General features: G+C 39.3%; 5 protein-coding genes and 2 pseudogenes across 13 annotated transcripts; 2 read left to right on the top strand and 5 right to left on the bottom strand.

Moving 5' to 3' along the window:
- Positions 1 to 100,768: 100,768 nt before the first annotated feature.
- On the bottom strand, positions 100,769 to 124,480 carry DIPK2A (divergent protein kinase domain 2A). The gene is made up of 3 exons (XM_047727133.1): positions 123,547 to 124,480; positions 108,229 to 108,532; positions 100,769 to 103,607 (listed from the first exon to the last, which is right to left on the bottom strand). Exons 1-3 carry the CDS (start codon positions 124,201 to 124,203, stop codon positions 103,276 to 103,278), a joined length of 1,293 nt encoding a protein of 430 aa, XP_047583089.1. The 5' UTR covers positions 124,204 to 124,480; the 3' UTR covers positions 100,769 to 103,275.
- Positions 124,481 to 281,018: 156,538 nt separating this feature from the next.
- SLC9A9 (solute carrier family 9 member A9) lies at positions 281,019 to 858,812 on the top strand. Of its 4 annotated transcripts, none has more exons than XM_047727082.1 (17): positions 281,019 to 281,344; positions 296,430 to 296,632; positions 330,969 to 331,046; positions 332,602 to 332,678; positions 431,360 to 431,475; positions 465,539 to 465,644; positions 533,083 to 533,221; positions 537,830 to 537,935; positions 556,321 to 556,409; positions 605,049 to 605,162; positions 606,795 to 606,906; positions 630,441 to 630,594; positions 718,957 to 719,008; positions 732,089 to 732,168; positions 830,864 to 830,969; positions 832,293 to 832,500; positions 858,167 to 858,812. In XM_047727082.1, exons 1-17 carry the CDS (start codon positions 281,170 to 281,172, stop codon positions 858,223 to 858,225), a joined length of 1,974 nt encoding a protein of 657 aa, XP_047583038.1. In that variant the 5' UTR covers positions 281,019 to 281,169; the 3' UTR covers positions 858,226 to 858,812. The 4 variants fall into 4 exon arrangements, with proteins under 4 accessions (XP_047583038.1, XP_047583028.1, XP_047583054.1 ...); XM_047727072.1 differs by lacking the exon at positions 858,167 to 858,812 and adding an exon at positions 838,139 to 838,621; XM_047727098.1 differs by lacking the exon at positions 858,167 to 858,812 and adding an exon at positions 833,301 to 833,955.
- Positions 367,160 to 367,844, bottom strand: LOC125098362 (60S ribosomal protein L17-like; annotated as a pseudogene).
- On the bottom strand, positions 730,792 to 731,536 carry LOC125098370 (peptidyl-prolyl cis-trans isomerase A-like; annotated as a pseudogene).
- Positions 858,813 to 947,321: 88,509 nt separating the features above from the next.
- On the bottom strand, positions 947,322 to 951,295 carry CHST2 (carbohydrate sulfotransferase 2). Its single transcript, XM_047727058.1, is given in 2 exon segments — positions 947,322 to 950,861; positions 950,864 to 951,295. Coding segments are annotated over 2 exon segments (1,599 nt in total). The 3' UTR covers positions 947,322 to 949,694.
- Positions 951,296 to 997,558: 46,263 nt separating this feature from the next.
- Positions 997,559 to 1,052,943, bottom strand: U2SURP (U2 snRNP associated SURP domain containing). 3 transcript variants are annotated; one of them, XM_047727030.1, is made up of 28 exons: positions 1,052,809 to 1,052,943; positions 1,043,736 to 1,043,780; positions 1,042,203 to 1,042,334; positions 1,039,068 to 1,039,166; positions 1,036,293 to 1,036,407; positions 1,035,711 to 1,035,844; positions 1,033,287 to 1,033,354; positions 1,032,618 to 1,032,712; positions 1,032,499 to 1,032,534; positions 1,032,326 to 1,032,408; positions 1,030,924 to 1,031,089; positions 1,030,525 to 1,030,736; positions 1,029,555 to 1,029,598; positions 1,026,357 to 1,026,461; positions 1,024,981 to 1,025,047; positions 1,024,743 to 1,024,906; positions 1,023,384 to 1,023,546; positions 1,022,897 to 1,022,976; positions 1,021,930 to 1,022,017; positions 1,020,824 to 1,020,946; positions 1,016,187 to 1,016,343; positions 1,015,372 to 1,015,467; positions 1,014,556 to 1,014,622; positions 1,010,496 to 1,010,655; positions 1,005,863 to 1,005,973; positions 1,003,241 to 1,003,359; positions 1,001,684 to 1,001,860; positions 997,559 to 1,000,517 (listed from the first exon to the last, which is right to left on the bottom strand). In XM_047727030.1, the coding sequence occupies exons 1-28, from the start codon at positions 1,052,851 to 1,052,853 to the stop codon at positions 1,000,379 to 1,000,381; spliced, it is 3,090 nt and encodes a 1,029-aa protein (XP_047582986.1). In that variant the 5' UTR covers positions 1,052,854 to 1,052,943; the 3' UTR covers positions 997,559 to 1,000,378. The 3 variants fall into 3 exon arrangements, with proteins under 3 accessions (XP_047582986.1, XP_047582993.1, XP_047583003.1); XM_047727037.1 differs by having other exon boundaries at positions 1,032,502 to 1,032,534; XM_047727047.1 differs by lacking the exons at positions 1,029,555 to 1,029,598; positions 1,030,924 to 1,031,089; positions 1,032,326 to 1,032,408; ... (7 more) ...; positions 1,043,736 to 1,043,780; positions 1,052,809 to 1,052,943 and having other exon boundaries at positions 1,030,525 to 1,030,702.
- Positions 1,052,944 to 1,091,011: 38,068 nt separating this feature from the next.
- On the top strand, positions 1,091,012 to 1,100,817 carry PAQR9 (progestin and adipoQ receptor family member 9). Of its 4 annotated transcripts, none has more exons than XM_047726999.1 (2): positions 1,091,012 to 1,091,549; positions 1,092,392 to 1,100,817. In XM_047726999.1, the coding sequence occupies exon 2, from the start codon at positions 1,092,546 to 1,092,548 to the stop codon at positions 1,093,677 to 1,093,679; it is 1,134 nt and encodes a 377-aa protein (XP_047582955.1). In that variant the 5' UTR covers positions 1,091,012 to 1,091,549; positions 1,092,392 to 1,092,545; the 3' UTR covers positions 1,093,680 to 1,100,817. The 4 variants fall into 4 exon arrangements, with proteins under 4 accessions (XP_047582955.1, XP_047582961.1, XP_047582966.1 ...); XM_047727005.1 differs by lacking the exon at positions 1,091,012 to 1,091,549 and adding an exon at positions 1,091,563 to 1,092,031; XM_047727010.1 differs by lacking the exon at positions 1,091,012 to 1,091,549 and adding an exon at positions 1,091,567 to 1,091,679.
- Positions 1,100,818 to 1,153,433: the final 52,616 nt, after the last annotated feature.

Below are 1,153,433 nucleotides of genomic sequence, written 5' to 3'. Positions count from 1 at the left end.
CTTAGGTAATTCACAGTTGAAATGTATGGACCAGGCCAGATCATCTCTAGCACACTAGTTATATTCTTACTAGGTGGGAAATTCTCAAGTGAGAACTATAAAATGCATACTGATTTTGATAACTACTCAAAGACAAAATTATATATAAAACTAAGATTCTTTTTAGCAAGATCTAGTTAAATGGATCCTGCCATGTCTGGAGTATTTAACCCCTCTGGAGGAAGCCTTCCATTTTACTGCTAAGTACCTCGCCTATTCATTGTACAATTGTCCTGACAAGTACCAGTGATTATTTCTGATTTTCCAAAGAACATGAAACAGTAGTGGAAGGAATGATTCAATTTTTCTCAGAGCACAGGGCAAACTTTTTTTAGCTTCATAGCTTGACATCTGAGATTACACACAGACAACACTCAGTTTCTGATAACCTCAGGCTCACAATAATTAATATCTTAAAAAAGACTGTGTGGTTTCCCAGCTTTAAGACAGAGGTCCTAAAGAGGAAAAGAGATGGTGAATTTTTTTGTGTGTCTTGGTGATCCAAAGAAATGGAGACAGATCCAGAGGGGCAGGAATTGTGTTGTTTCACAAGAGAAAGTAGAATGGAGAAAGAATGATGATGTATCAGTCAGCTCCTGCTACAATAATGCAACATAACAAATATCCCAAAATGCAGGGGACTGCAACATAAGCATCATTTTTTCTTTTATTTATTTTTTTATTTATTTGACAGAGAGATCACAAGCAGGCAGAGAGGCAGGCAGAGAGAGAGGAGGAAGCAGGCTCCCCGCTGAGCAGAGAGCCCAACTCGGGGCTTGATCCCAGGACTCTGAGATCATGGCCTGAGCCGAAGGCAGTGGCTTAACCCACTGAGCCACCCAGGTGCCCCCATTTTTTCTTTTACACAGGTATTTAGCTTGGCAAGCTAACAGCTCCAGGCTGTGAGTTGGCTCCAGAATGCACATTGGGATCAGACCTACCCCAGATGTCTTTCATCTTCCTTGGAAAAATGACTACCTAAGGCAGGTTCTTCCTGACACTCAGCAATTAATTACATAAAAACAAGAATCAAATGTGAGAAAATGTTGGCACTTAAGTATCTCTTGAAACATAAGAAGCAGAAAAAACATACCATTCATGACTTGAGAAGCATAGTTCTCTCCAAAGTTCCTAACCTCACACATTTGCTTCCAACTTCCACATCTACTTTCATGATGGGCTTCTCAATTTTCTCTACTCCTTAAAATATACTGACGCGTGGCTCAATTTGTACCTCCAAAAATTTCAACATTAAAGAAAAGAAACAAAGAAAGAGAAAGGACACACTTTGATAATAAATAGGAGACTTCTCTTTGTAAGTTACTCATTTTCTGTGAGCTTCAGTCTCTACCAAATGTGATTTTTTAGTGTAGACAATATTGGCAGCCTAAAAGCAGAAAAGCAACTCAGAAGGGAAAGGAATTCCTAAGTCTTGAGTGCCTTACTGAGAGAAATGTTAGAATTACACAGATTTAGCAACATCTTTTCCATAAATAAAAATCACAACTAAGAGAGTTTCTAAAGGCCTAGGCTGAACCCAAAATAAATATGTTAAGAGATACTTATTGGGGAAAAAAAAGAGAGAGATACTTATTGGGACAACTGCCCTGAGAAAGAGATTTCACTTTGAAGCTGAATTTATGTTCTCTGAGGGTAGGTGTCAAGATAGGGAGAGATAACAGGAACAGGAGTGAGGAAAGCCAAGAATCATTTATAGGACTCGTTTTTTTTCTTGGAGTAATCACAGGTGCTGTTAGAACTCTATCCCCATCTCCATCGAGCTCTGTCTCTTCCCCACACTCCATGGGTTTAGACTCCATGAACATGAGTGAAGAGGAGGGATCAGAGGGAACGAGCCAGCACAGCCCATTCAGGGGTGCCAGGTGCTCTGGTCTACTTGGGTCATGGGAAGGGGCCAAGTGCTGCATTAGCCCTCCACAGAACTAGTTCACCTGTCAAGCAAACAAACAGGCTTCTGTGAGTTTCTTCCGACAACCACTTACATCAGGTGATGCCTGGCAGGGCGTGCTGGTAAAGCCACCTGGTCCTTGTCACCTCTCCTTGTGCTGTTCAGTGTTGGAGGTGTCTGTTGTGGGCCTTCAGGCTCAGGCAAATACCTCAGCCTGAAGACACAGCACATTCTTGTGGTAATCACCTGAGTCATATCAACTGCTGGAGGACAAGGAGGCTCCCAGGCCTGGATAGTCAACCTGGGAGGAGGCACCTGGTAGGCAGCAGACCCCATTCTCTGATATGGGAGCAAACCGAGTGGGGAAGAAGTAGCTTCATGTGACAGAGGGAAACAATGTTCACGCTCTCATATTGCTGCCCTGAAGCTGGAAACTAGTTCCCTGATAAGGTGAGCAAAACTATGTCCTAGTCCTTTAGGACAACTTTGCAGGATATGGATGAGGACAGACTCCTGGATCAGAGAGAAAACAAGCAAGAGTAGGCAGCTGGATGATTTCTATGCTCTGGCTGTTTTCTTGGTTTCCTTTTCTCATGTTCTCCCTCAGGACTGACTAAAGTAATTGCGTCTTTTCGTGCCAGCTTATCTCAATGGTGAAACTTACCAGAGAAAACAGGACTTGCCCCAACCCAGAGCTGCACGTAGGGGCAGTGGTCATGGTATGAGTGTGCCTGGGAGGCAGTGGGGTCAGAGCTGCTCTGTTCAGGTGGATTCCCCCAGTGCAAAAAAAATGTGTTCTCATTTTAATGGAAGGAGTTCTCTCTCACAAGGGATGACATGTTATTTGTTGTATAGGAAGAAGCTCTTTTGGAAGCCAAGAATATGGTCTTTGGAATAAGACCTATTACTCAGTGTGGTCCCATCACTTACAGCTCTGTGATCTTGGATGAGGTTCTTAATCATTTAAACCAGTTCTGTCATCTATAAAATGGAGATAATTATTGTAACTTACAAGGTTGTTGTAAAAATTAAATAAAGTAATGCATGTAAATTCCTTGGCACGAGGCCTAGAAGAATGGAATATATATTTATCATCATTACTATTATCATTATCATTGCTCCTTATGTTTTCTGGAAATTTGGAGAACAGAAGCAATATTCTCACTCAAAAAGATGTGGGATGAAAGGAATTGCTAATTCTTCCATCTCCCTCTCCTACTTCTTTTCCCCAATCATAAGTGAACTGCTGATTCCAAATAATTTAATAAAGGTCACCCTTTCCAGGGTGGGAGAGAGGAGCTACTAAACGTCAGTGAAGATCTTTTGTAAGACCAGTCCGCTCCTGAGATGAGCAGGAAAGAAATCAAGAGTTCCTTATGCCTCGAAGTGCAGAGCTAGGGCCTTACCATTGATTAAATTCTCAGGAAAAACAAAATGAAAAACAAATGGCCCTTTCACCAAGACTAATATTTACTTGTGGAGGACAAGCTTTCTTTATTAAGCATACAGTTTAAAAGCCCATGATTCACAGCACATAGCGAAGGGCTGTCCAGAGGAAAACTTAAATTGGAGAAGTTACAACCCCCACCCATGGAACTGAAACTCCTCTTTTCATATGCAAAACAGTAAGGTTCACAAATAAGAGAAGTGAGAAATGATCCAAGGGGCCAGATGTTTAATTTTGAGGATGGGTATTTTTAGATAAGGAGAAAAGACAGGGGTGTCTGGGGTATGGGAGTGGAGAATCTGAGCCCAGGGGAGTCAGGTCAGAAGAAAAAGGAAATGTCACCAGAGCTATCCCCAACATATTTTGTATGGTACCTCAGACTTCATCAGGCTTTCCATGTGAGAACCAGTAGAAAATCCAAAATAACTCCACTAGTCTTCCGGTAAGGAGAACTACTTACATCTGCAGAGTATGGAATGTCAATTGTGGTGAGACTAAAGATATAGGTTGGAAAGACAAAGGAAGGGGGCCTGCTTGGTCCTATCATCTCCAAGCACAGCAGAGAGGCAGCGGCCAACTATCAGGTGAAATGCATCTTGAAATTCCAGGTGATCAATGGTACAGGTTAATGAAGTCAATAAACTCAGGAAGGGCAGGAAGACTCGATGGGTCGGAGAAACACTGGTGGTGAGGGGTGGGGGAAGATAGATATTAAATAGTGAGGAAAACTGAAATGAAACAATAGCTATTACAGAAATAATAGCGAGCCAAAGTTTGCTCGACCAGAAGAAATCAGGCAAAGAAAATTATGTAGGTAGTTTTACCAAAACTTCTAGTAAGTGATAGCAAACTTACAGAAATTGTTTCAGTGATCAGAAAAAGTAAGATAGTACTTAACTCATTTCCGCATTTCCAGGACCCTGGGATCATGACCTGAGCTGAAGGCAGAGGCTTTAACCCACTGAGCCACCCAGGTGCCCCAGAAACCTATAATTTTTAAACCGCCTCTGTCACAAAAAGGCCAATATCTATTCCCAAAACATAATATTTTGGACAGAGTATTAAAAATGTAAAGCAGTTTCCTGAGTTGGTGAAATGACTTCCATTTAGCTCACTCTGAACATCCTTAATTTCCACTAAGAACACATTCTCTTTAATAGCACACAACTTGTAGAGTCTTAAGAAATGCTTTGGTTGATATGAATTTAGAGACCTTCCAAAAAACAGAAATAGAGTAAATTGTTAAAGGAAGAGATAAATACCCATAGTTTCTGGCCAACGGGAAGAAAAATTATAGTTAGTTCTTTTAACAAAAATTTGTGATATGTATTCATTTTATTTGCATATACATTAACTACTATAACTGGCATGATATGTAACAAAACCTTGCTAATATTCTCCAATTTAATTCTATGTGCTAAGCATTAAAGAAATGGCCACTTTCAACTTTAAAATACTTGAATTAACATAGTGAAATAGTCAAAGAAGACTCTGTAAAACTTAACTTCCTCCTCTCTTCATCTCTTGCGTGGACCTTAAGATTTTAACTGTGTGTGTGTTTGTGTGAAAACCATCAAGCGAGGCATCCTGACCAGGAGAAAAACCGCAGGCTGAGAAGTGAGAGACAGTTGGGACCCATTCCAAGCCCTACCACTTTCTACACGTGTGACCTCACTTGAGAGATTTCCCCACATTGAGCTTCAGCTTCCTTGTCTATCAGATCTAAATAATACTACCTCCCTTACAGGGTGAAGGATCAATGTGTATGCTCATGTGTAAAGTGTAAACAGCAGTCACACCATGTATGACAGCAAGTTGGAGTGGCTTTCACCAGCTTTCACGTGCAGATGTGTGTATTTCCACCCATGTTTAAACTTGGCAATAGCTTTAATCCAAGCAAAGTGAGCACTGTCCAAGTGAAGAACATTGTTTAGTCATTCAGAGTCAATGATTTATAAGTAATCCTTTTTTTTTTTTTAAGATTTTTTATTTATTTATTTGACAGACAGAGATCACAAGCAGGCAGAGAGGCAGGCAGAGAGAGAGAGGAGGAAGCAGGGTTTCGGCTGAACAGAGAGCCCGATGCAGGGCTTGATCCCAGGACCTGGGATCATGACCTGAGCTGAAGGCAGAGACTTTAACCCACTGAGCCACCCAGGTGCCCCTATAAGTAATCCTTAAAGGCACTTGGAAATATTGGGAAAAACGAAAAGTCTTAGCCTATGCTAATTCTCTGATTTGAAGCAATACCTTTACAGAAAGACTTGCTCATCTACAAATAAGCCATAGTATGTACATTGTTAGAAGCACTGAAAAAACTAAGATTTCAATTTCTGCACTCATTTTCCTAAAATTCTACTCTCTACAAGTCTTTATGTCCTATCATGTTCATTGTGGCATTAAACATGGAGGGAGTCACTGAGCTTTTCCTTCAAGAGAGAATTTGCTCCAAAAATCGCAGGTAGCTGATAGCACCCAAGTGTACCACCTTGTTCACTGACCATAGCATTCAATTCCAGCCAATGGCTGAGCATGGGGGATGTGAGAGCCCAACCATTTCCACCCAAGATGGGCCTTCTCTGTGGTCCATCATCACAGCAGAGCTTTCTGTTGGTCTGGCCAAGATTTTCTCGGGGTTGCACCACGGTGCAAGTCTCTTTCTACCCAATTCTTCCTCCTTCCTAATCTCCAGTCAGAGTATACTTGCTGTATACCCCAATCCGAAGGCTTCCCTGCCTACTTCTGCTCTTTCTCACCTTCATCTTCCACTCCAATAAATCTCCTGTACTTCTTACTGTTTTAACTTCTGCTTCCTGGAGGACCTGAACGGAACGGACGTTAAGAGAAATAAATATTGCAGGGGCGCCTGGGTGGCTCAGTGGGTTGAGCCGCTGCCTTCAGCTCAGGTCATGATCTCGGAGTCCTGGGATCGAGCCCCACATCGGGCTCTCTGCTCCATGGGGAGCCTGCTTCCTCCTCTCTCTCTGCCTGCCTCTCTGCCTGCTTGTGATCTATCTGTCAAATAAATAAAAATAAAATCTTAAAAAAAAAAAAAAGAAATAAATATTGTTGCCTCAAAAGAATTTAGAATATAGAATATAAATCTAGTAATATATATACATATGTAACCCATATAAATTATATAACAATGGAAACATGTAAAATTTAAAAGCACATTATCAGTCTACTGAAAAACAATAATAATTTATTCCTTCCCAAAAAAGCTAATAAAATTCAATGACTTAATGGATATATTTCTCAGTCTTTCTTTCTATGATATGCTGAGAGCAATGGGACAAAGTGGGACATTAATTCAGAAAAAAAAAAATCCAACCTTTAATTATTGGATCCTACTATTGCTAGCAAGAATAGCAGCTGTAGTTACTCTGACCAATGTTACCTGACACTATTGAAATCCTTTCCTTTTTGAAGAATTATAGGGTGTAATTGACTCTTACTTTTCAATGCCAAGAGACCATTCTTGAGATTTATTGATGGTGAGTTGAACTGATACAAGTATATACAAGCAAACTATAAAAGTGGTGTTTGAGAAAAATATGGCAAGATATCCAACATATTTATTTATTCTACAAACATTTGCTACAGCTTATGGACAAGGCTCAATGTTAGTGCTGTTATTGGAGAGTTATAAAAATGAAGCAAATATGCATTTCCTCAAGGAGCTTAGAATCCAGTTGGGGAATTCAAAATTATTTGGATATTTCCTTTTTCTTTGGGTAGTCCTTTTTAAAGTCATATTTACAAATTTGGAAATATTTGAAAAGCAAGGAAAAGTAGCCAGAAGAAAAATACATTAAAAATAAACTTGAGTACAAAACATTAGTTTATTAAAAAGGCAAAGATAAAATGGTATGGGAATTCAGAATAAGAGGAAATATTTCCATCTGGGTTGAGAGCAGAGAAAGGGAATATCATAGAAAATTTCACAGGGAAGATGGAATTGAAAATGGGAGGTAGAGGATTTGGGCATCAAGCACAGACAAAATGCTATGACTGCAAAGAGGGAAGTAACAATGTGAGGCAAACACAGCAGCAAGGACATGAGGAGTTTATAGAAGGTGGGGTGGGGAGGACATTAACTCAGGTTTTCTGGCACAAAAGATCAATCAAGACATGTAGTGAGAAGTTGGGTAGGAGAGGTAAATTGAGGCTGGAATTGGAGGGCCTTGAGGGGTACATGGAAGGCTCTTATTTTATACCATATGTCCCAGGGTTGGGAACAGGAGAATGCTGAAACAAATGCACAAGTGTGATTTTTTTAAAAGATTATCTATTTATTTGTTTATTTTATTTTAGAGAGAGAGGAGGGGGGCGGGCAGGGGGAGAGACAGAATCTCAAGCAGACTCCCCACTGAGCATGGAGCCTGATGTGAGGCTTAATTTCACAACCCTGAGATCATGACCTGAGCCAAAATCAAGAGTCAGTTATTTAACCAACTGAGCTGTGCAGATGCTCCTCAAGTGTGATCATTTACAGTAAATGAGCACCAAATTAAAATATCAAAATTGTCTTGGACTTCAGTGTCACAAAGAGGCACTTTTCTATCCATTTGAAAAAATAATTGCAATAAAGAACAAGTGACTTAGCCTGCCTGAAGAGAAATAATGTTAAAGAACTATGCATTTCATTTAGTTAACTTTGTAAATATGTATTTCTATACCAGCTTTTGCCCTGGAAAAAAGTTTTTCCATTATCTTTCTCCATAAAAATGATAAGATTTTCATATCTGATGTTTACGTGCAGAGGACACAACATACTCAAAACTTCACTTAGGTTTGAGTAGCAGATTTAGGTTCTGGATTAAGTCAGTTAGAAAGCTTTAAGCTCCTAGCGATAAAAAATGGAAGGAAGGAAAGAAGGGAGGGAGGGAGCAAGCCCAACTCAATTAGCTTAAACAATAAAGAATTACCACTTTATGTAGCCAGGAATCCAAGGCAGAAATTTTTTGAAACTCATTAATTCAACAGCTCAACAACATCATCCAGAGCCCCCAATATCCATCCTTCTGCTTTGCCACCCTCAGCATGCAGCTCCCTTTGGGCTAACACCCATCACAGTGACAAAATGGCTGCCTCAGTTCTAGGCACTATATCTCGTTCTGCAATGTGCAGCTGAAGAAAGGAGGGTATGTGTCTACTTTCATGAGCCAGAGAACCTATACAAGAAGCTCCCCATCGATAGACTTTTCCTTCCCATTTCATTGGTCCATTGTTAGTTAGAGTTGACAAGCCCCTTCTTAAGGCTGAGACCCATGAGGATTAGCTGTGGGTCAGTAATACAGGAGTGGACATCTAAAAAATCAAAATCAACCACCAAGAGTGAAAAGCCTTAGGCTGACAACCAACACCTGCTAGAATCATGTATCACTATATTGCTATATGACTGTGTATGACATTTAACATCTCTGAGCCACAATATCTTCATTTTACATAAGCTACACATGTTATTTTTTTCCTTTTTGTTTAAACTCAAGTACAGTTGAAACAATGTTACATTAGTGCAGTGATTTGCTGAGTCTACACATTGTGTTGTGCTCACAACTATAACTCCTATCTCTCACCGTACAATGCTTTTATATTCCCTGTCCTGCAGGGAATATAACTTATTCATCCCTGTGACTTATTCATTCTGTAACTGAAATGCTGTACCTCCCATTCTGCCCTTCCTATCACCCATCTCCTCTCTGGCAACCACTAGTTTCTTCTCTGCATTTTATGGGTCTGTTTCTGCTTTTTGTTTGTTTGTTCCACTAAGTGAAATAAGCCACGCGTTACTTTAAATTTTACCATTAATTATCCCGCATGAAAACTTATCTTTCTCTTCAAAACTCTTCCTTTAGTTGTATGTCTTGTTTTTGTTTTGACCGAAATCCAGTAAATTAGTGAGTTAATGTTGCAAAGGATTTCAGATAAAATTATGATGAGCAGAAAACAAAGTGGTAAAAACAAAGCATTTGCCATTCATACACAGAAAGGGGGCTGATTTCACATATATGTAAAAAAGGCAGAAAGAGAACTCCCTCAAGTTGGAAAGGAAAAAATCCAATTAAAAAATGGGCAAAGTTTATGAAGAGACAGATCCTGAAAGAAGAAATACAATTGAGTTTTAAGCTCATGAAAATGACGAAAGTGCATTTTTGATGAGACCATTCATCGTGAAAGCTATACTGCCATGCCATTTTTTTTACCTGTTGGATTGGCAACGGTCCAAAAGTTTGGTAATGCCTTCTACTGGCAAAACTTCAAAACAGCAGGAACCACATGTGTTGCTTGCAGAACTGGAGACTGTGGAGACTACTATGCAGGATAAATTGCCTATAGCATTCCAAACCACAAATGAACATGCCCTGTCCCAGAAAAGCCAATTTTCAGGAAATTATCCTGCCTTTGTACCTTTGATAGCATGATAATTCAATGCAAATTTATTTTTTAAAAGATACTGAAAATTCTAAGTGTCCATCAATAGAGGATTAGTTAAAAAAAATAAACTATACAGTGTCAAAACAAAAATAAAATATACTATATACATACAGAGAAATGTTTTGAACCTGAGAAAAAGAAAGACTGAGGTGACAATATATATACTAATGTGAAAATATCTCAAAGAGGCACAGTAAAAGAATGCATGTAGTATTCCATTAGCTCCAGAAAAGGAGAAATAGCTTAGAAACAAAGTACATTGATTACAAGTACAGAAGGGATCTTGACAACTGGGGGACAGAGTTGGAAGAAAGATCGTTTTTACTGTAAATTATTTTCTGTTTTTTGAGTTTTTAACTATATGGGTGTACTGCCTAGTCAAAGGTAAATAAAACATTTTTAAACTATTATGATAGGTACTTTCTAAATTTAAAAGGTTGGTTCATATGATAATTGTCTTTCTCTGATTGACTTATTTCACTTAACATAATACCCTCTAGTTCCATCCTGATATGAAGAATTTGAGAGGCAGGGTGGGGGGATGGGGTCGTGGGGGGTAGGGAGGGAAAAAATGAAACAAGATGGGACCGGAGAAGGAGACAAACCATAAGAGATTCTTAATCTCAGGAAACAAACTGAGGGTTGGTGAGGGGTGGGGTGGGAGGCATAGGGTGGCTGAGTTATGGACATTGGGGAGGGTATGTGCTATGGTGAGTGCTGTGAACTGTGTAAGCCTGATGATTCACAGACCTGTACTCCTAGGGCAAATAATACATTATATGTTAATTTTTTTAAAGTAAAATAAAAAAAAATAAATAAAAGGTTGTTTTATACCTATCTCACCAAATGTCATAGTATTCATCATAGGTGGAAAAAAATCCCAACCATATGTATATATATATATATATTTAGAAAAGTTACATTTTTACATGTTTAATTTAAAAGAATATATAAATAGCCCTTCTGACTTAAAAACAGTCTTTTGCTTACTGATTATTGACTGTTCCTAGGAACAACACATATGGGATAACTGATGATGGTTCATAAAACTGTACATCTCGAAAGTGATTATTATAGAAATCCAAACTTCAGTATCCTGCCATCAGCTGCTATGTCAGACATGTAGTCCACTCACAGGAGAACCTTCAGGTCAGGAAATGACCAGTCTATTTCCCTGTTTCTCAGTTCATCTGCCACAAGCCAGCAAAACATGACTTGTCCCTTGATAAAGATCAACCCTGAGCTACACTTGTATCATTAAGGAGACTGGACTTTTCTTAAAGATGGGAATCAACACCACAATTTAGGTGAGTACACATAATATTTATTTCAAATACTGGGCAACAAGAAACTCCCCTTATTTTAGGTATAGCAAGCTCTTCAGGGAAACTCTAAAACAGTGGGAGTGTTGTCCAGAACAGTCTAGTCAGCCTCTGCCAGAAATGGAACTCCCATTCATACATTTCCTGTTGCATACTGCCAGTGAAAATTTACTTTGTATCCTTCATAGCCTCCTATTTACAAATGAACTCATTTGCATATTATCTACATGTACTTCCTTAGTGATAAAGTATATACATTATGAAACTTGCGCAAGAAATAGCAATTTTTAAAAGATCAAGAAGGAAACATATATAAAAGTTCTAATCTTTTCTTCCATACTCCAATATCACATACTACCTTTGGTGTGAACACTCTAACATAACAAAAATTAAGTAACTTAGCTATTTTGTCAAAATTGTCATACTATTAGACATTCTTCTTTGTGAGTAAAATTAATATCTGTATCTAAATAGATCTGGAAGCTTATTTATCCAAAAGAATTCATGATCTTAAACTGCACAGAAAGCTGCATTCTACATGCTTTGAATAAAATAAAGATTAAGAATTTCTTTTCCTTGCCCATAACAAGCATAACATTTAGTAGGGATGTTGAAATCTACACTTTAATGTAGAATCTATATTACTATGAAGTGATAACAGTATATTCAAACGCCTTCAAGTTTAGAAGGCACACAAAAGATCACTCCAATAGGAATCCGCAAGAAAGACTTGAGTAAAGAGGCTAGGTTACATCTTGGCTTTGAACCATAAGAAACGTTTCAACTGATAAAAAAGGATATAGGCAGAGCTGTCATTCTCCTTGGGGAGAATGGCAGAAGCAATAGGGTAGTAGGACCAGAGGTCTCCATAGGACAAGGAGAGGTAAGCTGGAAGTGTGAACTGGGAGTCAGGTTGTAGAGGACCTCAAATTATTGGCTAAGGCTTTTTGGTGTTTATGTAACACACACTAAGAAAGTCCTAGAGAAGATGTGAAGGAATTGAAAGAATTCTAAGCTAAGAGTTAGGACACCTGGTTCTAGTGCCACTTACATTCACTTGACATCAAAAACATTTCACAATTTCTCTAAATCTCATTTCCTTTCCTAGATTAAAGCTTCCTTCATTATTAATATGTTATAATTCCTCAAGGACTTTTGAGCCTGCCTTGGCTTAAGCTGGACTCTGGTTAAAAGTATATCATAATAGCCTCTGCCTTCAGCTCAGGTCATGATCTCAGGGTCCTGGGATCGAGCCCCACATCGGGCTCTCTTCTCAGCAGGGAGCCTGCTTCCCCCCTCTCTCTGCCTGCTGCTCTGCTTACTTGTGATCTCTCTCTCTGTCAAATAAATAAATAAAATCTTAAAAAAAAAAAAAGTATATCATAATAGCCAGAGAAAAGTCATGGTGGCCTCCACTAGGGAGGTGTCAATGGAAGAAGGCAGTAGTGTCTTTAGTACAAGAGCACTTCTGTGCTATAGGCTTTACTTACAGAATTGTGCAAATAGAATTGGGAAAGAAGAAAGAATGTGAATGACATTGCCAAGATTGAGTCACTTGGTCACACTGAGTGATTGGAAACAGGACAATGGGGGAGAGAAAAATGCAAGAGTATTAAAAAAATGTTAGCTTACAGAATGTTAGCACCATTCACAGAAATTGGGATATTAAATAATATGTATTCTAGAAGGAGAAGGTGAGAAGAGTTTGGGGCTTATTGAGTTTAAGTGGTCAGAAGATTGTTGAGATCAAAATGTCCAGCAAGGAGTTGGTCACTTGAAATTAAAATGATTGATGTGAGAGTCATCCCCTAAGAAAAAAAATTGAAAATCAAAATATAATAAATAAACATTTTCAAAGAGTTTATAAAGACATAGGAAAATGCTCAGAAAATATTTTCAATTAAAAAAAAACAAGTTATATATATTTTTGGTGACAATGAATGCTAATATATGTTCATAGAAAAAGGTAGAAATATCATTCAGTCCATATTATGAATATATGAGCAATTTTTATTCTTTGTACTTTTTTTGTATCCTTCTACTTTCCCATGATGAACATATATTGCTCTTATAAACAGAAAAGAAACAATTAAAAAGAAAATGCAAAAAATAAAATGATGACCAAAAAGTTGCTATTAAATCTTGAAAGGACATTTTAAATGTAAATTTCTCTGAAAAACAGGTCTGTTTCATAAGTGCTCATACTGACTAAAATCACACTTAACTAAAGTCCAACGGGCATAATGCAAGAATCAATTATCTCAAGTCTATATAGTTCCAGTTACAAAGAATGAGCTGTTTACTCTCACATTCCTGGTAGAATCAAGCACATTCTACCTGTCTTCTACCATAACAGGTTTCTGTATACTTAAAGGAGAAGCAGAAATATATCTGGACACAGAGAAGACCTCCCAGGGAGAAAAGATAACACTAAGTGTCAAGGTAGAAAACATGAGTTTCAACAATACTGCCCCATTAAATTAACTCTATCACCAAGCACTAAAAGTGAAACTTCAGTTTTCATTTTATGGTTTAATACATCTTGGAAGCATCCCATTCCTTACCCCCTGACAAAAAGCTATATCAAGTATAAGGCAGAGTCTTAAGCTATAAAAGAGATTTTCATTTTTATTATCTTACTTAAAGATTTTATTTATTTGACAGAGAGACACAGTTAGAGAAGGAACACAAGTGGGGGAGTGGGAGAGGGAGAAGCAGGCCTCCAAGCTGAGCAGGGAGCCCAATGCGGGGCTCCATCCCAGGACCCTGGGATCATGACCTGAGCCGAAGGCAGATGCCCAATGACTGAGCCACACGGGCACCCTGAGACTTTCGTTTTTAAAAGATGTTATTTATTTATTTATTCATTTGAGAAAGAGAGAAAGAGAGCACAAGTGAAGGAGGGTAGAGGGGGAGAGAAAGAGAGAGAAGCAGACTCCCCTCTGTCCAGGGAGCTGGATTGGGGGCTCTATCCCAAGACCCTGAGATCATGACCTGAGCTGAAGGTAGAGGCTTAACTGACTGAGCCACCCAGGTGCCCCAAAGAGACTCTTTTATTAAATCTAGAATTAAGCAACCTAGTTCGTTAGGTCAAATGTAACGAAAGTATAAAAACAAGTAAGCTGGTTTTGTCTACTCAGGCTCACATTTATGGCGATACTAACTATAATTAGGCTCGAGTAGAATACAGTAGTCAACAAGATACAATTTTCCAGGATTCCTCAGGAAGTGGTTCATATTTTCCTTTCCCAGCTATTTGAAAGGGAGCTATTTGGATTATACCAAGTGGCCTGAGACATTCATTTCTCCTAATGAGAACTCTCCCATGGCCACTTGGATATAGATAAAAACTTAAGTGGCCTGTGTGATATCATGAATAAAAAAAAAAAGTGACAGAACCAATAGGCATTCCTTGTATAATATTCAGGTGGGAGGTAGCTCGGGTGCTAGGTTTTCATCTAGAATTTCTTAGCCCAGTGGATCAGCCTGGACTGCTGACCCTGCATCAGAAGCACCAGAGTGATGTCCAGCTTGATACTGAACTTAGCCTTGAATAATTCCTCAAAACAACCATTGCACCACAAATGACTTTCTGATATCCTCTACGTGTGATCTCTGTTGAGTTTGGCAAAAAAAAAAAACATAGCACATTAGAAAGAACACAAGTTTTGGACTAAGGAGACATGGATTTAAATCCCAGTGCCACCATGTGTTATCCCCTTACCATATGATCCTATAATAGTCATTTAATCAGTTGCAACCTAAGTTTTTGCATCTGTAAAAGAGGTAGGAGGGAATTCTACCACAGGGGATAATCATAAAAATTAAGTGAGATAACAACATACAAATGTTGTAAATGTATCAACCTAATGCTAGTGAAGCCAACTGCCGTGTAGCAAAGAACTATGTTATCAGTCCACTTCTCCAGAGAGGCAGAATATAGAGACACACATATATACATACGTACACACCCACAATATGTTGTTTTTTTTAATATTTTAAATTGAATGCAACTTTTTCTTTTAAATACAAATCTAATAAAACCACTGATTCCTCTTGGAGAGAGAGGTTTATTATAAGGAATTGGCTTACATGATAATGAAAGCTGAGAAGGCCCAAGATCTGAAGTGAATAAGCTGGAGACCCAAGAGAGCCGATAGTGTAAGTTCCCATCCAAAAACTGGCAAACTCTGGCCCCTATAAGAGTGTTGTTGGACTGAGTTAAAGGCAAGAAGAGACCGATGTTCCAGCTTAAGTAGTCAGGCAGGAAGAGATTTCTCTTACTCACAGGAGGGTTAGCCTTTGTGTTTGATTCAGGCCTTCAACTGATTGAACAAAGCCCACCCACTTTAGGGAGGGCAATCTCCTTCATTCAGATTTAAATGTTTGTCTCATCCTAAAACATGCTCACAGACACACAGAGTTATAGGCACCTTGTGGCCCTGTTAGGTTGACACATAAAGTTAACCGTCACTACAAAATCTTAGTAATTTACAAGGAACATTCATCCTCCTTAGACCAGTGGCTACCCCAGGCATCATCTCAGAGCAATGGCAGAAACACAGGAGAATGTTCACTGCATGCACAAAACATGTAAGCATCTGTTCCCATCATGTCTGCTAACACTTGATTAGCTAAAGCAAGCCTCATGGAAAGTTCCACATTAATGGAGCATGGAAATATATACACCGATGGTAGGGGAAAACTGCAAAGCCATAGGGCAAAGGGGCTGGATACAGCAAATGGCAATAACTGAGGAAAATCATGCAATTCACTATGGTAGCCCAGTGTCTGGCACCTATTAGATATACAACAAATTTTGTGCGTGTGCCTTTCCTATCCCTCCACTCTAGTTCTACCTGTTGTTTTCCCAAAATTTTCCCATTCCTTTTTGCAATGTTCTACATTTAATACAAATACTGTCGACCTTGAACAAAACACGGATTAGGGGTGCTGACCACTCCCATCTCCAAATAGTCAAAGATCTACATATAACTTTTGACTCCCCTAAAACTTAACTATTAATAATAGCCTACTGGTTACTAGAAGCCTAACATAAACAGTTGATTAACATATTTTGTGTGAATGGTACCTGGCTGGGTACCAGTGGGTTAAGCATCCAACTCTTGGTTTCGGCTCAGGTCATGATCTCATGGGTGGTGAGATCCAGCCCTGGATCAGGCTCACACTCAGCAGGGAGTCTGCTTAAAGATTCTCTCCCTCTGCCCCTCCCACCACTTGTGTGCACTCTCCCTCTCAAATACATAAATAAATCGTAACAAGAAACATATTTTGTGTGTTGTATATATTATACTCTATATTCTTATTGTAAACTACAGAAAAGACAATGTTATTAAGAAAATCAAAAGGAAGAGAATATAGCACTGTACTGTATTTATTGCAAAAAAATCTGCATGTAAGTGGACCCACAGAGTTCAAACTCACAGTGTTCAAGGGTCAACTGTATAATATTTTTAAGAATTAAGATAAAGCTATTCTAATAAGAAAATGCTCTTTCACCAAATGGAAGGCTTCAGGTGCCAGGCAGGTTGCTTCTTTAACCCACAATCCCTGTTAGTGCATTTCCCTGAGATGTTTTACAATCAATTAGGAATGTACAATGTGTGGAGGTAATTTGCATCCTATTCTTCAGTGTGCCCTACTTCACATTGGCTTATGTGGAATTTCACCTGCTCTTATTTTGCTCAATTAACTATGTTTGTTCCACAATTATCTAATCTATTTAGTATGTTCTGGAAGTCTTTAAAGCTCCTTTCTCATCTCTTCCCTGACTAAATAATTTATCATCTGCTAACTATCTTCACCATTCAGCCCTGCTTGTCAAAGAGGTCTTTGAAAATATGAACATTTCAAATCCCAGTGTAGAAGGCAAAGATGTTGTACAATTAATTTCTTTTCATGCTGTGACTTGCCTTTTTCTCTTCCTTGTTTTACTAATCTCTCAACTCATTTTTAAATCCATAATAGAATTTTAAGTCTCCCCACAATGCCGCCAGTTTCCTTGTGTACTTCTTTATGGAACAAATATGAAGATCTTATCAAGATGTCAACAGTCACAGTTAATAACTTGAGGCAATGTGAAAATCACATTGAACTGAAGGGTTCATATGGAATTTTAATCTTTAGAAGCCAATGTCTAACATGAATGTGTTTTTAACCCTTAAGATCTCTTATTTCAAAGGAAGAACATTAATATTTATTATTTCTTCTAGCATCTATCAGGTACTGTATGGACACGGTCAGATAATTTATTTCAATTTAATTATCACCACAACCTTACCAAATTGTTATTTTTGTATCTGCTTTACAGATGAAGAACTGAGTTAATCTCAGTTTGAAGGATTTGACCAGGACTACCAGCAAAGATGTGAATGTCTTAATGATTGATTCCCAAATCTATCTTTTCTCTTCTAAACCTCACTTAATAGGTTTCTAGTTCTTTCTTGTTCTATGACTCTTAGGGATAAACACAAACTCTCACCATCCCATAGCTATATTGAAAATTATTTCATTTCAAAACTAGATTGAAGCAATAGGACAAAAACACCACCTTTTTCAAACTATAATCTTCCCTTTAAAAATTATGATATGCATTAATATAGGAGTTTCCCCCTTTTAATTTGAGGATCAATCCTTTATAACATTAAAACCAGTTATAGGGATGCCTAATTGGTACAGTCAGTGGGCATCTGCCTCTTGGTTCCACCTCAGGTCTCACCTCAGAGATCTCAGGGTCTCTGCAGGGCTGTGAGATGGAGCCCTGTGCCAGCCAAGCTCTGGGCTCAATGAGGGAGTCTGCTTTTTCCTCTTCCTCTGCCCCTCCCCCTGCTTTCTCTCTCTCTCAAATAAAAAAATAAATCTTAAAAAAATGTTATAAAATGTATATCCCCCACACCATCTGCAAATTCACCAGACTTACCTATTGCTCTCACTGTACAGTGTCTGCAAACATTTTTAGTCACACATCCCTCTTAGTAAAATATTTTGTGTATCCATCTCCAATGTAAGCAATTTGACTTATAAATTATTTGTATGGTCACTTTGATCTGTATGCTAAATTTTTCATAAGATTAATATTTTCCTAATTTTTAGAAAGTTTTTAATATCTCTTCTTCCACCTCTTCAGGGGAAGGATAGTTAGAGACCAGTGCTGAATTACAAGTTCCTCAAGGTCCTCAACAATGTTTTATTTGCCTTTATTTGACTCTTTAAGACAGGATCATGGTAGGCATGGAATTGAGGCTTTTAAGATAAAGTGTGAATGACAGAGCTGACTTTTTTTTAGATTTTTTTTTTTTTTTTAAATCAGAGAGAGAGAGAGACAGAGAGGGCATATATGCAGAGGGAGAGGGAGAAGCTGACTCCCTGCCAAGCAGGGAGCCTGATATGGGGCTCGATCCCAGGACACTGGGATCATGACCTGGGCCGAAGGCAGATGCTTAACAACTGAGCCACCCAGGTACCCCCAGAGCTGACTTTTTAAGATAAGATCAGAGCCAAGCCTTTGTTGTACTTCTCCAACTCCAAAATAGCATCTCTTGCCACGGACATATCCGACCTTACATTCTTTCCCCAAATAATATGAATTTTTCCCATGAAATGAATCCGCTTTGCCACCGCACCACTCAAATCCCCACTCTAAGATGGAATGGCTCATAGGAAACAGCATTGAATGGAAACTTCCAGATTTGAGTTTCAAGTCTGTCACCGGCTAACTTCATACCTTTGTACAGGTCACTCCAACCCTCTGAGCCCCTTTCTTATGATGTATTAGAGAAACTTGAAACAGATAATTATGAGTAACCCTGCAGCCACACCAATCTAAATAGGAGAATTCTTGTGATTTTTGTCTAAAAGAAACGTTATATTGTATATACTTAAATATTTATACAAACACCTTGAAAAAAATAGTTACTTGAACCAGTCTAATATAAAAAGACAAATCCAAAAGTTGTTCTTCCTTCTTCATAATCCTTAGAAAATAAGCAAATGATGCCGAGAGGTGAGTAAGAATGTGACTTGGTTTGATGTTCTGCTAGATCTAAACATACTAAGAGTTGTAAGAGACTATCATCCTTCTGAGACTCCCAAATAAAGCCAATGTCTATAAATTCCATACTCTGTTCCCCTATGAAGCCTACCCTTTTGGTGGAATCTAAGGCAATATAAACATAATCAAATTAAAGTTAATGAGTGATGCAATAAGAGATAAGTCATAAACTTATTTGTGCTGGTCTATTTCTTTCTGCTCAAGGAACAATTCAACTTGATTACATTACAGAAATGCTATTATAGGAAAAGATATAAGAGAGTGGGGAGGGGGCAGTCAGGGAAGGAGAAGCTCTTTCTTACAATAGCTGAAAATTTCCATTTCAGAAGAAATAACATTTATTTATATAATTAAATATATCATATATAAATTGTTCTGCTAGATATACATTGTATATAAAAATTGCCTCTTGGAGTTTTATCAGACTTTGATGTTTCAAAACCACACTAATACGAAACATTGAAATAAATTATACTGTATAAATGGAAAATTCTGCCATTAAATGGCAATTTTCTGTCAGAGATCTGCCCTTTATCTCTTGAATTAGATCTAGTTGCCTTTCTGGAAATAAGCATTCTTATCAGAAACTGAAGAAATCACCACACAAAAGAGAAAGTTTAAATACTCTAGAGTTTCACAAAGCAGGCCTCTGACTTCCCAGTATTTATTCCTTTGACAGAAAGTAAAGTCACACACAGAACAGAGGTAAAATCAAAGAGGGTAGATGTTAATCTCTATTCAGAAGGACTACAAGAGAATCCTTCAGTGCTTCTCCATGTAATGGTTTACTGAAGGAATGCCACAATCAAATATTCTTTGTGAGAAAGGTTGCTCACTGGACAATCTCTTAGAAAATAAAGCAGATTGGGAAAATTTTTTCCTTGTTTAAATGTTGCATTCTTTGCAGGAAGGGTTCTATTGATTTTTTCTATTCTACTAACATGCTTCCTACCAAGAATGTGAGACCCAGACCAAGGAGTGCCCAAAGCCAACATTTGGGTACCTACAAACAGCCAAGAGCTTTCAGTATGTCACTTAAGTGTGGATAAGCCAGTATTACCCCCTTTTTACAGCTGAGAAAGTGAAGGTTCAGAAAAGTTCAATAACTTGACCAAATCCAAACAGCTGGCAAATGGCCAAGGTCTACTTATCCCAAAGCTCACTATCTCATGCGAGTATGTGGACAACCTGCTGACATTCTGGGTGTTCCAGTTTTGTTTTCACCTCAACAATGGTGGAATAAAATATAAATTCTTCCAAGCATTCCTATTATCTCATACAAGATTAATTCTCACTATCGACTTGCCTTGATGTTGTGGGTATTTTTTTTTTAATATTTCATCTTGAACACAACTTTTTTCTTCTAAATCCAAATCTAACAAAGCCACAATTCCTTAGTTAATCATGTATGTACATAAAGTTTAAAACCAAAAAAAGTGTGTTACCCAGTGTATAAAGAAGACTATGGTAATATAGCAACATTTCTTACTATAGTAATAATTTTCTCCTGAAGAACTTGCAGTGTATCCATATCTATCATCCCTTTCCTTACAATATCTCTCTACAAAATCTAATTACCACATCTCATGATTAGTCATGGTTTCCAAAGACTGCTTTATCTAAGCTAGCTCATTCAAAGATGTGGGAAGATAGAAAGACCTATTTCATTCATTGTCTTAGCCTTTGCAAAAGCTTTTCCTAAATAAAAACAGAGCTGAAGGATGGAGAGTATATGTTCTAGTTGAATGTAATTCTAATCCACATTTATAGCCTAGTGTTTCTTTCCATTCGGATTCTGCTAACTCCTCATCCCTTTCCTCAAAGATAATTAGGACAGAATCTAGATTCATGATCTAGTGAATTTCTCCATCATTCTCACAGCATACAACACATATGTTCCTATGTGTGCACGCACACAAGCACAGTGTTCATCTATTTTATTTACTTATTTATGTATTAGAAAAGCTACGATAATACACCTTTCCTTACTCAAGCCTGGTGATTATACAAGCCCAGGCAAGCAGAATTTATCATTTTCTTTGGGATTCCATAAGCTTTGGATTTCTCACAATTTTCTTTCCTTAAAAGCTAGTGAGCAAAACAACACAATTATACAGAAAAAGGGGGAAGGGGTACTGAGATCCATGTCTTTAAATGAAACTAGACTAGTAATTAGACTCTGAGGTTGATAATAAAATCAGTTCCAGGACGTTTCACATGTACTCATTTCATTCAACATGTCCTTAGCCAACTCAAACATAAATTTTCATGGCATTTAATAGATATTCAGTGCAAAAAGGGAAAGGGGTTAGAACAAGATATTTTCAGTCTGAACATAAGTAAAATAACACTGAGCTTTACTCCAAATGCACCATGTGGCCACACTGTTATGGCTCAGAGTTACCTGGAGTAAGAAGACTTATTACTCTCCCAAAGCTGGTTAACAGGTTACCACGTGAGTTAGTAATGGGTTTTCATTACTCATTATCCTATTATCATACAGAGTAACACTGATGCAGATTACCCACACTGAGACCAACTCACCAAGTAATGTTTACTCTTACTGAGACACGTACAGTTCATCCATTTGCTAAAAAGCTGTCCCTGTGCTTGAAAAAGATTCTTACAGAAAGGAATGCAATCCAAACTAGAAATAAGAATCTGGCTTGGTCTCCAGTTTTTCTTTTAGATGAGAAAGATATGAGTTTAGAAGTATCTTTATTACTTCTCTTCCAGATACCTATCAAATAGGATATTACAAAGAAGGGGACATATGGGCCTCATAAGAGGGCTACAGAACTTCCCTAATTTGCATTTATCATTGTGATTATTACCAATGAGTCCTTTGGCAATACACAACTCCTTTCTACATGGTACAAATGACACTGGGGCAGAGCTATGTCCATTTTCCCAAGACATGCGTTACTTTGCTATGGCTACATAACAAAGTACTGCAAATTGGGTAGTTTACACAACAAAAATTTATTGTGTCATACATATGGAAGCTGGAAATCTAAAACTCACAGACTTGGTTCCATCTGAGGGCTGTGTGAGGGAAGGGTCTGTTCTTGCTCACTCCTTGGCTTATAGGTGTCTGTATTCTCCCTGTGTCTCTTCAGTTCATCTTACCTCTATGTGCATCTCTGTATCCAAATTTTCCCTTTTTACTGGAACACCAGCCATACTGGATTAGGGCCCACCCTAATTACCTCATTTTAATTTGATTACTTCTGTAAAGATGGTGTCTTTTTTTTTTTTTTTTTTAAGATTTTGAGAAAGAGTGAGAGTGAGAGAGAGAGCACGTGCTTGTGTACATGTGGTGGGGGGCAGAGGAAGAGGGAGAACCAGGCAACCAGGCTCCTCCCCCCAGCAGAGAGCCCAATGCGGAGTTCGATTCCCAGACCCTGGATCATGACCTGAACCAAAGGCAGACACTTAACTGACTGAGCCACCCAGGTGCCCCAAGATTCTATCTTCAAATAAGGTCACATTCAGAGATACCGGAGTTAGGACATGTGAGCGTGGAGTAGATGCAATTCCACCCATAAGAAGACATTACTACTGGGGTGCCTGGGTGGCTCAGTGGGTTAAAGGCTCTGCCTTCGGCTCAGGTCATGATCCCAGGGTCCTGGAACCGAGCACCGCATCGGGCTCTCTGCTCAGCAGGGAGCCTGTTTCCTCCTCTCTCTTTGCCTGCCTCTCTGCCTACTTGTGATCTGTCAAATAAATAAATAAAATCTTAAAAAAAAGAAGAAGACATTACTACTTAAATATTTTGTATAGGTTAGGAGAACTGGGCCACATTTTATGCAGTAAGTTACCGATCTTGATTATCACCAAATTTTAAGAAGAGGCTGGTGTGGATACAGGAGATTCAAATAGCATAAGTGCCCAAAGTCTGCCCTCACAACCTAACCAATATAATTTAAAAACTGGACATAAGTACAAGATAAAAATACAATTGCTTGTGATGAATAATAAGGCAAAATTTTATAAACTAATGACATTTTTCTATTTCCTTTCAATTTTTAAAAAAGATTTATTTACTTGAGAGAGAGAGATCTTAACGGGGTTAGGGGGAGGCAGCAGAGGGAGAAGCACACTCCCTGCTGAGCAGGGACCTGGGACACCTCAGGGCTTGTATTTCCTTTTGATTTTAATTATGCATTTGCCCCCTCAACCAAATCTGACTTGTTTGAGCAACCACAGCAGCAGCTGCAGCCATGACTTAATTAGAGTGAGTTGAAGCCAAATACAAATAGAAAAAGCACCTGGAAATTGCCTGTAGTCGTAGTAGGCCAGTATCAGAGCTCAGTGTACCATAATACAGCAGCGGAACCTTCGCATCTGGTCTACTCGCTCTGGATGCTGGCTGCTTTACTTGTGCTAGCAGAGAAGGCAACTGCTACCTGTTACACAGGTCATTTTAGTTGGTTTCCCAGCACTGAGGGATGTGTTGTAAATTTACAAATGAGGACACTGAAATACAGGATCCCTTGGTTGATCGAGCCAAAGTTACACCAAAACTTGGCAGTAAAGACAATTCTAAATCTTGAGTGCTTCTGCTTCTCCACACTGATCTGCTTCTCATTAAGTGAAGGGAGAGGATGCAAACTTTATGTGGAAAAGTTTGTTTTGTGCAGTTTTTCAGCTCATCTATACCTGATCCAGGCAGCCATCTCGCAAATGTGTTTTGTGGGCCACCAGGGTCTATTAGTGAAAGATTATGGGTGAGTCCAAAAAAATATCTCAAAGTTAATGCTCTTCCCATTTTGAGTCAGAAGCTACCTACCTGTTTTCTTACATGAAAAATACAATTATATTAAAGATAGCCGATTCACAAACTGGGATACTTTAGGACAGCTTCTGCTCCCACAGCCTTGATACAGAGTTTACGAATCTGTCACTATAATTTCATACATTCCCCCCAAAGATACCTACTTTTCTGAGTCTTAGTTCTCATGACTGTAAGGAATAAATGCAGAATCAGAGCATTTGTGGAGGGGACAAAGCGAGAAATACAGGAGAAGAATCATAGGAATAGCTGGGTTTACACCCTGGTGATTCTCAAACTAAAAGACTCATGTTCCTAGGGAGGCCCCAGAATCACCTGGTATACTAGATTATGCCCCAGAATGATGGCGGTGATCCCCTCACATCCCCTGTGACCTTTCACAAATGTGACCATATCCTCCTATCATTGAAAGGTGGTGTCTCTTTCCTCTCCCCTTGGGCTGGCCTGTGACTCACTTTGACTTCTGTGCTTTTTGAGTTTTGGACATAAGTCTTCAGAGAACTTACAACTTCTGTTTTAACCTTCTTGCAAGTGGTGCACCATGTAAAGGAGCAGGGACTTGATACTGACTGACCAAGGGCCATGAGAATTTTCTCAGCCTTCTAGACATCCTCTTCAAGGTTCCAGAATATCAGTGTGGGTGAGGCCATCTTGGATCTAGCAGAACTACCTAAATACATTAGACTCTGGGAAAAGAGGGATTGTTATCATTTCTACTCCTGAGCCATTCATTTGGCCCTTGTTATTCTTCATGAAGATTTTATCCCTATCACTCTCCAATCTGATCATAGTGACCTTGTTGGTGACCTCTATGCCTGCATACCAGCCCCCCTCAAAGGCATGCACGATCTCTGTGAGGGCATCTGTGGTGAGCTGAATCAGGTCCGAGCCATGTTTCCCAATATTTTCATGTCCCTCATCGCCCCCCCACACCATGTAGGATTGAACAGGCATATCATAAATTACTGAGAATTTGGGGAACTAAATGAAGTAACATTGCAGCACTGAAAACAACCAGAAGGAGGATGGTAGACAATGATGTGGAGACAAATGATATGGAGCAATTAGAACTCTAGTAGGAATGCAAAATGATACAACAATTTTAGAAAACCATTTGGTAGCTTCCTATAAAGTTAAACAAATGTTTACAATGAAATCCCAAAACCCACTCTTACATATTTATGCAAGAGAAATCAAGGTTTATCTTCAGTAAAAACATATTCACAACTATTTATAATTGCCTAAACCTCAAGTGTCCTTCACTAATAAATGGATAAAGTATCCCTAGCAGGGAACACTCCTCAGCAATTAAAAGGAGCAAACTATTGATACAAACAATAACATGGATAAAGCTCAAATACATTGTGCTAGGCAAGAGAAGCCAGGCTAAAAACTCTACGTATTCTAATTCCATTTACATGCTATTTTGAAGAAGGCAAACTTGTGACAGATCAATGGTTTTCAGGGACTGGGGATGGAGGGTAAGTAGACTACAGGGGGATACTAGGAAATGTTGGGGTGGGGTGATAGACTTGATTACATGACTATTGCATTTACAGAATTCTTCTAACTGTACACTAAAATGAGTGAATTTTATCTTATATAAATTTTAGCTGAATCTTTGACTTAAAAAAAAAAACAAAACTCTCCAAACATGGCAGGACTTGGGCATTTGTATCCCCAATGCTTATCACCTTAATGAAAATATAGTTGGTGTTCAAATAATATAAACAGCCTCCTGGCAGTACACCAGGATTTCTCAATGGTCACCCATCTCAGCTGGTTCCAGCTGCTTACCATGTCCCCTCTCTTCTTCTCTCTACTTTCTTCCTCTTGCATTCTTTTCTTCCTCCCTACTTCCTCCAGTTTCTATTTGTTTCTTATGTTGAACTCTTCACCTATTTAAGATTTAATTATTAGCCCCATTACCTTGTAAGGTAACTAACATAGAGCAAGAAGTCAAGAAATAATTTTGAGAAAGGGAAGGAGGAAAGAAAGGAGGGGAAAGGTGAGGAAGATGAAAAGGAAGAAAGGAAGGAAGGAACAGAAGGAAAGGAAGTCTTCCAAACTTTGCCCTCAGGACCTTAGTTTCTACCTCCAATAAGCTTATAGAGCATTTTTTCCCCCTTCCAAACAAATTTCCCTTCCAAAGAAGAACACTTAAGCAACTGTTAAAATAATGTTTCCACACTTAAACACACACACATATTTTCATCTTTATCTTAAATATGTATGTTTGTGCATTTAATTTTGTTATATACTCATCAAAGAGCCTAAAGAGCCTATATCAGGGGCCAAAAGTAATAAATTTTGACTTTCAAAAGTTAGAAAAGATATAGGATCTTGAAAGGCAGTAATAGAATGACCAACAAATCATCTCATCACTATATGTACATCTAAGGGGGACCCTTTTGTTTTCTAGAAGTACTAAATAACATAAACAGAATAAGATCCTAATTTTGTCAGAGGAATAGTAGAATAAGGTAATGTAGTAAAAGAATAAAGAAGTAGTTCTGGTAAACTGCCTAATATCCCCAAAGCAAATGGGGTTGTGGGAGGGGACTAGTTCACAGAAAACTTAGACAAAAACACATAGAAAATCTCAATTTTGTGAGAATGTTTTTCTAACATATCCCATCACACAGCATGACCAGGAAGCTTCCTGGCAGAACTGAAAAGGGCAGGGCTATGCCTTACAGATAATGGGTAATATAAAGGATGTATTCTAATGGCTTGATATGGGTCTATTTGTAATCACAATGGAGAAATGAGATACAGGTAAAAATGAAGAATGAATAAACAACCAATCTCTGTCCTTGGAGCTCAAAGTTTAGGAAGGAATTGCACACCAACAAAGGGTGACTGTTCAATATAATACTTGGGGTAATAATTGTGATGGGTATGGAGAATCATGAGAATACAAAAAAGGGGGATGATCTAGGCAATCAAAGAAGACCTAAGAGAGAAGATATCTGGGGTTTTTTGTTTACTTGTTTTGTTTATCTTGTGTGTGATAATACCCTCTAAAATTTACTCTCTTAGCAACTTTCAAATACGCAATACAGTATTAGTAAGCATTTTATATTTAACAATCATGTTAAGCCATCAAGGAAATGTAACTGAGAGCCACAAGATACCACTTCACACCCACTAGGATGACTAGAATAAAAAAAAGACAGATAATAAAAAAGTGTTGATGAGGATGTGGAGAAATTAAAACCCTGACACATTGCTGGTGGGAATTTAAAATTGTAAATGCTTTTGAAACAATTTGGCAGTTCTTCAAGAAATTAAACATGGAGTTACCATAAGACCCAGCAATTTCACTTATACACCAAAGAAAAATGAAAATATATGCCCACCCAAAAACTTGTACATATCTTAATAAAAACCAAAAACTGAAAACCACCCAAATGCCCATCAATTGATGAATGCACAAATAAAATAGGATATATCCATACAATGGAATATTATTTGGCATTAAGATGAAGTATTGATAGAATATAGATGAATCTTGAAAATATTATGCAAAGTGAGAGAAGCCAGGAGCTGGAAGAAGGGAGGAATGGAGAACTTCGAATGGACATAGGATTTCTTTGTGGTGATAAAAATATTCTAAAATTGATTAAGAATATAACTTATCATATGGTTTCACTTACTTGTGGAGCATAAGGAATAACACAGAAGACATTGAAAGATGGATAGGAGAAGTGAGTTGGGGGAAATTGGAGGGGGGAGACAAACCATGAGAGATTGTGGACTCTGAGAAACAAACTAAGGGTTTTGGAGGGGAAGGGAGTGGGGGGTTGGGTGACCCTGGTTGTAGGTATTATGGAGGACACAGATTGCATGGAGCACTGGGTATGGTGCATAAACAATGAATTTTGGAACACTGAAAAAAATAAAATTAAGTTAAATTTTTAAAAAATAATATAAATTTTAAAAATATATTAAATTGAATAATGGGTGGATTTTGTGTTTTGTGAATTATACCTCACTCAATAAGTCTATAAAAATTTCTTTCTTTTTTTTTAAAGATTTTATTTATTTATTTGACAGACGGAGATCACAAGTAGGCAGAGAGGCAGGCAGAGAGAGAGGAGGAAGCAGGCTCCCTGCTGAGCAGAGAGCCCCATGCGGGGCTCGATCCCAGGACCCCGGGATCATGACCTGAGCTGAAGGCAGAGGCTTTAACCCACTGAGCTACCCAGGCGCCCCGAGTCTATAAAAATTTCTGAAGAAAGTAAGACATAGTCAATGTTTCTTAATCCTTGGGATGGGGGGGGTGGTGGATAGAGGGGAGAACAGGGTATTAGTTTTAGTTCTTCAGAACAAAACCTAGGAAGGGAATTCCAGGATAGGGAAGAGCATTGTCCAAGCACGGAAGCACTAAAGAGCATATTGTACTGAGGGATTCTTGAGAAATCCAGAATCTTTCTAGATGAGAATGCAAAGTGTGGAGTAATAAGAGTTGAGACTGGGATGGGCTTTGTATATTTGGTAAATGAGTTCCGAATTTGTCTTGAAGGTAACTGAGATGAAATGTTTTTCAGCAAGAGAGTGAGTCATATTTTAGGAACAATTTTTGTGGCACATGACGTGAACTGTTGAGGCAGTGACTGGAAGCAGAGAGACCAGTGGAGGGGAGCTATAACCTTCATGGTAACTGTCAATGAGCTGACAAACTGTGAGAGTAGTTGAGAGGAACGAGGGCAAAAGTATGTGAAAGTTAGTTATGACAAAGTCAAATAGACTTGAAAAGTCACTTATGATGCTAAGATTCTAGGTTGAAAGTTTAGACCGATGCTATTATCTGTTTTAATCGTTACAGTAAAAACCAGTGAAGACCAAATTTGGGGTTAGTGTCCATGAAAATGAAGCAGTGAGAGCTCCCACTGCAGGGAGAGCAGTGACTGATGACTCCAGAGGCTCTGAATCCCCCCCACTGTGTTCAGTCAGTTACTGATGTGGTAGGACTATTAAGGCAGATCCCTTCCTGCAAAAGCTGAGACTCCTCTGAGAGGCAAATTTGACTCAAGAACTTCTTGCTGCAGCTTTCTTAGAATTAGGCAGGGATTCAAGGTTCAGCCAGTCCGATCCTTTTCCTTCTGTCTCGCCTTCACAGAGGTCAGACCTGCCCTGGCCTGACAGCTCTTTCAGCCTCTTCTAGCTCCCTCCCTGTTTGCTCTTACAGGTTGCTAATGACTGCATGTGCCCCCCACCAAATTTACACATGAAATCTGAACCTCCAATATAGGAGGTGGAGACTTTAGAGGGTCATTAGATCAGAAGGTGGAGCCCTCATGTATGAAAACCCCCCAGAGCTCTCCCTCACCCCTTCTTCTATGTGACAAGACAATGAAAAGATGGCCATCTGCAGCCCAGAAGTAAAACTCTGTTGTTCATAAGCCACCCCACCTATGGTACTCTGTTACAGCAACCCACACTAAGAAAGAAATGAGTACTGAGAAGTGGGGATGCTGCTGTAACAAATACCCAAAAATGTGGAAGTGGCTTTGGAACGGGGTAGCAGGTAGGGTCTGGAAGAGCTTTGAGGTGCATTAACTGAAAAAGCCTTCATTGCTGTGAAAAGCCTATTAAGGGTGACTGTACTGACAACTCCCAAAGAGAAGAGGAGAGCTGCACAGAAAGTCTCTCCATCTTCCTAGGCAGTGTCTAGCAAATCAAGAGCAGAAGGTTGGCAGAAATGTAGACAGTAAAGGCCATTCTATGAGGTCTCAGACAGAAATGAGGCACATGTATTGGACAATGGATAAAAGGTAATCCTTGTCATAAAGTGGTAAAGACCTTGGCTGAATTGTGTTCATGTTCTAGTGTTTTGGGAAGGTAGAATTTGTGAGCAATGAAATTGGATATTTAGCAGAAGCAATTTCTAAGCAAAGTGTTGAAGGTGCAGCTTGGCTCCCCTGACTGCTTATAGTAAAATGTGAGAAAGGAGAAATGACTTAAAAATGGAATTGATAAGCAAAAAGGAACTATAACCTAAAGACTTTGAAAATTCTGAGCCCATGGTATTGTAAAAAAAGAGAGAGAGAGAGAGAGTATGATAGAAAGAGAACACTAAGGGTATGGCCAAGTGATCCCTTCATAAAGAGATTAGTCTAAGTGTGAACCACAGACCCAGTCAGCTATTTCAACAGAAGCCAAGTGCCCGTGTCCAAATGGAAAAATGATCCCAAAGGCAATTCAGGGAGCATCAGAGTTTCCACAGCCACCACAGGCCCAGAGGCAAGGGTGGGGTAGGTAGGGTAGAGAGGTGGGGGGACAAGCGGGGCTAAGTAATTTCAAAGTTAAAAGACTGGCGCCTTTGGGACCTCGATGCATGTGAGCTGCCCAGTGTTGCCTCACATCACAGTTTCCATTCCCTGCAGTCCAATGGCACTCCTTAGCCATACTAGGCATAGCTCTGGAGGCGCTGGTGCATCACAGGCTACACTGGCTGCCCCTAAAGAGGGTGCAGGCAGCACACTTTGGAAGCCTCCGTATGAGCTTGGGGTGCATGGCTGACTCCACCTGGAACCCAAGGGACAAGGCTTTTCAGAAGAGCCTCTGGCTCAGGACCCCAACCCAGGAGATCTCTGAGGCCCAGGAAGAGAGCTGATGCAGAGCCATCCCATCGAGCCATGGGAATGACCTTGCCTCCTCAATGGGCCTGAGGGTAGAGCAATCCTTCAGTCAAAGAGGATTATTTACAAACCTTCAGATTTCATAGAGTTTGCATGTAATTTGGACTTACTTGGGATATGTTAATTCTTTTCTTCTCTCCAATTTTCCCTCTTGAAATGGAGATGTCTATTCTGTGCCTATTCTACCATTATATCTTGAAAGCAGGTAATTTGTTTGGTGTTTGGTTTCACAGGTTCACAGCTGGAGAAGAGTTCGCCTCAGGATGAATCTTACTTTGAGTCTCACCCATATCTGATTTAGGTGGTATTTAGATGAGACTTTGAACTCTATACTTTTGAGTTGATGCTGCTCTGAGTTAAGACTTTTGGGGCTGCTGAGATGGAATGAATGTATTTTGTATACAAGATGGATATGAACTGGAGGGAGAGCAGTGGTGGAATGCTATCGATCAATTGTTTGTATCCCCCAACATTTATATGTTGAAATCTTGTTCCCCAATATGATGTATTAGGAGGTAGATTCTTTGGAAGATGATTGGGTCATGAGGATAGAAGCTTCATAAATGGGATCAGTGCTCTTACCAGAGAGGCCCCAGAGATCTCCCTTGCCTCTCAGCCCTGTGAGGACAGAGCAAGAAGACAGTTATCTACAAACGAAAAAGCAGCTTCTCACCAAATGTGGAACCTGTGATACCTTGATCTAAGACTTCCCAGCCCCAGAACTTTGAGAATTACCTTTCTGTTGTTTATAAGCCACCTCGTTTATACTGGACTAAAACACAGGTGTTTTCTCCAATTAATTTCTTGCAGTCTAAGCTCTCATCCTGGTATCTGCTTCTCTGAGAACCCAAAATATTAAATGGGGGGAAAGAGGTGAAAATAATGCTCCTTATTCCTTTAGCTTATTTTCATTGAAATTCAACATTCATTCAACAATGTTTGTTTTGAGCACGTATATGTACAAAGATCTATAGAATAACTGAAAGAATATTACAAAGAATTCCTTGGTTATAGTTGTTTTCCAAGGTTCTGTGGTTTTGTATTATATATTAATGACTTGGCCTTGGTTCAGTACACTTTTTATATTGTAGAGGAATATTTGTTATTATATAACAAGAAACACTGTACAATACTAAGAGGAAGATAACAAAGTCAAAGCTTTAAGGTTGCCCCAAATATTTTAAATGCATTTTTGTGCAAAGAGAGAAGCCCAAAAGAAAATAAAAATAACAAAGAAGAATGTTGATTTCTGAGTGGCAGAATTTTGAGTTGTTTTCTATGCTTACTCTCTCCATTATATTCTTCTAAATTATCCAAAATTTATGCAATAAACATTTTGATAATGAGCAAGATTTCTATTTTTTGAAGTTACCTATAGAAAGAACTAAACTCACGGAGGCAGATAAGAAAAGATTATTTTCTAGTTTCAGAGACCTTGGCTAGACTCTTTTAGTGTGTTGCCATGGGAATGAAAATAAAAATAAGAATTGCTATAATTTTTAAAAAATCTAGAAAGATCCATATTTAGTGTTGAATCTCCTCAATTATCTGAATCATCCCTCTGCGTTTGTATGTGAATGTCTTCATAAGTCTTGTTATTAAAACCGGGTTTGAGAACTTACCCCTACAAATTGTGCTGTGAACTATGAGAAACCACCCTTTTAAACACAAGAATAAATACACTCCCAATGTTCATTAACACTAAAGGGATATTTAAATTAAACTCAATTCAAATGAATACTTAAACTCTTTCCAAAAGAGAAAGTTTAGGGGCAGTGATATCTGCACCCCAGGTGTAGTTCAGTTTCCTTCCCGCCACACCCCTACTTTTTTTTTTTTTCTTTTTGATCTTTTCCATAAAAATTCTTTCCTTCACCCTGGCTCCTTTTTTGCCCACAGCAAGAAAGTAAGATGTGGCACAAGCCTGTACCTAAAAGATAAAAAGTAAAGGACATTACACTTTTATCCTTGGGAGATTTCATTTTGCTTGCTTCATTATGTCCCCAGCAAGCTAGTCTTTCAACATTTGTGCCATTCGATTTCTCAACCAGAATCCAGTCAAGAATAAAATATAAATGTTTTATAACTCTTGCCAACACCCTGAACAACCATTCAAATAGAACTCCAGTTTAAAAGATCCACTAGATAGAGAAAAATGAAGGTTACCATTCAAGAACTTAGGAACAAAAGAGCTATTAAAGTGTGAGAAATAATAGCATTATTAGAAATATGAAATCATTTCCCTCTCTTTGAAAAGACTAATTTAATTGTGTTAAAGACTATATTCTTTTTGAAGTACAAATCTCTGGGCCAAAATCTCTGGGCCAAAATCTCCAGCTTTAACCTCTTGCTAGACTTTGAGCCAAGATCAGTGGGTCCAGGTAGCTCTTGGTGAATGTGAGAGCCATTTGATTTTCTGATAGTGCTAAGGAGGGAAATACCTTTGGAAAACACTGAGTCTACTCTGGAGGAACCAGAGTAATCTTTTTCACATTGCTACAAATTTAACTATTGTTCTCACTCTCAAATTAGCATCATTTTAAAAAAGTAAATGTTTCAATTACACAAAACCAACAGGACTTGAAATGTAAGCAATCTCATTTCATAATACATAGCTACAACAACAGCAAAAGTAAAGCAGGTCATTATTATAAGGTTCTACCTTAATCACACACAAGTAATATAATACTGGACTGAGAATTATAGAAAGCCAAATTCTAATGTCAGACACACCCTCTACTAGTTGTGCTAATTAAAGCAAACAAACTAAGCTTTCTTATCTCTTCATGTACAAAACATGTTTAATAATACCTGCTCTATCAACTTAAAGAAATTGAGATTTTAATAAGAAAATGGCATAAAGGTGCTTTGAACGTCATGAAGCGTTACTCAAAATAAAGATGATTATTACTTCCAGCTACAGTAAGTTATTAATATATAACAAATGGGAAAGGTGGCAATATGAATCCATACTCCATTAGCAATGTCAAATAGATGGCAAGGGACTCAGGACACAAAGAATTAGAGCACTTTCTCTCTCTCACACACACACCCCATCCCTAATCAATCAAAGTCAGCTATGAACATTGGGTGATAAAAGAAAGAATAATACTTCAGAGCAAATTAGAGATATCCTTTAATTCATTAAAGAAAAAATTCTTCGTATTTACTATTTCAGTAGATAAAATATTTCTTTCTTCTTATATGCATACATGAGAAAAATAATAAAATTAGAACTCTACTTCATACCATTCACCAACACAAAATCTACAGGACAAAAAGAATGTTTTTTTTTTTTTCATTTAAACCAGCAAGAAAAAAAAAAATAGATGACTAATCTCTTATATGAAAATGAAAACTTTCTGAGCACAAAAGCAAAGTTAAAAATCATCAAAGAAGTCACTGATAGAATTTAATTAATTTAAAACTTTATGTATATCAAAACAACAAAATCAAATCAACAATTACAAGGCAGATGACAAACTGAGGAAATACCTGTGACATATTAGCAAAGGATTAGTATTCCTTTTTTTTTTTAAGATTAGTATTCTTGGGCGCCTGGGTGGCTCAGTGGGTTAAAGCCTTTGCCTTCGACTCAGGTCAAGATCCCAGAGTCCTGGGATTGGGTCCCGCATCGGGCTCTCTGCTCAGCAGGGAGCATGCTTCTCTGTCTCTCTCTGCCTGTCTCTCTGCCTACTTGTGATCTCTCTCTGCCAAATAAATAAATAAATAAAAATCTTTATTTAAAAAAATAAAAAAGATTAGTAATCTTTATTTTTTTAGGATTAATATTCTTAACATACAAATAACTCAGATTCAATTAATATAAAGTAAACATTACAATAAAAAATTTGATGACAGTTCACAAAAGAATATAGTCAATAAAACGTATCTTTAAAATGTCCATGTTCATCATAATGAAAATGTAAATTAAAATAAAGCATAATCGTTTTTCTCCTGTCCACTTGGTAAAGGTTTCAGGGAAGCCCAGCACAACCATAAGTGGCTGATGGGGACTTAAGTAGTTACAGCATCTGCAAAAGGTCATTTGGCCATATGTATTATCTCACTTGTTTAAGATACATTTGCTGAGTGCTAAAACAAGTCAGATACTCTGCTACAGACTGGGGAGGCAACAAGTCATGCAAAATCCCATCAAAAAGCTCATGATCTGGTGGGGGAAATAGGTATTAAGCTGTTTGACGAACAGCTGTAGTAATGTACCACTGGTAATGGACGACCACTGAACGAAGGAAATGGGCTTGAGATCTATTGTGGCTATAGAATTCGTAGACCTTGATGTGAAATATTTGTTGTTAAGAACAAGTCTCTAAAATGAGCAAGCGACCAAACGGGGCCCCTGGGTAGGCAGTGCCTACTATTAATCAGGGGCAAACCTCAGAGACGAAACAGGCTGGGAAGGGAAGGAAGAGATTGGGTCTGAAGATGTTAGGTGCACCATGCCTGTGAGACACTGAAAGTGAAGATGTGAAAAAAACTTGTATGTGTATGGGAAATAGAAATTAGTGAATTGTCAACAAACGGTTTATATTTAAAGCCAAGGGAGTAGATAAGATAGGCTAAAAATAAGTAAATAAAATAAAAATAAAATAGAGGAAGAAAAAGATGTTGCTGGTGAAATTGTTGAATTGTGGAGCAAAAAAAAAAAAAAAAAAAAAAAAGTACTGTGGGTGCAACCTTTCTGAGAAGTCAGAAAAATACAAGAATAAAAAGCGTCCTTGGGATTTTGCAACCTGGAGGTCATTGGTGTTTCAGTCAAACACTTTCAATCACTCTACTTCTATGAATTTATTGAAGGAAATAATTAAAGGAACACAGAAAGTATTAAGTAAAAAGATGTCACAGAATCACTTGTAATAGGAAATTATTATAAACAATATAAATAGGTGAAAATAAGTAATTATAATAATAAGTAATTAAATTATGTTTCTTCTATAAATAGAATATTATTTAGCTATTTAAAATGCTTTTGGAGAATACAAAAATATACAGGGAAATTTTCAAGATAAAATGCTAATTTTTAAAAATCAGAATACAAAAATATGTAGCATGATTTCAAATTTTATAAGATGCAAAAGTAGAATAACATAATATGTATTTGAAGGAGGGACACCTGGGTGGCTCAGTGAGTACACAACTGCCTTCAGCCCAGGTCATGATCTCAGGGTCCTGGGATTGAGCCCCACATTGGACACCCTGTGCAGCGGGGAGCCTGCTTCCTCCTCTCTCTCTGCCTGCTGCTCCTGCTGCTTGTGCTCTCCAACAAATCAATATATATAGGGATTTCCTTCAAATACGTATCTGTGTATATTTGAAGGAAATATTTCAAATTCATCTCTGTGTAAAGTTATAGATGATTTCTAATTTCTTTTGTTTTTAATTTTTTTCTCAATATTTCTACTGTGACTATGCGTTTCTTTAATAGAGAAGAAACTAGAAGTTATATACATATTTTAATAAGATGCTGTTCATGTACCTCTGAGCTCCCTAGAGTTTTTAGTGATATTAAAGCGAATTTTCACAACTCAAACATAAGTTTCAAATGATGTGTCTGACCAATTCAAACAGGTTTTTTATAACAAATGTGGAAAACATTGGTCCAGATTTTTTTCACATGTGTAAAAAGTCCAGAAATAGCAAAAATTAAAGCTACCATGTCAATAAATAGTATTTAGTAAGAGATTATTGCACATATATTTCCTGAGCTGTGAGTTTTCAAACTCAAAGACTGATATGAAACTCAAAGACATGAAGTTACAAGATGACTTATACAGTGAAAATGAGGAAGCTGTTAACCCTTTACAATGATTGATTATTACAATTGGAGTTTTTAGAAGGCAGGGGACTGGTTAAAGGTTGTCATCTCATACTATTTTTAGAAAGATGACTCAAGTTCCTTTTATGATTGTCAGAGGACTTTACAAGTTAAGTTTATCTTATGTTCATGAAATAAGCTTGTTAATTTTGCTTATGTGGCTCAAATGGTTTTGTTTGCATGAGGGAATTCTCAAATCTGGTCTCCATTTTGTATTTAATTTTAACACATAAAATAAACCTATGTTATAGGAAAGAGATGGGAGAGAATGAATGGCCACGGGTCAGTCAAGGAGAAATTCTAATGTTTAATAACCAAAATGCAATTCAGTAAATTTAGAGATCAAATTGACTTTATTCAACAATTCATGAATCAGGCAACATCCTATCTAGCAATATAAAGGAACTATACCAAGCTGTGGAAAAGGAAAGTTTTCTATAAGTTGGAAAGGGTTCCAAAAAAGGAAATTATTGGCAAAGAACAGATTGTTTCAGACAAAGTCCCCTTTCTAAGGGGAATGGAAAGGGTCTGTGGAATAGATTATCTCACTAGTACTGACCATGTAATTCCATGTTGACTGATTTAAGGTTATATTCCTTGGGGTTTGAAACTGCAGTTAGATTAGGTATTAAGTCGGTTTATTGACATGGGGTTTAGCACAAGTGATTCTATTTTGGGCCTGCCGTCTGTCCTTTTAACACTAGGAAAGAAATGATTTCTTAAGTTTCTTACAAGTACAACCCCTCAGCTCAGAGAGCCAGCCCCTTGCACGTCTATCAGTGCCTTGGGAGGAGTTGTAGAGATATGGACTGAATGAGCAAGCCTCACATCTCAAGTCAGGACACCTGCATTTCTATTTCTTTAGCTAATTCAGATACTGAAACTGTTAACTGGTTGAAAAATGAGAAACTCCATACCAAGAGTTAAATTTCTGTCTCTCTCTTTTTAATGTGGTGTGAATTAAACTAGTAAACAACCGCATAAAGAAAAGGACAATAATTGATCTAGGCTCCTGGATTCAAAACTCAATGTTCAAATCTATTGCCTATTAAAATGACACTTTGGGAGGAGGCTTACACATTTAGATAATAACACCTAGCTAAAAAAAAAAAACAAAAGATCAATAGAGTACATTTTGAATGGGTCATTGAGTTTCAGGCCTGGAGCAAGTCACTCTGTTTAAAAAAAAAAAAAAAAAAAAGTCAGTTTTCCACAATGTTAACATGCTTTCTAAATCAGAATTGGAAGTTTGTAATAAAAGACAATACTCGGAGTCAAGAATCTCATAATAGTTTTGAGGGTTGCGGAAAGGGAGGTGGGTGGGGGGAAAGGGTAACAGGGTGATGGGTATTTTTTTTTAAATTAAATTTAATTTGTGTGTGTGTTCCAAAATTCATTGTTTATGTGCCACAACCAGTGCCCCATACAATACATGCCCTCCTAAATGCTCACCACCAGGCTCACCAAACTCCTACCCCCGCCCCTCCAAAACCCTCAGTTTGTTTCTCAGAGTCCACAGTCTCTTATGGTTTGTCTCCCCCTCCGATTTCCCCCAACACACTTCTCTCCATCTCCCAATGTCCTCCGTGTTATTCCTTATGCTCCACAAGTAAGTGAAACCATATGATAACTGACTCTATCTGCTTGACTTATTTCACTCAGCATAATCTCTTCTAGTCCTCTCCATGTTGATACAAAAGTTGGGTATTCATCCTTTCTGATGGAGGCATAAAACTCCATTGTATATATGGACCATATCTTCTTTATCCGTTTGTCTGTTGAAGGGCATCTTGGTTCTTTCCACAGTTTGGTGACTGTGGCCATTACTGCTATGAACACTGGGGTACAGATAGCCCTTCTTTTCACTGCATCTGTATCTTTGGGATAAATATCCAGTAGTGCAATTGCAGGGTCATAGGGAAGCTCTATTTTTAATTTCTTAAGGAATCTCCACACTGTTTTCCAAAGTGGCTGCACCAACTTGCATTCCCACCAACAGTGTAAGAGCCTTCCCCTTTCTCCACATCCTCTTCAACACTTGTTGTTTGTTTACTGTCTTGTTGATTTTGGCCATTCTAACTGGTGTAAGGTGGTATCTCAATGTGGTTTGGATTTGAATCATTACCCTGATGGCTAATGATGATGAACATTTTTTCATGTGTCTGTTAGCCATTTGTATGTCTTCTTTGGAGAAGTGTCTGTTCATGTCTTCTGCCCAGTTTTTAATGTGATTATCTGTTTTGTGTGTGTTGAGTTTGAAGAGTTCTTTATAGATCTTGGATATCAGCCCTTTGTCTATAGTCTCATTTGCAAATATCTTCTCCTACAAACAGGAAAAAAATATACAGTGGAAAAAAGACAGTTTCTTCAATAATGGTGCTAGGAAAATTGGATAGCTATGTATAGAAGAATGAAAATCGACCATTCTCTTACACCATACACAAAGATAAACTCGAAATGGATAAAAGACATCAATGTGAGGTAGGAATCTTTCAAAATCATAGAGGAGAACATAGGCAGTAACCTCTTCAACATCGGCCACAGCAACTTCTTTCAAGATATGTCCCCAAAATCAAAGGAAACAAAAGGGTGATGGGTATTAAAGAGGGCACAAGATATGATGAGCACTGGGTATTATATGCAACTAATGAATCATTGAACATTATATCAAAAAAAGTAAAATAAATAAAAGAATACCTACTTGCAAAAAAAAACACTGTATAGTAAAACAATTATAGAAAATAGAAAAAAAGTTTCATTACACCACCCCCATAATACACATACACACACATATATCTGTCAAAGATCTGTCAAAGATAGATGCCTGCCTCTTCATTCCTGGGTGGAAGAAACATTGAAAACCTGGTGGCAAAAGTTACTGCCAGCATAAAAGACAAATTTTGAGATAAGAATATCCAATATTTTGTTTCTGAGATTAAGAAGTATTTGCAAACACCATACTTTCTGAGCACCTTCATAGGTACTTTTCTCTTCCACCCAGCATATGCCCTCAAAAGTTCTCTAACACTACTTATTAAGATAGAAATCCCTTCCTTTTACTTCAATCTACCTTAAACTAAGGTTATCCTTTATTATCTGCTTTACTTGCTTCTAAAGAAATCCTTCATTGAAACAAAGAACTTAAAAAAAAATTCAGTTATAAGTTCATTTGTTTTGTAATAATTTCTTTTTTTTTTTAAAGATTCTATTTATTTATTTGACAGACAGAGATCACAAGTAGGCAGAGAGGCAGGCAGAGAGAGGAAGGGAAGCAGGCTCCCTGCCGAGCAGAGAGCCCGATGCGGGGCTCGATCTCAGAACTCTGGGATCATGACCCGAGCCGAAGGCAGAGGCTTTAACCCACTGAACCACCCAGGAGCCCCATGTTTTGTAATAATTTCAATCATAAAGGTTAATAAGGACAATCACTTTCTTATGGAAAGCATACATTAGCACAACTAAGTTTGTAATGTGTTAGAATATCCTGCTTGGTAATATTACCGCCTTTCTTATTAAAAACCTATCATTTGTTCCAGGCTTCCTCTTGATCCTTTCTCTCTATCTGTTTGTCCTCCAGATCACTAATTCTATCTTCTGTCTCAGTTACCCTAGCTTTGAGAGAATTTAGATTAGATTGGAACTCATTGAGAGCATTGTGAACCTCAGTCCTGGTAGCTTTTAGCTCTACTCTAACATTGTGAACATCCTGTCTGGTCGCTTTCAGCTCAGCCCTAATCAATTCCGTTTGGTCATCCATGGCTTTCTCCAACCTAGCTATTGCCTGGATAATTGTTAGCCTGAATTCTCTTTCTGACATATTGTCTATGTTGATAGCCGTTAGCTCTGTTGCAGAAGGTCCATCCTCTGTATTTTTCTTCTGTTGGGCATTCCTCCTCCTAGTCATTTTGGTGAGAGATGACTGAACAGATGTAGCTGGTTGTATCGACCGTAGTGCAGTCTGGGTACACCCTGGAACACTTCTGAGCAATCAGGATTCCCCACCCAAATGAGAGAAAAAAGAAAAGCAAAAGAAAAAAAAAGAGAGAGAGAGAGACAGAAAAGAAAGGGAAGATGAAAGAGAAGGTTCAGCCCAAATGGGCCCCAAGGTAAGATTTATGAGGTTTACAAACAAAGACAAACAAAAAGACTGATAAAAGTATATAACAAGAGAAAAAAAAATATATATATATATATATGCAAATAAAGGAAGAACCTTGTCGAAAAGAACCCCAAGTGTAAGATTTATATACTATCAGGACAAACACAAAAACACAGAAACACTGGTGGAAGAAAAAGATGGGAGAGTGGTTATAAATTCTCAGTGTGGGTGAGGTTGGTTGTTCTGATTCTTCCTGGATATATCTTGATATCTTTGTTAAAGGACTCAACTTGGGGCGCCTGGGTGGCTCAGTGGGTTAAGCCGCTGCCTTCGGCTCAGGTCATGATCTCAGGGTCTTGGGATCGAGCCCCGCATCGGGCTCTCTGCTCAGCGGGGAGCCTGCTTCCTCCTCTCTCTCTGCCTGCCTCACTGCCTGCTTGTGATCTCTCTCTGTCAAATAAATAAATAAAAATCTTAAAAAAAAAAATAAATAAAGAACTCAACTTTCCTAGGCTAAAGGAGGATTAAATATTGGTTTACCTATAGGGGTAGTATTGATTGGGGAAAGGGGATTACTTTGAAGTTTAACTCTATATGAATATTAGAAAATAAAAATAAAAAAGGAATAAACTAGACTAAACTAAACTAAAATTTAAAAAAATTCAAAAAATAGAAATGCAAAAGAAAAACACAGGTGTATGTATCATAAAGTTCAGGTTAGAAGGTTATTATGGAATTTGATGTACTGGACAGCTCGCTGTGATGGTAAATAGGTTAAAAAATTATCTATATAAAAAATTGTACTTTCTGCCTCAATTCTTAAGAGAAACTATAATAACCACCTCTCATTTTGATGGAATTCCAACTTTTATATTTTCCAAAGTTTTCATCAAAGTGGACTGTCAGTAGAAGCTTTGTTAAGATAATTTACTCAGCATCTCCTCTTCCTTTTATTACTATGGGCTCAGATTCCAATAGGTCTCTAAAATATCTGCAAAGCATGATAATCCTCTCAACTGATAGAATTGCTTTTTTTTTTTTTTAAGATTTTATTTATTTACTTGACAGAGAGAAAGAGAGATCACAAGCAGGCAGAGAAGCAGACAAAGGGAGGGGGTGGGAAGCAGGCTCCCTGCTGAGCAGAGAGCACCATGAGCACTTGATCCCAGGACCCTGAAATCATGACCTGAGCCAAAGGCAGAAGCTTAACTCACTGAGCCACCCAGGTGCCCAAGAATGGCTTATTTTCTAAGTAACTGTTAATTTTGACCATAGTAATATAAGAATTTAGCTGTGATTTTAAAAGATTTAGCCAACTTATTAATCTAAAAGACTTTTTTTCTGATTATTTAAGAGTTGATCGATACCTAAAACTTTAGTTTGATATCAAAGCAGAATATTTAATTTATTAGTTACTTGTACTTGCTCCCTAAATCTAAGGACTACACAGACTAACTAGACCAGGATTTCCAAATGTAAATGCCAGTCAAGGTCAAAAAGGTCAAGACTAGGGGCGCCTGGGTGGCTCAGTGGGTTAAGCCTCTGCCTTCGGCTCAGGTCATGATCCCAGGGTCCTGGGATCGAGCCCCACGTCAGGCTCTCTGCTCAGCAGGGAGCCTGCTTCCCTTCCTCTCCCTGCCTGCCTCTCTGTCTGTCAAATAAATAAATAAAATCTTAAAAAAAAAAAAAGGTCAAGAATATGAGAAAAGTAGAACTGCCCATCTCAGTAAGAAGACAGGACCCACGCAAAGGAGGCAGCTGCCTATCAGTATCAGCCAACTTTTGCCAGGAGCGAACATGGACCAGGTAAAACCAAACTTTGGATTTACCAAGAAAAGCTAGGAATTCAAATTTATATACATTAGCTACCAATGATTACTTAAAACACCAAAACTCTGAAGGTTAAACCAAACAAACAAAAAATGTTTGTGGCCCATGTCCATCCACCATTTTGCTTCTTCTGGTATAGAAATCCATATAGAAGTAACTTGCTGAAAGTTTTTCTCAGACTATGCCTGAAATACCCACTGTACTTCCTCACTTAGATTATTAATGATATAGGGGCACCTGGGTGGCTCAGTCAGTTAAGTGTCTGCCTTCGGCTCAGGTCAGCTCAGGTCATGATCACAATCCTGGGATCAAGCCCTGCATAGAGCCCTGCATTGGGCTTCCTGCTCAGCATCCTGCTCAGCGGGGAGCCTGCTTCTCCCTGTCCCTCTGCTCCTCCCCTGCTTTTGCTCTCTCACTCTCTCTGTCATATAAATAAAAATTTTTAAATAAGTAAATAAATAAATAAATGGGCTTTAAATGATATAAAAGATATAAATGACAGGAGCCTGAGTGGCTCAGTTGGTTAAGTGTGTGTCAGGTCGTGGTCTCGAGGGCCTGGGATCAAGCCCCACAACGGGCTTCCTACTGAGTACGGCATCTGATTCTCCCTTTCCCTCTTCCCCTCCCCTCTGCTCATGCTCTCTTTCTCTCTCTCCCTTTCTCTCACATAAATAAATAAAATCTTTTTTAAAAAAAGATATAAATGATAGTTAAATATAATTATGCTATCTGAAAAGAAAACATCAATAATAGCAGTTATCATACTATCTTAGCTTATACAACCAGAAAAAAATTAATCTGAAACTAGATGTGAAACCCAGAACAGCTAGGCTTTGATGTTGGAAATGAGGAAAAGAGCCCGGTTAAGAAAGCTGCAGTGGATTGTAGCACAAGAAAATCAAGATATACATGAAGCAAGGGTAAGGGATTTTTTTTTTTTTTTTTAGGAAAATGGGGCACCTGAACTTAGGAGGCTTTGTGGATATAGGGGCACTGCACAAGTCCCAAGTAATAAGGATGAGGCAATAAGGCTTCATTGATTGCAATAAATTTCCATAGGCCAGCTCTGCTCTCAAACAACTATTTCTATTGACAACTTAGAGTAGTAAGCCCCAAATCAATTAATCAACTAAGTACAGTATAGGGGGAGAGTTGCTCATTTTTATTTTTGTAGGTCATGTTAAAGTTAAACATTATGCAAAACATTCAAACATTTAAGAATCATCTTATTAAACCACCACCAAGTCTTGGCAACCAAGACACAATAAGGAATCAAAGCAGACGAGGAATTTTAATAGGACAGCAGCTGGTGTTTTTTGCAAGAAGCAAATTTGTTTATAGGTATTGAGTAGCAAACTAGAAAGTTCTTGTAGGGCTCAAAAAAGGGCGAAAATACTGACATAAGTCTAAATTACATATCCCAAGTACCATGAGGCCAACTCCCCCAACCCTCGTTTCAATTATTTCTATTCTGCTTTCACTCTTTTGTTTCTTCTGATAAAGCACAAAATTCTCATGTGCCTTCATTATGATACTTACCATAAGCTAGCTTGTACTATGGTTAATTGTCTTTTTGAACAAGTGGAGAGCAGGAAAAGGTTACATAAGTATCACTAACACACTTAGCAGGGTCCCTGATAGAAAACACTGGTTCCATAAACTCTGACGTAAATCATATTGATGTTGGTATTTCCCTAATTCTTACTGGTAGGTCCTTCTTCTCCAACTACTCCCCCCTAAACATCTGCTCTAGCTTTTTATCTGGCTCTGCTGCTAGCCTTATCAAGAATGGCCTCACTTTTCCCATCAGAATCTGCCATGAAGAACTGTTTACAAATTCATAATGCTCTTCAGCTGGTTCTCATTATGCGTCTTGGTATTGAAAATGGTCTTTTAGGGGCACCTGGGTGGCTTAGTGGGTTAAAACCTCTTCCTTCAGCTCAGGTCATGATCCCAGAGTCCTGGGATCAAGCCCTGCATCGGGCTCTCTGCTCAGCATGGATCCTGCTTTCCCCTCTCTCTCTCTCTGCCTGCCTCTCTGCCTACTTATGATTTCTGTCAAATAAATAAATAAAATCTTAAAAAAAAAAGAAAAGAAAATGGTCTTTTGAAAACTAGCTTTTCCTTCACATTTTAGAAGTTATTCCTGACACAAAATTTTCCCAATCTCCTATAAAACCTAAAAACTATTAAAACTGTCCAACAGAGTCAATAATCTTCCTAAGGTTTTATGATGATAAAGACTTGAGCTCTGTCACATTTCACCTCTAAATTTTCCAGCTTTGCAAATGCCTACCTCTTCATAACCATTATTTAACTCTCTCTTAGGACATGATTTGGTCCCTAACAGGTATTGACTCTTCTTTCTGGCAGTTCAAAGACACCTTCATCCATAGCAAACGACAAGTTTTAATTTCTTTTCTCTCTGCTAAAACAGCTGCTAAGAGAAATGACATTGCTGAAAAGTGAATCCAATTCTTCATTTGGCCAATGAATCCGTGTGCTTGAGAGGGTGCACTGAAAGCCTATCAGAGACCTCGGGAGAACACAGAAGCCCATTTTGCTTGAAGAGACCCTTGACAAAAGAAGCACACAAGACCAGTGCTTCTTAAATTTTAGTGTACATATGACTTACTTGGGATCTGGGTGAATGCCCATTCTGACTCAGCAGATCTGGACTGTGCATTTCTCCCATGCACCTGGGTGCTTCTGTTACTCTTGGTCCACACACACCACATTTTGAGTACCAAGAGTCCAGACAGGGTGCTTTGAACTCTTCCCCTGAAACCTTTTCCATTTTTCTTTTCTCCAAAGCACCCACCCCACAATGCAATAGCCTACTCAAGCCTCCTGCCATGAACTGCCCCACTTCAGTCCCTTATCACTCCTCATCATCCTCTGCATGGGTCCTGTAGGGGCCCACCCTTAGTAGGTTGCAACATTGCAAGAGAAAGCTAGTCAACTGACTCACAAGAAATATTAAAAGCTGTCTTTTGACTCATGCTTTGTTTTATAATTCTCTAATTGGTCCGGAGTGGCGAGAGAAAGAGTCTAGAGTTAGGATAGGGGCTTTTTCTGGGCTCCTTGAATAGCAACCCATTGAAGCTACCTAAATCTACTTGTGTCAGCTGATTCACTTTTGCTCTTGCATTACACTGGAAATTTCCATTATTTGGCACCTCTCAAGTTCATCTGCCTGGAGCAACTATGATTCTCCTTATTTTCTCCTAACCCCCAGGTTGAGACGCTGTGACAGCTTACTCAGGAACTGAGACTGTTAGAAAGGTTGAAGAGCTTCTGAAATCCTATCAGACTTGGCAATATTACAGGGATAAATCAGACACAGAAGAATGTTCAACTTTTGGCTGAAATGAGAATATCTTTATCTAAATTCCATTAAACCTGGCACCTCTCAGGGAGTTCTCCGACAGGAACAAACCTCAAACACAGTGTCTGCAAGCCTGCCAAGTTCCCCTTATCTGAATAACCTTCGATTTAGGGCTGGTCTATATCATTGACTTTCGAAAATTACCTGTCATTCCATTTTTGCTTCTTGTGTAATTTAGGTTTTGTTATTGTCAAGTTCAAGTATCATTTACAGCATAACATTAAAATTCCTTTATGGTCATTTTTTTAACCTCCATAAACATATATGCCCATGAATAAGAAGGAGAAGAGATTTTAAAATTGAAAAATTTAAAGACTGCATGATTAACTATTCCTGTACCAACACAGAAGAAACCCCAATTTTGGATATATTTTTCCTGAGAAATATTCTGAAGCAGAGTTGGAGGTTGGGTCCTTCCTGAACTGGATGAAAGTGTCCTATTTTGTAGGTTAACCATCAATAGAAACAAAGGACACATCAAGTCAACAGTAAGTGAACCATAACACTAGGCAATGAAAAATAAGAGGATTACCAGAATGGGAATCAGAGAAAAGTAGGATACTTGTCTCAGGTTTCTTCCTTAATCCGTTAGCATGATTCTGATTACAGCTCCCATATCTGCTTCCTTAAACAAAGATTATCTTAATTATCCTAATGATTTTTTTTCAAGAATTACTTAGAAAAGCACTGCCTCACTTTCCCAATGAGGCAAACAAAAATAGAATCTGATTTTACAGCATGGACTGAATGAACTCAGCCACATCCCGTGGTCAGCAGAGCACTGACAGGCACAGACTGAGCCTCCTCTCCTGAACTCCTAAAGGCAATGAAATGCTTCCTGCATTTCCAATTTTGGAACTCCCCAATTCCTTCTCCGTGAGCACAGAAAAGTCAAGACCAAAAATGTCAGTCTAAAATGGCATTCAGTGGGCAAAGGAGAGCAATGGGAGGCTCCCCTGTATGCCTGAATTCGTCTGAAGCTGATTGGCCTTAAAAGCTGCAGTGGTCCATCTCACAAAATCCCAGTCACCTGTGTGACTGAATTATCAAGAAAACTCCCAGCTAACTTCAAGGCTCTGGCTTGGAAGGAATAAGCAAGAAATCTTTAGTTATGGAGCACACACAGCAAGCATGTGCTGGGAAGTTATATAAACTCAACTAACTCTCTAAATCACGGATTTAGAGCTAGTATCCTGGGATGACCTCTTAGCTTCCCACCAGCAGCCTCTGTGGGTATAAAAAAAAGAAAACAGTGAAGCTAACGCAAGTTAGAAATCCATTGTGATGATTCCTCAGTCACCCTGGAGGATAGAGAGAGGGCTCAGCGATGGAGAGCCCTGGAAATCCGCAGCTGTGGGAACTGCCTAACAGCTGGGAAACATAATCCCAGAGTCAGGAGTAGCTCTAACAAGCGTGAGCTCCTTGAAGGTGCCCTATGTCATCCTGAATAAATGCATGTTAGGTGTCTATCATGTTCAGGGTTCCAGTCAGACAGAAAGATAAGTATAGCAATGTCCTTTCCCTGTTATCCTCTTGTTTACTGTATCTGTAAACACCACTCAACCCTGTGGTCCCCCAGGAAACCCTCAGTGAGCATCTGTTGAAAAGGCACATAGCCCAGAACTGAGAATGAGAACATTTCAATAGATTAAAGGACAAGAGCCAACAGATCCACTTATAAATTAAAAAAAAAAAAAAAGATTGGAAGAAAGAATTGTAGACAGAAGTTGGCTTACTGAGTATGAAAATTAATCAAGTTACCATCAGTATTACCTGGATTTCAAAGACATGGCATTTTCAGAAACTGCCTTCCCTTAATTACAGAATGCCTGAAGTTTTCCTTTCTGAAAATCACCAATTCAGGGAATAAAAGATGTTCTACAGGCAATGTATGAAAACTTATTTCTCCTCTATTCTTGAACTAACATAAAATCTAGTCTCTTTTGTTTGAAAACACACTTACCAAAATGTAGCTTTACAAATATCACTAAAACTTTATTATTTTATCCCACTTCATCAGAAAGTAGGCCTAGGGTAAAATGACAGAAATATTCTTTACTCCTCACTCAGCAAAGACCATTATATGCCGAAGGCAAGCAATTGTTTGCCAGACTGAACTATTAAATTATTTTATGACTCAGAACCAATTGTCAACAGTATAATGCAAATATTTTAGAAAGCTTGATTACCTAAGACTAGCTCATGAATGAGAAGTTCAAAGTATATTTATTTAATAAATATAATAAATATGTATGTTGATCAATAAAATATTAGAGGTGGATTAGGTTTTTTAAAGCATATCCATTGCAAAACGGAAAACAGCTATTGCCATTATAGGGTATTTTGCTGTCCAATGTTCTCTATGTTAGTAAAGTAGAACATCACCCAAGTATACAGAGAGCCATACCCTAAAATAGGTAAAGCCAAGGATCAGCAAACTTTTTCTGTTAGAAGCCACATAGTAAATATTTTAGGCTTCACAGGCCACATAGTCTCTGTTGCAACTACCCACCTCTGCAGTTGCAACACAAAAACAGCCACACACCATATATAGAAGAATGAATGTGGCTGTGAGCCAATAAAACTTTATTAACTAAATAAATAACAGGACAGATTTGAACTATAGACCATAGTTTGCTAACTCCTGAGTAAAGCCAAGCCCTAGTATAAAAATCAGATCCAAAATTGTTGTCAAGGGGCGCCTGGGCGGCTCAGTCAGTTGAGTGGCTGCCTTCAGCTCAGGTCCTGATCCCAGAGTCCTGGGATTGAACCCCGCATCAGGCTCCCTACTCAGTGGAGAGCCTGCTCCTCCCTCTCCCTCTGCCTGCCGCTCTGCCTACTTGTGCTATCTGTCAAATAAATAAATAAAATCTTAAAAAAAATGTTGTCAAGATTTGCCTAATAATTTTAGCATTTGAAGTTTATTCCAGCTACATTTTCTATATATACTAAACTCATATTTTCACAAAGAAGTAGGGAATAAAAATTCTGATAAAGCATAGAATCAGGTTAACAGTTTTTTCAATTAAGTATCCATTAAGCAAGCATACATCCCATAATATTATGCTATTAGATTATAGACAATTGAATGAAAAGCAAAAAATTTTCTGTCGAAACATCATAATCATGACACATTTCAGGATCTTAAAGTAGTGCTGAAATGTAAGCATACCAACTTTCATTACAGAGTATTGTAAAAATATAATTTCAAAAAGGCAAATCATGGCTCTCAGGCAAATATAGAATGAACACATTTTAAAAGATTTTATTTAAGTCATTATTTAATGAGAAAAACAGTAAGATGCCAAAACTCATCTAAAGAGAATTTGAAAAGGTGTATGTAGGCTATTTGACAAGGAAATGTTAGCATAAGATTACTGGGTTAGTAATCTGGTTAATTACCAACAACAGAGGTTCTCTGTTCCACTAGACAGAAATTATTTACATATCTGCCTGACAAAAATCTACAAGTTAAACTTTGTCCTCCAGAGTTGTAAATGGCTCAGTCAGTAGAAGACCAGCACTGCATGCAAAAAAAAACACCCAATAATCTCCTTTACCTGTTTTGACGTTTCACATAATTTTCCTGACATTATTGAGGATTAGCCTATATCTTCTCTACATCTATGAAACATCTTAAAATGTATTAAATATACTCTAAATTTTATCTTATGGTCTTATATTTTTTCCCCATTAAGAGAATAGAATTAGGAAATAGGTGACCTTCTGTGCATCAGAGCACTAAGAAGACTCAAAGAATTAATGACAACAAACAGCCTTCTCCCAAGTTGCTCTGCACACCCATGTCCTTGGGCTTTACTGTTCTGAGGGTCTATTTACACAGCCAACAGTGGACAGCTGAATGGATGGTGGTATATTAGCACCATGGAAGAACTGCAGCTGTTGCCATCATGTTGTAGAAACATCTATTGGCACGAAAATATGTTCATGATATATTCACAGGTTAAAAAAAAAAGTAAGCTACTAAATAGTGCATATAGGCATTTCTTTCTGTGGGTTCATTTTTCTCAGTTTTCTGCATTATTTTTAGCTTAGAAGTTTATAGTTTTAGGGGCGCCTGGGTGGCTCAGTGGGTTAAAGCCTCTGCCTTCAGCTCAGGTCATGATCCCAGGGTTCTGGGATCGAGCCCTATATGGGGCTCTCTGCTCCGCGGGGAGCCTGCTTCCTCCTCTCTCTCTGCCTGCCTCTCTGCCTACTTGTGATTTCTGTCAAATAAATAAATAAAATCTTTAAAAAAAAAAAGAAGTTTATAGTTTTAGAAGTTTAAGGTTCTCTCCCCATTCCTTAAGTGTAGGTTGTGCTTAATAACTTCCTTGCAAAAAGTCCAATATGGGGAAGGGAAGAGGAAGATAACTTTGCAGTGGAGAACTTGACAAACACAACCTGAGCCAGATGATCAAGGTCAGGATCAACAGTGATATCCCATGTTGGGGGTTGTACCCTTGTCATGATGTGATGAAATGGCACTTTATCTCTGTGGTCTTCCTCCCCAAAAACCATAGCCCCAGTCTAATCATGAGAGCAATAGCAGAATAACTCAAATTGAGGGACATTCTACAAAATACCTGAATTATAGTACTCAAAACTGTCATGGTATCAAAAACAATAAAAGTGTGAGAAGTTATCACATTCAAGAGGAGCCTAAAGGAGACATGATGGCTGGACGTAATATAGTCTTTTGGAACAGACAAAAGGTCATTAGGTTAAAAGCTAAGGAAATCTGAATAAAGTATGGGCTTTAATTAACAATACTGTATCAAAATTGGTTCATTAATCATAACAAATGTACCATACTAGGTAAGAGTTAATAATAGGGGAAATTAGGTGGGGGTATATCGGAACTCTCTGTACCATTTTCACATTTTTTTTCCATAAACCTAAAACTATCTTGGAGTACCTGGCTGGCTCAGTCGAAGGGGCATGCAACTATTGGTCTCGGGATTGTAAATTCAAGTCCCGCGTGGTGGGGTATAGAGATTAGTTAAATAAATAAAAGTTTTTTTAAAAATTTAAAACTATCTTGAAGTTTAAAAGTTTATTAATTTTTTTAGATTTAAGAATCTCCATTTTTGCATCATTTTTTCGCTTAAATTTCTTTAAAATTTTTCATTTATTTTATATCTCCATAAGGTATTTTAAGCAAGGGAGGGATATTCTCTGAGCTTCTGCTTCTGTATTTTCAAAGGTGCCTTCTCAAGTCTCAAAGTCTCTTTTCTCAGAAAAAGAATACTTCTATATGTATCATACCACAATTTTTTTAACTTCGACTTAATCATTCGGTTTAAGAGAATTTTCCACACAAATACAAAAATTTGTTACTTTGATATAATGAGATTTAGGATTCTTCATAAGGCTCACATGGTTGATTTCCTATCACATAAACTATCATCAGTCATAATATTTTACTTTTTAAATATCATCCTGATACCTAAGTTAAATCAATGTGGCTTTATTGATAAGGTGAAAAGGGATGAAAATATTAAGTGCAGGTTTTGCTTTATAAACATTCCAGTACAGCCTAATGTGACAGAGGAAACAGAAAGTAAGAGGTCAGTGGTGCCTGGGTGGTTCAGTTAGGTTAAGTGTCTGCCTTTGACTCAAGTCATGATCCCAGGGTCCTGGGATGGAGCCAGGCTCCCTGCTCGGTAGGAACTTGCTTCTCCTTCTCCCCCGTTTGTGGTCTTTGTCTCTATCAAATAAATAAATAAAATCTTAAAAAAAAAAAAAAGCAAGAGATCAGAGTTTATTTCTGTCTTAAACCTCACTCCAGACTTACTGAGAAGTCAAATTATCTGTGTGCTAATTTATTTTAAGCATAGACAGTATGATGTATGTGTAGCTTAATTTTAATCTGTATTCCCACAGTGGCTTATTAGTGGGTGGAAGACCCCCATTCAGAAATCTACATGACAGCAGAGTCCATTTCAAATGCCGTTGTCAAAATCTGTATCAGAATATCTGTTAATTAAGATTGAGTATGTGTAGAAAATAATTTTCATGGGTGACATAAAAGATGTTCACTGGTATGTTACCTGATTATACAGATCACACCACCTTTGAATGAAGTAGGTATAAAAAGCTGGGAAGCCCAACACTCTAAGCCATTTGTTCCACTGGGTTCTGGGTCCTCCCCACTTACCAGATGACCTTGTGGTTTGACCACACAGAGCACTGGTTGGTCCACTAGACTGGAAGATCATCGTTTGTGTCCATGTCAGAGTGAACCTATAAAATAGTAAAAGCTAATATTTGTCAGTCACCTACCATGTATCTGGCACTGACTGTTCTAAGCCTCATACATCTAGAAACTCGTTCAGCCTCTCTAAACCCTCTAAGATATGCAAAGCTATATATCACAAAAAAAGAAACTGAGGCACGGAGAGGTTATATAACTTGCTGAAGATCTCACTGCCAGTAAGTGATGTGAAGGAGAGAAGCTTTACTAACCCACAGAACTTTATTATGTCCTGTATTCTAAAAGTTAGAAAACTCCAAAAATAAAAATATCCTTAAAATGTTGATTGCCTTGATTATATTATGTGACATGATCCTTCCAAAGTCATACTTTCCTCTGTTCTTCCCAAGAAACATTTGAATTCCTTTTCTTTCAAATGTTTGTTTACTGTGATGCCCCTTTTTTAAAAAAAATGTTTATCTAAATCTCTTTTTCAAATGTGTATTTGACCTTTTTTACTGGGTTTCCTAAATTTGCAAAAGGAATACTTTAATTGCTTTTAAAGTGCTGTGTTAAAAGCAATTGCATGATAATACATGGACTCCGGTGAAAATGATTGACCCATCATTTTATCCTCTAAAGTGTCAAATACCATTCTTGGTCTTTCCACACCACACTTTGGTGTAGTCTTAGGCTGACCGGGCAGAACAGATCTTGACAAAGAAGAGATAGGCTACAGGAAAAATCTCATGAAAAAAAATACCAATTCCAAAACCCTTCCTTGAGCAGTTTTCACTTCAAAAGGCTTTCATCATTTCAAGTAGGAATCATACTGAGCCTGTCTTCTGTGTTTGCCTGTTCTGTCTATCCTCTGTTATCCCTACCCACCACTTAACATATTTTCTGTAAAGATTTCATAAATTAATTTTTCTATAGCCTACTTTCATATGTAGGCAAGACCCATTTTTTAAAAAAGATATTACTTATTTACTTATTTTTTTTTTATTTGAAAGAGAGAGAGAACGAGCAGGGGGATAGGCAGAGGTATGGGCTGAGGGAGAGGGAGACAGAATCCCAAGCAGACTTCTACCCAATGCGGAGCTCGATCTCACGACCCTGAGATCATCACCTGAGCCAAAATCAAGAGTCAGACATTTAATGGACTGAGCCACACAATCCCAACAAGACCCACTTTGTAAGGGGCATCCTCTATCCAACAGTCAGAAAAGTGAAGCCCCACCCTTGCTCAGTTATTTTCGATCAAATGGATTCCATTCTGCATAATTTGGTGTACCAAAAGTAACTCAGAGTATTCAACTGATGACTTCTAAGACCATCATGGCATGAATCACCTAAGAGAAAATAGAATTTTTTCTCTAATAGAAAAATTTTATTCTGTCCAATAAAGTCTGGTATCTAAGGGAAGAAGATGCATACAAAAGAAAATTAAATTTTAATTGACTACTCAGGTGTCCAGGAGAATCTGGAAACCTTACTGAGTACAGAGAGAAAAATGCAGAGAGACAGACAGAACGAGACATAGAGAGACAGAGACAGAAGTTGTGGACAAGCCTTGTAGAAGTATCCTTTAAAGGCACTAAGAGCAAAAGTTCCAGTCTCCATTCCTTAAATGGGTACAGGCCTAGGTGCCCCCAGGTTCCTCCCAGACTATATTAGGGAGCAACAAACTGTGAAACACCTGGCATTAAGGAAAGAGTATCCAATAACCTCAATAACCTTTCTACCTTGTTCCTAGACTTAATGAGCCACCCATGCAGTGAGCCCCTACCAGCTTCCAGATTGCCTTCTTCAGACATGCCAGAAAAGTTTCTACACTCTTACTTCAACATAATCTTAACTACCTAAAACATTATTATTGAGGTTCCTAAGTCTGAGGAGGTCACACCTCAGAAATTATGGCCGGTGGTGGCCACTCTGCTTCACAGTGAATGGAACAGAGACTGATCCCCAGGAAAAGCCCATTTTTAAGACACTAATTCCTTTGCTGTCCATTCCATAACTTTTAAATAATAGGAAGTAGATCAAAATAACCATTCTCCCCCAAATAAGCCTGAATTACAAAGGACTGTGAAATAGAAAAATTATTAGTCCGGCAGGAAGCACTGAGTAGATGTTGAGATCAAAACTGGTTTAATTGTAAGCAACTCCACTGTAGGTTGTAATGTAATTGCTCTTTCATAGATACAACAATATCTTGTCCCTAAAAGTAAGTAAGTAAGCAAATAAATAAATAAATAAATAATATCTGCTTGGATAGTTACAAATATAAACTTATTGAATTACAAATGATGTTAAAGAATTTTTTTTTTAGAATCCTAAGAACTGTCTTTTGGGAAAGGAGTGCTGAGAAATACGTTTACCATACAAAATTTTATTTTTACATGTATGGTTAAAAAGTATAAAATGTGTTGAATCTATATTAGAATATTTTGATTGAATATAACAGTTGATTTTTTTTTTTAACCAGAAAGACAGGATGTCACATAAAGTGGGTGCATGAAAATTAAAAAAAGTTAATAATCTTAAGCTCAGAAAGAAAATGCTATCTTTGGTCTGGTAAAGACCAGCAACAAGCCAGTAATTGATAATAGGCTTGTGCCTGAGGCTAGCCTCTGAAAGTTAATAAAAAGAGAGGGAGGAAGGGAGGAAAGATGTTAGTTCACAATCTGCAAATAGCAAGGACTTCAGCACTAGAAAACTGAAGAAGAGAGTGGCCTTATTACCTCCCTCCTCTTTAATAAAATATTCATATTTTATCTCACTTCTATTTCTCAAACATCCATTGTAAATTTGAGGGTGTTTCTTATTGCTGTCGCTGCTGCTGCTCTTTTAACACCCCTGTTAGGAAAAACTTATCCACTATATGGAAGTAAGGAAAAAGGATGGCTGTGTCCTTTCGCTGGCATATAGGAACATTGGCTAATAAGTCAGCTGCTTGGGGGATTATACTTTTGTTTGACTTACTATTTACCATTGATTAAAGTTCAGACTCTGCGAAGTTACGTATTAACTGGTAGCAAACTGATAAGTTGCAAATGATTCTGATCTGACAGAGATGTAAATAACTTCTACCCGGTAGAATATACAACCCCCAAAATATTAAACCTTTATTGTCCTGTTTGGCACCTACTTAATATTCTTATTTCAGCATTCTTTTTTGAAACCTCCTCTGATCCAACTTGCCATCCCACTAGTTGCCTCTTTAACGAGTTAAACATATCTTTCTTTTTTTTTTTTAAAGATTTTATTTATTTGCCAGAGAGAGAGATAGAGCAAGTGAGTACACACAACCAGGCAGAGAGGCAGGCAGAGGCAGCGAGAGAAGCAGGTTCCCTGCCGAGCAAGGAGCCCGATGCGGGACTCGATCCCAGGACCCTGGGATCATGACCTGAGCCGAAGGCAGCAGCTTAACCCACTGAGCCACCCAGGCGTCCCAAAACATATCTTTGACTCACTTTATATTTGCATGAGAATTATATTTTTATTAAGTATTATATTTTGACATTTTAAATCTAAAATTCTAATTTTAGAAAACATTGTATAATAAAAATGAAATTATATTGGTTTACTTAAGTTTTAAGAAATACTATTTTATATTGTACTCTATAGTTATAGGTGCAATTACTATAAGAAATGAAATTGGAAATCTTGGGCATGGCATATTTCTTTCCGTTCAAGAATTTGAATTTCTGCACTATAACTGAAGAGTTAACATTTTATGTAAAACATGATATTTCTTTCATTTGAGATGAATTGCAACTTCAATGGATTGTAGTGGCAAACCTACATATTCTTTATGAATACCATTCTGACAGAACCTAGATGATCTGAAAATTATATGAATCCACAGCAAAGTTTCCACTTGAATTTGAGCATGAAATCTTTCACATTTTCCAGTTATTTTTTAAATTGATTGTATTTTATTTGAATATCTCTTGATGTTTTTCTAACATTGTTAGTTGGATTTTAGAAGTTCAAATTCATAAGTCCTAAAAGAATACCGATTTGTATTTATCTAAAGTCTTCTGAAAAATAATTGTTTATTCGACCTGTTATTAAACTAAGGACACCAATAATCTATATGAAATATTTTCGACCCATTATTTTGACTGACTGTGACCCATATATAGAAGCCTGTATACCCATGTTTTGTCTTTGATAATCACCAAGAGCTGTTACTGGAGTTACTGCTATTCCTGAAACAAAATTAAAGACTTTGATGGTTGGGGCTCCTGGGTGGCTCAGTCAGTTGAGGGCTGAACATCCAGCTCCTGGTTTTGGCTCACGTAGTGATCTCAGGTGGTGGGATAGAGCTCTCCGGCTGGCTCCAAGTTCCGCAGGCAGTCTGACTGAGATACCCACCCCCTCATGAGCATTCACGCTCTTTCTCTCTCTCTCAAATAAAAAAATAAAACCTTTAAAAAAAAAAAAAAAAGACTTCGATGACACTAGGTGAATATGACCCTAACTGGGAGATTTGTATTCGTATATTTTAAACTTGGTATAACAATGTAAGTCATGAGATGCTGGGTTTTTAAGGGATGCTATAGATTGTAAAATAAAAAAGAAATTGTAACTCAGAAAAAGCAGCAAAATAAATTTAAAACCTTGAAAGATCAGGAGATGATTTAGCAGAGTTTAAAATATATACAACATGGGCGCCTGGGTGGCTCAGTGGGTTAAGCCGCTGCCTTCGGCTCAGGTCATGATTTCGGAGTCCTGGGATCGAGCCCCGCATCGGGCTCTCTGCTCTCTCGGGGAGCCTGCTTCCTCCTCTCTCTCTGCCTGCCTCTCTGCCTGCTTGTGATCTCTCTGTCAAAAAAATAAATAAATAAAATAAAAAATAAAATAAAATATATACAACAAATTATATAAACTATATAGAATCTGATATTCTAGAAATTCAGTAATATTTATACATATATAGTTTCATTATATGTTTTTTATTAGGGATGATGTTATAGATGATGTATGGAATTTCAAAGATTGAGCTATTTGCATTTTATTTTATTTCAAATAGACTAGACTCTTCTCTCTCCAAGTTGACAATAGCCACCAAGAAAAAACTAGCAGCTAAAAGCTTCCACTCTTTTAAGAATTGGATTATCAGCTGATAATATGCCAAAGCCCTCAAAATGAAAGCTAATGGGAACAATTGAACCAAACTATCAATCACTTAGTAATTATATAGCTGCACAAAGACTATATAATTTCTAGGACAAAGCAATTTTCTGCAAATCCTTAGAATAAATGCACTTTAAAATTAAAAGGAAATACATAGAAATGTTCAGACTTCATTGTAGTCATTTTATTGTTTGTATTAATGTTGTATTTTTATGTTGGAACTCTGATATTGTTAGTAAATAACCAATTATGTAGATTGTGTAGGAATCTAGAATTCTATAAGATATACTTAAAAGTATACTATAGACTGTATAGTATAAAAGAAAGGAGGTAATATTTTAAAATCAAGAATTAAGTTAAGGGGTGCCTGGGTGGCTCAGTTTTTGCTTAGGTCATGGTTTCACGGTCCTGGGATGAAGCCCCACATCGGGCTCTCTGCTCAGCGGGGATCCTGCTTCCCCCCTCCCTCTGCCTGCCTCTCTGCCTACTTTTGATCTCTCTCTGTCAAATAAATTAATAAAATATATTTTTAGAAAAAGAATTAAGTTAAGAACAGCCTATTGATAGAATGGGACTGGAAATTTCCCATAGGAAATATGCCCATGAGGCAAAATTATCTCATGTCTTTAAAAAATTCAAAAAACAATACAAAATGAACCCCCCCCCAATTTATTTTCTAGCTCCATTTTGTCACTTCAAAAATGTCACTTCTAAAACCCAAGACCAGGTTCTATGATTTTCAATACTGTTTTCCCCAGGCTGCTTAGAAAAATGGCTGATGCCATGTCTGGGGCAGGAATGTACAAGGCAAATGATGATCCCTGTACTTGCCAATGAGCAAGACAACTTTCAAAGTTTATGGGGTCATGTCAAAATTACACCAGAGCCAATTAAAATTGGGGTCCCTTTGACCAAAGTTATGATAATCTGGATTCAAAAGGAGAAAGTGGCTCAAGTTGACTGTCATACTTTAAATCTGAAAAGCCATAAATCCACAATGATACATGGAAAAGCTAACAAAAAAAATAATTTGAGAGAGAAAAACAATAACAATAACAAAAAATGTGTTTCTATTCAGTTTTATATTCTATCAAATAGATCTTACTGAATCGTTTATTATATCCATGAAGAATATAGAAACAAATATAAATACATCAGTGAAAATCAGTTTTCTGATTCATGGAAAATATCAGTAGAAAGACTCCATAAGGTATGACCTGGAGTCAGACAAAGCCATGTAAAATATAAGCATTCAACTAAAAGACTATGAAGGATTTGTAAGAATTGTATGATTTGGGGATGCGTGGGTAGCTCAGTCATTTAAGCATCTGCCTTCGGGTCAGATAATGATCCCAGTGTCCTGGGTCCCGCATCAGGCCCCCTGTTCAGTAGGCAGTATGCTTCTCCCTCTGCCTGGTGCTCCCTCTGCTTGTGGTCTCTCTCTCTCTCTCTCTCTGACAAACTAATAAATAAAATCTAAAAAAAAAAAAAAATCGTATGACTTGAAGAATATAAAGGGATGCAAGATTCCATCAGATCCCAAGGCTTTGTATTTCCCAGGACACCAGAGAGAGAAGGAGATGACTTGGAGGGAACCTAAGAATTCTATGGTTAAGCTGAAGAATTAGGCAATAAGAATAACCAGAATCCAAGGGAGTAGGCTATAAGAGCACCACTCTTTTGAAGTTATTAGAAGAATTGAAATAAAAATGGCTTGGTATATCCCTGAAAAGATCAAATGCTTGATGTTCCACACATATACTTGTGACAGTTAGTTTTACGTGTCAACTTGACTGAACCACAGAGTACCTAGATATCTGGTTAAACATTATTTCTGGATGTGTGTGAGAGAGAGTAAAGCAGATGGCCCTTTTCAGTGTGGGTGGGCATCATCCAATTGGCTGAGGACCTGAATAGAAAGGAAAGGTAGAGGAAGGGAGAATTCTCTCTCTTTGCCTGACTGCTGGAGGTGAAACCAGTCTTCGCCTGCCCTCAGACTTAGACTTAATGCTATCGGCACTCCAGTTCTCACACCTTGAGACTAGAACCTACACCATTGCTCTTTCTGGTTGTAGGCCTCTGGATTCAGACCACACCACTGGCTTTCCTGGGTCTCCAGCTTACTGATGGCAGATTGTGGGACTTTTCAGCTTCCATAACTGTGTGAGCCAATTCCATATAATTGCTTAATATAACACTAATACAACAATACAACAAGGCAGTTTGGAATAAGTGCATGGAGACACAGGACAAATAACCTCAGGACTGTGTTGTGAATTTGAGAAACCATTCTCTAGGGGCACCTGGGTGGCTCAGTGGGTTAAGCCTCTGCCTTCAGCTCAGGTCATGATCTTAGGCTCCTGGGATTGAGCCCCTGCATTGCATGGGGCTCTCTGCTCAGTGGGGAGCCTGCTTCCTCCTAAAAAAAAAAAAAAAAAAAAAAAAAAAAAAAGAAAGAAAGAAAAGAAAAACCATTCTCTAATAGTGGCTGTAGGAGTTGTTCTGTCTTTACCTCCTTTCTTGTTGTATGCTGCTGCCTACCAATAGGTTCCTTCTAACCTACTTCTTACCATGCTCACCTTCCTCAGAATTTTCTTACGGCGAACAGTGATAGTGCTTGGAAAGGCAGAATTAAGACTATGTATATATATATATATATATATATATATATATATATATATATGCATATATATATATATACTTTTATATCCAAAAAGGAGAGAATATGATGACAAAATCAGTCCCTGTATAATTAACAGAAATGTTTATTAAATGTTCTAAAATTTAAAATCTCAATTTGTTTTAAAAAATCCTTTATGTTTACATATTTTCATGGGCCCTTCCATGTCATACTGCTTTTTGTTCTTCCAAAATAATATCATGATTCCCTATCTTTTTACAGTGTGTATCTGAATTTTTTTCAAATCTATATTTACTTTATTTACTGTCTCCCTTTTTTAAATATATATTTTAATTTTTTCTAAATTCACATTTGACCTAATTTACTGTTAATAGTCCCATTTTGAAATATATACTTGGATCACTTATAGTGTTGGAAGAACTAAGTGTCTGATTTCTGACTGACCAGATGCTCCCTTATTTCTTCCTGCATGCAAATCATATATAGATAACAAAAGATTAATTTTCAAAAGCCTGAGTCTATAATATTTTCCCATATCAATGGCAGAGCCTGGGCATAAAACCTAGTATCTCCTCGATCAATTGTCTGATGACAGGGGATAGGGTGTTTAATAAGTTATATGGTACCTCCTTGCTACTAAGGAGTGGTTTTCTTGGTAGAATTTTGCTGAGACTTGCCCTCATTCTAATATAACCCTGGCACATGGTGAAGGGAGACAGACATGGCCTATAAAATCTTGAATCACCAGAAGTTCCTAATATTTATTGAAAAAGGCTAACAATTGTTGAACAGCTCTGGTCATAGCACAATGCTATTTTACTATATTAAATATTAATATTCTTACTGACTAGATCAAAGTAAATCAATAATCAGAATTCAGACTATATTTTGTACACTAATATTGGACAAAGTGATTTTTCAACTACCTTTATAAGCATTTAAAAAATAAACAGGCGGGACGCCTGGGTGGCTCAGTTGGTTAAGCGGCTGCCTTCGGCTCAGGTCATGATCCTGGCGTCCTGGGATCGAGTCCCACATCAGGCTCCTTGCTCGGCAGGAAGCCTGCTTCTCCCTCTGCCTCTGCCTACCACTCTACCTGTGCTTGCTTTCTCCCTCTCTCTCTCTCTGACAAAAAGAAATTAAATTAAATTTAAAAAAAAATAAACAGGCTAAAGTTTGTCATTGTATCAATAAAATATTTTTAATCTTGACATTTGATTTCTAATCATGTAGTCCAATTTTTTAAAAATGCATATGCACTTGGAAAGCCAAGAGACCCCAGTTCCACCTCTCTTCCTATATTACCTTGGGCAAGTAATTCAGATATCTAGTACTTTTATCTATCATTCCTGTTTTGCAAAGTATTGTGGTGAAGATCCAACAAGAAAAGACATGGCACAGTCCTTCAAAAAGTTAAAAACAAATAAATAAGGCTACAGCTCTCAACCTTTTTTTCCTACCAAAGTGCATGTAGCAGGCAACATTAACGTACACTACTAACTCCTATGGAAATATTTATATATTTTACAAACACTCACACAGCCCTTGCTATATTCCAGACAGCATTCTCAGAAATTTGTAAATAACAACTCATTTAATCCACAGCCCCCAAAAGTAGATAGCCTTATTAAGTTTTACTTTACAAATGAGGAGACTTAAGCACAGGGAGGTCATATAACTTGCCCAAGGTCACACAGGCAGATGGGTCATAGAATTAAAATAAAAACCTAACACTGTAACTCCTTAACTACCACAGGAAGTTGTCTCTAATGAAAAAAAGTTAATCATGCTGTAGTTTTTGTTTGTTGTTTGCTTTTGAGTTTTCAGCGATTATACAAAGTCACAGGAGGGATAAAGTCAGCTATTTGCAGACCCCAAATGGCAATTTTTCATGGAAAAAAAAAGCCTATTTTTAAAAAATTAAACTTTGTTATTTTTTTATTATTATTTTTTTTAAAGATTTTATTTATTTATTTGACAGAAAGAGAGAGAGAGAGAGATCACAGGCAGTGAGGCAGGCAGAAAGAGCGGGAAGCAGGCTCCCCGCTAAGCAGAGAGCCCGATGCTGGGCTCGATCCCAGGACCCTGAGATCATGACCTAAGCTGAAGGCAGAGGCTTTAACCTACTGAGCCATACAGGTGCCCCTAAAAAATTAAACCTTCTTTAAAACATCAGTTTTTAAAATCAACTTCCCCTTTCCCCACTTCAGGGTCATACTAATAAGACAATCACCTGGGAGGCACATGGCAAAAGGAATAGAGAGGGAAGTTTCTGAAGTTAGAATTCAGAATGACTTAGCACTGGAATCTTTGAAAGATCTTGTAATTGAGAGACATGGGGATTTCAGGTCAAAGAGTAAGTTTTTTGATTTTCCTCATTCGAGACCTGCTGCTGAATCATTTCCCACAGAGTCAGGACCCCCAGGGCCTCTCTTTTATCTGTTCTACACCGGAGGAGAAAAAGTGGACAGAAAGCAGAATAATGCTTTTCTGACAATAACAAAAAATTCCTGTGGTCTTTTTTGTTTTTTTTTCTAATCAGAAAGATAATGTTTTACTCATAAAAAAACAAAAAGAGATCTTTCTTCCCAAGCAGAGATTCTAGTAATAGCTGCTGCTAAGGTATTTAGTGACGTTTAAGAACAATGGATTTCCTCTTCAGCTAGAACTATCAGTAGCAGTCACTCTATTCTGTGCATATTTCAAGAAAAGTTAATGTTTCAGAAGTGATGCCTTAACAATCTTGTATCCTTAAGAGAAACAAAGAGCTATAAACACTAGAGCAAGAAGAATAACTCACAGTTATTATTATACAATAACCACTCATGCTAGTCAATGCCCATTATGTGTCAAGTCCTGCACTCATCGGGGGACAGCGAGATAAATCATGGGACATGTCCTAAAAGAGGCCCCATGGCAGTAGTGGAAACAGTTGTAGGAGTATATAACAATAGGGTGATGTGATTCGTGTTCTGACACAGGCATATAAAATATTGTGGGAACACTGCAGATGAATAACTCCATCATCCTGGGGAATCACTGATGAAATGACCTTTAGTTTTGCCTTGAAGGGCAGAAGATTTTTAATAGATGCAGAAGGGAGGCAGAAGGTGTCAATATTTCAAGGAGGAGGAACAGCACGAGAAAGGGCACAGAGGAATAATATGCAATAATTTGTTTGTGGGACTAATGATAATTCTTTAGTGGCTGGAGAACAGGACCCATGGGAGGAGGCTGGTGGGAAATGAAGATGGAAGAGAGTACGGGGATGACTCATGAAGAAGCTTGTATGGCATTTAAAGGAGTTTATACTTTATGCCATAGACAAATAGGAGATTTTTTTTTAAGTTTAAAAGCAAGTGAAATCATACTTTTAAAAAATTGCAGTTTTCAAAGATCACTCTGGTGATAACGTGGAGGTTAGAGTAAAGAAAGAAATTGGAGATGGGAAAACCCGCCAGATGGCTGTAATAATCCTAACGGAAGATAATAAGGAAGCCAAGGAGGTTAAGATGATGATCTGGGAGCATTTCATGTTGTAGAATCAGTGGTAGGTGGTGAACATTTGGTTAGTTGACATTAGAGAAAGGGTGACTCACAGGTTCCTGGTTTGTATCATTGATACCACTAGCTAAGCTAGGGAGTATACAGAGACAAATGTAACCAGAAAGTAAAAATTGAAAACCTAACTGGAGCCCAGGTTCTGCAGGAAAAGGACAAGGAGTAACCGAATCAGTCTCTGAAAGGAATATTTGAGTGCAAGCACAAAGAAATAGGAGGGGTTAGCGGAATTAGAGGTTGAGACATTCAGAATGAACGCAAGAAGAAGAAGGCATATATCTATCTGCAGAAGTTATGAGGTGGTAGAAGACATAGAGTATCAAACACCATGCCTCTGAGAGGAGAGTGGAGAGAATCAACTACCAGAAGCAAGAGCAATCGAAGCAGAGATGGTCACACACAGCCCCTCCAGAGTAAGGTTTCTGGCTTTGAGGAGAATAGCTTCTACAGCTTCCACTAGGCCTCAGGAGTGCTGCAGGTCAACTGAAGAATGACCATGGTGCCCAGTCATTCCTGACCATATGGCTGTTCCTAGTCTTACACTCTTCCCCATGCATCCTGACAACAAACTCCCATCACCTGAGTCAGCATGAGCACGCTCTTGTTTCTTGAAAACAAACGAACAAAAGACCAAGAATACCATGTGTGGCACCTTTGAGAGTTTCAGGACAATTATCCTTTTATTTTTCTTTATTTCTTTTTGAAATTTATTCTTTTATTAATTTTTTTGAGAGAGAGAGAGAGAGAAAGAGAGAGTGTGCGCATGTGAGCAGGGGAGGAGGGGCAGAGGGAGAGAGAGAATCCTAAGCAGGCTCCACACTCCCCTCAGCACACAGCCTGAAGCACGACTGTGAGATCAGGAGCTGAGAAACCAAGAGGCGGGTGCTTAACCAACTGAGCCACCCGGGCACCCCAACAATTATACTTTTCAAATAGTAACTCACTTATTTTCTTTTTGGTGGTTTTGTTTTGTTTTTATATTGCTTTGTTTTGTCTTAACACAATGTTACCAGACCAAAAGAAAAAGACAATAAACTACACTTATTATTTGTTTTAAACCCATAGCATTGGACTTTCTTAGCAAGCACTTCTAGAGACTTGATATAGCAGTATATGTAACGCTATTCAAGGAATAGACCCTTCCTAGAAATTACCTTTTGAAAAATCTCATGCTTTTGAGTTTGAAATTTCATGATCATATGGATATGATTTTAATGCCATTGAAACTTCAGTACACAAAAGCCATCCTTCAGATACTGTACATGGCTTGCTAATTGTATCTGCCTATAAATTCTAATTCCTTTGTCTCTCTTGTTAGATCAGGGGTAGATGTAAGCCCTGAGGTTTTATTTGAATCAAAATTAACAAAGAATTTGCTGTAGGAAAGTACAGGATAGATGATGTGGTTGCTTCAGCAAATAAATCACAAGGTAAAAAGAAAGAAAGTGTATGAAACTCATAGATTGAGAGGCTTAAAATCATATTTATCATAATGTGTGGGCTTGATTTAAATTATTTAAATGTATTCAAGTACAAATGCAAATAAATACAGAAAAACTGACATTTATAAGACACTTGGAAATCTGAACACTAACTGGATTTTGATGGTGAGGAAGAATATTGTTAGTTATATGTATTTGTGATAATGCTTTGTGGTTATGCTTTAAAAAAAAAGAATCCTTATCTTTTAGAAACACATAATGGTATCTGGGATTTGTTTCAAAATAATACAGGAGGGAGGAAGCAGGTGAGGAAATAGATGAAATAAGATTGGTCATGAGATAATTATTAAGGCTGGGGATGGAGATTTATACTACATAACTCCTTTTGTATATATTTTTAAATTTCTCACCATAAAAACTTTTAAAAAGTCAATAACAACATTTAGCAACTGCCCTTTCCGAGTTTTGATACTATATAACATAAGTGAGAGAATTTTGTCTTCCTCCAAATGTGTGTTTATGTGTGTATGTAAAAATATGATTAGAAATAAAACACTGAAAGGTTAATAGTGACTATATGTCAGTGTTACGTGCTTTAGACTTAATGTATACTTCCCCCACTAAAATTCACGTGTTGAAACCTAATCCCCAACATGATGGTGTTTAGAGGTAGTGCCTTTAGAAGGTGACTAGGTCATGAGGGTGGAGCCCTCATGAATGGGATTAGTGTCCTTATAAAAGAGACCTGAAAGAACTCCCCTGCTTCTTCAGACCTGTGAAGACACAGTGAGAAGATGGCTGTCTATGATGAGGAAGCAGGTCCTCCCCAGACACTGAATCTACTGGCAACTTAACTTTAAACTTTATCTACTTCCTAAATATGTAGATATTCCCAACAATGAGATTCCCATTGGGGGAAAAATAAATTTGTGAGAATTAAGACATAACACAAACAACTATAAATATAAGGCAAATATAATGGGGAAGATAAAGGAGAGACAGATTACTTCTGGTGAGATGCTTTTGGAATCTTCATGGTGTTGGTGACCTTTGAGCCGGGTCTTCAAATGTGGGTGGCATATAAAGCAGAAATGCATAGAAGGATATATCTCCCATTATCTAGAAAAAACACTTCTTAGTTTTTCTTTACTTATACATTTAATACTTCTGATACCAGATGTGTGTGTTTCCACACATCAAGCAATTGTCTACAACACAAAGTGGATGCTCTATAATTTAATTCAATTCTGACACTATCTATTTGAAGTTAGCATCACATCCCCTAAGTTAAACACTCAGTCCCACAAGACTGCCTCCATTTCAGAAACCAATCTCAAGTCCCAGATTGTCACCTGTACTTCTGACCCATTGTCTATTATTGGGGTTCCCACTACCCCCTCCTTGGGCTCAACCCTTCATTAGAATGGCTCACAGAACTCAAGAAAACACATTTACTGGTTTATTATAAAGGATACTATAAAGAGTGTGCATGAACAGTCAGATGAAAAGACATACAGAGTGAGGTCTGGAAGGGTCCCAAGTACAGGAGTTTCTGTCCCTGTGGATGTGGGATGTGCCACTGTCCCAGCATGTAGATCCAAAAGCTCTTCAAACCAGTATTATTGAGATTTTTACGGAGGTTTCCTTATGTAGACATAATCAATCATTAACTCAATCTCCAGCCCCTCTCCCCTTTCCAGAGAATGGAGGTCAAGGGGTCACAGTGCTGAAAGTTCCAAACTTCTTAATCACATCTTGGTCTTTCTGGTGACAAGCCCCTGTTCAGCTCACCAAAGGTTACCCCATTAGAACAAAAGACTCTCCTATCACCCAGGAAATTCCAAGGGATTTAGGAACCCTGTGTCAGGAATGAGGGTCGAAGATCAAATATAAGAACAAAAGATGCTCCTAGTGCTCTTATCACTTAGGAAATTATAAAGGTTTTAGGAGCTCTGTTCCAGGAACCAGTGGCAGTGACAAATATATATTTTCTGTTATTTCATATTCTCTGATCAAGGGAAAGGATGAGAAGAAGCAGTTCAGTGGTACACAGCATTCGAGAATCATGAGAGATAAGCCTGGAGAGATGAATTAGAGTCAATCACAGGCAGCCTTGGAGGCCATTTTGAGACCTCAATGCAGTTTTTAAAAAATGCAACTAAAAAATTAAATTTTACTCAGATGCAATTTTATTGGTGTCATAACGGTCTCTAAATGCAATTGTCTAGTTAATGATCATAATCAATACCATTGAAAATTTTACTCAAGTGGGCCCCTCAAAACAATTGGACCCAATGCCGTGGCTGGGTCAACTTAGTGTTCCACTGACAGGCTCATTCTTGGGAACATCTACATAGTTAGGAAGTAGGTAAAATGGGAGGGAAATGTGGGCTAATTAAAGGAATATCCCTCAAACTTCTTGAGATTTTGGTTAAAACTCACACTATACCTCTCCTCCCCATCAGATGTCCTCCTCCTTGTGTCTTACACATGCTTTTCCCTGACCTCCCAGTTCACACTCCTTCAGCTCCACTGGGTCTCTATAGTCACTGGGCACAGAAGACCTAGCTTGACTCTGAACAGGCTATATTCTGACATGCTTCAGTAACTAAGCCTTTGTATCTAAGCTCATATGTGAAAGAAATGCTCTCCTCCTAAGGATATAATTTTAAGACTACCAGTGCCCCTGAGAAATATTAAATTAGTAAGATCCCACCACCACACATCCCAGGTGGATAGAATGGAAAGCATTGTACATGACCCCTTCTAGAATGGGGCTGAGGAAGGAACAACTCAGGCTGGTCTATGTTCATTGAGTAGATGCAACTTGGGGCAGAACAGAAAAGCCCCAAGTGAGAATGTTATGATCAACAAGTTCCTAAAACCAGCAATTTTGCAATTTTACACACACAACTGTGTGTAAAAATAATGGACAGTATTAAAATAAAATCCAAATGTCAGGCATAAAAAATGCATTTTCTTACCGTATTCTGAAAGAATGCACCAGGGAGAAATTTAGCAAATAAAATCTGTTGAAAATATGAGCATTCCTGCCCTCTTATTTCCAGTGGGACATTAACACAGGCTTGCAGTAATACCTCCATTCATGAAGAGAATGTGTTCCAATGACACACTTATTCATCAGATATTTCACAAGCAAGGCAGAAAAAAGTACAAAAGATCGAGATGTTAGCTTCAGAACTTCATGTAGGAGGGTAAAAATACGACATATAATATGAAAATATGACAAAATATTAAAGAAAATAGCATCAAATCTGCTGGAAAACATGAAATGGGACTCCTATGATTTAGTATAGAAGTAAATGAGGAGAAATCATGCTAACAGGTTTTAGGAAATGAATCCCATAGCAGCCCCATTGTCAAGACAGGTGGAAGGCTTGGGGAAAGGTTAATGAGCAAAGGTGCCCCAGGTGACCTAGCTGAAGGGCAAGGCGGCATAGGTTTTGGCAGGTCACAGTGATGAAGGGCATAATTCCATTTAGTGGCAGCCATCTCTCTACCTGCCACTGGTGATCCAGGGGCATGGAAGGAAGGGGAGAGACTGGGATGGGGAGTCTAGGAGAAAAACCAAAATACCCAATAGGAGCAATTCAGCTTCACTTTCATGACCTACAGACCTCCTGACCGAGTTTCTTACATACCTGCTTCCCAAGGTCTGATTCTTTTAAGAGGAAACCAAATCCTTCCCTTCATATTTGAATGAATAGGTAAAAACCTTAAGTTCATACACCGTAAGTGCTTACTTGTCATTAAGTACAAGAGTCAAAACAAATGCCCACAAGGGCCAGCAGATGAAGTGGTTGAGGAGATGGGGAGGGGAGACCTAACTGCAGAGGACACACCCTGCCAATAGTGGACAGATGTCACCCAGCTTCAACTGAAGGTGGCCAAGGGAAATTCTGGACAGTTACAAGCTGGTTCAAGAGAGACACTGATCCCTATTTTTATGTAAAATGTTTGTTATCTTCAAACATCAGTAACTAACTCATAAAGGCCAACAAAACAAAACACTGCAAGGACAAATAGAACAGTTTCTCCCACCAAACTCAGGACATAGATGGACATTTTGCAATGTGCTCATCAAAAAGTATTTTGTCATCTAGGCAAGCTGGGAAAAGTGAGAGTCACTAAAGCTTCCTCTTTGGACAATGCTGAGAGTAAAGAGAACAAGAAGGCACTGGTTTAAGGAGGTAAAGCAAGAAAGAAGTGAAACAAATTTTGAAACCCTCACGATTTTGCTCATTGTAGACCTGTCAGCCTGTATTTAGATGGAACAATGGGAAGCCATGCCATTTGTCAAGCCTTAGCACATACAAAGCTTCACTTCCCACCGTTTTAATACTGCCATTTCATTATGAAGATTAGTTCCTGGAGTTTTCACTAATCAAGGTATCATGCTGTATGTTTTCTGGCACAAAGTGTACTTATGAATCACATTAAGTTCCATCTACAAGGATGATCTTTCCAAGATGCCACAGGCTGAGTGTGGTTTTAGATTCTGTAGCCCCAAAAAGGATTTGAGGATACTGGCATTTTTTTTTTTTTTTTTAAGGAATTAAATTGTAATCTGCAGTGCAGCAATAATTTACTACCGAGCTTTGGGCAAAAAGCCGGCTGCAAATCGTCAGTCTGAAATGTTATTAACACATTGGCTATCAAGGTCAGCAAAAGACACCCAGAAGTTTCTTTTACTGTTCTTAGATAGCGAAATAAATAAATCACTTAACTGGTGCACAGAAGTTGCTTTAAGCAAATAAATTCAACATTTGCTATCAATCAATTTCAAGGAAAGCAGCAAGCTAACAGATCGTTTTTAGGATAATAAGAATTCTAAACCTTAGATTAGATAGTAAGAGTCCCACACAAGGATACCTCAAGATACACATGTGCCTTTGAGTAAAAGGAAAGTATATATGTTTATGGATATGTGCATGACGTATCTATAGTATATGTGTGAGTAAAGTATTTTCCTGGAGAAAACAGAAACATTCATATGGTTTCACTATTAATTTTTTTTCAAATATTTTATTTATTTATTTGAGAGAGAGGCAGTGAGAGAGAGCATGAACGAGGAGAAGGTCAGAAGGAGAAGCAGACTCCCCATGGAGCTGGGAGCCCGATGCGGGACTCAATCCCGGGACTCCGGGATCATGACCTGAGCTGAAAGCAGTCATCCAACCAACTGAGCCACCCAGGCGTCCCATCACTATTAATTTTTTTAAAGCTGGTCCTTCTTGCTTACATGCTTTTTGCACTCTGCTGTAAATTTATTTTCTATATAAATAAATATTATCTCATTACCAACCATCTCCATTAGAATCTAGCAGACCATGAAATAGGCTTTGCAAGATCAAGCAACATACTTAGGCCCCCAAAAACATTGTTTTGGCTTCTAGCTTAAAAACTCATGGAGAAATAAAATTTTACATAACAGTTTGGAGAATATACACTGTATAATCCTTCCCAGCCAAAGGCATTTCTAAAAAGGAAAGCAGATTACTCATAACTGTGAAAAATAAATGTTTCCATTTCTACCTATTTCTTTTTTGTCTACCTTTCTAGTATTTCTAACTTCTACATTGTTTTCAACAATCCATATTTAAAATAGCATATTTTTGCAAATGCAAAAATAACTTAACGACAAAGTCTCCTGAAATTGAAATCTGCTAAGCTAAACATTAAGTGATCGATGCACTCCTCCACACATTTTAAGCACATAACTTCCAAGGATAATGCCACTAAAAATAATACAAAATTCAAGAGCAAGTCAGTGGCCACATTCTAAACGGCATTCTGAAATGCTGCTAAAATATCAAGTCTAGTCCATATTCCACTAATTAAGAAAATGATGCCTAAGGGCAACCATGACAAATCCACACACTTGGTTATAGTTACAGGCATTCATTTCAATCTTTATTTATTGCATAAATGTTAGCACCTTTCATGAGTACATGTGCCGAGTTCAAGTTCAAAAGGAATCTTTAAGTACTCTCCCAAAGAAACAAAGAGCTACATTTTTGCCCAGAAGTTAAAATGAGTGGGAAAGGTAGAAACAAAAATTGTTGCAGCATAAGCTCTGTTGCCAGGTTTAGGAACTGGCAAAAACCCAGCAACCATGAAAGAGGCTGGCAGAGAGGGGACGGTCAGTTTTGATTGGCAGAAGGAGAGCTTTGTGAGGCACAGGAAAGCACACAAAAGCACACTTGTGTTCTGCGTCCTGAGCCCCAGAAGAGAGGGCAGCGGGAAGACCCCTGGACATTTAGACAGCAAAAGCAAGCCATTCTGCAACATGAATGAAACATATCAGTATTTTTATTTAGCATAACACACAGGAAAGTTTTAAAGGACTCAACTTGTACTTGAAGAAAAATTAATCTGTTAAATCGTTTGGTCTAATACCATGTTTCTATTGTTCATTCTAGGACATTGATTTTGCGGGGGGCATATTTCAAAGTCAAAGACATTTTTCACATACTCCAAGGGATTTCTAAAATTAAGTGTGTTTAATATGAAATTATATAGCGGACTCTATTTTTTAAAACAGTGATCTGTCTAAAAATTCAGCTATGTGCTAGTGCTAAAACATCACTGCAGAGACTACAGGTTGGATGGGAGAAGTGTGGCTTTATGGGGAGGAATCTGGCCGGGGCCTCTTTTTTAAATTTTTTTCCAAAGAACATCATTAGTTTTATTTTTTTAATTAATTTTTTAAAAAAGATTTTACTATTTATTTGAGAGAGAATGAGAGAGAGAGAGAGAGCTAGCAAGCATGAGAAGAGGGAGGGTCAGAGGGAGAAGCAGACTCCCCACCACGCAGGGAGCCCCATGCGGGACTCAATCCAGGGACTCCAGGATATGACCTGAGCTTAAGGCAATTGCTCAACCAACTGACCCGGGGCCTCTGACTCAGGGATCAGTGTCGACATGATGATGGAGGGAGGGGAAGCTCGACACTGAGCACTTCCTCATGGCATGTGTTAGGAGCTAGATGCCTTTGTTCATAAAATATTTTTGCCCCACTGGGTGGCTCAGTCAGTTAAGCATCTGCCTTTAGCTTGCTTAGGTCATGATCCCAGACTCCTGGGATGGAGCCCAGCATCGAGCTCTCTGCTCAGCCGAGTCTGCTCCTTTGACCCTCTTCCCCTGCTTGTGCTCTCTCTCTCTCTCTCTCTGTGTGTCTCTCTCTCTGTCTCTGGCTCAAATAAAATCTTAAAAAAAAATCTTAATAAAGATTAATAAAATCTTTAAAAAAAAAAAATCTGTGCCCCAAATGTTCAACCTAAGTCTAATCTCTCCTAAAGATCGAACTTCTGGTTTATAGAAAAACAGGAGCTGGAAGAAGGAGCTAAAGCAGGACCATGAGAAATCAATTAAACAAATTTAAAAAGCATGTTGTTCTACAGGGCAAGTGGCCCAGTCTCATCATCAAGTTAATATCGTGGAGAGGGAAGGAAGTAAGGGATGGAGTGAGGAAAAAGCGGGTGTTGTAGATAGAAACGGGCAAGAGACATCACAAAAAAATGGCACTATATGTCCCTCTATTAGGATCCTGTGTTTTCAACAACTGGCTCTAAAGGACATGTTGGGAACAGGACTGGTTATTTGAATATGGGCCTGATACTAGACACTGAATGTAATTATTATCATACTTCTATTTGCAATAGTAGAATTGTAAGTATTTGGGAAACTTCCTTCATTTTCTAAAAAATACACCTTGAAGTATTTAGTAATAAAATGGCATGATGTATTCTATATTTTACTTTACTTTTACTTTAGAAAAAATAGATGAAGCAAATATGGCAAAAGATTTATCAATTTAAAAATCCAAGTAGTAGGTATATGTGGATTTCTTTTATATATACATATGTTATATGTATATATGTATATATACATGTGTTATATGTATATATGTATATATACATGTGTTATATGTATATATGTATATATACATGTGTTATATGTATATATACATGTGCTATATGTATATATACATGTGCTATATGTATATATACATGTGCTATATGTATATATACATGTGCTATATGTATATATACATGTGCTATATGTATATATACATGTGTTATATGTATATATGTATATATACATGTGTTATATGTATATATGTATATATACATGTGTTATACATATATATGTATATATACATGTGTTATATGTATATATGTATATATACATGTGTTATATGTATATATAAAATACATATAGTATTCTTTGTCCTTTTGGGTACATTTTACTTACTTACTTAATTAATTTTTTTTTAAGATTATTTATTTATTTATTTATTTGACACAGAGAGAGAAAGATCACAAGTAGGTAGAGACACAGGCAGAAAGAGAGGAAGGGAAGCAGGCTCCCTGCTGAGCAGAGAACCCGATGCGGGGCTCCATCCCAGGACCCTGGGATCATGACCTGAGCCGAAGGCAGAGGCTTTAACCCACTGAGCCACCCAGGCACCCCTTTTTGGGTACATTTTAAAATTGTAATAACAACTATAAATAAAACAAAACAAAGTTATTTATTTTTTAAGTTGCTTCTGTTACATCCTTTCTGGACTTTAGATATTCAAAGCAAGATAGTCTCTATATTTTATTTAGCTATCTTCTATCCCATACGTTCTAGTAAATAATTTTTTATTTCTATTTATTCATATTCTTTAATGCTTTTCAAAATAGCAGACGCTTTCTAGGCCTTAATTCAATAACTTATACAGAACACATAGGAATATATCTTATTCCACTCCTCTAAAATACATGTTAAAAAATATATTTTAAAAGATAGAAAGCCACTTAATATCATCATCCTAAAATGACCACTATTAATTTTAATATTTTAGTCTTTTTGAAGAGTAGCTATATCTCGATATACTCAAGATATGATTATCTACAAGTTTTTATTCTGCGTTTTCCATGCATTATGATAGAACCCAGGTATTCCAGTATTTTTCTAAATATTTTAAATGGTTTTAGAAGATTTTCTAACCCTGGGGTAGATTTTACAATTACAGTGCACTTAAGCCTAAGACAGAATTTTTTTCCCAGCCACAGCAATCAGACTCAAAAAGAAAACACATCTGGGTTGGTAAGGAAGAAGTGAAACTTTTATTTTTTGCAGATGACATGATACTATATAAAGAAAACCCAGAAAATTCCACCAAAAAACCTGCTAGAACTGATAAACAAATTCAGTAAAGTCACAGGCTACAAACTTGCATTTCTATATACCAATAATGAAGTAACAGACAAAGAAATTAAGAAAACAACCCCATATACAATTGCACCAGAAATAATAAGATTCCTAGGAATAAACCTAACCAAAGAGGTAGAAGACGTGTACTCTAAAAACTATAAAACATTGATGAAAGAAATTAAAGATGACACAAAGAAATGGAAAAACTTTCCATGCTCATGGATTGGAAGGATAAATATTGTTAAAATGTATACTACCTAAAGCAATCTACACATTTAACGCACTCCTTATCAAAATACCAACAGCAGTTTCCACAGAACTAGAACAAAGAATCCTAGAATTTGTATGGAACCACAAAAGACCCTGAATAACCAAAGCAATCTTGAGAAAGAAAAGCAAAACTGGAAGCATCACAGTTCTGGACTTTGGGTTATATTACAAAGCTACAGTCATCTAAAACAGTACGGCATTGGCACAAAAATAGACAACATAGACCAATAGGACAGAATAGAAAACACAGAAACAAACCCACAACTTTATGGTGAATTAATCTTTGACAAAGCAGGAAAGAATATCCAAAGTGAAAAAAGTCTCTTCAACAAATGATGTTGGGAGAACTAGACAGCAATACACAGAAGGATGAAACTGGACCACTTTCTTACAAAACACACACAAATAAATTCAAAATGGATTAAAAACCTAAATATGAGATGTAAAACCAAAAAAAATCCTAGAAAAGAGCACAGGCAGTAAATTCTGACATAGGCTGTAGCAATTTTTTTCTAGATAGGTCCCCTGAGGCAAGGGAAACAAAAGCAAAACTCAACTATTGGGACTACATCAAAATAATCACTGCACAGTGAAGGAAACAAGCAACAAAACTAAAAGGCAACTTATGGACTGGGGGGAAAATCTGCAAATTGCAAATGACATATCTAATAAAAGTTTAGTGTCCAGAATATATAAAGAAGTTCTACAACTCAACACCTGCAAAACAAATAATCCAATTAAAATTGGGCAGGAGCCATGAACAGACCTTTCACCAAAGAAACATTCAGGTGGCCAGCAGACACATGAAAAGATGCTCAACATCATTTATGAGGGAAATACAGATCAAAACTACAATGAGATGTCATCTCACACCTGCCAGAATAGCTGAAATCAATAACACAAGAACCAACTGGTGTTGGCGAGGATGTGGGGAAAAAGGAACCCTCTTACACTCTTGGTGGGAATACAAACTGATGCAGCCACTATGGAAAACAGTATCCAGGTTCCTCAAAAAGTTAAAAAACTACCCTACAATCTAGTAATCACCCTACTGGGTATTTACTCAAGATTACAAAAACACTAATTCAAAGGGATATATGCATCCCTGTGTTTATAGCAACCTGATTTACAATAGCTAAAGTTATGGAAGCAACATAAGTGTCCATTGATAGATGAATGGGTAAAGATGTGGTGTGTGTATATATACACACACACACATATATACTGAATATTATTCAGCCATAAAGAAGAATGAAATCTGGGGCGCCTGGGTGGCTCAGTGGGTTAAAGCCTCTGCTTTCGGCTCAGGTCATGATCCCAGGGTCCTGGGATCGAGCCCCGCATCGGGCTCTCTGCTCAGCTGGGAGCCTGCTTTCTCCTCTCTCTCTGCCTGCTTCTCTGCCTACTTGTGATCTCTGTCTGTCAAATAAATAAATAAAATCTTTAAAAAAAAAAAAAGAAGAATGAAATCATACCATTTGAAACAACATGGATGGAGCTAGAGAGTGATTAGTGAAAGAGGGAATAGGGATTAAGGAGTGCACTCCTTAAGGGATGAGCACTGGGTTATTAAAATAAAAACTAAAAAAAGAAAAAAGAAAAAGAAAAAAGAAAAAAAAAATTTAAAAAGGGGGGAAAAAAGAAAGGGAAAAAAATGAAAGAATTTTTTTAAGTCAACATTTAATTATCATTTTCCATTAGCAAAACTCCTACTGCAGAAGCCATGACAAGGAATATGACATGACAAGGAATATAACATGACAGTGGATAACCGCCAGGCTACGTTATAACTCCTCACTGTTTGGGTCCAGTCCAAGATGTGACCAAAAGCTCCTTCCCTTCAAAGCTGCATAATACTGACATCCAGTTGCTTAACTTTACACAACCTAAAGCAATTTTCCCTGAAGGCAATTTTCCTTTAGAAACGAGTAACTGTGAAGTAAGATAGTGAAAAATAAGTACACAGAGAGGACTTAGCTGAACCTGGAAGAAAGCAAGGCGTGGATACTTGGCTTGAAAGTCAGGGTGAAAGTAAGAAAACAAGGGAAGGAATTGTATTGGAGAAGGATTTGAAAATGGGTATCTCTGACAGAGATAATCTAAGCAAAAGCATGGCATTGGGAAATGCACCTAGGACAGCCAGAAACCAATCTATAGCAGGAAGTATAGTCTGAGGAGATCTAAAAGACAATTTTTATAAGCAATATTAGACCAATGGCAAAAGACCTGGAATGACAGTCAAGTTCAATTGGATTTGAAACATCTAGCAATATACAGTTCCTGTGAGTTCTCAAGCCAAAGAAAGACACAATGAAAGCAATGTTCCAGACAGATAAATCTGGCAAGTGTGATGTGGTTTCAATTGGGGGTAAATAAAATCTGGGAAAGAAGTGACATGTCTATAACAACAATGAATCAGTTGAGGTTTGTAGCTTTGGAACCAAGAAGCAAGAGACACTATAAAGAAGAGTAAACAGGGCTCCATGGCTGATTAAATGAGAGAGATAATGGAGAGGAAGAAAGTGATGCTCCATCCCTTAGCAACCAGGAGAAAGGTATGCTCCCAAATGAAAATAGAGTGGATGATGGGAAAAAGTTCCAGATGAGAGGGAGGCTTAATTTGAATATCTGAGTTTGAGCCAATAGTGGGACATGTGTGTGAAAACTCTGTAGCTCTGTAGGTGTCTGGAACTATGATCCTGAACCCAGTGTGTACAGTGAAATCTGACAACAAAGGAAGGTGAAGAGTTTCATGAGTAGTTTATAGAATCTAGCATCTTAATGGTATAGAACTCCTTATGTAGGTCAGGAGCTTAAGTGGTCATTGAAATGAAAGTGAAAATAACTTTCATTCATTCATTCATTCATTCATTCAACAAAAACACATTTACTTTCATTATGAATGACTTATAATGTATATTCTACATCAATGACATTCTAATCCCATTCACATTAAGAAAGCTGACAAGTAAAATTCAAAGTATATGAGAGTCAATTCAGGATATCTAGGAATGTTGGAAATTACTTATATGTTGAAAATTGTTGAAATTTGTTGAAAAATGTTGAAATTACTTATATGTTGAAAAATCAAGGCAAACTCTTCATATCATGGAAAATATCAGTGTGAATCTATCTCTACAGTTTGATAACACATTCCGATTTTTTAAAAAATTTACCTGTTATCAAAACTAGTCTTAAAAATGCTATTGCATCTAGATTCAGCGTTGTATTAAACCCACTTATGAAAAATTCCCTGCCATCATCTTTGTTATAACTGTCAATATTACTCAGCTCCCATTATCCACAATATGATTAAGTCCCATTGAGTCTATTCCAACTCTCTTACACAGTTATTCATGGTGTTTCTGCTAAGTCTCTAACCCAGATAAGTATGAAATCACATTACAATTCACAAAGCTGTAAAAAAAAAAAAGTGAATTGAAAAGACATTAAGGTAACAGCTTAATCATTCAAAAAATGAGTGGTGGTAGCATCAGACAGGCAAGTCAACTGCCTTTTTAGTATTCTTTCCCATGGTATCAAACTGCTGATTTTCTTTATCCTGTGCCATGATTTAAAGGTCTTACCATACATTTGTTATCTTTTTTGTGCATGCGTTAATAAAAGCCAACTATCAGAAATAACCATTTTTAATAGTACATTAGTTGGCTGATATTAGCTAGAATGCTTTCAGCTGCAAATAAAAATCTAATTTAAGTTAGTTCAGATAAAGGTATGTATTATCTCCTATATCTAGAATTCCAGAGAAGGTGTAGTATATTTGAAACAAGCCAACATCTCCAGTCCTTTTCCCCATAATTCTCTCCACTGAGTCTTCCACTGTGAATTAATTTCATGCTAAGATTAGCTCCTGCATAACAGAAAAAGAGCTGTGACAGTCCTGAGCGTTTTATCTGCATCTCCATGATATGACCAGAGAAAGAGAGACTATGTCTTTTGATTGGGACTTTTTAACAGCAAGGAAATTTCTTTCCTGGAAACCCTCATCAAACCTTTCCTCACATTTCACCGGCACAAGCTGTCACCTCACATGCCCATTCCTGAAGCAATCACTGGCAAAGGAGGGGGAGTATCTTACTCAATGACACTAATCTCTCAAACTGGGGAAAAGGTCTTTTTACCTGATGCCCACAGGCTGGAGGGGCAAGAGGGATATAATCACAAAAAAGTGAGGCAAACTTTTAGAAGAGAAAAAAGAAGAAATGGATGCTATGGCATAGCTTGTTGGCCTGCCACTGGCCATTAATTTGTTTTTGAAATGGGGAGTTTTTTGGGGGGGTAAAAGAGAAAATGGAAAAGAAGCCACTTGACAGTTTTTATGGTTATCCACTCCTTCCAGTTACCTTACTTTTTCTCTTTTCCTATTTCTCAATATTCTTTGTCTGTCACTGCTCTTCATTTATATGTCTAACTGCAAGTTTAATTTCTCGGTAAGATGAGTGACTAGGACCCATTATCTTGGGACCACTTCTTCCAAGTAATCCTTTCATATAGGTATTTTTCTTTCCTCCATTTTTGGAAATATTACTCAAGTTCCTAGTATTTGGAGAGCAAACTCATCAAGAAATAAAAACTTTCTGAGTATCATTTCAAAAATTTTTTTCAGGGATGGCAGTATATGTGGTATTTTAAAAAAATAGCATCAGTTGATCTAAGGAGATCTCACATTATCACTACTAGAGTAAAAGGTAAAACTTTAAGACACAATATACTTGAGACTGGTTGGATTTACTCTTTCCTCTGTGTCCTATATACTGCCACTGAAAAGGGTGTAGGTCCATCTGTTGCCTTCTAAGGGCTTCCAGGCTCTGGGACCATGCCACTAACACACATACCTCATTCTGCAATGGAGATGAAAGATAAGTCCCTTGGCTCCAGTAGGAAGGTACCTCACCTGCTCCTCATATCAATCCAGCAACATAAATATTATCCACTTAACTCATTCCTGAGAAAACTGAGGCCCAGAGAAGTTAAATCTCATAAAGTTATCAGGAAAATGATAGGTAAAGCTTCAAATACTGGTTTTCTGATTCAAGGTCCATGTTATTTCCAATGTGTCAAATGGCTTCTCAATTCCAAATGCCCTCCAACATTCCTTTGAAATTAATAAGTTTATTTTTAGAGCAATTTTAGATTTGTAGCAAAACTGAGCAGAAGCTGAACAAAAAGTGCAGAGTTCTCATATAGCCTCTGCACCCCACATGAATAGCCCCTCCTACCATCAGTACCCCCAACCAGAGCAGTATATTTGTTGCAATCGATTCACTCTTGGTGTTGTACATTCTATGAGTTTAGACATATGGGTAATAAAAGTACCCACCATTGTAGTATCATACAGAATAGCTTCACTGCCCTAAAAATCCCCTGTGCTTTGCCTATTCACCCTTGCCGCTGTCCTATAGCTGGCAACCACTGATTGTTTTATTGTCTCCATAGTTTGGCCTTCTCCAGAATGTCAGATAGCTAGAATCATTCAGATTCCAGCGTTCTCTCATGTAGCAGTATGCTTTTTAGGTTCCTCAATGTCTTTTCATTGCTTGATAGCTCATCTCTTTTTAGGACTAAATAATATTGCTTGGATGTATCACAGTGTATTTATCCATTCACCTACTGAAAGACATCTTGCTCACTTCCAAGTTTTGGTAAATATAAATAAAGTTGCTATAAACATCCATGTGCAGGCTTCTATGTAGACATAAGTTTTCAATCCGACCAACAATTTTTGGTCACTTCCAGTCCCAACAAATCCTTTAGAAGTACAACTGTCAAAAAGATACACTGCAGGCTTATCCTCTGAGTAGAGTTTCCCAGGGATGTAAAGAATCTTCTAAACAAAATGAGAATGTTTTAGAAATATAGATTAGCAGTTAATATTTTATGAGAGAGTTTATATATCCTGGTATTATAAAAATTCAATTTGAAGGCTATCAGATTACTTTCAATTAATTTTCACTTTTCTTCAGTTGGTAGAAATGAAAGCCTCAATGCCAAATGAAAATGACAAAGAGGAATTATTTTCCAGGAATTATATATTCATATACCATCCATTCTTGGTGCATACTTTAGAGTAAACATACAAAGGAAGAGAAGAAGGTTATATAAACAAACACAAGAACCTTATCCTCACAGGCCTTAGATCCTGTGCTGTCATGCGGCTGGTGAAGGGTGTGATGTCTGCAGAGAGCAAAATAATTAATTCCATATCATAAAGTCCACTGAGAGCTTGATGCCCAATATGGGCCTAGACAATCATGTTAAAACAAGGACACATAGGATAAATTCCATTTTCGGTACAATTTTAGGATTTTAAATCCATTTGAATCTGAAGAATTGTGTTTAATACAAATTTTTATTTGTAGAGTTCATGTTATTTTAGGATATTCTTTTTATTATAACTGTTAGAGATAAAAATGGTTTATAGGAAAAAAAAGTATTGAATCAAGTCTTTACAACCAATAATTTCAAAGTCACTATGGAGACTGTGTAGCTATGCATGGCAACCAAGAGGGATCCAGTGTGAAAGCTGAGCTGGGGGAAGGGCAAAGATTGGTGGTGGCGGGTGGGGGTGTGGGGGGGAGGAGAACTGATTCTGCTTTAAATAATGTGAAACACAAGCTTGACAATGACAGAAGTAGCCTGGCAAATGGAAATAGCTTTATTTCTCCTTTTGGACTTAGAATAGAGAGTGATCAGGTAACCCACATTCCTGCAAGACCCAGAGGAGACCAACTGAAGAAAACTGGAAAATTCATACCTAATCTAAGGCGGAACTGTTCTTCAGCTCCAAATAATCGTTGCCATGTAGGAATGAGGACCCAGTGTAGTTCGATTTTATTACCTGGTGAATTGTCTTTTTGACTCCTTTACTCATTTTTAAATTTTAAATTGCTCATTTTAAATTTGAATTGTTTTCTTAGGAAGTATTGAGGACTTTCATGTATTCTGGATGTAAATCCTGTATCAGATGTGTGCTGTGCAAGTATTTTCCTCAAGCCTGTGGCTTGTCTTCTTACTTTCTTGACATGACTTTTTTTTTTAAAGATTTTATTTATTATTTGACACAGAGAGAGAGATCACAGGTTGGCAGAGAGGCAGGCAGAAAGAGAGGGGGAAGCAGGCTCCCCGCTGAGCAGGAAGCCCTATCTGGGGCATGATCCCAGGACCCTAAGACTATGACCTGAGCCGAAGGCAGAGGCTTAACTCACTGAGCCACCCAGGCGCCCCAACAGACTTCTGAAGAGTAAAAATGTTTGCATTTGATGAAGTGCAGTTTATCAGTCTGCTCTTTTATGGATTGCGCGTTTAGGGATGTACAGCAGTCCTTCCTTATCTGCAGAAGATATGTTCCAAGACCCTCAGTGGATGCTTGAAACCAGGATAGTATCACACCCTATTTATACCATGTTTTTTTCCTATGTGTGTCTACCTTAAGTTTAATATATAAACTAGGCACAGTGAGAGATTAACAATAACAATATAAACTAGAACAATTATAACAATATACTGTAACAAAAATTATGTGAATGCAGTTTCTCTCTCAAAATCTCTTATTGTGCTGTATTTACCCTTCTTGTCATGATATGAGATAATAAGATGCCCAAATGGAAAAATAAAGTGAGGTGAATGATACAGGTCTTGTGACCTAGGGTTAGGTTACTCTTGATTTTCTGATGATGTATCAGAAGAAGGAACGTCTGCTTCTGGACCACAATTAACTGTGAGTAACTAAAACCTCAGAAAGCAAAACCATAGGTAGGAGGGGACTATTGTATCTTTGAGCTCTTTCCTTAACTTAAGACCACGAAGATTTTTTTCTATGCATCCTTCTAGAAGTTTTACAGTTATAAGGTTTACACTTAAAACTCCATTTCAAGTTAATTTTATTATATTGCATGGTTATGAATCAAGTCCATTTTTTGCATGTGATTTCTAACTGTTCCAGTAACATTTGTTGAAAAGACACTTCTTTCTCCACTGAATCACTTTTGCAATTTGTCAACAATCAGTTGTCCAGACTTTTGCTACTGAGAAAATAGATCTAATGTACTTTTCCCTATTTCTCCCTTGAAGTACAACCAAAGACTCTGAACAACTGTATATAAAACAAGCTTAAGAAGACTCTGAGGGATGGAGAGAAAAAGGCAGACTGTCTAGTGAACTTGGGACCTGAGGAATGACAAAGTGGTGGGTTCTATGGGTTTTCTTTCTGCCTCATATAGCCCAGACTTGGAGCTGAAAAAGCCAGTGATCCAGAAATGCCAATGAAGGCAGACAATAAAAAGACCAGCAAAAGTCTGCTCCCTCTAGCCAAAGGACCGGGAAAAGAACAAGGTAGAAAACAGAACCCCTTAGACAATATCACTATACTCTGGCCAAACACCACAGAGAAAAGCAAGGCCCCATCCCCATTATGGCTTGGGTTTTATGATAATAGAAGAAGCAACACTTAATTGCATTATTTAATTTTACTTTCCCCCAGAATAGAGTATAAATAGTAGATTCATAATACAGGGAGAAGAGACTGTAGTGAAAACCACAAATTACTAAAGTTAGGCTCATTTGTTTAGTCTGAGATGGCTGAAATTGGACATGTAGAATACATTGTTTCCAGGCTGTGCAAAAGCAAGTTTGTTCTTAGAGCAAAACAATTAAGGATATGACCATTCCTGTATCATCTGGGTGGCCCAGTCAGTTAAGCCGCCCAGCTCTTGGTTTCCACTCAGGTCATGATCTGAGGATCCTGAGATCAAGTCCCTTGTCTGGCTTCATGCTCTGTGCAGAGTCTGTTTGAGATTTTTTCCCCTTCCCTCACCCTTCTCCTTTTACTTCCCTGGTTTCATGCATGCTCTCTCTCTCGCAAATACATACATACATACATACATACATACATACATACATAAAATCTTTAAAAAAATGACCATTACAGAAAAAAAAATGATTTTCAGTGTATAAATAAAGGCCAACACACAACACATGTTTAATGCAGTGTTACCAAAATCTGCCATCCGACTTGAAGTTCTAGTGAAAAAGTTGATGCTTATGACTACCAGCTTTACTGCTTTCTTCCAAACATTACCCCAAATTCTTTTTCAGAGAAACTCATCCTAATTAAGTGGACATATATCTTATATCCTAATGAAATTTATTCCTCAGGAAGACAGCCAAAATGGAAGAGAAAAGAAAGAAAACCATATACTTATATTACCTTGTTTGATTCCAATAAAGAACCAAGGACTTTGATAAACTTTATGAGAAAACCATGAGGTCCTAACACTGATCTTCAGGCCTAACTGCATTCCATAAATAAAATATCCTACCTTTTCATAAAATCTAATTCAAGTCTTTCAAATGTATAGAGACAGATTAAAATAAATTCTTGCTTCATTAACCAAAAAAAAAAAAAAAACAAAAAAAAACTCTATTATAAACCAGTCTGGTAAATAGCTATAGTCACTTCTTCTCTTTTCAAAAATTCTATTTGTCTTCAGTTGAATACAGGAGATTGGCCATAGCCATGAAACAATAACTTGTAGGCAATGGCTGAACACTTCCTCACAGAGTGTAGTGTCTGATGTGCCCCAGATCCCTTTACACTTTGAGCACATAATCCCCTGTCCTGTACTAAGGTTGGACCTCAAACCAGTTGGTAAATCTTGATTTTCCAACCTTACTGAAGCATAGGTATAATAAGTACTTTAAGGCTTAATTAAGTACTATAATAAGTACTTTAATGACATGCGAAGGTAGATCCTGCCTCTGATAGGACTGGAAAGATCTTTCCTCTGCTCCAGAACATTAAAGTACTATATAACCTCCTGACTCCTAGTACCACAAACTGCTCTTAGCTCTAATCCTATAGTAGCAATCTATGCTTCTAGTCATTTATCCAACAGATGTTTATTGTGCACCTGTTATGTGCTAGGCATTGTGCTAGATGATAGAGACACAAAGGAGAACAAGTTAGAAAAGGCCTATGATGTCACAAAAAGCAGGTGAGAACAGACAATATATTAGTATAGGAAGAGGATAATCTCAGAAAAATAAGCTCTTTAAAGGAGACAAAACAAGACAATTTTAAGTGTACTTCGAATGTGGTGTGGGGGTTTCTTTAAAGGAATGGTAAGGGTAGACCTCTCTGGGTGGTGACATTTGAGCTAAGATGGAATGCAAGTCACACAAGGATCCTAGATAAAAAACATTATCTCAATTAAAATGGCAGGAAGGGCAAGGTAAGGCCCTATAAGACCTGAGCCTAGCCGCTAGTCCTTTTCTGGAGCCTTTATCTCCTGGACATCAGGTCTCATGAACACAGACTTTCTGGTCTGCACTACTATGACATACCTATTCTACCCCCAAACTCCTCCCATGTTGAGTACAAGCCCTAAGGATTTCCATCTCTATCAGAAGAGTCACATCCCAGGTCCAACCTTCTGCCAATGACCAACATTCCATCTACCACATTAACTTTATCTCTCAAGTCTCTGTAGAAATGCAGGTGTTAGACCTGCTCTCAAAACATACTTAGAGAAAGAAGCAGAGACAAGACATGGGGAAAAACTGATGTTTTCCAGTCCCTAGATTCACTCCCTTCCTAAAGCCTGGCCACATTCATGTTGCTGGAGTATAAGACATTTATATATAACATTATAATATAATATGATGTGATATATGTATTTCACATATACTAGTTTGAGTTAATCTCTGTTACTTACAATCAAAGAATATTGACCACAGCATTCTCTACTTCTTCCTCTACCATGTAAGTATTTTTCTTTAATGTCAGTTCTGAGCTATGTACCAGCAATTTAATATAATGACGAGTGACCACATTTGATCAGCTATCCCATGCACTTTGGTAGAGAAGTTTCAGTAGACAGTTTGCTGTTTTTTAAATGCCAGTGGTTTGTGCTCTTTTCCAAATATAATACTGGAATTATTTAGCCTTCAGATTGCCCAGCTGCTATTTATATCACATTTTTCATCTGATAGTTGTGCCCTTTGATAATATAATGTGTTAATTTTCCCGGTCTTGTCATGTTTGCATGTTTTTCTTAATGTTTACTTTGACATTAGAGTCTTATTTCCCCCTATATTTTATTTTATTTATTATTATTTTTTAAAATTTATTTATTTATTGGACAGACAGAGATCACAAGTAGGCAGACAGGCAGGCAGGGAGAGAGGAGGAAGCAGGCTCCCCACAGAGCAGAGAGCCCGATGTGGGGCTCAATCCCAGGACCCTGGGATCATGACCTGAGCTGAAGGCAGAGGCTTTAACCCACTGAGCCACCCAGGCACCCTCCCCTATAAATATTTTAATAAGCCTTCTTATAATAATGTCTTCATATCATTGAAAGTTTCTGAGTTTTATTGGAGCAAAATACCCATACTCTATTCTTTGATCAGTAATAACGTGTAAAAGAAATGTCACATTTTCCTTCCCACTCGTTAATTTTGTTGAGCGTATTTGGTAGGAATTATAGACTGTATCAATTTTAATCTCATGTACAAATATATACTGAAAGCAAAATCAGGAGTAGATGCTAAAACTTTGTAGGAATAGAGGCCCTAGAAACTATCTCACAAAAAATAGGTTAGAATCTGTTCCTGGTAAGCCCAAGTTTTCCTGAGGAAACTAATTCTCTTTTTATGGTAGTCATTATCATTCCTATTTATAAGGAACAATTTCAATAGAAGAAAAATTTGTTGAAAACAAACAATTGTTGGAAAGATTCAGACTTTTTTTTAAAGATTTTATTTATTTATTTGACAGACAGAAATCACAAGTAGGCAGAGAGGCAGGCAGAGAGAGAGAGGAAAGCAGGCTCCCTGCTGAGCAGAGAACCCGACGCGGGGTTCGATCCCAGGACCCTGGGATCACAACCTGAGCCGAAGGCAGAGGCTTTAACCCACTGAGCCACACAGGTGCCCCAAAGATTCAGACTTTTAAGTCACTTTCCATCTTAGTATGAATGAATGATATTCAGTTACCATTTCTAAGATGATTTCAGCAATCCCTTTATATTTGACTTAATTAGTTATGCCAATAAATGTTCTTTTTTTTTAAGTATTTTATTTATTTATTTGACAGACAGAGATCACAATAGGCAGAGAGGCAGGCAGAGAGAGAGGGGGTAGCAGGCTCCTGGCTGAGCAGAGAGCCTGATGCGGGGCTCAATCCCAGGACCCCAGGATCATGACCTGAGCCGAAGGCAGAGGCTTAACCCACTGAGCCACCCAGGTGCCCTGCCAATAAATGTTCTTAATTCAAAAAATAAATCTCATTTAAACAAGTGATAGCTAATGGAAGCTCCAATTTCAAGTGTATAAAGACACTGAAGATATGATATGTTCATGTTTGGTGTTTGAAGTTCATAATGGTGTGAAAAGGAATAATCTAGTAATCCTACACACACACACACACACACACACACACACACACACACACATCTAAGTGGGATTGCCTATTTTCAAAAATATTAGACCAGCTCATTAAACATTTACCCTATTCTCTTTCAAATGCCCCTCTGACACACTGAGGTGAGATCCTGGCAGCCATTTTTGCAAGTGGCAATAAAAAAATGAATATATTTCAGTTGAAGTATATAGTACATAGAGCATAAAAAGTGCCATGGAGAAAAATAAACCAAGGAAGGGGCATAGTCATAGTCAGTGAATCTTTTCCATAGAAAAACATTCATGCTCTGTTTCAAATGTGAGAATAATTATATTTTACAAATATTTGAGAGAAATTGGATGAGACCAGGGGTGCCTGAGTGTAGCAGAGCTCCCAGGTATCAGAGTGGGGAGACCAGCTGCAAAGACGGAACTGAGGAGGGGCCTCTCATCTCGGGGTTACCTTAAACCATGATCCAAAGCACAGTGGGGCCACTGCTCTTCAAACAGTGATCCCAAAGTGGCAAATCTGGGGAAACTCACCTTCCTCCTCCAGAGGAGTGGCATTGGAGCACGCTGCAGGAATCTGCTGGGTTTGGAGACTCCAAACAGGGCCGTGCGCCAGAGACAGAAATGCTTGGCCACAGGCTGAGTGAATACAGAGCACGGCTGAAGACCAGGGAGACGGGAGGAACTGCTTTTCTCTGAGGGCGCACTGAAGAGCAGGGTCCTGAGCTCTCAGCTCCTCCAGGCAGGACATTGGGAGGCCGCCATTTTCATTCTTATCCTCCAAATCTGTACGGAAAGCTTTCAGGGAACAAAAGCTTTTGAAAGCGAACTCGAGCAGGTTGCTTAGCCTGGCTCCCTGCAAGGACAGTGCCACCTCAGGCAAAGATATTTGAGAATCACGGCAATAGGCCTCTCCCCCAGAAGATCAGCAAGAACATCCAGCCAACACTGAGTTCACAAATCAATGAGAACCATGGAACTCCAGAGACAGGAGAATGCAGCAAATACAATTCAAGGCTTTTCCCCCTTGATTCTTTAGTCTTTCAAAGTTAAAATTTTTTTAATTTTTTTTCTTATTCAATTTTTTAAAATGTTTCCTCTTTTCTGTTTTGACGTATTTTAACTATTTTATCTTACCAATACCTTTTTAAAAATCTTTTTAAATTTTCATTGTTATAGTCATATTCTATCCCTTCATTGTATTTAACCTTATTTTTTTGTATACATATAAATTTTTCTTTCTTTAAAATTTTAGGATACGGTTTCTTCTAAGAGACCAAAATATACACTAAATTTAGCTTATGGCTTTGTTCTAGTCTCCAACCTGATCACATTTTCTCCTTTTTTTTTTCTTTTTTCAACCAACTTCTCTTATCAATTCCTTTTTTAAAATCTTTTTTAATTTTCATCTTTATAGTCATATTCTATTCATTCACTGTGTTTACCCTTATTTGTCTGTCTGTGTGTGTGTGTGTGTTTTCTTTCTTTAAAATTTTGGGGCAGTTTCTTCTAACAGACCAAAATACACCCAAAGTCAAGTGTGTGGCTCTGTTCTATTCACCAGTCTAATTATATATAGAATTTTTTTTTTTTTCCTTTCTTCTCCCTCTACTTTCAGGTCTCTTCTGATTTGGTTAATGTGTATTTTTCTGGAGTCATTGTTACTCTTTCAGTATTTTGTTCTCTCATTCATCTATTTTTCTCTGAATAAAATGACAAGGCAGAAAAACTCACCTCAAAAGAAGAACAAGAGGCAGTACCAACTGCTAGGGACCTAACCAATATAGACAAGTAGATCCAAAGAGAAGATCTAACAATTTTAAATATCTATGCCCCTAACACAGGATCAGCTAATTATATAAACCAATTAATAATAAAATCAGAGAAACACATTGACAATAATACAATAATAGTAGGGGACTTTAACGCCCCCCCCCCCTCACTGAAATGGACAGATCATCTAAGCAAAAAATCAACAAGGAAATGAAGGCTTTAAATAACATGCTGGACCAGATGGACATCACAGACGTATTCAAAACATTCCATCCCAAGCAACAGAATACATATTCTTCTCCACTGCACATGGAACATTCTTCAGAATAGATCATATCCTGGGTCTCAACTGGTACCAAATCAGGTCTCATCTGGTACCAAAAGACTGGGATCATTCCCTACATATTTTCAGATTAAAATGCTTTGAAACTGGAACTCAACCACAAGAGGAAAGTTGGAAAGAACTCAAATACATGGAGACTAAAGAGCATCCTGCTAAAGAATGAAAGGGTCAACCAGGAAATTAAAGAAGAATTTTTAAAAAAATTTATAGAAACAAATGAAAATGAAAACACACTGTTCAAAATCTTTGGGATGCAGCAAAGGTGGTCAGAAAACTATAAAGTACTCATAAAAGAAATTGAGGACAACACAAAGAAATGGAAAAACATTCCATGTTCATGGATTGGAAGAACAAATATTGTGAAAATGTCTATGCTACCTAGAAAAATCTACACTTTTGATGCAATCTCTATCAAAATACCATCAACTTTTTTAAAAGATAATGCAACAAATAATCCTAAAATTTATATGAAACCAGAAAAGATCCTTGATACCAGAGGAATGTTGAAAAAGGAAACAAAAGTTGGCGGCATCACTATTTCAGACTTCAAACTGTTACAAAGCTGTAATCATCAGGATGGTATGGTACTGACACAAAAACAGACACATAGATCAATGGAACAGAATAGAGAGACCAGAAATGGATCCTCAACTCTATGGCCAACTAATCTTTGACAAAGCAGGAAAGAACATCTAATGGAAAAAAGAAAGTCTCTTCAACAAATTGTGTTGGGAAAATTGGACGGCCACATGCAGAAGAATGAAACTGGACCATTTCCTTACACCACACACAAAAATAGACTCACAATGGGTGAAATACCTCACTGTGAGACAGGAATCCATCAAAATCCTTAAAGAGAACACATGCAGCAACCTCTTCGACCTCAGCCACAGCAACTTTTTCCTAGAAACATTGCCAAAGGCAAGGGAAGGAAGGACAAAAATGAACAATTGAGACTTCATCATGAAGTCTTTGCACAGCAAAGGAAAGAGTCAACAAAATGAAAAGACAACAGACAGAATGGGAAAAGATATTTGCAAATGACATATCCGATAAAGGGCTAGTATCCAAAATCTATAAAGAACTTATCAAACTCAATACCCAAAGAACAAATAATCCAATCAAGAAATGGGCAGAAGATATGAACAGACATTTTTTAAAAAGATTTTATTTATTTATTTGAAACAGAGAGGGAATACAAGCAAGGGGAGCGGGAGAGGGAGAAGAAGACTTCCCACTGAGCAGGAAGCCCAATGCAGGGCTTGATCCCAGGGTGTTGGGATCATGACCTGAGCCAGAGGAAGAGACTTAATGACTGAGCCACCCAGGCACCCCTGAACAGACTTTTCTGCAAAGAAACATCCACATGGCCAACAGACACATGAAAAAATGCTCAACATCACTCGGCTTTAGGGAAATACAAATCAATACCACAGTGAGGTACCATCTCGCACCAGTCAGAATTGCTGAAATTAACCAGTCAGGTAACTATAGGTGTTATCGAGGATAAGGAGAAAGGAGAACCCTCCTACACTGTTGGTGGGAAGGCAAGCTGGTGCAGCCACTCTGAAAAACAGTATGGAGCTTCCTCAAAAAGTTGAAAATAGAGCTATTCTATGACCCAGCAATTGCACTACTGGGTATTTACCCTAAAGATACAAATGTAGTGATCCAAAGAGGCACATGCACCTAAATAGCAGCAATGTCCACAATAGCCAAACTATGGAAAGAGCCTAGATGTCCATCAACAGATGAATGGATAAAGAAGATGTGAGATATATAGATATATATATCTGTATGTATCTGTATGTATGTATGTGAGATATCTATATCTATATTTATATAGATATAGATATATATAGGCAAGATTTGGGGGTTTTGATGGCTGCATAGTATTCCATCAAAAAACCCCCAAATCTTGCCATTTGTCATGACATGGATGGAATTAGAGGCTATTGTGCTGAGTGAAATAAGTCAATCAGAGACAGGCAATTATTATATGATCTCTCTGATATGAGGAATTTGAGAGGCAGGCAGGGTGAGGGGTTGTTGGGGAAGGAAGGGAAAAATGAAATAAGATGGGACTGGGGAGGGAGAAAAACCATAAGTACTCTTAATCTCAGGAAACAAACTGAGAGTTGCTGGAGGGTGGGAGGGGAGGGATAGGGTAGCTGGGTTATAGACATTAGGGAGGGTATGTGCTATGGTGAGTGCTGTGAGTTGTGTAAGATTGATGATTCACAGACCTGAATCCCTGAAACAAATAAAACATTATATGTTAATAAAAAGAAAAGAACAAACGAATCATTTGAAGGTTAAAAAAAATAATGTGCAAAGGAAACACAATTTTATAATGCTTTAAAAGTAGTTCCAAAAAATAAAAAGGACTTACCAAATTCTAGAGAATAGCACTTACTTAGCAACGTGGTCAGCCTCCACAATCATCTCCATCAACACCACAATCCCCTCAACAAAGAACACATTACACACATACACAAATGCGTATGAAAGCAAATATATTTCATTTAGGTAATAAGATCCCTCATAGGAAAGTATGGAAAAATAAGTCTAAGAAGAACTTTATCCCTTGGTCTTAGTGTGTGCATCAATATGTTTCTCATGCAGAGTGTGCTATGACCCACCTCAGCTTACAGAACATATCTAATCCTCCTAAGCTTTTAATACATGTCATCTCGCTTCACACTATAGTTATAAATGGTTACCTCGCATCTTGTTGGCATACTCCCAGTTCCTTAAAGGCTTAGATATTTATTGAAAATATATTTAAAAATATTTAACAGTTCTTCGGTAACTTGTTCATTATTACTTATCCAATGGCATAGTATTTATTGTTTTAGAACATAGTTATTGTTTTAGAACATCAATTTTTGAGGATTATTGAAATATGGTGTTTAAGTGTATTCTAAAGACCACAATAAATTTATATCAACTTAAAACTATAGGAAGTTTCAGCTGAAAATGTCCTTAGGAATAATTTCATCCTATTTCCTCTTTAGAAGAAAAAGTTGAAAACCAAATAAACAAAGCTATTTTCCCATGATTATTCAGCCCACTAGTGGTAAAGAGAGGCCTCAGTCATGAGTATCCTGGCATCTAAATCATATCTCCTTTCTCTAAAACTTAGTAAATTCCCTCGATCTTAAAACTTAATACTCTGAATTATTTAGCAAACTGAATCTTTTAAAAGAATTGGATAAAATGTCCTTAAAATGCTTAAATATACTCTGAGAATAATATCTTTAAATCTACCCATAGGCACCACTAGTTTTATCACAGCAAAACAGCAGCATTTAAATCTTCCCTGGCAAATCATGTTTAACACAAATAAACACAGCATTTGCCTTGAGGTTGCAGCCATCCTGACCTTGTCATGCCATTGTCTAAGATGAAGACATTTAGGTAGACATTGTAGTAGCTCTCAGCAAAGAACATCTATTCTGAAATCCATAGAGCAAATTCAACCTTAAGGATGAGGCGTTTTCCCACATTATTATCTAGGCTTGACCCAGCCTCAAAGACAAGAGATTATTCATGGTGACTCAGCTCTAGAGTGGCAGCAAAGGAGCTAGAAAGGTGTGTGCAGATGGAATTTAAATCTGAAACGTTATAAGACAGAAGATCAGAGAGAGTTCTTTTAAGACCTTGGAGTCCATGTGGAACTCACATTGGAGACTCGTCAAGGAGCACCTCCTTGCATCTTGCAGAGTAAAGCACACAACTGGAATTTTATGTTTCTGAGTAGAGATCAAAGAAATGTTCTACATGCTCCCTTTCCTTCAGCCAATCCTTCTACTGACCAGGCATGCACATTTATTTACAAGGCAGCTGCTCAGAGGAATAAAGAGGAAACCTGGAATTTCCCTAAACCTTTAACTTACAGTAAACTAATGGATGAATGATTAACTGTGATAAGACAGGCCAAAGTGATATAATTTTAACTCTCTTTAAAGTGGTAAAAATGAAGTTGTTTTCCTAGAGGCTTCAGATGAAAATAGAAAAAAATTAATGAACGTGTCTCACTTTTTCAGATTAGCCTTTTCCCCCCTTTAAGAATGATTTTTCAATAGTCTCTCATTTGGAAACAGTCTAAAAACTGTTAGAGCATTTCTTTTTGGTCCTGTTGGAGACAGGAGGCAAATAGATGAAGGATAAGTTCCTGTGGCCACAACTCTTCTTCTTCACCTAGTATCTCATTTATGTAACTCCAAGTACATTCATCCACAAATAGAAATGCCCTCCAAAGAAAGGACAACTTCTCAAAGTGTGGCAACACATATGAGCATATATTTTGTTCAGCTCAAGGCCTGGTACGAACTAACTTTTTAGTGTCAAAAAATAAAATGGTGCAAGGCAAGTATTGAAGATCACATCACAGACATATATTTTTTAAAGCATCAAGTTGTCAGAAACTTGCCAAAAGGAAACAGCTATCATACACACTGAAAAATCTTGCCAAAAACTTGAACAAAGTTGAAAGATCTGCAGACCCATACTTTTTTTTTTTTGCCAGTAGCACTAAATATAAACTGAGGTGGCATGTAAACTCAAAAGCTAATCTCATCTGATGGGTTGTTTCCTAACATGTGACTTAAGACTATCTTAAAAGGAAAAACAAAACAGATATGAACAGTGCTTTAAACAGTTGTCAGTATTCAGATTTAGAATTTTTATTAAAACAATACATGAAGGGTAAATAAAAAAACTCATGTCTTGAATTCATGGTTTAAAAGAAATCACTCTTGGGGTGCCTGGATGGCTCAGTCGTTAAGTGTCTGCTTTCAGCTCAGGTCATGATCCCAAGGTCCTGGGATTGAGCGTCGCATCGGGTTCCCTGCTTGACGGGAAGCCTGTTTCTCCCCGTCCCACTCCCCCTGCTTGTGTTCCCTCTCTCCCTGTGTCAAATGAATAAAATAAAATCTTAAAAAAAAAATCACTTTTTATCCCTATAGAATGTACAAAAAAGGCAGTGAGTAAATGTTTCCTAGTTAAAACAGTTTAATGCTAATTTAATAAAAACTATGGAGAAAGACTTATTGGGAATTTCAAGTGGGATCCAAACTACTGAACTGTTTTTTTTTTTTTTTTTTAAGGTTTCTTCATGCAAAGGTATGACATAAGTAAATGTTTCTTCAAGGACCAGCTTACATAGATGTTTTTGACAGCCTGGACAGCATATCAAAATGACAAAAGCACTGCTAGAGATCCAGAGAACTTAACATTTTCCTCCAACGATTGCCAAGATTTCCTCTAGATGTTAGATATGGTAACAGCATTACTTGCAATTTAGAATTTAGTTTTATGAATTCAGTTAAGGGTGAATAAGCCATTTTCTCAAAATCAAAACTGAAAAATTTGTACTTGAGAAAAGTATGCATCACAAGAAGAGAATTAAAATCAGATGAGAAATTCAAAGATGATTCTTATAGATTAGAAATTACTAGGGCCTGGGAAAAAAAGAAATGGAGAGTGATTACTTAATACTTAAGAGTTTTGCTTGGGGTGATGAAATATTTTGGAAATAATGGTGGTGATATTTGCACAACACTGTAAATGTAATTAATATCAGTGAATTGTACACTTGAAAGTAGTGAAATGAGGGTGCCAGGGTGGCTCAGTCGGTAAAGTATCAGCTCAGGTCATGATGGGGGCGATCCTGGGATCCAGCCCAGCATCTGGCTCCCTGGTCAACGGGAGTCTACTCTTCCTTCCTCTGCCCCTCTGACCCTGGCAGTGCTCTCTCACTTGCTCTCTCTCAAATAAAGAAATACAATCCTTAAAAAAAAAAAAAAAAAAAAGTGAAATGATAAATTTTGTTGTATATATTTTACCACAAAATCTGAAAAGGAAAACAAAGACTCATGACACACAGGAAAAAAGCACTCTAAATCGTCAATTATAACAAACATTTCTTCAAATTTTCACATATCTTGAGTCAACATTTGTTGTACAATCAGTGGTGTCTTACATTTGCTGCCTGTCAGGCAGTAGTTGTGAAGTAGAGCCATTGTCTGGACATTTCAAAATTGATTGTTTTTCACATTATTATTGGAAAGATGCAACCCCTTAACACTTCACTCAACACACTATTCAAGAACTTTTTCAGGAGGAAAATATGAGTCCTGTTTTTTTGTATCTGATAAGTTCAAGAAAGCAGCATCAAAACTTACAGAATTGGTGGTATGGCTTAAAAAAAATTCTAAAGGGGCGCCTGGGTGGCTCAGTGGGTTAAAGCCTCTGCCTTCAGCTCAGGTCATGATCCAGGGTCCTGGGATCGAACCCCGCATCGGGCTCTCTGGGATCGAACCCTGCATCGGGCTCTCTGCTCAGCGGGGAGCCTGCTTCCTCCTCTCTCTCTCTGCCTGCCTCTCTGCCTATTGTGATCTCTGTCTGTCAAATAAATAAATAAAAATCTTTAAACAAAAAATTCTAAAGACAGTAATGAAGAAATATGGCTCACCAATGCATTTGATGACACAGAGGATGGTATATAATGTGGAAAACCATGAACAGCAAAGGCTCTGGACAGAAAAACTGACTTAAGAGAGTGCATAAGCTCTGAATATAAGGTGTTTTGTGAGTATCTTAGCCAACCTATTTTGCTTATATTTTCCCTTTTAGTATACATGTCAAAAAAAGTCTAAGCAAGCTCTTTTAATCAATATAAATTCTAAGTTACTTAACATTGTTCTTTTAACCTCCCTCCTCTTAGGAGTGTATAAAATAATGGTGTCTTATAAGTAATGGCATCTTAGATTTTAATAAATACAGTAATTTCAACAAATAACCAAAGACTAATAACTTTAATAAGAGTGGAGCACTCCTACAAAGCTATAGAAAAATGTGAACAAACCAACTTTTAAAAATGGGCAAGGAATAAAAATAAGCAGTTCACAAAAAACTGAATGGACGTTTAACTCATTGGAGAGATGGTCAGCCTCACTAAGGCTGGAGCTGGAATGTTGGGGAAGACACTGAGTTCCTACTTAAGTTTCATGGTAGAAGGACTGCCCAAGAGTGGCGCTCCTGATCTGTCTTCCTCCCTTCCCCAGTGACCCATCTAACTGGGAAGTTTGGGAAAGGGAACTGGTCACGTGTAGTTCAGCCACTCTCTCTTTCCTTTTGGGATATGACTGTCTTATGAATCACAAATTTTGTTTCTTCATGTATGTTTTCCAAGGAGAGCCTGCTAATGTCAGGTCTGTTACTTTTCCAACACTGCCTGAGATACAAGTGGCGAAAATTAGCTCTAGGATACATAGAGTATTCGAAAAACTATTGTTATCATAAGTATAGGCCACGCTATCCAACAGCATCATCAATAGCATAGGTGATATTCTCTATTTTGATTCCTATATCTGACTCTTAATTCATTCTAAATCAGGCAGGAAGGTAAAAGGGTGTTATTAGTTCTCTCAAGCCTTACCAGTGAATTATTAAGCAGCTGTAAATAAAAACAAGGAAATAATATTTTTGCACAAAGTATTGATAAAAATTTTTTTAAAAAAATAATAGTGTTGGCAAGTATTAAGATGTCCATTTTCATATGGTTTTCGGGAGTACATGCTGGTAAAGGACTTTGGAGAATTTAGAAGCTATATTTTACGTTTAAATATACATATCTTTGACCTGTCAATTTTACTTCCTACAGAAGTACTCATACATACAGGATTATTTGTGAAAGGATATTCATAACAGTAGTTTAATAATGAAAAACTAGACATAATTAAGTAGAGAAATAATTAAAACAAAGTATGATGATTTTTATGCAGAAATACTATGTAATAATTTAGAACAGTTTGGCTAACTGCAACCAATGGGCCAAACTTGGCCTGTTTTTGCAAATAAAGCTTTATTGAAACATAACCATGCTTATGAATTTATGTGTTGTCTATGGCTGTTTTTGTGCTATACAATGGCAGAATTTAGTAATTGCAACAAAGACTATATAGCCTGCCAAATCTGAAATATTTATTACCTGATCTTTAAAGAAAAATGTTTGCCATCTCAGTTTAGAAGAATGAAATAGATTCATTTAGACTGATAGGCTGTGAGGCCAATCATGAAAAACAAAACAAAAAGAAAAACCGGGGAAGACTCACATAATCCCTATTTTATAGCAAGCATAATCTCTCTATACATATAATCTGTATGTGTGTGTGCTTACCTAAATGCAATCCAACACAGACAGCATTATTTGAGGTAAAGAAGGGCTTGGAGTAGGGAAAGGGGGCTGATTTTAATGTGCATATAATCATGTACACCTTTTAGACAGTATTGTTTAATTATAGACATCACAAAAGGGCAAAAAAAAGGTGGGGGGCGGGAGCAAAGAAATGTCTGGATCTGTCCAGGAATTTCTCTTTGGCTCCTGGCATTCCCTGTCTCTCCACTAAATCTTTGCCTAAGACTCATGTTCTGCCAAGCCAAGAGGAAAACACTAACTATCATTTTTATTGGTACTGTCACCTTCCAATGAGGAAGGTTGAGATGAAGTGGTTTATTATTATTAATAAGCTTGCATATCTTGCCATGTTTCTCCCCACTGCGTTTCCTTTTTTGAGAATTCTCAGTAACACTTAAGTTATAGAAACTGGCTCCATTTACTTTTGATCAGATAAACTAAAGAAAATTTTAAATGAAACCATGAGCCGAAAACAAGTAGCCAAGTATCATGGTAACTGACATTTTCCCTTACTTTTGATATTTCAAAGATGACAAAACTAAGCTTCAGAAATGAGAATTAACAGTCCCCCTTCCCCAAAAGTTTGAGAACTTTTTTGCCTGCTGATTATAAATTATTATCCTGTGAAGCAGAAGAAACTGGAACCCCTTACAGTAATCATACTCAATCACACCTTTGGCAATTTCATCTATGTTTTCTAAAAATATCTGCGGCTCCTCCTCCTGCTAAAACTATTTAATCTTAGTTATAAAGAGGTAAAAGTCATGGTGGTCATGCACTGACAACTAGCAAGAAGACGGTTACTTAATTCTTGAAGTTCCTTCTCTCTCTGGGATAAACATCAATGTTTATCACAATATATTTGTACTTTGCAGCTATAAAAGTGTTTTCTGGTACATAACCCCATCTGTCCAGTAAACTTGTAATGGAGTCAAAGAAGAAATTCTGAGTTTCTTTAATGTGAACAATCTCATAGATGTTAAATAATTTGTCTAGGGTAAAAACGTGTAACTGATAAGAGAGATTCAGACTCTCCCTCTCAGACACATCGAAGTGTACATTTTTAATGGTTTAAAAATGTCTAGCTTTTCCTCAATTTTTAATTGCCTTTTCTCAAATGACTTAAGAGTATCATCATTTCTCCATGAGACAAGTGTTAATGAGTGTTAGAGATTCCTATTTATGGTTTTAACAACAGCAAGTGGCTTTTTTTTTTTAAGATTATACTTATTCATTTGTCAGAGCACAAGCAGAGGGAGTAGCAGGCTCCCCACTGAGTAGGGAGCCTGACGTGGGACTCTATCCCAGGATGCTGGTATCATGACCTGAGCTGAAGGCAGACACCCAACCGACTGAGCCACCCAAGCGTCCTTTTTTTTTTTTTTTTTAAAATAAGAGAGCATGAGCAGGACGTGGGGTGAGGGTGCGGTCAAAAGGAGCAGCAGAATTCCAGCTGAGAAGGGAGCCTGATACAGAGCTTAACCCCAGGACTCTGGGATCATGACTTGAGCAGAAGGCAGACTCTTACTAACTGACTGAATCACCCAGCCCTGAGAGAGGGAGAAAGAGAGAGGAGACAGGTGGGGAGAGGGAATCTCAAGCAGGCTCCGCATGCATCTAAGAGTGCACCAATTATCATTAACTAGTTCCATTAAAAATAAAATCTGTCTGTAACTCAATTAACTTACCCTCTTTCCTAAACATTTGAAAATAAATTGTCTAAAAATCATTACATAAAAGGACCACAAAGTTTCTTTTATATACATACTGTCCCAGTAAACATGAGAAAACCAAGAAACTCAACCCATGGCATTACTATAAAAATACAGGCATTGATTTAAAATAAACTCTAAAAGGTTGATTTTTAGAGTTGCTGATGGCAGCTAAAAACATACCCTTTAAGGCACATTTCAGAAAATATATAATTTGGGTTGGGTGTGTTTTCCTCACCACTCCCTCCCCACCAACAAAGTATTACTGATTATTCAAAAAATGGAAAGATAACCTCCATAAGCCCTTAGGATAATGCAAGTATAATGAAGTAATTTAGGTAGCTAAAAAAATGGATGAAGACATATTGCTTGAAACTAAAATCAGTAACAATGTCTTTAAATACAAAAAGAAAAGAAATTAGGGAGGCCACTTAATGACACTGGAGGGCCATTGACTGTTTCAGAATTAAAATGAAATACTGAAAGACCATTGCTTTCGCTAGTCCTGTCTTCAGCTAAATAGCCTGTAAGAGACCTCTTTCAATATTCAATTACCTAATCGTGTGAGATATACATAGAAATGGAAAGCTAAAATTAACAAAACATCATGCCTGAGTAACTGTTGAACTTAATTTTTATTGACACCTTACAAGGTCGACTTTCTTAGGAAAGTATTTTTTCCTCCAACTATATACTTCTGGTTCTGAAGAGCTGCAATATGATATAGTAGAAAGAATGTTTAAGTCAATCATGTGTTAACACAACTCTGTGTTAAAACTTAAGATTCTTTTAATGTGAAAGGCCTCCCTCCTTTTCTTTGCAATTTGTTAAAAAAAAAAAAAAAGTCATTTATCCTGTAGAATTGCCCACGTTCCAGATTTTGTTCCTTGCATACCAATGGTATCTTTTAACACATTTCCTTGTGTCAAGTATTTCCATTAACAGATTTAGGGGCTTGATCAGATTTTTTTTTTCCTTTTCTTGTGGTGCTGTATACTTTTGAGTCATAGTATAAGGTTTATCATTACAATTAACCATTGAGTTCAGGTCTCATCACCTTGATCTATCCAAAGTTCCTCATCAGCTTTTCAATTATTGGCTTCAGTAGCAATTGATGACTACTGCCTAGCTTTCGTTTCATTAGTATTTATGAAATGGTGATATTCTAACACTCCTTCTGCATTTCCTAACTGAATAATTCTACATATTTTATAAATTCTTCCACTCAATTATTTGATTACCCTGGGGTAATAAGGCAGGATGAATGCTTCTTTGTCTCCAAGTTACCAGTTTCCAGAATAATTCCTTCATATCTTTCCAAAGGTGATGAAATTGGTTTGTCTGTTTGCTATTAACATTTTAAACACATAATTTACATTTTTTACAATATTTTGATCCATTTTAGTTATTATCCTTATTGATCATCAAATTAACCCCATGTATATAATAGCTAGCAGTTTAGAATGCCTACAGCTGGATATTGAGCTTTTAAAAAAGACAGTGGTATCTGAGAGCTTTTCTGCTTTGGTGATACTGAGGTATTACTGTTAATGTTTAGACGTGATACGGTACTGTGATTTTGCTGGAAGAGAAATATGTATCTCTGAACCAAATAACATCTCTCAAATTTGCTCAATATAACCTGGGGTCAAGCAGATTGGGACATAGATGAAATAAGTTTGGCCACATGTTGCTAACTTTTGAAGTTAGTAAAATCATAGTTAACTATTATTTACCATATTATTCTTTTGTATACATTTGAAAAATTCCATAATTTTTTTTTAAACTTCCATATCAGCAGTAAGTTATCTACTATAGAAAAAAGTTTACTACAGAAAAACAAAAGAAAACACACAAACTTTAAGTCCAGCATACAACCAACCAGATAGTTTCTGAAAACGGTATCAAAATACATGCAAGAGGAAAAAAAAAATAACTTACTGACACAACCTCACTTTCCATTAAAAAAAATTTTAGATATCTGAAGTTAAGAGAGTCTGGAAAGTGTGATTCTTAAAGTATTCTTTATTAAGATCATTAAAAGTTGTAGAAACAACTTTATATTATAAAGGCACAGGGAGACAATTCTGATAAAATATTCAAATTAAACAGTAACTTACAGTACAAAAGACAATTTTAATGCACATACAAACCCCAAATGTCTGATTCAAAAATATTTTACTGTGTCTATTAATGGGCAATGATTAAAAATATAAATTGCTGCTGTATAATAAATATCTGATAGTGAACATCTTGATAGCAAAGTGAACAAAATATTTATTGCTTTTCACATACATATTTTTCCCTGTAATTTAAAATTCCTAATTCTTTTACTATCTTCTCAACTTTTTCCAAAGATAAAAGAAATTCCACATAATCTCATGGGGGAAATGGTAGTTTTAACAACTACCTCCAGTAGCAGTCACTGCTGGCAGTGTTTTCTCACTTCCTGTTCTAAAATCACAATTGCTTTTCCAAAGTAAGATAAATGTTTGCTAACCCAACATAAAGACAACCCTCTGTGACTGGCATTCTAAAGTTTGTAATGAACACTTATCAAATATAAAAGGTGCTCTGTTTTGAAAATGTGGATTTTATTTGAAGTTCTAAGCAGTGAATGTTTGACAAATAATTTTACCTGCTCCCCTCAAAAGTTTTCTGAAGTCGTAAAAAGTCAGCTTAGTGAAACTTCTAGCACTTAAATGTTTCTTTGAGGGCTAGTTGATATCTGTAAGACACGGATGTATAAAAATTAACATAATGCAATCTATTTTATAATGGAGAGTACTTACCCTTCTCCCAGCTTTTTATACTGGGGTTAACATTATGGATTTCATCATGCTTTTTTGTAGCAACCCAGTTATAGATGGTACAAGTAGAATTTCTATTACAAGCGTAAAATAACATGAATGCACCATCCTAACTCAATGCTATCTCAACTTAAGAAATACCTACATTAAAGTATTTGATAATCATTGTAAAGTTACTTAACCATGTCACCTTTAGACAGTGTGTAGCAGCTAGTAATGTGCCTGGCACAGAGCTGATGCTCAATAAATAGTTGCTGAATGAATGAAAAGGAAAAGAAAAACCTGGCTTTGGTGTGCATATTTTAATCAATTTCTGATTTAGAATAAAGTCCATCTAGAATGAAATAACTGCACACTACACCAAACTTTGCTGTAAGCTAAAGCGACAAAAAAAAAGTATCACCTATGTTAGTGATAGTCAATTTATATATTCTAACTTTTAAAAATAGCCCACAAATTCCACACGTTTGCTAATTTTTATCCACATACTTAAATTTGGGGTAATGAATACCAAGTTGGGCAGACTGGCTAACCTATGCTTTTTGATAAAAGTTACTAGTCCATCGATAAATAGAAAGTTATGATGCCCAATTAAACTCATGATGACTATACCATGTTAATTTCTGCAAAACTACCAATGAATATAAGGTAGGATATCTTTAAGTCACATATGCCTGGAAGCAGCTTACCTTTGCAACATAAAAGAATAACCAGTTAGATCTGAATTTAATAATGACAGAGTTATAGTACTGGAAGTGTGATAATAAGAACTTTAAAATCTAACCATGACACCAGATCTAACATTTCTTTGGCATATGCATTACTATCTTGGACTAGTTAGCATTTAAAAATACTGTGTATTTTTTTTTTCTTCAATCAACATTAACAAAAGGTGTAGATTGCTTGTATACTCTTCTTAAAGCCTTTAAAAGGACAAGATGACATTTTGCAACATATGCCAAACTTTGTGTTTAGTGTACACTTATAATTATAGACATAGAGGGACGTAACTGTTAAATAACCTTGAATGATTTCATGCAATGGTGAAACCACAGAAAGTGGGAAGAAAAGTATTTACATAATAAAATATTCAGCTCTCTGAAAATACAGTAAACCTGGGAATCTTGCCCTAATAGTAAATGTGTACCGCATAGCACTGAACAAAAACTAGTTGAACTTTAAATAAACACATAGAATAACCTGAATGTGTAAAACTTAATAAAAAAAAAAAAACAAACCATAAAAATGAGGGGGGAAAAAAAACACCTCTACATCAGAAGGAAAAAGTGGCCTATAAAACAGGCCAATCTAACTTAACATTCAAAGTAAATGCAAGAGATTCACAAAATCATGATAGTAATGCAAATTAAGTCAAATACCAAGTACCCTTTGATACACAAGCCAATGCAACTATCAGACTCATTTCCAATAGCTTCACAATATTCATCAATCCACTCAGGCATTCAGGGGAGCAAAGCAGTCAACGATAGCTCAAGTCTCCAAAGTCTAAGAACAAACTTAATTGCAGAAGCGTCACGAGATTTTTGAAGTAATGTCTTATTTTGATGTTAACAGAAGATCTATCAGTGCAAGTTTATCATCTTCTGAATGTATTACTTCCAAATTTCATTTTTCCAGATAGTTTTTGGTGGTTTAGTTTTAGCCAGTGCTATTTAAACGGAGAAAAGAAAAATTCACCATAGACTACCTCACATTGTTACTTAATTGTGCTAGGTATTCACGCAGTTCTTTCGCAGCCTGGAATCTTCCATAGCGCTTCTTTGGGTTGGCACACTCATCCAGCAAGGCCTCTAGTCGGCCATCTTTGGCAATTTCACTTGGTGGGTCATGAAGAAGTCCTCCAGAAGTGCCACGCCAGGTGGCATGTCTGGATAAGAGGTTCTGACAAACGGCATAGTAATTGTGGTCCACAGTTGCACGAGCACAAAGAATTTCTTTTGAAAATGATAAGCAAGCCTCCTTATCACAGTCATCAAATTTGCTTTCATACCATACATCCCAATTTTCAGGTTTATCTGTAAAAGGGGGAAAAGCAGAAAGAGAAAAATACATTTTATTTATTTATTTATTTTTTTTTTTTTAAGGATTTTATTTATTTATTTGACAGAGAGAAATCACAAGTAGGCAGAGAGAGAGAGGAGGAAGCAGGCTTCCCGCTGAGCAGAAAGCCCGATGCGGGGCTCGAACCCAGGACCCGGGATCATGACCTGAGCCGAAGGCAGCGGCTCAACCCACTGAGCCACCCAGGCGCCCCAGAAAAATACATTTTAAAAGAGCTCTCATTCCTTCCCAAAATATAAAATTTACTAATTAACACAGTAGTATTTGTTCCTAAAATTGTATAATTTTAAACACTGAAATTTATTAATTTATATATAAACATTTAGTGGGAGTTCACCAAGGCCAGGCCTAAAGATCAGACGAGGTCTCTAACTACTCAAGGATTGAGCCTAGATGGAAACTTTCCATCACAGAGAAAGTGCCATACAGAAGACTCAATGGTACAAGAGTACAGAGGAAGCAGTACTTTTGCCTGGGGCTATAGAAAGCTGCATAGAGAACATATGCTTTAGGTCTTAAATAATAAGCAAGTGTGAAAAGAAATGTGGGAAAACAGTATGCTAGGCCCAGTATAAATATGTGCAAAGGCATGGATTTAAGGGCTTGTTCCAGCTGATTCAGGGGACAATAAGATCACGGAGGCTGAAGTGTGAGATAGCTACCTGGGGAGAAGGTACAAATGAGGCTAGAGAAATAGCTTGGAAATTATGTGGTCATGAACACGATTTCTTTTATAGAAAGAGAACTGGCACTGAAGACTGGAATGACTAAGATGATGATAGTAACTAATGGTCCAGAAAAAAAAAAAAAAGCCAAATTGCAGAAACATAGGAGTTTAATTTTGAGGAAAGTTTAAGGTTCTAGTTAGATGACAAGGTAGATATTATTTACATAATATTGTTAACATTTTATATATAGAGTAAATATAATTACCAGGCATTCAGGGGGCCATATCACATGCAACTAGAAACAGACTTGAAACTTAGGGCTTTGAAGTCACAGCTACAGTATACATATTTAGAACACATCAATATACAAGTGCTTGATGGAGCCAAGAGAAGAGCTGAATTACATTGGAAAGCATGTTGAAAGCAAAGGAAAGAAATGAAGACAGGATGGAACCTTGGAACTTAAGAGGCTGGCAGAGAAGAGGCTAGTGAAAAAAGCTCATTCATTCAGCAAATAATTATGTGAATGCCTACTCTATGACAAGAAAGGGTATATACTAGGTAAACAAAATAACTAATAAGATGATTCCTGCCCTCACTGGCTTACTATCAATTATGTGAAATAGATATTAAATAAATAAACATTATCATAAGTAGTGGAAAATGCTACAAAGGAAACACGTTTTTAACAGTAGAAAGGTTTCTGAAATAAACAACTTTCCCTCACATTAGATACAGTGGTCAAGTGTAACTTTTAAGCCAAGGTTCAAAGGACAGGTACCTAGATGAATATGGAAGACAGATGAGGCATTTTAGGTAGAGCATATGGAAAAGCCCAGAAGCAAAAAAGTTCATTTAAGAAACCAAAAGACCATTGTAGCTGAAGTATCAAGGGAAGTAGACAGAGGGATATTAAATTCAAGCATTTTAGGCCCTGATTAAGAACGCTTTCTTTCTTTTTCTTCCTTCATTCCTTTCTTTCTTCCTTCCTTTTTCTTCCTTTATTCCTTTCTTTTTTCCTTTCCTTTCCTTAGGACCTGATTAAGGTCTTCCTTCCTCCTCTCCTCTTTCCTTCCTTCTTTTCTTTCTCTTTAATGTTTCTTTTGTACATAAAGAACCTTACTCTACTTCTGCTTGAAATTCACATTCAAATGTTACAAAATTTTTTAAAAAATTGGTTCACCTTATAAGCTCTTGCTTTTAAACTGAAGTATAATTAACATACATTATATTAGTTTCATATACACAACATACTGATTGACAATTCTATACATTATTCAATGCTCACCACGATATGTGGTCACCAACTGTCACCATACATTCTTGACTATACTCCTCATGCTATACTTTTCATCTTTCCGATTTATTTAATAACTGTAAGTTTGTATCTCTTAATCTTGTATCTATCTTGCATCTATCTTTATCTATTTTGCTCATCTCCCCTCTGGCAACCATCAGTTTGTTCTCTGTATTTAAGAGACTTTTTTTCTTTTCTTCTTCTTCTTCTTTTTTTTTTTTTTTTAGTATGTTCCACATAAGTGAAATCATGGTATTTACCTTTCTCTTCCTGACTTACTTCATTTGGCATAATGCCTTCCAGGTCCATCCATGTTGTTGCAAATGGCAAGATCTCATCCTTTTTTATGACTAAACTTCCACTGTGTATATGAACATAAATATATACACATCACTTCCTCTTTTGTGCTTTCACCTTGAGTTGCTTCCATGTCTTGGCTATTGTAAATAATGCTAGAGCAAACATGGTGCATATATCTTTTCAAATTAATGTTTTTGTTTTCTTTGAATAAATACCCAGTAGTGGAATTAGTGGATCATGTGGTATTTCTATTTTTAATTGTTTGAGGAACCTCCACACTATTTTCCACAGTGGCTACACCAATTTACATTTCCACCAATAGTGCATGATGGTTCCCTTTTCTTCACATCTTTGGCAACGTTTGTTACTTAGCTTTTTGATACCAGCCATTCTGACTAGTGTGAAGTATTCTCTCACTCTGGTTTTGATCTGCATTTCCCTGATGATTAGTGACATTAAGCATCTTTTCATGTGCCTGTTGGCCAGCTGTATGTCTTCTTTGGATAAATGTTTCTTCAGTTCTCTGCTCATTTTTAGTAAGATTGCTTGTTTTTGTGGTATTGATAGTACATAAACACGAGTTTGAGTTTTACTTAAAGAACAATGGGAATTCATCAAAAACTTTAAGCAAGGAAGTGGTAAGATCAGATTTATGTTTTAAGAAAGAAACTATGTGAATAGAAGGAAATCAAAGGACTCAAGAATTTCAGGAAGTTGTTACTAATCAGTCACTTCATAAGTTTTGCAATTGGGTGGTTGCTAATGGTAATGCAGAAATCTGTCAGGTTCTAATGGGTGGAGGAATGAATGGAGGCTGAGGGAGTAGAAAAAGGCGGAGTAAGCAATACTTTTAACAACTGAAAAGCATGGGAAAAAAGAAAAAGTCTTAGACATATTTGTTTATGGGGAGGGAAGAGAAACTGGATTAAACTGGATTTTAAGAAGGGAATGGGAAGTTGAAGATAAATGCAACAAATTCTCAGAGAAGGATCTACTCTGTCTGAAATAGAGGAATAAATGTGTATTGTTTTTACTAGTTTAGGTAATAAAGAGGACACTTAGGGAGTTGTCACAGCAAAACCTCAGTTTCCCTGTGAAGGAGAAAATGAAGATCATTCACTAGAAAGAGTTCAGCAAAGAGTGTCAATAAATATGGCATTTTGAAAAGTAGATATTTAAACAACCCTACCATGAGACATTTGAAAAGAACTGGTCACAGCTAAGCTATTACTGGGGCAACACTCACTGTATGAATATACTTGTGTGGTTGTAGTCATCCAAGATTAGGAATTAGTTGGTATAAAAAACTGTGACATGTATTCCAAGAATGTCTACATAAAAAACTGTAAGAAATTCTTTTTACAAACACTGAAATGAAATTTTTAAAAGTTTAGGCAAATTGCATAACTGTGAGTATACTAAAAACCACTGACCTGTACACTTTAAAAAGAAAAGGACAGGTTCTCTTCCCTGTGGAAGGATCTACGTGGTGAGTCGAGAAATAATAAGAAAGTAGTTTGGGGAGTATGGAATCAGAAGGTACTGGGAAAAATCAAGGATCAATATAAGATCATGCAAAACCTAAGTGTCAACCTAATAAATTGCTGTTACTTTCACTGCATTTCCCAGGTGCCACACATTTTTGGTCTGGGCTCATCAAAAGATGCTCATATGACAGGAACAAAGGGGATTAAAAATATAAGACCCTTATCATAGAACAACCACCTTTCAGTTTCTTTTATTAAGTAGATTCGTTAGAGAGTTACAGGCTTTGTCTCTGACACTTTAAAATTCCTGTAGCATTTAGTTTTCAAAATACTTCAGACAATCTGCCCACTTTGGCCATGACAAGCTCACAAATACATGGAAAGTAAAGTTTTGGGTAAGATGTAATAATGTCAAATCAAAATTAGGGATTTGCAGTGTTAGAAATCATCTAAATGGTTAAAAGAAAAAGAAAATCACCATGGGGACCCCACAGAACAATGGAACACAGAACATCACTGTGTTAAGTGATCCCACAGAAAAATAAGACCTCCATGAGAGCATAACAGTTTCTCTGGTAGTCTGTAACTACATAAAAACTTAATTCTGCATTACACTCTTAAACCACAGAATGTAGCAGACTGTTAAGAAAAAGACATGTACACACACACACACACACACACACACACACACAGACAGTATATCTGTGTCCATTTGATCCAAAGGATATTTTACTAGGAGAAACTGATTAATAAGAGTACAATAGTATAATAAACTGGTTCTGTTTACGGATACTGGTCAAATAAATGTAAGTTATATACTTACTTTGTCTAATTAACCTTTTGTCAGCAACCAAAACATTTTCAGCATCCACAATGATTACCTTCCCATCTCTAGGACCAACTGCAAAATTGTCAAAGCTGACGTCCAGGAGGTAGAGTGCAAATTCAAAGTCATTGTTTGTAAGCTGCTCTGCTATTTCCATTAATTGCCATGCGAGGTCAACTCGTTTCTCCCATGGTGCATTAAAGTAACTCCACAGTTCTTCTCCAACATAATTTACAGCCACCATTCTTCCACAAGCTCCAAGATATTTTGCAAATGGCCATCCTTCATCAGATGGAAAACTCTACAAAAGAATTACCTTATATTACAAGAGATCCTGATGAAGATATCCTAAGTCTACCCCTCAGATCCTCTCAGCAGAGATTATTACTAGGCATGCGCTTGGATTTCCTGTTATATTCAGGAGCTGAAGAGAGATAAATTTGATTTCTTTTCTAATTCATACATAACTTTACATAATAAAGCTAAAAATCTAAATACATAACTTTACAGTATAAAGCTAAAATAGAAAGTCCTGTTTATCACAGATTTCAGAACCAAATTGATCAACAAAACATAAGGCACCTTCCTTATTACCAAACCTGTAAGTATTTACAATTTCTTTTTGACTTGGTTTAAGTACAGTCAACCATCCTTTCTTTTGAGTGAACAGCACTGCAGGCCTATTAGCCAGCAAGTATTTACCAGGCACCACTCACTGCACTGTGCTGGCAATTAGGAGTGAGCTAAACAAAGAGTCTCTAAAATAAAAATTTTAGAAGAGAAGACAGATACTAAGCAAATAACTTTGAATATAAATGTTAGTTACCAGGAAGTGGTATGAGTCCTAAGAGAGCATTTAATAGAGACCTTACCTAGTCCACAAGCAGGTGGGGGTACAATTTAGAGAGGAATTTACAGAAGTGGGTTTTTTTGTTTTTTTTTTTTTTTTTTTAAAGATTTATTTATTTATTTGACAGACACAGCGAGAGAGGGAACACAAGCAGGTGGGGCTCCATCCCAGGACACTGGGATCATGACCTGAGTGGAAGGCAGATGCCCAACGACTGAGCCACCTCGGCGCCCCTACAGAAGTGTTTCTTAACCTATACACAAAGGTTAGTAAAGCGCAATCTGATATCCTATTGATGCAACCTGCAGTCCAAGTACCTTTGCTCCCAAGTCAATCTTGCTTCCCTTTCTACTGCCACTGTATTTCTGTTCAACTTTAGCTCAACTTCAAAATTATTTATTCTCCTAATCAGGCTTTATCTAAGATACTTTCCACCTGCAAAATGAGCATTGTGGTGCAAAAGGATGGGAAGTAATGTTTTAAACAACTTCTGGGAAGATAATATGACTAGAGGAAGTATAGAGGAAGCCTGGCATCTTTCCTTAAAATGGGGAGAAAAATCATAAGATGATACTTATATAAACACTGTAGGGGAAACAGAACAAAACGGTGCATAATATAAATACAGATTACTTCTATTGCTAAAAATTGAACAATCTACATATTTTTTTGGAAGACTTTGAGAGAGAGAGTGAAAGCGAGTGAGAAAGATAGTGAAAGTGAAAGAGAGATCACAGAGGGAGAGGCAGAAGCAGACTTTCCGCTGAGTGGAGAGCCCAATGCAGGACTTGATCCCAGGACCCTTGGATCATGACCTGAGCCGAAGGCAGAGGCTTTAACCCACTGAGCCACCCAGGCGCCCCTCAACCTTGAAAATTTACACAAATAATTACAAAAGATTTAAGTGTTTCCCAGAAGTATTTATGTACAATACAATGTCCATGACATTAAAAGAAAAAAGGGGAAAGAACTAAAAATTGGTAATATAAGAGATTATATAGTTTTGTCCCACAAAAAATAAAACAAAAAATTCCTCTATACATTATTGGTATATTATTCACATGTCATACCACAGAACAGATACAAACATATCTTTGTGAAAATAAAATGGTCTTTGACAACAGGAGAAAAGGGAACCTTGCCAACATCTGCACATGTACAAATGCCTCCTTGTTTTTGGAGCCTTTCCAACTGGCAAATGACAGTCAAATATACACTTCATTACCCAAGTCCCTCATAGAAGAAGATAAAATATATGAACAAAAGTCACACTGAACAATTTTACATTCATACAGTGTTTTCTGACAATGTTAACTGAAATACTGTTATGCCTCATTTTAAGAAGAGCACTACAATTCTTTCATATAGCTTGCTACCTAATCTTTTGGAAGAACTTTAACAAATGAATCCACACCACTAACTCAGATGACAAGAATTTTTCAGAGTATAATCAAAATAGATTTCATTAATGAGAAAAGAATTCTATTGAAAACACTATAGGACAAGGAAAATGCTCAAAGGAAGCCAAAACATAATTTTTATTTAAAACAATTCTGGCTTAGAACCAAATTACAATGGTCAAGCAGAGTGTAACAGACAAAACTTTAAGATGTTACAGCATGGATTTGTTAAGTAATCACACAATGAGAAACGCAATTTCTTACTTTCTGATTATCAAACTCAACAGGGCAAAAAAACACCAAAAAACAAAAACAAAAAAAAAACCCCATGGCAGCTAGAATAAGAAGTTTATTGCTGAGATTCACAGTCCAATTATTTGTTAAGAGCTTTACACCAGGTTGAATGTACATCAAAGTGTAATAGCTAAAGTTTTAAAACTAAATGATTAGCTTAAAAAACTGTACAAAAGGTACAAAACATTTATAAAATTACGTATTCCCTTTCCATGACTGTACTTAAAGAAAAAAATTAAATTGGTGAGCACTCAAAGAAAGCTTCTATGACTATTCCTACCAATGTAAAAATTAAAAATGGGAATTTAGGTATTAAGATAAACATGGGTAACTGATAAGATTTAAAAAATATATTATATGCCTTCAGTTAATTTACAAAATAAAAGTATTTTGGGGGCGCCTGGGTGGCTCAGTGGGTTAAGCCGCTGCCTTCGGCTCAGGTCATGATCCCAGGTCCTGGGTTCGAGCCCCACATCGGGCTTTCTGCTCAAGCGGGGAGCCTGCTTCCTCCTCTCTCTCTGCCTGCCTCTCTGCCTACTTGTGATTTCTCTCTGTCAAATAAATAAATAAAATCTTTAAAAAAAAAAAAAGTATTTTGACTATGAAACCCAAGATAAATCACTATGTCTCTTTCTCTCTTTCCTTTTGTAACAGAAAACTGCAAGCTACCTCTTGGATACCATAAAACTCCAATAATACTAATAATAATATTATAGGCATTCACAGTATCTTAAAGTCAGTTTCAGAAATAAGTAAACAAAATCACCAAGGTCATCTTCCATTTTAAGAGAAAACGAAGTTGACATAAAATGTACACACTCGATATTAAAGATTAGAAAATTTAGGTATTTTATATTCTTTAAGGTAATATAGCATTTTATAAAATTCATATATTTAAAAGACAATAAAATATACAAGTAAATAGTGGACTTGAAATCACTCTGTATCTCATGAACTGTGACTGTGCCAAACTGAAAACTTCTTAGAGCTTTCAGTCTTTTCCTCTGTAAAACTGGAGTATTTGTACCACCATATATATTCATTAAGACAATCCAAGAACCAAAGGAAAGAATATAAAATGTACTTTGCAGATATACTACTTTATAAAGAATTTTTTATGCTACTTTATAAAGAACTGCTTACCAAAACATTTTATACTTCCTATTTAAACCCATTAAAAAAGAAGTCCAGATATTCAAGAGTTATGCTTATTTTCATATCACTTACTGAAAGTTATCCACAAATAATGAATATATTCCAAAAATAGTCAAGAACCACCAAATTAGAAAAGCATCATCACTATCCTCTAATAGTTCCTAATTTACAGTGAAATATATAAATTAGCTACCAAAGTTTAAGAAGGCTTAATACTATGAAAAATGTATAGGGCATCCATAAGCACTAAAAATACAAGAAATTAAAACTTGATAACTTGTACATACATAAACTCAGCATTGTAATTTCTTTTCATTTATAATAGCTTGCACCACAAAATAAATTCTAAAAGCTGCAGTATTCTATCATCTATTTATTGATCAAAACCAATCATCATAATAGTTTATGTGATTTATAATGGGGATGTGAAATCTAAGAATTCTAGAGTTGGAAGTACCTGAGTTGTAAATCTAGCTCAATCTTACTAGCACAGTTAAATGATCTGCCTAAAGTCACACAGATAGAGGTAAAGTTAGGCTAGTACAACCCCTCAATCCAGTATCTTCCTGTTTCAAAAGTTTCCAAATTTTGGAAAGGTAACAGTGCATATATTGCATTCTCCTATTATGGAGAATCTGGGACATATTATGCTGTGAAAATAATGTAAGTGGGATAAAGCACATAACTCTCATGTTTTCATATATTTTTTGATTTGACAAACCCTATTTTCTATAGGTTTTTAAATTTGGAATTGCAGATAAGAGATTGTAGGTTAACCCACATCTCACTGACTACTATTAAAGCACCTGGAGTTAGAAAGTGAGAGAGTCACTATGGAATGGAGAATACTAATTTTATATTAAAAAATTCTAGATCTAGCGTAACAACATCATGAAATGCTAAGTAAACAGCTATAAATAAAACAGTCCCTATTCTCAGGAAGCTTTTTCAACCTGAGTTGGGAGAATGATTATTAAATATACAAAATTATAAATTACATAATTTGTTACAAATTATGAAGTAGAGTATGCTGAGAAAGAGAAGTAGGGACATATTTCAGATTGTGTGGTAAAGGTCAGCTTCTCTATGGAAGTGCTACTGAGGCTGAGATAAAAAAGATGGGTGTAATATTAGACAGACTGGGCAGGGGGTGTAAAAATGTTCCAGGCCACAGAAGAGTCGGAAACAGTTTTCTCAGTACTGAAGAAAAGGCCAAAAGCAGCTTTACAAAAATGAATGAGAAGGAAATGGCTTGAGGTAACAGAGTCTGTAAAGGGAAGCGGGGACCAGATCATGCTGGGACTTACAGAATAAAACAAAAACAAAGTCCTCAACATGGCCTAAATGCTTTGGAAAAACAAAACAAAACAAACAAACAAAAAACCCAAAACAATTTAAAAAAAAAGCCTTAACATTCAGAAACATTGTACGTACTGGAATTAACAAATATCCTGTATTATATAATGTTATTCTTTAAAAAAAACCACAAACTTTTACAATATCTCAATATCTTTTGATCACTAACCACTGTCTTACCAGATTAATAAGGTCATTTTATTATATTATGTCAGAACACGGTTATTTTAAAAAGACATACGATGTATGAGTAAAACTGACAGATTCAAGTAAGGTCAACTCTACAAGTTGTGATCTATTCTTTTGTTTTTCCTCCTTACATGACCAAAAGTAGGGTTTGTACACTACGTTTAAAAGATTGGGGCACCTGAGTGGCACAACAGATTAAGTGTCCAATTCTTGGTTTTGGCTCAGGTGGTGATCCCAGGGTTGTGAGACAGAGCCCTGTGTTGGGCTTCATGCAGAGTCTGCTTAGGGCTCTTTCTCTGCTTCCCCACTCCATGCTCACTTCTGCCCTTTTGCGTGCTTCTCTCTCTCTCTCAAATAAATAAATCTTAAAAAAAATAAAAGATCAGGCGCCTGGGTGGCTCAGTTGGTTAAGGGACTGCTTTTAGCCCAGGTCATGATCCCAGAGTCCTGGGACATTGGACTCCTTGCTCAGCAGGGAGTCAGCCCTCCCTCTGACCCTCTCCCCTCTCATATGCTTTCTAATAAATAAATAAAATCTTTTTAAAAAAAGATCACATACTTCCTTTAATGCAAGAAATATTTTACAGTCATTTACTAACAACATTCCATTAAAAGGAAGGTAACTTTGTAGCTCACCTAAAAAGATGTATCATGAGACTTATTTTTTAAAGGAGGAAATTCCTAATAAAAAGAAGCTGACTTGAAAAAAAAATCTATTAATAATCAAAACATACAATTTAAAATCTGGTTATAGGGGGCGCTGGGTGGCTCAGTGGGTTAAGCCTCTGCCTTTAGCTCGGGTCGTGATCCCAGGGTCCTGGGATCGAGCCCCCTCGTTGGGCTCCCTGCTCAGCGGGGAGCCTGCTTCCTCCTCTCTCTCTCTGCCTGTCTCTCTGCCTACTGTGATCTCTCTCTGTCAAATAAATAAATAAAATCTTTAAAAAAAAAAATCTGGTTATAGGTTTTCTAAAGAACTGGCATTTCTGAACACACAGTAATTTAAACTTGAGAATACTTATCAAAAGTTAATGTTATCAAAAGACTAGAAAATGCTTAAAAGTTCAATTTAACTTTAAAATTATTTTTAAAAGCCCAAATGTGAACAAAATCCCATTGTAGTAACGCATGTTATAACAGCTGTTCACAGAGATTAGTCAACTGTACTGGTGACAGACTAATGTGTTCACAGTTTTGTGAACTGTCTGGAGGGGGAATATAGTAAAATTACTGGGATGATTTAATGGTTACCTAATTTTTGCTAAAATTTCTCTAAGACTTTAGCTTCTTAATTTATACTGCTAATAAATAGTGGCCAAAATCCATTGTAAATACTATAGAATCTTAATAATCTCAAGATTTCTAAGTTGCAGCTTATGTTCCATTTATTTCATTAAATAATTTCCTGAATGCCATTTTCCACCCACCTAGAATTCCAACAATATTAAGCAATTCCTTGAAAATAGCAAGGTTATGTTATTTCACTGAATATGTCCAATAGCTGTTTCTAAAATTGGAAACTAAAGTCAAAATGCAACAACAAAAAAATCTACATAAGTTTGATAGAAAATAATAATCTTTTAGAATAAATAGTTTAAGCAATGCACTCCCCTCCCCCATCACTGGACCACAAGTTTTAAAAATATGCATAAATTTACTTGTCTCAAACGATGCTTTCTTACCTATAGTTACATCAGCAAGTGTGATCCACATTTCTAAGTTGAAATACAAATCTAAAACACCATACTCATACACTCGTACTTATTTTCTTCCAATAATGTTGGAAGAAAAATTGAAATAAAATTTCAAATAAAGAAAAAGGATATAATATAATAAGCTTCTTCAGGACCCAATAACCCAAGAACACTACTTTGCTTTCTTCAGTCAAGACTTCATTTCTTTGAGGTCTGACAAGTAGAATAGTAAGTACGAACTTACTCCCCTGGTTCCTTTAAAACATAAACTGAATTAACATCACCCTTTTGAAAAAGACCAAACTATCCTCTAGTAGCAGAGTGTATGTGTTAAACCCGAGGCCTGGTTTTAGATTTGTATTCCTGTTGTTGCCTTAAATTCACTACAGACAAACCAAAACTCTTGGTTCCCCTACCCCAAAGCCATTCCTTTTCTGGGCTTGCACATTATGATAAGGAATTATTTAGTAGTTGCTCAGACTAAAACCCCAGGAGATATCCTTTATTTTTCCCTTTCCATCATACCTTTACCCATCAGCAAGTCTTGTCAACTATTTTTCCAAAATATACCGGTTCTGTCCACTTTTTATAACGTTCATCGCAACCATCTTAATTCAAACCACCATTCTCTCCCACAGTCTTGTGCAAAAGCTTTTCAGATTTCTCTCTTACCCCTTACAATCCTTCTCCCAAATCAAGCCCTACTGAAAACACCTCCATTGTTTCACACTGCCCTGAAATTAAAAAAAAAAAAAAAAATCCTAAACTCATTATGCATGGTTACAAAGCTGTACAGGATATGACCCTTGTCTACCTCTATGATCTTATATTCTACCAGGCTTCCCTACTCCCGTGCTCCCTGCTCCTCTGGATTTGCCTTATCTCTTGTCCAAAACCACTCTGACCTCAGATCCTTGTACCACTGGCTATATCTCCCATCATTTATACTTTGGCTGAAATGGGACTCTTCCTGACCACCGAATTTAGAGTATTCTATCCCCAAACCAAGTCTCCATCACAGGAGTCTGCTGTATTATTTTTATAGTATGTAAAATCTGAAATTACCTTGTTTTTTGTTTGCTGCCCTCACCTAGTGTCTGACAACACAAAAGCTGCATAAACTGTCCTGGCCTACCATCTTCACGGTATCCTACAGGTACACAGATCAGTTCCTGGAACTACTGAGCAATGTCACACAATTCTTGCCAGATTTTTTCACTTCACAGTTAAAACTCCAAATGTGCACTGGAAAGGCAAAATGTTAAGAAGACCCTGAAGCATCACACCTACCTCAGATGATCTAGCTTTTAAGACTGTATCTCAGCCTAGGAAATTAGACCAGAACTAACCCTTTTTAAAAAAATTATCACTGTTACTGTACTAATTACAATTATTGAACTATAATAACTTAGAGAAAAATTAAAATATTGAATAATATTGCCTACAATATTCTTTCTATTCAAAGTACTTCATACGGGACAAATCCTTAACCCTCCTTGTAAATACCATTCAAAAAAATGGCCTGAAACAGCAACTAGGTAGGTATTTAAGGTGTGTATATACGTAAATAAGGTAACATTTGAAGGTTTGTTATAGAAAGAGTAAAATATGTGTGTGTGTGTGTGTGTGTGTGTGTGTATATATATATATATATATCAGATTTTATTCATTTGTTTGACAAAGAGACACAGTGAGAGAGGGAACACAAGCAGGGGCAGTGGGAGATGGAGAAGCAGGCTTCCTGCTGAACAGGGAGCCTGATGAGGGGCTCAATCCCAGGACCCTGGGATCATGACCCCAGCCGAAGGTGGACACTTAATGACTGAGCCACCTGGGTGCCCCAAAATGTACATATTTTTAAGATAGATGTCAACTTAATGTACTGAAGAACTTTTCAAGTACAACTAAAAATGAAATAAATTAATTTGCAAAGTAGTAACATATTGTTAAAAAAACAAAGACATTTTGTGTATATTATTGGAATAACTGTCTCCTTTACTCTTTAAAACAGTCTTGTTATAGGTAACTATTATAATTCCTATTTTGTTAAGAAACTAAGGCTCTAAAACATTAAGTGACCATTCAACAACTTTTGAGTTAGTACAGAATACTACCTCGATACTGCCCCACTACTCTACCTGTCCCCCCCAGCCTCATCCATGGGCAAAATCCTATTTATCCTTCAGAACTCAATTCGCATGAAATCTTCCTTGGTATCCACACCTATAAAGATACACTCACGTCTCTCCCTAAATGAGTCATTTGACAGAATGCAGGTATATTTTTTTTTAATAGGACTTATTATACTATACTGGTTGTAATTATTCATTTATATACCCACCTTTTTTTTTTTTTTTTTTTTTTAAGATTTTACTTATTTACTTGACAGAGAGAGACCACAAGCAGGCAGAGAGGCAGGCAGAGAGAGAGGAGGAAGCAGACTCCCTGCCGAGCAGAGAGCCCGACGCGGGGCTCGATCCCAGGACCCCGAGACCATGACCCGAGCCGAAGGCAGCGGCCCAACCCACCGAGCCACCCAGGCGCCCCATATATACTCAACTCTTATACAGTACACTATTTATCTATCTGCCTAGACAGATCCTTTGACTCCAATTGCCTTATAACAGACCATTTACCAAATAAACAAATAAAGTCCAGTTCTTCTGATTCTAAATCCAGGGCTATAGGTTCAAAGAGCTTCCAGGTTATTTCAGGTAACTTTCTATCAAGAATCTATTTTAATAAAGACATACAAATTGGATAAAGGTTTGATACATAATTAAAAACCTTTCAAGGTCTATGACCAGGAATAATAACTATCTACATCTTACTAGTAATTTACAATTATTTACTAAAGTTAGTTGTATGTGTAGGGAAAACGCAGGGTCTATATTCTAAGGTCATATTAGTTCAATATATGCATAATGAATTAAAAGGGAAGACAGAAAAAAATGTCAGCCATTCTGAGAAGTTTACTGCAATACAGGAAGTAGGCCAGAAACCATAAACCAGAAAAACAGAAAATAAAAACCAGTTGATGATCCTGGGAAAATGATTATCCAAGTCTAGAAAGCAAATCCCCCAAAAGTAAGCTTTCTATTTCCTACCAACATGTGTGAGGAGTTATGTGCTAATCTACATGGTGGAAATACGAAGGAAAATTGTTTGTAGATTAGACAAAGTACAAAAGGGACCTCGGAATTAATAATGGTGAGAAGATATGAATAAATCCAGAAAATAGGCCAGTGGGGCAAAATTATTTTGCTCCACTGATCTGGAAGTGGTGCTATCCCAAGGGTGATTGCCTGTTTCTAAAGCCTTTCCAAAATAAGAGTCTCTGGATGTGAGGTACACAGAGTTATAGCATTATTTTTGTTTGTTTTTTTTTTTTCATGAAGCATTTTCAAGTGTCAATAAAACCTCTGATTAAAGAAAAAAAAAACAGAAAAACACTAAAACCTCTAGATTTAAGGCTACGAATTAGATTTTTTTTTTAAAGTGCTCTACTTAGAACTACCTACTCAGAACCATCTTTGAAGCTCTGGGAATGCAGTTACCACAGTAGCATCCAGTGGGAGAGAAGTAGGTGGCTCCCTAAGCTGTTGCTTTCAAAGACACTCCTGAGACAAAGTCTGGAACATTCTTTTAAAATGCTACTGCCCCACATGATACTTGGCCACATTGAGCTCCATATTTTTTTCCTTTAAAGGAAATCTCTGGTTTTTCGTTTTGTTTTAATTTGATTCGGTATGTAAAAGTCTGGGAGGAAGGCAAGCTTGAAAACAGGGCTATCTATCCTGGCCTCCTTCCCATATCTTCTAGCAGGGACCAAGTACCAAATCCCCCAATCCCCTTTTAGAAGTTTAAACCCACCACTTAAAGTCAAACTCAGAAGTAGAAAAAAATAATTTCTCAAATCAAGGGTTTGAGACTAAGGATATTGGGGCTAAAAAGGAAAGGACCTAATACAATAGTCTTAGTTTATAAATAAGTAAGTCCCATTAAGAGTTTGTCAACCTGTCCAAAGTAAGACAGCTAAATGGCCATAATCTTTTGTATACTTCAAAAACCATACCTTGAGCAGTGCACCTTAAAAATATTTTCTCCTTTGGGAAGTATCTTTAAGGACAAAACAACATTCACTCAACATTTTCTGTAAAAATTCATCATGTAATATAGGGATGGACTAAATCAATGTAACCAAAGGTATGGCTCATAGTCTGAATCATAACTATTTTTAAGATGATCCATATAAGCTTCAGTACAGCTGATTAACTAGCTGATAGTTAAAGTTACTTTTACCTTATTTAATGTCTAACACGGAGTGCTTATTTAGACAAATAAGGGATTTGGCACTATATAATGTGGTTTGCATAGTACTGTGTCATTTACAAAAATTGAAATAAAAGCTAAAATCTATAGCATAAATGACAGTTACATGCTGAAAAATTAATGAATTCCTATTAAAACCATGATTCAGAAAATTTAAAATAAAGTTCTATAAATGTAATGAAACAAATCCCAATTCCTCCATCTTAAACAAGTAAGAGCTTTGTTTCTATAAATAAGGCCATCGTCATTATCTCTAGGTCATCAAGTCAGAGATAGTTTGGGCTTCAGGAAACTCAGACAGTATTTTTCTCTAACACACACACAACTTCTATAAATTCGAGAAACAGGTAACTACAAATATTGGTAGAAAATTTACCAATAACCTTGACATCTTGTCAAAACACTTCACCTCCTTGATTTTCCAGTATTCCAAGAATGCTATACACAATAAAAAAATCAACAAAGTCCCTCTCTCCAACTTTCTTCATAGGATTATGGTATACTTATAATTAAAACATACTTCTTGGTGAAGTAAAACTGTGAAAAAAAAATGTATCAGTGTAGAAAAAAAGGTTCTAGCATTATCTTGCTTGATGTTTATAAAATTTTTTTTAGAAGATGATAATTCTATGGCCAAACAACTTTCCTTTGAACTAGATAAGCTGCTGTAAGCTAGTAAAACTATGCAACAATGGGAAAAGTGTTGTATTTTCATACCATTTCATACTGGCTAAGTCCATATTACAAATCTACATAGCCTTACATAGATAAGGTATGTGTATAATAGATCTTATAGACACAGTATCTTCCATGTCTTCTTTCAAGGTATAATAGAAAATTCAATTGTTTATTGCTTCTTAAAATCAGAAGAGTCAAGTTTAACAGGCAAAATTTATATACATTTTCAGTTCTTTCTTTAGTATTCATCAAAGGAGATTTTTAAGTATTTATTTTGGAAGCATGTTTACCACACTGGAACTTTTGTTAAGAATACTTTGATGAAGTCAGTTCAAAACACTTTTTTACCCCCCCAAAGTAGTTAATTTTTGGACAATCAATATAAGAAAAATCCAATTTGTCACCAACTGTCTAAAAATTCAATAAGTAGCTCCCTCTCCTGGAAACAAAAAAATGTTGCGTTCCTCTTTGAGCTGTAAAATACAGGCTTGATCTTTAAGCATATTTTTTTAAGATACGTGAACAAAAATGCACAAACAGGCAAATAAGAGTGAGGTTTTCTATCATTATTAATACAGCATAGTACTTTAAATAGCTATTAGTTTTATAGAAACCCATATAAATATTAAACTTGAACTCATTTATCTAGTTAGCAGAAATAACAAACATCGTGACTTGACTTAGTAACAATCTTTGCACCTTATCACAAAATTTTAAGATTCCTTTAACTTTAGTGGTTTTCTGCCACCATCAAACCTCAATTGCATTGATCATACTTAACTCACTAATATTTCCCCACAGATGAAGTGGTTCTATAAACAAAGTACCAGCTCTGTGAAAATTTATTTAAAAATAAGTCTTTTTTTTTTTTTTAAGATTTTATTTATTTACTTGACAGACAGAGATCAGAAGCAGGCACAGAGGCAGGCAGAGGAAGAGGAAGCAAATTCCCCAATGAGCAGAGAGCCGGATGCGGGACACTATCCCAGGACCCTGAGACCATGACCTGAGCCGAAGGCAGAGACTTTAACCCACTGAGCCACACAGGTGCCCCTAAAAATAAATCTTATTCAACTTGCTTGTTCATCATGTAAAAAATTGAACATACCAATATGACTGACTGGTATTAAAGACCCCAAATTTATATTTCACACAGCACTTACTAGTTATAGAAAGGGGTTGCCTAAATTTCAAATGCAATATACAAAAGCCAAAATTAACCAGGTTAACATATATTTCCTCACATATTAAAAACAAACTCTTATCCTATAACCTATCTATCACCCACTCAGAGTAATGTTTTACTCAGAGTAAAAGTTTAAATTACAAGAATATAACTGATTTTTTTAAGTTGTTTATCACTAAAGATGAAAACAGAAAGAGGAAGTTTGAGGGAAGAGTTAATCAGAAAAGGAACTAAGAGCACACTTGCCTATCTCGACTACAAAGTAAATTGAAAATGTCAAGACAATTTCAAACTTCAAAAATTTAACATAAAAGCTTCCCAAATAAGGCAAATTTTCCTTAGTGCAAATCAAATGGCAAGACAGCTTTATAAAGAACTGGATATATAATGTTCTTAAAATATTAGTCCTAGTTATTGTTTCTAATATACCAATATTCAGAATCACCTGATGAAAATCTTTCAATAGGTACCCACTATTACAAGTGCAGAAAATGTGTACTACTACTCAGATAGCTCCTTACTAAATTTTTGGGTCCCAGAGAATTTGACAGATTATCTGCAAATACACTGCTAAAGCCTTCTACAGGGACCAACCTTCCTAATATAAACATCTACTTCTCAAAGATAAAAGACAGTTTAAATGGAAAAAAAAGTTTCAAGTCAAATGTATATCACAAATATGGACTTAAGCTTTATAGACTGGCTAGTTTTATTGAAACCACTTAATAAAATAATTTCTTAGAAGGAAGTTTAACCAATTTTACACACCACTCACTGTTAAAGAGAGCAGTGTTTAATATACAATCTGTACTTTAAATGTAGCCCCTTAGGTACATCCAATAACAGTTTAAGATTTACTAAGACCCACACTAAAGTTTTGAGGCAAAGTATTTATTTTGTGTTAAAATCATCTGGCTGAACTAATGAAACAAAGCTGGTTTCTCTTAGCTAAGTTGGGCAGCGGACAACTTGAGAAAAGAAAGCAATATAAATGAATACCGTACATTCCTATTCATGCACTTCAGATAAAAAAACAAAACAAAACACAAGAATCCTGTACAACCACACCCCCCACTAGTAACATTCTCAGGAGCACAGAAAAAGCATGAAGTATACCAAAGTATTCCCCCCCTCCTTGTATTTGATAAACAGCAAAACTGGTATGGGAAAGGAGCAAGGTAACTTTCCTGCAGTTAGAGGAAGGGTCACAACCCCACAGCTGTAACCACTACCCAAGGACACCACACTAAAGCCGGGTGGGAATGTGCACAAACTCAGTAACTACTCCAAAGGTCAACAGTTTTTTGGGTTTTCCTTTTTTTGCTGTCATCACTAAAAAGACGCCAACCTACTCCCCGAAAAGGTGTTTGTTTTCAAAATAAAGTCAGGAGAGAGCCAATAAGGAGAATAAGAATCTCCTTCCCCTATTTCTCACCCTGGCTGAACATTTCATCTTCTTCCTGCAGCCAAATTACTAGATGAATACAGCAGGTCACAGAATCAGGATGAAAATGTCCGTGTTGGCCTCAAATCCTCCCAGCCCCAAGTCCAAGGATGCCTTACTTTTTCTTCTTCCTAATCCCACTCAAAGCGCGGCTCAATGGATTATGCAGACCACAGCCTCAATTCCCCAGCTTGTCCCCAAATTAACTGCCCCAATGACCCTCCAGATAACTTAGCTGAAGGATAAAACAAAGACTTTGGGGCCGAAGTTAGGCCGGGCACGAAGAGTACCAAAGGGGACAGCGAATGCAGTATAGAAACACTTGAAAAGAATTAAACATCCGAGGGCTCGTGAACAGACCGCACTGTGGAAGTGCAAACCCCGGTGGATAAAAGCAGAAAGGCGGGGAGAAGAGCCCAAGGAAACTCACTGGAGAGACATTTTGGGAACGTACAAGACGCGCTCCCTCTGCTGTTAAAGGCTCCGCAGTCGAATCCGAGATGCGCCCGCGTCTAGCTGCCAAGAACGGACTCTCCCGCCTCCGGGTCGCCCTCCCCGATCCGACACAGCGCCCAAAGGTCCCCCAGTGCCGCCCCCTTCCCACGTCCGCAGGCTGGCCCAGCCGGGCCGGGTCCAAACGGGGCAACGAGCACCGGCTGAGCCACTTCTCCGACTGCGGTTACCCCGCGCGGCCCTTCCCGGTAGGACCCCCCCACCTCCTTCCTGGGCTCCGCGCCTACCTGTAGCACCAGCGGCTCGGGGTTGAAGGCCAGGGTCAGCAGCAGTTGCATGCGCTCCGAGTCCTTGAGATTGCGCAGCAGGAAGCTGCCCGAGTCCTTGGTCTCGGCGTAGCGGCGCACCAGGCGATCGAGCAGGCGCTGCGAGGGGCAGTGCACCAGGTCCGACCAGCCCTCCACCGCCTCGGGCGTGAGCAGCCGCACGTCGCCGTTGAGGCGCGCGAACTCGGTGCGGGGCATGGCCTGGAGCAGGTCGCAGCGAGGTCGGCCGGTGGCCCGTTTGCAGATGCTCTGGTCGAGCTGCGCCAGCTCGCGCTGCGAGCCGAGGCGCTTGAGCACCACTCGGCGGCGGCCGCCCTCGCGGGGCTCGCCGTACTGCGCGAAGTAGACGTTCTTCACGTTGAGGAAGTCCAGCAGGCGCAAGCGGCCCCACGCCTCGAACACCACCTGTCCGTTGAGGAAGCGGCGGCACCAGCTCGTGCCGAAGCACGCCGGGCACTTATTGAGCTGCAGGAAGCGCCGGTCGGCCAGCTCGTTGCGCTGCCAGGAGGCGAGCAGCGACGGCGAGTGCAGCACCATCAGCACCAACAGGCTGCCCAGCGCCGCCAGCTTCAGCGAGCGGGACAGGCGGCCCAGCTTCGGGAGCACCAGGCGCCACATCCCGCCCGCCGCCTGTCCACACGCACCCGGAGGGCGAGGGCACCCCGTGGGCGCCCCCGCCGCGCCGAAACCTGGAGAGCGACCGGCAGGGGTCCCCGGGCGAGAGAAGGAGCGAGGTCGTGGGCTGGGGCGGGAGGCGGAGTAGGTGTGTAAGAGAGAAAGACGGGGAGCGGGAAGAAGCCGACCAAAGCAGGCTGCGACTTCTCCCAGTCACTAGTCTCCACAACTCTCGAGCTCCCTCCTCCGAGCTCCCCGCCCTCCGACTCTGGCGGCGCCTGCTGCACGCCGACCAAGTTATAGAGGAGCGGGAGGGAGGGGGGAAGCGCGGGGACCCGACGGCCGCGCGTCCGCGCGCGCGCACGCGCACTGCTCGCTGGGGGCGCGAGAGCTGCGGCGGCGACCGCCTGTGGGGCGAGCGGGGTCTTTGAGGAGAGAGAAAGAGGGACTCACGGAAGGGGAAGAGAAGCTGGAATATCTCACACCGAAAAGTAGCAACAGTGTAGGAAGGTGGGAAGGATGAGGTGCCCGCGCGTCCCTGACGCCTCACGCCCCGATTCGTACGCGTTGGCTCTCCAGAGAGGGGGGGGGGGGCAGGGGGCGGGACTCGCGGGGCGGAGCGAGCGCGTCGCGCGCCGCCCGGAAAGCGTAAGCGCGAGCCCGCGGGGGTGGCTTTCGGGGCCCGCTTCGCGGGGGCGGAGCTGGAGCTCTTCGGGGAGGGATAAGCTGGCGAGATGTGGTAGCGAAACGACTTTTAGTTAACAGTTAATCTTTTATGATTGTTGAGTTTTACTGGGGCCTCTCTTTTGCTATCGTGGAAACAGCCTGTAAGCGGGAGTGAAAAAGAAATGAATTGCGGAATTGCCAGTCCTCCACCCAGAACTGCTCTCGCCGGGGAAGGAGGGGGCGGGGCAACGTGCTCCACGCCCCTCACCCGGGTGGGGCGCGGGCCTGGGGGCGGGGCGAGGCGGGGCACTCCTGGCGGGAGTTCGCGTCTCCCTGGGCTCGCAAGCCTTTAGGCCAGGGGCGGGTCTGCGGTGAAAACGTGGGAAAGGCGTGAGTAGTTGGCGGACGGGCTGGGGCGCCGCGTCTTTGGCGTCTGTTATTATCTGTGGAGGCATCTTAAATTTCCTGAGCGGGTACGAAAAAGCGAAGCTAAATGAAAAGTGTCATGAAGAGAGAACCGACGCGGCCTGGTGTAGCCGGGAGTTCTGTCCTAGCTGCTGCGAGCGAGGATGAGCAGTTGGCGGGGTTGCCTTGCGCCTCCTGTTTTCACGGCGCGGCCCTGAAGCCGTTTGCTTCACTTTGGAGAAGTGAATTTTCCGGCGCGGTCGGTGAGGCGCGGGCTGGTGTTTCCAGGCCCCCCCCTCCAACTCCGCCGCGCGGCGGTCCAGGGACTGGAGCCTGCTGCCCCGCGGGCCACGACGCGTTGCTGTGGCGGTAACCATGGGGACCCTGGGCTGTCTGGCGCTCCACACAGGCACGTTGGCTCAGATTCACGCCACGACTGCAAAAATAACTCGGAAATGCTGAACTATAGCGCCTTGTTTTGGTATGAGTTTTAGGGGACCCGGACTCTAGCAGTAGCTGAGAACATATAATCCTTTTTAGTCTGAGCGCTGAGTTAAAATGAGGGGTGTTGGTGGTTCTGAGAAGAAGGTGGTTCCTGATATGGTATTAAGAATCAGAGCCCTAACTTAGTTAACTTTAAGGACTGAACAGTGATTTTTAGAAGACACTAGTAACTGGCATGTATAGATCAACTCTGCAGGGGCTTATTGACAGACTCCGCTTCTCTGTATTCTCCAGTTACTTGATTGTAAAGAGCGCAGCCATCCTCTTGAGAAGTACTATTAATATTTTGTCCTTCCAGATAGAAGAATTCAAACTTAAAAAAAAAAAAAAACACTTGACAATAAGTATATTCAACATAGAAGTGGATTTTAAATAATACTATATTATAGACAATTTGGAAGATTTAGTTTTCAGAGTCTTATATAAAGTGATTAAGAAATTTGGCTGCTACAGTTAAAGACTTTCTGCCACCTTTGCAGTAATTTTATTTAACTTGCCTTCAAGCATCCTAAAACTCCATACAATGTGAAGTTATCACAACATCAAATGAGGATTTCCTGAGAAAGCGTTTGGTGTGATTACTCTGGAAATGTCAACACTGCTGCTGCTGCTACTATTGCTGAATTGTAAACTAGGCAAGTCATTACTAAACTACAAGTTTCTTAATTCCCTAATGCCTTCTTACCTGTCCTGTAGATGTATTTGATTAATACCAGATAATGTATGTGGACATTCTTTAAAACAATAAAAGCACTACATACATTTTTATATTTATAGCTAAAATGAATGATTCCATAAGCATTCTTGACGATAAACTGATTAAGCTGAGAGAATAGGAGCTTAGTTAGAGACTATTTAGGTGACTAGTAATAGGATTTAACAGGTACTGCTTCTGTATAGGAAAAAGATCTTTGGAGTTTTTAATCAGTCTCCAAATCCTTGGAGTTCTATAAGACATCATCTGAAGAATGGATGTAGAAAAAGGTTACTAGTCTATACAAGTTGAATTTTGAAAAATAGTTGCTTTGTCCCTACATATGTTGTATTTGTTTAAAAGCCCTGATACTTCCAGTTTTCTAGACTTTTATCAAGTGTTTAAAAATTTAATACATTTTTAAGTATATTTTTAAAAAGACTTATAGCTAAGTACTATATTAGGGTTTGGAGAAAGATCAGTAAGTGAATGTTAAAGTACATTGAATGTTAAAGTACATTACCCACCTGTCCTATAAATTACAGGATGCTTTGGGCTAATGGATTATAAACTGACATCCAAAGCTCTTCACCATAAGTTTAAATAATGGCAAATAATGTAATTTCCAGTGTATTATAAAATGTTATTTTACAATAACAGCCACTCTTTTAAATGTGTACCACGGATACCCATTATCCAATTTTAAAAAGTGAACTAACATTTTAATAGTCTAAGTATAATATTGTATTGCTGTTCTGTCCTTTACAGTAGTGGTTTTCAGGGACTATTGCCTCCCTCTCGGGATATTTGACTGTATCTGGACACATTTTTGGTGTCCTAGCTAGGAGTAGGGGCTACCAGGTATCTAGTGGAGGAGGCCAGGGATATTGCAGAATATCCAGCATTGCTCAGAGGAACCCTCAACAACAAAAATTAATCAGCCCAAAATAGTGCTATGCCTCTGAGAAACCCAGACCTATAGAATTCTACTCTTATGTAGTATGGTTTTAAGCATCAAAGTCTTGCTGGTTATCATTTTTCACTGCAGCAAAAAAAAAAAAAAAAAAAAAAAAAAGTGTGTATTAATATTGACTGCATCTCTTGTGGTCATAATGTTCTAAATGTTAAGTCAGTCCAGGGAAATTTTTTTTATCATTATAACTATTAATATACAGCTAATCAACATATAAATATTATAATTTTGAATAATTATAAAAAGTAATGCTTTGTTGAAATGTATTTCTTGGTGACATTGGGCTTTTTATCATTTAGCTGAAGTTTTCATGGATAAATATTGTTTATTGCTAGCATCTGACAGAGTTCACCATCAGTCATTTTTCTTTTCATTTTCAGAGATGTAAAGGCCAAAACATCTTGTTGAGAGGAATAAAAAGAATATAGCAGTGTTGTTCAATTCCTTTTATTCCTATTGAGTTATATGCCAAAAATTATGGCATATCATGATTCCAGTGGCTCTCAGAATATTCTCAATGACGTATCAGTTAGGTTCTTTAGTTTAGTTTGATTTAGAATGAAAGCATTAGGATCCCAACTTGGAAAATGATACTTTACCTAGTCATTCATTTTCTCAGTATTGACTTTTAGGTATTCTGGGCAGTTATGTCCTGGAACAATGCACGTAGTGAGATTCAGGTTAGATAAGAGGTGTTTGTTTTGTAAAGGCCAAAAGGGTAATTCTCTGTGTACAGAAGTGGTTGTTTATTAGTAGTTATTTGATGGGTGGATGAATAAACAAGTGAAGGAACACTTTAGGACTAAATATTATTGTAATAATCCAAACTAGAAATAATGGTTGATAGCAAGGAAGTTGGTGGGAATATTCTGAAGACAGATCTAACATGATTTAATCAAGGAGATGAGTAAAGGAGATGTAAGGGAAGGAGAAGCATCAGCTATCACTGTGTGGTTTTATCCTAAACTACCCAAAGATTTACTTTTTGCTGAGGTAGGGGACACTAAGAAAAAAATGAGGCAGCTAGAAATAGACTTCCTCCTGTCCATTTTCTTTAATGCCACTTTTGTGTTTCTAAGCTTAAGGTAGTTTTGAAACCAATAACTATCTATCAAAATGTAAATAATAATATATATTACTCTCAGTCCAATTAAGACATCCCACAAAATGATGGAATCTTTTCCTTTGTTTCTAACTCCATTGAATTTTAGGCAAACACTTGACAATGTTAATTGTAACTCTTCACTAAGTAATGTTAATAATCTGATTTGTGTATACTAGATTATCTTGAGGACACCTTTGTAGTTGAAAGCTGGTCAGTGGTTTTTTTTTTATTTATTTATTTTAAACACATTTTATTTTATTTTAACTCAACAACTCTACACAGGTATTTTTTTAGGATTGGTTCAATATCAAACAGTTGGCTTTGTTGGGTGTATAAAACTCATAAACACCCAAATTATGATTTTGTTTGATAATTGAGTTATATAGTTTTCTGGCTTGTGCAGAACAGTGCAACTTAGCTCAAATGCAACTGCAACCTGTAATTCATGATTTATATTTAATTCAAATTAACATGCTGTGTTATTGGCTAAGCTAACCCAGAGGCACATTTTTCTCTTAGTAAATTTTAATACTTAGGAGTTTTTTTTCCAGTTTCAGCAAAGAAAATAATTCATGCAAAAACAGAAAAATAAGCACCATTTCACTGACAGGTTACTTATGTACCCAGTTGTTAAGATCTTTTGAAAAGTTAACCCAAAATGTGTGACCTGTGTAAATTAACATTATTATTACCTATTTTATGGGTTGGCATACATACTGAAAGTGCCCCTTACTCAGTTTTACCCAAGTTCAAGATTTGAGGGTTCTCAGAGTCCAGTGGATAAAACAGATACATACTTACTTCCTTTATTACATGTCTGTGATAAATGTTGAAGTATAAGCAAATACTGAAGGAGCATAAACAAGTTAGAAATGCCTGTAGTTATCAGCATTATATTTGCATTGATTGCTGTCCAGAGAGGAAGTTGTGTGCAATGGAATAATTTTGCTTCTTTCTCCTTTGACAGCCTCTTTTCTTCTTAAGTCTTACAACCTATGTCTCTTGACTCTCCCAAGTCTGCGGGCCTGTGCAGATGATGTTCCTCCTACCTCTGGCGGATGATGACAGCTGCAGCCCACTGCTCTGTATAAGCAAGCATGTCAGAAAGCTTGGATTACCTCAGCTGCCCTTTACAGAACAAAAGCATCCTCTTGAGTAGCTAAAGCTTGGACTTCTAAGTAAGGTATCTTTACCAAGATCCCTTTATGGAAACCACATGTAAAAGACCTGCCATAGTCTTCAGCCTTATGGCTATGCCATTTGTAAAGATGAGCCATAGCTGAAGAAGGCCATTTATGTTTTGTACTTGGGTATCAAACATAACATGTATTTAGTGTTCAAAATTATATTGTTCAGATTTTTTTTTTTTCCCTTACCAAAAGGCTTATAAACCCTGTAGGTAAATAATTAAGAATTCCCAATTTGGGGAACTAAAGATTCTGGCCACCAGTTCTAACATGTAGGATATGTATGTGTGTATGTGTGGGTGGAGGGGTGGTTCCCCACATCAACAAGCAATTCTCTCAACACCGGCCAGGTATTCAACAATTTAACTCAATTCTGACATTATCTTCCTGAAGATAGTATCAGATTCCACAGTTTAAGGGCTTAGTCTCCTAAAACTGCCCTCTGTTTTTGACACCAGTTACAATTCCAGGTGGTTGGTTACCTGTTCTTCAAATGACCAGCTATAAATCAGAAGTTCCCATGAACAAAGAAGTTCTTTGGGTTACAGTTAAAGTTACAGGTTAAGGACTCAGTCCTACTAGACTGTCTCTGTTCCCACTTCAGATGCCAGTAACAAGTCCAGGTTATCACCTATGCTTTCTTAACATACTCCCTCTTCAGTTTTGATTAATTTGTTAGAATGTCTCACAGAACTCAGAGAAGCATTTTATTCACTAGATTACTGATTTACAATAAAAATATATAACTCAGGAACAGTCAGATGGAAGAGATGCATTGGGGAAGTTATGGGAAAAGGTCTAGAGTTTCCATGCCCTCCCCACATGTGCCACTCTCCCTTGACCATGTGTTCACTCACCTGGAAATTTTCTGAACATCTTTTCAGGTTTTATAGAAGCTACATTATATAGGTATGATTGATTAAATCATTGGCCATTGGTGACTGATTCAGCCTCCATTCCCTATCCTTTCCATCTTCTCTCTTTCTTCAAGGGATCAAGGGATGGGACTGAAAGTTCCAACCCTCTATTCCTGGTTGGTTCCCTTGGCAACCAGCCTCCATCCTTCTGTGCTTTTCAAAAGTCATCCATTAACATAAACCCAGTTGTGGTGGAAAGAGGCTTGTTATGAATAACAAGACATTCATTTTTATCTTTATGGCTTTGAAGTGCTTTCAGGAACTGAGGACAAAAGACAAAATATTATAACGAAAGATGCTTTCATTGTTCTTCTGTTCAAAAATTCCAAGGTTTTGGGGATCTGTGAACCAGTAAGCATTGGTTAAGACCAAATATACATGTATTATAAATCATGGTATCACAGGAACTAATTGTAGAGTTATCCTGTCATCCAGTGTAAACTAATTACAGAGTGTGGTCCATTGAAGTATGAGATCACAACAGATTTACCATCTTCAAAATATTACTGATTCACTCGGCTGTTGCTTAGATGGACCATCTACTACTTTCTTTTTTTAAAAAAGTCTTTTATTTTTTTTTAAGATTTTTTAAAAATTTATTTATTTGTGAGAGAGAGCGAAAGAGAGAGCATGAGAGAAAGGAGGGTCAGAGGGAGAAACAGACTCCCACTGAGCTGGAAACCTATGTGGGGCCTGATCCCAGTCTGGATCATGACCTGAGTCAAAGGCAGACACCTAACTGACTGAGCCACCTAAGTGCCCTCATCTGCTACTTTCTATCATTGTGCTACCATGTACTTACTGTAGAAAGTAGACTGCTATATGGGCTTTTTCCTTTTTTTCCCCTGCTGAGGAAATAGTAAAGCTTTATTATTTTTTTTAAGAATCCAGGAATTAAGAATGAAATCACAGAATTAATACCTGTCTTTATTATAAGTAAGTTTCCTTGAAGATTTGCTTGATACTTAGAAAGTAGAACTTGAATATTTATAGATAAATAAAAAATATTGTGTGCTCATCTAATCAGAAGGTAACAAGACCATTATTAGAACTTGTTGACAAACTGAAAATAGCAATTTAGTAGATTAAAATGGAATTTCATGATAATTTGTATTTTTATAGATGTTATATCATTTTAAGGTAAAGTAGCATCTAATTGCAGTTATGAGTTTGCATACTCAGGAGTAAATACAGTAATTGAAGTTCTAGAACTTATATAAAAGCAAGCTTTAAACTCTATATAAGGGTAGGTTTTTAATTTTGTTACTAGGTTTTGATTCCAAAGTCTTTAAGACACAAATACTTAGTTTTGAACTGTATGTAATGAAAAACAATCGAAAAAAACAGTTATGTAATCTCCAATATCAGGAAAGAAAGAAAAGAAAGTTATTGTTAAAGTCTCAAATTGTTAAAATCTCAAATAGTAAATAGTTAAAACTTTACTATAAAAATCATTGAATTATAACATGTCTGTTTATTCATTTTTTTGGAATATATGTTTCTACCAAAATGACTACCAATGAATTACATTTCTTACATTGTTTTTCTCTTGAAGCTGGAAATAACTGCAAAGGAAATTTCAGGGAAAATATTTTAAGAATTTTATTTTAAAAATTACTTTCCAATTCCACAGATCTTTTTAAAAGCCATATTTAAAGAGAAATATTTTTCTAATAAAAGATTAGCCTGTCTTTTTTATGTATGTGGCTTGTATATAGAAATAAAGTATTTTTGTTTATTGTCTTTATAGTGGCAACAATTCTGATAGTTTGTAGATTCTTTGGATTTTTACACATATCAATTATATGAATTACAGTAGCATCATTTAAAAAATAATTTTGAGGAATAAATCTAAAGAAAATAAAATGGACAATAACTCTATACTGAAAATTACAAATCATTATTGAAAGACAAAAAAATCTAAATAAAAGGAGATAGTGATATTCCATGTTCAAGGACTAGTAGATTTAATATTGTAAAGATGTCAGATGTAAAGATGTTAATTTATAATTCAACATAACCCTCATCAAAATTCCAACAGGTTTTTTAAATTAAATTGACAAGCTGAAAACTCACACAGATACAAAGAGCCAGGAATAACCAAGTTATTCTTAGTGAACAAAAAGCTGGAGGACTGGACGCCTCCGTGGCTCAGATGGTTAAGCATCTGCCTTCAGCTCAGGTCATGATCCCAGGGTGCTGGGACCAAATCCCACATCCAGCCTCCCTGCTCAGCAGGGAATCTACTTCTCACTCCCTCCTCTTTCTCCCCCTGCTTGTGCTCTCACGCTCTCTGTCAAATAAATAAATAAAAATAAAATCTTAAAAAAAAAAAAGAGCTGGAAGACTGAGTAAATACAAAGAGTAGAAACACATGCACAGGTGGTCAGCTGATTTATGACAATCTTGACCTGTGTTTTCACATGCCAAATACCAAAATCAGTTCTAAAGGAAAAACTGAATGTGAATGATAAAATACTAAAGTTTTTAAAGGAAACAAGAGAACATCTGCTTAATCTGTGGTAGGCTGTGATTCAGGAAATCCCTGAGACTGCCGCCAGGTTCAACAATTTACTAGAAGAACAGAACTCAGCAAAGCTGATATACTCATGGTTACAATTTACCATAGTGAAAGAATACAGATTAAAATCAGCCACAGGAATAGGTGCATAGGGCAGGGCGCAGGATAGACCAGGCACAGAGAGCTTTCAGTTGTTCTCTCCCAGTGGCATTATGTGAACAATGCTTGCTTCTCCCAAGAGTGATGTGTGGCAATGCACAGAGTATTGTCAACCAAGGGAGCTCAACCAAACCTTGATGTCCAGGGTTTTTATTGGGGGTCAGTCACATAGTCATGGCTCTCTTCCCACATTGCTAATCTTAGTCTCCTGCTCTTTGAAAAGTCAGTGTGATATCATATGGGCCAAGGGCCCCACCATAAATCATATTGTTAATACAGACTATTTGGCATGGTTTGAGGCCCCAAGTGAACAAAGACACTCTTTTGAGGCAGGACATTCCAGGGGCCTACAGGTTAACTTCCAGGAGCCAGGGATAAGGGCTGTATCTTTCTTTAGACAAGATTAATCTTTGGTACACTTGCGTAAAAGTTCTTAAACAGGAAATATCAAAAACTCTAGACATAAAGATAAAATGATAAATCGGTCTGTATTAAGAACTTTTATTCATTCAGAGAATGATTAACTCAGAGTAGGAGAAGTATCTCCAATACATATATTTGACAAAGATGTATCTAGATTGTGTAAAGAACTTTTGGAAATCAGTAAGAAAAAACACCCCAAAGATGATAAGGGTTGGGGGACAATAAGCGAAAGACTTAAGAGGGAACTTTTGAAAATAAAAACCTCACCTTTATTAGTTATCAGCCTAACAAATTAAAGTCATAATATGACACCACTATGTAGCTAGACAAAAATGAATAAAATGAAAAAGATAGACAATACCAGACTTGACAAAAATGTGGAGCAATCATACCTCTTATACAATGCTAGTTGGGAGGTCACTTGTCCTTTGGAAAACTGTTTGGCAGTATCTACTAAGGGTGAACGTATGCATACCCTATGACCTAACAGTTTTATTTCTAAGTGTATACCCAAGGGAAAACTCACACATTCATTCACCAACAGACATACACTAGAGTATTCATTGCAACACTGTAAGAGAAAAAAACTGAAAAATATTCAAAGTCCATTAACAAAGAATAGACAAGTTGTGGTATATTCACATGGTAGAATATAATATAGCATTGAGAATTAACAATCTACAGCTATGCAAAATGATGTGGATGAATTTCACAAAATATTAAAAACCAGACAAGGCAGTGCATTCTGTATTATTGCACTTACATAAAATAGAAAATCAGAAATTAGGAATCAGCTTATTAGTTATTTTTAAGCAATACAAAAGGCATATAGTGACTGGAAAGTGCACAAGAAAGGTTCCAACAACAACTGTCCCAAGAAAAAAACAATAATATACATGGCAATGCAAATCCAAGGAGAAAGACACTTTTTCAAGGAAGCCAAAAAGTGTGCAGAAACCTGATACCTAGATACATTTCAATTTACAAAACAAAATGCTTAGCTTCTCTGAGGTATTTACATTAAAGATACCTGAAGTTTTCCCAGGAATAAGTAGGTATTTGATTTGCATTTGCTTTATAGATGATTCTTAAAGAGACAAAGGTAATTGACTTCTTAAGAGGCGGACATAACTTTTAAAAGATTTTTTATGGTGGGGATTCCTGGGTCGCTCAGTGGGTTAAGCCTCTGCCTTCAGCTCAGGTCATGATCTCAGGATCCTGGGATGGAGTCCCGCATTGGGCTCTCTGCTCAGCAAGGAGCCTACCTCTCTCTCTCTCTCTCTGCCTGCCTCTGCCTACTTGTGCTCTCTCTCTCTCTCTCTCTATCAAATAAATAAATAAAATCTTTAAAAAATATATTTTTTATGGTCTGTACTCATCAAGGTTTCAAAAGCAATGTGCCACCTTTTTGCACAAATAGGGTATGATAAAATATTTTATCATTGCCCCTGGTTCCTGACACAAAACTCCTAAAGTGTGGAATTTCCTTAGAGATAAGTCAGGACTCCAGTAGCTTCAGAATTGGCAATGGTTACCAGAAAGACCTAACCATGATTAAATGCTGGGAACTTTCAGTCTGACTTCTAAATCCCAGAAAGGGGTCAGGGACTGGGGATTGAATTAATCACAAAGAATAATTTAATCAGCTGTGTCTATGTAATAATATCTCCATAAAACCCCCTAATTGATGGGGTTTGGAGTTTCCCAATTGAACTCATCTAAGGTGCTGAGTGGGTAGTGCACTCAGGGAGGGGTGGAAGCTCCGCATCATAAGCCACCCCTCTACCTTCCCCTGTGCATCTCTTCCATTTGACTGTTCCTGAGTTATGTCTTATATTAAACCAGTAATCACAAGTAAAATGCTTTCCGGAGTTCTGCAAGTTGTTCTAGTGAGCTATTAAACCAACAGAGGTAGTCAGAGGAATTAATGAATAATTAGTGTGCTGAGCAGAAATGTAGGTACCCTTGGCACTCTATGTCCCTAGCTTCTGGAGTGGGTATGGTCTTGAGGGACTAAGCTCTGACATTTGAGAAGCCTGATGCTAACTCTTAAGAGTTGCTGCCAGAATTGAACTGAATTGAATTGTTAGACACCTGGTTGGTATAAGAATTCATTGATGTGAAATAAAAAACTCTAAACAAATATCTCTTTTCACAATGACAGTTGTTATCCTCTGAATTGTGACTTCCCCGTCCCCCCAATTCCTATGTTGAAATCCTTACCCCTAGCGTTACAAAATGACCGTATTTGGAGATGAATTCTTTAGAGACATGAATAAGCTAAAATGAGACCGTTAGCTTGGATCCTAATCCAATCTGACTGGTGTCCTCATAAAAAGAGGAAATTTGGGTGTATAAGCAGACACTAGAGATGTGTACAAATGGAGAAAAGACGTGAAGAAGGAGCAAATGTGCAGCCATCCCCAAGCCAAGGAAAAAGGCCTCAGAGGAAATCAACACTGCTGGCACATTAATCTTAGACTTTCAGCCTTCAGAACTTTAAGAAAATAAATTTCTACTGTTTAAGCCACTTAGTCTGTGGTATTTTGTTATGGCAGCCCTAGCAAACTAACACAATTTATTTTTCTCTGATTTCATATGCTTATTTTAGATCGGATTCACTTCCTCTGATTTTATGTGCTTATTTCAGACCAGGGGTTTTAGCCTGGAAATTTAGGAGTGTATTAACTAATATCCCTAGCTCACACTCTCCCAACCTAAGGATTTGAATCATAATTTTCATACTTAAAAACAATACATGAATCCTACATCAGCAGTATCAAGATCAAGTAGAGGAATATCTCAAAGCAAAGAACAAAAACATAAACAGTTGGAAAGTATAAAAGATCAGAGAACAGAAGGACACATACAGAAGACTCAATAGTGAATAACAGGAGTTCCAAAAGGAGGAAGAATAAAAGATGGGATAATATCAATAATTAAACATTTTATAGAAAAAAAGTTGTCTTGAATTGGAGAAGGATATTTGTTTACAGAATAAAAGAGCTCAGGCAGGATTGATGAAGAAAAACACTGCTGTGGAAAATAAGACAATAGGCTCACAATGTAAAATAAGACTTTGTTAATTTACTAAGAATGATATGGCAGAAAAGGAGGGGAGTTCCCATCAGCTATTGCAAAGTAATCATAACTGATTTCTTAATACATCAAAATTATCATGGTTTGCTTCTACACAATAGTGCAATCAAATTCTAGTTCCAAGATTTACATTATAGTCAACAGGGAAGACAGGACTTCAGTGACCATTAATGAGAAAGGAAATAGCAGCAGTCACAAATCAGCAAACAAAACAGTTACCTGAAAGAGGTGCCAGTATCATACAATGAAAACGTGTCATGGAAACTATTATTATCTGAAGGACCCATCATTTTGTTGAGATTTCAACTTCTTCCACATACTGACTTAATGCTACCTGGTTATAGACATGTTAGAAATAATCTATTTTAATTTCTGAATCCAGAGGATAAAGAAAAGTAAAATTAGCTAATGGAGGAAGACTAATTATGAAAGAAAAAAGAATCAGACAGGAACCAACTCTTTACTTACAGTATTAGAAGTTAGAAAGTTTAATATAATTTATATTTAGAGAAAGGACTGTATGATCCATCGACTATAATGCAATCAAAATAACATTTATCAGTGTCAAAGAAAGTTGTTTGTAAATATGTGCTAGAATATATCACTCAGCATAAAAACTGAGGAAATAGAACAGGAAAAGACTGTAATCAAACAACAACAACAAAAAACCCCCCAAACCCCAAAAACCCTACCTCAATACATGGGAAGATAGAGTAAATGAGAGAATGATGAGCTCTGACACATCTGTTACCTAAGGAGATATCTAAACAGATGCAGAGTGACTGAATATGTGTCATATAAATACTAACTGGTACTGCTTGAAGTATAAGTGGCATACTGAATAAGAATCTTGATAATAGACTCTAAAGGCAATTAAAATATATCAACAAATTCTAGGAACTTGTAGGTGGGGAGAGGAGAAGTGAAAGTGTTCTAAAGGGCTCATCCAGAGAAGGAACAGAGCACCCAGCAAACAGAAATAGGTGAAATCTTATTTGCATATAACCCTTATTTTTGTATGGATTTCATTTTGAATGTATGAAAATATAATCACCAGTTGCGTGAAAAAGTGCAATAGAATTTCATAATTACAAAGAGGAAAAGATAAGAGTAATGATCAAACAGGAAAACTATATAAGGGAGATAATTAAAATAAGGACATATTTTTAAAAATGCAAATAAATAAGGTGAAAAGAATAAAACATGAATGATTAATTTTCCCAATGTATAAAACAGCTTCTCAGATTGGCTTGAAAAAAAACAAAACCTATCAATATACCCCTTAAGAAAAAGTGTTTAAACAAAGTAGTGAAGAAATGTTGAAAATTTAAAAATGGCATAAGAGATAAGCAATTGTATACAGAAAAATTGAGGAAAGACAACATTAATAGCAGATAAAGTGAATTAAGGTTGAAAGTTCTAAATAAGATAAAGACTATGCAATGGACAAAGGCACAGTTTACAAAGCATATAACATTTATAAGCCAGTTTTTAAGGTATTACCAGCTTCAAATTTACTATTCAATATTTTGCTTGTTAATTCTGGAACTAGAACTCTGAAAAGCATTTCTGATTTGTCAGTTTGCTCCCTGTTGAGCTCTGGCAACAAGGGGCAGTAAAGGGTTATCAAAAGAAGATGAAAGAAACTGTTCTTTTTCTTACCATTTGTATCTTGTTCCTATTAGCATCACCCTAATACATCTTTACTCTGCAGTGACATTTCCTTACAGTAGCAGCAACTGACTCTGCAGTTTTCTGAACACCATGTTTATTGTGCCACTTCAGGTAAACCAACATAAATGGTCTTCCAGCTTTTTTTAGGGTTAAACCCCAATCCCAGGAGTCCACTCATTTTAGCTCAGAAATGCCAGCATCAACCAACAATACACCGTTCTTTGGCATCTCTGCTCTGGATATTGTCATTGCTTCTGCAGTTTCTAGCTCTGTGTTATTCAAGGGTTCTTGTCATGCTGTTTGGTTCTTTAATACCTAATTAACTTTTAGATTTTTTATATTGAATTATCTCATTTAAATAACTATAAGAGGGCACATGGGTAGCTCAGTCGTTAAGCCTCTGCCTTTGGTTCAGGTCAAGATCACAGAGTCCTGGGATTGAGCCCTCCATTGGGCTCCCTGCTGGCGGGGGCTCCCTGCCAGGTGGGAAGTCTGCTTCTCCCTCTCCCACTCCCCCTGCTTGTGTTCTCTCTCTCTCTCTGTCAAATAAATAAATAAATAAAATCTTTTTTAAAAATTAAAAAAAAATAAACAGGTTTTGAGAAGATGGTCAGAGAGTTGATACCATAGACTTGAGATTTTTTAAATTCCCACATAAAAACAGATGTTACAATTATAATGTCATATTATAAAGCCAGCAACCAATAATATTTACAAACAATTAAGACAACAGTGTATCCTTACAAGCTTCAAAATAGAGCAGGTGGAGAAAAACCATCAGTAGACATGAGACCTGTATCTTCTGGGTGTCTATGCAGGGAAAAGCAGAGAGAAGTAATGGGGTATTTGATGGACCTGAGGACAGAAGAGCCCCACATAAACTAAAGAGTATTCACTGGAAGTCATGGCAATTCAATTTGGGCACAGTAACTAAAACTGGAAGAGGTTTAGCATATTTCAATAGCCAGTAAGTCTTAAGAGCTTGCTAATTCCCATAAGTTCTCATAGGGCTTCCTCCAAGTACAAGGCTTCATACTGAAGAGAAACTGCTGTGATAAAATTTTTCAGATTAGAAAAAACTAAAATGAAGGAAAAAGAAGGTCTAGATAAAACAGAAAAGGAAGCAGCTAGAAACTGCCCCCGAACAAGCCATTACTAATACATGAAAACAACATAAAAAAGGATCTCATAACTTGTTAGAAAAGCTATCTGAACTAAATCTAAGAAATCATGAAAATTAAATTTATATAAAAGTAAACATAGAAAATAAAAATAGAAATCAACTTTTTAAAAAGATTTTATTTATTTATTTGACAGAGAGGTCACAAGTAGGCAGAGACGCAGGCAGAGAGAGAGGGGGAAGCAGGCTCCCTGCTGAGCAGAGAGCCTGATGTGATGCAGGGCTCTATCCCAGGACCCTGAGATCATGACCTGAGCCTAAGGCAGAGGCTTAACCCACTGAGCCACCCAGGTGCCCCATGAAATAGAAAACTGTTGAAGTAAAATACTAGGCAAGTATCTATAAGAAAACACAACAATAATAGAATAGCCCTGCAGGCAAAGAAAACACACTAGAAAGACATACTGAACATACATGCAAATTGAAACATACCATTTCAAAATGAGTTAAAAATATTAGAAAAAGATAGAAGGTATGTAAAAACAAGAATCAGAACTAGAAAAACTCAAATTAGCTGATAAAACTCAAATCTATTTGAGAATGGGTGAATAAACTAGAGAAAGCATATACTCAAATACAACAAATAATATCTTACTACAAACAGTAGATTAAAAGAAAGACTTAAAAACAAAATGAGATAAAAAGGATTTGAGAGAAAATGACAAATATTGGAGAGATAAAAAGATTTGACATATGGAAATGGTAATAGAATAGAATAGAAATTTAGGTAATAGAACAAATACAAAAAACTTGCTGAGGGGTGTTGAGCATCTGCCTTTGGCTCAGGTCATGATCCTGGGGTCCTGGGACCAAGCCCCACCTCAGGCTCCCTGCTCAGCAGGAGACCTGCTTCTCCCTCTCCCACTCCCTCTGCTTGTGTTCTCTCTCTCGCTCTCTCTTTCTCTGTCAAATAAATAAAATCTTGGAGAAAAAAAAAAAACTTGCTGAAAGTATTATTATAAAATAGGTGTTAAAAGAGCATACTGTTGGGGCGTCTGGGTGGCTCAGTAGGTTGAGCCTCTGCCTTCGGCTCAGGTCATGATCTCAGGAGCCTGGGATCGAGCCCCCCATCGGGCTCTCTGCTCAGCGGGGAGCCTGCTTCCCCTTCTCTCTCTGCCTGCCTCTCTGCCTACTTGTGATCTCTCTCTCTGTCAAATAAATGAATAAAATCTTAAAAAAAAAAAAAGAGCATACTGTTAACTGAAAATATCAACCCAGAACAACCAAGACCAAGACATATTCTAATAAAATGGACTTAAAAGAAACAGAAAAAAATCCTTTCGGAATCTAGGGGAAAGAGCATATATTTAGTAGGGGCATCAAAACGATATTACCATGAGATTATTTTTTAGCATCAACACTTTAAGCCAAAAAAATAGAGTAACACATTTAAAATACTTAAATGTAACAAGGCATAAATAGGATAAAGCAAATGAGTAATAATGATATATTCTATATCTATTATTTTGTGTGGCCTTGAGAACCAGGATTCTCAGTGCGGAAGAAACAAAGTACAGATGTAAAATTAAAAAGGTTATGTAAAAACCATGTAGTTCTGAATTTGTAAAATCCTAGAAAAAAAAAAATTACCAACCAGTAGCAAATAGTGGCCCTAGTTTCCAGACTATTGTTTGGACATAACTTTTTTGTTTGTTTGTTTGTTTGTTTAAAGGAAAGCATGGCTGCTTCAAGAAATTACTTATGATGAAATTAGCAGACACATTCTTTAAAATATAAATATTTTGAAAGATTTATAGGAAAACATGAAAATGAGAGGAATGGAAGATATGAAAAAAACCCTAAAATGAAATATTTATATCTAATAAATATATCCAAATGAAGAAAAACAAAAAACAAAAGCAATAAATGAGCTTAATGGTTGACTGTACACTAAAATAAAAGATAAATGAACTGAAGATAAAGCAAACAACAACAAACTTTGAAGCCAAAGGACAAAGAGCAAAAGGGCTGAAAGTAAATCAATACACTGATTCTTGTGACTGTATGACAATATCAAGTATCAAGTAATCTAAAATAAGTATAGATGGTGTCCTAGAAGAGGGGGGCAGAAAATTTTTTAATGAAGTAACAGTCAAATATTTTTCAAATTTGAAGAAAATTGTATATGCAGAACAGCCCAAAGTCTAGTGAGTCCCTAGCAGAGTGAACACCAAGAAAATCATACCAACAGATGTAAATTATTGAAAATTAATGACAAAAAAAATTTAAATGAGCCAAAGACAAAAAAGGCATTTTACATATAGTGCAATTAATAAAATAAGAATTGACATTGACTTTTCATTAGAAACAATATAAGCTGAAGGGCAACAATGGAAAAACACCTTCAAAGTACTGAAAGAAAGATCTATAACCAGATTCTATATCTAGTTAAAATATCCTTCAAAAATGAAGGCAAAGTAAAGACATTTTCAGACAAAGCTAAGAAAACGTATCACAAACCAACACTATAAAAAATGATGAAGGAAGTTATTTTAGACTTAATAAAAATAATGCCAGATGGAAATGTGGATCTACACAGATGTTCTAACAACCCAATTAACCAGAGATTTTCTGGTTAGGTAAAAAAGCAAGGCAAACTTTATGGTGTGCACAATAATCACAATTTGAATATGAAGACAATGGTAGGTCTTTAGTCGTAAAAGGAAGCTAACATGGCTATACTGATATCAGAAAAATAAGCTTCAGGTGAAATGGTATTACCAAAGTAAAGAATGGCATCTTATAATAATTAATGGATCAATTAATCAAAAGGGATACAAGTCTTGAATGTATATTCACCTAACAAACTGAGTTTCAAAATGCATGAAACCAAAACTACGAGAACTGAAAGGAAGATTACATTAATCTATAATATGGTTGAAGATTTCAACACTGTTTAGTAACTGATGAAAGAAGTTGACAGCAAATCACTAAGTTTATAGAAGATATGAACAACAATATCATCCTGCTTAACCTAATCGAAATATAGAAAACTATATCCAGCAAAAAATACATGTTCCTTTTGAGTGCACAGAAAATACTCATCAAGATAGATTATATATTGAACCACAAAAACATTGCAGTAAATGTAAGGAAGTCAATATCATACAGCATTATTCTCTGACTATAATTAAATGAAATATAAAAATAATTTTAAAAAATTATCTGTAAATAAATACCTAAATATTCGAGAATTAATTACACAGGTTTAAATGACCTATGATTCAATGAATAAATAATATGGTAATTTAGAAAATATGTTGAATTGAACTGAAATGATATGAAATTATTTTTTAATTACAATCAGAATACACATCAAAACTTGTAGAGTGCAACTAAAGTGATTCCTAGAAGGAGTATAGCTTTAAGTGCTAATGTTTTAAAAAAATAATAATAGTAAGAGAAAACATTTTAAAAATCAATGATCTATTTTAAAGAGTTGAAAATTAAGGCCAATATAAGTAGAATGAATGAAATAAAGAATAGAATTATGAATTAAAAAATAAATAGAAAAAAGTCCAGTGAACAAAAGCTAGTTCTTTGAAAAGATCAATAAAATTGATAAACCTCTTGCTAGAATGATCAAAAAAATAAAGGAATATAAAAAATGTCAAATATAAGGGAATGAAAAAGGATAAATCTTTATGGAGCTTATATACATTAAAAGAATAATAACTATTTTGTGAAAAAAACTGACTACTTAAAACTGATAAAATTGAAAATAATCTGAAAGATCAAATTAACAAAATTGACACAGAAAAAAGATACATGTGGAAAAACTCTCCCATTAAATATGAAATTTATTTTTAAAAACTCCCCACCTTTAAAACAAAAACAAAGGCATCAGTCCTACATGATAGGACTGGTAAATTTAAGAAAAGATTGAAAGAAAAGTAACACTAATCACATAGATTTGAAAAAACAGTGGGAATGAAATAACTTCCAATACTTCATTTTAGGAGACCAACATTGTCCTAATACTTAAAACTGGACACAGACGTTACAAGGAAATAAAATTACAGACCAATATCCCTTATGAAGGTAGGTGCAAAAATTCTTATCAAAATATTATAAATCTAATCTAGTAATACATAAAAATAATATACCCTTACCAAGTAGTATTTATCCCAGATAAGCAAAATTGATTTAACTTTCAAAAAATACAGATATTTAACTTGAAATGGATCAGAGATCTGAATATAAAAGCTAAAACATTATGAAACATCTAGAAGAAAGCCAAGTAGAAAATCATTACAAAACTGGGGTAGACAAAGATTTTTGAAATAAAACACCATCATAAAAGCAAAAAATAATAAGCTTATCACAATTAAAAACTCTTTAATTTTTTAAAATGTCTTTTGTAAATTTTAATATATTTAATAAAATAAGGAATTAAAGTGACTGGGGAACTGGTCACAAAAGTTATTGAGAGAGTGGACATGTGGGATCTGAGATGTAATTGGTTGAATATGTAAATTTCAGGCATCCATGAGGAGATCATCCTGACTCTGTTGACATTCTGAAGTAATGCTCAATGCCAAGAAATCTCCTTGAACTTTAAAAACCTATTTGGCAAGGTAAGGCCATACTTCATCCCAAGGTAGAATGTGAAAGCAGCTATATACCTTAGGACTAACTTAAAATCTATTATTCTTTTGCAAACATCACTTTTTGTTTGATTCTGACCTTCCTACTCCTTTTCTTCTTTCCAGTTTCTTCTCAGTCATCAGCTATTGATTAACAGTGCTCATCCAACTCATCCTTACTGAATTGTCTTTCTTTGCTTGATGCTGTAGAAGTGCTGAAAGAGCCCATAGTGATAACTGCCTTTCTTCTTTTCTTCTGTGCTTCCCACTCAGGATTGTTTTATTATCCATTTCCTAGGTGTAAACCTGTATTATAGTGTGTTTTGTTATGACACAGTTGCAGTCTCCATTCCTTTCAGAGTGGTCTCAAGAAATGTTATTATTTTAGGTTTTGCAACAGTGTTTTTATTTTATTTTATTGCCAGTTTTGTTGAGATATAATTGATACATAGCACTGTATAAATTTAAGGTGTATAGCATGATTCAACTTACATATTTGTGAAAAGATTACCACAGTAAATTTAGGTAACTTCCATCATCTCATATAGATTAAAAAAAAAAAAGAAGAAAAAGAAAATGTTTTTTTCCTTGTGATGACAACTCTTTACTCTTTTAACAGCTTTCAAACATACCATAGAGCAGTGTTAACTGTAGTCATCATGTATATTACATCTGTAGTACTATTTATCTTATAACTGAAAGTTTGCTCCTTTTGACCACCTTCATCCAATTCCACCCTCCACAACCCACTGTCTCTGGTAACCACAAATCTGATCTCTTTTTTCATGAGTTTGGAGGGGTTTTTTTGTTTGTTTGTTTGTTTGTTTCTTCAGATTCCACATATAAGTGAGATCATATGATATTTGTCCTTTTTTAACTTATTTCACTTAGTATAATATCCTGAAGGTCCATCACTGTTTTCCCAAATGGCAGGATTTTGTTCTTTTTTTAATGGCTGAATATTCCACTGAATGTGTATTATTTATGTATTATGTATGTATTACCACAACATCTTTATCCATTTATTCATGAATGGACACTTGGGTTGTTTCTGTGTCTTAGCTATTATAAATAATGCTACCATGAACATAGGAGTCCAGATATTTTTGACAGTATTTTCATTTCCTTCCAATATATTCCCAGATGTGGAATTGCTGGAGCATATGGTAGTTCTAATTTTAAGTTTTGGAGGAACCTCCTTACTATTTTCCATAGTGGCTCTACCAATTTACATTTCTACCAATGGTGCACGTGTTCCCTTTTTTCCACATCCATATGAGCATTTGTTATCTTTATCTTTTTGATCATGCTGTGAGGTGATCCTGTGGTTTTGATTTGGATTTCCCTTTGGGATATTGAGCACGTTTTCATGTATCTGTTGGCCATTCGTGTATTTGCTTTGGTCACATTTTTTAATTGGATTTTGGGGGTTTGCTATTGAGTTGTATGAATTCTTTATATATTTTGGGTATTTTATTTATCAGATATATAGTTTGCAAATATTTTTCCCATTTTGTAGGCTGTCTTTTTACTTTGATCAAATTATTTTTGTTTCTTTGTTTTTGTTTTCTGTGCAGAACTTTTTGGTGTTAGGCGACCCACTTATTTATTTTTTACTTCGTTGCTTGTACTTAAGGTGTCATACCTAAAAAGATCATTGCCAAGACCATTTCATGGTTTTTTTCCTTGTGTTTTCTTCTAGGAGTATAAGGTTTCTAATATTATCTTTAAGTCTTTAAACTATTTTGAATTCATTTTGTGTGGTATAAGATAAGGGTTTAGTTTAATTTCTTTACATGGGAATATCCAATTTTTCCAGCACCATTTATTGAACAGACTGTCTTTCCTCCATTGTGTATTCCTGGCTCTCTGGTCAAATATTTGTTGACTGTATACACGTGGATTTATTTCTGCATTTTTGATTCTGTTCCATTGGTCCATATGTCTGTTTTAATGCCAGTATGATATGATTTGGTTACTATAGCTTTATAATATAGCTTGAAATCAGGAAGTATGATGCCTCCCTATTTTTTCTTTTCTCAGGATAACTTCCGCTTTTTAAAACACCCCATTAAGAAAATGAGAAGGTGGGACACCTGGGTGGCTCAGTTGGTTGGACGACTGCCTTCGGCTCAGGTCATGATCCCGGAGTTCCGGGATCGAGTCCCACATCGGGCTCCCAGCTCCATGGGGAGTCTGCTTCTCCCTCTGACCTTCTCCTCACTCATGCTCTCTCTCACTGTCTCTCTCTCAAATAAATAAATAAAATCTTAAAAAAAAAAAAAGAAAATGAGAAGGTAAGCCATAGATTGGGAGAAAAAGTTATATATATATATATATATATATATATATATATACACACACATATATATGTGTGTGTATATATATATATATACACACACATTATATATTTATAATTATATTTTATATAAAATTATTTGTAAATAATATATAACTAGTAAATAAATGCTGAAAAGATATTCATTATCAATAGTCAGAAAAATGCAAACTGAAACCTAGATGACCAAATGACTATAAACCCTTTAATTCGACCAAGATGAAAAGAACTAGGAATACCAAGTATTGGCAAGAATGTGAAACAACATAAACTCAAACATTGCTGGTGGTATTGAAAAACTGCATACTTTAGACCACTTTTTAACAGTTTTACAACATCTTAGAAAACATTTACACAAATAAGTCAATGTCAAGAAATAGCCCAATAATTTACCTTATTCCAAAAATGAGGAGAAAATTATATAGAATTTCATCCCAGTAATAATCAGTGCTGGAAGGCTATGAAACATCATTTACATTTCCCCAGAAAAAGAAAGAACATCCAAAGAATTTGATATGAAACCAAATTATTGCACAGGTTTAGGCTAACAGACGTTATAAACCTATAAAAATCATAGGATAAATTATATCACTTTTAAAAAGGAAACCACTGAAATTATTAAAAAGAAAATAAGCCTAAAGCTAAACCAAAGAAAAAACAAAAACTTGTAGCAAACATTTAAAAAGTAAAAGAAGAAGGGGTGCCTGGGTGGCTTAGTCAGTTAGGTGTCAGGCTCTTGATCTTAGCTCAGGTCTTGATCTCAGAGTTTTGAGTTAAATCTTTGTGTTGGGCTCCACACTGGGCATGGAACTTACTTAAAAACAACAACAACAACAACAAACAAACCCATAAAATAATTTGACAGAATTAAGTCCAAACATATCTCTCAGATGAATAAATTTACATGGAATAAACTTACCTAGTAAAAGAGAAAACTCTTAGATTGAATCACAAAGCAAACCCAAGTATAAGCTATAGATTAAAGAGACCTAATCCAGAAAAGTTGAAAATTAATAGTTGGTATAGACATAACTGCAAGTACCCACAAAATAAAAATAAGGGATATTTGTGCATGTTTTTCCCCAGTTTTACTGAGAAAGAATTGGCATACGTCACTGTATAAGCTTACGGTGTACAGCATGATGGCTTGATTTCCATGTATTGTAAAATGATTCCACAATAGGTTTAGTTAATATCCATCTCATGTAGATAAAATAAAAAGCAAAAGGAAAAAACAATGTCTCCTTGTGATGAAAACTCTTAGGTTCTACTCTTAACAACTTTCCTACATACCATATAGCAATGTTAACTATAGTCATTATGCTGTATATTATATCTGTATTATTACTTTATGTGATAAAGATAAATATAAGATATAAGATATAAGATAAACATAAGATAACTAGAAGTTTATACCTTTTGACCACCTTCTTCCAGTTCCCCCTCCTACCATCCCTGCCTCTGGTAATCAATTATGATCTCTTTCTATGAGTTTAATGTTTGTTTGTTTTTTCTGGATTCTGTATATAAGTGAGATAATACTGAATTTGTTTTTTTCTGTCTGGCTTATTTCCCTTAGCATAATGCCTTTAAGTCCCATTCATGTTGTTGCAAATAGCAGGATTTCCTCATATTTATGGCTGAATGATATTCTGTTACATGTATATATATATATTTATATATATATTTCATTATATATATGTAATATTCCATTATATAGATGTAATTATAACTAAGTATAACTAAATATATGTATGTGTGTATATATGTATATATGTGTGTGTATATGTGTATATATATGTGTGTGTGTGTATATATATATATCTCCTGCATCTTTATCCATTCATCCATCAGTGGACACTTAGGTTTGTTTTTATTCTTGGCAATTGTCAATAATGCTGCTACAAATACGGGGCTACAGATATCTTTTCAAGTTAGTGTGCATGTTTATATATATCAATTTTTTCACATTAATTGTTAGATGCTTATCAATCCCATTTCCTCTTCCACATGGGGAAACTACATTTCCCAGCCCAAACTTCAATATGGGTATAGTCTGGTGACTGGATTCTGGCTAAAGTAATGTGGTGGACAGGATACACCCGCTTGCATGTCTGATAATAAAATGTTTCATGCAGTCTTCTCACTTTTTCTCTTGATCAACGATAAGCAGAAGACCCAACATAAAATTCTGAGGGGGCCATAGAACATGACTTGAACTAATTTGCTCTTTTCTAAATATCAGTATGTAGTTGATAGAGTATACTTATTCCTCTAGAGAGTATGGCCCTCCACAAAAGCAGGTGACATCTTCAGGGGTGATTTCCTGCTTCTGGGGGCTCTACTTAAATCCCAACTACCAGATATCCTTACACTTCAGGGGAAAGGTAATGTTGAAATATTGCTGAGAGTAGTGCAACATAAAAATCATTTTCATTCACCTACTTTCCACCATATAGAGTTTATGAATCATCGAAGTCTTATACAACTATTAATAATTTCAGGTCAGTCCAACCATTTGATGAGAATGATCTCATTCCTGTCATATCCCTTTGTCTATATAATTTCTTTTGCTATATTGTGTACTAACTCTTGGGATAGGGTTATGATTTGGGGTTCTTCTGGTAGCTGATCTTTTAACTATAAACTAGTTGCCAACTCCTAGTTACCACTTTTATTGCTAAATATATCTTGTTACTATCTCCTGCAACCACTTTTCAAATCTTTCATTTAACCCATATGCAATCCTATGATTTTCTTTCATTCAAAGTGGAATTTTGTGGTTTTTTTTCCTCTTTAAGATGTAAAGAATTTCTGGCTATGATATTTATAGATTTTTTTGCAGATGATCTGGTGGTTGTAACTAGTGATAAAGAGTCAAATTATATCAGTGTATTAAAATGTATTTGAGCAGTAAAATAGCACCACATTTTAGATTTCAAAGTCCTATGGAACTGCTCTAAAATCTCAGCCTTAACCAATCACTGTTGACAAAATGATGGATGTTATACTCTTTTAAAAGTTTCCTTATGAGATTGATTAAAATTCCCCCTGCTTTCCCTATCCCATATGTCTGGAGTGTCTATGCTTCATTGGCCTAAATCAAATATTGCTTTAGGAGTTTGGGCAATATAATGGCCTCCTTTGTCTCTTAGACCCTTGGCTAAGGTAAAGTTTAAAAGTACATCATTGAATGTTAAATCATCCTCTGTTACACTTATAAAACTGGCTCCTATTCTCCAAGTCTATTTGTCAATGTTATTCCATATCTAAATCACCCTATTGTTCTCTTAAAATGAGAAAATAAAAGGTACTTTATTATAAAGAGGATAAACATTTTTTTCACTTAAAGATTATAGTACCTGATTTAATTTTCCTTCTTGTTCCTCCTTAACTGTTTCTGAAAAATAGGAGACACAGCCTGTTAGCTAATAGTTCCTAAAAAATAGTAAATTCCTAAACAAGCATTGTGCCTTGTTAAATGATGAGAATTTATTAAAATAGTTGTTGTGTTACTTTTTTAAAGCTGTCATAATAAAGTATCACAAACTAGGTGGCTTATAGAAAGAACAACAAGATCTATTGTCTCATAGTTTTGGAGGCTAGAAGTCTAAAATTAGGTGTCTACAGGGTTATGCTCCCACTGAAGCCTGTAAGGGAATCCTCCCTATCATATCATTCTAGCATTTGGTAGTTTGCCAACAATTTCTGGCATTCTTTGGCTTGTAGAAGCATTACTCCAGTCCTCTATCTTCACGTGGTATTATCCCTACATCTCCTGCTGGAAGCTTTCCTCCTTTTGAAGCTCAGACTTCTGGAACAGTAGAGTGTAAGTTTGTGGGTACAGGAAGCAAAAAACTTGCTCTCCCATATCCTCTAGGAGGATATTTCTGTCTAAGTTAGTATCCTGTATACAATGTTGTTTTTCCCTTAGCCAGGATTCACAGGTCCAGGAATCAAGGGATAGAAATGGGAATGAATCCTGTTACTGATTGATAAAACTGTTTTCCATACCCCAAAGGCTGACCAGTAATAGTGTTTTACTGATTAGTTAAAATTAACTCTCTTAACAACAACAACAAAACCTCTCAGAAGAAAACAATTAGTAAAATAAATACATAATTATATATTGCCTATACTGTAAATTTTTAGAAGAATTAAGTAGCTGCTTATTTGTACCTTCTCTGAATTCTTTAGTTTTTTCCCCTCCATCTGTCACTTGTTACTCCTCAATCTTACCATCTCAAATACCTCATTTATCCCTATCAGAGAGGGAAAAGATAAACGCAATCACCTGAACAGCTCAAGAAAAAATAATACCTCCAGTGAAGCAAGTAAAAAAAAAAAGAGGCAGATTTTTGACTTTATATTCTTGAGTTTGCTGTACTAGCTTATCATAGTGAGGTTAGTATCATTGTCATTCACTTTGAGTTTTTGAGTATAGGATATATATTTACCAATAGAAAAGTATGTGGACACTATGCCATGGTTTATTCACCTTTCCTTTGTGTGTAACTTTATTATTTTTGAAATACTTTTATGTATATTGTGTTGTTTAAACAAAAGATCTCTGAAGTAGATTTATTGCCTTTTTAAATAAGAAAACTAAGGTTTAAGGCAGTTAAACAATTTGTGTTCAGACATGTAACTAGTTTAGTGGCAAATATGAAGCTCAAAATCTACTTTTTTTCCCCACTACAACTCAGCTTTGGAACAACTTTACAAATGAAATGCTCTAGCAAATATTGTAATAAAGACTAATGTATTAAAATTCTCCTTTTAAACTTTTAAAACTAATGCTGCTTGTATGAATCTTGTTCTAAAAAATACAATAGCTTAAAATCTAATTTTCATTCATCATTTACTTCTGTTTTTTTTTAAGTTTATTTATTTATTTATTGAGAGAGAGAGAGAGATAGAGGGAGAGAGGGAGTATGTGTGTGTGTGTGTGTGTGTGTGTGTGAGAGAGAGAGAGAGAGAGAGAGCAGGGGGAAGGAACAGAGTGGGGGAAGGAGAGGGAAAGAATCTCAGGCAGACTCACACTGAGCACAGAGCCCAAGGTGGGACTTGATCTCACGACCCTGACATAATGACTTGATCCAAAACCAAGAGTTGGAGGCTTACCTGACTGAACCACCCAAGTGCCCCTTTTCATCATATACTTCTAAAAACTACTTCTGGATTATTTGAATATTAAAGTATATGATAAAACAATTTTAACAAAAAACAGTTACAGCTGAAAATTATCATTTCTTAATCACGAAAATATTTTTTTAGTTATAGTTTAAGAAGACCTCATGCATCATTCAAAATAATTTTCAAAATTACTTCATGTATTTATCCCAACGACATTTAACAAGTTGTAGGGGCAATATTTCCTTTTATTTATGTTTCCTGTAGTAAAGCATTGCAAGTCATCAGGTGCCAGTGTTTAGGTAACAGGTATAACTCCTAAAAGAAGTAATCTACTTAGAAAGGAAATGACTGCCCACTTTGTTTAAAATCAGCCCTGTGTGTTAATTTAAGAGAGGAAAAAGTATACGTTTATGTAGAGATGATGATCTAAATATCTGTCTGCACCCCTGATCGCTTTTCTGAGCTCCAGAAATACTCACCTGCCATAATGACCCTATCCACTGGGATAACCACTAGGCACTTCAAACATAACCTGGTCTTGCCAGAACTCTTGTTCTAGCCCTTTATCCCTGTCTTCGTAGAAGCTAAAATCCAATACATTTTTATTTCCTCTTTCCTTCACGCCCTATATCCAACCTATCTGCAACAACTGTTGGATTTACTTTCAAATTATAACCCAACCACTTCTTGAAAACTCTACTGCTACTGTCCTAGTCCAAGTTGCCATCATCTCTCACCCTAACTACTGCAGTAGTCTGCCTGCTTTTATGAGACCATTATCCTACCATCCAGTCTTTACCTGGAAGCCAGACTGATATTTTTACAATGTAAATTAAACCATATCTGTTACTTCACAGCCCAGAATATGGCCCAATGTCCTTATCTTGGTTTAAGGATTGACATAGCCTTCTGCCTGGCCCCATCTTGTACCACTCTCCCCTTACCATTGCTCTAGCCACACTATCTTTCCAGCTCTTCCTATAAACACCCCAAGCTTGTTTAGATCTCAAGGCCTTACCACCTGATATTTCCTTTACCTTTCACTGGAGATATTTGCATGATTCAGTCCTTCACATCATTCAGGTTCCCTGAGAAACTTTTCCTGCTTGCTCTATCTAAAAAGTACCCTCCCTGTACTTAATTGCTTTTGACTCCTTGATTGATTTTCTTCTTAGGAAGTGTTTATTTTCTGTTTTCACACTAATTGTCCCTCCTGCATGAATAGGAGGTTTGTGTTTCTCATGGCTCCATCCCCAGGGCCTGGTGTAGTGCCCAGTGCTTAGACAGAAATAAGTATTTTTGAATGAATGGATGAATGCATTTATTTAAATATTCATAGCTCTAAAATTGAGGGAAAATAGTTTAATTTAAAAATGTATAATACTAGCTTAATAGAGAGTTACATTTCGTTGGAAAAATCTTAGTTAAAATTGTCTGCAATTTGCTTCCCTGTAGAGTTGATCTGCTGAGTAACTCAACCCTTAATAGGCACGCCTGATGGCAGATGCAGGCAGTACAAAAATGAGGACTAAAAATATATAGTCTGTCTTCATCCGCAGCAGTGGTTCTCAACATTGGTCATACACTAGAATCACCTGGGGAAGTTGTAAGAGTCTGATAAGCAGGCCGGATTCCAGAACAAATAATTCAGAATCTTTGAGGGCTGTATTTAGGACTCCATTAACATGTAAAAAAATCTCCCTCTCTGATTATAATGGATATCCAAGATTGAGAACAACTGATCCATGAGGCAAAGGGTTTTGCAAAACTATTCCTGATGCCTACAATAGTGTATGAGGTATTCCAGTACCTGTTGAATTAATTAATGAGTGGGTTAATGAATGGGTAAGTGTAAAGCGTGTTGATAGCCAGTTGAACTGAACACCACTTGAAAACCATTCAGAGGGCTTGGCCTGTAGGTTTGGTAGATTTAGGTTCCCTAGTTACACTTGAAATTTAGATAAAGGTTTTTTTGTTTGTTTGTTTGTTTGTTTTTTTAAGTAATGTAGGTCCCAAATATTTCAGGGAGTATACAGATACTAAAAATGTATTCATTATTTGCCTGAAATTGAAGTTTAAGTGGGCATTCTGTATTTTATGAGGCAACCCTACCTACCAATGAAGGAACAGTTAAGGTTTTCTTGTAAAATTCAGTATATTATTAAAATATTTAAAATAATTCACTGTTGAAGGGAATTTAATCTTCTATCTTCAGCTGTACAAAGCTACCATAAAAACAGTCTATTATTCTTAGGAATTAATTTTGCCTTTTTAAGCTATTAATAGAATAATCATAAAAAAGTGAATTTTTCCACATTATAGATTTTTCAAATGAACTTAGAATTTAAATTCTTCAGTATCTGTTTTTGAACTATCAAATCTTATGCACTAGAGTAAAAAAGAAAATTCAGAGTGTTTTTGAGATCTATGAAGTATACTCTCAGTATAACCTCTGAATCAGAGACTTTATCAGGTGCTATATTTTTAATTCTCTTCATACCCGTATGAAGTGTGAGAAAGACAGTCCCTCAGGCTCTAGACCTGTATTTTTTCCCCAGCTATTTTCTGCTCATTATACTGACCAGCTAAAGTGAAGATTAAACGATGATCGTGAATAAAACTTAACTTTAATGCTGGAAAAATAAAATAATTGAAACAAATCAATTGAATAATTGGTCATACGAGCAGAAGTCTCAAAGACACTGCCTTTTTCCTAAAAGATCCGTAAAAGTCCCCATCTTTTGCAAATACCAGATAAATGCCTTTCTACCAATAGGTGGCATTACTCATGTGTTCAGAAACTCTCCAATGGGTGGGTGACCCCCCAAAATTATCAATTATGTTTCATTTTGAATGTGGAAAGAATGAAATGTTGGAAAGATAAAATAGGAAAAGCTATTCACATTTCTAACATTTTCTTTCTCCATTTAGAGAAAGCACAGTATGGGCTAGATTCTATGCTTCCTGAAGAATTTGCAAGAAGTGGCTTGCTAAGAGTTAGATGGTTGAAAAACATTTGATTTTATTTGCACAATGTCTTTGATTTTTTGAGTACCTCCTCTTCAAAACTTGCCCAAATGTTGTAATGAAAACCAAGCTTTTATAGCAATTTTCCAGGTTCTATGCCATTTTTTGTGGGCATTTTAGTAACCATCCCTAAATCTAATGATGGGTTTAAAAAACAAAAAATCAGAAAAGGAGAAAGTCTATTCAGATAGAAATTTTAATCCATCCATCCCATAATTCTGAGACTATTTCAACAAAGGTAAAGTCAAGTAAGCTATATATTTTCTGCATATCGCTCTAGCTTACAATCTGCAGTGAGGATACAAGAACATTAGAACTCAAATTGAGTTTTCTGACATGGAGTGTATCTGGCACCATGCTCTTTCATAAACATTATTATTGCACTTTTCTCAGAGTTTAAGATTACATAATTGCAGGATTTGTACATTTTCAGCAACACATACTATTTAAGATACCTGATGTAGGTATTACATAACTTTGAAGTACAAAATTTCAAATTGTATTTTCAGAAAGACTGTCCTGGGGAAGTGGATCCAGGTGGGAGTGCTTAGCTCTATTTTGACTTTTAGTAGTCCTCATATTTACCTTGCAATTCAGTACAAAAGGGAATGCTCTCAATTCAAGATATTATACATGGAACTATTTGATTCCCTAACAATGTTTGTCACATTTCAAACATATGCATATATGTATTTTCTTAGTGTATTGATTTTATGTTTTTTTTAAATAGGATATCTATGTTAATAATAATAAGAAGAAGAAGAAGAAGAAGAAGAAGACGAAATATTCCTTGCTGAGGCAGTATAGTTAAGGTTAAAGGCATGGGCCCTGGTTTTTTTCTTCTTGTGTTCTGACCCTACCTCTAACTCTTACTAGCTGTGTAACTTTGGCAAAACTAACCTCTCCAAACCTTAATCTCCTCATTTGAAAACTTGAGATAATAATAATAGCTACCTGTTGGCACTGTTGGCTAACTAAGAAAATATATGCGAAGTCCCCAGCACACAAAAGGCAGTAGGTGATTGGTAGCTGCTCTTCTAAGGGTAGAATCTGTAACTGGAAATTAACACTTTAATGAACTCATTTCTGAATTAGAGATAATAACAGTAATTACCTTTAGGGTTTTTGTGAGGATTAAATGAAGTAAGGTGTGTATACTACACTAAGCTTAGTGGCCGGTACACAGTAAGCAAGTCAATAAATGGGAACCATTGTTTTGTTGTTATTATTTGCCAATAAAAATATCACCCTCATTTTATTGAGTAGAAACTTGGGCCAAAATAGGCTAGAAGGTAATTGGGCCAGCAGTCATACCCTGGTCTGGCTCCAAAGACCCACCTCCTTTCATGACAATCTATTTGGCTCTAACCGAAGGTAATTCTGTCATTAAGAAACTAAGAGTGAGAGACCAAGAAACATGTTTTATTTCAGCTCAATTGCTCAAAGACAGGATATTCTTCCTACCACTTTGCTGATATTCTACTATATAATAACTGAAAAATACATTGTTTACTCTAAATTTTGAGGCCTTTTAAAAAACACCATAATGATCTTTTATCATTCATACAATGAGAATATAGAGATTGCATAATCAAATAAAAAAACAAACCAATATCATATTCTTTAAACTCTCCAAAATGTCTGCTAAAATTATAGACTTAGTTATAATTTTTGGTGCATTTTAAATGAGTAAGGAAGCTGATATTTAAAATTAGAAGTATTTTGAACAAAGATTTTAAGTGAAATTTTTATTTTTGCTTTTAATATTTAGTTTTTACCTCAGGTAAAATTACAAAATGCACCTGGCTAAATATAAATAAGTCAATCAGTTAGTGTTCCAGATGTTTTGGTAAATATCCAGATGTTTGTGATCTTAAAAAAGGATATTTTCAAAACAACCATTTTATTTTCCCACTTTTCATCTGTGTATACTAGCTTAGCTATTACACTGATTTAACTATAATTTCCTTTTTAGTGTAAAATAATCTGAATCATTTTGTAGGGAAAATCCAATTCCAAAAGTATAAACTTTAAGTAACTTCGAAAATATTTTAGAAAGTTAGAATGGAAAGAAAAAGAAGGACTATTCAAGCCAGGGATTGATAAAATTTTCTGTCAAAACTAGTAGTAAATATTTTAGGCTTTGTAAGTCACATGATCACTTGAAACTACTGCCTTTGTAGAATTGATAGGAATGTCTGAATTTCAATAAAGTTTTACTCACAAAAGTAAGCAGCAGTGGGCCATATTTGGTTGGCCTGGTTCTAACCATACTAAAGATACCAGATATATTCTATTTTGGATAATAAGTAAACATATAAGTTAGGGAGGAGAAAATTTCAAAATAGTGAGACCTATCTCTATCCAGTTGGCCTTGAAGATATAATGATTATACTTCATTTATCCCCATCTCCTTACTCTCCTTATCTGACCTCCTTTGTCCCCCAGGAAGCTAACTTTAACAGAGTGCATCACCCTCCAACTTTGGGGTTACACTAGCCAGACATGAGAAGCTAAAAGAGAGAAATTCTTACAACTTTGGAATGATTCACCAAGGCATAGTTACTTAACTGCCTTCCAAACCTGGACTGCTGTGTCCTAAGGGAAATCCACACTGTGCACCAATCTTTTCCCTCTCCTCCAAACTAAAGTGTATTGCTTCTATATTCTCTCAGGGTAAGCTTCCTGCTGATTCTTACTTAGAAAATAACTGATAAATCTGCTGAGTGTTAACTAAACCTCAGGAGGGACTTCTCTTTATTAGAGGATTTCAAGAAATGTATTAAAAAGTAAATAAGGAATTTATAAAGATGGTACTGAAGGCTACCCTGTGGAACATGGGGGCCAAAGAGCCATTCTGGCAACTCCTACCTTAGAGAAAATTAATTATCCATAAAGTCAAACTTGATACTAGTTACAAATCAAGATTTGGGGACACAGGTGTTTTTGTATCACCTCACCAAATGCCAATTAGGCCTTTTAAAACAAGTGGTGGATGTTTATTCATCTGTGATACCAATAGTCTATATATATTTTTAAATTAGTCTAAATTGTCAGGTGCTATGGTACCCATGATGTAATTGAGAGACGGTGAAATAGAACTAAAGTGATTTTTTTTTTCATGTAATCTTAATGACAATTAGAGATGTTGCTGCTTTGACCAAGTATGTGTCTACAAACAATCTGTTGTTTAAAAAAAAAAAAAATCACTTTACAATTCTGTTAATGAACCACTTGTAGTTTTGTATTTCCTAAAGTGCACTTCCCGGAATACTAATCTTATGAGTCTCTGTAAAGGAGTGTGGACATATTATCTATAGCCTGCTCTTAAAGGAAAGCAATGTGCAGGAACAGATTGAAGGCTCTGAGAAGTATTGTAGTAACTAACCTGTTTAAGTTTCTTCAAAGAATATTTCCCAAGCCTACTTAACCATAAAATCTTATTTTGAATGTGATTTTATAACACTTCATAGAATTTACTTTGGGAAATGCTGGTAATGGTATCAAAATATCTGGTTTTGGGACACCTGGATGGCTCAGTTGGTTAAGCGTCTGACTCTTGGTTTTGGCTCAGCTCCACACTCAGTGGGGATTCAGCCTGAAGATTCTCTTCCTCTACCCATTTACCCACATGTGGTGCACATGTGCACACACACACACTCTCTCTCTCTCAGTAAAATAAATCTTAAAAAAAAAAAAATCTGGTTTTAATCACTAGGAAAATCGCCACTGTTCCATTCAGTTATTTTTGGCATCTATCAGTTGATTTGAGTATTTATTACTTAAAATTCTTATCTTTGAAAAGATTTAGAAAGAAAAAATTAAATAAGACACTTCCCCAAATGCCTGGTAGACATAGCTTTTGCCTGCCTCCAGGTACTATGACTGCTGGAGTTGGTCCCCTATAGTCCTTGAGAATAAGGACTTCCTATCCATGTTCAACATTCAGCATCACCTTTTCTTGGAAGCAGTTTTGACCTGTGGATCCAGTTATTTGCCTCCTCCTTTACACTTCCCTTGTTATAGCATTTAATGATTGTGTTTATAGTCCCTGATTTACTTACCTAAGCCCATACCCACTGGATCAGAAATTCCTTAAGGGTGGAAACTATAATTAATCATTAGGGTGCCTAGGTGGCTCAGTTGGTTAAGCGACTGCCTTCAGCTCAGGTCATGATCCTGTGGCCCTGGGTCAGGTCATGATCCTGGGGCCCTGGGATCGAGTCCCACATCAGGCTTCCTCTGCTCTGTGGGGAGCCTGTTTCTCCCTCTCCCTCTGCCTACTCCTCCCCCTGCTTGTGTTCTTTCTCTCTGCCAAATAAATAAAATCTTTTAAAAAACCATCTTTGTTCCTAATATATAACACAGTATTTGATTTTTAAGTAGATGCTTAACAAAGTGAATTCTTATGACAATTCAACATAGTTTGAGGCTCCTACAGAAATAGTTTGCAGTCTCACTAGATATTTTGGCAGTGGTATGCTGGAACTGGCATGTACCAACTCTATCAGAGCAGATTGTCAAAATTTGAGGAATTTTGCAAGATGATTAAGTTCACATTGGTACCTTGATAACAGCTAATGGCGAGAGTATTTATACCATAGAAAGTGGCAGAAACTATAAACCAAAGTTTTGTTGTTTTTTTTTTCCCAGAGAGCCAGTTGTTAAATATTTTCCAGCATACCACTATATATATTTTATTATTCTTTATCAAATTGGTATTTAATAAACAATAATAAAATAATTTTAACATTTTAAAAATAATAATTTTAAATGAGTTGTTCTGTCTCCTCATTTGGATTGCAAATTCTCTGGGGAAAAGGCTACTGCTTTCTTTTCCTTTAATGCCCCAAGGCCTAGGAACTTAAAAGCCCTCAATAAATAATAATGACAATAACTTATAAGCCCTCAATAAATGCATGTGGAGGCGTTAATGTCCAAAATAGGCTTTGTGTTTTGAGCAGTGGGCAAAGGTAGGGTGGGCGTGGGAGTGTCTGAAAGGAATGAAAAATTCAAGAAAATATTTTGAGTTGATTCTAACACTGAATTTTATTTATATACATATATACACATACGTATATATATCTCTATACATTATACCATATATTATTTTTCCTTCTAATTTTATGTTTATTCTCAAATTTTAAATATGTTGAAAGAGTTATATTAAAACCAGTGACATAATCATAGCCACAAATGATAATCTCAGGGATATAGGATTTTGTGGTGGTTGACCTACAGACAAAGACATACTTTCACTGCCACAGAACTGCAATAAAAATTAGCTGAAGTTGCAGTATTTCATTAGTCCCCCATTTTATTTTTTTTGGAGATTTTATTTATTTGACAGAGAGACAGAGTGAGCACAAGCAGGCGGAATGGCAGGCAGAGGGAAAAGGAGAAGCAGGTTCCTCGTTGAGCAGAGAGCCCAACGAGGGTCTCAATCCTAGGACCCTGAGATCATGACCTAAGCCAAAGGCACATGTTTAACTGACTGAGCCACCCAGGTGCCCCAAGTTCTCTATTAAAGAAAAAAAATTATCTTAAAAGACTATTAATTTCCAAGGACATTATCCAACCTCATGAGCTAATTTATTGTATGGAATGTGATCAGAATTTCGATACAAGTTTGTGACCACATATGAAGAAAATACTGCCTGCATATGTAGTATTTATGCTCATGTTGTTGTAAATGAAATAATCCCTTGAAGCCAAAGGCATCTAAATCTGGAATTTCACCTAAGCAAAATGCATATTTTAAAAATATTTTAAATTAAGATATATTCTGTATATCGTAAAATATACAAATGTTAAAAGTGAAGCTTGAGGGGCGCCTGGGTGGCTCAGTGGGTTAAAGCCTCTGCCTTCAGCTCAGGTCACAATCCCAGTGTCCTGGGATTGAGCCCCACATCGGGCTCTCTGTTCTGTGGGGAGCCTTGTTCCTCTCTCTCTGCCTGCCTCTCTGCCTACTTGTGATCTCTGTCAAATAAACAAATAAAATCTTAAAAAAAAAAAGTGAAGCTTGATAAATTTTTATATACATATAAAACCTCTATAACTATCACCAGATCAAGACGTAGACATTTCCACCTTGCCAGAAAGTTCTCTTCTCCTCCTTCCTTGTTAATTCCCATCCTTCCCATGGCATTATTTTGACTTCTACCACCATAGATTAATTTTGCCTGTAAAATACATATTTTTAACAATGTATTTTTTGTTGTTGTTAAAAATATATTAAAAGGAAAAATTACTGTTTGGTACTAGTTTGGGGCAAATGAATATGAAACAGATTAGGTTGTACTCTCAGGCACCTAGAAATACTTTATCAAAGTGATTTTTAAAAAATATCTGCCAAGATGGGATCAGTAGGGAGACAAACCATAAAAGACTCAATCTCAAAAAACAGACTGAGGGTTGCTGGGGGAAGTGGGGACGGGAGAGGGTGGTGGGAATATGGACATTGGGGAGGGTATGTGCTATGATGAGTGCTTTGAAATGTGTAAAACTGGTGAGTCACAGACCTGTACCCCTGGGGGTAAAAACACATTATATGTTTATTAAAAAACTAAAAAACAAAAACAAAAACCTTAAAAACAACAACAAAAAACAAACAAACAAACAAACAAAAATATCTGCCAAGACTTTAGGAGTTGTCATTTATTACTGATTTTATTTACTCTGTCTACAGTTCAGTTAAACTCATGACTGTTTCCGTATGACGAAAGTTTTTATATTCTTTAAGTCCATTGTTAGAGGACCAGGAGTACAGATTAGACATATATACTTTTGTCAAGAATTTTATAATCTAATATCTGTAGATCTTACATGCCTTTCACCATTCACCAACTGTTTACTTCATTAGACTTTCTCTCCTAACGTATGCTTAAAGTCAGTCTAGGATTGGAATCTGGTTCTCCACAACTTTTACCCTATGGTTACATCAACCTTGTAAAAAGAAAAATAAAAGATCTTTCCTTTGACATGGGCCACAGAGATATAGCCACAAAGCCGAATACTCTTGCTCAAGTGGAACTTTGTAGGCCCTGAACAGATGGTTTCTGGGAAAAACCCAAAGGGCATGATTATCCACAATGTGTCTGCACAGACAAGATGGACTTCAGAGGCTGGAATGATAATAATTATATTTTGTATGGTCTAGAGTTTTCCTGCTTCCCAGGTTGTTTTTGAGAAGGGGGCAGAATGTGAATGAAAAAATCTCCTCAAGATAGCCTTCTTTGGGTGTTGCTTTCTGGCTTGCTGCCCATCTCTGAACACGACAATTCTGTCTATAATTGTCAATGGGGTTCAGGCTAGAGGTTGACTAGACCCCCTGTAATTTTAATGTCTTCATCCAATATTATATACTGGTTATTGCTGTTGGTGATCAACAACCCATCCCCACCTTACCCCTTGATTCCCCTGGTGGAGTGTAACAAAATTGTTATGAAAGAAAGGATAATGATTTCTGTTATCTTCCCTTTAATTTTATTTTAATTATTATTCCCTCTAAAAATTCCTGTGCTTTTTTTTCAAAGATATTTGATTCAGTCTAATTCCCTCAATATCCCAAACTTGAAATTCAAGTTTAAAAATGTCCCCCTGGAATTTTGCCTGGACAATGATTTTTCCTCTTCATTATTCTTTTTAAACTTAATTTAAATGAAATCAATTAAACAAATCTTTTTTGGCTTCTGTTATGTGCCTGACACATATCCCAAAGACCTGGGGAGACAACAAAGAATAAAAAGATCATAGTCTATTAGGTAGAGGTTATGGAGAAAGGGTAGATCTGGGAATGTTTTTCTTCAAAAAGAAAAAAAAAATTCCACTACAAAAAAATGTAGTGAATATTGTGGTGTGGCTATCTCTCCAGCATCAATTTGTCTCTTCTTAGAAACTTTCCTGAACTTTCATTTTGGTAGCCACAACTACTTCATACACCTCTGGCTCTAGGCAGGATGCTCAGGTTTAAGGTAGATAACTTATTTTCATGTGCTGATCTCAGTGATTGGTTAATGTTTGCACCACCCTAAGAAAGCCAGGCTCAGCATGAGGCTTATACATAGAAGACAGAGACCTGGAAAGGAATGAGTCTATGATCAAACCAATCCTGAAGCCCACTGAAGCCCTCGACTTTCCAGTTGTATTAGTCAATAAATGTCTTTTGTTTTTAAATTTGTTTTGTTTTTCAGTAAATATTAAGTTGCTGTAACAAAGAAACCAAACCAAAAATTAGTTGTTAAAATAAGATGTTTATTTCTTGCATAATAGTTTGACTTCACTAAGGGTGAAGAGGTGCTGTTAAATGAAGTCATCCAGAGACTGAGAGTCCTGCTTTCACCAGGATGACCTCCTTTTAGGGATGGAAGCTGGGTCACTGCCATGTCTATAGCCTAGCCTATAGGAAAAAGAGAAAGAGAGATTGGGGAATATATCCCTCTGTTTTAAGGCCAAAGGCTAGAAATGGCAAAGATTACTTCTACCCACATTACCATTGGTCTGTTTCAGTACCTGGCCATACCAAACTACAAAGCAGACTGGGAAATGTAGTCTCTAGCTGCATGCTTATCTAAAACTTATGAGTAAGAAGGAGAAAATAGATTTAGGAAACAGTTAACAATCTGTCACACACGTTTAAGTTTTTTTCTGTTCCTTATAATATCAGAAGTTCTGAGACATAAGAGGAGATATTCATGTTAACATTTGTGTTTAATGAGGGATAGGTACTATAGAAGCACATAAAAAAAGAAACATTTTTCTTCCTAGGTCTTGCCTTAAGGATAAAAATTGCAATTCTAAGGAACTGTTTCTTCTAACAATATTAGTAGGGCATATTTAAGCCATTAGAAGGTTTTTGGGGATGTTCAATAATTTTTCTTTGATCCATTGTCTCACAATTCTCTTTAACCTATCTATTATTTGTTTTTCATTCAGTCTCCCGCTTCACTTCAAAGTATAGTCTCTAGAATAGCCTTTTATTGAATAGGTTGAGTCATTATCTTTCTGAGCACACGCAAAACAAAAAATGTTTTCCAATTAATCATTATTTTTACTTGTTTAAATAAGAGTACAGAAATAGTCAATGGCATTTATAGAAAAGTAGTTCAACCAACCAAAACCTGGTCAATATTTAATATACTTATTGGGCCATCTATGTGTAAATGGTTCATTTTAGTCATATAATTTCACTGTAAAATTATAATAATGGAACGTTTTAATTAAAACCTAAGAAAATGATATTACAATTTTATTTGAGAAAAAAATTGCTTCTTATTAAGAATTAGCACACCAGAGCTTATAGATTTTTTAAAAATATTTTATTTATTTATTTATTTGACAGAGAGAGGGATCACAAGTATGCAGAGAGGCAGGCAGAGAGAAAGGGGGCAGCAGGCTCCCTGCCAAGAAGAGTGTCCAATGCGGGGCTCAATCACAGGACCCTGAGATCATGACCTGAGCCGAAGGCAGAGGCTTAACCCTCTGAGCTACCCAGGGGCCCCGAGTTTATAGATTTTTTTAAATAGACTTTATTTTTTTAGGTAGTATTAGATTCATAGCAAAATTGAGAGGAAAGTATAGAGAGTTCTCATATACTTCATTGCTCCTACACATGCATAACCTCTTTCATTATAACATCTTCCATCAGAGTGGTACATTTGTTACAAATGATGGACCTGCATTGACACATCATAATTACCTCAAATCCATAATTTATATTATGGTTCATTCTTGGTGTTGTACATTCTGTGGGTTTTGACAAATGTATAATGACATATATCCACCATTACACTATCAGACAGAATAGTTTCACTGCCCTAAAAATCATCCTACCCTTGGCAACCACTGATCTTTTTACTGTCTACATGGTCTTGCCTTTTCCAGAATGTCATATGGTTGGGATCATATAATATATAATCTTTTTAGGTAAGCTTTTTTCTCTTAATTACTTGTATTTAAGTTTCCTTGAGATCAAGAGAGCTCAAATATAGCCATAATCTTTTTATAATAGTCCAGCTGATAATTTTCACTTGAAGTAATTTTTTTCCATTTAAGATATTCTGATTTCACATTAGATCTAAAATGAGTCTTTTAAAAGCCTTGGGAATCGTTACTGAGGTTTCCCAAGAAGATGTTTTCTCTCTTTTTACCACCAATATTTTGTTTTCATCCTTAATCTCGAGGATTTGCTCTCCTATGAAGGGAATTTCCACTGTAGCATTACTTCTTTCTTTTTCAAACCTTATGGTTTGTAGATACAAACACACACACAAATTCATTTATTTATCAATATGTATATAAATTCCAAGATTTTAGTATCTTAAAAATGACAAGATATTTCACTTTACCCAACACATCCTTAGCAGTTAGGTCTATCTATAGCTGCTGCCTTTTTCATTCATCTTCCAAAAAAATTTTTAAAGAATTATTAGTATAGCAATAAGATGAATTATAACAATAGCACCTCCATTGTTTGTTGAAGAAAAACTCAGTAAAGAATCATAACCATTAATCAGTCAATATTTTATCAACTACATAATAGAGACTATATAATGACTATCCTGTATATTGTATTGGTATGCCATTAAATTTAATTCATATTGATTGGTACAAAGGTAAAGAAATAATATTATAGGGACTCAGTCGGTGGCTCAGTCGGTTAAGCTGCTGCCTTCAGCTCAGGTCGTGATCCTGGGGTCCTGGGATCGAGTCCAGCATCAGGCTCCTTTCTCAGCAGGGAACCTACTTCTCTCTCGGCCTCTGCCTGCCACTCTGTCCTCTTGTGCATGCTTTCTCTCTCTCTCTCTCTCTCTCTGACAAATAAATAAAATATTTTTTTAAAAAAGTAAATAGTACTATAAAATAAAATATTTATATTCTCTGTCAGAATTCCAAGCTGAGATATTTAGTTCACGCTATGTATTACTTAAGTTACCAATCCAAAATCATAACATAATTTGGTGTCTGGGCAATTGCCTAAGTTTGAAGAAAAATATGTATCTTCTTAAGTTGTTTTCCTGCAATGACATGTAATTCTTAAGTTTACATTACATTTTGAAAGAAGTATATTCATCTGTAAAATAGTTCAATGAATACACTTGTACTTTATAAATTCACTATTTAAATATCAAAGACAGATGCCTTAAACATTGGACAACAGGTTCAGTGCTCTTCAAAGTGAGGCATGCACACTACCTTAGTTCCAGATTAATCCAGGAGGATATAGGAAGGAAATATTAGAACACATATTTCTTGTTAACTTTTAGAATCTTATTTATTTAAAATGGCTATTTTTATGAATTTCCATAATATATAAGCTCTCAGTACTGGAACACATGTATGTAATTTATAAATAAATATATTTAATGGGTATAGTACCTTTTTTTCTAATAGAATTGCTTAATTTAAAGAGTTTATAGACACTGACTCTAGATATAAACCTCATGGTTGTTTGTTGTATGGCTCGTACCTAATATAGTCCTTGATACAAAATAGAAATGCTCAGTAAATATTTGTGAATGAATAATTAATCAGAATGGGTAGGGAAGGGCTCCATGCATTATTTAAATCTTGGAATGCCATGGAAATAGGCCCAGTATATAAGCAGGTCAAATAAACATTTTCTAGACCAGTTTTTTTCAGGACACTTAGACTTTTAGTGATTGTTTTGCTACTCAGTTATCCCAGGAAGCACAGAGCCCTTGAAATGCGTTCCACCATTGTTTTTGTTATTGTTTTAGCTTTACTGCAGAACAAAAAAATAAAAACAAATAATTAAGCCACATAAGTAGTTAATATACTAGAATTGCATTTGGACTTAACAATGAAGAGACAATTATGTAAGAACTTACTATTGAGGGGCGCCTGGGTGGCTCAGTGGGTTAAAGCCTCTGCCTTCAGCTCACGTCATGATCTCAGGGTCCTGGGATCGAGCCCCACATCAGGCTCTCTCTGCTCAGCAAGGAGCCTGCTTACCCAACCCTCTCTTTGCCTGTCTCTCTGCCTACTTGTGATCTCTGTCTGTCAAATAAATAAATAAAATCTTTAAAAAAAAGAAAAAAAAAGAACTTACTATTGAATCTAAAGATGATGAAAAGGAGCAAAGTGAGGTGTTGTCAACGATACTTACAGAGACATGTCTTCTACTAATGTTCAAAGCATAAACTTTTAAGAACAAAGCCAATGTCATTAAGTTAATTTATTAATTTTAATGTCATTAAAATTTTTTTACAGACTTTATATCTTTAAGTTTCTACAAAAATTAAGTGAAAAGGACTAAATAGAAATTTAGAGAATAATTCTTTTTAAAAAGGAATGAGTGACAGCATGGGTTCTTATACAGAAATTATAACACTGTTATTTTGGAGAAAATGGTAGTATTTTCCCAGGAACCTGTAGTGTGGGCCTCAGCAAGGTATTAGAAATGAAATAAAATTGCTTATTGACAGTTAAATTTGAAGGACAAAGCAGAGAGGATAATTGTGTAGGTATACAATGTCACTGGAAAGACAGTCTTAGCTGTCCCCAGACTGAATGAATCATTATATCCAAAGAAAGATTGTTCCTAATAAGGTGGGGCCTACTCAGTCAAGGAGCACAGCCTACCTAGATGCTAGACTTCAGAGTATTTGTCCTTAGGTGAGTTCCAAAGTGTATTTATCGATGCAGGGGTGTTGCCAATGGACTTTCAAGGGTGTTTGGGGTTTTTTGCCTTTTTTTTTTTTTTTTTTTTTAAATAAAACCTTCCCCAGTCTGAGGTTCACAATAGTGTCCACTTGATCTGGTTTTATAGCACTAAGGAGGCTTCTGAACAAGGGGCCTTTTCCTGATTTGCTTGCTCAGCTGCACTCACAAGAAGAAAAATATACTGATTATATGAATTTGGGTCCCTTTTGTTTCCTGTGATAGTGTTTTATTAAAGTGAACTAATTAAGTGGTTTCTGATGATGTTGGGGCTCAAGCCGAGAAGGTGACCATGCCAAAGATGCAGGCACTCCCATCTATGAGACAGAGTTTTTGTTATGCATGATCTGGGGTCTTCCTTCAGTTTGGAATCATTTTAGGAATCATGAAAACTACTCAGGTCTTACCATTCCTGAATGAGGACAAAAGCAAAGTATTTGGCATTTTGAAATGTTAAAAGGTTGACCAGAATCTTGGATTTGGCTGACCACTGAGCTCCACCCAGCTTCTGCTTAAAGAACTTAGTTTGGGGGGCGCCTGGGTGGCTCAGTGGGTTAAAGCCTCTGCCTTCGCCTCAGGTCGTGATCCCGGGGTCCTGGGATTGAGCCCCGCATTGGGCTCTCTGCTCTGCAGGGAGCCTGCTTCCTCCTCTCTCTCTCTCTCTGCCTGCCTCTCAGCCTACTTGTGATCTGTCTGTTAAATAAATAAATAAAATCTTAAAAAAAAAAAAAAAAAACTTAGTTTGGCTATCTCTTCTTGTACTTTCTTGAGTGACCCAAACCCCAAAAGGGGTTTGTATACAATGCACAAAATACTTTCATGTCTACCTGAGAGAACAAAGAAACTTGGACTTTGTTATGTTTTTTAAAGCAGTGACACAGTAATTTCACATTGTGGATTTTTTAGCAAAGCTCCCCTCAAATCTATTAGCTCTCCTTCTCAATGTTTTCACCCTTGGAACAGCTCTTAAAAAATCAGTTTCTCTCCCTACCCCCTTTTCTTTGCAGGAGCTCTTCTTTCTTGCACATACACACCACATACTTCACAGTCCTCAGCCTGGACCCTACCCCTTTCAAATTTCTACCTAATATCAGGCCTCTTCTCCCCAAGAGGAGCAGTCTTGTCTGTGAGTACTCTCCTCCTGCTGAATAGCCCCCTTAAGATTCCAGAGGAAAAAAAACCATTACCTAAGTACAGCAGTGAGAACAAAAACTTCCTTGGAAAGACAGTTTGAAATGACGTAACATTTTTATTTTAAAAATAAGCTAGTATCAAATGGGTGATTTCTTACCTTAGCATATTCACAATTTTTTAAAATGTGAAAATTTAAAGCAAGAAAAAGTAATTATTTAAACCTTTGAATTTGGTGATAAGTGGCTTTGAAAACAATTCCAAGGGAAGTTTGAAAATATTAGGTAATGAAAGAATACATAAAGAATTGTATTTATTTTTTATATTACAGAGCCAACTGCTAGAAAGACATTCCTCTTAATCTCAGGCCCATTATCCAGGTTATTGCATTATTATTTTTTTTAAATAATTATGTTGGTGGTCTTTTGTTTTTCTATTATTACAAAGTACTGTGAGGTTATTATATATATTTTCCCCCCCAGCTTTACTGAGATGTAATTGACATATAACATTGTGTAAATTAAGGTGTACAACATGTTTTGATTTTACATACTTATACAGTACAAAATGATCGCTCCAGAGCATTAGCTAACACCACCATCCCATCACATTATTACAGTTCCTTTTTTGTGGTGATAATATTTAAGATTTACTCTCTTAGCAACTTTGAAAGGTTGCTATATTTTGTTTTTATTTTATTCTAAGGAAAACCACTTGGCTGATCTTCACCCAATGTCAAGCAATCTTATACTAGGTGAATCATTACATTTCTTTGAACTTCAGTTTCTTCATCTGTAACTTAGGACTAATATTTGTACTGTTATAAAAATTAAGTGATTTTATTAATATATGTATAATAAGAAAAATTTTAACAATTAGCTCCACAATCTTTCCAAGGAAGAACTTAAGGGACAGTTGCCTATATGTTAGGTTATAAAGTGAGAGTTTGGGTACCCCCCAAAATCATTTATCCCTTCAAAAAGGATAGCAACTTTAAATTCAAGTCTCATATTATACATCATTCTTTCATTAGTTTCATGTTGGACAGCAAAGTACTATTTGGGGAAGATCTAACTGAAACAGCTTCAATCAATGTTAATTTCAGTTGTTGATAAAGGTCACCTGAGAGACTTGGTTGTTTAATTAAAATAAAAAAAAAAAAGGAGGCAAGGAAATTTAACTCAGCTATAATCATTATTCCGCAGGGTGACCTCTGAATTGTAAGTGTTGAATGTCATTGTAAATAAGTCTTAAAGGTCACTTTAAAAGCAATAAATCAAATGGTTACATTATGGAGAATATAAATAAGTTCATTCTTATGACAGGATAAAATTTGAGTATAAGCAGTCTGGCAGGATTAAACATGCTGTACTAACAACTAGTTAGAAAGAAATGAACTTGATGTGTTTTGGAGAACTGTGTTAAATGACTTAACAATGGCTCTATTGAAGGCAAAGACATCTATGTCAAGTGTGAAGAATTTTCATGAACTGTGAGATTGAAGATAAAAACCCTGTATTATAAAAGGCAGTATAGATCCGGTATCATGTGTGTTTTTAAGTATGATTGTGTGATTCAGTTGATGAACTCAATATTGTAAGAAGACGTTTGACTATTTCTCCTATATCAATCATTTACATACATATTTAAGTTGGTCAGAAACTTTCTAAAGGGCATCTTCTCTTTTGGAAAATGCATTTTCTTGGATCTCTTACATTCAGGCACAGATGGTATCTTGATGAGCATCTTGTTGGAGAATTTGTGACTAGATGAATAGAGGAGTTTGTTTGCCCCTGAGAGTAGGGAGCAAGAAGGGGGGGAGGCTATAATCACCCAAAAGTATGGGAAGATGGACCAGTGCACATTTCCAGTGATGGAGAGACTGAACCACAGGAAAAGAATAGAGATGAATATGTTCATCTAAGATTACCTGTGTACTGAAATGTAAATTCTTTCTAAGTCTCCCATCACTCCCCAAATCTTTAGAAATCTATACACTTTCATATGCTTTGTGAGAATAGAGTTTTTTTGTGGAACATAAGAAGGGGGATGTCTTGCATCTGAGTAATACTGGAACTGGGGCACAAGGAGCCCAGAGGCCAAATGACCTTAAGAATATAGAATATTCCTTGTTTCTCACCTTGTACTTGTGAAAAATTTGAGGAAAGCTCAGAGATTTCACCAAGTAGAAGTCAGGTCAGTCTCTCCCAGACCCCACAAGAAGGGGACACTGATGACAAGTGGGACAGAAGCATGTGTGTGTTAGGAGCACTAAAGAATTTAATAAATGTTAGTTATTATTATTACTTTCTATCTAATAACTAATTTTCTATCTAATAACCACTTTCTATCTAATAACTACTCTCTATCTAATAACAACTTTCTTTTTTTTTAAGATTTTATTTATTTATTTGACAGAGATCACAAGTAGGCAGAGAGGCAGACAGAGAGAGAGAGAGAGGGAAGCAGGCTCCCTGCTGAGCAGAGAGCCCAATGTGGGGCTTGATCCCAGGACCCTGGGATCATGAGCTGAGCTGAAGGCAGAGGCTTTAACCCACTGAGCCACCCAGGTGCCCCATCAAGGTAATCTGGCCTTGTAGTATGTTTGGATGTTTTCCTTTCGTTTCTATTTTTTGGAAGAGTTTAAGAAGAATAGGTAATAACTCTTCTTTAAATATCTGACAGAATTCCCCCTACAAAGTCGTCTGGCCCTGGACTTTTGTTTTTTGGGAAATTTTTGACTACCAATTCAATTTCTTTGCTGGCTATGTGTCTGTTCAAATTTTCTATTTCTGAAAAACAAAAAGATCTGTGCCCGCCAGACCCTCTCTTCCACATGACTGTATTCACCAGAATCCAACTTGATTTTCTTCATTATTCCCGCTGCTTTCTTTGCAGAGCTTTCAACTCCTGCTTTAGACTTCTGTTTTCTTTCTTTTTTTTTTTTTAAAGATTTTATTTATTTATTTGACAGAGAGATCACAAGCAGGCAGAGAGGCAGGCAGAGAGAGAGGAGGAAGCAGGCTCCCTGCTGAGCAGAGAGCCCAATGTGGGGCTTGATCCCAGGACCCTGAGATCATGACCGGAGCTGAAGGCAGAGGATTTAACCCAGTGAGTCACCCAGTCACCCCTAATAACTGCTTTCTATCTAATATCAAAAAGTCAACTACTTCTGATACAAATACAGTGGAGTATTTTAAGTGTCCAATTCTGACTTTAAGAAAAAGTATTATTTTTGAGGCCTTTGTGTATTTTTAGAACTCAAGTTAATTTTCCCTTCTCATCTGAGATCTATTTTCAAAGAAAGAATATTTGAGTAATTGATTATTAATTTGAAAATAAATACCTTATGAAATAGGAATAGAAACATATTTTTTTTGAAATCAGACCTGTCACTAAGTGGGTTTAGATCATCCTTACTTAGTTTTTTACGTGAAAGTGCTTTTGCTAGTACTTTTGCTAGTGCTGCATACTTTCTCAATTTTTCTGTGTACCAATTTTATAATTTACTTTTATTTTACAAAGAGTTATATCCAAAGTTCAACTTTATTATTTATGTTATCAGAGAGTTTTTCTCAGGAACATAAATACTAGGATTAGAGAATGTCTAGCTCATAGAACCCAAGTGAAAGAAGTCTCAGATAAAACATTTAAGAACATTACTTTTCAAAATTAATGGTAGAAACATTAGCTTCAAGAATCATAACTTACTCATAAAAATCAACAAGATGGAATGAAAACATGTTCTAATTTTCTTCTAAAATCATCTTTATCTCTAGTTTCTATAACAATGAAAAGAGCTTTTATCAGTTTTGGTAAACAAAAGTAACATTTTATAAGTTTTGGTAAAAAAAGCAGTTAGATGAAGTTGCTTCTTTTATTAAGCATTACTAATTTAGCCTTATTTGAGCCATTTTACTTTTCTTTTTAAAGATTTTATTCATTCATTTGAGAGAGAGAGAGACAGAGAGAGTACAAGCAGGGGGAGAGGCAAAGAGAGAAGCAGACTCTTTGTTGAGCAGGGAGCATGATGTGGGGCTCGATCCTAGGACCTGGAGATCATGACCTGAGCCAAAGGCAGGTGCTTAACCTACTGAGCCATCCAGGTGCCCCCAAGCCATTTTCCTTTTAAATAATTTTAAGCATGTATCTCTTTTGAAAGCATGCATCTAGCTTATGCAGGACTGAATAATTAAGGGACAAAAATCCAATTAAAAGCTGGAAATGATTTGCAGTTTACTGTCCTGTACAGTAAGGATTTATTTTGGAGCATGTTTAAGATCGGAGGAATGGGGAGGGGCAAGATGCCACTTTTTTAGTCTCAAAGGGCTTTTATTGTGATCCTTATGTTTCTTGTTATCTTGGATCTATTTCTGTAAAGCTTGTAGTAGCTATTTTCTAAAAGAAGAATTTGAGGCACAACTGCTGATATATAATTACAGCCGTATTATTATGTCTCTTGGTGTAATCCACTATAATCAAAGTTGTTTACTCTCTGATTATATATCCAATCGTTCTACCAACCATGAAACAGTTGCTAGGAATGTTCTTGAGAACCATTTTTTCCCTCCTTCTCAGTCTTTCATGAAATCTGCTTCTGCATTTACTGTAAAATCTGACAGAACTTGTCTCTTAGACACTCATTATCTTCTGTATAAAATTTCATGTGAGGAATTTCCTTTAGAATTTAGTTTTGAGGCCTCCAACTTTCTATACTGACAGAGAAGAATGAGAGAAACAACCAGGGAGAGGCAACTCAAAAAATAATTTAAGATATTTAAATAATTTAATTAAATATTTAATTAAATAAATTAAATAATTTTAAAAAATTTCCTTGGCCAACCTTGTTTATAATGTTTTTGTTCTTTACACTGGAAAACTATTTTGTTCATCCATGAGGACTCCATTTTGTCCTGAGGGCTGGAGTAGCATTTGTAATCCCAGATTCACATGCTATATACTCCACTTTCTATGCCTGTAACCAACATTGCTAGTTAATCTAAGTTTTCTTTCCTAACAAGGTCCTAAGAAGGACCTTGCAATCCTTGTCAACACACAGGATTGGCAGCCACTGCCAAGAAATCAATTGGCTCACAAGATGAAACCCACCTGTCATCTTCAGTTTAGAAAGTATGAGTAACATCTCCCCTTAAACACTTTTATTGATAGGGGCGCCTGGGTGGCTCAGTGGGTTAAGCCTCTGCCTTCAGCTCAGGTCATGATCCCAGAGTCCTGGGATTAAGCCCAAATTGGGCTCCCTGCTCAGCAGGGAGCCTGCTCCCCCCATCTCTCTCTGCCTGCCTCTCTGCCTACTTGTGATCTCTTTCTCTCTGTCGAATAAATAAAATCTTTAAAAAAAACATTTTTATTGATATTTGTATGAAGACACTGCAACCTTCTTATCAAATTTGCATATGATATCATGCCGTGAAGATTGATTGTTGTGAGAGCGGGTTAGAGAACAAAGATTGATTGTTATGAGAGTGTTGTACAGAGAACAGTGGCCTGGGTGCAAGTTTTGATTTTGACTCCCTTCCTCTGAGGTGACACTGCACAAATCACCTTCCTTCTTCTCTCCCATTTCCCCTTTTGTAAAATGAGTGTTGTGATGTACCACTTAGGTCTGCAGTTAGAAACTTTTTAAATAATCGATGTGACAACCTTTGTAGATTGTCTAATGATATACACTTGGAAACCGTGTTATTTTTATGTTTTCCTTGGAAAACTGAGACAGGCAAGTGTTTTTATTCTTTTGTCTTAGTGTGATCAGGCTGCTGTAACAAAATACAACAAACTACATGGCTCAAGCGACAGAAAATTATTTTCTCACATATCTGGAAACTGAAAAGTCCAACATTAGTGTCTGATAAGGTTTGGTTTTTAGTAATGGCTTTCTTCCTGATGTAGAGGTAGCCATCTTTTCCCTGTGCCTTTATAGGGGAGAGAGTGAAAGCTCTGAAGTCTTTCTTACAAGGACACTAATCCTACCGGATAAGGGCCCTACCCTAATGACCTCATTTAACCTTAATTATTTCTATTAAGTCCCTATCCCCAAATATAGTCACATTAGGGGGATAGAATTTCAACATATGAATTTTGTGGGGACACGAACATTCAATTGATAACATCTGTATATCTTGAACCTTTGACCCAGGAAGGGCTGATAGTCACATCAGCAAGGCTGAACCTGGCACAGGGAAGCCATATCTATTTTTACTGTGCCAGAGGAACCAGGAGGGTCAGCCTGATAAGTGTAGTTCTTATAATACTAGGAGGAGCCAGACAAATTGGAGCTCTGTTAAGGGTTCAAAAGAAAGAAGTGGGATCTACCTTTGGAGGCTGGCTGAGGCTACCTGAGGATCAGATCCTAGTTCACCTTTTCACAAAGTCCTTTTCAGGAATCATATAGTGGAATGCTACAGACCTACAGAGTCCCATGCCAAGGATAATGAAGCCCCAGGATATAGCAGTCATCATGAGATCCTATACAAGGGGTAGATATGCTGTTATCTGCTCATTATCTAGATGGAACTGAAGTCAAACAGAGCATTCATCCCAATAGGCCACAGAAGCAGCTTAATCCATTAGAGCCAAAGAAATTTTCCCTTCTTTCTCTTCACTCATCCATCCTCTTCCTTGTCTCCTTCTTCCTCATCTCAGCCTCCTTCACATCTTTCTTCCAGGATATTTTAGGAGTATTTGGTTCAAGGTAGGGAGGACTCCCTTCTTTCTGCCAGGCCTCAAATAAATTAATAAACTCTCTTGTACACCAGTGAATAAAAGTTTCAAAATGCCAAGAGATAGACATTAGTCAAGTTTTTGTTTTTTTTTTTAATTTTTTTTTTTTTTCAGCATAACAGTATTCATTATTTTTGCACCACACCCAGTGCTCCATGCAATCCGTGCCCTCTACAATACCCACCACCTGGTGCCCCCAACCTCCCACCCCCCACCCCTTCAAAATTCTCAGATCGTTTTTCAGAGTCCATAGTCTCTCATGGTTCACCTCCCCTTCCAATTTCCCTCAACTCCCTTTTCCTCTCCATCTCCCCTTGTCCTCCATGCTATTTGTTATGCTCCACAAATAAGTGAAACCATATGATAATTGACTCTCTCTGCTTGACTTATTTCACTCAGCATAATCTCTTCCAGTCCCGTCCATGTTGCTACAAAACTTGGGTATTCATCCTTTCTTTCTTTTTTTTCTTTTTTTTTTTTTTTACAGCTTTATAAACATATATTTTTATCCCCAGGGGTACAGGTCTGCGAATCGCCAGGTTTACACACTTCACAACACTCACCATAGCACATACCCTCCCCAATATCCATAACCCCACCCCCTCTCCCAACCCCCTCTCCCCATCAACCCTCAGTTTGTTTTGTGAGATTAAGAGTCACTTATGGTTTGTCTCCCTCCCAATCCCATCTTGTTTCATTTACTCTTCTCCTACCCCCTCAACCCCCCATGTTGCATCTCCACTCCCTCATATCAGGGAGATCATATGATAGTTGTCTTTCTCCGATTGACTTATTTCGCTAAGCATGATACCCTCTAGTTCCATCCACGTCGTCGCAAATGGCAAGATTTCATTTCTTTTGATGGCTGCATAGTATTCCATTGTGTATATATACCACATCTTCTTTATCCATTCGTCTGTAGATGGACATCTAGGTTCTTTCCATAGTTTGGCTATTGTAGACATTGCTGCTATAAACATTCGGGTGCATGTGCCCCTTCGGATCACTACGTTTGTATCTTTAGGGTAAATACCCAGCAGTGCAATTGCTGGGTCATAGGGTAGTTCTATTTTCAACATTTTGAGGAACCTCCATGCTGTTTTCCAGAGTGGTTGCACCAGCTTGCATTCCCACCAACAGTGTAGGAGGGTTCCCCTTTCTCCGCATCCTCGCCAGCATCTGTCATTTCCTGACTTGTTAATTTTAGCCATTCTGACTGGTGTGAGGTGATATCTCATGGTGGTTTTGATTTGTATTTCCCTGATGCCGAGTGATATGGAGCACTTTTTCATGTGTCTGTTGGCCATCTGGATGTCTTCTTTGCAGAAATGTCTGTTCATGTCCTCTGCCCATTTCTTGATTGGATTATTTGTTCTTTGGGTGTTGAGTTTGCTAAGTTCTTTATAGATTTTGGACACTAGCCCTTTATCTGATATGTCATTTGCAAATATCTTCTCCCATTCTGTCAGTTGTCTTTTGGTTTTGTTAACTGTTTCCTTTGCTGTGCAAAAGCTTTTGATCTTGATAAAATCCCAAAAGTTCATTTTTGCAACATTAGTCAAGTTTTTGAATAAAGTTGTTTTATTGTCTATTCAAGAAAAGGTGAAATAATAATTGTCAGATGTTACCCGTACTATTTTTTCATCTTTGATAGATGAGTCTTTGCTTCTTCAATTATTTCAAAGATCTGAACAACAACGCATCTTAGGAAGGACAGACCCACGCCCCAGAGTAGGGACACAAACTGGTTATTCTTCCTCCTCCTTGGAATGAAGTATCTCTCTTTCTTATACCTCAGATGGATAATTAACAGTGAAGACATCATCTACAACATACTTCCTGTTCTTGTTTGGGGTGACAAGAGGTCAGCTTCCTCTATTCCCTTTACTCTGATAGATTTATAAGTTCACAAGCATATAAAATTACAGGACAAAGAGCAAGCTATAAAGAATATTTTTGTTACATGCTTCTGTTCTTTTCCCCTTGCTTTCCTTATGTAAATTAATTTATGGGAATGGACCAGGTTAAGTTTGCCATGAGAGGCTTTCCTGGAAAGTGGGTACCCATTGTGTGTGTTCACAGACTGCATGAGGCTGGATGCTCTCTCTGTGTGCTTTATAGGATTAGGCAGAGGACTGTTTGAGGGGAACACAACAGCCCATTCTGAAAATGAAATCTCACTTAGTATCCCAATGTGAAGAGCAGGTTAAAGTGGGATGGCTTTGCTGAGGGAGCAGGAATGTGGTGAGTTCAGTAAGAGGCCCACTTTGAGAATACTGGCTTTGGGCATGGGCTCACCAGCAGACTCGCTTAATGGATTCTATGTAGGGTGACAGAGTTGAGAGAAGAGCCTGGATATTATAAGACAGAATTTAGCTTAGTTTGAAAGAAAAAAGGAAATAAAGAAAGAAGATAAAGAACCAGAAACATCTTTGTTTAAAGCCTATGTAAGAATGGAATAGGCTCTTCTACAAAGCAGTGAACTTCCCAACACTGTAAGTATTCAAGGGATGGTTGCCACATGGCAGTAGAGTTCTCCTCATCAGGTGGGACTTTGGCTCAGATGACATCTGACTGTTTATTATAACTCCAGTGTCCATGGATTTCCTCATTCTGGCAGGGGACAGAGACCACAGGCAACTGAAATATAGAGAACTAGTTTAGTAAAACAATATTGAATATATACAATATATGATTCTATGAATTATAACTGTGGGTGTCAGTTCTAGCCACAGAAATTTATCAATACCAACCTATAAAGTCTGTCTGCTGTTGCTAAGGGCCCCCTAAGCTTTCCAGTATTTACATATTAGGTAATCTTAATTTGCATATGTCTAATAATAGCAAGAGTATAAAGAGCAGTAGTCCTAGATGAAATAATCATAGGAAGGAGCACTTCTCTACAGCAGAACCCAGTCATCCATGGCTGGATGGCATTTCTCTGTTCTCCCCATACTTGAAAGTTGAGACTCTGGCCAGAGATGCTGAATCCTACTTGATTCCAAAAATACTGTTTGATCCATGAATAAAATCCAAGAAGTCTCCTGGGAAAGAGAAAACATCCAAACCTAGAAGATGACCAATGGACCAATGCAGCTACCAACCTGGAGACCCTACCCCTAAGGAATGTATTATGGGGGGAGGGAAGTACATGTATTAATAAAAATAGTTCTACATTTGTAATATAATTCTGTAATAACTATAAGAGAAGGCTACTCTGGTCAATTTCCACTTATTACAGCAAGGCCATGTATATTACACTATTCATTTTCCATCTCAGACCCACCAGAATATTGGAGAAATTAGTTTCAATATCTCAGTACTTTGGAGCCATTTCCAGAGGGTCCCCAACTCCAGGGCTGGACTCTTCTGGCAATAAGAGGATTCCCAGTGATTTTATTAACCAAGGCAAGTTCTTACTCAACCACAGACCCACTCTACTGAGACACTGAGGCCATTACTGATAGATCTGCCGAGTTCTATTCTGTTTGACTCTGGCAGAACCAAAGAGGGGCCTCAGGAGCTTCCATCTTGCCAGCGGGGGGACAGTGGGAAGTGGAGTGGGATTAGTTTTAGGTTCAATATTTAGCAAGCCTTGGGGTATTAAACCTCAGGTCTTCCATGCTGTTAAGTCCCTGCATTAGGGGACTAGTGAAAGTCAGTACTGTTTCTACCTCAATTTTCTGTTCAGCACTCTAGTTCTCTAGGGAACTATATAGCCTTATATAGCCCTTAAGCCTGGGTAGAAAGGACCCTAGGCCCAAGCCCTGGGTTTTGGGCAGCTTGCATATCACAAATATCAAATTGTGAAAACTATGGGAATTTTTTTTTGAACGTTTGGTAACTGATAGAAAAAAATGGGAATTATAAGAGAGGGATTTTTGAGCTGAATTGGGTATCCATCAAGGCCAGAGGATGCAGGGCTAAAAACCCTTACTTGTGATAGTAGTGGGAGGGTGGGGAAGAATGAGTAGAGAAAATCACAGACTTTGCCCTGGGAAACCAAAGAGAGGGAGAGAGTAGTTGTTTTTATTTGAAGCTGGCCCCTATTCATTTAAAGTGGCATCTAACAAACTGGATTCCATAAATAATTATGTTCTCCCTCCTCTTTTTCTCTCTGGGAGACCTCACAGTGTCTGAGATGAAGAATTCATCGTGGGGAGGAGAACGGATCCCCTTCAGCATTCTGGAGAGCTTATATGGGTCATCAGGCATGGGCCCAATTTCTGCTCTGCCCTGCCCTACTCCAGCAGATCTGTGCTATACCAGAAGAGGTGACTAATACCTTAGTCATCAAGGCTCCAGAACAATATACGGAAAACTGGTGGGAGAGTGGGTGCTTTGGGGCCCCTCACTACACTTTTTCTAATTCCCTGTGCTCAGTTTTCTAATTCCCTGTGCTCAGTTACATAAGGGGAACTGGATCCTCCATCTGAGACTCTGGTCATGGCCTGGGGTCTGATTCAAGAAACTGATTACTTAAAAGAACCATGCTATTGCCAGCTCTTCTGGGTTTGAGTTGTTACTGCCTAGAACCTTCTGCTGCTCTACCCTTTCTCCCTAGAACTCCCAACATCACCACATCACCACCGTAATGCACACATTGGGCCATCTTGGATAACTTGGTCATCCTGAGCTAAATCCCAGTTTGCCTTAGCATATTGAATATTAAGTAAAATTAATTCTTGCCTAACCCTTTTCCTTCCAGACTTGATTTTCTGGTGAAAAATGATGATTTCATGATAGTTGCAGACCAGACGTAAATTCTGGGTTGGTTACTCTAATTAGTTTACTAGGACTGTAATAATAAGGTAACACAAGTTGGGTGGCTTAAACAACAGAAATTAATTTTCTTGCAATTCTGGAGGCCAAGATTGAGGAGTTAGCAGAGATGGTTTCTCCTGAGGCCTCTCTCCTTGGCTTGTAGATGATGGCTTTCTCACAGTGTCCTCACATGGTCTTTCCACTGTGAATGCACATCCCTAATGTCTCTCTCTTCTTTTTTTTTTTTTTTTAAAGATTTTATTTATTTATTTGTCAGAGTGAGCACAGGCAGACAGAGTGGCAGGCAGAGGCAGATGGAGAAGCAGGCTCCCGCTGAGCAAGGAGCCCAATGTGGGACTTGATCCCAGGACGCTGGGATCATGACCTGAGCTGAAGGCAGCGGCTTAACCAACTGAGCTGCCCAGGCGTCCCTGTCTCTCTCTTCTTATAAGAACGCCAATCATATTGAATTAAGGTCCATCCCAATGACTTTTTAAAAACTTAATTACTTCTCTAAAGGTCTTATCTCCAAATATAGTTAAATTCTGAGATACTAAAGTTTAGATCTTCAATTTATGAATTTTGGAAGGGACATAATTCAGCCCATAATCGTCACTTAGACTGGTGAACTTGGGAAAGTTTTATATAACATTTTTGAGCCTCAGCTTTTATAATTGTAGATTAGAGAGAGGAATATCCACCATGTAAGATTATTATGATAATTAAATATATACTACATGTAAATAATCAAAATGATCCTTGGCACGAGTAGAATCAGAGATCCCGGGATGGTAACTTGACCACTATAGGTTGGATGAATGTATAATCAGTAGCTTGGCTTCAGTGTCTGTATGTACATGTGAATGTAGTAAAAACCATATGACTTCTGGGTAACTACTCACGCATGTCTTTTCAGTGTCTGATATGAGCATTTATAATTTAGTGTGAGGAAATATCCCTGTACAATTTTGGAAATGGAAGTTGCAATCAAATTCATGTGTTAGAAAATGAAGGAAAGCCTGTTTTCATTTTGCTATAGTTTTTCCTTTTTTTATTTTAATCTTTTAACTTTTTAACTTTGGAATGAAACAATTCATATTATGTTCTGTAATAATCTTTGGTGTGTGTGCATCATGGCGGGGTTATCGAATAGGGGAAGGTCCATTTCAGAGAACAACAACAACAAAGAGAAAATGAGCTAAAGAGAATTTGTTTTTCATTAGTTCCCCTTGCCATGCATAGGGGATAATTTCCAGAGGCTATGGTCAAGGGCTCATCTGGGGACAGGGCTGAGCTGAGCCCACTCTAATTCAGGTCAGCAGAGCAATTCCAGAGGAGTGCTCAGGCCCAAATCTACTCCTGCAGCCTGATTCAGGGGCATGGTGTTTGTACCTAAGGAAGATTGTTCTACTCCATGGGCATGAGCACATCAGGGAGGTAAGGAAGGGAAGCCCTACATTGCTAGTTTGTCATTTTCTAAACATTCTGGGGGGGCATTTTCAGGATAGCTTGCACTCATTTTTGGTAGGTTTTTCCCATTCTATCTAATAAGATATTCTTTTGCCCTGGCAGCTAGTCTAAGTGTAGACAGCTTTCTCTTATGCCTTCCATCTACTTCTCCCAGCTCCCTGACTGTCCCAGGCCCAGGTCCTGTCTCTGGGCAATGGCTATATCTTCTCACTGGTTTCCCCAGCCTTTCTCAAATCCATGCTCTACATTGGAACCAAAAGTGTCCTACTGATAAATCTTCAAATCCTTTTTAGATCTCATAGAAATGTTAGATAAAATACAGGATACCCAGTGAGTGTAATTTAGATAAACAATATTTTTTTTTATTATACCCATGTGCCATTGATACTTATATTAAAGTTTAACTGAGCATCCTGTATTTCTGTGTGCTAAATATGGCAAATCAAGTCCTTACATACTCTGGCCGAACCTTGCTTTTACCTTTTTGCATATCACAAGTTAACTCTCTGTTGCTTAGCTGCTTGCAGTTACCACAAAAGGCTGCTCAATCTGAATTCCCCAGAGCAGACCCTATGACAAGGACTGGTGTGCAAAGCTGTTTATCTGGGAAGCATAGAAAATACTGGTGGAGAGCAGGGCAATGACACAGGAAGAGGAAGTGAGTGCCCATAGTGGGGACTGGAGCCAAATCCCTAGGGAAATTCTGGGAAACATTGTGAAACAGAATTAGAATTATTCCTTGTGAGGGGAGAATGACTAAGGGAATTTACATATCAATTATACCACTCTGTCTTTGGTTGAGGACACTTCTTAGGGATGTCATCCTCCCAGGTTTTTTACCAGCATTTCCTAGAAGAAGAAGAATGCCCTTCTGCCTGCTGGGGGAAAACTCTCAGATGGAGATGCAGATATAGGCAGGTGAAAGTGCACTGTAGAATAAGGATATTGTTAGGCCCAGTGAACATGGGCAGGGTAGCCATGTACACAGGTAATACTTTTCCTCTTCTAGGTCCTTTTCTTTGCTACTTTCTCAGACTGCTCCCATCTCCCCACTGCCCTTTGTTCTACTAATTCATGGTACTCAATTTAGATGTCCCTTCTGAATGAATGCCTTCCTCCTCCACCCTCACCCAATTTATACACCCAAGATTCAAGTGTTCCCCACATCCTTGTTATAACGTTTATTATAACTCTGAGTAATTTTTATTGCAGTGTTAAATAAGGCTTTTCAGGAAATTTATTTATGAGCATATATCAAAGGTTTATTAGAACTTTGTTGCAAGGAAAAGACCTGTAAGAGGGTATATTGGCCTATTTAAAGATTTTTTTTCTTGGTAAGAAATTTTAGAGTTTAAAGAATGATTAGATGGTTAAAAATCACCAGATTCCTGATTGACAGTCATCAGAGTAACTGGTCACTTGATTACTTGGACAAATTTTTATCTATTAAAATTTGTAGGGAAATTCTTTAAAAATTAATCAGAAGTTAATACTTTATCCCAAAATGACATCATGAATTACATACTCAAAACATGTTCTTTCTCAGATCAGGATTGGGGTAACTTTTTCTTTTTTTAAAATGTGATTACAGGGGGAGGAGTCAAGATGGCGGAGAAGTAGCAGGCTGAGACTACTTCGGGTAGCGGGAGATCAGCTAAATAGCTTATCTAAAGATTGCAAACACCTACAAATCCAACGGGAGATCGAAGAGAAGAAGAACAGCAATTCTAGAAACAGAAAATCAACCACTATCTGAAAGGTAGGACTGGCGGAAAAGTGAATCCAAAGCGACGGGAAGATAGACCGCGGGGGGAGGGGCCGGCTCCCGGCGAGCGGCGGAGCAACGGAGCAAAATCAGGACTTTTAAAAGTCTGTTCCGCTGAGGGACATCACTCCAGAGGCTTAACTGGGGTGAAGCCCAGGCGGGGTCAGCGCGGCCTCAGGTCCCGCAGGGTAGCAGAAGGATCGGGGGTGTCTGAGTGTCACAGAGCTTACCGGTATTAGAACGGGGAAGCGGCTACAGAGACAGAGCCGAGGAGTGACTCTCAGCTCGGGGTTGCCTTGAACCGGTCGCAGGCTCGGTCAGCTCAGAGCGTGGCCGGAGGCCAAGGTGACGGGAGTCATTGGGCGCTGTTCTCTGAGGGCGCACTGAGGAGTGGGGACCCGGGCTCTCGACTCCTCCGGGCTGGAGACCGGGAGGCCGCCATCTTCATTCCCGTCCTCCGGAACTCTACGGAAAGCGCTCAGGGAACAAAAGCTCCTGAAAGCAAACCCGAGCGGATTACTCAGCGCGGCCCCAGGTAAGGGCAGTGCAACTCCGCCTGGGGCAAAGACACTTGAGAATCACTACAACAGGCCCCTCCCCCAGAAGATCAACGTGAAACCCAGCCAGGACCAAGTTCACCTACCGAGGAGTACAGTTTCAATACCAAGGAGAGGGGCGGAATTCCAGTGGAGAAAAAAGCAAAGCACGGAACTCATGGCTTTCTACCCATGATTTTTTAGCCTTGCAGTTAATTTTTTTTTCTTTTTCAATTTTTTTTTTCTTTTTCTCTTCTTCTGCTAAATTTTTTTAACTTTTACCATTTTCTTTTTTAACGTTTCTTAAATAGTTTATCTAATATATATATTTTTTTTCCTCTTTTTATATTTTTTCTTTATCGGCTTTCTTTTTTTAAATAGTTTCTTTTCTTTTTTCTTTTTGAACCCCTTTTTATCCCCTTTCTCCCTCCTCACAATTTGGGATCTCTTCTGATTTGGCTAAAGCATATTTTCCTGGGGTTGTTGCCACCCCTTTAGTATTTTACTTGCTCCTTCATAAACTCTTATCTGGACAAAATGACAAGGCGGAAAAATTCACAACAAAAAAAAAGAACAAGAGGCAGTACCAAAGGCTAGGGACCTAATCAATACAGACATTGGTAATATGTCAGATATAGAGTTCAGAATGACGATTCTCAAGGTTCTAGCCCGGCTTGAAAAAGGCATGGAAGATATTAAAGCAACCCTCTCGGGAGATATAAAAGCCCTTTCTGGAGAAATAAAAGAACTAAAATCTAACCAAGTTGAAATCAAAAAAGCTATTAATGAGGTGCAATCAAAAATGGAGGCTCTCACTGCTAGGATAAATGAGGCAGAAGAAAGAATTAGCGATATAGAAGACCAAATGACAGAGAATAAAGAAGCTGAGCAGAAGAGGGACAAACAGCTACTGGACCACGAGGGGAGAATTCGAGAGATAAGTGACACCATAAGACGAAACAACATTAGAATAATTGGGATTCCAGAAGAAGAGGAAACAGAGAGGGGAGCAGAAGGTATATTGGAGAGAATTATTGGAGAGAATTTCCCCAATATGGCAAAGGGAACAAGCATCAAAATTCAAGAGGTTCAGAGAACCCCCCTCAAAATCAATAAGAATAGGTCCACACCCCGTCACCTAATAGTAAAATTTACAAGTCTTAGTGACAAAGAAAAGATCCTGAAAGCAGCCCGGGAAAAGAAGTCTGTAACGTACAATGGTAAAAATATTAGATTGGCAGCAGACTTATCCACAGAGACCTGGCAGGCCAGAAAGAGCTGGCATGCTATATTCAGAGTACTAAATGAGAAAAACATGCAGCCAAGAATACTATATCCAGCTAGGCTATCATTGAAAATAGAAGGAGAGATTAAAAGCTTCCAGGACAAACAAAAACTGAAAGAATTTGCAAATACCAAACCAGCTCTACAGGAAATATTGAAAGGGGTCCTCTAAGCAAAGAAGACCCTAAAAGTAGTAGATCAGAAAGAAACAGAGACAATATACAATAACAGTCACCTAACAGGCAATACAATGGCACTAAATTCATATCTCTCAATACTTACCCTGAATGTTAATGGGCTAAATGCCCCAATCAAAAGACACAGGGTATCAGAATGGATAAAAAAACAAAACCCATCTATATGTTGCCTACAAGAAACTCATTTTAAACCTGAAGACACCTCCAGGTTTAAAGTGAGGGGGTGGAAAAGAATTTACCATGCTAATGGACATCAGAAGAAAGCAGGAGTGGCAATCCTTATATCAGATCAATTAGATTTTAAGCCAAAGACTATAATAAGAGATGAGGAAGGACACTATATCATACTCAAAGGAACTGTCCAACAAGAAGATCTAACAATTTTAAATATCTATGCCCCTAACGTGGGAGCAGCCAACTATATAAACCAATTAATAACAAAATCAAAGAAACACATTGACAAGAATACAATAATAGTAGGGGATTTTAACACTCCCCTCACTGAAATGGACAGATCATCCAAGCAAAAGATCAACAAGGAAATCAAGGCCTTAAATGACACACTGGACCAGATGGACATCACAGATATATTCAGAACATTTCATCCCAAAGCAACAGAATACACATTCTTCTCTAGGGCACATGGAACATTCTCCAGAATAGATCACATTCTTGGTCCTAAATCAAGTCTCAACCGGTATCAAAAGATTGGGATCATTCCCTGCATATTTTCAGACCACAATGCTCTAAAGCTAGAACTCAATAACAAGAGGAAATTTGGAAAGAACCCAAATACATGGAGACTAAACAGCATCCTTCTAAAGAATGAATGGGTCAACCAGGAAATTAAAGAAGAATTGAAAAAATTCATGGAAACAAATGATAATGAAAACACAACGGTTCAGAATCTGTGGGACACAACAAAGGCGGTCCTGAGAGGAAAATATATAGCGGTACAAGCCTTTCTCAAGAAACAAGAAAGGTCTCAGGTACACAACCTAACCCTACACCTAAAGGAGCTGGAGAAAGAACAAGAAAGAAACCCTACCCAGCAGGAGAAGAGAAATCATAAAGATCAGAGCAGAAATCAATGAAATAGAAACCAAAAAAACAATAGAACAAATCAACGAAACTAGGAGCTGGTTCTTTGAAAGAATTAATAAGATTGATAAACCCCTGGCCAGACTTATCAAAAAGAAAAGAGAAAGGACCCAAATAAATGAAATCATGAATGAAAGAGGAGAGATCACAACGAACACCAAAGAAATACAGACAATTATAAGAACATACTATGAGCAACTCTACGCCAACAAATTTGACAATCTGGAAGAAATGGATGCATTCTTAGAGACATATAAACTACCACAACTGAACCAGGAAGAAATAGAAAGCCTGAACAGACCCATAACCAGTAAGGAGATTGAAACAGTCATCAAAAATCTCCAAACAAACAAAAGCCCAGGGCCAGATGGCTTCCCGGGGGAATTCTACCAAACATTTAAAGAAGAACTAATTCCTATTCTCCTGAAACTGTTCCAAAAAATAGAAATAGAAGGAAAACTTCCAAACTCATTTTATGAGGCCAGTATCACCTTGATCCCAAAACCAGACAAGCATCCCAACAAAAAAGAGAACTACAGACGAATATCCTTGATGAACACAGATGCAAAAATTCTCGCCAAAATACTAGCCAATAGGATTCAACAGTACATTAAAAGGATTATTCACCACGACCAAGTGGGATTTATTCCAGGGCTGCAAGGTTGGTTCAACATCCGCAAATCAATCAATGTGATACAACACATTAATAAAAGAAAGAACAAGAACCATATGATACTCTCCATAGATGCTGAAAAAGCATTTGACAAATACAGCATCCCTTCCTGATCAAAACTCTTCAAAGTGTAGGGATAGAGGGCACATACCTCAATATTATCAAAGCCATCTATGAAAAACCCACCGCAAATATCATTCTCAATGGAGAAAAACTGAAAGCTTTTCCGCTAAGGTCAGGAACACGGCAGGGATGTCCGTTATCACCACTGCTATTCAACATAGTACTAGAAGTCCTAGCCTCAGCAATCAGACAACAAAAGGAAATTAAAGGCATCCAAATCGGCAAAGAAGAAGTCAAACTATCACTCTTCGCAGATGATATGATACTATATGTGGAAAACCCAAAAGACTCCACTCCCAAACTGCTAGAACTTGTACAGGAATTCAGTAAAGTGTCAGGATATAAAATCAATGCACAGAAATCAGTTGCATTCCTCTACACCAACAACAAGACAGAAGAAAGAGAAATTAAGGAGTCCATCCCATTTACAATTGCACCCAAAACTATAAGATACCTAGGAATAAACCTAACCAAAGAGACTAAGAATCTATACTCAGAAAACTATAATGTACTCATGAAAGAAATTGAGGAAGACACAAAGAAATGGAAAAATGTTCCATGCTCCTGGATTGGAAGAATAAATATTGTGAAAATGTCTATGCTACCTAAAGCAATCTACACATTTAATGCAATTCCTATCAAAGTACCATCCATTTTTTTTCAAAGAAATGGAACAAATCATCCTAAAATTTATATGGAACCAGAAAAGACCTCGAATAGCCAAAGGAATATTGAAAAAGAAAGCCAAAGTTGGTGGCATCACAATTCTGGACTTCAAGCTCTATTACAAAGCTGTCATCATCAAGACAGCATGGTACTGGCACAAAAACAGACACATAGATCAATGGAACAGAATAGAGAGCCCAGAAATGGACCCTCAACTCTATGGTCAACTCATCTTTGACAAAGCAGGAAAGAATGTCCAATGGAAAAAAGACAGCCTCTTCAATAAATGGTGTTGGGAAAATTGGACAGCCACATGCAGAAAAATGAAATTGGATCATTTCCTTACACCACACACGAAAATAGACTCAAAATGGATGAAGGATCTCAATGTGAGAAAGGAATCCATCAAAATCCTCGAGGAGAACACAGGCAGCAACCTCTTCGACCTCAGCCGCAGCAACATCTTCCTAGGAACATCACCGAAGGCAAGGGAAGCAAGGGCAAAAATGAACTTTGGGATTTTATCAATATCAAAAGCTTTTGCACAGCAAAGGAAACAGTGAACAAAACCAAAAGACAACTGACAGAATGGGAGAAGATATTTGCAAATGACATATCAGATAAAGGGCTAGTGTCCAAAATCTATAAAGAACTTAGCAAACTCAACACCCAAAGAACAAATAATCCAATCAAGAAATGGGTAGAAGACATGAACAGACATTTCTGCAAAGAAGACATCCAGATGGCCAACAGATACATGAAAAAGTGCTCCATATCACTCGGCATCAGGGAAATACAAATCAAAACCACCATGAGATATCACCTCACACCAGTCAGAATGGCTAAAATTAACAAGTCAGGAAATGACAGATGCTGGCGAGGATGCGGAGAAAGGGGAACCCTCCTACACTGTTGGTGGGAATGCAAGCTGGTGCAACCACTCTGGAAAACAGCATGGAGGTTCCTCAAAATGTTGAAAATAGAACTACCCTATGACCCAGCAATTGCACTGCTGGGTATTTACCCTAAAGGTACAAACGTAGTGATCCGAAGGGGCACGTGCACCCAAATGTTTATAGCAGCAATGTCTACAATAGCCAAACTATGGAAAGAACCTAGATGTCCATCAACAGACGAATGGATAAAGAAGATGTGGTATATATACACAATGGAATACTATGCAGCCATCAAAAGAAATGAAATCTTGCCATTTGCGACGACGTGGATGGAACTAGAGGGTATCATGCTTAGTGAAATAAGTCAATCGGAGAAAGACAACTATCATATGATCTCCCTGATATGAGGGAGTGGAGATGCAACATGGGGGGTTGAGGGGGTAGGAGAAGAGTAAATGAAACAAGATGGGATTGGGAGGGAGACAAACCATAAGTGACTCTTAATCTCACAAAACAAACTGAGGGTTGATGGGGGGAGGGGGTTGGGAGAGGGGGGTGAGGTTATGGATATTGGGGAGGGTATGTGCTATGGTGAGTGCTGTGAAGTGTGTAAACCTGGCGATTCGCAGACCTGTACCCCTGGGGATAAAAATATATGTTTATAAAGCTGTAAAAAAAAAAAAAAAAAGAAAAAAGAAAGGATGAATACCCAAGTTTTGTAGCAACATGGAAGGGACTGGAAGAGATTATGCTGAGTGAAATAAGTCAAGCAGAGAGAGTCAATTATCATATGGTTTCACTTATTTGTGAAGCATAACAAATAGCATGGAGGACAAGGGGAGATGGAGAGGAGAAGGGAGTTGAGGGAAATTGGAAGGGGAGGTGAACCATGAGAGACTATGGACTCTGAAAAACGATCTGAGAATTTTGAAGGGGTGGGGGGTGGGAGGTTGGGGGCACCAGGTGATGGGTATTGTAGAGGGCACGGATTGCATGGAGCACTGGGTGTGGTGCAAAAATAATGAATACTGTTATGCTGAAAAAATTAAAAAATTAAAAAGAAAAAAAAATTGTGTGAATAGAGAAATAAATCAAAATTTTAAAAAAAATGTGATTACATATTTCCTTGTCTTTCTTTTCCCCAGCTCCTTGAGGTAATTATAACTGGCTTCTATTATATATGCCTGGTAACTAGAACAGTTGCAGAGTCCTCAGTACACAACTTAGTGGGAACTAAATAAATGCATGTTGAACAAATATTTAGTATTCTAGTAGTCAGTTACTAACCTGGTAATATAACATGAATCTTGCTTCTCAGCTCTTGTCAAAAATATGTTTCTGAGAAATAATTTCAGGAGGGACTGCTGGTATCCAGACCAGCATGTAAGGAGCCTAGAAGTCGCTAATCTGTTCTAATAACAAAAAGCTGAACAAACAGGAAAATCCACATTTCTTCTTAGATCCATCAGAGTAGTAAGGTTACAGGGTAACTCAGTGTCCTAAAAATCAATCATAGTCATTTTGGACTATCCTAACTAAAATACCATTAACTGGGTAACTTAAACAATAAGCATGTATTTCTCACAATTCTGGAAGATGGAAAGACCAAGATCATGCAGCAGCAAATTTGGTGTCTGGTGAGAGCCCACTATCTGGTTTGTAGACAACTGTCTTCTCATTGTGTCCATACATATTGAGGAAGGGCAAGAGAGCTTTTCTAAAGACAACGGTCCCATTCATAAGGGCTCTATCATTATGATCTAATCACATCCCCAAAGCTCCACATCAAAATACCATCACATTGGAGTTTAGGATTTCAACATACGAATTTTGAAGGGAAACAAATATTAGGCCTATAAACTTTCCAACCCTGGTCTTCCAATATTCATGTCCTTCTTGCATATAAAATACATTCATTCTGGGGCGCCTGGGTGGCTCAGTGGGTTAAAGCCTCTGCCTTCGGCTCAGGTCATGATCTCAGGGTCCTGGGATCGAGCCCCACATCGGGCTCTCTGCTCAGCGGGGAGCCTGCTTCCTCCTCTTTCTCTCTGCCTGCCTCTCTGCCTACTTGTGATCTTTGTCTGTCAAATAAATAAATAAAATCTTAAAAAAAAAATACATTCATTCTATCTCGACAACCCCGAGTCTAAACTTATTCCAGTATCAACTCTAATATCCAAATCTGAAGTCTCATCTATATATCATCTAAATTAGATTTGGATGAGACTCAAGATAAGATATATCCAGAGGCAAATTCCTCTCTAGCTATGAAGGTTATGTGCTTCCAAGATATAATGTTGGGATAGGCATAGAATAGACATTTCCATTCCAAAGGGAAAACTAGGAAAGAAGGGGTTTATGGGTCTCAAATAAGTCCAAAACTGAATAAGGCAAATAATATTAAGCCTTGAGGCCTAAGAATAATCCTATTTGGCTCAAATTTCTGCCCTCTGGACTCACTACGGTAACAATATCACCCTCAAGACTCAGTGAGGGTACTATCTGTATCTTGCTCTCTGTGGTGACACTGCCCTTGATGTAGCTTTTTGCTGGGGCCCCACCACTGAGACACTGGTCATGGTATCCTAGTTCACCTGAACTGGAGAGGCAGCTTCACTCTTTGAAACTATTCGGTTCCTCGAACCCTTTCCATCTGGGACATGGTGGAAATAGCAGCTCCACTGATCTTTAAATCAGCTGTGGGAAGAGGATGTCATTCTTCCCTTGTCTTGAAGAATAACACCTGGCTTTTGTTGAGATGGCTATTTATGTCCATGGTTTATATCCACCTTAATCTCTTCATCAAATGATCTCTTGGCTGTATCCTTGTGTTCTCTTCTGAACATGCCTTCTCATTTTTTGCAATAAGGATAGGGTGAGAATTTTCCAAATCTTTAAGTTTTGGTTACTTCTTGCTTAAAAATTCCATTTCCAAAAGACTTCTCTCTTGTCACATTCTACTATAAAAAGTCAGGAGGAACCAGGCCACTCCTTCAAAATTTTGCTTAGAAGTCTCCTCAGCCAAATACCCAATTTCATTGCTTACAAGTTCTACTTTCTCTAAAACATGAGAACACAAATACAGATCAGCCCACTTTTTTTTTTTGATGTGTTATAACAAGAACTACCTTCTCTCCAGTTTCCAATACCACGTTTCTCATTTCCACCTGAGATTATATCAGAATAGCCTGTACTGTTCATGTTTCTACCAACATTTGTTCAGGATTACTTTAGTATTTTCTAAGAAGATTAAAGCTTTCTTTACAGCTCTATTTTTTTCTTTCTGAGCTCTCACCAGATCATCTTCAATAGTCCATTAATTGCAATGTAGCCTTGAACTAGCATGTACCTCAAATCTTTTTCATCTTCTACCTATTACCCAGTTCCAAAATGCCTCCACATCCTTGGGCAGTTGCAACAGCTGCATTCCCATTTCTTGGTATCAATTCCTGTATTAGGGTTCTCCAGAGAAACAAAATCAATAGGAGACTGTGTATATATAAAACATATATACATATAAAATGAGGAATTGACTAACAGGATTATGGAGGATGGGTAATCCCATAATCTGCTGTCTGCAAACTAGAGACCTAAGAAAGCTGGCAATATAATTCAGTCTGAATATGAAGGTCTAAGAAGCAAGGGACCTAATGGTGCAAATCTTAATGTGAGGGCAGGAGAAGATAGATGAGATGTCCCAGCTGAAATGTTGAGGAGAAAAAAAAAAAAGGAGCAAATTGCTCCTTCCTGTGTCTTTTATTCAAGGCCTTGATTGGATGATGCCCACCCACACTAGGTCAGTCTATTTTTTAAAGATTCCACTGACTCAAATGCTATTCTCTTCCAGAAGCATTTTCAGAAACACTCACGGAAATGATATTTAATCCAGGCACCCCATGGCCAGACAAGTTGACATAAAATTAAGCATCACAGTCAGAGACAATCAGATGGATACACAAAAATCATAATTTACTGGTTTAGAAAACTATGAGCACTCTTGCCAGAGTAGGAAAATTTAAACTGTAATGATGAATTGCTAGAGGCTCAATGTGGACAAGTTTGAGAATTAAAAATTCCAAGAAGACCCAGTAATAGGGAAGCCCCCACAGTATTGTAAAATTTACCTCCAGGAGCTCTACCAGATCATCATGGTGAACATCAGAGACAAATCCCTTCATGCTCCCAGTAGAAGTAGATGAAAAGGAACATTTTCAAATACACCAGGGCATTCTGTTCTTATTAGCAAATCTGCCCTCAGGAGAAAGTATTTTACAAGAGCCTAACCTGCTGGGATTTTTCAGAGCCTAATCTACTTGGAGAAAGGGAAATAACCAAATTTAGCTGACTCTAACCTTCCATGTGAGGGATGTTTTAGCCTTCCATGTCACAGAAGGAAAATGCCCATTTCTTGTCCTTTCTGCTATCCTATCCCACTGATGTTTGGGGGTACTAACTGAGAAGCATTGAGGAAGTTCACAGCCCAGAGTCACAGGCTCATCAAAAGATTGAAACCTAATCTTTACACTGTAGAATGTTTCACACCCTCACTCACCTTACCACTACATTGCTAAAGGCCTATTTACCACAGTTTCTTTTACCCAGTGCATGATATCACCCTTTCAAAATTATAAGGCATGCTGAAAGGCAAAAAAAAAAAAAAAAAAAAAAAAAAAAAAAAAAAAATTGAAGAGACTAAACAAGTATCAGAACCAGTGTCAGTTATAGCAGAAGTGTTAGAATTGTCAGATCAGGAAATTTTTTTAAAGCTATGATTAATATGCTAAGGGTTATTATGGAAAAAGTTAACATGTAAGAACAGATTGATAATGTAAACAGACAGATGAGAATTCTCAGAAAGAATAAAAAAATGATAGAGCTAAGAAACACTGTAACAAAAATGAAGACTGCCTTTGATGGGCTTATCAGTAGACTTGACATGGCTGAGGAAATAATCTGAGTTTGAGGATATACCAATAGAAGTTTCCAAAACAAAGAGAAAAGAGGACTGGAAAGAAATGCCAGAACAGAGTGTTCAAGAACTATGGGACAACTACAAAAAGTGTAATATATGCATAATGATAATACCAGAAAGAAAAGAAATATAGGAACAGAAGAAATATCAAAGCAATAATGACTGAGAATTTCCCCCCAAATTATGTCAGTATCAAACCACAGATTCATGAAGCTCAGAGAACACTAAGCAGGATAGATGTCCAAAAAAACCCTACACTTGTACATATTATATTCAAACTTCCAAAAATTAAAGAACAAGAAAAAATCCTTGAAAGAAGCCATACCTTACCTAGTATAAAAGCAAAAATAAGAATTATATCCAACTTGGGCACGTGGGTGGCTCACTTAAGGGTCTGCCTTTGGCTCAGGTCGTGATCCTGAGGTCCTGGGATTGAGTCCATATCAAGTTCGCTGCTCAGCCGGGAGCTTGCCTCTCTCTCTCCCTTTGCCTTTCCTCCTGCTTGTGCTCTCTCTGTAAAATACATGAGTAAAATCTTAAAAAAAAAAATTACATCCAACTTATCCTCAGAAAACATGCAAACAAGAAGAGAATGAAGTGGAATATTTTAAGTCTTGAGGCAACAAAAAAACAAACAAATAAAACCCCCCACCAATCTAGACTCCGGTACCTTGCAAAATTATCTTTCAAAAATGAAAGAGAATAAATACTTTCTCAGACAAACAAATGTTGAGGGAATTTGTTGTCAGTAGACCAGCCTTGCATGAAATATTAAAAGGAGCTCTATAGAGAGAAGGAAAATGATATAAGACAGAAAATTGGAACTACATAAAGAAAGGAAGAACATTGGAGAATAAATTGGTGAAGTTAAAATAAAATTGTTTTTCTTATTATAAATCGATCTAACATTTTGTTCAAAGTAATAATATCAATAATATATTCAATTATGAATGCTTATGTATGAATGAAATTGATTCCAGCAATGGTACAATGGATAAAAAGGGGGAATTAGGTATATTTTATTATAAGATCTTGCACTACTTATGAAGTACTATAGTTTTATTTGAAAGTGGATTGAATTAGTTACAAATATACATTGTAGGGTAACCATTAAAAAATTAAAAAAATAAAAATTACAACTAATATGCTGAGAAAAGAATCATGTAAAGTCCTTAATTAAAGGGCACCTGGATGGCTCAGTAGGTTAAGTGTCTGCCTTTGGCTTAGGTCATGATCTCTGAGTCCTGGAATTGAGACCTGCATCAGGCTTCCTACTCAGCAAGGAGTCTAGTTCTCTCTCTCCCTCTCCCTCTGCCCCTCCCCACCACTTGTTCTCTCTCTCTCTCAAATAAATAAAATCTTTAAAAAAATCCTTAATTAAAACCACAAAAGGAAGAAAAATAATGAGAAGCAAAAATAGGTAAAAATAGAGCCACCCTATGACCCAGCAATTGGACTCCTAGGTATTTACCCCAAATATACAAATGTAGTGATCCAAAGGGATACCAATACCCCAATGTTTATACCAGCAATATCCACCATAGCCAAATTATGGAAAGAATCCAGATGTCCATCAACAGAAGAATGGATAAAGAAGATGTGATACACACACACACACATGAATATTACTCAGCCATCAAAAAAGGAAAAAAAAGAAATCTTACCATTTACATTGACAGGGATGGAACTGGAGGGTATTATGCTGAGTGAAATAAGTCAGAGAAAGACAGAGAAAGACAATTATATGGTTTCACTCATATGTGCAATATAATAATTAGTGTAGAGGAACATAGGGGAAGGGAAGGAAAACTGAATGGGAGGAAATCAGAGAGTGAGCCAAACCATGAGAGACTCTTAACTATAGGAAAGAAACTGAGGGCTGCTGGAGGAGAGGTGGGTGGGGGTAGGGTACTGGGTGATGGACATTAAGGAAATTACATGATGTGATGAGCACTGGGTGTTACATGCAACTGATGAATTACTGAACCCTATATCTGAAATTAATGATGTACTGTATATTGGCTTACTGAATTTAAATAAATAAGTAATAAAAATTAAAAAACAAAAACAGGAAAAAGAACAAAAGCAGTGAGTCAAAAACACCATGTAATATTATAGTATTAATAAACTATATCAAGAATCATTTTAATAATTTATAGTCTCTATATACAAATAAAAGATTGCCAGAGGAGATAAAAAAAAGACCAAACTATATGTTTTCTACAAGAAACCACTTTAAATATGAAGATACATAAGATCAAAAGTAAAAGGGTGAAAAAGATATATCATACTAATCAATATACATTGATATATGGTATAAGATATACAATACTAATAAAAAAGTAACAGTTGCTATAGTAATTTCAGACTGAGCAGACTAAAGAGTAAGGACTATTATCAGGGCTAAAGAGGGGCATTGCATAAATATAAAGGGTTAATACTCCAAGAAGACATAATAATCATTTTGTTTATGCACCTAATGATAGCATATCAAAATACATGAGTTAAAAACTAATAAAACTGCAAGGAGAAATAAAAGAATCCAAATACTTTAACACTTCTCGATCAGAAATGTACAGGTCCAAGTGGTAGAAAATCAGCAAGGACACTGTTGAACTCAATAGCACATAAGCAACTAAATATGGTTGACATCAATAGTCTACTCCATCCAACAACAGCAAATTACACATTATTCTCAAGCTTACTTAGAAAATTCACTAAGATAAACTGCATTCTGGGCCTTAAAACACACTTAACAAATTAAAAAGAACGGAAATGATACAGTGAAATTATACCGTGCTACTCTTATAACCACAATCAAGCTAAATAGAATAAGAATCAATAACAGAAAGATAATCACAAAATTCCCCAACAGAGATTAAAATAATCACCTTTAAATAACACAGGTCAAAGAAGAAATCTCAAGAGAAATTAAGAAATATTTTGAACTAAATGAAAATGAAAACACAACTTAAAAAAAATTGTGATACAGTAACAGCAGTGCTTAGAGGGAAATGTATAGCCTTGACTTCTATGTTAGCAAAGGAGAAAAATATAAAACAAATCCTCTAAGCTTCCAGTTTGGGAAAGTAGAAAAAGAGGATGAAATTATAGCCAAAGTAAGCAGAAGAGAAGAAACGAAAATTAAAGCAGAGATCAATGAAATTGAAAAAGAAAGAAAACCAACAAAAACTGAAAAAGAACAACCTCTTTGAAAAAATCAAGAAGATTGATAAACATTTAGCCACACTAAGAAAAGAGAGAGGGCACAAATTACCAATATCAAAAATTAAGGAGGGGACATGACTTCAGATCCCAAGGACATTAAAAGGATAATAAATTAATATTATGAAAAAACTCTAGACCCACAAATTTGATTACCTAGGTGAAGTGGACCAATTCTTTGAACAACACAATCTGCCAAAACACCCATAAGAGTAAACTGAGAATCTGAATAGTCCTATATCTTTTAAATAATTTAAACCAATAATTAATAACCTTCAGAAAAAGAAAATAACAGGCCCAGGTGGGTTTACTGGTGAATTCTACCAAAAATTAAACAAAAAATTATACCAATTCTCGACAGTGTCTTTCAGAAGCAGAGGGAGTATTTCTTGCCTTAATCTGTGAGGCTACCATTATCCTATTTCCAAAACCAGACAAAGATATTACAAGAAAACAAAACTACAGACTAATATGTCCTATGAAAATAGATGAAAAAATCCTTAACAAAATATGAATAAATGAAATCCAGCAATGTATAAAAAGGATTATATATCATGACCAAGTAGTATTTATCTCAGGTATGCAAAGCTGTTTCAACATTTGAAAATAAAATAATGTAATCTATCATGTCAGCAAGCTAAAATAGAAGAGAATCACATGGTCATACTAATAAATGCAGAAAAAGAATTTGACAAAATGTGATCCCCATTCATGTTAAAAACTCAGTATATGAGGAATAAAAGGGAAATTCCTCAGCCTAATCAAGAATATCTACTATCTGCCTGCAGCTAACATCATACTTAATGGTTAAAAGCTCAAAGCTTTCCTTGTAAGATCAGTAGGAAGGAAAGGATATCCCTTCTCACCACTCCTTTTTGACATCATACTGGAAGGATTAGCTAATGCAATAAGACAAGAAAAGGAAATAAAAAAAACATATAGATTGGGAAGGAAAAAATAAAACTTTTTCCTTGTAGAAGATATGATCATCCATATAGAAAACTCAAAAGAGCAAAAAAATATCCTGAAACTAGTAAGCGATAAGGCAAGATCATAGAATACAAAGTTACTATATAATAATCAATTAATGTCTTATACACAAGCACTAAATAAGTGACTTTGAAATTCAAAACACATTACCATTTACATTAACACCCCCCAAATTTAAATACATCAGCATAAACCTAACAAAACATGGACAAGACCTACATGAAGAAAACTACACTGATGAAAGATATTAAGTAAATAAATAAATAAATGGAAATACATTCCATGTTCATGGGTAGGAAGGCTCAATATTGTCAAGATATTAGTTCTTCTCAATTGATCTATAGAAGATCAATGCAATCCCAATAAAAATCTCAGCAACTTATTTTGTGGATATCAACAAATTGATTCTAAAGTTTAAATGGAGAGGCAAAAGATCCAGAATAGTCAACAGAATATTGAAGGACAGAACAAATTCAGAGAACTAACTACCAAACTTTAAAACTTACTGGAAAGCTACAATATTCAAGAAAATGTGGTTACCAGTGAAAGAATAGAAAAATAGATTAATGGAAAAGAATAGAGAGTCCAGAAATAGACCCCCTTAAATACAGTCAACTTATCTTTAACAAAGGAGAAAAAAAATCAAGTGAGCAAAGATAGTCTCTTGAACAAATGCTGCTGGAAAAAAGACTATTCCTCACAGAAGTTAATTCAAAATGGATCAGAGATTCATATATAAAACAAAAGGCTACAAACTCATAGGAAATAACAGGAGAAAAATCTAGGTACCTTGGTTATGGTGACCACTTTTAGATATAACACCAAAAGTACTATTCATGAAAGAGGCAACCAATAAGTTGGACTTCGTTAAATTTAGACTTCTGAAGGGGAGTGATGTGACAAGATGGTGACATGATCATTTTCTGACTTTTGCTCACCATCACAAAAAGGACAACTAGCAATCATTCGAGACAAGGACATCACTGAGAGAATTCTGGTGCATTCTGGTGCACTGAGAGAATTCTGAATCAATCCCCTGCACCACAGAGACAAGACAAACTGCATTAGAAGGGTAAAGGAAGTAGCAACATATTGATTTCATTGCACCTCCCCCAAGCCAGTGCAGCACCACATGGAAAGTGTGGTCCTCTAGTAAGAAAAGAGAACCCAGGGCACCTGGGTGGCTCAGTGGGTTAAGCCGCTGCCTTCGGCTCAGGTCATGATCTCAGGGTCCTGGGATCAAGTCCCACATCAGGCTCTCTGCTCAGCAGGGAGCCTGCTTCCCTCTCTCTCTCTGCCTGCCTCTCTGTCTACTTGTGATCTCTGTCTGTCAAATAAATAAATAAAATCTTAAAAAAAAAAAGAAAAAAAGAAAAGAGAACCCAAGGGAGACAACCAGTCCAACCTCCAACCACTGGGTTTGCTTAGTGAGAGCCTGTACTCTAATCTCACTCCATGGAGATTGAAGGGGAACCTGGGGGCTCAACCACTGGGAATGTGACTGTGATGGAGAAGCAGGGAGGATCTTATAACCACCAAGACATGGATCTTGGTAGACTGAGTTTATACCCACAGTGTTCGAGTAGTAATCCCAACCAGTGGTTTTGCTCATCTGAAGAACCACATTTGTGGTGCACTTTGACTAGGGAACTCTCCTGGGTGCAGATCTCCCTGATTTGGATTTTCCAATGAGGAGTTTTGCTAACCATAGAGCCTGGTTTGCCTGTGCCCAGACAAGGAGCTGAATCACGGCCCTGCTGACTGTGTGGAGTGTCTCCTGGCTACATCTAATCAGAGGAACACCTTAATGCTGTGTAGCACAGCAATGCTCAAGCAGAGAGGTGGGTAGGTAGAGATGATCACCTCCAGAGAAGTCAGTCCAGGTATGGAGGATTTCTGTGCTATACATAGGCAGGAGGAGTAATCCATAGCCAAAGCTGAGGGCAATCCCAGTACCTCCCAACTGGACAGTCTTTTTGGGATATTGAGAGTTGCCTGGAGTGACCCCTTGCCTTCCTGGCCAGACAAGGGAGCAGGGACATAGCCCACCACTGTGGCTCCCTGTCCCATCTGACCAGAAGGGCTGGCAAGAATGCTTGGAAGCTGTGTGGCCCAGTAGTGCTTAAGCTGACACACAGGCCAAACCAATAGTTTGCAGAGCAAAACCAGTGGCTCTTTTCAGCCAGGGAATTTGGGGCACAGCTTGGCTTGAGTTAGGACAACAAATAACTTTATCAGTTTTACAGCTGCTTCTCCTACTATGCCTAGATAGGGAAACTAAATTGTAGTCCCACTTATCACTGAATATAGCTTGCAGCCTACCTAACCAGGATACCTAAGAAGAGCACCTGGGAAGCTGCATAGTCCATCCAGCATCCCTGCTTACAATGACTAAAAGAAAGCCGCCATCTGTAGCCTTCCCTCTCTGCAGAGAAGAACTTGTGACCTCACCTGACAAGTGAATTTAGTGCACACTTTTGCCTGATTCAGGTCCCCAAACAATGAGCTGGGCAGGTCCTAGGTCCCATCCTGCTGACCAGCCAGGGCAGGAAAGATAGTTCATAGCCCCATCTATTCATGAATATAGTACCTAGTAAGCCTGACCAGAAAATCCAGGCAACCAGGGAGCCCATCCTACAGCCTCACTTGGGTAGTGAAACAAACCAGCAGTCCTATCCAACTGTTCTTAGCTAGTGATGCCCCCTCACTCCATCCCTGGCCTCAGAATTTGGAAGTTGTCTCACCCCAAAACAAATCATAATAGGAGTTCCCACCTGCCCAAGCAGACATGCCCATAATAGTCAAACTGTTGACTATTTGAATCTGACCATTGAATATCTATCTCTGCCAAAGCAAACCTGTAGAGTCTGGAAGAGGAACCTGATTGCTCAAATGCACAGACATCAACATAAGGAATCAAGGATCACAAAAAGCAGGTAAATACGATACCACTAAAGGAAACTAATAAAGCTCTAATAGATGGTCTTAAAGAACTGATGATCTACAGACTGTCAGACAAAGAATTTGGAATTATCCTCTTAAAGAAGTTTAGTGAACTATAGGAAGACACAGAAAATGAAATAAAATCAGGAAAACAATGCATGAAAAAAAAGAAAAGTTTGACTAGGCAATAGTAATCATTGAAAGAAGGAAGGAAGGGAAGAAGGGAGGGAGGAAGGAAAGAAAAGAAGGAAGAAAAGGAAGGGAAAAAAAGAAAAAAGAAAGGAAGGAAGGAAGGAGAAAGAAAGAAAGAAGACAAAAGAAAGAGGAAGAAAGGGGGGAAGGAAGGGGAAAAGAAGAAAGGAAGAAAGAAAAAAAGAAAAAGGAAAGGAAAAGAAAAAAATCTAAAGTTGAAAAATGTAATACTCATGCACAGGAAGATGGCTGAGCAGGTACCCACGTCTTTGGTGTTTGTGTGTCTGGGTAACATATGTCAGTCACCCATTGCAGAAGCAGTTTTCAGAAAACTTGTAATTGATCAAAAGCTTTCAGATAATTAGAGGATAGACAATGCAGCAACATCCATATGAAATAGGAAACTGTCCTGGTCATTGAGGAGAGAATGACATAAAGATGCATGATAGTTCCATGAATCACGTTGGCTGGCAGATTATCAAAGCAGATTTTTGTCACATTTGATTATATACTAAGTATGGATGAAAGCAATATGAGAGACCAAATAGAAAAAGTAATACCTAAACTGAAGAATTCAATAGAAAGTTTCAAAAGCAGACTTAACCATGCAAAAGAATTAACAAACTGGAGGATTTGACATTAGAAATTACAAAATCAGAGAAACAAAAAGAAGAAAAGAGAATGTGAAAGAATGAAGAGTCTATAAGACTTATAGGACAGAATGAAAAGAAACAATATTTGCATAATAGGAATTCCAGAAGGAGAAGAGAGACAGAAAATATACTTAAAATATTAATGGCTGAAAATTTCAAGGCTGGGGAGAGAAATGAATGTGCAAATCCATGAGGTTCAAAGTATCCCAAATAGATAGAACCCAAATAAGGCTACACTAACACAAATTATAACTAAATTGTCAAAAGTCAAAGACAAAAAAAAAAAAAAAGGCATTTTGAAAGTAGCAAGAGAAAAGAGAAGTACATACAAGGGAATTCCCATAAAACTATCGGTGGATTTCTCAACTGAAATATTTCAGGCCAGGAGAGAATGGGTTGATATATTCAAAATGTTAAAAGAAAAAACCCATCAACAAGAATACTCTACCCAGTGAAGCTATTCTGTGGAAATGAAGGAGGGATAAAGACTTTCCCCAAAACTGAGGGAGTTCATTACCACTAGACCTGCCATACAAGAAATGCTAAAGGGAATTCTTTGAACGGAAATAAAAGGTTGCTAACATCATGAAAACATAAAAAGTTAGTGTAAAACTCACTGGTTACAGTATATATAATCAAAATTAGATTCTGTAATTTGTAATTGTGGTGTATAATTTACTTACCACTATGGTTTAAAGTTAAGAAAATGAATAAAATAATAATGACCATAACTGCAATAACCTGTTATTAGTTATACATTATAAAATATGTAAATTGCAACAGCAATAGCCTAAATTATGAGGGTGGTGGAGAAGTAAAAGTGTAAAAGTTAGGAATTCTGAAGTTAAGTTGTCAGAATAAACTAGGGAATTATAATTTCAAGATATTTATGTAAGCCTCATTGTCACCACAAAGGAATAATCTGTATCAATTATAAAAAAAAAAAGGATAAAGAAATAAAAGCATTCTGATACCAAAAGACATCAAAACATAATGAAGACAGCAGGATAAGAAACATGGAACAATGGATATACAAAACAACCAGAAAACAATTAACGATATTGCAATACTGGGTGTGGTACATAAACAATGAATCTTGGATGAAAAAAATAAAAACAAACAAACAAACAAAATGACAATAATAAGTCTTTACCTATCAATAATTACTATAGGGGCACTTGGGTGGCTCAGTCAGTTTAGTGTCTGACTCTTGATCTCAGCTCAGATCTTGACCTCAGGGTTGTGAGTGTAAGCCCTAAGTTGAGCTCCATGCTGGGTGTTGAGCCTACTTTAAAAGATTATTATAATAATTACTTCAAATGTAAATAGATTAAATTCTCTAATCAAAAGACAGAATGTATGAATAGATTAAAAAAAAAAAACAAGATCCAATGAAACACTGCTTATAAGAGATTCACTTTATTTTCATTATTTTTTAAAGTTAACTTTTTATTTTGAAGTGATTTCAGGTTTATAGAGAAGTTACAGAGATGGTGCAGAGGGCTCCTGTATCCTTTGCTCATTTTCCCCTGATGCCAGCCTCTCAGATTTCCATGGTAATTTTGTCCAAACTATAGAGGAAGGATTGGTTCATTGACTGACACAGGCTCTGTCCTCCAGGCATCCTACTCAAGCCTGACCCAACCAGCCCCACTTCCCATGCAACAGTTCTTCTGAGCCCAATCTGGGCTGTGACTGTTTTTCAGTGAGCCTTATTCAGGGACCATCTGATGTAAGGTGAGGTTCTGGGATTTTAGGCAGAAGACCACAGAGGTGACTATCACATCATAATGGGGGCATGTGACATCTTGTCACCAGGATGCTTGCCTGTGGTGGGCAGCTGCAGTGACTTCCATTCTTTCTCCAAAAAGGTATGGACTTGCTTGGGAGAATGATGGTCTTTCCTCTTCTGTCTTTTTCTCTTTGGAAGGAAACAAGGGTCTGCATGTGGGATGGTTGACATCATCTTCAGTTGGAGGGAAGGCTGGTATATGCAGACTCCTTAGTGGTGCCAGCTGTCACTGTACCTTCTTCTTTCCCTCAGGACCCTGGGTGTTGCTTCACTTTAGCCTTAAAAACAGACATTGGGGCTTCTGGGTGGCTCAGTTGGTTAAGAGACTGCCTTCAGCTCAGGTCATGATCCTGGAGTCCTGGGATTGAGTCCTGCATGGGGCTCCCTGCTCAGCAGGGAGTCTGCTTCTCCCTCTGACCCTCTCTCCTCTCATGCTCTCTCTCTCTCTCAAGTAAATAAAATCTTAAGAAAAAATAGACAGACATAAACTCAGAGTGAAAGAATGGAAAAAGTTGTTTCAAGCAAGTTATAGCCAGAGAGAGAGAGAGAGAGAGTGAGTGAGTGTCAGGGGTAGTTACACTTATGTCAGATAAAATAGATTTTAAATTAAAAATGGTAGAGACAAGGTCATTACATGATAATTAAGTGGTCAATCCATCAAGAGGATATAACAATTATAAATATATATGTGCTGAACATCTGAGCACCTAAATATATGAAGCAAAATCCATCAGGAGAAACAAAAATAATACAATAGTAGTTGAGGACTTTAATACCCCACTCTTAACAATGGATAGATCATTGAGACAGAGAATCAGCAGCTTTGAATAAATTATGGACCAAATGGACTTAACAGACACAGAACATTCTATCTAAAAACAGCAGAATATTAATTCCTCTCAATGTATGTTGGCAATTTTCTAGGATAGCCATATATTAGACTGCAAGTCTTAGAAAATTCAAGAAAATTGAAATTATACCAAGTATCTCCTCTGAGCACAGTAACATGAAACTAGAACAAGAGGAAAACTGGACAATTAATAAAAACATGGGAATTAAACATTCTTAACAACCAATGTGTCAAATTATATGAGTCCATCTAAGTACAGTGTCAAAAATAGGCAAATCTCTAGAGACCAGAAAATAAATTAATGGTCCACAGGAACTGGAAAGTAGGGCCACAGATAGTGACTGCTCAGGAGTAAGTGTTTTTCTTTGGAGTGTCTTAAAGCTGATTGTTATGATGATTGTACTAGTCTGTGAATATACTAGCAACTATAGAAGTATGTTCTTTGAACTTTCTGGTTTGCAAATATATCTCAATAAAGTTGTTTACAAAAAAAAAAAAAAAAGGGTGAGGCAAACTAAGAGCTAAAATTACCAAGGTGGGGAATGCAGGGGAGGGGAAGAGATGGAAAGAGAAGCTTGAAAAGGGAGGAGTTTCTTGGCCATCCTCAAATTCCAACCTCAGAAGAATCTCCTCTTGGGGATAACTTTATAGTTTAAAAATTAAGCTTCAGGTTTCTAAGGAACTATAGACAAGTAAAAGACAAGAAGCCAATCCTAAATCTCAGTCTCTTCATGTACTATATAGTGATTGGAATAATAAACTTGAATCGAAGGAAGAGACAATTTTGCACATGCTTCTGGACTCCCTCTGCATGCTTTTCTACCTAACAAACAGTGGTGCTGTTTGGGACCAGTTCCATTCACTGTAAAGGGAAATTCACAATAAGGAGTTATCTATTTTTGAATTCCTTTTTTGTTTTAAGGTTAACATTGGATCAAACATGAACCTTGGAGAGCCATGTGCCCTGACTATATTCTTTGGTCCTCATAAAATTGCTTTTATTTAATTGTGCTTTGTCATTTTGCCACTGCCTCTCTTGAAGAGTGAGTTGAGAAAAACAGCACTTGAGACTCAACATTCTCCTTATTGCAGGGATGGATCTTTAAAGTCTGTGTATAGACCTGTCTACCTCAAAAGCACCTGAAGCTCTTGTCAAACGCACAGATGCAAAACTACTCAACCATAAAACTGAGGCTGGGGCCTGGGGTTATAATTCTATATGTTAACATATAATCATATATATTAACAAAGGTCCCCTTTTGTTGCATATCCCAGCTGAAAACCACTATAGTACATCACATATTACTCCTTTATAGGAAACCATGAAAAACATCTCTTACTTCAGTTCTAGGAACAACTATTCTGAGCAGATCACCCTATTCTTACCTACATTCCAACCACCAACAACATAGGACTTAAGAAACAGTCAATTTTGTAGTTGGTCATATTTTTCTTTTTAATTCAGATATCAGGATAGTCAAAACCAAATTTTCCACCTTATATTTGATGTGCTTATGTTAGACTAAACTTGTTTTCCTTTTATTCCAATTACCTCATCAGTTTATTTTATTCTGCTTGTTATACATCTTTGTATGTCACCTCAAATACTTTTGGTAACAGGGGGGTATAAATTTTTAAATATGCAAGATCTTAGCCTAAAGCACCAGAGGCCTATTTCATCTAGTCCTGTGCCTTTCCTCCCTTGAGTGTGTTATGGCATCATTGTCTCCAGGGAACAACTATACATCATTCCTGCCTGAGTAGCTGAAATGCATATAGGTTTTTCCTCAGTTTATTAGTCATAATATTAATTATGAAGATATCATAACACCCCTAAATTTTTAGAAGAAACTGAGGCCCAGAAAAAATAACTGATTGATCAAAAGTTACTCAGGGAGTGAGAAGGCTGGAATAAAGACTAAACTCTTAATTCTTTTCTTATTGTACTTATATCCACATCACTTACCAATTTGCTAATTTCTAGGGATCAATCAAGGAGGACTCTTACTTCTCATTACCAGTAGACATATTCTAAACACCTGTAAACCTGAGAGAGGTGCTCTGGATGACCCAAGACTTAAAAACTGATAATACCTCATTCTTTGGGGTTAGCACATGAAAAGAGTTGATAAACAAGGGACTCTAGAAAGATCAGATATTAAACAATCCAGAAGTCCACAGGCTTTTGCCTCATTCCCCACAAGGTTTATCTAGTCCCTCTCTATGCTATCCTTATAATTCCAGTGTCTCATCTTCTTTAGTGGGAACATCTCTTAGAAATAAGAAAATCCTCATATTTCTGTTGAGCAGCTCAGTATAATATGAACATTTTCAAAGAGAAGACACTTCTTTGAAGAACATGTTATTTATGGGATTTTTCCCCTTAAGAAATAAGAAAGGTTTGGTCTGAGAAGTCTGGATATTAGATGGAATCATTCATACTTTGGGGTTTTAAGGACCAAAGTGTGTGCAAAATTACAACACTCAGAAGGGCAATTTATTTATATTGTATGACAATTAGTAATATGTGGATTTCTTAAAGTTGGTTATGATTCTATGTTACAGTAATTTCTAATCTATTACTCTTAAGGTGACCAGTGAAATTACAAAATACAGCAACAGACTTGATTCCTTTTGAGTCAGTCCACTCCCATTCTGGCTCACATGTTCACTTTTTCTCTACACACACATTCACACACACATGCACACACACAAACACACACAGAGCTCAACCGAGTCACTCAAAGATGGAGCAATTTGGAGATCAAAGTTTCTACATTTCCAGGTTGGAAGTTCTCTTAAATAATTAAAACACATTCTGCAGCTACTTCAGTTTTCATAAATCTCATTTGCTTTTTTCAAACTCCATTCTACCTGGTTCATTGTTAATGTCCACATGGTTTAAGACATAAACCAAACTTCTTCTTTGCCAATTTGAATCCTTGCTGAGGCTAGGACTTCTAGTACTATGTTGAATGATGATGGTGAGAGTGGGCAACGCTGTCATGTTCCTAACCTTAAGGGAAAATCTCTCAGTTTTTTTTTTTTTAAGATTTTATTTATTTATTTGACAGAGAGAGATCACAAGCAGGCAGAGAGGCAGGTAGAGAGAGAGGAGGAAGCAGGCTCCCCGCTGAGCAGAGAGCCTGATGCAGGGCTCGATCCCAGGACCCTGAGATCATGACCCGAGCCGAAGGCAGCGGCTTAACCCACTGAGCCACCCAGGCGCCCCAATCTCTCAGTTTTTTTAGAGGTATGTTCCCTCTATCCCTATACTGAAGAGTTTTAATCAGGAAAGAATGCTGTATTTTGTCAGTTTTTCTGCATCAATTGAGAGGATTATATGGTTCTTTTCTTTTCTTTTATTAATGTGCTTTATGGCATTGATTGATTTCTGACTGTTGAACCACACTTGTACCCCAGGAATAAATCCCACCTGGTCGTGGTGAGTAACTCTTTTAATGTACCATTGTATCCTATTGGCTAGGATCTTGTGTATTTTGGCATCCATCTTCATCAGGGATATTGGTTTGTAATTCTCCATGTTGATGGGGTCTTTGTCTAGTTTTGGGATCAGGGTAATGCTGTCCTCATAGAATGAGTTTGGAAGTTTTCTTTCCATTTCTATTTTTTGAAACAGCTTCAGCAGAATAGGTATTATTTCTTTTTAAAATGGTAGAATTCCCCTGGCCCTGGCTTCTTGTTTTTGGGGACATTTTTGATTACTGTTTCAATTTCCTTGCTGGTTACTGGTCTGTTCACATTGTCCATTTCTTCCTGTTTCAGTCTTGTAGAGGTCAAACTCTCACTCTTCACAGATGACATGATATTTTATGTGGAAAACCCAAAAGACGTCACCCCAAAGTTAGTAGACCTCTTACAGCCATCAGCAACATGGCAGGATACAAAATCAATGCACAGATGTTAGTTCCACTTCTATACAATAACAATGTAACTGAAGAAGGGGAAATTAAGGAATTTATTCCATTTACAGTAGCACCAAAACCCATAAGATATCTAGGAATAAACCTAACCAAAGAGGTAAAGGATCTGTACTCTAGGAACTACAGAACACTTATGAAAGAAATGGAGGAGGACAAAAAGAATGGAAAAACATTCCATTCTCATGGATTAGAAGAATAAACATTGTTAAAATGTGTATGCTGCCCAGAGCGATCTATACTTTCAATGCAATCCCTATCAAAATACCATTGACATTTTTCACAGAACTGGAACAAACAATCCTAAAATTTGTATGGAACCAGAATAAGCCCTGAATTGCCAAGGAAATGTTGAAGAACAAAAACCAAAGCTGGGGGTCTCACAATGCCTGACTTCAAGCTCTATTACCAAGCTGTGATCACCAAGACAAAAATAGATACATAGATCAATGGAACAGAATAGAGAGCCCAGAAATGGAGCCTCAACTCTATGGTCAACTAATCTTTGACAAAGCAGGAAAGAACAACAAATGGAAAGGACAGTCTGTTCAATAAACAGTGCTGAAAAGTGGACAGTTACATGCAGAAGAATGAAATTAGACCATTCTCTTACACAAAGACCATACACAAAGATAAGCTCAAAATGGTTGAAAGACCTCAATTTGAGACAGGAATCCATCCAAATCCTAGAGGAGAACATTGGTTGTAACCACTTTGACAATCAGCCACAGCAACTTCTTTGAAGACACGTCTTTAAAGGCAAGGGAAACAAAAGCAAAAATGAAGTTTGGGACTTCATCAAGATACAAAGCTTCTTCACAACAAAGGAAATGGTCAGCAAAACTAAGAGGCAACCCATGGAATGGGAGAAGATATTTGCAAATGACATTTCAGATAAAGGGTTGTATCCAAGATCAATCAAGAACTTACAAACTCAGCCCCCAGAAAACAAATAATCCAGTCAATATATGAGCTGAAGATATGAACAGACACTTCTCTAAAGACATACATATAGCCAACAGCACATGAAAAAATGCTCCATATCACTTGCCATCAGGGAAATACCAAAACCGCAATGAGATACCACCTTACAACAGTTAGAAAGGCAAAAATCAACAAGACAGGACACAAGTGTTGGTGAAGATGTGGAGAAAGGGAAACCACTGTTGGTGGGAATGCGAGCTAGTATAGTCACTCTGGAAAACAGTATGGAGGTTCCTCAAAATGTTAAAAATAGAGCTACTTTATAACCCAGCAATTGCTCTACTAGGTATTTATCCCAAAGATACAGATGTAATGAAAAGAAGGGGCACCTGCTCCCCAGTGTTCATAGCAGCAATGTCCACAATGGCCAAACTATGGAAGGAGCTGTGATGTTTGTCAGCAGATGAATGGATAAAGATGTGGTTCATATATACAATGAAATATTACTCAGCCATCAGAAAGGTTGAATACCTACAATATGTATTGACATGATGGAACTGGAGGGGATTATGCTAAGTGAAATAAGTCAAGCAGAGAAAGACAATTATCATATGGTTTCACTCATATGTAAACATAAGCAATAGCATGGAGGACCACAGAGGAAGGGAGGGAAAACTGAAGGGGAAGAAATCAGAGAGGGAAAACAAACGACTAGAGACTCTGGACTCTGGGAAACAAACTGAGGGTTACAGAAGGGAGGGGTGTGGGATAACCAGGTGATGGGCATTAAGGAGGCCACGTGTTGTGATGAGCACTGGGTGTTATAAGCAACAAATGAATCATTGAACACTACATCAACTAATGACGTACTATATGTTGACTAACTGAACATAAAAAAAAAGAAAGAAACCAAGCCACATTAAAGGTAATATGCATTTGTAGCAATTATCCAACAAATTTGATACAGTCGTTGTGATTCCAAAATTTTGCAACTGAATATTACAGCCAAACTTAGGGCTTCTGGTATGCTTCTTGGACTGATTATATTTTGGACTGTGGTGTTAGTTCAAATTCTTGAGCCTTAATGGAGATATTAGAAATGTCACCTTACTTCCCAGAACGTTTTCCCCCATGTATTAGTTTCTCTTTCAAGTTCGTAGTAGTAGAGATAATAGATATGAATCACTTAGAATAGTGCCTGACACATAATAGGAAGTTATTGTTATTATTATTACTGATAATAGCACCAAGGATCCTGTTCTACCATAATAAGAAAAAGCAGCCAGTTTTATAGCATAATTAAAACAATTATACAGCTCTTCTTCAACTTATGGGATTATAGAGTTGTGTCCCAATAAAACCATCCTAAGTTGAAAATATATTAAGTGTCGGGAGTCAAGATGGTGGAGAAGTAGCAGGCTGAGATGACATCAGGTAGCAGGAGATCAACTAGTTAGCTTACCAAATCATTCCAAACACCTACAAATCCAAAAGGAGATTGAAGAGAAGAGCAGCAATTCTAGAAACAGAAAATCGACCACTTTCTGAAAAGGTTTTTTCTTCTAAAAAAAATCTGGGATACAACTTCTTCTAATAGATCAAAATATACCCTAAATCTAGCACAGAGTTTTGTTCTAGTCTCTAGCCTGAACAAATTCTTTTCACTTTCTTTTTCGTTATTCTCCCAACCAACTTATCTTATCAACTCCTTTTTTAGAAATTAAAAAAAAGATTTTTTTAATCTTTATAGTCACGTTCCATCCCTTCATTGTGTTTACCCTTGTATATGTTTTTCATTCTTTAAAATTTTGGGAGGTTGTTTCTTCTAAAAGACCAAAATACTCCCAAAATTAAGTGGGTGACCCTGTTCTATTCACCAGTCTAATATATATATATGTATATATATATTATACATATATACATATATGTTATACATATATATTATACATATATTATACAAATATACATATATATTTTAATATTTTTTCTTTATTTTCTTTCTTTAAAAATTTTTTTTCTGAACTTCTTTTTGCCCCCTATCTTCCCCCTAAGATTTGGGGTCTCTTCTGATTTGGTGAAAGCACAATTTCATAGGGTATTTGCCAACCTTTTAGTATTTAATTCACTCCTTCATATATTCTTATCTGGATAAAATGACAAGGCAGAAAAACTCACCACAAAAAAAGAACAAGAGGCAGTCCCAAAGACTAGGGACCTAATCAATACAGACATTGATAATATGTCAGATCTAGAGTTCAGAATGATGATTCTCAAGGTGCTAGCCAGGCTCAAAAAAGGCATGGAAGATATTAGAGAAACCCTGTCCAGAGAAATAAAAGCCCTTTCTGGAGAAATAAAAGAACTAAAATCTAACCAAGTTGAAATTAAAAAAGCTATTAATGAGGTGCAATCAAAAGTGGAGGCTCTTACTGCTAGGATAAATGAGGCAGAAAAGAGAATTAGTGCTATAGAAGACCAAATGACAGAGAATAAAGAAGCTGAGCAAAAGAGAGACAAACAACTACTGGACTAAGAGGGGAAAATTCAAGAGATGAGTGATATCATAAGAAGAAACAACATTAGAATAATTGGGATTCCAGAAGAAGAAGAAAGAGAGAGGGGAGCAGAGGGTATATTGGAGAGAATTATTGTAGAGAATTTCCCTATTATGGCAAAGGGAACAAACATCAAAATCCAGGAGGCACAGAGAATCCCCCTCAAAATCAAGAAGAATATGTCCACATCCTGTCATCTAATAGTAAAATTTACAAGTCTTAGTGACAAAGAAAATATCCTGAAAGCAGGCCAGGACAAGAAATCTGTAAAATACAATGGTAAAAATATTAGATTGGCAACAGACTTATCCAAAGAGACCTGGCAGGCCAGAAAGAACTGGCATGATATATTCAGAGCATTAAATGATAAAAACATGCAGCCAAGAATACTCTATCCAGCTAGGCTATCATTGAAAATAGAAGGAGAGATTAAAAGCTTCCAGGACAAACAAAAACTGAAAGAATTTGCAAACACCAAACCAGCTCTACAGGAAATATTGAAAGGGGTCCTCTAAGCAAAGAGAGAGCCTAAAAGTAGTAGATCAGAAAGGAACAGAGGCAATATACAGTAAGAGTCACCTTACAGGCAATACAATGGCACTAAATTCATATCTCTCAATAATTACCCTGAATGCAAATGGGCTAAATGCCCTAATCAAAAGACACAGGGTATCAGAATGGATAAAAAAACAAAACCCATCAATACGGTGCCTACAAGAAACTCATTTTAGACCCAAAGACATCTCTAGATTTAAAGTGAGGGGATGGAAAACAATTTACTGTGCTAATGGACATCAAAAGAAAGCTGGGGTGGCAATCCTTAGATCAGATCAATTAGATTTTAAGCCAAAGACTATAATAAGAGATGAAGAAGGACACTATATCATACTCAAAGGATCTGTCCAACAAGAAGACCTAACAATTTTAAATATCTATGCCCCTAACATGGGAGCAGCCAACTATATAAACCAATTAATAACAAAATCAAAAAAACACATCAACAATAACACAATAATAGTAGGGGACTTTAACATTCCCCTCACTGAAATGGACAGATCATCCAAGCTAAAGATCAACAAGGAAATAAAGGCCTTAAATGACAGACTGGATCAAATAGACATCACAGATATATTCAGAACATTCCATCCCAAAGCAACAGAATACACATTCTTCTCTAGTGCACATGGAACATTCTCCAGAATAGATCACATCCTGGGTCACAAATCAGGTCTGAACTGGTATCAAAAGATTGGGATCATTCCCTGCATATTTTCAGACCACAATGCTCTGAAACTAGAACTCAATCACAAGAGGAAATTTGGAAAGAACCCCAATACATGGAGACTAAAGAGCATCCTACTAAAGAATGAATGGGTCAACCAGGAAATTTAATAAGAATTGAAAAAATTCATGGAAACAAATGATAATGAAAACACAATGGTTCAAAATCTGTGGGACACAGCAAAGGCAATCCTGAAAGGAAAATATATAGCAATACAAGCCTTTCTCAAGAAACAAGAAAGGTCTTAAATACACAACATCTACACCTAACCCTACACCTAAAGGAGCTGGAGAAAGAACAAAGAAAGCGTAAACCCAGCAGGAGAAGAGAAATAATAAAGATCAGAGCAGAAATCAATGAAATAGAAACCAAAAAAATATTAGGACAAATCAACGAAACTAGGAATTAATTAATTAATTAATTCTTCTTTGGAAGAATTAATGATTGATAAACCCCTGGCCAGACTTATCAAAAAGAAAAGAGAAAGGACCCAAATAAATGAAACCATGAATGAAAGAGGAGAGATCACAACCAACACCAAAGAAATACAAACAATTATAAGAACTTATTATACGCCAACAAATTTGACAATCCGGAAGAAATGGATGCATTCCTAGAGACATATAAACCACCACAACTGAACCAGGAAGAAATAGAAAACCTGAACAGATCCATAACCAGTAAGGAGATTGAAGCAATCATCAAAAATCTCCCAACAAACAAGAGCCCAGATGGCTTCGCAGGGGAACTCTACCAAACATTTAAAGAAGAATTAATACTTATTCTCCTGAAACTGTTCCAAAAAACAGAAATGGAAGGAAAACTTCCAAACTCATTTTATGAGGCCAGCATTACCTTGATCCCCAAACCAGACAAGGATCCCATCAAAAAGGAGAATTACAGACCAATATCCTTGATGAACACAGATGCAAAAATTCTCACCAAAATCCTAGCCAATAGGATCCAACAGTATGTTAAAAGGATTATTCACCACGACCAAGTGAGATTTATTTCAGGGCTGCAAGGTTGGTTCAACATCCGCAAATCAATCAATGTGATAAAATACATTAATAAAAGAAAGAACAAGAGCCATATGATATTCTCAATAGATGCTGAAAAAGCATTTGACTTTTTTAATGTACTTTTTTAAAGTACAGCATCCTTTCCTGATCAAAACTCTTCAAAGTATAGGCATAGAGATTATATACCTCAATATCATCAAAACCATCTATGAAAAACCCACCGCGAATATCATTCTCAATGGAAAAAAACTGAAAGATTTTCTGCTAAGGTCAGGAACACAGCAGGGATGTCCATTATCGCCACTGCTATTCAACATAGTACTAGAAGTCCTAGCCTCAGCAATCAGACAACAAAAAAAAATTAAAGGCATCCCAATTGGCAGAGAAGAAGTCAAACTATCACTCTTTGCAGATGATATGATACTTTATATGGAAAAACCAAAAGACTCTACTCCAAGTCTGCTAGAACTTGTACAAGAATTCAGTAAAGTGTCAGGATATAAAATCAATGCACACAAATCAGTTGCATTTCTTTACACCAACAGCAAGACAGAAGAAAGAGAAATTAAAAAGTCTATCCCACTTATAATTGCACCCAAAACCACACGATACCTAGGAATAAACCTAACCAAAGAGGCAAAGAATCTGTACTCAGAAAACTATAAAGTACTCATGAAAGAAATTGAGGAAGACACAAAAAATGGAAAAATATTCCATGCTCCTGGATTGGAAGAATAAATATTGTGAAAATGTCTATGCTACCTAAAGCAATCTACACATTTAATGCAATCTCTATGAAAATACCATCCAGTTTTTTTAAAGAAATAGAACAAATAATCCTAAAGTTTATATGGAACCAGAAAAGAACTTGAATAGCCAGAGGAATATTGAAAAAGAAAGCCAAAGTTGGTGGCATCACAATTCCAGACTTCAAGCACTTTTACAAAGCTGTCATCATCAAGACAGCATGGTACTGGTACAAAAACAGACACATAGATCAATGGAACAGAATAGAGAGCCCAGAATTAGACCCTCAACTCTATGGTCAACTAATCTTCAACAAAGCAGGAAAGAATGTCCAATGGAAAAAAGACAGTCTCTTCAACAAATGGTGTTGGGAAAATTGGACAGCCACATGCAGAAAAATGAACCATTTCTGGACCATTTCCTTACACCACACATGAAAATAGACTCAAAATGGATGAAGGAATTCAATGTGAGAAAGGAATCCATCAAAATCCTTGAGGAGAACACAGGCAGCAACCTCTTTGACCTCAGCCACAGCAACTTCTTCCTAGGAACATTGCCAAAGGCAAGGGAAGCAAGGGCAAAAAGGAACTATTGGGACTTAATCCAGATCAAAAACTTTTGCACAGCAAAGCAAACAGTCAACAAAGCCAAAAGACAACTGAGAGAATGGGAGAAGATATTTGCAAAGGACATATCAGATAAAGGGCTAGTATCCAAAATCTATAAAGAACTTAACAAACTCAACACCCAAAGAACAATTAATCCAATCAAGAAATGGGCAGAGGACATGAACAGACATTTCTGCAAAGAAGACACCCACATGGCCAACAGACACATAAAAAAATGCTCCACATCACTCCGCAGTGGGGAAATACAAGTCAAAACCACAGTGAGGTACCATCTCACATCAGTCAGAATGGGTAAAATTAACAAGTCAGGAAACTACAGATGCTGGCGAGGATGCGGAGAAAGGGGAACCTTCCTACACTTTTGGTGGGAATGCAAGCTGGGAATGCAAGTGGTGCAACCACTCTGGAAAATAGCATGGAGGTTCCTCAAAAAGTTGAAAATAGAGCTGCCCTATGACACAGCAATTGCAGTACTGGGTATTTACCCTAAAGATAGAAATGTAGTGATCCAAAGGGGCATGTGCACCTAAATGTTTATAGCAGCAATGTCCACAATAGCCAAACTATGGAAAGACCTTAGATGTTCATCAACGGATGAATGGATAAAGAAGAGGTGGTATATATATACAATGGAATACTATGCAGCCATTAAAAGAAATGAAATCTTGCCATTTGCAATGATGTGGATGAACTAAAGGGTATTATGCTTAGTGAAATAAGTCACTCAGAGAAAGACAACTGTCATATGATCTCCTTAATATGAGGAAGTGGAGATGCAATGTTGGGGCTTTGGGGGGTAGGAAAAGAATAAATGAAACCAGATGGGATTGGGAGGGAGATAAACCATAAGAGACTTTTTTTTTTTTTAAAGATTTTATTTATTTATTTGACAGAGAGAAATCACAAGTAGGCAGAGAGGCAGGCAGAGAGGCAGGCAGAGAGAGAGGAGGAAGCAGGCTCCCTGCTGAGCAGAAAGCCCGACGTGGGGCTCGAACCCAGGACCTGGGATCATGACCTGAGCCGAAGGCAGCGGCTTAACCCACTGAGCCACCCAGGCGCCCCCATAAGAGACTTTTAACGTCACAAAACAAACTGAGGGTTGCCAGGGGGACAGGGGTAGGGAGAGGGTGGTGGGGTTATGGACATTGGGGAAGGTATGTGGTAAAAAAATAAATAAATAAATAAATAAATAAATAAATGAAAATACATTAAGTAAAAAAATGCATTTAGTACACCTCATCTACTAGACACTATAGTTTAGTGTGAACTACCTTAAACATGCTTAGAACACTTACATTAAGCTATGGTTGGTCAAAATAATCACAAAGCCAATTTTATAATAAAGTGTTAACTTTCTAATTAATTTGTTGAATATTGTACTGAAAGTGAAAACAGAATGGTTGTGTAGGTAGAGAATGGTTGTAAGTGTATTGCTTATTTACCTTTGTGTTTATGTGACCAACAGGAGCTGTGGCTTGCTACTGCTGCCCAGTATCACTGACATTATGGTACTGCATATCACTAGCCCTGAAAAATATCAAAACTCAAAATTTGAAGTACAGTTTCTATGAAGTTGATCCATCGTAAACTGGGGACTGTTTGGCTAGAAACTACTTTCTATAATCATTCCACAAGCATCACTTTCATTTTCCTTCAAATTTCCTAGGAATTCTTAAACAACTTCAGAGTACTTATACTTAAAAATTTTCTGAAAAAATTATGCTGATAATATAGCATATTGACATTTTTTTTCAATCTGATGTGTCTTACATCTACTCAAGTAAATTAATGTTTTTTTTTAAGATTTTATTTATTTATTTGACAGACAGAGATCACAAGTAGGCAGAGAGGCAGGCAGAGAGAGAAGGGGGGAAGCAGGGTCCCCACTGAGCAGAGAGCCTGATGTGGGACTCGATCCCAGGACTCTGGGATCATGACCTGAGCCAAAGGCAGAGGTTTTAACCCACTAAGCCATCTAGGCACCCCAAATTAATGTGGGTTTTTTTTGTTTTGTTTTTTTAAGATTTTATTATTTGACACAGAGAGAGCACACGTGTGCACAAGCTGGGGGAGCAGCAATTAGAGGGAGAAGCAGGTAGAAGAAGTAGACTCCCCACTGAGCAAAGAGCCATTCCTAGGGCTCCATTCTAGGACCTTGGGATCATGACCTGAGCCCAAGGCAGACACTTAACCGACTGAGCCACCCAGGTGCCCCAAATTAATGTTATTTTGATTAACACCTTTGGTAGAAGTAAATGTAGGAGCCAAAGAACAAGCCTATACATGTCTTCATTAGCAAAATTCTGTGTTTTGGTGTCCCTTACCTTAACACACTTTGAGATAAATGTGCCAAGGTATTCTTCCTTTCTGGTTGTGCATGGTCAGTATTGGTCTTATTCTGGCATTTTTCTATACTAGAACTGGGTCACTAAATAGGTTTTTTTTGTTTTGTTTTGTTTTTGTTTGTTTTAATAGACTTTATTTTTTAAAAGTAGTTTTAGGCCTTCAGACATCAGTCCTGAGCGGAATTTGATGCTATAGCTGCTCCCTTCCTCCATGTGATTGGCACAAACAAGACCAGTATAAATGGTTGCAAATTGCCAAGATTCACATCCTAGGGAGATGACACAATTGCAACAAAACAGAAGTTTTGCCTAGGGGCACCTGAGTGGCCAGTGGGTTGAGCTATTGCCTTCTATAATTCCCTTATTTGGATACATTTCCAGAAATTGAATTTTGAAAATCAAAAGCACTTAACAAGATCTAGAAATGTTAGTATTAAGGTATTGCATTAGCTCAAGGTTCCATAACAATTACCATAGACTGCGTGACTTAAGCCATATAAATTTATTTTCCCACAGTTCTGGAGGCTGACAAGGTGCAGACAGATGCAGTTCCTGGTGAGGGCTCTCTTCCTGGATTGTAGATGGCTGTCTTCTTGCTGTATTGTCATATGGTTGAAAGAGAGAAGGCTCTCTGTCCCCTCCCCCCACTACCAATCCTATCAGATTTGGACCCTACCCTTATAATCTCATTTAAAAACATAGTTATCTCTCAAAGGCCCTATCTTCAAATACAGTCACACTGAAGGTTAGAATTCAATATAACAATTTTGGAGGGACAAAATTCAGTTGACATCAGGTGTGTTTTTAATATAAAAAATTGAGTTGGAAAGAAGGGCAAACAGTCAGGGAAGGGAGAATTTTTCAGGGTACAAAGAGGTAAATATTGTTCCAGTTTTTTAGTTATCAAAGTATGGGCTGCCCTTACATTTATGGACTCAAGATTTACTGGTATAAACTACTATTAAGAAACATTTTCTGGCAGGCTGTCCCATAGAAAGGTGTGAACTAGCATCCTTCTCACAAGTTTCCACAGAATTCTCAGCTAACTGGCATTGTTATAGCAACTGGAGTGCCAGTGGAAGCAGTCATGGTCTTTATCATCCTCATGTGTCACTATGGCAACGGGAGCCTCTGGAAAGTAAAAGAAAAAATCTTAAACTGTCAACTGGAATCAAAGAGGTTTGTGAAGAAAAAAAGGTGGAGGCTGAAATGAACATGAAACTGGAGCAAAGGCCAGAGCAAAGAGAAATGATTGTACAGAAGCTGAACAAACAAGAGAGAAAGGAAACAATAAGAAAAACAGAGGGCAGAGACGTGGCTTACATAGGAATGAGGAGGGCAGGGAGAAACACATAAACATAAAATAGTGACAAAACGTTTCTAGTGAGAAGGATTTGTAATATTTATTGATTTGAATAGCTCAGAGATCCAGAGATAAGTAAACATAGGATGTTAAGTTCTGTGTTGTTGGAATAATCCAGTATGATACTGTTAATATTAAAGAAAATTTAGAATGAGGCTACAAGATAGTAGGAATGGGTAAACCAATTGGTGGAATACTCTTGGCACAGCATACTGCTGACTAGGAATTCTTATAATATTTGGTGTTCAGAGACACCTATGGATGTCTCTGTGGATCTTTTATTGGACAGTATGATTGCTTTAGAGAAGGGCATGATGCCATTTGGTCCATTACAAATATATATTTCCTTCATTAAAGGATCTTAATGGATTTTTTTCTAAGAGGAATTAAGATAATTACCCTAATACTATTGAAAAGTAAGTGGCAATGCCATTTAGAATAAAACATTTTCACTTAATATTTTCTGTTTTATTAGTGGTCAGACAGATCAAAGTTTTTATGGCCCAGTATTAATTTTTGTGAAGGGAAATGTATACTTTATTAAAAGTTGGCACTAAAATGTTGATACTTTTTTTTTAGATTTTGAGAATTAGATATTGAAGAGGGAATGGAAACAGAGGCCAAGAAAGAAGTGATAGTTGCAGTCTTAAAGAAATAAAACAAAAGAAAATTAACAAAAATTGAGATAAAACCACAGAAATAAAACCAGCAATCTGTGTGCTTTGCAGAAACTTGGTCCCAAAGATTTTAATAGGATTCGATTTTTTTCCCTATCTTTTTTTATTTTAATGGCAAGCATTTCTCTCAAGCACTGTATTTTAGGTATCATTTGCTAACTTGGCAAGGGCTTGTTTGTGGCCATTTCTCCTCTGCTCAGGATAAGTCAACTCTTTGACAGTAGGGATGAACAAACCTCTTTAAGATGGCCCACATTTTCAGTGGCCAGAGTCCCCTGCTGACCTGCTGCCACCAGAAGTACAGAGCAAGCCCCAGCATACATCAGAGAACAAATATCCATCTGGTCTTTGGATCCATCCCAAAAACTTGGATACCAACAACAATGATGCCTCTTTCTCTAAATTCATGGTTTTCAAGCCATGCAAAGCTTTGTACTGCATAATCCTCACTCTCAAACAAGTTTCATTTTTCTTTTCAATATTACAGCTGTGTTTGAATTTTTCCCTACGTTTCTGCCAAAACACACAAAAAGTGTCATTATTTATAAAATATGTATAAAATTCAATAAAATATGTAAACAAAATAGCCAATTCTAAATGTTCTAGTTACTTGAAACATGAAACAAAAATGAGGAAACATGCAAACAGAAGTCAATTTAGGGACTATACCTTTTAAAAAGTAAACTTTTTGGAGTATAATATATAAACAAAAAGTGCCTAAAAATTATAAATGTGTTGCTTGCTGCATTATCTTGTAGTGAACACACCACTTTAATCATCATCAAAATCATGACGTGAAGCATTATACCTTTTCCATGGTTTTCTAATAGTGTAAGAAAAGAGGTTTGACATATTTTGCAACCACATCCATTTACACTGTAAGATGGATAAGCAAAACAAAAATATTCCAATGCAAGGGCTAAGAATTTTTGTACCATGTGCAAAGAGAGACCCCTGCTGGAACAATTTCTTTTTAAGAGAATGCCTAAACCAACCCACAGAAACTATAGAGAAAAACAAATAGTTATGACTTAACTGGCTTTAAGATAATACTTCTGAATGCATTTTATTCCAAGAAATAGAAAATATTTAACCTCTACCACAGAAAAATTTCTATGATAAGGGACACTGGGGTTTTCCTTGATATTTACCTCTTTGATTTTCTTTTGATCTCCAAGCTTGGGTAAAACTTTCTCTGCATGTCTTGAGATCCCTATTTCTTTGCTCCCTACCGAGCTGATCCCCCATATACCAAGGGCACTCCTGGAGTCCTATACTCTGTAGGGTGCATGGCCAAACCTCAGGTTTTCTTTGGTCTATTACCTAGTTTTAAGATGTACTATCTGTGGAGGTGGCAGTTGATCCTAGGGCATAAACCATAGTTTTATAGTTGGGTGGATGCATATAACTTGTATTTTACCAACTAATTTAATTTATTCCAAGTTAGATGTTATGTACTTGCTCTTTAACGGGGTTCTGCTGGTGTTATATCTGGAGTCTGTGATTGCAAATCATGAAGACTGAAGATGAGGAGTACCAGCTGAGATGGGAAACCAAGAGAATCCAGACTTGACATGATAAATGCATGAGGATGTTCCTCACCTTAAAGTAGGAAGGTGAAGGCTGGAGAAATTCCCTGCCCCAACTTCCATACAGCTGTGAAGGTTTTATCAAGAGTTCCTTGGGCAGAGAACGGGGCATACCCAGAAGGATTCAGGTGCACAACATGTGGGAATGATGATAATTTTAGAACTAAATTCTACATTTAGAAAATTAAGAAATTTTAGAATTTTAGATAATTTTAGAATTGCTTTAATTTTACTTCAAGTCCCCTTCTCCTTGAACTCCATACTTATACTTTTTCTGTGTCTTCTGCCTCAAAAAAAACACTATAAAATAGCTTTTTCCTCAACCCAAAATGCAGGATACCAGCACGCTCATCTCTCTCCTTTACCTGGACCACTCTCAAAAAGTTACCACATTCTACTGATCTCCTGTTCCTAACAGGTTCTGTATCCATTCATTTCAGCTTCTGGAATGCACTGGGGTTCCCAGTGAAGGTCATCATGATCTTTCACCTGGACCACCATGACAGTCTAAGAATTAGTGTCACCAGCTAATCAATTTTCCACATGGCAGGACTAAAATAATAGCTCTTATACACGATGAATGTTTTAATGTATAAAATGTATACATTTTATAATCATGTGTAAAAATATTAAATTACAATAATGTACACCTGAAACTAATAGGATATTATGTGTCAATCATACTTCATTTAAAAAAGAAAAAAAGGGACACCTGGGTGGCTCAGTTGGTTAAGCGGCTGCCTTCAGCTCAGGTCATGATCCCAGCGTCCTGGGATCGAGTCCCGCATCGGGCTCCTTGCTCAGCAGGGAGCCTGCTTCTCCCTCTGCCTCTGCCTGCCATTCTGTCTGCCTGTGCTTGCTCTCCCTCCCTCTCTCTCTCTGACAAATAAATAAAATCTTTAAAAAAAAAAAAAATAAAAATAAAAAAAAAAAAAAAAATAAAAAAGAAAAAAAAAGAGAAAACCCATTTTATCTCAGTCTTAAGTGTTTTTGTGGTCAGAATTTCTTGGTACAGTATAAAGGGCCCTCCATTATCTAGATGATTTTGGATTTTTAGTTCCATCTCTTGGTAGACATTTCCTCACATCCCTAAACTCTGACATTCTCAGCTGCTTGGGGTTTTCTGTTTTTGTTTTGTTTTGTTTTGTTTTTAAGATTTTATTTATTTATTTGACAGAGAGAGATCACAGGTAGGCACAGGCAGACAGAGAGAGAGAGAGAGGGAGAAGCAGGCTCCCTGCTGAGCAGAGAGCCCGATGCGGGGCTCGATCCCAGGACCCTGAGATCATGACCTGAGCCGAAGGCAGAGGCTTAACCCACTGAGCCACCCAGGTGCCCCTGCTTGGGGTTTTCTGAAAACATGTTTGCACAAGCTATTCCAATAGGAACATCCTTTCCTCTCTTATTTACCATGCCAACAGCTTGTGAGGATCTCCTTTTTGAAGCTTGTGTAATTCTTCCCTTCCCATTTCAATTAGAAAGAGACATTTCCCCTTTCGTGCTTCTATTTGAACCTGTATTCTTTTATGGACACTATTTTGCCTATTTATCAAGCGTATTTATTTACCTGTCTTTCTCTAAGCTGACATATAAGAGTGAGTCACACTTAATTGATATTCTTAGTGCTTAGCCCAGGGTCTGGCTCCTAAAAAGAGCTCCTTAAATATTTGTTAAATGTGTAGTAAGATGCTTCAAGGCTGAACCTTAGTGATTCTGAAGGAGTGATTGCAGGAAATGTAGATGACTTGTTATTTTAGCTAAGGGGCAGACGAAATTTATTTTAAGAAAATCTATTAATGGGCCTTTTGTTATGCAAAGATAAAGACAAATTCAATTCCGTTTGTCCAGGTCAGGACCCAGAGAAGCTGAACTGAGCCACATTAGTATATGTAGTAGACTGTCTTCATTTTTATCAGAGTGGTGTTTTGCTTTTTGTTTTCGGTTTTTTAACAGAGATTATCATGGCATTCAATGGACAACAGGCTGGAAATAGTTTGGAGTAAGGAAATAATAGATCTCTACCTTTGTGACATAGTCAAAGGCACTTCTAGGTCTGGGCAGTAAGCTGGCCCTAAAACATGGAATCTATCTGAGGGCTATAGAGATAGTTGGGCAGCAGAAAGGCCCAAGCTAAGATAAGAACATTGAGAGAGTCTTACTTTTCTTTGTTTTTGTTTTAATTTCCTCTCTAAGCTCCCAGCTTCCAGTTGTATTAAATACTCTAGGCTGGATTCAGTTGAGCTATGGTGATTGAGTTGTAGTGAATGGTGGGGTCCACTCAGGACAAAGCAGCTTAGTTAGAGCAGTGAAGGTACCTTGCAATGTGCACAGAGAAGCTCTGAATTCAGAACAAAATAACCTGGATAGAGCTGCTACAAGCTCTTATGGCACCCTTATAAAAATTAGTAGAGGGTGCTTATTCTTCAGTACCCCTTACTTACCTCTGCCGGGAAATTGTTCTAATATACTTGTGTTATGATTTTGTTAAATTATCATTTGTTAAGTGGAGCATAGGGTGCCAGATGGTGATCTGCAGGTTAACAACAGACCACAAGAGAAATTCAAAGAGAGAAGTTTATTTTTCACAACCCTGGAGGAGGTATCTGGTACTTCCAACAGCGACGTTACAACAACTGTCCCCATGGCTAGTGAAGAATGGAAATGGAAAGTCATTTTTGAGCTTTCTGTGGATTCTGTAAGCTACTGGATTTCTTTCTAAGACACCAGCTTTCAGCATAAATAGAGTGGAATTTTCTTGCTTGCATCTGAAACCCCTGATTTCCATCATAGCCAATTATCCTTTGGTTTATAAAATGCAATACTCTTAACTTGCTCTGAATGAAGTGTGTGTATGGGCATATGCATACATGTGGGGGCATGGGATAGGAAAATACTATTTTTATGGCTTTAGAATAAACTACCAATGAAACACTTAGAAAATTTTTCATATATTTAAGACACCGTAATACGAGTTCTGAAGAAAAGAACTAGCATTTGCTGACCATCATTGAATATACCACGTGCGTTATGTATGTTATTTTATTTCAACTCCAGAACAACTTTTGTCATAGGCACCAGAGACACTACAAAAAGTTTCAAGATAGCCAGAGCTGCTTAGGCATACTTTAATTGCCATTTCTTAGAAATTTAAACCTCTACTTTAGGCAATACTTTCTCCTTTCGAAATCTTTATTACTGTTTTTGTTACCTTTGAATTCTTCACTGTGTCTGATACAATACTTCTTACATAGTAGACCCTCAAAAATGCTTAACAAATGGCACTGGAGTCATAGGCCATATGCTACCTCAAATCGCCCTTTGTAGAGTAAGTAAAAAGCTACTTTGTGTTCACTTGAACTATTGTAGCAATGGATTTTCATTTTTTTGTGGATCACGTACAGCATAGCAATCTTGATGTCTCATCAAACTTGTTAAAAGAAGAATTTACCTGTCTGTATATGTCTGTGCATGTATAGGTCTTTTGTTTTGGAAAATGATGGTGACTGCAATTACTATCTGCAAATCATTTAAATGACTGCTATATAATTAGCCATCATTTCTACATTGTATACACAAAAATTCCATTTGATTTTAACCCATTGCTGCTATTCGAGTGCTTTTAACTTCTCTCATTGTAGATTGCAACACACCACTTAGATTAACTTTCAGACAGATTATTTTATGAAACAATTGGGAATCTCTTGTCCCAGTTGCTCCTAATGGTGCCGCATTCATTCATTTAATAACTATTTATGAAGCACCTGCTGTGTGCCAGGCTCTGTAGGGACTTTGGTGCTATTTGGACTTAAATGAGTTGTAAGTGTTGCCTTGATCTTTCACATGGGCCCTTGGTTTTTATATTAGTAACATGAAAAGCTAAGTTGTTGTAACAAAGAACCCAATAAATCAGCAGACTAAGGAATATAATTCCTCTCATGGTCTGGGATAAGTGGCTGGACTTTCTGTACCACCTGACCATTCAGGGATCCAGCTGCCTTCTTGCTTCTGGTGTAGGATCAGCAACTTATTTGAAAGGCCAAAGGTGGGTCACAAACAATTCCCTGTTCCAGTTCACAGAAAGGAAAAGTAGGAGAGAAGCTGCATGTTCATTTTTTTAAAGCCCAGGTCTGGAGTGACACACACACTTCTGGTCATATTCCATTGGCCACACCTACAAAGGGGTCTAAAACATGGTAATCCCTAGCTAAGTGTCCATATGCACCGGTCCAGCTACACTTGCAGGTAGGAAGGGAAGATGGAAATTGTTCTGTCACAGTTTCAGGACACTTATGAATCTTTATGCTTTGTACTTTGTCTTTTGAGCAGTGTAACTTACTGCCTTTTTAAATTACCATCTTAAAGCCATTCTGAAGCCTCACTTTTTTTTCCTATTTTTTTATTGAAGTATAATTGACATACAATATCCTGTTGGTTTCAGGTAAATACTTTGTATAATATGAAATGACCCCTGCAATAAGTCCAGTTTATCACCTGTCACAAAGTTACTACAGTATTATTGTCTATGTTCCCTATGCTGTACATTATATTCTCATGATTTATTTATTTTATAACTGGAGATTTGTACCTATTAATCCCCTTTTACCTATTTGGCCTGTCCCCCAACTCCTCCCCACTCGGTAACCAATAGTTTTCCATACCTATGAGTCTGTTTCTGTTTTTTTGTTTGTTCGGGTTTTTTTGTTTTTTGTTTTTTGTTTTTTAGATTTCACATACAAATAAAATCATACAGTATTTGTCTTTTTCTTTCTGACTTATTTCACTTTGCATAATGCCCTCTAGGTTTACCCATCTTGCCCAAAATGTCAAGATTTATTTCCTTTTTATGGCAGAATTATATATATATATATATATATATATATATATATATATATATATATATATAAAATGTTGAGATATATATATCTCAACATTTTCTTTATCTATTCATCCATAGGTCGTTTCCATGTCTTGGCTGTTGTAAATAATGTTGGAAATGAACACAGGGGTACATATATCTCTTGAATTGAATTGGTATTTTTTTCTTTTTTTATAAAAACCCAGAAGCAGAATTGCTGGTAGTTCTACTTTTAATGTTTTGAGGAACTTCAGACTAATTTTCATATTGCTTCTATCAATTTATATTCCCACCAACAGTGCAGAAGAGTTCCCTTTCTCTACATCCTTACAACACTTGTTATTTATTGTCTTTTTTATTATAACCAGCCTAACAGATGGGAGGTGATATCTCATTGTGGTTTTGATTCGCATTTCCCTGATGGTAAGTGGTGTTGAACATCTTTTCTTGTACTTGTTGGCTATATGTATTTCTTCTTTGGAGAAATGTCTGTTTAAATCTTTTGTTGTGTGAGATGCTTATGTTTTATATTTAATGTTTATTTTCTGATTATATAGCTAGGCCTTTTCCTTTTCCTGCATTGAGTTATGATCGGTGAGCTATACTGAAACCTGGAAACAGAAGTTACCCGATGTTCTTGCTTTCAAAAATATGAGTTAATTGAATGGATTGTATTAAGTCAGTCTTTCTCAAAATTAGCCTTGCATCAGAGTCACATGGAGGGTTTGTTAAAATACTTCCTGCTGGACCCCTACCTCAGAGATTCCAGTTCAGTAGGTCTGGGGAAGGCCTGATAATCTGCATTCCTAGCAAGCTCCCTTGGGGCTGCTGATGCAATTGCTCTCAGGATAGAGAGAAGAGTCTCCTAAGAGTACTTCAGATGCAGCATAAGAAAGGAAAACAATTTCCTTAGGCTGAGAAGGGGTCAAAGGTCTCAGGGACCTGAGCGTTTCTAGGTGTCCTGGGGAGATGTGAGATACCAGATAACAGCTGCCATCAGAGTCTATCATCTTAGCCCAAAGAGGAGCAGTGCCCCTGGCCTTAAGGGAACATATGTGTTTTGCTAACTCACAAAACAAAGGACTGAACTCCTGGTTGCTTCCCACCCTTCCAAACGTTTTCTTCTGTGTAAGGTCCCCCGGACATTCCCATAACTCTCATGAGGAGGCCTAATAATCCCAAAGTTCAATTTCCCAACAGGTCTGGCTGATGGAGACGTAGACAGAAATCGAATTTGACTTAAATATAGAAACATGACATTCTTGCACATCTGGATCTGTGGGTTAAAATTTTCACATGTTTCATTGACTAGGTTACTAACCAAGAATTGCCTTAAGGCACTAACCCATCTCTTTATCCTTATAAATCTTTTAAGGCCACAGCCAGCATAGGTGTTCTGAGATTATGAGGGAGGTAACCTGGTGCCGTAGTTCAGTAGCCCTTCATTTCCTTTAAACCTCAGGGCAACACTCTGCTGCCATACATCTATAAACAGTTTTACATTTAAGCAATGGGAGAAACACTTTGCAAAAATTATTGTTCCCCAATTTTCCCAAACAAAAGGCCATTTTGTATACACAAAGATGTTTAAAACAAGTGTTCTAAATCAGAAATGTTTACCATCAGAACTCTGTAAACAAAGACACTTATCCATTTGCCAGGTACTTACCCAAATAAAGTGTTTTCTGGAACAAAATTTCTTCTGGGAAACATGTCAAGGAAATCTCCAAAATATCTGGAATATGTCATATAACGCTTTCTTCTGTCCTTTCAAAATTACCCCTCATTTTGGCTTTGGCCTGTTCTTTATTGACTGAAGTTCTAAGCATAGCCAAAAATAATGCCGGGTTTCTGTACATATTTTCTGACCATTTCACAGAATTGTGGAAGGAGGGGGTCACTATATTTAAAGGAGCTTACAATGGAAGGAGAGAGTGATGTAAATAAGGTTTAGATAATCAACAGGTACTGACAGAAAAACCACTGTGAAAGAAAATAGAAATGTCCCTGTTATAAAAACATCGTATTCATAATGAATCATTCATTAATGCATATTTTCTTGGGTACAGACCAAACAACTATTTGACATAGAACTTGCCAAGTTTAGTCTGAGGCTAAACTTTACATTATTTGTATAGAGTCCACAATTCCTCACTTTCTGTACCTACATGAACTCTCAGGTCATATACTATATGGTTCTATTGGATGTGGCATAAATGGAATATACATGCAGCACCCCTTCAAAAAGGCAACAGTGAATAAATTATTATTTAATAATAATTAAATATAATTAAATATAAATAAATTATTATTTATCTACTCATATATTAGGTCCAGTACATTTTTTGGTAACTATAAAAAAAATCAAATTGAATACTGGAGATTGGTACTACTTCACAGTTCTAAATTCAAAATACATTAGTAAAAGTAGCATCTCCTGTGATAAAAATATCACAAGATCCAAAAGTTTTAGCAACAAGAAAGAAATATAGTGTATAGAGGGCACTCATAAATCAACTGAATAGTCAGCCTGTGTCCACTGTGCTTTTGTGTTCTTTTTAGGTTAAAATGTAGGGAGTTCTTACATGTGTCATTTGGTTAAGATATAAGGAATTCTTAGACATTGTGTTAGGAAATGCACATATATTTTTTCATTTAATCCCTCCAATAATGCCATGAGGTTAGTATTTGTTTTAGTTCAAGCTGCCATAAGAAAATACCATAGATTAGGTCGCTTAAATAACAAAAACTTATTTCTCATAGTTCTGGAGGCTGGAAGTACAAGGTCAGTGTGTCATAAAGGTTGGTATCTGATGAGAGTTCTCTCCTTGGATACTATATTACTGCTTTCTCACTATGTCCTCACATGACATTTCCTTGGTGTGTCTGGATGGAGAGAGAGAGAGAGTTCTTTTGGATGGGAAGAGAGAAAGTTTTCTGGTGTCTCTATTTATAAGGGCAATAATCCCAACACCCTTATGACCTCATCTAAACTTATCTTCCAAAGGCCTTACCTCCAAATAACATCACATGGGACATTAAAACATCAACATATGAATTTTGGAGGATACAGTTCAGTTTGTAGCAGTACTACTATTATATCCATTTCATGAATGGAGAAGTTGAAGCTCTGAAAAGTTTAGCTAATCAGTGAGGGAACCAGGAATTGTACCCTTTCTGATCCCTTGGGGGTCATACTACCATTATGGAGCCATCATTTGGACAATTTCACTAGCTGGTGTCAGTATCACTTAATTCCCCAGACCTTACCAGCTTTTGTCTACAAATGATTCACAGTTCCAGCTCAACATCTCTTTTCCTGATCATTCAGGACCTCATCCCTTATAAAGTATAGCCCTCTGGTCCTTCTGGGAGATGGCAGGCAGGTATTTCTTATGGGCAGCAATAATTCAGCTTCAGTAGGACTTAGGACTCTCTCTCCTCAGGCATCTGTTTTCTCCATTCCCAGTCCCAATACCTCACCCTGGGCTGATATCCTGGAGCCCTCGATCTTTATGTCTTCCTACTGGAAATGTTTATTGAATATTTTCTGTGTCCAAAATAGAATATAAACAAGTGAAAAATCATATATATATATATATATATGACTCCACATTATTATACATGTTTGCATGTGTATTGCAGAGGGCAAAAGACATCTTTCTTCCTCTTTTTATGAGTGTATTAAGAAAAAAACACCCATACTCAGCCATAAAAAAGAATGAAATATTGCCATTTGCAATGACATGTAGAGCTAGAGAGTATTATGCTGAGTGAAGTAAGTCAGTCAGAGAAAGAAAAATACCATATGATTTTACTCATATATAGAATTTAAGAAACAAATTAGATGAACATAAGGGAAGGGGAAAAAAAGAGAGGAAGGCAAGAAAAAAAAGAGGGAGGCAAACCACAAGAGGCTCTTAAGAGGTTTGCTGGAGGGGAGGTGGGGGGTGGGCTATATGTCAGATAGGTATTAAGGAGGCCCTTGTGATGAGCACTGGGTGTTGTATGTAAGTGATGAATCACTAAATTCTACTCCCCAAACCAACATAACACTATATTTTAACTAACTAGACTAAATAAAAGCTTAAAAAGAAAGGAAGGAAGGAAGGAAGGAAGGAAGGAAGGAAGGAAGGAAGGAAGAAAGGAAGGAAGGAAGGAAGAAAAGAAATCCAAAACTTGGAAAAAAGGAAAAAGAGGATTGCTTGTGTGTTCTTTTAAAATCATACTCACGGGTGCCTGGGTGGCTCAGTGGGTTAAGCCGCTGCCTTGGCTCAGGTCATGATCTCAGGGTCCTGGGATCGAGTCCCACATCGGGGTCCTGGGATCGAGCCCCGCACCAGGATCATGACCTGAGCTGAAGGCAGAGGCTTTAACCCGCTGAGCCACCCAGGCGCCCCAGTACTTAGGTCAAGAAACCCATCCTAGATCATTGTATACCAAACATGATTAAGGGTCATCTGATGTTCTAGGGGACTGCAAGTTTGACCTTATATTTACTATTGATTATGTCTCCACTGTGTGAAGTTGGATGCTAACTTCTAGAAGATTGATAAGCTGCGAATGATTTCTGTCTAGTACAGAAGTTTTATTGTACTACTAATTATAGGCATTAGCCAGTTTTTTAAAATCTAACTTTGCAATTTCATTCCAGCATTCTTTTTTTTCTCTTAATTTATATATAGTTGATGCTCAGTATTTGTGGCAGTTACATTCTGTAAAGTCACTGTAAACACTGAACTAGTGAATAATGAACCATTAGGTCTCTACTCTGTAAAGTTGAATGTTAACGTCTAGAAGATTGATAAGCTGCCAAAAATTTCTGTTTAGTACAAAAAACTTTTATCGAGGAAATACATGGTGAGATCCTTTCAAGCTTCTCATTACATTTTCATTGATTAGTCAACACATAACCCTGATTTATGTGTTTCTTTTTAAAAACATCTTATTTAATGTATATTGTTGATCATTAACATTGAACTCACAGCCAACAGCACTCTAACTCATATTTGAAGGAAGCTTATCTAATACACATATTTTTTCGGTAAGGCATAGCACAGCTTTCATTACCTTAAAAACAATAGATGGCATCCCAACACTATGCGTGGGAGTCATTTTGAACAGTAAAATCACCAAGAAAAAAGAAACATTTTAAAATGTGGCAGTAAGTAGACCTCAAAAAGGACACTCATTTATAGTATGAGAGTGGAAGCAAGAAAGCACAGTGTCTTCCTCTTTGATGGCAGCTGGGAACTTAGGTTTGGGGAAACTTAAATTTTTTGCTTCTTTGCACCACACTTCTGCATGTCCATGAAAGCTACATAAATAACCACAAAAGTGCCTCAAGTATTGATTTTGGGGTTACAGTTAAATTTTAGTGAGTAGACCAGTTTACAAATACCGAAATCTGTGAATAATGTAGATCTACTATTAGTTTCTTATATTCTTTGTTGAACCAGACTTCCATCCTGTTAGTTCCTTCTCTACTGAATTAAATAAATATTTGATGAAGCTCACTACATTTATAGAGAGTTATATTTTTAACTTTTTGAATATTAAAATGGAAAGTTTAACACTTTTGGGTTTCAAAATTTATTATGTAGGTAGACAAATGCTTGATGTTTTAGAGTGTTTTAGTGCAACAGTTCTCCCAGACTTATCATAGGGGCATGAATCCCAGCATAGTGGGGATTAGACCCAGAGACAGAGACATGGCACACAATTCACTATGTTCACAGCCTTCTCTCCCTTCACATGTTTCTGAGTTAAGTCCCCTGTGGCTGGTACCTATTTCCCTCAGGATGAATTTTCCCTTAGGAGGCTCTTAGTCCTTGGGAAAACAAGCTTCTACTGAGCCCACTGCACAATTTCTAGAAATGTCACACATGTCTGAATCCCAGGCTAAACTCAAGCTGGGACTTCCAGAGACAGGTGGGAAGCTGCTCTTTGGGGTCCCAATAAGAGTAAAATCAAGGAGGCTGAGGTCATAAAGGTTTAACAAGATTAAACCAAAAAGAGTTGTGAGGGGAAAGACCCTTCGCAGAGTGAATCTTCTGGGAACTGAGGAAATTCTCTTTCATCATAGAACTTTCTGAAAACTAAAGAAATAAGACCCATGGCCTGTAGCAAAGTAAATGTATAACATCCTCAGCATACAATTGAGAATGTCAATTGTACTTTTTTTATATTTTATTTTTATTTTTATTTTTTTAATTTTTAAATTTTTTTATAAACGTATAATGTATTTTTATCCCCAAGGGTACAGGTCTGTGAATCACCAGGTTTACACATTTCACAGCACTCACCATAGCACATACACTCCCCAATGTCCATATCCCCACTACCCTCTCCCGACCCCCTTCCCCCCAGCAACCCTCAGTCTGTTTTTTGAGATTGGGTCTTTTATGGTTTGTCTCCTTCCCAATCCCATCTTCTTTCATTTTTTCTTTCCCTATCCCCCAAACCCCCCATGTTGCATCTCCACTTCCTCATATCAGGGAGATCATATGATACTTGTCTTTCTCCGAGTGACTTATTTCACTAAGCATGATACCCTCTAGTTCCATCCATGTCATCGCAAATGGCAAGATTTCATTTCTTTTGATGGCTGCATAGTATTCCATTGTATATACATACCACCTCTCTTTCTCCATTCATCTGTTGATGGACATCTAGGTTCTTTCCATAGTTTGGCTATTGTGGACATTGCTGCTATAAACATTCAGGTGCATGTGCCCCTTCAGAGCACCACGTTTGTATCTTTAGGGTATATACCCAGTAGGGCAATCGCTGGGTCATAGGGTAGCTCTATTTTCTATTTTTTGAGGAACCTCCACACTGTTTTCCAGAGTGGTTGCACCAGCTTGCATTCCCACCAACAGTGTAGGAGGGTTCCCCTTTCTCTGCATCCTCGCCAGCATCTGTTGTTTCCTGACTTGTTAATTTTAGCCTTTCTGACTGGTGTGAGGTGGTATTGTGAGGTGGTATCTCACTGTGGTTTTGATTTGTATTTCCCTGATGCCGAGTGATTTGGAGCATTTTTTCATGTGTCTGTAGGCCATCTGGATGTCTTCTTTGAAGAAATGTCTGTTCATGTCCTCTGCCCATTTCTTGATTGGATTATTTGTTCTTTGGGTGTTGAGTTTGTTAAGTTCTTTATAGATTTTGGATACTAGCCCTTTATCTGATATGTCGTTTGCAAATATCTTCTCCCATTCTCTCAGTTGTCCTTTGGTTTTGTTAACTGTTTCCTCTGCTGTGCAAAAGCTTTTGATCTTGATGAAATCCCAATAGTTCATTTTTGCCCTTGCTTCCCTTGCCTTTGGCAATGTTTCTAGGAAGAAGTTGCTGTGGCTGAGGTCAAAGAGGTTGCTGCCTGTGTTCTCCTCAAGGATTTTGATGGATTCCTTTCTCATATTGAATTCCTTCATCCATTTGAGTCTATTTTCGTGTGTGGTGTAAGGAAATGGTCCAGTTTCATTTTTCTGCATGTGGCTGTCCAATTTTCCCAACACCATTTGTTGAAGAGACTGTCTTTTTTCCATTGGACATTCTTTCCTGCTTTGTCGAAGATGAGTTGACCATAGAGTTGAGGGTCTAATTCTGGGCTCTCTATTCTGTTCCATTGATCTATGTGTCTGTTTTTGTGCCAGTACCATGCTGTCTTGATGATGACAGCTTTGTAATAGAGCTTGAAGTCTGGAATTGTGATGCCACCAACTTTGGCTTTCTTTTTCAATATTCCTTTGGCTATTCGAGGTCTTTTCTGATTCCATACAAATTTTAGGATTATTTGTTCTTTGAAAAAACTGGATGGTATTTTCATAGAGATTGCATTAAATGTGTAGATTGCTTTAGGTAGCATAGACATTTTCACAATATTTGTTCTTCCAATTCATGAGCATGGAACATTTTTCCATTTCTTTGTGTCTTCCTCAATTTCTTTCATGAGTACTTTATAGTTTTCTGAGTACAGATTCTTTGCCTCTTTGGTTAGGTTTATTCCTAGGTATCTTATAGTTTTGGGTGCAATTGTAAATGGGATGGACTCCTTAATTTCTCTTTCTTCTGTCTAGTTGTTGGTGTAAAGAAATGCAACTGATTTCTGTGCATTGATTTTATATCCTGACACTTTACTGAATTCCTGTACAAGTTCTAGCAGTTTTGGAGTGGAGTCTTTTGGGTTTTCCACATATAGTATCATATCATCTGCCAAGAGTGATAGTTTGACTTCTTTGCCGATTTGGATGCCTTTAATTTCCTTTTGTTGTCTGATTGCTGAGGCTAGGACTTCTAGGACTAGGTTGAATAGCAGTGGTGATAATGGACATCCCTGCCATGTTCCTGACCTTAGCGGAAAATCTTTCACTTTTTCTCCATTGAGAATATTTGCAGTGGGATTTTCATAGATGGCTTTGATAATATCGAGGTATGTGCCCTCTATCCCTACCTCTGAAGGGTTTTAATCAGGAAGGGATGCTGCACTTTGTCAAATGCTTTTTCAGCATCTATTGAGAGTATCATATGGTTCTTGTTCTTCCTTTTATTAATGTATTGTATCACATTGATTGATTTGCGGATGTTGAACCAACCTTGCAGCCCTGGAATAAATCTCACTTGGTCGTGGTGAATAATCCTTTTAACATACTGTTGGATCCTATTGGCTAGGATTTTGGTGAGAATTTTCGCATCTGTGTTCATCAAGGATATTCGTCTGTAGTTCTCTTTTTTGATGGGATCCTTGTCTGATTTTGGGATCAAGGTGATGCTGGCCTCATAAAATTAGTTTGGAAGTTTTCCTTCCATTTCTATTTTTTGGAACAGTTTCAGGAGAATAGGAATTAATTCTTCTTTAAATGTTTGGTAGAATTCCTCTGGGAAGCCGTCTGGCCCTGGGCTTTTGTTTGTTTGGAGATTTTTGATGACTGCTTCAATCTCCTTACTGGTTATGGGTCTGTTCAGGTTTTCTATTTCTTCCTGGTTCAGTTGTAGTAGTTTATATGTCTCTAGGAATGTATTCATTTCTTCCAGATTGTCGAATTTGTTGGCGTAGAGTTGCTCATAGTATGTTCTTATAATTGTTTGTATTTCTTTGGTGTTGTTTGTGATCTTTCCTCTTTCATTCATGATTTCATTTATTTGGGTCCTTTCTCTTTTCTTTTTGATAAGTCTGGCCAGGAGTTTATCAATCTTATTAATTCTTTCAAAGAACCAGCTCCTACTTTCATTGATTTGTTCTATTGTTTTTTTGGTTTCTATTTCATTGATTTCTGCTCTGATATTTATGAGTTCTCTTTTCCTGCTGGGTTTAGACTTTCTTTGTTGTTCTTTCTCCAGCTCCTTTAGGTGTAGGGTTAGGTTGTGTACCTGAGACCTTTCTTGTTTCTTGAGAAAGGCTTGTACCACTATATATTTTCCTCTAAGGACTGCCTTTGCTGTGTCCCACAGATTTTGAACCGTTGTGTTTTCATTATCATTTGTTTCCATGAATTTTTTCAAATCTTCTTTAATTTCCTGGTTGACCCATTCATTTTTTAGAATGATGTTTTTTAGTCTCCATGTATTTGGGTTCTTTCCAAATTTCCTCTTGTGATTGAGTTCTAGCTTCAGAGCATTGTGGTCTGAAAATATGCAGGGAATGATCCCAATCTTTTGATACCAGTTGAGACCTGAGTTATGACCCAGGATGTGGTCTATTCCGGAGAATGTTTCATGTGCACTAGAGAAGAATGTGTATTCTGTTATTTTGGGATGAAATGTTCTGAATATATCTGTGATGTCCATTCGGTCCAGTGTGTCATTTAAGGCCTTTATTTCCTTGTTGATCTTTTGCTTGGATGATCTGTCCATTTCAGTGAGGGGGCTGTTAAAGTGACCTACTATTATTGTATTATTGTTGATGTGTTTCTTTGATTTTGTTATTAATTTGTTTATATAATTGGCTGCTCCCATGTTAAGGGCATAGATATTTTAAATTGTTAGGTCTTGTTGGACAGACCCTTTGAGTATGATATAGTGTCCTTCTTCATCTCTTATTATAGTCTTTGGCTTAAAATCTAATTGATCTGATATAAGGATTGCCACCCCAGCTTCCTTCTGATGTCCATTAGCATGGTAAATTGTTTTCCACCCCCTCACTTTAAATCTGGAGGTGTCTTCGGGTCTAAGATGAGTTTCTTGTAAGCAGCATATTGATGGGTTTTGTTTTTTTATCCATTCTAATACCCTGTGTCTTTTGATTGGGGCATTTAGCCCATTTGTATTCAAGGTAACTATTGAGAAGTATGAATTTAGTGCCATTGTATTGCCTGTAAGGTGACTCTTACTATATATTGCCTCTGTTCCTTTCTGATCTACTACTTTTAGGCTCTCTCTTTGCTTAGAGGACCCTTTCAATATTTCCTGCAGAGCTGGTTTGGTGTTCGCGAATTCTTTCAGTTTTTGTTTGTCCTGGAAGCTTTTTATCTCTCCTTCTATTTTCAATGAAAGCCTAGCTGAATAGAATATTCTTGGCTGCATGTTTTTCTCATTTAGTGCTCTGAATATATCATGCCAGCTCTTTCTGGCTTGCCAGGACTCTGTGGATAAGTCCGCTGCCAATCTAATGTTTTTACCCTTGTATGTTACAGACTTCTTTTCCCAGGCTGCTTTCAGGATTTTCTCTTTGTTGCTAAGACTTGTAAATTTTACTATCAGGTGACGGGGTGTGGATCTATTTTTATTGATTTTGAGGGGTGTTCTTTGCATCTCCTGGATTTTGATGTTTGTTCCCTTTGCCATATTAGGGAAATTCTCTACAATAATTCTCTCTAATAAACTTTCCGCTCCCCTTTCTCTTTCTTCTTCTTCTGGAATCCCAATTATTCTAATGTTGTGTCTTCTTATGGTGTCAATTATCTCTCGAATTCTCTCCTCGTGGTCCAGTATTTGTCTCTCTTTTGCTCAGCTTCTTTATTCTCTGTCATTTGGTCTTCTATAGCACTAATTCTCTCTTCTGCCTCATTTATCCTAGCAGTAAGAACCTCCACTTTTGATTGCACCTCATTAATAGCTTTTTAAATTTCAACTTGGTTAGATTTTAGTTCTTTTATTTCTCTAGAAAGGGCTTTTATTTCTCCGGACAGGGTTTCTCTAATATCTTCCATGCCTTTTTCGAACCCAGCTAGAACCTTGAGAATCGTCATTCTGAACTCTAGATCTGTCATATTACCAATGTCTGTATTGATTAGGTACCTAGCCTTCGGTACTGCCTTTTGTTCTTTTTTTTTGTGCTGAGTTTTTCAGCCTTGTCGTTTTGTCCAGATAGGAATGTATAAAAGAGCAAATAAAATGTTAAAAGGGTGGCAAAGACCCCAGGAAAATGTGCTTTAACCAAATCAGAAGAGACCCCAAATCGTGGGAGGGAGAAAGGGGATAAAAAAGAAATTCAAAAAAAAAAAGAAAGAAAGAAAAAAGAAAAGAAAACAAATTAAGAAAAAATATTAAAAAGGAAAAATATTTATATATATATCTATATTAGACTGGCAAGTAGAACAAGGTCACTCACTTAATTTCGGGAGTATTTTTGTCTCTTAGTAGGAACTACCTCCCAAAATTTTAAAAGATGAAAAACATATAGTAGGGTAGGCACAGTGAAGAGATGGAATAGGTCTATAAAGATGAGAAATTTTTTTTTTTTTAATTTCAAAAAAATGAGTTGATAAAGCAGCTTGGTTGGGAGAATAAAGAAAAAGTGGAGAAAATTTGCTCAGGCTGGAGACTAGAACAAGCTGGAGCTAGATTTAGGGTATATTTTGATCTATTAGAAGTTGTACCCCAAATTTTTTTAGAAGAAAAAAACCCTATGTGTATACAAAAAATATAGTTGGATACAATAGAGGATAAAATTTGACTAGAGTAATGAAGGTTAAAAAAAGATTATTGGGGGCGCCTGGGTGGCTCAGTGGGTTAAGCCGCTGCCTTCGGCTCGGGTCATGATCTCAGGGTCCTGGGATCGAGCCCCGCATCGGGCTCTCTGCTCGGCGGGGAGCCTGCTTCCTCCTCTCTCTCTGCCTGTCTCTCTGCCTGCTTGTGATCTCTGTCTGTCAAATAAATAAATAAAAATAAATCTTTAAAAAAAAAAAAAAAAGATTATTGGGCGCCTGGGTGGCTCAGTGGGTTAAGCCGCTGCCTTCGGCTGGGGTCATGATCTCAGGGTCCTGGGATCGAGTCCCGCATCGGGTTCTCTGCTCGGCAGAGATCCTGCTTCCCCCTCTCTCTCTCTCTGTCTGCCTCTCCATCTACTTGTGATCTCTCTCTGTCAAATAAATAAATAAATAATCTTTAAAAAAAAAAGATTATTTTTTTTGTAAGGTATTGTTAAGATAAACTAGTTTAAAAAAATGTAAAAAGAGGAAAGGGTAAAAGTTAAAAAAAAATTAGCAGAAGAAAAAAGAAAAAAAAATTAACTGCAAGACTAAAGAATCATGGAGAGAAAACCATGAATTCCTTGCTTTGCTTTCTCCTCCTCTGGAATTCCACTGTTCTCCTTGGTAAGTGAAGTTGGTCTTGGCTGGATTTCTTGTTGATCTTCTGGGGAGGGTCCTGTTGTAGTGATTCTCAACTGTCTTTGCCCGAAGTGGAATTGCCCCACCCTTATCAGGGGCCAGGCTAAGTTATCCGCTTGGGTTTGCTTTCAGGAGCTTTTGTTCCCTGAAGGCTTTCCATAGAGTTCCGGAGGACAGGAATGAAAATGGTGGCCTCCCAGTCTCCCGCCTGGAGGAGCTGCGAGCCCGGGGGCCTGCTCCTCAGTGCGCCTTAAAGAAAAGCGCTCAATCACTCCTGTCTCCCTGGCCTCTGGCCGCGCTTGGAGAAAAGCTCTTGGTCACTCCCGTCTCCCTGGCCTCCAGTCGTGCTCTTGGAGAAAAGCGCTCAATCACAGGCTCCCTGGTCTCTGGCAGCGCTCTGAGCTCACCCAGCCTGTGCCAGGTTCAAGGTAACCCTGAGTTGAGAGCTCACTCCTCGGCTTTGTCACTGTAGCTGGCTTCCCTGCTCTAATACCTGCGAGCTCTGTGACACTCAGACATCCCCGGCCTTCTGTGACCCTGTGGGACCTGGGGCTACGCTAACCCCGCCTGAGCTTCATCTCAGTTTAGCCTCTAGAGCGATGTCCCTCAGTGGAGCAGACTTTTAAAAAGTCCTGATTTTGTGCTCCATTGCTCTGCCACTTGCTGGGAGCCAGCCCCTGCCCCTGCGGTCTATCTTCCTGTCACTTTGGATTCACTTTTCCGCCAGCCCTACCTTTCAGAAAGTGATCGATTTTCTGTTTCTAGAATTGTTGCTCTTCTTCTCTTTGATTTCCCTTTTGATTTGTAGGTGTTCACAATGGTTTGATAAGCTATCTAGCTGATCTCCTGCTACCTAATGTCATCTCAGCCTGCTACTTCTCCACCATCTTGACTCCTCCCCCTGAGTTGTACTTTTTGATACTATTATATACTTTTTGCATGGGGAGTCTTTACATTACAAATGGTATTTGCAATATTTTCCTTTTTCTTTCCCTTCCCTTACCCTTTCTTAACTTTTAACAACCTGGATTGCCCTTAAAGTCTTGTGAAGATTGCAAAGTGCTGTTTTCATCATCTGCAGCAGTGGTTCTCAATCTGGAGATATTTTTGTTAAGGGTGGATAGGAAGTAGTCTAAAATATTAATAGTGCCAAGCTGTTGAAACTGCCTACCTCGGGGTCAGCAGGCTGTTTCTGTGAACAACTCTATTCAGGTTGTAATATGAAACTAGCTCTAGACAATGTGTAATCAAGTCTGTTTTTCAATAAAAGTTTATTTATTTATAAATAAAGAAAGAGGCCGTTAGGTTGAGTTAGCTCTATTGCCATGGTGGCCTACATAAGTAAATTAAAACTTAATCCTTCAAATGATTCAGATTTATGAAACTGACACTTCAAGATAATCAATCACAAATAGCCAACTAGGGTTTAAGTTATAATCAATCAGTTACTTCCTTACTTTGCTTCCCCCTTTTCTCTCTCCCTTTTAAAAAAGATTTTATTTATTTATTTGAGAGAGAGCAAGAGAGGGGGAAGGGGCTGGAGCAGAGACAGACTCCCCTCTGAGCAGAGAGCCTGAGGGAGGGCCTAATCCCATGGCACTGGGATCATGACCTGAGCCAAAGGCAGATGCTTAACCCACTGAGCCACCCAAGCACCCCACTGCCCCTCTTTTCTTCCCCTCTTTTTCTCTCCCTGAGCTCCTTGTCAGTGGAGCTCTGATAAAAACTTCTGATTTGCCAATACCTGATTACAACAGATTTTTGTTCAAATAAATTTAAAAAAATTAATATGCCTGTTTTCAACATTGAAATTTGAACTTCATATTATTTTCATATATCACAAAATATATCCATTTGATTTTTTTCAAAAATTTAAAAATATAAAAGAAAAATGATCACTTAGCCTACAGCCCATAAAATAAGAAGTGGTTGGCACGATTTGACTCATGGTCCTAGTGAACAGAAAGCTTTTTGCTTCCATCTATTTTAGAGGAAGAACAGTATTTTCATTCAGCAAAAGCATTTATTCTTTAAAAAAAAACAAAAAACAAAAAACTTACAACATTTTATAGTATGATTTGTGTTGGGCATTAAATACCAGTGATTCAGCTAAGAAGAGCTGTGGATGAAGAATAGTCCTTTTTATGTAAGCAATCATGTTATGTTCTGGTCCTTAAGAACTGAATATTTAATAGGCTCATGGACTGAGGAAAATTATTCTTTTTCTTAAGTGTTTATGATTTGCTTATTTAATCTTTGTTCCCCCTTTTCAGCCTTCTTGGCTTTTTTTTTTTTAGCTCAGGACTGGATTTTCACAGTGAAGCAGACACAGTTTTCTATGGGGCTGGTATTTCACCAGTGGTGAGTTCATTCCGATTCTGGGTCATTTACATTTCAAGTCTGCCATTTGATCTGATTATCACTGGCTGAAAAGAAACACTAAGAGCTTTATTATGTGGAGTGAACTGGATAACCCATCCCAAAGGCTGGGGTAAAATTGGGAGAAATTGGGAATCTGGAGGGTAGTTGCTTTCTTTTTATTTCTTAGCAGTGACATATCATGGAAGAGTTTCACAAACATCAATTTCCAAAGAACAACTGAAAAAAAGCTTGAAATTTTTGCTAAAGAACCAAGGAGGGAAAACTGCCTCTTGCCAGGGTGAAAGGAAGAAAGAATGGGAGGAGAACAAAAAAGGAAAGGCTGAGACATGCCTAAGAAGAGGAAAGAGGTACAATATTGTGTTTCCAGTAATTTCTCCTTTCCTAAATGGTGTACAGAGTACCTGAAAAAACTTCTAGAACTGATAAGGGAGTTTGCTACAGTGTCCAGATACAGTATAAAATATACGAAAATCAGTAATTTCTCTAAGTTTACCTATTAGAAGACATGATAAATAAAATACAGTATCCCATTCTCCATATCAACAAAAGACATAAAATAGCTAAGAAAAATAACTAAGAATTGAGCATATTAAGAAATGTACAAATCAGGGGCGCCTGGGTGGCTCAGTTGGTTAAGCAACTGCCTTCAGCTTAGGTCATGATCCTGGAGCCCCCCCGATCCTGTCCCACATCAGGCTCCCTGCTCGGCAGGGAGTCTGCTTCTCCCTGGGACTCCTTCCCTCTCATGCCTTCTCTCTCTCTCTCAAATAAATAAATAAACTCTTAAAAGAAAGAAAGTAATGTACAAAACATACATGATGAAAACTACAATGTTTTACTGTCAGGTACCAAAAAAAAATTGAACAAATGGAGAGGAATTGTTTTAGTCAGGGTTCTATCAGTGAAGCAAACCCATTACTAGTGATGGAGAGTAAAGGATTTATTAAAGAGTTACACCATCTGACGATGGGAACCAGTTGAGAAACCAATGTAAGGCAGTTATTTTTGCATCTGGCACTGGCCTTGTGCTTGCAGAGTTGGCAAATGGTAAGGAAAGATGGTCTTAAGTGGGAGGAAGAACAGGAAAAGATTGGGAGTTGTGTTTTTCTCCCATCACCTCCAGCCTCAGTGGTGGGGGTGACCTGCAGGACAAGCTGGCACCCTTCCCCATGGTGAGCCTGACCATGAACTTGACCCAGATTCAGAGAGCTGAAGAAGGAAGTGTGGCATTAACTGGAAGAACCGTAGGCCCAGCTGGTGTTTCATTTCTTCCCCTCAAATCTTGTCTATATTTCTTCCATGGCCAACACTAACCAGAACCACATATGGGAGGAAAGTGTAAGAAGCATAGGTCCAGCTTAGTTAAGTTGACCCTGTATAAAGCAACCATACATACCATGTCTCTGGATAATAATAATAATGTAATAGTCAACACATCGCATGTGCTCCATGTTAGACACTTTTCTAAGTGTTTTTCATTTATTAACTCATTTTAAAACCACACTACAACTATCTGAGGTAAGTATGATTTTTAGCCTCATTTTATAAATGAAGAAACTGAGTTTTAGGAGGTTCTTAGCTTGTCCATGGCCACAGAACTTACAAGTGGCAAAGCCATCATTCAAACCCAAATGGTCTAGAAAGATTGCACTTTTTAAAATGTCAGGGCTTCCCAGGTTAATGTATTTTAATATAATCTCAGTTAAAATCCTAATGTGCTAAGTATTGAGAATTTTTGAGTTTTTCTGAAGAGTATCTTGAAGAGTAAACGTGGCTACAATTATAAAACTTCAGTAACTGAAATACAGTAATTGTATTTCACAATAGGAAATTATGGAAATACCGTATTTTTAAAGAATCAACAAAGAATCAAAGATAGCCCTGAACAGAGTTTAACATATATACCTAGAGAAAAAGAGATAGAACTTGACAAATACACTCTAGGATAACTGGCTTCTGGGTAAAAATCCAGTGAGACCTCATCTCTCCGAATTACGCTGTGACTAACATTCAAAGAGGGGAGGCAACATCAGTCAGTTTCATGCCTTTTCACTGCCATTCTTGTGAACCTTCCACATTAGCACTTTTCCCCCCATGTACCTGGGTACTGTCCTGGGCAGGTAAGTCCCATCATTTATCCAACCATTTTTAGATAATAAGTCTCTCAGGTCACAATCATTTCTAAAAGTAAGAGTGGTGAGGAGCAGAAAATTCTGACAGACATTGAAGTACTCTGACCCTGCTCCCCCTTGCTGTCACAGATGTTTAAAACTGACTCTTTGTCGTACAAGGGTTTTCTGGATGCTACTTTAAGAGTCCCCTGCTGGGCCCCTCCCACTGCAGAGTGTCTCATGGGCTAATTTTTACCTCTTACCTTAGCCTTTTCCCCTCTTTTCTCATGACTTCTTTGTTAAGATGCAAGGTGACCAACCATCCTGGTTTACTTGGTTTGCCTGGTTTCCCAGGAAGTAAGGTTTTCAACACTAAAGTTGGGATAGTCCTGGACAAATCAAGAGAGTTGGTCACTGTAGAAGGTCCCTATTAAATAACACCTCTGTACCACCATGCCTGTCCAATTCTGCGCCCCGAGAAATAAGCAATTTTGACCTACTACTGCTTTTCAAATGCAGCTTTTGCTTCCATGGGTCAGTTTGGCTAATCTGTCCCCAGAGACTACTGACAAGTGGTTTGAGTCATTCTAGTCCTCTGAGTCCCCAAATGCCAGGGACCCACATACCATACTCCCAGGATGGCTCCCTAGAAACCCCCAACTGGGCTTCAGATGAAGAGGAAGAGTTCCCAATTTTTCTCCTCTGGATAGGTGTGGGACCTGCACCAACTACTCTCTCCAAAAACCATACTTCCTTGTCTTTTTCACTGTCAGTTTTTTAGGCCTCTTTCTATGTGTTGGCTAAGGGCCATGCTCTGGTGTTTGTCATACTTTTGCTAGTGCTGCTGAGGTTCTTGGGAATGTGGGAGCATTTGCCACACATTTGTTTTTGTCACAACCTCTTTAGACCTTAGACAAAAATGTGACAGAAAAAAATTAGAGTTTTAATATGTTTCATAAACCCATTAACCATAAAAAGGAAAATATCAGGGCAAGAGAGGATGAAAATAACTGATTTGATATATAGAAATGTTAAATCAGGGCGCCTGGGTGGCTCAGTGGGTTAAGCCGCTGCCTTCGGCTCAGGTCATGATCTCAGGGTCCTGGGATCGAGTCCCGCATCGGGCTCTCTGCTCGGCGGGGAGACTGCCTCCTCCTCCTGTCTCTCTCTGCCAGCCTCTCTGCCTACTTGTGATCTGTCAAATAAATTAAAAAAAAAAAAAGAAAGAAATGTTAAATCAAAAATTACATGTTAAAAATGATATACAAATTTGAAAGTTAAATGACAACTAGCAAAATATCTCAAACAAAATAACAAATAAGAGGCTGATAAACACAATTATATTTTTTAAAAGTTTATAAATAATAATCTAGAGTCCACATCTCACCACTGGCACCCTCCCTCCCCTGTCCTAGTCACTCTTGACCAATTTCCTGGCTTAGAAGCATAGGAATTTAGTATAATGGATGTCTCCCTTACCTCCTTATTTCTTTCCATCACCAGCAGTCAGAATGCTCCTTTAAACTTGTAAACACAAGGGGCACCTGGGTGGCTCAGTGGGTTAAGCCTCTGCCTTTGGCTCAGGTCATGATCTCAGGGTCCTGGGATCCAGCCCCACATCGGGATTTCTGCTCAGCAGGAAGCCTGCTTCCCCTCTCTCTCTCTGCCTATTTGTGATCTCTGTCAAATAAATAAATGAAATCTTAAAACAAACAAACAAACAAACACGTTAACACAATCATATCATTGCTCTATCTGAACTTTCTTTATGGCTTTCCATTACATATGAAATGAAATTCAAAGTCCTTATATAGTGTGGCACAGAAGGCCCCAGGCCATCTGGTGCTGGCTGCATTTCTGACATTATTTACAACCTACTTGTCTGTGAGAGCAGGGACTTTGTTTATGACTATCACTCAGCACTTAAAACTGTGCTTAGCACAGGCAGGCATTCACTGAGTTTTTGTTGAATGAATGAATTAATGGATGGATGACTGAAAGAAAACACCAATGAAACAAGGAGTTTATTTAAAGGAAGGATTTCTCACTGACTAGTTGATAAGAGCACTCTCATATATTGCTTGAAGAAATAGAAATTTAGAAACAATTTTGGGAAATAATTTGGAAATAAGAATGTCAACTATATGAAGTTCATATCATTTTAAGATGTACTAGTTTCAATTCTAGAAATTCAGAATATGACCTGTTTTATTGATTTAGGTAAAAGGAGTTCATTATAGCATTATTAATCATAATGAAAAACTGGAAAAGTTTAAATGTCCAACAATAAGGAAAAAGTTTAACACACATATTTTACTCACATGATGGAATATTATATAGATATTAAAATTAATTCCTATTAAATTGTACTTCTAGGTAATTCTTAAGAAGTTTACATGCTATAATGCTCATTTAGAAAATGTAAAATTTTATATATTGTATGACTAATTTTAAAAATTTATCCATAAATGGAAGATTGAAGGAAATGCTTACAATGTTAACTACAGTTAATTTTGGTTGGTGGGATAAGTTTTCTTCTTTATACTTTGTTTAAATTTCAAATTTTGTTCTGTGTAGAATCAGGAAAGTATATAAAATTAATTTTAAAAATTATTGCCATTGCCAGAGAAACTACTGATCAGTGAATGCTTGTGGTCCTTAACACTTCCATAGACAGGTATATGGCAGTAGATTGATGAACATACATCAAATGTGCATAAAATTAAACTCATTTCCTTAAAAAATAAGGCCAGAGAATGATATGACAGGATTTAATGTACTCCTGTGGTCAAATGTATATAAAAAGGAACTTCCTTTAATTTTTATATCTGGTCCCATACTACTCTACCTTTTTGCAAGCCTCTTGATGGTAGAAAATATTTGATTTGTTAGGTTAATTTTCTCCATCTCACCCAATTTAAAATAATATATTTTAGGTAATTATTCTTTGCTATTCCATCTTTTCCTTATCTGGTTGATGTAAATCTGGGGGCATGTTTCATGAGTTATCTCTAGAAATTTCATTTTATCCTTGTTGGCCCTGGTTACAGGATCTCACCTTATCTGGCCATTTGCCATATCTTGGGCAATGTCTTTTGCCTTTTAGTGACTGGGGTCCTGTTCTGTGAAGGGAGCGAAGCTGGTCTCACCTGGAGTTAGGGCTAGTGTTTGCAGCTGATGTTTATCATAACTCGTTTTTATTGAACACATACCATGTGAAAGAGCATTGTCCTAAGCACTTGAGTGTACTAGCTTGTGTAATTCTCATACTAGCTCTGTGACATAGATACAAATAAGGGAACTGAGGCTCATAGAGACCAAGTGCCTTGCCCAGAGATTGTAAAGTCAAAGTTAGAATGTTCATGAACCATGCCACTGTCACATTATCCGTTCTCCTCACATTGTCTGTTCTCCTCACTCAGTTGACCCCAAATCTCCTTGGGACCCCAGGGTTCCAGAACACTTTGCTGCATTTCCACAGGCTAGTGGAGTGGTCAGGCTCTCTGAAGCTATTCTGAGGTGCCTGTATCTTAATTCTCCAAACATTGCTGCTTTACCTTGTCCAGGCTGGATAGGAGGCAAGAATGACAGGCTGATAGTTTTCCCAGAGTCCTCACAGAGAAAGAAGATAATTTGTCCTCTTGACTTCAGTTTTCCAGAGCCTCATCTTCTGCAGACTTCCATGAGACTTGCTTTCTCATCAGTTCTATTCCTCTAGCCTCATATGAACCTTTTACTTGGGAGCTTTGCCCTTTCTCCTCCTTGTCTGATCTTCAAACTTTAGATCTTGCAGTCAAATGCTCTACCACTGAGCTATACCCCCACCACCAGCAAACTTTAGATCTTGATGTGTGAAAACTCAGCTATGGGGTATTTGAAAAAAAAAAAAAAAAACCATTGAAAAGTTGGGTTTTAGGAGAAAAAAGACTCACTAGAAAAAAATTCAAATAAGTTTTCTTAAGATATTATTTCATTTTGTTGCTTTCCTCCATTGGTCTTTACAGTGAATTGCTAAAGAGGGGGCGGGGAACCTGCATTGTACTGAAAAGACATTGGGTGGTATTTGACAACATTACCCTTATCCTTAACCTCGTTAACCCTAACAGATCCGTGCTAGTTTGGCCATTCCCACCTTCCTGTCTTAGTCAGTGGTTCTGCTTCCCTCCTGCCAACACACTCAAGAGCTATTAGTATCTAAGTTCAGCCAGTCACATCCATATTTGGAAAACTTCGCAGTGGTGAAAGGAAAATCTTAAACGTCAAAACTGACATCTTAGCTATAATTAGGATGTGTGTAACAAGTAAGAGTGGGAGAAAGGACTCAGAGAGGAAGCCTATAGAGGGCCCGTGAGAGCAACATCATTTTTGCCCTAAAATACCCTTTTCTTTCTATTATGAATGTTCTCATTGAAAAAAGGGAATGTTGTGTTATCTGTTCAGAAAATTACTTGCAGTTTAATTTATCTATAGGAATCACAAGGCTGATGATAACAAGTCTTAGTTGATATCTTTCATTTTGTCCACACATCTTGATTCTAGGTTATGTTTTCCTCATGCAGGGGAAATAATCAACATTCCCTTTTTATATCACATTTATACCACATTATAACTCTATTCTACTTCTAAAACTCAAGGCTACTGTTTCTACTTCAAGATTAAGATATATAGAGTATGTTTGGTTCACACCTCCTACCACCTAGGGCAATTGGAGTGGCAAGATTATAAGACCCACTGAATGTGGACTACTGGTTTAGGGCTTATCTGGTCCCTCTACTGCCTTGTAAGATTCCCCAGAGTATGGCAGAGCAAGGAAGGAGGAAGTCCAGTTTCTCACCTGGGTTACTTATAATGTCTCTTGGAAAGGCTTGACGTAATGGGAACGTACTTTTTCATCTATTTTGTATTTACCATGGTGTCTACTTCCTATTCTATCCTACTAATCTCAGTATCATGAAAAATCCCAAGTTGGTCATGTCCAGAGCAGTTGCATCATAGACTAGTAAAGAGACTACTTATTAACACTTCAGTTTTGGTAGACTGTCACCTTTCCCTCTCCTCCCATGTTCACTGCCATAAAGCACCCCCAAACTGCAGCTGAACAGGATCTTCATCCTCAGTTAGGCTTATAGCTGATGATAAGTAGCCCAGATAGTCCTATTCTATAATTAGATATATATTTTCCATTTTGGGAATGTAATAAAGTGAATAAAAGGGAACAAAGAAGAAAAAAACCCACCACAAACCCACAGATTGTGCTTATAACAAAAGAAAAATAAACAGAAGGATCACTTTTCACTCAGGTATTGTTACCATAATAATTTTTTTTAAGATTTAATTAATTAATTAATTTCAGAGAGAGCACAAGCAGAAGGAGGGACAGAGGGAGAAGGTGAGAGAGAATCTCAAACAGACTCTAAGCCCCATGAAAGGCTCTATCCCACACCTTTGAGGTTGTAGCTTGAGCCAAAACCAAGAGTCAGTTCCTTAACCAACTGAGCCACCCAGGTCCCCCTACCATAATAATTTTAATCAAAACAATCTTGCCTAAAAATTGAGTCAAAAGATAGTCCATACCTCTGTGAAATTCATTTCTTTCTTGTTTTAAAAGATTAGGGGCACGTGGATGGCCCAGTTGGTTAAACAACCAACTCTTAGTTTCCTCTCAGGTTATGATCTCAGGGTCCTGAGATTGAGCCCTTCATTAGACTCTGTGCTCAGCATGGGGTCTCCTTGTCCCTCTCTCTTTGCTCCTACCCCCAATCTCTATCTCTCCCTCATTCCCTCTCTCCTGAATGAACAAATAATCTTTAAAAAAGAGAAAAATAAAGGGCTCAACTAAGGGGTCAAAAAATCCTTCAAGAAATCTTGTCCTGCTCTAGACACAAAGTTTTGGAAGTTGGAACTAAGGTGAACTAAGTTAGTCTTTAATGGTCTTATCCCATCTTCCCCTTTTGAATATTATCATGTACTTGATTCCTTAAGTTAAAGAAAATTCCCCTCTTATCACTGGTTTGCTAAGAGATCTTTTAATATGTGAATCATGAAATTAAGAAAAGAAAACCCCTCTTTAAAAGATATGTCTTCTCTGATGTACATCATTTTAAGATCCTGCCCATCTTAGGTCCTATCTCTGACCCTGCTTTAGACTTCTGCATTGGCAAAGGCATTTAGGGCAGGTTGCAGATATCTGCCAGTGGATCAGAGCTGGTTCATTGCAAAGAAGCCAACTACCAGTAGTGTTGGTAGTGGTGGTGATGATGATGATGATTAAATTTGTGCTTCTTAAAATGGTCCTTGAGGACAAAGGATATGAGTAGACAGCTCAAAGAAAAGCAAATATAAACATCTCTTAGGTCCACATACACAGATTCTTAGCCCCATTCATAATGAAAGAAACACATAATTATTCAGGTTTGCTATTTTTCACCTAATAGATTGACAAAAATCAGCTATTCTGATAGTATCCTATTAGGGAACATTTTGGAAACAGGTACTCAGAGTTGGTGCTGGGATTTGGCAAAAACTAACAAAATTGTCATTGCTTATAAGTGTTAACCTGTCTGTTCCACTTCCAGTAAACTTATCCTATAAATATACTCATATACATGCAAAGTGAGAGATACAGAAGATTGTTTATTGCAGAGTTGTTTGTAATAGCTTTATTGGAAACAATATTAAATGTTTATTAATAGGTTACTGGTTACATAAATTATAGTACATCCTTATACTGGGATACTAAGTACTCTTAAGAACACTGAGAAAATATACATAGATACATAATAATCTCTAAATGTAAATGAAAAGGATAAAGTACTGAAAAAGGGCTACTATTTGCATAGAATAGTTGGAGAGGTCTATGTGTATGCATCACATTTTTTTAAAGCAGCAAAAAATAACTCTTGAAAGACTTACAGGAAACTGATAATATGTTTTGCCCCTACAGAGGGGAACCGGAGGGCTGAGGGGGTAGGAAGGGAGTGACACTTTTTACTGTATTTCTATCTGTATGCATACATGCACAAGTTGTTTTTTGTGTGCCCTACAAATAATCCATTTAAAATTTAAACACACTTTTGTTTGTAAGTAGAAATACTTTTATTTTTAAGTAACCATGAACTGTTTTTACTCACAACACTTCTGATCCCAAACGTGTGGTATTTTCCCAGTACCAACACATTCTCCAACTCTCCAGCCATCAACTGGGTATTCTGCAGTTCTATTTAATTCTCTTACTAACTACCTAGAGTTAGCACAGACTGTACAGACTAGGGTCTTATTCCCACAAGACTACCCCCATTTCAGATACCATTTGCAACTCCCAGGCTACACCAGGCTACTTCTGACCAATTGGCTAAAAATTGAGGTTTTCCAGGGGCACCTGGGTGGCTCAGTGGGTTAAGCCTCTGCCTTCGGCTCAGGTCATGATCCCAGGGTCCTGGGATCAAGCCCCACATTGGGATCTCTGTGATCTCTGTCTGTCAAAAAAATAAATAAAATCTTTAAAAAAAAAATTGAGGGTTTCCATGATTCTCTCCTTGCTTGCTAATTTATTAGAAGATCTCACAAAACTCAGGAAACCACTTTACTTATAATTACTGATTTATTATAAAGGTTGCAACTCAGGAACAACCAAAAGGAGGCGATGCATAGGTCAAGGTATGGGGAGGGAGGGTGTGTAGACTTTTCGTGTCTTCTCTCAATGTGCCACCCTCTCTGCACCTGGAAGTGTTCCTCAACCTGGAGGCTGTTGAAATCCATTGTTTAAAGGTTAGAATGGGAGTTCCGCTGTGTAAGCACTATTGATTAAATCATTGGCGTTGGTGGTTAACTTAATCACTGGCTCTTCTTTCCTGTAGGTCAGGGGGTGGGGACGAAAGTTCCAACCCTCTAATCATGCCATGGTTTTTCTGCCAACCAGCCCCCATCCTGAAACTATCTAGGGATCCCCAGCCAGCTACGTGTCTCATTAGAATGTGAGACATTGGGACGCCTGGGTGGCTCAGTTGGTTAAGCAGCTGCCTTTGGCTCAGGTCATGATCCCAGCGTGCTGGGATCAAGTTCCGCATTGGGCTCCTTGTTCATCAGGGAACCTGCTTCTCCCTCTGCCTCTGCCTGCCATTCTGTCTGCCTGTGCTCACTCTCTCTCCCTCTCTCTCTCTGACAAATAAATAAATAAAATCTTTAAAAAAAAAAAAAAAAAGAATGTGAGACATTGTTACTCTAGAGATTCCAAGGATTTTAGGAGCTGTGTGCCAGGAACCAGGGACAAAGATCAAACACTTATGTCTGTGTTATTATAAATATATAAATATATAAATGTATCTTTGTCTATAGCATCACAATGATACTGTATCACCTTACAGAGGATGTGGCAGATCATATTTTCCAAAGATACCTACATCAATACATTACAGGCACAAGCTCTTCTTACAATATGATGCTGACATTCCACCTAAATCTGGCTGGGCCCGTGACCACGTGGAGTTGAATATGTGAATTTCATGGTTAAGTCATAAGAACTGATAGGGGTGCCTGGGTCGCTCAGTCATTAAATGTCTGCCTTCAGCTCAGTTCATGATCCCAGGGTCCCAGGATCGAGCCCTGCATCGGGCTCCCTGCTAGCAGGAAGCATGGTTCGCCCTCTCTCACTCCCCCTGATTGTGTTCCCTTTCTCTCTGTATCTCTCTCTGTCAAATAATAAATAAAATCTTTTAAAAAAGAACTGATACAGCTGCCCCAACTCTCTTCCTCCCCAGGGAGGCTTGCCCTTGCAGTCCAGCTACCTGGTTGTAAGGAAATCAAGTAGCCCCACTGACTGAAGGGTTTTCTGAAGGTGTTTCCACCCCAGCTCCAACTGAGGTCCCTGCTGACAGCCAGCATCAACCTCCAGGCTTGGGAGTGAGTGAGCAGTGAGCCAGACTCCAGACTCCTGCAGTCCTCAACCTTCATGCTTAGATGGTGCTGACTGGAGCAGAGGCAAACTGCTCCCTCCCAGCTCTGTCCGAAGTGCAGATTTATAAGCAAAATAAACAATACATTGTTGTAGGCCACTAAGTTTTGAGATGGTTTGTTGTTACACAGCAATGAATGAATAAAACCGGAAATTGTTGAAAGTTTTTGAAAAGACCTCTGAGGTACTTGCATGAAATAAAAATAGGGCTATAGCTTGATGTCAGGCATAGCTAGCATCAGATTTATTACTTCCCCAATTCTTCCTCTCTGTATTAATTTTCTCCCTATCCATTGGTCTTTGCTGCTTCTCTTTTCCTGGGTATCATTTTTGCAGGTCATGTGGCTTCATTTGCGTGGTATGCTTTCCCAATTCCCAGTTCATAGCTTGGCGCCCTGAGAAGAACTTGGGTTCTTTTCTTAGTTACAGTCTTCATATCCTGTGAAAAACCTTGGATTAATCAAATGTGCCTGGGGTGGGGAGTGTCCTATAACATTTGGCCCCTTAGGGCTCCTCTGGAGAATTAGGACCTTTTTCTGAGAAAATTGTAAAATACGTAGTCCTCACTTTTGACTTTGGGAAAACTCAGGAAAATAAATTTCTTTCAGTGTGAGTTTATATCTCAGAAAGAATCTCAAGAAAAGTACAGATTTGGGGTGCCTGGGTGGCTCAGTGGGTTAAAGCCTCTGCCTTTGGCTCAGGTCATGATCCCAGGGTCCTGGGATTGAGCCCCGAATCGGGCTCTCTGCTCCACAGGGAGCCTGCTTCCTCCTCTTTCTGTCTGCCTCTCTGCCTACTACTTGTGATCTCTGTCTGTCAAATAAATAAATAAAATCTTTAAAAAAAAAAAAAGAAAGAAAAATACAGATTTAATTTTATGATAGATATCAGTGGCAAATAGGATTAGCTGAACAAGAATTCTTATAACTATACCATCTTGGATTATTTCTGAAAAGTCTTCAAGATTGATTGATTAGGGACCTAGCAGGGTCCTAATGGTAAATAGAAAGAGAGATTGTGAAGGGCAAATTCCTCCACTGTGGTTTTATACTTAAACTAACTTTATGGAGCAACAATACCTGGACTGTGGAGTCAGACTGCTCTGCTAAATGTGGCTCTACCACTGGTATCTCTGCAACATCCAGGAAGTTATCTCTCTGTGCCTCAACTTCATCATCTGAACATTGGCTCTAATAACATTTCCTGCCACACGAAGTTATTTTGAATTTATTAATAAATAATATGTAGTATCTGGCACAAAAGAAGTCCTCAGCAAATAATGACTGTTGCTTTTCTATATCAGACAGCAGATCTGATAACCTGTGGAATTTATGCTAAAATAAACCTTTGCCACTGGAACTTATGGTCAAGTTAAATTCATACAGCATGAGCAAGTCCTGGCCAAAAGTTAACATTAATGGGAAATCCTTTGTATTGCTAAACCTTTGGTCCCTGTCTTCCATCTGTATTTGAAAGGGGCAGCAATGTTATGGATATGGTAACAAAGCATCAGTTCCAACTTCCTCCATATGTGTCTGAAGTCAGTCATTGCAGAGACTGGCATACTAAATCCTACCTTTCCTAAACTCCCACACAGCTGGTGCTCTGGATGCAAATTAGACTCTTCAATCGAATGCACTTACACAGAGTCCTTAAGGTGAATGTGAGATGAGTGCCGTCTTTCTGTTGCTTTGGCTGTGTCTACTGGCAAATATTGTTGTGATGACTTTGGGTTTTTCTGGAGCAAAAGTCTAGTGTCTGATCACTAGGTCAGTGTGCGTTGAAAGGCAACTGTGATGGGAAGGGAAGTGGCTGCAGCTTCCTGGTTCCTGGATCACATAATTGGCAGTGAGTTTTGAGGTGATCCAACCCAAAAGTCATCTCTGAAGTCCCATGTCTCTGAATATGTCAGAGGTAGCAGTTCTCTTGGCAAACATGTTGTATGATGTTGACTGGGAGTCATTTCTCTACCCTACTCCTCTAGTCTCTCCAACACTTACATAAGCACCAAGTTTCCTGCACTATATATATATATTTTAAGCTTCTTTTCTTGCAGACAAAGTATGATTGATTCAGACAGGAAGCCACAGAAGTTGTCTTCCCTGTTGCTGTCCTCTTATTTTTTTCAACTTATTCAGTATAGCCTTGCTGAGCTTCAGTTTATAATGGAGAACAAGAAAAGGAGGGCAGACTGAGTGTTGAACTGCTGATAAAAAATGATTCTTCAAAAACTAAAAAGTTTATCATATGCATGGGAGAAAGTCATTCTTCTACTATAGCACCATTGTGGAGGTTCATGGTGTCATATAGTAAGAGTATCTGGAATAGAACTCAGCCTGATCACCCTTAAAAATTTTCAGTTGACTTTGCAAGTTATTATTAGATGTTTCCACTTAAGCAAAAAGATTTAGATCTGTTTTAATCTTCTTTGCTGTGCCATCTTGAAAAAAGCGACTTTTTAATGATTCTCATTCTTCATCAACACTAGCATTGGTTCTCAAAGTTGTTCTCAGTCCCCCTCTTCTTTCTGCCTTTTTCTACAGAGCCTTAAAAAGCCATATACAATCTGCCTTCCCTTTTTTTGCCCTAGCACGAGTCATATGATCTAGTTTTAGAGTAACTCGGCCTGGGGTACCTTCTGGAAAAACTTTTGTTTTCCTTATAAAGGAACACTAACAAAGGTTAGTGTGGTTTCCTTCTACCTTGAAAATAAACAAGTTATCTGGTGCCATAGCAGCCATTTTGTGAACAGGAAGTGACAGGCCAACTCACCAAAGATAGCAGAGGGAAAAGACAAAAGTCTAAATCTTTGACCACACCCTTGAGCCTCTTTATCTGCCCTAAATTTTTTAATCCTGCACTTTTCCTTAAGGGAGGATAATAAACCCCTATTTGTTTAAATGAGTGTTTTTAGGTTATTCAATTTCTTGCAGTCTCATTCCTACAAAATATGTTATTTATACCTCCTGGGTTGTTTTTTTTTTGTTGTTTTGTTTTGTTTTGTTTTTTTGTTTTTTTGAGGATCCAATAAGATAACTGGTATGAAAGTACTTTGAAAAACTATAAAAAGAGAACCAGTTTTAAATTCTTACTTTAAAAAGAATCAGATGTTTTCGGAGTAGCTCAAGGTAGAGGAAGTTTCAGTGAAATGATAAATGATTGAAATAAATATGCCACATATTCCTTTCAACAACTCAGATGAAGGCTTGCTTCTCTCTTAAATTATTAATAACCCCATTTAGTACTTTCAAAGTGCTTTGGCATCTTTTGATATTTAAGCCTCAGAATTTCCCTAGAAGATTGTAAAATCTCATTTTACAAGGAAAGAAGTGAAAACAAGGTTTTTCAAAGACTTTCTCAGAGACATATGCCTGTGGCAGACTCAGAATTAAAAATCAAAGAATCTAATAGTCCAATGTGTAATTGGCTTTCTCATGTAAGATTGATATGCAGGGTGTGACACAGCCCATGGAAGCCCTAAGCATTTAAAGTTACATCTTATATATATGTTCAAAATAAAGTCCAGCTCACCTATGAGACTTCTTATATTTGAGAATAAAATGCCTTTATATACAACATTAGAAGAGGGCAAGGAAAGAATATCTTTTACCAGTAACGAACTTAAGTCTACTTGTATACTATCATAAACTACATAATAGTTCCTCCATGCCACACCCCTCCCCCTGCCTGCCTCTGAAAAGTGTATGTTGAAACCTAATCCCCAATGTGATGGTATTAGAAGGTAGAGACTGTGGGGAGTGATTAATTCATCAGTACTCAACCTAACAGGATGAGTGTTCTTACAAGAGATCTCAGAGAGCTTCCTTACCTCTTCTACCATGTGAGAATACAGCTGGAAACTGTAAAACAGGAAGTGGATTCTCACAGGACACCAAATATGCTGGCACCTTGACTTTCAGTTTCCTAGCCTCAGACTATGAGAAATAAATTCTGTTGTTTATAGGCCACCCGATCTGTGGTAATTTGTTATAGCTGCCCAAATTGACTTAGACATGCACCAAGAGCCTTATCCAATCCTGACATAGAATAAATTAGGTCAGATTACTTTATTATTTTCTTGATGTGCATTGTTATAAGCAGTAAAATGGTTCTTTTGATTACTACATGTTGAAAAAAACATGGGGAAAATAAAGTCAGATATCTAAGCAGGAAGTAGGTTCACGCTCCCCCTTAAAAATGGAAGCAAAGAATAGTTATCAGAATTTCCTTCAGAAGTGTGGTGGTCAGAATCTTCTTCCACTTTCAACCCGAGAAAGTGTTCTGGCAACTTTAATCGTATTTTCTTCTGATGAAACAGAAATTTTACTTTTGATTAATGGTGTTATTTTTGAGATTAAGTTTATGTGTTTCATGGCCTTTTATCCAAATTCTGACTTAGTAAGATTTGTGTGAGAAGAGATTAGAGAGGGGAAAAAGAAGAAAGAACTCAAACAGAAATACAATAAGGTTTTAAATTAAGTCTATATTTTTACTATCATTATTTTCAAATCCAGAGATGACTAATAGAGGGATTTCCTGTCCCTGTTCTACTACTTTCTAGCTGTAGGACTTTGGACAACTGTCCTTCCTCTCACTTAATTTCCTCTTACTGTAAATGAGGATAATCATAGTACCTACTTCAATGAGAGAATGAGCTGATTGTATGAACTGGTATGGTAACAGTAATGTTAGCTATTATTACTATCTGTAAAAACCATAAAGCAATGGGCAAAACCATGAAATGGGCTCATAAGACAAATACTATAAAAGTTGTCTGAACTTCTAGCCCAGGTGGAGAGGTAGTGAAGGTGGAATTGATTTCCAGGACCGCACTGCTGCATCTCCTAACTCTGGGAGTTGAAATTCTTATTTAGATCTATTCTCTTGACTTGTTAACAAGTCTCTTGCAGGACCTATGTCAAATACATTTTGTAAAATACTAAGGTGCAGATTGTTGAGAGGTGACAAAGAACACACATTGGTCCAGTTCTGACATGTTGAAGGGTATTAATAGCTATTGGACATTGAAGCAGGGGGCCATGGTTGAATCTGAGGAATGAAGAGGCTGGTGTTCAGCAAGAAACAGAGGTGTTCCTAAATAGAAATCTACTGTTAGTGGAAGAAAATGATCAAAAATTATTGAGGAATCATTACTTGTCACAGTAAGAAACAAATGGATGCCCAGAAATGGGCTTTCCAGAAAGCCAGAATAAGAATTATAGCATAGAATTATAACATACCCTCTGGATTTCTTACCGATACTTAGGAATTTATAGGAATAGTACATGTCTTGGGAGAACGAGAATTCTGTAAGATGTTTAAATCTTTGTTACTTGGTGATTTAAGGCTGTTGCATATGTACATTTTGTTTGTTAACCACCCCTTCTCTAGTAGTTTCATACTAATAAGAATAGAGTTCAGGGGCGTCTGGGTGGCTCAGTGGGTTAAGCATCTGTTTTCAGCTCAGGTCATAATCTCAGGTCCTGGGATTGAGCTCTACATCAGGGTCCCTGCTTAAGGTGGGGGGGGTGCCTGCTTCTCCCTCTTACTCTGCCACTCCTCCTGCTTGTGCGCATACTCTCTCTCTTTCAAATAATAATAATAATAATAATAATAATAATAATAATAAAAGAATAGGACTGCAATGTTGCAATCTTGCCTATTTTATATAACAGATATTCCCAAGGTGTAGTGAAGTTGGAATTGCAGGAGAGATAGGAAACTGAAGCCAGAGAAAGCAAGTGCTTGAAACTAGGATAATTAAATGGGGTGACCTTCAGAGAAAAAATGTGCATAAATATAAACATCAGGCCAGTCCTGGCTTAAGATATTGTTATGGACAGGAGCACCCAGCACAGGACTTGACCCTTTACCCTCAGGGCACCGAGTGTTCTCAGTGTCCCAAAAGTACTTTGCATGTTTCTTATCTGCCTCCCAACTGGCTCAGCCTCTACTGACTAAGTTGGACTGAAAGAAGAAATAAGATGAAAGAAGGGTGAGGGAGAGACAAAAGGGGGAATACAGGATCTAGTGAAGAATACAGAAAGAGTGAAGGAAAATTAAAGAGAATGGAAAGAGAAAAGAAATGAAGGTAGAAAATCAGATAACATATGGGGAAGAAAGAAAGAAAATCAGAGGATGGGACAAGCTTGGAATCACCAAGATGTCCCTAGACAGCTGGGACTAGAGGGTTGAGCTAGAACCAAATGCATAAAAGGAGGAAGGGGATGTTGTATCTGGAGGAGCTTCCCCAGAGTAAAGGAGTTAGGGAGATAGGAGAAAAGAGAGGATAGAGGTTAAGTAAACACTATTTGTTATCTCAGATATCTAGGTAATAACCATCTATGTTTCTTGTGTCGATGCTCTTAGTGGCAATGTGGACAGAACCACATAGAATATTATTTCAAAACAGCAATATACCTTTTCATGAGGCATAATGTATGGGGGAATCAGGTAAGTAAGTGATGGAGGTGGAAGAAGGAGGCTAGTCCTATGGGACGCTGCAGACAGAAGCTGATGCTGAACCCTTGGGGATGGAAGATCATGATGCAATACCTGGGAGAATGAGGAGGATGTTTACTGTCTTTTTGAATGCTTAAAAAAAGAAAAAGAAAATATTATGGCACTGGCTACATATAACTCTTTCTTAAAGAACAACACATTGGCATCCACTTTAAGCATGAGTGGGTTAATTAGTATCATCCCAAGGTTTTGCATGTGTGGTATTATTTACCTGTGATGTTATGCAGTAGTTATTTTTAGACCTTTTTTTATTAATTATTTTTGTTAACATATAGCGAATTATTTGACCCAGGGGTACACGTCTGTGAATTGTCAGGCTTACACATTTCACAGCACTCACCATAGCACATACCCTCCCCAATGTCCATAACTCAGCCAACCTATCCCTACCCTCCACCCCACCTACCAGCAACCCTCAGTCTGTATTGTGAGATTAAGAGTCTCTTTTGGTTTGTCACTCTTCCAATCCCATCTTGTTTCATTTTTTTCACTTTCCCCACCCCCCACGAACCCCCACCCTGCCTCTCAAATTCCTCATATCAGAGAGATCTTATGATAATTGTCTTTCTCTGATAGACTTATTTTGCTTAGCATAATACCTTCTAGTTCCATCCACATCATTGCAAATGGCAAGATTTCATTTCTTTTGATGGCTGCATAGTATTCCATTGTATATATATACCACATCTTCTTTATCCATTCATCTGTTGATGGACATCTAGGTTCTTCCCATAGTTTGGCTATTGTGGATATTGCTGCTATAAACATTCGGCTGCATGTGACCCTTCACTATGTATTTTTAAACCACACTTTAGCACTTTTTCATTTGTGTATTAGATCCTTTCACTTTTGACATGAATCCTTTATTGTTGTATCAATACATTCATCTATCTAAGGCATCTTTTGGACCAGTAGTCCTCAAACTTTAGTGAGCATCAGAATTATCTGGAGGGCTTTTCAAACACAGATTTCTGGGTTTCACCCCACCGAGTTTCATATGCAGTGGTCTGGGGTAGAAGAATCTGTACTTCTAACAAGTTTCCAGCTGATGCTAATGCTCTTGGTCTAGACCTTGCTTTGAGAACCACAATATTTGACAAATAGTGTTATTACTATGTGAAATTACTATTACTGCAGAGATATTGAAATACAAGATTGTATTTCAAGGTTGGAGGTTTTGGAGTTTAGAAAACTTTGTCAGAAGCACTACTATACAAAATTATCAATTATATTATCATATGAATAGTAAAGTGAAAGAGTTTTGTGATGTTTTGTTGGGATAGCTTCTGAATTTGTGACTTTCTCTGGTTAGATGACTCATTTGAAGGTCTGGCCTTCCCAGTGCAGTCTCTTCAATTTTCAAAGCCTCCAACTTAAGATTTGTGGAGGAAAATTTCTATCTTGGCCTGGAGGGAAAGACACATTCACCAACACTTCTGTCCTTTTGGAATGGTCCTGGCCAGGAAGCTTGTGCCCCTCCCTCCACCCTCTTTGGACAGAGCATGATACCTATTAAGCTATTGGATGCTAGAAGCCTATTCTCATCACAGAGGAGGAGACCCTTCTTTCTTTCTCTGTTCACCTGAGCTCTCAGGTCCAAACAAGCCCACCTTCATTTCTGTGACATTGCAGTAAGCCCTCCTGGGTAGCATCCTCCTACTGACAGCACTCCCTACTGGAGAAAGTGCCCAGTGTAGGCTTGTCCTTACAGCTGGCTGGGCCAGGGGTCACCCAGTCTTATCTGCAGCCCGGACACAGCCCTGTTGTGAATGTACAGATTCTAGATCTAAGAAGATTCCCAATCTAAGCTGCATTCTTCAATATACTTTATCAAAAGCACTGCTAAGCCATTATTATAGCTGGTTATGTGTTTTTTTAAAATTATTTACTTAGTCAGCACCCTGGTGGAGAGCAGGAGAAAATTTTAGGCCCCAAATACCTCTAAAATATGGGCTGGGAAACAAGTATATACACAAGATGGGCACTTGAGCAGTATAAGGAAACCGGGGGAGACTGAGGATCTTAGTGTAGGACTTGGTGGCTGGCTCAGGCCAGGGCAGCTCATAATGGCTTATAACATATCCACAGCAGGTACATCAGACACAAGGATGCTCAGAAGCAGAGTTCCAGTTAGAGAGTTCCACCTCACAACAGGTGGTATGCACTATTTGAGGTCTTTGTATCCATTTATTTGAGAGAGAGAGGGTGTGAGCAAGCAGACACGAGTGGGGGGAGGGGCAGAGGAGGAGGGAAAGAATTTCAAGCAGACTCCTCATTGAGCATGAAACCTGATAGGGGCTCAATCTCACAACCCGTGAGATCATGACCTGAGTTGAAATGAAGAGTCATGGTTTACTGACTGAGCCAGCCAGGTGTCCCCCACCATGTATTTGAGGCCTTTTTAGGCATTTGTGGAAAGAATGATTATCGCTTTCATGGCGTCTTTTTTCTCCATATATTGCTTCTTAGCAAGTTCTGCAAATTAAGTTTCCTATGGGGCACAGGGTACTACTGTGTTCATTCTGTCCTCTAGTTTATCAGGATCAGGCCTCAGTAGCAGCTCTACATCAATTGCTCCAAATTCTGACTTCTTTACCTTATTTTAAATCTATATCAAGAGCCAGATAATTTCTGGGGTTCATAAAGGTACTGCAGAGAGTTCTGGAAACATCCCATCTCTGCCTCCAGTCATAAATTGACTGACCTGGTAATATCTGGAATTCTGCTCATGGGTGGGGATTTCAGAAACTCCATAGTTTTAACCACATAAGTATAGTGGAATAAAGAAAGAGGAGTATCAGCCTTCTCCTATTGTGACTATGTCACATTTTTAAGTGGAAGTAGAGGGCAAAACAAAGCCATCATTATGAACCAAAGGCTAAGGAAGAACAATTTTAAGATTTTCATTTAGAATGCTGTCATTAGGAATTTTGTTTGCTTGTGACATATCAAGGAAAGAAAACTCTTTGGAAAGAAGGTTGATCTTCCAATCAGAGCATCAGTGAAGAAAAGTGAAAGCAAAATGAAGGTATATATACTGAGCCAGAAGTGAAGTAAGGTTGAATTCTCTAAAAAAAAATGGGACTAGGAGAAAGGGAAATATTTCAGTTGTTACTCAATCAAAGACTCTGGAGAGCTCAAGAGAACACGTAAAATAAGTAAGATGGAGATCCTTTAACTGGGTTGACTCCCCCATGAGAGCCCACATAGAAAACACTATTGAGAGAAATACTTGGGGTGCCTGGTGGCTCAGTTGCTTACGCATCTGACTCTTGGTTTAGGCTCAGGTCGTGATCTGTGGGTCATGATCCCAGGGTCTCAGGATTAAACCCTGCATGAGGATGTGTTCTCAGAATGGAGCCTGCTTGAAATTCTCTGCCTCTCCCTCTGCCCCTCCCCCTGCTTGTGCATTCTTTCTCAAATGAATGAATGAATGAATGAATAGAAACTCTTCCCTTCCCTTTCCTTTTTTCACTTCTTCTTTATTATTTTTAAAAAATTTTTATCGTAGAAATTTTCTAACATATACAAAAGAGAATAATATGGTCAACCTTCATAAAGCTTCATCTGTTAGCTCCAACATTATCATCATATGGCTATTCTTGTTTTATTTGTACCTCTCCAATCCTCCCCCCAAATCCTAGCACCTGCTAGATTATTTTAAAGTTAGTTTCAGATATCATGTGATTTCATCTGTATTATCTTAAAGAAATAAGGATTTAAAAAATCAAATTTAACAACATTATTTTACATCTAAAAGTACTAATAAAAACTCTTGGACCTAATAAATGATTATAGCAAGGTAGCAGGATATAGTGTTAATATATAAAAGTCTATCGCTTTTTTATATACAAAGGACAAGTGGAATTTGATATAAAAAGCACAATATCACTCACACCTACATCTGAAGAAATGAAATATTTAAGTATAAATCTAACAAAATATGCATAAGATCTATATAAGAAAACTTATCAAAAATCTGATGAATAAAACAAAGAAGAACTAAATAAATGAAGAGATGCTCCATGTTCATAGGTAAGAATACTCAATATTTTCAATATTTCAGTCTTTACAACTTGGTCTATAGAATGAATATAATCCCAGTCAAAATCCCAGTAAGTTATATAATAGATACTGACAAACTAATTCTAAATTTTATATGGAGTGGCAAAGACTCAGAATGACCAACACTATACTGTAGGAGAGGAACGAATTTGGAGGACTGACACTACCCTACTTCAAGGCTTATTATAAAGCTACTGTATTAAAACAGAGTGGTATTGGTGAAAGAATAGAAAAATAAATCAATGGTCGAGAATAGAAAACCCAGAAATAAATCCCCATAAATATAATTAATTGATCTTTGACAAAGGAGCAAAAGCAATACAATAGAGCAAAGATAGTCTCTTCAAAAATGGTGCTGGAAAAAATGGATATCCATACGCAAGAAAAGAAAAGAAAGAAAGGAAGAAAGATAGAAAGAAAGAAAGAAGGAAAGAAAGAAAGAAAAAGAATTTACACACAGATCTTACACCATTAACAAAAATTAAACCAGAATTGATCAGAGACCTAAGTGTAAAACATAAAAATATTACACTCATAGAAGATAACATAGGAGAAGACCTGGAGTTCTTGTGTATATTGATGCTTTTTAAAGATACAACACTAAGGCATAATCCATGAAAGAAATAATTGATAATCTCAATTCAATTAAAATCTGCCCTGTGAAAGACAATATCAAAATAATGAGAAGACAAGCCACAGACTAGGAGAAAATATTTGCAAAAGGCACATATGATAAAGAACTGTTATCTAAAATATACAAAGAAGTCATGGGGCGCCTGGGTGGCTCAGTGGGTTAAGCTGCTGCCTTCGGCTCAGGTCATGATCCCAGGTCCTGGGTTCAAGCCCCACATCGGGCTTTCTGCTCAGCAGGGAGCCTGCTTCCTCCTCTCTCACTCTCTGCCTGCCTCTCTGCCTACTTGTGATTTCTCTCTGTCAAATAAATAAATAAAATCTTAAAAAAAATAAAATATACAAAGAAGTCTTAAATTCAACAATAAAAAAATGAACAACCCAACTGAAAAAAAAAAATGAGCAAAAGATTTGAATAGACACCACATCAGAGAAGAGATGCCAATGGCAAATAAGCATACAAAAAGATGCTGACATCATATGTCATTAGGGAAATGCAAATTAAAACAATGAGATACCACTATACATCTAATAGAAAGGCCAAATCTGGAACACTGACAACATCAAATGCTGGTAAGCATGTAGAGCAACAGGAATTCTCATTCATTGTTGATTGTAATGCAAAGTGGTATGGCTACTTTGGAAGACAGGTTGGCAATTTTTTACAAAATTAAAACTACTCTTATCACCATATGATCCAGGAATTGGAGTTGAAAACATATCCACACAAAAACCTGTGCACAGATGCTTATAGCAGCTTTATTCATAATTGCCTAAATTTGGAAGAAACTAAAATGTTCTTCAGTAAGTGAATGAACAAATAAACTATAGTACATCCAGGCCATGGAATATTATTCAGTGTTAAAAATAAATGAGCTATCAAACATGAAAAGACATGGGAAACATTAAATACATGTTACTAAGTGAAAGAAAATAATATGAAAATGCTATATACTATATGATTCCAACTATATGACATTCTGGAAAAAGCAAAACTATGAAGATAAAAAGATCAGTTGTTGCCAGGGTTGGGTGGAAGGAGTGGGAAGGTGAATTTGCAGAGCACAGAGTGTTTTTAGAGCAGTGAAAATATTCTATGTGATATTATAATGATGGGCATGTGTCATACATTTTTCCAAACCCACAGAGTCTATAATACCACAAGTGAACCTTATGGATTTTGGGGTATTATGATGTGTCAATGTAGGTTCATTTTTGGTAAAAAATGTACCATTCTCATGAGTGATGCTGGTAATGAGGAGATTATGCATATGTGTGGCAAGAGGTATGAGGGAAATCTCTGTATCTTCCTCTTAATTTTCTTGTAAACCTTAAACTACTCCACAAATTATCTTCAAAATATTAATAATAACTCCATGTTATATATGTGCATATATATATTAATATATAATGCAGGAGATTATATATACACATGTATATTGGAAATGCACTTGTGCTTTCAGAAAAGATTGGACAACATGTGATAAAAGGACTGGAAGATTAGCAGAGAACGCATTAAACATTATTTGGTAAGTTTGAAGGTGACACAGTTATTTTAGTTGGCAAAGCTCCTATGGCTATGGGTTGGGGGAAGATGTCGAGGAAATTCATGGCATCAGGACTCTGAACAAGGGTTTAGGGAAGATAAAGCACCATAAAAGGAGCCCAGTAGTTTAAAGGAGATAATTCTCAGGCCAGGGTTAGCTGCTAGGCTGATGGAAGGTAACTTATGGGTAGAATTTTCCAACATGAATGTAGAAGGTGACTGTATATGTTTGAATAGTGAACACATTTCATTGATTTGGAACTCATTCATGTCATATGGGGGACCCTAGAACAATTGCCTTAGAGGAAGAAGAAGTCAGGAACTCTAATCCAGCTATCAGTGCTACCCAGGAGGAAAAAAATGCAGTTCTGCTGATCTCATAGGATTCATGGAAGAACAGAAAGGAATATAAGATTAGGGGATTATCAAACTGCTGTAAGAAAAGATGTATCTGAAGGAATAGTTCTACCACTGATTATGTGGGGAAAATGTATTCAACAATTTTGGAAAGTCCAAAAGCCAAGGAAAGGCAAGGTTTCAGAGAAAAGAACATAAAAAAAAAAAAAAAAAGAAAAGAAAAGAAAAAGAAAAAGCATAAGGCAGCAATCAGAAATAACCCATTTGAAAAAAAATTTTATTGTGAAAATTTTCAGCTCACACAAAAATGGAGATCAGCTCTCACAAAAATGGAGAGAATGATACAATATTTCCATCATGCAGCCCTGACAAACCATAACATTGTTGTCATTCTTGCTTTAACTATCCCCTCACATGATTTTTTGATGGAGTATGTTAAAGGTCCAGATGCTTATCATTTCATTAATAAATAACTAAGAGCTTTTCAACATACAGGGAGGACCAATAAAGCCTTGGGTAAAACTGGAGGACTGAACTAGAGGTGTCCCCAACTGCATATTTCATAGTTTTAAAAGAAGATAGTATTTTAAATGTTACTCTCTTATGGTGAGACAGTATATCCAAGTGAATTTCCCCATTGGTTTAGGAAACACAGTGTGACAATGATGGGCAATTTCTGTCTTGTGGGTTTAAATTCACTGGCACTGGCCTTTGGACCACATGCCCAGATTGGCGTCTGTGTTGGTCAGGCTGATATCAAAATATTTTACCTGTAACTTCACATGCCTGCCTTTCCCAATAGTTAAACACTCAGCAATGTTCTGTGGATGATAACAAAAATACAGACTTGGGTTTTACTATTTACAAAAATGGGGACAGATAATTTCGATTGGGATGATCCTCTAGTGGTACAGGAATTGCTCACTTGTATTTTCTTAACTTATTAGAGTAAATCTGGTGCTGTGATTTTCAGGTGTCCTGTTCTTTGGCACACCAGAATTAATTTGTGGTTGGATTAATTCAACTTTGTAGTTGCTGAAGAAGCTCAGTGCTTCAAAGATGGACTCAAGTACCACAGCTGCTTAAGGAAATCTGGCCTTGTCAGAATGAGAACAATCCAATAAAATCAGAAAGTAGAAAAAAGTGAATTTAGCTTACAAGGGGAAGGAGAATATGATTTAGAACTTTAATGCTTTCTCTTACAACTTAATAATTAATGTTCAAATTTGGGATGTTTGTGGTTTTATGGCTTTTCATAAAGTCATTTATGGTGTAAAGTGGAGTGAAGGCAAATTTATAAGTTCTCATCCCTTCTCACAGGTTTTGGGGGCAACAGTTAGAGCACTCAACACACCGGTCCCAGGAATATTTAAAAGAAGCATCCTCAAACACAGGAAGACTGCTTAGACACAGTTCTGGTTTCCTCTCTGGAGACAGCCATATAGACTTGGCAATTAAGTCCAACAGGTTTAAAGAACAAATATCTCAGGAGAGTTAATAGGGAATCTTCTTGCTACCGTCCCCTACATTTTCACAGTGGTTTCTGCAGGAGGAAATTTATACCTATATATCTCACCTTTTGGAATTGCTATGAGGGAGCTCCTGTCTCTTGATCCCTTGGAACAGAAATGTTCAGTGGGTGATCCTGCTATCTTTATCAGTTTAGGTCATACTTCACTAGAGTGAGTTTCCCCGGCTCAGGGGCAGAGAAAGTTGAACTTTTTTTCTTTGATCACTGCAAGTCCAAATGAGTCCTGAAAGTTGAGGGGTAGGTAGAGAACATTCTGTTGTTCTTTTTCCTGCTGTGTCTTTGTAGGAGACCTCCCTGCTTAAAACAGCTAAGTGCATGGGTGTGGAGTCTTCCCTGCAGAGCAGGTCTTACCTCAGGATCTGTGTCTCTGAATGTACTCTCCTCACTTTTGTTGTAGATTTTGGGCAAGATGGGAGGTCTCTGGTCTAAACCAGATTCTCAAACATAGTTCACCAAAAGACTTATGCATTGGGTGTGACTATAATTTTGCTCAGCTATTTGTTTTTTGTGTATTCTCCTTTTGTTAAGATGATGGAAGGGAGGAAATGAGATTAAGCAGCTAAATCCTAATGTAACAATTCCATTTTCCACATGGAAATAAATCTAGTTATAAGTAAATTTTGGTGGAATTCAACACTGTTTCAATCTTAAATTACTGACAACCAATTGATTCTGCTTTTTCTAAATTCAACATTTCTCAAGATTATAGTACATTAACAAAATTCCAAGTACAGATACGAAGACATTTTTAAAAAATTAACATATAATGTATTATTTACCCCAGGGGTACAGGTCTGTGAATCATCAGGCTTAAACATTTCACAGCACTCACCATAGCACATACCCTCCCCAATGTCCATAACTCAGCCACCCTATCCCTACCCCACCCCCTACCAGCAATCCTCAGTCTGTATTGTGAGATTAAGAGTCTCTTATGGTTTGTTACCCTCCTAATCCCATCTTGTTTCATTTTTCTCTTTCCAATCCCCACAAGCCCTCACCCCGCCCTGCCTCTCAAATTCCTCATATCAGAGAGATCATATGATAATTGTCTTTCTCTGAATGACTTGTTTCACTCAGCATAATACCCTCTAGTTCCATCCATATCATTGCAAATGGAAACATTTCATTTCTTTTGATAGCTGCATAATATTCCATTGTATATATATACCACATCTTCTTTATCCATTTATCTATTGATGGACATCTAGGTTCTTTCCATAGTTTGGCTGTTGTGGACATTACTGCTATAAACATTTGGGTGCATGTACCCTTTTGGATCACTACATTTGTATCCTTAGGGTAAATACTCAGTAGTGCAATTGCTGGGTCATAGGGCAGCTCCATTTTCAACTATTTGAGGAAGCTCCATGCTGTTTTCCGGAGTAGCTGCACCAGCTTGCATTCCTACCAAGAGTGTAGGAGAGTTCCCCTTTCTCTGTATCCTCACCAACATCTGACTTGTTAATTTTAACCATTCTGACTGGTGTGAGGTGGTATCTCATGGTGGTTTTGATTTGTATTTCCCCAATGCCGAGGGATGTGAAACACCTTTTCATGTGTCTGTTTATCATCTAGATGTCTTCTTTGCAGAAATGTCTGTTCATGTCTTCTGCCCATTTCTTGATTGGATTTTTTGTTCTTTGGGTGTTGAGTTTGATAAGTTCTTTATAGATTTTCGATACTAGCCCTTTATCTGATATGTCATTTGCAAATATTTTCTCCCATTCTCTCAGTTGTCTTTTGGTTTTGTTGACTGTTTGCTTTGCTGTGCAAAAGTTTTTGATCTGGATTAAATCCCAATAGTTCCTTTTTGCCCTTGCTTCCCTTGCCTTTGGCAATGTTTCTAGGAAGAAGTTGTAGTGGCTGTGGAAGAAGAGGTTGTTGCCTGTGTTCTCCTCAAGGATTTTGATGGATTCCTTTCTCACGTTGAGGTCTTTCATCCATTTGAAGTCTATTTTTGTGTGTGGTGTAAGGAAATGGTCCAGTTTCATTTTTCTGCATGTGGCTGTCCAATTTTCCCAACACCATTTGATGAAGAGACCGTCTTTTTTCCATTGGAATTCTTTCCTGCTTTGTCGAAGATTAGTTGACCATAGAGTTGAGGGTCTAATTCTGGGCTCTCTATTCTGTTCCATTGATCTATGTGTCTGTTTTTGTGCCAGTACCATACTGTCTTGATGATGACAGCTTTGCAATAGAGCTTGAAGTCTGGAATTGTGATGCCGCCAAAGTTGGTGGTCTTTCTGGTTCCATATAAATTTTAGGATTATCTGTTCCATTTCTTTGAAAAAACTGGATGGTATTTTTATAGGGATTGCATTAAACGTGTAGATTGCTTTAGGTAGCATAGACATTTTCACAATATTTGTTCTTCCAGTCCATGAGCATGGAATGTTTTTCCATTTCTTTATGTCTTCCTCAATTTCTTTCATGAGTACTCTATATTTTCTGAGTACAGATTCTTTGCCTCTATGGTTAGGTATATTCCTAGGTATCTTATGGTTTTGGGTGCAATTGTAAATGGGATTGACTCCTTAATTTCTCTTTCTTCTGTCTTGCTGTTGGTGTATAAAAATGCAACTGTTTTCTGTGCATTGATTTTTATATCCTGACACTTTGCTGAATTCCTGTATGAGTTCTAGCAGATTTGGAGTGGAGTCTTTTGGGTTTTCCACATAAAGTATCATATCATCTGCAAAGAGTGAGAGTTTAACTTCTTTGCTGATTCAAAGGCTTTTAATTTCTTTTTGTTGTCTGATTGCTGAGGCTAGGACTATGTACTAGTAATAGTACTATGTTGAATAGCAGTGGTGATGTTGGACATCCCTGCCATGTTCCTGACCTTTGGGGGAAAGATCTCAATTTTTCCCCATTGAGAATGATATTAGCTGTGAGTGTTTCGTAGATGGCTTTGGTGATGTTGAGGTATGTACCCTCTATGCCTATACTTTGAAAAGTTTTGATCAGGAAAGGATGCTGTACTTAAAAAAAGTACATTAAAAAAGTCAAATGCTTTTTCAGCATCTATTGAGAATATCGTATGGTTCTTGTTCTTAATGTATTGTATCACATTGATTGATTTGCTGATGTTGAACCAACCTTGCAGCCCAGGAATAAATCCCACTTGGTGGTGTTGAATAATCCTTTTAATATACTGTTGGATCATATTGGCTAATATTTTGGTGAGAATTTTTGCACCTGTGTTCATCAAGGATATTGGTCTGTAATTCTCCTTTTTGATAGGGTTTTTGCTGGTTTGGGGATCAAGGTAATGCTGGCCTCATAAAATGAGTTTGGAAGTTTTCCTTCCATTTCTATTTCTTGGAACAGTTTCAGGAGAATAAGTATTAATTCTTCTTTAAATGCTTGGTAGAATTCCCCTGGGAAGCCATCTGGCCCTGGGCTCTTGTTTGTTGGGAGATTTTTGATGACTGCTTCAATCTCCTTACTGGTTATGGGTCTGTTGAAGTTTTCTGTTTCTTCCTGGTTCCGTTTTGGTAGTTTATATGTCTCTAGGAATGCATCCATTTCTTCCAGATTGTCAAATTTGCTGGCATATATTTGGTCATAATACGTTCTTATAATTGTTTGTATATCTTTGGTGTTGGTTGTGATCTCTCCTTTTCATTCATGATTTTATTAATTTAGGTCCTTTCTCTTTTCTTTATAATAGGTCTGGCCAGTGGTTTATCAATCTTATTAATTCTTTGAAAGAACTAGCTTCTAGTTTCTTTGATGTGTTCTACTGTTCTTTTCATTTCTATTTCATTGATTTCTGCTCTGATCTTTATTATTTCTATTCTCCTGCTGGCTTCAGACTTTCTTTGCTGTTCTTTCTCCAGCTGCTTTAGGTGTATGGTTAGGTTGTGTATTTGAGACCTTTCTTGCTTTTTGAAAAAGTGTTGTATTGCTATATGCTTTCCTCTCAGGACCACCTTTGTTGTGTCCCAAATATTTTGAACAGTTGTGCTTTCATTTTCATTGTTTTCATGAATTTTTTCAATTCTTCTGTAATTTTCTGGTTGACCCACTCATTCTTTAGTAGGATGCTCTTTAGCCTCCATGTATTTGAGTTCTTTCCAACTTTCCTCTTTTGACTGAGTTCTAGTTTCAGAGCATTGTGGTCTGAAAATATGCAGGGAATGATCCCAATCTTTTGGTACCAGTTGAGACCTGATTTGTGACCCAGGGTGTGATCTATTCTGGAGAATGTTCCATATGCACTAGAGAAGAATGTGTATTCTGTTGCTTTGGGATGGAATGTTCTGAATATATCTGTGATGTCCATCTGATCCAGTATGTCATTATTTCCTTGTTAATCTTTTGATTGGATGATCTGTCCATTTCAGTGAGGGGAGTGTTAAAGTCCCCTACTATTATTATATTATTGTTGATGTGTTTCTTTGATTTTGTTATTAATTGGTTTATATAAATGGCTGATCTGATGTTAGGGGCATAGATATTTAAAATTGTTAGATCTTCTTGTTGGACAGGCCCTTTAAGTATGATATAGTGTCCTTCCTCATCTCTTAGTATAGTCTTTGGCTTAAAATCCAATTTTTCTGATCTCAGGATTGCCACCCCAGCTTTCTTTTGATGTCCATTAGCATGGTAAATTGTGTTTCACCCCCCACTTTCAATCTGGAGGTGTCTTTGGGTCTAAAATGAGTTTCTTGCAGATAGCATATCAATGGGTTTTGTTTTTTTATCCATTCTGATACCCTGTGTCTTTTGACTGGGGCATTTAGCCCATTTACATTCAGGGTAACTATTGAAAGATATGAATTTAGTGCCATTATATTGCCTGTAAGGTGACTGTTACTGTATATTGTCTCTGTTCTTTTCTGTTCTATTACTTGTAGGCTCTCTCTTTGCTTAGAGGACCCCTTTCAATATTTCTTATAGGGCTGGTTTGGTGTTTGCAAATTCTTTCAGTTTTTGTTCATCCTGGAAACTTTTTATCTCTCCTTCTATTTTCAGTGACTGCCTAGTTGGATATAGTATTCTTGGCTGCATGTTTTTCTCATTTAGTGCTCTGAATATATCATGCCAGTCCTTTCTGGCCTGCCAGGTCTCTGTGGATAAGTCTGCTGCCAATCTAATATTTCTACTATTATATGTTACAGACCCCATGTCCTGAGATGCTTCCAGGATTTTCTCTTGTTACTAAGACTTGTAACTTTTACTATTAGATGATAGGATATGGACCTATTTTTATTGAATTTGAGGGGGATTCTCTGTGCCTCCTGGATTTTGATGCTTGTTCCCTTGCCACATTAAGGAAATTCTCTACTATAATTTGCTCCAATGTACCTTCTGCCCCCCTCTCTCTTTCTTCTTCTTCGGGGATCCCAATTATTCTAATATTGTTTCATCTTATGGCACCACTTATCTCTCAAATTCTCTCCTTCTGGTCCAGTAGTTGTTTGTCTCTCTTTTGCTCATCTTCTTTATTCTCTGTCATTTGGTCTTCTATATCACTAATTCTCTCTTCTGCCTCATTTATCCTAGCAGTAAGAGCTTCCAATTTTGACTACACCTCATTAATAGCTTTTTTTATTTCAACTTGGTTAGATTTTAGTTCTTTTATTTCTCCAGAAAAGAATTTTATTTCTCCAGAAACTGATTTTCTTAATATCTTTCATGCTTTTTTCTAGCCCAGCTAGCACCTTGATAATCATCATTCTGAACTCTAGTTCTGTTATATTACTAAAGTCTGTATTGATTAGGTCCCTAGCTGTTGATACTGCCTCTTGTTGTTTTTTGTGTGTGTGTTGAGTTTTTCCATCTTGTCATTTTATCCAGATAAGAATAGATGAATGAAAGAACAAAATACTAAAAGAGTGGCAAAGACCCCCGAAAAATATAAAATATATGCTAACCAAATCAGAAGAGACCTGAAACCAGGGGAAGAAGAAAGGGGGAAAAAATTAAAAAATAAAAAATATATATGTTAGACTGGTGAATAGAACAGAGTGACCCACTTGATTTTGGGTGTATTTTGGTCTCTTAGAAGAAACTACCTCCCAAAATTTTAAAGAAAGAAAGAAAGAAAAAAAAAATATAGATATATATACATATATATATATATATATATATATATATTTGTGTAAACACAATGAAGGGATAGAATATGATTGTAAAGATGAAAAATTTTTAAAAATTCTAAAAAATGAATGATAAGATAATTGGTTGGAAAAGAAAGAAAAAGAAAGAGGAGATAATGTGATAAGGCTGGAGACTCAAACAAAGATTTAAGGTATATTTGACCTATTAGATGAATTTGTATCCCAAAATTTTAAAGGAAAAAAAAACCCTATATGTACACAAAAAAAAGGTTAAATACAATGAAGTGATAAAATATGACCATAACAATGAAAATTTTAAAACATTTTTTAAAAAGTTATTGATAAGATAAAATAGTTAAAAAACATTAAAAGAGAAAAGAGGAAAAATTTTAAAAATAGAATAAAAAAAATTAAAAAGATTTAACTTCAAAAGACTAAAGGATCATGGAGAAAATGCCATGAAGTCTATATGTTGCTTTTGCCTAGCTCTGGAATTCCACAGTTCCCATTGATTGGTGATCTTGGTCTTAGCTGGATGTTCTTACTGATCTTCCGGGGGAGGGGTTGTTGCCATGTTTCTCAAATGTCTTTGCTGGAGGCGGAATTGCACTGTCCTTGCCAGGGCCCAGGCAAAGTAATCTGTTTGGATTTGTTCTTGATAGTTTTTGTTCCCTGAACACTTTCCATAGAGCTTTGGAGGATGGGAATGAGGATGGCAGCCTCCTAGTCTCCAGCCCTGTAGGACCCAAGGGCTCAGGGCCCCACTCCTCAGTGTGCCCTCAGTGAAAATCAGTCAAACCCTCTTCTCTCCCTGGTCTCTAGCCACACTCTGTCCTCATCTGGCCTGTGACCCAGTATTTCTATCTCTGGTGCCAGCCCCGCTTGGAATATTCACAGCAGATTCCTGTCGTGTGCTCCTGGCTACTCCTCCCAGAGGAGGAAGGAAGGGGTCTCTTCGGATCTGTCACTTGTAGTGTCCCTTCTCGAAGAACCGTGGCCTGACTGTGCCTTGGATCATGTTTTAAGGTAATCCTGAGCTGAGAGCACACTGCTCAGCTCTGTCTCTATAGCCGGCTTCCCCGCTCCGCTACCTGGCAGCTCTGCCGCCAGTCATTCTGTGATCCCATGGGTCCTGAGACCACACTGTCCCTGTGAAGGCTCCAGCCCCGCCAAGCCTCTGGGGTGACATTACTCAGTGGAGCAGACTTCTAAAAGTTCTGATTTTGTGCTCCACTGCTTCACTGCTTGCCGGGAACCAGCCCCACTCCCCACGGTCTATCTTACCATCGCTTCAGATTCACTTCTCCACACATCCTACCTTCCTAGAATTTCTGTTCGATTTTCTATTCCTAGAATTGCTGCTCTTCTTCTCTTTATCTCCTGTTGAGTTTTTAGATGTTTAGAATTGTTTGATAAACTATCTAGCTGAACTCCTGGGACCTAATGATATTTCAGTCTCCTATTCCTCTGCCATGTTCCTTCCTCTCTAAGACATTTTTGTTTAAAAAAAAAAAAGATTCTTCATTTAACATTTATAGGCTGCATATTATTTATATTTCCTCAATTATGGAGCCAAAATGTGCTGGAGAAAACTGTTTCTGTAGAGAGAATACTAAGACTAAAAAAATATTTATAAGTGTCTCTCTTTTCAGGAATTTTGTTAAGCAGTCTGAGAACCTTGAAGAATTTTTCTGATAGCCACTATAATATGATATTCTCTGTTATGGCTTTAATTGAGATTTATAGGTTCTGGAGGCTGGGGAGCCCAAAATCAAGGTGCTAGCAGATTTGGTGTCTTGTGGGAATCTACTTCTTGGGTCATAGACAGTTATATTCTAGCTGTGTCCTCACATAGTAGAAGGGGCAAGAAACATTCTTGGATCTGGTAGCTAATGTAATAACAACAAACAACAACAACAACAACAACAACAAAATGCCATTGAAAAACTCTCTCTTGCTTTGTGAATTTGTTGTTTTTTTCCCCCACAGTGATGCAGGACAGTTTTTCAGAACTAAAATCACATTGTTCTATGACATACCTTAATACTAGTAAGGCTCGATTAAAATGAATATGTAACCTATTGTTGTTTAAACTTTATTTGGAGTGAGATCTTAGGGTTGTGTGTAATGTATGTTTGTATGTGCATACACCAAGTTACATAGTCTTCAAAGAGTCCCAGAGTAGTTTTCTAAAGTTTAAATTTAAAACTTAAACTTTAGATATTACATAACCATCAAAAAATAACATTTCAAAGCAAATTGAATTTCCTCTCCACATACAATATGGGACTTTAACTCAGCTGACCATAGGGCATGATTCCTTTCTTATCTAAGAAACCCATGTTGTTTGTCATGAAATTTATTATGTAATTTAGTTGCCTTAAGCATAACAAAATTAATTTTAGTTGCTGCTTAAGGGATGTTTTCAGCATACCTACAAATTAATTTATTAGATTTTCAAAGTACATAGAACCTGTAAAGATATGGATGAAGTGGGGAATGGATTAGGCTACAATGAGGCTTAAATTTTTATTTCTGAATAATGGTATTTCCTAGCCTTTATGCAGACTTTCTCACTTGTGATTCCTGGGATCATCTAAATAAACCATCTTTACCTGAGTTCTTCTCTCAGACTCTGATTTTGAGGAAACCCACATTGAGATATTATCCAACAAAGCCTGCCTTAAATGCTGTATTTTGAATAGATTTAAGAGAGAGTAGAGGCATTTCTGTCAAAATCTGCTTGCCATTTACAAAGATTTTTATTAAAATAAGCTGCAGTTTAGTGGGGCAGTTCTCCATTTTGTGTTCCCTGTCCTTGGCTCAGGGTATGTACTTCCCTTTACCTCTGAAGCTTCCTTCCTAGGTTGGGGGAAGTCACTGTGACCAGCTTGCACTTACCTTACCTTGTGAAAAGCTGACAGAAATTGAATAAAATCAAAAGTCAACAAGTGAAAAAGTCAACGAGTTTCTCATGCCTGACTCTTCCAATATATGTACAAGACAGAACAGGGGACCAATGGACTGAAGCTTGTTATTCTTTTTTTTTTAACCTTTTAAAATTAATATATAATCCATGTATAACATTATTATTTCTTAAAGAGATGTTCTCTGTAAACAAAAAGGGGTGATGTGCTGCCAAGAGAAAGCTAGAGACGAAAGGGAAAGAAGAGACTGCATTAGGAATTGAAGACTATCTGTCTGGGACCTTCCTAACTCCTGAGGCTTTAGCTGTGAAGCCATTGCATTTTGATGGCATAGGGCTGACACATCTAGATACCAGGCACAATGACAAATTTGCTTTCCTCCCACTCTGTACAGCTTTGGGAATATTCAGTGAATAAATGCCTAAATAAAAAGTGAAATCTGGTATGTATTTGTGGTGGCAAGACCAGCAAATGACAAGCAATGCAAGTGGAAGGGGATTCTCCTTCTCTCTGCTTATGCCTGGATGGGGGGGGGGGGACCTTCTTATGTACTGCTGGGCATCAAGGATCAACAATCCAGAAGTAACTGCTTACCTGGGAAAACAGTGTCTCAGTTTTCCCACTTCAGAGCACTAAAGGAACACAACCTGTAGGATATTAGAAGGAAGAGATCTTCATTCATGCCACATATATTTCTGTACCTGAGTTGTTTAAATAAAACTATACAAATTCTCTCATTTCAGTAGTTTGCAATGACTTTTCTTTTACTTTGCCACCATAATGAAGAGTAGTGGTAAGAATATGGACTTAAGGGTTATGTCCTTGGTTTATGGCCCTGCATTCCAGAGACCCAAGAGTCTGCAGAGGTGGAAAAGGAAAAAGTAGGTGTGGGTAGTGCATTTCTGGAGGAGTTAGTTTTGTCTAAGTGTTTTTTATGGAATTTAACGTACCTGTGAAATTTTTGAACTCTCATTTCTCTTGGAATCTGGTGATGGGAAAGGTAAATATTGTTCAAATTAGGAGCATTTTTTTATGCTAATGTGACTTTTTTGGGAGTAGGAGAAGCTTAAATGTGTTAAAAGATAAACTGAGGCACATTAAAATTTTCAAGAGTTTCTTTGGGTGTACATCCATTCAAAGTGGGACAACACTAAACTGAAAGTGCTTAGTAGGAGTACTCCGTCAATAGGAAGTAAGAGAGATGTTTTTATAGAGAAGATGTGGAAGTGAACCCAGGAAATTGTTTGATTGACAATAACGTAAGTGATTGCCTTATTTGGGAAAGTCTTGGTGACTGTTTGTAATTGATTGTTCTTATGCATCACTTTCTTGGATTTAGTGCATTGATTCTGGCTTAGATTTGGTTGGCTTACATAGGCTACCAATGCATTAGAGCCACCCTGGCCTAGTTGTCACCTTATTAATTATTTTAACAGATGGATTTATGATGAGTTTGACAATAGAATAGGGGATGAATTTTTGGTTCATGACATTGTATGCCTTTAAGTAAACTTAATTCCAGCCCTGCCCTGGACCATTTCAGAAGTTTTGGGGGCAAAATACACAACTCCATCTCAGTGGTCTCAGATAGGAATGAATACTGGGGGAGAGGCCAAGATAATGAGGCAATGGGTTGCCTTAAGTATTTCCTGTGAAGCCCAATGGTTGAGAGAGAACTTGGCAGGGTGAGACTCAAGCAAGTGAGGAAGAGGAACTCTCAGCATCTCTCCTGAACCTAGGAAAAATCTCCTTTCTTGATCCTCTGAGCCCACAGTTTCCACCATCCTTTCTAACAATAGGAACTCTCAAAAGATTGCTTAGATTCTGAAACACAGTCTGTGGGTTCTAACTGGTCACTTCAACTAGTGAGTGGGATAACTACGCTATACAAGGTTACTTGGACTGGGAGGCTCTTCTCTTCAAGTCTTTCCTTCCATGGTGCCGGATGGGCACGCTAAGGCAGGACATACTCAACAGCAGTGGGCTGGGCCTCTTGTTTTTCTCTTTACTTCCTCTTACCTGCATGTTGCATCTTGCAGCAAGAACTTTTGACTCCCTGGCCAGCAGGTGTTAAGACTGGGATTAAGGAACAATCAAGAATGTTTCTTTGGGCTTATGCTTAAGTTTTGGGTTCCATTCCAGCTTCATCAGAAAACATGGCACTAAGGGTTACTGCCACCAGCTAACAAAACAGTTCCTTAATTTTAAATTGATATTCTCGTTTTGTGTGAATTCTCTCTCCGGAATGTCAAAAGGAACAGTTATTATTGACAATACAGGATTTTCACTTTTGGGAAACCCTGTCTAATAGGATGACTGGTTTGCCTGTGACTAAGGAGTCTCTTGGGATACAGGATTTTGAGTGCTAAAACCAGGAAAGTCACTGACAAGCCAGCATGAGTTAATCAAGGCGATTAAACCCCAGATATAAATTTAACTTCTTCTACTAGTTGTACAACCTTGGAAGTGTTACCAATTCTGTCTGAACCTTAAATTTCTTGGTTGTGGAAAGGTTTTTATGAATATTAAATCATACTACATTAAATGTCCTAAAATATTTCCTGGTCTATAGCAGATGCTACATTAATATGTGTTTCTATTTCTTTCTTTATTTTTTTTTTTTACTTTTATTGGTGCAGCAGAAAATAAAATGATATTCTGAAGGAAAAAACACAAAATAGGAAAAACTGAAATACTTTTCTGATTTAAAGAGTTGGAGGGGCGCCTGGGTGGCTCAGTGGATTAAGCCTCTGCTTTCTGCTCAGGTCATGATCCCAGGGAACTGGGATCAAGCCCCGCATTGGGGGGGGGGGGGGGTCTCTGCTCAGCGGGGAGCCTGCTTCCTCCTCTCTCTCTGCCTGACTCTCTGCCCACTTGTGATCTCTGTCTGTCAAATAAATAAATAAAAATCTTAAAAAAAAAAAGAATTGGAGAAGTTTTCTGAATCCCCTTTTCTTCTCAGCTTTCCATCATAATGGTAAGCAGCATCAGAATTAGAGAATGCAACAGTGAATGTATTCCAATCCTAGAATAAACCCAGGGGCCACATATCAAACGACTTCAGAGGCTATCCAGGAAACATGAATGACTGAAATGGGTTGAGTGGGACTTGTGGCAAATAGGCACTAACAGATTTTGACCACATGGGAAGGAAAGCCCAAAGTGTGCCAGATCTTACCAGATTTTCCTGTATAATTTTTAATGTGAAATATACTTATTTGAATATGTTGACATCGAATTTAGGCCTTTTACAAATAGTGTTTTAGCCAGTCAAAACATTCCAAGGACTTTTAATCTTCTCATTGAATTGTTTTACCGGGGAAGAGAATACAATTGGATGTCATAAGACAACCGAAGAAAGTTTATTCTACCCGGATGGAATAATCACCATTATTAAAAGAAAACAAAACTAATTAAATGATTTTCGAAACAAAAAAATAAGGCATGGAATTGTCGGGCTTTGAATTTGGGTTATCTTGTAAATCTAGCAACTCAAGACTAAACCTGTGGGGTTGCAAAATTATAAAGGAAGGACCTGCTAACAAAGCTTCATGAAATTCTTGCAAGCATTACCTGACAGATTTCAAAACAGTTTGAATATTAGTCATCCCAGATACGACTGCCAAAAAGGGTAGTGTGTTAAAAGAACATCTGCAGCCCACATAAATACCCCCTGCTGAGTTAAACGCAGAGAGGAAATCAGCTTCAAAAGTTGCAGAAGGCAAAGAAGCTGAAACAGCAGTTTTACAGTAAGTGGTTGATAGGCTTTCCTGTGGGTGAAACTGTTATTGAGGAGCTAGTTAGTTCACAATATATTACATGTTTGACCTTTAGCTTTTGGTGACAAGAACTTTTGAGGATATATTTGGACTCTTCCTACTCAAGGAATTATTTACACGGTATAATTTGAATACCAATTCTGTCAAGTATGGGGATACTAAATGATTTATACTCCTCTGAGTTACAATAATGCCATGAAATGAAGAAAATACTCACTTAACCCTTGACTGGATCTAATCACACAGTAGAACCAATAAGGCAAGCAAATCATAGCAAAGCAGCAGAACCCATGGTAGTAGTGTTGTCCTGAATGTTTTCAAACAGCATAAAAATATAAATTCAGACAGAAACAGCCTGCCAAATGGAAGGTGATCTGAAGAAATCATCACTGTTATAGTCTGAGCCTTGCAATTTCGGGAGCCTTCATAGCTGATGGCAGACTACTCCTCAGTGACCTAATCACATTGTTTTGCCACAGGACAGAAGAGGTTTGGGATCTGTGGCAGATTTCTGTAGGTCCCGAATGCCTGGGCCAGAAACCCTATAAAGAGAAATCTGTGTATGTGGTATTACTGAGGATGGCCATATATTTTTTTTCTTCAGAAATATGTGTTTAGTGTCTTTTTCTTTTTTGACTCAGCATATCCAAACAGCACAGCTGTAGAGACAGTACAGGATTTTCTTTTTGTCTTTTGCTTTCATTTATTCTTGTTAAAAGGGAAACAATTGATTCAAAGTTTAAACACTGCGCTTGTGACTGCCGGTTATATAAAGCCAGAGAGAGAGAGAAAGAGAATCATATACTAAATTCTTTCTTGCTTCTCAACTTAAAAGAAAATTCCCGTGAAATCATTTTAGGTCAAATAAGAGCTATTAATCAATCTCTTTCACACTGGTAGACTTTGGTTGAAGAGGAGAAATCTGGCACGTGAGTGAAGTTATGATTCAGGAGTTAGCTTCTCGAACTTAGAAAATGTTACTGATGAAAGGTGATCTGTTTTATTCTTAATCTACAATTCACTAGTTATGCAGCTTCAGGAGCTTGTTTGAGACAATAAGAATCATGATTCAAGATCTCAGAATGATTGCTTGCAGGTCTATCCAGCATGAAAGATAATTTCGTGGAATGAATCATTTAAAGACAGTGAGAGTCCATGATGAAACTACAGTCTGGAGTTTGAAAAGAGACAGGGCTGCTTTAAGAGAGAAACAGGAAGTTGTAACTAGAAGCCATCTGAATACTAAGCCAAGGCAGAACGCTCATGAAGTAGCAACTTAAGTGGCAGTGTTTATTCTGAAATCTTCAGGCAGCCGACTGTCTTAGGCAAATCTTGATAGCCCTTATCCAGGTTTTTAATCTAAGGAATCCCAAGAAGACCGGAGAATGGAAAGACAGCAAAGGTTTATGTCAGAGAAGGATGAGTATCAGTTTCAACATCAGGGAGCAGTGGAGCTGCTTGTCTTTAATTTTTTGCTCATCCTTACCATTTTGACAATCTGGTTATTTAAAAATCATCGATTTCGCTTCTTGCATGAAACCGGAGGAGCTATGGTATATGGTGAGTGCAGAAATTGTAGGATTGATGTGAAACTTGTTGCTTGGGCGTAATTAGAGACTTGTGCTCAGATGGCGAAGTATTGAAACTGGAGAAAATGTGCTGATTGAAATGTCATTAGCTTGATGAAAGGTGCCGCAGCATAATGAATGCTCATCTCTTTCCAGATGAGCTGCTGAAATTTGCCCTGTCACAAGAGTAAAAGTCACAGTCATGTTCTCACACGGCACACATCATGTGAGTCTATTGACAGATGCGGGTCCATGTGGGGAGTCAAACCGAGTCAATCCGAGCAAACTGTTTGTTTTTGTAATGAAAGATATCGGGAAGTCATGGCTCCGCAGTCACAAAGAGCAGCCCATCTTTCACAGGCGGAACTGAGAAGCATTATAAAGTTCTAGAAATAGCATCATTTAAAATGTATGGAGTAAATTCTCTTTTCTCATCTAGTTTCAAGAAGGAAATGTTCAGAAACATATCCCAGTCCTCCTATTGGAATAATTATATCCAAATCCATTTTAATTATATGGGCAATGTTTTATTTTCTTATAAGAGAGTTTCTTTATGCAATAGTTTTCATTTCTTAGGCTGATTTCAGACTTTCTAATTTATAATTGTCATTTTAATGTTATTTGTTAAGTACCATTTTGGAGGGGAGAGAGGGCAAGATGTGGAAAAGCATTTAACAGTTTAAACTTCCAAAATATTACTCTTTCTATGTAATTTACCATGTCATGCCTTTCAGAAAGTTGAATAAAATGTGACAAAGATTATCCACACTGTACTCTCATCTTTGAAAGTAAAGCAAGACACTGGTAGCTTTAAAACTTATTCACTTTCACATTACCTTTCTGATCTCAACCTGGTAATGGATAGAAATTTTGAATGCAATGAAAACAGGTGGAGCATTGGTATAATACATTGCAAAAAATGTACTTTTATATTTTGTTTCCCTCATTTTGGAAGTCTTGAAGCCATTTATATCCCTGAGCTTTGGAGAACAGGATCAATGAACATTTTATACGCTAACTATGTGATATCCTGATGATGAAAATGTACCGTCATGATTTGAGACCATGAGAAATTCTATGCTTTAACTGAATTCCGCTGTGAGATACTTAAGTTAGGAACTAAAAGTTTTAGGCTAAAAAGTATAATTTCTTTCAGGAGACTGATGTGCTGATCCCCTCAGAGCACAGAGTTAAATTCCTTTGTGTTGAGGGTTTTAAAGCACAAAACAAAACTCTCTTCTGAGGGGAAAACACAATCAGGTTGAAGAGAAAGTCAAAGAGAAAGGAAGTGATTCTGTCAGATGTAAAGCCCTAGGCAGCAGTCATTTGCCCTTCTCCATCAACAGTGAACCACGATCTTTCTTTCTCTGGACTTGGCTAATAAATAATCAATGAGGATATGGGATGTAATCTGAGAAGCCAGAAACAATGTAATTCTTGGCATTATATTTAAGGACTGCATATGGTTTTGCAAAACAACACAGATTTTAAAATTATAAATCTTCTAATAAGAAAAGATTTCTTCGTAGCACTGAATTTAATTAAACTATGGCTCATTTTGCCAATATCAGCTTATCAATCATGGAGATACTGTTTTGTAAAACTTTTGATTAAATTTTGATGACTTACTAAAATTGAACCATACTTTTTATTCATAATACATAAACGCAACTTTTACTTTTGAGCCTGAAAGAAAATCTCAGATTATCTTTAATTCTCAAAACTTCATGAAATGCTTTGAAGTTGCAGTTGAAGTCATAAAATATTAGCACATTGCACAATAGTTCAGATAGCATTTCTTTAAATTGCTATTCTTAAGGCTTATGGTTAATAAGAGTGGGATTAAGTTGTCTGATTTTTGTTCCTTCATAAACTTTTTATTTATAAGTTATTAAAAGCAAATTCTGACACGATGCAAAGTAAAATGATTATAAAGATTATGAAAACAGGAACACTTGGGCTGTTGAGTTGGTTAAGTGGCTGACACTTCATTTCGGTTCAGGTCATGATCTCAGGGTCATGAGATCGCCATAAGTTGGGTTCCACATTGAGCCCAGAGTCTGCTTCTCTCTCCATCACTCTCCCTTTGCCTCTCCCCCACTCATGCGCTCTCTCTAGCTATCTAAAATAAATAAATAAAACTTTAAAAAATTAGGAAAATGTGCATGTATATGCATAAATATTTCTTTATGAGAATTCTGAGTATCCTTGAGTTATCTTAAACTATATAAATAACTGAAAATACTTTTATTTTAGTATTGTTTAATTTTTTGTTGGTATAGAATTATAATTGTTGAAATTTAAGGGGATCTGAGAGGTTATCTTCTCCAGCTCCCTCATTTTACAGAGGAAGAAACTAAATTTCAGAACAGTGAAGTAACTTCACCCAAACTGAACAGCCACACATAGCAAGGTCCATGTGCTCTTATACATCTATACATATGTCTAATAAGGTTGGTTCCTATTTATCATAAAAGATCTTTTCCAATAGTCTCTGAAAATAGTCCATATGGATGACATTAATGACATATAATATTTCTTCTTCAGGCATGATCTAAATGTTATACCTGAAATGTTATCACTGACTTTCTGTCAGTGATAAAATAGTCTGAGACTACAACAGAGGAACAATATTGGACATTCTAATAAACACGTTTAAATGAGAAGGGGAAAGGAAATGCCAAGTGAATAAAGTGCCCAGCACCTAAAAATGAATTTGAAATTCATGAATTGGGAAGAAGTCTTGAGATGATAATCCTACATCTTAATTTCACAGAAAAGGAAAGGAAAACTTATTGAGGTGAAGGTCATGTAATTAGCTGCTGAATTGAAATTCAACCTCCATCTCTACTAAAGACAACCTGCCTTTCTGCTGGTATTCTGCTGAAATGTCTAATATCCTTTAGAAGACACAATAGATGTTAATACATTTATTAGTATATCAGGAATCCAACTTAAAAATTCTAAGGAGCAGGGGCTTAGGAAATGAGCAGTTAAAGAAAAGTAGGAGGAAAAGTTATCAAACAGAACATTTAACTGCTCTCACAGTTTTTGTTAGAAACAATTTCAAAGTTGTTAACCTGAAGATGTCATATGAAAGGTTGTATAAAGCCAAGAAAAATCATATGTAGTGTTTGGTCTGATTCTGTGTTCATTAGAGATAAATCTGATACTCCAACTACAAATAATCTATTATTGAAAAATATCTTTTTTTTATATGAAGGGTCCTAAGATGCTTTTGAAAATCAGTGGCAACATGATAACAATATCTTTACTTCATGAGGAACAATTTTGTCTTATGACATTCTATGGCTCTCATTATTTCAAAATTCAGGATCGGAATCTATAACTGGCTTAATAGCTAAGCAATGATGATATTCATTTAAATGGGACTAATAGCATAAATGACTATTAATGGTCAAAATATTGATTGACAGCAGCTGGTGCACTTAGTGCTGCTCACTTAGGCCCCTGTATCCCAGGTTCATTGTTCATAAAAGGAAAATTGCTCCTTGTTCTCCGATCACATTAAGTATTTTGTTACACTTCACTGGGGGTCTCATACTTTAGAGGACATTCATAATGCTATATATTTGAGGGTTGGGATCTAAGCTTAGGGACAGAACAATTTAAACCTCTTAGAATTCTATCTTTGATTCTATGGCCTTACAGTCTAAGAGACACTCTCTGAACTCATGTGAAAATTTGCTCCCTGTTTAGTAGACAGAAGGAAAATTCCAAGCCATAAAATCTAGGTTTTGAGGGGCACCTGGGTGGCTCAGTGGGTTAAAGCCTCTGTCTTCAGCTCAGGTCATGATCCCAGGGTCCTGGGATCGAGCCCCGCATCGGGCTCTCTGCTCAGCGGGGAGCCTGCTTTCTCCTCTCTCTCTCTGCCTCTCTGCCTACTTGTGATCTCTGTCTGTCAAGTGGATGAATAAAATCTTTAAACAAACAAACAAACAAACAAAAATCTAGGTTTTGAATTCATTAAACTATGTCATGTTGAACTAGGTAAACTAGGTCTAACAGCACACTTAACAATATAATAGGGTTAAATCATTCACTCAATAGCATGTTTTTTTTTTAAATTTATAGATAATATACTTACATGATGAATCACTAAGATTTTAAAAGCAATGTTTCTTGAAAAATCAGAGGGCATTAAATTCATCATATCACTGCTAGGAGATTCCTCAGGGTAAAATTGTGCTGCTCAACATGATGTGTCTCCACCCTCCTGATCCGTGTTGCTCCTCTCCAGTCCAGCACTGCCTTCTTGGCTGTCAGGTCTATAAAAGATGTTTATTACCACTTTGCACTCCTCCCCCTGCCTGGAAGGCCCTTCTGAGGCTTTGTACTCACTCAAACGTGGTTTGCTTTACAGAGAAAGCATGGGATGCTCTTTTGGGGAATTTGGGCTTTTAATCCCAAGGATTTTCTTTCTTTCTTTCTTTCTTTCTTTCTTTCTTTCTTTCTTTCTTTCTTTCTTTCTTTCTTTCTTTTTTTTTTTTTCAGTAGCTAGATGCATTACTTTGGGCAAGTGACTTAATCTCTGACCTTATTTGTCTCATCTGTCAAATGAGGAAGAAATGAAAACACCCTTCCAGCTTCAAATGTCCTTCAAAATTTAGGCCAAGACTAACTTCAGCCATAAAGCCATTCCAACCCAAATCAGTAACTTTCTTCGAGAACCCTCCCAGACAGGATTTTAGTTAGTGTTATTTCACCATTCTTAGTGCTTTCAGTTCTGCTCTGATTTTGTAATGAGTGCTCAGTAAATCTTATTGAATTCCTGTCAGAAAGGTAAGGAGAGTAAATTATATCATCAGAACAGAGAGAGCAGGTTGAAAACTCAGGGGTTTATGGATACATGTCATGTGAAAATCAGAATGCTTCTGGTTTAATTTGAAGAAATCTGTAGGACAGGTAATTAGGGTTAAGAGCCCAGTGAACTGAACTTGGCTCTCCCTTTAGTGTAAAAGGTTGATTTTAAGGAGCTTCAGAGGACAAGGTTTTCTGTGCTATAAAGTGTTAGCCAAATAAATGTTGAAAAAGTACAAAAGTTCAAGGCACATTCCTCTCTGTAGGTTTTCAAAAGTTGTTGTAAGAAAATGACCTCCTATACATTCTGTTGTGCTTCTGAATCTCTAAGGAGCTACAGAGGAAGCCGTGAGTGCAAACTCCTGTGGTACCTCAGAACATCCTCCCTCAGTATATTAAAGGCTAAGTAAGAAGTAAACATATCAAGAAAATGAATCTATGATTCAAGCTGTTTATGGAGACATTATATGTAGTCTAAGTTGGATTAAAATTATATGGTTAGGGAAGTAGAGATATAAAGAACTAACATTTGTGAAACATATATCAAAATATAATAGTAAAAATAGTTACCACAATTAGTGTTTACAAGGTAAACTGTTTTGTCATACAGCTTTACTTATGTTCACTCATTTAGTCCTCACAACAACTTTTCTTTAGATGGGGAAACTGAGGCACCAAAAATCAAGTATAACTCCCTAAGTTCACAGATCTACAAAATGCCACAACTGGGACTCAAACCTTGGTAGTTTGGCTCCATGTGACTACAGGGTAGCACAAAACTGGGTGTATTTGTGTGTGCATGTGTGTGTTGTGGAGGAGATATTATCATTTTCACATTATAAAAGAGACATGAAATGACTTGCTGGTAATGGGGCTGAGCTTTAAGCCCAGGAGCATAAAACCCATGTCCTTTCACACACCTAGCCCTGGGAGAGTTGTTATTATTTAATAAATGTCTACTCTGTGCCAGGTGATAGTATCTTAGGAAGTTTATGGAAGAAAGATAGAGACTGAGATATCTAATTATAAATATTATTGCTAATCCTTACCACATCCATGCAAAATACAATGATCTTCAGTTTGCATGTAAGGACCAAGAAGCTCAGAAAATTTACAACTTTGGCCAAGGGTTCACAGAATAATTGACAAGACCATTTGGAAAGCTAGGGCTCTCAAATTTTGTCCTCTCACCAAAGTCTGATGCTGATGTATAGTCAGGGGTGGGGAAAGATTGGGGAAAGGAGGCAAGTAGTAAAGTTTTGTTTTTGTTTTTGTTTTTTGTTGTTGTTGTTGTTGTTTTTACCTTAAGGCCTCAGAAGTATTATTCTATCATAACAAAAAGCCCAGTGTGGGAAATAGAGTGGGAGCAATATTGTGAACGTGAAGCCATGCCAAGAAGCTAGGTTAAAATGTCCCAGGGAGAGGGATGAGGCTGCCCTGGAAACACCTGCCGCAGCATCAGGGAATGCGGTATTGCAAGTCTATAATGTCTGTGGCTGTCAGAATGGGTGGGGAAGTTACTGTAAATGCCTTATTCTCATGAATCATGCAAAATAGGCTTTCATCAGATGTTAGTTTAATTGAATTGAATTTTTGGAAGGGACTGAAGGTAGAATAATTATGCTTCTGGACTCTCCATGGTGTTTGAAACCTGTATGAATGAATCTGGTGGCATGGACTTTCACAGGGTTCTGTGACTGCAATGGCAGTCCTAATGGTAGGAACTATTTGTTGTCTCATACGAAGGTGCTTCTCACAGTGTCAGCATCACCTGAGAACTTTTTAGAAATGAAAGTATGTGGTCCCCAACCCAGGCCTACTGAGTAGGAAACTTGGGGCAGAATGTAGCAATCTGTGTTTAACAAATCTTCCAGAGATTCCTAATGCATTAGAGTTTAATAACTACTTCACTAGGAAAATAAAGTTGAATATAGTGGTTCCTAGTTTTGTCTCCTTTACTTCCTTCTGTCTTTCCTCTTTCTCCGTTGCCCTCCTAAGCTGAAAGGGGGGTTGGGAGAAAATCTTCACTTATTAGAGAGTTCCCTACCCCTCCTGCTCTTTTACTATTTGTATTTTTATAATATTTCTCCCTCCGGCTTGAGGAAAAAAATAGATTGTTTTGTATGAACATTATAAGATAAGAAATCATTTTGTTTTAGTCAGTATGTGGCTAGTTAGATATCTCTATCTCTACATTTCTTCTGTAAACTTCCTAAAACGGTTGTAAAGAAGGGTGTTAGCTATGTACAAGCTGGTAACTGAGATAGTTTCTAGAAAGTTATCTATAATCCCATGTTAGGAACCCCAGAGTGGTATGAAATGTGTGCTGTGTGTATGTGTGAGTGCCTCTGTGTGTTGTTTAGTATACACCAAAGATGGAGATAAACAGCGGACACCCTACCATGGTAGAAGATCTGATCGTCAGGTCTTTCTATCATTTCCCATGTGACTCATTTCCCGTGTGACTCTAACCTGTGAGAAGATAGAACTTGGAGGGAGGCATCCAAAGGTGGAATAGGTTCATGAACCCCTTTCCACCTTGGAACATCATGGATACTTTTACTGGAAGGTGCCCCAGACCTATTCTGAAACCCTTAGAGGATTTTTTTCTTCACCAAAGCAAGTTGTTAATGAGCCAGCATAAAGCAATAAATTGTGTCCCTTTTAGCAACACCCACACTTTCCTTTAGTCCTTTGAATTTAGAAGATTGGTGGGAGGGCAGAGAAGGAATGAAATCCCTAAAGAATCAGAGAGCATTGTATATTTTTACTTTTGGTTCTGTCTGTGATTAATCTCAGGGTAAGACTAAAGTGCCAACAGAAAAACGTTAGGAAATGCATTTAGCATTTGAAATTCAAGCCCATATCATCTTTCTAAATCACTATTCTGATGAAGACTTTGTTATGATGGGGGAGGTAGATAACTATCAAGTAAAAAGGGAAAAATTGTTAAGATGACACTTAAAGTCTAATATTTGTGAATACTAACTTGCAGACAGTTAATTGGTATCCACTGATTTGGCTTCCTTACAATATTTGTCACACCCTTTCCTTCTTTATTTCCACATTTTTGAATCCCCAGTACATATTTTTTGAACCTGGGTGACTGAAATATTATATTAGATTCCCTGCTTTGAAGAGTCCCCCGCTGTAACAAGTCCTGGTAATGTAAACAATGCTCTTCCTTGGCTTAATTTTATAACTGTCATCTTAAAACTCCGGTACTCAAATTCCTTTGCTAAATTCTTCCTCACATAAATATAGACAAATTCTGATGTTAACTTCCTCTCCATGTCCTCACAATATCTTAATTCTCATTTCTCCCTTCAGATAACTGTCTCCTAATGCTATTTCCTTAGCTGAAAAACACAGCAAGTCTTTTTCCTAACAAGAACCTCCCACCATTCTTTCTCGAGACCTTTTTGCCAACTGTCTCTCCCTCTTGAACTCCCTTTCTGTTTCTCAGCTATGCTGGGCCCCTTGATCTCAGCTGCCCTAGTTAACCATCCCAAACTCCTTCATGTACCTGATTAGCAACATGCTCACTGATTTCTGAATACTTTTCCTAGAAAGTTCTTGCCCTCTATTCTACCTGGAGAATTCCTACACATCCTTAAGAACCTCCTGTGTGAGACCTTCTCTAACATTGGGGGGTGGAATTTTAGTTGGTCTTTCCTTTAGGGTTCCTTAGGACTTTATACATTTACTTATTTAAAAAAAATAGTTTGCATTCAGTTGCTAATAACAGAACACTTGACTGAAACAGACTAAAGCGATAGAGACATTTATTATCTTTCACAAATAGAACTCCAGAGAAGAATAGTCTTCAGGGCTGTTGATTTAGGAGCCCATTATTATCATCAAGGACCCGGGTTCTTTCCTTTTCTTCTCTCTGCTATTCCAAATGCTGATTAACATCAGGTGAGGACTAAGGTGAGTATAGAAGTTCCTGGTATCCTAATAATATCCAGGCCCAATAATATCCGAAGGAAGGAAGGAACTCATCACTACTCTCTCTCTCCCTTAGGATATCATAGCTTTTCTAAGAAGCTCCCTAGCCAGCTTCCCTTCACTTTTTATCAACTGGAATAGAGTCACATGATGTTGTAGTACCAATTACCAGCAAGGGGAATGGGAACACCAATGGAGCTGAAGAAGTCAACTTACCCTCAGTACATAGCTGTATGAGGAGGGGTGATAGCCGAACAAATCAGGGCTTTGTTGGGAAAAGCAGGAGGGATGAATACTGGGTTGGCAATCAACTGTGTCTGATACACTAATCAAGTTGATATATAATATATAGTTTAAGGATTTATCTTCTTGTTTTAGTAAGGGGCAATGCTTCGTTTATCTAAATTATTCTTGGTAGCCACTCCATGCATACAGAATGAAAGAACTACAAAACTCATTTCTTCTTCAGTCTTTACATATTAAATACATATGTTTGTTTTAGGTTTCTAAACTCTCTTTAATATCATGTAGCAGTTAAATATATACCCATGGTCTAGTCAGATTAGATACTTGTGTATGGATGGTCTTATTGCAACGTATGACTCAAGGGGAGTACCACTCCTACAGAAAAATAATCTAAAGGGAGCCTGCTGAGACAAGCCATGCAGTGTGGCAGTGCATGTGATAGTGTATGGACACAGTCATAGGTCTGAACATAGCCAGAGAGATTTTAACACTGTTTTTTCAAAACCATCCTGTGATCTGATACATTATATATAAATATAATCATTATATATAAAAGTAAATGCCCATCCATATTTCTCTATGAAAAGCCCCTTTAGGGAGATGCTTCAGCATCATGTAGAATGATTGTCATTAAGATGCAGGCGGATTGGTTATGAAACACAGGATTAATAGAAGAGACTTAGGAAATACTCATACCTTATACTTATTGGAAATCAGGATCACAGATTGGGAAGAGGAAAAAGCCTGGTAGGTTTAAAATATTTTAATCTTTTAGGGTTAGGGCCATATTTTATTCATGTTTATAATTCTCCCATGTCTTAGAACAATGCCTTGTGTGTCTGTGGCATAAAAGCAGAATGAGGGAAGGAGAGAGGGGAGTTTTCTTATATTTTCAATGTGGAGCATGAAGTGAAAGCCAGTTCAGAAAGACAAGGGTCGTATTCCTAAATGTTTCTCATTCTGAGTTCCCATGAGGCTCTTTCTTCCTTCTTCCCTCCTTTTTTCTCCTACAAACATCATCATGTCAGTTGCCTGTCGGGCATCTGCTATGGGCGGTTACACTGCAAGCTATGCAAGGACAGGAACATCACAGCATTCGGTGTGATATTTCTTACATGTGACATTTTAAAATGGTGTTCACTGACCAACTACATGAGCTTGGAGGACCCTTTTCTTTTTGACTCCTAGAGAGTTTGTGGATTTAGAGAAAGTTGGATTACAATTCTGCCTACAGTGTAGCTTTTCTGAAGGAAACAGTGTTGAAGAATAACCAGAGTCTCTGTCCTAAACAGTCTCATTGTCTAGTGGGTGAGACAAAGCCAACATCCACAAAGCAGTGTTGAACAATGTAAGGCTTTATAAAATTGGGCCAGAAAGGGTGTGGTTTAAACTGTGAGTGCTATAAAAACTCAAAGATGAGGGAATTCATTGAGCACAAGCTGCATTGAAGCATGGGCCTCCATAGGTAGAACTTGAGATGGAATTTGTAGGACCATGAGTGGTTTAGGAATGAGGTATATTGTCCAGGCTCCATCCTGGGGCTTGTAGGCTGTTAGGAAGAGGTCAGGGTTCACTCGAGAGCACATCTATACTACTGCCCTCCTAGTTGCCCAAATGCCCAAACATGTAGGCAGGAGCAGGGGATGTATCTGGACTAGAATTTGTGCTTGGAGAAGGTGATGCCACCAGCTGGCTAGGGGTCAGAGCCCAGGGAAGTGTCATGCTTGTGAGAATATAAACTAGAACCAGGCCTCTGCATGGTATTGCTTTGCTGGGAGAAGCTGCCTCTTTTTCTCCTGGGATGATAAGGCTGGGGATCATGGCATACCGATGAGAGTAGTGGTTTGTATCCATAAACTCTGGCAGCCAGTCCTTCTTTCCTTCTGTGCACAGGTGCTTGGTGCTTTCTTTATCCTATACCTTTGTGGAGGTATACAAACAACCCTCTTCGATAGAATTTTTTTTTCCTACTAGCAGTCCTACTTTATCTGTCACCTGTTTTCAAGCAATATTTGCTGGAGTGCATTAATTTGACACTCCATATTCACTTCAACATATGGCTAAAGCACTGAGTGGACGTTTGGCTGTCAGAAGCATTGATAGACTCTATGGATGGGTGTCTGACTTCAGACGTTAAGGATCTTTCAGCTGCAGGTGCTGCAGTGGGAGTGTGCAGATGGGCAAATGTGTCTGTTAACTGCACTGTACAGCTGCAGCTTCCCCAATGGCCTTCACCTTGTATCAAGATGTTGCTTCCTCTTGAGACTTGGGGTGAGGAGAAATCTGACTAGAGCCTTTTGTCAAGTGTGTTAATTTGGGTCCTCTGAGAAACACAGGGAAGAGGTTAGTTGTGTGAAAGATTTCTTGGGGGGACTTTTTTGAGGGAAAATGGGGAGAGAGCTTTTGGATGCTGGGACAGTTAAACCTTGGTGCAGCTGCAGTGCCTGTGGAGGGAGGGAGAAGGTGCAGGAAGGCTAGGTAAGAAAATGTTTAGGTTATGGCACAATTCTAAGAAAGGTTTAGCAAGGCTGATGGGGATCCTTAAGTCAAGGTGACCCTTCAGAACAGCCCCACCTTCCTGCCATGGTACCCTTACTGAACTCAGTCATTGGCTGGCCTCAGTGAATGTGGTCATGGACTCCTGAGCACAGTAGCTGAGACCATCAATCATCAGCAGTCCTTCAGAGTGGGAGATGTGTCTGAAAGATTCATTGCTATGGCTATTACATCTGGTCACCTCTGGTGAGAAGCAGCTTACTCCATTTACTCCAGCATGTGTCTTGTTGAAAGCTGGGACCAGAGCTGGTACAAAGGAGCAGGCAGGCCCATTTAGGTTTTGAAGGCTTATATGAATTTAACCACAGGGGCCCAGGGACAAGGCACTCATTATGACAAATAATTGAGTTCCCTCCTTGGAAAAAACACAGTGGGCATTTCATATTTACTTGTTATTGTACTGAAAGCATATTGCAAAAATAAGTGGCTCACCTTCTGGGAATTTTGAACAGTATTAATATAGGTTCTCTCTATTCAGGCCCCATGCAGATAGTGTCTTGTGCTTCCCTTATTTATATCCCACTTGAATAGAAAGCACAGGTCATAGAATCACTCATGGTACCTGCCAAATAGCTTAGAAAAGGAATCTTTCCTAGACAAAGGGTGTTGGCAAAGTGATGTTCTTCACAGGCCCCTAAACCACTTGCGGTGCAGAACATGTGTTTTACCTTCTCTTTCCTGTCTGGTTTTATTGTAATCGTTTGATACGGCACATGAAAGCCTGCCACTGTTCTATGGTGGATCAGACACTCATGGTGGTTATGTGTCCATCACTTATTTTCTCTTGCTAACAAAGGTTAGGACACAGTATTTCTCACTATGATGGAGGAGTAGGCCAAATACTGAAGCTGGAAGGAGGTAAAAATATTCTTGAAATAAAATACGTTTTTATTCTCACCCATCATTCTCTTTAGTTTTCCACATTGTTGCCAAAGTGACAGCACTTACATAAAAATGTTATTGTTTTACTCTCCTACCTAAAATATTTTAATAGTTCTGCATTACCACTGAGTTAAAAATAAAAACTCTTTAGCATGACCAAGGATCTTCTTTATGACTGGGCCTCTGCCTCTGGTCTGCAGTCTAGAGTTCTCTACCTCTCTCTCTCTCTCTCTCTCTCATCTTTCTCTTCCTCCATTTATTCTCTTCTCACACCACTACAGACTCTGTAAATCTACCATGTTTCTTAAATCCTTTTGTATTTATACATAATCTCCAGTAGGTTATTATCCCGGTGTTGTTTAACACATTAACACTACAATTTCAGTGACAACACAACAGAAGTTAACTTTTCACTCACATAATAGTCCAATGAGGTATTCCTGGTTGGCAGATGGCTTTCCCTCACCTGGTATCTCAGGGACCAAGGCTCCTTCAGTCTGGTGACTCTGTCTACTTATAGGGCCTTTGTTTCCTTCCCATCTATCTGATAGATAGGGCAGGAGAAGAGGAAAACTCACCTACTTATTCAAAGCTATATTCCAAAAGTGACACATATTACGTTTGCTTATATTCCATTGTTGAGAACCCAGCCAGACCCAAGACAGTTAGCAAACACAATTTCTGCCTGAACGTCCACTTTCCTGACAACTCTGTTACACATTGGTGAACAGAACTCAACGGGATCTTTTAGCTATCTCTGCTGTTATGCACTGCCGTCCACATGTGCAGCCTGGTACCCCAACTTATTCCCTGATTCAGCTTATTTCGACAAATCTTATATGACCTTTTAAAATTCATCTAAAGCTTTGCATCATTCAAAGGGTTTTGGAGTGTTTTGTCTTTATACTCATATAACACAGAGGGCTTACCAGCTGTCATAGCACATGTCACATTGTATTATTATTGTTTGCTTAAGGGTTTGCATTTTACAAACTTGACCTCCTATAGAACTGGTGCTGCATTTTTTTTTTAAAGATTTTATTTATTTATCTGACAGAGAGAGATCACAAGCAGGCAGAGAGGCAGGCAGAGAGAGGAGGAAGCAGGCTCCCTGCTGAGCAGAGAGCCCGATGCGGGGCTCGATCCCAGGACTCTGAGATCATGACCTGAGCCGAAGGCAGCGGCTTAACCCACTGAGCCACCCAGGCGCCCCTGGTGCTGCATTTTTAAGTCTAGAAATGTCTTGTGCGACATATGCACCCCCAAATTATTAAGTAATTAATATTCATAATTTTATTTATTATTTTATTATTTTATTTGTTAATTAGAAAATACTAATAATAGTAAAGTAATAAAAATAATTACTCATAAAGTAAAGAAAGGCTGCTAGGTGACTGGATTCACAAGAGTGGTAAAACCTTAAACATTTGGTGTTTTAAAGAGGGGATTGTGGATTTATCCTAAAACACATACATGAGTCCAAATTTTAAATTGAGGAATGGATAAGCCTCTGAAGTTTCTTTGCTATTTAGTAACAAATCCAAAGTATTAGGAGAGTTTACAGTTACCAGATTACCATGAGCATCCTGACATGGACGTATGTACTTAAAAGTCAAGAACCGTTACTTGGGTTCAATTCTTCACTGAAAGGAATGTTGTCTCTTTAGAGTGCATTTGCTACAGGTAGACAGAAACTTGAGTCAAAGTTGTTTGAAAAAGAGGTGCCTGGGAGGCTCAGTTGTTAAGCATCTGCCTTTGGGTCAGGTCATGATCTCAGGGTCCCCCATATTGGGCTCCCTGCTCATTGGGGAACCTGTTTCTCCCTATCCCACTCCCCCTGCTTGTGTTTCCTCTTGCTGTCTCTCTCTCTGTCAAATAAATAAAGTCTTTTTTTTTTAAGCTGTTTGAAAAATTAAAGAATGTATTGTATCACATAACAAGAAGTCTAGAAGTAGGGTACCTCCAGAATAGGTTGCTCCAGTGGTTTAGTGAAGTCATCAGGACTTATGTTCTGTCTGTACCTTGGTCCTAAGATTCTCAGTATATTGACCATGCCCTGGGATGGGTCCCCTCAATGTCATAGGATATCTGCCAGCAAAAAAAAAAAAAAAAAAGCGGGGTCGGAGGGAACAAATCACCTCTGTCATGTCCCAAAGGAGAAAATGAATAAAACTTCTTTCCCAACCATGGTATATAAGTGCCTCATTTAAGTTTGATGACACTGTTTTAGATATGTGCTGATTTGTGGAGCAAAATCTCTCTGGGAAATTTGATCTCCTGGCTGATCAGATTACCCAGTATCTGTTAAAAAGCAAAGGTTTTCTCGAAGCATTTGGTTGGATAGAAGTGGGTAGCTTTTCTTTCCAAACTTTGTGGCTCCATTGGAAAGGAAAAATAGGGGAATATGTGTTGGATATTTAAGCAATAGTGTCCACACCACAAATATCTTAATGTAATCTATTGAACTGGTATCTTTAGAAGAGTGAACAATTTTCTAAGGCAGGTAAGGACAAATACTTATCTCCTACTACTTCTACAAGTTCAAAATCATATACTTAAAAGTGTCTGATAGAACATTTTAGATTCAGCTCCTCCATTGTAATTGTTTATTCTTTATCTAGGCCTCATAATGGGATTAATCTTACGATATGCTACAGCACCAACAGATATTGAAAGTGGAACTGTGTATGACTGTGGAAAACTGGCCTTCAGTCCATCAACTCTGCTGATTAATATCACTGACCAAGTTTATGAATATAAATACAAGAGAGAAATAAGCCAGCATAACATCAATCCTCACCAAGGAAATGCTATACTTGAAAAGGTAAGGATTCCATCTGGTCATATATTTTTATTTAAATAATTGACCCATCATATGCAACATATTAACACACATGTATGTGTCCTTTTTAAACACCACACTATTGGGCCAATTTAGTTGACTAAGGGGGTATACTTAATATAATTGTTTTGCAAATCACAGATACACTCAATAAAAAGATAGTAATTCTTCTCTTTCATGATACTTGTTTCAAGTTTGTATTGTGTTTTTTTTGTTGTTGTTGTTGTTGTTGTTTTTTAAAGAGAGAGAGAAAGGGTGGGGAGGCAGAAGGAGGGAGAGAGAGAATCTTAAATAAACTCCACACCCAGGACAGACTTGGGGCTCAATCTCAGATCCTGAGATCATAACCTGAGCCAAAATCAAGAGTCGATCACTTAAACCAACTGAGCCACCCAAGTGCCCCTACTTGTTTCAAGTTCGTACACATGTGTTCTAAATGTCATTGTATATATTGCCAGCTGGCTACTCAGATCAAATTTCCTTTAAATCAAAAGGAATATAGAGGGGAGTGAAAAAATTTGCACCTATAAACCTTGATTTAGGATGACTGGCTTTTGGCTGCCAACACAAAACACTGGCCACTTGGCTGTTTATAAATACACTGACACACAGTCAATCTCAAGAGATCTTCACCCCACCAGTTTAGTTGGGAAATCTTAGGTAGGAAAAAGAAAAATTGTGAAGTGACCCATCTGTTATTTTATTTTTTAAAAGGTTTTGTTTATTCATTTGAAACAGAGAGAGAGAGCACAAACGGGGTGGGGTGGGAGGAGAAGCAGAGGGAGAGGGAGAAGCAGACCCCCTGCTGAGTTGGGAACCTGACAAGGGGCTCAATCCTGGGACCTAGAGATCATGATCTGACCCAAAGGCAGACTATTAGCCATCTGAGGCACCCAGGTGCCCCCACGACCCCTCTTTTAAAAATGGTTTTACTTCTGTAAACTTGTGAAGTATTTCAGTTATTGGAAGGAAGTTTCCTTCTGCTCTCAGGACTCTGGGTCAGAAAACAGACAAGATTACCTTTTTCTTTTTTTTTTTAAGATTTATTTATTGATTTTAGGGAGGGAGAAGGGAGCAGGGCAAAGGGAGAGAGAATCTTTTTTTTTTTTTTTTAAGATTTTTATTTATTTATCAGAGAGAAAGAGAGCGAGAAGCCCAAACTGAAGCAGGAGGCAGAGGGAGAAGCAGGCTCCCTGCTGAGCAAGAGTCAATCCCAGGTCTCTGGGATCATGACCTAAACCCAAAGCAGATGCTTAACTGATTGAGCCACCCAGGCATCCTGAGGGAGAAAGTCTTAAGCTGACTCCATGCTGAGCACAAGCCTGCTGTTAGGGGTAAGGAAGAGCTGGATCTCAGATCTGGACTTGAGCCAAGACTTAAGTCTATTGCTTAACTGACTGGGCCACCCAGGTGCCCCAAGATTACCTCTTATATTATGTTATGCATTCTGGATCAGTCCTTGGAACAAGGAATAAGTGAATTTGTGTTTAACAATGCAAGTACATGCTAAGAACCAGGATCTTATGTGACTCATTCTGGAATATTTTGAGTCAGACCTGAGAGTTTCCTTGATAATAGGGAAGTTTGTTTTAGCACTTTCACTCATACAGATTTAGTTTTCTTTTAATATATAGTTATTTGTTTCCATTTTGAGAGTTTTGGGGTAAAAGAGAAGATACTTGGTCTGTCATTTTTCCTCATTCAAAGTAGATAATTTTTAATGGTTTTTTTTTTTTCACATTATCATCCACTAGCACATTTCTAGATTAACTTCCTTCTAGCACTTGAGGGATCAGGAAAGTCAAACTATAATATTAGCCTAAATGAGACTTAGAAATGAATTGAAACATGCAAAAAACAAATTAAATAATGTATTTCTGAAATAAATAGCAACTTCTAGATCTTCTGCTGTTTTGGATGATTTCTTCCACATGATTCTTTCTGTTCATATGGATAATGGAAAATTATCTATCTTAAAATAAATAATTTTTAAATGACTTTGTTGGCAGCATAGGATTTTAATTAAAACATACTTTTCAGGGGCACCTGGGTGGCTCAGTTGTTAAGTGGCTGCCTTTGGCTCAGGTCATGATCCCAGGGTACTGGGATTGAGCCCATCATCTGGCTCTCTGCTCGATGGGAAGCCTGCTTCTCCCTTTCCTACTCCCCCTGTTGTGTTCCCTCTCTTGCTGTGTCTCTTTCTGTCAAATAAATAAAATCTCTGGAAAAACAAAACAAAACATACTTTTCAGTTTTACCTCTGGTTAGCACCTGGACATAAATTATTTATTTTAAAAAATGTATTTATTTACTTCCTCACTCTCTTACCCATTTTTATCCGCATTTCTAAGCAACATTATTTCACCAAAACAGGTTGACCCCCTAAGATGCTGATAATTATCCTTGTTACTATAGCAATTTTTTTCAGCGGGATTGCTGGTAACTGATCAGAAATTTTATTATTGTATTATTGACATATTGATTCCTTTGCCAGTAGCCAAACTCCAGTGTTTGCTTCTGAAAAACTAAGGCAAGAGTTAAGAGAAAATGTCCAAGTTGCTGGGGTCTTCTTGGTTTTTTCATTCAGTAGATTATGAGTTCAATACATAAAAAGTTTACTTGACGTTGACTGGCTAAAGTATTTTCTAGATTAATGTCTAAATCATGTGACTCATTTGTCATAATTAACGCTTGTCCACCCAGGCATCCACAGTTGGCAATAGGCGACTCAGTACCCAGAGTAAATCCTTCCCTCATTGCTGGTGGAGAAAGAGGCATCCACTGGTACACTTAACCATATTAGATGAGTTTAAGTGGAAAGGATCTTGTTATAAGGGGCTAGAGTATATTTTAATTCACAATTTGTTTCTTATATGTTGATGTTGGTGGGGGGGTGCCTAGTTAGTCTGCGAAAATTAAAAAAAAACCATGATCTGTCTTTCTTACTGGGAATTCTGCACTGCACTCAGCTGTTCATATCAATCAATTATTCAACCAATCTATGTCAGATGCAAAAGGATTCCAAAAAAGCATTTGTTCATTGGATGGCTTATAAGGAGGCAATACTGTGATATAGAAAAAAAAAAAATTCAGGACCAGATAGATCTTTTTTATATCCTTAGTAAGTTCCTTGAACTCCAGCTTTTTTATTTATAAAGTGGAGGGATTAGAACTATTTTGTGGAGTTGTTTTAATATTTAAATGAGGTGATGTATCTAATGAATCTCCCACAAAACCCTGCTATTACTGTTTCTGCTATTACTACCACTGCCACTACCACCACCACTGGTGCCATCACCACTGCACTACCTCCTAACACCAATGGTATCACTGCTGCTACAAGATAATGTTTAAGTGCTTAATAAATGCCAGGAATTAAGGAAATGTGTGGAGGTTTTTCCCCATTCATTTAATATTTGTTTGGGAGAAAAAATCAATATATAATTTATACCTATATATAATTCAGTTCTAAATTATAGCACATAGATTGTGAGGACTATAAAATACCATATGCCAAGCTTGTTTCAGTCATGCTCAATACATGGGGAAGTATAGAAAAGAAAAAAATATTTTCACTTAAAAATTTATGAAAACAATATTTTCCTATACATTATGAACAACTGATGGTCTCAAAACAACCTTCTGGGAAAATAAAACTAGATTATATTGCTTTGTATTTATCTAGTTAATGCTTCCAATATCATCAGTTGTTCTGTGTACCCAAGACATGTGTAACTAGTTTTAGCTGAATGGAGCCTATATTCTGTTTCATGATGGCTTTACATTAATTTGTTATGTAATATCTAGGAACACCAAAATATCTGCTAAGTATTTCTGAATTTTATATTAATAGGAAGTTTAAAACTTGCTTTTGAAGAGCAGGTGATATAAGAACTTTCTCCATCACTCATTCATTCATTCTTTCAACACAAATAAATTGAGTGAGTCCTATCAGCTTCATTTCTGAAGTAATTGTCTCAAGGATTTTAATAATGAATCAGGGAAAACACAACAAATAAATAAAAGAGTAAATATACCACAAAGCTGTTATTAAGGGAGGGGGCCAACCCTTCGGGCACTCAGGAAGGACAATATTATTTATTATTAGGGTGATAGGAAAGATTTCAAAGAAAGAGAGTTGATTGACTCTGGCAGTGGTGATAGTGTATATAATGTGTGGAGGTGGGAGAGTCATTACAAACAAAGGCAAAAACATGATATGGAAGTGGAAAAAAGGCGTAGAGATTGTTCCAAGAAAGAAAAACAATTCCAGTTAGTTGAAGTATGGAAGACCAGTGAAACAGAGGGCTAGAAATAAGGGGAGAGCTTGATTACAGAAACGATTAAATGCCAGGTTGAATAATGCACTCTCTATTTGACAGTTTTGACCAAAACAAAGGGATAGTTGCTACACAGCCTGCTGTGTGTAGAGGATAGGGAGTGAAAGCAAGCAGACAAATGAGGCCTAAGCTTGGATGGTAACCAAGGGGCACATGGAATAGAAACAAGGAAGGAAGATGTTGTACAATTTGGATCTAGTGAGCATGAGAAGAGAGAATGGCTTACTCTGCTACCAGGTTTTGTTGGTTCATAGAGGTGGTAGGACAGAAATAGAGAAGTTAGAAGTTAGGGGGAGGAGCTGGTTAGGGGAAAATCATAATTAGTTTAAAATTGATGAATGAATAAATCAATCTAGTCTCATCACTAATTTATCTATTAATGATTTAACACATTATGTTTTTACAATATTGAGTTGGAGGATTCAGTAGGCCATTTGGCTGGAAAGGTCTTGCAGATCTAGTCCACTTCCAAAGAGTTGTCAGCACAGTTAAATTTATACTTCCTATGATTCATAAATCAGTTGACTGTAATGTGAAAAGTCAAAGGAAACTGCCTAGTGAAAATTTTGCCAAGTCTTCACTTCCTGTATGACAAGTGACGCTGTCATTTGATCAGGGAAGTTATTTTGGCGTAAGTTACTCTGCTGAATAATCAGTCTTGTTTGTTGTTAAACCTATTTGCTGCAAATAGGTCACATTGAGGCTATTATCAATTGTGTTGGTAATACTTTATATTTTAGAGATATTTTAAGGACACCTTGATAGCAACAGCTAATCATGTGACCTTAATAAATAATTTTGTATTTGCAGCCCTAAAACCTCGGTGTCTTAATTTATTCTCACTGTCCAACTTTTTCTAATGGTATTTAGACTTTTGTGATTTAGAGTCTTAATTCTCATATATTTTTTTGTGAACTATTTTTGTTCTTTCCAGTCTTTCCCTTTGCTTCATTATTCTGGTTTCAGAGGCTAGAGGGCAAAGCTCTTCTGGTAACAGGAACAGCTTGACCGAAGTCACTGGACCATGAGATAAATATGTCCAGTTAATGCTAGGATACTTTTGGGAAGAATAAGAAAAGACAGGAAAGAAACCTCCTCTAAAATTGTTCTGAGCACACTCAGAGAAGCAAGCATCACAATAGATCAGCCCTTGGGGTTTGGAGAAACATTTGCAGAATATTACCAATTATTCTTCCATTCTATAGAGAAAAGAGATTCATGACCTATGTTTCTCTTTTGTGACAAGTCTTTGATCATACAATATGAACCTGGGGGATCTAAAACTTGGCAGTGAATGGGATAGGCTCTTTGAATAGACTTAGCTACCTTCATCCTAAACCTTACTATTGTTACTAAAGAAACATCAATTTTTTTCCATCTCAGGTGTTTTTTTTTTTCCATATTTGTCCATTTTTTTTTTTTTCAAAAAGTTGGCCTGAGAAATGATTTCAAAAATGTCTCAAGACTCTAAGTATTCCATTTGGGTTGTTTTTGCCTTTTTTCCCCCTGTGAAAGTATTCTTATTTATTTGATTTTTATTTTTTCTCATTTTATTGAGATATAATCAACATATGAGATTGTATAAGTTTAAGGTACACAACATAGTGATTTGATATATGTAGGTATTATGAAATGATTACCACAATAAATTTAGTTACCATCGATTATCTCACATACTTATAATTTTTTCTTGTGATAAAAACTTTTAAGATCTACTTTTAGCAACTTTCACATATATAATATGATATTATTAATTATAGTCACCATGCTATATATTACATCCCCAGGACTTACTTATCTTACAGCTGCCAGTTTGTATCTTGTGACCAGCTTCATCCATTTCCCCCAACCTTCACCTCTCACCTCTGGCAACCACCAATCTGTTCTCTGTTTCTGAGTTCACTTCTTTAGATTTGGCATAAGTGATTTCTTATAATAGTTGTCTTCTTTACCTTTTTCACTTAGCATAGTGTCCTCAAAGTCAATCCATGTTGTCACAAATGGCAGGATTTCCTTCTTTTTTATGGCTGAATATTAAGTGTGTGTGTGTGTGTGTGTATACCACATTTCTTTACCCATGCATTCATTGATGGACACTTAGTTTGTTTTCATATCTTAGCTTTTGTAAGTAACATAAATAATTATAAATAGTAATATTGTAAATAATGCTGCAATGAATGTGAAAGGGCAGATATCTTGTGGAGATGTTAATTTCAGTTCCTTTGGCTATATACCCAGAAGTAGGATTATTGGATCATATAGTAATTCTAATTTTAATTTTTTGAGGAACCCCCATACTATTGTTCACAGTGGCTGCACCAGTTTACATTCCCACCAACAGTGCACGAGGATTCCTTTTCCTTCACATCCTTGTCAACACTTAATATGTTGGGTTTTTTGAGAATAGTCATTCTAACAGGTGGGAACTGATATCTTATTGTAGGTTTGATTTACGTATCCCTGCTTAGTTCCATATGGTTGTAATTTAGTCATTGAATTTATTTCCTTCATTAATTTGGTCATTCAACAAATATTTATTTATTGGACATTCATCATAAGCCGGGCTCTTGTTTTAGGTGCTGCAAGGACAGTAGTGAACAAAACAAAGATCTTGTTCTCCTGCAGCTTAGATTCTAGGGTAGAGATAGACAAGGGACAGTTTAGCACAATCATTTATAATGTCGGGTAGAGACATGTGCTGTGAAGAAACATTAGCAAAATGAGAGGATGAGGAGCGAAGTATATTAGGATATGTTCTACAGGAAAGGCCTCACTGAGAAAGTGAAGTTGGAGTTGAGATCTGAATGATGCTGGGAGTAAGCCATGCAGATGTGGAAAGGAATTTCTTTTTTTTTTTTTTTAAAGATTTTATTTAGTTATTTGACAGACAGAGATCACAAGTAGGCAGAGAGGCAGGCAGAGAGAGAGAGGAAGGGAAGCAGGCTCTCCGCTGAGCAGAGAGCCCGATTCGGGGCTCGATCCCAGGACCCTGAGACCATGACCTGAGCCGAAGGCAGAGGCTTAACCCACTGAGCCACCCAGGCGCCCCATGGAAAGGAATTTCAAAGCAGGGGATAAAATAAAATAACACTAAATGTCTTTGCTTACTCTAAGTCATTTTTCCCCCTTGCCAGATCTTTGCTATATTTTTCATTTATATTTAAGGTCATTTTGTCTATACCAAAAATCCTGGAAAATTCTATTTGTTGTGGTAAATAAGGGTGGAGGAGATGAAGAGACATTGACTTGGAATGGGGAGTGAAAATATACAAAATGCAGAATTAACAGGAAGCCTTGCAGGCTCTATATGACATTAGCCTATTTTGTAGGCTTGCCTTCCGAATGCACAGCCCAGCACTAAGGAGTTGTTCTACTATACTTTGACTGTAACTGGGAGCACCCCAAACTGCAGAATTAAGAATTACAGTAGATAGCATTCCCTTTCCAGATATGTTTGGGAGAGTTTGGGTTAAGCTCTTGTCACCTAGAATGTAGCTGAACTTTTTGATATAGGGCTATGGGCATGACAGTAGGAAACTCTTCTGATCTCTAGATTAGAGGACTTTTTCCTTCTTTGCAAATCATCACTCAGGACTTAAGTTCTAAGGAAACTAACCATGGAACATTTATTTGAGGGCAGGGATTGTGTTCCAACTGGCTGTCCAATTTTATCTCTTAACAAAAACCCTAGCTACTCAAAATAATGTAAAGGCTGTTGGTGACAAAGAGCTCTTGGAATGCCATATGATTCGAGCATAAAATCTCACACTCTCTCTTGGTTGGGAAAAGAAAGGAGTCATGTGGAAGTGTCTGCATATGTTTAATACTGGGGTTAGTGCTCTTTCTAAAATGACAACATTTGGTAAGAGGGAACTGGCTGGAAGGGAATAGCTCTCAAATTTCTGGCTTCAAGGCCTAGAAAATATCCCAGACCACAGTGGGAAGAAACAATTGGGATTCCCGCTTATCTCCCAGTCACCCCTGCCTTCTGACTATGCCTGGCCTTAGATCATATTAGGTCACCAAGAACATGATGGTGGTTCTTGGGCCTTTGCAGCCTTAGTCATGTATAGAAACCTGGGGTTTCATCCATCTGATCATCCACTTGCCTAGTCCCAGAAATGACTGACAGTGGTAGTACAGACACGTCACTTAGGAACTATGAGAGCCAGCATTGCAGAACACACCATAGACCAGTGCTTTGTGATGCAGAGTAGCTGCCACCCACTTAGGCATCAAAGGACAGGTTTGCATAGCTGTTCTAGGGGGTAGTGGGTATCTGGAGGCTTTGAAGTTGTTCTCTCTACTTCCCTATCCTATTCAGTTCAAAATCATGATGAAGTATGTTCCACAAGAGGCTGATCTTTAATAAGTATGACTCATACCTTGTTATTTGATACTGTTTTCTGTACTTATTCAAAAGCCATGTATTTATTATGTGTTATCCCCAAAATATTCCTCCTAAGTAACCTTCCCCCCAAAATCCCAAAATATTATTCTTTTGAACATATATGTGGTAGCAATCTGGTGTATATAAGGCAGCATGAAATCATGCGTAGAGCACCACTCCACAGTTGGAATATTTAGGTTCCAACCCCATGTATACCTTTAATCTGCTGGGTGATCTTCAGCTTGTGAACTAACCCTCCATGCTTCAGTTTGTCAAGTGAGGCAATACTCGTAACATCCAAAGATTATCATGGGGGTACCTGGATGGTTCTGTTGGTTAAGCATCTGCCTTTGGCTCAGGTCATGAACTCAGGTCCTGGGATCAAGTCCTGAGTGGGGCTCCCTCCTCAGCGGGCAGCCTACTTCTCCTTCTCCCTCTGCCCCTCCCCCCACTCATGCTCTTTCTCTTTCTTCCTCTCTCTCTCTTTCAAATAAATAAAAGTAAAATAAATGTAAATAAAAAGATTATTATGAGGGCTAAATGAAATTATTCATATAAAGGGCTAATATGTCAAGCATGCAGTAACTTCTCGGTAAATATTTATTATTATTATGTACCAGCAAACTGCTAAGCACTTTAAAACATTGATTTCCAAACTTTTGATTATGTACCCCATCAGTGAAACACTCTTGAGTGTCTGTATCTAATATATGCCTACATACTTACAAATGAAATGCAAATACAATTATATTATGAACATTACTATTATACCAATATGTTATATACATTATAAAGCAATATCAAATTAGAATTTTAATAAGGGTGAGATAAAAATGAAATAGGAAAAATTTTTTGCACATCCAAGTGGATCATCTTGTTCACTCCCTAGCATATGCACACCTCAACTTAGAAACCAATAGAGCAGGTCATATTTTGTTAAAATTTTATTTTTATTTTAACTGTTTTAGATTAGACAACTTTCTTTAAAAATTCTGCTGTTTTCTGAAATCTTAAATACCGTATTCTGATCTCAGCAGTGCCAGTATATACATGGACTCTTGGCCTGGGATAAGAGTGTTCTTAAGGATTGATTAGCTTTGTGGAAATACTAGTCCTAACCCCAAGTGATTCCGTGCTATTATACACCAGTATCCAGTTCTTTTGTTTCATAGTTTCACCTATTGTTCTCTTATTAATATCATAGCTGAGTTATAAGTTAATATTTATATCTGTAAGTTTGCATTGATATCTACCTCCTCACTAGACTATAACCTCCAGGAGGGCAGGGACAACGTCTGTCTATGGTTATATTTTATCTCCAGCTCAACTCAGGATGCCTGGCACATGGTAAATCCTTTGTGGATCTTGGTAAGTAAATGGATAGCATAATGAAGTGTCATTCCCCTCTTGTCAGTTGCTACTTCTCACTGTTACTCTGAACTTGTCTTACTGGCTGGCCATCTTACACCCAGATATCCGTCACAGATTTCCTCTCAGCGTGAAGAACCAGGGCTCTGTGATTGGTTGTTTGCTACTCAAAAGGTTAAATTACTAGTCTCACCACCAAATAATCCAACTGGGATGGAGGGAGAGAGAGAAAAGGAGGCTGGACTCAGGAAAAACAAACAGGAGGGAGGGAGAAAGAGAGATTTCCCATCAGTATTTTAGTCTGAGTAGATAAAATGGATCTCTCAATTCTTTCTCCCTTTCCTTTGTTCTTTTTAAAACATTAAACTGTGGCAAGGTTGCATACTTATCATTGCTGGCTTCCACTGAGTAGTTATATAAGGTTCCCTCCCACTGTATTTCCTGCTTTTTCCCTAAGGTCAGTAAGAAGCTGCTCATTAGTAACTTATACAGTCTGAAGCCACGATCCACATCCATCAACACAGGAGGGGTGGAAACCATCAAGAAGGGTGGGAACCCTAAGGAAGCTGTGCATTTAAATGGATTCTCTCCTGTTGCTATTTGATGAGTTAGGGGTCTCTCAGATGCTCCTTTCACCCATTTCTGATTGTACGACTAGCTGAACACTGTCTGATTTACAGAGTTCTGCCTCAGGTTTGGGTGTGTGGAGCAAAAATGTCCTGCAAATTTAGGTGCTCTTCACTTTTATTTCTGACTGTTGTATACTGGGTGCTCAAAGAAGTAGACTCTTAGGTGGAGTTCAGTGAATGGAATAGTTAAGTGTACTTGAGATCAACACCTTATGAACGGAAGAGGAAAGAAGGCTGAGTGGGCCAAGGGAGAAGTTAAGCCATGATGCAAGCCCAACAATTTTGGCTAACCCATTGGGAAGCTCTGGAGTTTTAAGGGCTCTTCAGCCTTATGCCCAGTTGGATTGAGATGGCCTGCCCTCTAAAATACCAAATCATTCTGTGGGCTACTCTGAAAAAGGGCTGACCTTGGTTGTGGTGGCTTTTTGCAGTGCTGACAATCCCTGAAGGGGCTGATAGCACTCTTAGCAGCAGGAGCAACAAGGCCATCACTGAAGGAAACTCCTAGTAGCCAACACACTGACACCTGTAGGGGAGGAAAAAAAATCTTTTTTTCTACCTGTCTGTATTCTTGACTAGGGTCCCTAGTCAAAGATGGCTTAGAATTCAGACTTATATACCATTTTCAGCTAAAACAAAGAAAGAAGTGTGTGGGAAAGGCCAGTTTTAGGAAGGTGACCAGGAAAATTACTATAAACAAGAATAAGGTTGTTATGCAGATTTAAGTCTATACCTTCCCCATTGATAAGTTTCTTATGAATTAGGGTCATACTTTTATTCTTGGTACTGAGAAGGAGATAGCCTTACAAATGGAGTTTTCCTTAATGCAGATTTTCCTTACAAAATGGTATCTTCTAGTCTGTCTTCAGAGTTTCTCCTGTTTCTCAAAATGATCCTTAAGCCAAACAAGTTTTTTTTAATGTTTTTTTTTTTTAATTGTAGGTAGGGGGTGCATATTCTAGTCTTCTATACTTCCTATAGACTGGGAACCTTATATAGATTTTGTGCAGTACCCAAAGAATGAGTTAACATATAGCTAACATATCTCAATAAAACAAGATAGTGGAGTACTAGAGGAGAATTGCCCTAGCCTTTGAGAGCTTATATTTATTAAATATTCAGATATTTTGTAAGCCAGTTGTTAAAACATTAGTAGGTTAAAGTGGACCATGGTAGGAATATTTATTTACACCACAGAAATTGTCAAGTCAGGGCTTGTGAGCTTTTTCCCCCCTCCACAGAGATGGTTTATCAGCACACCACTGAATATATTCCTATATAACTCCATTTTTAGGAGAATTGGAAATATCCAAACACCTCATTTTTTACTTCGCCAAAAAGTCCTTTCCCATAAGATAGTTGTCTTAAAATTCTACTATTTGGGCTTTATATTGTCAGCTTATCCTCTAACTGCCTTCAATGTGATATAAGGAAGTTCATAAGATTTTTGTCTTATTCTGTTTGGTCAGAAATGCTGTAGCCTGGGTGATTTAAACAACAAACATGTCTTCTCACAGTTCCAAAGGCTGGAAAGTCTAATATTAAGGCACCAGCAGATTCTATGTCTGGTGAGGGCAAGCATCTTGGCTTATAGATGGTTGTCTTCTCACTGTGTTCTTACATGGTGGAAACAGAGAATTCTCTTGCATTTCTTTTGTAAGGACATTATTTCCATTCACAAGGGTTCTATCCTCATGATCTAATCACCTCCTGAAGGTTCCACCTCTTACACTAACACCTTGGGGGTTGAATTTCAACATAAAAATTTTGAGGAGAAACAAATATCTAGTCCATTGTGGTTTTGCAGCTAAACAGGCTGAATCCTAGCTCTGCCACTTCCAGCATTGAGACCTTGGACAAATCAACTTCTTTTATTTTTTTTTATCTATAAAATCTGTAAAACAGGGATTAGTGATACCCACTTTAGAGGATTTCTTTTCAAAATAAATGAGAAAATGTTATGTTTAGTGTTAGGCATGCTGTAAATATTACTCTGCTTCCTGAAAATCTGCCCTTTGATGGGCATGGATTTCCTCTTTGGGGTGAAGTTTGAGATAGGCAATGATGGAGGAAGTTTAGTGCTATTTTTTAATGCCCATTTTAAAGGTGAACACACCATTTGAAAACACATAATTTTAATTTTAAATCAAGCTGTTTGGCATCTACTTTTTGCTGATTTCAGCACCTCCCCACCCCACCCCAATGCCTTCTCAAGCATGTCTATTATGACTATGGTCCTTGCTGATTCAACCCTTCCCTGTCCTCCTTCCCTCGGCCAGTTGCTCCCTGGTGAAGTCTTGTGATGGGGAAGCTGCACATACACTTCAGAGCTAAAGCCTGTAAAGATTATGCAAACTGAGAAAAATTGTAAGGCAAAAAGGAAAACTCTGTGAGACCAATGCTCCTGTATAATTTGAGGATCAAAAGGCATAGTTTCTTCTGCCTATAATATAAATATAAAATATTTATTTTATATTTTTATATTTTATATATTTTATTTTATATATTTTTTTATATTTTATATATTTTATAATATATAATATAAATATAAAAATATAAATAAAGATTGGCCAAGACTAGGATCAATTCCAGAGTGAGGGGAAAATCACATAAATTTTCAACTCTGTTGGATGTTTTCCTTTTGCAATTCTTACTGGGTATTTAGGAATGAGTACTTGAGATGGGATACCAGGCCCTTCTTACACCCACTTGTTATTTTTTCCTTCTCCTGCTGATATCAAGTCAGTATTAGAATGGAGTTTCACTGTCACGTCAGTGCCACAGGTAGTGAGGGAAATAGACAATTAACACAATGAAGAGCAGTACCACAAGCAGCCAATCCAAGTTATGTGTAGTTTTTTAAAGGCCAATAATCTGGGCATCAGGAATAGGAAACCACATTATTTGTCTTTCAAACTGAAACTTTTGACTATGAAGGCAAGCAGGAGATGATGAATAATTAAGCCAGGACAACAGGCATTACCTGGAACTGTTCTGATGAAACCAGGATGAACGGCTATCTTAGTAAAGAGTCACAAAGGTAACAGGGGTAAGTTTATGTGTTAAGAACCTTATGCAGAAACATAGGATACTCTAACCATTGATGACTAGGTGCCATGGCAACAATCTGTAAAACCTAGGTAGGCTTTATGTACTTGCAGCTAATGAGGACATATCCAGCAGTGGAGTGGATAACAGGGTAGTTCCTGAAGCCATATTACTTGGTTCAGATGCCACTTACCAGTGTGCAATTCTGGGTGAAATAATTAATGTCCCTATGCTTCAATTTACCTATTTATAAAATGGGATAATCCCTAACTACTCTGTAGGGTCATTGTGAGTTTCAAATTTGAAAGTACATGTAAAGCACTTAGAATAGTGCCTGGCTGAAGATACTAAAAATAATAATTATAAATAAAAAGAAAGAAAAGAAAAGAAAACTATAGACCAATATCCCTAATGAACAGAGATTAAAAATCCTCAACAAGGGGTGCCTGGGTGGCTCAGTGGGTTAAAGCCTCTGCCTTCGGCTCAGGTCATGATCCCAGGGTCCAGGATCGAGCCTCACATCGGGCTCTCTGCTCAGCAAGGAGCCTGCTTCCTCCTCTCTCTGCCTGCTTCTCTGCCTACTTGTGATCTCTACTTGTGCAGTACCCAAATCAAATGTCAAATGAATAAAATAAAATCTTAAAAAAAAAATCCTCAACAAAATATTAGCAAACTGCATTCAACAAGGGGGGTTTATTTTGGGGATGCACAGATGGTTTAATATTTACAAATCAATCAATGTGATACACCACATTAAAAAGATGAAGAATAAAAATCATATGATCATTTCGATAGATGCAGAAAAAGTATTTGACAAAGTACAGCATTGATTCATGATAAAAACTCTCAACAAAATGGGATTAGAAGGAACATACTTCAACATAATACAGGCCATATATGACAAAACCACAGCTAACATCATACTTAATGATGAAAAATGGGGAAATTTTCCTCTAAGATCAGGAAAAAGACATGGATATCTATTCTTGTTACTTATACTCAATATAGTACTGGAAGTCTTAGCCCCAACAGTCAGACAAGGAAAAAAAAATAATAAAAAGCATCCAAATAGGTAAGGAAGAAGTAAAATCATCACTATGTGCAGATGACATGATACTATACATAGAAAACTCTAAAGACTCTACCAGAAAACTATTAGAAAGAAGTAATAAATGAATTCAGTAAATTTGCAAGTTACAAAATTAATATTCAGAAATCTGTTACATTTCAATACACTAAAAATGAAGTAGCAGAAAGAGAAATGAAGAAAAATCCCATTTATAACTGCACCAAAAAGAATACATTACCTAGGAATAAACTTAACCAAGTACGTAAAAGACCTGTACTCTGAAAACTATAGAGCATTGACAGAAGAAATTGAAGATGATCCAAACAAATGGAAAGACATACTTTGCTCATGGGTTGGCTGAATTAATACTGTTACAATGACCATAGTACCCAAAGCAGTGTACAGATTCAGTGCAATTCCTATCAAAATTCCAATAGCATTTTCACAGAACTAGAACAACTAATTCTAAAATCTGTATAGAACCACTAAAGATCCAGAATAGTCAAAGCAGTCTTGAGAAGGAAGAACTAAGCTGGAGGTATTACAATTCCAGATTTCAAGGTATACTACGAGGTTATAACAATTGAAATAATGTGGTACTGGTACAAAAATAGACACATAGATCAATAGAACAGAAAAGAAATTCCATAAATAAATCTGCATTTACATGGTCAATTAATCTATGACAAAGTATGCAAGAATATGCAATGAGGAAGACAGTCTCTTTAGTAAATTGTGCTGGGAAAACTGGCCAGATACCTGCAAAAGAACAAAATTAGACCACTTTCTTACACTATATACAAAATAAATTCAAAATGGGTTAAAGACTTAAGTGTGAGACCTGAAACCATAAAACCAGAAGAAAATGTAGGAAGTAATCTCTTTGATATTGGCCTTAGCAGTATTTTTCTAGATATGTCTCTTTAGGGACTTACACCAAAATAAGAAGCTTTTGCACATCTTTGTACATCTGCAAAATGAAAAAGCAACTTAGTGAACTGAAGAAGATATTTGCAAATGATATCTGATAAGTGGTTCATATCCAAAATATATAAGGAATTTACACAGCTCAACACCAAAACCAAAACCAAACCAAAACAAAACAAAACAAAAAAAACCACCAAAAACAAACAAACAAACAAACAAAAACCCATCTCGAATAATCCCATTAACAAGTGGGCAGCAGACCTAATAGACATTTTTCCAAAGAAAGCATACAAATGTCCAACAAACACATGAAAAGATGCTCAACATCACTAATCATCAGGGCAATGCAAATCAAAACCACCAGGAGATATCACCTTATACTTGCCAGAATGGCTAGAATCAAAAAGACAAGAAATAGCAAGTATTGGCAAGGATATGGAGAAAAAGGAACCCTCATGCACTGTTGGTGAGAATGTAAATTGGTGCAACCACTGTGGAAAGTGGTTTGAAGTTTCCTCAAAAAATTGAAAACAGAGATACCATATAATCCAGTAATTCCATTACTGGGCATTTACCCAAAGAAAACAAAAACACTAACTGAAAAAGATATGTGCATCCCTGTATTCACTGCAGCATTATTTACAAGAGCCAAGATATGAAAGCAACCTAAGTGTTCATTGATAGAAGAATGATTGAAAAAGATGTGATATCTAGTGAGAGAGAATGGAGTATTACTCAGCCATTAAAAAGAGTGAGATCTTGCCATTCATGAGAACATGAATGCACCTAGAGGGTGTTATGCCAAGTGAAATAAGTCAGAAAGAGACAAATATCCAATTCCACTTTTATGCGGAATCTAAAAAACAAAGCAAATGAACAAACAAATAGAAACAGATCCATAAATACAGTGAACAAAGTGATGGTTGCCAGAGGGAAGGTGGGTAGGAGGATGGGCAAAATGGGTGAAAGGGAGTGGAAGGTACAGTTTTCCAGTTATAGAATGAATAAGTCATGGGGATGAAAGGTACAACATAAGGAATATAGTCAATGAAATTATAGTAGTGGTGTATGGTGACAGAAGTTAGCTACACTTGGAGCATAACATATTATATAGAGTTGTCCAATCGCTTGGTTGTATACCTGAAACTAATGTCACATTGTTTATCAACTATACTTCAATTAAAAAAAAAAGATTAGTGTCTGACTCATAGTTTATATTACCTATTAATTTTGTTAGCATTGTTATCAATAAAGCAATGGACTCATAAGTAGAAAGTAAGGTTTAAGTCTAAATCTTGCTACTTTCAAGGTATGTGATTTTGGGTAAGTCACTTAGCTCTGTGAACCTTGGTTTTACTTCTTAAAAATGGGTGTTCAGAATACTTACTTCAGAGGGTTATTGTGAAGAACAAAAATGAGAACCTATATATGAAGGCACCTTTTCAAACTGTAACAGCTTTATGGAAATGTCAGTTGTTATTTTTATTATTACCTATTATGATTAATTGACAAGTGGTAACTGTACCAGTCTATAAGTGAGGAAGACAGATTCTGAACTCGGCCCTCCCTAAATTATAATGACTGTGCATTCCCACTACCAAGATAGCTTGTTATTTACAAAGACTTTTCTTATTGCACTGTCCATTTCTTTTTTTTTTTTTTAATTATTTTATTTGAGACGAGTGTGTGCACAAAAAGGGGGCAAAAGGAGAGGGAGAAACAGAATCTTAAGCAGACTCCCTGCTAAGGGTAGAGCCCTACACAAGGCTCAATCCCATGACCCAAGATCATGACCTGAGCTGAAACCAAGAGTAGGTGACTTAATAAAATGAGCCACCGAGTGCCCCTGCATTGCTCATTTCAACCTCTCTGTTATTCCGTGAGTGAACAGGTATTATCCCCCATGCTTCAGAGTAGGAAACTGAGGTTCTGAAAGCTTATGTGATTTGATCAAGATTGATCTATAACAGAACTGGTTTTAGGACCAGATCTCCTGACTCATAGTTAAATGTTCTTTTCAAAACTCCCTACTGCCAAGTTAAATATTTAATTATAAACATGTTTTGTTCCCAATTCTCTACCTAATTTTGCCTGGAGTTCTAAACACTACCTACCTCCAATAAATGCCAGTGTTTATATCTGTCATTTTTGCATGTATGATGTTCATAGTGTATTTCTAACTTCTCGAATTTTTCTTACTTCAAAAGTGAACAAGTATAATATTCTCATAATTTCTCAATGATAACTTATGATTATTAAAATTTTCTCTTCTATTAAAAGTTCTCCTTTTGCCATTTCTCTGTAATTCAGTTCTGCTTTTACAAACTGCAATGCAAAAATGCTTATATTTCAGTGGTCCACAATTTTTAATATTAGCATTCATAATACTAGGTATTCTAATGGGGGAGAAGTATTCTCAGCTTTTCAGTAATATTGGAAAAGAATGAAAACAACTCAATAGATTGGACAAGACATGAGTTAACTATTTAAGGAACACTCACTGTTTACTTTCCTGATTCTGTAACAGGACTTTTAGGTATTTTATCCCACTGAAAAATCATAAAAATCTGGGTCCTTAATTCTTTTTTTTTTAAACATTTTATTTATTTATTTGAGAGAGAGAGAGACAGTGAGAGAGAGCATGAGCGAGGAGAAGGTCAGAGGGAGAAGCAGACTACCCGTGGAGCTGGGAGCCTGATGCAGGACTTGATCCCGGGACCCCAGGATCATGACCTGAGCCGAAGGCAGTCGCTTAACCAACTGAGCCACCCAGGCGCCCTGGGTCCTCAATTCTTAACTTTCCCTCACATATTGTTTATCACCTTTTATTATACCTTAATCTTTATAAAAGTTCTATTCTATTTCAAATGTTCATGATTCTAAATGATAACTTTACAAGATGTTCATTTGGGAAGGTCTGGAAAGGTGGTTGTTTTTTTTTTTTTTTTTTCCTTTAAGGAAGAATTCCAATAATCCTATAACATTATGCAACCACTATAAATTAAATAATTTTCTATTTAGTCTCTTTACATATATTTTTTTCTATGTGGCTTAAATCAGATGATCTCTAAAACTTTGTAACTTTACTTAATATCATAAACTAACGTTTTCCTCAGGGTTTTAAAAATTCAGGTAATGGATGTAAATGTGCTTGAGTTTTTTCTAAATTTTCACTATTGTAAATAACACTTCAGTGAATACCTATGTGTATAAAGCTGTTCTTATAGTTGAATTATTAAATAGACTATTGGGTAATAGTTATCAAATATTTATTAGAATGAATGTCTTATGGATCATTGAAAAAGCACTGGAGAGGAGAGCCAACTGAAATCAGTGTGAAAAGGATGAACTACCAAATACCTATGCATATTTTTGGGTAAATTGGCTACCCATTTGGAAGAAAAAAAATTTGATTACTATTTCACGTCATATAATGAGTAAACTTGAGATTGGATTAAAGACTCAATTACACACAGCCAATTATGAAACTTTAGGAGGAGAAAACATATTTATAACATTAAGACAGGAAATGATTTTTTTTTATTAATTTTTTATTTTTTCAGCATAACAGTATTCATTATTTTTGCACCACACCCAGTGCTCCATGCAATCCGTGCCCTCTACAATACCCACCACCTGGTGCCCCCAACCTCCCACCCCCCACCCCTTCAAAATTCTCAGATCGTTTTTCAGAGTCCATAGTCTCTCATGGTTCACCTCCCCTTCCAATTTGCCTCAACTCCCTTCTCCTCTTCATCTCCCCTTGTCCTCCATGCTATTTGTTATGCTCCACAAATAAATGAAACCATATGATAATTGGCTCTCTCTGCTTGACTTATTTCACTCAGCATAATCTCTTCCAGTCCCATCCATGTTGCTACAAAACATGGGTATTCATCCTTTCTTTTTTTTTTTTTTTACAGCTTTATAAACATATATTTTTATCCCCAGGGGTACAGGTCTGCAAATCGCCAGGTTTACACACTTCACAGCACTCACCATAGCACATACCCTCCCCAATATCCATAACCCCACCCCCCTCTCCCAACCCCCTCCCCCCATCAACCCTCAGTTTGTTTTGTGAGATTAAGAGTCACTTATGGTTTGTCTCCCTCCCAATCCCATCTTGTTTCATTTACTCTTCTCCTACACCCTCAACCCCCCATGTTGCATCTCCACTCCCTCATATCAGGGAGATCATATGATAGTTGTCTTTCTCCGATTGACTTATTTCACTAAGCATGATACCCTCTAGTTCCATCAACGTCGTCGCAAAAGGTAAGATTTCATTTCTTTTGATGGCTGCATAGTATTCCATTGTGTATATATACCACTTCTTCTTTATCCATTCGACTGTAGATGGACATCTAGGTTCTTTTCATAGTTTGGCTATTGTAGACATTGCTGCTATAAACATTCGGGTGCACGTGCCCCTTCGGATCACTACGTTTGTATCCTTAGGGTAAATACCCAGAAGTGCAATTGCAGGGTCATAGGGTAGTTCTATTTTCAACATTTTGAGGAACATCCATGCTGTTTTCCAGAGTGGTTGCACCAGCTTGCATTCCCACCAACAGTGTAGGAGGGTTCCCCTTTCTCCGCATCCTCGCCAGCATCTGTCATTTCCTGACTTGTTAATTTTAGCCATTCTGACTGGTGTGAGGTGATATCTCATGGTGGTTTTGATTTGTATTTCCCTGATGCCGAGTGATATGGAGCACTTTTTCATGTGTCTGTTGGCCATCTGGATGTCTTCTTTGCAGAAATGTCTGTTCATGTCCTCTGCCCATTTCTTGATTGGATTATTTGTTCTTTGGGTGTTGAGTTTGCTAAGTTCTTTATAGATTTTGGACACTAGCCCTTTATCTGATATGTCATTTGCAAATATCTTCTCCCATTCTGTCAGTTGTCTTTTGGTTTTGTTCACTGTTTCCTTTGCTGTGCAAAAGCTTTTGATCTTGATAAAATCCCAAAAGTTCATTTTTGCCCTTGCTTCCCTTGCCTTTGGTGATGTTCCTAGGAAGATGTTGCTGCAGCTGAGGTCGAAAAGGTTGCTGCCTGTGTTCTCCTCAAGGATTTTGATGGATTCCTTTCTCACATTGAGATCCTTCATCCTTTTTGAGTCTATTTTCGTGTGTGGTGTAAGGAAATGATCCAATTTCATTTTTCTGCATGTGGCTGTCCAATTTTCCCAACACCATATATTGAAGAGGCTGTCTTTTTTCCATTGGACATTCTTTCCTGCTTTGTCGAAGATTAGTTGACCATAGAGTTGAGGGTCTATTTCTGTGCTCTCTATTCTGTTCCATTGATCTATGTGTCTGTTTTTGTGCCAGTACCATGCTGTCTTGATGATGACAGCTTTGTAATAGAGCTTGAAGTCCGGAATTGTGATGCCACCAACTTTGGCTTTCTTTTTCAATATTCTTTTGGCTATTCGAGGTCTTTTCTGGTTCCATATAAATTTTAGGATTATTTGTTCCATTTTTTTGAAAAAAATGGATGGTACTTTGATAGGAATTGCATTAAATGTGTAGATTGCTTTAGGTAGCATAGACATTTTCACAATATTTATTCTTCCAATCCAGGAGCATGGAACATTTTTCCATTTCTTTGTGTCTTCCTCAATTTCTTTCATGAGTACTTTATAGTTTTCTGAGTATAGATTCTTAGTCTCTTTGGTTAGGTTTATTCCTAGGTATCTTATAGTTTTGGGTGCAATTGTAAATGGGATGGACTCCTTAATTTCTCTTTCTTCTGTCTTGTTGTTGGTGTAGAGAAATGCAACTGATTTCTGTGCATTGATTTTATATCCTGACACTTTACTGAATTCCTGGACAAGTTCTAGCAGTTTTGGAGTGGAGTCTTTTGGGTTTTCCACATATAGTATCATATCATCTGCGAAGAGTGAGAGTTTGACTTCTTCTTTGCCGATTTGGATGCCTTTAATTTCCTTTTGTTGTCTGATTGCTGAGGCTAGGACTTCTAGTACTATGTTGAATAGCAGTGGTGATAACGGACATCCCTGCCGTGTTCCTGACCTTAGCGGAAAAGCTTTCAGTTTCTCTCCATTGAGAATGATGTTTGCGGTGGGTTTTTCATAGATGGCTTTGATAATATTGAGGTATGTGCCCTCTATCCCTACACTTTGAAGAGTTTTGATCAGGAAGGGATGCTGTACTTTGTCAAATGCTTTTTCAGCATCTATGGAGAGTATCATATGGTTGTTGTTCTTTCTTTTATTAATGTGTTGTATCACATTGATTGATTTGCGGATGTTGAACCAACCTTGCAGCCCTGGAATAAATCCCACTTGGTCGTGGTGAATAATCCTTTTAATGTACTGTTGAATCCTATTGGCTAGTATTTTGGCGAGAATTTTTGCATCTGTGTTCATCAAGGATATTGGTCTGTAGTTCTCTTTTTTGTTGGGATCCTTGTCTGGTTTTGGGATCAAGGTGATGCTGGCCTCATAAAATGAGTTTGGAAGTTTTCCTTCTATTGCTATTTTTTGGAACAGTTTCAGGAGAATAGGAATTAGTTCTTCTTTAAATGTTCTAAAAATCATTCATGATTTTATTTATTTGGGTCCTTTCTCTTTTCTTTTTGATAAGTCTGGCCAGGGGTTTATCAATCTTATTAATTCTTCCAAAGAACCAGCTCCTAGTTTCGCTGATTTGTTCTATTGTTTTTTTTGGTTTCTATTTCATTGATTTCTGCTCTGATCTTTATGATTTCTCTTCTCCTGCTGGGTTTAGGGTTTCTTTCTCGTTCTTTCTCCAGCTCCTTTAGGTGTAGGGTTAGGTTGTGTACCTGAGACCTTTCTTGTTTCTTGAGAAAGGCTTGTACCGCTATATATTTTCCTCTCAGGACTGCCTTTGTTGTGTCCCACAGATTTTGAACCGTTGTGTTTTCATTATCATTTGTTTCCATGAATTTTTTCAATTCTTCTTTAATTTCCTGGTTGACCCATTCATTCTTTAGAAGGATGCTGTTTAGTCTCCATGTATTTGGGTTCTTTCCAAATTTCCTCTTGTGATTGAGTTCTAGGTTCAGAGCATTGTGGTCTGAAAATATGCAGGGAATGATCCCAATCTTTTGATACCAGTTGAGACCTGATTTAGGACCGAGGATGTGATCTATTCTGGAGAATGTTCCATGTGCACTAGAGAAGAATGTGTATTCTGTTGCTTTGGGATGAAAAGTTCTGAATATATCTGTGATGTCCATCTGGTCCAGTGTGTCATTTAAGGCCTTTATTTCCTTGTTGATCTTTTGCTTGGATGATCTGTCCATTTCAGTGAGGGGAGTGTTAAAGTCCCCTACTATTATTGTATTATTGTCAATATGTTTCTTTGATTTTGTTATTAATTGGTTTATATAGTTGGCTGCTCCCACGTTAGGGGCATATATTTAAAATTGTTAGATTTTCTTGTTGGACAGATCCTTTGAGTATGATATAGTGTCCTTCCTCATCTCTTATTGTAGTCTTTTGCTTAAAATATAATTGATCTGATATAAGGATTGCCACTCCTGCTTTCTTCTGATGTCCATTAGCATGGTAAATTTTCCACTTTTTTTCCACTTCTTTTCTACTCCCTCACTTTAAATCTGGAGGTGTCTTCAGGTTTAAGATGAGTTTCTTGTAGGCAACATATAGATGGGTTTTGTTTTTTTATCCATTCTGATACCCTGTGTCTTTTGATTGGGGCATTTAGCCCATTAACATTCAGGGTAACTATTGAGAGATATGAATTTAGTGCCATTGTATTGCCTGTAAGGTGACTGTTATTGTATATTGTCTCTGTTTCTTTCTGATCTACTACTTTTAGGGTCTCTCTTTGCTTAGAGGACCCCTTTCAATATTTCCTGTAGAGCTGGTTTGGTATTTGCAAATTCTTTCAGTTTTTGTTTGTCCTGGAAGCTTTTAATCTCTCCTTCTATTTTCAATGATAGCCTAGCTGGATATAGTATTCTTGGCTGCATGTTTTTCTCATTTAGTACTCTGAATATAGCATGCCAGCTCTTTCTGGCCTGCCAGGTCTCTGTGGATAAGTCTGCTGCCAATCTAATATTTTTACCATTGTACGTTACAGACTTCTTTTCCCGGGCTGCTTTCAGGATCTTTTCTTTGTCACTAAGACTTTCAATTTTACTATTAGGTGACGGGGTGTGGACCTATTCTTATTGATTTTGAGGGGGGTTCTCTGAACCTCTTGAATTTTGATGCTTGTTCCCTTTGCCATATTGGGGAAATTCTCTCCAATAATTCTCTCCAATATACCTTCTGCTCCCCTCTCTGTTTCCTCTTCTTCTGGAATCCCAATTATTCTAATGTTGTTTTGTCTTATGGTGTCACTTATCTCTCGAATTCTCCCCTCGTGGTCCAGTAGCTGTTTGTCCCTCTTTTGCTCAGCTTCTTTATTCTCTGTCATTTGGTCTTCTATATCGCTAATTCTTTCTTCTGCCTCATTTATCCTAGCAGTGAGAGCCTCCATTTTTGATTGCACCTCATTAATAGCTTTTTTGATTTCAACTTGGTTAGATTTTAGTTCTTTTATTTCTCCAGAAAGGGCTTTTATATCTCCCGAGAGGGTTGCTTTAATATCTTCCATGCCTTTTTCAAGCCGGGCTAGAACCTTGAGAATCGTCATTCTGAACTCTATATCTGACATATTACCAATGTCTGTATTGATTAGGTCCCTAGCCTTTGGTACTGCCTCTTGTTCTTTTTTTTGTTGTGAATTTTTCTGCCTTGTCATTTTGTCCAGATAAGAGTTTATGAAGGAGCAAGTAAAATACTAAAAGGGTGGCAACAACCCCAGGAAAATATGCTTTAGCCAAATCAGAAGAGATCCCATATTGTGAGGGGGGAGAAAGGGGATAAAAAGGGGTTCAAAAAGAAAAAAAAAAAAAAGAAACTATTTAAAAAAAGAAAGCCGATAAAGAAAAAATATAAATAGAGGAAAAAAAAATATATATATAAGACAAACTATTTAAAAAACTTTAAAAAAGAAAACGGTAAAAGTTAAAAAAATTTAGCACAAGAAGAGAAAAAGAAAAAAAATTGAAAAAGAAAAAAAATTAAATTAACTGCAAGGCTAAAAAATCATGGGGAGAAAGCCATGAGTTCCGTGCTTTGCTTTCTTCTCCTCTGGAATTCCGCCGCTCTCCTTGGTATTGAAACTGCACTCCTCGGTAGGTGAACTTGGTCCTGGCTGGGTTTCCCATTGATCTTCTGGGGGAGGGGCCTGTTGTAGTGATTCTCAAGCGTCTTTGCCCCAGGCGGAGTTGCACCGCCCTTACCTGGGGCCACGCTGAGTAATCCGCTCGGGTTTGCTTTCGGGAGCTTTTGTTCCCTGAGCGCTTTCCGTAGAGTTCCGGAGGACGGGAGTGAAGATGGCGGCCTCCCGGTCTCTGGCCCGGAGGAGCCGAGAGCCTGGGGCCCCACTCCTCAGTGCACCCTCAGAGAACAGCGCCCAATGACTCCCGTCACCCTGGCCTCCGGCCGTGCTCCGAGCTGACCGAGCCTGCGACCGGTTCAAGGCAACCCTGAGCTGAGAGTCACTCCTCGGCTCTGTCTCCGTAGCCGGCTTCCCCGTTCTAATACCGGTAAGCTCTGCGACACTCAGACACCCCCATCCTTCTGCGACCCGGCGGGACCTGAGGCCGCGCTGACCCCACCTGGGCTTCCAGTTAAGCCTCTGGAGCGATGTCCCTCAGCGGAACAGACTTTTAAAAGTCCTGATTTTGCTCTGTTGCTCCGCCGGGAGCCGGGAGCCGGCCCCTCCCCCAGCGGTCTATCTTCCCGTCGCTTTGGATTCACTTCTCCGCCAGTCCTACCTTTCAGATAGTGGTTGATTTTCTGTTTCTAGAATTGCTGTTCTTCTTCTCTTCAATCTCCCGTTGGATTTGTAGGTGTTTGCAATCTTTAGATAAGCTATTTAGCTGATCTCCCACTACCCGAAGTAGTCTCAGCCTGCTACTTCTCCGCCATCTTGACTCCTCCCTTCAGGAAAATGATTTTTTTTAAAAGAAGTTACTGAAAGTGAAAGTCACAGGTAAAAATGGAATAAACTTCACTACATTAAAATAAAAAAAATTTCTACATAAAAAAGACTGAAAACAGTATTAAAACACGAGTGAAAAGTTTAAGGGATAACAGAATAGAATATATTTGAAATATAGATACCCAAACCATGATAGTAACAAGATTTTATGATGAACTAATTAGTATGAAAAAGTCATACTGTATAAAAGATATGACCCCAAAAAATTCACTGAAGAGATATCACAGAAGATCAATTAATAAGGCAAATATGTTCATTTCATCAGGGATATGTTCATTTCATAAAGGGAAATACAAAGTAAACAATAATGTGGTAACAACTTGTACTTATCCAACTAGCAAAAATTAGAAATTTGTCAATACTAAGCGTTCGCTGGAACATGGGGAAATACTTTTATACTCTCATGTAGGAATTTAAATTTGTGTAACCACTTTAAAGTATTTGCTAATACGTATTAAAGTTGTATAGTCCTACACCTTATCATCCAGCCCACTTCTAGGTATTTTCCTCTTGTAAAGAATCTTTCACATGTATGCACTTAAGTACAAAAATATCTATTGCATTATTTTTAATAATAGCAAAAAATAAGAAATAAACTGATTGTCCTAATTCCCTTGGTAGAGAAGGGAAAAAATAATGGTGGTATATTTATACAACAGAACACTATACAGCAGTCTAAATGAATGGACATAATCCACATGTATTAATATAGATAAATCTTTAAAAATAATGTTGAATGTAAGAAGAAGAATGCAAAAATATATTTGTGGTTAAATTTATGTAAACCTTTAAAATATACCAAATGCAATATGGTATTTATATGTTTTTTAAGTTTCTGTAGAATTTAAAAAAATACTGATTTTATATATACTATTGTATACTAAAAATAATATCAGTTATTGTTTATGGGTGCATACATGTGAAGTACAAGAACATAGTCATGGAAAGAAAAAATACTTTCTGACTTAAGGGTATTGCTGACTTTGAGGGAGGAGTGGAGGGAAGGACTTTAACTCTGAGATATCATTTAAGATACCTGAACAAAATTAAGAACATAAATGTCATAAAAGAGAAAAAACTGTGCTTTAGAATTTTTAAGCTCAGTGCTGCCTCTGAGAGGCTCATTGACTTTCCACATGTTCCTTGAACTTTCTGGGGGATAATATTAGGTCAGGGCTTCAAACATTTTTTAGTAGAGGAACCCTTCATTCAAAGAAAATCTGACACTTCTTCACAATGTGTAAAATCAAAACTGCTTAGGCAGAAACAGGAGGACAGATCCAGGGCAGGCACCAGAGCAGTTGCTCCCACTTCCCATCACTCCCCCTCTTCCATGCAGCCCAGACATGGGCAGAGATTTTAGATCCCAAGGTCAGGTGACCTCTAAGGCAGCTTCTCCCTCTGACAGCCTGTAGTGTCTGTGGTATTACTTCTTAAACATCAGCCTACATGAGGTAAAGCGTGTTTCTCTGATGAGTGCTTGCCACAGACAAGGGCTCTGTAGGAAACATCTGGAGGAACGGAAGAATGCTTTTTACTGTGAATAATTATTTCCTAATGTGTCTGTTCCACAGATTTGAATGTTAAGAGTAGGATTTGGGGGCACCTGGGTGGCTCAGTGGGTTAAAGCCTCTGCCTTCGGCTCAGGTCATGATCCCAGAGTCCTGGGATTGAGTCCTGCATCTGGCTCTCTGCTCAGTAGGGAACCTGCTTCCTCTTCTCTCTCTCTCTGCCTGCCTCTCTGCCTACTTGTGATCGCTGTCTGTCAAATAAATAAAATCTTAAAAAAAAAAAGTAGGATTTCTCCCCATTTTTAAGAAAACATGAATTATCTTTTTGCTGCTCATGTCACTTCCTTACCTCCCTAAACTTATGCCCTTATCATTCTATGTTTTGATCTCCTCTCCTGCCTCCTTTTCTTGTGGCCTTTGTCTCTTTGTTTCCTATTTCTCCATCTCAGCTACAGATGTTTATCAGGTTCTCAAAGGACCCCGCCACCCACTGCTTTCACTTTCTCATCACTCACTTTTTCCTCAACTCTCTGTACCCACTTCTGGTTGAAAATCAGTTGAAAAGGATCAGCAACCACTTCCTAATTAAGAAACCCAAAGTATTTCTTCTCAGCTCTCAAACCCCTTTTTGTAGCCATGGACATCAGAGTTGGATAGGGAGAGTCAGCTGCTCCTTTGCTAGTCCCTCAGTCAGCCAGGTGCTAAACACAGGTTCCTTTTGGGGTTTTTCATTCTTGTCTCTCGCTCTACTTTGTGAGTTTCAGATAAATAATTAATGATTGAGAAGTGTATGTCCCAGATGTAGTACTAAAGAATTATTCTGAAAAAGAATTATTCTGAAAAAGAATTATTTATCTGAAGTTCCAATTTAACTGTATTTTTATTGGCTAAATCTGGCAGCCCTGTGTTAGGGAGTAGCACCTCCTTACACCACACTTCTTCCTGGCTCTCTATGGCCCTGAGCATCATTCTTTCTCATTCTCTGATTATTTCTTCCTTGTCTCCCTCCCTGGTAGTGTCCTTTGGTAACTGCAACTTGACAATGGTTTCACTTCATTCAGGACAATCTTGAGGCCCCTCCAAATTAATCTACTCAAGACGGCTTCCTAAATAAATAAATAAATATATTTATAAATAAATAAAAGACTTTATTTTTTGAGTAGATAATACATTGACATAGCTCAGTGTTCAAAAGATACAAAATAGTAAGTTAGAATCTTGAATAGGTCATTTCCCTGTTAATTACATCTGTTTTGTAACTAATTGAGACATAGGTACAAAAGTGAGAAAGATGGAGATCAAAAACTAGTTGAAATAGTGAGGATTGGTTTGTGAATTGGCTTGCTCATCTTTCACTACAACTAGAAAGACTTACACACCTACCTGCAGACTCAGCTGGAGTGTAAGGGCCTTCCTGCTGGTCTTTGCTCTTATAAAATTTAGGTCTTGGTGGAGCCAGGGATACCTACTCTCAGCAAGCAGGCTGATTCCAACGTGGAGAGAGGACAGCACTGAGCTGCATACACTCAATTCCTTTTTTCCAACTCAGTAGGCTAGGAGTGTTAAATCCTACACAGCATGCCTCAGCTGATGTACTGATGAGTTACAGGTGTGCCACAACATATCAATTCCCTCATCCTTGGGCTAAGAGTGGTCAGAGGCCCAAGTTTAATCCTTTCAGCCCTGTGTAGTATCACCAGGACCCTAATTTTCCTGCAGCTTGCCCCCATTGACCCAATATAATCATGTACTGTGTCATGATGGGAAAATGCTGGGATATACTGCTCTAAGCAGTGGTCATCTCTGTATTTATAGATATGAAGCCAGACAAAGATAATCACCTGCTCACTAAATATACAGAAAGTCCTTCTTCTAACTTCTACCTTTATTTTCTACTACCAGTTTTTCTTTCCTAGCCTCACTAGAGGCAACCAATAGTTTATGTGTGTGTATGTGTGTGTGTGTGTAAATATGTACATATTTACATATATATGTAAATATTCTGCATCCCTTTTTTGCACAAATCTTGGAATAGGCAAAATGCCTTAACAAACTACCCCCAAATCTCTTGGGGCACCCGGGTGGCTCAGTTGGTTAAGCGGCTGCCTTCGGCTCGGGTCATGATTCCAGGGTCCTGGGATCGAGCCCCGCATTGGGCTCCCTGCTCAGCGGAGAGCCTGCTTCTCTCTCTCCCCCTCTCCCTGCCGCTCTGCTTACTTGTGCTCTCTCTCTAGCTCTCTGTCAAAAAAAATTAAAAAATTAAAAAAAAATAAAAAAAGAAGCTTTAAAAAAAAAAAAAACTACCCCCAAATCTCAATGATTAACATGGTAATGGCTTAGTTCTTGCTCATGTCCCAGTGCAGTATGGCCTTTGGGCCAGTGAGGGGAGAACTACAGTCTTCTCCAGTTGCCAATAATCATCCCAACTTCCTTTAACCTACTGGCTCTGGCAGTCCCTAGAGATCTGAGACCTCTGCCAGATGCTCTATATGAGCTAATAAAGAAAGGAATAGAGCATGAAAGATTTAGAGGTTTTTAAGGACCAGGCTTGGAAATAATTTATATTCCTTTTGCCCATATTTAATTGGCTAGATCTCTGTCGTATGACTTCATATGACTACAAGGAAATGAAGTCTATGTGTCTGACAAGGACAAAATGAAATGTGGTATGGTGAGTCCATAGCAATCTTTGTTATATGCACTAGACATGCTATTCTTGCTCTTTTAACTTGACAACAAATTATAGAGAGCAACTATTTCATTTTTTTTAAAGATTTTATTTATTGGACAGAGAGAGAGCACAAGTAGGGGGAGCAGCAGGCAGAGGGGGAGGGAGAAGCAGACTCCTCACTGATCCTCACTGAGCAGGGAGTCCAATGTGGGGCTCAATTCCAGGACCCTGGGATCATGACCTGAGCTGAAGGCAGATGCTTAACTACTAAGCCACCCAGGTGCCCTGAGAGAAGCCATTGCAATGCATAGTCAGTTTCTCTGGACTTTCTAAAAGTTACATAGTATTCAGCTGTATGAATCACACGTAATTTATTTAACCAATTCATGGTTTAATCATCTCCAATATTTTTTTTTATTCTTTCATCTGCAGTGAATTCTCTTGTCCTTATGTAATTCCATACATATACAAGCATATCTGTAGGATAAATTCTCAGATGAGATATTGCTGAATCAAATGGTATGGACATTTGACATTTGGATACCTATTGCCAAATTACCCTATTAAGAGGTTATACAAATTTATATTCCCACTGGCCACTTTATTGTTTAATCCTACTTGTATAAAATACTTCTACTTTACCCCATATTTGAATGAGTGTAGTTTAAATCCATCTCCACAGGGTCAGAGAGAGCTCATAGTCTAGGTAATATCCATCTGCATTAAATTCCTCCTCTATACCTTAGGAGCTCTACATTGTCTATTTCTGTTTCCCAAGTGTGTGACCTCCTATCAAAAGTATAACTTAGGGCAGAGGAAAGGAAACACAAACTCTTGAGCTGTTTCTAGGTATGTCCCAACTCTGTGGACCCTGAGCCAGCCAAGTTTTCTTTGAAGTCTATTTATAGTAAAAGCACCTATAGGGTTTTTGAGATTTTTTACTTTGTCTGCATTTATTTGAATATTTAAAATGTTTCAAATCACTTGCTATTGAGTATAACTGAAACTCCAAGAAGCTACCAGTATCCTCTGTGGCTTGGTGAATTGGTCCACTACCCCCAGGGCAGACAAAGGATCATGTTCTTTATGGTGGTCCATGGATAGGCTCCTATCAAAACCCAGTTCATATGCTGCCTGAACATCAAGCCTCCCTGCAAGGTTAGCAAGCCCAGAATGGTGTCTCTGTCCTAAAGAACTCTGAATTATAGTCTAGCCCCGTGCCTGTGCTTGCACATTATCTTTCCTTTCTTTAGCTATAGCCTTCACGAATTCAAATGTATCTATCACATGTCTTTAAGTAGCAAAGAAGTGTCTTTAATCACATGTCTTTGTAGCAAAGAAGAGACTTACTAAATTTTTAATGAAAAAAGCATTGAAAATTATTGAACACATTATTGTGTTAACCACTTCTACTTTTCCAAAGGAAAATAATAAATTACCAAAATAATAAAATCTACTTCGGAGTCCCAACTCCTTTTAAACATTCCTACATCTTGTTCTAAGTAGTTATGTTAGCCTGATGTTTCCTCAGAAACTACACATTTAGTTTACCTACAAATATAGACTCAATTTTCAGTGAAATATCTGTCACATTGATTAACACTGAGCATGCCACTCATTTTTTTCTCCTGTCTCTTGAAAATAGGGATAATTACATTTGCCAGCTACCACACACAGATGTAAAAATAAAAAACCCAGACCCTCAGTTGTACTAGCCTACAATTCAGTTGCTTACTAGCTCATGTGCCTAGTCGCTACCATACTGGATAGTACAATTATAGTATATTTCTATCATCACAGGACATCTATTGGACAAGGCTGGTCTTTAAGTTCTGTACCTTTTTATTATTATTATTATTCATTTGAGAGAGTGAGAGAGAGAGCGCACGAGATGGGGGAGGGTCAGAGGAAGGAGCAGATTCCCTGCTGAGCAGGGAGCCCGATGCAGGACTGGATCCTAGGACTCCAGGATCATGACCTCAGCCGAAGGCAGTTGCCTAGCCAACTGAGCCACTCAGGCATCACTAAATTCTGTATCTTAAAGAATTAACATTTTTAGCTGAAATATTTTTAGCTTTCTGTTTTCTCTTATCTTAGATTTTCCCCCTCAAACTATATTGAAAAATTTTAATTGTTTGGGCTTTAAAAATAGTCCCACCTCCAAGACCATGATTTGAACACAAAATCTGAGGAAAATGACATGTGGAATCGCCATCTGGAGATTGGTACAGCAGCAGATCCAACCATTTCTGAGAAATTGTCTGGGTTTGGAGTTCCTCCCAGAACTCTGATTTAGCAGTTCCTAAGCTTATAGCAAGTCTGAAAGGAACACAAATCTGTTTTGTATATACAAATAAATCCTCGTCTGCTGCATGCCATTCTCAGCCTGCCAGTTTCATCTGGCTGCTCCAGAAAATATAATTCAATAGCACATTAGTTAACCTGCATGCAGGGAAGGGGGCATTCTGATTATTGAAATGTTCTGGTTGAGTGATTAACCTGATTTTTGCGGAAAAACTGCTGAGGCAAGGGATTTTCTGTCCAAAATGTTTGTGCCACTGTACTTTTTTCTTCCAGATGATCACAGCTGCCTTGTTTCATTCCTGCAACACTCAGAAATATATCTCTTTGCTAAAAACTTTCAAATATGCAACTGATATACCTTCAAAGAGACCTCAGAAAAATAGGTCAATAATGGTATATCAGATAAACTTAGAAAAAAGAACAAACTTAGAAGGAAATGTAGTATCTTTGCCCAAATTTTACATAGCCATAACCCTCAAGGGTTCCTAACAATAGGGCAGTTTCTTCAAATAGTATAACTTGAAAAATGTTTTATTTTCTTTACTAATAAATACTTAAAAGTGCTTACTAGATATTAGGCAGTGCTGCAAGTGATTTACAAATATTAATTGATTTAATTTTTATAACAACCTTAGAATTAAGTATCACATTACTATCTTCATTCTAAAGATGAAGAAACTCGGGGACAGAGAGCTATGGATGAGCCCTAATTGATCGACCTGAATGCTTATTGATACAAGCAGTTTTAGCATCAATGGATGAGTTTATGAGACTAGACCTGGCTGAGTTAGGTAACTCCTACTTCCTGCACCCACCCCTTTCTAAGTATTTCATGAGTAATGTAAAGGGGCTGTTACAGAAAGGGAGAAGGAGAGTCCAAAGTGCTAAAAGAGCACAGAAGAAACTGGGGAAATTGTAGTGGTTTTCAGAGAAGAGTAGCTTCTGAGATGAGTTAGAATTAAGGCAAAAAAGGGAGGGAAAATTAAATACTATAGTTGTGAAACCATGTATCTGAAACATTTTGATGAGTACTATAATGGTAAAAAGGCCCTAGTGGTGAATAATAAATGACATTGTGTATGTGTTTGGGGAGTCGGGTAAAGAAGGAGAGGATGAGTCTAAGTGAGATTTTAAGGATTAGAGGAGCTTTATTTCAGACTTCCCAGTAAATAGTGGATATTTGATTTAAGAATTGCCATATTTCGGGGTGCCTGCGTGCGTGGCTCAGTGAGTTAAAGCCTCGGCCTTCTGCTCAGGTCTTGATCCCAGGGTCCTGGGATCGAGCCCCACATCTGGCTCTCTGCTCTGCGGGGAGCCTGCTTCCTCCTCTCTCTCTCTGCCTGCCTCTCTGCCTACTTGTGATCTCTGTCAAGTAAATAAATAAAATCTTTTTAAAAATTTAAAAAAAAGAATCTCCATATTTCATAACAAGTAACTTTTTTGGGCTTTAAGTAAAAGCCAATAAACAAATATTAGAAAAATCCATTTGTACTTTCAAATAAATTTTCCACAAAATCTGGAAAATATTTCAAACTCCTGAATGGGATAAAGTAGAGAAAACTAAAACCAAATTTTTAGAAATGTTTTATATGGGAAAAGTTTAACTATATTCTTGTCAGAAGCTAAAATGTTTGGGTACTGCCAGAAAATTTCTTGGACCAGAAAAAATAGAATGAAAACATCTGAAATGTGATAAATAGACAACTAACCAAAATAAATGTGAAGAGTTCTCTTTGCCCAGAGGGGTTTTATTGAATTGTTATTAGCTATAGAATAAATAGGCTTTACATTTAAAATATTGCCCCACAGTTTTATTGCATTTATGAATTTCTAAGTTTGCATTTTTCTTATTTTCATCTGTGCTAATTTAATAGCATGTTAATTACCTCCTACAAACTTAGCAGAAATGACTGTAACTGTACTTTTAAAGCACATTTTTTTAGTGACTCAAAGGAGCATCTTCCTAACTGCATTTTTATCTCTTCTGGCAGATGACATTTGATCCAGAAATCTTCTTCAATGTTTTACTGCCACCAATTATATTTCATGCAGGATACAGCCTGAAGAAGGTAAATATACAGTGATTATTTTCTTCTTTTATGAGTAAGTAGAGAATTGTACCAGCACGAATGAAAAAACAATTATTTTATGGGTTTATTTAATTCAAAAGGACATAATTATCTTAGATTAAGTGATACAGATTTCTATCTGACACACTTAGAATTCTTCTGAATCTGCTCTACCTAATACACTGATTATTAGCCACATGCAGCCATTAAGCCCTTGAAATGTGGCTAGTTTGAATGAAGATGTGCATTAAGTGTACAATATGCATTGGACTTAATAGACTTAGTATTTTAAAAGAATGTAAAATATCTCCATTATGTTTGATATTGAGTTCATGTAGAAATGATAATGTTTTGTATATATTGGGTTAAATAAGACATACATTATCAAAATCATTTTCCTTTTTAAAAAACTTTACTTTTAATATGGTTACTAGAAAAATCTTAAATGACATATGTGGCTAGTGTTATATTTCCATTGGACAATATTATTCTAGATGATTGTAATCAAAGAATAAGCTGTTAATTGGAGAGATGTGGGGTTTATCAATCAGGGTGAAAACTTGACATGTCTTGCTAATACTCAGCTGTTGATGTTCATAGAAAGGAAGTCCAGTTTTGTAGCTTCTGTGCTCTTGCCTGACATTATTTAGGTACCTCCTGAATGTGCACTTTTCATAGATTAGTCATTCCCGTAAAAGTTTAAATGCTAGCATCTCCTGTACCACAGATTGAGGCTCTGGTGTGTCTGAATTTTGAGATGCAGAGGGAGTATGATTGCATTTCTGCTGCCCACACCCCACCCTATGGACTCCTGGGGCTCTCACCCCTTCAGCCTGTCAGCTCCAGCAGCCAGGCGGCTTGTTCAGTACAGACCTGATTTTCTTCTGTATTCCAGGCTCCCTCTTGCTGTCAGTTCTAACTACTCAGCTCCCACTTACAGAGCTGGAAGGGAGTTTTCCCAAGCCAGCATTTGAGAAGACTTAGAAGGCTGGATTAATTTATGTGATCCTTCCTTATCCCTAGCCCCGACACTAGGCATTATTTTGTGAGATTTGTTAAAATAAATTGTTGTAGGTGGTAAAGTTTTGTTTCATTACATTCAGAAGAAATATAAGTTAGAGATCCAATAAGTCAAAGGGCAACTGAAATATTTTAGAGTACTCTTTTTAAAATACTGAAAGGGTTCCACTGACAGTAAAATTTCTTAAAATCTTTGTCTTCTGTTAATCATTCCAGAGTCCTCCATGGACATTACCCCAATTCTTTACTCACTCTTTCAGGTCCAGCCAGTTCTGGCAGTCATGCTCTTATCTCTACCCTGTCATTTCTCTGGATGTATTTGTTCCCCCATTTCCTTGAGAAAACTCTGTCTTTTGCAGTATAAATTGTTTCAACCTTATTTGTACGATAAAGCCAGGAACTGAGGCTCAAAAACAAAATTTGCCTAAATAGTGAAGGAAGGGAGGTGCTATGAAAGTGCTTACCTTTATTTTTATTTCCTGTTACACTAAGAAAATATATGGATGCATTATATGAAATATTCTTTTCTCCCCAGAGACACTTTTTTCAAAACTTAGGATCTATTTTAACATATGCCTTCTTGGGAACTGCCATCTCCTGTATCGTCATAGGGTAAGTGATGCTCAGAGTTCAAGTTCCAGGTGGCTGTGAGGCCAGTGATATGTGGGAGGAATCTCACTCTTCCTGGACTTACACTGACTGGGTGAATTGTCTACCTTTTTCTGAATATCACATCTTCACACATTTCTCTGACTCAGTTCCAAGGCTTATATGTCTTCAAATCAAAACAAACCGAAATTAGGTTGCTGGATTTTCTCTGTGAGCTTTGGACTTCTGACTTAGGGGAGGTGGATAATTTGGCTTGAGTTATGTGAAGCACATTGCACCCCCCCCCCATTTTTTTTGCTTAATAATGCAGGTGAGCAACTGGATTCTTGTTTTCATATACTTTGCAGGACCCTACCTGTATTTGACAGGAGTACAATTGTAGCTATACGTCAAGGGTTTGCTCTCTAAGGGAAAGTTTACAAGAGCACCGTCTAAGACAGACATTTCCACATATCAGCAGAGCTATTTAATGCTGGGATAGCTTTTCAGTTGATACACTATAGAATGAAGCCTTGTTTTATTCTCATTGTATTTTGTTGGTTATGTTTAAGCCCCCAAGTCTACCTATATAGACTCAAGCCTATGGCTCTTCACAAAGCAAAATATGATACAAAATGGTGAAGCCAATCCAATTCACTTATAATCCTAACTAGTACATTAAATCTCTACTGCAGAAAACATGTCCAACTGCTATGACTATGATGGTGTAGATGTCTTAAATTGTCTGATACAGCTAACTCTACCCTTGAATTTTACTGCATACAGCTGTTACAACCCTAATGCAAGTAACTGAAGCTAAAAACACATGCTAGCCACTTATCCAGCTCTTTCCTTATGAAGTATTCAGTGTGTGTCACTGGAAGACTAAGAAAGTATCATTACTTGGACCTGAAAGCAGGGGGTTAAGTTATGTTGAATTCTCTGTTAAATTTTTATTGCTTTCAGCCTAGAATGATAGGCTACATCATATGAAAACGTCCAGCATAGTTAGGGCAGTGAGGAAGCTAACGATTTTAACACTTGAAGGCGGAGACTTGCAGGGACATAGATTGAGGAACCTCACTAAGTCTGGACACCTAAGAGGTCTTTAAACTGTGACTAAGAGGCAAGCATGGATTTTATCCTTCTCAAAGCATAGTTTAGAGGAGAGCTGTTCTATTCTGTGGGTATACTGTAACTAAATATTCAAATTTCAAAGCTGGCAAGGGCCTTTGAGATTTGTGTGATTAAAGCACCTTATTCTAAAGATGAAGAAAGTAACATTTTGAAAGTCTAATTAGCTGTCTTAAGAAGTGTGTGTGTACATGTGTGTACGTGTGTGTGTCTGTGTGTCTGTGTGTATGAAGTAGGGCCATGGTCAGGACATAATTCAGACTTCGACTCCTGACTCAGCAGGTCTCACCATCATCCCCTCTTTCTTTAGCCATTTCTCTTGGATTTGCTGTACATTCCTCTACACTGTTCGTTCATACACATTGACAGAAGTCTCTGAGATGTGTGAACGGTGTTCATCAGTTTCTAGCAAATATGGCTTGTTAGCAGTTCTATAATAGGATCTGAAATGTATAATGGATCTAAATTCTAAACTTGTGGACAATGCTGTTAAATTTTGGGATAGTCACTTTTCATTATTACCCTGTTTCTTTTGTCTAACTGATTTTAAGTATACTTAAGTGTATGTATTTATACAATATGCTTTCACCATCATGAGAATTCTATAACCTATTTTTGAAAAAGAGCAACAATGTAGTGTGTGTGTGTATGTGTGTGTGTGTGTGTATGTGTGTATAATTGTGTATAATTGACTTTCCAAAAAAAATTCAGTTCAGGAGATTTGGTAAAATTCATTTACTGGAGTTGATGACCTCTTCTGATTTTAAGGCTGCAATCAATAATGTTTGATGGAAAGTGATTTGAATAAAAAGCATAGCCCTGGAAAAACTTTTAGAATGATGTGCTTTATTTGAACTGGTATAATCTCAACAATGAAAATCTGTAGGGTGCCTTCTTAATGTGGTCATTAAAATATAGAAGGGATAGGTAGTTTTAAGATTTAAAGGTCTTATCCAGCAAAGTAAAGGAAACCATTAAAGAGCTTTAGCTTGGTGGTGACAAGGTCAGATTTATACTTCAGGAAGGTCATTCTGGTTGTTGTGTAAAGGAGAAATTTTAAAGTGGGGAAAAGATGGCAGCCAGGGGACAATTTAAGAGGCAATTTCCATAAGTTAGGTTGGAAACAATAAGGGCCTGGCCTGAGACAGTGGCAGTAAAGATGGAGGTGGAGTCATCAACATGTTGAAATCCTGAGAGATAATGGGGTAATTGAAGGCAAGTGTATGGAGTGAGAAGGAAGTTACATGGGCATTAGCACAATCCTGAAGAAAGGGAAGAGATAACCACAAGGGACTAAGAAGTATTGAGCCCAAGATATAGGAAGAAAATAAGCAGGACATGTGCCTGGAAGTCAAAGGAAGAGGGAAAGGGAGGGTAGATGGTGTCTAACACAAGGAAGTCAAATGGGACAGGAATTGGAGTATCCATTGTATTCAACCCCTCGGAGGTGATGGATGACTTCACACTCGGCCTATGGGCAGAAATAAAGAGAGTATTGGCAAGTCAAATAGTTTCAGGTGCTGTGTGATGGGAAACAAGAATTTATTTTTATTTTGTTTTTATTTATTTTATAATATATTATATTTATTATATTTTATTTTTATTTATTTTATTTTGATCTCTGGATATAATTTCAGAACTTCTGAAGGAAAGGCACAAACTTGAATTCAAGCCAAACTGACATTTATGCAAGTTAGTGACCCTCATTGTACGAGTCATTCAAACACACCCTCAAACCTTAAAAAATGACTGGTTATGATTTTCTGATAAATTAATAGTAATAAGAACAACACAACAAACATTCGTTGAGTGCTTGATACGTAATATGCCCTTTTTAAAAGTACTTGGATTATTTAATTTAATCCTCAAGATAATCCTATTAAGTAGATACTATCATTACCCTCATTTAACAGTTGAGACAGCTGAAATTTAGAGAGAACACAGTTTAAGTAATAGAGCTGGCATTAGTAACTAAATAGTTTGGCTCCAGAGTCAAATTCTCGATACCAAAAATGTGCTTTACTTCCATTTATTATCATTACTAAAAAATAAAATGTAAGACATTAAACAAAAAAATAAAATTGAATAAATCAGTTAATATTCACTGCATACCACATGTTTCTTCATTAGCCCATACGATTTCTCACAGATATGAAAAATTTTTATTTGGGAATCCCACTCAAAATGAACTCACATTTTTAAGAGGAAAAAGGGATGTCTGGGTTTATGAAAATATACTTGCATGAAATGGGCGGAAGAAGAGGTTCAGGAAAGTCCTAGATTGTACTGAGAATAATTTTGTAGAGGAGGTAGATTCTGAGTAGTCATTTAGTGGAGAGGGATATATAGTTGGATTTTCCATGCCATCAAGTGCATTAGTCGTAGAGGGTGTGGGGAATATTGCGTCAGATTCAAAGCTGGAGAGCAGGTTTTGTAGAGCAGTGTTAGAGAGTGTGGAAACTGAAATGATGGAGAATCAGCTGACAGATGGCAATGAAGCCCGGCAACAGGGATTTATGAGAAGTGAAGGCTCTGAAGAGTGATAATGGGGCATGAATGGAAACAGCTAGTGGGCTGTGGTCTTCTGTAGGTAAGGACTGGATTGAATCAAGCTACAGGTTGGCTTTAGATTTGAACTCAGTTGCTTTATAGGAATTGAGATCACTGGGTCTATTTGAATGAAAAGAATTCTGCATTAAGTTTTATTAACTTCATGTCATTTTAGAAATCAGATGCAAACCATCTTTTATATTTCATGACAAAGTTTAGCAATATCACTTCTGGCAATAAAATCAGAGAAGCTTTAGAAAAATTTTAATTTTAATTTTTTAATGTTCTTAAAGAATTTATCCACCTTTTATGGTCCCCTCCCCAACTTACCACTTAAGAAAAATCTTAGCTACATCTCTTTTGAAATAAAACCCATATATTTAAAATATTTCTTTATTCATCTCCTCCATCTCTGGAAGATATTCCTTTATCTTTGGCTGTATGTCTCTACCCTTGTATATTATACCGATGTATCATCACAAGGGCAACTTACCTAATGCTTACTGTTAGCACATACATTTGTCCTTAGAACTCATTAGCTTCCAAGAAATGCTTCTCTAAGAGTAATGAGAATTATATTCTTTTAGTTTTTCTGTTAATGAGGGATTAAAACAAATACCATAATTTCAAAAATTCTTGGAAAAGGAGACATGGATCTAAATAATGAAGAATGGGGTGTTAATTTTAAGAATAGCCTGCTTTTTATATCTCATCCTGTATGTCAGACATTGGCCTATGCTTTTAAAAGACATTGTCTCATTTTATTCTCATAGTACCCCTCTAAGGTAGGTATTATTATCCTTACTTTACATGGAAGGATGCTGAGGTTGAGATTTGCCCAAGATTGCACAATAAGTGAGTGGTAGTCAATGGCACACCCAGTCTCACTTCAAAACACACAATCTTAGACTCTCCCTATCCTGCTCCTTTTCCTAATATGACACTTGACGTTTTTATAGTGCTTTGCAATTAGTAACTATATATGTCAGACAAACCATGTCCTCAATTATTTCACATTCTTATTTTATCATGATGGCTGACAATTATTAAAAATCTGAAGATTTAAGAATGAGCTATAAATATAATTGCAAAGTAGAAATGATACCTGTCTTTTCCTAATGGAGGTAGTTGGAGTGATGATATGAATTCATTTTACTTGATTAGAATTGCTGCACTCTGGGTAGCCTGCTCTGGATAACCAGGATTCTTAAATGTGAGGTTGTTTATATTATTCATATCAACATTCCTCAGGAGTATTGATTTTCCCATTAGGCTTCTTATATGGACATGGTGGAAACTGAGCCTGACACTCGGCCTATCTTTCTATCAGACATATGAGTGAAGGGGCCTCATGGAAGCTCTTGCCCTGCCTTCTTGTATCATCATGCCTCCTGACCTGGGTACCTTTGTGCTTAAGTACCCTTGGCACTGGTTCTGGAATTGCTACTGCTCTGTTCTTAACTAGGACAAAGTATGGTGAGTGTCAGTATTCTCAAAATGCTGATTCCTATACCTGGAAAAGGAACACATTTGTTCATCTAAAATCAAAACCTGAACAGGTATAGTTCCTAGATGGAGGCCAAATCACACCTCAGTTCCTTAAATTCTAGCCATGGAAAGAGAATGACTCAGAAGAGAATTCTTAACCCAGAAAACATGGACCCTGAGTTAGTACACAAAGAGATTGGGGAGGCAGTGAACCTCCTTACATTCTCCATGGATTTTTTTCATGGGAGATGGTCTGCATAGATTTCAACATGTAGTCGGTTTTTCTAGGGAATTTCGATTTCCAGACACAAAGAACTAGTATGTGTTTTCAAGAGCCTGAGCAGAGATAGTTGGGACAGGAAGGATTTTACATATTGCCATATTTAATTAGAACCGAAGAAGTCTCTAGGCTGCATTCAGGGTGGTCATAAAGGCTGGAAATATGCATGCTATTATTTTATCATGTATTATAATATATAATAACAATAAACTAGTTATTCTGTTTTGTCTGTGTTCCTAGACTTGGTAGCCATTCCATATACATACCTAAGAGTGGAAATGCCAGGTGGTAGGGTCTACAAATGAACATTCATTTTTACAGAATAAGGCCAGATCATTTTCCAAAGCAATTGTACCAGTTTCCTCTTAATTTATGGCAATGTAGTAGGTTTGAAATGGAATTATATTGTGGTCTTCATTTGTATTTCCCTGATTCTTAAAGAAGTTGTTTATATTTTCATATGAAACCTGCTCAAAATTTTTCTCCATTTTCCTGCAAATTGTTCTGTCACATTTTCATTAATTTGCCATTTTTCTTTACCTGTTTCACATTTCATTGATTTGCCATATTTCTTTATATGTTAATCCATATTCCAAGTACGTTGCAAATATTTTCTCCCACTTTGTGTCTTTTGCATTGAGTTCGTTCTTGATATCTTTTATTGAACAGAATTTCTGAAATTTAATGTAGTCAAATTTATAATTTTTTTCTTTTATAAAGGTTAGCATTTTTGTGTTTTGCTTAATAAATCTTTCTTACCCCAGAGGCAGAAGTATGTTTTCTTCTAAAGTGTTTTGGAGTTTTGCCTTTTACAGTAGGTTCATTTTCTGGAGCTGATTTTTTGTATATGGTACAAAATAGACAACCAATTTTTCTTATTCGGATAGATAACATCATTTATCATCTAGTCCTGCCATTCCCCAGGATCCACTATGCCTCTTTTACTATGTATTGTGGCTTCTGTTTCTAGACCCTTAATTCTACTTGTTTGGTGTATAATCCATCTCAGCACTAATATCTCACTGTCTTAATTGCTATAGTTTCATTATAAATCTTTGTATCTTACAGGATAAGGCAAAAAGGACACTCTTCTTTAGGATTACCTATTATTACTTTTTAACTTTCATAAATTTACTAGTGTATATATCTAGGAGTATATAAATTTATAAATATATTCTTTATACTTTGTTCATGTTGGTATGTCTATAACTCTGTTTCTTAGTATTTTCCTTAGGGACCCACTTGCACATGTGCACTAGGAGACATGTATAAAAATATTTGTAGCAGCATTGTTCACAATAGCAAAAAATTAGAAATAACTGTATTTCACTAAAAAGAGAATGGGCAAATAAACCTGCATAACATGATATTACCCAGCAGTTAAAAAAAAAAAAAAAGATGAAATCAAGTTGCTTATGATAGTGTGGATGAATCTCAGAAACTTAATGTGAGATCAATAAATCAAGTCCCATAGGACTACATGTAGTATGACAACATTTTTATAATGCCCATAAGTGATGAAGATTGAACAGTTTTAAGCATGCATGCATGTGGGTGAGAAGGCATATATGCGTCTGTGTAGTAAGGAAGGGATTTAAAAACAAAAATTCAGGGAAGTGGTGATTACTTGGAAAGAGGGAAAAGAATGGGATGGAAAGAAACACATAGAAGGAAGAAGTTATTGGCAATATTCTGGCTCATGGATTGGAGTATATTTTCAGGTGATTTATATAACTTGCATATATTTTCTATATATTCTCTCACATATATCAATTATGTTAAAAAGAAAATACAAGAAAAAAAATAAAAGGAGCTACTTAGTAGATTTACAAAACTCTGCTTGATTATGTTGCTTACTTCCATTTCTGGGAAATACTGATTCTTTTATTGTTTCTCTTTGTGTGTTTTAGTAACAACTCAGTTTGGCAGGCAGTAGCAGGGAGGCAAAGGCGCCAAGAGTGTACTTGCCAGTATCCCCTGGTTAATTCTTATCAGCCACAAAGCCCTATATTTTTCTTCTCTTCTCTTATTTATCCCCACCTTCTGTCTTCCTTTTCCTCTCCCTCCTCCCCTCCCTCCCAACCATGTTTTTCTTCCCATCCCATGAGACACCAACTAGGCTGCTGCTCTCTGAGACTCCATTTTCAGTAGGCTACAAAACAGCAGAGCTCAGGGAGGCTGTGTTGAGTCAGCCTGGAAAGCCCCATGCCTCCTCTGTGCATTCATTTATTCTCTGGATTCACAGCTGGCACAGTAATAGCTGTCACTCGTGTCAAAGAGAAAAATATACCACTGCCCTGACACAGCCAAATAAGAAAAAATAATCTCCAATCTGTCAAATATAGCCCAAGCTGCTTAGCAGTGTTGTTTCTCATATCCATATCACAGCATGCGTGGACTGTATTATGGCAGCAGAGAGGAGAGTGAAGTTTTTGATAAAAAGAAACAAAAGGTAGAACGGAGGAGACTGTGGAGAACATCAGCAAGGTAGCTTGGAGGTAAAGGAGTTGTCAGAGCCATATGGATATTTGCATTAGTCACCAATCTAGTTCTACTATCATATCCTCAGCAGATGTCAGGGATGAGAATGACAGAACAGGACAAAGAAAAATAAATTCTGAAAGAATCAGAAAGGAAAGCAAATAAAACCTAACTCCAAATTAAGTAATGTTGAATGCCATGTAGAGGGAAAAAAATATGTTAGCCTGTTAAGGTGAAAAAAGAAATGTCTACTAATGAAAGAAAGAAATGTATAAAAATAATGAAACATATTCTTTCTGAAAAAAGAATTTACCTGAGAAGTCTCATTATTAAAGAATCTATACTAAAAGATTCTAGCTATGGGATTATTTTTAAATGAAATATTCAGGTCTTGGAATTATCCAGTTTACCTTTATTCTTCAGTACCCTCAAGCACAGAATCAAACATTTTTCTGTGTGTTCAAAATCTGATGAAAGAGCTATATAGTAAAAACATGGCTAAGCTTTTACACACCCACACACTCTCTCTCTCTCTCCACCATCACCACACCCCATTTGGATAAAAGATTAAAAAAAATAAGGGAAGTATACCAGTTATCTATTGCTTTGTAACAAAACACTCCCAAAAGTTAGTGGCTAAAGACAACAACCACTTTATTCATAATTTTGTGGCTCAATAGTTTGGGTTGGACTCAGCTGGGCAGTTCTGTGGTTCTTGTCTGGGCTCGCCTTTGTGAGCACAGTCATCTGGGATCAGGTGGTTTAAAATGGGCTCACTCAAATATCTGGTGGCTGATTCTGACTCCTGGCTAGCTGATCTGGGGACTCAGCTCTATTTCATGGAGCCTCTCATCTCCTAGTAGGCTAGCCTTGTCTTTTTCCCTGGTGGTTTCAGGACAGCAAGCCAAGATGACAGGAACAAAAATGAAAGACTTCTTAAGGCCCAGGTCCAGAAGTCACACAATATCACTTTTAACATGTTGTATTGGTCAGATTATCACAAGATTCAAGCCAAGATTCAAGGCATGGGGAAATAGGCTTCAACTCTTGATGGGGAGGTATGGTGAAGTCACATTACAAAGGTGTATGCATACAGGGATGGGAAAAATTATTGTCGTCATATTTGTATATAATCTACCACAGGAAGGACTTATAAAATATCTTCAGAGATTTCAAGTTAAGAGCTTGCATAGCAAATGGGATTCAGAACCTGGAATAAAACCTATGGCTACAAAAGGAAAACAGGACGGAAAAATCAAGTCAACCATAGAGCGCCTTAACTCTTTGGCCTCCTCTGTGAGGCTTCCTGATATTCTGGAAGCAGTAACAATGGATTCCTAGCCTGTTGACTTAAGTGACTTACTAAGAAGTATGTTTTAATGCTCTGTGTTTGGATATAAAATTTTTATGGAAAAATACACGTAAAGCTCAAAGAAGATAGAAAGCTTGGCTCACTAATATTTTATGTTACTAAAGGACATTCATGGAAAATTGGCCCTTGCCCAGCTAGAGCAGATAATTATGGAGAAGTTTTATTTGATTTGAGAACATCAGTTGCTCTTTTTACCACCAGTGATGCAGAGAATATAGAGGTGGAAGTATGGCCAGATTAACTATAAACGCAACAACATCTCTACTGAGGGGGTTTCTTTCATAGTTATACTTCCTTTGTCAGGGTCTGTCATGTCAAGCCTGGTTTGCATGAACATTCATTTGGCTATTGGTGCTTTGGAAAAGGGGTAGCTTTGGAGATGGCAAAAGCTTTATCTTGGCAACTTATTCACTTTGCTTGAATAGTTTAAGAAGAAATAAGGTTAAGGAACAATGCCACATGGATTTTATTACACAGTTCCAGAGTCTTGAAGAATTTCTTAAAAATAGAAGCCCATGAATTCTTCACCAAAACATAAACTACATTATCTAAACTCTCAAACTTACCTGTATGTTCTTCCCTATTCTTCATTCCCTCCCATCCCCAGGGGAAAATCTTACCCTGAATTTTTTTTTATAGTTTTCTCGTGTTCTTTTTGAGCTTTATAAAAATATTTTCACAGTCTTTGTTGTCAAGCGATTTGCTTTTTTTTTTCCCCATTCACAATTATTCTAAAATTCATCCATGTTATGGTTTTCAGCTATAGTTTTTCACTCTTATTGGTAATATACAAATACATGAATATTCTACACAGTACCTATTATTCTATGGACAGAGTTGCTTCTGTCTATGAATATTCTTTTACAATACCCCTGGGGCCCAAGTAAAAGATCCTTTAAGTAATGAACTTGGAGTGGAATTTGCAATACCAAATTGTTTTCCAAAGTGATGTCCCCACTAAGAGGTGTAAGAATTTCCATTGCACCAAACCCTTATTAATGCTTACTGTTGTCTGACTTTTTCATGACCAATTTCTCTAGCCTTAGGACAATACCACACTATTTTAATTATTATTGCCTTTTAGAAATTAACTCTTGATTTATCTAATAGGATAAATCTTACCTCCTCCCCTACATTATTCTTCATATATATCATAACTATTTGGATCTTATTCTCTTATTATAAAATCTTAATTAATTTTTGATTCGCTGTGTTGGTATTTTGATTAGAATTACATCAAATCCATAGATGAGTTTAGAGAGATCTGCCATATATATAATACTGTCTTTTTCTTCTTAAAATTTGATATCTCCGGGCACCTGGATGGCTCAGTGGGTTAAGCTGCTGCCTTCGGCTCAGGTCATGATCTCAGGGTCCTGGGATCGAGTCCCACATCGGGCTCTCTGCTCAACAGGGAGCCTGCTTCCCTTTCTCTCTCTCTCTCTCTCTCTCTCTCTCTCTGCCTGCCTCTCTGTCTACTTGTGATCTCTCTCTGTCAAATAAATAATAAATAAAATCTTTAAAAAAAATTTGATATCTCCATTTTATGTTTTCTTAATGCCATTCAATAAAGACTGAAAGTTTTCACTCTGAGAGTCTTGCACAACTTTTATTCATTTAGTCCTAAGAATATTGTATTATATTATAAATAGCTTCATTTTCAACATTTTATTTTCTTAGTGTTGCAGTTGAGCAGTCTTGATGAGTAAGAAAATGGCCCAGTTCCAAGTAGCCTAGATCTTAACAGTCTACGAGTGGGGCAAAAGCACAACTACAGTGAGTGTGAGCAAGAAGCAAATGGTGCAAAGTAATCATAGACTTGGAGGATCTGCTTGAGGAAAGGGTCTGTTGTGGTAAGAGCTATGACAAGGGAAGTGGAAGGGATCATGGGAGCACACTTGGGGGACCAGGAGAGGCTTCTGGGGAAATGACGCTAACCTGAGATCTTAAACATTTATTTCAAAGGAGGAAGACAGGCAAAAATCTGGGAGAAGCCATTACAGGCAGAGAGAGTACCATGAAGAAAGCTAGTAGCAAGATGGAACTTCGGCCCTGCGTTTTGTCCAGGGAGGCCAGACCATAGACAGGAAACAGAAGGAGAAAAAGGTATGGGAGGGAAAAGTTAGCCCATGAACCTGAAACTTTAGTTGAAAGTTTGGGCATGATTCTGTAGGCTGCAGGGTGTTAAATGGGGGAGTTTTTTTGTTTGTTTGTTTGTTTGTTTTTTTAATGTTTGCTCTGACTAGAATATAAAAATGGATGAGAAGAGGTTGAGGTAGTATGCAAGAAAGCAGTTAGGAGGTGTTGTTAGTTTAAACCCAGAGACTACTTGGTTGGATCTGAGAGCAGATTGGGAGATGGAACTGACAGGGCATGGTTATTGAACAGATTTAGAGAAATAAAGGCTATTATGAATGCCTATCATTTTTTTGGCTCATTCTGCATTTGACTTTTAAATCTAGTACAGTTTGGACCTCATATGCTGTTCCCTTCCATCCTTGTTTTATGTTCCCTAGTAGACTTAACTTCTTAGTTATGCCCTCATTTTTAGTAAGAGTCAATAAGAGTTAATGTATTGCCAAGTCAATCAATGAGTTAACAAGAAGTTTGAGAAATGCATATCCTTTCACTGACAGGGGTAGTAGAAATAATAAAAGTTACAGGAGGTAGCTTTTTTGGTCCATTTTCTATGTTCCTGGCTTTGAACTTACCATTCTGCATTTATCATCTCATTTAGTCTTCACAACAAAGAAATAGATACATCTATTGTTCGATTTTTTTAAGTAAGAAGTCTGAAACTCAGATTGCCTAAGTAACGTCCAAGTTGTGACTGACTCCAGAGCTTGTGTGCTACACTCACCATTGCAACTTAAAATGCATTCTGGGCGCCTGGGTGGCTCAGTGGGTTAGGCCTCTGCCTTCAGCTTAGGTGATGATCTCATGGTCTTGGAATTGAGCCCTGCATCAGGCTCTCTGCTTGGCAGGGAGTCTGCTTCCTCCTCTCTCTCTCTCTGCCTGCCTCTCTGCCTACTTGTGATTTCTGTCTGTCAAATAAATAAATAAAATCTTCTTTAAAAAACGCATCCTTCAACCCGCAGGAGCATCAGGAATACCTGGAGCTTATTAATGTAGTCTTAGGTCTCAACCCAGACTTCCTGAATCCTAATCTGTATATTACCAAAGCTCTAGGTGAATTTTCTATGTTGTACTCCCAGACTGGTAGGGAGATTTAATACCTTACTTAGGATTTAGTAAGGACAGACTTATAAGAATCAAGATAATTTTAACTTACATTTCATCCATATTATTCAGGCATCTTTGAAACTAAACCAAATCAATCAATTTTCTAATTTATATCTACAAGGTTTATGTGACAATCTGTGTCTGTGCACATGTCTGGGTCAAATATTGTATGTGTATTATGTAGAAGATAATTAGTTGAATACTGTTAGGCACACAGAACCATCATAGTGAGAAATGCCCAATGTTCTGGTCTAAGAGTTTTAGCACTACCAGTGTGGGAGGTGCTCAACCTGATTTAGCAATTACATTCTGATGTCATTAAAATGAAATGGCCCCAATAAAAGGAATAGAAGTCAATCTTAACTACAGTTCTGAGATACTTTATTGCTCTATTTCACCCTTACTTACTAAATCCCACTGCATGTTAGGTAGCTATAAAGGTTTCCAATTGGCAAGCTACATTATCAACAGGATCATGAATATGAATGATGACATCATTGTTTTAGCTTCGACGAGCAAATATAATCTTGAAGGTCATTGCTACTAGATTACAGGTACCTAAAATCTTTATTTTCATGTGATTCTTGACTCTTTTTCCTCTCGTTGCATTTTCTTCCACCAGTATGTGAGAGTGGTTTTTAACATCTGTATGAATTTGACCTAATTTTGACTGGATTTTCTTTTTTTTTTTGGAACGTCTGTTCCTGTACTTTGTAAAGTACTTTTCCTCAGCTTCTCAAAGGTACCATATATCACTTGGTCTCCCTCTTTAAATAAGTTCTATAGCTATGAGAAGTATACTATAATGATGACAATTGCTTGCATATATTGAGATTTTACTTTGTGCCAAGCACTGCTCTGTGCTTTATATTGCATTAAGCTCATTCATTAGCCCAAGTTCCCACTAAAGTTTTTTTGCTTCATAAGAATATATGTTTATAACTATAATAAAAATTTCCTCACTTTCTTTATTAAAACAATTTTTAATTTTTTTTCAGAATGCTGAAGAATTTAGCAAAATATTTTCGTAAATATTCTTATTTATAGCATAGATTCCTATTGAATATTTTGTTAACTTATAGTAGAAGCTTAGCATTCTTAAGAAAGAATGTCCACAAAGGCAAAGAATGAATCCTAATGTAAATTATGGACTTAAATTAAAAATGATGTGTCAATATGAGCTTATATTAACGGATAGTGAGGGTGGGATTAGAGATTATATGGGTACATATTTTGACAATTTGAGTACTTGCCACACAATCTTTATGTGAATCTGAACCTACTCAAAAATAAATAAACAAATAAATAAATAAATAAATAAAGTCTGTTAATTAAAAATGAATGTTCACATTATAAATCTTTAATACAACCTCTTTCTTTGATAGCAAATGGAACATGTTGGATATTTTCTATGTCTCCAGTAGTCCAAAACTGTATAAATTGGAGATTTTTAGTGTTTTAAATCTAGGACTCTAACTCTTATAAGCTCATGAATGCCCAAAGTGCACCTGGCCTGTTTTAGTGGTAGTACCTCGGTTGACTGCAGTTTTGCAGTGCCCTTACTACACTTCATCTCTATTGTATCAAGGGTCTGAGGAATAGCAATGAAGATGGACTCTCATGGCTAGTGGGAAACTTTTCCTCTGATTAGTCTTACCTATCCAGTGGTCTCCTTCCCAATCCCTTAGAATAGGTATTGTGAGACCAAAGGTCTTAATTGCCCAAGTTAAACTTTAATTCTTCTATTTATAGAATGGATATTAGCCCTCTTAAAGGTCCTACCTCTTCTCTTCAAATGTCCAAACTACCCTATTGATAATTCATGATGGATAAGAGATTTCATGAACTGATCATAATATATTGTTAGAGTTTTGTCAAATTAATCGACTGTGATTCAATAATCACATTTCTGAAGATTATTTTCTCCACTGCTATGGTACTAATGGCTTCTAACATACGTAGATAAGTTGCTGACATGATTGTCAGGGTGTTGCTTTTAATTTTTTTTTTCTTTTAGTATTTTTATTTTTTTATTTTTTTAAATTTTTTTATTTTTTCAGCATAACAGTATTCATTATTTTTGCACCACACCCAGTGCTCCATGCAATCCGTGCCCTCTACAATACCCACCACCTGGTGCCCCCAACCTCCCACCCCCCACCCCTTCAAAATTCTCAGATCGTTTTTTAGAGTCCATAGTCTCTCATGGTTCACCTCCCCTTCCAATTTGCCTCAACTCCCTTCTCCTCTCCATCTCCCCTTGTCCTCCATGCTATTTGTTATGCTCCACAAATAAGTGAAACCATATGATAATTGACTTTCTCTGCTTGACTTATTTCACTCAGCATAATCTCTTCCAGTGCCGTCCATGTTGCTACAAAACTTGGGTATTCATCCTTTCTTTTTTTTTTTTTTTTACAGCTTTATAAACATATATTTTTATCCCCAGGGGTACAGGTCTGCAAATCGCCAGGTTTACACACTTCACAGCACTCACCATAGCACATTCCCTCCCCAATATCCATAACCCCACCCCCCTCTCCCAACTTTAATTTGTAGCAAAAAAAGGTATCCTAGGTTACAAATTTAAGGCCTCTACAGACATCAATAACCTGATTATTTGATAAGTTACCCACTGTGCTTCATAGGGCTAAATGCAATTACAACTTTATCCCAGCATAGAGAAATTAAGAATGTAGGAAAATTAAACATTATCCTCTAAGAGTGGAAAGTAAGTGGAGACTCATTTGGAAAGTTGTTATTGTGGATGTCATAAGCTTTAGGAAATAATATCAAAGTGGCCTGTTTGTAAAGGAAGGATACTCTGTTAAAAATATAGGCAAAATGTACCATTGTCATAGTTTTTCTCCTCTTCACATAGTGATTTCATTTGCATTTCACACCATACAACATAGGTAAGGACAGAAATTATCCTACTTTATGGATGAGAAAACTGAGTGTTAGAGAAGTTAAATTATGCTCTCCAATACTGTTCATTTTTATTTCTCAGAACTGGACATGGTATCTATTTTTTTCAAATTCTTAGATCTCTGCAAATGCTTTTCATAATGTGTTAATGACCTACTTCATCCTTGAAACCACTCTCCAGTTAATCACTCAATACAAGTTTAAGTTTGAGACTTATGATAGGTGAGATAAATAATTACAGTACATTACATATACTGTATCTATATACATAAACATACCTATACACACACATATATACACCACTTTCCATTTTTAATGAAGCGTTTTTTATATCTATTATTTCAATTGTACATTGAGTCAGCTGAGATACGAGATTTCCCCAGAAACCTCCCCAAGTCAGATCTAGAAATGAATATAAATTCAGTGAAATTGTTTAGAACACCGGAAGTATAACTTCATGTCACTGTAAGAGTCCCATCCTGGTAATAGTGCTATGTTCACAGAAGTTCGGAAAACTGTATTTAGGTAATCTCTAGAGGAAATTACATACATAGAACCTGCAAGTCAACCAGCATTAACTCATTCACTTGCAGCCCAAAATAATACTTTTTGGGAGTTGTGTCTCTAATCTTTTCTTAGACTCAGCTGATCCATTACTTCAACTGATGTGCAGTTTAGCTTGGCTACTTCTTTTTTTTTTTTTTTTTTTAAGCTACTTCTAATGAATAATTTTTTCTAAGGAAATTGGTTTTCCTGTTGGAAAAAAAAGTCTCCCCAACAATTTTTCTCTTTTTCCTTCTAAATTTAACTAATTTTCCATATATCCGATTAGCAAAATACAGCTATTTTTAAAGGTATTTTCTGACATAGATTTCCAACCTTCCTTTTTCTCTTCCTCCCTGCCTCCCAGATGGATAAGGTTACAAGGGACATACTTAGGCATTGATATATAGTTCCAAAAGCCTTCTCTTGCTCCATTTCTCCCATGTTGAAGAATTTCAGCATTTAATAATTGTTGTAAGATTTTTGTTTTAAAGTTTCACAAAGTGAAAGGGACTTCACTTAAACCTTGAGTTGTTCATAGCTATTTGGATACTTTGAAATATATTTTGCATAGTGTTAGTACTCTTTGGACAGTGTAGTTAGGAGAACACATCAAGTTTTTTACACCTTGGCTGTAAGAGGAAAGACCATTACATATGCTGTTGGAAGTGCTGTCTGCAGATCTCAGCTGGTCTATGAACTAGGCGCTACTAGAGTGAGAGGAATAAGTATAAACACTAAGAATATGCATTTAGGGATGTTCTCAGTATTTTTAAATAATCATTTTATATCTGCTTAGTTTAATAATGAAGTATCTGGGCTTATATTTTGTATAATGTGAAAATACCAGCATTTCATTTTTATTGTATTTTACAAAAGTATCAGTGGCAATAGTTTTGAATAATAGTAATACTAATTAACTAGTTAATTATTGCTCCTTCACCACAGAGAGTTTGAGAAGCAGTACTCAAGGAAGTCAATTTGAAATCTTTTTCATGGTAGGGACATTTCAGACAGAAAAAGAAAATAGTTAGAAAATCATTTTTAGGGGCGCCTGGGTGGCTCAGTGGGTTAAGCCGCTGCCTTCGGCTCAGGTCATGATCCCAGGTCCTGGGTTCGAGCCCCGCATCGGGCTTTCTGCTCAGCAGGGAGCCTGCTTCCTCCTCTCTCTCTGTCTGCCTCTCTGCTTACTTGTGATTTCTCTCTGTCAAATAAATAAATAAAAATCTTTAAAAAAAAAAAAAAAGAAAAAAAAAAAAGAAAATCATTTTTAGGTTATGGTTTAAAAAATAATTTGGTTAAAGTTCACCAGGTAGATAACTAATTTCTTAGAACAAATCTTAATTTTATTAAAGTTCATCAGAAAATTACTCAAGCATTTATAAGGGATGGCATTTCTTTTCCAGAAGAATATTCTTGATAAAAAAAATGATTCTTACTTAATTAACTTTGCTTCAGATTTTCTTTTATTAGAGTCAGGGAGAAGAGAGAAGCTGTTCATTCAGTTGGATATTTGCAGCCTGAGTTAACTGCATTCTTTCCTTGCCTTAAGTTTTCCATATTGAGTAAATTTGTTAGAGGCAAATGAGCTTCAAGTAACCCTGGTTGTCTAGTTTTCAATGAAAATAGCTGTTTTCCAGGAAGGGCCCAGTAGAACTGAGCTTCAGGCATGATCTCCGTGATGGGTACACCAACACCAGCTTGGTAGGTCTGAGAGAGAGAGAGAGGAAAATAATGAAGCCAGAAGGAGGTGAGAAAAGTGCACTTTAGTGGCATCTTTTGTACATCCAAAGAACTAAATTAATTTATCTTTTACCAGGTAGATATTTAGTTCCTGAATGTTGTAAATTGCTTCCCCAAAAGATAATTTTTATATCAAGGACAGATTTTAATGCTCCTTAACTGAGTTTGCAAAAATCTTATGATGGGAGGTGTTTGAAGTTTGCAGTCTTTCTAAAATAACAAACATATGTAGGGATAGATATTCCTCAGTTGAAGAATTCCTACCATGTGAAATTCATTCATGTTGAAAGGGAAATAAAATATTGCTTTTGATGATTACTTGTGATTGTGAAGAATTCTAATCTAGAAAAATACCCTCCACTTTGTAGATTCTCTCAGACTTTTTATTTTAACATCTAAAATATTTGAGACTTTTTGTTTTATTAATTTTAATTTTAGTCTTTTTTGCTCTGTGTACATAGTTTATAAAAATCTACGAGACTATAGAAGTTACAGCTATGAGAAATAGCTTTTATATTATAAATAAATAATATGGAGATATTATATATATTTTAAATGACATCTTACCTGTTCTCTCCTTTTAAAAAGGGAGAGTGGAGAAAATACAACAAATTATATTCCTGAGAATACAAGAGTTCACTTTATAATGCTTTGGAGTTTTTTTTCATTACCTGCCTTGCTGTTCAGATTTCATATCTCACTAGTCTAAAACTGCACTAAGTCCATTAAATCACAATGAAAATCATCTCATACTAGGGAGAAATGCCCCTAACAAAATTTGGTATAAATAGATACAAGGAAAATTCCTGGAATAAGGATTGAAAGGACTTTTAAAAACGATCGTTGTACCTATTTCCTTCAAAGGATAGGGATAATATATAGTTTCCTATTATATATATTAAAATCATTTCAAACTGGCAGTATTTTCAATAAACACATTTTGAGAAAGCAGAAAAGAATAGTAAATTAGTTTTAAAATGTGGTCTTTAAAGAACATACATTAAATTTTTTTTCTTTTTTTTTTTTTCAAAGATTTTATTTATTTATTTGACAGACAGAGATCACAAGTAGGCAGAGAGGCAGGCAGAGATAGAGGGGGAAGCAGGCTCCCTGCTGAGCAGAGAGCCCAATGTGGGGCTTGATCCCAGGACCCTGAGATCATGACCTGAGCTGAAGGCAGAGGCTTCAACCCTCTGAGCCACCCAGGTGCCCCACATTAAAATTTTTGAAGGTGATAGATTTTCTTTAGAGCATGTAAGGACATGCACATTTCTTCAACGTCCCAAGGATTTGCATATAAACTAGATTTAGAACACAAAACAAAACACTAACACCCATGCAAAGTTGAAGTCAGATTTTAGTGGTATTTAAAAGCACCATCATGTGTTATTGTTAAGTTTACATTTCAAGATCATTTCAAAGTTACAATCTCTTGCCTATTGGAAAGAAAAGTTGGAAGTTTTAAAAAATCTGTTTCAATAAGCAAATGTGAATAGCCATTTTGGTAAAATTACTTGCAGATTTCAGACTCATGCAAATCCTAAACATGTGAAGAATGGTTTGTGGATTATATTAAAATGGATGTTAAACAGAAGGGGGCAACTCTCACCACCTAGGAAGCTGAAACTCTATTCCAAAATCAACAGAACGAAGTAATTATACACAGTAAAATGCTGCACCAGCTGTAACTCAGCAGCCATTGGCTTTTATATTGTGCCCTCTGGTGGGAAAATTTATAAATCACAATTTTACCAGTTTTGAACTGACTCAACTAGGCTTGTTTCTTATTCCTGGGCTTTGTGTATAATCTAACTTTAGCTTGAGGGAAAATACATGATGACTTTTTGATGCAGAGTTGCTTTAGGTATCAACTAATCTAACCTCCCAATTTTATCTGGAGGTGATAAATGATTTAGTCAGGTTTGAACGCAGGGAACTATTCATTATTCAGTTCTCCTGTGTCCCAGAGAAGTGTTAATTATTGAATACCACTTAAGTGCCAGACACTGTATAAGCATCATTTCACTTGACCTCATGAACTCTGAATTTAGTCCAATGCTTTTCCTCTTCATTTCCCTGTTACCTTTAGGTCTTCCCAGAGCTAAAATTACAACTCCTGTCTATATATACTTGCATATACGGGCTTTAAATGTTATTTGATTCCTATGCCCTCCAGGCAGGAGCCTATGAGGATCAAGACTGGTAGGGGTGGGTCCCAGGAGGTGCTGCTATCTTTCAGGCCAATGAGACCAGAGGCCTGAGACCTGGGGTCCTTCTCATAAGTTAGTAGTGGGAAATTTAACTCCAGGTCACCTATTCTAGGCCAGGTGGGGATAAAGTTCCATGGTGAAGAGCTGCAATGGGGTTTGTGAAGCCAGGAAAGCTGAGAAGAAAATGGACCAAGAAAGTGACTGAGTGGGTCTGAGAAGGGAATGGGAACACACTGGAGCACACTTTCCTTTAGCCTTGGGGTGAGCTTATCCACATGTACTAGACCAATTTGAAAGGCTCCGAATGGGCAAATGTGGGTAGAATTTTTTTGCATTAGAAAATGTTGCAACAATATGTAGTTCAACTTTTGGTTTTTTAAAAATTATTTTTTTCTTCTTATAATATGATACGTGATTCACATAATAACATAATAGCTAACACTTGTAGGCTATCTTTTATGTACTTTGTTCCAAGCACGTCATGTATCTTAACATACTCAGTCCTCACACATGTCCCATGAAGAAGGTGTTTTGTTGTCTTCAACTTGCTGATAAGGAGACTGAAGACCAGTATCATGGCAGATGTCACATGGACAGTAAGTATAAAGAACTGAGATTCGAACCCAAGCCATCTGGCTTCAGTCTGTGCTCCTAACCAATACTCTGTGCCTACCTGAAGTTATGAAAACATAATAAAACACCGAACACCTATAACCCTTAGTTCAACTGAAGAAATAAAAGACATCCCTGGTACCAGTGAAGACCCCCAAGCAACACGATTTTCCCACAAAAGCCAAATAACTAGGCCACAGTTGGTTAGTATATCTCATTGAGTTTAAAATCCCATTCTTAGGGGCGCCTGGATGACTCGTTGGTTAAGCATCTAACGCCTGGTTTCAGCTCCTCAGGGTCATGAGATTGAGCCCCATGTCAGGTTCCACACTCAGCATGGCGTCTGCTTGAGATTCTCTCCCTCTGACCCTCCCACCACTTGCATGGGCACACGCACACTCTCTCTCTCAGATAAATAAATAAAATCTTTAAAAAAATCCAACTGTTAAGTTATATGGATGTTACATAGTAGCAAAGGAAAAGTTTACAAGTTGATTTGTTATTTATTGAGACCAACAAGACAAAATTTTTGCTTTATATGACTTTTTGCCTTACTTGGAAGGATTACCCCTTATATATCCTTTATGTGATTTTAAACAAACCTGAGTCTTTTCTGCATTTGCATTTGGAAAACTTCTGGGCTCTGATAGTTGCTCATTAACTAATGAACCGATTCACTCACCAAACGTAAAATACCGATTGAGTGGCAATCACCATGCTAGGGACAGGGTGAGAATTAGTGACAAATTGGTGCAGCTTACACTGCCTCACAAGAACCGAGAGTTAATGATTTAGGATTTTTGTGTCAGTTGTCAAATACATTATTAAAAATTAAATTTTAGAAATATACAAATTTTAATTAAAACAAAGTTGGTAAAGACCACTTGGAGACCACCGCAATGCCACTAATGGCTCCAGTCACAACTTCGTGATCTGGCAGTTTTTCACAAACCAGCCTCTGAAGCAACCAATCAGCATGCTGATTAGCACTTCACAATAAGGGTCACTACTCTTATTTTGTTGTGAAAAGGCATTTTGAAGTATTTAGCTAGTAGGGTTTATTTTTTTTTTATTTTTTTTTTCAAGATTTATTTATTTATTTATTTGACAGACAGAGACCACAAGTAGGCAGAGAGAGAGAGAGAGAGGAGGAAGCAGGCTCCCCGCTGAGCAGAGAGCCCGATGTGGGGCTCGATCCCAGGACCCTGGAATCATGACCCGAGCCGAAGGCAGAGGGTTTAACCCACTGAGCCACCCAGGCGCCCGCTAGTAGGGTTTAAAGTGCTGCGTTTCCTTGCAGGACCTGCTTTTCACTTCATATATCAGCTAGGCAGAGAAAATGCTCAGAAACAATGAAAGAGACTCTGGGATTATAGAATATACCACATACGACTTAACCTGGAATTTGAGGCCCTAGGACCTTTCTTCTCAAATATCTGTACTGAATTGTACTAACTATTTTTTAATCTACAAGCTTTAATGTGCCAGAAATAAAATTTTCTTTACTTTTTTCCTATAACTAAAATTATTTTCTATTTTGAGGCTCTAGTATTCTGGGTGGCTGAAACTAAATTTGTCTCCCCAGGATTGTGTCCAATGCTAGAAGACTTGGATGTCAGGGGCAGGGCCCTCCTGGATTTTATCTGGGTATACTGACATTCACAGAGATAACTGTAGTTTGGACTTCAGGCATTGGTCCACATGCTTCACTTCTTAGACTCTTCCTTGTCCTGGCAGCAAAATCGCACCAGGACTGCCGGCAGTGTAAGTCATGTGTGTGCCATTCTGGGGCCCATGGGAAACATTATGTGGTCCCCCACCGCCCTACGCCTGAGTGCACGCACAAGCACACACACACACACACACACTTATTCCCATGGGTCCTTTGGACCCATCTGCCTAGGCCTGAGGCCCAGCTGTGGCTCAGCAGACCATCTGGCCATCCTTGAGCATTTCTTCCATTTCTGCTGCCCAGCCTGTAGGGTAGTCTGGAAGGAAAGCTCTCTATCAATTCAGGAATGGGATGTAGTCACTTCTCCGCTCCTGGTAAATGAAAAGAGGAAGTGAAGTCCTTTACTGCCGGCCTTCAAGTGATGCAAGAGGAGAAAAAAGTCTGAGTCATTTCTTTCATAGCAAAAAATATGACAAGGAATGGCAACAATAGTAGAAAGGAAATCATAATGTTTTAACTGCATCCACCCCAATGTCAATAAGATTCCTGGCTATAATTAAGGAGTTTCCTGGAGTTTCAGTTACAAGTGAGGCTTAAATGGGACAGTTCAATGTAAACAATAACTTGTGATTCAGTATCTTTAGCTATCCTTGAACTGGAGATCTCAGCCTTCCCCCACAGCATCTATTCTCTGAAAGTTCAAGGTGTCTCTGTGTATGTATGTTTGACTAATAAGGATATTACTAATCTGGACAGGCAAACTTCACTCCATCTAGTCTCTCCATCACTGCCCTTCTTTGTACACACCATGCACTACATGCAATTGAATCAGAATCCTACTCAAAATGTCACAAAACCAAAATATCACAAAGAACACTATCTTCACATGGTTGGCATTCAGCGAATATTGGTTCTATTTAGAGAACACTTCTTTCCCTATTCCCTATAGTTGCTCTTACCAGCCACAATTCAGACCTGTTATGAGATTCCCTTGTTACTTTGCATCGTTGTATTGTTATGGACTGAATATTTGTATACCCCCATCCCCCACCCCCTGTTAATAACTTTGAAGCCTAACCCCGATATGATGGCATTTGGAGATGGGACCTTTGGGAAATAATTAAATTTAGATGAGGTCATGAAGGTGAGGTCCCTATGATATGATTAGAGTCTTTATAAGAAGAAGAAGCGAGATCAGAGTTCTCTCTCTACTTTATGAGGACACAGTGAGAAAGCAGCTATCAGCAAGCCAGGAAGCAGGCTCTCAACCAGGAACCGAATCTGCTGGCACCTTGATCTTAGACTTTCCAGCCTCCAGAACTCTGAGAAACAAATATCTGTTGTCGAAGTCCCCAGGCTGTGCTATTTTGTCATAGCAGCCTGGAATATAATACAATGTGTACTTGCAATCAAGAATCCAAGTAGAGCATTACAGGGCAGGCATTTTTCCTTCTACATACCCTTTGATCTGATCTTTGTCATTTTGATAGGTGCAAAATAATAGCTTGTCATTTTCATGTTCATTTCTCTTATTGTAAGGCTGAGTATCTTTAAGTTTGTGTAAGACCCATTTATATTTTCTTTGGGTGAATGACCTCCGGATCTTTGGTGTATTTCATTTTGTCTTTTTATTATTGAGTTGTAGAATTCTTTACACTTCAATGAGATTAGTTCATTGTGATGTGAGTTGCAAATATTTTTTCCCAGTTTGTCATTTGTTTATGATGAAGGCTTTTTTTGCCCCCAGGAAAATCTTTTTTTATAAAACTGATGTTAGGTGCCAATACCACATTTTGTAGGGTTTAGGTCATTCTTACAAAGGTATTTTCCAGTCTAAATTTTATTAGAACTTTTTTCCTTGTTTCGTTTAAGTGTTTTCATGTCTGTTTGTGTTTGGATTAATTATTTCATCTAACTCCAATTTCTGGTGCGAAAAGTTATGATGTAAGTCTACTAATTTTATCCACCTCCCTTCCAACCTCACACACAGACAGCTATCCATTTATTCCTATAACATTTGTTGAACAGTGCAGCTATTCCCCATCTATTTGAGATATGATTTTTGTCATATGCCATGCTCAGATATGTATTGGGTCTATTCCTAAACATATATTTATTGATTGTCTTTCCTTTTTAAGCCCCAGCACCTCACTATCTTAATTGTTATGGCTATAGAATATGTTTTAACATATGATAAACCTAGTGTCTCTTCCCTTTTTTTCCCAGAATTTTTCTGACTATTTTTGCTTGCTTATTTTCAATATTAACTTATGAGTCACTTGTGTAATCTCATATCAAAGTCATCTGGAACTAGATGCAGTTACTGGGATAACATTAAATTTGTAGAATAACGTGAAGAACTCATGTACCTATGAGATCGATCCTTCTCTTTAAGACATATGACATGTTGCTAGTAGTGTATTATGGATGATAAAGTATCAATGAAAGATAAAAATTTATATTCTTTATCTAGTTAAAATGAATTCCACACTACCACAAGCACTCATACTTACTTGCATTCACATATACCTTTCCTTGAATCAGAGAAAAAGGGACCACAATTGCAGTTAGCTCTGTAGGAATTTCACGTACCTCTTGGCATATCTTATCTCTGCACTCAGATGAATATATTCTGCATGTAAACACCATCCATTTCTATGTCATATTTGGGGGCAGGGGAGGTTTTGAATTGCAGCCAGAGCGTATGCTCTTATTTATCTAACACAGATTGCTGTGCTTTATTGACCTTTTCCTGGAGTACTACCACCTCATATCACTATTGGCCTAAATTGCTACTATATTTTTTATATTTTTATATGCTTGTATATACTTTTTATTCATTAGCTAACATGGAATTACAAGTTAGCCTAGCTTCCTGGAGATTTGGGGGCCACAGGGCTATTCTAGGAAAATAACAAAAGAGAGATCATTTGTTGTATAGTGTAGAAAAGAAACAGTTACCACATTCTCTGATGTTTTCTCCCGCTTTTTCCTTTGTTTCAGAAGAATACCTTAGGGACTGAAGAATAAAACATTAAATAGATTGGGCTAGTATCGGCAACTGAATTCAACATAGGCTTGTTTTCAATAATGTTAACATGGATAAGGATTGTATAAATCCATGGGAGGGAATAAAGAGATGTTTGGGTCTCTCAGTATAGAAAAAGTATGATGATGTACAGAGTCCAAAGTAAGTTCAGGCTGTAAGAGTTGAAGATACAGCTCCTATGTTTTGAAGATTATAAAACACAATTTTGCTTTCATTTACTTTGCCAACTCCTTGTTTCATCTTAATTGCCAGTAATAACAATATTTAATATCCACTATGTGTGAGTTGCTGAGAATTTTACATATATTTTCTCCTTTAATCTGATAACTCTGTGTTTTTGTATGAAAGCAACATATAAAAGTTGTATGAAGAGGAGTTGGTGTGCAGAATAGGAGGGGAATGGAAATGAAGATGGAAATGTCCAGTGGGAGAGATAACTGGGATGGTTATGGAGCATATCTCTGTAGCTATTATCTATTTACCTTTAATTGCCTGGCACAAACTTTGCAACAAATAGAGCAAACATTAGAATCCATACCAGCTCTTTTCAAGAGAATATATTTTGATCATTAAAAAATTTCTGAGGAGGGGCACCTGGGTGGCTCAGTGGGTTAAAGCCTCTGCCTTCAGCTCAGGTCATGATCCCAGGGTCCTGGGATCAAGCACCGCGTCGGGCTCTCTGCTCCACAGGGAGCCTGTTTCCTCCTCTCTCTCTCTCTCTCTCTCTCTCTCTGCCTGCCTCTCTGCCTACTTGTGATCTCTGTCAGTCAAATAAATAAATAAAATCTTAAAAAAAAAATTTCTGAGGAAATGAAAGACTGGAAATACATACTTACTGTTGGTCTCTATAGTTAATTCTAAATCATTAGGTTTCCCCTTTAATACCTTATCATCTTTAGGTTATAAGATGAAGAGGTGTCATAGAAACACATGAAATAATAAAGGTAATTGGGAAACTATATCTATCTAAATGGCCATCTCATTAAGGAAATAGGTTGTTATTTCTAAACCTTCAGTGAATTTTTTAAACATCATACTGTAAAGGTGGAGGATGATTCATACTTACTCTTGAAGAAATTCTAAACCTTTTCACCCCTATGAAAGCAAGGCTTCACTAAAAGTTCCTTATCATGAAAGAAGAGAAGAATAGAACATATTTGTTGAAGGTCTATGTGTTCATTCCAATGGGCTTTGATGATACAGGTATATAAAAATGAGATGGGTCCCTGGCCACAGAGAGCTTTCTAGTTGAGATTAATGAGACATTTGCCTATGAAACTATCCTTCTTCTCCCAAAACTCAATAGTGTTTGTGCATAATAAGTGCAGCCCTTAAAATTAGTTTGTTTTTCCACTTTACACATACCTACACATGTACACACACATACACACACTTTTTATTTCAGTAACAAAATCACCTAAAGGGCCGCACCATTTCATATGTGTATATGATAGGAAAGGAGTAAATAAATTTATTCAGTATGGAAAATTGCATGTAGGTGAGAGATCTATCTGCATTTTAAAAGTTCCTGTTATACAGTCCTGTCTGGATACATGGGAGTAAATCTTGCCCCTGTTATTCTAGTCAAACCCTCAGTTCTTTGATTCTGTCCCCTGCAGAAATATCTTGAGATCCATTCAAGGGACATGCCTTCTAAATGAGACAGGTGTCTTAAACTCCCTAAACATGCTATTAGCATAATTATCATGAGGTATTCTTTAGCTCAGCACACCCAGATCATGGTCTTCATGCTATCAATACTGCTTTCTGATTGCATACAGCAATTGTGGGATGATTCCAATGCCTTTAAAGGATTGTTTCAGAAAGCAATAAATTGGTATACTAAAATAATAGAATTATGGAACATGTAGAAGGAATTTTGGAACACTTCTAGTATAACCCTTCATTTATAGCTTAAAAAAAAACAAAAAACAAAAAACAAAAACAAAACCCAAACCTAGTTGTAGAAATGATCAATTTGCAAGTTTTAAACTTATTATTTTTAAATCTGTGATGGGGGCAAATCTTGGGTGGTAGCTACCTTCCTCCTTCAGAATCCCTTTCTTCCATACATTTTAGGTAAATAGGGTTATATTGATTCTGGCCTGGTTCTCTGATATATCCTTTTCAACTTTCTTAAGATGTCTTAAAATGTCAAATTATCCTCCAGATGAAGAACTTTCATACCTTTTTCCCCCTCTGGCTCTTATCTTTCAATATCCCAAACTACAGCTCTTTTTTGCTCACAGATTATTATTTTCCAATAAGAATTTCCTTTGGAATAACCCCTAAGCTATTCCAAAACTGAGTGTGCATCCTCTATCAGTTATCTATTTTCTCAATAATGCTGCATGCATAACAAGCCATGTATCCTGCCTACAATATGACAAAACCATCACAAAGCTCACTGGCTTAAGGTATTAATAGCTTAAGGGTGCCTGGGTGGCTCAGTGGGTCTTCAGGTGGAGTCATGAGCCCAGGGTCCTAGGATCGAGTCCCGAATTGGGCTTCCTGCTCAGCAGGGAGTCTGCTTTTCCCTCTACCCCTCCCCCTACTCGTGATCTCTCTCCTACTCCCTCTCTCTCTCAAACAAATAAGTAAAATCTTTTTTTAAAAAAGGCATTGAAAGCTCAAGAGTCTGCAGGTCTGCAATTTCGGCTTTGCTCTGCTGGCTGGTTCTTCTTGTGCCAGCTGGTCTTACTCACATGTCTGATACTTGGCTGAGGTGACAAAAGTAATTGGGCCACCTGCCTCTCATCTTCTAGCAGGCCTACCTGGATGTGTTTCCATGGTGATGGCAGAAGCATGTGAGAGGAAGCAGAAATGTTCAAGTGACTTGTCAGGCCTCTGTTTGACCCAAGTCTGCAAATATTCTATTGGCCAACAAACCACATGGCTGAGGCCACAGGCAGAATGAGAAGTAATGCAAAAAGAAAGCAAAGGGATGGAAAGGTAAAGAAGTGTAGCCATTAGTGCAATTATCCCACCATCAATCCAAAATAAAAACTCAAATCTAACATGAAAGTAATACTGAATTTGGCTAAATTAGAGCCCAGGGTGACTATGAAGCACACATTTATATCAGCAATCACAGATTTATACCTTTACAGATAGCAGTCTTTAGTACCAACTGACAATTGATACCTTTAATTTTGTAGTAAAGAAAATTATCATGTAAACTAAATGTTATTTAATTCAATTTAATAAGCATTTATTTACCAAATATGATGTGCTAGTCATGAATAAACAGCTAGTCTATTGAGCAGTATAACTATAACTAGATGCTTATTGAACCTCAAATATTCCTCATCTTTCTAGACAGCATATAGGTAGTGTGATGACAGACTCATAGAGTCTGAAACCTGAGGAATTAGAAAATAGGGATTTCTCTTGGTTCAATGATCTCTCAGGGATCATTGGTGATAAACTCATGTGCCTAAAACAAAATACCAACATAATGAAAAGAAGACGGAACAATCAGCAAGGAAATTCTTAGCTTTTCAAGATCTCTGGGCTGGTAATATGAGGTGGTAGCTATATACCTAAAGGTTTTCCAGAAATTGCTCTGAGGGCAACAGTTAGTACTACTTGTAGAAGTGTGACTTGCATTGCATGTGTTTTACCTTTCAAGGGGAAAAAGAACTAGAATTGGTCTGTCTGGACAATGACATGCTGCCATTGAAATTTCTCCAGTTGGCTGCACAGAAACAGTTTGTATTCGCTCTAGAAGTAGATGGAAGCTCCATGATTTATTATGTCTTTTTAACCTACCTGAGAGCACGTACATCACTTGTTAGATACTATCAGCAACTTTGTCCATTAAAATTTGATGACAATAACCAGGAGAAAAAAAATGGCATTTCCTGAGCAACAGTTACTTTCTTTACCCAGTCAGAGTGGAATTTTTTAAAAAGCAGTGAAACCCTTTGATATGGACTTGGCAAAGCAAAGGGGGAAGAACCCAGGTATCATGTCTACAATATGACAAAAAATAGCTTTTAAGAGTCAGAGATGTTAATGGAGAAAGGTGTCTTAATAATAGCCTAGGAACTGTGAATCCTCTCACTTAAAAAGAAGCAACATTGACTTAATATGTCAGACTCTCAGGAAATATATTTTGTGTAGGGAAAAAAGAGAGAGAGAGAAAATCGCTCATCTGAATTAATGGTTCCATTCCCAAGTTTCTTGTGCTTTGGAGGTTTTACAAGTTACCACCTGTAAGATTCCACTAGGTGGAGATCCTGAGCCATATTCCATATGCTTTATTTAAAAAAAAAAAAAATGAAGAAATGTGAAAAACATTTTATTTTTATTTTTACTTCATTTTTCAAGGTATTTTTTGGCATTTTTTTCTTTGAAATATTGCAGAGTGGAATTATTTATCAGTTGGCATATTAAAGAAAATCTGGCATGTACAAACAAGCACTTCAAAGGTTTTTAGTAACACCTATCATAGAAGGCAATTTGAATTGATACCAGAAACCAGGAGTGTAAAATCTATGATGGTATTTTATTATAAAAGAGACATACAGGGGCTTGTACATTTCTTTAGAACTACAGTGACCAAATCATATATCAATTATTTGAACTGATGTTTATAAAGACATTTACCTTAAATCATATGACTGGATTCTTTGAACTCAAAATTGTGTTGTGCAGAGTTTAGTAAGATAATGTCAAGAAGAAAAAAAAAAAAAAGTAGAAGTTATACATTTCCAAGGCTTGTGAATTACCTGGCTCTTACTTTAGTGACTAACCCAGATAACTGAATATCACTGTGAGTTGGTTGTATCCTATGTACCTTTTCTGCGTTCTGAAGGAAGAGAGGGGGGAACTTCCTTGGCTCACAAGAAGAGCATATGAATTTCTAGTTCTGCCCATTCTTTAGGAAAAGCAGTAGAAGCTGTTATCAAGAGTCCCAGTGGAGGCTAACCAGGCTTCTAGAGGCTTTTAAGGACTCTCCAGGATGTCAAGAAGTCCTTGGAAATAATAGTTCTTCTTTTTTATGAATAGAACCTCGAAATACAACTCTATAAATGGCTGAGCCTGGACCAGAACTCCCCTTCCAATGCCCAGCTATTCTGCTGGTTGTTTCTCACCTGAATCGATCTGAGTTCCTCAATTCTGAAGGTTATGAAACTTGTAAAAGTCATCCATAAAGCCTTCCCAAAGAGGTGAAATGTAAAGAGCTTTAAATCAGGAATATCAGCAGACTCAGGATCTAGTGCTTCCTGGCTACTAAATTGTATGACCCTGGTCTTTACACTTTAGCATCCTTATCTGTAAAATGAGGAGGATGGTGAAGACAAACTTCTGATTCTGTGTTCATCCACAGACCTATTCGTGGCTCATACAGGCTCAGGTCAACATGAGAAAATAATCACAGGTATTATTCTTGTCTCCATTTCCCTCATAAAAACATAGTTCATGTGGGATAGTTGCTTTGAAGATCTGCTAATTTTTATTGGGGAATATAGCAGTTGAGCTTTCATTAGGGACTATTTTAATTATTTACTAAGGATTGCAATAGAATTCCATTTTAATGAAATTGGTAGACCATCAAAATAGCTCATTAAAATTAAAATACCAAAATACCAAGATAACATTAAAATCCACTTTACAAATAAAAAGGGCATTGATGACAATAATTATGATGGTGATGGTAGTTATTATTATTATTATTATATTTATTATTTTTAAACCATTTCCATAAAGTAAATATATACTGTCATCTCTATTTTCTACAGTACCAAACTCATCAGGAGATGAGGTCTGAAGAGGGCTACTTGGGGAATTTCAAAGAAAGGCATATGAGAGTATGGCTCTGGGTATATCCATTTGCCCAGTTGCAGTATAGGCATATTTGAGTGTTCACCATAAAATGTGGGACATTTGGGTATGGAGATCCAAATTGCACTGGGTTTTGATCGGGTTATTTTGTTCCCAGTCTTTCCAGTAGGAGATGGAGGTCTGCTGATTGCTGTAATATTATTATGGTTCTAAGACTAAATCTCAGTGGGATTTAGTAAGGAAGGGACCCTTTTCTGAAAGAATACACTATTGATAAAAGGGAGAAATGCTAGACAGTAAAATACATAAGAGGAAATAGAAACTACAGATCTGTGTTGCTTTGGTTCTAACTCTTTGGTTTAAGCGACAGAAATCAACTCAGACAACTTAAGCAGAAAAACGGTATTTATTATGAGAACAGAGGGCATCTTGTTGAATCTGATGTCAGGAAAGGAGTTGGCCCCAGAAAGGAGCTGGACAACCACTAAGGACTAAGGAAGAAAGAAATAAGGAAGTGCTCATTTTCTACCTCTTTTCTATGGTCTTCCACTTTCCTCTCCTTTTGCCTTTCAGTAGAGCTGGAGGGAAAAAGGTAGACATCCCGTAGTCACTACATTGATTGTTCCTCAGCAAATAAGACCAATCCAAACTGACTGGCTATTCCTCTTCCAAATTCAAATTATTTAAGAGGGGTGGGTAGAATCTGAATAGACTAACTTGAGTCCACCTGCCTACCTCGATTCGAACAATTCTGCCCTGGAGAGGGAATAATGTTTACAGGGCTTCTGGGGACCACTGTAGGATGTTACAATAGCTCTAAAGAGGTCCATCATCCAGGAAATAACAGAGTAAGGCATAAAAGGAGGCAGTGTCACCTAATGGTTAAGAGCAGGGATTTGAAACCTTTGTAACAGTGTGACCAAGTTGGGCAAGTTGTTTAACCCTCTCCACATTAGTTTCTTCAGCTTTAGATTGAGACTACGCATAGTGTTGAGATGAAAAGAGCCAATCCATGTAAAGTTGGTAGCACACTGCCTACAACAAAACTAATCAATATTAGTTGCTGTTATTCTTGTAATTATTAAAATGTGCAGATGCCTAAAAAAATATTCAAGACTATTTCGAATCAGTTTCTAAGGCTGTAGAAACTTGTTTATAACCTCTTATTTTATAACTTTCCTTTCCTTGTCATCAACAGACACTACATTTAAGAGCTCAGTTTTATGCTGTCTTCGATGGCCTCTTAGATGGAGATAGAGGGACCCATCTTAGAGGCCTGATAGATGGCCCCTCCTGGCACCTCTATCTCCTGGCCCCTCTATCTATCCCCAACTCTGCCTGGGTCTGTTGGTTCTGCTAGAACCAGCTATCTTAGTGTTATTTATACCTCCTGAACTTTCCTTGCCCTGGGCATTATATTCTGCTTTACTTTTCTCTGACTCTCCTCTGTTTTGAACTTCTGAAATTGTCTGACACCTACTTCTATCCTTGGTTCATTTTCTTTTTTCTATTAACAACTTTATTCCGAACATATTCAAGTATGCATATCCCTGAGACCTTCTTACTTTCATTAAAATGAGGATCATTAGTCTATCAGGGGGGAATCCCTAAAGCCCTTAAGTTCCCATAGGTTACAACATTCTGCCCTCAGAGGAAACAAAAGAGCCCTACTTTGAGAAATGATGCCAGATTTACAAAGGATATTATAACATGCAATCGTCCAAAAGTAATTTCTACTTTTGAATGCAACATTGTATCTCAATAGTTATATTAACTAGGTTGACTGAACAATGACTTGAAAATACATCTGTCCTACATGGGTTTTCCATTTAAGGAAGCTAATTATATCCATAACAGCAACCTTCGGTTAGTGTGGCTGTTGACCATGAGTTGGCAATGGCCTCATTATGTAGAACTGGATGTTATAAATGGTAGTCATTAGACAGGATTCTACTTTTATTTAGGGGCCAAAGATACAAATGCAAAGTTTCTCAAATTGGACATTCTGGGAAAGTTCCAGGATGATGGAAGAGGATGAAAGAAAGCAGCTTTGAAAAACTGTGTAGTGGTAGCAATAACAAAATCACTAGTCCAGCCTCTACTCCCACATACTTTCCCTGCTGTTTCCTTTGCCTAGTGACTGCATTGACTTGTCCTTTGATCATTTCCTCCTCCTCATCTCATTATCTTCATATTTCCTGCCAACCCCTTCATCGTACCCTTTCTAATTTGATGTAAGACAAAGGAAAGGGTTTGCTATTATACTGTCCCTCTTCAATCCTGAAAATCATGTTATATCTTTATCGTGAAGAAGAAAAAATACAAGGTGAGACATGAAAATGTCAAGATAGAATACGTTAGCTCTAAAACTGGACACCATGGTTCTTACCTTGAGGGACAGGAGACACATATTTGAAATTTGTAGGTTTGGGAAGAACACTTTTAGTTGTCTGAATGGTTTTATAGCTTTTGGTTCTTGGGAGACTCGGATGTTCATTGACTTGCAATGTGCAGCAAAGTTCTGCTCAGTGAAAAATTGTTCCATTCCAAGTGCCGGTGATTCTGTTATTGAGATATGTTACTGGAGTGAAATATAGCGATTATTTAGATTGGGGGTGGGTGGGTCACAAAATGGCCATTGAACCAACAACTATGGTCAACAGATGTGTTTTGTTTTCCTTGAAGCAGGTTTCATAAAAGTTTAAACTTGAATGGTGGGGAGGTATACTCTCCATTTACCCATGAGGCCTACCCCTGTGATTTTTCATCACTTTGTTCATTTATACTACCTACTTGGAACTTGAAAGCATTTGAATCTGTCCATTGATTTTTATTTAGGTGCCACAAATCTATATTATTGAAAAGAAGAGCAAATATTGAATTCTCCTTGTTATCGACTTGGTTTTTCTTCCTCTGGCGTCTAGAAACTGCTTGGCCCTGTAGACCATGTCTGACATTGTTTCAAAGGGAATGTTTCTGGGATATCACAAGTAAGAGCATTTACTCTCTTACTTCTTTTCTACCCTGATATGGATCTATTGGTTCACCTTACAATTTACCTCAGCCCCTGTGGAAAACATTTTTATTTTCTTATATTTATTTATACATAATTTATAGCTTTTGAAAAAAGCTTTGAGGCAGCTTATAGTAACAGGGCAATTAAAAATACAAACAGAACCATTTAAGATATCAATTAAAGGGAGTAGAACTACCAGTATTAGTTACTGAGTAAGTAATGAATAGTACTAAAACATTTCATTTAACTCTGTACTCCCTTAGATAAGCCAAAAAAATAGATTATATAATACTTATTGCCCAATTAAGGGAAGCATACAGAGATACAAATTTTTTGAGCTGATACTGAAGTCTGAAAATATTTTAATGCATAAATTCTTATAATGTGACTATTCTTTTTTTTTTCTCTCTCTTTTATTTTTATTTGCATATATTCTGTGCAAATTTACTCCCGGGCCATAAGTTTTTGTTTCTTCAGTTTCTTCTGGGATATCTTTTTCTTCCGTGCAACCTCCTCTTCTGGTTTAGGAACAATCTTCTCTTTTTCAGTAAGGATTATCTCAATGTGGCAGGGAGAGTTCATGCATGTGTTAATCCGACCATGAGCCCTGTAAGTTCTATACCACATTTTGGGGCTTTGTTCACCTGAATGTGCTCAATGACCAGAGAATCGACATCTAAACCCTTAAGTTCAGCATTACTCTGCATTTTTAAGCATGTGCAGTAAAAATTCAGCACTCTTCTTGGGCCACCGACCCTGTGTCCAGCCCCACCGTTTGGCCTGGGCACACCTACCAACTCCACCATTGTAGCGACAGAATGGCAGACACTGATTCTGCAAAGTGACGTCTTTCAGATACATGATGGCTTTTAGGATATGCATACCCTTGAAGGCCTGGGCAGTTTCACGTGTGTTCTTAAAGTGAACACGGAGATTTGAGCCTCTTGATTTGCATGATTTCATAGGGTTTTCTGGGTCAAGCAAATAGCAAACCATTTTCAGAGGTCACCCCAGGCCACTGAGAGCATAATGTGACTATTCTTACTAGTATTTTCAGCCTATCTGTATTTATTGTTACAAAAATGGGTTATCCATCCAACAAAAACCAATACTTTCTCAAGTGCCTTGGTTTCTGATGTGCAAAGGTATGGAAGTCCAATAAATACTTTTGAAAATAATTCCTTTAAAAATCTTCAGGTGTTTAATATTCATAGGGCAAAGATTGTAAGGCAAATGGATGTTTGTGTTAGAGTTTGTCAGGCAGTTTGGGGCACAGATATTTTTAAGAAAGCACACTAAAATATGTTACTAGAATTTGATACTGTGTGGAGTTAGTAATAGGTAACTCCCTTTTCATGGTATGGCCCTTGCCTGCTGAGTCAATGGCTTTAACTGGTTTATTCCAGGACTTTATAAGGCCTGGGTACTGCCAATGTTCTTGGAACAGAGCTTTTCTTTCCTGAATCCCAAGGTCTAATTATGGGATTGTGGCCTACTTGCTTTGTGACCATAGACACAGAAAGGGCTCTAGATATTTTTTTTTCCTTATGATATAGTGTGATGGATGAAAAGTGATTTGTTTAATTTTGTGAGGGTGCAGAGGAGGAAGAAGACCTGATTGTTAAGAAATGGTGACTTAGGGGCACCTGGGTGGCTCAGTGGGTTAAGCCTCTGCCTTCGGCTCAGGTCATGATCCCAGAGTCCTGGGATCGAGCCCCGCATCTGGTTCTCTGCTCAGCGGGGAGCCTGCTTCCCCCACTCCCTTCGGCCTGCCTCTCTGTCTACTTGTGATTTCTGTCAAATAAATAAATAAAAATCTTAAAAAAAAAAAAAAGAAAGAAAGAAATGGTGACTTATCTGCCATGGTATTCACAGAGACTTGGTCCCTGGAGCCTTTTTTGCATTACCTAAGACATGCCACTGAGCAAGTTTCTTACCAGAACCTCAATTTCCCCAACAGTTATATAGTGTCCATCATCTTTTCTTTTCTTTTTTCTTTCCTTCTCTTTTCATTTCCTTTCTTCTTCTAGGAACCTCAGAAAGAAATTTAGAACCAAGCAACTTTCGCTTAATTCTTGCTATCCAACACAATTCTCTTGCACTCTTCCCCGGATATATTTTAAAAATTACATACACACAAAGATGGAGATATATATATATATATATATATATATATATATGATATATATATGATATATGATATGATATATTTGGCATTATATTATATATATTATGAAAGTTTATTCTAAGTGACTTCAAACTCTCTTTGAAAGTCAGAGGAGGGGACGCCTGGGTGGCTCAGTTGGTTAAGCAGCTGCCTTCGGCTCAGGTCATGATCCCAGCGTCCTGGGATCGAGTCCCGCATTGGGCTCCTTGCTTGGCGGGGAGCCTGCTTCTGCCTCTGCCTGCCATTCTGTCTGCCTGTGCTCGCTCGCTCTCCTCTCTCTCTGACAAATAAATAAAATCTTTAAAAAAAAAAAAAAAGAAAGTCAGAGGAGGTATATATTACAAATAAATTAGACAAAGAATCGTGGTATTTGTTTTAGTGTTGTTGTTTTTTTTTAAGCAATCCTGCCATTTTTCTCTTTATCTTCCATCGGACTATTTTACAGGACATTTCTATGTGGTCACATAGGAGCCTCACAATAAATAGTTTTTTAAGTGCCTGAGCCTCATTGCTCTAACACGTTTTCAAAAGAGAATTTGTATATTTTAATATTAGATTACTGTGACCCAGGTTACATACTGATTTAGGCACTCCCTCTTTCTTTGTGCCCTTGGATGTAATGTGGAAAACTCTTCCTTGTTCTGAGATACCTGTGAATATGACGAATACTTGAACACACATGTGTTGTGATTTTGGAGGTCACTATTTTGGAAGATCACTAAGTCTTAAGGATATGTATACCATTGTAGATCCAAATGTGTTCACCTTGGAGAAACTAAGGCAGTGAGCCTTGGCAACTTACTGAGAGGGGAAGTGTCTTCAGTTCCATTCTGAGGTGGCTGTGGGGGAGCTGGGGAGAGTGTATCAGCCCCATGTGCTCTCTGACAAGGTCTGAAGGCTCCTAATATCACCCATTATGCAAATGTACCTATTTGCTGGCAAGTTATGGTTATGAGATTACATGCCCATACCAAGGTTTGATGGTGCTGTAAACCACTTAAGCCCGGGTCTTCTAATTTATTGAAACATCAGCTCCCCTCAAGGGAATTAAAGGCCAATAATTATCCTTTGTCCAAATACCATGAACCAAATTGAGCAACTTTGGGTTTCTCCATGGCAGAAGGAAATGTGATATTGTAACTGGAAGGGGGAGAGTGTTTATTAAAACTAAACAACTTGGCAGACAGAAACTATTCCACCCAGATGGGGTACTTTTAATACACATACTCCCTCACCTCTCCTCAACACCTATCCTTGTCTTAACCCCTGAAAATTCCTTTTTTGGAGGAACTTCTGTGATAACCAGCTTTCCTTTTGAACATCTCAAAAAGAGATGTTTTTCATCACAGGCTTTGTCTCAGGACTTCTGGCTCAGCTTCTACCCCTCTGTTTTTCCCCTGTCACTTTCCTCTCCTGGTGTCTGCCTCTTTCTGACTTAGCCTTTTCAGCGGCTCAGCCTTTTCAGTCACTAGCTCACATGGGGGAAAGTCTATTCTGCTCAGGGACCCACTGAGGCTTCCATGTCAATAAAGCAAATTGATGGCAGGTGTAACACATTTCCCAATTATTGTCTGCAGATGCTTTTCAGAACAAACAATCCCTGAAACCCTTCACACACAAGAAAACACTCCCTTGGCAAAATGATCTTGTTGGGAGCTTGAAAAAGAAAACCCTGACAAAAGAAGAATAGAAAATATTCACTGGCGGGAGCTTCTTGGCTAGGGGCTGCTCACTCCTGTTCAGAGGGATAAGAACAGGAAAAAGTCCTAGAGCATTATAACCTGACCCTAGGGTTACCATTTTGGAACTAATTCTTATAGACAGAGAGGCTACAAGAACACTTTACCTCATTTTGTCATCTCAGTGGTTATGTGTTTTGTTTTGTTTTTTTGATTCTTCTGTCTCACTGTTCCACCGTTGTGAATTCAGGTGATTAATTCTGCCAACTGCTTGTCCCTTCTCCATATTTTTGTTTAGAGACTCTCCCAACATAATCTCGGAAAGGTCTTTCCCAAACTGTGGAGGATGATTGGACTTCAAGCCCGTCTTGACTTCTAGGAGGAAGAGAAAGCCAGAGACATCTAGATATGCCCAGTTATAGGGGAAGATTCAGCACATGTGTAGCTCCATCCCCTGTCAGCAGGCAATCTCTGGAGAGTTGTTCATTTAGTTTATTAACTTAACTTTTTTCTCTTTGTTAAAAAGTTTTATTCTTCTATATCCCCTGTTCCTTCCTCTTTCCACATAAGGAATTAGGAAATTAGTTTCAAGACCTTTTCTTGTATCTGTTATTATTACATACCCTCTGGGCACTGTTGGCATGCAAGTGACTCCAGCAAGGCTGGGAATGACTGAGCAGAAGGCCTGAGAGGACTAAGTCCCCTCTGCATCCAGCCACATCTGTATCCAGTGAGGGGTCATCAGGGTCTCAAAAATCTCCAGGAATTGCTGTGGCAGAGGACAGCATCCATCCCCTTGAAAATCTCTGAGGTTGCCATGGATAGTCCCCATTCTGAAACTCAATTTGTGATAACCAGTAAGGGTCCTGCAGGGGACTAGGAAAGAACAAAAGTCTGGTGCTGCAACGGGCCCAGGGAGACAGACTTTGTGGGCTTCCTTTCTTTTCTTCTCTTGGAGGAAAAAACGCCACCTTGTTCTCTTACCCATCTTAGGAAGGGGATGCAATCAACCGTGGACAGGGAAAGCACAGTAGAGCTTTCAATCAAAGTTTGGTGTCTTTGCAATATCCAGCTAGTCTACTGCTCCCCAACTTGCATGCATTTGGCGTGAGCAAAGTGATACATCTATACCTTTTTTTCACATGGGCCAAGTCCTAATTATAAGGTAGCAGAAAAACTGTCCAAATGTGGCAAAACACTAGGCAAAGCTACAGCCTAGGGGAAGATGTGAGCTTTCTAAAAGCAAAGAGAACTTCTTAAGAGTCATTCCGTTAAGGGGAGTGGGGTAAGAAAAGGAACAAAGGTCTGAACTTCAAAGAAATGTAACTAAAACATTCCTCCTGCTCTGATTTTAATCTTTTCATTGGATGCTTTCTGTGAGAGGGCGCCTAAGTGAGTGGATTTGCCTACCCCTTCAATAAATCAAGGCTTTTTAGAACAGAATCATCGGTGGGGACTCTTTACCCCAGGAAACCGTAATTGGAGGTAAATATTAATTCCAGAGGAAGGCCTCTGAGCCCAAGAAGTGCAGCAACAATGTGCCTCCAAGGAGCCACTTCATTTTTTTTTTTTCCTGTATCCTTTGGAAGCAGATTGTGGGAGCAAAGCTTATCTCCCATTTTTATCCGTTTTAACAATGCTCTGCCTACTGCTAGTTAAACTGAGCTGCCTTAAGCTCAATACAAAAAGCCCTTTTCAGAGCATCTAGCAGATAACTTTTTAAAAAAGAAAAGGAGCCTTTTCACACAGCTCTCCTGGTGCCTTTTTATGAGCTGAGGCTGTGTGCAGACAGCCAGGCCTGAAATGGCTTTTGGGGACAAAGACATCACCCAGTATTTGGTCTAGACTTATTCTTTAAAGTTGCCGCTACACTTTTGCCTCTACCTTGTACCTTTCCTATAACACCTACCCACCACTCCCCCAATGGGCAAGTCTACATTGTCAGTTATGATGAGTTTTTCCTTGCATATTGGTCAGTAAAGCCCAGTGAGGATCTCTTGTATTAAATCATGTGTCACCTTCATCAAGCAGTGCTTTCTAAAATTCATGTTCTCATCTGGAGACTCACTGGGCCGCCTGTGGTGAATGTGATAAAAAGAATTCAAAATGGACAGGATGGTGGCCAGATTCTACTGGAACTCTGTGAATAGTTTGTTTCGTATGAGTAGTGCTAAAGATGGGCCGCTATTCTCTTTGCTAATGAATTAGATCCCTGGAATGCCATTTCCCTTCCACAATAAGGGTAGGGGTGGTACCCACTCAGCTGTTGCTGAGGGCATTTCTGACAACTCTGGAGTTTATTTTAAAATTCCTGAACATCACTTTGAAGTAAGGCTTCTTTGAAGTAACTCGGAAGCTGTTACTAAAGAGTTCGATGAGTATTTGGGAGGTGATTAAAAAGACTGGATGGAGGAATAGTCCCCTCCACCCTACCCCAGTTGTCCTTTCCTCCCAATAGCAAGCCATGTTGGAGAGAATAGATTTTACAACAGTCAGACTCATTGAGGATGCCCTAGGCTCTGATCCAGAAACTATTTGACTCAACCTGGTCTGAGGAGAAGGGAAACATTGCCTATTTCATTTTAGTTTTCAGTGGGGCCTATTCTCCTTCTGTATCTCCAAATATTTTCTTCACTTCTTTCAAGCATGTGCCTATCGATGCAATGCCCACCTTGTTCTCTGACCATGGTCAATGTTATACTACTTACTTATGGAATGAAACTTCCTGCCACCTCTGTCATGGGTCAGTTCCCTAGGAAGACAATTTTGAAGAAGAGATTAATGTACAGAGATTAATAAGTGCTGTTGTGATGCAGGCCTGGTGGAAGGAGGTAGGATGGGTCAAAGGAAGAAGGAGAGCTATAGTGCAGTCCCAGCAAAGGCCCAGCTGACTCCAGGACAATGGTAGACCCTGGAGCTGGAATGGCTCTTTGGAGTTGTCCTAAATTGACACAAGGAAGCCAGGCCTTTATACTTTTTATATCATTGGATGCAGGCTGCCCCTGAAAGGAAGTATGCCCTTGGACAAGGTGAGTCTCTTCAACCGAGGCAATTCCTATAGGGGGCTGATAGCTGAGAGTTGTCTTTGCAGTATGAGAGGAATAAGTTTTGCACTCCTGAAGGGAGACTAAGGCCATGCATTATATCATCTCTATGGTCTCCACGTTAGACCATTAGGGAGGCCTCCTGGGAACAACCTACTATGAATTTAAGGTGATAGATGCTTAGAAAGGAGGAGTCCTCCAAGAGTGTGCATTCTCTTTTCCACACAGCAGGAACCTGATAGAACAGTGGTAAGAACAGCAACCTTGCCTCACCCTGCAATGCCACACTGGAGTCCCAGTTAGCCTGGCTTCAAAAACAGAACTGCCCACTAATGATAACTTCATGTCTCATTGAGGAACATCTGATGTGAATCCTCTCCAGGAGGCCTGCAAACTGGTTCTGCCAGCTGGAGAGAAGAAAGCCAGCATTTGGACTCAACAGGAAGCCTGGATTTCAACAAAGAAAAAATACATAAATATTTATCTAATCACATAATTAAAGGAAATCCACTGTCCCTGTACAGTTGCAACCTAAATGGCCCACTTCATTAAAATGCAAAAGGTTTTGTGAAATACTTTAAACTGTTCCCTCAAAAGGTTCTTTTCTCCATGGATTATTTTTTCAAAGAAGAAACAAATATTTAGATTTATGAATAATATATACTTATATATTTAATATTTATATATTATTTATATATAAAGGAACTATATATGTAATATACGTATTTAATTGCATTTCATTTTTCTCCTGTACCTTCCTTCTTCTCATTTTACCATAGAATGGTTATCAGTTACTCATATTTAACAAAGATATTATCAAATAGCAACATTAAACATTTCTTCTACATTACTCTCACAAGACAGTAGGTAGATTTGTCTACACAGGTGAGGGAAATGAAAAACTGAATTATTCAATGACTTTGATTAATGTTTATGTCAGAGCAGGAACTAATGTATCAGTAATAGGGAAGTTCAATTAGTGCTTTAATTAATTAGACTTCTGTTTTTAGCCCTATTGTGAACGATAATTGTTTGTTAGCTTTGCTTAGGACCTGGGTGAAGGCCTTGATTACAGGTATTACAAAAAATACAATGACATGAAAGTTGAAATTCTTTGAAGAAATGTGAAGTTTGTGAGAATAGAAAATGTCTGTAAAAATTCAAACACATTGTAATTTATTAATGCTCATAAAGTCTCCACTGAAAAGTTAGAATAAGGGCACCTGGGTGGCTCAGTCAGTTAAGTATCTGCCTTCAGCTTGGGTTATGATCCCAGGGTCCTGGGATTGAGTCCCATGTTGGGCTTTCTGCTCAGCAGGGAGTCTGTTTCTCCCTCTCGCTTTCCCTCCACCCCTTCCCCCCAGCTTGTGCACAGGAGTTCATGCACAAGCACTCTCTCTCTTTCTCTCTCTCAAATAAACAAACAAATGAATAAATAAAATCTTTTTTAGAAAGTTAAAACAAATTTCAAGATAAATGATTGTAACTAAAGATAGGATTGTAAGTAACACCTCTTTGATGCATTAGTTGTCTTTCAATTTAGGGTCACTTTTACCTGCAATAATAAGACAATACAGTATGACGCATTTAACCGAGTCTCTCTTCCTCTCTCTCTGCAAGGAACTTTGATCCTTACCATGATAAATCTACTAACAAATATTAAGATCATGGAGGCTTACTATTACAACAAAATAGAGTAGCACCTGCAGGGGAGCCTGCATAATTTAGATCTCTCCTCCTACTCATTGCTAGGGTTTAATCACATCTGAAAGGCAGAGTAATTTAGATGCCTAAGCATCTGCATATAGATGTTCCTTATTTTAGTCTATCCAATGGCTCTTAAACTTTAACGGTACGCTCCAAAATTATTGTACAGGAGTATGCTCTTGAAGCCGATATAGTTTTACCTTACGGACCAAGTAAGGAACATTCAAGGGCAATTTAGGCTGTCTGAGAATGTAAGAAGCAAATTAACTGTTGAGCCACTTAGGCCTAGAAATTAACTAAAGATCAAAAGTGTTACCCAACTAGTCATTTCCTTCAACTCTGCTTTTAAGACGTGACACATATATCAGGCTATCGATAAAGTGTTAAACTTTATGAATGATTTGCTTTTTACTTTTGAATGAAATAAAGAGCATTTAACATTGGTTTCATAAAGTAGCATGCTTTATCTTTGGCATTTGGGGATGTTTTCCGGAGTGGGAGAGAAGGCATTCCAGCTAAGTCTCCAGACATGGAATTCTTAGCCTAACTCTTTTATGCTATAGCATTTTGCTGTGGGTTGTGACTCTTTCAAATTACTGTAGTGTTTCTGAAATATGACTTTACAGCTAACTTTCCTCTTAACTTTAGGCATAGATACATTTTGCAAAAAGGAAGGACACAAAGAACAAAGGAAGAAAATCTCATGATTGCGTCTCTTAAAAAATGACATCATAGCTACTATCTGTTTTTAATGTCACTGGAGTGGCAATTTTCCTATAGGGGACAAACTTCTCCCTTCTTCCCTCTAGGTTATTTGGCTGTTTTGATTATTATATTAACATAAGACAGATTAACAGAATGATAAAAACAAATTTAATTTCATACATACAGAAACCTCAAAGACATGTGGCTCTCTGACAGCAGGTAATTGAGGTCTCTATGCCCTTCTGAGCTAAGAAGGGAATAACGGTCTGGGACTTCAAAGGGGAAGAAGACAATTCACAGGAAGATGGAAAGATCAAATGTTTGGTAAAATTTTTTCTATGCCATGCAGATGTCTTTCTGATATAAAAAGTTTTTTCTGGTGATAGCTCCATTCCTGCACCCTCCCCAATCTAAGTTCTTTTAGGTGATTAAGGAAGAGGTAAAAAGCAATTCTCAAGTCTCTTGGACCTTGTTTGTCTTCAGCTTAAACTAATTCACATGTCAAATCCTTAATCTGGGGCAGCCTGCCCTGAACCGCATCACCACCAAATAAGACAAACAGGTATGTGCAGCATTTATGAATATTAATTTAAAATAATAGGCAAATAAATAAAACTATGTCTTTACAATATTTAGAATAACAGAATGCTTTAAAATTTATTTAGTAGTCTATATTTGTGTTTATGAAGTGAATATAGGCCTACAAAATCAAAACTTAGAAAATTAAGTTCAATTAGGAAACAGAAATGCCATATTTAGCTATTTTCTGTTAAAAAATAACACTTTTAGGGGCGCCTGGGTGGCTCAGTGGGTTAAGCCTCTGCCTTCGGCTCAGGTCATGATCTCAGGGTCCTGGGATTGAGCCCCACATTGGACTCTCTGCTCAACAGGGAACCTGCTTCCTCCTCTCTCTCTGCCTGCTTCTCTGTCTACTTGTGATCTCTGTCAAATAAATAAATAAAATCTTAAAAACAAACCACTTTTATTTCTCAAATATAAAGTTATTATGCTCACCTTCAATATGTTCGAGTTTTCTTGGTTTGCAGTTTTAGCTTTGTTCCTGTCTTCACTTAGTACCATCCTTATTTTTTTAAGATTTTTATTTATTTATTTGACAGAGGGAGAGCACAACCAGAGGGAGCAGCTGTTAGAGGAAGAGGAAGAAACAAGTTTCCATCAGAGCAAGGAGCCCAAAGTGGGGCTTGATCCCAGGACCCTGGGAACATATCCTGAGCTGAAGGCAGACACTTAACCCACTGTGCCACCCAGGTGCCCCAGCCATCCTTATTCTTTTAGAGATTTTATTTATTTATTTGAGAGAGAGAGAGTACAAGGAGGAGGAGCAGCAGGCAGGGGGAGAGGGAGAAGCAGACTCCTCACTGAGCAAGGAACCCGATACAGGGCTCAATGCCAGGACCCTGGGATCGTGACCTGAGCTGGCGGCAGATGCTTACAAACTGAGCCACCCAGGTGCCCCTAGCATCCTTATTTTTATATCTTCTTATATTTCAACTATTTTATATAAAGAAGTCTTTCATGTTTTACATTTCCCCTGTAAGTCTTCTGAAATCTTTTTTGTGAAGAAAGTGTATGTACATATGTGTGCATGTATGTGTGTTTGGGAAAGAGGATAATGTTAGTAAACACACAAGTAAATAGACATTTTAAAACCATATAGATATGCGTGGCCTTGTACCTCTTATATGGCTGTACTTGAATGAATGAATAAATAAATATAATCAGGAAGAAAGCTCTTGTTAGATTTTATATGCATTCAACATATGTATTGAACAAAAGTATTTGTTGGACTTATTGGATGTATTTCTCACTTGCAGGAAAGAAATGATTGATAAGATATGACCCCTGCTTTTTATGGGGGGTGGGGAAGTGCTGCTGTACCAGATAAAGTATGAACATTTCTAAAGCAAGAGGTAGTGAGGCCAGAAGGTCATGACTCACACATCCTATCAGAGGGTGGGGATAAGGAGGGCCAGTATTTACTTAGGGCCTTATGTGAGATGGGTGACCAACTTGTTTAACTTTCAGAGCAACCCTATGACAGGTATTCATTCAGGAGGTAGTTACAGAGCAAGCATTATGCTAGGCCCTGAGAATATAGCATGGAACCAGACAGCAAATCCCCATCCATTGGGGCTTCCACTCTACTAGGAAAATGAGATAGTCAGTAAGTAAGCAAACAATTAACCACAGAGATTCTAGTAGAAGTGATGTGATGAAGTAGGCCAAGGAGTGGGATGTCAGGAAGTGATAGTTGAGCTGGGAGGTTTAGAAAAAGGTATCCAATCCTGAGAAGATGTAAGAGTTGAATAATCTAGTTAGATAAAAAGGACTCCCCCCACCCAGTGGAAATGAACATTGTGTCTTCAAGAAAGGAAAGGAGGGGGGCGCCTGGGTGGCTCAGTGGGTTAAGCCGCTGCCTTCGGCTCAGGTCATGATCCCAGGTCCTGGGTTCGAGCCCCACATCGGGCTTTCTGCTCAGCAGGGAGCCTGCTTCCTCCTCTCTCTCTGCCTGCCTCTCTGCCTACTTGTGATTTCTCTCTGTCAAATAAATAAATAAAATCTTTAAAAAAAAAAAAGAAAGAAAGGAAAGGAGGTAGGTCTAGATAAAGGTAAGCAGGGAAGAAGAAGAGAGGAGAGGAAGTCAGCAAGGAGCCAGACTTAGACTGTGGGCTATAGTGAAGAGTTTGGCTTTTCTTCTAAGTGTGATGGGAAGTACTTCGATAGTATTCTGCAGAGATATGATGTCAAAGAAAAACCAGAGCTGCGCAGTAGTTAAAGTGGTTAAAACCAATTTGAATCAGGAACTACCACAGTAGGTGTAAAGAGACCTCAATAGAGGACTGTACTCAATTCCAAATACTAAGACAAGACGTTATTTATAGCCAAGAAACAGGGTGAGGTCAGTGGATGAAAAATTACTAGAGGAGACATCAGGGATGAGGGGGAATTCTGGCTGAATTAACTCAACAGATTTCTTGCTGAAGGCAGGTCAAGGAGATTAAATATTGAGGGTGGAGATTCTTAATAAGCTGACTTAGGAGGATTCCTGCTCTTGAGGACAATACCTAAGGACAGACCTATTCAACAAAGCGCAGAAGTCTGACTCAAGTTTGGTCAAGGAGAGAGTTTTTGCGAGTGATAGATCTGATTGTCTTGTTAAAAAGATGACTTTAGCTGCTGGGTGGGAAATGTACTGGGTGTGGAGGTAGGCAAGACTCTGAAGTTACCACTTGGGGCAGGTAATAGGCAGCTGAGTTTCCATGAACTTAAAGAATGTGCCACCAGTAGTGGCAGATTTAATGCCAGCCCTGGATAGGAGGGTTGTACGTTTATAGGTAGCCACATCTCCTTGAATCCACATACTCTCTGCCCTGTGGGGAGGGCACCTCTGGACAAAGTCAATAGTTGGGTCTCTAAAGTACAGGCCCTTAGACAGGTGGTCATTTCACCAAGTCTTAGAGCAACACTGCCTGTCCCATAAGCTGAGATGTGAAATGGGAAGCTACAGAAGACAAAAAGCAGATCAAGTCCCTAAGGAGAATTCTTTTAAAAAATAAATCAACTCATAACATGCTGTATCAGTTTCCTATGGTTGCTGTAAAAATTATCACAAAACTGGAAGTATAAAACAATAGAAATATATTGTCTCACAGTTCTCAAGACCAAAATCTGAAATCAGTATCACTGGGTAGAAGTCAAGGTTCAACAGGGCTACTTTTCCCCTACAGGTTCTAGAGGGAATTGGTTCTTTGCTTCTGCCAGCAAGGCCAGCATCTTCAGATTTCTCTGTGCTCTACCTTCAAAACTCTTTTTTTTCTGTGTGTTTAGATCTCTCTTCCTCTGTGTTATAAGGTTATATGTAATTGCATTTACAGCCCATTTGAATAAGCTAGGATAAATTATGCACCTCGAGATTTTTAATTTAATCACACCTGCAAAGTCCCGGTTTTCATATAAGGCAACATTTACAGGTTCTAGGGATTATGACTTAATATTTTATATGCCCATTGTTCAGTCTGCTATAGTATTGTCATTATCTGATGATTCAAGTTATAATACTTAGCCCAAAAGTGTTTTTAAAAGTATTGGTTTTGTCACATGGTTTACTATGGAGAGAGATATTTTCATCTTGGATATTGTAAAGACATCAAGTGAGGACAAAAATTTTTTATTTGGTCATCTTTTTCTATGGTGAGGGAGGAAAACTGAGAGCAGTTGACTGAGAAAGCAAGGATTTCTAGCCAACTGTTTTCTAATTTTGTTTATATAATTGGTGCTATTTTGGGGATGGGCAGGTGGCAAACTGCACCATGTTGGAAAGGAATTATTTGAACACTTTAAAAAAGGTGAATGTACACAAATAGGCAGGGCCTGATGACAAGCTTTTTTCCTGAGAATTTGAGATAGGAGTTTTTAATTCAATTCAACATTTCAATTAAACTCAAAAACATTTATTGAGAGACTGCTAGATGCCAGGCACCAGGCTTTGGAAATAGAAAGATAAATTATATCCCATACATAGCCTCCAAGAGCTCACAATTTATTATGTGAGAGAGTCACAAAAACAAACAATTTAGAAAATAAAAATACAATGTGTTAGTTTTGTGAGAGGGGTATGATTGAAGTGCTAGGGATAAAGGTTTAAAAGGAGAAAAAAGAGAACCTAGGAAATTATCTGACACTCAAGGGCACTCAGTAAATATTTGAAGGAATGGACCACATTCCTCTCCACCGCAAGACTTCCCCCACCCCCTCTCTGAGTTTGAGCTACCATCTTCTCTTGCCTGAACTATTACAAGCCTACAAATTTCTCCCTAGTTACCACTCTAATTCCCCGAAATCCATTATCTATGTAGGAAATCCATGTCATCTCTGCCTAAAATCCTTTAATTGTTTCCTACCATATTGAGTATAAGATTCCTTCTACTTGCCATGGCCTACTAGGTAACATGATTCATCCCTGCTCACCTTTTGATTATTGCTTATGTTCACTTGTACCTACCCACACTGGCCTTCTTTCTCTTCCTGGAATCTCTGAGCTCATTTCTGCCTAGGGCCTTTCCTCTTGCCTTTTCCCTTGTTCTACTTTAGCTCCTTCTTTTTATTCAGTCTCTGCCCAGGTCTCCGCCTTGTTGAGGAACTCTTCCGACTACTGATCTAATATTTTTTTTCACAGCAACTATCAATTTCCAAAGTGATCCCTGTGTTTATTTATTTTCTTCCTTTTCAATTGAAATATAGTTTCCTTGAGGCAGAAACCTTGTTAATCTACAACATTTTATCTCCATTGCGTGTCACACAGTAGATATGCATTTTGGCACCTGGCATTGATACAAAAGTTCAAAATCTATACTGCTCCAAATCAGGGACCTAATGAAAAGAATTTCCAGAAATATATACAGTAGCCCTACTGTTTTAGGCATTGGTGATGTTATTACCCCAAACCTTTAAATAGGCTTCAGAGTCAATCCCATAAAGGCCTCAGTGGACAGCTATAAAGTTTTCATGAAGGATGATTTTAGTGTTCTTTCCAGACTCCTAGGCTATTCATTGAGTTAGAATTATGATACAGCAGTAAAAAATGAACTTTAAAAAATATAGTATCACTTTAAAATGAGAACAATTCAAAAGATAAAATTGTGATAATTTGAATTAGTTATTTGAAAATCTTTCTTCTTTCTTTCTCTGGAGACTTTCTTCTGTACTTCAACAATAAAAATATTTGTAAGTGGTTTGCAACCAGAGAAGCTTATTATAAAAACATATCTTGGTTGCTTAAAAATGCTCACTGCTCAGTATTTTCATTTATCAGTCTCTGTGAAGTGTTTTGTCTGGAAGCTTCATGTCTTTCTCCTTTGAGTTATTGTCTGAACATCTAACTAGTATATTTTGCTTGCCAGTCCTATTGCCTTAGAGGTTAAACTGAAAAAGCTCCTTTATGTAAAGGTCAAGCTCTCTTTAAAAAACTTCTGGCATTCAAAATCGAAGCAGTAAACAGCAAAAGAGGATTGTGAAGTTGAACAAATGGGCCTTAATTGGCCATTAGACTTGGACTGATTTAAAAATGAATATTTAACTTGTGTTCTGGGTATCCACCATATATATGGTAGTTCCCCTTTAGTGGGCTCACTTTATTTTTTTTTTAAGATTTTATTTATTTATTTGTCAGAGAGAGAGGGAGAGAGAGCAAGCACAGGCAGACAGAATGGCAGGCAGAGGCAGAGGGAGAAGCAGGCTCCCTGATGAGCAAGGAGCCCGATGTGGGACTCGATCCCAGGACGCTGGGATCATGACCTGAGCCGAAGGCAGCTGCTTAACCAACTGAGCCACCCAGGCGTCCCAAGTGGGCTCACTTTAGATAAGTATCACCTAATTCCTTTCTCATTAAAAACTTCCTTTGGACGTTGGCATGGTAAATACCTCATATAAAAAAGCTACTCCTGGCTCATACCCCTTTCCTCTGATTCTCCAGTTAATCAGGCTTAATCATTATTCATTTGCCTAATTCAGGAAACATTTAAAGCTGTTTTTCACTTAATCATGTTGACTAAAAAAGCAACTAGACCAGGAGAGATTTTTGAAGCCTGTTAAAACCATTAGAGCATAAAATGGTGAATTCTAATTATTATCTAAGTAAGACAGGGGGAAAAAAGAATCAGGTAGTCCTTTTAATGGTGAGAGGAACACATGCAGGCCCTGGGCAGACTGATGAGTGAGTGGAGATGGGGCCCTGGGGAGAAGAGGCCAAGTTATCTATTACTGTGGCTCAACTCTAAAGGGGTCTTGAGTTAGGGAGACCTGTGAGGGAAAAGATTATGCGGGTAACTGTCATCTCCAATTAACACAACCTAGAGTACTGTGATGAGGGAGCCATATTGTGGACCTGGTAGAGACTTGGTCTCTCCAATCAAGAGGTGCCATAAGGGATGTCTTTGATGGGTGTGAAGCAGCCTTTGCCAAAATTCTGAAAGAGAACATGGGCATCAGTAGATGTCTGAGGACACTGAAATGAAGGGCACAACTGGGACATTGTTATGCTGTCAAGAATTGGCATTAACCTGGGGGTATTAAAGATTCTGGACTTTCCAGAAATTACTTTGAATTCTATGTTGCTGGTGCCTGGGACATGATTAAGTATTTAATTGATGTTAGCTACTATTATTACTATTAATCATATTAGCTACTCAACACCTACATCCACAGAATAATAAAACCCTGGATGGTCATCTGATCCAAACTTCTGCCTTTAGGGGCTTAAAAGTGTCAGAAGATATTTGAGCTGAATTTCTCACTTGCATTTATACCTAAAGAATTGTGCAGCAGAAAAAAAATAATCTTCTCACACTCATAATGTCATTGTTGAAATAATTAGGAATGCCATGAGAAATTAACACACACCAACAAGCGTCTACCAATACCTTTATGCAAATTTTGCAAAGATGCCCCCCTTTGCAGTGGTGCAGCCCTATTACCTGAACCACAGGCTGTATATGCAGAGTAGGGTTGTGTTTTAGCTCCTACTAAACTGGCATAAATTGGCACAACCTTATACAGCAGTGTATTAGAATAAGCCGAAGAGAACCACCTGGAAACAAGCAGCAGGTTCTCTTGGAGAGGTGTGATATATTTATTTTAATTTTTTAAAAATAATAAGCTATATTTTAGAGTAGTTATAGATTTACAGAAAAATTGAGCAAATAGTACAGAGTTCCTATGGCATCTCTTCCCACCCCCACATATGCAGTTACTCTTATAATTAGCACCTTCTGTTAGTTTGGTACATTTGTTACAACTTATAAACCAATATTGATATATTATTATTAACCGAAGTTCATACTTTTTTTAGACTTCCTTAGTTTTCACTTAGTGTCCTTTTTCTGTTTCAGGATCCCATCCAGACTATCACATTACATTTAGGTACCATGTCTCCTTAGGCAACTCTTGATTGTCAGAGTTTCTCAGACTTTCCTTGTTTTTGATGACTAACAATTTTAAGTACTGGTCAGATATATTACAGAATATCCTTCTACTGGAATTTGTTTGATATTTTTCTCATGATTAAGAATGGAATTACGGGTTTGAGGAAAGAAAATCTCAGAGGTAAAGTGCCATTTTCATCACATCATACCAAGGATACAAACTATCAACATGATTTATCACTACCGAGCTAGACTTTGATCACCTGGCTGAGTTAGTGTTTATTTTTCAGGTCTCTACACTATGAAGTCCCCATCTCCCTTCCTTACTGTGCTCTTTGGAAGGAAGTCACTATGTGCAGCCCACACTTAAGGGACACAGAGTTATGTTCCATTCAGTAGAATATATCTATAATTTTTTTTAAATTCATCTACATGGAGAGATTTGTCTCTTCTCCCCATTTATTAATTTATTCAATTATTTATCTACTTTAGTATGTACTCATAGATATTTATTTTATACTTCGGTTTATAATCTAATACTACTATATTTTGTTGCTCAAATTATGAAATAATTTGACCATTGGCTTTGGCCATTGGGAGCACTTTCAATTGGCTCCTGTGCCTTACTACATATTCCCATCAGTTGAGGATTTTTAGGGATGTGGGTTACTTCCTTATTTTCTGCTACTATAAGATGCTCATGTTTTAAACAACACGAGTCTTGGAGAATTAGCCATTTCTCCAAGGAGTACTGGTTCCTTTTATTGGAGAATGATTAGATTAGAAACCAAGATCTGAATGCTAGGTGTATTCACTGATACTGGTGTCACTTCTTTTAGACACTCTCAGCTGATGAAACAAGAAATATATGCATATTTGCTGTGTAAATACTTATATTTATAAGTATCTCTCTGTGTAACCATCTGTAACTATATTAACTTAGACATGAGTTCTTAACAGTAATGGATCCAACTCTGATCCATTACCACACTGATGTGAAGCATGCTACTTTCCTCCCCTTCTGATCTATAAATTTTGTCTCCAATAAGAAGAAATCATTTATTTAATTATTTAATTGTAGCATACATGTAGCAATATCAGAATTTTTAAACCATATCCCTGCAGAAAACAATTTTATCAACTAGTGTATAGTATTTATGTGCAGTCCTTTTGCCTTTGGTCTTATTTCAGCCCTTTCCCGTACTCCCTTTAGTGGGGTTGTTTTATACATTTGTATGAGAGCTAGATTCTCTTAGCACAGTCTTCATTTATTCCTGGGATTCCTTAATGAGGAGATATTATATTTTAATAAATAAATTAATTTAGTATTTACCAAACATATCACTAATGGTAAGCAAGATGGTTTTTAAATAGATTTCTTTACTTTAATGGATATGCATTTATTTTAATTTGTACTAGAAAAAATATATAACTAGATTATAAATCTATAATTTTATAACTATTATTGATTAGGATGGAAGTATATTTAACTTTAAAGCTGTGTCATAGTAATAAAAATTGATAATGACAGGGAAATGGCTGAAGTTTGGGAAAAATTAATCTATGCACAAGACCCATCATGGTACATCATACCCATATATACTTTTAATACATAGTCAGTGGAGAATCCTATTTCAGCATCAGATCCCAAAACTATGACATTCTTGATAGTTCAAGACAGTAATCTTGTATACAGATAATAATCTGATATATATTATCTCTAAATTTTTGTCTAAAGTAGCAATGCCATTCTTTCTGATCTAGTCTCATATAATTTTATATTACCTGAGGTAGCAGTCATCCTGCAAATTTTGCCAGCTACTCACTGAGTTGGCAGCTCCTTTAAATGGCATAATCTAGGGAACTCCGGGATCTCTAAGTGGAAGAAGAGGGACCTTGTCAGAATTCTAAATAAGACAGTCCTGTTGCCAGCACTAATACTCTAACTCACCAAATACAAACCCAGCTGAGAGAAATGACATCTCAGATGACATATGATAGGACCAAGATACCTTGACATGGATGAGGATAAAGATTACTTAAAAAAAAAAAAAAAATCTTGGGAGGATTTATTAAAACAGTGATTGCTGGGCCCCATCTCCAGAATTTCTAATTCAGTAGGTCTAGGTAGGGTTAAAGAATTTGCACTTCTAAGAAATTTCTAAGAGATACTGAAGTTTTGGGAATAGGGAGGAACCATACTGTGAAAACCATTGGTCTAGTTGTTCAGGCAATGGCTTAAGGAGAGCAAAAAGGCAGATGAAATTTTAGTTATCTAAGTGAAAGCAAACACAAACCCTGGAGTTTCCTTAATTTTATTGTGGTTATTGATCATAAGACCAAATAAGATTAGTAAGGAAATATCAACCGGTTAATTTTAAAGAAGTGACAATTATCAACATCATTATCTTTGTTGTAATTCTTTCTCTTTCATGGCAAAAAACCTCAGGTTTTTAGTAAATATTAAATAAGAACTATTTGGTTTTGACCAAATTTGGTATTTAAAATCAGGGACTTTTTGTTACTTTTGGGGATGGTAGTTGATAGAAGTAATAGTAGTTGGGGCAAGAAGAAATTTTTTAAAATTATTTTTTACTTTGTTTCATTTGAAAACATACCTCAAAATTGTTTCATTTTTCATTTGCTCATTTAAGGATATCTTAAAATATAAGTATAAAAATATTAAAGAAATTCATAGCCTGAGATCCAATAATCCAAGTTTTAAAAATCTCTCTTTATTGTACAATATGAAATGTAGACAAAGTTTGGGAATAGAGATGATCATTTTGGCATTATTTAAGAGTAGAAACTAGAATATTCCCCAAGGCCCAATATTAAGGGACTATTTAAATATATTATGTTAAGTAAAATGGAATGTTCTGTAGTTCTTACAAGTCAAATGTGTAAATGACAAAATCTTGACATCATGTACAAAACTGCAAATTGAAACATTTTATAAATGGCATGGGTCACAAATGGGTTAAATGCATAAAAATTACACTGGCATAAAACATGCCAAAGTGATATACAGTTTATTATAAGGGTTAAAAGTACTGTCTCTGAATATAGACCTAATGGGCATAAACCTAAACCCTAATACTTTCTACCATTTGACCTTAGATGAACTTATTAATTTCTTTTTATTCTCCACTGTGAAATGTCTGTTGTGGTACAATGGGAAATATATATTTGGCCTTTGTCCAGTGTTCCTGACACAGAGCTCCCAAGACTATTGGACATTTTGGAGTTATAGGAGCATCTTTTGTTATTCATAACAAGCCCCTTTAATTATATACCTGAGTTTTTTTCTTATGAGACTCTTTTGGGCCTCTAGACAGCTTCAGGATGGGGTCTGGTTACCAGAAAGCCCAAGACATGATTGGAGGTTTGGAACCTTCAGCCCTACTTCCCAACTTCCAGGGAGGAGAGAGGAGTTAGAGATTAAGTTTGGTCACCAATGGTCAATGATTTAATCAATCATACCTATGTAATAGAACTTCCATAAAAAACCTTAAATGAGGGTTTTTAAAGGGCTTCCAAGTTGGTGAACACATCAAGGCACTGAAAGGATAATGTGCCTGGAGAGGACATGGAAACTCTGTGCTTCCCTCTTCACCCCATACTTTGTTGTATACATCTCTTTCTTTTAGCTGTTCTCAAGTTGTATCTTTTGTAATAAATTGGTAGTAGTAAGTAGAGAGTTTTCCTGTGTTCTGTGTGCCATTCTAGCAAATTATTGAACTAAGAGGGGGTTTGGGGAACTCCCAATTTATAGCTGGTTGGTCAGAACTACAGGGGCCCCAGAACTTACAATTGCCATCCGAACTGGGGCAGTCTTGTGGGACTGAACCGTTTACCTTAAGAGATCTGATGTTAACTTCAGGTGCATAGTATCAGAATTGAATTAAATTGGACATCTAGTTGGTGTCTGGAGAATCAGAGAATTAGTTGTTGGTGCTATAAAATATCCTAGGAGTTGTATTATTTAACTTTACACTAATGGTTCAGTTGGGAAAACAGATCCACTCTAAGTATTTCAAAGAAAGGATATAATATTTGGGAACTTACAAAACTCCTGGAAGGACGGGAGTGGAAAGTCAAGAAGGTGGTCATTAGATTTTACAGCTATGTTCCAGAGAGTGGGGAATTATAGAGCCCATCCAATAGTGAGGGACTGTAAAAAAAAAAAAAACCTTGCTGTTACTCCAGTTATATCTAAGCCCAATGGCACGTGGCTGGAAGAGGATTCAGAGATCATTGAAAGACTAATTTCTGCTAAAGTCTACATATCTGCTACTGTGGGGGGAAGAAAAATGGATTCTGGTTTCTTCTTGTACCCCAAATATAATGCTAGAGCATTTTACTAGCTGGCAAAATGTAAATTGCCTGCAGAACCTAATGAAGTCTAGGGCATGTAGTTCTTGGTCTTATAACCACTGTGATAAAGGGAAAAGCACAAAAAAGAATGGAAATAAAAGCTAATCCTTTAAAAATAGTTTTAAAAATCCAGCATACTATTTCATAGGGTTTTTGTGAGGATTAAATAAGAAATACATGTAAAGTATTAACAGATCATGAGGCCACATTTTAAGTATTTAGTTACTGTAAGAATTTTTTAATGATGCTGCTGCTGATGATGATGATAAGGTCTTTGCAGGTGAAGAAGACCATGGGTAGTCTGTCTTGCTGTACATTCTCCCCACATTTTCAAATATTCTATAGTAAAATTTTCATTATGCACTTAGAAGAAAACTGAGTAAATACCAACATAAATGCTAGGAAATCATGTTTCCTATAACTGCATATAAAACATTAGCATAAAACAACATATTAGAAGAAATTGTAGTATTAACTTATAGGAAAATGTTTTCTACACAAGCCAAGCATGTAGACATTCATTCTGCTCATGTTTGAAACTTGAGTTGAGATGTGTCACCAGCACAGTCCTTGCTAGCTATTCTATTCCATGGGCCTTTAAAAAAATTTTTTTAGTATGGTTCTTATTTTAGATATTGAGTGAATTCTGATTCAAGCCTTACTTCTGTGATTCAGACTTAATTATTCTACCTGCTGTCTTCCAAAAATAAAAATGCTTCCAATTTTATGAGAACATCTTGGTAAAAATTGGAAGAGGCAAATGACTAACAGGAAGAACATTAAATGTACCTAGAACATAAAGTGTAATAAGAAAATGAAAAGAACTAATTTTTCAGTGAACACAGGGAGATAATTCCAGTTAAAGGACTAATTAAAATACTGGGGCATATAATGTTGTTTTCATGATGAAGTGATGTAAAAGACTTAGAAGTCATGATCCTTCCAGGACAAATGTTAAAATGCAACATACTGCCTTGACATTTTTAACGTGGCATGAAATCCACTGAGTTATTTTCATAAGTCTTTAATAATATAAAATATTATAACTATTTTAATCAAAGAATGTTAGTGGAATGACTCAATATCTGAGCTTTGCTCTACTTAGTGTATTAAAATAATTCTTTCAAATGCACCAATTATGATTGTCAGAGTAAGTGGAAAATAATTTATTTAGGAAGTAACCGCATTCTTAATGTTCCCTACCCACTGACTCAGAGCTGATTAATACTTTACAAACCAGATGTGATTAGCCAGCAGCCTAGCTCAGAAGAGTTATCTCATTACTGGCCCATTATTGTGTTAGCCGTTTGCTCAAGAACTGATTAGTGAGCCAATTAACTACCCTCTCCGTAGTGTTAAGGAGCACAGAATTTTGTTTATCTTTTACAGATGTCACCTACTATAGTTATTTTTATTTTGAATATCATGCGAACAAGAACAAATAGGAAAAAATATGTCACAGTCTTTAAGCTTCTCACTATTGGCCTTAAACATACCCCAGAAATTTAGGTAAAAATTGGAAGAGGTAGTAAGAAGTTACTTCTACAGATTCCCCTGTTTAGGGGGAGCTTTGTTTCTGTTCAACATTTATTGATCATATGCTTTCATCAGAACATAAGTTCTAATAAGGCAGGATTTTGTTTTGTTTACCTTGGAATCCAAATGCTGAGAATTCTGCCTGGCATGTAGTACATGCTAAATAAACGTATCTACTTAATGAGCAAATGAACACTTGACAGGATGCTAGTTCCTACAGAGAACTCTCAGGCTAGAAGAGAAACAGACACACAAACAAACAGATATATAAGATAGGTAAATTATTATAATACATATATGATAATAATGAACTTTATAATACAGATACAAGGAAGAATGTGAGGGGTGCCTGGGTGGCTCAGTGAGTTAAAGCCTCTGCCTTTGGCTCAGGTCGTGATCCCAGGGTCCTGGGATCAAGCCCCACATCAGGCTCTCTGATCAGCAGGGAGCCTACTTCCCTTCCTCTCTCTCTACCTGCCTCTCTGCCTCCCTGTGATCTCTGTCTGTCAAATAAATAAAATAAATTTAATTTAATTTAATTTAAATTTAAAAAAAAAAAACAAGGAAGAATGTGAGACAGAAAGAAAATAATTTGATGTCAAGACAAGGTGGAGGGTTGGGGTAGGGGTAAAATTATCAGGGATGAATAAAGAATGTTAGGAACTCAGCGAGGCAAAGGGAAGTTTCCAGAAAAGGAATGCAACATATATAAAGGTATGGATTCTTGGAAGCTCATTGCCTATTAAAAATATAAGAAGAGAAGTTGTTTGCACAAATGTTTGAGGTTTTATGGTTACAATTTTCAAAAAATGAATGACACACAACATATGGGATAAAATAGGTAAGTTGAAAGGAGAATCTGAAAGTGGCACATTAAAATCTTTATTGAAGAAACTAAAGCTGATGGGGGAGGCTAAGTAACTTGCTCAATGTCACACAAGTAGCAAAGGGGAAAGTAGAGATTTGAACTCATGTCTCTCTTACTCTACATCCCATAATCTTATACACTTGCTAATACTATATTGTTGTCAGTACCTGTGAGGCATCCATTCAGTTTATTCTTTCCTTGAATCATATACCTGAGAAAACAAATAAGTTATTCAAAAACTTATGTGGTAACAGAGGATCATAGGGGAAGGGAGGGAAAAACAAAATGAGATGAAATCAGAGAGGGAGACAAACCACCAAAGACTCTTAACTATAGGAAGCAAACTGAGGGTTGCTGGAGGGAAGGAGGAGGGGATGGTAACAGGGTGATGGGCTTTAAGGAGGGCACGGGATGTAATGAGCACTGAGTATTATATGAACTGATGAATCACTGAACTCTACCTCTGAAACACAAAGACACACTCTATATTAATTAATTGAATTTAAATAAAATTCAATTTTTAAAAAAAGTAAATTTGGAATAAAAAAAAAAAAAAACTTATGTGGTGACTATGAAATCTGACCAAAAGGAGGTTTATAGTTTGAATGTTTTTACAGAATCCTTCTTTCCCTTTAGCTTTCCTTAGATTCGTTGCTTCTTTCTTTCAGTCAGCAGTTCCTAGCTCATGTAGCCAGGCACTTTGCTGAGCATTGATTCATAAAACTCCTTGCCCTGAGCTTTGTTGGACAGACAATAAGAAAAGTCTTAATCTCCAACTTTCCTTTCCTAGACTCACTGGAGCGTTAATGCAAATCTAATTTTACAAATAGCGTATCTTTTTAAATCTAGGATTCCAGGGTTGAACAAAATATTACTTGAGTAATTCCTAGAGTTTCCCAAAAGGCAGGAGTCCTTTTATTTGAGAACTTTAGGGGTCTATTGTCTATTTTTCTGCTTTACATTATTGAAGAAGCTTTAATCATTATTAAGATTTTCATTTAGGTAGTTGGTTTTCAAAAGCCATTCCACTGATTGCTTTCTATTTAGGGAATGTGAAGAAATACAAGAATTTACTTTCATTTTTATTTTACCAACAGAACAAGAAGTCTGGCTCTCACATGTATGGACATAGATTTTGTCAGGGATTGCATTCTGTATCTTAGTGAATAGACTCTTCCTTCCACCCAAAGCAAATGTTTGATTCTGAATATCTGAATATGCTAATTATTGTCATTTATTAAATGGATTTGATTGGGCTGTAATAAGATTAAATGGTGCACATTGACCAAAGTCCAGGTAACAATACAATTCACACTCTGATCATCTTTATTATAATTTAGCTAACTGTAAGTTACATCATCTGGGACTTTCTTTAGCCATCTAAAGAATGAGAGTACAGGAAAGTACATGGCCATATTATTTAATATCATCTCCCAGCTCTTTCAGCTCTGTGACTTTGAACACATTACTGATCTCTCCATAACAAAGTTTACTTATCCACAGCAAAAGGGTGTTTATGGGGATTAGAGATAGTACCTACATGTAAAGTAACCAGACATCATAAATCCTCAATAAATGCTAAGTACTGATATTATTATCTAGGAACCATAGGTACTTTATTCATTACTGTAGTAGCAAATATGCATAGGAAGACATGAGAACAATAAAAAAGAAAGAAGAAACACAAGATTATTTAGAAGGCTGAAGAATGAGGTTTGGATGAAAAATTATAGAGATTGAAGTACATTATATTAGAGATGAGAAGAATCATTTATTAGTGGTGTTGAATAATATGAAGGGTTATTATCATAAAGATGGCTATCAACTGTTTGCTATTTGACTGAATACAAAGTAGGAAAGTTGGAGCCTACAGTATAGAATGAGTAGAGGTTAGGTAATGTGCTCTCATGATGCTTGCACACACCAAACTCTTGATGGAGTAGTTGAATGCAAGCATGCGCAAATTAATGAGCAAATGTACAATAATTTCCTAGTATTTATGTTTCAAAACATCATTACAAAAAGGAGTTGAAGAACTCTTCTATCTGGTAAAATAAAGAGATTAGAGATGTGGTTGAAGAGAGCTCTTCGATGGTGTTGATAAGATTTTATTTCTGAGTTGGGTAGGGATAGGTATGTGTTTGTCATAATTCTGTGTTGATTTATTCTTTTTGTCTCTTTGGTGTTTGTCTTATTTTGCTTAACATAGTGTTTTCAAGTTTCATCTTTGTTGTATGTAGCATGTGTCAGAATTTCACTCCTTTTTATGGCTGACTTAACTTTTATTCAGTGTAAGTCCATTGAATATCTACATTTTCACACCTCTGGATTAGCTATACAAACATAAATAAGTAATACATATTCTGTGCTCTTAAGAAGTTCATGATGCAGAGCAGGATGAGGGAAATACTCATAGAAAGTGGGAAACAAGTAGAAGCTAAGTATGTACATCATGTAACAAGGCTGCAAGTAAAGAACAAAAGAAGAAAAACAATTCAAAAATGCCTCCACAATAAGTGGATTTACTACCTCAGATAACCAGACATCTGGAGGTCTCACAGTTGGTTAACTGAGCAACTTACATCCAGGCCAGTTCCCTCTCAACTTTTTGCTTTGCCATCTCCAGTCTCTTCCCATCAAGTCAACTCCCCTCCTCATGGTTGGACAATAATGGACACATTTCCAGGCAGCTTTTTCACACACAGAGACATCCATAAGCTGAAAGGAGATTATCTCGAGTCTCCTTTTAAGAGCTAATAAACATTTTACACACTACCTACCCATCCCCTAGCATATTTCTCCCGAAGTTTCATTGGCTTAAATTGTCATGCTTCACTCCTAGAGCTAGGCATGAGACCTCCCTTACCCAGAATACACTGAGGGAGTCTACCTGAATAAACTTAGGGTTCTGCTGGGGGAAAAAGGGAAGGAAAGGGCCCAGGGTAAGCGACCAAAAATTCTTGCTATACTCTGCCACAAAAGTGCTCACATCAGTGTGCAGAGTAGGAAGGGCTTGGATATAATTTTCTCTTATTGATGTTTCATTTCTCTGATGCTCATGAATTGATTACTTACACTGAATTCTTCTTCTTCTTTTTAATTTAATTTTTTTTCAGTGTTCCAAAATTCATTGTTAATGCACCACACCTAGTGCTCCATGCAATACGTTCCCTCTTTAATACCCACCGCCAAGCTCACCCGACCCTCCTCCCACCTCCCCTCCAAAACCCTCAGTTTGTTTCTCAGAGTCCACAGTCTCTCATGGTTCGTCTCCCTCTCTGATTTCCCCCAACTTACTTTTCCTCTCCTTCTCTCAATGTCCTCTACGTTATTCCTTAGATTTTTAAAGCAGTTATATCATGTATGACAACCTGAGAAAATATTGCTCTAAGTTACACTCAAAATTACCAGTGAAATTTATTGGAAAATAATTTTCCATGAGAAAAACATCCATTAAAATAACTTAAGTGCCAATGATAATTAGAAAATCAGTTATATTATCAAGTAGTGATGTACTTATGTAAAATCCACTAACTTTCTCATTCATCTTTAATTGTGATCTTTAGATTTTTCAGTTCATCATGTATTCAATACCTTAAACTCACCTCCATCTCCTAGTTGTTTAACTTCCTTTTGTAACTGATAGTTTTATTTCTAATATTAAAATCCACATCCTTCTTGGAAAATGTTTAAAATTTTAAAAGTATGTGAAGAAGAAATAAAAACAAGACATAATTTTTATGTATTTATTTCCTTTTTCTGTAAATAGTTTCACAATTCCAAGTTAGTTTTTGCTCACCATATTTAGTCTGAGACAGCCATGTATTCTGGCTAAACTTGTTATGGTGATAATCATGTTATATTTTACCACTTTTTGTTTCTCTGATCTAAATTTCCTTTCTCCAGAGTTCACAAATTGGTCACTGTTATTTTCTGTAAGTAATAAAAACTCCTTTAGAGAAGATAGCTCAGTGGTGCCTTGGATTCCCAGGAGGTATCACTGAGGAAGAGGTTAATAAGTATTTAGATGGACTCTACTGAAGTGTGGATTTGTCTATTGTACAATTGGACATTAAACATTTAAGCAATGGGGCGCCTGGGTGGCTCAGTGGGTTAAAGCCTCTGCCTTCGGCTCAGGTCATGATCCCAGGGTCCTGGGATCGAGCCCCGCATCGGGCTCTCTGCTCTGCAGGGAGCCTGCTTCCTCCTCCTCTCTCTCTCTCTCTGCCTGCCTCTCTGCCTACTTGTGATCTCTCTCTGTCAAATAAATAAATACAATCTTTAAAAAAAAATTTAAGCAATGGCTTTGTTTATGAGAAGTTAAAGTCAAAGTAGTCAGAGGCTGTCCTCAAATCCTCATTCACAATTCCCATAGGTCTCTCTGAGACATTCATACATGCAGCAAAAGGCAATGTTGTATAAAGCTCTTTCTTTGAGATTAACACTATAAACACACACTTTCATTTATGAGAAAAGGGTTATTAATCTTGCTTGAGGTATCTCTGCCACATGGGGAGAGAGCAATAAAGAGTTTGCCCAGTTTGCATCATAGACTCCCTACTTTGTCCATGACCAGATCACAGATTAAACACAAACTAAGACGTTTATAGACAGAATTATAAAATAGGAATTAGCAGGCTAAATTAAGGGACTATAGATATTTAACAGAGGCATAAACTGCTACCAAGTTTTAGACAAAGTGCAATATTTTAAATAGATGACACAATGTGTTTATCTTTCGAGGTGTGAGATCTGGGCCTTCTGTTGTCATCAAGTTCATCTTCTGAATCAATGACACATGCTCCAATAAACATCAAGTGACAGCTCCTAGTCACTAACCAACACGGGGTTCTTGGAGCAGATCCAATCCTCAGGAAAAGAAGCCATGTAAATAAACACTGTTGGGCAGGTCATGCACTGAGAGCAAACCAGACAAAGACATCAAAGCAATTCCTGGACATATTGCTGTAGCTGAACAGATGGCAGGCAAGAGAAGTGCTTAAAGGAGCCACTGGAGCACAATTTCAAGTGATGTCTCACATCCTTTGACAGTTGGAGAGTGATAGAAACAAACAGATCATGGAGATATATTACCACTTAGAAAGGAATGATTTGGTTCAAAGATGATCTGGGCAAAAGACATAGTGGAATCTTCTCAGAAAATGGTAGTGAATATGGAAAGGGGACTATAACTTGGGCATCAAAGACATAACCTGGGTCAGAAATATAGCAGGGGTGACTTTGTTACATCTTAAGAGTCTCATGTTTATTGTGGAGCAATGTATCCCACATCATCTTAACAGTAAGAATACTTGATATTAGAGAGGACAGGTACATTTCTGGTGAGAGCTCCAGCCATTTTACAACCACAAAGGAACCAGTCTATGTTAATCAGGTGAAAATGGCAGAGCTGAAAATTACCATATGAGTCAAGGATGTTTTGTCACTTGTAGCCTATAGCATCTTAACTGGTTAGATTTTTTTTTTTTTTAAGTCATGCTGACTTCAGAAAGCCTTATTGACATGGGGAAGGGAGGTGGCTTAGTCTATCAGGCCTTATCTTCTGCTCTATCCATTCATCTATCCATCTATCATTTATTATGTGCTTACAATATACAAGGCATTTAAATGAACATTAAAAATACGAAGATGAATTGGAAACAGCCCCTGTTCTTGCAGTGCTCACAACCACGTTAACAGATGATAATATGATGTAATAGGAACATAAGAATGAGCAAAATGTCTTCGTAGTTAAGAGTAGGGAGTGATGAATTCTTATTTCCAGGTCGGATGAAGAAAAGGACATACAGAGAATTTCCCCAGCAGAAAGCATGCTCTGGGGAGTAGGAACTGTAGAAGCAAAGCAAAGCAGTAAATCCCGAATGTTTCATCTCTAAAGGTAAATCCTTGAAGAAAGACAGGCTGTATGGAAATGTCTACATCATAAGGGAAGCCCAAAGAATGGTAAACAATAACAGAAAAGAGGTCAGTTTATTTAGATACTGCGAGAAGGAAAAGGTAGGTTTGAGGAAGGAGGGGAGATGGGTTAGAAGATGAATCCTTGCCCTTAAGTTATACAGTCATGTCAAGGTCTCCAAAATACTTCCCTTTCAAAGGGGGTCCAAGAAGTGAGCATGCTCCACGAAGTCTTCTTGACCCCTTTTCTGGTTCTGATTGCCAGATTCATGTATGTACTTCTTTCCACCCCACTTGGCCTTGACATGTGTACTTCAGTTCCACAAACATTTATATGACAAACTACCTACTGTATGCGATACAGAGATAAATACCAGATATACCTCCTCCATGCCTGAGGAGCCAACAGGATAAAAGAGAAAATACACACATAATAATTACCTATAATACAGTAGGAAACATTATAATAAAAGTAAGTATGCAGGTAAAATCTTTGATGTAAGAGGGAGATTGTCCAGGTACAGAGAATAGATTACATTTCTATTGATTCTGAATGATAAGTAATGGTAGGAAGTTTCAGGCTGGGGAAGACCTTCCAGATAGAAGGACCGACATAAACTGGGAACCCTACAACAAGAGGGCATCCAAAGTGAAAACCTTCTAGGGAACAAGAAGTCACAAGGAGGTGAGGAGAGGGGTTTGGCGCAGAGGAGTGATTAGAGTGGAGTCTGGTGTGACAGGATGGGAGGGCGTTTACAGGTTAATAAAAATATAATATGCCATCATGAGGAATCTGGATTTCACTTATTATGCATGTGTTGAATATGCATAATTCTGTGCCCAGAACTGTTTGGATTCACAGATAAAGACCTAAGCCTATATTATGTATTCCTTGCAACGGCCTGTGAGATACTATTAAGTGTCAAGTCAAAAGAGTACCCAGGAATTTTTCATCCTCATAGACTAATGACATGTAGTTAGGAATACATTTTAATTCTAAATATTTATAATTCAAATGTTTTTCACTTAAACAGCACAACACATCAGGTCATTTGAGTTGTTTTTTAAAAGATAACAATGGTTTCACTAATGACCCAAGTAAAGTATGTTTATAGAAAGTATTTAAGAATGCAGGTTTTCTTTATTGTTCACTGTTTATATTTGGATATGTAATCTTATACTTGAGCTTCCTTGGTGAGAAATAATGATAAGATTTTAGACAGTTGTATCCTTTTCTCAAAGTACTCAGAAACTTCTTTTTATTTCTACTTATCAGTCAACAAATATTTACTGAATATCTGCTCTGTGCCAGACACTGTTCATTAAAACTTTTCTCCTTTGTTATGTTAAAACTCTAGGCCTGTATCATTTGTTTATGCTATAGTTAGGAAGGCAGCTTCTTTTCTTACTATTCATTTTGTTTTTTTTCCAATTACTCATGATTTTTTGTGGGGGTGGGGATCTCTAATGTTCAGAATCTTTTATGATTCATCTCAACCCTCAAGTGATTATTAAGAAATCCCACTGAAGCACTAAATCCAATCTTAGAGGCACTGGGATGAGTCCTTTAAACTTTATGCTGTGTGCTTTTGCAATGATGGATTCCTTGAGAATTAAAGAAAGATAACTACGATCCTCGTTACTATATTTCCAATCAACCATATCCTCCCAGAGTATTTCCCTCAGGCATTTTAGAAAGGAGATGGATTTTTTTCCAGTCTATGAAGACATTATTTAATTAACTGGGTCAATACTTTTTAAAACTTTGCCCTCAAAAGTACATGCACCTCTCCATGCCCCTTATCTGGACATATTTATATTATAGCTTATTCATAGGCAAATTTTATCCACTGAAGAGATGTGTCATAGACGATATGCAGAATGTTCAAGGGCAAGCATAAATCTAATGATGTGTTAGAAGACAAAAAATTAATAATATGTATGATAATTATTTTATTTACCTATTAAAATGAATTATATCAAGGTATAATTCTCATAGAATAAAAGGCACCCATCTTAAGTGTGCAGTTAGGTGAGTTTTAACAGATATATGCACCATTTAAACACCATCCCAATTGATGCAGAGAGCATTCCCATCATTCCCAAAGTTTCCTTGGTGCCCCTGTGCAGTCAGTCAGTCACCCTCAATCTCACCACAAGCAACCTAACTTGAGGGAGAATAAAGGACAAATCACATCCTCTGCCTTCAAAGCCTTAATACAATAGTAGAGGGGAAAAAAATGAACACCAAAGAGATTTAATAACAAAACAATGATATGCTCAAGTATGAAGGTCAAATATGGGAGTCCAGGCACTATTTCCCTGGGGTGGGAGGAGACCTGGATTCAGCAATACAAGGCCTGGGCTCTTTTTTATATAATCTATTTCTAACTGTCTTGGTTTTCTCACCTCTAGCACAAGGAGCTTGAACCATCTGACCTCAAAAGGCCCTTTTTTCATTGTACCTCTATATTTTACTTGTGAGCAGTGAATGCTCTAGTCCTTAGAAATGCCATTGTTGTGGTAATCTTTAATCACCCTAGTAAGTAAAATGTCTGACTTCAGTCACCAAATACATTTTTGTAAAAGTTAATTTTTTAAATGCTTTGTATATTAGGCTCTTCTCATCAAAAGCAATCAATGCAGTTTTATTTTAGCCTATTTACATAATTTGAAATAATTTGAAGGAGCTATTTTTTTTTTCTGGTTTGGTTTTGAAAAATATGTTAATTGCTGTTTTCTAGCCAGGGATTAGCCACAAGAGACTGTCCTCAACTGTCCATCACCTCCCCTGTTGGCCAGTATCCTTCACCCAAAGGTGGTTTTCTCAAAGTTAAATTTTCAGAAAGTTACAAGTCATCCGGCAAGGAGTGAAATAGGGAGTGAACACATGGAAAATGGGCTTCAATTCCAGCAATGGCAAAAATTCCATCTCTAGAAGTCAAATGAATAATTGGGCAATTATCTAAATATTGTTCTGGCATCTCTGACCATTGGGGTCCTTTATTTTTATTCAATAGGCTTCTTAAAGTTAGCTTCTGAAACTCTATTCACCTGGAAATCTTGTTAAAATTCAGAATCTGAATCATTAAATCTGAGGTGGGACCCGAGATTCTGCATTTCTAACACACTCCTGGGTGATACAGACAACCTTAGAACAGGTACACACTTGGACTGGTGATTGGAGTGGTGAAGTGTTTGACGGCTTGCCTTCTCTGGATAACTAACCTACTGACCATTCTTCTTCAAATTCTTTATGTTATAAAAGGCGCATAGTTAAGAAATGTCAACTTGTCAGGAAATACATTTCCTGTGTGTTGAATTCAGTAGAGTCAACACTCTGACAGTGCTGAAAATGTCATTGAAATATACATTTCCATAATGCAACCAACCCGTTAGCCAAGCCTCCTCACTAGAGAATGTCTCATCCTTTGGATTAACATGAAAGATATGAAAATCATTTCAAATGCCCAGACACCTGTATACCAGATGTAGAGGTCCCATCCCTCACCATCTTGGACTCCTGATGGACTTAAACCTGAGGCAATGGCTGTTTTGGGTAACCTCTACGCAGAACACCTGGTTTGGGAGTTTTAGTATCTAACTCTATGTGTGTAGAAGTTGATCAGATATTTGTTCTGACCTTGCTTTTCAGGAACACAATTTTGTTTTGTTTTGTTTTGTTTTCCTGCTTATTGGTCTGTTGATTTCTAAAAACACTTTGTCCCATTAATCATATACCCAGGAAGACATACTATTTTTATCACCTAAAGAAGGCAGATGCTGAAACTCAGAGCAGATTTATATATTATTGGGTTTGTTTAGGAATACCAGAGCTCAATCAACCTGTTGGGGTGACTTAGAGAGGACTGAGTGGAAAATAATAATCAAACTATTGTCAGAAGATTATAGTTTAAAAGTTATACAGAAAGAATAGGCAGCATTAGCACTAGCTAGAACTGATAATATAGGATAAGTGTTATATAGGAACTCATTTTTATTTTATTCTTAATCTTATTTTTATTTTGGCAGAGGGAGGGGCAGAGGGAGAAGAGAACTTCCACTCAGCATGGAGCCCAACTCTGGCTTGATCTCAGGACCCTGAGATAATGACCTGAGCCAAAATCAAGAATTGGATGCTTAACCAACTGAGCCACTCAGGCAACGCTCAAGTTTTTATTTAAATTCTGGAAGGAACTTAGGGGAATATTCTTATGGAGAAGTTACCCACCACCCCAGTCCATGTAATAGTTTTCCTCACTGGTAGTCAGGATGGATTGTTGTGGCATACCTCTAGCTCTTCCCCTCCACTCTCCTTTTATCAATTACCTCTTTTCCAGAGGTTCCCTCCCTGAATCTTCAAGGCATCTCCAGGTTTAGAGTGGAAACTTATCACATCTAAGTGTTTCTTTATACCATGCCACAAAAAGGACTAAAAAATGGAAGTCTCCAGCCTTTCTCCTCCTTTTGTCTGCCCACAGGGTAGGTTTCTGACTTGGTCTTTGCATAGAACTCTCTCCCAAATGCTCTGAGGATGTCACATGTGATTCCAGTAGGTAGGAGATATAAAGGGGCATTTTATTTTATTTTTATTTTAAGATTTTATTTATTTGAGAGGGAGAGTGATAGAGAGAGAAAGAGAGAGAGAGAGAGAAAGAGTGAGTGAGAAAGAGAACAAGCAGAGTAAGGGTGAGAGGCAGAGGGAGAAGCAGCCTCCTTGCAGAGCAGGGAACCTGAGGTGCCACTTGATTCCTTCCCTGGACCCTGGGATCATGACCTGAGTGGAAGGCAGATGCTCAACCAACAAAAGGTGCTTAAGGGGGCATTTTAAAAGGTATTGTTGGGAATTTAGGGTACAAAAATTGTATCTGATGACCTGGACTTTGTTCTTTTAACTAAGGTAGGGCTTAAGGAAAATACTGAAGGACCGAGCTATACATGGGTTATAGCTTCAAAATATTAAATTGGTCTTTCTTGTACCTAGACAGCCAACATTTTCATTAACCCATTTATTCTTTTGCCTTCCTGAACTGAACCTAGAAAAGAGATTTCAACATAAGAATCTAAGAAGGTACTTTTCAACACTTTGCCTATTTTTCTGTTCAAGGCTACGTACATTCCTGAATATGTGGATGGAGAGTAGAAAGCGGGAAGCTGAGTGACTGTTGGAAGCCACGGAAGGTGGGAGTGGAAAGAAATGCTGGCTCTTCGTAGTTTTAAAGGGTATGTCAGGACACCTGTAGGCCTAGGAGGCATTTTGATGACGCTTCTACTTGCCTGCTTTCCTGACATCTCTTTACTTCTGGGTTGGATTAAAAAAATAGAACTCTGTACCTGCTCACTTGTTCTTTCCTCAGCAACTGAGGTCCAAATGTGTCCTCCTCAGGTAGCCTCCAGCCTCACAGTGCGTCCTGACTTTGATTGCCAGGAAAAGAGCAGTAAAGAAAAATTCTGGGCCTAGGTAGAAATCTGTCTTTTTTTATTTGTTTGTTTTTTGTTTTTTGTTTCTTGTTTTTCGAATTATTTGTCATGCATATAGCTATATGGCTAGAACTCTTGGAATATTTGCCTCAAAATTCCAGTAAAGAACCCAAGTGTGCGGGTGTCTGGGTGGCTCAGTGGATTAAAGCCTCTGCCTTTGGCTCAGGTCATGATCTCAGGGTCCTGGGAACGAGCCCCACATCAGACTCTGCTTGGCGGGGAGCCTGCTTCCCCCACTATCTCTCTCTGCCTGCCTCTCTGCCTACTTGTGAATCTCTGTCAAATAAATAAATAAAATCTTAAAAAAAAAAAAAAAAACCAAGCATGGCATATTTGTATGTGTGTGTATCAAAATCTTTATAAGTATCACTTGGGCTTAATTTAGAACATTCATTTGGAAGCGTTTTGAAAAATGCTGCCAGCTATTAGGGTTAGGAATTACAGCCAAGTATGAGAGAAAAAGTAGATTATTTATTTAATTGAATAATTATTGGGCATGTACTCAATAGTAGGATCAATAGTAGAAGCAGTTTTTCAAGAGGAATCTTCAAGGAGTGTTAATGTGGGAGGGCCTCTGATTCTCTGATTGAGAAGTTGGCCTTCAAAAATATAACCATGTTCAACCTACAAACATATGTGTTAATGAGTGGAAAACAGAGGGTGATATTCCAGAACGAGAAGAGGGCCTACAGAGGAATGGGATTGGGGATAATTCAACACTACTACCGTAGTATTGGTGTGTGTGGGTTGTTTTTTTTTTTCCCCATTTATCATAAAAGTTTTCAACAAGTAATTTTTCAGCACTTCTTAAATTCCAGGCACTAAACTAGGTATAAAGATAAGAAGAATAACCTACAGTACCTGCCCTAGGGCACCCACAACTTAGTTATAGCAAGTAAACAAGTGTTACAAGACAACATGCTATATCTACCATGGAATCATGGACAGAAGAAGGAAGGAGCGAATACCTATTACTATCTTAGAAGATCCAGGGTAAACAATGAGGAGGTTGAGATGGCTTCCCAAAGACAGCAGACCCTGAATTGAGACTTGAAGGTTGAGTAGGACCATTTCAAATAGATACCAAAAGGTGAGAGTGGTAGAGGCAAAACGTATTCCACTTGAAGACAACAGCAGGTAACAGGGTGTGATTTTATTGGCCCTACATGTTTTTGAACAAGGAACATCACACACGTTTGCATGTATTTTATTTTCAGATAAAAATATGGATTCTGGGGGCACCTGGGTGGCTCAGTCGTTAAGCATCTGCCTTCGGCTCAGGTCATGATCGGATCGAGCCCCGCATCGGGCTCTCTGCTCAGCAGGAAGCCTGCTTCTCCCTCTTCCACTCCCCCTGCTTGCGTTCCCTCTCTCACTGTGTCTCTCTCTCTCTGACAAATAAATAAAATCTTAAAAAAAAAAAATACAGATTCTGGTATTTTTCCAGACCACCATTTTCCACACTGTTAAGACTCTTATCATCTCCCTATTTGAAAAAAAACAAAGAAATACTAAAATAAAAAAGCAACTAGATTAATTGAAGCCATGGTAATTAAAAGCTGAAGATCCAAAGCTCTATTAAAAAAAAAAAACAAAACTAATTCCTATTCCTGAAAGGGCTTACTTGAAAGCTAAAGAATATGTTGTGATTGCATGTCTTCATCTGTATTTTTATTAAAGACACAAGAAAAGGAGACAATTTTCCCAAGTGAAAATGGTTTAAATTTACAGTTCACTTTGTTATTAAGCATCATGCCTGTGCATTTGGCACCCATGGGCTGCTGCAGCCCAGATGTCTCCCCATAGGAATGGAGGGTCCTTGAGGGAGCTACAAGTCTTGCCCCAAAGATCCTGTAGAATAGAAAATGGGAAAATGGTAAGACACCTGCCTGTGTGAGGGAAGTCTGAGCTCTTCATCTGCCATGGAATGCAAATTCCCACAGTTAGAACCTCTCAGTAATTGTGAGTTGTGTTCTATAAGGAAGCAAATGTGAACTGAAAGAACACATTAAGAAGTTAATGTCCATGAACACTTTAGTATGAATTTTAAAAATCTGGTTAAGATTCAACAGACACTTTTTGAGCTGTCTACTATGTATTAGCCTAACAGTCTTCCAGGTCAGTATTGGTATCTTCTTTGCACAGAGGAAGAGACTGACATTCTGAGACACTAAGTTGTCCTGTTGAAAAGCTACTAAATAGCAGTGCTTGCAGATGAGCCCAGAATTTCTGGCTGTAAATGCTCTTTGCTCTATATTCAGCTGTCACTTTGAAACTCAGAAAGCAGAGTCCTAAAGGAATGGAGTTCATAATTCATAATTTTTGATAAAAGGATTGAGGGAAAGGGATTTTCAATCCATGAGATACCATGTGGGTAGGTTGATCCAGGTAAGAGGCTGCAGACCTGGGCCTGTACCTGCTGGGGTGCTATGAAGGAATCAAGGGCAACAGCAGAACATGCTGTCCAGGTGGTTTGTGAGAATGGGTAGGGAAGGTGTTAGGATTGGGGCATTTCATTCCATAAGGGATTCAGCTCCAGGTAAGAGGTGCTGGTAGAACAGGGACTTGACTGAGATGTACCAGTTGTACTGGTACATTGCTGCCTGCACTTTTTATTCAAACCTTGGTTCCATAGCAAAGGCAAGAATGTTCACTCTGCAAGGACTTTGTTGGTGTTCTGGATACTCTTTCAACAAAAATATGAAAAAAACAATATGCAAGGGAAACATTTTCCCCTGAGTTTCTTCTCGAAATTTTATGAGTGGGGGAGAGAAATATGTAAGAGTAGAAAAATGTAAGTAAACAGTGCAAATCAAACCAGTAGGCGAGCCTTGCATATCCAAAGACTGCATGAAGAGAAAGGAGTTACTTCAGCTTTATGTTATTTTTTTCTGAATGTCTGTTTTTGTTCTTAATGTTTTCAAGTCAGAGGCTTGTAAACTTACCAATTCCTAAGAAATGGCTTAGGTGGGTTGCACTATCTCTTTTTTTTTTTTCCCCTTAGCTTCGGTCATTTGTTTCTCTCTGTTTAACACAGCATAATCTATTTGATCTTCAATTTCTGTGGTTTAAAATTTCCATCACTATCCTGGATCCTTTAGTCATCATTGAACATGATTAGTTACTTGTTTCTTATGACTTAACAATGTTGCATTCACATTGTGAAGTACAGACCTACTAACCCTGCCATTGTATATTCAACCATTCATTTTTTCTTTCATTATCTCAAAATATGTAGGGCCAACTTGCAACAGAATATGTGTTCTTTGTGGACTGTTTCCATCCACAGTGCCAGTGACATAGCTCTTCAAAAGTTGTGTTGAGGGGCGCCTGGGTGGCTCAGTGGGTTAAGCCGCTGCCTTCGGCTCAGGTCATGATCTCAGGGTCCTGGGATCGAGTCCCCCATTGGGCTCTCTGCTCAGCAGGGAGCCTGCTTCCCTCTCTCTCTCTCTCTGCCTGCCTCTCTGTCTACTTGTGATCTCTCTCTGTCAAATAAATAAATAAAATCTTTAAAAAAAAAAAGTTGTGTTGATAACTGAAAAGACTTTACAGGAAGCAAAATGCTCTTCTAATAAATGCAGTGCCTCTTGGCTCAAACTAGTATATCAGAATGCACAAACACAATTGCAAAGAGTGATAATTCAGGGGGTGTTAAAGATTGAAGCCACCTAGATGTAAGAGTAGTTTAGATTGTGGCAAGATAAAGAGAGCTCACCTCATCTGAAACTGGCAGCCACCACTCAGCTCCAATGGATCGTTTCTATGAGGAAACAATGGTCTTATATTGTTAGATCTTATTTTACAAGACAAGCTCACAGTTTGAATTTTTATGTGCAATCTTTACTGTTGGCCAGCTATCCTAACAATTTTAAAAGCACTCAATTGCTGCTCAACAGCAAGATTACGACCTTTGTGGTAGATGTAGAATAAAAGAGAGAAACCATGCTCAGATAGTGCCATTCATTGAAAAATGACCACCATGTATGTAGGGCCTTGTTACTTAAAGTGTGGTCTGTTGACCAGCAGTATCCATATCACATGGGGATGTATTAGAATTCAGAATATAAGGCTTACCCCAGTCCTACTGATTCTCCATTTTAACAAGATCCCTCAGTGATTGGTCTGTACATCACAATTGGAGAAGCACTGGTATCTGTATAAGGTCATGCTTAGTGTAAGGACATCCCTGATACTCTAGAGAGGAGCTTCACCGTGCTATGCCTACCCTGGGAGGCACCAAAGGAGGCTTTATCTCTAGGAGCTGCAGGTTATAAAGCAGCTGAAGGCTATGATTCATTTACAGCCTTCTCTCTCTCCACTCTTTCTTGTTCCTCTTTGCACATTCTTGGTCTTACCAGGTGTGGTCAATGAACACATTTCTGTTGCCCAACATAGACCTCTCAGATATCCAAGCCAACAGCAAAAGAACCACATGAAGGGCTTTAGGAATTTCCTAAATTTTCACTCTAGAATTATCTCTCCTTCCTTTTCTACTGCCTACTACACATTCCCCTCTCCACCATCTCCCCCTCGATCCTTATTTTGCTTACTTTTTTGTTGGTTTGATCTTTTTGTTTTGTTTTGCCTCAGTCTTCATTACCATTTGAACTGGCAACCCCATTATGAACTCATTTCCTAACTTTGATCTTGTACTCCCTTAGGATGCTTTTTCTGAGTGTTCTTCCTCCTCTTGATTCTTACAGCTTCATAATAGGGGAGACTTGCCTGAGTTCTACACAGGCTCCCAAGCCAATGGTGGTCACACTTTTCTACTTGTCAGGAGTCTGGAATGATACTTAAATCTCCTCTTTGATGTGAACAGATAATACTTAATGTGAAATTAAGTATGTATCTTTCTTAGGTGGGGAGAGAAGCAGAGGGGGAGAGACAGAGAATTTTTTTTTTTTTTAGAGAGAGAGAGAGAATCTTAAGTAGGCTTCATGCCCAATGTAGAGCCCAATATGGGGCTTGATCTCAAAACCCTGAGATCATGACCTGAGCCAAAATCAAGAATCGGATGCTTAAACTGACTAAGCCACTCAGGCACCCCAAGTGTGTCTTTTCTAAAAAAAATATTGACAATTGCATCTTGAAGAAAAAATACCATTCCTCTTTGAAAATAGCTCAATTAAGCATGAATGTGAAATCCAGCCAAGTTACTATGGACTGTGGTGACCTGATATATAGGAAGAAAGAAAATAACTTACTCTTTTGGGCATAAACCTATCACATTTTGAAAGTGCATTTAAGATACCCTTTTTGACAAACAATATCCTTATAAGGTGTATCCTGCCAAACAACTTTTTGATGTCATGCCTACCAAAGTTTTTCTATGACAGTGACAGGACCAGTCTATGCTCCCACACTGCAAGACCAAGTTGCAGTGTGAGTGTCCTTGATTTGTGATGATTCTGGTCACTGTGACCAGGGCTTTCTCATTCCTGCCCTGGTCTTCTTAACTCTTCTCATCTCCACTCTCACCATACCTTTTATTTGATAAATAACTACTCAGACCTATATGTAAATGCTCCAGATTGCTAAGACCAAAATGTACCCTGCTGTCATCCAAGCAGGAAAGATAAATATTAAACAGACAATTACACAGTTAATTAATTAATTCTATGGTGATAAGGAAATATAGCCATTATAAAAACTTCTATTCAGCAGATCTGACTTTTGCAGGAGGGTCCAGAATAGTTTCCTTGAATGAGTTATGTTTGAGGACTGTTTAAAAGTTGTCAGAGAAAAGAAAAACCATAAGGGGGTACTCCATTTTTCTAAGGTTAGTAACAGTGGGACACCATTATCTGAAGGGTAAAGGGATGAAGTGGTAGTAGAACCTAAAAAGAGATCTGTATGGATAGGACCAAATGAATGGAACTGTGACCTTTGACTGAAAGACAATAGGAGCCCATATAGGTCCTGAAGAGAGGGAACTGACATAATAAAAAATAAATACACCAGCCTTACTCTTATCACCCACTCTGTTCTCCTGGCAGTGTTCTTTCAGCTACATTGGTTAAATCTAGCCAAAAGCCAGAGACTAAGGAAGCCCACTGAAGGAGCCCATTCAAGTCAGCCTCATGGGACACAGAGCAGGCTGAAAAGGATGCAGAATGGATCTGAAAAAGAATAACCACCAACAAATATTTTGGTTTTTAATCTAAGAGCAATTGGGAAGTCATGATAAGATTTTGAGCATGGAGATAAATGATCAGATTTGTGTTTTTAAATGATTCTGGCTATACATTGGCAGGAAGGGAGGGGATATAGGGATAACATTGCAGCAGACATAGGCATATTCAGAGGAGATGTAGTGTTAGCCTGGACTAGATAGTGGTTGTATTTGAAACCAATTCAAGAGGTAAAATGGCAGTTTAGTGATAGATTGCATAGGGAGACGAGTACATTCGGTTAGAGATGGGTACAGAATGACCTTGAGTTTTCTGGGTGGGAGTTGGTGCCTTAGCTAAGAAAAGATACACTAGAGTAACATCTGAGTTCTGGATTAGATTCTATGTTTAGGTTCAGAGCTAGGGAGTCTGAGGTACTTATGAGTCTCCTAGAAGTGAGAATAGGAACCTTAGTATTGGATACGGTAGAGAAGCTGCTAGACATCATGTTTAGTGTTATCTGAGAAAGCAAAATGATTTGCTCTCCAGTCTTAAGGAGTTAAATAAGTTTTGTGAATACCTCCTCCTATCTTCTGAGGAGGTTGAGGTGTTTGACACAGACAGGGATAACTTCATCTCACTCTAACCCCAAACCAAGGATTTGTGAAGAAACTACTGTCAAGTTAGGAAAGGAGTCCGGGTTAGTAAAATCAGTTACTGGCATCATATTTTAGACCCTGTCAAACTTGTCTTTACTTTTACTTTGATAACTGACTAAATTCTAGAAAATGTTGTCAGTTACAGAGTTTCTCATCTTCTCTATTGATCTTTGCTTTTATTTTTTTTCTTGGATTTTTATAAAATCATAAAATTTTAGAGTTTGAAATCACCTTAAAATCATTTAGCTTCATTCTCCCCAGTTCATTCCCTCAGTATACCTGTATCTTTTTTTTTGTTATATTTTTAAATACATGTGTATATATTTGATTTGGTTTAAATATATTTTTTTAATTTTATTTTTATAAACATATAATATATTTTTATTCCCAGGGGTACAGGTCTGTGAATCGCCAGGTTTACACATTTCACAGCACTCACCACAGCACATACCCTCCCCAATGTCCATAACCCCCCCACCCCCCCATCAACCCTCAGTTTGTTTTGTGAGATTAAGAGTCACTTATGGTTTGTCTCCCTCCCAATCCCATCTTGTTTCATTTACTCTTCTCCTACCCCCTTAACCCACCATGTTGCATCTCCTCTCCCTCATATCAGGGAGATCATATGATAGTTGTCTTTCTCCGACTGACTTATATCGCTAAGCATGATACCCTCTAGTTCCATCCACGTTGTCACAAATGGCAAGATTTCATTTCTTTTCATGGCTGCATAGTATTCCATTGTGTATATATACCACATCTTCTTTATCCATTCATCTGTTGATGGACATCTAGGTTCTTTCCATAGTTTGGCTATTGTAGACATTGCTGCTATAAACATTTGGGTGCACGTGCCCTTCAGATCACTACGTTTGTATCTTTAGGGTAAATACCCAGTAGTGCAATTGCTGGGTCATAGGGTAGCTCTATTTTCAACATTTTGAGGAACCTCCACGCTGTTTTCCAGAGTGGTTGCACCAGCTTGCATTCCCACCAACAGTGTAGGAGGGTCCCCCTTTCTCCGCATCCTCGCCAGCATCTGTCATTTCCTGACTTGTTAATTTTAGCCATTCTGACTGGTGTAAGGTGATATCTCATGGTGGTTTTGATTTGTATTTCCCTGATGCCAAGTGATGTGGAGCACTTTTTCATGTGTCTGTTGGCCATCTGGATGTCTTCTTTGCATAAATGTCTGTTCATGTCTTCTGCCCATTTCTTGATTGGATTATTTGTTCTTTGGGTGTTGAGTTTGTTAAGTTCTTTATAGATTTTGGACACAGCCCTTTATCTGATATGTCGTTTGCAAATATCTTCTCCCATTCTGTCAGTTGTCTTTTGGTTTTGTTAACTGTTTCCTTTGCTGTGCAAAAGCTTTTGATCTTGATAAAATCCCAATAGTTCATTTTTTGCCCTTGCTTCCCTTGCCTTTGGTGATGTTCCTAGGAAGATGTTGCTGTGGCTGAGGTCAAAGAGGTTGCTGCCTCAAGGATTTTGATGGATTCCTTTCTCACACTGAGTCCTTCATCCATTTTGAGTCTATTTTCGTGTGTGGTGTAAGGAAATGATCCAATTTCATTTTTCTGCATGTGGCTGTCCAATTTTCCCAACACCATTTATTGAAGAGGCTGTCTTTGTTCCATTGGACATTCTTTCATGCTTTGTCAAAGATTAGTTGAACATAGAGTTGAGGGTCTATTTCTGGGCTCTCTATTCTGTTCCATTGATCTATGTGTCTGTTTTTGTGCCAGTATCATGCTGTCTTGATGATGACAGCTTTGTAATAGAGCTTCAAGTCCGGAATTGTGATGCCATCAACTTTGGCTTTCTTTTTCAATATTCCTTTGGCTATTCGAGGTCTTTTCTGGTTCCATATAAATTTTAGGATTATTTGTTCCATTACTTTGAAAAAAATGGATGGTACTTTGACAGGTATTGCATTAAATGTGTAGACTGCTTTAGGTAGCATAGACATTTTCACAATATTTGTTCTTCCAATCCAGGAGCATGGAACATTTTTCCATTTCTTTGTGTCTTCCTCAATTTCTTTCATGAGTACTTTATAGTTTTCTGTGTATAGATTCTTAGCCTCTTTGGTTAGGTTTATTCCTAGATATCTTATAGTTTTGGGTGCAATTGTGAATGGGATTGACTCCTTAATTTCTCTTTCTTCTGTCTTGTTGTTGGTGTAAAGAAACACAATTGATTTCTGTGTATTGATTTTATATCCTGACACTTTACTGAATTCCTGGACAAGTTCTAGCAGTTTTGGAGTGGAGTCTTTTGGGTTTTCCACATATAGTATCATATCATCTGCAAAGAGTGATAGTTTGACTTCTTCTTTGCCGATTTGGATGCCTTTAATTTCCTTTTGTTGTCTGATTGCTGAGGCTAGGACTTCTAGTACTATGTTGAATAGCAGTGGTGATAACGGACATCCCTGCCGTGTTCCTGACCTTAGCGGAAAAGCTTTCAGTTTCTCTCCATTGAGAATGATGTTTGCGGTGGGTTTTTCATAGATGGCTTTGATAATATTGAGGTATGTGCCCTCTATCCCTACACTTTGAAGAGTTTTGATCAGGAAGGGATGCTGTACTTTGTCAAATGCTTTTTCAGCATCTATGGAGAGTATCATATGGTTGTTGTTCTTTCTTTTATTAATGTGTTGTATCACATTGATTGATTTGCGGATGTTGAACCAACCTTGCAGCCCTGGAATAAATCCCACTTGGTCGTGGTGAATAATCCTTTTAATGTACTGTTGAATCCTATTGGCTAGTATTTTGGCGAGAATTTTTGCATCTGTGTTCATCAAGGATATTGGTCTGTAGTTCTCTTTTTTGTTGGGATCCTTGTCTGGTTTTGGGATCAAGGTGATGCTGGCCTCATAAAATGAGTTTGGAAGTTTTCCTTCCATTTATATTTTTTGGAACAGTTTCAGGAGAATAGGAATTAGTTCTTCTTTAAATGTTTGGTAGAGTTCCCCCGGGAAGCTGTCTGGCCCTGGGCTTTTGTTTGTTTGGAGATTTTTGATGACTGTTTCAATCTCCTTACTGGTTATGGGTCTGTTCAGGCTTTCTCTTTCTTCCTGGTTCAGTTGTGGTAGTTTATATGTCTCTAAGAATGCATCCATTTCTTCCAGATTGTCAAATTTGTTGGCGTAGAGTTGCTCATAGTATGTTCTTATAATTGTCTGTATTTCTTTGGTGTTAGTTGTCATCTCTCCTCTTTCATTCATGATTTTATTTATTTGGGTCCTTTCTCTTTTCTTTTTGATAAGTCTGGCCAGGGGTTTCTCAATCTTATTAATTCTTACAAAGAACCAGCTCCTGGTTTTGTTGATTTGTTCTATTGTTGTTTTGGTTTCTATTTCATTGATTTCTGCTCTGATCTTTATGATTTCTCTTCTCCTGCTGGGTTTAGGGTTTCTTTCTCGTTCTTTCTCCAGCTCCTTTAGGTGTAGGGTTAGGTTGTGTACCTGAGACCTTTCTTGTTTCTTGAGAAAGGCTTGTACCGCTATATATTTTCCTCTCAGGACTGCCTTTGTTGTGTCCCACAGATTTTGAACCGTTGTGTTTTCATTATCATTTGTTTCCATGAATTTTTTCAATTCTTCTTTAATTTCCTGGTTGACCCATTCATTCTTTAGAAGGATGCTGTTTAGTCTCCATGTATTTGGGTTCTTTCCAAATTTCCTCTTGTGATTGAGTTCTAGCTTCAGAGCATTGTGGTCTGAAAATATGCAGGGAATGATCCCAATCTTTTGATACCGGTTGAGACCTGATTTAGGACCGAGGATGTGATCTATTCTGGAGAATGTTCCATGTGCACTAGAGAAGAATGTGTATTTTGTTGCTTTGGGATGAAATGTTCTGAATATATCTGTGATGTCCATCTGGTCCAGTGTGTCATTTAAGGCCTTTATTTCCTTGTTGATCTTTTGCTTGGATGATCTGTCCATTTCAGTGAGGGGAGTGTTAAAGTCCCCTACTATTATTGTATTATTGTTGATGTGTTTCTTTGATTCTGTTATTAATTGGTTTATATAGTTGGCTGCTCCCATGTTAGGGGCATAGATATTTAAAATTGTTAGATATTCTTGTTGGACAGATCCTTTGAGTATGATATAGCATCCTTCCTCATCTCTTATTATAGTCTTTGGCTTAAAATCTAATTGATTTGATATAAGGATTGCCACTCCTGCTTTCTTCTGATGTCCATTAGCATGGTAAATTGTTTTTCACCCCCGCACTTTAAATCTGGAGATGTCTTCGGGTTTAAAATGAGTTTCTTGTAGGCAACATATAGATGGGTTTTGTTTTTTTATCCATTCTGATACCCTGTGTCTTTTGATTGGGGCATTTAGCCCATTAACATTCAGGGTAACTATTGAGAGATATGAATTTAGTGCCATTGTATTGCCTGTAAGGTGACTGTTATTGTATATTGTCTCTGTTCCTTTCTGATCTACTACTTTTAGGGTCTCTCTTTGCTTAGAGGACCCCTTTCAATATTTCCTGTAGAGCTGGTTTGGTATTTGCAAATTCTTTCAGTTTTTGTTTGTCCTGGAAGCTTTTTATCTCTCCTTCTATTTTCAATGATAGCCTGGATGGATATAGTATTCTTGGCTGCATGTTTTTCTCGTTTAGTGCTATGAATATATCATGCCAGCTCTTTCTGGCCTTCCAGGTCTCTGTGGATAAGTCTGCTGCCAATCTAATGTTTTTACTATTGTATGTTACAGACTTCTTTTCCCGGGCTGCTTTCAGGATTTTCTCTGTCACTAAGACTTGTAAATTTTACTATTAGGTGACGGGGTGTGGACCTATTCTTATTGATTTTGAGGGCGGTTCTCTGATCCTCCTGGATTTTGATGCTTGTTCCCTTTGCCATATTGGGGAAATTCTCTCCAATAATTCTCTCCAATATACCTTCTGCCCCCTTCTCTCTTTCTTCTTGTTCTGGAATCCCAATTATTCTAATGTTGTTTCGTCTTATGGCATCACTTATCTCTCGAATTCTCCCCTCATGGTCCAGTAGCTGTTTGTCCCTCTTTTGCTCAGCTTCTTTATTCTCTGTCATTTGGTCTTCTATATCGCTAATTCTTTTTTCTCCCTCATTTATCCTAGCAGTGAGAGCCTCCATTTTCGCTTGCACCTCATTAATAGCTTTTTTGATTTCAACTTGGTTAGATTTTAGTTCTTTTATTTCTCCAGAAAGGGCTTTTATATCTCCCAAGAGGGTTTCTCTAATATCTTCCATGCCTTTTTCGAGCCCGACTAGAACCTTGAGAATCATCATTCCGAACTCTAGATCTGACATATTACCAATGTCTGTATTGATTAGGTCCCTAGCCTTTGGTACTGCCTCTTGTTCTTTTTTTTGTGGTGAATTTTTCCGCCTTGTCATTTTGTCCAGATAAGAGTATATGAAGGAGCAAGTAAAATACTAAAAGGGTGGCAACAACCCAGGAAAATATGCTTTAACCAAATCAGAAGAGATCCCAAATCGTGAGGGGGGAGAAAGGGGATAAAAAGAGGTTCAGAAAGAAAAAAAAAAATGAAACAATTAAAAGAGAAAACCAATAAAGAAAAAATATAAAAATAAAATATATATATATATATATTAGATAAACTAGTTAAAAAACGTTAAAAAAGAAAAGGGTAAAAGTTAAAAAAATTTAGCAGAAGAAATGAAAAAAAATTGAAAAAGAAAAAAAAATTAAATTAACTTCAAGGCTAAAGAGTCATGGGGAGAAAGCGATGAGTTCCGTGCTTTGCCTTCTCCTCCTCTGGAATTCCGCTGCTCTCCTTGGTATTGAAACTGCACTCCTTGGTAGGTGAATTTGGTCCTGGTTGGATTTCTTGTTGATCTTCTGGGGGAGGGGCCTGTTGTAGTGATTCTCAAGCGTCTTTGCCCGAGGCAGAGTTGCACCACCCTTACCAGGGGCCTGGCTAAGTAATCTGCTTGGGTTCGCTTTCAGGAGCTTTTGTTCCCTGAGCGCTTTCCGTAGAGTTCCGGAGGACAGGAATGAAGATGGCGGCCTCCCAGTCTCCTGCCTGGAGGAGCCGAGAGCCCGGGCCCCCACTCCTCAGTGCGCCCTCAGAGAACAGCGCCCAATTACTCCCGTCACCCTCCCTCTGGCCGTGCTCCGAGCTCACTGAGCCTGTGACCGGTTCAAGGTAACCCTGAGCTTAGAGCTCACTCCTCGGCTCTGTCTCTGTAGCCGGCTTCCCCGTTCTAATACCTGTAAGCTCTGTGACACTCAAACAGCCCCGATCCATCTGTGACCCTGCAGGACCTGAGGCCACGCTCACCTCGCATGGGCTTCACCCCGGTTAAGCCTCTGGAGCGATGTCCCTCAGCGGAACAGACTTTTAAAAGTCCTGATTTTGTGCTCCGTTGCTCCGCCGCTTGCCGGGAGCCTGCCCCTTCCCCCCCGCGGTCTATCTTCCCGTAGCTTTGGATTCACTTCTCTGCCAGTCCTACCTTTCAGAAAGTGGTTGATTTTCTGTTTCTAGAATTGCTGTTCTTCTTCTCTTTGATCTCCCATTGGATTTGTAGGTGTTTGCAATCTTTAGATAAGCTATCTAGCTGATCTCCTGCTACCTGAAGTAGTCTCAGCCTGCTACTTCTCCGCCATCTTGACTCCTCCCCCTACCTGTATCTTTTTAATAGAATAAACCAGCCTCCTTTTTATAAAACACTTAAGCGTTGCTTAAATTCCTCCAGGGAAGGAAACTAACAACCTCCCATAGTACATTTCCAACTCATTCTTTGGACATTTTTCAATAGGCTGATCTGACTCTGTAATGTTCATTACTTCCTTTTTTTCCCCTGGCTTTCTGGAGGAACACAGTTTAAATCCTCTTTCTCTCTTCCTTATGAGCCCTTTCCAGTTTTATACTCTGGGTGTCATGTCGCATGTTGGTTTTCTGTCAGATACCAAACCCAGCTCAATATCTCTTGCCCATTTAACATGTTTTTAATCCCTTAGTTTCTTAGGAGGCATTTTCCAGATAGTTGTTTTGAATAAGAAACTTTTTGCTGAGATCTGTCTGATGTTGAATATAGTGGAATTAGTATGTGACTCTTGGACTGTTGATTTCAGCTAAGGTCATATCAGGATCATGGGATCTATGGGCCCCATACTCAGCAGGGAGTCTTCTCGAGGATTCTCTCTCTCTCCCTTTCCTCTGTCCCTCCTCCTGCTTATGTACATACTTACTCTCTCTGACTCTCTCTCTCTCTCCTTCTCTCTCAAATAAATAAATAAATATTTTTAAAAATAGATACTTCCATTGATCTAGGTCTCTTTCACCTCCATTACTCATTTTGCCATAGATCTGTCTTCTATTGTGTTATCTTATCATTCCATTGGGTCTTGGGAATTTTGTAATACCTGTTTGAATATTTTTGTTTATGGGTGACTAAACCAATTAAGCTATTTGTTACTTCCTGGCAAACTTGTCTTCACCATCTTGGTTCCTTGACTACTTTCTTCAGGGAGACCTGAGATTGGGATGTGGTGGTATCAGAAAAAGTAATATCTTTGGTTTGTTTGGGTTTTTTTTTTTTTGATGCCACCTTCTATCTTTTTTTATTGAGGTATATTAACATACAATATCATATTAGCTTCATTACAACATAATGATTCAATATTTGCATATATTATAAAATTATTACAAGAAATCTACTTAACACTCATTGCCATACATGGCTACCAACTTTTTTTTGTGATGAAACTTTTAAAATCTTCTCAACAACTTTCAGATATGCAATACAGTATCATTAACTATATTTACCATGAAGGTGATCTCTCTGATGTGTGCCATGCCAACCACACTAGATCAAGTATGAAGAATCATTTAAAAGGTAATCTCTTTCCAATCAGGTCACATCAACTTTCTGTAATGAAATTAGATGAAAACATATGTTACTATGTTGAAAACAACTTATTAAAGTCTTCTTTTGAAAGCTCTGAATCTAAGCCTTTCTCAATTCACTGGTTCTCTGAGAGAGATGTTAATGCTAAATGGCCTTTTGTGTTTCCCAACAGAAGTGATAGCTGGAAGAACTAAGAAACCCCTTGGATCATTCAACAGTGATCCTCTGGTAATAGCATAAAAAGATGACTATTATTATGCTCACTTTATGGACAAGGAAACTGAGGAAATGATGAGGTAGTAACTTGCTTATGGTCAAAGAGCTAGAAATTGGCAGAGGCACTTGCCATGCTAGATTTTAACAGTCTGTTTCTCTACATACCTAAGCAGACTGCTCATTACCCACCCACCCCCCATTTTATGCCGAGAACCCTACCAGGATCTGGGCATATAATAGACACTCAATTAAAAATATATTGTGTGGCTGACTAAATAACTTTGATTTCTTCTTCTGCCTCTGAACCTCCTTTTTATAAAGAAGAAGGCACTTATTCCTTCTGTGTTGTATCCTTAAAAATAAAACCACACTTGATAATAGCATGTGCTTTATTCTCCAGAGTAATAGAGTTGTTAAGAAATGAAATCATTAACTATTGGCCAATTCGCCTGGCCTTCATCTACTGATGGTTTACTCTACCGGTTTCAGTCTTACAGCTAAATTCAATGTCTGTTCAACTCAAATCACATGGGGACATGAAGAACTGTCTACATTTCAGTTTAATGCCCTGTAGTGTAAAACCTATGTCAAGAGAATGGGGTTAGTAGATAAGAAGTAAGGACATGGATGAAGAGTAAGTTATATTAATTGTCTGGTGTTGGGTAGGCCAGATAAGTGGGTGATTGTCAGAACCATAGAGTAGTAAGCTGGGCCCCATGTACATCTAGTCCTAGAACCTGGTCAGTTCATATGCCAGGGATACTTGGGATTAATAATATTTAACAAACCAAATACCCTTCTTTAGCAGATGCTTGTGTTGCTGGGGTAGTCTTGTAGGAGTAGTGATCTCAAAGCTCAGGATCTATAAAGGAATAACTGCTTTATGGTATTAAATATTTTATTATGTTATTGTAGTTCTCTAAAGCATTTTGTTGATTTCTACTATATTTGACTAGTGAGTAAATTCTGTTATTAGAAGAAAAGTTCATAAGAGCAGTCTATTTGCTCTGAAAAGTGATTTGAAATGTTATAAAAGAAGTTCACTTTACAACTACAAGGGAATTTCAAGTAATAAGTTGTATTACATGCATCCTAAGCAAAACGGGGCATTTGAAACTCTCCATTAGAGATCAGAAATTTTTTTTTAAAGAATTTATTTATTTATTTGACAGACAGAGATCACAAGTAGGCAGAGAGGCAGGCAGAGAGAGAGAGGTGGAGGCAGGCTCCCTGCTGAGCAGAGAGCCCGATGCGGGGCTCGATCCCAGGACCCTGGGATCATGACCTGAGCTGAAGGCAGAGGCTTAACCCACTGAGCCATCCAGGCGCCCCTATAGATCACAAATTTTTTGAAAATATATTGACGTGGTTGAAAAAGAAGAATTGGGCCAATGAATTTGTATTTGATTTTCGTCACTCATAAGATAAGTTGTTCATTCTATCTTGTCATCTGTAATTATATCTTTAGACCATCGAACAGTAAATAGTATAACATCTTAATTTGAACTAAATATGTTTTAAGCATTTACATTATTTATGAGCTTCCTACTTGCTGAAAAATTGATCTGATTAGGGAAAACCCAAAGAGTTGCATTTTCTTGTTATTTACCTTTTATTGCAACCAGCAGTTGGCTTTAGGATTCCAAATGGTAGAACTGAAGAATATAAACATGCTTTAGGGAATATGAAAAGGGATGGGAAATTTTCTGGGACTAAATTATCAAGTTATATTCAAATTGCTGGTTTTTTTCGCTTTGCTAAAATTCTAGGCAGCAGAGAATCTGTGAAAACTGCCAGTGATGCCAGATCTCTTTAGGAGAAAACTGTCATGGCTTCCTACAAGTCAGGTTCAGTATAATTTTGACCAAGTCATTAACCTAGATGTGTCATGGTTTCTATATTTAGGATAGGTATTCTGGGTTAAATTTTTTTTTCCCCTGACCTAAACAACTTATTCCAACCTGTGTTTCAGTTTTACACTTGAGGAAAAATGGCAAAAGAAAGGCTTTAAGGTAGTAGATAGGCTCTAAGCATTTTGTGGTAGTTCTTCATGTGTGAAAGAATAATGGACCTTGATTTTATTCACCTTCTAGGAAGAGTAAGAGCAAATGAGGTAACAATCATACATATGTGTTTAAAGTGAAAAGTAGTAGCTGCTCAGGAGTCCCTGGGGCTAAGCAAACTTGGAACTCAAGCTGAGAAGTATAGAAGACTGAAGAAAAAATGTTTACTAATAATGAGGAAATACAGACTTGCAAGTTGTAGAAGAGCTCACTAGCCAAATTATTTCATTAATTTTCTACTTATTTAAATTATATCTGTATGTATGTATCCAAATTTAATAGAAACACTGTGCAGAAATAAAGAAGTGACATTTAGAGGGGAAAAAAAAGAAAAAGAAAAGTAGTAATCAAGGGGCCACTTGTATAGGGAAGCAAGCACCATTCTTGCTGCTTTAGCACAGATGAATTTCATACTTTGAGATATTTTGTTCAAGCTTCTTTTTATTAATAAAAGCATTATATGTATATATGTGCGTGCACACACACACACACACACACACACACACACACACACACACACATATACAATTTGTACTGCCATCAAAGCCTCTTAGTTATTATACTTCATTCCAAAGCAAAGAAACCTGTTGTTTGGTTTAACCAGCACAAAACTGCTTTTAATAAACATGCAGTTTCTGCTAGGATTTTTAAAAATATTTAAAAATAAAAGCTTGAGGATTCTCTTACCATTTTTGAAAACTCGGTAGTAAGGACTTTGCAGTTACCAGCCTCAGATAAGACCCAAACAATCATCCAGCTCTCTCTCTCTGATAGGGAAAGAGGAGGGGGGGGGGTCTCTGTACCTAGGAAAAAAGTCTCTGCAGAACTGCAGATCACAGGCATAACAAAGGTTTGTTAAATTTTATATTGTAGTGGGTTAAGACATCCTTTCACTCCCTAGCCCCACCCTATTTTTCATTTTCTTCTACAAGGAGTTCCAAACTGCAGCCAAAAAGTAATAACACCTTGAATCCTCACATGCTGTCCATTAGTCTTCATCTTTAATCCATGAATAGCAGGGAAACCAAGTCACTAAGCAAAAGGTATTAGGTGCTTTCTATATGTGGTCCTGTAACCTAACTGCATCTTGGGCAAGCTCCACTGATGAATTTAAAGTGTTACCATATTAAGGAGTGCACCATCCGAACCAGAACACACACCAATGGCTGAGGCCAGATGGTTCTCATTTAGAGAGTCCTACTCAAAAGTATGGCCTGGGACCAGCAACAATGGTACCACCTGGGAGCTCATTAAAAATGCAGAATCTCAGGGCTTACTCCAGATCTGCTGATTCCCCAGTCTGGACATTAGGGACAAGATGTGATTGAGAACACTTGTTCTAGATCCTGGCTACATACCAGAACAGTGGAAGGACTTTTAAAAAAATTCTGGTGCATGGGTTCCATCTGCAGAGACTCTGATATATTTGGTCTGGGATGTAGCCTGGGCATGATAATTTTCAGAACTCTCTGTGTGATTCTAATATGCAGCAAAATTTGAGGACCATTGAATTAGACTTCCTAATGATACATAGTGGAAGAATTCATCACATTGAGTTACCCAGCTTTCACTGTCCATACCTGATGTGTTACCACCCACTTGTTTTGCTGGCCTATGGTGACTATCCCTATTCCTCCTCCTACTACCACAACTCAGATCTGACCCCATCTGCCTTTCAAGGAAGATTCATCTCCAATACCTCCATCCCCCAGACCATATTCTACCTTCCCTCCTTTGAAACCCATATCATTTTGCCTTTAGCTTTTTTACCGAAACTACAGCTTTTCACATAGTAGTACAGTCATTTATACACATGACTTATCCTTTCTCCTAAGCTGTGAGCTCCTAGAGGACAGAAGCTACATCTGATTCATCTTTGTAACTCTTAGGACCTATCAAGGCTGGCTGAAGTGTGCATAGGAATGGAGGTGGGAACCGAGAGGACAAAAGAGAGAACAGCCCAGATATGCTATCTTCAAATTAGTTGGGTAAGATGGGGAAACAAAGAATATATGGCTGCAATTTAAGACCTTGAGGAAATAAAGGAGAGAGTTTTATAAACCATATCAAGGGATGAACGATGGGGATACAAACTGATAGTGGGATGGAGGCAAAAGAGCAGTGATTACAACTAGTGACCACTAAGCGTGGTTTTCTGAAAGAAGACAGAGAAGTAGAGAATAGGGTAAAATTGAGGGAGCAGGAGATAAGTGAGGAACTCAAGTTACTCAGAGAATTTTAGGGGTCACACATCCCAGGATGCTGGTGCAGGCTATCATTCAGTGGGTGTGGCTAAGTTGCACTTCCTTCATTGTTCCTTTCGGTCTTCTCAGAAGTGATCCCCTTTCATGCCTGAATGAGCCAGCATGCTCCCAGATAGTGGATATAAGTAGACACACAACAAGGATGCCTGGTTAAGTTCTTACCTGTGTTTAGTTAATCTTTTAGTAGATCTCTACCTCTTAGTGCATGTCAACATTGCATTTTATGCCCATTCCATATTCATGCTTGGGATTTATATCATATTTTCTCCAAGAACCTTGAAGTACTTTACAGGAGAGGAGATTATATCTCTGCAGGCAATTGCATAAGTTGCTATAGAAGCAGGAATTGTCACGAAAGTGCGCAGGTGAGTGAGGGCTCCAGGGAAGGTCCAGTAAAGTGGCAAGTTAACACACAGATGGGCACTGGAGTATTTAGGAAATGTACTCACTTAATTTTCTTCCAAGGGACCCACAGTCTTAGAGTCTTAGACCCCAGTGATGGGTAAAGAACAGTGTATTGCATCACAGCCTCCTCTCTGCCGCCTTTCCATTATTTTTTTTTAATTATTTATTTATTTGACAGACTGAGATCACAGGTAGGCAGAGAGAGAGGAAGGGAAGCAGGCTCCCCGCTGAGCAGAGAGCCCAATGCAGGGCTAGATCCCAGGACCCTGGGATCACGACCCGAGCCGAAGGCAGAGGCTTTAACCCACTGAGCCACCCAGGCATCCCCCGCCTTTCCATTATTGAAAAAATGTGGTATCCAGTTCAGGCTCGCAGGAACCAGATATAGAACTGACTTAAAGGAGAAATCATGGAAGGCATGGTGCTTTCCATGCCCTTTTACAGCCTAATTAAATGCTTGAAAGGAAGGTCTCCTGGGCCACTCATAACCCTTAAAGAGCTAGTCCCAATATAATATGTCAAAGGCATTCTACCAGGAACAAAGAATATAGTAATTTGCTTCTTAAATTTGTGAAGCCAAGGCAAAGACATCTTAAATTTTCCATTTAGTGTCCAATAGTAAAAAGTAGAAAGGAACATGTATTTAAATTTCATTTCTATGATTTAGGTTTCTTTGCTTATAAAATAAGAATCCTCATGGCTGCCCAACTGGTGTGTGTGTGTGTGTGTGTGTGTGTGTGTGTGTGTGTGTGTAGATTTAAAAATATATAAAATGTAGTAACATGGGACCTGGCACAGGGCAGGTACAAATGTTCAGTTTTTTTCCCTCTGTCTTTCTCTTACTTTTATTCCTATCACATCTTCTTAGAGCCTTAGGGCCAGAGAGCCTACTACTTAATGCCAGATAGGTGACTTGAGAAAAATCAAGTTTCCATGGGGTGGCAACTGTGGGAAATTCGTTGTTCTGGTGATGACTGTTGCAAACAAAGTTTTTGAGTTGTCAGATGTCCTAATATAGAATTTCCCAACCCCAACACACATGCATTTATGCCCCTGTCAATGAACCCTCCCCCCATTGTTCTCCTTCCTCCTACCCTCATCCCATTACCTAATCAGCCTCTGCTTTCCACTTAGGGACAGAAAAACTGAATGTAACCTTCCCCTTTCTCTAAAGCCTGTCTCCCTCCAACCCTTTCATAGAAGAGAGGATTGGGGCAGGTTCTTTTAACATGCCCGCAAGCCACCCAGGTGACTCCTTCATCCTCTTCTTTCCCCCAACCTTCAATGAAACAGAAGGGACAAAGTCTTAAAATTGGTGAGAAAAGTAGAATGGGCCAAGGGGGCCATATACCATTGTGAGATCTGAGTACCTGCTTCAGTTAAAACAGAGCCTCAGGGGGCACCTGGGTGGCTCAGTGGGTTAAGCCGCTGCCTTAGGCTCAGATCATGATCTCAGGGTCCTGGGATCGAGCCCCGCATCGGGCTCTCTGCTCAGCAGGGAGCCTGCTTCCTCCTCTCTCTCTGCCTGCCTCTCTGCCTGCTTATGATCTCTGTCTGTCAAATAAATAAATAAATAAAATCTTTAAAAAAAAAAAACTCTTAAAAACAGAGCCTCAGGTTTCATAGACTCTTGAGGCAGAGCAGCCTGTACTGAGCGCTGAAGTGAAAACCATGGGTGGAGTCACAGCCTAGTCAGGAAGGCCTTTTCCCCTCATCTCTACAGTGAGTGGCAGATGGCAGATGATTCCCTGGATTGCCAAAGGAAGGGTTTCATTTTGTCCATTGAATTTTGTACTGACTGAAGAACAAACCACATTCAGTGGGAAAGGTTTCGCATTCTAGGAAAAAAAAAAAAAACACTATTTGGGACATCCCATGTATTGATGAAACACTACTGGCAGTTTCCTTACTTGAATGTATATTTCAGGTGTAGCAGATAAGCCACCTTCCTCTCAAACCCTGTCCTGAGTCCCCAGGTAAAGAGAGTTTCATCTTTGTGAACTCCATGCACTTGATCTTCACTTCTTCCAGGACACCTCCAGGACACTTAGTGCTTGCTTTTCCTTCCTTCCTTCCTTCCTTCCTTCCTTCCTTCCTTCCTTCCTTTCTTCCTTCCTTCCTTCCTCCCTCCCTCCCTCCCTTCCTTCCTCTCTCTCTTTCTTTCTTTCTTTAAAAAAGATTTATTTATTTGAGAGAGAGAGAGAGACAGTTACTGACAGAGATAGTGAGAGAGAGCACAAGTGGGGAGGAGAGGGAGAAGCATGCCAACATTTCGAACTTGTGTCTCTTCCATAAAATAAAGTTCCCCTTTAATATTCCCCAACTGGAGAAGTGTGCACATGTGCAGTCTATATTTCTCTCCATAGGATTAGTAACAATACTAATAATTAATTATAAATTAGCTATTAAATGTCTGGTTCCCCCAACAAAATGTAAGCTCCCTCAGAGGAGGAATTATATCTTTGGGTAATCTTTGGTTTCATAAATGAGTCAATGAGCAAATTAATGAACGCATGAGTGAATGAATAAATGAATTTGGCTAGAAGACCTTCCCAACCCCATCTAGCCCAGCATTAAGAAATTATTAATTCTCTCATAGAAACAGAGAAGAGACTGGTGGTTGCTAGGGGCAGGGAGTGGGACAGGAGATGTGAATGAAGATGATGAAAAGGTACAAACTTCCAGTTATAAGATGCATAAGTTCTAGGAATGTAATGCATAGCATGATGACTATAGTTGATAATACTGTCTTGAATATTTGAAAGTTGCTTTCTGAGAGAGTAGATCTTAAAATTGCTCACCATACACAAAAATGTAACTGTGGGGTGACAGATATGTTATTGAACTTTTTTTGGTAATCATTTTGCAATATATACATGTATTAAATCATGGCATTATGTACCTTGAACTTATCCACTGTTATATGTCAACTATATGTCAATAAAGCCCAAAATTTAAAAAAAGAATTTATGAATTCTCCAGTGGGGTATTACTCTTTAATGCATGCTCCAGGGGAAAAAAAAAAAAAAGAAAGAAAGAAAATGTGAGATATAAACTATCCATAAAATGTGAACAAATACATAGGGAAAGATATTTATCTAAAGGAAAATGCTTAGGTATAGAAATTGGAAATCTAGATGTACATTATAACCGTCATATTGCTTTCAGAGCCTGTTGGTTCTCGATTTTCCCACTGCAGAATGAGCTTCATATAGTGGCCTGTTTCACATGATTTCACAGGCAGGGATGTGACTCTTGCAACAGTTAAAGGGACTGGCCCACACGGCTGAATCTCCAAACTGACAACTCCCCTAACTTATCCCTAGCAATATGAAAAAACTACCTTTCTAGTAGGTCTATTCATTGCTTGATCAAGACTACTTTAAAAAAAAAGAAGTAAGTATATTCTTTCTTAAAAATACTGATAGAGATTAAGATGGCATACTTAGAAATCATCCAAGCAATTGAACATTTTAGAACCCTTTTTTCCTTTTTTAAAAAAAATTCTAGTTAGTTAACATGCAATTTAATATTAGTTTCAGGTGTAAATATGGCGATTCAACACTTCAATACAACATCCTACGCTTATCCCATGTATCCTCTTTCATATCCATCACCTATTTAACCCGTGACCCCACCCACCTCTCCTCTGCCCAACCATAAGCTTGTTCTCTATAGTTGAGAGTTGGCTTCTAGGTCTGTCTTTATCTTCTTTTTTCTTTGTTTCAAGTTTTTATTTAAATTCTAGTTAGTTAACATATGGTGTAATATAGGTTTGGGGAGTAGAATTTAGTGATTCATCACTTATATGGAACACCCAGTGCTCATCACAACAAGTGCCTTCCTTAATACCCAACACCCATTTAGCCCATCAGTTGCCCACCTCCCCTCCAGCAACCTTCAACTACATGGTCAACTAATCTTTCACAAAGCAAGAAGTAATACCCAAAGGAAAAAAGATAGTCTCTTTAACAAATGGTGTTGGGAAAACTGGACAGCAACATGCAAAAAAATGATACTGGACCACCTTCTCATACCATACAGGAAATAGATTTAAAATGGATGAAAGACCTAAATGTGAGATTGGAAATCATCAAAATCCTTGAAGATAACCCAGGCAGTAACATCTTACACATCAGCTGTAATAACACCTTACTAGACATGTCTCTGGAGGCAAGGGAAACAAAAAGCAAAAATGAACTATTGGGGCTTCATCAAGATGAAAAGCCTCTGCTTTCTATGAAGGAAATAATCAACAAAACTAAAATGCAACCCATGGAATGGGAAGAAGATATTTGCAAATGACATATCTGATACAGGATTCGTATCCAAAATCTATAAAGAACTTACCAAACTCAACACCCAAAAAACAAATAATCCAGTTAAGAAATGGACAGATGACATGAGTAGACATCTTTCCAAAGAAGACATCCAGATGGCTAACAGACACATGAAAAGATCTTCAACATCACTCATCATCAGGGAAATACGAGTAAAAACTATGATGAGATATCCCCTCACACAAGTCTGAGTAGCTAAAATTAACAACACGGGAAACAACAGATGTTGGCGAGGATGCAGAGAATGGGGAACACTCTTATACTCTTGGTGGACATGCAAACTGGTAAAGCCACTCTGGAAAACAGTATGGAGGTTCCTAAAAAAATTAAAAATAAAACTACTATGACCTAGCAGTTACACTACTAGGTATTTACCCAAAGTATACAAAAATACTGATTCAAGGGCACCTGGGTGGCTCAGTGGGTTAAGCCTCTTCCTTCAGCTCAGGTCATGATCTCAGGATCCTGGGATGGAGCCCCGCATTGGGCTCTCTGCTCAGCAGGGAGCCTGCTTCCCCCTCTCTCTCTGCCTGCCTCTCTGTCTACTTGTGATCTGTCAAATAAATAAATAAAATCTTTAAAAAATATATTGATTCAAAGGGACACATGCACCCCAATGTTTATAGTAACATTTCAACAATAGCCAAATTATGAAAAAGCCCAAATGTCTATTGACTAATGAATGAATAAAGAAGAGGTGGTATGTGTACACCTGTGTATACACAATGGAATATTATTCAGCTATTAAAAAGAATGATATCTTGCCATTTGCAATGATGTGGATGGAGCTAAAATATATTATTATGCTAAGTGAAATAAGTTAGAGAAAAACAAATACTATATTATTTCACTCATATGTGGAAATTAAGAAGAACATAAGGGAAGGAAGAAAAAGAGAGGGAGGCACATGGAACTTTTTTCACAAGTCTTTAGGCTTGGAGATTTAATGGTGTAAAATAAGCTCTTGAAATTTAAAGTAAGTTCACATATCTAGACACTTAATAAAGTAAGTGTGTAGAGTATTGTGTTGGGCATTTCCCCAAATTCTGTTTTACCCAGTGCTTCCTATTAGCATCAGTGACATGACTGCCGTCATGTAATACTCTACTCTTTGAGAGTAGGTTATGGATTTCTACTTTTGTATCCTCCATAGCACAAGGACTTTGCTTTTCAAAGAATAGGACCAGTGGATATTTGTCAAAATCAATGTTATCAACAGTTCTGCATTTTATGAGGCAGTTCTGCTTCTACCCATCCCTGTGACCCAGGCTGTCACTAACCCCTGGAGGACATCTTATTCAGGTTCATCATATTCACAGCATTGCATGTATTGGACTTCACCAGATTCCCTATCCCCATCAAACCACATCTCCCCTGTATCCTGAGCATCTGAAATACTTTCTATGAAGTGCTGATAGACTGTACCACTCTGAGAATATGATAATTGCTAATGGTTTCACTTTTTTTAGCTTCCCAATTAACATAGTTATAACTAGTTTTTATTAATAATGTAGTAACAATGACAAGAGCTACCATTTATAAAGAAGGGTGTGGCACATGGTAAAGACACTAATTATTGGATTATTATAATTACCAGTGATGATGACCATTGTTATTAGTATTGAGCTTGCAATGAACTAGACATTTTTTCTCCTTTTTTGGTAATATCTCAAGTAAGCCATTGGAATTATAGTTATTTTATGTCCAGGAGTTGATTTGAAGTAAATAAACTAATTGTGGTTAGGCATGTGTGTATGTGTGTGTGTGTGTGTGTACATTCATGTGTGTTTCTCCTGATTTCAAAGCAACTCAAAAGCTTTATAGAGTTGGTGGTTAAGGATGTAGGCTTTAGCATCCAGCTCTCTGGGTTGAAATCCAGCTCTCTCATAAGCTAATTTCTGTTACCTTAGTCAAGTTATCTAATGTCTCTGAGTCCTAATTTTCTCATATGTAAAAAGGAATAATTATAGAACCTAATTTATAGAATTTTGAAGATTAAGTGACACAATAAATATCTATTGTGTTACATAATAGCATTTGGTAATGTATGTTGTTATTTATTTTTTGTTATTACTATTTTTTAAAAGAACTAGAAGAATGTAGAAAAGCAGAAAGAAAAGTAGTCACATTTAATTTCATTATTTAACCACTATTAACATTTTAGATTATATACCTCTGGTCTTTTCCTGTTTGTATGCATGCCTAAGTCTGTTCAATTTTTATAAAATTAGAAATTATTATTTGTTACCACTTTATAATTTGCTTCATCAGTTTACTTTTCTGTGTCTAATATAAAATCTTATATATAGTAGTATTAATTGCATATTAGTCCATATATGTGTGTTTTGTAATTTATTCACTGGATATTTAGATTTCTTTGAATTTTTCACTCTTATAAACAAGAGAAATATAATATAATTTGAATACACACCTTTTGGTACATATTGAATTAATTTTTGGCATAAGTTTGTAGGCAAGCATTTAATAAGCCATAGAATATTTGAAAATTGATACTTTAATTAAGGCTTTAATTTAATTTCCATCAATAGTATATGAGACTTCTAGTTTCTATATAATCTTCTCAAGCCTAGCTAGTGTATATGCATATTTTTTTCACCTAATCTAATGGCTTCTGTGCAATATGGGAAAAGTCATTTTAATTCTAAGCCTAGATTCCCAGCCTATAAAATTAATTAATAAGTATAAAATTCAGAAATATAGTACAGGTCATAAAGTTTATATTGATTCCGGAGCCTGTTGATGCTCAATCTTTGAAGCCTAATTCAAATGAGAAAGGCCTGTGGTGAAGTTGGGTTAGTACCCAAAGAGGCTGAAGGGATGACTATCGGAGAGCATTCCCGTCAATGTTTTAACTGCCCAGATTGTCCCAGTGTTGATCCCATTTGCAGATTCCAGTTCAGAGCATGATACAATTAACAGATATAAATCAAATTTATGGTAATTTTTATTGTTATCTATCAGGTAAAATGTATGGCTCATAAGGGCAGGAATCTTTGTTTTCTTCACTGATGTATTTTAAGAATTTAGCACAGAGCTTGAAACAGAGTAGGGATTAAATAATAAATGTCTATTAAATGAACAAATATACTGAATGAAGCTACCCTGCACCTGTCAACAGGCTGCATGACCTAGTAACTGGCAGAATACCCTTCCCAGCATGAGTGTGAGTAAACTGCCATGATTAAGACCTCTTGGACTTGCCTCTTCCAACAACCATTGTTGTGTCCCATGACAAAGCCTTTCTCAGATATGTTAATACCTTCAGCCTAGTTAAGATTCAGCCTTCTCACTATAGTCCACATTCTTCATAGGAATGTTGGCCCTCTCTGCTCGAACCCATTATGGCTTAATAATTACAACTCAGAGGGTAGTATTATTTCCAAGTTCTTAGAGATACTCCATTGTTGTGCCTTTGTACAAACTAGAGCCACCACCTAATAGGATAGCTGTGAATATATTATATATGGGACAATATATAATATAAAATATAGAACTATTCATCTAGGCAATATCATGAGCTGGTTAAAAGCCTGGGCTAAGGAGTCAGTTCCCCACAGTTCAGATCTGGTTTTGCAAATTAATAGCTATATCATCTTGTGCCTGTTACCTGATGACACTGTGTTCAGTTTTCTCATCTATAAAATGCAAATACTGCCTTCCTTATAGGATTAATGTGTGGATTGAGTTAGTTAAAGCATGTAAATAAATATAAATAGTAAGCACATATTACCTATTTTGATAAATATTATTAGCAGTAATAATAACCGCATTGAGAATGTACTACATGTCAGAAACCAAATGTACATTATCTCTGATAATCCTTAAAACAATTCTATGGGCTAGCTATTATTGTTATCTCTATTTCATTAATAAGGCTATTGAGGTTCAGAAAGTTTTAGTAATGTTCTAAATCCACATAGCTGGTGAGTGGTAGAACCTAGATTTATTTATTTTTATTTTTTTTTAAGATTTTATTTATTTATTTGACAGACAGAGATTACAAGTAGGCAGAGAGGCAGGCAGAGAGAGAGGGGAAAAGCAGGCTCCCTGCTGAGCAGAGAGCCCGATGCGGGGCTCGATCCCAGGACCCTGGGATCATGACCTGAGCTGAAGGCAGAGGCTTTAACCCACTGAGCCACCCAGGTGCCCCTAGTACCTAGATTTAAATGCAGATGTGTCCAAAATATTTTCTCATGGAGAAACTTTTTTAACAGAATCTGAAACACCTGCATTTTCTTTGACATTATAATTTCTAATATCTGTTTTCTAGTCTTTTTAGCCATGCTCACAACTTAGAACATTTTTAAAGAAATTAAGTTTCAAAGCATGTGAATATTTAAACATCCATCTATTGGTCTGAGGATCTACAATTTCTAAAGACTCTCAGAGTCGCTAATAGTGATTTTACTATGGTCCAGCATCAATCTCTGTATTTCCTCTACTAGGATTTTGGCAACAATCAGTCAGTTAAATAAATAAATACAATTTAAAAGCTATAGGGTGGCAAATGATGACCAAGATAGATAAGCTATGTTCCATGGTGTGTTTGGTAAGCTTATAAACCTTTTATACTCTCATGAAAAGAATAGCTATCCTTGCAAGATCAAAACATAAACCTTTCAGGATTCATTTTCAACAACATATTGAAGTTATAGGAGTTCTTTCCTAACAGTGATTCTGTACCCAGTGTGAAAGTGTCTTGACATTAGCAGTGGTAGAGACCCATCTATTGTAAAGCAACTTGTTGACTAGGTGTGCTATGTGTGACAAATATCCTCTTCATTGCAGTGACAGACTTGAAATTTGAACACATTTCAGACATCCCTACCACACAAAACAATGAAAACCGAAAAGCAATGCATTTACAAATGTTAATCCAGCTGCTATATTTGTGGCCATAATTTGCTATAACATATTTGACAGATTATTTTTTATATCCTTGAGATGTATTTATTTTCATTGAAATATGCTATAAAATATTCTTTTGCCTTTTACCAGATGAATGAATTAGGATATTTGGTTAAAATGTATTTCATAGTCAAGAGATTTACACAGTGTACTGAGAGCTAGCATGACCATGACTTGGCAGAGTGGCGGTAATTTGTGCATGATGCTTACTCAGGAAACACATTAGAATGTTAGCTATGATAGCATGGATTTGCACAGGATTCAGCATAATGTTTGAAGATCTTATTTTTCTCTTCAACAGGTTAATTATGTATGGCTTTGTGAAAGCTATGGTATATGCTGGCCAGTTGAAAAATGGAGACTTCCATTTCACTGACTGTTTGTTTTTTGGTTCACTGATGTCTGCTACAGATCCAGGTAATTGTTCAAATAGTATGGTTTTTTTTTCTTTTTAAGAATCAAACATTTAAACTAAATGTTTCTCTAAAGACCATCACCTGAGTCTACATCATAATAATTCCATATTCTTCTTGACTTGCAGTTGACACATGTGTTAGTGATTTAAAAAAGAAAGGAAAGGAATAGGTGAATATCCTAACAGCTTTCAAAAAGTGGATCTGAAAACAATTTCAGTAGTGGGAAGTTCAGACTTTAAAATTCATTACGGCTTATTTCTCTAGAATGTATAGTCATTTTGAGCTATAGGCCTTATTTTTTTCTCCAACTTGTCTTCTTTCAAAAGTGATCTGTTGAATTAAATGGTAAAAAATATTTTCAAAAAGATTGTTTATGGGTGCCTGGGTGGTTCAGTCAGTTAAGCATCTGCCTTTGGTTCAGGTCATGATCTAAGGGTCCTGTGTTCGAGTACTGCACTGCGGTCCCTGCTCAGAGGGGAGTCTGCTTCTCTCACTCCCACTACCCCTTATCCCTGCTTGTGTTCTTTCTCTCTTGCTTTCTCTCTCTCAAATAAATTAATTAAATCTTAAAAAAAAATTGTTTACTATGGAGCTTTTCAAACACATTAAGAGTAGGGAGAATAATAAAAAGAATTGTCATATACCTTTTAGCAATTACCAATATGGCCAGTATTTTTGTCTATACCCCCCTACACTTCCTTTTATCATGACTGGATTATGTTAGAGTAAATCTCAGACATCATATCATTTTATTTGTAAATATTTGGAAAAGTGAACATTGCCATTATGAAACCTAAAAATATTTATAATTATTCTTTAGTATTATCAAAGAGGTACTCTCTGTTGAAATATACTCAAATGTCATTTTATCATTATCATTGTTAGTTTGTGTAATAGTTTGAATTAGGACCAAATAAGGGTTGCATGTTACAATTGATTAATATGACTATTGAGTCTCTTTTAATTTATATGTTCCTCCTCCATCTTCTATTTTTGTCAGTTATTTGTTTAGAGAAAAAATAGGCAATTTGTCTTGTAATTGAAATGAATATGGCTCCTTAAAATATTCTCCTATACTGCATTATTTCTTGTAAAACTGATGGTTAAATCTAGAGGCTTAATGAGATTCATGTTCATCTTTTTGGGCAAGATTACTTTATAAGTGGTGCTGCGAGTTTCTAAAGTTTCTAAAGCGAGTTTCTAAAACACCACATAGTGATTAGTGACTTAGCTGTCAACCTTACTCACCACACTATTGCAGTTTCTCCAACAAAAACCACCAGAATACACAAGTAACTAAACAAGTTGTGTTTATCACATGTTATAATGAGAGAAAATGCATACCAAAAGAAACATAGAACCTTTCAGAGTGTGTTAGAAAGGATTCATTATAGGCTTGGACTTACAGTGGGTGATTTTAGGGAGGGTTTAAGGAATTGGAGCTTTGCTCTGGATAAGATGCTGTCAGGAAACAGAAGTGCTTGGGGGAGAGGAGCAAAGGCAGAGGGAGAGAAAGAATCTTAAGCAGTCTCCAAACCTAGTGTGTGAGCCCAACTCTGGGCTCAATCCCCTGACCCTGAGATCATTACCTGAGCCGAAATCCAGAGCTAGATGGTTAACTGACTGAGCCGCCCAGACACCCCAATTTTTGTTTTGATCCCTTATGGTCATAGAGTGACCTTATCTGATGTTGTTCTATGAAATGATCTGTGTGCAACAGGAGAACACAAAGGGTCAGTGGATAATACTGGGTCATTCCAAGAATTTTAAGAGCTGTTTTGTTTCTCTTAGAATAGCCCTCTGACCAGTGGTATTGGCACCATGTGTTCGCTTGTTGTAAATGCAGACTCTCAGGCTCAACCCCAGAGCTACCAAATTGGATTCTAGAATTTAACAATATTCTAAAGTAATTCACATGCACATCAAAGTTTGGGAAGCGTTACCTTTTAGAATTCCCCATTTTAGCTAATGATTTTAGTATGTATTGATGGTTACTGCTTAGTTAGTCCAGTATTAATTAGGGGTTACAAGCTAGTGATATGCTAATCCTATCCTAATTTGTGTATTTATTAGCTGGTTTTCTCCTATAAATAAGCAGCTTTCCAGATGAACTTTTAAAGATTATTTATTTATTTATTTATTTGACAAAGAGAGAGATCACAAGTAGGCAGAGAGGCAGGCAGAGAGAGAGGGGGAAGCAGCCCCCCCACTGAACAGAGAGCCCGATGCGGGGCTTGATTCCAGGACCCTGAGATCACGACCTGAGCCAAAGGCAGAGGCCCAACCCACTGAGCCACCCAGGCGTCCCTCCAGATGAACTTTTAAGTACCCCATGATATCATTTGAACAAAAAAGCAGGATAAATGAGTGATCCTTTCCCTTTATTTACTAATTTTCAAAATAATGAATTGTTTCCTTAGCATTCTCTACATATGATCAAAGAGATTTCTTTTTTAAAGTATTATTTCAACACGTGGATTTTAACATGGTTGATATGATTTGAACTACTGCTGTCATTATCCTTTTTGATGTTCAAAATACTCCAACTTGACAATGAGAGCTTCTTCAAGTTTCTCTTATATTCTTTTGTCATGACCCCAGTGGTCTTTCATAGATTGTTTTCTTTGGGTAGGACTATATGTTCCAACCTTATTTTGTGTGTTTTCCATACCCTGACTTGGGACCAGCCACTTATAAGAGGGAAATTTATTTAGAGACCAAAATTTGGGCACTAGGGGGTTTAATTGCTATTGGATTGGTCATTGTTTCTAGATATTTTTATTTTTTTTTTGAAGGAGAAATAATATGTGTCGTATTTGGAACTCCAGAGGAATATTTTAATTTTCGAATGTAGTTACAAATTAGAATGTATTCATTTTTTGTACTTTCTGTTAAAATGCATGATCGCGGGGTTGTTACTTCGATTTTTGTGTTTATTCCTAATGAAAAGCTTGGTTTGTTCTTGTTTTTTTAAGTTTGCACTCGAATCTTAAGAAATAAATCCACACATGTTATCCAAAAAAAAAAATGAAATCATTTTTTTGAAATTTTTTGAAATCATTTTTTGAAATCATTCCTCTGTGGGTTTCAAAAATCATTTGAAATCATTTTTTGAAATCATTCCTCTGTGGGTTGTATCTTGTGAATATACGATAATGTTCATTTATTTCATTTTGTTTTTAACTTTTGTTTTAAAAGTAAAGAGCTACATAATTCCAAAATGAAAACCATAGAACCAGAACAAGAGGCATCTAACTTCTATTCCTATCCCCTCTACCCTAACGTTCCAGCCATTTTGATTGGTCTTTCATTTACCCTTCTATTTTTAATCTAATACACAAACACACATACTCTACTATATGCTACTATACAAATGGTTCTTCACCTTACTCTTCTTAAACAGTATTTTAGAGAGTACTCAATAGCAATATATAAAGATCTCTCTTATTTTTTTATAACTTCAGAGTACACCATGGATTATTCTACCAGTTATCTGTTGATGGACATTTAGTTTTTTTCTTGTCCTTTGCAATTATGAATGGTGTTGCAACTAATAACACTAAAATAAACACCTTTCCACATTTTTCCAGTGCTGCTTTGGAATAGATTTATAGAAACAAATTAAAAGGTAAATATATTTTTCCTAGATGCCAAATTTCTCTCCATAAAGTTTGCACCGTTTTGCATTCACACTAGCAACATAAGACAGTACCTATTCTTCACAGTTTTTTCAATGCAGAATTCTGTCACAGTTTGGGATTTTTACTTATACAGTAGGTGAGGATTTGTGTCTCCCTCTGGTTTGACTAAGTCTTTCTCTTATTATGAATAAGGCTAAATATTTTTTCATATGTTAAGGGAAATATGCATTTTTCCCTGAAAATGAACCATTTATGAGATGGCTTTGCTTGAATAGGGTTGTTAATTTTTATTTTTCAAGGTTTAGAAGCCTTTAACATATTAGCGATATTAACATTTTGTCTGTAATATAAGTTACAAATATTTTTCCAAATGTCTGTTTTATTTTGTTATGGTATGTGGGAGGAAAACAATTTTTTTTAAAGATTTTATTTATTTATTTGACAGACAGAGCTCACAAGCAGACAGAGAAAGAGAGAGGAGGAAGCAGGTTCCCTGCTGAGCAGAGAGCCCTATGTGGGGCTCGATCCCAGGACCCTGGGATCATGACCTGAGCTGAAGGCAGAGGCTTTAACCCACTGAGCCACCCAGGCGCCCCAAAACAATTTTTTAATGCATGATGTTGACTTGTTTCCTAGAAGAAGATGGAATAAAAGTAATGTCAGATTAGGAATTTGTGGTCTAAATTAGAGGACCAGAGTCCTAGTGTAGAGGGACTGCTCCATCTTCAGGGTTAGAGACGACTCAGCCACCAGGTCATTGCTGGAAGAGCTCATGTTTCACTCTCACAGCCCCCAGGGAAATGTAGAAGTTCCTTGGTAGCAACGGGAAGCATGAACTCAAGATGAAATATCTTCAACCCATCAGTGATTTCTAGTTACTTGAGGTTGTTCTTTTCTGCCCATATATGGACATTTTGCCTTTAATGGTCAAGTCCCATTTTGTGTCACCTTTGCACAATCAGCATGTCAAAAATCATTGCATCCATTGTTCCTGGTCTCAATGCTGAAGGCCAAGTTTGTTGCATTCTATTGAGTGATTTCAGCCAGCTCCAAGCACAATTGTATCATGTTAAAGCTTTTCTCCTTCTGTGGCTGGTGATATCCCTGAGGTTATGTTTACATGACACAGGAAAACTGATTGAAATAGAAAAATAAATCCAACTTGGTAAGATGGATATTTATCTGCATTGTGTCAAACAATTGAGTTGACTAAACTTTTTAAAATACAGAATTGACTCACAGCCATAAAGAGAATTCTGGAAACCAAATCTATTTTCCAAGTCTGGCACCAGCTGTGCAACTTTGGATACCATTTAGCCTTTCTAGATTTTATGTGTTCTTGGAAGTGGAAGATATTTGATTTCATTTCTCCCAACCCCTTCATTTTACAGATGAAGAAACTGACTTTTCATCTGTAAAATGAAAAGTTTCAACTAGAGCCCTTTCCAGTTTTAACACTCCCTGTTTTTTACTTCTGTAAGATTGGTTTTCATTTTAAAACAAGCTTTTGTTTTAAAGAAAGTTAAAAATCAACCTAAAGCCCACCCCACCCCCAGCCCAGCCCAGCCCCAAGCATTCTTGGGTTCTAACCCTGATTCAGCAAATGTTAGAGAGGATCTTACATAGCAGAGACCCACACATGAACAGGAATACTTAAGCTTTCTTCTTTTACTGTGAGCTAATTGTTATATTAAAACACGCTGAACCTACTCTGCTAAATTGCTGCAATTTAAGATCTTCAACAACCTTAAAACACCTAGTTAATCTTACCCTACAATTATTCATTTATTGCCTAAATTATTGTGACTCACTAATTTATGAAAGAGAGCCTATGCTCTCCAAGCCTGACTTTTCTTGGCCTTCTTTAAATTAATTATTTCCCACTTAGCCTTAGCTAAATCTTAGCCAGGTGTTTTTAACTATTCACATTTTTCTTTCATAGACACATATTTAAACTTAAATCTAATTCTTCCTGCATGTTTCTGACTCTCCATGGCCAATTTTCAGTTTTTCTCCAGTTAGGATGATTTGACTATTATTTGATTGATTTAATTCCTCTTTTCCTCACTGACCAAAATCCTGCTGATGATGTAAAGGGAATCAGCAGTACTTAACAGAAAGTGGATGATTAAAGGCACAGCCCCCAAAGAGATCATGTAGAGTAAACGGCAGGGTTGGGGGAGAAGTACTTAGAGGGCTTGATCAATGCGGGAGCTCATCTCTTTAGGTGTGTTTAGATAAGGGAAAGTAGGAGGATGGGGTGGGGAGAGAAAAGATAATATGGCAACAACTGGAAGTGATGCTTTAGTTACTACCTCTCAATTTACAAATGACCAAAGCCCATAAGGGAACCCTCTAACCTCTTACTATCTTCTTGTGTCTTTCATCGTTGACTTGGGTCTTAGTTTGGTAAATTTGACCATTCAAGATAGTGATTTTTATTAATAAGTCTGAAATGTCCCTTTATATATGGGGTGGGTGAGATAAAGAGAGAGGTTGTTAAGGTGTATAAAGACACTCTGGAGTCCCATGTACCCGTGTGCTGTTCCTCAACATATCAGAATTGTTGCTGTCTCAGCACATTTACGTTTGTTGTCTCTCCCTCCTTGCTTTTTTCAGGTCTCTGCCCAAATGTTGCCTCGATGAGAACTTCCTTAACCATCCTATCAAAAATTGTACCCCATCTCCTTTTCTGCACAGTCACCCACAAATCATGATGCTTCCCATTCTGCTTCTTTGCCTTACATTCTTGTGCAGCATTAATCACTACTGATCTACTATTTATTTCCTTAATTTTTTGTCCCTTGTGAAGAAGTAGCTTTTTCTTCTGTTTTCACCCCATTTTCCACTCTTCTATTTTTAGTACCTAGAGCAATAGGTTTTTAATAAATACTTATTAAATTAATGAATTAATATATTTGTAGGAGAAACTGCTAGAGTAACGTATGAAGCTTGAAAGGCGGTCTCTTCTCAAATAGAATGTGAAGTATTTGAGTATTCCAGATCATGCTCAGAGATAAGGAGTCTCATGATCCCAGGGGGGACAGTGACTCAAAATGAGGGTGGGACTCTCAGCACATGGCTGAACTTCCAAATGAGTGGCAATACTGGTTTCTATCCTCCAAAAAGGATATAGTCAACTAAAACAAAAATATATGTCTTTCTTCTTGTCTGGCTATGCAGCCAATATTTCTTTTTCCTGGTTTACCAGTTGGTCAGTGGCTTAAAATTTTCCAGTCTCCCAAGCCGTAGATTGTAGACTTGCAAGAAGCAGTTATAACAGTGTGAGGTTTTTTTGTTGTTGTTTTTTGGGGTTTTGTTGTTCTTGTTTTAGGTTAGAAGATGTTCAAAATAGGATCTTCCCTTAGGAAGAGGAAAAACTCAGCACATTACATTAAGTATTAATCACTCAGAAGATGCCAGAAACTCATCCTGGTATTTACAAGGCTGAGACTTCTTTCAAGGTCTGCAGGAAGCTACTCATTCAAGCACATTTGGGCTGTGCATTTTCTCACTTCATCAATTTCTCTGTTTCTTATTTGGATTAAAATGTCTTCATTTTATATGATGCAGCTGCATTGAGACTGAAATACAGCTGTGCTATTTTGAACTCCAGAAGTATTAGTCCAGTATTTTAAACTAGAAAATAATTCTTACTTCATAGACCTGTCCTATTTTTTCCAAGAAAATTAATTTCAGGTTGTCCTGTTTTAGGTAAATTCAGATAAGGCTTACTTAAAAATTGTTGTGTCCAATATGATGGCTGCAAGCCACATATGGCCACTTGAAATGTGGCTAGTCCAAATTCAAGGGCTATAAGTATAAAATACACCCTAGATTCAAAGACTTGTTATGAAGAATAGTATAGTATCTCATTGATAATTTTTATATTGATCACATTTTGAAATTATGAGATTCATTTAACATTGAGTTAAAGAAAATATACTATTAAAATTAATTTCACCCATTTCTTTTTACCTTTATAATGTGGTTCCTAGAAAATTTTAAATTACCTATGTGGTTTACATTATATTTTTGTCAGACAGAATTACTATAGAGCAATATAGATATGGAATGGTTGTAAATCAAAAAATATCCTGTTTTTCCACTTTTATTATTATTGACATATAACATATGTACACTTAAGGTATACAGTGTGATGGTTTGATACCCGTATATATTGTAAAATGAATACTGCAATATAGTTAACCTCTCTATCCCCTCACGTAATTACCCATGGGTGTATGTTTGTGTGTGCATGTGTATGTTTGGTGGTGGTGGTAGCAACATTCATGATCTACTCTTTTAACAACTTTCAAGTATATATTACAGTTTTGTTAACTCTATTAACATGCTGTATCTTAGATATCTAAAACTTACTAATCTTATAGTTGGAAATGGTTATTCTTTGACCAAAATCTACCAATTCTCCCCACTTCCAGCCCCTGGCCACCAACATTTTCAACTCTATTTTAATGAGCTCAGCTTTTTAAGATTACACATAAAAATATGATACTTAATAAAAATACCACAATAACTTTAAATTGAGTAGAAAAATTAAGCACAAATACAATGCATTGCACAGATTATGGCATTTTGGTGAAAAGAGGAACTTTATTTCTAGGATTTTGAACTAGTATGTCTGAAGTTTTATTTCTAATGTCTCTTTTTTTAGTCTTATTTTTCTGCTCCAACACATAATAACCTATAAACTAGCTTCACCCGTGCTTTAGAAACAAGGCAAAGAGTAACAAGATTAATGCTCTGTATGATTTAAATATCATGTATGTGCCATTCAAAACTATAAATACTGCAACCTCTGACTTGAGAGAAACAGATTAAATAAGTTCCTGTCCAAATGTCTCAACTGTGTTTTTTTCCTTAGTAGAAACATAAATCACTAGTTCCTAAAGTCTGACAATCTGAGTTGTTTTTTTAATGCCCATTACTGTTCTGTTTTATAGAGCTTGTCAGAAATCCAAGAAACTTGACATTTATATTATGTTACCCCTGTTTCAAGGCATGTTGACACATTTAATGGTCCTAAATTGGATAGACTCAATATCAGAAATAAATATTTACCTCAAAGAAGTAAATAGAGACTACTTGTGTAGCCAATTGGGAAAGTACAGTTTATAATTCTTCTCATTAAGTTTAGAATTTAAAAATCCAGTTAATGTAAACTATTATTCAACTCTCCAGTTAAATAAGTCAAAATATATATAGTACTTAATAGGATCCATTTCTTTTTTTTTCTAGAGTTTGTTTTTCAGTAATCTCTACACCCAACATTGGGCTCAAACTTACAACCCTGAGATCAAGAGTTGCACACTCAACCAACTGAGCCAGGCAGGCAATCTACATTTCTTTATCTTTATCATCACCAACATTAAATAATATTTAATGACTAGATCTAAGAAAGCATCTACAGATCTCAAAATACAAAAATCCTGTCAATTTTTACATGGAGCATAGTATATATTTACTAAGTAAATAAAATAGTCATTGAGTACTGATCAAGAACACTGACCATGGAGTGGGATAGGCCTGTGTTTAAATCTACATTCTGTCTGACCTGTTGGAACCTCAGTCCCTCCATCTATAAAATAAGGATAAATAAGAATCCTATAAAATAAGGATATAAAATAAGAACTTATTTTAAAGGTTCTTTATAAGTATCAAATGAGATAATTTTATTTTTATTATTATTAATATATTGTTATTTTTATCCTATACTAAGATGAGGCTGCTATTTTATACTCAGCAAGTGAGACATGTACATTTTTGTCTGTTTTCCTGGTAGCAATAGTGGATTTCCATGAATCTGTATACTTGGTGAGTAAAATATTCCCTTGGCAAGCCAAATTCATTTGTGATTGCTTGGTTAGAGTTGGGAGCATAATATATGTAATGTGGTAATTTTCCTTATATAAAACACAAATATACTTTACATTTATTTTCAGAGGTAGTAGGTAGTAATATGTGAAAGCAAATCTCAGACATTGTCATTTTATCCACATGTATTTTGGTATACATCTCTATAATTATGGGCATTGTTCTTATGTAATCATGAAGTCATTATCAAACCTGTAAATTTTCCATAATCAATTGGTATCATTTATTTCCTATCCACATTCAAATTTATTATTTTCTTTTTGTTGAAGTATAGTTGACATACAATGTTACATTAGTTTCAGATGTACAACGTAGTGATTCAACAATTCTATATGTTATGCTCTGCTCACCGTGGGTGTAGATACCATCTGTCACCATTCAACGCTATTACAATCCCATTGACTATATTCCCTATGGTGTACCTTTTGTCCCTGTGACTTTGATTCCACATGGAAGGTTGTACCTCCTTCTTTCCTTCTCCCATTTTGCCTATCCCCTCACTGCCTTCCCTTGGGCAACCACCAGTTTTTTCTCTGCATTTGTGGGTCTGTTTCTGCCTTTTCTTATTTTTGTCTTGTTTTCCAAATTCCATATATGAGTGAAATCATATGCTACTTGTGTTTCTCTGCTGACTTAATTCACTTATTGTAATACTTCTAGGTCCATCCATGCTGTTGCAAATGGCAAAACCTCATTCTTTCTTATGGCTGAGTAATATCCCATTTTGTGTGTGTGTGTGTGTGTGTGTGTGTGTCTCGTATATTTTTTATCCATTCATTATCAGTGGGTACTTGGGTTGCTTCCCCATCTCAGCTATTGTAAATTATCCTACAATAAACATGGGGGTGCATGTATCCTTTTGAATTAGTGTTTTCATTCTCTTTAGGTAAATAGCCAGTAGTGGATTACTGAGTCATATGGTATTTTCATTTTTAATGTTTTTAGAGCCATACTGTTTTCCTCAATGACTGTACCAATTTGCCTTCCTGCCAACAGTGCTCAAGGCTTCCTTTTTCCTCATATCCTCTTCAACACTTGTTATTTCTTGTGCTTTGGATTCTAGCCAGTCTGGCAGGAATAAGGTGATATCTCATTGTGGGTTTGATTTGCATGTCCCCAATGATGAGTGATGTTGAACATCTTTTCATGTGTCTGTTGGTCATCTGGATGTCTTCTTTGGAAAAATCTTTATTCAGGTCCTCTGCCCATCTGTTAATAGGATTATTTGTAGGTTTTTTGGTGTCGAGTTGTATAAGTTCTTTATATATTTGGGATGCAAACCCCTTATTGGATATATATCATTTGCACATATCTTCAGTAGTTTGCCTCTTTGTTTTGTTGATGGCTTTCTTCACTGTTCAAAAGCTTTTTGTTCTGATGTAGTCCCAATAGTTTAATTTTGCCTTTGTTTCCTTTGCCAGAAGAAATATATTTAGAAAACTGTTTCTATGGATGATGTCAAAGAACTTACTCCCTGTGTTTTCTTTTGAGAGTTTAATGGTTTCAGGTCTCACATTTAGGTCCTTAATCCATTTTGAGTTTATTTTTGTGTATATTTTAAGAAAGTGATCAGTTTCATTCTTTTGCCTGTAGTTGTCCAGGTTTCCCAACACCATTTGCTGAAAAGACCGTCTTTTTCTCATTGTATATTCTTGCCTCTTTTATCATAGATTAATTGATCATAAAAGTATGGGTTTATTTTCAGACTCTATTTTGTTCCATTGATTTAGTGTTTATTTTTGCACCAGTACCCTACTGTTTTGATGACTATAGCTTTGTAGTATACCTTGAAACCTGGGGTTGTGATACCTCTAGCTGAGTTCTTTCTCAGGATGGCTTTGACTATTCAGAGTCTTTTGCGGTTCCATACAAATTGTATGAGCATTTGTTCTAGTTCTGTGAAAAATGTTGGTATTTTGAAAGAGATTACATTAAATCTATAGGTTGCTTTGGGTAGTATGGACATTTTAACAGTATTGGTTCTTCCAATCTGTAGTGTTTTTTAATCCACTCCTTATATAATCTAAAAAGAATATGCTGATCTTATCTGGATCTTCAGTCAAATAAAGCAGCTATAATAATAAATTCCATTTTAAACATGTAGTTTAAATATAACCCCAATGTCATCCTCACATCTTAAATATTAACAATAATTTTTGTAGTAGGCAAAATAATGGTCTTCCAAAGATTTCCACGTACTAATCTCCAGAACCTGTGAATACATTATTTTGATGCAAAAAGGCCTTTGCGGGTGTGATTAAATTAAGAACTTGCAGTGTGGATATTATCTAAATTATCTGGGTGGACCCAATCTTGTCACATAGGTCCCTAAAAACTTGAAAACCTTTCATGCTGTGATCAGAGGAAGATGTGATGATGGAAGAAAGGCACAGAGAGAATTTTTCTGGTTTTAAAGTTGGAGTACAGGGGCTATGAACCAAGGAATGTGGGTGGTTCCTAGAAGCTGGAAAGAACAGGAAAACTGATTCCCTTCTAGAGCCCCCAGAAAGGAAGGTAGCATTGTGAAACCATGTTTTATCCCAGTGAGACTCATGTCAGACTTCTGACCTACAGAACTGAAAGATAATATATTTATGTTGTTTTAAGCTGTAAGTTTGTGATAATTTGTTATGGCAATAATAGAGACCTATGACAATTTTTAAATGTTATCAAATATATAGTTAGATTTAAATTTCATAAAAATTTTATAGCCATCCTATCCAACCAAAGATCCAGACAATTGTCTACACATTGCTTTTAGATAATATAAGGAGAGATTTAAAATAATAAAATTATACGATACTTTTATAAAAAGAGACTTTAGGAACCAATATAACACCTTTATTTTACAAAAGAGTAAACTAAGGTTTAGAGATGAATGACCTGGCCCTAAGACAGTCCTGTCAAAACAGCATTATAATCACTCCAAAAAATTCATGAAATTTAACAGTAGATTCCAGGAAATACGTGACCTTAACTTGGCCTCTTTGCCCTTTATTACCCTTTCCGACCTACGTGATTTTGCTAAAATCATACAGAATCCAAGAGAGGTACCTGTATTGCAGCTGAATGCTGCTGAAACCTTGAGCTCTGTGCAGCCCCTACAGAAATAGCAGGTACTGAATTTTCTCTACCATGAATAGGATGAGCACCTACATAACAGCTTCAAAGATGCTTTTTCATGGGTACTGGAAAGATATGAGTCCTCAACAAAGGTTGAGTCATAAGAATACGTGGATTTTGGTGGTGGGTAAAGGAGAAGTATGGTGACCCACTTGACCCTGCATGAGTGAAGTTGGTGTCTTTGATTACTGGGTGAGGGTATGGCCTCCACCAGGTGCCTGAGGGGTTTCTACACCACTGGTCTACCTTATGGTACTTACAGGTCTGCTATCCTGAATTGTAGACCAACAAAGTCTAAAGATTCAATAAGCCAAAACAAAACAAGACAAAACAAAACAAACAAATAAAAAAACCTCAATAAGCCAATTAAGAAAAATAAAAACAAAGAATGACTTTTCAGCAGCTTGAGAGAAGATCAGTCAGAACAAACAGAACATATACACATGAAATAAGTTCCTGAAGTTGTTAGAAGACAATTTGAACAGAAACCTTATAATAAGTCTTAGGAGAGTCCAGGGTTAAAAAAAAAAAAAAATTAATGATAAATAAATAAATAAATGATTTTTAAAAATCATGATTTTCCCAATAAACAACTGAATAGATAAAGAGAATGGAGCAGTCAAGACATGCCCTCCACAGACATGCCCTCGACAGCAGATAATCACCTAGCCCAAAATGTCAATAGTGCCAAGATTAAGAAACCTGCATTAGCCAATTGTTGAAGTTGGGGATAAAGACCCTTAAGGAGAAATTATAATGGTAATCCACTAACCCCAGGATTTTCAGAGAAAGAAAATGCTGAAGAGTTTCATCAACTTCTCATCTCAGGAGAACTTTTGTACTGCCCTGATATTACCCCCATGAACACCAGTCTTAGGGTCCAGCCAATTGTGTGTGCTTTGTGTGGCAAGGAGCTAGGCAATAATTACTTCATGGAAATGTGAGTGAGTCAAAAGGGTGGGGCTTCAACTTTTTTTTTTTTTTAATTTGTCTTTACACTGCTGTGTAGCTGCCTTTGAAGGTTGCCCCATTCAACCTCCTTCACCTTCCTTCCACAAGCAGCAATCCAAAATAGACTTCCTTCTTCCTAGGGATTTCTTGGCTTTTTTGGTATTATTTTTATTAGTGTCAATTCCATTTTTCTCTGTATACTTTCTCTATCATTGATTTTGGGGAGGAAGCCAGTAGCCTATGCTAGCTCACTGTCTTGAGAGGTATGCTGGTAATAAGAAGAATGGTGTAATTGGTAATGAGAAGAATGCTGTAATTAAAATGCTACTTTTCCCTAAATTAATATAAAATTTTAATACAGTTCCCATGAAAATCTAGCACTTTAAAAATTGGATCTGGACAAAATTATCTTAATGTTTATGAAGTAGGATAAAAGCAATAGAGGAACTGGCTAACCAGATATATGAATATACTACAAAACTATTATAATCAAATTATAATTATAATCAAATACTATGATTATGTATATAATCACATTATGTTATATTATAATATATTGTAATTATATATTATATTATATATTCTATATATTATATAAGATTTTATAATATGATATTGGCCTAGGTTTAAACAGATTAGTGGAAAAGAACAGAAGATCCAGAAAAGATGCAAGTATAAATGAGAATTTGACAAAGTGATAGATGGATAGACACATAGATAGATAGAAACAACTAATAGTATTTTAATCCAGTGGGAAAGGATGATTTATTTAATAAATGGTACTTGCACAACTGACTGGCTATCCATTTAGAGGATGATAAAATTGAACTAATCTAAACAAAATCTAAACAAAATATATTTAGAAGAATTAAAATACAAATAAAAAATGGGGGAAATGAAGGAAAAGAACACCTGCAAGGAAATCTGTAAATCTTTCTTTACCAGTTATAGATAGGAAAAGTCTTCTTAATGAAAAATGGAAACTCAGAATTGATAAAGAATAGACGTATTTGACTATATAAAAATATATTTTAATAATAAGATACGATAAAGAAAATCAATAAACAGGCAACACATTGGGGTAAAAGACTTTAAATATAGAGGACCAAGTATTACTACTTCTTTTAAAAAAAATTTTTTTTTTTTATGTTAGAGAGAATGAGAGAGAGCACAAGCATGGGGATGCAGAGGGAGAGGGAAAGAGAGAATCCTCAAGCCGACTCCCCACTGTGGACAGAATCTTATGCCGGGCTTGATCCCAGGACCACGAGATCATGACCTGAGCCAAAATTAAGTACATGCCACTTAGCCAACTGAACAACCCGGGGGCCTCCAAATATTACTATTTCCAATATAAAAAGGATACCTTAGGATGTCAATCTGGCAATAAATAACCAAAAAATGGACAAAGATTATGAAGAGGCAATTCATAGAAGAGCAAATCCACTTGGGGTATAAATGTGCAAAAGTTCAAACTCCCCAGAAGTCATAGAAATCTAAAATAAAGTAACAGCATATTATTTTTTACCTAGCAGTTTGGCAACAGTTGTAATGCCAAATTAGTAACTGCTGGCAGGGAGGCAGGGAAAAATGACTTTTACAAATTTCTGGTGAAAATTTAATCATTAACATACTTTCGAAATCAGTGTGGCAACATCTATTAGAATTTAAAATACATAGTTACTTCTGACCCAGTGTTCTGACTCCTGGATTCTGTTCGACACAAGTAAAAATACTGGATTCTTAGTGATATATGGACAAGGCTGCCTATTGCAACATTTTTTTTTAAATGGAGAAGAATAAGTAGGAGCAAAGTGAATCCTAGCAATAAGGAAATTGTTGAAAAGGTTGTAGGACATCTACACAATATCATATAGCCATTAAAGAGGATAAATTAGTGCTCTTCCTGCTGACTTGAGAGTTTTCCAGGAGGCATTGTTGACTTTGTAAAGCAAAATGTAGAAAAGTTTATATAAAATATGATTCTAATTTTTAATATATAGATAAATATGTATATGTATATACAAAACAGGACTCATTAGGCATAGCTATAGAAATTGCTTTTCTTCCTCCCACTTCTTTTTTATTTTTAACTTTTTTAGAAAACTTTAAAATTTTAATTCCAGTATAATTAACATACAGTATTGTATTAGTGTCAGATGTACAATATCATGATTCAACAATTCTGTATATTACTCAGTGCTCATCACAGTAAGTATATGCTTAATTCCCTTTACCTATTTCACCTATCTCCCTACACACCTCCCCTCTGGTAACTATCAGTTTATTCTCTATAGTTAAGAGTCTGATTTTGGGGGGCGCCTGGGTGGCTCAGTGGGTTAAAGCCTCTGCCTTCAGCTCAGGTCATGATCCCAGGGTCCTGGGATCGAGCCCCGCATCGGGCTCTCTACTCACCAGGGAGCCTGCTTCCCTTCCTCTATCTCTGCCTGCCTCTCTGCCTATTTGTGATCTCTGTCTGTCAAATAAATAAATAAAATCTTTAAAAAAAAAAAAGAGTCTGATTTTTGGTTTGTCTCTTTTTTCTTTGTTTCTTTGGTTTCTTAAATTCCACATATGAGTGAAATCATATGGTATTTGTCTTTGATTGGTTTATTTCACTTAACATTATAACCTCTAGATCCATCCATGTTGTTGCAGATGGCAAGATCTCATTCTTTTTTATGGATGAGTAATATTCCACTGTATATTTACCCAGTCATCTATTGACAGACACTTGGGTTCTTCATCCATTCATCTATCGAGCCATGATTGTGTTGTTTCCATAATTCGGCTACTGTAAATGATCCTGCAACAAACATGGGGTGTATATACCTTTGAACTGGTGTTTTTTTCTTCTTTGGGTAAATAGCCAGTTGTGAAATTACTGGATCATGTGGCAATTCTATTTTTAACTTTTCAAGGACCTTCCATATCATTTCACACAGTGACTGCACCAATTTGCCTTCCCACCAATAATGCACAAGGGTTCCTTTTCCTCCACATCCTTGCCAAAACTTATTGTTTCTTGTGTTTTTGATTCTAGCCATTCAGGCAGGTAAAAGATGATATAGCATTGTGGTTTTGATTCGCATTTCCCTGATGATGAGTGATGTAGAACAGTTTTCATGTGTTTATTGGTCACCTGTTTATCTCCTTTGGGGAAATGTTTGTTCATTTCTTCTGCCCATTTTTAATTGGATTATTTGTAGATTTTTGGTGTTGAGTTGTATAAGTTCTTCATATATTTGGGATGCCAACCCCTTATTAGATATGTCATTTGCAATATCTTCTCTCATTCAGTAGATTGTCTTTTTGTTTTATTGATTATTTCCCTTGCTGTGCAGAAGCTCTTTCTTTTGATGTAGTCCCAATAGTTTAATTTTGCTTTTGTTTCCTTTGCCAGAAGAGACATATCTAGAAAAATGTTTCTATAGATGATGTCAGAGAAATTATTTTCTCTGTTTTCCTCTAGAAGTCTTATGGTTTCAGGTCTCCCATTTGGGTCCTTAATCCATTTAGAGTTTATTTTTGTGTATTTTGTAGGAAGGTTGTCCCATTTCCTTCTTTTGTGTATAGCTGTCCAGTTTTCCAAGCACCATTTGTTGAAGAGACTTTTCCTATTGCATATTCTTGCCTTCTTTGTCATAGATGAGTTGATCATATAATTGTGGGTTTATTTCTGGGCTTTTCTGTTCCTGTCTCTCCCATGATCCTTTAAAAGTATTCAGTGAGGTTATGTTCTTTTCCATCTGCTGGATAAAAACCTTTGGTCTTTAAGTTGCAATTGAAGTTTCAATTGAGCAGTGAACATTCCTAATCCCATGTAATGTGGGAAGTTTTTGATTTAAGACTGTCCTATCTCCCCTGGCCTGTTGAAGACAGGCTGCCTAACCTCTGGGAGAAGAGGTATGGTAGGGTTCTTCATTCATTCTCATGCTTCTTATCTACCCTTTCTGGATACAGTTTCCAACACCTACAACTGTAGATGCAGAGATAAGGTAAAGGAATTTTTTTATTTGATTGATAATTAGCTACTATCAGAGCAACTGGACAGCCACAGCCCATTAGATTTCTTAGGTGAGAGTCAAAAGTATTTCATGTATCCCCAAACTCTAGTAGCATCATAAGCTGTCTGATGGCCTAGCCAAAGTCTCTTCCCATAGGCTTGAGATGAGGGTCAAACATCCCTGTGTGAGATTCACAGTTCACAAATAGCAAAACAACTCCCTTCACAAATCTTAACCTTAACCATTAGGCTAGTCTAGAGAAAAACCCTTTCTCATTCTCAATGTAGGCGAGAGGTTTAAGGAAGTCATGTAATGGTTTTGGGATAAATATTTTTAAACTGTGCATCTCACTGTTGGATATGTACTTTTTTCTTTGTTCCTTAAACTTCTGATTTAACATCTGTTACAACTGTGTGTGTATGCTTATTACAAAGAAAATTTAAATATAAAGAGATTCTGGTGGGACATATACTAGATTATAAATTGAGTTACTTAGGAGGAAAGAAGGTATGAGTTTAGGAAAGGAAGAGATGTGGAAAAGGGAGTCATATTAAAGAGAAAAAGAAAAAAGATAATTAAAACAAAGCATGCTAATAAACAGAGTATGTACAATGTGATCCACATTTATATGGAAGCATATCTATGTATGTAAAAAACAAAATTTCATAGAAGTGAGAAAATTAACCAATCATTTTTATATCATGTTAGTAAATCACTGAAATGTGATAAGAAGATCTTAAAGGAAAATCTTCCAACTTGATATACTATTGCACATGCCATGAAGTAAAAAAAAAAAAAAAAAAAAAAAATTCTATGGCTTTGTGTATTACATGTAAGTCACACATCTTGACTTGCTCTGGCAGCTAAAGTGTGCTAAGAATCCCAAGTGCTTGATGAAGCCCTGGGCACTGGATGTTGGCTTTCATAAGGAGAGACTACTGGCTCTTGTTAATTGAATTTAGAAAATTCACTCTGGCATTATCCTGTCTGGAGCCTAAATTAAATGCATGGATGATAATTCATTTATTGAAATTAGAAGCCAAGAGGAATATAAATACAACTCAAAGTCTCTGCTTTGTTAATGTTGAGGCCAACCAGCCTCTACTTGACAAGTGTCATGGCACCGTGCTGTTTTTATTACTGCGAGTTGGAAAATCTGAGGTCTAGTTCAGTTCCTGCTACTAACTCACAGGGCAAATCAGGTGGCTACATTACCTTTCTACATTTAGTTTCCTCATATATTCTAGAGGAATTAGATAATTGCTGAAGTAATTCCTGCTCTACTTAGTGGTTCTCCAAATTCATTATACTTAAAACTCACCTAGAGATTTTGTTAATGTGCAGGTTCCTGGGCTCCGTCCCCAGATATTCTGATTCAATAGGTCTGGGATGGGGTCCAAAACTGCAATTCTAAGTGTCCAGTTGATGCTAGTCCAGAGACTCGATGGATATAAGAACTGATGAGTAAAATATCTGTATTTCTGAGTAAACTGGTGAATTATAGAGTGAAGCAGGCTCAGTACTGATCACTGAGCCTTCCACCTCTTGGAGTAGAGACCTCCCTTCTGAGATGCCACCAGCCCAGTTGTCTCCTGGCAGTCTCCATTACCCAGCATTCCCGGTATGTGCTACCTAAAATCACAAATAGCTGGGACACTGGGGAATATGTCACCAGCTCCTGTGTTTGTGGGTTAAAGATCTAAGAGAGTTCCTAGGAAGTTATTTGCGTAAATGATCACAGTCAGGGATGGATAATAAACTTTCAATCCCAAGAGGAACTGCCCCTTAAAATAGGCATGTGATAGAGTAGGAGAGTTACCTAAAAATGAAGTCAAGATAGGGTCTTCTAGTGGCTGAATTATCCTGGATATTGAAAGTATCTTGTCATTAAGGCAAGATTAGTGTCATGGGTGATTGGAGCACTATGTTTTAAGTGCTTTAACTTCTCTGAACCTCACTTCACATGTCCTTAAAATAGATACCGTAAAAACAAAGCAAAACAAAGTACCTCCGGTTTCTTCACAGAATTGCTGTAAGATTAAATGAAATGCTGTATAAAAATTATTTGTAAATTGCTAACTTATTAGATAAATTTTTACTAACAATGATTTCTTCTAAGGCACTTTATTGGCTTTTTAGATAACACTATCATAGCATTCTTATTTGTTTACAATTGAAAGTAAAATTGTCAGCTATCCATTCATTTCTTAAGTAGCCATGATGAAATAACTGTTTTCTCATATTTCATTACTTGTTCACCCACTTTCATAGTCAAGTTCCAATATGAAGAGATTTAAAAGAAAAAGTAACTGAATTATATTTATCTTCATGTGTATTCTCTACTTTTTGTAATGTCTGCTATACATTTAGATATTTAAAATTCCAAGTAGTTTCCTTATGCTTCCAGATGCTGCTCTTGTAGTCACATGAGGCATTACAAAATGTTGTATAAAGTCTTGTATAATCCATTTGAATTATAAAAATCATACTTCCTCTGATAGAATAATTGAGTCTGGATATTCTGGCTTTTATTCCCTGCTTCCCATCCCTCCCCACTACACCCTACCCTCAACCACAAATTATAAAGCCAAATTCAGGTCTGTGTTTGAGTTGGTATTTTACCGCTTTTTAAAACCAGTTCCACTGTTTCTCTAATGAAAAGCTCCTTTTATTCATAATTGGACTGCCAGTTCAGACCCTGAATCACCCTATATAGTTAATCCCATATAATGTGTGTCTACAGTCACCACTGACTATATCCTTCCTCCAAACACATGGAGACAAAATATGGCTTCTCATCTTACAGGGCACCCAAGGGTGGGGTTTTCCCTGTAACAGATTCTCCAACTTGGCAAAACGATTATTATTGTCTCCTTGGCATAATCAGTTAGAAGCACTGGACAAATGTGTAGCATTGAGTTTTCATCTTTTCTATTAACACTCTGAGGAAATAAGAGTCTTCTAAAATGAGAGACGTTTTTATACACTGTGCTTGCAAGTCACTATTTTCATTGAACGTTTAAGTTGTAGGGAGAAAAAAGCCACGTTTATCCTTTAAAGTTTGCCGCAGTGTAACTATTCCAGAGGCACATGAACTATCTTACCTTTGATCGTGTTGATAATCTGAAAACCCTTTCTATTTGGGGTTACTATGGTTACGGCTGCACGGGTGATGTGTGAGCCGCACTGCTGTTTTGATAAAAATAGGTATTAACTACCAGTCATGGTGCTTCTCATTTCACAGCAGTCCTTGCAGAAGAACAGCATATTAAAAAAAAAAAGAAAGAAAGAAAGAAAGAAAGAAAGAAAGAAAGAAAGAAAGAAAGAAAGAAAAGAGAAAAAAAGCCTTTCCAAAGAACCATGAAGGAACATCTGCATAAATAATGGTGATTGGTCATGTGTATAAAAATATTTTTAATTAAATTCTTTTTAATTAAACAGGGCATTTTGCTGAATCCTTGTCTGTTATTTGCACCAAGCTTAGCCTTGAGGAAGATGGCTGATTAACAGACCCAAGAACCTATAATTAAAAGTAGAACTGTTATTTTTGGAGGAATGCCTCTCCAGTAAGGGTGACTTAATAGGGCTGTCTCATATTTTTTCATTTGTCATTGAATTCTCTGTTTAGAACTTTGTTTTGTTTTTAATGTAGGAGAAATGATTGCCAACATTGTCATAATCAGAAGAGTTTTTATTTTTTAGCTTAGTTTTCCTTCAGTCTTTTTCAGCATACTCTCCTTTCACTGTCGTTTTTCAATATTTAATTGTGATCTTCATCTATTTCTTTTGTTTGGGTCATGTCTTCTTTTTAAAGTCATATATGCTGCATTTTTTTTTCACCCTGGCCCTCTCTGCCTATGCACTTCAGAGTTTTAGATTACAGTAAGTTTGTGGTTTCTCATTACTGGTGTTATCAACATTCTACACAGGAATTCAAGAGAATACTGAATAACTTTCTCTTTGCAATCAAAAATACGATGTAATGTACAAAGTAGTTCCTTCAGTACCAGGCTGGCTTAGAGAACAGAGAGAACATTCATTTAATATCTGCTAAGCAGCATAGGAGGAGACTGAGATGGTTTTATGCCCACATTCTGAAGGGGAAAAAAATGCTCACACATAGTTTAAGGTTCATGTCCTTGAACCATTTGTGCAGTTATTTGTGGACAAATTTGGGTGACTCTACATTTAGTATCATATTTGGTAGAGAAGTATTATATTAGTGTTGCTGTAGAAGAAGGGCAACAGTGAGGGAATATTCAGGGTCTTTTTTTTTTTTTTTATGCTTTCATTGAATTCCAGGAAGAAAAAATTACACCTCTGAGAAGTCCAAGGATATTAGACAGTGTACTTCCCATTGAAGGCAACAGACTTCTGGAGACTGCTGAGTGACCAGACTCAACTTCATTTTCTCTTTCTATCCAATTCCATATTAAGTGCACTGGGATAGTATCAGTTTAAAAGCCTCTACATAAACCTAGGTCTATAAAACACCATCATAGAAACCCAGATTCTATTCTTGAACAAATTTACTCAGAAATAAAAATAACAGCTTAGATTTATATTGTGTATCACTTCCATAGGACTCAGACAGCTTCCACACACAGCACTTCAGTTTTCCATGTAGTTTTCTTAAGTGAAATAATTGGGTGCAGAGAATTTTTTGAATTTTATCAAGATTTCCTAGTAAGTTCAAGAAAGATTGATTAAAAAAAAAAACAACAACAACAAAGCTTCTATTTCCTTAGATAACTAGACTGTGTTTTTGCAAGATACCAACAGCCATGTGATCAAACTATGTTATTGACTTCAGCTAATTTGCAGCTAGTTCTAAAATCAGTAACATCTTTATTACCCATCAAAGCAATGGTGCACTTGAGTCAATATTTAGAAGCAACCCAAAGCCACCAATTGGCAGCAAATGAAAAGCTCCATTTGAATTTTCCTGCTTGGGAGTATGTCATCTAGTGATAACAACCATTAACTAAGTGTGTACACATATATCATCTAATTTGATCACCACCACAGGCAATTATCTCTATTCTAACAAACTGAGGTTCTAAATACATAAGTGGTTTATTTAAATGTACAAGGCTCGTAAGTACCAGAGATGGGAGACAAAGCATGTCCAATATTCTTTTTTTCTAGACCACTGCTACTTCTCAAAATAGAACAGTGATGAGCCAGTTAGGCTCAACACAAAATGAAATTCAATAGTCAAATTCTTTTTATGATTAATTTCACTTAGCGAACATTTATTCATTACCTGCTATGTAGTAAGCCTTGTAGGATTAGTTGAGTAAGTGGCAATAAACCAGATACAGACCTGCCCTCAAGAAGCTCCAGTCTAAAGGGGACCTTAGGGCACCCGGGTGGCACTGTCAGTTAATCATCTGACTCTTTGTTTTGGCTCAGGTCATGATCTCAGGGTCTGTGAGATTGACCCCACCTTTAGACTCCATGCTCGGTGTGAGTCTGCTTGAAATTCTCTCTCCTTCTCCCTTTGCCCTTTGCACCCCCCCCCAAATAAATAAATAAATCTTTTTAAAAAAATCTTTAATGGGGGCTGTAGATACAAGTTAAAAGATAAGGCAGTGGTAGTCCAAGCAGCACAGAGAAAGGGCCCCATGGAGCCCTGTACCACTCTTATGGGAGGGGACTGAGAAGGCTCAGAGCTTCCCTCACCTTAAGCCGATATTTTGCCTGAAGCCGATATTTTGCTGTTGTGCAACCCCTGATTTCAGTCCCCCACCTATCTTACATCAGCATAATTAGGAAAACATGTACACTCTACATCTGGAGTCTTTAGTTTGGAGTTTGAGTCTAAGAGCCATAGAATTTTAGTTTTGGAAGGACCTTAAGAACAAACTCATTCAAACTCATTTTTAGATGGGAACCCTGAGTCTCCAAAAGAGAAAGTAAATGCCCAGTATTTACTTAATATATAGGTATTCTTTCCAAGTGCTGAAATTCAAGGGGCAATTTGTGTGAGAGAGAGGTAGAGAAAAATTTCCATCGCTTCTCTGCTTAATAATATCCATTTGTCTCTCTTGAGTAATTTTTGAGGGTAAAAGAAACACACAGGTAGAAGGTATCATTCCATCTTACAGTGGACAAACCCTCTGATGGTTTTTGATGACATGAATAACAGTAATCATACCCACCATTAATTGAGCTACAATTTACCAGAATCATTACATGAATTATCCCATTTCATTGTTATCCAAAATCATATGAAGGAGGGAATATTTTTATCTCCACTGTACTGGCAAAGGTTACTGAAAGCTTAGTGAGGTTAACCAGCTCAAGATCACCAAGTTTATTTGCATCATAGCTAGGATCTGAACACGGGTTGGTTTTACATCAGAGTCAAGTTCCAACCCTTATCTCTATGGGGACAAAGTTGTAAATAGCAAGGTCTTAGTTCAAAGGTCTCTCCTCAGATGTTGGAAGCCCAGGTATGGAAAATCAGCTCCACAGAACATAATTGGAGAAGGTAATAGATGGCAACCTACTATATAAATGCTTCAGGATATTGAAAGTAGATAAAGCAAGACTCCAGGTGTTCTGAGAATGGGATTTCAAGAACACACTGAAAAACCATTTGAAGCAATTCAACAGCTCTGTGGACAGCTGGGGAACAGCTGTGGCTGACAGACCTCTCTGGCTCGCTGCTTTGGGGAACAGAATGGCTGTTTAAATGAAAGCAGTTCATTCCCAGCAATACTCAAAGACAGACCTGCAGGGCAGAAGTTTTGAAAGTCAGCGTCCAGGCCACACGTTCCATTTATGTGCTAACAAAGATGTTGCACATTGTGGCAAATTGGATTTGGAAATTTCTTAGTGAGTATTTCCTTAAACAAGAAGCTGTCTGGCTCCCTCTAGGGCTCAGCTTGGCTGACTGAGGTCAAAACCACGGAAGAGTAAGGCAACTAGAGTCAGTTTGAAGATGGCACTTACTCTTAGGGTTGTGTTAAGTGCAGAGTTAGCACCTGCAGTGCTCTGAAAGTGAGTGCCTCCTTAAGAATGAGATGCCCAGAGGACCCAGGAGAGCACCCACTAGTAGCCAATTGGGATTAGGTGTTCTTGCCCTACACAGCCTCTCAGTGGCCACTTGCTATAGAATTCCTTGCAAAGTGGCTTCCCTCCTAGAACATGTCCAAGAAAGGACAGAGACTGACCTTTTACCTGGGTACTATGGACAAAAAACACTGTGTTGTTCAATTTATTATTTTGAACTGAAATGGAGACAGCTTTTTATAACAAGTGCTGCCAGGTCAGTGAGTGGGCAAAGAAGTGACTGATCACAGTGGGAGAATACAAGAGAGGCAGGAGCTGGTCTATTCCTCAAGGAGTTAGCTACATGGTGCATGACCTTCAGGAGTCATTCATTCATTCACTCATTTAGTCAACAGAATTACTTGTCTACTGTTTGCCAGAAACTATAAAAGTCATCAGTGAATATATAGATGAACAACTGATAACCAGTGATGATCAACTTTTTACCAAGAGAAAAAATTCAGAGAAAAATTAAAATGTTTGCAAGCTATTTATCTGTTTTTTTAAAAAACCTGCTTTCATATAAGAAAATGCATTTATCTACAGTAAAACTTCTGCATTCTTATATTATTTTCCAGTCCAGAAAGGATGACCATAGAGGGCTAAAATTTCAGATATGACAAAGCTAGCTGCAATATCTGATATAATATAGCATCTCTGGAATTGTTTTCTTTTTCTTTCCTTGACTGACCTTGTAAACTACTGAACTGCAAAGTGTGGCTTGCCTCTAGATATCATATCCTCTAAAGTCCAGAGATCTTCCCACTGCAAATGAGATAAATCACAACATTTTTTTTTAACACAAACAAAGAGCTTCTTGGTTGGTAATAATGCCATTTCTGAGTAATTCAAGAGTAAGAGCAGCAGATTGACTGGAGCTGGCTGGGGGTTGGGGAATACCCACAGTCAGCATCAGACACACAGTTGGTGCTTAATAAGTGTTTGTCCCAGCAGAAGAACTCCAGGTGGAGTTGTCTTGGCAATGGCTGGATATGAGAGTCTGTAGTTGACAGAGAGAAAGGAATGGGCTAGAAATTAAGATGACTGGGTATGGATGAGATTGCCCAGGACAAGTTGGTAAAGTGAGAAGGGAATTGAGGAGGTATTCCTGGGCAGTGAATTGGTTTGCTAGGGATGCCATAACAAAGGACCACAAACAGCATAGGACAATACAAATTTATTATCTTATACTTTTATTGATCAGTAGTCCAGGTTGATTCAACTAGGTTCTCTACTCTGGATCTTACAAGGCCAAAATGAAGGTGTTAATTGGCTGGCTCTTAAGAGAAAGCTGTAGGAAGAATCCACTTTCAGGCTCATTCAGGTGACCAGAAGCATCTGTTCCTTGCAGTTGTGGGACTAAGGTCCCTGTTTCCTTGCTGACAGAAAGCTAGGGACACTCTTGCCTCCTAGAAGTCTCTCTTTGGCCCTTGTAGGTAATCTCCTGCATCTCAGAGTCAGCAACAGTGTATGGTATCTTTCTCACACATAAAATCTTCCTTTTTTGAAGTCTCTTTTCTGTCTTCTCTTCAGCTGTATCTCTCTGACTCCAGGTAAAGAAGTTTCTGTGCATTTAAGGTCTCATGTGACTCGGATCCACCCATATAATCCAACATAATGTACTTGTTTTAAGGTAAACTTAATTACGTCTGCATAGTCTCCTTTGCCATATAAGGTAATACATGCACAGCTTCCAGACATTAATGTATAGCCTCCTTTGGGAGACATTATTCAGCCTACCACACAGAGTGATGACAGGAACGAGTGGATTAATGTTATGGTATCTCTCCTCATGTCTCTTTTCCCCTTTCTCTTTCACATGCTCAGTGCTGACTCTTTTCAATATTACTTCTGTTCACTCTTAGCAGTTTTGCTAATCTGCTTAGAAACAGGACTATTCACCCTTCATTTTGAAATCTTCCCATATTTTCTTTCAGGGTTTTGATCCACAAGTTGAGAAATGATAGTATATGACACTATTTGTTTCATATATTTTTGTAGCAAGCAAAAAATTTGTTTGGGAGGCCCACTTATTTGATGTGACTGTGATCATGACTAATACAAGTATCTCTTTCCTTACAATTGTTAGATTTAATGGGTCACAGTGATATCTTTACCCCAAAATGTTGATTTCTTGGGACACATCCAAATTTTAGCTGCTTTATGAATCCACTGAGCTTTTCTCTGAATTTATTTAGTGATTTGTAGGCAAACCCTGTCTACCATGTTCATTTTTTAAATGGCAAAATGCATAAGTAATAATCCTGATTGGAGAATCCTTGTATGACAGGGTGAGGCATCCTCTCTCAGATATTGGGCACACTGCAGATTCCCCATTAAACTGCACCATGGCTCATTAAACACCATTGGTGAGAGAATTGGGTCTTCATTAAATGTTTATGTTCTGTGCTAATGTTAAATTTAGAACATTCCTGTTGTAGGTACCTTTGGGAAAAATTTTAAAGTACTAGCTAAAGTGTCAGCAGATTTCAGCCCATAAATTCCCAAATACAAGATCTGGAAAACATCCCTCAACCCCAGGTTTATTCCCAGGTTTCTCTCTTTTCAATCTTTATGTATTTTATTTATTTTTTTCTTCTCAATGCCAAATGTCATGATCTTCAGATGATGTTTATATACTCTCAGTGACTTCTAAGGACCTTACTTTTGGTTTTTAGGCACAAGAGAAAGTAAATTATTCTGGAACACCATTCAGCCCTATTTGAAGTCAAGGAAGAGATGTGTGATTGTTAGTGTTTTGATTATGCACCTACACACTGAAGAAACAATCTCTGTCCACTAAGCACTTACATTTTGAAAAAGGGACTTAAATAAGTACAAGTACTAATGACAGAAATGTGATTCCAGAAGTGTACTAGTGGAGTTAATGTGAAAAGAATAATTTTTCTCATTTAAGAGTTCATAGAAATCCTCTACGTGTATGCCAAAAGAGTCAGCTTGTTACTGTGACAAGAGATAATAAGATCCAGGGAGGCTTACTCAACAGGAATCCAACATGAGAATTAAGTTCTGCAGAAAATTATTTGAGGGACTATTTTTTCATTTCTTTACAAGATATTGCTTACTTAGCTTAATGCATAGAATATAAGTTAATTCATTACATACAACAAATGCCTTAGGACAGTGCTTCTCAAACTTTTGTTGTCACAAGCCCTTTACAACTCTTCAAAATTAGGGAAAGACCCCAAGGAGTTTTTGTTTATGTGTGTTATATCTATCAATATTTACCATATTAAAGCTTAAAAAATTTAAAAACATATTTTGTTAATTGAAAATAACAATCAGGGGCGCCTGGGTGGCTCAGTGGGTTAAAGCCTCTGCCTTCGGCTCAGGTCATGATCTTAGGGTCCTGGGATTGAGCCCCACATAGGGTTCTCTGCTCGGCGGGGAGCCTGCTTCTCCCTCTCTCTCTCTGCTGCCTCTCTGCCTACTTATGATTTCTGTCTGTCAAATAAACAAATAATAAAAAAATAATCATAGGGGTGCCTGGGTGGCTCAGCCGGTTAAGCATCCAACTCTTGATCTTGGCTCAGGTCATGATCTCAGGGTCGTGAGATTGAGCTCCGCTTTGGGCTCCATGCTGGGCAAGGGGCCTGGGTAGGATTCTCTCTCTCCCTCTGACCCTCCCCCCGCCCTCTCTCTAAAAATAATTTTAAAAAGAAATAATCATAAACCATTTACATCCTAAATAATATATTTTATGAAAAATAAATTAATTTCCAAAGCAAAAAAAAAAAATGTACTAAGAAAAGTTACATTGTTTTACATTTTTTTAATGTGTGTTATAATAGAAGATAGTTGGATTCTCACATCTGCTTCTGCATTCAATTGCACTATCCCGCCTCAAATAGCCCCTGGAAAATTCCACTGTACACAGATGAAAGATTAAGAATGGAAAATGCAAGTAACATTTTCACATTACTCTGAAAATGGATTTGACCTTGGGGATCTTCCTGAATAGGTCTCAGAAACCCCCTGGGGTCCCTAGATGATACTTTGAAAACATTGCCTTGGGGCGTGAGGGCTTATTTCTCCCAAGGATCATTGGTGAAGAAGACTATATTAGTGTGATTGCAAATAGTATTTTCTCCACTACTAACTCTGTACCAAAATGATATATCATACTGATGGCCAAAATAAAATTACAGTGTTTTAAAGGCTAAATCATTCATGATGTTTTATGTAACTTCTCATTTGGAATTACCTCAATGAAGTAACTTCTAGTGATTAGCTTTTAGATCTAGTATTGTTTCTCTGATCTATTTGAGAAGGCTGAGGTTTTCTAGTTGTATTTCTGGAATATGATTAGCAGAGCTTCACTGGCAAAACCAATTTATGTACTGATTCTGCTGCCAAGTCTCCACTGAGAAGGTTTAATCTAAAAAAAAAAAAAAAAAAAAAAAAATCCAGTATTTCAGGCTGTATTCAGTATACCTCATTTTTTTGGAAGCCTCTTCTTGAAATCTCACTATTTGCAATATTTCAGAAAAGTGGGGAAACTTGCAGGAGTATTTCCTCCTCCATCAACCCTCTGAGGAAAAAAAAAAAAATACATTTTCACAATACTCACTTTGGAATTGGAAAAATGCTACCTTGTTTATGAGAATTCCAGGGTTCTCCACCTGCCAGGTCTGACACAATTCTGCTGTGCAAGCCTGAGATATTTGATTCTCCATGTGTTGGGGACAAGTGTCATACATACTGATTTGCACAGAAAACCACAGAGAGTACTCTCCAGGGAAAGTCAGCAGTTTGACAAGACTGAGTGATAACTTAGAACAACAGGGATAAGAACTATTGTGTGGAGCTGTTCATGGACCCAGGCAGATCTTGCGCTAGTTTGCTGAGAGCTGCTGCATTAAAATATCATTTGAAATTTAAATTCCTTGTAAAACACCAAAAAAATATGGGTCAGAAAACTGCTAATCGAGATCCCAGGGAAGGGACTGTTATTAAATCACCCCGAAGACTTAGAACTGACTGAAAGATAAAGAGCATTGGAAAAGTGGTCAGTTAAAACACCAGCAGTTGAAAGAAAGAAAGAAAGAAAGAAAGAAAGAAAGAAAGAAAGAAAGAAAGAAAGAAAAAAGGAAAACAACTTTTAAGAATCAGCATATGGATGTATTGATGGGACCCAGTAGTCATTATCTGTATTACAGGTCCAGTTATGCTTATTATATTTGAGATGAGAAAATGTTTGTTTTCATGCTATAATAAGGTTGTAGTAGGGGACAAGACTCTTGGTATGATGAAGGAATTAATCAAAATATATTACTTCATTGTTGGGGCTTTTCTCTTGAAGAATGAGAGTTATCCTATATATGACCTTGGAAATTTTTCATAAAATTTTTCATAAAACTTGAATCATTCTGGACATTTTCAATCCTCCTTTAGCCTCTAATTCATGCGTTGGTCTTCTTGCTCTCAGCAAATGATCTTGCTTCACAAGAAAACAACCTTTTTTCAACCTCTCAGTTGTTCTCTGCCTTCTCTTGACCTTGACCCAGCAGTTCCCCTTCTTTTTCCTGTCTTCAACCTCTCTTTCTTCTGGCTTATTCTGTTCAACCTATAAATTAGAAATCTAAGAGAAAGTCTCCCTTGGCTTTTTACCCCATAGGCTACTATTTTTTCTCTCTCCATCCCTCATCACCAGCTTCTTAGAAGTGCAGTCCACACCACTGCCTCATCATTCATGACCCCCCACTACTCCTTGCTGTTTGCTTGATGCAGTTATTTATTTTCTCAGAAATCTCCAATGATTCATTGGCATTTCTCAGGCATCCACTACTCTCACCTGGACTGTATGTTTGTGTGTACGTTTGTGTGTATGTCTGTGTGTACTTGTCTATTTAAGCATAAGCTTCTATGTGCTTGTATCCCTTCCTACCAGTTTGAGAGACAAAGTAGGTTTTTCTCTAGCTAAAAAGTCAGGGAGAGAGAGGGTGTATGGAGGAGCAGGAGCCCCAAATGAAGTGTTGGAACTTGCCACAAAGAGATAAGTGGAACTAAAATGTGACAAAAGCAAATAAGATCAAATCCCTGCTAAAATCAGAGGTTTAAGAAATTGGATTTTATCTCCACTTCTTCCTATCTACATGGTGTCCAGGGTGTTCTCCTCATACTCTCAGAAGTCGCATTGCTTTTTGGTCAATCTTGGACAACCAGGTTGTCCTTACAAACCCAACCAGGTATAGGCAGAGCTGGTGTGAGCTTGTCCACCACTGTTCCAAGAGATTGTCTCCTGGGAAGGTGCCACAGAGTCTTGGACATTCTGTGTAAGAACAAGTCCTGCCAGTGAGCTAATTAAATGAGTTTCTTTAAGAGTTCCAAGCTTAGCAGCAAGAGTGGGTTGCTAATTTCCTGACTCACCTATTCAATTCATTTGTGGTCCCAGCAAATATTCCATCTTGTAGGATACACTGCCTGGCTTTATTTCGAAGCTGTTCCTTTTCTTTACAGGGTAGATAGGAATGTGCAAAATAATAGCTTTTCTCTTTTGTGTGGGGTATCACTTATGAAGTAGAGTTCAGTTCTTTGTGCAAAAGGAATTGTGGGAATGCCAAAACATTTTTGAACAAAACTAGATATTCAATTAAAAGTCTTTCTCTCCAAAAGCCTGAAGTTCTTACTGGAAAGATGAAGAGTCCCTCTCGGCACAGAGAGGACCCCATAACTGAGGAGGTGGGGGGAGGAACACAGGTTTTTCTTCCCAATTTGTGGGCCTCGGAAACCTCTCTGGGAGTGCAGATGAGCTGCAAGTCAACTTCAGAGCTTAGAAATACAAGTAACTACAGAGACAAAAGTCAACAATAACGCTGCCATGATAGAATTTTGTAGTTTATGAATAACTTTACTTTTATTCCATAGGATCCTGGGGAAAGGAAAATGTTATTAATTAACAGCAACCCCCCCCCCAAGATGAAGCCTCTTTGTTTTGACTCTATCCAAGAAGGAGAGAGATTACTTAGCAGAGATAATTGCTACCATCCCCTCCTACCACTACCTGCAAAGACTAAGGGTTGTAGCAAATGTGAACACCTACCCACTACTAGAGAGTACATCTCTGCCATTTTGCCTATCATAATTAAGGACCTATTCAGCTAGAATAATAAAATTTATTCTATCCCTGGCAAAAGGGGATCTAACTAATTGTCATGCTAATTCATAACATTTTATTGCTGGTGTCTCTTCTATCCCAAAGCTGGTTGTTGAGTTCAATATTCCTTCCTCCAGGATAATTTTCAGTAAGTAAAAATCTATCTACAGAAATTCATGATGAATGTGGTTTCCAGCTAACTTGTTCTTGCTTAGGGTCAGGTTTGGCAAATACATCACATGTGTTTTTCTTGCTTCTTTTTCTCCATTCACCCCTTAACTATAAATGTCCCTAAGAATTTCTCATGAACTCTCTTCTTTGTCTATATACTTTGCCCAGGTTCTTAGCTATTCTTTTAGCTTTATGTTTCATCTATATGCTTATAACCCCCAAATTCTGTCTTCTGCCTTAACTCTGTATAGTTTCAGCCTTTTGTTTCCAGGTTTCTTATTGAAATTTCCATTTGAAATTCAACCTTTTTAAGTCAACATGTCCCAAACCAAAGTTACTGGATTCCTCTGTCCACAAACTAATTTCTCTTATGCAGCCCTAACCACTAATTGTCTAGCATTGAAACCCGGAGTCACTCCTTGCTACCTTTCAAACACCAAGACTCATCAATTCTCCGTCCGAAGTATCTTAGACATACAGTCTCTCTTGCTATGTCCTCTCTTGACATTATCTTTTATATATTCACTCATTAAAGGCTTGCTATATTGTAGCATTGTCCTAAGGGCTAGTGACACACAAGGGAGATAAAAATCAATGAATAAGTGAAGTACAACCACTGTGGCCATTGACCTATCAGAACCCAGGATGGTGGATGTGCTGGGTAGAGCAGGATGTACAGGAGTTTGTGAGTCTGATTCTAGGATTCTTTCTATCTCAGTACAGCTCATTTATTGGTAGAACATTTGGGAAAGCCTCTAGCCACATGTCCATTCTGCCCTCTGCCCTGCTGCCTGTGCTTTATTTCCAAAACTAGAATCAGATTGTCTCTCTTCTGATTAAAATCCTTTCCTGGCTCCCCACTGCAGCAGAACAAGTACCAAACTTCTTGATTCTACTTACAAAACCTTCCAACTCAGCTTTTGTTCCCCATAGCACTATTCTTTTATACAACATAGTTACTAACCTCACAGTCCATGAAAAAGGAAAGAACAGAAATGAAAATGCCCACGCTGCCTTAAAAATTTACCATCAGTATCATTCCCAATCATCCTTTTGGCAATCAACTCAATGGATCATTTTCCTAATGATTGCTTTTCACACTTTGCATAACTGTTTCAAGTATCAAGACACTGAATGGTTTTGATGAACATAGATAATCAGTGTGTGATTATTTACTGTCCTAACGTATGCTCCAAGGCTCCATAGAATATGTGTGCATAGAGTAGCCATGCAGCAGGCTGCCAGAAACAAGTTCTCCGGTCCTGTTCTTAGGAACACAAGGTTTATCTTTATAGATGAGTATAATCTTTAAGACAGCCAGGTACTGGCCACCTCTCCCTTCACAGGAGTAGGCCATGTAACAACATTCATTCATTAATGCATTTATTCACTCAGTCATCCATGCATCAAACACTGAGCATTTGCCAAGTACCCTGTGTTGCAAAGATGTGCCCTGTCCCCAGGGAGCTCAGTGTCTTCTGTGATAAGTTTTGCGATTTGATTCAAATATGGGGACTAAAAAGGAGTGAGCCAGATTTCTGCTGAGGAAATGGGGTCCTGGGAGACACTTAGAGAGGTTTTTAAAAATTGAAGAATGGGGTTTGGGGAGAACAAGAAGTCATATGTGTGAGTATGTGTGTGCGCATTTAAGGAATGGGGAGAATGGTGGTTCATGGATGGGAAAGAAATTGCTGCTCTGAGAAAGTGAATCAAAATGCAAAGTTAATTTTAAAACTACATGATTTCAGTGATTTGGGGGAAATTATGGCAAGTTCAGTGTGACTTGAGGCAGGCAGCAATGGGTGAGCAGGGGATACCGGGGGAGATGCTGGAAGGTAAGCAGGGTGCAGATTATAGAAGACTTGGAGTGTGTGGCTCAAACTTTCTCTGTAAGCAGTGGAAGCCCAGAGAAATCTCTAAGCAATGGAGTGGCTCATCAGATTTTTTTTTTTTTTTTTAATGACGGTCCAATGTGGATACCAAGGATGGATTTGAGAACAAGAGCATTTAATGAATCCTTTCTAGAGGTGACCATAACCACGGACAAATCCATGGCTGTGTTTTAGCTAACTTTGCATGTGTGGGTGTGTTTCCTCCTAGTGACAGTGCTGGCCATTTTCCATGAACTGCACGTCGACCTTGACCTGTACACACTCCTGTTCGGGGAGAGCGTATTGAATGATGCAGTGGCCATTGTCCTCACATAGTAAGTACCAGAACTTGGCCTCTGTTTTTTTGACCATGTGAAATATGCTTCCAGTTGGTGATAATTCCTGGTGGCTTTAAAGTATCTTTTCTCTTATGTCACAGAAATGTGGCAATTTCTCATTTTTAAGCAAGTGTTACCACAGAAAATCTCTAATAATGGGTATAATTCATTAGGTACCTAATTTTTAACACTATTAATGAGTTTCATGTTTCCAACCTATTACAAGATACTACTCAGGGAGGGGTAACTTCTTTTCCTCAGGTGCATATATTTAGCTAATTCAATTAGAGTTCCTAAAATGAACATATGAGCTTCCCTCATTTTAAATCATTATCATTTAATTTTTTCCCTTATACAAACCATTTTCCAATAATGGACTACTGCTAACCATTGTATTTATAGTAAGTTTGACAAATTGGAGATAGAAACTGAGAGTCAGACTACTCTTTATTTCTCAGTGCAGATGTAATGTGTTATCAGAACACACACATCTTTAAATCCTCATGTGATATGTGAAACTAATGGAACTTCAACTAAATGCTAATGTAATTTTCCCTTGATCCTAGAAGAATTTTCCTTTTGAGATGGGAACTAGTGCTCTTTCCTCACCTCCCCTTTAGACACTTGCCATTTATATTTAATAAATGCCACTTTGGTGGCTTTCAGTATGTCAGAGGTCTCTTCTTGGTTTTAGATTAAGACCAACATTTTGGGCAACTGTCAAATACCCCAAAGGAAAATAGCTATCTGACAATTAAATGTGACTATAGGACTCAATTCAGGGTGTTAATCACTTCCAATGCATTTGAAAATGTATTATGAAGTAACAAAAGATGTTTAAAAGCCTGATCTCAGAGTAAGAAACAACAGAACAGCACTACTCTTCTTCTGCTAACTCACATTTCTTAAGGCTGCCAACCAAAGTTGCCAGTGAATTCAGCAACTTTTAAGCAAGGTCTTCAGATAAACTTGTATTTCACCTGGCCCTGAGAGGAGCCTTTCCTGTATTAAAGGAAAATATTGGTGAGTGGAAACTGAGAGCAAAAGCCATGGCAGATTCACAAATGCTAACGGATGCTTTTAAAGAAAACACCAAGAACGATTAATTAGGACATCAGGAATCTCTGTCCAAGAAATAGGAGTATTAAAGGAACATTTGGAGTAAAAATTGTTTAAATCTGCTGAGTCCCTCATTTTTGCCTCCTGGGCTGCCAAGTTGTAAAAGGCCAAGTAAAACGAAACCACTAAAGCACAAATGAGCTTGGGAAAGAGTCACACAGCTACAACCAGGGGAGAGTTTGGCCTTTCCACTTTCAGCACCATCATTCATAGTAGTTTCCCACTAAAAAAAGACTCCAGTGATGAATGTTGATGCTGTCGTGTATAGATCTCAGGGGCATTTGAAACAGTCTATTTATTATCTATTCAGATCAATACATGATTATTATGGCAGTGCCTCTTCTCTCACCTACTCATGTATTGCATGACTTAAGAAGTGTTTCCCACCGTGGTAGGATCTCTTCCTTACTAGGGACAAGACACTTGCCATTCTAGCCAAAATCTTATGTTTTCTAAATTTGGCAATTAAGGTGTCATAGAGTGACCCCAAAGAGTTCCACCTTTAAAGTAAAAGGAAAACTAAATTAGAAATAGTTGGCATGGAAACTTCCACACATTCAAATTCTAGGCTCTTTCTTCTACCTGGTGCACCTGGACCCCACTGGCCTCTTCCTGAGCTCTACTGAGAGTGTGTACCTGCACCATCCCGGATCTGCACTGTCTGCTCTCCAGCGCCATCTGTGGCTGGCCACGTCCTCCAGACTGTGCAGTTTTCCACTATGTTGTACTCTTCATTTTGCTCACTTGCTTATGTGCTTTTTAAACTTAGTTTCCAGCACACGTGACAATCTTTTTATATACCTATTTATATCCACACATATTCCCTCTCCTTTTTATGCACCATCACCAGACTCTTTCATCCAACTACCTTCTTGCTTCCTTAGAAAAGCCCTATTTAAAAGTTTCGCATGACTTTCAGACCAGAAGTTCAAATGTTTGTCTCTTCGCTTTCCTCTTCCTTCATGTGAAACTGTGCATAGCACTCAGACACAGCTCTCTGCCTGGTAACTCATGCTTTACCGGCACAGAGTTCACTCCTCCTCAGCTTGTTTCTGCCTAATCAGGTCTTTCACCACTTGAGTCTCCGTCAGGAACCATTAGCCCACATGTTAAGTCCCTAATCTAGCCCTGCATGAACCTCTATCAATTCCCTTCCAGCATAGCAGGGCAATCTTGGGATTACACTTGTATTTGCCTTTCCTTTTTTTTAAGATAGTAACTTTTTGAACACAGAGTCTGTATGATTGCAATGCATATTAAAAGAAAAAATGAGAGGTGCCTGGGGCGCTCAGTTAGTTAAGCATCTGACTCTTGGTTTTGGCTCAGGTCATATGATGTCATGGTTCAAGGGATGGAGCCCGACATTAGACTGTGTTCCCAGTGGGGAGTCTGCCTGTGGATTGTCTCCCTCTGCCCCTCCCCCCACTCATGCACATGCTCCGGCAGGCACATGCATGCTCTCCTTCTCTCTCCCTAAAATAAATAAATACATCTTCTAAAAAAAAAAAGAACAAATGAAATCCCTTTTGTGTTTTCCTCTTCTTAGTTCTGTCTTTGTATAGTTTTGAAGTTTAAGAATAGTGATAAAGCTCTTCTTGTATCATGGAAAAGAAAAGTTATGCACTTTGATATGAGATCAAGTTTAATGAAGAACTCAGATCATCAACTGCTATGGCCCTTGGTACTACCTCCAGAGCTCCTTCGGGATGGCCACACAGTGTCATTTACATTCCCATCTCCCATCATTAAATATTCCTGTTTAAGGATCATCCTTTCAGTTTTAGTATTTTTAAAATTTTAATTGTTAGTATTGTGACAATACTGTGCTCTAGCATTTCATTCAAATACATAGTAATTTAGCCACATTTTAGATTAAGTCAACTTTTCTGTGCTAGTCTAAGAAGCCAATGGGAAATTATGATACTTTTTTTAGGTTAAATGTGCTCTGAGTTTCAGACAACTAACATATAATCGAATTTGATGACCACAACTCTTATATTTGACAGCAGGTGGTAGATGGTATCCCTATGGCTTAAAATGATCCAGAATTGTTCACTTTAAAATGAAAGTAACTTTATTTAACAAAAAATTTGAAATTAGCTTGTCTTTCTCTGACCCATACTGTCATTTTAAGTATGTAGGGAATGCCGTGCCCAAACATGTAGAATGTATACTGGTTCATAAACGAATGAATTCCACATGATGGCTTTGCATTTCTAAAGATTGTTTAATAGGCTATGAAGGAAGGAAAAAGACATATTGAAGAGGTTCTTGAAGGACGTGTGTTTTTGAATACTGAACAAAGACATTACTTTCAGAGGCAGTATGGTGGAGTACGAAGAGTCCTAGATTTAAGTCAAAAGAGCTGGTGTCAGGATTGCTGTGGATTAACTGTGCAGTTATTACAGTTGACAGGAAACTAACACAAACTGTTGTAAGCAAAAAGGGAATTTGTGTTGGCTGATGTGACTGAATAACAGGAGTAGAAATGGCAGCAAAGGACTCACTGAAATGAGCAGGAACTCTTTTTTTCCTCAGCTTCTTCAGGGTTAGCTCCCTCACCTGGTCCCAAGCTGGCTGCCAACATCTCTGAGGTCTGTACCTTCCTTCAGGACAATGGAGCAAGCATCTTTGTTCCATTATTCCCAGTCCAAATCTTAGTCCACCTTACAGATTATAATGCCATTTCACACCCACTGTGGCCAGGGGAACGTTCTGCATTCATTGGCTCAGGTCTAAGTCACATGCTTCATGGGTTTAAGAATGTACTTATTTTCAAAATAATAATAATAATAATAATGTACTCATTTTCACTTGGAGGCATATAAACTAATCCTGGGGAGAGGTGGGATATTGCTCAGAGTGATATTGCCACAAAAAAGAAGTGGATGTGGGACAGAAACAAAACACAACCAAACCTAGAAGACCACAACAGTGACTGTACATGCTTATAAACTCTCTGTACTTATTTCTTTACCTGTGAAATGTAAAAACAGTTGTTCTATATACATTAGAAAATTATTCCGAGCAATAAATAAAGCAATATAGTTGGACTCTATAATCTTTAAAATCAATGTGATCTATGCTATATAAGGATACATATAATTTATATAACCATTTATATCAATATCTTTCATTGTACTTACAAAGATCTCTTTGCCTTCATTATAATGACTAAGGATAGACCTGCTTCTAGTGAAGCATTCTTTTATAAATATGGCATTTTATGATCCAAGGAATATAGAGAATAACCATTTTCACATGTGATTTCCCCCATTAAGAATGAAGCACTTAGTTAAGGCATACTGTCTAAAGTTGATAAATCAAGAAATGGAGGTTGAAGTATATTACTTAAAGTTATAAAGTCACTCACAACCAAAATTGATAACACTCCTGGGAGTTAGTTAGAAGAGGGGAGAGGGAAAGGAAGGGATAAGTTAACTAAAATGTCACATTGCTCATAATAATAAATCAATATATACTATGTGGATTTGATAAATTAAGAAAGGGAGGTATATCCATATTATTTGGTCATATGACAGTCATCAGAAGAACAAAAAACATAAATAGTTAAAGGAGATTCTTTTGCTTTGTAGAACTCTGATTTATACAAAGGGGGGAAATGTAATATACTCTTTATTTTGTATCTTTTTATACTGTTTGAATGTTTGCATTTGTTGTATCTATTTGTATCTATTTAAAGTGTTCTTTAGGTGATTAAGATATCAAGCAGAAACCAGAAAAGAAAAGCCAATTTATTTAATGGCAACAGAGTCCCGCAATCCTACCAAGCAAGAGTCACCACAAATAAATGGTGAAGGATAAACCGATGAAAGCAGTTTCAACACACATGTTGATAAGTTGATGGTCTTTATAATGTACATGATGAATTGTTAATCACCTTAATATACCAAATGAACTAGTTATGTTACTTTACGTAAATTACTTAATGTCCCTGTGCTTAGATGTCTTGTTTATCAAACAGGGCTGGTAAAAGCACTCACCTCATTAGGCGAGATTGAACATAGAACACCTAGGATAGCGCCTGACACATAATACTCAATAAGAATTAGATATTAGCTGCTGATATTACTGCCGTTATCAAAGACCAATAAGGAAAATGTAAACATGATAGGAAAATCGGCAAAGGAAATAAGTAGGTAATGAACAGAGGAAACATAAATGACCAGTAATACTGCTAGATAAGATCAGCTTCGCTATTGATGAAATAAAACAAATTAAACCACCAACAAAGTATTATTTTTTGATAAGCAAATCTTCAAATCTCCAGAAGTCATGAAAGAACAGGCATACTTCAGGTAAATTGGAATTTGAGTAAGTGGGAAGGAACCCTTCTACATACTGGTGAAAGAGAAAACCAAGGGAACTTTTACAAAGGCAATTGGCATTACTTGTTAAGAATTATTAGAGTATGTTAGTCCTCTATCCACCTATTTCATTTTTAGAAATTTATCCTAAGAAGTAACTAAGGGCTTATGTAACTTTCTCCATGGAGATGAGTGCATTGATTTGCACAAGAAATTGTACATAAGTTACTAGTTGGTTGAATAAATTATAACACATTAATATCATGTAATCCTTATGCAGTCATTTGAAAAATGACATACAAAAATGTATTCATGTGAAAAGATATTCACAATACATTTTTAAAGAAAGTAAGATATTTTAAAATGTTATATACAGTAAGACCTATTTTGGTTAAAAAATCACAGCCAAATTTGTGTCTGTGAGCATATATATAATTATAATGTATTATAAATAAAATTTATATATAAATTCAAAGAGGTAGGATCATAGGTGATTTTCATTTTCTTCTTTTGGCTTATATATATATTTATTGGAAATAATTAAGCTGCTAATGATCCACTCTGGTCCAAAGAATCCCCCATAAACATACTTAAAAATAGGCAATCTTCACTTAAGTACTTAAATACAGATTCTAGGGCACCTGGGTCGCTCAGTCAGTTAAGCATCCAACTCTTGATTTCAGCTCAGGTCATGATCTCACGCACTCAATGGGAAGTCTGCTTCAAGATTCTTTCTCTGTCCCCCCTGTCTCCGCTAACCTAAAATAAATAAGTAAACCTTTAAAAGAAATAAAATAAATACAGATTCTATAAAGGTTTAAGTCTAAAATTTTTTCTACCCATGAAAGAGCAGAAAGAGGATGTTGAGTGTTCTCAGCCATTTATCTGCAAAACAGAAATATTGCCAATATTGTACTGAAAGATCTACTTGTGAAATAATTCCACAATGTACAAATGCCTCCAGATTTTCTTAGAGATAAAAGAAAAACCCCATTAAACAGCTGGCTCTTGGATGACAATAAATACACACTAGGTGCCTTTGTTCCCTTATAAGCAAATGCTTCTAAGGAAATTCAATGTAGATCATCAAAAAGGAGGGAGAAATAGAGCCCTAATTTTCTTTTTTTAAATAAGAATGTTATGCTGCTTAGCGGATCTTACTAGAAAATGTCATTTAAAGTGTGATACCGGTGAATGCTTGGCACTTAGAGTGACTGACATTTTGAAAGAAACACACTTTTTTATCCCATGCATCTTAAGCAAAATTTAACATGGAAGTTAATGGGATGGCTGTGAAACTCAAAGAACTATGTGACTAAGGAGAATCGAGACATCTATCACGCACCCATTCAATAAAAATGTTCTGAGCATCTGTATGTACCAGACATTACACTGAGCATTGATGATATAGATGGATAGGTACAGTCACTCATCCTTGCCTTCAACAGCCCCTCACTAAAATAGGCAAACAGTAGCTTGTAGCTATTTAATGTAATATGTGCACAAACCTTGCTCTAAAAATCATCCCAGAAAGCAGTTGTGTAGGGTTGGTTATAAACATATATCACTAAAGAAATTCATTATTTCTCTTGGTACCATCTTCTCTAGATTGCACGCTCCTTGAAGGCAAGTTCTACCTTTCTCCATCCCCCACAACACACAGTTAATTATTTGGAAGTTTCTTAAATAATTACTGAAGAAGCAAGTAAGTATACCTTTTCAGATGAAGGTAGAGCCGTTTTACTAATCCTCTCATTAAAATCTACTCCAGAGGATGGATGTTTAACATTCTTTATACTGCTTCTTCTGAATATTTGAAAAGCTTGTTAGCTACCTTCATTAACTCAACTTCCTCTCCCATTTGACCCGTAGTTGTAAACACAGAGGTGATAAAAAAGGTGTCTCCTTTTGATGAGAATAAACCAAAACTGTTATCACAACCAGAAAGTATATTTCTCACGAATCTGCTTAACTTAAAAACAAGTTTCTTGTATCTTGACACATCTTTCTGAAGGTAATTCACTTTGATATTTGCCTTGGAAACTGATCATCAGCATGAAACACATTTATTTTGATGCCTGTCTAGATACTGCTGTGATATATAATTAAAAAAAAAAAAAAAGTTAAGGCCTTTTTTGCCTAAGAACTCCTTGTCCTGGCAGTCAATTCCATGCTGACTTCATTTTTTGGACACCAGGTGGCATCACCTAGCAGGAATGGGCAGGCGTCCTGGCATCCTGAAGAAGTGGCTAGGAGGCAGAGCTCAGCTGACCTCCAGCTTTAAGTCTAAAAGCCAGTGCTTGCATATCCACACACCTGCTTGCTCCTGTGGCTGTTTCTTTTTTCTTATTCCTGATCCCTGGTTCCTGGTTCCTGTTTCCTGGCTATGACTCTGGCCTCTTTCTACACTAGCTCCTAATGTCCCTGTTCAGATTACTGGGAAGTGACCTTGGTTTATCCTGTGACTCTGATCCTTGTCTCTCGGATTAGATACAATGTTCACTCACTGCTTCTCCAGAAATCAGCCTCATGACTTAGAACTTCTTCGCTTAGTGTCAAGCCATGCATGACAAATTGATCTACCAAAAATAAAGAAACAGAAGAAATCCATATTGCTTCTTTCTTATCTTAATTCCATTGTACTTTAATTCATTGGTGCATTAGTCCAATGTAAGCGACAGAAACCCAATTCAAATTAGCTTAGGCAAAAAGAATTCATTGGCCTCTTCAGCAGGGGCTGGGTTACGTCTGGGCAAGCCAGGACTCAGGGATTCAAACATGTTTATTTTTTCTTTTCTATTGTCTATTCTTTCCTTTTTCTTTCTTGGTTCTGAATTCCTCTTAGTGCTAGCCTCACTCTTTCCTAGTATAAATACATGACTTATTAACAAACAGAAGAGGGTAACTAACGGCATCTCCAGGCTCATATTGTTCTATTTCAAAGTAACATTTCATACTCCCAATATTTATATGTCAAACACAGAGAAGGATTCGGATTGGCTCTGCTTATATCAGAAGATCACCCCAAGGCCAATCACATTGTATTTCAAGGGAATTCATGATGATTGGCCAGATCTGAATGATTTCCCCATCCTTGTGGTCATTGGCATGGAATCTATAATTAGAAGAAAGTGACTGGAGGGCAGGTATAATGGGCATCTCAGAACAGTAACTATGGTATTTCATGATAATAAAATATTCAGAACATGGTGGATTAAAATAAAGCAGATAGGCCATATGCCATTATAAACTGAAAGAAATGCTTTGTTTGAAAAGGCAAAAAAATTCTTTTCTAAATGTAGAGTTGATTTTTAAGAAAAGAAAAGGAAATTCTCAAGTGTGGGAAACGAGAAATCACCTCCTGTGGGAAGCTACCACTGTCAGTGGCCACAGGATTTCGTGTAGGATATAGACCCAGAGGTTTTGGAGTTGGAGTCTTAATTCCATGTGGAAGTGATGGAAGTCAAATCTTTTTGAATAAAGCCTGGAGTCCAAAGTGCTCTCTCAGTCACATGAACTCTGTTCACCAGCCTTAAGGAATCATGAGGAAACTTGCCATCAATGTGGAATTTGAATCAAAATCCCTGATCTTGCATTTGTGACAGAGGAAATAGAAGCCAATCAATTAATACAAAAGTTTTCAGTACGATTGATATGACTTCCCCAGCCTCATTCCTCTTTTCTTACTTCCAAATATGCTAAACTGCTTTGAGCTGAGACTTTCTTAACCCAGGCACATGGAAGTCCCACAGGGGAAAATAAAACAAAACAAAACAAAACAAAACACAATTTTTCCTGAAAATAAGCTCATGGTAAGAGTTTGCAGGCCGCAAAGGGGAAAAAATCCACCATGAAGAAAAGCCAGGAGATAAACAAAAAAGTAAATCAGAAGAACAAGAACCTTACAGGACTAAACAAAAGTTTCAAAAATCTGAGAACAATTATAAAATGAGCATATTAAAAATTATGGAAGAAATCAGAGAAAGATAATTATCATATGATCTCTCTGATATAAGGAATTTGAGAGGTAGGGTCGGGGGTTTGGAGGGTAGGGAAGAAAAAAATGAAACAAGATGGAATCAGGCGGGAGGCAAGCCATAAAAGACTCTTAATCTCACAAAACAAACTGAGGGTTGCTGGGGAGTAGGTGGGTAGGGATAGTGTGGTTGGGTTATGGACGTTGGGCCTCAGGGGTGTGTGCTATGGTGAGTGCTGTGAAATGTGTAAGACTTATGATTCACAGACCTGTATCCCTGGGGCTAGTAATACACTATATGTTAATAAAAATAATTTTAAAAATTAAAAAATGACTGAAGAGATACATGGAGAAGCAAGGAAAATATGAAAGAATAACATAATAAGAAACAAAAATTTTTCAGAAAGAAAAATGTGGATATTGGCTTTAAAAACTGAATGACAAAATGTCGTATTAAATCCAGCTGGTGGGGGCACCAGGGTGGCTCAGTGGGTTAAGCCTCTGCCTTTGGCTCAGGTCATGATCCCGGGGTCCTGGGATCGAGCCCCGCTTCGGGCTCTCTGCTCAGCAGGGAGCCTCCTTCCTCCCCTCACTCTCTGCCTGCCTCTCTGCCTACTTGTGATCTCTGCCTGTCAAATAAATAAATAAAATCTTTTTAAAAAAATAAAAATAAAAATAAATCCAGCTGGTGACCCAGAAGATAAAGTTGCCCAATGACCCAGAAGGCAGTACAGATTTAAAAATATAAAAAGTTGGCTAAGGGACATGGAGGACAGCATGAAACATTTCAGAATACCACAATAAGAATTTCAAAAGGAGACATTAAAGAGAATTAATTTGTGACAATATTTAATGAGATAATGGATTAAATTTTTCAGAATTGAAGAAAGGAAAACATCACATTATATCCAGAGTTGGATAAACTAAACCTAATTCACACGCAAATATGTTGCAGTGAAACATGAGATCATCAAAGACAAAATGGAAATTTTAAAAGTAAACAGAGAGGAAAGATGGATTACTTACAGTAGAAAACCACTTAGATGGCGTTAGTTTTCTCACTAGCGGTAACAGTAACCAGAGGACAGTGGAATAGTTAAGTATAAATTATAAAGAGAAAATAAACAAAAACCTAAATTCAAAATTCAACTGAAATATCATTCAAGGGAAAGAAAGAAATAAAGATATGTTCAGGTAGACAGAATTTACCACTCAAGGATAATCAGTGATAGAAATAGGAAATGAACTCAGAAAGAAGTGGGAGACAAGGTGTAGTAATCTAAAAAAAAAATGAAACAATCAAATTTAATAAGGAATGACTGTGATGATAACAATCATGATTATTAATGGAGAGGGGTAAAATAAGGTGAACCAAGCAATCTATTATCCTCTACAATATTCAAAGACAGTGGACACTAAGTGATGGGGGAGGGAAAGATGATGTTATGTAGAGAAAATGGAGATGACAAGACCTGTTTATTATTGTAATTCTATTTTCACTCAAGTACCCATGTTCTTCAGAATGTTTCTGAAAATGGTGCAAAAGAGTCTGACAACAGATTTCAATTTGTATTAGAAATGTTAAAATCAATTCATAGGTAGTATGAAATTCTGGATCGTCTTATATAATTTCAAACTGTGCAAAGGATTCCTATATTTTAGGAAGCTGGTAAATTATCTGCCTTGGAGTCCTTCCATTTTTCTTTAAGATTCTAAGCTCTCACCTTAGTAGTGTAGTGTTTCTGGTTATGGAACTCATCATATTCTCTCTAGAGGCTGTCTTTCATCTTTCCCATTGTCTTCCCAGTTTCTCTTACTCTCTATTCTGCTTACCTCATGTTCTCTTATTGTCAGATTTATGGTCTACACTAGGGTGCCATCTGTTCCGTTCTCTCCAGTTCCTTGAAAGCAGTTACCTCCACGGGTGGACAACAGGGGACATTTTCTACCATACAAGTTGTTGATATGCTGTAAGATGTAGATGTCTTAAAAATTGTCCTTTATGTACACAAGTAACTTTGAACTGATATTCTAGGCAACAAACCAGTTTTGAGAGAAAGTTGAAAAGTGTTTTTTCTGTCTTCTGCTATGTTCTGTCATTAAATCATAAGTAGCTCTTTAATTGTTTTAGCCTCTGCTTGAAATTTAACTTTCTACATTGAAAGGTTTGGTGATGTTCTCTAGCCTGAGCCCAGGATGACCAGCCATGTAGTAAGAAAATTACTTGTACTAAGCAAAGCGCATCTGAGGCAGAAGTGGACACCAGATTGCTGACATAATAAACACCAAGAAATGACTGACCCAATGACCAGAATATAGATGCTGGATCAGCTCATTTTCTTTCCATGGTCAAGCTACTTAGGAAACAGAATCATGATTGGCTCCTACTTTATTAATTCACCATGGAGAAATACTCTCACTAGAATCTCAAGTACCCCAAAGATCATATGATAAAAGCAGTCTTTCCTATAGGCAAACCTGCATATAAAGGCAAAGAATATCTAGAGGGTTGTATGGGGAGGATGGGGACAGGTGACTAATAGATTGATGACTCAGATGTTTATCTGCATCCTTCACATAAAAGGTATCTTTTTTCTGATGGACCTTTAAACAACTACCCCCAAATCCATACCAATATTTAGGATAACTTAAAACTACTCATAGTTTGTTAGGATAACTAAAATTTGCTCTCTCCCCTTTACATAAAGCTGGAATGGTCACTTGCAGTGTTTGATTCTGTGATTCTTCTAGATTCTCCCATGACTAATCCATCCCTCTTCTGATTGATACATTGTACTTTTGTCACCATACATGAATACCATTCGTCTCTATCCTAATGCCCTTTAATATACGGTGGGGGGATTGATAGTGACTCCCTCTTCTTCTCTATGTTGTGACCAGTGGCATACATTCCCAGGACAGTGGCCTAGTGACAGGGAACAGATCATAACTAGATATCAGGCCCATCTGTAAGAAGCCATCTATAAGAAGAACCAATAATGACTTTAGCCTCCTGCGGGGGTAGATTTCAAGGTTGTTAAACTGGTTTCTATTAATAACATGATCTAAAACACTACACATTAAGCTTTTGGGGAGGGGGTCATAAACTTCCTTTAGTGTCTGAAGAAACCTATGGCTCCCACCTAAGGGGCTAGAGCGAAGTGCATCGAAACACAAAGATGAAACTTTATAGTTTCAGGAGCTCTGAGTTAAGATTTTTTTGTCCTAAGGCATTATTTTCTCTTCAATGTGTTTAAGCCTCACTTTATTCTGAACAATTGAGAAAATGTCTTTTATTTCAGGTGATCAACTATGAATTTTTTTCCTAAAAATTTTTTTTCCAGGGAACAAGGGGCCAAATCAATATGCAAACATAATTTTGGTCTAAATTAAAAGTACTCTCTTGGCCTGAAGAATATAATCTGTTTATATTACTTGGGCTCCATAATGAATTTACATGGCAGGCTTATTGCAAGTTTTATGTGGGCTCTGCCTTACTGGGGCATGTAATGCTTAGGGAATCTGATTAAAACTTTGGGAAGGAGCAGCTGTTCAACTATAGACGGTGAACTCGGGGCCCATTTTTCAGAGCCTGACTGCAAGGCCTGATACCCTCACCAGCTATTGGATGATATATGAACTGTCTTTGAATGCCCAGCTCCTGTGTTAATAGCTTTAAAATATCGGTTGTTTATGAGAAAGAAGTTGAAAACTCTTATCAATTTTCCTGACCCAGAGGTCCTCAAATCATCATTTTTTTTTTCATTGCCAGAATGACAGGCAGTGCTGAAGGGAAAAGGAAGAAAAAATTTTCACCATTTAGTTTATTCTTCATTGGTTAACAGTAAGAGTTTCTCATTTCAAAAGATAGTGGAATGAGTACCAGTGAAATTAAACACATAAAAGCCAGACTACATACTTTCTGGCATCATTCTGTAGTGTCAGAATCATAAGGGAGTTAAATCTGATTTTTCTAAAGATGCTTATTATTTCAAATTGGACATATGGAAGTCAAATTCTGAAGCCTGTGCCAAATGGCTTACTACCAGAATGGCAATTAAGTGGTCAAATTCGATTTAAAGTTTAACCCTAATATGTTCAGAAATTTATCTTTTTTTAATTTTTAACTCCAACTTCTTCTGCCCATCTTCAGCTGCCTACTTTGTCTTTAGGGCCATCAGAGTATCTTCTGAGTGAATGAGTTCTTAATTATGTGACTGTTGACCATTTAGATTTTTAGGCATGATCTATTGTTCTTATAGCAGTCTACTTCTACCTTTTCATTAACATGTTTATAAGAAGAAGTTATGAAGAGTAGAAAAATATATACATGTATGCATTCAATTTTGTTTTTATTAGTAACTCTGGTAAGTGTTTTGGTGGAAAAAAATTTTAATCTAGAACATACCTCATGTGTGAATAGTGTTACTTTTCCATGAAGAAGTGAAGACTGGTCTGGGAGGCTAGATGATGACTCTGTCATTTACTAACTTTATACCATTGAACAAGTCAGTCACCCTCTTCAAGTCTGCTTTCTGATTTCATGAAGAGAGTAGCTTTAGTGTATGTATCTGTCCTAATTTTAAAAAAATATAAATCTGATGGGGTGCCTGGCTGGCTCTTTAACTCAGGTCATGATCCCAGGCTTCTGGAATCAAGCCCCGCATCAGGCTCCCTGGTCAGTGGGGAGCCTGCTTCTCCCTCTCCACCACTTGTGCTCTCTCTTGCGTGTGCACTCCCTTTCTCTCTCTCAAATAAAATATTTTTAAAAATTTAAAAGTGAAAAAAAGATATAAATCTGTTGGGATTTTAGAAGTGAGATTGTACTGAAAACGTAAATAATGAAAGCGAATAAGACCAATGTTGTGTGGCACCTGGGTGGCTCAGTCCTTAAGCAACTGCCTTGGGTGCAGGTTATGATCCCAGAGTCCTGGGATCAAGTTTCTCACCAGGGCCCCTGCTCAGCGGGGAGGCTGCTTCTGCCTCTCCGCCAGCTCATGCTTTCACCCACGCTCTCTATCTCAAATAAATAAATAAAATCTTAAAAAAAGAAAAAAGACCAATGTTGTGAGGAACAAAACTGTAGAAAACCCAAACCTAAAACATGTTAATTATTTACTAAGATGGATATAAAAGACTATTTATATCCATAAAACATGGATGAGTCGAAACTTAAAAAGTAAAACCATAGAAATTGAAAATATGAAAATCAAAACAAAATTTTCAATAGGAAAAATAATAGGATATGATGAGATGATATGATTGTTTACTTAAAAATATAAGAGACTTGGGGCACCTGGGCTGCTCGATGCATTTAGCATCTGACTTGTGGTTTTGACTGAGGTCCTGTTCTCATGACTCACAGGATCAAGCCCCACGCTGCAGACTCCATGCTCAGTAGGAGTCTGCTTGAATATTCTCTCCCTCTGCCCCTTCTCTCCCTTTCTCTCTTTCTCTCTCTCTCTCCTTCAAATGAACAAATATATCTTTAAGAAAAATTAAAGAGACCCAAATGGAAAAATACTAGAGAGCTCAGAAATTTGGCTGGACAGAAAATCCACACACAAAAATCAAGAACTTTCCTGGACTTCAGCAACAAGTGATTATAAAATGTAATGGGGAAATTATTTTGTTCACTTCAGCATTTTAAAATCTAAAATCATTAGCTCTAAATAACAGACTTGTGAGATATCTGAGAAGACTAATCATAACTTTAGTGAAGGACAAAAAAGACCACCTCAATAAATGAGGGAACCTGCTATGAAATAGGATGGGAAGATTCAATATTGTTAAGTGGTCAGCTTCCCCCCAGTAATCTATACCTTCAGTATAGTATAATCTCCCTCCTCAAATCCCAACAGATATTTTTAGGATGTTTCTAAAGTTCACATGGAGCTTCTGCTTAAGACAGCGGGATAAATTATTTTACTAGCCTCCCTCAAAACGAGTTAAAATTATGAAAAACATAGAAAAATAGAAACTTTTTTAGCCCATGAAATGGAAATAACCTCAGTTCCAAACCATAAACTATGAAAGATTTAAGCATGAAGTATTACTGTCAATAATGTGAAATCTTGAACAAGAAATGGAAATATGCCAAGCCAACTTGGTTTCTCTCAGACCAGACAGCAGATCACTTACTGAAAGGACCAGCCAATATTCCGTTGTTTGGAGAACAGATAAAATCAGGTAAGCGGGCCAAGGGAGAAATGGGGGAAATAGTCTGACCTTTCAAAATGAAAGATGAATAGAAATCATGCTGACCCACATTCTAGTTTTCTAGCTAGGACACTGCAGAGCTGATCTGTGCTGGCGGTGAGGGTGGGGGCAGCAATTTCCAAATCAAAACATAATTCATCTGCAATTTATGGGTCTTTTCTCTATACCACCTCAATTCGAGTGCCATGGACTGCAAAAAAGATACATTCCCAGCAGAAAGAAAACACATTTGGTGACAGATGTTTAAGACAAATAACTTGTGGCAGTTTTAAAACATGGCCTCCAAATTCTTTGACATTCCTCTCATAGAGAGATGAAGTCTCTATAGGAGGCAGAGGAAGCCATGCTGTGCCAGTTTCCAAGCCTAGGCCTTAAGAAATCAGCAACTTCCTCTTCCTGTCCCTTCGGACACTCCCTCTTGGAACCCAGCCACCTTGCTGTGGGATGGTTAAGCTGGTCTGTGGAGACTACTACCTGGGGAGGGAATGATAGCCTGCAAGGCTCCCCAGACAGGTGGGAGATCCATCCTTGAAGCTGACCCTCAATCCCATCCCAGCTGTCCCAGCTGATGCCAGGTGCCACAGAAACAAGCTGAACCTACAGAGCTCTTCCCAATTTGCTGATATTTGAGCAAAATAACTGATTATTCATTTAAACCACTAAGTTTTGGGGTGATGTTGTACAACAATAGATAATCAGAACAGATTACTTCAGTCAGCCTCAGCTTATTCAACTTTATTTCATCCCTTAAGTTGCTTAACTGTACTATTCTTTGATAAATAACCAGTCTTTTTTAAAGATGAGTAATCATCAAAAAGGAGGGAAGGGGATATGTTCATCAGAACTGCAAAATATATATATTTTTTAAATTTAAGTCAAAGAAGAGCCCATAATTCCCAAACAAATTTACCAAAGAACTACAGAAAAGTTTAGACAAAGGAATTCTCCAATATCAGAAGGCCAATATAGATTCTATCTATCTAAATCTATCTATAATTCAGGATTTCAAAGGAGAGATAAAATAATCAAGGGAGATTAAAAGTGTGCTGGCAGAGCTCAGGAGAAAAACTGAAGAGATAAATAAAATCACTAAAGATATAAGACACTTTACAAGCAACAAAAATAGAATGAACTCTGAAAACACTGTCAGACATGAAAAACAGACTTGAAATAACATAAAACAAAGTAGAAAAGAACAAAGATGTACTAGTGATTATAAAGAATATGATAGAAATGGATAACAGACATTTGGGTGTTTTTGAAGAAAACACGTGGAAAATACTTTAAAACCTAAAACAATAGTTCCCTGAAATGATCTAATGTGTGGATTGAAAGACTTAAAGAAGTCACTGGATGTCTGAAAAACTTCATTTGGAATCACTAACACCAAGAGATAATCTGGCAGACTTAATGAATTTCAAGTTTAAAGAAAGAATTATGGGGACATCTAGGCAGAAAATCCAAGTCACTTACAAGAGTAGAAATAATCAGGTTGGCCTTGGACTTGACCACGGTGACATTCAATTTCAGAAGATGGAAAAGCAGCACATTTTCATTTATGAGGGAAATAATGTGAAACCAAGCCAAATTATCCTTCCAATATAAAAGCAACAGACTGGATGTTTTAATAAATAGTGTGGGGCAATGGGAGAAAAAGTTAAATGCCTAATTCACATCATTCCTCAAAAGAAACGACATGGGTTTCAGAGCTAAATGTTGAGAAAAAATTATATTATATCAGGAGTTATTTCTATAATTTTGGAATGTTAATGGTCTTCCTAAATAAAATTCAAAATTTAAAAATAATAAAGTAAAAAATTAACCAATTTACACAGAATTTTAAAAGGTAACTAATGGCAGAAATAGAATACAAATGACAGACTAGAAGAAAAAATTGCAACATTTTTTACAATTAGCATTTCAAATACATAAAGAACTATGAGTCAATGTAAAAAAATACAATAGAAAATTGGGTGAAAGTATGAATAAATAATTTATAGATCTCTCTATGTGTGTGTATATATGTATACATATAGAGAATATTTATAGTGAAGTAAAATTATGTTTATTTACAAACAAGAAAATGAAAATTAAAATAAGACATTTTTCATCCATCCAATTAGCAAGATTTAAAGTTTATTCATGTTTAGGTCAATGCTGGCAAGAATGAAGAAAATGGAGCATTCTCAATGAAGAAAATCGAGCATTCTCACACACTTTTTGTCACTATCACCCAAAATTTTAAATGTACCCAGTAAAACTACTTCTAGTGATATACCTCAGTAAATATTTGCTTATGCAGATAAAGATACCTATACAGATATATACAGAGTATCAGTGGAATGGCAACAAAAATGTTAACAGCCAAAATGTCTATTGATAGGAAGAGATTAAATTTGTTGTACTAGATATAAACTAGGGGAAACTTCGGAGCCTTTAAAAAGTTGATGACACAGAAAAATCTCTAGGACATTTTAAGTTACAAAATAATGTTTCTGAAAAATAGATATTGTAAACTGGCATTTATGTAAAAAGTAACATTTAGATATAAATGCATATAAATGTGAGGGAATGTCCTTTACCTTTTATTCTATATACTTTTGCATTGCCTTAATCTTTAATGCAGTTAGTATATTTTTGTTTTATTTCTGTAATAAAAATGATTTAAGTAATAAATTCCTTCTTAATGGAAATACAAGTATCTCTTCTGCTTATCTATAGAGGTTTTAAGTTGTGTCTGCTGTTATAATCTGGCCTTCTATTGTTGGTAGATCTCCACTTAATGAATGAATGGCTAGATACGCAGTGAGGATCCAATGGGAAGATGCTTGTAAATGGCATATATAAGCACAGGTATCTGTGTCACAGGAAAACCTGATTTTAAATTATGAGAGTGGGCTTTAGGAATGTGTGTGTCTCTGATGCCAGAGTAATTGATTGAAAATTGAAATCTTTGTCCAGCCAACCAGCTGCTTGACTGATCATTTAGAGACTTGGTTGGCTGTTTCAGAACAGAATAGGCCCAACCAGACCTGATAAAGCCCTAATACCCCTGGTCAGAGTTGTGTCCAGGTTCGTGGAAAAGTTGTACCAGGTTCCCAAACCATGGGCACAAGTTATCAAACCAGCTAAATACAAGATATATATTACCTAATATGTAGATTTCCAAAATACAAATGAAATTTTCCTCTACTTTGAAACTAAAATTCCCAATTTGCCATTTTGATTATTTTTTTTATTTGAAGTTCCAAATTCCTAATCATGTAATAATTTTCAAGAGGTATTAAATTTCAGTACCATATACTTGACTTAGGAAAATACATTTACAAGAGTTATAAGTTATTACAATTGGTGGGGTGGGAGCAGGAGAGTTCTAACTATTTTGGGGGCAGGCAGGTAATGTACATTTGTGATAGACCAGTATGCAACACAGGAAGAAATGGTGGGACCAGGGGCTAAGTGGAGGGTACATGCCTAAAGTACTTCAGGTTCAAATTTAAACAGTGTGATGGCCAAATATAACTGAAGGCAGCTGGTTTGAGACCCCAGGTTTAATTACCATAAACCAACTATTCCATTAGAATCTTCTTATTGTCATTCTCATCTGAGGCTACACTCATTTCTACCTTTACTCTTTTGTGCTTATTGTTTTATCAGTCAGGAATTCTTTCCCAAGCCTTCTATCTTCAAAAGGTAATTATTTAGCAAAATGGAGATCACATCTTACCTCTCCAATAAAGAGTCTCAAGAACCTTCTAACCGCCGATCCCCTTCTCTGAGCCCCAGGGAAAACTTTATTTGGAACCATAGACTCCCAGAGTGAGTCAAAGCATAAAGATAAATCAGTTCAGGGGCACCTGGGTGGCTCAGTGGGTTAAAGCCTCTGCCTTCGACTCAGGTCATGATCCCAGGGTCCTGGGATCAAGCCCCTCATCGGGCTCTCTGCTCAGCAGGGAGCCTGCTTCCCCCTCTTTCTCTCTGCCTGCCTCTCTGCCTACTTGTGATCTCTGTCAAACAAACAAACAAATCAATCAATCAATCAATCAATCAATCTTTAGAAGATAAATCAGTTCAGTTGCAGATAGAACTGTCTTCCAATATGACCAGCAGGAAGTCAGTCCACCTAGATCTAGTGATCTTTTGGGAAGGCGGAACAATGAGGAACAGTGAGCCCTTCCTTCTAATCATTATCTCTTAACTGATTCCCTATATCTTCAAGTGAATGGTCCTGGTCTAAGCTTTGGGAATCAGATAGTAACTAGCAGCCTCGTTTTGTTGGGCCTCCCTAGTGCTGAATGGCAAAGTCTTTTGTTTTGTTTTTTATTTTAAGAAACATCTGAATTTATTCCCTAGATTTAAAAATTAAGAGAATTAACATAAAAAACCAGGACTCTTCCTTTTGAAAAAACTGTAAGATGTACTAATACTGTGTTGAAGAGCACCCTTGATTTATATGATAGAAAAAATAAAGACATTTATATATTAGAAAAATAAAACTATCAGAAGGAATTAGTTTCCTCCTCTGCAAATCCCTACCTCTGTTCAATATAAGACATAGTTCCAATTCCATTCGTCCTCCTAGTTTCTCTCTTGTGAATGAGTTTGCTTCTATGTTTTCATAAGCGAATTAGAATTTGGCTCAAATGCAGGGATTATCTTTAATCTCTACTAAATTTTCTTTGGATTTATGCAAGGCACTTGGCCTCTCATCAGAAACTTGGGATTAATATGGAGAACTTAGATGTAAGCAAAATTAAATAATTGGTATTGATTTAAGTAGCAATAAAAGTTAATATTTCTAGTAGCTTGGCAGAGAGGCCTATTTACAGGCTTATTCTATTTAATATTTTTACCAGTGACTGAGATCTAGGGACAGATCACAGGTCTGTCAAATTTTCAATTGATATGAATCAGAGGTACAGCAAATGCATTGGATAACAACATATTCAGATTCCAAGAGACAGCAACAGCTGGAGAAATAAACTATTATATTTGGTTAAGGTTAGTTTGACATCACTAGTCTCTGAATTATTAATTATCATATCATAATCATCCTATAAGATTTTATTTTAGGCTATTAACTGATAAATAATCCTAGGAAAGAGCATTTCCAAAGAAATATACTTAAAGCAAAGTCTGTATTCAAAAAAGACATGGAATACGAATTTATTTTTAAAATACTTTCAAATGAGCAAATTAAAAATTGAGCTGTAAATAAGAATTTCATTGTTTCCTCTAAGAGTTTCATATAATGAACTCAACTCATGACCTGAAAACTAATCTCAGGCCATTTTTCCCCATGAGCTGCATTATAATTAACACGATAGATATTATTTGAAAAATTTCATGGTAATTGTCAAGATAGAATTTTTCTTAACTTCCGTGATTAAAGGAATAGCTCTGTGCTCTTATCCATAAGAATCCCTACTTTTCCCCCAAATAAATGGATGTTCAAAGCAAAAAGAGAATTCACTAGAGTATGAGTATGATCAACAATGAACACTTTTTAAAAGAATATTTATGTTTAATCCTGGGAATTCTAAATACTGTACCCTGATCATTAGCACTTATATGATTTGCAATTATATATTTACTTGTTGACTCATTCATTGTTTATCCTCTTCCACTATTTTGTAAACTTCACAGGGAGAGTGACCATGTCTTTTTCAACATTTTGTCATCACTCAGAACAGTTCTTGGCACTAGTAGATGCTCAATATGTACTTATTGAGTGAATAGTTTATAGATCAAATGAGCTACCAAACTTGATTAATGATTGTCCATTAATTGATGAGTTGAGTAGACAGACCATTTATTTCTCAGTGTTTTCCCCAATGTAGTGACTGATTGCAGTCAGTTACATGTGAAGAATACTACCTTTTCCTTTGATGATATCACCAAAAAGGTGACCTCTTTACATGCAGATGACACAGAGGAAAGCAAAAATCATTATGAATTTACTCAAAAGAGATTTAGTTAGTAAAACATGTAGTGAATCTCCTCTGCTGCTGGTATTTTGTCTGTTTAAACCTTTTTAGCAAAAGAAAAATACTTAGCTGAACTTAATTTATTGATTGATTGTACAAGAAGAAATTTTGAATATAATAATCTTGGAGAAAAATAAAATAGTTTGACTATGACATTGCAAAGACTTATTTGAACATACTCTTTGGGCCTGCTTAATGTGATCTGTAAAATGAGGGTTGACTAAATGCCTCCTATTTTGTATAAAGTAACTGATATCACCAAGGTATGGTTCAGAAAATAATTTCACAGTTCAGAAAATGATTGGCTTAACAGAAATAATCAATTTAAGTGACTCAAAAAGCTCTCTGTATTCCACTATATTCCATCTCACTAACAATGAGTATTAAAGAGCAAATTATTATGGTATTCCCCCTATCCTTTTATCCTTCCAACCTTCCACCCTTATCCATCTGTTTAGGGAAATATCTTCTGCTCCCTGGATTCTCACATTCTAAACAAGAGCATGCCACTTCTAAGAGAACACAAACAGAGAATAGTGTTTTCCTAAGAAAGTGGTGTGTAGAAGTGATTAACATATTAAGGAGTAGCCGTCAGATAGAATATAGACTACATTGAATTAAATAAATAAAATATATTAAATGCTGATACATTAAATAAATAACGGCCAGTTCTCCTGGCAGTTCAGTTTAGTTGGAGAAGTAAATATTCTTCACCTGAGCTTGTGCATGAACCTTTCTACTAATTTCTTTTTAAATTTGAGTATCTATTGAGTGCTCACTATGTTATATACTAAGTGATTTACATACATCATCACATTCAGTCCTCCCAACAACACTATGTAATAGACACTTCTAATCCCCATTTAATTTAAGATGAGAAAACAAAGGTTCAGGAAGGTTAAGATATTTGCCCAAGACTCCTCAGCGAGAAAATGGCAGAACTCAGTAAAAGAGCCACTGCTCAAGTATTTGGTAAATTTGAAGTAATATAATTAGAATAAATGTCAAAAGAAAGAGGTCCTACAAGAGAAGGATCTTCATGCAAATGAACCAAGGGATCATGTCATGACTTCCAGACATAGGAGCCACTGAAAAGAAGGGTTTCTTCAGCCTCATTGCTGTTCCATGGCCAAAGCACAGCTGTGACAAGGGGTTCAGGGGGAAGGGCATGAGGTGACCCAAAGACTGCTTAGTTTGAAGCCCCACCACTGCCACTACCTAATGATCCTGGACAGTTACTTGACTTATTTGGCCTGCATTGCTGTCATCAACAAAATATAGGTGCAACTTTTGTGAAAACTTAATGAGATGGGCTTCTTGTTAACAGAAAAACACCATGAAAATGCTATTATTTGGCTTCTTCTGTTAATGGAACCAGAAGCTACTGAGATACTGGGAGAGAAAAGGTCATTCTTAGAAGTGTTTCACCTTGGTTCTTCCCTAAACCTCTGGCTATGTGAGTAGCCCTCTGGAGTCAGCTGGAAGTTAGTAGAGATTAGAGAGGACTAGTTTAACCTCTTACCAAAGCTATTGTCCTGCTAAAATAAGGATTTGTATGCCTTTCCTCAGGATTGACACAGCATGACACCACAAGATGAATTTTTATTGGGGACAATGCAAAATATTGTATACTAAATAAAAGGTTCTGTAAAGATTTTAATATTTGAATACTGTGTGTGGAAAATGTGTGTGCATTATGTATAAAATGCAAATTTTTGCTAATTTGAAAATCCTGTTTTCATCAGACAAGCATAATGGTTCTGGTTTGCTTCGAGTAAGCTTCCTTTCTAAATATTAGTTCCTGTTTAGAAATGTGTTTTCTTTATTTTTTCCTTCATAGACAAACAAAATTACTTACTTAGAACATTTATCACAAGCTCTCTCAAATACTGAGTATTGTCTGGGACTTTGCTTCAGAAACTGTAATCTTTGTGGAGTGACAACATTTTCTAGATTTCCTTTTTAACCTCCTTCCTTTTCCTCTTGTCTTCCAGTTACTCCTTGTGGACATTCTTCAACATCTCTCTGTAACATAAATAAATTATAGGGCTTAGAAAATTACCTCAGCAACTCTGATGAATGAATTAGATAGAGGCTTGTGGGTTGTTGAGAAAAAAATCCTTTCTTTCCTGTAGAGATTCTTTTCACTGTTATTATGGACAGGACTGGAGAAGATACCACAATTTTCAAAATCCAGGGTGGCATGGTATGAGTCCTTTTGATGTGTTCCTCCATGGAAACTGCCATTTCTCTTCTCCTCAGAGAAATGGCCTAAAACTTCTGTCTTTCGTTTTCCATTCAGAGAACACCAGGGCAAAATCTATGGGAAATTCTATGTACCTGGGTTTTTTTTTTTGTTTTTTGTTTTTTGTTTTTTCATGTCACATAATTGTTTTGAGAGAACATCTCCATTTATAAGAGAAAATAGCATTTTAATTCTTTATAGTGATACTCCTTACTATTAGATGGGAATAGATCCTTATTGCAAGGCTCCTAAGAGGCTTTCCAGCAGATAAGAAGTAAATCAGGGAGGCTGAGAAGATTGTTTTTTTTTCATCCTCTTACAGTGCCAGCTTGGTCCTGAGGCAGCCTCTCTCACCCATCAAAAACATTATTGGTTTTGGAGACAGAATTACAAAAGAGTGGGAAGAAGCACGTGAATTTGATACTGTCTTTGAGCCTCTGTGAGCTCTCTATACTTAGCTACTAACTTTCCAAATTTGGTATGCACATTGGACTCCAAGGCTCTTGACAAAGCTATTTCTCCCTTCAAATATCCTGGTGTTCTGCCTCTATTATGCAAAGCCATGGCCACTGACCCCATGCTTTTTATAGTGTCTTCCAGAGCTTCTCTGCCCCACTTCAATATTTGTCATTCCTAAAGTTCCTGACGCATAAGCTGTCTTATTACAGGTTTATGAGTAGGCCACACAAAGTAGGGTCTACACTTTCTTGACTTTAGGACTCTGTTGAAAATATCCAAGTGGGTTCAGGAAATGATAGGTGTTGATGCTCTTCCCCACACCTTCCAGAAACAACAGTAGTAGCTAGCTTTTTTCAATCTAATATTTCCTACTTGTGTCTCAGTCCTAGCTGTGCTCTTGGCTGCCATGCAAATATTCCTAATATTCATTTTTTCTTTACCTTCCCTCTGACACAAAGTTAAGTCCTTCCTTAGTCTTTTCCTGGCTTTTAGCAACCTCTAAACTGGCCTCACTACTTCAGATCTCTCTGTCCATTAGTCCGTTTTTCTTGCTGCTACCAGACTTGTTCTTTAAAAGGCCAGTCTTGAGAGATCACTGGGCTGTTTCAAACCCTTCGGTGGTTCCTGGCACCTCAGGATCAAGTCCAAACTCCACAACAAGGCATTCCTAGATATTCATTAAATCACCCCTACCTTTATCTCCCAGCTTCTTCTGGAATTTGTTAACTTAGATTCCGAAGGGCTGAAGTAGACAGATGAGTGGGGTATTCTGGGAGTGGAAGGACAATGGGAAAATGGAGAGCTCATGTCATCTGAAAGGGGCTGCTCCTACTCTACTCTAATTCTTGCCATGTAGAAAACAAGGTCCAGAATTAATAAAATTTCTGATTTTTCAAGAGAAGCAGGAATCTGGATCTTTATGTGAAATCTCTTCATTTTAAAATATTGACAGTATTTCATATTTCTTTTAAATAAACAAAAGGGCAATGTACAGGCCAAATAAAACAGGCCAAATAAAATAAATGGCATTTAGATGAAGTCCATGGATCATCAGTATATAATCTGCCTCTCTGCCTCTATCTACTCTAATCCAAAGTTCTGCAGTTTCTTCCCTATAAATCATCAGATGATACATATTTTAGGTTTTACAAGCCCATATGGTCTCTGTGGCAACTATTTAACTCTGTCATTATGGTATTAAAGCAGCCAAACACTCAATGTAAACAAATGGACATGGCTATGTTCTGATAAAACTTTATTTATAAAAATAGGTACTAGGCTGGATTAGGTCCATGGGCTGGCTCTAGTTTGGTGACTACTACCTAATTAAACTAAGGTATCTGTTATTTCTCTATAGACTCCATGTGATGATAAATTCTGTTTCTTTGCCTAAAATGCCATTTCCTCCTTCATCTGCCTGGCATCCATCAAGACTGACTCATGAACAACTGGCTTGGAAACTATGCTGGATTCCTTCTAAATCCCAGCTGCATTAGAGTCCTCTGGGCTCCCATTTTTCCTTGAACACTCTTTCTACCTCACTGACCTTTCTGTGTTGTCTTATTTCTCTGTCTCTCTAACTAGACCATGGTCAGGCAAGCATTTATCTAATATCTAATTTATTGAACAAAAAGAAGTAATTGATATAATAGAAAAGTAAATGTTTGATATCTAATTCAACAATAACAAACAATGAGATTTCTTTTCTTTATCCATATTTAGGGGAGGCTTCATGGAAGGTGTTACTAAATGTTGTTAGGAGCAGAAGCCAGGAGGAACTGTCAGCCTCCTGAGCCAAGAGTGGGAAAACAAAGGTCTGTGCTTAGCTCTGCCAGTGACCAGCACTTGTCTGGATCAATTCTGAAACCTTCTCGACCTCTATTATTTATGTCTGTAAAGTCAGCTCGACATGCTGATCCATAAGTACCCTTTCTATCTCTACAATTCTCTGGGAAACTTTCTCAACATTTTAGAGCAGTATAGAATGAATATAATTTAATTTTATTTAATGCCACAATCCAGTAATAACTTCAGAAATTATTGGGGGACATATTGAACTATTTTTCTCTTCATTCAGTGTTTCCAGATTATTCATTTTGATTGGGGGGGGGTTGGTGTTTTTTTTAAATAGTTTTCTATTCTCCTTAATTTTCAATTCTAAGTTTTTGCACTTCTAGAGGTCTCTCAGCTCTTTCAATTTTGCCATTTCTAATATGTTTTACGTTATAAAACCAGGTAACCAATTTCTCTAAATGTCTTAGAGTTCTATAAAGGGTGAGGGTAAATGGAAGTGGAATACTGTACTGAAAAGAAAACAAACTTTGATCAATAAAGATTCAATTTCTACTTCTGTCATTCAGAATGTGCAGCCTTGGGGAAGGTACCTTCCCAAACAGGTTTTCCTCATCTATAAAATGGGGATAATTAGACATACTTCACACAGTTGTTGTAAAGGTCAACAGTTAAAAATTGTTTATAGTACCTTAATACATAGTAAAAAGTCAGCAGATATACCTGCTACATATGTTTTACTTATTTTTATTGGTTCTGAGTTATTTCCTGTGGTCATTTTGATACATGGACTTAAGATTTCATAGCCTTTCAAAAAATTTCAAATGTGGGGCTGTTCTTTGAAAAACTCAGATTGATATACAGTCAGATAGTATCTGTAAGAACACCAAGTACCCCAACTGACACATAAAAGGATCCCATAAATGTGGAATGTGAATTGATAGTTCTACCACTCATCACAGGAGTGGAAAGTTTCCAATGTCCTAACTATAGTTTATATCTTTTTCATTCTAATAAAGAGACAAAAAAAAAAAAAAAAAAAAAACCCCTTAAATTGCCCTGGATCCCTATTGAATGCCATGTGAGCAAAGACATGATCCAATTATAGCACATTCAGAGAGCAATTTCTCCTCATTTTATTAGGCAATCAGTAAGATGTACTCTATTGTCTGTTGAAGGACTATGAATTAAAGTGCCTGAAATCGGAAGAGAGCTCTGCACAGTCTATTTTCTCCCAAGCTGCAAGTATCTCTGAATACACTTTGTGGCTCATTAGAAAAGAGAGGCAGAAATGATTGAGAGCCAAAAAGACTGATCAATGAACTAAATATACAACTTACCAAATGATGTGTATCAAGGGTGAGAGGGGAAAATGGGATCAGAAATTAATATAGGCATACCACAAATGAGTAAAGGAACTTGTTTAGAGAGCTAACCAGAAGCAGGACCATGAAATTGAGCCCAGGCAATACTAATCTTAACCCTCAGAGATGGTGTACTCATCACATGGCTTGTTGAAGACTCCCGTAGAAAACAAAAGAAGAACCCAGACTCAGTCAAGCAGCTGATTGCTGCTCTGGAACATGTGCGCAATTGAAAACATAAACGCAGGTAATGCTCAGAACCTATAGGAAAGGAATTATAAAATTTTAATAGAGGAGAGATATACTATATTCTTGCTTAGGAAAGCTCAATATTAAAAATGCTACTTCTCTACAAATCAATTTTAAAATGTAATGCAATTCTGCCAAACAATATGACCACTCTTTTCTGAAATTGGATAAAATTATTAACATTTCGAATGGGAGAATAAATGAGTTACAATAATGTCTAAAGCAGTCCTGAAAAAAAAAAGATTAATGGAATGATACAGGGACTATAATTATTGCAATGTGGTAGCAGTACAGGAATAGACAGGTCAAATTAACAAATTAGAGCACCCAGAAATAAACAGATGTGTATCTGTGGACATGCATGCACATGTATTATTATGCTTGAAGCAGCATTACAATTCAGTGAAAAATGGGAAAGGAGATAAAGTTGGGCCATGTAACAGGCTAATTATTAAAAGACAAAAGAGAAAGTATAACTCTACCATCATGACTTATGTGAAAACAAATTCCACATATTTTTAAATGTAAAAAATACATAAAATCACCAAAAATACCAGGATTACTACTTAATACTACTTAGTAGCACTTAATAAATATTTGTGAAAGATTTAGTGGTCATAAAATGTGATTGCAATAAAAAAAAAGATTTGATTGCAAAAGTTGAGAAGTTTTGATTTATATTCTGAGGACTCTGGTTGCCAGGGCTTCAAACATTGAAATTACAGAATATTTCACAAATTCTGCAGGATTCTATAGTTAATTTTCTTTTGCAGTACTGTCTCTAGCTGCCAGAAAATTAATCACTTGCTATTGATATTCGGAATTCCTTCTCTACACCTTTCAATTCTAAGATGGCTTTTGAAAAGACAGGGAAAAAAAAGAAAAACATACCTCAGACCCCCCCTAAGTTAAACATTAATCACGTGACTCCAACCACAGCACAGCGTACAGGAGGAAGGTAGTTGATCACAGTAAAAGCAGCTTGCCATAAGAAAATGTTTTGTATCTTTTCAGTAGTTCCTGGAGTCAAGGAATCAAACTGAGAAGAGAATACAAGCTGTATATTATTGGGAGACTATTGGGATCAGCACAGCTGTTTCCAAATTGTTTGTCACATATTTCAGCCCCTGCTGTCGTCTTTTTTTTTTTCTTTTTTTCTACATTAGGGGAAAAAAATCCATATTGTTCTGATTTAGCTTTCTTAAAGTGCTTTGGGTTTCTAAGGCAGTTCTTTAAGTAAGTTACTATTGAGGTAATTCCTTTTGTTTATGTGTAATATGCAAATTGAAATAACAGTACTCCCCTCTATGTGGCAGGCTAGAACATTTCAGTGAGAGGTGTCATAGAGTTCGCCCTCAGGGAGGTATGAAAATGTAACTTGGTGCAAATCAGCTGGGAATTCCCATGCATGTCATTTGAAATCAGCTCCGACTTGTTGCAGGTATTTTGGCCTGTTTTGCTATAAACAAAAGATACTATGAGATGGAGTTTTGATAAACACACAATTCTGTTGGGAAACCTTGAAATCACCTCAAAGAAGCAATTATTTACTGTTTTCTTCGTCTTCTTTCTTTTAATATTTTATTTACATATTTTGAGGGGATAACACAAGCAAGGGGAGGGACGGAGAAAAAAGGTGAGAGAGAATCCCAACCAGACTCCTTGAGAGCCACACCCCAGGACCCTGAGATCATGACCTGAGCTGAACTGAGTCAGCTGTGTAACCGACTGAGCCACCCAGACACCCCTACCTCTGTTTTCAGTTGGGCATCCATATTGGTGGTCTGGCGTCCTAACTGCAAGATTCCTCTTGTAAACCTGTCAGAGCATCAGGATACCCCCTGAAGGTCAGTGTGACTGAAAGCCAAGTTAGCTCCTTGTTTAGTCGTGAAAGATTGTCCCATTAGTAGGAGAGATTGTCTGAAGACAATAGGATCAAGGCAAATGATTTGGTTCTACTTTGAAGGCAATATTCCATTTAAATGGGCTGCATTCATACAAATTCACGTGGGTTCAGAATTTGAGGCTCTGAAACAGGCTAAATGCAAAGTTTAACTGTTGTTCTGTCATATGTAGTGATATCTAGTGCTCTGCAAGCTTGATATTGCCTGTGGGAATCACTGTCTACTTGGGAACTAGGCCAGTACAACTCTGAAGTGACGTACCCTCGTGCGGGACAGGCTGGGATGCTGTTGGATAAAGGCCAGCACTCACTGTCTTTTAGATACTTCTAATGTGGATAGACTTTTGGCTTAAAAGTACCTCAATCTTGGGATGCTTTGGTGGCTCAGTTGGTTGAGCAGCTGCCTTCGGCTCAGGTCATGATCCCGGCGTCCTGGGATCGAGTCCCACATCGGGCTCCTTGCTCATCGGGGAGCCTGCTTCTCCCTCTGCCTCTGCCTGCCGTTCTGTCTGCCTGTGCTCGCTCTCTCTCCCTCCCTCTCTCTGACAAATAGATAAATCTTTAAAAAAAAAAAAAAAAGTACCTCAATCTTTAACCTCTAATTGCTTCACATTGACCTCTATATCATTGTCCTTAACCTCTTGATTTGCCATCTAAGATCCATTCTAAGTTAACCTGCTATATATTTTTTCACTCATGCTCCCAGTCCCTAGAACACTTCTTAGTCACCTTGTAGAAAATGATCTAATTTAAAGCAACTTTGGAGATTATTGCCAGCAAAGTGATCCATCAGAAATTTTTTCCATAAATGAACATTCCATTCTGGGTTTTCTTTCATGGATCAGTTTGATTTTTTTTTTTTTTTAAGATTTTTTTTTATTTATTTGTCAGAGAGAGAGGGAGAGAGAGCGAGCACAGGTGGACAGAATGGCAGGCAGAGGCAGAGGGAGAAGCAGGCTCCCCGCCAAGCAAGGAGCCCGATGTGGGACTCGATCCCAGGACGCTGGGATCATGACCTGAGCCGAAGGCAGCTGCTTAACCAACTGAGCCACCCAGGCGTCCCTCAGTTTGATTTTTGAAGGGCCACAGATCAGGTTTATACTGCTTTGTTTTCTTCTTTGAGTAGTTTTTTGGCTGTTTGCTGTTTCCTCCACCTACTAACATCTCCATTCCCAGAACACAAAGGAAACGAAATGTTCAAAAAGTATATTCATTTGAAAAAAATCTAAATAATCAACATTTAGGGTTGTATCTGATATAATTGTTTGGAAAGGTTTTTAATGTACTGAGGGTAAAAATTGGTTAAAAATGGGTGTTTCCCTTCACTATGTCATGATATGATAGCTTTTTATATAAAGGATATGAGGGAGTATAAGAGGAGAAAGCAAAAAAACTTAATAGCCCAAGAGACTAGTTAGCTGAAGTTAACTAAGGATTAACTTATATTTTACAAAGTAAAGAAAAAATATCTACACACCCAAATCTGAAAAATTTTAGTATTTGTCCTTTTTTGTGTTTTTATTGCTGTCCCACCTTTAAATGAAAGTAATTATGCACTTTAGAAAAAAATAACAAATTGTAGACAAGCAAAAATAAATACATTAGAACCCCTGACCATGATCCAACCTACTTAAAGACAGCCACTGTTGTATATATACCATTTCTTTTCTCATACATATACATAATATAAACATATAAATAGGCATACCCCAGAGATATTGTGCATTTGGTTCCAGACTGCTGCAATAAAGCAAATATTGCAATAGAGAGAATATTACAATAAAGTAAGTAAAATGAATTTTTTGGTTTCCCAGTGCATGTAAGAGTTATGTTTATACTATAGGGTAGCCTAGTAAGTGTACAATAGCATTATATCTAAAAAATGTACATACCTTAATTTAAAAAATACTTTATTGTTAAAAAATTCTAACCATCATCTGAGTTTTCAACAAGTCATAATGGAGGGGGGGGTCATGTCTTAATGTTGATGGCTGCTGACTGATCAGGTTATTTGATGGCTGGGTGGCTGTGGCAATTTCTTAAGATGACAATGAAATTTGCTGCATCGATTGACCATTCTTTTCATGAATGATTTCTCTATAGCATGTGATGCTGCTTGGTAGCATTTTACCCACTGTAGAACTTCTTTCAAAATTGGAGTTAGTCCTCTCAAACTCTGCTGCTACTTTACCAAGCAAGTTTACGTGATATTTTACATCCTTTGTTGTCATTTCAACAGTCTTCACAGCATCTTCCCCAGGAGTAGATTCCATCTCCAGAAGCTGCTTTCTTTGCTCATCCATAAGAAGCAACTCCTCATCTGTTAGTTTTATCATGACATTGCAACAATTCGGTCCCATCTTCAGGCTCCACTTCTAATTCTAGTTCTGTTGCTATTTCTACCACATCTGTGTTTATCTCCTCCACTGAAGAAGTCTTGAATCCCTCAAAGTTATCAGTTGGGATTGTAATCAACTTCTTGCAAACTTCTTTAATGTTCTACTTTGACCTCTTCTCATGAATCATGAATATTCTTAATGGCATCTAGGATGATGAATCCTTTCCAGAAATTGTTCAACCTCCTTTTCCCAGATCCATCAGAGGAATCACACTATCTGCGACAACTATAACCTTATGAAATGTATTTCTTAAATAGTAAGAAAGTTGAAATTACTCCTTGATCCATGTGCTGCAAAATAGATGTTATGTTGGCAAGCATGAAAACAATACTAATCGGGGCGCCTGGGTGGCTCAGTGGGTTAAGCCTCTGCCTTCGGCTCAGGTCATGGTCCCAGGGTCCTGGGATCGAGCCCCGCATCGGGCTCTCTGCTCGGCGGGGAGCCTGCTTCCTCCTCTCTCTCTGCCTGCCTCTCTGCCTCCTTGTGATCTCTCTCTCTGTCAAGTAAATAAATAAAATCTTTAAAAAAAAAAAAGAAAACAATACTAATCTTGTTTTATTTCTCCATTTGAGGTCTTGGGTGAATAAGGTACATTGTCAATGAGCAGTAATATTTGGAAAGGAATCTTTTCTGAGCAATAGGTCTCAACAGTGGGCTTAAAATATTCGGTAAACCATGTTGTAAACAGATGTGCTGTCATCTAGGCTTTGTTGTTCTATCTATAGTGCATAGGCAGAGAAGATTTGACATAATTCTCAAGAGCCCTAGAACTTTTTGAATGGTAAGTGAGCATTAAACTCAACTTAGAGGCTCCAGCTGCATTACCCTCTGACAAGAACGTCAGCCTTTCTTTTGAAGCTTTGAGACCAGGCTGACTTTGCCTCTCTAGCTATGAATTCTAGATGGCATCTTTAAGGCTGTTTTGTCTAGGTTGCGAATCCACTGTTTGGCAGAGCCACCTTCATTAATGATCTTAGTTAGATCCTCTGCATAGTTTGCTGAAGCTTCTACATCAGCACTTGTTTCGCCTTTTACTTTCATGTGATGGGGACAGCTTCTTTCCTCAAACCTCATGAATGAGCCTCTGCTGGCTTCCAACTTTTCTTTTGTATAGGTGCTGCCGAAGCGAGAACCAAACTTTTCTTTTGAAAATAGCTTCCTCACCTCTTTTGGCCATCATAGAATTGAAGAGAGTTAGGGCCTTGCTCTGGAGGAGGCTTTGGAGACTGGTTTGGTCTTCTATCCAGACCACTGGATAGAAGCAGCAATAAGGCAATAAGGCTGTTTTATTTTCTTAATCTTCAGGTGTTCACTGGAGTAGCACTTTTAATTTCCCTCAAGAACTTCTCCTTCACATTCAGAGCTCAGCTAACTGTCTGGCACCAGAGGCCTAGCTTTCAGAGTATCTCAGCTTTTAACACGCCTTCCTCACTAAGATTAGTCATTTCTAGCTTTTGACTTAAAGTGAGAGACGTGCAACTCTTCCCTTCACGTGAACACTTAGAGGCCATTGTAGGATTATTAATTGCCCTAATTCTAATATTGTTGTGTCTCAGGGAATAGGGAGGCCCAAGGAGAAGATGAGAGGTAGGGGGAAGGCCAGTTGGTGGAGCAGTTAGAACGCACACAACATTTATGGATTAATTTCTCTATCTTATATGGGTATGGTTCACAGGACCCCGAAACAATTACAATAGTAACATCAAAGACCACTGATCACAGATCACTATGACAAATACAATATTAATGAAAAAGTTTGAATTATTGGAAGAATTACCAAACTGTGACATGGAGACACAGAGTAAACAAATGCTGTTGGAAAAATGGTGCCAATAGACTCGTTAGACATAGGGTTGCCACAAACCTTCACTTTATTGTAAAAAAAATACAATATCTACAAAGTATAATAAAGTGAAACACAATAAAACAAGCATGCCTCTACCTTATTTAGAAATTATATCATACCATACGAAGTGTTTGAGAATACTTAATCACCTATTGTTGGATATTTTATTTTACCATGTGTTGGCAAATTTTTACTATTGCATAGAGGTACAATAATAATTATAAAAATTACTATTGCATATAGTAAATAATATATTAAACTATAATATATATTTTGTATATAAACATTATGTATTATATATTATACATAATATAATAATATTATATTATAATAATAGTAAAAATAGAAATTAAAAACTTAAGAGAAAGGAAAGGACAGAAAATTATTCTGGAAATTGACAAAAATATCTAAAATCTAAACATTATAAATCAGACTCAATGAACACCCAAGTTACCTATTCATGAAAAAAAATGTGTTGTTGATAATTATTTTCAGCAATTTATTCTTCTGACTAAACAGTCCTCTTAAACAAATTTCTTGTAAATTAATTGTTTTCTACCACCAAGTCCCTTTACTGGGTTCCGGTAAAGATTTTGCTGCAAGCGTGTGGCTCTTGTGAGAAAGGACCTCTTTCTGAGCCCCAGGTGTTCTACGCACTTACCTATTTCTTATTCCTCCAACCTGCTGTTCTTCTACCAACCTTCTAAGTTTCTCCTACAGACATCAATTTATAGGAATACCCAAATCATTGCTTATAAATTAACTTTTACACAATCAAACAGAACTTAACATAACATCTAATTTTCCCTATCTTTATCTTCTTAGTCTTTTCACTAATTTCAGATAAATTATCCTTCTTTCTTGTCCGAGCGAGTCCCTTCACTTAGCATCTCATCCTTTTGTGCCCATTTTAAGATTTTATTTCTAATTCATCTCTTCCTCTATTATGTTCTATCTTTTCTTCTCCTTTATTTCTTTTATTTCTTTTCAGATGTGCTCCTCTTTCCGCCTTCTTAAGCAGGACATCAGCTTGCCTCTACTATCTATTCCACTATTAATAAATTTTTCTCCCATCACCAAAACTAACAAATGAGTTGTATTACTCTGCTTTCTTATACCCCTCCTTAACCCCTGTAAACTGGCTTCCTTCCCATGGACTCAACCAAACCAGCTTCTCCATTTCTTTTTTTGCCATTTCTTTTATTCTATTCAAACTGCCCTTTCCGAGAACTCAGCCTTTCTTCTTCTCTGAAACAACAAAAACTCTTCAACAGCCTACCTTTGAGGATTCTCCTCACTTCATTCATTCCCTACCCTGTACTACCTAGTTTTCTGTCTTTCCCTAGACTCCCTGCTATTTTGTCCTATTACCTCTCTTAACTCCTGATCGCAATAGTTAGTGAGCCATAAGAATCTAGCCTCACCTTTGTTTCTCTCTTGGCTCTTATGTCCTTCAGCAACTCTGTTCTCATAGTTTCACGTCCACTCCCTATTTCATGGATATATGTTTTTGCCTAAATATGTTTCATGAATATTTTCATGAATATAGGTTTCTACAAAGGGAACATAAAGATCAATTATTTTGAGTTTCTGCATGGTGAACACAGCTTTATTCTCCTCTCATGCTTGGAATGATACTTTGGCTGGCTATAGAATTTTAGGTTAGAAATTGAGTTACTTCAAAGATTTCAAGACATGTTTCCTTGTCTTCCAGCTTTCAATGAGCCAGTGTTGTATGATTTTCATACCTCTGTGTGTGATTTATTTTTTGTATCTCAAGGAATTATTAAATTTTCCTCTTTATTCCTTTTGTTTCAAAATGCCACAATAATGTGCCCGGTATAATGTTCTTTTTCGTCCACTGTCCTTCATATTTGGTGAGACCCACAACTGAGAAATTTATATCCTGCAGTCTGGAAAATTTTCTCATGCCATTTGTCTGATAATTTGTCTGATCATCTCATTTTCTCATCTTTTCTACTTTTCAGTATTTCTACTTTTCACCTATTTCGGTCTAAATATCTATGCATCTACTATTAATGTAAACATTTTTTAAAATATTTTATTTATTTTTAATATAAACATTTTATGGGGAATTTACTTAACTTTATGTTCTAGTTTTGAAATTTTCATTTCAACTCTTGTTAATTTTTATTTCTAAAAGTGCTTCTTATTTTTATGTTGATTCTTTTTCTAGATTCCTATTCTTATTTCATGAATATAATATCTCCTCTTGCCTCAGAATATTGATAATAGATCTCAGGATTCTTTTGTGTGTGCCTTAAATTGTGTCTGTTTTCTGCAAATTCTTTTTTTTTTCTGTCCTTTTGTTCTGTTCTCTGTTTTTCCTCACCACTTTAGAAAGGCCTTTGCCTGAATACACATATTTAAGAGAAATGGAAGCAGGGAGGCCTAAGAAGGCAACTGGAAATGGGTTAGGGACAAGTTCTGAGCTTGTCAACCTGTGAGCCTCATTGAAGGGTAATTGGGGAAACTGCTGTTTTTTTGGTGGCACCTCCAAATTTAAGTATCTGTGAACCAGTTTTTCCAAATAATTCCTGTAAGGGAAGTATAAGCCAATTACCAACATTCTGAGAGATCTGTATAGAAAAGGGTCTGGGGGTTCTCACAGTTCATTACATAGACTTTTGCCTAACCCACCTCTGTTCAGTTCTGTATGACTCTTCTTCCTCTGTGCCTGTTGTCCCCAGTCCAGAACATTCCTGGTTCAGTCTCTGAAGAAAGAAAATCCTTATGCAGTGGGGTATGTGATAATGGCAGGCTGCTCAGAGATTGGCTATTCTAAACTTAACAAAATAGTGTTAAAGTTTACCTAGAGACATAAACATTCAAAAGTAACAGGTAAAATTGTGGAAGTCCTGATTAATGCTGAGGAACGAGCTCTACCAGATACTAAACTGGATTTTGAAGCTCTAACTATCAAAGTTTAATGCTTGTGAAGGAAAAGGCTGGCAGCTTCATAGGAAATTGAGTCAGAAAAAAACCAAACAAACACGTGCATATTTTGAATATGATAGAAGTGGATTTTTGTATTTTGTAGGGAAAAGATGAATTATAACAAGATATTCATTGCATAGTTTTTTATAAAAGCAAAAAAATTAAAAACAACCTAAATGTTCACTAATATGAAACTTGTTTAATACACATAATAACTTCATACAACATTTGCAACCATTCACAAGAACGATATAATTCTGTGTGAGCTGATTTGAAAGACATCCAATGCATGACTTAAGAAGCAATTTGCTGAATAATATGTATGGTATTATCTCATATTTGTTCTGAAAAAGAGAGCACATCTATTTGCTAATCTATTCATGAAAAGTCTGGAAGCATAAGAAATATTAATAGTGCCCTGGGGACTGGGGATTGGGGACTGGGAACAGAGGGAAAGAGTCTTTCACTTTTTACTTTATAACCTCTGTGCTCTTCGATTTTTCTTTCATTTTTCCCTCATGAGAATACATATATTGTACAGCTAAACTTTTGTTAAAAATTAATAACTATAACATTGCTAACTTGCCATCCAAATACTAGATTGTGAAATAGTTTTTAAATGTAATTGAAAAACTATTGATCCTAGGCTGGCCTACCCTATAGCAAATTGGCCCACGAGCTGGAATTTATTTCTTCAGGCTTGTCATCACACCATATCTTTGTCCTCAGGACAACTCCAACTGCCAATCATGTTGTCTTGCTTGCTTTCTTTAGAACCAGATGTATAAAGTTCTTAGATCACTCTCTCTAGAATTTTTATTTACTTACTTTGTTGCAGCATAAGAGTCTCCCAGATATCTGTTCTCCTAGATCATTTGCTACAGTTGCAACAGATCTGACCAAGAATGGACTGATCTTCACCCCTGCTTCAACTCACTGGATTGGGGAAATAGATCAAACCATCCACAAGAGACACAACAAACCATGATCCAGCTAGATAAATAGAGAATTTACATAATTTCACATTCCTTTTCTTCTAGAGGAAAATTTTTAAATGATTCAACTATATATAAGTAGATGGCAAATAAAATATACTCATTACCCAAATCTTTTTAAAAGATTGGTATTATTTCAGTACTCTTTTTACAGGAATAAAAATACAGCTACTGTTGTATTCCTCTTCCTATTCACTTCCCTTCCCCAACTCCTTTCTCCCTGAGGGTAACCACTACCCTTAAGTCAGTGTGTGCTCTTCCTGATAATTTTTTTTTATAAGCTCTATGTCTGTATGTACCTATAAACAATGTATAACACATATCTGTGTTTTAAATGATTTACATAAATGGGATTATGTTGTACCTTCTTCTTCTAATTAGAGTGCTTTCAGCTATAAGTAACCAAAAAAATCTTCTACCAAGCGTTAAATAATTGAGTGTTATTCGTATCACATAACAAGAAATCGAGGGAAAGGTGGTTCAGTGGTGATCGAGTGGCTTAGTCATGTTATCAGAGCTGATAGTGACATTATCTATTATCTTGTTGCACTATCCTAGTGTGTGACTTTCTACCTACTGGCTACAAGTTGGCTACCAAACCTCAGAAGTTCATATTCCAGGAAGGAAAAAGAGGGAAGTCAATGGCCAAAAGCCTTTTCCTTGTTTTGCCTTTTTATTTGGGAAGGGAAAGATACCCATAGATTTTAGTACATCTCATTTGCTAGAACTGATGCACCATTTGCTGCAAGAGAGGACAAGATATTGAATATTTTAGCTTTTCTGCTTCCTTAGAATAGAAAAGCACTGTGAAAGGGGGGACTATCAATGACTTTTAAGTTATCATAAATAATGATGTCTTCTATCCTATTCTTTTACAACTTCCTTTTATCATTTGCCATTATATTTTTTGCAACTTAGCCATATTGGTAATTCTAGATATAATCCATTCATGTTAATTGCTGTGTAATAGTTTATTATATAAATATATCCATTTATTTGTGCACTTTCCTGTTGATGAATCTTTAAGTTGTTGCCATATTTTCACTGTTACAAAAATGCCATGTGAATATCTTTGCTATTGTGCTTATGTGAGAATTTTATATGTATAATACATACTACCTAATAGTATAATACAGAGGTGCCTGGGTAGCTCAGTCATTAAGCATCTGCCTTCAGCTCAGGTCATGATCCCAGGGTCCTGGGTTCGAGCCCCACATTGGGCTCGCTGCTTGGTGGGAAGCCTGCTTCACCCTCTCCCACTCCCCCTGCTTGTGTTCCCTCTCCCTGTGTCAAATAAATAAATAAATAAATAAATGAAATCTTTTAAAAAATAGTATAATACATAATACATGTATTATACACTATATTGTATATAGTGTATTGTACATTATATAGAAATATATATATATGTATGTATATATATATATATATATAAAGGGGTGCCTGGGTGGCTCAACTGGTTGAGTGTCTGACTGTTGGTTTCAACTCGGGTCAGGATCTCAGGGTTGTGAGATGAAGCCCTGCATCTGGCTTCTCGCTCTGTAGTGAGTCCGCTTGAGCTTATCCCTCTCCCTCTGCGCTTCCCCCTACTTGTTCTCTTTCTCTCTCTCTCTATCTCAAAAAAGTAAATAAATCTTTAAAAATATATTTATGTATGTATACACAGTAGAATAGGATGATAGGTAACATCATTTTCATCTCTGATCACACAAGATATACATTACTTTGTATTTTCAGTGCAAATGCTTTTTCACTGCTTTCTGTTTTCACCTTTGCTTTTATTTAGACTATTGAGTTCTAGATATCCTTTTGTTGATGTTGTTATTCTACCATTATTAAGTGATTCACTTTAGTTCCTTTTATTATTTTAGTCAATACCTTTAAATTTAAATGCATAATTCATATAACATACAGAATCAACAAAAACTAAAATGTCTCTGGCATCATCCTGGCCTAATTCTGAGAAATTAAAGTGATTTAACTCTTTTCACTCCTTCCATCATTCACGTCATTAATCATCTAGTATTTTAATTCCACCTCACTTTTAACCATTCAATAATCTGATTATTTTTACAATCAGTGTCTACTTTGGTTTACATGTTTAATACTTTCTTTACTTAACATTGTATGTACCTATTTTTTCTTCTCTGTCCAGTTTTCTTCTTTCTGAAGCTTTTGCTTTAGTGATTCTTTTACTAAAGATAGTAAATTTACTAAAGATCAGTAAATTATCTCAGTAGTAGTAATTTAGTAATAAATTACGATGTTGCATCTTTTCAATTTATTATGCATGACTCTTGGCATACTGTTATACTTTTTCCTCTTTATTTGCCTGTGTTCAGGATGATTTCCTCAGATCCTGTTCTCTGAATCGCTTTTGGCCTATGGCAATTGAATTTTTAATTTTATTGCCTATGGTTTACTTTCTAAATTTTGGTCTGTTTCATTTTCAAGTTAGCTATCTTCTTTCATTATGTTTTGTATTTATTTTTAAGGTATTATTAATCACTGTAAATGTAGCTGTTTTTTTGGTGTCTTTTAGATTGTGCAGTTTTTTAATTTCTTATGGTACTAGTTCTTCCTTTTAATTTTTTTTAATTTTCTGCCTTTTCTTCATTGTGTTTACTATTTTATATTATGTGTATGTGTGTATATACATATTTATTTATTTATTTATTTATTTATTTATTTATTTTTGTGAAACAAGGTTATAATGAAAAGAGAGGAATGTTGGTTTATATTTTTCTTCAGTTCAGTTAAAGAAAGCATACAAATTCATCTTTTGTGAGGCTTTTTTTTTTTCATAACATCAAATGGAGTTTGTCCTTCTTGCTTTGAGTTTTCACTTTGTTTCTTACTCCTGGGTATTCCCGTTCTTTTATTTTGAGTTCAGCTCTGTGTTTAAAAGTTGTTATAATTTACATATAAATTTGTATACACTAATACAGGAGGGAATTCTGCATCAGTTTAGTTCTACTCGTTGCTCGAACAACGTATTAATGACTTTCTGAAGACACTTAACTTCCTTAACACTGCTCTGTACCCCTGTCAGCAGTTAATGATGTCATGAGGTCATTGAAAAAAACCAGAGGTCTTAAAAAGTGGTTTCTGTAAAATTCCTTTAATATGTGCCAAAGATAATATCTGCTAATATGATTGTCAAAAGCTGAAGTTACAAACATGTAGTCCATCAGCCAGATTCCATCTGTAGACATATTTTGTTTTGTCCACGCATTGTTTAAATATTTTGTTAGTTTCCAACATTTAACAATTGGCTAATTTCACATAATGATTAAGATGTTTAGTATCTTTTAAAAACACACAAACAAACAGAAATAACCAGAAAAACAGAGTTTCTCCTGCATTCCTGTGCTAGTACTAAAAGCCGCTGGCTCCATTGTTAGAGTTCTCACTACTTTCCCATGTTCTAGACAGCTTGTTCCTTTACATTGTAGGCAGCCTGGTAAGCACCTGAGCTTGAAATTTCTAGTCTAAAGAGGTAAAAAAGTTTGCGAATTGCTACCAAATAAACCACCATTCAGATCCTAATAATGTGTAAGGGTTCATTAATGTGGTTAGCTGTTGAATGCTTTAGCATTTAGATACTTCTTTAACTCATTTAAGGTTGGAACACTGATCCTGCTCTTTTGATATGCTCCAATGGAAGTGTTTATTTTGGGGAGTAAGCCAAGGTCCTGTAAAGAAAATATATACATTGATTGTAGTAATATGAACATAATGGGTTCTGCTGTGCTTTAGACAGGCTGAAAAGAGGCTTTCATTTGTGCTTTGTATTGGTGCATTTGTATCTTCGTGAGGTTTGGTGGTTCCTTTGGAATCTGAGGCTCCAGAATGCCCTCCAATTCTTGTTTCAACCACTGGCACCTTTGTCAGAAACTTGACAGACTCTGTGGGTAATTAATAAGAATTGGATATGCTTCCAATTCTAAATTATTTCTTCTTTCTAGTTTGCAAGATTTCAGCAGTATCACAGCTAAGTGGGAGTGCTATAAACTTATTAAATAGTTTTATTATTCCTTGGTAGGTTAGCTACTTATTAATGTGGTCAGTACTAATGGGGAAAAAATAGCCCTTATTGTCTCGCAGTCTCTCCCATATAAATTATGTTCCCAGATACTCAGAAGCATGTTAATTGTTTTTGATCTGTACCCCGTGCACTGCTATTTCCATTCCACCCCTTGCCTTAGCCACACAAAACTTCTCACCATGTCCTAGATGACTCTTATTGTCCCTGAGACGTAATGCCAACCTCTTCTTCATCAAGACCAGTTCTGGTTGCTGTATCAAATCAGAAGTCATTTTCTCTCAAGTTTTTATCGTTGGTTTTCCACATAACTGTTCATCACTAGGTTTGGACTTTTTTTTTTTTTTTTTTTTTTTTGGTTTTGACCTTCTTAAGAGGAAACCCCACTTCTTGTCTTACTCATCTTTGCATTTCTAGAGCCTAGCATACTGCTCAGCATCTAATATACACTCAACAAACTCATAATATTTTGAATTCAGCCTAATTACTTCAACAAAGGACTTAAGTTAGTTTATAGGGCTAAGGAATATTTATTTTCAAAAAAGATAAGTAAATGTAGAAGATGATAAGACATTTCTTAAAAGAAACAAGAACATAGGTATCTGGCACAAATTAGGTTCTTAATTAGCACCAAATTTTGTTCAGAGCCTCCTGGCAAAAAAGTGAAAAGGGGAGTATATAAGACATAAGTTTTATATAGTTCTCTAAGTCAGTTCAATAAAGCACACAAATCATTTACTAGTGTTGTTTTGTTATTAAAATCTATGAAAAATGGGGCATAGGGTGGCAGAGTAGGCAATGGCCTTGACAAGTCATTCTACACAGAAGTATTTTTCAAATTGACCTTCTAAAATCCCCCCTCAATAAAAGCTTAAAGTAAAGCAGCAATCCCTAATGGAATAAAACCACCACTATAATAGTTCTTTAAAGTTGTTTCCTGATGATATGCTGCAAAACAAAATTGGAGCCTAAGTAGCTCTTAGTTATATATTGCTGTGTAACAAATTACTTCAAAATTTTGCTGCTTAATATGACAAACATTTATCTCACAGTTTCTGAGGGACTGTTCAGGCTGGGTTGTCTCGAAGGGTTTCTCATGAGGTTTTAGTCAATCTATTGGCCATCCCTGCAGTCTCTGAAGACTCAACTGGGAATGAAGGATACACTTCCAAGCTTACTCACATAGCTGTTGGTAGAATGCTTTACTTCCCAGCCACACAGACTGTTTTAAGGGTTGGGTTGGGCATAACTTGGAATACCCCAGGGAGAGCAATCCAAGAGAAAAATTATTATATAGCCCATGTGAGAGAGTGAGAGAGCAACCAAAATGGAAGCCATGGTGACTTTTTAAATCTGCTCCTGGAAGTGACGTACTATCTCTTCAGCTATATTCTTTTGGTCACATAGACCAACCCTGTTGCAGTGTGAGAGGGACTACATATGGGTACAGATGCCAAGTGTCAGGGATCCCTGGGGGCCATCTTAAAGGATGGTTACTGCAGTAAATTTTTGGGTACTCATATACTTTAGATGGTCTTTCGTAAATCTTGGGCAGGAGCACTTTTATTTTTTTATTTATTTTTTTTTTTTAAGATTTTATTTATTTATTTGACAGAGAGAGATCACAAGTAGATGGAGAGGAAGGCAGAGAGAGAGAGAGAAAGGGAAGCAGGCTTCTTGCTGAGCAGAGAGCCCGAGGACCCTGAGATCATGACCTGAGCCGAAGGCAGCGGCTTAACCCACTGAGCCACCCAGGCGCCCGGGCAGGAGCACTTTTAAATATTGCATGAAAACCATTCCAAGTTGATGCCTATGCCTGGAAGTCAACATGTATGTTGTTGATTAATGAGAGATGTGTATATACTTCCAGTCCCAGAAGGCAAATGTAGAGCCCCAGGACCCTGAGATCATGACCTGAGCCGAAGGCAGCGGCTTAACCCACTGAGCCACCCAGGCGCCCGGGCAGGAGCACTTTTAAATATTGCATGAAAACCATTCCAAGTTGATGCCTATGCCTGGAAGTCAACATGTATGTTGTTGATTAATGAGAGATGTGTATATACTTCCAGTCCCAGAAGGCAAATGTACCTGATACAGTGTGAAAATGTGCAGGCCTAAGTGTGTATTTTTTCCCCATCTCTGCAGTGATGAAGTAAACGGTTCCCTCAAAAGAAATATGAATATGCTCAGGGGCTTAAAAGAGCTGCACACAGATTTCTGCACATAGAATATGGACGAGAAACTCCCGTCTTTAAATCCTTTAAGCTCATGGGTCGTCACGGGCATTCTCAGTCATAAGTCTGGGAAATGCCATTTCAGATGCCCGGCTTCTGGTAGGACGGCATCTTAAATGGTCCTCAGGGATGGAACTGAAACTGGAAGAAAGAAATAGTCTTATAATGTTAGAGGGACTCCTTTGGAGAAAGTCAGGTACTATTATCATTTGTATTATACAGTTGGATTAGGTAATTTACCCAGTCTTACAGAGCTAAGCATCAGATATCATATTTAACCTGCCTCTTTCATTTTAGACTACGTGTAGAATTACCCCACCTATGCCTATATTTCCTGTAGCTTTTTAAAAGGAAATATTAAAACATTAAAAATGAATGAAATATTAATTAAAAGAAACAAAAAAAACTACTATTAAGTTAATGTATTTAGCTATAAGAATTTCTAGAGGGTAAAATAGCAGCTAAAATTAAGTAAGTCCCTTTATAGGCAGTTCCAGTGTTTGGAGCAACTAACCCAATACAGCTGACTTTCCTCACTTGGGCAGAACGTTTGAGACAGCGGACTTTAGCTAAGATCTCACCATTGAGATCATGAGTGGTGTTGACCTAGAGTCCTTGGATCTAAGCCAGCACATCCAGCATGGGTCAGGAGCATGTACAGGAAGGAGGCCAGTGGCTGTGGGGCTGGCTACGTGCTGCTGGCCCCGTAGTGAGCAAGCCAGAGATTTGTCAAAGCAAAATGGTCCAGCAGACCTCCGTTCTCTCCTGACTCCTGGCTGTTTCGAAACATTAAGTAATACAACAGCAAAGTTAATTTTTTATATGATAGTGTTAATGACAAATAAAGCCTGTAAGAGCAGTAAGTTTTTAAAGAAGAAAGGCATTGCCTAAGAATTTAAAACAAGTAGGGAAGAGGACAAGGGAAGATTGTGGCACACAGACTAAAATTATAAAACAGCAGGGCCTCCAGTCTTAGTCGGGGTGGGGGGCTTCCATAGGCACAGGGTACTGGAGGAGAGGTGGAGCTTGAAATAGTGAGGGGGAGCTGCCACAGGGAGGGGGAGACATGGGAACAGGGAAGAGTGAGACAGTCTTGGACCCAGCAAAGGTGTTTCTTCCAGAAGAATCTAAAATGGAACAGTATTCTTGGGCAAACACATGGACACGTTTCATCTGATATAGGCATTTATCAAAATATGTAGAACTGGGCCTTCCTTGTGGGTGATTCTATGTAATAGCTAGATTATGGGCTTCATAAATAATCCCCGAGCGGCGTGGTTCCTAGGCCTCTGGTCATGAGAACCTAGGAATTAGACCACCTGATCTGTTAGCTAGAAGTCCACTGACACCATGACATTGATCCAAAATTTCAGCAGAACCCTTGGGTTCTCTTCATGAATGAAATAATGAGAAGCCTAGTCTAGCTACGTGTCTTCCATCAAGCATCTGTTGTAGAGGATTCCTTTAGTAATAATTTTACTTTATCATTCACAATGTCTTCCCACATCTGTTCTTATGACAACTGTAAGAGATAAAAAAGAGTATGCTAACATTATTTTTGTTCCTTCTTTACAGATGAGGCAACAGAGGCAGGGTAGTAACTCCTCGGGGTTGCATACACAGCCATCCTGCTATGCATGCTATGCGTTGCCACTTGTCTCAGTGAATCCTTAGAGCAGCCTTGGCAGTTACCACACTCAGAGAGGTTGAGGGATCTGCTGCTTCCAAGGGTGGCAGAACTCACTCTCAAAGCCAGAGCATCTAACACCAACCCTCCTCTCTCTCCACAGTGAAATTCGAAGGTCGTGGTTAAATCTGAACGCTGCAGTATGTAAATTAGCAGTGGGGGTGGGGGGGGTTAAATACACGAATTTGGAGAACTGTTCGATCTTGGGATTTGGAAACTCTACATAGGTATACCCATTTTCAAAACAATCTGTGAAGGTGGTATGATACATTGAAGAGCAGGGATTTTGAAGAAAGTTGTCCTGAATTTAAATCCTGGCTCCCCCATTTACTGTTGAAATGGATTTGGCCAAGTCACTTAACTTTGCTGCATTTCAATCCCCAAATCTACAAAATAGAGCTCACCACAAAATTTATTTCATTGGAGCATGATAAAATTCAGGTATGGTCTATGAGGTCACCTTATAATTTTTAAATTTAAATTATTTTGAATCTTTGTGTGGGGAAGATCGCAGTTCATTCCCCATCTCAAAGGACTGATTGGATCCTTGGTTTACCTATTTGTTTTCTGTCTTTTTGCCTCCCCACCATCCACCCGCCCCCATATCCCCAGCTTCCACAGTACCACAGTGGTGCCAGGTACTTAGTAGGTACCCGCAAATATTCATTGAATGAACAAATGTGAATCCCAACAGAAATAATCATATTGTAACTTCATCAAAGAGAAGATATTTTTGAAAAATAGCTCCCCTCCTGTCATTATTGAGCCTGTTTCCCCCTCAGCTTCCTGCATCTCAGGGAAATGAAATGTGTGCTTAAACACACTTGCAGCATTTCCGCTTACATTCCCATTCACCACTTTCTTATGATCAGTTAACATAAATCACGCAGAGCTTCCTCCCCACATTGTTTTCTGATCTTTAGCAAGCCCTGCCAAGAAGGAGGGAGGCAGCCCAGTGGGTCTCTTCTCTCAGCCTCCGGCACAGTGAAAAAGAGGATTTGAAATAGTAGAAAGCATTTGTGGAGAAAATATTTCAGCCTTATGGTCTATTTAACAGACTGTATCTCCTATATTTCATTATCTTAGCCTCTCTCTGTGACTGTGAAGCAATTTCCCAATTTGTGCTTTAGCTGTGGTTGCTGACCAACATGGGTGTTTTCATACTGATCAGTTCTTCTGATTTACTGTGCATTGAGTTTTAAGAGAGTGATTGCAAATCCATTGGAGGAACAAGAGTGTCACCAGTCTCTGTGCATCATTAATATTTAAAAATAGTAGAGTTATTGAATTATAGGGGCACCTGGGTGGGTTAGTGGGTTAAGCCTCTGCCTTCAGCTCAGGTCATGATCTCTGGGTCCTGGGATCAAGCCCAGAATCAGGCACTCTGCTCAGCAGGGAGCCTGCTTCCCCCTCTCTCTCTGCCTACCTACTTGTGATCTCTGTCAAATAAATAAGTAAAATCTTTTAAAAAAAAAAATAGAGTTATTAGCTTTAAGGATTGATCTAGCAATGTTAATATTTAAATTTGATTAATTAATGAGTTCTACTGTTTATTTTTCACACGTTTATAGTTTATAGGGAACTTCTTTCAGTTTTTGCTGCCTTTCAGGGTAATGGAATATCTAGAAGCAGCATTGAGCTGAGACAGAAAATAATAGTTGGGACAGTTATTGATTAACTGTGTGACCTCAGACAAGTGACTTCATTCTCCTTATTTCCTTTGGTTTCTGAGTTTAAAAAAAAAAAAAATTGGAGGGACTCCCGGGTGGTTCAGTTGGTTAAGCAGCTGCCTTTGACTCAGGTCGTGATCCCAGTGTCCTGGGATCGAGTCCCACATCGGGCTCCTAGCTTGGCAGGAAGCCTGCTTCTCCCTCTGCCTCTGCCTGCCGCGCTGTCTGCCTGTGCTCGCCCGCGCTGTCTCTCTCTCTCTCTCTCTCTCTCTCTGACAAATAAATAAAATCTTAAAAAAAAAATTAAAAAAAAAAAATTGGAAAAGCCGTTGATTGATTTCTTACTTTAAGAGATGATGAGAAGACAGATGAAATATTTTGGTACACTTTGATTTCTTATGGGTCTTGAGGGATCCATAAGGTGTTTCTTTTACTTATTTCCATTTCATTATGTATTTTATTCTGTATGACATTTTAACACTGAAGGCACTGTGAAGGAATTTAGATTCTTTGTTTCTTCTAGAGTGCCATTTGCTTTGCAATACCACAAAGGGGAGAAGTGATATTTTGCTGGGTCACAGAGAGTGTCAGTGGCAAGTTAGGATCAAACACAGGCAATTGTTTAGCTCATAAAGCCCCACGGCTTCCTGAAGAGTATTTGTAGGTCACATCTCAACCTTACGTTTAATCACAACAACCGCCACAAAGATTGCTGATTACTCAGATGTTAAGAACAGCCGTATTTCTTTGCAAACAAAGGCCCTCCTCCCAGAATAAAAGAACCACTTATGCCTTCCAAGTAAAGGCCTTTTATTATTAGATTCTTGGGCACTTGGCGATTTTTACTGTTCATATTTCAGTGCTTTTAATAACAACAAAATAGCCGTAACTGACTGTTTGATAAACTACAGAGAAATCCAGAAACATAATTATGTTTTTTAAGAATTAAATAGTAATATGAGCTGAGGGAGGAGGAATGACAGGGAATATAATTTCTTTTCAAACCCTTTTCCCATGAGGCACATGCTAGGCTTTCTTTTCCTACTTAATCTGCTGCCACCATCCCACTGCACCTGTGTGACAGCAAGAACTATCGCTCCAGGTCAATGAGGGGGCAGCTGGTTTGAATCTTGTTCAGAATGAGGGATTGAGGCCATCACCATTTCGAAGCTGTGAGTTCTCCTCACATAATTTTCAGCCTCAGGTTTGCCAAGCAAATCTAGAGCCTGAAAACAACCAAACAAAACAACAAACAAAGGACTCCTGCTCCCTAAGTGAATGCCATTGTTCAAGAAATGGCAACTCCACAGGTATCTTTCTGTCTTTGTGTTGTTGGTGCCTACCAGACCCCACACCTAGAAAACCAAACTCCTCCCCTATTGAAGGACAAGAACAACATCAGGCAGCAAGCACACTCTTCCTAACTGGAAAATGGAGAATCATTTTTAAAATGCCATGTTGACTTTCTGACAGCATTTTAATAACGTGTAAGTAGGAGGACACGGATCTTCAGATAAACAAGTACTGGGCTAGTACTGTCGGCAGAGCTTGCTTCTGGAATGTCCTGGGGGTAGCCTGTGGAGATTTAGGGGATAAGAGTGTCTTTTTCAAAGGCAGCTATTGGAGTAAGTTACATAAACAGCCTAACCAGTGATGACCTGGTGCTGAGTATCTGCCTTAGCAAAATGGATAGAAGTTGAACTCTCATCAGCTCTAAGTGACCCTCCGAGAAGACCCTATCAGAGCATAGCCACAGCCCCATCTTTGGTTCTGCTTGGATTTACAGACATGTCCCCTTCATTCTGGCAAAAGGCAAGAGCATCATTACATCTGGGCTTGTTTTATGATGCCTCATGGAAACAGCTGTGTTGCCTGTCTTTGTGTGGATACGGTTTTTTAAAAAATGAAAATCGCCATGGCAACAGCTGCAGCCACTTATTACAGAGCAGTGGAAGTAATGCTGATATTTGTGAGGAAAGCTCTGCTCTCAGAATAATGCGTCCCTTACAATGAAGTGGATTTTTCCCACTAACATTTCCATTTTTGAAAAATAAAAAGGTATGAGAATGTGTTCAAAAGAAATTTACTAGGGAGCTGGACAGTTCAGAGCATTGGTAGGCAGAAGTGGAGCCTTTGATCTGTAGCCCCTGAGATAAAATCCAACTGTTTGTTACTAGCTCTCAATTCTGGGATTCTAGGAGGGCAGTGCTCATTGTTTTCAAGCCCCCTAGTATGCCACTCCAAAAAGAATTGCTTCATAGCAGCAACAGTTGTGATTAGAATTAACCAAAGCCAGTTTTTCTGCTGCTTTCAGCATTACACCTTGCTTTGAGCTTTGAGGAACCTCTAAATGTGAGACTATAGAAACCCATTTGGTTCCATCTCAGTCAGTAAGTGTGTAATAGTTTAAGAGTAAGCTTCAGTTTACTTTTAACTCAGTTCTGAGATAAGTAATGCCTTTCAGGGGCTCATGCTAAATAAAGGTTCTGGCACTTTCTTTTTCCTGAGCTTTAAGAAAGAGAATAAGAGGAAGGCTAGCAAAGAAAGATTTTTTGCCATGACATGTGTTCAAGACTTTATGCATTGTCGGGGGAATGTCTGTCCATCGGGTGTTGAATGAGTTTTTCATACAGCCAGATAATTCAACAGGAAGTGTCTAACTACGAGGAAACAAAAAACTGATGTCAATAGTGGGTAAATCTCCCCCACAAGTTTCAAACCCCTTAAATAAAAGTGATGCCATATGTTTTTGGTTGTGGGCCCTAAAAGTTTAGGCTGCACATTTTACCACCAAAATGATATTTCATCCAAACTTCACTGAACTATGTCGTGCCCTCAATTGTTTTCCTCCCATCACTCAGAAGAAGCAGAGAGGCCCATGGAGAAAGTGTTTGCCCTCGGCTATAGTAAACATATTGCAAAAGGCTCCATTTCATCCTATTCTGGAAAATGATTGAGAAGCAAAAAACCGGGGCGCCTGGGTGGCTCAGTGGGTTAAAGCCTCTGTCTTCGGCTCAGGTCATGATCCCAGGGTCCTGGGATCGAGCCCCACAACGGGCTCTCTGCTCAGCAGGGAGCCTGCTTCCTCCTCTCTCTCTGCTTGCCGCTCTGCCTACCTGTGATCTCAGTCTGTCAGATAAATAAATAAAATCTTTAAAAAAAAAAAAAAAGGAGAAGCAAAAAACCTTTCCCCTTTAAGTACAGCCACAAGAGATTGTTTTATTTTTACTAAAGGACAAGGTAGCATATTAGAATCTATTGTGCAGTAAGCGGTGTATCCCATCTCTCTCCTTTCTGCTGCTAAGTTTGTTTCCCATTTAAGCCAACCAAGAAACTGTTCACACAAATAAGCCAGAATTTGAGATTAGGATACCATATGATGGAAGCTTAAAGTCTTCATTGTTTTCGATTACCTACATTTATCCCACATATCACTTGCCCTGGCAATCAGGGTTAGTTTATCAGTCAATGTGAATTTCAGTTCAATACTTGTAAGGCCTCTTTTCTTTCTCTCTCTCATTCTCTCTCTTTCTCTCTCTTTCTCATTTCTACACTTTACCCACATTGCCCTAATCAATTTATTCCTGGTATCGCATCACATCTTAGTTCTTAGTTGAGAGACTCAAGAGGAATGTAATTCTAACAACTTTATTTTCCCTAAACTAGGCAAGAATGAAGGATGTGCTGATTTAAATTCTGATGCAGGAAGGGAAATGTTGAAAGGAATGCAGCAATGAAGAAGGGAGATAATCAGTCTCTTCATAAAGAAGTCAGTACATCTGCCTGGATATGGTGGCCTTAGGCAGATGTTCGATAAGAGTTGTTGGTAGAGAAGAGATCACCATCTGGCATAAGATGCATCTTAGTATAATTAATTTCTCATTTAATAAATGTATCCAATTTTGCTGAACCACCTCTGAAGCTGAGGGAATATGGTTCTGTTGGGGGAATCTTGGATTTGTAAGAAGCATCAGGTCTATCAATTCTACCCAAAGCCTTTGTTGGTGTACTTAGGTCACAAGGAACCAGTGCCCCAAAACTTTGTGTATTTTGAAGCACAAGTCAGCTCAAAGAGAACTTATCAAGGCTCCCATTTCTTGGTGAGTCAAGTCTAGATGTCTCCACTTTCACTTTGGTGGTGTAGGTTTCTATCATTTTGCCCCCAGAGGAGTCTCCTTTTGGTAATACATTCCATTTTGATAGAAAAATGATGTTTTAATTATTTGTAGAATTTAGTAGCAGCTGAGAACAGATATTCAACTTCCTTCCAGATAACAAGCAAAACATTCTACTTTTCAAATATAAACATTTTGTTAAGCCTAGGGGAAAGTCTGGAGGAAAGCAACCCTATTCCACTTCAGTTTCAATAGCTCTTGGGGCCACTATTCGTTTGTTTGTTTATTTTTGCTGATTTACTACTAAATAAATACACAGAGAAAGAACTAAAGAAATATGTAGATACAAGTTAAACTAGTCAGTTTAAAGACCTCACCAGTAGAGACTACCTAAGGAAAGCACTTAACCATTGGGACCACCACATATAACTAACCTTTTGTTGATGTACGAACTTGCCAATATACAGTTTACTAGGTAGCAACAAGGGAGAGGGCAACATAGGAGGCTTGGAACCAGATTGTAATGCCAGTCCAACAACTTATTCACCACATGACATTGGCCATGTAGTTTAACCTTCCTTAATTTCATCAATCTCTCCTTGAAATACATAGATAATATTATCTTCCCTTTGGGATTATTGTGAAGATTAAAAATAATGTATACAAAATGCATATCACAGTTCTGGCTTACAAGAGACCTTCAATAAATAGCAGCTATTAACATCACAATGTAGAAAACACAAAGTCCGAGAGAATTTTAACACTGAACATATTGCAGAAAGAAACCATACAGGCTTTCCAAATTCAGTATTTAAGACTCTAAAATTAAGCAGGCATTGCACAGACTGATCACTCAATTTACCAACAAACTATCTTTTTATATCTTACTAGTTTATTTTATTATTCTAAAAGCCAGAAATTGTTCTTTCTCTTTCTCATTATTTTGGAAATTCACTGCTTAAGTCCTTTTTTTAAAATCCAGAATTTTAAAGGCTAAACATTTTCAATGTAAATAATGTAACAGAACCAATACACTTCTTCCCTCACTGGCACCTACACAGACTGCTTGGTCTCAGAGCCAAGGTTTGTTAGGAAATTCCAAGGCAATAGACACCAGAGGCACTTGTCCAGTCATCCTAGACCTTCCATTTCATTATAGTCTCTGAGTTCTGGCATCGGGTCTGCAGGGATTATCATACTTTGCCTGTGATGATGTTACCTAGGCCTTTACCATCACATTTCATAAGCATTTATGGCTCTGTAATCTCTAATTATGCACTGACCTCCTCCTGATGAAGTTTGATTAGCATTAAGTGCTAAAGCAGGCTTTTCACACACAAACAGGAATTGGGCTATTTCTCAGCATAAGATTTTTTGGAGCTTCTCTCTCTCTTTCGCACACACACACACACACACACACACACTCACTGTTAATGAATATGAATGCAACCTTGTCCTTCATTCTTTCATCTAAATGGCATTCTCCTCTCCTATCACTGGCTCACCTCTGTTTCCATTTGGATACTTTCTAGCAATGGTCCTGATGGCACTTTTTAAAAACTGAAATTTACCAAGAAGGTGGTAATACATTTGAGTAAAAATCTAATGAATATACTTAATCTAGAGGACACAGTGAAGTATAATTACTGAATTCTGCCCCTTTTCTCAAAGGCTTTGCAGTTTCGATGTAACCTTAGTCCTAAGAAGTACAATTCAATACTGGCTGTAGCACACCCATTAAATGGGTAGAAGAGTAATTCTATTCTTCTCCTTCTGACCCACCCTGGCTACATGCTTCTTCCCTTACAAACCATAGGAAAAATTCACTTGTTTTAACCCAATTTGGAAACAGACATCTGCATCCTTCATGCTTTTCATTACCATTGTGCTTCCCTATTTCATAATTTAGCCCTCAAGGGACATTTCTCCCCCAAATTTCTGGGGGAGCATCAGCCCATTTCTCCCATTTGTTCTCGTAACATAGAAACAAAGACAAGATCTTCTGGAAGATATTGCCACGGGCACACTGAACCAAGCCCGCTGTGTCTCACATGTTCTGGTTGACCTACAGAAAGCCAAGCCCTGGGAGGAGTAGTGAGAGTGAGTCCTGGCATGTGACTTTGGCTGTGTTGAATCAATAAAGCTGACATAAGTTAAACCATGATTGTAAGATTGTAGGATTGATCCAGGCCACATGTTACCTTATGTTTCATGGTGATACCTGCTATAGTTCCTAACTCTGTCATTTACAGCTGTGCAAATATAACTCTCAAAACCTCAACTTTCTCTCCAGATATACTTAGATATCAGGAATTGTCACTCTTTCTGACCTGTCATTATCCCCTTATGTTCTTCTGTACATTGCCTGCTAGCTCAGAGCAGCCATATACAGTCCCTGCCCCAGCAGGATATGTGTACAAAAAGGTCGTGACTTAGTACAAGTTTTCCTCCATTACCAAGGTGCTCCTATTTCCTATGCCTTGCAGTGGTTATCTGATTATCCCTCTCATCTTACCTTCTGCAGATCACTGTTTGACTCAGCTTTTAACCACCCGCTCCTTGTTCTTCCATCAATATAAGTGTACCCATGCTTCAGTGGTCTTTAACCTTCTTTGAGGTCATGAACTAAATGGAGAAGGTGATGAAAGTTAAGGAATCCCTTTCCAGAAGAGTGCATGTGTGGATTTACGTTGGGTTCACATCTATCCCTGGACCCCTTGAATCATTGATTTCCCAGCCCCCTTGCTGGTTGTTTTCATACTCACTGTGGCTTGCTTACCTGGTTCTAGTGTGAAGCCTTCCCCTGACCTCCCTTCACATCAGTCCCTAACCAAATCATCCAGCTACGTGTTCCCCAAGCCTCTGAGCTGTTGTCTGCCTAGATGTGCAAAAAATCATTCTCCTGATCCTTCAAGACTACTTCAGGGCCCAGGGTGCTAGCTCCTGATACAGAGCAATAGCTTGTATTCCTCCACAGTTCAGCGATGGCCTTGGTAAATGAAGTGTTCATCCTGTGCTTGGCTTCTGACTCCACATCTTAGTAACCATCTTTACTGCATGGGAATAGGAAAGGCCTATCAATTGCTTAAGTTAGGAATCTCTTAATTCTTACAGGCTGTATTGGTTTGAGATTCAAATATAGCTCAGAGTCCATATTCTTATCCCAGATAAAGTTGTGTCCTAAAGATCTACTATCAAAAATGACTCTTCTGTGAAACTTAAGCATTCTGCAATATCTACTTGATAACAACTGCTAGACATATAAAATATAATATAAAAAATTTTATGTAGAAGCAAAACTCTGTTTGGTACAATGTGTTGGTTTGTAAGTCCCATGCTTTAAATACAAAGTTGAAATCTGTGGGAGTAAGACAACTGTCTTGGTAAAATATATTAGTTTAAGAAGAAACTGTTTTTGCCCCCAAAGATACCTTTGAATTCGAGCAAAATTATCTTTAACTCCAAAAATATGGGTACATATTCTTAAATTAATTTGTGATTTGGGACCCAGAAACTCACTTAATTGTTAATAGATGGTAGAACAGGGAAGGGGTCTGGGGGGATGAGCAGATCTATGCAAATATTTTCCAGGAGTTGCCTTGTCATCAGGTAAATCTCTGTCAGGCTGTCTCAGGAAACCGTTTATAATGGGAGTGGGATTTATCTAATGTGGGAATGAAAGGCATTCAGATTAAGACGGCAGCCCATTGTCTATGAAAAGTCCTTTGACCCAGCCAGAGGAAGCTAGCATTTCATTCAGTGGTTCCTCTCTGTCCACAGTACACAACATGTCTGAAACACTGCAGGCCCCAAGGCAAGCAAGTGCCTGTTTTCAGATTCTTCTTTATCTCTATGTAGCATGCAGTGAGCTGTGAATTGGTGACGGCCATAAAAACAAACTCCACTGGTTTCATGATTTTTCCTTGATTGTTGCTAATCAGCCATCCCACACAACTTCATTAGACACCCTCTGTTGATGAACTTTTTTTGCCTTAGGTATAGCAACAGGATTTCTGTGGTATGTCTACCTTTGTGTCCCCTTCTCTGGCAAGGCTGCTAGAAGTTCAGCTCCATTGGACTTGTAAGACAACCATGGCTCTTTTGTGCTTAGCTTTTGTTAACAATTTACATGCATCTCCTTGTTTGATACCATCCCAGTAGCCTTCTGCTCTACAGGCCTCATTAGGAAAAAAATGAATTCAATATTTGATCTAACTCTAAACATATTGCTCATTTCACCCCCAGAAGATTCTTACACTTTTCTGACATACTAATTGGAATTCCTAAATGCCTCCATCTTTCTAGAAATAGTTTATTTTTTATTGATTCCTTTGGAGCGAAACACTCCAAAAACAATACTAATACAAATAACAGTAACAACAATAATAGCAGCTAGCATTTATGGAGTGCTCTCTGTGTTCCAGGTAGAAGCACTGTGCACATGTTGACACAGTTAATCCCACTCTATGAAGGAGATGTAATTGTTATCATCACCCTTTTTAAGGGAAGACCCTGAAACATGGATAAGTAACTACTAGAAAGAAACAGACTTCACCATGTGGGAGCACAGGGCAAACAACAGCATAGGACGGTGGACCTGAGGTGTTGGCATGATGCCAAGAGGTTGAAGCCATTTAATATGGAAGAAGGGTCTCCATGAAAATCCCTGGCCTGGAAGCAGCACCAGGTTATCAGCAGAACTCCTCATATTGACATGGATATATTAACTGATGCAATTTTTTTTCTTACAAATTACAAGGAGAAGTCCTGAAATCTTAAACTCTTAAGAGTGGTATTTTCTTCATTCCTCTGAAGGTGAAACATTTACTGAGTTACTTATCTGTGGGAGCACTCAGGTGATATAGATCCTAATGTTCCCACTTTCCTGCCTGCGTTGTATACCGACTTGCAACTGATGCGATCTGAATTGAATGCCTGCTGCTCCAGTTATTAGTGAGTTACCTTGGGCAAATGATTTACCCTCCCTGAGTCTGTGTATCTCCAAAATGTAAATACTTTCCTCATTAGCTTGGTGGAAGGATTGAATGAAGTGAAACATATACAGTTACTCAATGTGGTAAGTCATAGTTCCCTCATCTGTAAAATGGAAATCGCAATAGCACTTACTTTCCGGGGTCCTTTGATGGTTGAATAAGATAATGTTTATAAAAGTGCTTACCATAGAGCTGACACATGGTGAAGGTTCCCTAGGAAGAATACAGGAAATAGTAAGTATTTGGAGTGCTGAGTAAGTGTGGAGCACCCTGGCCCCCTTCTCCATTTCAACCTTGAGGATTAATATTTGGTCCTGATTGCACCTGTTAATGATTATATTTTAATTTTAACTAGATTTCCATCTTTAGTGACTATTAACCTACTTTTCTATATCTTTTTATATCTATTATGACTAAAAGTTTCACATATCACAGTACTCTTTGGAAGTAAGATTTCATTAGTGAGGATTAAAGGAACTGAAAAGTAGGAGAAAGGGTTGAAATTCCCATTAGATCTTAAGAATTAGTCTCTCTCTCTCTCTCTCTCTCTTTTAAATAGGCTCACAGTAGTGAGGTTCAAATTCTTGTTTCTGCCTCAGAAAAGAAAGAACGAAAACAAAATAAAAGAAGGGTATTTGCAAGTTACTTTTATCTTTAAGACTATCTCAAATTCACTTTCCTCTCAATATTAGGTATAAGAGAAAATTTCTCAAAGCCACAGACTAATTCAATTCTGACAAGGCTTTTCAGACTAAATTGCGAAGTAATTTAAAATCTCCTTTCAAAGGAAATGCACACATAATTCATAACAAACCTCCTTTAACTCTTCTTCCCTTTTAACCAATTTTAAACTTAGGGCTCTCTTTGTCACCTTAAAGTTGGAACTTAATGGAGCAGAGCCACTTAGGAATCTGTCAAAGGCTTTATTCCGTGCTGAAATTTGTAACTGTTCTTGATGTCATTATCAGCCCAGCTCCAACCTAAATCATCAGTGCCTTCATTGTGTCCCCGTTGCAGGACAGTACTGCTTCTTACTAAGTGCTCAGCCATTTCCAATGGTCGGATTTGGGTTAGCACAGAAAGCCTAGCACCCTATATCCCTCTCCTGGTATTCCTAGAGGAAGTTGGAAAACAGGTAGTGAATCAATAACTCTTGGAATGAGAGGTCCCTAGTGGCCACATTATCCTACATGCAGTGCTTGGATTTTCTCCATAGCACTCTGGAAAGTAACTTTTTCATGCTATGCTTAAGTATCTACAATGACAGAGAACTCATTTCCCTTTCTTAGAGTCCATTTCCTTTTGCGTTAGATCTAAAAATTAAGAAATTTTGAAATCAAATATAAAGCTGAAATCTTTCTTCCTATGATGTTTTTACTTTTGGATTTTATCTTGCCTCTGGAAACCCCCCAAACGAGGCCAGTCCTTCCTCTGCATGACTACATTGCAAATGCTCACTGACACTATTTCTACTAAATTCATCTATCCTTTAAACTCTTCCCCTTCCTTCCATCTTCCTCTTCAGCACCCTACTCCTTCTCCTGTGGTCTGCTGTAGTTTGTCAGTTCTTGTTCAGATAATGGCATCTAGACGGGTGGAGAGAGGCCTGGTCTGCCCCAGCCATTGAGGAATACATACAGTGGGACCATGCTATCTCCTATCTGACTTCTTCTACTGTTATTGACATAGACTTCATAGGAAATATTCCATGCTACAGCTTTCCCCAACCACAAGCCCTCCAATGTCTGCCCTTTTGTCCCTAGAAGACTATCCTTAGAGCTAAAAATGACCTAAGAGCTTCCATTAGACCTGGCCCCAGCCCCACCTCCAACCCTGTCTCCCACCATTCTCCCCTTGCTCATTTCCCTCCAGTCACATTGCCTCCTTGCAGCAACTCAGACCCACTGAGCAAGCTCCGCTTCAGGATCTAGAAAGCTCTCTGCAGTTCTTTTGATTCAGGACTGAATCAAAATTCTTTCTCAGAAAAGCCTTTTCTGACCACCCTAATTATAGCAGTTTCCTTCTAACTGTCTATCCCAACCCCTCATGATGCTTTAATGTTTCTTTTCAACCTCTGTCATTAAATTATATACTTATCTGCTTAGCTGTTTTTCATGTTGTGTTTTTTTTTTTTTTTTTTCCTCCACTGGAATATAAGAAACATGAGGCTAGAAGCTTTGTTGTTTTCCCTGCTAGATCTTTAGTTCCTAGTTCTAGGCACTAGTTCTAGTTCTAGTTCTAATTCTAGTTCTAGGCAACTACCTCCACACAGTAGGTGATTAATACATCTTTGTTGATGGAGTGAAACAGTAAATTTAGCATGAGACTGTATAATTCTTGGGGCAGCTATGACAGACCAACCCATACTTCCCACAGAATTCCCCTTGTCTTTTTCTTTTGTGCCTGATGTCAAAATGGCAAAATGATATATTTGTCAAGGATTTGGAAAATCACACGTTGGTATGAATTTGGATTCTCAGGGAGCAAAGTCATTAACTAAATGGTCCTCCAGAAGCTGAAAGAGTTATTAATGTGCCCTCTGCACACACGACTCTCCACCCTGCAGGGTTTCTGGCCCTTGGGAAGGTGAAACCTGACAGTTCTAACTCAAGCTCAGCAAACCTCTGGCCAGAACCTCTTATTATTAAGAGGCAGCTCTTCTAACCTCCCGGGGTGCCTGGAATGCCCCCAATTCCTGAAGTCATTATGTTTTACAGCGGGTCCTCTTGACAGAGCTTCATTGGCCTTTGGCAGGACATAAACCAGAATAATGGGCATGCAGATGCCAGAATGAATTCCAGTGTGTACACACATTTCTTGGCCCCATAAAAATCAATTCCTTATTCATAATTAAGCAACTTCTTGAGAAAGGGCAGGTTGGTACAGTTATTAAAAAATAAATAATAGATAAGGATCCACTCGTTTTTGTTTTTGTTTTTGTTTTTGTTTTTTTGGACCAAAAAATTTTAAACACAAAATAGCACTGTAATTAGTTTTCTTCTACTTTGTTTCTTACCTGTGACACTCAGGGCCAGAGATTTTACAAATTTTCATTGCCCTTCTATATTGAGTTTCTCCTTAAAAATGCATCTTTAAGAGCAGAATGACAAAGCAGATCTAGATAGGGAGAAAAAAACCTAGAAGCACCCTGACATAAACGTCACAAGCTGTGTTGTCCTGTGGGCCTTTTCCTGTTTGCCAAGTTGGGTTTGGGGAGCAAAGCGGAAAACAAAAGCTGATAAATCGCTTCACACTAAAAAGAGCAGCAGCTTGGGTACCTTGGGTGGCTCAGGGGGTTAAGCCTCTGTCTTCGGGTCCTGGGATCAAGGCCCACATCGGGCTCTCTGCTCAGCGGGGAGCCTGCTTCCCCCTCTCTTTCTGCCTCTCTGCCTACTTGTGATCACCCTCTGTGTCAAATAAATAAAATCTTTTAAAAAGATAAATAAATAAATAAATAAATAAATATAAAAAGAGCAGCAGCTTTCCCCAGCAGTTAAGGCCCCACCTCCAACTAGCTTAATTGGCAGCAGAACTAGCCTAATTTCCTTCAACCTCCCCACCGTCTTTTTTGCCTCAAATTGGTATATAAAAGGAGTGAGGAAGGATGGGGTCTCCCTTGGAGAGACTACAGTGTTTGAGGTGTGAAGCTGTTGTGCCTTCTGTTTATCGGGGTGCTTCCTCTATCCTAAGTCAAGTGGAAGAGACTGCACTGGAAGAAATCACCCTATAGGCCGAGGCTACCTGCAAGAGGAGGCCTTGCCAGCTTGTTCCCAAGTGGAGAAAACTTTAGAGGGGCTAAGGCCCTCTCAAAACAGTAAAGGAAGGAAGTTCTTGGATGTAGTTTCTTGGAGCAGGAGTACACAAGAATGTGGGGAATGGCCGAGAGTTCTCTGAAAGGAATCAGCTGGAATGGTCTGTGTCAGCAGGACTGATGGCTCCCTGATTTGGTGTTTAGGAGGTAGCCAAGGTGGATCCACCTGGCACAGTGGTCCACGGCCCAATAAAGGAGACTGAAGGTCAAAAGAAGGGTGAGAGCCATGACGCTGCCCGAATGACCCCAGATCCAAGGCATAGAAAAGGGCTGGGTATGTACATACCTGGCAGGGCAGTTGGAAGATCGGTCCCTGTAAGGGGATTCTCAGCAAAATAGAGGTGCTTCCTGTCAGCAGAGGTCTCTAACAGAGAGATTGAGCAGGAACAAGCTTGGTCCTCCATCCCTCCACTGTGCCTCCAATACCAGAAGACACTGGTGCCCGGAAGGGGGTTGGAGGAACACCTCTTCCGCCACTCTTCCCAAGTCATCCTGCCTGCGGCTCTAGAACCTGCAGGGGAAAGAAGAATCCTGCTTTGAAGATTTAGGTTTTAAGCCAGACCGTACGAAGTCTTAATAACTGAAAGGACTTGAATAATGGAATTTTGCTAAGACATCATTAATGGAACTACATACCCACACAACGAAGGATTTGATATAGTACAGCTAGAAGCAGTAATTGGAAAAAAAATAAACTACTTAATACATATATCCCAACTAATCAGGAATTCTATAATAAACTGGTGTCAGCAGCTAGAAATTTTTTGTTAGGGATTAAAGTTTTGGCAGAGAAAGTGATAGGTTCTTTTGTACTCTTTGGCTGTAGTAGTCATGTTCTCATTTTTTTCTTTAATGATTATATTAATAAATATTCTGAAAGGGATATGATGTGTTGCTTAATATTTTCCTTTTGAAAGTTTTCCAGTGACATTGATTTTTTGTTAACAAAATAACTGAAAGTATACTGGGGGCTAGGAGAAGCAGGTTGTCCCAGTCGGGCACCCAGGATGGAGACTGGACCATGGGAGCTGGGAGGGCCAGTGAGGGAATAGCTGCCCAGGAGCCGGACGTTGTTGGGTAGTTTAAGTGAATAAGTGTGAGGCAACATATTTTAGCCATAGCCGTGAAAAATAACAAAGTGGAAGGTGTTAGAATCCAGGTGATCTTGAGAAAGATTTTAAGAACCAGGAGAGAGGAGACTGGGTAGGATCCAAAATGAGAAAAGGCCAGAGTCATGAGTCATGGAGGGGATGACATTGGTGGCAGTAATGGTGGTACCATTTATAGAACACTTTCCCTGCATTGTATCATTTTTACTTTCAGCATAATTGCAATACCTTCTTCTCTTTTTCCTCCTTTCCTTCTTCTTGCTCTCTCCTTCTTCTTCTTCATCGCCAACATCTATCGAGCATAGGTGTCTTATACCATTCCACAAAAACCAATTCGTGAGATCAAATGGTCCCAGCCACTCCATGATCCTAGACCAGGGGCCAGTCCAGTCAGGGTATAAGGGAGACAGGTGATGACATCTCAGTTCTATTTCAGCTGAGGTGCTGACTGGACATCTAGTTTGAGATACTTAAACCAAACTCTCCGTTCAAAAGAGAGAAAAGAAGGAGGAGGAGTAGGAGGAAGAACAGGTTCTTTGAAAAAGGATGATTTACTTAAGAAATACACCTGTTGGGACACCTGGGTGGCTCAGTTGGTTAAGCAGCTGCCTTCGGCTCAGGTCATGATCCCAGCGTCCTGGGATCGAGTCCCACATCAGGCTCCTTGCTTGGCGGGGAGCCTGCTTCTCCCTCTGCCTCTGCCTGCCATTCTGTCTGCCTGTGCTTGCTTTCTCTCCCTCTCTCTCTGACAAATAAATAAAAAATCTTTGAAAAAAAAAAAAAAGAAATACACCTGTTACAGGTGCCATTTAAAGTGCTTTATAAACATTAATCCATTGAATCCTTGTAGCAACTTATGTGATAGTTACTAGTATTATCATCCTCAATTTATAGGAAACTGAGGTGCATATAAATTAAGTAACTGGTTCAAGGTCACACAGGCAGTAAGTGGCAGAACTGAGATTGGAACCCAGATTCAGATTCTATGCTCTTAATACTACCTAAGCTGCCAGGTAAGTTCCCTGAAGGAACATCATAAAGATTAAATAATGGGTTGTCGAGAAACACCAGAGTTGTGATCCTGTCTGTGAATCTTAAATGGTACAGCGAGCAACGTGATCCTTATTCATGTTACTTTCATCAAAGGAATTTAGGATATTTCATCCATTTCAAAATTTTTGAATAGAAGATGCTGCACACATTTATTTCTGAGAAGGGATACAATATACTATCATCAAACTCGTTTTTGCTGAATAATCTATTCCTGAATAGAATGAATCAATAACCTGGACTTATTTCCAATTTATGAGATGAATATTTAAACACCACTATGTATTTCTGCTCATATCATTTTCAAGGATATTGGTTTCATCTATCTCAAATATTCTTTCCAGAAATATGGGGACTGTAGATCCATCTTTACCAGCTTGTGTTATAAACAATGCCTTTTCAGAGTAGTGCCCCAGAGAACAAGCACCACACAGATTAGCAGAAAGTCTAATTCTTCTTCTCCTCTCTCCCTTCCAATGTTTGCATCCACGAATAGGTCCAATCATGTCCCTCAGTGCAGGGGAGGAAATCTTTTCTTTTTAAGTCCAAAGGGCTGCAACTGCTGGGACATGCTATTTCTTCCTCTCTTGGGTTGAAGTTGGAAAGCTCTACATACCCAAACCCTTGTTTGTTTCCAGAAAGCACCCTCTGCAGCTGCTGCCCCATAGTCCAGAGGCTTAGTGTTGCAGCTGAAAACCAGAGCCCAAAGAGATGCCTCCTTCACCAGGATTTAGAGCCCAGAGGAACACCTTCTTAAAATCCTGGCAGGTCGGGAGAGATGCAATCTGCCTGACTATTCTTTACCTGCTTTCTTTACCTCACTCCTCACCAGAAGCCAGGGGGCTTTGTCTACAAGAACATCCAGTATGGGTGCCACTTAACTAGGGTGATGCAACTCAAGCTCAGTCTCCTCGCCTATTCCTGTCCTGAGACAGATCCCTAGCCAGACTGCAGAGGACACTCCTTTCTTTGTGGATCTGTGGAGTGAAGAGCTCTGCAATAAACACAACAGTTGTTTAGCCTCACTTCAATGGCCATGTCCTCCCCAGAGACCCTTCTATTCCTATGCAAAAGTGACTAGCTCCTTGCAGCAACACAGAAGCCTGGTGTACCAGATGGGAAGCCACACCCCATTTCTGTGTAGTTGGAGCTGGGGCCTGGCTCAGCCACAGCACTCTGTTCTCTGTCATTTGGGGCTTATGGAAGTTCTCAGCAGAATGGCGATGGTGGTGGTGATGATCGTCAGCATTCAGTGAGTGTATATTTTTCATGCACGTAATTAGCACTCAGTAAATGGCCCTACAGTCCACAAGATAAATATACAGGTTTTAAATGTACCTCACATTCTCATGCATTTCTGGGAGATAAATACTATTAACATTTCCATTTTACAGACTTTGAAACTGAGTCTGAGCATGATGAAATAACTTGCCCAAGGCCATAGAGCCCATAAGGATTAGATCTCTGAAGCTCCAGTTAAAAGTCTCAAGTGTCATCTTCAGTTTGGAGTGATGAACTTAAAAGCACCCACAGTGTAAAATATATAAAGTCATTGCTTAATAAAGGAAATCTTGTAGATGATGATTCATTCCAAGGCTAACTTTTGTAGACCTCCTTCCTTCCTGTATTTCTTCTTTTTTTCTTTTCTACTTTCCAGTCATCCTGCATTTATTTCATTAGCCTTTATTTGGCCTGCCACATGTCAGGCACCAGTCTGCGTCCAGGCATATGAAGAAGAACAAGACCCTGGCCAGGCCCAGCAAAGCTCAGGTCCAGGACCCAGTTCTGAAAGCAGATTCCCATGAGAAGCCCAGAGCCTTGCCATCTAGTGAGGTGGGGGAAAGGGTGCTGTCGTCCTATACAGTGGGACACAGGAAGGTGCTGCCCAAGTTCCAACCAGGAGTGAAATTAAAGGTTCTGGTACCTGAACTTCTGCATTTACAATCAGCACAGCACTCAATCAGCTAACCTGATTTGGGTTCCTGTTTTTCCTGTTTTTCTCCCAACAAGATCACTTTCTGAAGGAAGAGACCAAAAATCTGCATTTTGAACTCCATAGCTCTGTGTTCTCTGACTCTGTTTCTTTGTTTTATTTAAAAAAAAAAAAAAGAGTAAAGAAAGAAAAGGAGGGATAAAAATACGTGCCCAGTTCACTTGGCAGAAATGTTATAGGATCCAATGAAGTTATAATGCAGGCCTAAAGGGGACAAAATGTTGTGTAAATGTGAGGACTTTTGTATGTATTTAACATGAAATTTAAAGCTGAGTGATGCCACCTACCTATGTCTACCTCCGTTGATGCCCATATACATGGTCCCTGTGTTCCAGCTATAACGATATAGTTCTGCTTTGAAGGGCCCTCAACTCATCTGCCTTCTTGCTTTTGCTTACACTCTTTCTGCTGCCTGAAATACCTTCTTCCCATCACTGTCTGTTGACTTGCTTCCCTGCTCAAATGCCATCTCCTCTCATCTAAAATAGTGACTCTTGCCTCATTTGCACCATGAAGTGTTACGTATCTCTCAAAAAAATCACACTTAGCGCCATGACTAGAGCTAGTTGTCATCTACATCTTAGGCCCCTGTGCCTACAACAAAATGTTTGTTGACTCAAATTCTGCTTCACTTCTCTATGCCTTTCCCTGCCTGACCCCCAACACCGTACTCCTAATGTACCACCAGGCCCTTAGTGGGTACCCAGTGCCTATATCCTGGAGAGCTTTAGGGGCAGCAAATTCAACAGACAAGTCTTCATAAGTCAAGGGAAGTTAAGCTTTTCCCTTAAATTAAATCAAACATCACAGGGAAGAAGTATATGAAGTTTGTGTGTACCCTATTGGGTGGGGATCAGAGCCCAGGAAGAGAATGTCTCCCAGAATGCAGACTGAGAATCAGTGCAGTTACTCAGATGATTGTAGGTGACACGCAGGTGAACTTTTCAACAAATGTAATAGTTACATAATCTCATAGGTATTAAGAAGAAAGAAAATTAGCACATCAAACCTATGACTTCATAAATATTCTTTAATAAAATCTCTTGCATTTGAATAAAAATGAGTTGATTTAAAGAAAAACATTACATTAATAATGGAAGTAACATTACATAATGATATGGCTAAATGATGTGATGATGATACTCCAAGGTCAAGAAGTGTAAGGACAGAGAAAATACTTTCTGGAGTGCAGAGGTGGAGATGGGGATGAAGAGGTACCTGTCCTATGGATCAGATCTATCGGTAGCCTGCAGTAATTAACAGAATTATTCTCAGAATTATTCTGTGTGACTATGCAAAACTCTTTGTTTGAAAAGCAGAATGCAAATAGAATGTTTTCTCATCACTATGTTCCTTCACTGGAATGAAGAAATCTGCTGGTGAATATCAACTCACACATCCAGCTTTGCAGCATTGGACACCAAGTTTCATAATGCCTTGGGGTTACATACCCATTCTCAGGACTGTCAGATACAAAGGAGCTAAATGAGTTTGCTTTTCCATTTTTTTCCTGCAAAATACAACACTTTACAAAAAAGAAAACACTTCAAAGGCAATCCTTTCCTTACATACATTTTAAGGGCTCCATTTGAGATCCACATTCATCTTCCTTATCCAATTACATGATCAGAGTAGAAGGGTTTGGCCTACTTTAAAGGTTTAAAGACATCCAGGGGAAAAACTAAGAACATTTAAAACTACCTTTTTAAAGCCACACATCTTCCTGTAGAGGAACTGGAATCTCCCCTACCCCCATAACTCGTCTCTAGATACGGAAAGTCAAATCAGAGAATTAACATGGTCTAATCATCGAAACCATAAAAGATTCAGTTACATCTCTATCAAATCCAATCTAATCCCAAGTCAGTGTGCCTCGTGTACTTTTTGCTCTCTCAACCGCTACAAAGACTCTTCCAGAGCCCATTACAAAACTCTTGATTTTCCTGATTAGTTTTAAAGACCTCATAATTAAAATAAAAACTATTTAAAAAATGAAATATTACTTCATTTGTCTCCCCAAAGCTACTAGTTCTAGCACATCTGTGCATTTTAATGTTACAATACAGAGTTCATGTTTCCTAAAATAGGATGCACCTTGTCCTTCATAATAACACTCTAGGATCTGAGGTCCTGGTTAAAAAAAAAAAAAAAAAGCAAATGCGGCGTCCTCAAAAATACTTAAGTGAACAGACTGCCTATCGGTGGATTGATTTTTCTCTATGGAAGTAAATCTGGTGGCAGCCACCAGAATTGGGGCATAAACCATGACCTCGGGCAGCTGCTGCCATTTGTTTCGGTGGGAAAATGAGGGTTTTGTCTCTCCCCAGGGGTTAATACTGTGATGCTCTAAGCATCGTCTGGGTTCTGTTTCTGAAGGGTTACACTGGAGAGGAGAAATGCTTTGTGGTTTATGACAAGATCACAGCAGAATATTTTGTGCATGCTGTGATTTGTATTGCCCATTTGTGCACAGGCCATAAAAGTGCACTTTTTATCAGGAGCATTTGTGAATATATAACAGCACTGAAGACATATGGCCACTAAATAATTCACAGTTATCTATCTCCTCAGCAGATTCCTTGTACACCTACCATGTTTTAATGCCTAGTTTGCTCAGAAACAATATTCTTTATGACCCTTCCAATATAAAAATGTTTACTGACTGGCAGCAATACATGGATACCATGGGATTGGTCTTTAAGGAAAGGGAAAGCTCTCTGCTTTCTCTACCTCTCCCTGTCCTCATCCGTGGCTCCTGAACTCTTCCAACCAGCACCTAACCTCATGGGAGAAGGTACCCTCCTCAAATGTGGGTGCTAACTTCTTACTTCTGTATTTGGACCATAAGGGAGAAGTCACTGACTAACCTTCACCCTCTTTTCTTTCCAGTTCTATATCCATTTACAGCCCCAAGGAAAATCCAAATGCATTTGATGCTGCAGCATTCTTCCAGTCCGTGGGGAATTTCCTGGGGATCTTCGCTGGCTCATTTGCAATGGGATCTGCGTATGCTGTTGTCACTGCACTGATATCCTTTGAATGTGTGTGTGGAAAGATGGGCAGCTGTTAAGAGCTGTCAGTGTGCCTTGAATGTTTCTGAGGATGGTCAACCTCCAGGCCAAATGGCTAGACGGTCTAGTTCAAGCGTGATACATGCCACTGGACTCATCTGAGTTTTCAAGCCACTGAAGCCATCTTTGTTCTCAATCTATGAGGCATAGATTGGGACCAGCGGCCAAGGGGATCATGATCTTTTCTTATCCAAGTCCTGTTCTAGCATTACTGATACTTTCTGACCTCAAGATAGCAACAGATTTAAAAAACCGCCATGTAGGAAAATAGATGGGCATGCGACATCAGGATTGGCTATATTAGGGCCAAGAGGAAGAACGGAAGATCCAAGGTCAAAAACAAGACAGGATGGACTGGGAGTGATTAACTCAGTATTCTTTTCTTCCTTTTCAAACTTCTTTCAGTCACCATCTCACAGGACTGGCCGAGCTTAAGTTCACTACGGGTTTAAACAAATGTCCTTAGCGATTTTACAGAAGGGGATGTGCAAGCAGAGCAGAAATGACATATTTGCCATACCTGGGCAGTTGTGTCATCTCGTTCCCTCTTTTGCAGTAGTGTCGTGGAGGAATGGACAGAGTTCCTAGAGAATTTGAGCCAGGGAATGAAGCTGGTCTGGTGATGTGTTCAGTCAGAGCAGTTGGGTGGGGCAGAAGTAAGAGTTGAGGGAAAAAAGCCGGAAAACCAATGTCAAGTGTGAGGGCTTAACAGGCCATAAAAAGAGGCAGAACAAAGAATCAAGGACAAAAGACCTTGGGGAAAAGAGAAAGAAGAAGGGTGCAAGATGCATCAGGGATCGAGCAAAGAAAGTAAAATGTTGGGTACTTTTTCTTGGGGACTGACCCAGTGAATCTCTATTCACTGAGCAGTTACTGAAATGCTAGGTTCTACTAAGGGTTTCTAACATGAGTCAAAAGATGAATAAAATATGGACTCTGCCTTCAATTAGTAACAAACTTGGAAAGACAAGCTCTACAAGAAGAGTTGCATAGAAGGTGTATGCCAAAGCCACAGCCAACTTACTAGGACTCTAAAAATTCAAATGTGGGTGAGTCCATTATTTCTGAAATAGTTGTAGACTCTTGACCAGCCTTATGATTCTGAAAAATAATTTGAAAAGCAATATTTACATGCAGAAAAGGATGTAGGCTTGGCCTGAAATATAGGTAAGATATAGATAAAGGCTATGTGATTAGTGATTCAGGAGAAAACCGGCATCCATTGAAATGTGGGGATGGGACTGAGAGGACCAGAGGCCTCGGGCTAGTAAGCAGTGGAAGATAAGGAGACACAGGGCGGTTGGAATCACCCTGTGGAGTCACTTGGAGTGTTATTCAAAGGAGTCTGAGCTTCTGTCTGTAGTCTGCAATTAGCTACTAAAGGTTTCTGCTCAGGAGAGTGACATACTGAAGGTCCTATTTTTTTTTTTTAAAGATTTTATTTATTTATTTGACAGAGAGAAATCAAAAGTAGGAAGAGAGGCATGCAGAGAAGGGGTGGGGGAAGCAGACTCCCCGCTGAGCAGAGAGTCTGATACGGGGCTCGATCCCATGACCCTGAGATCATGACCTGAGCTGAAAACAGAGGCCTAAACCACTGAGCCACCCAGGTGCCCCTGAAGGTCCTATTTTTAAACAATAAATGAGGAACTGGTTCATAGGATGAGTCAAAACAGTATAGAATCGAGAAACTGTGATGATGAACCATGGAAGAAACATCAAGAAGACTAATGTTTAGAAGCATCTCTAGGACTTGATGACTGAAAGAGAAGAGTGAAAGGTCATTCTAAAATTTTGTCCTGGAAACCATAGAGAGTATCAACTCCTTTGATAAAGAAATAAAGTAACTCAGAAAAGGTAGAGCTAATCTCTAATAAAAATAACAATTAATAATCTAATGACTAATATCAGTACTTATGATATGCAAGGCCTCTATGTGTTTTACATGTTATACTTCATTGACCCTCACAATGACCATATCACGCAAATATTATTTTTGTTGGATACTGAAACTTAGAAAGAGTAAGGTATTAGCCAGAATCATACAGCTTATATTTATTAAAGCCAAAATTCAAACCCGGAGATTGAAACCAAGAGACGGACCATACTTTTGATCACTGATCTCTATTGCCTCTTGATTATTAAGTGGAATTATGATGGAGACCACATGTTGTTTTGCATAAGTAATGGTGATGATAATAGCAACATTTTGTGAATGTCTAACACGTGCCAAACCTTTATATGTATCTCCTCATTTGAATCAACCCTGTAAGATAGGCTATTATTATCCTCACTCTACACATGAGGAAACTGAGGCTCAAGGAGGTTAAGAAGAGACTCTGGATCACATATCGGTAATAGCCAACACAATTACTATTACTGTAACATTTGTTGAGAACTTTACCATTTGCCAGGCTTTGTCATTAGCATTTTGCTGATGTATTTTCTCATATAGCTTTTATTAAAACACTGGGAAGAAGATACTGTTATTATCTCAATTTTACAGCTAAAGAAACTGACACATAAAGGTTAAACAACTTGTCTAAAGCCATACAGCTGAGACATTTCAGGGCTGGGATTTAAACCCACACTTTTTGGCTCCAGAGCCTGCACTATATGGAAAAACAGAAATTGGAACACTTCTCTGCTTTATGTGAAGGGAGTGTACGGACACATAAGTAAACGAGTTGGTAAGGAAAGGGGAAGAATTCCTGGAGATTAGAAGTCTACCATGAGACTGGATCAGATCTGAAAAAGTGGTGGAGAGATAGAAGAAACAGGGCCTCAGTCTCAGCAGGAGGATCTGTCATGCAGCCCCTGAGGGCCTTGCCTGCACAAGCTCAGGCTGCAAAGGAGACAGGTGCACAGTCATTCCCTCCTCCACAATGAGCCTTGATACCTTGTCCATAATGAGGCGATGCTTCTCATAAAACCCCTGGGCTTTATGCAAGCTTGGATCTTGACCCAGAACTAAACTACTTTCTGGAGAAGTTTAAAAGAGACAAATGTCCTATGTCCACTTGATATTCTGGTACTGGAAGTGGCCTAAGCCTCCTCCACAGCAAAGTAGAAGATGGAATTCAGAGGAACAAACCCCTCTAAAGACAAAGGCTGCCCTCCAAGTAATAAGGGGGAATGCTGAAAGGGTCAAAGGGCAACCTTTGTTTTCTTCCAGATAAAGAATTGCTTCCAGATGCTTCCTGAATCTATAGCCTGGAAAGACATTTCACAAAACAAATTTAAATCACACTAATAGAAAAACTTACATATTCCTTGTTGCATATCTGGCACTCTTTTGAGTGCTTAACACATAATAACTGGTTTATATACCTAGGCGGTAGGTTGCATGATTATCTCCATTTGTAGATAGGGAAACCAAGGCACAAATTGGTCAAGGGACACGCTGAAGCTGATACAGTGAAGTAGAGTTGGTTTCCAGAGACTACATTCCTGACCTTGTTGTCATTCTGCCTCTTGGCATTTTGTGCTTTCTAAAATTTTGCAAAACATTTTAAATATTCTTCGTCTCATTTTATTCTCCACACTTGTGTGAGTAGGTATTATTCTCATTGACAGTTCACATAGGATAGAAATGAGGCTCAGAGAGGTTAACATATTGCTCAGAAATCATACAGCCAGTGACTAGCAGAGCCAAGACTCAGACCTTGATCTTGCACCTCAGGGATCATGCTTTTTGCTTCCCTGTCCTACTGCTAAGCATCTCTTAATGTAGAATCTCTTTAGATTTTTGTCCTGAAGCATAAAAAAGCAACATAACATCTCCTTATTTGTCAGGACTTTTTTTTTTCCATAACTGTGGGCACAGTTGCAGTGTAACCCTTTTCCATCAATCACATATTCCTAATCATCTTCCCATAACCCATTCTCTACATGATTTGGATCAGTCTGCTCTTGCTCTATGCGCAATTTATAGGCACTGACCAAGTGTCATCCCAGCCAAAATGAACCGTTCCCTGCCAAAGGGCTGCCCGACCCAGAAATAATATACCTTTTCCTCTATCCTACTTATCCTAAGATGGCACAGGTAGCTTCCCTATCAGTGAACACAAATGTTCCTCCTGGTCCTATTTCCATCCCCAAGAGAGGAGTCTTTAAGGTGATCTGTCCACAGACTTTCACTCCCCAGGGAGCAGCGGCCTCCTTTGGTGCTGACCCACTGGCAGCACATCTCCCAGCCTCGCTGTCCGGGAATTTGTTTTTCCTGATCTGCTGCTGTCCCCTGAGAGCCATGGCCCAAGGGCCAAGGCCAAATGCAAGAGGTTTTGTACCCACAGTTAGCTGATTTTAGCTTCTTACTTAGTAGGACGCCTTTTCTAAATTTGAACACAAGTTTGCATTTAACTGGAGGGTTCAGGTCCCCACGAAGCATGGAAGGCATGCTGGCCTTCCATCTAAGCAGTCCCAATGAGAGGGACGGCCTCCCGGTCAGCGCTGAAAATCAGTTCTCTTACTCTGAACTATCTCAATCAGATTCGTTTTCCTCAGCCAAGGAGGAGATTTAGCTGTAACAGCATTTGTTGTTTCCCTTAACATGTCTTTGTCACTTGACCAAATTTACCAAACTCTGTGAGTTCCCGCTGCTGGAAACCGGCCTGTTTTTCCTCCTGTCTTGGAGTGCCTTCCTGTCTGCGGAGGCCGCCGGCCTGACAGGTCAGTGCTTCATTGGGCCCAGCGCATGTGGGTGTGTGAGATGCATGTGTGCTCCCAGGAGGAACCCCCACCCCAACCCCACACACACACCCAATGCAGCAGGAGGTGAAATGGACTCTCTCTTAGACGGGGGTCTGTGTCTGAATCAGAGAAGAAAAAAAAAAAAAAAAAAGATCCCTCATCTATTTTGTATGCAACAGCTTAATGGAAAGTCACCAAAATGACATTTCCTCTTCTCTCCTTGCTGGTCAGGAAGGGAATGTTAAAATCAACAAATGGCTGATTTATAGGGGGGACAGATGACTCCACAAATGGAAGTCTACTCCGAGTGCGAAGAGGCGCACAGGTGCTCTGCAGAAAAGGGTGGTGGTTTTCCGTTGGCCGCTAAGGGCAAGTACCCACGGCAGCAGCCCCCCTGGGGTGTGCACATTTCCACACACATCAGTGTTGAGACCCTTGCATACAAGAAACAAGAGCTAATGCGGTGACGCCACAGTTTACTATCTTCCCATGGAAAGTCTATACCTAGAATCTCTGAGGTGGACTGTCCACAGAGAAAGAAGCAGTCCCTAACGGCCTGAGGGCCACGGGTCCTGTGATCTGGCTTCAGCACTTAGATTGCCTTCCTGCAGCAGCGAGGATTTGCGCTTGGATAGCTGCAACGATTGGGTGCTTCTCCGTGTAGAAGAATCACTGTGGCTCTGAGCAAAATGTCAAAGCTGTTTCTCTCCTTTGGCCTAGTTCCCTGCCTCTCCCAGGTTTCAGTCCTGGATCCCTTGGCTGGCTACTGCCATCCTAATTGACATTCGAGTGGTGAGACTCGCCTCCCCCGCCCTCCAGGTTTTAATTGGTAACAAGGTATGCCTCTCTGGGTATTTGCATTTTGTTAGATGGTACTTTAAGTCTAAATAATAATAATAGAAGCTGACATACATTGAAGGTGTACAGTGAGCCAAGTGCTGCCTGACCGCCTTTCTTAATTCACAGAAAGACTCAAAGTTAGGGCCTACACCCAGGTTATTCAGCCAACAGTAAGAGGTGGAGCTGGAATTGAAAACTAGACTTGATTCCAGAGCTGGGCTCTTGAGGACAAAGCACTGCTGCCTTGAATGAAACTACATCTGTGGACTATCAGGCAAGCCCTCATGAGGAGAAAGATATTTGGGGTCTCAGGAGCCTGCCTGGTCCACTTGCTCATAGCCGGTTTGGGCTCTCCTGTGAAAAACATGGCAAGTCTTTCTTGTAATGATAACCTGTCCTACTGCAGAGTCACAGGGGTCAAGCTATTCCCACAGGCTTCGAAGGTATCTGTTGCTGACGCAGAAAGCTCCTGCCAGTTCTTAGGATGCTGTATCAAGGCTACTATACCAGAGTGCACCCTAAGGGGCGCTTGTATCCAATGCCTGTTATGTTAGTGTCTTCCCTTGTTATTAGGGAGGCTGCTGAAGAGCTTCATCATTTCAGAAAAAGAGAACAATAGTGTCCCTTAAATGAAATAATGAAAGTAAAAAGATTATATCAGCCATTCAAAATAATTTTGGTTCCCTTTCCTCCAGACTCTATGCCCTTTTCAGCACTCAACATTTATAAAATAATGGAAGTAATGTTCACAGTAAGAATATATATTTGACCTTCTAGAAAGGTAAAGAAGTATCTTAACTCACCTGGTATTTTTTAGTCTACCATTGAACATTATAATAAACACACTTAAGCACACACACACACACACACACCCCCCAATACCTAAAAATTATTTATTTTTATGTGTGAAAATTGTCCATTTCAGCAAGATCTTGTTTTATTAACTAGGTAAAGGTTACAGTCCATGTATAAATTGCTAGTTTATCTGTACCTTGCTCTCTTGCCACACTTTTCAACCTGACATCCTTATTGGATGCCACGCAGACGACCTCTAGGTAGCCAGCATCATGGGATGGGTGAATGTAGGAGTAGACCTCAGTAGCAGAAAGAACGAAAAGTCCACGGCTGTACCAAGGGCCACGCTCACTTGAGAACGGTACTTCAGATAAAGCAATGTGCCCGGTAGGCATTTGATACAAACCAAACTCTAGGTGTAAGCATTTTCTGCCGCCAAATACCAAGGCTGCTTGGTCTAAATTACTTATGCGTTTATTTGTGTGTTTATTATTAATCCTCGCCTATTTCCAAATTGGATTTGAGACAACTCATAACATGAGCCATGCATACCATGGGACCGTTTAGTTGAGAGTAAATACTCAAGTGCTTTGGGATAGAGCTTTTCTGCAAAATTAGACAGCTGTTCATTGCTGTGGTTTGGCAATAAATATAGCTCTGAGCTTTCTGGCAGCCAAAGCCAAAAGGGAAACATGATTAGTTATATAGGAATAATACAGCATTATAAAAGGAAATCATACTTATTTATAAAAATGGGCAAATTTCTTTTCTGGTATAAAAATTTTAGGGAAATTTATCATATGTATCCTTGTATAAGGGAACTTCGAACACTGTAGTGGGCAACATATTTAATAACAGTTTCAGGGAAGATGGAGATACACTCTTCATGAAATCATCTCTCCTAACAACCTTCGATGAAATCTGAGGAAGTAGCACCAAATCATAATTATCTACAGGTATTTCTGGTAATGATGAAATCCTTTTAGTTCTAATCCACAACTAAACTAGATATTGCAAAGCTAAAATCTAGAAAACTTTTCAAAAAGTGCTTAACAAATGGACGTATGACAATGAATATAAAGAACTAAGTGGACTAAGCTATTAAACAATGTATGAGTAACTATGGAGGTGACCAGCAATCATGGGGCCTGTCTGTGTTCATGAACAACACATCATATGTAGGCCCTAGGGATGGTGTGTACCTGCATTGGTTCTCAGCAGAATTCCCCCAGCCCTGACATTTCAAAATAGTGCTCAAGGATGCCCACCAAGTGAGCAAGTCTTACCACTCCTACACTTCCCTTTTTATTGGTTCCATGAATTGGGTTTTCAGGTAATATTTCATTTGAAAAAGGGATTTCTATTGCTTTAAAAAAAATACATCTATTTTTAGATACATACTTTTTATTTTTTCTTACTGCCAAAGTAATGTATAAACATTATAGAAAATTTAGGAAGTGTAAATTCACAGAAGGAAATACCTTCTCACTGCCTATTAATAACTACCTATTAATATTTGATGAGTACATCTGATTAAATGCATATATGTACACTTAATTAAATATATACATGCATACATGAATATAATTATACTTCTTAAATTTTAAGTAACTTGCTTTTTTCACTCAAGAATTTATGGTGACTGTTTTTCGTGACATTATTCTTGTATATTATTTAATGGCTGCCTAGCATAATATCATATCAACTTGCCATAATTTATTCTACCCTCCCTCTGATTATTATTTATAGTTTTCAGTATTATTAATATAATTACAATGGTAATCCTTATAGATTGATGTATGCATCTCTATTGCTGGGTTAATAAGAAAGCTAACATTTTAATGTCTTGGAGAAATTTGCCCGAATTATCCTCCAGAAAATTTGTAACCCTTTATACTTCCACACACAATGAAAGAGAGTTCATTTGCTCACATCTTTGCCACCCTAAGTCTTACTCACCCCTGTTAATATGATAATCAATTTCCATTTCGTTGTGATTTACATTTATTACATTTGTACTGATGAAAGCATTTTAGTCACATGTCATTGGTTATTTATATTTATCCTTTGGTAAACTACCTGTTTCTGCCCTTAGTCCTTTTTCCTACTGAGATGCTTATGTTTGTCACATTGAATTTTAAAAGCTTTTTATTTATTAAAAAAATTAATCTCTTGACTGTCATGTAAGCTATAAATATTCTCCAATTTGTGGTTTTATCTCTTAAATATGTTTTATTTTATTGGCTTAGTAAGGGAAAAGGATAGTATGGACATTTTCAGCTTTATGAAGTTAATTTTATCTCCTCTTTAGAAAACCCAAGATTTTATTGATTTTTGCATAGAAAGCCAAAGTGTTTATCAATGATAATGCATACTTTTAATAGTTTTGTTTTTGCACTGGAATCCAGCTGGAATTTGTTTTAATATGTAGCACAGGATATAGCAGGAACTTGATTATCTTCCTAGAAGATACCTTCTATTTGTCCTAACACCTTTCAACCATAACCGATGTATTTATAGCTTAATGTCCATGTCTGTAGGTAATATGTGCATACGTATGTTCTGGGTTTTCTATTGTACCAGTGAAATTTTGGTCTGCACTGTTTTAATCATTTCAGCTTCATTGTTCATTTTAATGTCTAGATCAATCCCTCACCCTCCCTTCCCCACTTTCAAGAGCTTCTTTGCTGTACTCACATATTTATTATTCCAGATGGACTTAAAAATAACTTTGTTAGGCTTCAAGCAGAAAATAATTGAGATTATGATTGAGGTTGCATTAAATTTTTAGATTAATTTGAGAAGCGTTATTTTTACAATGTTGAGTCTTCCCACCCAGAAATATGTTATGTCTCTCCATTTATTCCAGTCATCTTTTATGGCCCTTAGTAAATTTTTCTAGTTGTATTCACGTTCAACCTACAAATTTTATCTTAAGTACTTTTTAAACTATTTTATATTTGAGGGAATTATGATGAATCAGAACTTCTTCCATTATAGTTTCCAGCTGGCTGCTATTTGTTTACATGCACCTAGACTTCACTAGGCTATCGGATTCACTCTCTATGGTTCTGAAATCTAGAGCTAGAAGTGATGTGTAGAATTAGGATTGACCGGCCAAAGTTGCATCAGACTATCAGGTCTGCCAGTGCTGAATCAGCACCAGAAGTATGGCTGAAGCCTTCTGGGCCCTCACTATTTTTTGAGCAATGGAATGAATGATTTTAGCTCTACAAGAGGAAAATTTTCCAAAATCTGAATAACAGACTGCTTTATCAGTTAATAAGTGCCCTGTGCCTGAGAATATACTGAAAGACTGCATATGTCCATTGGTCAGGATTTCCAAGGCAGATTCATACATCAGTGAAAGACTATACCATAAATTACATCAACCTGCAATTTCATTTCCCTAATGATTAAGTTAAAATAGAGACATATAGTCCTGAGGAAACAAGAACCTACCTGAGAGGAATATAGTAGACATATGCTGATTTGGGCTGCCCAGCACCCATTCTCATTTTCACTGGTAATAGTATCCTGATGTTGCTTAGGGAGCTACCACTCCTCCATCAGATACCCTCTTGTTGATCAAGATGTCTCATCCTCCTCTGCCAAAGAGAATGGGGACATGGGAAGCGAGGTCAGCCAGACACTCTTTCCCTAGGATATGATCTTTTAGGAGGGAGATAGAAGGGTGTATGTCTGTTGGCACTGTTCTTTCCAACAGCAAAGCCCTGTTGAAATCCCCTATTTATTCCTGACACTGATTCCTGGGGTTGCCTTTTTGCTTCTTTTCTGAGAGCTATTACTCTTCCCTGCAGTAAATTCTTTTCTGATTACAGTAGCCAGAATCAGTGTTTATTGCTTGCAAACAAAGAATCCTGAATGGTACAAGAGAAGGAATAATCCATGATAGATTCCCACAAAAGAAACTGCATAATTTGGTGACAGATCAGAAGGAAAAGAGGCTCAAAGACAATGCAGCCTCTAGGCTAGGACACTTGGGACCCTCTTATGCCAGATGCACAGTGATAGCCAAACAAAAAGGATCAAGCTTTTAAAGACAGTTTGCACAGTGTTCATTATCATTTTCGATTCAGCTTCTTATAAGATTCATGATGAACACTTCACTGTGAGAGGGGCTTGCTCATTACCGCATCTTCTGCTTTCACTTTCAGTTTTACTAATTTGATGATGATCATTTGATTTATTTTGATTATCTTTTACTTCAAGGGCCACATTTGCAGCCGCCTCATCTCAGTCACTTGGAAATTGCACCTGCTAATGTTCAATAGTCACATAGAAGAACTTAGTTTTATGGGAACGAGTGGCTTTTAGACATGCAAATGAAGGTTGGCATTTCTATTACCCAGAAATTTGATTCTCTGCTCTTGGAAATATACAAGTACAGTTTGAGAAAACTTTGATTTGGGAAGACTGGACAGAATGTCAAATGCAAGTGAGAAGTCTTTCTAGAGGATGAAAGTGTATAGATAGAAATGGACTTCAGGGAGTTCTTACAAGCGAGGAGAGCATAGAAAGAGAATGTATATGGATGTGTCTGCCCTACTTACAAAATCAGCCACTTTAGGGGTATGGCTCTGGTTTCTGGATCTTTGGCTCACTGGCTGAGGGACTGGGATAAGTCATCTAGCAATTGGTATCTCAATTTTCTTTACTGTTATGGTAAAAGGATTTTATTATTTTGTAATGGAGGGACATTATACATGTACAAAATTTTAGCTTTTGAGTAAATACATGATCCCAAGGTATTCTCTCTGTTAGGTACCTGGTACACATGCATACCTAATTTCTGATCAGGTGGAATTTTTCTTGTGGAGAGTTCTATTTTCTAAAAGTCACTGGGTTACTGAGCCGTTACTTTAAATTGAATATTGAAAATAATTCAGCAGTATTATTTATAGCATAATCTCTAATGGAATTGAATCCTGTCATAGAAGCTGCTTTTCAGTTTATAAAGATAACCAAAAAGCACAGCTGGACAGGTTGTTTGAAAATTCATTTTTATAATCTGTTTCCCAGCTGAGACTTTGGGGGTCAGGTTTTTGCCAGAAGCAAACTTTCAGGGACTGTCATTAAACACCAGAAGAGTAAGATTTCTAATGGCAACATTGACACCATGTCTAATGATTTCTCTGCTTCCAGGCATGGCTGTAATAAAGGCAGCTTCCATTTTTAGATTCCTGGGGCATATTTCACATTCACTGAAGGCAAAGGAGGAAGAGAGAGGCCACTGGCATACCTCGCTTTCTCATACAAGATGTTAAATAGTATAGCTTGCTATTTATTCACCTTAGAATGAGCTCCACCTAAGAAAATAAACATATAAAAACCTGAAAGAAGAAAAAAGTCCTGATTACTAAGTAATGCTATTGGGCTTTCTGGTGTGATTCCAGACAGTAAAAAACTCTGAGAGATTTATTAAATATAGCAGGATGAAATTATATGATGTTCTGACCCATTTCCTAGGGAATTGACCAAGATGTCTAAAAGCGGCACTCAGCACACACAGACAGCAGACACAATATTAACAGTTAATTGGTCTCAATCCCAGGAATTGAGGAATTTCTCCTGTTGCTCTCAAGTGACAAGGGCCTAATTACATTGTCATGATAAGCAAAAGTTGACACCTGGAAGCTCAGGTTCTGCTTCTCTGTCAGGTCAATTCTTGAAAGGTTCTTCTAGCTTACGTAGTCAGGAAAAGGAGAACTTGGGAAAGTCTTTCTTATTTACAATAGACAAAAAAGAAAGACCTCCAAATGAAATGACTATTTCATTTGGACATGTTGAGACTTCGCTGGATCTGAGTAAGTTGGCTTATTACATCTTATCTCCATCATCTCTCGACTTGGGAAAAAAAGTTAACTGAAACTCTTAAGAAGGCTTTAGCTTAGAGGTGAATGTGTTCCATTGGGCTTGCCAGCAATGCACTGCATGACTCGATGGAAAATATATTTCTAGATCTCAGTAAATAAAACAAAACACTGGGAGGGGACTTGGTTTCAATTGCTTCTTAAAAGAAATCTGGTCATTTTCAGCTTCTAAGAACATGTCATTAAGTGACATCTCTTTTCTTAAAACTGCTCATGCTTCATATTGTCAGAACCACGTGAATCCAACTTAATTAGCCAACAATTCACCAACAAATGAGGTGCATTGAGTGTTTTCCAAGCCAAAAATAAAACCTGGAAACTCAGAATATTAGGCATTCAAACTGTAATAGGCATCCAAAATTCTCAAGGGGATTAGTAAACCAACACAGTGAACCAAGGGAAAACATACAACGTTGCCACCTCAATAAACACAGGTGTAAAGTACATCTCCTTGCATAATAACTCATTAAATCACACCTGCATTTTCTTGAACTGAATAGCTCATCATTTCAGTGTTCAAACAACCTTGCACAAGCAACTTGAGTAGTGGACAAATTTAGCCCCGCCTTTTTCACTGTAAATGTTTTTAGTCATTATTTAATGTCTCCTTATGGGGCCAAGAGGCATAGGAGGGAAAAAAAAAATCTTTCTTTCTCAAAAACCCATTTTCTTCATAGGCATGTATAAAATTGTCAGAGGATAGATGGCACAAATATAACACATGGATGAAGGAGAAAGTATAGTCAAAGATAATTTCCAGGTCCCTATATCAGCTTGATCAATGGTTCATTCCTCCAAAATGGGAATATAAGTGAGTGAATACATGCAATAGAAAGGGAGACACAAAAATTATTTCATTAGAAAGTCTTCTGGATTCTATGCAAATGTGAAAACTACATGGAAGGGTATGATGGGCAATTGGACATGGACATCTTAGGTGAGGTTTTTCATTAGCCATTTAGGTGACTCTGGTGCAAATGTGTTAGCTGACACCAAGGAAATGAAAACTGAATAGAAGTGTAAGCTTGATGAACACCAAGTCCTGAGACAGAATAGCAGGGATATAAATGAAAAAGTGTTTTTTTTTTTTCTTCTTTTCCGGACCCCAATTTAATTTGCACAAATACCCACTGCTATATTTTGAATGAGATTTTTGTTTTAAATGGAAATTTATAAACCTTGCAACATAGAGGGGAAGTAACTCTTAAATGCATGCCTACACTGCATTGGAGAAACCAGGAATAAGAACATAGATTTGTGCTATTTTCTATATTGATTTTCTTATATTCCACAGACTCATGATTAATCTGCCAACTGTGGCATTGCCAAATATGGTGAGCTAGACAGTAATTGTGCTCTTTGGAAACTTGGAATCTTTCATATTCCCTGAAGGAGTTTTCCATTTCTTTAAATCTTTGACTTCTCAGTTCCAGGTTCACGTTCAGCGGTGGTAGTAGGAAACCTGTCAGAAATGTCTCTTTTTACTAGATCAAAAATAAATAAAAGCATGGCATATAAAAATAACCCATCAACTTTAAAACCCCACAGAGTACCATCTGAAAGCAAGACACATTTTTTCTTTCTCTCTCAATCTCTGTGTTCTGATAATATAATCAATATATGCTGTCCAAAAATGCAATATTCTTTAGTCTTAGAAACCCCTCAAGTCTGCATTTAATGTCAAAGAAAATCATGCTCCTTGTGACAGACGTTTATTTTTCAGCTTCTGTATCTGAAGTCTTCATCAACTTTTAATGAAAAAAGAATTACTGAATAATGTTATCAGTAACAAAGAGTGTAGGTGACAATCAATACTCTTGAATAAGAAAATTTAAATATTAGGAGAAAATGGACCCTGCCACTAATAAATCCAGATAAACATCTATTTGTATGTTTCTAATTTCTCTTGCATTCTCTTTTCAAAGCAGAGGAATATTTTTTGAAATAGAGATTCATTCTTTTGACCAATCTGCATTTCCACGCCTGATGCCTGTGGGCACTGTTATGGGAGTTGGGGGCAATACAAAGAGGGAGGGTGTAGACCCAGTGCTTAAGGAGATCTAGATCAAGAGGGAGACTCCTGGTAATCTAACTGACAGGAAGTCAACGTGAAGCTGAGGGGCCCCATGTAATTCTTCAATTCCATATATGCAGACCTTGAAGCAAATGTAAACACTGATCCACTCAGATCACAGACATTTAAGATTGAAAAGTACTTAGAGATCTTCTAGAGCAGTGTTTGCCAGAGTCTCTTGACCCTTATTGGCCAAAAATAAATTAAAATAGCTTTATCATTCCCTTATTTGCAGACAAGCATAATTTTTGCCCACAAAAGTACTTACATACTTGAAAATACACAAAAAGTTTAATTAAAAACTGATGTTTTTATATTTTCTTTCATCTTTCAATGGGTTTTCTTGTATATTCCAACTTAATGAATACTAATGCAGACCATCTTCTTTAATTCATTGAGAAGAAGACAATGGACCAGGCAATGAATTTAAATTGCACAAGTCATCCAAGTGGATGAACTGCAACCAGATAGTTCCCAGGCCTCTTGATGTCCACTGTAGTACATTTTTCCTTATATAATTTACAATCACACACTGAACCTTGATCATGTAAGCTTATGTTTATATAGATGCCTAGACATAGACATAGACAATATTTAGTAGTACTAATGCTCTCTGAAAGGGTCCAGAAATGGGAATCAAGGACAACAGCGTACATGGCACTCTATTAACCATATGTTAATTGTCCTATGAAAATTGATCTCTGTGGAAAGAATGTCCTTGCCAGCAGAATCATTATTTTTCTCAAAGAATTATGGACCTCCTCATGCTGTTTCCTAAATTTCCTTACTTGCCAATTAATTTGAATTTAACTGTGTACTTCTTTGTGGTTTCTCAAACAGCTCTTTTAGCTAGTGTCATAAAATATTGGTTCTAGTTTTTGTTTAAAATTGCACAAATGAGTCCCTACAACCAGCCTTTTCAGGATCTTGTACACTACTGAAGTCTCACTGTGCAAACAGTGAAGGGCAATCTTGTGCATACACATGAGTCAGAGAGTATTATTATATTTTCGAGGCCACTTCTTGGTTTCTTTCAGATCTCGGGTATTTGTGAGTACATTCCCCTCTCTGTGGACTCAGATGTATGGACTTGATTCCATCCGTCATTGTCACAGGACCCCATAAATAGAACTTGAATCCAAAATCTTAGACATGCAATGTAGCTATTGCACTTAGTGATTGCTTGTTTTTGCAACAGAGATGGAAAAAGAATGATCAGTTTTTATTTTTGTTGGGAAGAAAAATGTAGTCATGTTTGTCCACATAGGACAGACAGACATACTGGATGTTTCATATTTCTGATTTTTATAAAGAACTAATAAAACATGTAAGACAAATGCTTTTGTGCTTATAGCAGTTAGTTTGACAATTAATACAGTTTAATAATTGTTTCTTTTAATAAGTATTTTTTTTAGAAAATGTAATTGATTAATTAATTAATTCTATTTGTATTTATGTCCTAACCTATAACTGATTAAAACCCAAAGCGTGCAGGTAAACTGCATGTTTTCACACATGCCCCACAGTCTCCTGCCTCTCTCCCTTCACTCACATTGAATTCCCTACTTCTGACTCAGCATCCTCAAACTCTTGTCATCTTTCAACACCCAAATATCTCTGCATCTTTTAGGAAAAATTTTCCCACTCCTCTTGCACCTTCTCCAGCCCAAAAGAAATTGTAATCTCTCAGGATTTCTGTTTTCTTATCGCCAACTACATTATACCTGCTATTAGATGTCTTTGTGTACATGTTGTCTCTGTGAGAAGACATAAAGCTGCTTGAGGTCTAAGACCAGTTTTATTCGGCCTTGTGTCCCCCTTAGCCATAAGCTGTGTTTGCTCACTGAATGACGTCCATAGATAAATAGGATTTGAGTAGATGATAGCAGATACCCAAGATAACTTGCAAAAATCTAGTACCTTAACTCTAGTATTACTGAAAATTGTCTAAGTTTGGATTATTAGGAATAAGGAGCACATTTTCATTTGGTTTTTCTTGACACAGGAATTACTGTGGAAGAAATGGCAAAAAATAATGATTAAGGGTATAGAATACACAAGACATGTACTAGATCCTTTATACTTCTTCCCCCAGCAATGTATTAAACAGGAAGTATTGTGTCTATCTGTGGAATCAGCTAAGTTATTCCTTCTTTTCATGTCTTCTTTCATCTACTTCTAGTAATTATAGTAAAATCTAGGATGTACTTATTAATGTTTATTTTATGAAACATGTTAATATCCGTGATATAGCTTTATACTGAGAACAGACCTCTAAGACAGATTCGATACTATCCAAATGAGAAAATTGACTCTTAGATGGGTGAAGCCAGTGGCCAGTGTCACCCATTTTCTACCTATAACCATAACCAGAGAATGGCAGCCTGAGAAGGGTGGAGATCTGACAGACCCCAGGCCCTGAGAGGCATAAACCACACAATTACTTTATAACTCTTAATTTTACTGACCAAATCTAGGTCTTATATGTTCTCTTTGACCATTTTGTTTTCATTTTTCTTTTATTGGGTTTTTAATTCTACTTTCTTTGGGTCCATTATTATGTCTGTTGTCTAGCTTCTTGAGGTAAATCATCCAATTCTTTTTTTTTTTTTTCCCCTAACGGAATGCATACAAGTCTGTAAACTTCCCTCTGAATAATCTGGTTTCATCTCATTGATTTTGATAAGAAGTGTACTCTACACTCACTGTTATTTATTTCTACATAAGCTCAAATTGCAAATTTGATTTCCTCTTCAACTCTAATTTCATCTAGAAGAATACAGTTAAAAATCCCTAATGGATACATTTTTGTAGATATGCTTTTTTGTTAATTTCCAATTTTATAATATTGTGATTGAAGAATGTGATTTATTTGCTTTTTTCTGAAGGAGAAAATTATTAAACAGTTTGATAGAAAAATATATTATCAATTTTATTCCAAATTTTCCATAAATAATACTAATATAAAAAAACTTAAACTCCTCAAATGTCCTTGATAGATAATTGTTCCATCAAACTGAAATTATTTTATGGAATCCTGTCAATTCTGGGAAGTTATGGAAAGAAAAATAGAAACTAAAAACACAGGAATATAATTTTAAAACTTTTTGTATAGTTAGTAAAAAACATTTTGGACCACACAAGGTCAAAGCAAGCCATAGGAGAGGTGGTGAACCGAGACTTAATACCAAAGCGTTGGTCAGAGATTTGCTTCTCAAAGTGAGATGCTAGGATCAGTGGCACAGACATCCCTGGTAGTATAAAATGCAGAATCATGGGCTCCACTCCAAACCTACTGAAGAAGAATCTGCATTTTACAAGATTCCCAGGTGATTCCAATGTACATTAACATTCCAGAGGCATTAGGTGGAGTTTTGAAATCTCTCTTGCCTAATCCAGATTCTTGGGCCATAGCTGAGCTTTCAGGTGGGGTCAAGAAGATTCTGCTGCAGGGGGAGGACAGTAGGATATGCTGTAAATTAAGCATAACCAGGAAATGACAAGGACAAGCAAAACAGAGGGGTAAGAAACAGCAAGGAAGAAAAGAAAGGAAGTGGGTTTCTCTGAGGTGAGCTGCATCTGTCACTTGGACACCAACATCAGAATTCACCGTATTCAATGTCCTTTGACCTGAAAGTTCGTGGTCTAAAGACTCAGAAACATCTTTTTTCTACACAGAGGAGACTTCCTGAGTTTATCTTTAAATCTCATAGCTCACTTGAAAAAAATTAAGTTTTTATGATTAGAAGGTATGGTAATGATGTGTTTTAAAATTTTATTTTACAAGAGTTTTCTCCCTAAAAGGATAGTTGAATGTCCAGGAGTTTATTTTGTCTTTACCTTTTGAGAAAGTTAAGCTGGCCACCTCTACTCAAATGTCTAAAGGTTTCATCTGGAACCAGCATTAGTTCCTCATCCTAAAAAAAAAAAAAATAAATAAAGGTAAAATTGAGATGTTAATCCTAGTGAATTAATAAAATAGTATATAGGAAATTGATAGACCCAGGGAACTGGAGGATATCCAGACCCTTTATGAAAAGAGTTTTTTTCCCACAGCAGCTCTGGCAGATAATCATTCAAACATTTGGTTTGGCCCCAAAATTTCAAATGATAGGGAATTTCTCACACTTTAAGGCAGCCACACTATAGGATAGTGCTCATATTTTGGAAAGATCATATGATTCGGAGTCAGAAGACACATGTCCAAGTATAACCCAAGCGTCTTTAATAGTTCTAGGCTTAACTTATTTCCTTCCTCCAAGTCTCTTGTTCTAATCTAGTGGATCAAACTCACACTTTTTTAAAATGACAATTTTAACCATAAGTAGAATTGAAAGGAGACTGAGTCCAGTCCTCTGGGACTTGGCACAGCATCTCAGCTGCCACTGGCATCCTCTATTGTCCAGTTATGACAGGACGATATGGGGAAAATCTTACTTCTAGGTGATAAAACTTCAGTGGTTTCCGGGAACCATCAATGGTTCGAATGAGAAGGGACACACAAGTGAGTACTGGTCGGGATTCTGTCAGGAAAAGAGAAACCAGCTGGCTATGCCCAGAGTTTAATGCGGGAGATTAGGTGTACAGATGGTAGAGAGTTGAAAAAGTACAAAGGGGGCACTGAGGCCATACAGGTAGTAATTGCCAGAAGCAAGCGTGAACCCTGGGTCAGGAAGGCCAAATGGAAGAGAATCTATAAGTTCTTAAGGGGGAACTGCTGGAGCTTTGACCCAGACCTCTGAGGTCACTGGCTGGCTATTGCTTTATCTGAGGAAGGCCCATGAGGCTGGAACCAACTGGAAGCTATGGTGAAGAACCACTGCTGAGATGCTGCTGATGGGAGCAATAGGCAAACAAGAAGGCAGCAAGGCCTTTTCTCCTCCCCTTACATCCCAGCCTCCCTCTGGGGCTCATCTCAGCAGAGCTTAGCAGGCTCTGGAGAAGGAAGATGCGGTCTGCAGAGCCCCAGCCCCTGGATCATAGGGAGAGCACAGGCAAGTGTGTTTGGAGCTGAGACACTGGTTTGCTGACTCACACAGAGAGCACTTTGTGCCCTCCATCCCCCTGTAGACCCGAGAATCTGAGATCCAGGCATGTAAGAGAGTTGCCTAGGGCCCCACCTAACAGTTGGACAACTAGTGCTGGCAGGCATAGGGATGCAAAAATACAAAGACAGCTAAAATGCACTTTCCAAAAAAGATTGTGTTTATTCATTTGAGAGAGAGAGAGAGAGTAAGCATGAGAAGGGAGAGGGTCAGAGGGAGAAGCAGACTCTCTGCCAAGCAGGGAGCCTGATGTGGGACTCAATCCTGGGACTCCAGGACCATGAGCCAAGCTGAAGGCAGTTGCTCAACCAACTGGGCCACCCAGGCGCCCTAACATGCACTTTTGTAAGAGAGAAAACCCTCAACTCCGAATCCACTTAAATGGCAGAGAATTTAGAGGTGTATTTAGATGAAACATTTTCAAAATATGTTTTGGCTTGTAAAAGTCATACTAATTACAGTAATTTGTGTGAGTTAATTAATACTAAGGTATAGAATTATGATTATGTAGGCTAATGCTGAAGGTTAGATCAACTCAGTTGTTATACTTTAATTACAACACTAAGCCTCTGGTCATATAGCCACACTTCTCATTTGTTTGTTTGTGTGACGCATCTGTATACACAACTCAAAAAAAAAAACAAAAACAAACAAAAAAAACTATTAGCAGAGGCATTGCCTGCTAGTGTCCTAATGGAAGCAAGGAAACGAAACCAGTAGAGCTACTAGAGAATGTATCCTCAAACAAGATACCAGCCTCTTTGGATATATAATCTTCATCATCATATCTCAATTTCTCTGGGACATCAGAAATGATATTTTTTAGATGGCTTAAGATTACCTTAAAACATTCACAGATGGACTGGTACAGGCAGTAAAGCACAGGGAGTTTGTTAAATTTTTGAAATCTCAGTTCTGCCACTTTCAAGGTGACCTTAAGTAAATTACTTTTGTTTCTTACTTGTTACATGGGAATAGGAATATGCATTAATTTATTCAGCAAATATTCACTGAATGCCTACCATGTGCCTGGCTTTGCTCAGAGGGTTAGGGACCAGTGAATCCCCCTGCACTCAATGAGCTTTCCTTTGCCATTCTGGAAGGCAGAAAATAAACACAGGAATTTACAAAATGTTAGGTGGCAGTAAATAATCTCAAAAAGAACAAAGAAAGATAGGCAAATAGAGAATGATGGAAGGGATCATTTTTATAGAATGCACGCAGAAGATGTGTCTGAGAGTGTAACATCTTAAGGGAAGGAGAGAGCCATGTGGATATCTGAAGAGCTTTCCAAATAGTAGGAATCAGAAACTGAAGGGCCCTGCAGTGGAATGTGCTTAGCAAGGATAGAGTGTACTGCAAGGGATGAGTATAGTAGGAGATGAGCTTAGAGACCTGTGGGAAGGGAAGAAGGGGGCCAAACTAGATCCTACAGGGCCTTTTAGTCATGGGGATCTATTCCAAAGTTTAGGGAAGAGAACTGACATGATCTCACATGATCTCAATTGTCTTAAAAGAACCACTGTGGCTGGATGGAAGCTAGATTGCAGGAGCCTTAACAGGGGAGACAAGGGGACTAATCAGGAATCTATAATCTAGGCAAAAAATAACAACGGTGCCTTGGAAAAGGATGTTAGGGGAGGCAGTGTTGAGAAGTGGCTGGATTCAGGTAAGTTTCAAAGGACAAGACAACAAAATCACTGAAATGCAGAGAGAGGAAAAGTAAAGGGTGATCCTGAATTTTTGCCTGAGCAGCAAGAAGAATGGAGATGCTATTACTGAGAAGGGGAAGACAGTAGGAAGAGCTGGTTAATAGTACTAAGCCTATTATGAAATAATAAATCAATGCAATAAATAAGATGATGTAAAACAACAACAACAACAACGGTGCGTTCTTGGCCCGCCATAGGCGTTCAGCCAGACTTAAATCCTCTCCCTCTCCTTTATAACACTTCTTTGTTACCACTTCTTGTTCTCAGAATACATTTATGCACTACACCCTTTTTATTCACCACCACTCTGCAAATCAATATACAATCAAAACGTTTCCACATCAGTGGGAGGGTCAGCTAAACCTCACCCAGAAAAATCTCCATAGGACTACAGAATCAGCAGAGATAGGTAAATTACATTTTTAAATAAGGAAAGAAAAATATTTGATAACAAAACAACATGCATGGCAATCTTCCTAGTGCTTCAAAGTACTTAAAGTGCTTCAGTACCCTAAAAGTTTCCCAGGTATTGGTTGTTTTTTAATAGAATTTTTGTGAAGAGTAATACACAATGTTTATAAGCATCCTTTTCTTAGAATTTTTGAAGAAAGGCTAAGAAACTGAAAAGTTACCCAAAAATCTATAGAATGCTTACTGCATATATATTTCTTGGCAAAATTTCCTAGTCATTCTGTTGCCTAAAATTTTGAAGCAAATTAAAAGGATATAAGACATGTAAATGTCTATGCACTTGTATAAGTAAATATATCTTAGCAATACTTTATCCAAAGTGAATCCAAGTAATAACCACCATATAAATAGAAACATACAGTCTAAGTACCAAAAAAAAAAAAAAAATTAAAAGCTTGGTTCTTTAAAATTCTTTATTGTGGATTCATTTGCGATGTCAGTATTCAGTTCACATATCTCTATACTCTTAAGAATCATCAGCATTTAATTTATGAGTGTTTTTAGTTGGAAAGACTCTGCTGCTTAAAATTCAATTCGATCCCCTTGGTCTGACTTGAGGAATACTTACATCTTATGTTTTTCCCAAAGCCCTCCTCTATGCTCAATTTCCCATAATTAATAGAATCTTTAATCCAAAGTATAATGCCATCCCCACCAATTGCCTACCCCAACTCAGGGCTGATAACAGAGAATAGCAGCCCAGAGACAAATAACAACGTTTGTCTCATGGTTGCTACTCCTCTATCCCCAGGGAACATCTAGTGTATGTATGGCTTCATGTCGCATAAAGCTAGGTATACTGATAGCTTAAGAAATCAATCCTGCAGTCAGCCTAGAAGCAGCTGAAGGCTCACTGTAGGAAGGAAGCACACAAGAACAAACCAGCTTACCTTCAAGGAGTGTGTGCCTTGGATGTACTCACTAAGTTCTTCAGCAGCAGAAAATAGAACTCCCAACTTTGACAGGGAGGCACAGGGCCAAAAAGGACCTTTCTCTCATGCTTGGCAAGTAGAGGCATTGGCAGGGGCAACAAAACCCTTATAGATTTCTTAAGTTTGTGACTCATGGTTTTCAATACTAAATTATGTATGATGGGAACCTCTTCAGGTTCCTCAGGATACCCAGTGAAATGCAAATGTTTGAGTGAGTGTGCCAGCATTTAGGATAAAATGCAAAAAAAGCAGTTGGCACTAGCTATGAGAAGACTGGAGTTGCCCACATAGTCTTTTGTTCATGTTTCCCCAAGTATAACTTTCTTAACTCATGACCAGAGAATCATTTATCCTCAAGAAGAATGTACTTCTTAATACTTTTCTTTAGGTTAATCCTGTAGGACCCATGTTTAAAACAAGTAGAAAGGTGTACGCCAATACAAGATCCTTTTAATTATGAAGAACTGACAATTATGGTAATAATTAGCAGTTTTAACTCTACTGACATCAAGTCCCCCTCTTCTTCTAGCTGATGTGGCCCTACCCATTGTATTAGATGGGAAAGAAAATTGGTTTTGACTGGTATGTTTTTGAATTTCAGGAATAGTTGCTGTTCTCTTCTGTGGAGTCACACAGGCACATTATACCTACAACAATCTGTCGTCCGATTCCAAAATGAGGACTAAACAGGTAAAAGAAAAAATTCACTACAGCCTTTTCTCTTTTCACAGTGTAATGGTTATGTTGCAATTCTGCCAATGTACTTGGAAAGAATTTCATTAGTGAAGGAAGAAAGTAAGCTTAAGGCTTCATTATAGGTTGGATATTTATAGATTTTTTTTTTCCTCCAGGATAACCATTAACAATTCTCTTGGTAAGCAAAAATATAGTTATAATAGTCTCTCCCTCCTGAGAAATGTGGAACATAGACTGTCAGTCTTGAAGATGAAAGGCCCACAGTGGGTAATAATTCACAGTCACTTACATCTAAAAGCATTATAAAGCATGTGAGATAGGGTAGTTATATAGAGAGAAGGAAATGAAGAAGAATAAGGAAGTGATGTTTGGTCTTTAATTGGGTGCTTTCACTTTTAAGTAAACTCAGCTGCTAGTTGTCACACTAGCAGAATATATCTCCCATATGCCAAAAACACATGTGTTTGGATATTTGTACATGAACCTTCATAGATTCCTTACAAAAACATGCTGCACAGCCCCTCTGCAGCAAGAACTATACTAGATACTAAGGATAAAAGGACATGGGATATGACCTTGTCTTTAGGGTTCATTACCAAGTCTGTTGATGAGGATAAGGATGTGAAAGGAACAATTAATTATCCACAGTGTAATACGGATTGTGATAGAAATATCTGTATACGATGCTTGGGGAGCACTCATTAGAGCATCCTTTTTAGTTAGGATTGGGAAGATGAAGAGAAAGTTTCCAGAGATGATATCCAATCTGAAGCTTGAGATACAATAGAAGTTAATTAGGCAATCATGTGGGGTCTAATGAAGGGTGGGAAGGTAGCATGAAGAGCATTTGAAACCAAAGTTGAGGATGAACAAAAATCTCTGAAGCAATTGATTGAAGCACTGTAACTAGTTCTGTGTGGCTAGGGAATGGGGTATGGCTACAGTGAGGGATGAATCCATAGAGCGAGAGACCAGTTTACATAAGGACGTCCATAGCTTGTGAAGGAGTGTTTCACCTTTGTCCTAAAGGTAATGGGGAGTGTCTTAACCAACACAAATGTATTGTATGAGAAATGTAGAAGTCTAAGTTCAAGGTGTCAGCAGGATTAGTTCCTTCTGAAGGACTGTGAAGGAGAGTCTGTTCTATTCCTTTCTCTTAGCTTCTGGCAGTTTTCCAAAAATCTTTGGTATTCTTTAACTTGGAGACATGTCATCTTACTCTCTACCCTTCATATTCACATGGCATTCTCCCTATGAGTGTCTCTGTCTCCAAATGTCCCTTTTTTATAAGGACATCAGCCAGATTAGAGGCCCACTCTTCTCTAGTATAACCTCTTTTTAACTCAACTAATTATATTTTACATGACCCTATTTCCAAACAAGGTCACTTACTAGGGGTTACGACTTCAACATATGAATTTTGGGGGTGCCTGCATTCAGCCCATAACAGGAAATCACTGAAGTGTCTGAAGCAAAGTGATTTTAGGATAATTGGAGTTCCATTTTTAGAAATATGACTCTGGTAGACAAGAGGAGCATGGATCAAGTGATATTTGTATCAGTTATCTTTTGCCGTGAAAGAAACAACCATACAACCTAACCTCAGTGGCATCCAAAAATAACATTTATTTCTTACACATCTGCAGGATTTAAGTCTAGAGTGGGCTTGGCTGGGGCATGTAGCAGTACCATCCGTCTGTCACTCTTCGCCTAGCAAACAAGCAAGCCCTAAGGTGCAAGTCCATTTCAAGCCTCTGCTTGCATCACATTTTCACATCTTATTGACCAAAGAACATCACATGCCTAAGCCTAAGGTCAAGAGACTGACCAGGTCACCAGCCCACAGTGGGAGAGTGCTGCAAGGTTATATGGTTAAGGAGTGTGGATAGAGAGAATAATGAAGAATTGGACCAAATGATTGCAATCTACCCCAAAATACAAATGGAGGCAGAGAATCTTCTATTATAAGCCCAACAATGCAGAGGATATTTAATGTGATGTTCGGACAATGGGGGTAGAAAAAGCCAAAGTGACATCTGAGCAAAATGTAATTGGCCAGGAATTCCTAAACAGTTTTTAAAGACCTACCTTAAAGCTATAAAATGGTAATTAGTTTCCTCTGTCTTTGTCATGTCCCAAGCTTAGCAGGCTGTGACCCTACCTCCCACCTACCTAGGCCTAGGTCACCCTTCCCCCTCTGACCATCAGGGGAATCATAAAGACATAATTACAGATTTTTTAAGGACCCACAGTTTAAAAAAAAATGATACCAATACCTAGCAACCTCCAATATAATATCCTTTTAATTATAGAGACTACAGCATTCTCTAGGGCTTAAAGGGAAACATCTTGGGCTGTTTTTTTCTGACCTTGACTGGTTCTCTGAGCATTTGTATTCTGGGGAACTGAACTCTGGTTAGCGACTTGCACTTTTAAGTCACGCTATCTAGACTGCTCAGCAGAACTTCAAAGATAACTCATCTCATGGCAAGACAGCAACCTAGCACCTAGGGGAGACAAAGCCAAAATCAGTGCACCACAGCCTTCTGTTCTCTCAATGATTTGACAAGCATTCCCTAATGGACTTCTAGCATCCGGTTTTATAATGCTCTCCTTTAAGGAAGGAAATTTTTATAAGTTCATTCTTTAACATCTGATAATTGCATCCCTCCATCTTTGTTTCCCCCTTTACCTCCCTTCTTGGGTGTCTAATTCATAGCAGGAGCTTAAAGAATGCCTTCCCTTCTTCATTTCTTTTCTCTCAGGATTTGTCATTTTCTATCTCTTTTTCCTCATTATATATATATATATATATATATATATATATATATGGCATATATACATATTTATACACACATGCATACCTCCATGTTCATATTTTCCACACTCGTGTACAGAGTCTGAGGTCATCCTTTGAAAGAAATGAGATCCCAGACCTTTAATTAACTTCACAGAAAAGAAGCTCATGGCCACATCTGTACCAGTGTAGCAAACAAAGCTCAAACTCCATGTGGGAAGCCAATTACAAATTGTAAAGAGAGGTTGAGGCAGTATTATAGAGGTTACCACTATGTCCTCTCTGAAACTGGGGAAGATTTGCAAGATATTATTTGATAATACATGGTTATAGAGAGCAGTATCTTCCTCTGTACCTCCCCACACTGTGTTCACTGTTGGTGAGAAAAGTAAAAGTAACACAGGCTCTGTGCCTCTGTCCCCGGAACTGTTTAATGGGGACAAAGGAAGTCAGTTAGTCAAGTCTAGGGACACTCTATGAAAATCTACTTTGTATTATAAAATTCAAAGGTGATATGGTTTCTAAAGAAATTTTATTCATGGACTGGGCCTGTATCAGCTAATCCAATAGCTACATCTGGATACAAAGACTTTTGAGAATTATATATCCTTTATAACTTCAAGAACTAGAGTGTCTTTTTTAAATTGCATTTTCACTTTAAAATATGTTTTGTGAATTGATTTTCACTCCAACTTATGAAAAAACATGTAACATCACTATGTGTTAGGCACAAAGCAGCATAATAGAGACACTTGGATGCTGTTACTCACTGCAAGGATTTATATTTTGATAGCAAATCATTCTATTAAAGACTATATGAACATGTACAACAATCCCTTTCCTTAGACTTGCAGTGATTTGCTTTCTTTAGGGTATGCACACCTAGCCCTAGAAATAGACAAATACTGTAAGCCCTGACTCTTGCCCCCAAACTGAATACTGCTAGAGGTACTCAAGATGGACATTAGCACATAGCAGTACGTGAGCCTAGAAGTCTCACCTTGAACCATCCAGAAGACTCCATACAGACTCCATAATACTACTCACACAGATCCCAACCTGCCTTCCAACCCTTTCCTCCTCCATGCCTTCACTTGCTAAACTGGCCTAGATGCTGATAATCTGGGCCAAACTCCAGGGTGTTTCCAGAGCTATCTTTACCTTGCCTGAGGCTGACTTGCAAAACCATGCACTTCCCTACCAACCCTTTTAACTAGAATTTTTCCTTCCCTTCCTGCAGTTCCCACCTAAAAATTATTTTCAACAGATACACATGAGCCTATAATATTTTTAAATAATGAACATGTATTATACATTAACATGTATGAAGTCATTATTTCATTTACTTACTACTTATTTTTTTTTTAACCTGAGAAGTAGCTCTCCTTATTTTCACTGCTTACCTTCATTCATTTAACTAACATTTTTTGAGAGCCTATTTTGTGCCAGTCACTGTTCAAGGTGCTGGAGTAGAAGAGGGAACAAAAAAGAATTTCTTCTAGTAGAGGATGTATTTTTTTGTAATCAGAATAAATATGCTAGATATGTAGTATATTTATGGCAAGTCATAAGGCCAATAATAAAGTAGAGAAGGGACTTAGGAGTGTAGGTATGGGGAGTCAGGTTGCAATTTTAGATGGGGTGGTCAGGGAAGTTCTCAGTAAGAAAGTGATACTTGAAAGAAGTAAAAGGGAGACTTATGTGGACATTTGGAGCAGAGCTGCCCAGAAATTGAGAACAACAGATATAGAGGCCACCTGAGGCAAAATGACCAATGTGGACCAGGAGGGAATATGACAGACAGTATCAAGGCAGTGACACGGACGGGGCATGGAGAACCTAAACAAAGTGAAGAATCACTGGAGGCTTTTAAGTAAAGGCATTGCATAATATGATTTAAATTTTAAAGAATGGAGGCGTCATTTATTAGTCAAAGAGCACTGCAAGACAGCAGGTTTGAGGGACAATTCAAGTAGAGCGTTGACTTGTTACATTTGAGATGTGTATTGGTCAATAAATGGAGCCATTGAGTAGCTTGTTGAGTAGCTCCATAGAATTCTGGAGTTCATGAGAGTGGTTGAGGTGAGAAGTATAATTTTGGAAGTCATCAGCATAGAGATGATATTGAAAACATGAAACTAGATGAGATGTCTAAGAGAGAAATGGGGAGAGATCCAGAAATCAAGCCTTGAGGCACTGCAATGGTAAGACACCGGGAATAAGCAAAGGAGCTTGAGAGATAGTAGCCAGTAGGGAGAAGGAAAATAAAGAAAATATGGTGTCCTGGAACTCAAATGAATAGAGTGTCTCAAAAAGGAGCATGATAAGTTATGACAGATTCTGCCGAATGGTCAAGTAAGATGAACATGAACATCACTGATGACATTGATAAGAGCCATATTGGTGGAGTGTCAAGGTAAACGCCTAATTATAATAGGTTCAAGAGAGGATGGAAGGAAAGAAATTGGAAACTGCATTTATGGACATGTCTTCCAAAGGAGTTTTGCTGGAAGCAGGGAAATGAGATGCTAGCTAGAGGGAGAAGGGAGGCTAAAAGAAAAATCTTTTTATTTTTAAGGTGGAAAAATAGCAGTACTTTTGTATGATGATAGGAATAACCAGAAAAGAGAAGACTGTGTGGTAGCAGGTTTGCAAAACTTGTAAGTGGCAGAGGCAAATTTTAAATTTAGATCTTTTGACTTTGTAGTTCAAACTATTTTGCCTGTTAATAAATATGTTTTTCTTCTTCAAAGATTTTTATTTATTTATTTTCAAGATTTTATTTATTTATTTGAAAGAGAGAGACAGAGTACATGAGCAGGGGGAGGGGCAGAGGGAGAGAGAGAAGCAGGCTCCCCACTGAACAGGAAGCCTGATGTGGGGCTTGAGCTTAGGACCTGGGGGTTCATGATTCTAGGACCTTGGGGTTCATGGCCTGAACCAAAGGCAGATGCTTAACTGACTGTTCCTGGCACCCCAGTAAATATTCTTTGATTAATAGATGCAATAGCAGGGATTGTGGGGCATAGCATCATTTATTCAATAAACCTTGAATGGATGGATAGATGAATTAAAGAATAAATGAATGGCGATCTTTATTATACTTTCAGTTAATTAAGTTAATGAGTCATTTATCTTGTATTTAATTCTATAATCTTTGAAAACCTGGCAATCTTAGTGCATTTTAATTTTTTTACTAAAGTATAAATTGGGGTTGACATGGATATTTTCATGCAGTTGTTTTTGAAAAGCCAGATTCTTTGTCTAGCATTTATGAGCAAACAATGGCATCTTCATTATAGCACATTCTTTCCAGATGCTTATTTTATTTCTATTCCACCCAGATGATATTTTGAGTGTTTATCATTATTGAATGGAAAGGCAGCAATGCAGATCCAAATTTATATTTCCAATAAGAAAATGGTGCCAAGCTGGATGTGCTGTGCATGACTTTGTAAGAAAACTCAAACAAAAGATCTGGAATGTGGGAGAGGTCATATGATATGGTAGAAAGAAGACTGAGACTCCAGAATGCTGTAATTTCCCCCTCGTCTCTACAACTAATGGTGAAGGCCTTGGATAATTAATTTAATACCTGTGAACTTCTGTTTTCTCATTTGTAAAATGAACGAATGACCTACATGACTGAGTTTTAGGGATCATGCTTTAAATCTAAACTCCTGTGACTTGATATAGAGCATAAGATATGCATCTGGTTCCTTCTCCCAGACTAGGACTGGGCAGAGATCACTTGCTTACAGACTGTAATGCATGAGGATGGGGGTGGGGGGAGATCCAAGTTTGCCATTGATCTTGAGGACAAATTGTTGGGTAGACCATGTTTAATGAATTGTCAAATCAAATCTAAGGATGAAGCAATCAAAAACCAAAGTCCCCGATTCATCCTGGGGTGAAAAGTTTCACTGAGGGCTGGGTATTTCCTATGGAAATCTCTCTGTTCCTGAGTGGTTGTAATGGCTTTTACTAAAGACTGTCTATATCCTTGAGGTGGAGAGTACAGAGCTAATTGCTCCCACTGAGTCTCAAAATCTGACCAAAGGGGGCGCCTGTGTGGCTCAGTGGGTTAAGCCGATGCCTTTGGCTCAGGTCATGATCTCAGGGTCCTGGAATCAAGTCCCGCATCGGGCTCTCTGCTCGGCAGGGAGCCTGCTTCCCTTCCTCTCTCTCTGCCTGCCTCTCTGCCTACTTGTGATCTCTCTCTGTCAAATCAATAAATAAAATCTTAAAAAAAAAAAAAATCTGACCAAAGACCTTTCCAGCTTTTCAATTCAAGCATGGACTGATGGTGGACTAAGCGCCACTGAAGATACCATGCGAGAAGCCAATGAGACAAAGACAAGTAAGACCCAATTCTCATCCTTAGGAGTTCCTGATACAGCAGGGGACACACATTTGCATAGACACACATGTGTACATACATGTATATGCACATGCTAGCACACACATGCACAGACAACAACCCCACATGACAAATGTTAACACAGAGGGATGTGCAACAGGTCATGGGAACCAGATGACTGAATTGCTTCCTGGAGGCAAGGTGTTCATGGGAAGCTGATTGTGGATTGGATGTTTGGATAATTAGAAGATTATCAGACAGACCTCATGGGGGATGAAAGCAAAGTAGTGAACTCTGACTGGGGTACCCTTGGGGAAGTAGGTAGGAGTGTTTTGAAGCCACTGATATAGGTTGGGGAGCAGAAAGGGAAGGACGTGGGAGAGAGCTGAGAACTAAAATGAAGAGGTGATTTCAGACAGAACTTTTAGTGTCTCACTGTGCTACATTTAAGAGAACTGTATCCTATAAGGCTAATAACTGCCTAAGGCTTTTAGGCATAGAAGTGATGATGATAATCAGATTTGTGCCTTATAAAGATAATGAAGATAGCATCATAAAGGAAATGACAGCAATCTACGACATCCATCTCACTGCTCACCACACTTTCTTTTGATAAACTACTTATATATATATAAAACATCTAAATTTATCTTAAGTTACTTCTGTACCTCTAGACCTATTTTTGTCCTAACTTCTTTGGATGTTGTGTTCTATATGAAAAGTTATGGAAATTTGCCATTTGATTTTTGCCTTAAACTTAGGAGTTCATTAAATACTTGCTGAATTAATAAATAAATGAATGAATGAATGAATGATGACCATTAACATTCCAAGACAAAAAATAGAGGGGAAACAATATATGCTAATTAATGGTTTTATTTAATTCTGATATGATGCATTAATTTAAATGTAATGAGTTGGATGCATAAAGCAAATGTCTAGGGTAATCCTGAGATACTGAAAGAAAGATCAAGCACAATTCCATCACTTGTGTGAGTTTCCTGCAGTGTACCTCCACCTTATTGATTTGCATTACAGTGGTTTTTGATTATGGTTTTGTGCAATTTTTCTCTGTCAGTTTTAACAAAAGCAGGCACGTTCCATCCCAGTTACCTGTTCCAAGGCACAGTGGAGAGAAAGAGAGAGAATGTCATGGGCAACAATGCCCCTGCTTCCCTGGCTTCTGAGAAGTAAGATCAAAGATATCTTCATAAAGCATAGAATTGCCTTTTTTATTTTGTTACTCTAATTACATTTCTTTTGTCAAGATTTCTACCACTTTTCTTCTTCCTTTCATTCAAAGTACCTTTAAAAATGCCATCCTAGAAGAGTTGAATTTATAAATGATGGCAAAGTGTTTAAATTTCTCCTTAGCTAAGCTGATGATTCTTTTCAATGAAATCCATTATATTGTATAAAGGACATTTAGTAGTTCAGCTAATAAGTGTTCTTTTTGAAATGCTAATGAGAGTGGAGCTCACACATCGTGGCAAGAGCACACTGTACTTTCAGTGCCCAGAAAGAATTCTTGTCTATGAACCCTTACTCCACAACCAGTATACATTATAGTAGGGGTCCCAAATGACCATTTGCCCCCTCAGTTGTGGATATGTCCTATACGCCAGATACTGAGGCCCAGGGAGAAATAAAGCTAAGTAAGACATGAACTATGCTTTCCCTTGAAAATCTTTCATGTAAATTTTTTCTTTGGTAAAGCTATAATTGTACTGTAACTTCTCAATTAAATCTTAGCTACTCTTTTAACCACACATCTGTGTTTGTTTACCATAGTATATAATTGCAGTTGAATTTTTTAAGTCATAAAATCCAGCAAGTTCAGGGGCACATGGGTGACTCAGGTGGGTAAGCATTCAGCTCTTGAATTCAGCTCAAGTCATGATCTCAGGGTGGTGAGATCAAGCCCCGAGTTGGGCTCCAGGCTAGGCGTGGAGCCTACATAAGGTTCTCTCTTTGCCCCCTCCAACTCCCACCCCCGCTTATGCGCATTCTAATAAAAAAATTGAAGAAGTTTAGAGTGAGGTGGTACTATAAAGATAAACTTTTAAACCCAGAATTGTGTTGAAGGAAACTGATTCCCAAGGAAGTTCAATGACTTGGAGGGGTAGAGTCAGTTCTCCCACGCAGGGGCCAAACTAGACCTAAATCAGTGCTGAAGGGATAGCAGCCTTTGGTGTATTAATTATCTCTTGCAGTGTAACAAATTACCCCATAACTTAGATGCTGAAAACAATAAGTTTTCATTATTTCATACAGTTTTTGAGGGCTCTGAGCCCATGAACATCAGTTTGGCTGGGTAGTTCTAGCTCGTAGTCTCTCATGATATGACTAGACAAGCTGTTGTCCAAGGCTGAAGAATCTGAAGATTTGAATGGGTCTGGATGACACACTACAAGATGGCTTACTCACACAGCTGTTGGTAGAAGCTTTCCATTTTCACCATTTGTCATCCATAGAGCTAGCTGCTTGAGTGTCCTCCATGATATGAAAGCTTACTTTCCCTCAGAGCAACTGAAACCAGGAAGAGGAGAGGGAAAGAGAGGAAATGAAGAGAGTAGAAATGACTTTTCTTAACTGTCCTCTGAAATCACACACTGTCACTTCTACCATAATCTGTTTGTTAGAAACAAGTCGCTAAGACCAGTCCACACTCAATGGGAGGGGAATTAAGCTCCATCTCTTAAAGGGAGGTGTATCAAAGAATTGTGGACATATTTTAAAACTACCACGGTGCCTGATGATATTTTTGGAAATGATTTTTTGATAATGGTTTCAATTTCTTATATGGTTGAATGTTCAGGTTTTCTACTTCTTTCTATGTTAATAACAATTGTTGAACTCTCTATTGTGCATGGCATGATAAATATGTGTCTCTTAAGTTATCCCAATTAATATTCACTGAAAGATCCATGAGGCAAATACCACTATGCGTCACATTTTGCAAAGGATAGAGTTGTGCATCATAACCCATTATTAATTTTCAATATTGTTTTAATACATTTGACTATATACCTTTCCTATAGAGAATGATGTGTATGTATTTCCTCCCTTTTTTAACTTACAAAACTGCATATTATACCAATCATTTTAAGAAACAGCTCTTGGATTTTCTTATCCATTCCACTACTATTTCCTCTAATTCATTCTTCTCCACTTTATCACTATTATTGTCCTTCTTCTCCTTGGGCTTCTCTTCTTCTTCCCTCTTTCCTTTAATAGAAGGTAATGAGCCCAAGTAACTTTTTCCCTGCTGACCACCACTCCTCCCTTTGCTCTTCTTCTTCCTTAGCTTTAACACTGGCTTCAAAGGACCTTAATAAGGTAGAACAAAAAAAGTCTTTTCGTTTTCCACCGAAGTACTGTTGCTATCACTTCTGTTCTGTTCACCTCTTTATCTTGTGATAGATATTTTATTCCATTTTGCTAGTTGGTTTTCTTTTTTTTTTTTTTTAATTCATCAGTATTCCACACACTGAGTATTATTAGTTGTTTTCTTATGCTTCTTCATCACCATGGTAAAAAGCCATATTAGAGTCACCTAATGGGACTATCTTTATCTCTACACAATAAGCAATATCTTTATGGCCCGTATTAATTCACCTTTAAATTTCTTGCCAACAAGATTTCAAAGTCTTCTCTTACTTTTTGTCTTTCTTATCTTCCAGAACTCCAAGAATGTATACTTATTTCATTTAGCTTTTTCTAAAATTTAATTTTCTTAATACATTTTCCCCAAAATAATGGCTTTGTATTCTTTATCACTATAAAGAGCCTCAGCCCCTCAGAGATGATCCTCTGTCTCCCTCTTACTTTCATTCTTGCTCTTTGTCTCACTCTTTTTTTTCTCTCATTCTTTTGCCTTTAGAAAACAAAACTAAACAAAATACTATCATAAACACTTGAATATCAACATATAAATATATATTATCCATGTCCTTCTATGTATGGGTCTAATTCAATGTGTAATGGAAAAACTTATCTGAATAGGGTTTAAAAGATTGACTGGCTTGGTCCTTGCTTTAATGACATTCAAGACAGATGGTTGCTCATTACCTTAAAATTTCTAAGGATGGCAATGGTATAACCCCCTTAAATAGCCCATTATAGTTTTATTACCCTGTTTGATAGGTGCAGGTATGAAGGGCTTCAGTCTCATAATGGCATTTTGGGATGATAAATGGAAATTACTGTAATTTTTCTACTCATTTTAATTAAATTTTATTGATGCAACACAGAAAACATCAAGGCTGAATACATGTGCTATAGTGTGTGTTTGTTAAAGAATGTTGCCAAATTTAAGGATGCCATTTCCTTGATGGTCTTGAAAGTTGCAGCAAATGGATTTAATAAAATGTTAAGTCTTTGTGCAATTCCTTCAGAAGAGAAATTGAATTGCTTGTGGAGACAACAGCTCAAAAATCCAAAGAATCCCACCAGTGGAGATATGATAGAGAACCCTGATTAAAGTACCTAAAAGGGAAATCTAATAAATAAGAATAAAAATTTGATTTTAGGAAAGTCACTTAACGTAATTGTTCTGGGTTACACTGAGAAAGAACTTGATTGGAATCAGGAGTGACTGATCTGTTAAGGGAGAAGAGAATGTCCTTTATATTGGAATTGCTTTAGCAGTGAACATCTAGGTAACAAGCTATTCCTGACATGTTTTTCCATTGGTTCCAAGCTGTTAAAAAAATTATGCCTGAAGACTTACTTCTTTCCCCCTTTTTTTCTGTGCCTTACTCTATTCAAATTAAAGTTTCAAGGACAAATTAGAAGGACAAAATATCTGATCAAAAATAAAGGAATTATCCTATTGGGAAAGAATGTCTAATCTCTTCTCAGTCACTGCAGGTAACTGGATTTGCACAACTCTTCTCTTCCCCAGATATCTGTGAAAATGTGGTCATTGGAACACAGGTCTGGAGAAAGGATTATTTTTGGTTTCTAGGACTATGACTTCATACCCGAGGACTTGTCATCCTCCATCTTGTTTTTCCTTTCTAAACATGCTATTCTTATGGTAGCATAAGGGTCCACAATATAGGGCCAAAGCAGAAGATCTTTTGGCCAACTAGAAACAGAAACAGAAGGGACTGCAGTTAGCACATGGGATGAGAACCAGCGAGTTTCAGAATTCTGAGTTCTGACATAGCAGGTTTCTGGACAGTAAATGTAAAGTTCTGTGATCAGCCCCCGAGGTCTCTCCCTAGGGCCACAAAGCAAACTTACAGCTTAACTTTTTATGTCCTTATGCAGGTGTTCTCAAATGGTGGTCTGCAGGCTGGTGTTGTAATGATTCAGTTTAATGACACTGCCTATACTCCTTTCTGGCATAAATTAATAATTTACACTGCCCTCTTAAGGAAAACACCACCGTTCTTCCCTTTGTGCTGGTTTATTGTTTGGTTTGGGGTTTGCTTTTATATACCAAGTTGAGACAGGTAGTCTACAGGAGTCTTTTTGTTTCATCCAAGTGTATTAGAAACTAAAAGGGTGTGAGACCATCTAACCTTCCAGAGAAAAGTAGTCTGATTTTTAAGGGAACATTTCTTCCTCACTTGGTCCTACTGAATGTTTCATGTAATGGTTGGACTATTGCCAGGTGTCAGATATACAGGCCTGCGGAATAAGGCAACAACACTTTACTAAAGGCTCCAGAATGTTTTAGACACTAACACAGGTGTATAGCCCTAGTTTCTGATTTTCCCAAGGTCCAGGAAACTCAAGGGAAGGAATCTGAATTTCATTTGTAATTGTCATTTAGGTATGTGGAGATGTGAGAAAAGGATTAATGAAAGAAGTTAGACAGAGAGAGAAATAAGTAAACAATTAAGAGAGAAATTCCTGTAAATGGGAAGGCATCTGGTACATCCTGAGAATCAGCATCCTCCTGTGGAACCCTGGGAGAATAAACATTGCCCTTCCCAACCCACTCACCTGCTGGCAAGCCTGCACTCTGAGGGGAAGAGCACTAATTGTAAAATGGAGGTAACAACATTGTTCACTTACAGGACCCTCCTCTTTGTCCGGAATGTTGAGTGGTAAACTTGAAATAATTTAAGCTAGTATCCAAGGAACTCTACTAGATCATCTCTGAAAGAAATAGGCACCAAAAAATATCCTCCCCTACCGACTGGAGAGAGAGATAAGTGGCAGAGACCAGGAGTCAGGCAGGAATAGAGCTTCAGGTGTCAGTGGCAGGTGCCCCAAAGAGTGAATTGCAGAAGGCAGGTGGCTGCAGTGTGGGCAGCAATGGAGAGCACGGTCAGCAGCTTGAAATAAAGCAAGAATAGGCTAGTGGAAAGCAGGGTTGCCATGGCTTAGCAGAGCAACCATATGGGCAGCCAGAACTGGGGTAAGGAGCTCTCGACTCTGAATCATGTGTACCACTCCTGCTCCCTCCTGTTGGAAGCTCCCAGAGCAGTTGTTCTCAACTCTGGGTGCCTGTCAGAACAACTGAGATTTCAAAAATCCCAGATGCGTGGGCTCCATACCCAGGACTTCTGACTTATTGATTCTGTGTTGGGGTCTGGCCCACAGTATTTTAAAAATTTTACCTAAGTGATGTAATGAATGGTCAAAGTTGAGAGCTTGGAAAGACACTGGACACAGTAGGACTGAAGACCTGTCATTTGACAGCTGGGGGTTTTGATCCAGCAGATTGGAGACACACTGTCCAAGTGACTTCATGTGGGAACCACACACTGGTGGGCTTCGGGCACTGATTCTCTAACCGGGCTGCTCATTAGAAGCACCCAGGAAATTGTCAAAATCATGATGCCTGTTGCCTCCCCCCTGGGATTATGATTTAACCTGCATGGGGTACAGCCTGGGCAGCAAAAATGTTCAAAGTTCTTTAGCTGTTTCTAATGTGCAGCCACACTTGAGAACCAGTGACCTAGGGGACATTAAAGTCACTCATATGGCTCCCCTTTGGAATTCTCATAAATATTTAAGAGAAAAGGAAACTCTGGAAGGATTTTATATTCTGTGTGAGTAGGTGGAGGCTTCGAGACATTAAAATTTGGATGTTTGTATAAATAACTTTATATTTGCAGGCAGGATTTTTGGAGACATTACCCAAATTAGTATTTTCACAGTTCATAGATCTAGGTAAGCAGTCACACTGCCCAAACTGAAAACCAATTGACAGACCCTCTCTTATAGGGTGACTTGCTCACCTATCTGAAGCAAACAAACGGAGGTTTCATTTTAAAATTCAGATTCATTACAGTAATCACAGCATGTAAAACTGTTACACTACATAAAAAATGGGACTTCAGCTGGGATGAGTTAGGGGCATCTACTTTCACTTCTTTAATCTTTAATGTAGTAGAAAGCAGATTTGATTAATATTTATTGAATATCAAATAGCTGCTAGTCTAAAGCAGTTTGGTGAAAATTAGTATATTTAATCTTCATGACAATAACTGGTGAGTTAGGTCTCATTAGAAGCTATTTTACTGAGGGAGAAACTAGGGCACAGAGGGGATAAGTAATTTACCTGAGATCACACAGCAAATAAGTATAGATGGGGAAAATGGGATTGGAACAAATCCAGTTCTTTTCCCACCTCTCCAAAGGCATTTCTTCTATCTCTAGTTAGTGACTTAAAAGTATCCCACAATTTACTTCTCATTTGCCAGTTTTAGTTTCATGTGGCAATTTTTATATGATGAATTTCATGAAATACATTTGGAAAGTTGCTAAGTATGTACTCTATATGAATCTAGACTTGCATACACTATCCTCTATTATAGATTCTAGGAAAGGGAAATTTTCCCCACTTCTTCTCCACCTAAAACTATTTGGAGCCCCAATAAATCATATCTTCTTAGAGTCAATACTCTTGAGGTTTACGAAACTACAATCAAATCTCCAACTTCATCAGCTGAGGAGGTGGTGCTTCTTAAATGTCAGTGATTCTAATTAGTATACTCTTATCGAGTGTGAATTGGGAGAAAACTTGCCATGTCTGTTTCTCAGAAGCTATGGCTAAGGTACAGTTTGATAATTTTTCAGACCTGTACAAAAGAAAAGTGAAATATTTTCTATATAATAAATGTGTAAAGAAGAATCAAATGTGTGTTTAAAGGTATAATCTATTTGCAAATATTACATGTTTGTATTAGAAATTTTAGATTCTTCAACATTCGTAAGAGCTTTCAACTTAGAACACCTTATTCTACTCGCTGAGTCACTTTCCAAGAAATACATTTGTATCAAAAATCATAAGTACTTCAAAAGCTCATATCACCACAAGGAACTATTCAAATGCTTAGAAATACAGAAAACCCTGTATCAAAAAGCGTATGTTAATATTTAATTTTAAGCAAGAAATGCAATGTTTTTCAGAGTTAAACAAAAAAATGTATGTAAATTCATTAACAGTGTTCAACTGAACATGCAGATATACCATCAAAATATCATTGGCAGAAAGTGTTAGAACTGAACCTGAATCCAGATTTCTGCTTTTAACATGAATTTTTTTGTGCAGAAACAACATGTACTCATGGATTTTGTGATGTAGAAAACACTCAAGTGTTTTAAACTGTCTTTAAGAACTGCTCCAGTCGGGGTGCCTGGGTGGCTGAGTGGGTTAAAGCCTTTGCCTTCGGCTCAAGTCATCATCCCAGAGCCCTGGATCGAGCCCCCACATCTGGTTCTCTGCTTGACAGGGAGCCTGCTTCCCCTTCTGTCTCTCTGCCTGCCTCTCTACCTACTTGTGATCTCTGTCTGTCAAATAAATAAATAAAATCTTAAAAAAAAAATTTTTTTAACCCTTAAAAATTTAAAAAAAAAAAAAAAGTGCCCCTGTGTGGCTCAGTGGGTTAAGCCTCTGCCTTCGGCTCAGGTCATGATCTCAGGGTCCTGGGATCGAGACCCACATCGGGCTCTCCGCTCCATGGGGAGCCTGCTTCCCCCTCTCTCTCTGCCTGCCTCTCTGCCTGCCTGTGACCTCTCTCTCTCTCTCTCTCAAATAAATAAATAAAATCTTAAAAAAAAAAAAGGGGGGGCGCCTGAGTGGCTCAGTGGGTTAAGCCTCTGCTTTCGGCTCAGGTCATGATCTCAGGGTCCTGGGATCGAGCCCCGCATCGGGCTTTCTGCTCAACAGGGAGCCTACTTCCGCCTCTCTCTCTGTCTCTGCCTGCCTCTCTGCCTACTTCTGATCTCTCTCTCTGTCAAATAAATAAAAAATAAATCTTAAAAAAAAAAAAAAGAATTGCTCCAGTCTGTGTGTTCATCATCAATAAATTAATTTTACTTTGGCTTGAACACACACACACACACACACACACACACATGCCTTCTATGTAAAAATATATATATGTGCCTTCTCAGCACTGCAACTGCTTTTAAGTGATTCTTTTCTACATGTTTTCCTTGGGTATGATTTATCACTACAATATAAGTGGTAACCTATAGGAGTTGGGCTTCAGATCTGCTTTTATAAGAGAGATGGCTTCAAGTCTATTGTTCACCTGAATATTCTAATGACTTATGCAAAGTTAATTTTTTTTTTTTTTTAGAACTTTTTCAAAAGACCTCAACCAGGGGCTCCTGGGTGGCCCGGTTGGTTAAGCAACCAATTCCTGATTTTGGCTCAGATCTTGATCTCAGGGTCATGAGATTGAGCCCCACATAAGGCTTTACTGGGCATGGAGCATGCTCAAGATTGACTTTCTCCCTCTCCCTGTGCCCCTCCTCACCCTGAGCTAGCATGCATGCTCTTCCTTAGAAGAAGAAGGAGGAGAAGGAGAAGGAGAAGACCTCAACCTAGGAATTCTATTTCAAAAGAAAACGCTTGATTTTCAATTACATCAGAAGCTTCGGATTATGCCACAGAATACAAAGAGTGACTGATTTTTTTTTTAAATATTTTATTTTTTTTTATTTATTTAACAGAGAGAGAGAGATCACAAGTAAGCGGAGAGGCAGACAGAGAGAGAGAGGAGGAAGCAGGCTCTCCGCTGAGCAGAGAGCCCGATGCGGGGCTCGATCCCAGGACCCTGGGATCATGACCTGAGCCGAAGGCAGAGGCTTTAACCCACTGAGCCACCCAGGTGCCCCAAAGAGTGACTGATTTTTAAGTTTCTTTTTTTTTTTAAGGTAAGGTGTTAGGTTTAGTAGTTAGGTTAGAAACTAATTACCATTAGTTTCTCAATGACTTATGGGTTGTAGTTCAAAGAGAACCATAAGCCAAACTGAACATACTTATCCCAAATATGTTTTTCTGATGCCCTGTCCAGCTTTCCAGCTCTTCCACTAGTTTCCATATGTCAAGCCAAGCAGCTGCTAGGGTTGATAAAGAAACACTTCTAGGTACTCAGTGGGTCAGCACATAGGACTTAGGAAGATGCCAGCCCCCCCTCCCCCACCAACCCTCTGCATTGCGAACACTTAGTGCAAATAAACCCAAGCCCTGTGGATCAAAAGAGTCTGGGGCCTCTGAACAGTCTGAAATGTAACAAGAGCCAATGGTCTGCCTACAAGTTGCCCACCACTTGCATCCAAAAAGCATCATTACCTGACCCTGGGGAGGAACAGCTCCAGGGTTCTGTAAGAGGTGCCTAGTTCAGTGGGCTCTGGGAGAGAGCCATTGCCAGAGGAGTATGACACTTCATGGTGGTCATGCTGAGAAAAACAATTTAAAAAACTCACATTTTAGTCAGTCAGAGTTCATAAAATCCCACACTACCTTTCAAATTTTGACCTTGATGAACATAGAGATGACTTGATTTGTGGCTTTGCTGGATTCAAGTTACACACCATTTAAAAATCATTTTTGAATTTTCAAATTTTGAAAAGCACAAATAAGGAATTTTGTGTTCCTTTGACTTCCATATTTACCTGATGCTGGAAACATTACCATCTTTTAATTGCTATGAGCCACTGAACTTTAAAGTATTATCTGATAACTGAATTAATTTCAATGTGTAAAATATGGGCTTTCTTCCCATAAACAGAACTGAATTTTTAAGTGAAATCTGGGCAAGGTAATTATTACACTCACCTTTTACCATACAAAATCTTTAATAAGGAAAACCTTTGCTATAGCCTTGTGAATTGTTCCAACTTGCAATATATGACTCACTTTATTCACAGATGCTTATGTTAGAAATTGCATTATATTTTAGACAATAGGTTAGGTGGGCCAAACCCAGTCATTTATTGCATTACAGGAGAGATCTACATTATTATTTTTTGAAAAATATGCATAATAGTCCTTCATAAATGTTCACCTCATTAACAAAGAAATGCCATTTCACTTTAGCTACAAAGACCTTTCCCTGACAGAGGCTTGTTCGCTACAAATGGTCTGTTTGAATTCTTTTTCTTGCCCTCTTAGATTTTTAAAATACCTCTACCTCAAATTGATTCAAAGATATATGATATTTAAAGATGTGAGGTTTTTTCTTCTTCGTTATGCATCAGTAACACAACAAAGGTCAGCTTTGCTATGTTTTGCATATGTTATGTTCATATATCTGACTACTTCTTTCTGATTAACCTCATTCATGGCCTTTTTCCAGATTTCAGTGTGTTTGTCCTTTTCAAAGCATCTTCTTCTGGATCCCTGACTTTTTGAATTATTAACACCTGGCACAATGCCTCGCAGAAGTGAGAGAATAAAAGTACTGAATTATCCTGTGTGTCTTGAGGTCAGTCTATACACAACCTTGGCATCTGGGAAGTGAGGGAGGGAGGGGGACGAGAACTGAACATAGGCTCTCAGCCTGGGTCTGCTCGTGCACTTGTGGTATCTCCCAGCACACAAAGATTCTTCTCTTTTACTTTTTACTATTTTTTAAGATTTTTTTTAAAAAAAGCTTACTACGTTGTAGGTGATTTTCCAGGCCATGATATAGATATACTTCATTAAAATGTAACTCTTGGTTGTAAGCTAACAACTACCTACATCATTTGGTCTTATTTTTCCTGCCGTTTCTCATCATTTACACCCACATACTGTATTTTATAGAGTTAGGCTATAAAGAGGAGATGAGAAGGAATTCAGTAAAGAAAGGTTTGTGTAGACTGCTTCTTTCTAAAGATTTTTAAGACAAGCCTCCCCCATACTGTCTTCCCCGGTTTAGTCCCGCTTCCAGCAGGAGGGATGGACTGTGGACTGCCCGTGGTTTCAGCTCCTTCATTTACTCATCAGAATCCCTGTCCCCAGAGACATGAAAAGGCACCCTCAGTACTCTTATGAGGAGAACTCAAGTAAGTGAAACTCAGCTGAATTCACTGTAGGCTCTAGAAAGTTTGGAGCAGAGACCGAAAAAGAAGTTTTGGGGTTACGATTTGCTTTCTTGCCAAGAGAGCATTCAGAATCTCAAGGGCTGAGTGAGACCAGGATCCCCAAGAGATAGGCATGAGGGGGTGAATCAAGTTCATTAATGAACAGAGATCATCACAGCTTCCACTTCACAGCCAAGGAATGATAGTACTCACCCCATAACAGTACTCACCAAAGAGCTATTGTTGAGTGAATAGGACTGTTGTGAGGATCCAATGAGTTTGTACCCATGCGTTTTTCAGACAATTTGTGGTACTATATGCATGTTAGATTTGTTTGGGTTATCTTGTTGCTTTATTTTGGCTTTGAGTGCTAGAATTAGAACTCATAAGTATACCTGGCAATTCAAACTTCTGATCTATATAATGGGATTATCTTATTCTATAAAATCAAACTTAAAATGCTAAAAGAAGACAGGTTGGCATAGGCAACACCTGAATCATGTTATGGCAAGTGTTTAATGAATTTAGAGAGAAGTTACTAATCTGAAGGTACTTAGATTGGAAAACATGCAGCGAGTTATCGCTTCTCTTAACAGAGCAATGAGAGGCCAGAGCTGCCCTTCAGACACTGTCTGATCTAATTCTTGTCTCCCCTTTTTATGTGTTTCAACAACTATTTAGGTAGTGTTTTTGAGATTTCTGATGGGCTTGAGAATATACATGAGCACTCTTTCATCTGGTCAATAAGGAGACACCTTGACTAGACAATAAAACTTAAATATTTTACTCCTTAGGATCATGCGCTATCTTATTTGCCACTTCTTGTTTATTAGCCTCAAGTTTCTCACTTCCTTGAAGGCAGGTGTTCATCCCCTTCCCCTCGTGCAGGGCGTGTTACCAACTCAAAACATGCAGGCTTCAATAAACCCCAACTCAGTGCGCCTGCCTGCTGAGTCCTAAGCACAGCTGGTGCTCTGATAAGACTCCAGGCAAGCCCAACTCCAGGTTCCTCATTTTTGCTCCTCCATCCTGGAGCTGGGGGATTGGGGGGGGGGGGGGGGTGAGGGCGTGTCCTGCTATCTTCTTACTGGCAATTCAAAACAGTCTTTGACCTTTGACAAAATTTTCTTTTGCCAAATTTACTAGAAACACAGCATCAGTTATAGTTTACAGTCTTTCTGGTCTTCTCTGAATTCTTCACTTTTTAATGTACATATCAGCACCTTTCTATAATACTTTATAAATACTATACTAAATTATACAAATATAAAATCCTTTATAAAATACTGTGGCTTTTCAATCTCTCCCTAGAGACCTGTAACCATTCATAAGTCTCAGAGTCCTTTGAATTAAAAACCATGAGTTCTATTTTCTTCTTCTCTTTGTTAAAGTTTAATTTTTTCTTAAGAATTAAAAATCCTTGCTCTAATGTGGTCAGCTCACCCAAATATAAAACTATCCAACAAACAGTATTGGATCCTTCCAAAATTCATTCACAGAGCCTGTGATAGAATGACACTCCCTAACAAAATGTCATAATGCCCTTGTATTATCTAAACCCCTAAAGAGGAATATATATATCAAAAACAATTAAAATTTCTTTAGTAGAAGTGGGGCCAAAATGCTTCAGATGAATTAAGAAATTCTCTCTGTGTTTTCCTTAAACCACGATGAATTTGAACTGTTTCTCCATCCTGTATTTTTATACAATAAAAAAGGGGTGTGTGTGTGTGTGTGTGTGTGTGTGTGTGTGTGTGTGTGTGTGTGTGTGAACTATCTCAGTGTGGTGATGCTGACTTCCTTCCAGGAAGGCATTTGCCACCCTGAAATGAGATGCTGCAATTCCTGTTCGATAAGCTAAGATTATGCGGGAGTCAGTGCACCTCATTTGCAAGCTCTGTCTCTTCCCTTCATGACCTTGGCTCTCTCTTCTTCATCTTTAAGATGCATATGTTCTCCTTCGGGCTTTTTTCTTTCTTTCTTTAGAGTTAATTCTCTTGCTGGCTTCATATTTCTTTTTGTGTTGTTGATTCTCCTGACTTGAGTTATAAAGATCAGCCAAAGTAAAGTTAATAAACTCCTTATTTGTGAAATAGTCCAGTGCCTAGTACACAGTCTGTGCTTAAGAAATATTTGTTGGCCTTTTCTTTCTTTTGATCTAGAGGGACAAAAAAAATCTAGAGAGAGTTAAAGTATAGAAACCCCCTTCTTTTCCTTAGCCCCTCCTCACCAGGATAGGACTTTCTACAAAGTTGGATCATATGAAGTTGCTACCATTGGATGGTTTGGGCTTACAAAAATGGCAATTTTATGTAATTCAATCAATATCATGCTGCTGAGTGGCTGGATGTGCTGTTTATAAAGAATGTTCACTCTCATTCGTAGTGTGACCAGCCAGCAGTCTACCTAGCAGTGAGGGGGTCCTGTGATATGGGACTTCAATGCCAAAAGAGAAGAAGAGCCTACAAAATTGATATTAGTTGGGTCACCCTACTCATTACATGGTAATAAAATTCTGCTATCTATGCTTTATTATTTCTCAAATGTATAAAGAAAAAAAGTATCTAAAACATGATAATAATATAATAATTAGATTTATAGAAGGCTCGCCATGGGCAATGCCCATGGGTTTCTGCAATGCCTCCCCATGAAAGTGGTTCCTGGAGGAATAGAAATAGAAATGGTTTTCTCTGTTTCTCTCTGGCTTTAGTCTTCTTCCTCTTCCCCCTGTTTCCATGTCCTGAGTGTCTACGTTTGTTATAGTCGCTTAGCCTTAGCCATCCACAGCCCAGCCCCAGCCTGGTGACATTCCTCTCACCTTGTCCCAGGTACACATTGCCCAGCTCTTGACAGGAGGTGGAATTCTCTTTCCCACTATGCCTGTCCCACTAACCTCTGCCTAGACCACCCCTCCCCACAGAAGTGTTTCATCTATGGCCCCTACTACCCTGACCCTACTGCTGAGGTCCCAAAGGGGAAGGAGCTCACCAGTAGGAGGTTGACCTGTTGTTATATCTTGGAGGGTCTTGAGTCTTGAATGTCATCCAAAGCACTTTGACTTTTATTTGATAAACAGTAAGGAGCCAGCTAAGGTCTGTAAGCTGAGACACAACTATATCTGTGTTTTAGAAAGATAAGATGGAAGGTGGACTAAAGCAGGGAGTCTCTAGGATTGTCTTCATTATACGAGAGCTGACATAATTCTGAGGCAGTACTGCAAAACACATACTGCGTGGCACCAAGACAAGTACTCAAATAAATGAAAAAAAAAAACTACTAATTTAGTTACTTCAGCTTTGTGATAACGTTTTCTGACTTTTACTTTCCTGAACCAATAGAAAGTTCTAACCATAAAAAGACCCACATTGTCAGGCTTTATCACCTGTCAATTAAACATTTGAGCCATGTGTTGGAACCTACTATACACCAATTCAGCTAATGCATTTAGACAAAATGATAGTTTATTAATCTCATGGTAAAGCCTAGAAAAAAGCAGCTGGAACATATTTCACACTATCTGTGAAAAACAGTTTTTTAAAAAGGCAATATTAAGTCTATGAAAGAATTACAGGTGCTGAAATTTGTTATCAAACTATTATATAAAATCACATGGAAGTAGTTTCCGAACTAGAGATACAAAAACCGACTTTAAAATAAGAAAATATCTCCTCAAATAATCCTGATCCTTATTACTGGGAGGATCTGCTTTTAAATGAATATGACAGTTATCTATGCACATGTCCATAGTTCCCCAGGGGTGCCCGAGCTCCGCCCCAACCAGAGGCTTGATACATATTTCAACACATAAAATAATATATATTTTGCCCTGAGACTTCCTTTTATGCCTTGCTAAGTTCAAGATCCTTACAATGGCTGCCAACTCCTAATATTTCAAAGACTGTCTACATTAATATCTTTCAAAGCCCCAAACCCTGGCAAGGAAGAAAAATTGTTTTTGAATCTGCTTCAAGAATTAATATTAGAGAATAGGAGGTTTTCCTCTCAGCAAATTGAAGCTGAATAAATTGTTCTCTGTCTCCTTAGAAATTGAATTGATTGCTGGAGGTGAGTGCTGCTGTGAGAAGGCAGGGTGCAATGCTAGGGAGGGGGACATGGGGCTGAGAGGGGCCTTTGTTCTCTTGAAATTATTGGCAGGTCTGTTTCTTTAAACCTGGTGTGGATGCTAAAATACAGGAAGTAAGTATATTAGCTTGGAGTTACATTAAAGACAACTGGAATAGCTGGGCAATTACTGCCTCTTTTCTTTTATTACTGCATCCCCACAGAACAGCCTGCTCCTAAGACTTCCTGGGCAGCCACTGGTCCTCCTTGCTTTAACACAAATGAATTGAAACAGTCCTGGGCAGAGCTGCATTTGGCTTTTTCCCTTGAAACAAGAGAACAAACGCAAGAGACTTGGCCTTGTGGTGCTTCTGGCATCTGCTTTGCCCACCCCCTGCCCAAAAGAAGCAGGGATTTGTGGTTTGAGGGTTTGGTATCGACCCCCACGCCCCCCACCCAGCCCCTGGATTTAAAACACCTATCAAAGCTACCTGCCAGAATGTTTTGGTGATGGCTATGACTTCCTTATTTTTTTCTATTTATAAAAACATCATTCTTCTACTAAATTAGTAAATATAAAACAGAATAATGAGACTAAGAGAAAATGCTGCTGTCTAAAAGCGACCACCGTAATCACTTATATTTTGGCATTTTTTTCCTTCCATCTTTCTTGGTTATTTTAATTTAGTCAAGAAGAAAACTGTATGTGTATGATTTTGTATCCTGCACTGCCGACTTCACAGTTATAACCCCAGTGTTTCCCATTTCTAATTCTTCTGTTTTTTGTCGTGACTGGCCAAACAGATGTATCTAGAGACCATCAGCTTTTCTTCTCTTACAACCTGTGGATTTTTATCGTTTCATTCTTTCTTATTTATGCATCAATTTAACTCAGATTCCACAACAACTCATCTGTACTATCCTGAATGATAGGGTACGTTTTAAAGGAGCAAACTATTCCTTGGTACTCACAGGCACAGAAAGATGCTCTAAGGTTGTGTTGATATTTGAATTCTAATTCCTGGTGTAAATGAAGAAATGATTCACCAGGAGACTTGCAGAGCAAAGAGAATATTGTGGGAAGATTTAGAAGGTAAAATCTATATACTACTTGAGCATTCCACAGAAAGCGTCTATCAGTAAGTTGCTAGCGCCATAGTCCTTGCTTGTCACTTACTTGCTGTGAGATCTTGAATATATTAACCCCCTGAGTCACAGAGTCCTCATCTGCAAAATGGGAGAAATAATACTTACCTCACACAGGGATACTGTTTAGCATATAATTGATCTTGCTGGAGCTCTGTCCTTAGGATTCAAGAAGAGGTCTTTTCATAGTGAATCTGTGCTAATTTAAGTGATAGTTTATAAAAATTTTTTAAAATGACATTTCCGAAAGCCTTAAAAATATGAGAGTGAGTTCCTAAATTAACTGCATCCTCTTTCGGCCAGTGTTTTTTTAAGGCAGATAGCCCTATTTTGCCTCAGCTTTTGACATCTGTATGGCATTCAGGGGACTTGTTCATCTTCATCAATATGGAGGTAGATTCTCAAGAGATCTAATTCCATGAATTGGTCATAATGATGAGCACTCTGGAAAAACCATACATTTAGTGTAGATACGCTTCTGGGGGCTTATTTCAAAATATACGTGCATAAACTGAATTTAGTTCTGTCAAGCTTTTTCAGAACAACTATTTACATGTAAAGAAACAACATGGTCACCACACATTCTTCCCAGTTTATTAAAGCTGATCTAGCTTCTCCTCTCTCTGTGCGTTCTGCAAACTTACCCTCCCTTGATGGAGACAAAAGGCCAACAGTTGGATGGGAACTCTGTTAACTTTGATCCCCCATCTCATCTTGGCCTCTATCCTTTTCCTCTCCTGTGTCAGCAGAGACTTGGGTCATCCTTACCTCTTTGATCCTCAACCTCTCAATCCCTTCTAACTTTTTCCTCAGCACAGTTGTTCACTGTAGGCAATGGATGCATTCTTCAAACCTCCTCTTCACTTGGTTTCTCTCAGACAGTCAGTCTTTTCCTGATCCTTCTCCTACTTTCTGGTCTTCCCTTCTCAGTCTTCCATCTGCTCTGCTACAGCATCAAAGTCTACATTCAGAAAGGACACCAAAATCATGTATTTTCAGCATACCAAAGAAATACAACATTACCATTAGAATTCATTGCTTGACTTGGGTAAAAGAGACATCTATATTCAACTCTTTCTTCTTTTTATATAGCTTATGTGGCAGAACTAAAAATAAATATATGTGCCATGAATATTTCGTTCCTATCTCATTGCCTTCTTACCTTAAGTATACACAATGTTGTCATATAGCATATTATATACAAATATGCTAGACATTGAGGGGATTACAGAAAAATAAAATGATAATAGTAACCCTTCATTGAGCCCCTCATGTTTGCCAAAAGGTTTACATAACTACAACCTTGCACTGTAGATTTTAAATTCCGCTATTTTACATTGCGTCATATTGAGGCTTCTAGCTCTCAAGTTCACACATCTTGCAACCAGAGAGCTGGGATTCAAGCAGTGTCTTTCTGACTCAACACTTACTTTTCATGACTCAGCACTAAGTATATGTAACAGCCTAAAATGGACAAATTATGAATGGTAATTACCGGGGTTAGCTTTGAGTTTTGATAAAATGAATTATATGGTTCTTTAAATTTGTTCATTTGTTATTCCAAAAACTAAGAAAAATATGAAGTTCTGCAAAGTTTTAGAGTTTTGTAAAAGGTAAAAACAAGATACTCTTATCTATATTTTTCATTTCAATTTACAAATCATTTTTCCCACCTTACAAAATCATGTTACTTGAGAGCAAAGATAAGCATTGTTTTGTGAAAAATGTGAAAACATATTCATAAAAGTAGAATATTGGCCCTTTGCTAATCATTCCTAAAACCTGGGACTAGGGATTTCTACATAGTTCAGGAGGTGCTATGTTGTCTCCCTGAGAGCTTGTTAGTTATTGCCATTTTCTCTTTTATTCTCCATGGAATTCTGGGACTGGGAGAAACCTAGTTATATAGCTCCCATATAAAAATAAACAATGATCTAAAAACAAATGAAATCTGAGCACACCTAGTGGACACATGAAAATGTACTCAACATTGCACAGCATCAGCGAAAAACTAATCAAAACTACAATGAGATACAAACTCACACCAGTCAGAATGGCTAAAATTAACAAGTCAGGAAACAACAGATGTTGGTGAGGATAAGGAGAAAGGAGAACCTCTTACACTGTTGGTGGGAATGCGAACTGGTACAGACACTCTGGAAAACAGTATAGAGGTTCCTGAGAAAGCTAAAAATAGCACTACCAGGTATTTACTACAAAGATACTAATGTAATGATACAAAGAGGCACATGCACCCCAATGTTTATAGCAGTGATGTCCATAATAGCCAAACTATGGAAAGAGCCAAGATGTCCATCAACAGATGAATGATGATATATCAACAGATATATCGAAGTGGATGGAACTGGAGGGTATTAGGCTGAGTGAAATAAGTCAATCAGGGAAAGATAATTATTATATGATCTCATTCATATGTGGAATATAAGAAAGAGCACAGAGTATGATAGGGGAAGGGAGGGAAAACTGAATGGAAAGAAATCACAGAGGGAAATAAACCATGAGAGACTCTTAACTATAGGAAACAAACTGAGATTTGTTGGAGGGGACGGGGTGTGAGGTTTTGATAATTGGGTGATGAGCATTAAGGGGGAGGGCACGTGATGTGATGAATGAACACTAGGTGTTATATGTGACTGATCAATTATTGAACAATACATCTGACACTAATGGTGTCCTATATGCTGACTAATTGAATTTAAATAAAAAAAGGAAAACGCTTCTATCTTCATAAAAGAAGATGTTAGAAGAAAGAAGAAAAACAAAGAAAGGAAGGAAGGAAGGAAGGAAGGAAGGAAGGAAGGAAGGAAGGAATCTGAATAGGCTTAATCAGAATCAGAAGATGTGTGTGTTAATGAGGGTCAGGCAGTAGTCCTAATGAGAAACTAGACAGACTCTGTCTCTGCTTTCTATTACCCTTTCTGTATTTTTCAGGGCAATGTTTTAGGGTGTTTTACAAAAATTTTAAGCATATTTCCTCTTACACTTTCTTATATCTTTATAGACTTCCAATACAGTGAATATAATGGCATGAAGTAGCAAATTTGTATCATAGTGTAGGTAGATACGTGGGGCAGTGTTAAAGTAGCATGAGGAAATCCTTGGTAGATTTGTTTTTTTCTATGCCACCCCAGAGTTGCCCAGTCTCTCCTGATCTTAGAAGCTGGTCATATTTGGTAAGAATACTAGAAGTTTCAGTTCTTTCTTTCTGCTGGTCAGAGAAAATAAGAAGGGATGATATGTGATGACTCAAATGAATTGACAACACAATATGGAGGTAAAGTTTGTGGCTGTTTCCAAAATCAATGGAAAAGAAAGCTGGGGTCAATTAAATGCCTGCCATGGCTATAGAGGGAAGAAGTTGTGGTGCCCACATTAGGTTTTGGCCATTTCTGTATAACAAGACTATGAATTCCTCTATTTGACTATTAATTCTCTGACGATAACAATTGTGTTTTACTCTTTATTGTATCCCCAAGTGGATAGGATAGTCTTAACACAAGGTAAACAGTCAGCCAACATTTGGAAATAAATGGGAAATGAATTAAAAGGATACAAATAAGAATTTTAAACTGCTTCCAGTAGATTTATGGACTAGAATTGGCAAGTAAATAGCTCCTAAATGAGTCACTATATCTACAATACCTCAGAAAACACTGATATGCTCTTGGTGGAGAAAGACATATCCCTAGAGAAATTTAACAATCCAGCTTAACCTCATGAGAGTTTGTGCTTTACATTTATATTGCCTGTGATATCTGAAAGACCCAAATTTAAAAATAAACTTAAAACCCAGTCTTAAATTGGAAATATCTTTGGAACAACTGGCAAAAACAAAAATAAAGCATCTTTGGGAGGCTACCCTCCAAGACAAGGCCACAAAAGTACCATCTTTGCTAAAGCTCCACCAATATTAGTTCACAGTTCAAAATTAAAAGTACACAAGGAAACAAACCATCATAAAAGAGGAGAGATAGCAAACAACAGAATTAGAACCAAGATTTTCATATAATGACTAATAAAAGATTATAAAAATATATATTTAAAATAATTAAAGACAAGAAAAATAGAAGTAAAAATATAAGAAAGGAATATATATTATTAAAATAAGGAAGAGGCAAAGAGATCAAAGGATTTTAAATTCTCGTAAGGAAGTATTAACAGTAATTCACTTAATACAAAATATGTGTGTTGTAATAGAATGCGTAACTTCCAACCCAGAGGAGAAATAAAGAAAAAAAAAAAATAAGTCAACCAATAATAAAGAAAATGGGAAATGGGAGAAACAATAACAACAACAAAACCCAAATCATAGAAAAAGCAGGGTAATTTGAAAGTAGATAGAAAAATTAATTCAATTACATTAGTAGTAAACAAAACTGTAAATGGGCTAAACTTATGAGTTAAAAAGAACAGACTGTCAGGTTTAACTTTTTTAATTTATTGAAGTATAGTATACACAAAGGAAAATGCATATAAGTGGACAGCTTGCTGAATTTTCATGAACTGAAAACTGTGTAAACAGTACCCAGGTCAGAAACATTACCAGCGCCTTAGAAGCCTCTTTTATGCTCCTTTCAGCTACCTCCCTGCTCTCCCCCAGCAGAATAACCGCCATCTCGACTGTAACCAGCATAGACTATTTTTTTAAGACCAGATTAGATTAAAGATGTAAATATGAAAGACAAAACTCGTTAAGTTTTCAGAAGCCAATCTTTATGATCTTAGAGTTTGAAAAGACTTCTAAAGCACAAAAAATATATAAAGGAAAAGAATAATCAATTTGACTACACTAAAGAACTTCATTCATCAAAAGACATCACAAAAACGAAAAAAGTCTAGTCACAAACAAGAAAAAGTATTTGCAATTTGTCATATAACTGCCAAAGGATTGGTATCCAGAATATATAAAGAATTCCTACAAGCCAATAAGAAAAAGATAAGCTACTCATTAATTGAAAAAACAGACAAAGATACTACCAGATATTCAATGTAAGAAGAAATCTTAATAGCCATTAATATATCACAAAATGTTCAACATTCCTATTCACATAGAGAATTCAAATTAAAGCCACAATTTCCAGATTGGGAAAAAAAAATGAAATATGTGGTATAGTAGTTCAGAGCACAGACTTTGGAGTCATACTAGCTGGGTTCAAATCCCAGACCTACATGCCAGTTATACGTTCTTGGGCAAATTATGGCATTTCTTTGGGCTTTGGTTTCCTCATTTATAAGATGAGGCTAACAATTCTTTCTACCTCATGGAGGCATTAACCTTATTAGGAGCAATCTAATTCTTCCATTTGTTCTGGCCAAAATCTTATGTCACTTTTGACTCTACTTTTGATCCTTCAGCAAATCCTCTGACTTCTACTTTCAAAATATATACAGAATTGCATTTCTTCTCACTAGCCCCATTGTTACCACTTTAGTCTAGGTTCACCATCATCTCCCACCTGGACTATTACAATAACCTTCTTTTTTTTTTTTTTTTATTAACATATAATGTATTATTTGTTTCAGGGGTAAGATCTGTGAATCACCAGTCTTACACAATTCACATGACTCACCATACCACAATAACCTTCTAATTAGCCTTTCTACTTCAGCACTGGCCTCTGTAGGCTATTTACAACACAGTAGCTATAATCATGATGTTAAAACATAATCAGACCATGTCACTCTATTCCTTAAACCCCTCCAGTATCTTCCCATCTTCCCCAGTAAAGGCCAGAATCCTCTCTGAGTCCTGCAAGTCCCTAGATTGCCTAGCTCCTGGTTTTCACTCTGATTTCTTCTTCCTCTCTGCTTTTCTGCTCCAACCACACTGGTTTCCTTGCTATTCTTCAGAGCCTTTGTGCTGCTGCTTGCTGTAATTGGAATGCTCTTCTTCCAGATGTCTACCTGGCTTGCTTCTTCACTTTTTGCTAATGCTTTTACTTAAAAGCCTTTTCTCAGTCATAGCTTCATTGAACACTACCCAAAATTTCAACACTCACCTTGATATTTTATACCTCCCTTCCTGCTATTTTTTTCACCTTTGCTCTTATCACCAATATACTACACATTTTAATTATTTATCTTGTTCAGTGTTTATTCTCTCCTCTATAGAATTTACGTTCCAAAAGGTAAGGATTTTTGTCAGCTTTGTTCATTATTGCATCTCTAATACCTAGTACCTAGAGCAGTGGCTGGCACATAACAGGTCCTCAATAGCTTTTTTTTGAATGAGTAAACAAATGAATAAATGTTTATACTTATAACTTCATAGTTGTAAGTATTCCATAATGTCTTAATATATAACAAAAATAATGTTAAACAAAAATCCAAGGAAAATAGAAGAAAATATTTAAAGAAATGGATAGAGTATTCATTGAACAGCAATTTCAATGGTCAATAAACATGAGAAATTGTTCAAACTGATTATTAACCAAGAGCTACAAATTAAAATAATAATAAAATAATATTCATGACATTGACAAAAATTTTAAAAGTTTATCAGATTATGTGTTCAGGAGGTATAGATAGAGATATTCCAATAAATTGCTCATGAAAAGATAAAATGATATGCTCATTTGGAGGGCAATCTTATAATATTTGTTAAATTGATGATGTTTAAGCCTACCACCAATAAATTTTCAAAACAGTGTCTTTTTCTTCTTCAGTATATTTTTAAAATAATACCATTTTTTAAAAACATATATGAAAATAATTTTTTGTGAGTGTATCTTTATAGATAAAAATATACTACATGGGATGGGAGAGAGTGGGACCAGGATAATGTTTTAATTATTTTTTAAGTATATTTATGTATTGCTTTTTTAAAAAAGATTTTATTTATTTATTTTGAGAGAGAGTGTGTGTGCACAGGAGTGAGGGAGAGGGGCAGAGGGATAAGCAGACTCCCTGCTGAGCAGGAAGCACAAATAGGGGCTTGAACCCAGGACCCTGGGATCATGACCTGAGCAGAAGGCAGACACTCGAGCCACCCAGCACCTGTGTTGCTTGTTTAATCATAATTAACTTTATAAAAATTTTTGGTATACAGTTAATTAAATGTAGCATTTAAATGAAAGTAAAGCATTTGTGTCCTTTAAAGTTTATATTAAAAATTTAAAAGGACTTAAATGTAATGTTACGGTACTAAATTAGGAGGTTAGAAAAGGAGCAAGCAGAATAAACCCAAAGAATAAAATTAAGTAAAAAAATAAAGATAAAAGCAGAAAAATACAATAGAGGAGATCAATAAAGCCAAAAGTTGTTCCTTTGAAAAGAGGAATAAAATAGACAATTTTGATAAGACAAAAAGAAAGCAAATACAAACAAAGTTAGAAGAGAAAAATGGGACATAACCACAGGTGCTGTGGAGGTTAAAAAGATAGGAACAATGCCATGCACAAATTGATGCAAATAAATCTAAAATCTTAGATAAAATGGACGATTTCCTAGGAATAAGTAAAATATCAAAATTATCTGAAAAAAATTGAATAGACCTATATTCATTAAAGAAATTGAATTAGTAGCTAAAAATCCATTCACCAAAGAACACAAGGCCCAGACTGTTTTATAGGTGAGTTCTATCTAATTTTCAAGGAATAGATCACCTGATTTTATACAAATCTTTCTAGATAAAAGATAGAGGAATGCTCCCCCACATCTTTTCATGAAGCTACTATAATACTTCTGAAATCAAAACTTGTGAGTAGCAGTAATAAAAAATGAAATGTATGTGCCAGTTTCACTTATCAACATAGATATAAAGGTTATGAACAAAACATTATCAAGCCAAATTCATCAGTGTAAAAAAAAGTACATTATGACTGAGCTATGTTTATCCTAGGGATCCAAGCATACTCTAGTATTAGAATATTGTAAGTATAATTTACCACATTAACAAATGAAAATATATCTCAGTAGATACAGAAAAAGCATTGAATATGAAAGATTCAACACATAGGTTATAAAAATTCTTGGCAAAGTATAGAAGGCAAGGACTTCCTTTATCTGATAGAAAATATCTATTAAAAAGCCATAGACAGCATCATACATGGTGGTGAACCTTTAGAAGTATAATTCCTTTTAAATCATTTAAGATTCTCCTTTTGATGTGTTTTGATTATTTTCCATATTTTTTTAAGAAGTGAATTTCCCTATATAAATCTATGTATACTTGTCATATTATTCCTTTAGGATAAATTCCAAGAGGTAGAACTGCTCAGATAAAGGTTTTATGTACTATGAATTTTATTATATTTCCTAAATTTCCATGTAGAAAAATTGTACAAACTTACAGTGACACAAAGCACTGGGAATTCCCCTTTTATCCATTTTACTCATTCAACAAATACTTACTGAGCATTATGATATGCTAAAGCCTCCACTGGGAGTTGGTGTTCAATGAAAAGTACCACAAATGTGGTCAGCACCCTTCTTGAGCATACAGATTAGTTTTGGAGTCATCTGTAAATCTTTTTAAAGCAATTGCCTGACTGGGCACCTCAGTCATTAGGCATCTGCCTTCAACTTGGGTTATGATTCCAGAGTCCTGGGATGGAGCCCTGCTTCAGGCTCCCTGCTTGGCAGGAAGCCTGCTTCTCCCTCGCCCACTCCCCCTGCTTGTGTTCCCTCTCTTGCTGTCTGGCTCTCTATCACATAAATAAATAAAATCTTAAAAAAAAAAAAAAAAAAGAAGAAGAAGAAAAGAAAAGAAATTGTCTGTTCATGACTTTACTCACTTTTCTGAGTAATCAGTTTGATTCACCAGAAGACAAGATTCCAGAATATTCAGAATCTGAAAGATAAAGGTTTCAGGAATAAAATCTTTTTCATAGAGTAACTTTGTTTTCCAAATCAGAAATAGAACAAATGGTGGAAAAGCACAATGGTACTTAGATGGGACAAAAGAACAAAGTATCTGAAAATAGGTTAGTCCCCCAATCTCTGAAGTATGACCATAGAAAGGGGAGGGAGTGCCATATACAAAGAAGCTGAGGGCATAGGCTACAGACTACATCATTTCCCTAGTTTTGTCTTGAGCAGGCCCTACAGTACTCCTGATCTGGGCTGTAACTGAACTCAAATTAAATTCAGAAACCCCTATAGAGGAGAACTCTCAATACCATCTATCATTCTCAATCAGCAACTTTTAACTTTAACTTTAAAAAATAATGTAAAAATCAGGGGCATCTGTGTGGTTCAGTCAGTTAAGTGCCTGACTCTTGGTTTCAGCTCAGGTCCTGACCTCAGGGTGGTGAGATTGAGCCCCATGTCAGGCTCCCTGCTCAGTGCAGAGTCTGCTTGAGATTCTTTCTCCATCCTACCCCCTGCCCCTCTGCTTTACCCCCACTCGTGTGTTCTCTCTCTCTCTCCTTCTCTCTAAAATAAAAAAGTAAATAAATTCTTAAGATAATAATATTAGTAATACAAAAATAAGTGCTAATAAGATGGCAAACTAGCTTCAGCTACTGACTCCGTCCTAAATCAAACCTAGAGAAACCACATGATTGAGAGGAAATATAGACCTGAACAAGTTGTAAAAGCTGTAAGAACACCTGGAGAGACAAGATGTGATCTTAAAGTGGTATGGAGAATGGTCACACTTGAACAGCAGCCAGAAGCAGGAGTGGGAAGAAAGATTCAGTTAGAGATTTTAACTTCTAAATTCACCTCTTTTCTTGATTTTTTGGGGTGGTCTTCGCCCACCTCCTCATTTCAATGGTCTAGGTCATCCACGGTGGTGTCAGGGTTAGCATCTGGGCAGTAAAAATGTTGATGAAGCTGCAGGATGACCAGTTGCCCTGCCCTTCGGCATCCTCTTCTCCATCTTCCATGCCTCCACATCCAGGCTGACGGAAGACTACATGAGAGATTACCTCTTCCCAGTGTTGATTTGTTCTAAATATTTAAGGGTAATCCCCTGACAAAGAAATCGCCAGAGGAGTGAACCCAAATCAATCTGGGGGTGGGGTGATCAAAAATTCGATGATGCTGAAAGATTTCTCGACCCTGGAGTTTATCCCCTCCCATCTCCTAAAAATCACTAAAGGGACACTCCAGTGTGTGCATAGGCCTTTCCTTTTGCATTGGCAAACAGCATTGACCCCGGGGAAAATATGAGCTCATGGGCCAAAATAACAAGATACCCCATGAGTACAACTACTGTAAAACAGAGACCAAAATCTGAACATAGGCCACATTAAGCAAAATTATTGAGACAGACCAAGAATTTTAAATAGTCGTAATTAGAATCTTAAAGAGATAAAGGAGAATATTAGTAGCATGAAGCAAGAACAGGAAGTTGTAGGAAGAACCAAATGGAAACATCAATTACAAAAAAAAAATGTCAAAATAGAGAAAGAACAAACACTACTTTTATCCAGCACAAAATCAGAATGGGTCAATTAATGGAAAATCAGTAAAGCAAGGAATCATAAAAAAAAAAAATTACACAAAATAGCTCCAACATTTAATTATCACTTACATAAATGCATATTTGCCAATCTTTTTATAAAGAGTCAATGCTTTTTCTTTGACTCTTAGAGTTCTAGGTTGTCTTCTTTATACAAAGCACACCCAAAATATATCTACCAGAACTTCCAGTTTCTATTTATGTGTCTTTAGTTCAGAGCAAGAATTTAAAAACACAGGCAAAGCAATATAAGCTAAGAACCCTTCTATATTTAGACATATATATTTGCAACATTCTAAGGTTGTCCTGCTCACTATTAATTTAGTAGCATTTCCTAAGGAACTAAATTTTACCAAGTCTTTTCTACAAATTTAACTTACTTTTTTTGAAAAATATCAATTATGGTGTTCATATTCATACTTCATTAATCTATACAATTAAATTATGCAACTACTAATACCAAGTTAAAGCAGAGATAAACTGAACTTGGAACAAGTGGGGCTGATCCTTGTTAAGCCTAAAATTCATATGGTAGGAACAGAAGGGACCTGCGCACCCGGGAGAGTAGGTAACTCAGTAGCCATCAGCATTCAGTGTGCAAAAGGCCAAGGTCATTGTGATGTACAGAAGGAATGGAGGGCTAGAGAGTGGCAACTGATGAAGAGTTTTAGTGCACATCTATAGTAGAGTCTTTCCTCTATATATGCATATTATGTTTTGCATATTACCAGATGTTTTATATATTATGTAAAAATACATATAACCCAAGAGAACTTTCTGAGGGATCTTTGTGGATTATTTTGAAGTAACTAAACAATTTAGAACAAGAATAAACTTAGCTCCAAACCACCAGAATAAGTCAAAGCTAAAGCTCTCATCCAGATTGATTTATGCATGCATGGTTTTTATGTGGAAATATAACTGCTTTCCCTGAAACAAAAATACATTCTTGTTCTGTAATAATTTATAATTTTTGACATGTTACCTATATTGTCAAGGATGTGCCATAGCTTCAATACAAAGAGGCTTTAAGGAGGGAGGCTTTATAAATCTTACTGAAAAAGAAACCTCAACAAAGTTAATCAGTGTACAATAGAGTTTTCTAGAGTTCGATGCAAGTACTGACAATCTAGATCCACTACATTTTAACTATTACAAAGAAACAAGTCAAGCAAACTTAATTTCATCAACTATTGATTTATTGATATTCACGCCTTCATAAAAATCATTTGATAGCTGTTCTCCAATTGAATGGCATTATTCAAATGTCATATACTTTTTGTCTTTCACTTTCATTGATTTCTCTGATTTATAAAGACCCTTTCACACTCTCCAACTCTCCAATTTCTCATCATGTTCAGCAGAATCAATGTGCTACTCTAAACTTCATTGAATGCCTTTCATTCAGTGAAAGCCTTCTATTGAAAGCCTTTCCATATTCCACTCCACCGTAGTTCAAAAGTTGAATTCAAAATCTTCTGCATAATGAAAATTATTTTTAACCCTTAGGTGTGGTTTTTTTCTTTCCTTTACCAGTCAAATCAATTAAACCTAAAGCCACATGGAGAACAAAAAATTAAGAGTTTGAATGTTACTGTTTTCATATAGTATAAAGTTCAGTGCTATGTACATGTAGTAGACTTAAAATCATACTGAAATGCACAAGAAAAAAAATCCGTACCTCTTTACCTTCTAAATTGTAAAGTATCTACCCCTACACATTGTACAAAAAAAAATGACCCAAAGCAAAAGAAAAAGTTGAGGAGAAAATTTGGTCAGCTTAAATAACAAATCAGTTTAACTAGTCTTCAAATTATTTTCCCTCAAAAATATGAAATTGGGGAGGATGGTAAAAGAAATTTTTCTGAAAGCTTCTGATTACCGCTGTACCATTACATATGGTAGCATATTCAAAATCAGCTAACTAGAAAGTCTGTCAAAGGAATTTGAATGTGGTAAATGCACTAGCACAAATGAGTGTTTATTAGGAATAACATAACATGAAGCAAAGAAGTTCTTGAAATTTTCGAGCTAGTGATACAACTAAATGTTATTCCAAAAAAATGCTTCAACCCCTACCTCTAAAATAGTGAAGGGAAAGCCTTTTTCAATAAATACTTGTTTGATTCTAGCATTTTACATTTGTCCTGATGTTCTAATGCATTTCACTCTGAAATAGCTGATAAAAAACAGCATTGAATAATGACTTCAATCCTAAGTATTTTAGTTTGTAACGCTTTGATCAAGAAAATGGGATGCCATGGAGAGGTCAGACACAGCTCATGGTGTTCAGGGCTCAATATCCTTTCTGTCTCTTGCCAGTGGTAAATCTTCCTGTAGTAGAGCACATTGTTCTCACAGTGAATGGAGAGGTATATCCATAGCCATGTCATGGATGATTGTCACTCATAAAACTAGCAAGAGCTGGGATATTGGTATGCAACTCAGAGACCTAAAAAAAAAAAAAAAAATGACATCATTAGAAATCTTCCCTTTTTTGTGTATATTCTTCATACTTTCACTCAAGAAAGAATTTAGCATTGGCTAATTAAAATGATAAAAAGACACACATGGTGAGTAAGAAAGGAAATTTATCATTGCTAAATGAAAAAAGTTAAAGAAATGGAATATTAACCTTTAAAATTTTTTGATAACATGTGAACTTTTCATACCAGTGCCTAATATTAATAGCAATGTTTCTCTTGGTTTGTTCATTAAGAGAAAATCTTTTCAGCATGGTTTTCATTTCTGCACGGAAAATATGTTGTTTCAACTAGTTTTCTTTAGCTAGTATTTATTAGCAAAACCACAGAGAAACTAATTACATTATGCCATGACTCTTATTTTTTTCCCCCTAAGGGCCAGTACTATTAGATTTCCTGAGACAATCCTTCTAGAGAACACATCTTTGAACATAACTCTCATTCTAGAGCCTCCCCAGCCTTTGAAGTTATTCTACACTTAAGGTCCTATATGCCAACCACAAACTCCCAGAGACACGTTTACTTTCAAGGCTAACATGTTTAGGGGTACCTGGGTGGCTCAGTGGGTAAGCCTCTGCCTTCAGCTCAGGTCATGATCTCAGGGTCCTGGGATTGAGCCCTGCATTGGACTCTCTGCTCAGCAGAGAACCTGCTTCCCTTCCTCTCTCTCTCTGCCTGCCTCTCTGCCTACTTGTGATCTGTGTCTGTTAAATTAAAAAAAAAAAAAAAAGACTAACATGTTTAACGTTTCAAGATGGTCGAATGAAAACTGACAGTTGCTGCCTACACTACAGAATTACCTACTACTGCAAGGATTCTGATGGAAATCCCTTTTCCACAGTTAGAACAAAGCAGTATGCAATAAATGATACTGTGTTTGACTTTTTTCTATGAGCCAAAGAAGTAGTTGAAAGTGATAGAGAACTACATTTCAGCTCAACATAAGGGAGGACTTCTTAACAGTTACAAATGTCTAAAAATGCCATTTGCTTCCTTGGAAAGTAGTGGGGTTTCTGCTTTGGCAGTGTTCGATTCCATGCTAAGCAGCCCCTTGAAAAGAGTGTTGAAGCAATAAAGCATTGGCCAGATGTCTGGACATACATTACAAGGTGACTCTATCCTTGAAATCTTGTAATCCTATAGTATGTGTGTGTGTGTGTGTGTGTATTTCATCAAAATAGACCTAACTCCAATTTTAGCTGGGGGCCAATATTTCTGATCAATGTCATGATAATCACTTTGTGAAGTTGCAGACTTGAGAAGTTTATTCTTAACTCAGTGATATATTAACTTAAATGAAACCTTAAAAAATTCTGTACTTTTACATTAATATGCCCCCCTAAAAAAAAAAAAAAGGAAGAAAAAGTATCAAAACTGGAAAACCTCCACAAATAAGAACACTATTATCAGTATTTACTGGATAAAGTAATTTAGCAAATTCATAGAAAATAACCCTCCCCTTAACTTATTAGCTCCAGGATTTTAAGAATATCTGGCTACAGTATTTATTCAGTTTAATGAAGGCTGAATTCCTTGTAGCTGTAACTACATTTATTTCCTATATTAACTTTACTTGCTTAATGATGCCTATTCATCTTCCCAAAGTGTGTTTTGTTGTGTTTTTATGGGCTGTGCGTCTGAAATTCTCATGTTTTTAAAAAGTCAAATTAAGTTTAAAAGAAGATAATGAAATGCAGGGGATGGGAGAGGGTTGGATAGCAGCCAGGAGTGCATAGGGAGCCCAAGAATTCTCAAAGAAATATAGGACAAAATAGAAGCTCTCGGTCACTTAAGTGGTACACCCCCTCTACTTCAGACACTGTATAGTCCTAAACTGTAAAGTCCTAAACTTGGATGTGGAGCCTACCTCCTGTAGGTGAGGCAGAGGAAGAATACCTACACTGTGTGAAGTTTCTTTTATTTTAGGCGTATATATATTATAATCTATATTCATAGTAATATATATAAAACTGTATATAATCATTATGATGGTTCTTTTTTTTTTCAAGATTTTATTTATTTATTTGACAGAGAGAGACACAGTGAGAGAGGGAACACAAGCAGGGGGAGTGGGAGAGGGAGAAGCAGGCTTCCCAAAGAGCTGGGATCCCAATGTGGGGCTCGTTCCCAGGACCCTGGAATCATGACCTGAGCCGAAGGCAGATGCTTAATGACTGAGCCACCCAGGTGCCCCCATTATGATGGTTCTATAGAGCAAAGCATTTCTCTAGGATTGGAAAGTTTTGTCTTAACATTACAAATGCAAGGTAAAAGTTTTATTTTCCTGTTTTGCTTTTTTGGGGGGATTGTTCTGGATGACTGGATGGTAGTAGACATTGGGAGAAGGTAAGTACCCACTACCTCAAGTATCCACCACCTTAAGAACCAGCTGTTGCTTCCTCTAATTGGATGCAAAAAAATTTACCTTTCAGGTTTCTTTACTTGAAAAAAAATGTGGTCAGGGTCCCGTGAATACTGCCAACCCCGGAGCTGTTCTGATGATCAAACAAAATGTACTAAAAATATCCTTTGTAAACTCTAAAGCCTTATAAATACTCACCAATTCTATTGTTAACAAGCATCTTGCTGCCCCCAAACCTGAATTTCATATAATGGAGAGACAGCCTAGTCTGGCAAAAACGATTTGGGCCTTAGACAAAACTCAAGACAGCTCAGTTCTTTCCTTTATTGTGTTTATTAGGCAAGTGTATTAATACCATTGAGTGCAGCTTCCCCAACTGTAAAATGGAAATAAAATTATCAATTTATGAGTTTTGTTGTCCTTATGATATAAATTGTTCAAAATTTTTAAAGTAAAAGCCTTTAACATATTCCTTAGCATAATTTAAATCCTAAAAACAATTAATTCCATTAGTAGTATTACTATTTTAGAACTAGTGATACTGCTATTTTTATTAGAATGTCCTAAATTTAGAAGTATCTCACAAGATTGCAGTTGTACCTATATGTAATTATAAATCTTCAGCTCCATAAGAGAGGCTGCTCTCTAGGAACCAGGACCATGACTGGCAATAAAGCTTTTAGATCATTTACATCCTTACTATAAAGTTCACAGATCTTCAGTACAATTCATCTCTTATGCTACCTCTGAAGCCCATAGGAATTACTGGATTTGCCATGAACAAATTTCCTCAGGACTGGGACTAAGCAAATATTAGAGTTACAGAAGCAAAAGTTATAATTCCAGTAAAATATATTCTCCTGTTGGTTCGCAAATTCTCCAATACATTTATACCCCAGCTTGTTCAAAATATAGATATGCTCAATAGTAGATAAAAAATAAAATCTGAGATATTCTTTAAAGATAGTGTCCAGGGCGCCTGGGTGGCTCAGTGGGTTAAGCCGCTGCCTTCAGCTCAGGTCATGATCTCAGGGTCCTGGGATCGAGTCCCGCGTCGGGCTCTCTGCTCAGCGGGGAGCCTGCTTCCCTTCCTCTCTCTCTGCCTGCCTCTCTGCCTGCTTGTGATCTCTCTCTGTCAAATAAATAAATAAAATCTTTAAAAAAAATAATAAAGATAGTGTCCAGTTAGGAAGAAAGTGTCCAGTTAGGAAGAAAGACAAATTTTAAAACAAACAAACAAAAATTAATCCTGGGCATTTTTAGTTATTTTTAGTTCTTCCTTTCTTTTCATTTTTATTAGTTTTGTAGATTCTTTCACCTCCCAATTAAAATGGATTTCAGTGTATTACTTGGACAAGTAGATGAAAGCCAGCAGGTTGTGTCCAACTGTACTGTGCCAAATAGAAGCTTTGTTGAGGAATCCATGGGAATTTAATTGGTATTAGTTAAGCAGGGTACGGTATAATGAACTACTTTAATATTTCTCTGAACGAACCATAGTAATATGGCAAAGTTTCCTTCTTTTACTAATAGGAGAAAGAAGCAAATCAGCATTACTGATATGCTTCTATAAAACGGGTGTGACCTTTTTATAAAAATTTCTAGTAAGTACAGTAAATAACAGACTAAAAAAAATAACATCTGGTAAGTCTTCAGAGAACATGGTTAAGTTGTTTAAACTTTATTTAAGTTGTTTAATTAACATTTGAATGGTTACCATGAACTTTCAGAGTTTTTAAATACTGATTGTCCTCTTCTTTGCACTATTAACTTGTTTTTTTTTTATTTTCCCAAAGGAAAGCTTTGCTACGCAAAGATTACTTAAGTTGGGTTCTCTCCAAAGGCTCAAACTGAGAATTAATGGAAATAAAACAAATGTTGATTACTGTACTGGATAAATAAAATATTGGGTCAAGTTTTTTTTTTTTTTTTCATTGATCCTGCGTGAGGTTGAAGTAGATGGGAGGTTATTTATAGTGAATACTGATCCTGAATCTGCTAGTTTGACATTTGTTGTTGTCGTTATTATTATTATCATCATTATTATAACTTTGGTTTGGAAGTGGAGTTTTGAGAGCTTTTTTTTTTTTCCTTCTAAATTTGACTAATAAATCTATTCCCTCAGTAATTAACTACTCCAAGCCAGACTCAGGCAGTGAATGCACCCCTGGTGGTCAAATTGGTTGCTTCTGTCAGTATGGCCTTAATGTAGATTCTCCTTTTGAAACATACCTTCAGGAAATTTTTGCACATGAAACAAAATTGAATTCACCCATACACTTTCATTATGTGCCCCAAGAAGAAAATTATTATGAAGCCTGTTCATTCAGAGGAATGTTGTCACATGATATAAATAGACAAAGGAGTGCTAATCAGTGCTGCTGCCTTGCCGTGAAGAGAACCTTTTTAAAAATGCTAATAACCATCTACAATTTAGAATAAGTGAGTCTATCAGATTGTCAAAGGTTTTTAAAAATTGATAAAAACTACTTTTGGCAAGCATGTGGGGAAAGGGCACCTTCTGCACCATTATTAGAGATGCAAATTGGCATATCTTTCTGAAGGGCAGACTGGTAGTATGTTGAAAAAGAAAAATTAATGTATACCCTTTGACAGAAGCAGCTCATGTCTAGGAATTACCTAAGGAGTAGTCACTCAATTGGAGAGAGATGTTTGTATAAAGGTGCTTAAGGGTCGCCTGGGTGGCTTAGTTGGTTAAATGACTGCCTTTGGCTCACCTGGAGTCCCAGGATTGAGTCCCGTTGGGGCTCCCTGCTCACCAGGGAGTCTGCTTCTCCCTCTGACCCTCCCCCTTCTCATGCTCTCTCTCATTCTCTCTCTCTCTCAAATAAATAAATAAAATCTTTTTTTTAAAAGGGTACTTAATGCAGCATTGTTTAAATGGGAACAAAGCTAGAAACAACCAAATATCCAATTACGGGTACATGAAATAAAATTAGTAGGAAAATTCAAAGGGATATTTTGCTGCCATTAAGAATTGTTTAGTGGATCCAAGTTTATTGCCATGAAAAGAGAGTCACAAAACATTATTAAGTTGATGAAGCTACATAAAAAATATGGTCAGATTTATATGCATGTTGCATATAAATTACGCATGTTGTCTATACATCTACAGATCTATGGAAAAGAGATTACTAAAAGATGTTCCCCAAAAAGATAAGTGTTTTTATCATTGTTGTTTATATTTTTCTTCACTCAAAAATAATTTAAACAAAAATAAGAAAAATACTAAAAATGGGCAAGAATGCTCAATAACCTCCCCAAAATAAAAAGATGAAAGTTTGAGAAAGGCTTAAAGAAGAAAAGATTTGGAAAATTTTTATTCTACTTTAAAATTCTTGTTCTAACTTAATCTAGTTTTATAAACTATGAAAATAATATAAGTTCACAGTAAATAACACAATGTCAGTATCTATAAAGTGAAGTAGAAGTTAGGTGTATGTGGATTTATTCATATACAACATTATCCTTTATTTCTTTAACTCACTTTATATGATTTAACAATGGATCTTGGCTATCTTTCTACATCAGCATATATAGAACATCATAAATTTATTCTATTATATGAATGTACATATAAGTAATTCAACTGTTTCTTATATTATGGATATTATTTCCAAGCTTTTGCTAATATAAATACATTACAAAATTTCTTGATTAAAAAATCATACAAAATTACTGGTAGTTTCTTGAATACATTCATAAGTAGGTTTTGTTTTTTATTTAAATTGTCAATTCTTCTGGAATTTATTTGGCTATAAGAAGGGAGTTAAGAATCTCTCTTTAGTTTTGATTATTTTTTCCAAATCAGTCAAATTTTTCTTCAGTCTTTCTCAACACTCTATATTTTCTCCCAATAATATTATAAAATTGTCATTCTCTCTAAATTGATATTCATATATTCTGTGTGTTACAAAATAAAGTATCATAAGACTCTGGGCAGGAAATTGACAAAAATGATATTATTCACCTAAAAAAAAATAACATGCAAGAACAACTTTGCTTTAGAAAGCAAACAGAAAAGTTGGATAAAGAAAGCAGAAAAGCAGATGTTCAAAAGAATTGACAAGTAATCACATCATTTAGGACTTGAAGGGCCAAGATATCAAATAAAAACAAATTAAACTAAAGTATGTTGAATATGAGAAATAATAAAAATAATAGAGAAATTAATGAAATGGTGAGGAGAAAGCAGAATACAGAAAAATCAACAAAACTGAATTTGCTTCTTGGAAGCATTCATAAAACTGATAACTCTCTAACAAGATTTATAAGGAAGAAAAGACACAAATTATCAGTATTGGGGGAAAGACATAACTACAGACTAAGATATTGAAGATATTACAAACAACTCTATGCCAGTAAATGTGAAAATTTAGATATAACAGTGAACACAACTTACTATAACTAATACAAAAATAAATAGAAAATCTAAATAATCCTGTATCTATTAGAATACTTGTATCTGTAGTTAAATGTCTTCCAACAAAGAACACTCCAAGCCCAGAATTCTTCTAAGTGTTTAAAGGAAGACAACAGGAACCTGTTTTATCAAACATCAGCAACTTTGATAATACAATCTGGTAAAGACTATGCAAGAAAGGAGCATTATAAGATAGTCTTTTGTGACTTAATATTAGCAAATTAATTCTAGTGATGTATAAAAAAAGGATAATGCATCATGACCAAGTAGGGTTTATTGCAGAAATGCAAGATTGTTTCAGCATTTGGAAATCAGTTAATGTAATTAACTACCTTAAAACAATGAAAGAACAAGCTACCATATGTTCATCTTAATAGGTAAAGAAAAAGCATTTGAAGTGCTAATAGCAGTGTAAGTGGGGTGTGGAAGTATAAGTGGGAAGGGGAACAAGAGTAATTCTGGGTGCTGGTAATATTCTCTTATTTAATCTGAAATTGTAAACATATGATTTAAACATTTTTCTAAGTGACTAAGGATAAAAACCATTTTTTTTTTAACATGCAAACATAATCAGGAAGACTCAGAAGGTAGAGTATGTGAACAAACTAAAGCCATGGATTATTATAATGTATTATGGATCTACGTTATTTACAAAGACATGGTATTGGTAGAGGAATAAGTAACAATGGAAACCAAGAACCGGTCTAGAAATGGACCTATCTGGAAAATGGAACTTCTGTGCAATGTGTATATACACAGTTACTTATAATTCTAGCCAGTGCTAGATTTCAATAAACCAAGTGACTACAAGTTAAAATCCTGGGTTTTCCAAAGGAAGCAAATCTCTAAACAAATATTTCATGCCATAGGTCTCCATGTAAAATGTATAGAACAAATTCCATCACATCTCAACAACCAACAGAAAAGGAAAAAAAAATTCCCCTTAATGTGAGGAATAGATTGAAATTGAGGGGGCGGGGTGGCAGTAGAGGTGGGGGTGGGCAGGGGTAACTGACTTTGCTGCTATTTGAAAAAAGTCCAAAAGTTGATCACCTATCCTTTTTGATAACCCATATTAAGTCAGAGAGGTGTTTTGGGTTTTTTTGTTGTTAAACTGGTACAGGACTATGAAGGAATATGTATCATTTTAAGTAATAGAAACCTCACTTAGAACAAAAAAAGTGTTTGGTTTTTTGTTTTTTTCAATGGTAGATTTTGCTTCGGGAGAGGCTGAATACAGATTTAAGTGGTGTGGTCAGGACATGGTTTCTCTTTCAGACAGCTGTTTCCCCTGGGAGCACGAGATGGCTAGCCACAGCTCCCTAGCCTGCATCCTACTTTCTCACACCATGAAAAGCTGGGGGGGTTTGTCCTGGCATTTCCTGCCAGGTCTCATTGTATTTCTTTGGCTCTGAATGCACCACACCCACTTCTGAACCAAAGATGCTAGCTAAAGAAATACATTGATTTGAGTGGTTTAGTCCTAAATCATATACCCCATATCTGAACTATGGAGGTTTAAACATGTGAGCTGAGAGTAGGGAATAAGGTGGACCCCAGAGGGAAATTGGAGTGTGACCACCAAGAAGGAGCTAAATAGATCCTAGATATCAAGATGTCCCCTCTCCAGTACTTGGGAAGGGACCGGAGAAGAAGCTCTATGAATTTAATCTTGCATGTGTTCATTAATGTTTAAAACTGGGTAGCTGCACCATAGCTTAATGTTTGTGCCCTTCCCCCAACCAAATTCATATGCTGAAGTCCTAATCTCCAAAGTGGTGGTATGTTAAAGGTGGGGCTTTGGGGAGCTGATTAGGTAATGAGGGTGGAGCCTTCATGAATGGGATTAGTGCCCTTATAAGAAGAGATATGAGAGGCCAACAGACACATGAAAAAGTGCTCCATATCATCAGGGAAATACAAATCAAAACCACCATGAGATATCACCTCACACCAGTCAGAATGGCTAAAATTAACAAGTCAGGAAATGACAGATGCTGGCGAGGATGCGGAGAAAGGGGAACCCTCCTACACTGTTGGTGGGAATGCAAGCTGGTGCAACCACTCTGGAAAACAGCATGGAGGTTCCTCAAAATGTTGAAAATAGAACTACCCTATGACCCAGCAATTGCACTGCTGGGTATTTACCCTAAAGATACAAACGTAGTGATCCGAAGGGGACGTGCACCCGAATGTTTATAGCAGCAATGTCTACAATAGCCAAACTATGGAAAGAACCTAGATGTCCATCAACAGTTGAATGGATAAAGAAGATATTCCATACACAATGGAATACTATGCAGCCATCAAAAGAAATGAAATCTTGCCATTTGCGACGATGTGGATGGAACTAGAGGGTATCATGCTTAGCGAAATAAGTCAATCAGAGAAAGACAACTATCATATGATCTCCCTGATATGAGGAAGTAGAGATGCAACATGGGGGGTGAAGGGGGTAGGAGAAGAATAAATGAAACAAGGTGGGATTAGGAGGGAGACAAACCATAAGTGACTCTTAATCTCACAAAACAAACTGAGGGTTGCTGGGGGGAGGGGGATTAGGAGAAGGGGGGTGGGTTATGGATATTGGGGAGGGTTTGTGCTATGGTGAGTGCTGTGAAGTGTGTAAACCTGGCGATTCACAGACCTGAACCCCTGGGGATAAAAATATATGTTTATAAAAAATAAATAAATAAATGTAAAAAAAAAGAGAGAGAGAGATATGAGAGAGATCTCTCTGCCATGTGAGGATTCAGCAAGCAGGCTGCTATTTGCAAACCAGGAAGAGGATTCTCATCAAAACCTAATTGGCTGACTTGACCTTTTGATCTTGGACTTCTCAGCTTCCAGAACTATAAGAAATAAATCTCTGTTGTTTTAACCAGCCAGTCTATAGTATTTTGCTATGGCAGGCAGAGCAGATTAAGACAGTAGCCAAATCTCACTTTCTGAAAAAGTACAGATATGAGGAGGTAGCAAAGTGTTCCCCATTCCCTGTATTTTCTCCCACGTTTTCAAGTTTTTGTGGTTATTTGGGTGACAGTGTTTGTTAAGATGAGCTTGTCTAGAATGTGAAACAGGTCCTCAGGATAATTAATGATCACTGCCACTGCAGAAAGACCATCTTGTACCACAGGAGTGTGTCTTTTTTAATCCTTTGTTTCTATTACTGGCTTTAAATAATGTTTCTGACAAGATTCTGCTTTTCTTTCTGTCAACTATCGGTAAGCAGGTATTGGGCATTATTTGTGAGGCTGTAAATACATTTGGTGAAAAAATAATGAGTCCTTAAAAAGTCAAGAGAAATGCTTCCAGAGACATTTACCTAACATGGTGATATATGTAAGGCTGAGAATGAAGTTTCAGAAGTTTCAGAAGCTTCCAAATGAAAATTCTGGAACATAAACTAAAGTCTCTTCCAAATGTGTGATTGTTGTAGCCCCTGGACACATTTCCCTTTTACTTCTAATCTGGAAGTTAGAGAACGTTTTCATGCTCAACTTAAATTGTTTAGTTAATGATCTAAGAATAACTCTTGGGAGCTTCTCTCTGCATAGTGTGTTATTACTCTATTCCTCTGACTGCATTTGATGTATCTATTGTGTTCTCATTGCATAAACTGATCCCTGGGATTAATCATTTACTTTTTACCAGCTAGAAATTGTAGACATTTAATGGATATACCTACATCAGTCAATTTAATGAGTCTCATTGTCTGGGGTTTGAAATATACTGATCATTCTAATGTTGAAATATAATTGACATTCATTCTTAGTCCAAGTTTCCAAGTTTTCCAAGTTTGTCTCTCCTGCCTGCCTGAGAGAGGTAATTTAGCTAAAACTTTTTTTGAAGTTTTCAGGGCCTAGGAACTCAAGGACATCTACTGAATGATATCAGAAGAAACTAAACGATCTTTGCATCCTTTCCTATGGTACACCTTAAGCAATCATGTAGATTTCTATAACAAGGATATTCTATCATCCTAGTAGGAATTGTTCCATGGAGGATGATGCTGACTAATACACCCAGGTGTATTTCTAGCAGCCTTGCATTTGGAAAGGAAGATGGGATGTTAATGTGACTGCCACATCTGTCACTGGGTAGAGAGCCAGGGTAGAGCCAGAGGGCCTGACAGGGTAGTCAGAGGTCCTATACCCCTCCAGAAGTGGAGCACAAGGCCTTCCCAGGCACAAGAGAAACATCCATTTACCAAAACAGTTACAAGATATTAAGTGAATTCACACCTGAGTCATAATTAATGGTTTTGGTTTCTGTTTTGTTTTCAGTTGTTTGAATTTATGAACTTCTTGGGCGAGAATGTCATCTTCTGTTACATGGGCCTGGCGCTGTTCACGTTCCAGAATCATATCTTTAATGCTCTTTTTATACTTGGAGCCTTTGTATCCTTTGAAATACAGAACATGGAGTGATGAGGGAAAAGAGCAAACTACTTACGCTTACTGATTACTCTGTTAAATTGTTTAAGTAATTTCTTCAAGTTTATTGCAAGGCTCAAATTCATGGCAGATATGTAATTTCTAGTAGGAGGGAAAAGATCCTAAGAATTGGGACCTTTATTAAATGCTTCCATTTCAAGATAAGAAATTTGGGAAATACTGAGAGAAATAAAGAGAGAAAACTGAAGAATAGAATACTCAAAAAACAAATATTCAAAATATATTTATTTCTTGAATATTCAAAGTATGTTTTTAAATTATGAATCATTTAGATAAAAATATATCCATCCATTAATTTCAGAGAAATATACTTAATCTGCATTAGAGTATATCCGAATATAGCCAGGATTATTAAGCTTTAGAAATATTTTCATCACAAGTTGGTAAAATCTCTTTTCCAGTGAGGACTTTGAAAATAGGATACAAAGTAAAGATTAGATGAAATTAACATTATAGATGTGATTCAATGTCTTGCGTTAGTGTACATGTGAGTTTATTTTAATAAGATCACCCTTTCCTATAAGTAAAATAAGATAAACTCTAGACCTCCTTTTTTTTTTTTTTTTTAAACCCAGACCTCCTTTTTAATGCAAAGGACTTTTGTAGCTCTAGGCCTGGTGTGTAAGCATTCCCCAATAAGAACAGATGTCTACTTGACGGGATACTGAGCTGCTAGGGATGTCCCCAAGGAGAGTCAGCAACTGTTGTCCTTTGGAAAATGGGCAGATGCCCCATCAGATCACAGGCATGTGATCCTGACAGCCAGGAGAGCTGACCCCTCTTCTGTAAGCCCTGTTCTAGTAAGCACCTACTTTTGCCTTCTGTCCTCTTTTCACTGAACGTTCAACTTAACACTCTAATCTCATCTAAAACCTACATCTTAAATGGAAGCTCCCTTTTCCCACGTAATTCCATCCCATCTGAGGACAAACTAGAATCTACAGACTCTCAGGGAAGGAGTCCTGGGTGATGAAAGGGAAAAGATGACTACTACCAGTATTTTCATAGAATTTAACCTGTAAATACTGGACATTAGCAAAATATTTCCTAGAGGAGTTATATTATACATTTAGACAGGTAATTCTTGTCAAATTAAATCCACTAAGAGAAAAAAAGTAAGTGAAGTTTCCCAGATACAGAGAGTACAACCTGATAGAAAGTAAGATGGCTATTATAAGCAGAAATACATTTACCCTTTCTAAAGTGCTGCTTGAGAAAATAATGCCCCAGCCTCTGAATGGTCTCTGCCTCACATTTTGCAGCAGAGTTGAGTGAAGAGTCAGGCATCAGCAACATAAATGTGATGAGAAGATTTACAGTGATTGAAATGGTACAGGATTAACAATTCTAAACCAAGTAGATATTCAAAGAAAAGCAGAGTTCTCTGCTATTTCTGGAAAAGAATTGACATTTAAAGATGAATCTTGGAAGCAAGTTGGACATACAGGTATTGACATATTTATCCCTGTTTTCTGGGCCATAAAACAGAGAAGCTTAAGAACATAATAAAGCTCGAGGACTCACAGCCTCATTGCAATGAGATTTTCCTCAATGTTTCCCTGTGCTTATCTATAGCTCGCAATTTTTGTTGCCAGAGCCTGCAACATATATCCCCTCTCCTTCCTCCTGAATCTGGGCCGGAAACAGAAGATCCCCTGGAATTTTCAGCACATGATGATGTTTTCAGGTATGTGAACTATGTTATGCGCTAGTGCTCCTGTTGTCTCACACTTTTACAGCACATGGAAAGCAGCCTCAGGAAACAGGGGGATCTCCTGGTCTTCTTACCCCATTGCATCTACTACTCTTTACCCCATGGTGCCTAGTACCATGTGGATATTCTAAGTTCTGAGCAATAGTGGGATTTCTTTCCAAAAGGAAAATGAAACTAAAGGGAATTTTTTTTTGGAAAATACAGTATCTGCCCAAAACTGGCCTAGAATAGGTATTCAACTTTCCCCCAACCTATTCCAGATGAATTTCCATATCAAGCAATTTGCACAGTCATTTCACAAATTGTGTACTTTAAGATAAATCGTGTATAAATGGGGCCATCTTTGTCCAATTGTAAGACTTCTCCTTAGAATCCCTTTCTTTTCCTATGCAGAACTCTAGGAACTTCCCATAGTTAATACAAAAGTGAATCATACCTAAGTATGCTCAGTTACTAGTTGAGAGAACGGGTAGTAATTGCATACTCACCTCATGCCAAGAGCAGTTCTAAACACATGTAACTGGCACGTTCTCTGCTCTCAAGAAGCTTATGTTCTACTTGTTTAAACCACACCTGAAGGCTCCTTTTTCAAAAGAAAATAAACCAAATGAATTTTCTGACCTTGAACTACTCTGGGAATTGTGATTTCTTTCTGTCCAATTTTCCTACCATTGGTCTTGCCTTACTCATGGAACTTATTCCTTACGTGCCTTCTCTGTATGAATACACTTACATTACACTCAGGGGAATATATGAGAGAGTACAATAAACAAAGAAACACTCTCAGAATAGAGCAAGTAAATATAATTTGGAGCATACGGGGGGATATGGAAAAACTGAGGAAACTATCACTTATTAAATATCTACTATTTGCCACTCACTATAGATCAATTCTATGAAGCAGATATTAAAACATTTTTAGATGGAGAAACTGAGGCTTTGAGTTGCCCTCAAAAGGGCAACTTTTGAGGCCCTCAAAGATTTATATAACTTGGCCAAGGACAAAAGCATTTCTAAACCTTGAAGTGGTGCAGGAATTTCTGAAGGCAAGAGGAGACTCCACTTCGAACCCACCCAAGTGTCTCAAAATCCCTATTTTCAGAAGTAGTACTCGGAGTTAACAGCTGGTTTCACCTTCCATTGCATTCTAGCCTGTTCTACACAGTAAAGGGTTGGTAGTTCTGGGGTTGAGAATGAGCTATTTAATCAAGTATGAAAAAAATGGAAATCCAGAGTTTCAAATCGCCCTTCTGTAGGCTTCTGACAGTGCTTCCCTCCATTTCCAGAAATGCTAGAATGACAGAAAGAGGCCTAAGGAGGATAAATTGAACTGGTAGGTGATCTTTGACTTGAACAGCAATGAACTTAGGAAATGAGTTGACTTCTATTAAGGGAAAACATAAAGCAAGTTTGATCACTTATAAATAGGATGTCAGCACTGGGTTGCACTTTAGCAACTCATTTCTAGGAGCTGGGAAGCACTTTTCCTTCCTTCCCTTCAAAACATCAGTTTTACTCTGGAGAATAAATACTCTGGCTTGTTTTTTAAAAACTTAAGTATTATATTTTAAACAATGCTCTATTTTACAAAGATCACTTTGAGAAAGGTGTGAAGCTTTGATGTTGGGATAGGAAGTGTCTGCCCAAATGGCCACCTGACTTGATGGTTTCTCCAGGGTCTGGCACCTTCTATGTTTGCTTAAATGTAGGATTAGAACTGTGCTAAATTGAGACCAACAATACAGTATGTATGGCCAAGAGATGTGAGGAGGCCCAGAATTTGATAATATCTTCATGATATTCTAAAGCAGGGAGTCAGAAAACTATGGCCTTTGAACCAAATCTAGCCCATACCAACTTGTAAATAAAGTTGAAACACACCTTTGTTTCATATTGTCTTGTCTGTTTTTGCATTGCAAAGGCAAAGTTAAGTTGTTTCTACAGAAATCACGTGGCCCACAAAACCTAAAATATTTGCTATCTGGCCTTGTTCTAAAACCTCTAGAGGGAAAACAATAACCTCATCACATTAAGGAAGTTGATATCATTAATTTAATTCAGGAGAATGCCAATGAGTTCGTTCCCATCATCAAAAAGACCATAATGCCAAATTTTCAGGACATCTACTACTATGTATGATTATAATCCAGAGAATGACACCCATTATCTTCCACACTGAGCATCCAGACATCAGTCACTGCCAGACATCGGTCACTCACTGTTAACAGTTCAGCAGCTTGACCTCAAGGGTTGCATTCATCTTGGGCCAAAGTAGGCTTCCTTCTATAGATTTGCCTAGAGTTTTGTTTTGTATGTTTTTTACATTGAAGTGAATGTGTACAAAAAAGAGATTGGTTTACTTCTATTTTTAATGCCATCTTAATTACAAATTAATAATATTGGTGATATTCCCTGGCATGGTGGATAGAACATTGGATTTTTCCACTAAGAAGCTATCTTCTTAGCTTGAAAATGAGGAAATTGCAATGTTATGTGGTTATATAATGGACTCTTAGATCGCTCAACTCAAAAGTCCTTCTAACCTTTCTAAGATTTTTTATGAGCAATGTTTTGAAACTCAGATCCAGGGCAAGGTAGAATAGGTATTATTAGTCTCTTTCTGCAAATTGAAAAGAGAGAGAGCCAGAATAGGGGAGACATGGAGAGATTGGGTATCTTGCTCACAATCTTATGACCAATTAGAGATGAAAATGAGACTTGAACCCTAACCACTTGATTTTGAATCAGAGCCTTCTCACCTACATAACATTACTTCAGATTTACTCTCAAGGTCATAAGAATAAAAGTTAAATCAAAACTATGCCCTTCCTAACATAGGCCAACCCCAATATATATAATATGTCTCTCACACAAACCTGATCCTCGTCCATTTCACAACAAATCAAACATGTGAGTAACACCCCTCCCATATCAGTTCAAGTTCTACACTGCACCTACTGACCCCCATCAGAGTATAGGAAGCATCAGGGGAGTTCACCACGTGCAGTGCAGTATTTTTCTTCAAAAGAAGTTCTAGACTCAGCTTTGATTTTCTGCATGAATTCTTCCATGTTCTACTTTACTCAGGATCTAAAGTTTTAAATCTATTTGTCAAGAAATAAAGAATTTAAAAGGTCAACTAAGGCAACATAAGCCAGAAAGAAGGTAAAGAAGCAGATCACATTACATACTGTCCGGCATTTTCTGAGTGTATGATAACCACACTTCTGAAAACCAGAAGAGAAGGACAGTCCCTTTAAAGAATATTTTGCTTTGGGGAGCCTGGGTGGCTCATTCAGTTAAGCATCTGACTCTTGATCTTAGCTCATGTCTTGATCTCGGGGTTGTGAGTTCAAGCTCCACAGTTCAAGCTGGGCATGGAGCCCATTTAATTTTTTCTTTTTTAATGTTTGTTTTAGAATACAGCCTAGTGTTCTTAACTATGCCTAGAGTACTTTTGGTTATCCAATAAGAAATATGACTTTTAGTAGCCATCTGGAAGAATCTAGTTGTCCATGCTTCAACAATACATTTATATGGAGCCTTTCTTTACATAGCTGAAAACAGTTTTCAGAGTCCTTTGGAGATTGTGAACAATGACCCTTTATCTAAAATGGGAGCATGTAGCTAATAGGATCCAACAGTACATTAAAAGGATTATTCACTACAACCAAGTAGGATTTATTCCTGAGCTGCAGGGGTGGTTCAACATCCACAAATCAATCAACATGATATACCGCATTAATAAAAGAAAGGATAACAACCATATGATCCTCTCAATAGATGCAGAAAAGACATTTGACAAAATACAGCATCTTTTCTTGAAAAAAACTCTCCACAATGTAGGGATAGAGGGAACATACCTCAACATCATAAAAGCCATATATGAAAAGGCCCACAGGGAATATCATCCTCCATGGAGAAAAACTAAGCTTTTCCCCTAAGGTCAGGAACACAATAGGAATGTCCACTCTCACCATTGTTTTTCAGCATAGTAAGTCCTAGCCTCGGTAATCAGACAATAAAAAGAATTTGAAGGCATCCAAATCAGAAAAGAACAAGTCAAACTTTCACTCTTCACAGATGACTTGATGCTGTATGTAGAAAACCCAAAAGAGTCCACAAAACAATTGCTAGAACTGATCACTAACCCAGCAAAGTTACAAGATATAAAACCAATGCACAGAAGTCTGTTGCATTTCTATAAACTAACAATGAAGCAGCAGATAGAGAAATCAAGGAATCAGTCCTGTTTACAGTTGCACCCAAAACCATTAAGATACCTAGGAATAAACCTAACCAAAGCAGTAAAAGATCTGTACTCTAAAAACTATAGAACACTTACGAAATAAATTGAGGAAGACGCAAAGGAATCAAAAAATATTGCATGCTCATAGATTAGAAGAACAAATACTGTTAAAATGTCTATGCTACTCAAAGCAATCTACACGCTCAATGCAATCCCTATCAAATTACCATCAGCATTTTTCACAGAGCTGGAACAAACAATTCCAAAATGTGTATGGAACCACAAAAGACCCCAAATAGCCAAAGCAATGTTGAAAAGAATACCAAAGCTGGAGGCATCACATTTCTGGTCTTCAAGGTGAATTACAAGGCTGTAATCATCAAGACAGTATGGTACTGGCCCCAAAACAGACACATAGATCAGTGGAACAGAATAAAAGCCCCAGAAATGGACACACAACTATATGGTCAACTAATCTTTGACAAAGGAGGAAAGAATATCCAATGGAAAAAAAAAATCACCTCAACAAATGGTGTTGGGAAAATTGGACATCTCATGCAGAAGAATGAAACTGGACCACTTTCTTACACCATTCCCAAAAATAAACTCAAAATGGGTGAAAGACCTGAATGTGAGACAGGACAGCATCAAAATCCTAGAGGAGAATACAGAACAAGAGAACCTCTTTGACTTTGGCCATGGCAACTTTTAGAGGCAAGGGAAACAAAAGCAAAAATGAACTATTGGGACTTTATCAAGATAAAAAGCTTCTGCACAGCAAGGAAACAGTCAACAAACTAAGAGGCAACCTACTGAATGGGAGAAGATATTCACAAATGACATATCAGATAAAGAGCCAGTATTCAAGATCTATAAAGACTTTATCAAACTCCATACCCAAAAACCAAATAATCCATTTAAGAAGTGGGCAGAAGACAATAAACAGACATTTCTCCAAAGAAGACATGCAAATGGCTAACAGATACATGAAAAAAAATGCTCAACATCACTCAGCATTAGGGAAATACAAACGAAAACCGCAATAAGATACCCCTCACATCTGTCAGGATAGCTAAAATTAACAAGTCAGGAAAAAAACAGATGTTGGTGGGGGTGTGGAGAAAGGGGAACACTCCAACACTCTTGGTGGGAATGCAAGCTGGTGTAGCCACTCTGGAAAAGAGTATGGAAGCTCCTCAAAAAGTTAAAAATAGAACTACCCTATGACCTAGTAATTACACTACTAGGTAATTATCCAAAGGATATAAAAATAGTGATTCAACCCCAGTGTTTACAGCAGCAATGTCCACAATAGCAAAACTATGGAAAGAGCCCTGATGTCCATCAACAGAGGAATGGATAAAGAAGATATGGTATATATGCACAGAGGAATGTTACTCAGCCATCAAAAAGAATGAAATCTTGTCATTTGCAATGGCGAGGATGCAACTAAAGGGTATTATGCTAAGTGAAATAAGTCAGAGAAAGACATATGACATATGATTTCACTCATACGTGGAATTTAAGAAAGCAAATGGATGAACATAGGGGAAAGGAAGGAAAACTAAGATAAAAAGAGGGCTGCAAAACATAAGAAACTCTTAACTATAATAAACGGAGGGTTGCTGGAGGGGCAGTGGGAGGAATGCGGTAACTGGATGATAGGCATTTAGGAGAGCATTTGAGGCAATGAGCACTGGGTGTTATATGCAACTGACAAATCGCTAAATTCTACCCCTAAGACTATTAATATACTATATGTTAACTAAATCGAATTTAAATTAAAAATTTAAAAATAAAATGGGAATATGAACTTACTTACACATTTACTCACTCACAGTCCTCCAGCTATTCTTTCAGTGGTCATTCATTGACACACTCCTTGGATAGGTATTTAGATGAACAAAGACAAAGATACTGGCCTTGACCTTAAGAGCCTTACTGCCTAGAGAGAGAGCTTGGCTTTGTGTGGCCTAAATTTGGTTCACTAAGATAGGGCACCTCAGGTGGTTCAAAGCCCAGACAAATAAGAACTAGACTTTTCTGTCTTAGTCAATTACATCTACCATTTAATAAATCCTTTCCCATCATCTTTACCCTCACCTTATGCACAGCCTTTGGCACTGGGCAGAACAGTTAGCAATGCCTGCCAAACAGAAGTGGATTCACTTACAAAGCTATCGAAGCTTGAGCATCGGTGTTCCTCAATCACATGGGCCCCTTCCAAGCTCCCTGGATGGGTCCTACAGGTGTGTTCTGATGGTGTGTAAAGCTGGTAAAAGATATCCTTTTTATTATTTTTCCTAAAGAGGGTGCACAAGATATGTAAATTCCACCTTGGGGTGAAAGTTCGCGACATGATCCGACTGTTTATCCCTCATCTCCTGGCAGTGAGTGGGGCCTGCAGCGAGCCTTGGAGTAAGGGCTTGGCGCTGAGTAGATGATGTTTCTGAGTGAAAGCCACATTATTCATGGATGACCCCACTACCGCTGCTGCCACCCGCTTCCCCGGCCTCCACCTTCTGCCACCAGAGCCAATTAAACTGAGTGAAGCAACCGTCAGAAGCCAGATTGAGTTTCTCACCTAGCACAGACCTTAACCGATTTATTTTGTATAGACTAGTAATCTACACACACAAAAGCCTTGGAACTTTAAAATAAGAAAAGGTCTCAAGGTCAGTAATGGTCTTCCTGCCTTGCAAAGCCTTCAATAATGCAAATACTCTTCTGGGTAGCTAGGTTGCTTTTTAGAGTCAATTGGACGAAGTTGACGAAGTTTACCCCGAGACATTTCTAAGGCCTTCTTTAAATTCAAGGCCAGGAGTTCCGAACTGCCATGGTGTATCCTGTGACACCCTGCACAAAGGGCTTAAGAGGAATGCCAAACTCCCTTGAAACTGTTCCTGCTGCCCTAGAGCACAGCCCTAGTTAATGCCTGGCATGAGCTGCCCCGCCCCAGCTCTCAGTTCCCTTGAAACCAAAGAGGCAGAGCTCTGTGGTTTAAATTAAAGGAGGAGATGTGCTTCGCACAAATTAGCTTTCCTATTGATGTGGTGCATATTACAATGATCAGGCCTCTTGTTTTAATTCAAATGCATGTGCTGCAATTTTTATTTAATTTAAAACCAAATAAGAGCAGGGAGTTGCTGGAAGGAGGGGAAATGCCAAGCCCTGTTGAGCTGTGGCAGCCTTCCTGAAACTGCTGTGACTCGTAAACCGCATCCCACTGGGCTACACAGCCTCTGTGCAGCGCTGCTGGGATAATCTGAATAGGAGGGGAGCCTGGAAGTGCTTGGGCAGCTTGAAGGAGGCTGACAGTATGTCAGAGAATGTGCTCCTCCAATTTGTCCATTTCTGCTGTGTTTGGAAGAGACATCGCAACCCTGATGTGTACTATTGCATGAACTTGGAAGAGTCTGAACCAGGCAAATGTGGCCACAGTGTGCAGATATAATATAAATCTTCACCCATGAGCTCATGCCACCATGAAGACAACAGCACTGGTGTCTCCGGGCTTTGCTGTTAATGTTGTTGCTCATTCGATTGTCCACCAGTGCTCATTCTTAGCCTTCAAATAACGGCCAGCATCGAAGGATTAAAAGAAAGTCATGGAAGAAAAACTTCAATTAAGAAAAATTTTCCGTTAGCATTCATTTTTTCCCCCTCAGTGGTGAAAACACTGCCACTCTTATTCAAGTGTTGAGGAACACTATGATCTGCAGCTCACAGAACAGCGGTGTTCTGCGGAAGGACAACTTAAGAACCACAGTTGAGGTGTAGGAGACCACCTTTCTCTGTGTCTTTTTGGTGAGCCACCAGTCATGCCATGGTCAGAGCCGATTTGAGACTGACTCAAAAGCGGCCTTACCCGACTGACTTAACAATTACAGCCAGGAAGAAAGTGAGAGGAATTCATGAAAGTGAAGAGCGAAAGTCACTGTGTCACCAATGCTTAGGGATCTGTGTCTGTTACTGCCCAAGCTAATGGAACTCCAGTAGGCTACCAGGACTGCCCCACAATTACCAGTCATCATGTAAAGGGACACTTCCAAGTTTTCTTGATCTTTGATAATCAAAAGTGTGCTTCTCAAACCAGCAGCTTTAGCATCACGTGACAGCTTCTTAGAAATACTGAATCGAAACCTGCCTTTTAACAAGATCTCCGGGTAATTCATGTGTACATGAAAGTTTGAGAAGCATCTCCCAGAACATCATCACAATTCACGGTTTTCTCTTCTGAACCTCTTTCTTCAATCTATTCCTCCTACCTCTTCTCTTTTGCCTGAGGCCCTCCCAGATGCCAGTCTTGCTTCTTGTTCTTCTATTTGCCATCTGATGAGCATAACAATGTTTACCCAGTTATTGAATTTCTTCCAGTTCCTTAAGCTTACTGAAGTCCTTCCTCCTCCTATTCACACAAGCTCTCCCTCTCCTCAAAACCCTGGCCACACCCACCCACCTTCAGCTCTTTTATTCAACTAATTCCTTTTTCTCTCTATATCTTGGCTTAGATATCACTTCCTATAGGAAGCCTTGGTAACACAAGTCTAGGTTGGTCCCTCTCATCTGTCTCCATAGCACACAGTGCTTCTCCTCTCCCAGTAGCCATCACATTCGACTATGAATTTTGGCTTGCCTGCCTGCATTCCCTTCTAGACTAGGAGCTTTGTAAGCCCAAATGCTGATTTTTTTTGGTTCACTCCGTGCCTCAGCACTCAGCACATTAGGTGAAACTGAGTATCTTTCCACAAATAACTGGTGGATGAACAAGCAAATGAATGAACAACCTACAACATTTTCTACCCAATTAAAATTGTACATTTCGCTAAAATGACCACTTAAGGACTATTCATTCCTGTTCTATGAGGTCTGGGAACTTCTAACCCCAGAACTGGTCCAAGGGGCACCTCTCAGACCAAGCTTCCCTGGCTCTACAGATGGGAGCTAAGCAAAAATAACTTTAAGGAAAAATAGATCAACAAATAAAATCTTTCATGTTTTAAATGGAAGAAAATATTTTTCACCTACTCACTTCTGGCTAAAAAAAAAAAAAACCTTCTCTGGGTGTTGATAACAGTAAACATTGTTAATACTTCATGAAAATCATTTGGATCTGAGAATATTTTTCAAATCTCTGCTTGCTTTGCGTTGGAGGGATGTGTTTGTTTTTCAGTTAAAAACTAAGATCTCATTAAAAACCCTGGGACTTTTACATCAGTCAGGTGATTTGAATCAAGATCAGGCTACCTCTAACTTCAGCTTTGGAAAAGATTTCTTTAAATGTATATACAAGGGTTATTTGAGAATCTGAGCCCTCTAGGCAATAGGCTCTTTCTTACCTTTCCTCTTCCCTTGTTCATAATTCCAGAGACAGATAGCCTTTATGATGCCATCATATTGTCAAGCATTCCTTGCCAGGCCTACCCCTTTGCAACCCCCTTACCCAGACTCCAGTGTTCCCTCACCTTCCCATACTATATATCGTTCCTGCCCTGGGCACATCTTGTGCAATTAATTAGGCCACTATATCTTCCTTACCACTACAAGGCCACTAACTAGCTAATGCAGCACAAGCTCAGAACGTTTTCTTCATTAGAGGAGATGAATTTCCACTGAGCCCTCATCTCTCACTATGGCCTGGGATAGGCATTAATGAGCAAAGTGGACAACTGGAATAGATCTTCTGAGGTTTTCAAGTGGGACAGTGTTAACCAGCTTATGGAGGAAATGTATCAAGCAGTCACAGAAAAAGTCACCTTAAATAATGAATAACCATGAGCACCATTGTTGTGACAAAGTAGACAGGCATAGTAGGTCCATATGAACTGCAGATCCCATTAAGTCCTCATAGTGTCAAATACTGAGAAAAGTGTATGTGGTTATGATAAATTCAGAACATTTGAGATCTAGCTTAGACCTGCGGTCAGTCCCTTAGGATTGTTTTCTCCTATTATTAGGTCCAAACATTATCATCCTTTATTTTGCTCCAAAATAAATTTACAATAAAAATTATCAGCTCTTGCATTTTTAAGCAACAAATTAGATTCTGCTATTTGGCATGCCACAATATTTTCTAAATATAAACTACTGTTTGGTAAAATGCAGTGAGCTCAGGCTTTCATGCTGGCTCAGCCACAGGGAGCTATATGATTAACCCTCCTCAAATCTCAACTCCCTTGACTGTAAAATGGGGATAATCATACTTACCTTAGATGGTCAGTGTTGAAAACCACTGTAAAATATATACAAATGCCTGGCACCAGACTGCCACCTAGGAAACGCTCAACTTAACCACTGCAGATGAGATAGCCATTAGGGCTTCACAGAGACACAATTCATATCAACTTACAACTGCTGTTTGAAGAACCTCCTATCAGAGACTGAGGTTTTTATTCCGAAAAAGGTTTGACTATCAAATTACTGCCAAGGACACTCTGAGTCCAGTGTGGAAGTGTTAGTAACATGCTCATGGAAAACAAGACCTAAGGCCCCTCTTTTCCTTCATTTAAGGACAGTCGTTGAGATTCTACTCTTCATTCTAGCAGTGACTAACTCCTGGCACTAAATACATAAATCAAAATGTTATAACTCAAAGTACTAGTTTTTGTGAGGAAAATATATTGGCGCCCCCTTTGGGACAAACTGACCCATGCAAAATGTCAAAAATCAACTTGGGAGTGCCTGGGTGGCTCAGTGGGTTAAGCCTCTGCCTTCAGCTCTAGTCATGATCCCAGGGTCCTGGGATTGCGCCCAGCATCAGGGTCTCTGCTCAGCAGGGAGCCTGTTTCCCCCTCTCTCTGCCTACTTGTGATCTCTCCCTCTTTGTCAAATAAATAAATTAAATATTTTTAAAAATCAACTTAGACAAATATTTATTGAGTGTGAGAAAGTGGCCAAATTTTGTAAGAACCATCCTATCTAGTAAGACAGCGAAGCCAACAAGAGCATGCCAGCTTCTGAAAGACAATGAGTAATGAAAGGAGACAATCCAGAGTGCTTGTCACCGTCTTCCTGTTTCTTACTTTTTTTTTTCCTAAGATTTTATTTATTTATATAACAGGGAAAGAGAAGGATAGAGCAAGCAGAGGAAGCAGCAGGCAGAGGGAGAGAATGAGCAGGCTCACTCACCACTGAGCAGGGAGTCCCATGTGGGACTTGATCCCAGGACCCTGAGAACATGACCTGAGCCAAAGGCAGACATTTCACTGACTAAGCCACTCAGATGCTCCACCTCCCCCTGTTTCAAGGATAAGTTCCTAGGATACAGAAACAGAAGTAATTTTATCACTTAATTCAGGCACATTCTGTGTACATTTCAGTTTTTCAGAATGTTCAGAATGTCAGAGCTATCACAAATACCTGATTGATAATTTTAACCAAATTAACCTGTCCACTGAGATGAACAAATGGACTACATTATTTTTCCCCATTTTCTGCCTGAATTTGCTTACTAACTGCTTGCTTGTTTTGGCATTATGTAGACATAACCTTAGAAAATTATCAGCACACATGAGCAGGTTCAAAAAAAAATAAGTCTATGTCAGGCACAAATCCCTCTAATTCTGCCCTCAGGTTCTATGGATAGAGTTCAAAAGAAGTCAATAAGATTGACTCAAGTAAGTTATATGTGCAAATGAGCAAGAAGCAGTTACTTTTAAAAATGCCTGTGCTAAATTTCCATATAGCCGTTAGATAATTTAGGAATTTTCAGCATTAGTTCTGATGTACTAGGGAGGTGCAAATGCTGTTCAGGCTACCAGGTCTTTCACAGACAGACGAAGACTCTATGAATAGGGCTGGGTCTCAGCCCCACTGCCCAGCCTCCCCCTGATTTTGCCTGGAAGGCTCTTTCTTCCAAAAACACCAGGAACCATTTTAGAGACCTATGGTTCTACATGAGGAAAGAATTAGACACCAGGACAGGTTCCCTGCCGGTGAATGACAGCCTTGCCCTCCATTTACAGGATCCTCCATCCCACTCAGCACCCACTTCCCTTAGTGCCTGGAGAGTCACTGGACTTTCCTGGAGTTGTTTTTTTAAATTTGAAAAACATGAGATCATGCTTGTTAACAAGTATTTTTAAATGCATGCCCTTTAGGAGGAGTGTGTGCTATCCTTTCTCAACAGATTTCTTCCTTCTGATTGTTTTCAATTGTTTTTCCTGGTAGGAAGCTAATTTTGGCTGCATGAGGAAATTGGAGTTTTGACTAGAGAATCTAAAACAGGTCATTTTAGATTAGAATAGACTGATGCTGAGAAAGGGAGAAAGAGCAAAAGAAGGAAGGAGAGAGAGCTAGAGATGATGCAGAAAGAGTAGGGGAGGAGGAGTAAAAGGCAAAATATCTATTTCAAAATATTGCCTCTGATCCATCTTCTGCCTAGGAAAGGGGAAGAAAATCTTCTTCTTTGCATTTTTCCTTAAAACTCAAACTCAAGATAACCACGATTTTTTTTTTAAATCTTTGTTATGACTTAAATATTCAGTAGGGGGAATGAAACAGATTGAACAACCAGCCACAGCATTTGCTGTGTAACCTAGGCCACTCCATCCCTCCCAGCCCCTATTTCCTCACCTGTTAAAAGAAGAGTGTTTTGTGATTTACAGGGACACCTAGTGGGGAGAGAGGTGGGATAGGTAGATGTTGAGAGCTTTAGGACATAGAGAGCTCTAGGATAAGCACAGAAACACAAAATTCAGTGGGTGAACCACAATGGTAAAATCCTCTCTTGACTCATATTAACATGGAAACAGGGGAAAAGATGCTTCTCTTCTAAATGGATAATTCAGATATCACCAGGCTCTTTCCGTATAATGACATCATGTCCCTAAGTCAAGGGTTCTAAAAGTGTGATACCTGAACAAGCAGTATCAGCTCCACCTGGGAACTTATTTAAAAAGCAAATTCTTGGGGCGCCTGGGTGGCTCAGTGGGTTAGGCCACTGCCTTCGGCTCAGGTCATGATCTCAGGGTCCTGGGATCGAGTCCCGCATCGGGCTCTCTGCTCAGCAGGGAGCCTGCTCCCTCCTCTCTCTCCACCTGCCTCTCTCTCTACTTGTGATCTCTCTCTGTCAAATAAATAAATAAAATCTTTAAAAAAATAAAAAGCAAATTCTTGGCCCCCACCGCAGACCCACTCAATTAGACACTCTGGAGGTGAAGCTCAACAGTCTGAGGTTGAACAAGTCTTCCAACTGATTCTGGTGTAGCCCAAGTGTGGGAAACACTGCTACAGGGATTCATTGATGTTTATAACCAGCCAGCGGAAGGGGAAAGAGAGTCTGCAGTAGGAACAGCTGTTTCTTGAAAGCTTTGGCCCAGGAATGACATTTAGCACTTCTGCTTTCATTTCCCTAGTAAGAAGTAGCCATTTGGCTATACCTAGGTGCAAGAGATGCTAAGAAATGTAGTTTGTGCAGTTACAGCAGCATACCATGGATGGCAGATAGCCATCGTTGCCAAAATAGCTCTATCCGATAGAAACATTATCACCATTTATAACATTTCTCCTAAGGGAAAAAGCAATCCAGTGTCACACTAGGGTTTCTCAACCCCAGCAACTATTGACATTTGGGGCCAGATAATTCTTTTTTGGGAGGATTGTCTTGTACATTGTAGAATGTTTAGCAGCACCCCAGTCTCTACTCATGAGATTAAGAATAGAGTCCCCTGCCCCCTAGCTGAAGACAAACACAAATGTCTTCAGACATTACCAAATATTCCCTGGGGGGACAAAATCACCCAACTTGAAAACCACTGGTTTAAACAGAAAACTCATAAGTTGACTTTTGAAACTCTCTACTGAAGATTTTAGCTAGTGGGAAGGATTATTCCACAATTTACTACCAGAGGAACCTTACCTACACAAAAATAAACTTCCAAAGCCAGAGGCATCTATGCATGTTGACTCAGAGCTGTGATAGAGCTAATACTATTTACAGTACCCTTCCTGATGTAGCTAGCCCAAGTGTGGGAAACACTGCTACAGGGACTCATTTTTGGATGCCCAAGGCATCCAAAGACAAACTTCATTTCATGCAAAAATATACCAAAGTTATGTTGCATTACTTCTCAGTGGCCTTAAGTTTAACTGATTCAAGTTCAGGAAGAGAGATGAAGGAAAGAAAGTCCTGCTTCTCTAATACAGACTTGGTTTCCAAAAAAACTCAATTCATTTTTGAATGCAGAAGACTTTTCCACTAAAACAGTCTGTTGGCATCACTTCCATGTGATAAAATGATATTGAACTGAAAATGGAACCATGTAGCAAGGTTGTACTATCCTGGAAAATGTATTTTGAAACCAGACTGACATTTTTGCTGAAAGTAGCCACCCTTTGCAAGGTCATGGGACTTCAGCAAGGGTAAAAGCAATACATAATTCAATTGTAGATCCAAACTAGGGTTTGATTTATCAGATTGATGATGAGAATGTGTTAAATCTTTGAAATCAACTCCTTCACAGTACTTGAAATGACAGGAAAAAAGAACTGCAATTGATTATATCCCAAATGGAAAGAAAGTTAGCAAAATAACTCACTAAAGAGACATGTCTTTTAAGGGATGGGTCAGTTTCTCAGGGAGATTTTTGCATCCCTGTTCATCTACTGCTCATTTTCTTTTGGGTTCCAGTTGTGTTTCAAATGCAAAATATGACCTTTCCCTCATCCATTCATTCATGTATTCATTCAATACTGGAATGCTTACTTTTCAGGAGTAGCATTGGATGTGCTCTCACTGACCTTGCTTTCCTGTGAAGGGACACAGATCTTAAAGATGAAAAAATAAACATGATAATTCCAGATGTTGATAAATGCAGTAAGAGACATACAAAGAAGAGATGGCTGAAAGTGGAGAGCACTTAGACAGCATGGACAAAGCAGTCTTTCTGAGGACTGAGACGAGGCAGCCAAGGGGCAGTCTAAGAAGAGAGTAGAGTGGGGAGGAGCAGCCAATACAAAGGCCTTGAGGCAAGAACAGACTTGGTTTAAAAGACAAACCATAAGAGACTCTTAATCTCAAGAAACAAACTGAGGGTTGCTGGGGGATGGAGGATGGGGAGAGATAGGATGGCTGGGTTATGGACATTGGGGAGGGTATATGCTATGGTGAATCCTGTGACTTGTGTAAGACTGATGATTCACAGACCTGTACCCCTAAAGCAAATAACACATTGTATGTTAATAAAAAAAAAAGAATAAAAAATATATTTGAATTTCAAATAAAAAAAGAATAATAAACTTTATCTTCCTATATTCTCAAGCTCCAAACTTCCCTCCCATCTTCCCACTCTCTCCAGTAAAAAGACTAACCTCGCCACCGAACTCCAGACTCTTAGATCTAACTACCCACTCAATCTCTTCATTTGGATGACCATAGGCATCTTGGATTTCCCATGGCCAGATCACAATCCTTGATCCCCTCCCCATATACCAAACATGCTCTTCCCACAGTTTTTCCCAATTCTTCCAGTGGCTTAGGCCTTAAGCTCTTGGAGTTCTCTCTTCTCCTCATACCCTTCATCCAGTTCATCGGCAAATACTGTCAACTTTTAATATTATTCCAGTACCTACACTACCACTCTAGTGTAGTCTAGAGCTACCACTCTAGTCTGATTCTCTTTTACTTCTTACCCAGACTAATGCAGCAACCTCCTTCACTGACCTCCTACCCCCGCCTGGAAATCAGTTTTTTATTGCAGAGCTAGAGTGATGCTTTTAAGCATAGACTAGATCATATCCTTACCCTGCCAAAAACCTTTCTAAAGTTTTCCATCTCAAAATAAAATTTAAAATCCTTGCTGTTCAAGAGCCCAACATGATCTGGCTCTGTTGGCATTATCTCTTTCCACTCCCTGCCCCCTGCCACATTAATTCCATTCTAGCCATGTCAGCTCTTTGCTGATACTTGAACATATCAGACATATGCTCACCTCAGGGACTTTGCAGCTACTCTTCCAGCTTTTCTTCCAGATACCCACATAGTCTTTTTTCATTCTATTAGAGTCTCTGCTCAAATGCCACCTAGCCATAGTGGCTTTCCTAACTACCCTAAATACTCCCACTACATATATATATTTCCAACTAATCTAGAAGCTCCTTTAAGGCAGAGACTATCACTTATTTACTACTATCCCCTGGAGCCTGAATGAACGAAAGGATGAATGAATGAATTCATGAGTAATACCACCTCATATCTAGAGGGTCAGAAACCTCTGCAGTTGCTCAATTTAAAAACACTTACTGAGTTTCATGTTTCAGGTACTACAAGTGTAAGGAAGATGTAATTTCAACCTTTGAGAGATTAAGAATTGAGGGTAAATAACAGATTAAATTAAACTACTGATTCATTTCAGAATATCATTTACAGATGCAAGTGGCATGACAATATGTTCTATGGGATTTCTAAGAAAGAGAAAACAGTGTAGACTGTAGTATTCTGGGAAAACTTCATTGGGGTAGAACATAGGTAGAAAGAAGTGAAAGCAGTTAACATTAGGGTCCATGGCACAGAGGTAAGGACAGCAACTGTTTACGGAAGAGAGAAGACCATCTTATTGGTATGAAAAGATCTCAATGGAAAAGAGGAGGTAATAGGAAAAGTGGGGTAAGGTTCTGATTGAAATGTTTCTATGGGGTGCGGGAAGCCATTTACAGCTTCTGGGTCAGATAAAAAGCTAGGTTTTGAGGAAACTGTTCAGAGGAATATGGATAGCCTGGAAAGAGGAGAGGTTGAAGGCTGTGAGGCCAAAGTACCAGAGGGTTGGTTGACAGCATACTCAAGGTGTAAGGAAATGGGCCTTGAACCAAGGTGGTACAGTGGGAAGTGAGAAAAGCCTGAGCCATCATGTAACTCAATCTCTGCTGAATCCAAATCTCTGGAGTCAGGACACCAGCATCTATAATTGCAAATATTTTTAAGTTCTAAACTGATTCTAATATGTAGTTCTAGTTAAAGACCGTAGTCTAATCTTAAGACCTCCATCTAGATATAAGACAACACAAATCCAGATGGGGCATCCTGCTTATGATCACGCAACCTATTAGGAGCAGGCCTGAGAACAGATCCCCAGTACCTTGATTCTCAATATAAGGCTTTAAGAGTCTCAATAAATGATAAAAGGGCAGAAGCTGAAATTACAGAAACAATTACTCAACCATTTCATTGAACTAGAAGTTATCAATTGTTTTCCTATATGTAATCAGGAATGGAAGAATCAGAACATTCATGCATTCATTGATCAACAAATATTTATTGAGCACCTATTATGTGGTTGGCATTGCTATAGTGTTGTGGATAAGCAGCAACTAGCCAATTGCAATGTAATGAATGTAATGTTCTAAGTCCCCTGAGGAGGCAAGCACGGGTTGTACTAGGCATATAAATTAGCCCAACCCAGGCCCAGACCTCAGAAGAGCCTTTGTAGAGAAATCAGTGGCTCAGTTGAACTCTGAAGACCAGTTGGAATTAGGTGAAGTTTGGGTGAGAGTTATAAAAAGAACTTCAGAGAGTTAGGATGGGAGAAAATGACTCAGGCGTAGAAAACCATGTATGCAGACTTCTTTTACCCCACCATTGATTTCAGCTCCTTAAACATTATCTGTTGACAACAGTCATGATTTGGACCCTCATGAAATTTAGCAATCAAATCTTTTTCATCAGACTGTACATGCACAGTATACACTTTACACCTCTAATACACCTTATCCCCATCTACCTGTTAAGAGAGTCACTTTTGCAGTATCATGAGCCCTGGAATGGAGAAACCCAAACTTCCTCATTCTTGCATTTATCCACTGTGTCTTGGATAAAGTATAGCATATAGTGAGTGCTCAATAAATGTTTAGTTTTTGACTGTTGCTTTGCACCTTCAGTAAAAATGCCCTAGGGAGTAGTTATATTCCTGTGATTTAAACATAGCAGTATCTGACCTTCAGCCATTCAGAACACATTTGCCAATTTATAACAGATTAAGTTTCACTTTTGCTCTTTAAAGATAAACAGGAAACTGCATGGTTTCTGCAGCAGGGGTCCTTGCTAGAAAGTTTTCCCTGGTTTGACAGTCTTCTATTGTTATGAATAGAACATCAACATGATTAAAATAAGAATCCCTTAGAGGCCAATTTTAAACAAAACCACATTTAATTGCAGGTAATTCTTTTGTTCCCCAAGATGATGCTAACTTTCCAACTGAGTATGTGAAATATGTCATATCTCTGCAAAGTAAACCCATCTAAAATGAAATGACATAGTCTAGCAACCCCCGAAAGCATACGATCATTTCCATTCAGTTGGTTAAAACAAAGAAAAAAAGAAAGGTAAATCCAAAGGGTCAACATACCCATAAGACAAAACAAAACACAAGCTTTGACAATGAGTTCTGGATTTCCTGAGTTTCCAAGCAAAGTGGATGTTCCTTGGAAATAGTGTTTTGCTAAAAGAAACTCCTGAGTCCATATTAATTTTTCATTTCTAGTATTTTGCTGGTAGCTGAAGTAATTTATTTCAATCCTAAAGCCTTCTGTTTCCCAAATCCATGTTAAATAGATAGGAGAGGTGAGCATAGAACCTCCACAAAGCAGATGGACTGAATTGTGTCCCTTCAAATTCATTTGTTGAAGTCCTAACCCCAAAATGATGGTATTTGGAGATGGGGTTTGGAGGGATGTAGTTAGGTTTTGATGATGTTATTAATGTAGGAAAGATGTTGGAGTTCAGGGCCGATGGCCAAGAAAGAATTCTTGAACCATCTTTTGTGCAAAAAGTTGATTTAAGTAAAGCACAGGGATAGGACCCATGGGCAGATAAAGCTGTACTGGGGCATGAGGAGTGGCCCATCATATACTTTCAAATTGGGAGGGTATTAGGGATAGTGTTAAGTCTCTAAGGAATTTTGGAAGCAAGGTTTCCAGGTCCTTTAGGGGACTAGTTATTGTTAGGAAAAGGTCATTTATTACTGTGTAATAAAACCTGAGTCATGAGACCCTTCAGATATATACCGGTGGGTCATATGCTTCAGGGATGATTGCCAACATATATATTGACAGGGGGAGATAAAGGAGGTTTCCACAGGAATTTTTATATGTTAAAGCAGATTTACAGGATCCTGGGGGTCAGGCTTAGACTGCCTTATGCCCTCGACAGAGTGTTAACATCGAGGCAGCTGAGTTTCTAGAGGAATGCCACTCTGCCCGTTTCAAGGACTTATCTGTGGGCTATAAGTAGTAAAGAAATTTAATTTTTCTTTTGTCTTTGTTTCCCACATCATTATGAGGCTGGGGCCCCTACGATGGCATTGCTGTCTTTATAAGAAGAGACACCACATGGAGCTTGCTTTTGCACAGGAAAGTAACCTTCCAAAAGCCAGGAAAAGAGCTCTCATCAGAACCCAACCATGCTAGCTAGCCCTCTAATCTTGGGCATGCCTGCCTCCAGAACTGTGAGAAATAAACTTCTGTTGTTGCAGCTACCCAGTCTATGGTATTCCACTACGGCAGCCCATATGATATTTTGTTATGGTTGACTAAGACACATATAAAGATATTGAATGAAGCAATGAAAGACCATTGATTGACAATTATCTAGGCTCCAAATGTGGGATAAATAACTTTGATATCATAAAGGATGGAATATAGGCATTACTTCTTATCTGGAGCTCCAAAATAGCTTCACTTTGTCCACTTAACAACCTCAGCTGTCTCAGTTCATGCTTCCCATGTCTATCGTATGAAGGCATCCTCTTATCAACATTTTGGAGTTGGCCCTTTTAGCATATTTCTCAACCTGCCACAAGTAAAAGGCAGTGGCTGAACTTTTCCTTTTTTTTTCTTCAAAGATCTTTACATTGACTCACCTATAAACATAAAATTTTATATATGGGATATATATTTCATGAAAGTCAGACTAATAGTAATCTTTTGAGTACAGTTTTGAACCAAGAACTGCTCATGTATAGATAATTGAGATTTAAAAGCCTAGTTATGCTAGTTTAATATAGTAACAATACGTTATTAAACATATTTAGGAAAATAAATGATTGTATACTTTCTTGTCCTTGATATCTAACATGAAAGAGTTTACAATAAGCATGATGTAACAACTTTTTCTTTTATTCCAATCTCTATTCTCTTCTTTCTCACAAAAACTCAAAGTAAACACACACACACACACATATTCAATAAAATAAGAAATACTTAAAGTCTCATCACTTAATACTTCTAATACTCACCACCTAATTTGGAGTATTGCTGCTTTATGAACATTTCTAACAATGCGTGCTTGAGGAAAAGAGAAAATGAAAAGATTGCCTTCTATTTCCAATCTTGTACTGTGATTAAACACTGCTAGGAGCTTTACCTTGACCTATAAATTCTCTCCTCTGATACAGAAGTCTGTTGCAAGACTGTTTCTTTTAATTTCTGTTCCCTAATGACACCATTTGTATTTCCAGGAGAGAACATTATTAAAATATTCCCCAGTATTAAGTGTTATTAATAATCCCACTCTTTTTTCCCAACTGGGTCTGAATGCATGAACATCTCTGATGGAGAACTTTTCTTCTTGAGTACAGTCATCTCAAGTGTTCAGAATTTCTGATGTATAAGAATTTTTTATATTAATATCTACTTCAAATGTTATCTTCCTTATCTTCAGGCCATTTCCTTGTCTACATGGAAATTTAGAATAATTTCCTTCCTCCATTACATTTTGTTCCTTCAAGGTATTTTATAATCAGAGTACATGTTCTTCTCTCTTTCTGAGGCTTCCTTGTTTCAGGCAAAATATATTAAGTCTCTCTCACCTAATTCTCTGGATCTTGTGTTACACCACTTGCCTCTTATATATTGGTGGTATGGAGATAAGAAAGGAATATTATATCTAAGTTGGGAACCCATGGATAAAACCACGCTATAGTTTTCTTCATCCTAAACTGTGTCCAATTTCTAAAATTCTTTTAATATATGAATAAAATTTGGAAAGTTAGATACAGTAAATATTACAAAAGTGGATCATTGAAATCTTATGTACGTGATTCAAACCATCTTATTAAAAAAAAAACCAAATCCCTACCTCTTTGACTTATTCTTGCTGTAATTGAAAATGTTTATTTGCCATTATCTGATATAATAGGACCCATAAATGTCTTGTAAGTCTTGTGCTACCCAACAGAGATCTTCCATTTTAACTTTTTACTATTTGTGCTTTTATTTATTCTTCTTTGAAGTCTTCATCTCTGTTTCTATTTTTGTCGGCACACTCTGATTTGAAATTTTAACAAACCTCTTCTTGCAAATACATTTAATGTGGATTCATAAAAATTCACTTAGCATATTGTTATTAAAGAAGAAAAAATCAGGTTTAACAGGTAGTTTAGATTATAGACTTTATTGTAGTATGTACTCAGGCTAGAGTAATTCTTAAATGTTATTTAACTATTTATTAATTTGTAGTCCATAAGCTTGGTTTTCCTTATTGTCTGACACATTTCATTTTTTAGAAGTAATTGTGCCCAGAAAAAAATTTTTGTAGGTATACACAATATTATTCTAAAATTTTATGGAAAGACAAAAGACCTAGAATAGTTAAAATAATTCTGAAAACAAAATATAAGAATCATTCTATCCAATATTAAAGCCTAATATAAATCTATAGTAATCAAGACAGAGTGCTATTAGATGAGGGACAGACACACAGATAAATGGAATAGAATAGAGAACCCACAAATAGACCCATACAAATATACCCAACTGATTTTTGACAAAGTTGCAAAAGTAATTCAATAAAAACATCGAGTATACATAGGCCAAAAAAGGGGGGGGAGATCTCAACCTAAACTTCATACATTATACAAAAATTAATTCAAATAATCAGACACTTACATGTAAAATATAAAGCTGTACAACTTTTAGAAACAAAGTTTAAAAACACAGGGGATCTTTGGGACCTAGATCTAAGTGAAGAATTCTTAGATTTGACTCCAAACATGATTCATAAAAGGAAAAATAAACAAATTAGACTTCATCAATAAAAAGCTACAAAATGGGAGGATATATTTGCAAACTATATATCCCAAAAAGGATATTATCTAGAATATATAAAGAATTCTCAAAACTCAACAACCAGAAATCCAATAACTCAGTTAGAAAATGAGATTTAAAAAAGGATAAAGAAGAAAAATAAAATGAGAAAAAGACGTGAAGAGGCATTTCCCCCAACAAGTATAAAGATAACAAGCCCATTAAAAAACACTCAACACCATTAGTTATTAGAGAAATGCAAATTAAGTGCTCCACACTGGGTGCGGAGCCTACTTAAGTAAATAAAAGAAAAGACAGAAACATGCAAAGTAAAACCACAATAAGCTATTACCACATACCTATCAGAATGGTGAAAATAAAAATAGTGACATTAAATGCCGGTGAGGATGCAGAGCAACTAAATGACTTCTCTATTTCCAGTGGGAATATAAGTGGTGTCTAGCCATTCTGGCAACAATTTGGTAATTTTTTTTTAAATATGGAATCAGATCAGTGATTACAGTCCTGCGCGTTTACCACGGAGAAATGAAAACTTATGTTTACGTATGTAAGTTACATTCATACGTAAGTTACACACATACATATTGTTGTCTTTATACACAGCAGCCTTTTTTGTAATAGCCATAAAACTAGAAGCCCAGATGTCCCTTCAACAGATAGATGGCTAAACAAACTGTGGAACAGATAGTGGAATACTACTCAGCAATAAAAAGGGATAAACTATTGATACATTCAGCAACCTGGATGAATATTCAGGGAATTATTCTGAGTGAAAAAGGCCAATTCCAAAAAAGTATATACTACATGATTCCATTTGATTCTCAAACTGGCAAAGTTATAGAAATGGTGAATTGATTACTGGTTGCCAGAAATTAAGGAGGGAGCGTGTGGGAAGGAAATAGATGTGGTCATGAAAGGGCAACATGACAGATATTGGTGGTGATGGGAATGTACTGTATCTTGACTGCATCAACATCAAAATCCTGGCTGTGCTATTGTACTAGTTTTGCAAGATATTACCACTGGGGGGAAAGTGGGGAAGAGCAGACAAGGAGTATGTTATTTCTCACAATAGCAAGTGAATCTACAATTATTGCAAAAAGTTTAATTTAAAGAGGTAATTGTGTTTGTTAGAAAATTATAAAGATGAATATAGGAAAATGAGAACAAGACTCATGCAGATGTTCATTTTCTCTTATTCTCTGTTGGTTATCCCTGTAAGGTTTGCGAGGAGCAATAGCATTTGCCCTAGCTATTCGGGACACACAATCTCAGCCCAAACAAATGATGTTTACCACCACACTGCTGCTCGTGTTCTTCACAGTCTGGGTGTTTGGAGGAGGAACAACCCCCATGCTGACTTGGCTTCAGATCAGGTGAGTGGCATGTTTAACAAAGGATAGCATTACAAGGCATGACTGCACTATTTCATTTCTGGTGTTGCTGATTTGGTCAAGAGTACAATGGCAGGTCTATAACATTAAATTTCCCTGGGGTGAAGTTGACCTTCATTCACAAGATGAAACAGTCTGGCCTCTCCTAGGCCTATCACCAACTCAACTGACTTTTCTAAGAGTATAAGAAATCTCAGGGTGTTGTCTGTTTATAGTCTGTATCTAGAAGTGAATTTATTTATTTATCTATGAATTCTTCCATTCAATAATACTTATTGAATACAATGTAATATGTTCTGGAATATACGAAAACGAGAAACACACAGGTCTTATCCTCAAGATACTCACAATTCAACAACAACCACAAAAAGGTGTAATACCAAGGAGAAAGTAAATTTGTTTTGTTTTTAATTCCTTATAGCACTTAGGATAGAATTAGAGACACAGGATATACTTAAATATATTTGATTAGTGAACCATATGTTTAACCAGAGGGCTCCTATAGACACAAGTTAGACAATTTCTCAAAGGAAAAGCAATGGAGCGTCAGTCAGGGGCCCCCCAAGAAGTCCCTGGAAGATGATCACTATAAACCTAAATTATATAGATAATGGATAATGGCATCCACTGATTTTAAATAGATGTTATAGCCTATACAGTCTCTTAATGTCCAGAACAGCAGAGAGAAGGGAGTATAATAATGGGGTTTTAGGCAGGTAAGAATGATTATCTAGGTCATACAACAGGGCCTAATAAGGAAGGATAGTGATGTCAACCACAGTATCCACTAAATGAAGGGTCTGGAGGTCAGCTTAGGCCAGAATTATTATGGCCTGCTGGGGGTTATACATGAGCTTGTCAAGTCATGCAAATGCCCCAGTGAGAATTAGCTCCAAATGGACCAACTGATTCAAGGCCAGACTTGGTGACCAGCCAGGAAGAGAGAGCATTAAAGGCAGGGCTGTGATGTATTTAGGGAAAGGAGCTGATAGGGCTCCAGTATAATAGTCAAGGTGGAAAGCTGACAAAAATGGAGAGCTTGTGCCAACTGTAAAAATGGGTAAATCTATTTTAAAATGTTATTGTCTTTATTTAAGTATATTTTTGATCTGGGTTCTCATTTTCATATCCCCTAATATAACAGTGTTTTGGGTAAGTCACATTTTATTTTTCAATGCCATATACCTTGATGATTTTGCAATCCCTCCCTGGTCTTCACCCACTCTCTATAAAGCAATTCCATACCTATCACATCTAACAGGAAAAGATCCGTTTGACTGGAAAATGACTTCCAAAAGGATTCAGACAGGTATTCTTATTCCAATATCAACACAGTGCCTAAGATACAGTAATATTAAATAAATAATTGCTACATGAAACATTAAATGAATATAACCACAGTGCAAATTACTTTTTATTAAGCACTTACTGATAATTTTCTATCCATTTGGCAAAGAGGAAACAGAAACAGGACTCAAAGCTTTAGTACAAGAAAACTTATGCTTAAACTGGGCCAAGTGGCCAGGCATTAACCCAAAATCAAGGAAATAAAGAACTTCTTGAAGTACTGTGATGATTGCTAAACACATTGAAGGGCTTTGACCAAAGTTGAATAGAGAGTGTTTTGAAATGTTTGTTGAATTATTTTCTAGACATATAAATGTGACCCACAATTTCCTTCACAGTAGTAGCTACCTGTAGGTTCCTGTGGGTGAGCACACATATTGCATTAAACTCTACAGTACTGGGTCCCCTGTGAAGTGTTAGCAAAATAGTGATATGTTCAGGTTTCTGGAAAATAAATTTCAGTAGGTGGATCCATGCATGGAAATATTAGGGCTTAGAAAACAAAAATTAGAGGATACTAATCCCTGCAACATAAAAGTATTAACTACCCCATCAGGTAAATTAGAATATTCAGAACATGAAGTAGTGATATCAACATTTTCCTGAAGTAATTCAAATATAACTTATTTTCTACTGTTGTCTTTCTTTACCTTGAAGAGGTCATCCCCAAATCAAAAATATGTTTTATCCTGAAGTATTTACCTAACTCTCTTATAGTATTTTCCAAAGGTATCCATTGATTTCAAATAGATGGCATAGCCTATGCAGTTTCTTGATATCCAGAACAGCAGAGAGAGGGGAGTATAACAATGGGACTTTAGGCAGGTTAGAATGATCATCTATACAACAGGGCCTAAAAAGGAAGGATATTGATGTCAACCACAGTATCCACAAGTGAAGGGTCTGTAGGTCAGCTTAGACCAGCATTATAATGTCCTGCTGGGGATTGTCAGGTCATGGAGATGCCCCAGTGGGAATTAGCTCCAAATGGCCCAGCTGATTCAAGGCCAGACTTGGTGACCAGCCCGGAGAGGGGGGCATTAAAGGCAGAGCTATGATGTATTTAGGGAAAGGGGCTGATAGGGCTCCAGTATAATAGGCAGGGTGGAAATCTCAGTGGGAAACTAAAGTGTTAAATCTGGAATCAGTGGAAATCCAGTCGAGAGATCAGAGACCCAGTCAGGAGACAATCAGAGAAGGAAAATTGAAATTCATAGATATGTAAGTACCCAGGAAATCAACTCAGGCAGAGAGGATACAGGGCAGCAAGACCAAGGTGAGACCAGTGGCTCTCAAACTTGAATAAGCATCAGAATCACCTGGAGGGCTCATTAATACCCAGAGGGCTGGGCCCCTGCCCACACGTTTCTGATCTAATAGATCTGGGTCAGAGCCTAAGAATTTGCATTTTTAGGCAATGCTCATGCTTCTGGTTCTAGGGCCATATCTTGGTAACCACTGGTTGAGACTTCCATAACCAGGTGAAGATGGGGCTAATAATAAATACTGTCAGATTTGACTCGAGTTGCCCAGGGCCAGGTGCATCTACGCCTCCAGTTTAAACTCTTTACACTTATACTGGAGGGAGGCAGAGGATAACATGAGAAGGAAGAGTCATAATGCATTGATTAATGGGAGGGAAATAGAACATAACAAAATAAACATAAAAGAATAGGAACAGGGGCTCCTGGGTAGCTCAGTTGGTTGGGCGTCCAACTCTTGATTTTGGCTCAGGTCATGATCTCAGGGTTGTAGATCGAGCCCCCATCAGGCTCCACTTTGGGTGCAGAGCCTGTTAGGGATTCTCTCTCTCCCTCTCCCTCTGCCTCCCCCACCACTAAAAAAAAAAAAGAAAAAGAAATTAAAAAAAAAAAAGAATAAGAACGTAAGTTAATGTGTGTACAAGTACACACGCAAACATGACGTAAATTTGGTTTAACCATGTATTAGTGATACCATCATCATATGTTCTACTTCGCTGTCATGGTTTATAGTGTTGTCAAAGAAATCTTCAATTCCATCATAGCTTTTAAATGATAATTGTCCATTATTTTAGACTGTATTTATCAAGGCTTTGCTTGTTTATAGAGCAATGCCTCATTAACCAACTTTCATGTCAGACTCTTTCTATAAAATACCAGAATATAAGTAAATTGGAGCTTTAATAAAATGATCTGGATGGAGAAGCCATCTTCTCCAGTTCTAAAGTAGGAATGAAAATGTGATAGTGATTGCTTCTCGGCCTTTTGGCTAAGATCAAGTGAAAATGTGATAGTGAATAAACCCAAACTTCCTCACTTGGTATATAATTTATTTATACACTTTACATTGCCTTCCATTCTTGATTTCTTTTAATTCTACATCTTCTGTTTTAAATTATTAGTATGTAGTTGAGTTAGTTTTTACCCAATAAAATTTGCCACTTAGCCTCAAACTATCACAATAGGATGCAGATAAAATGTTTTAGATAAGGTAAAAATTGATAATATTAATATGAATTGCACTTTAATAGAAATGACTTTAAACCAGCAATGATCCTGTGCTTAGAGAAATTCTGAATGATCTTTATGTAATCCAAAACAGGCTACTCATTTAATGCAGTCCCTATCAAAATACACCAGCATTTTTCACAGAACTAAAACAAACAATTCTAAAATGTGTATGGAACCACAAAAGACCCCAAATAGCCAAAGTTATCATGAAAAAGAAAAAGCAAAGTGGAGACATCACAATTCTGCACTACAAGCTATATTACAAAGCTGTAGTCATAAAGACAGTATGATACTGGCACAAAAACAGACACACAAATCAATGGAACAGAATAGAAAACCCAGGAATGGACCCACAACTATATGGTCAACTAATTTCAACAATGTGGGAAAGAATATCCAATGGAAAAAAGACAGTCTGTTCAATAAATAGTTTGGGGAAAACTGGACAGCAACATGCAAAGGAATGAAACTGGACCACTTTCTTACAACATTCCCCAAAATAAACTCAAAATTGATGAAAGACCTGAATGTAAGAAAGGACACCATCAAAATCCTAGAGGAGAACACAGGCAACAACCTCCTTGACATCAGCTGTAACAACATCTTACTGTACGTGTCTCCAAAGGCATGGGAAACAAAAGCAAAAATGAACTATTGGAACTTTATCAAGAGGAAAAGCTTCTGCACAGCAAAGGAAACAGTCAACAAAGGTAAAAGGGAATCTATGGAATGGGAGATGATATATCACATAAAGGGCTAGTATTCAAAATCTATAAAGAACTTACCAAACTCAGCACCCAAAAAACAAATAATCCAGTCAAGAAATGGGCAGAAGACACAAATAGACATTTTTCCAAAGAAGACATCCAGATGGCCAACAGACAAATGAAAAGAGGCTCAACATCACTCATTGTCAGGGAAATATAAACCAAAACTGTGATAAGATATCACCTCACACCAGTCAGAATGGCTAAAATTAAGAACACAGGGAACAACAGATGTTGCCAAGGATGCAGAGAAAAGGGAACCCTCTTACACTCTTGGTGGGAATTCAAACTGGTGAAGCCACTGTAGAAAACAGTAAGGATGTTCCCCAAAAAGTTAAAAATAGAAATACCTTATAACCTAAAAATTGCATTACTAAGTATTTACCCAAAAGATACAAAAATATTGATTCAAAAGGACACATGCATCCCAATGTTTATAGCAGCGATGTCCACAATAGCCAAATTATGGAAAGAGCCCAAATGCCCATCTGACATATATATATCATACATATGTAATGGAATATTACTCAGCCATCAAATAGAATGAAATCTTACCATTTACCATGACATGGATGAGCTTGAGTATATTATGCTAAGCAAAACAAGTGAGTCAGAGAAAGACAAATACCATATGATTTCACTCAGATGTGAAATTTAAGAAACACAACAGATGAACATAGGGGAAGGGGAAAAAACGAGGGATGCAACCCTCTTAACTGTAGAGGACAAACTGAGGGTTGATGGAGGGAAGATAGGGAAGGAATGGGCTAAATGGGTGATGAGTATTAGGGAGGACACATGATGAGCACTGAGTGTTATATATTAAGTGGAGAAACACTAAATTCTACTCCTGAAACCAATATTACACTATATGTTAACTAATTGGAATTTAAATAAAAACTTGAGGGCACCTCAGTTGCTCAGTCAGTTAACCATCTGACCCTTGATTTCGGCTTAGCCCATGATCTCAGGGTCAGGAGATTGAGCCCTGCATCAGGCTCCATGCTAGGTATGGAGCCTGTTTAGGATTCTTTCTCTCCCTCTCTTTCTGCCCCTCCCCCTGTTCTTGCTATACATACATACATACATACATACATACATACATACATACGTAAAACAAATTCTCCATTAAGTCTTGTCTTCAGCACATTCAGATTTCTTGTCCTAAAGCTACTTTGTTTTAAAAAATAATAATTCTTAATGCAGCATTTCAAATAAACCACGGAACTTTGTTTCTCAAAATTCTAAAGAAAAAGAAAAGATTCTTGCAGTATTATTTGGGAGGTTTTCATGCAAAAGAAAGAAGAATGGTTCCTTGATTAGAATCTGGACCTCCTCCCTTCTGTGGAATACATTAATACTGGTGGTAAGGAAAACACAACCTTCAGTCTTCAAGGATTAGCTTTATTGTTAGCCAGGAAACAAAAGTTCAAGGGTGTCAGTCTTTTTCCCTACAGAAACCAATAAACAGGTTTATCCACCAAATGATCACACATGCTTACAAATAAACCTCAAAGACCAACAGGGCAGAACTCTCTGGCAGTGGTAACTGATTTGGGTTGGTAGCTCCATCCTTGGTTTAGGAAAGGGCACCACATAGAGCTAACCAAGCACATGAGAATGGAGCTTATACCATAGTGCAAAACTTTCCCGGGCTCCCCTACACAGGAATGCTGGACCCATCTCTTCAAAATACCTCAATCACAGTACAGAAAACTTTACACACCGGAGCAATACAGAACTTATGTTCCAGACGACATTAGAAAGTGCCTTCAGCAAGATGATTTCTGTAGCTTCCAGACTTTGGTCTCTAACCTTTCAAACAGTAATGGTCATTATGAAGTACTTAATCTGTGCCAGATAGTAAATAACAGTACAAGACACAAAACCTCCCTGTGACTCAGCCTCTAATATAAAATAGGATAATGATAGCTACCTTCTAGGGTGTGTAAGACCTGGCAAACTGACCCAGGATTGGGCTGTTGGGCTATAGAGCCAGACCCCAGCCCAGGTAGGTTGAGCCCATGGCCTGCATGCCCAACTAGGGTGTTCTTCCATGGCCCTAAATGAGTTTATTCCTGTTGCCTGCAATCTACCTTGATTAACAAATCCTCTGGGAAAAAGAAATGTGCTTTTATAACCAAGACAGGCCTGTTAAAAACAAACACAGGAAATCTTCATCCATCATGAGTGATTGGGTTGACTTGTTTATAGGGCAGAGAAATGTTTTGGTGCACATTTTCTCTTTGACCTGGAACAGTTAAAGGTAAACGAGGATAACCGTGGTCCAAAGTAGCCAAGTAGGGAAGCTTGTCTTCCTCAGTTGTAGGAATTTGGAATTGTAGGAATTTGTCACCTGCACACCTATCTCCCAACCCCATTCGGGATCCCAAGTCAGCCTTTTGTCAGCCTCTTCCACATATCACACAAAAAATTAATACACTGACCTGTGTCCTTTGCAAGAGAGAATGACTTAGAAAGCACAAAGTCTCCACCACCATTATTTTAGTTAAAAATTTTATGCCATGCAAGAATGATTTCTTTATTGTTTATACCCACTGACTACGAAGTTTTTAATAACAGCCATCATAGGAATAAACACAGATGTAATGGGAGAACTGTCCTTTGTAGTATTTTTTAATTTTAAACAATAACAGAGTTAAATACACCTGCTTACAGACTTTATAACTGAGGTGAAAAAATGTCAATTTAATATAGTGGAGGAATTCAGATAATTAAGTTCCCTCAATATCTAGTTGTGTTCTGTTGAGTTTCCTTTTTAGTATCCAAAGTCTCATGCATGTTTCACAATTTGCTTCACTGGTTTATTTATATAGTAAATCAGCACTCATAATCTGGGGCTGAATGGTGTGGGTACCAACCTTGCCTCCTTCCTTTACTAGTTGTGGAATCTTGAGCAATAAATTCAGACTCTCTATCCCTCAATTTTCTTATCTATTAAAGTAGAATAATAATACCTACCTCTTTGGATTGTTATAAGGATTGAATATTGCATGTATGAAGAATTTAGGGCACATAGTCAGTGCTCAACAAATGTTTCTATAACAATACACAAATGGCCAACTATGAACTTTTCCTTATCCAAACACTCTTTTACTGATTGTAGCATATGTATACACACACATACATACATACATACATACATATATACAAATATTATTAATTGTATTTGTGAAAGCATGGTTTACATGGGAAGCAGAAAAAAAATCGTCCCTGGAGACCTTAGTTCATGTTAACTAGTAACTAGATTCATCAATTTTATAGGCAGCTCCTATTTCTGCATTCAAAATGATAAACCTGTTAAAAATACTCGCAAAAAGCATTACCATTATCTAACAGCTCAGAAGATTCTAGAGCATGCTTCTGTTTTCTTCTTAACATAAGCTTTGCTTAGAATCTTATCTGATAATTTGTACTGTTTCATCAATTTGTATTAATTTTATTGTTTTACATTGATTTTTCTACCAATTTGAATATTTTGTATTAATTTCTATCAATACACAGACCTCAGAAATACCTCCTGTCATGAAACATGGAAAACCAATTTACTCATTTGAATGTAGATTTTATATTCCTTTATATTCCTTATCCTTAACCCCCATGTAAAATTATGATCTATTTTCTGTAGGTTCATCTAAAAAATGTTTCACAACTCCAGATATTTATTGCTTATATCAATCTAGTTTGACATATTCTATTAGAGATATTGGAAAACAGTCATAACTTATTGTTGATCTAAAAATATCCTTAATTTATACCAAGTATATGAACTAGAAGCTCCTAAATTTGCTTCTGATGCCATCTGGTTTCTTTAATATGCTTTCTTTCTGTGTACAGAATCTTCCTAGTTCCAGAGATAACAGCCTTTATCTTCACACTGCCAGCTACCCTCCACTAAGCATGTTCTTATTTATCTTCTCCAACATGTTCTTGAGGACATCGATATAATAAGCTTCACTCATCTATTAAGTTTACCAAACAATGAACATTCTGCTCTATTGAAGGGAATTTATTAGCCTGTTATCATAAGTATGATCCAATATAGGTGCTTTACTTTAAGGAATAGATGTATCTTTACTTTAGGTAATAGATGAAGACTGAAAAAAAAAGTGGTTTTAAATTCAATAGATAAAAATTATTATTCAAAAGTCCATGGAGGGGGTTCCAGTTCTGGTCAACACTAAGTAATTATAGCTACTCCCCCAGGTCTCTTACACTAAATGTAATTAGAAGCCCTGAACAGAATGCATGTAGCAGTTATCTAAGGGCTCTTAAAGGTAAATAAATAGTAGCAGACAGATTGGGGAAGGAAACCAGAATTCAGAGTAGCTACTATCAAACCAGCAGTAAAGTTCCTATTTTTTTCCTCTCTGGAATCTCTTGACCTGGACACAAAAGGAATTCAAAGACCAGAAATATGTAACAAGGAAGACAGAACTTTAAGAGAAATTTTCTGTCTGGGGCACAAGGAACAGGAAAGGAGCTCCCATGGGTCAGAAGAATGGGGGAAATCACTTGGGTACATTTTTGTTATTTATTTCATTCCCTCATCCCAATGCTAGGCAATCCAGAGGCAGCAGCAGTGGTGATGGCAGCAGTAGTAGGGCAGACCCTTAAAATCCAACCGGGGGACTCAGGTTCTAAGACCTTGGGAAGAATTCCCATTGAATCTTTTTTCTCTCTTAATCCTCTCACTGCTTGAGCTCTGATGCAGGAATAATATTATGGAAAAATTATGGGAAACATGTAACAGTGTAGGGAAATGAAAGCCCTGTGGAGGAGATCATAGGGTGGAGAGAGAACAAAAAAGTGATCTAATAAAGTTGTGTATAAATTTTGGAGCTCACTTCCAAGTTGTGTATGCATGTATCTGACCCTAAACAGCACACCAAAGGCTTTGAGAAATGAGCAACAAGGTAGAGAATCACTCAAATTCCAGGCAGGACACTGGATGGCACACATTCAGGATGGATATGAACACACTCCAAAGACTTTGAAACAACTGACATTAAAACCACAGGCAAGAAGACTACCACAAGACAAGAAAGATTGTGTCTTGGACCTAATGCGGTTGATTGCCTGGTAAAAGACAATATCAACATTCATGATAGGAGAATCCTATGTCACTTAACGTATCTAGATCCAGAGTCACTTAAAAAAATATTTAAAATTTTCAGGATAAATCCAAAATTAGTTAGCATTTAAAAAACAGAAAAATCTTACTATCTCACAAGGGAGAAAACAATCAACAAATACAAAACCCAAGATGACACAGATTTTGGAATGAGCAGATCGAGACTTTAAAGCAGCTATTATAACCATGCTCCAGGAAGAGCAAGCACAATGGAAACAAATAGAAAAATGGGGAAAAGCCAGCAAAGAAATAGAAGCTACCAGAAAGAAAGAAATGGAAATTTTAGAACTGAAAATGCAATAACAAAATGAAACATTCACTGGATTGGATTAACAGCAAAATAAAGGATGACAGATGAGTAAGTGAACTTAAAGACAGATTATCAGAAATTATCCAATTTGTACAAAAGCAAGAATACAGTTTTTCACCAGCAGACTTACTATTTAAAAAAGCCAAGAAATTTTTTCAGATAGAAGGGAAATATTAGAGGGAAACTTTGAACAACGGAAATGAAGGAAGAGCAAAAAAAGCAGTAACTATCTGTTTAATATAATAGGCTATATTTTCCTCTTAGTATCTTTCAAATATATATGATTGTTGTAAGAAAAATTTTAACATTGTCTTATGGAGTTTTCAAAAAAAAGGAGTCATTAAAGGAACCTGTAAGGTGGTAAGTTTTCTACATTCCACCTCCAGTAATTAAATATTAGTTCAAAGTAGACTGTGAAAATTAAGTATTTATATTGTAATTTCTAGATCAACTACTAAAAGTGTCTAAACAAAGAGATATAGTAAAAAATCCAATAACTGATATGGAGTACACAACAAATTCAGATAATGCCAAAGAAGGTAGGAGAAAAAGAAGAAAAAAAAAAGCAACAAACAGAAAACAAATAATAAGATGGCAATTCTAAACCTTAAGACATCAATAACTACATTCAATTTAAGTGGTATAAAGATATAAATTTTTTAAAAAGAGATCATCAAAGTGACAAAAATAAGACTCAACTATATGCTAACATGCTGTCTATAAGAAATCCACTTTGAGCATAAAAATATAAGTAGGTTAAGTATTAAAAAATTTAAAAAGATGTAAAATATATATACCATGCAAACACCAAACACCAAAAGCTGGAATGGTCATATTAATATCAGACAAAATTGTCTTTAGGACAAGAAAATTTCTCAAGGACAAAAAGGCCATTACATAATGATGTTAAAGGGTCAACTTACCAGGAAAGATATGAGTATAAAAATGTGTATGTACCTAATAACATAACCGTAAAATACATGAAGCATACATGTAAATATGTAACACAGGTACATCTGAAAGGAAAAAATAGACAAATTCACACTTGGTTGGAAACTGCAATACTCCTCCCTAAGTAATTGGTATTAGAATATCAGCAAGAGAATAGAAGAATTGAGTAATACCATTAACCACTAGATTTAATTGACATTTATAGAACACTCCACCCAACAGCAGCACGATGCATATTCTTTTCAAGTGCAGGCAGATACAGCAAAATAAACAATATCTATTAGAAATTAGAAAATATCTTGAAGTAAAGGAAAATGGAAATCTCGCATATCAAAATTTATGGGATGCAGTTAAAGTACTTGTTCAAAAATAAATTTGTAGCTCCAAATGCTTATATTAGAAAATAAGGAAATTTTCAAATCAGCAATCTAATCATTCAGAATTGGAAGGTGAAGAGTACAAACTAAACCCAAAGCAACCAAAAGGAAGGATCATAAAAGATTTGTGCAGAAACCAATAAAATCAATCACAGAAGAATAGAGAGAAATCAGTTACCAAAACTAGTTCTTCAACAGGATAAATAATGATTATAAATTTCTAGTCAGACTAACAAAAAGAAAAATAAAAGATGTAAATTATGAATATAGAAAATGAAAGTGGAAGATCATGACAGACCTTAAAGACATGAAAATGATAGAGAATACTATGAGGAACTCTATGGACATAAATCCAACAAAATGGATGAAATGTAACAATCCTTGATAACCTACCAAAAATGATTTAGGAAGAAATAAACTGAACTATCTTGTATCTATTAAAGAAATAGAATTCATAGTTTGAAACCCTTCAAAAAACTCCAGGCCCAGATGGTTTTACTGGCAAAACCTTCTTTGGAAGAGGATATAACACTAAATCTAAATAATCTCTTCCAAGATAGATAAGGTAGAAATTTTTTCCAATTTATTTTAAGAGGCCAGGATTACTCAAATATCAAAGCCAAACAATAACATCACAAGAAAGTAAAATTATAGACAAAATCTTACATGACCATAGATGCAAAATAAAATATTAGCAAATAAATCCAGCAATGCATAAAAAGACTAAACACAACTATATGAGATTGGTCCTAGGAATGCAAGACTGGTCCAATATTCAAATATCAATCAATAAAACCTGTCATATTAATAGTTAAAAGATCATATCAATTGATGCAGACAAAGCATTTAGTAAAAAACAATTTTCATTCATGTTAAAAAAAACCGAAAAACCTCTTAGCAAACTAGGAATAGAAGGAAACATCCTTAAACTGATAAAAGACATCTACAAAAACCCATAGCTAACATTATATTTAATAGCGAAAGATTGAATACTTTCTTCATAATATGAGGAATGACTCAAGAATATCCACTCCTCACTTCTATTCAACGTTGTACTGGTAATCCTAGTCAGTGCCATAAGGCAAGAAAAATCTGTAAGATTCATAAAGATTGGAAAGGAAGAAATATAACCACCTACTTTGCAGACAATATAATTATCTATATAGATACAAAGAATTTGGAAAAAACAAAAAACCTCTAGAAATAATAAACGAGTGTAACTAAGTTCTAGGATACAAGGTCAATACTCAAAAATCCTTTATCTATATATGTAAGTATGTACATATATATATCTTTAAAATGAGCAATTGGAAAATAATTAATTTTTTTTTAAATACTAACAATAGCTCCAAAAAGTTCCAGTATTTAGGAAAATAATCTAATAACCCACATGCAAGATCTGTATACTGAAAACTACAAAATGCCAATGAAAGAAATCAAGAAAGACCTAAATAAATGGAGAATCATAATATGTTTATGGATTAAAGACCCAACTTAGTTATCAATTCCCCATAAATTGATCCATAAACTTAATAAATCTAATCAAAATTCCAGCTGAATATTTCGTAGATACAGATAAATTAATTTTTGAGTTTAGAAAGAAAAGCAGAGACTAGAATTAACTAGACCAAATTTGAAAAAGAAAAATTAAGATGTAAACTCCCATTACTTGATTTTAAGACTTACCATAAAACTGCTATAACCAGGAAATGTGATATCGATGAAAGGGACAAGCAAGTGAACTGAACAGAAAAGAGTCCAAAAATAGACCCAATGACAAGTCTCATTGATTTAACAAAGGTACAAAGGCAATTCAAAGAAATGGGGATAGTATTTTCCACACATGGTATTGGAATAATTGGGTATTTGCGGTAGGGAGAATTCGAAAATGCCTCCCAACATTTCCTGTCCCTTCTCAGTCTGATGTTCACGCCTCGCATAATCCAGGGAACTGCAAATATGACTCCCAGGCTTAGGTTACATTACATGGCACAGTTGACTTTAAAATAGGGATATTATCTGAGGAGTGTTTACATTAGCCTTTCTACAAATAGAGAGTTTTCTCTGCCTGGTTATAGAAGAGGAATTCAGAGATTCAGAACACAAGAAGGATTTGATGCCCTGTTGCTGCTTGAAGATGGAAGTAAGGAATTCAAGGAATGTGGGCAAGCTCTAGTTCCTGAGAGCATTCCTGATATTTAAAAAGGGAGTCAAAGGTATACAACTATAAGGAACTGAATTCCACCAACAGCGAGAATGAACTTGGAAGCAGACTTTCCCCTACGGCCTCCATACGAGAATTCAGACCAGTTCACACCTTGATTTTAGCATTATGATACCGTGAGCAAAAGATCTAGTCACCATTATGCCAGACATCTGATCTACAAAACTGTGAATTAGTACATAGGTGTTATTTTAAGCCCCTAACATTGTGGTAATTTGTTACACAACAATAGAAACTTAATATAATACCCAAAGATTAAAAAAAAAAAAGAATCTTGACTTAAACCTCAGACTTCCTACAAAAATTAACTCAAAATGAACCATAGATCAAAATGTAAAATATAAAATGTCTAGAAGAAAGTATAATAGAAAATCTTCATGTAATAGAAAATCTTCATAATACTAACACCAACCCTAAAAGAAAAAAAGATTAATTAGACTTCATTGAAATGAAATATATTTTGCTGTTAAGAAAACGAAAACATAAGTTACAGACTTGAAAAGAGTTGCTAGTGAGACATTGCTGGAACATTCTGAACATTGCTTTCGGAAATGCAAAAGGGTATGGCCAATCCGTAAATCATTTTAAAAGATTCTTATGAAGTTAAATATATAATTACTATGTGACTCAGGATCCCCCTCCTAGACATTTGACCTAGAGAATAAATTGGGGATAACAGCATATATCTCTGAAGATTAAATATGGGAAGTTTAAATGACAAGATATATGTTAAAGTCCTTTGAGCAGTATCTAGCACTCATTAAGTAACTGTGCTTTACTCACAGCTTTTATTGAACACATCAATTGAATTTCAACAGCATTTTTAGCAAGTGTTGAGATAATCACATAGTTTTTTCTTCTACTTTATTGATGTGATAAAACATATTGGTGGTTGTTCTGATAATGAATTATCCTAATATTCTCAGAATAGCAATTTTTCCTACAGTTTCATATCTATAACAATTACTGAAATTAATCTATAGTTTTCTTTTCTCTTTTGGGGAGCAGAAGCTGTATTTATTGGGTTTAGATATTATTAAGGTTGTGCTATATTCATAACATGAACTAAAGACGTTTCTATTTTTTTATGGTCTGAAATAGCATAGAAATGGTCAAGTCTTTAAAGGCTAGTTAGAAGCCTGTAAAACCATCTGGTTACCTGAAGTTATTTTTTAATGGTAGGTCTTTAACCACCTTTCCAGGGTCTCCTATGGTAATTGGTCTATTCAACTATAAAATTGTCATTTTGTACCTCAAAAATGGTCAAGTATTGGTAGTTTCATATGGTTCAACCAATTAGTAAAATACCCATATACCCTTCACCTCATTTTATCCATCATTAAGAATTTTTCCATTTTGCTTTTTAATCCTTCTCTGCATATACATATATATCACCAATATTAAATATATAAGTGCTTTTTATTTATTCTTTTATTTTTCACTGAATCATTTGAATGTACTTATATATATACTTATCATATCGTATCTCAATGCTGAAGCACACATCCCTGAAAAATAAGGACATTCTCTTAGATAACCATTAGTATGCTTAAAAATACGTTTTAAAAAACCGGAATACTTTTTATCATAACAGTACATATTTAGATTTCCCCAGTTATTGCAAGAAAATATATATTGTATAGGTTTTTTTAAATATTTATTTATTTATTTTAGAGAGGGTGTGTGCATGGGTAGGGGGAGGGGTGGAGGGAAAGGAGAAGAAAGAGAAGTAGACTCCCTGCTGAGCACAGAACCTGATGCAATTGGGGGTGGGGGGCTCAATCTCAGGACCCTGAGATGATGACCTGAGACTAAATCAAGAGTCAGACACAACCTACTGAGCCACCCAGGACCCCCATATAGATGTTTTTTAAAATTCAGAATCCAGTCAAGGTTATATACTGCATTTGGTAATTTTTTTTTTTTAGGCTCTTTAAATCAGTTTCTTCTTCTTTTTTTTTTTTTTAAAGATTTTATTTATTTATTTGACAGAGAGAGAGAGAGATCACAAGTAGGCAGAAAGTCAGGCAGAGAGGGGAAGCAGACTCCCCGCTGAGCAGGGAGCCCCATGTGAGACTTGATCCCAGAACCCTGGGATTATGACCTGAGCTGAAGGCAGAGGCTTAACCTACTGAACCACCCAGGTGCCCCTTCTTTTTTTTTTTTTTTTTTAAATGACGCTGATTTTTAGAGAAACCAGGTCACTTGTTTTGCACACTATTCCACATTTGGCTCTTGTTTCCTCATAACATCAATTAATATATTTTTCTCTCTCTGCTACATTTCCTGTAAACTGGAAGTTAGATCCAGGCTTGAAATTCAAGTTGAATGTTTTTGGCAAGAATATTCATGGATGATGTTACATGCTCAATAGTGCACATTTCATGTCAGCGGGTATTTACGGTCTGTTGATGCTGAGTTTGTTCATATGGTTATAGTGGTAACCTCCACTGTGAAGGTACAGTTTTACCTTCATAATTAATTTTTAACCTATGGGGCAATACTTAGTACCATGTGAATATCCTGTTTCCAACAATCTTTTACCTCCTGTTTTTAGCATCCATTGATGATCTTTGCCTGATTCCATGAGTACATTTGAGATTATTCACTTTTTGTTTCTCTTTGAGAGATAATTTTTTGAGAGTTTCTTAGTTTACTAAATGATTACAATTTCTGAAAACCTTTTTATAATTTGTTTTTAATTTATCAAATTATGAGGATGTAACATAATGATTCTACTTTTAAAATATAAGATTTTCTTTGTGATCAAGAGCATGACTGATTGGGATGCATGTTCCATGGACCAAAAAAAAGTATATTTGCCCTTTCTTTTCTAAAGTTTATTTATTTATTTAGTTGAGAGAGTGAACAAAAGGGAGAGAGAACATGAGAGGGGACAGGTCAGCAGGAGAAACAGACTCCCCGCAGAGCAGGAAACCTGATGTGAGACTTGATTCCAGGACTCCAGGATTATGACATGAGCCAAAGGCAGCTGCTTAAAGAACTGAGCCACTCAGGCACCCCTGTATTTGCTCCTATATATTGGTCCTATGTCTATACAGATAAATTAAGTTCCTTGATTATGTTACTCAAATTTTCTATATCCTTGTCTATATTTTTACTAGATATCAGATTCCAAATAAGGTACATTAAATTTCCCACTAAAATTTTTTTGTTATCAAGGCCTTGCATTCTGATTTTATGCAGCCTTTTATATATATCTAGTGTGTCATGTGTGATATCTCATTTTATGATAGTTAAAAAATCTTCAAATTGTCAGCTCTATCTTTCTCACCCCAGAAATAAAACTTAAAGTGCTCATATCCTTCTAACATGTTCATGCTCCTTTTCTATCCTCTAGTCCTGGTGATGTGAAATACTAAAATAAAGAGTGAACGCAATCTAGAGAAGTCATTTTTATAAGCACTAAACAGTGGGACTTCCTCTCCTTCCCCCCATCTTCTTTTGGTTATAAGTGAGCAGTGAGCTAGTGTTGCTTGAAATAGATTTCAGTGTTTTGATCAACATCATTTAATTCCCCAGGGTCCTTAACTTCTTTTCAGAAAATAAAGTCTTATTTTTTAATCTATTATAATCTTTTACCTGCTAGTATGCATTTTAAACCTTAATGAAATGGTTTAAGAAAAATTACTGTGTAAAATCCAAAGAGTTGCAATAAAACTCCCATTTAGCTACCACCCGAAAGATCAATTGCATAGCCAAAATATGAGATTTTAAGTGGAGTTTTTAAAAATAAGTGCTGGATTCTATCATACAGAGTCACTTTGAAGAAATTGCTTAAGACAGGGAATTGCCCATGAGAGGCAAAGTATGCTTGAATGCAGGTTTCATTGTACTCAGTACAAGGAATGTTTGGAAGAACATTAGCTTTTTTTTTTTTTTTTTTTTTAATGGGAAGAGTGTTCCACCCATTTCAGTGTTAGGTTCATAAAGTAGAATGTAATTGGTCTATACTGAGGCGGCACCATATTTAGAGATGATGGTACAAAAGCATCTCAACAGTTGGCTTCTCAGTGGCACTGCTGCTTTTTTCTTACTTTTTGCAAGCTTCAGTTTGGACATTAAGGGTCACCTGATGTCCCCTTGAGACTTTTTTGACTCTCTCCTCAGGCACAGCACCCACACATGAGTACCCCCCCCTCCCAAGCAAACTACTGCCTTTGTTTGGAAAACTCAAGCAGAGATGCCAAATGGATTTGTTCAGCCCAGTCTGGGGCCACCACCACCTGGCTTTCTTCCCTACCCCTCTGGTATGGCCCTCCCCAAGTTCTTCACAGAGTAGTGCTCCCTATAGCCTTTGTCTGGGTAGGTTGTAGTTTATTCTGGTCTAGTCATCAAAATAATCCCCCCCTTTTCTTTCTGCAGTATACTGTCATCATGGATCTATTCATGTTTGTATAGCACTCTTGTCATTTCGGTGGAATTCTCAAAGAAAGGGGAGAAAATATGTGTGTTTCAAACAGTAATCTGTCACTGTTTCATTAGCCAGTACCAGGCATTTAAGCAAGTGCTTAATTTTTATGGGTATAAACTAATATGTCCTTATTACATAAAATTAGAAAACTAAAAAATTACTTAAAAAGATAATATTCACCTGAGGTCCTTTTAGACAGAGATAATTACAGTTAACATTTTAGTACATTTTTCTATAGACATTTTTTGGCAAATAATCTTTTTTAAAAAAAATTCAGATCTGTTATTTTTTTTACTTAAAAATACAGCATGATAGGGGTGCCTGCGTGGCCCAGTAAATTAAGCATCCATCTCTTGATTTCAGTTCAGGTCATGATTTCAGGTTCATGGGATAGAGCCTTGCACTGTGAAGCCAACTTGAGATTCTCCCTCTCCCTCTGCCCTTCCCCTGACTCACGTTCTCTCTCTAAAAATAAATAAATAAATCTTTAAAAAAAATACAGCATGATAAACTTTCTAATTTTATTTTTAAGGACTGAATAACAAAATTATATGAATGTACCAAGATTATTTGTTTAAATTGGTATTAGAATACATTAAACTAGAATTATCTCAAACTATCATAAATGATACTGTGATTATTACTTGCATATATACCTGTATAAAAATTTTTATATTTCTGATTATTTTCTTAGAGTAGATCTTTAAACATGGGATTAAAGAGTCAAGGGGTAGAATATTTTTTAAAGTTCAAAATGCATTTTGCCATATTACTTTCTGGTAAGGTTGAATTAAATACTAGCAATGTAATTTAATCTTTTCTTGGTGACTTTCCAGCCTGCTTCTTATAGTCTAGAATAATTGCATGTTTTTGAGGATCCCGAACAGTTTTCTAAAACTTTACCATAATTCCAGAAGCTCATTTCTTCTAGGTCTTCAGGAAGATGTTTCTTTTTCTTTATTCTATAGAGTATCTTGTTAAGTTCTATGCTACTTTTCTTGTCTTTGTTAGTATCTTAATATGAAGAAATTTCCCCAGACTTGATATTTGCCAGTAGACAGGTGTGTGGATTGCCCTTGGTGCTCCTCAATGACCATCTGGTTGTTCATCACATTCTTTTCTTGGAGCCATAGCTAGCAAGTCAATTTGCAACATTTATAACCCAGGCCCTAGGATCAAGCAAATATTCATTTTTGAAGCTATGCCACATGTGTGTAGATTTTTCTTTGTCCTCACTGTTAGTTTTTAGGCCCTTTGAGCCAATATAGCATACTATACTCCTGGCATGTCCTCACCTTCATCCTTGGCTACAATTCTACATAAAGGACATACACTCCAAAGAATGCAAATGCCAACTTATGTCCCCCATCTTTTCCTTCATTCATTCACATTCATTCAACAAATATTTCTTGTGCTTCTATTCTGTGCCAGCAACCAGTAAAGCATTAAAGAGGCAAAAGTCCCTGCCTTTGTATAGCTGACCCAGCACCCCCAAATCCCACCTTCCACCACTAACCAATGAGTCTTTGCCATAGGTTTTTTTGGTTGGTACAAATTCCCTAAACAGCGTGTTTCTGCTGTCTTGCAGATAAGCAAGGAGGTGATATTCCATGAGGTAGGGATAGGCCCCTCATTGCTTTTCTCAAAATAGTTCTATAAACATTATGATTATTGAAAATTCTTAGGAGATTCTAACACTCACTTGCCATTATTTTGGGTTTTCAATGGTACTGGAATTGTTTGCCTTTTCTGGGTGTTCAAAAATGTTGGAGTAGGAATTTAGCAAGGGCACCATTATGGACGATTAACTGAAAACCATTTTAAACAGAAGTCACGCAGAGTATTTGTAAACTATGACTTTCACTCTCCTTTTTCAAGGTAAACTCTGAGTGACAGTTTTTGGAGAAATTTTTTGTTGGCAACAAAAGAAACACAAAGCTATAGGAATAAATGTATTTTGTAAATCTATTGATGTATATTGATAGTATAGTTTTGATTTTTTTTGTTCTACTTAATGTTTCTGTCTCCAGTCCTCAGTTAAACATTTGGCTAGGACTTTTTTTCAGTCACTGAGCCAAATCCTTAATCTGTGTAAGTCAATAGGACACCAAGGTGATATGGAAATCTGGCCTGTATTTATATCTTACATCAAACTTCTTACTGGGTTGTTCAATGTGTCCTATAACACAAGCTACAAAAATGGATAACAACATTAAAATTTTGGCTTCTTCCAAGTGTATTTGCAATAATATATGGGGTTTGGGCAGAGATACGGAGATAGTTTCAAGTATGTGACACACATCATGTGGAAATACTAAGGCAGAGTGTTGCTGATCATGGCATTCAACACATGTATCTCTAGGAGTCACTCGGTCCCACATACACTCCTCCTCCTAAAATGCATGCATGGGAGTCCATACATAAGCATGCATGTGCACATGTATACATACACACACACGGACACATGCACACACACATAGCTCAGCTATATTGAAATACTTCTGTTTCCCCCACCCAGGCCACACTACCTCCTCTGTACAGCGCTTCTCTCTACCAGAACAGCCTGCCCCTCTCATTACCTAGATGACTCCTATTTGTCCTTCATGCCTTAGACTAGGAACCAGTCTTCTCCTCAGAGAACTTTTGTCTCTTTAGCAACATCTTATTCCCCAGCTAAAATTGGTTCTTCCCTGCTTTGGGCTCCCACCACAGTCCCCATGCTTCCTTTCCTGATTGATAGACCATATCTCACAGAAGTAATTCATGGCTCACTGATAAAACTAAATGATAGCTGTCTACCTCAGACTGTGAGACTTCTGAGGGCAAGGTCTGGATCTCTTCTCTTTGTCTCTCAGCTTGACATGCTTAGCGTGCTCAATGCTTGGCATGCAGTAGGCTTTCAGGGACTTTGGGGGCTGCCCAGCAATTATCCTAAAGTTCCCTAGCCCATCAACATTCCAACTCTGCCAGACCGCATCATTCACACCTTGTCTCCTCTCCACCCTGCCCCTCATGTCCCCGTTATCTCTTCCCAAGCTTTCTCTTTCAGATGATGATCTCCTCCATTCACTAAGAGAATACAAGCAAAAGATAACTTCCACAGTTCTCCCTATATCTACCTACCTCCCTGTATCAGTGCCCTTAAGTTCCACCTCCATTATTTCATCAGGAACAAATGGACCTTGCTCCAGTTAAAGGCCATCCTTCTATTTGTGTGTTAGTCACATCCTCCCTCATTTATTGGAAGACATCACTCCAATACTGTCTCTCTTCTCGCTCATATCATCATTTTGTCCTATTCACTGAATAATTTAAAAACTTAATTACTTTAATTACTTTCATCTTTATTAAGTAAAAATAAAAAACTTTTCTTGCTCACCCATCCTCCTCCAGCCACAGCTTCATTCTTTGCTGTCCTTTATCTCTCAAAAGAGTTTCAACTCACAATGCCTACAAATCCTGTCCTCTCAATATCTCTTGAACCTACTCTGAACACACAATGGTCCCCATCATTCTAGCAAAACTGTTCTCATTAGTCTTAATGTCCCCCTCCATGTTGCTAAATCCAATGGTGAAGCCCCACTTTTCATTTTTATTGGACTTTCAACAACATGTAATTTAAGTGATCCTCCTTCTTACTTGAACCTTTGTCTTCACTTAGACTCTAGGACATGCTCATGCTAATTTTCCTAACACCTTCTTGGGTATTACTTGGCTAGTGTACAAGTCAGTTTTTGCTGCAGAAATACAAGCCCAAATATCTAGATGATTTGCATTCACAAAGATATGTTTCTTCTTCAAATTATATAAAGGCTAGGGCTCAGCTCCAGGATTGCCTGACTCCACTGACCTCTCACCTGCTGCTCATCTTGGCTTGACTCCATGTGGCTGCAGGTTGGTGGGGGCTCTTGTCTGTTGTATCATTCTAACACACAGACTACGGAAGCAGCCCCACTTGAAACATTCTATTCTTTCATGGCAAAGAAAATAACAAGGGGCTGAAACTCCTAAAGTTTCTAAAAGTTTCTACCTGCTCGTGATGTGTATCACATCTACTCACATGCCATTGGCCAAGGTAGATCTATGAGTCCCATCTCCCATAAGAAAGAACAACACAGAGAAGATTTGCCCCTCATCTTAACACCATGAAATGAGATTCAGTGAGACCATTGGCAAGCCCGATACATGTCCCCAGAAGATTGAGAAACCCAGTGGCGGACCTGCTGCTTGATTCATCTGAGAAATCTAAAGGGCCGGAAGCTGGCTGAAGCAGCCTAGAACAGAGTGAGATCCATAGTTTCGGAAGTTGATACATTCCCATCAAGTACGTTTCTATGTTCTTGTATGTTGTATGTTTCCTGTTGACTGATTGTGTGATGTAATAGTGAAAGCCTGTAAGGAGTTGTCTTAGACTCTACCCTAGAATCTCACCTGGAGAGGTGAGGAGATCACAGTGGGAAAAAGCTGGGTCTATACAGTCATATGTTCAAGGCCAAGAGAGGGGTGGATGGAACATATGATCCATGTCAGAAATCCACAGATTAAAGAGCTCAGCAGTGGATGGACCTCTGAAGAGCCCTGAAAATGCTTGCACCAGTCAGCTTCCAATATCTGCTCTAGCCAAAGGGAAACAAGGCCATAGTCATACCAAGCAGACATCATCTTTCTTCCACACTGATCACTCCTCCTCCTCCTGTTCCCTGACCTTGGAGAGGCCCAGCTTGCAAGTAGGAGGATAGAAGGAGTAGTAGGATAGAGGTAGGATAGTAGGGTAGAAAGAGGGACTTGACCCTTGCAGCAGGCCTAAACTGGGGACTCACTTTGAATGAAATTCACCTGATGGTATTATTACATGTAATTGAACATAGTTATTACTAAACTGAGATTATTTCTGTTATTACAAGTGACCAGATGACTTTTTTTAAAACTGAGATTAATAAAAAATCATGGGAGACTGTAGAAGCGTGTGTGTGTGTGCATGAGCGTATGCGTGCACGTTGGGGTGAGGAGGGAGGTGTGATTAAGTTGTTTTCTTTTGTACTTCATGATCCACTTTTGCTTCAAGGGCTCTAAGCCTCTGTGCCAGTCCCTTGGCTGATTGCATCCATCTGCCTGGTTTCTCCATACTAAAAATTTGCATCACAGGTTTGGAGAAACTGGACAACTTCTTTGGCATCATTAACCATGAGGGTCTGGGAGGCCAGAATCTTTAGTTTACAGCTGGTTGGCCTCACATTTGATCCTGTTTACGTAAAGGAAATCTGGGCATCTAGCCAATTCGGGACCAAAGAATTTTGTGGCTGGGGTGTTGAGCTTCATTTCCTTTTTCATTTATAAACGCAGTTGGAGCTGATTCCAAAGTGTTTTTAGGAAGTCAGTAAAAACATCTAGGCGTAACTACTACTGTTTTATGAAATTTCATCTATTGTTTTGACCTGGCCTGTGATTAAATATGGAAATAAAAAGCTCAGTGTAGCTGTGGGGGTTTGGAGGGGAGTTATGTCATTACAGCACCTACTCAAGTCAGGAAACTCCAAGCCAACAGTCTATTTCCTACTTTATTAGGCCAAGGAATGCTATCAAGTGTGTGACTAAGGGTAACATGACTCAGGTTCAGAACTGGGTCTGTGGAATTTGTTCCCTGGCCAAGAGAACTACAATTCAATTGCTACTAGAGTTAAGTGGAAAATATATACTTTTACCTTCATTAGAGCTATTGTTACTTTTAAAGCCTTGTTGAGGACATAAGATCAAACTTAAACATAAGAGCATGAATTCTAGTTATTGGAAACTAAGAGAACCCTTGGGAATATTTCCTTCCATTCCCAGTTTTACCCATGCCCCGTGTCTGACCTTGGATGTCACAGCTCGGTCCTTATGCTTGAAAGAGAGACGACTGCTTGTTAACACTCAACACCGGGCAAATAACAAATGCTCGTTTAGACACAGGTTTGACTAATGTGATTCCTCATCTGTTAAGTTATTTGTTTATTTAATTCTTCATTTCTTAAAATGGCACCATTCACCGAAGCACCTCAGGGTACAAGCAGTACATTAAAACAGTAATTAAAATAGATAAAACATTACAAAGCAGCAATTAAAAGAGTAGCAAATGAGGTTACATCTTAAAATACTATTATGCTTAAAACCTTAAAACAACACTTGCCTCATCAGTATAGCAGGTGCCTGTATGAGGAGTACAGGAGGCTGTGGTAGCTTTGAGAAATCCTAAGCGGAAAGCATGATGTGACACAGATGATTCTAAACCTTGCCTCAAAATAAAATCTTCTGACCTTTCCCCACTTCTGCCCTGTTCTGTTCACCTCTAGGGATGGCTTGTTGTATACCATGCTTTCCTGTGTCTGTTCAGCGAGAAGGGGTTCCAAGGGATTCAAAAACCTCTTTCTTTTCCAGAGGCTGTAACTAGAGTCCTTAGTCATACTTTACATGGCTTAAATGGCAGTCGCTCATGCTCAAGTACTGGAAACAGTCAAGGGATCATAACCCCGGAGAACATTCTTCCAACTGAAGTAGGAAAATCCTTGTCCCTTCATCCCCAGCTCCTACCAGATCAGATCCCACAGACCCACACAGTTTCCTTATACTGCACTGTGTCCTCTCCCGTCCTATAGCACTCCTAAACAAGCTTCTGTTAGTCCCTACTAGCTGGTATCACCAGTCCTATTTCATTTCACCATACTAATAAAAATTACTTGAAACATGTGGGTTTTAAAAGTTAGGATTTATATGGGTAGCAAGCAATTTACAAAAGCTGATAGCTCTGCGTCTGGTTTTTAAGCCTAGAGAGCTTGCTGAGGCTTCTGAGCTGGGGAGCTAAAAATGATTCTCTGTTTTATTAAAATAGAGGGCATATTGGGGTGCCTGGGTGGCTCAGCAGGTTAAAGCCTCTGCCTTCAGCTCAGGTCATGATCCCGGGATCCTGGGATCGGGCCCCGCACCGGGCTCCCTGCTTCCCTTCCTCTCTCAGGGAGCCTGCTTCCCTTCCTCTCTCTCTGCCTGCCTCTCTGCCCACCTGTGATCTCCGTCAAATAAAAAAAATCTTTAAAAAAAAAAAATAGAGGGCATATCTTTACCGAGAAACTGCCTTGTAGCAATACATTGAGTCCTTTCAGAAAGTGTGAGAAGCCCACCTTATTGTTTGTATTAAGTTGTCATTGTATGTTCATTTTAGTCAATACGTGTATCTACATGTATGTGTCACCATTAGAGTTACAGGGTAGAATTCTATCAAACCGGTGCCTGCGTCTGCAGCCCTCATCCCCACTCGCCTGCCCACCCTCTCCCACTCCAGCACGACCAGACCACACAGGTGCTCAACCCCCGAACACTTCACATACCAGTGCTTTTGCAACATGTTGTTTTTTCCTACCTAAAATGACCACTCCCCCCTTTTCTTTTAGTATTTTATTTATTTACATGAGATAGAGAGAGAGAGACAGAGTGAGCAAGAGAGAGGGAGAAGGAGCAGGGGGAGCTGCAGAGGGAAAGGAATACCTCTCCCTTTTGACTAGCAAATATTTTCCATCCCAACTATATTCCTAGCGAGTTAAACATTTCCTTCTCTTGCCTTGTCCAGGTACTCACTCTTCCTCAGTGTAGTCTGTTTATGTCTGGCCCCCCTCTATCACTCTGTGAACTTGCAGGGGCACTAATTAATTGTGTCCCATTTGTCTCTATGGACCCAACAAATAGTCTAGCAGTAGAATACAATTGACTTTAGAGGCGAAAGAGAACCGGACCTGGACTTAAAACTAGATTTGGATCCTAGATTCACCATTTCCTGTGTCTCAGCTACCTTCATCTGTAAAAGGTGAGTTTCAATTACCTTCATCTGTAGAAGGGGGGATAACACAGTTCCCATTTTGTATGATAGAAACTGAGGTACACAAAAAACAAGGACTCAGCCAGGACTGCACGTTCAAGGAGGAGGACAGCTTGGGTTTATACCCAATACTTCATGCTCCAGAGCCCAGGAAACTGTCAAAGATTTGTTGTTCATTACTTACCTCAGACAGTCATACATTTATTCAGTGAATATGTATTGACTGCCTACTATTGTTAGGTGTTTCTCTAATCTCTACTAGTCTTTGCTCTGGGGGTAGAGCAAAGAGGAGAAAAGACTAAGATCCTACTTTCCTGGGGCTTATATTGTAGGAAGAGTGACCAGTAGAAACCAAATAAGTATCTGTGATCTTATATGGTGATGATCTTAAGTAAGTGTTGGGATAAAAAGTTAAGTGGGGTAAGGGGACACTATGGGGTCAGGGGACAGGGGGCTCTATTTTAGAAAAGAGAAAACCTTTTGGGAAGGTAACTTTGGATCAGAGACCTGGATGTTGTTAAGTGTCTCAGTGGAGGAGGTTCGGAACAGAAGGAATAGTGAGCAAAAAGGCCTTCAAGGAACATGAGAAAGCCTATGCTTCTTGTGGAGGGAGAAATGTGCACTTATAGGAGGGATAGGCAGGATTTTGGGTATGTAGGAGCTTGTTAATCATGAGAAGGAGTCAAATTTATCATAACGGTGATGGCAAACTATTAGAAAATTTGGGAAAAGGCAATGACAGTGACCTGATTCCATAAAATGATAGATGGATGGATGGATGGATGGATTGATGGAAAGAAGGAAGGACAGAAGGATGGATAAGTATATGACCTGCTATCCAGAGGATATTTTTAAAAACACTTTACATATATATAGCTAAACTTAGTGTACAGGGCCAATGTGAGGAATTCTGGGAGAAGGACCCACAAGATGCTGGCATAGAAAAGACTTTCTTTCTTCACAGGCCATCTTGAACACACAAAACCCACCTCAATATAACTCTGTGCATCGAAAGATGACAAAATTTTCTCCTAAAAATAAAAAAGTACATGTATTAGTCCACATGAAATTAGCAATTACAGTCTTGGGTGATCTAAACGCTTGAGAGATATACCTGCTTACCTGCCAGGATGCATCTGGCTAACCTGTAGATTCTTTAGAAAAGTTAGAGACAGTGATGGCTACAAGAAAGTGGCTGTGAGTATATGCTAAGATATCTGACACAGTAGGAATGACACATAGTTTGATGCTTAAACTTTTCATCCAAGATTTTTCATAAGGGTCCCACCTTATTTACAAATACAACTTTCAGTTCCCCTAGCAGAGCTCCATACTATTCTTCATGTGGACTGAAATACCATTTAAAGCTCCAAAGAACACCTATAAAACAGGTATTCTACCACAAACTGGAGAGAGGGGTTGGGAGAAGTATTGAGAAGGATTCTAGTTCATCACATTTACTCATGAATACAGATGAAATTGTCAGTTACTGTTTACTACTTGGGCAAACAGAAAATGGAGCCCTGAGAAAATGAGACTTAGCATATGTGAGTTTTGATGGAAGGGAAGGAATAGAAAGATAAGATAAAAAGAAAAAAAAAACTGTGTAAACAAGAATATCTATATCAGCACAGTAAGATCGTGGAGAAGGGTGAGCATGTATGAAAGGACAAGAATGGACAGACTTCTGACAGCACAGAATGGACGTGACCGCAATTCAGTAAATAGAATTCCCACGAACAACACCCTTAAAACTATAGCAACTCATAAAGTTATGCCAGGCTTGTTTTAAAGCCTCTTCTATATGAACATATTTAAACAGCTTCAATTTTGCCAGCAAAAATCCTTTGTGGGATGCACTGTTGAAGTGGTTTTCTACCATAAAACCCTCTGTGATCGTTCTAGAATTTCACATCAAAGAGACGGAATCACGATGTTCAGTAAAGGCCCTGCCTTGGGAAGCAAAGTCTTGGAGAACTCCTCCAGCTTCCTATGGCTCATTTCATTAATATCTTCATGTACCCAATAGGGTGTGTTCCCACGCTGCCAACAATAAACAATGGGGAAATCTCCCAGAATTCAAACAGCATTAGCATAGCAGCAATTAAAGAAATCATTAGAATGCCTTAAAGACCTTTTGATTTCCTACAGGAAACATTATGAAATTCTGTGTTTTCAGAGCTTGTAAAATCCTGAGGTGGGTCTCCCCTGCAGAGGAAAGTGGCAAACAAAAGTCAAATAACATTCTCACTAGCATCAGCATAGCTTCTTTACTGCACCATTCACTCCATCTTAACTGTCCCTTTCCTGCTATAAACACAGTTTGAATGTGGCTTAAGTGAACATAAAGACAATGCAACTTGCGTTGACTAATTCCACTGCCCTGGAAAGCCCACAATGTCAGCCTCAGACTGGGTTTGGCATCCAGGTAGTGTCTGAACTCCTGAACCCAGAGAGCCACTGTGGGCTTCACTTTAAAAGCCCAGAGTTAGGTGCCAGAGCTTTAGAAAAGTCACCTCTGCCCCTAGCCTGACCGGCTTCTGCTTTGTGATGTGCTCGTTGCCGCTCACCCCGCTGAACTGCTTCCACTCCCCTTGCCAGGGCCAGAACAGACTGCTCAGCCTCCTCCCAGAGACCATGTCTTTGTGTTCTCTGCCTTATCCTTTTTTTTTTTCTTTCACCGTGCATTTATTGGCTGCTCTGGGGAATGAGGGCATGGGGGACACAGAAATGGATGACATGATCCCAAAATTTGGCCCTTGACTGGGGGACAGATTACATGTGTGTGAAAGCTACATGACTCCACCAAGCCAGGGTGTGACAGGTAGCCCACTACGAGGCTCCTCTAGCCTTTGCCTCTGAAACCCCCATGGCTCAGGCTGCCCTTTTGCCCAATTTTCTTTCCCACTCCATTTTCCACCTGGTGCTGAGTTGTGGCTACTTTTCCTCTGTGACCCTTTCCTGATCCCACAGACAACTGACCCTTTGCTCCCTGCGCTCCCCTTCCTGGACTCTGAAGGTATAGTGAGCTTAGCAAGAAGCAGTGGGAGGTTGTGTCTAGGAACAGGGGTTCAGAGGGCCACCTACTGGGGTACGAATCTGTGTATCCTTAGCTGGGCGACTTGAGGCAAGTTATTTCACCTTCCTATACCTCTGTTTCATCACCTGCAAGATGGGGACAATAGCACCTACTACATGGGGTTAGCATGAGAGATGAACGAATAGAAAAGGCTCTGAATGGTGCCTGTGATCAGTTCCTATAATGATTGTGTGTCATTACTGCTGTTGGGCTGTGTGATTGTTCCAGGTACAGACACTGCTCATTGATCTTTACATCCCTATCACTTGCAGCCGTGGGTAGCACAGAGTGGGCAATCACACAAGTTTAATGCTGTAAAAATGGAGCAGTTTCATAAATGACTTAATCAACAAATGAATGCACTTTAGTAAAGACACAGGAAGCAGCATCTTCTTGCAGCAATAGCCCTGGGTAGACCAAGAGGCCCGAGTTCCGCAGCTTGGGCCGCTGGACTGTACTTCCTTTGAGAACTCCCTGCAGTCATCTCCCAGCCCTTAGCACGCATGTGCGTGCACGCGCACCAGGGAGTTCCTCGGCAGAACCCGTTTCTACCCTGATCCTTCAGCACAGAACCCTGGGCACTGCCGAGGCCAGCACAAACCTCTGCTCCATGAGGGAGCAAAGAGTTGTTGTTTCGAAGCCACCACTCTGAGGAGACGCGGCATCTCCACCCCTCCCGCTTCCCCAGCACACGTGACAAGCAGTAGAATGAATTACCACCTGCGATTGATCCATGCTAGTTATAAACTGTTATGGACCTGGTTAATTGTTTTGCCTGTATAAGCACATTTTGCTTCATCCATTTGTCAAGCTGAAGGAAGGTTATTTTACAAAAGGGGATTTAATTAAATGTTTTGTCCCAGCCTGGCCTTTGCTTTCCGCATCTGCATTATGCTTGTGTCATATTTTCCCTGGAGGCCAGGAAAACAATTTAGTGAAAATGAAGGATCCATTGATTTACTATTGAAAAAGGAAATGCCAAGCTAACAACTCCCCTCTATAATTTTCTAGTGACCATAAGAGAGAACCTAGCCATTTAACTTAAAGACAGTGTGTTTTCTGGTGCACCTGGCTCTCTATATTTTTCTGTACCATTCATGCTGTTATGTTTATAGCCTTGCTCTTGGTTACAATTATTTCATGAATACTCTTAAGAGCTATTTTTCTTCCCTGAGCAGAATAGATGTTTCTGGTAAGTAAAGTCCTTTCATTGTTTCCCCCTCCAGTTGGGAGAGTGGGGGTGGGGAATCTTTCTTTTCCCAAGACCCTATCAGTAGGATCATAACATGTCTCCCATCATTTAACCAAGGATTTCTCCTGCTTATAGAATTTAATTTGACCTACTTTATGCCTGCTGACTGCCTCAGGCTTCAAATTTTCTTCTAGTAGAGATCAGCTGTTTTCTGGGTAAAAGTCTTAGGTCTTGAACTCAATACAGTGTCCCAGTGCCTCAAAGGAAGCAGGATGCATTAACAGTCTGAGGGAGCTGGATATGATACAGCTCTCACTGGGTGTCCCTTTCCTCTAGCCACCCTGTGTCCACCGAGTACCATTCTGGAATCTGAGCTGAGGTCATGGACCGGGATGGTTCTGGGAGCAGCTGTTTCATTCTGAGGGGTGGGGGTTCACAAGTGACTGTAGAAAAGAATGTGGGAGTAAGATCAGGAAAATACGATTTGTCACAAGGAGCAGTGAGTCTTTGGGCAAATTATGTCCTGTCTCAGGGCTTCAGTGTCCCTTCTGGTGCTAATGGTCTACGATTCTTTTATTCAAAATATATCGAGCAGCTGCTAAGTGACAACCACTGCAGCTGGAGCAAAAGTGGGGAACCAAGGCAGACCCAGTCCTGCCCTCATGGAGTTCAGAGTCTAGTGGGTGGGACAGTGAGACGATGATATTCTGTTAAGAGGTATACATGAATAGCACATACTACCATGAGACTTAACAGGAAGATCTAGCTCTGGCCGGGCCATGTATAATCCTGGGAGTGGGGCAAAGCCTTTAGAAGGAAGTGATTTTTGAGTGTTCTCATTAAAGATGTGCTAACCTGGAGGAAGATGACCCCAGGCAGAGCCCCTTCAGGCAGAGGAGCGGTGCTCACACGGATACCGTCAGCATATCTCAGCTGAGGATGCTCATTCCCCCGTGATGAGCATTTGCTTTCTCTCTTGTTGGTCCATTAGGAAACACACCAGCTGACCTCTGGATTAGAGTTGATCAGCCGGAATGCATTTATACCTAATTAGCCACAAATTACAGTCCATGAAGAGGAAACGTTTTATTTTGCTGTATTAGACCAAGAACCAGGGCAGCTGTACTTCTACTATTTCCTCTTCCATCAGCACCATGCAAAAAGCAAGACAGAGGACCTTGCTTCTGCTGTGATTTTTCACAAATCATCTGACCAAAGTGGAAGGGACTCCTTGGAACAGGACGGTAACTCACCTATCATTTGCTGATGGACTGAACAAGACCTAGCGAGGCTGTTTTGCATTTATAGCACTTTCCGCCTGAAGGCCTCGAAATGTTTTGTGAGCAGTGGCGGGCAACAGGGCCTCATGCTAATACTAAGTGCTCTCATAATAAATTTTCACAGGCCAGGATCTGGCTCATTAGCCAGCGGGAGTGAGGGAGGGGCATGTCCGGGAAGGCAGCCAGACACTGAGCTCGCCAGCAGTAGGACGAGACCCTTTACCTGCCACCCATTGCTCTCACCCCAGATACCAAGTGTAAGTCTCAGGCAGGCTGGAACCCAAGTCTCCCCATGTCATTGAGAACCCCCACAGCCCTGGTATTTGGAGAGGTACTGTGAGGGCTGATTGACAGGAATTTAGAACAAGAGAAGGGCAAGAGAGAGACTGGAGATAAACAGGAAAGTTGTGTCCTGAGGACAAGAGAAGGTTAAGTGACACTTGGATTGGACCTTGGGGGCTGGTTAGTTAGAGAGATACACACTGGTGCCATCATCTTAAAGGATTGTTGTCAATGTCTGTGACTTCCCTCTCTATACAATTTCTCCCGGCCCTACCTCCAGCCCTAGTATGTTCCTAGGCATAGAGGCAAGGGTGTAAAAAGTGCCAAGGAGTCCTATTTTGTGTATAATTGTGTTTGCCCTCTGGGTGTATTAGTGGTCTGAGAAGACTAAGAGGACTATTCTCATGTGCCATTTTGAACTGAGTGGCATTCAAGCAGGGAACCTTCAGGAAAGATCTAAATGGGGCTTCTTTTCACCCCTCAAATCCTGCCATCCCACAGCTGCTCTGGATATCTGTCCCAGACCTACATGCCCCTGGTCTTCTTATTCCAAAGCCCCATATCTTCTGAAAAGCTTGATTTCATTAATTCATTCCTTCAGGATAATTTAGTGAAAGTCTAATGTACCAGCAAAGTGTTAGACTGAAGATGAAGACATCCTCTCTTGTTCCAACTTCTGAATTTCACAAGTATTCTGCAATGACTCTACAAATGCTTTTGGGCAATAGAGTTTTCTATAAAATTATATTGGGAAGTAGAAATATATAAGCTCAGCACCTTAATAGTATTAGAGAAACATTATTATGACTTTTTGAAAAAGGTTACTTGAAACTTACTTTAAAACTTTGACTTTGACATCTTCTTCACCATGAAAACACAGGACTATTGGACTTAGGCTCCTTCACTGTCTGTTTACAACTGCCTTTCCTCCAACTCAGAGAAATACAGTACTTTGTATTTGTAATGGGAAAACAAAAAAAACTCCTTTAAAAAGCAAAGACATATCAGTCATGCATTCTCTCCTCAAAATGTTTATAAGAAAATCAAATAGGAGAATAAAAGCATCCAGAAATAGAATTTTTTATAATACAAAATATTTAATAAATACAAGACAAGGTTGAGAGGAACAAATGTCTTAAAGGGGTCTTCCTAAGGCCTAAGGATGCCAGTAGAAGTTTACTCCAGCTGAAGGATGGGAAAACTTGATGACAGAGAGGCACAGAAGACTTCTAAAAGAAAACAAGGTCCAGAGCTCCAGACAATTTGAGCATTGGGTGGTCAGGGAAGAACTAACAAGTGGTAGAAGAGAGGCCAGAAGGGGCTCATGGGAGGGACCACATGAGCTGGGTTAGGATGAAGCCCAGGGGGCATGAAGAAATGGGAGAGCTGAATGTGGAGAGGTCACAGAGTGTGCTGGGACAGGGCTGAGGGATTTGATTCTATAGGCAGGCCACTGAGGTGATACAGGAGCTCTACCCAAGTCAAATCAGCCCCACAGAAGAGGTTATGGATCCAGATGTGGGGAGATGGAAATTGATGGGACTGAATCCAGGTGAGATAAGAGGAGCACCTATCCTAGGGTAAGGGTCCTGGGCAAGGCGAGACAGAGCAGGCACGGAAAGCATTTCAGAGGGAGAATCAACAGATTCTGGAGAAATGAGGACTACAGAGGATTTTTCTTTTGACCTGTGCCCTCAAACTGGGTGGGGCCAGCAAGAAGAGGTGAAGGTGGTTAGTGGTTGCAATAGAACCCTGGAAAGGAAAACTACAGCACAGTACAGAGGCTGGAAAGGAAAATTACAGGATTTTCTTTCAAGAAGACTTCTTCAGCTCAGAGGAGCTACAGGAGATGTCATCATAAGGACAACTAAGCATGAGATTTCCAAATAAGCAGAAAAGATAACCCATGAGGACACTGTGTAGGAAACTAAAGAAACACAGTTGAACACCTAGTCCTCCAATGACTCTCAATGTATTTGCAGAGATAGAACTGCATCCACATGTCAATAGAGTATCCTATGCCATAGTTCATGATGAAGACTACCTTGAAAAACATATTGGGACTTGAAGGGAGCTTGAAACATTGCTTAAAGTAGGGGAAATGATGTGGGGGGTGGTGGGAGGGGGAAGAAGGTGGGCATCATAGTATCATACTACTATGTGCCATGTACTTGACTTCTTGTCTTGTTTTGGGGCTCACTTTAATGATAAGAAAATGAAGAGAGGTTGATTTGTTCGAAGTCACACAGTCAGTTAGTAGTAGAACCAGGAGCGCCTGATCCAAAGGCCATCTGCAACGCATCACTCTCTAGTGAGATAGAGAACAGGTAGAAAGGGATCTTAGATGAAAACTTAATATGCAAAGATATGGAAGATGTAGACTGTCAAAACTCTAAAGGTTTGATATGTACCTCCCTCTTACTTTACTTTCCAGTTGATTTTAACAAAGGTTTCTAAGAGATTCTTTCTGCTGCCAAGAATCTGCACATTTCCTCAAGATTTGGGGTGGAATTGGTCAAGATAGAAACACATGGTTAAATAGAATATAAATTATTTTGCTTTCTAGAGTGCATTTGAGAATCAAACAGGTTTATCCTTGTGTTGTTCTTTATGCCTGCCTCCTGAGGCTTATAGGGTTAAGACACATCCAACCTATTATAATATCAGCAGATCTTGATTAATCTGGCAAATGCCATAAATCAAGGGACAGTGTGAAATTAGACACTAAATGCATTGGATGTTATTATAAAGAGAGAAATTGGATAATTTCTACTCATTTCTATCTGAAAATGAAAAACTGCCAGGGTAATGAATCTCCTTGATCTTCTAAAATGCCCATCGGTTATAAAGTACTGTACTTTTCCATCAAAGGGATAAGCAGAATCAAAACACACGATAAAAATTATTCACCACAATATTTTTTAATGAAAGTAAATAAATCTCCATGCTGCTTGTGGAGGACTTCTCAAAAGGACCAAGTGATCATCTCATTAAACAAAGAGCCAAAAAGTTAAAATCTGGAAGAGTTCTTAATGTCCTGACACATTTGAGTAAAGGGAAGAAATCTTTGCAGCCATCACCTGCACTGTCCATTTTTTTACATAAAATCAAGAGCAAACTTATCAAGTTTAACTCTTATGATCCAATCTAGTGAGATTTGCATGAAAAGGAATGCTGGCCCAGGGGCTGTGTTTAAATTCATCCTTTCATTGTTAATTTCAAAGAAAATTCCTAGAGCTGTAACTTCATAGCCAATGGAGCTGGTTGATGTTTTTGATCCAGTCAAGTCATGTCTTGGATTCTGATTCCTCAGCCATAGTCAAAAAAGGGAGAAGTGACTTCAGTTGGGATCAAATGTTGGCAAGATCAGCCTGCTGGCCTCAATTCTCAAGGAAGAGAACCCTGTAAATACAGACTCCTAGGCAGCCAGCTCATTATAACATCTTTCTCTGCAAAGTTCTCCCAGACCTGGAACCATCTGTTTTCTTTTTCTGTGTGAATTTTAGATGTGGTTGTAACCAAGTAGCCCTCTGGAAATCAATGCATAAATTCTTATTTTCCCTTTATATGATAAACACCCTCTGCCTATTACTAGGATTAGTCTAGTGAGGTAACTGCAGATTCTCAGGGACCAGGATAGCCTCTCACTCCCACCACAGCCCCAATTGCTGAGAGGGTTTGGTGCATAGTACATCCTCAGTGCTATGGCAATCTTATATGAATCAGTTTTTTTCATGTACTCAATAAATGTTTATCTGCCAAGCACTGTTCTGGGCACTTAAAATAAATTAGCTAACCAGAAAAAGACAGAAATTCTTGCTCTCAAGGAGCTTGTGTTCTGGCAAGAGGAAACAAATTATAAGCAATTCACAAAATAAATAGTATTTATTTATCACATAGTATATGAGAAGATGATGGGTCCTATAGAAAACAGTAGAGCAGAATAAGGAAGGAGTGGAGGGCTGGGTATAGAAAATGGGGTTGGGTTGCAGCTTGAATTGGGATTGTCCAGATAGGCCTAATAAGAAGGGGTCTTTTAAGCAAGACTTGAAGGAGGGGAAGGAGGAAAAGCATCTTAGTACAAGGAACAGCTTATACAAAACTAGAAGGTGAGTGTGCCTAGCATATTGAAGGCACATAAGTGGGCCTGTGTGGCTGAAGAGCTAGAATAGGAAGGAGACTAGCAGGAGCAGAGGTTGGAGAAGTAATGGGGGCAGAGGATCATACAGAGACTTAGAGGCCATTGTAAGGATTTTGCCTTTTACTCTGAAAAAAAAAAAAAAAAATGAGGAGGCAGTGGGGGTTTTGCAAAGAGGAGGGATGTGGCCTGACGGTTGTTTTAAAGGAGATGCTCCATCTACTGCTTAAGAATACAGTGTAGGAGACAAAGGTGGAAGCCAGGAATCGAGTTAGGAGACAGTTAAAAGAATCTGAGCAAATCAACAAATAATACATGGTTTCACGTGCTGTCATCAGTGGTACAAACAAGGTGAGAGCATAGGACAGAGTGTGCAAGCAGTTCTCCCAGGGGAGACTTCTCAGAGCTGTGCCTTTCCAATTGGAGAAAAGTAGTTTGGAGAAGGGAGGAAAGTGACAGGAGGTGAGACAGGAGAGGTTTGGGGGCCTCTGATTGGGAAAGGCCTTGAACCTTGGGACCGTTGCTTGTTATGGAACCAGGAAAGGACCGAACCCTACAGCTTCAACAAACGGGGCTTTTTTTGTCTCACATATTAAGACATATGGAGGAAGTTGTCCGGAATGAGTACAGAAAATCAATGATGGCAGTGCTAATAGGTTCTTCCTACAATCCTTGCTGTGTGTGTTTGTCATGGTCATAAGAGTGCCCCAGACCTGAGTTCCAGGAAGAAGAAGGAAGAGAGCATGCATAACGCAGGAATCCATCACCTTTTTTCCCCCCTTAATCAGAAGAGCAAATCTCCTAAAAGCCCCATAAAAAGATGCACTTATGTACCTTTGGCCCCCAAAGGGTCACATGATCACCCCTACCTGAAGGGTGACTGGACAGAAGGACTGGGGGACCAGGTGCGTCAGTGACTAACAGCACTGCCCCAAGTTCTTAAAGCAGCTGCTGCAAGTGAAGAGGGTGCTTCCCCAGGTTCCACCTTGACTGTGGTTGCCTGGCTCCCTCCACAGGGGCCCCAGATGGACCCCTGGGGCTGCCATGTCCTGCCTTTCTGCATGAGCATCACTGACTTGGTAGTGAGATGGGCCCCTGTGCCGCCTTGGGAATCCACCTCTGTGGAAAAGAGGGATGTATGAGTGGACATAACACTCAGAATTGCCCTAAGACTGCAGGGCTCACTTCTATTTTGTCAGAAGTTTCTACCCTGTCAGCCTAAACGATAAGGCCTGAAGGCGCTGGTGTGGGGAGACCCATGACTGTGTGCGACTGAGCCCCATTGTGAGTTAGCAAAGCTTGATTCTGGTGGCCTCCAACTGCTCTTCTTCACTCTAGGTGCCTGCTCCCATTTCTCTTTGCTCTCTTTCCAGATCCGTTCTCTAAAAGGCTTCAGTGAAGTCATGAACCATAAAGTGTAAATGACTCTCAGGCTGAAAATACCCTGCCCCCCAGGTGTATCCTCATTTTAATTGCTACCAAGCACCTGTGGCTCAGGCCCAAGCACGGCATGGACAGGGCGTCAGAGCATCTGGTTTCCATGTCTAGTCCCGCTGCTCACTGCCTCGTGAATCAGAATCTTTGGACTTTAATTTCCTCATTTGTAAAATAACAGATTTCGAAGAGATGACCTCTACAATCTACATAGCCCAGTGTGAACACAGGATAGCCCGTGACCCTGGCCTTGGCTGGGGCTTGTCTAGCATCATGGGTGCAGTTGATACAGTGCCTTTGGCTTACATACTCTCTGAGGACCAGGACCCTGCACACTCTGCCTCTCTACAGAGACAATCTCCATCCAGGGGTCACAGCCTTCCTTCCAGACCTCTGCCTGACTCTCAAAAACTGGGTATCTGGGTTTGGACAGCCATGGAGAAGCTCACCAGTGACATTCACTAGGCCATGAGCTCACTGAGGGCAAGGATATGTCTGGATCACCATGGAACTTTCCGCATCAGTGCTGGCACACAGCAGGCACTCAATCAGTGTTTGTGAAGTTGAGGTGCTATAACTGTGGTTAGAACGTAGCAGAGATAGACTTCTCCCTCCACTCCTTTCCTTGCTAATAGACTCAGTGGGGCTTTGCCTTCTACCTTCACCTGCTTTCTTCCCTCCTCTCTCCCTAAAATAAGGCAAAGCCTGCTTTACACACAGTCACATGAGTCCCAAGTTGGGCCCCTCACCTCGAACGTCATCCACACATCATAATAGCCTACATAACTGCCTGAGTTACCATTTGCTTCAATTTCCTCATTTAAAGGTATTACTGCTTTAAATGTCCCATTAATAATAACAATAAACACTTGTAACACCTTTTCAAGTTTTCCAAGCACTCTCATTTATTCTACCCCAGCTCTCCTGGGAAAGGTAGTTTCTCAAGCCCGGTATCAAGCTGTGGCTTCTAAGAGATGAGCTGACAGCCAGCTAAGAGACCCTGGGGGGAAGGAGCCGCAGGAGACATGCCTGAGAGAAATATCAGCATTAAGTGCCAGCAGCTGGGTGGGGAACAAGGATAAAAGATGAAATCTCAGAAGCCAAGACACATTTCACTGTTGCACTGTTACCTCGTGCTGGGCTCACTTGTAGTAACTATGTCTAGCCCTGAGTTTTCTGAAACCAGAATTTTCTACCCACCCCCACCCCACCCCATTCCGTTTTCATCACATAACGCTTGTCCTTATTTAACTACTTAACCTATTGTACGTTGCCTTTTCCTCTATCTTGTAAAAGGATAGAGTACAGGTAAGAAGTACCCTACTTAATAATTATTAACCACCATTTACTCCTCCACACAAGATGCCCTGATGCAAGAGGAGGAAGACCCAAGAGTAGGCTTGAATACCTTAAAAGTAGCCTAAATACCTGAATAATAGCAATAGTTTTAATTATGTGGCAAAATATGGCAGTTCCTTTTCTTAAATAGAGACAACTTCAGTAATCTCTCATGTTCATGAAGGTGTTTCTTATACAAGCTAAGTTTTGCCATTATTTTCCATGGGTATTTTCTGGACGTTTAACCCTCTTCACACTTTTGTGCGGGACAGAGTAAGCAAATGGAACATTCCCTGGGAATCTCATCAGCATGGATTGTCAATCAGAACATGAAGAAATTGCTTTTCAAACCTCTTTTATTTCATTTTTATAGATTTAAAAAACAAACAAAAATTGGTTGACTTTGCTTTAATAGTCATGGTTTACAGATGTTAATAGACTAGAGTGACTGAAAACATGGGCTCTGGGGCCAGCTGCCTGGATTTGAATTCCAGCACCACCACTTGCAAGTTCTGTAGTTGTGATTGAATTACTCAGTCTCTTGGCTGAGTTAAATGAGTTAATATGTGGACAGCATACATACGCAGTACTTAAAATAGTGCCTACCACATAATAAGCTCACCTTATAAGTGTTAGCTCTTAATAATCATGAATAGTCATCTACTGTTACACTTAATAATTTCTATTTCTCGTGCCTTTTTCCAACATGGCATTGCTCATTATTAGCTTCCTTCAAATAGGTTGTACACATAAGGGTGATCAAAGAAAGTCTAATTGACCTTGAGTAAAAGTAGTTTGTCATGCATACTGCATGTCTGTGTTTGAAAAATATTAAGAATATGAGCCTACATTGGGGTGGCTGGGCGGCTCCGTCAGTTGAGTGTCCGACTCTTGGTTTTGGCTCAAGTCGTTATCTCAGGGTCAGGAGATCAAGCCCTGCATTGGACTGAGCATTCAGCAGCAAGCTGGCTTGGGATTCTCTCCCTCTGCCCCTCTCCACTGCTCTCTCTCTCTCTCTCTCTCACTCTCTAAGTAAATCTTTAAAAAAAAAAAATACGAACCTACATTGAGATAAAATCATTTATTTAGGGATGAACAAGAGCAAAAAAAGATGGTTGGGCTGGGGGTTATGCAAGAAAAGTGTTGCCACATTTCCCAGAAATGGAGACTCAATGAACTCTGAGAGGGGTATTTTGAGAAAGGAAACTGATAGGTTTCTACAAGATGCTTCTTATAAACCCAGATCAGCTTGGAAATTTCCAGTGGCTTAATTGTGAGGGGCCAAAATGGTTCCACACTAGTGACTGAATATAAAAGGGTTGATTAAAATACTTTTTTAGTAGTTCACATCCTTGGAAATAAAGTCTCTGCTACGACCTAAGCCACTAATAGTCAGTAAACAGCTAATTACATTATAACGTGTTTTTTAATTGTTAATTATAATAAAAGAAGCAACAACCCAACAATAATTTGCCAGTCCGTACATCTGTGAAGTTTAAATGGGAAAATTGCCTCTTGTCTCAGCAAGGATGTAATTGATTCTTGGGCACTTAACGATGTAATACCAGTTGCTGCCTGTTCTTCTTTCTTCCTTCAAAGAGCTGACACCATTATGTCACTGATATAAATGGAATCCGGAAGGTGCATCAAAAATTCTCTGTCTTTTGAGAAAAAGAAAAAAAAAAGTCAATGTGGCTCTTTAGTTAGGAACAGGGGCATATTCAAGTGGGCATCCCAGGGTCTAGGTTAGAGTTCAGCCCCACTAGAGTTTTTCAATCTTATCTGTGGGGTGGGGTAGAGCCGATTTTGTCAGATTAGCCATGGTCATTGTGAACCGCTAAAGTATTTTAAAATAACATTTTGAAAGACTGCTAAATGAGAGAGTAAAGAGGCTTTGTCAGAGGCCATCTGCTCTCATGTCAACCAAAGCTAACTGAAGAACTCAGGGTTCTTAAAACTGAATTTTATTAGTAGAGAGGAACCAAAAATACACCTTGAAAGAAAACTTGCAAAATACCAGCCTTATTCCCCATTCCCAAAATCACCTAGTAATATGCATTTGATGTAATGCATTTGATGTTAAATATCCTAAGTTAGAAAAGAGATAAATTCAAAGAATCAACATCAAAGTGCTATCTATATTTCCTTTCCAACCAGAACATTGTTTTTATTTCAATTTTTTAATTTGCATTTTTAATTGAATTAGCCATTTTTAGTAGTGAATATGCTTTAATCCTTTATAATAGTCATGCTTATATATGTTTAAATTGCTTAAGAGACAGCTTGTCAATGTGATAATCACTTTTCTTCTTACTAATGCCTAGATTATTCCTAACACAATATTTTGGCCTGATACAATGATTATGTATAGTCAAAAAAAAAAAAAATCTAATCCCCATTGGCTCCACATCAAAACTAAGTGTATATCCAAAGTTTATAAATATATTGGTTTGTTTCTTTTGCATATAACATAAAGTTGTTTTAGACTTTTTCAGTCTATAAAATCTCTAGCCATCTGCCTGAATAATACAATTGACTATATAGCAAATGTTCTCTAGCTGAAGTATATTTGTAGTTGCACAGGTCGGGAGGGATACACCAGATCTTTCTCTCTGGCATGTGTTCTGAGGGAAAAATGGATCACAGAGAATGATGTTGCCAGCATGTAATAAAAACAACAAATAGTATCAAGCACTGGTATGAAATACTTTACGGTTCCTAATGCATTTAAATCCACAAGGATCCAATGTTGGTGCTTTTATTATCCCCGTTTTACAGACCAAGAAAGTAAGTCACAAATAACTTAGTCCTAAATTCACATAACTAGTAAAAGGCAAAGCTGGAATTCAAACCTGGAGCGTATTTTTGTTGTTGTTGTTGTTGTTAATTTTATTTATTTGACAGACAGAGATCACAAGTAGGCAGAGAGGCAGGCTGAGACAGAGAGGGGAAGCAGGCTCCCTGCTGAGCAGAGAGCCCGATGCAGGGCTCGATCTCAGGACCCTGAGATCGTGACCTGAGCCGAAGGCAGAGGCTTTAACCCACTGAGCCACCCAGGTGCCCCTGGAGTGTATGTTTTTAACCACTTTACTATCACCCGTGCGTGCGTTCAGCACCTGTGTTCCTTTCTTTGTTGCTTTTGTTTTGAGGTTTTTAGTGTTGGAGGAGGTAACTTTTTACTTTGAAAAATATCAAACTTAAAAATAGTTACAGGTACAGGGGCTCCTGGGTGGCCAGTTGGTTAATAAGCATTCGACTCTTGGTCTCAGCTCAGGTCCTGATCTCAGGATCGTGGGATCGAGCCTCACTTTAGGCCTACACTCAATTCAGTCAGCTTAAGACTCTCTCTCCCTCTCCCTCTGCTCCAATCCCCTCACCTCCCCCACCACACCCCACCCCCTGCTCTCAGGCTCTCAGTCTCTCTCAAATAAATAAATATATCTTTAAAAAAATAGTTGCATGTACAGTACAAATGTCTTTTTTTCTGAACCGTTTGAGAGTACATTGTTCACCTGATACATCATCACCTTGAAATACATTAACATAGAATCCCGACAAAGCAAATCTTCTACGTAACCACCATACAAACACCAAGATCAAGGATTTAACATTCAAAACATTTCTTCCATCTAATTCTCACACTCCTTTCAAGTTTTACCAATTCTCCCAGTAATGTTCTTTAGAGCGAATGGCTGCAGTTCAGAATCACGTGTGTGTTCACTTGCCACATCCCATTGGTCCCTTTTAATTGGGAATGGTTCCTTTTAACTTTAATGACCTTGATCCCTTTGAAGATTACACACCAAATATTTTGTAGAGATCTTTCATTTGTGGGGTATGCGATATTCCCTCTTTGTTAGAGTCAAGATTTGCATGTTTAGCGTGAATATCACAGAAACAATGCTGAGTTAGACTTGTCACATTGTTGGTGATCTTTGCTTTGATCACTTAATTAAGATGTTGTCAACCAGGTTTCTCCACTGTGAAGTTACTCTTTTTACCCTCCATAATTAATAAGTATTTCACGGGGAGGTTCTTTGAAGCTATGTGAATATTCTAGTCCTTATCGACTTTGAAGTCATTATTTATATCAGTACAGACTCATGCTTTTCTATCTTATTCAATGGATTATAATGTGTCTCTACTATTATTTATTTTTGTGTTCAGATTGTCTTCAATTTACCTATTGGAAGTGCCTTCAACCTGTCTGCTCTGTCTTTTTGATGTTTTCCCATCATTTTTGGAATACTTCCTTGCTAATTGGCACAATAAGATATGTAAGTCTTATCTTGTACCCCTCCTGCTCCAATCTCCATTTCTGCAAGCATCCTTGGGTCCTTTTAAGAAAGAATGGTATTTAGAAGCAAAGATCTTACAGTAGGTATGCTCGTTGCTGCTTCAAGCCTGGCCCTATAAATAGAAAAAATTAGGAACTTGTGTGTGTGTGAAAAAAGAGATTTACATATGTGTTCATTTCTATGTATGTTCTTTTCCATATACAGAGATCACACCAATACCTTCAGTTCTAGTCCAACACCATTCTAGTTTTTCTCTTTCCATATTTCTGACAGTAAGAAACCTAACAGCTTGTGTTCTCAACCATTCTACTGTATTGTCTGCCTCCAGGGGTTCAAGAAAAAAGGAAAACTGGACTAAACATCAGAAAAACTGGGACTTAGTCTTGGGTCTTCTCTTCAATAGCTACATGACCTTGAACAAGTCATTTAACTGCCCTGGTTTGCCATCCTTCATCTGTAAAACAGCTCTGACCATCAGCATCCGTGTCACGGGATAGAGGTCAGAGCAAGAGCTCTGGGGCCAGACGGGCTCTGATACTCACTGGCTGTGTCACCTTGAAAACAGTGACTCAACTTCTCTAAGCTTTGTTTTTTTTAATCTTTAAAATGTGAATAATGCTATCACCAAGCTCCCAAGTTGTGATATTTAAATGTATGCAAAACCACTTGGCACAGTGCCTAGTGGATAGAAACAATCAATAAAGAATTCTTCCCTTCACCTTTCTCCTCACCACAGTGTTAAGTAATAATAATAATAATAAAAGCATAATTACATATGTATGTGTATATATATATATATATATATATATATATATATATATATGCGTATAGTAATAGAAAGTCCAACATAAATTAAAATGATTGTGTAATTTCTGGAGTGCCGTCTTGTGACAGCCTCCTAAAATAACAACTGAGTATAATAAGTTGCATTATGGCCTTTTCACCCTCTGAATATCCAAGGTGAGATAGAACTAAGAGGAATAGGTGATTGCTCCACCAATAAAGGATATATTTTAGAAAATTTTGCCACAGGGGTGCCTGGGTGGCTCAGTGGGTTAAGCCTCTGCCTTTGGCTCAGGTCATGATCTCAGGGTCCTGGGATCGAGCCCGCATCAGGTTTTCTGCTCAGTAGGGAGCTTGCTTCCCCCTCTCTCTCTGCCTGCCTCCCTGCCTACTTGTGATCTCTCTCTCTGTCCAATAAATAAATAAAATCTTTAAAAAAAAATTTGCCACAGAGTTTTAGCTGTCATGTTTAATTCTGTAATAATAAATAATGATAGCTTTAGTTAATTGAATGTCTAATATACTAGGAAGTTTAAAAACTCATTGCTAATCCCTACAACATCCCTGCAAGGAAGGTATTACTTTTTCCTTTTATAAATTAGAAACTGCAGTTTGGAAAGCTTAAATGTCTTCCCCAAGGCCACGCAGCCAGTAAACGACTGGGTCCAGACTGGATCCTTTGGGTGAGAGGCTCCCAACTTGTCTTCTCTCTGTTCAGCCCACTGTCACATTACCCATCACGAGAAACACTCCTGGGACATGACCTTGTCTAGTCGATGTGTAGAACTCCAGTCATGTACCATTTGGTCAAAGAGACAAATTACCATTGCTAAAACTGAGCTCAGAACTTCACCTCCAGTTCTGAGCATTCCATACTCCCCACGTTGAGGAAATTCAAGAGCTCAGTGACTGGAGTCCTTGGCATCTTGTTGTCAGTAATTCTCCAACACAACTGGACCAGTTGGCATCTGCTCAGAAGCTTAAAAGTTTCCCACTGAGGTTGAAATAAATTCAACATCATTGACCTGTTCTTTTTCTTTACATAGCTTGTTTTTCTAGGATCTTGAGGCTATGGGGGTTTACATGTATCCTTTGTAGTACTTGCCCTGTTCACTTATCTTATCCCTCATTTCTCATGTTTAAGCCACCCAGTGTTTTGTTATAGAAACCCAGGCAGACTAAGACACCCCTCAAGAACTCTGCCAGCGCAGCCACTAACCTGTGGAAAAGTAGCCTCGGAGGCCCAGAGAGACCCTGACTTTGGGACAAGGACATCCTCACTTTATGTGACAGTCACAGAGACTGGGACAGTGGGGGACCTTCAGAAGAAGGCGTGCTGGGATTCTGCAGTCTTGCTCTCAGTCCAAGAAGCTTTATTACATGCATTTCTTGTGCTCCTCTACCACGGCATTCTAGTCGGCTAATTCTTACTCAATCCCCCAAGAAGAAAGCAGCAGGGGGTTCTGTTCTGAGCACGAAAAGGTTGTCATAAAATTCATGATTTATTATCTCTTCTTCCTACATCTGCCACACAGTCTTTGTGGTGAGCATGTACTTGGCTGAGAATTCCGTTTCTGGAGTCAGATGCCTCAGTTCGTCACTTACTGGTGTCGTGACCTAGGTCAGCTTGCCTAACCTCTCTGTGCCTTTGTTTTCTTATCCATCTACTTTGTAGGCTTACTATAGAGAATCAAGAAAGTTAATATGTACATTAAAAAAATCTTAGCATGTGGTAAACACTGAGTCTTGGCTGTTGTTATCTTTTGCTGACCCCCTTCCTCGAGGTTATCAGCAGGCGACTGTGGCAGTTCCTGGACAAATGCATGGGCCGCTCAGGCCTAGGCACATGCCTCTAAAGGAAAGTGCTGTTGATTGTATCAGGAGAAGAAGATGGGATAGCACGTTTGGTGGTTAAAGGTGAAGGGGTTCATACCTATTGACTTCTGTTTTCTCAATGAAGTTGGAAACAAGGTCATTAGTTGATGAGAGTAGGGAGGAGGGGCCAGGCTGGGTTTGTGAGGGATGGAGAAGGAGTGAATTAAATGTCCAAGAGAGGGGAAAGACGAACCTTCTAGAGAAACCCAGTAAAGCTTGCTAAGCAATACTGAGTGCCAATTTGAGTCTTGAGATCATGAATTTAAAGTGAAAACAGGCTTGATTGTGTGAATTTCTTCCAACATCCAGCAGCCCCGGTGTTGGCAGGGAGAAAGCATGGAGTTGCTTTCCGATCGATTGTCCTCATTTGTGGTGGAGAGTGTCCACTGTGCACTAAAGTCTGCTTGTATAGACAATGATTGTGCCAGTTTTTTTCATAAGACATTATGCTAATGATAAGGGGCAATGTATTAGAGTCTCCTCACCTCGTTGCAACTTCGTTTTTATTTCCTTGTCCCTTTCCCCAGAGACTCCATATGTAAATTACCAGTTCATGGTAATTTAATTTGTGGAATGCTTTGGACAAAGAACCCATTTTCTTAGTTTATGTGGCTTTGGGTACTATATTTTCTTTTCGTTACCCTTTCGGTGTCTTAATCTCTGCCAGAACAAGAAGGGCACAGGACGATAACAGAGGCTCATATTCTAAAGCACTTATTATGCACCAGACACTGTTCTAAGCACTCACACGCACTCACATGCATGAACTCATCCATTTCTCACAACAGCCCCATTTTACAGATTGGGCAGAGGGAGCTTAAATAACCTGCCTGAAGTTGCAGAGTGAGTAAGTATCAGAGCGAGGATTCAATCCAGGCAGCCTTGCTCTAGAACCCATGCTCTACTTCTATGCTTCTCTTCCTATCCCCAAGTGCTCTGGAAATGCAAGGAGAGTGTTTTAGTGATAAAATGGGGTAGGTCTTTCATAAATATATATTGGCCAGCTGGATAGATGATATTCCATCTATGATAATCTTTATCCTTAATGATGTGGGGAGTGGGGAGATAAATGCAACATGATAGGAAGGTAAGGAAATGGCACAATTAGAGGTAGATATATCTACCACAAATTTTCTCAGAAAGTCAATATTTTAGAGAGATACAAATGTTTAACTTACTAACTTATGTTCAGGGATGTATTAGGTATTATGCAGGTAGAGGAAGTTCACTCTTCTTCTTCTTCTTTTTTTTTTTTTTAATTAATTTTTTATTTTTTCAGCATAACAGTATTCATTGTTTTTGCACCACACCCAGTGCTCCATGCAATCCGTGCCCTCTACAATACCCACCACCTGGTGCCCCCAACCTCCCACCCCCCACCCCTTCAAAATTCTCAGATCGTTTTTCAGAGTCCATAGTCTCTCATGGTTCACCTCCCCTTCCAATTTCCCTCAACTCCCTTCTCCTCTCCATCTCCCCTTGTCCTCCATGCTATTTGTTATGCTCCACAAATAAGTGAAACCATATGATAATTGACTCTCTCTGCTTGACTTATTTCACTCAGCATCATCTCTTCCAGTCCCGTCCATGTTGCTACAAAACTTGGGTATTCATCCTTTCTTTTTTCTTTTTCTTTTTTTTTTTTTTACAGCTTTATAAACATATATTTTTATCCCCAGGGGTACAGGTCTGCGAATCGCCAGGTTTACACACTTCACAGCACTCACCATAGCACATACCCTCCCCAATATCCATAACCCCACCCCCCTCTCCCAACCCCCTCCCCCCATCAACCCTCAGTTTGTTTTGTGAGATTAAGAGTCACTTATGGTTTGTCTCCCTCCCAATCCCATCTTGTTTCATTTACTCTTCTCCTACACCCTCAACCCCCCATGTTGCATCTCCTCTCCCTCATATCAGGGAGATCATATGATAGTTGTCTTTCTCCGATTGACTTATTTCGCTAAGCATGATACCCTCTAGTTCCATCCACGTCGTCACAAATGGCAAGATTTCATTTCTTTTGATGGCTGCATAGTATTCCATTGTGTATATATACCACATCTTCTTTATCCATTCGTCTGTAGATGGACATCTAGGTTCTTTCCATAGTTTGGCTATTGTAGACATTGCTGCTATAAACATTCGGGTGCACGTGCCCCTTCGGATCACTACGTTTGTATCTTTAGGGTAAATACCTAGCAGTGCAATTGCAGGGTCATAGGGGAGTTCTATTTTCAACATTTTGAGGAACCTCCATGCTGTTTTCCAGGGTGGTTGCACCAGCTTGCATTCCCACCAACAGTGTAGGAGGGTTCCCCTTTCTCCGCATCCTCGCCAGCATCTGTCATTTCCTGACTTGTTAATTTTAGCCATTCTGACTGGTGTGAGGTGATATCTCATGGTGGTTTTGATTTGTATTTCCCTGATGCCGAGTGATATGGAGCACTTTTTCATGTGTCTGTTGGCCATCTGGATGTCTTCTTTGCAGAAATGTCTGTTCATGTCCTCTGCCCATTTCTTGATTGGATTCTTTGTTCTTTGGGTGTTGATTTTGCGAAGTTCTTTATAGATTTTGGACACTAGCCCTTTATCTGATATGTCATTTGCAAATATCTTCTCCCATTCTGTCAGTTGTCTTTTGGTTTTGTTCACTGTTTCCTTTGCTGTGCAAAAGCTTTTGATCTTGATAAAATCCCAATAGTTCATTTTTGCCCTTGCTTCCCTTGCCTTTGGTGATGTTCCTAGGAAGATGTTGCTGCGGCTGACGTCGAAGAGGTTGCTGCCTGTGTTCTCCTCGAGGATTTTGATGGATTCCTTTCTCACATTGAGATCCTTCATCCATTTTGAGTCTATTCTCGTGTGTGGTGTAAGGAAATGATCCAATTTCATTTTTCTGCATGTGGCTGTCCAATTTTCCCAACACCATTTATTGAAGAGGCTGTCTTTTTTCCATTGGACATTCTTTCCTGCTTTGTCGAAGATGAGTTGACCATAGAGTTGAGGGTCCATTTCTGGGCTCTCTATTCTGTTCCATTGATCTATGTGTCTGTTTTTGTGCCAGTACCATGCTGTCTTGATGATGACAGCTTTGTAATAGAGCTTGAAGTCCGGAATTGTGATGCCACCAACTTTGGCTTTCTTTTTCAATATTCCTTTGGCTATTCGAGGTCTTTTCTGGTTCCATATAAATTTTAGGATTATTTGTTCCATTTCTTTGAAAAAAATGGATGGTACTTTGATAGGAATTGCATTAAATGTGTAGATTGCTTTAGGTAGCATAGACATTTTCACAATATTTATTCTTCCAATCCAGGAGCATGGAAAATTTTTCCATTTCTTTGTGTCTTCCTCAATTTCTTTCATGAGTACTTTATAGTTTTCTGAGTATAGATTCTTAGTCTCTTTGGTTAGGTTTATTCCTAGATATCTTATAGTTTTGGGTGCAATTGTAAATGGGATGGACTCCTTAATTTCTCTTTCTTCTGTCTTGTTGTTGGTGTAGAGAAATGCAACTGATTTCTGTGCATTGATTTTATATCCTGACACTTAACTGAATTCCTGTACAAGTTCTAGCAGTTTTGGAGTGGAGTCTTTTGGGTTTTCCACATATAGTATCATATCATCTGCAAAGAGTGATAGTTTGACTTCTTCTTTGCCGATTTGGATGCCTTTAATTTCCTTTTGTTGTCTGATTGCTGAGGCTAGGACTTCTAGTACTATGTTGAATAGCAGTGGTGATAACGGACATCCCTGCCGTGTTCCTGACCTTAGCGGAAAAGCTTTCAGTTTTTCTCCATTGAGAATGATATTTGCGGTGGGTTTTTCATAGATGGCTTTGATAATATTGAGGTATGTACCGTCTATCCCTACACTTTGAAGAGTTTTGATCAGGAAGGGATGCTGTACTTTGTCAAATGCTTTTTCAGCATCTATTGAGAGTATCATATGGTTCTTGTTCTTTCTTTTATTAATGTGTTGTATCACATTGATTGCTTTGCGGATGTTGAACCAACCTTGCAGCCCTGGAATAAATCCCACTTGGTCGTGGTGAATAATCCTTTTAATGTACTGTTGAATCCTATTGGCTAGTATTTTGGCGAGAATTTTTGCATCTGTGTTCATCAAGGATATTGGTATGTAGTTCTCTTTTTTGTTGGGATCCTTGTCTGGTTTTGGGATCAAGGTGATGCTGGCCTCATAAAATGAGTTTGGAAGTTTTCCTTCCATTTCTATTTTTTGGAACAGTTTCAGGAGAATAGGAATTAGTTCTTCTTTAAATGTTTGGTAGAATTCCCCCGGGAAGCCGTCTGGCCCTGGGCTTTTGTTTGGAGATTTTTGATGACTGTTTCAATCTCCTTACTGGTTATGGGTCTGTTCAGGCTTTCTATTTCTTCCTGGTTCAGTTGTGGTAGTTTATATGTCTCTAGGAATGCATCCATTTCTTCCAGATTGTCAAATTTGTTGGCGTAGAGTTGCTCATAGTATGTTCTTATAATTGTCTGTATTTCTTTGGTGTTCGTTGTGATCTCTCCTCTTTCATTCATGATTTTATTTATTTGGGTCCTTTCTCTTTTCTTTTTGATAAGTCTGGCCAGGGGTTTATCAATCTTATTAATTCTTTCAAAGAACCAGCTCCTAGTTTCGTTGATTTGTTCTATTGTTTTTTTGGTTTCTATTTCATTGATTTCTGCTCTAATCTTTATGATTTCTCTTCTCCTGCTGGGTTTAGGGTTTCTTTCTTGTTCTTTCTCCAGCTCCTTTAGGTGTAGGGTTAGGTTGTGTACCTGAGACCTTTCTTGTTTCTTGAGAAAGGCTTGTACCGCTATATATTTTCCTCTCAGGACTGCCTTTGTTGTGTCCCACAGATTCTGAACCGTTGTGTTTTCATTATCATTTGTTTCCATAAATTTTTTCAATTCTTCTTTAATTTCCTGGTTGACCCATTCATTCTTTAGAAGGATGCTGTTTAGTATCCATGTATTTGGGTTCTTTCCAAATTTCCTCTTGTGATTGAGTTCTAGCTTTAGAGCATTGTGGTCTGAAAATATGCAGGGAATGATCCCAATCTTTTGATACCGGTTGAGACTTGATTTAGGACCAAGAATGTGATCTATTCTGGAGAATGTTCCATGTGCACTAGAGAAGAATGTGTATTCTGTTGCTTTGGGATGAAATGTTCTGAATATATCTGTGATGTCCATCTTGTCCAGTGTGTCATTTAAGGCCTTGATTTCCTTGTTGATCTTTTGCTTGGATGATCTGTCCATTTCAGTGAGAGGAGTGTTAAAATCCCCTGCTATTATTGTATTATTGTCGATGTGTTTCTTTGATTTTGTTATTAATTGGTTTATATAGTTGGCTGCTCCCACGTTAGGGGCATAGATATTTAAAATTGTTAGATCTTCTTGTTGGACAGTTCCTTTGAGTATGATATAGTGTCCTTCCTCATCTCTTATTATAGTCTTTGGCTTAAAATCTAATTGATCTGATATAAGGATTGCCACTCCTGCTTTCTTCTGATGTCCATTAGCATGGTAAATTCTTTTCCACCCCCTCACTTTAAACCTGGAGGTGTCTTCGGGTTTAAGATGAGTTTCTTGTAGGCAACATATAGATGGGTTTTGTTTTTTTATCCATTCTGATACCCTGTGTCTTTTGATTGGGGCATTTAGCCCATTAACATTCAGGGTAAGTATTGAGAGATATTAATTTAGTGCCATTGTATTGCCTGTAAGGTGACTGTTATTGTATATTGTCTCTGTTTCTTTCTGATCTACTACTTTGAGGGTCTCTCTTTGCTTAGAGGACCCCTTTCAATATTTCCTGTAGAGCTGGTTTGGTATTTGCAAATTCTTTCAGTTTTTGTTTGTCCTGGAAGCTTTTAATCTCTCCTTCTATTTTCAATGATAGCCTAGCTGGATATAGTATTCTTGGCTGCATGTTTTTCTCATTTAGTACTCTGAATATAGCATGCCAGCTCTTTCTGGCCTGCCAGGTCTCTGTGGATAAGTCTGCTGCCAATCTAATATTTTTACCATTGTACGTTACAGACTTCTTTTCCCGGGCTGCTTTCAGGATCTTTTCTTTGTCACTAAGACTTGTCAATTTTACTATTAGGTGATGGGGTGTGGACCTATTCTTATTGATTTTGAGGGGGGTTCTCTGAACCTCTTGAATTTTGATGCTTGTTCCCTTTGCCATATTGGGGAAATTCTCTCCAATAATTCTCTCCAATATACCTTCTGCTCCCCTCTCTGTTTCCTCTTCTTCTGGAATCCCAATTATTCTAATGTTGTTTCGTCTTATGGTGTCACTTATCTCTCGAATTCTCCCCTCGTGGTCCAGTAGCTGTTTGTCCCTCTTTTGCTCAGCTTCTTTATTCTCTGTCATTTGGTCTTCTATATCGCTAATTCTTTCTTCTGCCTCATTTATCCTAGAAGTGAGAGCCTCCATTTTTGATTGCACCTCATTAATAGCTTTTTTGATTTCAACTTGGTTAGATTTTAGTTCTTTTATTTCTCCAGAAAGGGCTTTTATATCTCCCGAGAGGGTTGCTTTAATATCTTCCATGCCTTTTTCAAGCCCGGCTAGAACCTTGAGAATCGTCATTCTGAACTCTATATCTGATATATTACCAATGTCTGTATTGATTAGGTCCCTAGCCTTTGGTACTGCCTCTTGTTCTTTTTTTTGTTGTGAATTTTTCCGCCTTGTCATTTTGTCCAGATAAGAGTTTACGAAGGAGCAAGTAAAATACTAAAAGGGTGGCAACAACCCCAGGAAAATATGCTTTAGCCAAATCAGAAGAGATCCCAAATCGTGAGGGGGGAGAAAGGGGATAAAAAGGGGTTCAAAAAGAAAAAAAAAAAAGAAACTATTTAAAAAAAGAAAGCCGATAAAGAAAAAATATAAAAAGAGGAAAAAATATATATATATTAGATAAACTATTTAAAAAAACGTTAAAAAAGAAAACGGTAAAAGTTAAAAAAAATTTAGCAGAAGAAGAGAAAAAGAAAAAAAATTGAAAAAGAAAAAAAATTAAATTAACTGCAAGGCTAAAAAATCATGGGGAGAAAGCCATGAGTTCCGTGCTTTGCTTTCTTCTCCTCTGGAATTCTGCTGCTCTCCTTGGTATTGAAACAGCACTCCTGGGTAGGTGAACTTGGTCCTGGCTGGGTTTCCCGTTGATCTCCTGGGGGAGGGGCCTGTTGTAGTGATTCTCAAGCGTCTTTGCCCCAGGCGGAGTTGCACCGCCCTTAACCCGGGGCCGCGCTGAGTAATCCGCTCGGGTTTGCTTTCGGGAGCTTTTGTTCCCTGAGCGCTTTCCGTAGAGTTCCGGAGGACGGGAATGAAGATGGCGGCCTCCCGGTCTCCGGCCCGGAGGAGCCGATAGCCCGGGGCCCCACTCCTCAGTGTGCCCTCAGAGAACAGCGCCCAACGACTCCCATCACCCTGGCCTCCGGCCGCGCTCCGAGCTGACCGAGCCTGCGACCGGTTCAAGGCAACCCCGAGCTGAGAGTCACTCCTTGGCTCTGTCTCTGCAGCCGGCTTCCCCGTTCTAATACCGGTAAGCTCTGCGACACTCAGACACCCCCGGTCCTTCTGCGACCCTGCAGGACCTGAGGTCGCCCTGACCCCGCCTGGGCTTCACCCCAGTTAAGCCTCTGGAGCGATGTCCCTCAGCGGAACAGACTTTTAAAAGTCCTGATTTTGCTCCGTTGCTCCGCCGCTCGCCGGGAGCCGGCCCCTCCCCCCGCGGTCTATCTTCCCGTCGCTTTGGATTCACTTCTCCGCCAGTCCTACCTTTCAGATAGTGGTTGATTTTCTGTTTCTAGAATTGTTGTTCTTCTTCTCTTCAATCTCCCGTTGGATTTGTAGGTGTTTGCAATCTTTAGATAAGCTATTTAGCTGATCTCCCGCTTCCCGAAGTAGTCTCAGCCTGCTACTTCTCCGCCATCTTGACTCCTCCCTCCTCTTCTTCTTCTTCTTATAAGGCCACCAGTGCTATGGGATTAAGATCTCACTGTTTTGTCCTAGTCTTAATTACCTCCTAAAAGCCTTATCTCCAAATATAGTCATATTGGTAGTTAGGGCTTCAACATATGAGTTTTAAGGGGGGCACAATCCAGTCCACAGCAAGGAGTATTTCAAGTCTGCTGTCACCATTGCTTCTGTCCTGAGAGCAGTGAAACAAGGTCACCCTACTTGGAAAGACCCTCTTAACCCAGTAAAAGGCATGCCCCTTCTTTCTATGGCAACCCTCCCCCAAGCCCTAGATTCTATCTTCTGGCATTTCTCATATCTTCCCTCCTTAAGCTCTCCCCTCCTCCTCTCCTACACCATCAATATATCTCTCTTTAGACTGGATGGCTAATGTCAGCATCCCAAAGTCCACTAAAGTAACTATTTCTTTCTTTACCTTCCTCCATCCTCGTCCAGTAATGCCACAAGACTCAGGGAGTGAACCCAAGTGAGACGTCATTTATACTCTCTTCAACTAGTTTCTGTGAAGAAATGGCTTGATCACTGGGCTGTATTGGGTATCTAATCACATATACACACATACCCACATATATAATTCATATATATGGCTTCATACACATATATACAAATATATACACATATATATGCATATAGATGTATACACATACACAGACTTAGCCACACATATGCACACACAGTTAAGGGATACAAACATAGAGACTGACAGATATACACACAAATATACTCACAAATACAGACACGTATACAGATATACACACAACGCCTGCACACAAATATAAAGATATATACACCTTTACCCCAAAGCACATGTATACATACACAAACACACATACACATAAGAACACATGCAAAAATACACATATAGTTTTGAGAGGGTTGTGAAGAGGAGAAAAGGAGCTGGAATGCAATTGTAAAAACAAATTGTATGAAGGCAGAAAATGAAGAAAAGATCAGACTGAATCTCTACCTTTTCACTGAATACTGACTATTCCATTTCAGCACATTTTTCAAGAGCCTGCTATGTGTCTGGCACTGGGTGAGGCACTGGCCCTTGCCTTTAAATGATCCATTTAAAGCAACAGCATGCTTTAATGGGATTCTTAAAGGAGGCAATAGGCTCCTCTCCGGGAAGAGCTACAGTGTATTCTCACCCACAGAAAGTGCTTAGAGCATGCTAACACATCTTTACAATAAATAAACACACACACAGAGAGAGAGTTAATAATACTGGTCTCTGTGTTTTAATGCTTTCAACATGATTTCCAGAGCAATATTAAGAAAATGGCACCAGAGACCAGCTATTCCAAGGGGCTCCCAAGCTGAGAAATGGTTAGACTATGTCAAGATTAGATTATTGTTCACTCAATAGCCCTTTCTTTGCTCACTGTCAAGTTACACAGAGGTCTGGTGACAGGTGAAGAGTTCTTTAGTAAGTTCCTATTCTTCTTTCCCTCCACAGCATACCCTTCTCCCACCCAATGACTCTGCATAGTAACTCTCACTCCCCTGCCCTGTGTCCAGCTTCTGTCTATGAGGTGGGAGTTTGTAATCAGAGATGAGTAAGGTGAATCTTGCTTCATTATAGTCACATTTGCAAATACCTTTGAAAAGAAGCATCTTTTCTTGTGCACTTCTTAGGACTACCCCTTACTTTTTTGTCTAATCTTTCTACTTCCTAACACAAGGCATGTTTTCAAACTTCCTGAAATATCAGAGGCATTTCCTCTCCAAAGTTCCTTTTTAATGTTTCACGTACAAAAGGTCTTCTGAAAAGCACAAACTCTTGGGATGTGTTGTGTCAGCCAGCCATCTTTTACTTTACTAACCTTTATGCTCCCAGGCAACGGAGGAGAATGCTCTGTGTGAAATTCAGTGACTATGACTGACCAGGGTCCCTGTTACTCCACATCTCATTGCTCTTTGTACAATAACACCTCTGTGGGGTAGAAGAAAATAATTGGAAGTCCTTTCTGTGGGATTCAGAGGACTTTTCTGAAGTTAGAATTCTGTAAACTGACGCTTAGGCATCAGTTCCTCTGTTAAACTTCAGCAGATCTTCATGGCTCGATCTCCTTCCTATAATAAGAAAAGCTCAGGAATGGTCCATCAATTTCCAGTTTAATTGTTTTCCATTGTCCATTCAACACTACAAAGAACAAATCATGCAAGACACTGCAGGAAAAGATAAAATGGAACAGACCCAGAACCTGCCTTCACATTATTTAAGGTTTGGGGTGGGAGAGGGGGAAAGTACACAGATAATCTATGAAAAGACAGATTGTGTTAAGTGCTGCTGTTGAGGAACAAATAGGAGCAGCAGGGGCACTGAGGAGGGAAGAATAAATTCCAACTGAGGCTTCCTGTAAAAGGTGGTATCTGAATTAGAAAATGAGAAGAATACCAAAAGTCAAAGACAGAGAAAGTCGTGGCACTACCAGATGAAGGGAATGTGTACATCAACATGGAAGGGGAATACATGGCATGGGATTAGGGAAAGTGAAGAGTCTAACATGACAGAAAGCACAGGGCATAGGATATGTGGCCCGATTCAATGCATCCAGCTTGAGGAGGGCTCAGCTCAAAGGATTTAGGGTCTGGACACTGGGCTATAGGCAAGGGGGAGCCACTGCATTAGGATACATTAACCAATGTCTTAAGATTATCATGCATGCACTTTAGGAAGATAACTTGGAATCTTAGAAGGTGGCTGCCAGAGAAAAAGCATCGTCATTGTTCCCTGCCCTTTTCACTCCCTTCTCTGGAGTCAAAAATGAGATTAGAGGCAGACCCCAGGAGACACATCAAGGGGAAAGCATATTGGGGAAGGTCTGGTTCCATAGCTTCCAGCAACACCTAATGACCAACAGCACAGAAGGAGCCTGAAAATGAAGGCCTTGGATTTTGTGGCTCCCAGAATCAGCCCATCTGGCAGATATCTGTCTTTCTCTTAGAATGGGACTATATCTCTCCTGACTACAGATATGGAATTCATATTCTGGGACCTACATGGGGTAAGTCCAAATTGATCTCAGTCTATTACATTGAGCCAAACTGATCTCAGTCTATTATATTGAGAAAGGATTCAATCAGCACGTCAGCCAAAGTTAGTTTGCCTACTTGCTGGCCAGCAGCTCACAAGAATGGACAGTGGCATGTCTCCTGTCCCCTCTTCTGCCATCACTGATAGAATGCCCCAATAGCCTGACCCGTACAGATATTGAGAGAACACACAAAATAAGTAGGTAATGAAAAATTACAACCCACTTAAGGAGACTCTGTAACCAGAAGGAAAAAGACTAGGCTGAGCAGGTAGAGCTGGCAGCTTCATTTGTAGTAGAACTAATAGAAGAGAGAGAGGACATTAATAAAAATAATTAGGACAAAGGTAAAATTAGAGCACAGAAAAGCCTTTCTGGAACTGAGAATGATATTTCTGAATTTTAAAAGTTCAGTAGACAAATTGAAAAAATGAATTCTCACTGCTGAGAAGAGAATTCAAAAATAACTTAATCTGGAAGATCAAGTTAAAAAACATCTCAAGGCACAGAGAACCAGCCCCCAAAGTAGAAATCATGTGGAATAAGAAAAAGGACTCAGAAGTCAAATCCAAAGGATTTACCACATTAACAATGGAAATGCCAGAGGATATGAAGTAACACATGCATGGAAAGTCCTAAGCAAATAATAGAAGAAATGTTCCCTAAACTGAAGAAATACTAGTGCTTCAGATTACAAGCCCTGCTGAGTCCTATAGAGGATGAATTGAGAGGGGAAAGCAACAACAAAAACCTGAGACAGACTCTGGTAAAATTCTTGTATTTCAAATACAGGGAGCAAATCTTACAGACTCTGACAGAAAGAACTGATTTTATGTCCTCTGGAGTACTAGTGTCTAAAGAATACCAACATAATCCTATAGAAAGAAAGAAGGATTACCAAAAGAAACGGATTATCATCCTAAAATCCTATCCAGTCAAAGTATCACTCATCCAAAAAGAGAAAAGAACGAGTAATAATCTCTAACTATAATCCTTTGGCATTATAAATCAATAATAAATGATTACCAAACATTTTAATTAGTTGCAAATTAAGAGGTATTCTTTTAAATTATCTTTTGTATAATAGGTAAGTTCTAGCTAAAATTTATCATTGTCTAGGAACTAATAAAAAAGAAAATATTTCATACCAAAGAGGATAGGACACAGCTAAAGCTGTGTTCAAAGGAAAATATACAGTGAGGCACCTGGCTCAGTGGGTTAAGCCTCTGTCTTTGGCTCAGGTCCTGATCTCAGGGTCCTGGGATCAAGCCCCACATTGAGCTCTCTGCTCAGCAAGGAGCCTGCTTCCCACTCTGTCTCTCTGCCTGCTTCTCTGCCTACTTGTGATCTCTCTCTTAAAAAAAAAATAAAATCTTTTTTTTTAAAGGAAAATGTATAGCTTTAAATCTTTTAGTATATTAGAAAAATTAAAACAAAAATAAAGAGTGAAAACAAATAAAATGTGCCTACTCAACTTTAAAAAATTAGAAAAGCAATAGCAAAATGCAAAAGAAGACATTTCTGACAGCAATGCCCTTGGATGAAGGGTGAAAATAATTCCACAGCAAAATGATGAGAGCCTAAAATACAGAAAGAGTAGGATCAAAAGAAGAGCTAGATTGAGAAGCTGTTCTGGAAGTGGAAGGATCCTGGCATCTGGAAGTGGAGAATAGGAAGTGAAAAGAGGTAAAGGTGAGTAAGAGTTTGAGATTGGGTAACTAGGTAAAGGCACCACTACTCTAAGCCAGAAAATGGAAAAGGAAGAATACATTTGAAAGGAAAGGCAAACTTCTATTTCAGATATGTGGTGTTTGAGGTGTCTGAAATGGACAAGGCACTGTATGAGGCATCATACTCATTATAAATCTGAATATATCTCCTGCTCACCCCAGATTCCTTTGTCACCCATCCAGGGCTGCAGTTGACATATGCAAGGTGACAAATAAGCCAAAAAGTATATGTTTAAGAAAGGCTGATCTCAGAAATGTTCACCAAGTAGAGTGAAGGAAAAGAAAGCTTCACCCTATCCAACACTCTCTTCTGCTGCAGTTCAGAGGGACTTCCTTGGAGATTAGAAATGGAGGCTCGGGGATAGAAACAAGCAAGGTCAGCATTTCCTCAGTTGGACTCCCTTATTCAGTTTAAACACCCTAATAAGGAAACAAGTAATCTTCTCAAAAGACTTGTCCATAAGTAATTAAGCACAGCTTCACACTTACAGTTCAATGACTATTAAATATGATTTTAGCACTTTAGTCCAATTTATATCTTTTTGTCCTTTTTCTCCCCACCCGTTGAAGCTCAGGACCCCAGCAACACATCACTGAGAATTTTAGATCTTGGGAATCAAATAAAAGAATTGCTGGTAAAGATCTCTTAATATTCTAATAACTCTTTCAAACAAATCTGTTAGTATTCTGGATTCCATAAATCAGTTCCTGCATAGATTCTAGGAAAAGCAGCAGGTCAATGACGATATTCACTTGGAAAAGAAAAAGAAGAAGAAGAAGAAGCAAGGAGAGAGCATCCTAAAAAAAGAAAAAAAATCTAGTCTTCTATCCTACTCCTCTACTTAGGCCAGCTTGATTTTTTTTCTTTGATGCAGAAGGATAGCTTCAGGCAAAGTATATTTGCTTAATCCTTTGCCACTGATTTGTGCCATGTTAACTTAGTCCTTGGTGAGAAGGTTTAAACTGTGAATGAAATGGGAACTTTGAATACTGGCAGTTGATTTAATCAAATCTTCCTGTCGCTCTGTTCAAGGCTGTGCAAAAAAAATGACTGAGAGTTTAAGTCACTATTCTAGGCTTCCAGGGATGTTTGCAATGAGGAGACATTCAGCTGGCCCTCCTACCATGAACCAATGTCTGAAATTGTCTGTGCAGTATCCCAAAAAGTGTTCTCCCAAATTCAAGCCTTGGAATGTCAGTTAATTATTTTTATGCCTGCCACTTTTCAGTGGAAAGAAACAGAAAGGCATCAGATTATTTATAAATGAAGCTTCCAAAGTTTTACTTTGAGTTCACACCAATAATTCAATATGGCTACCGTAGCCTGACCTCACATCCAAATGAGCCCAATTCATGGTCAAGGAAAATAAAGGCTGAATATCCAAAATAGTTCTAAGAACCATTGACATATCACTAGAGAAAACTGGTATTCCTGAGTCCAGAATTAAGTAGCCTCTTCTGCAGGAAATTGTCAAAATACATCTGGGAATGCCTTCCTTTGTCTTTTTCTTTTCTTTTTATGCAGTTTGTTTGTAAAGTTAGTCCTCAGTTCTCCTGGCTAGTGATGTACAAATTAGAACTCCAAATAAAAGATGACAAAATGGCCTCATTTTTCATCTTTTTTTTAAGCTGGACTTATCTCTATAGAGTGAATAGAACTATGAGTTTGAAAACTCGGATGGGATTTTCTTTCCTCCCTATATGCTCAGATTATTTTTCTCCTATGATCCTGATGTTCTTATCTCTTAGCTGAAAATGAATTTTAATAATGTTTCAGAGAAGCAGTGTGTGGTAACAGACTTTCAGATTTGGAAGCATGAAGCATTTGATCTGGAGAATTTCACATGTCTGAGAAGAGGTCCAGAAATCTGAAAGATACTGCTCAAGGCAGTTTCACTGGGGGTCATTTGTTGAAGAATTGGCTGCCATTAGGGGAATCTTTTCATGTCTTTATGCTTTCTTTGGTGACATCTTACATATAAACAGGATGCTGCGCTATTATTATTGTCAGCATCATTCCTGAACAAGCCTTATTGACGTGATTAGCTGTATGTCATGCCATTCCCCGTTGATCACCATCACTCTTTCCTAAAGCAGGACCTGGGACCTTAGACTTTAGTTCCCTAATACCCACAATCTGGTCCAAAGGCCAACAGCATCCATATCACCTGAGGGCTTTTTAAAAATGCAGGCTCGGGGCACCTGGGTGGCTCAGGAGGTTAAGCCTCTGACTTCGGCTCAGGTCATGATCTCAGGGTCCTGGGATCGAGCCCCGCATCGGGTTCTCTGCTCAGCGGGGAGCCTGCTTCCCCCCTCTCTCTGCCTGTCTCTCTGCCTACTTGTGATCTCTCTGTGTCAAATAAATAAATAAAATCTTTAAAAAAAAATGCAGGCTCTCGGGCCCCACAGATACCTACTGCTAAGGACTGCTTTTTTATCCTCTCCCTCAAATTCATATGTTGAGGTTCTAACTCCCCAATGTAACTGTATTTGGAGATAGGGCCTCTTAGGAGGTAATTAAGGTTAAATGAGGTCATAAGGGTGGGATCCAATAGGATCAGTGTCCTTATAAGAAGATGCACCAAAGGGGCACCTGGGTGGCTTGGTTGATTAAGTGTCCAACTCTTGGTCTAGGCTCAGGTCTTGATCTCAGGGTTGTGAGTTCAAGCCTCATTTTGGGCTCCACACCCAACGTAGAACCAACTTAAAAAAAAAAAAAAAAAAAAAAAGTGCACCAGAGAGTTAATGCTCTTTCTTTCAACAAACACACACAAAGAAGAGATTATGGGAGCAGGCAGGGAGAATGCAGCCATCTGCAAGCTAGGAAGAGAGTTCTTTCTAGTATCCAAATTAGCCAGCACTTTGATCTTGGACTTCCCAGCCTTTAGAGGGGAAGCAATAAATGTCTGTTGTTTGAGCCACCCAGGCTATGATATTTTGTCATGGCAAACCAAGCTGACTAAAACATCTGCTGAATCAGATTCTTCATTCTAACAATATCCTTGGGTGATAAATATGCATATAATGAAAAGCACACTGCTTTAGTTAACCTTGATCGTGACATTATTTAAAGTCCTTCCCTGTTGTCATTTTTCTATGGAAAGAACTTGAACCATGGATTTAGATGAACTTTTAAATGAGCCTTAGGCTTGGTTAGGCCCTGACTCTGATACTAAAGATCCTGGTCACCTTCAATTTACCAACCAATCTCTGAGAAGGAGAGAACCTATTGGTTGTGGTTAAGAGGGAAGAAGTGTTCTTTGAAAAGCCCTATGAATCTGTAATCCTGGAAATTGACACTCCTTTTGCAGGAGAAGTCTATGAGAGGATTCCTAGGGATTGTATGGTTCAAAACTGAGCCAACTGCACAATTCTTTGGATTATACCAGAGGCTTCCTACCCTACAAACACATTTATTTTTATCTGTGCCATTGGACTGCTCTTTAATCTATCCTGGGGGGCGGGTGATTATCCCTCAAGTTTATAAGACTCTGTTGTTTGGAACCACCTTAGTCACTTTCAGAATACCTGTATATTTTTTCACTATAGAAGGTGATCAATAAATACTTGCTTCTTCCTTCCTTTCCCATTGCTATCAATAATATTTGGTGAGATAGGATGCATAACAGAACACAATTAATGAACAAGTGTGTCTTTCTCAAAAAGAACTTTACAAATAGGAATTGGCATCTAAGGTAACAAATAGACAAGAAATACATGTTTGCTATGGGCTGATACCAGAAAAATCCAGACCCACCTGTGGAGTGGGGAAGAAAGTCTTTGCCCTCTCCAAGTCTCTACCACATTCAGTAGAAATGTCCTAGGTGAAGCTTGCCACCTGTTTTTGTATGGTACATGAACTAATAGTGATTTTTACATTTTTAATAGTTGAAGCAATATTTTCAGAGGATTGTTTTAGAGAATAATATTTCTAGAAATGTGAAAATTGTAAGAAATTAAAATTTCAAAGTTCACAATAAAATATCATTGGAACATAACCTGCTTATTTGCTTACATATTGTCTATGAACGGTTTCATGCTACAACCACAAAGCTGAGTAGTTACAACGGAGTATGGCTCAAAATAGTTACTACTGGCCATTTACATACAAAATTTGCTGACTGCTGTTCTAAGGTAATTGGAATAGAGGCGAGGAGACAAAAAAATCCTATATTGTTTCTAGAAGGGTTTTTGGACTCCTGGTGAAAATGAAGATGCTTTTAGTTTGGGTTTTACTTTAAACACCAGTTGGATGGTTTAATTTCAGAATCAATTCCCAGAAAGACTTTTGGTGCCTAATAGTATGTGACATTTACATATTGCCTAATTGTTCTCCAGAAGAGTTATAGTGATTCCTAATACCACTGACAGTTTTACCATATTTTTCTTAAATATTATGAAGTATGCCTTCCTAAAGCCAGAGAATGTATCTGATTGAATCTACCATTTCTGTTTCTCACATTAATAAATCCCAAGATGACGTGGCAACTTCCGCATTCCTTCTATGTCATCACTGTTCTGCTTTCTTGGTCAGTAGTGAAAGGAAAATAGCAATCCCTTTTGTTACCTCCATTTTCTTCTGAGTAAAAGTAATGAAATTGTCAATAGGAAAAAACATGAAATCATCAGATGCCCTGTGTTAAAAAAGAGAAATAGAGAGACTTAGATTTCAACAGTTATCTGAAACACTGAAGACCCAAGAATAGGAGTTGTTTTCTCTCTATTGGTCTGTACACAACATTAAGAGAGCAAAACATCAAGGTCTCTATCAGGCCTAGAAATGTGTGTAATACTCCCATAATATGATCCTTTCACTTCTCTTTCATTCATGCATAAACATTCATCTCACTTTTCCACTAGGATTTGTTTATTTTCACTTAATTGTATGCCTTTAACAACATTTGTGCACGTGCAGACACACACACACACACACACACACACACACACACACAGAGTGTGATATTCCTCTATTTGTAATGTTTATTTTGAGCCAGACCTGTTTTTCTATTAGTCATAATCTAGTCATGCATCCTCCTCAACAATGATTATCAATACCAAAGAGAAAAAAAAAGGAGGAAGCAAACATTTATTGAGCACTTGCTGTTTCCTAGTAAATATGCTGATGCTTTGTCTTCATCACTGAATATGATGCTAACTCTGCAGAGCAGGCTCTATTCCCCTCTTTTTATAAATGAATAAATGAGGATTCATAGATGGAAGGATTCTTGTCCATGATTACACATCTAAAAGGAGTGGGGCCAAAATTAAATTGAGTCATTTTGGTTCCAAAACCATCAGGCATTCTAGCACATCACTGTGCCTCCAGTGTAGTTTACATGAACACAGGAGTTATTTTAGGTGGTACAGTGATGAACTTAAATTTTTTTTAAAGCATACATTTATGTTTAACCATTAGTATCATAGGAGAAATAGTCATCATTATTTACCTTCTAGAGTTAATATACCTTTATTTTTTATATTTTAAGACACTCTACAAATAATTTTCAGAAGAATAAAAGATAATGAAAAGCAACTTTATTCAAAATTTTGATAAAGAATATAAACATCAAACACAATATTTTCTGAAAGAAAGTGAAAAATCTGAAATGGGGGCGCCTGGGTGGCTCGGTGGGTTAGAGCCGCTGCCTTCGGCTCAGGTCGTGGTCCCGGGGTCCTGGGATCGAGCCCCGCACCGGGCTCTCTGCTCAGCAGGGAGCCTGCTTCCCTTCCTCTCTCTCTGCCTGCCTCTCTGCCTACTGTGATCTCTGTCTGTCAAATAAATAAAATCTTAAAAAAAAAAAAAGAAAAATCTGAAATGAACAGTATCCTCTGAGTTCAATTAATTGCTCATCAATTGTCATAGGTGCACCTAGAAAACATTTAATTTGTAAATACTAATTCCAGATTTCAAATACATAACAAGAGAGTCTAGCTTATCATTACTTATGGATTTCTTTCTTGTATTTGCATTATCAAAATGAAAAACTTAAAGATTTGGGGGGGAACTTCTGATTAATCATAATTCTGTTGAAGAGAAGGCCGTATTTTTAATTCCAAACTAAAAAACATTTCCATTTTAGATTTACAAACAGCAATTAGAATAATGAGCCTATTGAATTATTTTAATTTCCTTCCATTCATCTTTGTATATGTGCCTGATTCAGCATTTGTCCACTTACAAATCATATCAAGTAATTTTGGCACAAAAACATCATAAAAGATGAAAGAATAATGGATACTCCTTCTGAAACAGGGGATAGTCTAAGTTCTTGTTGAAAAATATTACATGATAAAGTTCTTTCTGTTCAATGACTAAATGGGAATGCATATTTCCTTTGTGCTCTTAGAATTATATTCAGCACTTATGTATTCTTGAGTTTAAGCAATTCATCTGATACCGTTATCTGAAGAATTATGATATAAGATTTTGCTAGTACAGTCAATTTGACCACCATCCTTAGAGTATAGAGTTTTGGTGTCTCTTCACAATTGGCTTCTCATTTGTCTAATAACTGAAATACTTTTCACTGCAATTTTTGTTCTTTTTTTATTATGGGTAAAAAATGAAAAAATTCTGAATTCTCAATTGCATCCAATGAAAGCTAAAAGAAGACAGCAAAGAAAATGTCTCTGGTCTTCTTTTTTTTTAATTTTTATCTATTTTTAAAATGTTTTTAATGTTTAAATTTAATTCCAGTATAGTTAACATAAAATGTCTTATTATTTTCAGGTGTACAATACAGTGATTCAACAATTCTAGACATTACTCAGGGCTCTTCAACAAGTGTACTCTTAATCTCCTTCACCTATTTCACTGATCTCCTCACCTACCTTCCCTCTGATAAACATCAGTTTGTTCTCTATATTGAGTCTGTTTCTTAGTTTATTTCTTTTTTTTTTCTTTGTTCATTTGTTTTGTTTCTTCAATTCCACATATGAGTGAAATCATCTGGTATATGTCTTTCTCTGACTGATTTCACTTAGCATTATACTCTCTAGATCCATCCATGTTGTTGGAAATGGCAAGATTTCATTTCATTCTTTTCTATATACCACTTCTTCATCCATTCATCTATCAATATATACTTGGGCTGCTTCCATAATTTGGCTATTATAAGTAATATTGCAACAAATATAGCAGTGTATATATCTTTGAATTAGCATTTTTGTATTCTTTGGGTAAATACCCAGTAATGGAATTACTGGATCATATGATAATTCTATTTTTAATTTTTTGAGGAATCTCCATACTGTTTTCCACAGTGGCCCACCCAGTTTGCATTCCCACCAGCAAGACACTGGGGTTCCTTTTTCTTCACATCCTCACCAATACGTGTTTTTTCATGTGTTTTTGATCTTAGCCATTCTGACAGGCATGAGGTATAACTTATTGTGGTTTTAATATGCATTTCCTTGATGATTAGTGACGTTGAACATCTTTTCATATGTCTGTAGATCATCTGTCTCTTTTGGAGAAATGTCTGTTCATGTCTTCTGTTCATTTTTAATAGGATTATTTGTTTATTTGGTATTGTGTTGTATATGTTCTTTATATATTTTGGGTACTAACCTTTCATCAGATGTATCATTTGCAAATACCTTCTCCTATTCAATAGGTTGTACTTTAGTTTTGTTGATCATTTCCTTTACTGTACAAAAGATGTTTATTCTGCTATAGTCCCAGTAGTTTATTTTTATTTTCATTTCCCTTGCCCTGGGGGACATATCTAAAAAAATGTTGCTACATCCAGTGTCAGAGAAATTACTGCCCTGTGCTCTCTTGTAGGATTTTTATGGTTTCCAGTCTCATATTTAGGTCATTAATCCATTTTATTTATGTATATGGTGTAAGAAAGTGGTCGAGTTTCATTCTTTTACATGTAGCTGTACAGTTTTCCTGACAACATTTTTTGAAGGACTGTCTTTTCTGCATTGCATATTTTCCTGCTTTGTTAAAGATTAATTGGCCGAATAGGCATGCATTTATTTCTGGGATTTCTATACTATTCCATTGATCTATGTGTCTATTTTTGTGCTAGTACCATACTGTTTTCATTACTACAGCTTTGCAGTATACCTTGAAATCCTCCAGTTTTGTTGTTCTTTTTCAAGATTGCTTTGACCATTCAAGGTCTTTTGTGATTCCATACAGATTTTAGTGCCATTTTTTTCTAGCTCTGTGAAAATTGCTGTCAGTATTTTGATAAGGATTGCAATCTGTAGATTATTTTTGTAGTATGGATATTTCAACAATATTTGTTCTTCCAATCCATGAGCATAGAATCGTCCCACTGTTTTGTGTCATTTTACATTTCTTTCAACGATGCTTTACAGTTTTTAGATTGCAAGTCTTTCACCTCCTTGGTTAAATTTATTCCTAGGTATATTATTATTTTTGGTGCAATTTTAAGTGGGATTGGGAATGTTTTATTAATTTCTCTTTCTGCTCCCTCATTACTAGTGTACAAAATACAATGGATTTTGATCCTGTGACTTTACTGAACTCACTTATCAGTTCTAGTAGTTTTTGGTGGAGCCCTAGGGCTTTCTATATACAATATCATATCATCTGTAAATAGTGACAGTTCTTCTTCTTCCTTACCAGTTTTGATATCTTTTATTTCTTTTTCTTGTCTGACTGCTATGGCTAGGACTTCCAGTACTATGTTGAATAAAAGTGGAGTAAACATCCTTATCTTCTTCCTGATCTAAAGGAAAAGCTCTATTTTTCACCATTGAGTATGATGTTAGCTGTGGATTTTTTGTATAAGGCTTTATTATGATGAGCTATGTTCCCTCTAAACCTACTTTGTTGACAGTTTTTATCATGAATGGATGTTGTACTTTGTCAAATACTTTTTCTGCATCTATCAAGAGGATCATATAATTTTTTATCTTTCCTCTTATTGATGGGATGTATCACATTGATTGATTTGCAAATACTGAACGATGCTTGCATCTCAGGAGTCAATCCCACTTGACCATAGTGAAGGACTTTTTTAATGTATTATTCGATTTGATTTGCTAATATTTGGTGAAGATTTTCACATCTGTGTTCGTAAGAGATGTTGCCCTATGACTTCCTATTTTTGTAGTGCCTTTTCAGGTTTTGGTATCAGGGTAATGCTGTCCTCATAGAATGAATCTGGAAGCTTTCCTTCCTCTTCTATTTTTTGGAATATTTTGAGAAGAATGGGTATAATTATTTAAGTGTTTGGTGGAATTCACCAGTGAAATCATCTGGTCCTTGACTTTTGTTTGTTGGGAATTCTTTAATTACCAGTTCAATTTCATTGCTGACCATCAATCTGTTCAAATTTTCTGTTTCTTTCTCACTCAGTTTCAGGAGGTTATATATTTCTAGGAATTTATCCATTTTTCTAGTTTATCCTATTTGTTGGCATATAATTTTTCATAATATTCTCTATAATCCTTTATATTTCTGTGGTATTGGTTGATTTCTCCTCTTTCATTTCTGATTTTGTTCATTCAAGTCCTCTCTTTCTCGCTCCTCTTTTTTTTTTTTTTTTTTGATGAATCTGGCTAAAAGTTTATCAATTTTGTTGTTGATTTTTTCAAAGAACTGGCACCTGGTTTCATTGATCTGTTCTATTTTTTAGTTTCTATTTTGTTTATTTCTACTCCAATCTTTACTATCCCCTTCCTTCTAGTGGTTTTGGGTTTTGCATGTTCTTCTTTTTCTAGGTCCTTTAGGGGAAAGATTAGGTTATTTATTTTGGTTTTTCTTGCTTCTTGAGGTAGGCCTGTATTGCTATAAAAATTCCCTCTTAGAAGAGCAAAATTTTGCCACATCTTAAAGATTTGGACCATTGCATTTTCATTTTCATTTGTTTCCATGTGATTTTTTAATTTCTTCTTTGATTTATTTTGACCCATTTACTGTTTAGTATCATGTACTTGTGTTCTTTCCAGATTTTTTATTGTGGTTGATTTCTACTCTCATAGTGTTGTGGTTGGAAAAGATACATGGTATGACTTCAGTCTTTTTGAATTTGTTGAAACCTGTGTTTGGCCTAATATGATCTATTCTGAAGAATGTCCCATGTGCACTTGAAAAGAATGTGTATTCTGCTGTTTTAAGATGCAATGTTTTGAATATATCTGTTAGATTCATCTGGTCCAGTGTGCCATTCAAAACCACTGTTTCCTTGTTGACTTTTTCTTTATTGATTTTCTGTTTAGATGATCACTGAGGTAATTGTGGTATCAAAGTAGGTAGCCCCTACTATTATTGTATTACTACCATTTACTGCTTTTATGTTTTTTTTAGTTGCTTTATATGTCTTGGTTCTGCCATATTGGATGCATAAATATTTACAATTGTTATATCTTCTTGTGGGTTGTTTCCTTTATAATTATGTAGTGTCCTTCTTTGTCTTTTGTTACAGTCTTTGTTTTAAGGTTTATTTTTCTCTGATACAAGTATTGCTACCCTGGGTTTCTTTTCACTTCCATTTGCAGATATTTGCAGATATACTTAATTTTTCTGCTTTTGTTTTCTTATTCCTGCCTATGTTCTTTCCTTTCCACTCACAGAGTCCTCTTTAACATTTCTTGTAAGGCTGATTTAGTGATAATGAATTCCTTTACTTTTGTTCATCTTGGAAAACTTTATCTCTCCTCCTTTTCTGAATAATAAACTTCCTGGAGAGAGTATTCTTTGTTGCAGGTTTTTTGGGGGGTTTTTTGTTTTTTTTTTCTTTCAGCACTTTGAATATATAATGTCACTCCCTCTGGCCTGCAAACTTTCTCCTGAAAAATCAGCTGCTAGCTTTATGCAGTTTCCCTTGTATGTAACTGTTTTCTTTTCTCTTGCTGCTTTTAAAATTCTCTCTTGGTGAATTTTATCTCTCTACTTTTTTTTAATCTCTCTACTTTTATCATTTTAATTACAATGTGTCTCTGTGTGGACTCTCTTTGATTGATTTTGTTGGGGACTCTATGCCTCCTAGATCTGAATTTCTGTATCCTTCCCTAGATTCAGGAAGTTTTAAGCTATCATTTCTTAGAATAAATATTCTGCCCCCTTTCCTCTCTCTTCTTCTTAGATCCCTATAATGTGAATGTTATTATACTGGATGGTGTTGCTGAGTTCTCAAAGTCTCTTTTCATTTTTTTAGTATTTTTTCTCTCTCCTGTTCAGCTAGATTGCTTTCCATTACTCTGTCATCCAGGTCACTACTTCCTTCTTCTGCTTCATCTAGTCTATTTATTCTCTGTAGCATATTTTTAATCTCAATTATTGAGTTCCTCTCTGATTGGTTCCTATTGTTTTCTATCTCTTTGTTAAACATCATACTGAGATCCTCCACTCTTTTCTTAAGTCCAGTGAGTATCTTTATGGCCATTACTTTAAATTCTCTCAAGCATATCTCCATTTTGTTTAGGTCTCTTGCTGTGATTTTGTCCTGTCATTTCATTTGGGACATATTTCTCTATATCATTTTATCTAACTCTCTGTCTATTTCTATGTTAGAAAATTCACATATATCTCCTGCTCTTAAAAGTAGTGGCCTTATGAAGAAGAGGTCCCACAGTGCCCTGTAGTGCAATGTCTCCTGTTCACCAGAACCTGGTGTTTCAGAGGTGTCTCCTGTATGTGTTGGATGTGCCCTAATGTTGTGGCTGAACCACTTTTGCTGTCAGTCCAGACATCTTTAATGGCACTTCATCTGTTGCAGGTGAGGTTTGTCCCCGTGTTGTTAATGGGCCAGTTTGGGGTCACCTTGAGCTTGAGTTGAATCAGAGCAGACATGGAGATGCAGTAGTTATGAACTTCAGGGTACTTTTTTTGTTTTGTCCCCTGGGAAGCTTTCATTGGTCAGTGTGTCCTATAGTCAGATGTCTGCACCCTACCCACTGCGGGGGCTGCAGTCAAACTGTGTATGTGCTTATCTTCTCCTCTTTCCAGGGCAGGGGTCAGTTTGGACTGATGCTGACCGTCTCAGGGCTGCATACACACTGCTAGGCTTGTGGTACTGCATTGCATGGGCTCTAACCAAGAGCATTTTTGAGGGGGCAAGTCAGCAGGAGAGCATGGGGCCAGGGCAAGTGGTATTAGCAAGGTCTGCACCAGTATTCTGTGGGTGGGAACTGGAGCAGAGGCCAGGCTGGAAGGGGCATATTAACAGAGAATGTGGGGGTGGGCAGACTGTTAACAAGTTGGGTAGCAAGTGCAAACATTTTGCTGGTTTCCACAGGTATAAGTGTGTTCTAGGTTGGGGGCTGGGAGAAGGAAATGTTTCCCACTAACTCCTTTGCTTCCTGGAGAGGTTTCCCAACTATCACTGCTCCTCCAGCAAACGTTCCGAGATTAGTAAACAAATCTCCTTCCCATATACCCCAAGCATTTATCAAACTGCTGCTTCTGTGCTTCATCTCTGCAGGGCTATTTGTTGTGTTGTCTCCTTAAGGGTGGAGACTCAGTTTCTTCTTACTCTCCAGCTCTCCCAAAGCTGAACCTGCTGATTGATTTTTTAAATTCCAGGTGTTAAGTCCCACTGATTGTAAGAACTTGTGAAATTTGGTCTCTCTGGTTTTCAAAGCCAAATGTTATGAGGATTCTTCTTTCTCATATCAGTTTCCTGTGCCTGGCATGTCTGTTTAGCTCCTGCTGACATCTCCACATTTCCTATCTTCTTACCTGTAGCCTTTTCTCTGCATACAGCTGTGGAGATTGTTCTGTCGGTCTTCTGGTCATTTTCTGGGTTATTCACACTAATGTGAGCATTATCTAGTTGTATCTATGGGATGAGGTGAGTTTAGAATCTTCCTACTCCACCATCCTCCCCAGAAGTTGTCTCCTGTTTACTTTTACACCTTTTTGACAGTTCTAAGATAACTGAAGGATAATAAAATAATGATGTCTCCTTTCACTGTTATATCTGTGTATCCCATCAGTCTTCTTATCTTTTTATTAATTTAGTACTTTTTAACATCACCAAGAGTAAGTAGTAATGATGACATAATTTTTAGATGATAAACTAGCAAAATTTTAAGAGATGGAAAAATATCATTATCAGTTTGTAATGTCTTAGATTTTTTAAAAAGATCCAGTAGACCTATGTAGCAATTATAAGAAAAAATAGTATCTTATGTATTTGCTTAACTTAGTAAGACTTCTCTTTGTATTTTGGAAGGCTTATAAGGAATAATTTTTAAAAGACATGAAATATCAATACTTATAAATAGAACTACTCAAAAAATAAACTTGAAAACTAAAAGTAGGTCCAGTGAATCCTGATGGTACACTGAGGGTTAAGGGATATTAAAATATAGCTAGCATAGCAAACCATGGTTTCATAAATATTATTTAAGATAAACTAAACTTATAAAATATCAGTTGACCAGAACTCCCAAAATGGAAATAGGCTTCACATAATTTGTCCAGACAAGCCACTAAACAAATAAACTAACCAGAAAATGGTAACATCAGCTTGCCCTGGGAGTGGGAGAGGGGGCTAATTATAATTCAGAATTGTTACAATAAATACAATATATATCTATAATGTCCAGTTTTGACAAAATATTATGAAACATGGAAAGAAACAGGATAGTGTGACCCTTTTACAGAAAAACAACAAACACAAACAAGGAATAAAACTGCATTGGTAGCCTAGATGAAGGCAACAAAGACTTCAAAGAAGCTGTTAGAAATATTTTCAAACAACTAACTGCAGCCACATTTAATAATTAAAGTAAAGTATGATGACAATGACTTATCAAATAGGGAATGTCAATAAGGAGATAAAAATTAGATTAAAAAACAGAAATTCTGAAGTTGAAAACTATAATAGCTGAAATGGAAAATTCAAATCTGGCTCAACTATAGATTTGAGCTAGAAGAAGATGGAATTAGTGAACTTGATGATAGGTCATTAGAAATTATTCAATCTGACAAACTAACAGAAAAAAAAGAAAAATCTGCTAAGCACATGTATGTAACATGCAACATGCATGTATGTAATGAGAACACCAGAAGGAGAGGAAAGAAAGGAGGGGAAAAAATTCAAGAAGTAGTGATTGAAATTTTCCCAGATATGATGAAAAACATTAATCTATACATCCAAGTGCAATGAATGCCAAGTTCAATGAACATCCAAGTTCAATGAACTCCAAAATGTAGTCATATCTAAAATATCACAGTAAAAATGTTGAAAGTCAAAGAGAAAGTCTTGAAAGTAATAAAGAAAAATGATTTATCATATAGAAGAGAATTCTAATAATATGAGTAACAGCTAACTTCTTATCAGAAACAATGGAGTCCAAATGATAGTAGATAACATATTTGAAGTGCTTAAAAAAACAAAAACAAAAACTGTTAGCCAAGAATACTACAACCAGCAAAAGAATCTTTTTTTTTTAAAGATTTTATTTATTTACTTGACAGAGAGAGATCACAAGTAGGCAGAGAGGCAAGCAGAGAGAGAGAGGAGGAAGCACGCTCCCTGCCGAGCAGAGAGCACGATGCGGGACTCGATCCCAGGACCCTGAGATCATGACCCGAGACGAAGGCAGAGGCTCAATCCACTCAGCCCTCCAGGTGCCCCCAGCAAAAGAATCTTTTAAAACTGAAGAACACATAAAGGTACTCTAAAATAAACAAAGAGAATGTGTAGCTAGCAGACCTGCCTAGAAAAATTCTAAAGGAATTCTTTGTTGAAAGGAAATGACATTAGATTATAATTTAATGCATATGAAAAACAATAAATGCTAGTAAAGAAAAATATGCATTAACTATTTAAAAAAAAGGCATAATCACATACTTCCTTTCTCTTCTTTTTGTAATTAATTTAAAAACAAGATAAAGCAATATTTATAAAATTCAGTTGTGAGGCCTATAGCATATAGAGATAAATATTTGACAATAACAATACAAAGAGGAAGGAGGAAATGAAGCTACATATAGCAAGCAAGGGAGTGACATGAGATGGTAACTTGAGTCCAAGGAAGAAATGAAAAGTACCAAAAATGGTAAATAAGAAGATTAATATGGGGCACCTGGGTGGCTCAGTTGGTTAAGCATTTGCCTCTGGCTCAGATCATGATCCCAGGGTCCTGGAATCAAGTCCCAAATCAGGGTCCCTGCTCAGTGGGGAGTCTGTTTCCACCCTGTGACCCTGCCCCCCTGCTCTCTCTCTCTCCCTCTCTCTTAAGTAAATAAATAAAATACTTTTTTAAAAAAGATTAATATTAAAACTTTATAAATATCTTTTTCTGGTTTCTTCTTAGTTTCTTAAAAATATGATTATGTAAACCAACAATTATAACACTGTATCATTGTGTTTGTAACATATTTAGATGTGATATGTATTACATTAATAGGAAGGGGAAGAAAATAGAATGGTGCAAATTTTCTACATCTCACTGGAATTAATGTAGTATAATTCTGAAAAAGAGTCTGATAAATTAAGATGTATACTATAATCCCTAGAGCAACCACTAAGAAAGTAAATAAAAAATGTATTTTAAAAGCCATTAGAGGAATTAAAAAAGAACATTGGAATTATCCATTTCACACAAAAGAAAGCAGTAATGGAAGAACAGAGGAATAAAAAACACACAAGATGTATAGAAAACAAATAGTAAAATGGTAGAAGTAAATCTGACTATATTAATAACAACATTACATGTGAATGAACTAAACCATGTAATCAAAAGACAGAGATCATCAGACTGGATTTAACAAACAAAAATAAGATCCAACTAGTACAGAGATACAAATAGGCTAAAAGGTGAAAGATGGAAAAAGATATACCAGGAAAACAGTAACTGTAAGAGAATAGGAATAGCATACTAATAGCAGACAAAATGATCTGTGACACACACACATTACTAAAGACCCTTTTATAATGATAAATAGGGTCAGAGCATCAGAAATATATTAATAGTTATAGACATATGTTCATAATAAGAAACCCCCAAATACATGAAGCAAAACTGACAAAATGGAAGAAAGAAAAGTTTAAGGGAACTATTGAAGAAATATGGTAAAAATGGCTTTCGGTTATGTAAAAAAATCACAATGGTGTTACGTGAATTATCAGAATTTGAGAAATACCATATCACACTGCACTATAGCCATATTGCTTTCAAATTTCAAATTCACTGTGTATTGTTACATGCCAGCATTTGGGGAATAAGTATCTTCTACCACTTTCCATATTTTAATCTTTCCTTCTAAAAGTTCATTCTCACTGAAGTGATTAAAAAAGGTTTCATAGTGTCCCTCATGCTTACTCACTTGTTTATTTCAGGTGAGCAGCATACAAAGTTGAACGGAAACAACTTAAATTTAAAAACTGGTTAAAGTCTGGCTTCTATTACTTACTACCTAATAACTTCTGCCAAGTAATCCTTACCAAGTAATATTTATGGATTTTAGCATTTTCATTTTTAAACTGATGTGGTAGGATGGCATGGTCTAAGGTCCCTTACACTTGTAGTTCTGAGCTTGGTGTGAACTGTTTTCACCACCCTCGCTATTAGGAAGGTCAGCAGGATCCAGATTGCTCCGTCTGAGCTAGTGAGCTCCAAATTACCACTTCACTAGGGTACAATGTCAGTTTCTAGAAAGACTTCTGAGAATGCTTAATATTTCTACAGAATTCAGTAGTGTAGTTTGGAGCGCTTTAATAAAGCACAGTTGCTGTTGGGTATAGTTAAGTAGATTCTGTTCCAGACACTTTCATTCCTCCTGTTTAGGTCCTACAATGTCTTGCGGTGTGATTTGCACTCCTCACATCTGCAACTGGCAGATGCCACAACTTATATATAAATTCCCTGTGAGAATGTGATCCTGCCTCGGGCTTGAAGCAATGTATATCAAATGAGCATGAATATTCAGGCACCCGAGAGAAACAGTAAGGAAAACAAAATAAAACAAAACAAAACACCACTGTAACTTTAAGTCTGGAAACAAAGCTCTGCTTAAGATTTATTATATCCAGGAGTTCCATAAGAAATTTCAAATGCCTATGAACTTGAAGTTCCCAGTTCAAGTGAGCCCTTTCTGTAGCTGCATGCTTACAGATGTGAAACTCTCTGTATCCAGGAGGGAAACAAGTAGTACATCCAAACTGAGTTATTTAAAGGAAATTAATAAAGGGAATATTTACAAAGATAAAGACTGGTTTTAGAAAACCAGTGAGGGGGGCGCCTGGGTGGTTCAGTGGGTTAAGCCTCTGCCTTCGGCTCAGGTAATGATCTCAAGGTCCTGGGATGGAGCCCCACATCAGGCTCTCAGCTCAGAGGGGAACCTGCTTCCTACCCACTCCCCGACCTGCCTCTCTGCCAACTTGTGATCTCTGCCTGTCAAATACATAAATAAAATATTTTAAAAAGAAAGAAAACCAGTGAGGGATAGTGTCGTACACCAGGGCCAGAATAGTTACCCCTCTGTACTCAAACAGCAGGGAGAAGTATTAACCAGAACCCAGAGAGAGAAGCTGTAGAAACAAGGGTGCCAATTCCAGGCTGAAGCTTTGGGAGAGGGACACAGACAACCATGGTGACCTGTCAGGGAGGAGACTGAGGAATAAATATCCTGTCTTTGCTCTCTTGCCTCCTTCTAATATCCTGCCATCACTTCCCTTCAACCAAAAGCGATCCAAAGCTAGAGGGCAGGAGAATGCAGTCAGTGATATCCCACTGGTGAGCATCCTGGAGCCCAGAACAACGTGGGGAAGGAGTGAGAGTGGATCTAGAGTTGCGAATGGAAAAAGTCATGCAATTCCCAAAGATCCCAGGGTGAGGCAACAAAAACAATTGTGAGGTTATCTCACCCAAGGTCAGGGTGAGGGTGAGGGAAACATAGCACCTTAGATGCAAAATCGACAGTCTCAGGATCAGGCAAATGCTTAGCACTTGCATAGCCCATGGGGACAGGGTGCCTCGCTTACCTCACCCAGCCCCGGCTCTGGTCTCACCTAGAGATCTGGGGTTGTTTGCCATAGAATTAAGAACCAGAATGTATTATCTCTTAATCTGTAAGCAGTAAAAGAACATTTTGGTAAAAGATTTGAAAATATCTCTTTGGGCTTATCCCCCAAGAAAGAGGCAGATAATACACTACTCCTATGTCCAGACGCTGGTGTGCTTAATGGTCTGGCATTGTGACTGGGCACTGGATTTTGATTACTTTGTGTGGATGTGTCATTGATTCCACCTGCACGTTTTTTCACATCTTAACATTTCTAAAGTGAGGTTGTGTCTTATACTGAATGGTGTCAGAAATACAATTAGCACATGCTTCTTCTTAGAAATATGTAAAGTAATAGTGTGCTTTATAATTGATGGCACCTTTGATTCGATAAAATTCAGTGTAAGTACTTTGAGGATGTATCTGGTTTAACACATTTTTATAACTATCAAAATATCTAGCATGTAATAATGGTCATGGTATATCTTGGATTTTATGAATGAATGAAAGAAATCAATAAAGCAGGGAACCAATGAAACAGTCCACCCGTCCCAGCTGATATATCCTTTTAGGGCTTAGATAGTGTGGTGTCAGGAAAAACATCAGTTCATATCAATAGTTGTTTAAGCTGTCATGATATTCTGGAATGATAGACTGAAAAAGCCTGAATGTTGCATTTGCCATGAGCATTCACTTAACTCTCATTATTTCATTTTCTGCCAAATTGATGCTAATTCTGTTCCCATGCTGTGCACTTCTGCAATGATAATTTGAAAACCTGTTTTATGGCAGATTTTTACCCAGGACTTTCATCTTCCTCTTTTTCATCAGCTCTAAGACAATTTCTTCCCCATGGCATTTTCATTAATTCTTGCCTCACATTCCTGATTTTAACCCTTTAATTGTGAAATCAAAGTGCAGTTTTTCAATGTAATTCTAGCAGTAACCATGAACTCTTTTACTTTTTGAAGCTTAAACATTTAATTTCATTGTAACACAGTCCTAAATGCAAGCCTGTGCCTCAACCTCATCATAATAGCAGCTGGTTTGGTCAGAGAAAAACATTATTTTTCTAGTGACTTACTTTAATCCCTCTCAGCAAGAAACTAAATTTATTTTCTTCTCTTTTGATGAGTCATGCAATAGCAGCTTCCTAGCTTACCCATTATCTCTACCTGTCAATTTCCCTTTTTAAATTAAGATATTTATTCATTTTTAGCAAAAACCAAGATAATGTCATATTAAGACCAATATTTCTGATTTAACTTCTCTGGGAATAAGCAAAGAGTGTTTTTATTGAAAAAGTTAACAGTTGTATATCACACAGTTGGATACTAATTATTAATAGCATCACATGGCCTTCTAAAGTTGTAAGCACCCCAAAGGAGAATAAGGTTGCAGTTGTTTATGAAAGTTAATAGAGAACAGTCTACTTGCAAATGTGGACTGAAATAATGGTTTGGGCAACCATTATTTATCCTAAAGCTGTTTTAATTTGTATTTTAGTGATTTATTAGTGTTGATGAAACAATCTTCTTTTTCATGTTTTAAGTATACAGTGCCAATAATTATCTGCCATCTATAGGATTTGGCTTATAGAGAGCCAGAAGCAAAAAATTTACAGGTGAGAAATTATTGCGTAACCTTGTTGCAAGTGCTTTTTTTTTTTTTTAATTTTTTAAATTTATTTGACAGACAGAGATCACAAGTAGGCAGAGAGGAAGGCAGAGAGAGAGGAAGGGAAGCAGGCTCCCCGCTGAGCGGAGAGCCCGATGCGGGGCTCGATCCCAGGACCCTGAGATCATGACCTGAGCTGAAGGCAGAGGCTTTAACCCACTGAGCCACCCAGGCGCCCATTTGCAAGTGCTTTTTGATGGCTGATTTACAGAAATGGATTCTAAATCTCTCTTTTTTTATTTTTTATTACTAAAATGTATGGTGTTACAAGGGTAACTTCAGATCTTCTTCCCAAACTCCATATGCTTTAGGTAATAAATGAATATTACCTAGTGCACGCTCTAACACTCTATAAGCCCTCAGTATATGTTAGCTGCTACTGTTATAATTTTACATCTCCGACTGGCTTTTTACCCTCTGCCTGCCCTACTTCAGTGCCCTCTCTTAAAACCTTGGTGTCCTTCTGCCCTTGGGATTTTGTTCTCACCTCTTCCCATTCTCAGGAATAAATTTGATCCACTTCTACCATGTGTGTATATAAGACTGAATATTACCTCTCCCAAGTTTTTGCCTTTAGGTCTAGTCTTCAATGAGGAATGAAGAGCTTTAGCTCATGCTAAGGAAATTTAGGCACTAGATATTATAGAAGGTCAGGATTTGGGGAGGTAGCCTTCTCAAAACATCTTGTAAATCACCTGCCCTCCTAACAAATCAAGTTGCTTTGGGATGAAGAGCTCAGAACCAACCATTGAAACTGCACCCTTCTCATCACTTGTGCTGTAGGTAAACACCCATCAGTTTTGCAAAGTTTTGTTGTTCTTCTCTTAGGATTACTTCCAGGACATCACCCACATAAATGTCTGCTGGTCATCATTTACTTTTGCTGAGTCACCTTTTCTCTTGCATGGTTGCGTAGAGAATTTCATGCTTCCCTAAATGTGTGTTCTATTGTCAGAAGTACGTATCCTTTCATTGTCAGAGTTCATTCTTGATTTCTGTAGATGATTTCTCATGGAGAGAATATGTTCCTCATATCCAAAGAACACATTCCCATCCAAGCTCCTTCCCACTAAAGCCCGAGCACATCAAAGAATAGCAATGTAAAGACTTGCCCTGAAATGGCACTTCAGATCGGCATTGTACACCAAGCATGGCCTTTAATGGAGAACTGGGAATAGGCCACAGTTACACCTGGAGTTCTTAATAACTTGGGGTGGTTTGGAGTGAGAGAAGAAGAGGCACTTCTGGTGGTGTCATTTGAGCCTGTTTGACTGTGAATTAACCACAATAGTTTCCAGGTTTTAAGTTTTCCACTTCTCATTCAGACCTCTGACAGTCTGGGATTTATTTTCAACCACTTTTAGTTTCACATCAGCATAGAAAGGAGACTCCTACAACAACCTTATATTCAGTCATAAAATGTCTCGTTACTCTCTCCTAGAACATCTTCACTTTGACCTGGAGAAGATGCCCCACATGGAAACACACTAGAATTTAAACAAGCTCATCCACTTAAAAGGACAGCTTTTCTGGGGAATGTGCACTTGGCTCTGATAAATCCCTAATTGCCCAGGGAGGGCACCCTGAGTGCAGCCTCAGGGAAGAAAGCCCACATAACTTGATAAGCTATTGCATCTATCTTCCCACTAAAGGGTGTTTGTGTGCTCACGGCTTAGGTCAAAACAAATTAGTCTGAGTATTCAGTCTCAATCCAGTTTCTGATCGACTGTTATCTGCAGCCTGAAATTAGCTTACATCTTGGCAGAACTAAGTACTCCAAATTCAGAGGAAGTCTTGCCAAACTTAAAAAACAAGATGTAGGTCTGTATCTGTGTCTGTGACATGTACTTGTTTATTGGTGTTTATTTTTCAAAGAACATAATGTTTTCAGCCTACTTATATGTTCCCAAATGTATTTCTAAATTGTCAGACGTTATAAACACTGGCCCCACAGCTCATCCACACATCCAGAGCACACCTACTCAAATCAGTCTTTGCACTGTGAATAAGCCAGGATCACAAGGAACGCCTCCTTTAAGATCAGGTGTGGAAGGGTAAAACATAACTCTTTTTCTTTTCAAGATTTTATTCATTTATTGACTCATTTATTTATTTATTTATTTACAAGAGAGAGAGAGAGAGCATGTGTGCAAGCCAGGGCAGAGGCAAAAGGGGGGAGGAAAAGAATCTCAAGTGGACTCCACACTGAGTGTGGAGCCTGATGGAGGGCTCGATCCCACAACCTGATATCATGACCTGTACTGAAACCAAGGGTCAGACGCTTAACTGACGAAGCCACCCAGGCGTCCCTAAAACAGAACTCGTATGCTGGAGATAGTCACAGCTAAGTCTTCATTCAGGAGGCCTACAGAGCAAAGACAACAACATCAACAACCGCCTGAGCAAGAAGAGCAGCTACCACCTCTAAGCACTTTCGAGATAAAGTCCTGTGCTGAGCCCTTTGAGTGTGTTACCCACAGTCACCCCTGGAATAGTTACTATTCATATTCCATTTTATGGAAAAGGAAACTGAGGCACAGCTTCTTGCCTGCAGTTACACAAGTACATGATGGGACCAGCTGTTTAGGGTATCTAATCCCTGATGATTATACTATATGCCTCTTTGAGCTGTTAGCTGGTATTTTCAGTAAACTGTGTCAGCAAAAATTTAGAAAGGAGACCCTTCTTTACTCTAGTCAGCCTAATAGTGTCCCACCCATAATCTCTGGGAGAGAAAAAAAAGTCATGTGGGCAGCCTCTGGACACAAGGACAGGAATGCCACATGGACCCATGATCCAGTTAATTTCAGTCTGGTAATCAGACATGTCCAGGAGAGCATTCAGGAAACCGGCAGATAATAGTGTGTCCATGCACTTGTAGAGACCCAGGGTGGCAGCCCTGCTCTCAGCAGTATCCCCAGACGTGTATCTTACTCTTCTGAGGGGTTCTCAGTCATATCACATGCTTCCTGCCCCCCAATTGTGGAACTTCCTGTTCTTTCTTCACTTCACGGCACATATGTCATCTCACTTCCCAAATTTAAAATCAAGGACCTCGTTGCGCAACGGTAGCGCGTCTGACTCCAAATTTAAAATCAGAGTTGCCTCTCAGGACCCATTAACCTTTATGCTCTAAAGCCAGTCTTCTGACAGAAGTGTAAAATCATCTATCCAGTTGCACCAAGAGACTCACTGTCACACGTCTGATACAATCCCTCATCCTTTGCCTGAAAGCAAGCAAGAAATGGGGGGAAGACTGGTATTTTTCCTGATACTGAGCCCACATTGATGACAGCTGACTATCTTCCATGTGGTTCTGTCCCGCATAGTGCATATTAATCCAAACGAAAATTTTCTACATCTATTGCCACCACCTTCTTTCAGAAAATGTTCATCTCTTTCCAAGGTTATAATAAATAACTCTCCTGAACCCCTTTCCTACCAACCTTTCTATAAATAAGAGTCCCAAACTGTCTTCTAATGCCAAACATGACACTCCCTTCTCTAGCTTCCATTAACATTCCCAGTCCACTGACCTTGACCTTGAAACATCCATTATACCTCCCTTATTCCTTGGACTTTACCATTTGGTCTCAAGCTCCACTTCAGACAGCAAATAGCCAAAACCCCAGAGGAGAAGAGGCTATTTTTCTTGAGCTGATAAGAATGTATAAACAATGAATGCTGGAACACTGAAAAGAAGTAAAATAAAATAAAATGGATAAAAGAAGAATGTATAGAGCTAACCTTGCTTCACTCAAAATAAATATGCTCAGACCTACTAACCCTGAGCTAGTTTCATCTTTCTAACAGGATGCATACCTCAGGGAAAATTCCCACACATACTTCTCCTATAATATGGTTAATGGCAGGGGTGAATGGTTCTGGTCCTGAGTGGAAATTCAGAAACATTTCAGAACTTTCCTCTCCTTCACTTCACAGTCTGTCGTGCATCACCACCACCCTTCCAAGTATACGTCTGTCAGATCCATTTCTTCTCTACCACCTCTGTCTTCCTTTAGATTCCAATGGGCCCTTGGGTAGACTATCATAGTAATCTATTAAATGACCTTCATGCTTCCAATTTCTTAATATCACAATTTTGCCACCAGTGATTTTTCTAGAACATGAATCTTATTATTTCAACCCCTATTGCCTGTAAGAAACAAACAAACAAAAAGCAAAACAAAACAGAAAACAAAACACTTCTCCTAAGCATAGCATTTAAGGGCCTTTATAATTTATCCTCAAATTACTTTCTGACCTCACCCAAAATAAGTCTGCCCACCTCATCATGCATAACCTTCACAGTCTAGCCACACAACATTATTTACCATGTCTTAAACCTCCTTGGTACTTTTCAACTTCTATGCCTTTGCCCATGCTGTGCCTTCAACCTGGAGTGCCCTCTCCCAAATTCCTTTTCACTTACCATTAAACTTAACCTTGCTGTTGCATTGGTCCAAGCCTGTCAATAGTGATGCTGTGGGCTAGGAATGCCTGAGACACAAATCTGATTGTATTACTCATAGAGAGATCCCACAGATATTTTCCCCAGCAGGGCCGATGTTGTGGCTGGACCAGCCTTTGTGGGTTTCATCATGATTACAAGATGCCCACACTTCAGCAGAAACCATCAGGGAACTTCGAAGGAATAAGATTTATTACTCACACGTCCTGGCATGCTTCAGGCAACATAGCAAGGTTGTGCATAGAAAAAGAGAAAGAGCATGGACCTAGGGTTCTGCATTTATTAGTGTCCAAGGTGGAGTACATAGGTTTTCACTTGTTCACTGTTGAGTGACTAATGTAAAGCATAGGAGCAGGAATTAGGGCATGGGAAATCAGAAGTGGGATCACCAGAGTGGTCAGTTATCTAGGAAAGAGGAAACTATGAATGGGACAGCTTAATTCCTTGTCTGGTGAAAGAGGAAACTATGAATGGGACAGCTTAATTCCTTGTCTGGTGGTTTAACTGGTAACTGTATCATACAACTGGTAGTATGTTTATTCAAGATGAACGTATTTTTGAAATGGATGCTTCAGCAAACAAATGCTTAATGTCGGGCATTACACAACAGTCACTTTACAATACACTACTCCTCTGTGAAATGTACCCAACCTCTCTACAGTCCACCTTGGTTGGCCTATGTGTTCAAATAACTATGTGCAATATTTATCTCGCCATACGCTAGCTCTTTGTTTCCAGTGTTTGTCTCCCTATTAGGTCTTGGGCCATTGAGGACAGGAATCATGTCATTGACCTTTACATCCTAGCATATGTAACTTATAAAAGAATCTACTCTTGGCTTTAACCTATATTATATTCACCATTCAATGGAGGATACACTGATTTTTTTCCTTTTTTCCCCTCTTTTTAAAGATCTTATTTATTTATTTGAGAGAGAGAGCACGAGCCAGGGGAAGGGGGAGAGGGAGAGGGAGAAGCAGACTCCCTGCTGTGCAGGGAGCCCAAAGGTGGGCTGGTAGTGGTTAGGAGGGATTTGGTCCCAGGAACCTGGGATCGTGACCTGAGCCATAGGCAGACACTTAACCAACTGAACCACCCAGGCACACCCAATTTTTCCTAATAATAATAACAACAACAAGAACAATAAGAACGTCAGCAAATATTTCGTGAGAGTTTTATAGGTGGCAGCCAATATTTTACACAATGTATATGTATAAACTTATTTTATTCTTATATTAGCCCATAATGTAGATATATATTTATCCCCACTCATTACTGAGAAAACGGAGGTTTAGAAAGGTTCAGTAATTTGTCCCAAAGTTACAAATCCAATAAATGATAGAAATGAGATTTGAACTCACACAGCCTGGCTCCATGGTCCCAGCTCTTAACTATTCTGCTGCATTGAAATAGTGAAATGAACTGAGGAGAATTTTTTCATTTACTTTAGTTCATTTTCTTATTCTTCCAAAAAAAGATTAAAAATGTTTGAATGATTAATTAGATTAACTTTGGTCATGCACAAGCTCCACGAATATTTCTCGAGTGATATGGAATGGGGGTAGTGAGGTAACAGGTTTGGGCTCCCGGGTGATGTTCTCATAGCGACACGATAGACCCCAAACCTCTGAGGGTGTCTTGCACGCTCCTCCGTTGTCCTGCTGTATGTATATGCTCCATACCCAGTCACTTTTCCCTTACTGAAAGTGTCATTTTTCACACTTAACACAAGTCTTAGAGAAAATGGTTTCTCCTCCCCCACCACCCAGCCCTTGTCAGCAAGGGGCTCAAAAGAAGCAAAATTGCACCTAGGACTATTGGGATTCACACAATAAGACTGAGCCCTAGTAACATTTCACTGCCTTTCTTGAGGTGCTAAGTGATAAGGATCAGAATGGATTTTGTTGACTCTAATGGGAAAAGTGAGCCTTTTGTTAGTTACTCACCTTGCTTCCCCTGGAAGAAAAACCCACCTTTGGAGCATTCTTTTCGGCCATGATTGGATATGGAAGCATCCTGAGATTTCAATACATCTAATAAAACTCACGAAAGAATGGAGGCGCAATAGGAGGGGAGATGCATTATGGTAGCACGGAGATGAGTTTTGCTCTGCAAATGGAGCTGGATGCTCATTGTAAATGAGGAACCCGGAGTGAGATGTTTGAGAGCACAGCTGGGAATATGTGAGAAGCTCACTTTCATTTTCATTTGAATACCGTAGAGGCAGCACTCGACTTGCTTAAAATTAAAAGGTACATCAGGAATGCAAAACATGGTATAAAAGTTTAACTAGTCTTTTTAGTTGCTTTTTAATCTCATACTCGTTCTTTATTTCTCTATATCTTTATAAATGTTTTGGGGGCTGTGCTGGTGTTCATCCATCCACCCCCAGCCTCCCTTTCCTGAAGTCACTCACGCCTTTCCCATCATTTAACTGCCACCAGCACCTTCTTTATAATCACGCAGTGTTTCCTTTCCGCCTGCTTCTCCCTGCTCTCCTTCTGCTACGCTCTACCCCTACCCTCTCTTCCCCTCGCTCTTCAGACACCCTCCTTTCCTTCTCCATTGCCCTCTTACTCCACCAGTCTACCAGGAAATTTGAAATAAACTGCAATCTGGGAGGTTTGGCCCTCTTTAGATAGAAATGATGTTTCACTCTGAAATCCCTGACGTGCCCCTGCCACTGACAAGGCTCAGCCGTAGGTAATCCAATACAGTCAAGGATCCTCCGTTGCAGAATTGGGGACTAGGAGGGCTGATCTTGAACTGAGTGAGCAGTGAGCATAGCAGTGAGCACTGCCCCAGTGATTTTTTTTAAGTCTTGATAATAATAAAAACCATAACATGGGCAATAGCTGCTAACATTTTCTGAGAGCTAACTAGGTACCAGGTCCTAAGCTATCACTTTTATAAGTATTTTCTCATGTAAAACTCACCACCACCCTGGAGAGCATGTTCTGTTATTATCATCATTGTCCTAATGAGAACAGAGCACAGCGAGTGAGCAGCTCACACAGCAGTGAGAGGCTCTTAAGAGCTGGGTTTCCCAGAAGCTTCGACAACCACAGGGCAGTTGTGAGTGCTGGGATTCCAGCTAGGGCTGGTAAATCATGAAGAGCACTGGCTTGGCCTGCACGGCTGCATATAACCAGACGGGCGAACATAGGCTGGGCCAGAGTTGTCGTAGCTAGAGCCCGGGGATCACAGGTGCCATGGAGTTGGGTCTGGGAACAGAGAACAGAGTTGGTGGTACAGAGCTATGCCTAGTCCAAGTCAGTGAAAACATTACGTGTTGGGGGATATGAACCAAAGTAGGGCAATAAGATGGACGGTCCATGGTGGTGATCAGAAGGGGAGGGACAGTAGCAGAAAGTTCAGGAAAGGAGGTGGTTCCTCAGACATACTCAGTGGTGACCACGCTGGAATTTGGAGGGAGGGGATTCAGTCAAAGAGAGAGGCATTGGCAGATCTGGGTAAGGCCACAGCTCCGGGATTGTATTGGGTGGTAGGTCTCAGAAATAAGGACAGGTCCAGTTAGCAACCCTGGAGCATTTTGTCCAGATCAGACGTGCAGAAAGCATGGCTTAAAGCCACAGGAAGGGTGCTAAGGAGCCTTGGATGTCACCTAAGGAGGCTGGACTCCGTCCCATATACACCGGTGACCTCTCACCAGTGCGCTGCTGTAAACACACTAGGCACCACAAGCTGTGGGATGTCGTGTCTTCTTTCCATTCATCTCTCGAAACCCATAGTGTGTAATTGATCTCTTATACCTAAAGGTGAGTGGATTCAAGGTCAACCCTCACAGAATGTCACTTTCACACTGTGACTGACCTGCTTAACCCTGGGGATGCCGTGTGAATGTGCCGTGCATGCTTGTATCAGTTCGTGTATCACAATAGAGACAAGGTAGATCTTTCTCCCAGAGCCCACGGTAGCTGGCGTGGGGAAGTAGGGCAGAGAGTGGGGCCTAGAATACCAGTGTTTTACTTGTAAGCCCTTCTATAACATTTCAGTTTCATTGTTTTGTTGTGTATGTATATATGTGTGTATTATAAACTTGAAAAAAGACATTAAATATGACTATCAGGTAATCAGTCCTGTACTAAATAAAAAAGTAGGAGGGAGCACAGAGACAGTCTGCCAACATATTGTTGTAGGCAGGAAATCCGGGCAATCCAACTGGCAGATATAAGAACTTTAAAAAGATAAAGAACAGTAGCCAGGGACCATTTAATGTGGGCCTAAAGAGGCTCATCTAGAGCTTAGACATCATTGAAACACTGCGAGTGTTGGATTAATCTGGTAAGTGGCGACACCGAGACCTCCAGTTAAGATCCGAGTATCCCCACCACTCTCTGTTTAAGGAAGCAGGGAGCCAGGGAATATAATTCAGCAAGATTTTCATCCAAAGAAGCTAAAATCACAAGAGAGAGAAAGCATTGTTCTTATGCGCTTTTCCTTAGTAGCATGGAAATGACCATAAATTTTTTAGGTTTTTCTAATTCGACCTGCCAAACTACGTGCTCTGGGAGGGCAGGAACCATGTCTGTTTTGCTCACCCAGCTGCCCCAGGACGGAAATGACTTCTATGGAGTTTCTCTTTCCTCAAGCCCCTTGAGATGCTTGTCTGCTCAAGGCCAAGAAAGGCTACGGGCCTGGTCCCAGGAGCAGACCCTAAGCTTCCATGAAGTGGGAGGAGGGAGGAGGTATTCTTGCTCCTGGTGGAGCGTCAATTTTAGGCCTCTGAGGTACCCTTTGCTGAGTCCCACATAAAACTGAAGAACTTAATCCGCTGCCATAATTCCTCCGCTCCATCTGGCTGCTGGAATAATTGAAACTAGAAAGGTCTGCTTTGATTGCTGCTGGAAAGGAAAGCTCAAATTTTCGTGGAAAACCTCAGTACTGCCTCAAACTTAAATGCTGGGTTGCCTGGAAAATTCAGTTTCTGTTCTCCCCAGTATTCTAGACATGAACCTGAAAAAGGCCCTAAACAGAAGTGGCAGTGGGAACTTCAGGACCCTTAGTTCCACTCACAGCCTACACAGGTGCCAAGGACCCCTCTGGGGAGGGGGGCAGGAAGAAGGGGGATCTGGGCTTACCCAGAAATAAGGGCTCCTAGGCTCCCAGCATCAGCCACATCAGCCACAGCAGAGCCTTGAACATGGCCCAGCGTCAGGAGAGAGGGGGCTGGGGTGTCTCCACACTGGTGGAGCCTGGGCTCCAGGCCCTCTGCACCGAAGTGCCACTGCCCGGACCCACCAAGGGACTTCAGGCTTTAACTCTTCCCTACTCTTTCTCCCCCACCCCTCCTCTCCTCCCTCTCTCTCTCCTCCTCTAGCCCTCCAATCTCAGCAACCCCTCACCTGCTCCTCTCTTCCTGGACTTCTCTCTCTCCTCTCCCCACCCTTCTCCCTGCACTGCCTCCTTCCTCCCTTCTGGCTTTGGGAGGCCAATGCCTAATCCATTAGGCCACAGGGGGACTCTCTGCTCTCTCTTTTGTCTCTTTCCTCACCCCTCCTTTGCTCTCCTCCCTGACCCCTCTCCCTCCCTCCATCCTTTCCCCTTCCTTCTCTCCCTCTGACTTCAAATAGATCAAATAGCTCTTTCTACTCTAAGGAAATCAAAGGTTAGTCCCCACCAGAGGTTCTTCTCAGTTCCACACACAGTGTCATGAGCTGTGCTGCGGCCCAGCTGCACAAGCTCTTATTCCGACATAAATCCATTTGAGGTTCTTTTGATTCAGGGAGAGGTAAGATGGTTTTCTGCCAAATCTTTCCTCTGATTTGTATCATATTTGGCTCAGGCATTCAGTCACGCAAAACTGTCTCGCCTCCTCTGCAGCAAGGCCCTTAACCAGTTTTCTGATTTCCTTAACAGAGTTGGTGTGGACCTGGATGAAGATCTGAAGGAGGAGCCTACCTCAACCCAGGCAAGTCAAAGAGGCCAATTCATAGAGTATAGAGATAGGAGATGTTCTGTTCCATGGAATGTTTCATGCTTGTCCAGCACGTGGCCAAGGGGCTCAACCTGAAGGGGGCTGTCTGCACTGAGAAAACACAACTGATGACTATAAAATACCTGGGAATTTAGGGTATCAATAACCTTTGTATCACCTTTAGAATGCTTAAAATCAGCATGCCCCTGCACCTTCTCTGTGGCAACAGGAAGCTGGAAACCCTCCAGTGTAGAAGCAAGAGCATGGGTCCTGGAATGAGGTAGCCTGGAGTTCAAATCCCTGCCCAGGGACTTGTTAGCTAGACAATCTCAGTAAAATTTATTCAGTGATACCCAATGCATGTTGGGCACACAACAAATGGACCTGTTTCTCCCACATGGCTTCTCATACATCTCTAGGTGAATAGAAATATTGAAACATTGAAAATTTGCAAAAGCACAGAGAAAATGTCTAGGTGATCCATTCCTAACTGAGCTGAGCAACCATTATCTGCAGAGATCTGAAAGTCCTTGGGGAAATTTGTTCAGAAAGATGTGCTGTTCCCTCAAGTACGGCAAGTGTATTCTCCAAACTCTGAAGCTGACATTCCAGTAGAATCTGCATTGACAATTTTGCATTGGCCATTTTTAACTCAGTACTTAAAACAAACTGTGTGGGAATGTTGCACCTTTTGTTGAAACTGTAAGTGGATGGACACGATAGAAAAATATCATAAATAAGTCATGTTGCTTAATGACTCGTGTTATGATCATACCTGGATTGAAAGAAGATCGATGTCTCTTTTATTCCGTCATTTTTTTTTCCGTAAATGCCATCAGTGAGGCACAGCTGGTGAGTTCTGCTGGGCAAAATGCAAGTACTTTTCTGGTTTACATAGACATAAAGAAGGAAGGACCCTGTGTGCTATAAAAAGGACTGAAAAATTAAGTTGGTGATGATCCTGGCTTATTGCACTTTGATTTTTTTTTTTTTTTTTTTTTGTAACGTGTTTGTGTTGCAAGGCCAGGCTGGTGCTGTATTCACAGACTCCTAGCCCAGGAAACACACCTACCTGCAGGAGTGTGCACAGCAGGGGTGCCAGCACACTGGGATTGGGGCCAGCTTGGTGACCTCAGAAAGGAGATCAAAGCCCATCTCCTTATCCTAGTGGGCTGTAATGAGTAGTTAGGAAGGTCTGGTGGTGGCAGATTTTTGAAAAGCATTTTCAGCTCATATAGGTCAACTAATCCATTCTCCTACCTTCAAGCAAAACTTTTTTATCTAAATTTTATCTTTCTGTTCCCTCTTTTTCTTTAAAAGAAAGGAGATAGAACAAGAAAATTCATCAAAGAAAATTCTTCATCTTTCTCTAGCTGCCTAATATCTTTAAATCACATATAATTATTGGAAAGATTGCCTACTGGACTAACTCCTTCCTTTTCCAACTTAAGCATTTCATTTCAGCTCCTTCACATCATTGTTAATTCAGTAATAACTCCTACCTAAAGATACTTAAACCAGTAGAAAGTTTTTTTCTGTTAGAGAAATGAGATAGTGCCACGAGGTACGGAGAAAACTACATTGTATGTGGGCAGATATTTTATGCCTTTGAGTCTCAGTTTCCCTGTCTGTAAAATGTGAATGATAATAATGTCTACTTCTCCTGGTTGGTTGACAATCAAGTGAAAATATATTTATGAAAACTGTGTAACTTAATTAATTTAGTTAAACCAGTCTCATCTTATGAAGGACTTGTGGCAGCTTACACATATAATAAAATAATAGTAAATATTTTAAGAGATTTTAAAATTCAATAAATGATATTACTCAGAGCAAAGATCAAAATCAGAGGAGTAAAAAGAATCATGAATGAGCAGATCATAAGGTCTTATATACTTGCTTAGTCAAACCACAAGTAAGCTTTGGTAGCCAAGGGGGTAAGGAAGAAAAAATAATTAACCATATGCTAACTTATTATCATTAGAGGGAAAAATCATACTCTGTCCTCAAGTGGTACAAAACTTCACAGCCCGCTGTTTTAAAGGAAATTTCTCACTTGGGGCTTCTTGTACAGGACACATAAAAAGCTTATACAAATGTTAGCTAACTAACCTTATAAATTACACCATTCCTACTGAACTGTTGCTGCTTAAAAATAATTTTATCTTTAAGAGGTGCCCTGGCAGGGTTCTTATTCACAATAATGTTTGACTACCAAGGTAGCTAACATTTCAGAAAGCAATTTTCTACAAACCTTGGAATAATTCTTATCTTTAGTGTCAAGTATAGGAAACAGGAGGATGGAGCTAGAAATAAAAGAAACCACAGTGTCTGTGCAGCTGCCACCTGACCTGAAGAGTTTTTTTGTTTTGCTTTGGTTTGGTTTGGTTTTGGTACTTTCCGAACTATGTGTCAAGAACCTCTTTTGCCCTCATTTTGCCTGACAGCTCTTCACTTATTATCAGCTTCTGTTGCTCTGTTGGGCTGAAGAACATAAACTCTAATTCTTAGGAGGATTGCATTTTTCCACTCAGTTTGCATTTATTAAATTGGGCTTGCGTTAACAAGATGATTTTCACACTGGTCAACTTCTAAAAAAAGAAGAAGGCTATTTTTACCAAAAGCTAAAAATTTTACAGTTATGGCAGTTACTGATCATATACTCTCAAAATCAATAATAAACATGTTATTATACTTTTTAAGGAACCTCCTCTTTGTGGAGAGTAAAACAACCTTTGGGAAATATAAACATCTAGCCGCAACTAACAGGCAAAGTTACAACTTTCCTCTTCATCATGTAACAACTTTGGAGTGTGAGTGGTACTACACTCTTGCTGTACCAGACCCTGAAGATTCAGAAAGCAGAGTGCACATACAGTGATTAGAGTTTAAATATATACTCTGTGCAAACGTGCTTCTTCGAGAAATGGGAGATAGTACAGTTGTGGATTTTATGTCTCTTAAATTTAAAACAAAAACAAGCAAACAAAGCAAAAAACCTCTGAGACTCTCCATCACCACCACCAACCATAGAAGTTTTCCTTGTAATTGATTCTGTGTCCTTGAAAACACAGCAATGCCGAGAAGCTAAGAATCACTGGAGCCCCACACTCACCTTAATCTTTTAATAGAAATTCCTTCTGCCTGGGAAAGCTTGCCACTATGGCTTCTCTTTTTCCCTTTTTGCCATTTTTCTCAGGATCATCCTAATATTTGCTGAGTACAGACTATTGTTAACACATCTAAGCACCTTATCTATATTAACTCAATTTCCGAGATAACCCTGTGAGTGGGTTCTGATATTATCCCCATATTACATAAAAGAAAACTGTATACAAATGAGCTAAATAGCTTGTCCAAGGATACATAGTGGGAAGAGGTGGAATGTTAACCCAGACAATCTGGTTCTAGAACTTCCACTCTTTTTTTTTTTTTTAAGATTTTATTTATTTATTTGACACAGAGAGAGGTCACAAGTAGGCAGAGATGCAGGTGGGTGGGGCGGTGGGGGGGCGCGGGGAGCAGGCTCCCTGCTGAATAGAGAACCGGATGCGGGGCTCGATCCCAGAACCCTGGGATCAGGACCTGAGCCAAAGGCAGAGGCATAACCCACTGAGCCACCCAGGCGCCCTCAGAACTTCCACTCTTAAGTGGTATGATTCATGCATGTGTTCATTCATCCGTACAACCCACCAGGTCAGGCACTAGTCTAGGTGTGAAGAGGACACATCGGTTAGCAGTTCCAAGTTCCCACCCTCACAGAGCTTTTACTCTAGTGGGGACGCTGATAAGAGAAAAGGTAAGCAACTACACCCGTTCAGGTAACGACAGGAGTAGAGCCAGTAAGAGGGTGGGGAACAACAGAGAAGCTATTGCCTCATCAGGGCCTGCCTCTCTGAGGAAATGGTGTTTGAGATTAGAGGTCTGATTGATGGGCAGAAGTGAGCCCTGTGAGATCTGGAGGAAAGAAGTAGTCCAGAAAGAGGCTACTGCAAGGGATGAAGGCCATGGAGTCACAGTGGGATTATGGTGTGTTCCGTGAGTAGCAGGAAGGCCAGTGTGGCTGTGGCTTGGTGAATAAGGTGGGAGCAGATGGACATGAACTGGGAGAGACAGAAAGGGGCCAGATCGTTGACCATGGTGATGAATTTGATTTGATTCTGCATGCAGTGGAGGTAAAAGCTCTTCGAGGTTTGGAGCTTGGTAGAAATAGAATTAACCCTTTTTAAGAACTCATTTTTCTCTCATCTCTACTCTGCCCACTGTTACAATGAGGTTAACTTTCATCTTTTCTAACATAATTTTTATTTGTTAACACTATGCATGCTTCTCTATGTGCTCTCTGAATGCTAACTCCCCCCCCCTTTTTTTTTTTTGCACTTCCCATAGTTTCTTCATTGAAATTCTGTTTTTGGTTGTCACTTATGCTTGTGTGTAACCTCTGTGGATCAGTTCTGGTCACTGCAGCCCAAGAAAGTCAGAGCAGAGCTGAGAAAGGTACAGAGAAGGGCAACTTCAATAACTTAGCAGGGGGAGATTAAAAGGATTACTATTTCTCCTGCAGAAAGATTAGCACTAAGAAGAAATACAATGAAGTGTCTATAAAAATATGAAGAGTGTGAGTAAGGTGAACAAAGACTTATTGGCCAATTCCCAGGAAACCATAACCTGGAATACCCTTGAAGCCTGAAAGAGCTTGTTTGGGAAAGAATAAAGGGATTTGTTCTTCTGCACAACTGATACTTATTACTCATGGTCATCTAGAGTTGCAAGGGCTGGAAATATAAGGAGATTCAGGTGGTAGGGTCCTCTCATCATTAAATAAAAATTAATTTTTCCCTGTGAATATTTTCAAGTATCCTGATAAAAACCTATAGAAACAGAATAAATACTCATATATGTTTGAATGAATATATATATATATGTATATATATATATATATTCCTGTTTTAACGATTATCAACATTTTCTCAAACTGGCCCCTATGCTGTTGGAATTGATCTCATAGAATATAAGTTCCATATTACCTCCACAGATATTTCAGAAATAGAATACTAAGCTCTATAAAATTGACCTAACCCAGATGAGGGGTTTTTATGTTGCATTGTAACTAGTAGTGCTTTGAGAAAAGTAAAAGGCATTTTTTCAGAGCAAATATCTTTGTAACATCAACTTTATTTTGGTTATCATTGCTTATGTTTTATACATCCTCCCACTAATTCTTTACTGCTTAGAACAAAATTCCATATATTTATCTTACCTATACATTCTACCATTGTTCTAGAAAGCAGGAATGATCATGAGAAAGAGGAAGCAGAAGATAGCAGCCACAATTTCATGAGCAGTTTTTATATATCAGGTGCCATGTGCATAACCATGTTTCTTTACCTTGACCGATCAAGATGCCTCTTATAACCCCATTTTAAAAACTGTGAAACTGGGGGCGCCAGGGTGGCTCAGTGGGTTAAAGCCTCTGCCTTCAGCTCAGGTCATGATCCCAGGGTCCTCAGACCGAGTCCTGCATCAGGCTCTCTGCTCAGTGGGGAGACTGCTTCCTCCCCTCTCTCTGCCTGCCTCTCTGACTACTTGTGATCTCTGTCTGTCAAATAAATAAATAAAATCTTTTAAAAAAACCCAAAAAACTATGAAACTGAAATTCAGAGAATTAAAGGAACTTTCCCAAGACAACAACAACAACAAATTCTAGACACTTAAGCAGTACCCAAACTCCAGTCTCTAGTTCCTCAACTCAGCGAGGCAGCTGCTTTCTGCTTGGACCCTACCTCCTGGCATTGCAAGTGGAATAGGGCCTCTGGGCAGAAAGTCAAGGGAAATAGAAGCTCATGTCACTCGTTTTCCTTCTCTGGAGAATCATAGTCCTTTGCCGCCAAGTTATCTAATAACTGAATTCTATATTTATGAAACCAGTTATTCTATGATAGTCAACCATTACATATTTTGGAAGTAGTTTTATAGGGGAAACATTATTTTGCTTTGCTTTGTTTTGTTTTGTTTTTGGACAAATTCATAATACTACATATTCGAATCACAAGCCTCAAAGTAAGACTATTATTTTTGTTACACTGTTTATGGTTTGGGCACTGTCATTAGGGTCGTCATGAGTTAGGATCTTCTTATTCCAAGGTGCATTTTCCACTGGGATGTGTGATTGTGAGTGTGTGCTGTGTGTGTGTACATGGATATAAAGGAGTTAACACACTAAATTATGGTATAAATAAGGTATTAATTAAGAATACTGTGAATTAAGTATAGTGAGATGATGTAAACTTTCTTCTGCCTGTAAGCTGGTCCATTGTTGTATGTCTTGCAATCAATCTGAAATCCATAACATGGTATACTGGGTCTAGGATAAGTTTTGATAAACTTTTAAGGCAGGAATATACCTTCTACATTCCAAATATGCCACCTTTGTGGATACACTTTGTATACTACAAAGAGTTGTGCCTTATCATCTTATTATCTCTGCCGAACTCCCACTCCCATACCTTTTACATCTGCAACTTAGGATTCCAGCATATAGTCATATTAGCTTTCTATTCATAACAAATTATCCCAAAAATTAGTGTCTTAAAACAACAAACATTTATTATCTCACAGTTCCTATAGGTAGGGAATCTGAAAGCAACTGAGCTGTTTCTGACTCAAGATCTCTCATGAAATTGCAATCAGAATGTCAGCTACAACTATAGTCATCTGAAGGCTCAACTGGGGCTGAGGGATCCACTTCCATGTCAGCAAAAAGCCACCAGTGCACTTCTGACTTCTGACTGGCAGAAAGACTCAGCTCCTCACCACATGTATATCTCCATACAGACACTTGAATATCCTTACAATATGTCACTGACTTTTCTCATTTGGTCCAAGACAGACAGCAAGGAGGAAGCCACATGCCTTTTAATGACCTTGTCTTGGATATAGCACATCTCTTCTGCCCCATTCTATTGATAAAAAATGAGTCACTAAGTACAATCCACACTGAATAGGAAGGAAAATCAGGCTCCATTTATAAAACAAAAAGTGCCAAAGAATTTATGGATGCACATTTTTAAACCACTGCAATATAATATTATATTTACCTGAACTAAATAATTTATTTTCACCTGGACTAACTTGAATCTCCTATATAGAAAAGTTAATTGAGTAGGCCTTTTCTTTGTAGCTAAACCATGAGTTTAGCCCATCTGGTAGTTTGTCTGTGTCTACATGTCATCTTAACAGTTTTATCCATCCTTGATAGTTCTCTCCTTCATTTTTATCTCCCTAAGCATGTATTTTCTGACTGTACCTTCTTGAGAACATTTATGAATTTATCATAGCCCAGGGAAGGTGAGAATATTTGTATTGAAAAATTGATGATTTACCTTTTAAAATGTAAATTTGAAAAAATTTCCTATTGACCTTCGGTTTCACTATGTTCCTTCTTCAAATCCAGAAATTTTTCTCTTTAGGGACACAGAATCTGGTCCTTTCCTTGGAAATGAGAAAATCAAAGCAATAAACTTGAAATTATTACATAAATAAATTTCCAACTGCGGGGAAATGGTTGGGCAAAAGTATGGCTCTCAAATTCTATTCACACATACCACTTGAAAAAATGCTCTGGAACCCATAAGGAGCTCTACAGGTTTGTTATGATAATTATTTGTCTTTATTATCATTCTGTGCAACTTCCACTGACATTAATATTGAATATGAAATCTCAAGAAATAGAAAGGAAAATCTCTCTCTCTTAATCCATTGAATCCCCTGAAATGAGGAGCAATCCCACATGATTATCCTAGAGCAGAGTTCATCCAGTTCACTTACCAGAGGACCCACATTTGAATATTGATAGAGGAGTTTATTTGCATTTGCTTAGTTCTTTTTCATTAAGGTTAATACAACAAACAGTCCCTTCTTGCTTCAGTGTCTGGTTTGCACAGATTTCTGGCCTGAGCCTTTTGTTTTCTCCCAGGGGTCCAAATAAGCATAAAACAAAGAGTCCCTTCCTAATTTTCCTATTGCTCCCTCTCTGGGGTTATGCTAAGGGCCAGGGGGTCACTTAAAAATAAGGACTCACTCCCTACTGTGCTCAGTCACTTCCCAACCTCTGGTCTATTCCTTTGTTTAGGGAGGAAAAAGAAAGATATCAAATGTCCCAGTCACTTTTACCTTTTCCCAGAAATAGAAACTAATAAAGGAACCAGAAATTGCACATATATCAAACGCTCTGCTTCTTAGGAGTATCAAGGGCAAATAAAAGTTAAGATTCAATGTTCTTGAATCTCCAGTTCCCATTTACAGTGTGAAACATGAGGCTCAGAGCTGATAAGTGTATTGTTATTAAATGGTAAACGGTAGAGTCAGAACTCAAATCTTGGTTTTCAGTTTCTGAATCATCTGTGTGTTCCAACATGCGCACCACTTCCCCTCTGGGATGAAGGAACTCAAAAGAAAAGAAATACTGCTAGTGACAAAGAAAATACCATCAAGTTCCATATTCTGCTTCTAACAATCACTCCCATCCATTGTCCTTGGGTGTGAGTTGATCTCTGTTTCAGAATAATCTAGGTAAATTAAAGCTACCTGCTGTCCTCTGCCCATCTGGACCCTCCCAGAGGCTTGCCCTCTGTGCTGCCTCATCAGATACCTTCCCTGTTCCAGGGTGAACGCAAAGGCTGGCCTTCCCTTGGCACATTTATCTTCAACCCCCAGTGAACAAGCAGAGCACACAGTAGACTAACTCATTTATTTCTACTCATTTATTGATGGCCTTTCATAACCGAGTTATTAAGTCATCAATAACTTCAGAGAAATAAATGAACAGATCCAGAATGGGGCCAACAGATATTTAAGATACCCACTGAAAATTTTTTCTAGGATCAGCAGAAAAGTCAATGCTGGGTCATCAGCGGCATTTCCCTCACCTGGGAAAACATGGTCTGTGTTTTATTCTAATTAAAACACAGTCTGTTTCTTTACAAACTAGTAAAATGAATAACATCTCCAATGTCCCAAATAAAATAAAGTTTGAAAAAAGATTAACTTTGTTAAAATTTTTCCAAAGTACTACCTAATATGTGTTGCTCTTATCAGCTGTCAAAAAAATATTTCTGAAAGTTTTGCCATTTCAGAAAGTTCTGAAAGTATAAGATCTTTCACGAGTGCTTGTGGGTTCTGGTATATTCCCCTCAGGAAATAAAATACAAATGATCTGGAAAGGGGAAAGAAGGGCAGAGAAGGCTTCTAAGACCTTGGAAAACCCTTGAAACCCAGATCCAGGAGTCTAGAGAAATTCCTTACACAGACATTGAGTTTCTGTAGGGACACTTTTTACAGCCATCACACTTTACCCAGACGGTGGCAGTCATGCATTTTCATTATGTTTTGGGGTGTAGGTAGCTGCTCTATCTCAACCTATAAGATCACCCCAAAATCCTGACCTCATCTCCCTGTTCAGAGGTTTCTTTGCCTTAGATTGCTCTCTATTTATATGCTGGGACCCCATCTAAATGAGAGGAATCTTGGCTGCTGAGGGGTCACAAACATGCTTGGAAGCCTCCCTGTGCCTCAGTTTCCTCATCTGTCACATAGGAATAATAATAGAACATACCTCATCAAATTTTTATAGTTATTAGAAGAATTAATACATGAAAATCACTTGAAATAGTGTCTGGCACATGGTGAGTGTTCAAGAAATGTCAGCTGTTTTTGTTGTTGTTTTCATTAATTAAAAAAATACAATGTTTTCCATAAAATTAGGACCTTGGAGTCCAGCTAGTTCTAATTTCCTCAATTCATTTTGCAGACAAAGAAACTTCAGCCCAGTAACTTATACAATGCCTGTGTTCTCCAGAGTTTAAAGACGAAGTGAGATAACTCACAGAAAAAACCCTCATCTCTGGAGTCCCGTAGTCTCCCATTCAAATTCCCACTCTGTCGCTTGCTAGCCCGAGACTTTGGGCTCCTCTCATCCCTTCTCTGAACCTCTCTAGGTCCTCATCTGTAAACTAAATGTAACATGACCACCTTGCTAGAATGTTTTGAAAACTGAAAAACAATGACTGAAAAAGTTAATGACTGTGACTACCGTGCTGCCAAGGAATTCAGGAGCATTCAGTAGCTGGGGACTGCCGTTCTCACAGCCATTCAGCGGGACAGAGAGCGTGCTAGACCTGGACCCCCAGACCCCTGACTGCCAGCCAAGCTCACCACCACACACCGTTATTTAAAAACAAACAACCAAACCAAACCATGAATTTGCTTACACTACTTTCTCTCCGTTTTCTTCAATGACTATCTTGTCATCGGTGGATGTTATCGGCTATCAAAAACTCCCTGTGCCTGCTGATGGATAAGGTTTTGTAAGCTTTTCATTCTTCTTCAAAAAAAAAAAAAAAAAAAAAAGGAAAAGGAGAGAGGCAACTCCCACTGCTGGTCCAAAGTTTTCCCAACTTGTTTGGTTTGGGGTGAGCGGTTTTATTCTGCCAGCTTGAGCCCCAACAATCTGTGCCTGCAGAAACAACCTTGCAGATGTTACAAAATAATAAAGAGAACACTATGTGTGCCAGTGATCTTGCAAACCTGATGCCTTTGTTGGAATAGAAATGGCTAGAGAAAAGTTCAGGGAAGGACAGAAATTGAACTGACACTCTGGTTTCCTTTTTGGGCGAACGCAATGAATAAATTCTAACTCTAGATAACAAGGCATGGTACTCAGGCCTATCAGAAAACAGATTTTTAAAACTTAACATCCATGAAAAGATCACATATGTCCCACAGTGGTTCCTCTTAAAGATTTTACAATGCTCATTTATAAATGAAAGGCTCTGAGAAGTCCTGTTATTAAGAAACCTTTCTAACACTATCAAAACCATTGTTTCCTGAATGATGAGCACAAAATTTCCATCAACACCAAGTAGGACAGTGGCATTCTAGGAACACCATTCAGGAAACTATACAAGGTTTGAAGTCAGGGATCTTAAAACAACCAATGAGAAGAGATTCCAGAATGGGTTTTAATTTTATTGTGAGTCTCTCTACTTCAGCCATTTTAGACAAAGGATACAGACTTTTGCTTTCTTACATTTTGCTTTCTTGTATTTCCATTTTATTTGTGCGGGCTGGAACTATAGCATCTGCTGATATCATGTGTTTTAGAGAGCAGAACAGAGCTCTTTATCATTAGCCATCAATGCAATTGTCTGGGAATGGGGAAAAAAGTAAATAAAATAAAATGAAAGCAAATCCACCTGGGTTCGTGTAAGGGCTATCTCCAGAGCAGCCAGAGGATTGCCTTGTCTTCCACATGGTAATTTCTTGAGAGCGTTCACATTGTTACTGGGCTGTGAACAAATGTTACAATTTGGGGATGGAGACTGTGAGCCCAAACAAAGCAATGAAGTCTGTGTAAAGATATATAAATGCTTTTAATGATGAAGAAAGTTACAACCGAATGAAGCCTAGAATTCTCCTTTCTTGATTTGCAAAATGGGATACACAAAAGAAGTAAAAATGCCACTGGATCTCCTCCCAACCACACTGCAGTGCTCATTATCATCTGTCTGTAAGGGTCACAAATTTTTCACCTTCTTTCCTTTTTTCTCACAGTTCATCCTCTACTCTCACATAAATACACATCAAATGCTTTCTCTTCTTCTTTCTTGTTGTTATTGTTTAGTTTTTATTTCATAATTATGAACTTAACTCTACAATCTAGCTCTTGGAGGGGAATAAGGAAAATATGGAACTATAGACCTACAGTGAGATCACAAAGATTATAGGCTATTTTGAGCAGATCGGGGTGAAGTGAGCTCTCTCGAGCTACAGAAAGAATGGTCTGGTAGTTAAGATAACACACAAGTCAAATGTATTAGATTTGTCCACAGTCAGCAATGGTGATCTTCTTGCTGGTCTTGCCATTCCTAAACCCAAACCCATCCATGCTTCCACAATATTCATGCCCTCTTTCACTTTGCCAAAGACCACATGCCAACCAGCCAACTACTCCATCCTGGCCGTGCAGATGAGAAACTGGGAACTGTTTGGGTTGCGTCCAGCATTTGCCACGGACAAGATGCCCAGACCCATGTGCTTCAGGATGAAATCCTCATCATAAACTTTGTCCCTACAGATGGACCTGCCCCCAGTTCCATGATGGTGTGTGAGGTCACCACACTAACACAGAAATCCTGGAGTAATCCTGCAAAAGCAGGAATCTTTATAACCACATCCTTTCTCTCCAGTGCTCAGAGCATGAAAGTTCTCCACTGTCTTGACACTTTGTCTGCTAACAGCTTGGAGGAGACAGGGCTCAAAGTCTTGCCGTCCATGATGGTGTCAAAGAACACAGTGAGCTTGACCATGGTTGATGACTCAGGCGGCTCTGGGGCAGTGATGTTAGCAAGGCCGAATGCTTTCTCTTTTAATTCCTTATCTTCCTCCCTCCCACTTTAGCTCTTTTGGAAAAAAAAAAAAAATAGAAAACACGTTTAATTATTACAGGCTTTCTATAAAGAATATTTATTTCAAGACTCTTATAAAGAGAAAGGTATCAAAAGATATCAAAAATTAAGCATAGCCTGTGGCAGAGAGGAAAAATAAAATGAATGAAAACTAGCTTAACAATTATTGGACAATTATTATCCCTTTAGATTTGACCTTTTGGTAAGTCATAAATAAATACCATCCAAATTTGACAGAAGTAAACAGCAAAACTCATGCAACAGCAATCTGACAGAAATATCACTTTTATTGATGTCAAAAAAGTGGCATTTCTTAGCTGTTTAATAAAATAGGAATTATGAAGAAAAGTAAATGTTGAATTATGCCACACGAGTCTCATCCACTTGGCAAGAACTATGAGCTAATTTGCTTGACAGCTGCTTCACCATTTAGATAAAAATGCCTAGAACCTAGAAAGTTGTTTTTTTTTAATGTGGTTAAATTTAATTTGATTTGACATGTATTTTATAGTGAAAATACATAAATATATTGTATACTAATGTTGACTGCATAAATCAATATTTTATATTGATTATTGACCTGATACCTTTTTCTATTGTCTTTCTCCAGGAAGCAAATAACTTGGATAAAAACACAACCAAAACAGAGAGTGCTTGGCTCTTCAGAATGTGGTACAGCTTTGATCACAAGTATCCTTTGATAATGTTGATCTCCCAGATCCTGCTGCCCAGCAGAGATGAACTTTAGGCACTTAGTCACTGAGCGGTATGCTCCTGCTCGTCAAGCAACACAGAAAGGTAAAGTGAATTCATGATCAAATTTATCAAAAAAAAAAAAAAAAAAAAGCTGCATAGTCCATACTTAAGTGTTACGAAGAGCTAACGCGAAATCTCTCAAGGTCCAATGAACTTGGTGTATTCATGGCAATCTAACATTTCCTAAATGCCAGATGATAAAAATCTTACAGTCCTAAGGACTGGTCTATTTTTCTAATTTTACTATTCTTCCCTTTGCAAAGATCTTACTTCTGGTCAAGTTGGCCAAGGTAACTGGATAAAAATCCTTCATCTTTCTCCAAGAAACCCATGTGTGTGCTCTTGTTTCATGCTGTAAAAAAATGGAGTGGGGCTGAGGGCAAAGGGAGTGAATGGTCTGAGAAGAAGAATGAATCTGATCACCTCATTATAAAATAACATTACTTTATTTTCTAGGCAGATTAGAGTAAGCTCTTCCTAGTGAAGGCCAGTTTTAAAATTCTACCAATCAGGGTAAACATAATAGCTCAGATACACCTTGCCATGTGAATGACATGGCTGAGGAATCAGGCCTAAATGGCTTTGCCATTGTGAGGGGCAGTAAGTGGTCCATCTCTAATCCCAAGCAAAAGCACCACGGAAGAAAGGAAAGAACCATGCTGAAAATTGAATGTGTTGGGTCTTTGTAACTAGTTTTCCATATTCACAAATCTTCCTCCTTTCAGGGAGAAAATATCAGTCACTGGGTGATTTTAAAGCACCAAAGCAATGATTAAAACCACAACAGATCAGTGGGAGAGGAAGAATTAAGAACAGTGAAAAGAAATTCAATGAATAAGGTGAAGAAGAGGTAAAATGGAAAGGAGAGAGGAGGCAAGAGAAATACAGGAAATTCACAGTAGGAAGGAAAGGAAGGCAAATTGGAGGAATGGCTATGTAAGAAAAAAATTAAATGAGACTGAAGAGAATCCAGTTGAAGATTGCCGAGATAAGCCAAAGGAAAACAGGTGAGAATTTAAGGAGAAATTCTGCAGAGGTAGAGCATTCCAAGAATTACAAAATGGACATGTGGAAGGTAGAGGGTTTTGGAGCCTACGGTTTTGTTTTCCCACAGCCCTGCCGTCTATGGACGGATATCTTGCCTTGCTCAGTCTTGAGCCTTTATGGACATGTAGGTTTCCCCTGCCCTTAAAGCCCTGCCTCTTGGTCATTAACTACCTCTTGGAGGTTCTGGTATCTCATTAACTGCACATGACCTTCCTGGTCTCTCTAAGGGAAGCTGGTTCTTAGCAGGTCATGCTGCTTTATGTTCCAGGTTGATTTCTCATCTAGAAACACAATTTTCTCCTGCCATTGCTTAAAGTATCTGCTAACCAAATTTTGGTAAGTTATAAAAATTTGACTGGAGAGTACACAAAAGGCTGCTTGATTATGAAAGACATACAGTAAGAAAATGTCTTTTTTGGGTTCCTGGATCTAATTTGCAAGCTCCCAAAACTGTTACTCATGTGTCTGACCCACTGGCTATAGACTGGAGGTCCTCATGACCTCCTCTCTGGAGGAGTGGCTCACAGAACTCAGGGAAATGCTTTATTACTAGATCAATGGCTTATTATAGAAGAATAAGAGATGCACAGGGCAAGGTATGTGGGAAAGGTCATCTAGCTTTCATGTCTTCTCAAAGTGCACCACTCTGCCCAAATCTCCACACGTTCACAAACCAGAAAGCTCTCTGAACCCAGCCCTTTAGGGGTTTTGTGGAGGCTTCATTATATGGGCATGATTGATTAAGTCATTGACTATTGGTGATTGAACTCCATCTCTAGCCCCTCTCCCTTCCCAGAGGAGGATGAGGGTGGGGGGAAGAAATTTCCAGCCCTCAAGTCACAGGTTGGTGCTCCTGGCAAGTAGCCCCCATCTTAGGTAGGTTCCCAAGGCCACTCATTAACATAACAAAGGATACTTTTGTTGCTCTCTTTACTTGGGAAATTCTGAGATTTTAGGAGCTCTGTGAAAGACCAAATCTGTATGTCTTATTATAAATCATAATAACACAAAATGGTAAATCAGAAATGAGATGAATAATGTTTTTGCTCAAACTCTGACAATGCTGTAAGGAATGCTTTATAAGGAAGAAAGGGAGTAAAAGTGAAAAAATAACTTGGAGACCAAAAAGGAAAGTGGAAACTCACCCAAATTTTTAGCTTAGAGCAGTGACACTAAATTCAGATGATATCATAGTTTTTGTCTCACTTTTCACCAGGGGTTTATTTCCATATGATTATGGACAGACTTGCAAAAAAATGAAAGCAGATTTACCCTGTCAGTAATATCTCTTCTCATGGTAATCTGTCCTCCTGTGCATTCATTCTAGAAATTGTGTGCTACCATCACTGCACAAATATATTTTCACTTAGACCACAAAGTTTTTATATCCCAGATATGCTCTGAATTCATACCCAGAGAGTAGCAAACCAACCCATTTCTACTTTGTGATGTCTTGATATATCTGTATTTCCAGAGACAAATTATCCACTTGGCATTTGTGTTCTTTCTGCTGTTCTCCTATTGCCCACCTATGTGCCCCTCGATCCGCCTAGGTAGGCTGCTCCAGTCACTGGCAGCGTAGGGATGATCCCCACCTCAGGGTCAGGTTTCCTGGCCTGGGCCAAAAAGAAGTTGTTACAAAGCTGAAAAAACTGACTATGCAGTTCGGGGCTGTTCGAGTTTCACTTCCATAAAATTGCATCATGCAAATAAGGCATCATAAAGAATTACTGACAGAAGGAAAAGAAGAATAAATAAGCCTTCATGTGCACCTCTATCAGTCAGGATTCTCCAGGGCAACGGAAACAGAACCAGGAGGAGTACACACACATGTGCACACACACACACACATGCATAGCTAGTCGTACCCATACACATACGCTTATATAGATTTATTCCAAGGAATTGGCTTTATGCAAGTGCAGCATCTGTAGGACAGGCTCTAAGTCTGGTAACTCACAGGCAGGACTTGATGCTGCAGTCTTGAGGCAGAATTCTTTCTCCCTTAAGGAAACCTCAGTTTTGTTCTTAAGGTCACCCAACTGACTGGATGAGGCCCACCCACATTACTGGGATTATCTCCTTAAAGTCAACTGATTGGTGACAAGATGATGTCATACCTACTGAATAATTAGGTAGACCAGCCAACTACTGGGTAGACACATAAAACCAAGCATCACAGTACTCAATTTGCATTCAATTTAGGCCCCAAACTGAGACCCTAGAAAGACCCTCTTAGTTCACCATTGGTATCAATAAAACAAGCCACTGTTGCTTGGATAGTTTTGTTTTCTTTTTTATTTTTCCATAACATAATTAAGACACATATACATTTCCATAACATTTTCCCCAAAACTACAGGGAAATAAAAATAATAAAAATTAACATTCAATGAATAATGGCCCAAGTACTGTGTTGAATGCTTTACATTTATAATTTCATTTACCTCCACAGCTCTGTGGGAGGTTGGGAAGGGCTAGAGACTATGTATGATGCAACCCAGATGCAATTGCTGATTGTGTGCGCCTTTCCTGAAACAACCTGGTCTCTGTTGTTCAAGAGCCTTGTTGGAAGCCTATGGTGCCAAATTTGAGGGTTCATTAAGATGTCATTGTGATTCGACGTGGGCAGCAGTTCTGAGTCATGCAGTGCAAAGGAGCAATTGAGAAGGGGAGAGAAGGGAAACTATGTTCCTGACCACTGATGCTTTGCCTTCGGGGACATCATTTCACTCAATCCTCCTCACCACCCTTTTTGTTTTATTTCATTTTACAACCACCCACTTTGAGATGGAAGAAACAAAGTCTCAGAGAACCTGAAGAACTTTGTTAAGGTTCTATAGGTAGTGTCAGTTCCCTGATTCAAGCCCAGATCTCTCAATGTAAAGTCCATAAATAAACTCAAACAAATCGTATCATTGATAACTCTGTATCGAGTATATCCCTTACTTTACACATAAAACCCCATCTTGATATGTTCATAAAGTCACTATTAAAACAATGACTATTATGACCGCTTACATTATGTAGTACAGAGCTCACATCTCAAACACCTGTTGAAGATACATGGAATGATAAAGTTAGGAGTCCTGGTTGGTCACACCAAGAACACCACCATAAATGAGTCCCCAGGTTTCTGAGTCAGGTCCTCACATTTTTAAACATGCCAAAGACTCCAAGAATGGTATAGGTTCATAGGGATGGGTATGCCTCAGCCAAGCTCATAGGAGGTACAAGTATCAACCAGACACCAAATTCCTAAATCATGGAATATCCTTTCTCCATGAGAAGGTTTGAGTCACAGTCTGGCCTCTCATGGCACTCTGTATCCATCTTCTAATCTCACCCCCTGGTTGATCTGCTCCAGCCACCCTGGCCTTCCTGAAATACAACAAGCTTATCCCTACTTCCAGGCCTTTGCACTGACTCTTCCCACTGCTTGGGATGTTGTCCCCTCAGACATTCACCTGCCTCCTTCCTTCACCTCTTTCATTCAATTGACCGGTGAGATCTTCTTGGCTCTGTATTTAAATTAGCAGTCCCAACAAGAATGCTCCCTCAGCCCTCATTTGCTTCATTTTTCCCCATAACACTTATCACCATCTGACACAATATGTAGTTTATTTATTTGTTTAAATGGTCTCCTCCAACCAGGATATGTGCTTTCTTAGAACAAGGATGTGAGTCTGTTCTCATTCACTGGTGTGCCTGGCACATAGTGGATATTCAGTAAATATTTATCGAACAAATGAATGGGTAGACAGATGGATGAATGGATGAATGAATGAATGAATGAAGCAAGTCAATAAGCAATATTTTCTATTCAGGGCACTTTCATTCTAGACAATGATGTAGCAGGAAAATCCAAATAATTATTTGAAGTGAGTTTGAAAGCAGAGCAAGACAGAATGTATAGTTTTAGTGTTTTCACACAGACTGCCATTTGGCACCAAAAGAACATCCACCCCCAAGGCTCAGTGTCCCTCTCCCTAGGCAGGGACAGCCACCCCAGCAGACTTGCATCTCTCTTTCTTCACTGACCACCTTCCTATGGTTGATTCATCCTTCCTGAGGTTTAATTAACCTGATCTGTTTTGGGCAAGCCTGAATCAGGCTCAGAAACCATTCTCTGTCTGGTTGACTTTGAATATAACTTATCTCATCAATTGTGTGTTGATTTTATTAGTATACAGAGCTCAAAATTTTAGAGCCATCTATCATCCTCACTGATGATCTCTGCTAATGAGGAGGTGAGAAGCAGAAATGACACCCCCTTATTCATATTTCTAAGACGTCAGATAAAATGATTTGCTCAGATCCACAGTGTTACAGCTGGCATGGCAGCTTAGGTGGCCCGATTCCTACGTGACGAATGATCCTGCTCAGCTATCTGCCTCCTACAGTCTCTTTCCATTCTCTCATTTATCATCTCTCTCCTTAAGAGATGTGTATGTATTAGTCCTTAAGCATGTGTAGATATTAGTATTACAAATGTGAGTGATACGGGATAAGAATGACCTTTTCCAAAATAAAAAGGGCAGCCAAAATCATTTTTAGCACTTCCTGTATACCAACATCAACTGAAAATAAGAAGTTATTATGTGGCTGCCAACATTTTACATAAGTGTAAGAAAGCACAAGGATAACAATGGATTGGCGAGTTGACACAGTCACGGAATTATATAAAGCCTCATGGATGGAGATTTCCTTCCCATCACTGGTTTAGAATGAAGAGTGCACTGAAGTATTACCAGCAAAATGAAAGGCCCATGGAAGAAGTGCGGATGCTGCAGCTCTGGAGTTTTCCATTAAAGAGTCTGGCAGGGAAAGTGGCAGATACCAGACCCCCTCCTCTACTGAAGTGTGAAGGCTGGGGCTGCATTCCAGGAAAGTAAACACGAACATGGGAATCATTCAAAATGACACTTGGAACCAAGTATTTAATGGATTTAAATGGAATGGCATTATAGTCGGGGGCAGGGGATAGTAGGGGGAAAAAACCCTTCCCCTCCTAAAACTTGACAGAATTCATTATATCCCACACAGTCAAACTTATTTTAAATCGTAGGTATGAATATTGTGAACAGCAATTTCCATTTTAAATGATAATCACTGCATTGCAGTTTTACTTATTCTGACTAGCAGACGCATCCATGAATTATTTATTTGGGTAGGACTGTGGCCTTGTGAATGACTTGAGTTTACTTCTCAAAAAACTCTCAGAGGAAAAAGGACCGTTAGCTCTATGATCCCCGTTTTATAAATGAGACAACAGAGCCCAAAGGAGGGAAAAGGCACATCCAGGGTTACTGATGGACTTGGAGCTAGCATTCCTAATCAACAAAGAACAGTCTGTGTCTACCTAAAGAATCCAAGGGTGCCAGTCCTGGTGGTCCATCCACTGAGTTTTGGTAGGCATCAGTATTTGTGTGATGTTATTGTTTTAAGTGTGCGCCTGGCATACGGTTGATAGTTTTATATGACAGCTTCTTTGGTGGTTCATCAAAAGCCTCACTAGTTTGGAGTCAGGGTGTGTTTCACGTCCAGTAGCAAGAAGGAGGGCTATCAGAGGGTGCAAGTAAGATATCCTTTAGTCAGTTTTATTTCGTGCCTACTATGTGCCAGTGCCAGGCAATATACTAGGTTCTGAGGGCCCAGCAGCAAACAGGGTTGATATTGCTGACCCTCATGAAGTCTTGCTTATTTGCCTCATTAAAATGAGTCATGACCCCCAAACCCCCTTCAAATGGCATGTGGACCTTAATGTAGGAAGAAGAGACCCTGGCATCACCAGAGCTTAACTGGTTGAATGGAAGGGAGGAGCTGGGGGGTTGGGAGGAAGACACTCTGTAGGGAAGCTGTAAATTAAAATCATTTATAACCCTTGTTTTGCAAAATGTAGCCAGATAACTCCCCCAGAGTTTTCAGAAAGCAGATTTCAAAATATTGGAAATGTAAGTAATCAGCTTTCTAAAGACTCTGCATGATAACTTCTTCCCCCTGAGAAGCTGGCTGTGGGGAGGAGCAAAGCTCGCACCGGGCAGCAGTGCAGTTACCATTCCCATCCATTGGCTGTTCAGCTTGGCTTTTGGTCATCCTTATTCTTGTATGTGCTGGTGTAGAAAGACCCTGTAGATAGCCCTTGACATAGCACCTAAGTGGAAAGAAATTAAAATTCACTAAAACACTAGCTTGCTAGATCCTTGTGTTTTCATGACCTGTTTGTGAAAGCCAATGTAGGGGAATATTAGGGGTACCTGGAAACATGGGCTGTCTTTTGTTCAGGTCATAACTTGGGTCTGCCATGATTTCTTATTCCATGTAATGGGAATACTAAAGACTATCTTCTCTTTTGGCTAAATCTATGAAAAAAGTTGATGAGTTAGTAAAACAGTTTTTTACCAATGGTAACTTTTCCATTTACCTCTAAGAGCCAAAACACGATTAAGACAGTTAAATAGTACAGTTTTCTCAAGACTGTATAACCTAATTATACTGCAGTGTTCCATAACTGGACTAAAACTCTTCTGGAGGCCTGAGAAGTGACAACAAGTATGACTTGGTGAATTGTTGCCCAAAAATGTTGGACCCCCACTGAGAATAAGTTGTGGGTCCTGAGATGATAACTGAGTTTTCTGCAATAATCTTAGGATTCTACAAGAGTTGTGACATCCTTAATTTGTTTCGCCTTTTCTTCTGTAAGAGTTTTAATAATATTCCTATTAAGTGAGAATGTTCTTTCATTTCATATTTACTTTAAGCAAATGATATGAAAATCTGGATTTATTCAAACAAGAAATCAGAAGGTGACTCCTCTTCTAGAATGGATTCATAAAATACATTCCTTTAAATCCAATTAAAAAAAAATCTGTTGAGCACTTTCTCATTGCAAAGTACTATGTTAGATTCTCCTCACTTAGTCATTACATGTATGTTTATCAAGAGCGTACATGAGCCAGGTAATGTTCTGGCATGAAGGATACAGCCACTGACAAATTCTCACAAAACTTACATTCTACCCTGGGTCTGTTTTTAAATTTCCCATTTACAGACGTCTTTTCAGGAACATGACTATGGTATAAAGAAAGATACACTTAGACATTCCACTATTGGTTTTTAGAAAATTGAGGAAAGTCTGTCTCACAAATCAGGATGTACTGATTTGCTATTGTAGCCTATCCACTTCCTAGTTGTATAAGTGGAGAAAGTTATTCACCATCTCTGTGCCTCAGCCTCTAAACTGCAAAATGGAAATAACAGAAGTCCCCACCTCATGGGTCTGTTTTGGGAATTAAATGAATTAACACAAAGTACTTAGAAAAGAGCTCAAAGATGTTATTAGCTTCATTATATTATCATCATTGCCCATTGATGCCTATATCTGTTAAATGGAGACATCATGTAATCTGTTTAGTATTCATTGCCATTTATTATCTCTGAGTGACCAAAATGTCTATTACTTTGTATGCTTGTAATAATTTTCAGTTGCAACATCCATATTTTAATATGATAAGAACATCTTCAGTCTCCACATAAATGAAAATTTCCACATAGGTTATAAATCACACATAATTCTTCTTATTTGATCTTGAGTCAATGGATATAGCTAGATGCTAGGCAGTTCCTTTGTGTCCTCTGTTCTGCACATGTGATTGTTTCATTTATGATTTTTCTAAGTTATAGTCCATCATCCCATAGTTATTTTTCCGGAAATTACACCACAGATAGCAATTTTGACTGATAGAGAAGTGCAGGCAATTTTTCTGTTCCACAATGAAAGCAATACAAGTCTTTGATGATAATTATTCCTCTTGTACCTTCTCATGATAAAGGAAATCTTTCAATTGCACCTTTCAGGTGAAGCTGTGGTGTTTTGTCATTAGCAGTAAGATGCTATATTTGAAGATTTTTAGGTCAGCTTTGAATCATTTTATTTGAAAAAAAAAAGAAGAAAGAAAAAATGTGAAGACTGACAAAAATATATGTATTACCTTAACATTGCTACTTTTGAATTTAGTTTTAATATTTCTCCCTATGAGAAAAAGAGTATTTTGCTTAAATTTTCTTCCACGGTTACTTGGTCACTCCTTCTCAAATGTAGGAGCCAAGGCATTTACAGGCTGCCAACAAATTCATGAGCTACCAGAGACATATTATTAGCATGAGCCATTGCCACAGCCCCACATATTATCACCTGACAAGAAGACGGAGAACAGTCTATCCTGGGACCGTACCATTCAGCCCTTGTCTGCATGAGAAGCTGTGGCAGACACAAAGCGTGTGGGCAGACACGGTCCTGCCTAATTAAAAATTCACATCACCAGGTAGATGGTGATGACAGATCCTCAAAGTATGTCAAACCCACTAATAAATAAAAGTATGCTAGTGGTTCATCGAGGAAGAGATTGTTGGTGAAATAAGTACTGTTCTTCTAGTCATGTGGCAAAGAGTCCATGGAGGGATTGGGAGTTCCTAACATGAAAGTAAACAACGGGATGGGAGGAAGAGCTTTCTGAGCAGAGGGAATCCCATGGAGATCTCATGACAAGTGTGGCACAAATAGCTGAAAGGAGCCTGAATGAGCCTGCCTGCAAGACACAGAACTGGAAGAAAGACGAGAAAGGAGGCAGTCTCCAGAGAACAGTGCCGTCAGCCTTTGAAGCCAAGGATGACATTCTTATTTCCCACCTCTAGTATTATCAGAATTCTCTCTCATTGGTATGAATGTCCTATTTTTGTTCGGTAACTCAGGTAGTGAAAGGTAGAGCAATGTATCATAGGTTGAAGGGCTTTTAAAGATTCCTTTCTGTCACAAATCTGGTTCATCTGTGTGACCGTCATTTATCTGGTCCCTGCACATTTAATGCTTCCAGAATTGCATTTGGTTTTAATACTTATTCCCCTGGGGAAAAAAAAAAATAAGTAATTTGTGTAAATATTCTCACTTGTTTTAACCGAATTTAGTTTTAATCCTTCTTCCCTAAGAAAAAATGTAACTATGACTTCAAGCTTCATTTGAAATCCCAAAATAAGAAACAGTAAGATAAGTAAGAAATGCTGGTTGCCCTCAAGATGCCAGCAAGGTGGAGACAGCAGCCAGAAAGGCACTAAGAACTATGTGCACGTCATGAGCGAAGTGTCACAGAAGCCAGAGGCCGGTGTAGCCCGCTAGCCAGCTGTGGAGAATCAGGGAAGCCCCACAGAAGTAACTCTGGAACTGGGTGAGGAAAGAAGTAAGATTCTGTGAGGAGTGGGACTGAATGTGAGGAGTGGGACTGAATGTGAGGAGTGGGACTGAAAATGCGAGGGACTTCCTGGCAATGGAAACAGCTCAGGCAAAGATACAAACAGGGTGGGAGGCCTTTGGAAAATGGGGAGAGTGTCAGCGGGACATGAAACGGAAGTGTCATCGTGTGGACAGATTGGGCAGAACCACATGTGTCACGGCCAAGAAAATGGATAGTATCTTATCGACTGCAGGAAACCGATGCAGCGCCTTCAGCATGGAGTCCCACAGTCCAATCTGTTACAATGAAGAGAACTCCTGGCCCTGTGGAAAGTGGTGTGATGGGGAGAGTGAAAACCTTAAAATGATTTCTGGTTAGCTGCTTCCGAAGACACCCACCAGTTTCCCATGTAGATAAAAATGAGGACAGCAATGTTTTCATTCTTCTTTGAAAGATACTTTGGAACACTCATTATGTGTTTCAAAATATAAATGGAGTAAAATGCGAATATATCATTTCAGTATGAGATTGGTTCTTAAATCTCACTAACGAAAATGATCCAGTGGTGTAATAGTTAGGGCCTACCAAAATGTGTTCTAGTTTATTTTTTTTAAATTATTAACATGTTACTTAGTTGTACTTAAGGGGAAATAATAAACTGATTTCCTCTAACAAAGGCAAACAAACAAACAGGACTTAAATATGAGAAAGAAGTAGGATAGCCCCCCCCCCAAAAAAAAAAGTCATTTTGGAACACGAACTTTGATTTTCATACTTGGGGTACAATGCTGAGTAGCTGGCAGCCGGCAAAAAAGCCGGTCAGGGGATTCTGCCCTTGAGCAGCCAAGTGGCTCATCAAAAGCACCATTTCAGTTGTTTGTTTATGCTCCAGAAGACCCAAGGGGGTTAACTTGGACACTTCCAAAACAGGCAGTCTCTGCGTTCTGCATTATGTCCCTCAGCGTATCCTTTGTCAGCACCTCAGCCCAGTTTAGGCCAGGTCTGCACAATTTCCTTATTCAAATTGTTCACTGGTCATCAAAAAGGTAAATTAAAGAAGCCAAGGCAATCCAGATTTTAAATGAAACTGCAAGAAAAAAAAAATACACTTCCCCTGCAATAGGCACAGGAATTTATGCTCGAGCATGCTTTCCCACATGAAGGCTGCCTCACCCCCTCACCACCTCACCTTCTCTCCATGGTCAGCAATCAGGCCACCTTGTCTTTCTTCAAGATGTGCCTGTGCCGGGTACTGTTATGGTGACCGGCTTTTTCCCGTTTTCCTGTTTTGGCACCGAAATCCCACCTCCTGTGAATCCCCTGAAAAACTCCTCAGTCCCAGGCATAGTGGGACAGTTGGTCACCCCAGTACTTTGCCCCTGGATTGTAAGAATTAACTCCACACTGCAGGGGTAATAAGACCCAGGAACGCTGCACCTTGAAGAGGTTGCAGGAAGTATTTTGCATTTCCTATCAAATTCTTGCAGTAATTTTTCAAAAAAGATTGTATTTATTTTCTTGAGAGAGAGAGACTGAGCGAGAGAGAGAGTGAATGAGAGAAAGAGCACAAGCAGGGTGGGAGAGGCAGAGGGAGAAGCAGACTCCCCACTGAGCAGGGAGCCCCCGAGGCTCAGTCTCAGGACCTTGAGATCATGACCTGAGCCAAAGGTAGACGCTTAACTCACTGAGCCACCAGGGCCCCTCGGCAATTTCTTTTGATTGTGGTAAAATATACAATACATAAAATGTACCATTTACCATTTTTCATTTACTTATAAGTAAATAAATATTTTTTAATTTTTTATTATTTATTAGTTTTAATTTTTTATTGAAGTATAATTAACATACTACGTTAAATTAGTTTCAGATGTATAATATAATGAATCAATAGTTCTGTACACTACTCAGTGCTTGATCCCCTTTATCTATGTCATCCATCCCCCACCACCTCCCCTCTCACAACCACCAGTTTGTTCTCTGTATTTAAGAGTCTGTTTTTTTGTTTGTCTCTAAATGTTTCCTACTTTCCTTTTTTAAAGATTTTATTTATTTGTTAGAGAGAGAGAGAGCACAAGCAGGGAAAGCAGCAGGCAGAGGGAGAAGTAGGCTCCCCGCTGGGCAAGGAGCATGATGCAGGACTGGATCCCAGGATCCTGAGATCATCATGACCTGAGCCGAAGGCAGATGCTTAATCTACTTAGCCACCCAGGCATCCCCAAATGTTTCCTAATTTAAATAGCCCACTCAATCTTTCTGCTCAGCTTCTTATATTTCAGTTACCAATCCATGGTCAGAAATGGGAGAATTTCTGACAGAGGTTTTAACTAATCTGACAGAAATGTTGAATTCAAATTGACCTTCAAAGAAAAGGCCGCTTTTAATTCCTAAACTGTTGCCCTAGAATGCCACTAGCCCTCAGGACACACTCAGCTTTTTGGGATAGCCACTTGCCAACGGTAGCTGATGCTATCGGCTTTTAAATGTAGGGGAAGAAGCACAGGAGAGCTAACCTTGTGCCAAAGGAAACAGACACATCCTCAAATTACTGCTTTTCACATGCCTTGAAACCATTTCCGTGAAATTTCTTGAAATCCACCAGTGTGTTAGATTTCACTGACCTAATCCCTATAAACATGGCCAGAGCTGATTTCCAGCTTGTATATACAGGCTCCTAAACAACTCTAACTCTAATCTTTTATTACGTGGTGAATAGCTGTAACAGGAAAGACCATTACTGCTTCTCCCTCTCCTCGCTACTCCTTCCCAGCAACCGAAAACACCTCTTCCCACATCCCACACTAGTGCCTAGTGCTTGGATTGCAAGTGCCAAAACCTTTGCCTTTCTGTCCCCTGCTTCATGTAGACACAGGTTGTGCTTGGAGCTGCCAAAATCAGTGTGCCAGTGTCAGTCAGGAGAAGTGACTGCCCCAGGCTGGCTGCATGCACTGAAGGCTCGTGGCACTGAAGGAAGAGAGGACCACGCTCAGAGGCAGGTACCCCACATCCGAAGAGCTCCAGCAGCACAAGCTCAGAAGCCTGGACTTTAGCTTGACCAATTTTTTCCTGTTTTTTGGTTTTGCTTTGTTTTGTTTTATTCTTAGTTTGAAGTCCTCAGGCCTTCTCTGAACTAAAATGTTCAGAAAATGAACATTATGATAATTGGTAATTGTACAAGCACTTTGCAAACATCAAGTGCTTCATAAAGTTGAAATGATACTAAATTCAGTGACAGGTTTATAAGCCTGAAGGCCCTCAGACTTTATATGCAGATATAAACAAAGAATTTTATTACATTTTTATTATTTTTAAATTCTAGCTCATTTCATGTGGCATTTAAGATTATGACGAGCATGTAAGTCGTCTCTCAGTCTACAGATATACCTTATTGAGAAATCTTCCTCCCTAGATATGTGGCACCTACAAATCTCATTCCTTTGAAGAAGACCCGCTGTGAAATGGATATACCCCATGCCTCCATCAATTAGCCCATGAAGAATCCATATCCCTTAAATTCCTAGAAACTTAAAATCTTCAAACTCCAGCAGGAAGAAATAGAAAAATTTGAACAGAATGATTACTAGTAACAAAAGTGAATCAGTAATCAAAAAACTCCCAACAAACAGAAGTCTAAGACCAATAGCTTCATAGGTGAATTCTGCCAAACATTTAAAGAAGAATCAATACCCATTCTTCTCAAACCACTTCAAGAAATAGAAGAGGAAGGAAAGCTTCCAAGTCCATTCTATGAGATCAGCATTACTTTGATATCAAAACCAGATAAAATCACCATAAAAAAAAAAAGAGCTACAGGCCAATATCCCTGATAAGCATAGGTGCAAAAATCCTCACCAAATAGTAGCAAATCAAACCCCACAATACATTAAAAGAATTATTTGCCACGATTAAGTGGGATTTATTCTAGGGATGTAAGGGTGGTTCAGTATTTGCAAATCAACCAATGTGATACATCACATTAACAACAGGAAGGATAAAAACCATATGACCTTCTCAACAGGTGCAGAAAAAACATCTGAATACAACATCTATTCAAAGTAAAAACTCTCAATAGAGGGGGTTTAGAAGAAACATGCCTCATAAAAACTCCATGAGTTTCCATGAGAAACATACCTCAATAAACTCCACGTATGAACCCCACAGCTAACATCATACTCAATGGTGAAAAACTGAAGTCATTTCCTCAAACATCAGGAATGAAGCACGGATGGCCACTCTTACTCCCTTTATTCAACATAGTACCAGAAGTCCTAGCTGCAGCAACCAGACAAGAACAGAAATAAAAGGCATCCAAATTGGTCAGAAGAAAAACTGTCACTATTTGCAGATGACATAATACTTTATATAGAAAATTCTAAAGACTCTTCTGAAAAATTATTAGAACTAATGAAGAATTCAGTCAAGTTGTAGGTTACAAAATTAAGGTACAGAAATCTGTTGTGTTTGTACACACTAATAATGAAGTAACAGAGAAATTAAGAAAACAGCTCTATTTAAAATTGCACCGAAAAGAATAAAATATCTAGAAATAAATTTAATCAAGGAGGTGAAATACCTATACTCTGAAAACTTTAAGACAATGATGATAGATATTGAAGAAGACACAAACAAATGGAAAGATGCACCATGCTCATGGATCAGAAGAATTAATATTGTTAAAATGTCCGTATTACCCAAAGCAATCTACAGATTCAATGCAATCCCTATCAAAATGCCAGTAGCGCTTTTCATAGAACTAGAACAAATAATCCTAAAATGTGTATGGAACCACAAAAGACCTTAAATAGCCAAAACAATTTTGAGAAAAATGAACAAAGCCAGAGGTATCATAATCCAAGATTTCAAGATATTCTACAAAGCTATAGTAATCAAAATGCATGGTCCTGGCACAAAAATAGACACACAGGTCCCAGAAATAAACCCATGCCTATATGGTCAATGAATCTATAACAAAGGAGGTAAGAATATGCGGTGGGGAAAAGACCAATTCTTCAGTAATTGGTGTTGGGAAAACAGGACAGCTACATGTAAAAGAATAAAACTAGACCACTTGTTTACACCATACACAAAAATGAACTTAAAATGAGTTAAAGCCCTAAATGTGAAACCTGAAACCATAAAACTCCTAAAAGAAAACATAGGCAGTAATCTCTTGGATATGTGCCTTAGCAACATATTTATGGGTATGTCACCTCAGGCAAAGGAAAAACAGTAAAATAAACTATTGGGACTACCTCAAAATGAAAAGCTTTTGCACAGCAAAGAAAATTATCAACAAAACTAAAAGACAACCTACTGAATGGAAGAAAATATTTGCAAATGACATATCCAATAAGGGGTTAATATTCAAAATATATAAAGAACTTACACAACTCAACACCAAAAAAAATCTAATTAAAAAATAAGCAGAAGACGTGAATAGACATTTTTCCTAAAGAAGACACACAGATGGCCAACAGACACATGAAAAAATGTGCAACATCGTAATCATCAGGGAAATGCAAATCAAAACCACAATGAGAAACCACCTCATACCTGTCAGAATGTCTAGAATCAAAAAGATGATAAATTACAAGTATTGGCCAGGTTGTGAAGGAGAGGGGTCCTCGGGCACTGTTGGTAGGAATATGTGTTAGAGCAACCACAGTGGAAAACAATACAGAGGCTCCTCAAAAAATTAAAAATAGAAATACCATATGACCCAGGAATTTCACTACTGGCTATTTACCCAAAGAGAACAAAAACACTAATTCAAAAGGATACATGCACCCCAATGTTTATTGCAGCATAATTTATAGCAGCCAAGGTATGGAAGCAACCCAAGTGTCCATCCATAAGTGAATAGATAAAGAAGGTGTGGGGGGCACCTGGGTGGCTCAGTGAGTTAAACCCTCTGCCTTCGGCTCAGGTCATGATCTCAGGGTCCTGGGATCGAGCCCCACGTCGGGCTCTCTGCTCAGCGGGGAGCCTGCTTCCCTCTCTCTCTCTGCCAGCCTGTCTGTCTACCTGTGATCTCTGTCTGTCAAATAAATAAATAAAATCTTTAAAAAGAAAAAAGAAAGAAAGAAGGTGTGGTATATGTACATAATAGAATATTACTCAAGCATAAAAAAGAATGAGGTTTTTTTGGTTGGTTTGTTTGGGTTTGGGTTTGTTTTGTTTTGCTTTGTTTTGCCATTTGTGACAACACAGATGGACCTAGAGGATATTATGCTAAGTGAGAAAAGTCAGACAGAGAAAGACAAATACTGCATGATTTCACTTACATGTGGAATCTAAAAAACAAAAAAAACCCAAACTTTTAAATACAGAGAACAAACTGGTGGTTGTCAGAGGGGAGGTGGGTGATGAGATGAATAAAATAGGTAAAAAGTATTAAAAAGTAAAAACTTCCAGTTATAAAAGAAATAAACCACAGAGATGAAAAGTACCACACAAGGAATATACTCAGTAATTGGTAATAATATTGTATGGTGACTACATTTATTGTGATGAGCATTGAGTAATATATAGGATTATTGAATCACTATGCCATATACCTGAAATTTATACAAAATTGTATGTCAACTATACTTCAATTAAAAAAAAATCTCTAATCTTGCATAACCCCCCTTATATGTGGGATCTAAAAAATTCAAGCTCGTAAAGGTAGGAAGTATGGGGGGTTACAGGGCTGGGGTTTGGGGAAAATGGGAAGATGTTGGTCAAAGGGTATAAGGTTTCAGTTATGCAGGATGAGTAAGTTCTAGAAATCTACAGCATGGAGACTGCAGTTAAGAATACTGCATTATAGGGGCACCTGGGTGGCTCAGTCATTAAGCATCTGCCTTCAGCTCAGGTCATGATTCAGGAGTCCTGGGATCGAGCCCTGCATTGGGCTCCCTGTTGAGGGGAAGCCTGGTTCTCCCTCTTCCACTCCCCCTGCTTGTGTTCCCTCTCTCGCTGTGTGTCTTTCTGTCAAATAAATAAATAAAATCTTAAAAAAAAAAAAAGAATACTGCATTATATACTTAAAATGTGCAAAGATAGTAGACCTTATGTATTCTCACCACACACACACACACAAATGGTAACTGTGAGGTGATGGATTTTTAATTAGCTTAATTGTGGTAATCATTTCACAGTGTATTTGTACATCATAACATCACATTGTACACCTTAAATTTATACAATTCTTATTTGTCAATTATTCCTCAGTAAAGCTGGGAAAAAAAAATAATAATCCCTATCGTTGACCTTCCAGCAAGTAGAAGCTGGTGCTCTTCAGCGGAGGCCCTTCCTTCCTGCCGTAGCCATTGTGAGAGCTGTTTTTGTTCCTGTTAGGAATTACAGATTAAATCCCTGATGAACATAGCTCTCTCAATCTTCTGCAAATCTTTGAAAGTGTTGTCTAGGCCATTTAGAAGAGACAGATTAGATTTAAAACTGAGTTTTCCAAACTGCTGATCAGAACTCACTAATTGTTCTCAAAATCAATTTAGTGGGTCCTAGCCAGCACTTTTTAACAGATAAAAGTAGAATAGAGAAAATATGAGCTTACATTGCAAAATTAGAAAAGGTAAATAGTATTTCAGGAAACTTTTTTTTGGCACAGAGAGGGTGGCTTGTGGGCGTGCGCATGCGCACTAATTTGTGCTATATAATGTGTTTCTTAACTGGAGTCATGATGAAAAAGATCGGATACTTGACCTGTGCTGTCCTGGAACCCTTATCCAGGAACTCCCAGGCCTTTTCGCCTAATTGGCTTTAAGTGCCAGGCAAGATTGAAGGAGCTGTGAAGAGCTCAGAGGAGAGCCATCAACTCCCCTGTGTTATTTCCGAAGAGTTCTTGGAGTTAACAGATCTGAGCTGGACTTTGAGGAAAACGTAGAATTTGACAAGTAGCAGTTAGAGGGAGGCAAAGGAAAGGCCGGATGTAGGAGACAGAAATGCAACTCAAGAGCTATAGAATGGGACGAATTTGAAGATCTGGCTTCTTAGACCTGCCTCAGCCCCTCATCTGTGGAACCTCAGTTTTGAGACCTGCTCAGAGCCAATAGTTTCTAATCTGTGAGATGAGTATAATTCTATCTTCCCTACTCCATAACCATAATTTTTAAATGGAAAAAAGGTTAAATGAACCCACTTTGAAAACTATGAAGTACCTAATAATGCTTATTTGGGTAATGCTTCTTAAGTTTTATAGGCAAAGCAAAGGTAAGAATGGGGGCAAGTATTATGTATGCTTGGGATAAAATGAGAATGGCAACTTGGCACATTTCGGTTTGGGTATTAGAGAAGAAGGACTTAAAAAGCTGTGTTTATGGAACTCTGTAAAGATTTTGAGTATCAGGTGAAGGTGTCTGGATTTGATTCTGTAGATAATGAGGAGTCTGATGATTTGTAGACATGGGAGTGACACACAGTCTTGTTTAAGAAAGATTGATCTAACGGCATTGATTAGACAAGGGCCTAAATGACGGTTCTTGAAATAGGAATAGGAAGGAAAGGGGTTGATGCTAGAAAACTCTGGCCTCAAATTCACAGAATCCACTGCTGTGTTACTAGGGATATCAGGGCTGCTGAGAGGAAGGGCCAGAGAGGTGCAGTTACAGGGAAGTGGGGTTTCTGAGTGGCTGGGTGGTTCCAGCCCTCCATCTATTTCCAGCATCTATTTCTGTCAGTCACAGAAACAATGGAGGCAGGAAGACTGCTTTGGGGGAGAAGACAAGTGGTTGGTTTGCCCCAGGTGGAAACTTGTTTGTATGAGCTTGCTCTGTCTTCTTGCTGAGCCCATTCTTTGGAACAAACAAGCCACTCACCCATTCTCCTCATAAATGGAGTTGTCTAGACCTCTGAGTGAACTTCTTTTTTCTTCTGAGCTGCTCTCTCATAGAGAAATGCTGTGCAATTAATATCCTACTGAAAAAGGGACAGAACACTTACATAGTATTTTATAAAAATTCAGTCACATCAACCTGTTTTGTTTATAGACTTCACTTAAATGACCCTCTGGTTAACTTATTTTCTGAATACATCACTGATACTATATCCAACCAAGTCAAGTTCAAACTCATTGGTCTGGAGCAGCATGGAGTCAAATAACTAGAATTAAATCTTTTCCAGTTACTAGCTGTGTGATACTGAGGAAGTTGCTTGAACTCTGTGAACCTTGATTTCCTAATCTTTAAAATGGGGATGATGATCATGATAATACCTATCTTTCAGGATTGTTGTATGAGTTATTATATTAAACTTAGTAGGGGCACCTGGGTGGCTCTGTTGGTTCAACGACTGCCTTCAGCTCAGGTCATGATCCTGGAGTCCCACATGGTGCTCCCTGCTCTGCAAAGAGTCTGCTTCTCCCTCTGATCCTCCCCCACCTCATGCTCTCTCTCTCATTCTCCCTCTCCCCAAGGAGAGGAGCTTCCAGGGCTGACCTTGAATCACCTGCTCTGCAAGAGCAAAAAGGCTATTACTGCCTCGCCCCTCTCAAGTATAACGCCTTTCAGCTCACCTGTAGTCTTTTCAGGCAAAATAACTTTGTTCTAGGCCAACGGTGGTCTGAAAATGCCATGTGTCCCTCACTGGGAGTAAACACACAGAGGTAGGTGTACTCCATGTGTACCAAGTGTACCACTCTAGCCTCCCAGTAGCCAGGAGCAAGTATCTGGAGTGGGGGAATACAGAGTCCCCATGGCTGCAGTCAGCGGAGACCTGGGACATCTGGCTTCCTCCTGCCCCGTGATCAAGAGAATTGCTGGAGATCCTATCTGGCCATGAAACTCCCTATTTTCTATCATAAAATATGAGTGCAAGCATCATACTCAAGCATTACTTTCTGTGAATAGAGAGTTCCTTGTGAGAAAAGTCAGGTATTCTCCAGAAAAACCAGAAATCATATTCAGTGAGCATATAGTCAGGGCCTGGGGGTCACAAAACAGCTAGATTACGAACGGAAGTTGTGGTTTTGGACCCCAGCTTTGCTGGCATTTTTGAGTGAACCACTCTAAACTCAGCTTCCCCATCTGTACAGTACATGGAATGTACTTCCTATGCTTTAAGGATGAGAGAAAGTCTCCTAACACACAGCAGTCTGCACACAAGTTCAGGAACCCCTGAGGCCTTGACAACTCGTGATTCCCACACAGTATCCTCCATGTTTTTTAACAGGCTTTGGAAACTAGAGCTCACATTTCAGTATTTTCTGTCTATTTATGCTTCCAACCAAAGCCATATTGCACAATGGAAGTGCTTAAAACAAATACTTCATTGAGAATTTGACCAAACAAAAGCCACTTTTATGAAAAGGAGTATATACTCTTTTGCAGTTTTGTGTGAAGAAGGGAAAGAGGTGCTAGCTGACTGTTGCACACTTGGGATCTATTTTCCAGGAATAGGGCACACTTGTCATGTTTTTATTCTTACAAACTTAAAAGAATGTAATAGCCCACTCTGATGGCATATAGTTAATAAAGGTACTTTCCTAGACTCCCAGGAAGTAAATAACTGACCTTTTAACTTCCTATGATTCAATCACAGGAAGCATACATGAAAATGAAAGAAAGAAATGGAATAAAATCCAATATGCCACCACCAATAGCTGCTTATCTCCTCATCCAGCTTCCAGAATAGCCTGATTTTACCTCATTTCTGATAGAACCAAAGAAAGCCATCTTGCATTGTTCCTGACAAGCCATATACGAATCTTTTTTTAGGAGGCTCCCTAAATTGTCCCCTTACAAATATTTTTTCTAACTGGATCTTCTTCTTCATCTTGGTTTTAGATTAATTCTTTCAAGACAGAGTAGAAATATCTGCTCTCTCACAGGTTATCTATAAAATACATCTCGAGTGTTTGCAGGAAGTGTTTAACTTAGCTCTCCTAAGTTAAATAGGTTGGCTGTCGATAAGGGTGGGCAGTTGACAACTTTGGTGGCCTTTTTGCTTTAGCACAGACCAGGAGAAATTTTTCTCTATTTTCAGATAGGGGAACTGAGGTTCAGCAAAGCTGAGGGCATGGGACATCCCCATCCAGGGGCCCTTTCCCTATCTTGTGCTTTATAGCTCTGGGCCACAACTGGGAGTAGTTTCCATTTGATTTTGGTGTAGCTAAAAAAGCCTACAATTTCTTATAGCAAATTCTCTTTGGAGGAATTTCATTTTTAGTCCTTTACTTATCTGAGCCATCTTCTTGATTTCCCCTATTCTATTTCGCAGCACTCCATTTGTTAACACGGACAAATAAAATGATTCCTGTTCCTTTCACACACTACCATCTGATTAAACCATACTAAAAGTCCCTCTTCCATTAAAACCCTAAATCCTTGGTTGCCGTGCTTGTGGAATTTCCTAAGCTAGGACATGACAAAAGTCAATGACAGAACATACTTTGGACCTTCCTTGATGACAAGAATCTTATCCCTCATCTCATAGGCTCACAAATTGTCAGATTTTGGAGTTCTAGCAATTGCTTTAGCATACATCTTCTACCAGATCCAAGTTCAGGTCCTTGAATTGTTAGATGCTTTTTGTTTATTTGAGGTTTAGTTGGTGAGGAAAAAATTCCATTTCCTTTCATTTGCTTTTCCGGAGTAACTAGTCATTTTCCTTTTTGGAAAAAAAGAAAAGTTAGACTTGTCCTTGGCTGTGATATCACCTATTATGTAGTGAAGGATATTGACAACAGTAATCTGAACACTTTTGTGGAGTTCGAAAGTAAAATTCTTTCTCACTGTTTTTCTCTTGTGTTCGAATAGTGAGTGTTTTCTTTCTTTCCCTTTCATTTTATCCAAAGGTTTTAATAAAAACACTATAGTTTAAAAATTCACTTAGTGCAGAAAAAGAAATGAAGATTTTGGATGATTATTTTTTTTAAGTATATTTTTTCAGTAGCAAGTACCAGTTTTCTCCAGCAATTAGCTCAGCACTTATTTACTGAAAACAATAAGAAAATTAAATGAAGTTCCCCTTTGAGTCAAGTTATGTTTTTTTATCTTCTCTCTCCATTTTTTTTTTCCTGATCTGGACTGCAGTTTTTTGTGTACGATTATGTTCCTTTACACTTAGCAAATGAAAAAGAAATAGAATATTCTGCCCACAAATTTATTATGCTGTAAGAGTTTTAACTGGAATATAGGGAGAGATCTATATTCAGATAAGAAGATATACAAGCCTGAGCTTGTCTTTGAAATTTGTTTTGTCTGTGCTTGGGCCTTCCTACAAATTTGAGGGGAGAGGGAATAGTTAAAATTAGACCTAGTTCTCTTTTGCTCTTTAGGATAATCAAAAAGGAATTCTTTAAAATCAGTGACTTTAAAGATTTATAACTTCATTTTTTTATAGATTTTATTTATTTATTTGAGAGAGAAAGAGTGTACGCATGAGGAGGGAGGAGGGGAAGAGAGGGAGGGAGAAGAAGACTGCCCCCTGAGCAAGGAGCCCGATGTAGAACTCAATCCCAGGACACTGGGATCATGACCTGAGCCGAAGGCAGACGTTTAATCTACTGAGCAACCCAGGTACCCCAATTTATAACTTTAAATAAGACATTACTTTTTCTTCTTCTATAGACAAGCTGTATTAAGGGGGCAGGCATATGAATAGATGATCTCCTTAGACATGATAGGGACTCCAGTTTACTAAGGTCTATCTCTTTTCCATATTTCCTACATTGAGATCCATGCTTCATCACTCCAATAACACCCTTGCAAACAATCTAGATTTCTTTGCCCATTCTTTTTGGTATACCCATCTGGCAAAACCCCAAGCAGTGATAAACACAACTCTCTGCTTCTGGGGGGACCACATCTGAGTAGCTGAGCCCTGTTACAGATACATAACTGGAAGGACTGTTTCCCTTATATATTTGATCACCCACCTCAGATGGACCCGTACTGCCCAACTATCCTACCTCACATCCATCATAGTTTGAATCTTTAATTACTCTTCAGAACTAATCTGCTCTCCTCAAACTTCAACTCTCCAACTGCCCACCTCACTCAGTAAATGAGCTCATCTACAGAAAATGTAGAAGTCATTCAGTAGGAACTCCTCCCATCAATCTATCAAACATTAAAACTAACCTACTTCTCTATTTTCTCTTTTCTTATAACATCAACCAATTCCTTCTCAGCTAAATCCTTTGAAATGGCTCTGAAGCATGCTTAAGTCTTAACCATTTAACAACAACATAATGAAAGCTTCTAGTAACCTCAAACCCCTACATCAATCATCTTCTATCACCTTCCCTTTCACAGTCAAACTTCTCAGAAAAGTTGACTATACTCACTGTCTACATTTACTTTCCTTCTGCTCATGCCTCAGACTGCTTGGATCTGGCTTCCACCTCAACCACTTTACTAAAGCTGCTTGTTAGATCAACCACAACCGTCATATCCCTAAATTAAATGGATCTTTTTTAGGTTTGTTTGGGTTTGTGTTGTTTTTTTTGTTTTGTTTTGTTTTTGTTTTTTTTATATGTCTTCTTAGCAGCATGTGATACTGTTGATTTTTCCCTTCTTGTTTTAATAGTCTTTCTTTGCCTCATCTTCCCTGACTCAACGCTTACTGAGTTTTTTCTACTTCTCTGGCCAGTCATTTTTAGACTCATCTTCCTTTGTCCATTAAACACTGGAGCCGGGGCACCTGGGTGGTTCAGTTGTTAAGTGTCTGCCTTCAGCTCAGGTCATGATCCCAGGGTCATGGGATCCAGGCCTGCATCGGGCTTCCTGCTCAGCGGAGGGAGGCCTGTCTCCCTCTCCCTCTCCCTCTCCCGCTGCTTGTGTTCCCTTCTTGCTATATCTCTCTCTGTCAAATAAATAAAATATTAAAAAAAAAAAAAACTTAAACACTAGAGTTAATCAAGATTCTATCCAAGGCCCTCTTCTCCTCTCTATCCCTAAGTGATCCCATCTATACTCTTAAATTAAAATAACATGGAAACAGAGACAAGTCACAGATTTATAACCGCCAAGCTATTTGTATGCCTTGAAGACTCATCACTGTCAATATATCCAAAACCAAACTCCAGAATCCCCCTCCAAACCTAATCTCTGTCCAAGTGTCCCCTCTACTCTGTTATGCAAACAAAAACTCAAGTGTTTTACTGAATACTCTCTCTTTCATCCTGTTGTAATGTAAATCTTCCTTCACTGGTTTTACTACCTTCAGAATTTACATTCAAGATAAATCCTTTAGAATGTTCTGATTGTTATTGTTTGGTTGAATTTTTTTTTTTTTAACAACTACATAACACCTATTTTTCCTCCAACACACTGAAACAAGAAAGAATTATAAATGGGAAATGATCTAAGTGTAAAATACTGCACAGAGTCAAGTATTTTTTTGAAAAAAAAAAAAAAAAAAAAAAAAAAACGATTACATGCCAGGAAATATTTTTGTTTTTTAAAAGAGGAACATTAATAGTGGGCATCATTCTTGTTACTTTCTCAAGGTGAGAGTGACTAAATTCAAAGAACTGAGGCACATAAAGGAATGCAAGCCTCACCGAGAGTTTCAAAAGGTCTAAATGGATTAGTTACTTACCTTCTTAGACACAGATATTTCTTACATTTGGTAGAGCTGTAAAACAGTTTTAAAGTTAATTTTCTATCATAAAGTCTTATAAATGGGCATCATCATCATATTGGATTTCTCAAGAGATCTGTAACTTGGCCTATAAAAGAGATGTCTCTTAATATATTTTAAAATTATTCTAACAGAAAGCACTACAGAGTTAGGACGAACATTTTATCCTAGATTATATACTAGTAAAGAAAGAGATTCTTCTGCAAAGCCTCCTAAGGATACAGAATAGTTCAGGATATTGAGTTATTGAGAAAATAAGAGTTACGTTTTTGCAAATAAACCCTGTATCTATATTGAAAGCTCAGTATTCACAGGAGCTTTCCCAGATAATATGCCTCCTTCTGCCAAAATACAAAGCAACCTCCATCAGTTAATAATGAGTATGACTAATTATTAACCTGAACAACAGATGACATCAGAGAAAACTGGCATAAATTATCCCAAAATGAACTGTGAGTGGATCTGTCCATTTAATGAATCTAATTTACATGATTCTTCTCCCTGCTGTTCCCTTTGTAAATAGTCTTTCATTTAAATAATTTTCAGCCCAAAAGCTAGAATCATAATTATTCTGGGAGTTATATGGGTTTGATGGGTAAGCCATTTTTCAGCCATAACTTGCAAACTGTTCTGATCATTGATCACTACACCTGGCTGAAGGTTTAACTATAATATTGCTCAGGTATTTGGCTCAGGACACTGTTCAGAGTTCGCATCATTGATAAACTCCTTAAATGGGAACTCATGGGACATAGAAGCATGCTTCCAAGGCAGCAGTGTTGGGCAAATAGCCTAGGTGATACAGACAAAAGTGCTTCCTTTTATACATAACCAATGAACCATCTTTGACACCACTTGAGGAATCAGTGGTAGACATAACCACCTTCACAGCCCTCCAAATTCCAGCAGATCCTTTAAATTCATTCTGGGGGGTGGGGAAGGGACACAATAGGGTCTCCTGCATTTTCTTACTGAGTCTGAGACCACATAGTGAAGGCATGTCGTTGATTTGATCAACTACCGCTTGTGGCAGTTCTGTCCTAGCTTTTGAAAATACTTTTTCCTCTTTACATCTTGGTAGAACATCTCATTCTGAGAATTGACTTACTCTTGCCCTCTATTCCCACACTTTGCCTAGGGAAAAAAAAAGGAATTTTAAAAGAATACCCTTCTGTTCTTATCACCACAAAAGGAAAAAGCAAAAGGAATTTGGTATTTCCTGTCACACATGTGCTCATGTGCACAGGATCACACGATTAGTCGCCCTCATAATAAAGAGGAAAAGAACCAAAGGGAAAGAAAATCCATAACCTCGTTTGGTATTAAGTCTATGGTATACTCTGCACAGTATCTACCTATTAAGGTCAAAGCCATAATCTCCTCTTCCAGGTATCTAAACTGCCCATATCAGTCATTTCAGTGAATAAAGGAATAAAGACTAGAAAAAAGGATAGTGGCACATTAGAGAAATAGTAGAAGGGCCAGTGCCACGGATGGTAATTGTACCACTTGTATTATTACAGTCATTTTTATATCACTAGCATTTGAGGATTATATTATCTAGCATCTGAGCATTGTTTTGACAATTTGTCCAAAGAGAGATAAAATAGAAAGAAGGAATAATCTTTTCAAGAAGAAACATGTGTGTGGTGGGGTGTGCATGCAGGCGTGTGTGTGTGTGTGCATATGTACTTGAACATGCACTAGATACACCATACTCAACCTGAGTGATTCATTACATCACCTGGTATATAGAAAATGAAGCTAATCTTCAGTATGATTGTATGTTATGGTGTCTACAAGCATTGCCAGATTTTAACTTGTTCAAGTAAATTTTGACAAATCTTGGTCCTAGCACTATTTTGGCCTTGAAAGTTATTTTATTTGTAGATACTGCTCTGGTTGCTACATAGATAGTGGTATTGGGTGGCAGTATTTTAAAGCGAAGATAGTTCAACGGATAAACAGGAATACATCAGCAATAAGCTTTCTAAATGTCCTCATGAGAAAAAAAATCCAGTAAGTACTGGATCAGGGCGTGCTGGTCATAAGGAGGCAGAAATCCTGGTGTTTGTTTCATTGAGAGGTCCCTTCCTTTTAAGGTCCCAGCTTTTAAAATGGTCAGCAGAGCACTCAAATGTGCTAAGTGTGAACCTTAGAAATACAGTTTTCACATTTACCTTTGCCTTCCCACTTTGAGATGACAGGAGAGCTGGGCCCTGCCCATGACACAGGTTCCCATAACACAGCTCTAAACATCCAGAGGCAGATTCACTAAGAATCAATATCACTCAACTCTCAGGGCTCTTTGCTTGAAGGAACCCCTTTGTAAAGGACCTGTCCTTATTTTATATTCGGAAGTTTATATTCTTTTTTTTTTTTTAAAGATTTTATTTATTTATTTGACAGAGAGATCACAAGCAGGCAGAGAGGCAGGCAGAGAGAGAGGAGGAAGCAGGCTCCCTGCTGAGCAGAGAGCCCGAGGAAGTTCATATTCTTTATGTGAAGATGGGTCCCCCAAATTAGGTATCCTTCAGGGTCTATGAAATCTGGATCCATTCCTGTCTATGGGAGTAAGCACGATAAAGAAAACATGATGAATGTATGCTCTTACTATAATTTGAAGTATTACGATATATTTTATCATTGTGAAAGATTTCAGTCTCTAGCATTCATATAGCCCCATTTTCTGCATTTGCTTATTGGAATAGTTTTAGTAAAAAAATATATTTTCAATTTACTTGACCAGGGTTCCAAAATTCCTTAGGAAGTATAATTTTCAATTTGGTGTCTGAAGCTTTTATTCCTCTCCACATCTCTTCCCAATCATTTTGCACCATTTCTCCTGCTCATCATACCACAGCAAGCAACTTGTCACCTCCTGGAAAGTGTGTTTAATTCACAGATACCCAGTAATGGTTATTACAGGATCACATAATATCACATTCTAACTTTGACTTTGTAGAGTTTAGCTATTGACCAACCTCAAATGACTCTCTTGCCCTCCTTTGCAACTCAACCCAGCTATGAATTGATGACTGTTTTTAAATCCTACTCTGGATCCACTAGTCCACCCTTTAAAGTCTTTAACTTTAAGCATGGATGGCTCCCAAACTGGTCCCATCTCAGGCGTGCGTTCTCGTAACCAGAAGTTCATGGGAACTAGGCACCTGTGAGCCCTCTGCTCCAAAAGGCCTGCACAACAGAAGCACAAAAGATCAGTGGGGAAAAAATCCTAATTAAAGAAAATCATCTCCTAATCATACCAAATTAATGTTACCCTGAGAGAAACTCAGAGAAAAGAACAGATTATATTCAATGTTAAGTACCAAAAGCCATTTGGACAAACTTTTCAACCTAAAGGAGGAAGATGGGAGGGTTAGTCTTAAGAATTTTTGTTAAAGATTTTCTTAAAGAATTTTCCAGAATTAAGTACCCTTTTCAGCTTTAATTATGATTCTGCTACCAGCAAGAATGATAACGTTCAGATGAACTTAACTGCACAAAATACATAGAAATTAATAAAAACTTTTGTGCTGATGACTGACAAATTACAATACATTTCCCATCTCTTTTTTACATTCCTCATACTGACCATTCATACTGTCATCTTAGAAAGAACAAAAGAGAGGGTGCCTGCTAACATGTTTTTGGACCTTATAAGAATCTTTACTGGTGGGGTGCCTGGGTGGCTCAGTGGGTTAAAGCCTCTGCCTTCCACTCAAGTCGTGATCCCAGGGTCCTGGTATTGAGCCCTGCATTGAGCTCTCTGCTTAGCGGGAAGCCTGCTTCCTCCTCTCTCTCTCTCTGCCTGCCTCTCTGCCTACTTGTGATCTCTGTCTGTCAAATAAATAAATAAAATCTTTTTAAAAAGTTAAAAAAAATTTAAAAATTTTTTAAAAAGAATCTTTACTGAGTAAAGGCCTGAGCAGAAGACCTTTTCTGGATATATTTTGAAATACAGACAGATGAATAGAGTAAAGGTAAATAATTATTATAAATTGCATCTGAGAGAGGACTGATGCCCCCTTTCCAGCAGAAATCTTAAGGAAGGTGCAAACAAAGAGCACTGGGAAAGCTGCCAAAGACAGGAACCAAAACCCTTTTGAGAGAGTCTCTATAAAGACTCTACCAGCTATAGAGTGGTTGAGATGTGGACTAATCTGGTTTCCCACTTAAAAATTCCTGCCACTCCTCAGTACCTGTTTCCTGACCGTGATGGCCTCAAGGCTTACCACTGTGCCTGGCACAAAGCAGGTGTTCTCGTATATGTCTAATAAATGTTGATTTATCAGGTAATCAGAAAGGTCCTTCATTTAAAGGATAGTAAAAACACTGATGTATTCCACTCAGAGGCTTGCTCTATTTCGGGCTGGGGTTGGTCATTGTCTTATGACCTCTGCCCACTCTTACTTACCTATTTGCTTTTCACTTAATTTTTGTGGCTTGGCGTGGTTGTGCACAGAATCTGGAACCTAAGACTGTATTAGGCCAGTCAAGCATGAAATTATAGTTTGTTGGCTGACAATGTGCAGGAGTGCCCAGGAGACTAAGCATGATATAATAGGACCAAGGCCTTCGGACATGAATTTAATCAACCATGACTTATTATTTTGTTTACAAAATCATGGTGCAAAATTTTCATGTTGTGTCCTTAATGCTTTTGAGATTTCTCTTGTGCACTAGTCTTTGACACAGTTGCTTTCTTTTCCATGTCAGTTAACACCTTTTTAGGAACTATAATTGTAGGTAACACAGCCTCTAATCCAGGTGGCACCATCCTTTTCTAGAAGCTGTTGTCACTCCCAGAGTCATGTTAATAATTGTAAGAAAACAGTGAATTGAGCAACAGTTGTTAACATGAACCTAACGATCAGAACTGAATACAACCAAGATCAGCTTTGGAATGGGAAAGAAAATCATCAGAGTAGATGTGGTTGTTGAGAACTCCAGAGTAGGCCTCAACAGTCAGCACTTTGAGTAAACTATTGTTCACGAGGCACCACAGTGGTTTTCAACAATGGGGCAATATCACGTGATGGGAAAGCCTTAGAGCATCAGTAAAAAGGATCTGAAGAGTAATCTATTCATGTTAGAAACAGAATAGTGTGCCAGTGTAGGAGGGAGTGGACATGAAGAGAGAGGTACGAGGGAAAAAGAATGCTGGGCATTGAGCAAGAGCTGCCACCTGGGACTCAAACAGAAGATCCTTATCCAGGGCTCGAGCCAAGTAGGTGAGCAAGAGAGCAGGAAACGGCATTTCTTCCCTCCAGCCACTCTGCTCATATACAGCTGTGCAGATTGTAATTAATTATTACAGAAAAAAGAGATGGCAGCTGATACAGACTAACAGTGAAAGAGGCTGAGGGCACCTGTCCAAGGAGCTGTGTGACGAGCCTCCACACCAGGAGGGAGCACTGATGAGAAGATGGAGAGATGGAGCGAGATGGACTTCCAAGCGACTCTCAAATAATTATTGATGATGATTAAGAGTGAAACCACTGGTGGCAGAGAGTGGCATGAGGAAACCAAAATTCTGTCCCTCGAGCTATCAGATGACACAGAGGCTTGTGTAGGAGGAATCAGGAAGATTTAAATTATGGCATCTGAAGGTTTCTAGCCTTCTCAGTCACTCCCTGGCTATAATTCCAGTCAAGAATTAAGAAGAGAAGTGAGAAAATTTTCCAATCCCATAGCATTATGTTTTGTTGTAAGTTAAAAGTGGTGTAACACTGTGGAACTTATAAGGTCTTTGGATTCAGAACAATGGGTTCAGAGCCCTGTCTCTTTCACTTAATAACTGAGTGATTGGGTGAGTTGCTTAACTTTTTCAAATCTCTATTTCTTAATCTTCAAAACTGGAAGAAGCAGTTGTTATTATGGTATAATGTCAAGCACCATACCCACATTCACAATAACTTTAATAACTTGGAAGCCTATACATAGAATCCTCAGACTGTTTTAAGTTTTGTTTTGCTTTGTTTTTTGTGTGGGGGTTTTTTGGTTTGGTTTGGTTTGGATTTTTTACATAAAGGTGATTGCTGTGCCCTGGGCCATTCTAATTCTTGTCTTCTACCCAGTGGTTGCTGTGAGAGGAAGCAAGTCCCTGGAAGGCCATCCTCTGGTTTGGGGTATAGTCCGGTGTGTCATTATTTTTAAAGTCCTATTTTAAAATATACATATGCATGTCCCAAGGTTTATACATGCAACTAGGGCAGGGAATGAGTTAAACCAAAAAGAAATGATTAAACAGAGTCGACTGGCTCCTGCTTGCTTCCTTTCTCCCTCTCTCTATGGATTTCACAAAAGTATTTGTTAAATATAACACTGCCCTGTCTGCCTGTCAGGATTTTCAGTCTGACACAGAAAAACACAAAGACCAAATGGGGCCAAAAATGTTTACAATGGCCTTCTCTTTGCCACACTCCTTGTACAAACTGAAATACTACAGAAAACAGGATTCAGTTTTATTTATAATAAAACCTCTTAAAATGTATTTAGGCAGGACTGCGTTGACAACCATAACACTTTGACATTGCAATCAAAATGAGAGCTCTTGTCTTTCTTGAAGCTCTCCAAGACCACGAAGATAACAGAGCCAGTTCTCAGCCTGGTACAAGAAGTACACACTCATGCCTCTTCACAACCAAATAAAATATACATGAGTACACATTTTAATAGGACTATTTATTTAAAGGGACATCCATATCATTCTTTTATATATAAAAGTCAAAGTCACTTACTTGGCATTCAAGGATCCTTCCTCTCTTCTTTTACCCATTTCCTTAAGGACAGAAAAGCAAAAAGCAGGTGACTCACCTTCATGGGGACTTGACCAGTTCTACTGTAGTCTTGACAAGAAGCAGTAATGAGTTTTGACTTTCAAAGAACCAAGGAAGATCCTCCTGTCCCAACAGAGAGGACATAGGCTTAGGAAGAAAGGGACATGGGGCAAGGGTCATCACAGGCTTGGGATTCTCCTTTCCATTCTTTAGTTCCCAAAAACCTTCATCGGGGTTTGTCAAGCTCCCTCTCAAGTGGAGGCAGCTCAGAAGCCACTGGAGCATTTTGATTCTACGTTCAGATCACTGGCCTTTCCCCTGAAGATTCTGATTCAGACAGCTTGGGGGTAGGAGATCTTTATGTTTAATGATTATCCCCAGGGATTCTGTTATAGTGGGTTGACAGGAAAGCTCTAGGAAAGTCCAGAAGCTCTGTGAAAAAGCTGCCCTGTCAGCTTCAAGCAGGACATGACTACTATGCCCATTTTACAGAAGATAACACTGAGGCTCAAAGTCACAAAATATATAAGGGGCCAAATGGGTCATGAACCCAAATCTGTTAGAGTTCAGAGTCCATATTTCACCCCACTGTGTGACAGTCTCTCCAGTGCAGCAGATGACTAAGTCTTAACACAGTCCCTCGGCTTTGGCATTTATTACTTTTCAGCGTGTCAATGTCCAACAGCTCTCTGCTGATATATGCTGTTGAAATCTAGTAACCAGGATTGTGAAATCACAAACTTTCTCTTTAAACCCATTTGAAGTCCATTGGCCATAGCGTAAGGACCTGCAGGTAGAGCCAGACCTCTCCTGAGAGACAAGTTCATGGGCTTTGTGACAATTCTTTTCTGCTATGTTCAGGCCCCTTTTTCCAGACATGTACAAGTTCAAAATTGGATTTCCAAATGATTAAAACTGAAAGGAGTCCAATTGACAGACATATGCAAATGTTTTACCCAGAGATTCCTTATGTCTACTGCTCTTCACACCAATTATAGCTTTTATTCTTCAGATAAAATTAATAAAAGCAAAACTTCTCTGGTTGAAGATGGGATGAATATTCTAAAGCCTAAAAGCCAACTTTCTCTTCCATCTTCGCCTCCCCATGACATCCACTGAGTCTCTCACCCACCAAGGAATCTTGGTGACCCACAAACACAGCTGGAAAGTCTAAGCCCTAGAGTCTCCTTCCAGTAATAAAAAAAAGCAAATGCTAATGAAATGTATAAGATTTTGTCAACAGAGTAACTTATAACAAATAAATAAAACACCCCTTACTTGGCTCCATGGCTAGAATTAATATGATCAGATAATTTGAAAGCATTGGCTTGGAGTTAGGAATTCTGCACTCTACATTCCACTGCGGGTATCTTTATTATCAGGACAAGCCACGGGGCTCGCCTGGCCGCAGAAACATGCCCCTCTTTAAGCCCAACTTTCATGGCTTATCCCCTAAGCCAGGAGCAACCTGCTGGCTTATAGAGGAGATACAGGTTGTTTCATTAAACACTCATCATGGGTGTTGGCTTGATTTAGTAGAGATTCTAGAATTGAAGATTCAGACCAAGTAAGAACTTAGGGTTCACCATGAATACTGCTGCTTACTAGTTCTGGAATGATCTACATAATGAGCCAGCCATAGAGCATTATTTGGTTGCCAAATAACAATTAGTGAAACAAATCCAAGTTTTATAGGTATTTGCAAAAGGACACGTGAATGTGTGAATGAGTGAACATGTCACTTCATTTTAGAGGTTTCTTTGTACTGTTTGTTCATAGGAATCACAACCAAACAAAATGTACCTAATGAGGGCAATGACAATGTGGATACAAGGAGAGTCTGAGCCGAACAGAACACAAAGTGAAGGCACAGTTCCTGATGGGCGGGAACGGCCATATCCTGACCCAGAGAGAAATGCTCATGTTCCCATCAGATTTCCCCAGTAAGATGACAATAGGTATAAAATCACCCATTTCCTGGGCCCAAGGGCCAGCCCTGCCTACTTCACAGTAGAGGTACTCTGCTTTTTATTTTCTGAAAGTGAATTTGATCATACCCAAAAGTAACAACACACTCTCCAACTGCTGTCAACTTCTTCTAACATACTTCCTGTGTTTTATATGTGATTTAAACAAAATTCCCCAAAGTAACGTGGAGGCGTGAAAATAACATAACTTTTGCATCAGATGGCCTTATGATCTTAAGCAACTACTTAATGTCTCTGAGACTTGGTTACCTCAGTTGTAAATTGAAGATAATGAACACCTACTAAGAGGATTAATGTGGGGATTAAATGAAATAGTACATCCGTATAGGAGTCAGCTGACAGAAGACACCAAAAAACCATAGTCATCATTAGTAATATTATTTGAGTAAAGACCAAACAATGGTAAATCCTTTCCCCTCTTCTCCAAATTATCTTCTCTCCTGCCCAAGCTCATACTAAAAGAGAATAAAACCCCTTTTGTTGAATCAGTGTTCTCACTAACTAATACACAGACAAGGCATCTCAACCCTTGGGCACATGTGAATCACTTGCGTTCATTGGTTTGGAATGGGACCTAAGTATAAGAAATTTTTAACAAGTATGTGAGTATTTAAATATGCACCTGGGTTGAGAGCCAATGTCTTAAGCTATTAAACAGCTTACTCTTGGTTTTCCTGATTCAAGATTCCCTCCACTCTAATCCATTCTCTAGTGTACTCAAATAGTCACCCCAACAATCAAATCTGACTTTGTCATTCCTATATTTTTTTAAAAAAAAACCTTAGTTAACTTCCTTTGGCTGTAGCAAAGATGATGAAAATACTTCTTTTAGGTACCAATAGGTACCAGTAGGTTGGTGGTATTTTCCTAAAGCCTTGTGTAGAGAAGGATTCCATGAGTTGGCCTGGGCTCAGAAGAAATGAATGCCATTCATGGCAGACTGAGGACATCTGTCATGAGTATAGAAGGTGCAGAACTCTGGGATTTGCCATTCCCAATATAGAAATACAGCTCAAACCCTAACACGGCATAGAAGATGTTGCACAGTTGTTTCTCTAGCTGCATTTCCTGCCTGTGAAGCCACAGGCTATATTCACAATCAATTTCTTATTTTTCCTCCCAAGCATGAATCCTCACCTCCACGACTTTGCTCACACTATTGCTCACACTATTCCTTTGCTAAGGAATGGCCTTGTCCTTCTCCCCTCTTCACTGAATCCCCTAATCCTTCTTCAAGATTCAGGCTGAATGTCACCTTTTCTGGGAGAATTCCTATGGATATGCCAGATATAATTAGTCTCTCTCTCCATATCAATGCTTATGAAGCAGTTTTCCCCCATCTTTATAACTGACACTGTCATAATACCATATGGTAATTTACTCTATGTTTACATATTCAAGTCCCTGAATATATGATGCACATCATTAATGCTCAGTAAATGTGAATGAATGAATGAATGAACTGCTTGGACGCAGATACTATCGCTTACTCATCTTTGTTTCCCAACGCCCAGCTAGTAGCAAACACATAGTAGGAATTCAGGAGTTAGCTCAGTGACTGGGTCCATGTCTACAGGCTCTGCTGCCACCCATATGGCACAGTGATCTGGGCTCATTCTGAGTCACAAATCACAATCTGCCAGAAAACTTCCATCTGGAGAGATCACTCCCCACAGCAGCTTTTCCTTTCAGTCTTTAGGCCTGTTTTGTTCCTTATTCAACAGGAAATAATTGAATGCTAGCACTGACTCAAAAATAACTCGGGAAGCTATAAAAATTGTAAAAGGTCTATTAGTAATATTGTGCAGGATACTTCATGGCAGGCCTGCAGAGCGCCAGGCAGCCAGTTCCCCAGGGTTTCTTTATGCGTTTATGTCGCCCGTGCTCTTCTGATCCAGGTGGTCAAGCAGCCCACCAGCCCCTCACAGCTCAGTCTTGCTGACTGCCCAGTCCAGCGAAACTAATCAGCTGGCTATATGTGGAACAAAGGGAAAATGCTCAGGGTATGCGCAGAATTATCCCCGATCAGGTAATGTTGTGCAAAAGAAATGTAACACCCTTTCTTTCTCACCCTCTCCCACCTGAAGTGTACATGCTGTACTCTCTCTACTAAAGGTGAAATTCTGCCCTCAAAGATTTCTTCTCTAAGCAAAATAATGCTGAGATGCACAAAGAGTTAAGCTCTCTCGATTCCGTGTGGTTTACTCATTTAAATCGGCATCACTACAGAGCAGAAACTATTTTAGCTCTATGCATAAGTGGAATATCTAATATAGAATTACATTATAATGAAATATGCATTAATTCAAGCCTCATAAAATACTTTTCATGTTCTGCAGGCATCCAAAAGTCGAAAATGCCTATAATCTTATTTTACTTGCAGCTCAAATGATGATACATCAGGTTAATATGCTTAATTAAAAGTCACATTTGAAACATTCAAAGGGATAGTTAATTCACTATTGACATTTGCTATAACACAGTTAAGTATTGTGGAAAGAAGACAATGGGACATGTCACTCCCGCTAGGAACAGAAGGACGATATTTTGTGATTTTTCAGGAAACAGCGCATGCTTGACACCCAAGAAAATGCAGCTAACCATGCCCTAAAATATTTGCCATTAATAATAAAGTTTTGCTTAAAGAGACATTCCCAAAATAATATCCAAACCAGGGGCGCCTGGGTGGCTCAGTGGGTTAAAGCCTCTGCCTTCGGCTCAGGTCATGATCCCAGAGTCCTGGGATCGAGCTCCGCATCGGGCTCTCTGCTCAGCGGGGAGCCTGCTTTCTCCTCTCTCTCCCTCTGCCTGCCTCTCTGCCTACTTGTGATCTCTGTCTGTCAAATAAATAAATAAATCTTTAAAAAAAAATAATAATAATATCCAAACCACTTAGCTGTCTACTCTTAAACGAAGATTAATGAGAAAGAGAGATTTCCAGGTGCCATTTATTCCACATGTTGGGTCTGATTAGTTGACTGCTGGGCACATTCCTCAGAAATAGCCAAAGGCTGCTGAAGACTGTCCCTTTCAGCTTCTAATGAGCTAGCTGTCCCCATGTTGCACGTGAGATATGAAGCTAATAGAGTCCTTCCCCACTCCCCCCACCGCTTGACACTGAACTTAAAATAAAACGACTGAGTTTATTCCATTTATTACATAGGGGTTGACTTCCCATTTATAAAGCTTTATCTTCTTATTCTCCTGCCCTGAAGTTCATGTTGCTTTAAAATGCAGCTGGGCGGTCCTCTGCTCATCAGCACTCTTGCTGATTCTGGTCTGTCCAACCGATGGCACACACCCTTTCTCATTTTACCATCTATCTCCTCCACCCTGGAGTCAAAGCCTGGCCACATTCTGCTTCCCATGAATTGTGCCTACAGCGTTTTACAAGTATTTCAAAGGCTCTTTCTCGGGATTTCCTCTTAATTATTCTCCCTCCTGTATCCTGGAGAAAAAAAACACAGAGCTGGGCCTGCGGGGAGTGCAGATGCAGAAGAAAAGCTGGAGGAAAAGTGAGGGCCTGAGACTGGGCAGGCGCCACGCCCAGGCACATGGACTCGGACTCCCTGCCTAGGAGGACCCTGCTGTCTCTGCAGAGGATAGAAGGGCACTTCAGAAAGGGGAAGAGGCTGGGCCCCCAGGAAGATGAATGCAAGGGGAATGGAGCTCCTCCAGAGGGGCAAGGGGAGAACACACTGGTCAGCCCCAAGAACCTGGAGGCCAGAGGATCTGCCCACTGGGTCAGAGAGGCAACTGAGAGAGAGAGCTGGAGTTCAGGTGTCAGGCATGCCTGCCATGTGAGCCTGGTAGGTCAGGGTGGGCCTCGCTTTACCTGTATCTGCCACACATGCACCCCAGAGAACCTGATGGGAAGTCAAAATTGTTTTTGTTAATGATTCCAAATTTCCTATCAGTAGAGATTGGCTGCCATTAACACAGAGAGGAGTTTCCTTCACAGGTTCTATGAGTTTTTTATTTTTCCTTTTGGCTATTTTGTTCTTCATGGCTTTACTGAGTTCCCTGTTCTGCCCCTGAAATCAGGTTCTCACCTTTTTTATACTCACTTATCAACTCCCCTGCTACCACTTCCCCCCCCCCCGCAAACACACACACACACACCCCTCACACCTTCAAGGGACAATAAATTACCAGATCTCTAAGGTTGCTCTAAATAGGAAACATTCGTGATACCACAGAATTTACTATATTATGGAGCAATGTGGTGTTTAGGTTATGGCTGCACTGAGGCCTCAGAAACAGCTCCCTGTTCTTAAGTGGTTGGATCCTCGAAAGGCAGCTGTTTGTCTTCCTGACCCTTTTAGAACAAATGCCACATGCAAAGGTCAACTTCAGTGGAAAGTTCAGAGCCTACATCAGGCTGTAAGGTTATATTTTCAAGGTTCTTTGACAAGATCCTTAAAGGATCAAGTGTGGTTCTTTAAGGGTCAAAGTTGATGCAGAATATGAAACAGGATGTTACGTGCTTACTTGCAGGCAGACAAGAGCAGCCTTACCAGAGAGGGAAAACCTCATGTACTGTTGTAGCGATCCTTGGGATCCATAACAAAAAAGGTGTTGGGAAAATGGATCAAGCTAATCAGGGAGAATAACCCAAATATCCTCCAGATGCTAAGACTAACATGTGGTAGAAGAAAGAAAAGAAAAAAGGAAAGGAAAGAAAAGAAAGGAGGAGAGGAAGGAGGGGAGAGGAGGGAAGGGGAGGAGGAGGAAGGGAAGGAGAGGGATCAGGAGAAGCCCTATGTGTACAACAAGAGGAAACAAATGACCTCCAGGTTCAAAAATGATAAAATTACTTTCAGGTGGAGAGTTGGGAAGTTCTGACAAGGAGATCACAGGGAACTGGGGCGGGGGGATTAAGGGGTTTTTTATACATTTGAGAGAAAGACAAAGACAGAGAGAGCACAAGCAGGGGTAGAGACAGAGGAAGAGGGAGAAGCAGACTCCCTGCTGAGCTGGGGGCCAGATGTGGGATTTCATCCCAGAACCCTGGGATCATGACCTGAGCTGAAGGCAGACGCTTAATCATCTGAACCACCCAGGCACCCCAGAGAACTGTGTAGTGTTCTGAATCAAGGAGATGGAGGAAGGGGAATGGGTCAAACATAATCAGGGGCATCTAGACTCCAGTGTTACATCAGCATCCTGTTAAGATGGGAGGGGAATTCCTCCTGTTACAGTGTTTTTAGACTGTTCAAAATAGTTCAGCAGAACAATCTTCAATATCATCAAAGATCTTAAGACCCAAAGGATTATAAAGCACTTTGTATGCTTTAAATTACTAAAATTTACTTTTTGAGAAGTTATAGTTTTACAGAATTTTGAGCAGAGAGTACAGAGTTCCCATCTACTCCATCTCTCTCTGCACAAAGTTTCCCCTTACTAACATTTTGCATTAGTGTAGTACATTTACTACGATTGATGAGCCAATATTGGCACATGATTATTAACTAAAGTCCATAGTTTACATAAGGTTCACTGAAGTCCATAGTCAACATCAAGTACATGTTGTACATTCTACATTCTACATTCTACATTCTATGTTGGCTCTTTCCCCCCACATTTTAAGAGACAAGTTCCTTTACCATTTGTTTGCCCCATTTTGCTACCATCCCCCAAGTCTACTTTTATGGATTTTTTTTCTTTAATTGTGGGAGGTAGTGATTTTTTAAGAGAAGAAGTTTAGCACTCATTTGGATTTATCATCTGCCATTTTTGGAGAATTTAAACTTCCTTCTTTTTTCTGTTCTGTCTGACAGAGACTCTAAAAGTGAGTTTGAGTTGAAATTCTGGAGGAATCTGTTTCCAGTTCCCCACTATACTCTCAAAATACTTGCAAAGACTGTTTCTGAGGTTTTTCAACTGGAATTATCCTAAGACTTATTTTGGAATGTTGACCAATTCAAGAAGATCATTACTGCTGAGGGAAAAAAAAAAATATTTTACCACAGGATAGATGAGTGTCTCTATCACCATTTGTAAGAACTATGAACACAAAGCAAGAGAAAATGAGGCCCTGAAGGAGAGACATGTGACCATTGATTTTAAGTGTACAAAGATATAACACCGCGTTGACTTTACAATATTTATTTAGTACCTACTAAGTGCCAGGCACTGTATTAGGTGCTGAGGATAGAAGGCAGGGCTGCTGTTATTACACAGCATACAGCCTACAATCCAGTGGGGTAAAAAACAAAAATAAAATTAAGCAAGTGGAATAATTATACAATTAACCATTGTTTACCATGTTGGAAAGTAACCACAGAGGGAAGATGCTACATTAGAGAAGGTAGTCGGGGAAGGACATTCCAAAACTGAAAATGAGAAGGAGCCAGCCTCTTGAAGAACAGAGAGAAAAGCATTCCAGGCAGAAGGAACAGCATGTGTGAAGGCAGGGGAAGTGTTTAGTGTGTTTATGAAGCAGAAAGGCAGCCCGTGTATCCAAAGCGTGGTGAAAAAGAGAATGACTGAGAAGGAAGGTCCAAGGGACAGCCAGTGAGAAGGACAGATCATGCAGGGCCTGTAGGCCAGGCTAAGGAGTGTATATTTTATTCTAAGTGAAGTTGGCATCCACCAAAGAGTTTTAAGCAGGGGAATAATGTGATCTAATTTACTTTTGTACAGATCATTCCTGTTGTGCTATGGAGAATTATAGGAAAGTGAGCATGGCATCTCCAGAAGGTCTGTTAAAAGGCTGTTACATTAATGCAGGCAAGAGGCAATGGTGGCCTAGATGCAAGGAATCACGATGCTTTGAGATGTGGTCTGGAAGTAGCATCACAGGTCTTTCACGCGTTTGGTGTGGGGAGTAGGGCGAGCGGAAAGGAAAAATCAAGACGGACTCCAAGGTTTCTGACATGAACACCCATATGGATGGTGGTCCCAATTACAGAGTTAGAAAGGACTGGATGCGGGCAGGGAGGACTCAAGAATTCAGTTTTAGGCATGTTTTAGATTAGCCAGTGGAGATAGCAGGTTAGCCAGTTGGATATATAAGTCTAGAGCTCGGAATATACGTGAAGATATACGTGTGTGTGTGTGTGTTTCCTGGAGGACAAACCCTCCAGGAACAGTATGACCTAAACCTAGAGAGACAGATGGGACTCTGCAAAGAAAACTGCAAAGGAGAGGCCCATGAGCAGAGTGGGGGGAGCAGGGTCTTGAGAAATCAGATAAGAGAGTGTGTGGAGAAGAGTGGCCAGGGTGCCAGTGGGACTGAGGGACACAGAGAGGAGTCCATTGGGGTTGGAAGTACTGAAATCATTGGTTAACCTTGACAAAATCAGTGGAGTGAGAGGAGCAAAACTAGTGAGGGTAGATTAAGGAGTGAATAAAAACAAAGAAGTAGAGACGATAAACATAAATTATCTTTTCAGTGAGCTCTCAAAGGGAGCAGAGATGGGACAAAATGTGGAGGGAAGTTAAATATGGGAGACACTAGATCATGTTTGTATGTAGCTGATGGAAATGATTCGGTAGGAAGGGAGACAGCAGTGACAAAGAGTAAAAAAAAAAATAAAAATACAAATAAAAAGGAATCCCTTGAAAATGTGTCCGAGGATAGAATCCAGATCCCATGAGGAGATGCTGGCTTGGGGGGTGATGGGGGCATTTCAAACCCATGAGAAGAGGAGTGGAGCCAACAGCCCAGGCAGGTAGGAGCTTGACGGTGGGAAGATGATGTGATTTCCATCCGTTGTATCTGAAGGTTCCCCTTTATTTGCAACAGAGTATGCGGTGAGGTCATCAGCTGACTAAAGGGTAGAGCAGGACTAGAGGAGAGAAAAGCAAGTCATCTCAGGGGGAAAACAAACCTTCTTAAAAAACCACAATAGGGTATCTGACAGGGTTGAGGACCCAGCTGAGGTTTGTTACCATGATTCAGTTGAACAGTTTTCTCTAATGGTGTCCAGAAAGGAGATCATTCTTGTTTCTTCCAGAAAAACATCCTTTTACTTGCCGGAAAACTTGTCCCCATTCAGGTACTAACATTAGGTCGCTTCAGAAATGCCTACCAGGGCTAGATGCTCTCCATGAAATGAAGCCCAAACACTACACAGGTACCTGGGAATCAGGGAGAGCCAGCAAGGGCTAACAGATTAAATGGATGTGGGGAAGAATTTCTTCTCCACCCCTCCTCACCTTCAAAGTATTCATTTCTCCAATAATTGGGTCCAAAGATAGTCAAAATCTCCTTTCACTGCACATCCAAGAATAATATATTATTTCTTTCCATTATTGCTAACGACTTTTTATTGAGTTTTGTGTGAATATTCACAAAACCACATATATAAAGAGCTCACAGAGCAGTTACATGCATGAATAGAAAAACCAATACCAAGTGGTATCAGGGCTTCAATGGTAAGAAAACAGATTCATCCTTCTTAAAGCAATGCATTAAACCAGAATGCATTATGATGCCTAAGGAATGATTGAGGGCATGTCTGTACATTCAGAACATGCATGAGTGATGGCTGATATGTCCCTCCGTGTTTGTTTACCATGAGCTTATCCTATAGGCAATGATCAGGTCTGCAGGGTTCACTTTAAACAGCTACTGACAGGGTACCAATAGATCTTCCATAACTGCCCCTTTTGGTGCTGACAGTACTAACTTGGTGTTCAGCTGTGGGCTTCCAAAGATTTGAAAATCCCACAGAGCCCAAGGGCATGCGTGTCTTCTGGAACTGGCCAAGAGCTTCCAGAAGTGTCTGTGCTGCTCAGTTGCTCCTGCCTATAGCATTGTCCCCCTTAACAAAGGTAAGGAAGACTTTTATGCTGATTTGCATGTGTGACATGTAAGGCAGGTTCCAGCCTTGGGAACCTGCAGTCCCATACAAAAGACCAAAGCACAGGCGGGTTAACTCTGCCAGAGGAAAATCCAACCTAACAATAAGCTCTGCCTGGACTGAGGCCAAAGAGTTTGGGGCTAAGAGGCCAAGGTTTTGGGTTAAGGAGGGTGAGGAAATGAGAGACATGGCAGATTGTGTTCCACAGATCTATTAACAAATACCTACAAAGGCTGGGATTTCCAGTACTTCTTGGGGCTCAAACCTCTCATTACTTAAGTACTGTGCTACGTATCTTACATGTATTTTCCCATTTAATCCTTGCACAAACTGTATCTTATAGGTGAGGAGAATCTGGGATTGACATGGTGATATGGCCAATGAGGACAAATTCAACCAGGGCCCATGGAGAATGGGCTCAGAACTGTTCTCACCATTGTGGAAAAAGGAGTATTGGAGGCTTGCTTTTTATTTGATTTGATTTTTTTTACTGGTCAGTGAGAAGAAATGGAGATACACAAAAAAAAAGAAAATAACAAGTTGCCTATAATCTGGCTCACCCAAGTGAAAGATCTGGGGAATTTTTGCTTATTTTCCAAAGAAGGTTTCTGATGAAGGCAGTGACATTATTTTAAGATGAAGTTGACAGTCGTATACGAGGTGAGAAAAGCAGCCTTTCAGAGATTGCCATGAGAGTCTTTGTGTGGACTAATGGGGATACAGCTCCATTTACTAAGCCCCCGTACTGTATCAACACAGCCCTGGTCCTTTACATCGATGCTGTCCTCACTCAACCCTAGCAGGCAGATATTGCTTTCTGAGGTGGAGGAACCTACCCAATGAGGGTCACACACTAGAAGAGGAAGGTCCCTGAACCCAATTAAAGCCCAGGTTTGTCTGCCTGCACAGTGCTTTCCTTTGTTGGAGTTTCAAGTGCAAGGAGGCTGTGAGGATGGAGAGGAAGAATTAGACCAGGCTCACAGGTTGCCTAGGGAGCCCTGAAGTGACCCTACGGTGCTCCCACACTTGTTCACTAGGTCTTGTTCAAGGAAGGCTGATGCTGTTCTGCCCCCTCCCAGGAGAACAGGATTTTAAGTTGAGCCGAGGAGAGAGGTGGGGATAACAGCAAAGAGCAGCAAAGGGAAGTAACTTCCACCTGGGTTGTCACCTCCTCCAGCAAGATCAAACTGATAAATATAATGCAAAGAAAAATGGATCCATTGGGACCATGTATATAGGACCAATTAAATAATTGGAAAATTAGGTAACCATTTTCTTAGGCTGACCAACTGAAGACTGACATAAGCCAACTTCAAGAATCCATTTTTAAAATGTCAGTATCCTCAAGGTGGTGTGTATTACAAATGGAGCCATATGCTGGAAACAAAGCAATAGGACCATCTTTTATGATAACTATTATGTGAACAGCATGCCAGACACTCTGGTCTGGTAGACTTCTTTTTTTCCTTTTAATCTGTAGGTATCCTATTTTGTCCTAATAAATAGCTTAAAAGTAACCCTTGGAATGTCTGGCTTAAAGACACAAAAAAAGAAAGGCCCAGATCCACCGAGGAAGAATGAGTTCACAGGCAAAAAGAGGTACAGGTCCTGCCTCCTCTTTACCTGGTTTTATTAGTCAGGGATCTTCAGAGAAACAGAATAAATAGGACCTATATATAAAAAGATTTATTTTAAGGAATTGGCTCACATGGTTATGGAGCTGAGAAGTCTCAAAATCTGTAGTCAGTGACCTGGAGACCCAAGAGAGCTGATGGTATAAATTCTAGTCTGAAAGCCAGTTGGTATAAATTCTAGTCTGACGGCCAGTAGGATCAAGACCCATGAAGTGTTTCAGTTCAAGTCCAAAGTTGCAGAAAGATCAACTCAAAGGCAGTCAGGCATGAGGAATTCCCTCCTATTTCTGGGAGGTTCAGCATTTTTGTCCTATTCAGGCTTTCAAACTGATTGGTTGGCGCCTGTCCACACTGGGCAGGGCATTCTGCTTTATTCATTTTTCCATATTCAAATGTTAACGTCATCCAGCAATACTCTCACAAACATACCTAAAATAATGTTTGACCAGATATCCGAGCACCGTATAGCCCACTCAAGTTGACACAAAAAATTAACCATCACACTGGCAAACTTTGTAAATTAAGGAAAAAGAGACAGATGAGATCAACCAAAAGGTCAGGTCTACTGTCTTCCCAAAACCTGGAGGCCAGGACTCCGTTGCACCCCCTTTACTCTTCTGAGAAGTCACTGGAAGGGTCAGGTGGCTTCTTCTGTTGACAAGTTGAGATGAGGGAGAAGGTGATTCACCTAGGGCAGAGCTCAGGTTCCTGATGTGGAATTCAGAGCTGAAAGGCATCACCAAGGTGTTGCATGTATGTTCACCTGTATGGGGAGAGACTCCATAACACCATCAGACTCTCAGAGGATCTGTCACCTAAAGAAATCACTGCTCCAGGGTAAGCTGAGTCTTCTTAAGGAGCTAAAATTCAGAATCAAGGAGCTGAAATTCAGAATCAAGAACCATCGACATTCCAAAAATGTCAATTCAAAAAAATATTTGAATTGAATTTATAAATATTCCTTAGCTTCAAGAAAGAATATACTTCAGAACAACATATGTACTATTTCAGCTGACTCCTTGGGCCTTACCGATTGAAATTAAGGAAACGTCCTGAAACACACATGATGCACAGACCCCAGTGCCAATGGCAGACCCCTTGGTCTCTCTGGAAAAAGGAAACACAGAGCACACAAAGTAAGAACCAGAAGTTCCAGAATGAGGGCAGCCAAAGAATAAATAGCTGGACATGCCAAGTGAAGCCAACTGTGGGAGAAACACCTTCCGGAATGTGAAGGACTGAAGGTGGCCATATTCAAGGACCAGACAGGCTAGCAAATATCAGAGGGCTCTTTGGCACAAAGAGAAGGGCTCCGTAGATGGCACACACTCCCCTCGCTTCCTATCCTTATCTGCTACACCTCTGACAAATCTGATCTGATTAAAAACATACTGCTTTGCTCTTCAGTGGAAACAATAAGTACACTAAACTTTGAAGTGAAGGTGAGGAGGCTTCTCGTCTCATTTCCCAAAGGGTCTCTGGTTGATCTCTAATAACATTTACATACTAGTTTCCCAGGGTTGATGTAACAAAGTACCCCAATTTGGGTGGCTTAAAACAACAGAACTTTATTCTTCCACAGTTCTGAAGGCCAGATGTTTGGAATCAAAGCATCAGCAGGGTCATGCTTCCTCTGGGGAAGAATCCTTCCCTGCCTCTTCTAGCTTCTGGTGGTTGCTCTCAGTTCATCTTTGGCATTCCTTGGCTTGGAGATGCTTCATTCGAATGAAGCATCAATCTTCATTGAATGATGCTTCAATCTCTGACTTTGCCTTCACATCATCTTTCTCCCGTTTTCTGTGTCTCTATGTAGAGATTTCCCTCTTATATACACATCAGTCATTGGAATTACAGCCCACCCTAATTCGGTATGACTTCATATTAACTTGATTATATCTGCAAGGAACCTATTTCCAGATAAGGTCACATTCACAAGTACCAGGGGTTAGAACTTGAGTCTATCTTTTTGGGGAACACGATTCAACTATTCAGGAACAGAAACTTCCTCTTCTAAACCGATGTTTTTTGTCATTGCAGTTATAGTGTAGAGAAGATGGGCAGTAATTCATTCAAGCAGTATTAATTGAGCAACTACTATGCACCAGGCCAGTCTCAGGACACCATACTGAGGATATGAAAGATACCATGGTGAATAAGGTGGACTGGCCTTGTGGAGACCCCAGTGGAATGAAGAGAAACAAAGTATGAACAAGTAAAAAGGAAAATAACTTTGGAGAGTGGTAAAAACCATCCCCCCCAGCAGCTCCAATGTGGCCATCCAGGTGGCAGCGAACTAAGTGGACCTCCAATGGGCAAACAGCTCATGTGTATAGGGTACGCTACAGCAGAGATCTTGAAGCAGTGGACACAGGCGACAGCACCGGCCCATGCAATATGCGAGGAAAGCAAGGGGATAGCCAAGGACTACCAACCCACTTCAGAGTCAGAAAACTAGAAACACAAAAGGGAAAGGCATTTACCCATTGTCCCTCTAGGCCTGCGCCCTGCCTGCTACCGTTTTGCCCTGAAAATCTTGCAGATGTTTCTTGCAAGGTTTAAATTTCAATTTCAGCCAAAATCCTTAGTGGCTTATCACCGTTGCCACTTAGCTTTCTCCCCAGTACATCTATCCTTTAGGAATCTGTGACTTGCAACAGACTGCAAATGTCAGCTGGGGGAAAAGACAAATGATAATAATACGCTGGGAGTTGTAGCCTCTTTGCTAATTCACAGAAGCTGTTTCCAAAAAAAAAAAAAAAAAAAAAAAAAAAAAAAAAAACACTGCCTGCTAATTAAACAAACCATTTTCTTCTGACAGATAAATACACGGGGGAAGATTTTATCCCATCAGATGGAGAGCAGCCCCTGCCCTGTGAGGTGGCCTCTCTTTCTAAGGGAATGACTCCTCAGGAACAGCAATACAAAGCTTTTGCAGTAGGTAGAGCTCTGATCTTCAAAGTACTTGGCAAACATGAACTAATTAATCTACCCACAACCTGTGGGTAAGTAGCATTCATTAGCTACTGTTTGCAGATGGGAAACATGAGGCAACGGCCAAAGTGGTTTTGACAAGGTCAAAAAGGGAACTCTCAGGACACCCAAAGAGAGAGCCAAGGAAGCCCCTACCCTCCACTGCCCAGGGCCCGCCTCAGGGACCACTCTTTTGCATTTATTCTCAACTGCTTTTAAGACTGCATCTCATCTTCTCCAGCAATTCACATAGCAGGGACGTGGGCTCCAGCATGCCTAGCCACTGATCAGGTCTACGATGAGTGAGCTCCTGTTTTATTAGATGCCATTTCAAGAGCTCCAATTTATGTCCATTTCCATTACCTTTACATAGTGGATATTTTATTTTCGTTTGACAGTTATTATAAGAAATCAAAGTTATTTATTGTAAGAAATTGAGGTCAAGATAAGAGGCCTTGCCAGAGCCCAGAGCAAGTGACATAAGAAACCAGAAGATAATGGAAAACCAGCCTTACTCTGCAAACTCCTTAATTTAGTGGCATCACCATCTGTGCCTTCTCTGTCAACTTCCGGCTTCCCTCTCTACCTCGTCGGTCTCTGTGTAGCAAGGCCAAGCTCAAGTGGCTCTCTCCCAGGAAGGCTTCGATTCATCCTAGCATCTCCCATCGTCTCTCGTTCCCTTTGTCCTGCCTCTGTCCCACACAACTAGTCCCAAGAACCCTGGCAACAACTACGCTTGGGTAGATGGCATGTCTGATATCTTACCCTCAGGCAGGCAACGTAACTGGGTATTGCAGGCTGAGTAAAGACAGGAGTGACAACTGAGACACCACCCCATGTCAGTGAGAACTGCTGGGGACTCTGGCAAGTCCAGAGTTCCTACCCCATAAAGGGCAGCCACTTGTGACTAATGGTCATTTTGTTTGAGTTGATCCAATGCATGCTTCTAGACAGCTGGCTATTACATTTACTGGCTAATTGCAAGGTCTGTGTGTAGTTACCAGTCCTGCTTGACTGCATTGTGTATTCTGAACAAGCAAACCACTTTTCCTCTCCATGTTGTTTTCTCACGAGAAAAATGCTCCTAATAACATTTCTCTCATATTTACTTCACAGGGTTAATTGAATGTTACTTTGAGTTCCTCAAAGAAATAACACAAAATTGCTTGCTTATCTTATTCTAAAAATTGCAGTAATGACAGCTTCTTCTTAATATGGTTTTAATTTATTTCTCATCTTCCCTTTGGAAAAATCCAGTCTTGATCTGTTGAAAGAAGGGTGAAATGCATTTAGGAGCATTTATTAGTCAATGGTGCAACATTGAAAAAACTAGTTTTTCAAAATAGATTGAGAAAAAGTGAAAAAGAAAACAAAACAAACAACACCAAAAACATAGGCGACTATATATCAACATCCAGCCCCATTGCTACAAATCCCTTTGGGTGGCAAAGGTCTACAAAGAGATTGGGATGGAGAGAGAAGGAAGAAAAATGGAACACAGGACATTTTAAATCTCTAGAAATAAATAATAAATTTTATACATACAGCTTTCTTTAAGAGAAAGAAAATAGATGTCTATTTTCTCCAGTGCCCAGGGTGTTATATCTTAGAAGAAACTGGTGGGAAGTGTGGTTCACTGAATCTCATCTATCAACCCCCACCAAAGACCTCACACCCTCCTGCTGGTGTGGGAATCAGGAGGATTCTGACTAAGGAAAGTCTTTTAATCTGGTAACACTGAGATATCCAATCCGAGAGAAAAGCAAAAGGCAAACGGGGTAGGAGGTTCCCCAGCCACGGGCTCAGGAAGAGCCTCGCTGAGTTCTCCATGAGTAGCAAGCTCCTGAGGCAGGAGCCTGGCTCTAAGAAGGGCCGCCTAGCAAAGCACATCATGTTCTCATTTCCCTGCGAGCCTGATGCCTGGCTGGACAGAGGCGGCACGCAAGTTCCTGCCTCATTTCTTTTCTCCTTTAGAAGCAGATAATTAGTGGCTTTAATCACCGAGGGGTCTGCATTAGGTTGGTTATTTGAGGGGAGATCATTTGTTTTTCTCTTCGAAGGGATCTGAAGGCGAGATTTATCTGCGTTAGTAATGATGGCCAACACTTAACTGAGTGTTGGCTCTGTCTCGGGCCCTGTTCTGAGCACTTTGCGAGTATTAATGTATTTCATCCTCACGACAACCCTAGGGTCAGACTAAGATTGAATCCTGCACCCACCACTTGGTATTTGTGTGATACTGGGACCGTGCAAGCCACTTGAACTCTCTGAGCCTCAGTTTGCTCATCTTTTAAATGGAAATAAAGATAACTCCTTCCTGGGAGAGTTGTTGGGAGAATTACATGGTGTAACACTTGTAAACAGCTTTCAGTATTCAACATGAATTTTCTCTTAATATTGTCCATATCATCCTTCTCTACTCCTTCCCTGGTGCGACCATTTTATCCTGCTGATTCCGGCAGAGCTGACTTTCCCCACTGTTCTGTGTTTGATCCTTGTCAGATAGTCAGGGTTTTATTAAATGTCCAGAATGCATTACTTCCTATTTATAAGCCTGAGATAGGGTCAAGCAGGTATTTTCTTTCTTCTTTTCCTTCCCTCTTTCTTTCCTTCTTTTTTTTTAATTTTTAATTTTAATTTTTTTTAATTTTATTTATTTATTTGACAGATAGAAATCACAAGTAGGCAGAGAGGCAGGCAGAGAGAGGAGGAAGCAGACTCCCCTCGGAGCAGAGAGCCTGATGCGGGGCTCGATCCCAGGACCCTGAGATCATGACCTGAGCTGAAGGCAGAGGCTTTAACCCGCTGAGCCACCCAGGTGCCCCTAATTTTAATTTTTTTTTTTTTTTAAGAAGAACTCCTCTTCACACAGAGCAGTCTACGAAGGTGGTTATCTCCTGATCCCATATACCTCTGACACAGAAACACTCCCTCAAATACACTAGGTTCTTCACCCTATTTCAGTCTTTGAGAACTGGAAGTTAGTGGGTGGGGCAGAAGGCTAAGTCTCAGGAAGGTTTTTTTGAGACATGTTTATGGGAAGTTTTGGGTCAAGGGGAAAGATTAAACCCAAGAGTGGGTGTTCATTCCTCTGTCTTCCTGGGGAAATCCAAATCCCACAGGTTTTCTGAAGCAAGGCACCTCTGTCAGCGACCTAGGAAGGGAAAGAACCCAGACCTTCTGCCTGGTTGTAAGGGAGAGGCAGAGTGAGGACAGGGTTATGTAGCAGGGAGTACAGACCCAAGGCAGAGGGCTGAAACCAAGTATTTTCCTAATAGCATGTGGCACCAATGTCCATGCCGTCTTAAAGGCACATCTCCAAGGCAGTCACTGTGTGGAACATTGTCTGCTTGGCACTTTGCTATAGACCAGCTCTTAGGAGAAGCTCTGCAATGCAAGAGAGGTCCTTTTGCCTGTCCCACTTGGCAATAACTGCTTTCTCCTTTACTCCCAGGGATTTCTATCTAGCTCCTCTCACTGAACACAGGGAACAAAAGTTGCCTGTTTACTTTCTATCTCCCACACTAGAATAGGAGCAACTTTGAGGGCAGAGACTATGTCATAATTAAGTTTCTATCCCTGTTGGCTAATAAGCTCCTTGACATGTAGTAATTGCATATCATGAAAGTTGAGTGGAATAATCAATAAAGTAAAGCTGGCCACCCCCTTTGCCCACAGGTCCTTGTGGTCTTGTGAGTGGCAAGTGGTTTTCGATGTCTAAAGATGGGGGGCGTGTTTTCACCTGTGTAATTTCAGCGATGCTTCATTTCCTCCTCATAGCTTAGCTTCAAACCCTCCAACTCCCCCAAACCCAACATCTCTCAATTTTGACTTGATCCTCAGCCAAAAATAATCCAACCTTACCTACTCAGAAACTCAGAGACATATCCTAGAACCCTCTAGATATAGCTTTGGGCAAGGGAACATTTCGGTGTCATCCTCCCTCTCTGCCTCCTGATTTCTTTTCACCAGCCAAAGACCCTTCCTGGCTGCCATTTGGAGGTCTTTTCTCTCTATCTAGATCCAAGACTCTGTCTTCTCCTGTACCTTCCACAGCACAGGGCCAAGGGATCATGTTTGTTCTACCAGGACACAATGAATGCACACTTTCGCATTCCCCCAGAGAAGCATAAACATTCAGTTTATTTTAACTCTGCCCAAAGGGGTCTTCTTCCAGTTAAAGAAGATAATGTAAAAGACTAAAATTGGTATAGACAATAAGTAGGTGTCATCAAGTCTCCTTGACCAAAGGACAGGCAACCCCCTAGGTCTTTTTTCTCTTATGGTTCTTGCACCGTGATGCTTACACATGGTTTTAAACAAAACTAGGTAGGAAAGTGACTAAGTGGCATCTTTCAATTCTTGTCAGAGATGACATGGATGTTTGGCTAGGGCCAGCCATGTACTTACTCTGTGTGCTAAGCAGCACTGGAAAGAGAATGGACCGCTAAGTTTTGTTGTATGCCATGTAGCAATCCATCAACTCTTGAAACGCAAAGAGGCTTTATAGAACTGAACAGAACAGAATCTTCCCAGATGGGAGTGTGTTGCTGCTGGAGGCTCTCACCACCCATCAGCCCTGTCAGGATGAGCCAACTATATCTTCACAAAGATCTAATTTTAGAGAGATCAGAGCTTGGTAATATGTGCCCAGTATAATGAGAAGAAAATGTGACTTCCATTAGTTAGATGACCAGAAGATGTACTATAACTTGTCTTTGCTGAGGCCTATAGCTGACGCATTTTAAATTTAATTTATTCTCAAAAATTGATTTTCTTTATTTGATTTGCCTCCTCTATCAGGCTTTCTACTAAGACTGCTCATTGTATGGTCATTAATAACCACAGGATTCTCTGAAATTTCCTTGAGTATCATACCTTGGGGTTATTTGTTTCTGTGAATTAAACTCTTAATTCTCTAATGAGAACATTTTGGAAAACCAAACAGTATTTTATATTTAACTTTTCTGGTGCTAAAAGGCTATTGGGAATAGTACTGCCCACCAGCCTATCAGCTACTCACTTTTGAGCGCCATGGTAGACCAATTCGGAGAGTCCCAAGGACTGCGTGGAGGTTAATCTCCAAGAATGCGGCTCTTGCCCCAAAGCAGAAGAAAGCTATCCTGGCTGTCTCTGTCTCAGGCGACATTCTACTTCCAGCCTTGCAGACAGTGCTGGGGCATTTGCTTGGGGCCGGTTAAAATTAGTGACGAGCAGCCAGCAGGACAGAACTGGGATGCATTTCGTCTCTGTGATGTGGGGTTCCAGGAGGGCTGGCCAGTGGGGAAAAGCAGGACTAAAGGAGAGTTTTTGGTCTTCAGCTGGAGAAATTCTTTCCTTCGACCAGTTTAGAATGATTTAGAATGATTCGTTTCCATGGAGTTTTGTTTTAAATTCTGAGTTCATTTGTAGTGATACTTGCTAATCAATTTTAAGTGGAAACAGCTGCTGTGTGTCACTCACACAGTCCCCCCTTCAAACCCCGGAAAACTCTAATTCAAACCAGTCTCTCCCCACCCCCAACCCTACTCATAATGCTCATTCATATGGTTCTGTCTGCCAGGTTCCTTATTTCTATTCCCTGGGGTCAGCCCTGATGTGGGGACAGGTCAGAGGGGGAAGTCCAGCACAATGTGAGGAGAGGCTGGTGAGTAGCGGGAGCGTGGGATCCTGACATCTAACGGAATAGGGCAGTTCATGATCTCAGCAGTAAGAACAAGAAGCGTGAGCAAAAGGAGGTAGCCATGTTTCTGCCTCTGTTTATCCAAGATATAGTTACTGAAAAATTACTACATGCTAACAAACTCTGCTGCCTGCTAAGCATGGACATTAGGAGAAGCAGACCCTATTCTCAAGAAACTCACAGTCTAGTAGGGAAACAAAGGTTTTAAAAGTAGTAATTGAGGGAGTTCAGTTCTATGATGGAGGTGGCCACAAGGACAGGGTCACTGAATTCCCTCTCCACCCCACCCATGCATACCCACATTCTCTGTCCTGCAGAGAGGCAGGTCTTGGCAGCCTGGTCAGCTGCACACCTGGGCTTGGCATGGTCACTCCCTGGGGATGGGTTCCACCCACTGGAATCAAGGGAGAATGTGCCCTTCCCAGCCTCCCTGTTCTCTGCTGTAGTGCTTCCCACTTTGAAGGCCTGCATCCCAGCCAGGGCCTGTCTGGAGGACAGTCTAGAAGAACAGAGATATGCCAGAAAGTGACAGGAAGGGAGACCCATGTGTTTCCTAAAAGCCAAAAAAATGGTGAGCTTTCACTGCTTCATTGTTCTCGGGACATGGGTTTCTCTATCTGTAGAATGGGAATAATACTTGGAACATTTGGGGAGAATCCAGGGAGAAAATAGAACTGTTGATATTCTGGTGAGAGAGCCTGATGAACTCTTACGACAACTAACAGTGTTTCTGGCCACCATGACTGCCAGGATTGAGCAGGGCTATAGCTCAGATTACTCTTTCTATCTCAAACCAGCTGCTCCCTGGGTGTGTTCTGGGAATTGCATGTGGAGCTACATTCCTATGGCAGCAAGCGGAGCAGCAACCACCAAAAAAAGAGGCAGGAATAGGATTTACCATTGGGATGGAACGCTTCCCCATCGCTGGGCACCCCCTCCCCTCCATGAATAGTCATGTGGCCTTAGAATCAGCAAGACACTGAACTGCAGGTCCTCCATTCACAGTGGACCAGAGGCTCCATTTACCCACCTGCAAAAACACAACAGCCAAACCTACCTTGAAGAGCCATGCTGAGGCTTAACTGTGAGGGTCCTTGTGGAAGACCTTGGTTTGGAGCCCGGTCCACAGTAGAAGATTAATTCTAGCTTTTTAGTTCTCCTTTTTTTTTTTGTAACCTCCTCAACCTTTGTTCTGTTTCTTGTGTAATATTACTGGCTTCATCATCAAAGAATAAGATGAAATTTCTTAGCTCCTGGCCCAGAATGAACTGAAGGAGGGTATTTGAAAGGAGCATGCTCTCTAGGGTGGAAGATTGGAGAAATCTCAGAGTCAGCAAAATAAAGCAGGGTTTGTCAGAGAGCACGAGCTGCCATCTTGGTCTGAGCAGTGGTCAGAGGTGTGAGGGGGATGATGTCAGTGTCCAAATGCCTCAGATTATTAGTAAATAGCAAGCAGCTACACTGAAGGAAGATGTACCATGAGGGACTCCATTTCAAGAGTGAGAAGACTTGCCAGAAACCTGGAGTTGCTACTCCAAGGAGTGAGTAGCCTGAAGGAAGGTGTAGAATGCTACTTCTCTGTCAGCTGTGTAAGGCAGGATAGGTTTTCATCTACCAGACAGAAAAGCAGGTTGAGGGAACAGATGTCTTCCCTTGGTCTCATCTCACCCTCTGGCCTGCTGTCCCATTTGGAAAGACCACCCTCACTGCTGTGGTGTGGCATCAAGCAGCTTACCTAATTCTTGCCTTCGGGACGGATTCAGAGCTGGTCAGATGGAGGCTGGAGTGAAGGTTGAAGAACAGCCTCTTTCCAGACAAATGCTCATGCTTCTGAAAACAGCTAGGCCAGACCATTCGTAGAAGTGCTTTTGTGACATTACAATCGAGGGTCAACTTTTTGGCAACTATTTCTGTTTTTCCTCCAAAGTTTATTCCTGCTCCTTTGACGTGCTACTAGAAGGAGCCTTGCCCCAATGCGTTTTCAATCATCCACCATCCCTCTACCCACACATCCACACATCAGTCCTTGTTCAGCAAATGACAGAAGCAGGTTACATCATATCCTCTGACATTGTGAGAGGGCAACTGAGTATTTTCCTGAGGTGTTTTGATTCTCTGTAACTTAAAAAGATTAAACAGACCAAATTGTCAGCATTCAGACTCTGTTCCTCCCTGAAGACTGGGGCTTACTACTTTGTTTTACTTTCTGATAGACAAATAGAATAATATCTCTCATCCCTCAAAAGGACTAGCTCATTTCATGTTTTCCCATTGAGTAGGGAAATGTGATGCATTTTCAAATTATTTTCAAAAGCTGGACTTAGAAGGATCTCAAAGAAACTAAAATATGGAATGGCAATCCTCCCACTTTGATCTCACAATGTTTAGGGTTGGTATTCAGAACACAGGTGAGTGAAGTCAGCCAGAGCAATAGGTAGAGACAGAAGAACATTCAGAACATAGATCTTCTCCCCACCAGTGTGGACATGATCAGAAAAGACATTTTTCCCAATACATTTATTTTATGTAATAAGATCTGACATATCACCTGCTTCTAATACAACTTGATTCAGGCCTAATTCTCCTCGTTACTGTTGTTTAGTTCTGTGAGGCAAACTGTGTTTTTATTGATAGTAGAAGCTCTAACCTGCCCAAGAGTAAAGTCAGCTTTCACCTGGTTCCTAGAGAAGAATTGCTCACAACCTGAAAAAATCGAATTATGATATGGTAGCAAAAGAATTTTGAATTGGAATGAGAAGTCCCGTGGTCAAGCCTCTCATCTGCTACTTCATGACCAGCCCTTGAGCAAGTCATTCTTGTCTGTGCTTTTAATTTCTTTATCTGTCAAAATGGGAACAATGCCTCACACAGCAGACATTTGAAATACATGGAATGTTGTGTCCTCATTAACTAAGTGCTAGACAAATGTCTGATAAAGCATGATATTTACATGATTTTTTTTAAAGATTTTATTTATTTATTTGACAGAGGGAGAGAGATCACAAGTAGGCAGAGAGGTAGGCAGAGAAGAGGGGGAAGCAGGCTCCCTGCTGAGCAGAGAGCCCGATGTGGGGCTCGATCCCGGGACCCTGAGATCATGACCTGAGCTAAAGGCAGAGGCTTTTACCCACTGAGCCACCCAGGTGCCCCCATCACATGGTTTTATTCCATCAAATTTCCCAACGAACCAAAAGAGAGGGTCATAACCGCTAGGGAAAGCAGGCACATCCGTTTATTAATGCAGAATATTTATGCTCCCATACCAGGATCATATGCCAAGTCACTTCACCAGTCATGTCACGTCTTCCCTAGGTAAGCTCAAGTTATCAAAATCTGGACCATCAATGCATATGCATTTTGGTTTCTGGTTATCAGGGGTATTTCACTGTCCTTTCTGCTCACTGAGACATCTGTCCCTTTCTCTAAAGTGTAAACCCTCCTGCACAAGAGCAAGATCCTGGGCAGCTAAGACGAGGTCTGACCACAATGGACAAGGCTGATTAGCACACAATGGACTTGCTTTTAAAGAAAAGACCGCCATCTCCCACTGACTGTGTGGGGCAGGCAAGAGGCCCCTTTTCATCTTGACGGAACTGGATGGGAAAGGTTCTCTGGAAATCAAGTTGTTTATACAGAGAGTCTTCCCTTTTACAACCTCAGTAACTCACTTAACCTTTCTGGGCACCCATTTCCTGATCTCTAAAATAAGAGGCTTAAGGACATCCGACATCCTCCCAAATAAACAATCCAGTTTGACTTAAGGATGTTCTTAGCCCTGAAGGAGGTTAGGCCCAGAATAATTTTCTAGAACTTAAAATTTTGTTCTGAATTTCTGTTCATGAAAATTATGACCACCCGTGTTATTAGTGTTTATACGATCTCATGATCATGTGAGGGGCCCCACAGCACAAATTCTTCTGGATGCACCAGTTCTCATCACTGTCCTCTCTGTACACACAGGATTTTGCCCACTAGCTTTTTTGTCTTTTTAGGGAATGCTCCATCCACCTACACAACTATGGCTACATCTCTGCAACTCTCCAACCTCTGCAATCTCTAGGAAGCCTCCCCATGTCCAAACAGTGGGCAGGAAGCAGAAAGTATCCAATTCTGAAGTAGGTGCAAACCTAGATTCTAAATTAAGGGTTTTTTTGAAAGCGTAAGGCTTTCCGGTTTCGTTCTGTAAAGGCCTCTCCACCCCACGTTCCACTCCGAGCTTCTCCAAGCTCTAATGTGACCTGATGCCAGTTGAAAATTCATCGCAGCCCCAGATTTACGTGAATTTTTTCTAGAAAAGAGATTATGAAAATTCATAGCAGCCCCAGATTTATGTGAACTTTTTCTAGAAAAGAGATTATTATACACCCCTATAGAAAAGGAAGAAAGTACCCGCTGGAAAGTGTCCTTAGTTTACAGACCTCATTCGCAGGCTGACTCAAACTGGTTGGCAAATCGTAGTTCCTTAGAATTTGAGGCTTTGGACTTCCTTTCTAAGCTGTTTGAAATGGAGAAAATGTCCTGTTGCCCTAAATCTCACTGAATGCTGAGGGTGACACCAAAACTCTTTCCAGTTGACTCTGAAGCATCTGTCAGTTCAGTAAGGTTGCAGCAGAAAAAGGTTGGATTAAACTAAGGGAAGAGCATAAAATTACAGTCTTCACTCCCACAAAAACAATACATGTTTTGTCTGGCCCTGAGCCAAGTCATGTGAAAAGTACAACCTCAGATTAAAAAATAAATCACTCGGGGCGCCTGGGTGGCTCAGTGGGTTAAAGCCTCTGCCTTCAGCTCAGGTCATGATCTCAGGGTCCTGAGATCGAGCCCCGCATCGGGCTCTCTGCTCAGCGGAGAGCCTGCTTCCCTCTCTCTCTCTCTCTCTGCCTGCCTCTTTGCCTACTTGTGATCTCTGTCAAATAAATAAATAAAATCTTTTTTAAAATAAATAAATAAATAAATCACTCAAAAATTCAGCTGAATCCATAGTCCAGCTAGTGATGCCTTGGTGAAAGGACCAGCACAGACGAGAGTGGGCATGATTTTAGGAACCAACAGGATTTCCAGAGACAGAGAATTTTTTTTTTCTTTAACTCTCATCCTTGAGAAAAATCTCAAAAATTTCCAGCCACCTGGCACATGATCAGATGCCCATGGAGAGGTCTACTGGGAGTTCACATGGACCAGACCCAAGAAATGGCTGAGAACATTCCTTCCCTCCTTCCAACCTTTTCTTTTAAGGGAATGATTACATATTCCCTAAAGACCAGTTGTGATAGGAGGTAACAAAATGTTAAGAAGATGCGCCATTAAAGGAACATCTGCTTATTCTTTCTAGAGCACAGAAACATGGTGCAATGGTGTGAGATCTTACACTCAAATGGGAAGGGAGGAAACACTTGTCCTTACTAAATAGAAACCACTGGAGATACCATGAACCTGAGCCTAGGTCAGATGTCCAGGGTTTGAGAAAAATGAGGACATACCTGAAAAAAAAAAAAAAATCATCTAGTGAGCCCAAATGGAAAGTTGCTTTTTTTCCTACGCCCTCTTTATTTTTATAAGAAATTTTTTACAAAAGAATAATTGTAAAGTACAATCATAAAGGTACCCTCTGGTGTTTCCTTAGGCAGGAAGGAAACATAATACTGTGGAGGACTTGGGTTTGATGCTTATACTTCTCCGTCTCATTATATGGCTCCAGGCAAGGTGTTTAGCTGCCCCAAGCCTTAGACTGCTCAGGTGTAAAATGGGTTGACTTTTGAATTAGAAGAACTTTAGAAATAATTTAAGAACACTTGATTTATTCAGATTTGGAGGGAGAGATTCTTTGATATGAATGGAACTTGAAGGCCAAATAGAATCTCAGTGAACCCAGGGAGGGAGAAACTGCTTTCAAAAGAACATTAAGACCTTGCTCATATGTATAAATGTCACGGAGTTGGCCAAAACAGATTTAGAGCTGGTAAGCTCTTTAGAGATTTCCTGCAATCCCCATGTTTTATAGAGGGAAAAATCTGAGCCTAGAGAAACTGAAGTGACTTACAAAAGATTACTGAATTCACATTACTGTCAAGGTAAGAATTCAGGTGTCTGTTCTGGGAGAGGCTGAGCAAGCCAGGAGGAAGCAGGATCAGACCAGGGAAACAATCACCACCATCTTCTAAATATCATCTCTGGACCAGGTGTCGTGCTCAATGCTGTTGATGCTTTGGACCATTGAATCCTTACAACTTTGAATGATCAGTGTTATCATTTATCTCCAGGGCCAACTTCATGGGCTTGAAAACATTGGAGTCACAGGGAGACCCCCATTCAGAAGGGTCCCATGTTCTGTGGACACCATCTTGAAATTCTTAATAACTTATCATTTGTGCCTGGTTTACCTGGCTTCAGCTAAACCAGAATGAGTTGGTTGCCCTACTGCTGAGTCCTAGGCATGGGGCTCCAGAAGCTTCCCAGCCTTCATCTTTTGTGCCATGTCCTCTGCCTGCTGAGTCACACGCCAGTCCCCAAAGGCAGGGCCCCTCCAGAGGGCAGGCTGGACACTTGATCCAGGCAGAGAGTGGACAGCTAACTGACTATGATTGTGAGACAAGGGACCAGGCAAATGAATACAGAAAAGACAAATCTGCTTGGGAAAAGACTGGCTGCAGTCCATATTTAGAGACCCAAGCCAGGCTGAAGACAGCGTGGGTGCTGAGAGCCGAGTGCAGGAGGCAACAGGCTGGAGCAGTGTACCAGGGCACAGGCTCGAGGGATCTTCAGCTGAGTCCATGACACTGGGCAAATTACTTACTTTGCTCAGTCTAAATGTCCCCATTCAAAAAATAAGGGATGCAATACTAGCTTCATGAGATCACTGTCAAGATGAGAGATTATATATATAGTGCACAGTACAGTATGGCCACACTGAAAGTCTCAATTTATGTTTATTTAATTCCATAAATATTTATAGAATTCTGTTATGAGCCAGGCTCTGTGGGAGGAACTGGGATACCTTCAGTTCTTGTGGGAATAACCAGTGGTGTGCTCATAAATGTTTAACAACCAGCTATCTGGGGGGAAAGTTAAAAACTGCTTTGTAGCATATGCTAATTTCTGTGGTACAAATCCTCCCACCATGGGTTGATGACAGTCTACTAATGTGAGGTCCCTGAACACAGAGTTGGGAAAAGTTGTGCTTAATCTGCTCTCTGGAACCTATACCAGCCATTCTCAGCCTAGACCCTGAGTTCCCTGCTATTAGAAAGAAAAAACTAAATACCTGTAATTGTTCTAGAAGAGGAAAGGGAAAACAGGTCAATGTGACTTTGGATAGAGAGCAGGGAAGACCCCCTTGAGGAAGTAAGATTGCTCTGAGATCTGAAGGAAACAGAGAGATAACCAGGAGAAGGAATCAGCATGTTCGCAGGTCAGGAGAAAAGAGAAGAAAGGAAAGAAAGAGGAAAGCATATTTGAGAAGGGCCTGGAACAAGGAAAGACAAGGTGGGGAGAAGCAGAGACCAGACAGTGTGGGAGCCAGGTTCACCAGGTTCCAGAGCTGAGTCTTACACTAAGGAAGCCTCAGGCATAATACATGTATTTTGGAATCATCTCTCGGCCTGAAGTGTAGGGAATGTGTGCAGGGATAGAGGGCAAGCAGGGGGAATCAGGCCATGGCAATACCCCAGACAGAAGATGCTGGTGTCTTGGGGTCTTATCTGGAAGCATGTGGATGCTGAAGTAATGGCAAAAGGTGGTCGGGTCCCCTGGGGAGCCCCTGGCGTTCTGCCTTCCTGTTCAGTGCTCCTGCTAGCCCTCCTCACAGCACCCCTGATGGTGCTTCTGAGGCGCATTTGAATCCTTCAGGAAGAAAGTAAGGCTAGAATGAGACAGTAAAGAAAACAATGCCCATATTTGTCACTGTCACATTTTAGAATGTTATTTTAAGGAATTCCATTTTTACGATTTTTTAGATCATACAAAGAGAAAAAAAAAGTTCATAATCTAACTAAATTGCTGATCAGAATATACCACAAAAGGAGGATTTCTGAGACTTTTTGGTCCCTTCTCCGATAAATATGAACTTGACAAATAATGCACGTTCTTCTCCACCACTTGACAGCTAAGAAATTGAGGCAGGCCAGGAAAGAGGCTGAGTAGACGGTTGTGAGGCTTGAACTGTTTCCTGCCAGCCTATTTCTGGGTAAAGACATACATTTTATCTTCAGTTATTTATTTTTTTATGAGGTGACGGACAGTTAGTTTTGATCAGGGGCTTTTAAATAGAATTGACCTTCATTAACCGGTTGTGTCAAATTTGCCGAAACAGTTCCTTGAGCGCGTTCCACACTATAGTATTTATATTTTCGTTGGCAGCCTCTTCCCTCACCTTTCTCTTCCCATCAGTTCGCTCTCCCCCAACATCGCTGTCATAAAGAAAGTGAAACCCAAGTGGTTGTGAACTTGTATCAAAGCAACAAAATCTTTAAGATCAGACAGACCCGGTTCAAGTCATGGTTTCCACCACTTAAGAGATGTATGACTCTGGGAAATAGGCTTAACTTCTCTGAACTTCAGTTTCTCAGCTGTAAAGCGGCATTGCCTACCTTACGTGGTTGTCAAGAAGAAATGAGATAAAGAATATAAAGTGCTTAGCGCTCAGTACGCCAACTGCTATCATCATCACTGCCAGTTGCTGCTACAGCCCAACAAAGTAATTGTGATTCAGTAAGAGGCTTAGAAGAGGGAACAAGGGTCACCCGCTAGAACATGGTGAGAAGCAACAGGAGAAATGCCTCATGGAGCTGCTCAAACAACTTCCCTCAGGTCTCCCTTTTCCAGTCTACCCAGGGGGAACACATCAGTTGGCCGTTAGGAATCGTGAACACACAGATATTGATATAAAAGCTGTGACTTTGCCTGGTCACTGCCTGAGCAAAAGAAGGGGGAATCTTTTTTCTAATCCCCAAGTTTTATCCTCATTTAGACATTTGGTCCAGGATTGGATATCCAAATCTAAAATATTCTCTAAAGTTATTATTCAGAGAACTAAATTGATTGGTTGACCCAAAATTATAAAGTTAAAAGTAGAGCTGAGTAGTCACCAGCAGGAGGAGCTAGAAGGCCAAAGTGTGTGTGTGTGTGTGTGTGTGCGCGCGCGCACGTGCACATGTAAGGGGGAGTTTGTTGTGGAATTGTGGCCTAAGGGTAGGATGCTTTTCACCTAAGCTTGCAGACACTCAATCTTTGGAAAGATCTGTGTGTTAAAACTAAGATGTTTAATGCCACCAGACTTAATTTTTAATAGGAATACTCTAGAAAGAAGGAGAGGATGTTAAACCATCCTTTAAAAAAAAAATTACTAATAGCCAATTGATTTTGAATGTCTGAGAGGACATTTTGGGAAGGGTCATGATTCACATTTTCTTCATTGAGAGAAACCACAGAGTCTCAGCCTTATCAGCAGTGATAATAGTAATTCATTGGCTTCTCTGATAGACCTTGCATGTCTCATTTATGAGACAGACTTAGCTGGACTTTTATCAAGTCTGTCAACTTGAAACCAAGTTCTTGAATGGGCCTGAATGTCACCAAGTTGAAGCCAAGTGCAAACAAGGCATAAACAACCCTTATCCCAAAGTGCCTCTCTTATAAAACTCCAGGTAACTAAGAGACTTTGGGTTCCTCTATTTCGTGGCTTAGACATATGGTGCATCCCCTCTTGACTCAAGTGTTTCTCCCTGCTGGAGTGAAAACAAAGGCACTTCTCAGGTCTGACCATTAAGGCGGGTGGGTGGGGGCCCTGAATGGCTCAAACAACCAAAGATTCACAAGCTCAACCCCATCAGTTGGGTGTTCAAGGCTCTTTCTCATCCCTCTTTCTCCCTGAGGCCATCTTTCTGTTTTGTAGAAATCTCACTTGTGTATAGGGGACAGGAAACAGAAAAACACAGAAGAAATTCCATTTTGTTATCAAAAACAGACATGGTATGAGGTGATGTTGAAGGGACAGACCAAAACAAGAGCATGTAACTTGGCTTCCAAATCCACCATTGCCATGGGTCACTAAGAATGGACTGTGGTTACAGTCTTCCCACAGGGATCTTAGAGATGGTTGAGCCCTCTTCCCCCAGTTCCTGCTTTCCCTGTCTCAGCTGACAAGAGCCATGTTTTCTGGAACTCAATGTCAATAAATGTCCAATGGATCTTTTGGTTTAGCTTTGTAAAGATGAACCTGGTATGAATAAAGTCCTCTGTTAAGAAATGAAGGAACTAGTGGGGTTTTTTTTTAAACCCCTTTCTGGAGGCCCAAGGAACAATATCTGCTGGCCTGAATCTAATCCTTTTGGGCTCTCGAGTGAGGTGAGATGGGCCTAGCAAGTTCTTCAGGGAAAATCTCACAGAGGTGACTCAAACCTGAGGCATGGGTGAAGAGACTCAGGTTCAGCTTAACAAAATGGAGTCAAATTCTGGTTCTGCCATTAACTGTGGGACAAAGAACAGGTCATTTATAAATACCACTTTAAGGATGAGTTTGCAATGAATAATACCTTTCCAAAACAATCATTCTCAAATGCAAAACTCGTGTCTTATCCCTACTTAAAACCAGACACTCCCTATTTCCTATTAGGTGACATCTGGCTCTGAGCCTGGCATTCAAGTTCCTTCACGATGTAGCCCTTCCTCTCCGTTTTAACTTTATACCATCTTGTCCCCTCTTAACTGCCTTTTGCATGAAACCTCCAGCAATGTTGAGTATCTTAACTCTTCCCACCCCTACTGCTTTGCACCTGCTCTTCCTACCTTGCAGAAAACCCCCACCCTCATTCCACTCCCCCCCTCAAAAAAAGAAAACCCCCGGGAACAGGGAGAATATTTTCTCATCTTTGAAAAGTCAGTTCAAAAAAAAAAAAAAAAAAGAAAAGAAAAAGAAAAAAATGAAAAGTCAGTTCAAATACCACCTTCTAGGAGAAACTTTCCCCAAACACACTCTACCCATGCTCCTATCCCCATCACATACAGAGAGTTTCTTCTTAGAATCTCTGACTTTGTGTACTCATCTTATTCTATCTTGCCTGTACCTTTCTCTCATTCATCTGCCCAAGACCCTCATGGGCCCTTTTTTCTAATCTGCACAAAGCCTCTGGATGGGCCAGCGGCCCCAGAGGAACAGGAAAGTAGCCTAGATTGTAGTGCATGAAAGTCAGGAAGGGAAATGTCTGGAGATGCAGTTGTGGCCTGTGGGGAAGGGCAGGATGTGGTGGAAAAGAGGGCAGGAAAGGCTGCCAAGGAGTTGTCTGTGGTATGAGTTGTGAATGTCTGGATCCCAGCTGAGGTGGAATTGTACCATGGCAAGGACTCTGCACTCTTGTGGAGGATAATTGAGAACAAGGAGGATTATGCAATCTGAAAACATCCAATTCCAGAAAACGTGATAATCCCTGACAGTGACCCACTTCACTTGTACCAGTTTGGTTTTTCCCTCCAGCTCTGTCTATCTTAGGCCAGAGCCACAGTGGGCTGTCCTCCTAGGGAGAAAGACCAACTCTCCTGGCCCTCAGAGGTTCTGTCCCTGTGACAGCTCTCCCTCCCTACCCCTGCTACCCCCCAGCTTCTCCTGCTTTCCCTCTCCTTTCCATTCCCCTCACTCGCTACCCTCGCTGCTTCCTCCCTGACAATTTTCAGGGTCTCTCTCTGGCTGTCCCAGGGGCCTTCTCATTCTCCTCACTCTACACAAACCTCACTCAGACCTCCTGGCCTTTCCTGCATCTCCTTCTTTGGGCTTTTTCGGCCATTCATTCCCTTTACTGCTTTTAGTATCAATACCTTATTTTCTCCTTTTGGGCTTGAATAGTGTTTCCTTTCTGTTTTCTGGAAGCCTTTGGCTCCTCTGTGCTGTCTTATTTTACTTCTTTCTGCCACTTCATTCACTTGTCTACCAGGCATCTCTTCAGCCCCTCCTGGGCAGTGTGCTAAGTACTAGGGATACAAAGCCGTATGAGCCTATGTCAGAAAGTCTTGGCAATCATCCAGAAGAAGTGTGCGCTGGGGCACCACGGGGACCAAGTGGACAAGTGGGGGCCATTTCCACTGGGGGGATTGAGAAGAAGACTAACCCTACATAGCCAGTCTTCTCCTCACAGCTTTTAAAAACGCATTTCTGCTTTTATGCTGATTTCCATGAATTTCTAGGGTGCATTAAGCCTAAATCTTGTGTGAATAGAACAGGAGGTGATTGGTACCATGAAAAGAGGGAAAGAGATAGAAGACTGTAGTTTAAATGTGCCAGATTTTCCCAGGACTCACAAAGTAAGCATTTGCATAAACGTCCAAAGTTAGTCAGCAGATCTGAACAATTTAGGAGACGTGCAGCAGGACTGTTTCTAAAGTCACACCTGACTATACACCAGTCCTGTGGTCATTTTGTGGGATTAGCTAGGTTTTGCAAATGAGGAAATATGGAAAATGAACATGAAAAGATTTCCCAAGGTCACACTGAAGACAGTGGTGAAGGGGATTAGGAGCTCAATGCTCTCTCGGGCCTATTTCTAAGCTACTAGACAACACAGCTTCCTGAATGCAGATGTTAAACAGGTTTTTGCCTTTTTAAAAAGGGTAAGAAACATTCTTATTTTGGCCATATTTCAATGCAAATCTCTTAGGGGAAAGGGGGCCCATCTGAAGGAAAATTAATTATTTTAAGCTTCTGGAATATGACCAACCCAATTTCTTCCTGTGCCCTACTAAAGAGTGCTTTGGACTTCAGAAAGAGGTTCTCAAATTTTGCTGCTTACAGAATCATCTGAGAATTTTTTAAAAACCCTAATGCTCAGACCTCGGCCAGACCAAGTCAGAATCTCTGGAAATGGGACCAAACAACATTATTATTTTTTTAATTCTCCAGTATGCAGCCAACATTGAGAACCATCACTGTCCAAACTGTGCATATTGCAATTGCCTGGGAACCTTCAACCATGGTATCCTACCCGCCAGACATTGTGATTTAATTGGTTTGGAGTTTGGCTGGTTATAAAAAGATCCCCAAGTGATTCCAGTAGGCAGCTGGGTTCATGAGGGGCTGCTGAAGAGTCTTGCTACTCAAAGTGCCTCTCTGAGGATGGAGCATCATCACCTGGGAGCCATTCAGAAATGCAGACTCTCAGGCCCCACCCCAAACCAAAGGAAAATAAAAGCTGCATTTTAACAAGTTCCTCAGATGATTTGCATGCATATTAAAGGTCCAGAAGTACTCTTAGAGAGCACTCCCCCTTTCAAAGAAATTTTTTTTTAGCTTTTTACATTCCTAAACAGTCAAGGCTTATCCCCTTCCTCCAATAAGGCACAGGATAGTAACAAGGAGTGAACCATGGAATTGTAGAAATGGACATAGTAACTGCTAACAATAATATCTAGTCTATATTAGCATTAACTTAGTGCAGGGTACTTTGCAGGCCAAGCATTCTACATGCATTGCATCATTTGATATCCACCAAAACCCATGATATAGGTACAAGCACTGTGCCCATTTCACAGCTGACCAAACTGAGGCAGACTCCTAAGTGAACCGCTGCAAGGCATGCTCTGCAGGAGGGCCTACCCTACGATTTTCAGGACATGAAAGCACGTGCTCTTAACCCCTTGGTCAAACTTTCCCAGCCTGCACACTAAACACTTGGGATGGGTTACAGATATGCCAAGATATTGATCTGCTCAGCCCCCAAATCAATCTGGCAGGGCCTGGGGTGGCCACCCACCACAGGAAAAAGGATTAGGAAACTCTGCTCTAACTTACACTTTTTCCCAGTTATACTTTCCGCCTGTCATTGGACAAAGAAGCTGTGTTCCTAGGACTGAAGTAACTTGCCTAAAGTCAGGCAGCTAAAGACACAAATGGGCCCAGAGCCCAGGAGTCTCAACAGCCTGCATGCCTCCTCCCACGAAGTAGTGTTTCTTTAAGTGTGGTCCCTGGACCAGGAGCGTCGCCATCAGCTGTGAATTGTAAGAAATGCAAACGTTGAGGTCCCACCTAACCAGCAGTCTTCACAGGCCCTCCAAGCAATTCTGCCCTTGGCTTGTGCGAGAACCGGTGCGCTCAGACAGCCAGCCCGGCCTTGCCGGTGCACTTGCTCACACACTTGAGCCCCTGCCATGGGCGGCAGCTTCTCTGCCAAATAAAGATTTCTTAAGGGGCTTAGCTTTGAACTAAGCTGAAATTTACATGCTGATTTAATCTTCTTAGGGCCTTCTTTACCTCTCAGAACAGAGCTGTAATGCTTTAGAAAAGAGAAAGTAAATGATGGATAACAGATAAAATATTAAAACACTCTTTCCATGCCTTCAACCTACTTTCTGCTAGGACAGCAAATATGTGGGCATCAGAACACGGGCTGCATGCTAGGTAGGCCTCAGGCATATAGAGATACAAGCACACATGCTTTGCTGGCCCATCCTCTCGTCGAATACAGTGATCCCTGGCTGAGAAAGAGGGAAACTGAGGCTCAGAGAGACCATAAAGGTCATCCAGTGGCAATGGCAGCCCCAAGATTTTTCCCACAGCCCGTGCTCCTGTGTTCCTTGCTCTCCAGGGGAAAAGCTGCAGAGCTTCAGACACTCAGTATGTGCAGGGTCTGGTTTCCACATTTCTCAGAGCAGCCTGCCAAAACAGATCCAAACCCTTGAAGCCCCCAGGATGCCTACTTCAACAACCCTTTCCTGTATCCTGTGTTTTCACTGCACTGTGGAAGCTGCTCCCAAAACATAAGAAGAAACCAGCCAAGAAACATTTCAGCTGTGCTTGAACCCCCAAAGCCCTTAGACACGTAGCCCTAACTGGTGGCTTCTCTTTCAAGGTGGTGTTTCATCTTATTAATGATCGCAGGCCCTTGAAACAGGAGTGACCATTGAAAGATCTGCAGTAGTAGCCACAAAGTGCAGGGGCCTCACTTCTCAGTAGGCAAAGAAAGGAGCCAAGAGCCGTTGTATGAAGGGGTGTTGGAGTGGAGGACAGGACCCTCTGCCCATTTTGCTCAATTGTTCTACTTCATATTAGGAGAAGATGCTGCTGTGTAATTATGATAGAGTTCAAAATGGTCTGAAGCACAGTCACAAATTACTTGGCTCAAAAGGCATGAAAGGAAGGGAAAATGATCTAGAAAAGGGTATTAGTGGTTAGGAAGGTTAGCTGCCAAGACAGTTAGGTTGATAGGTAGAGAGAGGTTGTAGGTACACTGTCAGTTCTAGTATCCTCTGTGAGTTGGTGGTGGAGCAAAATTTCTTTAAAGAACGTTTGCAAGAATGCCTTAGGGTCAGGTCAGGTAATATATACTGAACATAACATCATGGGCTATTTTATTTAATCTTTCTGAAACCATTCATGCCTATGTAACAGAAGAGGAATGGGAGATTCAGAATGGTTAATGGGCTAGCCTGAGATCACAGAACTGATTAGTGACGTGGTGGTTTCTTGAATACAAGTTTCTCTTCTTTTAGCTGCTACTTTTCTCTGTATCGTGAAACCCACCTAGGGGTGCCTACAGGGACAAGGTAGGCAATGCAAATAAGAAGAGCTACCAGGGGCGCCTGGGTGGCTCAGTGGGTTAAGCCGCTGCCTTCGGCTCAGGTCATGATCCCAGGTCCTGGGTTCGAGCCCCACATCGGGCTTTCTGCTCAGCAGGGAGCCTGCTTCCTCCTCTCTCTTTGCCTGCCTCTCTGCTTACTTGTGATTTCTCTCTGTCAAATAAATAAATAAAATCTTTAAAAAAAAAAAAAAAGAAGAAGAGCTACCAGATTTGGTGGGGGGAGTAAGGGAGTAAAAGCAATCGACATACACCTTCAGTCAGTGAACGTTAGGGATTGGTGGGGACTATGGCAAAGTGGAGAATTATGGACAACACCTAAAGCAAACAGCTGGTACTCAGAAGCAACTGAATGTTACCTTTCAGAAGTGCAGACTCAATTGCCAGATCTGATGGTTGTTCAAGAAAAACCAGAAGTCAGATTTTCACATGAGCTTTTCTGTTTGTTTTAATGTTAGCTCAAAAAACCTTAAACAGCAAATGTTTGCATGTTCTATCAACAGGCAAAACAAAACCTATCTACAAACCAAATTCAGTTCATGGACTGCCAGAGGAACCTCAGCTTTTTCTAAGCCAATAAACTCAAATCGTTAAATTTTATCATCACATAGGACCTCAGTGATCTTCTGATCAGCATCTTTATCTTGAAGATGAAAATTTTTAAAGTCATAAGCAGAAATTGAAGTTGTAAATATTATTCCTCATCATAATGTTATTTTAGACATCATTCTGTTTCCTACATGGGCCATGTGTAGAAAAAACTTGTTGTCCCTCAAAGGCTGGAATCCCAGTCCTGCGAAGTAGGAGCGATGTAACCTTAAGCAAGTAACTTAACCTCTCTGAGCGCTCAGTTTCTTCATGTGCGGAATGGAAACACTGACATATAAATTTACAAAGCCAAGATAAGAATTCAATAAGGAAATTATTAGAAGTTATGGTATACAAGTCCTGTCAGAGAAGCTTGGGGAAGAAGCTTACAGATTGCTACTGCCTACCTTCCTCCCCTCCACCCAGCCTTGTCTGAGAATTCTCTTCTATTAGGATTTGGACAGCCCATTTAGAATACAGGCAATTTCCTTAAAAAGTTAATGTATGGTAGAAACTGGAATTTCTAATTTTATCTGATGCAGGCTCCTCCACTAGATTTCCCTGCTTCCTTGCCATGCCCTTACTGAGTACCTTGTTTGACATCATCTCGCCTTGTCAAGATTTGAAAATGCACAGTAAGGATTTGGGTCCTAACCTACTATAAAGGAAAAACCCAGATTTTTTTTTCCTTTCCTGAGTGGGAAAACCCAGTTCTTCCCCACCGTGTTTCACTCTTGTGAGCCCCCTGTGCTACTTGCACAGCATACCTCACTTCCGACACTTCTGGTCACAAAATGTGGGGGCTTTCCCCACTACTGCAAGCAAGTCTCAGACATAGCTGGGTATCCGACAATTAAACTCAGTTCTGACACTGTGTACCAGGACCTAGCGTCAGAGCTCACCGGGAAGGGCTCAGTCCCACAAGACTGCCCCTCCTGCACCTTCTATGCTGGTCACAAGTCCAGGCCTTCACCAACCTGTGCTTCTGAGCAACCAGCTACAGATAGGAGGTTCCAATGCCCCGTCCTCAGGTTTAGTTTATTTGCTAGAATGGCTAACGGACCTCAGGAAAACACATATGTTGACCAGTTTGGTAAAGGATGTGATGAAGGATACAGACAAACAGCCAGATGAAAGGTACAAAGGAGGAGTTCTGAGAGGTTCCCAAGCACAGAATCTTTAGTTCCCATGGAGTTAGGGTGCATCATCCTCTTGATACGGTTGTGTTCACCAACCTGGAAGCTCTCCCAACCCCTGCTATTGGGATTTTATGGAGGCTTCCTCACACAGGCATGACAAGTTTTTAACTCCATTTTGAGCCCATCACCTCTCTCCAGAGGACGTGGTGGAGCTGAAAATTCCAAGCTTCTAATCATGCCTTGATCTTCCTGGTGACTAGCCCCCACACAGGAGCCCACCCAGAGTTACCTCATCAGAACAAGCAGTGTTCCTAGTGCTCTTATCACTTAGGAGGTTCTGAGAGTTTCAGGAGCCCTGTGTCAGGAGCCTGGGGGGATGGGGAGGAGACAGAGACCAATATATATATATTTTTTTTTCTATTACGTCACACGTACTCTAAGTGTTTGTCAGGTGAAAGCAGGCAGAAAACCAAAGCCTAACTCTCTTCCCCTTCCTCCCTCAGTTGCCCAAATCCAGTGTGTTCTTTCCCCCTGTAAATAACAATTACAAGAGAGGGTGGGCGATTTGGTTTTAGTTTTCCTTATTTTTACCTGAGGTTAAGTGAATCCCACAGCAATGAAAAATCAATACTGTATTTGGCCAAATAGACATTATTAAAGCACCTAGATTAAAGGAAATATAAATAATAGTTCATTGATTTTTTTTAATTCAACTTTGTAATTTAGCTTACAAGAAACAGAATTATTCTCAATGCACCAAGTGTTTGACTTGGCTGAGTGTATTCTACAACATTTTATACAAATGTATGTTTCATTATCCCATCTTATTTGTTCTATTCGTTTCCACAGATGTGTAAAAGAAAGGAAGTTTATAACATTTTTCATTTTTTAACTCTCTGGTCCCAACTGAATATTTGATTTTAACAATGAATACCTCCTGCAAAGGTTACAGAAGAATTCAAAACATCGACTTTTGCTAAAAGATGCAATTCTTCAGTATCAGTAAATACTGTAGGAATCATATTTTAAAATCTGATCATGGAGATTAAGCCAACTTCCAATTCTGAGACTACCCAATGCTCAATTGTCACATTATTTAGGAATTTCCAATTCCAGGCCAAGTAAGACTCAGATAAGCTCCCATGATTGACACTAACCTACTAAAATTCACAACCACCAACCTAGTCTCAGATCATGTTCAACGACAGAAACTGAACTTACACAAGGCCCAGTCCTCAGGTGGATTCCATACTGAAGTTCGTCTCTCCCATAAGCACTGAGGATACTGAAGGCAATTATTGGGAATATGTCAATTATGCCCATAACAGGAGAGCCACAGAATGATAAACAGCATGAATCAGTCTCTCCTTCCCAGGAATTTCTGAAAGTTTCTGTTCATGACAGTTTCCCTATCTAAAGGTGTGATGCCAAAGCTAACTTTATGCACATGCTATTGATTTTTGGCAGAATGAAGTCAAATAATGCTTAAAAAATCTAAAAATGAGGAATACGTGCAGATGCATAGATCTGCCCGGCCACTTGTTAAACCCAGCCTGAACCAGTGCGTACAAGTAGGTCATTGAAAGTCAATGCAAACCGGGGCAGCTCCCCTGGCAGGGACATTAACCTGCAGGAGGAATCTTGCAGACAAGTGATACATTTTAGCCAAGCGGCTATATATTTTATTTATGAATTGATGTAAGCATAGAGATATATGGGGAGAGGAATGCATAGAACATGTATCCTTAAACACACTCCAAAGTAAAGATAGTTGGGAAGAGAAATTTACACCCACACGTCCTCCAATTTAATGGGTGCTTTCCCCACTCCTAACCCCTCAAAAACAAAAAAACAAAAAAAAACCCACAGAAAAGAAAGAAAGAAATCAAGCTCCAAATTACAGCTCTGGGGACTTAGTGTAGTTAGTACCTTCTATTTCGTCCCTCCAGCAGGTGCGCTGTTAACCAGCCCCAGTCTCCTCCACTAAGCACAGAGGGATCGGGGGACTCACAGATGTCACTTGATCCAAAAGGTGCCAGGGGCTTGCATTTTGGAGAAGAGATCCTACAGGGGACAGCTTTCTCTTCCTAGGTGTCCACTTAGGTGTGAACCCCATTTCAGACAGTAGATCATACGTTTGCTCAATCATAGAATGCAAGGTCAGGAAGAACCTTCAAAACCATCTAATCCACACCCCTCATTTGACAGCTCTAGTACGTCCTCCAGCCACAAGGGCTGCTTCCCAAACACAGGGAAGCACAAACAGAGGATTCCCATGTGGCCAGGAGGAGGCAGGATATAGCCGAAAGCGCGTGGGCTCTGGAACTAGGTCAGGTTGGGTTCCAGTTACAGATGCATGAATTGAGCCAAATTCCCTAACCTTTCTGATCTGGTTTACTCACCTATATGTGGAAATAATAGTATAAGTCTACAAGTTGTCATCAGTAGTTCAGAGAACCAACTGCCCTGAAACCCCAGTGTTTCTTAACTCATTTGGTAGCAAAGTCAGCCCAGAGCAAACTTACCTAGAGGTAAAATCTGACCTCATATCATCACTATTTATCCCGTGGCAGCCAAGCACCAGGCCAGGGTCCAGTGTAGGGGAGTTTAAGCCTCTGGCTCTGTGTCCTCCTCCCATGCGCTCAATGGAGAGGCCTCTGCTGCTTCTAACCCCCCAGCCCATGCCTGCTGTTCCAGTTGCAGGAACGGGTTAGGCCAGCAAGGAGCCAAGAGGATGGCTCTTCTTTGTAGGAGCAAAGGAACGCATGTGAGAGTCCCCTCCAGCCTCACCATCTCTGGCTTAGAGCAGCGCCCCAGGTGACCATCTCTTCGGCCACACTCACTTGCAGCTCGGATGAGCTCAACTGCAAAAATCTCACTGTGGCATTTCTTGACTCCTCCTCCCCCTTTTAGGAGGGAAAAAGGACAGTGGAAAAAGAAGCGTGTGGCTTCATGGAATTTTTTTCATTTTATAATAAATAATAAATTTGAAAGAAGGAACGGTATCTCAGAAGAAAAAAAAAATCAAAGTTACACTGCAAAAAAAACCTCTTGAAGAGAGACTTTTTAAACCCGCTCCATGGGAGCTGGATTGAACTTGTGATTGCTATCTTTTTTCCCTCCATTACTGGGTAGTTTTAAGTTGAGTTTGTGCTTTTCTTTCCTGATGTCTCAAAGCCAAGATCCTCATCCTTTTCCTCTCTGAATGCTGACCCATAAAGCTTCCTTTCAGTGCTGGAGAGAACATTTGGCTTTGGTACTCCATCAGGGCCAGCCTCAAAGTGAGTCGGGCAAGAAGTAAAATGTATAACAGAGGGGGCAAGGTCCTGCTCGACGTAAGCCCCGCCAACTGGCCTTCTGCCACTCAAGCTGCATTCCTTTGAGGCCAGGAGAGTCTTAGTCGGCGGGAGCCATCATAGCAAGCCTCAGAGAGCAAGACTAAGCCTCATCAGCTTAGCATTTTGGTGAACAGACGCTGACAGTCAAATCCCACAGGCATGCACACAGGGAAGGTGGCATGGAAACAGGGTGTGAGGCCAAGGCGGCTTGGCTCGCAGGGAGGGCAACGGGCTGTGAAAGAGAATCTTCACCAGCCTCACTGTTTGCTGTGTCATCCTCAGGAGAGTCAGCCCACTCCCTATTGCTAAGACACCTGCGATGTGGGCAGGGCAGGGTGACCCGGCTTCCCCAGCCCCAGGCTCTTTTGTCCTCAGTTGAATGCATGACGTCCCAGTCCACAGGCAACAAACATTTTGTGAGCATTGACAATGTGCCAGGCAGTGACCAGTGTAGGCAATGGGAGACAAAAGTAAAGTATAGCCCTGCCCTTGAGGGACTCAAAGCTTTCACCTACCTGGAGATGTCTGGCCTACGTGATTTTACTAACTCTCAAAGTGAGTTCCATAGAACATGAGGTCTGGGAGACAGGAGAGGTAAGGGGGATAGGCCCTACCTAAATTTGAGAAATACTGCTTACTTTAGAGTGCACAGAAGGCTCTTAGCAATGAAGAGATTCGCTTAATTTCATGACTTATTTGGGCCCAGAACCCATTTATCATGTGATGTGTCTTAACATCATAAGGTGCTTAATCTGCCATGAAACACACTTTGGGACCCAACCCATCTGCTTCCTTTCAGCCAGATGTGCCTTGGCATTCAGAATTTGGGGGGGTGTGTTAGCAAGGTAATCCAGTACACCTGTTCTCTGTGCTATTTGTGATGGCTGAGGGCGTCTTCAGAGAGGAAACAGAGAAGATCTAGCTCCATTAGACATCCAAGCCTGCCAGAGGGTTTGGGGACAGATGGCTTCCCATCACACTCTGGAGTCTTCAACCCCATGACCAGACTCCTATTTGTTTCAGCCACATTCATCCCTTCACTCATCTATTTAACAAAATAATATGTATTGAGCACCTAATACGGAAGCAACTACATTGAAACTCTGTCATCCGAGAACTCGCAGACTGCCTGGTAGGGAGCAGGGAGGATTGACCCGCTGACAAGCAATTTGAAGGTGTGATAAATGCCATGATTAAGGTGACCATGCATCCTGGTTTGCCTGAGTCAGTCCCAATTTACACCTGTTGTCCTTGCATAATATGTACAGATGCCCCCTGTTGCTCCCATGGGGGTCCTCATTTTGACAATACATAACATGGTCCCCCCAGTTGTAAGGGGTTCAGGCTTTGGAGTCCAGAGGAGGGAAAGTCATGGAGAGCTTCTCCAAGGACATGACCCCTGAGCTGAGTCCTGCATAGCGGAGGAGGAAGACATAGCCAGGGCCGGGGAAGGAGTCAGTGCTCAGGTGGAGGAAACTGCAGGTGCAAAAGATGAGAGAAGACTGGACTTAGTGCATGCAGTTACACGAAGGAGTAACACTGAAGGAGACGCTGATAATTACACTGAAAGAGGTCTCACAGAATCCAGTTCACACTCCTCAGGGCCATGGGAAGCGTTTGACAGGGTTGTAGGCAGAGAAGAACCATAATCCAGTCAAGACTCAGAAGAACCACTCTCGTGTGTAGGGGAATGGAGGGGGGGGCAGTGAGCTGGGGCTGCTCAGCAGAACCCCTAGACCAGTGAGGACACTGTTGCAGCCACCCAGAGGCGAGTGATGGCAGCCTGAGCAACAGCAGTGCCTGTGGGCTAGAGAGAAGTGGGTGGATGGATGGATGGATGGATAGGGAAGTCTTTAGCAAGTGGAATCAACAGAACTTGGTAATCGACCGATTGATTGGTTATGATGGGGAGATGAGGAAAGAGAGTTAAGGGACAGGCTCATGCTTGAGCATACAGTGCCTGATGGTGCATTTACTGAAATGGCAGGGCGGGTTGGGGGAGTGGGAGGGCAGGAATAGTTTCCTGGGAAGAGGGAGACAAGGAAGTCAGTTTTGGTCAGGGCAAACATGAGGTGTCCTTCCTATGTCTTGGCCTTTTCCAGAGCTTCGGGGCTGGTAGGGTAAAGACAAAGGAATGTTTTTTAAAACTATTCAGAAACATTCTTGAAGCTGAATAAAACAAAAAGCCAAGTCAAAGTGTACCAGAGCAGCCTTGTTACTGGTACGACATGTCACTGGCTACTGTTGTTTTAGAGGCAGTAAATCGAGCCTCCAACACCAAGCTCCTCTGTTGGGCCCTTCAACAGAGCAGGTATAGACAAGGGCCCTGTAAGCTAGCCTCTCTCCCCACCCCAACACCCCCGAGCACAGAAGCCTCTGCCTCCAGCCTTGCTGCCCTGACAGCTCAGCTGAGCAGACCAGCAGCTATCAAGGGCCCCAGTCTCCCCTCAGGCTGAGGCAGGTTCATATTCTGACCATGCAACACCTCAAGCCACCCACCAGCAGTGTCACATCTCTTGTGACTAGTCCCTCGTCATTCCTGGAGCCATCATGCAAGCTGGATGAGTGCAAAGCAGGGTATTTGGTTTGCTCTTGTCTAGGAAGGATCGAAGCTCTCTATTGCTACAGCAGCCCTTGGAACTGCCAAGTCATTTGAAGTTCTCTCCTTGACTGTCTGACCACTTTGGCTTCGGGCTCTTGGTTCACAGTTTATAATATTATTCGTATGGGTTAGGGTCTGAGAAGCTAAAGTGACCACATATGTGTAATGATTCTACTCTTTCCACACAAAGAACAAGAAAGACAGCTTCATGGAACCTCGGTGGCACCAGGGCTCTGCTCAGGGGCGACGCAGTAACAGGAGGCATCCCCTGCATAGCAGGGATGAAATCATCTCACTTAAAACTGCCTGGCAGGGGATGCCTGGGTGGCTCAGTTGGTTAAGCCGCTGCCTTCGGCTCAGGTCATGATCCCAAGGTCTTGGGATCGAGTCCCGCATCGGGCTCTTTGCTCGGCAGGGAGCCTGCTTCTCTCGCTGCTTCTGCCTGCCTCTCTGCCTGCTTGTGTGTACTCTCTCTCTCTCTATCTCTGGTAAATAAATAAAATCTTTAGAAAATTTAAAAAAAAAACTGCTTGGTGGACACAGGAACTGGAATGAGCCCATTGTCTGGAACCCTGGGCCATCTGCGAGTGTATTATTCACCCCCAAAGGCTTCCTGTTGTAATCCAGAGGGACAACCTCTGCATGCAAAGCAAAAAAATTCTAAATTCAGGTTTCATTTCATTAGCTGTTACAGTGACCCAGGGCCAAGGTACATCTTTTAAAGGAAGCCTAGATGGAATTCTTGGCCCTGAAAATGCAAATAAGTAGAACCGGAACTGTGTATTTATATTTTATCTGGCAGTCCCAGGAAACCTATGGGCATTTGGATTTTATAAAGTGTGATGTGTTCTTTGGGTTTTGTTATAAAGGAGTCTAGGCTTAGCATTTTATTCCATGCTCTCTCTGTGTATAGTCGGAATTACAATCATCATAATCAAGCATTTAAGCAAACAAAAATAATCATTTGAAAGCTATTTTCCATAAGCTCTTTAGTTCTCGATTCACTACAATTCTGTTCAGAAGGAAATGTTCCTTTTTCCCCTATTGTCATACTGTCCACAGGAGAAGCAATGACCAGTTCTGCACATATAAAATTAATTCCATTTCAGCTTTTCTGAATATAAACAAATTGGTCAAAAGCCCAAATTTGTTTTTCTTCCAGGAAGACTTTTTTTTTTTTGGTACAAGCCAAAAACCCACTGGAGAACACAACCCTAGTTTTACTTAAAAGTAAGCACTTGTTGTAATTTTGAGCCCCCTTAGGAAACCCACATAGTTGTCTCTGGGAAACATTTAATGTGTAAAATCCCCTTTGGGGTCCACATTATGCAATTCCCTTAACCTAGGCCATTTCTAATTAAAGTGCAAAGATGCTTGCAGTGGCTAACTGAACATAATAATAAAAAATAAAAATTTAAAAAATTTAGAAAGTGCAAAGGTCCACAAATGCAACAATTCTATAAACTAACTCACTCTTATTCCATTACCACTGAAGGGCAAGGTGCTAAGCTGAAAATGGCCTGCCTGAATAGCAGCCACGTGAATTATTCCAAACCCTGACGGACTAGCTATAGAGTCAGCTCCTTCATTGTGAAGGCAAAGAGAGAGAGAATTTGCAAGGATAACTCAAAACAATGGGTAGTCTGCTCCAGGTTCTTCTTTCAACTTCAGAAACCTGTGAATCATAGAAATGAAACCCCAAATCACAAGAGAACCTGGCAATGGTAAGCACAGGAAAAGAAACTCCCAGAGTGTAAAGAAGGGGTAAAAGAATTTTTGCTCTTAATCTATAGCACCCTTGATGTCTGCCCCTTAAGGGGCTATTTTTTGAGTCATCAAATAAATTGGTTTACTTTATTAGCAATCTTCTAAATTGACAAAGGAAAGTCTTTTGCCCAAAGTGTGAACTGGCCAAGCGAAAGGCAAGCACAGAATAAGAAATGTCAGCTTTGCCACCCCTTCCAGGTGAATACCAACTCTCCATCTAGAGCTACCATGGTGGGCATTCTGGGGCCTTCCCTGCTTCCCAGCAATCATTCCCCATTTCACACCAACCCAGTTACCAGGACAGAGAAGGACCCGAGAGATGGAGATGTTGACACACACCTCGTGAGGTCCAGAAATAGGGAAACTACATCCTGCTTTAAGACTTCTAATGACACAGGCTCTAATAACCCAAAGGTTGCCTGCATTGGCACCAGTTTTCTCGAGCTTGGAGTTCATGTGAGTTATTTGTTTCCTGGGGGAACACCAGAAGATACCATCCCCATGGTTATCTGCTGTCATTGAAATCTGGTGTGGTTGTTCTCCAGCTCCACTCAGATCTAGAACTGTATCCCTAAACTGGGAAGCATCAAAAGGAGAAAAACAGTATCAGTCTACAGTGCACAACAATTCAGGCTTAGCTTAGAAAGAACACTCTGAGTCTCCATTAGAAAGGAAGTTAGGGAGCCGGAGGGGACGTCACCAAGGAGTGGATGACGGTGGGGACCCTGGGCACTGCCTGTACTGAGAATGCCTTAGTCTCCTTTCGAAATTTCAGATTTACTCCATGGGCTCTGAATGGTGTCAGGAGTCCTGTGGCCCCACAGAGGCCAATAGAAAGGGCCCTGTGATGTTTGCTTGTCTTGGCCACTCCCAAGTCCTCAAGAAGGTCACAGAGCCTCTGCGTCCAGCGGCACTGTGCACACTGGCCCAGGGCCTTGTCTTAGCTCTCAGGCAGGTCCTTGGAAGGTTTAATGAGACCCTCACTCCTTCTCTACAACTACCAACTCCAGAAAACACACACCTTTCTTTGCAAACACTCTTAAAAACAGCAACTAAAAAAGAAGGCCAATGAGGAGAAAATTACACCTATCATTCGGTCAGCAGATGACTGTGTGATATGAAAATTCTCCCACTTCCAAAGTCACCAATTTCTGAAAGCCCTTGACCTCTGTCTTGTTGGATGAAAGAGAAAAGAATCTTTCAGTTCTACATGCATCGCTCACCTCTATATTCCAACCTCTCCAGGGTTCTGGGTTATAAGCCACATCTCATACTGTCTCAACTGTGTATCCAATTCCTAAAATGCTTGAAACACTACTGCTCATGAATAGAACCTCTAAACTATCATAGAAAGTAGGGATGTTCTTCTTCTCTTCTTCTCTTCTGTTCTTCTTCCATCCCTTCCTTATTTTTCTTTCCTTCTGTTCTTTTTCCTCAAACAACCAGTGATACATGGGACAAAAAATGTTAAAACTCCAACCGTTGCCAGTGGAAGTCTCCAGTAAACTCTCCCATTGGCAAATACCAAATTGTGGGTAGTTCTCCCAACCCAAGCCCATGAACCACTGATGTGATCATGCTGCACTGAGTTCCAGAGACAAAGAGATGGAGGAGTCGGGCCGACATTACTGCAGCCTGAGTTCTCATCCTGGCTTCACCACTTCCTAGCTGTAGGGCATGGGCTGGCTTCTTTGCCTCCCTGTGCCTGAGTTTTCTTACCCATAAAATGGGGGCAATGATAAAGCTACCTCCCAGGATTAAAAGAGATTATTCATAAAAGTGCTTAACATAGAAATTCCAACATTCTTACCCTTTAGTAAATGCTGGACACCATTAACATGGCAATCCTGAACCAGAGGGTCAGAGAGGCATGAACTTACTGCTTTTTATTCCAGCCCAGGTCAGAAACTCAAAAATTTTGCATACAATTTGAAATTGGAGAGGCAAGAAGAGCAGAAACTCATCCATACTATAGAATGGCCTATTGATATCAGCGTATATTTACCTTTCCTACGCTACTGGAAGTTGATCAGCAGGGATCGCAAGGATGTTTGAAACCTCATGTACAGCCAAAGGGATGCTGCTATCTGTATCACTCATGGTGTCAGCAAAAAGTTTTACTAGGTTTGACAGCTTATCCATAAATGATCACTTGAGTGTGGAGTGGGGGAGCATGGCCAAAAAACAAGGACCCTCCCACCAGCAGAGTGGTTCCCATGGGCTTCGGGTTTTTGTCTAGACACCACGGTGGAAATCTCCTAAGACCTAGTTTCCTGGCCAGATCCGAATTCCTAAGATTCTGGCTGAGCTGGAAATGTCCTCAGAGTAATCATATTTCTGAGAAACTGCCGATACTTCTCAGCCATGACCGCTACTGAGTAGTAGGGGGATGTAAATGAGGGAAAGTTCTCCATACTGCTAAAATAGTTAGAGAGGAATTCTGAATTGAAGGTCACAATCAATTCAGCCTTCCCAGTTCCTCAGGGTGATTTCAAATTGGGTTTCAAAAAAGAGGCCAAGAGCCAAATCCCACAGAAATTTCTGGAGCTGGCATTAAATGAATCTTTCACAGAACTCCTAGCAGTGGTTAGATATTAACAAGGAGAAAAGAACAATTATCATTTGGGACTCCAAGTGCCACTTTATGTCACTTTAAAGAATGAATAGACTTCCAGCTCCGCTCAGCTGTCTGCTCACAATTACAAAGCAATGGTAAATAATCATGGCAAATGGAAGGTTTGATTTAGGAGAGTGAAGTTGTATAACGACTCAGTGCTTTCTCCTCCTTTCCAGTGGCAAGCGGGACAGCTCCTGCCACTGGTTTGGCATAGATCCAGATCAGTGACTTCCAGAAAAAGGCCCTGGAACTGTTGTTTAAAGCAGGCACACAAACACACAGCACAAACCTACCAAAACACTTCTTATTATTTTTACAAGGAGAGAATAAGCATATTATGAGGCATGGTTTCATTTGCTCTCCAGCGGAGGTTTTTTTTTAGCCAAAAGATCATGTCCATGCCAATAAAATTTTTGAATGGTTTTAATAGAAAGTACGTCTCTCCATTTTCTCAGTACATTGGTTTCTGAGCACGCCATCTGAGCTCTCCTCCGGAGAAGATGTATTGATATGGTGGAGAGGGGCAGCACTTCTCTCTCTTTGCACCCATAACTCACTAGAAGAGGAAGGCAGGTTTTATACCTGCTCTGAAAGGGGTCCAGACCCTGAGCAGTGAAGACTTTGATCTAGGGCCCAAAAGCATCTTATCCAAACATGCATTCATTTAATCTTGCAACTCAAGAGTGACGGACCCTCCCAAAGTGGTTCAGGAGGACCAAAGGGACAGGGCTGGGGCACATAGGAGGGACTTGCAGGTATGCTCAAGGAGTCAGTTATCTGTGATACCCAGTCTCGGGAGAGAAGCTTTGCCTTTCAGAGAGGCAGGAGGGGCAATGTAAAGCATTCCTCATGCTGGCAGTTTCCTCTCAGGGCTCTCCAGGGGAGTGAGGTTTTGTATCCAGGAAAACATAACAGCAAAGGAGAGCCACCCTTGGGAGATCCAGACAGACCCAAACCCTCAGCTGCAGTTTTTCCCACCTTTCCTTCCAGGGGCCAGTCCAGCCTTACTCATCTCTCGCACCTGGTCCCTAAGACTCCCACCCAGTGCCATTTCCCATGACTTTATTTCTCGCCAACGAAATCCCAAATAGGGTTCAGGTTTCAAATAATACCTTCCCCCAAAATAATTTGCATGTTAACAGAAAACCCTCAATGCTTTTCGAGTCTCAATTAAATTCAACAAACATTAGTCGAGAATACTCATTTCTGGTTACTGGACATTAATCACTACAGACACAAGAAGGAAGGAGAAAAGGTTTCTCCTTCAAGGAACTCACAGTCTAACAGTAAAGGAGATATATAGGCAAATAATTCTGATGTACTGTGATTAATGTAATCAGAGAGGTCTGAATGAAGGCCTGTGGGAGCCCCAGTGAAAAAATTCTCTAGTTAGAGTACAGGGATAGACACAAAGAGGTACTATTTGCACTGAGCTATGTGTCCATTAGGACCATATTTGGCCACATTTAACGGAAAAATCTAAATAACCATGGCTTAATTATATAGATTTTTTTCATCTCATGTAAAAGAAGTCCAGCATTAGACAATCAAGAGCTGGTAATAGACTTCCATGATGTCATCAATATTTCTCTGGTCCTTCTACCTTTGTCCTTTATAATCTTTAGTATACAGCTTCTATTGTCAAGTATAACTTATGGCCCTAATATGGCTGCTGGAGCTCCAGACAGCTCATTTAAGTTCCAGGCAAGAAGGGAGAAAGAGCAAAACTAACGTTATCTTTAAGGAACTTCTCTAGAAATTCTACTCAACAAACTTCTTCCATTTCATTGCCATTCAATCTGCTGAGGAAATAGACTGGAGATTGTAAGAGACTGGAGATTGGGTAGGCAAATACTAGCAGATTGAGTCCATAGACTTTATTTTTTTTTAAGATTTTATTTATTTATTTGACAGAGAGAGAGAGAGATCACAAGTAGGCAGAGAGGCAGGCAGAGAGAGAGGGAAGCAGGCTCCCCGCTGAGCAGAGAGCCCAGTGCAGGGCTCAATCCCAGGACCCTGAGATCATGATCCAAGCTGAAGACAGAGGCTTAACCCACTGAACCAACCAGGAGCCCCAAGTCCATAGGCTTTAAAGAATAAACAGGTCTCCCTGAAAGACAAAGTGAGGAAAGACATGGTAATGGAAACAGAGCATACAAAGATAAAAGTCCATAAAGTATTTGGTGGATATGGGAACTGTGAGTTGTCGAGAAAGGCCCATGTCAACTTTAGTTAAATCAACCTTATTTTTTTAAGTCAGTGGGTTTTCTAACTTTGGGGTATGTGTTTTGGTTATTGCTCAAAGGAACCCTTTTATCTGGATAGAATTTTATGAAAAAAATTAAAAGAGAAGCAGATCTGGCCCAAGATGAGATTGGAGAAAGAGAAATATACTTTAATAACTATGTTAGTGGAGACTGATAAATCCTAAGACAGCAGTAAATAAAAGTTCAGTGAGATTTCAGAGGCAGTGACAGTTGAGCTATGTCTGAATGAATTGAAGATTTCCAAGTGCCAGCTGAAAAGAAAAGTTGTTCAAATGGAGGGAACAGCATATGCAAAGGCCCAGAAACACAGTGATACCTAAATGGGAATCCACGCTTAATTTTATTTATCAGGAACTAAGATTTTTGAAAGAGTGTGGGGTATAAGGTTAGAAAGGTAAGTGGGATGGGATCAACAGAGGGCAATGAAGTTCAAGGGTCAAGAATACATGAGGCCTGAATCTGGAGCCACATATATCCAAAAGGCAAAAATCCTACAGAAAGCCCACTACCCAGTCACCTTTGGAACTAGTCCCTGATACCTACCCCACCATCGCAGCCTACTCTCTAGGATTCTAGTCACACAATGACTTAGTCCTTATTCCTGACATCAACCAACTCCAGGAAGTTAGGACCCTGAGGAGAGACAGTGCTGGCATTTGTCTCCCCTCCACTATGGAGAGTCCTCTCTCTTTTATACTTCAGGGCTGTCAATGTGGCAGATGCTTTGGGAAAATGATTTGCAAACTATAGGAGACTACCCATATGGATCATGACCAGCATTTCTAAACAGCAAATGAAACGGAAGACAATACTGTATTAGTAAGAAGAGGAGAGACTATGCTGCAGTAACAAACATTTCCCAACACTCAGTGGCCCATCACGCAGTTTACTTCTCTCGCACTTAAAGGCTGCAAAGGATGTGGCAGTTCAGTGATCCAGCACTCTCGGCCTGTGGCTCTGCTATGTCAACCCAAGGCCTCCTTGGGTCACTGTAGCAGAGAAGAAGTCAGCTGCAAGGTTGTATGCCAGCCCTAAATAATCACAGCGGCTTAATCAAAATAGAGGTTTCCAGTTTATGTTTCAGTGTAGAAATGACATGAGTCACTTATAACCATACACATTGGCCAAAATAAGTCATCTAACTACCCCCTCCTTCAAAAAAGCTGATGCACCTACTTCAGGTACCTGAGAAAGGAGGAGGCTTGTCTATTATGCACACTAGTGATATCTCGTATAAGCTTAATAGAAGACAGACAGAATGGAATGGGGTAAGACAGGATAGGACAGGGGAATACCAGAGGATAGGCCATAGAAACAGGAACAGATCTAAGCGCATCGCCGAAGTATTCTTAGTATTATATATGTATGACGGAGCAGATGCTAGGGCATGTACTAAGTAGCAATTGTAAAATGTATTTCCAGGCAGGGGTTGGAAGTAAAAAAAGAAAAAAAAAATTGAAAGTGACTGCGTCGAGAGAAAAATGTGCCTGGAGAGGAGAATGAGATTATTTATGACATGTGACCCTGTAACAACAAAGAACTCTCCTCTTGTGTCTTGTCAGTCAAAGGAAATAGAGCTTCTGATGTCTCCTGAATGGGCTTCATTTCATAGCTCAAAAATAACCTAATGTCGCATACCCTGATTCCCATAGCTATAACAAACGCAGTGGGTTACAGCAGTCAGCATTTCTGGGGCGGGTGGCCCGGCCAGAGGGAGGGTGCGAGAAAGTTTTGTCTTCCTAAAAGAGCCACAGGGCATGCAGGCTCCTGAATTTGCTGAGTGGTCAGAGAACGTGCACTGAAAATACAGGAAAGTTAGAGTGGCCTCAAGGACAACGAAGGCCCAGAGAAACAAATGTGATGATGAGGAAGGTCTGCTCTCGGGTGATCTTAGAAACCTGATGCCCGCTATGAAAACACCCACTTTTTAGCAAGCGTCTCATTCCTACAGAGATGGGTCGTTCCCGTGTTAGGACCCTCGCAGTGTAAATGCTCCATTGCAGTCCTGCTGTCTGGAGACAATGAGTACTGCCCCCTGGACACCCTGCCTTGGGCGCTGCTCCAAGAAGGGAAGGGAATCTTCTGAAACTTCGCAATATCTGTCTCAGGGCTCCAACGGCCAGCAGAAGAAATATTATGAATTCTGCAGGGTATGTGGTGGGTGTTCCGTGAGTAAATTGACTTGGGAATGTTTGAAATATATTTCTAATACTTATAAAACTCCTTAAGGGACGCAGTGAAAAAAAAAATAATAATGTTAACTAATATTTACTGAGTGCTTATTATGTGCCTGAAACTGTGCTAAAAATTGTATCTATTTTCATTGCTCTTAATCCTCTTCCCTATGAGGTCACTATTATAAGCTATTTCCATTTTAGGGATGACAAAAATGAGGCTCAAAGAGCTTAGGAAATTTGCCCACTCATAGATAATAAGTAGCAAAGCTATATGATTCACACCTAGCCTGTCTTTTTAACTACTACAAAAAAAAATTTTTTTAATAAATAGAAGACTTGGGATTTTTCAGAAGAAGAAAGAAACTATAGGCTGAATTATTTAAAAAATAATTCAATTTAAAAAATTATTGAAATTTCAACCCCCAGTACCTCAAAATGTAACCTAATTTGGAAATAGGTTCACTGTAGATGCAATTAATTAAGGTGAAGTCATACTGGAATGTAGTGGCTCCCTGATCCAGTACCACTGGTTTGCTTATGAGAAGACTTTGGTCCTGTGAAGACACAGGAAAAACAGTATGGGATGGTGGAAGTAGAGGTTGGAGTAATGCACTACGAGCCAAGGAAAACCCAGAATTGCTGACTCTCACCAGAAGCTAGGAGAGACACATGGGCTGAGCCCTCAGAAGAACCAATCCTGCCAACAACTTGATCTCAGACTTCTAGACTCCAGGACTGTGAAACAAAAAATTCCTGTTGTTTTAAGCCACCCAGTTCATGGTACTTTGTTATGGCAGTCCTGGGACACAAATACACAAGGTAATTGCAATATCTAAGTAGTTACCTAACCAGAGCTAACATAGCGCCATGTGCCTCCTTAGGAACGAGAAAGTCGAGAACATAAAGAGTTGGAGATTTCTGCTCAAACTCTAAAGCAGTCACAGCAGCCAGAACCTCAGCCATCTGTGTTTGTTGTCTGCTATATCCCACTCCATGAAAGTACCGAAGGTAGTTTCCACTTTAAATTCATGCTCTGGGAGTCCTGACCCCCAGGCTCCACACTGCAGTTACCGATACAGAAAGGACTGTTTCTTCTTCCCCCAGAGGTAGAAGATGAGTACAATTACGCATCCCTCAAGGAATCCCTGCCCGTGTGCACATGGAGCTCAGTCCCCCTCAGGCACGCACTCTTCTGGGAGTGGAGGGGAAGGGTCTGGTCTCCTGGGGTATTGAGTGAGCCAGAGAGGGCTTGGGCAGGGCTGACCACCTGTGTGTTAAATGTGAATTCTGGGGTAGCCAGCTGAGGCTCCAGCATTCATAAGACTACATCCCATCAGTGTTAGAGGAAGAAATCAAATAGAAATTTCCCTCCAAACCAGAGTGGAGACTTGGAATGTTGGAGCAGAGTTACTTCTCAAAGCCCAGTTCTCCAACACACTCCCAGGGAGGTAACTTATAATGGTCTGTTGTCAAATCACTGTGCGCTCTCAGAGTGTGTCTGGCAGTTCCTATAATCAGAGGCCACCAAAAGCCAAGACGCCCTCCATGTGAGTAGCAGCAGCAATTTTCTCCAGAACTGTTTTCTCTCAAAACAACTTGAGCCAAATGTAGCATTCCATATGGCACAAGTGGATCTCAACTGCATGTGATAGGCAGCAAAAATTCCTGGAAATCTGTTGATTGCCTGTGTTCAAAAGGACAAGTCTTGAGGACACAATAGTAGGAGGAGAAGCTGTAGTAGTAAGAGCAAAGGTGATATTATCATTATCATTGTTATTATTGTTGTACTGTGCAGCTCAAAGATGGGGCACCTCCACACCCAGAATCCTTCAAGGAACCAGATGCCATACTTCTCTGCATCATTTAGACCAGTGGTTTTTCAGGCAACTGGTAAAATGCAGATTACTAGAACTCCCACCCAAGAGGGTCAGGTTTTGGAGCCTGGGAATCTGCATTTTAACAAGAAAACCAGGAAATTCTGGTGCAGACGCTCAGGTGACCATACTTGGAGAAACTCTAGGTTTAGACTCTCTACTCTGTTAAGATCTGAGGCTGTGGATCAGATGAACTCTCAGGTTTCCTCCAGCCTCATGATTCCAACATTCCCCCCTTGTTTATCTGATGTCCACTTGTCCTACTTCCGTTGGTTGCTTTGGTATCCTGCCACTGTAATCTTTCCTTTAACCTTTCCAACAAATTCCATGCCCTTTCTCTGTCTCTGGATTGTCTGTCTGGAAACAAGGAGCCCAATAAAATTATCTTAACATTTGATAGGTAGGTCTCAGAGATATCATTGACAAAACCAACTCCCAGTTCAAATAGGGTAGCAAGTACACCACTTTTTATCAGCCTTTAGTCTGCCCTCATCCTTAATACTTAATTGCTCCTGACCAGAGTTTCCTAGCTTGGGACCTCTAGGGGAGCATGGATGTACTTGAAGGCATCAAGAAGTCTCTGAAAGGTCATGTGAAATTGCATGCAAATGATGAGTATATGGGCAATTTTTCAGATCACCCATTCCAAGGCCAGGGAAGTTGAAGAAGCAGTTCTCCATTCTGGGAAGATGACAGTGGCATCAACAGCAGTCTTTCAGTCTCTCCAAATCCCTACATAAAAATGGGCAAATAATAATAGATAATAATAAAATAATAATAGATAATAATAAAACCAAAATCCATGGACACATTTAAAAAAAACTAGGGGCTAGTTTTCTCACAAACTCCAAATTATAAGTTAGTAGAGACAAACTACCATCAACATAAGTGTCCATGAAGGGAGAAAAAGGAAGCAATAGGGCAGTATCTGATGGACCTGAAAACAGGAGTATTCCTAAGTAGTCAGTAGTATTTCCTGAAAAGGGTAGGTGGGCTAATCTGATAAACATCTCTGAAACTCAAGTCGGAGCAGGGAGTGAGGGGTATTGCCCTCTCTACCAAGAGTCAATGAAAGGTCCCAGTAAGAAGGACTGAAGGGCTGGAGCTGTTGAGAGTTCTCAGAATGGATCCACCAGGGCTCCCTATCAGGTCAAGGTCCTGCACCCAGGAGTAGTTACCTGGAGGAATCCAAATTGAGCTGGACAAAGATAGTAATAAAGGAAAGACAAGGTCCAGATCTGCTGAGGTGGAGAACAGGTCAGGAAAGCCCAGTGTGCAAGCCACCATGCTTATCACTGTACAAAAACAAGGGAAGAGGGAATTGTATGAGATTGAAAAAAAAAAAGCTTTCCTGAACACTGCCTCCTTCAATCAGTATAAGAAAACTAATTTTACACTGAAAACAAAACAAAACAAAACAAAACCAGAAAAAGACAAAAGTCAAATCTCATAGAGAGTTATTGAAAGAAAAAAAGAGGATAAAAAGCAGAATAACATCACTACAGTGAACGTATGCCAGAAGTAGGTCAAAAGTATAATATATTATAATAAAACAAGTTAAAACATTACAAAAAGGATGGCATAAATCAGAAGTAGAAAAAAACTCTGAAAATAATTTGAAATGAAGAAAAAGACTCAAATCAGAAATAAATAGTAAATTAGAAGAAATAAAAAAGCAAATAAACACAGTGAATAATACCTTAAAAGAAGCAGCAGATAAAAAGAAAGAAAAAAGTTTTAAATCAGAAAGAAATGAATAAAAAGATAAAAAGGATTCAAGGGAAAGTGACAAATATTGAAAACAGGCTAAGATCAGACATCCAGAAAATAGGAGTCCCTGAAGAAAAAAAGCAAAGCAAGGAAATAGACACATATAGGACATTTGCAACTATACATTGGGAGAGCACACCATGTACCTGAGACTATCAACCTAGAACAACCAACATCAGAAAAACTTTAGTGAAATTAATGAACTTTAAAGAAAAGTCCTTTTGGCATCTAAGGGAAAAAGCCCATGTGATTTATAAAGAAAAGAGAGTTACATTTTCGTTATACTTTTTAAGAGCAACTAATTATGTCAAAATAAACTAGAAATGGTTGTAAAACAATCAAATAAAGAAAGGTATAAGCCAATAATTTTATTTCCAGAAAAATAGACTTTCAAAGTATAAAGGGCACAAATTATTATCAATCTGCAAGGACTCAAGAATTTTTCCATGAATCCTTCCTGAGCAGTCTACTAAAGAACAAGCTTCAGACAATCAAAATGACTGAAAAAGCCTTGACATAAGGCTGGAGGGTTAGTATTAAGTACACAGTTACCCAGGGAGTCTGGACTAAACAAGAGCTAAGAGAGAGGGTGCAGAATGTAATGTCTATATGATCTGACAATGTAAATACAGTATAACTACATATAGTTGTGCAATAGGGGTTTTTTTAATGAAGTTAGAATATAAGGAGGATATGTAAAAGTTTTTTAATGTATTATGTAACTTTTTATGGTGGTGCTATCAGTATTATCATTACTATTATTATTATTCTGAGACTACTATATATTTAATAAAGGATAAAACAAATGAGTACTTATAGACTATTCCAATTCTATCATTCCTTATGTCCTTGAGAATCCAAAATTCTTGAACTTGAATTGGAAGTATCCATAGTAACTCAGGAGATACGTAACTAGTGGCATGATGAAGCTGGTCTGCACTAGCTGGTGAGAACAGATTGTACACATCTCGTCCCAACTCCACGTTCAGTGACTTCATGTTGATCTATCGAAATCAGCCATAATGAGAGTGTTTATACCATGAAAAGTGGGAAGTGCTACAAATCCAACTTAAAAAAAAAAGACTCAGTTGTTGAACATTTACCAGTGGGTATCGCCACTCTTGGCATCCAGAGTTCACTGTTAAAACACTATTTCTCACTAAAAGAAATCAGAGAATCTTGGAGAAATGGTTGGTTTGAGGTCTGAAACAGGCAATGTTTAAGATGAGCCTAGAACAAGTTGTCATACAGATGACAGAAAAGCTATCAAAGATACTGACATCATGTCAATAACACTCAGGAGCCAAACTTGAAAGACTCCCACTGACCACAGAAGGGTCAGTTTGAACTTCAACAATGATAATAATTGCAATCAAATTCATTTAAATTCATTGCCCTTTAATGATATTTAAACAAAGAATCAATCATTTTCAGAGGATGATAATGAATCAGCTGGAAAACTGGTAAATGGATGGAATAAATCAAGTATTTATCTTGTCTTTCCTATATCGACTATGCCACTAAATATCCCAATAGAATAAATGAAAAATGTCTCTTTATAAAAGCATTCTACCTAATAAATTCATATGTACAAATAATATAGTAATACTATAATAATATAATATATAATAATATGATTAGTATATTATATAAATAATTAGAGCTTCACTATATGCAGTCCCCAGTGAGCAAAAAGTTATAGGTTATTACACGCTCGTGGCTGCTCAGATCACACAAAGAGGCACAACGAGAGATGACGTACCTTCCTTAGTCTTGCCAGAGTCTTGAAGAGAAGGTGAATCTGATCCAATCTCTGGATGCAGCTGGCAGTTTACAGGAAATACCAAGGGCAGGGGACCATGCTGGGCTGCACAGGAGAGCTTGGGATCAGCAAGGTTCAGACCATAGGAAACTCCCCAGTCAAATGGCCCACATTCTTCAGCAGGTAAATTGTAAAGAAATTAAAAGGGTGGAGGAGGAATCTACAGATTAAAAGGCATAACACATTTTTAAAAAGCAGGCAAGACTGAACTATGGTTCGGTGTAAGAATGCACACTTGAGCAATAAAACTATAATAGAAACTCAAGGAAGTGATTAGTATACAAATCAGGATAGTAGCTTCTTGTGGAGAGGGTGGAGTCTGCATTAGGACAAGACACTTAGAAGGGGCTTTGGGGCTGGGAAACAAAGTTCTGTTTCCTGGTCTGGGTTATTTTCTGGCTTTGTAATGATCCACTAGTCTGTACATTGGATCGGTGAGGTTTGATGTATCCCTTTTTCATTCTACAGTATGAATATTTTGTTAAATAAAAATAAAGTTCTTGCCCTCAAGGAGCTTAGAGGAAGGTGGGGATGTAAACAAGTAGCTTCTAGACAGGTGACAAATGCTACCAGACATATACATACGCATCGCTACAGAACAGCCAGGGAGCTGAAGCAGCTCAGCCTGGTGGGTCTGAGAAGCCTCGGGGGCTGGGAGGAGGGACACACCAGCTTGGCCTTGACAGGAGGGCCCTTCACCAAATCGGTGTTTAAGAGTAGCAGAGCTCAGAGACAAGGCTAAAGGGATAGCTGTCACTCTGTGCTGGCTTCCTCCAGGCAGTTCAGCTTACCCATCAGGTGTTAATTCTGGCATTTGCTGCTCCCTTTCTGCCCCAGCAGTTGTCGAGAGCAGTTTCCTTTAAGATGGTGAAGGTTAGGATTGTCAAATGAAGAAGCGTATGTCCATCTGTGTATGTGAATAGAGGGCTTCTGCCTTCTCCTTATTTTTAAACCATAACTTCATGGATCGCCTAGGAGGAGGTGCCATCTTGATAGGCTTGTTCTTGAAATAGAGTGGCTGCTGCAAAGGCAGGATCTTATTCCTACGTTCTCTGCAAGTGCCTGGTGCAAATTTGGAAGTCCACCCTCGAAGCAGAGGGAACAGAGGGATAAAACAGCTCAAAGAAGCAGCCTTCTTGTTTGGACTCTTAAAGCCTTCCTCCAACCTGAACCCTAAGCCCCAGCTCCGCAGCATGGCTCTGCACAGATCTACCCAAAATGGCAAGAGTGAGCGTTCAATTACGAAATCTGATCTATGCACAGGAAAGAGGGAAAACACACTCAATTTACTAGGCCACATTTCCTGAGAAACAAAGCAGAGGAGTGTGATTTGTGTATTGGAATTGAAGAGTGAGAGGGTGCGTGAAATGTGGTGTGTCCTCTGCTAGTTTTGTCCAAGGATGCTGTGTAAACAATAGTGTGGGGACTCAGCAAGTCAACAGCAAGTGGGACCTGGTTTTCTGCAGGAATGTATGGGCTTGGAGGGCAAGGCTGGCTTCCACTACAGGATGTACTTATTCTTCTCCACCCACCTGCCATTGATCCCTGACCATCCGGTGCCAAGCCAGCACTGAAAGCTAAATGCACCCTGGAAAAGCAGGTAAGAGGAGATGAGAAGAGGGGCACCTATGTGTTTCAGTCAGTTAAGCATCCCAACTCCTAGTTTCAGCTCAGGTCAGGATCTCAGGCTCCTAAAATCAAGCCCTATATCAGGCTCCATGCTCAGCAGGGAGCCTACTTAAGATTCTCATTCTCCCTCTTTGCCCCTCCCACACACTTTCTCTCTCAAATAAATAATCTTTAAAAAAAGAAGAGAGTTGAAAAGCCATCTGTTTACACATTCCTTGATCTGCAAAATGGGACTATAATTCTCACCTACAGTTGTAAGGAGAAAATAAGACATAGAAATGCTTTATAAATGGAAGAGTCCGGGGTATATTCTTTTTTTTTTTTTTTTTTTAGATTTTATTTATTTATTTGACAGAGAGATCATAAGCAGGTAGAGAGGCAGGCAGAGATAGAGGAGGATGCAGGCTCCCTGCTGAGCAGAGAGCCTGATGCGGGGCTCGATCCCAGGACCCTGAGATCATGACCTGAGCCAAAGGCAGCGGCTTAACCCACTGAGCCACCCAGGTGCCCCTATTCTTTTTTTTTTAATTTATTTTTTATTTTTATTTTTTATAAACATATATTTTTATCCCCAGGGGTACAGGTCTGCGATTCGCCAGGTTTACACACTTCATAGCACTCACCCCAGCACATACCCTCCCCAATGTCCATAACCCCACCCCCCCTCTCCCAAACCCCCCTCCCCCCAACAACCCTCAGTTTGTTTTGTGAGACTACGAGTCATTTATGGTTTGTCTCCCTCCCAATCCCATCTTGTTTCATTTATTCTTCTCCTACCCCCTTAGCCCCCCATGTTGCATCTCCATTTCCTCATATCAGGGAGATCATATGATAGTTGTCTTTCTCCGATTGACTTACTTTGCTAAGCATGATACCCTCTAGTTCCATCCACATCGTCACAAATGGCAAGATTTCATTTCTTTTGATGGCTGCATAGTATTCCATTGTGTATATATACCACCTCTTCTTTATCCATTCATCTGTTGATGGACATCTAGGTTCTTTCCATAGTTTGGCTATTGTAAACATTGCTGCTATAAACATTCAGGTGCACGTGCCCCTTTGGATCACTACGTTTGTATCTTTAGGGTAAATACCCAGTAGTGCAATTGCTATGGTCAACTAATCTTCGACAAGCAGGAAAGAACATCCAATGGAAAAAAGACAGCCTCCGGGGTATATTCTTGAAAAGCCTATACAGAGATAAATACACTTCTGTTCTTTGCACAGCCATTCAGTGATGAGTACTTTATCCAAATAACAAGACCGTGTATCAAGCTTATACATACAAACACATGCAAACACTCCTAGTAGGCACAGTCTTCCTACACAAGCCCAGACACGATGCTTCATTAATTCACTCAGGTGTAACATCATCAAGGCTTCATCATTTTGAGCCAACTGTCTGACCCATCCCCCAGACAAGATGGAACATTTGGCAGCATCCTTTACATTAGACAGTCCTGGGTTCAGGGCCAAATGGGCTTACCTTATACCTCCCCTCACCCTAAACATGATGGCTTTGGGAACATAAGAGACCATGTTCTTTTTCTTCCTATTTAAAATTTTTGAATCTCCTTTGTTGGGCACCACTCCAGAGAGAGAGCATCGTGTTCCATCCTTGCCTAATCACCAGTCACCTGGGGGGCTGAAAATACAGACTCTGTAAAAGACAGAGTCACAGGCCACTCCTAGACCTGCCAAATCAGAATCTCCAGCAGAGAACTTGGAAATCTGAATTTTTTTTTAAATTTTATTTATTTATTTGACAGACAGAAATCACAAGTAGGCAGAGAGGCAGGCAGAGAGAGAGGAGGAAGCAGGCTCCATGCTGAGCAGAGAGCCCGATGCAGGGCTCGATCCCAGGACCCTGAGATCATGACCTGAGCCGAAGGCAGAGGCTTAACCCACTGAGCCACCCAGGCGCCCCGGAAATCTGAATTTTTAATAAATGTCCAAGATGATCTTCATGACGAAGTGAGTTTAGAAAAGCCAAAATAGAACATAGCTCTTCAGGGGCACCTGGGTGGCTCAGTGGGTTAAGCAGCTGCCTTCAGCTGAGGTCATGATCCCAGGGTCCCAGGATCGAGTCCCTCATCAAAATCCCTGCTCAGTGGAGAGCCTGCTTCTCCCTCTCCCTGCCACTTTGCCTACTTGCGCTCTCTCTCTCTGTGTCAAATAAGTAAATAAAGTCTTTTTAAAAAAAAAAAAAAAGGAAAGAAAGAAGTAGAAGAAAAAGAACATAGCTCTTTAGGGCTCACAGAGATTTTTAAAGAGGGCCAGAGTGAGGGCATGTGTTCATCTGCCCAAGCTGCCATAACAACATAGCATAGACCAGGTGGTTTACACAACAGATGTTGATTTCCTCCCAGTTCCAGAGGCTGGAAGTCTGAGATCAGGGTGCTGATATGACTGGGTTCTGGTGAGAACTCTCCTCTGGGCTTGAAGAGGGTTCATCTCCCTGTATGCTCACTTGACTTCTTTGTAGACATGTGGAGAGAGAGCAAACAAACTCTGGTATCTCTTCCTATAAGGGCAGTAATCCCATCATGGGACCCCCTCCATGACCTCATCTAACCCTAATTACCTCCCAAAGTCTCCCCCCGACCAAAATACAATCACATTGGAGGTTAGGGCTTCAACATAGGAATTGGGGAAGAATCCAAACAGTTCAGCCCATGGTAGGGGCAATGGGGCTTAGTCCCCTTGAAGGGGCAGACATGCGTTTCTCGAGCTAGATCTTTGCTTGGGGTTTTGCATCTCTCCAGTCTGTGTCATAGGAAGCATAGATGTGAGCAAGCTGTGTACTCATCAGTTTTGGCAACTTACAATGGGTAAAACATGATTTAAAACAATTAAAACAAAAACTAACAAACAAAAGAGAGGAAGAAATCAACATAACCTGGAGTTTTGGACGTTAATTCAGTTAAGCACTAAATTTAACTCTGGACTTTCTGATAACTCAGGCCAAAGGAGAAAATGGCATCTGTTAATTGTCTTCCTTATTGCATGCATGTTAAACCCTGGGTAGAGTTCTAGCTTTTATTTACATCTCCTGAGCCAAACTGCTATTCCCAAATCTATGCCCTTTGGATGAGAAAAAGTCATTGGTTTTTTTTTTTCCCCCAGAGCTTCACATTTCATCTTGATACATTTCTAGCTTATTAGAGAAGCAAAACTAGCTGCACCAAAAATACCCAATGGGGACTCTCCCTCCCCAAACATATACTAGAACCTGATGAAAAAAATAACACATTTTGCAAAATCAGCAGTTGGGGGTTTTTTGTTTGTTTGTTTTGTTTTTTGGGTTTTTTGGGGGTTTTTTGTACATCAGAAGAGTTTTCTTACTCTTTAATAATTTAGGTAACCCTGGAGATCTGGCCACTTTCCAGACATTGCTCAGCAATAAAGGACTCGGAAAATCACTGATTCCTCAATTCCAAATCAGATGTCCAATCACACAAGACCTGTTTGTTACTCAGTATCCCTGTAGCAGAAGAAAGATGCCCCATGTGATAAAAAACGTCCTTGATCCCAGACCCAGCTCTGCCGTTAACTATCTGGCTGGGTTCCAGTGAGCAATTCTTTTCCTCGCTCTGAGTCTATTGTCTTCCTTAATTCAGCAACTATTTCTTGAACATCTAAAATGTGCCAAACATTATACCCAGGTGAATGGATCTTCTCAAGGAGACCACAGTCTGGAAAGCTCTCCATTCTAAATGCAATTGTCCATTTCCTCATGCAGATGCCTCATTAGTTTGGAATATAAAACAAAAACCAAAACATGATTTTGAAGGAACAAATGAATGAGTAAAACACAAGATTATTTTTTTAACCACTTTATTTCATGCCATTCCCACTCTTTTCATGGTCCCCTCAGTCTAATAACTCAGGCCCAAGAGATCAATATTCAACTCAACCTTTCTTAGCCATTTATCCTCAGAAAAATCTTATTAGTTGGCTATAATCTGTCCCCTTTGTCTTTTCTTGTCAAGTTACTCAGAATCTACTTCCCTCATTCATATTTTCTATACCAGAAATTCAAAAACATCCACTGAGTACATAATATATGGCAAGCACTGGGCAAACCAAGAAATTTGGCATAGATTCTGTGCTACATCTGCCATGGCTCTTCATGACACTTGGCAAATCCCACTTACGCCACACGGAGTATGCCTCAGACCTTTGCGTCACAGCAATTGAGACACCAGTGCAGCCAAAATGGCACCGTGAGTTTTCTAGAAGAGTCCTACATCAACAAAGTCTGCCCACCTCTCACCTACTACCTCATGCTAGCTGCCCATACAACAAGTTTTAACCCAAATACTACTTTTGGTGTAGGTGCCTTCAATTTCCCACCTGCGACCTAGCCCGTGAGTCCCAAGGCCACACCAAATGCCCAGGGTGCCATTTCCTCATCCCTACCCTCGGTCTCGTTTCCCTGTTATTATCCAAACAACGATTAAGACACCAATTTCTCAGAAGTATGGCTTAGAGAATAAATCTTTAAAATAAATAAATAGCATTGGAATAGCACATAGAGTTTAAAACCATTTTTAAATAATGTTGTTTCCCATCAACATTCACAGCAATACTTGAAGCTCAGAGGTGCAAGGCCACAGGTCATGCTGTCAGTAAAGGGGCAGAGTTGCCAGTTACACTGAGACGTTCCAAGTCAAAAACCTGTCCAGAAGAGGCCCATGGTACCCCATTTGGTCCAGGCCCCACATTCATAAAAAGCTACACATTTCAACGTTAAGTGTTAGCTCTGATAACATTACACACAGAGTCAAAGAGATAACCTCGTCGGGATTAAAAGAAAAATATGTTCCTTACACAATTCTAAATTTGCACTTTACCTTTGTAGCATTACTGTGGTATTTTGGCATTTTAATATGGCGATATTCTGAGAACCTCAAACAGTGGAAGTTGCCCAGGCCTCTCTCTGAAACAATTAGAGCCTTGAAGAACTTCTTCATTTTTTTTTTTAATATGATGTCTCTAGAAATGTAGCTTACCTACTGTCACATCTCCATCTTGAAACAAAATTGGCTCCTTGGTTCACACACCAGTTGTACGTGTATGTCACCCACCTCTCCTCCCAGGAAAAGTTTTTTTCCTCTGACCCACACACACCATAAACCCTAATTAGACCATATGTCCTCATGAGCCCTGCGTGAGAGGGTCTGCTTCTCGTCAGCACGGACGAGGTCTGCAAGCTTTTCTCTCCAGAGAACCAGCTGGTCGCATGCATGATTCTGCCCTGATAATTTATCTTTTGCTAGCGATGCTGGTGGTGGGTTCAAATAGCAACAGGAGCCTTTGGATTATTTAAAATCATTCTATCTCTAGGCCTCAATTCCTCCAGGGCTTCCAGAGTCATAGATACATACGCTCTCCAAAGATGTTACAGGGAAGGCCAAGCTCTCAACTTTAGTATCTTCCCTGGTCCTTTGCTGGGCACAACAGCCGCCCATCTAAAGGAATTGTCAAGTTTTCCATTTGTGGCTGGAGTTATAGACTGTCTTGGGCATCTTTTCAGTCTCTCGGTTGCATCATAACTGGGCTATGTTCAGGAGCATTCCCTGCTTTATTACCACTTCGGTGGTGAAGGATTTGAGGCCAGAGGCAACAAGATTCCTGCCTCTCGGGGCCTGCACCTTCCCTCTGTCCTCCCATGCTCGGGGCATCCCAAGAACAACAGAGCCGTGTCCAGCTCTCCATGTGCTCCAGTAGAGCCATCTCCAAGATCTCCTCGCGTCCTCAGTGCCCGGGGATGACCTCGGATCTTCACGAGCCGACCAATGTTAACTGCTTTCCATTTTTTCCCTTTCCCTATTTATTATAGCTTTTCAGAAAGCTGATGAGGTGAGATAGTCTCCAGCCCAGGAAATAATATAAGGCTTAAAAGTTGTGTCTGATGGAATGGTGAAATAATTCCACTACTTTCTTTTGAGAAAAAAGAAAGAAAGAAAGAAAGAAAGAAAGAAAGAAAGAAAGAAAGAAAGAAAGAAAGAAAGAAAGAAAGAAAGAAAGAAAGAAAGGAATAATAAGACAACCCAAGACAGCCTCTAGGGGGTTCACTATTGCTAGATGGGAGGGAAGCATAACAGCTTTAGATTAACAGGGTTTTCTCTTAAGTTGTTAGAGCACTTGGGGATGGAGAGATAAGAAAAAGAGGTGCTAGACAATAGAATGAACCTGGCACCAGCTGATTTACGTACTTTTTGTATACAGACACGTTGATGTATGAAGTATAAAGCAACCGTGTTGAATAGTGAAAATAAACCATTTTGGAAAACAATCTATGTTCACTACCCAGTTCTAAAATGACTGAACATTTTATGAAATACCTCTTGCTTCTTTGTGAAAATTACTGGTGGTTTAAGCTATGTGTGCAGTTTTAAGAAAACACAATCCTTTCTGCTATTGTTCAAGATAATTCTTAAGAAATGCATTCTCAAACAGATGAGACATTCAGGGAGGCAGGGGAGGAGAAGAGGAACATTTACCCCTCTCTCTGGTGTCGGCTGGCCCAGTCCACATTTCTTTGTGATTAAAGGCTACCGGGAGGGCTGGAAAAGTGTGTGGAGCAAAGATTATAAACAGCAATTCTGGCAGGCCGAATTGCCTCCTGAATGAGGGAGTAGGGGATTTAAAGGTGAACAGAACTGTCTCTTTCGCTGCATGTGAAGCTTTGTGCTGTGTGGGAAGTGAAATTCTAACTTCCTTTTGGCAAGTATTCCTTAACAGGCCTTGCAGATATCTGAAACCAATTTTAACCCACGCGGGTCCTCCGCTGACCACAACGTTACCTGAATGGTGTGGTCCGATTTCCAGGCTGCTCACCAGTCCTCAGGCCTACGGGGTGAGTATCTCCGCTGAGCGGGACAGGCTTGGTGCCTACTGATGAGCCCAAGAACCTCAGGGCTATTAGTCCCCAGCCTGAGGAGGAAGCATTTTAAAATTCACCACACCAAAAGGTATTTCTCTTTTCTTTTCAGATGCTGCTGATGTGGGCTCATTCTTTTAAAAATGTAGTTTTTTATTGTTACCAATATTTTTAACCATAAAATGAATAGAGAAAATGTAAAAGAAATAATATGTCCCCAGAAACTGCTGCAGTTTGAGGTTTTAAGTATTAGGCCTGTGCTTTATAGCTCAAGGGAGTGGATTAGAATCATTAGCAACAAACCAGGGTCAGGAATTGGAGAGGAGCAAAATCTTGGAGTTTGGGACACCCTTGGAGGTTGTCCAGCTGCCCACCCCCTTTGCATAAACAGAGAAAAATGCATCTCAGATGTGCTCTGGACACAACAGCCTAAGGCAGTGGTTCTCCAAAGTGTGTTTCTGGACCAGCAGCCACGGCATCACTTGGGAACTTGCTAGAAATATGAAGTATCAGCTCCCCATCCCCCACCCTCACCTCAGAACTCTGAGCTTGGGGCCTAGCATCTGTGTTTCATTGAACCTTCCAAGTGATTCTGGTACAGCCTAATGGTGGAAACCACTGACCTCGGTCACCTACCCAGGGATCCTTCTGTGAGTAATTTTTTATGGTCTTCCCAAAGCCAATGAAAGAAGATTGGAGATCTTAATTCTTTCCTTCAAGGAAAGCTCTGTCTGAGGAGAGGTATGTTGCCCAGATCTAGTTCATTTCTGCCATTATCTGCTATCATGACTTCCAACCATGTTCAGCTTTGTGACACTCATCCCAGGAAACATGCTGTGAGGACACACTTCTCAAATAAAATACAACAGTAACTGTGTTTTGAGAATTTAGTGATGGGCACGAGTGTTACAAAACCAATGCTGAGAATCATTCTGTGCACTAAGGTGCCTCCTCTAAATCCTAACTCCTCTCAACCTGGCTAGGTACCAGTTCAAGAAATCCACCAAATTTTATTTTATCTCCCTTAACCCAAGGAGGCACTCAGTGAGCACGTGCTCTCTACCAGCTTTCACATCAGGCCTGGAGGCCTCACGTGGCTATGTCCCTGGGCCAGGTCTTCCATGGGAAATGCTCCACCACACCCCCAGCCACAGAAAGGCTGTGCCCACTGCCGCGGAACCTCAGCATGGCAAGACAGGGCCATTAAGAAGGGAAAACAAGCACCCTCCATTCTTACAGTAGAGGACAGCTCTTGTTTTCCTCATAGTGAAGTGACTTCTCTCTCTTCCCAAATTCCAGGAACAGCTCAAAGAGGAAGATGTGGAATGCATTGTGAATCAGGACGAACTGGCCATGAGTTACCAGGAGCAAGCCACCTCGCCCTGCAGCCCTCCAGCGGGCCTGGGGGTAAACCAGAAAGCTTCCCCGCAGACTCCGAGCAAGGACAACATTTATGAGGGGGACCTCGGTCTAGGAGGCTACGAACTCAAGCTTGAGCAGACCCCAGGTCAGTCCCAGCTGAACTAACGGTGGCCAGTGCAGATGTAATCCCAAGTCATATGGGCCTCACAGAGGACTATGAGCCAAGCTGGGGAGACCACGTGGCCAAGAGGCTGGGCCAATGCAGTAAGAAAATCCAAACTTTGTCACAAACATCCTCCGGTGCCTGAAGAAGTCAGAATTTATTATTATCTGTCTATATTATGCAACTGAATTTAAGTTTTTGACAGCAGCCATTTTTATTAGTGAATTGGGTGGGGGCTGGGGTGGGAAGGGTGAGAAAGGGAGCGAGTCGGGAGTCTAGCTGCTGCAAGGATAGAACAGAGGTGCTGGGGCCGCAGGTGTTTCTTTTCTGTCTGTAGCTCTCCAGGCCCTTCACTCTGAATTCGGATTTTATTCCCTTCGTTAGGGAGAGTTTAGAAATCAGGAAAAAGATTCTGAGCATAAACATGTGGGCTCCTAAGCTGAAGGAAATGCCCAGCTATTTAGTAAATGAAATTTTTGTATTACAAAGACCTAGACTCCCACTTGCTCTTAATGACTTCAAGGCTATTTGCAAAGCCCACGCAAGGGATTGATACCACTGTTGTTGGCCTCACAGAACCCATGCTGGGTGGTGACCCACTGTTCTCCTTGACATTCTTTTCAAGCCGCTTCTCCTATTGAAGGAAGGGGTTGGTTACAACTGCTCTCCACCTTGATAGGATTCCAGAGAAAGTTGTTTCTTTTTCCCATATTATAATTTGTCTGAAGAATGAGCCTTCCTGTCCCTGCTTGCATCTGAATCACTTCTTGGCCCTGTGGCAGCTCCCTGTGCATGCTGAGTAATGAGATTCTGCAGTAGAGGTTGGTCACCACATGACAGGAGCCAGTGCAGGAGTCCGGCCCTGTCCTCCAATTCCAGCTCTCACAGCTGATGAGCAGAAGCAGAAGCTAGACGAGCAGAGTTCATGATGTGTAGACCACTGAGGAGTCAAGGACACAGCATCAGGACTCCTCTTCCCAAAGGTGGCTCATGGCCCATGACAGACGGACCAACATGATAGCTTTTAATTCAGCTGCATGACCTGTGCCTTGTAAGCCATAAAGATACCTCAAGCCTAGCTTCTCTTGAAATACAGATGTTAATATTAGAGACCAAAAAAGCAGGCTCCAGTGTTCGGTGCCCAGTCTATGATTGGTCTACTTCTGAAGGAGGTAGGGAATGATGTCTTCCTCAGGCCCAGACCTCAGAGGTAACATACGCTTTGCTAACCTGTTGTTAGGCTATTAACCATGGTGGTGTCAGGCACACTGCTATGTACATCGATTTTCTTACTTTCCAAATAGTACAGGGCACAACTTGTTTTATACTCAGTTAAGTATAATATGGTCATTCCAGGTGAATATGGCAAATGGCAAAGCATGAAGTTTTCTAACATGACTTAATCCTAATAAACTTTTGCTATAAAGTATGATTGTGTTGGCCAATGCTTTATTTAAAGACATTTTCTCTGCCCACGGCAATTGGCAGTTTGAAGCCTTTATACTTGAAATGCCAGATAAAGTGGACACTGAGAGATAAGATAAGGGAGATGCAAGTGTCCTGTGGCCCAGGAAGAGCCGGGGGCTAGCACGCCAAGCCACTGAAGGAACAAAAGAGAGCACCATTGGGCTTGGGGAACATGGCAGCCAGAGATAGGAGAGCTAAGTCAAGCAGAGTGGGACAGCCTCCTCCTTTCACACTTGCAGGTGACCAGAAATCATGAAGAGCTTCAAAAACAGAGGGAGGGAGTTCTGGAGGAGAAGAAAAAGGAAAGTCAAAGGATAGGGATTCATCTTGTTTCTGCCCTTATCATGTTAAAGGAAGAGATGAGAACTTGAGGGTGTGTGTGTGTGTGTGTGTGTGTGTGTGTGTGTGTGTTGTGTAGAAAGACACACCAGGGAGGGACGCCTGGGTGGCTCAGTTGGTTAAGCCGCTGCCTTCGGCTCAGGTCATGATCCCAGCGTCCTGGGATCGAGTCCCACATCGGGCTCCTTGCTTGGCAGGGAGCCTGCTTCTCCCTCTGCCTCTGCCTGCCATTCTGTCTGCCTGTGCTCGCTCGCTCTCCTCTCTCTCTGACAAATAAATAAAATCTTTAAAAAAAAAAAAAAAAAAAGAAAGACACACCAGGGAAAGAGAAGATCCTCTCAGAACAGCCAAACATTAGTGAGGGCAAGAGTGGAGAGAAGGGAGAGAAATACAACCTATGAGATGGAAATGAGAAGGATGGGGAGCGGAAGGTACCCAATCTGAAGCCAGCAGCAACTCACTAAGAAGACAAGGCACAACTTCCTGCCCACTGGAAAGCCCCCTAGAAAAAACTCTTTTTAGCTGAATATCAGGAACCATTACCAAGAAGAGTAATGAGGGGCTGTTTAATCTGGGTCAGGCCACTTATCCCCCTGACTCCAGGTAGGTAAAACATTGTGAGTCAGAGGATATTGTGCCCTCTTCAATCTGAGTGCTCTAGTTTCAAGATGCAATCACCAGCCTCCTTTCCTCTGAATCAGCCCAAGACCCAGAGAGAGGCTAGCTAGTGTCCCAGTTAGCAATTCATAAAACCAAATTCCCTTTATGCTCCTGTTGTGAGGGGTAATAATTTATTATCTTAAGATTTTGTGCTTTGATTAGCAGCATGAGGACTGTGAAATTCAAACCTATTATTTACTGCCAGCTTCTAATGAATAATAAAGGCAAAGCTTTATTCAAGTCACTAATGCTTGCCCTCATTATTAGAGCTTTAAAGAGGAGCCTAATTAATTAATTGACTGATGGTTTTTCTTTGAGCTTCTTACCATGTGTACATCACATACACACACACACACACACACACACAAACCACATTCCACTAACTGTCAGACACCCAGCTAGCCCCTCTCTAGTGTCCCCCTGGTACTCAGTACATGTCTGAGCAAGTCAGAAGCCTCAGTGGCCAAGTGCCATTAAGGTCTTCATTCATGAAGTTTCTAAAACATTCTTGGAGAGCAATTTGATAATATAAATCAAAAAGCTGAAAATTCAAATGCCCTCTGACCCACTAATTTCATGTGCAGAACTTTTATTCTAGATATTTGAGACTATTATACATATAAAGAGTAGTTACTAAAACACCTTTAATTGCCTTCCTGTTTAAATAAAACACAGCACAGCCATTTCATGACACAGCATCACATGTCCTAATGGAGAATGATCTGCAGGATATATTGCTAAATAAAAATAGCAAGGTACAGAACAGAGTGCACGGTATGCTGCCATTCTGGAAGATTAAAGAAGAAATTGGTAATATAATTGCCTCTTAAGAACTGAGGGGAGACTTAATTTATCACTTCTGTACCTTTGGGGTTTTGTATGCTATAGATGAATTATTTATTCAAAAACAAATTAAATAATAATAAGAGTCCTATGAAATAACTCACTGAAGTACTGAACTATTATAAGAAGTGGAATAAAAACCAGAAAATGTGTTATTTTCACCATGATCTCTGAGACCTTGAGAATATAAAGTGTAGCACCAATAGTGCCCGTACCTTCTGGGTTTATTCCTCTGCATCACCCAACACACATGGACGTAAACCATGTAAAAGGTCTTTAAAATTCAAAGACAAATATGACTCTGTCCCATCCATCAAATAACTAGTAGAAGAAGACAGAACTTCTAAAAAACAGTGGACTCCTTATAAGATACCAAAACATACAGGAAAGCTATAGTGACCAAAATTGTATGGTATTCACCCAGAAATAAGAAAAGAAATCATGGGACACCTGGGTGGCTTAGTCGGTTAAGCAGCTGCCTTTAGCTCAGGTCATGATCCTTGGGTCCTGGGATCCAGTCCTGCATTGTGCTCCTTGCTCAGCGGGGAGCCTACTTCTCCCTTTGCCTCTGCCTGCCACTCTGACTGCCTATGCTCTCTCTCTGACAAATAAATAAATAAAATCTTAAAAAAATAAAAAAATAAAGAAAGAAAGAAAGAAAGAAAAGAAATCACAAAAATCTACTACAAACTACAGACACAGACTCATGAATATAGTTAGAAATTTCATTTATTAAAAAATGGCATTGTAATATGGGCTGAGAATAAATGGGCTGTCATTCACTAAGTATTGAGGACCAATGGAAACTTCTCATGACAAAGACAATAAACAAAATTTTAAGACAAACTTGGAGAAATACAGGCACACACATATGTACATAATTTGTGTGTATGCCTGTGTGTATCAGATTAAGGATTATTCTTCAAAATATACAAAGAACTCTTATCAATGTATGAGAAACAAAAAATATTCTTTCAAATATAAAAAGAATATGTAGACTCTAACATATATATCTTCTATCCAGACATTCTAGTCTATAGAAAAGAAGTACTTGGTAACTATGCATAAGGAAGCATACGAAGTGATATTCATTGTGGCACTGTTACTGTAAATATTGGGGAGGAAGATACCCTCGATAGCAGAAGAGTTAACCACAATATTCTCACACTAGGGAATTCCATGCAACAACTACATTCTGTGTGGAATGGGTCCATATACATGCACTCACATGGAAATATTTCCAAGATAAATCGCTAGTGAAAAAACAGTCTGGAATGGTCTACAACAGACTGATAACCAAGAGGGGAATGAAATTACTAGGGCTGAATCAAGAGAGCCTTTGGTTTATCCACATTATCTTTAATTTTTATAATGATACCATATTCATGTATGGTCAGTTCTGAGAGTGGTCCTGGCATCAAGATGGGGGAGGGGAAGGAAGGCATGGTCAAGAAAGGCTTCAAAGAAAGAGTTACACAGGAGATCTTGGAAAGATGAGAGAACGTGACCAAGCATATATGATTGGTGCTGGTCTGTGGGGCAGGAGGTGAGACTGATCACTAGAATTCGGGAAGAGCATTCCAGTTAGAGGGAACAGAATGAGCAGAGACAAAGAGGTGTGAAGCAACCGTGCACTTTAGAGGAAATATAAGCTATCCCACCTGGCTCCCATACAGGTTGTTTGTGTTTGAGTGCAGGAAAATGGAAGAATAAGATATTTCTGGAGGTGTGGGTCAAACTAAGGACTCTGAGCCTGATCTCGTGACAATGGGGAGCTAATGAAATATTTTAAACAGGAAAGATAATTACATGGATTGTGGGGAGATGGAGTACAAGTAAGCCTGGAGGAGGTATAATAGCCCAGCTGGGATGCTATTTCAATAGCCCAGGAGAGAGTTGATGAGAAACTTAAATAAGATAGAACCAGGGGGCATGGGATAAACTTCAGAGCTAGAATCTATAGAGTTAACAACTGCTGGGCTATGGAAAGTGAGGAAGATAGAGGAACCCAGGATGACTCCAAGCTTAAGGCTTAAATGATAGCAAATTGATGGTTCCAGTTCATTGAGGGTATTCGGAAGAGGAACAGATCTGGGAAAAGGCCAACAAATTCAGCTCTGGACATGCTGAGCCTGGGGTTCTTATGGAGAGCTGCATGGATATACCCAGATGTTATTTACATGGATCTGAAGTTTAAGGGTAAGGTCTAGCCTGGAAATGTCTATTTGAAGGGATAAGATATGCATCGCATCTTCACCAAGAGTTTTTCAAATACTACATGAACTTCCTCACCTTTCTCTAACTCCTGCAGAGAAATTCCAGTATGCCCTCCCCACAAAAGGACCATGCCAGAATCTTTGCAAGCATACACATATTTATCTTCAAAGGCACCATAGTGATTTTCATTCAAACCCTGGCGAGAAACCACTGACAAGAAAAAGAAAGCGGGAACAGGACAGAGAACTGGGGAGTGGGAAATCCAGCAGTTGGACAGAGTATGCACCTGGGAAACAACCCTTAGCGAATCCCCTACTTGGAGATCTGATTCCCTTGCGACAAGGGTTAGATACAGAAAAATACTGATTTCTGCTGTTACTGTGCGTGTGACCTTATACAACTGCCCTACCTTTCCTCCGCTGTGACGGCCAAGTTCACTTGTCAGCTAGGCTAGGATAGAACCCCCAATGATTCTGCCAAGCACTAATCTAGGTGCTGCTACGAATGCATATTTTGAAGGCGTAATTAACGTCCGTAATTGGTTGACTTTAAGTAAGGGAGATTATGCTCCATAATCTGGGCGCACCTGATTGAATCAGTTGAAAGGCCATAAGAGCCGAACTGAGGCTTCTGGGAAGAAGCAGAAATTCCGCCATGGAATTGTAGCTTCAGCTCCTACCAGAGAGTTCCAGGCTGCCCATTCTTTTTTTTTTTTTTAAGATTTTTTTATTTATTTATTTGACAGAGAGAGATCACAAGTAGACGGAGAGGCAGGCAGAGAGAGAGAGAGAGGGAAGCAGGCCTCCTGCCGAGCAGAAAGCCAGATGCGGGACTCGATCCCAGGACCCCGAGATCATGACCCGAGCCGAAGGCAGCGGCTTAACCCACTGAGCCACCCAGGCGCCCCCAGGCTGCCCATTCTGAAGGCCTGCCCTGGGCTGAGGTTTTTCTTCCCTCATCTGCTCTCTCACCTCTTCCTCCTCCCCATCTCTCTCTAGACTGGAACAGAAGGACAAAGGTTATAAGAGGATGCTCACACAAAATTAAGGAAACAGGTAGATTATTTGCTGAATTAGAATGTTTTGTAAAGCAGCACTTTGGGGATTTGTTTCTAAAACACACACCGCATGCTATATTCTGATTTACTCTTACCTTCTCCAGCTGTGGCACAGTTCAAGGGTAACTGCCGTTCACAGGATGGCCCGAAGTAAAATCTTGAAGTACTTGTGAGATTAGCAAAGAAACTTCTCAGGTGTTTGTTATTCCTGGCCAGGCAGCTGTTTGGCTAGCGTAGCTGAGGTGGCAAGGAGTGAGAAGCTTACCTATGGAAGGTTCCATATATCTCCCAGATATTGTCCATCAGCCTGTCATTCATTCAGTCGGACAAACTGCTGATAATAATATAATAATACTGCTGAAAATCGAGGTTAGGAATTGCCAATGTCAGCATCATTATTAGGATAAATAAAGATGGACCAGATGAGCAATGATAGAGTCCAGAGTCCAGGAAGCACACCAATTCAGAGACGTCTTGGCTCACCTCGTCACACAGACTGATTCGTTTTAGCCAGGAGTGGAGTAAGCCAGCCTGTAGGTAAAGGAGGGGAATGGACCATCTGAACTGCACTACAGGGGTCAGCTTCTGTGCAAGACAGCATCCTCCCCAAGGCTCCCCACTCCTACAACTGGTCACAGTAGGAGAGATCAGCTTCAAATACCCTCTACTTCATAAAATGGCCTAAGGCAACGCAGTCCTACGGTGAAACTCACCAGCCCTTAGTTGAGCAAAATTACCTCCCTGAAACTCCATTGTCCACTCAGCATCTTGCAGATGGAAGCATTCAGGATATGCTAATTTCACAGAACTGACCTGAATTAAATCCTGGCTAGGTAGAGCTCTAATGTACCCAGCACTATGTCTAGAAAGAAAAAGGAATAAATGACCCTTTGATAGGCACCTCTCTTTTCCAGCTGTGGTATCACATTTCAGCCTCACAGCAGCCCCAGGAACTTCAAATTTCAAGTCCTGCTTTCTGTGCATGGAGCTGGGAGACAGAGATGTTGAGTCCTTGGCCTAAGATCACACAGTTGATTAACAGCAGAGGAGAGTTTTGAACTCAGAGCTGCATAGCTGCAAAGATCAGGATTATTTCCCCTATACCAGACTGCAGGCAGAATTAGCACAAGTCTGTCAATATGCACCAGGAACCCTTGATGCCCCAGCGCTGGGGACAGGAAACTTCACAGATACACTCAGCTTCCTAGGGGTTTACAATGAAGAGACCAGAGACCAGAGAATGACCACACACAGAGCAATGTGAGCCAAAGGGAGCTGGGAGGCCCCAGGCTTCCGGGCCCTGGATCATCAGGACTGGTTTGGTACCGAGTGGTAAAAATCTAGGTCAACACAGCTGAAGAAAGAAGTCTTCACTTGTATAACTTAGAATTCCGGGAGTTAAAGTTAGCTTTGATGCAGCTGATTATAAGGGCACAAACCAGGCCATGAAGATACCGAGTAAGGGACAGGCGGGACTAGGTAGGGAGGTAAGTAGGAGGCCATGGGATCAGGCTCACAAAATTCAAAACATGGGAGATGAAAGGAAACTAGAGATAAGGGAACAAACCAGACAATCCTGTCCTAGGTGTCAGAGGTGGGGTCTTGTTACAACAGCTACTTGTGACCAACCAAGAATTACCAGACCCTAAAAAGGAAGTAAGCCATTGGAGGTGTAATTATCACTAGTCCTTATTCTATGGCACTATCTATAGAGATGTTAAAAAGATTTGAGTTCCCTGGTTAGCTTTCTATAAAAGACCATGCCTAACAGCCCTCAGTGGCAACCCTGTTGGGTCCCCTCTCGTAAGAGCTTTTTCTGTATCCTTGCTTAATAAACTTCTATGGCTTTACTCACTCTCCTTCATCTGTAAGATTCATTCTTTGACTCTGTGAGACAAGAGCCTCACTCTCCCGAACCAATACTTCCTCTCTCTCTTTCTTCCTCTCTTTCTCTCTCTCCGTCCCTCAATGACTCTCCCCCAACACACACTGCTCTTCTCTGTTTTTGCCTTGTTATCTCCAGATACACCCAACAGTTGCAAAGATATCCACCAGCAGCTCTGGACTCCCATTATTCCTACAGCCAATAATCCCCAAACCAGGAAGACATTTTTCCCTCGATTGCTCTAGCAAAATCTTAGTAATGACAATGGTTGGCCTACTTTGTGTCCATCATGTGTCCACATTTACATGGATAGTATTCACCCAAGGGACAAAGTTATCGAGTTGGCCAGCCTACATCACGTACCCAGCCTATAGAGGATCAAGAACAATCATTTCAAGGACAGTTCCTTCCATAAAGAAAAGTCAAGTCCTTTTTGTTGCCCCGTCCCATGTTGACCTGTGTAGCCAATATGATACTGTGGAGATAACAGTACATAATTATAAAAGATGTTTCCCCTTGTGCCTTCCGGTCTTGGAACAGTCTGAGGGGAAATGAGTCACCATGTTGTAGAGACACTCAAGCAGTCCCATGGCAAATAACTGAGGCCTCTTGCCAACAATCAGCACCAGCTTGTCATTCACGTGAATGAGCGACCTTGGAGGTGAATCCTTCACCTCCTTGGAGCCTTGCTATGACCACCATCCCGGTTGACAATTTGACAGCAACTTCATGAGAAAGCCTAAGCCAGAACCCCCCAATGAAGCCCCTCGCAGATTCCTGATCCACAGGAACTATGTGAGTTAATGTTTGCTGTGGTTTAAAGCCACTAGATTGTGCACTAATTTGTCGTGCAGCAAAGATAATTCAAACAAACAGTTCCTAAACAGACAAAAAGAAGTCTATAGTCTTCTACACATTTAAGCACACTTTTTTCTAGCAGAACACAAATCTTTGCTTAATGGATAACAGTCCTGGAATACCAGAGCTTTTGGTATATGTCAGCTCATATATATCGGACTTCCCCTACCTCTAATCCCTGAATCCAGAACCAGAAGGGATGGTAACAACAAAAGACACAGTCATCCCACCCCCTCTGAGTAGGGTCGGCGGTCACCCAAGGCGGCCATACAGCGGGGTGAGTGACTGGTAGGGGAACCCCTGTGCAAGTCCCCTGAGCTACATGCTAGATGCTATTGAGGGATAGAGAGGTAAGCAAACTCTGCCCCTGATTTCCAGGAGCTTACAATCTGGGCACAGGGATAAAGGGATAACAGTGATCTCTTGTACCACCCATAGCAGACTTAGGCTGAAGAGAAATCTGGAAAGGAAAAGGATTATGGTACCGCTTCTCCACCTGGCTTAGCCCTGGACTCACCTGGAGAGCTCATGGTCTACTGAAGCCTGGGTCTCAGCCCCGGTGATTCTGACTTCGTTGCTTTGGGTTCTGGCTTGAACAAAGAGATCTCTTAGAGCTTCCCAGATGATTCTCAGATGCAGCTAATGTTGGGAACCCCTAGATTACAAGGACTTTCTAGGAAGGAGAGACATGATCTGGGTGCAGAAAGTCATAGAAGTCTTCCTAGAGGAAGTGGTGGTCAGGATGGGCTGCAAAAGCTGGAAATGTGGGGAGGACCATCTAAGGAAGAAGAAGAATGAACAGGAGCAAGCTGTGACGGCCAGGGGCTGACGCCTGTCTGATGGTATCACATTTGCTGGAGCAGTGAGGAGCACGTTGGCCAAAACCAGCCGAGCGGTGCTGAGGAAGCAAATTCTCAACCCTCCAGCCATAACTACGGGCCTTGCTGAGACCACTGTCCGACTCACAAAACCTGCGAATCATCAAGTTCTAAATCCCTGGCATACAACACATTTGGGATATCATTTCTAGGGAGCCACAGCTGCTGCCCGAACAAAAGAGGAAAAAATAACTGCTCCCTTCGAGCCCCCGTGACCATGCACCATCATCTGCTAAATCACTTTAAATTGCTCCCTTTCATCACACTGGATCCAAAGATGAGGACTGCATCAGAATCTGGCCCAACCTTGGCTATGTCAACCTTGGCTATGGGTGTCCAAGTGCATCCTTTTCCTGGTGAAACCCTGACCAAGAGCCAGCCCTGCCCCCCACCCTCTCCCTGCAGGCTGTGCCCACCAGAAATGAAGAGAGGATTTGGGGCTCAGTCAGGGATTGCCTAGAGGAGGAAAACATTTCCATTTTTCCCTTCTAGGTTCTTGGGGTTGATCTAATAATTAAATTGACGTGAGACAGATTAATGAGAAAAACAAATTCTGTACATACAGGAGCCCCATTAAAATATGAGACTCCCCGGCAGTCAGGTAATTGAGGCTGACTGGCCATTGGAAGCTCGGGAGAAAGGGATATCCATCTGGGGCTTCAAAGGGAAGGAAGATGATTCACAGAAAGATGGGAAGAGCAAATGTTGGTAAACTTTTCTTTGTTATGCAGGTAAGTCATTGTGATGTAAAAAGTGATCTCTGGAGATAGCTCTGGGGGAGGAGGCTGTGTAAATTCTTCTACGCAGTTAAGGAGGAGGTAAAAAGCTCTTCTGAGTCTACTGAGCCCAGTGCCTTCAGCTCCACTGATCCCCATGGCCAAAGGGCACATTGGGGAGAGGACTTTTCTACTCCCCTTCAGTTGCTAATTGAGTTGGTATGGATTGACATCGTGAAAGCCAATTACTCATGCTTTATTAAGAGAGTAAGTACCCCCTCCTGGTACCCATCTTAGAAAAAGAGGTCTAGAATAGCTTCTCGGACTTTAATGTGCATTGGAATGCCGTGAGGGCCTTATTAAAACACAGATTCTGATTCCGAAGGTCAGGGGCAGGACCCAAAGTTCTGTGTTTCCAGACAGCTGTCAGGTGACGCTGACCTGCTGCCCTTTGAGCAGCTGAGGTCAGAACGGTGTTTCTCAGGCTTGGCATCTGGTTAACAGGTGTCTTTAACTATCTGTCAAGGGTCTTGCAGGCAAGTTGGTGGTTTTCGAAATAAAGTGACAGAACCATTTGGTTCTCAGCCAGGCCACTCATTTTAAATGTGATATGAACTGTGATTTTCACAAAAATCCCTCTACTTTTATTTTTTTATTTTTTTTTAAAGATTTTATTTATTTATTCGACAGACAGAGATCACATGTAAGCAGAGAGGCAGGCAGAGAGAGAGAGAGAGAGGAGGTAGCAGGCTCTCCACTGAGCAGAGAGCCCGATGCGGGGCTCGATCCCAGGACCCTGAGATCATGACCTGAGCCGAAGGCAGAGGCTTTAACCCACTGAGCCACTCAGGTGCCCCATCCCTCTACTTTTAAAGTCTGTCCATGACTTAAAAGGATAGCATTGGTCACTTCGGTCCAGCAACCTTTGTAGTTCGCCACTCTGCAGTTAACAGGACACAGCTCATTTTGATTAACATATTTTCCCCTTCTTTGGGCATCAATCTTTACATTACTGAAATACGCATTTTTGGTTGTTAGTATCATGTCATCACAATTCGTAAAAATGGATCAGCGATTCAAAAGTAGTTCACTGGCGTGTTAAAGTAGAGACAGACATAGTAATGAAAATACTATGATTCAAAATGGTATATGTACACATAGGTAGCAAACAAGACTCAAGTGAAAACGTGGACTGTGGCTCCCGTGGCTGGTCAGGCAGGTAAATCCATGAGGATGACAAAAGCAAGAGGATCTGAAACTCAGCAACGATCACCTCACCCCCCAATCCCCACCCCCAAGCCACAGGACATCGTCTGGTAAAAACTTGTCAGAGGTGGGTATAAAGCCTTACCTTCATCTTCAGAGCTCAAAGAGGTCTTTTCTCTAGTGAAACCCTTGAATTTTTCTAGAACAAGTACAAAATAATACATTCCGGTACAAAATGGACCGATTTGGCCCAAAGTTGAAGAAGAGTCCTAAGCCACAGACACATCATTCAAAGTTGTGTGCCTAACAGCCAAATGGGTCAGGTCATACTTTTGTCAAAAGGTTTGTTAAACCAGTTTCATTATATATATGTTTACAGGGAAAATAAGAGTAAACTTTGGCACAAAATTTTCGAGGTAAAAAGTCTTTGTGACCAAGTATGTTTGCTAGTTGGTATTTTCCCCTTTCAGTTGGACAATATCACCAATGAACAGAGTATAAATCAGTTCTTGGCTTATGTTAGATAAATAAGTGAAATAAAAGATGTCCTATAACTTTTCATTTTCTTTGGTCCTGAAACAACTTGCTACAGAAAAGACTTTCCATTTTGACAATGATTGTTTTATGTCCCATCAGGTAGACTAGAAAGGAGGGTGTGTTAGGATCACACTGATAAAATACTGTTAGGTAGCCAAGGCTTTGCTGGGCAAAAAAAAAAAGAAAAAGGAAATGTCCATCCACACATTGCTTTATTTGGAGAGAACCTCAGTGGTCACGAATGTACTCTTGACCTTTATTCAACAAATATTTAATGAGTACCTACAATATATCAGGCACATTTCCAGGTACTTAAGATACATGAGTGAAAAATAACAAATATTTTCTGCTCTCATAAAGCTCACATTCTAGCAGAAGAAAGCAGACTTTAACAATGAATGTATATATATTACAAAGTGATACACTACGGGAGAGGAAAAGAGAGCCGGGTAAGGGGGGTTGGGAATATATGGTGAGGAGTAGTGTGGAGGTTGGAACTTCAAATAGGATGATCAGAGTAGGCCTCTGTGAGAAGGTGGCATTTGAGCAAAGACTTGACAAAGGTGAGGGAGCACACCATGGAGATATCTGTGGGAAGAAAGTTCTAGTCTTATCTGGAAAAGAACTGACAAAATCTAGCTTCTAAAAGGATCATTCCACCTTCTGTATCGAAAATAGATTCTAGGGAGGTAATGCTAGAAAGAAGGTATTTTTGGCAACTGCTGCTGCATAACGAACAACTACAAAAATCTCAGCACCACAGGGGGTAAGCACTTATTCCACTCGTGCGTCTGTGAGGTGCTTGGGGTCTACGAATCCAGGTGGCGTACTACAGGGGCAGTTTCAGTCCCACTGAGGGGCTAGCCCTCTGCACCTCCCATTCTTCTCAGAGACCAACAGGTTAAACCTGCAATTTTCTTTTTGTAAGAACCATCGGCATATAGATGGCATTTTAAGCCATGACCTTGATTTAACATTAAAAATTGCATACCATGGGGCACCTGGGTGGCTCAGTGGGTTAAGCCTCTGCCTTCGGCTCAGGGCATGATCTCAGGGTCCTGCGATTGAGTCCCGCATCAGGCTCCCAGCTCTGTGGGGAGTAAGCTTCTCCCTCTGACCTTCTCCCCTCTCATCTCTCTCTCACTCTCTCAAATAAATACACGAAATCTTTAAAAAATAAATTTAAAAAAAAAAAAGAAAGAAAGAAAGAGGGGCTGATGAGCACCAAGACAATAACAAGAAAACACTCCATAATTTTGGGTTTACCCAGAACTATTTGAGAGACCCACCCCTCACGTCCCTCCATTACTGAAGACATATTTCGAATTCAGATTTCCAAATTTAGGAGAAATACAAACTAAAAAGCAATAGACTAGATAGGGAAATCCATCCGTGGCTCAGACCCTCCACCGCTGGACAGAAAAAGTATAGGGTCTGTTTACAAACACGGATTCATTAGTGAAGGATAGCAAACTCTATCAGGTCTCTCACTGGGAGAAAAATGGTTGTTTTTCATTCCGAACACAGTTTTCATTTGACTTTTTAATAATTTATCTTGCATCTTTTTTTCTATGGAAATGGTGGTCCATGGATATATCAGATGGCTGCCAGTGTCCTCATATGCTAATGTTTTGAGAAACACATGTTAAGAAGCTGCAAGCAAATCCGAGTCGGTACCCACCTACCGCAAGTCAGGTTTTACTAAGTACTTTTGACAGGTAACCTAGGAAGACGTAGAGGAGGCTTGCCATTTGAAGGAAAATATATTGCTCCTAATAATTTTCGGTCCACAACACCCAGCTGTGCCGATGAGTAAGCCAGTTATAAGAAAGACGAAACAAGTACAGCCATTAAAAACGGTGTTCTATCCACACTGGAAAGGAAAAAAAATACCCACAACTCCATTTAGCAGCTCAATTAAGATGACCTCCAGGCATCACCCTTGTTCCAGGGACAGCTCCTCCCTCCAACACCCATTAGACTTGCCTTTCTTGGGTGGCCTGGAACCATCCAGGGAATTATAAGCTCTTTCTCTCCAGGCATCAGCATCTCATAAGCACTTACTATGGCTTTAACTTCAAAAGGGTTCCTGCTCTGAGAAGTAAACTTTTCTCCATTGTGTGTAATTAGCCCAGTGATGTGTCTCCCACACTGTGTGGGATCCCCTGGAGAGCAGCACTCATGGGTCAAGTTCAAGTGATGAAGACACAGCTGCCGGAACATGAGAAAGCCCCCTGTGGAGACAATGGAGCCTGAGGGTCTCTGAACAAATATCAATGCCCCGGGGAGACAAGACAACCGTTTGAAACTTATGGCTGGCACGTGATGGAAGTGTTGGGGTATTGGGGGCAGGGAGCATGTGATTGGGATGTGCTGGGTCGTCATTCTTCCTCTTCAAATTTGCACAGAAATTCTGAGCCAGGTGGGGGCAGACCTGGTGGTGATGAGAGAGAAGCAGGAGCAGAGAGGGAGACCAGAAACTAGAATATCCACACAGCCTCTGTAGGATACCAGGGGTGGGCAGAAAACTCTTGTTCCCACATCGATGTTACTTAAGCACAATTGCAACAAAGAAGTCAAAACCAACCACAACCGAAATAGCAACTGATTGGAAGAGAGTAAAAAATGTGGGTCCTGAACCAAGTACAGCTGAGTGAGCACAGCCTCACTGAAGACAGAGATGCGGGACTGACAAGTCATTATCAGGAAAGTCGCACCTGAGTGTTCAAGTGGTTTTTCTGTTCTAGATGGTGAAAAACATGGGGGTTTTGCATTGTGGTAGGACAAAGAGAACCATGACTTGAGGTTCTCAAGTTTTGAAGCTGAGTTTATACACTTTTGACCATTCTAATCCAATGGCAATACTTATGATCCCCTTCCCATTCAGAAATTTTGGGGGAAAGAAGACGTTGTTCTCTGTCCCCCTCACAGGCACCCTTGCCAAGCTACTGGGTGGGCTTCCAATAAGAAGAGGAGGCAGCTCCACTCATAGTGGGATCATCACCACACACGTGGATAAGTCATGGGAGTGACCATAGTACTCAGCAAATATTCAAGAATAAATTTGCCCTCTGAGGCACAACCGGTAAAACCATACATAATGCATGAATTTAGCCATCTGTAGAAATAAGCCAAAAGATTGTAAATGTGTGACTGAAGAGATTGGGAACATTCAAAACTCCAATCAAGAGAACCAGGGTGTTATTTCAAAGAAACAAAACTGAACTATAATTGTAATTTAGAAAAATAAATCCTAATCAATTGTATTGTCCCCAGTCAAAGGACAGACTATGAAATGCAAAGGGGTCTGGCTGGCCTGGAGCAAACAGAGGGGAAGCTCAGAGACCCCATCATGGAGGGTGTGTTGGGCCCCATCAGTCTGGATGAGAGAGACGCCAAGGCTGACATCTACAAGGTGAATTCTGCCACGGCACAGGGCTGCCCACCCAGCCTGCCCCGGCCGGAGCCACAGTGGCTCTCCCAGGACCTTCAGGGGCCACAGGAGGCAAAGAGGAGGAACCCTACCCCGAGGTACCCAATTCTCCCTTGATACTCTCCCTTAGTAGACTTCACCAAACACTTTTTAAATGCCTTCTTTTGAAAACAGCTGTCCTGAATTAAATATCCTCTAAACTTTTATATATTAACACTTCCCTTTGTGCTGACCTAATAGTTGCTAAGCAAACTTCTGATCACAATTGTTCCCTACTAAATGGCTCCCAAACAGCAAGTATAAATACCAGTCACCGGCATTAATTATGCCCGTTATGGATGGACAAAAGCAAGCTTAATCACCAGTTTTTTCAGAGTTTAACTGGTGCCAATAACACCCAAGTCCTGTCCCAAGTCGAATCATTCTCCCGTCCCGCTGAGGCCAAGTACTATGATGAAGTCACGGTCCTGAAGGCCCTCAGTAACCGAGCACAAGCGGGCCTTCTGCGGCAATCTCCAAATTGCAACTTTTAAGTGTGAGTTAAATGGTTAACTTTGTATTTGTCAACTGACTAGAGCTCTACTATAAAGTAAAGCCCAGCTTTACTGGCAGCTGCTGTGGCGGGGGGACCAATTGCTAGTGTGACACAGGAAGCGGGTGGAGCATAAAGGCCTTGCCAGTGAGGGGGGACGTTTTTGAAGATGCACACAAATCGGAAGTTATCCTTTTCCCTCCTAAAGCCAGAGGAAGCCGTGAAACCCATCTAGACGGAGCAGGGGAAGTCACGGGTACACCGTCGCAAGCACGACTCTAAAATGCTGTGTGGCAGGTATTTGCAGAAAACATTTGCTGCAGGAAAAACATCCCTCCAATGTCTAAGCTTTGGTCTGGAGCAGATGCTGCTGTAACAAATTACCACAAACTTATTATCTTACAGTGCTAGAGGTCAGAAATTCAAATCAGGCCCACTGGCCTGCGGTCAGGGGGTCAGCAGAATAGGTTCCTGCTGGAGGCTGGGGGAGAGAGGCTGTTTGCTTCTTCAGCCTCTGGAGGTGAGGCCGTGTGCGGGGCTCACACCGCTTCCTTGTCTTGTTCCAACCTCTCGCTCCCGCTGCTGCATTTCCTTCCCCAGACCCTGCACCTCCTTCTTATGAGGAACTTGTAATTACATTGGGTCTGCCTGGATAATCCGGATAATCTCCCGATTTGAAAATCCTGAGCTTAATCACATCTGCAAAGCACCTTTCACCATGTGGGGCGACAGATTCCCAGGCTTCAGGGACTAGGACACGGACATCCGTGGGAATCGTTTCCAGCCTATCACAAGCCCACAGCCATGGGTGCTACTAACAGATAAACTGAGGCATACTAAAAACTTTAATATTATTTGAGCAAAGATGGATTGTAATGGGGCCCCACAAACCCAGAAGTGCTTAAGAGAGTTCTGCTGACAGGTGCTAAGGGAAGGGCTCGTCAGGAGAAGGTACGGAAACAAGAAGGTGTTTGGCTGCAGCGGAAAGTCACCTGGCTCTTTGTGATTGGTTGTGTTTAGTTTTTCCATTTTATAACCTCGAGGCCTTCACAGGCTTAGATTTTGATTTGCTACATAAGCAGTGGTGACATTAGAGCCACCTCAGTCTAATGGCCTCTTTAATTAATTTAACAATTGGAACAGGACTACATGGCATGACTGAAATGCAATTGATAAACCTTTAAGACTGAACTCCAAGTGGTTGCATTGTAAGAGAACACTTTGTAACTTGGGTATCGACTCTGATTCAGAAAAAAGACCTTGGCTCAAGCGGGCTGGCGTAGATCGATGTGGGACACAAATCACCACAGGACATTAGCACAGATCAACAGAACTCCCAGGACTCACACACCATAAGGAGAGAATACTAATAGGCCCTAGCAAGCACCCCATAATCCCAGCCAGCTCTAAGCTTTACCAACTAGTCATTAACACCAGATGCTCAAATATAAGGAGCATCCAGTATGTTTATGATATGTGTGGGTTTATTTTATAATATATAGGCTGGATGAGAGCTATGCTCTACAAAGTGTCCATAGTTACTCCTTCTTGTCTTTCTAAAGTTCTGGGTAGAGAACTCCTTTAGATCTTGTTAAACAAGTAATCTGACCTGACGTCCCTACTAAAGCTGATGGTCCCTAGGCCAGGGCCTGAGGCGGGCAGCACATTACATGATTTATTCCCACTGAACTGTTCATCCCCTTTCAATATCAGGCATGCTGAAAGGCCCTCCTTAGCCCAATGTATCTACCTGACCAGACCCATTGCCAGCCTATTAATGTAGATCTGTTTCATATCAATCTGCTTTCATTTTTTTAAAGATTTTATTTATTTATTTGACACACAGAGAGAGAGCACAAGCAGGCACAAGCAGGGGGAGCAGCAGGCAGACAGGGAGAAGCAGGTTCCCTGCTGAGCAGAAAACCCAACGCTGGGATCATGACCTGAGCTACAGGCAGACACTTAACCCACTAACCCCCCAGGCACCCCTCAAGCTGCTTTCAAATTGGGTCTGTCTAAATGCAGAGTTATCTTCTATTTTAGCTGTGTAATGGTGAACTTAACCATTCTGAAATTTGTTTCATCGTCCATAAAATATAGATTGTAATCTCTACCTTGCAGGTTATTATGATTATAATGGATAAAGTAAAATTAGAGTCCATATTAGAACATACCATTCAATAAACAGCAGTTGTTATTACTGTTGTTAGTATTTTCTGATCTGTAAACCAGCAATATTAATATACCTAAGATCTATGTAGGATTGAGGTGGCCTGTGAAGCCTCGGACAGAGTACCCAGCACAAAGAAGTTACTCAGTAATGATTCATTCCTAATCCCTCCTTCTCTGTACTCCTCACAATCATCATGTTGGGTTAATCGAAAAAGAAGAAGTGTTGGGGACGCCTGGGTGGCTCAGCCCCTTAAGCATCTGCCTTCGACTCAGGTCATGACCCCAGGGTCCTGGGATCAAGCCCCACATCTGGCTCCCCCCTCAGCAGAGAGTCTACTTCTCCCTCTCCCTCTGTCCTTCCACCTGGTTATGCATGCTGTCTCTCTCTCTCTCTGTCAAATAAATAAATAAAATCTTTAAAAACAAAGAGAAGAAGAGTAGGAGGATGAAGAAGAAGCGTTGGCTCCAGAAAACTGCTATCAGAATATAAAACCTTTGCCTGAGACAACCCCCACCCCCAGCCAAGACCCCTCTCCCAATGGCTCATGACCACAGAACCATTTCTTGGGTGAGCTCACCATGCACCACTGCCCTAAGAGCCTGTCCCCAGGGAGACAGGACAGACTAGTTTTCATTGGATTGTACACTAGTGTACATTGGATTTATTGGATTGTACACTAGGAAAGTATTCATTAGGAACCTCTTATGAAAGGATCCCATGAGTGACAGAGACGCAGCTTTAACCAGCTAGAGGAAAGCCACGTGGGAGGGAGTATCTGTTGACCAAAATAACAGAAAAGTCCAGTGGGCATATCTGGTAACTATGATTGGATCCAGATATTCAAAAGACGTTGTCAGGAAGTATGTCATGCTTCATCTCTTGACATTACTTCCTTCTGTTTTGTTTCCATTTCTCAAGAAGCTACCCTCCTCATGGTGACCCCTGGTCACCAGCTTGGCACAGCAACAGACAGAAAGAACTTCTTTATCAATAGTTCCCACAAAATCCCTGGGGCAAAATTCATAAAATCAACTTGAGCAAGGTGACCAACCCCATAATATGTGAATTGGCCAGGCCCAGGGGATATGTCCACCTTGGGCTAAGATGTATAGATGTTGGGGGAGAAGGTCACTAACAGCTCCCACCTGAATTCCATGGACTGAGTGGGTGATGAATAGTTTGACAAAGAAAAAAAAAAAAAAAAACAGTGCTAAGATTAAAAGAAGCAGGAGCGGATGGTAGAGAAGCAAAATCTTCCAGGGGATCCAAGAGAGGGGGGCCTGGGTTACGTGGACAACAAGGAGGTCTCCAGGGCAATGCAGCAGGCCCTAAAAATGGGAGGAAAGGTGTGTAATGTCTAAGCAACTCATCCTCTTAAAGTTCTAGCTCTGTGGGCTTCTCATCAGGTGATCACCACATCCCAGCCTTTCAAAACAGTCTCTAGAATGGCTTCGATTCATTTTCTTCATAACACTTTTGAAGATTTTACATTTTCAGAATGTGAACCAAGAATTGAGGTTAAAGCCAGACAAACAGCCGCCCAGCCTCACTGCTGCTCTGTTCTGGACAAGCCGTCATGGACAAGGAGGAGGACAGAGAGCTGGTTTATGAACCCCATTTGCTTAAGGAGCCTTGTGTCTCAAAAGGTGCTTCAAGGTTGGGTAATTAAAACGAAAAAGAATCTGAACGTGCACAAGTTTTTGTTGATCAGATCTCTGTGCGGGTCCCCACCAAAGCTGGCTACCCAGAAAAATAGCCATCTATTCCCAGCCAGGACCATCTCATCTGTCGACCAGTCCTCAATCCCTGGCAGGTTTTTTAGTTCCCTCCCCAGTTACAAATTCCCTTCTGATGAAGAACATCTCAAAGCCTTCTGGAAAAAAACCTAAATGATAGCCACCGGTCCCTTTTATCCACTGCTTTATTTCAAGAACTTCTGACAGGTTCAAGAGACATTATTTTACTCACCCCAAAGGCCATGCCAGCCTGCTCCATTCAAGCTCTACCTCTCCAGCCGCTTCAGAAGATGAGAGATTCAGTTTGCTTCATTCGTCTGGGCCTCCTTACAGAGAAGTTAGATCATTAGTCTGTGACTCCCGAGGATAAGCCAGCATTCTTCAGCATCTGCAGAGTACAATAAATGTGGCTTACATTAAAAATAGAGCAAAGTTCTGACCTGTTTGGCCACAGCTCTACAAAGCCTGCTTTTAAGGATCAAGTGGTTCGGCACCAAATCGGCGGGAGAGCCAAGAATACTGGTCCTTAACCCTGGTCATGCATTGAAATCATTCAAAGAGGTTTTTAAAAATAACCATGCCTGAGCCTCACCTCAAACCAACTGAATACAAATCTCTGAGGTCGGGGCCTATGTTCTGGAATTTTCTTTGAAACGTGCAGCCACGAACTCCAGCATGGAAGATGCCAGGATTCTCAGGACATCAGTCTAGGACATCATTTCTGGTTTGTCCCCTAGGAAAACACACCTGCAGGCATCCTAGGAACTGTGTGTCCCATTCATTGTGTCTTGAGTACCTGAGGATGACAAGCTTATGAATTAAAGGATCCTGAGGTCAACTTTAAAAGAGGTCAAATCTCCCGTGCTTATGGGAAAAAAAACTCCATCTAGACACAATGGAAGACAGTAACTGATAAAGGAAGTGTGTCACCTACGGTATAAAATATCAGACCATTAGGGTACAGCTGGCAAAATTTTGCAGTGACAGCATGCCAAGCCTGGGTGTTTGTTCTTCTCAGAGTCTGACACTTAACTTACTATGTGACCTTGGATCAATATGTTAACCTCCCTTGTCAGGTTTACCCACTGGAGGAATGGGCATGGCCTTCTTGGCACCTAAAAAATCCTCTCTATACAAATAAAAAGCATCAGCCCTTGTCTAAAAGCAGCTTTGGACCTATAATAGCTGAAGGAAAAAAAAACAGGAAGTTTTTCATTTAATGACTTCTTTTTCATAGAAGCTATTAATGGTCAAGAGAGGAGCAAGTCCTCCTAATACTAACTTTACCCTCTCCCCGTTGCTTTAATTCACAATAGAAATAAGGGACAAAAGTACTAAAAATGCACCAGACTGGGCAAAGGATCTGTTCAAACTCCCTCAGTGCGCTGAAGATCAATGCTTTGAAAATTAAGTTGATCAGAGCTACTCAGAACTGAAACATCTTCAGGGCAAATTAGAGATACAGAAGTCTCAACCATCTGATGAAAAGCCTAAAAACCCACAAGCTTTAAAAGAGCACCCCCAGATCTACAGATATATTCATGTGCTGTCAAAATGTCTCTTTTGTTACAGAGAAACAGGAAATAATGCTAAAAAGGAAGGTGGAAGAGATGTTATTAACCATTATAAGGCCACTTGAAAATAAAAACTGATGCATAAAACCTGAACATCAAGTAAGAAAGGCTGGAACCGAGGCTGACTGACCAACACATCTGGGCATTCATTCTCTCAACATCTTCAGTACTTCAAGGTCAAGTGGATGAGAAGGTGGACTTAGACTCTGTATATGACCTCCACTGTCAGAAGGACAGAACCTGGGAAGCAGAGTGATTCATTCCTCCCATGCTCAAGACCTGGCCCTAGAGGGCCATGGTGTTTGATTCTGGAGGGCACAGGGGATTCTGTCCATGGGCAGACAACCGAGAGGAAACACAGGTGATTTATCTCCCGATGTAAAGGCCTCTGGGGCAAGTACTGAGATGCTGACATCAAGTGTTAGAGGACCATCTACCTTCTAGATTTAGTCCCATCCAAATGATCCATTCCTTCCTTCTTTCTTCTGTTCCCTCTTCCAGAAAACACACTGTATTTCATTGTGTGCCCTACTTAATGCTAGGTATGGTGGATGCAGAGCTTAAAAATAAATTCCCTTCACTGAGGGAATGTGTGAGAGTTATGATGAAGGAATGCATAGGGAACAATGTGCAATGGAGGGAACCTAACCCAGATTTGAGGGTACAGTCAGGAAGGACTTTATGGGAGAGTCAACTAAGCTGAAATGAGTTACCTGGTGAAAATGAGGGAGATTGCCTTCCAGACAGAGGGAAGAATTTATGCAAAATTCAGGAGCTTCCCATTGATTGGGAAGTATTCCAAGCATTCCCATATGGCTGGAGAGTGAGGAATTTGAAGACAAAGGGAAAAGTCCCTTTGTAAGAGAGCAAGAGGGGCAGACTGGATCAGGACGGGTTTTGCACACCCTGGTAAGGAGTTTGGATTTTACGCTGAGGATAACGTGGAGCCACAGAAGATTTTTAAAGAATGTTGTCAATAGATGAGAACAACAGAGGGAAGGATGGGTTAGTAGATGGAAAGAAGGGAAATGAGGCCTGTTAGAAATGCTGGTTACAGTAAAACTACAGAAATCCCGGGGCACCCGGACAAGAGTGAGGGGACGGGCAGAGGGGACAGAAGAGCAGGAGCCTCAGTGACTCCCTGGGGGTGAAGGGTCAGAGAGCAAGCAGGGCTGGAACATGCCCGGGTTCTGCGTGGGGCGACTGAGGACCCATGTGAAAGAGAAACCACGGAGGAAAAGCGGGTGTGGGGAGAGGACAGTGAGATCAGTTTCAATATTACTTGCAAGCTGGGTCCTATCAGCAGGTGACTGGGTAAATCCGGGGCTGGGAAGAGAGATCACACCAGCAGTAAGAACACAGAACTCGAGGTACAGGAGGGAGGAAGAGGCAATCGCCGGCAGAAAGCCTGTCCATGAGACAAGAACAAGGTCAAGGACGGATCCTCCCTTTGGGGACATGAGGGTTGACAGTGATAAAATCAGTAAAGAGTAATTAGGAACTTAAAACCCCTCAAATGTATATAGAGAATGTAGCAGTGTGGGTTACCGTTTATTGAACCCTTAACAGGTGCCACGCAGGGCATGACTGCACGTGAGCGATCTCATTTCATCCTCCAGCAATCAGGGACGGGTTTCCCATTAGTACCCTCATTTTTCAGATAAGCAAACCTAGATCTATAGGGGTTAACACCCCCCCCCCCGGGGTAATACATTAGTAAGCGAAGGAGCCAGGTTTGGAACACAGTCCTATCAGATTCCAGAGAGCGCACCTTTCACTATTGTGCACCGCTCTAATGCCATGCACTATTTTCCAAAAAAAAAAGGAAGAAAGAACTTTTCTTTTCCCTCACTCTTTGCCAAGGTGAGAGGTGAAACTGAAAAACACATGTATTAGAAGAAGAAACAATGATTCCAGGGTTCAGAGAAGCATGAAGAAAGACGGGGTTTACTAAAATCATGTCACATGCTGTCTCAGCCTCAACCCGGCTGTGCTAGGGGCAAAAAGGATCCTGGGGGACAGAGAGTCCAGGGCTCTCTTCCTGCCTCCGACAGGCACATGCTTTTGCCGGGTGGGTGGGCCAGGCACCGAGATGCTGAGGAACAGTGGACTTTCACAGCAGAGTGGAACTTGGCCAAAAAAGTGTTATTTTCTTCAGCAAGCCATCAAAAAAAAGAAAGTGTCATTCACTTGTTTGACCTCAGATAAGATGGTTCTCACACTTGTTTTTTTTCCTTGTCCCCCTCTGGAAATCCGTATCTGCACAGGGGAGTCTGGCCTGGGCCTGGTTTCGTTTACCAGGATTTGCAGCGTTCAGACATGGGCTCCCCGGGATCTCAGGCGCATCTCAGAGACGGGGTCCTCGAAAGAGACTGTGTCCATGAGCCCCTCCTGCAGAATCCCAACAAGGGCTGTGCTGCCTTTCTGATTTCACACAGCTTACTAGATCACAGCATTTTAGAAACCAACTCTTTTTTTTTTTTTAAAGATTTTATTTATTTGACCGAGAGAGATCACAAGCAGGCAGAGAGGCAAGCAGAAAGAGAGAGAGAGGAGGAAGCAGGCTCCCCGCAGATGGGAAAGCCCGATGCGGGACTCGATCCCAGGACCCCGAGATCATGACCTGAGCCGAAGGCAGAGGCTCAACCACTGAGCCACCCAGGTGCCCCAGAAACCAACTCTTTTAAGGCGAGTGATTTTCCTCACTAAACTCAAGACTGCCAAGCCTCTCTCTCTCTCTCTCTCTGTCTCTAACTCTCTCTCTCTCTCTCTCTTCCCCCACCTTCTCTCCTGTGTGTGTGCATGTGTGTGTGTGTGTGTGTGTGTACACCCACATGTACACACACACACACACACACACACCCCTCTTCCTCTCCAGCAGTATCTTACTGCCTCGGTGAAGAGTGCAGCGAAGCAGAAAACAAATTCAGGAAGTGACCGACGACACCAGCGTTTGTCCAATTAGCAATAAGAAAATCACAAGTATTGGGGGTGACCACTCATGTGGAACAACCAGCTCAGCAAAGAGCCTGGCTCGGGTGTCTCTCTGATCTAATTAGGACCGTTCAAGCCACGACTGACCAGCTTTTCCCTGCATTTTTAGTGCACTGCTGAGCCCAGGCTCTCCTGGGCGTTAATGAGGAACACGAAGCCATCAATAGTTCTGATTAAGCCAAAGACTATTCCGCTATTTAGATGTACCCAATTTCATCCATTCTAAGACCTGCCCTTTTCCTCCCACATTTTACCATCTTTAAAATCAAAATGTACCTTAGAATCAAGGCAATCATGGTAGAGTTAGTTTTCACTGCCGCCGCACGGCAAACTTGGCCACAGCTGTTGATATTGTCATCCGAATTTCAGAGGAGTTCAATAAGCGGTTGCAAGGATGGGTGTTGAGGTTCAATGCCATTTAAAAGGCTCTTGAAAGATTAGCCTGCATTTTGGCGTCCAAATAATGAGCTATTGTGTATGCATAAAGAAGCAGAGGAGTGGGGTGTAAATTGACATTTGTGAAGCAAATATTTGTTGTTACAGGAACAACTGCAATTCCATACTTTCTCACAAAGCAAAAAGCAACTGCTTTCAAGACCTAAAAAAAGAAGAAATCCACAAGAAATGAAGCAGTTCTCTTTGCCCCCACATGAAGCAAGGCGACTGGAAGCAGGAGTAATTGCAGAATTCCTCAGGAGAGGTGAAGGAAATTTCAAAGCAGAAAGGGGCTAGTATTGCAGACTCAAGAGCCACATAAAACCACTATTAGTACATTATGACAGAGTTTAAAGTAACTTTTTTAACTTAAAGGTTCATAAAATAATGGTGAATCTTAGACTCTATGGTTTCTTAGGTTTGATGAAATCCAATATGTCCAGAATAGCTTTCACCCAAGAAAACCCACAGCTACCCTTTAAAGTGCTTGAGAATTTTCCAAGAGCAAGTCCACATTTCATGAGACAGTAGCCACTTGCAGACTTCAACTTGAAATAAAGCTGGGTCCGAATCCCCTAAGGCATCACCTATCCTGTAGCAGATATCATTGTTTGACATCTCATCCCCTCTCTTCCCAGCTGACAGAACTCTGAGTTGATTCCAGCCTTACAGGGCCCTGTACTTCAGAGGAGCCTTGGTTCTTCTCTGCCCCAAAGAACCTTCATTAATCAATCCCAACATGATGATCTCTTTCTCATTGGTTATTTTAGGGGTAGCAGCTAACCCAGTTTTGACCAGTGAGATATGAAGGAAGGAAGAGGGGGATGGGAAATTATAAACAAATATACATGAGAAGGGGGGAAAAAAAGGTGTTTTTTTCCACCTCTGGGCTTAGTGATGCCTGGAGCTACTGCAGCCATCTTGCAACCACGAGGAGGGAAATGAAAGACTAAGACACACACTGGAGACAGCAGAGACAGAAGATGGAGAGGACCTAAATCCTTGATGATATCAGTGACCCAGTTTCTTAAGCAAGCCTAAAAACTAGTTTCTGGGGGTGCCTGGGTGGCTCAGTGGGTTAAGCCTCTGCCTTTGGCTCAGGTCATGATCTCAGGGTCCTGGGATTGAGCCCCACATCGGGCTCTCTGCTTGGCGGGGAGCCTGCTTCTCCCTCTCTCTCTGCCTGCCTCTCTATCTACTTCTGATCTCTCTCTCTGTGTCAAATAAATAAAATCTTTAAAAAAAACTGGTTTCTGTCTAGCTTTACTGGTTGTGTGAGATATAGCACAACTTCATCATTCAATCACTGTCAGTGATTGGATTTTCTATGACTTGCATTCAAAGTCACATAACTGATCCACCCCACCCCCACCCCCACTACTGCCATGATACCACCTTCCCATCTATACTTCTTGAAACACAAATAGCAGCTTAAAGCAACCTACATTTACTATTGCACATCTTCTGAAAGTCGGGAGGCCAAGAATGGTTTTATCTCTGCAAAGCTGAAATCAGCATGTCAGTCGGAGGTGGGTTCTCATCTGCAGGCTCAACTGGAGAAGGTTTCCCTTCCAAGTTCCCTCAGGTTGATGGCAATATTGATTTCCTTGTGGCGGCAAAATTCACAACAGCTTGCTTCTTCAAGCCAGCCCTGGAGAGAGCAAGACAGTCTTCTAGGGACATGGAGTCTTCTATAATTTAATTGGGGGAGTGACATCACCTTCGCCACATAAAGTAATGCAATCAGAGGGGTGACAACGCATTAGCTTTAGCATATTCTATTGGTTAGAAGTAAGTCACTGGACTCACCTCCATCAAGGGAAGGGAATGCCACAGGGGCATGAACACCAGAAGGCACGGGTCACGTGGTTGTCTTAGAGTCTGTCCAATTCCCATAGTTAGTGGCTCTCGCAGATCTGGAGACCAGTCCTATCTTATTCCAATATCCATTCTCTTTCAGTTTAACTGTGAAGCTTCAAAAATATAAGAACAAGTTTCTAAAAATGCAGAGCCTTCTGAAAACAGAATATACTGACTGCAGAGGTCTTAAACTTTCTGTCATGAGAATGGCTGTGCTTAAGTTGGATGGTCATTTGAGGTGGACGTGGCTAAGGGGCTCGCCTGGGGCAGGAGCAGGGGAGGAAGTTGTTGAGTTACATGACTTTCAAGGTGCTTCAACCTTGCACTTCTGATTCCCTCAGGCACGTCATGGAATCCCAGAATGTTAAGGTTGGAAGGACTCTTTGAGATGAAATCCCCGCACTTTATGGATGAGGAAACAGGTCTAGAGAAGTCAACACTGGCTTCAGGCTCATTGAAAGCTGCTGGTGATAGAGAATGAATGGACTTAGTACCTGTCTTCAAGAAGCTTACAATCTAACAGGAAGAATGCAGTAAAGATAAGCCCTATGATGACAGTGTATTTGAGGCCCCCCAGAAAGCCAGAGGAAAAGAGAGAAAACTCAGGAGCAGGATGAGTCGTGAGGGCAGATGAGCAGATTAGATGGAGTCCAGCGGATGCCAAGTGTTCCGAGGACATCCAGGAGATGAGGGCTGATACAGGGCTTCTCAAACCTCAGTGTTCACACAAACGGACCTACAGTCTGCGTTAAACTGCAGCTTCTGATTCGGCAGGTCTGTGGTGGAGCCTGGGGCTCTGCATTTCAAACCCATCCCCAGGAGATGAGGATGCTATTTACCCCCAGACCATTGTCTCAGTAGACATCTATTAAGTCAGCTGCATAATTAGGTCTCAGATATGGGATCTTCATCCCCTTCCCCTTCATTCCATTGTCCACTCTCTGAATAGGGACAAGACTGGTGGAGAGACACCAAGGAGATCCCCGGATAAGACCACCTTCACCGGAAGGCCACTGTTGCTAGCCACATCTCCCGGGAAGGGAAGGTGCCTTTTAGTTGGTGCAAAGAATTCATCCATCATTTCTTACCTTCAACTCACATTTGCCAACCCTCCTTTCTGAGACAAAAACAAATGACTCAGCCTAGAACTGCCAGTATTTAATGCAGATTGAGGGCTCAGTCAGTTAAGCACCTGACTCTTGGTTTTGGCTCAGGTCATGATCTCAGAGTCATGAGACTGAGCACCACATCAGGCTCCATGCTAGGTGTGGAGCCTGCTTAAAAGTCTCTCTCTCCCTCTGAACTTCTCCCTCTGACCCTCTTTCTCTCTCTCTTTTTCTCTTTCTCATAATAAGTAAATCTTTTTAAAAATAATGCAGCTCAGTGTGCCTGATTAGCCAGGAATTGTGGCCTTGAGGGCAGATGATGTGATAAGTTTCAATGTGGCGGGTGGAAACCAAAAGAAGATGGGGTGGCAGGGGTGGGGATGGGTCAGGACACTAAAAAGAGAATCAGGGCTGAGTGGAGAGGAGACCAGAGCTAGAAGACAGTCTCCTAAGATGGCCTTTCTCTTTTCCAGACAGCACCTAGACCCATTCCTGCTAAGTTACAAATGTGCTGCATCCACAATCCTATGAGACTTTTTTCTCCATCAGGCACTCTAGGCCCAGTGCCCATGTCATATAAGTTCCTCAGAGACCTACAAAAATGTTGGAGGCCAGAATATAAAATCGTTGGCTCCGAAAAGTGAGAAGAAACCAGCAAAATATAAATTAATAAATGTTTATTGCCAAAATATAATATTATTTTAACCTCATTAATTGTTGGATTTAGTATTCATAAAAATTTCATTACATCCAAAAACCACGTGTACGTTAGTTTTGCTCACCTTGCAAAAACTCCTGAGTAGGCATAATGATTGCCAAGAAATCTTGGTAAACTGTCAATTAAGTAAGTTTCCAGTAGCCAGTAATTTCCAAAGCATCATGCAGAAGTCTTTTTATCAGCTTATAGCAAAATATGTATTTTTTCATGCAGGCTTTGGTCCAGGTGTATATGAATACATGTAATATGTAATATGAGGTCTGAGACCTGGTACTGACCGAAGGAAGTCTCAGCTCTCTGTGAAAAACCATAAACTGAAAAAGGAAGTTAGATCTCCAGGGGACAATAATCGTCCAGGTGAAAACTAAGGAATTTCTAGGGTTTCATGCGAAGTAGACTCACGATAAAAAAGACAAGTTAATTCACCCCCTGAACACTGTCATTGAGCATCTACTATGTCCCAGGCACTATTCTCGACAAAGGGATACAACAGCAAAGACGGTTGGTAAAGCAGCAGATGACAATGGGCCTTGAGTCTGAGCTCACTAAGACACACTCCAGCCCACCCCGCTGAGGCAGGCCCAGGTGACCTGACTCATGGAAGAGTGGCCTCCAGGATACATGGGGAAACCACCCCTCCTTCCCCAGGAAGAAGGAAGAAAATATGTATTAAGTGGTTACTTTGTGCTGGACTATGCAAAGTGCTGTCTAATTCCTTTCCGTTGAACCCCCTGACAGCTCCCTGGGGTCTCTTAGTTCTCATGTCACCAGCAAGGAAACAGAGGCTCGGAGGGCCCAACCAACTGCCTGTGACCAGAGAGCCAGCTGGTGAGCAAGTCACTCAGGGTTCAAGCCCAGGCGTGTCTGACCCCAAAACCATACTCCTGCCCCATGACACCATTCCTGAGGGGTGGCTAGCCCTGGCCACTTCAGCTTCAGGAAGTTCTCCAAGGTGGCATGGTGGGTGAAAGCCAGAGACTTGGGGCCTCTGTCACCAGCTGGGGACTCACCCCCCCCGGGTGCTGGCTCTGTCAGAGAGCCCCCACCCTGCTACAGGTGCTTTGTCTCTGGTCACTTACCAGCCCCTAAATGAACTCCTCTCTGGCCTAGGACAGGGTTGTGTGGCATCTGGGGAGCCCTCCCGCCCCGCTCTCCCCAACCCCTCCAAGTCCTGCTGCTGGTCCTCTGTGGTTGCAACAACGCTTGGTCTTGGGCTCCCAGCTCAACTGTCCTTTGCATCCCTGAGCTGGGCCGAGAACTCCTTTCCTCCTTCTGGGTCCTCGGCGCCAAGTCCAGCCCCTCCTTGGAGGTGCAGCTCAGCTACCCTCTCATCCTCTCTCCTCCCCAAGCCCACTGATTTTTCTTTTCTTTTCTTTTTTAATTTTATTATGTTATGTTAGTCACCATACAGTACCTCATTAGTTTTTGATGTAGTATTCCATGATGCATTGTTTGCATGTAACACCCAGTGCCCATCACAGCACGTGCCCTCCTTAATACCCATCACCAGACTTTTCCATCAGGACTCCTGTGCCCGGCTGTGAGTGCAAAAAAGCCCTAAGCCTTCTGCTTCATTTTCTGGCTTCTGTCCCTATTTTTTCCAAAGTACTTAAGTATGAGGAAAGAGGGGGCAGTAAGTACATCTCTTCTTTCCTGTGAAAGAGCTATTCTAGAAAGTTGAGGGGGTTACACACACCAACATAAACTAATTCTGTTTCTCTCATTCCCTCTCTCCTCCTCCCTCTCATTTCCTCTCCCTCTCTCTCACTCACTCCCTCCCTCTCCCTCTCTCTCTCTTAATTCCCTCTCTTTCTCATTCCCTCCCTCTCCCTCTCTCATTCCCTCTCTCTCTTTCCCTCTCTCTCTCATTCCTTCTCTCTCTCATTCCTTCTCTCTCTCATTCCCTCCCTCTCCCTCTCTCTCTCATTCTCCCCACCCATCCCCCACCCAAGCTGGCTTTCTCAAGCAGAGGCACTATCACAGGTTCAATGTTCCTTCTCCTTGTCTTTCCACATTGTGTTTAAAGCCTCACTTCCAAGCTCCCCTGCAGGGTGGGAGATCAGGCCTCAGTCTCTCTCCTGCCAGCTTCCCTTTGGCCTGTGAGGGCTTTGGACCTGGTGACAGCGATGTGGTGGCCAAAGCACAATTTCAAACGACAAGATTCATCAGTTTGACGAGACCCTGCAAGCCTCTTTCTTTTAAACCATTTGGAAACTACTTTTATAAATGATACTAGATGAGAGTCCTCTTTAATTTTCTCCCAAGTAGATAGCCTGTTGTGCTCACGTTATTTATTAAATAAATCACTCTTCTTCCACTGGGTCGAAATACCACATTTTCATATACAAAATTCTCATAAAAATGGGATCTATTTCTGAATTGTCCATCTGTGCTCTGATCTATATAGCTGTCCCTATGCCGGTATCATATTGATTTATTATGGTGGCTTTTTAGTGTTTTAATGCCTAGTAAAGTAGACGCCTCCTTGCTATGCTTCTGCTATGCCACTTACTGGCTGGCTACTCGTGGGCATTTTTCCCCTCCATCTGAGATTTAAGATCATCATAATCAATTATCCCCCCAAAAGCCTTCATTGGAATTCTAATTGGAATTGCCCTGATATATTAATAGTGACATAATTGATTTTTTATGATACTAACTCTCCCATCCAAGAACATGATACATTCTTCCATTGATTCAGTTAATTTATATCCTTCCACCTCACATTATCAGTTATTCCGTGTATGTACATCCTGTACTCTTCTTATTCATATTTCTAATTTTTTGTTAGGGTTATAAATGGAATGTTTTCCCCTTTCCATTTCTAGATTCTTATTCCTGGGATATAAAAAGCTTGTGTCCAGCATTACCAAATGCTCTTATTTGTTCAGAAATTTTTTAAACTAGAATTTCTTGGGTTTTTCCAGGTTTAGAATCATTTGATCACTTTAGCTCTGTTTTCTCCAATACTTATACATGTTATTTTATTATTATTTTGTCTTAGTAGATTCAATAGAACTTACAAAGTACTATTGAATAATAAAAGTAATAGTTGGCATCTTGTTTCTGAATTTCATTGCCTTGCCTTTATCATTTCAAGACTCAGAGTGATGTTTCCTGTTTTGTTTTTAAAAATAGTCTTAATCATATCTAAATAGCCCCCCTTTTATTGTCATTTATTTAGAGGGTTTTTTGTAGGAAGAATTTCTGAGCTGTTTGGTTTCGTTGTTGTTGTTTTGCCCAAGGCCCTTTTAGCATTTATTGCTCTGATCATATGGTTTTTCTCTTAATTTGTTGATTTGGTAAATTATATTGACAGATATCCTGATATCCAAATACCCTTGCCTTTCCTACTTGGTTAAAACGTACCATTCAGTTGATAATTTGCTGTATTCTTTTACTAATATTTCATTTTTTATTTTTACAGCTACATCCATAAATACTGACAGTCTATATGTTTTGCATACTACTCGTGTAACAACTGAGTTTGATATTAACATTAGGCTGGGAGAATTGAATCGGGGAGATTTCCATCTCTTTTCTCTGTAAGAGTTTTCAATGATCAGAAATAACTCTGGCATTGTTTGTTCTTTAAAGGTCAGATATTATTCAACTGTTGAAATCATCTGACCTTGGTGTCTTATATATTAGTATTCTTTAAGTGTTGTTCTAATTTCTTCCCCAGTAATTGTTCTCTTCAAATTACCCACCTCTTCTTGGGTCATATTGGATTTGTGGGAAATCATCATTTGCTTCTACATCAGGTCAGGAAACAATGTTCCAGGCTCAAGTCTGGTCCACTCTCTATCTTTCTACTGCTATTGAGCTGAGAATGCTGTATACATTTTTAAACGGTTATTTAAATACTTACATAATGTCCTCGATTTATCTCCAGAATTGAAAAGCCTAAAATACTTACTACCTGGCCTCCTCCAGGGAAAGTTCGACAACCTCCGTTCTCCATTTTCAAGTAGTTTGCTGATGAGTTGTTTGTAACATTCTCTTATTGTTTTAATCTGCCTTCTCTGTTGCTCTGTCCTTTTCTTACTCCTAATCTTACATCTTTTTGCTCTCACACTTTTTTTCTTAATCAGGCTTATGAGGAGTTTATGTAAACATTATTAATCTTTTTGAAAAATCTAGTTTTTATATTTATACATTCTACTCTTTTGGTTTTCTATTTCATTAACATTTAACTTTTGGCTGTGCTACCCCGTTTTCATCATTATTTTGGATACCACTAAGAAAAATAACACACTTTCACATAATTTGGGACATAAAGCCTTCTTATCGCTTAGAATGTTATTTTGTACTGATTGGAAGAATTTTTTTTAATTCACGAGGCATAAATTTTAATCATATTTCTTTTGTGTATCCCTAAAAGGGAAATACAAATTGCTTAAGAGATTTCAAAGTTGTCTTCAGAGAACCCAGTTCTTTTAAATCATTTTTAAATCACTCATCAGTGTTACCATTTTTCCATATAACACTGTCCTCCGTGCCGATGACTCAGCATCTTTTAAAAGGGTGATCTCCAAACCGCTAATCCTCATTTCGCAAGTTTTGTTGCTAGTTCTCTCACATGCCTTATTGGAAGTGTCATTCATAATATTTCAGACGTCAAACAGTATTCACATCTCTTCCTCAAATAGTGCTTCAATGGGTTCGTGGCTGACATTCCAAGGGATTTCAGTAGTGCTACCAGGAAGTTCTCACGTGCACAGGAAATAACAAGAGGACCACACTGCCTCACGGTCAACACAAATTGAGGACACGCTCTGATTTCAGAGCTGTCAAAATAAAAAATAAAATGGGTCTGAGAATCAGTGAAATCTGATTAGCCTCACTTCCTGGTTTATTTTGGTTTATTGGTTTGTTTCCCCTCTTTTTTAAGATAGGTAACATATTTATTTTTAGTCCTTTTCTGTATTAAGGAATATATTTGAGGCTGTGAATCTTTCTGTGATAACAGCTTTTGAGATAAGGTTTAAGTAGAAAGCTTTATTTTTACTGTTTTTACTAGATTGTAATTCATAGTGTTTTTACTTTTGATTGATTGCACTAAGCGTTTTCTCTTTATTCTTATTATCCATGTAACCATATTTTGGTTACTCTTCAATATTTGTTTTTTTCTTTTGTTTTGTTTTCTCCAGTATTTGTTTTTACTTGTACTGGATCATGACCATGCGACTTGCCTTGTAAAATCTATTTAAAAATGGAATAAGATGTCCTTTTTAACATACATAACTAATTTTTCAAGTTTTTATGAACATACAAGCATGCATAATATTTTTAAAGAAAATTAAATTAAATTAATTAAAATAAAATCCACTAAGAATTAAAATCAGTTTGATTTTTCATTCAATTCCTCACTGTCTTATTTTTTTCCCTACTACTTGTGAAAACTAGAAAATTAAGAAATTTCAAGAAACCTGGAGTTTCTGGGTAATATGGAAACTTAAATGGACCAGGGAAGGGACATGGTCAAGTTGAGGTCAAGGTGGAGCCACAAGGTGGAGGAGAGCTTCTGGGATCCTGGTAAAGCTCTAGGTGTTGGGAAGGGTTGTATTCACATGCCAGGCATGTTCAATTTGTGAAAACTTTATGGGTTTTGTGCACTTCTGTCTATATTTTTTTCAAGTTTTTTTTTTTAATACAACCACAAGATAGAGTTATTTCATGTCATTTCTTCTTTCCCTAGTCCACATTCTCTTCAACAAATATTGATCTAAAAGAAATATTGATTCCACCTTTAGACCTTTGCCTGTGGAAAACTGCTGCATGTGCCTGCTCCTTCCTTTCTTCATAGTCCTCTTATAGTAGTCAGGATAATTTAACCTATGGTTTAACCCAACATTTCCATGGCTGAACTTACTCCCACAAAGCCTTGTGCAGGTCAGGAGAACTTCCTCCATCTTGTCTCCATCTAGAAAGTACAACCTTTAAACATCACCGTAGCAGAAAAAGAGACATGTGGAGCGTCCAGCTGGCTTTTAAGAGCCAGGTCTGCAAGTGCTTTACACCATTTCTATCCTCATCAGATGGCAAGAACCCAGTCATAGAACCCAGTCAAACTAACCACAATGGGAGGCCAGGGGTTGTCATTTTGCTTCCAGTCACATGCCTTAATGACCTAGAACAGAAGTTTCACACATCAACCTTACAATCTTCCGGCTGTTCCAGATATCTCTTCATCCTGCAAACAAGCTCTTAAATTCAAAACTGGTGTCTTAATCTCTTTGTCTTCATCATAAAACCAAATGATGTATGTAAGCATTTTGAATCATCAGGAAAGCAAAAAGTTTCCAGTGTTTATATCTAGTTGGGTTTGGGTTGGGAAAGGGAGAGTTTTACTTATCTATCTGATTATTTATTTAAACTCTCTAATTTTTCTTGGACATTCCTTGGCACTTGTCCAATTTTACCTTTGATATTCCCATATGACCCATATGTTAAAAGAATCAGACTCATGTGATATAATAACAAAAGGTTTGATCATTTTCTCCTACCTATTCAAACCCATTCTGTGGGGCTAATTTTCCTCTGCCCACTAGAGGAAATTTAAGGCAAGTCTCATGGGTTTACAGTCAATCGTCACCAATTAAAAAAAAAAAAAAGTCTGTTAGCTATTTGTAGTCATGAAAATGGCCTTAGTTCAATAATTAAAGTATCTAATCCTATGTAACAGTCACAAGATTCCACTCCCTTCCTAATTAAGTCTTGTACCTGTCCCCCAGAGAGACACACTTTGAGAAGGAAATAGGTGTGGCGAACTAAATTCTTCTAGGCTTAGAGCACAGGGAGAGGTGAAAGGTGGAAACATTCTTACTAGACGAGTTGGTACACTGTGAAGGTTAATTCCAGCAAGCCTGGAGTACACCTGAGCTGTTTTACTCAGAAAAGAAATATACGCCAGCATGGCACTGAATCCTGGTCAAGGCAGGGTTAATAGTCACTTTGTAGCCATTTGTCTAAGTTTGGGGCTGGCTTGTACTAGCTTGTCAGCATTGTTTCATGGTAAGAGGGAAGTTGATTATTTGTGTGTGGCCTTAGGGAGACTCCCAAAGGTCTCATCCATTGGAGCTGCTTTCAAAGCAAAAATATATCTCCATGACCAGCGGAATATAAGAAGCCCTGGTGAAGACTACTTTGGTCTCCCTGTTCCTAGAATTCTGTGCGCACAGCAGTGGTTCCTGCTCTGAGAGAGCTAGTGCATCTTGCTGTGGCCCTTACAGAAGGAAGACAATTAGAGATTGAGCTCTGGGTCTCTCTTGGCCCCTTGCTGTGACACAGCCTATGGCTGAGATATATGTCTTAGCTTTAATGCTGGTGCCATATTTTATCCTTTTCCTGTAACAAAACTATAGATTTATCAGCACTGACATTTGGTGACCTGGGGTCTTCTTTAGCAATTGTACCCCACCTGCCACCATCAAAATGGTTGACACCAGTGTGTACTAGAACTGGCAGCTGGAGACGACCAACTCTTTGTTTTGAAGAGCACTTTTGTGGGTTCTTCAGAAACCAGCCCCTAACCCTGGTTTCTCCCATCAAACTGGGTCCAACATTTCCCAACAGCCTTCTGCTGGGTTCACCTTGCCCTCTAGGCATTCTTGACTGGTATCTAAGACAACCCTCCCCAGTCTTCTAATGCCCCTGACCAACATCTGGTCAAAAGGAAACATATATTCTTTACCCCAGCCAGCTTGGAAGCGAAAGTCCCCTTCTTTGCAGCAATATCTTTACACTCCAATCTCAGGAAAGCAAAGAAAGAGCAGTTTTTCGGGCACGACTTTCTGCTTTTTCGGGCACGACTCAGACTTCCATCCATTGGGACACACATCAGACTCACTGGTCAGACTCGTTGAAGACCTTCTCCTTAGGCTTGAGGTAAAAGAAAAAACTCCAACTTTCCACGCAAAAATCTTCTTTAAGTCTCTATTCAACCCTTTTAAATCCTTGATAACTGAGGTGATAAGAGACCCAAAACTGGTTTTGAACACTTTCTTCAAAGTCCTCCTGATAATCTCATGCCTCACTTTGTAATATAAGTTAATATCATGGTCTTGAAACCCTCACCAAAAGTGATACCATGAACATATTATCTTACATTCTATTACAGCGATAGAAGTGGAAAAATCAAGGATTTGAACGCATGCCTACCTGATTCCAAAATCTATGTTTTTTCTACTATGTCAGTATCCTTTACCTATGTCAAATTAAGGACTTAATGCCATATAAGTTTATGCAATTTAGAATTTATTTAGTACTTTTTTCAAAGTCTTTGTTTTGGTCCTAAAAAAAGATGCCTTTCTAAATGTGTATGTGCACCATGCCCTTCTGTTCTCATTGATTTTTTTCTTTTACTTTACCAAGGGATGAAAAACCAAAGGAAGTTCTTGGTTTTCCTTTTCTTGGTCAAGTGGAAAAGATCAATTAGCTCCTATGCTCAGTAAATAGAACAGCTTTAACCTTGCCAAACTGTAGTCTTATGGCATTCATTTTTAGAGAAATGGAGAGGTTTGGTGGAGTACAAAATATATCTATCTATCTATCTATAAGTAGATAGATAGATTTTTTTTCCTGAACAAATACTTGAAAAAAGTGTTTGAAAGCCTTTGCTGCAGGTTACTGACCCTGAACCCTGTGATTTCCAAATTTTCATTTCCAACTGAGCTCATATCAACAAATGTGCAATTCTCTCTGCATGCTGTGGTGCATTGTGGGCAGTAAACTCAGAGCTCCCTGACTCCCCTTCTCACCCTGAGCTTTAGCCATGTGGTCAGCTCGTTAGAAGTCACTGGGGACCTATCGTCCCACAGCTTAATTATTTCCCTCACTCATTCTGTCCATCCCTTCCCATAACTGCTCCACAGTGGAAGCAAATCAAGAGATAATTTTGTACAAAACACTACAGCTTCCCTTTTTTAAATACAAAATAATCAGTCTTCCCTAACTGTACTTATCCAACTACATAGAAAGAGAGAGCAGCACCTCTACCAAGAAAAAACTTTGTAAGAACAACCCACGAATATAAACCTCTCAAGCAGGTATAGTACCCTCTGGCAGAACAACATGGGTTTTCACCCTGAACGTTGACCCCCAAAGCCTTCAACTGTGTGGCTTAAATGAGCACTTTCACATTAGCTACATCAATTTCAGGAAGACTTTAGAAGTTTTTTCTGTAGAATAAAAAAAGTATTTCCTTTGTTATAGTAAGTCCTTACTTAATCAGTTAATTAAAGAAAAGTGTGAACACTTCTGCCTACCTCTCCTCAGGAAATCAGAATCCGATGCTTGGCCATTTACTTTCCCACCTTTTTCATTATCATTTAAACATTTACAAGCATCTGTGCATCTGTACAAGGTAGATTCTTTCTTTCACAGGTATTTTTAAATGATATTGTGCTGTGCACATTATAACTGAATTTCTTTTCCTCCTTAGATAAGGTATTAACTGTGCAATAAGTCTGGCTGCAAGATAACAGAGATCCAAATTAAGAAGACCAAAGTTTCTTTCTGATTTCAGAGTCCCTCAGTAGACAGTCCAGGGGCCTTATGGAAATCTGTTGCACACCGTGAGCCAGAAATTCAAGCCTTTTCTATCTTGTTGCCCATCCCCCCCAAGTAGTACCCTTCATCCACACAGCCTGGAAGTTTGCCACATTCCAGGAAACAGCCCCATTCCAGGAACTAGGGTGGAGGAAAGAGGGGAAGAAAGGACATCCCGCCCCACTTCCTCCTTTACAGAACACAGATCGGAAGTTGGCCACCTCATCCCCTGACTTCTCATTAACCAGGACCTGGTCTCATGGCTCTACCTTGCCACAAGGGAAGCTGGGAAATGTAGTCCTTCCCCTGGCAACTAAGTGCCGGGCTAAAAATCACAGAAAGGGGTAGACTTATTTGGAGGATGAATGTAATAGCTAGCAGCCTTGGCCCCAGATAGAGCTCTTACTATAACACATGCTGCTCTGAATAATTTTTTAAAATAACTACTGAATTTTCTAAAGTGTGGGTGTGTCATAGTTTAATCCAACCACTCACATATTTCTGAAAATTTGTGTTATTTCTAGGTTTTTCTTGTTTTCCCTTTGCCACACAAGCAAGAGTACTGGATTTTGAGAGGAGATTTACCAAATTTATTTAAAGAAATGAGTAATATTTTGATTCTCCTTGACTGACAGGTGGAGGGACTGTCAAGTCTCTCTTCTTTTACATTAAATAACCATGAAGGAAGACGAAAAAAATCATGAAAAAGGCCACAACACCCTCCTGTCTTCCCTTGTCTGCTAGGTGCTCATTATTCCTTCTCACTGAAGGGAGCTGTTGGCGATCATGCAAACAGAACCAGACATATGTACTTAACTAGGAGGAGGCTGCCTTTAGGGAAGACAATGACCTTGCTTATTTTCTTCGGATAAGAAGAGATGGTGAACTATAGTCTGAGAGGCTACCCCTCAGCTTAATTTACCCTTCAGAGCTGAGGGTTTGTCGCTATGGGATTCTTGGCAAGAAAATGACTTTGGGTTAGAAGAGGGATTCTCTGTAGCCTGAATTCACAAACATAATGCAGTCTTGGGAGGGAAAATTAAAAAGGAAAAGAAAAGGAAATGGAAGGAGGGATGGAGAGATGGGGGGGAGGAAGGGAACGACAAGAGCTGTGCCACAAAGTGCAGGCACCAGGAGTGTCTTCGGGCCCAAGGGCTTCTGTCCGTTAAGTCTCTTCGGTCATAAGGGACAGAAAATACCTCAAGTCAGCCTAAAGGGAGGAGCAAGGCTTTATAAAAATAAAGGAGAATCTCAGAAGGCAAAAGAGGGGTAGCATCAGGAAAGTGTGGAAGCCCAAAAGAAGAATCTGTTCCTCTTTTCCATCTGAACACCTGCCTTTGACGCTTTTCTGCGCACGAGTGAACAGAAGGTGAGCTTGTCCCGGCACCCTAGAGTCAGTCCTCTGCCAGCAGAAGACCAGCCCAAACCAGCCGGACCATAGTTCAATTCCAAGTCCCCTGGAGAAAAAATATGATTGGTTCAACTTGGGTCAAGTGCCCACCCCTGGTCCAGTCGACTGTGTCCAGAGAGGCGGAGTCAAGTAACACAAACCAGGCTGTCAGAAGTGGTTCCTGGGAGTGAAGGTGTAGTTCTCCAAAAAAGCTTGTGATTGTGAACTGGGAAGACGGCCAAGTGCCTAATCACGTTAAAGACAAAACCAAGTAACTACTCGAGTCTCTTAATAAAGGAAGGATAAGATATTCTACCTCGAATAAAATAAACTATGATGGCCATCTCTGGATAGATGTTTCCTGGATTAAAGATTCGGATTACACAGTTAAGGCTTAATTATAATGGATGCAGCAGTTCTCATCGACAATATGTACAAATCTTAGCTTTCAAGCCAGTAAATCAGAAAGGGATCATTAGTTACTGTGCAATCATCTGAACACGACCCCAACCCACAGAAGGGAGGTCTGGGGTTTTCACACCACACTCAGACCCACTATCAGGAAAGTCATTTCAGTCTTAGACATAAATAGCCTATCTGCTACTGAAAAGGGATTAGACAGGACAAAAACAAGCTCCAGAAATGAGAGAGAAGTTAAGTTTAAGAACGGTACTCCTGGGGCCCCTAGGTGGGTCAGTTGGTTAAGTGTCTGCATTTGGCTCTGGCCATGATCACAGGGTCCTGTGATCGAGTCCCACATCGGCATCCTGCTCATGGAGGAGCCCGCTTTTCCCTCTGCCTGCCACTTCCCTTGCTTGTGTCCTCTCTCTTTCTGACAAATAAATAAATAAAAACTTAAAAAAAAAAAAAAAAGTACGTACTCCCCAAGTACAGCATGGAGGTGAACTGGTTGGAACGGAGAAATAGAATGTTCTCCAGTATTCACATGATACCCTCCCATAGATCCATCCCCATGCCTCTTTCCCAGCCCTTCCTATCCCCAGCATTCTGATTTTTCTCCCTACCAGGCCTCTGACCAACCAGTCAAGCCATTCACCACTGCCTGGAGTCCATTCAAATCCTTTCCTTGAACCACTTTTCTCCTCCCATGAAAGTATACACCACTCAAAATTCTGTCCTTTGAGAGTGTTTGGGTCTTTATGTTATACTATCCCTGTCCAGGATGCCATATTGTTTCCTTATTCACCATTGTTTATTTGTTGCTGAATAACAAATTACCACAAAAATGTGGTGGCTTAATACAGCAACTATTTTAATTATTTAGCATGATTCTGTTGTTCTTGCTTGGAGTTTCTCATGCAGATGCAGTCCAGTGGCAGCTGGGACTAGAATGTCCAAGATAACTACACTCACATGGCTGGCACTTTGGCAGAGATGACGGTCAGGCTGAGCCCTCTCTTTCCACCTAGTCCCATCCTGTAGTGACCTACAGCTTCTCCATATGGCAGCTGGATCCCAAGAACAAGCTTTGCAAGACAAGCCCCTCTGTGCAAACTTTTTTTTTTTGTTTCCAAGGCAAAGCTAGAATCAAGGTTATTTAAAAGGAGTAGATCCTGGGGCACCTGGGTGTTAAGTGTCCAACTCTTGATTTCAGCTCAGGTCATGACCTGAGGATCATGAGATCAAGCCCTGAGTCAGGCTCCATGTCCAGCACGGACTCTGCTTGAGATTCTCTGTCTCCCTCTGCCTCTGTCCCTCTCCCAGCTCACACTCTAAATAAATAAGCAAATAAGTAAAATGTTTTTTAAAAAATAAAAAGGAGTAGATCCTGCAAGGAACCAGTGAGGGACAAAGCACCAAGAAATGGAGAAACAGAGTCCCCTAATACGCCCTGAGGAGAACCACTTTTTATAGGCAAGACAAGCAAAGTAAAGCTGCGGGGCTGACCTATTTTCCCCGACGCCCATCATCCACTTGTGCAAACTCTTACCAAGCCTCTGTTTGTACCATGCCAACTCATATCTATTTTCCCAAGTTCAGAGTCAATATTGGAGGGGACCACACAAAGGTGTAAATATTGGGAGGCATTGTTGATTGAGGGTCACCAAAGTAACTGCCTATTTGGTCATTAGGAGGAGAGCAGCTCCAAAGACTCCCACTTGGCTTTCTCCATTGCAATATTCCTCAGCTTACAGGCCAAAGAACAAATATGGCATTTCTACAAACTACCAAGTACATTTGTTCCAGGAAACTGATCCCTGGATCTCAAGAACTCAGTGTACACTATAAGTTGGACCTAGACTGTCTCAGAGGGAGAGGCCCCAGGCACTAATGTCCATTCAGATTCTGCGGCCAACAGTCTTTGGAATGTTTGTGTATTCTCCCTTATCCAGGGGACAGCCAGCTGAGTAAGCCACTGGAGGCCCTTTGAGGGATTATTATCCAGAGGAATTATCACTGTATTCACTTGCCATGGTGTTGCAGAGCTCTTCTTCCTGATGACTCTGTCTCCCCTTCAGTAAATAGGTTTCAAGTCCAAAACTGGCTCTGGTCTGGAAACTGGACAGGAGACATCATGAATTTTTACAAGACTAGTTCCCTCAAACTCTTCAATATGTTTTGATTGTATGGCCGGAGCAATCCTTTTTGACTGCCCCTGTATCACACCTGTAGGAACACCACATCTTATTAACCATCTCCCTAGCTCTCTTTGGGTTGAGGCTTCTGGCTGCCACATTGACCCTGCCATTAATTATGATGACTGTGTCCCCTTTGCTTCTGACCCGCACCTGGATCTTATAAGCTCCGTTGTTATTACCAAACTCAGTGCTAAAACAGCACCTGCCATCAGCCGTGGCCTTCAGAACACCTCCACCACCAACCTTGTCAATGATGCTGACGCCCTTCTTACTTACTTATACTTAGTATATTCTCTCTAGCACACTCACTTCTCTGACCCTTTGATCCCTTCTACTGTCTGCTACACACTTGTGACTTGTCTCCTTCACTTTGCCTAGATCATCACTTTTTTCAAGCTTCTAAGAACAATGTGCTAGCAGCATAGTAGCATCATTCCCCAAGGGTCTTTCCAAGATATCTCAAGGGTCCTGTGAGAGTGTTTCCAAATCAATAAACTCTCCTTTAGCCAGCTTTGTATTTGCCCTTCCCCTTCACCATCTCTTGATCCAGCATACCACTCTGCTCTTCCAGCTCGGGAAATCACAGATCGGTGAGGTTTGGCTGCTCCCTTCCCTCCTGGAACAGGCCCAGTGCTTCCCTGGCCAGGCTATATTGTGACTCAGCTCTGGCTGTTGGTCTAGAGACAGAGACAGGTCCTGGAGGTATCCAGGATGAGCATCTCTGCCTTGTGCCAAAAAATGAGTGAACTAGCCTTTAATGGTGAGGACAGTGACCATTTTTACAGGTCTGGAGAGTTCAGAGGACTCCAGGAAATAAAATTTCCATTCACATTCACCCAGATGACAAGTCTCAGAGTCCCACACCTTTCTCATCGGGACCCTCACCTTGGGTGAGCAGACTTGGCCAGGTTTGAGAATTCAACCTCTTCTGGAGCTCCATCTCCCCTGTAATTAAGTCTGAGACCTGATGTTGAGCATTTTCTGCCCTTTGGCTGCAGGAAATGAGAATCTCTTTACATGCCGCCAAGGAAGCCCTCTGCTTTTTACACTTCACCTTAAACTGGTGATTAATCACCCTCAGCCTTTCATTTTCTCAATACCTTGATGTCCCCAACCTACAACCATCTAATTTCATCATCCTAAAAATGTTTACTCTCCCTGACTTCTCAAATACTGAAATACTGCATCCACTGATGAATTTCCTTCTGCCAACATCCATCTCAGTTCACCACATTTTAGCAATGGCACCATACTACATAGCAGGGGGCCACGGCCAGTGATGGGGTTCTCATTGCCACTTGGCTGGAGGCATCATCCCCCAGATCCAATTTCCTAGCTCTACACCTGGCACCAACCTTCTTGGGTGGGCTCTGTGGAAACAGACTCCAAGATGGAAGTTTATCGGGGTGCTCTGTTGGGCACAACTGCTGAAAGCAAATGAGGGAAGCAGGATGGGGCAGAGGGGAGTGTTGAACTACAATGCAGTGACAGCCAAAGTCTAAGCCATGAGGAGCTCTAAAGCTGGAATGGCTCTTCAGAGATATCCCAGATTGAAGCAAGGAGATCAGGAACCACATCAACTGTTCTTGGAGCAAGGACAGTTTCTGAGGGAGGACCTTGCTATGAGCCACCCAGCAGGCAACCTGCCCGCCCTCTGGGGGAATGAATGCGTAAGTCCCCTGGGTGGGAGCTAGAAGGCACATCTCTGCATCCACCCTACAGCCCAGAGAAGAAGAAGTACAACACAAACCCCCTCCTCTCCATGCACTGATTAATCATAATGAGATATTAGGAAATTATAACTATGTTTCCGACATGACTTAAGATCTGGCCAGTATACAATAATGGCAGAACAGTGAAAAAGAGCAGGCATCAAGAGCCTGAAAGCTTCTAAATCCTACAGACGATGATTAGTGAGAGAAACAAATTAAAATTAAAAAGTGGATCCAGCCCAGAGCCACTGACCAGGCTCTGGTTTAAATCATCTTGAACTTGAAAAACAGGTTCCATGCCCAGACCCAAACTCTGCTGCCTGCCATTTAAATTGCCCTGGTAAAATTACTGTTACCCTGGGAAGGTATAAGAAACAAGAGTGAGAATGAGGATATGATAGAAACAATAAAATAACGATATCAGTAGTGTAATTGCAAGGTAAGGTCTGCACTCTTTGCAATATTCCACACGTTTTATCTCCCTCTTATGGCGTTTAGAACATTTAAAAGAATCTGATACATTAGACTCATGAAAATCAACTGCTTAAAATAGTTTCATCAAGTGTCCAAGTTTGGGAGGGAAAAATATGGTGTCAAATTCCTAATTTGGACTGCTTAGTCATGTTAAGTAGCATGAAAATATTTTGAGGGGTATTAGTTATTGAATGATTAAAGAAATGTCTGTTGTTTCAGAAAGTTAAGAAATTGAAGATCAGTAAAAAGATAGGTAGTCGAGAAATTTCCTCTCTAAGAAAAAAGGCCTCCAGACAGTAAATCCTAGAATGCATACAGAGGCTCTCCCAGTATGAAATTGCTTTACCCCAGGCTTGGCACAGAATACATACTTGGTATAGGTGGGTATTGTTTTAACCATAAAATCCCCCCTCTTCAAAAGACAGTACCAAACAGGACACATTTCAAAATACCAGTACTTGGGTATCGACTGCATCTGTTTAGATCCATCATGTCCCATTCACCAGGCAATTGTGGGCTGACTCTACATCCAAACATTTATGAAATGCTCTTGATTGGCCATGATCTAAGAGGCTCTCTTGATCTGGTTCTCAATCAACTCCTTCCATCCTCCATTCTTCCGGGAAGGCAGCAGATGGAGCTTGTTCCTGGGTCCCAGCAAGTGTCAGCTAGACTTGGTAATTATTTGAGACTTTATCCAAAGTCCTTTGTGCTGAAAACACTGCTCAACTTCCAGGGTGGAGGGAGATCAGAAAAATCCAAACAAATTCAGATTTACATGTGTGCGATGCAAGAAACAGAAAACACTACATGTCGGACCCTTCAGAGAAGGCAAGGACCAGGCCAAGATTCAGAATTTTAAAATCCACCCCTTCCCAAGTGTGTTTTTAAGTACCCTGGCTTCCAAAATTCATGCTGTACATTCAAAACAACTCTCCTGGAAGTACTAAAACAAACCCCAGTGAGTTTATTTCCTTTCCTTTGTAGTGTTCAGGCTCTGCACCTGTGGTGGGAGACCTCTGTCCCTGGACTACTAACCTCTCTTGGAAGTTTTTAAGCCTCAAGTAAAATCTAGATGTGAGGGCTTCCTGGTCTGATTCAAAGCCACTTTAATGTTGAAAAGAAGTGCAAGCACAATGTCCACTCTGTTCTCATGGATTTGTTTGTGTTTGGGGTTTTTTTGTTTGTTTTTTCAGAATCTTGATTTCCTTTTCATTTTATGTTGGGTTAGTATTTACTTTTCAAATCACTTTCCTGAGCCAGCTTGTCAGCAGACATCAGCCAAATTGGCCTAGAGCCACCCTGAAGAGAGAGTCACCAGCGCCCGGTTGCCATTGCCACACCTGACCACCATCCCTCAGCATGTCCCCCTTTCCTACAGAGTCGTGAAACATGGAGACCATCCCCTGAGCAAAGGATATTCTTGTCCTCCAGGGTCACGTTCCATGAGCTGCTGTGAAAGAGAAGGAAAAACATCTCTGGTCTCTCCAGGGCCCACGTTGCCACTAGCTGGTCGTGTGACCTTAGGCAAGTCACCTCCCCTTTCTATGTCTCAGTTCTCCTTGCAAAAATGAGGGCGCAGAACTGGATGATGTAATAAGAAGTCTGAAGTTTATTATCAGCTCTCAGAATTGACACCTTCCACCTCATCTTCTACCTTCCCCTTTTGTCCCACATCTGGGAAAGCTGAAAAAAAATCCCAGATGTTCCTTCAGGCAGTTTTAGGTTCCACAAGCCTCAGCCAGCAGGAACCCTCACCACAGTCCCACCCCCTGATCACCTGAAAAACCTCAAGGTATTCTCCCTTCCCTCCTCTCTCAAGCCATTTTTGGACCTGTCCAGGATCTACTCCACCCTCCCAGAAAGCATGATAATTACATGATAATGAACATTTCCTTAGCCTCTGAACGTGTGCAGCATAGTCAGTCATGACATCTGAGCCAAATTTGGGGCTGAAGGCCATCTAGTTTCTATAGGGCAGTTACAGCAGACAATCTCTGAGAGCTTCTTCCAAAGCAGCACTGTCCAGGAGAGATGCCGTGAGAGCTGCACATGGGAATGTAGAGTTTCTAGTAGCCACTTTTATAAAAAAGTGAAAAGATGAAAACAATTTTATTTATTTTTTTTAAAAGATTTTATTTGTTTATTTGACAGACAGAGATCACAAGTAGGCAGCAAGGCAGGCAGAGAACAGGCGGGGGAAGGGGGGGGAGCAGGCTCCTTGCCGAGCAGAGGGCCCGACAAGGGGCTCGATCCTAGGACCCTGAGGTCACAACCTGAGCTGAAGGCAGAGGCCCAACCAACTGAGCCACCCAGGTGCCCCAAGATGAAAACAATTTTAATAATGCACTTTATTTAACCCAATAGATCCAAAATATGATCATTTCAACATGTAATCAATAAAAAATAGTGTTAAGTAGGGATGCCTGGCTGGTTCAGTCAGTTAAGCATCCACCTTTGGCTCAGGTCATGATCCCAGGGTCCCTGGATTGAGGCCCGCATCTGGCTCCCTACTCAGTGGGGGGCCTGCTTCTCCTTCTCCCTCTGCCATCTCTCCCTCACTCATGCTCTCACATTCTCTACTCTCTAGCTCAAATAACTAAATAAATAAAATCTTTGAAAAAAAATGTTAAGGAGACCTTTTAGCATTATTATTTTCCATGCGAAATTTTCAGAATCTGGTGAGTAGTTTGCACCACAACACGTTACAGTGGGGACTCGCGATGTTTCAGGTTCTCAAAACCCACATGGGGCTAGTGGATACCATGCTGGAAAGCATGGTCCTAAGAGATCCCAATGAAGACCCTAGATTCCTGACAGTATTGTCGTTTATAAAAAGTATTACCAAAGTCATCAAAACTCAGATGCCATCAATTATGAGGTACATTATTTCATACATCATTTTAAACAGTTGTCATTATAAATGCCATAAATTGTCAGATGAATTCAAAATTCAGAGATGTCCAACTGTGAAAGAAGTGTATACCTTAGAGATAAGCTTTAAAAAAATCTATATACACATGAGAATCACTTCCCCTAAAAGCTCCAACTCTAGGGAAAGCAGCAAGGTGAGAAAACCAATGTCTTTGGTGCTACCACCCATTTTCTACAAGCAACCTTTTGACCCTCTCTACTTAATTTCCCTGTCAATCCTTGTTTTATCATTATCATAATCCTTTCATATCATTACCATAATCCCCAATATCATATTTATCATAATCTTTGCTTTATCATTAGTGATATCATTAAGTGATGAAGCACTTACTGTATTATAGGAATAATACTGATAATACAGGAATAATATTGATAAGCACTTATTGTGTTATAGGAATCCTTGAAATGCACTTGTGTTTCCGAAGAGGGCATCTAAAATGAGACATTTATTGAGCACTACGCTAGGCAGTGAGCTCATCTGATCCTTCCAACAACCCTATGAGTTAAGCATTCTCTTCATTTCAAAAAAAAAAGAAGAAGAACAAGAACAAGAAGAGAAAAGTAGACTCAGAGAGGTTAAGTAAGTTACCCAAGGTCAAACAGCATCTGAACAGCAAGTTCAGCTTTCAAATCTACATCTGCCTGACTTAAGAGGCCAGGAGTTTTCTCTACAACCAAAAGGAGGTGGAAAAAGCAGGATGACGGGTAGAGACCCAGAAGGCAAATACTTACCTACCCTGTTCCTAATGAGGCCACCTCCCCCCTTCACAAATCCCTAAGGATTGAACTGCCAGTGGCCGCCTCCTCAGAAACACTACCAAATGCCAGCTCTGGCCACTGTTTTTGGCCACCCATGGTGATTCAGTGGGTTTTCTTTGCAAGACCGCAAGAAGCATTGGAACTGGCAAACCCCTGAAAACAGGCAGCAACCTGAGCTCCAGGGAAATGCCTCATTGAGCAGATACAAGTGCACAGAAAAAGAAAGGGCCGCATGTGCATTTTTGGAGGTGAGGCTCTGCACAGCTGAGTGGTCATGGCCCATCACTCATGACATGATGGCGACACAGCCGCCGTTCCCAGGAGCCCAGCAGCCCAGAGCCAGGCTGGGCAGACACGACTTATTTTTCTTCTCCATGGGCTTGAGAGAGGCAGCCGGAAGACCTCGCTTGGTCGCAGAGCCGCCTAGCAAGCCAGCCAGCCAGAATCCCAACCATGCTTAGAGAGCTGGACTATTGGAAGGGGGGTTCTCCGGGATAACCAGCATCAAGGCAGCACACGGCACAAGTGACGCTTCCAAGCACACAGGAACGAAGACCTCATCTCAGTCTCTCGGCTAGAGGTGTGGCTGGGAATCAAGACTGCTCTTGAGCGCTAGCCTCACTGACAAGCTGTGATTCTTAGGGAGGAAGCAAACAAAAGAGCAGTCAGCCATGTTCGTGGAGAAATAAGACAGTGCAAAAAAAGTAGACGGGGCTCTATCCAAGACGGGGGTGAGACACAGGCCATCTGCTGAAAACATTTCTCCACCACTTTGAGCTGGGAGTCAGGCACTCAGTAAGTACTTATTGAGTGAACCACTATATCCTCACAAAAATTCAGTGATGGAAACCTTTTTATCCTCCTTTTCCAGATGAAAACACAGAGTCAGAACAACTGAAAGCTGCACAGTGCATTAGTGACAGAGCCAAGACTGGAACCTAGATCTTGAGGACCAAAACCTGTGCTCTGAACTATCAAAGAACAGTCAGGACGCTTTGACTGAAGATCTCAGAAGGCCCAGCACAAACAGGCTTAGATAGTGAGGAAATCCGATGACATAACTGGAAGCATAAATGTGGGGGAAGCTCCCACGTGGAGCATCACCAACATTATACATCACCGAGGACACAGCTTCTCCCGCCTCATCTCTCTGACCTAGAACCGTCAGTGCGTGGCTTCTCCTCTTGGGCTGTTGGCTCTCCCGACAGTGCTAGGATGGCTACCACTGGTGTCGGCATCACACATAGACAAGAGCATCCAAACATAGAGCAGAGAACTATCCCATGCTGTGAAACTTACTGAAGATAAAAGGAAATGTCCCAAAAGCAGCCCCAGCAAACTTCTCCACACCTCTCATCAGCCAGGATTCAATCTCTGGGCCATACCTAATCTAAACATGGAGGAAGAGAAATGAGATGACCATAACTATCTTAGGCAAGTCAATATTCATCCTCAGGGGTTAAAGAAGGGCCACAGCCTCTCCTCCAGGACATAAATATGCAGAGGAGGATGAACAATTGGGGTTTCCTTAGCGTTCTAGTTATTTTTTTTTTAAGATTTTATCTATTTATTTGTTGGAGAGAGAGAGAGAGAGAAAGCACAAGTAGGCAGAGTGGGAGGCAGAGAGAGAGGAGGAAGCAGGCTCCCCGCTAAGCAGAGAGCCCGATGTGGGGCTCGATCCCAGGACCCTGGGATCATGACCTGAGCCGAAGGCAGTGGCTTAACCCACTGAGCCACCCAGGCGCCCCATGTTCTAGTTATTATTGCCAGTTAAGAAATGTTCTTAAACTGAAACCAACATGTTAACAAATGCTTTACCATTCCACCCTGAGGAAACTCTGGCTAACCTGATTTATGAGCTTGTTTTGTAGAAGTTGAACGATCACCAATAGGGCTAGTTAAGACTGGATCAAACGGGGAAGAATTCTTGCCATTGCACAGAAGGGACGAAGAGTGAACGAAAGCAACCTCTGTGACCACACACCCTGGGATTCCCCCCCACTCCCACCGCCCCCATCATGCTTATGCAGCCATTTAGTGAGCAGGTGTTCCACAAGGAGATAAGATTCCGGACTGCGCATGCTCAGAAAGGAGGACAGCACCCCACACACACACACCTTACTTATCCCTATATCCAATCAGCTTGTTGCATTCCACCTACATCCGCCCCCCCATGACATCCTGACGCGTTCCCCTTAAATAGACACAACCCCCACTTGTGCAACACTCATGGAGGTGGATTTGAAGCCTGCCTTCCCCTATACTCGTTTGGCTGTCTCTCGAATAAACCCTTTCCTTGGTGCATTCTCAGTGCCTCAGTGATTGGCTTTGCTGCGCGTTGGGCATACAAACTTGGGTTTGGCTATAAAATTTAGAGGCCTAAAGCAACAATGATTTAATTATTCTTACAGATAATTGGGAAAGGTCCAGTACGGAGAGTTTGTATCTGTTTCAGGATGTCAGAGGCTTCACATGGGATAATTAGAATGGCTAAGGGGCCAGAATAATTGTCCAGAGGCTTCTTCACTCGCAGGTCTGGTACCTGGAGGGGAATGACTCAAAGGCTAAGCTCAGCTAGGTTGGTTAACCAGAGCTCCTCCAAACAGCCTCACAGTGTGGCTTGGGTTCCCACACAGCATGGCAGCCTCAGAGTAGTCAGACTCCTTACATGGCCTCCCTGGGCTCCCAGGGTCAGCGAACAAGGAGGAAGTTGCATTACCTTACATGACTCAGCCTAGAAAGTCATATAACATAACTTCAACGCTACTGTGTTGGTTGAATCAGGCATACACCCACCCAGACTCAATGGAGATTACAAGGACCCTATCTTTCAATGGAAGGGATGTCAAAAAATTTGTAACAATTTTTTCAAACCACTTTTATTCACCAGGAACGGCAGACACAAACAATAGGATCTGCCTTCAGATCAGAAATGAACTACATGTTCAGAAAACAATCACAGGAGAATCACCCTCTTAGAAAACAATCCATGTCTTGCCAATTTTTCCTACAGCTGCTCTCTATTCAGCAGCGTGTCTGTGCGATAGACCACTGACCCATTGATTTCATCTATAATTTAGCCATCCGTAAGGCTGGTACTTTTCGAAGTACATGGCCAACACATTGTCTGCACCTTAGGAGTTACAAAGTGTAATGAGAAAAAATGGGCTGGTTTATGGCTACTTTTCTTTAGTTTTTGCTATGGGTTGGTCCTTCTTTCTGTATGATGCCCAGTTAGTTCAGCCACTCATGTGAAACGGACCCCCGTGCCCTGTTTGCTCTGGCTTAGCCATCTGTAAAATGGAGCTAGCCATCCCAGGAGGAGTAAGTTCTAGTGACTCCTTTTCTCTATTCACAACAGACCTGAAGGGCCTCGGAGACTGTGCTGTTTAAAGGGAAAATGTTGTGACTATCGTTTCGTTATCGGAAAAGCTAAGCAGCATGAGGATGCTTGTGTTGCCACGTTGCTAGGTTACCGACAGACCTCCCTGCCTCTGTGAGATGTTGAGCCTTGCTACAGCTTTGCACCAGGGCAGCCTTTCCCGGGGCTGTGAGGAAGGCGGGGAGAGAGAGGTGGTTGACCTGGAGTCAAGTTGCTCTGGACACCACTGAGAAGGGAGGGGCCTTAGCTTTCAGGGAGCATGGCTGGATTTCCTTGCTCTTTGAATCCAGCAACTCAGCGTGTAGTATCAGAGCCAGAGATGGCTCAACACCCAGCTGATGGGCTTAACCCTTACCACGTTCAGATTGCGTCTCTAAAGGAGCCAAGTCCAGACCTACTTTATCTTCCAGAGAGTGAGGGGTAAGATAATCACATGTGACAAGAAGGCAATAGTATCCAGAACACCTGTCATATTCTCAAGGCATGATAGCGCCCTTCTGACACATTTGCCCACAATTTCTTAAAGGGGGGGATGGGAAATTTCATATGATTAATAGTGTACCATTAAAAATATTCTTTCTAGGGCTGAGTAATCTCCTCTTGGCAGTCCCAAGGTGGATACTGTTGTAAATGCCTAAAGGAAGATAAGCTTCCCCAGATATGACATTTAGATACAGTGACAAGTAATTACACTCACACACACACAAAAGAAGGAGCTCTCGCCCAACGTTCCTCCAGGTAAGTACTATTTATTGAATATACTTTACTGCTAAAGAAAACTTCCCAGCAGCTTTATCCTGGGGAGCCTTTGTCTCTTTAATAATGATTTAAACCCAGCAACAGCAGCGTCCCGTCTCTCAAAAACCTAGGGATATTTTCTCCCTGGCCATGTAACCGTGAAGAATAATTTTAGAAAATTCTGAAATGATCTCATCAATGGGAATGTGATATTCAGTATTCAAGTGAAGTCCTCTACCCATCTGTTTCCTTCTGAAGAAACATGGGCGAAAAAAACAAGGAAACCAATAAAGTTGTTACAAATGAACAGGGGGAAGGGAGGAAGGACAGAGAAAAAGAGAAAGTAAAAAGAAGACAGATGGAAACCAAGCTGTGGGAGAATTTTGCCTGGACAAAGCAGGAGAAAGGATACCAGTCACCCTGAGAAAACCACAAAGTTCCCTCGATGGTCACCAAGGCTTACTGGGTTCCTCTTCTATGTCCCCCCTGTTACAGATGCTAGGGAGCAGCAGGGAGCCCTGACCACAGCCTGGTGGGGAAAACCAGGAAGCCCACAAGTAAATGTAAATTTAGAGATGGTGGTTGGAGCTGTGAAGGAAACCCACAGAACACCATGAGCCTATGGAACTGTGAGATGTAACTTAGCTGGGCAGGTCTTGGAAGCCAAATTGAGTTGATGACATTTGCTCTTAAGGAAACCTGAGAGACAGTGGTGGGTGGCTGAGAGAGAGGCAGGCCAGCAGAGCTCACTTGGCGTGCACTGGGACACGACCCCTGATGGTGATCAGAAAAGAAAGTGGAGCCTATCCCTTTCTCCACTGCCTCTGGACTGGGAAATCCGTGATGAGCTGTATCCTGTGGCACTTGGTCTGCCCCTCCTTCCCTTCGCCAGGGCCCTCAAGGGAAGTGGTTCCGTTGACAGGATGATTGGTTTATAAGACCTCCTTCTTACATCTGGAATGAAGTCAAAGAAAATTGTCTGTTGGGTTTTATAATTTGGTGGATGATGCTCCCTTTCATCGGTGTCACTTTTCATAGCATTTCCATCATTTTTGTATCCACACAAAGTGCCCCTCCCTTGGTGTGTAATTAAATGCTTCCCAGAATCTGGCTATACAAGAAGCACTGCAGTAGACTAGCTTTCTTCCACAATGAAATGCAAAAGGGTGTCAGTGCATGCAAACAAGGCGAATTTATGTCATGCCATCCTTAAAAAAAGAAAGAACGGTTTCGGAGATGGGGAGTGGGGGCGGGGAACCACTGATTTCTCTTGATGTTGAAAGAGTTACTTAAGTTGCTCACCTCACAGAAACCTCTACTCGTACTCCATCAATTAGCACATTAAGCTAAAATCATAGAAACTTTGTGGGGAAGACCTAATGTTGTCTCTCAGTCTCTGGAATCATTTTTCTCAATGCATCATGGTCACAGTTTCCAAATGCCGGTAGCCCAGACAGAGATGGGAGGCAACATCCGCAGGAACTGGCTCCGTGTGTTCCGAGTCACATCTGCCATCCTGCAATAAACATTCTATATGCAAATTGCTTCAAGTGACTCTCCAGAAATTGACTAGTTTCTTATGCTGTATCTTAACACCAAAAGAAATTGAAAACATTTTTATGGCTTATGTCCATAATACATTCCTTCAGTGTGTGCTGCGTTTTTATCTGCCAATATATTAAGCTCTTTTTTAGTGCTTGTTTATGCATCACCAGTTCATTTTTTGTGACAATGAAAAAAGAAAAGAACTTTCAAAGCTATCTGTCCAAATGAGAGCTATTAATGGCCACCCCCCAAAGTGGGTTCTAGCTTCCATTGTTCTTGAAATTGAATTGTTTCAAAAACAGTAGGAAAGTTGTGCCGGCTAAAGCCACTTACGGTGTAGAAATTAAGCCCCATTTGTCCATGGAGGAAAGGTCTTAAGTACCTGAAGTTCTGCTCTGTGTTATTCTGTCCTGACCATCAAGCTTTGGCCATTTGTTCTCAAAAAAATTTCCATCTGAGGTTTATCATCTAATTAAGGAGACCAGCAACGCCACTGTCCTGTTTTCTTTTTAATCGTGAGATGAAGATGATTGTGTTTTTGTTTTGTGGGTTCCGATGGGGTATTGAATGTTTGGTCATGCTCTTAGAAGCCTCATTTTCTTCGTAATTCTTTTGCTCTTCAGAGTTTGGCAGGGACCTTCAAAGCTGCCCCGTTTCCTTTGTTTTCCTTCCCTAGAGCTTTGCAAAATGGTAACAGTGTTCAAGGCTCCATGCCTCCAACAGGCGGCCCACCTCTTCCCACTGGGGGCTCACATCTCACCCCTGCTTTGGAAATGCAACAATTTGTACCAGCTGGTGGGGAATATTGATAGTGAGGGAGGCTACACATGTGTGGAAGAAGGGGTTATATGGGGAATCTCTGTACCTTCTCCTCAATTTCACTGGGAACCCTAAACTTCTCTAACGAAAATAATAGTCTTCACTAAAAACAAAAACAAAAATCCTCTAGGTTTCCAGTGTACACAATCAGCCACTTTATATATGAATCCATGGCAGAACCTGTAAGACAGACTCTCCTTCTTCACAGCTATCCCTCAAGCCACACTTGGACTTTTTATAATGTCTTTGTCCCTAAAGCCTTTCCATGACACTCACTTTATTCTGGTTTCAGCTGGATAAAAATGCACGAGGTTACATATGGGGAACAAGCAGTGTGAACGGCCCCCAGAGTAGGAATAGCTCGGAGACATCTTTTTGGAAGAGAAAGATGGTGAGATCTGCTGTGGAAACGGATCTACTCAGCCGCAAAGGAAATTTACCTTAGGGGCCCATATGAAAAAAAGTCTAATCTTTTTATTACAAATAAAAGAAACCACTAAGTCTCAGCAAACATTTAAGGAAACCAACGGCATGAGAGACTCTCCAAGGTAAACAGAGCAACTGATCACTAAAATACACGTACAGGTTTGAAAAGAGATGATGTTCATCAAGACTGAACAGGGTCCTTGAACGTGGGGCAGAGAGCACTGGCGGTACTTTCGGAATAAATACGTAATTGTCAAAAGGAATATCAGGAGGAGGGCCAGAAGACAATGTTATAGAAAGGCTGTGATTTAGAAGAAGGAATAAAAAGGAAAGGAAAAGAGAATATTTTTTTTAAAGAAAAGGAGAAAACTTAAGCAGAATGGTAGGTCTAACTTCCATCTAGGAATTCTAACACCAACCCCACAGGAATTCCAGGAGAGTAAAAAATAAGAACTGGAAGGAAGACAAATAAATCATAGAAAATTTCCTAGAGCAGCAGCAAACACAAGTCTTGGATTCACCTGTTACTGAACAAAAAGGCCCACACCTAAACATAATCTTATGAAATTTTGAAACTTCAAAGATAAGGAGAAGAGCATAAAACTTCTGGGGGTGGGGGGCAGTTCAAAATATCTGCAGAGGAACTGACATCAGACCTCTCATCAACTCTTCTGTATACTGGAAGACAGTGGAGTAATCCCAGCAAAGTTCTGATAGATTATTTTTAACCTAAATTCTATAGCTAAGCAAACCATTAACCAAGTGTGAGAGCAATATAATGCAAGAACTTTTTAAGCATGCCAGGATTCAGAAATTTTACTTTCCCAGTTACCCTTTCTGAAAAACTTCCTTTCATTGTATCCCAGCAAAAACCTAAATGAAACAAAGGAAACAGAAGACATGTGGACCAAACCAAAAGTCCAATAAAATAAAATGTCAAGATGACAGCTAACTAGCAGCACTAAACCTGAAATTCACACTGAAACAGGAAGTCGGGAATCCCCCTCCAGCAGCCCTCCCCCCAACCCCCCGCCCCGTCTTTAAGACCATCAATTTAAAAAATAGATTTATTTCAATAGCAGTGTAATTAAGTAGCTTGATATACTTTACTAATTGGATAAATACATCACATGATTAAAATCTCCATCTCCCAAATCAGACTGTTTGGTTCAAATTACAAAAATTACAAACCAAGTACATGACCTTGAGCAGTTATTTACCTGCTTTTAGGCTCAATTTTCTTGCTTAAAAATGGGTATAAACATAATTTCTACTTCATAGGGTCATTATGGGTGTTGAATGAAACAATGCATACAAAATATTTAGTGCCTGGCCTTCAGTAACTTCTACAAAAAGATATATTTTAGTATTATAATATTCATATCAACAAGAAAAAAGAGAGGCCATTAGAGATTTTGGAAAAGATAAAGAAAGCTGTCAAGAAATGTCAAATGTCAAATCAAAGCAAATTAAACTGCAGCATGATTTTAGCAAGCGAAGTACTATGAAGTGGCAAACAGAGAACTCATTTGACCTTGAAGATTGGATCCGTTCTCCTGTGAGTGCCATGAGTTTGGTAAATTGGAATTATTTTTCATTCTCTACAAGTCTAATCAAACTACTTGGTTCTCCACTGAATAATATTTACATAATTATAATTTCCAATTGCCATTTAATGGTTCTCGATTTTAAGAAACTAACCTATCGTCAAAGCACAGAAAACTTAATTATAGTTACAGATCAGAATATAAATGTAATAAACCTTGATCATGGAAAAGTAATGAACCAAATTGAGGGGGGAGGGGCCAGAGAATAGGGGAAGTAAGTGTTTGTGGTGCCTTTTCTCTTCTTAGGTAAAGGGGACTCAAGAAATAGTTATAAAGGTAACTGAAAGAAGACATTCTCAACAAAAATATAATTTTTAACAATAGAAGAGGAGAGGAATGATGTTCATGCGCTAATTCTACAACTTCCCAAACCAACTTATTTCTTGGGAGTCGGGCCTGGGGAAGGCAGGAAGATAACTTTACTGTGTATTTTATGCCTTGATGTTATTTGAAAATTTTCTTGTGTGTTTGAATTACTTACATTATTCAGTAAATGAAAAGGCACTGATTCAGCGAGTCCATAAATAGTTACCAAGTACATTCTCTGTGCAAGGCCTTGTCTAGACTCTGGGAATCACAAGATAAAAGTCTTGCCCTCAACAAGCTAACATTCTGGCGAGGAAATTAACAGTAAACACAGAAGCAATTTGATGAATAAGCAAATTTTAGAGGGTGATTGCCGTGAAGAAAATGGAGTAATGTGATCCAGGGTGCCTACAAAGAGGCAGGTGAAATTTCCTTAACTTAAGGTATTCCGAGAAGGCCTCTGGGAGGAATGATTTGAACTGAGATGTGTATCATGAGAGCAGCCATGCGAATGTTTGGGGGACTGTCACACTCAAAGGCTTGAGACTGGAAGGGGCATGGCATGTGGACTGGAAGGAAGGCCACCTGGTTGGAAGGAAAGTTGGAAAGTTTCTATTAGAAAGTTGCATGATTTTTCTCCAGAAACATCCAGCTGTTCAAATGCCGGCATTTAGTGCATTGATAGTTGGGTTTGACCAGGTCAGGAATACTGTCAGCCAAGGAAGAAGGGGACGTATAAGGGGGTACAAGGACCTGTAAAGGAGAAATTGTTGTGTCACGTCATGATTAAATTGTGTTTCCAAAGATGGCGGCAACAATACCCCCCATGCCCATGCTTTTTTGTGGTGTGCTCTTGCCACTCCCCTGCCAGGGTGTGGAGTCTATTTACGCTCCCTGTGGATCTGGGCTCACCATATATTTTGCTTGGACTAATAGAATGTCCCAGAAGCGGTGCCATGTACTTTATGCAGCTTCTAGCTTTGCCACGTACAATACTCACTTTGACACCCAGCTGCCATGTAAAGAAGCTGAAGATAGATCCTGGAGGCAATCCTGCATGAACTGAGAGAGAGGGAGAGAGAGGAAGAGAGAAATCCCAGTCGTCACCACCAAGGTTCCAGATCTGTGATGAAGCCATCTTGGACACTCCAATCCCAGCCACCATCTGACTACAACCTCAGGAGGGATGCCGGCTGATGCGACATTGGACAGAAGACCCATCCAGCCAAGCCTTGCTCAAACTTCTGGCCCACAGAATTGTGAGCAAATAAAATGTTGGCTGTTTTGAACCACTGAGCTCTGTGGTGATTTGTTACACAGCACTGAATAAATCAGGATGCTCCCTCAACTTGTTGCCATCATCCACTGAAAGGAAATGAATTTGAGGGGTGGGTGTTAATACTAGTTAAATAACACAGGGACAACAGCATTTGTTGAGGTGAGGCTTTCCTGAGGAGGAGGAATTTCTGAAGAGGGGGTACTACTGTGGAGGATTAGTTAGAAAGACAGGAGGTGATACCAATGAGTGGAAAACTCAAAATCAGTCAGGTACTGCTGTTATAACTTATGACAAGGTCATGGGTGTGACCACAGGAGCAGGTAGATGTGGTCGAGCAGAGAAGCTGGAGTGATCAAGGAACACAGCGGTCAAGGTGTCAAACGGCCATCTGCATAGATGGAAAGGTTAACAAGGACATCAATGAGGAAAGAGCTTCGTATAGTGTTTAAGCGCATGTATTTCCAGCCCCAACCCCATCACTAATTGTTCATGATGCTAGACAAAGTATATTACTCTGTGCACCTCCGTTTGCTCATCTATAAAATGAGGGTGGGAATTGTACCTTTCTCATAGCATTATAGAAATTAAATAAAATAAAACTTTTGGAGGATGTAGAAGAGTTCCGGGAGAAGAGAGAAAACTCAGAGTGCTGTCATTGTCATTATCATTGGCAGTAGAGATGAAGACAGGAAAGCAGGTGCTGGAGGTACCAAGGACTGGGCTCAGTGAATGACAACAAGGCGGGGTAGCAGGTGGTAACATCTGATGGTATGCTTCAAAGGGGCTGAGGACTTTGAAGTTGGAAGCAAGAGCAATGATTAATTAGAAGTAGCAAAGGCAAAGAAGGAAGAGATTGGCCATTTTTCCAGGCTTTCAGGTCCACAGGGGATGAAATCAAAAGTCTCTCCCTGCAGAGGAAGCAGTATCCTCAGGGAGATCCAGTTTCCAGCCAGAGTGAGAAGGTAAAGGGAGCATCCAGGGCAGGGGATAAGAACGTGTGTGTGCCAATGACAGAATGACAGCCCGGGGGGAGGGTTAGCACAGATGAAGAGAAATGGAAGAAGGGTCCGGTTTCAGGATGTACAGACTAGTGCAGGGGTAAGGGAACACGCCGTGAGGACTTATCTGATGGGGATTAAGGATGAAGGCAAAAAATATTCATGATCCACATGAGCCTGGTCCAGGAAGTCTCTCGGGAAGGAATGTGGGAAGACCCAAAGCCAGCTGACTATTCTGTGGCTCAAGGTGGTATAACGGTCTGGAGGTTGGCAGGGGCCTTCTCAGGGTTGTTCTGCTGGACAGCTCACTTCCTTTTGCAAGTTTTTTAAAAGTACGAGGGATGGTGAAGGTGAAAGAGGTATTGTTCCCCTCTAACCCTAGCTGGAAAAGTGAAGAATTAGAGCCTCCATCTGTGGTCCATTCACAGAAACCTAAGGGGTGATTATTTCTATTTCCAGGGCATAGAGGCTGGGCCACCTGACTTGGCAATTGTAGGGTACCAGGGCCTTGACATCACACATGGCAAAAGGAAAGACCATTACTAGCCTTTATAGTGTGCCTTAGCCCATTTGAGCTTCTCTAACAAAAATACTATAGACTGAGGGCTTACAAACATTTGTCTCTAATGGTTCCAGGAATCTCAGATGTGAGCTCCAACAGATTCAATGTCTACTGAAAGATCATTCCCGGTTTGTAGATAGCCGCTGTTCTCACTCCATCCTCATGTGGCAAAAGATGCAAGGAAGCTCTCGGAGGTCTCATTGATAAGGACATTTATCCTCATTTCTTACCCTTGCCCTTGCCCTTCCTGCTCCAGTCACACTGGTCTCCTTCTGTCCTTGCCTGCTCGAAGGATACTCCCACCTTTCTGTTTCCTTGCCTCTGTAGTGTGTACATGGTTCGTTTCTGCATTCCCTTCAACTCTACTTAAATACCCCTTGTTGGAGACTTCCCTGACTCCTTCCCACATAAAATAGAACTGCTCTCCACACAAAGGCCTTCCATCTCCTTATCCTGCTTTATTTTTCTGCATTACACTCTTCATCATCTAATATACTATATTCATTTTTTAGGGTTTTGTTCCCTGTTATATTGCTGGCACCTATAACTATTTCTGTAACAAAAATATTTGTTGAATAACTGAATGAATTTGTACTCTCATGACAACACATTCTCTGCACCTGACCTTAAGTATGAGGCTTAAATTCTCCAAAGTCTCATTTCCATAAAACGCTGATATCAAAACATCTATCTCATACTGTTTTTGCTAAATTAAATGACATCATACGTGTGACGTCTCTACCACGGTGCCAGAATTCTATAGGGGCTAAATAAACACTTGTTGCCATTGTTGTGGTTATATCATTAGTTAATGTTACTGTAGCAAACTGTGGCTAATAATTTAGTTTCCATGTCCCCAGAACACCCTCCTGACCCACTTCTAGAAGTTTTAGGGATGAAACACGATCCCCACGCTTGCCCTGTCCTGGCAGGCCACCCCCACCCCCAACATCCCCCCCAACCAGACTCAGCCTCACGCACCTGCCAAAGCCCCTTGCGGAAGTACCACTCTTTCTCAGGGAGAAAATAGCTCACCCATGTGACACCAATTCCATCTTCCAGGACACCAGGGTGGTATTCTGCGCAATGAAAGTAATTTACTAAATGGTCCTCTGGTGCCATCGAAAAGTGAATTCATTTTGCACAGGTCACAAGTTTACTTCCAGAGAGCAGTTTCCTCCCCACCAGAGAGTCCCAAGTCTAATGGAAAATTGAAACACAGCATGGAGGGTCCACGCAACAGTGGCTCGGGAGCCGGTCGAGGAAGAGAAACAGGGGAAGCAGTGATGCCTGTGAGAAAGCGAAGTTGTTCTCTGTCTTGCTCTTGGGACTGTTAACTTGTGGTCCAGAGGGAGCCAAAGATGGGGGGAGGGGTTGCCACCATGGGGAAAGCGTGGGAGGAGAGGACAGAGCCAGAGTCAGACACCATGGTCAGAACCAGCTGTCCAAACACACAATATACCCAAACCTGATGGGTGTTGAGAGAGAAAGAGTTATGGTAGAGAGAATACAACATTCTTCACCACATTCCTAGAATGCGGTGGGGAGTCCCAGCCCAGATATAGAAAATTATAGCCTGGAGTGATTACCAGGACTGCAGAGCCATCAACAATAACAAATTCTCACATCGAGTCCCCCCCGCCCCACCCCCGCCCCCTCTCTCTTCTCATTTCTGTTTTAAAAAGATCTCCTTTTCACATCTGTGTGCGCACTCCTTGGCTGTTCTTCTCAGATAAGTAACAGCGTTTCTCACCAGATCTGGATTTAGAATCTGCCCTTTTTGAACATTCAGAAATCACTCTAAAATGTCAAACAAAGCAAGGCTATTTGAGGAGAGCTCTACAGCGCACACAGGGAAGGCAAGTGAGACTCACCACTTCTTTTCTCAGATTCGCATCAAGAGCTGCCTCAGATCAGGAAGAAATCGGGCAGATGACAGTGCTCAGTGACGGGAAATTCCCGTTTAGCAGATTATTATAGACCTTAAAAGTGAATCTGGATAGTGTAAGCAAAAAGACGAAGCCTGTATCCTCATTTTACTTGATGGCATGTTTTTCAACCCCTCTTCACTTTTCGATTGCCTCCTAGAAATCTCAGAGCCAATGCTTTCATTTTAAGAAACCAGCTCAAAATTGTACGACACTGGCTCTCTGGGCTGTTAATAAGTGTTTTGTGAAAAAATAATTTTTTGGTCAATTTAATATGGTAAATTCTAGGTTGAAAAAAGTTAACCATGTGTCTTCTCTGAAGACTTTTTGGTACCTTTACTATGTGAGCTGTGGATTTCAAATATATGAATGGATATAGCATGGGAAGTTCTCCAAACTTATTTGTTAATAGAAACTTTTTACAGGGAGTGTCCTAGAGGGTCATTACCAGAAGAGAGCACGTTTTAAGAAATGATGATTAATTAAATCTTCTTTTTTATTGACCCAAAGAAACAGTAATGGATTCTGCAAAGGTAATATTCTAATCAGCAGCATTTTTAAGGTCAGGACTTATGTACTGGGCACTTTTGAAAATGTTGGTTTAGATGTTTGGTACACACTTTGATTCATAACATGGAAATCTCAACCCCACACTAGTGGAATTATCATGAACTCAAGCCTTCATTGAACATAGAATGCAGACCGCCTGGCATAGTGGCGCAGTCCGCCGACTCTGGAGCCAGATTTCCCAAGTTTGAATCTTAGTTTTAATCCCATTTGTTAACTGTGCAGCCTTGTGATAAATACTCAACACATCTGTGTCACAGTTATGCTTTCCCATGTGTATAATGAGGTCAATAATGATAATCGTACCTGCTTCACAGAGTTCCTTGAAATTTATTAGTTAACAATTGGTAAATAGAATGGAATGGAATGGAATAGAATGGAATAGAATAGAGTAGAGTAGAGTAGAGTAGAATACTGAGCTTTTGAAAAGGAATGTGTGATATAAATCAGTTCAAGCTCTCCAGAACAAAATGGCACCCACACACTTTGAGCCAATAAGAGGCAGCCCGTGCCCTTCCCCATCTGAGAACTTTCTTGTTTTCAGTGTGAGAGAGAAATAATGGAAACGTAAGTTCAACCTTAACAAAAATGTATTGACTGAAAAATTATACAATATTCAGGTGTAGAATGAGAGGTTATTCGGTTTGGGAAATTTTAGACGAAATATCAGACATGGACTAAATACAACACAGTCCAAATCCACCAGCTGACTCTCCAGACCTGGGAACATTGACCTTCTACCTAAGAGGGTATGCAGACACGTATGTCTGGATGTCTTGGTATATGCTGAGCAAGAACAATTGAAGATTTTGCTATTTTTAATTGCTATATTGAAAATATAACTCTTTGAGTGTCATAAAACTACACTCATGTTACTGCCGTGAACCTTTCACTAGAAACACATTTTCAGCATGTGACTAGATTTAAAGAAGCTTTGTGGGTGTCATTGGTCATAGACTGAGCCATCTGTGTCCCACCTCAGGGCCCTTCTTCCCAGCTCCCCACCCTGACCTGTACCTTTGTCCCACTGTCTCCTGGTCTCTCCCACCCTCTCACCAGCACAAACATAAGACTCTACCTGAAAACAAGCCTTCCAAACTCCACTGAGAGCTCCTCTCTCAGAGTTTCCCAAGCTAATTTCAACTTTCCTTAAAATAATTTTCTACACTTAAAGACATGACTGAAATTCCTTCAGGTTCTCTATTCTGGGTTGAGGGAAGGCCCTTTATATCACACAGGTCCTAGCGAGGCTGGAGCTCTCCGAAAAGAAGCTTATTTATTCACTTCAGACCTATGATCCTTGTTATTTCAGAAGGCAGCATATGTGCCTTGTGGCTCGTTGGTTTCCTGCCTCTGTGTCTATCCTTGGCCTTGTCCATGCGGCTCTGAGTCCTGCGGACCAACTCTGTGAATCCGCCAGCTGGCTCTTGGCTAGGTTTGGCCAAGGAGGCACCTAAAGATGAGGCAAGAGGAAAGAGAAGACAGGGCATTTCTTTCCTGCTCCCTACCCGCTCCAGGCTGTATTATCTGCGACAGCTGCAGCCCTCCCTAACTTCAGCTTGCAACAGACTAAGGGAATGGACCTGTAACTCCCCCTGTCCCTTTAGGCCGGGTTCAGGAATGGGTCCACTATTAATTCCTGGGTACCTCACCACCCCTCATTGTTCCCATAGCCCCATCCACACCCCTGTAAGCGGCCTCTTATTTGCCATCTCTTGAACCCTGTAAATTGGAATTTGTTTTTTGCTAAGCTCCTGACGACACAGAGCCCTAGTAAAAATATGATAATTTTACACAAATAATGATGAATGTGATTGTTAAGCAAAAAAGTAGCATCCTTGCAAATTCAGATAACCTCAGAGGAAAGGAAAAATCCGCTATTGCTTCCACTCACCTCTGTCATCCTCTGGGTGAGAGACGCTCCAGCAGCAAGTTAGGCCTATGGCACGCAGATGTCTTAGTTCTTCTGTGAGCCCTACGTAGTAATACTCATGATTCCTAAATGACTTAAGTACTTCAAACATGGCACGCACTTGCCACTTAGAATTAGAAGCCATTTCAAAACATATAATGTTCTCTTTAAAAAAAAAAAAGTTTATGTTGACATTTTAAATTTAGAATTTCACAAAGTTATTCCACTTTAGGAAACACCTTGGGTCCCTGGCCCCGGTCCTCTCTCTCCCTAGATCTACTCCAGATCTCTTTATGCCTGACTCTTTTTTTTTTTTTTTTTTTTTTTTGGTCACTTAGAGCTCAACTTAATGAAGACCCACCTAGAGAGGGCTTGAGTAGCCACCTGCCCTCCATCCCAGTCTCCTAATTTAAATACTATTCATAACAACTTGTACTATTTGGTGTTTTTGCTGTTTCCCTGTGCACCTTCTCCCCTGTTAGAACATAAGCTCCATGAAGGCTAAGACCTCATCTAAGTTATTCGCCGATATATCTTACAGCACTTAGCCCATAGTGGGTGCTCAAAAAATACTACAAATTAATGAATGAATTGGCATTTTACAAGAGATAAATGGGATAAAATGCTGTTCCTGCTCTCAAGTAACTTATAAATGAGAGGAAGAAACACACTTAAAAATTTATAGTGGAAGAAAGTTCTATATAGAACAGAGCCCCACTTATAGCTACAGCAGACTATCCTGTAATAGAGCAATCATCCCACGGAACAAATTGCAAAAGTGTGATAAAATGAAAATGTCTCCATTTAAAGATATTGGGAACTTGGGATTTACATGACAAGGAGCCCAGAGGAAGGAGAAAGTCACGGAGGTGAGACCAGCATTCCGTACTTCATATCTCCTCAGGGCATTTCCTGACCATACATGGCATGACTGGAAAGGCTGAGAAGCCAAGCAGAAAGCAACTACTAAGAGGCAGAAAAGCTAAGCAGAGCTTTCATCATCTCACAGATATATGGAGTCAAAACTTGGAGTTCAAGGCCAGCAAGACAGCCAGGATATAAAGGGCCAAGATCCAGGAAAGGAGAGCTGTGAGGTGGAGCCCAACAGTCTGAGCAGCATTTCCCCCCTGTGGCAACTTCAGAAGAAGCTGTGAAGAGCCAGTGGCCTCTATGTCTGGAAACTGAGCAGAACCACCAACAGTGTCCCAGTGCTGGAGGATGTTTTATATTCTCTCTGGAGAAAGAAAGTTCCATACACAGCCTTTCCAGGTTTTTATATACATGGCTGGGATTTAATAAAATGTTACCTGATATCCAAAAGAGATGACCAAGAGGGGGGAAAAAGACAATAGAAACAGACTCTCAAGAGAGTCAAGGAGTTATTTAAATAATTTAAAATGCCAGTGATTTATAGGTTAATGAAAATAAATGGTAAGATAATGGTAATCTATAAAAAAAGAATCAAATCTAAGTTCTAAAACTCATACCCAAAATTGAGAACTCAGTAAATAGATACGATAGAAGATTAGACACAGCTGGAAAAGGGACTCATAATCTGGAAGATAGACTAGTGGGAATTATCCAGATGAAACACAGAGAAGGAGGATATAACATATAGAGAGACATAGGGTCCCGATAGAATTATATGGAATTAGAATCCCAAGGAAGAGCAGGAGAGAAAAGGAAGACAGAATAATAGTTGAAGAAATAACAACCAACCATTACCCAAAGCAGAATACAGCAAGCCACAGACTCAAGAAGTCCCTCAAGCCCCAAGCAGGATAAATACAAAGAAAAACATACCAACCCACATAATTGAAAACCAAATGCAAAGAGAAAAACGTTAGCAATAAATACAAATTGGTATAGTTACACAAAGGAAAGAATAATTTTGCCTCCAGGGATCAGATAAAGATTCACAAGGAAGGCAACAATTCAAGGGGCACCTGCTGGCTCAGTTGGTGGAACGTGTGACTCTTGATCTCAGGGTTGTGAATCTATACTGCACATTGGGTGTAGAGTTTACTTAAAAATAAAATCTTTAAGAAAAAATAAGCAACAGGCTCTCTGCTCAGCAGGGAGCCTGCTTCCACCTCTCTCTCTCTGCCTGCCTATCTGCCTACTTGTGATCTATCTCTCGGTCAAATAAATAAATAAAATCTTTAAGAAGAAAGAAAGAAAGAAGGAAGGAAAGAAAGAAAGAAAGAAAGGAGAAGAGAAGAGAAGAGAAAAGAAAAAAAAGAAAAGAAAAGAGAGGAAAAGAAATGGGACGCCTGGGTTGTTCAGTCGGGTAAGCCACTGCCTTCCGCTCAGGTCATGATCCCAGGGTCCTGGGATTGAGCCCCGAATCGGGTTCCTTGCTCAGCAGGAAGCCTGCTTCTCCCTCTCCCTCTGCCTGCGTTTGCTCGCTCTCTCGCTCTCTCTCTCTCTGACAAATAAATAAGTAAATAAAATCTTTTAAAAAAAAAAAGAAGAAGAAGAAGGGGTGCCTGGGTGGCTCAGTGGGTTAAAGCCTCTGCCTTCGGCTCAGGTCATGATCTCAGGGTCCTGGGATCAAGCCCCGCATTGGGCTCTCTGCTCCATGGGGAGCCTGCTTCCCCCTCCTCTCTCTGCCTGCCTCTCTGCCTACTTGTGATCTCTCTCTGTCAAAAAAACAAATAAAATCTTAAAAAAAGAAAAAAAGCAACCATTCCTTTATTCATTCACTCAACTAGAAGAATTAATAAATATCTATCACTACGTTGAATCTTAAAAAATAAAAATAAAAATAAAAATGACATACTCCCTGCTTTCTCAGAGCTCAAGTTGCTGTGCAAGAGAGACAGAAATGTAAACAAGGTCTCCATAAAACCTGGGGATTTTTTTTTAAACCTGAAATTAAAAATGGTTCCGGTTGAGGGGCCGGTGAGGAATTAGGGGAAGTTGCAGGACAGTGTATGTTGTCTTGGAAGAGGCTCTAGGGGTGAAAACATCCCAAGCAAAGGAAAGGGGGTTAAAGTGAGTATCTCATTGAACAGTAGTGAGCTGTTCTCTTGGGGTTCAGTGAGAGGAGATGGGAGGGAGTTGCAGAAAATGTGGCTGGAAAGTTAGATTAGAAGCAAATTCAGTAGGCAGTGGGGACCTACCAGGAGTCTTTCAGCAGGAGAAAGGCATCTTCTAAGTCATTCTTTAGAAAGAGCACCACGGTGGGTAACATGAGGGGTGTTTCTGAGAAAGAATCACGGTAACTCATGTGACCAATTAGGCAGGTCATTAGTTGCCATGACCCAGACAGGCACAAGAGCGTGTGACCTGAACTAGGATATCATAAATAGAAATGTGAACCTGAGAGAATATTCTCTAAACATTTCAAAGTCTGAATCAATAGGACTTGGCCACCGTTGACTGTAGCAAACAAAAAAATAAGTCAAAGTTGATTCAGGTGTGCAGAGAGAAGTCAATGGTACGAAAATATTGTCACACAAATATTGCTAGGGGATCTATCCTAAGGTCACTTGAGCTTGTTGAGTTAGAAATATCAATCAGACTTTTCTGAAATATTTATCAAGGAGCTAGAAAGTCCAGTCTGGAGGCCAGAAGCAAGATCGGGAGCTGACACCAAGCTGTGTGGACCCAGAAGGGAAAGCCTGGCCAAGCAAGAGCTGAGAAGAGGCCAGTGACTCCAAAGTGTACACATCTTGGTAAATACAGATGATTCTAACAGAATATTCTTGGCTTTCTCATCCTGAGATAAATGAAAATATATTAATTGAAGAAAATCATTAGGATGCTCATTACACAGGGAAACCATTTGAGAAACAGATCTATTATCCTTCATATTTTATATTTTCCTCAGCCTTTGCTAAGTTGCATCCCAATTTTTTCTGCTTAGACAGCAGAAACACTAATGATGTGAGCTGTAGATAAAAGTGCTTTCCAAGTAGGCTGTTTGAGAGCTTCAGTGTGAATAATGTCAGAGGCATGGGGCGGGGGGGCAGTCTAAGACTATGTCTGTGTCATATTTTTTAAGTACTACACATCACCTTGAGAAAAACACCACTTAAAACTGAAATAATGTTTCCATAATATTAACCAATTACTTGGATTTACATACACACACACACTCACACAGTCTACTGTCACTGGGGAAATTTTTCTCTGCTATCAGTCAGTTTCTCTAATTCCAGATATGATTTATGGATAAGAATGTAACATTGTCAGTGAGATTAGAAGCATTTTGGCAGCCCACATATTGTCACAGAATACTAAAGTTCAGGTCAAGAATAGCAAACTTCCTTCTGCTGCAGAAATTCTCTCACAGGCTGACACCGGATGTAGTTTGAACTTTGGTGTTTTTCAACTACTTGTGGTTTATTTCTTGAAAAGTCTTGATCTGCTTCAAATCCCCTGAGATCTAAAGAGAGGCAACCTCGGTTAATATTTACACATTTGGTCTTTGGAGATGACTGCCCCAAATTACTTTCCTACACCCCTAAAAGCTAGTGCCCCTTAGTAGCTAGTCCATAGTGGGTCTAATTAGAGGGCAAAACAACGAATAATCACTGACTTCCTCCTCCGTGATCAGCTGCTTCGTGTGACAAGGAGCAAAGAAGCAATGGTAGAGATGAGCTCTGAAGCAAACAAAGACAGAAGTTGTTAAAGAAACTAACTAAAAATAGCAAGATGCTCTAGTCAAGGACTTGAACAGCACCAAGTAATAAATGCCGTAGGATATTTTGTAAAGGAGTCATGTGTGTGGACTATACCATCTGGAAGATCCCATGGAGGAAGGAGACTAACCCTGGAAACATTAGTACATCTCTTGCACTCTCTTTGGTCTGGGTGTACCATCTGTGTTTATTTCTTTTTAAGATTTTATTTGTTTATTTGAAAAAGAGAGAGAGAAAGAGAGCAAGTGGGGGAAGGGAGGGGAACCAGCTGACTCTGCGCTCAGCCCAGAGCCCGACGCAGGACTCCATCTCACGACCCTGAGATCATAACCTGAGCCAAAATCAAGAGTTAGATGCTTGACCAACTGAGCCACCCAGGCACCCCTCATCTGTTTTTAATTTGCCAACCAGCCAAGGAAGGTTGTAGTTGTCATGGACCTGGTATTTAGACATTGCTGGATCTGTTGAAAAGTCAAACACTCTTCTACCCATCCTGGAGTAAGTAGTCAAAGCCACAACGTCCCTCACTCCTGAGCCCACATTTGAGCCGCCTGCCCCGGTCTCACACGTGCCGGAGCATGCGTGCAGAAGCAAAGCAAGGAGATGGGGGTGAAGTTCCCTCAAGGCTGCATGTCTACAGCTTGATGTGAAGAGGGAGACCGAAGTCTGATTACATGCCAACCTCGGGCCAAATAGCAGCATAATGGAAGTGGGTCCCAAGAGCCCCTAGTTCCTCACCCTTTCCAACAGCTCTCCTTTTCTTTCATTTAGCTTCTCTCCAGAGTTTTTTCCCTGTAGATTTAGATCTCATAGGTTATCACTCACCAAACCTTTATTAAACACCTACAAACTACAAAGTACACCACATAGAGTAGGTAGAATGAAGGGACTGTCTAGAAGTCTACAATCGGTCAGGGAAGCAGACAAAAAATTCTAAGTCTGGTGGGCAGTAAAGTGTGCTAGAGTTGTGTACAGACAACGCCATAAGATGATGTAAACATTAAATCTACAGACACAGAAATCTTTTTTTAAAGATTTTATTTATTTATTTGACATACAGAGATCACAAGTAGGCAGAGAGGCAGGCAAAGAGAGAGGAAGGGAAGCAGGCTCCCTGGAGCAGAAAGTCCGATGCAGGGCTCGATCCCAGGACCATGAGATCATGACCTGAGCTGAAGGCAGAGGCTTTAACCCACTGAGCCACCCAGGCACTCCACAACAGACACAGAAATTTTTTAAGAGACTTGTCCTCCACTAAGAGCTGCGAGGTAGGTAGAGGAAGCATTCATCAGCCATTTTCTTAACATATAAAATTTACAAGAGAACCCCTCTAAGAATCACCTTGGGTCAGCAGAGGAAGGAAACCTGCATGCCTGAGATTCAATATGAAAGGGAAGGGTAAACCTTAGAGCTGTAAAAAGTTAAAAATAAATCTAAAAGGGAAGAGGGGTACTGATGACTTATGCTTGAAGGAAGTCCCAGTGTTTGCCCAACAAAACTACCATGCATTGTCATTTTGCTGAATCTATACCTCTCTTTCTCTAACTCCTGACATGTAATGTCCTCTTATCAAAGCAGGGATGGTTTCTGCATTAAGGATCACTAAAGGAGAGAGAAATCAATTGGGAGGTAAGAGGAGGACTTTAGGTAGAGAGTGGCATCTTAACCCAGCCCAGTGGGTAGAATTTTTAAAGACAGCAATGGAAAGAAGAGTGTGATGGGGAAAGGGGAGGAAAATGAGTAACGTGTCCAAGAAGAGGCATGGACACCAGGAGAGATTTTGACTTATGGGGTAAGATGGGAGGAGTCAGGGGTTCCATCCAGAAGTGAAGCCTGAGATAGGTTCCTGGAGAGCCTATGTGCCAAGCTACATTGTTCAGGCTTAATTACAAAGACCCTGGGGAGCCATGGAAACTTTCTGAGCAGGCATGGGGACTTGATCCCACCAGACAGTCTACCGAAGTCACTGATTAATACTAATTCGGCTGACTTCGTACAAATATTTCTATTTCCATTAAAACCTTTTTAAAGGCAAAGAAAAAAAAAAAGTGTCTGCTAATCCAAAGAAATGGAAGCCAAATGAGATAGGGCTACAGGGAAGATAGCTTGGGGCAGGGACCCCCTTCCACTGCCCAGTTCACTCCTTGAGCACTGCTATGCATTTCTTGAGGTGAGATATAAAAAAGGCCTTGCCCGAAAGTTCCTTACCCTCTCTTCCCTGAAACACTCAGGACAGATGATGATCACTGACAGGATATACTCCCATGGGTATACCCAGGCTGACGTGGGAAACCAGCTCCAAATAGCCTGAATCAAGTGGGATTCAAACGGGAAACAGCTCTGTTTTCCTCAGCCACTGCTTTCTCCTTGTCCTATCAGATCTCCCTTGTCTACCCTTGACCACACTTAACAGATCTCATAACTTTCCAGTCACTGCCAGTTCTAAGAACAAGCCTCATTTTGATAATCAAGGCCCTCTCTGGCCTGGTTTAGTCTCAGTCATAGTATCAACCCCATGGGGCACCTGGGGGGCTCAGTCATTAAGCATCTGCCTTCAACTCAGGTAATGGTCTCATGGTCCTGGGATCAAGCCCTGCATCTGGCTCTGTGCTCAGCTCAGAGCCTGCTTGAGGATTCTCTCCCTCTCCCTTCCCCTCTCCCCACTCGTGTGCTCTCTCTCTCTCTTGCTCTCAAATAAATAAAATATTTTTTAAAAAATCAATCTCACGCAATTCAGTGCTCAGCCACCTCTCCCTAAACAACCTGATCACCCTCTCTTCCAACCTTAGCCCTGACCTGCTTGGGGATGGACAGGGACCTGTACATCCCCTGCCCTTCCACACCTTCTCCATCTCCACCCATCTCTCTTCCGCTGTAAGAGCAGGCGAAAAAGGCATGGAGCAAAGTGGACTTACATTCTGCCTCATGGGTGCTTTTGTGATACAGTGTTGGTTTCCTGGAGGAACCCCCACCCAGGCTTGGAAGGAAAAGCCCAGGGCAAGTGATTCATTTCCTTGATGATCCCCCTTGAATTTCGAGTCCTCCTCACACAGCCCAGAGGTCGTTGTTGGGCTGAAGATCCCTGGGCTGGTTTGGGCACATCATTAACAGTGCCACAGGGACTTCTCTAGCAGCAACTCCCTAGGAACTTTATATCCAGTTATTGACTTTGGGGCTTTAGCTAAATTTTTCAAGACAGCAGAAGAAGGTGCTGTTCAACATCGGATGCATCTGCAATTTACCACCGACTAATTGTAGCCAAACCTTCCTCTCCCCTTACTCATGAAATCATATCAAATGCAAATCAGTGAGAATGAAAGTATTAAACAGTAACTCCTGAATATACTTTGGTTTATTTTTTTGTATATTTTATGAGCAAACTTGGGTGGTTTAAACATGACGGATAACCCACTTGTTTTGACACACCTTACCACTGACGTTCTGTAGCAGAAGCGGAACCCTTCCTTTACTGGGGCAACTATCCCCTCACTCCAGGGTGAAGAACTCAGCAGAGAGAGGTCCATTTCTGCAGATACGTAAGTCCCGACCTGTCACTTTGCAGCCTTGATTCACCTCTCTGACTGGGGCGAAGAGGAGAGTAATGGGGAATCGAGACTGGAAAGTGCTGGAGAATCAGAGAGCACGTGGCAGGGAGGCAGTCAACTGCTCACACGCACAACCCCCAGGGCACACCTTGTCGTGTTTTCTAACCACTGGGTTGTGAATACCTTTGATCTCTGTGGCCTAATGTGAAGCATACCGGCATTATAGGAGCTGCCTGAAAACCTGATCAAATGCACCAGTGCCTCAACCCTAATACCCATCCTCACCCCTTGGCCTCATGCAGGTTAGGGCCCTCCTCTTCGCAGTAATTCCCGAAACCACTGCAATGTGCCTTAGCCTCTACTTCTGCTGAGCGGGGAGGAGCTGATAAAGGTTAGTGGATTTTTGTCAATTTTTTCATTTCTAATCAGCTATCAAAAATATTTAGAATCACAGGCCAATCAATCAATCTACAAATGTCTAAAAGGGACCCACTGGGCACAGGGTCCCGAGGGACCCCCGGCTCTGTAGTAAGGTACAAGCCATTCTACCCCTAAGACCAGAGAGATCAGACCCTTATCCAAGGACACTACAGCTCACAATGTATTTTCTTTAGATATGGACTTCAGAGTGTGATGTGGGTCAAGAGGTGAGGGAAGAAAGGAGAAACTCAGCAAGAGGTGGAAGAAATAATAAATTTCCAACAGAAGATGCTCAACTAATAACTAGAAACTAGGAACTATGAAGATTGAGGATTCTTTTTTTTTTTTTTTTTTTTTTTTAGATTTTATTTAGTCATTTGAGAGAGAAGGAGAGCACATACAAGCAGGGGGAGAGGCAGAGGAAGAGGGAGAAGAGACTCCCCACCGAGCAGGAAGCCCAATAAGGGACTCAATCCCAGGGCCCTGGGATCGTGATCTGAACTGAAGGTGGATGCTTAACCATCTGAGCCACCCAGAGGCTCCAAGATTGAAGATTCTTGAAAGAAGACAGGTCTATCAATATTATAAATATAAATATATATATATATAATATATATAAATGAATATATGGTATATATGATATATTGATAAATAATAAAATTTCTAAATAATAACAATAATGTATATATGTATAAATATAATAAATAATTCTGACATTAAGAAGTATGATTCAGGGGCGCCTGGGTGGCTCAGTGGGTTGAAGTCTCTGCCTTCGGCTCAGGTCATGATCTCAGGGTCCTGGGATCCAGACCCGCATCGGGCTCTCTGCTCAGCAGGGAGCCTGCTTCCCCCTCTCTCTCTGCCTGCCTCTCTGCCTACTTGTGATCTCTGTCTGTCAAATAAATAAATAAAATCTTTAAAAAAAAAACACTTTAAAGAAAAAAGTATGATTCATATACAAGTCAGATTTGTCCATTGCACATCTCAGGTTTAAATGACTTCTAAGTCCTCGCCACTCAAAGCACGTTCCAGAGACTAACAGCATCAGTACCACCTGAGAACTCCTTAAAAATGCAGACTCTCCTGCCCGGTCCAACAAATAGTGACTCAGAATCTGCATTTTAACAAGATCCCCAGGGGATTCACAAGAGTGTTCAAGTATGAGAAATACCGGTGTGAGGGCCAAGCCCTGACTGGAGGCACACATACGAATGGAAACCAGGAGATCTGCTTGAGCAGACCCTTCTGAGCTGCTGAGAAAGATTGGGCCCGAAGCTCGTTCTGCTCCTCTCCCAATCTAGCAAATTCTCAAGTGGCCAGTGCCTCCCACCGGGCACCTATTTGCCTCAATGGTGGCCACTGGCTGCCACAGCTGCTTTAGAATTCAAGACAGCCTGCTTTTCAACTACTAAGACAGGAGGAAAGGTGCAGAATTAGAACTCAGAGCATTTTTCTCATAGAGCAGTGTTCATTGTGTGTTGTTACGCGTTGGCATTATTTATACTTCCAAACTAATTTGTACAAGTCATTTGTAATTCCAAAAACATTATGCAACAATGTGAACCTACAGAGATACATTCAATAAGACTATTCAAACGCAAAAGAAAAACCAGACATCAGGTAAGGCAAAGCAGCAGCAAAAGGAAAGCACGTTGGATATCGTAGTTATTTAGACTAAGCAATAGTTGTAGCTTTGAGGTTCCAGGTAGCCAAAGCAATAAAAGAAACATGATGAGTTACAAAATTCTCATTATTGGAAACATACCACTTGAGGGAGGTTAAGAGATACCTAAATATCAATGTCAGGAGGAATTTATTTATTTATTGAATTTATTTAGTGGAAGAAAGATTAAAGAAACAAGTCTGGCCCCAAATCTTGAGCCAAAACAAAAGACTTCAGATGGGGTTTCAAGGTTAATTGTTTTGCAGGATGCCTGGATGGCTCAGTCCCTTAAGTGTCTGCCTTCGACTCAGCTCATGATCCCAGGAGGATGGAGTCCCGCATCCCATCAGAATCCTTGCTCAGCCGGGAGTCTGCTTCTTCCTCTGTCCTTTCCCCCACCCCAACCCCTGCTTGTGTGCACTTTCTCTGACAAATAAATAAATAAATAAATAAGAAATTTTAAAAAGAGAGAGGAAAAAAAAATGTTTTGCATTTTACATTTTACATACATCCTTCAAACTCATCCAAAACTCTCCAGGACCGGAAATATGTTTCTTATTCTTTTGTCCCCCTGCCAAGGCAGTGAATACAACCTGCAAATTCAAGCCTGGTGAAACATGTGTCCTTCTTTTCCTCTCCCTTACAGACTAAGAATTTAAAGCACTCAGATTCTCAAAGCACTTTCAAGTGTTCTATCTTATTTGACCTTTACAATGTTCTGAGGCTATTTCCTCCGCTGCACTATGAGGAAAGCAGGTCCAGGAAGCTTGTGTCACTTGCCCAATATCAGCCCCAGAAGTTAACCTGGAATCTAGATCCCAACACCCAGTCTGGTGGGCTTGACAGCTACAAGTTCCCAACTCTTGGAAGTCAAGATTTCGTTCCAGGAACCAGTCTGAAAATCTCATTTCCCACTACCAAAAGGCAGATTCCGAGTGGAAGTAACTCTTTAAGACAAGAGGAAGACTGATCTGTAATACGTTACAAGACCAGGGACTGCTTGCACTTGGGGAGCTCCTTCTTAAAAGGGTCAATGGCAGAGTATTCTCCATCAAAAAAAAAAAAAAAAAAAGCACTTGATAACTCCCCCTGAAATGCTAAGAGGCTTTAAAGTCTAAAATGACTCTGAGAAGGGGAAGGAAAAATGTAAGTCTACCACAATCAAAGAGAAACAGCCAAGATGAATGAAAGAGACCTCCGCGGGGATGGGCCATTCACCAACAAGCTTGTCTGGCCAGAATTTAACTCGAGAAACGGTGTCAGCCTCAAAACTGAAATCACAGAATAACAGCATGAAGATAAACCGTATGGTGGCGACAGGCTGAGCACACAGAGGAGGACCACAGAGACTCGGAATACAAATAACGCCGTTTCCACGGCAGGGAGTAGCCCAGCGCCTCTCACTTCCAAAAGGAAACTCTCAGTGTCTCCCTGCCAGGAAAACCAGCCAAGAGTGAAAAAATCTCTGGTTCCTTCTCTCCTCACCACTAACCCACTACTCAGGCAAATACAATGGGAACCTGGGGCTCTGAACAACAGGTACCACCAGCCCAAGACGCTGCTTTGCGATAAAGTTAATCTGTTCTGCGGGCTGTTCAGTAACTAATCAGCTTTCCCTTTTTGTTGCTATGACCAGAAGCTCTGAGCCAAATGTGTAGCCTGCCCCTAGCGAGGGTTCAGGACCAAATGGTGTCTATTTCTTTGTGGCTTTGTTTTTACGTGTACTTCCTATGCCATTTTATCCACTGGCCGACATTCAATCAGCTTTGGAATGAGGTGGAATAAAGATGATAAATGATGGAAGGAAGGAAGGAAGGTAGGAAGGAAGGAAGAAAGGAAGGGAGGAAGGGAGGAAGGAAGCCGGCTCATGATTATGTGTGAGAGGGAGAGAGCTAGAACGAGCATGAGGAGAGAGCAAGAGTGTATGTGGTACCTGCAGAATTCAGGTGCATCTTTGTGGGTAACAATAAGAACATCCCAGCACCTGCCAAGAGTCTTACGTTGAGTCCCGCAAGACCCTACTGACAAAGGCAATGACTGACCAAGCCACTGGCTTATTGGGCAGGAGATCAAAACTAAAACTCCCGATACCATTGTCCATGCCTGTAATACCCATGGCCACCATTGCTGAGTAGTCAACACGCACTGAGTACTTTACCATGACATCCTTTTGTATTTAAAAATAATTTACAAACAGTAAAATGCACAGATCTTAAATAGTTCAATGAGGATGTTTCATGTTCATTTTCTTATTGAAGTATAATTAACGTACAATGAGATATTAGTTTCAGGTGTACAATATAGTGATTCAACAATGCTATACATCAGAGTTTAGACAATTATACACACTCACACAACCGCCACTCCAGTGGAGACAGAGATCAGGTCCGTCATCCTACAGAGTTCCTTTGTCCCACTTTCCACTCAGTTTCCTCCCACAAAGACAACTGTTTGATTTCTATCACTCTGGATTCTTCTTGTCTGTCCTAGAATTTAGCATAAAAGGAATCATGCTGCAAATTCTCTTTTATGTCTGATTTCTTTCACTCGGCATAATGAGGTTCACCCATGTTGTTACGTGTCAGTCATTTGTCCTTCTTAGTGCTAAGCAGTATTCAATTATAATGGATACCCCATCATTTGCTTCTCTTTTCATGTTGATGAACATAGAGGTTTCTGGTTTCTGGCTATTATGAATGAGACTGCTCTGAACATTCTTCCATAAGTCTTTTTGTGGACATAAGTTTCCACATCTCTTGGATAAATATCTATAAATTTAAGTACTGAGTCATAGCATAGATGTATGCATAACTTTGTAAGAAACTGGCAAACAGTTCTCCATGGTGGTGTGCCACTTAAACTCCTCCCAGCAGAATGGGAATGTTCCAGTTCTTCTACAACTTGGTATTATCAGTGGTTTTAATTTTAGTCATTTTAATGGACATCTAGCGGTATCTTATTCTGATTTTAAATTGCTTCTTCCAGATGAATAAATGTACGGGTTATCTTTTCATGTATTTATTGTCCATCTATGTATCTTCTTTTTTTTTGAGCTTTCTGTTCAAATCTTTTGCCCATGTTTTTATTAGGTTGTCTTCTTATTGTTGAGTTGTAACAGTTCTTGGTATTTTCCAGATATAAGTCTTTTGTTAGATTGTATGTATTATGAATATTTTCTCCCAGTCTCTGTTTTGCCTTTTTCTTTTCTTTTTTTTTTTAAGATTTTATTCATTTATCTGTCAGAGAGAGAGAGAGAGTGAGTGAGCACAGGCAGACAGAGTGGCAGGCAGAGACAAAGGGAGAAGCAGGCTCCCCACTGAGCAAGGAGCCCGATGCGGGACTCGATTCCAGGACGCCAGGACCACCACCCGAGCCAAAGGAGCCGCTTAACCAACTGAGCCACCCAGGTGTCTCACTTTTTATTTTCTTAACAGCATTTTTCAATGAGCAGACATTCTTTATTTTGATATAGTCTAACTCATCAATTTTATCTTTTATGGTTAGTGCTCTCCACATCCTGACATAGAAGTCTTTGCCTGGCTCAGGTTGACTAAGACATTCTCCTATGCTTTCTTCTAGATTGATGGCTCTGGTTTTATATGTTGCATTTATAAACCATCTCAGATGAACTTCTGTGTGTGGAGTGATGTAGGGGCAGAAGCTCCTCTTCTCCCCATATGGATATCCAGTTGTCTCAGCAGCATCTGTGGAAAAGTCTTCCTTATCTCCCATTGAAGCAACATGGCACCTCGGGCCTTTACCGTGTCATCATATATAATCTTCATAACCCTGTGGTGTGTTTTCTATGTTTTACAGATAAAGAAACTTAAGCTCAGAAAGATGAGCGAACTTCCCCAAGGTCACACGACCTCTGAAATGAAGCATGTGATTTACGCCCAGGTCTTCTGTAAAGGCAACACTTTTAGATACCAACGATGCAGTCTCCTTCCTTCAAAGACCCCCTCAAAGCCACTTCCCCAGGAAGACCTCCCAACAATTTTGATCTTCTCTCTCACTTTTCTGTCCTCCAATTGTAATTAACACATGGACTTAGTTCTAGTCACATGGCTTACGCTGATGTGCACCATTTTCTACCTGATACCTACATCAATTCCCAAAACCCCTTCCTCTCTTTCCAACAAGGTTGTTTTGAAGTGAGCAAAAGCCAGGTCTTAAATTTGATTATGCCTTCTGTAACACCAACCACAATGCTGAGTATACAGTAAGTGCTCAACAAATACCTTCTCAGGGTGGAAAAATGCGTTCATTTGAACAGTGGAGCCCTGTGCCCCTCCTACCTTGTTCAAGGCACGTCGACTTCCGTATGATGTCACCAGGTCCCACCTCAGGTCACCCAGACACAAACAGCGTCATTGCCCTCACATGCAGAGGTCCAGAAGAGGGAGCAGGGCAGACTACTCATTGGCCTGCTCCCCAGATTGTCCCATTGAAGGATGCCTCTGGTTGTTAGGATAAGCAACTGATGATGCTACAGATTAGTAAAAGAATGGGCGCCTGGGTGGCTCAGTTGGTTAAGCGACTGCCTCCGGCTCAGGTCATGATCCTGGAGTCCCGGAATCAAGTCCTGCATCGGGCTCCCTGCTCTGCAGGGAGTCTGCTTCTCCCGCTGACCTCTCTCCTCTCATGCTCTCTCTCTCTCTCATTCTCTCTCTCAAATAAATAAATGAATAAATCTTAAAAAAAAATGGTGGGTGGGCTTTGGAACTAAAAGGAATTAATTTCAAGAAGTCTTCTAAATGCCTCAAACAATTCATAAGCAAAACTAAAGTTATGAACATTTTGATGAATACAATGACTTTTCCCCACAACACTTTTCCTTCCGAAAGCCCATCCACTGCTTACAATTTGGAGAGATTCAGAGTAGAAGATTCACGTTGAGTTTTATTTTGCTTTGTTTTGTTTTTTTGCAAAATTGGCTCTTTTAGTGGGAGAGTCCACCTATGTAAAACTTGGAAGTTAAGGAAATGGGTAATTGGCAATTAAATAAAAGGAGAGTTTGAAAGTAATAGTGTGATGCCCCCCCTTCAAAAATAGTGAAACACCCAGGGGCCACCTGGGTGGCTCAGTGGGTTAAACCTCTGCCCAGGCTCAGGTCATGATCCTGGGGTCCTGGGATCAAGCCCCAAGTCGGGCTCTCTGCTCACCGGGGAGCCTGCTTCCCCCTCTCCCTCCGCCTGCCTCTCTGCCTACTTGTGATCTCTGTCTGTCAAATAAATAAATAAAATCTTAAAAAAAAAAAATAGTGAAACACCCAGAAAAAACATAGCTTTGTCATCAATTTGAAGCATGTATGCTCTACCAGACACACAAGAACCTCAAAAGGGATTGAAGACTGAATCACAGGCACTGTCAGACAGGGAGTCAGTCGTTCTGAAGAACTAAAAAGGCCCACCTCACCAAAAAATGCCAGGTTCTTAAGCTGAGCTGCAGGACCCAGAGCTCCATGCTGGAAACTCAAAGGGCACCATGAAACGCAACTAAAAATCAGTACCTTCCCAGGGCAGGGGTGCCTGGGGGTCAGAGAAGCCACGTGCCCAGGGCCCACAGAGGGGTGATGTGGTCAGCGAGAAGTTAAATTAATTTTTCAAAACAGCCTGTCCCTTAGAGGAGCAGATGGAGCGGTTTCTATTCTCTCAAGAACATTGTGAGCATGAAATCACAGGCTGGCGGGGACAGACACTGAGGTCACCAGGGAAGAGATCAGGCAGCCTCGAGAGAAGCAGGAGGTGATAAGTCAGGAGATCAGAATGGCAGTGTCCAAGAATCCAAAAGGAATGAGAAAGCAGGATGTTAGAACTCGTGATGAAGGTAGGAAATCTAGGTCATAGAAAGGAAAACACTCCTGATGCCGAAGCCAGGAAGGAATCCAGCTCTGAAGTGACTTTCGTGGGATCTGTAATCTGGGGACACAGCTGAACATTCGGGTCTCCACAAAGTTAAGTGGAGAATTCAGCAACTCTCTGGGAAACTGGGGACAAAGAAGTCAGCCTTAAAAAAAAAAAAAAAAAAAAAAAAGACTGCCTGTTGTTTTCTTCATCTAAATGAGACTACATTTAGAATATATTTTCAGCTCTACCTTTAAACCTCTCCAAATAGAAACTCGCAGTTAAGGGTGAATCTCACCACTTCAGTAACTCAAGAGGAAGTTAGACTGTTGAGTCAAATCCGTCTATTAAACAGTTTTCCAAAAGCCTCCTTGGGTCTTCGCAATCTTTTAGAATTCTCTGAAGATAAAACAAAAAAAAGCAGCAGCAAGTCTCTCACCGGTTATAAGGCAATTTGCTGAAAATACATGGATGCACAAAGAAACTCAATTACCAGCACAAATAAAAGGAAGTACACATAATTCACAAACAGCCATTAAGCCACGTGGTATCAACGGTCACCCGTATGAAAGGTTGGCCATAGGAGGAAAGACCCTATGTCACACACCTCACACACAGGATTTTTATCCTCAAAGAAAATTCGGGGCTAATAATAACATTGGTGACCTATATAAATTACCTTATTTAGTTCTCAGATCAGCCTTGGAGGGAAGCACTACCATTATTCCATTTAACAGATAAGGAAAGATTTGAAAGACACTCAAGAATGTTCCCGTGGTCATATGACTATTGAGTGTGGGTTGGGGAATCAATCCAAGTGTCTCATCCCATGGCTTGTGCCTTTCCCAACTAGACCCTTCCTCTGTTTTACAGATACGGAAACTGACACCAAAGAACACGCAGAGGGTAAGTGGCCACATCAGAATTTGAATTCTAGTCTTTCAAATTCCAAACTTCTAAGCCTGTAAACTTGGCGTTATAGTAAATTGACTTCCACACCCAACCCTAACTTCTACATAGATATTATTTGAAGGTTGCATAAAATGTGAAATCAGGGAAACTCCAAGGCCTTCAACCTGTTGGGGTCCGTTATCAAAGGAACGAGACGGAGACAAAGTGAAAGTTATGCAAAGCCTTATTCTACGCCAAGCATTAGAAGTCAGACTGACCGGCCCGGGCCACCTCTGAAGAGAGCGACCCCCTCCTGATCTCACAGGCTGGTTTTATAGGGCATAACCACAGATGCAAGGTACGTGGCTTCTATTGTTAAGGCGTTTACTCCCGGAATCAATACCCGGAACCATACCAGGAACTACTGGGGCGTTTATTCCCGGAATGAAGTCCGTGGATGTAAACAACAATAAGGCTACCTAGGCAATATGGAGTCGCTCTGGCTAAGCAGGCCCTAATAGCTAAACAGGTTTTAACATTAAATTGGCCCTAACATTCCTGCCTTTTCTTTGGAGATTAGTCAATTCTTTGACTTTTTAGCCACTTCTTGAGGGTGAAAACAGACTGACCTCAGGTGTCATTAACCTCCACAATAAAGGGCTGTCTCAAGAAAAACTGGATAGATGTCCCAGGGACCCACCCTGACCATGCACTTCATGATGCCCTGAAGTATGGCCTACAGCACCTCTCGGACAACAGCAGAGCCAACCACATACCACAGTCCATTCACACCTGTCCTGGCAATGAAGATATAACTATCTAGGATACAAAGTGAATACACGTAGGGAATGTGGGGAAAGGTTGTCTATTGCTTTGGGTTTTTTTAACATATCAATTAACTCAGAGCTCACAACAGATGGATGGAAGATGTGTATATCACAGAAAGTAGTGGACATCTGCTGCTTGCCATCTACCCCCCTTTCCCCATTGCTGGCTCTCTATTCAAGGTTCTCTGCCTTCCCTCAACCCAGAAGTAGGCATGTGACCCAGACTAGACCAATGGAATCCTCCCAGAAATGGAGTCTTGACTGGAAAGATGCAGAGAGTTTTCTGCAACTGACTCATTCAGGCATGGCCTGGACACTGTGGCAATTGGTTCCTGCCACCAAGCTTCCTGGATCTTCTAAGTCCCTATAGTTCAGAAACAGGGTCTGGCAGCTTTCTCTTCAATTCTGTCATCCACCACAAATCCTCCCACACATTCCTATTCTGCCCAAATTAGGTAGGGCTGGTGTCTGTTGCTACCCCTGTAAAATCCTACCTGAATTTGACCAAGGTGAGGCATCTCAACATGGGACTTTCAGCACCAGAATCCACTGCTGAGATCAAGAGGTGAGGGACTGATATGGAAAAGTGATGGAGAGGTGAAAGAGACATTTTGTTGGGTTTCTGTAGAGTTTTACGCTCCCGAAATCTTCTCTGTCCCTTGCATGATTCACACCTTTGACTGTTACTCATCATTTAAAACTACAGATTTATTGTCCTGGGAGAAGTATCTCAGCTGTCAAAAGTGCAATGTTAATGAGGGCGGTTCTTCTGACTTGATTTCTGTGGGCTGGTTACTCTAGTTCTGAGTCACAGACAAGAATGGTCCTCGAAACCTGATCAAAGCTCTTTTGACATTTTATAGGGCTGGAGTAATGAAGCTGATGGACAACACTGATCACTGCCACAAATTCGGGTTCAGCTCATATTTCTTAAGACCCTGTTTCATGCCAGGTAGTGCATTAGGCCTCCACACGCATTTTCTCATTGGCCGTCAAGCAGGCACTTGTGACAAATGAATCCAAGCCTATTACAAATGAATGACCACACTGAAGAAGGTGAGGAGGGAAGGAACTGAGCTAAGTAAATTTGGAAAACAGTATCCTGACTCAGTACTCTGAGGCTAAAGACAAAAAGAAAGTACATAAACACTGTACTGGGTTGGTACACTTGTTTCTCACAGGGGTTTTGGGTTAACAATTCTGAACTTACTTTCTACATATGCCAGTGTGGAACATATAAGAAAATGCATTGCCGATAACGAGAACCAAGTTTCTTTCTTCTAGAGAAAGAAGTGACAAGGCAAGAGGAAGCTGGAATAAACACTGTAGTGCTTAATGGGAGTGGGAGAGAGCAGTGTGAACTTATGGCTATGTTTTTTGTTATGGTCAAATACGCATAACGGAAAATTTTACCATTTTAATGCTTTTTAGACGTATAAGTCAGTGCCATTAAGTACACTCACATTGTGGGGTAACCATCACCTCTATCCACCTTCACAACTTTGTCATGGTCCCAATGGGACACTCTGTACCTGTTAAACAATAACGCCTCACTGTCCCACCGCTCTGGTCTTGTGGTGTCTTTGGCTTTGGTATCAAGTCTTATAGTTACTTTAGGTGATAGGAAGATGATGACTAATGATAAATGATAGGTAAATAGATGATAGATAGATACATACATAGGTAGATAGGTAGATAGGTCGTTAGAATCCGTGTTTGCATAGGTTAGGATACACACAAGTGTGTTCTAACTCAGTCTGTCTCCTGAGAGAGCCCAGAAGTAGTAAGAGCCCAGTAGCAATGAGTACACCTAGCACCCTGGTGTTGGTTTCTAAAACCACACTCCAGTGAAAGAAACCAGGACTGGAGCAGGAAAAATCCAAGATGAATTGGGAGTGTCTCATGGTGGTAAAACACAACCAGGTGATTACAAAAAAGATGACGGGAAGGCATGTTAAAAGGCACAGGATTCAACGTCACAGAGCTTCCAATGACTGAAGCTGGAGCAATCTGGGCAATAAAATAAATAACAGTAATGTTGGGTTATAACCCAAAAAAATAAAATAAATATCCGCAAGTCCATAATGGGTCAGTAGATGATTGAGTGAATGCATACACACATACATACACACGTACATTCCTACATGGGAGAGAACGTACAACACTTCCTTACAGAAGAATTCCAATTAATAAATGTAAACAGAATGAGAAAAATAGAAAATCACTATTAGAACGCCACGGGTAGTACCTACTGAAGACATAATCCACTGAGAGACACTGAAATTAGTGAGTGAAAATTTAAGAAGAAACAAGATATCTCCATAATCTCAAACCATTTCCCCCCTGAAATAAATATTTATTAACTTCAAAGGTAAAACACGATTGTTTTACAGCAGAGAAAACACTTTAGCCAACTGGTCAAGGCTAACATTGCTGGTGATGTCATTATGATGGCCTGTACCCCCTGATGGGACCCACTGAGAAGGGCGGGCACATCTCCTCTGTGGTATTCTTCCCCCAGATCCATAATTCATATGATCCTGAGAAAATGTCAGACAAACCCAAACGATAGGGCTTTCTACAAAATGCCTGATCAGTATTCTTCAAAACTATCAAAGTCATGAAAAACAAGAAAAGACTGAGGAACTGTCCTAGATGGGGAGGAGGGGAGGCCAAAGAGACACACCCGATCCTTCAGAGCAATGTGATTTCCCCAGTTGGATTCTGGAACAGAAGACATCAATGGGAAGACCGGGAAAATGCTACCGCCATCCGTAGTTTAGTTACTAGCGTTGTGCCAGGGTTAATGTGTTAGTTTTCATAATTATACTATATTTATATAAGATTTTAAACATTAGGGAGAACTTGGTAAAGGGTATGCTAGGGAACTCCCTGTAGTGTTCTGGCAACTTCCCTATAAGCCTAAAATTATCTCAAAATAAGAAGTTTTACAAAAAAATAAAAGTTTTTTTAAAATAATCTTTAAGAAAATCAAAGCACACAGACCAAATATTTTGAGAGTCCTGAAAACACCATCCTTCCAGACAAAGAAGGCACGTCTTCATTTTTCATGAGTTAGTTACTCATGGTAGGAGTTCACCACTGCTCCTGCCCAGGAGTATTAAAGTCTAAATGGCAATTGGTCAGGCAACATCTTTAGGAATCACTGTGGCATGTGGTAAGGCAGAATTAAATTTGAGTTGGGGAAATTTGCCAGGGGAAAGTTGTTTCTTCTCTCCAAAACGTAAAAATATCTTTCCAGGGTTATTGTGGAAATTCAATGAGGTCATGCTAAGAAAGCATTTTATCCATGATTGGCATTCAATAAAAATCCTTCCTTTTCTTCTCTCTTGCTGTAAACTCTTTGGAATACAAAAGGAAAGCAACATGGGGTAGCTTTTACATAAAACCCTTATAATCTAGATTGAGCAAAAGATACACATGTGTGAAAGAAGAGCTTTCCATTCTGATAAAAATCAAATGCTGAATTCAAAGGTGGGGAGGTGGAGGGGAATACGTTCCGGAACACAACCCACGCAAAAGCAGAGATGGGAGCCACGGGAGCTAGTGTCCCCCTGGCAGTCTCCAAGAGGACCGTCCTGAGTTGTGGGCGCAGATAAAGGAAGGATGGGACTGGGAGGGACAATGGAGCCCAGAGGGGAAAAAAAACAAAAGCTTGAAGACTGGAGTACTTCTGGGGAGCGGGGGCACCAGGTATGTCCCCCACACAGATTAGAGCAGCCCACGGGAAGATACACCCATTCGGAGCCCAGGATGAATGTAGGAAAACACCAAAACCAGACTGACTGACGGGGGAATGGAGCCAGATTCTGAGGAAGCTGAAAGGCAGGCTGAGTCATTCTTGATGCCAGAGACAAGAGAGGCTGTGACTGGTCGGCGAGTAAAAGGGGCTCAAGAGAAGCATATAGTGCCGTAGTTTAAACTGGATTTGGTGGCCACGGAAGTGTTTTACGCAGAGGAGACATATGATCTTAGCATGGTGTCTCAGGCAGGGCTCTGTTGCAGAAAATCAAAACCACTGTGGCAATGTTAAATGAAAAGAGAATTCAGCACCTAGAAAACCACTGACAGACCTCGAGGATTGAGCTCTGGGCTGTCCTGTTAGAGGCACTGCCAACTGGTGAAGCCTTTTTGGAAAGCTGCTGGATGGCACCTAACAAAAACTAAATATACATATAATGTTTGACCCAGAAATTCCATGTGAGAACAAACTCAATTCCAGAAACATCTATTCTCAAAAAGGTATTTACCTAAGAACACAAAGATAAATACACAAGGCTGTTCATGGGAGCATTTTTTTTTTCCTGCTAGTGAAAAATTAGAAACTCCTAACTGGGAAAGGTTAAAGTATGATACAGAATATTGCGTGCTCGTTAAGAGAATATATGGAGACTTTATGGAAAGATATCCGGGACACATTGTTACTCGAAAAAACAAGACACCAAGCAAAAGTCATAGTATGTCCCAATTATTTGTTTTAAAGTATATGAACTGAACAAATGCAAAGCAGCATTCCTCGTGCCTGCCACATGGGGCAGGAGGCAAGAGTGATGGGGCCACCAGCCCAGAAGGCTGTGGTGTTTTCCTCTGAGCCTTCCTGCTTTGTTTAAACCTTTTATGCGAAGCAGCAACCATGTGTGACCCGTGTGCTAAAAATATCAGTCACCAGTCACTTCCTCCAAACTTCTCCCTAAGATGCGATAAAGTAAACAAGTTTGGCCTCGATTCAGATCACGAAAGGGGCAGGTGAGCAGTGACATTCCCCTTGGATAAAAAACGAACTCTTGTCCATCTCAGGTAAAAGTGATGAGCCAGAATGCAGTGCCAAGCCAGGGTCTTCTGATTTTTCTCTAGTGGTTTGTGTGGTGGATAGAGGGGTGGGAGAGCTCATGTTTCCTTTGTGTGCTGGTTGGCTTGTACCAAAAGGGACATATTGCAAAGACAGGAGAAGACTGAGGGTCTAGGCTTAGAAAATAGAAAAGGGAAGCCAGGCATCCCAGGAACACAGACAAGCCCTGATCCAGGCAGTGTCATCAGGCCATCCACCCCCTCCCAGGGCCAACAGTGTCCAGCTCATCCTGTCACAGCACGTCTCCAATGGACTGTGCAGCCTGCATCTCTCCCTGAAAATTCTAAAACTGGATGCAAGGGTCTTATTTGCCAAGCAAACAAGGAATAAAGAATGAAGAGTGTTTGTTGTCATCCTTGGTTTTGTGGTGGGCATCTGGGTCCTGCCCCTCTCCAAGAACCTGCAAAGGAGAAATGTGTCTCCAACAAGAAGAATGGTCTCGTGCCAAGAAGGCCGACAGTGGCAAATGTCAGCCACTCTTGGGTTGACTGAAAATTTTGTCTCGTTGTGCATCCGAAGCCCTACCTGCCCGTTTGTTCGCCTTGGTCTAGCCAATTCTTTGGCTTCAGATTTCTGAGCGCTTCAAGTTAGCGTAGCACTTCACAGACCACATGAAGGAAGAAGGCTCCATGGAGAAAAGGGAGCCTCACTTCTGAAGAGGGCATCCATAGTGGCATCCACGAGACACGGATTTTTTGAGCTACAGAGCAGAGGAGGTGACTGATGTCCTGTCCCACAGGCCTCAGCTGAAGCTATGTGCCCCGTTTCAAGTGCCCCATCATATCGGGAAATGAAGCAAATGATTGGAAAGGGTCTAGGCTGGCCGGCTGGGAGAGCTGGGAGGGCCGTCTTCATTGCCTTCAGCAGGCTGCCAGGTTATATTCCAGAAAGAAGTCATTCAGCCAAGACAGGGAGACAAAAAAGCAAATTCAATTGAGGTTCATAAAACTCATGAAGCATATGCTGAAAAGTGCCTCAGCAACTCACTCCTCAGCCTTGTCCCATAAATAACACAAGGATGAAGGGGTGAGGGAAATGGAATTGGAGATGGGGAGCGAACTCTCCTTTGCTCAACAAGGAGTTTAGATGAGGAGCGTGCCTGCGGCAGGCAGGAGCTCCCAGAGCACACAGGATAGAAAGCGTCTTTGGAGAGGCCCATTTCATTTTAATCTTTTTTAACCACTTTTGGCATTTGCAGGTGTGTGGTAGCCGCACTTCTTGATTTAGGACGCAATTCCGTGTTTATTGGAGAAGGAAGGACTCGGGGGGTGATTACTTCCCACACGTAAGAACAGTTCATAAATGCCATCTTGGCCTCTACTTTTCACCCCAGGCTCTCCGCACGGCGCGTTGACAAGGTGAACTTTCTCTCAGGGAAGTCCCTGGGCAGAAGCGGCCCCAAGCGAAGAGGGGTCAGGAGGTTTGGCCGCCCCTCAGCACACACCTGAGTGCCCGTGTGCTGGTGGCTGAAGGAGCACACACAGGCTGTTTCCAGCACTCTCTTGCTTTTACCAGGCCACACGGAGGAGTGAGCAGGGGAATACCAGCCTCCAAACTGTAACCGCACCCCAGAAGCCCCTTGCCTAAAACCACATTCTTCTTGCTCAACCAGTAGACCAGCGGCCAAAATAAAGGGGCAAGAAGATGCCATTAACTAGGAATCTGGTTGAGTATTTTTCTAACAGGCCAAGAAAAGCAAATAGGACTATGGCCAGTCTCTGTCTCTCTCTGGACATTGTCTTGGCTTTTGGTCAAGTCACTCCTGGTCAAAATGAAGGGGCAAGAGCTGCCTCTGAAACCGTAACTCGGGGAGAGCAGTATTTATGTAGTAAACACAGCCGAGAAGTTGGGGCATGTGACCAAGAAGAGACGGGACAAGAAATCGGGCTAAACGGGAGCAGAACGAAGCTTAGCCAGATCTGGAAACCTGGTGGCAAGTCAGTCAGCGTCCTCACAAGGGCTTGCTTCCATTTAAGTTTTTGTTGTTTTTTTTTTTTTTTTTTTCAGGAACAAAAGACATAGGAGGCCGGGGGCCATAATTAAGACAAAGCAAGGGCTAGAAAGGCCAATTCTCCTGCAGAGAACTAGACTATCTTTTGTTTACATGATCCACTCAAATTGACCTCTGTTTTCACATAAACTTGAGGGCCTATTTCAAAAAGAGGAAATGTATTTATGTTAGCTAGCCCTTGTTATGGAAGTTACTTGTATCAGTTAGAAATGTGTGCAGCTTCAAATAACAGAAAACCTGAGTACTGAAGACTTAAATAGATAAGGATCTACTGGTCTTCTGCCAAAAGGAGTCCAGGGATCAGCAGTTGGGCAAGAGCTCAGAAGCTCAACATTGGCATCATCGGGATCCCAGGCTCCGCTCTACTTTGTGACCCACAAGCCTTCTATTTTAGGCTTCCATCCTCATGTTTGCTGCCTCATGGTTCCAAAATAGCCGCAGCACCTCGGTCATCCCATCTACCTCCAGGCAGGAAGAAGAGAAAGAAAAAAAGGGGCAGAGTTTGTATTGAGAAAGCAAATGCTTTCCCCAAAATTGCTGAGCAGCATTTGCTTACAGCTTAGTGACCAGAATGTGTCACATAGCCACTTTTAGCTGCAAGGGAGTCAGAGAAGTGTGAATTTTTTGCCGGACATATTGCCAACCCCTAACAAACTTACCATCCTGTTAAAAGTGCAAATATACATTGGACAGACCACCAGCAAGGCCACCAGAACAACTGGGCTCTGTATCTGTCATTTAGTGCAAGTGCTGTAATCCGCTGAGTTCCAATGGTTGTGTGAAGTCATGATACCGGTGTCCTGGGACCGAGCCCCACACTGGAGGGCCTGCTTCTCCCTCTCCAGCTCCCCCTGCTTGTGCTCCCTGATTCGCTATCTCTCTCTGTCATAAATAAATAAAATCTTTAAAAAAAAAAAAAAAGAAGAACACTGGCATTTTATGGTAATGTAGAAATGTATAATGCTGATAAGTTTGCATATGGACTCACCTTAATAGCTCAGTTTTTGACACCTCTAAAGTGGGTCTAAGCAGAGCTGGAATTACCTGGTGTGACGCATGCATTTCATTTCGCTTTCTCCCCAGTCGAACAGAATCTTCCATTTGTGATTATCTGTGTTCATGATTACCCAGTTTCCAATTCCATGAAAAGCACCTAAGCCGCCTCATGAATGTCTGCCTTTACAACTGCTGCTGTTAAGTGAGGGGGCGCGGATCACACGGAACTCAGAGTCATGTTGTCAGATTTCCTGCATCCCCACCTGCTCCTGCTGCCGGCCCCTGGGCGCTTCCAGGCGGAGGTGAAGGGAAGGGAAGAAGAGAGCGAAGACGGTGAGTGGTGGGAGCTGAGACAGAAGTTGCTGTAGCACCCAGTCCGAGTGCCTAATAGTCCCTAGACCCAGCTCCCATGGCCAGGGCTCTCCACAGAAAGGCCCTCAGTCCCTCAGGGGTGACTTTGGGGTGGACGGCTACTCCCCAGCTGGAACTGAATCAAAGCCTCTCAGCCGCAGTCCCTCCCTGGGCATCACCTCCTTGATCCACACCTTCAGAAAACAAGGAGCCATCTGACAGGGAGGGCATGGGCTGCCACTTTGCACTGTCATTTCTTCCAGGGAATTCCTTTCTGAAGGTGCTCCACTCTGTGTAGATGCCCTTGCTGACATGTGGAACAACATAATTATCTCAGGAAGGTCCTGACCACAGGACCATGGCACAGGTCTGAAACCCTCCTGAAAGTTAGTCTTCCTCTACCTCCAACTCTTGCGGTCGGCTCTAAACTCACCGGGCATCCATCATCCATCTTATCAAATGTCATGGTCCCTGGCCACCCTCTCTAACACCTCAGGTGTTTCCTGGCTCTCCTTTATTTTCCTTCACAGTGTTTCTAGTGTACCTAAATTGCTCACATGTCTGAGAGCTCATGAGGGCAAGCCCTCTGCCAGTTCCCTCCCCTGTGCCTAGAGCATTGCCCGGCATAGAGGACATACTCAGTAAACGCCAGCCCAATCATGTGGAAGTAAGCATGCATTGAGTCTGCCTAGTCGTGATTTTAAATGCTTTACATATATTAATTCATTTATACTTTGTAGCAACCCTATGTGGTAAATGCTGTTATCCCCTCATTCAGATGAGGAAAGTAAAGCTCCCAGAGGTTAACATTGCCCAGTAAATGGCAGAGCTGAGATTCAAAGTCTGACAGCGGCTGCCCAGCCATGATGCTGGCCACCACCATGTTCTGCCCCCACATCGTAGAAGCTTCCAGAACACAGTGGGCTGGGCTGTAGCAGGCCCTGTCCACCGTCACCAGCACATTAGCCCGGGATCTCACTCAGCTCTGCAGTTATCTTTTTCTCTCTTCTCAGACACCGTTTACCCACAGCTTGAAGTGACCCCAGATCTCCATTAATACTTCACTAATTGGCCACAAAAATAGACACTGGTAAATGTATTTAAAACAGTCTTAAGGTCCTTAAATGCTTGGGAGAGTTCTAGCTTTGTTGGAAATAATATATACTTTAAAGCCAGCTGTGAAAATGGTTTTCATTTTCTGCTCAAGGAATTTCAGTGATGGCAGATAGAATTTATTGAGTACCTACTGCATGCCAGCAGGAGAAATGCAAATGATTTTCGAATCCTTTCAACAATCCCGTAATGAAGGCAACGTCATCCCATTTTGGAGTTGGGAAAAAGCAGCTTCATGAGTTTCAATTAATTGTCTCAGTTTGTGTCTTAAGGAATAAGTGGAGGACCAGTATTCCCTCTCACCAGGTTTCACCATCTTGTGAAAGAAGTAGGCACCTACCCAAGCCTGAGGTCTTCACAAAGAAAATTTATGAAGCGGTAAACATTCAACCATGGTCTCAAAGGAAATGAAGAGCTGTAAGGCATCATCCAATCCGTAAGAGAGTCTAACAACTCAAACTTTTCCATGCCAATAAAAGAAGGTCCTACATTTGTGTAGGACCTTCTCTCATTGTGTCATTTCTGAAATTATCACAGAGCCAGTTGCCAAATCGCACAGGGAAAGGATCAGCAAGACTGGGCCATCACATCTCTACCCAGCTTCTCCCAGAGGGACAGCCCACCTTAATCACAGCTCCTTTCTGCCCAGGTTGTTTAGCTTTATTCCAGAGACCAAACCCACCCTCGAAAGATAAAGTCTGGCGCATCGCTGGAGATGATAATGAGGTTGTAATTATCTCCTACACTTTACAGAGGAGGAAGACTCAAGAGTTTGGGTAAACCATCTGAGGCCAATTCCTTGTGGTCACGGCAGCCCAGGATCCAGCCTCCACTGGCTGACACGGAATCCTGTGCTTTTCCTCCATTTCTAAGAGAAGCTTCATTGTGCATCCTAAGAGGTGGAAGCCATGGAGAAGAAGGAAGAGAGAACATGTTGTGGGTGTTGGCAGCAGCATTGGAAGAAGCCGATCTGGCTCAGAGTTTGACTTTGGAGGACGCCATGTTGATGCGGATTAAAAAGCCATTGATTTACCTCATAGTCACAACTCATGAGGTTTCGTTATATGAAGCCTTGGTGGTTCTTGTCCCCACAGAGAAAACGTCATCAGGCTCCCTCTGTAAACTGTATCCCCCTAGATATTGGGGTTTAGAGATTTCTAGGGTTCCTATTCATTTCCTCGGTCAAGCAAGTGGAATGATTGGTGGACCTCTAAGGCATTTAGCTGACAGGCCACATGTCATGATGGCTTGGAGCCTTCCATGGGCTCTGGAGTCTGACTTCTGCATCCAGCTCCTGTCTCTGTCACCTACCAGGGGAATAACTTCAGTTTCTCCTGCCAATAAGATGGAGTTAGCTGGCACATTCTTCAGGGGTGGGCACGAGGGCTGGACAAGTTCATGGACACCAAGCCCTGAGCACAGTGCTGGCACTGGACGAGTTTCATTATTATTTATTTCTGTCCCATCCAGCTGGAGGTAGAGGGTCCCAGAGAAGCCACTTCGGCCCAGCTGTGGGAAGTTAACAGAGCAGAGGAGGCAGAAACCGCTCCTCTTTCAAAGGTCAGCAGGACATTGCCTGGGGGCCCTCTAACTTCAGCCTGCACCACACGGGCTCCCCAAATGAATAACTTGGGGGTAAGGGCTGAGCCGGGAAGCCTCCCTGCCTCCTGCCACTGCAGCCCGTGGGCAATGTTTGCCGAGGACGCCATCACTCACGGAGAAAAGTGAGGCGAAGGAAAATACCCAGGAGCAGCTTGTTTGCAAAGCAACCGTCCAGAATCTCAGCACACTTTTTCAATAAAAATGCCTGAAAATACTGTTTTTCTTTGTTGATACCATTTCTAGCGACGAAACGTTGTCTAAGAGACACATTACCATAACTGCGGTCACCCTCTGTGCACATAACCTGCTTTTTCACAAAATATAATTATTCCCGCTCTCCATGCTTTTAGCCAAAGATTAACTTGTAGCAATTTAAAAGGTCAAAGCTGGGATCAAACTGCGTGTGTTTTAATCTCCAAAAAAAATGTAAATTGGGCAAAAATTTCAAAAATAACAAGCCCCGCGGGTAGGCTATATATTCACGGAAAGGTTCCCATGACATAGGAACTGGTCTTTGGAAAACCAGCTTTGCGTCTGAGCAGCAGATGTAACCTCTGATGGGGTTATCAGCCACAGTACGGGAAATGCTGATGCTTTATCAAAGAGGAACAAGCAAACAGAATAGAAATACTACGGCCTCCAACACATTCCATGGCTGAAATGAAGGGTGACTCCAGTGCAGGCGGCCACCATGATTCATTCGGCCAAATGTTTAAAATACACGCTGTGGTATGTTTGTATTGATTGTACTTATTTTCGCTGACCGAAATCGTATCTGCCAACGCCACATCTGGGCGGAGGGGTTGGATCTGGGGATCTAAATTCCACCAATGGACCCCGTAACCCGTCCTGAAAAAATGAGCTCCACTTTGCGCAGAAACCAAATGCATTCCTTTCCACATGGCTGTTCTTCAACAAGAAATAATGAAGGAAAAACAGTGCTGAAATGTGCTGTGCGATTCTTAATGGCATTTTAATAGTTTAAATTAGGAGCAAAAGGCCTCTCGGCATGCGGTTTTGCATAAACATTGCCCTTTCATGATATTAATTGGGATGGGGACAGACGAGCTAGGGGAGAGGCGTCAGACGGCAAGCCTGGGTCCCCTCACGGTCAGGTGGCCGGGCGGCCCAGGCTCCCCTCGGCCCCTCAGCAGCAGCAGCCAGACCTGGAATGTCAGTGCAGAGCAAATCCTATCTGCACCCCTCCTTATGAAATGACTTACAGTTTGAAGTGCCTTCCACACACAGCTGACAGCTTGCTGGCTTGGACATTGTAACCGCTCAATTTATGTAATGTTCAGCTAGGGAAGAAGGCTTGAAAGTAAGAAAGAGGCAAATGACTCTTCACTTGCCACCGAAATTCATCTTTTCTAATCGCTACAAAGAGGGCAATCATAATAATGAAATTCCAAGAGACAGACAGCCGTGGGAGCATGTGGGTTTATAATTTGGTGATGTACCTAAGACCACAGCACAGCAATGAAGGAGGATCATGGCCTGGGTTCTTCTGGCTGAAGCTGACAGTTCTGCATGCGGACCGACGCAGGCATCACAGACCTGTTCTGAGACAGATTTTGCCATTCCTGTTCTAAACCTTAGGTATACGCTCGCGACCAAAACAGATAAGGTCACTGCTTTCAAGGGATTCCCATACTAGCCCCCAGGTGTCCAATAAACAACTCAACCACCAGAATAATATCAGATAAGTGCTAGGAAGAAGAAAAAAAAAAAAAAAAACTGGAAGACGGGAAAGCGAGTGTCTATGCCATGAGGGAGGCCTCTCTGAGAAAAGTATATTTAAGCTGAGACCTGAACAACAAGAGAGGAACACCCATGAAAAGATCTCGGGAAACAAAGGTTCCATGCAGAAGGCACTGCAAGTGCAAAGGCCCTGGGGTGAGTCTGTGCTATGTTCTCTTCTTTTTACCATTCAAGCAGATCATGTTAGGTCAAATCTTCTCACTGCAACATTTCTTGAACAGACGACCTATCTCTCCAGGGTAGAACATGGAAATGACCACCTTATTGAAGAAGTAAATGTAGTGATGGGGATCATAAGGGCACAGAATCCCAAGAGAGTAGGAAAATATAATTGCTGTTGTCCGGATACAAGAACTAGTCTATAGAACTTCCTCTGAGACCTCTAGGCAATTACCAACAGCAACAACACATGGAATCAAAAGGTCTGGGGGAGGAGGGAGATCTTGAAAAGGCATTTGACAAACACCAGGCTGTTTGTTAGGTTTTTAATAAATACTGAGGGGTAACATACTCTGTTGCTGAGGTGGCTAATCTGGGTCAGTCACGCATTTTCCTCTGTCTCACAGGTCTCATGATGGCAACGATACCTGCTGTTGGGGGTCATCTGTGAAGGGGTTAGAATGAGGATTCTCCACTGGAGCAGCAGGGACCACCAGGAAGAGGAGTCTCTGCAGTAAAGAAAGAGAAGTTGACTGTCTCTACCTCAGGAGCCCTGGATGAAGAAATGATGCTCCCAAGTGGCTTCAAAATGATCTTATATTGTGTCTTGAGAGGCTAGGAGGGAAGCTGAATGGACGTTCATTTTTCAGAATACAGTTTCAGAGGAAGAACTACTCACATGAAGCACCCTTCTGTTGAAATAGTCCCTTGAGGCACAGGAAGTAGTAGAGATATCTGGATGGCCTTTCCAACCCTGTCGGGGGTGTTCTTCTCTATGGAACGGCAATGCCATTGTCAAGTCTGGCAAACACGGTATTCGGCTGTATCTCTTGAACAGCGACTACTTTTATAACGACAACCCAGGTTTGATCATATCAGGAACTGCTCATCTTTGGGGGGAACTGGCTGAGGCAACAGTAGCAACAAAAATGTATTTTTTAAAAAAGAACACATAGAATTTCTCCTACCTTCTCTCTTGAAATCTCACATTTTCTTTCTTAATCTCTCGCTTGGCACCAGATACATCAAATACAATGTAGAGAAGCCTTTGACTTTCTGGAGAAAAATTAAGTGTTTTGATTTATATGATTGCTCTAACTGCATTACCCATGTGGGAAACTGTTGGCTAAATCAACATGATTAAATCGCGTTCCAAGGGTTTCCTCACTGCACTCTTGTTTGAGCTATAGAGAGAATTCGATGAGGAAGTCCCAGCAAATGAAATAGAGACAGCCCTCACCAAAACAGAATGGATGAGCTTTTGCATGGGGACATTTGGCCTCGGAGTTCATAAATTACCTGTTGACTATGCATGTAATTCTGTGATATCCTTCCGGGGAGTAGGTGCTGCAGCGCATCAGCTGTACTGAGATTCGATAGGATTCAACCATCTTGACAAATGCATTACAAACTGGGAAATTGAATTCCTAACTGAAGTCAGATCTACACAACAGCACAACCGTCTAAAAAATGAAAACTGCAGTTAGTTAATTGGGATCTAACGATGCCAAGCAGCTAGCCACGCCAATTTTTGCTCCGCTCAATCGAACAGGAGCTTGAGCAAATGGTTTGAGTTAACCAGTGATAAGGAAGTAAAGAGAGAGCATCTATTCACACCAAAGGATAACTATATAATCAGACTTTGACCACCCATAATCTCATCTCTTTTTGGCTATAGAAGCAATACATTTTGGTGTTCACAGGTAAAAAGATGAATTGTTAGAATGGTGAGTCCCATAAATATTTGTTGGAACATAGTAAATAAAAATAAATATATACACTGGTATCTCTGTAACTGTTATAACACTAGCTTATGTTCTGATACCACACATGAAAAAATAAGTGGATGATAAAGAAGTGACTGAGCGGGAAAGAATGAAAAATAGCAACGCACAACCAAACCCCTCTGTATTGATGTTTCACTTATTCTGTTTATGACCAGATCTAGCACCCGGATCTTAATTTCTAAATACCGTTCCTCAGTAAAAGGAATCTTGGAGAAATGGCTGATTCCAGGACAGGGAAGGGAAAGTAAAAGATGGGCCTAGAGCATCTTATGCCAAAAAGTAAGACATGCTCAGGAGGGCCTGGTTGACTCAGTCATCAGAACAGATGATTCTTGACCTTGGGGTTGTGAGTTCAAGCCCCACATTGGGTATAGAGATTACTTAGAACTGGAATATAAAGCAATACATGCTCCTAAAATGATGGATATGTCAAAATGACATGGAAACCAACTAACCAAATGTGGGGCAATTATAGCAACAAGGTTAATAGTAATACTAATAGATAATTGCCCACAGAATAAAATAAAATTTGTTAATCCATACCAACATACCAAGTTGAATAAATAGATGAGAAAGAAAGGAAAGCTCTTTTTTGTTATTGCAAAAATTAACATAGAACAAGTGATGGAAATAGAGAATTACCATCTGACAAATACTTAAGAAACAATATATTTACATAGGTCTCAGAGTATCTCTCCGTACTTACTAACTGCAAAGGGGAAACTGCATCGGAAAAAATCTGTCAGGCCTCACCTTAACCAAGTTATCAAAGTTAATATCACCAGTTACAGAACAGGTCGATCTCATGCCTTCTGATATGTTGCACAAGAAGGACATGATGTTGCCTCTGTGGTGTCCTTGTCAAAAAAGCATAATGTGAATTTAATCATCATGAAAACTGGACAAATGCTAATTAAGGGACATTCCACAAAGTAACTGGCCAGTACTCTTCAAAATGTCAAGGTCATGAATGACAAAAACAGGAGCAAGCTGTCACAAATTAAAGGAAACTAAGGAGACATAACAACTAAATGTAATGTAATTAATGTATTATTAATACATGTAATGTATTAACCTTGATTGGATCCTGGACCAGAAAAGGGACATTAGATGGACAACTGGAGAAATGGGAATAATATCTCTAGGTTATACAACAATATTGCATCACTGTTACATTTCTAATTTTTATGCTTTTACTACAACTATGTGAAATGGGTTAACATTTGGGGGATCTAGGTGAAGGGGCTCCAAACATTTTTTGTATTATTCCTGTGACATTTTGTAAGTCTCAAAGTTTCAAAGTCAGGTATTAAAAAAGTAAAATGTCTAATAAGTCTGGTTGGGGTTTGGCTGGAGGTGGCAAGCAGGGGGCAAATATTATTAGAACCAGCTTTGTAGGGATGCCCGGGTGGCTCAGTAGGTTAAGCATCTGCCTTTGGCTCAGGTCATGATCCTGGGTCCTGGGATTGAGTCCCACATCAGCCTGCTTCTCCCTCTGCCTGCTGCTCCCCCTGCTTGTGCTTTCTCTCTGTATCTCTGACAAATAAATAAAATCTTAAAAAGAAAAAAAGAAAGAAAGAAAGAAAAGAATAGAACAGAACTAGCTTGGTAGAGACCAGACGGATGGTATGGTCTGTCAGAGAGCTAAGAGTCAGCCACCAACAGGAGGCAGAATTTAAAAGAAAGTGCAAGAATTTAAACAAACAAACAAAAAAAAACCCTGCATTAACCTCATCCCGTTACTTTGGCCATACTTACCTATTCACACCCACAGGTGTTTCAGACCCCATCCCGCTCCTAGCAGCTCTCAAAACAGAGAACAAACTTCTTAATGGGACTTGAGATGAGTTAATGTCTTCATTCCTCATCTGTAAAATGGGGAAACAAACGCAGTTAAGCCGTCAGGCTATGATACTCAGCATGAGGGCCAGCAGACGGAAAGCTCGTGATAAATGTTGGCTGCTCCGATCATCTTCTTTATCATTATCATCATCATCATCATCATTATTAGGCTTTGGCTTACCAAGCTCCCTACACCTTGCCCCACAAGACTCTAGTTCCACAGGAGTGGGTACTCTGCCCAGCCTGGTCACCACCGCAACCCAGCACGTCACACAGCGCCTCCACAGAGCAGGCACTCGGGAAGGGTGCTATTCAGATGGAGGAAAGAAACATCTGGCCCCAGCTTAGCTCTTGAATGACTGTGAACATAAATAGAGCTGCAGTACCAGAAACCCCAATGACCAGTAACCTAAATAAGACAGAAGTTTGTTTTTCTTTCGCATAACCATCCGAGCATGAGCAGTCGGTGACGGGAAAGGTTTCTCCAGTTTCCCCGAACCTTTCTTCGGGCAGGGCCATCCCAAGAATGCTTATGACCTCATCCGCATTCCAGCTGGCAGGAAGCAGGAAAGGTAAGGCACAGCTGAGAGGATATACGCATCACTCTATTTCCTTCTTGAGGCCGGGATGTAGATGGGGACCACACCCTGGTGCTGGGGAGACAGGGACATGTAGTCTTTCTACTGGGTAGCCACAAGCCTCAATAAAATGTGGTGGTTCTGTGACTGTCAGTGAAGATAATGCTGTTGGGAAGGAAGCGCCCGGCAGCCTGCCAGTCTCTCCAGCTTCCTTATGAACCCTCCACAACGCCAACCCTACTGGTCTCCAGGTGTTTGTACACCCTGCTCCCTCTGCCAGACACCCTAACCTGGTCCCAGCTCCACCCCTCTCCAGAACTCCTATTTCACCTTGCAGACCCCTGGAGAGGCATCACTTCCTCTTTGAAGTCTTTTTGAACAATTCCCCCACCAACCACCACCACCACCACCCAGTAGGAATCAGCTCCTCCTCCTTCCATGTAAGTTTCCTTCTTCCCTGAACTTGCCCCACAGGTGGCACTTGTCACACTGTATCTGAACTGTACTCTCCAAGAGGACAGAGAATATGACTGCCTGTGTCTGAATTATTAAGTATATACTTCTGAGAATCTGTATTTCAATTTCCAAGCTACTGTTACTTTCCCCAATGGAAAACTACTCTTGGCATAAATATGACCACCGCACCCCAGACCCAAGCAAGTTGTAGGGAAGGTGCCAATAAAATGAGACCCACTGCTTAAGAAAGAAAGGAATTCAGATGCTGTGGGCTCCACGGGACCCTGAGAAGGCTTGTCCTACTCCTCACTTACGTTTATGTCCAACTGAGCTGGAGGGCAACAGAGACCCATTGCCAACACCTCCCTACATGAAATCAAGAGGGCTGGGGTTGTCTTTAGACTCAAGACATCCCATGCTTACTTCCTGGGCAAGGAGACCTAGTGTGGCATCATACTCTGCTGGTAGAAGTCATAGCACAGATGGCTTATGAACATGAAAAGGCTGTTTAATGTTAAAAGCCTTTGATTTTTTTTTTTTTTTCCAGATGAATTCCTTCAGAGCCCTGCAAGCTGTAGGCAAAATTCTATGAGCCAAGGAGAAAGGGCATTTCGACCCAAACACTAAATTCCCTTGCTTAATACCATTTCCGTGAGTTCCAAGTCAGAGTCTCAAATACATGTTTGTGGATTCAGGGTTAGTTTTGTTTGTTTGAGGAAGGGGAGCAAAGGAATGGTTTTAGGCTGTTTTGTTGCCCAAGTTTTCAACAAAGAGGAAGAGGGGGAAATACCGAGCTTCGATGGAAGAACAAAGAGAAGTAATCATTTGCTAAAGATGTTCTAGCAACAAAACCTAATTTTAAAACCAATCCTAACTCGTTATTACTGAGCTTAGAATTCCTGCCTCACCCTTCTTTCCTTGTTTAACGCCATTTCCCTCACTTCCAGATCAGATTTATATTTAAATATAAGTTCTGGGATTGAGGCTGTGCTTTTATTTTTATAAAGAAGAGTTCTTTCAATATTAGACCATCAAGCCCTCTAAGTGTTGGCTCTACTGGGAGTTTTGTCTCATCTAATTTTCCTGCCAACTCTATAAAGTCAAAAACAAACCAGGGTTCAGAATGGTCCTCAGATAGTTAAAAGACAGTGGCTTCTCATCAAAGACTACTGCCTGGAAAAAGAAACTAAAGACACAATGTTTTCTCTGGATATTCAGGGGAAGTTAAGGGGAATCCAAGAACTCTTTCTTGAGGAAGTAAATAAGCCATAGATCCTTCTGGGTCCTTTGCCCAAACTAGTCTGTGATGTCAACAGCTCCCTGACTTCTTGCCTTACTGGCTGCTCAATAGGCTAGAGTGATTTGAGTGTATTTTCTGGAAAACCAAATCTGTTCTCTGAGGCCACCTCCTATGTCCGTGAACACAGAGCTATGACATGAAACAGTAGTAGTTGTCACATACAAAGTCTGTATCTTTATGTTTAAGTACATAACACTGTGGATTTTGTTTTCAACCTACTCTAAACATCATACAATATCTTCACAATGCCTTGAGGACCCAATCTCTAAGAAACCAATATCATGTGTGACTATGTTTTAAATGTGGGTCTTTATTAAGTGAGGTCACTGAGGTCCCTGCTTATACTTCGGATTAAGAAAACACTTAAATAAGTCCCCCTAATTCATTCCATGTCAGCTGAGTCTATATGGCACTAAAAAAGAAACAATTGCTTTCCTCATGCACCCAGATAACATTCGCATTAAAACCACTCATTTGTTTCAAAATACGGATGATACATGATGATGATTCAAATCAAAAATTAGGTGGGCGCCTCAGTGGCTCAGTCAGTTGAGCGTCTAAGTCTTGATTTCAGCTCAGGTCCTGATGGGATCATGAGATCAAGCCCGGCGATGGGCTCCTCACTCTGCACCAGGTCTGCGTGAGATCTCTCCCTCTCCCTGTCCCTCTGCCCCTTCCCCCTCACCACTGATGTGCTCCATCTCTCTCAAAAATGAAAAAAATCTAAAAAAAAAAAAAAAAATCAGAAATTAGAACCTAATGGAGACTCTGGATTAGATAACTTGACGTCTTCTTTTAAAGATTTATTTATTTATTTTACAGAGAGAAAAAGAGCACAAGTGGGAGGGGCCAAGGGAGAGAGAGACTTAAGCAGACTCCCTGCTGAGCATGGAGCCGGATCAGGGCTCAATCCCACGGCCCTGAGATCAGGACGTGAGCCAAAACCAACTGCACCACCTAGGTGCCCCTTGAACTTTTCTTTAAAAAAAAAACAAAGTTGTATGGTAAGTGCTCAGGCTCTGGGCTGAGATAGCTGGCCCTACCATCGCTAGTGTGCAAGGCCAGGCGGGTTACTCCACCTCCTTGAGGCGCATCTGCAAATGGGTATGAGTAGTAGCTGGGTGGGAGCTAACCGTGAGGATTAAACCGTACACAACCCAGGGGCTACAATAGGACATTCAGTCAAGATCGGCAAACTATTACCATCCTCTGGAAGCCAAAGGAAGAACTTTTTGTATCCATTCTTTGCAAATATAAAGTTGCTTTTGTTTGTTTTAAAGATTTTATTTATTTATTTGACAGAGACACAGTGAGAGCAGGAACACAGACGGGGGAGTGAGAGAGGGAGAAGCGGACTTCCCGCAGAGCAGGGAGCAGGATGTGGGGTTCGGATCCTGGATCGCAACTGGAGCTGAAGGGAGACTCTTAAGGACTGAGCCACCCAGGCGCCCCATAGTGAACCGACCACCAGGCTGGCAAATCTCCAAGAGCTGGTATCTCTCCTGGAGGAAGAAGGCCTTATCTGCCCCAGCTGGCTGTTAGTTAGGTACCTATTAGGTGCGCTTAAGCCCAAAGGGGGGTGTTTAGTCCCACCTTGTTCAGCTCTGATATGTTAAAATGCTATTTGTCCATGAGATAGTTTCCTTAAAGATCCATATATATATCTATACAGACAGAGAGATATAATGCGTGAAAAACCTATCTATTGCCATGCTCTTGATTTTTCCCCACACTTGGGGCTGCCCTTAGCCTTCACTGGTGGGAGCCCACAGAGCCAACTGTACTGCGTTTTGCCCAAGGAGTGCTCTCTGGGCTGCCCTGGTTGAGTGTCCCACTGTGTCCCACCCACTTAGTCAGAGGTGGCTTTGCCCTCTTTTGACAACATTGGTTGTCAAAAATTGTGTAAATGAAGGTACTCAGAAGCAAAGGATGCCACAAAGAAACAAAGGATGCACCACATGCTAGATATCAACATGCAAGTGATCACACTGTGATATTTTATCGGAGTGGGAAGGTCACAATCTATAAACAATTAAGAGCTCATGGAAGTCCTCTGATAGTATCATCAGAAAATTACAGCAGTCTGGAGAACCGATGCACAACCCACCCACAATTGTGGACTGGAGGCTGGAAGAAATGGTGGCCAAAGTTCTGAATTATTTCAGGTGTTTCAAGAAGCCTAGAAGGGCGGGCGCCTGGGTGGCTCAGTTGGTTGAGTGACTGCCTTCAGCTCAGGTCATGATCCCGGACTTCCAAGATCGAGTCCTGCATTGGGCTCCCAGCTCCTTGGGGAGTCTGCTTCTCCCTCTGACCTTCTCTCTCATGCTCTCTCTTAGTCATTCTCTCTCAAATAAATAAATAAAATCTTTAAAAAAAAAAAAAAAAAAAGCCTAGAAGGGCAACTGCTCACTGCAATGCCAGAACCACATCCCTGTACGACGATGCTGAGTCAGTCACTGCTCCCACTTCCAGGACGGCAAACCGCAGGTAGAGGGAAATGAGTGTGTTCTTCTTCCCCTGGCTGGAAGTCTCTGAACAGCCAGTTTTAAACAAATTCTTAAGTTACAGAAGAGAAATGACTCATTCTTTCTGCTTGTGTTATTCAAACGTTGTGAAGATCTTTATGTCACATGTACACATGTATAAAAACATGTAAATATGATCCTTATATGAGACTCTGTTTTTCTAAACTCACTCAGACTTTGTGTGTCATGGTTGGGTGTAAAACTAATGGTAAAATATATTTGCACTAAATGGAGTGAGCAGAAATTGGGGGCGGGGGGGTTCTGCATTGTCCTTTAATAGTTAACATGCAATGTTTTGGGCGTCTGGCAAGCCAGACTTTCTCATCACCTGAAAATAAGCTAAGAAATGAGAGCATTCCTCGTCTTTCCTATTTACACACTGCTTGTTTGCCTTTGCCTCTCCTAATAATGCATCCTCAAAAAGACACCTAAAAACCAAATTCTTGAGTCAGCTAAAACACTGCCGGATGGAAGCCCAGAATTCATTTTAATGTGTAGTATTCCCTAGACTGTGACAGAATTCAGGTTTCAATTAGCCTTCTCCAGGCTCCCAAAACCAAAAAGAATCTAGTGGGTTGTTAACCTATTCATAAATAAACAAATGCTCGGTGTCTTGGCAGGATGCCAGGACGTGGTACCAGGGAGGGACCTGGGCATTGATGGTGAAGCCATAGAGGTACTTCACGTCCCTCCCTCCCTGGGACTGGACCAGCTGCAGGTGCCACTCCTGGCTTTCTGAGCATCTTTATCTACACATTTATGGAACTCTGCGGGCAAGATGTCCACAAAAGGGGCTGGACATCCAGCCAGAATCACCAAACTAGGTGCTGCTTCAAGTGCAGGAGACCGCTAGGCTGGGCATTGACAAAAAGAAGGTGTCTATAGGTCTGCAAACCCTTCCTTCCCAAACTTCAGGGTGCATATACACCACACTGGGATCCTATTAAAATGCAGATTCCATCTGGCAGGATAATGGTGCACTGACCTGCTGGTCTGAGGGCCCCATACTTTGAGTAGCAGTGTTGTAAAGTAAGCTCAAGACCATTCGTTTCACTATGAAATAAACATGGTTGGGAGACATCCTGGGTGCCAGGCAGTGTTGCCTTCTACTGAAAACACAAAGATGGTTAAGACTAGGGCCCTGCTTAGAGGAGCCTGTGATGTAATAGGAGAGGCAGCTTCTAACACAGTATTCATTGAGATTCTTTGCATTACAAGAAAGAAAAAGCTCATCCAAAATGGCTCAAGTGAAAAAGGGAATGTCACTGGCTCCTGTATTTGCAAAGGCCAAGTAAGGCTGACTTCAAGTCCAGCTTGAAAGCAGGGCTAAAATGATGTCGCCCATGCCTAGTTTGCATTTCTCCACCAAAACCTAGTTTCTCTCTCTCCAGCATTTTGCTCTTCTTCCTGTGGTTTGATTCCTTTCCTCTTGAGGCAACACGGATGGCAGTCCATCCACCCTCTCTTAATAAGAGTGCCTGTCAATTCCAGATGTCTCAGAAAAAACTCAAGGTATCTATCTCATTGGATCTAATGGGTCACATGGTCAGCCCTTAACTGTGTACTGAGAAGTCAGATGTTCAGCCTAGCCAACCCTGGAGTTTGGGGTTGAGTTAGATCCTGCAGAACCACATGTACCAAGAAAGCAGGAGGCATAGATTCCCAAAAGAAATTCAAGGTTGGGGGGCTCCTGGGTGGCTCAGTTGGTTAAGCAACTGCCTTCTGCTCAGGTCATGATCCTGGAGTCTGGGATCGAGTCCCACATGGGGCTCTCTGATTGCCAGAGAGTCTGTTTCTCCCACTGTCCTCTCTCCTCTCATGCTCTCTCTCTCTCTCTCTCTCAAATAAATAAATAAAATCTTAAAAAAAAAAAAAAAGAAAGAAAGAAAAGAAAATCAAGGTTGGATGGTGAGCAGCAAAAACCCACAGTCACCGCTACAAACGCATGACAGAAGCCTGTACAGGGGGGCAATGAGAGCATGGAGACAAGCACTGATACTTGATAAATGCTGTCAGCAACAATGTGGTGGGGGGGGGGGGAACCAGCCACAGGGCAAAGCATGCAAAGTCTGGAAAGGAGGGGCACTGATCATTTTGTTGGGGGCATTCAACTCAATACTTCCCCACCTCCCTATTAACCATGGTGTAATTCAGTCTCTCCAGAAATATTTCATTGCACTACTTTCTGTGCAGAAGATGAGAAATGAAAACTGTGGTTAAATTGCTCCCGAGATTAGAGATAAACTGGAATGTAGACTAGACTGACACACATCAAAGATTTAAAAGCCAGTATAGATACTTTGCAGCTGGGGGCTAGTTGGTGCTCAAAGGAAAAAGGCATTGGTGTGAACTGTAATAGAAGCTTCCACAAGGTGTGAAAACACAGATGCATTGGGAGTGATGAGACTAAACAAGTAGTAGGCGAGGACAGTGTCATCTTCAGAAACCAGGGACACCTGCAAGATTTGAGCACCCAGGTCCATGACCTCCTCTCCACCATGGCCTCTGCCACCATCATCTGTGACTTCAGTATTCATGTTGGAAGCCCACCTGACATCTTAGCCCTTCAGCTTCTTAAAATCTCCACCTTTAATCCAACACAACTACCAACTACCTTAGCCTTTGACAAGTAACAACTACAGAAACGTAGGTTTCAAGGATTCCTGACCAACATTCTACATTTTCTCCTGCCCGAATTATTTGTATTTTTTATTTTATCTTTATTTATATAAAAGCTCAAATCTTTGATCTCATTGATGGTCTCAATCCAGTATCCCTCCTATTTTCTCCCGATCCATTCCCCATCATCCACCTAACGTAAAAGAGCAGAATGTCGCCAGAGAAACGTGCAACTTGCAAATTCATTATCACCACAAATGTCCCAAAATAGCAGTGATAATGATGCTGATGACGATGGTGATATCATCACCATTTCACATGCATTAAGTATCATTATGAGCCAGCCAGATTCTCAATTTTGAGTCAGTAAGTACATAATTCTTTTTGGTTTAATTTAGCACAGTGTTTCTCAATGGAACCACTATTGGTATTTCTAGAGGGGCAATTCTTCATACATGGGACTGTCCTGTGCATGACAGACCATTAAGCATTACTCCCCAGTCATGGCAAAACACACATATGCGCGCGGCCCCCAGTCCACCCTCCCAACCAGGTTGTAGGAACAGTCCCACACCCAGCTGAGAATCACTGGCTGAGTGAAAAGAGCACTAACTTGAGCATCAAGACCAACACTGACTATACTTTGAGACCTTGAGCAAACAGCTCAGCCTCTGCGACTACCAAGTTCTTCTCCTGTAAAAGGTGGATCATAACCTTACTTCTGCCTAAAGGGGGCAAGTTTCAAGTGATCTGATGAAATACTAGTGAGAAAATTTAGTGTATTCATTAAGATTAAGTTTGGCTATGACAAAAAGTTGGCAGCAACAGCATAAACAATCAGATGTGGATTTTTCCCACATCACAGCCATCCTGATGGCTGGTGGTCCAAGGCTGGTGTGGTAGCTCCCCGGTGTCACCAATGTCCCCAGCTTCTCTCTTTCTGCAAGCTACCTTTACCTTCGTGGCTGCCTCTCAGTCATGAAATAGGGGCCCCACTTCCAGACTCAATCTGCAGGAAAGGTAGACAGAAAGGGAGGGAGGGAGGAAGGAAGAAGACAAAACAGACAAGGAAAAGCTCTGTCTATATCAGAAACATAACGCTTGCCCAAAACTCCCCAGCCAACTTCCATTTATACCTCACTGGCTGTCACGTGATCCTTCCCACCCACAAAGGAGACTGGGAAATATTTTCAGCTGAATATACTGCCTTCTTGAACAAAATTAAGGTTCTGTGAGTGGGGAAGAAGGGGAGAAAGGATAGTGGGTGGGAAACCAGCAATATGTGCCATCTTGGGCAAGTTACAAAGCATTTTGGAGTATAGGGTGGTATTATGATTAAAACCTGAGGGAAAGCACATAACAAAATACAGTATCTACATGAATTTCACTACATAAATTCCATCTGGAGTCTCATTTATCCACATTACTGAAGACTAAACAAGTGAATGTTCTTATTTATGTCCAACAGGCATGGTGGCCCAATTAGCTGATGAGGCAAATCTCTGCCTCGTTTTAACATAACAATGCAGAGTGAACCACCTTGTGTGTAGGGGACTCTAAAGAAAATAGCCCCCAATTATTCAAGATAATAGGAGAATAATAAGGGTGTAAATGAATGGGTTTAAGGCCACCTGACCTCCATCCCCCTACTTTTGATAATTGCATTCTGATTTTCTTGTGGGAAACGACTTCAGCACATTGTGCGCTGGTTGGCGGGACTGTCAGTCAAGGCGCGCCCTGCTCAGGTACCAAGGAAAAGACACCTGACCGAACCTCAGCCAATGCAACTCTCTCGTCCAGCGCTTTGAATATTGAATGTGTGAAGCAAGGCAAAGAAGGGAGGGAGGGAGGGAAGGAGGGAGGGAGAGAGGGAAAAAGGAAAGAAGAAAGAAAGGGTTGCAGGAGGGAAGGAAGGGAGGGAGGGAGGGAAGGAGGGAGGGAGAAGAGAAAGAAAGGGTGAGAGAGGAGAGAGGTGGGAAGGGGAGGGGAGAGGAGAGGAGAGGACACCAAAGTGTCCAGCCTTGCTCCTTCACTGTTCTTCAATTCTGTGGACTCCGCACACCTTTCCCAGTAGATGAGTCAGTTTTGCAACCAAAGAACCTTGACCGATGCCCAACAGAATAACTTTTTCAGACCACCCAGAAACTCAACCATCTGCTTTGGTTTCAACCGCATCTCCTACTAAAACTTGACCAGAACCCCAAAGGACACTTCTCTGATCCCCAGACATTCAACAGAGATATTGAGAACTACTGGAGTGGTCAAAAGACTAGTAGGACCCAAGAAAATAAAAAGTCCTAGGGTGCGAATATGTCAGAGAGCCCCCGGTTGGGAATCAGGAGCTGTGATTTCTAGTTTGTGCTCTTCCCCCAACTAGGGACACAGAGCACAGCTCACGGTCTCTCTGCACCTCAGTGTCCACACTTGGAAATGACTGAGCTGACTCACATCAGTTTTTATAAGATACCAACACTTCCTCACTTTGCTAGGTCTCCACATATCCACAGAGTTCTTACTCTTGAACAGTTAACAAGCCCTGTGTATCAGCCTCCCGACATTCTCCCTCCTTGAGTCCTGCTCTGCCTACCTTGTCTTTTATAATTTACATTAGATTGCCTAGAAGCCCCATCTCACCCTTGGAAAGAAATCCCCCTCCCTTCTAAACTCCCCCAGGGGCTCCCTGAGTAAGTCAACACTTCTAGGGTGGACTACAGAATTTGCGATTGCTTCTCTGCATTTCACCTGCTGTGGTTTCTTGCCCCATGCCATGCTAGCTGGCACTACTCTGATCCCTTCCACCTGCAATCCCCAGCTGCCCAGGATGAGGCATGAAGCAGCCTTTACTGGAGGTCTGGGCAACAGAGGCAGCTCCAGCACAGCTCAGTGGGCCAAACAATGCCACGCTGAACATCAATCTTCCTGCCCCCTAGCCATTCTCTTCTTGGGAGTGTCAAGGCCGTGTCCCTTCCTTGGGCTCCAGCTTCCTGAGTGCCCTGTCACGTTGCTTATCCCCAGTCATCCCACCCTTTACCTCTCCCTTCTCCATTTACTCTTTCTCCCTCAACCTCCAAATGTCCTTTCAGGTGTCTCCTTCCCACCCTCTAAAGGGCCTGTTTCTTGTTTGGCCAACAAAGGCCATTCTAAGAGGAATTTTGTTCAACAGCACTTAAACCAACAGTTAACCTTTCTCTTTCTGCTACATAAAAATGCATCTCTAAAGATAGGGATAACACCTGTTCTTTGGCTGAAGGCATAATGCCTCAAGCATTCAGGAGGTATTTCTCCAAAAGCATTTGGCTGGGACAAAAAGACTTGCTATTTTGTTGGTATCCCTTAATGGAACAGAGGGTTCTCTGATCTACTACGCAAAAAGAAAGGGGCCTTTTCACTTACTAGCTGTGTGACCTAAGGAAAAGGACCCATCTAAACCTATATTGTTCTTCTATAAAATAGGGACAATAGTAATACTTATTCCATAGGATTGTGGTGAGAATAAAATAGAAACATACATAAACAGTGCTGTGCACAGTGACCGGCAAATAACAAATGATCTACAGAGGGTAAATGATGGTATTATGATTATTACCATCGTTACTGCTACTTACGGCACTTAACAGTGAAATTAAAATGGTGATAGCAAGTTATAAAGAGCACAGCACATCAAGAAGGCACTTGAGGAGTGTGGAAATATAAATGAAAAATCATGTGCAACAAAGACTTAACCTAAATAAAGTGTACTTGGAACTCATGTCCTAGGAAGGATACCGGTCTCACTAGCAAGTAGGGCTGGTTAAATAACAGGGCTAAAAGCTATAAATGTGATGCTGTTGTTTCAGAAAGAAAATGTGTTTCATTTCTATTTTTCTTTGAAAAAGGAATAACATAATACCCTCCTTCATCTAAAGATACTGAACACCAATATGAGGACATCAAATGTCTTAATTCCTCCCAGGAGCTCATTCGGCCCTAGAGAGAATAAGAGTTTGCCAGAGTAACTGGGACATCTGAAAATGGAAATGGAATATTTAGACCTCCATGTTGTTTCTCGAAAACTTCCAGTCCCTGGAAAGGTTAAAAGAGAATCACAGCAAAGGTGAGCTCCATACGTCAAAAACAGATACACATGGGGCGCCTGCGTGGCTCAGTGGGTTAAGCCTCTGCCTTCGGCTCAGGTCATGGTCTCAGGGTCCTGGGATGGAGCCCCACATCAGGCTGTCTGCTCAGCGGGGAGCCTGTTTCCCCGCCCCACTGCCTGCCTCTCTGCCTACTTGTGGATCTCTGTCAAATAAATTTTTTTTAAATCTTAAAAAAAAAAAATACACAGCCTCAGCCTCCTTTACAATAACACATTTTCCTAGTGGGCTCTTTAAACATTGTATCATTTCTGTTGCACTGCAGTTCAGTTTTACTTTTCTTTGGTGGGGTGGGGCTCCATTATTGTTTCTCTGTTTCAAACACTAACAAGGAAGGATCACATTGGAGGCCTTCCATCTGCATGATTTGGTATGTTCCTTTTGTCAGTATTATTTTGCCTTCTTTTTCAGCTTCTAGATGCCACACATTTGAAGAGTTCAAGACATCGTGGAATGTCGCATACTATTCTAAAGTCTCTTGGACAAAGTGTCTGCCCCTCAATCCCTTCTGCTCTGTCTTCTTGGGCCACGTCTTCTATTTCACACTCACTTACTACAGACCTGTGAGCAAGACACTGCTTCCGTGCTGGGGAGATACACACACACACACAAGAGATCCTGAAGAACCTAGACTAGGAGAGGAAGTAGGCTATGAACGAGTCTCGGTCTGCACAGGCTCCCACCAATAGATCCATGATCATGGCAGTAGGGGAAGGAGGGGACAGAAAGACACTTCTGCATCTTAGAGCAGGGCCAATAAATAAAACCTTCGGAAAGATCCAGGATCTTCAATAATGAGTAGGAATTCACAAAGCAGAGAAGAAATGGGAGGCAGGAGGTGAAGAGAGTGGAGAACTGCTACCCAGAGGAAAATGGGATGTATCACAACTATTATAAAAATAAACGTAGCCAACTATACTTAGCACAATGAGGAGGTATACCAGTTGGCTTAGTGACATCTTGCACTTTTACTCCTTGAGTTTATTGTGACTTGACCTTCTGCTCTTCCATACGTAAACTTTCCCTCTCTACTATACACAAAGCAAATACAGAGTCCCACGGTAGTTCCAGAAGGAAGAGAACATGGTCATTAGCGGGACTCACCAGTATCCACCTGCCAAGGACAAGGAGGGCGTGCCCACAATCCTCATGGAAGACGAATAACCTGTTCTTCTAAGGATTCCCACAACAACACAGCTGTCTTGCGCCTGACCAGTCCTGAGAACACTCAGTCTCAAGCATTCTCAAGCCCAGCTGATGACTCAGAGGGGCTTGTCCATCACTTGCTGCAGTTCCTAAGGATCATGTGTCCTGTGTCTGTGCACCTCCTTAGAATTCCATCGCTCAAAGCGCATTTGTCTGGCTAGGATATCTCTGCGTTAATTACGGTTCACACAATAACCCCTACCTTTGCACCCACTTCCCAGGAACTTGCGGGCCATCATTAGCTGCTCTCTCCCCTGGTTTGGCATTTCAGTCTCCGCACACGGATCCGGGAGCACCTCCACGGCATACAACCTGTACAGCGGGCTGGCCCCACACACAGAAGGATGCTGTGCTTGGCTTAATTCTTTGCTACTGCAGAATTGAAAAGTTAAAAGGTTTTTTAACAAGGGGCTCCACCCTTTCATTTTGCACTGAGCTCCACAAATTACATAGCTAGTCTGGTCTAAGAGGTGCGTTTCTGTCAAGCCCTGCCTAGACACCCAAGATGGGAGTCACTTTGATCACTTTCAATCACCATTCACATGGCAGGGTTACTATCACAAACCTGCAAAGCTCGAGCAGCCCCCAGACAATTTTGGACATCTGATTACAGATAACCGGTTCGACCAAAAGTTAAGCTTGGCCTTGGCCATACTCAATCATTCTTTATCATCCTGCCAAGTCTGTGGATAGGCTCCTACTCCTTCAAGGCTCCTTCAAGTTTACAAACAATACCACCTCCAAACCCTGGTTCATAAAGTTTCCCATTCTATAAACTTAACGTGTTATTCAGGATTTAACAGTTTCCTTAGCATAATTTGATTAAGCGTGTGCAGAATTGCATCAGCCATAATAAAAGTCAAGCCCTGTAATTTCAATTATTAAACACTTGTATGAGATCCAGTACCCAAGCAGCCGAGCGGCTGTGAACCTGAACTGCAAAGGTAGCAGCTGGGATGTCCAGAAAGGAGGGAAAGGATATGAGCAAATTATGTTCTTCCTGTGACAGTTTTGAACAGCCTCAAGGTGAGTGACAAAGGGGTCTATAAACGGTGCGTTTACCTCAAGCCATCCCTTCACACAGCTCAGGCCATTCTTCACATCGCGATCGTCATTTATTGCCTGTCCACACTGGATCCTGACACAGAACTGTCATAGGCTGTGATAGACTCATCGGCACTTACTCTCCCGAGGTCTGAAATCAAAAGTATCCCTCCCCACATACCTTTCAGCGGGCATTAAAACATTTTCTTTTCCAGACTTGAAGACAGTGCAGCATCTGGGTGGGGGGGGGTGTTGTCGTGCAGAAGGAGAGAAGACAGGTGGGGGCGGGTGGTAGTGACAACTCAGCCTTCCTCACAGCTACAGATAAGACATGCCTTTTTATTTCCCTCTTGGTCTTTCTGAAGTCATCTCTAGAGACAAGGTTTCAAACATGATCTTTATTTCATTGCTGAGACCCAGGGAATATTCATTAACAGCCTCTCTCAGATTCATATTAATTTCAAACCACAGCATAATCCAGCCGCAACTACACCGTACACAACAGAAATCCTGGACAGGACTGGCCAGAGCCAGGCAGGGATGCATGGGGACAGGCCACCATTGTCTCATTCAGCATCTACAAGAGGCCGAACTTCCTGAAAATAACTATTCCTCCGCCTGGGTGAAATCCACCTCGTAGTCCATTAAACTGCTCATTCAAAGCCCTCAAAATAATAAATATATATTACAACCATACAGTCCTCCCTTAGGTACCAAGGCAGCATTTGTTCCACAGGTAGCTTTGACCTTCCATTCTCTTGTTCATACAATTGGGAAAACAAGTAATGAATGTCAAATCCCTCATCTAGAAATTTTTACTTCTCCACATTCTGAAACTCTGAATTTTTGTTTCTAATTCCTCTGTGGGAAATATTAGCCTATACCCGGGCACTCAGGAAATCTTGAAGACGTTCCTGTTGCCCGCTCCTCACATCGAAACAGAGCCCAAGGCCCCCTTCCTCCAGCAAACTTCAGTGAACAGCCTAGCAATTTCTCCAAACAGGGAACACATTCTTTCACTCTTTCTCTTCTGAGCGCTTTAAAATTTCGACAGTTCACTATTTCATTCACTTACTTACCAAGCATTTATCAAGGACTCACTACACCATGGACACTGAAGGGTACAGGATTTGCCCCAGTCCCTGCCTGCAAAGGTGCCCACGGGTCAGTCTGAATGAGGCCTTTGAGTGCCTCTGAGCTCCCTGAAATTCAAGCACCCAGCCAGTGCCACTGCCTTGTTCCAAACTCTTATTTGTTGACTAGATGCACCAGGTAGACTACATTTTATAAATAGAGCTTTCTAATTAACAAAGGCATTCCAAAGTCAAAGGGGGCAGTCAGGCATGCTATCAGCTGAGCAGAATTTGAAAATAAAAATCACTCCGATAACCTGCTCTGAAGAATATTTCCTCCTGCTGATGGACATTCTGCCAAGCTGGGACATGGAAAAGCATTGCCTTTACGGCCGCTGCCTCAGAAACGGTCACAGTCTCGGGTGCGGTTTGCCGGGGCCCAGGTCTGCTTGCACTTGGAGCTGACAAGAGCTTATGAACGCCAAAAAACCTTCTCCCCTTATCCGACCCGTGGAAGCTGAATGTCACTGATAGGACTGTCTCAGCTGTTGGTGGGAACTACACCTGTCTTGCTTTCCTAGAATGCAGCTAGGTACACATCTCCAGGAGCCACAATTCACCTTTTCCAATGACAGAGCGGCAGAGTGGAGAGCAAGCATCTGCTACAAACAAGGGTATTGGGCAGAAACCCCGTTCAAACACCACCAGGGGACAAATGGTGTTGATGCTTAAAATTTCATCTGAGCGGAGGCCGCGAGTGCTCTGCCGGCTGCCAGGGCCCCACATGGCGTCCAGGGTTTTTGGGGGGTTTTTTTGGGTTTTGGTTTTTTTTTTTTTGGTTTTTTTTTTTTTAGATACAAGATCCAAACACATCAAAATTCTACTTTAACACCAAGTCCTTAGATATACTGAGAGAAGAATGAATTCCACTGTTTAAAAAATCCTTTACTCAAAAACGAAGCATGAATTTTACTGTGATCAAGTGATAAGAGCTGATTCTAACGCCACATGAAGTTTGTTTTTCCGTGGTTTTTTTATTCAGAATGGTTGCCTTTTAATGATGCGGTCTTGATTTCCTGTTAAACCTGTTTCACCTATAGTTGTCCAACATCAATATTTATTTTGTTCACTTAATTTTAGTATTCTTCAATGAAAGCTATTACAAATCTTCTGTTGCTGCCGATGGTAATTGGGCAGAGGCGCTACCATGAAAATAGCATAGAAAACATGGTCCATGTATCATAGCTGTCGTCTGATTTAAACAACACAATACTACAAAGTGTTTTAGGAAATTAAGAACTAGTCATTCTAGAGTATGTTAGAAAACCCACTGCTAAACACAACTCTGTTTTTCTAACTTCTGTGCTTCTTTATCTTGAACTCTCAACAGTGTAGTTAGATTTCACATTGTAAAGAAAATTATACTTAAGAATCACCTTGTCTTAAAATCTTTCCCATGTACATATTATTTTTCATCATATTTTCCTTCAGATGCCCCGCGTTTAGCCAACGCAGCTTGGCCTGCAGAGATTTCACAATAAATTATAGTAAAATAAAGTCATGATAATCTCAAACTCGTACCATCTCTAATGAAATATATAACTACACTGTCTCTCATTCCTTACTTAGGGTTTAAAACTTCGTACTGTAATACAGAATGCTTCAGTCGAAATCTCAGGACAGCAGCACACCATCACCACTGCAGGAAAACTGGCATGGTTTTCTCCCTGGAAAATACCAAATCTCAAAATCCAACACACTTACTCATAATTCATTTTCATTTCCTCTTTCCCAGAATTCATTTTCGTATCTAAAAGGAGCTCTTGACTGAAGCCTTATGCTGTCTGTAACATGTTATAGCTTCTTTGCAATTTTACTTTTAGGAAACACAGTCAGGAAAAGTAATGCACCCTCGTGGGCATCCCACGTAAGCCATGACAAATTCACATTCTGTTTTGCACTGATTTGAATGGGAACCAAGAAAGAAAAGGAAAAGCCTGTGAGTGCCCTTATAGCTCTCAGGTGAAACTTCCCTTTTTGAATGCCTCCATTTACTGGGTCACAGGCAGAAGAACACTCCAGACACATATACTTGTTATTTTTCTAACCAAAGAAGTTGTTGCTATCATCAACAATACATTCATGCTGATTTTTGTGGTCTGTGTTTTAATCCTCAGAAATTTTTTACTTATAGTCCTTTTGTTTTTTTTAAGTCCTTTTTCTGAACTAACCTCAGAACCAAAACATGTCTCTGCTTCAGGGTTCCCCAGTCTTAACTGAACAGTAATCAAAACCGAATGCCTTCAAAGCCCCAAGGGCTGCTTCTTCCTTGCTGTGCTCAAAGTGGAACAGGAAAGTAGTGTGAATTTTCCCTCCACCGCCCTGCTTGGTGTTTGCCTTTAGAATTCGAAGGTTTGTCCCCACTCCTGCTCACCTGACAGGCTGTGATTTACATGTGAGAAAACTACTCCAAGGTTCTTATCAAGGAGTCAGAAGCTGTTCCCACCCATCCTAGCAGTTTTCTAGGAAAGAGAATGGGGAGAGGAGGTGGGGGGAGGGGAAGCAAAGTCTGTCTGAAGCTACACAAGAGAAGTAGCACAGGTCAATCCAAAGTAATGGAGGCAAATATTAAAAAGAATATTATTTATTATCTTTTTTATTAATACTCACATAGAACCTTTGCTTTTTACACAAGTCTACTTTTAGAAGAATGCCTCCTCGGTTTATCATCCAATGGAGCTCTGCGCTCCTGGACAACTTCCCCTTTCTCCACCCCCAACCCTCACAACCAAATTACTTTTACACGTTCACAGATACCACGAAAATTTTGTAAACAAGATTTAAGTTACTGGATCTTGATTTAATCAACATCCCACTGCAAAAGGGAAGGCAGGTAAGAGAGAGGGTAGGAAAGGGGAGAAAAAGGAAAGGAGAAGAGGCAGGGGAGAGGGGGTGGGGGAGCTGGTCAGAACTTTCAAGTCTTGCCTTTGCTGAGATGTGTGTATATTGTGGCTGTTCCTTGAAATTCAATGACTCAAAACATTGACAGCAAGTGCTTGTGTGGTTATTTATATTATATATCTATAATAGAATATGTGGGCTTCCTCAGTTTGGGTCTGGGCTGTTTTTGTTTAAATACACCACAGTCCTCCTGTGGGCGTCTCCACCGGGAGTCTGCTCTCCCAGGAAACGCTCTCAGAGCCGGGGCTTCCGGAGCAGGGTCTTACTGAGGTCTTTGACCTCCTCCGGGCTATTGACCCGCTCATAGCCCAGCACCGCCATGGGCTGGTAGCAAAACTCCTCCACCTGTTTGATCTGCTGGAAGGTGAGGGCCGTCCGCCAGGCGTTGGCGGCCTGCGTGGCATTCCGCGCGGACACTACGAAAGGCTTAGAGGAGGAGCCTGAGCCGCTGGTCATGTTGAGGGCAAACTGTTCCATTTCGGGGCTCACCAGCAGCCCCACAAAGTCGTACACCCTCCGTAGGGTCTTGACGGGGTCTCCCACCAGGTCCTCGTACCGCACGACCAGGTAGTGGCCTTGCAGCCAGTCAGGGGGCTGCAGGGCCGTCTGGAGTGTCTTGGCCATGCTGTTGCAGATGACCTCCATAGCGCCAAGCGCGTGGTAGTCCGCCGGGCCGCCCACGCCCTCCTTCTTGACGCCCAGCTTGTGGCCAGCGGCCTCCAGGAAGGGCATGCGGTGGGCTCGCGGGTCCCGGCTGCGCACCACCTGAAGACTCTCGCGGATAAGCCCGTGGCGCGAGCGGATGCGTGAGCTGGCCACAGCACGCGGATCGCGCACTAGGTGGATGACCTTGAGGTCCAGGGCCGGGTCGCGCAGCAGGGGCGCCAACACGGCCACGTCGAAGACACGCACGCCCTTGATGACCAGCGTGCGGTACTTTCGGCACTCCTCCTCAAAGCGTGCCAGGCGCTGCGGCGGGCACTTCTTGCACACGCGGTCATCCACCAGCCCCACGACCTCCTTGCGGTAGGCGGGGCACAGCGGCGAGGAGCACACCACCTTGTTGGTGGCTGCCCCGAAAATGCCCAGCGTGGTGAGGTTGCGCCCCCCGCTACCCGCAGGGCTGTACAGCTGGAAGACCGAGAGGTCGCAGCGATAGAGAGCGCTCAGCATGTCCCGCGCAGCCCCTTGCAGAGAAACAGCGTCCCCTGGGTACAGTTTTTGCCACACATGCCACACTGGCTCGTAGAGAAAGAACACCTCGGGGTTCTGGTTGAAGAGCTCACCAAAGAAAGACGAGCCCGAGCGCCACGTGGTGAACACATACACCAACTGCCTCTTTTCTCCGCTACCCCCGGTGCCCCGAGTGCCATTGCGAGGAGGGGCCACGGCCCCGCTGCCCCTGCTGCTGCGGCGGCGGCTGGGGCCACACCGACGCCTGCGGCGGCAGGAGGGCGATACGGAGTACGAGGGTCCAAGCGGGTGTGTGCGCGGGGCCGCACAGCCGGAGGCGGCCCCGGGCGCGCCCAGCCGCCCCCAGCCGCCCCCGCCGCGGCACCGAGCGGCCCGTCGGGGCTGCATTGCTGCAGCGGCTCCTTGTGCCACTTGTAGTCCAGGAGGTTGAGCATGGTGAGCACCAGCAGCAGCGCATAGCCCGCGCACAGCACCAGCGCCTTCCTGCGGAACACCTTCATTCCGAGCGGGGACGCGGGCCAGCGACGGCCCGGGCGCCTGGGCCACGGCGGGAGCAGGGCGCGCGGCGCGGCGGCAGGCGCAGCCGGGAGCAACCGGGGGGGCGCGCCCGGGGGCAGGGCTCGCGGCGGGCTGCGGCTCATCACAGGCACAGCCGGGGCCGGCGGCGCGGCAGAGGCGGCCCTGCAGCCCAGGAGGGGGACGCAGCGGGCCGACTTCGGGCGCGGAGACTGGGGCCGCGGCTCCGAGGCGGACGCGGCAGCAGCGGCGGCTGGTCCCCGACGCCCAAGGCTGGCTCTCCCATGGCAGCGGCTCCGAGAAAGACCTGCGAGGGAGAAGCGGAGTAAGCCGATGCGCCCCAATCCTCCTCCCCATCCGCCTCCTCCACCGAAGTAACGCCCACCCGCGGGTCTGCCGGGCTCCCCCAGCTCACCTGGTGCCGCGGGCCCTACCCCGGAGCCGCCCGGGATCACGCCCGAATGGTCTGTCCCGCTGTCACTCGTTCCTCGATTTCTCGCGCACGGTCTTGCCCGGTAGTCCCCTCGCCTTAGAGGGGGCCGCGGGACTCGGCAGCCCAAGCCCTGGACAGTTTCCGGGCAGCGGGCGCCCTGCGGCTTGGGAAGGGAAACTTTCACCGGGCCTGGAACCCTGCTCCGCGCTCTGCTGAGCCCAGCATGCCCAGCTCCAGCGGTGTCTCCGCCGCCCTCTCGAGACCACAGCTTCCTTCCTCGCTCCAGGGGGCGAAGCCGGCTGGGGGAGGGGGCTTATACAGGACCCAGCTCCCCGCAAAGCGGCTCCGCCTTTCTCGCTCTCGGCCTCGGCGCCCGGAATCTTCCCATCTCTCTGGCGGCGGTGGATGGGGTGCAGCGCGACCCTGCAGCGGCAGCAGCTGCTTCTTCCATCACTCGGAGGATGCCCGGGCCGGCATAGCCGGCAGCGTCCGCCGCTCCGCAGCCTCCTACTGGCCCGGGAGGACCCTACACACACAACAATCGGCCAAGGAGACGGAGTCTGCAACGCTCCCTTGCCGGCCCACCCCCGCCTCCCCCGCGGCACCAGCCGCTTCTGGCCAACGAGGTATCGGGGCAGAGGGAGCCCCCGCCGCTGCCGCCGCCGTGCAAAAGCAGCGCCCGGGAGGATGCTGCTACCCGACTCCCCCTACGAGGAGCGGCTGCAACGCGCTCGGGCCAGCCTCTGCGCGGCTGCTGCCAGCCTGCGCCGGGTTGGTGCGCGCGGCCGTCCGTCCCTGCGGCTCCTCCCCTTCGCCGCGCTGCCCTCCTCCTCCGCCCGTCCCGTGCCCGCCCCCCTCGAAGAGTCGGGCTCCAGCCGCCTCCGCCGCCTTGGGGGCAGGAGATGCGGGGCTCGATTCACCGCGACGACGCTCGGGCCGCCATCTACACGACCGAGGCCGTAGCAGTCCGTCCCCAAGCACCTGGGCGCGGAAGCGGGGTGCGGAGAGATCGGGCGCCCGGGGCTCTAAAAAACTTGGAGTCTCCTTGCGGCTGCCGGGCTTAGGCGCCCGTTTTTGCTTTCAGAGGGAGTTGGTGATAAAGTTAGGGCAGAAATCCCCAAGCGGCCGCCCACTCCGCTCTTCGCCCTGGGCGTCGGCACCGCCCGCCCCTCTGGGAACCGAGGACTCACCCGGCTCCGAGGATGCCGAGCGCCGCTTGCAGGCTTTCTACTCCCGGCTCACGCGATCCAGCTGCTCTGGGGCTTCTCCCTCAGCGAGGAAGTAATAAATCTTTCTGACCCCGGGGTCAAAGAAGACGCATCAGTTTTCGGGAGGAGTGTGCAGGCGGGGCGCCTTCCCCCACTTTACTCCACCTACGGATAGGGCAGCTTGGGGTTCACTACGCCCCCAGCAGATGCTCTCCTGGCCTCCGCTCGTAGTGATGCGTCCGCTGTGACCGAGTGCTCGGGAACTGGGCTGATGGGGGTCGGGGAGTGACTCTGTTGTTCCAGTTTACAGTAAAATACTTGTCTTGCTTCTTGCTTTTACAGATGAGTTCACATGATTTGACCAAAGGAAACACGGCCGTTGGAAGTAAAAACTCATTTTGAGTTGGTTTAAGTTAAAGTTCTTTTTAAAAAGATGAAAAATCGCTCGCTCGCTCGCGCTTTCTCTCTCGCTATCAAGAGAACCAAAGGCAACTAAGCCATAGCCTCAATTGCATCCGTAAAATGGGGACACTTATAATAGCGTTCGGTAATTCAACAGTGAAGATGAGTTAACCCCATTGGAGGCTGTGCCTAAGTTGCGGCGAATCCGTAGAGGTCCTGAAGTTCACCGGCTGCGGGAAACAGAGCGCTTATCTCCTGGAGGCGTTCTGTTGCCTCCTACACATGAAGTTTTTGGAAGTTTGACAAAGTTACTACAAAATTCTATTTGTACTATTTTGGGTACCTTCTCTCAGCCAGAGGATCCTAAATTTAAAATGTTGCCGTTTGCGCTCTTATTCCTCACTGAGTTTTAAAGAATCTTAAGAGTGCAAGGACTTCTGGGAAGTGACTTAACTCCCGCGGGTTTTCAGGAGAGAAAAATGTTCAAAGAACTTGACTTCACCCCGTTTTCCAGAAAAAAATCTACAACGCCGGGAGTAAGTTCAGATAATTATTCCTTCTGTGGTTCTGATAAAGCATAAGGATGGGGTGTTTCTATGACCCGTTTTATGCAAATGGGAGGAGGCAGAGAGGCAGAGTGGAGTTTAGGTGGCGCTTTCTCAAGTCGCAAGCGCATCACCCCTCAGAGCAGGTCCGAACATCCGTCTTCAATCCCTGTTTACAGACGAAGGTGGTAGAAGTTAATTGAGTGACTTCCCACCTCTCCATTTCTGCCACCTACCTCCCTCCCCCTGCTGTCTCAAAAGTCCCTTTCCCTTCTTCCCCCTATCTTTCCCCTCAATACACACACACAAAATAAGTGATATTGGCTTGTTAAAAGGCTGATGGAAGAAAGGGAGCTGTGGAAGCGAGAAAAATCTCAATATTCAGCATGATTCCAAGGAAAATAATTTCTAGTATTTTTAATTTAGTCTCTGGCTTCATGGTTACTCAGAAAGCACCATGAATTGCAATTATTTGATGTAAGACCCTTTCTTAAACAATTGTTTGCATAGAAACAATTTTGTTGCAATTTCCTAACACTTTACTAGAGTTGGCAAACTAGTAAATCCATTTGCCATACACCACCGCAGTGAGCGCTCAGCTGGCATAAATTACCAGCTTCCAGCATCTCCACCCTCTCCTGCCTTGCAAATATTTTGCCAATTTGCATGGTGTCATGATTAATTCCAAACTTTGTTACAACTAATGACATCCTAGGACTTGATACTATCTTCCTGCCCACAGTTGTTCAGAAATTCTTTTCATTTTAACCCATTTATCCTTTTTTGCATAGGAACGTCCCAGACATACAATAAGTCACATAATAATTTCATTGGCAGGGGAGTCGGTCATGCCACTGGGCTGTCCTTCATTTAGTTTGTTGCTTAGTTCACTGCAATGCGGTCTGGGCCAGAATGCTCCTTCAGTCTTCTTTGGTGCCTGTGATGTGGAAAGGAACCACTATTAGAAAATTACTGTGACTTTTGCCTAATCCTAGACAAATAGGGGCCTAATATCCAGGGGTGCTGTGGGCCCAGTACCCCGCCTGTGTAGTAGGGCAGAGAAATCTTCCAAGACCTTCCTCCATAATCAGGATTGGGAAAAAATATAAGGCTGGGTTATCTGGATAGTTTCCAGCCCAGCCTGTCAGTGTCATGGGGGGGCCCTGCGAGATTCACCTTTGGGAAATATATCTGCCCCTGGCAAGAAAGATTGACTCACTCAGGTTCTCAACAAATATGCATTTTCAGTGGAGCTTAAGCACACAGAATTGGATTAATCATACCCTTGACTGAAAACATACCATCATTAGTCCAAGGGTAGCCCTTTTCTATTTTATACGACTTTAAATAACATAATGAATACTCAAGAGCCCTTTACAGAGCCCAAAATCTCCAGAGATAACCATTCTACTTAATTTAGTTTAAAAATTTTAATAAGATGGTTAAGTTCAAAAAAAAAAAAAAACCCACACTTGCCTTAATTGTCAAAAAAAGAAATAGCCTGAATAGTCTTATGATTATTAAGGAAATGAAGCAGCCATTTAAACACTTTCCATAAGAAAACCAACAGGCCCAGAGGGCTTTATCAGATTTTCTAACACATTTTCTTTTTCTTTTCTTTTTTTTAAGATTTTATTTATTTATTTGACAGAGAGAGATCACAAGCAGACAGAGAGGCAGGAAGAGAGAGAGAGAGAGAGAGAGAGGGAAGCAGGCTCCCTGCTGAGCAGAGAGCCCGATGTGGGACTCCATCCCAGGACCCTGAGATCATGACCTGAGCCGAAGGCAGCGGCTTAACCCACTGAGCCACCCAGGCACCCTTCTAACACATTTTCAAGAGCTAAATAATTTCTATCCTACACAAACTCTTCCAGAGAACAGAAAAAGAGTGAAGACTTCCCTCCAATTCATTCTAAGGGGAAAATAACTAGAAGGGAATTTCAGAGGAGGAAATGGGTCCTTTTCATTTCTTGATATACACATCAAATTCCTAAATAGAATACTAGCAGAGCACATCTAAGTGAGTGTGGGAATAAAGACAAGATTGGCAAACAAAGCCTTGGAGTTTCTTCTAGCAGTGTTTCCTTCCAGACATCAGGGACAAGCTAACTGGACAAAGAGATGTCCCCTGCCACAGCTACTGACACCACCTCTTCGAGCCCACCAGCCATTTCCCTACTACCTATATAGGGCATCCTTCTGGGTTCTACCTGACCCCATCCATTCTCCCTTCCTTTGGGAACAGCGTCTGAACACCCCACCCCATTGAGTGTGTCTTTCGTGGGAACTTCGACCAAAGTATTCCTCTTCTCTTCCCAAGGGGCATGTATGAGACCCAAACTCAGCAAGTTAAATGTTCTGTCCATGAAAGTTCCGGTCATTCATTAATTCATTCATTCATTCATTTTTTTAATATTTTGTTTATTTTAGAGAAAGAGTGTGAGAGAATGAAGGAAAATACGCAAGGGCAGGGAGAGGGTGAAGGGAGAAGCAGGCTTCCTGCTGAGCAGGGAGCCCAAAGAGGGGCTCCATCCCAGGACCCGGGGACCATGACCTGAGCCCAAAGCAGGCACTTAACCGACTGAGCCACCCAGACATCCCGATTCATTCGTTCTTTACGTATTGAGCTGGTTTCATGTGGCAGGCAATCGGATCTTCATCAGAGAGACAGAAAAATAGAAAACAGTTGCAGCGCCCTCATCCCAACAGTAAAGCCCTAGGGAGATGCTCCATTACCCTTTCAGGGGGGCCCTGTCTTTAAACTTTTGAACTTGGAGGGTTTTTTGTTTGTTTTTAAAGATCCTGTGAGCTACTCCAAATGCATCCACCAATGTCCCCTCCTTCCCATTAAGTTTGTCAGAGTTCATTTGTGTTACTTGCAACCAAAAATTCCAAATTGACACGGTGGCTTACTGCCTAATTATAGATTTGGTTTCATTCATGCTTTGTCTTTGTGCCTTATTCTCCACCTGCCCTTAAAGCAATGCTTTTGCTTTTGAGTTTCCACCTTTAAATTCTAGGATCTAGCCAGGCAGTGATCAGAAGGAGCTCCAGGGCAGCCCCCCACATTGGTATCCGGGATCTCACCACCCACACCTTTCCCTGACCTTGTTTATTAACACACTGGCTGGGCTGCTCTCTCGTAACCTCTGACCCCCTCAGCCACACAGCCAGGACTGCTGTCACTCTAATTAGTATACCTTTTCCATAAGATTTACTCCCAGAAACCACATCTAATCATCAGAATTTCCTGAACTCTGATCCCAAGGATCTACTGGGCTCTTCTATTATTATTTAATTATAGCCCCCTATTTAAAAAAAAAAGAAAGGAAGGAAGAAAAAGATAGTAGGGATCTGAGATGGCCCACAAGGATAAATACAAGAAAACTGATCAAAGGGAACATAACATGAAGCCGAGGATGTGGTTCTATTTAGCAACTCATTCCATGAGGTCCTATTGAATTGCTAGAGGTGAGCCAAAAAAAAAAAAAAAAAAAGGCTTTCTGCTTCCTAGTAGCCAGAGTAAAGAAGGAAGATTGCTCAGGAGCTCGACAGCTTTACCTGACACAGAAAACTAAGAAAAAAATTTATCTGTCTTCTCTTGTAAGCTTTATTCATGTGATTCCTTTGTTCATTACTCTTTTCCCAATACTAGCATAGTATCTGGCATGTAAATGCTCAATAAATATTTATTGGCTGACTTACTGGGGGTTCTTATAAAAGAATTATGCCATATAGAATGCAGACTAAGTCCTTTAATGTGTCTCTGTAATCTACAATTAAAAAAACAACAGGAGCACCTGGGTGGCTCAGTGGGTTAAAGCCTCTGCCTTCAGCTCAGGTCATGATCCCAGAGTCCTGGGATCGAGCCCCACATTGGGTTCTCTGCTCAGCAGGGAGCCTGCTTTCCCCCTCTCTCTCTGCCTGCCTCTCTGCCTACTTGTGATCTCTGTCTGTCAAATAAATAAATAAAATATTTTTAAAAAATAAATAAATAATAAAAAATTAAAAAACAACAACTATAGAGTTGGGGCAGAAAGTGTTCTTTTTTTCTTTTTTTTAAGATTTTATTTATTTATTTGACAGAGAGAGATCACGAGTAGGCATGGGGAGGTGGGGGGGTGGGAAGCAGGCTCCCTGCTGAGCTGAGAGCTGGATGCGGGGCTCAATCCTAGGACCCTGAGATCATGACCTGAGCTGAAGGCAGAGGCGTAACCCACTGAGCCACCCAGGCGCTCCTGAAAGTATTCTTTCTTATAAGACCAATCAATGCAATCCGATGGCATAATGTCAATGCTCAGTTCACTAAAGGCATTTTAGTGCAGGCTATATTCACCCCTCTGCTGGGCTTGCCTGCTGGCTCATCTCAGCACGCTCAGCTGTTTGTCATGCTGAAGTGTACAAGGATGAATAACTTCTAGGACAAGGCTTCTTGGAGAAACTATTACCTGGAAGCAAGAGACCCAGCTTCTGTCATCTCTTTCCACATCTCCATGCCAGACATCACCCAGTAGTCGTTAAACCTGTGTCTTGTATCATCCTCGGCTAGAAAATGGGCTTGAAGCATTTGAAAATCATTTCGTTTCCCCAGCTTTCCTCCTCAGTGTGTCAGGACTCATGAGTTATGAACACACTAAATAGCGTTGAAACTAGGAGTGGGCAGAGTGCTTTGGTCTCAGTCCAGCCTCCACCCCCAGGGTGGAGCTCCAGTCCACAGGAATTCCTCCTTGGAGTAAGCCTGTTCTCTCCACAGAGGGTCTGTCCGCTGACAGCCAATGCTCAGAGGCCAGAGCCCCTGTTATCTGCTGAGAGCGAGCCCTCCCCCCGCTGGGGACCGACCAGACCCATCTCCAGCCTGCCGCCCATCCTTACCAGTCAGCACCGGTGACTCGCAGAGTATTTTGAAATCCAACATTTGAAAAAAAGAGAAGCTTTGACATTGAAGTTTCAGCCCATGATCAGAAATGCTTTAAAAATCATCAGCCAGTCACTGAAACCAACGGTCATGAGGGTGCAGAGATAACATCGGATTAGCAGAAACTCCATGAGACATCCATGCAGCTCTGCACTAATAGATTTCTGTTTAAAACAAATAAAGGGATGTCAACTGTAACACCCTCGTGCCTTCAATGTGACTTGCACCTCAGGTGTCACGGTATCTGATAAAAGGCTGTCAACTGGAAACTCCTCTCTTTATTTAACAGAAAGAATTAAGTTTTTGAGATTTAAACAGATAGCGGCTCATGTACAGAATTTGGAAACAGCCCTGGATTTAATTCCCCACAAGTTCACTTACAAGTCTGATGTATTCTCTTTGAGCCTCAGTTTCCCATCGGCAATATAGGAAAACAACATATGGATAGTAATATCTGACTCATGGAACAGACAGAAGAAGTGAGGGAGGGTGCAGAGGTAAAGCCCACAGCTTGGCTTGGAGTGGTTAGTAGATAATAATTCCTGCCCTCACCCTAGGTGAAGGGCCTTTTCCCTTTGGAGAGGAACAAAGCAAGTGGGAAGAACTTCGGATCTACCGGATCTACCGGAAAGAAGGATGTCCTACCACTGGATGTCCTACCACTACTTCTTTTGTTAGGGATATTTGGGGATTTGGTTTGGTGAGGGCTTTTTTTTCAGGATGGGGAGAGTTCCAGTTGAGGTTTGTAGAGACAGAAAGATGGGGAGAAGTGTTCAAGTGGTTGGCGGAGAGAATGGAGGCCATCACAGCTGGAGTTGACCTGTGTTTCATTGGCCTTGATGTCCACTGAGCCTTGCTACCCAAAGTGTGGTCAGTGGACCAGCTGAACCAAGGTCACCTGGGAGCGTGTTAGAATGCAAACTCTCAGGCCCCAGACGTACACCAGTGTATGGATTTTAGCAAGATTCCTGAGTGACTGATCAGCACATTGGAGTTTAGGAAACAAAGTGTCAGCCACTTTGATGTTTAATGGTGGGTAAACACCTACAATAAATTACTCTGGGTCAGGCAGGTGGGTGGACTCTTTCCTCCCCGTTCCCACCTCTAGGGCTACATAAGAGTATCGGATGGCTAGCAGAGGATTCTTCCGGAGCAGTGCAAATTGAAAAGAGTTCCCTCCCTAACCCCCTTTCCCTGCCCCAGGTACAGCCCCATGTCAGGGTACACAGCAAATGAGCAGACGCTGAAGACTTTGTGCAGTCTACAATCATATGTGCAGTCTACACAATCATATGAGAGCCTGTGCCTAACCGTAAAATAAGTAAAATAATGCTTACAAATTCCCAGAACTAGTCTGTCACTCTCAACTTCTGTATTTACCGAAAGCAATAGAAATTGCTGCTTTGCTTGCATTCAAGAGAAAGAAAAAGAAATTACGGGAGCACTTAATTACAAGAACAACATATTGTGACATCGATTCTTCCTGCAGAAAAATGAGTGTTCGGGGCATGTCATGAGTCTCACGGTACACATTGCCACACGCAAAAGCAAATCCCATCCTAGGCAATGTTAGCTCTGTTCCTATAACTTACAGACAAACCAGGATGCAGAAACATTGCAATTTTCTTTAGTGACCTTGGTACTTATGCATGTAATTTTTAAGATGTACTGGTGAACAAAGTGGAATGTACGATTTCATACATGCATTGTTTTGACAGTCACGAGACAGCAAAACCAACAAGGGAAGAAATTGGAGATAGAAAGTAGCCCTCGGCGGTGCCTGGGTGGCTCAGTCAGTTAAGCCTCTGTGTTGGCTCAGGTCATGACCCCAGTGTGGGATTGAGCCCTGTGTCTTAGGGGCTTCCTGCTCAGGGAGGAGCCTGCTTCTCCTTCTCCCTCCGCCTGCCTCTCCTCCTACCCTTGCTCACTCTATCTCTCTCTCTCTCTCTTTCTGTCAGATAAGTAAATAAAATTTGGAAGGAAGGAAGGAAGGAAGAAAAGAAGGTAGGTAGGAAGGTTGGAAGGAAGGAAGGAAGGGAGAAAAAGTAATCTTCACGCTGGATAGTTTCATTGCGCGTTTTCTCGGCTCTATAGTTCATCCTTTACCCCCTTTCATTTTCTGTCCAACTACCAAATTCCCAAAGTTTTATGTCAACTCTTATCCTTTTGCCTAGTTACATGCTAAAAAGTTGGATGTAACTTTGGCTCAAAGTGTAACATCTCATAGTTTTCAAATGATATAACCTTGTCCTTCTACGGATTCCTCTCTTCTCAGTCACGACACGACATGACATGTGGTTTTACTCACTTCAAAGGAGCAGCCTTTCTGCTCAAGCACAGTTTCTGTCACATTCATTTCAAGAGCACAAAAAGTTTTGTTGATTTGTTGAACTGTTTCTTTTCCTTTGCCTTGTTAGCTGTCTATTTTTATGCACAATTTCATTGTGAGGGCACAACTTATTATGCAGAAAAGTCTCTTCTGCAGGTCTATGTCCCACTTATAGTTTTTGGGAGACAATCTGTATTTTAATGCCACAGGTCAAATTCCAATCCAATAAATATCTAGATTCCCAGCCTTCCTATGAAAATATATTGCTTTCTTCATCTCCGGCCAATGCCCCGTTTGTCATTTATTTCGGTATCTAATCGGCTTAATGAAATTTTGGTACAACGTAAAAATTTAGGGATTTATTGCATTCAGATATCTGTTTTGATATTTATAGCAAACACCTGGGTTCATTCAGACTTATTTTTCCACTATTCTTTTAATGATGGATATGTCGTCTCTTTTCCCTCCCAAACCTCCTCGACACAGAATATAAGAGACGGGGAGGGGGGGGTTTAGACCTACTAGTTCAGTTTTCTGGAAACCCGATGTTCTGTGCATGCCATGGCCTGGACTCTGAGCCCAGAGAGAAAAAATTTGATGTGCAGCATCATAAAACATTGTGTTCTGCTTGACACAATAGCAATGCCGACAAAGTAGGAATAACAGTCAGTGATGACAGAAGGAAGCCCTCTCCCTCTGGTGAAAATTAATTGTTCTCAATTAATATGCATGGCCTGCTCTGGAAGCTTTTGGATCCCTGGCTTGTTTCATTCTGTCCATAATGATGAGGAGGCCACAACATGTTCACGTATTTACAACATTTTGGCTGTGTCACCAGGTTGGGACCCCCAGGTCTCCCTCTCTCAAATTTTACCCTTCTGCTTGACACGCCATGTTGGAAAGGAACCCAAGAAAGATGGTACCATTTGGTATGTGTTGGCTGAATGGCTTCGTTTCTGTAAACAGCTGGATTTGTCCAACCATGTTGGCCATCAGCTTGGGAGTTTATAGCCCTTAGGAAACTCCCATATCACTCAGGCAGACAACTGTTTACTTATGTTTTGCTGGAAACCTTTAGAAATATGTCCTCAGTAGCTGCAGATGTGCCCACAGCTTGCATTCAGTCCCGGCCTGGGTCAGCAATCTTTTCTATCCCTTTAAATAACCGACACAGAATATCCCCTGACAGATTATTACCCATCTGGTAGTTCGAGGCAAAGTGCTGAATATGCACTGTGTGCATTCGGGGCTCACATTAGCTTAATCCCATGATTCCTCCCAATCCGCAAAGTCTTTATTTACCTACAAGACGGCCCACATTGCTGATTCTTGCTGTCAGGAAAAGGTAGATAATATCATCTGCACAATCATCGTTCACTTTCAAAGCAATTTGCAGATGCTCATCCTTATAATCGTTCACCAGAGAAGGACAGATATTTCAAGAAGACTGGAAATGAGGCACTAATTTTGTCCATGAATAACTGCGTCCAGTAGAATTTTAGCAACCTGACTTCATGGTGTTCCCCAAGGACCCCTGAGAACTGAACCCTGTACTAGGCTTAGACAGAAAGCAAGAGAATTCAGATAAGATCTTTCCCCATCCTCCTGCAATCAAGCATTCTTCTCCCAATCTCTCCCACAAAAATGGCACCCAACTGGTCCCTGATACGCACGGAAGCCTCATGGACAATGGGAAAGATTCACAAATATGCAGAAACTGAGCTTCCTTGTTGATGGCAATGAAGAGCTGAGGAAGTGGAAGCACTTAGTTGAACTGCAAGTCCATGACCGCAAGAGGACACATACTCCAAGCTCAGGGGTTCTGACCTCCAGCCCTGTATTTGTTCTCTAGATTTACAGGCCTTCTCAAATTGCCGTCCAATGACATTCTCAAAATGAGGTATAAGCACTCCCTTCCTCCCACTCACTGAACATTACCTCCAAGGGTGAGTCCCGGAAAAGTCCTCCTGTTGATTCTGATGCACACTTATCACGGGGCACCATGGGAACCTACAGTCCACACCTTGACCCTCAGGCTTCCCCCATCATTTCCACCATGTGGAAGGCCTCTTGCTCTAATGCCAGTCTCCGTCCACAGAAAGACAGGCTGAAAAGCCTCTGTCAGGGAGTTTCCACAATTACCACGGGAAAGGGAGGCAGCCAATGCCCAATGGTTTCTGTGGTTCATGCTTGAACCAATGAGTTAGCTGAGCAAAAGAGTGTGGGCATGCCTTCTTTCTCCTTCAGGGTTTCTCAAACCTCATTCATTGCACTGCCACACCCCCTCTTTCTTGCCAGGTGCACACACTACTTATTCTACTATGAATTTACTATTTTCTTCATCTGACTCTTTGTTCAAGACCTGACCTGTGTTCAAATAAAAACTGTATATCACATGGAAAACCATTATGTTCCAGAAATGAAAGGTAACAAAAAACAAAAGAGAGTTATTAAATTCTGGTTAGGTTACTGCTTATAAAAAGTTTAGACATGATCTCTGGGATTTTTTTAAGGAGGGGAAGATTAACAAATATTAAAAAATGTTAAAGACACACAAACTCCAGACTAAAATTAAAAATCATCCCTCATTCTTCAAAAAACTCCCTGACATACTATGAGTAGTAGGGTTCTAGTCATTCAGAAACACTGCCCCAAAAATGAAGTTTCTTAAGACAAAGACGACATTTCGTGGGAAATGAAACGATTCAAAGGTAGACATGTTGCCACTTAAAGAATCCGCGTGAACATTTATAGTACTGTCCGTGCTCGTCTTTAAAACTGCTTTAGGACTTAGCATGAGTGCTTTGCATATGGAGTACACGGAGCAAATATTTGTTAAGTGAATGAATGAAGGAATGTACAAACATCCTGACTGTAAGATTGATTTTGCAACTTTCCTAAGCTGAGCTGCTCCATTAACCTTTAGTGGTTCAGTTCACTGTCTCCCTAGTACACTCCAAATTCTACCGTATGAATTTCCTCCCCATGCTCTGCCCGCCACACCATGTGATGAGGTCCAATTACACAATTCAAGTAGACAGCACCTGATTTGCATATGATTCGATTGCGGTCAGAACGCTCATTAACAGAGGCTCTTTTGTTTGTGTGTTTGTTTGTTTATTACACTTTCCATCTTGCATGCCAAATCACCCCTTTCATTTATGGTAGGTCATGAACCACACAGTTTATTGGAGCCACTGGTTGGTTTTTATGTTTGGATTTTGGTTCAGGATTGTGTGTCTGATATTAATCCTTTAGTAGCCAGCTTCCCTGTTGCTAAGAGTTTATGTTTATACCTGTGCACCTAAAGTGGCTTCACTCAGCCTGCAGCTCTGGCTCCAGCTCACTGAATAACTTCTTCATGCTATTTTCTTATTAACTTAACTGTAAATATTTTCATTTCTGGCTTATGAGCACCGCAAAGGTGCTTGCAAACTCCATGCACCCAAAATCCGATAAATCCTTTGAATGCTTCTGTAAACGATGTACACACACGTCAGTTTGCTCTTGCTTTTGAGGTTTAGAGTTAATGACGTGTTTTTTAAAACACTCACTTTGCCTTTAAGTGTGTCCAGGCCTTCTTTTCAGAATAGTATATAATCGATTATTTTCAAATATCAGATCCACACGGGTACCACACATGCAGCTACAATAATACGGGAAAATACATTCCGCTTGTCACTACACTTGGCATTTTTATCATCCAAAAGATTCACATATTCAGCACGTACTTTATGAGCAGCTACAAGAGGCATGAGGTGAACATTTTATCCCTCCCCAAATTAATTCACAAAACACACAGAGAGCATTTTTCCATTCCAAATCTTGTGATGACCCACTTGTGGGAGTGTATCTTGGTAGCTCACATTTTGCAGAGTGCCATTTGCTATGATATATCTAAATCCAAATTTAAAATGTTCTACCCAGAAAGTAAGGCTTCCGCTAGTAACAGTTGTGGTTATTCAGATCAGCACCCCCACAAACTACAAAAGCTGGTGGATATACAACGTACGGGGCCAAAAAAAAAAAAAAAAAAGCCAACAGAAGCTCAAAGGAGAACAAGTAGCAAGACTTGCTTTTGCAGATATAAGAGCTTGATAGAAAGCTCTCGTTATTAAGACAGTATGATATTGTTACAGGAACAGAAAAATAGACCATGGACCAGACTAGACCATCACGGACTCCATCACAGACTCGTGCGTATATGGACCCTGAGTTGTGACAGTTGCCACTGCAAAAGGAGAGGACAGAGACAGTCTTTCAATAGATGATGTTTGGACAACTGGGTGTTCATATGCCAAAATGACAATGGACGCCTACCTCATGTTCTACACAAAACTCAGTTCCAGCTAGATTACAAATCTGAATGCTAAAGGGAAACACAATAATGCTTTTAGAAGATAACGTAGAAAAGTTGATTGATCTTGATAGGGGGCAAAAATGTAACACAAAAGCCCTAACCATGAAAGAAAAAAATATATGCATTTAACTACATTGGAAATAAGGGCTGGGGCGCCTGGATGGCTCAGTCGGTTAAGCATCAGACTCTTGATTTCGGTTCAGGTCATGATAGATCTCAGAGACATGGGCTTGAGCCTCGTATGGAGCTCCTCGCTGAGCATGGAACCTTCTTGGGATTCTCTCCATCCCTCTCCCTCTGCCCCTCACCCTCTCGCAAGCAAATGCTCTCTCTCTCCCTCTCTCTCAAATAAATAAACAAGGGTTTCTATAATCAAAAAAGAACATAAAGTAAAAAACAAAAGGAATGGGAGAAGATATCTCACACATGTAAGTGACCAAGACTTCCCACAGATCAGTAGGAAAAAGGTAGGTAGCCTAATAGAAAAAACTGCAGATTTAAACAGGCTCTTCACAAAGGAATAAATCAAAATTGCCAATATACATGAAAAGGTGCTCAATCTCATTAGCAATCAGGGAGATACAATTAAAAACCACAATGAAATATTACTACACACCACCAACTTGCCAAAGAAGTAAAAAAAAAGGGACGCCTGGGTGGCTCAGTTGGTTAAGCAGCTGCCTTCGGCTCAGGTCATGATCCCAGCGTCCTGGGATCAAGTCCCACATCGGGCTCCTTGCTCAGCAGGGAGCCTGCTTCTCCCTCTGCCTCTGCCTGCCACTCTGTCTGCCTGAGCTCGCTCTCTCTCCCTCTCTCCCTCTGACAAATAAATAAATAAAATCTTTAAAAAAAAAAAAATCTGGCAATGTCAACTGAGATGGGAACTCTCATTCACTGCTGGTGAAAATCATCAATATGGATAATATGGATATTATGGGGAAAAGGTTTTGGTACTATCTAGTAAACTTGAAAATGCTCATACCCTATGACCCAGCAATTCTACTTAAAGGACATATTTGCTGAGGAATCTGTGGACGTGTGCACCAGGAAACAGACCAGAAACTTCAAAACGACACTGGACATAAAATCGAAAACATCAAAAGAGATAAATAAATGGTATAGTCAAACAATGGAATATGAAATGAAAAAAGGTGAACTAGATTACAAACAAAACATGATGAATTTTACATCCACTGCTGAGTAAAAGGAGTGAGACCTAGAGTATTATGTATATGAATTCAGAAAACAGGTCAAATGACACAATATTCTTTTGGGATATAGACATAGGTGACAAAATTATATTTTTTAAAAATCAAGGAACTGCATTCCACAAAAGTCAGGTGGGGTCACCTCTGTGGAGGAGAAGTCATTTGGAAGTGCTTCAGGGAGACTCACGACATTACATTTCTTGACTTAGATGATGGTATGACGCTCACCTTATTAAATATTAATTATAATGTACATTTTAGGTACTTATCTTACGTGTGTGTATTTTATAAGATAAAAGGAAATAAATAAAAGGAATAAATAAAAGGAAATAAAAGGATAATGAAGGAAGACAAAGCCAGGAAAGAACAAAGGAAGAAAGAAAGGAAAGAAGGAGCAAGGGATAAAGAAAATGAGAGAGATCAGATGCAGAAAGACCATCTCTGACTAACATCTTTTCTCAGAAATGCATGCAACAAAGATAATGAAGATGTGTCTAAAGTTTTAGTTAAGAATGTTCATTATGGGAGCAACTGGGTGGCTCAGTGGGTTAAGCCTCTGCCTTCAGCTCCAGTCATGATCTCAGGGTTCTGGGATTGAGCCCCGCACTGGGCTCTCTGCTTAGCAGGGAGCATGCTTCCCACCTCTATCTCTGCCTGCCTCTCTGCCTACTTGTGATCTCTGTCTGTCAAGTAAATAAATAAAATCTTAAAAAAAAAAAAAAAAAAGAATGTTCATTATGACACTGTTTCAAACAGCAAATGTGGGAAACAATCTAAAAGCCCAAAAATAAGGAGGCAGATGTGTACATTCATATGATACGGTCTATTTGTGCTGTCAAAGCCTAGGTAACTATTAACAAATGGTGTTACAGAAATACACTTGCTGACAAGTGTATTGGGGGATCGCATCACATGGTAAACACAGAGCTGCACTGGCCAGATACCCCTTTGGGAAGGACTTGCCGCCAGGCCACAGGGCGTGTGGTTAGCAGACTTCCCCCAACTGCCAGGTACTTCAGGGTTGTCCTCAGCTGTGGGCAGCCGCTAGAACAGAGACAGGCCATGATGCACCATTGGTCACACAGCTGAGGACAGTACCCTAAAGGGTGGCAGAGCAGGATGGAGGGAATGCTGGTCCCTGAACAATCAGATGCAACACATCCGGCCCCTCACCGTCCCCCGCCCTCCATCTTTTTCGAGATGTTTTCGACTCTGTTTTGAAGCATGCTTGTTACAGCGGTCTTCCCTTGGAGTTGTCGACATTGTAATTCAGGAGATTTCACATGAAAAATGCAGATTTCTGTTGGAAATGTGAATTTTAGCAACACCGGACCTGGATTCTTGTGAGATGATCTTCCAGAGCTCAGAGGTAGCGGCCCCCTCCAAGGGGCCACGTGATGGATGGCTCACCCACAGTCTCCACTTGGTCCACTTCGTTCTCTCGTGGTACCTCACTGGCTTCTGAGGAGTTTGCAACTCCAGAATTAAATGAACTTTTATCAGTGCATTCTCCTGATCCAAAGATTTCATTCATTTCCCACTGCCAACGAGATCTTGCCCAGCCTCCCAGGTCCAGGGTGGCAAGCGCTGCATTCCTGGCCCACCTGTGCGTCTGCTCTCCACTCCAGTATCCTGGAATCCACTTCCATGTCTTTTCTCATGCTGGCTCCCCTGCCAAGAAAGACCCTCCTCCTCTCACCCCTGTAAAGCTCCTGGGTGCCCAGCAGCCTTGTCCTTCTCTCAACTGCTAGGACACAAATTGTGCTTCTCAAACAATCACAGAATTTCGGGGCTGGAAAGAACCATGAAGAAGAAGATAGGGATGTAAAGAGTGTTTGAAATGACAAAATCAGGTAATGGTCGATTTCTAGAGGGGAAAAACCTCCCCAACACCTAGCCATGGCTAACTATTTCAAGCCAGAGTTTTATAACTGTTTTTTATCACAACACCCAGTAGGAAACCAATTTTACATTATAATGATATACAGACACATACACAATTCACAAAACATGAAATGTAGTCTGATCTTCCCTAATCTATTCTATTTTCTCGATGTTGCTCTTAAACCCTGGTTTCACAGTGACATTCCTAACCCATTAATGGTTTACAATCTGGTTTGAGAAGCCATCTGCTCCTTGATTTCACCTTGGCTGGCCAGGTGGCAAGGAGCTCTACTTCCCTCCAATCCTGGATCAGCCCTTGAAGGAGCTCTGAGACCTTGGGCAAATCACTTAATCACTTTGGGTCTCAGTGTTCTCATCTGTAATATGGGATGATCATGTTTACTCTACTAGATTGCTGTAAGGATTCAAAACCCTCGTAGAGGAATTTAGCACACAACACCTTGTACATGACGAGTAGTCAATCAACAGTGATTTTGTTGTCAGTTTTTCTTGGCATCTCAGTGTCATGTTCTTCAACTGCATGGCACTTTCTTTAGAATGCCCACCGCACCCAGAACACCTCTGTGCACCTGTTATGATCGTAGTATGTGCATCTGGGACTGTGTCCTGTCACCTCTGGATTCCTGCCTTGAGGACCCAACCCCAGGGGCCAGAAGATAGATCCCAAATGAGAGCCAGGGATATGAAGCATGGGAAGAAGGAAGGAAAGAAAAGGCAGAGTTTTCCATCCTCTGAAGCTTGTGACCGCTGACCAGTCCCTCCTCCTGGGCACAGATTCAGAGGCGATCTGAACTACAAAGATGCTTCAAGATGATCAGAACACAGTTCTTACTGTGGGGTCCCAAGGGGACATTACCTGGCAGCTGCAGGAAGCTGGGATTAGAATAGTGGTACTCAATTTGGGGACGGGCAATTTTTTGGAGCACAGCTTTTAAAAATGACAACACACAGGCTCGCACAGACTCACACATGCACACACACGCACATGCTGAGTTGGCTGGTAAGAGCAGTAGTATAATGTGGCATGACGGCTTCATTTCATGGAGAAGGACGGAGAGTGGCTGGCTGAAGGTCACAATTCACCTAGACCTGCGCCAGGGCCAGAGTTCCTTTCTCAGCCAATGCCCTTCTCTCAGGGCACCTGCCAGCTTCATTCTTCCAAACCTGGCTCCCAGACGCCCACTCTGCCTCCCTCCCCTGGATCCAGGATCCAGCCAGGTTACATATTGGTTTTGGAAAGCCATGGCCACTTAACCTTCTGTTCCCATTTTTATAAGAACCAAGGTTGGTTTTTTCTTTTTCTTTTTTTTTTTTAATCTTTAAGGAAAGTAACACTGATAACATGTGATGCTGGAAGTATGTAACCAATCTCCTGGCCTTGGCCTCTGCCTTAGCAGCCTCGAACCATCAACAATGAAAATGTCTCCACGGATGGTCCTTTCTGCAGACACTGCAGTGACCATGTAAAGAGTATCTCCCCTCCCATCCTCACATTTGCCTCATTTGAATCTGGAAATCAGAAAATAACGGCGGAACCATTAAAACACTGTTAAATCACTAAATGATGAGAAACCAAGTAATTTCACTGGCAACTTTGCGCTGCTGGCTCCTCACCCAGTCCGGGGAAATGGAAAATGTTTGGGCTCTCAAGCACGGGGCCAGATCCAATCCACTGTCCGCACAACGTAGGAGCTTCCCAGAGACAGGCTGAACAACAGCTCAGGCTCTAAGTTTCTGAGCCTTTGTCAGTTTAAGTTAGGATTTTAATGCAATTTTAATAGGTAGTGATTTTATTTTGTATCTAATGAAATCAACGGAGCATGAAAATAGACATCAGAATTTGGAAGATAATGAGTCTGTTAGCTCTGCGGCCGGCGTCGCTGAGCGAGGTACAGTACTTAAGGTAGGAACAATAGACTGCTTCAGAAGAGGCTTTATTAGCTTCATTAGGGTGGTCATCAAATGAATGATTTCATAGCAGATCTAATTAACCAAAGGGGCTGCATCTTCTTCCTGTTAATTGGGCATATAGACGCAAGGCATATTAGCTACCTCAGAAATTTAGCATACAGATAAACCTGATAGATTCTTTGTGGGGAAGCACTTCCTGTGGGAGGATTTCAGAGCAGAATTTTGAACAACTCAAGATAAAAAAATTAAAAAAAAAAAAAAACTGTCTAGTTTCTGGCTCCTGACGTTGGGCTGAGGACCCAGAGCGAACTCATGTCCTTCCCCAGCCACCAGGAAAGGTGGCAGCAGCAGACAGAAATCTTGATGGGTCCCTAAACAATAGCTGATCTGAGGGAGACCGGGGCAGGTAGCCCTGTGAGTGGAGGGTGCAGGTCTGCCTAAAGGAGCTCTGGGGAAGGAACAAGTTGTGCCAGACCTGGAGGATTATCCTGGAGCAAATCATGGGATTGCAGAGAAGGACGGCACGGAGGACAGGAGGGTTCTGGGCTGTGCCTGCTCTCACGGAGCCGCATTGAGCTGACTATACCGCCGAAGTGCTCCCCCGCAAGAATGAAAGCTCCTCATGTGGGCAAGTGTGGGTGTCCCAGGGCTGCCTGCCAACCCGACCCATCAGCATACCTATAGGGTTGGCCTTTCAATACACCCCTCCCACGTATATAAAAGCACCAGGCCCCTGCCTCAGAAACAGTCACACCCACCCATCTCCAAAGGAAATTCACATCAGCGACTGGGTGCTATGGAAAACGGTTTAAAAAAAAAATAGAATCATCGATATAAAAAATAGAAGGGATAGTGGAAAAGATTGAAGAATGAGTTACTGATTTTATTTTTTTTTTATTTTTATTTTTTTTTTTAGATTTTTTTATTTATTTGTCAGAGAGAGGAGAGCGAGCGAGCACAGGCAGACAGAATGGCAGGCAGAGGCAGAGGGAGAAGCAGGCTCCCCGCCAAGCAAGGAGCCCGATGTGGGACTCGACCCAGGACGCTGGGATCATGACCTGAGCCGAAGGCAGCTGGCTTAACCAACTGAGCCACCCAGGCGTCCCGAGTTACTGATTTTAAAGGCAGAGTCAAAATCCCTCAGAATATATAGAGTAAAAATTTTAGACAAAGAAATAGAAACTAGAGAAGGAGAATTTATTCAGGCAGTTTGACTCAGAACTAACAGTCATTCCAGGAGGAGTGTACGGTCACACCTGAAGAGAAGAAATAATCAAAATTATAATAAAAGAAGATACCCCTGAACTGAAAAAGATGTGACTTTTCAGAATGAAAGAGCTCACCAAGTTCCAAACAAGATTAAAGAAAAAGATCCTCATCAAGACACATTCTGCTAACATTTCCTGACTCCAAGAATAAAGGGAAAAATTCAAAAAGCTTCCAGGAAAAAAAAAAGAGAGAAATTACCAAAAAAGAACAAAAATTGGGCTCTTCTTAACACTGGATTCTGGAAGGCAATCTAACAATGTATTTAATTGTCTAATGAAAAATTATTTTCTACCAAGAATTTTATGCCCTGGCAAATTAAGTCAAATACTTGAGTAAAATAAAAATATTTCTAGTCAAATAAGTACCAAATACCAAAAGATTTGTCACGCGCATACTCTATATGAAAGAACCAAGCAAGCAAGATTAGATGGAACAAAATAAATCTACATAAGGCAATAGAAGAGTGGACCGAATGTGATCTCAAAGAAGTGAAGGGAACCAGGAGAATTTAAGGGAAAATCCACTGGGATGAGATGCTTGGGAAATTCTCCAATGAGCAAAGTTTTTTGAAAAGGATTACGCATTCAACTATGTGGCTCCAGTCATAACTGGCTCTATGACTAACACCTACCTATAACATTATTGTAAATGCCATTAATAGGTTCTCAGTTTTTAGAATTAACCAAAACCAGGATGGGAGCCTTAGTTACACAGGTGGTTCCCAACTCCCAATGGCACCACTCAGTGTGTCTTGACTGTACGATGTTGTGGAAATGATACACTTTTCAGTAGAAACCGTACTTCCAGTTTTGAATCTGGATCTTCTCCGGTGCTAGTGATATGCAGGAGGATCCTCCCTCATGTTGCTTAGCAACAACCACGCCATCACAAGGATGGCCAACTGCTAGGCTAAGGACCATTGTGTTCCCTTACAACCATTCTGTTTCTCACTTTCACTACAGTGTTTAATAAATTAAGAAGACATTCAAAACTTTGCTCTAAAATCAGCTCTGTGTTGGATGATTTTGACCAACTGTGGGTGAATACAAATGTTCTAAGCACGTTTTAAGGTCAGTGAGGCTAAGCTATGATGTTTGGTAGATCAGAAGTATTAAATACATGTTCTACTTAATGATATTTTCAATTTGCCATGGGTTTATCAGGACAAAGCCCCCATCTTAAGTGGAGGAAGATCTGGACTGACGTGAACAGAATGCAGTGTGTCAGGCAGTGACACTGTAAGGAAAACAGGCATATAGCGGGTGGTAGAGAAGAGTTCAAAGAGATGGAAGAAAAGATGGAAGGAAGAGCAAGTGGGTCATCCGTAGGGATTCTCTCGGCTGAGGTAGGCAGTCACTAGAAGAATTAGGTAAAAGAACAGATAGCCCGTGCAGAGAGTGGGAAGTAGACAGAAGCATGAGTGAGCTAGTCTTCTCTCCAGATGGCAGGAGGTTAAACAATTCCATTTAAAGATGGTAACTCAAGAAATAGAGGTACAAAGATAGTACATAAATTGAGGTTGGTAAGTGCCAAAAGAATTTGTGATAGAAACTATTGACAGTTTCTGTCATTGACAGTGGTTACCTCTGGGGATGGGCTCTGGTAGTTGACAGAGATTGTTAATTTTTCTCTCTCTCTTCATGAGGTTAAAAGGAGCATACTGAACTGAATAGCTTCATGGCTTTCACCAGACTTCAAAATCTACTTATCTTTAAAGAATTTTCTTTAGCAGGATGTTAAAGATCAAAATGAACTCACAAATTTTTCTTTTTTCTCTTAGAAGAAGAACAAAGGGTAGCTGTCTATATGAGAACTCCAAACACACACACGCATGCACACACACAAATACACGCTTTTAGGCTCAATTATAAGCCTAAGCCTCCAAAACTATTACTGTTGCCCCCAATATTTCGTGCCAATATTAAGGAAAAGCATGTGCAATGTTTTATGCTCTTTCTCTCATTCTAAACGGTAAGCCCTCGGGAAGCTTGACGGTGGGGAGGCTGATGGGATGACGCGTATGTATCTCCTAAATGGGGTTGGATGAGACAGTTGGAGACTAAGGAGAGGCCCTAAGGAGATTCCAAACCCCTGTGACTTCTAGGATCTTTGCAAACAGTATCAGAGGTCCCCTTTCCCCAAGTCCTCTGATGAAATCATTGCAAACTGTTCCTTTCTTCGTATCTCCATCAAAACCCTGGCATCGTTGTAGAACAACAATAAAAACGTATTGTCTTGCTATATTGTAAGCAAGGCTCCTTTCTCTCTGGTGTCAAGACAGTTTCAAGGCCTTAAAATCTCAGCTCTGGAATGTAAGTCCTGGCCCCGAAGCGGAAGGCATACCCGTTGCTCCCCACCCCCAGACATGTGGCATCAGAAGGCAGCTATACGTCGGGGCTGGGGAGAGAGTCCCTGAGCCATCTGAGTGGCTCAGATCATCCACCTGAGAGTGTTTTTTAAATCTCAGTCACTACCTTGATGGCTGTGTATACATGTGGCAAGAGAACAAATTCAATGTTGGAATTGCCATTAGAAAAATATGGTTTTGTGCTTTAGTTGGGAGTAAGGGAAAACATCTGTCCTCTGTAGTTTTTGCAAGACAAAGTGTGTTTCCAGTGGAGGTTTGCATTCCATGTACCACTGTCTAAATGGACCCTAGAAATCTTCATGGGCATACCTAACATTTATAGCACACTAACTTTGCAACTGTTCTAAATCTTCTCAATTAATATGCTAGTCAATAACCACATGACCCTGTGAAGTAGGTGTTGTTGTTATTTGTGTCCCCATCTTTTAGATGAGATAACTGAGAAGTAGAGGGGTAGAGTAGCTTCCTTGAGGTTACACAGAAAGAAATGGAGTTGAGATCTGGGCCAGGCAATTGCCTTCTCCCTTAAGCTATGCTTCCTCCAAAAGCAATGCTGTCCTATCCACATTTTTAAGTTCAATTGACTTTTTAAGAATCATACTTTGTGCCAGAAGGGATTTTAGAGATTAGGCAGGTTGTTACAATGATGCCCTACTCTCTCTCCATGATTGACACCCCCTGGGTCTACACCCCTTTGCAATGTCTGTTGAATGCTCCCTTCTAGAGAAGGAGTCCACCTCCCTCTGCTTTGTATCTGAGCGCCCCTTCTCTGTTGCTTTGACCAAGAGAACGCAGTGGAAGTGAAGCTGTGTGACTTCAGAGCTAGGCCTTAAGGGGTCTTGCAGCTCCCAGCCTTTTCCTCACCAGAGACCCTGTGACCAACATGGCAAGAAGCAGCCCGGGATGAAAGATCTCACATGGAAAGGGTATCCCAGATGTCCCAGCTGATTCCAATCCCCAGCCAATGCACCTGCTGAGGGCTGATCCCAAGTGCACATAGGGAGACCAGCAAACCAAAACCCAATTAACAAATTTTGCAAAACTGCTGTTGTAGGCCACTAAGGTGTGAGGTGATTTGTTAGCAGCCATTAATAACTGATATAGAGATCAGATAGCACAGCCCACCAATTTCACAGCTAAGGAACTAGAGGTAAAGCAATTTACCAGGTCCTTAATGGTGGAATTAGCTAGAGCCCCTATGACTTTCCAGCAGACACAGTGTCTCGCTATAGACAGACTAATGCCTGTGTTGAGGAAGCCGCTAGGTATTGTGGGGTTTGCATCCACTGTGCTCTGGAAGGATGAACAACCAGCCGGGGGAGCAGAGAGCCACAGGTGAAGGAAAGTTCCAGCCTCAGCCTGCAGCAGTCAGACCCTCTCCTTCTGCAAAGTACCAGGAAACTTCAGGATTCTAGTCGGGGGTGGGGGTGAGGGGTGGCAGGGAAAGGGGCCTTCCTCTGGCTGCTGGCGGGTCCCCTACCTTAATCGCGGAGCCTGAGCTTAGAGGTTGGCAAATGGGAGAAACAGCAGAAAGCATATAGGGGTCTCCTGATGACCTGAGCCTCAGCTGAGAGGTGCAGAATGGGAGTTACAATCTTCATGCATCCCATTGTTGAAGGCGAGGTGCCTTGGAAGCCAGACAGGGGTGGGGGGAAGGAGTCAGGACACCCTGAAGTGATAAGAGGAGAAAAAGAGGAGAAAATGAGGGGGGACAGGTGAGAAATGAAAGAAGCCCAGGGAGAGGCTCCCGGAACTTCTCTGTCTCCCACCCCATCTCAACTGACCTCTCTACACCTGGGGGGAAGGGAGAAGATGAAGGATCACCTGGTGTTCTCAGAAGCAGTTCAGTCCCTCCGCTCCAGCCCGACTTGGCCTCCGGAGCTGCTGCCCCTCAGGCCCTCTCCCTGGCTGGAGGCTTCTCTTGGGCTCTGGCTTCTCCACTCTCCAAACTGCCCCCATAGTGGCACAGACGGAACTTTCCCAAACTCAGATCTGGTCTCCCCTTTCCAGCAAAAATGTGGCAGGCCCCCATGGCCTCCACCAGCTATCCACATACCACCTTCGAGAGTCGTGTTCCCCACAGCCACGGACACCTGTCCCGTCACTTAGTGCTTTTCTTTAAAATGGCTCACTTTCTGACTTAAATCATTGTGTCCTCATTCTAGGCAATAATACCCATACCATTGTGGGGTTGACGTGCTGTTTACCATTTTCCCTGATACGCATTAAAGTAATTCCATAACTGAGAAATGTCAGCGTTCCTTGTGTACGACGTCACAACCTTCCTTGTGTATGATCCCACTGACCGTATTTCAATCTGGAGCCATATTGAAAGTATGTCAGAATACTTGGGTTGCAAGAAATAGGAACTGAACCTGACCCATAAATAGAAAAGATTTTATGGGAAAGCTATGCGGGCATCAAGGACTGTGGAGGTGAGCAGTCTGGTCAGGGGGCCGTGCGCCCAGGAAACTGGGCTCAAGCGCCATCCACGCAGTGACACTGGAATGAAGGACAGTCAAGCATTTTTTGTCTCTAAGTCACACTGTGATTCAAATACCATGAAGGGAATTTCCATGGGCCAGCTTGGGGCCCTTGCTCACCTGGTAGCTATTGGCCCAGGAGCAGCTATGCAGTGGCTGCTGCACCATCCCAAAACCCCTGTCTGCTTTGTTTCCTTCTCAGCTGAGAACTGACCCTGCAACAATACTCACGGGACAGTATTCCACCAACTTCTCACTGAAGGTGGGAGTAGTGCTGTGTCTTTCCAGCAGATTTGGTTTCTTCTGGGGATTTTCATCTTGTTAACTTGTTCAACATTAGAGATTTTTAGGAGGAAGGACAACAGAGAATATTAATAGCACTAAAATTGTCTAGTTTTTAAAAGTAAATCTGATTTGGGGCACCTGGGTGGCTCAGTCAGTTAAGCGTCTGCCTTCCACTCAGGTCATGACCCCAGGGTCCTGGGATCGAGCCCCATGTTGGGATCCCTCCTCTTCGGGGAGTCTGCTTCTGACCCTCCCTGCTACTTGTGCTCTCTCTCTCTCCTTCTCTCTCTCTCATTCTCCAATAAATAAATAAAATCTTTTTTTTAAATTAAATCTGATTTAAATCTGATTTAAACAGATTAAAAGCACTTTTATCATTGTAATCTACTGATAACCTTGGCCCAAAAGAAATTCCTTTTGGCTCATGATCAAAGACCAGCTGGGTTCCTCCTGGGTTCACTAGAAAGCTCCAAGCCAAACGTTGACCCACTGATAGTAACTGTGTGGTTTTTAGGCACACTCCATGTTTATAGAGCCATACTTATTTTTCTCTTTTCCTATTTTTCTCTTCCCCTCTTTTGCAAAAGAGGGGCTCCAAAATTGCAGTCCTTGGCCCGATACCATTTTGAGGGTATGAAAGGATTGAGACAAAGAGGTTATGGGGAAAGCCATTAGCAGAATGAGAACATTTTCCTCTCCCACCTTCTGTGGGGAGAAGTAAAGGGAGAGAGAGTTTGTTGGGAACCAAAGACAGGAGAGGAACATAGTGTTTCTTGTGAGTCCTCAAGACTCCTGGTCTTCCAACACATCAGTTCCACAGACTCAGTCTTCACACTCAGAGTTGAGATCATAGGGATCAATTCTTCACACAGTGTTGGTCCCAGGATCTCTGTGTGCTAGTCCCCATGATTTCCATGAGAAGCCCTATCGCTGGAAGTCAGTGAAAGCTCTTTCTTGTTATCGGACCATAGAATTGTTCTAAATCTAGCAGAATGCTGCTCTACCCAGATGCCTAGACTCTCCCTGGGAGCCTTTGCATTTTTTTTTTTTTTCCTTAATCTGGGAGCTCTCCAAGATTCCCCTTGTTGCCTTTGGTCTTTGGAGGTAAGGTCTGGAGAGCTCCTTCCCCTTTCTCCTAAAATCTACTAACAGAGGTCACTGCCCTGTGGCTGGCAGGCATGAGTCACAGGTATGTGTCAAGTACGTGTCCCTCTGGAGAGGGAATGGGTGAAGGAGAAAATGGAGCCCCAGAAAGGTATGGGTGAAGGCAATAGGGAGATCCCAAGATGTAAATCTTAGCAAAGCCTGTGAAATATCTTGACCAGATCATCAAGCCAGGAATCAGGTAGTGAGGCACACTGGCCTGATTTCTCCAAAGGCTGGGAAGTTAAACAGCTCTGCTCCTTCATGAAATGCAGTAACTAAATGTAGTGCTCTCATAGGGAACCGAACCACTTCACCTAATTGGTAAACGCTTCAAGATTAGGTCTTTCTACATCTCCTTAATGATAGGTTGTACTGAATGTTCAATACATGTTAATAGATGTTGTAGGAAGAATGGATTGTGCAGTTTAAAGCAAGAGGTATGAAATTCTAGCAGATCAATGCACTCTGGCTTAAATGTTTTATTACAATTAGAGAAAAACTAAGATATTCAAATAATGGGCTCAAAACAAACTGTTCCTAGGTTCTCTGAGTTATGGCTTTGGAACATTACCTTTTTTGATAATCAGAAATACAACAAATCAGATTCGTTTTCTTCAATTGTTTAATTATTTTCCATTCACCTCTGGGATTATGCCTGATAGCTAGAAAAAATGAGAGATCAAAACATCTCAGGGCTCCTTATTAATTCTGCACACCAAACATTCCCCAATAACCCTATGTAATACACTGCTGACAATAAATACGTTAGTCTGAGAAATAAATCTGTTTAGTTTTAAATTTATAGTTTGGGGATAAGCTGGCTCTCAGCTTCTTAAGCTTTTTATTGTTTCCCAGAAATCTCCCAAATACAGATGTTAAAGAAGGGCTCTTCAGGAAGATTTTCTTTTTTTAATAGTGTACTTGTCTTTACTTTGAAACCTTTTAAAATATAGGATTTCTTTTCAGGAAGACTTTTTAATGAGTTACCAACTCAATAAAGAAATGAGATATGAACAGACACTTCGCCAGCAATCAAATCCCTTTCCCCTCTTTGGAAACTTCCCCAGGGTGAGTCCATCCCTGTAGAAAAGCCAAAAGGGATGACACACGCATTCTCAGACTCCACATGGAGTACCCAGTCCTGAGACCTCTTGCAGCTGAGAACCGTGTTACTCTTTCAGTATCAAATCAGGAATGTGGGGACATGGTGCTCACTCGGACAAGGTGCCAGACCTCATATATGCCCCAATTTCCCACCGAAAATATGGACCTGCTAACACCAGCTTCTATTTTACCAAATTCTTGAAAAGAAAAGCTTGCAAGAATGCAGAATTTTCTTAGGGATTCTTAAGTGAGATGGACAAAACAAGTGTGGGTATGTGTTTTTGAAGGAGCATGTTTTACTAAAAGGAATGCAAATTTCAAACCCAGAACAGGAAAAAAAAGACTCTATGCAGAAATGTCATTCCATATCCGAATTCCAGCTCCTTCAAGCAGGGAGTGGAAATCCAACCGGCAGGGCAGCCAGACTGGATTTCAGAATGTGTGGAGTCACCGCGGAGAAGAGTTTCTTCACAGACCCAACAATGCTATCAAATGCTTTGCAAAGCAGCCCGCGTAGCCATAATTCCACCTGTGTGTCCCAGCTTCTGTATGCTTTCTCGCCCGTTCTCCTTTTCAAGCAACAGGGATAAATACAGGGTCTTGGTCTCCTAAGAATTCATCTGTTTGAGACTTTTTCTCAAACAGCTGTACACTCCCATTGTAGACGTCCAAGGTAGAGGCTAGGGACATGGTCATCATGTCACGAAGAATGAGGCCAGAAGGACAAAAAGCAGTAAACACAAGGAAACCCTGCACAACCGGGGCCCATTCCTGGAAGAAAAAAATCATTTCCAGGGGCAAAGAAAACAGAATATTGAGCTCAAAGTGTCTAGAGAACATTCCGTCATTAAGACTTTCTTTTTAATCCTGCAAGGTCAGCGTGCAAACAACCTTTGGAGAGTATCACGCCCTCCTGTTCCCCAACCCCCCTAACAGTATTATGTCGCATCTCGACAGGAACATGCTGGAGAAGACAAGCAAGAGTCAGGCCCTGGGCTGTCACCACGGAGAAAGAGTGGAGCCCCCAGGGGACTTAGGGCCATCAGACCAGAACAAGCGCCTGGGACAAGTTAACATTTTCCTGCCGGTGTCAATGACTTGGAAAGTCAATTCTATTCCGCTGAGCCTTTTCATCAGCTATGATACCCTGAACCCATCTTCTTTTCACACCTGCAGCTTAGAGAAAATTCTGCGAATCAGTCTGTCACCAGCCCGCCCTCGGCATGTCTCCAGCAGGCACGGATGCCGCTGCAGCCAGCTGGCCCAAGGCAAACACGGCGATTCCTTTCGGGTGGAAGGTGCTACCATGAGAATGTCAACGTCTGGCACACAGAAGGGACACCTGCAGGCCTTCTGCTGTCTTCGTGGAATCAGATGCCTCTTAAGGGGCCCAGAGGGCAGGGAGAGGATGACTGTTGTCCCGCTGTGGGGGCTGAGTGGTTCATCCTTTCACGCTCCTGAAGGATGTGCCCAACATACAGAGCAGCTCACAAAACACCAGCTCTGAGCCCTCCCTGCAGCACGGAAGGGACCAGTTAGATGGGGTTCCCGAAGGTTCTGTTCAGGCCTGGGCAGCTCCCCGGGGAGGGGATATGGGGCACCCCAGGTTCGCCTTCAGCCTGCCACACCACTGGCTCAGCACGCCCTGAAAGGCCTCCACTCAGTCAGAGACGGGCATTTCCCTCACACGGTTCCAAAGTGTGTGCAACCCCCTGCAAGTTCAAGTGGCTTCGGCCCTTTGTAGCCCTAGCCCTCGGGGAAGTGGAGGATGGTGGTGTGGACCTGGGCTCACCCACAGTGCCCAACATGCCCTTGGAATCTCCACCCCACACAGCGGACCCGCCAGCCGGTCTTCCAGCCCCAGCACAGAGAACCCCCTCTTCAGGGTATTTAAACAATTTGTGTTAGCATTTTTCAATATTATTCCTAGATGAGACCCAGCTTTATTACCATCTCTAGCTGCCCTTTCCAATTCTAATAGTCTCATATTCTGTGCATCCCAAGAGGCCCCTTTCCTGACAAAGATATTTACCTTAGATATGTATAACTTCCAGGAGCCTGAAATACGATCATAAAGCATGTGCTAACACGGTGGCTTTTAGCTTCTTCAAGGCAGAACTCACATCATTAATAAGTCTTTCAGGATATTTATCTTTGCCGAGCTTTCCTCGGCATGGGGAGGACTTATTATAGACTAAAGGTTGTCCCCACCAGGGGACCACAGACGTGAGGACTGCATTGCATTTTATTAGCCCAGTAGGTTATGTTCACGATGGAGAGGGAGAAATCGTAAGTTAATACCCCAAAGAGACTTGTAAAGGTCCCAAGCTTTTCCTTCAGGCTGAAACACCGGGGAGAAGCCCCAGCCTGGGCAAGAAAAATGTCAGGCTCCTGGATCTCCTCACTAGGGCTCCCCTCAGCCCTCGAAAGGCCAGAAGGTGTACACTTTTCTGGAAACCACTCTGAGAAGTCTCCTGTGGGTTCAGAGTTGGTTTAGACAGTGGTTCTCAGACTTGAGCATGTATCAGAATCCCCTGGAGGGCTGGTTCAAACCCAGATGGCTGGGCCCTACCAGAATTTTGGGCGCTGCTCATGTGTGGTAGGGCCCAAGAATCTGCATTTCTAACCAGTTCCCGGAGTCTCTGCTGCTGCTGCTGGCCTGGGAACCACATTCTAGGATCATTGGAGTTCCAAGATTGGTCCTGCTTTAGGACATGCTAAGGGAGCCAGGGAACATGGGCTCTGATGGATGTCCCAATCCAGCTGCTCTACAGGCCACCTGGTTTTCACTGTGACAGCTCTCCTCAGAAGTCCAGACTCCCTGGATCGGCCCCAGGGCCGCTCCCTTTGATCTCAGGGCCAAGGGCTCACCACACAGCAACTCCCTCACCACAAGGCTGCTGGCTCTGCCGCTTTGCCCCCCACATGCTCCCAGCTGGAACCAGCTGCATAATTTGCGTGGCCAAATGGAAAATGAAAATTTGGGGCCCCTTGTTGAAAATTATTAAGAATTTTAATACACTGGGGCACCTGGGTGCCCCAACTCTTGATTTCAGCTCAGGTCATGATCTCAGGGTTGCGAGATCAAGCCCCACATGAGGCTCTGCACTGAGCGTGGAGGCTGCTTGGGATGCTCTCTCTCTCTCCCTCTCTGCCCCTGTCCCCCATTCACATGCTCTATAAATAAATAAATAGACTTTTTTTTAAAAGAATTTCAATACACGGACAGGAGAGCATTAAATTCAACATGTGCCTTTTTCCCCAGGGCTTGATCTCTGGGCCCCCACAATTCGGAGCAGAGAATTAGGACTCTTTCTCAATCCATCCTCAAAGAATCTGTCCTCTCCCTGCACCACGCCTCACCTCCTTGACTTCCCACCTTCTGTCCCTCAAAAAGATGATATTGGTATATATTTGGAGGGAAACTGTTTTTAAAGATTTTATTTATTTGAGCCAGAGAGGGAACACAAGCAGGGGGAGTGAGAAACAGGCTCCCCGCTGAGCAGAGAGCCCAGCACAGAACTCGATCCCAGAACTCCAGGATCATGACCTGAGCCAAAGGCAGATGCTTATTGACTGAGCCACCCAGGCACCCCTAGAGGGAAATTTAAACACTATCAAAATTATAAAATATTCCTATTCTGTAATAGAGGAAGCCCACCCCAAGGGATTTATTTGTCCTTTAGTGGATAGATTCGTTGAAGGGCTCTTATAGTGCTCAAAGGATGTTCACTGGTACAGAGTTTGGAACAAGAAAAAAATGGAAACAACTTAAATGTCTACCAATAATAGTTAATGAATAAAGGATATTTACAGGTAATGACAAGGAAGTATATTCAAGATAGAGCAAGTACAAAAAGCAAGTTGAAAGTGTGTGTGTGTGTGTGTGTGTGTGTGTATTAGTGCATGAACAGGAAAACATTCAGGTGATCTAAACAACAAATTGTTAGCCATTACTATCAGGAATTTTCACTTTATAACACACACACTTTAAATTTTAAACTGTTTTATTATTTCTTTTCTTATTTCTAAGTATATGAGGAACTAAAAAGTGCATAAGAGTTCCACCAAAACTGTTCTCAGCCAGAAACTTGACCAGCAGGCAGGGCTGCTCCCTCGGCCCTGGCCCTATGTCCTCCCAGCCCTGTCCCTCCAGCACTGTGACATGCCCCATCCCTGTAACTCTCCACACTTGTTGCCAGGAAGCCTCTCAGTTACCTGATCAAAGTGAGACCACTGCTGGACCTGTTCATCTAAATATATCCAATTCTCCCCGGAAATAGGCTCCTGTGAAAACCTAATAAAACTGTGGAAAGGAGAAGCATTTATGAAACATCTTTTAGACTATTTTCTGACTTAGTTTTCACTCTGAGGTAATGGATTTTTATTTATTCTTATTTTTGTGTTTGGATACAGAACAGGATGCCACCCACCCAAAACCGCCATCAAACTGGTCTCAAGGTATACCCCAGGTTGAATTTGTATCTTGACTAACAGCCTCCAGCCTCTCCACCTCCTGATGCTCAACCATCCTCTTCCTCATTCTCTGTCCTGAACTATAATCAGTCAGTTGAGATACCAGGGGGAGTCAAGGTAGCTAAAAACAAACTCCCAGGTTTGGGGGCTGAACACAAGAGGTTTATTTTTCACTCACTTGGGTCCAATGAGGAATGTTCCAGTGGCAAAGTGTTCTGCTTGGTCATCCACACTCCCAGGCACCTCCACCTTCTGACTCTGCCCTTCTTTGTATCATTGGTGCAGGGAACTGGGAGAGCATGAGGACCACAAGGGAAATCCATTGGGCCAGGCCTAGAAGGGAAGAGTAAAAAATCATATTCCTCTGGTCACATTCTACAGGCCAGGATTTGGCTTCATAAGCCGGGACTCTATATGAGACGAGCGTGAGTGGTGCGGCAGGTGGAAGAATGGTTCTCAAAGATGCCCCTAGAGCCTTTGTTACATGATTCCTGCCAAAGAGGACTTAGCAGATGTGACTAAAAATCTTGAGATAAGAAGATTGTCTTGGTTTATATGGGTGGGACCAATGTAATCACCGTGCTCTAATAAGAGAGAGGCAGAGGGTCAAAGTCTGAAAAAGGAGATGTGAGGATTCGAGCAGCGCTTGGCGTGATGTCCTCAAAAATGGCAGGAGGAGCCCAAGCCAAGGAACACAGCTAGCCTCTAGACACCAGAAAAGGCAAGGAAATGCATTCTCCCCAGAAGCCCCGGATGGAACTAAGCCCAGCCAACACCTTGATTTTAGACTTCTGACCTCCCCGAATTATAAGAGAACAAGTTTGTATTGTTCTAAGATGCTAAGTTTGTGGAAATTCGTTACAGCAGCAGTGGGACCAATACAAGTGGTTAGGCTGGGTGCTAAGGAGGAAAAGACAGGCTCTGGTGAATAAGAATGGCCTTTTCATCAGTGGGTAAGTCACCCTGCCCTTCCTGCTGCCGCCACCTCTCTTCAAGTTCCTGTGGCCTTTCTTCACCTGACCTGCAGTTTTGGCTGCTCTCCCACTTACCTCACCTCATGCCAACCTCTTTCCTACACAGCTGCCAGAGTGGTTCTCCTAAATTTCAGGTCAGATTGTATCATCTTCTTGCTCAAAACCCTGGTAGTTCCTACAGGAGAAAATCCAAATGTCTCAGCCCAGCATTCCACGTCCTCTGTAACGTGGCTCCTACCTGCCTTTCCATTTTACCGTTCACAAGGTCCTCTCTCCCATGAGGGGGAAACACTGACAAGTGCCTGTGAGTAGCTGTCAAGAGATGTGGGTGAAAGAGGCCTGGGTGGGGCTTATCTCCTTCCTCAGCCTCAGCTTCCCCTCAGGTTCAACCTCCTGTCAAGAGAGAGAAAGCCAGGGCAAGGTCTTCCAGGCATTGGGGGCGATGGGGGCTGAGAAAATGTGCCTCACATACCAATAAATACAACCCAAAGGAGCTTGTTCTGAGGTCATATCACAAAAAGGGCAAGCTCCAAACAAATTCTCATGCCCTTGGTTACTTGAATACATTGAAACCAAATTTCTCAGCATGCCAGCCTGGACAATTGTCCTTGCCATCGAGCCACATTCTTTGAACTCCTTGGTGTGGAAACTATCCACATACTCCCATTGAGCAAACACCAGAGATGTCCAACAAGGAGACTAAAGAGCTTTTAAAGATCCCTCGTGCTTATAGGTGAACTCTTTGTGAGCCTCACAAAGACAAAGCTCAGGTAAGACTGAAGGGGAGGCAGGGTCTCATCCACTGTCACCACCCCTTCCACCCTTGTCCTTCTCAGCCTGCTGCTCATACCACCTCCGTGACTTCCTGGATCATGCCCCAAACTCTGGGCTCGCCCTTATGCTTTGTTGTCCCTCCTCCCTAAGCCCTATTGTTTCTAAATGACAAGGGACTGCAAGTCAGTTAATCAGGTAACATCGCATTTTCAAATACATGTTTAACTCATTTGGAGACAAAAAATTGGAAGAAGACGCAGGAAGAGAGAAATCACCCGTTAGGCTACTAACCAACTGCTATCATTTTGGTATATTCCATTTTAAACATTTTCATGTGCGTATTTTAACATACTGTCATAAATACAATTTTGCATCTGGCTGCATGGTCCTCCCAGGCATCATTTAATGGCCTCATGACATCCTTTCCAGTAAATTCTCTGCAATCTACCTAACTACTGTCCTATTTTTGGATGCTTGAGCCATGTCTAACTTAAACAGTTCGCAAATAAAGCTTTAATGCATGCATTTTTCCATTTTTATAAATTATTTCCTCAGACCAGATTTCTAAAAGTAGGATTTCTAGGTCAAAGTGTATGAAAATATTTAGGGAGTGATAGATTTGATCAACTGCATTTTTAAAAGTTGTACCAACTTAAAGTGCAGAGAGCAAAGGAAAACAATATCTGTTACTGAGGTGTATTTTTACTTCATGTAAACATTTCAAAGTCACTTCAGATATATTTCTGCTACTTTAATTGGCAAAAGGACAACAAAACGGAATTTTGCTGTTGGAAGGAACCTCAGATTTAACCCAGTGGCTCCCAAACTCGGCTGCACGTCAGAATTAAGTGAGGATTCTTTTAACAATACGTCTTCCGCTAAAGCTTGAGAAATATTTTAAGTCTGGAGTAAATCATGGTCTAGATGAGCCTGAAGAACTTGTCATTTCCGAAAACAAGGAAGCTCTAAAACCTTTGTCATGTGTCAAAAGAACTCAAGAGACAACTTGAAGAAGCTCCCACTGGCCAAAGACAGGAATTCTAGGAATAAGAATTGCAATGGACCAAAGCCCGTCAAATACATTAAAATACATGAGGTTAGAGTGATGCAAAAAATAATAAAATTTCAATGCTGTTTTTGGAGGATAGTAGTGATATCTCAGCATCAGAATGACTTTGAAAATTAAAAGCAAAGGGGAAAAAATGTAGGCTATATTTCTCATTGAACAGAGAAATAAGTAAATAGTAGGTAAAGGGAAGTTCCTCTGTATTATTCCATGTAAAAAGTAAAAAAGGAATGATAAATTTAGGAGAGCATCATTTGCAACCATAATAAATTAATGGACAAAGACGATGACCACCAATGGCTGCTGATGTAAAAAAAAAGAAACACTACCAGACATCATGTGATGTAGTGAAAATGCACAGCACCTCTTATGAAGTACTCTTGCCAAAATGTTTGAACCTAAGATCGAACCTGTAGGTCAAATTACTGCTTTATAGAAAATAAACATGGGAGACTGGGGATGCAATCAGTAAAATCCAGACTATGGGGAAGTCCTCAGGACAAACAAAGCAGTTTCTTGAACAAAAGATTTAAAGGCGAAAAAAATTAAATTAGGGAACACCAATGGATTAAAAATTACTTAAGAGCTATATTAACCAATCATAATGCATGATCCTTATTGGAATCTCAATTCAAACAAACTGAAAAAAAGAACCACTTCCTGTCAGACAATTGTGGATTTGTGAACATCGACATTAAGGGGTTACTGTTCATTTTTCTGGTCCATTTTCTAGTACATAATGGTATTGTGAGTATGTTAATGTCTGGAGAGAATATCTTGGAGAGAAACATACTAAAATACATACAAGTAATTAAAGGTTGAAGCTGGGTGATAGATGCAAGAAGGTTCATTATGCTACTTTCTCTATTTTCACGTACGTTTGAATTTTCCATAATTAAAAGTAAAGACATCTATTTTAGGGGCAAGGCCCTACCCCGACCTGCTGGACCAGGATCTCAGATACAGGAACCAGGACTCTGAGTTCTGAGAGCCCCCGTGCGATTCTGATGTGGCTGGTCTATGGACTAGTGTCCAGGAAACAATGATTGAACCCACAAGGAAACCAAGGCCCAAAGACAGTGCATTTCTTGCCCAAGCTCACAGAGCCAGCTCATGGAAAAACCCTAGCCCACAGTCCTTTTCAAGATATAAGACATCCTCTTGAATACCAACACCCTGGGTCCAGAACGTGCTCCCCTTTTAGGTGACATGATACTCTGGCCCAGTTTGAAGGCATGTGTCCAAAAGGCACCCTGGGAGCTGTCTAGGATCTTTTATCTCTTCAAAGTCATAGTCCCATGGGGCTACCCATGAGATCTCACAGTCTATTACAAAAAAAAGGGAGACTTTTGAGCTGCACCTGCACAGAGGAACACAAACTTAAGATCTCCAATGTTATTTCCAAATGAGATCATACACAGAGGTCACAAACCTTCCCCAGCTGTCCTCCAAGATTCACAGTCCAATAGTGGCATAGTCCCCTGGAGCTTCAACTTCTTTTCTAAGTGGAAACCTGAAGGCAAAAGGAACATTCAGAAAGGAGGTTGTGGACATAGGGAATTTTGCTTCTGTTGGACTGGAAATCCCGGACAGAAAGTGGGGGCATTCAGCCTGACATGTATTCAGTGTTAGAGGTGGTGTGGGAGTCTGGGGCTTCTTGTAAGAGCTGATAGCACCTGGGATAAAGAATTGGATAAATTCAGTCTTGGTGTATTAAAGAAAAACAATGGTAGGAGTGATTGTGAGAAGCTTCAGGGAAGAGAAAGGAGAGGTGTCTGTGATTTTCTGCTGATCACTGTTTAATATGAGGACTTCCTCTTGACCTTTGAGCATGGGGATGGACGCTTAAGGGAGGTTCACTCCTAATCTGACCTCTGTTGTTAAAGGGTCAAACCCATGCCAAAAGTGCTGGGTCATTCCTGGCCCAGAAGCTGGGGGTATCTCATCATCCATGATGATGGGGTTAGGAAGTTTAGGAGAGATATGTCCCACTCACCTACCTTGCTACCACATCTCATGTTCAATATTGATACTGTTTTAATCAAACACAAGATAAGATTTGGAAGATAAGAACCTTCAGGTCCAATTTTTAAGCTCTTAGTGCAGGAAGACTTGACAGCATTCCATCTCAATAGTCATTTGGGGGGCACCTGGGTGGCTCAGTGGGTTAAGCCGCTGCCTTCGGCTCAGGTCATGATCTCAGAGTCCTGGGATCGAGCCCCGCATCGGGCTCTCTGCTCAGCAGGGAGCCTGCTTCCTCCTCTCTCTGCCTGCCTCTCTGCCTGCTTGTGATCTCTCTGTCAAATAAATAAATAAAATCTTTAAAAAAAAAATAGTCATTTGGGAGCAGAAGATGGCCTCCTAAGTATATACCAGGATATAGTAGAAAAACAGATACCTGTCGAGGTGGTCCCTGGTGTAGAAAAAAAGGATGCAGGGGTGCCAGGGTGGCTCAGTCTGTTAACATCCAACTCTTGATTTCAGCTCAGGTCATGATCTCAGGGTGGTGAGATCGAGTCCCATATCAGGCTCCATGCTGGGCGTGGAGCCTGCTTAAGATTCTCTCTCTCTTTCTGCCCCTCCCCACCTACTCGAGCTCTCTCTCTCTCTTAAAAAAAGGGGGGGAGGGAACACAGTATTGCTTGATTTTTTATTTTTTAATGCACCAGAAATATATTCCTCTCTATCACCCCCAATCCTCACCCTGCAACACCACAACCACAGGCCTATACTTACACACATGAAAAACTAACTCGAAAAAAAAAAAAAATCACACATAAAAATTCAAAGAACAGCAGGGCACCTGGGTGGCTCAGTTGGTTAAGCGACTGCCTTCAGCTCAGGTCATGATCCTGGAATCTTGGGATCAGTCCCACATCAAGCTCTCTGCTCAGCAGGGAGTCTGCTTATCCCTCTGACCCTCCCCCTTCTCATGCTTTCACTCTATCTCGCTCTCTGTCTCTCTCTCAAATAAATTTTTTTAAAAATCTAAAAAAAAAAAAAATTCAAAAACAGCTAAGGTCACCCCAAAACTTGCACTTATTATATGATCTCTCATCCAGAAATAGTATAAAATGTGATTTTTAAAAAACTAAGTTATAATCGATTCATATTGGGAGTCTTTGGCCCTTTGCCTCAGCTGACAGAGGACATTAGTGTGGATCTGAGGACGTGCTGTCACTCGGTGTGGTTGATGCAAGTGGGATTGCTTTAGACCCACACATTCCTATAGATGACTAGACTAGTTACCTCACTCATCCATACAGCCTGCCAAAATCACCCTCTGTTTTATAGATTCCAGAAATCTCCCCAGCTGGGAGCAAGTAATTTCATCCAATTTTGAACTTCTTTTAAAGTAGTATGTCACCAACTCCCAGTCTTGGCAAAGGTGCGTGAAATACCCACCCCCCAACATCACAGAAGGGCTAAAATGGTACACTTTTGGAAAAAAAGTTGGCAACATGAAACACATGAGCTTCAAAATGTTTATGTTCTTTGACCCAATAATTCCATATCTGAGAATAATTTAAAACTGGCTTAAAAGAATGAAAACAAAAATATCATGCATTTTGTGATATTCGTCACGGCATAACTGAGACTAGAAAAAGGTAGAAACCAACCCATGTTTCTAACGATAGGGTCTTGGCAAGCTACAGTAAATGATTGTCGCCATTAGAGTTTTATTTTCTACAAAGTGATAACTTGGGAAGCTAGGTCCATCTGGTACTGCCTTCCGGGAATTGGAACCTCTAACAGAAGGACCAAGGGGGTGCAGAAGGCTGGAGCTGTGGTCTTTGGGGTGGGGAGCCTGGCCAGATAGCCCCCCCACTGGATTCTGGCTTCCTCAGCCCGCTGCATTCTCCTGTCCTGCTGATTCCCGCATCGGGCTTGCCAGCTACCCTGTCAATTCTCTGAGATTCCATAGGCTTCCACTGAATTCCTTTTGGCTTAACTTAGCTAGAGATGTTCTCTGTTGTTTGTGCCAAAGGACACTGACACATCTAACTAACCCATTAATCAGATCATCAGACTCTGAAAAATAGTTGCCCAATCACAGCTTGGAAGTGTTTTCGAGTCTGTTCAGTGGAGCTTTTAGCCTTCTGAGATCAGAACAGTTGAGGCAACATGACATAATGTCTCCTGCCTGGGGGTCCAGAGTGCAGAGTCCCAGTACTTTCTGAGAAGTACTGCTGAAAAGCCTATTAGCCCGGGGCTTCCCAATGGACTTGACCATGCAACTCTTTTTCCTGGGTAATACCTAGTAACACCCTGCAGCAAGCCCAGGACCAGCAGCAGCTGGGGTTGGGGGTGGGGGTGGTAAGTGCACGGAATGTGTGAAAGAAAGCTTATGCAGTCCTCATGACTTAAAATTTCCTGGTCTACCAGCTCCAGAGCGTCAGGGGTGCTACATCCTGATCCAGCTTCCTGCTCTAGCTGGGTTGGTTTAAGGGAGGCCAAGCGGTGTTAATCTCAGGGTGAATACTTAGCCTCTGCTGGGGGAAAAGAAATCACAAGATCCAAGAAAATGATGAGAAGAGCAGCTGAATTATTTATCAGGAAGCTGCTGTTTGCTGGGGGGCAATGCTGAACACTTATTACTGATGACAACCTTTAATCTTCACAGCCAAGAACCTCCTACTGGCTTCCCTGCTTCTCCCCTTGCTCTTCTTCCATTCTTTTTGTGTAGTGACCAGAGTGATCTTCGGAAACTACAGGAAACTACATCGGGGCACTCCTTGCATAAACCATCAAGTTCTACCAAACCTCCTTTCAAGCCACACCTTCCTTTCCCCACTGCCCTCAAGCCACACTGACTGCTTTCCTCAACTGCTATTATTCTCCAGCATTGTGTCCCCACCCCAACCCCGCCCCCCCCCCGCCCCCTCAAATTTCCATACTTGCAGCTCCCTGGGCACGGAGCACTCAGTGCCGTCTTCCCGTAGCTGGCTCCACCTTATCACTCAGGCCTCAGCTCGAACGTCAGCACCACTGGGAGGCCCTCTGACCACCCTATCTGTAAGAGTACCTCTCACCCACTTTCTATCTCACCGCGGTGTTGTTTTTCAGGACATTTTACTATCTGAAATGATCTTTTTTTTTTTTTTAATGCCTCCCACTAGTATGTAAATTCCAAAAGACCTTGTCTGTCCTATTCCTCACCATTTATCATTGGTGCCTAGAAGAGTGCCCGGTGCACAGTAAATGCTCAGCTCGCTGATCTCTGTAACAAGTGACCGGCACACTCATGCTGCAGATGAGGAAATGGGCCTGAAATGCTGTGGGTACGCATCTTGACCAAGGCCACAAAGCTGGAAAATGATCAGAACCCATGCTTTGTGATGGTGGAAGGCTGAAGGGAGTCTTTGGATCTTTGGAGTCCACTTACGGTGTATGGTTGGCCAAGTCCTGCTGAGTCACAGAATACCAAGAGCTAGATTTTCCAGGAAGCCCTCCACTTCTGTAAACTTTCTGCCTGTCAAGCCCTGTAGGAACTAATCTAGATTTGTTAAAGATGATCAAGGTCAGAAATTCATCTTTAGAAATCATGTTCCACCCAAAATATCCAAAGAGCTCTCTGGTCTTGGGGTTTGACAGCTGGACTCATTAACATTTCATGCCCTTGCCTCGATCTTTCTTCTGGCATTGGACAATGTTTTGGTCAAAGATAAGGATCTGCATAAATTAATCAGCAGGACGTATCACTTTTGCCAAAATCAGGTATTTTACCATACTTTGTTGTCAGCAACACATCCTGCAAGGAAAGAACTAAAAGCTTGAAAGAAAATGGGGAGGAAACAAAAAGCACAAGTCAACCAGAGCAGGTAAGGAGGGCAAGACAAGTCCTCTACTTCTGCCAAAAGCACATTAGAGCCTCCTTCATTTTCATCAAAAGGGTCTGTTTCAACAGAGGTAAACCATCTTCCGCACACAGAAAGCTTTGCAAGGTCCTCAAGAGCCTTTGGACCCCCAATAGGTGCATGTAAGGACACATCAAGATTAACTGACAAAAGGTCAAAGTCAAGGATAAAGCCATATAGGCATTAGCGTACTCAGGCACTAAAAATAAATGGAAGGATTTTTTTCCTATAACCCCAGTTATATAAGGACAGATGAGGTACAAAGAAAGCTATGAGGAGGTGGTGATCTGTAGCTATGAATTCCACTGTGACAGGCTATGGCACTCGAAGAGTGCCAAACTCCTCACTGGGTAGGACAACTATCAGTGCATGTACCATGATTAATCATGAAGAATATTGTAAGATAAGCTGTTCCAGAAACACTAAACAGACTAGATAGTGGAATTCCGCACCTTATCACCAATGGTATTATAAGCTCTGAAATACACAGCAGGGAGAGATTCTTTCTCAGCACCAAACCTTTCTCTCATTCTTCATACATTGTTAGCCATGGTTTTATTATATAATAGGCAAAGTAAAGAATACACTAGTATTCTTTGGTAAAGAATTTAGTAAAGAATACACTAATATACATTACAAAATACATGCAAATAAAGAATATTCCAAGAGGTTTTGACAATTTCCATGTGAGTCAGGAGAACAAACAGGTAAACAGATCATTCCCTGCTTGAAGACTTAACATACACCTGCTATTTAAGTAAAATAAATCATGCTTTTAAGGCAATCAATTCAGAATTAAACCAGTATTTTTAGAGGTTGATGCCTCTTAAGTACTTGATGAGTGGTATTTCTGCTTGGTGGCACTTACACATATATAGTATTTGGCACAGAGTTGGACACGCTGCAGATTTTTCTGGGGAGGACAGATTCTTAAAATAAGATGGGATATATCAGAAGTTGTGAAGAAAGCACCCTATGAAGTAGCACCCAAGGGCACACATAATATGTGATCTTGAGAATTGAAATTCACATTAGCCAATGTTATGATTGGAGAACATAAAGATAAAATTTCACTTCAAACACCTCTTGAGTTTTGATACCTCACTACACCCTGTGCGGGAGGCCTTTACTAGACTCAAATAGTTTGCTTTTCCAGAAGTAAGTGAACAGTTTGACAGATCCTTTAATAAAATGTTAGCAAACTGCTCACACCTAACAGCTATTGCAATGCAATAAATCAAAATATGCTGACACAAGAAAAATCACCTAACAGCACTTCCTGTGATAGGACTCTTCAGCTGCCAAGGTAACCAATGTATAGTGAGGCGCTTATCCTTTTCAATTTCAATGTTTCATCTTTATGGAGGACCAAACAATGCTTTGGAATCAGTTTTGCTTTTCCAGATTCGTGTTTGTGCAGTTGCAAGAACTTCAAAGGGTTTTACAAATGTCCTGAGGACATTACTACAAAGCCATTATTTTTGAGCAGAATTTAAAGTGTAATTTCCTTTTCAAATTCTATAGTCTCAGCTCTCCAGTCTTGTTTAGGGTGTATTACGTATTTCTGCATAATCTGAAAACACCAGCTGTAACACACAAATACACACCAAATACAAGAGTCCAAGTCCACTCACATTCACTAGCCCTCTTCTTCATCTCCTCTCAGGATACCGTCCTCCGCCTAATCATTTTGTGAAAATTCCCAATTTTCACAGCTGGCTGCTCAGTTCTGATAATTTGTGATTTGTTATTTCTATGTTTTTACTTTGAATTTAAGCAAAAAATCCAGTGCTCATCATATTCCATACTGTTCTCCAGGCTCCTTCCCCATATACTCTATTCAAGTTGTTCACTTAGATTTTCCTTTATGGGCTTCCTTTTAGAAAATCTGATCATGGGGTTCTACAATAATAAATGGCAACTGATAAGTGTTCTTAAAAATCTAGTTAATAAAAAAATTTTTTCTTAAAGGAGATTAACAATTGAAAGCCGTATGTATGACTGGGACAGCAGAATATGTACTGATATTCAGTGTGCAATAAACCAACATAACCCCAATGTGAGTTTATAAATTCTATTACAGTGCTATGTAATTGTTGTTACTGTTTTATTTTAGTTAGTTAGCTTTCAGGAATACTGTCATTAATTTTAAATACTGCTGACAACCATGTGTCCATGATTTACAAGTGATCTCACCCTTATGATAAACACCCAAGGTTATTACTCATTTTATATACTCACATATAATTTTCAGAAAATTAGATTCTGAAACATGACACAGCTAGTAGTAGAGAAGCGCTGGTATTCCAGTCCAAGTAGGACTCCAGAGCCCAGGCTCTTCTTCTCCCTCCACACTAGGCTATACCACATCTCATTTAAAACTCAAAATGCAGGGACGCCCAGGTGGCTCAGTCTCATTTCAAAATCAAAATGCAGGGATGTCTGAGTGGCTCAGTTGGTTAAACGTCTCCCTTTGGTTCAGGTCATGATTTCAGAGTCCTGGGATCAAGTCCCACATTGGGTTCCCTGCTACACGGAGAGCCTTGGCTTATGTGCTGGCTCGCTCGCTCTCTCATTGGTAAATCAATAAAATCTTTAAGATAAAAAAATCAAAATCAAAAAGCATACATGCAACTAACAAATCACTGAACATTAAAAAAAATCAGGGCGCCTGGGTGGCTCAGTGGGTTAAGCCCTCTGCCTTTGGCTCGGGTCATGATTTCAGGGTCCTGGGATCAAGCCCCACATTGGGCTCTCTGCTCAGGAGGCAGCCTGCTTCCCCCTTTCTCTCTGCCTGCCTCTCTGCCTACTTGTGATCTCTGTCAAATAAATAAAATTTTTTAAAAATTAAAAAATAAGAAAATAAATTTAAAAAATCAAAAAGCAAGTTTCTTACGCTAAACTGAAATCCTATGTTTTCTTAAGGTAAAATAAGAGAGAATGGGGCTTTTCTTCTTTTCTTTGTGGCAAATGAATACCTAATCCAAATACTACATTTACTAAGTACCAAAGTTTTAGTTTCCTTTTCATCAGGCGGTAAAAAAAAAAGCTTGAATATAGTCATTAATATTAATACAATTCCAAAATTACATAGCTTGCTTTGAAAGTATACTTTGTGCCCCATGCTATGAAGTGCTGATGTAAAATTATCCATAACCATTAAAAGAGGACACAGCATAAAAAGTGGTAAAAATGGTAAAGAAAGTGGTGTGGATAGCTGGCCCATATACTTGGTATTACTTTGTTTTCCTTTGAAGTTTTTGCTCAAAATAGAAAATGCTAATGTGCCATTTGGGGAAAATCCTTTTCAAATTCTCTAAGGAGATAGAGAAACTTTAAAGAAAGTTTTAAAAAAGGACCAAGGCACATGCTACCACATGGATGAACCTTGAGGACATTACGCTAAGTGAATTATGCCAGTCACAAAAAGATGAATACTGCCTGAGTCCACTTGTTTATCTGGAGTAGTCAAACTCCCAGAAATAAAAAGTAAAATAGTTACGGGGTGGGGATGAGGAGTTGCTTAATTGTTATAGTTTCAATTTTGTAAAATGAAAAGGTCTGGAGACTGCACAATGTACACACACTTAATCTTCCTGGATTATTCACCTAAAAATGGCTAAGATGGTATATTTTGTTATGACTATTCTACCATAATTAAAAATTTAATTTTAAAAGAAACCAATGGATTATTTTAATGTAATAATGATATTGTGGTTATGGCAGATTTTAAAAAGAAAACATTTAGAGGTACATATATGCAAGTTGATTGGTATTTGGGATGTTTGTCCTAATCTTGCCCAGTGAAATAAAAAGGAACAAAATGACCCTTCATAGAAGGGGGAACCAATAATAAAATTTCCTAATCAAGAGAATCATCTATCATGAAAATATTTTATTAGAGTTTAAACATATAAAATGTAACATTTTAGCTAGAACTGATAAATGTGACACATAATTTATTTGACTTGATAGAAAGCTGCTGAAAACCAGACATGGTTTACTGGGCTCACATTAGAAAAACTACATGGAGAAAATTACATGAACAGGCTAGTTTGCTATGAAAACAATGTATTTTTATTAAAGTAATTAAAAGTCAAAAAACAACAACAAAAGGGAAATTCCACAACCTTTGCAACTATATAATCTTTATGTAGAAAAACTATAAAGTGACAGTCTGGAAAGCAGCTCCACAATAAACTTAATCCTTACATCAAGAGTAACTAAATTATGGAATCCGTTCACCCAAAAGAAATTGTCTTGCTGTAAAGTATTTCAGCTGAGCTGATTTCAACTATATTATTCTCATTCCTGAAAAATTGTCTTTCCTGATATTTCGAATCACCAGAGATGTAACGTACAAGAGCCTGTTGAAGTAAAAGGAGAAAACAAATACTCCAAGCACAATTACATGTGAAAATGAATGAGGGCATTTTCTCTATAGAGCTACAAAACTATATAAATAACCAATGATACACATAATCCATTTACACCAAAGCTCCATGAGGTGGTACTGAGTAAACACTGAGGCATTGAATTTTCAACAATGGAACATGGCTCACTCTGAACAGCAGCACATTCCCACCTTTTAGTCGTCTATCGTCACAACACTTCCCCTGGGATCTGCATTTGGGGATTATCTAAGTCCTGGGAAGTTGATAACAAAAATGAAGAAAAAAAGCCAAAAGGCAACAAATTAAATACCCCCTACAATCTGTCTAAAACCTGCATGTGAAATAGGAAGAAACCAAGCACTTTGTGAGCTTTTACAGTCATGTGTTCAACTTAGACTAGTGTCTTCATTACTATCTGGACTGTATTTTCTGTAATTTGCTTTTCCATGAAAGTATAAAAGGAAAAGGACAAAGAACAAAGCTCAAATTTCGTAAATGTACTATCTTAGAAAAGTGGTACTATTTATTTAAAAAAAAAAACAACCTTCTCTGTTGAAGAGATCACACTGTTGTGGTCATCAGAATAGCTTAAGCCACTTTGGCAATACAGGGATTTATTTGCTCTTATTTTTTAATAATCATAATGATAGGCTATTATCACGGCCACATAAATTCAGAATTTATGTGATCGCAAAGGCAAATGTGTAGAACACAGCTAATAAATTAAATCATGGTTGGAATCTCTTAAAAATATTTTCAAGACTATTAAAATCTGGGGGGAAAATACAGAAGTCATAAGCAAGCATTTCTTCTAAGATTCTTTAATTGGGATAAAAGTCTCAGGGTTAGCTCACAGGAATGGTCTGCAATAAAGAAAAATTAGGTCAGTGTCTAGTAATTTCTGCAAACTTTAGCAGAAAAGCCAAGAACATTCTGAGCATCACAAAAGCATTCTTTTGGGTCAGGGCTTTTTGCTGTTTTAGTTCTTTAATCTTTTAACTTCTCAACATGTTACAGTTTAGAAATGTCCATATGCTTAACTAATGGGAATAAGGAAATACAATGTCACAGAAAAGATACACAAACATGATCCCTTTCAATCATAGGTCTCTCTTTGGTAAGAAATAGACCACCATTTATTTACTTTCTCTCAGTGTAGGAGGAGATTAAATGGTATTAACCTGGTAAGAAATCCCTGTGTATGAATGTTAGGACAGAGGGTAAAGAGTTTAAGCCACACTCTTTGTGAAAAGAGTAGGTAACCGAGGATTTCCTCTTACTCGTAGCTATGATAGAGCAAAACCGTCTACTACAGAGCTGGACCAGGTTATTTCCTGTAACTAGAAAGTTATCCTATGAACGTTTTAGTCAACCTGAAGAAATTCTGCTATCTAATGAAGAGTGCTCTTTAGATGTGAAACATGAATAATATGCTATTTTTTTTAAAAATGGTAAAGTATCTCCCTCCTTAGAATTCACCAATTTCTGATCTTGTTAAACTTTCATAGAATCCATGAAGAATTAAACAGGCTTATTCTAGATATTTTCTAAGTAAAATTGGAAATAACCATTTGCAATTCCAGAAAAAAAAAAAAATCCAATACAATCTAATACACACATTAGTAAACTCTACAGAACACATACTCTATCAAGCCTAAGCAATCCCCACCCACCCACCCAAAGAAAGCCAATCTAATCCTCCTTAAGATATTCGTTGTACCTGGATCCACATTAAAAGAACTGCTAATTCCACTGCAGTAGGAAAAATACTACAAATAAGCACCCAAAACTGACCTAACAATTTCTACTCACTCCTCCTTCTTCAGAATATTTTTTTTTGAGAGAGAAAAGTAAGCATTCCTTGTAATTTGACTGCAAAAATCATGACCTGCCATATTGTGTCTAAGCCTATACTAGATACCAACTAATTATGGAATGCCCAAATCACCAGGAACTCAACATTGTTATTATTATTATTTTTTTTTTTTGCAAAGAAAGGTATATATAAAATTTCCTCCCCCCAGGCTAGCAACAGGGGAGAAAAAACACTTGAAAAATGGCTATATCTGTAGGTTTTTAAAAACCTTTAAAAATGGCTGTATCTGTAGGTTTTTAAAAACCAGCACCAAATGTTCACATTTAATTATTCTAAGCAACATTTAGGAATTAACATTCCCTAACATTATGAACAAACAAAAGAGTGAACAATAAGGGAATAACCTTGAAGCAATATTGCATGTTGGTAAGAACCATTCAGTCCAATAACCGGATTGGCTCATTTATAAAGCTGCTGTAGGTTTGCCCAGTTTGGAAATAGCACACCTCACCACCAGCTAATATACCTACTTCCCACATCATCGGTGCAGCCTATTTTATTTTATAACTAGGCAACATTAAATAAAGCAACTTGAAAATATAGTTTTAAAAAGGTAACTCAAAACAATCCATTATTAGAATGGTTATCTATGCTATTAAGGGGGGAAAAACCAAAACATCAAAACCACTGCATAATGTGTCCAAAAAAACTGAAAGATTCACAAATAGTAGTAGTGTCAGTTCAAGACTACATAACCCTTTATTACATTATATTGTAGCAATATTATGATCAACATTATACAAGTTTTCTTATTTCTTCCTCATACTGCAGCAATTTTATTCCCATTGTGTAACAGATTTTAACTCTGCAAATTGTTTAAATCAATTTTGCACCTTGAATTTACAAACCACTGGATGTTAAGTTTCCTGAAAACTATTTTACTTTTAAGCTTTACTTAAAGGTAAAGCTAAAACTCAATTCTTAAAAAACAAACAAAAAAAAAAACTAAGGTGCTTTAAATAGAACTTTGTAGAAATATACTGATACCAGTGTTTGAAAGATAACCTACACAGGGCTATAAAAGGGCAATTATCATACAAAAAACTTCTATGGCCAACTCTTGTTAGAAAATTTATTTTATAAATAAACTTCTTTCATGATAGAAGATGAAACCAAAAGATGGAGAGTTAATTTTTCCCTAAAAATAAATAGTTGCTCAGGACATAGGCTGAGTACACTGAAATCATATTGCTTCTTTGATAAAAGAAAAAATATTTTAGCCAGGCATTCCATTAACAAAAAGACCATGCCACCTTTCCTTAGTTTTTTGATCTCTGGGTACTAGTATTACCCAAGATAGCCTTATCGAAGAAGTTGGTTGGCAAACCTACCAAATAGGAATCTCAGGTCCCTTAATTTTGATAGTCATCTTAGTAAATATAAAACTTTAGCTACTCGAACAATGGAGCTTATAAAGTGCATTAAGTATAAGAAACACAACAGAAGTGCTAAACTCACTTAGTAGGACTTTAAGGGACTTGATGTCACCAATAGGGCAAAAAAACAACATTATAGTTTTCTGTTCAGATTTTATTTGAAATCTAATTCAAATTGTCAAAGCTACAAAAGGGGGGAAGACATCTGTATTATTTCTGCTAAGTCACAACATCCTAAAACAAAATACTACTACTGCCAGCAGATCCATTATACACATTTCTGATGAAATTCATTAGCACAATAAAAATTTCATCTTGAGAAACAGCCACAACAAAAGTAATTTATACAATATAAAACAAGGACAGGTCTACAGATGCAGTTACTCATGAGTTTACACATGCATTCACAAACAAATAAACAAAAAATCCAGGAATGCTCTTTCATTTGATTTTTTGTTATTTTTTTTTTTTAAAAAAAACAGACCATTCAGGCACAAAACAAAATTGCATTTCCAATAAGTGACAGCATCTTAAAAATTTATGTCAGTGTTTGTTTTTCTTTGACTTTTTATGAGACCTGTGTGGAGATCGGGACTGGGATCTGGATTTCTTCCCTGACTTTTTAGGGGATCTAGACCGTGATCGCCTAGACCTTTTAGGTGTCCTCGAACCAGATGGTGATCTGAGGAAACAAACAGAAACAATTTATCAAAGTACTCATATGATCAAAATGGACGATCCTTCAATTATCTAAAATAATCCTGAACAGAGCAAAATGAAAGTCAGAAATAAAAAAGGCTGTAAATTTCCCAAATTTATACTTTGCCTACTTTATACATATACACACACACAATTTTATACCTTCTGTGCACTGCATCAATCAGTGGTGTGCTTGCTTTAAAAAGACTCATTCCTGAGCCCTACCACTGCTCTATTTAATCAAAATCCCAAGAAGTAAGGACTGGGAATTTGCATTTTTAACAAGCTCCACAGGTTATTGATAAACCCCTAAGTCCAAACCTCTTCTACAAGGTAAAGTTCAAAATGGCATCTAAGATCATTCACAAAATTTTTTTCAACACAACAGTGTTGCAGACTATCTTCTTGAAGGAAAAAGCACCAACTACTACATATCTTTCAAGGGAATCTTTTAAGATACCATAATTCTGTTAAGTGCAGTTCATGAAGATTACCAAAACAAATAAATACGCTTTTTATATATGTGCAAGTGCCATTTAGAAAAGGAAAAACTTATCTTTCGTAAAAATTTTACTAAAAATGGTCACAAAAATAAATTTTTAGGCTATAAAGCAGTTTTAGTTCTCAGGAAAATTCCAATATATAGCACCAAATGAATAAAACATTTCTTAACCACTTTTCTGGAACTACAAGGAAAAAAAAAAAGTACATAACACACATTTAAATTACCCACTGAAGAAGGGTATTTATTTCCACAAATCTCTACCCAAGAACTTGCTAATAAGATGCAGGGGCAGGAGGGAGGGGGTAATGTATTTTCCTTTCAACCTTGACAAAACCAAAGAATATTCTATAGAAACTGAAGAACAGAATGAAAAGTAAAGCAGCTCCCCCTAGTCCACAGAAAACACTGGATATAATGTTTAAAATTCTTGGCTGGTCTTTACTTGATGGAAGCCTTCTTGTGCTTTAGTCATGAGGAGACTGGGGTGGGGAGGTGGGAAGGAATAATCTAAAATGGAAGTGTACTTCTCTGGTTTTCTAAAGCCCTTTTAAAAAATGGCTGCCAGCCAAATTATTTTCAAAAGCTGATAAAAATGACAAGGAAACTGGCATTTGAAATATTACAAAAAAATAACTTGCATTTACCTTTTGGCCTTTTTGCTAACATCTCTAGGAGAATCTTTGTGAGATGACCTGGATCGTGAGCTCTCTTTATGAGATCTTTCTGAACGCTCTGATCGCTCCGATTTGGGTGAAGGGGATTTCACTCGTCTACCACTGCTACTGCGAGATGGGCTAGGGGATGTGCTGTGTCGCCTCTTCCTAAGGAACAAAGCCCCCAAAATATTCCATAAGTGAGTAAAGGATCAGGAATTCATTTTCCTTCTACTGAATTAGCTATTAATTCCTATCAGTTTACACTAACTATTTTCACTAACCTTGTTAATGTTATTTTCCAACAACATTCAAAGCCCTTTATAAAGAACAAGAAAGTCTCAAAGACAGTTTGATCAAAACAAAAACTGAATTCAACTAAATTGGAGTTTCTTTTGCTATACAAGACTGGGACAATGGATAAAATTTCATTAAAGTCTCTGGTTAGATAACAGTATTTTTTTTTTAATGTTAATCCTCCAAACTTGAAACTTTTATTGTGGTTATGTAAGAAAATGGGGCATCATGTTGGCAAGTTGCTCTTAAATAACTGGGAAGAGGGAAAGGAAGGGAGAAAAATTTAAGCAAAAGTAGAACTATTTCAACATTTGTTGGAGAATGTGGGTGAAGGATATCTGGGAATTCTTTACATTATCTTTGTAACTTTTCTATAAATCTTAAAGTATATCAAAATAATAAAAAACCAGACAAACAAGTGGTAAATTTAGCATTTAGCCAATCAGTATACTATTTTATTTGTGCTTTATTTTACAACAGTATTATAGTATAATAGTATTATAGTATTTTACAAATACTATGTTATTTGTAATTATCTATAGAGTAACTAAGCCAGAATTAATTTATTTGCATTCACTTGGATATTAGAAAAATCTCAGTTGACTAAAGCAATTTTCTCTATTAGAGAGATTTAGGAACTGTGAAAGTAAAATAAAAACAAAAGAGAAAATGATTTTGATTAGAATGAAGACAAAGTGAGGAGTGGGTCCCTATGGCCTATGTACACAAACTCCATTTAGACAGGACTGGGAGACTCAAGGTTAAAAAGGTAGCAGCCTCAGCACAGCACAGAAGAAAAGCTTATACTAGAGGCAACAAGGAAGGTGTAGCAAGCCTGTTTAGTTATTTAAACCTTAGGGTTGATACATAATATGGTAACTGAATTCTTGCACTTAACTAAGGCTAAGGTACCATTTGAACCATGCAATGGGATTATGTCCTAATTAACCAAGCCATGTGCCAACTAACTGCCCCATTTCTCAGTTAATTCTGCCTCCTACAGGCAGGAGCCAAACATGTTTATCATGAAAAAAATACTTTTCAAGTTTGTTGGCATCAGTGATGAAAACATTACAAAATGAAACATCATCCCAGAACTTAATTTATTTGGGGGGCGGGGGGGGAGAGAAGGCACGTAGTAATGTCATTTACTTTTTTTCTTATGTTCAATTAGCCAACATATAGTATATATCTTTAGTTTTTGATGTAGTGTTCAAAAAGCAATACAGACATTAAATGAGAAATGCATACCTTTCTTTCCTTGTTGGAGTACATTCATCTTTTTCCTTCTTGTCTTTGGATCGAGATTCCAATTTTTCTTTATCCTTTTTATCTCTTTCTCGTTCTCTTTCTAATTCTTTCTCTTTCTCCTGTTTTATTTTTTTAAAGAAAGAATATTTAGTCATTAAAAAATACCAATCTGGGTTAATCTCATTTATGCAATAATGTTTTACTTTTTAAATCACTACTGAAGGTATAATGCCATTTTTTAAAAAAATACCTACTCTTCCAGGAAAACTAGTTCTTTCTTCTACTTATGCTGACCAGTTACTGAGTCCCTACCATAGACCAAATAATTACTAAACAACTTTCCATATACCATTGCATGTAATACTTCAAAACATCCTTAGGAATATTACTAATATCCTCATTTAAGAGATGTAAAAGGAGACTCAGAAAGGTTAAGTACCATTTCATAGTCACACTGGATGGTGAAGTCAGGATTTGAGTCCAAGCTCTAGAGCAGGATTCTTAACTACTTCCTGTCCCTCCACTTAAAAAAAAAAGGAAAATGCCAACAATACACTGCCCCTTCTATCTTAAACTACAATAAAATAGTCAGTTGTGAGTCTGTAACAAGTTGATTTAATCTAAGAAAGCTCTCTCCAAAGCAACAGGATGAAAAGAAAAATAGTTATTCCCAATAATCGCCCTTCAGAAAATCTTATTAATAACAAGTACCACTTCTAATGGAAATTTTACATCCTAATTTATAAAAGTGCAAACTGACTACATGACTATACAATTATGTAGACCAGAAAGATGACCTATCTGCTTTTTTCCACTGCTACACTCGCCACTTCTCAGTTGAAATTATTTCTGTTGATAATATAATTAAGGGAGTGGCTACAGAAAATAAACCCATAAAGCCAACTTAGCTCTTCATTAATATGAATTTAATTTCTCTATGATTTATATGTATCAAGAAAGCTACCTGGTTGCTGATAAACAGCCTATAGCAGACGCTGCAAACAGAAATACTCTTAACAACAACCAGATAGTAAATACTTTCTGCTCTGTGGGCCACATACATTTTCTGTCCCAGGATTCAACTCTCTCATAACAGTCCAAAAGCCACTATCGATAATACGTAAGTGAAGGCACATGGTTATGTTCTAATAAGCTTATTTAAAATTAGGTGATGGCCTGTGAGGTGATGAGTCTCCTGACCCCTGGTATATACCTTCAAGAAACACATCCTCCTCTCCAGTTACAACCATGGAATGCAAAAAGATTAAAATGATATTACATGCATTACAATCATCAGGACCAGTGAGTATCTCAAGGTTTAGTCTTCCATGCAGATCAAGCACCTGCCACCAACTCCAAAAAGACTCAGAGAGTACAGATACACCTTTTTAAAAATGTGATTTTTCTTTTTTTGAAATACAAGATTTAGAGTACAGATTTAAAAGTAATGCAGGGGATGCCATCTTCCTCTGGTGATCTGTAGGAACTATTTTCCTAATTGATAATTTTATAGGAATCAAACTAGGTAAAATACTTAAAATATTTTAAACAATTTAATCCTATAAAAGAGTAACATTAGCTATTATCTCACAATCCTACAAAATTGGGGCTATTGATCTAGTTTCACAGAGAACAGCAGGCCTCAGCAACTTGCCTAGGAGCACAAAGTGAAGGCACACAGGGAAGGGGGGCACCAAGACCACACAGGTGTGTGCGGCACCAAAGCTATCTGACTACACTGCTGCTCCCATCACCATTACTCTGCCATCAATAGCTTTAGTGAGTCTAACTCTGTTCTAGCTTGTTCTTATTTCTCTCTCTCTCTAGTCTTTTTGCAATGATAGTCAAGATATAGGTAAAATTAATAGCAGTCCCAATAAAATTCCAGGGTTCTTTCAACAATTAACATGCGTTCTAAAATTCTCTGTATATAGCCACATACTTTTTACGCATAAAGAATTCAAGGATTGGGGCGCCTGGGTGGCTCAGTGGGTTAAAGCCTCTGCCTTCGGCTTGGGTCAGTATCCCAGGGTCCTGGGATCGAGCCCCACATCGAGCTCTCTGCTTAGCGGGGAGCCTGCTTCTTCCTCTCTCTCTCTCCGCCTGCCTCTCTGCCTATTGGTGATCTCTGTCAAATAAATAAATAAAATCTTAAAAAAAAAGAATTCAAGGCTTAGAATTCACTGATGAGGTAGTCTACTACTTGGTGTCCCTCTTTGGAAACAATGGAAAAGGAGTCCTAAATCAACTTCCCAAACTAATTCCATCTTTGTCTTTGTGCCACTACTGAGGGTTGCTGGCATTTCACTGTCACAAACGTTGAAGTTTCATAATATACAGTCTTCCAGTTTTAAAAGCATGCTCTTCGCAGATTTTCTAGTTCACAGGTAGCATATCCAGAATAATAAAGTAGGGTGCTGTTGCCCTGAGACTCTTTTCCAAGTTGAAATAATTGCAAAACATCAAATTTCAAATGTTCCTGTCTACCAGTATTCAGCATTTACACATGAAAGGATGTAATCTGAGATATACATTTCCTTAAGTATACCAATATACCAATATCCTAGTAGTCAAACAAATAACTTTGGAAAATGCATGTTATTGAATATACTTATTCCTTACTCGTTGAAGAAGTTTATCTCTGTAATGTTCTACTTGCTCCTGAAAGCTTTGGCCTGGTTTTTTAGGTCTTTTTCCAGATTCCAATTCATCCTGAAACTTCATAACTTTGAGCTGTGAAAGAAGATATTTTAAAAATAAATCTTTTCATCACTATAGTCTTTTAAGTAGTGCTTTACTTCTTAAAAAAATGTTTTTCCTTTGAAATAAGTGTGTAAAAAGAAAAAAACAGAAACACAGCACAAAGTAGTAACTGATTAGAACTCAGTCAAAAATATAACATCAACATAAAGCTCCCTTATCTGAAAGCCACTTATTAGAGAGCTCAACCATGCAGAATTCAAGTGATCACATGTGGGCTCACATGCTCTCTATACAGCCACATGAGATGACTCAAAAACCCATGGACTACTATAGTTCATGCCCTTAAGAATCTACTTATTATCTCAGCACAATGATAATGAATTTGCTATCTGGCTCCCCAAATGTGAAAGGCAAGGCTGCTAAGCACAACCTACTTTCAACAAGATAGGACAGCAGGCACAACACAAGATACATAACCATTTTTTTTTTAAAACAGCATTCTTTACAGTTCATGTAGGACCAAACACAGAGCTGTAGAGTTTGAAGGTTTCACTCCATTTACAGTATAGTGCAATCACTGAACATCAAGACATTAAGAAAAGGTTAAACCACAGTAGAAATATAGAGTACATACTAATAAAAAAAAGATTAGAAAACCTTCCAATTCTGTTTCTTGTCATTTATCCATGAGCTCAAAACTATTCAATTCACCGTTTGCACATATATTATATATTTTGATTATTTTAATACATATTGTATGTTAATACATATTCTCTATAGGTTCACTTATGTTACATATATAAATATATACTTTGTTATCTGTTATATTAATATAAACATAATTATATAATACATATTATAAAAATATATATTTAAATTAGAATCTAAAGATATATATGCATCTTTACTGAACTAAGGGAGAACAAGTAAGATGAAATGCATGAGAACTCAGAGAATGTTGGAGGTGGACACAGAAAGCACATACAGATCCACTGAGTTATAGTGCCAAACCTGTCCACCTTGTTTCACTCAAAGAGGGGAAGAAAACACTCTTGTCTAACAGAATTATTGTATATGCAAACATCTTAACCTATTTTATTAAGCACTGATAGGTCCTTTAAATGGACTAAATGTTACTATAAATGTTTCATTTTTATTTGGAAACAAGACCTCATTTGTTTTAGGTCCCTGCCCCGCCCTCACTACAAATGAGGTTTCCAACAGAATGGCTACAAGTTACAAAAACTTTCTTCCATTCAAAGTGTTACTTTCACTATTTTTGACTTCATGAACATTTCTCATACATTTCCCAATTTTTGCCCTTTTTCTCCTTGCACTTCTATAATCAGGGTCATTTATAATCAGAGATTTGAAGTTCCTGCCTCTTTCAAAATGCTTAAAAAATCTTTCCATTTTGTTGTTTTAATGAGGACTACATTTTAAAACACAGAAGACATAAGGGTAAGAGAGAGGGGAAAGGGGGGGAAGAAATGTAAATGTCTCACCTCACCACTGTGTGTAGCCTCCTATGACTAAAGTGACTCCGTTCTACAGAATGCATTTGCGGCAAATCGGTTTAAGAGTTAAGCACCCAAAGGTCAAACAGACCCCAGTGCTACTTTGGAGAATGAAAGGTATTCCTAAAAAATCTTTTTAAAAATCATTATAAAATCCTTATAGTACCCGCTCATGTGGCCTAACTCAGGAAAAACACAAGTCCAAGGCACCCAGAAAACAGGTGACAAAAGGTCCCAACTCAAACGAGAACAGCCCAGGTAATGGCTTGATTGCCAGCTAGCTATCTCCCTGTTGCCCTGGGACAGCAACAAGGATCACCTTCCAACTCAACTACCCACTTTTTCTTCTGGGACCAAGGCAAAAAAAGGTCTTTCTGCTCCAACAACAAAGAAGACACTCCCCCACACCACCAACCAACCCATTCGTTCCACACCTCCAACCTTGTTGGTAGAAGTGGGGATGCAAACAGAATAAGAAAAGGCAACTCCAACATAGGTCAGGCTCTAAGCAGTTATCTGAAAGATTAAGAACTTCCTTCCAGCCAACACCAGTAATACTCTATGCCTGCATGTTTTCTAAGTGCCCTGTGAAGAATGTCAGTATTTTATAACACAAATTCTTTGGTTTTATTAATCCCATGCTAAAAAATGTTCAGCTATATAAGTGAAACCAGTCAAAGACAAATACCATATGTTTTCACTCATATGTGGAATCTAAGAAACAAAACAAATGAACAAAGCCAGGAAGGGAGAGAGACGCAAACTAAGAAACAGACTCTTAACCATAGAGAACAAATTGACAAACCGACAGTTATCAGAGGGGAGGTGGAAGGGAGGGATGGGTGAAATAGGTGATGGGGATTAAGGAGTACACCTGTGATGAGCACCAGCTGGTATGGCACTGCTGAATTACTGCACTGTATGCCTGAAACAAATATTACACTGTGTGTTATCTAACTGGAATTTAAATAAAAACTTAAAAAATGTTCAGCTATAGACATCTTTATTACAATATATTTGAAAAGAGTTTTCAAAAAAAACTACAATATGTAATTTTGTTATAATAATATATAGTAATATAACATATAACACTATAATAATGACCATATATATATATATATATATATATATATATACCCTTATTGAACTAAGGAAGGACATATAAGTTGAAAAGCATAAGAACTTAGAGGATGCTGGAGGTGGAGGTGGAAAGCACACAGAACCTGGATCAAATTTAGGGGCAGAAAAGAGGACAGGAATAAATCTCATGAGCCCTGAGTTCTAGTTCAAATTTGCCACCAGTTGTGAATCTTTATTCCATACAACTAAATCTTAATGGAGAAGAATTAGGTAACTCTAAAATGAAGCCAAGACCTAGATTTTAAAATTAGGGATGTGGCTCACAACTTAAATCTCAAAAGGGTAGTAAGTTGTGAGAAGTAGGCACTACATGAATAGGAGAAACAATGAGAGTATATAACAACGGAAAGGCCAGATAATCAAAGAGCACAGGAAGTACAGAAATGGATGTATGTAACCACACACACACACACACACGTAAGTGTGTATATATATATCACAAACACACACACATACAGAGACAGATACAGTGTGGAAATAATAATGTTCATAAAAACCATCCAAGTTACCAAAAAGTAAATTATGTGGTTTTCTTCTCCAATTTAAGCCAATAAGGAAATAGAGTGTTTAAAAACTATCCAACAGTTTTGGCATTTAAAAGGGGTAACTTCACTATCAAGAAAATATATTTTTATTCAACCCCAGCAAGGCAGAGTTCAGTAAGGTTGAGAAGAGTTCTGAGAGTTAAGAAGGGGCATGTGCAACTTGGAAAAAACCCACAGGTGGAATACATTCACTGATACATTTCTGCCCCTAAAAAATTTATAAGGAATGTATATAAATACATCCGAGGAAAAATGAATCAACATGTTAACTCTGAAAATCTCTCCTCTTCACTTATAATACAGTATTCTGATTCCGTGTAAGGTTAAAACAAAATACTTTCCCTGTTAACATTCTGGCTTGGTGATATCCAAGAAAGAGTTTGGCAAAAACTTGTACCAGTGCAACAGTGATTAGAGAACTGGAAACAAGGAAACCACTATGGCAGATATTATAAAGTAGTAAGAGGAATAGTGCTGACACACAGTAGGCACGCGAGATACTGTTAGTTAAATTAACAGATAAAGAATTAAAAATACACTCTCATATACACTTCTGAGACCCGGCTGAGTGCTACACCAGCGTTTACAGGGAATGTTTCATCTCCCTGGGGCAAGGAATGAGGAAAGGTTCCCATTACAACACCCTTCCTTCTCTGATATGTCTGACTAGTTTTGGTAATAAAAAAGGCATTAAAAAAGGAGAGGGTATTGAGGGAGGGAAAAATCGGCTTGAGATTGTTCGGACTCATTGTCCTAAGTTTTCCCCCTTCTTACTGTTAAGTCCCACTTAATATCTACTCTCCCCACCACAGAAGGATGCAGATACTTAAAATGATCACGTAACTTGAATGTGCCAGAAAATCTCTCTTTTCCTTGTTACATACTATGTGCACTCAAACGTTATGGACTTCATAATGCCAAATGTAATGTACTCATTGGAAGAATCAGTATCTTAAAAGGATCTCCTCTGTGCCAGGCACTAGATTTATGATGATGAACAGACAAGCGCCACAGCCCTTTCCCCTCACGTAAATCACAGCCTCGTCGGGAATAGAGACATTAAACAAGCAAGCTAAGGAAATAAAATTAAATAAAACACATACCACAATACATGTAAAATCACAAGAGAAATAAATAGGAAGAAGTAAGCAAATGCTGAAGTGTAAAAAAAGGATAGCAGGAGAGAAGGGATGCTTGAACCAAGAGGCCTACAGTAAGCCAGGTGGTATGAAGGTTTCCAGGCACAGAGAACATAGTATACAAAGGAATGATGCCAAGAGGGAACCTAGGTCGGTGGAAAAGAGAAAGAAAGCCAGTGAAGCATAGTTTCAACCTCATTGCCATACTAACTTCAATTTCACGAAGTTTAGCTCGTTTTTCCTCACTCATTTCAGAGTACTTCGAGAACTTGGACTCAGTCATTTCTTCTTTGATTGGATTAGAGTACAAATGATGTTCTTCTGATTTGGAACTTTGAGTATCTTCTTCATCTTCACTTTCTTCTTCTTGACTGGAAATAAGCAGAACATATCATATGTCAAGGCAAGAAAAAAAAATGTTACATTTTACAGTCTGGCTTTTTTATTTTTCACTGTCTCAACCTGTAAATAATGTTAACAAAACGTAAGAGGCCAATTCATCACTAAAACATTTCTAGAAAATATTTTACCAAATACTACAATTTTATAAAACTCTTACGTTTCTTCCACATAAAAATTTTTAGCTTCAGCATAATCACTTTAAGAAATTCTGTGTGTGTTAAATGTTATCTGTGTGCCTTTCATTCTGCAACAAACTTTTCTTGCAGTGTTAAGTGAAATGAATAATCAGGCAATGATTCCCCGAATTTTCCAGTTAAGCATGAGTTTGGGAAGCCTAACGTTAAAAAAGCCAAATGTATTTTACCTTTTCTTCAGCAGAGGCTATACATTGGAAAATACATGAGTTTGTGTCACACAGTTAACTATGAAATAATGTACCATGTAAAGACCTTATCTGATTAGCACATAACCCTAGAAATAAAGCAAAGTATAAATTTTAAATATTATCACACATTAGTACTCATGTCAGAGTTGATTTTGAAAACTGTACTGGTTCTACGTCAGCCAAGAAGAAAATGAAAAACTAAGTGATTGCCAAGGGTAAAGATACAAAGAAGAAAATAATCTACCCTTCACAAACAATATAGTGGAAACAGATAGGCAAGCAACTATGTGCAAAGCTGGCCCTCACTGCTGGACGGAGACTGACAAAAATGTTCTTGAAACACAATTGAAGGGGCCCCCCAAAAAAGCTGTATGCTCTGGGACAGGGCTTTGTTGTGTACATATATGTCAAATCTGGGCAAAACATGTCATCCACACACAAACTCAGAATGTTTATGTATATACAAACAAAATTCCTTTTATAAACAATATTGATTACGACATATAAGCAGGAGTCCTTTCAGTATATATTTAAAGCCATTCATAATAATATGAAAGTAGTTACAACCAAATTTGTTCTAAATAAAAATAATTTGAGAGACTGATAACAGAACTCACAGAATGACAAGGAAAATGTAAGGAAGGCAGATAAAAAGAAAGTGTTCGCAATTCAGAATCAGAAATTTGGTATAAGACTATGCTACTAGCTTTGTAATACCTTACCCAAATGTCCTTTCCTGAACATTACTAAAATGTTTTACAAACTTTATACTCTAAGAGCCCCACAAATCATTAGTACCACATAAAGATACAACTCACTACAATACTTAAAGAAAACAGTAAAAGGAAACTATTTCTAAAGAAACAATATTCTTTTTGGAAATAAATCTTTAACTTAACACTTCTCATTCATTTGTCAGAAACTTCCTAAATGCAGATTTTAGTTAACTTTTTTAAACATAAGAATTTCTTGTTTTATGGTGCATAAATGCTTTACAAGTGTTTCAGATGCCTTTAAATGGTTAAACTATAGGCCCGAGTATGTGTAAACTATAGGCCCGAGTTTGCTGTGATTATTCCAGAAAGGGTCACTCAGAAAGGACGAGACACAATTAAATTGTGGTATCTAAGCAATGGAAACTACTTAGCCAATTCCAGCCTGTTATTTACAAAATTTCAGTAATTTTTTTGCAAATTCAAATATTCCTTAAACATCCTTCAACATTTACCTGAATGCTTTCAATTATAGACAAATACAGAGCAGAGCAGATAACTATATGGATTGACAAAGAAAAATGCCCATGACACTTAAGTGAAAAATGGGGTCAGAGAATAGTCTGTGCAGTATGTTATTATATAATTCATGCTTAAAATAGATATACATGGGGGCGCCTGGGTGGCTCTGTCGTTAAGCATATGCCTTTGGCTAAGGTCATGATGATCCCAGGGTCCTGGGATCGAGCCCCATATTGGGCTCCCTGTTCAGCGAGGAGCCTGCTTCTCCCTCTCCCACTCCCCCTGCTTGTGTTCCCTCTCTCTCCCTGTATCTCTGTCAAAAAAATAAATAAAATCCTTAAAAATATAAATAAATAAATAAAATAGTTATACATGTTTTATGTATACAGAGAAAGGATCTAGATGGCAAGACACCACACATTAACCACATTATTTACTTTCAAAGTAAGCTACACTTGACAACCTGAAATATGTATTCATTTTACAATTGCTATTTTAATTTTTCAGGGCCCAAGCAGTCTGTTCTCATTGGCTTTGACTTTAGCTCTTAGTTACCAGTGCTTGGTTCAGATCTCATCATAGTTTCATCCTACTCTTTTAAAGATATGAAAATTCAAGTCTATAAAACCATACAGAATTCACTATAAATGAAATTAAGTTACTACTTGGAAGTTTTCTACAAAACAACAGTAGGGCTATATTTTCTTTTAATCACCTTTCTGCCATAAAAATTAATTAACTAGTTTCAAAATGGCATTTTGGATTCAGCCACTAGAGAGCAGTAGTGATGCATAAGAAAATTTCAAGGACCAAAAAATTGTATGCAAAAAAAAAATCTTTTTCTTGCTTTGTACTTTCATAAAGTTATTTTTATGTTACTGTGATTTATTTGGAGCTCTTAAGAAAAATCAAAAATAAAAATTTTATTTCCTGTGATCCAGGCCTCGCTGTATAAACATGATTATTCTACTGTCAACACTAAAATGCAGTCACATTCCAAACTTTAAATATCAAATTTATGCAAAAAAAGTTAATACTTTTAGAAACACAACAAACTGAAGAAATATCCAATGGCCTTTTCTACCCTTCCTTCCCCCTAAATTAAATAATTATCTCATGAATACACATAATTATTTTACACCAGTGATGTTACAATGGTGAGGTATTAATAATGATGTATTACAGACATTAAAAAAAAGGTTAAAGCATTATTTTAAAGCAAACTGGACTGTCTCAATTCCTATACTCCTACTAAACAGCCCTAGAAAGGTATTTCCACCAAGAAACCACATCTACATTTTGTAAATATTTTGTCACAATCACTGCTGACTAGTTCTGATCATCCCAATATCTCTGGAAAGACATCATTGTTGCCAAGTTTTCCCCAGCATATCAACTGTGCTCCCACATATGCTGATCAATCATATTTCCTTAACAATCTAAATGCTACTAATACCCACTTTCTGAATCCATACAAATACCTAAACTGTGCTGGGACACAAAACAGATTTTCTCCTTTGTTCACTCTTCAATTTGAGAATCATTAAAAAATGTTTTGTTTTGTTTTTTAAAATAGAAACCTCTGCTTTGTGTTCTTGAGGTCATCTGTTCTATTTAATAAAATCAACTTCCTTGCAATGATTTAAAAAGGTGTCAAGTTCTACCTAAGAACTACCAAGACAAACATGCCAGGAGAAACTGGGAGCAGTATTCCTAGAGTCACATTCAATGTTAATGCAAAAACAATCCTGGGGTGATTACCCAAGAGCAAAATTTCTCTACATGTTAAAGGAAAGCTTTTTTTCTGTTATTTATTCTTAGTTCTTCTGACATGCTTACATATAAATAACAGAATGGCCACAATGCAATGCTTAGCAATGTACAATTCAAATAAAAAGCAGCATAACTTTCCCATTCACATTTTTAAAATCACTTTTTGTGGAGTCAAAACAATACCTGATGACAAAGATTTGAAATAAATGCAGTTGACCATTTAGTAACTACCAACTGAGAATATATATACCTACCATAGAAAAATCAACTCAGAAACAAAGTGAAACCAGATCCATCAAGACCAGAAGCCAAAAGCTCTTCACTCACTGGAAAAACAATGACAACTAAAAATGATCCTCTCAACAAGTTTAAGAGTGAAGTTGTCCTCTTCACGATTATTTCAAGCATATCTCTTAATTAAAAAGGGAGCATATATGCAATAAGAAACTAAGTATGTTTGAAACTTAGATTCTTACTTTTGATTTTCTTCTTCTTCTGATTCTTCATGCTGGTCAAATAACTCCCACTTAGAAGTTGTTACAGCTGAGTGGAAGGGAAAAAAAAAGGGTGTAATTCCAAAAGGTAAATTAGCATTTTTGCAGTATCACAGAAGGCCAAAATTGAAAAGTTTTAGAATTGAAACTTTAGAATTGAAAGTTTATATTACAGAAGCATTAGAATTGGAAATTTATATAAGTTTGTAAAAAGTTATTTACAATTATCTATTCTTTGAATAGCCTTTTCTATGTGCTAAATTTATTTCTTTCCCCACACCTAGGCTATAATTTTATTCAAATTCATGAAGTGACAAATAAGGTTATCATTCTTATTTCTGTGCTAGGTGGTAACATTTATTTCATTAGAACCTACAAATATTAACAATTACAGATATAAATACTAAGGACACATGTCCAAAGTAAGTATGAAAAGCAGGTCTACTGCAACTAATAAGTCAAGCATTACAGGAAGATCAAAGCCTGGTTTCTCTAAAGTGACCTCTAAATAGATTTCTAAGTAGGTATTACCTCCCATCTACATTTTCTATTGAAATGCCTTAACTGAAAGGTTTTAGTGATTTCTCTTGATTACTCCCAAAGCATCCAAACTAAAAGATTTAAGAAAATTGTAACAGCAACCATAATGAAAACTAGACCACTAGACATAAAATAAATAACTGTGGGTCTTAAGGTTGAAACATTATAAAATACAAAAAACAAAACCAAAAACCCACACACTAATAATTTTAAGTACTCCCATTTTTTACACCTAATATTTATTGTACTTTTACTCACCCTGTGCTTCCAATTCAGATTCATCTACAGCTTCCCATTTTGATGGAGCAACTTTAAATATGGGCTCATTCTTCTTTGAGTCTTCAGTTGCATCCACTATTGAAGAAAGATAAGCCATTAACCCTGACGACTAAGGGATGACTAAGTAGTTCATGAGCATTCACTATATTACTGAAAAGTAAAATAAGGCCACACATGGACTAATAATGCTAGTGTCAAGAAATATGACTAATGACCTCTGCACCTGAGGTCCAAATTTTGAACATGTTATGTGTCAATTCAGAATATACAAGTTATTATGATTTCAAGCAAATGGGGAAGTTGTGGCATAAACAAAAAATCTTTATTATCTCTACCTAATTAGTGTTTAAACTATACAATTCCTACACTGTTCAATCTTTCATGTAATTCAAATGTACTAAAGACTGTGTACACTTCCTATTTCCAAAAATGATTTTAGGCAACTAGGAAAACTGAACCCATAAACTATGAACAAAAAGAGAACTGAAGAAACAAGGAATCTGGGATGAAATAAAACTGAGCACAAGATTTTGCCTACAGTTTTCCTGACAGTTAAGATAAAAAGAGAAACTTACTAATACTATACGATGTTGACTATCCCAACAAAAAGAAATGTGACAAGAAAACTTCTTTTCTTGACAGGGTCAAATGTATTATTGGGTATTTGAATTTTGAAAAGTCAGAAATAAGAAACAGAAAAAAATAATGGCAACTTAAACTTCATCGACATGTGTGGAAATTAAAGAGTTTTGGAATCCAACTTATTAGATCATCAGTTTGAAATCTGAACTTACAAGGCACTCCATCAAGATCATCATCAAGGCTCTTTATAGGGACCCCATCAAGATCATCAATGGGAGTAGCATCAATAGGAATTCCATCCACATCTTCTAGAGGTGCACCATCAAGCTCTTCCTCAATGGGGGCACCATCAAGGTCATCTGGTACATCCTACAGAAACATACACACTATTGTAACATTTTCCTTTGCTTACTAGTCATATTGCTATAAGATTAATTTGCAATATAAGGAAGCTGAGAGGCAACATGGGGTTTTGGGGGGTAGGAAAAGAATAAATGAAACAAGATGGGATCGGGAGGGAGACAAACCATAACAGACTCTTAATCTCACAAAACAAACTGAGGGTTGTGGTGGGGGGGGGTAGGGAGAGGGTGGTTGGGTTATGGACACTGGGAAAGGTATGTGCTATGGTGAGTGCTGTGAAGTGTGTAAACCTGGCAATTCACAAACCTGTACCCCTGGGGCTAATAATACATTATATGTTAATAAAAAATTTTTTTTAAAAAGATTAATTTGCAATCCAATACAAACCAACCAGCTGGATACCAACATTCCCAGGTACAAAGTGAGAACATATCTAGGATATGATTTATCCTCCTGACAAAGAAGCAGTCATTCTTTCATTATTTATGAAATATCTATCAAGTGTTTACTGAAACCAGGTACACCATGTAAGGGACTGACATACAATGATGAACAAAAATGAGTTTGTTCCCTTGGTTGTTCCTATAATAGGGCTTACTAGAATATTTTTTGCGGGGGCGGGTGGGGAGAGGCAGGCATATATATAATCACAATATGCAAAGAACCACTATGGTGACTGCTACAACAAAGAAGTATATCATACTATTCAAGTGTGTGATAAGTATGTTTCACCTAAAGAGGTCTGAGAAGGCTCAATGGGGTTATGCTCAACTGACATCTGAAGGATCTCAGATAAACAGGAGATGTTTCAGAGAAAGGGAGGAAAATTTACAAAGGTCTATGGTAGAAGGAAACATATATAAGAAACTGAAATGAGGACCATGTGCTTGGAATAGGGGGGCCAATTAGGAGGATCTTACAGGAGTGAAAGTGAAAATACAATTGGATTAGGATGATAGAAATGAATATAAAGGATTCACGAAATACTGAGGACGTGAAAAGCCAACAAAATCACGATGAACAGAATCTGCTACCATTGTGGTACATCTCTTCATGTACATATTTATTTATATAGCTACTTTAATAAAATTAAATTGTGCTGTATAAAATGCTCTACCACTTTTTTCTACTAATACATTATCTATCTTTTCATGTCATTAAATAAAACACCAGTCGTTAGACATCAATACATGGAGACCAAATGAAAATTAAAAAAAAAAAAAAGTCCAAAATCTTTAGGACATAGCAAAGACAGTTTGAAGAGGGAAGTTTGTATCAATATAGACCTACCTCAAAAAAACAAGAAAAGTCTCAAATATACTATCTAACCTTACATGTGAAAGAATTGGAAAAAGAAAAACAAAGCCCAAAGCTAGTAGAAGAAATAATAAAGATGAGTAGAAATAAAACAGAAACAAAAAGAAAAATTTTAAAAATCAATTAAACCAAGTGCCAGTTCTTAGAAAAGATAAACAAAACTGATAAACCTTTAGCTACTCATCTAGAAAAAAGAAAGGATTCAAATAAATAAAATCAGAAATGAAGCAGGAGAAGTAACAACCAACACCAAAGAAATCAAAGCATTGTAAGATGAAAAATCATCTGCCAACAAACTGGACAACAGAGAAGAAATGGATAACTTCCTAGAAACATACAACCTTCCAAAACTGGAATTAGCAATCAAAAGCCTCCAAATAAACAAAAGTCTAGGGCCAGGTGGCTTTTCAGGTGATTTTAAACTACAGATGCAATGTAATCTCTATCAAAAAACCAACAGCATCGGGACACCTGGGTGGCTCAATTGGTTGGGCTGCTGCCTTCGACTCGGGTCATGATCCCGGAGTCCTGGGATTGAGTCCCACATCCAGCTCCTTGCTCAGCTGGGAGCCTGCTTCTCCCTCTCCCTCTGCCTGCTGCTCCCCCTGCTTGTGCTCTCTCTCTGTGTCAAATAAATAAATAAAATCTTTAAAAAAAAAAAAAAACCAATAGCATTTTTCACAGAACTAGAATAATCCTAAAATTCGTATGGAACCACAAAAGACCTCAAATAGCCGCAGCAATATAAGAACAAGGTGGAGGTATCACAATCCCAGATTTCAAGATATACAAAGCTACAGTAATCAAATCAAGATGGTACTGGGGTGCCTGGGTTGCTCAGGCAGTTAAGCGTCTGACTGTAGGTTTTAGTTCAGGTTGTGATTGTGGGACTTAGCCTGGCCTCAGGCTCCATGCTCAACAGGGAGTCTGTTTGTCCCTCTCCCTTTGCTCCTCCCCCTGTTCATGCTCTTTGCTCTCTGAAATAAATTTTTAAAAATTTATTTAAAAAAAAGGAAGATGGTACTGGCACAAAAACAGATGCACAGATCAACAGAACAGGATAAATACCCAGAAGTAAACCCACACCTATACGGTCAATTAATCAATCAAAAAGGAGGCAAGAACATATAATGAGGAAAAGACAGTCTCTTCAACAAATGAACCTGAGAAAACTGAATAGCTACAATGCAAAAACACAACAAAACAAAACCGCTTTCGTACACCATACACAAAAGTCAACTCAAAATGGATTAAATACCTAAATTTAAGACCTGAAACCATGGAACACAGGCAGTAATCTCTGGGGCACCAGCCTTAGCAATGTATTTATGGATATGTCTCCCCAGGCAAGGGAAACAAAAGTGAAAATCAACTACTGGGACTATACCAAAACGAAGCTTTTGCACAGAAAAGGAAACTATCAACAAAACAAAGAGGCAAGCTACCAAAGGAAGATGATGTTTGCGAATGATATGCCCAATAAGGGGTTAATATCCAAAATATATAAAGAACTTATACAACTCAACACCAAAATAAAACAAATAATCTGATAAACAAATGGGTGAAGAAGCTGAGCACACATTTTTTCAAAAGACAACAGAGATTGCCAACAGACACATGAAAGGAGACTCAAAATCACTAATTATCAGGGAAATGCATATCAAAACCACAAGAAGATGTATCACCTCAAACCAGAATGGCTAGTATCAGAAAGAGAAGAAATAACAAGTGTTGGCAAGGATGTGGAGAAAAGGGAACCAGCATGTACTGTTTGTTGGTGAGAATGTAAAGTGGTGCAACCACTATGGAAGACAGTATGCAGATTCCTCAAAAAACTAAAAACAGAAATACTATATGGCCCAATAATTCCACTGGTGGGTATCTACCCAAATAAAACAAAAACACTACTTCAAAAAAATACATGCACCCTGATTTTTATTTCAGCCTTATTTATAATAATAGCCAAGATATGAAGATAACCCGAGTGTCTACTGATAGATGAATGGATCAGATGTGATGTACACACACATACACAAATCGTTGTCATCAAAAAGAATGGATTCTTGCCATTTATGACAACAGAGATGGACCTAGAGGGTATTATGCTAAATGAAATATATCAGAGAAAGACAGTATGATTTCACTTATACATGGAATCTAAAAACCAAAACAAACAGACCAAAAAAAAAAAAAAAAAAAAAAAATCAAAAACCCGACTCTTAAACACAGAGAACTGGTAGTTGTCAGAAGGGAGCAAAATAGGTGAAGAGGATTAAGATGTACAAACTCCTGTTACAAAGCAAATAAATCACAGAGATTTAAAAAAACAGCATGAGGGGCGCCTGGGTGGCTCAGTGGGTTAAAGCCTCTGCCTTCGGCTCAGGTCATGATCCCAGGGTCCTGGGATCGAGCCCCACATCGGGCTCTCTGCTCAGCAGGGAGCCTGCTTCCTCCTCTCTCTCTCTGCCTCTCTACCTACTTGTGATCTCTATCTGTCAAATGAATAAATTAAAAAATCTTTAAAAAATAAAAAAACAGCATAAGGAACATAGTCAACAATACTGTAATAACACTGTATGGTAACTATACTTATCATGGTGAGCATCAAATAATGCACAGAACTGCTGAATCACTATGCTATACACCTGAAACTAATAGAACACTGAATGTCAACTGCAATTTAAAAAAAAAAAAAAAAAAAATGGGGACGCCTGGGTGGCTCAGTTGGTTAAGCAGCTGCCTTCGGCTCAGGTCATGATCCCAGAGTCCTGGGATCGATTCCCACATCGGGCTCCTTGCTCGGCAGGGAGCCTGCTTCTCCTTCTGCCTCTGCCTGCCACTCTGTATGCCTGTGCTCGCTCTCTCTTCCTCTCTCTCTCTGATAAATAAATAAAATCTTAAAAAAATAATAAAAAATAAAAAAAAATGCAGGTATTAGGGGAAAGAAACCCAGTCACCCAGTTTTCACATAAGGTCACAAAACAGAATTCCTATTATACATCATTCCATCTCCCGGGCTCTAGCAATTCCAAATTCCAAAAATCCACAAGTTAGTGATAAACAGTAGGTATTTTTCATAAAGAAATGTTACATCCATAACATACCACACCCCCATAGCATCTCCAGAAATAAATTCTAAAATAATCACACAAAGACACTGAGTACATACCTCTGTTTCCTTTTCTTCAATAATATTTACAAGTCCTAAGAAAATATTTTGTAGTTTGATCAAAAATGGTTCTGGATAAATTGCCCAATCCTCCCATGCTCTGAAGCAGGTCATTACCCGTTGCTAAATAAGTAGGAAAGAGACAACAAATTATTAATTAGGAAAACACGTCTCAAACTTCATCTCATGAGAAGAGCCATGACAATTTGCTGAATTTCCTTTAAACCAACATCCTTGATAGAAAATAACTATATTTTTAAAAAATCACGAAGTCACCTTCTAACTAAATGGGAATAAAATCAGAAATAAATATAACGAGAAAGCAACAATAACTGTTTTGCTCCTGACCACCTAAGATCAATGTGCCCTACCACTAGTGGTAAAAGAGGCCCCATCTGGGAATAATAACTTAGAAATTTATTAAAATTGGTACTAAGGTAGTTCTGACCCAAATTCTTTTATGGTCCAATGATGTACTTTCCTGATTCTGGCTAAGACTTTTTCTCTGTTCCATCCCTAAGCTTTTCTATAAGCTCTGATTTATGGTCAAAATTTAAGGTCAAAAAATTTTTAAAAGGATTTGTTGAAATTCTCTAAATGGTGGGGTCATTAGGCATCTTCCCAGTCTAAAAATTTCATTAATAGAATTCTTCCTCTCATGAAAGTAGTATCTATTTATTCCATTATATGCAAGGTACTTTGTTTAGCTTTTCTTAACGTTGGTCCACAGCTAAGAGATTATAAAAAGTAACTGAAGGTATCTTCTAAACATGAATAACTAAAATTATGTTTCTACTCCAGCCTAATTATACATACCATTACAACACAAGTGATGTTCTGAATGGTTTTTTGTGAAAAAACTAGTATGTAAAACATTTAAATATAAGACTTCAAACTAAAACACCCAACAAAAGAACACTACATAACATATTTCAAGTTTTCAGGCTTTTTGGTACTGAAGATGAAATGGCAGTAAATTTTAAAGCAGTAATTTCTGAAAGATTCATGTTATGTCTTATACTTGTCCTATGTACTTTTCTAGCCCTCCAATGTGCTTGCCAGCCCCTACCACATTTCACACTAGGGAAAAAAAACAATAAACATACCTTAAAGTTTTCAGACTGTAAATGGCCTTGAATTGTACGATAGGTAGCATTGAGGTCTGAAAATATCTGACATAACTTTGTTTCAAAACTGAAATTCAAATAATACATATTTAACAGAGTTTATTTAAAAACCTCTATCTACTTCAGCATGCTATCCAATGAAAACCTCTCCTGAACTTAAAAAAAAAGTATAAATAAATTAATCAAGTAATTCTTTAAAAATAAAGAACTAGGTACCTAAACTCTTAAAACTGTAACTGAACTCTTTATTCTGAGTTATTCTCCTGCAAAGAATTAGTTTCCTCGATTAACAAGAAACTACATTTTGGATACTTTATGCTACCTAAACTGATCTCTTTATGCTAGGAAAAGTAACTTGTCCAAGACAAAAGAAAAAGAAAAAAAAAAAACCCTAATAACAGCTAAGGTTAGGATCCACATCTCCCAATTTTATTTCAGAATCAGCTCTTAGAGGAAAGTTTCCCTGATTCATAAAATAAACACCAAAAACAAACTCTGAAGAAGAATTATATATTAATTACAATACAGCAACATAATTTCCTATTGACTAGGAAAACAATCACTGTGAACTACAAAATGATCAAAAGAGAACACAGATTCTATAAACGGTTTATATTCTATCTTTGGTCTCTTCCCTTATGCTTGCCATTATTTCTATTGTTTCAGTTTATTTACTACACAAGTGGCTAAGTATGCAATAAAAATAAAGTTTTTTAACCCTTATTTGTTGTAATTTATCAAGAAACTGGTATGAAAACTTTCTAAACATTTAGCTTAAAGTGGTTTAATGAATGCAACCCAATTTTTTAGAAAATTCTATTAAACTAAGAAGAAATACAAATTATTTATCACTGAAACTATCAATTAACCAAAAAAATCCTCTTCTCTGAATTCCTTACCCTTAATGTTTTATTTCAGGAATATCATTTTACACTGTTATACTTACAATTTTCTATAATATGAAGCATTGGCAACTTTGGCTGAAGAATTATACAAAACATCAGAAACCAAATATAATCTGGCAATCTAGAATACCAAAAGATAACATAAGAGATTAAAAATGAAAACCAGTAGCAAATAATGTATCTAGAAAAAATTCCATATTGAAATTTTTTGCAATCAGTGGCATACAGCTAATGTTTAGCTATAATAATAACAACAGCTAATTACAAGAGTTAAGAAATTCAACATTACCAAAGCCACTACTTTGACAAGGATAAAATATGTTTCAACCTGTTGATAACCTGTGTACTGATTAACATAACAAGTTTCCCCAGACAGGAGGAAAATTAGACCGCATGGGAAAGATCTCTTCAGTCAAGTTCTTCATGCAAAAACAAAATTAAAAAACACCAATTTCAATAAAAAAGAAGTCAACTGTTATCTCTCTTTTACTTAAATAAATGTTCCAGAAAGAGAAATCATTCCCATACCTTTTTGGGGAGGGGTGTCTTTAAGATGGACAATGACTCAGTAATGCAATCCACTATTTCTTCGGCAGCTTCAGCATTATTAAGACAGAAAACCATTGCATCTCCAATATCATTTTTCCTTGGAGTTAACCCCCGCAGGATTTCTTCTAATTTGTCCCTCTGTCTGAATACAAATGTTTTTAACTTACAAACATTTACAGATAGAAACTTCAAATGTCATTATAGCTTCTGTTCACAAACTAATTTCTTTAAAACCCACTTGGATAAAATTCTCAAGACTAAATTGTATGAAGTCTGATTTCAAGAGTATTTGAGTGTCCTAGTCCTATTATCCCATTACAGTGGGGGCGGAGGGGAAGCCTTCATGTTTTTTACTCTCTTTTGAAGGAAGTCAGTTACTTTAGCACTTCTGCATCAGATCAGAAAAAGGCTAAAGCTGGTGGTGGCAAACTTTGCAAAGAATCAGATAGTAAATATTTTAGGCTTTGCAGGTCATACTGACTCGTAGTTACTTGACTCCACTGCTATTAACACCAAAACAGCCATAAACCACATATAAAAGGCAGTTGGGGGGGGCTGGAGGGGGGCGCAGAAGTGTAGAGCATGATTGTGATCCAATAAAACTACAAAAACAGGAGGCAGCCAGATTTAGCCTACAGACTGAGCTTGAAGACCTGGGCAAAAGTAATGATGAAAATACATCTTCAGAAGCAAATATGCTTCAAATATATACAGCTCTCCATTAGCAAAGGCTCTCACAAACAATGCACCAGTGCAACTAATACTAAAATTTAGACTACGAAGTGGAGTACATAATCCTACATGCCATGATCTTTTAGCCAATTTCTCCCCATGAGGTATACAGAACTTCCTTTTAATATTTAATAGTTATATCTGTTTCTGCTTCTTAAACCAGACTAACTTCACTGTACCCACACTGACTGAACACTAGTAAGTATGTTCACATGGTGGCCAACTCTTGGGGAAACACTGCATAATCAACCATCTGACGTCACAAAGCTCCACGGTAATTTTTTCCTCTTTAATGTTGCATTCTAATGCCAGAATTCTAAAGATCCCAAGATAATTTCTGTAAGAGTCACAAGTATTCCACTGCTAGAGAATCATTACTTAAGAGATTATCACTGTCTTTTATCTGCAGGAAGAGACAGAGGTCAACAGGACACATACTTACACTTGCCAAGATGTTTAAAATAACTAAACACATGTATTTTAAAAACAGTCACAAGAAAAAACATTTTATTTTAGGGTTAACACCTTAGTAATAAGATCACTAATTAACACAATTATTAAAGCAACTTTTCTTAATATGTAACAGGAAAAGAAAAAAATTCTTACTCTTCCTTAAGTGCTCCCTTTTTACTTGGCTCCTCTACAAAAGCTTCCGTTTCTTGCTCTTCTGACATCCCATGCAGGTATGGATTTAATGGTGGTGGCCTCCAAAAAGATCCATTTTTGAACATACGAAAATCTTCTGTCCGCCACTTAGTTGGGGAATCTCCCTAATAAATGTCCAGAATGTTATTAGGCAAAATACCTCAGAGTCAAAATTAACAAAATAATTGATTCCACTTGCCTGCAGAATAGAATAAAGCTTCCACCTATAGTAAACATGGGCTGGTGTCTGGTTTTCAAATAAGAACCTAAAACAAAACACACAAAAAAATAAATATATTCTTTAACAAAGAAGTGTCTTCAATTAAACATAAACAAATAAGAAATACTATTTGCCTACCTCATTTGAAATAAAACCAAAAGCAAAGATCACTGAAGAAAAATCCTCATCCACTGCCTTCTGCCATCAATCCTCTACCTCACCCTAGCCCCTACACTGCCTTTGTGACTGACATTAACACTCAGAAGGTATGTATGCATCTTATTGAGTCTTGCAATCAATTTTATTGAAAGCTTATAAGTCAGATATTATACCTGGCAATAGATTTTCCCAAGATAGACATTTCAAAAGCAGTGGTTTTTAAATGACTTAGTAGTGCTAAATGAATGTCTTAGACACCGTATCTGTTCAGAAGATAACCAATTTTCTACAAAGCTCTATTGTTCTACTATGAATGAGTCAGTGAAAAACATGAAGAGTAGTGTCTTCCTCCTAGAGACTGCTAAAAACAATATTATTTAAGTAGCCTAAATCAAAATCGGACAGAAAACTGACCCAAGTACATCTAGTCTAATTACTAAAACTTCCTTCTCATTCCATTGCAAAAACAACTCCATACTTTTAGAACTTTATTCTCCGAAATATTTTCAGCTCCAAAAAATAAATAAAAGTATTTCTTAAATGCAAACCTGAGGATAAAAAAATTGTGGTAAATACATGTAATGGAATATTATTCAGCTTTATTTTTTTTTTTTTTAAAGATTTTATTTATTTGTCAGAGAGAGAGAGGGGGAGAGAGCGAGCACAGGCAGACAGAGTGGCAGGCAGAGGCAGAGGGAGAAGCAGGCTCCCTGCTGAGCAAGGAGCCCGATGTGGGACTCGATCCCAGGACGCAGGGATCATGACCCGAGCTGAAGGCAGCTGCTTAACCAACTGAGCCACCCAGGCGTCCCTATTATTCAGCTTTAAAAGGTAAGGAAATTCTGACACACTCTTCAACATGGACGAACACTGAAGATACTATGTTAATTGAAATAAGCAAGTCTCAAAGTACTAAATGATTTCACTTATATGAGTAACTAGAGTAAACAAATTATAAGAGACAGAAAGTAGAATGGGGGCTACCAGAGGCTGGAGGACCCAGGGAATGGTGAGTTATTGTTCAAGGGGTACAATTTCAGTTAAGGGAGATGAGAAAATTTCTGGAGATAGACAATGGTGGTGATTTTCACAAAAATGTGAATGCACTTGATGCCACTCAACTATACCTGTTAAAATGGCAAAAACAGTACATTTTCTATTATATGTATATTTTACCACAATAAAAAAATGCACACCTGAACATAGGATTGTTGATTTCTCTGTTCATAATCATAGCTTCAAACATTGGCCCTTCACGTACAACAAACTCTATCATTCGGTGTATCAGGGCGAGCAAATTCCTACAACAACAACACAGTTAAAGAAAATGGATTCAGACCTACCACTATATAAAACTATACTTGACCTAAGTTACTATAATTGTGCAGAAAAAGATTATTCTGCTGACTAATACAAAATTTTATACCTGGAGCATATGTTAATGCCTTGTGCATTAAGAGGGAGTGGGTCAATGGGGATAAGGTAGTGGGAGGGGAAGGGAAGATGAAGGGAGGGAGGGAAACCACAACACAGCTTCATAGCAATAAAGATTTTTTTCTAAATGCCACTTAATATTATTTTCCAAATGCAAAACATTAAATTATGAATCACAACTAATTGGAAAGCTGCAAATATATAAAATGAGTAAACTTAGAGCTTACATGTTATCAAAGCCATCTAAAAACATACACACTATCTCAGTTTTAAAAGAAAATATTCCTAAACCAAGCACTTTTGTGGTGGTATTGAAATGTTATATACATTACTATAATTTAGAAAAATGCAAAACTATTTAACAAGTTTAAGGCCTGATTTAATAAAAAATCCATCCAACTCTTGTGCTTTTCTGGTACACATACAGCAGATGGAGTTTTTATTGAATCTGACCTTTAATGAGGCAACATCCCTTTGGATCACACTTCAAACTGGTTCACACAACTCATCACATGTATAATTCTGCCTGCGTACTATGACTCAATGAAGCAATTATATTGCCAAAGCCTTAAATGGAGTCCTCTTTCCAAAATATTCCAAAATAAGGGACATGGTGAGATGCCTCTCCCATTTTTCATAACAATTACTTTCCAATATTTAAGCCAAGAAGAAACCTGTAACTTTTTAGTACAGTCATTTTATTGGTTGGGCTCATAGAAAATCTTTATTTTTAAAATCTAGGTCCTAAAATCATGTGATTTAAACACTATTTTAGATACTGATTACAACATCAAGCAAAAAATGACTCAGCTTATTATAAGCTGCTTTTGATTTCTCACTTCACCAGTCCCCCAGCATATAGACTAGGCAAATAGCAATTGGGAAAAGCAAAAGGATATTGGCTCTTGGTACAAGGCACACACTAAATTACACCTTTAGCATTCCCAGCTCAAATTAAGTTCATGTAATTGCTAGAATATAAATAAATATATAGTTATAGAATAAGACATTGTTTTGGCTCTATAATGCCCTGCTTCAGAGTACATAAACAATAAAATAATTTATTTCATGGTCATTGTAGTTATTTTCTCCCATTTCAAACAAACCTACTTAAATGGACACTAAAATCTCTATATAGTGAAAAAAATTAATTTTTTTGACCTTCTTTAGGTCAAAAAAATTATATGAAAGTTTAAATCTTTAATATAGGGGAAACTATATATTTAAAACTATTAATTCAACCTCAAATTGTTAAAACAAAAAACCAAAAGCAACACTTAATTTTATACCTAAAAATTGCTTTTCTTTCACAGAAGTACTAATTATTCTGCAAATATGCAGTTCTTGTTACCAAATGACAATGTATTCTGAGCATCCATATAGTTAATGATACTATTCTGAGGGAAGGGAGATAAAGGTAAGTTATGATTCAGTTCCAAAACTCCCACTGGTATGTGTCAAATTAAAGTGAAGGGAAATTTTATATAAATATCGTAATACATAAAATGAATTACTGGAGAACAAATACTATCATCCAGAAACTTGTATGAATTAAGTCAAATGCAACTTGACTTGAATATTATAAATTAAAAATGGTTTAGCAAGTTTAAAACAAAGGATTCACTGTAATGGTGAGTTAAGACTTTTCAACAAAATGTATACTCAAAATTTAGTTTAGAAATAAGCTGAGCCACATGTAAAGCTACTATGGAATATGCTGTTTGAATACTACAAAAATACTTTCCTGTGAAGGCTTTATCAGTGGAAAAATAACCCACTATAGTTTTAAACAGGCTTGTAAACTGATAAAATGTATTTTTAGAAAATTTAAAGTTTTTCATGTGATTATTTAAAATCAAAATCTGACAATTAGTTGTTGCTAACCTGAATTCAAGATTATTAAAAGAACTGTAATCACAATTTTTTCCTAAAGATTGTGTATTTAACATCATTCCTAAAAGGGTGACTTTTCTACCAGAATGAAACAGTGTAGTACAAAAAGATGATATATTTTAAAGTGCATTATTTTATTTTAAAATGGCAATTATCTTACTCTGGGCAACAATAACAAAAAAAAAAAAAAAAAAAAAAAAAACCAAAAAATTGTCTCTCAGTTATAATAAACCACATTTATTGGAGTCGATCGTACCAATGTCTGGTCAAAAACTGTATACTTTCCCAATCCATCCCATGATGTTTTCCTGGTCCCCCGCTGCCGCAGACAGTTCAGCTGGTGTTGTTCACCAAGGCCAATGTCAAAGAGAATTTGGTATTCTTTTGTGTTCATTTATTATTCAACCAGTGTTGTGTTCCTGTGTTTGGGAAAAGGCTTAGCTTGACTGAGCAAGAGCATACCTAGAGCATGAATTCTTCTGCTTTATCATTACGTTGAAAAAGAAAAAAAAAAGGAAAATAAAAGAATTCCAAATACCTTTTGTTACCATGAAAAAAAATTTCTAGCCATGTTCAATGTTCATAAGGATAATAGGAATTCCTAATCAATTAGAAAAAAAACAAAGCTATGCCCTTCAGTAAGGAGAACTCAAACTAAGGTTGCACATTAAACACAGATCATTCAGGAACCAAGACACACACACCAAAAAAAAAAAAAAAGATTGGGTCAAATTGCAACATTACATACAATTTAAGATACATTTAAAACACCTATTTTCCCAGCACAATAGTCTAATATTATTAGACTAACAACTCCAGATTAAATCTATCAAACACATTCTAACTACTAACGCTATAAAATTCCCTACTTTGGTAACAATAAAAACAAAAAGATAATGACATAAAATTGCAATATACTAGAGTTAGTCAAATATCCCCCCCAAAAAGTACTGGGAAGGAACCATTGCTCAGTCAAGATATTACCTTTTCCTCAACACCATTTTTTTTTAATTCAGAAGGGGATATTGTCTATATTTAGATCAGTAATAATAAAGAAAAACATGTACCTTTCTGTTGGGATAACCACTTTGACTATGGCTTGCGACAGAGTCTGTATATGAAGTCACATCAGATAATAAACATAGAATATGTGAGTATTGTTAACAAGTAACAAGCAAAAATATACATAATGCATTGAAAACACTACACATCTAATCACAAGTTTTGCAGGCAATCACTGCATTTGAAGTAATTATACACTAAGCAATTACATAAATGCAAATGGATGTGTTCAGTGAACAATAAATGTTCACCAAATGCAAAGAATCAGAACATTCCTGCCAGAATGCACATCAATGAAATAGGTACTACACTGAGAATTATCAGATAAAGATTTTAATTTGTGAAATAATTAACTGTTTGCCTCTGACCATACAGTTTGCTACTTTGTTCCCAAGCCTTTAAAACCAGCCCTGTCATTTTAAGTGTAATTATTTCATAACAGAACCAACAAATTCTTACAAACTTGAAATTAAGTTGGTTTTGTGTTTAATAAAAAGAAAATACTCACCCTTTGCTTTTACTAGAGTAGTTAACTGCTTTTTTAAAAAACCACATATGCTCTCAAATACTCTAATACCTCAGATCTTGAGAACTAAGTTAGCTAGCAGCCATCCAAACAGTTTAACTATTTAGGTCTTTCTAAATGAAAAGTCACTTAACCAAATACAAAGTAACACTTTCTCAGAACAAAGTAAATTTAGATACTGCACTTAAGCAAACCTGGATACAATAGTGGACAAAGAGAAAAAAAACTTAAGTGGTCAAAAAAGGAATGGTAGCCACAAATAAAAATATGACCTAGTATTTCAATACAGGGTTTCCATGGGCTAAGGCAGGGAACACATCTACTTATTTCTTTAAGAGTTGTCAAACAGAATTACACACACATTTTCTATAAAATTATTGAAAAGAAATACTACCACAGATTTAGTATTTACAAATTAGATGCGGCCCTATGTACATTTTTTAAATTACCTTCTCAAAATCCTCCTTGTTTTTAGGTGGCGGTAACATTGGAGCATTGGGGTTTTTTAACCTCTCTCTAGGCTGCGCATTAAAAGGCAGTCCTGATGGAGGTGGGGGAAGCGTATGTTCCATCATAGAAGGCGGAATGTATATTGGATGTGGAGGAATAGGCACAGCTTTACCCCAACCTAACTTCATTTCAAATGACATAATCATCTTTCCTGCAAAAAAGAAAAGAAAGGTCACCCTGGTAATTCTCAAAAGAAAATAAAAGACTTCTGTTAACTTGAATTAATTCCCATGTTTAACCTTTCCATTTTTGGTCCATTTTTTCCCTAGAGTTTTTATACTTTTCAGAACCAGAAAAAAAAGCCTGAATTCTATAGCAGACAACAGAAACTTTCTTACCATTTAAATTTTTTAAAGCTCTTTCAGCATCTCTTCTATTCATAAAAGCCACAAAGCCACAATTTCTCTCTCTTGCTCTCTCTTCATCAGTTCTAGGCCACATAATTTTCACACTGGCTAATGGTCCAAATCTTCCAAATTCTTGACAAAGCATTTCTTCATTCATCTATTTAAAGGCATTTAAAAAAAAAAAAGAATACATAAATAAAAATAAAAGGCATAAGAGTTTTTTGGATATGCAGAAAAAAAGGGGAAAATCTATGCAACAGAAAGCAAATTTTTACAAAATGAAGAGTGAGATATATTAATGCTACAATTTTCCATTCAAGTACTAGGACCCTATATAGGTTAAAAACCTTGCCTTCAGGGGACATTCACAAATATTTTCATACTAGAAACACAAATAAGTGTTCAAGGTGAAGAGGCTGGGTGGCAAAAGAAAAAGTACACCCCTACATCCCCTCCTGCTCCTTCTGAGATCCTGCATCTAAAATAAGCTGTTCTTCACCAGTGGTTTGTTTCAGTCAGCTCTGATTATCCCAATTAAAGCAAAGAGAAAGTATATGTTGCTGATGAAAGTAAAAAAAAAAAAAAAAAGCACCTAATCACTTTTTTCCCCCCAGCACCCAACATAATTAAGAAGAGAGAAAAGAGAAAACAGTAAATACCAAATGAGGTCCAAAACATATACAATTATGGGTGCCTGGGTAGCTCAGTAGTTGGGCATCTGCCTTCAGCCTCAGGTCACGATCCCAGGGTCCTGGGATGGAGCCCCATGTCGGACTTCTTGCTCACCAGGGAGCCTGCTTCTCCCTCTGCCTCTGACCCTCCCCACTGCATGTGTGCACGTGTGCACACACACATACTCTCTCTCAAATCTTTGGGGGGCGGGGGAGAAACCCATAATTTTTTAAAAAGAGCATACTATGTATAACAACCACCATTTTCCCCATAACACAAGTAACACTGAAGTAAGGAAAAGAATTGAAATATAAAAGACAGAAGTACAAATTACTAGTCTGCTACTATGAAGAGAAACTAGAAAAAGGACGTCCATTAAGGAAGCAAGCTATGCATAAGAGGGTAGTCTCAAAAGAACACTGTCCACCACTGGTCACATCCTGATTTGATAAATAAAATCAGTATACAGTGAGACATTTCAAATTCAGATAGTCTAGTTACAGAAAGGGGAGATAAGCCCTTAAGAATTGCAGCAAAACAATACCAGTCCATACCACTAAGGCTCAATTTTGCAAGATAATTTTTGAGACTTCAGTAGCCTTTAGGTTTCACCAAACTTGCTTACTTCAGATTCTTGACTTTATTTTTTACTGACAAAGTAGTTTTCCTCCATAATTATAAAGAATATGAGCCAACATCCATCTAACTTTTCTAATATTACCTGTGGATTAATGTTTCCAAGATATAAATTAGTAGTGCTTGGATCTCCTACATCATGTGAGCCAGGTGCATAATCATCAAGAACTAGGACAAAGAGGGATAAAAAAATTATAACCTGTAAAATACAAGGTTTGGACAATTTCTATTAATTAAAAAAGCAAAAAACTGTATTACCACCAGATGATCTATTTCTTCTTGAAGGCGCATCCACTTTAAAAGAGGAAAAAGCAAACAAGTCTTAGTTTTTAGAATAGTTAATCACAAATATAAACATTAAAATAAATGCCACTTACTAGAACGACGCTGACCATCAGAATCTGATTGAGGTGGCTCAAATCGGCTTAACCTGCCTTTTGTTTTATGTCTCTCATCACGCTCTTCCTGAATTCTGTTGAAAACATTTATAATCACTAATAATGAGGCAAAAGTTATTCATTCACATTTATTAAGAATACAACTTATCCAGGTACTATGTTCATATAACTTAAAATACTTTTGAGTAATTAAATGCCAGTACCAATAACCAAGATGAAAGAGTCCCTCAGCTATAACAATCATAAGCAAATTTCTGGTATGTCATGCAAGCATTAGAATACAAAGCTCACTTCTAAGGTGAGAAGAAAATTCAACAATAAAACATTAAAACAAACTGAATTTGTTCTTTCTTGGTTAAGTCTGCTCACTCCTCAGTAACCGCATTGTTTGCACTGCAAACAGGACTCCGGACATTAGATAAATCAATTGAATTGCATCCATATTATGCTACCAACCTAGATGCTGGATGGAATGCTAATTCATTTTCAAACATACCCTAAAAAAAGAAATCACTACAATTTCTAAAACAACCTCATCATAGGTTAAGGCCTTTAGTGATAACTGGTACTCTACATTCTTCACACCTGCATCTCTAAGTATCAGCTCAATATATCTATGACAGCCATTCTCCACACTATAAAACTTACTGTTTCAATTCTTCTTTGAAGAGTTCCAAATTGCTTTTTTTCTTTTCCTTCTCCCCTTTCTTCAGTGGCTATGAAGGATATGACAAGTTATACTCCAAACAAAACATGGTCAAACAAAACTAATGGTTCAATAATCAGATCATTTCAAATAATTTTTGAGTACCAATTATGTTCTAATTATTTAAATTAAAAAGAATGTCTCTGTTCTCACTGTACTTTTCAATTAAGAATTTAACAATTTGATTATTAAGGCAATTAAAGAAAATGACAACCAGTAGTCTTAAAGTAAAGGAGCCACAAACTTTATCTCCCAAACGCCTGTGATACTTAGGCCTCAATATTGTTAGAGGGAGCAAAACTAAAGAACATAAAGTAACTGAACTGCCAAGTGACTGCCATGAGCAACCATCAAAAATATGCACTTCTTCAAAACAGTCACCTTAGGAGGACTATGAATTATTAAAATAATCAGTAACATCTTGGAACGCCTCTTTTAAAACTGCTTTTGAGATCCCTTTCTTAGAAGTGCCAAAATAATTCAATGGGAAAAACAGCCTTTTTTTTTCCCCCAGAAAGTGTGAGAACAATCGAATATCCACATGCAAGAAAAACTGAAGCTGGTACTCTTCTCCACACCACACACAAAAATTAACTCAAATGATTCACACACCTAAATTTAAGCACAAAAACTATAAAACTCTAAGAGAAAAACATAGGAATAATTCTTCATGACTTTGAAAGAGGCAATGGTTCTTAGATATGACATCAAAAGCACACTTGACATAAGAAAAAAACTGATAAACTCAACTGCATCACAATTAAAAACTTTTGTGTTTCAAAGGACACTATCAGTAAAGGACAAAGACAACTCACAGAATGGGAGAAAACATGCGCAAATCATATATAGCTGATAAGAGACTTGACTCTAGGAAGTGTAAAATGCAACAGAAAAGACAACAAATAGCCCAACTAAAAAATGGGCCAAGGATCTGAAAGACATTTCTCCACAGAAGACTACAAATGGATGATAAACACATAAAAAGATGTCTGACATCATTAGGGAACTGCAAATCAAGACCACAACTAGGTACAAATTCATACCCACTAAGATGACTAAAATTTTTAAAAAAGACAATTTTAACAAGTGTTGGTAAAGACATGTAAAAATTAGAACCCTCATAACGATGCTGATGGGACTGTAAAATGGTACAGCTAATCTGGAAATGAGTTTTGGCAGTTTCTCAAAAGGTTCAACAAATAGTCGACCATTTGACCCAGCAATTCCACTTCTAGGTATATGTAAGAGAACATTTGACCCAGCAATTCCACTTCTAGGTATATGTAAGAGAACTGAAAACATACGTCCACAAAAAAGGCCTACGCACAAATGTTTATAGCAACATTACTCATAATGGCTAAAAAGTGGAGACAACCCAAATGTCAAGTGATAAATGGATAAATAGTATATGCTATACCCATAAAACAGAGTATTATTTGTCTATAAAAAAGAATGAAATACTACTATATGCTAGAATACAGATGAACCTTGAAATATTATGCTAAGAAGTCAGAAACAGAAGGCCACATGTTATATGATTCCATCTGCACGAAATGTCCCAAATATGCAAATCCAAAAAGACAAAAAGTAGATTAGTGGTTGTCAGAAGTAGGGGATGACTAAAAATAGTTGTAACGTTTCTTTCTGGGATAATAAAAACATTCTGAAATTAGAGATTAGTGATTGTTGCACAACTGTGAATACACCTTAAAAAAAAGCTGTATTTTAAAAGAGTAAATTTTATGGTATGTGAATTACATCCCAATAAAACTGCTTTTTTCCACTGCTTTCAGAGCTATTGTAAAAGTCACAAAAGAAAAGTCAGTCTCACCATTCAATGTAATCATATTTCTTCACCGAGTGTGGATCCAAATGACATGACTCACATCTACCTTCTAACCCCCATGAAAAATCCCCACCATTTTCTAACACTGAGAATATTTAAAAGAAAGCACCACTAGTTGACACAATTCCAAAAATGTTCTAGGGAAAAGATACATTATTGGAATACATATAGTCTTCCAAGATAACTGCCACTACACATGCTGATATTATTTAAATACCTCAGTTCAGAATTGCTTAAAGACAATCCCATTATATATATACCTAAAATATAATCAACCTTTTACTTATTATGACTAAAACACCAGAGGTTCACTGCTCAAAGAACATGAAAAGAATACTGTCTACATGCTGTACTCTAACTTATTATCAATTCTCTAGGAAGATTAAACACCAAAACTCAACATCTACTCCCAAAATAATTAAAACAAGAAACCAAAGTCCTGCTTACAGTGGAAGTACTAAAAAATCATTGGCAGTATCATCTCTGAACATAAAAAGTTACTTATCTGGGTAGGACTTACAGGTTTTTTGGTTTCTATCACAAGAAGAGATGGTGGTCTTTCATTGGATGACTGATTTGGAGGATTTTTTTGATCTGCAAATCTTGAAGAGGGCTTATAAATTTTACCTCTTTTTTCATCTGTTTCATGTTCTTCTGAAATTTAAAATAGTTAAGTTTCAAGACTAATTTTCAAAAATAATTTCCTATTATTTATCATTTTTATTTAAAAATAAACAGAAATTAGTAAAATGCTTTAAGCACTAAGATATATCACTACTGACAAAATATAAAGTTAAATTCATATTACCACCTTAACTCTCAAAAATAGTAATAAAACTATGAAATATATTAAAATTTTTGCAAAGTGTTTTGCTATATTCAACAATGAAAGGTACTATCTTTAAAATTTATCTGGCTCGAATTTCTCATTAATATATATGTGGCTACTTATCCTACTAATTAATAATTAGTATCAACACTAGAGGTGCTGACAGAAAGAAAATGTGAAATTCAAAAGACAACAAACATCTTTCATAATTACCTACAATCATTCTACTAAGACATTTTGGGTTTGCTCAAGGACTATGATAGTCACACTAACCTTTAGCTGCATTAACAACACCTCCACGCACAAATGTCTTCACTTTATTACCATCACTTCCTTCAAAAGCGGCAAGAAATTCCTCATAAATCTCAGCAGCTGCCTTTTCATCTTCCTAAAAACACATGAAAATATTAATACCACTTCGTATGAAAAATATTATTGTAAACAGGGCAAAACTCATTAAGGAATAAGTAAACAAAATCTTTCTCTTCACTAGGAAAAGCAGGTTAGGCAGTCCTAATAGGTAATATCTAATCTTTAGCAGATGTTAGATACTAATTAACCTTGAAACTAAGAGAGACTTTGATCCTCTATTGGCAATTTGTGGAACTAGAAAAGGAACCACTAAGTAAATCTGTTTAGAGACATCAAGAGTCAAACTACAGGACAACTATGTAAAATACATTACTCTTTTAAGGTTTTTGACGTTTCCAAAGCATGATGATTTAATTCAGTGATAATAAAGATTTCCTTCACAAACCAAAGACATGAATATCAGAAGTTGAGCAGCAATTAACTCCACAGTTGGCATTAGGAAAAAAGCTCAAAAGAACCTTAACAATTTCAATTATAACTCTTCACAATGTCCCCAAAACATGTATGCATAAAAGGCCAATGGAACAGACAGAAAATAGAGACATAAATCCAGTAACACTTGGAAATTCAGTATTCAATAACAGAAGCATCTCAAATCAATGGAGAATAAAACAACTTTTCAATGAATGATGTTAGGATGACTATTTGAAAAAACCAATTCTTCACATCACACACCAAGAGAAACTGCAAATGAATCAAATTTAATTTTTTAACCTGAAACTCTTTAAGGGACGCCTGGGTGGCTCAATTGGTTAAGCATCTATCTACCTTTGGCTGGGGTGATGACCAGAGTCCTGGGATCGAGTCCCACATCAGGCTCCTTGCTCAGCTAGGAGCCTGCTTCTCCCTCTGCCTGCCATTCTCCCTGCCTGTGCTCTCTCTCTTTCTCGCACACTCTCTCTCTGACGAATAAATAAATAAAAATCTTTAAAAAAAGAAACTACAGGGGTGCCTGGGAGGCTCAGTGGGTTAAGCTTCTACCTTCGGCTCAGGTCATGATCCCAGGGTCCTGGGATCGAGCCCCACATCGGGCTCTCTGCTTGGCAGGGAGCCTGCTTCCCTGCCTACTTGTGATCTCTCTCTGTCAAATAAATAAATAAAAATCTTAAAAAAAAAAAAAAGAAACTACTGAAATATTAGAAAAAACATGAGGAAATTCCTTTATAAGCTAGGAGTAAGAAAAACACTGAAAACTAGAAATCATAAGGGAAGACTGATAAATATGATTACATAACAATAAACAGTTTCTGCATGGAAAAAACACCATAAGCAAATAAAAAGACAACTGACAGACTGGGAAAAAACACTGCACCTTGTGTCATACATCGACAAAGTATTAATATACTTAATATACAAAGTTTCTTTAAAAAACAGTACTACTAGGGGCGCCTGGGTGGCTCAGTGGGTTAAGCCGCTGCCTTCAGCTCAGGTCATGATCTCAGGGTCCTGGGATCGAGCCCCGCATCGGGCTCTCTGCTCAGCGGGGAGCCTGCTTCCTCCTCTCTCTCTGCCTGCCTCTCTGCCTGCTTGTGATCTCTCTCTGTCAAATGAATAAATAAAATCTTTAAAAAAAAAAAAACAGTACTACTAAATTCTAGAAAGAATGGTTTACATAAAGCAGACAGCTCACAGAAACAAACACAAAAGCTGTTCAACCTTACTTACAAAAGAAAGGCAAATTTAAAACTGCACTGAGATACCATTTTTCACTGAGCAGACTGCCAAAACTTCAAAAACATCCTCTGTGGCAAGGCTATAGGTAAACAACCTCTCATACATTACTGAGAGAGATGCAAAATGTCCCTGCCCTTATAGAGAGCAATTTGACAATATCTAAGAGAGCTACATTTATACATTTACCATTCAACCCCATAATCTCACTTACAGGAATATATCCCAAAGACAAATTAGAAAAAAAACAAAAACAAAAACAAAAACAAAAACAAAAAAAAAAAAAAAAAACAAAAACCATGTGCATAACACTATCCATTAATAACACTATCTGTAATGGCAAAAGACCAAAACAAAAATGCCCTTAATAGAATTTTAGTGAAAAATTACTATGTCTACACAGCTATTTAAAAACACAAGGAATATTTCATTATACCTGCAGTAATCTCTGAGATACAATGTTAAGTGTTTTTAAAAAGCAAGATGGAGAAAAGTACAGTGGATATAGCATATTATTGATCACCTAAGAAAGAGGAGTACAATATCTATTTACACACATTTGCTTATACAAAAAGAACAGACCAGAAAAGAGCCAAATCTTACACAGAAAAGACAGTGGAGGAGACAGGGATACAAACTGAACTCCTCGAAATGTACCTTGTGTTACAGATTTGACTTAGTGTTGGGAGCTGAGAATACCCTGGTCAAGAACCTTTGAAAATGGGCACCTGGGTGGCTCAGTGGGTTAAGCCGCTGCCTTCGGCTCAGGTCATGATCTCAGGATCCTGGGATTGAGCCCCACATCGGGCTCACTGCTCAGCGGCAAGCCTGCTTACCCCCTCTCTCTGCCTGCCTCTCTGCCTACTTGTGATCTCTCTCTCTTTCAAATAAATAAATAAAATCTTTAAAAAAAAAAAAAAAAAAGAACAAAAAGCCATTTCTCTACTGTCCGTGCAGCAGAGAACACATTTCCAAGGATAACTGAAAATACAATTTAAACATTACCTTTTTCTTTAATTCTTCTTGCTCCTTCTTACTTAAAGTTCGCTTAGCCGTACTCATTTTTCCAATACTGAAGGCTTTAAGTTTGTTTTCTAGAAGAGGCTATGAAAAGAAATAAAAAGCATACCTTTACAAACACATTCTTAATACTATCTATTAATACTTAATATCTATTATACTTAATACTATCTGTTAACTGGTACAGCTCAAATGATAAACAAGTCTTCAGATTAGATGACTTTATAAAAGAAATTTCACTGTAAAGCAGAAAAACTGAGACTACTCTTAAGCATCAAGTGCCTACCTTGGGCTTGATTCTAAATATTCCTTAAAGAATGTCTTCATTTGCTAGCTCAAGGCCGATAACATACAAAAACCATTATCTTTATTAAAAAAGGTTAAAAAGCAGAGAGAGAGATGCCAAGGTTTAGAACTCATTCAACCAACTTGCCGGCAGCAAGAATAAAAGCACTTGAGAAAAAGTACAGATGGTTCTGGGCAAAAGAAGCAGTGGTGGAAAACAGACATTCAAATAGGGAGAAGGCAGCATTTATTTCCAAGTTCAGTAGCAGTAATCTAAATGCCATCTATAACCTCCATTTCAAGTACCACAAATCACATCACTTCCTTCTATAATTCAGTAAATTAACTCATTCTTCATCAACAATAGTGATGTTTATGAACATAATAGTAATATTTCAGGTTTCAGCAGAAGTAAAATCATCCATAGATCTTTAGTTGTTCAGTTATTCATTTAAATGTTAGATTTTGAGGGGCACCTGGGTGGCTCAGTGGGTTAAAGCCTCTGCCTTCGGCTCAGGTCATGATCTCGGGGTCCTGGGATCAAGTCCCGCATCAGGCTCTCTGCTCAGTAGGGAGCCTGCTTCCTCCTCTCTCTCTCTCTCTCTCTCTGCCTGCCTCTCTACCTACTTGTGATCTCTGTCTGTCAAATAAATAAATAAAATCTTTAAAAAAAAAAAGTTAGATTTTGATTCATAAACTTAAAAGAGAGTAATGTCTATTAAATACACCCTAAAATATTAATCTGTAGTTGAAATCCGAAGGTTTTGTTCTTGCCTACCAAAAAAAGAAGTTAACCAATTAAAAATCAGGCTTTATCAATCCCGTTTTGTTTTGTTTTTTAAGATTTTATTTGTTTATTTGACAGAGATATCACAAGTAGGCAGAGAGGCAGGCAGAGAGAGAGAGGAGGAAGCAGGCTCCCTGCCGAGCAGAGAGCCCAATGTGGGGCTCAATCCCAGGACCCTGGGATCATGACCTGAGCCGAAGGCAGAGGCTTTAACCCACTGAGCCACCCAGGTGCCCCAATCTCCTGGTTTTTAAATAGGCCTGCCCCAGAGAGAAGCAGAACAGAAAGACTAACACTGCTACAAATTATTTTAAAGAAAATTACTTTGAAAAAATAAAAGTTTATAACCCAAAATGAGGTTTCACAAGTAGATTCAAAGTAAATTTTTCCCCCAAAGTAGAAAGAAAAATGTTTGGTCATCATTCAGCATCTTTAAGCAAATGGTAATATTAGATATAAATTCAATGAAAAACATAGTTTTACAAAACAAAATCAGAAGGGCTCAATTTTATTTATCTATATTCTAAGAGGTAAACTTACACACCAAAGAGAAAAATGGTTAAGGAAATTATGGAATGTTTACATAAAGAAATACAATCATCCATTAAAAAGTTTCAAAGAATTTTTGCTAAAATTAAAAAAAATACTGAAAAGAGTTTGTTTGTTTGTTTATTTGAAAAGAGTATTTTAAAATGTATTCCTGTGTGCCTGTGTGGCTCAGTGGGTTGGGCCTCTGCCTCCGGCTCGGGTCATGGTCTCAGGATCCTGGGATCGAGCCCCGCATTGGCCTCTCTGCTCAACAGGGAGCCTGATTCTCCCTCTGCCTCTCTGCCTACTTGTGATCTCTGTCAAATAAATAAATAAAATCCTTTAAAAATAAATAAAATGTATTCTTGTAAAATGGATCTTAGCAAAGTAAAAATATATTTATGCTTAGAATATTATACCATAAAAATAAAGTGCTATCAATGTTAATACTGGCTGGTGATGAATGCCTTCTTTATATTTCCAAATTTAATTTTTATTAATTTATTAATTTCCCAAATTTAATCACAAGAAAAAGTATATGAAAAAGAAAAAAGACTAAAAGAGCATGAGAACCCTTTGCAGATACACATAGTAAAGAAGCTCCTTCTCTGGGTTCTCATACTGCCCTGAGCACCATACTAACCATACTGAATAGCACCTATCCCTCTTTAAATCCCACAGTGAGACTATAAGCTCTCTAAGAGCAAGAACTGTGTTTTACCCATCTATTTATTTCTAGTGACTGGCATGTGGTACTTGGTTCAGTAAGTATTTGGTATAAGGGAGGAACAATAAATCTGACCATTAACCATTTCATATCCAAAACACTTCTGGTTTTTGGTTTTTTTTTTTAATATTTTTTACTTTTTTTTTTCAAGATTTTATTTATTTATTTATCTGTCAGACACAGAGAGAGAGAGAGCATGCATAAACGCAGCAGGCACAGGGGCAGGCAGAGGCCAAGAGAAGAAGCAGGCTCCCCAAGGAGCAAGGAGACCGACGCGGGACTCAATCCCAGAACCCTGGGATCATGGCCTGAGCCGAAGGCAGCGGCCTAACCAACTGAGCCACCCAGGCGTCCCACTCCTTGGTTTTTAAATAAAATTTTAAATTTTGCAAGAATCCTATCTCATATATAAACAAAAAAAGGCGGGGGGTGGGCGCGCCTGGGTGGCTCAGTGGGTTAAGCCTCTGTCTTCGTCTCAGGTCATGATCTCAGGGTCCTGGGATCAAGCCCCATATCGGGCTCTCTGCTCAGCAGGGAGCCAGTTTCCCTCTCTTTCTGCCTGCCTCTCTGACTGCTTGTGATCTCTCTCTCTCAAATAAATAGATAAAATCTTAAAAAAAAAAAAATTTCCTTACATGAACTTGAGTCCATCATTAACCCAAATACAAAAAAGAATGCTATTTTCAAATAGTACATGATGGAACAAACAGTACAAAACCAAAATACCAATCACCAAGTTCTATCAAGGACAGATTAAAATCATTAATCCTTTCTTATCTTTATCAACACTCACTCTTGAGAGATTCTGATGAGGAGAATCACAAAGGCTTTCACGGGTACTCTCATTTCTATAATTATGTTTTCTTGGGCTCTTAGGTCGTGTCCGACTTGGCATGTCACTATCTGAGGGTCCAGATGCATCCATCTTCAGGAAAAGTGGAACAAGTTTTTAAAATCACTTATGTAGTACTAAAATCACAAATAACCCAAATGTCCAAATAGTGACAAATTTCACCATACATTATCAAAACTCTCATCCCTTAATATCACCAATGATTTCACCAGAAAAGTTATTCAGTACAGGTAAAGTTTTTAATAATTCTAACTTGTACCTGAAAGCTCGAATTTTATATCAGTAACAAATAATTGTCTTCTTTGAAGTAACAGGTCTGTTTCCTTCATTTTTAAAAGAACATCTGCCAAATACCCAAGTCTGATTTACCAGTCTGTCAGTTGTTTCTTCAAGTAAAAATGGTATGCCAGCAAAAAAGGGGCCAGTTTTCATTTCTCAACTTAAATAATCCACCAAGCACCTTTCCTCAAGACAAACATACTTTGAGAAGTAGTGCCTTATACATACTTCTCATTTCATCACACAAAACATAAAAAAGACCCACACACAAGGATAAAATTAAGCATTAATACCTGTTACTGCTTCATCAAGAACATTTTTAAGTGAAACTAGCATATTTTTACTTTTACTGTGCCAGGTGGGGAAGAACACAATGACTACTAATGCATTTTGACAACACTGGCTTGATTCATGTTAGATGCCAACAGTTTACCCATAGATTGCCTTTTCACCACGAATGCAAATGTCAACCTGATCAAACAGGCAAATGTCTTTTTATTATTATAAAATAGCTGAACTCACAAAACCCAGGAAAAATTCTCAGTAACCCCCAAGAGTCTGAAAGCCATACTTTCAGCACTGCTTTAATAACATGCAAAGGAATGTTTACTGAAGAACTGTTCAAATGTCAAAAAGCTTTAAGCAAGTATATGCCCATCAAAAGAGATACAACTTAAAAAATCATGTGTACTTCTCCCTATGGAATATTACAATGCCAACAGAAAGACTATATTAGAGCCTTAACTGTTGAGGGATTTCCAACAGGTATATCATGCAGTGAAAAAAGAATGAGTGCATATAACACAAACCATAACCAATGTACAAGTATACACACTTGTATATGTACAGAACTTTATTAGCACAATAAAAAAACAAAGATACATACATACTTGGTTACTAATATGGTCTGAGGGGGCAAACTTATACAAATAGAACACACACAAAAAAAGAGGGTACCTAGCTAAAAGCATGGTAGAAAACAGACACAATATAATAGTATTTATTTAGCAAGTAAAATCATAAATGTCAAGATAGAGAGAGAAATTAAATGTTAGAGAAAAAACAAAAGGTATCTGGCTGGCTCGGTCCATGTAACATACACCTCTTGATCTGGGAGACATGAGTTGGAGCCCCACAATGGTAGTTCAGATTACTTTCAAAAAAAGAAAAACACAGACTGCCTTTTATACTCACATGTGCATCTGAAGATCCAGATGAATGAACATCTGATGATCTGGTCTGCAATTATTAAAAAGTCAATATTTAAATGATCTGAAAAAATATTGTGCTAACAAAACAAGTATGTCTCAAGTTATACAACTTAATCTTCCCAAACTCGAAGCAATTTCGCCTCAGCTAATAAAACCGGACAAAGGAAATCTAGAACTTAGAAAAAGATTGTGATCTAAAATAAATGTGCAAGTCAATTCTTTAAAATTCAGAATGCCCATGTGCCAAAATATGATACAAATGAGAGTGGGAGGTATTTGAGGAATCAACTTTTTAAACTGTAATCTGGAAACTTAACCACTATTTTTATGACAGATTTTCGTGCAAAAGCTCTTTCCAAGTCCTAAGATACACTATTTACTGCCACAACACTGACAGAGCAACAACTCTTGTTATGCAGCAAAGAAACTTCCCCTCCTTCTTCCAACTACCCAGTCATACAAGAAACCGATTCTATAACAAGAAAATCCACACATAAAACCTTAATGTAAAAGGTACAAATGCTACTGCAGAAATAGTTCAAGAGAAAGAAAAGGCTTTTATCAAATCCACTGCTGGTTACCATTTACAAGTTGTTTTAAGAAGACTGCTTCTAATTCAGCATGCCATTACTGCTGACTGTTGCACAGAAAAAGTTCAGTCTTCAAATAATGGTACTTTCCAACAATGTCAACTGTTAAAATCTCATCTTATTTTTCTTAATTGATTTACAGATCAAATTACATATGGCACGCAATATTTTGTTTTTTCACTATGCAGATGAAGAAGCCAAGCTGCAAGACTATTAACTAGATAACATGTGGCATCTGTCTCAAATTTTTACTTGGGAGTCCCAGAATTTAACTGTCATTGAGTTGTTTTTATTTTGCAAAGTATTGGGTAGTGAGATTTTACTTATTTTTATGTATAGTCAAATATTAAAAGTGACACCAAGAATCTTAACACCACAAATATCTGACACTAGCTCCAAGTTCTAGATTTCAAATAAAATGCACAAAACATTATATTAATTTTTAAAAGAAAATTGAAGATTTGTAAGATATATAAAAGACCAAATACAGCAAACTCATGTAAGTCTACACATTATTGCTTTACTTACCTTCTCTAGACTTAAGGCTAAGAAAAGCTGGTCAGATTTTCACTCTGAATCAATTTGTTCCTCTGAACTCCACTGTGCTGGGCCCTAAGCAAAATAAACTCAAGACAACCAAGCACTGACATACCTTCCATCACTATTCTATCTATCTTTTTCTATATCCAACTTTATTGTATGCTTCCTCATTTACTTCCTCCTCACATCTAACCCAAGAAGAAATTGTTTAATATTTAAATTTAATTCTCTGAAACACACTCTGAAACAGTTTGAAATGTGCCTATTTGCACACACTTAGAAATTAGAAAATCCAAGAGAATAACTACTCTTAAAAAGAAAAAAAATTCAGTCAAGGCACTGAACAGATTGAGAAGAAAAAAAAAATCAACTGCTTGCCAATATACTAGTATAAACCTGCTAAGTAACAAAAATGATACCCTAACTGCAATAATCACAAGAAGTATAAAACATCGAGAAACCAACAAAAAAAAAAAAAAAAAAATGTACACAACCCGGGTGAAGAAAACACAAACTTGACAGAAGGATTCGGTTATTCAAGTCACCTTTTGAAAAGACCCATCATACTATTGGATGGGAAAACCCATTATTAAAACAATGTCAATTATACCCAAATTTATTTACATATTTAATGCAATTTCATTCAACAGCTCGATACCCCCAAAGGAAAATCTTTCCAAGGGGGCGTAGGGATTGCCAAAAATAATTCTAAAGTTCACCCAGAAGAATAAGCCTGCAAGAGCAGCTAAAACAGTGCTGGTCTTTCTTTAATCTTCTAGATCACCATATCCAAATCATCATTTCTAGGATTTAAAAATAACAGGGGGCGCCTGGGTGACTCAGTGGGTTAAAGCCTGTCTTTAGCTCAGGTCATGATTTCAGGGTGCTGGGATCAAGCCCCACATCGGTCTCTCTGCTTGGCGGGGAGCCTGCTTCCCCCTCTCTCTCTGCCTGCCTCTCTGCCTACTTATGACCTCTGCCTGTCAAATAAATAAAATCTTTAAAAAAATAAATAACAATAAAAACAGGATAGCTTATGAAGATGCACAGCTGATTTCAATTAACCTAAGATGGCACTGGTCACATTTACTACAGACCAGACGTTTTCCACTGATTAGCAGCTATAATTACACAGTGTTTAAAACGGAACTCTTTAAGCTTAAGAGTTAGAAAGATGAAAATAGTACTAAGATTTTTTAAATAACCAACTTCTAAAACCAGTGGTCCAAGTAAACAGTAAATGTAACACTACTTCAGAAGCTGAACCCCTCCCTCTTCGTAACCTAGAACTGACTATATTATTTGCCTTGGGTTTGGTTTTTACGTTTTTTTAACTAAAGAACAACAAATTAATGATGCTTTCAGATCTTTTGAAGTCTAGAGCACAGTTCTTCGTCCCTAAGAAAAGACCCAAAAGAAATGAATCCGCAGAATTAAGGGAAGCTTAGGACAAGAAGAAGCAGACACAAGGGGCACCTGGATGGCTCAATTAGTTAAGCTACTGCCTTCAGCTCAGGTCATGATCCCGGAGTCCTGGGATCAAGTCCTGCATCTGGCTCCCAGCTCTGCGGGGAGTCTGCTTCTCCCTCTGACCTTCTCCCCTCTCATGCTCTCTCTCACTGTCTCTCTCTCAAATAAATAAAAATCTTTAAAAAAAAAAAAAAAAGAAGTAGACACATGACAAGTTTATCTCAGGATAGAAAAAGCAGACAGTAGAGATGTAGTGTACTCTGAAGCATCAACTTACATGTCCACAAGTTTAACAATCTCTCCCACAGGAAGCACATCAACACCTTTATTTTACTGAGATGACTTCTAATTCTTTATTTTCAACCTTAGTCCCTCTCCTAGGTTCTAATCTGCTTTCAAACTACCTCCTGAGCATCTTCACCCGAATATCTGCAAGCTCCTCAAACTCAACATACTTAAAACTCCTTCCAAAAGCTTCTCCTATTGACTTTACTTCTGACAGTGGATTGTATCTCTCACTCACTCATAATATGGAAGCAGTAAAACGTTTTTAAGAGCACAGATTCTGGAATCAGACTTCCTGGTTTTAGCACTTACCAGTTTTGTAAACTTGGCCCTATTTCCTTCATCTGTAAAGCTGAATAGCACCCTGCCTATAGGATTATTGTGAAGGACAGAAACAGGGAAAGCACTTAGAAAAGAGTCTAGCACATAATAACTACTCAATAAGTGTTAGCCAGCAACAGCCTTATAACAGGATCATCCTGGACCCCTGTATCCCCTCATAATGACATAAGTCAAATTCTGTTCATCCCGCCTCTAATACAGCTCTTCTATGGGGACTCTTCTCTTCCTTTCTAAAGACACAACTGTGGTCCAACTCTTCCCGTAATTCAACCATTTACTGGTACTATGACTTACATTAGAGATATAAAGTAAAATAAGACATACCTCCTGCCTTTAAGAGCTAATAATAAAGTAAAACAATGGTCAATAGAGAAGAGGAGAAAGGCAAATCTTAATGGGAGTGGGGAAGAAGTTAAGAAAGCTTCCCAGAGAAGATCTGAGGTGAGATTTCTGCAACAATCCTCAATATTTATCAGGAGCACTACAATAATCTTCCAAGTGGTCCTCCTCACTTCCAAATTCTTCCTGAAGTATACCCCCAAGAATTCTTTCCTAAAGGACTTTCCTACCTCAAATTTTCCATGGCTCTCTAATTTTACTCCATAGCATTCAAAATCTCCACAATTTATCTCAAACTTATCTTTCCATCTCAGCAACTTGTATTCCCTACACAAGTCATCTATGCACTGACTAAATGAGATCACTTACCTATCCATTTCCCAGATTTATTTTTCTTTACCTCACCCATCTCTTTTTATATCCCTATCTCTATCCTTCAAACCTCTACTCATTGTTGAGAACTCAAATTCCTCTTTTTTTTTTTTTTTTTTGACAGAGAAAGAGAAAGTACAAGTAGGCAGAGAGGCAGGCAGAGGGAGAGGGAGAAGCAGGCTCTCCGCTGAGCAGAGACCCCGATGCGAGAGGCTGGATCCCAGGACCCTGGCATCATGACCGGAGCCGAAGGAAGCCATTTAACCAACTGAGTCACCCAGGCACCCAAATTCCTCTATTCTTAAAGCCTTCTCCTTCCCACCCTCCATTTAACCAGCTGTCACTTCTCTCTAAACTTTTAGATACCTCTACTTCGTGCTATTATCTGTTGACTTTTCTTCCACTAGACAGCACACTCCCCAATTTGTATAGTCTCATTTAATATTTTCTTCTCAAAGTCAAGCACCAGATCTGCCAAGTGATGGAGTCTCTCTGTATTGGTTGACTTTACCGACTAGAACAAGTACCTACCCAACAAAATTGTTACACTCCACTATCAACATATTTTGCTGCCCACTCACTAACAAGTGGCAGCCACCTACTTTAATATCACTCTCCAAGGCAAACCAAGGGTCACCTCTCAAAAAAAACTTTATAGATCACTAAGACATGTACCATGTAACATAAAGTTAAATAAAAACTCGAAATGACTTTTAAAGTTATATTCAAAACACAACCAATACACGAAAATTTTAAGTACATTTGAATATCACATAGTTAATCTAAACTGAGGAAAGTCTAGTGAAAAAATTTAACTCCTAAAGGAAGAGACAGCTAACAGTACCAAACAGCGTTGAGTGCTACTGGCAAACGCATCTTGCTTTTTGAAAAATTATTTCAGCACAATATCTAACACAGGTCTGATCTGCAATATTAAAACTACTTAAAAACAGAATGAGGCAAGTTATTTGTAATATTAATGTTTTCGAGTTTAATATCCTGTAGCCAAGTTTTTATTTTATTTTTAAAAAAACAATGCTCTTTGTGAAAAAGTGGGAGAGGCAGCAGTCTTCAAGTTGCACAACAAATGAACCCCTCTTTCATATGCCACTAAGGTAAAGGAGAATGTTCCATGGATTTAGTTTCCAGGAAGAAAAAAATCTCCAGGAATAAAAAAAAAAGAAAAGAAAAACTGGACTTTCAGAAAACAATCTAGTAAGATGGGAATTTTAAAAACCCTATCAAGTGTGACATTCAAGAGGTGCCTGGGTGGCTCAGTCCTTAAGTGTTTGCCTTAGGCTCAGGTCATGACCCCAGGGTCCTGGGATGGAGCCCTCCATTGGGCTCCCTGCTCAGCAGGAAGCCTGCTACTCCCTCTCCCACCACCTCTGCTGTGTTCCCTCTCTCGCTGTGTCTCTCTCTGTCAAATAAATAAAATCTTAAAAAAAAAAAAAAAGTTACATTCAAGCACCAGTGCTGTAAATACTCTAAAAGAGTATCAATCAAGAAAACAGAAGTTCATAATTCAACTCTCCACCCCAAAAAACAAACTTCCACCCACAAAACTATCTACCTTACATTTTAAGATAAAATTACAATCATATCATAACAAACTTTTAATCTAAACTAAAACTAGCAACCCATGAAGAACCTAATTTTCAAGATTTGTTTCATTTAGAGTATTTTACCATATTTAGGGCAACCATCTCAGGTCCCCTCCCTCCTTGGGAGCTTTGTACTATCACTCTGCTGTCACTCAATAAACCTTGCTTTATTGCCCCCCCAAAATAAAATAAAATAAAAATAAAATTTAAAAATAGAGTATTTTACCATATTTATATCTTACGTATCTTTAGGTACCAACAAAAGAATATACACAAGCAGTAATAAATACCTAAGGATCAGAAGCCTTGAATGTATCCTCATTTTACTTGTTTCTTAGAAGTAAAATACTTTCATTAATCAGCAATCAAAACAGTTCCCTAACCAATTCAGCACTAAATGTCTAAGGAAGCCAGCAATATCTTCTACATGTTCATATACCTAGCCCAATTTCTGACAATATGGCAAAAAAGAAATATTTTCACAGAGAGAAATAACAGGACACATAACTCCATTACGATCACAGTATATCCCATACAGAAAATGTAAAAAGAAAGAAACTACCACATTTACTTCATATCCTCATTTTGCTGTGCCAGCAAACAAAATTCTTAAAATCAAAATAATAAACTAATCTTTATAAATTAAATTCTAAGGAAATATGTTTAACAATTTTCTAAGGAAACAATTATTCTCCTCCCAAAATCAATGCTACAACATGGCACCAACAGCTCTCTCCTATTCTAAAGCAATACTTTAATCTGGTAATAAATAAATGCATAGAAAATAATTACAATTAAGACACATCAAATAATTTTGCCATTATCAATAAAGAAATCCTGAATACTGAACATTTTATTTTTTATTTATTTTTATTGAAGTACAATCGACAAAATTATATTAGTTTCAGGTACACAACATGATTTAGTAGCTGTATAGATTATGAAATGATCACCACAGTAAGCCTAGTTAACATATTAACATGCAGAAGTTTTTTTCTTGTGATGAGAGCTTTCAACATCAACTCTCTTAGCAACTTTCAAATATGCAATACAGTATTAACTATAGTCACCATGCTGTACATTACATTCCCTTGTACATTTTTAAATTAACATTTTCCTCAATGTGCAGAAATATGAAATATAAATATATATAAATATAAAAAGCATCCCAGCCTATATCAATGGGAATTTAACTACCAAAGAAGAGTGAGCATGAAACAAAAGAATCTGTTCATTCCATCTGTACTATAGAATACATCACTCATCTGATCTCCCAGAGGAAAGAAAATCAAACCACAAAGATCAAAGGCTAGAAATTCCAAATATTGTAGTATTAGCCAAAAAGATCTGATACTCTCTCCAATAAATTCTGGACTTGTGTGAGAAACAAAGCAGCAATGTGGGCAGTCATTATATGATAGTTGATTACTTAGATTCTAAACCTTAGGATTAGAATTTATCCACCATTTTGAAAAGTTAGTACTTTTTAATTCCTGTAAGGACAAAAAGGAGAGGGAAAAGGAACAAAGATTATGTACTTCATAGACATTTATTCATTTAATCCTTACATCAACCCTGTAAAAAAGAGATTACACCCATATTACAAATGAGAAAACTGAGGTTCGAGAGTTTAAGCAATCTGCCTTATTATCACAAATATAACCAATTACCAATTCAGGATTTGAATCCAAATGTCTTTTGTCATCAAAATCTATAATCTTCAACTGTATCATGCAGCTCTTCATATTAATGAAGAAAATCACATCAACATCATTTGAGTCCTGAGATACTCTGATTCCTTTTACAGACATCGGTAAGCAATCTCTTAATAGCATGAACAGATGATAATCTAAAGCAATATATAAACTGAAAAGATTTATTATTGGAAGATCCAACAATTTACTTATAGGAACAGCCACACAAAACCATGAGAAATAGTATTTTAGAAGGAAACCTGAACATATACATTGAAATGTTTTCCATGTATCCAAGGGGTCAAGTAGGAGATACTTAAAATATTACTTTGAAAGAAACTAAAGCTGTGAAACTTTTGCGCAAATTATTAAGGGTGTAGTAGCATTATCAACAGTTCCCTAACAGCAGCAAGCAGGGCTGTTTTTGTGGCTCTGTGAGGTAGTGACCTGAGCGATGTACCCAACCATTCCACTCAACACCAAGGGAAAGGTACTGGAGAGGGAAGAAACTGACAAGGAGTAAAAGTAGGATGTAAAAACAGCCAAAACTGGCCCTCTACCACAGTTTCTACAAGATTAAAGGATGAGGGGTAAAGACATTACTAATTACAAGCTAATTATGAACATCATTCACAAAATATCATAAAGATTATGATTTATTAGACATAAACCAAATATAAAATGGGTTGTGATTAGACATAAAACAAATATAAAATGGGTTGTTTCTCAGAACAAACTAATCGCAGGACTCGCCCTGTCCACCCTAAACTTCCTAATAACCGATTTATAATCACTCTGCAAGATTTAACAGTCCCTAGAGCCTTTAAGTGTTACACAACTTCTTGCATTAGCATAAAAAGCTTAATAACTACTTCAGGCAGTACCTATTACTTTTAATATCGTGTTCAAGATGAGAAACTAGAAAAAAAAAAAAAATTAAATGACCGGTCCAAGATGGCAACTAAGACCTGAGGCTAACCACACCACCTAACTACTGTTAAACTACTTCTACAGCTCAGTGGTTTCACAATTACGTGCATACGGTTCCCTGTTAACTCAAAATTAATTTAACAATTTTGAGTGGATTCCAAGTCTCTGTAAGTTCTCTTTTCAGTGGAACACACAACATGGAGATGCAGGAAACCCTGAGTCCTTGAAATCGAACACTCAAAAAAAAAAAAAAAAAGTGCTCATTTTATACTTCCTCTTAAGTGAGGTAAGACCACGTGTAGAGCGTAGCAATAACCTTGGTGATGCAGCTCTGCAAAGGAGAGCTGCTCCCGCCTCTGCACTTCCCACCCCGCGTCCCTCCACCATTGGTCCTCCCCTCACAACTTGCAGCCCTAGATGTTATTTACTCCCCGGAGGGCAAGAGGGAAACTGAGGGACACCGGAAGCGTGTGAGATCTAAAACCAAAGAACCGAGGAAAGAGAGGCAAACACTTAAACACCGGGAAGCGATTCCCGCCTCTCCCAAGTGCTGTCCGGCGGCCTCAGAGATCAACAAACAAATACAGGGGCGCGTTTTCACGGCTTCAAACCTCAGTCTAAATCCCTGACTTCACTCCAATGCCAAACGCAGGCCGAACTAATCAGGCCACCCACCCCGGGCCCGCCAGTCTCGAGCCGAATCCAGGCTGGGACTAAAGGGAGACACCAGGCCTCTCAACCTGCGCACCACAGTGCGTCGGGCCCCGGGCCTACAGTCGTGACCAGAACATGGAATCCCACTCCAACCTCCTCCCGCTGGCCAGAAGCGTCTGTAGGCCCCAGATGACAGTGATAAACTCACTGACTTACGAAGTCCTCTAAGAAATTACCTTCGAACTGGCCTTCTGAGATCCGCCTGGCGTTTTGTCCGCCATCTTGAGCTTTGCCCCTCCTTCGGCGGCCGCAGCAGCACGGGCGAGTCGAGCACCGAAAGAGTGGATCTCAGTGGAGCCCGCCAGAGGCGCCTGCAAGACTGAATAATCGACTGCCGAGATAGGGAATTCGGGCGGAGCTGTGCCACGTGACTTCCGGTGGCGGTAGTTTCCCCGACCTAGACGAGTTCGCAGGGTTTAGTGGGTGTTTCACCTGGCTGTCTTACGTGTGGGGTCCTAGAATTTGGAGAATCTCCTTGTACTGACTTTCAGGGCGGGCTGATATTTCACTTTTTTCCCCAGTGCCCGCCGTTGATAGGTGCGAGCCAGTTGAATTACCTGGGTGAGGAGAGAACGATTCCTTAAAGATAATACGGACCGGTCGGCTATGGAGCTGATTGGGGGCCCAGCGATCCATGGCCAAAGACGGCGTTCGCGCCAGCTCCCGGGCTTACGCCTTAGTGTGAAAGGCAAACCTGGAATTTGCTCAAGTTAGTTTTAGACAAACCAGTGCCTGAAGAGTGGAGAAAATGAGCATTGACCCAACCTGAGAATCCGGCCATGGAGTTATCCGATACACTGTTGGTATCTACAAAGTGGGTACATGCAGAGAGAGGGAGATGGAGAGAAAATCATAGACCGTATTCTAAATCTAGCATACAAGTAAGGTGTGTAACATTTAAAATTACATTTCCTGTCTTAGTGGTTTCATTTTTAATCACATAAATGGAGAGGTGCACCATAAACTTTACTTACCAACCACCTTTTTAAAGTTCTTAATGGGATCTGTATTCAAAGGAGGAAAACTTGGGGTGCCTGGGTGACCCAATGGGTTAAGCGCATCTAAGTCCATCTCAGCATAGGTCTTGATCGCATGGTTGTGAGTTCAAGCCTGGCATTGGGCTTCACACTGGGCATGAAGCCTACTTTAAAAAAAAAAAAAAAAAAAGGAAAATTTGCTTGAGAAGATCGTGCCTGAACTGAGCCAGGCAAGGAAAATGGAAAGGGTATTCCAGGTAGAGGGAGTAGTTGAAATAAAAGCCTGGGGTGCGGGGGGGGGGGGGGGGGGGGGGGGGGGAAGAGCCTAGTAACATGAATCAGTACAGCTCCTTGTGCAGTCACCATACACAGACAAGTTTTATTAGAAGAGATACAGAGAGAGTTGTGGCTGGAGAGATGGGTGGGAGCAAGTTCACATAGGGCCCTGAAGTGAGCAGGTGCTTAGGAATTAGAATCTTAGTCTGAGATGAATAGTGGCCTTCAACAGGGTTAAATAGGTCTGTGATGTCAGACTTGAAGTTTTAAAAGATTGCTCTCAGGACTGTAGGAAGGGAAGAAAAATTCATCTATTCAAAATATTTTTGAGCCCTATTTTGTGTATAAAATCCTGTCCAAAGTGTTGAGAGCCTTACAGAGACAAATAAAAAATCACTGCCTTCCTGTGATTTAGAATTTAAGAATGGGGAAAAGAAAACCAGAATTAAATTGATGCTGCAAAGAGAGACCAAAGAGGGGGAGGACCCTGAAAGAAGTAATTCTGAGAGTAAGCATTGGGTAAAGAGTTGGGGAGGTTTCAGAGATAGGGGAGCATTTGAGCCAACTCTGAGGAAGTAAACTGTTGTCTGCTGGTGGCGGGGGTTGGGGGGTGGGGGGGTGTTGGGGAAGGAAGGGAGTTTGGGTGGCCATGAGCAAAGCACTTATTACAGGATCTGATCCATGGCAGGTCCTCAGTAAAGGTGAACACTCATATGTACCTGGCAATGAGGAATCAGCAATTTAGGGCTTCTGTGTGAGCAAATGGGGATGGAAGAACAGACAAGCAAACGAGAAATGATCAGAAAGTGACAAGTGCCATGCATTAAAATTAAATTGGAATGATGCTTTGCATTCTCCAGTCCAATTGAATTTATTTCCAGTCTCTGGTTTTTTTGTTTTTGTTTTTTTTTTAATTTGACAGAGAGAAATCACAAGCAGGCAGAGAAGCAGGCAGAGAGAGAGAGGAGGAAGCAGGCTCCCTGCTGAGCAGAAAGCCTGATGCGGGGCTCGAACCCAGGACCTGGGATCATGACCCGAGCCGAAGGCAGCGGCTTAACCCACTGAGCCACCCAGGCGCTCCCAGTCTCGGGTTTTATGACACTTTTTCACTTCCGGGCTTTTTCTCCCACCCTCATTCTGGTCTTTAATTGAAAAGTAAATCAATTTTACGTTCTTACCGAAGATATCACTTTCTCCAGGAAGCCTTAAAGCTGACAGGAGGGAGATCCCCCAACAAGCCTAAGATAGAGACTCTGCTTCTGTTTCCATAGGAACACTTTCCCACTCAAAATGCTCATCAGACTGGACCTTAATTGTTTACAGTCTAGGGTGAGAAAGTGAAATCACTGGGGTGCCTGAGTGGTTCAGTTGTTAAGCGTCTGCCTTGGGTTCAGGTTGAGATCCCAGGATCCTGGGATGGAGCCCTGTATTGGGCTTCCTGCTCAGCGGGAAGCCTGCTTCTCCCTGTCCCACTCCCTCTGCCTGTGTTCCCTCTCTCATTGTTTCTCTGTCAAATAAATAAATAAAATCTTAAAAAAAAAAAAAGAAAGAAAGAAAGTGAAATCATCAGCTGAGATAAAGGAAGAAGGAGAGTGGGACTGGCTGTGCCTCGTCATGTTAGCTGCAAGCTGATTTTGTCTACAAAGTGAATAAATGCATGCTTTTCATTCAAATCCCCAAAGTTCTACTGCTCACAAAAATAATTTTCGCCAAATGTTTACCCCTAAAGAGTTAGAATAAAGGAACACACACTTCTTTCTCTTTTTCATACAGTAAAGTACCAAAGAAAGCCGGACAAATGTGACCTGACAAAAAGTAATACATAGGCTTTTATTAAGGCCTAATTAAGTATACATTTAAAAACACAATCATGAATATAAGCAAAGCTCTCCTCAACACATATATGTCATGAAATCTTGCCATTACTCAAACCACAAATTAAGGAGGATGGCATAGCATGAATCATCCAAATGGAATATGACACAATCTGAAATTTTTAATTAGATTCACGATTACTATGGCCAAGGGACTACACATAAGTAGTAAGAAAATCATACAATTTACTACAATTAGAATTACTTTTTACAATCACACTAAAATCATGCTCTTTTTCTCCTCCCACTGTGCTGGTGGTTCTCTAGTCCCTGTCATCTGCTTTAAAGGGCTCTCCCTGCAGCTATGTTCAACGGGGATTGCAAAGTAGTGCCAGGTGGGATCCACAAAGGTGTTTTGTTTGGTTCAACCAGGAAGGTTTTTGATTTTTTTAATTTGAGCTAGCATTTTAAAATTCAGAGATTTTAATGTTTTTATGCTCAGGGTTTCCAGCATTTCTTGAAAAATGGGAAAGTCTATGGGATGCCTGGGTGGCTCAGTCAATTAAGTATCTGCCTTCAGCTCAGGTCATGATCCCAGGGTTCTGATACCGATTCCTGAATCAGGCTCCAAGGAGCCTGCTTCTCTCTCTCTCTCTGCTACTCCATCTGCTTGTGCTCTCTCTCTTTCTCTCTCTCAAATAAATAAAATCTTTTTAAAAAGGAAGAGAGAGAGAGAGAAAAAGAAAAGAAAAATGGGAAAGTCTAGCAACAGCTCAGTAGAGATGAGCCACAGCGACCTTTAAGGGAGCTGAGCACTCTCCAGTTCACTAGATCTTCACCACACGTGTGGTGGACAAATGCCGCACCCTGGCCTGCTTGTAGGCATTTGAGTAAGCATTTGAGTTTTCTACCTCTCAGGTACAGTTTAAGTCTTACTAGTGGTGATGAACAAAATGAGAACGACTTATCCATCAGGCACAAAAGACTCAGTGCCTAGAACCCACAATACTTTCAGGGACCTTCCAAATGTTAAATTTCTTTTAAAATAAGAGGCGGGGGAGGTGGATTAGAGAGACTGAAAAAAGGGGGCAGCATTTAATAATACACACAAGGAAAGAGAGAGGCCTTACAAACGATTGCCCCAAAGCCAAAATCCCCTGTAGTGTGCCAGTGGACTGTTCCTACTTGGTGGCACGTTCATTCTGCAGAATTTTTCTTTTAAGATTTTATTTATTTAGGGACACCTGGGTGGCTCAGTTGGTTGGGCCGCTGCCTTCGGCTCAGGTCATGATCCCAGCGACCTGGGATCGAGTCCCGCATCGGGCTCCTTGTTCTGTGGGGAGCCTGCTTCTCCCTCTGCCTCTGCCTGCCACTCTGTCTGCCTGTGCTCTCTCTCTCTCTGACAAATAAATAAATAAAATCTTTAAAAAAAAAAAAGATTTTATTTATTTATTTGACAAAGAGAACACAAGCAAGGGGAGCAGCAGGCAGAGGGAGAGGCAGAAGCAGGCTCCCCGATGAGCAAGGAGCCCAACGTCCATCCCAGAACCCTGGGATCATGACCACAGCTGAAGGCAGATGCTTAGCAACTGAGGCATCCAGGCGCCCCTCATTCTACAGAATTTTTTATGCAGTTTCTTCCTGCTCTCTAGACTTCAAGATAGAGGCTGGTGAAAGCACAATCCCATCCATTTGTTTATTTGGCAGTTAATGAATTTCTAGGATGTACTAGTGATGAAGGATAGTTAGAAGGCAGGCAGGCATGGAGAAGGGGCCCCCACTCTAAGAGGAAACTACCCTTAAAAGGATTTTACACCACCTCGGAAGAAGCCCTCCACCTTTTCCCCTGTGATAGATAACAAAAACCTGATTGGATGACAGGCACAGGGAGGGTTAATCAGATTAAAACAACACGGCCAGCAAGCCCATAAAAACCCCTGGACTTAGAAACTCCAGTGTCAACCCTCTCAGGTCCCCTCCCTTCTAGGGTGCTTTGTACTATCACTCAATAAACTTTGTTTTGCTGCCCACCACTCTGTCTGGTCTGCCTCTTCATTCTTCAAAGCAACATGACCGAGAACCATGGGCACGGATGGAGAAAAAAATCCTGTAACACCAGGCTCTGAAAAAAGATAAAGAGGGAGAGAGAAACAGCTAAAAATCAGACTTAGTTCTTCCTCTAAGAGAAATTTCAGCTGCTTCTAGGAATATTCAGGGAACAGCCTTCAAAGAGGGTGCATCCTGTGTGAAATTAAAGATTCTTTCTGATAAACTTGACTGCCTGTCCACCCTACAATGCTAGCCTGACAAGATTTCAGAGGCAATAGTGGCTTCTCCTCCCCTCCCAGCCAAAAAAATACTACCCGACTTACTTATTGATGATATCTAGAATTCCTTTGATAACAGTAATTAGCAGAGGCTTTTTTTTTTTTTTTAACTAAAAATGCCTAGAAAATGAAAGATACGTAATGGGCACCTGGGTGGCTCAGGTCGTGATCCCAGGGTCCTGGGATCGAGCCCCGCATTGGGTTCTCTGCTCGGCAGGGAGCCTGCTTCCCCCCCTCTCTCTGCCTGCCTCTCTGCCTACTTGTGATCTCTTTCTGTCAAATAAATAAAATCTTAAAAAAAAAAAGATACGTAAAAATGGTGTCAACAAGTATATAGCCCAAGAATGGGCTTGTGACATGTTGAAGATAATAAAAATTGCTGTTTTAGCTATGATCCTGGTGAGAACATTACCATGAGCATGCTACCATGAAGCAGTTATTTTATCAATGAGATAAAACCTAAGATGGTCTAGATGGTGAATTCCGGAAATGTGTATTCTGTGTATTCTGGTGTTCCTGAGTGAGTGAGTGTGTGTGTAGGTGTGTACATGCGTGTTTGTGGCAAAGGTGTACATACTGAAGGATCCGTGGCAAGTCAAAATAACTAGCAAAAGGCAACATCCCGTAGCGAGTCCTCACTGGCCATGACCTCACAGGCCATGGACCTGGCAATCCAAAGGTGGGCTGGGCTTAGATCACCAAGAGATCAGGCCTCAACTTGTGACCTGCCTTCTGCCAGTGGGGAGGCTGTATACCCCATGAAGACTGAAATTCTTAAGACCAAGTAATGTAAAGGCTAGGTGAAGAATGAATTTATGAAGTAAAAATGAAATGATTATTTCCCTTATCAATTTCATTAGGTTGCCAAAAACAGAAGTCCAAGTGTAATGGTCATAAACACATAAGGGGGGTGTTTGGTGGCTCAGTGGGTTAAGCATCCGCCTTTGGTTCAGGCTGTAATCCCAGGTCCCTGGGATTGAGTCCACTTCAGGCTCCCCACTCTGTGGGGAGTCTGGTTCTCTCTCTGCCCCTCCCCTAACTCATTCTCTCATTCTCCTTCTCTCTCTCTCAAATAAGTAAATAAAATCTTAAAAAAAGAATTAAACACATAGAGCTTTATTTTGATCTTGTTATGATGGTAAGTCTATCAGAAAATATAACATACCTTTCTTTTGCATGTTTTGTTCTGTTTCCTTCTCAATGACTTTGCCTATGTCTTATTTTATTCTTTTATCTTTTTTATTTTGTCTTTTCTGTTTATTATTTTACCTTATTAAAGATAAATTTATTTTATTATTTTTATCTTTTCTGTTGTTTATTTTATCTTTTCTATTGTTACTGTAAGTTGTTTTTCCACTATTTATATGTTGTAATTGTTGTTTGTATATTATTTATACATTAATGTTCTGTCCAGCCACTTTGCTGAATTCCTTTATTATTTATATAGGTTTTTCCATTTTTTCCTCCTAGCCTTTCAGGTAAACAGTCATATCATTTGCAAATAATTGCAAAATTACCTCCTTCTGTCCCTCCCCCCCAATCTTGTTTTTCTCTTGTGTAATAACAGCCTGACTTCCAGAATAACATTAAGTAAGAACGGTACTAATGGATATCCTTGTCTTGTTCCCTACTTTAATGAGAATGCTTTTAGTATTCTCATAAGGATAAGGCTGACTTTTGGGTCAGCCAAAAGTGTGATGTGAGTTGAATTATGTATTTACTTTTTAGTTGACCATGGAACTGAAAATACATAATTTTAAATTCTCATAGAAAAGTTGGGGACTCTGAGGATATGCCAAAGAATGCCGATGGTCAGACAAGATGGTTAGAGAAACACTTACATGTTAAGAAAAACCAGGACATCTCAATGACTTTGGGAAAAACAAAGAAACAGAGTAGAAACGTCCTGCTCTCTGCACCAGGGAGAATGGGAAGCGGGGAGGGCAAATAAGAGGGAGGACATGTAGAAATCTATGCTAGCTTCCTGTCGCTGACATAACAAATTACCACCACGTTAGTGGCTTCTAGCAACACAGATGTATTATCTTATACTTCTGGAGGTCGGAATCTTAAAGGTGCCAGCAGTCCTGTGTTCATTTGGAGGCTCCAGAGGAGAATCCTTTTCCTTGCTTTTTCTAGCTTCTAGAGTTCACCTATGTTCCCTCCTGATTCATGGCCCCCTTGTCTATCTTCAAAGTTAGCAGCATAGCATCTTCTCTCCTCTCTGACCTCTGTTTCCATCCTTCTATCTTCTTTCTGACTCTAACTCTACTGCCTCCCTCTTATAAGGTCCCTGGTGATTCCCTTGGGCCCACCATGACAATCCTGGATAATCTCCCCATCTCAAGAGCCTTAACTGACTCACATCCCAAGTCCATTTGCCATGTAAGTGAACATATTTGCAGGCTTGGAGAATTAGGATGTCGACATCTTTGAAAGGCTGTTGTTCAGGCCACCACAGGATCTAAGATAAACTTTCTACTTCTGTATTTTGTCGCTGGTTGGCAAGCACAGCTTTGATTCCATCAGAAAACTGACATGGGAATGGTCCTGATAAATACAGTCATGCCAAATCAATTGAGTTCTGAAATTGTTACTGGAGAAATCAGTGGGAGTGGTTTCAGTGAAGAAGGGATAAGACAGTTCCCCGTTGTCAAAGACTTACCGGATAAAAAGAAGACAAGTGTGTCTCAATAAAAGTGTCATAAGTGAAGACTGAAATTGTAGTCTGATTTATTTCCTGCTGTATCTGCCGTGCCTAGATCCAGAGAAAGTACCAAGCAGGCACTCAGCTAGTATTTGTTAATAAATGAAATCTATATCAGGGCAGTTTAGGGGCGCTCAGAATATTGGCACCGCAGAAGAGGAGAGGGAAGACCTCATGAAGGATGCTATGGAACTTTGGGGCATGTCTGTCTCAATCTCAAGACTTCACCTCTGGGGCGAACTCCCTGCAGTTAACTAGAAGCTGCTCAGAGAGCAGAATGAGACCCTTTCAAAATGTCTCATTTTAAGAAAATGCAAATTTTTCTATTTGGATAGGCTTACGCATCTCCCTTCATGTAAAGATTTTGAAATAATGCAACTTTCCTCTCATCGCCAGTGAAAAAACCATTTTCAAGAATTGCGTTATTTCTACACAGGCAGGCTCAACGGACGGCAAAAGTTGTTTACTGTTTGCCACTTGGGGGCGCTGCTTTGCCTGATTAACAGAAACACCCATCATCCTTCGTGGGGATCCCGTGGACACACACAGAACCTCCTGAGGTTGGTGCACTTGTCACATTTGTTGCTATAATGAAAAATCTTTCTAATATCCTGGTTGTTGTCCCCTAAGCTTTCATTGGGCAATTGGGCTAGTGCTGTTGCTAAAAAAAATGTGCTAAAAAACAATTTAGAAGGGGAAGTTAAGTGTGATGAAATCATGGAATACTGTGTTCTTATTTAGGAGAGCACAGTCCACTAAATATGACAGATAATAAAAATATTAGAGACAACATTAGAGATAATAGCTTTATAGTCAGGTTTGCTCTGTTTCTCTAGGAAGGCAGGGACAGGGCTAAATCCCACGCCTATTTCCGTGCCAGGCACACAGTAGGCAGCCAATATATATTTGTTGAATAAATAATAAATAAACGTGGAAGATTATCCATAAGCCACCTGATAGCCCCCAACCACGTATCTATCCTCTCAGTTTTACCAGAACATAGAGACCAAAAAAAGTTCCTGAAACCAAATTCCAAATATGCAGCAATAAGTTTCTGAATAGTTCAGCTCAAGTTAGCTGCTCATTTGTGGTCTTATCAACTGTGCCAAGGAAAATAGTGCCACATAGCACAAATGGCTCCCAGAGGCTTACCATAGGATGAATGAAGATTTGGGGGAGGAGGATGTGTGAGGCCCACAGCAACACATTTCTGACCTCAACTCAATGTACAAAATGATTTTTAACTTCTAGAACTGTTTAACGATGGAACAGTCTACCGTAATGAAATAAGCATTACTCTGTGAAAATACAAAGACAGAGCCTGATTGTAGAAGGGAGGAGGCAGTTGGAGGAGAATTATATCTGGGCTCTAAGACTTCTTAGACAGAACATTCTCTGTCTTTCTAATGCTTGAAACATCAGTAGAAAAGATGAAAATGACCAAAAGCTGTAAAGTTTCCAAAATAAATAATTATTTATTGTATACTTGGTTTGATAGTCATTAGTGTCAGGTCCCCCAGATAAAGTTTGAATCTGAGAAGCTAACTGTTGAGTGCTTTTAGAAATCCATACAACCTTAGAGGAGGACATTACTTAAGATTATAATGACAGGAGCCAGCACGGATTATCAGGGATGCTGAGACCTAAACCGGGAGTCCATGCCATTCTTGTATAATGTACTAGGAAAAGACCCTGGTAAATCCAAAATCAAATTCAACAAATAGCAGAGCCTTGTTCCAGTTTCATTTAATAAAAATCAGTGACCCCAATTTGTCCTATTTAGTAGATTTTGGTTTTTGGCTTTTCTTTCATGATTTCTCTTTTGTTTTTTATTAAAACTTGTGGGGAAAAGGTTCCTCAAGGAGCTGTGGAAAAGTACACAATTCTCATACTTGGAGTGGGAAAGTAAATTGGTACAACCTTGCTTGAATGGCAATTTGGTCATAGTTACCAAAACGTGAAACGTACATACCTTTTGACCCCGCAGTTCGACTTATAGGAATTTACCTTCCAGATGTAGTCTCACACCAGTAAACAATGTGTGCATCAAAAGATCAAGGACACCCTAACTAACTGCCCATCAATAAAGGACTGTTTAATAAAGGTATGGCACAGCCAAAAAAAAAAAAAAAAAAAAAACCAAAACCAAAAACAAACAGTGTGGAGTCAGGCCTGAAATCCTATGCCATTGCTAGAAGAATGAGGGAGGTCTTCATGGACTGACTTCGAAATTGCATCAAGATACACTGTTGTATGACAAAAGCAAGGCAGGAAACATTTTTGTGCTTAAAAAGAATGGTATCTATAGATAGAAATATAGTTTACACATGTGCACCAGGCATCTTCTAAGTTGACCCCAATGATCTCCAACCTCTGGTAACTATGCCCTGTGTAATTCCCTTCCCTTGAGATTGGATTCAACCTAGAGATGTGTTTCTAACGAACAACAAAAGTGAAAGGATGTCACTTCTGAGATATAAAAAAAACTTTGGGGGCGCCTGGGTGGCTCAGTTGGTTAAGCGTTTGACTCATGGTTTCAGCTCAGATCAGGAGATGGAGCCCTGCGTGGGGCACCATGCTCAGTAGGGAGTCTGCTTGAGATTTTCTTCCTCTCCCTCTCCCTCTGCCCTTTCCCCACACAGGTGCTCCCTCACTCTCTCTCAAATAAGTAAATAAATCTTAAAAAAATTTTTTTTGGCTTGTAGTCTTCCTTGACTTTTCTGGCTCTTCTTGGCTATTTGCTCTGATGAAGCCAGGTACCATGCTGCGAGGTACTTTATGCAGAAGCCCATGTAGCAAGAAACTGAAGGAAGCCTCAGCCCAAAAGTTAGTGAAGAAATGAGGCCATCTGTCCAACAGCCTGTGGGAAACTAAATCCTGACCACAAACCCTTGAGTGAGCTTGAAAGCAGATCCTACCTGGTAGAGCTATGAGATGACCACAGCCCCAGGTGACAGCTCAACCACAACCTTGCAAAAGACCGAGTTAGAGGCCCCCCTAAACACTGGATTTCTGCCCAAAGAACATGTGAGATAATTATCCTTGTTTTAAGCCACTAAGTTCTGGGATAATTTGTTATACAGCAGTAGACAACTAATATAAGCTATAATGTGTGTTTATGCATATAGACAATATATTTCTTTAAAAATTGGCCACTGTGCTTGCCCCTGTGGAAGGAAACTGAAAATTCTGGGAGTCAGGGGAGGAAGGAAACTTACTTTTTACTGTATACCATTTGGTCTACTTGAATATATTGTTTATTCAAGAAATGAACAGAGACAGATAATAACATTTTTAATACCTGCCAATAAACAATAATTCCAAAGACCCATTTCTAAAATTCTCATACGAATTTTTTTCTATATCTGCATACATTAGCTACTCACTCACAAAGAAGTTTTTTCATATTTCTCTACCTTGAGCACATATCACATCATTTCACATTAAAAAAAGAGAGAAATTCTTTCATACTTTTTGGGCGAATGGGAAAAACGTCTTCTTTTCAGTCTCTTTTTCTTCCCTTCCTGGTCTGACTCCCCTGTGCTCCAGCCACATCAAGGTTCCAAGTCCCCCATTAGGGTCTGTTGTTTCCAGTCTCTGTCCCTTAACTCACACCTTTTCTCAAGTCTGGAATACTTTTCTTCCCAGGTCCCTCCCCTGACTAATTCCTATGCAAAATACAAGACCCAACTCCAACTCCTCCTCTGACACCCTCAGCCCATTCTTTCCCCAAACTGCTTCTTGCCTGTCCCCTTCCCCCACATCCTGCAATTCTCTTTCTGGCTATGCCTCCCAGATACCTTGGTGCCTTTCTTCTTTGGACTGCCCCTTATTTTACATAGTTCAGGATAGGTCGTCACCCACTGTACTGCCATTTTTCTGTCTTGTCCACTAGTCAGTAAGCTCCATGGAGATGAGAATGAAAAGGATAGAAGGCAGGGACATGGGAACTGTGATACAACATACCCTTTTCACTTCCCCCTTCCCAGTGCATAATCCTAACCAAAGCAGTGGGAGTAGACATGTTTAGCTCGCATATAGGTCACTTACATTCTTGACACAAATTCACAAGAGATATTTGAAGATTTATACATGTGTCACTTTAGGGTGCATGTATAAAATACCTTTAGTTACGATTGACAGAAGCTTCCTCACTTGTGTAGCTTAAACTGTAAGGAAATTTTATTTCACCCATCAAGAAGCTCAGAAGTAAGACTGGGACAGGATTTGTTAATTTAGCAGCTCAGTCTCATCAAGGACCCAGTTCCAAGTTTCCATCTCTCTGCTCTGCTATCTTCAGTGGGTCAGCCTGCCCCTCAGGCTAATCCCCCCCACCCAGTAGTCATGAATGGCTACCACAGCTCCCAACACCACACCAGAAGCGTTCCTTTCTTCCTGAAAGCTTGTCTATCTCTTTTTTTAGGACTGAAGGGAAAGAAACCTAGAAACCACTCCAGCAGACTTTCCCTTCATGTTTCGTTGGCCATTGATGGGTTGTCACCCTTGCCTTATCTATCAAGGGGGCAAGGGGAGTAAGATAGATGATAGATGATTGTGATCAGCTTATATGGAGCACCTGGCTGGCTAGGACATGCATTATCTGAAAATCTGTCTTCTGCTAAAAATAAGGAAGGGCGTGAGTAACAACAATGCTGTCTTCTATATTGTGAGGATCTGGGCTCTCTTACTTTTTTTTTTCCTCACTATTATGCTAAATTGCATATATTATAATTAGAAAACACCACATCACTCCCAGCACCTGGAGATCTATTTTTAAAAGTACCGCACATGCAACCCAAATCCAGCTCAGAATATGTATTTTTAAAACTTTGAGCATTGGCACTACTAGTCTTGTTGTTTGGGAAAGATACAACAGGGTCTGAGCAAGAAGAGTGAGGCAGTTAAAACTGGGACGGTACTGGTGTTTGCCGAGGGACTGAGGTGATGACTTTCTTCCCTCTCCCAACTGGCCAGGACTCTTCAGGGAGCTTAAAGAACAACCAGACCAGGAGCTGACATGCTGGGCATAGTGTGGAATAGGGCACACAGCTTCTCTAGTCAGGCTGACTACTTTAAATCCTAACTCCACCATTAATACCTTGTGAAATTTGGGCAATGACGGTAGATTTTCTGGGCATCTGTTTCCTTATGAGTAAAACAAAGATAATAATATAAACCTTGCAACTTTATGAGATTAAGTGAATATCTGAAATGAAAAACATATGGCAGAAGGCCTATAACATAAGAATAAACTATCAAACCTATCATAGTAAAAACTAAACAAACAAAAAACAGTGTTATAATAGCACAAGAACTGACAAATTGGCCAATGCAAACATAAACCCATTTGCACAGGGAAATTAATGTGCAACAAATGACAAATGACAAAGTGACAGATGTAACAGAGGTGTCACCACAAATCAATGTGGGAAAGGATGAATTGTCTGGCAGATTGTGGTGGGGAAAGTGACTCACAATGAAGAAAAAGAAAACCTGGTCCTTATCTAACACCATGCCCCAAAGCAGGCTCATGAGACTGCGCTGCAGAAGTCCCTTTTCGGGACACCTGGGAGACTCAGTTAGTTAAGCAGCTGCCTTCAGCTCAGGTCATGATCCCAGCATCCTGGGATCGAGTCCCACAACTGGCTCCTTGCTTGGCAGAGAGCCTGCTTCTCCCTCTGCCTCTGCCTGCCACTCTGTCTGCCTGTGCTCACTCTCGCTCCTCTCTCTCTGACAAATAAATTAAAAAAAAATTAAAAAAAAAATTAAAAAAAAAATAAATAAATAAATAAAGAAGTCCCTTTTCACTTTCCAAGCTGGCAATATGGTTACAAGACCAATGAAGGATCCAATTGTCTAAGGAAGAACTCTATAAAGCTGATGGCAGAAATTGTTGTAGGGTATCTTTGTGACCCTAGGAGTTGGGAAGCATTTCCTAAACAAAATTTCACAAGCACAGACCATAAAACAAAAAGTTGAAGCATTTAAGGGACATCTGCCTAGCTCGGTAGGTAGGGCTTGTGGCTCTTGATCTCCGGGTTGTAAATTTGAGCCCTGTGTTGGGTGTAGATATTACTCAAAAAAAAAAAAAAAAAAAAAAAAAAATCTTTAAAAGAGGTGCCTGACTGACTTACTTGGTAGATTATGCAACTCCCAGTCACAGAGTAGTGAGTTCAAGCCCCATGTTGGACATGGAGCTTACTTAAAAAAAAAAAAAAAAGTTGAAGCGTTTGATTACACAAAAAATTAAAGAATTTGATTCAGTGAAGGCCATTATGGATAAAAATAATAGATTACATGATAGAAGATATCTGTAGTATATAAAAATGAAAAGGTATTAATATCTAGAATAGGCAAGAACTACAAACCATTAAGAAGAAACAGCAACTTTACAAGAAAAATGAGCAAAGGACATGAACAGACAATTTAAGAAAAGGAAGCCCAAAGTCCGCCAAACATATAGAGAAATATTCAATTTTATTAGTAACCCCAAAGAATCCAAATGAAACAAGATATCATTTTATATCTATAAGATAAGCAAAGATTAGAAAGCTGGATGATGCCAAGTATTGGTAGGATGTGAGATATATCATACCCTGTGATGAGGAGTTATCAACTGGTCTATTTTCTTTCCACTTATCTATTAAGTGCATAGCAAAACATCCAAAACTCGGTGGCTTAAAACAACAACCACTTTATTTAGCTAATAATTCTGTGGGTTCTCAATTGCACTGGGCTCTGCTTGGTAACCAAGTCTGGTTCAATTCACTCAGATGTTCTCTGTTCTCAATTCACTTAGATGTATGGGGCTTCAGTTAAGGTAACTGAAGCACCTGGCTCCTCCCTCCACATGGTCTCATCCTCTGGCAGGCTAGCCTGGGCTTGATGACATGATGGTAGAAGGGCTCCCAGCTCAACAACAGTAGTTCTAGGATCTCTTGAGGTCTAGGCTCAGAACACAACCATTTTCCATCACCTTCCATGAAAGCAAATCACAAAGTCAAATCAGATTCAAGGGGAAGGGAAATAGGTTCTACCTTTTGATGGGAGTTGCTACTAAGAATCTGTGTGTGTGTGTGTGTGTGTGTGTGTGTGTGTGTGTGTGTGTATTTTCCCCCCTCTGGTATAGGATGTGTGCATTGGTTCATCCATTCTGGAGAACAATGTGGTGTTAGAGTCAAATTAAATACATTTATATCCTATAGCACAGCAATTTCCTCCCTGAGTATATAGTCCAAAAATATTCTCACTCAGGTTCATTGGATGATAGGGTTATTTGTGGTAGCAGGGAATTAGGGACAATCAGATATACATTATTTGGTGACTAGATTATAGCAAAGTGGTGGATGCTCACCAAGAGTATTATGTAACAACTAAAAACAATGGATTAAAAAGTACACATAGCAATATAAAGAGATCTCAAAGACATATGCTGAAAGAAAAGAAACAGAATAAGATATATAGTATCGTACCATTCAATTAAAAATTAAAAACAATATATATTTTACAAGAAACATGCAGATACACATTAAATGCATTGTAATGGCTGTCTTTGAGGGAAGTCTTAAATGGAAGCAGATTAGAGAAGAGAAGATAATAAATTATTTAAGGAATAAATCAGTGGCATGAGGAGCGCTGCCCAGACTAACAATGACAACATATCCTGAAATTTGAAACTTCTCTATCTGAGATCCAGGAAGAAAAAGAGATATGATAGCTGCTTTGTCTCTTCCATCCCTTCCTGCACAAGAGTTCCTTTTCATCATGAAACATTAAAGAAGAGATCCAAGGAGGGAAAGGGCTAGACCAGGGACAAAATCATATTTAAGGGTCACATCTCTATGTGAGGGCCACTTTCACAGGTGGCAAATTCAAGAAAATTTGACATGTTAATATCCTGGGATTTTTGCTAGAGTCCAAGGGCAACAGGCATGGGAACTGGATGTGCTTCTTGAAAAGTACTCAACACCTCTTCTATTTTCCTACCGCTGACCTGTGGAATGGTTGATCATTTTCATGAAGATGGCCACTATCCCACTATGAGTTGAATTCCCTGTTGGAAAAATGCTTTCAGAAGACCATATCCTAACTCTCCATAGGCTATCGGACCTCCTCAAAAAAGTGCTGGTTTACCATGATCAGGCCCAAGGACAATTTGCAAACAAAAGACACACATGTGACAGTCATACTCTTAAAAATTTCTATGAATTTTGTCCTTAGATCATTTACTAAAATCAAGCATTCCCTCATTTACTAATTCCAATGGCTATTTACTTTACGATGCATCCTTTGTTTCTTTCATGGGCAAATTAAAGCTATGGTAAGTTTAGGTTTTTTACTTCCAATTCAGTTACCCATATAACTAAATCTACACTCGGAAAAATCATGTTCAATCTGTGTATTTGGCTTCAGAAAATTGGATATTAAGGCAAATTAAATACATTTTCAATCATTTTCTTTGTTAGTTACTATTTGTTTCTGGCTTAAGAAATATATCTGTTGTAATGGGATGAATGTTTGTGTCCCTCCCCCAACCCACACCAAATTCATGTGTTGAAGTCCTATCTCTCAGTACTACGGTATCAGGAAGTGGGGCCGTTGGGAGGTGATTAGGTCAAGAGGGTGAAGTCCTCAGGTGTGGGATTAGTGCCCTCATAAAAGATGCCCCAAGGATCTCTTTCACCCCTTCTGCCATGTGAGGACCCAGTGAGAAAATAGCTATTTTTATGAACCAGGAAACAAGTTTTCACCAGACACCAAATCTGCCAGCACCATGATTTCACTTCCCAGCCTCCAGAACTGTGAGAAATAAATAATTTTTGTTTAAGCCGTCCAGTCTCTGGTGTTTTTGTATGGCAGCCTGAAGGCACTAAGACATCTACTATGTTTATGCTGATCATGGCTTCTTATTTTTTACATTAATGCCTAGAGTTTTCACGCAGATTTTTAAACCACAGAAGTCGTTGATTTTTGAGAAAGGGGCGGGGAGGGGAGGGGGCGGGAGCTGGTGAAAGAATAGTTTGTTTTCTTTAACCACTAGAGGGCGCGTTGCATCAGATGTTTTGGATTTTTTTTCACATTCCCATATAATTTAAATGTGTACTTCAAAAGAAAGAGAATAAGAGAACGTTGGTTTTTCAATGTACATGATTTTTTAAAGAACTTTCATTAACTAAATAAGAAATGATTCAGTACGAAGAAAGAGACAAAATGGGGGAAAAAATCAAAATCCTTAAAACCTGCAAATGAATAAACTCAGAAAGTGTACTTGACAAAAAAATACACAAGTTTTTCTGTTCGGTTATTAAGTGGAAAGAGGATAACTCAGACTTTCTAGGGGAAAAAAGGGGGCACTGCAGCATCTGTGTGCTTCTAGATAACAGTTTGGATGAACATTTCTTGTACCTCATTGATTCCAACCTCACCTTCACTCCACCCCAGTCACCTACTCCCAGAACCTGCACTGATCTGGTCATCACCTAGCCCAACTCCATCCCAGAAATCTTTTTTATTCTTTTATTTGTAACTAATGAACAAGTAATGCATACTATGCTTTTCCCAGAAAACAACAAACCATACAGCTAAAGGGGAAATCCCCCTTGGTCAGCCCACTCCTATTTTCAAGCTTTCTCTCCTTCTCCTTCTTCTCCCTCTCCCTCTTCTTCTTCTTCAGATTTATTTATTTATTCATTTGAGAGATAAAGAGAGAGAGAGAAGGAGGAGAGGCAGAAAGTCTGAAGCAAACTCCAAGCTGAGCGTGAAGCCCAATCCGAGGCTTGATCTCTCGACCCTGAAATCACGACCTGAGCCAAAACCGAGAGTCTGTCACTTAATAGACACCCACCACCTAGGTGCCCCCCAGGCTTCTTCTTGAGCCCTTCTCCCAACCTCCTCTCCCTTGTATTTCTAAATCTTGATAAGCGTGTGCATCCTGTTCTGCTACTTGCTTGTTTTTCTTAATAGTATGTCTTGTGGGCCTTTTCACATCAGAATATGTAGATCCACACCTTGTTGTGTGCATATGAGGGCAGGGGAGAGGTGGTATATTCATACAGTTAAGGTCCAAAAAGTACAAAAAAGATGTATAATGGGGGCGCCTGGGTGGCTCAGTGGATTAAGCCTCTGCCTTCAGCTCAGGTCATGATCCCCGGGTCCTGGGATCGAGCCCCGCATCAGGCTCTCTGCTTGGTGGGGAGCCTGCTTCCTCCTCTCTCTCTGCCTGCCTCTCTGACTACTTGTGATCTCTGTCTGTCAAATAAATAAATAAAAATTTTTTTTAAAAAGGTGTATAATGAAGTTTTCCTCCTCATTCCTATTCTTCATCTATGCCATTCCCATACAAGTTTCATAGATAACCACTTTTATTAGTTTCTTATTATAACTAGTTATTCTTCATTTCAAGCAAATATGAATATAGATTCTTATTTTCCTTCCATGATACTCCCATTTCATACATATTTTATACACTCTTCTACCTTGAAGTACATTTTTTTTTTGAGAGAGAGAGAATGCACACGCGTATGGCAGGGGAGAGGCAGAGGGAGAGGGAAAGAGAGAATCTTAAGTAGGCTCCACGCCCAGCACAGAGTTGGACCCAGGGCTTGATTTCGCAACCCTGAAATCATGCCCTGAGCCGAAACCAGGAGTCTGATGCTTAACTGACCGAGACACCCAGACGCCCCACTGAAGTGCCTTTCCGTACCAATATATAGGGAGTATCTTCATTCTTTTTTCCATGCTGTAGTATTATTCCATTGTATGGCTATAACATAATTTAATCAGGTCCCTGTTGAGGGGGTCTTGGATTGTTTTCAACGCTTACTATTCCAACCAGTGCTGCAAGAAAGAACTTTGTATTTATGTCACTTTCCATGTGTGGAAATATTTCTGTAGGATGAATTGGATTTCCAAAGGGAAATTGTGCAAATGTATTTGAAATGCAAATTTTGATAAATATTGCCAAACTGCCTTCCACAGATGCTATACCAACTCAGGGCACATCTTGGTGTTTTTTAACTGTTGCATAATATTTCAAAGCACAGAGGTTATACGTCATAGTGTATAGGTCCTGCCTACTGACGCAGAACATTAGGTTGTTTTCAGAGGTTGTCTTACAAAAATCGCTGCAATAAACATCCTTGTGTGTGCTTCTTTGTGCATGTTTATCTCTAGGATAAAGAAAATAGAGACCAAAAGAAGCAGTTGCTTCAAGATGGAACGGAGCTCAGAGTGATGAGAAACAGAGAGAAAGCCTGTGTGGCTGGAGCAAAAGGGCCAGGGGGTAGACCTCAGGGCAGATGGGAGCAGTGGCCATAATAGGGCCATGGAAGCCCATCGGTAAGGCTTTTGGATTTTATTCTGAGGTCAAGATGATATGATGAACATTTTAAGAGATCACTCTGGCTGCTGCACAGAAGATGATTTTGAGGGAAAGAATAGAAGCAAGAGACCAGCAACGATGAACGTAAGAAGGAGCACCAGAGCTGTGGCTGCCGTGAAAGAATCAGTCCTTAGCGAGGAGCAATGAATGGGAAATAAAAGGAATAGGAAGTGCCCTGCTCCCAAGAGTGGACTCTCTCAGTGTGATGAGGGACACATGGGTCCACAAGGCAAGACACAGCCTCAGCCTCTGTCCTCAAGGGCAGATGAAGTAAATACTTTCAAGTGTAGACAACAGTCTACACACAGTGTGACTGGCTTTGAAAGTCACATGGCTCTGCACTCACTGGGAATTCTGCTCTTCCACTTATTAGTTGTTACTTTGTCCAAGTTTCTCTTTCCCTCTCTCTCTCTTTTTCTCTCTCTCTGTCAGTCTCTTGCATCTGATTTCTTCATCTCTAAGGCTTAGTGAGAGGATTAAATGAGATCATTTTTGAAAAGCACCTAACACTGGTAAAAAGGGGGCACTTAGGTATACTCGGTGAAGGACTGGGAAAAAGCATTCTCCTTTTTCTGCCATCTGTCTTCCTATGCCCCTGCCCACCTCTCCAGGCAATCATCGTGGTTCTGAATTCCTGCCATCCCCTCCAACTACAGAATGTGATTACCAATGGAGTCCACCCAGCTCATTAACCCTTTGCATGTAGTTCTGTCACCATCATGAGTTGCCAAGTAATGCAAATTAATTGTTTGCCCTCCTTTCTTTCCCCAAGATTATCCTGTTTAAAAATAAATAAAATATTTCCCCCTCCTTCCCTTTTACTGTCAGGAAGTTTAAAATATACTAGAAACAATAGATGGAGAAATTAATTTATTTGATTAATGGATACCAAATTATTGTAGTTAAGTTTATTGTCTTGGACCACAGCTCCATGGGGACTTTAATAAATGGGATTGCTTTTGCTAGAATTTTCGTTAATCCTCTGGTTTAGTGCACTGATAACGGAACATGCTGTTCCAGGGACTTTTAATGAGCGTACGCCCCTATTTAGCAGGAAAGCAAAGAAAATAAATTTATAAATGCGTACATGTTAAAAAAGACTAAGATAATTTTTAAATCTCCTTATGCTCTCAGAATATGTCACAGAATTGTTCTTAAACATAATTTCTTTTTCCTATAAGGTTTTCTCTATAGATATTTTTAAAATTTAAAATCTATAGATATTTTTAAAATTTAAAATTTAGAAATCTGAGGTATGTTGCTCTTAAATTCTGAAATAATGTGAGTTATTCCTGGCTGTTGGAGTTTAAAAGACTTCCTTTGGCTTGGAGGCCTTAATTAAGATGATTTGTTTTGGCAGTTACTGGGTTTTGCTTTCTTTGTGAGTAAATAATTCTAAACCAAAAAGTAATATGCTGATACTATATATAGCACCTTGTTAATCAGGTCAAACCCACAATTGCAAAGGGAAATAAAAATAATGTTATTTACAAAATCTCCGGAGCTTTCCATCCAAGGGAAACAGATTGCTGAGGTGCCACGTCAAACGTTAACTCTTGTGTGTGCCCATTCGTACCTTCTGCTACCCTCATAACAGTCTCAGTCAATGCATGCCTTTAATTTCATGTTGTTACACAAGAAATCAGGTGGGTGGGGGGAAACGTCCTGCATATGCGTGCATTGATGAGGTGGGGAGGGGTGTAAAATTAAAACAGCAAAGAGAACAGGTGAGCAAGTCACCAGTGGACAATAATTTCTGGAACACAGGTCAGGTGGAACAGAATAGTGAAGGACAAAACCCAGGATACATCAGGAAGGAGGATGCAGAAACATTCTGAAAGAGTCCCCTAGCAATGCTGTGTAATGAAGATATCGTATGTCAATGGCTTAGCACATCATAAGCGCTCAATAAATGTTAACTATTATATTATTATTCCAGAACTTGCTTTTGTTGGTCTGGGTCAATACATGTACAAGTAAGTTATTCTTTTGTAGAAGTACAGAATATTCCATAGCTTATTCATCTATTTTCTTATTTAAGAAGCCTTCAGATTATTTTTAGGTTTATTTGTTTGGGGTTTTTTTTGTTTGTTTATGATAGAGTGCTCTGCCAAAATATGGTGCTACAAATTTCCGTATACACCTGCCCTTTAATTATTGGAGCTTTTATTTCTATATGCTAGATTTTCAAAAATGACTTTGCTGGATCAAAAGGAATGTGCAAGTTTAATTTTAATTGATTCACCAACTGAATGAAGTTTTTTTAAGAATTATAGCAGACGTGGGCACCATGAATCAGGCTCTCTAGGGTTCTCTGCTCAGCAGGAGTCGGCTTCTCCCTCTCATTCTCCCTCTGTGCTCTCTCTCTCAAAGAAATAAATGAAAAGATTTTATTTATTTCTTTGAGAGAGAGAGAGAGAGAGCAGAGGGAGGGGGAGAGGGGAAGAGGGAGAGGTAGAAGAAGGCTCCCCACTGAGCAGGGATCTTGACATGGGGCTTCATCCCAGGACCCTGGGATCATGACCCAAGCCAAAGGCAGACGCTTAACTGACTGAGCCACCCAGGCACCCCTAAATAAAATCTTAAAAAAAAGAAAAGAAAAGAAAAGAAAGAATTACAGTAGATGAACTTTAGCCAGCAATGCTGAGGACTGCCGAACAGGACTCTATCCTCCAGCCTGAGTTGGATGTTATCAATCTTGTAAACCAATAAATTTATAAATTGTTGTCAGTTTGATGAATTAAGAAAAAGAGATGTAACTACTACTGTAATTTGGATTTTTCTGGCCTAGTATAGTCGAACATTTCTTTATACACTGATCAGCTCTATGAAGTTCTTTATTTGTGAACTAATTATTCATATGCTTTGCCCATTTTTCTTTTGCTGTTTGTTATCAGAGTTCTTTGTACTTTAAAAATATTAATTACTTGTGTGTCCAGCACTGATTTTGATTACCATTTTTTGCTAGCCATTTCTAATTTTTATGTTGTTGAACTCACCAGATTTTTCTTTTATGGCTTCTGGGTTTGCAGTGTTGCTATAGGCTAGGTCTCCCCCATATTGAGATTATACAAATACTCTCCCATATTTCCTTGTTATTTTTACGGTTCTATGTTTTAAATTTAATTCTTTAATCCATTTGGGATTTATTTTTATATATTTTTATGCCAGTCTCATTTTTTAAATTAAAAAACTTCTTAAAGTTTTTATTATAATTCTAATTAGTTAACATACAGTGTAACATTAGTTTGAGGTACACAATACAGTGACTCAACACTTCCATATGCCTCCCTGTGCTGATCACAAGTGCACTCTTTAATCCCTATCACCTATTTTACCCATGTTCCACCCCCTCCCCTCTGGTAACCATCTGTTGTTCTCTAGAGTGAAGTCTGTTCCTTGATTTGTCTCTCTCTCATCTCCCCCTTTTGCCTGTTTTGTTTCTTAAATTCCACATATGAGTGAAATCATATGATAATTGTTTTCCTCTGACTTATTTCACTCAGCATTTATACTCTCTAGTTCCATCCATGTTGTTGCAAATGGCAAGATTTCATTCTTTTTTATGGCTGAATCTCACACACACACACACACACACACACACACACACACACACACACACACACACACACCACCTCTTCTTCTTTATCTGTTCATCTATCAATGGGCTCTGGGGCTGCTGCCATATCTCGGCTATCGTAAATAATGGTGCATGTGTTCCTTTGGATTAGTGTTCTTGTGTTCTTTTGATAAATACCCAGTAGTCCAATTCCTGGTTCATAAGGTAGCTCTATTTTTAACTTTTTGAGGAACCTCCATATTGTTTTCCATGGTGGCTGCAGCAGTTTGCATTCCCACCAACAGAGAATCAGAGTTCCTTTTTCTCCACATCCTCACCGACATCTGTTTTTTTGTGTGTGTTGTTGATTTTAGCCACTCTGACAGGTGTGAGGTGGTATCTCATTGTAGTTTTGATTTGCATTTCCCTGATTTGATCAGTGATGTTGAGCATCTTTTCATGTTCTGTTGGCCATCTGTGTATCTACCTTAGAGAAATGTCTGTTCATGTCTTCTGCCCATTTTTTAACTGTTTTGTTTTTTTTTTTTTTTTGAGGTTGTTGATTTGTCTAAGTTCTTTATGTATTTTGGATATTAACCCTTTTTTGGACATCTTTGCCAATATCTTCTCCCATTCCATAGGCTGCTTTCAGTTTTGTTTATTGTTTTCTTCACTGTGCAGAAGCTTTTTATTTTGACGTGGTCCCAACAGTTTATTTTGCTTTTGTTTCTCTTGCCTCAGGAGACATATTTAGAAAAAATGTTGCTACAGCTGATGTCAAAGAAGTTACTGCCTATGTTCTCTTCTAGAATTTTAGCGGTTTCCTGTCTCATATTTAGGTTGTTAATCCATTTTGAATTTATTTTTGTGTATGGTGTAAGAAAGCGGTCCAGTTCCATTCTTCCACATGTTGCTGTCCAGTTTTCCCAGCACCATTTGTTGAAAAGACTGTCCTTCTCCCATCAGATATTCTTTTCTGCTTTGTCAAAGATTAATTCACCATATATTTGTGGGTTTATTTCTGGGTTTTCTATCCTGTTCCATCGATTTTTGTGCCTATATCTGTGCCATTACCATACTGTTTTCATTACTACAGATCTGTAATATAACTTGAAGTCCGGAATTGTGATGCCTCCAGCTTTGCTTTTCTTCTTCAAGATTGCTTTGGCTCTTTGGGGTCTTTTGTGGTTCCATACATACTTTCGGATTCTTTGTTCTAGTTCTGTAAAAAATGCTATTGGCATTTTGTAGAGATTGCAATAAATATGTATATTGTTTTGGGTAGTATAGACATCTGAACAATATTTATTTTTCCAATCCATGAGCATTGGATGTCTTTTTTTTTTTAAGATTTTATTTATTTATTTGACAGAGAAAGAGAGAGATCACCAATAGGCAGAGAGGCAGGCAGAGGAAGAGGGAGAAGCAACTCCCTGCTGAGCAGAGAGCCCAGTGTGGGGCTCGATCCCAGGACCCTGAGATCATGACCTGAGCTGAAGGCAGAGGCTTAACCCACTGAGCCACCCAGGCATCCAGAGCATTGGATGTCTTTTCATTTCTTTGTGTCATCTTTAGTTTCTTTCATCAGTGTTTTATAGTTTTTAGCATACAGGTCTTTCACCTCTTTGGTTGGGTTTATTCCTGGTATCTCATTATTTTGGGTGCAATTATCACGGGGTTGTTTTCTTAATTTCTCTTTCTGTTGCTTCACTATTGGTTTAGAGAAATGCAACAGATTTCTGTACATTGATTTTGATCCTGGAACTTAACAAAACCCACTACAAAATATATAATACAAAGGTTTCAAAACACTTTTCCTTGAAAGATAGAGATAAACAATTCTCAGTAAAACATTAGCAAATTTAATCGAGCAGCATGTTAAAAGAATGATAGCAAATAATATGGGAGTATAATTAGAAGTCTTAAGAAATTCAACCGCAACAAAAATATTAAAGGAATTTGAAAAAATAGCTATACATCAAAAACCACTAATATAAAAAATTGACAATAGCTTTTCTATACACCTACAACAACCAGTTAGAATTGGAAATGAAAGAAAAATATCCTACTCGTACCATAGTTTTATTTTTTTAACAGAACTTTTGGAAAAACTTATTTTCAGTGTTCTTTGGAGATTTGTGAAACATAATTTTGAAAATGTAAAGTAAACATGGGTGGAGCCCTGCATGCTTTCTAATGATTAATTCATGCAAGGCCATTTGGAGATAAAGCACCAAATGCGTGGCTGACTCATCAGATCTTCCTTCCCTCAAGGAGAACAAGTGCACCGGCTGAATTCAAAATAATCCTATAGTTGCCCTGAAAACTACGGCTTAAATTGTGTTTCACAGGAGAATTTCTGGAATTAATTTCCTTTTGTTTGGGCTGCTCTTCACATCAAGGGCTTAGCTGATACTCACTTTCAGTCAGCTAAGCATTGTGTTGTCCATGTTTCCTATTAATAAAACACAAAACTGTCACATGTAGCTTGGATAGAATGTCCCCCGGAGAGAAAGCCCTGGGTTGTCTCCTTTACTGGAAGTTTCCTGTTTCTAAGAATACATTCATTCATTTATGAATGTAGCCCATATTTTCTACATATCAGGCACAGGACGTTGTGCCAGGGGCCGAGAAGTCGGCAGCACTATGGGACAGGCCCCCACCTTCAAGGACCTGACAGACTCGTGAGCTGAAGATCGTGCTCTGCCAAAATTGTGACTGACCCGTCACTTTTGTCTAGAACAGAAACCTGGAGAGCAATGGGGGAATAAAGAATGAGTAATCTCCCCTTCTAACTGAACAGTGTCTTTCATCACAAAAAGGCGTGATGGCAGTACGCCACAAAAAACCCTACTCTAGTAGGAAAGTCTTCTGCCAGTCCTCTATCCTGCTCCCCTCTACTGCCCCAGGCATGTGCTCTCCAAGCCGAAGGAGCAGCAGCATTTCCTCTCTGCCCTCTCCCTGGGACTGAGGTCAGCTTTGGGCCGAGGCCAGCATGAGTCAGCTTGCCCAGCACGGACTCTCGCCTCTGCCTTGAGGATGGCCTTGCTAAAACTCTGATGCACACATGCAGTGTATGTATCCAAGATCCAGGGCAAATGTGGGGCACGGGCACGTCCCCATGGAATATGGGATGTGAGAACCATGTGAGATTTGGGTTGACAGGGTAGTGAGGGGAAACTTTTCTTTCTTTTTTTTTTTCCCAAAGAAATCTGCTAGTCACAACAGGAGCCACCAAGCTGTCCAAATATTTTGAGCTCATGATTCCATTTTTGAAGAACTTAGGGCAAAGAAACTATCTAAAAGAAAAAAAAAAAAAAAAAGCCCAAAGATACCCTCATGATTGCAACTGGTAATCATGACAAATTCGTAGCATCCCAAATACTGCCAATAGAGAAACCATAATATAATCTGTATGAAATGTTACAGAGGTATTAAAAATGGAAAGGACGCATACTATGTTAATTTGTGGAAATATCTACATTTAGAACAGAACATAAGATGGAATTCACACATGGATTATAATTATATGAAACATCTGTAGATATATCAAAGAAGAGCAGAAGAGAATTTTGAATATTGTTAATGGCTTAGAATTGAATTAGTTTTTCCCCTAGAATTCTCTATTTTTAAAAAAAACTACCATTCTTTTATGCAAATAAGAATAAATGGCAACTGGGATGCCTGGGTGGCTCAGTTGGTTAAGCAGCTGCCTTCGGCTCAGGTCATGATCCCAGCGTCCTGGGATCGAGTCCCACATCGGGCTCCTTGCTTGGCGGGGAGCCTGCTTCTCCCTCTGCCTCTGCCTGCCATTCTGTCTGCCTGTGCTTGCTCGCTCTCCTCTCTCTCTGACAAATAAATAAAATCTTAAAAAAAAAAAAAAGAATAAATGGCAACTGACATTATCAACATATACAAGCTCTTCAGAGCAGGCTTAAGAGGGAAGAGCAGAAGCAGTCATCTGCATGCTAGGGTTTGTCCGTCTGTCCCAGCTCTAACCTCTCCAGGTCCTGAACAGAAGCCCAGGTTCCAAGGCCCCACCACCTCCTGATAGATCACCCTGATGTCAGCTACTCAGGCCTCCAGCATGCATCTCATCCCTCCTGGGTTTCTGGTTGCTGTGCTCAGTCCCTCAGCAGTCTAATTAGGTGTATTCCCTGCATACGGCTACCTCCTTGAGGCTGCCAGCTTGCCTGCCTGCCTGCTTGGAACACCAAACGTCTGTCTCCACGCCTTTTATGTGCTTCTCACATGAGCTTCCTCCTAGCGCCTTCAGCTGAGCTGTTGCCCTAACACTTATCCAACACTGCATGTAGCTGGCTTGTGCCCGGCTGTCCTCTCCATTACTAACGTTCATTCGTATATGTCTCAGTGGCTTTTCATTTCCAAGGATCTCTACTAAAAGATAAATATCCTTGAAGGTTGTACTGTCTAAAGCCAGTGTTTTGTAATATTTGCAGCTGGGGTGGTTGTTCTTTGAGTAACTAACGGGGGGGGGTGCATAGGAATAACAGTAACTACCTTTTATTGACACCTCGTTTGTATCTGGCACCTTTTTTACACATCAGTCTTCACAACAACCTTGCAGCAAAGCATTGTGGCTTCCCTTTGCAAATCCGAAAGGCTACACTCACACTGCTGAGCCACTATAAAGTGGGACTTCAAGCTCCGGCCCATCTGACTCAAAAACCAAGGGTCTCTCAACCACCTCCCACCATGTATGTACTCGATGTGGTGTCAAAGGAAGCACAGAGCTGAGCGTCAGAAACCCAGCTGCGTGGCCTTGCACAGGACACTTCGCTTTTCCGGACTCTGGTTTCTTTGTCTGTAAAATGAGGAAGCTGGACTTTAAAAGCTGCCCACTAGGAAGGACTAGAAGGGGCTAGGAAAATGGCCAAAAGGGTCTCCAGAGGTCCTTCTTTCCCATTTCACCGCCGAGACCGAGGATAGGCTGCGGTTAGATGCATGATTCTGAGCAGCTATCCAAACCCTGAAGAGAAGAGGAGAAAGGGTCAAGAGTGGTCACCACAGTTGAAATTTCCCCCGTTGTCCATGAAGAAACAAGCACGGGACTCCTCACACATTTGGAAAATGAATCCTTTCTGACAGGGAGCTCTCAGCTGGCAATTTGAAGCCCTGTAATATAAATACTTTCCCATAGGATGTGGGGAAATTCTTGGTGGAAATGTTACTGGCACCAGCCTGGGTGCAGGATTTGAAGTAAGGAGGTCCTCTTGGGGACAGACTCTGCATTTGCAGAAAGGATTTGGAAGGAAAAAGTACGTGCGAATGTAGTTTCCGCTCTCAGGGCTGAGTAACAGCTCATCACAGGCTCTGCCATCAAAGAAAACAGAACGCGAAGGAGAAAGCATTACAACTGGAATTCCCCCTCCCGCACCTCCCCCCTCCCACCCCTTGCAAATGTCAGGCAATAAAGCGCAGACTATTCTTTTCCCAGGAGCTACCGCCTGGTGCAACCTACGTGGGCCATCGTGCACCCGTATATAATATAATCACCCCTTTTGAAAATGCAAAGGTATACTTTCCTAAGTAGATACATTAAGCACATTAGCTGAAATGAAAGCGAAACTCAATCAAGCTGGAAGACATTTAAAGTTCAGCTTCCACCCATCAGGGATTAATGCTGCAAAATCTTCCTCCACCTCTCACACACCCACGTCCCGGAGCTGTTTTCCCTCCTGAGTCTCTGCAGCCCACGCTGGGCTTTTAGCCTCACTGTCTGCGGGAGGCTGTCAGGACACCTGGCACCTACAGGGGCTGCCACGTCCAGAAGAGGGCGCACGGAGAAGGTGCTCAGCAAGCCTGCCAGCCCGCAGCCAAGCCTGACTGCAGTCCCAGTTCTTCCCAAAGGGAGCTGACTTTGGGACCACGTGTGTGCAAGTGAGACAAGTGTTAGTGCGAGCTGGGGGAGGGGGAGGGGACGAGGGTGGGCAGCGGCGCTCTGTGTATACCACTTTCTCTCTGCAGCTTGGCTGTGCTCTCAGCAGCGGGTCAAAAATTCGTTGTGACAGTGTCAGAAGCTCTTATGACATTTGCAAAACTCTAAGTATTTTTAAACCAGACTTTCAGGAGGAGGATCTGTTAGGTTCTAAAAGCTCAGGCCGTAGCCAAAGAGGGTGTAAATTTTTTATACTTCTATGGCACTGTATCCACACTGACATTTGCTTCTCTCTATCTTGGTTAAGGTGAAACCATGGTGAGACAGAGTCCTAAACAGTCTGTTGAGCAGCAGGGGTGCTAAATGGTGCTATTAATAGAAGAGATTGAAGGAATTCTCTTTGATACAGACTACTTTGTTAGAATTGACCTTTAATATCCAAAGCATTGTAAATCTTTCCTATCATAATAGCGTGTTATATGTTGTTTCTTTCCCAATAATTCACTGTCCACCAAGGTGACCTCGTAGAAGCTCAGCTGAGTGCGGGTGGAGGGTGGGAGCTCTGTGTCATTTTTTGGTGGTGTTTTGCTGGTTAAAATCTCCCGGTGGAGGGAGTGATTCTGAGGTGCAGAAACCACTGTCCTGGTCACTGAAGTTCACAGCCAACAGCTTTTGTGTTTTCTATTTTTGGTTTAGCCTTTCCAGGTTGGGAAGTTCAGTTAATAAGAGAAGATTCTGCCTGAGCAGGGTCAATGCAAATATTCTGGGTTGCGCCTACTCCAGCTTTAGAAAGCCTTGGGGGTACGATCTTTTTTAAACATTCCACAAATGTTTATTTGGTGCCTACTATGTGCCAGCATTCTCTGAGAGGTGCTGGGGATAGAGCAGCAAGCAAAGTCCCTGCTCTCACAGAGCTTATATTTCAGTAGGGAAGAAAAAAATGAATTAAGTATATATTATGCCATATGTTATGTAATGTCCAATAATAAATGATGAAGAAGTTAAAGCAGAGTGAGGAGGTAAAGAATGATGGGGACTGTCATTTTAGATAAGATGGGTGACAGAGTTTTCTGAGAAGTGGTGATGTCAAGCAAAGAACCAAATGAAGGGAGAATGTTAGGGTGGGAAGCATCTGAGGCAGAGGGAGGCAGAAAGAACCAAGTGCAAGGGCCCACGGGCAGCTGGCAGCCCACCAGTGAATCAAGAAAAGAAACCCCTTCTTCTGGGCAAACAGCCCCTGCCTAAGCCCTGAATATGGCCTGCGGATTATGGGCTGCCTATCAGATCCCCCTGCCCCCTCAGCCAGGCCCTTGTGTGGAGACGGATGCCCAGCCATACAAAGCTTCTTCTAGGGGTAGGTGCTCGGGACTTAGAGGAATGGCAGGAAGGCTGGTGCAGTTGGACAGGAGAGAGGCTAGAACAGAAAGAATGGTAAGTAGCAACCTCAATCTTAAAAGATTAGTGATTTAGAATAAAAATCCCTTTGTTATGTGGATTAATCACCAACTACATGGGGCAGGATTTAAGAGCAACTCCTCCACTGGTCTCTTCTTTATCCTCCATTGTGGCCATGATTTTCTGCCATCAACCATGAGGCTGATAAAGAATTTAAGAACCACATCAGACTTAAAGAAAATACTATTCCAATTTGGAGATTTAAGGCTGGTTATTTCTGTGTCTATCTCACAGAGAGAAAGTCTCTCCTCCCTCCCCTCTTTTTATTCTTTCCTTTATAGCATTTGTATCATACTTGGCTTCCTTGAGGCAAGATATTTTGCACAACAAAGTCAAAAGAGCTTTGCCATAAGTGTAAAATCACTAATATTCTTTAAATTACTAAAAAATGAACAAATGAAATGGACTTTCTTCACCCTTTCTTCCATCTCTAACTCTCTTGTGGGAAACCTTCATTTTCTACATTATTTCTAAATTGTTTATAAAGCATTTTACAAATCTACTGCTTTGATAAGTCCATAACCAATTACTCGATGTTATTTTAATTTTTCTTAACCATTTAAGAAAATCAAAAAGTGTTGTGTTGACATCTGCTAGACTCAGATTAGCCTGTCTCCCCTAAGTGGTATTGCAAAGAATTTTGAGAACAGTAGATAAAATGTATGTGCATTGCTGAAGGACCTGTTAGAAATGTTAATTTGAGAATTTCCAATGCAGTCTGGAGCTGAGAATATGAGATAGAATTGTAGTCCGCAGAGCCATTCCACTCCCACTCCACTTCCTTCCCAACATAGACCCAATTAAACAAGGCCGGTAGAAGCAGGAAGCCTCCAAAATACAGGAGTGGCCATTCATGCGATTTAAAATGGATCCTTTCTCCAGCATTCAAATCTATTTGTTAATTAAAAGTAAAGAGCATGGACATTGTTATGATAAAGGAAAGTGAGATGCAAGCCAAGGGACAAGCAACAAGTAAGGCAGGATTGATAGTTCTTTTGAAAGAACAAGTGTGGTTGACTCATGACTTTTGGTTGTATGTCGTTTGCTTGCCAGATGATCCTTAACCCTCCCTCCAGCCCTGACCTCCGTGGGGGGAGGGGGCGGGAATCAAGGCTGGGGGCAGACGTCTGTCTAACACATTACTCAGAAGTAAAAACACTGAAGGCTTAATGGTCTTTGAAACAGCTTCGAAATATTCCTTGTTTCCAAACAGCCACATTAAATAAGCAATCACAAAATGGTTGCATTAAAACATGATGGGCACATTTCCCATACAACAGAAAGCAGGGATGATTCTGACTTTCCTTTGTTGTGTTCTGACTTGCTCCTCTGCTCTTCCGTGCCCTGTGCATCTAGTACCAGCTTTGCAAGTAGGTGAGGTTTATTTCTGCGGGTTAAGTATATATTCAAAAGTGTCTCCAAGATGCTCACTGTAGATTTATTCAATAATCGCTATCCAGTACTGAGAAGTCTCTCTAGACAGTGTGTTAAGTGTGTGTGAAAATTAGCTATACAGAATTGAGACTCTTGGGAGGGGGGAGGAGGGTTGGAGGAGTAGGGAGGGGATCAAGAATGAAATAAAACTAACCCATTTTGACCATGGAATGCTCAGAACACAAGGCTCAAAGGAAACATGTCAATGGGTGACCATGAGAGTAAGTATGCTCCTAGAAATAAATGTTCCTTGTTCACTTTGTAGAAATGAATTAAGTGTTCTGAGAAGATTCTATTGATAACTCCATATTATATACTGTATTCTTAAAATAAAGTAAGCTAAAGAAAATCACAAGAGAAAATGCACTTACAGTTCTAAACTGTATTTATAAAAAAAAAAAAAGTCCACAGATAAAGTGACCCACACAGTTTAAACATGTATTGTTCAAATTCTTATGGTTTTCACATGAATGGGAAACAAGAATGAACTGAAATTCTCTCTCTCTTTCTCTCTCTCTCTCACACACACACACACATATGATATTCTTCAATTAGTTTAGTGATTGTTACTTGGAAAATTATGCTGCTAAATATTTTCAATAAACAGATATTGTACCTCAAAGAAAAGAAAAATTGTTGCATTAAAAAACTAAATGTACAGGCACGTGAGAAGGTGCTCAACATCACTCATCCTCAGGAAATGCAAATCAAACCCCCCATGAGATATCACCTCATGCCTGTTATCAAAAAGACAAGAAATAACAAATGTTGGTGAGGATGTGGAGAAAAAGAACCCTTAGACACTGCTGATGGAAATGTAAACTGGTGCGACCACCATGGAAACCAGAATAGGGGTTCCTCAAAAAATTATAAATAGAAATGCCATATGTTTCAGCAATTCCACTTCTACATATTTATCTGAAGAAAACGAAAACACTAACTTGAAAAGATATCTGCAGTCCCATGTTCACTGCATTATGTATAATAGCCAAGACATAGAAACAACCTAAGTGAAAAAAAAGAAACAACCTAAGTGTCTACTGACGGATGAGTGGATAAATAAAATGTGGTAGATACAGGCAATGGAATACTACTCAGCCATAATAAAGAATGAAATCTTGCCATTTACAACAAGATGGATGGCACTGGAGGACACTACGCTGAGTGAAATATGTAAGACAGAGAAAGGCAAATACTGTTATGACCTCACTTGTATGTGGAATTTAAAACAAAACAAAACAAACACCAAGCTCACAGAGACAGAGAAAAAACTGGTGGTTGACAGAGGCAGGAGGTGGAGTGATGGGCAAAATGGGTAAAGAGGGTCAAAGGTACAAACTTCCAGTTATAAAAAAAAAAACAAATCATGGGGATGTAGTATATAGTGTAGTAACTATAGCCAATAATACTGTATTGTGTATTTGGAAGTTTCTTTTTTTTTTTTAACTTTATTTATTTATTTGACAGACAGAGATCACAAGTAGGCAGAGAGGCAGGCAGAGAGAGAAGGAGAAGCAGGCTCCCTGCTGAGCAGAGAGCCCGATGCGATGCAGGGCTCCATCCCAGGACCCTGGGATCATGACCTGAGCCAAAAGCAGAGGCTTTAACCCACTGAGCCTCCCAGGTACCCCTATTTGGAAGTTTCTAAGAGAGTCAAACTTAAAAGTCCTCAACACACACACAAAAAACAATTTTTTATAACTATGCACAGTGATGAATGTTGAGTAGACTTAATTCCCAATGTTTGCCAATATCAAATCATTATACTGTACACCTGAAACTAATATAATATGTCAATTATACCTCAATAAAATTTATTTTAATTTCTTTAAAAGGAAAAGGAAAAAAAAAACCCGAAATGGAACTATAGCGAGTGAGCTTGAGGCCCAAACAGAGTCCCATAATTGAGATGCCTTCCCTTGAATGATAGAGAATATTTTCCTTTCCCTATGAATCAGTTGCCATAATCAATAATGTGCTAAAGGCAAGGATCAGCTATGAAATCATGGAATTGTTATTTGCCTCTTTGCAGAGATCTAGGGTATGGCAAGCCCCCTGTTGTTACCAGCAACATTTGTTTGCAGAGAAATGCTCTTTATATGAAATACACCTCGCAGACATGCCTAATCAATATGCAGCTGTCACATACTGCATGCACACATGCCTCATTTGGCATCGTTCTTTTCAGGGACTTTCTAACCAGATCCAATTGGTGACCACATTCAATAATACTTACAGTTGAGCTTTGGGCCAAGATGCAACCATGGTTTAGTCTCATCAGTTGTATACATTTAATTATTTACAAAGTTTTTCAACAACAATTTAAAAAACTGAAAAGGGAAGGGAAGGCTCTGTGAGGTAGAAAGTCTCTTTACTGGAAATGTTCAAAGCTGGCCATACAATAGTCTCTCAGGACAAGGCACCCTATAAAGGAAACAGTTGGAGGGGGAGGGTTGGAATTAATCCAGTTAGACTCTGGCTTTGCCACGCAACAGCTTAACATCTCTGAGCTTCTGTGTTCTTCTCTGAAATGGGGATAGTATGGATTTACCTTACACAGAATATTCTGAGAATTAGAGCCTATCCCACTGCCAGAACACAGTATATGTATTGACTATCATAAAGGGGAAGACATTGAACTACATGACTCACAAGATTATGTGACATCCTGGTTCTAAAATTCTAGGATTTTATGTTCTAACCTTTCGGGGTTTTTTTAGTTTTCTTAAAGATTTTACTTATTTATTTGAGAGAGAGAGAGAGCACACGAAAGAGCACGAGTTGTGGGGAGAGGGAGATTCTCCACTGAGCAGGGAGCCTGGTGCAAGGCTCCATCCCAGGAACCTGGGATCATGACCTGAACCGAAGGCAGATGCTTAACTGACTGAGCCACCCAGATGCCCGAGTACTAACGTTTTAAAGCCTTACTATACTAAAAAGAATTTCTCCAACCACAAAAATATAGTGAGTGCTTAGCATGTGCAAAGCACTATGTTTCAAAGAAAACTGTTCATAAATAGTGAGGAGCAGGAACTCAATAATCTTACACACTTATGTAACTCTTTCCCAAGTTAAGTTAATGAATGCTACTTAAAAGGCCCTATCAAAAGCAAGCCAACAACCTACGACAATCTCTTACCCAAAGGGTAACTCTAAATTGGGATGAATAAAACATGTAAATGTAATTAATGCTTTTATGGAAAGACAATATAGGCTCTAGCTAGGAAACAGAAAAGACAGAATTGGGAGAAATAGCCCCAGAATGGAGACTGCCATCCTAGCTCAGGGAAGCTGAAGGCTTGGGCAGGTCTGGTCATAGCTTAAGGACTGCTGGGTGATAGATGGGGACCTCCAAACACTCTTTCCAGTGACCTCAGAGGCAGGAAAAGGGAGTCCATCCTAGACCTGGGAGAGAGGGTGAAAGCAAGTTTGCATGACAAACATGCAAGTCAATAACATGGATGGCATACCCTTATCAGCCAGTGTCTTAACCCTCCCTCCTGTCCCAACATGTTATTTATAAATTAGTTCCATGTAGTACCTATTAAGTGTATCATAAAAACCTTTATAGAGTATAGACATTGAAAAGGATTTTGAAACAGAAAGTGTAATATTTTATTTTTCACCCTAATCAGTCTCCTTGTGTACCCCACTTTGGAGACCAGTAGTACAGAACAGGTGAACTTGTGGGAGAGAGGTGAGTTTGGAGTTGTCAATCCCTGCATAGAACCTCAAAGGGAAAAACACTGTCTACAAGTCTCCCTCTGCTCTTCTGCAGAAGAGAACCCTGTCACCATGTCAGTGAATAGGCAGGAACAGCGCCAGATAAGAACTCAGTGTCCCCATCACTCTCTCACTAGCTTCCAGCCTTCTGCCTGGCCTTCAGATCACACTTGTCTTCCAAGGTTGCCATAGTGACACCTGATGCCACTGCCAGAAGGTTTTCCACGTTAGGAAACTCAGAATCTACAATCTGGTCGTGACCATATCTGACTTACAAGAGTTCAGATGATAAGCCTAGGACCGTTTTCAATTTGGGGGGAAGGGAAGCACTTTTTTAGACCATATATTACAAGTAGAGGGAATGAATCTTAGAATCCTCCTTGTACAGAGTCCTGGGTGCAATGAAACACTGGGTCCATGGTAGGTTTTGTTTGGTTGGTTGATTGATTTGGGCTAAAAATTAGACTGAGAAAAAATTATTTCCTGCAAAAACAGGTGTATTATTAGCAAATATCATAGGCTTTTTCCCCTGTGGACTTTATAAATAGCTACTAGAGAACATCAAATTTGGTGCAGAATTTTCATATATACTTCATCTTATGACTATAGAGAGAAACACAAATAAACCTAAGTCAGTCTGTAAAGACATCACCAAAGCAAACCGTATGGGGAAAAAACATTTGTCCAGTTTGCAACAGGTCCCCTATATATGAAACTGCAGATTTCATTCTGCAGTTGGGGCCCCTCAACCCCCAAGTGTACAGAAGTCCAAAACTACAGAACTCCACAGAACTCCAGAAACATTTGTGGTCTTGCTTTGACAAGATTTCAATTAGGAGAACTAGCTGGTTTCTGCCTCTAAACACTGGCACTGGCATTCCAGTGTAATACCTCGTGATTCTTCTTGTCAAGAGTTTGGTAGTCATTCCTGGTTACCTTCGAGAAGCCTTATCTCCCAGTGAACCTTCAGGGGATGGCAGCCAGCCTAGCCTGCTGCTTCTATCAGTTTTGCCAAGCCCATGGGTGCAAGCATGGTTCTCACTGACAAGAGGCAGTTCGCTTACTAAAGTTCAACCACAAAACCTAGTCTGTATAGGGTTTGGGGAACACATTTTTATAGTTCAAAAAAAAAAAAAAAACAAGAAAAATTAATTCTATAGATCCATAGGAATTATGGAAAAGGCACAATGCTGGGTTTGGTTTGTTTTTTTTTTTTTAATAAGTTAGATCAGTTTTGCTGTTTCCTTACATTCTACTTACTTGGCTTTGTCAAGGTATAGCAAAGATAGCAGTTGGGTTGGCACCAAGGAGCTTTCTTTCTTTTTTAAAGATTTTATTTATTTACTTGCCAGAGAGATAGAGCCAGAGAGCACAAGTGGAGGGAATGGCAGAAGGAGAGGGAGAAATAGACTCTGCACTGAGCAGGGAGCCCCATGCGGGGCTCGACCCCAGGATGCTGGGGTCATGACCTGAGCTGAAGGCAGACACTTAACCATCTGAGCCACCCAGGTGCCCTGGCGCCAAAGAGCTTTCATGACACCAGTCCATGGCATCAGTTGATCTTAAGCTCTCATGTGCAGTGGGAGATGGAGGAGAAAAGAGCAAAGCAGAAATCACAAAGACTTTGAGAGTTTTCAGATTGTTTGACTTTGTAAAACACTGTTTCAAGGAACATTATATTTTATTACAGTCTCACCACTCTCAGAAAGATAAATATTATTTTATCTAACTAAAGTTTTTATACATTCATTTACAATCAATTCTATTATTTCACTCCATGAACTATTATATTTTCTCCAATTAAGTGAGGTGATTATGAAACTGAAAGATTGGTAAATATGGAAGTTATTATTGGATCAACATTTTCTATAGGCACAGCTTAGATTGTTGGTGAAGTACAAAGAGAACATGAAAATGTCTTTCCTACTCTGCCCCAGATTCAAGTTATTCATTCCCAGGATTGATTTATAAATGTCTAAATCTTAATCCTTTTTACAAATTAGCATGGGACTTTAGCCCAGATGTTAAAGGAAATTTGCTTTAAATTGCTTTAAAACAGTATGATGACAGTGGAAAAACTGAAAATACTAAAACAAAGCACTTGTTGAGTAACTACAACAAAATGTCATTTATATGAAATTCATTCATCAGGAATTGGTGATAGTTAAGAAAGGCACAAGACCAAGGTGTACCTTTGGCCTAATTGTACAAGGTCTGCTAAATCAGTTACTAGTGGAAAACATTTTTTAGAGAGAAGGCTGAAGCCTCTATAGAGAATGTTTCTAATACCCGTAAGTAATTTTAGACATTTAAGACATTGAATTATTTCTCAGTTATAAATAATCCTTATCAATAATTTAAGTCTTTCTTGAGCCACTACTAAGTAAATCTTTCTTGACCTACTTGTAGGATTTGCTCTAGCGATGAAGGCAGCCTTTCATTAATAAAATGAAAATGAAAGCCTTTTCCTAAATCAGATGCCCTTTCCTACTAGTTTCCTTTTCGCAGAGCAGGTCAGATGTTCTTAAGTGCGTGAGATCTGGAAGCAGCTTGCCTGGGTTCAAATCTCCCTTCTACCAACTGGCATGTTTATCTACGGTCGTGGTGCCTCCATTTTCCCAGTCTGTAAAATGGAAAAAATAATAATACCTAAAAGATGTTAAAACTGCAAAGCACTTAGAACAGTGCCTGGTCCCTTTAAAATCAGCTCTTGTTGCCATAACACTGAACAGCGGGTCAGTGAGGCAAGTTAGACTCGGTCACACCCCCAGGACGTCGCTAAGAGAAACTTATGTGAAATGGTACATTTTAGAGCAGACAGGTTTTTAAGCCCCTCCTTTCACAAAGCTCAAGGGCAGATTTTCTTTCACACCCGTTTTCGATTCCTCAGCCTTCCTTTCTTCTGGCCTCCATCCACCCAACCTAGCCTGCCGCGTACGCCTGGTTAATTATGCAAAAGCCTTTTCCAAGCCACCCCCTCCCAGTCTCTACGAATTCGTCTTCGTGCTCTCTTCATTTCGTGCTAGACCGAACCTCCTCCCTGAAGTCCTCCCTCATCAAAGCGCTCCACTCGGACCAGCCCATGACTCGGGCACAGCTCTGCTCGGGAACCCCCTTCTCGATAAATACTTCAGATGGTTAGAGGCTATTTGAATCGCCCGGTCTTCATCTGAAATTTTTCATTAAAACGTGGAGTTTGAACAGTCCGCCCTGAGTTGTTGATCTTTGGCTCCAAACCAGACTCATAGTTAAAGACACAAGAACACGACGATGGGTGAACTGCGGGCCCCGAGGGGTGGTGAGAGCGACCGGAGCCCCATTTAGGAACGGTTCGTTTGGACGAGACCAGGACGAAGAAGAGCGGAGGTTAGTGACGCACCTGAATAAGTCCGCTAGACCAAAGGAGATAAACTCAGGATTTAATCGTGCAGGCGGGGAGCCGCGCGCGCAGGCGCGCACACACACCACAGACACGGAAAGAGAGGCGCCTTCCCAGGTATCTGACAAGGACACGACTCTGAGCAAGACCCGGTCTCAAAGGCCCCCGACTTCCGGAGAACCCCTGCCCCCGCCTCCTCTGAAGATTACCGTTAGCGCATCTGTCTGCCAAAGCCCAGGCTCGGGCGCGCCGGGCAACCTCCCCGCAAGCCCGGCGGCCACAGCTCCCTGCCCCCCGCGAACGCGGCTGCCCAGTATCCTCTGGAACGCCTGAGTGACTGTCGGGTTTCGAACCCCGGCGTCGACCCTGGCCCTCGGCGCGCGCAGCGGAGTCGCGGGCGCAGCCTTTGGCCCGCACATCAATCATTTACGCGCCAACTAGGGCTCCTGCGGCCCGAGGAGGGGGGATGGTACGGAACCCGAGACCGGGGACAACTCTATCCCCCAAGGCAGCGGCGAAACACTAGCCAGGGAGGCCCCCGCCCTCCCTCGGTGCGCCCGTCCCTCCCTCCTTCCAGCGCCTAGGCTCCCACATCCCCGCCTCCCGCTCCGGGGGCGGCGGCGGCTGCGCCCGCACCGCGCGATGCCCAGTCACCGCAGCAGCGCCGCCGCTGCCGCCGCAGTCCGCCGCCGCCGCTGTCGCTGCCGCAGCGCGGGCGGCCGCGAGCCCGTGGCAAGGAGCCTGGCGCAGGGGCCGCCGAGCCCGCGCGCTCCTACCAGTCGCTGCGCGACTCATAACCTGATTGCTATTTTTATTTGTTTTTTTTCAGGACCGGCAGCTCCGAATCAGGTCTTCTCTTGAATCTGCAGCGACGCCCCCGGCGCGTGCACAAAGGCTCCGACGGCGGCCGGCGGGGACTGCCGAGCGCGCGGGAGCCGGCGCCAGAGGTCGCCTGTGCGCGCCCTAGCCAAACCCCAGGCACCATGCCGCGGCGCCTGCAGCCTCGGGGCGCGGGCACAAAGGGCCCGCCCGCCACGACCACGGCGGCTTCGGAGGCGGCCTCAAGTTCCCACCCCTCCGCCTCCGGGGACCCTCCGGCATCGGCCAAGCCGCTGCTGCGCTGGGACGAGGTGCCCGACGACTTCGTGGAGTGCTTCATCCTGTCGGGCTACCGGCGGCTGCCCTGTACAGCGCAGGAGTGCCTGGCCTCGGTGCTGAAGCCCACCAACGAGACGCTCAACTTCTGGACGCACTTCATCCCGCTGCTGCTGTTCCTAAGCAAGTTCTGCCGCCTGTTTTTCCTGAGCGGCCAGGACGTGCCCTTTCATCACCCGTGGCTGTTGCCGCTGTGGTGCTACGCGTCGGGCGTGCTGCTAACCTTCGCCATGAGCTGCACAGCGCACGTGTTCAGCTGCCTGTCGTTGCGCCTGCGCGCTGCCTTCTTCTACCTGGACTACGCGTCCATCAGCTACTACGGCTTCGGCAGCACGGTGGCCTACTACTACTACCTGCTGCCGGGCCTGAGCTTGCTGGACGCCAGAGTGATGACGCCGTATGTGCAGCAGCGCCTGGGCTGGCACGTGGACTGCACGCGCCTCATCGCCGCCTACCGGGCGCTCGTGCTGCCGGTGGCCTTCGTGCTGGCCGTGGCCTGCACGGTGGCCTGCTGCAAGAGCCGCACGGACTGGTGCTCTTACCCCTTCGCGCTTCGCACTTTTGTGTTCGTCATGCCCCTCAGCATGGCCTGCCCCATCATGCTCGAGAGCTGGCTCTTTGACCTGCGTGGCGAGAACCCCACGCTCTTCGTGCACTTCTATCGTCGCTACTTTTGGCTGGTGGTGGCCGCCTTCTTCAATGTGAGCAAGATCCCTGAGCGCATCCATCCGGGCCTCTTCGACATTATTGGCCACAGTCACCAGCTCTTCCACATATTCACGTTCCTTAGCATCTATGACCAGGTGTACTACGTGGAGGAGGGCCTGCGCCAATTCCTCAAGGCGCCACCTGCGGCGCCCACCTTCTCTGGCACAGTGGGCTACATGCTGCTGCTGGTGGTATGCCTGGGGCTGGTCATCAAGAAGTTCCTAAACAAAACTGAATTCTACTGTAAAAAGTGAACCTCCGCCTTGCCTTGGAGGAGGCTGCTGGTTCGCCCTCCTATTTGTTTGGAGTTTCTGTTGTTGCTATCGTTGGTTTGTTTTCAAGTTTGTTGTGTTTACTTCTTTGCTCAAGGAAGGTGCTGCAAAACCACAGGGAAAAAGTCGAATACAACAAGGTGGTCTCAGTGCACTTGGGGCCTTTGGAAGAGGGGAGATATGGTTCAAGCAAGAGGGAGAGGGCCACTGGTTCTTGCTCCTGGAAAAAAATCCGGTGGTGTCTCTGACATCCAGGGTTTTTCAGAGGGAGCGAGTAAAATCCCCAATAAAACCCCGAACAGTTTGGTTTTCCAGTCGTCGTCTGCGCCAGTGGTAATGAGGAGTAGTCCTGGTGAGGTCAGGTATGCAGTAAAGAGGGTAAGTAGACAAAATCCCTGGATACTTCCATTTCAGTCTGAGGAATGCTTGGATTTGTAAAAAGAATGGAGCTTTGTAGGGAATGGGCACAAAGACACAAACCCAGGGCTTAACCTGCTAGAAAATGCATGGAATGTGAACACAAATTAATTATTTCAAAATGTTTCTCAGATGTTATTTAAATAGTAATATATATAATGATTTTTCATAATTTATCAAAGCCTGTGATATGCACTGAATTATCTTTGTTACATAGTTTTGAATTTTGCAGCCCTTCTGCATTGCATACACTTGAACTGGACATCAGGGCAAGCTGCTTGAGAATTCTCAACTATTTTTTTAAACAGTGTTTTCCGAAGGCTTATGTGTGTTATGATACAACTGTGAATTATTCTACCTTAGGGACTCTGGTTAAACTATTGTTGAGGAGCTCAGTGGTTTGTATACATCCCAGGTTTCGATTTACTTTAATGTATTCCACACAACCCATCCAATTTTTTGTTTGTTTTGTTTTTAATTTTATTCTTTCCTTCTCTACTTATTTAAATTGCCACTGGAATAAATGTGCCTTTTGAAGCAATGCCCAAATGACTGGTCCTCAGACATAGTTTCAGGCATGGAGAGAGCACTAAGAATAAGCTTTTCTTACTTTACTGTAAATCAGGGTCTAACATTCCACCCAGGAGGGAAGGAAGATGGTTTTTAAATTTTAAAATTTTGGTAGGACTGAAAGTAGCTTACCAGGAGAAAGGGAGCTAACCCACTAATGTGGCTGTGGTTCCTAAAGCAGTCATCGGGGAAGGTGAGAAGACACAGTTCTAGACCAATGCCATTTATCCTTGCTTATAATTAAAAATATAATATTCAGGAATAACTGAGGCAGTTATATTATGAAAGTCAAAAGCATATTACTTGAGTTGTAACTGAAGACATTAAGTTAAATAACATTACCTTTGCGTGGTTAAACACTGGTCTCATTTGGAGCCACACTATGGAAATGAATAGCAGTCACCCTAAATCACTGAAAAATTAGTGAACGTGTTCCTGAAATCCTTTCTGACAACCACATTGGCCAGTGTTATTTAAGACATTTCTCATAAGTGATAACCTGTCCTTGAGATAACAACTCTAGATTAACACAAACTATCGAGGTGGCTTATTTAATTTAACTTACCACACTTCCTGACAAGTCCTTTTGGGTAAGAGCCAAATAAGTCATTGAATGGGAAGTCTTGACTTCATAAGATAATTTAGATCAAGCACATAAGGTAGATGAACACTTACCTCAGCACTGGCCGGCTAGAACTCCTAAAAAGATCGGCTGGAACTCCTAAAAAGATCGCTGTTTTTGTTTATGCTTTTAATCTCTACTTGATTTGTAAACAGAGAGGCTTGGCACAATTCCTTGGAGGAACCAGTATCCTTGTGCATTAATTTGCACACAGAAGTTAACTTTCTATAGGTCTGTATTTAATTTTGGAACCTTTTAAGGGGATCGTAAATACACTGCACATTTGTTGATGGGTGTCAGTATCTAACCTTTTGCAAAGTGCAGGGAGATTCCCATTAGGTGATAGAGGCTGAAAAATTGTGCCCAGCATGGATGTTATTCCTCAGCTGTAACTTAACTCAGTGCGTGTATTCAAGGACAGTTGTGGAAATCAGGATATTTTCACATGCAAACTTATTTGCATGTCATTGTTGTCCCTTCTAGAGCCCCAAAGAATGTTGGTTTGGAAGCTAGAGAAACAGGTTGAGGAGTGTTTGGTAGCTTCCTTGTAAAATGGGACCTCCCCTTTCAGAAGGAACTTTCAAGGGGCAGAATTCTAAAAACGGTCCATGAGTTTGAGAACAAGAAATAAACCCTGTATTTGTCATTTTAAATTTTTGTTGGAGATCTGAGTCTCCAGAATTCTGGCCAACAGAATTCCCTTCTCACCCTGTGTCTTTGTCCTTAAGTAGAGGCCACTTAAGGATAAAATTATACCCATATCATTTTCAAGTGATTATGATGCGTGAGCCCAGTAAGGTGACACACTTTTCCCCTCAATGTTTTCAGACCCAGTGTGCCCCAGGGAGAATGAGGACTCACTTTCCTTCCCTTTGCTGTTTCCTTCCTTTACTTTTTTTTCTCCCATTCCATCTTAGTATTTATATACCACATATAACATTGACAAAACGACATTCTAGTTGAAAACAGAGGTTTGGCTTCGCTTCCTATTTGCAAAAAGATACCATATATGCTATATAGGACCAGGGATGATTTGTGAAACTATGTGTGTTATTTGCTAAATTATATCAGATTTCTGCCCAGATAAATGGTGATATTTTAGATTCAGCATATATTTACTGAATCTCCATTTGCATGGAAATAGCCAGGTATGTTATTACATATTTCAGGGGTAAAATGGCCATCAGAATAAAATATCTTTGAAAAATATTTTTCACGTTCTCCACTTTGCCACATCCATTAGGATTCTGTTTTACTTTATTGTGTTCAGCTGCTTGAAATGTAGGACAAATGATAAATAAGAGTGTACTCCATTATCTCTGTAAAACCTATTTTGGCAGTGGAATTTTGAAGCATATTATGTAATGCATTTTATTTTTACTTGTTAGTCATGATCTAGATGACATCTCAAGGAACAGCATCATAGAGTCATGCCTGGAAAGTGAAGGTATTTGACTTTTTGGAGCCTGTCATTCTGTGGGCTGGTCTCTGGGGTTGATGCAGCTGAGTTAGTTGGTTAAAGAGGGTTCGTTTCTTCCCTGTCCTTGCAGCTGCACCCTCAGATCAAAGGGATGACCTTCCCAGACCTAAGTGAGTTTTTTGGTCATGTCATGACTGGCTTGTAAAACTAAGCGTGATCTTTTCCACTGGCCATACACTTTCTATAAATAGCCCAGGAAGAAAGTATGGGGCTTCAGAGCTGGCCAGAGTGGCCTTCACATGTTTCCATTCATAAATCCTGCCCATAAGTGCTTGCAGTTAAAAACCATTTAGCCTAATTCATTGTGCCACTCTAGGGTAATCATGTCTAAGAACGCAAAATTGGGAGATGGAGGTTATTTTTATTTTTATTTTTTCTGATTTGGTGCTGAATCTGAGAGCTCACAGCAATAATAAACAGGGATTGTTATCTTCAAATCTCTTTACAACTCTACTTAATTTGCACAAAGCTAGAGTAAAAGGTACAATAGGAATTATCTCCATTTATAGGTTATACCAAGGCGACAGAATCAAGTTTGCAAACTGGCCTTAGAATGTGGGGATGGTTGTGTGCTCACTTGGGAGTATGTGCTAGTTTGCATGGCTCTGATGCCTGGTCAAGCACACAGACACTAATTGGAGATGTGTGTCTCCATAATTATATATCTATGATTAATAATATCTAGTATCTATTTTATATACAGAGATAGGTCATTTATCATTGTAAAACAGAGTGAAGTGAGATGTGGTTATCCTTGAATTTAGATTATAAAATCTTAAACAAAATGTACTTATGTAGTTTTTATCATCTTGGATTGTTTTTCATCTGTTGAAGTCTGATGCTGCTGACTTCACTCTGTCAGTATCCTTTGAGTTGGTTTCCACATTTGTCCATGTCATCCTTTTAGTGATCACTGAGCACCTACTGCATGTAAGACATCAGGCAAGGATCCATCCACATGATTACAGCTATTACCCCTTTGTCTGTGGGGAGAACAGAGATGGGAACACCAGAGAGCCATCTGGCCATGACCTAAATGCTGACCTTGACCACAGCAGAATGTCCTAAGCCACTGAGTTTGGTTCATTTCTCCTTTCTGTTGCAGAGAGGCAATGCATAGAATCTTATTTCAGTTAATGTGCTAACTTACCCCAAAGCAATTTCTTTCTTTCCTTCTTTCTTTTTCTCTCTCTCCCTCCCTCCCTTTGTTCCTTCCTTCCTTTTCTTTCGTTCCTTTTTCTGTCTGTTCCTAGACCTATGTGATTTTGATGGCTAAAAATAACTAGAAATCTTAATATAGGATGCAGGTGAAGGGATAGCAGGCATATGTACATGGAGACAGTTGAAAATTTTATTACTACTAATCAATAGAAATGCTACTAACAACCACTTTTTGGAAGGTTAATAGTATTTATGTCATTATGAAGCAAGATTCATCAAAGTGCCTAGACTGTGATGTCATTAAGTGTCTGAATTTCATAGAGAGCATACTTATGCTTTAAAAATAGGAGCTTCAGTCCGCAAAGACGAACTCATGTTCTTTAGCTTTTTTCCTCTTTTAAGGTCCTTTTGTTGTAATCTATAAAACATGTCTTAGAAAAAATTATTCTGGAAGAAATTATTTTTTAAAAAAGTACCAGATCTGAAAAAGACAGGAAGAAGGCATGAGCAGGGGAGAACAAGGAGGATTAGACTCAAACAGTTAGAATGGGACATCAAGTTCAACTGTGGACAGTTGCTCCTGAGTTTTATGTTTTGTCCCTAGAAAAGCATGTGAACTCGCATGGTGTTAGCTCTCAAATGGACAGGCAAGGAATTCTCTTTGGCAGCCTAACCACGTCCTGTAGTTTTTGACCTGAGCACTACTGCCAAGGTATATTTTGAGTAGTACTCTTTACTCCTGGCTTAATGTCCTTAATTTGTTTCCATAAAATTAGGACCTAAGGCAAAAAGGCATTAGGGGATAGCCCAGCCAATTGTAAATCACCTTTTGAATCATTTCTTTGAAGGACTGCCAATATCCTCTAACATAAATTGCCTGACAAAAAGCAAACAAGCCCAGACAAACCGAAAAAAAGAAAGCATTCATTGGTTAAGCTGAGTGAGCACCGTTGTATTCCAATGGGATAGGCTGCACACCCTCCTGTTGAAGGTTTTCTTCCTCTTCACTACTATGAATAATGATCTTTTAATTGTGAAAATGGGTATCAATCCTTAATTACTCTTCCAAAAATTTAATACAAATTTTTGCTGTTGTTTCAAAAGGACAGATGTATTGCATTTTCTGGTTTGCAGATTTCTAACCAGCTTGTAGACATTTTTGTTTTAGAATAGCTTCTTAAGAGTCTGTGAGCAAGTTGCAGAATTAGAGTGTTTATATATAGGTCAGAGGCCAAGAACGCTCCGGTGGCTGCTAACTGTGGCAGGATGTGACTTTGGAAAGCTCGGAACACATTCTTCCATGCAACAAAAATGATCACTTATTTACTGTCTAACTCGGTGGAAAAGAGCTTTTTGTTTGAGTTTTGGAAAATGTTCCTCAATGTATTGTGCTTCTAAATGTGATGCAGGATCCTCCATCTTTTTTGTTCTCGAACAATCTCTGAAAGCTGTTCCAAACATGGCATTCCTCAAGGAATATTTTCTGAATGTGCAAAAGTATTCTCGAATGTGTCAGTGTGGCAGGCCACCTTTCTCATGCCTTACAGCTCCACCTAAAATATGCAATAAGCACCCCCGTAGGAGTGAAAGGGTCTTCAGATGGTTATTTAACCACGCTGTGGAAATGGCCCGGCTCCTCACGGCTCACCCACCACACTGAGAAAGGACATCATGTAAATAAACCTTTGTTTCTAGGTGAGGGGCGTACGGGGATACACATGAATCTCATTTCTTCTTTCAGTTCCATCTGTAGTTAGAAAGCGTAATCTTTTTAATATGCTGGATGCAAAAAAAAATAGAACATTTTAAAGAGGTATTCTAATTTTCTATCTTACAAGTTTATAATAGCAATTTGTTTGTAAAAAAAACAGGCCTTAGCACATAGATGAGAACCAGCGCTTTTTGGAAAGCCTCATCTTTGTCCTGGGAGTTTAATCACCTTGAGCTCTTACCCAAATGACAAAGACCTAGTAGGTCTTTAAAAATGTAAATAATGTATAGTTTACAGAAGGGTAAAAAACAAACCATTTTTTTTTTTATTAAATGAAGAAAACAGGTCAGATATGTTCTAGGTGTGTAACAAGGCTAAATTCAACATCTTTTAAAAATTCTAGTTAGAAACTTCATTAAATCCACTCTCCCAGCAAGGCTTAGCATGGAAGGTCTACTTTTCGACCAGGTCGATTTTCTCTTATGGAGGCTATGAGCAAAATTGTTCTGACAAAGCAACTGAGTACCAAGGCAAAGGGGATGAGGCACAGTTCACTTGGATGAGGGTATAACCACAGCGAATGACATAGCCGGGAAACCGGGCACACACGTGCCCCTCATTTCTGTGGAGTGGGAAGGAGCAGAGAGCCCCACACCATCGCCACACAGACAAGGAGAAGGCTGTCTGCGTTGCAGGGCTGGGGATGACCCCCTGGCTGTTCTTTTATCTGCATAAAGCCTGTGGTGGCTCTGAACTCCTCATTTCAGCCTTCCCCCAGGCCATTCCCACCACCCTGGAAGCCTTCGGTTTTCACAACCTCCTCCTCGAAGACGAAAGGTTTCTAAAAGGATTTCATGTGTATTTAGGCCTTGTCCAACCATCTGCCTTATGAGGTTCATCCATTTCTAAACCAAGGATTTAAATACGATTACTGTGCTCGGATTTACAAGAATGTACAATCAGCAGGTCCCCTTTCGCAGTAAAGGGCATTTAATTGAAGGCCATACTCATTTTTTCCCTCAAGTCAGAGGCAGAGGGAGGATTTCACAGTGACCAAATAGAGACCTCCTTGTACCAGTATTTTCTTTTTTTTTTTTTTTTTAAGTTCATTTAATGGTGATAATGGAGGGAGAAAGGAATAAAGGATAATGCAGGCATGAAGAAAGAAACCGAGGGGAAGATCCCACTGCTTGCTAAATTAATTCTTCTTAGGCTGCCTGACTCCAGCCATCACCTACATCCTAAACAGCTGTATTTAGCTGGCTAGAGAGGCTTCTCGGAATGTGTGAACTTCCATACAGGGACTACGATGTGATTTCAAATCAATAGTATTCTCTGCCAGAGAAGCATTATTTAATCATAATTCCACGTTACCTTATAAATCTATAGAAATAGGTATCACTTTGGTCAGTTCTGTGCATGTAACTAACAAAATTGTGACTAATTTCTCTTGTATAGTTTGCTATGATTTTGGTTTTCTGAGATATTTGTTCCTTATGGTCTTGAACATGGAATTCTATATTAATAATATATGTATTTTTTGCTGAAAAACAAATGTATGAAGTAAGAATAAATTATTTGTAAGCAGAGTGTTTAGGTCTGTATTTGTATGCCTTCAGCAAACAATTTCTAAGTTAATAGTATGTATAACACTAATACACATGATAGGAAGACGCATCTTTTTTATGAAAATCTGCTGGCAGAACAGAAGAATGTTAAGTTTCTAATAGAAATCCCGAAGAAGCACCCTTAATATATTTTTACAATTTTATTTAAATGAAAAAGAAAGTTCATGAGTTACTTTGAAACCATGTCTTCTAAGAAAATACTTAAGCCCAGATAATGAAGCTTTTCCATATTCTTCCCTATATTTCAAGGCACTTGTGGTCCATGGACTTTTGTGCAGTGCAGCCTGTCCCAGAACCCTGGTGATGTGTGTGAATTTGTGGTCTCTCTGTCCCAAATAACCCTAGCAAAGGAGATCTGGCTTCAGTTATCAAGGTCTGTGAGTTAACCTCAGGGGAGCCTGGTGTAAACCAGAGGGAAGCCGGGATGAGAATAGAGCCAACACATGGAATGGGGCTGAACAGAGTAAATTACAAAGGGAGGCTTGATCAATCTGTGCCTGAAGCCTACACTTTTGGGCTTGTCCTTATGTGAGCCAAGAAGTTGTGATCATTTTACAATCTAGTTTGAGTGTTCATTGCTTATAATCAGAAGTATCTTAACTCATCCATAAGGTTTGGTAACCTCCCAGCCATCTACGACAGGATTTGCACAGCAACCATCCCACCTTCACTCAGTCAGTCCCACATTTTAGGATCTGCATGTTAGAAATTTAAAATACCTCATTTTTATTTTTTTAAAGATTTTATTTATTTATTTGATGGAAAGAGAGATCACAAGTAGGCAGAGAGGCAGGCAGAGAGGCAGAGTGGAGGAAGCAGGCTCCCCGCTGAGCAGAGAACCCGACGTGGGGCTCGATCCCAGGACCCTGAGATCATGACCCGAGCTGAAGGCAGAGGCTTAACCCACTGAGCCACCCAGCTACCCCTGAAATACCTCATTTTTAAAGTATAGATTTCTGTTAGGACCCAGTGCTGCCAGTGACCCTCCCGGATTGCCTAAACCACATTCTCTCCTGTTCTCCACTACAGATATTTCATATCTCTGGCCTTCCCACTCCCTCCCACTCCTCAAATGTCCCATCCTACCACTCCCCACCTCTTCAGCAACCACACTATTATTACGCATTGTTCTCCTGTATGTTCAACCAATTCTACTCAATAGGGTTCTTCCTACGAACATTTAAAAATGTACCACTAGTATCTCCCATCTTCTAAATAAAGAAAGTCACCCTCTCCCCACTATGTCACACTCTAACCACCACCACCCTCTCTTCTTCACAGCCAGGCTTTTTGCAAGAGTGGTGTACACCGTCTTTGTTTCCATACCTCCTACTCACTCCTTCACCCACTGCATTCCGGCTTCATAAATCTCACTAGAATGGCTCTTACATGATTTCTGACAACCTTTCTTGGCTGATGAGCATTTTTTAGATCCTTCCTCATTCCCTTCACCTGAAACTCTTCCCTTGGCCTCTGTGACCCCATACCCCTGGATTCCCTCCTACCTCTGGGCTACACTGTTTCACAATTGCTTTTCTGACCTCTCTTCACCTGTTCATGCCTGAAGTCAATTTTCTCAAAGCGTGAACCAGAGCAGGGGCACAGTCAGAAGAACAAGAGACTCGACCTCGGGGTCATGAGTTCAAGCCCTACATTGGATGTAGAAATTACTTAAAAAAGGGGCGCCTGGGTGGCTCAGTGGGTTAAAGCCTCTGCCTTCGGCCCAGGTCATGATCCCAGGGTCCTGGGATCGAGCCCCGCATCGGGCTCTCTGCTCGGTGGAGAGCCTGCTTCCTCCTCTCTCTCTGCCTGCCTCTCTGCCTACTTGTGATCTCTGTCTGTCAAATAAATAAATAAAAATTAAAAAAAAAAAAAAAAAAAAAAGAAATTACTTAAAAAAAAAAGTGTGAGCTGGACTATCTACATTAGTATACTTTAAGGACTTGTCAGCATCTTGATCCTACCACTTCCTTTCAGCCCTCAGAGCAGAGGTATTGTAATTCTTATTCTAGAAATCTCAACCTCAAGCCTACTCCAATTACTTCCAGTGAATTTGTAAGCCAACCAACACCTGTTAATAATCCCCTTCACCCCCAACTAGGTTGAGTGGATTCTGTTTTCTGCAACTGAACCTTAACTGATACAGCAGGTATACAGAAAAAGAGGGTGATCAAAATTTCTGGCAATGGGAAGCCATAACTCTTTATTCCCCAAACCAATCATTGGTGGACAGTCTGTTGGGCTTCTGATTTTTTTTTACCTTTAATTCTCTTTGGAAGACAAAGCAGGTTCTGGATCAGGCGGCTTCTTCAGAGAGTTTGGATCTATTTCAAAGCAAAAAAGAAACATTAGGAAGAGAATTACCTAGAAATTTGTTTCCCCTTATTTTTGACTTAATATAGATGGACAGAAACACAGCATGAATACTTAGAATTTATGTCAGGTGAAAGAAATCTAAAATAACAAGGCTCACCAACAATAAGTGGCATTCCCATATCACTGAAGTTCGTATAATTTTCATATAGAGATTAAGCCACTGGTAACTAAAAATCCACTAAGACCATACAGAATTATAACCCTGGATAGGAATTCTAGAAGACTAAGCCAAACCTTCAGCAGCTGCTTGGCTTCCTCTTTCCCTGGACAAAGGTGCTTTAATGCATACCCGTTTCTTCCAGCAGTACCCTAAATTTCCTTTTAAGAAGGACCCCTCCCGGCGCCTGGGTGGCTCAGCGGGTTAAGCCACTGCCTTCGGCTCAGGTCATGATCTCAGGGTCCTGGGATCGAGCCCCGCATCGGGCTCTCTGCTCAGCAGAGAACCTGCTTCCTCCTCTCTCTCTGCCTGCCTCTCTGCCTGCTTGTGATCTCTCTCTGTCAAAAAAAAAAAAAAAAAAAAGAAGGACCCCTCCCACTCAACCTTGGTAGGACTGCTCTCCCTGGCAGCCATGGGCATGTGACCCAAGGTAGGTTTGCAACCACAGAGCTTCTCTAGATTCTGAACTTTCTGTGACTTGCCTGCAGATGTCTTCATGCAATTCTGAGAGCTACCCCATGGACGGACTTCAATAGCTTTTTTCTTACTATTTTCTCCCTGTAAGTTAACCAGAAGGTTCCCATTTCTTGCAACTAAAGAGAATTAACTAAGAACTTCCAGTTTCTGGTCTGGCATACGAGGAGCTTTAGAAGCTATCACTCTATCCTAACAATTAGAAAGCTGAATAAGCCATGAAATCAACCACACTTCTTAGATCTGTCAGAGAATTGTGGGTCTCAGGGCAAAATGCTGTCCTCAAAATAGAGAGACACACAGGTGGATACAGAGAATTACAACTTACCACATAGGAACCCACAAGCAGAAACCTCTGCAGGAGCGAGAACTGTCTTTCAATAAAAAATCAGAAGGCGGGGCGCCTGGGTGGCTCAGTGGGTTAAGCCGCAGCCTTCGGCTCAGGTCATGATCTCAGGGTCCTGGGATCGAGTCCCACATCGGGCTCTCAGCTCAGCAGGGAGCCTGCTTCCCTCTCCCTCTCTCTCTGCCTGCCTCTCTGCCTACTTGTGATGTCTGTCAAATAAATAAATAAAAGCTTTAAAAAAAATCAGAAGGCTACTAAAAGGCAAAAAACATAGTTTAAAGAGACACAGCAAGCATCAAAACTCATCTCTGATAAGGCAGGATGTTGGAAATATCAATTTGGAAATTTTAAACAATGATGCAAACAGCTCTAATGGAAAAAGTAGACAACGTGCAAGAACAGGTAGGTAATTGCAGGCAAAGAGATGGAAATTCTAAGAAAGAATAAAAGAGAAGATGCTAGAAATCAAAACCATTGTGACAGAAATGTAGAATGCCCTTGACGGACTCATTAGCAGACCAGACACAGCCAAGGAAAAAATCAATAAGCTTAAAGATATTTCAGTAGATGCTTCTAAAACTGAAAGACAAAGAGAAAAAAGACTGGGCGGGGGGAGAGCAGAATATCTAAGAACTGCAGGACAACTACAACCACCACGGTATAAAACATACATAATGGGAATAACAAGGAACAGTGAGAGAAAGGAACAGAGCATATTGACTGACACAACACCACTCAAAATTTGTGAATTGAAAGGGAAGGACATGACTTTTGAATCATTTGTAAATCATTTCTTTCCTCCTCTCTGTCTTAGAAGACCCCTGGTTCTGACTGCCAACATTTTTTTTCTCAAGAACAGAAGGAATTCTTTAGGAAAGGTGAGAATTTGGGCCACCTGACTCTTGATTTTGGCTCAGGTCATAATCTCAGGGTCTTGAGAGCGAGCCTGTGTTAGGCTCTGTGCTCAGCAGGGAGTCTGCTGGAGATTTTCTCCCTCTCCTTCTGTCCCTCCCTCCAGCTCACCCACTCTCTCTAACAGAGATATATAAATCTTAAAAAAAAAAAAAAGAGTGGTGAGAATTTAAGAAATCTAATTATCTTTGTAGTTTATAAGTACTTTCTAAAACCATAGGATGAACAAAAGAGATCCCATCCATACCTGCCTGCCTAAATAATTTCCATTCTTTCCACCTTGCTTGAACCTATGTAACTGTAAAAATACACGTGGAAAGCTGAGAGGTAGGGACAAGGCATGAGACCATCTATCAGTACGAAATGTAATTTCCTAAGAGCTAGCTTATTAATTCAAGATGACTTGAGTGGGTTTTTACTCCGGCTCTTAATTTAATGGTTCACTGTGTTAGCTCATCCTCACTCACTATCAATCTGTATTGATGGTGATCTGTAAATAGCAATTTAGAGTTCTTTCATATTCTAATTTTAGTTACACAGAGATGTCACAAAGCACAAAAAGACATGAGTTTAAGGAAAACTCTTTCTAAAGATACACATATAATACACCAACTGTAGGTAGATGATGCTCCTATCTTCCATTGTCTTGGTTTGATTTTTTGGTTTTGATTTTGGTGTTTTCTTTTTCATCCCTTTCAGCTCCTAGAGAAAGGGTCAGATATATAAGATGGCAGATGTGAAATCCTGCCAGAAATCCCTCATTTTGATCTCCGGTGTTAACCTCTTTCTTACCAAATGTAAAGTTTGTTCATTTATAGGTGCAAATTTATCACAGAAACACATAAAGGGATCCACAACAGGGGGCATAAATCACGGTTCCTCCCTTCAGTTTTATTACACAGGTGGACCTGGCTAAAATGAATTTAAAAATAAGAGTTAGAAGAAAAGGGGGGTTTTCTTACTAGTAGATGGAATTCTACATTGCCTCCCCGTCCTACTGCTTCATGGAATCATTTGAGTCCTGGGGCTATCATTTGCTTGCTTGTAGCAAAGGGAGCTGTCCCGATGGCAGCTGAGTCACAGCTACCCTGGAAGTCAGATTCAAGTCTTCCGGAGCATAACAAAGCAGTGCTCCTTATGTGAAAAGCAGGACACCTTAAAAAATAAAGCTTTCACTCCCTGTCCTTACTGTCCAGTCCCATAAATACTTCTAACAAGGCCTATGTCAGGCCACAGTGTCACTCAGCTTCTTCCACAAGGGCTGGTGACTCTTCACAACCGGCCCTAAGAAATCCCAAAGAGGAAACAGGTGCCATCCTGAAAAATGGGGGGCCGCATTAGGAATAACTGCTTAAGTGTTGGGACATCTTAGCGTCCAGCCTGGTTCCACGTGGCGCTCTGTCCCCACTGTCCATGCTGCGGCCGTGGAGCTGGATGACAGCAGTCAGGCAACCTCGCGTAGACGCTGCCCGCAGGTCTTTACAACTGGGAAGAAAATGCTGGACCCCCTCCACGTTGGGTGTGGGAGCAGTGGGGATCCTGCCCTCCTCCTCCAGAGAGTGGTATCTAAAGAGCGATGGACACACAACACGCACACTCTTTCCCTCTCTCTCTCTCACGCGCACACCCCCAAACTCAAACTCCCTGGTCACTGCGAGATGGTGGAACGATCCCCGGCCCTAAAGGTCCCTAGAAAGGGCTCTTCCAGGACCACGGAAGACAGAGCGGAGGGGATCCCTGCAGGAATCCTGGCAGGCCGGGCATGGGCTCTGGAATACACTGAGCAGCCAGAGGAAGGAGTGCGTTTTCCCCACCACGGGTATGGGCGAGCTCGCAAGGGGCAGGAGCTGGGAGGTCTGCGGGGCAAGGTGGCTGCAGCGCCCGCGGGGCAGCCTCGAGGTTGGGTCAGATGCGAGTGGGTGGGGGGTGATGCAGTCAGCGCGCAGGCGCCTGTGGGAAGGCCCGCGGGCTGGGCGGTGGGACCAGGGAACTCGAGGCCCCAGGGCGACCCGAGACACCTCCACGTGATCGTGAGCCTGTAGGTGCTCTAATTCTGACCTCTTTCCTCCATTGCAGCTATTTGCCTCTTGCATCATCAGACCTCGGTTGGGTTTGACTTCTGGAGCCATTATTCCCTAGTCTTGTTGGCAAATTACTTGGCCCCTCTGGACCTCCATTTTCTCATCTGTAAAATGGGGTTGTAAATATCTCTTACTTAGAGTAGCGCAACAATCCAGTGAATGAATGTAAAGCTTTTCAGCTCAGTGCCTGGCACATGGTAACTGTTCAGTACATTTTAGCTAGTGTTGCATTAGCTAAAACACTTAAGAACCCATAGCACACCCAATCCATGAGGTTCCTAGGGGAATGCGTGCATTCTGGGGAAAAAAGTGGAATTGATTTAACTTTCTTTCTACATCAGTGCTATCCAATAGAAATATAATGCAAACTGTATATGTAATTTTCTAGTATCCACATTAAAAGGGTAAAAAAAAAATCAAGTGAAATTAATTTTAGTAATACTTTTGATTTAGCCCAGTATATCCTAAATATTATCATTTCACCAGCCACGTTTCAAGACCTTCAATTTCTTATGTGCTGGACAATATGGCCCAAACTCCTTGTCACCATATGGGTCTCAGCTCAAGTGTCACCAACACCTTTGAGCATCTAAGTAACCACCTTGGTCTCCTCCCACCTTCCACATTCACCATGGCTTCACCCTGTTTTATTTCCTACACATCACTAGCATGTGAAACTACCTTGTTTATTGTTTCCTTTTCTCCATGAGAATCTAGACTGTAGGACTGCAGAGATGAATTTAGCAGCGGCATGGTGCTTTCCTTGCTTGCTACAGAGCCCCCCTGAACACTTGTCGAATGTATAAATGAATGAACGAACAAATTCATAAATGAGTGGATGTGGTATTATCCACCCACTCTGCAGACAGAACTGTCCAATGTTGACTAAGAAGATCTCTCTGCAATGCGGAAATTATACTATAGTTGAAGAATTCAAAGGATACACAATACTCACAGGGATATAAAAACAGAATTCTACCATTTTGACGATTATAGTGGCAAAGGTAAGTAACGTAGTTACTACCTTTATACCTAGGTTTATAAAATACCTCTCCCAGCTATGATGGCATAAGTATCAGATGTTCTTCAATAGCCATTTATTTACTTTATGCATTATCTAAAATGTATACCAACTCGAAGATTTAAGATTTTTAAAAAGTTTTAAAGTAAAGATTAATACATAAAAATATTAAACTGTGCCCAAATGGTGAGGAGTCAGTTAACCATGACTAGGTTAACCTTCAGTAAAAAGAGACTAACTGGCCTAGCTTAAGAGTATGTATATATCTCTATTGAGACACTTCTACAATAGAGCTTTCTTGATAAAACTGTATTTGGGCAATGGGTCAATAACAATAGCTAAAACCTATTTCTGGTTGGGCCACTTGGTTATGGCAATAATGAGTTTGTGGTACTGGTTCTAATGGATTCATTTGTTATTATAAAATAGCTAGTGAAATAGTGGTTTCCAAACCTGGCTGCATAGTAGAATTACCTAGAGGAGATTGGGAGGGAGACAAACCATAAGAGACTCCTTATCTCACGAAACAAACAGGGTTGCTGGGGGCTGGGGGGGGGGGGGGCTTCGGAGAGGGTGGCTGTGTTATGGACATTGGGGAGGGTATGTGCTATGGAGAGTGCTGTGAAGTGTGTAAGCCTGATGATTCACAGACCTGTACCTCTAGGGCAAATAATACATTATATGTTAATAAAAATTAAAATTAAAAAAAGAAAAGAATTACCTAGAGAGCTTGGCAAGAGAGCTGATTCCTAGGGTCTATCCTCATAGATTCTAATTCAGACAATCTGTCAGGGCTTTGGAAACTGTTGTTAGAAAAGCTCTCTCAGTGTCTCCAATAATGAGCAGGGTCTGGGACATTCTGCAGCAGAATTGTCCAATTACCACCGGACGCACATTCACCAGGACACCAAAGAGACTCAGTTTTCAAGGACATATCATGTGCATGAGTCCCTCCCAAAGCCCTGTATCTAATTTTGTGTTTGTAATTTTGCATTCTTTTTCTTAAACAAGACCCCCCAAATTATAAAGGGTTCACTCCCCACAAAACCTGGATCTGCTCCCGACCATAAACTATACTATCGTCAGAAAACTATAGCCACAGAGCAAATCCAGCCCTCTGCCTATTTTTGCACAGCTCATAGCTAGGAACAGTTGCTCCATTTTTTTACTGGTTGGAAAGAATGAAAAAAATAATACTTGGTGACACGTGAAAGTTACATGAAATTCAAATTTCGCCTTCTATAGGTAGTTAAGTTGGCTCCCAGCCATGCAGGCTCATTCATTTACAAATTGCCTGTGACTGCTGCCATGACAGAGTTGAACAGCTGCCACAGAGACTGCATGGCCTGCAAAGCTCAAAGTATTTATTATCTGGCCTTTTATAGAGAAAGTTTGCCAACCTTGACTTACACTGTCAGCTGATAACATCATAGACACAACAGAACACTGATTTAAATGGGTTACTTTATTTAAAGTGAAAAGCATGTATGATGGGGGAATGGTGTAACATAAACAACTTATAAACACTCCCAACTGTAGAAGTGAGAGGTTTGTTTTATGAAAATCTAGAAGTGACTAAATTCACGTGAGAATAGCAAAGAACCATAGCATTTTGTTCAATATCACTCAGAGTAAGCTATTTTTGGTCTATAGGTTAGGAGCAATGACTGGGGAGACTCAAGGCTTTATGAGATGATTAAGGATAGAATGATTAGCAGTAAAAAAAAAACCTTCCCAGGTAGGACATACTGGAAGAATCTGGCAAAAGATGTGTGCAGTTAGATTAACCATTAAGCATAAACTAAGCATGTGTTCTGAGTTGTGGAAAAGAATAGTAAAATGTTGCTAAAGTTGTACTTCGAAATTTAGCTCTGAGGTGGGGTTCTAAACCAAGTTAACCCAATACTTGAAATGAAGCCAGAAATGTTTGAACAATAATGATTAGGTGAATTGGGCAAGAACTGTGACAGATCATCAAATTCTGTGATCTGTGACGATCACAGCAAGAACTGTGACAGATCATCAAAGCAGATCCAAACTACTGATTTGACTGTCCCTCTTCATAGAAGTAGGACAATAAGTTTACACAGAGCTGTGTGAGGGTCACTCTTGAAGATCTGAGGTAGAAGAGGGGAGCCTATCAAAGGACAGCTAGTGTACCACCTGAGTTGTTGTGAATGCTGGCTGGCTGGAGGCCATAAATGTTGCAGATTTCTCAGTTAGGCAAACAGCAGGTAGAAAAGTAGACCAAAGGGCAGATCAGTTGGGAAGATTAGTCAGGTAAGATGTTATTAGGTTGGGAGGTTAATGATGAAGACATAGCTCTTTTATCAGTCGGTTAACTTCAAAGATCTCGTGATTGGATTATACAAAAAAAAGGGACAAGAGATCTTCCTTAATGGACTCAGGAGCCCAAGACTTTGAAGATCCAAGTGGTCTGCTATTCTAGGTTCTGATGGAATCTTAGCTGTTTGAAGACCATTGGTTCTGTGTCTTTTGAAGAGATCACAGTCTTCTGTTCCAAAGACCACCTGGGAATAATAGCCCAAGGATAGCCTAACATTTCCATTTTCATGATAAGAGAGGAGTCTGGAGAGCTGGAAGGTAAGAGGATTAGTGAGTCGATCTGAAGGATGAGTGATTTACAGGCAGACAGACATAGGGAAAAAAGAAGTAAAGGAACATTTTGGAGCATCTGCTATGAGCTAACTTCGTTATCTCCACAACCCCTCAGTATAATTATCATTGATTCCAGTAAACATCTGAAGAAACAGAAACAGTAAGTTTTGTAACAGGGAAAACCTTAGCGTATCTGACTCCATATTGCTTCTATTTCCCTTGCTGCTATGACCTATAGCTTAAATCTTCTGCTTACAGCTCAGATGTACATAAACTGCTTTTTACCCAAAATCTACCTCACTCAAGAAGATAAGGAAATAAGTACAGAAATGACTATACTCTGTTTAAGATATATAGGATTGACAGGACCAGACTTCTGTACACAAAGATCAACTGACCATGGTCAGAGAAGTTACATGACTTTCCTGGGATGTCTACAGATAATCAGACACTTTTTTACTCCACCCCCATTCTGCTTCTCCCTTTTGCTAATGTAGCAGAAGCTTGAATTTCTTGCCAAGGGGAGATGTTCTTTAGGATAATAGTCCCCCATCCCCTTGGTCTGCTGATTTTCCAAATAAAGTTGCATTACTTACCCCAACATCTTGCCTCTCAACTTGTCGGCCTGTCGTGGGGCAAGCAGAATGAGCTTGGACTCAGTTACAGTTTCATGCTTACGATCATCCAGCCAGTAATGGCAGAGTTGAAGTAGGAACTCAGGTCTGACTGTTTGCCTGGTCCTGAGTCTTTACTTACGACCCTGCCCCCAGCAGGCTCTCCAAGCAGAGAAAGCAACGGGCAGAAAAGCACAGCCTCATAAATATGGTTTTCCACTTTCAGTGACCACCGAGACATTTCTTTAAGTTTACTGGAGTTTTAAAAACAGAACTAAACTAATATCCTTCATTAATTAATAATATGTCTCCAAGTTGGAAGGTCACATTACCCATTGTAGTCTTTCTTAAAACAAATTGTCACGTTCCAAATCTATGAAATGTCCTCTATTAGGTCCCTTTGAGACTGTACAGAATTTAAACCTGCAAACTGGCTGTAAAAATTGCCTCATAGGCAAATGCAAAGTCTTGCTGACGACCGATTGCCCCAGATGGGCAAGCAGCTCTTTTGGCTCTTTGCTCCATCTGTGACTAGTTTCTCTGTCACCAGATTCCAATTAGAAATGAGGTTGTAATTCTAAGTCTTCCCTCCCCTCCCCATGGGGGTTTCTTTACACAGGCCATTACAGTAATGAGTTCCATGGTCTTCCCTCAGGTGATGGTCACTGGTAAAAACACATTCAGTAGATTACTAGAGCAATTATTACAAGCTTCTTTAAAAAATTGGTTAAGGGGGGGGCGCCTGGGTGGCTCAGTCAGTTGAGCCTCTGTATTGGACTCAGGTCATGATCTCAGGGTCCTGGGATCAGCCCCACATGGGGGCTCTCTGCTCCGCAGGGAGCCTGCTTCCCCCTCCCCCTCTGCCTGCCTCTCAGCCTACTTGTGATCTCTCTCCCTCTGTCAAGTAAATAAATAAAATCTTTAATAAGTAAATAATCGGTTAAGGAATATGTGCTACCATTGAGAAGTTCTTCAACAAGTTATGTGATCAATTTGTAGATAATTCTGTTCTTTCCTAAACTGCATCTTCAAGTTTGTCAGAGCTTGAAGTATTTACATTCCACCCCCTCCCCCGCAAATTACAAGCCATTCAAAGGAAGCTATAGGAAGACCCTACTATCCAGTAACACTGTCTTAAAGAATCCCAGCCACTCTGAATTTCATAGATTTCTTTTGTAAACCTAAGTCTAATCTCAGATTAAACAGAACAAATGGTAGCTAAATAGACGGCCTCTTCAAATCTGTTTGCTTTACCACAGATGAATAGAACAAGTCTTTCGTAATTTGTAGTTGAGAGCTCTCTTCCCAACTTAGAAGCAGAGGGAAAAGGAAGACCAAACACCAACTTAAACAAAGGGTCTGTAATTATAGGATTTTAGGTTTGGAGTCACTTCACTTAATCTTTGCATGACCCAGAATTCAACCCAGAAGATTAAAAGAACAGCATTCTCAATTCTATTCATGAAAAGGAAGGACTTGGCTAGAGTTAATAAAGCCGAGGGAAAAAAATATATAAGTTGTTAGTCAAAGCAAAATAATCCTCACTCCAGTACGACGCGGAAAAAAAAAATTCCTTGTACATGGTTTCCATTGTAAGAGGTAATAGTTCTGCATACAGACTTGTAAAAGAGGACATAATATCCTGAAGCTGAATGACTCCATGGGGGAGAACCATACTAAGATTCCACTGTTGAAGCAACACCCGGAGCTTCTCAGATCTAAATAAAAGATTGATGGTGATTCTGAGTTTAAAATTTAATGCCGAGTCTAGCTACTTAATTTTACATTACAAGAATGGTGATGGTACTATAAATCAATAAAATCAATTGTGCCCTCTTAGGGGATGGATTTTATAACAGGAAAATTATTTACATATTGTACTTTTAAAGAAGGCATTGTTTACTTATTTTACTGTCACTTGTCAAAATTTTCATCTCGATACATTTAATGAGTAATATTTTTACATGCTTCATTAGAAATCCCACTCTTCTAAAAATACCCTGTTTTCCCTAGAAATTACTGACAAACGTGATCATTTCTATCTACAAACATGGTATATGGATTTGCAGATACAATCTAGTAACGTGATATACCTATATTCAAGAAAGCAATTCCCAACTTTAAATTTAGCTGATCCTCTTCCTGGAAAAAGGAACTTCAAGACAGCTACATTGTGCTGCAAAGAAATAATCAATATAATCATCATAGATATGAGGCTGCTTTGTAAATAAATGTGTCTGTTTACTCAACACCTTAGTTACTATGCAAGTCTTTTCCCAAAACCAGGTTACCAATTCACAGGAGCTTTATCTTTGGCAAAACCCATCTCTCAAGAGAGTTAAAGGCTTGTGAGAGAAGGTAAGTGACCTTTCCCTGGGTTTAAAATGGGCTGTGAGGTGAGGACCTGTGCAATGCCACTCAAAGGCTAGAGTAGCCATGTTCTCCTCTGTACGATGTCATCTCCCTTCCCCAACCTCCTGGAGGGAAAAGGCCATCTTACTAAATAATGCACATATAAGTACTGTAACAACATATGCCTCCAAACTGTGTTTTTGTAAAACTGTAACATCAAGATTTTGGTCATTTGGGCTGATCAGATAGTTGGTGATGTTTATCATCAAGAAATCAAAGATGACAGCATGGAAAAACGTCACATATGCTATCCTAAGTAACTGTTTAAAACATATTTCAGAATAAACTATGATAAGAACTTCCAGTCTATTAACTCAGAATTAGGATGTGAGAAAGACAAATTTCCAGCTCAATAATGAAATAATTTATTATTTTGTTTTCATAACGGGGGGGGGGGATATATTTTGATCATTAGGGAGAAATCCTGTTTCTTATTCCTAAATATATTGGATTAATACCATATACCATATGTGCATCATGCTAGCTAGGAAGAAGGCCATTTCAAAGAAGATTAATCATTTTAACTCAAGATGAAGATATAAAGAGCACTAATCAATTATATTTAAGTTCTGAAATCAAGAACTTACTCAGAAAAGCTTTTCTGGGTTTTCATCAGCTAATATGATTATTCTATAAAGATGTTCCTTGTGTCAAATTTAAGCTGTTTTTCTTTTCCCAGGTCACTTGCACTATTATCCCCTCTATAAAATCCCACATTTGGAAAAACACAAGATATATGACATCCATTTGTTTATAAGATTTTTTAAAATTACAAAAGATACAAATACGCAAGTCAAACATTCCAGAGGTGTATAACACCCCTTCCTTCTCTAATCCCATCCTCTTGAGGCACCCAATGTTAACATTTTAGTGTATATCCTCCACACCAAACAAATATGTATAAATGCATCTATCCAAACACAAATGCATAATTATAAAAGTCAGAATCAAATCATCCACATTGTTCTCTATATTAATTAGGACTCTTGATTACAAGTAACAGAAACAGAAAAGAATTTAAGTAAGAAGGAGGATTTATTGGTTCACAAACCTGGTAGGCTTCAAGCACAGCTGGATCTAGGGACTTAAATCTGTAAAGTTTCACAGGCGAGGTAAACATAACACCAGGCAAGGTGGGCGCAAGGCAAGATTTATTAAAGGCACTCTCCGGCGAAGTTTCAGGGCTCAGGAGAAGGGGAGCCAGGAAAGTCGCGCCGGGAGGAGGTGGGCACCTTCCGGTGAGGTTCCTCAACTCCGGAAAGGGGAGTGGGGGAAGTCGCACTGGGAGGGAGTTGGCAGGAGTCTTTTATCGGTCCAAGGCTGGGCATGGGCTCACATCCATATTTGGTGATCAGAAGGTATGTTGTGAGGGCTCCTGATACTCCTGTTTCCTGCATAGGTATCGGGTTACCTATGGAGACGTGACCTGGGCGTGCACCCTTTTGGCGAGAGAGTCTAGGGTTAAGGAAGTGGGGGAGGGGACTGGAAGATGGCGGCCCCAGCGGTCTTTTCTGTTGTTCCTCCTGCATTACCGTAACCTCTGACCCAACAAAATCAACCCCTGGTTTAGCTTTGTCTTGATTCAGTTTTTCTCCATATTGGGACATTTTTGGGAAAGCCTTCCCCTGTGGGGGCAAAGATGGGTGCCACAGCTCGGGGTGTACATACTTGTAGTTCCAAACCCAGGAGAAAAGAGAGTATGTTTCTATTTATTTATTTATTTATTTATTTATCTGACAGAGAGAAACAGTGAGGAAAGGAACACAAGCAGGGGAGTGGGAGAGGGAGAAGCAGGCTTTCTGCTGAGCCAAGAGCCCGATTCAGAGCTCCATCCCAGAACCCTGGGATTCCAGAACCTCGGGATCATGACCTGAGCAAAAGGCAGTTGCTTAACAACTGAGCCACCCAGGCATTCCTGAGTATGTTTCTTTTTCAACAGAATCAGTGAAAGTTCTGAAATTTTGCACTTACTGTTTCTTTCTTTCCTTTTTTTTTAAAGGTTTTTATTTATTTGACACAGAGATAGAGAGTACAAGTAGGCAGAGCAGCAGGCAGAGGGAGAAGCAGGCTCTCCGCCAAGCAGGGAGCCTGGTATAGGGTTAGATCCCAGGACCCTGGGATCATGACCTGAAATGAAGACAGCAGCTTAACCGACTGAGCCACCCAGGCGCCCTTAACTTACTGTTTCTGATCAGATTAAACGTTCATCCCTGAATCAATCCCTGTGGCTAGAGGAATGCTCTGATTCTCCGGGCATGTGTCATGGGCACACTTGGGCTGAGAACAGGGGTCTATCTTAGTTTGGGCTGCCATATAAAATATCCTATGCCAAGTAGCTTAAACAGCAAGCATTTATTTTTCACAATTTTAAAGGCTGTGAAGTCCAATATCAAGGTGCTTTAAAGATCCAGTATCTGGTACATTCTTACTGGTTTGCAGACCGCTGTTTTGGAAAGACAAAGACAAAGAGGCTGAGAGAAGTCAGAGGCAGAGAGAGACAGAGAAAGAGATGAAGGAAAAGGAGTAAGGTGCAAGGGGGTGTGGAGGGAGATGGAGAAGGACCGAGAGGAAGCAAGCGCGATGTCTCTTCTTACAAGGGCACAAATCCTATTTGTGAAGCCTCCACCCTCATGGACTGTCCCCTCCCAACAGTCCCACTTCCTAACACCATCACTGTGGCAGTTAGGATTTCAACATTTGAATTTGGTGAGGGGGTGTGTGTGATACAAACTCTCAAATACAAAAGGAAAACCCAGGTCCTATTTTATGAAAAAGCTTAACGAATCCTGGGTCGGCAAAATCAACACATGATCTATTACATCCTGTATCCTGCTTTCTTCACTTAGTAGGTTATTATGAATATCTCTCTGTATAATCAGTGTAAATATAGTAATGCCAAAATGGGGGGGAAAAAACCCACGTCATTCTGTGAATCCCCATAGAATTTACCATTCTGGGGGCACCTGGGTGACTCAGTGGGTTAAGCTTCTGCCTTCGGCTCAGGTCATGATCCCAGGGTTCTGGGATCGAGCCCTGCATCGAGCTGTCTGCACAGCAGGGAGCCTGCTTACCCCCCACCCACCCACCCGGCCTACCTCTCTGCCTACTTGTGATCTCTCTCTGTCAGATAAATAAATAAAATCTTTAAAAAAAAAAAAAAGAATTTACCATTCTGTTCCTGAGGGATGTTCAGCTGTCCCTGCTCCCTCCACTTCCCCCAACTTCCCACAGAGTTTTATAAACAGTGCTGCAAGAACCACCCTTGTATTGTCTGATTCATTTGTTTCTGCAATATAGATTCCTCAAAGTGGGATTACAAGTTCAAAAGATGAACATGTTTAATGTTTCAATATTTGCTGTATGATTACATTTCAAAATCTGTTGTTTGCACGCCCATCAACAACATGGGATGAGAATGTTGGTTCCTCCCATCTTTTATGATGTTATTATATATGTTAATGTTATTATATAGAATATTATGTAACCCATAGGATAGTTTAACCTTTTCAGTTCTTTCAAATCTCAAGGGAATAAAACAGTAACACACTCATAAAAAGAATAATGAGGGGTGCCTGAGTGGCTCAGTCGGTTGGGTGACTACCTCGAAACCCTGCTTCCTCAGTCACATCACAAAAGCGGGGATGGCAACCTGCTCTTTTCTCTCCCCAACGTTGTAATAGATGGACTTCTGGGTCTCCTTCATGTGAGAGATATACTCTGAAAGAAGTCGTTTCATCTCCAGACTGAGAAGCGTGATAACACAGCAGCTCAGAATGGCCGTGCCGAGGAGTCGAGCTCTCATGGATTCCAGGCTTTAGGTTTTTAGAGAAGGCCTCGTAGAATTTCCTATAGTTCTCCTTGTCCTCTGCCAGCTCAGAGGAGAGCTCAAGGCATCATTACTTTACAGTGGTTTTGCGAATGACCTTCAAGAGTTTGCTCTGCTGGAGCATTTCTAGGGAGATTTCTAGGGCAGGTCCTTGGAGTCGACCACACCACAAATGAAATTGAGATGCTCTGTCATCGCAGCTGTCCTCGATGAACACATGGCGGGCATAGAGTTTAATTTTGTTCATTTTCTTCTTGTTCTCAAAGAGGTTGAAAGGAGCCCTGCAGGGGTTGAACGGCAATATCCTGAATTCCAGGTGATCTTCTCCAAAGAAGTGTTTAACTACCAAGTGGTCTTCCCAGTCATTGGTAATAAGAGCGTGTATTTATTCTCACATAGGATTGTTGACTTTTGATTAGTTAACTATAGTATATTGAATTACATTGATGATATATTTCTTAAGGCTGAACCACCTTTGCATGTGGTCACAGGGCATTAGTCTCTGAATCCACTTTTAAAGTCAGTTTCTAATTATTTTATTTTGGATCTTTCTCTACAGTGAAAGAGATCTTGTTTTCCTTTGTTCATACATTTTATTTTTAAGCTTTTTTTCTACATATATATCTCTACATAGATAGACATTTATTAAAATTCCTAAATGTAATCATACATGTTTGCATCTTTTGTTTCCCTTTTCGTTTTGTTATTTCCCCAGCTTCCCTGTCCTCATCACCCACATCATTCTTTCCCCACCCTTCCCTTCACTCCCATGCTCACATGACCGTGTTAAAAATAGATTGTGCATCTTCCCATGTTTCTTCTTCAAGCTGATATAACATAAATATAGATGTGTGTATCTGAATGTTTTTAGTTTGTCCTAGAGATTTTTCTTTTTGGGTGGGGAGTGGGAGTAAGCATAGGATTCTTTTTGAATCTATGGGGGTTTTTCCATCAGTTCTGGAAATTCACACACACACACACACAATTTCTAAGGAACAAACAGTCTTTCAGCAAACCCTTTAAGCATACTAGGACATAAGGCACCATGAACAAGATCCAGCATAACAGGTAGATTTCAGCAAAGGACTCCAAAGACCTCAGATACTGAACATATCAGACAGCAAATATAAAATAACTATGTCTGACAATTTTAAAGAATTACAAGACAGGCTTGAAATATGGACAGGCAATAAGAAATCATTTTAAATTATCAGAGACTTAAGGCCCACCTGAAACTTATAAGAATGAAAACTATAATGATGAAATTTTTAAAAACTCGTTGGAAGATTTCTATTTCTGACAGTATTGGTTACCAAGATGTTTTGGATCACTCTCCCACTGAAAAGAACTAAAAATGCTGGCTAGATTAGAAAAAATATCTTAGAGGCATCAAAGAGCTAACAGAACGGTAAGAAATAGCCAAGCCAAAACCCAAGTGCAAGTGGAGATGCAGAAAAATAAGCATAATGATGAAGCCAGTATGTATTTATTCAAACTAATTTCTAAATGTTCTTTAATTTGTGTGGGGGCATACCTCATAACCTCATGTCTTGATGACCCTGTGAACAAGGCCTCAACACTGAACGGCTGTCGCCTAGGCTGCGGGGATACTCAACAGTGGGCTTGTCTGGACAGGGGCCAACTGGGAGGCACTTGCCTGCACATCCCAGAATGAGATCTGTCCCTCGAAAGTCTAGACCACAGACAGCCAACTCTGCAGGACCAGCCCAACGATGGGTTTGCAAACCCTTAGCTCATAACATCCAAGTAGGATTGGGTTGAGGTGAGGATGGGAAGGATGATCTAGCCTGTCATTCTTCCTACCTGCCTTACTCACAACAAAGAGGGTGGGGGAGAGGGCATGAGGCTCACCCTCAGTTCCGGGGCAACGAGGCTGCTGAACTGAGTTCAGAACTGCCGTCCTCCCTCCCCTGCAGTCACCATGTGACTATGCCGGGCTGCAACCTCCTTGCCTGCACTGGGTCGATGCATTAGGCTAAGTTTAGTCGCATACCCAACCCATTCTGACACTCCGTTATTGCTCAGGGCTCTGAGAACACGTCCTGCCGGTACTTCAGACCCAGTTAGGATGCTTCTAGCTTCTCGTAACAGAAAGTCCAGCTCAGGAGGCCTTAGACACAATGAAAGGGTATGTTTGGCTAAACGTTCTAGAGAGGATTCTCCGTCTGAGCACTAAAAATGGATTCTGACTGATCACATTTGCTGAAAAGATATTGGGTAAGTCAAAGGCTAGGTAGACCTGCAGTGGAAATTAGGCCACAGAAGCAGTTTGGTCAAGATGGTGCGCTCCATTCCGACCCTGGGATTCAGGATGCTAAGCACTACTTCTGACACTTAGGGCATTGCATGTTGCTCCCATGCACCACACCTGCCACTAACAAAATGAATTCTTCAATTCCTACACGTCGCTAGCTCAGGATTCACAGAAGCACACAGGTCATTCAGATGGCTGAGCAGATGCTGTGAAGCTGCCTGGGACAATGACTATCTGGCCTCAGTGTTTCTGCACTGAGAGGCATCCCTGTCCCCCACGGATATGCATGTGGTGGGATATCCCCCAATACGGCAATGTGTTGAGAAGCAGGCCCAGGCCTCACAACCATATTCACTCAGAAGGATGGAGAGTATCTGTACTCCAAAATTCCACAGAAATCCTGAGCTTCCAACTGACTGAGTTCCCATGCCCAGTCCCTATGGCTGTAGGAATTTCATGAATTACCAGAACCCATCACTTGGCTCCAGAGCCTGGGATTACTTTGATTGATTTAGGCCAGTTAGGGATCAGCCCTGGAGCTGGGGGTGAGGATAATCCCATGTAAATAACATGATTTTTTCTTTTTTCCAAAATGAGTTGAGGTTGAGGCTTAATGGATGTTGGAGAGAAAACACTGTCTCTTCTCCAGCTAGTCTCACTGGTCTTTCAGAATTTATATTTTATACCTCTGTTATTAATTTTTTAAAAAGATTTATTTGATAAAGAGAGAGAGGCAGCACAAGCAGGGGGAGTGGGAGAGGGAGAAGCAGGCTCCCCATTGAGCAGGGAGCCTGATGTGGGGCTCGATCTCAGGACCCTGGGATCATCATGACCTGAGCCAAAGGCAGATGCTTAACCAACTGAGCCACCCAGGTGCCCCTGTTACTAATTTTTTAAAAATGCACTGATTACCTCCCCAAATAGACAGTAGGATCCTGTGAACAAGGACTAGTTTTATAATGTCAGGATTCCCTCAGTGCCGAAAATGTAATAAGCACTCAGTAAATGATAATAAATTAAAGATTTGTTCTCCATTGCATTGCTCCAAAGTATATGAAGAATATCAATTCAAAGTATATGAAGAATATCAATTACTCAAGAGGATGAGAGTGAAGCTGAATTGAGTCAAATAATTAAATAACTAGACTTTTCACCAATTGTTTTAGTTTTTCACAGATACTCATTAAATTTTTACACAAAATAAGAGTAAAATATTTATCTTTCACATAACGGGGTCTATAGGGATTCCTTTTAAAGAGTTTTGTACTATTTGGGAAAACAGCATCATCTAAATCTAAGTTTTGTTCTTATTTCTCTTAGACCCCTAAAATTGTTGTAAAGGGTCTTCTTTATGAGATAGGTATTTATTGTGTTGCCTCTGAGTTTATGTTTTTGATTAACTTATTTATCCCTTTCTTACGCTCTACCCCAATCTGTGGGACAATTAATACAGTGGGTTATTAAAAGAAACACATTTCCTCAAAAGTGTGCCTTGTCCTGTTTAGTGCGAAAATGAATTCCCCTTTGGGTGAACTGATACAGTAATATACTTTATAATTACTATTCTTACTCTATTAACTCTTCAGTAAATAGTGCAAGAAAGTGCTTTAGAGACCAAGCTTCTCTAACTCCCTCAACATTTGCAGATGAGCACTATAAAGAAATGGTTTTTGGAGTTTTTTGAACATCCATTGGAAGTTAAATAAGTAACTGACTTATATAATTAATATACAAATTTGGCAAAAAACAAAGTTTTATGGATTGAGTGTCTATCTATATAAGGAGTTTATAGTGAATTTAAAAAAGTGTTTCAGAGATTTCTAAATTTCCAAGGATTGGAGTAAAGAAGACAGTTCCATGCCTCCAATGTTAAGCAACAGTAACTAGAAAGTTGGACTTGCCATCTTAATTTTACACAGTTGGTGTAGAGCACCTTGATGCCCTGTCCTTCACTCCTCCTTGCCCACTCTCTTTGCAATATGATTTTGCATCTACTCCCCCTAGGATGAGTCCTTCAACTCTGGGTTTGGCCAACAGACTAAGAGAGAGTGAAACTGCCGGTTCCAACCCTGGGCCTCGGAAGACTTCATGCTCAACCCCTCGATCTTGGAGCTATATAATTACTTTATTTTCATATACCTCTGAGATTTTGTGGATGTTTGTTCACAGTAATATCTAATCGATAAAACTAGTTTATTTGTAAAGAATTCGTATCACTTTTTTCTGGGAATGAATTTGACTTAAGATATAAAAGTTGCTCTTAAAAATCAAGACTCCAGGGGTGCCTGGGTGGTACAGTTGGTTAAGTGGTTCCCTTTGGCTCAGGTCATGATCTCAGGGTCCTAGGATCGAGCACCACATCAGGCTCCTTGCTCAGGGGGGAACCTGCTTCTCCTTCTCCCACTCCCCCTGCTTGTGTTCCCTCTCTTTCTGTGTCTCTCTCTCTGCCAAATAAACAAATAAAGTCTTTTTTTTTTTTTTTAAATCAAGACTCCAGGTTCTGAAAACCAAGAGTCTACAGCTAGTTCATAGACTTGGGGTTCATCTCCTTGCAATGGAATAAAGTAGTTCTTAAAACTTTTTGTCCCTTGGGACGCCTGGGTGGCTCAGTTGGTTAAGCAGCTGCCTTCGGCTCAGGTCATGATCCCAGCGTCCTGGGATCGAGTCCTGCATCGGGCTCCTTGCTTGGGGGGGAGCCTGCTTCTCCCTCTGCCTCTGCCTGCCATTCTGTCTGCCTGTGCTCGCTTGCTCTCCTCTCTCTCTGACAAATAAATAAAATCTAAAAAAAAAAAAAACAAAAAACTTTTTGTCCCGTATGCTCTTAAAAATTATTGGGGACCCAAAAAGCCATTTCTGGTGGTTACATCTATTGATATTTACAGTTTGGAAATTAAAACCGAGAGATTTTAAAATATTAAGTAATTATAAAGTACCTATAATAAACCTATTATATAGTAGCATAAATGACATCCTTTTATGAAAAATAACTATGTCTTCCAGGGACACCTGTGGCTCAGTTGGTTAAGCGTCTGCCTTTGGCTCAGATCATGATCCTCAGGTCCCAGGATAGAGTCCCAGGTCAGGCTCCCTGCTTAGCCGGGAGTCTGTTTCTCCCTCTGGCCCTCCCCTGCTTGTACTCACTCTTTGTCTCTCTCTGTCTCTGACAAATGAATAAATAAAATCTTTAAAAAAAAAGAAAAAGAACTATATTTTCCAAAATGAAAAAAAGTTACAGTGAGAGAGTAGCACTGTTTTACCTTTTCACAAATCTCTTTAATGTCTGGCTCAACAGAAGACAACTATAGATTCACATAGTTTCTTTAATTTCACTTTAATTTATTGCAATATATTATTTTGATTGAAGTACATGAAGAAGATTTGGCCTCATGCAGATATGATGTTGGAAAATGAAAGAGAATTATTTTGGGGGGGCTGGAAGAGTATTTTTTAAAAGATTATTATTTATTTATTTGAGAGAGAGAGTGAGAGAGAGCATAGAGGGAGAAGACTCCATGCTGAGCAAAGAACCCCACATGGGGCTTGATCCCAGAACCCTGGGATCATAACCTCAGCCAAGGGCAGATGCTTAACTGACTGAGACACCCAAGCCCCTGGAAAGGTATTTTAATAGTCTTTTCAGATTATTGAAGATATTCTTTTGTGCTACTATACCAAAACTTAACAAGCAATAGTTTCTTAAAACTTGGCTCCAGTGTGGAAACTGAAAGCATATTGATGAATATTCTGCACTCTGTTATCTTAAAATCCATCGGTCTCTCCTGAATTTTGAACAGATCTTTTGTGCATGCATGATTTTGACCCCATGACCCCCCTGAAAAGGTCTTGAGACCTCCCAAGGAGTCCTCAGACCACACTTTGAGAACAACTGATACAAAATATCCAATAAGCTTGGTCTACATTCTACTCCAAACTTGCCTCTTCCCATGAGTCACAAATAGATAAAGAACATTATCCACTATCTCATTGCCTACATTAATACAATTTGTACTTATATTTTTCTGATCCTTGAATTTACATAAAGGGAACCAAGGAACACAAGGCTATTTCTTACATCGTCCTTAATCTGTATATGCTGGGTATTAAACTTAAGCTGAAGGTATAGAGACGAGAAAGGCAAAGTCCTTGCTCACTATGCATTTGTAGTCTTACAGGGAGGTTAACAGATAATAAACAGGTAAACAAATAAAGATGACAATTTCAGGTCTTGGTTAGAGTTCTGAAGACTATGAGGCTCCCCACAAAATCCAAACCTGATGATGCCTCGCGACGCCAGAGGGAAGCATGACTTTTTAAATCTGGGTAAGTCTAGGAAAGAGGCAAAAGGAGCCCTGGGTGGAGAGGAGGGGTGGCTGTGACCTGCTAGGAGCAAACAACAGGGGAAGCAGAGGAGGTCATCTCTGGAGCATGGTGGAGGCGGAGTTGCGGCTGTTTTCTTGGCAAATCACTGCCCAGCCTGGTGCCACCTTGAGGCCAATAGCAGCTGGCCAGGGGTGTCAGAGGCTGGCCAGGGTGAGGAATGTAACAATGGGGCCATCCATCCCTTCCACAGCCTGAGGGCTAGGGGATTCCAATGAGGGGAAAACAGTCTCTGTAAAGGGCAGGACAGGGGTGCTGGTTCTCTGAGGGGCATTTGTGTAGAGCATAAGGGGATGGGGTGAGGGGTAGGACAGCACCAGCGAGGGCACTGGGGGCTCTTCTTATACTCACCTGGAGGGAGTCACCTACAAGTTTAAAGCCCAGCTCTGTCACTAACAACCTTGAACGGGTCATGAACCACTCAGTTTCTTTACTGGTAAAATGGGGATGATAATAACACCTACTTCAGAGGGTTCTTGTGAGGATTGACTGATTTAATATATATAAAGTATTTAGACCTTATATGTATGTAAGTATTACCTACAGATGGCCAGCAATCCCTCCCCAGTTAGATGTCCCGATCAATTCTCTCCCAGATCTATAAAGGGGCAAAGATGGGGATAGTCAATGTAAAGCTCTTTTTGGGAGCTCATCCTAAGGGGGGATAAATGCATTCTACAGAATGCCAGGGATCGCTTGGAAGAAATGAATGCAAATACATATGGATCTTTAAATCCCACTGCTGATTGTAAAACATAAATAGAACAAGGTCTATGGCACAATGCTTTAATAAAAATTTAAAACATATACCAAATAGGGGCGCCTGAGTGGCTCAGTGGGTTAAAGCCTCTTCCATCGGTTCAGATCATGATCTCAGAGTCCTGGGATCGAGTCCCGCATCAGGCTCTCTGTTCAGCGGGGAGCCTGCTTCCCCCTCTCTCTCTGCCTGCCTCTCTGCTTACTTCTGATCTCTGTCAAATAAATAAATAAATAAAATCTTAAAAAAATATATACCAAACAACACCTGACATTTTACAGTATTGCATTTATATCAAAGAGTATATATCTACTATCCTACAGTGGATGCCTACGTGAAAGGGGAGGGAATGAAAATGGAGATCATCAGGGCTAAGTGAAAGAAATATCCATGAAAGAAAGGGAATAATAGTGTACCATGAATTGAGGTATATGATTGACTCACTGTTTTTTACTTCAGGCGTTAAAAAAAAAAAAATGAAGAAAGAACAGGAGGGAGGGATGGAGGGAGAAAGAAAGGAGAGAAAGAATAAGATAATTAGTGTCTGGGCTGCAAGTGGGGTGATTAACACTGAGTAGGGTGGTCAGGGAAGGCTTCTCCAAAGAGGTGACAGTGAAGCCTGTTGTATGATGATTTGGGAGTATGAATTCCAGGCGGAGGGAACAGCATGTGCTGTTCGAAAAATAGGCTATTTCTTATTCGAAAAATATTCGAAAAATAGGGGGAAAAAAGACAAGTATTTTTGGACCATGATGAGCATAAAGGTGGTCATTTTAAAAGGTGGTCTGTTACCAGGCTTTCCCTCATACATTGGTCTATATGTCTAGATGATTTCGGACAGTTGGTTTCACAGAATTGGCAATTCCCCAAGAGAAGGGAAGTCCTCTGTGCGCTTTCTTATGGTGACCTGGCTTGTGACAGAGAGATAAGAAGTGAGCATCAGGCAAAGGGAAAGGGGCAGGACAAAACTTTGCTCCCTCGGGTGTAGAGGAGCCAAATCCCACCCCAGGGAAGACAGAAATTTTAGTGGGACTTCTGACCTCAGTTCTCCCCACCAGCGGCTGGGCAGTCAGCAAAGTACCTGGTTGGGACTTCTGAGATAACAGTATCCCAGATGTGGTCCTCTTTCCACCCATCCCCTCAACATTTCCCTGGCAACAGCACCTCCCTGGGACCACTGTCGACAACTGTCACCTCTGGGATTTGAACCGTGGTCTCTTTTTGCCCCCCTTCCACACCTTTCCAGAGAACATACATTTCTTGGTTTCCTTCAAAATAACATCTTCAGTGTATCAAAACTACAAACCTCAGGTTTTCTCATCTGTCCTGCAGTATTGATCTCTCATCACCTTACCAAACGCTGAATATCTCCTGAATAGCTAACAAATAAGCAAAAAACAAAACAAAACAAAAAGCACCAATAGCAAGATTTTTTTATGAACAAGAAATCCTTTAGAACAGAGACCTAGTCTATCTTGATTTCCATCTATCTTCACGCCTTGAAAAATGCCAGGTCTACAATAGGTGATCCAGAAAATGGGTTGAATGAGTTCATACACACACATACTCACACACAATGTGAGTTCACACACACACACACAATTTTCCCATGGCAAAAGCTCCAACTGGAATTCATCTTTCTCAAGATAACAAGCATAAATGTAGCTTCGTTCGGCACCAATTTTTGCTCACTTGATTTTCCTCCTTGAGGCTATAACGGACAATGATAATGTTTATTGAATACTATGCGCCAGACACTGAATCTCATTTAAAACCCAAGACAACCGTATGAATTGAGGACTATCTTATCCTTACCTAAAAGAAGAGAAAGTTGGGGGCACCTGGGTGGCTCAGTGGGTTAAGGCCACTGCTTTCGGCTCAGTTCATGATCCCCAGGGTCCTGGGATCGAGCCCCACATCGGGCTCTCTGCTCAGCAAGAGGCCTGCTTCTCTTCCTCTCTCTCTCTGCCTACTTGTGATCTCTGTCTGTCAAATAAATAAATAAAATCTTAAAAAAAAAAAAAAAGAAGAGAAAGTTGAAGCTTAAAGAAATAAAAGAACTTTTAAGTGATGGCTAGGTATGTGTTTTTAATCCCAGGTCACCTGACCCCAGAATTCTTGGATGAACTTCTGAAATTTGGGTCAATTTTTCAAAAATAAAAGGTATTAAATTTGTACCTGAAACAGCAACTACTCTTCTGAATATTGTTTTTCTTTTCTAGACTAATCATTGGCATCCATATATTTAAGCATATTTTTAGGAGCTGAAAGCTGGAAGCTTTTCACAATATTGCAATGATTTAGAATATAAGGTTATAGGACAGCTTGCAAAAGAGCAGCAGAGAAAGAACAGAAGTGAAGTTTTCTAAGTCATAAGCTGTTCTTAGTGTGGAGTTTGCTTTAATTTTAGTTTTCAGCTTAAAATTCTGTTTTCTGCCCCCTCTATTTTTCCTTCTTTTTCTTTGTTCTAATGGTTTAATTAATTTTTGAGATCATAAAACAATGTCTGAGCATTGTGACAACTTTGCTGCAGTAAACATTCTTTGTCTGAGTCTGAGTTCCCTAGAAACGATAGTTTGAGGCAAAATTTACATTCTGGATCTTTACTGGAAGAATGCCAAGCCCAAAGCAGCAAGAGTGAAGGAGGACAGGGCATTGAGGCAGAAAGGAGGGGGAAGGAAAGTTCTTAAATGGCCCTCCACTTCAATAAAGAGCACAACTGGTTGCTCAGTCAGGTAAGAAGTTTCTAGAAAAGCCACATGGAAACAGTTCTCAGATGAGTCCTTTAAGGGAGAGGAAAGAGAAAAATTTATCTATGGTTCTGTCTCTCATCCTTTACCTCTCCGGGGTTGAAATTTGCTTCACTGGGTCTGAACGCCTCGCATTTCTGGAATTGTTTCCTGGCTCCCCTTGCAGTCATAAAGAAATGGCAGTGAGAGCCACCAGCCTATGAGCCCACACAAGCCAGGGACATTCCTTTTCTGCCTGCAGCCTCCTGGGCCATATCACGCCAGTGTGCCCCTGGCAATCTTGTATCTTATACCTCAGTGGTGACAGGGAGGCCCTGGGTAGGAGGGAAGAGGCCTGTAGTGTGAGGCACAAGGTAGGTGAGGATTGGGCTGTGCCTTGGGTGAGCTGGGGGACCTGGAGCCCAGCTGGCTGAGCAGAGGAACTACATGGCTTCCACAGCAATGGCCCAGAAGGCCATCTTCCTCCAGCGTCATCGGTGGCATCGAGTAGCCCAACAGAGTTAGTCTGTCAGAACGTTCTCACACATGTCTCCTTGTGCACATACAGGAGATGTCCGCCGGGTGTGCCTCTTCAAGTGGTCTGGTTGGGTAACTGGGAAGCTTCAACGGAACCAGACAGTGTCGTGTTATACTCCTAAACAACAGCTTTCAATAATTGCTTGTTATTGATTTGGTCTGAATTTTTCCCATTTTTATACATACATCTAAAACTCATCTGTTGTTTCATACATTCACCCTGGGACGGGGTGAATCACTGAATATCCCTATCACAATGTCCTCCTTAGTAAACTACAATAGGCATCTCTTGCCAAACTCATGGGGAGACTGAAAATAGCAATTAAAGGGCATCTGTGAAGTATTTCAAACTTCTTGAAAAGAGAGGCTATTTAAATCTGCATTAATTTTAAAATCAAAATTTCCCATTATTTCCAGGAGGGGGCACAAATTCATCTTATGTGTATCCTAAGGCTCTTCACCAGCCTCCCGAACCTCACCCCTCATGCACACACACACACGCACGCATGTATGCACGAATACACACCCTAATTCCAATTTTGCACTCACCCAGTAAATAAACCACTTTACACTATCATTTCAAAACCTACCAAAGGCAACTTAGGGCTCTCAGGCTCCTTACTCTGCTGCAAGATCCAGAATGTCCACTGGGGCTTTGTGAGGTCCCTGTGTGGGGCTGTGTCCCCTGGGCCTCGAATGCAGAAGGAGGAAGAATCATACAAATTCAACACATGTGGCTCTAAGTTATAGTTCCTACACTATTTTTCCTCGTTTCCTATGGCATGGGAGTCCATGAGTGGTAATAGGAGGGATCTCAAACAATAAGGGCATGCATGGTCTATAGAGAATTTTGAAACAATAATAAAAACAGGCTAAAAGTTGGTCTGCTTTTAAGAACGATAGTCACACATCAGCAATTCTACGCAATATCAGATCTCATGTACAATACTCTTCCTCCCCCCAGATCTTTTAGCAGTCTAAGTTCTCAACAATTTCTGCAGTTACTATTCAATATTATAATAAATAAAATTAATACTTTCTCATCCTTCCAGAGGCCTTGGACTCTACATAGAAGTTAAGTCAGAAGAGCACAGCCATCAACCAACACATCTACAAGTGTTTGTTGGGGAGTTAGGTTCCTTATGGTTCAGAACCATCCATGCTTGCTTTGGGTGGAACTATCTGCTACCGCACATAAACATAGATTTGAAAGAAGTGATTGTAACAGAACTTGTGCTACTTCCATTCTCTCTCATTCGATTTAATCTTCTCATTCTATGTGACCACTTGGAGCTTTTATCTGTGATTAAAATTTAAAACAGTGCAAACTGCAAGCTATAATATTCTTGTTTGGTAAGTGCAAGTTCTCATACATGAAATATTTTACTCTATTGGAATACTATCTTTAAAATTTGAAATGGATCTTTTCTTGTTATTTTTCTTGCTTAATTGCGAACTAATGATTATTAGTTATTAGATTGCTCATGTCTGTGGCAGGCTAGTATGTAGGTATATGCTTTTTCCCTTTCATTTGGAAAAAACTAATGTAATTTAAAAATATTAGTCCATTACTTTTCCCTCTTCTTTGATCCTGTGCTAATTTATTTTATGACTTAATAATTATTTTTATTGACATGATTACATATACAGAGTTCAATAAAAGAAAATTCTCACTGTTTCTCTTCTGTCCATTATTATGATTATTCATTTCATTTCAGTATTATTACTGAAAATAACGTTGTATGCAGAAGGTTAAGCAATGACCTGCCCTGTTAGATATACCAGGTACATGGCTGTTTCTGGAGGGGTGAGACCGCCTTGTAGACCCACAGAGCTGCCCACCCTGAGGAGACTGCCCCCTGCTGCCAGGGTATGAACCTGCCTATGAGGTTAATGGAGGGAGATTAACCCTCACTTTACCTTCGTTTTTTTCTTTGATTCAAAGTTGTATATTTAACTAAAATGTCAACTCCAAGAGGACCAGAACTTTGTCTGGTTCAGCCCCGATCCCCAGGAACAGAGCAAGCAATGAATACACTTTTGTTAAATGAAAGTAGTGTGGTATTAACTTGGCATATGCTGGCCTGTGCACAACTTTGTATTTCTGAGCATTTTGTCGACGGCGTGTTTCCAGCATAAGGTAGGAGCACAAAAACAAACATCATGTATTTCTCGTCTTTCCCCACCCCCCACCCCTGCCTCCCAGCAGGGCCAGAGACTCTATAATTACAGAATGACTAATCTATTAACCGTATAGGACTAGGACTCAAAAGACTACTCTGAAAAAATTAAGAATGACCAAGGAGTTAAAATTAAATAAAATAAAGTAGCATTTTATATTATTTTCTTATCATCTTACTGGTTTCTTTGGGGGGCAGGGTTACTCATTAGAAATAAAATGCTCAAATTATCTAAAGACACTATAATTGTTATTGATCTCTCCCAAATTTTAGTAATTTATTTCTCATTCATCCAATGGATGCCCAGACATACATCTAACTATGTGTCAGAATTACTAAAGTTATATTCAAAGTAGGAAATGAGGGATAATGTAATTTTTTAAAAGCTCTGAATAGATCAGATAAGATGTTCTTTCAAAGGTAAGTAATATAGAATGTGAAGTAATATAGAATGTTGGCATTAGAGACCCTAAAGCTTATGTAGTCCAGCCTCAGTCTGTAAATGAAACCAGCAAGAATGCAAGATTTTGTCCAGGCTCACACTGTACAGGTAGAGCCAAGACCAGAGCCAACCTTAACTTTTACCACAGCCTCTCCTCCGAAATGACAGAGATTCTAAAGTCCAAGAAAATGGCTCTATACTTGTTTATTATATCAACTTGCTTAAAGTATTTAAGATAGTGTCCAGAGTTATAACTGTTTATAGTGACCATTGACTAAACAAGGAAAAAGAACATTATAAAGAAACTTTACATTGGCAGATAACAATATATTAAATAATGATTTGAAGTTATTTTTATGAATCCCTTTTATAGCACATATATTTACAGAGTAGAATTAATAAATAATTCTTGACCCTGGTGTCATGAGTTCGAGCCCCATGTTGGACATAGAGATCACTTTTAAAAACTGGTAATAAATACTTACTAAGCATCTATATGCACATAACATAGTCATTTTTTATAGAGACTTCTGAATGAATAAATAATAGCACACACTTACATAAAACTCACCATATGCTACTCTCTATTCTAAATGCTTTACATTCATCAACGTATTGAATCTTCACAACAATCTGCTATCATCATCGTTCCCATTTAACAGATGAGGAAATTGAGGCATAGAGAAATTTACCAAGACCAAACAGCTAATAATTAGAGCTCTCTGAATCAGATCATCTAGCTCCAAAGGTTGTGCAAACTATGATCTACTTCTCATTTTAAGGAACATAGGAAAAGGTTAATGGAAGTACAGGTTAAAAAAAACAGCTAAGGAAAACTTTGAGGCCCACAAGGTGGTACATAAGAGCTGAGTGAATGTTAAGTCAAGGCTGTTTAGGTGCAAGTGGCAGAAACTAAGTTAGAAATAGCTTAAGTTATTTCAAAATCTATTTGTTTGCTGTCCATATTAATTTTAACAGGTTAAATTGTGCCCCACTCCTCAAAATTCGTATACTGAAGTCCTAACAACAAATAATTCAGAATGTGACTCTAGGGGTGCCTGGGTGGCTCACTGAGTTAGGCATCTGACTTTGGCCCAGGTCGTGATCTCAGGGTCCTGGGATTGAGCCCCACAAGGAGCCTCATGTCTCCAGGCCCCACACTCAGCAGGGAGACTACCTCTCCCCCTGTGCCCCACTCGCTCCAGTTCATGCTGTTTGTCTCTCTCTCTCAAATAAATAAATAAAATCTTTAAAAACAAACAAAAGAATGTGACTCTATCTGGAGATAGGGTCTTTAAAGAAATAATTAAGGGCAAATGAACTCGTATGGGCAAGCTCAATCCAATCTGGTGTTCTAAAAAGGGGAGGGTAGGATACAGACAGCACAGAGGGAAGACCCTGGGAAGGCACAAGGGAGAAGATGGCCGTCTACAAGCCAAGGAGAGAAGCCTCAGAAGACGCTAACCCTGCCAACACTTTCATTTTGGACTTCCCGCCTCCAGAACCATGAGGAAATAAATTTCTGTTGTTTAAGCCACCCAATCTGCGGTACTTTGTGATGGCAGTCCTAGCAAACCGATATAGAAGGATACTGAGTGGTTTATAGAGTTGAAGGAAGAGTTACAAGAATGAGTCAAAACAGTAATCTCCAAAGATTAGAACAGGGCCTCAGCACATCCAGGACACTCACCTGGATGGACAGAAACACACACACACACACACACACACACACACACACACACACACACACAATCAACCTATGTCCCTACCCCGCCCCCTCCCACTCTCTCTGTCCCTCTTTCTCTGTCTTTCTCTCTTTCCCTCTCAACTGCATTTTACTTCCTTCTTTTCTATTTCAAAACACTTTTTTCATGTGAAGGGGAAACGTGGCTTCCAACCCTGCTTTTCTCTCCCAGTCTCAGAATACAGAAATGCCAAGAATGGATTCGGTTGGCCCCATTTGGGTCACATGTCTAATCCAGAACCAGTCAGTTCATTTTCTTGCCGTATGGTGTCTCCACCACCCTGGCCTGGCCTCTGTCCCTGAGTCTGAGCCTCTTCACTATCTCCAGCATAACCCTGGCTTCTGCAGAGGTGGGAGAGAGGTCATCTTTAGGCTGCTGAGAGAAGAGGAAAGGAGTCGGGGATCTGACTGCTCCTTCAGAAGACTTTCCACAAACCACAGCCCTGCCTCTTACCCTCTCTTTCGGAAGGATCTGTGCCTCCAATTTCAGGGCCTTTCCAGGGTGCTGTGCCCTGGACAGGCTTCCTTCTTCACAGTTCCTCATCTACAGACGCTCAGGTTTCTGTTTCCTCAGCTACACGGGCTTGGTCTCCCCTCAACTAGCTGCTGTCCATGTTCCCAAAAAGGTTGACACTGACTCTTCACCCATTTTGGCACTTTTGCTGTCAATTTAGTGGCATTTTAGAAAGGATCAAAGCAAAGTGCATGTTTTTAAACTGCAGTGTTTAACCAGAAGTCTATTCTGGGGCTTTTCAAATCCTCCTGCTCTCTGAACACGCCATGGCAGCTGCCCTCATGTCTGGGAGGAGAGGTGTTGGCACAGGGGCAGCGGGGCGAGAACAGTAAGAGAAGCGCGGGCAGGCTCCGGCTCTCACCCCGTCTATCAAGCACCCCTACAAACCTCTGCCTTTTTCTGTTTTATATTTTGAGCTTCTAAGATTGTATGTGAACAAAAAGCCTTTAACTAAAAATAGAAAACCTTAGAAACCACCACACGACACCAGGCTGCTGCCTACCTATTTTATAGAGTCATAATCACAGTGTCCGTATGGTTTGGTCATCTGGTTTTGTTTGCTTATGTGTTTATTTATTTTCCACCAGATTGCCTTATAAACCTGTTTCTCTATTTCTGTTGCTTTTTCATAATTGGTTTCTTAACCCAGGGCCTCGTACATAGCGGGTCCTTAGTAAATAGTGATTGAATGAGTGGATGAGTTGTAATACTTAATAGCAGCTGTTTCTGAATATTTTTGATATTATAGTAATAACTTCTGTTGAGTTCATGCATTCATTCACCCAGCACATATTGTTGAATACCTGCTATGGGCCACACACTGGTAGGTGGGGCTGGGAATACAGCAATGAACAGACAGAGTCCTTTCCGTGGGGTCGAAAAGGGGAATCTGACAAGTAAGTTGTTAGTCACAATGCAGAAGCATCAGAGCTACGAGGAACAAAAAGGACTATTTGGGCACCTAGTAGGGGCCTCTAGCTTAGTCTGGAAAGTCCATGAAATCTCCCTGGAGGAAGAGACCAAGGAAAATCATAAAAAATAAACAGGACATGCCAGTGCAGGAGGGAAGATAAGTGCTCCATGCAGAGGAAGTAGCCGGTGGAAAGACTTTTGGCTTTTCATTAAACAGTAACTCCCTGGGCACATACTACAGGCTGGGTGTATAATGTATTTAAGGTGTCTGGGGGACATCTCAGTGAAGTTGTCTGCAAAATGAGCAGAAATGTAGTTCAGAAGCACAAGAGAGGGCTGGTCTACAGGTGGGGATGTGGGTATCCTCAGGACCCACGTGGTAAGTGATGTGGAACTGAAGAGGGCAGTAAGATCCCTCAGGGAGAGATGTGGAGGAGAAACCGGAGGCCACTATCATCACCCTAATTTTATAAATGAGGAAATTCAGGCTCAGAGAGGTTAAGTAACCTGCCCAAGGTCACATAGCCATTGAAGGATTGAACCAAGACTGCATATTAAGATCTCTTGGCCCTTGGAGTTTATGATCCTTTCCAGGACACCACGCTGACATTGCTGACTTCTCTCTGCTTTTGTTGCTGACTTGAAGAATGGAGAAAAATCATTTTAAGAAATGCTCTAACATTGTTCTCAGTAACTGTCATACAGAAGGATGTAAAACATGCAATTTTAGGAAGCCCTTTCAGAGCAGTAGAAAAGGCTGTAGATTCTGTCATTTTTCCTTTAAAATTCAGTAATGAGTATATACCATAAACAATAGCAACCTCCAAGAAATAGCCAGGTAGAATACAGTCAGTGAAAAATGAGGTATTGGAATACGAGAAAGCTAGATAGGAGAAATAGTCACTTCGCTTGGCTTTTCTTTGATGGCACTTAATATTTAATAAATTCTGAGTGTTCAACTCCCTGGCATGATTCTAAGAACCAATTTCTCACAAAAAATACATGTGTCAGCGAGTTTCCTAGGAACATTCTCTCATGGTGACACAAAATTAGGTGGCCTTAGTTCTTCAAACTTGTAAAAATTACTCTTTGCTTACATAATTTTGTTTTTCTAGCACAGAAACATCAAGCATAACAAGTTATCACTGCCTGGAATGAGAACTCTGCCCTCATTCCTAGGTAATGATCCAGGAGTTGGATTGTATTTTCTTGTTTTCACAAACCCGTTGCATTATGGCTTTTTCCATTCATCTAATAACATTACTCATTATTTCTTGATAATGATCATTTAACAATTCATTTGTTTTTCTTTGGGATTCCATTTCTAATTACATAGTCATTATAATAAAATTAAAATATAGCTCAATTTCTGCTAATAGACTGTGGCATTCTTCATATTAGAAAAAACTTCTATCTGTATGGCATTATAAGGACATCAAGTTCCAGGAATATTCTGAACAAAGTAAGAAACATCCAGTAATAGTCCTTACTTTGGCCAGATTCCCAGTAATGTCATTGTGCCTTTTCCCCAAAGGCCTATTAGAATGCTGGTTTCTTTTAAAGATGAGCTGTCCATCCTTGTTTGATGTGAAAGATGTCTCTTTTGACCTGACTCCCTTTCTTCTCTCTGACCACCTGTCTTCCATCAAAAAGTGCTCCATGAAACACTTTTTAAAATAAAAGTGAGAGGTGCCTGGCTGGCCCAATCAGTAGAGCATGTGACTCTTGATCTTGGGATCATGAGTTCAAGCCCCATGTTGGGCATCGAGATTACTTAAAAATAAATAAATAAATAAATAAATGTGAAACTAAAATAATTGTGTTTTGAGATGTTCTTTTTCCCCACAAAATTCTGGATTAAGCCTAGTGAATCAGTTTCAACCAAGACAATTTTATAACCCTTAAGAAATCCTTCCAGATTCATTAACATCTGAAAGTTTTATGATGGATTTACTATTTCTTCCTTTTTATTTAATGAAAATTTTAGAATTTGGTTAAAATAACTTACTTAAGTAGAGGATTTCAGAGAGGAGCCTAGCTTTTGGAGACACTCACTGTCACATTTTCAGCCATGCAACAGCTGTGCTTTGCCCTTAGCTTCAGGCCCCAGGGTAGTAGGTGGAGTGCATTGCAACATCCAATGGGGTAAGGCCAAGGCAGGAATGCAAATGTGAGAGTGGCCTGGTAGGAAGCAACATGGTTTATGGCAGCGGTGTTACATTGCGTGTTGCGTGCTGGTAGAGTTCTGGTCTCAGGTAGACCTGATTCAAATCCAGAAAACCTCACCGTGACCTTGGGAATTTCCTTAACCAACACTAATCCCTGTTTTCTTATTCACAACATGGAAAAACTTTTGTATCCCTCAGGGTCTTGTCAGCAGACAGAAACCATGCCAGTGACTGAGAAGTGAGAATTTAATATAAAAGAAACTGTTAAGCAGGTATAATAAAGTTGTTAACTTGGTGACTGAAAGGTAAAATGGAGGCACTAAGAAATCATAGCAGTAGCCACTGTGGGAAGCAGCTTCCTCCCCTAGAGGTGCAGAAGAGAGGAAGAAGTTGGAGGAGGGACCAAGAGCCCTGCAGCTGGAGTACCAGTGGGCTGGCGGTGGTGTCTCTGAGAAGGTGCAATGAGGCTGCTCCTGCACAGGAACTGGGTTCAGACGACCCTCAGCCAAGATGAACAGACATGGCTGATGTGCTGCTCACAGAACAGGAAGTAGCTATAAGCCCCCAAGGAAGGAGCAAGTTCCTTCTCCCCCCTCCAGCCTTCCAGTTTCTCTCTGGTTTCCCCACTAGCAAAGCCCAATAAGGAGTAGTTGGTAAAGCAGAAATGTGGTCTGTAGAGCCCCAGATAGACCCAGCACCACAAAGCAGAGAACAGAACAGTGGATTGGCAATTGAGAGGCAAAAACCTAAAAGTAACCCAAATATCAGGTATTAAGCACTCACTCCATGCCACGTCGAGGGCTTACCACGCATTCTTATTTATCTTCACAACTTAATGAAGTGCCCTCATTTGACAGATGGGTAAGAAAGGAAGCCAGGTTTATCTGACTTCTTCAGTCCTCTGCTGTATATAACAAGGTGTTGCCTGAATCCTGTCTCCGTAAGCAGATGTTGTCCTTTCCACCTTCACCCTCTCTCTACGTTCAATATTCTCAGAGGTTGATGGTTCCTGAGGAGAGGTGAGGGAAGTGGAGAGTCAGGCAAATTTACATAGGAGCTGAGGGAAGGAAGTGGACCCATTTTGTGGTTCAGAATGTGGTCCATAATAGCCCATAATGTGTCCCCGACAACAGTCAGATGGAAAAAAAAAGCACGAGAGTTTCAAAGGAATTCACCTTGCAGGAAGGAGAAGACTGAGCCAATGGCTGAGGTACTATCAGTTCACTGGGGAGCATCAGTACTGGTCAATGAAGCCCTGGTACCTGGCATGACCCAAGAGGGTTGCCAGGGTGAAGGACACATATGAAAGCTGGGGTGGAGCTTCTGAGAGAATCTCGAAGGGCAGAAGCATCCTTCTTTGTGTCTTGAGCTTTCATGGCAGCCTGGCAGGGATCTGCTCTGGGGCAGTGAGGCAAAAGAGCCATCTCTGGTCTCCAGGACTGAACAAAGAATTCCAGGGTTAGTGAGAGGAGAGGAGATGAGAAGTGGCGTTCTTCCTGAACTTTAAAGGTTTCAGTGAGGATAGCAAAGATTTTCGCAACAGCAATAGCACATCGTGAAGCAACCAGCTGCCATGTCACCTCGAACAGCACTAGAAAATGAATAAATCTATAGAGAGGATTGTTGATGTCAGAGCCACAAGGCCGAATGAATGACATACTCCATTTGCCTTGGGCTAAGTTCCCTGGAAACAAACTCAGACGAGACTTGCTTGCAGGTGGTTCACTGAGGGCTCTAGCCAGTGACAATCCCTATAAAGAAGTAAGGAAAGCCAGGCTGGGCAGGGAGAGAGATTGAACTGCAATGCAGGTGTGACAGAGGCCTGGTTGATTTCGCCTTCAGTGGGAACTGCGACGGTCCTTCAGAGTTGGACCGATCTTTTGGCTGCCTCACAGACCAGCCACTGGGGGGCAATCCTTGGAGATGTGGTGTAAATCTTGTCCTGTGGGAAATTCCTAGACAGATGCCAACTGGAAGCCCTTAGCAGCTGACGTCCCAGCAGCTGGGAGAATGAATGCCTTGGACCTAAATGACAGATCAAGGAGGCCCACTACTGCACCTGCTACACATCCATCCATGAAAAAAAAAAATCTACTGGATAACTACTCTTAGTCAGGCACTGTGCTAGAAACACATCAGGGATGGAGACAGACAACTAGCTGGCCTCTTGGTAGAGTTATATTTCCTAAATCCTTGTTTGCCTCAAGGCCCTCACCGTAAACTATGGATAATAAGATCCTAAGTCATAGGATTGCTATAAGAGTGAGTAAGATAATTCTGCCTGGCACACAGTAAGCTTTCAGCTAGTACCAGATGTTGTTATTACTATCTGTAATGTCTACCCTATGGTGTTTGAGGACTGCCTGGAGGACCAGCAGGGCAGTTAACTCCGCTGTGACCCCTGCCACAGGCATGGATCTGCATGAAGGAGGAGCTCCTAAGGGAGAAAAAGTTGAAACACTGAGCCAGCTCCGAGAGCAGTATTAAGCTACCCCTGAAGGAAAGGCATGGTTCTGAGAAGTCTATCCAGTCCCCAGGAACTCAGAGTGTGAAAGGGCTTTAAGACAAAGTGCTAACACCCTGGGTTCTATGACTAAAATGTCTGTGGCCAAATAACCATATCCCCTCTCTGAATACCATGCCAGCCCAGGCCAGCAGCTCTGGGAGAGCAGCTATGGGAAAATTATCAAGCAATCGTCTCAAGCTCAAGTCCATCTCTCCATCTTGTTGCTCCTGGGCTCTGAACTGGGACTTGAAAAGGGCACTGCACCTAGGACTTTCCCTGGCTCCGTGGCTTCAAATCCTGGACTTTATAATCACAAATAGCTGCACCCCAGTGCCAGCCCCTGGCTTACCCATTGGTTGGACACATACCACCTGACCCCCCCTTTGTCAGAGGGACTGGATGGCAGAAATGGCAGTGGAGGGATTTCACTGTCCTCACGTGGAAACCTGCTACAGACATGGGAAGAGACACTATTTTTGAAAGGGTTTGGGTTTTTTCAGCTGCACAAGCAGGGTCTGCTATCTCTGGAAGGCATTGGGGACAGCAGCAACAGCATCGTGCTTTGAGCCCCTGGGCCTTGGCAGCCACGCAAACATCCCAGGAGGCCACAGCAAAACAGAAAGTGGCTACAGGTCCCGAGTGCTACCCAAAAGAAATGTTTCACAAGTACACATGAGACTCCTCGCTAAAGTCTCCAGGAACAGAAGCTGACCTTTCCTCCTGTAATTTGGGAGGGGCTGGTGTTCTCACGTAGCAAGTGAAGGTAAAACCACACAAATTCTAGTTTGTATGGTCTTGTGACTCTGTCCGTCCCGTCTGCCTCCCAGCACTACCACCATCTTGTGTGGTTTCAGGCATTAAGAGTTATATTCAGGTAATTGATACTGTTTCGTCACCCGTTCTCCAATCCCGCTACTGGAAACCATAACCCAGTTCCCTTCAGGGAGATTACCAACTCTTCTCCCAGTTCATAAAATGATGGTGGGGTTGATTGTACCATTGGTTTGAGGTATGGACATGTGACTCAACTCAGCCTAGTCAATCAGAAAGAATGTGACTTTTTTTGGTGGCAACAGTTGGTTAGGGGATGGGCACATGATCCAAACAGAGTCAATAAAACTTGCTGAGATTTTGTTGGGAATCCTGGGGAAAGGATAATTACTCCTTTCAAATAGACTTGAATGAGGTCTGCTGCTGCTGGAAGCATCTTCTGATCTCAAGGGACAGTAATGTTTGAAAGTTGAGCCAGCATTGAGAAGAGCAGAGGTGAGAAAGTGACTGGTTCTCCAGTGAGACCATTTGAGCCTAGATCTGTCTTCAGATTTTTCAGTTATTACAGCCAATGTGTTGTGTTTTTGCTTAAAGCCATTTGGGTTATTTTTTTCTCTGTCACTTGCAGCCAAGAAAATCAAGACAGTTAGAATCTATAGATCAAGCAAGCAGCACAGGACTGGACATAAAAGACATGCAAGTTAAATTTAGTTCCCCTTCTTTCCTTTCACTTAATCCTCATTACAATGATTATATGTAAGTAGGAATGATGGTTTTATTGTCCTATTAAAACAGTGATAAAATTACACACTCGATATGTTGAATGAGTTGCTCAGGGTCTTCTGGCTAATAGATGATTGAGCTCAGGTTGGTAACCTTCAGATCTGGGAAATAGGAAAACTCAACAAGATCAGTACACCAACCATGATAATTAATCAGATCTATTTACTGATACTGTCTCGAGGATTTTTAAAGTTTTTTTTAAAGATTTGATTTATTTATTTGAGGGAGAGAGCATGATGGGTCAGGGAGGAACAGAGAGATAGGAAGAAGCAGGCTCCTCACTGAGCACGGAGCCCAATGCAGGGCTCATTCCAGGACCCTGAGATTCTGACCTGAGCCGAAGGGTAGATGCTTAACCGATGGAGCCCCCCAGGTGCCCCATGTCAAAGATACTCTTAGATAATTACTTGATCATGCAAACATTTTATCTTTACATCTGTCAATGTCACTTTATTCTGCTATTGGTCATATTTTCAACTCCATACAGCTTTTCATATTCATGAAGAGAAAAAAGTGGCTGTAAGAAACAAATTCAATTGGTCAATAAGAATTTATTAAATCCTTAGACAGCCTTCCATTACCTTTTCAACTCTATTTCCTTAACCTTTGTGTCCCTGGTTCTCCAGAGCTGCCCACGGAGCTCCCCACCTGAGAGCAGATATATGGGACAAATACAGTTGTCAGGAAAATCAGAGCTGTGTCTAGACAGCACTTAAACAGCCCTGAACTGTCTATTCCCAAGCATGAGTCACCCCCCTAGCCTAGGAGTCCTGGTTTTGAGCGATGCCCAGGGACATTCAGATAGACAGATAGCCTGACTGACTGGCAAACAGACAAATTGATTCTTTCCATTGTCCATCCCCAATTCTCCATAGCCTCACCCTGTCTACCAGCTAAGAAGCGAATGTCTCTTACTGGAAAACTGAGGGCAGACTCTTGCTCGGTTCGTTCATGAGTTTGTGTCACCAATACTAGTCACGGACCTACTGTGTGCCAGAGGCTGGGCCAGACTCTGATGATGCAAAGCCCACAAACAGCCCCTACCCTCAACAGCTCTATGGCTTTATGGAAAGAGAGACATACCCATTAAGAACAAGGATTTTAGGGGCGCCTGGGTGGCTCAGTGCGTTAAAGCCTCTGCCTTCAGCTCAGCTCATGATCCCAGGGTCCTGGGATCGAGCCCCGCATCAGACTCTGCTCAGCAGGGAGCCTGCTTCCCTCCCTCTCTCTCTCTCTGCCTGCCTCTCTGCCTACTTGTGATCTCTGTCAAATAAATAAATAAAATCTTAAAAAAAAAAAAACAAGGATTCTAAAGCAATTTAAGTGTTATGATAATGTATCAAGAATACAGTGGAGGAAAATCACTGTGGGACTAGTTCCACCTGAGGTTGGGGAACAGGAAAAACTCACAGCTCATTGGTGTTTAAAGTGAGTCTTTTTTTTTTCTTTTTTAAGATTTTATTGATTTATTTGAGAGACACAGCGAGAGAGGGAACACAAGTGGAGGGAGTGGGAGAGGGAGAAGCAGGCTTCCTGCGGAGCAGGGAGCCTGATTTTGGGCTCAAACCCAGGACACTGGGATCCTGACCTGAGCCGAAAGGCAGCAGCTTAAGGACTGAGCCACCCGTCCTGAATGAGAAGAAGGTGTTTGCCAGCAGAGGGGGTAAGAAGAGCTTGCCACTTGAGTTGTATATGACAGAAAACTTGACTCCAACTGGTTTAAGCAAGATGGGAACTTATTGGGGGAACTGAGTGAGGAAACAAAAAGTCCAGGGATAGACTTGTCAGGCATCGCTGGATTCAGAGCCCAAATGCTGTTTTCAGGACTTGATTTCTCTCTGTCCTTTATCTGCTTTCCTCTGAGATGGCTTCACTAGCATCAAGATGGTGAGAGCAGATCCAACCCTACATTCTCTCAGGTTTCAGCTTCAGAGCAAAAAGTACTACTGGCATGCTACTCTTAGAAATGTCTCATTCTCCAAAAGTGTCTTATGTTATCTTGGCTCTGTGGAGGAGGCAGTCCTATGTCCACCCTTGAAGAGATCACAGTGGCCAAGGGAGTGTGAAGCTCCAGTTCACTGGCCTGAGTCATTGCTCTCCCCAGAGAGCCAGGGCGGATCTGTCTTCACCAGGACAACTTGGACTGAGAGGAGAAGGACAATCCAGCACCATTATCAAAGAAAGGGGAGTTAACAACAAACATCCATTTCAGCGCAAGTCCTGTTGACCCCTGTTATTCCATGTCACTGTGACTAGGAGTCTAGAGCTGAGAAGTTCAACACCACAGAGCCCCTGGCAACTGACACGAAGTCAGATTTTCCGGAAGGACCCATTTCTGTTCCTCTCAGCTAGAGCAGTCATCTTCCTAATGGAGTCCACACTTGGGGGAAACGTTTTTGTCTTCATTCCCACTGGAGAGCCCTGGCCTCTTGGGGGAGCCAATGAGCAGCCTCAGTCTAGAGAGACTTCTGGAACCTTGGGAGAGAGGCCTGGCTGAGCTGCCAGACAGGACATCATCTTTTCCGTCTCTCTCCTGCTCCACTACCAATTCCTCCCTCTCTATTCCTGTGTCTACCAAGGTCAGGTCACAGGGAGTGAACCTCAGTTTTCTATTTTTTATTATACCTTATTGGAATCTCATAGCAGGAAAAGCTAGAGGCTTCACTTCCCTGGAGTTGGACTTCAAGTTTGAGCAGGGACCTCACTCTTGTATTTTGGAATCTATTGCTACTTGTTTTTTGCATGCTATGCTCAAAGCTAGAGATATTCTCACCCTCGGTACTGTTTCTTCCATTTCTGGAACTTTCTGACTTATGTACAGGTTCCTATATCCCCATAGTCCTTCTTATACAAATAAGGGGAAAATTATATATATGTATATATAAATACATACATATATAAAGTATATAAATATAATTTTTAGGCAGGTATGTATTTTATTGTTTTTTTTTTAAGATTTTATTTATTTATTTGACAGAAAGAGAAACCACAATCAAGGCAGAGGGAGAAGCAGTCTCCCAGCTGAGCAGGGAGCCCAACACCGGACTTGAGCCCAGGACCCCGGGATCACGACCTGAGCTGAAGGCAGACACTTAGCCAATGGAGCCACCCAGGCACCCCGGCAGATATGTATTTTTAAAATTATCTATATTGAGATATAAATTACATATAATAAAGGGCACTCATTTTAAGTGTATAGTTCGATGGTTTTTGACAAAAGTATACACCCATGTAATCATGACCACAATTAAGCTATAGAACATTTCCATCTGGTGCCTGGGTGGCTCAGTGGGTTAAAGCCTCTGCCTTTGGCTCAGGTTACGATCCCGGGGTCCTGGGATTGAGCCCCACATCGGGCTCTCTGCTCAGCAGGGAGCCTGCTTTCTCCCATCTCTCTCTGCCTGCCTCTCTGCCTACTTGTGATCTCTGTCAAATAAATAAATAAAATCTTAAAAAAAAAAAAAAAGAACATTTCCATCAGCACCCCCCCCCAAATTCCCTGCTCCTTTGCAATCTATACTCGCCCACCACCCACCTCTATTTCTGGCCCCAGATAGCCGTGATAGGCTTTCTGTCACTCTAGATTAGCTTTGCTTACTGTAAAATTCCAAATAAGTGGAACAAATAAATGTTTGCTTTTGTAGATCTAGTTTCCTTTGCTCAGCCTAATGTTTTTGAGATCTGTCCATGTTCTGGCATATATCAGAAGTTTATTCCTTTCTGTGGCTGAGGCATTTTCCATTGTAGGCATAAAACATAGTTTGTTTATCTACTCTCCTGTTGATGAACACCTGGGCTATTTTCACTTGGAGCTATTATGAATAAAGCTACAATAAACAGTCATGTATGTCTTTGTGTGGACATATATCTTTATTTCTCTTGGGCAAATACCTAGGAGGACTCCTGGGTTAAAAGTATATGTTTAACTTTATGGAAACTAGGCAGATTGATATTTAATAGAAAAATAGAACACTCACTAAATATTTAATATTCCAGGCTTTGGTTTCCTCATTAGCAAAATGGGAGTATCTGCCCTAATTCTTGCCACCATTGGAATGATCAGAATGGATAATGCAGGTATGCACCATGAAGTGCTAAACTGTATATAGTATGGAGAAAGGGCCATAGGGATCCCGAGGGAAGGGAGACAACCCTCCCTTGTCTCCCATTTGCCTCCCTCCAGAGGGCACTAAATGGAGAAGGAACTGATCCTTGGATGCTCAATTAAATCTACCTAACAGGTGCGTGGATGGATGGACGGATGGATGGACACACAGAGAGTTAGATGTTATAGCTTCAAGGCATAAATAATAACTTAAAGAATATAGGAAGAATATTAGATTTTTTAAAAGTTCGTGATATGTTTGGGGCGCCTGGGTGGCTCAGTGGGTTAAGCCTCTGCCTTCAGCTCAGGTCATGATCTCAGGTTCCTGGGATGGAACCCTGCGTCAGGCTCTCTGCTTGGCAGGGAGCCTGCTTCCGCCTCTCTCTCTGCCTGCCTCCGCCTCTCTCTCTGCCTGTCTCTCTGCCTACTTTTGATCTCTCTGTCAAATAAATAAATAAATCTTTTAAAAAATAAAGTTTATGATATGTTTTTAAAAACCACATTATTGGGGCACCTGGGTGGCTCAATGCATTAAGGTCTCTATCTTCAGCTCAGATCATGATCCTGGGGTCCTGGGATCAAGCCCCAAGCAGGGCTCTCTGCTCAGCAAGAAGCCTGTTTCCCTTCCTGCCTCTCTGCCTACTTGTGATCTCTGTCTGTCAAATATATAAACAAAATCTTTAAAAAAAATTTTAAAACCACATTGCTGTCAAGAAGGCCCCTAACAACTTTATGACATATATTGTCTTGTTTAGGTGCTCAACAGAGGCAAGAGTGACAAGTGGCCAGCATGATCCTCCAAGAAAGATGACAGTTTTGCTAAAGAAAAACAGTCATGTTGGCTCTTGCTTCAAACTATGCTATATCCAGCTCTGGACTTTCCTAGTAGTGTCTCTACTTTCTACTAAAAGCAAAAAATAGGCAATGCAAGAAATATAAGAGAAAGAAATGCACAAGTTTATGAAAGAATGTTTACTCTTGTGTGATAAAGGTCTAAGATGACATGAAAGTCTCTCTTTCCCAGTATTTTCTGGCTGCCCAAGTCCCTCCCTTTCTGAGGCAGCCTCACGCATTGTTCTGGGTCAGGGAGGAGGTATAAGAATCCCCTCTGCTGATGTTGGAGACTGTGGAGACTTTGCAAACTAGAAGTCAAGCTTCCTCAACTTAGAGTCTTTTTGCTTGCTGTTCCCTTCACCTGAAGTGCTCTTTTCCCTTTCTCAAGCCTTGTTCTTTCTTATTATTCAAGTCTCAGCTCAGTTACTACAAACATTGAAGATTCCCTGCTCACCCAGGCCCCTATCATAGCACAATGTTTTAATTCTCTATAGAGCTTTTATCTCTTGGTATTTTTCCTATATTTATTTGTTTGCTTTCTTACTGTTCGTTTTCCTCACTGAAACATGTGGTCCACAAAAGCAAGGACTTTTTGTCGTATTTGCCATGTACTCAGTTCCTAGCTCCTGGTACATAGTAGGAGCTCAACAAATATTTGATGAATGAATGAATGAATGAATGAGATCACGGCTTGGAGAAGGGGAAGAGAAGGAAAGTGATGATCTTTGAATTGCTGGAGGATTTACCCAAAATAAACAGAAGAATCAGGAAGTGACTGAGTTTAGAGTCAATAGGTAAAACAAGGCTTTCTGCCAGATAAGGCTTGAGAGATGGTTTCATTTGTTATAAACTAATAGAGAAAGTTCCATTTTTGTGACACCTAGATCTATCACTGTGAGATTCATATGCGCTGCACGACTGATGAAATGAATGAATGTTCTTACTCATATGAAGACTACTCATTTCGAAATTAGTACCTGGTTTGATGAGCAAGATTTTATGATTTAATGATTTAACCAATAGGACTTGTGTCCCTAATTGTATATATGACATTTGACCAATTTAACCATAAAAGTATTTTTTATTTCTTTAAAACATATTGTAAAAATTTCTAAAAATATGTCTGTAGAAATAAGCCACTGATTTTTTAAGTGTCCTCTGAAAATATAATCAAGGTGTTTTTCTTGATTTCCAAATGTATTTTTCTTTTTTTTAAAAGAGTTTATTTATTTGACACAGATAGGGGGAGGAGAGCAAGCACAAATAGGGGGGAGTAGCAGAGAGAGAAGCAGGCTCCCCACTGAGCAAGGAGTCCAAGGCAGGGCTGATCCCAGGACCCTGGGATCATGACCTGAGCCAAAGGCAGCCACTTAACCGACTGAGCCACTGGGGGGGGGGGGGGGCATATTTTTCATTCTGAGCTCTTTTGTCTTTACTTGGATGAATAAAATAAAGGATTACTATAATATAATTCTGTTTAATTAAAAAAAAAAAACCAAACTTGAATTTAACCCAATCAGAAAGTTCATTTCCAGGGGGAAGTGTACAAACTCTAGTTGTTTGCTGTTTTGAAATTCTAACTGATCTGAGGTCTATCTTTTTCTTTATCCTTCCTCTTGGACTTTAAACGCCAGAGGTGGGAGGTACAGGCTACACCTGTTTAGAATGTTCAGAAGCAGAGCTCTCCTCACCAGACAAGGAAAGGATAAACAAAGCAAAAGGAGGAAGGAAAGCAGGGAAGGAAGTTCTCACAGCAAGAAGTTGTAAGCATTGGCTAAAGTCAAATGCACTGCTTATTTAATCATTTGCAAGTGAGAAGCTATTTGACTATCCTGTATTCCAGGCCAATTTATTTTAAAATGTAATCAATCATCGCCATCAGCACTGTCCATTAGCTGTAGCTGGCACTCCAAATGTGACTAGTCAGCTGAGGAACTGATTATTTGAACTTTGTTCCATTTTAATTAATCTACATTTAAATTCAAATAGTCACCTATGACTAGTGGCTGCCACATTGAACAGCATGGATCTAGATAACTAGGTACATTATACTAATCAAATACTTCAAAATTAATTAATGTTATGGAGTGAGTATTTTGAAATTTATCTATTAAGTAATCTCAACACCCAATGTGGGGCTTGAAATCATGACCCCGAGATCAAGGGTCACATGCCCTTCCATCTGAGCCAGTCTGGCGATGGAGTGAGTATTTTGGATATGTAAAGATCCAACCTCAAAAGAAATAGAAAAGAGGCAACAATTAGAGAGGACATGCTCCTCATCGTCTTCTTGGCTTTTCATTCTGTCTGATGTTCTCCTATTTCCTTGACCTTTTTGGCAGCCAAGGAGCAAGTTTCTCCTGTTTCTCTACTGGTTTTTGCAGATTAAAAAAAAAAAAAGTCCAATTACCAGATCTTTATCTGAAATACTACCTGTTGGGTTCCCCAATGTTGGGTCCCCCAATAATAGGTCCATGATTAAAGGAGCGAGACTGATACAAAGCGAAGGTGAAGCAAAGCTTTATTTCGAGCCAAGCATCGAGAAACCGACCATTCGGTGCCGCACCTCTTACAGAGAGGGCGACCCCTCCCTGCCTTACAGACTAACTTTTATAGAGCAAAGGCCATGTGGTTGGGCCTGGCCACACACAGGTGGCCAATGAGATTCTAACACACAGAGGAAGCTGCACAGTCATGCTAGGCTGCACAGTCATGCTAGGCCCCATGCGGGTGGCCAATTGAATTACAATTCACCCCATAGTAGCTATTTGAACTAGCCTATCACCTTGGTCAGAATTGGCACCCAAAAGGCGGGGCCCACACTCCTTGGTTCCTAGGGAGACAGTATGCCTACTTTACTGATTGGATGTCTCCACCTGACCTGACTCACCCTTGTATTTGGGCTTTGTTACCTGGGACTGGTTTCCTGGACTTGCTTTTTTTTTTTTAAGATTTTATTTATTTATTTGACAGACAGAGATCACAAGCAGGCAGAGAGGCAGGCAGAGAGAGAGGAAGGGAAGCAGGCTCCCTGCTGAGCAGAGCCCCCGACGTGGGACTCGATCCCAGGACCCTGAGATCATGACCTGAGCCGAAGGCAGCGGCTTAACCCACTGAGCCACCCAGGTGCCCCCTGGACTTGCTTTTAAGTAAGTTCCCCTGGGGGGGCAGGGTCAATTTAAATTTTACTGCATAAACAACAAAATGGCTGTTCAACCGGGGTGGGGCCGCTCTGGCTGAATAGGCCCTTACACTACCCACCTAGACCCACCTAGACACTTAATGATTTGGTTATTTGTTTGTTTTTGCTCTGAAGAGTTTGGTATTTAAACATTTTCATGGTGGTAATGATTTTGAAGGCAGGGAGCTATTTGCTTGGGATGTCGTTGGTTAAAATACTTTGGGCTGCCCAAGTTCTCAGACCTTCTAGAGCTATCTGATGACAGGGCAACTTGGAGAAGGATTGAATTACAGTGTGTTGGAGTCATAATTATTCTTGAGATAATCACTTGGTTTTCCAGCTTTTCTTCTTAAATTCATTTTTCTTGTTTGGTTGTTCTTTTCCTCTGTTACACGTCTTTTTTTTTGTTGATGGTGACATAAGATGGTGTGTTTTGGGTTTTATTTTAAGAGAAGGGGAAATGCAATCCAAAGATGTCTCTAGATTTGTGACCCAAGAAGGACCATGACATGAGCAATCTAGAAGACGAAGGTGATGCGAGATGCCTGCTGTATATCTAATTCTGTGCACGACCTCTGGTAGGTGTCTACTGTGAGACCAGAGTGCAAAAAGGATTCAGAGCCTTGGGCTTCCTAAGAAATGCATCCTTACAAACAGCGCTACATACACTTCCCATGGAGTAGCACTTCCAATGGAGTAGCACTTCCAGGGCTTTGTCCTACCCAACCTAAGAACTCTGATAAACCTCGGAAGCACACAGGTCTGCACTGAATTGAGCATCATAAAGTTGAATTCTTGATATCTGCAGCCTTCAGCTGGGGTACAGCAGCAAAATGTTTCTCCCACTCCCACTCTACACCCACCTATACTGATGTAGTCTTAGAATATAAGTGAGGTTTGGTTGAGTGAGGTCCAGAGCTGCTGACCAAGAAAGAATTGTTGAGACATCTTTGGTGCAAAATTGTGGTTTATTAAAGCATAGAGACAGGACCCGTGGGCAGAAAGATCTGCTGCCCCAGGGTTGTGTGGAGTGGTCCATTATATACTTGTAAGTGGGGAGGGGGTCAGGGATGGTGTAAGTCTCTAAGGAATTTTGGAAACAGGTTTACAGGACCTTGAGGGGCTAGCTATTATTGGGAAAAAGGTTATTCATCACTGGTAATAAAACCTTTGTCGTGAGACCCTTTAGATGTACATCAGTGGGCCATATGCCTGGGAATGATTGTCAACACTATCTTGGAGGGTTTAGAGATAAAAGTAGTTTCCAAAGGAATTGTTAAAGTAGACTTACAGGATCCTGGTTGGGGGTAGGGGTAGGTCAGACTAAGGTTGCCCTTTGCCCTTAGCAAAGCCTTAAGGTGGAGGTAGTTGAGTCGCTAGTAGAATGTCACTCTGCCTGTTTCAAGGATTTGTCAGTGGGTAAGGAAATTTAATAACATTTCTTCTGCCTCTGTTTCCCAAATCAATACCCAGGACTTGAAAATGAAGTTTCCTCTGAGGATAAAACCCTAAAATCTACCCACACGGCAGCCACAGGAGTGTACCATATAGATCCCCCTTCAGGAGAGAAGCTGCTGTAAGGACTAGCATTAGTTGGCAGCTTCCAGGGACCATAGTTTCAGGCTCTGCTGCAGGATGTGTGCCAAGACCCCCTCTACCCAGGCTGCTCCTGGCCAATGGCTGAGCAAGGCAGGTGGACTAGAGCCATGCCATTCCTACCCAAAGCAAGGGCTCCTTGCTGGATCTCCTGTCACTGCCTACTCCCTCTTCCTCTTCCCTTTGTACTCCACAGGCATTTCCCCCAATATATCCCTTGTACATCTAAGTCTGTGTTGATGTCTTCTTCTCAGAGGATCAACACAATACGAAATGAGTGGAGTCAGTTATTTGAAGAAATAACCTTAAAGAGCATTCCAGGCTGTGAAGATGCCAACTGAACCAGGTCTGCTCTACTCCAGGGCCTACCTAGGGCAGCCCTGGGGAATAAAGCAAGTTCTCGGTAACTTGAGAATGGAAGGAGGCTGGAGAGGGAAGGCAGGGGGGAGGGAGAGGAGAAAAATTTTGGATTAGCTGTGATTAAAACCTAATGGAGATTTAGTAATGCATAGAAAAACAAAACAAAAGCTGTAGCATTAGAAGGAAAAAGTAGTAGAACTAGTAGATAAGACAGAAGAGGATGGTCAGTTTAGAATTTAGAAAACGGAACTTCACAGGGTGAAACTATGTTCATATGCCTCCTGCACTGACCGTGCAAGACTCGTGTACACACACACACACACACACACACACACACATGCATATACATATACATCTCACGCCGGCATCCACATCTACATATAATAAATAATAACATGCAGGAAATAATATGTATATGACACATATGTGTATACCTCTTATTTTCCTCAGAACTCTCAATATACCCAAGTAATACCGAAATATGCCACAAATAAAAGGAAAATGAAACAAATACAAAAGTTTCTAGATGCTGCCAGTGGAAACGTTACCAATTGAGAAAACAGACTGCCAGCTCCAGGCTGTACTTCTCCTGCTACAACTTCCCATTTGTGCAATTAGTCCTACCCAGTGGGCCAGGACACTCCTGTCATTAACGTCTGGCAAATAATCCTCCGTTAAGAAGGAACAATTGCTGTATCCCTCAGAAAAGACTCTGGACTCCATCAAGAGATGTAATCCTATTAAATGCCACCAAAGTCGTCTCATGTTAATTTTTAAAATTAATAACCTCTTAATACCCACAATAAATATATGTTGATGTTGGGGCATTTTGGCTTTATTGAGAATTTACTGAAAGTGATGTTTCTCCACATATGTTTTCTTTTGCAATTATCTTAATGGAAAAATATGTATTTGGAGTTCTATTTGTTTCTTAGAAGCATGTTTTTGTTGGGGTTATTTCAAAAGCACTTACAGGACTATAAAATGTTTTTAGAATTCTAAGGGGAAAGGATTGAGGGCTTATATTTGAGACTAGTTTTATTAATACCATGGATTTAGGACTCTGTTCATAGCCATCATTTTGTATATATGTAAATTATATACACAATTTATAATGTAAATAGTCATTACTTTACATATATGAATAATATACATAATTTTAATTTTGTATATATTTATATAAATTTAATTTTATATAAAATTAATATAATTTAATATAAATAAGGTATATCTGTAAATTTTAATATAAATAAAGTAATTTAAATATAAATTTAAATTTTTTATAATTTAATATAAAGTATTTTAATATAAATAATTTTAATATAATTTTAATATAAATTTAATATAAATAAAGTATATCTGTAAACAATGTATAAACTACATACATAAATGCTTTATATATTATTGTTTATATATAATTTTATCTATGTATTTAAATTTATATAATCTTTTACAGAAATTCTCATATTTTAATTTAATTTTAGTTCTTTAATCCTTAAATTCTTTACAGAATTCTTAAAAGAAATCCAACTGCAAAGGTATGCTTTTGTGAATTTTGCAGTTGGTTTTCTTTTAACCTCAGAACTCTGAAGAATCTCTTAATGGCTCTAGTGCTTTTGTTTGCATATAATATTTATTTGGATAATACCTTTTAGGTAGCTGTCTTATTTTTCAAAAGCAATAACCCTTTAGCAATCTTGCAACTCATAACTAGGCTCAAACTGGAAATGCAAACTCTTTTATTCAAGATGTTTAATGAGCAATGTGAATGGAATGTAAACGAATGTGCATTTATTCCTTGAGGTAGACTTATCAGCTCTGTCTGCAATTAGAATTGGCTTCTTTAAAGAACATTTAGAGTAGCAGTGAGTAAACAGGAAGTTACTCGTGAATGGTCTTTAAAAGGAAAAGATCCACTCTCACTCTTCTCAGGAAGTCATTCTTCAGTCAGCTGTGATTGCAGCAATGTTGACATTATAAAATCATTATCATTGATCTTCTTTATTGATGACTTGTCCAAAAGCAAAGAAGGACATGGAATTAAAGCATACTCTTCAAATCCCTAGATATAATTTTATCATAGAAGAGACACATTAGAAAGGAAGGGGAACTAAAATGGCACTAGTGTTGTCTTTGGGTGGCAAAGTCAATGGTTTTTCTTTTCTTTTTCCTTTTTTACATTTTCTAGATTTTATTTAATGAGCATGTATTTCCTTTATACTAAGGGAAATCCTTCCTTAAAAAAAAAAAAGAAAGAAAGAAAGAGATGGTGATCAAAAATGGAAACACACACAGCTTGAGAGAGCTTCCATTTTCATTCCTTGGTGTGGTTAGGGTCCAAGTGCTGATGCCAAACTCTTGCTTTGAGTTTTGAGAATCTGTGAGGAGGGCACAGGGAACCCCAGGCACTTGGGCATTTTTTGTTCCAGACTTCTGGATCTTTGTTAACAGGCAGTTTTGGTGGTATTCCTCTCATCTTTGGCATCCCAGGACTTGCCCCAGTGGCCCTATTGCATTGTCTTCTTGCAACAATTACCA

Source organism: Lutra lutra, chromosome 1, assembly GCF_902655055.1.
Source record: "Lutra lutra chromosome 1, mLutLut1.2, whole genome shotgun sequence".
Classification (NCBI taxonomy): domain Eukaryota; kingdom Metazoa; phylum Chordata; class Mammalia; order Carnivora; family Mustelidae; genus Lutra; species Lutra lutra.
This window is presented reverse-complemented; position numbering and strand designations above follow the sequence as displayed.

What these genes read in the sequence shown, in the direction of transcription:
- DIPK2A (XM_047727133.1), bottom strand. Translation starts at nt 124,203, where the DNA reads ATGTGGCGCCTGGTGCTCCCGAAGCTGGGCCGCCTGTCCCGCTCGCTG. An exon ending in CCGAGCCGCTGGTGCTACAG is followed by an intron (nt 108,533 to 123,546) that starts GTAGGCGCGGAG and finishes ATTCTTTTGTAG; the next exon opens with AGTTTTCCATCTGATGAAGG. An exon ending in CAAAAGGTTAATTAGACAAA is followed by an intron (nt 103,608 to 108,228) that starts GTAAGTATATAA and finishes CCCCTTTTACAG; the next exon opens with ATAAACCTGAAAATTGGGAT.
- SLC9A9 (XM_047727072.1), top strand. Translation starts at nt 281,170, where the DNA reads ATGGAAAGACAGCAAAGGTTTATGTCAGAGAAGGATGAGTATCAGTTT. An exon ending in TTTTTATACTTGGAGCCTTT is followed by an intron (nt 605,163 to 606,794) that starts GTATCCTTTGAA and finishes GCTTATCTATAG; the next exon opens with CTCGCAATTTTTGTTGCCAG. An exon ending in CTGACTTGGCTTCAGATCAG is followed by an intron (nt 630,595 to 718,956) that starts GTGAGTGGCATG and finishes TTTCCTTAACAG; the next exon opens with AGTTGGTGTGGACCTGGATG.
- U2SURP (XM_047727030.1), bottom strand. Translation starts at nt 1,052,853, where the DNA reads ATGGCGGACAAAACGCCAGGCGGATCTCAGAAGGCCAGTTCGAAG. An exon ending in CTGGATCTTCAGATGCACAT is followed by an intron (nt 1,042,335 to 1,043,735) that starts GTGAGTATAAAA and finishes CTTTTCCTGAAG; the next exon opens with ATGGATGCATCTGGACCCTC. An exon ending in GAGATAAACTTCTTCAACGA is followed by an intron (nt 1,003,360 to 1,005,862) that starts GTAAGGAATAAG and finishes AAAATAAAACAG; the next exon opens with GAGAAAGAGAAAGAATTAGA.
- PAQR9 (XM_047726999.1), top strand. Translation starts at nt 1,092,546, where the DNA reads ATGCCGCGGCGCCTGCAGCCTCGGGGCGCGGGCACAAAGGGCCCGCCC.